Source organism: Ranitomeya variabilis, chromosome 5, assembly GCF_051348905.1.
Source record: "Ranitomeya variabilis isolate aRanVar5 chromosome 5, aRanVar5.hap1, whole genome shotgun sequence".
NCBI lineage: Eukaryota > Metazoa > Chordata > Amphibia > Anura > Dendrobatidae > Ranitomeya > Ranitomeya variabilis.
In genome coordinates this window covers 677760424-678904711 of record NC_135236.1, presented here as the reverse complement: position 1 = coordinate 678904711, position 1144288 = coordinate 677760424, and the positions used below count along the sequence as shown (strand labels likewise).

General features: G+C 46.3%; 11 protein-coding genes and 1 long non-coding RNA gene across 19 annotated transcripts; 6 read left to right on the top strand and 6 right to left on the bottom strand.

Moving 5' to 3' along the window:
• The first annotated feature begins 29564 nt into the window (after positions 1–29564).
• Positions 29565–37627, top strand: MRPS35 (mitochondrial ribosomal protein S35). 6 transcript variants are annotated; one of them, XM_077267006.1, is made up of 10 exons: positions 29610–29761; positions 31162–31269; positions 34056–34164; positions 34337–34383; positions 34974–35141; positions 35226–35286; positions 35502–35641; positions 35718–35827; positions 35917–35986; positions 37269–37627. In XM_077267006.1, the coding sequence occupies exons 3-10, from the start codon at positions 34062–34064 to the stop codon at positions 37524–37526; spliced, it is 957 nt and encodes a 318-aa protein (XP_077123121.1). In that variant the 5' UTR covers positions 29610–29761; positions 31162–31269; positions 34056–34061; the 3' UTR covers positions 37527–37627. The 6 variants fall into 6 exon arrangements, with proteins under 6 accessions (XP_077123120.1, XP_077123121.1, XP_077123123.1 ...); XM_077267007.1 differs by having other exon boundaries at positions 29695–29756; XM_077267005.1 differs by lacking the exon at positions 34056–34164 and having other exon boundaries at positions 29565–29619.
• Positions 37628–39881: 2254 nt separating this feature from the next.
• MANSC4 (MANSC domain containing 4) lies at positions 39882–50358 on the bottom strand. Its single transcript, XM_077267004.1, has 4 exons — positions 50253–50358; positions 43632–43895; positions 43392–43526; positions 39882–41326 (listed from the first exon to the last, which is right to left on the bottom strand). The coding sequence occupies exons 2-4, from the start codon at positions 43867–43869 to the stop codon at positions 40704–40706; spliced, it is 996 nt and encodes a 331-aa protein (XP_077123119.1). The 5' UTR covers positions 43870–43895; positions 50253–50358; the 3' UTR covers positions 39882–40703.
• A 13211-nt stretch (positions 50359–63569) lies between these two features.
• On the top strand, positions 63570–76199 carry KLHL42 (kelch like family member 42). The gene is made up of 4 exons (XM_077267003.1): positions 63570–63679; positions 66116–66956; positions 73423–73616; positions 75224–76199. Exons 2-4 carry the CDS (start codon positions 66157–66159, stop codon positions 75658–75660), a joined length of 1431 nt encoding a protein of 476 aa, XP_077123118.1. The 5' UTR covers positions 63570–63679; positions 66116–66156; the 3' UTR covers positions 75661–76199.
• Positions 76200–104619: 28420 nt separating this feature from the next.
• PTHLH (parathyroid hormone like hormone) lies at positions 104620–115310 on the bottom strand. Of its 2 annotated transcripts, XM_077266960.1 has the most exons (6): positions 114961–115310; positions 114720–114880; positions 111291–111363; positions 109558–109676; positions 106848–107246; positions 104620–104700 (listed from the first exon to the last, which is right to left on the bottom strand). In XM_077266960.1, the coding sequence occupies exons 4-6, from the start codon at positions 109656–109658 to the stop codon at positions 104691–104693; spliced, it is 510 nt and encodes a 169-aa protein (XP_077123075.1). In that variant the 5' UTR covers positions 109659–109676; positions 111291–111363; positions 114720–114880; positions 114961–115310; the 3' UTR covers positions 104620–104690. The 2 variants fall into 2 exon arrangements, with proteins under 2 accessions (XP_077123075.1, XP_077123074.1); XM_077266959.1 differs by having other exon boundaries at positions 114720–115310.
• Positions 115311–388765: 273455 nt separating this feature from the next.
• On the bottom strand, positions 388766–393160 carry LOC143773512 (uncharacterized). The gene is made up of 2 exons (XM_077260930.1): positions 392501–393160; positions 388766–388801 (listed from the first exon to the last, which is right to left on the bottom strand). Exons 1-2 carry the CDS (start codon positions 393128–393130, stop codon positions 388766–388768), a joined length of 666 nt encoding a protein of 221 aa, XP_077117045.1. The 5' UTR covers positions 393131–393160.
• A 48591-nt stretch (positions 393161–441751) lies between these two features.
• Positions 441752–448153, bottom strand: ERGIC2 (ERGIC and golgi 2). Its single transcript, XM_077266951.1, has 13 exons — positions 447996–448153; positions 447724–447832; positions 447384–447430; positions 447233–447303; positions 446004–446044; positions 445831–445932; positions 445571–445666; positions 445028–445083; positions 444739–444837; positions 444520–444617; positions 444279–444441; positions 444116–444195; positions 441752–442038 (listed from the first exon to the last, which is right to left on the bottom strand). Exons 1-13 carry the CDS (start codon positions 448099–448101, stop codon positions 441970–441972), a joined length of 1137 nt encoding a protein of 378 aa, XP_077123066.1. The 5' UTR covers positions 448102–448153; the 3' UTR covers positions 441752–441969.
• Positions 448154–449919: 1766 nt separating this feature from the next.
• Positions 449920–463133, top strand: LOC143777035 (uncharacterized). Its single transcript, XR_013215962.1, has 3 exons — positions 449920–450176; positions 452199–452312; positions 462800–463133. It is a non-coding gene; the product is annotated as an uncharacterized LOC143777035 (long non-coding RNA).
• A 47385-nt stretch (positions 463134–510518) lies between these two features.
• On the bottom strand, positions 510519–992302 carry LOC143777040 (E3 ubiquitin/ISG15 ligase TRIM25-like). The gene is made up of 5 exons (XM_077266955.1): positions 992073–992302; positions 560399–560430; positions 543311–543443; positions 532156–532288; positions 510519–512332 (listed from the first exon to the last, which is right to left on the bottom strand). The coding sequence occupies exon 5, from the start codon at positions 512324–512326 to the stop codon at positions 510728–510730; it is 1599 nt and encodes a 532-aa protein (XP_077123070.1). The 5' UTR covers positions 512327–512332; positions 532156–532288; positions 543311–543443; positions 560399–560430; positions 992073–992302; the 3' UTR covers positions 510519–510727.
• On the top strand, positions 561508–1083452 carry LOC143777037 (E3 ubiquitin/ISG15 ligase TRIM25-like). Of its 2 annotated transcripts, XR_013215963.1 has the most exons (4): positions 561555–561673; positions 1079587–1079626; positions 1079767–1079856; positions 1083377–1083452. XR_013215963.1 is itself a non-coding variant. In XM_077266952.1 (2 exons), exon 2 carries the CDS (start codon positions 617991–617993, stop codon positions 619662–619664), a length of 1674 nt encoding a protein of 557 aa, XP_077123067.1. In that variant the 5' UTR covers positions 561508–561673; positions 617989–617990; the 3' UTR covers positions 619665–619874. The 2 variants fall into 2 exon arrangements, 1 of the variants encoding a protein (XP_077123067.1); XM_077266952.1 differs by lacking the exons at positions 1079587–1079626; positions 1079767–1079856; positions 1083377–1083452 and adding an exon at positions 617989–619874 and having other exon boundaries at positions 561508–561673.
• Positions 680359–682241, top strand: LOC143777038 (E3 ubiquitin-protein ligase TRIM39-like). Its single transcript, XM_077266953.1, has one exon. It carries the CDS (start codon positions 680453–680455, stop codon positions 682103–682105), a length of 1653 nt encoding a protein of 550 aa, XP_077123068.1. The 5' UTR covers positions 680359–680452; the 3' UTR covers positions 682106–682241.
• On the top strand, positions 920750–923438 carry LOC143777041 (E3 ubiquitin/ISG15 ligase TRIM25-like). The gene has a single exon (XM_077266956.1). It carries the CDS (start codon positions 920771–920773, stop codon positions 922421–922423), a length of 1653 nt encoding a protein of 550 aa, XP_077123071.1. The 5' UTR covers positions 920750–920770; the 3' UTR covers positions 922424–923438.
• LOC143777039 (E3 ubiquitin/ISG15 ligase TRIM25-like) lies at positions 935847–938706 on the bottom strand. Its single transcript, XM_077266954.1, has 2 exons — positions 938686–938706; positions 935847–938103 (listed from the first exon to the last, which is right to left on the bottom strand). Exons 1-2 carry the CDS (start codon positions 938696–938698, stop codon positions 936515–936517), a joined length of 1602 nt encoding a protein of 533 aa, XP_077123069.1. The 5' UTR covers positions 938699–938706; the 3' UTR covers positions 935847–936514.
• Positions 1083453–1144288: the final 60836 nt, after the last annotated feature.

The window sequence follows — 1144288 nt, the reverse complement described above, 5'->3', positions numbered from 1 at the left end:
TGATCCAACCAGGGTCTGCATTTATCACAGAAGATCCAACCAGGGTCTGCACTGATCACAGATGATCCAACCAGGGTCTGCACTGATCACAGAAGATCCAACCAGGGTCTGCAGTGATCACAGATGATCCAACCAGGGTCTGTACTGATCACAAATGATCCAACTACGGTCTGCCCTGATCACAGGTGATCCCGCCAGGGTCTGCACTGATCACAGAAGATCCAACCAGTGTCTGCACTGATCACAGATGATCCAACCAGGGTCTGCACTGATGACAGAAGATCCAACCAGGGTCTGCACTGATCACAGATGATCCAACCAGAGTCTGCACTGATCACAGATGATCCAACCAGGGTCTGCACTGATGACAGAAGATCCAACCAGGGTCTGCACTGATCACAGATGATCCAACCAGAGTCTGCACAGATCACAGATGATCCAACCAGGGTCTGCACTGATCACAGATGATCCAACCAGGGTCTGCAGTGATCACAGATGATCCAACCAGGGTCTGCACTGATCACAGAAGATCCCACCAGGGTCTGCACTGATCACAGATGATCCAACCAGGGTCTGCGCTGATCACAGATGATCCAACCAGGGTCTGCACTGATCACAGAAGATCCACCAGGGTCTGCACTGATCACAGATGATCCAACCAGGGTCTGCACTGATCACACATGATCCAACCAGGGTCTGCACTGATCACAGATGATCCAACCAGGGTCTGCACTGATCACAGAAGATCCAACCAGGGTCTGCACTGATCACAGATGATCCAACCAGGGTCTGCACTGATCACAGATGATCCAACCAGGGTCTGCACTGATCACAGAAGATCCAGCAAGGGTCTGCAGTGATCACACATGATCCAACCAGGGTCTGCACTGATCCCAGATGATCCAACCAGGGTCTGCACTGATCACAGATGATCCAACCAGGGTCTGCACTGATCACAGATGATCCAACCAGGGTCTGCACTGATCACAGAAGATCCAGCCAGGGTCTGCACTGACCACAGATGATCCAACCAGGGTCTGCACTGATCACAGATGACCCAACCAGGGTCTGCAGTGATCACAGATGATCCAACCAGGGTCTGCACTGATCACAGATGAGCCAACCAGGGTCTGCACTGATCACAGAAGATCCAGCCAGGGTCTGCACTGATCACAGATGATCCAACCAGGGTCTGCACTGATCCCAGATGATCCAACCAGGGTCTGCAGTGATCACAGATGATCCAACCAGGGTCTGCACTGATCACAGAAGATCCAACCAGGGTCTGCACTGATCACAGATGATCCAACCAGGGTCTGCACTGATCCCAGATGATCCAACCAGGGTCTGCACTGATCACAGATGATCCAACCAGGGTCTGCACTGATCACAAGATCCAACCAGGGTCTGCACTGATCACAGAAGATCCAGCAAGGGTCTGCAGTGATCACAGATGATCCAACCAGGGTCTGCACTGATCACAGATGATCCAACCAGGGTCTGCACTGATCACAGATGATCCAACAAGGGTCTGCACTGATCACAGATGATCCAACCAGGGTCTGCACTGATCACAGAAGATCCAGCCAGGGTCTGCACTGATCACAGATGATCCAACCAGGGTCTGCACTGATCCCAGATGATCCAACCAGGGTCTGCAGTGATCACAGATGATCCAACCAGGGTCTGCACTGATCCCAGATGATCCAACCAGGGTCTGCAGTGATCACAGATGATCCAACCAGGGTCTGCACTGATCACAGATGATCCAACCAGGGTCTGCACTGATCACAGAAGATCCAACCAGGGTCTGCACTGATCACAGATGATCCAACCAGGGTCTGCACTGATCACAGATGATCCAACCAGGGTCTGCACTGATCCCAGATGATCCAACCAGGGTCTGCACTGATCCCAGATGATCCAACCAGGGTCTGCACTGATCACAGAAGATCCAACCAGGATCTGCACTGATCACAGATGATCCAACCAGGGTCTGCGCTGATCACAGAAGATCCAACCAGGGTCTGCACTGATCACAAATGATCCAACTAGGGTCTGCACTGATCACAGGTGATCCAACCAGGGTTTGCACAGATCACAGAAGATCCATCTAGGTTCTGCACTGATCACAGATGATCCAACCAGGGTCTGCACTGATCACAGAAGATCCAACCAGGGTCTGCACTGATCACTGATGATCCAACCAGGGTCTGCACTGATCACAGAAGATCCAACCAGGGTCTGAACTGATCACAAATTATCCAACTAGGGTCTGCACTGATCACAGGTGATCCAACCAGGGTCTGCACTGATCACAGAAGATCCAGCCAGGGTCTGCACTGATCACAGATGATCCAACCAGGGTCTGCACTGATCACAGATGATCCAACCAGGGTCTGCACTGATCACAGAAGATCCAACCAGGGTCTGCACTGATCACAGAAGATCCAGCCAGGGTCTGCACTGATCACAGATGATCCAACCAGGGTCTGCACTGATCACAGATGATCCAACCAGGGTCTCCACTGATCACAGATGATCCAACCAGGGTCTGCACTGATCACAGATGATTCAACCAGGATCTGCACTGATCACAGATGATCCAACCAAGATCTGCACTGATCACAGATGATCCAACCAGGATCTGCATTGATCACAGATGATCCAACCAGGATCTGCACTGATCACAGAAGATCCAACCAGGGTCTGCAGTGATCACAGATGATCCAACCAGGGTCTGTACTGATCACAAATGATCCAACTACGGTCTGCACTGATCACAGGTGATCCCGCCAGGGTCTGCACTGATCACAGAAGATCCAACCAGTGTCTGCACTGATCACAGATGATCCAACCAGGGTCTGCACTGATGACAGAAGATCCAACCAGGGTCTGCACTGATCACAGATGATCCAACCAGGGTCTGCACTGATCACAGATGATCCAACCAGGGTCTGCAGTGATCACAGATGATCCAACCAGGGTCTGCACTGATCACAGAAGATCCCACCAGGGTCTGCACTGATCACAGATGATCCAACCAGGGTCTGCGCTGATCACAGATGATCCAACCAGGGTCTGCAGTGATCACAGATGATCCAACCAGGGTCTGCACTGATCACAGAAGATCCACCAGGGTCTGCACTGATCACAGATGATCCAACCAGGGTCTGCACTGATCACAGATGATCCAACCAGGGTCTGCACTGATCACAGATGATCCAACCAGGGTCTGCACTGATCACAGAAGATCCAACCAGGGTCTGCACTGATCACAGATGATCCAACCAGGGTCTGCACTGATCACAGATGATCCAACCAGGGTCTGCACTGATCACAGAAAATCCAGCAAGGGTCTGCAGTGATCACAGATGATCCAACCAGGGTCTGCACTGATCCCAGATGATCCAACCAGGGTCTGCACTGATCACAGATGATCCAACCAGGGTCTGCACTGATCACAGATGATCCAACCAGGGTCTGCAGTGATCACAGATGATCCAACCAGGGTCTGCACTGATCACAGAAGATCCAGCCAGGGTCTGCACTGATCACAGATGATCCAACCAGGGTCTGCACTGATCACAGATGATCCAACCAGGGTCTGCACTGATCCCAGATGATCCAACCAGGGTCTGCAGTGATCACAGATGATCCAACCAGGGTCTGCACTGATCACAGAAGATCCAACCAGGGTCTGCACTGATCACAGATGATCCAACCAGGGTCTGCACTAATCCCAGATGATCCAACCAGGGTCTGCACTGATCACAGATGATCCAACCAGGGTCTGCACTGATCACAAGATCCAACCAGGGTCTGCACTGATCACAGAAGATCCAGCAAGGGTCTGCAGTGATCACAGATGATCCAACCAGGGTCTGCACTGATCACAGATGATCCAACCAGGGTCTGCACTGATCACAGATGATCCAACAAGGGTCTGCACTGATCACAGATGATCCAACCAGGGTCTGCACTGATCACAGAAGATCCAGCCAGGGTCTGCACTGATCACAGATGATCCAACCAGGGTCTGCACTGATCCCAGATGATCCAACCAGGGTCTGCAGTGATCCCAGATGATCCAACCAGGGTCTGCAGTGATCACAGATGATCCAACCAGGGTCTGCACTGATCACAGATGATCCAACCAGGGTCTGCACTGATCACAGAAGATCCAACCAGGGTCTGCACTGATCACAGATGATCCAACCAGGGTCTGCACTGATCACAGATGATCCAACCAGGGTCTGCACTGATCCCAGATGATCCAACCAGGGTCTGCACTGATCCCAGATGATCCAACCAGGGTCTGCACTGATCACAGAAGATCCAACCAGGATCTGCACTGATCACAGATGATCCAACCAGGGTCTGCGCTGATCACAGAAGATCCAACCAGGGTCTGCACTGATCACAAATGATCCAAATAGGGTCTGCACTGATCACAGGTGATCCAACCAGGGTCTGCACTGATCACAGATGATCCAAAGAGGGTCTGCATTGATCACAGACGATCCAACCAGGGTCTGCACTGATCACAGATGATCCAACCAGGGTCTGCACTGATCCCAGATGATCCAACCAGGGTCTGCAGTGATCACAGATGATCCAACCAGGGTCTGCACTGATCACAGAAGATCCAACCAGGGTCTGCACTGATCACAGATGATCCAACCAGGGTTTGCACAGATCACAGAAGATCCATCTAGGTTCTGCACTGATCACAGATGATCCAACCAGGGTCTGCACTGATCACAGAAGATCCAACCAGGGTCTGCACTGATCACTGATGATCCAACCAGGGTCTGCACTGATCACAGAAGATCCAACCAGGGTCTGAACTGATCACAAATTATCCAACTAGGGTCTGCACTGATCACAGGTGATCCAACCAGGGTCTGCACTGATCACAGAAGATCCAGCCAGGGTCTGCACTGATCACAGATGATCCAACCAGGGTCTGCACTGATCACAGATGATCCAACCAGGGTCTGCACTGATCACAGATGATCCAACCAGGGTCTGCACTGATCACAGAAGATCCAACCAGGGTCTGCACTGATCACAGAAGATCCAGCCAGGGTCTGCACTGATCACAGATGATCCAACCAGGGTCTGCACTGATCACAGATGATCCAACCAGGGTCTGCACTGATCACAGATAATCCAACCAGGGTCTGCACTGATCACAGATGATTCAACCAGGATCTGCACTGATCACAGATGATCCAACCAGGATCTGCACTGATCACATATGATCCAACCAGGATCTGCATTGATCACAGATGATCCAACCAGGATCTGCACTGATCACAGATGATCCAACCAGGGTCTGCACTGATCACAGATGATCCAACCAGGATCTGCACTGATCACAGATGATCCAACCAGGGTCTGCACTGATCACAGATGATCCAACCAGGGTCTGCACTGATCACAGATGATCCAACCAGGGTCTCCACTGATCACAGATGATCCAACCAGGGTCTGCACAGATCACAGAAGATCCAACCAGGTTCTGCACTGATCACAGTTGATCCAACCAGGGTCTGCACTGATCACAGAAGATCCAACCAGGGTCTGCACTGATCACAGATGATCCAACCAGGGTCTGCACTGATCACAGAAGATCCAACCAGGGTCTGCACTGATCACAGATGATCCAACCAGGGTCTGCACTGATCACAGATGATCCAACCAGGGTCTGCACTGATCACAGAAGATCCAACCAGGGTCTGCACTGATCACAGATGATCCAACCAGGGTCTGCACTGATCACAGAAGATCCAACCAGGATCTGCACTGATCACAGATGATCCAACCAGGATCTGCACTGATCACAGATGATCCAACCAGGGTCTGCACTGATCACAGATGATCCAACCAGGGTCTGCACTGATCACAGATGATCCAACCAGGGTCTGCACTGATCACAGATGATCCAACCAGAGTCTGCACTGATCACAGAAGATCCAACCAGGATCTGCACTGATCACAGATGATCCAACCAGGGTCTGCACTGATCACAGATGATCCAACCAGGGTCTGCACTGATAACAGATGATCCAACCAGAGTCTGCACTGATCACAGATGATCCAACCAGGATCTGCACTGATCACAGAAGATCCAACCAGGGTCTGCACTGATCACAGATGATCCAACCAGGGTCTGCACTGATCACAGATGATCCAACCAGGGTCTGCACTGATCACAGATGATCCAACCAGGGTCTGCACTGATCACAGATGATCCAACCAGGGTCTGCACTGATCACAGATGATCCAACCAGGGTCTGCACAGATCACAGAAGATCCAACCAGGTTCTGCACTGATCACAGTTGATCCAACCAGGGTCTGCACTAATCACAGATGATCCAACCAGGGTCTGCACTGATCACAGAAGATCCAACCAGGGTCTGCACTGATCACAGTTGATCCAACCAGGGTCTGCACTAATCACAGATGATCCAACCAGGATCTGCACTGATCACAGAAGATCCAACCAGGGTCTGCACTGATCACAGATGATCCAACCAGGGTCTGCACTGATCACAGAGGATCCAACCAGGGTCTGCACAGATCACAGAGGATCCAACCAGGGTCTGCACTGATCACAGATGATCCAACCAGGGTCTGCATTTATCACAGAAGATCCAACCAGGGTCTGCACTGATCACAGATGATCCAACCAGGGTCTGCACTGATCACTGAAGATCCAACCAGGGTCTGCAGTGATTACAGATGATCCAACCAGGGTCTGTACTGATCACAAATGATCCAACTACGGTCTGCACTGATCACACGTGATCCCGACAGGGTCTGCACTGATCACAGAAGATCCAACCAGGGTCTGCACTGATCACAGATGATCCAACCAGGGTCTGCACTGATCACAGATGATCCAACCAGGGTCTGCACTGATCACAGAGGATCCAACCAGGGTCTGCACTGATCACAGAGGATCCAACCAGGGTCTGCAGTGATCACAGATGATCCAACCAGGGTCTGCACTGATCACAGATGATCCAACCAGGGTAAGTAGTGATCACAGATGATCCAACCAGGGTCTGCACTGATGACAGAAGATCCAACCAGGGTCTGCACTGATGACAGAAGATCCAACCAGGGTCTGCACTGATCACAGATGATCCAACCAGGGTCTGCACTGATCACAGATGATCCAACCAGGGTCTGCACTGATCACAGATGATCCAACCAGGGTCTGCACTGATCACAGAAGATCCAGCCAGGGTCTGCACTGGTCACAGATGATCCAACCAGGGTCTGCACTGATCACAGAAGATCCAACCAGGGTAAGTAGTGATCACAGAAGATCCAACCAAGGTTTGCACTGATCACAGAAGATCCAACCAGGGTCTGCACTGATCACAGATGATCCAACCAGGGTCTGCACTGATCACAGAAGATCCAGCCAGGGTCTGCACTGGTCACAGATGATCCAACCAGGGTCTGCACTGGTCACAGAAGATCCAACCAGGGTCTGCACTGATCACAGATGATCCAACCAGGGTCTGCACAGATCACAGAAGATCCAACCAGGTTCTGCACTGATCACAGTTGATCCAACCAGGGTCTGCACTGATCACAGAAGATCCAACCAGGGTCTACACTGATCACAGGTAATCCAACTAGGGTCTGCACTGATCACAGAGGATCCAACCAGGGTCTGCACAGATCACAGAGGATCCAACCATGTTCTGCACTGATCATAGATGATCAAACCAGGGTCTGCACTGATTACAGATGATCCAATCAGGGTCTGCACTGATCACAGAAGATCCAACCAGGGTCTGCACTGAACACAGATGATACAACCAGGGTCTGCACTGATCACAGAAGATCCAACCAGGGTCTGCACTGATCAAAGAAGATCCAACCAGGGTCTGCACTGATCACAGAAGATCCAACCAGGGTCTTCACTGATCATAAATGATCCAACTAGGGTCTGCACTGATCACAGGTGATCCAACCAGGGTCTGCACTGATCACAGAAGATCCAACCGGGGTCTGCACTGATCACAGAAGATCCAACCGGGGTCTGCACTGATCACAGATGATCCAAAGAGGGTCTGCATTGATCACAGAAGATCCAACCAGGGTCTGCACTGATCACAGATGATCCAACCAGGTCTGCACTGATCACAGAAGATCCAACCAGGGTCTGCACTGATCACAGATGATCCAACCAGGGTCTGCACTGATCACAGAAGATCCAGCCAGGGTCTGCACTGATCACAGATGATCCAACCAGGGTCTGCACAGATCACAGAAGATCCAACCAGGGTCTGCACTGATCACAGATGATCCAACCAGGGTCTGCACTGAGCACAGATGATCCAACCAGAGTCTGCACTGATCACAGATGATCCAACCAGGGTCTGCACTGATCACAGATGATCCAACCAGGGTCTGCACTGAGCACAGATGATCCAATCAGGGTCTGCACTGATCACAGAAGATCCAACCAGGGTCTGCACTGAACACAGATGATCCAACCAGGGTCTGCACTGATCACAGAAGATCCAACCAGGGTCTGCACTGATCACAGATGATCCAACCAGGGTCTGCACTGATCACAGATGATCCAACCAGGATCTGCACTGAGCACAGATGATCCCACCAGGGTCTGCACTGATCACAGATGATCCAACCAGGTTCTGCACTGATCACAGAAGATCCAGCAAGGGTCTGCAGTGATCACAGATGATCCAACCAGGGTCTGCACTGATCACAGATGATCCAACCAGGGTCTGCACTGATCACAGATGATCCAACCAGGTTCTGCACTGATCACAGAAGATCCAGCAAGTGTCTGCAGTGATCACAGATGATCCAACCAGGGTCTGCACTGATCACAGATGATCCAACCAGGGTCTGCACTGATCACAGATGATCCAACAAGGGTCTGCACTGATCACAGATGATCCAACCAGGGTCTGCACTGATCACAGAAGATCCAGCCAGGGTCTGCACTGATCACAGATGATCCAACCAGGGTCTGCACTGATCCCAGATGATCCAACCAGGGTCTGCACTGATCACAGATGATCCAACCAGGGTCTGCACTGATCCCAGATGATCCAACCAGGGTCTGCAGTGATCACAGATGATCCAACCAGGGTCTGCACTGATCCCAGATGATCCAACCAGGGTCTGCAGTGATCACAGATGATCCAACCAGGGTCTGCACTGATCACAGATGATCCAACCAGGGTCTGCACTGATCACAGAAGATCCAACCAGGGTCTGCACTGATCACAGATGATCCAACCAGGGTCTGCACTGATCCCAGATGATCCAACCAGAGTCTGCACTGATCCCAGATGATCCAACCAGGGTCTGCACTGATCACAAATGATCCAACTAGGGTCTGCACTGAACACAGGTGATCCAACCAGGGTCTGCACTGATCACAGATGATCCAAAGAGGGTCTGCATTGATCACAGACGATCCAACCAGGGTCTGCACTGATCACAGATGATCCAACCAGGGTCTGCACTGATCACAGATGATCCAACCAGGGTCTGCACTGATCCCAGATGATCCAACCAGAGTCTGCACTGATCCCAGATGATCCAACCAGGGTCTGCACTGATCACAGAAGATCCAACCAGGGTCTGCACTGATCACAGATGATCCAACCAGGGTCTGCACTGATCACAGAAGATCCAACCAGGGTCTGCACTGATCACAAATGATCCAACCAGGGTCTGCACTAATCACAGATGATCCAACCAGGGTCTGCACTGATCACAGAAGATCCAGCAAGGGTCTGCAGTGATCACAGATGATCCAACCAGGGTCTGCACTGATCACAGGTGATCCAACCAGGGTCTGCACTGATCACAGATGATCCAAAGAGGGTCTGCATTGATCACAGACGATCCAACCAGGGTCTGCACTGATCACAGATGATCCAACCAGGGTCTGCACTGATCACAGAAGATCCAACCAGGGTCTGCACTGATCACAGATGATCCAACCAGGGTCTGCAGTGATCACAGATGATCCAACCAGAGTCTGCACTGATCCCAGATGATCCAACCAGGGTCTGCACTGATCACAGAAGATCCAACCGGGGTCTGCACTGATCACAGATGATCCAACCAGGGTCTGCACTGATCACAGAAGATCCAACCAGGGTCTGCACTGATCACAAATGATCCAACTAGGGTCTGCACTGATCACAGGTGATCCAACCAGGGTCTGCATTGATCACAGACGATCCAACCAGGGTCTGCACTGATCACAGATGATCCAACCAGGGTCTGCACTGATCACAGATGATCCAACCAGGGTCTGCACTGATCCCAGCTGATCCAACCAGAGTCTGCACTGATCCCAGATGATCCAACCAGGGTCTGCACTGATCACAGAAGATCCAACCAGGGTCTGCACTGATCACAGATGATCCAACCAGGGTCTGCACTGATCACAGAAGATCCAACCAGGGTCTGCACTGATCACAAATGATCCAACTAGGGTCTGCACTGATCACAGGTGATCCAACCAGGGTCTGCACTGATCACAGATGATCCAAAGAGGGTCTGCATTGATCACAGACGATCCAACCAGGGTCTGCACTGATCACAGATGATCCAACCAGGGTCTGCACTGATCACAGAAGATCCAACCAGGGTCTGCACTGATCACAGATGATCCAACCAGGGTCTGCAGTGATCACAGATGATCCAACCAGGGTCTGCACTGATCACAGATGATCCAACCAGGGTCTGCACTTTTCACAGAAGATCCAGCCAGGGTCTGCACTGATCACAGATGATCCAACCAGGGTCTGCACTGATCCCAGATGATCCAACCAGGGTCTGCAGTGATCACAGATGATCCAACCAGGGTCTGCACTGATCACAGAAGATCCAACCAGGGTCTGCACTGATCACAGAAGATCCAACCAGGGTCTGCACTGATCACAGATGATCCAACCAGGGTCTGCACTGATCCCAGATGATCCAACCAGAGTCTGCACTGATCCCAGATGATCCAACCAGGGTCTGCACTGATCACAGAAGATCCAACCAGGGTCTGCACTGATCACAGATGATCCAACCAGGGTCTGCACTGATCACAGAAGATCCAACCAGGGTCTGCACTGATCACAAATGATCCAACTAGGGTCTGCACTGATCACAGGTGATCCAACCAGGGTCTGCACTGATCACAGATGATCCAAAGGGGGTCTGCATTGATCACAGACGATCCAACCAGGGTCTGCACTGATCACAGATGATCCAACCAGGGTCTGCACTGATCACAGAAGATCCAACCAGGGTCTGCACTGATCACAGATGATCCAACCAGGGTCTGCAGTGATCACAGATGATCCAACCAGGGTCTGCACTGATCACAGATGATCCAACCAGGGTCTGCACTTTTCACAGAAGATCCAGCCAGGGTCTGCACTGATCACAGATGATCCAACCAGGGTCTGCACTGATCCCAGATGATCCAACCAGGGTCTGCAGTGATCACAGATGATCCAACCAGGGTCTGCACTGATCACAGAAGATCCAACCAGGGTCTGCAGTGATCACAGATGATCCAACCAGGGTCTGCACTGATCCCAGATGATCCAACCAGGGTCTGCACTGATCACAGATGATCCAACCAGGGTCTGCACTGATCACAGAAGATCCAACCAGGGTCTGCACTGATCACAAATGACCCAACCAGGGTCAGCACTGATCACAGGTGATCCAACCAGGGTCTGCACTGATCACAGATGATCCAACCAGGGTCTGCACTGATCACAGAAGATCCAGCCAGGGTCTGCACTGATCACAGATGATCCAACCAGGGTCTGCACTGATCCCAGATGATCCAACCAGGGTCTGCACTGATCACAGATGATCCAACCAGGGTCTGCACTGATCACAGAAGATCCAACCAGGATCTGCACTGATCACAGATGATCCAACCAGGGTCTGCACTGATCACAGAAGATCCAACCAGGGTCTGCACTGATCACAGAAGATCCAACCGGGGTCTGCACTGATCACAGAAGATCCAACCAGGGTCTGCACTGATCACAAATGATCCAACTAGGGTCTGCACTGATCACAGGTGATCCAACCAGGGTCTGCACTGATCACAGAAGATCCAACCGGGGTCTACACTGATCACAGATGATCCCACCAGGGTCTGCACTGATCACAGAAGATCCAACCAGGGTCTGCACTGATCACAGAAGATCCAACCAGGGTCTGCACTGATCACAGATGATCCAACCAGGATCTGCACTGAGCACAGATGATCCCACCAGGGTTTGCACAGATCACAGAAGATCCATCTAGGTTCTGCACTGATCACAGAAGATCCAACCAGGGTCTGCACTGATCACTGATGATCCAACCAGGGTCTGCACTGATCACAGAAGATCCAACCAGGGTCTGCACTGATCACAGATGATCCAACCAGGGTCTGCACTGATCACAGAAGATCCCACCAGGGTCTGCACTGATCACAGATGATCCAACCAGGGTCTGCACTGATCACAGATGATTCAACCAGGGTCTGCACTGATCACAGATGATCCAACCAGGATCTGCACTGATCACAGAAGATCCAACCAGGGTCTGCACTGATCACAGATGATCCAACCAGGATCTGCATTGATCACAGATGATTCAACCAGGATCTGCACTGATCACAGATGATCCCACCAGGGTCTGCACTGATCACAGAAGATCCAACCAGGGTCTGCACTGATCACAGAAGATCCCACCAGGGTCTGCACTGATCACAAATGATCCAACCAGGGTCTGCACTGATCACAAATGATCCAACCAGGGTCTGCACTGATCACAGAGGATCCAACCAGGGTCTGCACTGATCACAGATGATCCAACCAGGGTCTGCACTGATCACAGATGATCCCACCAGGGTCTGCACTGATCACAGATGATCCAACCAGGGTCTGCAGTGATCACAGATGATCCAACCAGGGTCTGCACTGATCACAGAAGATCCAGCCAGGGTATGCACTGATCACAGATGATCCAACCAGGGTCTGCACTGATCCCAGATGATCCAACCAGGGTCTGCACTGATCACAGATGATCCAACCAGGATCTGCACTGATCACAGATGATCCAACCAGGGTCTGCACTGATCACAGATGATCGAACCAAGGTCTGCACTGATCACAGATGATCCAACCAGGGTCTGCACTGATCACAGATGATCCAACCAGGGTCTGCACAGATCACAGAGGATCCAACCAGGTTCTGCACTGATCACAGTTGATCCAACCAGGGTCTGCACTGATCACAGAAGATCCAACCAGGGTCTGCACTGATCACAGATGATCCAACCAGGGTCTGCACTGATCACAGATGATCCAACCAGGGTCTGCACTGATCACAGATGATCCAACCAGGGTCTGCACTGATCACAGATGATCCAACCAGGATCTGCACTGATCACAGATGATCCAACCAGGATCTGCATTGATCACAGATGATTCAACCAGGATCTGCACTGATCACAGATGATCCAACCAGGGTCTGCACTGATCACAGATGATCCAACCAGGATCTGCACTGATCACAGATGATCCAACCAGGGTCTGCACTGATCACAGATGATCCAACCAGGGTCTGCACTGATCACAGATGATCCAACCAGGGTCTGCACTGATCACAGATGATCCAACCAGGGTCTGCACAGATCACAGAAGATCCAACCAGGTTCTGCACTGATCACAGTTGATCCAACCAGGGACTGCACTGATCACAGAAGATCCAACCAGGGTCTGCACTGATCACAGATGATCCAACCAGGGTCTGCACTGATCACAGAAGATCCAACCAGGGTCTGCAGTGATCACAGATGATCCAACCAGGATCTGCACTGATCACAGATGATCCAACCAGGGTCTGCACTGATCATAGATGATCCAACCAGGGTCTGCACTGATCACAGATGATCCAACCAGGGTCTGCACTGATCACAGATGATCCAACCAGAGTCTGCACTGATCACAGAAGATCCAACCAGGATCTGCACTAATCACAGATGATCCAACCAGGATCTGCACTGATCACAGATGATCCAACCAGGGTCTGCACTGATAACAGATGATCCAACCAGGGTCTGCACTGATCACAGATGATCTAACCAGAGTCTGCACTGATCACAGAAGATCCAACCAGGATCTGCACTAATCACAGATGATCCAACCAGGATCTGCACTGATCACAGATGATCCAACCAGGGTCTGCACTGATCACAGATGATCCAACCAGGGTCTGCACTGATCACAGATGATCCAACCAGAGTCTGCACTGATCACAGATGTTCCAACCAAAATCTGCACTGATCACAGATGATCCAACCAGGGTCTGCACTGATCACAGATGATCCAACCAGGGTCTGCACTGATCACAGATGATCCAACCAGGGTCTGCACTGATCACAGATGATCCAACCAGGGTCTGCACTGATCACAGATGATCCAACCAGGGTCTGCACAGATCACAGAAGATCCAACCAGGTTCTGCACTGATCACAGTTGATCCAACCAGGGTCTGCACTAATCACAGATGATCCAACCAGGGTCTGCACTGATCACAGAAGATCCAACCAGGGTCTGCACTGATCACAGTTGATCCAACCAGGGTCTGCACTAATCACAGATGATCCAACCAGGGTCTGCACTGATCACAGAGGATCCAACCAGGGTCTGAACAGATCACAGAGGATCCAACCAGGGTCTGCACTGATCACAGATGATCCAACCAGGGTCTGCATTTATCACAGAAGATCCAACCAGGGTCTGCACTGATCACAGATGATCCAACCAGGGTCTGCACTGATCACAGAAGATCCAACCAGGGTCTGCAGTGATCACAGATGATCCAACCAGGGTCTGTACTGATCACAAATGATCCAACTACGGTCTGCCCTGATCACAGGTGATCCCGCCAGGGTCTGCACTGATCACAGAAGATCCAACCAGTGTCTGCACTGATCACAGATGATCCAACCAGGGTCTGCACTGATGACAGAAGATCCAACCAGGGTCTGCACTGATCACAGATGATCCAACCAGAGTCTGCACTGATCACAGATGATCCAACCAGGGTCTGCACTGATGACAGAAGATCCAACCAGGGTCTGCACTGATCACAGATGATCCAACCAGAGTCTGCACAGATCACAGATGATCCAACCAGGGTCTGCACTGATCACAGATGATCCAACCAGGGTCTGCAGTGATCACAGATGATCCAACCAGGGTCTGCACTGATCACAGAAGATCCCACCAGGGTCTGCACTGATCACAGATGATCCAACCAGGGTCTGCGCTGATCACAGATGATCCAACCAGGGTCTGCACTGATCACAGAAGATCCACCAGGGTCTGCACTGATCACAGATGATCCAACCAGGGTCTGCACTGATCACACATGATCCAACCAGGGTCTGCACTGATCACAGATGATCCAACCAGGGTCTGCACTGATCACAGAAGATCCAACCAGGGTCTGCACTGATCACAGATGATCCAACCAGGGTCTGCACTGATCACAGATGATCCAACCAGGGTCTGCACTGATCACAGAAGATCCAGCAAGGGTCTGCAGTGATCACACATGATCCAACCAGGGTCTGCACTGATCCCAGATGATCCAACCAGGGTCTGCACTGATCACAGATGATCCAACCAGGGTCTGCACTGATCACAGATGATCCAACCAGGGTCTGCACTGATCACAGAAGATCCAGCCAGGGTCTGCACTGACCACAGATGATCCAACCAGGGTCTGCACTGATCACAGATGACCCAACCAGGGTCTGCAGTGATCACAGATGATCCAACCAGGGTCTGCACTGATCACAGATGAGCCAACCAGGGTCTGCACTGATCACAGAAGATCCAGCCAGGGTCTGCACTGATCACAGATGATCCAACCAGGGTCTGCACTGATCCCAGATGATCCAACCAGGGTCTGCAGTGATCACAGATGATCCAACCAGGGTCTGCACTGATCACAGAAGATCCAACCAGGGTCTGCACTGATCACAGATGATCCAACCAGGGTCTGCACTGATCCCAGATGATCCAACCAGGGTCTGCACTGATCACAGATGATCCAACCAGGGTCTGCACTGATCACAAGATCCAACCAGGGTCTGCACTGATCACAGAAGATCCAGCAAGGGTCTGCAGTGATCACAGATGATCCAACCAGGGTCTGCACTGATCACAGATGATCCAACCAGGGTCTGCACTGATCACAGATGATCCAACAAGGGTCTGCACTGATCACAGATGATCCAACCAGGGTCTGCACTGATCACAGAAGATCCAGCCAGGGTCTGCACTGATCACAGATGATCCAACCAGGGTCTGCACTGATCCCAGATGATCCAACCAGGGTCTGCAGTGATCACAGATGATCCAACCAGGGTCTGCACTGATCCCAGATGATCCAACCAGGGTCTGCAGTGATCACAGATGATCCAACCAGGGTCTGCACTGATCACAGATGATCCAACCAGGGTCTGCACTGATCACAGAAGATCCAACCAGGGTCTGCACTGATCACAGATGATCCAACCAGGGTCTGCACTGATCACAGATGATCCAACCAGGGTCTGCACTGATCCCAGATGATCCAACCAGGGTCTGCACTGATCCCAGATGATCCAACCAGGGTCTGCACTGATCACAGAAGATCCAACCAGGATCTGCACTGATCACAGATGATCCAACCAGGGTCTGCGCTGATCACAGAAGATCCAACCAGGGTCTGCACTGATCACAAATGATCCAACTAGGGTCTGCACTGATCACAGGTGATCCAACCAGGGTTTGCACAGATCACAGAAGATCCATCTAGGTTCTGCACTGATCACAGATGATCCAACCAGGGTCTGCACTGATCACAGAAGATCCAACCAGGGTCTGCACTGATCACTGATGATCCAACCAGGGTCTGCACTGATCACAGAAGATCCAACCAGGGTCTGAACTGATCACAAATTATCCAACTAGGGTCTGCACTGATCACAGGTGATCCAACCAGGGTCTGCACTGATCACAGAAGATCCAGCCAGGGTCTGCACTGATCACAGATGATCCAACCAGGGTCTGCACTGATCACAGATGATCCAACCAGGGTCTGCACTGATCACAGAAGATCCAACCAGGGTCTGCACTGATCACAGAAGATCCAGCCAGGGTCTGCACTGATCACAGATGATCCAACCAGGGTCTGCACTGATCACAGATGATCCAACCAGGGTCTGCACTGATCACAGATGATCCAACCAGGGTCTGCACTGATCACAGATGATTCAACCAGGATCTGCACTGATCACAGATGATCCAACCAAGATCTGCACTGATCACAGATGATCCAACCAGGATCTGCATTGATCACAGATGATCCAACCAGGATCTGCACTGATCACAGAAGATCCAACCAGGGTCTGCAGTGATCACAGATGATCCAACCAGGGTCTGTACTGATCACAAATGATCCAACTACGGTCTGCACTGATCACAGGTGATCCCGCCAGGGTCTGCACTGATCACAGAAGATCCAACCAGTGTCTGCACTGATCACAGATGATCCAACCAGGGTCTGCACTGATGACAGAAGATCCAACCAGGGTCTGCACTGATCACAGATGATCCAACCAGGGTCTGCACTGATCACAGATGATCCAACCAGGGTCTGCAGTGATCACAGATGATCCAACCAGGGTCTGCACTGATCACAGAAGATCCCACCAGGGTCTGCACTGATCACAGATGATCCAACCAGGGTCTGCGCTGATCACAGATGATCCAACCAGGGTCTGCAGTGATCACAGATGATCCAACCAGGGTCTGCACTGATCACAGAAGATCCACCAGGGTCTGCACTGATCACAGATGATCCAACCAGGGTCTGCACTGATCACAGATGATCCAACCAGGGTCTGCACTGATCACAGATGATCCAACCAGGGTCTGCACTGATCACAGAAGATCCAACCAGGGTCTGCACTGATCACAGATGATCCAACCAGGGTCTGCACTGATCACAGATGATCCAACCAGGGTCTGCACTGATCACAGAAGATCCAGCAAGGGTCTGCAGTGATCACAGATGATCCAACCAGGGTCTGCACTGATCCCAGATGATCCAACCAGGGTCTGCACTGATCACAGATGATCCAACCAGGGTCTGCACTGATCACAGATGATCCAACCAGGGTCTGCAGTGATCACAGATGATCCAACCAGGGTCTGCACTGATCACAGAAGATCCAGCCAGGGTCTGCACTGATCACAGAAGATCCAACCAGGGTCTGCACTGATCACAGATGATCCAACCAGGGTCTGCACTGATCACAGATGATCCAACCAGGGTCTGCACTGATCCCAGATGATCCAACCAGGGTCTGCAGTGATCACAGATGATCCAACCAGGGTCTGCACTGATCACAGAAGATCCAACCAGGGTCTGCACTGATCACAGATGATCCAACCAGGGTCTGCACTAATCCCAGATGATCCAACCAGGGTCTGCACTGATCACAGATGATCCAACCAGGGTCTGCACTGATCACAAGATCCAACCAGGGTCTGCACTGATCACAGAAGATCCAGCAAGGGTCTGCAGTGATCACAGATGATCCAACCAGGGTCTGCACTGATCACAGATGATCCAACCAGGGTCTGCACTGATCACAGATGATCCAACAAGGGTCTGCACTGATCACAGATGATCCAACCAGGGTCTGCACTGATCACAGAAGATCCAGCCAGGGTCTGCACTGATCACAGATGATCCAACCAGGGTCTGCACTGATCCCAGATGATCCAACCAGGGTCTGCAGTGATCCCAGATGATCCAACCAGGGTCTGCAGTGATCACAGATGATCCAACCAGGGTCTGCACTGATCACAGATGATCCAACCAGGGTCTGCACTGATCACAGAAGATCCAACCAGGGTCTGCACTGATCACAGATGATCCAACCAGGGTCTGCACTGATCACAGATGATCCAACCAGGGTCTGCACTGATCCCAGACGATCCAACCAGGGTCTGCACTGATCCCAGATGATCCAACCAGGGTCTGCACTGATCACAGAAGATCCAACCAGGATCTGCACTGATCACAGATGATCCAACCAGGGTCTGCGCTGATCACAGAAGATCCAACCAGGGTCTGCACTGATCACAAATGATCCAAATAGGGTCTGCACTGATCACAGGTGATCCAACCAGGGTCTGCACTGATCACAGATGATCCAAAGAGGGTCTGCATTGATCACAGACGATCCAACCAGGGTCTGCACTGATCACAGATGATCCAACCAGGGTCTGCACTGATCCCAGATGATCCAACCAGGGTCTGCAGTGATCACAGATGATCCAACCAGGGTCTGCACTGATCACAGAAGATCCAACCAGGGTCTGCACTGATCACAGATGATCCAACCAGGGTTTGCACAGATCACAGAAGATCCATCTAGGTTCTGCACTGATCACAGATGATCCAACCAGGGTCTGCACTGATCACAGAAGATCCAACCAGGGTCTGCACTGATCACTGATGATCCAACCAGGGTCTGCACTGATCACAGAAGATCCAACCAGGGTCTGAACTGATCACAAATTATCCAACTAGGGTCTGCACTGATCACAGGTGATCCAACCAGGGTCTGCACTGATCACAGAAGATCCAGCCAGGGTCTGCACTGATCACAGATGATCCAACCAGGGTCTGCACTGATCACAGATGATCCAACCAGGGTCTGCACTGATCACAGATGATCCAACCAGGGTCTGCACTGATCACAGAAGATCCAACCAGGGTCTGCACTGATCACAGAAGATCCAGCCAGGGTCTGCACTGATCACAGATGATCCAACCAGGGTCTGCACTGATCACAGATGATCCAACCAGGGTCTGCACTGATCACAGATAATCCAACCAGGGTCTGCACTGATCACAGATGATTCAACCAGGATCTGCACTGATCACAGATGATCCAACCAGGATCTGCACTGATCACATATGATCCAACCAGGATCTGCATTGATCACAGATGATCCAACCAGGATCTGCACTGATCACAGATGATCCAACCAGGGTCTGCACTGATCACAGATGATCCAACCAGGATCTGCACTGATCACAGATGATCCAACCAGGGTCTGCACTGATCACAGATGATCCAACCAGGGTCTGCACTGATCACAGATGATCCAACCAGGGTCTCCACTGATCACAGATGATCCAACCAGGGTCTGCACAGATCACAGAAGATCCAACCAGGTTCTGCACTGATCACAGTTGATCCAACCAGGGTCTGCACTGATCGCAGAAGATCCAACCAGGGTCTGCACTGATCACAGATGATCCAACCAGGGTCTGCACTGATCACAGAAGATCCAACCAGGGTCTGCACTGATCACAGATGATCCAACCAGGGTCTGCACTGATCACAGATGATCCAACCAGGGTCTGCACTGATCACAGAAGATCCAACCAGGGTCTGCACTGATCACAGATGATCCAACCAGGGTCTGCACTGATCACAGAAGATCCAACCAGGATCTGCACTGATCACAGATGATCCAACCAGGATCTGCACTGATCACAGATGATCCAACCAGGGTCTGCACTGATCACAGAGGATCCAACCAGGGTCTGCACTGATCACAGATGATCCAACCAGAGTCTGCACTGATCACAGAAGATCCAACCAGGATCTGCACTGATCACAGATGATCCAACCAGGGTCTGCACTGATCACAGATGATCCAACCAGGGTCTGCACTGATAACAGATGATCCAACCAGAGTCTGCACTGATCACAGATGATCCAACCAGGATCTGCACTGATCACAGAAGATCCAACCAGGGTCTGCACTGATCACAGATGATCCAACCAGGGTCTGCACTGATAACAGATGATCCAACCAGAGTCTGCACTGATCACAGAAGATCCAACCAGGATCTGCACTGATCACAGATGATCCAACCAGGGTCTGCACTGATCACAGATGATCCAACCAGGGTCTGCACTGATCACAGATGATCCAACCAGAGTCTGCACTGATCACAGATGTTCCAACCAGGATCTGCACTGATCACAGATGATCCAACCAGGGTCTGCACTGATCACAGATGATCCAACCAGGGTCTGCACTGATCACAGATGATCCAACCAGGGTCTGCACTGATCACAGATGATCCAACCAGGGTCTGCACTGATCACAGATGATCCAACCAGGGTCTGCACTGATCACAGATGATCCAACCAGGGTCTGCACAGATCACAGAAGATCCAACCAGGTTCTGCACTGATCACAGTTGATCCAACCAGGGTCTGCACTAATCACAGATGATCCAACCAGGGTCTGCACTGATCACAGAAGATCCAACCAGGGTCTGCACTGATCACAGTTGATCCAACCAGGGTCTGCACTAATCACAGATGATCCAACCAGGATCTGCACTGATCACAGAAGATCCAACCAGGGTCTGCACTGATCACAGATGATCCAACCAGGGTCTGCACTGATCACAGAGGATCCAACCAGGGTCTGCACAGATCACAGAGGATCCAACCAGGGTCTGCACTGATCACAGATGATCCAACCAGGGTCTGCATTTATCACAGAAGATCCAACCAGGGTCTGCACTGATCACAGATGATCCAACCAGGGTCTGCACTGATCACAGAAGATCCAACCAGGGTCTGCAGTGATTACAGATGATCCAACCAGGGTCTGTACTGATCACAAATGATCCAACTACGGTCTGCACTGATCACACGTGATCCCGCCAGGGTCTGCACTGATCACAGAAGATCCAACCAGGGTCTGCACTGATCACAGATGATCCAACCAGGGTCTGCACTGATCACAGATGATCCAACCAGGGTCTGCACTGATCACAGAGGATCCAACCAGGGTCTGCACTGATCACAGAGGATCCAACCAGGGTCTGCAGTGATCACAGATGATCCAACCAGGGTCTGCACTGATCACAGATGATCCAACCAGGGTAAGTAGTGATCACAGATGATCCAACCAGGGTCTGCACTGATGACAGAAGATCCAACCAGGGTCTGCACTGATGACAGAAGATCCAACCAGGGTCTGCACTGATCACAGATGATCCAACCAGGGTCTGCACTGATCACAGATGATCCAACCAGGGTCTGCACTGATCACAGATGATCCAACCAGGGTCTGCACTGATCACAGAAGATCCAGCCAGGGTCTGCACTGGTCACAGATGATCCAACCAGGGTCTGCACTGATCACAGAAGATCCAACCAGGGTAAGTAGTGATCACAGAAGATCCAACCAAGGTTTGCACTGATCACAGAAGATCCAACCAGGGTCTGCACTGATCACAGATGATCCAACCAGGGTCTGCACTGATCACAGAAGATCCAGCCAGGGTCTGCACTGGTCACAGATGATCCAACCAGGGTCTGCACTGGTCACAGAAGATCCAACCAGGGTCTGCACTGATCACAGATGATCCAACCAGGGTCTGCACAGATCACAGAAGATCCAACCAGGTTCTGCACTGATCACAGTTGATCCAACCAGGGTCTGCACTGATCACAGAAGATCCAACCAGGGTCTACACTGATCACAGGTAATCCAACTAGGGTCTGCACTGATCACAGAGGATCCAACCAGGGTCTGCACAGATCACAGAGGATCCAACCATGTTCTGCACTGATCATAGATGATCAAACCAGGGTCTGCACTGATTACAGATGATCCAATCAGGGTCTGCACTGATCACAGAAGATCCAACCAGGGTCTGCACTGAACACAGATGATACAACCAGGGTCTGCACTGATCACAGAAGATCCAACCAGGGTCTGCACTGATCAAAGAAGATCCAACCAGGGTCTGCACTGATCACAGAAGATCCAACCAGGGTCTTCACTGATCACAAATGATCCAACTAGGGTCTGCACTGATCACAGGTGATCCAACCAGGGTCTGCACTGATCACAGAAGATCCAACCGGGGTCTGCACTGATCACAGAAGATCCAACCGGGGTCTGCACTGATCACAGATGATCCAAAGAGGGTCTGCATTGATCACAGAAGATCCAACCAGGGTCTGCACTGATCACAGATGATCCAACCAGGTCTGCACTGATCACAGAAGATCCAACCAGGGTCTGCACTGATCACAGATGATCCAACCAGGGTCTGCACAGATCACAGAAGATCCAACCAGGGTCTGCACTGATCACAGATGATCCAACCAGGGTCTGCACTGAGCACAGATGATCCAACCAGAGTCTGCACTGATCACAGATGATCCAACCAGGGTCTGCACTGATCACAGATGATCCAACCAGGGTCTGCACTGAGCACAGATGATCCAATCAGGGTCTGCACTGATCACAGAAGATCCAACCAGGGTCTGCACTGAACACAGATGATCCAACCAGGGTCTGCACTGATCACAGAAGATCCAACCAGGGTCTGCACTGATCACAGAAGATCCAACCAGGGTCTGCACTGATCACAGATGATCCAACCAGGATCTGCACTGAGCACAGATGATCCCACCAGGGTCTGCACTGATCACAGATGATCCAACCAGGTTCTGCACTGATCACAGAAGATCCAGCAAGGGTCTGCAGTGATCACAGATGATCCAACCAGGGTCTGCACTGATCACAGATGATCCAACCAGGGTCTGCACTGATCACAGATGATCCAACCAGGTTCTGCACTGATCACAGAAGATCCAGCAAGTGTCTGCAGTGATCACAGATGATCCAACCAGGGTCTGCACTGATCACAGATGATCCAACCAGGGTCTGCACTGATCACAGATGATCCAACAAGGGTCTGCACTGATCACAGATGATCCAACCAGGGTCTGCACTGATCACAGAAGATCCAGCCAGGGTCTGCACTGATCACAGATGATCCAACCAGGGTCTGCACTGATCCCAGATGATCCAACCAGGGTCTGCACTGATCACAGATGATCCAACCAGGGTCTGCACTGATCCCAGATGATCCAACCAGGGTCTGCAGTGATCACAGATGATCCAACCAGGGTCTGCACTGATCCCAGATGATCCAGCCAGGGTCTGCAGTGATCACAGATGATCCAACCAGGGTCTGCACTGATCACAGATGATCCAACCAGGGTCTGCACTGATCACAGAAGATCCAACCAGGGTCTGCACTGATCACAGATGATCCAACCAGGGTCTGCACTGATCCCAGATGATCCAACCAGAGTCTGCACTGATCCCAGATGATCCAACCAGGGTCTGCACTGATCACAAATGATCCAACTAGGGTCTGCACTGAACACAGGTGATCCAACCAGGGTCTGCACTGATCACAGATGATCCAAAGAGGGTCTGCATTGATCACAGACGATCCAACCAGGGTCTGCACTGATCACAGATGATCCAACCAGGGTCTGCACTGATCACAGATGATCCAACCAGGGTCTGCACTGATCCCAGATGATCCAACCAGAGTCTGCACTGATCCCAGATGATCCAACCAGGGTCTGCACTGATCACAGAAGATCCAACCAGGGTCTGCACTGATCACAGATGATCCAACCAGGGTCTGCACTGATCGCAGAAGATCCAACCAGGGTCTGCACTGATCACAAATGATCCAACTAGGGTCTGCACTGATCACAGGTGATCCAACCAGGGTCTGCACTGATCACAGATGATCCAAAGAGGGTCTGCATTGATCACAGACGATCCAACCAGGGTCTGCACTGATCACAGATGATCCAACCAGGGTCTGCACTGATCACAGAAGATCCAACCAGGGTCTGCACTGATCACAGATGATCCAACCAGGGTCTGCAGTGATCACAGATGATCCAACCAGAGTCTGCACTGATCCCAGATGATCCAACCAGGGTCTGCACTGATCACAGAAGATCCAACCGGGGTCTGCACTGATCACAGATGATCCAACCAGGGTCTGCACTGATCACAGAAGATCCAACCAGGGTCTGCACTGATCACAAATGATCCAACTAGGGTCTGCACTGATCACAGGTGATCCAACCAGGGTCTGCATTGATCACAGACGATCCAACCAGGGTCTGCACTGATCACAGATGATCCAACCAGGGTCTGCACTGATCACAGATGATCCAACCAGGGTCTGCACTGATCCCAGATGATCCAACCAGAGTCTGCACTGATCCCAGATGATCCAACCAGGGTCTGCACTGATCACAGAAGATCCAACCAGGGTCTGCACTGATCACAGATGATCCAACCAGGGTCTGCACTGATCACAGAAGATCCAACCAGGGTCTGCACTGATCACAAATGATCCAACTAGGGTCTGCACTGATCACAGGTGATCCAACCAGGGTCTGCACTGATCACAGATGATCCAAAGAGGGTCTGCATTGATCACAGACGATCCAACCAGGGTCTGCACTGATCACAGATGATCCAACCAGGGTCTGCACTGATCACAGAAGATCCAACCAGGGTCTGCACTGATCACAGATGATCCAACCAGGGTCTGCAGTGATCACAGATGATCCAACCAGGGTCTGCACTGATCACAGATGATCCAACCAGGGTCTGCACTTTTCACAGAAGATCCAGCCAGGGTCTGCACTGATCACAGATGATCCAACCAGGGTCTGCACTGATCACAGATGATCCAACCAGGGTCTGCACTGATCACAGAAGATCCAACCAGGGTCTGCACTGATCACAGATGATCCAACCAGGGTCTGCACTGATCACAGATGATCCAACCAGGGTCTGCACTGATCACAGAAGATCCAACCAGGGTCTGCACTGATCACAGATGATCCAACCAGGGTCTGCAGTGATCACAGATGATCCAACCAGGGTCTGCACTGATCACAGATGATCCAACCAGGGTCTGCACTTTTCACAGAAGATCCAGCCAGGGTCTGCACTGATCACAGATGATCCAACCAGGGTCTGCACTGATCCCAGATGATCCAACCAGGGTCTGCAGTGATCACAGATGATCCAACCAGGGTCTGCACTGATCACAGAAGATCCAACCAGGGTCTGCACTGATCACAGAAGATCCAACCAGGGTCTGCACTGATCACAGATGATCCAACCAGGGTCTGCACTGATCCCAGATGATCCAACCAGAGTCTGCACTGATCCCAGATGATCCAACCAGGGTCTGCACTGATCACAGAAGATCCAACCAGGGTCTGCACTGATCACAGATGATCCAACCAGGGTCTGCACTGATCACAGAAGATCCAACCAGGGTCTGCACTGATCACAGATGATCCAACCAGGGTCTGCAGTGATCACAGATGATCCAACCAGGGTCTGCACTGATCACAGATGATCCAACCAGGGTCTGCACTTTTCACAGAAGATCCAGCCAGGGTCTGCACTGATCACAGATGATCCAACCAGGGTCTGCACTGATCCCAGATGATCCAACCAGGGTCTGCAGTGATCACAGATGATCCAACCAGGGTCTGCACTGATCACAGAAGATCCAACCAGGGTCTGCAGTGATCACAGATGATCCAACCAGGGTCTGCACTGATCCCAGATGATCCAACCAGGGTCTGCACTGATCACAGATGATCCGACCAGGGTCTGCACTGATCACAGAAGATCCAACCAGGGTCTGCACTGATCACAAATGACCCAACCAGGGTCAGCACTGATCACAGGTGATCCAACCAGGGTCTGCACTGATCACAGATGATCCAACCAGGGTCTGCACTGATCACAGAAGATCCAGCCAGGGTCTGCACTGATCACAGATGATCCAACCAGGGTCTGCACTGATCCCAGATGATCCAACCAGGGTCTGCACTGATCACAGATGATCCAACCAGGGTCTGCACTGATCACAGAAGATCCAACCAGGATCTGCACTGATCACAGATGATCCAACCAGGGTCTGCACTGATCACAGAAGATCCAACCAGGGTCTGCACTGATCACAGAAGATCCAACCGGGGTCTGCACTGATCACAGAAGATCCAACCAGGGTCTGCACTGATCACAAATGATCCAACTAGGGTCTGCACTGATCACAGGTGATCCAACCAGGGTCTGCACTGATCACAGAAGATCCAACCGGGGTCTGCACTGATCACAGATGATCCCACCAGGGTCTGCACTGATCACAGAAGATCCAACCAGGGTCTGCACTGATCACAGAAGATCCAACCAGGGTCTGCACTGATCACAGATGATCCAACCAGGATCTGCACTGAGCACAGATGATCCCACCAGGGTTTGCACAGATCACAGAAGATCCATCTAGGTTCTGCACTGATCACAGAAGATCCAACCAGGGTCTGCACTGATCACTGATGATCCAACCAGGGTCTGCACTGATCACAGAAGATCCAACCAGGGTCTGCACTGATCACAGATGATCCAACCAGGGTCTGCACTGATCACAGAAGATCCCACCAGGGTCTGCACTGATCACAGATGATCCAACCAGGGTCTGCACTGATCACAGATGATTCAACCAGGGTCTGCACTGATCACAGATGATCCAACCAGGATCTGCACTGATCACAGAAGATCCAACCAGGGTCTGCACTGATCACAGATGATCCAACCAGGATCTGCATTGATCACAGATGATTCAACCAGGATCTGCACTGATCACAGATGATCCCACCAGGGTCTGCACTGATCACAGAAGATCCAACCAGGGTCTGCACTGATCACAGAAGATCCCACCAGGGTCTGCACTGATCACAAATGATCCAACCAGGGTCTGCACTGATCACAAATGATCCAACCAGGGTCTGCACTGATCACAGAGGATCCAACCAGGGTCTGCACTGATCACAGATGATCCAACCAGGGTCTGCACTGATCACAGATGATCCCACCAGGGTCTGCACTGATCACAGATGATCCAACCAGGGTCTGCAGTGATCACAGATGATCCAACCAGGGTCTGCACTGATCACAGAAGATCCAGCCAGGGTATGCACTGATCACAGATGATCCAACCAGGGTCTGCACTGATCCCAGATGATCCAGCCAGGGTATGCACTGATCACAGATGATCCAACCAGGGTCTGCACTGATCCCAGATGATCCAACCAGGGTCTGCACTGATCACAGATGATCCAACCAGGGTCTGCACTGATCACAGAAGATCCAACCAGGGTCTGCACTGATCACAGATGATCCAACCAGGGTCTGCACTGATCACAGAAGATCCAACCAGGGTCTGCACTGATCACAGAAGATCCAACCGGGGTCTGCACTGATCACAGAAGATCCAACCAGGGTCTGCACTGATCACAAATGATCCAACTAGGGTCTGCACTGATCACAGGTGATCCAACCAGGGTCTGCACTGATCACAGAAGATCCAACCGGGGTCTGCACTGATCACAGAAGATCCAACCGGGGTCTGCACTGATCACAGATGATCCCACCAGGGTCTGCACTGATCACAGATGATCCAAAGAGGGTCTGCATTGATCACAGAAGATCCAACCAGGGTCTGCACTGATCACAGATGATCCCACCAGGGTTTGCACAGATCACAGAAGATCCATCTAGGTTCTGCACTGATCACAGAAGATCCAACCAGGGTCTGCACTGATCACAGAAGATCCAACCAGGGTCTGCACTGATCACAGATGATCTAACCAGGGTCTGCACTGATCACAGAAGATCCCACCAGGGTCTGCACTGATCACAGATGATCCAACCAGGGTCTGCACTGATCACAGATGATTCAACCAGGGTCTGCACTGATCACAGATGATCCAACCAGGATCTGCACTGATCACAGAAGATCCAACCAGGGTCTGCACTGATCCCAGATGATCCAACCAGGGTCTGCAGTGATCACAGATGATCCAACCAGGATCTGCACTGATCACAGATGATCCCACCAGGGTCTGCACTGATCACAGAAGATCCAACCAGGGTCTGCACTGATCACAGATGATCCCACCAGGGTCTGCACTGATCACAGATGATCCCACCAGGGTCTGCACTGATCTCACACTGATCTGGAGATATTTCATCTCTTACTCCGATCACAACCAATCCTGCATCCGGGCTTTATATTATCTCCGTTGATTGCAGCTTTGGATGTGAGCGGAGAATGAAGGAGACACTTGGGATCTCACCTGGGACGGAGCGGTTGATCTGTGAGCTTATGGCAGCTAAGAGAAGTGTAGATGCAGCTTTGGATGTGATTAGAGTATAGAACACAAGATACATTGGCTCAACAGGCCTGAACTGAGCCCCCTTATCGCGGGGCCCTTATGGGGCCACTATCCGCCCCCTGACGTGACCACTACAGTAAATATTCTTCATGAAAACTCTGCATGGTTCCTCTGTTATTCCTCTTGGAAACGTGTGAATAAATTGACAAGTGGGCGTTACCACTCAGGGGTGTGTCCCTGCCCGTCCAATCAGCACTGAGGTGACCGGAGCGCTCAGGACTGGACAGCGCCGGCCGCAGGTCTCTTGTGCTGACACCTAGTGGCCGATATGGGAACTGCAATCCTTACATCATGGTGTTCCCGGCGCCGCGCGGCTCCGCTGAGGTCAGAGGTCAGCGCCGAGTCTCCCATGTAACCATTAACCGACCGTGTATAAAGAGCGCACCGGGAACCTGAGCCCCGGCCGCGGGGGATGAGGCGCGGGCCCTGGGGAGGGCGGCTGGTGTCATTGTGCTGGTGAAAGGCGAGGTGCGGTGTGAGGCTGCGGAGACGGCGGGATCAGGTGTCCGCCCGGGGCACGGGGAGGAAGAAAGGCCTGACACCCGAGGCCCGGCAATCACCTAATGGGCTGCTGCATTGTGTTACGTGTGGCCAGCGGGGCAACAGGAGGGGCAACAAGGAGGAGGGAGGGGGCAACAAGGAGGAGGGAGGGGGCAACAAGGAGGAGGGAGGGGGCAACAAGGAGGGGGGAGGGGGCAACAAGCAGGTGCAATAGGAAGGGGCAGGAGGGCAAAAAGCTGTGTGATACTGTCTGCTGAGCCGTGTATCTAATCCTCCCCTGTGTGATACTGTCTGCTGAGCCGTGTATCTAATCCTCCCCTGTGTGATACTGACTGCTGAGCCGTGTATCTAATCCTCTCCTGTGTGATACTGACTGCTGAGCCATGTATCTAATCCTCTCCTGTGTGATACTGTCTGCTGAGCCGTGTATCTAATCCTCCTGTGTGATACTGTCTGCTGAGCCGTGTATCTAATCCTCTCCTGTGTGATACTGTCTGCTGAGCCGTGTATCTAATCCTCTCCTGTGTGATACTGACTGCTGAGCCGTGTATCTAATCCTCTCCTGTGTGATACTGACTGCTGAGCCGTGTATCTAATCCTCTCCTGTGTGATACTGACTGCTGAGCCGTGTATCTAATCCTCTCCTGTGTGATACTCTGTGAGCCGTGTATCTAATCCTCTCCTGTGTGATACTGACTGCTGAGCCGTGTATCTAATCCTCTCCTGTGTGATACTGTCTGCTGAGCCGTGTATCTAATCCTATCCTGTGTGATACTGACTGCTGAGCCGTGTATCTAATCCTCTCCTGTGTGATACTGACTGCTGAGCCGTGTATCTAATCCTCTCCTGTGTGATACTGACTGCTGAGCCGTGTATCTAATCCTCTCCTGTGTGATACTATCTGCTGAGCCGTGTATCTAATCCTCTCCTGTGTGATACTGTCTGCTGAGCCGTGTATCTAATCCTATCCTGTGTGATACTGACTGCTGAGCCGTGTATCTAATCCTCTCCTGTGTGATACTGACTGCTGAGCCGTGTATCTAATCCTCTCCTGTGTGATACTGACTGCTGAGCCGTGTATCTAATCCTCTCCTGTGTGATACTGTCTGTGAGCCGTGTATCTAATCCTCTCCTGTGTGATACTGACTGCTGAGCTGTGTATCTAATCCTCTCCTGTGTGATACTGACTGCTGAGCTGTGTATCTAATCCTCTCCCGTGTGATACTGTGAGCTGCTGTTGTTCGGCCTCTGCTCCGGGGCGCCCCTCTCTGGCAGCACTGGGATGTGAGCGCGGTGACATTTGGGGGTCTCTGGGGGGGTGGGGGAGATTCCTGATGACTCTTCTCCTCCATTAGACTTTCTTTCCTCTCAGGTTTCCTGATGGAATCGGCAGATAGAAAAAGGATCAGCGGCGGCCGAGACATTCCACCGGTATCAGCGGGAACAATCAGATACCGAGGAGACGGGAAAGTGATCCAAGGTGTGAACAAGACCGAGCACCAAAGTGTCCCCCAGTACAGGAGCGAGAAGCGGGGGTCCGACAGATGTCAGACAGAGCATCCCCCCAACTGGGGCATTATGGGGCACTGTGGATATCACTGTTATTATGGGGGCACTGTGGATATCACTGTTATTATGGGACACTGTGGATATCACTGTTATTATGGGGGCACTGTGGATATCACTGTTATTATGGGGGCACTGTGGATATCACTGTTATTATGGGGGCACTGTGGATATCACTGTTATTATGGGGGCACTGTGGATATCACTGTTATTATGGGGGCACTGTGGATATCACTGTTATTATGGGGGCACTGTGGATATCACTGTTATTATGGGGACACTGTGGATATCACTGTTATTATGAGGGCACTGTGGATATCACTGTTATTATGGGGGCACTGTGGATATCACTGTTATTATGGGGGCACTGTGGATATCACTGTTATTATGGGGACACTGTGGATATCACTGTTATTATGAGGGCACTGTGGATATCACTGTTATTATGGGGACACTGTGGATATCACTGTTATTATGGGGACACTGTGGATATCACTGTTATTATGAGGGCACTGTGGATATCGCTGTTATTATGGGGCACTGTGGATATCACTGTTATTATGGGGACACTGTGGATATCACTGTTATTATGGGGGCACTGTGGATATCACTGTTATTATGGGGGCACTGTGGATATCACTGTTATTATGGGGGCACTGTGGATATCGCTGTTATTATGGGGCACTGTGGATATCGCTGTTATTATGGGGCACTGTGGATATCACTGTTATTATGGGGGCACTGTGGATATCGCTGTTATTATGGGGCACTGTGGATATCGCTGTTATTATGGGGGCACTGTGGATATCACTGTTATTATGGGGGCACTGTGGATATCACTGTTATTATGGGGCACTGTGGATATCACTGTTATTATGGGGGCACTGTGGATATCACTGTTATTATGGGGGCACTGGATATCACTGTTATTATGGGGGCACTGTGGATATCACTGTTATTATGGGGGCACTGTGGATATCGCTGTTATTATGGGGCACTGTGGATATCGCTGTTATTATGGGGCACTGTGGATATCACTGTTATTATGGGGGCACTGTGGATATCGCTGTTATTATGGGGCACTGTGGATATCACTGTTATTATGGGGGCACTGTGGATATCACTGTTATTATGGGGCACTGTGGATATCACTGTTATTATGGGGCACTGTGGATATCACTATTATGGGGGGACTGTGGATATCACTATTATGGGGGGACTGTGGATATCACTATTATGGGGGCACTGTGGATATCACTGTTATTATGGGGGCACTGTGGATATCACTTATTATGGGGGGACTGTGGATATCACTGTTATTATGGGGGCACTGTGGATATCACTGTTATTATGGGGGCTCTGTGGATATCACTGTTATTATGGGGGCACTGTGGATATCACTGTTATTATGGGGCACTGTGGATATCACTGTTATTATGGGGCACTGTGGATATCACCGTTATTATGGGGGCACTGTGGATATCACTGTTATTATGGGGGCACTGTGGATATCACTGTTATTATGGGGGCACTGTGGATATCACTGTTATTATGGGGCACTGTGGATATCACTGTTATTATGGGGCACTGTGGATATCACTATTATGGGGGGACTGTGGATATCACTATTATGGGGGCACTGTGGATATCACTGTTATTATGGGGGCACTGTGGATATCACTTATTATGGGGGGACTGTGGATATCACTATTATGGGGGGACTGTGGATATCACTATTATGGGGGCACTGTGGATATCACTGTTATTATGGGGGCACTGTGGATATCACTGTTATTATGGGGGGCACTGTGGATATCACTATTATGGGGGCACTGTGGATATCACTGTTATTATGGGGGCACTGTGGATATCACTGTTATTATGGGGGCACTGTGGATATCACTGTTATTATGGGGGCACTGTGGATATCACTATTATGGGGGCACTGTGGATATCACTGTTATTATGGGGGCACTGTGGATATCACTGTTATGGGGGCACTGTGGATATCACTGTTATTATTATGGGGGCACTGTGGATATCACTGTTATTATGGGGGCACTGTGGATATCACTGTTATTATTATGGGGGCACTGTGGATATCACTGTTATTATGGGGGCACTGTGGATATCACTGTTATTATGGGGGCACTGTGGATATCACTATTATGGGGGCACTGTGGATATCACTGTTATTATGGGGGCACTGTGGATATCACTGTTATTATGGGGGCACTGTGGATATCACTGTTATGGGGGCACTGTGGATATCACTGTTATTATTATGGGGGCACTGTGGATATCACTGTTATTATGGGGGCACTGTGGATATCACTGTTATTATGGGGCACTGTGGATATCACTGTTATTATGGGGGCACTGTGGATATCACTGTTATTATGGGGGCACTGTGGATATCGCTATTATTATGGGGCACTGTGGATATCACTGTTATTATTATGGGGGCACTGTGGATATCACTGTTATTATGGGGGCACTGTGGATATCACTGTTATGGGGGCACTGTGGATATCACTGTTATTATTATGGGGGCACTGCTGTGGATGTGACGTGTATTTCGTGCTGCCTGATATGACGTCTATCGCTCACGGTAGTGACGTCACTGCTCTCCCCGTTGCTCCGCCCCCTCATTATTTCGCCTCCTGCCTTAGTTTGTCCCTCTCTTCTCGCCGTCCGCAGACAGCAATGATGGCGGCCTCCGTGCTGTTTCGGGCTTGTGTGACCCTTCAGGGCTCCGCGGTCTCCTCGGTGCTGGTGCGCGGCAGCAGTGCGGTCCCGGCGGTGTCAGGTGAGGGCGGAGGTGTGCGGGAACCCTGGTGGTAGAACTACTGGTCCCAGCAAGTCCGGATACCAACTACAGGACATTCACAACATGCTGTAATAGCGACCGACAACCCCCAGCATTTGCGCGTCCAGGAGGGAGGATGGGGGTGATTGTTCTCCGGTGTCTTGTTTTCCAGGTTCTCACAGAAAACGTCCCGGACCGAGAAATGTGCAGAGGAAGGAGGTGAGCGGAGCCCCCCGGTGTGAGAGGGCGGAGCCCCCCCGGTGTGAGAGGGCGGAGCCCCCCCGGTGTGAGAGGGCGGAGCCCCCCCGGTGTGAGAGGGCGGAGCCCCCCCGGTGTGAGAGGGCGGAGCCCCCCCCCCCCCCCCCAATATAACACCCAGTGCCCTTAATATCCCAGGCGGAGCCCCCCGGTGTGAGAGGGCGGAGCCCCCCCCCCCCCCCCAATATAACACCCAGTGCCCTTAATATCCCAGGCGGAGCCCCCCCGGTGTGAGAGGGCGGAGCCCCCCCGGTGTGAGAGGGCGGAGCCCCCCCCCCCCCCCCAATATAACACCCAGTGCCCTTAATATCCCAGGCGGAGCCCCCCGGTGTGAGAGGGCGGAGCCCCCCCCCGGTGTGAGAGGGCGGAGCCCCCCCGGTGTGAGAGGGCGGAGCCCCCCCATATAACACCCAGTGCCCTTAATATCCCAGGCGGAGCCCCCTATATTGCCGCCGGAGCCCCCGATATCCCAGGCGGAGCTCTGCCCCCTCACGCTGGATACATTGTATCTGTCCTGTTACTAGGTAACCGCCTGTCAATCACTCCCTCAGGTCCCGCCTCCTCGCACAGAGAAGATGCCCCCGGAGCAGGAGTGGAGCAGCGTCTTCCCCTCCGCCGCCTCCTTCCGGCCGGCCGCCGTCCCGCTGCCGGTGCGCATGGGATACCCCAAGAAGAAGGCGGCGCCCCCGGACAAGATCGGGAACCTGGAGCTGCTGAAGGTATTGGGGGATCACATCAGGAAACTGCGGCGCGGACTACAACTCCCAGCATCCTCTGCATCCTTTTTTTTTTTTTTCCCCCAGATTCCCAACTTCCTGCACTTGACGCCGGCCGCCATCAGGAAGCACTGCGCTGTCCTTAAAGGTACGGTCCGAAAATCTCATCTACTCCAGTCACATCCAAAGCAGCAAATAAAGAGGGCGGGAGTGCGGCAGAGTTGTGATTGCAGCTCTGGATGTGATTGGAGCATAGGACGGTAACTGACCTATGACCCGTCCTCAGCCCGTCCCCCGGCTCTCTGTATATAGGGGTCCGGGCAGACGAGGGGCCGCTGATCTCTTCGCTTCTGTCCCCTGCAGAGTTCTGCACCCCGTGGCCGGCGGCGCTCACCAGCGATGATTCCTGCAGCCGCCACTTTCCCATCCAGCTCCAGTCCATGGATTACCTGTCCGCCGGTCCTTCGCTCCGCAACCCCAAGGCTCGAGCTGTGACCTTACAGGTGGGTGCTGTCCGGCGGTCACATCGGGGGTCTTCTTCAGGGTCCTCAGCTGTTAATCCCGGGACCCTCTCTGCAGGTGACGCTCTCCAGTCTGAACCTGGACACTCACGCCCGGAGGAAGCTGATAAAGCTCGTGGGGCCGCGGTACAATCCTGAGAACGATACCCTCACCCTCCGCACCGACAGGTAGGACAGACCCCAGTGATGGCAGCGGACCCCCGAATAAGAGCAGCATTACTGGGGTCCACGACTGACAAAATTCTGCCTCATTCCAGGTGTCCAGTCAGGAAACAGAATCAGGACTACGCCCTGTACCTGCTGACCGTCCTCTACCACGAGGCCTGGGTGCGTAACACATCGCCAGCAGAATAGTGAGCGCAGCTCTGGGGTATAATACAGGATATAACTCAGGATCAGTAATGTATGTACACAGTGACTGCACCAGCAGAATAGTGAGTGCAGCTCTGGGGGATAATACAGGAGGTAACTCAGGATCAGTAATGTATGTACACAGTGACTGCACCAGCAGAATAGTGAGTGCAGCTCTGGGGTATAATACAGGATGTAACTCAGGATCAATAATGTAATGTATGTACACAGTGACTGCACCAGCAGAATAGTGAGTGCAGCTCTGGAGTATAACACAGGAGGTCTGCTGTATGAGGGTGGTGCCCCTTGCTGGCCGTGTGGTGGTACTGCGCTTCCTTGCATCCCTCGGCCGCTCCCCGTGCAGCACTCCTGTCTGCAGCCTGTCACTGTGATGTCCTCCCCCGTTCTGCGCTCCGCCACCTGATCTCGGGCCGTTCCCTGTACACAAACCTCCTGGCGCTTTCATTACCTTTCAGTGTCTCGTTAATAATTCAGCTCCTGCTCGTCGGATGAATCGCCTTTGATTGCTCTGCATATTTTATGAGCCTCGCTGACACTTGTGATTTTTCCATGATCCGGGGCGAGGGCTTGTGTTGGGTTGCAGGATGCAGGGGGGGATTCCGGAGGCGGCGACGAGCTCCTGGCTACCCCCGAGGCACAGACACATTTCTTTTGCCTTTCTATAATACCGACCCCTCCTCTCCATCTGCCGTGGAACTACAACTCCCACAGTGTCCTCGCTACTGCCGGCATCCTGGATGTTGTAGATACCTGGACATCTGCAGGGTCCAAACCGTACAGTCTACTGCTCTGTTATCAGGACACTGCTGACCAGCATCATTAATGCTGAGGTGGCTGATAACAGAGAGCTATTGCCTATTCACCACCACTGCACTCAGTGGTTCTCTATCCTGTACTGGCTGATAGCAGAAAGCCATTACTTAGTTGTCTTTCCCACGGTCAGCTTTTACTGTATCATGGTGTGGCTGATAACAGAGAGCAGCAGCACACTTGCCTCTGCTACAGTCTGCTCAGTGCTGGTGCTGGGCTATGCCATGCCTTATACGCTAGTCACATCCAGAGCTGCAAGTTATGAGCAGTGTTCCCATTGATTATTCATTCATTTTTCTGCATTTACTGGAAACAGTCAGCAAGCATGTTATCAACCACAGCTGAAGCAGTGGAGGATGCTGGGAGATTTCAGCTCCTGGTTAATAATGAAATCACCACAACATGACTTTTTTATTTTATCTGACAGAAAACGGAAGCGTGGGAGAGCGAGAAGGAGGAAAGCGACATGGAGGAGTACGTCTGGGAGGGCAGCCGGTCGCAGCGGAACGTTCTGGACATGCTCTCCAGGATGCCGGGTAACGCCGCCTCCAGCGAACAGATCCTCCAATCGCCAGGCGTGCAGGAATACCGCCATGCCATGCTGAACCTGCGCAACCAGGGGGAGACCGAGGAAAGCATCAGCCTCTACAAGCAAAGTGTCAAGAGTCTGCTGGGTGTGGCCTAACTACATCACATGACCTGTCCTGCCCTATAGACTCTCATATAGACCTGTCATCTGCTGTGATTGGACTGAATAAATCAGAATTCTTTATTATATGATTGAAATTTGCCCTCGTATGCCCCAAAATTATTTAATTGCTGCCCCCAAAAATAGAAAAGTCCTTTTAAAATGTGACTCCCCCAAGTGTTGACTGTATAAATCTGTATGTAGTGAGCTCCCTCTAGTGGTGGCTGTATAAATCTGTATGTAGCGAGCTCCCTCTAGTGGTGGCTGTGTAAATCTATGTAGTGAGCTCCCTCTAGTGGTGCTTGTGTAAATCTGTATGTAGTGATCTCCCTCTAGTGGTGACTGTATAAATCTGTATGTAGTGAGCTCCCTCTAGTGGTGGCTGTATAAATCTGTATGTAGTGAGTTCCGTCTAGTGGTGGCTGTCTAAATCTGTATGTAGTGAGCTCCCCTCTAGTGGCGGCTATATAAATCTGTATGTAGCGAGCTTCCTATAGTGGTGGCTGTGTAAATATGTATGTAGTGAGCTCCCTCTAGTGGCGGCTGTGTAAATCTATGTAGTGAGCTCCCTCTAGTGGTGCTTGTGTAAATCTGTATGTAGTGATCTCCCTCTAGTGGTGACTGTATAAATCTGTATGTAGTGAGCTCCCTCTAGTGGTGGCTGTATAAATCTGTATGTAGTGAGTTCCGTCTAGTGGTGGCTGTATAAATCTGTATGTAGTGAGCTCTCTAGTGGTGGCTGTATAAATCTGTATGTAGTGAGCTCCCTCTAGTGGTGCTTGTGTAAATCTGTATGTAGTGAGCTCCCTCTAGTGGTGGCTGTGTAAATATGTATGTCGTGAGCTTCCTCTAGTGGTGGCTGTATAAATATGTATGTAGTGAGCTCCCTCTAGTGGTGACTTTATAAATCTGTATGTAGTGAGCTCCCTCTAGTGGTGGCTGTATAAATCTGTATGTAGTGAGCTCCCTCTAGAGGTGGCTGTCTAAATCTGTATGTAGTGAGCTCCCCTCTAGTGGCGGCTATATAAATCTGTATGTAGCGAGCTTCCTATAGTGGTGGCTGTGTAAATATGTATGTAGTGAGCTCCCTCTAGTGGCGGCTGTGTAAATCTATGTAGTGAGCTCCCTCTAGTGGTGCTTGTGTAAATCTGTATGTAGTGATCTCCCTCTAGTGGTGACTGTATAAATCTGTATGTAGTGAGCTCCCTCTAGTGGTGGCTGTATAAATCTGTATGTAGTGAGTTCCGTCTAGTGGTGGCTGTATAAATCTGTATGTAGTGAGCTCTCTAGTGGTGGCTGTATAAATCTGTATGTAGTGAGCTCCCTCTAGTGGTGCTTGTGTAAATCTGTATGTAGTGAGCTCCCTCTAGTGGTGGCTGTGTAAATATGTATGTCGTGAGCTTCCTCTAGTGGTGGCTGTATAAATATGTATGTAGTGAGCTCCCTCTAGTGGTGACTTTATAAATCTGTATGTAGTGAGCTCCCTCTAGTGGTGGCTGTATAAATCTGTATGTAGTGAGCTTCCTCTAGTGGTGGCTGTATAAATCTGTATGTAGTGAGCTCCCTCTAGTGGTGACTGTATAAATCTGTATGTAGTGAGCTCCCTCTAGTGGTGGCTGTATAAATCTGTAGTGAGCTCCCCCTAGTGGTGGCTGTATATACCTATATGAGTGTGGATTGCGGCTGTTTTCCCGGGAGCTCGGGCTTTGATTTCAGGGCGGATTATGTGTCTGACGTCTGTGCGATGAGATAAAGGTCGTAGTGTAAGTTCGGGGCCCGGATTACACTCGTCACACTTTCACATGACGCCTCCAATTTCTGCCACTGACTTATGTGTCGATGGACTGGGGGGATAACAAACCTGCTCACTATACGGCTGCTGGTTGTGTTTGACCATAAGTATGTGCCCCCCCTCCTGTAATCAGCGGCTTTGCTTTCTATAAGCCTGAGATCTCCGTGTGCACAGCGCCAAGCGGCTGCTGCAGAAATGTAAAGCCACCAGTTGGGAAGGAGGGAGGGTCCTGTAATTCTAGGACCCCCGACCCAGGAGACTTGACCCCTTCCACGCCCGTCTCTTAGGATCATCCTTTGTGGGTGTTTGCCATAATCCCCGGGGGTCACGGCGTCGGTGACGTCGCCCATCTGATATAATTCTTGCTGTTGACCTCCTTCTAATCTGAGGACACAAAATCCCCATTTCTGGAGCCGATCCAGCGGCGGTGACCTTCACAGGCCGCTCCCCGAGCGAGAACCCAAACACGGCATCCCAGAAGAATGGAGCCATTCAGCGAGACCCCCCCGACTAAGGTGAGGAGGAGGACGGGGGGATACACTCACCGCCGGGCAAACAGCGCCAACAAATAGGAAATTCCTTTAATCCGGCATCAATGGGATCTGAGACTTTTCCAGATTATCAGATATTCTGGATTATCAAATTGCATCTCACTGCATGATTCTCCAAAAAAATAAATAAATCTGTGTCTGATTGTCAGACTTTTCTGGATTATCGAATGTCACATTTCTAGTAGGTAAAAAAAAAAGTGCACATTTTTCAGGCTCTCATCGCGCTGGAGGTGTGAGGACTTTTGCAACATACCTTTTAGGGCTCAAAAAAAGTTAGCAAAATAGTCTCGATGAAAAATAAATCCGTTTTGCGTATACAGGCGCCTAGAAAAGAGGTGTGTGAACTTTTGCAAAAAAAAAAGGTCTGCCGTTATGAGTACACAGCTCCATTGCAGACCTATGTGTCCTGTCTCTTTCCCCCCCCCCCCCCCCCTGCAGAGGAGGCAGAATCACATGGATACGGGACCCCAACTACACGGGTTATTTGTAGTCTGTCGCCCTGGAGACGCATCGCTCTGCCCTGGTGCTGTAGATGCAGAACGGTAGGAAACTTCTCATCAGGACTAGATACAAAGTTGCTTCTTTTTCGATCCTGTGCACTGGAATGGTAAATGACACATTGCATGCAAAAGTATACACACCCCAAAGTGCAAGGATAATGTTGCAGTTTTTTTTTTTAGGTGCAAACTTTTAATTATCGTCCCAAATGTCCTGGGGAAGTGTCCTGCGGCTGCAATGTTGGGGGTGCAGCTGCCTCCCCTCCAGGTAGTTCGGGGCCCTCACTTTTCAGTACCAGTATTATCCACCAGGGGGCGTATGGGGGCCCGAGGGTCAGTCCTTCTCCTTGAGCAGAGTGCAAGTAATGAGGGTCCTTGTGCCGGTCCTCGGTGCCCTCCAGGGCCGGTACCTCCCGCGTCGCCGCCTCCTACAGCACCCAAACGCCAGGACCCCCGAGCAGCAGCACAATAGGGTCACCGTGGACCCGATCATCGTAGGAAGGGGCCACAGACTGGCCCAGGTGTCCTCGGGGTCCTCGATTTCCCCGTCGTACGTTTGGTTCCGGCCGCCGTGGCCCTTGGTTTCGTTCACGTGCTGCTTGCTGCTGTCCAGGTGCGCGGGGCTCTGCAGCTCCGGGCGATCCAGGGGCGGTGAGGACGGAGGGGCCTCCTTGTCGGGCATCTCGGCTCCTCGGGGGAAGACCGACGTCGAGTCTTGAGCAGTGATTGGAGGAGAATAAGTGGGAGCCAAAGAGCGGAGAGGAGAGTCCGCCGGGGACAGGGGCTGGGTTGCCGTCGGCTCATCGTGTGGACTGGTGGGCAAAGACTGAGGCTCCTTGGAGGGTCCGAGGGTCGGAGGCACCCGGGATATGTTCAGACGCTCCCACTTTAGGGATGACCGAGGGTTCAGGTCGATCTGTTCCAGTTGATCGAATACCAGCAGATCCGGATCCACACCTAAAGGGGAAACCCGATGATCGTCAGCACGTCCGAAGTTTAAGCAAATGACGGCGACTACAGGAGGACAAGTTAGCTACTTCCTCTCTCTGAGAGCGAGTGAAGGTGGGGACGGGGGACCACTTACTGTGACTGACTGACAGGAAGCTCAGAGAGTCCATGAGGCGCGCTATGGAAGACTTACCTGCTGTGACCGTGTAGAGGACGCTGCGCTCTCGGAGCTGGAGGTGGACAAGTTAGCTACTTCCTCTGTCTATGAGAGCGATAATGTGATTGATGTCCATGAAGAGTCCCCGTGACGTGCGCTATGGAGGACCTACCTTCTGTGACTGTGTAGAGGACCATGCGCTCTAATAGCTGGAGGAGGAGAAGTTAGCTACTTCCTCTGTCTATGAGAGCGATAATGTGATTGATGTCCATGAAGAGCTAAGAGTGTCCCCGTGACGCGCGCTATGGAGGACCTACCTTCTGTGACTGTGTAGAGGACCATGCGCTCTCATAGCTGGAGGAGGAGAAGTTAGCTACTTCCTCTCTGAGAGCGAGCGAAGGTGGGGACCACTTACTGTGATTGATTGCCAGGAAGCTAAGAGAGTCCCTATGATGCGTGGTAGGGAGGACCTACCTGCTGTGACCGTGTAGAGGACGCTGCGCTCTCGGAGCTGGAGGAGGAGAAGTTAGCTACTTCCTCTCTCTGAGAGCGAGTGAAGGTAAGGATGGGGGATCACTTACTATTAGGGTATGTGCACACGTCAGGATTTCTTGCAGAAATTTCCTGAAGAAAACCGGAAATTTTCTGCAAGAAATCCGCATGCTTCTTTCCGCGTTTTTTTCGCATTTTTTTAGCATTTTGCAAGCGTAATTAGCTTGCAGAATGCTAAAGTTTTCCAAGCGATCTGTAGCATCGCTTGGAAAACTGACTGACAGGTTGGTCACACTTGTCAAACATACTGTTTGACAAGTGTGACCAAATTTTTACTATAGATGCAGCCTATGCCGCATCTATAGTAAAAAGATAGAATGTTAAAAATAATAACAAAAATGGTTATACTCACCTGCAGACAGCCGATCTCCTCAGCGGCGTCCGTTCCTATAGATGGTGTGTGTGTGCAGGACCTTCGATGACGTCGCGGTCACGTGACTGCGACGTCTTCGCGGTCATGTGACCGCGACATCATCGCAGGTCCTTCACACACACCATCTATAGGAACAGAAGCGGCAGCGTGCACCGCTGAGAGGCGGGAAGACTCTGGGGGCCATCGAAGGGGAGTGTATGACTATTTTTTATTTTAATTCTTTTTTTTTTTACCAATTATATGGTGCCCAGTCCGTGGAGGAGAGTCTCCTCTCCTCCACCCTGGGTACCAACCGCACATGATCTGCTTACTTCCCGCATGGTGTGCACAGCCCCGTGCGGGAAGTAAGCAGATCAATGCTTTACTAGGTGTGCGGAATCCCCGCAATTCCGCAAATTTAATGAACATGTTGCTTTTTTTTCCGCGATGCGATTTTTTCGCGGAAAAAAATGCAACATTTGCACAAGAAATGCGGAATACACTGAAAATAATGGGAGGCTTATGTAAGCGTTTTTTTCACGTTTTTATCACGTTTTTATAGCGAAAAAAACACGAAAAATACTGAACGTGTGCACATGGTCTTATTGATTGCCAGGAAGCTCAGAGAGTCCCCATGGAGCGCGCTACGGAGGACTTACCTGCTGTGACCATGTAGAGCAGAGGTGTCAAACTGCATTCCTCGAGGGCCGCCAACAGGTCATGTTTTCAGGATTTCCTTGTATTGCACAGGTGATAATTTAATCACCTGCACAGAATGATTCCAGCACCTTGTGGAATGCTAAGGAAATCCTGAAAACATGACCTGTTGGCGGCCCTCAAGGAATGCAGTTTGACACCCCTGATGTAGAGGACGCTGCGCTCTCGGAGCTGGAGGAGGAGAAGTTAGCTACTTCCTCTGTCTATGAGAGTGACGGTGAGGACGGGGAATCACTTACCGTGATTGCCATGAAGATCTAAGAGAGTCCCCATGATGCGCTCTGCGGAGGACTTACCTGCTGTGACCGTGTAGAGGACGCTGCGCTCTCGGAGCTGGAGGAGGCAGCTCTCGGGCTCGGGGCAATGCACCAGGTGACAGTCTCCGCTCTCAGCGCTCGTCTCGGAGTAAAAGACGGCCACGTTGCACGAATCTGGGAACAAAGGGTCGAAACGAAATTATGAAATGCAGCAGAGGGTTTGTTACATGCGCATGTGACCTGCGCTGACACACTGTAGTAGAAGTGCTCCTGGAATACCTTGGTGGCAGCACTTGCGGCTGCACATTTGGGCGGAGGGCTCTGGACGCCTCTGTAACAGCCGGGCTCCGCGCTGCTCCGATCCGGAGAAACTGAGGACTAGTCCGGGGAAGCGTCTGATCCAGCAGCCATGGTAGAAGGCGGTGTGCGGGCACAGGGCGCTGGGCAGGCAGCAGATCCAGGGCACGTCCAGGAGGGAGAGGAGCAGGAGACTCACGGACTCCACACTCACTGCCATCACCGGGGGCTATGGGGTGGGGGGTCCTGCAGAGGGGACAGGAAAGGTACAGGGTCTCAGTTACCGCTGCATCCAATCATCCGCATAAACCTAATATACTTAAAGGGACACTGTCACCTGAATTTGGAGGGAACAATTTTAGCCATAGGGGCGGGGTTTTCGGGTGTTTGATTCACCCTTTCCTTACCCGCTGGCTGCATGTTGGCTGCAATATGGGATTGAAGTTCATTCTCTGTCCTCCATAGTACACGCCTGCTGTATCCGCATCTAGCTGATAGAGCTGACCGTGGTGACGAGGGAAGGAGCGCTGCACTGTGCTCCTTCTCCCATCATCCCCCACATCGGTGCAGCCTTATATACAGGATCTGCCTATGGGGGTGCTGCCTTTTATTATATTGAGGACTATCTGGCACATTATACTATATGGAGGTTATCTATGGGGGCCATCATACAGTGTGGAGATTACAGTGAAGGGGCCATTATACAGTGTTGGAGCCATCAAACAGTTTGGAGGCTACTAAGGGGTCAGTATAGTGTGTGGGTGGTACTATACAGTGAGGGGGCAACTCAGATTACTGTGACTATCAAAGGGGCATACAGGGCAATATTACTTTCTAGGGGGTAAAATGTGGGCACAGAGAACCGCACAGCAGGTGCAGTAATAGGGACACATACGGCAGCAGCGGCTCAGTATTGGGGTATCAGGGGCAGTAATAGGGACACATACGGCAGCAGCGGCTCAGTATTGGGGTATCAGGGGCAGTAATAGGGTCACATATGGCAGCAGCGGCTCAGTATTGGGGTATCAGGTGCAGTAATAGGGTCACATACGGCAGCAGCGGCTCAGTATTGGGGTATCAGGGGCAGTAATAGGGTCACATATGGCAGCAGCGGCTCAGTATTGGGGTATCAGGTGCAGTAATAGGGTCACATACGGCAGCAGCGGCTCAGTATTGGGGTATCAGGTGCAGTAATAGGGACACATACGGCAGCAGAGGCTCAGTATTGGGGTATCAGGGGCAGTAATAGGGACACATACGGCAGCAGCGGCTCAGTATTGGGGTATGAGTGGCAGTAATAGGGACACATACGGCAGCAGTGGCTCAGTATTGGGGTATCAGGGGCAGTAATAGGGACACATACGGCAGCAGCGGCTCAGTATTGGGGTATCAGGGGCAGTAATAGGGACACATACGGCAGCAGTGGCTCAGTATTGGGGTATCAGGTGCAGTAATAAGGACACATACGGCAGCAGCGGCTCAGTATTGGGGTATCAGGGGCAGTAATAAGGACACATACGGCAGCAGCGGCTCAGTATTGGGGTATCAGGGGCAGTAATAGGGTCACATATGGCAGCAGTGGCTCAGTATTGGGGTATCAGGTGCAGTAATAAGGACACATACGGCAGCAGCGGCTCAGTATTGGGGTATCAGGGGCAGTAATAAGGACACATACGGCAGCAGAGGCTCAGTATTGGGGTATCAGGTGCAGTAATAGGGACACATACGGCAGCAGAGGCTCAGTATTGGGGTATCAGGGGCAGTAATAGGGACACATACGGCAGCAGCGGCTCAGTATTGGGGTATCAGGTGCAGTAATAGGGGCACATACGGCAGCAGCGGCTCAGTATTGGGGTATCAGGGGCAGTAATAGGGACACATACGGCAGCAGCGGCTCAGTATTGGGGTATCAGGTGCAGTAATAGGGACACATACGGCAGCAGCACCTCAGTATTGGGGTATCAGGGGCAGTAATAAGGACACATACGGCAGCAGCGGCTCAGTATTGGGGTATCAGGGGCAGTAATAGGGACACATACGGCAGCAGCACCTCAGTATTGGGGTATCAGGGGCAGTAATAAGGACACATACGGCAGCAGAGGCTCAGTATTGGGGTATCAGGTGCAGTAATAGGGACACATACGGCAGCAGCGGCTCAGTATTGGGGTATCAGGGGCAGTAATAGGGTCACATACGGCAGCAGCGGCTCAGTATTGGGATATTAGGGGCAGTAATAGGGACACATACGGCAGCAGCAGCTCAGTATTGGGGTATCAGGGGCAGTAATAGGGTCACATACGGCAGCAGCGGCTCAGTATTGGGATATTAGGGGCAGTAATAGGGACACATACGGCAGCAGCGGCTCAGCATTGGGATATCAGGTGCAGTAATAGGGACACATACGGCAGCAGAGGCTCAGTATTGGGGTATCAGGGGCAGTAATAGGGTCACATACAGCAGCAGCGGCTCAGTATTGGGATATCAGGTGCAGTAATAGGGACACATACGGCAGCAGAGGCTCAGTATTAGGGTATCAGGTGCAGTAATAGGGACACATACGGCAGCAGCGGCTCAGTATTGGGGTATCAGGTGCAGTAATAGGGACACATACGGCAGCAGCGGCTCAGTATTGGGGTATCAGGGGCAGTAATAGGGTCACATACGGCAGCAGCGGCTCAGTATTGGGATATTAGGGGCAGTATTAGGGACACATACGGCAGCAGCGGCTCAGTATTGGGGTATCAGGGGCAGTATTAGGGACACATACGGCAGCAGCGGCTCAGTATTGGGGTATCAGGGGCAGTAATAGGGACACATACGGCAGCAGCGGCTCAGTATTGGGGTATCAGGTGCAGTAATAGGGACACATACGGCAGCAGCGGCTCAGTATTGGGGTATCAGGGGCAGTAATAGGGTCACATACGGCAGCAGCGGCTCAGTATTGGGGTATCAGGGGCAGTATTAGGGACACATACGGCAGCAGCGGCTCAGTATTGGGGTATCAGGTGCAGTAATAGGGACACATACGGCAGCAGTGGCTCAGTATTGGGGTATCAGGTGCAGTAATAGGGACACATACGGCAGCAGCGGCTCAGTATTGGGGTATCAGGTGCAGTAATAGGGACACATACGGCAGCAGCGGCTCAGTATTGGGGTATCAGGTGCAGTAATAGGGACATATACGGCAGCAGCGGCTCAGTATTGGGGTATCAGGGGCAGTAATAGGGACACATACGGCAGCAGCGGCTCAGTATTGGGGTATCAGGGGCAGTAATAGGGACACATACGGCAGCAGTGGCTCAGTATTGGGGTATCAGGTGCAGTAATAAGGACACATATGGCAGCAGCGGCTCAGTATTGGGGTATCAGGGGCAGTAATAAGGACACATACGGCAGCAGCGGCTCAGTATTGGGGTATCAGGGGCAGTAATAGGGTCACATATGGCAGCAGTGGCTCAGTATTGGGGTATCAGGTGCAGTAATAAGGACACATACGGCAGCAGCGGCTCAGTATTGGGGTATCAGGTGCAGTAATAGGGACACATACGGCAGCAGCGGCTCAGTATTGGGGTATCAGGGGCAGTAATAGGGACACATACGGCAGCAGAGGCTCAGTATTGGGGTATCAGGGGCAGTAATAGGGGCACATACGGCAGCAGAGGCTCAGTATTGGGGTATCAGGGGCAGTAATAAGGACACATACGGCAGCAGAGGCTCAGTATTGGGGTATCAGGGGCAGTAATAGGGACACATACGGCAGCAGCGGCTCAGTATTGGGGTATCAGGTGCAGTAATAGGGGCACATACGGCAGCAGCGGCTCAGTATTGGGGTATCAGGGGCAGTAATAGGGACACATACGGCAGCAGCGGCTCAGTATTGGGGTATCAGGTGCAGTAATAGGGACACATACGGCAGCAGCACCTCAGTATTGGGGTATCAGGGGCAGTAATAAGGACACATACGGCAGCAGCGGCTCAGTATTGGGGTATCAGGGGCAGTAATAGGGACACATACGGCAGCAGCACCTCAGTATTGGGGTATCAGGGGCAGTAATAAGGACACATACGGCAGCAGAGGCTCAGTATTGGGGTATCAGGTGCAGTAATAGGGACACATACGGCAGCAGCGGCTCAGTATTGGGGTATCAGGGGCAGTAATAGGGACACATACGGCAGCAGCGGCTCAGTATTGGGGTATCAGGGGCAGTAATAGGGTCACATACGGCAGCAGCGGCTCAGTATTGGGATATTAGGGGCAGTAATAGGGACACATACGGCAGCAGCAGCTCAGTATTGGGGTATCAGGGGCAGTAATAGGGTCACATACGGCAGCAGCGGCTCAGTATTGGGATATTAGGGGCAGTAATAGGGACACATACGGCAGCAGCGGCTCAGTATTGGGGTATCAGGGGCAGTAATAGGGACACATACGGCAGCAGCGGCTCAGTATTGGGGTATCAGGTGCAGTAATAGGGTCACATACGGCAGCAGAGGATCAGTATTGGGGTATCAGGTGCAGTAATAGGGACACATACGGCAGCAGCGGCTCAGTATTGGGGTATCAGGTGCAGTAATAGGGTCACATACGGCAGCAGCGGCTCAGTATTGGGGTATCAGGTGCAGTAATAGGGACACATACGGCAGCAGAGGATCAGTATTGGGGTATCAGGTGCAGTAATAGGGACACATACGGCAGCAGCGGCTCAGTATTGGGGTATCAGGTGCAGTAATAGGGACACATACGGCAGCAGAGGATCAGTATTGGGGTATCAGGGGCAGTAATAGGGACACATACGGCAGCAGCGGCTCAGCATTGGGATATCAGGTGCAGTAATAGGGACACATACGGCAGCAGAGGCTCAGTATTGGGGTATCAGGGGCAGTAATAGGGTCACATACAGCAGCAGCGGCTCAGTATTGGGATATCAGGTGCAGTAATAGGGACACATACGGCAGCAGCGGCTCAGTATTGGGGTATTAGGGGCAGTAATAGGGTCACATACGGCAGCAGCGGCTCAGTATTGGGATATTAGGGGCAGTATTAGGGACACATACGGCAGCAGCGGCTCAGTATTGGGGTATCAGGGGCAGTATTAGGGACACATACGGCAGCAGCGGCTCAGTATTGGGGTATCAGGGGCAGTAATAGGGACACATACGGCAGCAGCGGCTCAGTATTGGGGTATCAGGTGCAGTAATAGGGACACATACGGCAGCAGCGGCTCAGTATTGGGGTATCAGGGGCAGTAATAGGGTCACATACGGCAGCAGCGGCTCAGTATTGGGGTATCAGGGGCAGTATTAGGGACACATACGGCAGCAGCGGCTCAGTATTGGGGTATCAGGGGCAGTAATAGGGACACATACGGCAGCAGCGGCTCAGTATTGGGGTATCAGGGGCAGTAATAGGGTCACATACGGCAGCAGCGGCTCAGTATTGGGATATTAGGGGCAGTAATAGGGACACATACAGCAGCAGCGGCTCAGTATTGGGATATTAGGGGCAGTAATAGGGTCACATACAGCAGCAGCGGCTCAGTATTGGGGTATTAGGGTCACATACAGCAGCAGCGGCTCAGTATTGGGGTATCAGGGGCAGTAATAAGGACACATACGCAACAGTGGCTCAGTATTGGGGTATCAGCAGGATGAGGGGTTTGTGCAGGTTGGGAATAGATGGTGATGGGGCTGGAATGTGAGAAGTGAAATGTGTCTTTGTTGTATTCTCTGCAGATGAGTTGTAGCTGGAAGAAGTCGTCATGTCGGTCTGGGCCAGATGGAAAAGACGGGAAAAGTGAACGATTCCATCAGAGAGGACGTCAGCGGTAAGTAACCATCTGTAACTGTGCTGTGATCTCTTATATGTTCTGTAGGGCTGGTATCTACCACTGACCATATGGCGGTAATATCCATGTTGGTCTTTATATAGAGGTTGTCTTCAGTAGCATCGCGGTCATCTGCTGAGGTTCTCCTCCACTATTAGGGCGCGTCACACAGCTGTAATCAAGGTTACCTGGTTAGGGGGCCGCTCAGAAGCTTCGCCCCCCCTGAACCAAAACCCGAGCTACGCCTCTGTCGCCACTGTATATATTATAGTGGGTAACAGACAAATCCACACATGTACAATAATGAGTGTATAGTATACACAAGTGTGTAATAAGGCCACGTGTATATGGTCTATAATGTGGATATAGTATATACAAGTGTTTATATATAGTGTGTGATGTGTATACTGTACACTATACGTACTGTATACCATGTGCACAGATTATATATAACAGTGGGAGGTGTAGATCTTAGAACCATAGAATGTTAGAGTTGGAAGGGACCCCCGGGGTCCTTGTGTCTGACCCCCACTCAATGCAGTAGTCACTACTCCATCTCCGACAGATGTCTGTCCAGCCTCTGTGTGAAGACTTCCATTGGAGGAGAACTCACCACCTCTCGTGGCCGCCTGCTCCACTCATTGATCACCCTCTCTGTCAAAAAGTTTTTTCTAATCTGTATTTTCTCCCTTTCCCATTATACATGTATAAGATCCATATTGGCCCCTCGCGGTGCTTTTCCTCGGTGTATCAGCCTCCTGTATGAGTGTGCACTCACCTCTTACCAGGCGCCGGCCCCATGTGTTGGCTCATGCTGCTCCTCGCCTCTCATGGTTCTCTCCTCTCCAGATTTCAGGATCCCCCTGAATGTCTCCTCCTCTCCTCCGTCACACAGCCCCCTCCTGTCCTCCGGGCCGGACTGGGGGAGGGGGACATGCACATAATTGGCTGAAATTTTAAAAGAAATCAAAGTCTGGAATATAAAACTTTTCTTCAAAACTTTTTTTTTGGGGGGAGGAGGGGCAGTGGGGGACACATTAATCTTTTAATACAAATATAATTAAAAGAAGCATAAAACAAGTTTCAGATTATTTTTGTAGGATGAGAAAGTGGCGAAATTTTGAAATCTGTAGTGAAGGGATCAGGGACTGATAGGAAAGATGAGAAAGGCAGGTGGACAGTGATTCAACATAGGGGGAGCTTAAATATTTAGAGCCCATGGGTAAAAACCGAGGCCTCTCCTACATTACCTTCCTATTAATAGCACTACTGTACCTTTATGTGGCAGGAGCCTCTATATCCACTAGTGATTCTCTGGGGTACCGCCATGGGGTCTCATTTGACTCCTACTTTAAAAATGGCTATAGGTAGATCCATGGGTTGAGCAGTCCTCTTTCTCCACCATTAGGGCTGTGATATTAGGATGGCTGAGGGTCTCCTGTGCCAAAATAATAGGAGTATATTAGACAGATGGTTCTGCTTGCTATCAGTAAATGGTATTTTTGTGTTTACACCTGAAAGACAAAAGCCTATCCTGATCTAATTACTTCTCACTGATGTTAGAGTTGTGCCCTGCATAGACAATCCTCTGTGAACTAAACACAAAAACAGCACAAATCTCTCCCCTGTGCTGATAGTTTGTTACAAAGTATCAGTCTGTATTCTGTTTAGCTCACAGAGGATTGGACATATTAAGTCTACAGAGGTTTTAAGTCTCTGAATGTAAAGCAGAATGTTACTATTCACTGACAACAAGCAAAAACCCTTTTAAGCGTCACATTGTGCATGTTGGAATCTCATGTGTTATACAGGGGTTATTCACAGGATCGTCTTCTTGTCACTGTCATGTGACTGATACGGTTTCCTCCTGTCATTGTGTCGCTCGTCCTCGGCCCGCGTTCCCACGCTCACTATTCTGTTGCTCATTGAACTGAGACTTTCAGGCTGAGTCCACAATAAACCTGAGCGTGATCCGCCCCGCGCTGCATTCTCTGCCCTGTCTGCTAAGTGCATTACAGCTGAATAAAATCTATTGTTCCCTGTTATCAGCCATTTCAGGTAGAGACTGACTGTAGTGTTCTGTAATGGGAGCAGAACCCCTCTCCTGTGGTCACCAGTTTACATCACACATCACAGATGTCACTGCAGCAGCACCTGTGTAATATAAGAGTAATGTGAAACGCGGAGCACCCAGATCACTGTGCTACAAGTGCCACCTGCTGGTCATAGGTGATAGCACAGAGAACACTGCTACAGGCATAATACCGGGCGCCACCTGCTGGTCACAGGTGATAGCACAGAGAACACTGCTACAGGCATAGTACCGGGCGCCACCTGCTGGTCACAGGTGATAGCACAGAGAACACTGCTACAGGCATAATACCGGGCGCCACCTGCTGGTCACAGGTGATAGCACAGAGAACATTGTGCTACAGGCATAATACCGGGCGCCACCTGCTGGTCATAGGTGATAGCACAGAGAACATTGTGCTACAGGCATAATACCGGGCGCCACCTGCTGGTCACAGGTGATAGCACAGAGAACACTGCTACAGGCATAATACCGGGCGCCACCTGCTGGTCATAGGTGATAGCACAGAGAACATTGTGCTACAGGCATAATACCGGGTGCCACCTGCTGGTCATAGGTGATAGCACAGAGAACACTGCTACAGGCATAATACCGGGCGCCACCTGCTGGTCATAGGTGATAGCACAGAGAACATTGTGCTACAGGCATAATACCGGGCGCCACCTGCTGGTCACAGGTGATAGCACAGAGAACACTGCTACAGGCATAATACCGGGCGCCACCTGCTGGTCACAGGTGATAGCACAGAGAACATTGTGCTACAGGCATAATACCGGGCGCCACCTGCTGGTCACAGGTGATAGCACAGAGAACATTGTGCTACAGGCATAATACCGGGCGCCACCTGCTGGTCACAGGTGATAGCACAGAGAACATTGTGCTACAGGCATAATACCGGGCGCCACCTGCTGGTCACAGGTGATAGCACAGAGAACATTGTGCTACAGGCATAATACCGGGCGCCACCTGCTGGTCACAGGTGATAGCACAGAGAACATTGTGCTACAGGCATAATACCGGGCGCCACCTGCTGGTCACAGGTGATAGCACAGAGAACACTGCTACAGGCATAATACCGGGCGCCACCTGCTGGTCACAGGTGATAGCACAGAGAACATTGTGCTACAGGCATAATACCGGGCACCACCTGCTGGTCACAGGTGATAGCACAGAGAACACTGGGCTACAGGCATAATACCGGGCGCCACCTGCTGGTCACAGGTGATAGCACAGAGAACATTGTGCTACAGGCATAATACCGGGCACCACCTGCTGGTCACAGGTGATAGCACAGAGAACATTGTGCTACAGGCATAATACCGGGCGCCACCTGCTGGTCACAGGTGATAGCACAGAGAACATTGTGCTACAGGCATAATACCGGGCGCCACCTGCTGGTCACAGGTGATAGCACAGAGAACATTGTGCTACAGGCATAATACCGGGCGCCACCTGCTGGTCACAGGTGATAGCACAGAGAACATTGTGCTACAGGCATAATACCGGGCGCCACCTGCTGGTCACAGGTGATAGCACAGAGAACATTGTGCTACAGGCATAATACCGGGCGCCACCTGCTGGTCACAGGTGATAGCACAGAGAACATTGTGCTACAGGCATAATACCGGACGCCACCTGCTGGTCATAGGTGATAGCACAGAGAACATTGTGCTACAGGCATAATACCGGGCGCCACCTGCTGGTCACAGGTGATAGCACAGAGAACATTGTGCTACAGGCATAATACCGGGCGCCACCTGCTGGTCACAGGTGATAGCACAGAGAACATTGTGCTACAGGCATAATACCGGGCGCCACCTGCTGGTCACAGGTGATAGCACAGAGAACACTGGGCTACAGGCATAATACCGGGCGCCACCTGCTGGTCACAGGTGATAGCACAGAGAAGATTGTGCTACAGGCATAATACCGGGCGCCACCTGCTGGTCACAGGTGATAGCACAGAGAACATTGTGCTACAGGCATAATACCGGGCGCCACCTGCTGGTCACAGGTGATAGCACAGAGAACATTGTGCTACAGGCATAATACCGGGCGCCACCTGCTGGTCACAGGTGATAGCACAGAGAACACTGCTACAGGCATAGTACCGGGCGCCACCTGCTGGTCACAGGTGATAGCACAGAGAACATTGTGCTACAGGCATAATACCGGGCGCCACCTGCTGGTCACAGGTGATAGCACAGAGAACATTGTGCTACAGGCATAATACCGGGCGCCACCTGCTGGTCACAGGTGATAGCACAGAGAACATTGTGCTACAGGCATAATACCGGGCGCCACCTGCTGGTCACAGGTGATAGCACAGAGAACATTGTGCTACAGGCATAATACCGGGCGCCACCTGCTGGTCACAGGTGATAGCACAGAGAACACTGCTACAGGCATAATACCGGGCGCCACCTGCTGGTCACAGGTGATAGCACAGAGAACATTGTGCTACAGGCATAATACCGGGCGCCACCTGCTGGTCACAGGTGATAGCACAGAGAACATTGTGCTACAGGCATAATACCGGGCGCAACCTGCTAGTCACAGGTGATAGCACAGAGAACATTGTGCTACAGGCATAATACCGGGCGCCACCTGCTGGTCACAGGTGATAGCACAGAGAACATTGTGCTACAGGCATAATACCGGGCGCCACCTGCTGGTCACAGGTGATAGCACAGAGAACATTGTGCTACAGGCATAATACCGGGCGCCACCTGCTGGTCACAGGTGATAGCACAGAGAACATTGTGCTACAGGCATAATACCGGGCGCCACCTGCTGGTCACAGGTGATAGCACAGAGAACATTGTGCTACAGGCATAATACCGGGCGCCACCTGCTGGTCACAGGTGATAGCACAGAGAACATTGTGCTACAGGCATAATACCGGGCACCACCTGCTGGTCACAGGTGATAGCACAGAGAACATTGTGCTACAGGCATAATACCGGGCGCCACCTGCTGGTCACAGGTGATAGCACAGAGAACATTGTGCTACAGGCATAATACCGGGCGCCACCTGCTGGTCACAGGTGATAGCACAGAGAACATTGTGCTACAGGCATAATACCGGGCGCCACCTGCTGGTCACAGGTGATAGCACAGAGAACATTGTGCTACAGGCATAATACCGGGCGCCACCTGCTGGTCACAGGTGATAGCACAGAGAACATTGTGCTACAGGCATAATACCGGGCGCCACCTGCTGGTCACAGGTGATAGCACAGAGAACATTGTGCTACAGGCATAATACCGGGCGCCACCTGCTGGTCACAGGTGATAGCACAGAGAACACTGCTACAGGCATAATACCGGGCGCCACCTGCTGGTCACAGGTGATAGCACAGAGAACACTGCTACAGGCATAATACCGGGCGCCACCTGCTGGTCACAGGTGATAGCACAGAGAACACTGCTACAGGCATAATACCGGGCGCCACCTGCTGGTCACAGGTGATAGCACAGAGAACATTGTGCTACAGGCATAATACCGGGCGCCACCTGCTGGTCACAGGTGATAGCACAGAGAACATTGTGCTACAGGCATAATACCGGGCGCAACCTGCTGGTCACAGGTGATAGCACAGAGAACATTGTGCTACAGGCATAATACCGGGCGCCACCTGCTGGTCACAGGTGATAGCACAGAGAACACTGCTACAGGCATAATACCGGGCACCACCTGCTGGTCACAGGTGATAGCACAGAGAACATTGTGCTACAGGCATAATACCGGGCGCCACCTGCTGGTCACAGGTGATAGCACAGAGAACATTGTGCTACAGGCATAATACCGGGCACCACCTGCTGGTCACAGGTGATAGCACAGAGAACATTGTGCTACAGGCATAATACCGGGCGCCACCTGCTGGTCACAGGTGATAGCACAGAGAACATTGTGCTACAGGCATAATACCGGGCGCCACCTGCTGGTCACAGGTGATAGCACAGAGAACATTGTGCTACAGGCATAATACCGGGCGCCACCTGCTGGTCACAGGTGATAGCACAGAGAACATTGTGCTACAGGCATAATACCGGGCGCCACCTGCTGGTCACAGGTGATAGCACAGAGAACACTGCTACAGACATAATACCGGGCGCCACCTGCTGGTCACAGGTGATAGCACAGAGAACATTGTGCTACAGGCATAATACCGGGCACCACCTGCTGGTCACAGGTGATAGCACAGAGAACATTGTGCTACAGGCATAATACCGGGCGCCACCTGCTGGTCACAGGTGATAGCACAGAGAACATTGTGCTACAGGCATAATACCGGGCGCCACCTGCTGGTCACAGGTGATAGCACAGAGAACATTGTGCTACAGGCATAATACCGGGCACCACCTGCTGGTCACAGGTGATAGCACAGAGAACACTGCTACAGACATAATACCGGGCGCCACCTAATAATAATAATAATTTTATTTATATAGCGCCAACATATTCCGCAGCGCTTTACAACTTATAGAGGGGACTTATACAGACAACAGACATTACAGCATAACAGAAATCACAGTTCAAAACAGATACCAGGAGGAATGAGGGCCCTGCTGCTCGCAAGCTTACAATCTATGAGGAAAAGGGGAGACACAAGAGGTGGATGGTAACAATTGCTTTAGTTATTCGGACCAGCCATAGTGTAAGGCTCGGGTGTTCATGTAAAGCTGCATGAACCAGTTAACTGCCTAAGTATGTAACAGTACAGACACAGAGGGCTATTAACTGCATAAAGTGTATGAGAACATGATGGAGGAACGTGATTATGTTGTTGTTTTTTATTAATAGGCCACACAGGGATAGTTAGGTTAATGCGTTGAGGCGGTAGGCCAATCTGAACAAATGAGTTTTTAGTGCACGCTTAAAACTGTGGGGATTGGGGATTAATTGTATTAACCTAGGTAGTGCATTCCAAAGAATCGGCGCCGCACGTGTAAAGTCTTGGAGACGGGAGTGGGAGGTTCTGATTATTGAGGATGCTAACCTGAGGTCATTAGCAGAGCGGAGGGCACGGGTAGGTTGGTAGACTGAGACCAGAGAGGAGATGTAGGGTGGTGCTGAGCCATGGAGTGCTTTGTGGATGAGGGTAGTAGTTTTGTACTGGATTCTGGATTGGATGGGTAGCCAGTGTAATGACTGGCACAAGGTAGAGGCATCGGTGTAACGGTTGGCGAGGAATATGATCCTGGCAGCAGCATTCAGGACAGATTGGAGCGGGGAGAGTTTGGTAAGAGGGAGGCCGATTAGTAGAGAGTTACAATAGTCCAGACGAGAATGAATAAGTGAGACAGTAAGAGTTTTTGCAGAGTCGAAAGTAAGAAAAGGGCGAATTCTGGAAATGTTTTTGAGATGCAGATAAGAAGAGCGAGCCAGTGATCGGATGTGGGGGGTGAATGAAAGCTCGGAATCAAGGATGACTCCAAGGCAGCGGGCATGTTGCTTTGGAGTAATGGTGACCTGCTGGTCACAGGTGATAGAACAGAGAACATTGTGCTACAGGCATAATACCGGGCGCCACCTGCTGGTCAAAAGAGGTTAAACAGCAGCCACCTAAGAGTCTACACAGCTCAGCAGACAGTATCACACAGGAGAGGATTAGATACACAGCTCAGCAGTCAGTATCACACAGGAGAGGATTAGATACATGGCTCAGCAGTCAGTATCACACAGGAGAGGATTAGATACACGGCTCAGCAGTCAGTATCACACAGGATAGGATTATATACACGGCTCAGCAGTCAGTATCACACAGGAGAGGATTAGATACACGGCTCAGCAGTCAGTATCACACAGGAGAGGATTAGATACACAGCTCAGCAGACAGTATCACACAGGAGAGGATTAGATACACGGCTCAGCAGACAGTATCACACAGGAGAGGATTAGATACACAGCTCAGCAGTCAGTATCACACAGGATAGGATTAGATACACGGCTCAGCAGACAGTATCACACAGGAGAGGATTAGATACACGGCTCAGCAGTCAGTATCACACAGGATAGGATTAGATACACGGCTCAGCAGTCAGTATCACACAGGAGAGGATTAGATACACAGCTCAGCAGTCAGTATCACACAGGAGAGGATTAGATACACAGCTCAGCAGTCAGTATCACATAGGAGAGGATTAGATACACAGCTCAGCATTCAGTATCACACAGGAGAGGATTAGATACACGGCTCAGCAGTATCACACAGGATAGGATTAGATACACGGCTCAGCAGTCAGTATCACACAGGAGAGGATTAGATACACAGCTCAGCAGTCAGTATCACACAGGAGAGGATTAGATACATGGCTCAGCAGTCAGTATCACACAGGAGAGGATTAGATACACGGCTCAGCAGTCAGTATCACACAGGAGAGGATTAGATACACGGCTCAGCAGTCAGTATCACACAGGATAGGATTATATACACGGCTCAGCAGTCAGTATCACACAGGAGAGGATTAGATACACGGCTCAGCAGTCAGTATCACACAGGAGAGGATTAGATACACAGCTCAGCAGACAGTATCACACAGGAGAGGATTAGATACACGGCTCAGCAGACAGTATCACACAGGAGAGGATTAGATACACAGCTCAGCAGTCAGTATCACACAGGATAGGATTAGATACACGGCTCAGCAGACAGTATCACACAGGAGAGGATTAGATACACGGCTCAGCAGTCAGTATCACACAGGATAGGATTAGATACACGGCTCAGCAGTCAGTATCACACAGGAGAGGATTAGATACACAGCTCAGCAGTCAGTATCACACAGGAGAGGATTAGATACACAGCTCAGCAGTCAGTATCACATAGGAGAGGATTAGATACACAGCTCAGCATTCAGTATCACACAGGAGAGGATTAGATACACGGCTCAGCAGTATCACACAGGATAGGATTAGATACACGGCTCAGCAGTCAGTATCACACAGGAGAGGATTAGATACACAGCTCAGCAGTCAGTATCACACAGGAGAGGATTAGATACACGGCTCAGCAGACAGTATCACACAGGAGAGGATTAGATACACGGCTCAGCAGTATCACACAGGAGGCGATTAGATACACGGCTCATCAGACAGTATCACACAGGAGAGGATTAGATACACGGCTCAGCAGACAGTATCACACAGGATAGGATTAGATACACGGCTCATCAGACAGTATCACACAGGAGAGGATTAGATACACGGCTCAGCAGACAGTATCACACAGGAGAGGATTAGATACACAGCTCAGCAGACAGTATCACACAGGAGAGGATTAGATACACGGCTCAGCAGACAGTATCACACAGGATAGGATTAGATACAAGGCTCAGCAGTCAGTATCATACAGGAGAGGATTAGATACACGGCTCAGCAGACAGTATCACACAGGAGAGGATTAGATACTAGGCTCAGCAGTCAGTATCACACAGGATAGGATTAGATACAAGGCTCAGCAGACAGTATCACACAGGAGAGGATTAGATACACAGCTCAGCAGTCAGTATCACACAGGATAGGATTAGATACACGGCTCAGCAGTCAGTATCACACAGGAGAGGATTAGATACACAGCTCAGCAGTCAGTATCACACAGGAGAGGATTAGATACACAGCTCAGCAGTCAGTATCACACAGGAGAGGATTAGATACACAGCTCAGCACTCAGTATCACACAGGAGAGGATTAGATACACGGCTCAGCAGTATCACACAGGAGAGGATTAGATACACGGCTCAGCAGTCAGTATCACACAGGAGAGGATTAGATACACAGCTCAGCAGTCAGTATCACACAGGAGAGGATTAGATACACGGCTCAGCAGACAGTATCACACAGGAGAGGATTAGATACACGGCTCAGCAGTATCACACAGGAGGCGATTAGATACACAGCTCAGCAGACAGTATCACACAGGAGAGGATTAGATACACAGCTCATCAGACAGTATCACACAGGAGAGGATTAGATACACGGCTCAGCAGACAGTATCACACAGGATAGGATTAGATACACGGCTCATCAGACAGTATCACACAGGAGAGGATTAGATACACGGCTCAGCAGACAGTATCACACAGGAGAGGATTAGATACACAGCTCAGCAGACAGTTTCACACAGGAGAGGATTAGATACACGGCTCAGCAGTCAGTATCACACAGGATAGGATTAGATACACAGCTCAGCAGACAGTATCACACAGGAGAGGATTAGATACACGGCTCAGCAGTCAGTATCACACAGGAGGGGATTAGATACACAGCTCAGCAGTCAGTATCACACAGGAGAGGATTAGATACACAGCTCAGCAGTCAGTATCACACAGGAGGGGATTAGATACACAGCTCAGCAGTCAGTATCACACAGGAGGGGATTAGATACACGGCTCAGCAGTCAGTATCACACAGGATAGGATTAGATACAAGGCTCAGCAGACAGTATCACACAGGAGAGGATTAGATACACAGCTCAGCAGACAGTATAACACAGGAGAGGATTAGATACACGGCTCAGCAGACAGTATCACACAGGAGAGGATTAGATACACAGCTCAGCAGTCAGTATCACACAGGAGAGGATTAGATACACAGCTCAGCAGTCAGTATCACACAGGAGAGGATTAGATACACGGCTCAGCAGTCAGTATCACACAGGATGGGATTAGATACACGGCTCAGCAGTCAGTATCACACAGGAGAGGATTAGATACACGGCTCAGCAGTCAGTATCACACAGGAGAGGATTAGATACACAGCTCAGCAGTCAGTATCACACAGGAGAGGATTAGATACACAGCTCAGCAGTCAGTATCACACAGGAGAGGATTAGATACACGGCTCAGCAGACAGTATCACACCTGTTCTGGGATCTGTCTGTGCAGGTGGAGAATATAGTAGATATATATGATCCCTTCTAATCAGATTCCATATGGAGGAGTGTCTGTGGATTATTCGGGGTCTTTTTCTGTGGATTATTCCGGGTCTTATTCTGTGGATTATTCCGGGTCTTATTCTGTGGATTATTCCGGGTCTTATTCTGTGGATCATTCGGGGTCTTATTCTGTGGATTATTCCGGGTCTTATTCTGTGGATCATTCGGGGTCTTATTCTGTGGAATATTCGGGGTCTTATTCTGTGGATTATTCGGGGTTTTATTCTGTGGATTATTCGGGGTCTTATTCTGTGGATTATTCGTGGTCTTATTCTGTGGATTATTCGTGGTTTTATTCTGTGGATTATTCTGCCTCTTATTCTGTGGATTATTCGGGGTCTTATTCTGTGGATTATTCGGGGTCTTAGTCTGTGGATTATTCGGGGTCTTATTCTGTGGATTATTTGGGGACTTATTCTGTGGATTATTCAGGGTCTTATTCTGTGGATTATTCCGGGTCTTATTCTGTGGATCATTCGGGGTCTTATTCTGTGGATCATTCGGGGTCTTATTCTGTGGAATATTCGGGGTCTTATTCTGTGGATTACTCGGGGTCTTATTCTGTGGATTATTCGGGGTCTTATTCTGTGGATTATTCGGGGTCTTATTCTGTGGATTATTCCGGGTCTTATTCTGTGGATCATTCGGGGTCTTATTCTGTGGATCATTCGGGGTCTTATTCTGTGGAATATTCGGGGTCTTATTCTGTGGATTATTCGGGGTTTTATTCTGTGGATTATTCGGGGTCTTATTCTGTGGATTATTCGTGGTCTTATTCTGTGGATTATTCGTGGTTTTATTTTGTGGATTATTCTGCCTCTTATTCTGTGGATTATTCGGGGTCTTAGTCTGTGGATTATTTGGGGTCTTATTCTGTGGATTATTCGGGGTCTTATTCTGTGGATTATTTGGGGTCTTATTCTGTGGATTATTCGGGGTCTTATTCTGTGGATTATTCGGGGTCTTATTCTGTGGAATATTCAGAGTCTTATTCTGTGGATTATTCGGGGTCTTATTCTGTGGATTATTTGGGGTTTTATTCTGTGGATTATTTGGGGTTTTATTCTGTGGAATATTCGGGGTCTTATTCTGTGGATTATTCAGGGTCTGTGGATTATTTGGGGACTTATTCTGTGGATTTTTCAGGGTCTTATTCTGTGGATTATTCGGGGTCTTATTCTGTGGATTATTCGGAGTCTTATTCTGTGGAATATTCGGGGTCTTATTCTGTGGATTATTCGGGGTCTTATTCTGTGGATTATTCGGAGTCTTATTCTGTGGAATATTCGGGGTCTTATTCTGTGGATTATTCGGGGTCTTATTCTGTGGATTATTCGGGGTCTTATTCTGTGGATTATTCGGGGTCTTATTCTGTGGATTATTCGGGGTTTCATTTTGTGGATTATTTGGGGTCTTATTCTGTGGATTATTCGGGGTTTTATTTTGTGGATTATTTGGGGTCTTATTCTGTGGATTATTTGGGTTCTTATTCTGTGGATTATTTGGGGACTTATTCTGTGTTTTTTTCGGGTCTTATTCTGTGGAATATTCAGAGTCTTAGGGTATGTCTCCACGGTACGGATGGGCGGCGGTATCGCCGCAGCGGCGAAGCCGCTCGGCGCTAAGCCCCGCCCCCTTAATGGGACGCGATCATGCCGGATGTGTTAACTCTTCACATCCGGGATGATCGCTCTGTCCCATAGGGCCCTGTGATATGCCTTGCGGGGACGCTGCGTCCCCGCAAGGTGTACGGACATGCTGCGATCTGAAAAGATGCGCAGCATGTCCGGAGTCGCAGGGCCGCCGCGTGCGGGTTTCCACGCATAGTGGAGACGGGATTTCATAAAATCCCCTCCACTATGCTGGAACATCTGGACGCTGCTTTTTTGACGCTGCAGCTCTGCGCAGCGTCAAAAAAGCAGCGTTTCCTGACCGTGGAAACATACCCTTATTCTGTGGATTATTCGGGGTCTTATTCTGTGGATTATTTGGGGTTTTATTCTGTGGAATATTCGGGGTCTTATTCTGTGGATTATTCAGGGTCTGTGGATTATTTGGGGACTTATTCTGTGGATTATTCAGGGTCTTATTCTGTGGATTTTTCGGGGTCTTATTCTGTGGATTATTCGGGGTCTTATTCTGTGGAATATTCGGGGTCTTATTCTGTGGATTATTCGGGGTCTTATTCTGTGGATTATTCGGAGTCTTATTCTGTGGATTATTCTGCGTCTTATTCTGTGGATTATTCGGGGTCTTATTCTGTGGATTATTCTGCGTCTTATTCTGTGGAATATTCGGGGTCTTATTCTGTGGAATATTCGGGGTCTTATTCTGTGGATTATTCTGGGTTTTATTCTGTGGATTATTCGGGGTCTTATTCTGTGGATTATTCTGCGTCTTATTCTGTGGAATATTCGGGGTCTTATTCTGTGGAATATTCGGGGTCTTATTCTTTCGATTATTCGGGGTCTTATTCTGTGGATTATTCGGGGTCTTATTCTGTTGATTATTTGGGGTCTTATTCTGTAGATTATTCAGAGTCTTATTCTGTGGATTATTTGGGGTATTATTCTGTGGATTATTTGGGGTCTTATTCTGTGGATTATTTAGGGTCTTATTCTGTGGAATATTCGGGGTCTTATTCTGTGGATTATTCGGGGTCTTATTCTGTGGATTATTCAGAGTCTTATTCTGTGGATTATTCGGGGTCTTATTCTGTGGATTCGGGGTCTTATTCTGTGGATTATTCAGGGTCTTATTCTGTGGATTATTCGGGGTCTTATTCTGTGGATTATTTGGGGTCTTATTCTGTTGATTATTTGGGGTCTTATTCTGTTGATTATTTGGGGTCTTATTCTGTGGATTATTCGGGGTCTTATTCTGTGGATTATTCGGGGTCTTATTGTTTGGGGAACTTGTAATATTAGTGACTACATGCTGTGTCCGGGTTGAGGTGACCCCTCTGCCTGCGGTGCCTCTTCTGGGGTCCACACTGATGGAGGAGGTGCCGGGGGCTGTCACAGTCCTGTGTGTGAGGACACTGAGGAGGGGCTGGGATTTGGGGCTGGGATTTGGGGCGGTCTGTATTAGGCAGGAAGTGCAGAGCCGGAGGGTCTGTGTATGGGGAGGACGGGGGGTGTCTGCTGTCCCCCCACATACAGGGCCAGACATCAGGTAAGGGGATGTCCGTCCTCACAGCCGCCTCTCCCCTGCACTGCACTTTGGGGTCTCAGATATGTTTCCCCCTATTACTGTATATAGGGGTCGCGGTCTCGGATGTGTCTCCCCCGTTACTGTATATAGGGGTCGGGGTCTCGGATGTGTCTCCCCCGTTACTGTATATAGGGGTCATGGTCTCGGATGTGTCTCCCCCGTTACTGTATATAGGGGTCGCGGTCTCGGATGTGTCTCCCCCGTTACTGTATATAGGGGTCGGGGTCTCAGATGTGTCTCCCCCGTTACTGTATATAGGGGTCGGGGTCTCAGATGTGTCTCCCCCGTTACTGTATATAGGGGTCATGGTCTCGGATGTGTCTCCCCCGTTACTGTATATAGGGGTCGCGGTCTCGGATGTGTCTCCCCCGTTACTGTATATAGGGGTCGGGGTCTCAGATGTGTCTCCCCCGTTACTGTATATAGGGGTCGGGGTCTCAGATGTGTCTCCCCCGTTACTGTATATAGGGGTCGGGGTCTCAGATGTGTCTCCCCCGTTACTGTATATAGGGGTCGGGGTCTCGGATGTGTCTCCCCCGTTACTGTATATAGGGGTCGGGGTCTCAGATGTGTCTCCCCCGTTACTGTACTGTATATAGGGGTCGGTGTCACCTGCTCCTCCTCGGCCCTGTAGGGGGCGCCCTCTGCTCCTCCTCGGCCCTGTAGGGGGCGCCCTCTGCTCCTCCTCGGCTCTGTAGGGGGCGCTCTCTGCTCCTCCTCGGCCCTGTAGGGGGCGCCCTCTACTCCTCCTCGGCCCTGTAGGGGGCGCCCTCTGCTCCTCCTCGGCCCTGTAGGGGGCACCCTCTGCTCCTCCTCAGCCCTGTAGGGGGCGCCCTCTGCTCCTCCTCGGCCCTGTAGAGGGCGCCCTCTGCTCTTCCTCGGCCCTGTAGAGGGCGCCCTCTGCTCTTCCTCGGCCCTGTAGAGGGCGCCCTCTGCTCCTCCTCGGCCCTGTAGGGGGTGCCCTCTGCTCTTCCTCGGCCCTGTAGGGGGCGCCCTCTGCTCCTCCTCAGCCCTGTAGGGGGCGCCCTCTGCTCCTCCTCGGCCCTGTAGGGGGCGCCCTCTGCTCCTCCTCGGCCCTGTAGGGGGAGCCCTCTGCTCCTCCTCGGCCCTGTAGGGGGCACCCTCTGCTCCTCCTCGGCCCTGTAGAGGGCGCCCTCTGCTCTTCCTCGGCCCTGTAGGGGGCGCCCTCTGCTCCTCCTCGGCCCTGTAGAGGGCGGTCTCTGCTCCTCCTCGGCCCTGTAGGGGGCACCCTCTGCCCCTCCTCGGCCCTGTAGGGGGCACCCTCTGCTCCTCCTCAGCCCTGTAGAGGGCGCCCTCTGCTCTTCCTCGGCCCTGTAGGGGGCGCCCTCTGCTCCTCCTCGGCCCTGTAGAGGGCGGTCTCTGCTCCTCCTCAGCCCTGTAGGGGGCACCCTCTGCCCCTCCTCGGCCCTGTAGGGGGCACCCTCTGCTCCTCCTCGGCCCTGTAGGGGGTGCCCTCTGCTCCTCCTCGGCCCTGTAGAGGGCGCCCTCTGCTCTTCCTCGGCCCTGTAGGGGGCGCCCTCTGCTCCTCCTCGGCCCTGTAGGGGGCGCCCTCTGCTCCTCCTCAGCCCTGTAGGGGGCGCCCTCTGCTCCTCCTCGGCCCTGTAGGGGGAGCCCTCTGCTCCTCGGCCCTGTAGGGGGTGCCCTCTGCTCCTCCTCGGCCCTGTAGGGGGCGCCCTCTGCTCTTCCTCGGCCCTGTAGGGGGCGCCCTCTGCTCTTCCTCGGCCCTGTAGGGGGCGCCCTCTGCTCCTCCTCGGCCCTGTAGGGGGCGCCCTCTGCTCCTCCTCAGCCCTGTAGAGGGCGCCCTCTGCTCCTCCTCGGCCCTGTAGAGGGCGCCCTCTGCTCCTCCTCGGCCCTGTAGGGGGTGCCCTCTGCTCCTCCTCGGCCCTGTAGGGGGCGCCCTCTGCTCTTCCTCGGCCCTGTAGGGGGCGCCCTCTGCTCTTCCTCGGCCCTGTAGGGGGCGCCCTCTGCTCCTCCTCGGCCCTGTAGAGGGCGCCCTCTGCTCTTCCTCGGCCCTGTAGGGGGCGCCCTCTGCTCTTCCTCGGCCCTGTAGGGGGCGCCCTCTGCTCCTCCTCGGCCCTGTAGGGGGCGCCCTCTGCTCCTCCTCAGCCCTGTAGAGGGCGCCCTCTGCTCCTCCTCGGCCCTGTAGAGGGCGCCCTCTGCTCCTCCTCGGCCCTGTAGGGGGCGCCCTCTGCTCTTCCTCGGCCCTGTAGGGGGCGCCCTCTGCTCCTCCTCAGCCCTGTAGGGGGCGCCCTCTGCTCCTCCTCGGCCCTGTAGGGGGAGCCCTCTGCTCCTCGGCCCTGTAGGGGGCGCCCTCTGCTCCTTGCAGCGTGTAGATTATTTGGGGTCTGTGTCAGCTGCCTTTTCTTTGATTGACAGGTGTGTGATGTCCCCCCGGAGCGGTGTCGGTGCGCGGTGTGATGTCCTCGCTGGACCAGGTGCAGATCCTCCTGGGCGGCCGGTCGTACCGCGTGCCCCGCGAGCGGCTGGAGGCGCAGAGCGGCTTCTTCCAGGCCCTCTTCCGCTCTGGGATGCGTGAGAGCAGCGGAGACGCGGTGACGCTCCACGGGCTGAGCCAGGAGGGATTAGAGGGGGTCCTCCGCCACATCATGGGGAGCCCGCTCCAAGACTGCATCCCCCCCGCAGAGAGCAGACGTGAACGTAAGAGGCTGAGTGCGGAGGAGCTGGGGTCCGAGGCGGCCCCTCTGCAGGCGCTGGTGGAGGCCGCCTGCTACCTCCAGGTGCATGGCCTCCTGTCCCTCCTGCAGACCTCGCTGTCAGCGGACACCTGCCTGGACCTCCTGGACGTCTCCCAGCTACACGGTCAGTGGGATCTGGCGTCCGCCGCGCTCCGGTATATGGCGACTCACTACCACTCCATGCTGCAGAGGTTGGACTTCCAGGACAGCCCCGAGGCTCTGAAGGAGCGGGTGCTGGAGGAGCGGCTCCGGGGGGCCCCGGCACTGCTGGTGCTGTCCCAGCAAGCCGCCGGCTCCTGGGTGCTGCTCCGCTACCTGCAGGAAGCTGGCGGCTGGCAGGTGATGCCCGGGACCGTCCCTCCCAGCATGCTGCGGGTGCAGGGCTATGGCGCCACCATCCTAAATAATTACCTGTACGTGGCCGGAGGCTCCCGGGACAATGGGCAGGAGGTCAGCGCCGTGCACTCCTACAATCCGAGCACCGGGAGCTGGAGCGAGGAGCCGGCCATGAATCAGAAGAGGTAACCCTGAAATGTGGTCGCAGGACGGCCGTCATTAAAGGGGATGTCACCCGGGTTGCTCCAGATCTTTGTAGTGGGTGCTGGGGGGGAATCAACTGAGGGACACCGAACTCTACCCCTGAAAATATAGAAGGCACAACCCCACCGAAGACCCCCGAGTCCTCCAGAAAACACATCAGTGCCCTGCAGCATTACCAGCTGTAATGCCCCCGTTTTCAGTGCCATCACAGTGCCCCCATAAGAATGAGTCACAGTGCCCCATACAGTAGTGCCAGCCCCCGTGCCCCCTGTATCAGTGTGAGCCCCCATGCCCCCTGTATCAGTGTGAGCACCCGTGCCCCCTGTATCAGTGTGAGCCCCCGTGCCCCCTGTATCATTGTGAGCCCTTATGCCCCCTGTATCAGTGTGTGCCCCCTGTATCAGTGCGTGCCCCCTGTATCAGTGCGTGCCCCCTGTATCAGTGCGAGCCCCCTGTATCAGTGCGTGCCCCCTGTATCAGTGCGAGCCCCCTGTATCAGTGCGAGCCCCCTGTATCAGTGCGAGCCCCTATGCCACCTGGATCACTGAGCCCCCGAGCCCCATGTATCAGTGTGAGCCCCCGTGCCCCCTGTATCAGTGCGAGCCCCCTGTATCAGTGCAAGCCCCCTGTATCAGTGTCAGCCCCCTGTATCAGTGCGAGCCCCCTGTATCAGTGTGAGCCCCCGTGCCCCCTGTATCAGTGTGTGCCCCCTGTATCAGTGTGTGCCCCCTGTATCAGTGCGAGCCCCCTGTATCAGTGTGAGCCCCCGTGCCCCCTGTATCAGTGTGTGCCCCCTGTATCAGTGTGAGCCCCCTGTATCAGTGTGAGCCCCCGTGCCCCCTGTATCAGTGTGAGCCCCCTGTATCAGTGCGAGCCCCCTGTATCAGTGCGAGCCCCCTGTATCAGTGCGAGCCCCCTGTATCAGTGTGAGCCCCTATGCCACCTGGATCACTGAGCCTCCGAGCCCCATATATCAGTGTGAGCCCCCGTGCCCCCCTGTAACAGTGTGAGCCCCCTGTATCAGTGTGAGCCCCCTGTATCAGCTTCAGTGTCGTCCCTCTTTTAGACCCATAATTTGTGCCGTTCGGCTCTGCTACATCTGAGCCCCGGTCTGTAAGGGGTTAATGTGCGGTGCCGCCGTCCCGCTCCCTTATTTGGAGTTCTGCACTGAGGAGACTCATCATCATCCTCCCTGGTCTGTGCGGAGAGGTGGAGCGGCGGAAGTCTCCTGTGTGCCCCCCCGGGCCACCACCACCACATCCCCATACAAGGACCCCCTGTGCGTCTCATCTGTGGGGGATTTATGGGGCGTCACCTGCAGAGTAGGGCAATAATGGAGTGACCTGTCCTGCAGCTTCTATTGCACCTCATCGCCCGGCGGCGGCTCTGCTGGCTGTCAGTGAATAGAGACAGTCTCCCTATAGTCACAGGCCATGAGTAGTGGGGACATGGAAACCCCGACGCTGTCAGCCTCGTCTCCAGTCACTGACAGCAAGCAGAGAATAGGAGCACAATGCAGGTAAAGAAGCGGCCGGGCGCGGAGTGCAAGGCTGCCACTAGGAATTTCGGGGCCCCATACTGGTAAAATTTCCAGGCCCCCTTGACACTCCGCCCAGGCTCCACCCCAGCTCCGCCTCCACCCTTCGAACCTTCCACAGTCCCACCGCTCGGTCTTGGAAAAACTCAACTTCTGCACCACGTCCTCATCAATTAGATATTAACAGTTCCCATCAAACACCAGATCACATTCATAACCAGCAGCTTTTCTTCTGGTCAAATTAATTTTTAAGCCGCCACCACGACACGGTAGACTCTTTTGGCCAGGCCCTACTCCACTGTAAACTATTAATATAAATATATTTGTATGTATTTTTCTTTAAGGGAATGAGTCACATACATTTTTTTAATGACCATTAATACAACATACAAGGGACAAATATTGTCACACCATGACCAGACCACATATTACCACCACATAGTGACCGAATAATGCCACATACAAGGGACAAATGCCACCACACCATGACCAGACCACATATTACCACCACATAGTGACCGAATAATACCACATACAAGGAACAAATACCACCACACCATGGCCAGACCACATATTACCACCACATAGTGACCTATAATACCACATACAAGGGACAAATACCGTCACACCATGACCAGACCACATATTACCACCACATAGTGACCGAATAATGCCACATACAAGGGACAAATACCACCACACCATGGCCAGACCACATATTACCACCACATAGTGACCTATAATACCACATACAAGGGACAAATACCGTCACACCATGACCAGACCACATATTACCACTATATTGTGACTGAATAATACCACATACAAGGAACAAATACCACCACACCATGGCGAGACCACATATTACCACCATATAGTGACCGAATAATGCCACATACAAGGGATAAATACCACCACACCATGACCAGACCACATATTACCACCACATAGTGACCGAATAATGCCACATACAAGGGACAAATACCACCAAACCACATATTACCACCACCTAGAGACCAAATAATACCACATGTGGAACGCCCGCCAGGGCCGGGGGGCACTCGGTACCGACCGGGTCCATTCGCAATTAAAGGGGTGGTCACGGTGGCAGCGACCCGGTCCGTGGCCCTGGGCACCCAAGTAAAAGGGACGGTCTTTAAAAGGGTTTGAAAAAATAATAAATGTTCGTGACGCCACCTGTGGTATTTGGTCAGTAGGGACCGACGCTGCTTAAAGGGGTCCACTGGGGTGATGTTATGGCAGCAGATATGGTATGGCTTCCCACAGGTGAAGTTGGGTCCCCAGGGCTCATGATGTTGTATAGATGGAGGATGGTGAGTGGTGTAGTAAAAACGAAGGACAGTTTTGCAGTCTCTGTACCGGTTTTACTGTTGGTAACAGGCAGCCACTGTCCAGGGCAGCAGATCACAGGTACAGGCAGGGTCCGGCTGGCTTGGAAGCGAGTTCAGAGTCCCCTTAACCAGGTGGAGTTAAAAGCCTTCCTAATAGCGCGGTGATGTTGTAGTCCCTTACTGCCTATGGCTTCTTCCAAGGTCCTCACAGTTCTCTCAGTCTCCCATGTAGGTTAGGTCACAAACCCGTATGACAGGTGACTCGAGCCTTTTTACAGGGTCTCTATCACGACCCGAGCTCTATGTGTCACTGTGTCTCCTGGGTGTTAGGGCGAGCAGGTGATGTATAATCCAGCTGTCCTGCCGGTTTCTGCTATGTGTCTAAAGGTACCTTCACACTAAGCGACTTTGCAGCGAGAACGACGACGATCCGTGACGTTGCAGCATCCTGGATAGCGATCTCGTTGTGTTTGACACGCAGCAGCGATGTGGATCCCGCTGTGATATCGCTGGTCGGAGCTAGAAGTCCAGAACTTTATTTCGTCGCTGATGACCCGCTGTCCATCGCTGGATCGGCGTGTGTGACACCGATCCAGCGATGTGTTCATTTGTAACCAGGGTAAATATCGGGTTACTAAGCGCAGGGCCTGACGTCACCGCTGTGCTCTGCTTTACTGCCGGCACTGACACATTCAGTGCAGGAAGCTCTGAGAAGCAGCGCGTAACCCTGTGGACGCCGGGGGACGTGACAGACATCAGAATGTGAGTATGTAGTGTTTTTTTTTACTTTTACAATGGTAACCAGGGTAAGTATCGGGTTACTAAGCGCGGCCCTGCACTTAGTAACCCGATGTTTACCCTGGTTACCCGGGTGCTGCAGGGGGACTTCGGCATCGTTGAAGACAGTTTCAACGATGCCGAAGTCGTTCCCCTGATCGTTGGTCACTGGAGAGAGCTGTCTGTGTGACAGCTCCCCAGCGACCACACAACGACTTACCAACGATCACGGCCAGGTCGTATCGCTGGTCATGATCGTTGGTAAGTCGTTTAGTGTAACGGTACCTTTAGAGTCCCACAAAAGCCTAGATCTTCCGGCTACTGGTGTCTGCGCTCAATCAGGGATGTAGCCCAGTCGCAGCTATTCTCCCCTGTTGTCACACTCCTATGCTTCGTTCTCTGGCACGTTAGCTATAGGCTGTTCTTCTTTCTGTATCTCGCTATCTAGGAGCTACAGCACCTCAGGCTGTACGGCCCCTCACCCGTCCTTCTGCCTCAGACTGCTCCCGTCTGCTGTCTGGCACCAAATGTCTAAATCTTCCCAACTGCCTAGCAACTAGCTCCTCCTACTGACCAGAGAGAGCAGCTCCCCTGAAGTCGGGTGTAGAACTCCCCCTTCTGGCCTGGAATCAGAACGGTGTTGTATGTGCTGATTACCTGTTAAGAGGAATCTTCCATCGCTTCCAAGCGTGACATCACTCTCCCCATGAGGAAAGCAATGCCACTGTGACAGCCAGGACCCTGGGGCGTCACACAAGGAACAAATGCCACTATACCATGACCAGACGACATATTTCTACCACATAGTGACCGAATACTACAATGCTGATCATTAGAAAAAAAAAACACAATGCTAAGTGCCATTATACACAGGAACTCTTTACTGTATTTACTGTCTGTGTACAGGTAATACAGTGATCACTGGTGACATTGTACACATGAGCTCTGTACAGAGTATACAGTGTATAGTGTCAGTGTACAGGTAAGGCTATTTTCACACTGGCGTTAACTGCAATACGTCGCAATGCGTCGTTTTGCCGAAAAAACGCATCCTGCAAAAGTGCTTGCGGGATGCGTTTTTTCTGCATTGACTAACATTAGCGACGCATTGACACACGTCGCAACATGCGACATGTAACGTTTTTTGCTCACGACAGTCCGCTTTTTCCGACCGCGCATGCGCGGCCGGAACTCCGCCCCCACCTCCCCGCACTTCCCCGCACCTCACAATGGGGCATCCGCTGCCCCCGTTGTGCGGCGGAGACAACGCTAGCGTCGGTGACCTCGGCCCGAAGCACTGCGACGGACCGAGCCCGACGCTAGTGTGAAAGTAGCCTAACACACTGACTCACCAGTGACATCTCTAGCTGAAGTCCTTCATCTTTGCTTTTCTTTTTCATCCAGCACAGACTGCCATCACTTCTTCCAGCCAGGACTCATCTCTGCATAAAATAACACGGTTATCTAGAGCACCGCTTCCAGAGCACATTCCCCACTTTTTCCCTTTCTTCTACAGTACACATCTGAATATAGATATGTACCCACCATTAATATATAATTGGTTATTATGGAACCCACCATTCCAAATATAAATTATATTCCGGCACTGTGCCCCCACTATCTATACATAGCCTTTTTCCCCACCTAATAAATATATACATTAATTAGCACCTGTACTCTTTCCCCCAATTCATTACCAGTCACTGCATACTCAACTCCCCCCATCTTCTCTCTCACACCCTCTATTAATTATCAACAGCTCTACCCCCTCATTCAATACATCATTTACTCCCCCACCCTCAAAGTTCATTATTATTTGCTCTCTCCCAATCATCATTTGCTCTCCCCACCCCCCACCTTCAATTCAATTGCTGTCCCTCTTCCCTCACTCTCAATTCATCATTTGCCGTCTCCCGTCCCCTCCCCCACTTCATCATGTGCAGTCCCCCTTTAACCCCCTCCTCTCTTCATCATGTGCAGTCCCCCTTTAACCCCCCTCCTCACATCATCATGTGAAGTCCCCCTTTAACCCCCTCCCCACATCATCATGTGCAGTCCCCCTTTACCCCCACATCATCATGTGCAGTCCCCCTTTAACCCCCTCCTCACATCATCATGTGCAGTCCCCCTATAACCCCCTCCTCACATCATCATGTGCAGTCCCCCTTTACCCCCACATCATCATGTGCAGTCGCCCTTTAACCCCCCTCTCCACATCATGTGCAGTCCCCCTTTACCCCCACATCATCATGTGCAGTCCCCCTTTACCCCCACATCATCATGTGCAGTCCCCCTTTAACCCCCCACATCATCATGTGCAGTCCCCCTTTACCCCCACATCATCATGTGCAGTCGCCCTTTAACCCCCCTCTCCACATCATGTGCAGTCCCCCTTTACCCCCACATCATCATGTGCAGTCCCCCTCCTCCCCTCACCCATTTAATTAATTTTGTACAAAAAACAAAAAAGTTTTGTATACTTACCCCACAGTCGCTCCCCAGGAGCGCGGCTCTGCCTCCAGCGTCAGGTACATGTCGGGTGGCGCACACATCACCTGGCAAAGTACACAGAAGATGGAAGGGGCAGGAGCTGCGCAGCCATCAGCTCCGGGAGAGCTCCCGGGCCCCAGCGCCAACGTGTGCACCGCAGCGCGCACCCATTTGCTCCACTATGGGGCCCGATGAACAGTAGCACATAAGCGGGGCCCCATACAGCAGTAGTGCCCTGATGTCGGCCCTGGCGGAGTGACTGACGTCTGCTCATTACTGTTCTCCCTCCAGGTACAACTTCCGCTTGCTGGCAGTGAATGGGGCTCTGTATGCAGTCGGCGGCCATTCCCTGCAGACCATGGAGTCCTACAGCCCTGCACAGAACACATGGACGCTCGTGGCCCCCCTACCGGACACTCTGGTGGAGTTCTCAGCCTGCGAAAGTCTGGGGAGGATCTACGTGGTCGGAGGCTACACCCCCCGGGGTCCGTACTCACAGCCCACCTTACACTAGTGCCCACATCTGACAGCAGAATAGTGAGCGCAGCTCTGGGGTATAATACAGGATCAGAAATGTAATGTATAGTGATGAGCTAATATACTCGTTACTCGAGATTTCCAGAGCACGCTCGGGGGTCCTCCGAGTATTTTTTAGTGCTCGTAGATTTAGTTTTTAGCGCCGCCGCTGAATGATTTACATCTGTTAGCCAGCATAAGTGCATGTGGGGGCTGCCTGGTTGGTTGGGAATCCCCACATGTAATCCAGCTGGCTAACAGATGTAAATCATTCAGCTGCGGCAAGAAAAACGAAATCTCTGAGCACTAAAAAATACTCGGAGGACCCCCGAGCGTGCTCTGGAAATCTCGAGTAACGAGTATATTCGCTCATCACTAGTAATGTATGTACACAGTGACTGCACCAGCAGAATAGTGAGTGCAGCTCTGGGGTATAATACAGGATGTAACTCAGGATCAGTAATGTAATGTATGTACACAGTGATGGCACCAGCAGAATAGTGAGTGCAGCTCTGGAGTATAATACAGGAGGTAACTCAGGATCAGTAATGTAATGTATGTACACAGTGACTGCACCAGCAGAATAGTGAGTGCAGCTCTGGAGTATAATACAGGATGTAACTCAGGATCAGTAATGTATGTACGCAGTGACTGCACCAGCAGAATAGTGAGTGCGGCTCTGGAGGATAATACAGGATGTAACTCAGGATCAGTAATGTAATGTATGTACACAGTGACTGCACCAGCAGAATAGTGAGTGCAGCTCTGGAGGATAATACAGGATGTAACTCAGGATCAGTAATGTAATGTATGTACACAGTGATGGCACCAGCAGAATAGTGAGTGCAGCTCTGGGGTATAATACAGGATGTAACTCAGGATCAGTAATGTAATGTATGTACGCAGTGACTGCACCAGCAGAATAGTGAGTGCAGCTCTGGAGTATAATACAGGATGTAACTCAGGATCAGTAATGTAATGTACACAGTGACTACACCAGCAGAATAGTGAGTGCAGCTCTGGGGTATAATACAGGAGGTAACTCAGGATCAGTAATGTAATGTATGTACACAGTGACTGCACCAGCAGAATAGTGAGTGCAGCTCTGGAGGATAATACAGGAGGTAACTCAGGATCAGTAATGTAATGTATGTACACAGTGACTGCACCAGCAGAATAGTGAGTGCAGCTCTGGAGTATAATACAGGATGTAACTCAGGATCAGTAATGTAATGTATGTACACAGTGACTGCACCAGCAGAATAGTGAGCGCAGCTCTGGGGTATAATACAGGATGTAACTCAGGATCAGTAATGTATGTACACAGTGACTGCACCAGCAGAATAGTGAGAGCAGCTCTGGGGTATAATACAGGATGTAACTCAGGATCAGTAATGTAATGTATGTACACAGTGACTGCACCAGCAGAATAGTGAGTGCAGCTCTGGGGTATAATACAGGAGGTAACTCAGGATCAGTAATGTAATGTATGCACACAGTGACTGCACCAGCAGAATAGTGAGTGCAGCTCTGGGGTATAATACAGTCGGTAACTCTCTGTCCTTTCTCTGCACAGGTCGGAATATGAGCGTCCTGCGTTACTGTCCATCAGTGGACGAGTGGTCGGTGTTTGACCTGTGCCGGCAGCACGTGCGGAAGCAGCAGATGGTGTCTATAGAGGAGACCTTGTTTGTGGTTGGGGGCTTTAGACGGGACCCCCTGTCTGGGCTGAGCGAGGACTCTCTGAGCGTTCAGTCCTATAGTACCAGCAGCAGAGAGTGGAACTGTCTGAAAGTCAATACCTCCAAGTCCGGCCTGAGCGTCAGCTGCTCCCTACACAACGACGGGATCTACATCCTGAGCCGGGACGTGAACCCCAACACTGTGGGGCGACACCGCATATTCCTCAAATACTGTGTGTTTACAGGGGTCTGTGAGTACGTACGCGGACCACCGAGCGAGGGGAACAATATGCAGCTCTTCTCTATGTACCTCGCCCTCCATAGCAGCTGAGAGGCAAAACTACCAAAATCTGCAGCCCCCAAATGTGGACTGCGACCGTCCCTCCCACCGGAGACCCCAATCTCTGCAAGAGTCTTATTAAAGGGATTGTCCACAGCAGACGCCCACATTCCATGTGCCCCGATAAGCTATAGGGGCTGCCCCTTTACCGCCCAATCGGGATGTCTCTCTGTAAGCAAAAGCAGAGTGTGACCCCCTAATCCATTAAAGGGGCGACTGCTGACATTCCTTGTCGGTGTTAATGTGTCACTTTGCCTTCACGGTTCCATTCTGCAGATGATAATGCCGATTGGCACCTGCCCACTGAAAAAAGTGGACCACCCCTTTAAGAGGTAGAACTATGTCAATAAAGGGAATTGAAATGAATGGATGTCATATGGCGCAATTTGATCTCTGCTCCCAGGGATCACAAACGTTGCCCTTTAAATGGTTGTTTCAACAAACTTTGCATAAATCAATGCTGCAAGTGACTAATAAATTTGATAATTTATTACACCCCCCACCTTGCATGCCCCGACCTCTTGAATTTATAATTTTGCTTTGTAAAATTCCCTAAATTTATCTTGGTAAAAACAATATTGAGAGGCGAAAAGAAGGCACAGAAGTGCGGAGAGACACAGATAGTGCTGCAGCTTTCTATTAAGTTTTATCCCACTCCAGTTATGGATTCACAGCTACACTGCTCAGTACTGTATATTGTCTGTTGTGGATTCTGTTTGTGGGCTCCCTCTGGTGGTTACTGCTGGTACTGGGTGACTTTGGTGGGTTGCGGCCTTTGGTTTCCACCTGTCCATCAGTGGCTGGGTGTTTCCTATTTTACCTGGCCTTTCTGTCATTTCCCTTGCCGGCTATCAATGTATTCAGATGTGCTCTGTTTGGTTCCTGCCTACCTGCTCCCAGATCTTTCAGGATAAGCTAAGTGCTGATTTTCAGTTGTTTGGTTTTTTGTCCAGCTTGCTTATGATCTCTCTATGCTAGCTGGTAGCTCTAGTGGACTGAGGTTCTCCCCATGTGCCATGAGTTGGCACATGGGTTCTTGTAATCTCAGGATGGTTTTTTTGATTAGGGTTTTTTGCTGACCGCTCAGTCCCCTTTTGTATCGTTCTGCTTTCTAGTTTACAGCGGGCCTCAATTTGCTAAAACTATATATATCATCTCTATGTGTGTGCCTTCCTCTCATTTCACCGTCAATACATGTGGGGGGCAACTATATCTTTTGGGGTTCATTCCGCTGGAGGCAAGTGAGGTCTTTATTTTCTCTGCAGTGCTAGTTAGCTCTTAGGCTGGTGCGTGGCGTCTAGAACCAACGTAGGCACGCTCCCTGGCTATCTCTAGTTGCGTTTGTCAGGCGTAGGGCAGCGGTCAGCCCAGGTTCCATCACCCCAGAGCTCGTCCGTAATATATTTGTACTTTGCTTGTCCTGTGCTATCCCTAGCCATTGGGATTCATGACAGTATAGCCGGCCCACAAAGTGTTAATTGTTTGGGCTGAAGCAGGAGAAAGAGAAGTGTTTAAGGGAAATTTTTTATTTTTTTTTTCCCTTCAGAGTTTTGCTGCCTAGCCCTTAATTGCTGTCTAGCTGCTTCTTACCTCCTCTTAACCCTTGAATGGCTCTGATCTTAGCTGTTTAACATGGATGTCCAGAGTTTGGCTTCCAGCCTGAGTAATCTCGCGGCAAAAGTTCAAAACATACAGGATTTTGTTGTTCACACTCCCATGTCTGAACCTAGAATTCCTATTCCAGAGTTCTTTTCTGGAGATAGATCTACCTTCCTGAATTTCAGGAACAATTGTAAATTGTTTCTTTCTTTAAAATCTCGCTCCTCTGGAGACCCTGCTCAACAGGTCAAGATTGTAATATCTTTCCTGCGGGGCGACCCTCAGAATTGGGCATTTGCATTGGCACCAGGGGATCCTGCATTGCTCAGTGTGGATGCGTTTTTTCTGGCATTGGGATTGCTCTATGAGGAACCTAACCTGGAGATTCAGGCTGAAAAGGCTTTATTAGCCCTCTCTCAGGGGCATGATGAAGCGGAGATATATTGTCAGAAGTTTCGGAAATGGTCGGTGCTTACTCAGTGGAATGAGTGCGCCCTGGCTGCAAACTTCAGAAATGGTCTTTCTGAGGCCATTAAGGATATTATGGTGGGGTTCCCTACGCCTACAGGTCTGAATGAGTCTATGGCTATGGCCATACAGATTGATCGGCGTTTACGGGAGCGCAAACCCGTGCACCAGTTGGCGGTGTCTTCTGAACAGGCACCTGAGACTATGCAATGTGATAGAATTCAGTCCAGAAGTGAACAGCAAAATTATAGGCGGAAAAATGGATTGTGTTTTTATTGTGGTGATTCAGCTCATGTTATATCAGCATGCTCTAAACGCACAAAAAGGGTTGATAAATCTTTTGCCATTGGTACTCTGCAGCCTAAGTTCATTTTGTCTGTGACTCTGATTTTTTCACTGTCTTCCATTTCCGTCGATGCCTATGTGGATTCGGGCGCTGCCCTGAGTCTTATGGATTGGTCATTTGCTAAACGCTGCGGTTTTAGTCTGGAGCCTCTGGAAGTTCTATTCCTCTGAAGGGAATTGACTCTACACCATTGGCTATGAATAAACCGCAGTATTGGACAGGGTGGATCGATTTAAATCACGCCGATTTAAATCATGATTTAAATCACGATTTAAATCAAAAGATTTTTTTCTATTTAAATCATGATTTTAATCATGATTTAAATCACTGATTTAAATCAAAAGGTTTTTTTTAATATAAATCACGATTAAAATGAGAAGTGAGAGCAGTGCGCATGTGCGCCCATAGTTACACGGACGAAACTAGGGGCAACGATCTAACGCCAGGGTGAGGGGGGGACCCCAAAGTAAGTAAAAATCTTTTTTGTTTTACTATATGGCAATAGGTAGGTGTTTAAAAGCAGCATGTCTTAATTGTATAAACTATTAATAGCCTCCACATTTTGTTCATACTGCCCCTTTAATTCCACACTTCTAGCTTGGTTTCACTTTTGGTTTAGTTTCTTTTTCCATTCAGTTGACATGCCCAAACTTGTTGGATAGTCAGCATCCTACAGAAACCTCTGGAAGAGCATGGCATTGTGAATGTTACACATATACAGCCTTTATTCTACTGAGTTAAACAACTCAGCTTTATCTCATGATGGAAGAACCTTTGGATGGTAAAATATTTTCCTCAAAAAGCAGTTTATTGAAAAAAATCCGATTTAAATCAAAAAAATCCGATTTAAATCAAAAAAATCCGATTTTTTTGATTTTTTTTTAAAAAACATTGATTTTTATCCACCCTGGTATTGGACACAAGTGACCATGCGCATGACTCCCGTTCATCAGGAGGTGATTCGCTTCCTTGTACTGTATAATTTACATGATGTACTAGTGCTTGGTCTGCCATGGTTACAAACTCATAATCCTGTCCTGGACTGGAAAACAATGTCTGTGTTAAGCTGGGGATGTCAGGGGGTTCATGATGATGCACCTCCGATTTCAATCGCTTCATCTACTCCTTCTGAGATCCCTGCGCTTTTGTCTGACTATCGGGATGTTTTTGAGGAGCCTAAGCTCAATTCGCTCCCTCCGCATAGAGATTGTGACTGTGCTATAGAATTGATTCCTGGCAGTAAGTTCCCTAAGGGTCGTTTATTTAATCTGTCACTGCCAGAGCATACTGCTATGCGGAATTATATTAAGGAGTCCTTGGAAAAGGGACATATTCGTCCATCTTCGTCCCCTCTGGGAGCAGGTTTTTTTTTTTGTGGCAAAAAAAGATGGTTCCCTGAGGCCTTGTATAGATTATCGCCTTCTGAATAAGATTACAGTCAAGTATCAGTATCCATTGCCATTATTGACTGATTTGTTTGCTCGCATTAAGGGGGCTAAGTGGTTCACTAAGATAGATCTTCGCGGTGCGTATAATCTGGTGCGGATAAAACAGGGTGATGAGTGGAAAACCGCATTTAATACGCCTGAGGGCCATTTTGAGTATTTGGTAATGCCTTTTGGACTCTCCAATGCTCCGTCAGTCTTTCAGTCCTTTATGCACAATATTTTCCGTGAATATCTGGATAAGTTTATGATTGTGTATTTGGATGATATTTTGGTGTTTTCTGATGACTGGGAGTCTCATGTTCTACAGGTCAGGAAGGTGTTTCAGGTTCTGCGGGCCAATTCTCTGTTTGTGAAGGGCTCAAAGTGTCTCTTCGGAGTCCAGAAGATTTCTTTTTTGGGGTACATTTTTTCTCCTTCTACTATTGAGATGGATCCCGTCAAGGTTCAGGCGATTTGTGACTGGACACAACCTACATCTGTTAAGAGCCTTCAGAAGTTCTTGGGGTTTGCTAATTTTTATCGTCGGTTCATTGCAAATTTTTCCAGTATTGTTAAACCTTTGACTGATTTGACTAAAAAGGGTGCTGATGTTGCTGATTGGTCTCCTGCGGCCGTGGAGGCCTTTCAGGAACTTAAGCGCCGGTTTTCTTCTGCTCCTGTGTTGTGTCAACCAGATGTTTCACTTCCTTTTCAGGTTGAGGTTGATGCTTCCGAGATTGGAGCGGGGGCGGTTTTGTCACAGAGAAGTTCTAATGGCTCGGTGATGAAGCCATGTGCATTCTTCTCTAGAAAATTCTCGCCCGCCGAGCGCAATTATGATGTGGGTAATCGGGAGCTTTTGGCCATGAAGTGGGCATTTGAGGAGTGGCGTCATTGGCTTGAGGGTGCTAAACATCGTGTGGTGGTCTTGACTGATCACAAGAATCTCATTTACCTTGAGTCTGCCAGGCGTTTGAATCCTAGACAGGCTCGTTGGTCGTTGTTTTTTTCTCGTTTCAATTTCGTGGTTTCATACCTGCCAGGTTCAAAGAATGTGAAGGCAGATGCTCTTTCCAGGAGTTTTGTGCCTGACTCTCCTGGAGACTCTGGGCCTACTGGTATCCTTAGGGATGGGGTAATATTGTCCGCCGTATCCCCAGACTTGCGACGTGCATTGCAGGAGTTTCAGGTGGATAAACCGGATCGTTGTCCACCAGAAAGACTGTTTGTTCCGGATGATTGGACCAGTAGAGTCATCTCCGAGGTCCATTCTTCTGTGTTGGCTGGTCATCCTGGAATATTTGGTACTAGAGACTTGGTGGCCAGGTCTTTTTGGTGGCCTTCCTTGTCTAGGGATGTGCGTACCTTTGTGCAGTCTTGTGAAGTGTGTGCTCGAGCTAAGCCTTGCTGTTCTCGGGCCAGTGGGTTGTTGTTATCCTTGCCCATCCCGAAGAGGCCTTGGACGCACATTTCCATGGATTTTATTTCTGATCTCCCGGTTTCACAGAAAATGTCCGTTATCTGGGTTGTGTGTGACCGCTTTTCTAAGATGGTTCATTTGGTGCCCTTGCCTAAGTTGCCTTCCTCCTCTGAGTTGGTCCCTTTATTTTTTCAGAACGTGGTTCGTTTGCATGGGATTCCGGAGAATATCGTTTCTGACAGGGGATCCCAGTTTGTGTCTAGATTTTGGCGGACGTTTTGTGCCAAGATGGGCATTGATTTGTCTTTCTCGTCTGCATTCCATCCTCAGACGAATGGCCAGACGGAGCGAACTAAACAGACCTTGGAAACTTATTTGAGGTGTTTTGTTTCTGCTGATCAAGATGACTGGGTTGCTTTTTTGCCACTGGCCGAATTTGCTCTTAATAATCAGGCTAGTTCGGCCACGTTGGTCTCTCCTTTTTTTTGTAATTCGGGGTTTCATCCTCGTTTTTCCTCTGGTCAGGTGGAGCCTTCGGATTGTCCTGGAGTGGACGTGGTGGTGGACAGGCTACATCAGATTTGGAATCAGGTGGTGGACAATTTGAAGTTATCTCAGGAGAAGACTCAGCAGTTTGCTAATCGCCGTCGCCGCGTGGGTCCCCGACTTCTTGTTGGGGATTTGGTGTGGTTGTCTTCTCGTTTTGTCCCTATGAAGGTCTCTTCTCCTAAGTTCAAGCCTCGGTTCATCGGTCCTTATAGGATCTCGGAGATTCTTAACCCTGTATCTTTTCGTTTGGATCTCCCAGCATCGTTTGCTATTCATAATGTGTTCCATCGGTCGTTGTTGCGGAGGTATGAGGTGCCCGTTGTTCCTTCGGTTGAGCCTCCTGCTCCGGTGCTGGTGGAGGGAGAATTGGAGTATGTTGTTGAGAAGATCTTGGATTCTCGTGTTTCCAGACGCAAACTCCAGTATTTGGTTAAGTGGAAGGGTTATGGTCAGGAGGATAATTCCTGGGTGGTCGCCTCCGATGTTCATGCGACTGATTTGGTCCGCGCCTTCCATAGAGCTCACCCTGATCGCCCTGGGGGTTCTCGTGAGGGTTCGGTGACCCCTCCTCAAGGGGGGGGTACTGTTGTGGATTCTGTTTGTGGGCTCCCTCTGGTGGTTACTGCTGGTACTGGGTGACTTTGGTGGGTTGCGGCCTTTGGTTTCCACCTGTCCATCAGTGGCTGGGTGTTTCCTATTTTACCTGGCCTTTCTGTCATTTCCCTTGCCGGCTATCAATGTATTCAGATGTGCTCTGTTTGGTTCCTGCCTACCTGCTCCCAGATCTTTCAGGATAAGCTAAGTGCTGATTTTCAGTTGTTTGGTTTTTTGTCCAGCTTGCTTATTATGTCTCTATGCTAGCTGGTAGCTCTAGTGGACTGAGGTTCTCCCCATGTGCCATGAGTTGGCACATGGGTTCTTGTAATCTCAGGATGGTTTTTTTGATTAGGGTTTTTTGCTGACCGCTCAGTCCCCTTTTGTATCGTTCTGCTTTCTAGTTTACAGCGGGCCTCAATTTGCTAAAACTATATATATCATCTCTATGTGTGTGCCTTCCTCTCATTTCACCGTCAATACATGTGGGGGGCAACTATATCTTTTGGGGTTCATTCCGCTGGAGGCAAGTGAGGTCTTTATTTTCTCTGCAGTGCTAGTTAGCTCTTAGGCTGGTGCGTGGCGTCTAGAACCAACGTAGGCACGCTCCCTGGCTATCTCTAGTTGCGTTTGTCAGGCGTAGGGCAGCGGTCAGCCCAGGTTCCATCACCCCAGAGCTCGTCCGTAATATATTTGTACTTTGCTTGTCCTGTGCTATCCCTAGCCATTGGGATTCATGACAATTGTCCTCCATTATGCTGTTTTTTATTAAGTGTTTTATCCCTCACCAAAGCTGGTTTTATGGCTATACTGCTCAGGACTGCTATAGAATGTCCTCCATACTTCTGTAAGTGTTTTAACCCATTCCTGAGCTGGATTCACATCTACACTGTTTAGTACTGCAAAATATTGTTCTACTTGCAGTTGGAGCTATCTAGTATTTTATCACACTCCTGTTCTTGATTCACAGCTACACGGCTCTGTATGTTATGACCCCAATGGCGAGGGTCTCAGAGGAACGTGGAAGTCTGCAGAATACAAAAATCCAGCTCATAGGGCAGTGGTAACTGGGTTGACCATATATCTACTCCTAACGCCAACACTAGCAGTAGCCGGGGATCATTCCTACGTTGATTCTAGATGACACGCGCCAGCCGGAGAATCTAGCTACCCCTAGTAGAGGAAAACAAAGACCTTTCTTGCCTCCAGAGAAGGGGACCCCAAAGCTGGATAGAAGCCCCCCACAAATAATAACGGTGAGGTAAGAGGAAATGACAAACACAGAAATGAACCAGGTTTAGCACAGAGAGGCCCGCTTACTGATAGCAGAATAAAGAAAGGTAACTTATATGGTCAACAAAAACCCTATCAAAATCCACACTGGAAATTCAAGAACCCCCGAACCGTCTAACGGTCCGGGGGGAGAACACCAGCCCCCTAGAGCTTCCAGCAAAGGTCAGGATATAGATTTGGAACAAGCTGGACAAAAATACAAAACCAAAACAAATAGCAAAAAGCAAAAGGCAGACTTAGCTGATATAACTGGAACCAGGATCAGTAGACAAGAGCACAGCAGACTAGCTCTGATAACTACGTTGCCAGGCATAGAACTGAAGGTCCAGGGAGCTTATATAGCAACACCCCTAACTAACGACCCAGGTGCGGATAAAAGGAATGACAGAAAAACCAGAGTCAAAAAACTAGTAACCACTAGAGGGAGCAAAAAGCAAATTCACAACACTGTACTGATGTATAGAGATGGGCGGACCCCTGGATGTTCGGGTCTGGTGGGTTCGGCTGAACTGAGGTTGTGTTTCCAGGTGGGCCCCTGTTATGACCCCAATGGCAGAGGGTCTCAGAAATAATTACTAAGTCTGCAAACACAAAAAAACAGCTCATAGGGCAGTGGTAACTGAGCTGACCATATATCTAATCCTAGCACCACAAATAGCAGCAGCCGTGGAACGTGCCTACGTTGGTTCTAGACGTCTCGCGCCAGCCGGAGAACTAACTAACCCTAGAAGGGAAAAGAAAGACCTTTCTTGCCTCCAGAGAAAAGACCCCAAAAGTTGGATACAAGCCCCCAACAAATAATAACGGTGAGGTAAGAGGAAAAGACAAACGTAAGAATGAGCTAGGTATTTAGCAAAGAGAGGCCCACTAGCTAATAGCAGAATATAGTAAGATGACTTATATGGTCAGCAAAAACCCTATCAAAATATCCACGCTGGATATTCAAGAACCCCCGAACCGTCTAACGGCCCGGGGGGAGAACACCAGCCCCCCTAGAGCTTCCAGCAAAGTCAGGAATCACATTTAGTACAAGCTGGACAAAAATAAGAGCAAAGCAAATAACCAAAAAACAAAGAAGCAGGACTTAGCTAAATTTTGCACGAACCAGGACAGCAGACAGGAGCAAACAGAAAGGATCTGATTACAACGATGCCAGGCACTGGACTAAGGATCCAGGAAGTTTATATAGCAACACCCCTGGACTAACGACCCAGGTGGGTGCCAAACTGAGGAAAGACAATCCCAGAGTCATATCACTAGTAACCACAAGAGGGAGCCAAAAAGTCTAATTCACAACAGTACCCCCCCCTTAAGGAGGGGTCACCGAACCCTCACCAAGACCACCAGGGCGATCAGGATGAGCAGCGTGAAAGGCACGAACTAAATCGGCCGCATGCACATCAGAAGCAACCACCCAGGAATTATCCTCCTGACCATAGCCCTTCCACTTGACCAGATACTGAAGCCTCCGTCTGGAGAGACGAGAATCCAAGATCTTCTCCACCACGTACTCCAACTCGCCCTCAACCAACACCGGAGCAGGAGGCTCAACAGAAGGAACCACAGGTACAACGTACCGCCGCAACAAAGACCTATGGAACACGTTGTGAATGGCAAACGACACCGGAAGATCCAAGCGAAAAGGACACAGGATTAAGGATTTCCAATATCTTGTAAGGACCGATGAAGCGAGGCTTAAATTTAGGAGAGGAGACTTTCATAGGAACAAATTGAGAAGACAGCCATACCAAATCCCCAACACGAAGTCGGGGACCCACACCGCGGCGGCGGTTGGCAAAACGCTGAGCCTTCTCCTGTGACAACTTTAAGTTGTCCACCACATGATTCCAGATCTGCTGCAACCTATCCACCACAGAATCTACCCCAGGACAGTCAGAAGGCTCCACATGTCCCGAGGAAAAACGAGGATGGAAACCAGAGTTGCAGAAAAATGGCGAAACCAAAGTAGCGGAACTAGCCCGATTATTTAGGGCAAACTCAGCCAACGGCAAGAAGGTCACCCAATCATCCTGATCTGCCGAAACAAAACACCTCAAATAAGCCTCCAGAGTCTGATTAGATCGCTCCGTTTGTCCATTAGTCTGAGGATGAAAGGCAGACGAAAACGACAAATCAATGCCCATCCTAGCACAAAAGGATCGCCAGAACCTGGAAACAAACTGGGATCCTCTGTCAGACACAATATTCTCAGGAATGCCGTGTAAACGAACCACATTCTGAAAGAACACAGGAACCAAATCGGAAGAGGAAGGCAGCTTAGGCAAAGGCACCAAATGGACCATTTTAGAAAAGCGATCACATACCACCCAGATGACAGACATGCCCTGAGACACCGGGAGATCTGAAATGAAATCCATGGAAATGTGTGTCCAAGGCCTCTTCGGGACAGGCAAGGGCAAGAGCAACCCGCTGGCACGAGAACAGCAAGGCTTAGCTCGAGCACAAGTCCCACAGGACTGCACAAATGACCGCACATCCCGTGACAAGGAAGGCCACCAAAAGGACCTAGCCACCAGATCTCTGGTGCCAAAAATTCCCGGATGCCCTGCCAACACCGAGGAATGAACCTCAGAAATGACTCTGCTGGTCCACTTATCAGGAACAAACAGTCTGTCAGGTGGACAAGAGTCAGGTCTACCAGCCTGAAATCTCTGCAACACACGTCGCAAATCAGGAGAAATGGCCGACAAGATAACTTCCTCTTTAAGAATACCAACTGGTTCTGCGACTCCAGGAGAGTCAGGCACAAAGCTCCTTGAAAGAGCATCAGCCTTCACATTCTTTGAACCTGGTAAATACGAGACCACAAAGTCAAAACGGGAGAAAAACAATGACCAGCGGGCCTGTCTAGGATTCAGGCGTTTAGCAGACTCGAGATACATCAAATTTTTGTGATCAGTCAAGACCACCACACGATGCTTAGCACCCTCGAGCCAATGACGCCACTCCTCAAATGCCCACTTCATGGCCAGCAACTCCCGATTGCCAACATCATAATTCCGCTCAGCAGGCGAAAACTTCCTAGAGAAGAAAGCACATGGTCTCATTACCGAGCAAACAGGGCCTCTCTGTGACAAAACGGCCCCTGCCCCAATCTCAGAAGCATCCACTTCGACCTGAAAGGGAAGTGAGACATCAGGCTGGCACAAAACAGGCGCCGAAGTAAACCGGCGCTTCAACTCTTGGAACGCCTCCACGGCTGCAGGAGCCCAGTTAGCAACATCAGAACCTTTCTTGGTCATATCCGTCAAAGGTTTAACAACGCTAGAAAAATTAGCGATAAAACGACGGTAGAAGTTAGCAAAACCCAAGAACTTCTGAAGACTCTTAACTGACGTGGGTTGAGTCCAATCATGAATAGCTCGGACCTTGACTGGGTCCATCTCCACAGCAGAAGGGGAAAAAATAAACCCCAAAAAGGGAACCTTCTGTACTCCAAAGAGACACTTTGAGCCCTTAACAAACAAAGCATTCTCACGCAAAACCTGAAACACCATCCTGACCTGCTCCACATGTGAGTCCCAATCTTCAGAGAAAACCAGAATATCATCCAGATAAACAATCATAAATTTATCCAGATACTTCCGGAAAATATCATGCATAAAGGACTGAAACACTGAGGGAGCATTAGAGAGCCCAAAAGGCATCACCAAGTACTCAAAATGACCTTCGGGCGTATTAAACGCGGTTTTCCATTCATCTTCTTGCTTAATGCGCACAAGGTTGTACGCACCACGAAGATCTATCTTGGTGAACCACTTGGCACCTTTAATCCGGGCAAACAAGTCCGACAACAGAGGCAAAGGATACTGAAATTTAACAGTGATTTTATTCAGAAGCCGATAGTCAATACAAGGTCTCAAAGATCCGTCCTTCTTGGCCACAAAAAAGAATCCCGCACCAAGAGGGGAAGAGGATGGACGGATATGCCCCTTCTCCAGAGACTCCTTGATATACGAACGCATTGCGGCATGCTCAGGTACAGACAGATTAAATAGTCTTCCCTTAGGAAATTTACTACCTGGAATCAAATCTATGGCGCAGTCACAGTCCCTATGAGGAGGCAGAGCACTGGACCTGGACTCTCTGAATACATCCTGATAATCAGACAAATACTCAGGAACTTCCGAAGGAGTAGAGGAAGCAATAGACACTGGCGGGGAATCAGCATGAATTCCCTGACAGCCCCAACTTGACACAGACATTGCCTTCCAATCCAAGACTGGATTGTGGGTCTGTAACCATGGCAGACCCAAAACGACCAAATCATGCATTTTATGCAGAACAAGAAAACGAATCACCTCCCGATGTTCAGGAGTCATGCACATGGTTACCTGTGTCCAAAACTGCGGTTTATTTTCTGCCAATGGCGTAGCATCAATACCTCTAAGAGGAATAGGATTTACCAACGGTTCAAGAACAAAACCACAGCGCTTGGCAAATGACAGATCCATAAGACTCAGGGCAGCACCTGAATCCACAAACGCCATAACAGGGTAAGAAGACAATGAGCAAATTAAAGTCACAGACAAAATAAATTTAGGTTGCAAATTACCAATGGCGACAGGACTAACAACCCTTGTTAGGCGTTTAGAGCATGCTGATATAACATGTGTAGAATCACCACAGTAAAAACACAACCCATTCTGACGTCTATGATTTTTCCGCTCATTTCTAGTCTGAATTCTATCACATTGCATTAAATCAGGTGTTTGTTCAGACAACACCACCAGAGGATTAGCGGTTTTGCGCTCCCGCAAACGCCGGTCAATTTGAATAGCCAGCGCCATGGAATCATTCAGACTTGTAGGACTGGGGAAACCCACCATCACATTCTTAATGGCTTCAGAAAGGCCATTTCTGAAATTTGCGGCCAGAGCACACTCATTCCACTGAGTAAGCACGGACCATTTCCGAAATTTTTGGCAATACACTTCAGCTTCATCCTGGCCCTGAGAAATAGCCAGCAAGGCTTTTTCTGCCTGAACTTCAAGATTGGGTTCCTCGTAAAGCAATCCGAGCGCCAGAAAAAACGCATCAATATTTGCCAATGCCGGATCTCCTGGCGCTAGCGAGAAAGCCCAATCCTGAGGGTCACCCCGTAAAAAAGAGATAACAATTTTAACTTGCTGAGCTGAATCTCCAGATGAACGGGGTCTCAGAGATAGAAACAATTTACAATTATTCCTGAAATTCCTAAACTTAAATCGGTCTCCAGAAAACAGTTCAGGAATAGGTATTTTAGGTTCAGACATTGGACTACTGGTAACAAAATCTTGTATGCCCTGCACACGAGCAGCAAGCCGGTCTACACTTGTAATCAAGGTCTGAACATTCATGTCTGCAGCAAGCACAAGCCACTCAGAGGTAAAGGGGAGGAAGAGAGGAAAAAAAAAAAAAACTCAGAATTTCCTTTCTTATTATCCCACTTCTGCAATGCATTAAACATTCAATGTTGGCCTGGCATACTGTTATGACCCCAATGGCAGAGGGTCTCAGAAATAATTACTAAGTCTGCAAACACAAAAAAACAGCTCATAGGGCAGTGGTAACTGAGCTGACCATATATCTAATCCTAGCACCACAAATAGCAGCAGCCGGGGAACGTGCCTACGTTGGTTCTAGACGTCTCGCGCCAACCGGAGAACTAACTAACCCTAGAAGGGAAAAGAAAGACCTTTCTTGCCTCCAGAGAAAAGACCCCAAAAGTTGGATACAAGCCCCCAACAAATAACGGTGAGGTAAGAGGAAAAGACAAACGTAAGAATGAGCTAGGTATTTAGCAAAGAGAGGCCCACTAGCTAATAGCAGAATATAGTAAGATGACTTATATGGTCAGCAAAAACCCTATCAAAATATCCACGCTGGATATTCAAGAACCCCCGAACCGTCTAACGGCCCGGGGGGAGAACACCAGCCCCCCTAGAGCTTCCAGCAAAGTCAGGAATCACATTTAGTACAAGCTGGACAAAAATAAGAGCAAAGCAAATAACCAAAAAACAAAGAAGCAGGACTTAGCTAAATTTTGCACGAACCTGGACAGCAGACAGGAGCAAACAGAAAGGATCTGATTACAACGATGCCAGGCACTGGACTAAGGATCCAGGAAGTTTATATAGCAACACCCCTGGACTAACGACCCAGGTGGGTGCCAAACTGAGGAAAGACAATCCCAGAGTCATATCACTAGTAACCACAAGAGGGAGCCAAAAAGTCTAATTCACAACAGGCCCCTGAACTGCGGTGACCTCAGTGAGATCACCACTAGCAAAGTGAGACTTTTTCTCTATGCTAGCCGTGATCACCGTAGTTCAGGGGCCCACTCGCTTCAGCTCATTCTTCCTTGCTTCTCAGCATGAATTGTCGCATGATGCCACTGTTCATGCTGAAGAGCTCATGTCGCACCAATGGATTACGGCATAGGTCACTATGGATTCCATCCCTGAGCCAGCCATCCATCCATCTCTCTTTCATCCATCCCTCTTTCATCCAGCCATTCCCCCGCCATCCATCCGCACCTCATCCAGCCAGCCATTCCTCATCCAGCCAGCCATCCCTCATCTAGCCAGCCATCCCTCCATCCCACACAGCCTCCATGACAAGCAGTAATCTCGATGAGGTCACCGCTGCTCACTGATGCTGTGCTCGCAGCAGCTCATTCCTCAGTAGTTCTCAGCCTGGACAGTCACATCTTGACACCATCCAGGTTAGAAACGGTTTATCCCCAGACATGGATTACGGCGTGGGATAGAGCGACGGACAGTAGAGGGATATTGTTTTATACTTTTGTTTTATTACAGGAGACGAGGGATTCAATGTAATTGGCTTTAGGTGAGTATAACTGTGTTTATTTTTATATATAAACTGTGTTTTGTTTTTATTTCAAATAAAGGGCTTTATTCTGTCTGTGTTTATTTACAATACAACTATAGGATTAGTAATGGATAGGTGTCTTATAGATGCCTCTCCATTACTAAGCCATTGGCTTGATGTCACCTGACAATACAAAGGTGACATCAACCCCAAAATATGAACCCCACTTGCCACCGCTACCGGGCGAGTGAGAAGAGCCGGGCAAAGCTCCAGAATTGGTGCATCTAATAGATGCGCCTTTTCTGGGCAGCTGCAAGCTGCTAATTTTAGGCTTGGGGAGGTTAATATCCATGGCCCCTTACCAGCCTGATCATGCGATCCCTCAGCTGTCTGCTTTAGCTTGTCTGGTTGTCAAAAATGGGGGAGGGCCAACCCCACACCAGTTTTTAAAATTATTTTAAAAAAAATGCGTGGGGACCCCTCTATACTTGATAACCAGCCAAGCTAATGCTGACATCTGAGGGTTGCAGCCCCCAGCTGTCAGTTTTGTCTGGCAGGTTATCCAAAATACAGGAGAACCCACTCAGTTTTTTTTTTTTAATCTTTATATAGATCGCACCTGCCGGCTGATGAATACTCCCATCAGCCGCCGCCTGCTCTCACTGTCATGACAGCATTACGATCCACCCACGGCTGTTAACATGTTAAATGCAGTTGTCAATCTCTGACAGCGGAATTTAACATGCCTGCGTTGGAACGGCGTCACAAGCCCTGCCCTTTGGTGCCCCTGTCACATGATCCCTGGGCGTTGATGGGTTGGCTGCTTTGTTGTAAGCGTTTACTTCACCCTAGTTCTGAGTTCACAGCTACACTGCTCAGTAAGCCTGTAAAATGTCCTACATACTGCTACTTTGCAGTAAGTGTTTACTTCACCCTAGTTCTGGGACCACAGCTACACTGCTCAGTAATACTGTATGATGTTCTCCATGCTCCTGCTGATGCTTTTGAACATGTGCTGCAGAGACAGGTGAGCAGGATTCACTCATCTCTGTGTGTGACGCCTGAAAGACATTGTAGCAGCTGTTCTCTGCCCTCCAGCTCAGAGATGATTAAAGATAGAGGCTGCAGAGGTGGAAACTGGTGAAAAATGAGGATACAAGTATAGGAGCTGCGTCCATAAAATTATAGCAGAGTGATGTAATCCTCTGTGAGACACACAAGTCAGCTTTCTCTCCAGTGCTGAGTGCTTGTTACAATGTATCAGTGAATGTATTGTTCAGGATACTACATGTTCCAGAGAACTAGCTATATAGCACGTGTGGGAATAAAAAGCCTGTGGGAATCCATGGCCAGAGGGGTTTATAATGGATGTCTAATTTTAGGGAGGTTTATAATGGATGTCGGATTTTAGGGGGGTTTATAAAGGATGTCGGATTTTAGGGAGGTTTATAATGGATGTCGGATTTTAGGGAGGTTTATAATGGATGTCGGATTTTAGGGGGGTTTATAAAGGATGCTGGATTTTACTGGAGTGAAGCGATACAGGACTCGGACCACTTCGGGGATGTTTGTAGCTTGTTACCATAGAGAGCTAAGCTAAGAGCCCCATTCTCAGGATGGGTTGGACCCCTACTGATGAATCATCCCTCTAAATAATCTCCAAAAAGGGGTTTGACTGTTGGGGCTCTTTTTTGGGGGCCCCAGGGAGTATCTTGTGCTCCTCTCTGGTACACCGCAATATCGTATCTTATGTTGATTTATTTGCCTGGAGATAGTGTGTCATAGTATCGTAGCTTGGAGATATAAGAAGTGTGGACGCCAAGGAGAACCCAAAAATCTCTCAAAGTCTGTCGAATGAAGAATGTTGCATTGCAGTTTTGTATGTGAACACCAGGGGGCGCTGTGGTGCAATCAATTTCATTATCTGCTCCAAATAATTGAGTAAATCAGGAGGTCGCCCAATCTTGGCTGAGGGCGAAATCCACGGGCAAATATTATTATCAGCGGTTAACAAAGTGAAAACTTCATATATTCTGGATAGAACACCCAGGCGGAGCGAGTTAACTCTATGAGGCCCTTATAGGACGATGGTTATTAGAAGGGTTCTGAAGATGACTGGGAGACCAACAGACCTTCGAGAAACTTGGAATAGACACAGCAGCTTGATGATGGTTTCCATTCAGCAACAAACTATCAACCAACTGAAAAACAATCTGTAAAAATAGGAAGAAATGTAACACGGATAGAACCTTCCTTGTGTAAAGAGGCAGTAATCACCCTGCCGGACCCTGATCTGTAGGTTACATCTGAACTGTGTGCAAGACCATTCAGAAAGAAAACCTCCGACTTCCTCGTCTTCTACAGACCTCCAGGAGGCACCTGTGAAAACATCTATGCAAATCCCACCCAAGGCTATCTGGGTGGGCTGCAGTCGAGAAGGAGTTAAACAACAGCTCAGAGAGGCCAGGATAGGTTCCTACAGGTCCATGAGCTGAAACTTGTGACTGTTAGGGCATGATGGGAGTTGTAGTTTCTCAAAAGTTATGAGAAACTATTTATTATCAAAGGGAGATGGATGTGGGTTGGGGTCCAACTGGTGGAGCTCCCCCTAGTGGTGGCTGCAGACAGGGTCTTATCATGTATCTCTGTATACAGGGAGCTCCCCCTAGTGGTGACTGCAGACAGGATCTTATCATGTATCTCTGTATACAGGGAGCTCCCCCTAGTGGTGGCTGCAGACAGGGTCTTATCATGTATCTCTGTATACAGGGAGCTCCCCCTAGTGGTGGCTGCAGACAGAATCTTATCATGTATCTCTGTATACAGGGAGCTCCCCCTAGTGGTGGCTGCAGACAGGATCTTATCATGTATCTCTGTATACAGGGAGCTCCCCCTAGTGGTGACTGCAGACAGGATCTTATCCTGTATCTCTGTATACAGGGAGCTCCCCCTAGTGGTGGCTGCAGACAGGATCTTATCATGAATCTCTGTATACAGGGAGCTCCCCCTAGTGGTGGCTGCAGACAGGATCTTATGTATCTCTGTATACAGGGAGCTCCCCGTAGTGGTGACTGCAGAGAGGATCTTATCATGTATCTCTGTATATTGGGAGCTCCCCCTAGTGGTGGCTGCAGACAGGATCTTATCCTGTATCTCTGTATACAGGGAGCTCCCCCTAGTGGTGGCTGCAGACAGGATCTTATGTATCTCTGTATACAGGGAGCTCCCCGTAGTGGTGACTGCAGAGAGGATCTTATCATGTATCTCTGTATATTGGGAGCTCCCCCTAGTGGTGGCTGCAGACAGGATCTTATCATGTATCTCTGTATGAAGGGAGCTCCCCCTAGTGGTGGCTGCAGACAGGCTCTTATCATGTATCTCTGTATACAGGGAGCTCCCCCTAGTGGTGGCTGCAGACAGGATCTTATCATGTATCTCTGTATACAGGGAGCTCCCCCTAGTGGTGGCTGCAGACAGGATCTTATCATGTATCTCTGTATACAGGGAGCTCCCCCTACTGGTGGCTGCAGACAGGCTCTTATCATGTATCTCTGTATACAGGGAGCTCCCCCTAGTGGTGGCTGCAGACAGGCTCTTATCATGTATCTCTGTATACAGGGAGCTCCCCCTAGTGGTGGCTGCAGACAGGATCTTATTATTTATCTCTGTATACAGGGAGCTCCCCTAGTGGTGGCTGCAGACAAGATCTTATCATGTATCTCCGTATATAGAGAGCTCCACCTAGTGGTGGCTGCAGACAGGATCTTATGTATCTCTGTATACAGGGAGCTCCCCCTAGTGGTGGCTGCAGACAGGATCTTATCATGAATCTCTGTATACAGGGAGCTCCCCCTAGTGGTGGCTGCAGACAGGATCTTATGTATCTGTGTATACAGGGAGCTCCCCCTAGTGGTGGCTGCAGACAGAATCTTATCATGTATCTCTTTATACAGGGAGCTCCCCTAGTGGTGGCTACAGACAGGATCTTATCATGTATCTGTGTATACAGGGAGCTCCCCCTAGTGGTGGCTGCAGACAGGATCTTATCATGCATCTCTTTATACAGGGAGCTCCCCCTAGTGGTGGCTGCAGACAGGATCTTATCATGTATCTCTATATACAGGGAGCTCCCCCTAGTGGTGGCTGCAGACAGGATCTTATCATGTATCTCTATATACAGGGAGCTCCCCCTAGTGGTGGCTGCAGACAGAATCTTATCATGTATCTCTTTATTCAGGGAGCTCCCCCTAGTGGTGGCTGCAGACAGGATCTTATCATGTATCTCTTTACAGGGAGCTCCCCCTAGTGGGGATCGCAGACAGGATCGTATCATGTATCTCTGTATACAGGAAGCTCCCACTAGTGGTGGCTGTAGACAGGATCTTATCATGTATCTCTTTATACAGGGAGCTCCCCCTAGTGGTGACTGCAGACAGGATCTTATCATGTATCTCTGTATACAGGGAGCTCCCCCTAGTGGTGACTGCAGACAGGATCTTATCATGTATCTCTGTATACAGGGAGCTCCCCCTAGTGGTGGCTGCAGACAGGATCTTATCATGTATCTCTATACAGGAAGCTCCCACTAGTGGTGGATGCAGACAGGATCTTATCATGTATCTCTGTATACAGGGAGCTCCCCCTAGTGGTGGCTGCAGACAGGATCTTATCATGTATCTCTGTATACAGGGAGCTCCCCCTAGTGATGACTGCAGACAGGATCTTATCATGTATCTCTGTACACAGGGAGCTCCCCCTAGTGGTGGCTGTAGACAGGATCTTATCATGTATCTTTGTATACAGGGAGCTCCCCCTAGTGGTGGCTGCAGACAGGATCTTATGTATCTCTGTATACAGGGAGCTTCCCGTAGTGGTGACTGCAGAGAGGATCTTATCATGAATCTCTGTATACAGGGAGCTCCCCCTAGTGGTGGCTGCAGACAGGATCTTATCATGTATCTCTGTATACAGGGAGCTCCCCCTAGTGGTGGCTGCAGACAGGATCTTATCATGTATCTCTGTATACAGGGAGCTCCCCCTAGTGGTGGCTGCAGACAGGATCTTATGTATCTCTGTGTACAGGGAGCTCCCCGTAGTGGTGACTGCAGAGAGGATCTTATCATGTATCTCTGTATACAGGGAGCTCCCCCTAGTGGTGGCTGCAGACAGGATCTTATCATGTATCTCTGTATACAGGGAGCTCCCCCTAGTGGTGGCTGCAGACAGAATCTTATCATGTATCTCTGTACACAGGGGGCTCCCCCTAGTGGTGGCTGCAGACAGAATCTTATCATATATCTCTTTATACAGGGAGCTCCCCCTAGTGGTGGCTGCAGAGAGGATCTTATCATGTATCTCTGTATACAGGGAGCTCCCCCTAGTGGGGACCTCAGACAGGATCTTATCATGTATCTCCGTATACAGAGAGCTCCCCTAGTGGTGGCTGCAGACAGGATCTTCTCATGTATCTCTGTATTCAGGGAGCTCCCCCTAGTGGTGACTACAGGCAGGATCTTATCATGTTTCTCTGTATACAGGGAGCGCCCCCTAGTGGTGGCTGCAGACAGAATCTTATCATGTATTTGTATACAGGGAGCTCCCCCTAGTGGTGGCTGCAGACATGATCTTATCATGTATCTCTGTATACAGGGAGCTCCCCCTAGTGGGGACCGCAGACAGGATCTTATCATGTATCTCTGTATACAGGGAGCTCCCACTATTGGTGGCTGTAGACAGGATCTTATCATGTATCTCTGTATACAGGGAGCTCCCCCTAGTGGTGGCTGCAGACAGAATCTTATCACGTATCTCTGTATACAGGGAGCTCCCCCTAGTGGTGGCTGCAGACAGGATCTTATCATGTATCTCTGTATACAGGGAGCTCCCCCTAGTGGTGGCTGCAGACAGGATCTTATCATGTATCTCTGTATACAGGGAGCTCCCCCTAGTGGTGGCTGCAGACAGAATCTTATCATGTATCTCTGTATACAGGGAGCTCCCCCTAGTGGTGGCTGCAGACAGAATCTTATCATGTATCTCTTTATACAGGGAGCTCCCCCTAGTGGTGGCTGCAGACAGAATCTTATCATGTATCTCTGTATACAGGGAGCTCCTCCTAGTGGTGGCTGCAGACAGAATCTTATCATGTATCTCTGTATACAGGGAGCTCCCCCTAGTGGTGGCTGCAGACAGGATCTTATCATGTATCTCTGTATACAGGGAGCTCCCCCTAGTGGGGACCGCAGACAGGATCTTATGTATCTCTGTATACAGGGAGCTCCCACTAGTGGTGGCTGCAGACAGGATCTTATCATGTATCTCTGTATACAGGGAGCTCCCCCTAGTGGTGGCTGCAGACAGGATCTTATCATGTATCTCTGTATACAGGGATCTCCCCCTAGTGGTGGCTGCAGACAGGATATTATCATGTATCTATGTATAGAGGGAGCTCCCCCTAGTGGCGACTGCAGACAGGATCTTTTCATGTATCTCTGTATACAAGGAGCTCCCCCTAGTGGTGGCTGCAGACAGGATCTTGTCATGTATCTCTGTATACAGGGAGCTCCCCTGTCATGATTCCCAATGGCAGGGACTTAGGCAAAAAACGGACAAGCTCTAGGAAGGATGGTATCTTAGGTAACCGCGATACTGAACCTAACACGCAACTAAAAGTAGCCAGGGGGTGTGCCTACGTTGTCTCTAGACACCTCGCGCCAGCCGGAGAACTAACTACCCCTAATAGAGGAATACACAGACCTGACTTGCCTCCAGGGAAACCCCAAAGGTTATAGTAGCCCCCCACATATAATAACGGTTAGGTAAGAGGAAAACACAAACGCAGTATGAATATAGATTCAGCAAAGCGAGGCCCTCTGACTAGATAGCGGAATATACAAAAGAGGACTTCGCGGTCACCTCAAAACCCTGAACAGCCATCCTGGAATTACCTTAACTCCGTTGTCAACTCATGACACCGGAGTAGCAATTCCAGATCACTAGAGCTTCCAGCCGCACGAGATATGTAAATGCATGCTGGAAAAAACAAACACAGAAAGCCAAAGATTCAACTTAGCTGACTTGCAGACTTGGAGCAGGAAGCAAGCAACAAGGTGCTCTGATAACATTGATTGCCGGCACTACAATGACTGGGAAGCCAGACTAAATAGGAGACTCCCAATTTCCTAATGGAAACAGGTGCACTGGAAAAAACAAGACACCAGTCAACCAGTACCACCAGTAACCACCAGAGGGAGCCCAAAAACAGAATTCACAACAGTACCCCCCCCTTAAGGAGGGGGCACCGAACCCTCATGAGAACCACCAGGGCGATCTGGATGCGCCCTATGAAAGGCGCGAACCAAATCAGAAGCATGAACATCAGAGGCAGTCACCCAAGAATTATCCTCCTGACTGTATCCCTTCCATTTAACCAAATACTGAAGTCTCCGTCTGGAAATGCGAGAGTCCAAAATCTTCTCCACAACATACTCCAATTCACCCTCCACCAGCACAGGAGCAGGAGGCTCAACAGAAGGAACAACCGGTACCTCGTACCTCCGCAGCAACGACCGATGGAAGACATTATGAATGGTGAAAGATGCTGGTAGATCCAAACGAAAAGATACAGGATTAAGAATCTCCAAAATCTTATAAGGACCTATAAACCGAGGCTTAAACTTAGGAGAGGAGACCTTCATAGGGACAAAACGAGAAGACAACCACACCAAGTCCCCAACACGGAGATGATGACCCACACGACGATGACGATTAGCAAACTGCTGAGTCTTCTCCTGAGACAGCTTCAAATTGTCCACCACATGACTCCAAATCTGGTGCAGTCTATCCACCACAGTGTCCACTCCAGGACAATCCGAAGATTCCACCTGGCCAGATGAAAAACGAGGGTGAAACCCTGAATTGCAAAAGAAAGGAGAAACCAGAGTGGCAGAACTGGCCCGATTATTGAGGGCAAACTCTGCCAACAGCAAAAAGGCGACCCAATCATCCTGATCAGCAGACACAAAACACCTCAAATAAGTCTCCAAGGTCTGATTAGTTCGCTCCGTCTGGCCATTAGTCTGGGGATGGAACGCAGACGAAAAAGACAAATCAATGCCCATCCTGGCACAGAACGCTCGCCAGAACCTGGACACAAATTGAGATCCCCTGTCAGAAACGATGTTTTCCGGGATACCATGTAAACGAACCACATTCTGAAAAAACAAAGGAACCAACTCCGATGAAGAAGGCAATTTGGGCAAGGGTACCAAATGAACCATCTTAGAAAAACGGTCACACACCACCCAAATGACAGACATTTTCTGAGAAACCGGGAGATCCGAGATAAAGTCCATAGAGATGTGCGTCCATGGCCTCTTCGGAATAGGCAAGGACAACAACAATCCACTAGCCCGAGAACAGCAAGGCTTGGCCCGAGCACAAACATCACAAGACTGCACAAAGGTACGCACATCCCGAGACAAGGAAGGCCACCAGAAGGATCTGGCCACCAAATCTCTGGTACCAAAAATTCCAGGGTGGCCTGCCAACACAGAAGAATGAACCTCTGAGATGACTCTACTGGTCCACTCATCTGGAACGAACAATCTCCCAGGCGGACAACGATCAGGCCTATCAGTCTGAAACTCCTGCAAAGCACGCCGCAAGTCTGGGGAGACAGCAGACAAAATCACTCCATCCTTAAGGATACCCGTAGGCTCAGAATCACCAGAGGAGTCAGGCTCAAAACTCCTAGAAAGAGCATCTGCCTTCACATTCTTCAAGCCCGGCAAGTATGAAACCACAAAATTAAACCGGGAGAAAAACAAAGACCAGCGCGCCTGTCTAGGATTCAGACGCCTGGCAGACTCAAGGTAAATCAGATTCTTGTGATCAGTCAAGACCACCACCTGATGTCTAGCACCCTCAAGCCAATGACGCCACTCCTCAAATGCCCACTTCATAGCCAAGAGCTCCCGATTACCGACATCATAATTTCGCTCGGCGGGCGAAAACTTTCGAGAGAAGAATGCACATGGTCTCATCACTGAGCAATCGGGACCTTTCTGCGACAAAACCGCCCCTGCTCCAATCTCGGAAGCATCAACCTCAACCTGAAAAGGGAGCGAAACATCAGGCTGACGCAACACAGGGGCAGAAGAAAAGCGGCGCTTAAGCTCCCGAAAGGCCTCCACAGCCGCAGAGGACCAATTGGCAACATCAGCACCCTTCTTAGTCAAATCAGTCAGAGGTCTAACCACACTTGAAAACCCAGTTATAAATCGACGATAGAAATTAGCAAAGCCCAAGAACTTCTGAAGACTCTTCAGGGAAGTAGGCTGCGTCCAATCACAAATAGCCCGAACCTTGACAGGATCCATCTCAACAGAAGAAGGGGAAAAAATATACCCCAAAAAGGAGATCTTCTGAACCCCAAAAATGCACTTTGAACCCTTTACAAACAAAGAATTGGACCGCAAAACCTGAAAAACCTTCCTAACCTGTTGAACATGCGACTCCCAGTCATCCGAAAAAATCAAAATATCATCCAAATACACAATCATAAATTTATCCAGGTATTTACGGAAAATATCGTGCATAAAGGACTGAAAGACTGAAGGAGCATTAGAAAGACCAAAAGGCATTACCAAATACTCAAAATGGCCCTCGGGCGTATTAAATGCAGTCTTCCACTCATCTCCCTGCTTAATCCGCACCAAATTATATGCACCCCGAAGATCAACCTTAGAGAACCACTTTGCCCCTTTAATACGAGCAAATAAATCAGTCAATAGTGGCAAAGGATACTGATATTTGACTGTAATCTTATTCAACAAGCGATAATCAATACAGGGCCTCAGGGAGCCATCTTTTTTACCCACGAAAAAAAAACCTGCTCCTAAAGGGGATGAGGATGGACGGATATGTCCCTTTTCCAAGGACTCCTTAATATACTCTCGCATAGCAGCATGCTCAGGCACAGACAGATTGAACAAACGACCCTTGGGAAACTTGCTGCCAGGAATCAATTCTATAGCGCAATCACAATCCCGGTGAGGGGGAAGAGAACCAAGTTTAGGCTCCTCAAAAACATCACAAAAATCAGACAAAAATGCCGGAATTTCAGAGGGAGTAGATGAAGCAATGGAAACCAAAGGTACTTCCCCATGAGCCCCCCGACATCCCCAGCTTAACACAGACATTGTTTTCCAGTCGAGGACTGGATTATGAGTTTGCAACCATGGCAATCCAAGCACTAAGACATCATGCAAGTTATGCAACACAAGGAAGCGAATCACCTCCCGATGGTCAGGAGTCATACACATAGTCACTTGTGTCCAGAATTGTGGTTTATTCCTAGCCAAAGGTGTGGAGTCGATACCCTTCAGAGGGATAGGAACTTCCAAAGGCTCTAGGCTAAACCCACAGCGTCTGGCAAAGGACCAATCCATAAGACTCAAGGAAGCGCCAGAATCCACATAGGCATCCACAGTGATAGATGACAATGAACAAATCAAAGTTACAGACAAAATAAACTTAGATTGTAAGGTGCCAATTGAAAAAGACTTATCAACCTTTTTTGTGCGTTTAGAGCATGCTGATATAACATGAGCAGAATCACCACAGTAGAAGCACAACCCATTTTTGCGCCTATAATTCTGCCGTTCACCTCTGGACAGAATTCTATCACATTGCATAATCTCTGGTGCCTGCTCAGAAGACACCGCCAAATGGTGCACAGGTTTGCGCTCCCGTAGACGCCGATCAATCTGAATAGCCATAGTCATGGATTCATTCAGACCTGTGGGTGTAGGAAACCCCACCATGACATCTTTAACGGCGACAGAGAGACCTTCTCTGAAATTCGCCGCCAGGGCGCACTCATTCCACTGAGTAAGCACAGACCATTTTCGAAATTTTTGACAATATATTTCAGCTTCATCATGCCCTTGAGAGAGGGCTATCAAGGCCTTTTCAGCCTGAATCTCCAAATTAGGTTCCTCATAGAGCAACCCCAGTGCCAGAAAAAACGCATCCACACTGAGCAGCGCAGGATCCCCTGGTGCCAATGCAAATGCCCAATTCTGGGGGTCACCCCGCAACAAGGAAATAACAATTTTAACCTGCTGAGCGGAATCTCCAGCAGAGCGAGATCTCAGAGAAAGATACAATTTACAATTGTGCTTAAAATTCAAAAAACGAGATCTATCTCCAGAAAAGAACTCGGGTATAGGAATCTTGGGGTCAGACACAGGAGCATGCATAACATAGTCTTGGATATTTTGAACCTTAGAAGCGAGAGCATTTAGGTTTGAAGCTAAACTCTGGATATCCATTTTTCAACAGCAGAGATCTGAGCCATTCAGGGGTTAAGAGGAGAGAAAAAAAAACAAAAAAAAAAAAAACAGCAGACTGCAATTATGGCTAGACAGAACTTCTGAGTAAAAAAAAAAAGTGTCAGAAACTTCTTTTTTCTCTCTTTCTTCAGCCAATACTCTTAATACATTATGCCGGCAATACTGTCATGATTCCCAATGGCAGGGACTTAGGCAAAAAACGGACAAGCTCTAGGAAGGATGGTATCTTAGGTAACCGCGATACTGAACCTAACACGCAACTAAAAGTAGCCAGGGGGTGTGCCTACGTTGTCTCTAGACACCTCGCGCCAGCCGGAGAACTAACTACCCCTAATAGAGGAATACACAGACCTGACTTGCCTCCAGGGAAACCCCAAAGGTTATAGTAGCCCCCCACATATAATAACGGTTAGGTAAGAGGAAAACACAAACGCAGTATGAATATAGATTCAGCAAAGTGAGGCCCTCTGACTAGATAGCGGAATATACAAAAGAGGACTTCGCGGTCACCTCAAAACCCTGAACAGCCATCCTGGAATTACCTTAACTCCGTTGTCAACTCATGACACCGGAGTAGCAATTCCAGATCACTAGAGCTTCCAGCCGCACGAGATATGTAAATGCATGCTGGAAAAAACAAACACAAAAAGCCAAAGATTCAACTTAGCTGACTTGCAGACTTGGAGCAGGAAGCAAGCAACAAGGTGCTCTGATAACATTGATTGCCGGCACTACAATGACTGGGAAGCCAGACTAAATAGGAGACTCCCAATTTCCTAATGGAAACAGGTGCACTGGAAAAAACAAGACACCAGTCAACCAGTACCACCAGTAACCACCAGAGGGAGCCCAAAAACAGAATTCACAACACTCCCCCTAGTGGTGGCTGCAGACAGGATCTTGTCATGTATCTCTGTATACAGGGACCTCCCCCTAGTGGTGGCTGCAGACAGGATCTTATCATGTATCTCTGTATACAGGGAGCTCCCCCTAGTGGTGGCTGCAGACAGAATCTTATCATGTATCTCTGTATACAGGGAGCTCCCCCTAGTGGTGGCTGCAGACAGGATCTTATCATGTATCTCTGTATACAGGGAGCTCCCCCTAGTGGTGGCTGCAGACAGAATCTTATCATGTATCTCTGTATACAGGGAGCCCCCCTAGTGGTGGCTGCAGACAGGATCTTATCATGTATCTCTGTATACAGGGAGCTCCCCCTAGTGGTGGCTGCAGACAGGATCTTATCATGTATCTCTGTATACAGGGAGCTCCCCCTAGTGGTGGCTGCAGACAGGATCTTATCATGTATCTCTGTATACAGGGAGCTCCCCCTAGTGGTGGCTGCAGACAGGATCTTATCATGTATCTCTGTATACAGGGAGCTCCCCCTAGTGGTGGCTGCAGACAGGATCTTATGTATCTCTGTATACAGGGAGCTCCCACTAGTGGTGGCTGCAGACAGGATCTTATCATGTATCTCTGTATACAGGGAGCTCCCCCTAGTGGTGGCTGCAGACAGGATCTTATCATGTATCTCTGTATACAGGGAGCTCCCCCTAGTGGTGGCTGCAGACAGGATCTTGTTATGTATCTCTGTATACAAGGAGCTCCCCCTAGTGGTGACTGCAGACAGGATCTTATCATGTATCTCTGTATACAGGGAGCTCCCCCTAGTGGTGGCTGCAGGCATCTTATCATGTATCTCTGTATACAGGGAGCTCCCCCTAGTGGTGGCTGCAGACAGGATCTTATTATGTATCTCTATATACAGGGAGCTCCCCCTAGTGGTGGCTGCAGACAGGATCTTATCATGTATCTCTATATACAGGGAGCTCTCCCTAGTGGTGGCTGCAGACAGGATCTTATCATGTACCTCTGTATACAGGGAGCTCCCCCTAGTGGTGGCTGCAGACAGGATCTTATCATGTATCTCTGTGTACAGGGAGCTCCCCCTAGTGGTGGCTGCAGACAGGATCTTATCATGTATCTCTGTGTACAGGGAGCTCCCCCTAGTGGTGACTGCAGACAGGATCTTATCATGTATCTCTGTATACAGGGAGCTCCCCCTAGTGGTGGCTGCAGACAGGATCTTATTATGTATCTCTCAATTTGACACTACAACTGTTAGAATGCCCTCGAATCTAAAGACTCCCTAGTCTGGGTTAGTGACATCATCACATGTTTGATGTCACGATTTCACCTTTTTCATGGCAGGGAGGAAGGACATGTTCCACAATTTCATATATTGAGAGGGATATTACAGAGGCGTGTTCTGTCCAGAATTCTAATCACTGAGCCACAGGATGGGGGATAAGAAATACTCTCCACTCAACTAGTACTAATCACCTATCTGGAGGACAGACCCCCACCCATCTAGTACTAATCACCTATCTGGAGGACAGACCCCCACCCATCTAGTACTAATCACCTATCTGGAGGACAGACCCCCACCCATTTAGCACCTATCCATACCCAACACACAGACTAGTGAGCGCCGCCCCTTTAAGCCGAGTTGTCTCTTCCTATAAATGTCTTTTTCCTTTAATGCTGAGTGTTTATGAGGACGTGGGTTGTAAATTTGGCCACAATTATCGGGGGTTCAGAACCAGACAGCGCTTTTGCTTACTTTGGACACTGGATTTATTACACATTCTGTACAAATTCCACCAGTCGCCACATTTCATGCACAAAAGAGAAAAAAAATCAAATAAAATAATAATAATAATAATAATAATGTTCAATTCAATATAAAAAAACAAACAAAAAAAAAACACATAAGATCTTGGCGAGTTCTGGACATAAAGTGCAACATGAAACGGGACGCCAGCAGCACAAGGAATAAAAAAATAACGCAATAAATACAGAATTCAACCAATAAATAAGGGGAGGGGGCCGCGAGCGGCTGTGCAGTATTACAGACGGCGGGGGGGAAAACAGCGCACGTGGGGTCCGATCAATAGGTATTTACAGGAAATAAATATTTAACAAATGTGCATAAGTCCAGAATTTTCTGTTTCCGCTGCACTCCCCGCTCTTCTTTATCATTTTTTTTTTATTATTTATTTATTTTTTTTAAAGTTTTTTTGTTCTTTTGTAATGTCTCTTCAATAGAAGTGGAAGCTCCAGTTGATTTCTCATTGCGTGCTGTGGAGAAAAAAACAAAACAAGGGGTAAACTATTAGTCAAAATGTAACTAATGAAAGTAATATAAAAACACAACATAGAATAATAAAAAAGAAATAAAAAAAAGCCAAAAAATAATATTTTTAGTTAAAAGAAAATAGGAAAAATATCTAAACTAAAATAAAATAAAACATTGATAAAAAAAATCCAGTCATTATAAAGAACAAATATTTTTATTAAAAAAATAAAATATTAATTAAAAATATATATCATTTCAGTTATTATGAAGAACAAATATTTTATTAAAAAGAAAATGTAAAAAAACTAAACAAAAAAATAAATAAAAATATTAATTGCAAAAAATAGCCAGTTATTCTGTAGAATAAAAAATATATAAAAAGTAAAATATTAATTATTGTTTTTATTAATATTTTTATTTATTTATTTTTTGTTTTAATTTTACAAATATTTTAATATCTTTTTTTAATTATGTAAATATTTCTATAAAAAAATAAACTAAAAAAAAACTAATAATGAAAAAGAAAGCCAGTTATGTCCAACAAATATTTTTTTATTGAAAAGAAAAGATAAGTAAACTAAAAAGTAAAATATTAATTAAAAAAAATATAGAAAAATATTTTTATAAAAAATTACCGTAAGTAAACTAAAAAGTAAAATATTAATAAAATATATAGAAAAAAATATTTTTATAAAAAATTACCGTAAGCTGAAAATAAATAAAAATATTAATATAAAAAACTTATTATGTAGAACAAATATATTTTTTTAGAAAGAAAACATAAATAAAATGAAAAAAAAAAAAAAGAAAGCCAATTATTATGTAGGACCAATATTTAAGAAATATGGTGCTGGTGTTCCTGCTAAATTTCTTTCTTAGAGAGGCTATGAAAATTGCCTAAATGCTCTTGAATGAACAATCCCTTTAATGTATGTATTTAACTGATTAATAATAGTAATTTAATAAATTTAATTTATGATTAATTTTAATTAATTTTGGCTTTAATTTTATTTATACGTTTTTTTATTTTTGTACTTTTTTTCATACCAATATGAGACAAAAAAAAATGAAATAAAAAAAGGAAAAATTTGGGGGGTAAAAATTGTATTAAAAAATATAATTTGATTTAAAAAAATTTTTTTTAAATAAAATAAATTTGGATCCAGAATATCCCATAAAGTGTTTGGTCACTCGAAGCCTCAGGAAACATTTCCAGCTGTAAGAAAGATACAACTATACTGCCGCTCGCCCTAAGAAAAATAAACCGGAGCCATTTCCTGAATGGAGGGAGTGGGAGGTGAGCAGAACATCTTCCATTATGCGGAGATGTAAATTTGTTGTTGCCGACATAGTTGGGGGTTGGATGGAATGTCTTGAAACTCTCCGCTCTCCCTAGAAACTGCATCTCCCTTACACTAGACTCTTGCGGATACATATCTGTATTAGTCGTGGTTTTTCCGGAGGACGCCCGTCCAGAATGCACTTAAATTTCACCGTCTTGCAGTAAAATTTGCAGTTTGCTTGGAAAGTCACAAAACGCGTTGGCCCACGCATCGGAGGGGGGAGGGGATAAGGAGGAGGATCGAGTGCTCAGGCCGAAAAAGGATCACGCATAATCCTCATACTTCTCTTTTAGGAAGGGGATCTAATCAAAGTCTTAAAGGGGTTGAAACAGATCATGGCTTCTCGCTGGTGGACTCCAAAAGCAGCCATGTTTTTTTTTTCTTCTCCTGGAATACACCTTTAAGGTGACCATACTCCACAATTTGGCCAACAACTATCTGCCCCATAAACAGGCACAATCTCTTGGCAGAAACTCCTGGCTCCACTTTTGCTTTGACCCTATAGGTGGAGATCCAACTTTTTGGATCCGACTTTGAATATTAAAAGGGGGCCCTCAACAAGAGTCAGACTGAAGAACATTGGCCCACCAGAGGATTTTATTCTGAGGGCCCACCTTTCTCCCCCACTCAAACCCCCATATCAGCTGCAAGGTTTGCACTATGAGCTCTCCTTAAGAAGAAGCCAGGGCCCACCGGAGGATTCTCCAGTTCTCTGGTGGGCCAGTCCACCCCTGCCCTCAACTTAGTACCACCCTAGGAGGTATTAAATAGACATGAACTAATTTTGCTCCACGTTCTCTACTGACCTGATACTGAGGTCTTCCCACCAAAGGTCCAATCCGGGCGGGTCCTGAAGACTTTCTAACGCCGACCGCTCTCTCCTTTTCCTCTTTTCCTGTTCCTTCCTCTTTCCAGGTTTCCCCTTCTTCTTCTTGCCGGGAATCTTAGGTGGGGGATCCTTGAAGCTGAGAGATTTGTGCGTCTCCTGAGTCAAGTGACTTGTGACTGCCTCCTCCTCACCCACCAACCGTAGGGTGTTGTAGTTCTTGACGCTGGGGATCGGGCGCGGCAATTCATCAGGCGCCGCTCGTATTTCTGCCGTGTTCACCCCATCAATGAGGCTCTGTAGGAAGATTCTGCGGCGTAGATCTTGGAGGGATCTACCTTTATCATGGAGGAGCTGATGTTCTGAGACGGCTCGCCGCCTAAGGTAAGGGAAAGCAAAGCGTCATTAGAAAAATGGCTGACCTAGTGAGGCATTATGTATAACGGGCAACTCATGGTGTCCTCATTGAAAAGACTCAAATGCATAATTAAAATTATTTTTTTTACATTTCCTAGATCTTTTCTTGCGTTGATTCTCAACATTTTCAAAATTTCTCATTCATTCTTTCCTTTCAGACATAGAAGCCCACCCTGATCCAGTCCGGTACACATATCTGCAAGCTGTCACAATGTGGTCCTGACCTCCATTAGGATAACTATAGCTAAAAATTAATGATTTCATTCACTGAAAGCAAGCTGAGATAAAAAAAAAGGTGATAAATTGAAACATAAGCTATATAAGAAAGGTGCTGAACTTTTATACCATAATTAAAGGGGTTGTCTCAGAGACGCCGCGGCATGTTGGGCGGGAGAGTTGCCAAAGCAACCGACTGATGCCTGGCAATTATCACACACGTGTCCTATTCCAGTTAATTGTGCACGTGTATGATAAATGCCGGGTGTCAGAAGGTTGCTTTGGTGCTGAACAGTCCCTTTAAGTGTTATTTAGATTAGATTAGCTGAGCCCTTTAAATAATCGTAGTGATCGAAAGGGACCTTTCTACAGTAAATATAGCAGTAGCTCCCGGAGTTGTTCTGTCCAGATGCATTTTCACATTTGACATGCAACATCTTAAAAAGGAATACCCCAAAAGTTGCATCGGCCAACCTCAGAGTACCCTACTATGTGTGCTCCATATAAACCCCTACATGACCCTTGTAACCCAAATTACCTAAGAATACTGACCTCTATGGTCCAAAAAACAAAAACTGGAGGAATTGGTATTGCTTTCAAAGCCATAAACCTTGGGTCTCGACAGCACAAGACAATGTGCTGCCTATAATAATAATAATTTTTAGGCGGCTTAAAAATTATCGCATCCAATGAATGATCATTTTGCTGTTTGAGATGTGTCGAAAGTCTGGAATGAGCGCGTATTGTTTCCAAAGCCAGAAACCTTGGTTCTTGGCAGCACAAGACAATGTGCTGCCTATAATAATAATAATTTTTAGGCTGGCCTAAAAATTATCTCATCAAATAAATGAGCATTTTGCTGTTTGAGATGAGTCGAAAGTCTGGAATGAGCGTGTATTGTTTCCAAAGCCAGAAACCTTGGTTCCCACAGTGTCTTGTGCTGCCTATAATAATAATTTTTAGGCCGGCTTAAAAATTATCGCATCCAATGAATGATCATTTTTCTGTTTGAGATGGGCCAATAGTTCGGAATGTTCCCTTGTTTCCTGAATGTTATACATGGGACTTAACACTTCCTACAAGCTATCATTAACAATTAGTTTTTTCACCTTCTTGGACCTTCGCTGCACCACTTATACTCCCTCAAAAACTATTTTTAATCAATCTCATGGGACACACAATTTTTTTGTTTGTTTTATTTTGGGGCAGCACTAATAAGGCGTCTGATTCCCTCTCTTCTAACCAGCCTGGAAACACAATCCAGCATTTATCCGAGCGCTTTGCCCTCAGGGCTCCAGCTCCTGCGAGCTTCTCTGCCGTACAGATATAATTACACGCTCCCATAAAAGTTACATGTGCTCACTTGATTCTCGTGCTGTTTCCTTCTGCCGTCGGATCCGTCTCGCAGCATTAATTCCTTTCTCTGGGTGTCACTTTGATTTTGCCAGAAATGCTGCGTTTGATATTAATGTGTGAACATATATGGACACGTGTCGATAATCATACGTGCCCCCCCCCGCTATAAAACATGTTCTGCGGCCCGAATGACCTCATTGAGGTTTAAGAAAAATGTTCATCGTTTTCAATATCTCTGCTTTCTCTCAGTGAATGTTACAACCGAAACCTATTCTTTTTGGTTTGTTACAATGTGTCACGGCAGACAATCCTCTGTGAGCTAAACACATCAACAGCACAAACCTCTCCCCTCTCCTGAAATAAAGGATTCTATATCTGACTACATTCACACATGGCAGATATTTTCATCACTGTCCTATTCAGCTTAATGGAGTTTGCAGAAATCCATAGGCAGGTCGCCAAAGCAACCTGATGCATGTGAATCTAGTCTTATAACAAGACACTGTAACAAATTCTTAGCTGTGTGAGCAAAACGCCACAATACATAAGAGGGTTTAATCCCCTCCATTGAATCACCAGCCGACTATGCAAACTGACGGTGAATTATCTCGCGGACAATTGCACTTTTGCATGCACACGTACATATACTTTCTATATACACATACACTGCCGAGTTAATGAAGACAGAGCTTGTCACTTACACTCTGCTGTTGATCCCTTGCGTCGGTCTCCCGTGAGCGGGGAAGGAACAGCTTAAGATGAAGACCGCCAAACTGCAATGTGGAAGGAGGCTCCGCAACATCCTGAGCGTAACCAAGACCTGCGAGGATAGAGAAAAAGCCGGTCAGTGATCACATCGGTAGTACCCTCCGCCGGCGTGTGAACCAGACAAGGTGCCACACCGAAAGCCAAAATATGGAAGTACTGAGAAGATTACAGTCCTAATCTCGGAAAACCTCACACAGTGAAATAGGTCGACGACCCAAGACGCCACGTGACCTGTCTACTGATAAATAGGGGCAATTATTCCAATTAACGGACCGCCCCGAACGGTTAATACTATAGTACTGAGATCTTCATCAAGAAACCTTATAAAGGTTCCGATATCCCATACTATATATCTGCATGAAGAAGTGACGGCGCCGCATGAAGAACTGACCAGAACTGACCGCGCTGCATGAAGAAGTGACGGCGCCGCATGAAGAAGTGACCGCGCCACATGAAGAAGTGATAGCGCAACATGAAGAAGTGATCGTGCAACATGAAGAAGTGACCGCGCCGCATGAAGAAGTGACCGCGCCGCATGAAGAAGTGACCGCGCCGCATGAAGAAGTGATCGCGCAACATGAAGAAGTGACTGCACTGCATGAAGTGACTACGCTGCATGAAGAAGTGACCGCGACGCATGAAGAAGTGACGCGCAACGCATGAAGAAGTGACTGCGCAACATGAAGAAGTGATAGCGCAACATGAAGAAGTGACACGCAACATGAAGAAGTGATAGCGCAACATGAAGAAGTGACGCGCAACGCATGAAGAAGTGACTGCGCAACATGAAGAAGTGATAGCGCAACATGAAGAAGTGACACGCAACATGAAGAAGTGATAGCGCAACATGAAGAAGTGACACGCAACATGAAGAAGTGACCGCGCAACATGATGTGACCGCGCCGCATGAAGAAGTGACCGCGCCACATGAAGAAGTGATAGCGCAACATGAAGAAGTGATCGCGCAACATGAAGAAGTGACCGCGCAACATAAAGAAGTGACCGCGCCACATGAAGAAGTGATAGCGCAACATGAAGAAGTGACCGCGCCGCATGAAGAAGTGACCGCGCCACATGAAGAAGTGATAGCGCAACATGAAGAAGTGACGCGCAACATGAAGAAGAGACCACGGTGCATGAAGAAGTGATCGCGCAACATGAAGAAGTGACTGCGCAACATGAACCGTGCTGCATGAAGAAGTGACCGCGCCGCATGATGAAGTGACCGCGCAACATGAACAAGTGACCACGCAACATGAACAAGTGACCGCGCCGCATGAAGAAGTGATGTGCAACATGAAGAAGTGACCGCGCAACATGAACCGTGCCGCATGAAGAAGTGACGGTGCCGCATAAAGAAGTGACCGCACAACATGAAAAAGTGACCGCGCCGCATGAAGAAGTGACCGCACCGCATGAAGAAGTGACCGCGCCGCATGAAGAAGTGACCGCACCGCATGAAGAAGTGACCGCGCCGCATGAAGAAGTGACCGCGCCGCATGAAGAAGTGACCGCGACACATGAAGAAGTAACCGCGCAGGTACCGGGATGTCTTCTACACTTCTTCTCAGTTGACCCATTGAAGAACATTAATGAACAAGCTGACAAAAAGAGCAAAAGCCTTCTTCCAAAGAGCATAAGACGGACAATGCGGTCAAGCACTTACCTGTTGAATATTTCCAGCACTTCCTATCTACCGGATGATCTTTATTATTTTCTACAGAATAAATAGAAAGAACCTGAAAAGAAAGAGAAGATGACATTAATATAATCTGTGCAGAATAAGTCATCCCCTCTTATATACGGGCGGTATAACTCCCAGCATGCATCTAGGCACATTATCGGCCAATATTCGCCTTTGGACAATTTTGCAGCATATTTCGATGCTTTCTTAGGATGGTCTGATTTATTGCCCATAGGGGGCACCCTTGTAGCACGTTTTTCCTCCCACTGGGCAGAGACAAAGAGAGCGTCATTCTTATGCTCTACTGTACTGGAACCCTTATATGCTAACCTGCCTAAACGACGTCCCCCCCCCCCCCGGCCACCATCATAGGGGCGACCGGTGCTCCATCCATCACACATCTGGTTAATCCCATTGCTTCCCGTCATGTCGCCCGTAACGGTCCCAATCGTGTCTTTGTCCCAATTGGGACCAAACCGACCAATTCTTTGATAATCGTCTCCTACAACTCTCATTCTCCTAAACTATGTGTGGAAGCTCGAGAAATTGCGGCAGCGCCTCGGGGATTGAGACTTGTGGGGGAGTAGAGGGAAATATTTCTATAATCTCTGCATGAAAAACAATGATTATTTTAGCTCGGAAAACTCGTGGGTTTTGGATGCTGACTACATATGGAACGGGATCAGACTGAGGTTTGTGCGCGTTCCACGGGGAGGTGAGAGGGGGCAGACGGATCCATTTCTGACCCCAAATACTCTACAGGAAGAACCGCGGCACCTGAGAGTCAACTGTATGGCAGCAGAGGAGATGAAAAAAGAAGGAAAGAAAGGAAAGAAAGCTAAATACACTAATCAAATAGATGTGAGATAAATTAATAAATAAAAAAAAACACTTATTGGGTATAAACCAAATATTGCCGATGTTCACACCTGTCTACTCATCACTTCTATGACCTGTAATAATCCAATGTTACTACGGTAATTACTTTCCATCACTGAAGGACACATAATACACTGATTATTATAATATTATATACCGTAATATAATATATATATATATATATATATATATATAATATAATTATAAGCACTCCCCAAAAATGCCGATAAAACTTTGGTCACATTTTTATTTTTGCTCGTCTATAGTATTCACTACCTGTAGCTGGCAGCTTGGTTCTTCTCCACTGCTTCCCCTATCTGCAGAGGTATTTTATCTCCACTATTCACTCCTGCCTCTGGGGTAGCTTTCCTCTTGGCTGCAGAGGTAACTTACATCAATTGCTTCCCCAGGGGCAGATTTAGCTCTTCTATCTATATTCTACTCCCCCAGGTGCAGAGGTAGCTATCATCCACTACTCCCCCAGGTGCAGAGGTAGCTCTCATCTACTACTCTCCCAGGTGCAGAGGTAGCTCTCATCCACTACTCCCCCAGGTGCAGAGGTGGCTCTCATCCACTACTACCCCAAGTGCAGGGAAGCTCTCATCCACTATTACCCCAGGTGCAGAGGTAGTTCTCATCCACTATTACCCCAAGTGCAGAGGTAGTTCTCATCCACTATTACCCCAGGTGCAGAGGTAGTTCTCATCCACTATTACCCCAGGTGCAGAGGTAGTTCTCATCCACTATTACCCCAGGTGCAGAGGTAGCTCTCATCTACTACTCTCCCAGGTGCAGAGGTAGCTCTCATCCACTACTCCCCCAAGTGCAGGGAAGCTCTCATCCACTACTACCCCAAGTGCAGGGAAGCTCTCATCCACTATTACCCCAGGTGCAGAGGTAGTTCTCATCCACTATTACCCCAAGTGCAGAGGTAGTTCTCATCCACTATTACCCCAGGTGCAGAGGTAGTTCTCATCCACTATTACCCCAGGTGCAGAGGTAGTTCTCATCCACTATTACCCCAGGTGCAGAGGTAGCTCTCATCTACTACTCTCCCAGGTGCAGAGGTAGCTCTCATCCACTACTCCCCCAAGTGCAGGGAAGCTCTCATCCACTACTACCCCAAGTGCAGGGAAGCTCTCATCCACTATTACCCCAGGTGCAGAGGTAGTTCTCATCCACTATTACCCCAGGTGCAGAGGTAGTTCTCATCCACTATTACCCCAGGTGCAGAGGTAGCTCTCATCTACTACTCTCCCAGGTGCAGAGGTAGCTCTCATCCACTACTCCCCCAAGTGCAGGGAAGCTCTCATCCACTACTACCCCAAGTGCAGGGAAGCTCTCATCCACTATTACCCCAGGTGCAGAGGTAGTTCTCATCCACTATTACCCCAGGTGCAGAGGTAGTTCTCATCCACTATTACCCCAGGTGCAGAGGTAGTTCTCATCCACTATTACCCCAGGTGCAGAGGTAGCTCTCATCTACTACTCTCCCAGGTGCAGAGGTAGCTCTCATCCACTACTCCCCCAAGTGCAGGGAAGCTCTCATCCACTACTACCCCAAGTGCAGGGAAGCTCTCATCCACTATTACCCCAGGTGCAGAGGTAGTTCTCATCCACTATTACCCCAGGTGCAGAGGTAGTTCTCATCCACTATTACCCCAGGTGCAGAGGTAGTTCTCATCCACTATTACCCCAGGTGCAGGGACAGCTCTCATCCACTATTACCCCAGGTGTAGAGGTAGTTCTCATCCACTAATCCCCCAGGTGCAGAGGTGGCTCTCATCCACTACCCCAGGTGCAGAGGTAGCTCTCATCTACTACTCTCCCAGGTGCAGAGGTAGCTCTCATCTACTACTCTCCTAGGTGCAGAGGTAGCTCTCATCTACTACTCTCCTAGGTGCAGAGGTAGCTCTCATCTACTACTCTCCCAGGTGCAGAGGTAGCTCTCATCTACTACTCTCCCAGGTGCAGAGGTAGCTCTCATCTACTACTCTCCTAGGTGCAGAGGTAGCTCTCATCTACTACTCTCCCAGGTGCAGAGGTAGTTCTCATCTACTACTCTCCCAGGTGCAGAAGTAGCTCTCATCCACTAATCCCCCAGGTGCAGAGGTAGGTTTCATCTACTACTCCCCCAGGTGCAGAAGTAGGTTTCATGCACTACTTCCAGGTGCAGGGTTACTACTGCTCCACTTCTTCACCCAGGTGCAGGGGTAACTCTCCACTACTTCACCCAGGTGCAGGGGTAACTCTCCACTTCTTCACCTAGGTGCAGGGGTAGCTCTCCTCCACTACTTCACCCAGGAGCAGGTTTAGTACTGCTCCACTACTCCCCCTATCTGCAGAGGTAGATCTCCACTTCTTCACCCAGGTGCAGGGGTAACTCTCCACTACTTCCCCCAGGTGCAGAGGTAGCTCTCCACTACTTCACCCAGGTGCAGGGGTAACTCTCCTCCACTACTCCCCCTATCTGCAGAGGTAGCTCTCCTCTAACAATCCCCCCTACATGAAGGGTAGAGCCTTTGCACTTACTTCTGCGCTGCGCTGCTCCTCTTGGTGCTTTCAGTCCTGTGTGTAGTAATCCCAGTCCTGATGTGATGTAGCAGTGCAGGACTCCAGGAAGGAGCTGTGTCCTTTGGCTGTGTATGAGGGGAACTGGATTCCTTCTCAGTGAGCTCTTAATAAAGACAAAACTGTGACATCATAAGCCACATTCCCCTTTTCGAGCTAAACAGTCATGTTTGGTTCATTGATGTTGGGACATGTGACCTACCAAGTGTATGGAGCTGGAGCGAGCGGGAGGAGCGTACAGGAGCCTCACCTGTCACTTTCACACCCTCCTTGGTAACTGTCTCATTTAGGTGGGTCTTCACTAGAGGGAGAGAGTTGGGTTTTTTTTTTGACAGCCAGCCCTGCCTCCGCAGCCGCCCTCTAAGGCACCACAAGTACTTTGCAGAACTTCCCACAAACTTGCTGCCTGTGGCAGATGGGTGGTCACACTGCAAAGTGGCTGGGGATAGAACACAACCACAAGCGTGTGTTCTTAAGACCAACAATATAACCACTGTACCACAGGTCTTCAAAGAGCCTAACCATATACAAGGAGTGTTAAGTTTTTTTTTTTAACGACATTTCCCCCCCCCCCCTCTTTTCCTTAAAAAGAACGTGCGCGCTTCAATAAAGGTTTCTTGTGATGTGGAGAATGTGTATTAGATAGAAGGGAAAAAGAGACATAAGTGACATTCCCTTATAAGAGCATTGCACGGCCGCCAGGCACCGGGACGGCTGAACCCTTTAAGGATTATTCCATTTACCCCCAATAAAGGTATCTGAGAATTTTTAGTCTAGTGTCAGTCTGGTATCTGAAGATCGCCTCCGACACGCAGGATACATCGGAATTTTTAGTGTGGGTGGATTTATAGGGGTTAGGCAAAAATGAGTGGCGAATTTCCTTTCTGGTAATACTTGAAGCCATGGCTGCTTTCTAGAATTCTCGCCTTTGCAGTAGTCAGCAAGTAAATAAAAATCAGCAGGGAATGGAACTTTGTGAAAAAAAAAAACTATTAGAAATGAAAGAAAATAATTTCTAAAAATTAGGGTTTATCACACTTTGGTTTGCTTTCGTCTTGGTTTTATGCCCTCTGTACCTAATCTATACCCCCAAAACCTTTTTTTAAATATATTTTATTTTTTTACTACATAGGAAAGCATAGTCTACTGCATTTTCCTATGCAGGGGGCACAGTAAAAACAGACTGGGGCGGTATGTGTTTTACAATACAATAATCGTATACAATACATAATCAATCTGGATCATCCTATCTCTATAGATCGGTCTCCCAAGAACGTCCTAAAAAGAGCCGATTATGAAGAAGCAGGTACGGCTGGGAGCTCATTAACCGTCGTTTTAATTCTTATTTCATAAATAAATCGCACACGTGAAAGTAAGAAACTTTGTAATATATCTTATCAGCAAAATCTGCTTCTTTCTCCTCCAGGACAGATTTCAATTTCGAGGTCTGAAAATTGCCTCTTTAGAGAGGAAGAGAACTTGAACTTTTTTGCTAGCTATTGGATCTAGCAATCCTAAAAGTCAATATCGAACCTTGCCACATGACTTAGGATAAGAAGCCAAACCAGAAACTTAATTTTCAGGCACGTGTTTCGGGGTTGGTTCCCCTCATCAGTGCAAAGCAGGAATTCTCATTTGGCTAGGTAAGAGGCCTCTGACTGCGGCTAGGTAGGAACGTTTCTCCTTATAGAGTTCCTTTCCTCTTTCTTTCCTGTAGAGGATATTTGCATATTTAATTTCCCACATGGCCTATAAGTCTCCTCTCTGGCACTCTCCTCAAGGAGAAATATTCCCCCTTAGAATCCAAATTCAGAGGTAAAATTTGTCTTCAGTGAACATAGATTTTTACACTACTGATAGGACTTGTCACTTGACGACGGTTACTCTTTAAGTCTGCATAGTGTTTTATTCTAGACTGTTCTTATACATGAACGTTGTATTCTTTAGAATACAGGACACGTCTCTAACACAGCAGATGCAAAATGCAAACCTAAAAAAATTAAAAGAATCAATAATCTCACACGGCTCAAAGACTGTGATCACAACTCTATAAAAATGTGAAAAAAAACCCTAAATATTAAAAGAAATAATACAAATATATACTGGCAAGAAACCACTCACTATAGTACAGGTTCCAGGACATTTTAGAGCTTGTTACTTTATGTAGTTCCCTTTTTTTATTGAGAATGTTCACATGTTTTCTAATACAGCGTCATGAAAAGAACTTTAGGCATAACCAGCATTTACACTGTACATATAACCTACAGATTAAAGCATAAATGTCACCAGATTTCACAATACAAATTGCGTATATTATTGAAAAAATCAGACTTGTTGAATCTGGTGTACGTCCTTCGAAAATACATGTCAGAATGACAGTGTACTTCTTTTTCCTAAAATGAACTTGTTATAAGTCCAGGTATAGCTGGGCTGATGAAATGCACACCTTAATTTGAGAATTATACAGCCATTGTAACATGCATTTTCAAAGTAAGTACACCATCTTCATATGGTCTAAGATCTGTATACTAATGTATGCAGTTTGTAATGTGAAACCTAATGTCACTTGCAGGGAGGCACTAGTCTCTGCTTTTCCTGAACGCCGGATATTCTTCCTACAACACGCATTGACAGTGCAATCTCTTGCCAGAAAATTACTTCAGATCAGAACCGGCAAGCAAGCGCACTGTCACTGTGCATATTGCCCAGTGACAAGAATCTACTAAACGTACATCGGAATTATTATTATTGTTATTATTTATTATTATAGCACCATTTATTCCATGGCGCTTTACATGTGAGGAGGGGTATACACAATAAAAACAAGTACAATAATATTAAACAATACAGGTCACAACTGGTACAGGAGGAGAGAGGACCCTGCCCATGAGGGCTCACAATCTACAAGGGATGGGTGAGGATTCAGTAGGCGAGGGTAGAGCTGGTCGTGCAGCGGTTTGGTTGATCGGTGGTTACTGCAGGTTGTAGGCTTGTTGGAAGAGGGCGGTCTTCAGGTTCTTTTTGAAGGTTTTGATGGTACGTGAGAGTCTGATATGTTGTGGTAGAGGGTTCCAGACTAGGGGTGATGCGCGAGAGAAATCTTGCGTGCGATTGTGGGAAGAGGAGATAAGAGGGGAGTAGAGAAGGAGATCTTGTGAGGATCGGAGGTTGCGTGCAGGAAAGTACCGGGAGACAAGGTCACAGATGTATGGACCACCAATGCATGGTAAGTAGAGCAGAGACTAGCCCAGCCCCTAAAACTGACGTCACTGATGATGTTTTGATTCAGGGAGGGGCAGAGGTTGTGGCAGTCACCACAACCTCTGCTTCCTGATGACGACTCATTTAATTATCCCAGCATGCACTGGGATTCTCAAAGTTTCACCAATGAGGAAATGGTAAAAAGAAAAATAAGGATGGCCACGATCTTATGAGGACCGATGAACCTGTGAGCCAGTTTCCAAGAGGGGACCAACAGACTCATGACAATTGTTATTCACAGCGAATTCAGGTAAGCAACCCAATCCTCTTGATTCTCAGACACAAAACACCTAAGAAAAGTCTCAAGATTCTGGTTAACATGTTCAGTTTGCCCATTAGACTGTGGAAGAAAGGCTGAAGAAATTCCAAATATCTTAGGAATATTCATGTTAAATATTAGTTTCTACTGGTTTTGTCTCAAAATGAGTCACCGATTACATCAAGAATTCACCTGTTTCTGAAAACAACTGTATTTATGACATGTTTCTTACATTAAACCTAATAAAACGATGTTTAAAACAAAACAAAGAAAGGTTGAAGAAAACAGATGGACCCCAAATGAAAACAAATTGCTTTCCAAAATTTGGAAATAAATTGCACTCTGAAACGATATCGGTAGGAATTCCATGTAAATTCACGATTTCTTTGATGAAAATTTGCATCAAGGTCTTGGCGTTGGATAAGGCGGATAATGCTGTGAAATGAGACATCTTGCTGAACCTGTCACCAAAATAACTGTATTACCTGAAGATACGGGTAACTGAGTAATGAAATCTACTAACAAATTAGTCCAAGGTCTACTGGGAATCGACAATGTTTGAAGAAACCCAGACGGACGAGTATGAGGGATCATCGAACGCGCACAGACACTGTAGGCAGCTACATACTCCCGAACATTCTGATAAACCCCAGACCACCAAAAACACCAGGTAAGGAGATCTGTGGTGGTTTTACTACCAGGCTGTCCGGCCAATACCGAATCATGATGTTCATTTACAACTTTAAGATGGAGATTCACAGGTACGAACAGTTTACCTAAAGGACAGGCAGCAGTGGTGTCCCCTTGAGCCTCTACAACCTCTTTCTCAAGACCTGAACTTCTAGACGCAATAACTATCCCTTTCTGTAGTATAGGAGCTGGTTCACAATTATCTCCACCTCCAGAAAAACAACAGGATAAGGCATCCGCCTCAACATCCATATTTCCCGGCCTACATGTAAAAAAAAAAGTTGAATCTGGCGAAGAATGAAGACCACCTTGCCTGTCTAGGCATCAGATGCTTAGCAGATTCTAAATATAATATAAAATATTTTTATGATCAGCGCTAACCATAACTGGATGAACAGCTCATTCCAGAAAATGACGCCACTCTTAAAAAGACCACTTCAGTGCCAAGAGTTCCCTGTTACCAATGTCATAGTTTTTCTCAGCGGACGATAGTTTCTTAGAAAAATATGCACACAGATGCCATTTACTAGGAGATGCACCCTGCAATATTACAGCCCCCACCCCCACTTTAGACACATCAATTTCTTCAATAAATGGATCAGTGACATCATGCTGTATAAGGATTGGTGCAGTTGCAAAACACCTTTTCAAGGTATCAAAAGCCTCTCGGGCTGTACGAAACCATTTGGAAAACGTCCGTTTCCTGGCCATATCCGTCAGGGGATTGGCCACTACTGAATAGTTTTTGATTAGTTTTTGGTAGTAGTTGGCGAAACCCAAAAACCTTTGTAAGGCCTTAAGGTCCTCAGGATGAACCCAATCCAGTACCTCCCATACTTTAGCCAGATCCATGCAAAAACTGGTGGACGATAAAAAATAACCCAGAAAAGAGATCTCCAGAACAGAGAACATGCATTTCTCTGGATTGACAAATTTGTTATCTCTGAATATCTGAAGGACCTGACTGACATGTACATGATGTGACTTGAGGTCAGGCGAATAAATTAAAATGTCAACAAGGTAGATCACAACAAATCTACTTGCCAGGTGACTAAAAATGTAATTAACAAAGCGTTGAAAGACGGCAGGAGCTTTAGTCAACTCAAATGGCATCATGAGGTTTTCATAGAGTTTCTCAGGTGTATTGAAGGCTGTCTTCCAATTATCCCCCTCCTTGATGCAAATGAGATTATACGCCCCCTTGAGATAAAGTTTTGAAAACCATTTGTCTCACACAATCTGATAAAACAGAAGGATGAGAGGGAGAGGGTATGGATCCTGGACCATGATCTGATTGAGTTCATGAAAGTCTAGGGAAGGGCGTAACCCCCCTTCTTTTTTCTTGACAAAGAAAAACCCTGCAGCAATGGGAGATGAAGATGGTTTGTCATGTCTCTTTGCCAGACTTTCAGCGATACGGTTCTTCAAGGCCTGCCTCTCTGGACCAGAGATATTGTATAACCTGCTCTTTGACAGCTGGGCCCCGGTAATCAGATTAACGGCACAATAATAAGGACTATGTGTAGGAAGTTCTTGACACCCCTGTTCTGAAAACACATCTTCAAAGTAAGACAGGTATCCAGGCAGAGACTGGGTACCCACCCTGGCTAGTCGGGTACCCAAGAACTGTTCAAGGCAGTATTCCCTCAATTTCACCACCTCTCGAGTCTGCCAGTTTACAATAGGGTTGTCTAGCGTAAGCCATGGTAATCCGAGAACCACAGGAAAGTGCAAGCCCTCTAGTACATAACAGTCTATAAATTCAGAGTGCATGGACCCTACCTGGAAATGCAACATTCGAATGACCTGAATAAAATACCCATCTCAATGGTGCAGAGTCAGTAGTGATAATGGGTATTGACCTACTGTAGACAATATTTGTGGTTTGAGGCCATGAACCTGTACGAACCTAGAATCGATCAAATTAAACCCCGCCCCACTGTCCAGAAAGGCAGAAATGACAACTTTATCTATGTGAAGATGGATCTCGGCTGGTAGAAAAAATTGAAATCTACCAACGGAGGAAATAAGTACACCCGGGTTGCCAACCTCCCCACAACCCTCCAAGATACACCTCTGATTCATCAGCCCATAATCTGATAGTTATAACCTATGCTAATAGCTCATTTAGACAAGCCAACTGGCAGCGAGGTTTGGTAGGCCAACTCATTTACAATTACTCACTTATCTAAACTTTGCGCTAACACACAATGAATGAGCAAAACATTTGTTCCTTGGGTGAGATGTTTTTTAAGCTGTGTTAAACATAATCATTATCAGAAGCACAGTCCTATGTAAATAGGGCATGCGCTGCCAAGACCATGCCATTCTATGGGTCCAGAACAATCATATTACTGATCATTCTGTGTAAATAGAATGTTCATCAGCATGGAGAACAGGCCAGTGAACCCTCGCCAAATGACTTGTATATAGTTAGCCGATTGGCGATCATTTAACAGCCTGAAGTTTGCCGTGTATGTCAATTTGTATGATCCAAATAACCCTTTTAATCTAATGGTTATTGCCAGCTTAAGAGGTGGACATCTCATATCTAGCTAAAATACGTCTCATAACTTTTTATTATATTCCGTCATGGCCGAAAGTGATGACACCCTTGAAATTGTTTCAGAAAATGACGTATTTCTCCCAGAAAATTATTGAAATTGCACATGTTTTGTTATACACATGTTTATTTCCTTTGTGTTTATTGGAGTAACACAAAAAAGCAGAGGAAAAAATGCAAATTGGACAAAATTTCACACAAAACCCCCAAAATGGGCCCGACAAAATTGTTGGCACCTTTACAAAAATTGTGGGTAAACAGCTTTGTTTCAATCATGTGATGCTAATTGAAATCCACGTGTAGCAAGTAACAGGTGTGAGCAATATGAAAATCACTGGATAAATACAAAATGACACACACTGGCGCTCACCACGCTTGGGAGCTGGAAGTAGGTGACAGGAAGAATCGAAGGTAGAATTGTACACCCCTGGCTGCTGGGATCACAAAACAGGATCTGTGCCTATCCTGGAGGAAGGTAAAGATTTATCACAAGAAAAAACGAAGTGATGCCGCGCTCGGGGGTGGATGTATCGTGATAGTGAACAGCAAGTAGCCAATGGATAGGAACTACTGGGTATCCAATGGGAGCCACAGATATGAGCCCTCAATAGGGAGTGACTGTCACTGGGAGAAAGACGTCATTTTCTGGAAGAATTTCAAGGGTGCCAACACTTTCGGCCATGACCGTGTCTATATCTGAGATACTTTTATATGAGGCAAACACTTAGGTGATGGTATATGTAGGCATGTGTATGAGGTAAAAACAGCTGAAGTAAGTATATATGATGTACAGATTTAGCTAATCATATGTGTAAGAATATGTATAAGGGTAAATCTAGCTGAGTTTATGTGGCCATTATATATGTGTGAGGCTGAGGTAAGTGTATATGATGTAAACATTTAGGCCGCCATTATATATGTAGGATTATGTGTGAGGCTGAGGTAAGTGTATATGATGTAAACATTTAGGTGGCCATTATGTATGTAGGATTATGTGTGAGGCTGAGGTAAATATAGCTGAGGTAAGTGTATATGATGTAAACATTTAGGCGGCCATTATATATGTAGGACTATGTGTGAGGCTGAGGTAAGTGTATATGATGTAAACATTTAGGCGACCATTATATATGTAGGACTATGTGTGAGGCTGAGGTAAGTGTATATGATGTAAACATTTAGGTGGCCATTATATATGTAGGACTATGTGTGAGGCTGAGGTAAGTGTATATGATGTAAACATTTAGGCGGCCATTATATATGTAGGATTATGTGTGAGGCTGAGGTAAGTGTATATGATGTAAACATTTAGGCGGCCATTATATGTAGGAATATGTGTGAGGCTGAGGTAAATATAGCTGAGGTAAGTGTATATGATGTAAACATTTAGGTGGCCATTATGTATGTAGGATTATGTGTGAGGCTGAGGTAAGTGTATTTGATGTAAACATTTAGGCGGCCATTATATATGTAGGACTATGTGTGAGGCTGAGGTAAGTGTATATGATGTACACATTTAGGCGGCCATTATATATGTAGGACTATGTGTGAGGCTGAGGTAAGTGTATTTGATGTAAACATTTAGGCGGCCATTATATATGTAGGATTATGTGTGAGGCTGAGGTAAGTGTATATGATGTAAACATTTAGGCGGCCATTATATATGTAGGACTATGTGTGAGGCTGAGGTAAGTGTATTTGATGTAAACATTTAGGCGGCCATTATGTATGTAGGATTATGTGTGAGGCTGAGGTAAGTGTATATGATGTACACATTTAGGCGGCCATTATATGTAGGAATATGTGTCAGGCTGAGGTAAGTATAGCTGAGGTAAGTGTATATGATGTAAACATTTAGGCGCCCATTATATGTAGAAATATGTGTGAGGCTGAGGTAAATATTGCTGAGGTAAGTGTATATAATGTAAACATTTAGGCCGCCATTATATATGTAGGATTATGTGTGAGGCTGAGGTAAGTGTATATGATGTAAACATTTAGGCGGCCATTACATATGTAGAATTATATGTGAGGCTGAGGTAAGTGTATATGATGTAAACATTTAGTCTGCCATTATGTATGTAGGATTATGTGTGAGGCTGAGGTAAGTGTATATGATGTAAACATTTAGGCGGCCATTATGTATGTATGATTATGTGTGAGGCTGAGGTAAATACAGTTGAGGTAAGTGTATATGATGTAAACATTTAGGCGGCCATTATATATGTAGGATTATGTGTGAGGCTGAGGTAAGTGTATTTGATGTAAACATTTAGGCGGCCATTATATGTGTAGGATTATGTGTGAGGCTGAGGTAAGTGTATATGATGTAAACATTTAGGCGGCCATTATGTATGTAGGATTATGTGTGAGGCTGAGGTAAGTGTATATGATGTAAACATTTAGGCGGCCATTATGTATGTAGGATTATGTGTGAGGCTGAAGTAAGTGTATATGATGTAAACATTTACATGGTCTTTATGTAAGAATTATGTGTGAGGTAAATTGAGCTAAGGAAAGTGTAGAGGATGTAAACATTTAGGTCATCGTTATGTGTGCAGGAATATGGACAAGTGTAAATTTAGCTAAGTGAATACTATGTGAACATTTACTTTGTCACTATTCATGTATGGAAATACAGCTGAGGTAATATACACGGTAAATCTGTGAGGTGTCTAAAGCTATGATAAGTGTATTTGATATAAATATTTCGGTGTCCATTATATACGTATAAGTACATGTGAGGTAAATATAACAGAGCAACGTGTATATGAAATAACGACTCTGGAAGCCATTATATACATAGGATATGTGCGACGTAAATAAAAGCTGAGGTGAAGATTTCGGTGGTTGTAATATATACGGCATACGTTTGAGCTCTATATGGCTGAAGGAAGGATTATATGGAGGAATTCTGTGTGAGGTAAATATGCATGGTGTAAGTGTATATGATGTAAAGAGTTACAGGAGCTTCTCACAAAATTAGAATATCATCAAAAAGTTAATTTATTTCAGTTCTTCAATACAAAAAGTGAATCTCATATATTCTATAGGGTCATTGCACACAGAGTGATCTATTTGACGTGTTTATTTCTGTTAATGTTGATGATTATGGCTTACAGCCAATGTAAACCCAAAAGTCATTATCTCATTAAGGTCAGAAGCACCTGTATCTCGGAATATGCGAAAGGCTTTGTTCCCATGAGTTTTTGGTGAGTTTTTGCAGATTTTCTGCGGCCCATTAAGTAAAATAGGTCACTTGCATTCTTTCAAAATATGCATAGTGAAAAACTAAAAAAAATGTCATTGAAATTCAGTTAGGTGTATATCAGGTACATATGTAAGGATCATTAAATGTGCGGAGAATATGCTTGAGGTTAATATGGCGGGCTCAGATATTTGTAAGGCTAGGTTCACATTGCGTTTACAGCAGCCCGTTCAACACATACGGTAACGGGCTGCTGTAAACGCAAGTGCCGGTATGGCAGCACGCTAGCGCAGATAGAGCATCTGCTAGCTCTATCTGCGCTAGCAGTGATGGACCTGGAAACGCTGCAGCCCGCGTCTCAGGGTCCGTCACTCAATGACGGCACATCCCTAGCGCACGCCCATTGTGGGCGTGCGCTAGCGATGCGTCCGACATAGGAATTAATGGCGGCCTTAAGGACTACGTTACACTGCGTTTATGCCGCGGTGTAATGTAGTCCGTCTAACGGACGCACATAACGTAGTGTGAACCCAGCCTAAGTTAAACATGAATTCATTGTATATGTGGAGAAAATGGCTGAAGTTTCTCTGTAGCTGAGGTGAGTTTTATGACCTAAATGTATATACATGAAGTAAACACGTCGGAGGTAGCGATGAGCACAAGCACTTATTACTCGAGTTTGCCGAGAACCTGTCAACACCAAGCATTGTGCACACTCGAGTGATATGTTCGAGTCCCTGCGGCCGCATACTTCACAACTGTTACACAGTAACAAAAACCGCAGCGATTTCCCGTATTTGTCAGGCAATCCTCGCATGTTTTGTGCATGTCTAACAGCTGCAAAACATGCGGCTGCGGGGACTCGAACATGTCACTTGAGCATCTGCGATGCTCAGTGTTGACGGGGTCTCGCCAAACTCGAGTAACGGGCGCTTGCGCTGATCATTAGTAGGAGGTAATAGTATATGGGTGAAATATTTATTATATCATATGGATTAATTTAAATATACGTGGCTGAATTAAAGGGGTATTGTCATTTCAGATATATAACAGTAAATGTGATGCATATGTAGATAGATAAATGTATAAATATACAAAACGTGATTTTTCATGTCAGTTGGTTTCGTGATAATTGCTGCACGCCACAGTCTGTACAGTGACCAATAACACACAATGGGATATATAGAGAGCATATTTCCAGTGACATGAAATAATGTGAGGAGATAAGAATAGGAACAGATCATACCTGGCAGTGCAGTAGGTGAGCTCAACGACCCTGAGGTCACATTGCCACCATTTTATCGCTTCACAAAGCATTTATACATTTACAGATATTTATCTCATATATGTTAAAATGTTCTTTTATGCATAGCGTATATGTGGTGTATATAGCCGTTGCCAAAACTGTATTTGAATATTTTTTATATCTGTTAGTAAGATAAAAATTGTCTCATAAGAGTAAAAGATCTCCCAAATTACCGTACATTACAGTATTTTAGTTTTCATATCTCACTCTGCCACCCTGTTTCCATAACACCTACTCATTCATTTGGGGGAAGGACCCAATATTCAGGGACCTTCCCAGACTGGTAATATAAGCCCGCAGCTGTCTGCTTTACCTTAGCTGGTTATCAAAAATAAGGGGTATCCCACTTCATTTATTTTAAATTATTCATTTATTAGGTTAAACCAGGCTAAAAACATGCATTTACAACACATGTACTTTTTTTAACGTTGGATTTTCCCCCATCTAATGGAAGTCTTTGGGGAGATTCCACACTGAGCTTTCTCGCCAGAGAAATTGACCTGTTGTGGCTCAGAAAACACCACCGCAGGTGAGTTTATGCAGCGTAAAAAAAAAGCACAGTGGGCGTGAGATCTCTATTAATCCCATCCACTGTGCTTTGTATTGTATAACCCAGCATTTTGGAAGTAGCGAAAATATGCTGTGTGCAGGACGCTAGTAACACTGATCTTGGGCACGAAACCTTAGGTAATCAGAGTCACTCAGCTGCTCCACGCACTTTCCATAGCTCCACTAACAGGGAGAAGTAGATGGATTATTCCTGTCTTGACCATGAAAGGCTGAGATGGAAATAATGAATATTAGTAAATTATAATATTATTAAATAGTGTTCATCCTTCTCCAGCAGGGATGGACTGGCCCACAGGAGTACACGAGAATCCTCCGGTGGGCCACCACCCTCTTCTATGAGCAGTATTTGGCATTACATACTTCAATCATTATGTACAGAGAAAGGCAGCATCTTACGGTATTCATTTAACAATCTACCAAGTTCATTGTTATATAAATTTGTGATTGAGGATAGCGTCACATTTGCATGTAAGTGAAAAGTGGGGCCCTGGACTGGGTTACTGGTGGGTCCTTGGCAGGCCAGTCCGACACTGGTCCCACTCCAGTTTTAGGTTTTGTTATCTACCTTCTTACCATTATCATCCGTTTCAAATTTCAAGACAAATTATGTTCCTCACAATACTATGTTTTGCGCCTCTCTTCCACATATTATTTTCTGGCTTCCCAATTGCATGATATGATTAATACACCCAGTCTATACCTGCTCCTCATATGAGTTTCAACATATCTACAATTAAGGGTATATGCACACGTTGCATATCTCCCTTCAAGAAAACACCGTTTTACAATACCAGCAAAGTGAATGAGATTTCTGAAAGCTCATGCACATGTTGCTTATTTTTTCCTTTGCAGATTTAGGCCTGTTTCACACGTCAGTGGCTCCGGTACGTGTGGTGACAGTTTTCTCACGTACTGGAGACACTGACTCACGTAGACACATTAAAATCAATGTGTCTCTGCACATGTCAGCGTGTTTTCACGGACCGTGTGTCCGTTTGAAAAACACGGAGACATGTCAGTGTTCGTGGGAGCGCACAGATCACACGGACCCATTAAAGTCAATGGGTCCGTGTAAAACACGTACCGCACACGGATGCTGTCCATGTGCCGTCCGTATGCCGTGCAGGAGACAGCGCTACAGTAAGCGCTGTCCCCCCAGCTTGTGCTGCTGAAGCCGCCATTCATTTCTTCTCTCCAGCATCGTTCGCTGGAGAGAAGGAATGAAAAATCATTGTTTTTTTTATTATTTTTGTCTTTAAAATCAAGTTCCTTGTCACCTCCCCCTCCCACTCCCTGTGCGCCCGCCTGCTGGAAATAAAATACTCACCCAGCTCCCTCGATGCTTCTTCTCAGCGCGGCAGCTAGTCCTGTATGAGCGGTCACGTGGTGCCGCTCATTACAGTGATGAATATGCGGCTCCACCTCCCATAGGGAGGCACACGTGTGCCACACTGATGTGCCACGTGAGCTCACGGACACACGGACACGGATAATTCCGGTACCGATTTTTCCGGTACCGGAATTATCTGGACGTGTGAGACTGGCCTTAAAGCAGTTTCAATGCTACAGCTTGTCAATTCTTTCCAAATTAATTGAGAAAAAATATGCATAAAACAGGCAAAAATGCATGCAACACGTGTTTTTTCTGCATCGTTTTTCCTGCCAAGAGATGCGATTTTGATGCAGAAATGTCTGCAGCAAATACTTGACTTCTCCTCCTCCCAACAAAATGTTATCCTCTTACTATATTGCAATAATCATATTATACAGCACTGTGTACTTACAATTGCTCATTTTGCTTTCCTTTTGTTTTCCATTAGATCTATGGCATCACGTGATTATTAACTGACGAGCTGAATCCTTCTAAGCTCTATGTAGAAACAGGAGGTCAATTTTCAGTTTAAAGTCATAAGTTACTGCAGAAATCCCTGGCAGGAGGAGGAGGAAGCAGCTGGGTCAGGAGTTGAAGCTAGGGGAATGATAAGTGCAGGGACAAGAGACTTCCTGTTTCTACATAGAGTAAATAAAAGAGAAGAATTAGCTGGGTAGAAAGGCAAAATGAGCAATTGTAAGTACACAGTGCTGTATAACATGGTGACGGCGATATATGAGGAGGATAAAAGCTTTGATGGGATTGCTTCTTTAAGGCTACTTTCGCGCATCAGGTTTTCAGTGTCAGGCTAAATCCGGCTAATTTTCAAAAAACCGGATCAGGCGAATGTTGCCGCCGGATCAGGTTTTTTTTCTTGTGTTAGTGCCGGATTGCACCAGATGAAATTGCGTTTCGTCCGGTTTCTGCCGCTTCCGGTTTCTTGAAAAAACATCCATTGCAACGTTTTTTGTCTCCGGCGAAAAAGCCTGAAGCGCTGGATCCGAAGCTTCCGGCTGTTTGCTACAATGAAAGCCTATGGGAGCCGGAAGGTGCCGGATCCGGAAAAAGGCGGATCCGGCGGCCTGATCCGGTTTTTTAAACTGAGCATGCGCCAAATTTTTTTTTTTATCCAATACTCTAGATATGCTAGCCGGATCCGTCAAAAAAACGGATCAGTCGCATCAGTTTTTCAATATCTGTGCCGGATCCAGTTTGTCCAACATTCACCGGATTTAGCCTGACACTGAAAACCTGATGTGTGAAAGTAGCCTAAGACAGCACATTCTTTAATGTGCACACGTTCCTGATTTTTCGCATTTTTTTTCGCGTTTTTTCCGCTGCAAAAACGCTTAGAAAACGCTTACATTAAGCATCCCACCAATTTTAATGCATTCTGCAATTTTTGTGCCATGTTTTCGCAGAAAAAAAAGCAGCATATTCATTAATTTTGCGGATTTTCCGCGGATTTGCTGCTATATTATTGCATTGGAAACCTCCGGAAAAATCTGCAAAAAAAGCGCAAGAAAAAAAAACCGCGAGCGGATTTCCTGCGAAAGTAGTCCGGATTTGCTCAGGAAAATTCTGCAAACTTTCCTGAACGTGTGCACATAGCCTTAAGATGAAGAATAATTGATTGATATAAGCAGTCCACAAAATCAATTTCACTGAATATGTAACGGCAAACATTTCTTTCACAAAGTCCCAGCTGGAATGAGTCCGGTCAGTTACCCGTCAATGTCACAACATGATGTCATACAATAAAATCCTATCTGCCTCTGTGGGATCACTAGTTTTATGGCATAATCAGTGTAACACAAACATATGATTATCCACACTATATTATCTTGAACTTTTTTTTTTATCAGTGTCCTTCGCTTTGGACAGTGTGTGAAAGTCTCGAACGCTCTGTGCATCGAGACAGAAGACGAAGGGCTAATGTGTAAGGAAATTATTTGGAGTAATAAAGATGTGCTGAGATGTAGACATTTTTCATGCATTTTAAGAATGGTATCACAGTATGTGATTCTTTATCTATTAGGTGGAGTACGGCCTCTTCAGTCATCAGTGTGTCACACACCTGCACTCTTCATGATTGTAACGACTAGCACATGTACACATTATAGGGCTGTTCAGTGCAAAAATCATGGAGGCATGTCCGCATGGTAATAACATATACACTTTTTTGTCTCATTTTTTTTCTGCGTTTTTATTCTTTTTTTTCTCATTCTCATGTGTATGAGATTTAAGAAATCTCATTCACTTTGCTGGTACAGTAAAACCTTGCTTTTTTTCATTGGAAAACGCGGCAAAAATGCAGTTTGTGAACATATCCTGAGATGCTGTTGGAACACTATAAAACTAAAGAAAGCAAGAATGCCATGATTTGGAAATGTCTTATAGCCTTATTTTATCCGCATAAGAACATAAAACAGATCAGAAGTTGAAAATTATACATTTTTCCATTTAATTTTAAAAAATCTAACTCATTTACAAATTAAGGGCAGGAACACATCTCAAAAAATGATGGGAGAGGGTCAACAAAAGGCTGGAAAAGCAGGTGTCACAAATGAAAAACAGGTGGAGGGTCAAGTTTCAACTAAGCCACAGGACTGTATACAAAGAGTGTGTTAGTGAGGCAGAGTTTCTCAGAAGCAAAGATGGTCAGACAAAGAGCATATGAGTAAGGCAGAGTCTCTCAAAAGCAAAGATGTTCGGACAAAGAGCATGTTAGTGAGTGAGGCAAAGTCTCTCAGAAGCAAAGATGGTAGGACAAAAAGCATGTGAGTAAGGCAGAGTCTCTCAAAAGTAAAGATGGTCAGACAAAGAGCATGTTAGTGAGACAGAGTATCTCAGAAGCAAAGATGGTAGGACAAAAAGCATATGAGTAAGGCAGAGTCTCTCAAAAGCAAAGATGTTCGGACAAAGAGCATGTTAGTGAGTGAGGCAGAGTCTCTCAGAAGCAAAGATGGTAGGACAAAAAGCATGTGAGTAAGGCAGAGTCTCTCAAAAGTAAAGATGGTCAGACAAAGAGCATGTTAGTGAGGCAGAGTCTCTCAGAAGCAAAGATGGTCAGACAAAGAGCGTGTTGGTGAGGCAGAGTCTCTCAGAAGCAAAGATGGTCGGACAAAGAACATGTTGGTCAGGCAGAGTCTCTCAGAAGCAAAGATGGTCAGACAAAGAGCGTGTTAGTGAGGCAGAGTCTCTCAGAAGCCAAGATTGTCGGACAAAGAGCATGTTGGTAAGGCAGAGACTCTCAGAAGCAATGATGGTTGGACAAAGAGCATGTTAGTGAGGCAGAGTCTCTCAAGCAAAGATGGTCGGACAAAGAGCGTGTTAGTGAGGTAGAGTCTCTCAGAAGCAAAGATGGTCACAGAAAGAGCGTATTCGTGAGGCAGGGTCTCTCAGAAGCAAAGATGGTCAGACAAAGAGCATGTTAATGAGGAAGAGTCTCTCAGAAGCAAAGATGGTTAGACAAAGAGTGTGTTAGTGAGGCAGAGTCTTTCAGAAGCAAAGATGATCAGACAAAGAGTGTGTTAGGCTACTTTCACACTAGCGTCGTGCACTGCACGTCGCAATGCGACGTTGCGGCGCACCGACGCAAACTGTGAAAGCGCCGCACAACGGTGGCAGCGGATGCAGTTTTACAACGCATCCGCTGCCCCATTGTGATGTGCGGGGAGGCGGGGGTGGAGTTCCGGCCACGCATGCGCGGTCGGAAAAGACGGTCACGACGCACAAAAAACGTTACATGTAACTTTTTGTGCCGACGGTCCGACACAACATGACGCAACAGTCACACGACGGTTGCGACGTGTGGCAATGCGTCGCACTGCGTCGCTAATGCAAGTCTATGGAGAAAAAACGCATCCTGCAAGCAATTTTGCAGGATGCGTTTTTTCTACAAAATGACGCATAGCGACGTGCAGTGCACGACGCTAGTGTGAAAGAGGCCTTAGTGAGGCAGAGTCTCGCAGAAGCAAAGATGATCAGACAAAGAGTGTGTTAGTGAGGCAGAGTCTCTCAGAAGCAAAGATGGTTGGAAGTCACGGATCTGTGACTAACTGCATCTAACAGAAGAGGAGATGCTCCACATTGTTAGTTATGGCCCTGTTCCAACTTTTTGATGCTGCCATAAATTTCTAAATTAGTTAATTTTTCAAGTGAAATGAAAAAATGTCTAACTTTCACTTTCAACATCTGATCTTTGTCCTTTGTTCTGCTGTGAATAAAATCTGGCTATATGAGATTTCCAAATCATTGCATTTTTGCTTTTCTTTTACATGTTACATAGAATCCCAACTTTTTGGGAATTGGAGTTGTATTACAATTCTGAGTTAATGCAAATTACGAACTCATCCTTGTCTAAAAATACTTCTTAGAAATGCTGAGAGGTGTTTTTTTTTTACCCTGCTGTAAAATTTGTAGTGCGACCTCTGACTACAGCACTTTTGGCTGCTGTTGCCAATCTCTGGCCTCAGCTGTCATGCCAGTGTGGTCGACATGAGATCATTAAGGCCAGTAATTGGCTGAAGCAGTCATGTGCGCTCTAATTACGATGTCACTGGTTTAACCTGTCAAAAAACTGGGAGCAGTGGGCAATTTGATGAGGGCAAAATGCTTAACATTGCTCTCAATTAATTAACCAAAAATGGCAGCTACGTCCATAGCTGGAAAAACATCAAAATTATATTTCTTCGTATTTGTTGATAAATGATTATGGATCTGTCGTATAAATCATGAAGTTTGCTGAACAGGACCTAATACTGTTGCAGCATTTTGTAACTCACACAGAGGATTACAAAATATGAGAAAACACCTAATCCTGTGTTCCACAAAATACATACAGGGAAATAGAATGGACGATAACTTCTTTAGGCTAAGCTATAAAGTGTCACGTACATAGATTACATGAAATATTTAGTTAGAAACTCATCTCTCTCTGCTTTCTCCTCCAAATGTCTGTAGGTAGTGTATGCCGGGAAGGCATGAAAAGATGCAGATTTCAGTTTTGCAACTTCCTAACCTACACAACAATGTTTTGATATGTAATTACACAAGAACTAGTGTAATTCTATTATTTTATTAATTTATTTATTTAGCGGCCTTTGGCTCAATCTTCAGTCATGGCGCCTTGATGGACTAACACTCTGTAGGAAGGTTGATCTTATGCAAGCCCAGATAGGTCCACCAGGGTCTTCTCCACCATTATCTTGACAGTATGAAGCAATCAGGTTTCTGGTCTTCCTCTTCGCCTTGTTCCTTCTATTTTTCTGACCATGATGTCTTTCTCCATTGATTGCTCTCTTTGTATGATGTGATCAAAGTAGGCAAGTCATAGCTTGGTGATCCTTGCCTTGAGTGACATGTCTGGCTTGATTTGTTCCAAGATTCTTCTTCTTGCCATCCATGTCCTCACTTTTATAAATAACGTATGATAGTAAGAAGTATAAGGATCCTACACTCCTCTTATTTATCACCACTTAGAAAGCTAGAATCAGAAGGATGGAACTAGCTGTGACCATGGACTATAGAACCCAACTTAGGCTTTACACATCCAAGTTTCACGATCCATGTAAGGACCATGAGTTTTATGCCGGTTACAGGTCTCCAGACTCGAACTTAAAAGCCTCATTGACATATAGGAGATCAACTGTCGGTCTGGAAAGTGCGGTCTGTTCAAGGACCATGAAACTCAGATGTGTGAAGCCGGCCTTAGAGATATTTTAAGGAACACTAAATTTCCAAGCCTAGTCTGGTCCTCTTAACTGGTCTGCAGAGAGCACAGGAAATTTGAAGGCCATCCCTGCTGTGCTTCAGGTTTTTATGGAAGCGTCTAAAATTTCATATTATTTAAAGGCTGTTTCCCACTTTAAATTTTATACATCAATAGAAAATGTTTAATGAAGACTATATGCAAAGTTGCTTTTCTTCATTGTAGATCCATTAGATCAATAAACGATGGATTGGAAAGGTGTACATAGCCTTTGAAGTAGATCGAGGTGGAGTTTTACTTTAATTAACATTGTTTTCCACAAGACTGATATAGATGTCCTATCTCTTAGGACAGAGGATATATGTCTGTTTCTCAAGGGGCTGTTTTGACTTGTGAAATCTCATTCCTTTTCTTCCATGCCACAGAGTATTAGGTCAGAGGGAGCTATAGTTTGCTGCTTTTTATCCATTAATTATCTCAACTCTTGCTGAAATATTAAAGTGGTTGTTCGGTACTTTTACATCGATGGACTATTCTTAGGATAGGTCATCAATACCAGATCTGTGAAGGGGGGACGGCAACCCTGCCGATCAGCTGTTGCCGATGCTGTTGGCGCTGGAAGTGATCATATTCGGACTGGAACAGCAGAGCTTTGTCAACTGTATAATGGCTGCAACCAGGTACTGCACATCCGCCCCCATTCAACTAAAGTATTAGGGCACCTATGCATTTTTCTTACAAGAGCTTTTATGACCTCCCGTTCTAAATTCATAGGCATTAATATAGAGTTGGTTCTCCTTTTGCATCTAAAACAACTGCAACTCTTCTGGAAAGATTTTCTACAACATTTTGGAGACATCTGTGGGAATTTTTACCCTATCATCCAGAAGCACATTTGTGAGGTCAGACCCTTATGTTGGGGAGAGGCCGAGCTCACAATCTCCATTATAGGTGTTGGATGGAGTCGATCATATTCTCCCACAAAACTCTCCCAACCATGTCTGTATGTACCTTACCTTGGGTGCTGGGCACAGTCATGGGAAACACAAAAGGGCCTTCCCGAAACTGTTCCCACAAAGTTGGAAGCTTCAATTGACCAAAATGTATTGTATGCTGAAGCATTAACTAGGGGGCCTGGAATGACCCCTGAACAAACAAGCCCGTAGCATCATCCTTCCTCTACCAAGCCTTACATCTACACCTGGCACAATGTAGTCAGGTAAGTAATGTTCTCCTTATATTAGACAAAACAAGACTCGTACCCAAAGTACGGTTCTACTGCTCCATCTTCATCTGATATTTGGTTTTGTGCTTGATGATATAAGGCTTGAATGTGAATCGCTGGCATCCCTGCATGCTTCCCCTTCCTCCCCCCAGCAAAGATGCTGGCATGCTCACCACCACGGCCGCTCTGCGGCATCTCCTGCTTAGGTTCCTAGGTCCCAGTACCTGGCAGCGTGACATACTCCCCGCGTTCTCTGGAAGAGGCAGCCTGCGTTCTCCGGAAATGTCACCAGCCTATAGCTGGGAAGCATTAGGTATTTAAGGCACCCTCCCTTGTAGGGAGGTGCCTGAACAACTTCAGTATCTTGTATATTCCTTAGCTATTAGTCCGTTGTAAGGACGCTGTTCCTGTATTCGTTCTGCGATCCTGCACCAGTACCTGTCTAGTGATCCTGAGCTCTTCCTGTCTGAACCAGCCATTCTGTCCGAACCTGAACCTGTTCTGTGTGTATCGGCATCAGTATTCATACCGCCAGTGATCCTGATTCTGTCCTTCCTGACACTCCGAGTCCATACCTGCGTCCTTGACCCTTGGGCTCAGCTGCTGCAGTACCAGGGACTGCCTTGGAGTGGTACCTGGTGGCTACCTGCAGCTTAGCCAAACCTCACCATCAGAGGCTCTAGTGAAGAACCAGATAGCCGGTTAGTTACGCCCCTCCAAGATGAGCAGGACCCTTGGAGCAGTGGGTCCACACCCACCAGCGTGACTGACGGCTGCTGCTCAGTCCTGTAAATCCATGCCATGGACACTTTTTGTGCTGACATTAATGCCAAAACAGTTTTGTACTCTGCAGTTATGGGGTCAGTAGAGATTTGCAACTTTTTTGTACTCTTCTCCTAAGCACTTGGCCCCCCGTTCTCTAACTTTACTTGGTCTTTGGGGGATAAGTTTATGAGGTTTTCGCTTTCAATAATACTACTTATAGGTGACCATGGAATAGTACGGAGGGAAGAAATTTCATGAAGTGACTTATTACAATGGTTGGTATCCAATTATGCTGTAAAAAAATTCACAGGGTACGTTAACAAAGTATTATTTTAAGGGTGCATATATTTATGCAAACAAAATATTTTAGTTCTTTACCTGATTTTTCCGCCCAAGAAGATTTCAGTTTACTTTTCAGCGGATTTGTACAGATTACGAGCAACATTAAAGGTGGAAAAAGTTCTGACATTCTTCTTCTTGGTAGAATATTGTTTACTTGACAAAAACTTGGTATTTTAAGGGGTGTGTAGACTTTTATATCTAATACGTCTATTGAAAGCGTTATTTCCCATGGGATATCAGTAATCCTTTGGTTCGGGCAGCATAACTTTAACCTATTCTGCATTTTCCCCTTAGGCTTGGTAAAAATAATAATCTAAACAACGACATTAATAGAGATATCCCAATATATTTCTATTTTTTAACATTGGTTTCCTCACATTTGCACCTCACGTTCCTCAGCCGAGTGCAGGCTCCATCAGCGCCAGGTTCTTACGCTTCAGAAAATGTGTCAGAGAAACATGTCAGGAAAATACAGACAGAATTAATGAGCTATTAATTTGTGAGCGCAGACGGTTTATGTGTAAACCTTCATGATTTCTGACAGCTGGTATCTGACCAGAAGCCAGATATAAATAGTGTATGGAGCAGAACAGCACATCACCGCGGAGTATTACGAAAAATATAGACTGCAAAGCATCCAGCCGTCTTCTCCTTAGCCGGCTTCTCCTTGCCCCGCTTCAGTTGATTGATTGATCTCTCTGCCAATCAACCTATGACTAGTCAGGTCATTACATAATTTCTGCTTTACAACTAGGGAGGGACCTATCAGTCACCTGGAGTGGGCAGGGATAAGGCAGCCAAGGTCTGCATAAGACTAGTCTGGTCATTACTTATAGTTTCTTTCCGGCTTTACAACTAGGGAGGGACTTGTCAATCTCCTAGAGCGGGGCGGGGAGAAGTCAGCCAAGGTCTGTGTAGGACTAGTCTGGTCATTACTTATAGTCCTTGTCCGGCTTTACAAGCTAGGGAGAGACATGTCAGTCAAATAGAGTTGGGGAGATAGATATCAGCCAAGGTCTGCGTAGGACTAGTCTGGTCATTACTTATAGTCCTTGTCCGGCTTTAGAAGCTAGGGAGAGACATGTCAGTCACATAGAGTTGGGGAGATAGATATCAGCCAAGGTCTGCGTAGGACTAGTCTGGTCATTACTTATAGTTTCTGTCCAGCTTTACAACTAGGGAGGGACCTGTCTATCTCCTGGAGTGGGGCGGGAAACTATCAGCCAAGGTCTGCATAGGACTAGTCTGGTCATTACTTATAGTCCTTGTCCGGCTTTACAAGCTAGGGAGAGACACGTCAGTCACATAGAGCTGGGGAGAGAGAAGTCAGCCAAGGTCTGTGTAGGACTAGTCTGGTCATTACTTATAGTTTCTGTCTGGCTTTACAACCTAGGGAGAGACACGTCAGTCACATAGAGGTGGGGAGAGAGAAGTCAGCCAAGGTCTGTGTAGGACTAGTCTGGTCATTACTTATAGTTTCTGTCTGGCTTTACAACCTAGGGAGAGACACGTCAGTCACATAGAGCTGGGGAGAGAGAAGTCAGCCAAGGTCTGTGTAGGACTAGTCTGGTCATTACTTATAGTTTCTGTCCGGCTTTACAACCTAGGGAGAGACACGTCAGTCACATAGAGCTGGGGAGAGAGAAGTCAGCCAAGGTCTGTGTAGGACTAGTCTGGTCATTACTTATAGTTTCTGTCTGGCTTTACAAGCTAGGGAGAGACATGTCAGTCGCATAGAGCTGGGGAGAGAGAAGTCAGCAAAGGTCTGTGTAGGACTAGTCTGGTCATTACTTATAGTCCTTGTCCGGCTTTACAAGCTAGGGAGATACACGTTAGTCACATAGAGCTGGGGAGAGAGAATTCAGCCAAGGTCTGCCTGGGACTAGACTAGTCATTACTGATAGTTTCTGTCTGGCTTTACAAGCTAGGGAGAGACATGTCAGTCACATAGAGCTGGGGAGAGGGAAGTCAGCAAAGGTCTGTGTAGGACTAGTCTCGTCATTACTTATAGTTTCTGTCTGGCTTTACAAGCTAGGGAGAGACATGTCAGTCACATAGAGCTGGGGAGAGGGAAGTCAGCCAAGGTTTGTGTAGGGCTAGTCAGGTCATTGAAGTTTCTGTCCAACTTTATAGCTAGTGAGAGACCTGTCAATCAAGTGGAGTGAAGCGTGGAGAAGTCAGCCGAGGTCTGCATCGGCCTAGTCAGGTCTCTACTTGTAGTCCCTGACTATACAAGCTACAGGGAGACCTGTCAGTCAACTGAAGCAGGGTGGGGAGAAGTCAGCCGTGGTCTGCACCAGACTAGTCAGGTCTCTATTTATAGTCCTTATCTGGCTTTACAAGTTACAGGGAGACCTTTTGGTCATCTGGAGCGGGGTGGGGAGACTAATTTTCCCAGCTGACTTTTCAAACTATGTTTCATCTGACATGCCGTGTGGCAGCATGAATTTAGCGTTACGTTTCCGCTATTTACCATTTTCTTACAATTTGCAGAAAGCTCATATAACAACTTTAATTTTTGGAGGATAGTGTTCCTCTTATATGATCGATACAATCAAAATTTTTCCGTCCACTTTTTTTTTGCTGCCTTATATAATTTAGAAATTACTGACATTCATTGAGAAAAGACTCCATGCAGTGAACGCCAAAACCAAGTGACGAAACCACGGTCTAATCCTTAATAGACATTGTGCACCATTTACGGCTTTTCTCCTCCATACCTGGTGCTAAACCAATGCCCTTATTTTTTACCCAGGATATTTGGTCTGGGTCCCTCTGGTGGTCAGCGTCTGCACTGACTTCTGAACACAATAGCACTGAAGGTCACACAGATCAACTTATTATCTTTCTTTTTCCAAGACTTTTAGGGTACCGTCACACAGTGGCATTTTCATCGCTACGACGGCACGATTCGTGACGTTCCAGCGATGCATTTACGATATCGTTGTGTCTGACACGCTACTGCGATCCGGATCCCCGCTGAGAATCGTACGTCGTAGCAGATCGTTTGAAACTTTCTTTCGTCGTCTAGTGTCCCGCTGTGGCGGCATGATTGCATCGTGTGACACAGGTTGTATACGATGTGCGCACAGTAACCAACGGCTTCTACATCGCAAATACGTCATGAAATTATCGCTCCAGCGCTGTGTATTGCAACGTGTGACCGCAGTCTACGACGCTGGAGCGATAATTATACGACGCTGCTACGTCACAAATCGTGCCGTCGTAGCGATGAAAATGCCACTGTGTGACGGTACCCTAAGTGTGTAAATGATAAGGATTCCAGTGGATGGACTTTGCCAAATTAGTTATTGGTTAAGTGAGGATTTTAAAGAAATGCAAAATCCACCCCCTCAAACAATCAACAAATATACCGTGTAATTGGCAATTATCAGCGAATGCATTTCTCATTTTGCTGCCTCAGTTGTCCCTGAAATAGAGATAGCAAAGTTCAGGGATGTAGAAGGGAGATCTAAGAAGTGAAGCCCTCTTCTAATAAATCAAGTTCAAGTTCTCACTACATTAATCTTTTACCCCTAATAACAAGGTTAGGACCCAAGTTTCATGGGTCGTATGTGGACAAGGAGATAGAGAAAGGCAAAGTTTGAGTATTTTTAATCTTCTTTCTTCTCCTCTGTCTTCAGTTCAATGGCAATTCTGACGTTTTACTGAAAACTTAAAGCGGTTATGTGGGACTGACGACGGGGATCCTATGGGACTGACAACGGGGGTCCTAGAGTTGTAAAGTGTAGTAGTTAGTCTTCCACTCTAAGTCGGCTGTCAGATACGATTTCATCTCTAGGTTTGGGATAGTTCCTGCTGATCATGAACGAGGGGGACTTGCTTCTATTAACTCAGCTTTATTTCTAAATCTTGCAACTTCTATAATAGCATTTCTTAAGGTATCCTTTAGTGATGAGGGAACGTGCTGGGATAAGGTGTTTGTGTGCTAACCGGGTGTCTTTGGTGTGCTCGAAAAGTATGTTCGAGTCCAAGCGGCTGCATGTGTTGCGGTTGTTCCACAGCCTGTTGATTAGGCAATCCCAGCATGTGTTGCGGCTGTCGAACAGCCGTGAGACATGCAGCCATAGAGAGTCAAACATATTTTTCGAGCACGCCAAATAAACTCGGTTAGCACCTGAGACAGTCGCGAGACATGCAGCAGCGGGGACTCTAACATATTATTCGAGCACTCCGAAGACACTCGGTTGGTACCCGGGACAGCCGCGAGACATGCAGCAGCGGGGACTCAAACATATTATTCGAGCACTCCGAAGACACTCGGTTGGTACCCGGGACAGCCGCGAGACATGCAGCAGCGGGGACTCTAACATATTATTCGAGCACTCTGAAGACACTCAGTTAGCACCTGAGACAGCCGCGAGACGTGCAGCAGCTGGGACTCAAACATATTATTCGAGCACTCCGAAGACACTCGGTTAGCACCTGAGACAGCCGCGAGACGTGCAGCAGCTGGGACTCGAACATATTATTCGAGCACTCCGAAGACACTTGGAAAGCACCTGAGACAGCCGTGAGACATGCAACAGCGGTGACTCGAACATAGTATTCGAGCACTCCGAAACACTCGGTTAGCACCTGAGACAGCCGCAGGACATGCAGCAGTGGGGACTCGAACATATTATTCGAGCACTCCGAAGACACTCGGAAAGCACCTGAGACAGCCGCGAGACATGCAACAGCGGGGACTCGAACATAGTATTCGAGCACTCCGAAGACACTCGATTACCACCTGATACTGCCGCGAGAAATGCAGCAGCGGGGACTCGAACATATTATTCGAGCACTCCGAAGACACTCAGTTAGCACCCGGAACAGCAGCGAGACATGCAGCAGCGGAAACTTGAACATATTATTCGAGCACTCCAAAGACACTCGGTTAGCACCTGGGACAGCCGTGAGACATGCAGCAGCAGGGACTCAAACATATTATTCGAGCACTCTGAAGACACTCAGTTAGCACCTGAGACAGCCGCGAGACGTGCAGCAGCTGGGACTCGAACATATTATTCGAGCACTTCGAAGACACTCGGTTAGCACCTGAGACAGCCGCGAGACATGCAGCAGCTGGGACTCGAACATATTATTCGAGCACTCCGAAGACACTCGGTTAGCACCTGAGACAGCCGCGAGACGTGCAGCAGCTGGGACTCGAACATATTATTCGAGCACTCCGAAGACACTCGGTTAGCACCTGAGACAGCCGCGAGACATGCAGCAGCTGGGACTCGAACATATTATTCGAGCACTCCGAAGACACTCGGTTGGTACCCGGGACAGCCGCGAGACATGCAGCAGCGGGGACTTGAACATATTATTCGAGCACTCCGAAGACACTCGGTTGGTACCCGAGTCAGCCGCGAGACATGCAGCAGCAGGGACTCGAACATAGTGATTCATTAGTTCTTCCAGAGTCTAAATATTTCTATTCGATTTCTCCAGTCCTTTTTGCTCCCATGTAGACAAGTTATCTGTAAGTTTTTTTAATGACTTATTGTTTTGACCTTTCCATAATCAACTACTTTGTACAGTCTGCAGGTACGTGCATGTGCCTGGCAGGATGAATGATCTTTTGCATTGATCAATTAGTCAAAGTTGTTGCTACTTCGAAAATTTATAATAGGGTCTTAGGACGTCTTCTTCTGAAGGATTGTTCTCTCAGAGATGTAAATACTATTAAGCAGTATATGAGCGAATCCAGACGGAAAATGACTATTTATTCCATTCATTTGTGTTTTCAGCCAAAAATGTTTGTAGATTGGAACATATGACATATAATTGTGTGTGACGAATTACAGTGTTCCAGTAAGAAAACCATTAGATAGTGGATGAAGCAACGAGTAGATGCCATGATGTGATAAGGGAGCCAGTATGGAAAACCGTGTACTACACTGACCGCAAACAAACGAGTCTCCGCTCTTTTCTGGGGGTTCACAAAGAGAGAATCATTAAATCTCACTCAGAGACTTGTCCAGTCATCTTGGCTTTCTTAATTAAAAGTGTTGTCCATTTCCAAAAAACACAAGACCCCAAGTGCAGCTAGGTATAAAAAAAACCCTTGCGTGTTACTCACTGACTCCGGATCCAGCGCAGAGCCGCAGCGCTGTCCGTCTACACGAGGCGAGTAATTAACAGCTGGGCTGTAATAATGATGTAAGCATTGTGACCAATATCAGATAGTAGCAGCATTGGTTGGGCCACCAGGACTAGTGATTTATAAAAAAGAACAATCCCTTTAAGCCTAGTACGACACCTCTAAAACTTTGAGAAATCAGTCTTACAAGTTTCTGCTTCTTTTCACATTGTAATGGAGCACAGTTAGAATTAATAGTCATCATTATTACTGTTACATAAAGCTTAGTAACACAAATTGTGCTGCATTATGCTCTGAATGTAACCAGGAGTGTAAAGAATTGAGGTTTGATTTCTAGTTACGGAAAGTATGATAGGTACTGTATGGACACCACTATATACCGTATATTAGATTTTATCATGGTGCCAACAGAACCTGGAATACTTGATGGAATTAGTATTAGGGTAGTATTATAGTAGTTATATTCTTCTACATAGAGGGCAGTATAATGGTAGTTATATTCTTGTATATAGGAGCAGTATTATAGTAGTTATATTCTTGTACATAGGGGGAGTATTATAGTAGTTATATTCTTGTACATAGGGGCAGTATTATAGTAGTTATATTCTTGTACATAGGGAGCAGTATTATAGTAGTTATATTCTTGTACATAGGGGGCAGTATTATAGTAGTTATATTCTTGTACATAGGGACAGTATTATAGTAGTTATATTCTTGTACATAGGGAGCAGTATTATAGTAGTTATATTCTTGTACATAGGGAGCAGTATTATAGTAGTTATATTCTTGTACATAGGGAGCAGTATTATAGTAGTTATATTCTTGTACATAGGGGGCAGTATTATAGTAGTTATATTCTTGTACATAGGAGCAGTATTATAGTAGTTATATTCTGTACATAGGGGCAGTATTATAGTAGTTATATTCTTCTACATAGAGGGCAGTATTATAGTAGTTATATTCTTGTACATAGGGGCAGTATTATGGTAGTTATATTCTTGTATATAGGAGCAGTATTATAGTAGTTATATTCTTGTACATAGGGGGAGTATTATAGTAGTTATATTCTTGTACATAGGGGGCAGTATTATAGTAGTTATATTCTTGTACATAGGGGCAGTATTATGGTAGTTATATTCTTGTATATAGGAGCAGTATTATAGTAGTTATATTCTTGTACATAGGGGGAGTATTATAGTAGTTATATTCTTGTACATAGGGGCAGTATTATAGTAGTTATATTCTTGTACATAGGGAGCAGTATTATAGTAGTTATATTCTTGTACATAGGGGGCAGTATTATAGTAGTTATATTCTGTACATAGGGGCAGTATTATAGTAGTTATATTCTTCTACATAGAGGGCAGTATAATGGTAGTTATATTCTTGTATATAGGAGCAGTATTATAGTAGTTATATTCTTGTACATAGGAGCAGTATTATAGTAGTTATATTCTTGTACATAGGGGCAGTATTATAGTAGTTATATTCCTGTACATAGGGGGCAGTATTATAGTAGTTATATTCTTGTACATAGGGAGCAGTATTATAGTAGTTATATTCTTGTACATAGAGGCAGTATTATAGTAGTTATATTCTTGTACATAGAGGCAGTATTATAGTAGTTATATTCTTGTACATAGGAGCAGTATTATAGTAGTTATATTCTTGTACATAGAAGCAGTATTATAGTAGTTATATTCTTGTATATAGGAGCAGTATTATAGTAGTTATATTCTTGTACATAGGGGGCAGTATTATAGTAGTTATATTCTGTACATAGGGGCAGTATTATAGTAGTTATATTCTTGTACATAGGAGCAGTATTATAGCAGTTATATTATTGTAAATGAAAAAAACGCATGAAAAACACGCCTTTTTTATTGAGCAGTTTTCCTACCAAGAGACATGTTTTTGATGTAGAAATGTCTGCAACAAATATTTAAAGGGTGTATCCTAATTATTAGGCCCATAGTAAAAAAAAAAAAAAACAGGTTAGTTGCTAGCTACCTGCCTGTTCTACCTGGCATTGGCTCAGAGTGGCCACCGACTGCTCCTGCCAGCGATTTTGCTGCTCCATTGTCTACACAGCAGCTGTTTTTCTTCTTGGCTTCTCTGTCATGCTGACTGACCAGTGGCTCCCTGCAGTTAGGCAGCAGGGAACCGGCTGTCAATCAGCATGATGTCAGCAGTCTTGCTACATCAACAGAGCAGAGCGGAAAAGAAGCTTTTGCTTTGTTGACGTGACGTCTGCTGAATCTGCTGAATCACCGGCAGGAGCAGTCTGTAACCGTTCTCTAGTGGCAGAGATTTGCGCCGGGCACAATAGGCAGCTAGTTACTATAGTAAAAAAATAAAATATTCCTGGATAACCACTTTAATGTATGCACATACCTTTATCCAAAATCCATCTGGATAATCAAAACTCTTTGTCGGAACGTAGCTTAATAAAGGGGATTCTGAGATTACAATGATTTGTGTTACCGGAATGATTTTAGGTATTTTTATGCACTCTTGTTTACATTTTTTTTACTGTCCTCTCCATTTTTTAGGCTACATTCCCACAAAGAGTTTTTGATGATGCAGATTTTCTTGTTTTGTTTTTTTTTAAATATGCAGCATAAAAAAAAAAATCACCAAAAACTCATCATAGGAAAATAGCCGCTGTTTATCCTGAACATTCCAGAGATGTCCCGGATGACACACATGACAGCTACTTACAAGACGGCATCTCACCGGCCGCAGCAGCCAACAGCCGAGGAAAATTTATATTGTGGAACTGTTACATGACAGATCGCAGCGGAGGCATCCGAAACATTCCGAGAAAAAATGGAAATAGAATTTGTGAAATATCCAGACATGAACATAGAAAACACATCAGACGCAAGCCCCCAGAACAATGATATGTAACAAATCACTTCTTACAGAATAGACTGAGTAATTTCCAACGACGTAGTGCAAACAGGGTCAGGAGAAATACCTTGGAGAAAAATGTTTCCCAAATCGCTAAAGTTTTTTTTGCATTCTGAATAAAATGTAGCAAGTCTAGTTTTATAGATGCAAGTGATGGAAATCATACATCAAATTACCTGTTTCTGGGGTTAGAAAACAAAAAAGTTGAATTTTTATCAAAATTAGGCCGGTTTCTGACCATGTCTGTGCCCCCCTTCATGGGAATGAAACGTGCCCCCAACTGAGGCAAACAGATTCTGGATGGACTCTGGAAAACTGAAGTCAATGGCGCCATCTGAATCACTTTCTTAGGGATTTCTGACAGAAGCCCCTGACAGATTTAGGAAGGGGACTCAGCCTAAGCCTCTACTCTGGGCCTTATTTTATGGTTAATTTTCAACCAGCGGCTGCTTTTTGGTTCAAGTCAACACTAACAAAACATTAACTACAGAAGGATTTGATGTTTTTTTTCTTCCCAAGGAGAGGACTCCACCAGTAAGGGCATCTTAGGGGATTATGTAGCGCCCCCACTGCCGCAGGGCCGAGGGGTACCCGGTACCGGGCCTCTGAGTCTCTGCTCTGGGGTTGTCACGGTGGCTAGGCCCGGTACGTGACCCTGCCGAGGGGCGTACAGTGATAGATATGATGGATGATGGTAGTGGTGGTGGTGCGAAGCAATAAATAACGAGGACACCAGGTTGCAGTCTCTTTACCTCTTTACTGAAGATCTCTGGTCCTCAGTCCAGAATCCGGATAACCAGGCTGCGCAAGTCCGGCCGGTCCAATGGCACCTCCAGAGTTCTCTTTACAGGTGGAAATCTGTGCCTTCCTTCTAGCGCTATGTGTTGCGGTCCTTCCCTGCTGTGCTTACGGAAAGTCCCCACAACTGTTGTGTCTGTTTCTTAAGTTCCCTCACAACTCGGTTAGATGATGTTCTGCTAATCCTCCGTCCCTCCCTGATGTTACGGTTGGGACGGCACCCGTATGACGGGTAGGCTCGGAGCTCTTCCGGGACCCTAGAGTCACCCCTCTCCACAGGTTGCCCCCCAAGACTGCATAGGTGATTTAGATGAGACAGCCCGCCTTTGACTGACTGTCCTGCCGTTGGTTTAGAGTATTGCTTGAAGCTGAATATTGTAATACTCCCTCGGCGTTCCGGCCGCCGGTTATGCGCCTCAGTAGGATGTTGCCTCGGTCTTACAGCACGACCCCTACTGGTATTCTCCTTGTTGCTTTGATCTCGTTTCTCACTCAGCACAATCTATCTCGCTTCCAATCCCTCCTTGGGCACCGCCGCTATACTGAGCAGGCACGGTCCCGTTACGTTCGCTCAAGTTGCCAAGCCTCTGTCAGGATCCCACCCCTGACAGGGACCCTACTGAATCTTCTCCTGCAACACCCTCTGCCACAAGGTGTTGCCTGGCTCCAACCCAGTCAGCTTTCTGTCTTACTTCCTGCCTGACCCCCAGTTTTACCAGTGTGTGGAGAGTGGCCTAGTAAATAGAACCCTTAGCTCCCCCTGGAGGCCCGGCGGTGAAATGTATTGGTGTCTGTGATACCTGATCAGATGAACTCCTTCAGTGCCATCAGACGTACCATAGCTCCCCTTAGTGGCGGAGCCACAGTACTGCAACAACCAGGACTCTGGGGTGCTGCACTCCCCCCCGGTTAAATCCAGTACTCCGGGACTGGGAAGAAAACAACAATACAGATTAGCAAAAAGACATACAATTTGTTGAGTGCAAATAACAATAAGTATACTTGAACAGAGCTTCCCTTTATGGGAGGTGAGGACACTTGAACGTTACAAACAAGGTTAAATATCATAGCAACATGCTATAAGTAACTGTTCTTACCCAACCGGGTATTCTACTTAGTACAAATTCTTGAACAATAATTTAACATTGCCTTTAAGGACGTACACTCTGAATCCGCTAAAGACCTTCTTATAATCACATTATAAGGCAATTTAACTTTTGCATTCTCCTTCTTTAAATCTGCAGGACCGCCTGTCCTAACGGCACCAGACCTACTGCCTCTCCTTTCTTACAGGACCGCTCCTTTCAGCCCGAGCCTTCTGTCTTTTCAACTACTATACACAGTATAGAACATAACATTACTTTCAGTTTAGGATCAATGAGCCATCTCTATATGGCTCCTAAGAGGACTCACCAACTAACCCCTACGGGTCCACTTTCTGTCCTCATTTTCTATCAACATTATTAAACATTAAACTTCCATCATTACTTTTCTTACTAACATGTATGCAGGACACTACATCTACCCCTACGGGCCCACTGCATCTTTCTTCTAACTTTCACTTTCCTTCGGGGAACATTATCAGCATTCTTTTACAATTAACTAGTTAGTTACATTAACGATTACATATCAACATTATCACTTTCTTTCAAGGCATCGTTATCACTTTACTGTTCTAAGGCAGTATTACTCATAAGTACACAGATGAACATCCCCTTTAAGAGGGGACCAAGTCTTTATGAGTAATTTTATCAAGAGTCCCACAAAGGTATCCAGCACACCTCAAAATCATGACATAAGACCAAAAATTTCCCCAGAACATATGAAGGGAAAAAGAGGCATAGGCTATAAATTTAAAAACCAATTTTAATGAACATAATTAAAAAATACAAAATATGTAGAAAAAAGCAGGGTAAAGTTCATTAAAATGGCTGGGAACAATAACCACACCAGAAAATACAAAAATAAACAATTTGCTACAAGAGCAAGCCAGTACTAGAAGAGGTATATAACATACAATCAAATGGACAGGAACCAACAGTTCCTATAGTACCAAGTGTAATTAGCCTCAGTAGTAACCCATGACTTGCCCAATCTAAAGTGCTCTAATGCTACATCTGATAGATTTCTCTATATACTACAATGCAGTGTGTAAGCATATGGCACGCCATTGTAGACAAACAATAATGAACTTACAAATAACTGTCCTGCCCCCTATAGGGCATGCCCCCTATCTGAGGAAGCCAGTCAGGCGAAACGGCGCTGTCGGGGTCGCTGTGGAACATCTCCCACCAGGACAGTTATTTGTAAGTTCATTATTGTTTGTCTACAATGGCGTGCCATATGCTTACACACTGCATTGTAGTATATAGAGAAATCTATCAGATGTAGCATTAGAGCACTTTAGATTGGGCAAGTCATGGGTTACTACTGAGGCTAATTACACTTGGTACTATAGGAACTGTTGGTTCCTGTCCATTTGATTGTATGTTATATACCTCTTCTAGTACTGGCTTGCTCTTGTAGCAAATTGTTTATTTTTGTATTTTCTGGTGTGGTTATTGTTCCCAGCCATTTTAATGAACTTTACCCTGCTTTTTTCTACATATTTTGTATTTTTTAATTATGTTCATTAAAATTGGTTTTTACATTTATAGCCTATGCCTCTTTTTCCCTTCATATGTTCTGGGGAAATTTTTGGTCTTATGTCAAGTCTTTATGAGGTAGCATATCTTCTCAGGCTACCAGTCCATACTCATCAAAGGCTCCGGTGCGGTATCTTCGCAAAGAGTCTCTCTTTAAGTAAAACCAGTAGGGAGCACCTTTAAGAAGGTGCAAACTATTTACAAAAAGTTTGTATCATGCACTGTTCATGATTGCGGCAGTTCTGAAAACTTGTGCAAAACTTAGAAAAAAAACAAACAAAACAATAGGGATCCCGGGTCAACAAAGGGATCCCTTTAAAAGTTAACCCAGGACGGGTTTAGCAGCAAACAGTAGACAAACAGATAAGCAAGGAACTATTTACATTCTCATGGTATCGAGGTTTATCTTCATAGTAAATCACAAGACATCAGCCGAAAGTGGGCACCTTTCGACTGTGCAGGCTTTGATCCTAGGTCAGCAGCTGATGCCGCACCAGTATCACTGGTGGATTTCCCCAGTGCAGTCAGACCACCTGATGTCTGAACCCGAAGGCGGACTCTAGCCGCCAGCTCAGTCGCTGCAAGGAGACGTACGGCGGCAATATTGGTAAGATCTGTCACGTCCGGTTCCATCATGGTTGACGTAGCAGATGACGCTCTCCCAAGCTCACAGCGGCGCACGTTCCGGGCATACCACCCGTATGCATTCTGATGACGGGTGTAAGTCACCTGATCCCCCTTTTGCAATGGGTCACCACTTCGGCCACAGCAGGGAGTCTTCACGTTGCAACTGGCAACGAAGACGTCAGTTAGTAGCCCCGGTTCCTGTATGGAGCCCCATCCCCTCTTCGGGTGGAAGGCCAACACAGTGCCCCGCTTTACCATGTCCCTGTCATCACATGCAAGAGGCGATTGTTGTACCCTTGGTGGGTCGGTCAGCTCTGCCTCCTTTTGCCTTTTCCAATGTAGGATCAAGCATTGTTTGTATTGTTCCCAAGTAAGCACAGCAAGGGTGAATCCTTCCTCCCGAACTCCATCTGGCCCAGCCCGGGGGGTGTCCCACTGGAGGATCACCCCATCTGGGCCCACGTCGATGGGTTCTCCCATCCTAGTCGGCAGCGGTGGTACCAGCTTCCCCATCGCATCGGGGGGTAACACTACTAGCTCTGCCGAGAGGAGACGGCTTTTACTGGAGTGAGGGCCGGTCGCGGGAGCAGAACCGAGCGGGGGAGCAGGGGCGTCTTCCATACCTGCGCCTGATGTGATTCCACCGATGTCGATCCGGTCCATTAACGAGGATGCTGGAGTCGGCTGCAGCCCGGACCGCGGCTCCTCCAATGTGGTCCCTGGATGCGGTTCCGCCCACCATGGTTCCTCCTCCGCTGGCTCTGAGGACGGGATGGGTAGACTCAGTTCCGCAGCCGGCTCCGAGGAATTCAGATCCTTCCGCTGCGGTGGACGTAGGTCCACCTCTGGTGGATGAGGGCAAGCCGGGGTCACTCCTCCCTTGTTCAGGCACTTGCTGTTCATCATCGCTGCCTGATAGTCGGTGACAGTGCATTCACCTGGCTCCGCCATTCCTCCGAGGTCGGGCTTCTCCGTCACCCGCTTCCCGCCGTTGTACCTCAAGGGGTCGTCCTCTGCTTTCAGGCAGGTCTTCGCTTTGCAGCAGGAGGTGCAGGGGGCGGTCGCCACTTCTGGCGACACTTTTGTAGTCTCCTCCCATGGCACGCCCCCCTTCTTCTTCGGTGTAGCAATGGCGGCGGTTTTTGGCGGGAACTTTTGGCGGCAAACGGCACAGCACAGTCTTTATAATAAAGTACCGTCCAAGCACAATAAATCACAGTTCCAAGGCACACATGACCTGATTCTTCAGGCTTAAGTAGATCCTGTTCGTGACGCCAAGTTGTAGCGCCCCCACTGCCGCAGGGCCGAGGGGTACCCGGTACCGGGCCTCTGAGTCTCTGCTCTGGGGTTGTCACGGTGGCTAGGCCCGGTCCGTGACCCTGCCGAGGGGCGTACAGTGATAGATATGATGGATGATGGTAGTGGTGGTGGTGCGATGCAATAAATAACGAGGACACCAGGTTGCAGTCTCTTTACCTCTTTACTGAAGATCTCTGGGTCCTCAGTCCAGAATCCGGATAACCAGGCTGCGCAAGTCCGGCCGGTCCAATGGCACCTCCAGAGTTCTCTTTACAGGTGGAAATCTGTGCCTTCCTTCTAGCGCTATGTGTTGCGGTCCTTCCCTGCTGTGCTTACGGAAAGTCCCCACAACTGTTGTGTCTGTTTCTTAAGTTCCCTCACAACTCGGTTAGATGATGTTCTGCTAATCCTCCGTCCCTCCCTGATGTTACGGTTGGGACGGCACCCGTATGACGGGTAGGCTCGGAGCTCTTCCGGGACCCTAGAGTCGCCCCTCTCCACAGGTTGCCCCCCAAGACTGCATAGGTGATTTAGATGAGACAGCCCGCCTTTGACTGACTGTCCTGCCGTTGGTTTAGAGTATTGCTTGAAGCTGAATATTGTAATACTCCCTCGGCGTTCCAGCCGCCGGTTATGCGCCTCAGTAGGATGTTGCCTCGGTCTTACAGCACGACCCCTACTGGTATTCTCCTTGTTGCTTTGATCTCGTTTCTCACTCAGCACAATCTATCTCGCTTCCAATCCCTCCTTGGGCACCGCCGCTATACTGAGCAGGCACGGTCCCGTTACGTTCGCTCAAGTTGCCAAGCCTCTGTCAGGATCCCACCCCTGACAGGGACCCTACTGAATCTTCTCCTGCAACACCCTCTGCCACAAGGTGTTGCCTGGCTCCAACCCAGTCAGCTTTCTGTCTAACTTCCTGCCTGACCCCCAGTTTTACCAGTGTGTGGAGAGTGGCCTAGTAAATAGAACCCTTAGCTCCCCCTGGAGGCCCGGCGGTGAAATGTATTGGTGTCTGTGATACCTGATCAGATGAACTCCTTCAGTGCCATCAGACGTACCATAGCTCCCCTTAGTGGCGGAGCCACAGTACTGCAACGACCAGGACTCTGGGGCGCTGCACTTACTACTTTGTGTTTATTAATAAAGGGGATCTGTTGGTAGGATTCTAACTTTTGGACCCAGTCACAACCTCCCTCCGGCTCTAACCTACACACCTGGACCTGGGTGTTTATAGACTCTCAGTCTGCTTCAGGGAGTCGCCAGTGATATTCACATTTTCCCTTGTGAAGGCTTGGAGCTATAACAGTCAGATTACTTTCTCTCTGGAGCTGTTGGAGGATGTTTGGTGTTACCTCTCTGAGTCTGTTCAAGCCACATTGCTTCCTCCTTATTTGCCTCCCTTCTTCTCTTTAGTGTACAGTGGGTGCTGACCAGTGCTCATCCCCCTCTTCCCTATTCATGGTCTAGCTTTAGAGATATATACAGGGCTCAGGTTCCAGCTCGGCGATTGGTGTGGAACCAATATAGGGACGGTAAGGGAGGCATGGTGCTATTAGATCTGCCTAGGGGATCTCCACTCCCCCTTTCCCTAGCATTTGGGTTTCTTTCCCCTCTTCCCCTCGTGTTGTACTTAGCCCTTCCCACACTGTATAGATGATGTTTTATTGTGGGAGGAGGTGGAGAACACTGGATTAGAAGTGGTTGCACCCACCAGTTTACCGATTTTAGGGCATCTTGTAGCTTAACCTCTCTGTGTGTCAGATGTTAATGATTAATAAGTTACCAGCAAGAATATTTTAATTTTAGGGGTATAAATGGCCCTAACATGAAAACAGAAGCGCGTCAGTATAAGATGGAAGTAAAGCTCTGTTCACATGACGTTTTATTTCACGAAACAGCATTATTTATTGATGGTCATCGATTATGACTTTGATGAAGACGTGAGAAAATGGTGAAGGATAGAGTTTGCTGCTGCTCCTATATTGTGTGATATTGTTAGAGGAAGGATTCTCACTGATTAAATATTGATGGCCCCGATGTACTTCAGGCTATGTTCTCACGTTGCGTTTTTGCAGCTTTTATAGTGCAAACTAAAAGCTTCTTTTTACAATACCAGCAGCTTGATTTTTTTATCCTGATTGAATTGGAAAACTGCTGCTTTTTTAAAATCTGCAGCGTGTCAATTCTTTTCAGAGTTTTTACATCTTTTTTTCACCATAGAAATCAATGAAAGTGTAAAAACCCTTCCTTTTTTTAGAAAAGTTTTTGCTGCATTTTGGCTGCATTTTTGTGAATAAAACTAACATTAAAAAGCAGCAATAAAGAGCAGCAAAAATGCACCAAAACCTGCTTTTTGCAAGCAGCTTCTTTACTACCAAGAGAGCAGGTTTTGCAACAGAAAGAAATGCGGCAAAAACGTAACGTGGGAACATATGTCCGTCCAAACTTGTTGATTTAAAGGGTTTACAGGATAAAGGATTCATGAGGGTGCGACACCCGGTAACCCCGACTATCACCTATTGCCGGCACTGACCGGAAGTTCTCGCATGATGCCAAAACACAGCAGCCTCGTCCTCACCAAAACTATAGTGGCCATAGCCAGGAACTGCAGAGCCACCCTCCATTTAGCCATGGCCACTATAGAAACTATGACGCTGTTGTGTTCCTGCAGCATCTGAGAACTTCTGGCCTCCGCCGGTAATCGGTGATCAGCGGGACTGCAAGGTATCGCACCCCCATGATCAGATCTAGAGATAGGCCATAATAAAAAAGTGGCCAAACCCTTTAAGTAGGACTTTTTAACCATCTGATGTGTATGAGGGGCTTCCCAACTTTACCCCGAGAGATGATGTCTGGAGAAAGAAGACTTAGCTCTCTGAATGACCAGGGGTGAAAAGCTGAAGCCAGAAGTATCTGGTTGCGTTATCGCACCTTAATCATTGAAAACAAACAAGTTGAGTATCCATGAGTACGTGGGAGTCAGCCTTCATAAATATTAGCAAAACAAGATTTCCAGACAAAAATAACATGTATGTTCGGAAGTCCTAGAAACATTCATTTTCTGGAAGCCTGAATCATCCCTAGTTCTGACTTATCTCTTGGCGTTTCCTCTCCGTTTCTCGTTGTAATACCAACTATTTTTAGGCGTTTCCTAAATACATTTATATTTATTGTTTCCGCCGGCCTGTCTGTGTGAAGGCCGTGCCGCACAGCGTGGAGGCCTTGTGAGGTCACGTCTCCGGCTCATTTATTCCAGATGTGATTATGTAAAACCAGATACAGTATGTATCGTGATATGTTACTGGTTATGGGGGTAAGGGTGAAAATAGACAGTACTTTTTCTTAAAATCAAAATTGGTTTCCTATCCATCGGACAAGTCATTAATATTAGATCGGTGGGATCCGACACTAGTCAACTTTTATCATATCCAACTCCGATGTGTAGTGGTCACTGCCAGGGACTGCAGAAGAACTCCTACTCGTGACAGAACTATTATCAGGTGATCGGTGCCGGGAATCAGAGGGGGTGTTATTTTTCGGACCCCCACCGATCTGACTTATTCTAAGGATAGAATTAAATTAACATTGCTTGACATTTCCAATGGAAAGAAAATGTGCAACTGAAATGATATAATATGTGAAAAAGAAGCCATCAGCTCTCCTGTCCGGGTGCACGGTAAAATACTCCAGTAATAATATCAACAGTCCAAATAATAGCCGGTGCTCATGTAGCGCCCCCACTGCCGCAGGGCCGAGGGGTACCCGGTACCGGGCCTCTGAGTCTCTGCTCTGGGGTTGTCACGGTGGCTAGACCCGGTCCGTGACCCTGCTGAGGGGCGTACAATAAAGGTGTTGGTGGGGGTGATGTTATGGTGCGGTGCAGGTCGCAGTAAATAACGAGGACACCAGGTTGCAGTCTCTTTACCTCTTTACTGAAGGCTTCAGGATCCTCAGTCCGGAATACGATTAACCAGGCTGCGCAAGTCCGGCCGGTCCGATGGCACCTCCAGAGTTCCCTTTGCAGGTGGAAATCTGTGCCTACCTTCTAGCGCTTGTGTGTTGTGGTCCTCCCCTGCTGTGCTTACGGGATAGTCCCCACAACTGTTGTGTCTGTTTCAGAAGTTCCCTCACAACTCGATTATGATGTTCTGCTTCGTCCCCCCAGATGATATGGCTAGGACGCACCCGTATGACGGGTAGGCTCGGAGCTCTTCCTGGACCCTAGTGTCGCCCTTCTCCTGTTGTTGCCCCCTGTGTCTTCGTAGGTGATTTGGGTGAGACAGCCCGCCTATAGCTGACTGTCCTGCCGTAGGTTTGAAGTATTGCTTGGAGCCTAGTACTTCCTCGGCGTTCCGGCCACCGGCTACGCGCCTCAGTAGGATGTTGCCTCGTCTTACAGCACGACTCCTACTGGTATTTCTCCTTGTTGCGTTGATCTCGTTTCTCACTCAGCACAATATACCTCGCTTCTTGTCCTTTCTTAGGGTACCGCCGCGATCAGGTGCAGGCGCGGTCCCGTAACGTTCTCTCTGTTCGCTAGGCTTCTGTCAGGATCCCACCCTTGACAGGGACCCCCCTGAGTCTCTCCCCGCAACACCCTCTGCCACAGGGTGTTGCCTGTTCGATTCCCAGTCAGCTTCTCTCTAACTTCCTATCCAACCCCCAGTTTTACCAGATTGTGAGGAATGGCCTAATACATAGCGCCCTTAGCTCCCCCTGGAGGCCAGACTGTGAAGTGTATTGGTGACTGTGATACCTGGTCAGGTGAACTCCTTCAGTGCCATCAGACGTACCATAGCCCCCCTTAGCGGCGGAGCATCAGTACTGCAACGACCAGGACTCTGGGGCGCTGCACTTACATCTTCTTAAATTAATTACTTTATTGATCCAGTGTTATAAAAGGCAGAAAATAAATATTTGCTGCGCTCCCAGGCAACATGTTTCAGACCTGCATAGACCCTTGACTTGACAAAGGACCGTGCAGGTCTGAAACATGTTGCCTGGGAGCGCGGCAAATATTTATTTTCGGTCTTTCTAATTTTTGTGTTCAACCATTGTTCTTTTTTTACTACTGGATCAATAAAGTAATTCTCGTAAGACAATGTGAGTGCCGGCTATTGTTTGGACTGTTGCTATCCAAATAATATGACGACGTTTCGGTCCTATAAATTGGACCTTCATCAGATTAATAATGGGATAATTTGGTTCGCGCTAGCACAATGATATAATAATTGGTCTGTGCAGTTTCGTTTAGGACCGATGAGGCATGTAAGGTCAGAAGTGACCGCTAATTCTACAAAGACGTGAGCAAACCTCCGAGCGGAGCCTGTGAGTCACAGACCGCTGACACCATTCCAGAGCTGGAATCTGGTGGCATAAGATATTCCAATGGAGGTGCAATACTCTGCCCCAGCTGGACGTTGCATCTTTTTTATTTTTCTGTTCTAGTAAAGCTCTCCAACTAATTGGCACAGCATTTTGTTCAGTAAAATGGACCAAGATCCCAGAAAGGAATTAAAAGTATTTCCAGGGCTGGCAAGAGCGTATTTGGCTGCACAAGGGTGAAGGTGAGGGCTCGCACTTCATATTGTGCTCAGTATTCCTGTCCTCGATGAACGCGCTGGCTCCGAGCTCCCTGTCATAGAACATTGCTGTTGGCCGGGCTTCTACTTGTTCTTTACAGACAAAGGTCAGCTGTGGGAGAAAAATGATGTATCGAAAATAAGAAATAGTTGTGGCTTGTTCAGACTTTTGTAATAACCGAGCAGGCGCTTCTGTTCGTAAAGTATGCAAGAGGGTATGAACACTAATCTACGTAAAAAGCTGAGTCATTTTGTAAATATATTACATTAATTACAGATAATCTGTCAACAGGCTTTTGCTAATTAATCTGAGAGCAGCATAATTTAGGAGCAGAGACCCTGATTTCAGCAATGTATCACTTACTAGGCTTTTGCATTTTAGTTTCAATACAATCAAGTGTTTTATCAGCAGGAGATTATCACTGCAGGACTAGGTGTCACATGCCAGGCAGTCCAACTAATTGTGTAATCCAGCCCCCCAGCACTGATTGGCAGCTTGCTGACAGTGGAAACAGAAAGCTGCCAATCAGAGATGGGGGCGGGGTTATACAGAGCTCAGCATTCCGACCACTGTTACATTTACAACAGAGAAAACTGGCAACCAGCCTAGTAACGTGATACATCACTGGAATCAGACAGCTTCAGACTAGTGATAGCTGCTCTTTAACCCCTTCAGAAAAAGGCAATTTTTCATTTTTGCCATTTTGTTTTTTTTCCTTCATTTCTTCCCAAAGTTATACGTTTTTTTATTTTTCCGTCCATAAAAACATACGTGTGTTTGTATTTTTTTGTACTTTTGAATGACACCATTCATTTTACCCTACAAAAACTCAGTGACGGGAAGAAAAACTCCAGGTGAGATGAAATGGTGAAAATGTGCAATTCTGCATTTTTCTAAACAGTTTTGAGTATGTGATAAAAATGATCGGACAGAATGATTCTCCAGGTCAGTACGATTATCGCAATAGTAAACTTGTGTTATTTTTTTTTTTATTAAAGTGGTGAAAACAAATTGAGACGTTTAAAAAAAAAAAAGTTTTCTTGTTTGGTTTGTGTCCTCATCTTAAGACCTGTAACATTTTTGGATTCTGTCGGTGAAGGTGAGTGATGGCTTCTTCTTTACATGCTGAGCTCATGTTTTCATTTACATAACTTTAGGGTCCATGTGACGTTTTGATCGCTTTTTATTGTATTTTTCAGAGAGGTGTGGTGACTGAAAAAAAACGCAATGCTGACATTTTGTTTTCTTTTCCTTGTTACAATGTTTATCAGTTGGGTTTGGAAACAAACTTTTTTGGATGTGGCGAGACCAGATATGTTTATTTTTTTATCTTATTTATTTTTAATAGAGGAAAAAATACTGTGCTTCAAATTTTTAGATATTTTTATAAACTTTTTAAAAAAAATTTATTTGTTAGTTTCTTGAGCTGAGTTTGGGCCTGCTATAATCTGATCGCTAAAACTATTTACTGCAATGCCACAGTATAGCAGTATATAACTGAATTTTGGTCTCTTTTGAAGCTTAGCATATAGCTAAATAGTACTAAGATTGCAGCACCGCAGTCAAGTCACAAGAGGCCAATTGGAACCGGAAAGCTTGTGTATTGGCTCTGACATTTAAATGCTGTCAATATCCTGCTCGTGCAGTCACTGTGTACATATATTACACTACTGATCCTGAGTTACCTCCTGTATTATACTCCAGAGCTGCACTCACTATTCTGCTCGTGCAGTCACTGTGTACATACATTACACTACTGATCCTGAGTTACCTCCTGTATTATACTCCAGAGCTGCACTCACTATTCTGCTCGTGCAGTCACTGTGTACATACATTACATTACTGATCTTGAGTTACCTCCTGTATTATACTCCAGAGCTGCACTCACTATTCTGCTGGTGCAGTCACTGTGTACATACATTACATTACTGATCCTGAGTTACCTCCTGTATTATACTCCAGAGCTGCACTCACTATTCTGCTCGTGCAGTCACTGTGTACATACATTACATTACTGATCCTGAGTTACCTCCTGTATTATACTCCAGAGCTGCACTCACTATTCTGCTGGTGCAGTCACTGTGTACATACATTTGCAGCGCCCCAGAGACCTGGTCATTGCAGTAATGTTGCTCTGCCACTAAGGGGAGTGATGGTACGTCTGATGGCACTAAAGGAGTTCACCTGACCAGTTATCACAGTCACACACTACACTTCACACTCCGGCCACCAGGGGGAGCAAAAGGTTCTATGTATTAGGCCACTCCTCACACTCTGGTAAAACTGGGGGTTGGATAGGAAGTTAGGAAGAAGCTGACTGGGTTTTGCCCAGGTAACATCTAGTGAGAGGAGAGCGTTACTTGGGAAGATTCAGGGGGGTCCCTGTCAGGGGTGGGATCCTGGCAGAGGCCTAGCAAAGGACAGATCGTTACGGAGCCGTGCCTGCACCTCATTGCGGCGGCATCTTAAGAAAGGACATGAATCGAAGGATATTGTGGAGAAGTGAGAAACGAGATCACAGCACAAAGGCGATAGAACCAGAAGGAGTCGTGCCCCGAGATCGGCAACATCCTTCTGAGGCGCGTAACCGGCGGCCGGAATGCCGAGGAAGTAATAGACTCTACGAATTACTTTGAATCAACGGCAGGGCAGACTATCCCGTGGTGCTCAGCAGGGAAGTACTACAACACCCAGGCGCTAGTAGGTAGGCACTGATTTCCACCTGCAAAGGGAACTCTGGATGTGCCTTCGGACCGGCCGGTCTCAGCCAGCCCTGTTAACAGTGCTCTGGATTGCGGATGCCGAAGCCTTCAGTAAAGAGGTAAAGAGACTGCAACCCTGTGTCCTCGTTATTTGCTGCGACCTACACCGTCACCTACATCTTTAATTGGACGCCCCTTAGCAGGGCCACGGACCGGGTCAGGCCACCGTGACATCCCCAGAACCGAGAGCGACCCGGTACCAAGTACCCCGCTGCCCTGCGCTTGGGGGCCGCTCCAAGCTTGGCGTCACAAACAGGATCTACTTAAGCCTGAAGAATCAGGTCATGTGTGCCTTGGAACTGTGACTGAATTGTGCTTGAATTGTGATTTATTACAAAGACTGTGTCAATACAGTCAAAAATTCCAACCAAAACCGCCGCCATTACAAGCGCCACGAGGAGCGCAGGAGAAGAAGAAGGGCGTGGATTTGTGGGCGTGGACAAACTGAAGAGCGCGAAGAACAATGGCCGCCCAGTCTAAATATTTCTGTACCTTGAGGACGTGTCCGTCAGTAGCCGAGATCCGCCTCCTGATTCTCAATGGAGGGCGGAGACAAAGAAAGCGAAACCGCCCACGAACGAGAGAGCGGGAAAAAGACCAGGAAGCGAGTCACGTGGAGGACGCCATGGCCAGTCGCTCAGTCCAGAATGCGGGGTTGAAGCAGAGGACTCCCCCAGCTACCTGGAAGAGCACAGCAGCCAGATCTCCACGATTGGAACCGGCCTCCTGCAGATCGAGATGGAGGAATTGATTGAGCAGCTCCTCCAACTACGGGTGGAAACCAAAGCCTCATACCAGGAGACGCCAGCGGAGGATTCCCCGACATCAGTTCCTGTACCGCTGCCAGAGCTGCTGCCGATGTTTCCACCGATGTCACCGCCAGCGGAGCCAACCGTGATGGAGGACGCCGCGCCGGCCGGTAAGCACGCTGACCCTGCCCCGACAGCTGAGGACCTGCTGATAGGCCCCGTCGCAGCACCACCTCCCCCTGGGACCCATAGGCTCCAGCGCCTTGCACCCTGGGATCAGGCCACGGGTATGGAGCAGTTCCTCAAGGCCCCGATTTCACCCATCACCGTGTTGGGAGAGGTCTATGCGGAGCGGACTGTATGCCGCTGGGTGAACCCAGGGTCAAACTTCATGGGGTTCCCCGGGGTGAAGACGCATGAAGGGGAGATGGTGGAGGCCCTTAGCTGGGAGGAATACCAGGCCCAGCTAGACCAACGGTGGGAGAAGGAGGAGAAGGAGTACCAGGCCCGGCGGGAGGCCCATCACCAGTGGGACCTAGCGGTGAAGGACCGGGCCCGCAAGGACCGCACCACCCACCAGGCCCCACGCAGGCAAGGCACCGTCATAGCCTTTAGACTCCGTGGGGGTTGGGGTTTCATTAAAGAACCAGACCTGTATGCCGAGGTCTTTGTGAACCGATGAGAGGTGGAGTCCCACCTCAGAGAAGGCCACCCGGACTGGGATCTTTACCCGGGAGACATTGTCACCTATACCAGGCATTTTGCGGAGAAGGGCTGGTTCGCGCTGAACGTGCACAAAAAGCAAGACCTAGTAGCACCTTCACCCGAAGCGCCAAGGAAAGTGTCTCCCGTGGCCGTGGCGCCCCCTCGTGGTCAGGCTATGGTTACTACCAAGACCACCGTGGCTACCCCGACATGCACCATCGTCAAAACTACGACCTGCACCGTTGCCACCACCACCACTGTTGTGGCTAAAGAGTTGACCTCAGTGATGGCCAGTGCCCAGGCCATCTCAGGATCCAAAACTGTGGGTACCCAGACCCCTGACTGGAGTGAGGGAGCTCCTGGTACAACACCTGGTAACCGCAGGTATCCGGGCGGATGGCCGCGACCATTGCTACCTGCGGGGCTACGGCCGCCAGAGCAAGAAAAAACCTCAGAACCGGAACCACTGTAAATAGTTCTTTAAAACTGTTTTTCCTGTTTTTGCTGTTAAAACCCGACCAGGGTTAGGGTACCGTCTCACATAACGATTTACCAACGATCACGACCAGCGATACGACCTGGCCGTGATCGTTGGTAAGTGGTTGTGTGGTCGCTGGGGAGATGTCACACAGACCGCTCTCCAGCGACCAACGATGCCGAAGGCCCCGGGTAACCAGGGTAAACATCGGGTTACTAAGCGCAGGGCCGCGCTTAGTAACCCGATGTTTACCTTGGTTACCAGCGTAAAAGTAAAAAAAAAAAAAACGTACATACTCACATTCCGGTGTCTGTCCCCCGGCGTTCTGCTTCTCTCCACTGTGTCTGTGCCAGCCGGAAAGCACAGCGGTGACGTCACTGCTGTGCTCGCTTTCCGGCCGGCCGGCGCTCACAGTGCAGAGAAGCAGAACGCCGGGGGACAGACACCGGAATGTAAGTATGTACTGTTTGGTTTTTTTTTACTTTTACGCTGGTAACCACGGTAAACATCGGGTTACTAAGCGCGGCCCTGCGCTTAGTAACCCGATGTTTACCCTGGTTACAAGCTAACACATCGCTGGATCGCTGTCACACACAACGATCCAGCGATGATAGCGGGAGATCCAGCGACGAAAGAAAGTTCCAAACGATCTGCTACGATTCTCAGCAGGGTCCCTGATCGCTGCTGCGTGTCAGACACAGCGATATCGTATGGATATCGCTGGAACGTCACGGATCGTACCGTCGTAGCGATCAAAGTGCCAATGTGTGACAGTACCCTTAGTTCTTAAAGGGATCCCTTCGTTTACCCGGGATCCCTATTGTTTTATGTTTGTTTTTGCACAAGTTCATCAGTGTTCTAAAAGACTGCCGAATCATGGACGGTGAATGATTCACAAATTGTCGCTGTATATAGTTCGCACCTTCTTAAAGGTGCCCCCTACTGGTTTTACAAAGAAAAGAGCTTTTTGAAGAGACTGTTCCTGGATACAGCGCAGAAGTTCTTGTTTACCGCAGACTTGCAAATTGATAGTTTGCACTAACTCAAAGAGACTTGAGATGTCCCTCTTAAAGGGAATGTTCATTGTTGCACTTAGCCAAAATATAACGTTGCCTTAAGAAAGTTAAATGGTAATAATGTTTACATAGGAATAGTATGTAGTTAGTAATGGAAAAATGTTTAATGACGTACTTTAGAGATTGAGGACAAAGGAAAGTTGAAAACTGAGTTTCAATAAAGTGAACCCGTAGGGGTTAATGAGTCCTCCGGAAAGCCATAAGAAGATGGTTGGTGAATCTGTACTTAGGAAGATAAAGAAAAGTTAATTTGTACTATAGTGTTTTATAGTATGCCTTTAGTGGGTACCTGCCCTTACGCCCTTAAAGGAAGAGTTAGATTATTGTTCCGAATTTACACTTAGTAGATAGAATGCCCGGCTGGGTAATGATAGTTATTTATAGTCAGTTATTTAATAAGTGTTATTTAAAATCTTAAACACCATGTAAATATGTTTTGTTTGTAACGTTCAAGTGTCCTCACCTCCCATAAAGGGAAGCACTGTTAAAATTTACTTGTTTACAGCATTTCAAAATTTTGTATGTCTTTTGCCAACATGTATTGTTGTTCTTCTTTCCCAGTCCGGGAGTACTGGATTTAACGGGGGGGGGGGGGGGGGGGGGTAGTTCAGTGCCCCAGAGACCTGGTCGTTGCAGTAACGTCGCTCTGCCGCTAAGGGGAGTGATGGTACGTCTGATGGCACTAAAGGAGTTCACCTGACCAGGTATCACAGTCACACATTACACTTCACACTCCGGCCTCCAGGGGGAGCAAAAGGTTCTATGTATTAGGCCACTCCTCACACTCTGGTAAAACTGGGGGTTGGATAGGAAGTTAGGAAGAAGCTGACTGGGTTTTGCCCAGGTAACATCTAGTGAGAGGAGAGCGTTACCTGGGAAGATTCAGGGGGGTCCCTGTCAGGGGTGGGATCCTGGCAGAGGCCTAGCAAAGGACAGATCGTTACGGAGCCGTGCCTGCACCTCATTGCGGCGGCATCTTAAGAAAGGACATGAAGCGAAGGATATTGTGGAGAAGTGAGAAGCGAGATCACAGCACAAAGGCGATAGAACCAGTAGGAGTCGTGCCCCGAGATCGGCAACATCCTACTGAGGCGTGTAGCCGGCGGCCGGAACGCCGAGGAAGTAATAGACTCTACGCATTACTTTGAACCAACGGCAGGGCAGTTAACTTTAGGTTGGCTGTCTCACCTTTTACACCTAATGAAGACAACGGAGGCAATTGTGGGAGAGGGGCGTCCCTAGGGTCCCTATAAAATAACTCCAGGCCTACCCCGTCTTACGGGTGCTTCCTATCCATATCATCTGGGGGATGGAGAGAAAGAACAGAAACATACACAACAGTTGTGAGGACTATCCCGTGGTGCTCAGCAGGGAAGTACTACAACACCCAGGCGCTAGTAGGAAGGACACTGATTTCCACCTGCAAAGGGAACTCTGGATGTGCCTTCGGACCGGCCGGTCTCAGCCAGCCCTGTTAACAGTGCTCTGGATTGCGGATGCCGAAGCCTTCAGTAAAGAGGTAAAGAGACTGCAACCCTGTGTCCTCGTTATTTGCTGCGACCTACACTGTCACCTACATCTTTAATTGGACGCCCCTTAGCAGGGCCACGGACCGGGTCAGGCCACCGTGACATCCCCAGAACCGAGAGCGACCCGGTACCGAATACCCCGCTGCCCTGCGCTTGGGGGCTGCTCCACATTACATTACTGATCCTGAGTTACATCCTGTATTATACTCCAGAGCAGCACTCGCTATTCTGCTGGTGCAGTCAGTGTGTACATACATTACATTACTGATCCTGAGTTACATCCCATATTATACCCCAGAGCTGCACTCGCTATTCTGCTGGTGCAGTCACTGTGTACATACATTACATTACTGATCCTGAGTTACATCCTGTATTATACAACAGAGCTGCACTCGCTATTCTGCTGGTGCAGTCACTGTGTACATACATTACATTACTGATCCTGAGTTACCTCCTGAATTATACAACAGAGCTGCACTCACTATTCTGCTGGTGCAGTCACTAAGTGCAGGTCATGTATAACTATGTGTAGTATTGAGGACTTTATGTGCTTTAGGCTTTTGGTAAGAAATTCTTTATGGATTAATTTGCAAAATCATGAGGACTAATAGGTACATTACTTTGTCACAAACATATACAAGTCGCAAAATAAAAAATCAAAACATCTATTTTTTCGGCTTTCTCATTTGTATATTTTTATGTAAACCGGATTCCTATTGATTGGCAATTAGTGTCCTTTACTCACCAGTCAGCCAAAACTGACACTTGATTTTTTTTAATTTTTGTGGTGAGCGCACTGCTACTCACCAAATTTTTAATGCTGCACACTGGGTGTAGACTATTGGCATCGACTTGCTCTCCTAGATAATAAAATTGCTGAAAGTGACCACAATGGAATAATATTTGATAGCTGCAAATCTAATTATAATCTTTGGAATTTTTCTTTTTTTCTGAAAATAGAAAAAGGTTTAGCTATGTAGCAGGAAACCACAGAATATTATCAACGATAAAAACACCTAAAAACGAAAAAGGGAATAAAAGAATGTGAGGATCTGAGGTTGTGGGTTGTAATAATCACCTCGGCAGGTAAACAAAGCAACTATTTTTTATTCCCTACGTGTATGGTTTTACACTAGTTCCAGGTAGATGGTCAAAATTTATTGCCCCCAGTTCACAAGATCCCCTCCCCGGGACCGGTCGTCCCACTGTCACCATACCAAGCGATATTCACTGTCTCCCAACTTTTGGTTGGCCCAAGAAATGCAGAAAATGTCTGCATCCCTTAGAGCCGTGGACTCTGCTCTATGAGCATTGGTCCAATAGTCTTTAGTAAGTGGCCAGCTCCTCACAGAGAAGATAATTTTTTTATTTTTCGAATTTGATATGACCCCTTTTTCCATAAATGCATTTTTTACCTGCAGCCTCCGCTCAGTTTTACAGATCTTTTCTCACTCTGTAGAGGATCAGTTGCTCGTCTTGTCTGATCAGGTTTGCTTCAGTCATAAGCTGTCATTGTACTTTGTGCTTCACAATGTTTGGGACGGAAGAAAACATGTCTGTCCAACTGCTGAATTACAGAATTATTGTCTAATGACGACATGAATGGCAAGAGAGCAGAAAGGAATCTCGTAGATGGGTGTCATATCATTACGTTCCCACATTCCTTTGCCAAACACGGCCACTATGGTCTCCTCGGTGTTCAGCTGCCAAACTATACAGTATTTTTGTTCACCCATCACTGGTTCCAGGGTTTTCTTCAAAACAGACTTCTCAACAAGTGTTTTTGCCTCCCTGCATCTTGGGACTCTTTGTATCATGAGGTGTCATGTTTTCCTGGAAGACCTGGAGATAGACGGTCACGTCAGGTAAAGAATCACAGGTCTTCTTTAGAGATCATGTGAGTTGTGTCCCATATTAAATGCTTAAGAGGTTATCGACCCTTTCAATGCAAGTCGGAAACATGCAGCTCCATTTCAGCTGCTTCTGATCTGGTCATTACCTCTTCCTATAAAAACTGGTCAGACCTTCTTGCCCTGCTGGTGAAAGATTTGTCTTTCTGTGCTGAGTGCTAAAGCTAAGTGGTTGGAGTAGAATTGTAGTGTTTGTGGTTTGCTGTAGTATGTGTGTGTTTATCTCCTGGTCCCTGGTAACATTTAGTTTATTCCTCCCTGGCCCTATCCTCCTCCCTATTGTTGGTTAGTGCTTTTGTGTGATAGAAGGTTTCTGTTATCCCTGTTTTGTCTTTGTGTCTTGTTTACCTTCCATTTCTGTTACAGGCCTCATGTTGTGGGAGGGGACAGATAAGCGCTTAACAGGAGTATAGTAATTTTGGAGACTCGGGCCTCTCTACCTTCAAGGGTACCCCCGGGGCAGGGATAGTTAGGGTCCCAATTCCATGACAGTTTGAGGCCATGCTTCCTTACCAAAGACAATTACTGCGTAACACTTTGTCCGTTGTTTCCTTCCTCCAGAAGTACTATGCTCTACAAGGCTAAGGACATCTTTGGCATGGAAAAAAACTTGCTACACATATTATTAATTACCTTAAGTTAATAAAATTTCACTATATTGCAGTCTTCATTTTTTATTACTTTATTTATTGTCAGACCCCCCTCATACGCAGCCTGTTCTAATTTTTAGTTTTCTCTCTTGTGGGAGTGTCTCTCCCAGTAATTCAGGCTGAATAGATGTGAGCTCTTTGTGTATCCTAGGTGCTGGGAGTGTCTCTCCCAGTAATTCATGCTGGATGGATGTGAGCTCTCTGTGTATCCTAGAAGGTGGGAATGTCTCTCACAGTAATTCAGGCTGAATAGATGTGAGCTCTTTGTGTATCCTAGGTGCTGGGAGTGTCTCTCCCAGTAATTTATGCTGGATGGATGTGAGCGCTCTGTGTTCCCTAGAAGGTGGGAATGTCTCTCACAGTAATTCAGATTGAATAGATTTGAGCCCTCTGTTTATCCTAGGTGCTGGGAGTATCTGTCCCAGTAATTTAGCCTGGATGGATGTGAGCTCTCTGAGGATCCTTGTTGCTGGAAGTGTCTCTCCCAGTAATTCAGGCTGGATGAATGTGAGCTCCTTTGTATCCTAGGTACCGGGAGTGTCCCTCACAGTAATTCAGGCTGGATGAATGTGAGCTCCTCTTGTATCCTAGAAGGTGGGAGTGTCTTTCCCAGGAATTCAAGCTGGATAGATGTGAGCTCTCTGTGTTTTCTATCGGTTGGGAATGTATTTCTCAGTAAATCAGGTTGGACGTACGTGAGATTTCTCTGCATCCTGGGTGCTGCTCTCATCATTGTGAAAATATTAGCATGGCTTCTATCCTGCACCTATTTCCTTTTCATGTGCTTTCCTTCTTTCTACATTGGTCTCCTTTGATGACTGTCTTTATTAAGCGATGTTCTATAGTGGTAAGTGCTTGTGACGAGCAGTGGTGTAACTGCAGAAAAAATTAAGCTCTATTGACATAATAGGAGTGTACTCAGCATCAAGGCATCAGGCAGTAAATACAGCCTTATTTAGAAGACTAGACACTTCATTTTACCTATTACTATGGCCATCATCACATGGACAACAATTGAGGCCCGCTGCGCTTTGGTGGCCCACTTTATAGAGATTTCCATTTATGTGCACATACGGTCGGATGTACGTGCAGCATGTATGAAGTGGGCTCAGGAGGTGAGTACACTCCATGCAGGGTGGGCACCGGCACCCGAGACTACAACGATCAGTGCTTGCTACTTCAACCCTTCAGGCATTGCCCATCGCCCACTTGCAATGTGATGAAATTTTGGTATTGGCGCTATTAAAATAAAGAAACTATCACTATATTTATCAGAAATGGTAAATGCTAAAAGGAAATAAATTAATCAAAATGGACCTAAAAATAAAATTGACCAAAAATTGAGACATCGAGATCAAATAGGGGACCTCTTCGCTCAAGGGCTGTCCTGCTTATTCCCATCATTTTACACTTGCTGTATTTTGTTTTTGTCTCTTATCCACCCAATCAGTCTCTTACTTTGCACTGATGAGGGGCAAGAACGCCCAAACAGCTGTCTCCAAATGGAATATTTTTTTTTCCTTTTGGAGAACTTTATATCCGAAAGTCATGTGACAAGGGTCTTTTCAGGAGTTAGTGTTGACTTTTAGGATTTCTGCCTCCAATTGGTAGCGCTCTGTCCTCTTTTTCTTTTAAGATGATAATTGCATACCCTTTTTACAGGTAGCATTTCCTGACCCAAAGACAGCTCGAGAAGTTTTGCCCCCCAGACCACAAGAAGCCATGTTACCAGAAACTTATTAGGATCATCTAGTCCTTCACTAGGAAGCTCATTAGTTCGTTCCTCCTAAATTTTTGGCTCAATATGTACGTCCACCTCATCACTTGAGAAAACCCCTATTTACTCTTGACTTCTTGAACTTTTCCATATCGAGCAGAAAGATCTAGGTTTGTTTCAAGGTCGTCCTTAAAAGAGAATTTATGGATAAACCAGCCGATATCAAGACCCTGCCCTGTAGTCTGTTCTCCGAGCTAAGTGTTGGGAACCCAAGCTGCACCGTAATATATTCATGGAGATGTGAGCGTGAATCGTGCCAACCCTGTGTCTGCTTCTCAGAATCCTGGAGACATTCTAAAGTGACTAATTTCTGTTGGAGGGCAAAGAAATCAGTTATTAATTCATAAACCTCCAGTGTCTATATATAGCAGCTCAGTGTGTGTGTGACTGGCATCCACCACCGAGAGACTAAGATATATGGCAGCCATCCAGAGACAAAGGGAAGTGGTGGTGAGAGGGAGAGAGAAAAGAGAGAAAGCAAGAGGTGGAGCTCTCCAGAGGACCGAAAGCAGCAGTTGTGAGAAGAGAAAGCACAAAATATACCACAGACTTGCAAAAATGTCATCTCGAGAGGTTGTCGAGAAGATGCCACCATCAAGGTAGAATAGAAGAGAGACCTCATGGACAATTGGAGATATCCAAAACACCAAACTTCACGGAATTAAAGTTTTGAGTTATGTAAAAGAAAAAGAAAATTTACAAACCAAGGGAAAGTTGGAAAACAAAAAAAACACATAAAAAGACGTGAACTGGAGATTTCGAGAAGAGTAAAAATACACGTCAAGAATATTAGAAGACATTCAGATAGAAGGAGCTTTGTATGGCAGACGGGAAAAAACCACATGGACAGGCTCCAGGCGGAATGAAAACCACGGAAAGGGTCCTGCCTTTTTTTAACAAGAGCATAAGGGAGTTTTTTTATTTAGAGAATGTAACAATTATGGAAAATACAAAAGAAATAGGATAGAATAGAAAACAAAAAGCGAACTTTATGGGAGTTTTTGTGAGATTTAGACAAAAGCGTCTCCTTGCAATTCAGAAACGACTCCATTCCTGGTCGATGGCTGCATCAGTCTAAAGCTAGATGGATGTACGGTTTTGGAAAGTCTCCATTTAAAGCAATGTGTCATCAGAAAATTCAGGTTTTATAATATTTATTTTTTTAACCTTATAGTTTTTTAATAGCTGTCTATTAAAATATCAGAAATCTTGGCAGTTTTCACACTGGTGACTACATCTTTTACTAGATTCCTACTTACTGTTTCTTTCAGTTGGAACATAGACATAGGCAGCAGTAGACTGGGTCGGACTCGTTGACTTGTGTCGAAGAATTTTTGGGGCATTTTCTGATGACACATTCCCAATAAAAGGGGTGTCCTAAACTTCAATCTTCAGAAGCACACCGCTCCCCGGCCTCCCGCTTTCCAGCTTTCTCCTGATGATTGACACTTCCGAGTAGTGGCGTCGTCCTGAACTGCACGCTCTCTGATGTTGCCTCTGTAGCATTGGAGAAGCGCAGGGGCTCTTAGGTTGGAGCCTTGGAGCAGCGCTTGCAAGCTCTATAGTAATCATCTTGTACATGCGCACTCCTTGCCTACTAAGAGCCTTGGCAATCAGTTGTAAACCTTAGTATTAAAAATCTCTCTGTTCCAATGAAGAGGATTTTTAATAAAAGAAAAGTTGCAAAAATGCAAATTATTTCAAGCGTTTTGCAATTTTTATGAAGATAAGAAGACAACCCCTTTACGTAATTATATTTACATTTAAAGATTAAATGATAATAATTAAATAATTACTTTTAGTATTCACTTTTCCATCAAGTTTCATTGACTTTGTTTTATATTTTACTTTCAAACATATTAGAAATATTATTTTTAAATTGTAAATTTCTAAAATTCCATTTTGTCAGCACAAATACGATGAGAACATTTTTAATTTTTTGGTTATTTTCTACATTGATTCCTCCGTCGGATGTCACAGTTTCTGGTTTTCTAAAATCCGTTTGATATTCGGCGTCTGTAAGGATGTGGGATTTTACTGTAAAATATTAAAAGACCAAATAAATCGTCTAATAGAGGGAAATATAGAAGAACCGCTGGTAGCAGCGAGCCAAAATCTATACATAAAAGAGCAGCACGTGGCTTTGTGCCATGGCCAACACTTTAGTCATTAACACGGCCTATCATAATGGCTCTGCAGCACTTGGGGTGCGAGGCCGGGATATAACCCCGGAAGGACAGAACGCTGCTCATTAATGTGACCGTCCACATATTCCAGGTATCGGTGATCGGACAGGTGCAGAAGTGACACGAGACGCCGCATGGTGGGAGGCGAGACGTGTTCTGTTCATTCACTATCCAATATTCATAAATGGCCCCGGCAGGTGATGGCTCCTCCAACATCCAGCCCTGGACCTACTGATCCACTCCTGGGTGTTACTGCTTACATATATCATTATATACAGGAGATACCCAGGTTATACCAGCTGTACATATATCATTATATACAGGAGATGCCCAGGTTATACCACCTGTTCATGTATAATTATATACAGGAGATGCCCAGGTTATACCAGCTGTACATATATAATTATATACAGGAGATGCCCAGGTTATACCAGCTGTACATATATAATTATATACAGAATATACCCAGGTTATACCGGCTGTACATATATAATTATATACAGGAGATGCCCAGGTTATACCGGCTATACATATATAATTATATACAGGAGATGCCCAGGTTATATCGGCTGTGCATATATAATTATATACAGGAGATGCCCAGGTTATACCGGCTGTACATATATAATTATATACAGGAGATGCCCAGGTTATACCGGCTGTACATATATAATTATATACAGGAGATGCCCAAGTTATACCGGCTGTACATATATAATTATATACAGGAGGTGCCCAGGTTATACCGGCTGTACATATATAATTATATACAGGAGATGCCCAGGTTATACCGGCTGTGCATATATAATTATATACAGGAGATGCCCAGGTTATACCGGCTGTGCATATATAATTATATACAGGAGATGCCCAGGTTATACCGGCTGTACATCTATAATTATATACAGGAGATGCCCAGGTTATGCCAGCTGTACATATATAATTATATACAGGAGATGCCCAGGTTATACCAGCTGTGCATATATAATTATATACAGGAGATGCCCAGGTTATACCAGGTGTACATATATAATTATATACAGGAGATGCCCAGGTTATACCAGCTGTACATACATAATTATATACAGGAGATGCCCAGGTTATACCAGCTGTACATATATAATTATATACAGGAGATGCCCAGGTTATACCGGCTGTACATATATAATTATATACAGGAGATGCCCAGGTTATACCGGCTGTACATATATAATTATATACAGGAGATGCCCAGGTTATACCGGCTGTACATCTATAATTATATACAGGAGATGCCCAGGTTATACCGGCTGTACATATATAATTATATACAGGAGATGCCCAGGTTATACCAGCTGTGCATATATAATTATATACAGGAGATGCCCAGGTTAAACCAGCTGGACATATATAATTATATACAGGAGATGCCCAGGTTATACCGGCTGTACATCTATAATTATATACAGGAGATGCCCAGGTTATGCCAGCTGTACATTTATAATTATATACAGGAGATGCCCATGTTATACCAGCTGTGCATATATAATTATATACAGGAGATGCCCAGGTTATACCAGGTGTACATATATAATTATATACAGGAGATGCCCAGGTTATACCAGCTGTACATACATAATTATATACAGGAGATGCCCAGGTTATACTAGCCGTACATATATAATTATATACAGGAGATGCCCAGGTTAAACCAGCTGGACATATATAATTATATACAGAGGAATTCCCGGAAGAAGCTGGTTGCGTAACGCGCGTCGGGGTGAGGGGACACTGAGGCGACCATTTCCATCTGGAATACCACTGACACCTCTCGTCTCTGCTAACTACTTTGAACTTGGTGTCCACTAAGGGTAGGGAGAAACATATGACGTCACGTCTTTTGATTAAACTTCTTATGTAAATTCCTCCTCCCTGTTACAACTGTTTATCATCTAACAAGCGTCCCCTATATGACATTTTTGGCTTTAGACATGACTAAAAAAGTGCCCCACTGGCCAGAACTGTGTGAGCTCAATTTTTCTCGGCGGCACATGATGATGGTTTACACAGGATGATGTGCTGCTGAAAACAATGATTTAATTGGACGAATGAATGTAGTCGCTGGACGTTTGGCCTCCTGTTTACACAGTGTAAATGATACCAATGATTTCTGGGGGAAATTTGTGCTGCAAGTAGATAGAAAAATTGTTCAAAATATTTAATGACTTTGGCACAGTCAGATGTGCGCTGCTTCGTAGTTTGCTTCAACGGGTTATCTGGGACTTTGTTTTTTATTTGTTTGCTATGGGACTAAGAACTTATCAGTAAGTCATTTTAACTACCTTCATAATTAGTCCTGTGACTATTGGTTTTAGCTCAGAGCGGTGACGGACCGCTCCTGCTTCTGGTGACAGAGCAGTTTCTTCTCTTTCGCTTTGCTCTGTCGACAGAGCATCACTGCCGATATCATGCTGATTGACTGCCTGCTCCCCTTTCCATGGCGTCAGCAGAGCAGACCGGAAGTGAAAGAGCCGCTCTGTCAACACGTGTTATGTTGTCACCGTCCTGCTGAGTTTTAGTTAAAAAAAAGGATCAGCAATGGAAATAGTAAAGTTCTTACTGCTTCTCACTATTCCGTCCCGCAATGATCGCATTTTTCTCGGGAGCTACAATGTCCCTGACCAGTGGGTGAGTGAGCACAGCTTTCTTCACGCTTAGCGCTGGAGGTTGCGTTGGTCGTAAAGTGTTGACAGTAGTTGATGAATAAGCATGTCAGTAAATTAGGAAGAGGGGGACAGTAGTGTTTTTTTTACAATCAGCACAACAGTAGTTCACCGCTTTCACCAAAAAGTTACGAACTCAGTGAATGTCCCGGAGCGAAAAGCTGGAGTTTGAAAAGATGCTGAAAAATGTCTCGCAGATAAAATGTCATTTTAACTTCCAAGCATTCTCTCTCTCGTGTCTCATATCATACTTCAGTCCGGTTAGACACCGTCAGGGTGGGACGCTGCATCGTGAGCGCTGATGGCAGTTTTATTGTTAAAGCTCGGCTATTACGTCACATGTCTGACAGCACAAACAGAGCTAAACTGAGGTCAGTTTCCTAGAAAAACCAGCAGAATTTCGACAGCCCTGAGAGCAGTGTAAGAGGGGACCTTTCTGATACAGACCTCACCTCTTATTTCATTATAGTGTAGAAAGAACATCTGGTCCACCACCAAACCAAGTGTGAATGAACCTAAAGGGTGTCACGGGGAGACTAGGTGGGCAAGAGCTAATAACCCGGACCCCTGCAATTTCCCTCAGACTAGGGAAATCCTGACTGACTCTATACCTAGAGTTTACACTGATGGTGTGCATGTCTAGGCCTCGACCCTCGCCCTGTCTTCTGTTTCAACCCTAGGCTGAAACCACTGCCCACCAGCCAGTGAAAAGATAATACACCAATTCCCACAGTAAGAACAGACAAGGGTAACGGAAAATATACACCACGCCGCAGTCACTCAGGAATACACTATAATTGCGCAGGGCAAAATAAATACAAATATAGGAAGGAGTAAATAAGACAAAGGGAAACACACCACCAGCAACGATACTCCAACTACTTGCTCACCACTCCACACCAAGATAACAACGCACAAGACAGAAGCTATAATCGGCGACGCCCAATGTTCAGGAGAACTATTTAAAGGCAATAGGCATGGCCCAGCTTCCAATCCGAGCATCAGGTAAATTAACCCCGGACCAGCTAGATAAAATCTAGCCGACGCCAATGAGCACATAGTGGTCAAAAGCGGAATTACCGCTGTCTGTCGAACGACCTGGTCTGAACAGCGTCCGACATGACAAAGGGGTTGTCCACTCCTCAGACAACCTCTCCTAAATCCTAGACTATAGTGCAGTACCAAAGGTATAAGCAAACTCACGGTCAGAGACAAGCCAGGGAGTCAGTAACTGTCAGGAGAGGACAAGCCAAAAGACAAAAAGACAAGCAGGTCAGGATACAAGCCAAGTCAAAACTAGGGAGTCAGCACACTAAAGGGAAACACAGAGTCAAGACGGGAATAGGGGAAAACAGAGACACGGGGTCAGACAGCAAACCCAGCAGGACAAATCAGAGCAATCAGAGTCAGCTACAACAGTACTAGTCAAAAATTATAACTGACATCGCCTGCAGGAAGCAGCAGTGATAAATAGCCAACCTGAACCCAGACAGAGGCTGAGAAAGGTTAACTCTTGACATGGATCATGACATAGACAGGCATTTTTAAGAATTGATATCGCTTGTGCGATTTGTTTGTAACCCACAGCTTACATCAGCACAGTAGCTGAAAAACCAAAATGGCAGAAAGTTTTTGCATTTGGAGGTAATTCACAAAGATGGGTCACTTTTATATAATATCCATTAGAGGAATGAAATAGAAAGATCGCCAACTCATTTTTCAATGTCCTTTTAGCATCATTGCCATGGATAAAAAAGAATGACAGCATCACGTCCTGGTAAAAATGCACATTGTTTTACATCTGTCTGATTGCTTTGCTATTAAAGGAAATTTTCACTCTGTTGCCATTTACAGAGAAAACCTAAGATAGAAACAGAATGAGCATATACCCTGCAGTGAGAACATAGTAATCGTACACGCTAATAGCATAGAGCACTTAGTAAACACTATTTTTCATCAAAAAAGCATAAAAGCCATCCCACCGCGACAAGGTGACCCTCCTCGGGACGGTCCTATCCTCTAATATGAAAACCTCACTTTGCGTCAGACGACCTCAATGTAGATGGGGACAGAGCAGGACTGGTTCAGACACCTGCCCATGGAAAGCTATAGTCTAACTCGAAGAAGGGGAAGCCACACTGTATGAAGTGCAAGAAACTAAAGCAAAACCAAGTAAATGAGCCGCAACATAAGTTGGTATACATGCAAAGTGTAGGAGCATGTTCACACTGTGTCCATTTAACAAAACTGCACCAAGCAGCCGAGTAAATGACACATGCCTGGAATTAAGATCTCTGCCCCAATATTATGCTGATCTCAGATTTCATAGCAAAAAACCTGCTGATGGATTCCCTTTCATTCACAGCTTACGTAACTAATATGGAGGCAAATGCAGACAAAACAATGCATATTTTCTCATCTTATTTCAACCAAATGCCAAAATGATGAATGAGCCTCCATGACTTAACTGTACATGATGAGCTGGCTTACATGAAGTCACTAAGATGCAGACAGATCACTGTGGGAGGCCTGAGATGACTGACAGCTGCGTCCTGCTGTAATGGCTGGGTGCTGTCACCCTCCATCGCCCATCGGTGACTTGCAAAGGTTTATCAAAGACCATAAATGTGTGCCAAAGGCATAGATTGCCCGCCGGTGTCCCACTGACAGTCAAATCGCACCCTAGTAAGGGTAAAACTAAAATAAAAATAAAAAAAATAAATTAATAAAGTCTATAAAAAATGGAAAAAAGTGAAAAAATACACGTCCGTTAACACCGTGATTGTGCCGCCCTGTCGAATAAAAGTAGCACGTTTTGTTTTTTGTTTTTGCTTTTTTGCTGGAAGATGAATGTTTTGATTGTAAAATGCAGAGAACATTGACAGAATTGCTGTTTTTGTTAAAAAAAAAAAAAAGTTTATAAAGTTGATCAAAAAGTTCCTATGAATCCTCAACACAAAATACAAATCTCCCCATTAAAAAAAAAATAGATCTGTCGACATAAAAATGAAAACCATATGACTCTCTGAAAGAAAAAAGAAACATTTAAAAACCTTTTTAGGGAATTGCAAATTTATTGCAGGGCAGAATGAGGCCCGATCGCATACAGTGTCTCTGTGCAATGCTCTATTTTTCCTGCGGAGGCGCTGCAGTAAATAGTAGCCCTTGTTGCCAGGACCCATCAAAATGAAAGCTCATGGTCCCAGAAGAAGGACCCCTTTCTAATCTCAGTGCCATCTCGAAATCGGAGATCACCTTTAATAAATAATTAGTCAATTCCAGGCAGATTTTGGAGATTGTGGTCGGAGTTTTACTTTAAACACTGGAGCCTTTTTTTTTGCACTTTTCTATATGTTACGACTTGTGTTCCTAATGTGCGGACTCAGCTGAATGGTTTATGTTTTATCACACGGGAGCTGGTGCCCTCAGGTGCTGTGTTCTTAAAAAGCCTTGTACATGGTTACGTATCTGTGTAATCTGCTGCACATGCACTGCGGCTATGTACAGTCACGGGAAGAGGTTTACAATATTGACTTCCATTATTGACTGATATACCTGAAAGCATAACCAGGACCGAGGGGTTGGAGCTGAGGATATCCCCTACTGCTCTAAGGAGACACCTTTAGCATGAGCGTTCACCTGTCCACGGCATTACCCACCGCAGGTCCTCACTCTGGGACAACACATTCCTTTCATTTGTATGGACTGGTGCGGAGTTCCCATTTGTTTTGTCTTGTCTGTGTATTTCCCCACCGGGGGCTGCAGCTACAGCTGTCATCTTGTAAACAGATGTGCACATTATATCATAAGCCTGCAGCGCCCAGAGGAGCATGTCCGACCCAGTGTAATGTTCAGTCACATCCTGTGCAGGAAGCGCAGAGACGCTCGGTGCGATGACAGCTACAAGACGGAATTGTCTGCGCCTGACTCCGACAGTTTACATAGATCTCACCCGGCATCACCAGGACCTGATACATAATAATAATAATAATTTTTATTTATATAGCGCCAACATATTCCGCAGCACTTTACAATTAAGCGGGGAGATGTACAAACAATAAATTCAATACAGGTTAAGACAATGTAAACAGTGACATTAGGAGTGAGGTCCCTGCTCGCAAGCTTACAATCTACAAGGAAATGGGGGGACACAGTAGGTGAAAAGTGCTTGTTATTTCAGGTCTGGCAATTATAATAGATAGGGATTTTCATACAAAGCTGCATGATCCGGTCATCAGCCCGTGTGTTTAAGTGCAATAGTCAAGTATCAAGTGCAGTTATCGTGTGCATGGAGGGTGTGGAGACAGATGGATAGTAGGGGGCAGATTCAGAGTAATATTTGGAAGGAGGGAACAGGGCGAAGTTAGTTTACTGAGTAGTTGATGTGGTAGGCTTGTTTGAAGAGATGATGAATAGGTCGGGGCTAGGTATCAGTCTGATCGTCTGGGGAAGTGCATTCCAGAGAGCTGGCGCAGCACGAGAGAAGTCTTGGAGACGGAGGTGTGAGGTTCGGATTATGGGGGATGCTAGTCTTAGGTCGTTTGTAGAACGGAGGGCACGTGTAGGGCGATAGACAGAGATGAGAGAGGAGATATAAGGCGGTGCAGAACAGTGGAGAGCTTTGTGGGTGAGAGAGATGAGTTTATACTGGACCCTGTAGCGAATGGGTAGCCAGTGTAATGACTGGCACAAGATGGAGGCACCGGTGAAGCGGCTGGACAGAAATATGACCCTGGCTGCCGCATTCAAGATGGATTGGAGAGGAGAAAGTTTGGTAAGAGGGAGACCGATTAGAAGAGAATTGCAGTAGTCCAGACGAGAATGAATAAGAGCGACAGTAAGAGTTGGAGCGCCCCCACACCGCCGCAGGGCCGAGGGGTACCCGGAGCCGGGCCTCTAGTTCTCAGTCTCGGGGTTGTCACGGTGGCTAGACCCGGTCCGTGGCCCTGTCCGTCAGTGGGGGACGTCCGGTGTAATAGGTGGTAGTAATGGTAGCGATGGAGCGGTACAGTTGTGGGGTGTAAGTTGCGGTAAATAACGAGGACACCAGGTTGCAGTCTCTTTACCTCTTTACTGGAGATCTCTGAGTCCTCAGTCCAGAACACGGTTCACCAGGCTACGCAAGTCCGGCCGGTCCAATGGCACCTCCAGAGTTCTCCTCTCAGGTGGAAATCTGTGCCTTCCTTCTAGCGCTATGTGTTGTAGTCCTTCCCTGCTGTGCTTACGGAAAGTAACCCCACAACGGTTGTGTCTGTTTCTTAAGTTCCCTCACAACTCGATTTGATGTTCCTCTGTAATCCACCCCTTCCCTGTATTCAGGTTGGAATGGCACCCGTTTGTCAGGTAGGCCTGGAGTTCTTCCGGGACCCTAGAGTCGCCCCTCTCCCGCAATTGCCCCCCAAGACTTCATAGGTGATATGTGGTAGACAGCCCGCCTGAGACCGACTGTCCTGCCGCTGTTTGGAGTATGGCTTGAAGCTGTATTCTAATCCACTCCCTCGGCGTTCCGGCCACCGGTATTGCGCCTCAGCAGGGTGCTGCCTCTTTCAACAAAACCCCTGCTGGTATTCTCCTTCTGCTTGATCTCGTTTCTCACTCAGCACAATCTATCTCGCTTCTAGTCCTTTCTTGAGTCCCGCCGCTTCCAGGAGCCTGCGCGGACCCGTTACGTTCTTTCAATGCCAAGCCTCTGCCAGGATCCCACCCCTGGCAGAGACCCTACAGTCTCTCCCTTCACAACACCCCCTGCCACAGGGTGTTGCTCCGTTCAATCCCGTCAGCGTTCTCTTCTAACTTCCTGCCTGATCCCCAGTTTACCCACTATGGTGGGGAGTGGCCTAATGAATAGCACCCTTAGCTCCCCCCGGAGGCCCAGCTGTGAAACATATTGGTGTCTGTGATACCTGATTGGAGGAACTCCTTCGGTGCCATCGAACGTACCATGGCTCCCCTTAGCGGCGAAGCCACAGCACTGCAACGACCAGGACTCTGGGGCGCTGCACTCCCCCCTGGTTAAACACAGTACTCCGGGACTGGGAAGAAAAACAACAATACAGATTAGCAAAAAGACATACAATTTTGTTGAGTGCAAAACGATAAGTATACTTGAACAGGCTTCCCTTTATGGGAGGTGAGGACACTTTTAACGTTACAAACATGGTCAACATTATAAATTACAGGCTATGCATAACTCCTGTTACCCAACCGGGTATTCTACTTAGTGCAAATTCTGGAACAATAAATTAACATTGCCTTTAAGAAACATACACTCTTAGTTTACCAAAGGCCTTCCTATAATCACATTACAGGGTAAGGTAACTTCACATTCTCCTACTTTGAACCTGCAGGACCGCCTGTCCCTATGGCACCAGACCTACTGCCTCTTCTTTCTTTTACAGGACCGCCCCGTTCAGCCAGGGCCTACTGCCTTTCGCTACTATACATAGTATAGACATAACATTCCTTTCGTTTAAAGAACTCTGAGCCCGCTCTACTCGGCTCCTTTAAGGACTCACTCTCTAACCCCTACGGGTTCGCCTTCTGTCCTTAGTAACAAAGTAACTTTCTATGGGGACGCAGGGTTGACCTTCTATCCTCACCTTCATCATTACTTCCTTACTTTCAGCTATGCAGATCTCTATCTCTACCCCTACGGGCTCTCTGCATCTTTTCTTTCTGCAAAACATTATTTAGATTTCACATTTCAACAAATTCAACACATATAACTTAGCATGTAAAACAGTTACATTTCTTTTCAAAGCATCATTATGGCATTACTGTTCTGCAACAGTATCTCTCTCAAGTTCAGTTTCTCACATCCCCTTTAAGAGGGGACCAAGTCTTTCTGAGGTAGCTCGTCTTCTCAGCCTACCAGCCCACGCAAAGGTTCCGGTATGGTATCTTCGCAAAGTGTCTTTAACTGGAACCGGTAGGAAAGGTATCTTCACAAAGTGTCTTTGGCTCAAACCAACAGGGCAAATATCTTCGCAAAGTGTCTTTGGCTAAAACCAGTAGGGAGCACCTTTAAGAAGGTGCAAACTATTTACAAAAGAAAGTTCGAATCATGCACAGTCCATGATTTCTGCAGTTCTTTAAACTTGTGCAAAATTTTAGGAAAACTCAGAACAAACACAGGGATCCCGGGTCAACAAAGGGATCCATTAACCCTGGACGGGTTTTAGCAGCAACAGGAACAGTTAAAACAATAAAGTAGCAACTATGTACATTTTCATGGTATCGAGGTTTATTCTTCTTCAGGCGGCTCGGGCTCCTGCCCCCCAGCCACCGTGGTGCCAGCGTCTGCGGTTCGAACATGAAGATGAACTCGACTGGCCAACTCGGTGGCCGCAACCAGGCGCACCGTTGCAATGGTGACAAGATCGGGTGCTCCTGGGACCAGGTCCGAGGCGGTAAGGGTCGCGGCTCCAGACATACACCGCCGAACATTCCGTGCATACCACCCGAGCGGGTTCTGGTGGCGGCTGTAGGTCACTGAATCCCCCTTTTGCAATGGTTCTCCACTTCGGCCACAGCAGGGAGCCCTCACGTTACAGTGCGCAACAAAAACGTCAGTATCCAATCCTGGCTCGTGTATGAGGCCCCAACCTCTTCTTGCATGGTAGGCCAACACAGTGCCCCGCCTTGTCACGTCTCTGTCATCCCATGCCGGGGGGGGTTGTTGTACTTTCGATGGGCCCATCGACTCAGCTCCTTTCCGTCCTTTCCACTGCAGAATCAAGCACTGTCTATATTGTTCCCATGTAAGCACCGCAAGAGTGGACCCGTTCTCCCGGGATCCATCTGCTCTAAACCAGGGGGTGTCCCACCGAAGAACTACTCCATCTAAGCTCACATCCACAGGCTCCTCCACTCCAGTCGACAGCGGTGGCACCATCCTCCCCAGGTCATCGGGGGATAGCACCATTAGCCCTGCCGAGATAAGTCGCTCCCTACTGCGATAGAGGTGGGTCATGGAAGCGGGCTCGCGGAGGGGAGCAGGGACGTCGGCCATACCTGCGCCTAATATGGTTCCATCGGTGTCGCTCTGGTCCGTTAACAAGGACGCTGGAGTCTGCTGCAGCCCGGACCGGGGCTCCTCCAATGGGATGCTCGGATTCGGCTCCGCTGGCTGTGGTTCCTCCTCCTCTAATTCCGAGGTCGGGATTGGTGGACGTAACTCCGCTGTCGGATCCGCAGGCTTCCGGTCCATCTCCGGTGAAGAAAGGCAGGCCGGAACTGCTTCTTCCTCGCTCAGGCACTCGCCGTTCATCATCGCTGCCTGATAGTCGCTGGCAGTGCATGCACCTAACTCCGCCATTTCTCTGAGGTCGGGCTTCTCCGTCACCGGCCTCTCGCCGTTGCATATCAAGGGGTGTTTCTCTTCTGCTTTGGGGCAGGTCATTCCTCTGCAGCCAGAAGTGCAGGGGGCGGTAGCCATTTCTCGCGCCACACTGGGAGTCTCCGCCCATAACACGCCCTCCTTCCCCTTGGGTGTAGCAATGGCGGCGCCTTTTGGCGGGAACTTTTGGCGGCCAGTGGCGCAGCACAGTCTTGCAATAAAGTACAGTCTAAGCACAACAAATCACAGTCTCTAGGCACACATGACCTGATTCTTCAGGCTTAAGTAGATCCTGTTCGTGACGCCAAGTTGGAGCGCCCCCACACCGCCGCAGGGCCGAGGGGTACCCGGAGCCGGGCCTCTAGTTCTCAGTCTCGGGGTTGTCACAGTGGCTAGACCCGGTCCGTGGCCCTGTCCGTCAGTGGGGGACGTCCGGTGTAATAGGTGGTAGTAATGGTAGCGATGGAGCGGTACAGTTGTGGGGTGTAAGTCGCGGTAAATAACGAGGACACCAGGTTGCAGTCTCTTTACCTCTTTACTGGAGATCTCTGAGTCCTCAGTCCAGAACACGGTTCACCAGGCTACGCAAGTCCAGCCGGTCCAATGGCACCTCCAGAGTTCTCCTCTCAGGTGGAAATCTGTGCCTTCCTTCTAGCGCTATGTGTTGTAGTCCTTCCCTGCTGTGCTTACGGAAAGTAACCCCACAACGGTTGTGTCTGTTTCTTAAGTTCCCTCACAACTCGATTTGATGTTCCTCTGTAATCCACCCCTTCCCTGTATTCAGGTTGGAATGGCACCCGTTTGTCAGGTAGGCCTGGAGTTCTTCCGGGACCCTAGAGTCGCCCCTCTCCCGCAATTGCCCCCCAAGACTTCATAGGTGATATGTGGTAGACAGCCCGCCTGAGACCGACTGTCCTGCCGCTGTTTGGAGTATGGCTTGAAGCTGTATTCTAATCCACTCCCTCGGCGTTCCGGCCACCGGTATTGCGCCTCAGCAGGGTGCTGCCTCTTTCAACAAAACCCCTGCTGGTATTCTCCTTCTGCTTGATCTCGTTTCTCACTCAGCACAATCTATCTCGCTTCTAGTCCTTTCTTGAGTCCCGCCGCTTCCAGGAGCCTGCGCGGACCCGTTACGTTCTTTCAATGCCAAGCCTCTGCCAGGATCCCACCCCTGGCAGAGACCCTACAGTCTCTCCCTTCACAACACCCCCTGCCACAGGGTGTTGCTCCGTTCAATCCCGTCAGCGTTCTCTTCTAACTTCCTGCCTGACCCCCAGTTTACCCACTATGGTGGGGAGTGGCCTAATGAATAGCACCCTTAGCTCCCCCCGGAGGCCCAGCTGTGAAACATATTGGTGTCTGTGATACCTGATTGGAGGAACTCCTTCGGTGCCATCGAACGTACCATGGCTCCCCTTAGCGGCGAAGCCACAGCACTGCAACGACCAGGACTCTGGGGCGCTGCACTAGTCTTAGCAGTTTCAACGGTGAGAAAAGGTCGGATTCTGGAGATGTTTTTAAGATGCAGATGACAAGAGCGAGTGAGTGATCGGATGTAGGGAGTAAAGGAAAGTTCGGAGTTGAATATGACCCCAAGACAGCGGGCATGCTGCTTGGGAGTTATGGTTGAACCCTCCAGGGTAATTTCGATGTTGGGTAGAGAGAGGTTAGTAGAAGGGAGAAACACAAGAAGTTCCGTTTTGGAGAGATTTAGTTTCAGGTAGAGGGAAGACATGATGTTAGAGACAGCAGACAGACAATCCTGGGTATTTTGAATTAGGGTAGGGGTGATGACAGGGGAAGAAGTGTATAATTGGGTGTCATCAGCATAGAGATGATACTGGAACCCAAATCTGCTGATTGTTTGTCCAATAGGGGCCGTGTAAAGAGAGAAGAGGAGGGGGCCTAGGACTGAGCCTTGCGGAACCCCGATAGTAAGGGGACGAGGAGAGGAAGAGGAGCCGGCAAAAGATACAGTGAAGGAGCGGTCAGCTAGGTAGGAGGAGAACCAGGAGAGGGCTGTGTCCTTGAGGCCTATGGAGCGGAGCATAGTGAGAAGGAGCTGGTGATCCACAGTGTCGAATGCGGCAGAAAGATCCAGGAGAATCAGCAATGACCTTTGGATTTAGCTGTTATTAGATCATTAGAGACTTTAGTGAGGGCAGTTTCAGTGGAGTGTAAAGAGCGGAAACCAGATTGTAAGGGGTCAAGAAGAGAGTTATCCGAGAGATAGCGGATTAGACGGGAGTGGACCAAGCGTTCCAGGAGTTTAGAGATGAAGGAAAGGTTAGAGACAGGTCTGTAGTTAGCAGTGCAGTTCTGGTCCAGGGATGGCTTTTTAAGTAAAGGGGTTATGATGGCATGTTTAAATGAGGAGGGAAAGATACCTGAAGAAAGAGAGAGGTTAAATATTTTAGTCAGGTGAGTGGTGACCACTGGTGAGAGAGACTGCAGGAGAGGTGAGGGAATGGGGTCACTGTTGCAGGTTGTAGGCTGAGCAGAAGCGAGGAGCTTGGAGACTTCTTCTTCTGAAACAGGCTCGAAGATGTCTAGTGAGCTTGAGGTGCGGCAGGGAAGGGGATCCAGGCACTGAGGAGATCGCGCTGAGATATTCTGATGGATGAGGTTGATTTTTTCTAAGAAATAAGTGGCCAGATCCTCACCGCTGAGGTTGGTGATGGGGGCCTGCACTTTAGGTTTCAGGAGGGAGTTTAAGGTTTCAAAAAGTCGTTTTGGGTTGTTGAATAGTGAGGTGATGAGGGTGGTGAAGTAGGATTGTTTGGCCAGATAAAGTTGTAGGTTTTGAGTATAAACTTATAGTGGATGAAGTCTTCTGCTAAGAGAGATTTTCTCCACTGCCGCTCTGCACACCTTGAGCAATGCTGCAGGAAGCGTGTTTGCATAGTGTGCCAGGGCTGCCGTTGTCTGTGTCGTGTCTTTCTGCGTGTAGAAGGTGCTGCTTCATCTAGGGCATTCTTCAGTGTATTATTGAAGTGTGACAATGCTAAGTCTGGACAGGAGAGGGAGGAGATGGGGGCTAGAGATGTGTGGAGATTGTCCATAAGCTGCTGGGTATTAATGGTACGTGTATTCCGATAAGTGTGGTAAGTGGGGGTGTCCCGGGTGAGGAGACAATTCTTGACAGAGAAGGAAAGAAGGTTGTGGTCTGAGAGCGGGAGAGGGGAGTTCGTAAAATCGTGCAGCAAGCTGGGACGGGAGAAGACCAGGTCCAGAGTATTCCCATCCTCATGCGTAGGAGAATTAGTAAACTGTGAGAGGCCGAATGAAGAAGAGAAAGAAGTTGAGCGGCAGATTGGGAGGGGGGATCATTGATGGGGATGTTAAAGTCTCCCATGATGAGGGCGGGGATGTCACAGGATAGAAAGTGAATAAGCCAGGTGGCAAAGTGGTCTAGAAACTGGCGGGAGGAGCCTGGAGGGCGATAAATAACCGCCACTCGCAAGGAGAAGGGCTTAAAGAGTCTAACGGCGTGGACTTCAAAGGAAGGAAATGTGAGTGAGGGAACCGGGGGGATGACCTGGAAAGCACATTGTGATGAGAGGAGCAAACCAACACCTCCACCCTGTCTGTTCTCAGGTCTGGTGGTATGTGAAAATTTCAGCCCACCAAACGAGAGAGCGGCAGCGGCGGTGGTGTCTGAGTCCTGGATCCAGGTTTCTGTAATAGCCAGAAGGTTAAGGGAATTAGAGAGGAAAAGATCGTGGATGTAAGTTAGTTTGTTGCACACAGACCGTGCATTCCAGAGAGCACAGTGGAAAGCGATAGGAGAAGGCATGCACTGAATGTTAATAAGATTAGCAGGGTTTCTGTATGCAGCTGGAGGGGAGTAATGTATGCGGGTGGAGGGGGGGCCAGGGTTCGGGGAGATGTCACCTGCAACTAGCAGAAGGAGAAAAAACAGAAAGAGCAGGTGGTGGGATGATTTGTATGAACGTTTTGAGTGCTGCATGGCGGTAGTGGCTGGTTTGGAGTGGGTAAGAAATGTCAGTAGGGCCTCAGAGTTATACATGGGAGAGGGGAGGAGGGAGGGGTGGATATAGAGAGAGGGCCCAGAATGTGTTAAAGGGCGGGCGAGTTGTGAGAAAGCAGAACTAAAAACAAATAAGAAGCAGATAGATATGATTAATGCAAAATGTAGTATGACTGACCAAGAAGCATGATTGTTTATAGAACTTATGCACCTTACCTGTCTCCTGCCCTGTCCCACTGCCATTTTCTAACTGCCAAGCACTTTAAACTGTTGCACTTAAAATCTGTTGCACACGCGAACCCGCACGCGTCCTATCCCAGACATACTAAATATATATGAATGGAGTGACTGCTAGCATCAGGAACCAAATGGCCACAATCAGCAATCAACCAATTAGCATAAGGCCAGAGCAGGCATTACTATGCATGGTAAACAACCAATGCTGAGGAAGGCCATAAAGCAGTTGGACAAAAGAAGAGAAAAAAAAAGAGAAAAAAAAAGAGAAAATACATTGTAGCTATACGTAATGTAAGGATGTGTCCACATCGTCACCCCGAGTGTCAGCGTCATTATCCTGTACCCCGAGTGTCAGTGTCATTATCCTGTACCCCAGTGTCAGTGTCATTATCCTGTACCCCGAGTGTCAGTGTCATTATCCTGTACCCCGAGTGTCAGTGTCAGTGCAGCGCCCCAGAGTCCTGGTCGTTGCAGTAATGTTGCTCTTCCACCAGGCCAGGGGGAGAGATATTACGTCAGAAGGCAATAAAGGAGATCTTCTGTCCAGGTATCACAACCACATACAACACACTTCACACTCCAGTCCACCAGGGGGAGCAAAGGTTCTATCTACTAGGCCACTCCTCACGTATAGGTAAAACTGGTGGTTTGGTTAGGAAGTTAGTCAGTGAGAGCCCGACGGAGTTTGGCAGAAGCTGACTGGAGTGAGTACCAGCCAGATCCAGACTGCGGTCTGAGGAGGACGAGGGTCCACAGAGCTGCGCCTGCCCCACGTGCGGTAGCATCCAAAGAAAGAAACATTGAAAGGAAGTGTGTTGCAGTGAGTGAGAAACGAAGGCAGAGCAACAAGTGGATACCAGAGAGGATAGTGGCCAAGAGAAGCGGCATCCTTCTGGTGCGCGATCCGGTGGCCGGAATACCGAGGGAGCAACTGTCTCCAAGCCTTGCTCCAGAGACCGGCAGGACAGTCAATTTCAAGTTGGCTGCCCGACCTTAGTACCTAGGAAGACACGGTGGCAACTTGTGGGCGTCTCTAGGGTCCCTATAAACAAGCCTCAGGCCATCAGTCATACGGGTTTTGTTCTATCCGACTACGGGGAACAGTGAGAAGAGTAATAACAGTGAGGACCTCATTAAAGCTTATGCAAGTGGAAAACTACTGTGTTACTGGGCGCATAGGAAGGCTATTGAATTCCACCTGGACAAAGAGACTCTGGATTTGCCTTCAGACCGGCCGGACTCTGCCTACCCTGTGATCCGGTGCCCTGGACTGCGGACACTGAAGCCTTCAGTAAAAGGTAAAGAGACTGCAACCTTGTGTCCTCGTTATTCGCTGCGCCTCACAACATCCACCATCACCATCTACACTCTGGGAAGCCCTGGGGATATACTTACCCTGTGGGAAGGTATACCATCTAGCTGCCATAACACCACCCCAGCGGACCCCTAAGCAGCGTCGGTCATCCTGACCGAATACCACAGGTGGCGTCACAAGCATCATACAAACCCACGTTTATTGGCACCCCTCAAAGGGCCACGGACCGGGTCGGGCCACCGTGACATTCCCCCCCGAACCGAAGGACCCGGTGCCGAGTACCCCATTGCCCTTACGTGGGAGCGATCCATCATTATCCTGCACCCAAAGTGTCAGTGTCATTATCCTGTACCCTGAGTGTCAGTGTCATTATCCTGTACCCCGAGTGTCAGTGTCATTATCCTGCACCCCGAGTGTCAGTGTCATTATCCTGTACCCCGAGTGTCAGTGTCATCCTGTACCCCGAGTGTCAGTGTCATTATCCTGCACCCAGAGTGTCAGTGTCATTATCCTGCACCCCGAGTGTCAGTGTCATTATCCTGCACCCAGAGTGTCAGTGTCATTATCCTGTACCCCGAGTGTCAGTGTCATTATCCTGTACCCCGAGTGTCAGTGTCATTATCCTGCACCCCAAGGTTCAGTGTAATTGTCCTTTATCTATCCCGAGTGTCAGTGTTCTGGAGTCTGATGATGTCATTACCCTGTAATAAGTGGAGTCTGATGATGTCATTGTCCTGTAATAAGTGGAGTCTGATGACATCTGTAACAGGTTCCTTCTCCGGTATCACACAATCAACAGAGCGAGAGATGAGTGAAAAGATCCAAGAACCTTTATTTAGGCAAAAATACAAAAGGTCCATATACGATCCACCACACTGAGGATACAATAGTCCAGAACACGAATGCAGTTCAGTAACAGGATAAAAGTCCAACAATCCAGCAGAGAGGATAGCATAGTCCATATACTCTTCTTTCTCTCTGATATCTTTCACATCATGGTTCCACACAGGATCTGATCTGTGTCTCACCTCCCTGATATTTACCAGTCCCTCTCCTCATTCACAGGTTAGGGGGGTGGGCGCAGGGGCTCATTGTTTCACCAAGTTAGGTCAACATGTCATTAGCATATTAGCAAACAACATTATTCACTGACCCTGTGGAGAGATAACAATACAGAACTGTGGGGAGAATATCACATGGCAAATAACAACTCATCCTACAAGAGAACACCATGAAAATAAGTAAAATAGAAATATACACAAAAATTATACCCACATGGCATATTACACCATCGCAACATCATTGTCCTGTAATAAGAGGAGTCTGATGACATTATTGTCCTGTAATAAGTGGAGTCTGATGATGTCATTGTCCTGTAATAAGAGGAGTCTGATGACGTCATTACTCTGTAATAAGTGGAGTCTGATGATGTCATTGCCCTGTAATAAGAGGAGTCTGATGATGTCATTACTCTGTAATAAGTGGAGTCTGATGACGTCTGTTATGACCCCAATGGCAGAGGGTCTCAGAAGTTGTTACTAAGTCTGCAAACACAAAAAACCAGCTCATAGGGCAGTGGTAACTAGGCTGACCGTAAACCTGATCCTAGCACCACAAATAGCAGCAGCCGGGGAACGTACCTACGTTGGTTCTAGACGTCTCGCGCCAGCCGGAGAACTAACTAACCCTAGAAGGGAAAAGATAGACCTTTCTTGCCTCCAGAGAAAAGACCCCAAAAGTTGGATACAAGCCCCCAACAAATAATAACGGTGAGGTAAGAAGAAAAGACAAACGTAAGAATGAACTAGGTTTTTAGCAAAGAGAGGCCCACTGACTAATAGCAGAATATAGTAAGATGACTTATACGGTCAGCAAAAACCCTATCAAAATTTCCACGCTGAATATTCAAGAACCCCCGAACCGTCTAACGGCCCGGGGGGGAGAATATCAGCCCCCTAGAGCTTCCAGCAAAATCAGGATTCACATTTAGTGCAAGCTGGACAAGAAATAAGAGCAATGCAAATAACCAAAAAACAAGGAAGCAGGACTTAGCTTATTTTGCAAGAACCAGGACCAGCAGACAGGAGCAAACAGAAAGGAACTGATTACAACGATGCCAGGCACCAGACTGAAAATCCAGGAAGCTTAAATAGCAACACCCCTGGACTAACGAGCCAGGTGGGTACCAAGCTGGGGAAAGAAACTCAAAGTGTCATATTGCTAGTGACCACAAGAGGGAGCCAAAAAATCCAATTCACAACAGTACCCCCCCCTTAAGGAGGGGTCACCCAACCCTCACCAAGACCACCAGGACTATCAGCATGAGCAGCGTGAAAGGCACGAACCAAATCGGCCGCATGAACATCAGAGGCGACCACCCAGGAATTATCCTCCTGACCATAGCCCTTCCACTTGACCAGATACTGAAGCCTCTGTCTGGAGAGACGAGAATCCAAGATCTTCTCCACCACGTACTCCAACTCGCCCTCAACCAACACCGGAGCAGGAGGCTCAACAGAAGGAACCACAGGCACAACGTAGCGCCGCAACAAAGACCTATGGAACACGTTGTGAATGGCAAACGACACCGGAAGATCCAAGCGAAAGGACACTGGATTAAGGATTTCCAAAATCTTATAAGGACCGATGAAGCGAGGCTTAAATTTAGGAGAGGAGACCTTCATAGGAACAAACCGAGAAGACAGCCACACCAAATCCCCAACACGAAGTCGGGGACCCACACCGCGGCGGCGGTTGGCAAAACGCTGAGCCTTCTCCTGTGACAACTTTAAGTTGTCCACCACATGATTCCAGATCCGCTGCAACTTATCCACCACAGAATCTACCCCAGGACAGTCAGAGGGCTCAACATGTCCCGAGGAAAAACGAGGATGAAAACCAGAGTTGCAGAAAAATGGCGAAACCAAAGTAGCGGAACTAGCCCGATTATTAAGGGAAAACTCAGCCAATGGCAAGAAGGTCACCCAATCATCCTGATCTGCAGAAACAAAACACCTCAAATAAGCCTCCAGAGTCTGATTTGTTCGCTCCGTTTGGCCATTAGTCTGAGGATGAAAGGCAGATGAAAACGACAAATCAATGCCCATCTTAGCACAAAAGGATCGCCAGAACCTGGAAACAAACTGGGATCCTCTGTCAGACACGATATTCTCAGGAATGCCGTGCAAACGAGCAGCAAGCTGATCCACACAAGTAATCAAAGTCTGGACATTCATGTCTGCAGCAAGCTCAAGCCATTCAGAGGTAAAGGGGAGGAAGAAAGAAAAAAAACAAAAAAAAAACTCAGAATTTCCTTTCTTATAATCCCACTTCTGCAATGCATTAAACATTCACCTTTGGCCTGGCATACTGTTATGACCCCAATGGCAGAGGGTCTCAGAAGTTGTTACTAAGTCTGCAAACACAAAAAACCAGCTCATAGGGCAGTGGTAACTAGGCTGACCGTATACCTGATCCTAGCACCACAAATAGCAGCAGCCGGGGAACGTACCTACTTTGGTTCTAGACGTCTCGCGCCAGCCGGAGAACTAACTAACCCTAGAAGGGAAAAGATAGACCTTTCTTGCCTCCAGAGAAAAGACCCCAAAAGTTGGATACAAGCCCCCAACAAATAATAACGGTGAGGTAAGAAGAAAAGACAAACGTAAGAATGAACTAGGTGTTTAGCAAAGAGAGGCCCACTGACTAATAGCAGAATATAGTAAGATGACTTATACGGTCAGCAAAAACCCTATCAAAATTTCCACGCTGAATATTCAAGAACCCCCGAACCGTCTAACGGCCCGGGGGGGAGAATATCAGCCCCCTAGAGCTTCCAGCAAAATCAGGATTCACATTTAGTGCAAGCTGGACAAGAAATAAGAGCAATGCAAATAACCAAAAAACAAGGAAGCAGGACTTAGCTTATTTTGCAAGAACCAGGACCAGCAGACAGGAGCAAACAGAAAGGAACTGATTACAACGATGCCAGGCACCAGACTGAAAATCCAGGAAGCTTAAATAGCAACACCCCTGGACTAACGAGCCAGGTGGGTACCAAGCTGGGGAAAGAAACTCAAAGTGTCATATCGCTAGTGACCACAAGAGGGAGCCAAAAATCCAATTCACAACAGACGTCATTACTCTGTAATAAGTGGAGTCTGATGATGTAATTGCCCTGTAATAAGAGGAGTCTGATGATGTCATTACTCTGTAATAAGTGGAGTCTGATGACGTCATTACCCTGTAATAAGTGGAGTCTGATGACGTCATTGCCCTGTAATTAGTGGAGTCTGATGACGTCATTGCCCTGTAATTAGTGGAGTCTGATGACATCATTGCCCTGTAATAAGTGGAGTCTGATGACGTCATCACCCTGTAATAAGTGGAGTCTGATGATGATGTAATTACCCTGTAATAAGTGGAGTCTGATGACATCATTGCCCTGTAATAAGTGGAGTCTGATGATGTAATTACCCTGTAATAAGTGGAGTCTGATGATGTAATTACCCTGTAATTAGTGGAGTCTGATGACATCATTGCCCTGTAATAAGTGGAGTCTGATAACGTCATCACCCTGTAATAAGTGGAGTCTGATGATGTAATTACCCTGTAATAAGTGGAGTCTGATGACGTCATTGCCCTGTAATAAGTGGAGTCTGATGACGTCATTGCCCTGTAATAAGTGGAGTCTGATGACATCATTGCCCTGTAATAAGTGGAGTCTGATGACATCATTACCCTGTAATAAGTGGAGTCTGATGACGTCATCACCCTGTAATAAGTGGAGTCTGATGATGTAATTACCCTGTAATAAGTGGAGTCTGATGACGTCATTGCCCTTTAATAAGTGGAGTCTGATGACGTCATTGCCCTGTAATAAGTGGAGTCTGATGATGTCATTATCCTGTAAGTGAAAGCTGTGCTGTGATTGGTTGCCATAGACATCAACAGAAAACAAACATGTTCTTCCTTTCGACATTTCCATAAATCTTCCCCATTGTGACATCAGAGGGCATGTCAGGACAGAAGAGGCGTCGTGTGTGATAATGGAGGGATGATGTCAGGAGGCCGCATTGTGGCCATTCTCCATTGAAGATGGTGTCACCATGGGCGAGAATCACCATGGCAACCCGCAAACATATACAGAAGAGGCTCAGTAGAAGAAGAGACCTTTCTGGAAATACTGCTGGGATAACATTGTTCAGCATTTAATCTACAGCAATTAAAATGATAATAGTGGTACAAGGCTTCACGAGGATTTAACCGCTTCACGACTGCTCCGTCCATATGTATTTATATGGATTCAGCTTTTTACAGGAGGCAATTGGGTTATTTCTGAAGGGGCGGAGCCTGACACTGTTAATCTCCGCCCCCAGACTCTGCAAGGGCCTAGCACTGCCCATCCGGCGTGCCCTTGTGTACCAAGACTAAACCGTAATGTGAGGGTGAAAATCATCCATCCCTTTTATGTTAGTCCTCCTGGAGATGATACTTTACACCTTCTAAAGAAGGCGTTTCAATAAATTGGTTGAATTAATTGATTTTAATCCCCTGGAGATCATTTGAGAAAAAAAGTATAGGTGGGACTAGAGTGTAACATTATAATAGCACAGTGCTCCTCAGGGGCGGGGCATAGCTCTGAGCAGTCACCTCTCTTCTCCAATCACGCTCTCTTCTCACTTGATTGACGTCTGCTTGTCTTGTGAGTGTCTTGATCAGGACGTCAGTATGGTGAACAAATCGGTTCAAGAAAAAGTTGACAAAAATTAGGATTTACCAGGATTATTATTTAATTCTGTATGATTCATTTTAAGGCCGGAAAGGGGTAAAAAAAAACCTCAAACCCAAAAACATTATTGTAACCCAACCCCACATCTCCTCACCTGGTCCACCACTGTTTCGCTCCCTTCTTCTGGTGTCGGCCTTCTCTTCGTTCCTTCTTTAGTCTTCGGCACCTACAGCGCTGACCAGGCTTGATGGGACAACATGATGAGGCAGCGCTGGAGATATCGAAGAGTAAAATAGGAAGGGAAGACTGAAGCCAGAAGGAAGAAGCGAAACAGAGGAGGAGACAGAGCTCCAGAACAGATGAGGGGTGACCGGAGTAAAGTATTTTTTTATTTTTTCACTCATCTGTTTATTTTGCTCTGGTATACCGTATGTAGAGACAAAAATTCATCGTACACTCTTATTTCAATAATGCAAAGATTTTATTACACGTGCCCCCTGATGAAGCTGAGTGAAACGCACTTTGGGTCACAAGGCTCCACATCATTACTATTGCATATATCCTTACACCTTTAATGCCTGAATACATATCTGCTGCATAAAGTCGACAATAATGATATGGAGCCCCGCTAAGAGTGTAACCATACTCCCCAACACGTGCTTCACCCAGCTTCATCAAGGGGTATGCCTGAATACATGTCTGCTGCATTGAAATAAGAGTGTGCTGTGAATCTCTCTCTCTCTCTCTCTCTCTCTCTCTCTCTCTCAGAGCAAAATAATAATAATAATAATAATAATAATAATTTTATTTATATAGCGCCAACATATTCCGCAGCGCTTTACAACTTATAGAGGGGACTTATACAGACAACAGACATTACAGCATAACAGAAATCACAGTTCAAAACAGATACCAGGAGGAATGAGGGCCCTGCTGCTCGCAAGCTTACAATCTATGAGGAAAAGGGGAGACACAAGAGGTGGATGGTAACAATTGCTTTAGTTATTTGGACCAGCCATAGTGTAAGGCTCGGGTGTTCATGTAAAGCTGCATGAACCAGTTAACTGCCTAAGTATGTAACAGTACAGACACAGAGGCTATTAACTGCATAAAGTGTATGAGAACATGATGGAGGAACGTGATTATGTTGTTGTTTTTTATTAATAGGCCACACAGGGATAATTAGGTTAATGCGTTGAGGCGGTAGGCCAATCTGAACAAATGAGTTTTTAGTGCACGCTTAAAACTGTGGGGATTGGGGATTAATCGTATTAACCTAGGTAGTGCATTCCAAAGAATCGGCGCCGCACGTGTAAAGTCTTGGAGACGGGAGTGGGAGGTTCTGATTATTGAGGATGCTAACCTGAGGTCATTAGCAGAGCGGAGGGCACGGGTAGGTTGGTAGACTGAGACCAGAGAGGAGATGTAGGGTGGTGCTGAGCCATGGAGTGCTTTGTGGATGAGGGTAGTAGTTTTGTACTGGATTCTGGATTGGATGGGTAGCCAGTGTAATGACTGGCACAAGGTAGAGGCATCGGTGTAACGGTTGGCGAGGAATATGATCCTGGCAGCAGCATTCAGGACAGATTGGAGCGGGGAGAGTCTGGTAAAAGGTAGGCCAATTAGTAGAGAGTTACAATAGTCCAGACGAGAATGAATAAGTGAGACAGTAAGAGTTTTTGCAGAGTCGAAAGTAAGAAAAGGGCGAATTCTGGAAATGTTTTTGAGATGCAGATAAGAAGAGCGAGCCAGTGATCGGATGTGGGGGGTGAATGAAAGCTCGGAATCAAGGATGACTCCAAGGCAGCGGGCATGTTGCTTTGGAGTAATGGTGGAACCGCACACAGAGATGGCAATGTCGGGCAAAGGTAGGTCAGTAGAGGGAGAGAACACGAGGAGTTCAGTTTTTGACAGGTTCAGTTTCAGATAGAGGGAGGACATGATGTTAGAGACAGCGGTAAGACAATCACTGGTGTTTTCTAAAAAGGTCGGCGTGATAACAGGAGAAGAGGTGTATAATTGGGTGTCGTCAGCATAGAGATGGTACTGGAAACCAAATCTACTGATTGTTTGTCCAATAGGGGCAGTATGCAAAGAGAAGAGGAGGGGGCCTAGGACTGATCCTTGAGGAACCCCAACAGTAAGGGGAAGGTGAGAGGAGGAGGAACCAGCAAAACAAACAGTGAAGGATCGGCCAGAGAGATAGGAGGAGAACCAAGAGAGAACGGTGTCCTTGAGGCCGATGGAGCGGAGCATAGTGAGGAGGAGCTGATGATCCACAGTGTCGAATGCTGCGGAGAGATCCAAGACAAAATAAACAGATGTGTGGGAAAAAAAATATATTTTACTCAAGTCACCCATTATATGTGCAGGGACATATTCAACATAAAAAAAGCTGTATAACATTTCAACCCTTTCCAGGTCTTTATCGTAAAGTCAATAGTAATGATGCGGAGCCCTGCTCCCCAACGCGTGTTTCACCTAGCTTCATCAGAGGGCATGCCTGAATATAGCCATTATCCACTAGTTCTCCCCACCATTTTGAGCCCCCAAAAACCTCATATGATTGGCTGGCACTGGATCCGTTCACTATCACCTGATGTGTAAGGGGGCCTTCACTATGTAGGAACGAAGAATCGCAGAAACTGATGCAGCAGAGCTGAGGTCAGTTTCATTCAGTTGACTCTAAACCAAAAAGATTGGTATCAAAGCAGAGAAAATATCCCACAGACAACCCCAAAAGACGCTCCTTCCACTGTACGGGAGAGGTAGATCTGGGACGCGGAGACACTCGTCCATCTTCTCATGCCGTTCTTACTCGCCTTCTTCTCGGATCGAGAGGAATTTACCTGTCAGTGAGAACAGTAGCCGGATTGTAATATAATAGTATCATAAACTCGTCCTGCCAGATTCATACCACACCTGCGGCCTCATAACATGGGCACAGGAAGGGGCACATCCTGAGCAGGGGAGGTCTGCGGCAACTCACAGACATAATCTCCTAATTTCAGGATCAAAGGAACAAACTCTGAGTCATTATGTCTGATCCAGACACAAGAGGGGGAATTCAGGAACTGCTCAGGTGGAGAACGCAGGGCACGAAAACCAGTAAGATGAGGGAGGAACGTACTTCAGGAGCTTCCCCAAACTGCTAGAAGAGAGTCTGGGGACAAACTTCATGATGGTTTCCAATAACAGCCAGCAGAATAGTGAGCGCAGCTCTGGGGTATAATACTGGATGTAACTCAGGATCAGTAATGTAATGTATGTACACAGTGACTGCACCAGCAGAATAGTGAGTGCAGCTCTGGGGAATAATACATGATGTAACTCAGGATCAGTAATGTAATGTATGTACACAGTGACTGCACCAGCAGAATAGTGAGTGCAGCTCTGGGGTATAATACAGGATGTAACTCAGGATCAGTAATGTAATGTATGTACACAGTGACCGCACCAGCAGAATAGTGAGTGTAGCTCTGGGGTATAATACAGAATGTAACTCAGGATCAGTAATGTAATGTATGTACACAGTGACTGCACCAGCAGAATAGTGAGTTCAGCTCTGGAGAATAATACAGGATGTAACTCAGGATCAGTAATGTAATGTATGTACACAGTGACTGCACCAGCAGAATAGTGAGTGCAGCTCTGGAGAATAATACAGGATGTAACTCAGGATCAGTAATGTAATGTATGTACACAGTGACTGCACCAGCAGAATAGTGAGTGCAGCTCTGGGGTATAATACAGGATGTAACTGAGGATCAGTAATGTAATGTATGTACACAGTGACTGCACCAGCAGAATAGTGAGTGCAGCTCTGCAGTATAATACAGGAGGTAACTCAGGATCAGTAATGTAATGTATGTACACAGTGACTGCACCACCAGAATAGTGAGTGCAGCTCTGGGGAATAATACATGATGTAACTCAGGATCAGTAATGTAATGTATGTACACAGTGACTGCACCAGCAGAATAGTGAGTGCAGCTCTGGGGTATAATACAGGATGTAACTCAGGATCAGTAATGTAATGTATGTACACAGTGACCGCACCAGCAGAATAGTGAGTGTACCTCTGGGGTATAATACAGGATGTAACTCAGGATCAGTAATGTAATGTATGTACACAGTGACTGCACCAGCAGAATAGTGAGCGCAGCTCTGGGGTATAATACAGGATGTAAGTCAGGATCAGTAATGTAATGTATGTACACAGTGACTGCACCAGCAGAATAGTGAGTGCAGCTCTGGGGTATAATACAAGAGGTAACTCAGGATCAGTAATGTAATGTATGTACACAGTGACTGCACCAGCAGAATAGTGAGTGCAGCTCTGGAGTATAATACAGAATGTAACTCAGGATCAGTAATGTAATGTATGTACACAGTGACTTCACCAGCAGAATAGTGAGTGCAGCTCTGGGGTATAATACAGGAGGTAACTCAGGATCAGTAATGTAATGCATGTACACAGTGACTGCACCAGCAGAATAGTGAGTGCAGCTCTGGGGTATAATACAGGAGGTAACTCAGGATCAGTAATGTAATGTATGTACACAGTGACTGCACCAGCAGAATAGTGAGTGCAGCTCTGGAGTATAATACAGAATGTAACTCAGGATCAGTAATGTAATGTATGTACACAGTGACTGCACCAGCAGAATAGTGAGTGCAGCTCTGGGGTATAATACAGGAGGTAACTCAGGATCAGTAATGTAATGCATGTACACAGTGACTGCACCAGCAGAATAGTGAGTGCAGCTCTGGGGTATAATACAGGATGTAACACAGGATCAGTAATGTAATGTATGTACACAGTGACTGCACCAGCAGAATAGTGAGTGCAGCTCTGGGGTATAATACAGGAGGTAACACAGGATCAGTAATGTAATGTATGTACACAGTGACTGCACCAGCAGAATAGTGAGTGCAGCTCTGGAGTATAATACAAGCTGTCACTCCTGATCAATATAGTAATTTATTGTCTGAACAGATATTATGATTTTTTTCTGAATTCCTACAGTAAAGTCTCCTGAAGATGAATCTACACTTTTGCCTTCAGATAGATATTATCGAGTTTCTCCATATTCGTCCCCCCGGCACCTGCTGACCGGACCCCCGTACACTTATATGATGTGTCACGGTGCTTGGCTGCAGGGGTCTTCTGTGTGGACTCTGTTCTGTACTGGAGGTGTTGGAAGCGACGTTGTGACCCAAAGCAAATTAGGAAGTCTCACATCCTGCGGTGGGGAATGTGACAGGACATTGGGGACATTATGTTCTGCGTCGCTCTTCCAGGAGCACAGAGATCTTTTGTGAGTCCCTCATGGATCATATTACTTTGGAGCTTTTGAGCTGACACATAGGTTTCTATACGTCTTGTCTGCTTCCTCGGGGGCCGAGACACAATCATGTCAAACACAGAGGTTGAATCTTTGCCGCTTTGACGTTGAGCCCACCTGAGATGAAGTTTTAGAAAGTAACAGGGGCTTAACAAGCGCCTGACATGGTGGAGGCTCAGAATGGTTCTCCTTGCAGAAATCTTGTGTCTGAGTCACTGGGATGTGATGTCTTCTGGCGACTGCCCAACCTCAACGGTTAATATGTTCCCACCCTGGAGCGACACATGAAACTGGAGCGGTGAGTGCCAATTGTGTGCATCGGAAACTCTGACCCAACATTCGGCACACCTCAGGGGATCCCCTCCCAGAAAGCTTGGGGGATCTCCTCCCATACACTCCAGGAATCCCCCTCTCTCTTCATCATGGATCCATGTTCTTGGACTTAATGATCGTCAATCAAGACTTCTTTCCAAAATCTCCCTCTCTTTTTCACCTCTGTTCTTATAAATCCTATTTGCATGACCAATTCTGCTCAATTTTCAGGTCGAGGATGAAGCTTCTAGATAATTTTATCCGCAGGGTAAAAACCTTCTTTATCTATATTATCTTTGAAGTTGTGAATGATCTAAGTTCCATCTTCACGTGATATAACCAATTATCGGTTCGGTAGTGTCTGATCTTTAGCAGGCTATTCACAGGGCTCTGATATTACAACTTTGGTGGATAACAAAGTGCAAGTTAGCAGAAGCAATGTATTTTATAGAAGATCTGTCGCTAGGCTGAGAGTGGCCGGTTTTTGCTCTTATTCTGTTCCCCCCGCTCCCCTGAGTATTTTGCTTTTTGTTTCTTTTAAATCCGCTGTACGGTTCCTGAGATATGAGCATTTTTATCTAGTGTTCTGGAGTTTTTACCAAAGGGGTGGGGCTCATTGTACAGGAGGAGGAGGTGAGCTGTGATATCATCTATTGTGAATAGTGGATCCTGTGTTATCTACTGTATATAGAGGTGTTATCAGTCATTGTACAGGAGGAGGAGGTGAGCTGTGACATCACCTATTGTGAATGGTGGATCCTGTGTTATCTGCTGTATATAGAGGTGTTATCAGTCATTGTACAGGAGGAGGAGGTGAGCTGTGACATCACCTATTGTGAATGGTGGATCCTGTGTTATCTACTGTATATAGAGGCGTTATCAGTCATTGTACAGGAGGAGGAGGTGAGCTGTGATATCATCTATTGTGAATGGTGGATCCTGTGTTATCTGCTGTATATAGAGGTGTTATCAGTCATTGTACGGAGGAGGAGGCGAGCTGTGACATCACCTATTGTGAATGGTGGATCCTGTGTTATCTACTGTATATAGAAGTGTTATCAGTCATTGTACAGGAGGAGGAGGTGAGCTGTGACATCACCTATTGTGAATGGTGGATCCTGTGTTATCTACTGTATATAGAGGTGTTATCAGTCATTGTACAGGAGGAGGAGGTGAGCTGTGATATCACCTATTGTGAATGATGGATCCTGTGTTATCTACTGTATATAGAGGTGTTATCAGTCATTGTACAGGAGGAGGAGGTGAGCTGTGACATCACCTATTGTGAATGATGGATCCTGTGTTATCTACTGTATATAGAGGTGTTATCAGTCATTGTACAGGAGGAGGAGGTGAGCTGTGACATCACCTATTGTGAATGGTGGATCCTGTGTTATCTACTGTATATAGAGGTGTTATCGGTCATTGTACAGGAGGAGGAGGTGAGCTGTAATATCACCTATTGTGAATGATGGATCCTGTGTTATCTACTGTATATAGAGGTGTTATCAGTCATTGTACAGGAGGAGGAGGTGAGCTGTGATATCACCTATTGTGAATGATGGATCCTGTGTTATCTACTGTATATAGAGGTGTTATCAGTCATTGTACAGGAGGAGGAGGTGAGCTGTGACATCACCTATTGTGAATGGTGGATCCTGTGTTATCTACTGTATATAGAGGTGTTATCAGTCATTGTACAGGAGGAGGAGGTGAGCTGTGATATCACCTATTGTGAATGATGGATCCTGTGTTATCTACTGTATATAGAGGTGTTATCAGTCATTGTACAGGAGGAGGAGATGAGCTGTGATATCACCTATTGTGAATGATGGATCCTGTGTTATCTACTGTATATAGAGGTGTTATCAGTCATTGTACAGGAGGAGGAGGTGAGCTGTGACATCACCTATTGTGAATGGTGGATCCTGTGTTATCTACTGTATATAGAGGTGTTATCGGTCATTGTACAGGAGGAGGAGGTGAGCTGTGACATCACCTATTGTGAATGGTGGATCCTGTGTTATCTACTGTATATAGAGGTGTTATCAGTCATTGTACAGGAGGAGGAGGTGAGCTGTGACATCACCTATTGTGAATGGTGGATCCTGTGTTATCTACTGTATATAGAGGTGTTATCGGTCATTGTACAGGAGGAGGAGGTGAGCTGTGACATAATTGTTTTACCAGATATTTTCACAGATCACCTATTGGACCTCATTGCCCTCATTGTGGGCGCTGTAGACCCTATTTCTGGGGCTCTGCTACTTCCCACTGTATAGGGTTGTGCTGAGGAGGAGAAATTCTTTTTTTTATTCTCCTAAGTCTTAGTGTGCAGCGGCCAAACACATATAACTCGTACTCTCCGTCTCCGGGAAACTTCGGTGGCTGGAGCCTGAGAACCTTGAGGTTTCTCTGCGTTGTAGCCCTCGTTCTGACAATACTTTGGCGGAGTCGGTGTATTAGGGCTTTGTGGTATGGCAGCGTAGGTGTGCTGGAGCGCACAAACGCCGCCTTCAAATTTTTACTTCTAGTTCTCTGCGTTTCTTTGAGGATATAGGAAAAAAAAAAGTGGAATTGTGTTTCAACCACATTAGTAACCTCATTAGCTTTAGTCTTTTTTTGAAACTGAGAAAATACGTAGCCACGAGAGAATTAACGAGGGGAAGTTCTGCGGTTCTGCTTTGCTGATTGCTATTGTTGTCTTTGGAGGTCTGGTAAGACCGTGGGCCGTCATGCCAAGGTTATGCAAAAAAGCTCGAAGGGAAGGCTCACTTTAAAATTCACTTTTTTTAATAAAGAGCTGGAAAGTCTAAAAATAAACCAATTTGTCATTTGCTTTCATTAGCTTTCGGGCTTTGTTTGTCGTCGGCAGCTTTGTTTTGCGGTCGTTGGTTCCTGTACAACAGTCTGACTGCAGAATCTGGATCCGGGCGTGATTGCTATAGGGGCTCTGGTCCAGACATCAAAGCCTCCCTTAAAGGCACATCCGCACGGCACCACGCATTTTGCATTGGTGGATTTGCTGGTGAATAAATTTGCTGCATACTACAGGTTAAGAAATTTGATCAAATCCACAGAAGATTGATTTGCAATACTGTAGATTTCCAATGCAGGGTTTCAGTCTTTTGCAAAACATTTCCACTGTGAAATCTGCAGGAAAAATCAGCAGCAATAAAAATACCTGCAGAATTTGCTTTGCAAAAGGGGAAATCCACATTATTGCAAGTCAGTATCTGCTGTGGATTTGATCAGATTTCTTAATTTCATTCACTGCCATGTTAAAGCTAAGTCAACTTTTTTGTCCCCCTAGGTACAGTGGGGCAAAAAAGTATTTAGTCATTCAGCAATAGTGCAAGTTCCACCACTTAAAAAGATGAGAGGCGTCTGTAATTTACATCATAGGTAGACCTCAACTATGGGAGACAAACTGAGAAAAAAAAATCCAGAAAATCACGTCTGTTTTTTTATCATTTTATTTGCATATTATGGTGGAAAATAAGTATTTGGTCAGAAACAAACAATCAAGATTTCTGGCTCTCACAGACCTGTAACTTCTTCTTTAAGAGTCTCCTCTTTCCTCCACTCATTACCTGTAGTAATGGCTCCTGTTTAAACTTGTTATCAGTATAAAAAGACACCTGTGCACACCCTCAAACAGTCTGACTCCAAACTCCACTATGGTGAAGACCAAAGAGCTGTCAAAGGACACCAGAAACAAAATTGTAGCCCTGCACCAGGCTGGGAAGACTGAATCTGCAATAGCCAACCAGCTTGGAGTGAAGAAATCAACAGTGGGAGCAATAATTAGAAAATGGAAGACATACAAGACCACTGATAATCTCCCTCGATCTGGGGCTCCACGCAAAATCCCACCCCGTGGGGTCAGAATGATCACAAGAACGGTGAGCAAAAATCCCAGAACCACGCGGGGGGACCTAGTGAATGAACTGCAGAGAGCTGGGACCAATGTAACAAGGCCTACCATAAGTAACACACTACGCCACCATGGACTCAGATCCTGCAGTGCCAGACGTGTCCCACTGCTTAAGCCAGTACATGTCCGGGCCCGTCTGAAGTTTGCTAGAGAGCATTTGGATGATCCAGAGGAGTTTGGGGAGAATGTCCTATGGTCTGATGAAACCAAACTGGAACTGTTTGGTAGAAACACAACTTGTCGTGTTTGGAGGAAAAAGAATACTGAGTTGCATCCATCAAACACCATACCTACTGTAAAGCATGGTGGTGGAAACATCATGCTTTGGGGCTGTTTCTCTGCAAAGGGGCCAGGACGACTGATCCGGGTACATGAAAGAATGAATGGGGCCATGTATCGTGAGATTTTGAGTGCAAACCTCCTTCCATCAGCAAGGGCATTGAAGATGAAACGTGGCTGGGTCTTTCAACATGACAATGATCCAAAGCACACCGCCAGGGCAACGAAGGAGTGGCTTCGTAAGAAGCATTTCAAGGTCCTGGAGTGGCCTAGCCAGTCTCCAGATCTCAACCCTATAGAAAACCTTTGGAGGGAGTTGAAAGTCCGTGTTGCCAAGCGAAAAGCCAAAAACATCACTGCTCTAGAGGAGATCTGCATGGAGGAATGGGCCAACATACCAACAACAGTGTGTGGCAACCTTGTGAAGACTTACAGAAAACGTTTGACCTCTGTCATTGCCAACAAAGGATATATTACAAAGTATTGAGATGAAATTTTGTTTCTGACCAAATACTTATTTTCCACCATAATATGCAAATAAAATGATAAAAAAACAGACAATGTGATTTTCTGGATTTTTTTGTCTCAGTTTGTCTCCCATAGTTGAGGTCTACCTATGATGTAAATTACAGACGCCTCTCATCTTTTTAAGTGGTGGAACTTGCACTATTGCTGACTGACTAAATACTTTTTTGCCCCACTGTATTAGATCGTCCACTACTCAGAAAACTGGTTTTCAATCACTATATTTCCCCCATGTACCGGCACCATTCCAGGGATGTCAGTTCCGGCTCTCCCGGGGCTTGCATGACATTGCTATGTCGCGCCAGCCCTGCAGCCAGTCGGCGACTGCTTCCCTCTCACCTCCTTTGGACTTTATTGAAAACCAGAGAAAGTCGGTTCTTCCAGGTGTCAGTTTCGTCTGAAGGAAGTAAGAGTGAAATGGCCACTCAATGGCTGCAGGGCTTGTGTGACATAGCAATGTCACGCAAGCCCTGGGAGAGCAGGCACCAACATCATTGGAATGGTGCCGGTACATGGGGGACATATAGTGATGGAGAACCAGTAGTGGACAACCCTTTTAATAGTAGACAATATACTGCAGTTCCAATGTATTGCAGTATATAGGAAGTGGTCAGGCGGTCACAAGATCTAATACCTAGGGGGACAAAAAAAAAGGTCTTTAATAATTAAAAAAAAAAATTAAATCAAATCACCCCATTGTCTAAAGTTAGAAATAGATAAATAACACTAAATAAAAAAATACGCAAGACCTTACATTCCGCATCTATAACATTCCGACTTATCAAAATATAAAATTACCTAATGGTAAAGACCGTTAAGAAGTTTTTTTTTAATTTTTAAAAAAGTTCAGGATTTTATTAAAATAATAATAAAAAAAAAAAAAACTACACAAGTTTTGGGATCGCTGTAACCGCACTGATCCGCAGAATCGCGTTACCAGGACATATTATTATCATATAATCAACTCCAGAGAGCTGAAGATAAAAAAAACAATGGTGGAAATTCTGTTTTTTTTTAACCATTTCCTCTCTAAGGCTACTTTCACACTAGCGTTTTTTTGCATACGTCGCAATGCGTCGTTTTGGCGAAAAAACGCATCCTGCAAAGTCGTCTGCAGGATGCGTTTTTTCCCCATAGACTAACATTAGCGACGCATTGCAACGTATTGACACACGTCGCAACCGTCGTGCGACGGTTGCGTCGTGTTGTGGCGGACCGCCGGCAGCAAAAAACGTTACATGTAACTCCGCCCCCACCTCCCTGCACCTCACAATAGGGCAGCGGATGCGTGGAAAAACAGCTACCACGTTGCGGCGCTTGCACAGTATGTGTCGGTACGTCGGGCCGACGCAGCGCGACGGCCCTGTACCGATGCTAGTGTGAAAGTAGCCTAACTCATCCTGCAAAAAAAGAAGAAAGAAGTGCAATAATTAAAAATTGACTGTTTAAGGGGTTAAATTTGAGTGTCCACCTGTCATTAGAATATTATTTTTAAGTCCCGAGTTCAGTTAATTAGTTATATATCTATATAACAGTCTGGGCCCCAGTTTCCTGATACTAATCTCTAAATCCCCTGCACAGACACAGAGTTAAAGGTGGAGAAAAATATTGAATCTGTCAGTAGGATTAACCCTCCTAATGGGAATGTAGATCATAGGAACCTGAATAAAATGATACCTTGATATGTGGAATCCGTTGTCTTATTCCTGAGAAATCCACATTTTTCTTAACATGCAGAGAAGATCTATGGGCGTGACTTAGATCTCCCCGAGACTCCGCCTTCAGAGCTTATTTTAAATGAAAGGGGGCATGACAAGTGTGAGACATGTAGATCAGAAGAAGAGAAAATGCGACACTCACTCTTTTGCTGTGAAGTCGTGACCTTTATTGAACTAGAGAAGTTTTAATAATATAAATCCATGAAAACAGCAGGCATACAGGACCTGGACCTGTTGAAGCACAGTCAGCGCGAAACGGCCGTTGTCCACTATCCTCTCCCCGCACCCTCCTGTATGCCTGCTGTTGTATTCACCTTGCTATGACCTTTAAGCCCATATAGACGGCTCAAGATAGTGGATCCTAATGATGGATCTCCTTTAAAACAGCTCAGAAAGGTAATAGAGAGGACGCAGCTCCTGAAATTGCTCCGATATTGGGGTGCAATCGCATAACCAACAAAAGTCTTGTTGCAAACAGTCAACAGGGTCGCAAAAAATGTGCTGCGAAAAAGAACAGGAAGCCATCATCCTCCAATGCTGTAATATTCCAGGCCCAGAAGTACAAGGTTCTCAGAGACACAGTGCTCAGAGACATGGAAGAGGTGAGGAGGTTGAGCTCGACCACCTCTGAACAGGACACAGAAGAGAAACATCAGGACTAGGCCAAGAAATATCTCACACAGATTGTTCTCAGGTTTTATGGACTGATGAGATGAAACGACTCTGGACGGAGTAGATGGATGGACCGTGGTTGGATCAGTACCGGCCACAGACCTCCATTTCCCCTCAGATGCCAACGAGATGGAGGTGGGCACAGCTATGGGTTGGATTATTATAGATTAGCTCATTAGACCTTTTCAGGTTGAAGATGGATCAACATCACCTCCTGCCAGTGGTTAGAAGACACTTTCTTCCATCAGTGGAACCAGGATTGTTCTGCAGGACGAGGCTCCATCACTGCATCAATGTTTCCACTGCTTGGGGCCAGGAAAGGCCTAAAAGATGGAGAATAATTGCCCTACCCCATCCTCACCTGATCTAAACCCCACTGAGAACTTGAGGGCCTTCTTTCAGACAATTCAGTTTTGTTTCTTACATAAATCCAGGTGGCTGATAATTGCCCGAGTCGTGATTCCGGCTTTGTCGATTTTCTACGAAGCCTCATTCACTCTCATATTCTGCTATCACTCATCCCATTCTTATAAATTATCACTTGCCCAACAGACACGTGCAGAACTGCATCCTCCAAAATGGGGTCACAATATTGTTTTCTTTTCTATCAGTTTTTTTATCAGACACCGGAACATTTTGTCTCCTCATTTCGATGCTTCGAGTCTCGTAGTCTCACGTTGTTAGTCCTGCTTTAGTATATTTGCCTTTGTCACAGAATTGTGATAGGAACATCCTGTGCCCTAGGGTGAATAAGGTGAATAATTTGTTATGCAGTGAAAGAATAGGATCGTATTAATGTAAAAGGTTGAATAATGCGTGGCACGGGGAATTATGGCCAAATACTTCCACTTTGGTGTCGTCTGTCCATTGGACGTTTCTCCAGAAGTCTTGAAATTTGTTCAGCTGCAACTTTACAAACTTTACCCCTGCCATCATGTTCTTTTAAGAAAGAAGAGGCTTTCTCCTGGAAAACCTTCCAAACACCTCGCACCCATTCAGTCATTAGCATTTTTACATCTCCACCTGGTCCGACTCATGCGACATCTTCTTCTGTCACCAGTTGCCACCATATTCATTCCGTGGTTGGTGCTGGTGATGGAGACGACGTCAAGACCAGAAGCTCTAGGTGCCACAGAAGCTGGTATGATGTTACTTGTTGTGCTGTCCAGTCTGGCAGTATGGGTGTCTGCTGTCCATCTGCAGTAAACAGCTGTAGCTAAAGGGACAGAACCACACCCTATTTAAACTCCCAGTTAAGTGTTGGAAGTTGCCAGTTATACTAATACTAGCTCTGGTTCCCTTCAGTTGTATAGCCTGTTTTGATGCTTGTTCTGACCTTGGCCCGGTTTCTGATGATTCTTCTGTCTTACGATTTTGTCCCTTTTCTTTCCTGCTGGTACCGATCTGGTGACCTGACCATTCCTGCCAGCCTTTTCTCTTTGCCCCTATCCCTGTACAGAGGTGAAAGTGTGAAGGCCAGGACTCCTATGGGACATAATTGTCAAAGTAACCACCACAAAACCTGCTCATGAAAGCACTATTTTAGCTGCCAGGAAACACTTTTTACATACATGTGCCACCATGAGGCCTTTAGAGTCTGAGCTGTAGTTCTTGGAATTTTTTTGCAATTTTTCTTGGCGTTGTACTGTCTGACCTTTGACATGAATTTGATTGGTCTGTTCACTCCTTGGAAGATCATCACCTGTCTTGAATGTTTTCAACCAATGAATAATTTTTCTGTAGGGTTAAAGGCAACCAATTTGTTGGGAAATTACTTTATAACCCTTCCTGGATCGATGGGCAACAGCAATTTATTTTATAAGATCATTACTGATGTCTCTCATCTTTGGCATTGTGTTAACAAACACCTAAATGCTCCAGACCAGCAATCTGCCAAAACTTCTGCTTTTATAAAATGCTCACACTTGCTTCCTAACAATTAATCAAGGGCATTTGATTAGCATGTGTTGTTCTTCATCTGAGATTGTGTTTTCCTAATTTTAAAACCTTCTAAGGATGTGATTTTCTTTTATTTCCTGATACAAAAAAACATAGGATTTTAAGAGGGTGTACTTACTTTTTCTCATGACTGTGTACATGTAGGCTTTATCTAACTGGGTATGGCTTACTTCAATTATTGTTTCACAATGGTTTCTACATTTTAGCAGCCTGAGGCTGTTCTTTTTATGACACAATTTTCCAATCCTGGAAATATATGAACGATATGTAATTACTCTTTCCTTGTCTGTTCACCACTATTCCCAGTCAACGTGCACCCAGAGGACAATTTAGAGATGATGCACTATTGAACGCAAGTAAAATATTGTATATGATGGACGCACCAGTGTAAAATGATGTGATGACTGAAACTTTTCCTGAACCACATTCCATCCGCTCTCGGAGATATCCGTGTCATACTGCCTCAAGAGAGCAGATATGGATGACAGTTGCTTCCCAAAACATTACTGGCCTTGATCAGAGAAAGATAATACACATTATGCCTACTGGGAAGAATCAAAGGGAATTGTCTTCTTTTTTTTCTCCTGTCCATCATGTCCAGAACAAAAATCTCAAGATCTTACACCCAGTCTACCAAAGGTCACCAGCAATGAATTGTGTGAATTACTGTCATAGTTTTTCTAAGGTGCACATTTCCCTCTGACATTACACGCCTTGATCAGAAAAAGATCCTACAACATTATGCCCTTGGGAAGAATCAAAGGGAAGGGTCTTCTTTTTTTTCCTGTCCATCACGTCCAGAACTAAAATCTCAAGGTCTAATACCCAGTCTACCAAAGGCCACCAGCAGTGAACTGGCTCAATAATTGTTACATTTTTCCTAAAGTGCACACGGGAAATAAAACAATGTATCGTAATAGAAATATACTGTATATATGTATCCCAACACGACTGAAGGAAAAATACCAATAACAAATGAAGACCACATAGTTTAACCATTGGACTGCTGTGCAAGAAGATACCAAAATTGGCACAAGACGACCATACACATGAATGTAGTCGGAACTCACCAATTTTGGTGTCATGGGCTGACGATCTAATGTATTTGAGGGCCCCCGGGACCTGACTGAGTGTCTGTACCTTACATGGGGAACAGAAAATGGTCTTCTTCAAACTGTTCACACAAAGCTGGAAGCTACAATTGACCACAATGTCCTGTGCTGAAACATTAAGATTTCCCTTCACAGGAAATAAGAGCCCTGATATCAGGCCATAGCATTATCGGTACAGCGGGCACAATGCAATCAGGCGGGTAACGTTCACCACACCCAGATGCCAGATAGAGAAGTGTGATCCGTCACTCCAGAGTCCAGTGGTGGCCGCCTTACACCACTCCATCCGACGCTTGGCATTGTGCTTGGTGATGTACGGCTGCATGCAGCTGCTTGGCCATGAAGCTTCCAGAGGAGGTCTGGATTCTGCAGTTATGGGGTCAGGTGACTTTTCGGCCCTCTGCTCCTTAGCACTCGCCCCTCCGCTATGTAACGTTACGGGGTCTCTTCTGACACAATGGCTCTGCAGTTACAGAACCGTCCATTATGCAATCATTAGACTCTTTGGATGAACCCTGCAGATCTGGGAGGCGATGTAGGAGGGATGGGAACGCTGTTGTGCTGATCTATGTCGTCGTGTGTTTTTCTAGGTGGCCTGTGGTTTCCACCATCTCATACATAACCACAAGTGGATGCCGGCCCTTCCTTCCCCTCTAATTTACATCCGTTATTTTTTTTTTATTTCTGCAAATTTGTCATTATTAATCGGGATCTTTCGATGTGTCCTCATATAAATCTGACCTCATGTCCATCCTTCTCAGTGTTTGCTTCCACCCCATTGTCGCTTTGGAATTAGCAGTTCTTAAGTAAGTGAACCCCCTCCGCCTTCATAATTCGGATCTAACTACAAAGCTGATTCCACTTCTCTTAAAGGGGTTGTGCGCTTTCAGCAAACTTTCTGCAATAAGATTCAATGCTTATAAATAAAAACCCCAAAAAGCTGACTCTCCACCGCTGCTACGGTCTCTGATTGTCCGCAGCGCTGACGTCATGTCGATAGCATGTGTCGTTGCGCTCACTGATTGGCTGCAGCGCTGTCAACGTGGCATCAAAGGATGAGCATTGTGGAGGCTGAGTAAGACACTTTTCTGAAAGCCCTTAGGGCATTTTCCACCATATCAGAAAATATAGTGGATTAAAGCAGATCTGTTATCAGATTTCACAATACTAGCTAAATACATTATTAAATAGATCTTAGACCTGATGAAGCGGCTGTACTTACTTTGAAAATCCACGTCAGAACGGCCTTGTAATCTGTTTTCCTGCCTTCTAGTAAAATGGAATCCCTGCTAACATTAACATCAGGATTATATAGCCACTCTTGCAGGGATTTCTAAAATAAGTACACCGGTGCCATCAAGTCTAAGTGATCGATTTAATAATGTATACAGGTTTTATTGTAAAATCCAATGTCAGTTCCGTATTAATGAGGGAAACTTGGTATCTTAAAATGGTTGCCAGGTCCACCGTATATCATTCTCAACTGAGAACTCTACTTTTTTCTCCCTCTGTCCCCGAATTGTCTCTTTTTTTTTTTTTGGCAGCAGTGTGGATGCCCCTTCATAGGGACCTGTGACCGCTGCAGCCAATCACCATTGATGTCAATGTGCACAAATCTAGTGATGTCTGAGAATTTAAGACATGCTGTAAATCTCAAGAAGAAGTTGCTCAAAGCAGGCATTCACCCATTAGGACTAATATCAAGGACTGATCGGCTTCAGAATACATCCTTATAGTAGCAGGAGTTACATGATACAATTTTGACTCCTTGCAGCCACCACTAGGGGGAGCTCACTGCATGAAAATTTTAGATACATTTGTAGTGAGCTCCCTCTAGTGGTGTTTTTTTTTTCTTTTTAAGGGGGAGAACCCCTTTGCTCACTCCCAAATTTACCAGTACATCTTTCTAGAATCCCCCTGTGTGAGCCTCTCTGTCAGGCCCAGTTGTCAGCAGTTGTGATACAATCCCTGTTATCTCTGCTGCAGATCTAGCAGAGCTCAAATGCTGAGATCTGTAAAAACCCCGCCCACACCACCGATTGGCAGGTACAATGTATAGTTACAGAAAGCTGCCAATCAGTGCTGGGGGCGTGGTTGGACCAGGAGGCATGAGACACCTAGTCCTGTAGTGATAATCTCCTGCAGATAAAACACTGATTTTATTGAAACCGTAAAACACAGTCCAGTAAGTGACACATCGCCGGAATCAGGGTTACTGCCCCTACATCGTGCTGCTGGGGTTTTGATCTGATTATACAGGGATTTTGGAGTTTGAGACAAGTAAGAAGTTTGGATTTGTCCTTTGTGTCCAGGATCTTTGCTTTTTTTCAGTCCTTGCCCATTGCTGGATTTACGTCATTATCGCTCACCTCCAGGACATTTTTAGGGGTTCCTGTGACTATTGAGGCAGACATTTTCTGCCTCCGAAGGTGTAAAATTTGCTTATTAATAGGCCGCTGAATTCTGGTGAGTACAAATTATCCCGGCCATTAATGCGTCGTTGAGAGACGTAAAAGCTTCGCGTCGAAAATGGAAATTCTTAAAACGCCTAAATTGCACCTTTTATGAACTTTTCCTTAGTCTCGGCTGTTTTTTTTTTCTTTTTCATGGTGGTTTCATATGCTATTTTTGGGGTAAGTTTGCTGTTTTTGGATGGAAAGGGTTGTACAGTCGCTGCTGGGATGAAATGACGTACGCAGATTGTAAGCTCTTCAAGGTGGAAGTCCTCGCAGGGTTATCGGCAGCTCGTAGGACAATAATAACAGCGTTGTACCGCGGAGACAAAAGCTGGATTCAGGGCGATGATTTTCTTGCTACACAAGTTAAAATTTCAGCTTATTAAGTTAGCACAATTTCCACATAACATTTGGAAAAATAAATAGTCCAAAGATGTGATTTTTTTTTAAGGAAAAGAAAACATCTCGGGAAGAATATTGGAAGCAGAAAGCTTGTGAGTTTGGTCTCAATTTCCATGAGAACTTTTCCAAACTCATCCCATCGTATTGTTTTGTGTGGATTTCATTTCTCTTCCCTCGGGGATGAGTTTATTAACCCCTTTTTGGATATTGTGACCCTCTGATTCAGGGAAAACTGCAATAAGGTCGGAGATGAATGAGTCACGTAGATAATTGCTCTACTAGGACGCGTTGACCCTACAATGATTTGACCTTGCTTTTTATATAATGGAAGCATCTTCATGCCTGATTCTATTGGCAGTTGCCTTATTTTGCGATTATTGTATGAGAATGGGGTAGAATGTGTTCAGGCTAATGCATAGAAAGTCTTAAGACCCATTTGGAGGGGCCAAATTTGGCCCCTTTTTTGAGCACTTCCTACAGAACGGTACTGGCAACAAGTCATTCCTGCCCTCTCCGGATTGAAATGGAATTTGTACGCTGCCTGTGACATGCATGCTGCTGTATAGAGCTCTCCTGTGCCATAAAAAGGACCCATCACCAAATTTTTAATTTTGAACTAGAACTTAATAAATCCTTTTGTTTTGTTTTTTTTTAATTTAGCTCTTAGCAATCAAAGTATTCGGCATCTAACGAGTTAACTTTGCTAAGTCCAAGTAGGTGTAATCAGATATTTTTTCACTAGGGGTGTGTACTTCTTCTCCCTGTACCAGTTGTCCAATCATAAGCACAGACAGCAACAGAGTAGAAAAAGAACACGCCCTCACCACAGCTTAGGCTTCTAAGTGTGTGAGATATAAGGATACAGCTCTGATCCTCCTGGCCTAACCTCCTGCATGATCAGAAAGTGCTAAGAGATTGCAGTACATACCACTCACACCTTTCAGATAAGATCCCTGTGGAGGGAGTAGGAGTACAGCTGAATTTAGCTGTGTCACATTACAAACCATTCTATCAACTCTCCTCTCATGATCGTTCGCTGGACATCAGGAACAAAATGAATTAGAAGACATTGGTTCATATTAGGTATTAGAGACTACAGCACAAAAGCAATGATTGTAAGCGCCAAATAAACTGCCATTACACTGTCACTATTAAGACTATTGGAATTTAAGGGGAGTCTGTGTCAGGACTCTGAACATTTTTTACCTTTTGTGCATTACTGCCCTTTTCCAAGATGGCGTCTTTGGTCTCATGTGCACTGTGTCTCCTGCTATAAAACTCCACCCCAGCCTTCAGTCTGTGCTAGGGTATTCTGCCTTGCATCCAGCTCCTGACCTCTGATTACTCCCTGGCTATACACCTGCTCCTGTGAACCTGTGTGGTGATCCTGCTACTCTGCTCTGAGTTCCTGCTGCATACACAAGTTTCCAGTAATCCTCCTTCATCTGCTGTTCGTGTTTACTTCCATCTGCATTTGCTGGACATGTAAGCTGTTTCTGCTTTGCAATAACCTGAGACTATTAACCAGGCCTCCCTGGTTGAGCTAAGATATGATTTGAACTGCCTAATAAGCATATCTATCTGTGCCTGGACTAAGACAAGGATTTATTCGTGTCAAGTATCCTCAAGAATAACTGTGCTTCATAGACTTTCTGCTTGATTGCATTTTCCTCTGAAGTTTCCTATAGACTGCTAAGCTGCGTTTATTATTTGCACCAAGTGTTGTGGACTTGAGTTTCTCTCTGCACCTGTTTGAATCACCGTGTGATAATATAGACTTTACCACTTATAAAACTGTGTCCTGTAGTTGTCTTGTTCCACGCAAAGAGTCTCCTGAGTTATCCCCTATAATTATTACAGGATACTCTAGCCTAAAAAAAAAAAAAGGAGACTGCTGGAACAATGACTGCATAAAGCAAATTAGAGCAGGTGTTTTCCATAATTAGATCACTGCAGACAGATGTGGAAGGTCTGCAAAAGAAGTTTGGAAGCTTTGAACACAATCAACCATTTTTTTGGACAAACTTTGCAGGACTTGAGCAACCGCATGGCAGCCCAGGAAAACAAACTTGCTGGCATAGAGTCCCAGTATGGACGGGATTTTCAGGACATAAGCATGCAAATAGCTGCACAAGTGACTTTACCCTCTGGGCAACTGCCATCAGCTGGCCCACCTAACTTGCCCCCATTCAGATTTAATGGTGATCGCGACAAATTTTCTGGCTTTGTGAATCAATGTATGCTATATTTTGATGTGCATGCTGACCGTTTTTCTACTGATAGATCCAAAGTATTGTGTGTAATAATGCTACTGACCTCATGAGCGCTCACCTGGGCGAATCCGATGATTGAGTCTCGTGACCCACGGTTAAATGACTTGGATGATTTCTTGGCCGCTATGGCATTAATGTTTGATTACCCTAATTGCCGTGCAACCGCTGAATCTGCTTTGTTGTCTTTACGCCAGGCTAAACATTCTGTTATTGAGTATGCCACTGAATTCAGGAGATTGGCAGTAGATACCAATTGGGACAGTTATGCACAATTGCCTATTGTTAAAAGAGGTCTGTCTAGTATTGTAAAAGATGAACTAGCTCGCCACAAGTCACCATAAGAGCTAGAGACATTTATACAGCATTGTGTGCGCATAGACATTCGCCTTACTGAGCGTAGGCAGGAGAAATTTGCGGCATATAACCATGTTTCTAACTTTTCCCTTCCTTCCAAAGAGCCTGCAGGTAAAACCTCTCGGGAGGTGGAGGAGGTGCCCATGCAAATTGATTCCGTTCAGAGGCGCGAGATCAATGAGCGCCGGGAGCATTGCCTTCGTGAAAGTCTATATTTCTACTGCGGCCAGTCTGACCACTTCTTGATCAATTGTCCTAAGTGTCCTAGACGGCCTAACAAAGTGCTAGCAGCAATAGGGGAGTATGACAACTGTGATGATAAATCTGACATCTCTGAATGTAGCCTGCCTTTAAACGCTGTATTCCATTCACTTTCTATGACTTCACCCCCCAAGGAGCTGAAGGAAAAGAACTCTCACTGTTCTCTCCCTATTAAGATCCTGTGTTCAGGACAGTGGATTTCCAGTGCAGCTATGATTGACTCTGGTGCAGGTGGCAATTTCATGGATATCGCATTTGCCAAGGAACATGGTATTAAAATTCAGCAAAGAGCCTCTCCAATTACCATGGAAACAGTGGATGGGTCACCTTCAATCTCTGGGCCTGTGGATCAGGAGACCGCACCCCTTGAAATTTTGTTGGAGCCTAATCATCAGGAGCAACTTTCTTTCTTGCTAATTTCTTCTCCTCATTTTCCTGTGATTTTAGGTATTCCTTGGTTGCATTCTCAGAACCCAATTATCAACTGGGAGACCAAGGAGATTATCTTCCCAACAAGGAGCAACTCAGCGTTAACAGAAGCTGTCCCTGAGTCCACGGCTACAGAACCACATGTACAGGTATTTTCTTTACCTCCAGCTTATAAAGAGTTCTCTGACATCTGTGACAAGAAGAATGCAGATCAGCTTCCTCCACACAGGCATTATGACTGTCCCATTGAGCTGCTTCCCGGGGCAGCCATTCCTTTTGGTAACGTATACCCTTTGGCGGCACCTGAGCTTCAAGCCTTAAAAGAGTATATTGATGAAAATCTGGCCAAAGGCTTCATACGTCCTTCTTCCTCACCAGCAGGGGCACCTATCTTTTTTGTAAAGAAGAAGGATGGGACCCTGAGACCCTGTGTTGACTATCGAGAACTCAATAAGGTAACCGTACGAAACCGTTACCCTTTGCCTCTGATTCCCGAATTACTGGAAAGAGTCCGCCATGCTAAGGTGTTCTCTAAACTGGATCTTCGTGGGGCTTATAATTTGGTGCGTATTCGTCCAGGGGATGAGTGGAAGACAGCATTCAGATGCCAGTATGGACACTTTGAATCTCTTGTGATGCCCTTCGGGCTTTGTAACGCCCCTGCAACATTTCAACACCTTGCTAATGACATTTTCAGAGATTTGTTGGACCAGTTTGTAGTGATCTATTTGGACGATATACTAATATTTTCTGACTCTCTACAGGAACATGAAGAACATGTCAAAACTGTTTTAAGACGTCTGAAAGAGAACCATCTGTATATTAAGCCGGAGAAATGCGAGTTCCATCGTTCTGAGATACAGTTCTTAGGTTATATCATCTCTCCCCAGGGGCTGAACATGGAATCTGGTAAGATTCAGGCTATCCTTGACTGAGAAGGAAAAGCCCTTTAAGTGGTCATCACAGGCTCAAGAAGCTTTTGATCGGCTTAAGATCTGTTTCACATCAGCACCGCTGTTGATACACCCAGATCCAACACTTCCTTTCATTGTGGAGGTGGATGCTTCTGATAATGCTTTGGGGACTATTCTCTCCCAAAGAACTGGAGAGAAGGGTCTGCTACATCCTTGTGCTTTCTTTTCCCGTAGACTAACCTCAGCAGAGAAGAATTACGATGTGGGAGACAAGGAATTGCTGGCTATTATTGCGGCTTTCAAAGAATGGAGGCATCATCTCCAAGGAGCTGTACAACAGATCATAGTGCTAACTGACCATCGCAATCTAGAGTTCCTTAGATCCGCTAGATGTCTTTCTCCTTGTCAGGCTCGTTGGAACTTATTTTTAAATCAATTTAACTTTGTTATCTCGTACCGTCCAGGTTCTCGTAATGGGAAGGTTGATGCTTTATCCTGAATCCATGCTGCGGATTCTGTACCTGGAGCCCCGTCCAAGGCCATTCTATCTGATGCCAATTTCATCGGAGTTATCCACGATCAGGACTTGTGGAAGGAGTGCAGGGAGGCCTATGAAGGTGATGTATTTCTGGCCAACCCACCTGTGGATATTAATCTTGTCTTTAAGGGTGGCATGTGGTTCAGAGATCGACGTATCTGTGTCCCGGAGGTCGTCCGTCTGCAGATCCTCAAGTTGGTACATGACTCCAAGTTGGCTGGTCACAGGGGGGTACAGAAGACACAAGAGTTCCTGAGCCGATTCTTCTGGTGGCCAACTTGCCTGAAGGATGCCAAGGACTATGTTCTCTCTTGCGAGGTATGTGCCAGTTACAAGACTCCTCATGTGGCACCTTCGGGTCTTCTACAACCATTACCTGTTCCGTCCCGCCCTTGGGGGTCTATATCAATGGACTTTATTGTGGAGCTGCCTACTTCGGGGGGCATGAATACAATCATGGTGGTAGTTGATCGCCTGACTAAAGCTGCTCATTTTGTTCCATGCACCGGCCTCCCCTCAGCTAAAGATACAGTGAACTTGGTTATACAGAATGTCTTTCGGTTGCACGGGGTTCCGGATGAGATCATCTCTGACCGTGGAGTACAGTTCACTTCAAGATTCTGGAAGGGGTTTTGCTCTGCACTCAATATTAATGTCTGTCTCTCTTCCGCTTACCATCCCCAGACAAATGGTCAGACTGAGCGTACCAACCAGACGCTGGAACAATATCTAAGGCTATGTCAGCCATCTCCAGGATGATTGGTTGGAGTTGTTGCCGTTAGCCGAATTTTCATATAATAATTCTCAGAGCGCCTCCACTAAATTTACACCTTTCTTTGCCAATCTGGGTTATCATCCGTGTATTTTACCTAGGTCTCCAATTAATTATCCGGTTCCGGCAGTGTAGGAAAGGCTGACTGCGATGAGACAGAATCTGGAGGTTCTGAAGGAATCCCTGACCACAGCTCAAGAATGTTATAAGAGATCGGCTGATAGATTCCGTAAACCTGCACCCATGTTCAAGGTAGGAGATTCCGTGTTGTTAGCAGCTAAGAATCTGAAGTTAAATGTTCCTTCACAAAAACTTGGACAGAAATTCATTGGCCCTTTCAAGATCAACGGTATTGTGAGCTCTGTGGCCTGCTGGCTGAAGCTGCCTAGGACAATGAAGGTACACCCAGTTTTTCATGTATCTTTACTAAAGCCTGTATCTCCTAATACCTTCCAGGGACGTGTTGTGCCACCTCCGCAGCCTGTGGTGATTGATGGGCAAGAACAATTTGTGGTGGAGGAAATTATTGATTCCAGGATTCGCAGGAATCGGCTTCAATATCTGATAGGATGGCAGGGATATCCCCCTGAGGAAGACTCTTGGGAACCTGTGGAAAACATCAATGCCCAACAGAAGATTTCTCGTTTACATCAGAGATTCCCTGAGAAACCAGGTCCAGGATCGTCCTGAGGCCACTTCTAAGGAGGGAGTAATGTCAGGACTCTGAACATTTTTTACCTTTTGTGCATTACTTCCCTTTTCCAAGATGGCGTCTTTGGTCTCTTGTGCACTGTGTCTTCCTGCTATAAAACTCCATCCCAGCCTTCAGTCTGTGCTAGAGTATTCTGCCTTGCATCCAGCTCCTGACCTTTGATTACTCCCTGGCTATACAGCTGCTCCTGTGAACCTGTGTGGTGATCCTGCTACTCTGCTCTGAGTTCCTGCTGCATACACAAGTTTGCAGTAATCCTCCTTCATCTGCTGTTCTTGTTTACTTCCATCTGCACTTGCTGGACATGTAAGCTGTTTCTGCTTTGCAATAACCTGAGACTATTAACCAGGCCTCCCTGGTTGAGCTAAGATATGATTTGAACTGCCTATAAGCTTATCTATCTGTGCCTGGACTAAGACAAGGATTTATTTGTGTCAAGTATCCTCAAGAATAACTGTGCTTCATAGACTTTCTGCTTGATTGCATTTTCCTCTGAAGTTTCCTATAGACTGCTAAGCTGTGTTTATTATTTGCACCAAGTGTTGTGGACTTGAGTTTCTCTCTGCACCTGTTTGAATCACCGTGTGATTATATAGACTTTACCACTTATAAAACTGTGTCCTGTAGTTGTCTTGTTCCACGCAAAGAGTCTCCTGAGTTATCCCCTATAATTATTACAGTCTGTCACCCCCAAAATGCAAATTCAGCGGACTTAGCTCTTGTAAAAAGCTTACCAGTAATTTATACTTTAGTGTTGTAGATAAAACACTTCTTCTAATCTATATGTAAATTTGGGCTCTTTGGTGCTCCCTTGGCGTGGCCAGTGTCTCGGTGCACCGTTACGTCCTCTGGTTTGCATCTCAAGCACTATCGGAGGGTATAACGGTGCACCGGGACGCTGGCCACGCCAAGGGAGCACCAAAGTGACCTTATTTGTGTATAGATCAAAAGTGTCTTTATCTGCAACTTGGACACCAATTATTTTTTTACTGGTGTGATTTTGCACTCTGGCGATGACAGACTCCTTTTAAGAGGGATTTAAATGTTCAACTTGTTGATGAGTTTAGGTCCTACCTGTTGAAATCCTGAACTCTCGGAGACTTTATCAGAGAGGTCTTATTGGACTTTTATGGGAAGTGTTGAAGACGGTGATGATTTTGGCTCATATCTTATCCTACATATCCAACTAATATGCCATAAATGTTTAACATAAGAATACCTCTCTAATTCCTTTTGGCTAAATTAATACACCCCGGCAAATTCCTTAACATAAAACTCGTGATCATTCAGCATTCATTTGCTGCTCTTCTTCCAATGGTTTTGATGATGTCAGCAAAATTTTGTCAGTAGTTTGCTAAGTGTGATACTCTCATTACATGCAATGTTCATACATTTATACCTTTAAGTATTTTAAATTGCCCACCATAGTTACAGATTCTGGGATCGAAGCCAACATGAACATCCAAGTTCTTCCCAGGAAACACTTAGGAGCCTTCAGCTGACTTCTTCTAATAGATTTATTCTTGAATCCGCAACCTGGTTTGTAGTTCACTGCAGTGTGAGACTGAGAAGTATGGAGAAAAGCGGGCTTGTGAGAGCTTGTTAGAACCCATAACTAATAAAACAGGAGACTATATTTCCGAACAATTGAATTCCCATTGCCCTTTATGTAGGTGACTATTTCGTATTGACTCAACCCTATAATGATAAAGAGTTAACTCTGCCTACAACTGCCTCATGATAGATTGAGATGACTCTACTGACCCTGTCCTCATATTGAGATGACTCTACTGACCCTGTCCTTACATTGAGTTGACTATACTGACCCCTTCCTCTAGTAATTATGAGATGACTCTACTGACCCCTTCCTCTAGTAATAATGAGATGACTCTGCTGATCCCTTCCTCTAGTAATAATGAGATAACTCTCCTGACCTCTTCCTCTAGTAATTATGAGATGACTCTGCTGATCCCTTCCTCTAGTAATAATGAAATAACTCTAATGACCCCTTCCTCTAGTAATAATGAGATGACTCTGCTGACCCCTTCCTCTAGTAATAATGAGATGATGCTGCTAACCTCTTCCTCTGGTAATAATTAGATGACTCTGCTGACCCCTTCCTCTAGTAATAATGAGATGACTCTACTGACCCCTTCCTCTAGTAATAATGAGATGACTCTGCTGATCCATTCCTCTAGTAATAATGAGATAACTCTCCTGACCTCTTCCTCTAGTAATTATGAGATGACTCTGCTGATCCCTTCCTCTAGTAATAATGAAATAACTCTAATGACCCCTTCCTCTAGTAATAATGAGATGACTCTGCTGACCCCTTCCTCTAGTAATAATGAGATGATGCTGCTGATCCCTTCCTCTGGTAATAATGAGATGACTCTGCTGACCCCTTCCTCTAGTAATAATGAGATGACTCTGCTGACACCTTTCTCCAGTAATAATGAGATGACTCTGCTGACACCTTTCTCCAGTAATAATGAGATGACTCTAATGACCCCTTCCTCTAGTAATAATGAGCTGACTCTGCTGACCTCTTCCTCTATTAATAATGAGATGGCTCTGCTGACCCCTTCCTCTAGTAATAATGAGATGACTCTGCTGACCCCTTCCTCTAGTAATAATGAGATGACTCTGCTGACCCCTTCCTCTAGTAATAATGAGATGACGCTGCTGACCTCTTCCTCTAGTAATAATGAGATGACTCTGCTGACCCCTTCCTCTAGTAATAATGTGATGACTCTGCTGATCCCTTCCTCTAGTAATAATGGGATGACTCTGCTGACCCCTTCCTCTAGTAATAATGCGATGACTCTGCTGACCCCCTCCTCTAGTAATAGGATGACTCTGCTGACCCCTTCCTCTAGTAATAATGAGATGACTCTGCTGACCTCTTCCTCTAGTAATAATGAGATGACTCTGCTGACCCCTTCCTCTAGTAATAATGAGATGACTCTGCTGACCCCTTCCTCTAGTAATAATGCGATGACTCTGCTGACCTCTTCCTCTAGTAATAATGAGATGACTCTGCTGACCCTTCCTCTAATTACTTAAACAGTGCACATTTGATGACAATATTATACCTTAAATTTCCCACACTGACCTTGCAGTGCCACTGTTTGTTCATTTTGGACAGACCCTTTCTTTTCGGTCTTTCCCCGTGAACACTTGTCACCCCTCTTGGGCTACATACCCATTACATCATTCTGTCATGTTGGCTTCTTTTTACACAAACATGCAGTGTACCTGAAAGGAATTGGAAAGAGTGGTCTCAACCCCACAGAATAAATCATCGTGAGCAGAGAAGTTGCACAAAGCTTCCCTTTCTGAGTATATAAACGAGCCCGTCCATTAAGGGTTTTATTTCACATCACGTTCATTCTCTGAGATTTTTTTGTATCGTTTGTGGTTTACAATGTTTTTTTTTAGTATAACTTGGATATTGAAACTCCATTACTTCATGTAAGTCTAATGGAGTTTATAGGGGGAGGATAAGGGGCTCGTAACGAGCCAAACCAAGACTAGCAGTCCCGATGTCCAATGGCTGAGCTAAGTGTCTTGCTACAATCACCCACAGCCAATAACTGTCCATGTAATGTATAGAGGGGCCATGTTTTGTAAGATATATATATATATATATATATATATATATATATATATATATATATACACACACATACACATATATATATATATATATATATATATATATAAAAAGTTGCTCATTACTTTTAAACATTTTATTAACTGACTGACCCACCTGACTGGCTGCACTGCCCCGTTATGTTACCGTGGTTCTTTATCTGGGTTTGTGGCTTTCACTTCTGACATAAGACATCACATGACTACTGCAGCCAATCAGTGGCTGCTAATCAGCTGCAGCCTTGAAACTCCGTCTTAGAGGATGGACAGTGACTGCACCAGCAGAATAGTGAGTGCAGCTCTGGAGTATAATACAGGAGGTAACTCAGGATCAGTAATGTAATGTATGTACACAGTGACTGCACCAGCAGAATAGTGAGTGCAGCTCTGGAGTATAATACAGGATGTAACTCAGGATCAGTAATGTAATGTATGTACACAGTGACTGCACCAGCAGAATAGTGAGTGCAGCTCTGGGGTATAATACAGGATGTAACTCAGGATCAGTAATGTAATGTATGTACACAGTGACTGCACCAGCAGAATAGTGAGTGCAGCTCTGGAGTATAATACAGGATGTAACTCAGGATCAGTAATGTAATGTATGTACACAGTGACTGCACCAGCAGAATAGTGAGTGCAGCTCTGGGGTATAATACAGGATGTAACTCAGGATCAGTAATGTATGTACACAGTGACTGCACCAGCAGAATAGTGAGTGCAGCTCTGGGGTATAATACAGGATGTAACTCAGGATCAGTAATGTAATGTATGTACATAGTGACTGCACCAGCAGAATAGTGAGTGCAGCTCTGGAGTATAATACAGGATGTAACTCAGGATCAGTAATGTAATGTATGTACACAGTGACTGCACCAGCAGAATAGTGAGTGCAGCTCTGGGGTATAATACAGGATGTAACTCAGGATCAGTAATGTAATGTATGTACACAGTGACTGCACCAGCAGAATAGTGAGTGCAGCTCTGGGGTATAATACAGGATGTAACTCGGGATCAGTAATGTAATGTATGTACACAGTGACTGCACCAGCAGAATAGTGAGTGCAGCTCTGGAGTATAACACAGGATGTAACTCAGGATCAGTAATGTAATGTATGTACACAGTGACTGGACCAGCAGAATAGCGAGTGCAGCTCTGGAGTATAATACAGGATGTAACTCAGGATCAGTAATGTAATGTATGTACACAGTGACTGCACGAGCAGAATAGTGAGTGCAGCTCTGGGGTATAATACAGGAGGTAACTCAGGATCAGTAATGTAATGTATGTACACAGTGACTGCACCAGCAGAATAGTGAGTGCAGCTCTGGGGTATAATACAGGATGTAACTCAGGATCAGTAATGTAATGTATGTACACAGTGACTGCACCAGCAGAATAGTGAGTGCAGCTCTGGGGTATAATACAGGATGTGACTCAGGATCAGTAATGTAATGTATGTACACAGTGACTGCACAGCAGGAAGAGGTGGAGCCTGCTTGCCGTGTGCTCTGTGTGCTGCATAGAGCTCCTGGGAAGGGAGGTAAACTTTTTCATCCAGGACTTTTTGTCTGCCCCCTTCCCAGGAAAGAAGGCTCATTTTGGGACTGGCCTCCGGGGCTGGGCCCCCGGCTCCCGCCTCCCGGTCCAAGCCGGCGGGGGGTGGGAGGACTCCAACTCCGGCTAGGGCCACAAGATCTGGCCAAGGATCAGGCAAGGGATCCAGCATGAAGACCCGTAGGACCCCTGAGGCCGCGGCGGCTCCTTCCCCCGGAAGTAGGCCTAGTACGAGCAGGGGTGCTGCAGCGGTGCCCCTTGGTTGGGGTACTAAGGCGGCTAGAGAATCCGCCGTGGGCTATGGTTCACGCATCCATGCGCACCTCTGCGAGTATGAGGACGCCTCAAGGAAGCTAAAATCCCTCTGGGGGGAGTTGAGGGTAGCTAAGGACAGGTCTGACAGGGCCTCCGGCAATAAGAAGGCCAAGCTATCCGCTGCGGTCAAGAAGATAAAACAATCCATACAAGACCTGGAAAGCCGGAGGTGTGAGATCCTGGATGGCAGCGGGCCCTTCCGTGAAAAGCTGGAGAACGACGACCGGTTCAGAGCCATGACCGGTGGGGCTCCGGAGGGGTCACGGAGCTCCGGCCAGGTGGTGGAGGAGGATGATGAGGAATGCGAGGAGGAGGTCGCGCCCTACCCACCGCCTGGTGGCCTGGTAAGAGATCTCCAGGCGTCGCATAGCGGGATAGCCCCCGAGCAGGTGGCTCTCCCGTCAGATTCTGGCCCTTCAGGGGACAGCGGGAGCGAGGGGGAGGATGAGGATGGTGGTAGTAGCAGCAGCGAGGGGGGCTGCCTCGTCATGCAGCAGATCCGGCAGATCGAGTCCCCGGTCCGTTTTAACCAGCTGAGGTTCGGGGATGAGATCTGTGAGGACGAGGCAACCAGGAGGGGGATGAAGAGGAAGGTTAAGAAAAGGAATAACAAGAAAACATCTACTGTGGAGAAATATGTGTATGTCCCCCTCTCTGGGGCCCTCCGATCCCGCTGTGCGGCACCCGCTACCCACCCCGGCTCAGGCTCTGTTGTGGGTCCGCAGCGGGGGAGCGGGGAGATTACAGGCCATGACACGCAGGGCGCTGCCTCTGTTTGTGGTAATGGAGGGGGTAGTGATGTGTCTAATATGGAGCATGGTGTGGAAGGTGGCCCAGCGGTGGGCAAGAGAGTGGCAGCCGGGACCGCATCTCCGGCGGTGAGCGCTGGGGTGTCTGGGTCCCCCACTTACGGATCCGCTAAATCTGGATCGCTTCTGGGGTCCCAGGCACCTAGTAAAGTAAAGGGGGAGGGGCCTGCGGCTTCGGCATTACAGGCTCATAAAAAGAAAATGGTGGGGCCTCCCCTGGCGGGGTCTGCGGTGAAGTCGGGGCCTCCTGCATTGGGGGCACCGCCGCTGGTGGATGCTGAGGGGGAGTGGCCTAGCCTGGGGCCAGCCGCTGGAGTTGCTGTGGCCAGGCTGTTTGTGGCCCAGGGTGTGGTGGTGGGGGGTGCTGTGCCTCAGGGGACTGGTACCGCTGGGGGGATTCCTGGGGGTGGATCCAGCTCTGGGTCGGCTCTGGGGGTCCCGCTGTGGCCGGTCTCAGGGGGTGTGGCCTCCTCGGCACCCGCTGCCCATGCAGGTGCAGCTTTGGATAGCTCTGCTGTGCGGCTGAAGGCTGTGGGCGTGGCTTCCCAAGGAAAAGGAAAAAAAATGGTCTTAGCCAGCAATGGAGCAGGGACTGCAGCAGACAGCAGCAAGGGCGCCTGCCTGGTGGGGTCCCCTGAGTCTGGGGGCTTACCTGCGGTGGGGGCTCCGGTGACAAGGCAGGATGGAGGTGAGTCTGCACCTGGCTTCCTACCTGCCAGTGAGGGAGGAGACTCTGTGCCTGCTGTGGTGGAAAGTCAGGCTGTGCTGCTTAAGTCCCATGGCAGCAGGACTCTTAAAGGGACAGCAGCGCTGTGTGTGTCAAACCCCCCAGCAGGGAGGATGCCACCAGTAGGTGGCGGTAGCAGAGGTGTAACAGAACCTGGAAATACCCAAAAGGTGAGGCAAAATAATACTGACCCCAGTGTGCATGTGAGTGAGAGTAGGGTGACTGATGGAGTGGATGAGGAGGGTGCGGGTATGGAAGTGTCTATGGTTGAGGATGCGAGTGGCAGTGCGTCTAAGGTGGCAAGTGTGAGTACGGTGTCTGATGGTAGTGGGAGAAGGGGGGAGGGGGCCGGTCCATCTGCCCCCCCAGCCACAGGTTCTCGGAGTTATTCGGGGGTGGTGGCTGGAGCCCCGGGGTCTAGTCAGGGGGTTTCCTCGCCTCTGGACCTCAGGGATAGCGTTTTGCGGCGCCGCTTCCTGGAGGCCCTCAAAAAGGGAGAACGGACGATCGAAGTAGAGGGAAGAGTGGTGGACTTGGCCTTTTGGCTGGATAGACACGGCCAGGCTGCCTTCCAAGATAAAAGGGAAGGGGAAACGGTTTGGTCCCTCCCGACAGCCGGGCAGGGGGTGGCCAGGCGGAATGTGGTCCGTCTTCGGTGGAGGGGCAGTGAAGCGTGCCCGCCAAGGGCGAGAGTTGTGGAGCTCCTTCTGAAGATGGACTTCAGGGCGACGGACATCTTTGCCCTGATTCATCCGTTTGGCACCTCCTTCTTCGATGTCAGTTTTGTTCGGCCAGAGGGCTTGGAGCTTTTCTGGTCGAATTTCGAACTGGCAAAGGGGGAGCCCGGCTGGCGAGACTTTGCCGTGCAGGCGGTGTCTCGCCAAAATAGTGTAAAGAGGGTGACCGTTCTGACAAGTAACGAGTCACTCTCTGGGGTCGACATAATGACGTGGCTTTCCCGTTATGGGGAAGTCACCGAGGTCCCTAAAAAAAATAGGGACGAGTTTGGCATTTGGTCAGGGGGCTGGACCTTCATGGTAAAGTTGAAGGTTTCAGGAGGTACGGTCACCCACATCCCTTCCTCAGCATTTCTGGGGAGGGACAGAATCCAGATCTTCTACCAGGGGCAACCGAAAGTCTGCCACAGGTGCGGTGATCCCCGCCACTTCAGCGCAGGCTGCAAGGTACAGAAATGTGCCTTGTGTGGCGGGGTAGGCCATCTTGCCGCGGCCTGTGGTGACATTAGGTGTCACCTGTGTGGTGACCTAGGTCACCCGTATAGCCGCTGCCCCCGTTCCTTTTCCAGCACCATCTCTGGCCCGGCAGGGGGGAGCCAAGGGGGGGTCCCCGGTGGTGCAACTTCTGCTGTGGCTGAGGGTGGAGGCATGAGGGGAGCTGAGGGGTCGGTGAGGAAAGGCGAGGCTGGTACATCTGCCCACCAGTGGCAACAGGTGAGGAGCCGTAAGGGCAGGGGGCAGGATAAGCCTCAGGCAACTGGGGTGATGACTGCCCCCACCCTGGAGACGGCAGCCGAAGCCTCTGAGGCCCTGGGGGAGAAGGCGGTGAGCGAGGAGATCCGGAGGTTGGAGAGGGAGGAGTTGGCTGCTTCTGATAACTCTTCCCAGTATGAAAGTCTGGATGAAGAGGTGGTGGAGCAGCCTAAAAAAACGGGTGACAATCGTACCGGTAAGAGTCGGAAGAAGAGGAAGAACAAGGCTAAAAAATCTAAGCCCCCCCCCCTGGCCACTGGGGTGCCTACGGAAGGGCTCGCTGACTCCCCTCTGATCCCCCTCTCCAATTGGTTCCAAGCCCTCGATGACTCTGCTGTGTCGGAGGTCGGGGGTGAGGGGCCGGTCGCAACATCTGGGGTGCCTTCGGGGAGTGGTGAGGTCTGTCCTCCGGGGGATTCACACTCCTCTGGAGGGGGGACTACCTCGGGGTCCAGGGGCAAGGAATCTATTTCTGGGAAATCCAGTGCTATAAAGGAGGATATGGACACCTCGGTATCTTTAAAGAGGAGGGGTGAGTCGGGCTCCTCCTCAGAAGGGGAGAGGAAATCAGGGGGTACGGTTAAAAAACAGGCCATCTAACTCAATCACCCATGATGGCGGAACCTACCCCGTTGACTCTGGCGTCGATTAATGTCGCCAGCATAAAGTCGGATACGGCTAGATTTACGGCCTTTGATTTTTTCACCCGGGTTGAGGCTGATATTTTATTTTTGCAGGAGACCAGACTAACGGACCTGGGGTCCATCTACAAAGCAAAGAGGGAATGGAGGAGTGGGCCCTCATACTGGTCTCTTGCGGCCGAGCCGTATAGCGGGGTAGCGGTCCTTTTTAAGACCGTGGAGGTGGAATGCAGACGGGTGATCGAGGTAGAAATGGGGAGATGTTTGGTCCTTGACGTCTTCATGAGGGGACAGGAGCTTCGGCTCATCAATATCTATGGCCCACAATCCAAGTGGGACCGTAAATGTCTCTTCCTGAGGATCAAGCCCTATCTTTTTACGAGCCGGCAGGTGGTCTTCGGTGGGGATTTTAATACTGTAACCAGACTCCGTGATAGGGGAGGCCCCGGAGACCGGCTGGCTTATGATAGCGTAGCCTTGAATAGCATAGTAAGCGAAGCTCGCCTGGTGGATGTCCACATCCGGCACACCCCAGGTCACGGGGGTTTCACCTTTTTTAGGGGAAGCAGTAGGTCTAGGATAGATAGGTTTTTTTTAAAGGAGGAAGCTGTCTCTTCTGCAGTGTCCGCTGTTGAGGTGGAGTTCTCCGATCACTGTTTCATTTTCTTTACTTTGAATGTTACAGAGACCCCCCGGATGGGGAGAGGCCTATGGAAGCTGAATTCGTCCCTTCTGGAAGAGGCGGAAGTAAGACAGTCCTTTGAGGAATTTCTTCAGAGCCAGGTACCTCTCTTGGGTCTTTGTAGCAATAAGTCTGAGTGGTGGGAGATCTTCAAAAGAAGGGTCGCGGGGTTCTTCCGTCAGCTCTCGAGCCTCAGAGGCCTGAACAGGTACCGCCTGTATCGGGAGCTGGGGAGGAAACTCGAGCAGCTTGTCTCGACTGGAGGGGACCGAGAGGAAATCTCCAGGGTGAAGACCTTGCTCAAGGGGTGCCAGTATGATAGGCACACATCCTTGGTTTTTGAGAGGGATTTCGGGAGGTACCGCTCGCCCGACCCTTACAGAAACTGCAGGTTGTCAGTGAATTGTAAGATGGTGAGAGGACTGATTGACAGTACGGGGTCCCTGAACAGATCCAAATCAGGGATCCTGGAGGTGGTCAGATCCTTCTACTTGCACCTCTTGGGGAGGAGGGATCCTGATCGGGATGAGATGTCGGCTTTCCTGACTGAAACCATCCCTGAGCCAGGGGATGACCCCTCTCTTCATGTTTTGGCAGAAGCAATCAGGGAAGAGGAAGTGAGACGGGCGATTGATGGGCTCCGGCCCAAAAAGTCGCCCGGTCCGGATGGCTTAACATCCGAGTTCTACAAGACTTTTAGGGACTCTTTGGTCCCCCTCTTGACTGAGGTTTTTAATGAGTGCCTCTCCTCGGGCATTCTACCCAGTTCAATGAGGAAGTCAGCCCTGATTATCCTGTCAAAGGGTAAAGACTCGTCCCGTATTGAGAATTGGCGTCCCATAGCGCTTCTCAATACGGACCGAAAGGTTCTGGCAAAGGTGCTTTTTAATCGGTTGGTGCAGTTTGCGCCCCGGCTCTTTTCGGGGGCCCAGCACTGCTCTGTTCCAGGCTGCAGTACATTTAGTGCTGTGCTCGGTGTCCGGGAGGCAGTGGAGCAGGGCAGGGCAGGTCACTGGAAGGGGTACTTGCTGTCCTTAGACCAGGCGAAGGCCTTTGACCGGGTTAACCATGAGTACCTCTGGTCCGTGATTCTGAGGTATGGTCTGCCTGGGAGGTTTGTTGATTGGTTGAGAGTTTTATACAATGGGGCAGAGACTTTTCCGCTCGTGAACGGTTGGGTCGGACATCCTTTTGAGGTGAGGTCTGGTGTCCGCCAGGGCTGTCCTCTGAGCCCGCTGTTATACGTGTTTGCGATCGACCCCCTTTTAAGGAGGGTGGAGCGTGGACCGTTGGTGGGAGTCAGGATGGACCAGGCGGAGCCAGAGGCCGCCTTGAGGGTAGTGGCGTACGCTGATGATGTTTCCCTTTTTGTATCCTCGAGAGAGGAGGCAGATTGGGTGATGTCTGAGGTTGAACGCTACTCGGTGGCATCCGGTTCCATGATCAACCGGGACAAGTGTGAGAGTCTCTGGCTGGGAGGGGGAGATCCAAGTTTTGATCTCCCGGACACCCTTCCAGGGCCTCAGGCCACAGCAAAAATATTAGGCATCAGTTTCGGCCCGGGGGACTATCCCCAGCAAAACTGGGAGGGCAGACTTAAGATTGCCGCCCAGAAGGTGGATCAGTGGAAGGGTTGGTCTTTGACCCTAAGGGAAAGGGTTAGTCTTGCCATGGGCTATTTGCTTCCTTTGCTAATATATTTGGGCAGCGTCTGCATCTTGCCAGAGCCTCTTTGGACACGGGTCTACAGCCTGTTTTTCCAATTGTTATGGGGAAATAGGCTGAACCTAATCAAGAGGGAGGTCACGTACCGCACGAGGAGACTAGGAGGGTTGGGTATGGTCAACCCAGTGGTGTTTCTAGTAAACACCTTTCTTAAGGCAAACATCGCCAACCTCTGGTCAGAGAGGGCTCCTCTGTGGGTATTCTCCTGTAGGGGGTGGTTTCGGCCTTTCTTCCAGGAATGGGAGACAGGAGGGCAGGTAAAGGACCTTCGAACACCTCATGGGCATCTTCCGGCTTATGCTACCCCGGTTCTGAAGGTGATCCGTCGGTGGGGTCTGGGAGTGTGGGAGATCAGGACCATGTCGAGAAGGTTACTTGACAATAGGGTCCTGTTGACCCACTTTCAGAAGCCCCTGGCGCTCAGGGATTGCCCAAGCTGGGATCTGGAGGTGGGGCTCGGGTTATTGAACTCTAAGCGGATCCCCTTGAAGTTTTGGGACTTGGCTTGGCGCTGCTTCCATGGGAAGCTGTATGTGAGGGACAACCTGAAGTGCAGATGCTCTGATGACCGGGATTGTCCCCGCGAAGAGTGTGGCGGTATGCTTGAAAGCATGGAGCATTTCCTGCTTCGGTGTCCCTTTAATACAGAGGTCTACAGCAGGGTGGGTGCTTCCATTGGCTGGCCTAGGCTGGCAGGCCTTTCCTATGCGGAGTGGGCCTATGGGGCATTCAGGTCCCTTGGTGGCCGAGATCGGGGCACTGTTTTCTTAGTTAGTTTAGTAACTAGGTTCCACACGTGGAATGCACGGTGTCTAGTGTCTACTCAGCGGAAAGTCCTCCCCAGGGAAGAGGTGATTAGGAACATCCTGGGTGACCTGGCAAAAGTGCGCTTGCTGGAGTTTGAGAGGCTGGGTGCAGGGAGGGCCTCTCTTCTTTGGAGGGGTTTCTCCTTTAATGTGCCCTAGGGAGAGTTAGGTTCTGTGTGCCTGTGATAGGGTTGAGTTAGTCTTATTTATCTTTTCATCTTTATTTTGTAGGGTCAGATAGATGTGTAGGGACAGGGAGGGACAGATAGGGACAGTCTTTAGGGACAGGTAGTTAGTATTAGGTTGGTAGTGAGGGTCAGTGAGGGACAGGTAGGGGCAGGTAGGGAGAGATTGGTAGGGCTATAGGGACAGGATTTTCTCTTTTGTATTGTTAGGGAGGGTCAGGGTGATGTGCGGTAGATTAGGGTGAGAGCCTCTATGGTCTCCAGTTCCTGGTGGTGGGCTGTAACCCTCACTTATAGATTTTTGTTTTGTAATTGGTAACCCGGGTATAGGGCTTGCAAGCATTGAACTTGGGCCTGTTCTTTGGTCATGGTTAAGGTGTGTATTGGTTATTATTATGTTATTATTGATTATATGTTATTATAAGGTTGTATATATGTTACATGTGTACTATGATGCGTGTAGGGGGGATTTAGTTTAGGTGGGGTGGGGGGTTTCTTGGGGGGTGGGGGGATGGGTTTTGGAGAATGGACGTCCGGCGGGATGCCAAGAAGAGGATAAAAGGGCCATAAACTTCTGTGGACCTTGTTGTATAGTGAAGGCCACAAACTTTCGTGGGACCTTGTGTGATAGGCCACAAACTCTCGTGGGACCTTGTGTGATAGGCCACAAACTTTCGTGGGACCTTTGGGGGAATGGTGGTGGTTTAGTTTAGGAGGAAAAAAAAAAAAAAAAAAAGGAAAAAAAATAAAAATAAAAAAATATATATATATATAAAATATATGATTAAGTTTTGGCCAGGTGGCCTATTCACTTTCTTTAGGGCAGTTGGCCGACTTTTGTTTATTTTTCTAGGGATGAATGCATGGGTGTGTATGAGGGAAAAAGGTACAAGGGGAGAGGAAAAAGGAATATAGGTTGAGGTCTCTTCCCTTGCTGGGGGGTATTAATGAAATGGAGGAACATTTTGTTTGTATAAATATGCTGGACATTGGACTTTTGGGGACTGTGAATAATTTGTTTGGTTATTGAGTTTGTCTGTAAGTTTTGTTTTGTACTTTTATAATAAAAAAGAGATACAGGATGTAACTCAGGATCAGTAATGTAATGTATGTACACAGTGACTGCACCAGCAGAATAGCGAGTGCAGCTCTGGAGTATAATACAGGATGTAACTCAGGATCAGTAATGTAATGTATGTACACAGTGACTGCACCAGCAGAATAGTGAGTGCAGCTCTGGAGTATAATACAGGATGTAACTCAGGATCAGTAATGTAATGTATGTATACAGTGACTGCACCAGCAGAATAGTGAGTGCAGCTCTGGAGTATAATACAGGATGTAACTCAGGATCAGTAATGTAATGTATGTACACAGTGACTGCACCAGCAGAATAGTGAGTGCAGCTCTGGAGTATAATACAGGATGTAACTCAGGATCAGTAATGTAATGTATGTACACAGTGACTGCACCAGCAGAATAGCGAGTGCAGCTCTGGGGTATAATACAGGATGTAACTCAGGGTCAGTAATGTAATGTATGTACACAGTGACTGCACCAGCAGAATAGTGAGTGCAGCTCTGGAGTATAATAAAAGATGTAACTTAGGATCAGTAATAAATTAATAATGTAATATCGGATTAAGTGACCAAATTTGTGCAAATAGCAAAATTAATTGACTAAGTTTAGCTTGAACAATCATTGTCATAGTGGACACATAGATGATCTGTTTTGTTGCATTTTTATTCATTATCCATACACTATAGATGCACATTACGATTATTTATGAATTTTCTGTTCCGTGCAATCTGCACATTGAGACCGGCCATATTTTTCTTTTCCGCTATGTATCGGCGTACGCTGCAGATCTGTACGGTTTTACTCTAAGTTCTTACCAGGTGCAGAATGGGAAATTCAAGCATCTTGGGCCGGCTCTAGTGTCCGTCCATGGTACATTTGCAGCATATCAACACACCTCATAACCTTTCATGGCACATCAAATGGAGCAGAAACTTTGCGGCTGTAGATGTTGTGACTCTGGAGCTCCTGCTATGGGAGTGCGGATGTTCCAAATGTTCTCCAGAAACGAGGAATGTTAAAAATACATACATAAAATAAATAAAACGTCTGCAGAAATACCCAGAAATAACTGCCGGAGAGCGATTCTTGTCTGCAGTCCAGTGGTGGAATCTGCGAGCGCAGAAGAGCCATCATCTGAAATTATCCAATCATCGCAACGTCTTTTAAGAAAATTGAAGAACAATAGAGCTTGTGTTGTGTTCTGTTAGGACGAAGTATCATTACGTTTGCTTGCTTAGGGTTATACTAAAGTCAAATGTAGCCTGTGTGTGAGAGGTCCAACACTTCACACAAGTCCTACTTGTTACTGGAACGCCCGCCAGGGCCGTGGGGTACTCGGTACTGGGTCCGGTACTAAAAGGGGGATGTCACATGGTGGCGAACCGGTCCGGGGCCCTGGGCGCCCATGTTAAAGGAAATGTCCTTAAAAGGGTTTTGAATAAAGTTTGTGTTTGTGACGCCACCTGTGGTATTCGTTCAGTGTGGACCGACGCTGCTTAAAGGGGTCCTCTGGGGAGATGTTATGGCAGCTAGATGGTATAACTTCCCACAGGTGAAGTAGGTCCCCAGGGCTCCCGTGTAGTAGATGAGGATGGTGAATGGTGCAGTAAAGAACGGAGGACACAGGTTTGCAGTCTCTTTACCTGGTTTACTGAAGGCTTCAGGTATCCACAGTCCAGGGCACCAGATCACAGGTACAGGCAGGGTCCGGCCGGCTTGGAAGCGAATCCAGAGTCCCCTTTACCAGGTGGACTTAGAAGCCTTCCTACCAGCGCTTTGGTGTAGTCCCTTGCTTCCTGTGGCTTCTATCAAGGTCATCACAGTTCTCTCTGTCCTCCATAAAGGTGTGATGCTAACCCGTATGACAGGTGGCTCAAGCCTTTTTACAGGGTCTCTATCACGACCCGGGCTCTATATGCCACTGTGTCTCCTGGGTATTAGGGCGGACAGGTTACATGTAGTTCAGCTGTCCTGCCGGTTTCTGCTGTGCTTTCTGGAGTCTAAGACAACCTCAGTCTTCCGGCTACCGGAATCTGTGCTCTACAGGGAGGTAGCCCAATCGCAGCTGTCCTCCCCAGGTGTCACTCTCCTGTGCTTTGCTCTCCTGCACGCTCACTACAAATCTGTTCTTCCTTCTGTATTCTTTCAATCCAAGAGCTGCAGCACCTCTGGCTGCATGGCCCCTCACACGTCTCTCTGCCTCAGACTGCTCCAGTCTGCTGTCTGGCACTAACTAACTGAAACTGACTTTCCCTCCAAGCCAGAATATATAAATAGGGGAGCCACCCATAAGCTGGATCAGAGCTCCCCCTTCTGGCCTGGAGTGTGAGCATGTTGTATGCTTGTGTTACCTGATAGAAGAGATTTTCGCCTGCTTCCAAGCGTGACATCACTCTCCCCGTGAGGAAAGCAATGCCACTGTAACAACCAGGACCCTGGAGTGTTACACTACCTTTAACAATAACCTGATCACAAAGTGTCACCTTGGTGGGACTACGCGAGACTGGGTGAGTGGAGAAAGTGCTGAAAGCGAGAAACTCTGGACATAGAGGTGTAAAAAGCTTATCAAATAACAAAACGCAAAGTGAATGAACAACAGACAAATGTAAATCATCAGTATCTGGTGACCGCCCGTCACCTCCATCATCAGTATCTTGTGACTGCCAGTCGCCTCCATCATCAGTATCTGGTGACCGTCCGTAGCCTCCACCATCAGTATCTGGTGACCAATCATCGCCTCCATCTTCAGTATGTGGTGACCACCCGTCACTCCATTATCAGTATCTGGTTACCTTCCTTCAAATCCATCATCAGTATCTGGTGACCAATCATCGCCTCCATCATCAGTATCTACTGACCAACCGTAGCCTCCACCATCAGTATCTGGTGACCACCTCTCACCTCCATCATCGGTATCTGGTGACCGCCTCTCACCTCCATCATCGGTATCTGGTGACCGCCTCTCGGCTCCATCATCAGTATCTGATGACCGCCTGTCACCTCCATCATCAGTATCTGGTGACCACCCGTTTCCTCCATCATCAGCATCTGGTGACCACCTCTCACCTCCATCATCAGTATCTGGTGACCGCCTGTCCCCCCCATCATCAGTATCCGATGACCGCCTTTTGCCTCCATCTTCAGTATCTGGTTCCTGCCCGTCGCCGCTATCATTATTTTCTGGTGACCGCCCTTCACCTCAATCCTCGTCTGGCTGCAGAATAAATTTGCATCCAATCAGATGCCTCCCTGATAGTATTACACTACCACCAGTTACTGATGAGTTAATGGGCGGTCACCAGATACTGATGATGGAGGTGACGGGCAGTCACAAGATTCTGATGATGGAGACGACGGACGGTCATCAGATACTGATGATAGAGGTGATGGGTGGTCACCAGTGACTGATGATGGAGGCGACTTGCGGTCACCAGATACTGATGATGGAGGCGATGGGCGGTCACCAGACACTGATGATGGAGGCGATGGACGGTCAGTAGATACTGATGATGAAGGTGATGAGTGGTCACCTAATACTGATGATGGAGGCGATGGGTGGTCATCTCTGACAGTTGGAGTCTACGTTTGCGGTGTATCGCTGCTGAGGCTTCATCATGAGCCGTCTTCCATATTACCATGTTCAGGATCTCCCGGAGTGCTGCACTCCGAGGTGGAATAGACGTCTTGCCCGGATTTCTTGGAAGATAATTTATTGTTATGGAATTAGATCGGTACAAAACACAAACTGCTTTTCGACTCTTGCAATTGTAAGTTAGGGGTAGAATTTTCCTTGAGAAGGAAAAGAAGGATTCCTATCACATGTGAAAAAAAGTACGTGCGATGTGCAATTTTTGGACAAGATTCAAGTTTGTCAATTATCACATTTGCTTGAGGTTACAAGTTTGTCATACGGGATCTCATGTGATCCATGATTCCTACCCTATATTGCATTACCATCTATATTGATTACATTAGTGAGAAAGTCATGTGCCACTGGTTTGCTGCGTAACCTCGGCAGATTTTTCGGAATTATTTTGGAAACGTAATGCTAAAAGAGGGTTGTCCAGTACTTTTATATTAATGGCCTATTCTAAGGATTGGTCATCAATATCAGAATGGCAGAAGTGCGATACCCGGTATCCTCGTTAATCTGCTGTTCCCATTGTTGGCAGTGGATGTATGCGGTTAGGTGCGGAGCTACACACCTTCTGTCACTGACTGTTACTTCTGTTTACTTCCGATGCTGGAGGTGATAACAGCCAGTGGAGTTCTGCTCCTTACACTCTTTACTTCTGGTGCTGGAGGTGATAATGGCTCGTGAAGTTCTGGTCCTTACACTCTTTACTTCCAGTGCTGGAGGTGATAACGGCCGGTGGATTTCTTCTCCTTACACTCTTTACCTCCGGTGTAGGAGGTGATAGCAGCCGATGGAGTTCTGCTCCTTACACTCTTTACTTTCAGTGCTGGAATTTGATAACAGCCGGTGAAGTTCTGCTCCTTACACTCTTTACTTCCGGAGCAGGAGGTGATAGCAGCCGGTAGAGTTCTTCTCCTTACACTCTTTACTTCCGGTGTAGGAGGTGATAGCAGCCGGTGGAGTTCTGCTCCTTAAGGCCCCGTCTCACATAGCGATTTACCAACGATCACGACCAGCGATACCACCTGGCCGTGATCGTTGGTAAGTCGCTGTGGGGTCGCTGGGGAGCTGTCACACAGACAGCTCTCTCCAGCGACCATCGATCAGGGGAACGACTTCGGCATCGTTGAAACTGTCTTCAACGATGCTGAAGCCCCCTGCAGCACCCGGGTAACCAGGGTAAACATCGGGTTACTAAGTGCAGGGCCGCGCTTAGTAACCCGATGTTTACCCTGGTTACCAGCGTAAATGTAAAAAAAAACAAACCGTACATACTCACCATCTGATGTCCGTCAGGTCCCTTGCCGTCTGCTTCCTGCTCTGACTGAGTGCCGCCGTACAGTGAGAGCAGAGCGCAGCGGTGACGTCACCGCTGTGCTGTACTTTCACTTTCACTTTGCGGCGCTCAGTCAGAGCAGGAAGCAGACGGCAAGGGACCTGACGGACATCAGATGGTGAGTATGTACGGTTTTTTTTTTTTTACATTTACGCTGGTAACCAGGGTAAACATCGGGTTACGAAGCGCGGCCCTGCGCTTAGTAACCCGATGTTTACCCTGGTTACCAGTGAAGACATCGCTGGATCGGTGTCACACACACCGATTCAGCGATGTCAGCGGGACCTCAACAACCAAAAAAAGGTCCAGGCCATTCCGACACGACCAGCGATCTCACAGCAGGGGCCTGATCGCTGGTACGTGTCACACATAGCGAGATCGCTACTGAGGTCGCTGTTGCGTCACAAAACTTGTGACTCAGCAGCGATATCGCTAGCGATCTCGCTATGTGAGACGGGGCCTTAACACTCTTTACTTTCAGTGCTGGAGGTGATAACAGCCAGTGGAGATCTGCTCCTTTCACTCTTTACTTCTGGTGTAGGAGGTGATAACAGCCGGTGGATTTCTGCTCCTTTCACTCTTTACTTCCGGTGCTGGAGGTGATAACAGCCGGTGGAGTTCTTCTCCTTTCACTCTTTACTTCAGGTGTAGGAGGTGATAACAGCCGGTGAAGTTCTGCTCCTTACACTCTTTACTTCTGGTGTAGGAGGTGATAACAGCCGGTAGAGTTCTTCTCCTTACCCTCTTTACTTCCGGTGTAGGAGGTGATAGCAGCCGGTGGAGTTCTGCTCCTTACACTCTTTACTTCCGGTGGTAATGTAGCGCCCCCACTGCCGCAGGGCCGAGGGGTACCCGGTACCGGGCCTCTGAGTCTCTGTTCTGGGGTTGTCACGGTGGCTAGACCCGGTCCGTGACCCTGCTGAGGGGCGTACAATGATAGGTGTGCGAGATGGTGGTGATGTTGTAGTGGTGCGGTGCAGGTTGCAGTAAATAATGAGGACACCAGGTTGTAGTCTCTTTACCTGTTTACTGAAGGCTTCAAGATCCTCAATCCGGAATATGGTTAACGGGCTGCGCAAGCCTGGCCGGTCCGATGGCACATCCAGAGCTCCCTTTGCAGGTGAAAATCTGTGCCTACCTTCTAGCGCTTGTGTGTTGTAGTCCTTCCCTGCTAAGCACCACGGGATAGTCCTCACAACTGTTGTGTCTGTTTCTCGTGTTCCCTCACAACTCGATTCTGATGTTCTGCCACGTCCCCCAGATCTTATGGTTAGGACGCACCCGTATGACGGGGAGGCTCGGAGCTCTTCCGGGACTCTAGCGTCGCCCCACTCCTGTTGTTACCCCCCTGTGTCTTCCTAGGTCAATTGGGTGAGACAGCCCGCCTATAACTCACTGTCCTGCCATAGGTTTGAAGTTTGGCTTGGAGCTCTATACTTCTTCGGCGTTCTGGCCACCGGTTATGCGCCTCAGTAGGATGTTGCCTCATCTTACAGCACGACTCCTACTGGTATTCTCCTTGTTGCGTTGATCTCGTTTCTCACTCAGCACAATAAACCTCGCTTCTTGTCCTTTCTTGGGGTACCGCCGCTATATCGTGCAGGCGCGGTCCCGTAACGTTCTCTCTGTTTGCTAGGCCTCTGTCAGGATCCCACCCCTGACAGGGACCCCTCCGAATCTTCCCCTACAACACCCTCTGCCACAAGGTGTTGCCTGGTTCCAACCCAGTCAGCTTTCTCATCTAACTTCCTGCCTAACCCCCAGTTTTACCAGATTGTGAGGAGTAGCCTAATAAATAGAACCCTTAGCTCCCCCTGGAGGCCAGACTGTGAAATGTATTGGTGTCTGTGATACCTGGTCAGATGAACTCCTTCAGTGCCATCAGACGTACCATAGCCCCCCTTAGTGGCGGAGCAACAGTACTGCAACGACCAGGACTCTGGGGCGCTGCACTCCCCCCCGGTTAAATCCAGTACTCCTGGACTGGGAAGAAAACAACAATACATGTCAGCAAAAAGACATACAATTTTGAAAATGCAAGTACAAGTAAACTTTTTAACAAAACTTCCCTTTATGGGAGGTGAGGACACTTGAACGTTACAAACATGGTTAAATACTTTGAATAACAGACTATAAATAACTTTTCTTACCCAACCGGGTATTCTACTAAGTGCAAAATCTTTGAACAATATTTTAACTTTGCCTTTAAGGACGTACTCGCTGAATCCACTAAAGACCTTCTTATAACACATTATAAGGCTAATCAACTTTTATGCATTATCCTTCTTTACATCTGCAGATCGCCTGTCCTAACTGCTCCAGACCTACTGCCTCTCCTTTCTGTTACAGGACCGCCCCTTTCTGCCCGGGCCTACTGTCTTTCTACTACTATACACAGTATAGAACATATCATCCATCTTTCAGTTCGGATTACTGAGCCATATCTGTATGGCTCCTAAGAGGACTCACCACTAACCCCTACGGGTTCACTTCCTGTCCTCATTTTCTAGCACATTATTAAACATTTTCTATTAAATAAAACAATAAACTTCCTTCATTACTTTCTTACTGACATGTATGCAGGACGCTATGTCTACCCCTACGGGTCTGCTGCATCTTTCTTCTAGCTTTCACCTTTACAGGACTTTATTTCAGAGCACATTACCAACATTTCTTACAATCAACTAGTTAGTTACATTTAACTTCTTCTTTCAAGACATTATTGCCATTTAACCATCTTAAGGCAACACTGTTCATAAGTGCAATATGTGAACATTCCCTTTAAGAGGGAACCAAGTCTCTATGAGGTAGTGCAACTTCTCAAGCTGCAAGTCTGTTTGCAGTAAGGACTCCGATGCTGGTTCCAAGACCAGTGTCTTCGCAAAGAGTCCTTTCTTTGTGTAAAACCAGTAGAGAGCACCTTTAAGAAGGTGCAAACTATTTACAACATCAGTTTTTGAATCATTCACCGTCCATGATTCGGCAGTCTCTTGATAACTGAGGCAACAAGTAGAAAACAAACAAAAGGCAATAAGGATCCCGGGTCAACTAAGGGATCCCTTTAAGAGTTAACCCTGGACGGGTTTTAGCAAAGCAGCAGAAAAACAATGAACTATTTACAATCAATAAAGCATTCTTGCTTACTCAGTTTTCTTGTGGTGCAGGGGGTGGTCTCTGATCCGCGGCCGATGCGGTGTCAGCACCGGTGGTTGATCTCTCAGGTGCCGTCAGATCACTCGGTGTCTGGACCTGAAGGCTAACCCTGTTTGCAAGTTCGGTAGCCGCCACAAGGTGGACGGTGGTGAGAGTAACAAGATCTGTCAAGCCCAGATCAGTCATGGTCGGGGCAACAGGTGACGCCCCCTCAGGCTCACAGCGTTGGACATTCCGAGCTGTTGTGAATCCGCTTTTTGGGCTCCCTTGGTGGTTGCTGGTGGTACTGGTGACTTGTGTGTGCTTTTCTGTCTCAGGTCACCTGTTCCCATCAGTGTTTGGGAGTTTCCTATTTAGCCTTGCTCTCCAGTCATTTCCTTGCCGGTCATCATTGTAACCAGAGCCTTCGGTTGCATGTTCCTGCTACTAGTCTGCTGATCAGCTAAGTGGACTTTGTCCTTTTGTTTTGTATCTTTTGTCCAGTTTGCAGTTTTGTTATTTTCTGTAGCTGGAAGCTCTTGCGGGCTGAAATTGCCACTCCTGTGTCATGAGTTGACACAGGAGTCTTAAAGTAATTTCAGGATGGTTTTTTTTTAAAGGATTTTCAGTTGACCGTGAAGTCCTCTTTTGTATCCTTCTGCTATCTAGTAAGTGGACCTCACTTTGCTAAATCTACTTTCATACTGTGTATGTCTTTTCCTCTTACCTCACCGTCATTACATGTGGGGGGCAGGATGGAATGCAGATGAAAAAGACAAATCAATGCCCAACCTGGCACAGAATGCCCGCCAAAATCTAGACACGAACTGGGTTCCCCTGTCAGAAACGATGTTTTCCGGAATACCATGCAAGCGAACCACATTTTGAAAAAATAGAGGGACCAACTCAGATGAGGAAGGCAACTTAGGCAATGGTACCAAATGAACCATTTTAGAAAAACGGTCACACACCACCCAGATGACAGACATCTTCTGAGAAACAGGGAGATCAGAAATAAAGTCCATAGAGATGTGCGTCCAAGGCCTCTTCGGAACAGGCAAGGGCAACAATAACCCACTAGCCCTAGAACAACAAGGCTTGGCCCGAGCACACACATCACAAGACTGCACAAAAACACGCACATCCCGAGACAGGGAAGGCCACCAGAAGGATCTAGCCACCAAATCTCTGGTACCAAAGATTCCAGGATGACCTGCCAGCGAAGAAGAATGAACTTCCGAGATGACTCTACTGGTCCAATCATCAGGAACAAACAGTCTACCAGGCGGACAACGATCAGGTCTATCCGCCTGAAATTCTTGCAAAGCACGTCGCAGATCTGGGGAGACAGCAGACAAAACCACTCCATCCTCAGACTAATGGCCAGACGGAGCGAACTAATCAAACTTTGGAGACTTATTTGAGGTGTTTTGTGTCTGCGGATCAGGATGACTGGGTTGCCTTTTTGCCGTTGGCAGAATTTGCTCTTAATAATCGGGCTAGTTCTGCCACTTTGGTTTCTCCTTTCTTTTGCAATTCAGGGTTTCATCCTCGTTTTTCATCTGGTCAGGTGGAATCTTCGGATTGTCCTGGAGTGGATGCGGTGGTGGATCGGTTGCATCAGATTTGGGGACAAGTGGTGGACAATTTGAAGTTGTCCCAGGAGAGGACTCAGCAGTTTGCTAACCGCCGTCGTCGTGTTGGTCCTCGCCTTCGTGTTGGGGACTTGGTGTGGTTGTCTTCCCGTTTTGTCCCTATGAGGGTTTCTTCTCCTAAGTTTAAGCCTCGGTTCATCGGTCCTTATAGGATTGTGGAGATACTTAACCCTGTGTCCTTTCGTTTGGACCTCCCGGCATCTTTCGCTATCCATAATGTATTCCATCGGTTGTTGTTGCGGAGATATGAGGTACCGGTGGTTCCTTCTACTGAACCTCCTGCTCCTGTGCTGGTGGAGGGTGAATTGGAGTACGTTGTAGAGAAGATCTTGGATTCCCGTGTTTCCAGACGGAGACTTCAATATCTGGTTAAATGGAAGGGCTATGGTCAGGAAGATAATTCTTGGGTAACTGCCTCTGATGTTCATGCCTCGGATTTGGTTTGTGCCTTTCATAGGGCTCATCCAAATCGCCCTGGCGGTTCTCGTGAGGGTTCGGTGCCCCCTCCTTAAGGGGGGGGGTACTGTTGTGAATCCGCTTTTTGGGCTCCCCTGGTGGTTGCTGGTGGTACTGGTGACTTGTGTGTGCTTTTCTGTCTCAGGTCACCTGCTTCCATCAGTGTTTGGGAGTTTCCTATTTAGCCTTGCTCTCCAGTCATTTCCTTGCCGGTCATCATTGTAACCAGAGCCTTCGGTTGCATGTTCCTGCTACTAGTCTGCTGATCAGCTAAGTGGACTTTGTCCTTTTGTTTTGTATCTTTTGTCCAGTTTGCAGTTTTGTTATTTTCTGTAGCTGGAAGCTCTTGCGGGCTGAAATTGCCACTCCTGTGTCATGAGTTGACACAGGAGTCTTAAAGTAATTTCAGGATGGTTTTTTTTGAAAGGGTTTTCAGTTGACCGTGAAGTCCTCTTTTGTATCCTTCTGCTATCTAGTAAGTGGACCTCACTTTGCTAAATCTACTTTCATACTGTGTATGTCTTTTCCTCTTACCTCACCGTCATTACATGTGGGGGGCTGCTATCATCTTTTGGGGTATTTCCCTAGAGGTAAGCCAGGTCTGTTCCTTCCTCTACCAGGCGTAGTTAGTCCTCCGGCTGGCGCGTGGCATCTAGGAAGTCGTAGGTATGCTCCCTGGCCACTAGTAGTTGTGTGGTAGATTTAGCTCACGGTCAGCTCGAGATTCCATCACCCAGAGCTCGTCCGTTATTTTTGTGTTCTGATGTTTCCCTGTTATTAGGAATCATAACACCGAGCGCACCATCCTTGCGCACTCCGGTGGCGGGTGTAGATCACCTGATCCCCCCTTTGCAATGGGTCACCATATTGGTTGCAGCAGGGAGTTTTCACGTTGTAACTAGTAACGAAGATGTCAGTCGGTAGTCCCGGTTCCTGTATGGAGCCCCAACCCCTCTTCGGGTGGAAGGCCAGCACAGTTCCCCGCTTTACCACGTCTCTCCTGCCGTGCGCAGACTTTCTGCATTGCGTTTTTGGCGTGTCGGGTTGTTCCGTCTCGTCTCGGTGTCTCCAATGCAAGATTAAACATTGTTTATACTGTTCCCAAGTGAGCACAGCAAGGGTGAGGCCGTCCTCCCGGGCTCCATCTGGCCCGGTCCAGGGGGTGTCCCACCGGAGGACCACCCCGTCTGGGCCCACGTCTATGGGTTCTCCCATCTTGGTCGGTAGTGGAGGTACCAGCTTCCCCATCGCGTCGGGGGTGAGGATCACCCGCTCCACCGAGAGGAAACAGTTATTGCTGGGGTGAGGAGCGGTCATGGGAGCGGGAGCGGTCAGGAGAGCTGGATCGGTCGGGGGAGCAGAATCGGCCGGGAGAGTAGGGGCGTCGTCCATACCTGCGCCTGATGTGATTCCACCGATGTCGATCTGTTCCGTTGACGAGGACACTGGAATCGGCGGCAACCTGGACCGCGGCTCCTCTTCGGCGGCCTCCCAATGTGGCTCCGCTCTCCATGGTTCCGTTGTCGGGATAGGTAGGCTCGGCTCCTCCGTCGGCGGCTCCAGGGAGTTCAGATCCTTCATCGGCGGTGGACGCGAGTCCGCCTCTTATGGGTGAGGGCAAGCCGGGCTCACTTCGCCGCTGCTCAGGTGCTTGCTGATCGTCATCGCTGTCCGGCATTCGGCGGCAACGCATGCACCTGGCTCCGCCATTTCTCCGAGTTCGGGCTCCTTCTTCACCTCGTTCCCGCCGTTGCAAATCAGGGGGCGGTTCTCCTCTGCTGCTGGGCAAGTCGTCATCCCGCAGCAGAAGTCGGAGGGGGCGGTCGCTACTTCTGGCGCCGCTTTGGTAGTCTCCTCCCATGGCACGCCCTCCTTCTTCCTCTGCGCTCCCTGTGGTGCTGCAATGGCGGTGGGTTTTGGCGGGAACTTTTGGCGGCAAGTAGCAATACACAGTCTTTGCAATAAGTCATAGTCCAAGTATAATAAATCACAGTTCCAAGGCACACATGACCTGATTCTTCAGGCTTAAGTAGATCCTGTTCGTGACGCCAAGTTGTAGTGCCCCCACTGCCGCAGGGCCGAGGGGTACCCGGTACCGGGCCTCTGAGTCTCTGTTCTGGGGTTGTCACGGTGGCTAGACCCGGTCCGTGACCCTGCTGAGGGGCGTACAATGATAGGTGTGCGAGATGGTGGTGATGTTGTAGTGGTGCGGTGCAGGTTGCAGTAAATAACGAGGACACCAGGTTGCAGTCTCTTTACCTCTTTACTGAAGGCTTCAAGATCCTCAATCCGGAATATGGTTAACGGGCTGCGCAAGCCTGGCCGGTCCGATGGCACATCCAGAGCTCCCTTTGCAGGTGGAAATCTGTGCCTACCTTCTAGCGCTTGTGTGTTGTAGTCCTTCCCTGCTAAGCACCACGGGATAGTCCTCATAACTGTTGTGTCTGTTTCTCGTGTTCCCCCAGATCTTATGGTTAGGACGCACCCGTATGACGGGGAGGCTCGGACCTCTTCCGGGACTCTATCGTCGCCCCACTCCTGTTGTTACCCCCCTGTGTCTTCCTAGGTCAATTGGGTGAGACAGCCCGTCTATAACTGACTGTCCTGCCGTAGGTTTGAAGTTTGGCTTGGAGCTCTATACTTCCTCGGCGTTCCGGCCACCGGTTATGCGCCTCAATAGGATGTTGCCTCGTCTTACAGCACGACTCCTACTGGTATTCTCCTTGTTGCGTTGATCTCGTTTCTCACTCAGCACAATAAACCTCGCTTCTTGTCCTTTCTTGGGGTACCGCCGCTATATCGTGCAGGCGCGGTCCCGTAACGTTCTCTCTGTTTGCTAGGCCTCTGTCAGGATCCCACCCCTGACAGGGACCCCTCCGAATCTTCCCCTACAACACCCTCTGCCACAAGGTGTTGCCTGGTTCCAACCCAGTCAGCTTTCTCATCTAACTTCCTGCCTAACCCCCAGTTTTACCAGATTGTGAGGAGTGGCCTAATAAATAGAACCCTTAGCTCCCCCTGAAGGCCAGACTGTGAAATGTATTGGTGTCTGTGATACCTGGTCAGATGAACTCCTTCAGTGCCATCAGACGTACCATAGCCCCCCTTAGTGGCGGAGCAACAGTACTGCAACGACCAGGACTCTGGGGCGCTGCAGTAACATCCGGTGAAGTTCTACTCTGAACATTCTTTAACTCCGGTGCAGGAGGTGATAACAGTCGGTGGAGTTCTGCTCTGTACATTCTTTACTTCTGGTGCCGTAGGTGTTAAAAGCCGGTCAGTGGTCAATGTCAAAGTGGTGGAAAACCCTTGTAAGATTCCAAAAGATTTTTTTTCCTAAGTCAGCCCCATGGATGTACTATGCTCAACATTACCACAAAAAGATAATGGATAGGACTTTTCTGTCATCTCTGTTCAGGTTCTCGCACAACTTTTGGTGGCAGAGTATGGACCATTCTCAAAAGCAAAGGGCAAATGCTTTTTGGGAGAAGGAAATGGTTCCTAGCAGGAAGGTCTGTGTGCATGTGGAAAAAGAGGCTCATGCCGTCATGTAGTCAATTTTGCCTGATTTTTCAAGTAATTTTCTTCTCGTTTATGTCAATAAATCCTGAGCTTGTATAAACTTGATACGTGCAATAAACTTGCAGACAGCGGCGAGCGGGCGAATGTGTCTCCAGAACGTGCCGCCTTCTTTACCATTGACAGATCATGTAAATCTGTCAGAAATGGGTGGACTTTTCCCTGTGAATTTGGCAGCCCCCTCTGGATCCAATAATTCCAGTGATTTACCTCTCGTGTCTAGGATGGTGCTGACATGTGAGGAGGCTGGGATTTGCTCTTCCAGTGAGTCCATAGTGTGAGGAAGTTACATTGACGACATCCCTCAGAAGGCTCCGCACCAACGATTTCTGTCAGATGCACCTTTCGTGTCGTCTGCCCTTTTCCTCTCGTATTTAGTTCGTTCCATGTCACATTTGTGTTCTCACACTTTACATGATCCATATCGAGTCCACACACACAAAGAAAAAGAAAAGTTAGTCCTGACCATTTTTTTTCTGGCTTTCTGACAACATTAACTTATGTTAGGAAAGTCTGAGGCTGCACAGGATCATAAATTACCGAATGAAGTTACAATCGAGAGCTGGATAGGAAAATATTCAGGAGATTTTCTCTGCTTGTTTTTACTTTTTATGATGCAATCAGTGCACAGTTAATGGTATCACCGACGGAATTTACTGGGCGCAAAGCAAGTAAATAAAGTCCAAAATGAGAGCTGGGTCCAGGACTTTGTTACATTCTCTAATAATGTCAAATATTCAGTCCAAGAATGCAATACGTCTAAGGGTGAGTTCACATTACACGCTGATCGCTAACATGATTGTTCTGCCCGCCATCTTTGTTTTCGGCACCTCATGTCCTACTAATAAGGTCCAACACATGAGCCAACAACAATCATGTAATGTGATGTAAAACCCAGTGAGAGGCAGGCAGTATAACAACCACCAGAGTAAACAAGAAAAAGCAGTGCACAAAGGTAAAAAACAACAACAGGCAGTTTGTACGTTTCGCCTCCAGCTTCATCAAGGGGAATGTCCTACAGAGAATGATGATTTTCTTTTTAAAGGGAATCTGTCAGCAAGTTTTTGCTATTTAATCTTATAGAAGCATAATGAAAGAGCAGAGACCCTGATTCCATGTGTCACTTGCTCAGCAGCCTGCTATAGTTTCTATACAATCAGTGTTTTTATACGCAGGACTAGGTGTCAAGTGCCAGGCAGTCCAGCTAATCTGTGTAACTCCGCCCCATCACTGATTGGCAGCTTTCTGACAGTGCACACAGGAAGCTGCCCATCAGAGGTGTGGGTGGGTTATGCAGAGCTCAGAATTCCTAGCACTGCTACATTTACAATGGAGAAAACTGGGATTCCATCCAAACTGCACAAAGCAGCCCACTAAGTGACACATCTCAGCCCCTACATTATACTGCTCTCATATTACATAGTAAAACCTGCTGATACATTTCCTTTAAGCTCCTCCAGATTTATATAAAGGACTGTCCTAGGATTATAGGAACTAGATAGGTGGACCCCACAATGGACAGCATGATATCAAGGCAACTAAATGTCACTACTCCCACAGTAAAGAATCCATAATCTTACTGCTCTTACAGTAAAGAATTCATAATCTCAATGCTCCTACAGTAAAGAATCCATAATCTCACTGTTCCTACAGTAAAGAATCCATAATCTCATTGCTCTTACAGTAAAGAATCGATAATCTCACTGATTTTATAGTAAAGAATCCATAATCTGACTGCTCCTACAGTAAAGAATCCATAATCTCACTGATTTTATAGTAAAGAATCCATAATCTGACTGCTCCTACAGTAAAGAATCCATAGTCTTACTGCTCCAACAGTAAAGAATCCATAATCTCACTGCTTTTACAATAAAGAATCCATAATCTCACTGCTCTTAGGGTACCGTTACACAAAACGATTTACCAACGATCATGACCAGCGATACGACCTGGCCGTGATCGTGGGTAAGTCGTTGTGTGGTCGCTGGGGAGCTGTCACACAGACAGCTCTCCAGCGACCAACGATGCCGAAGTCCCCGGGTAACCAGGGTAAACATCGGGTTACTAAGCGCAGGGCCGCGCTTAGTAACCCGATGTTTACCCTGGTTACCATCATAAATGTAAAAAAAAACAAACCGTACATACTCACATTCCGGTGTCCGTCAGGTCCCTTGCAGTCTGCTTCCCACTCTGACTGAGTGCCGCCGTAAAGTGAAAGCAGAGCACAGCGGTGACGTCACCGCTGTGCTCTGCTTTTACTTTCCGGCCGGCAGTCAGTCAGTGCGGGAAGCAGACGGCAAGGGACCTGACGGACACCGGAATGTGAGTATGTACGGTTTGTTTTTTTTTACATTTACGATGGTAACAAAGGGTAAACATCGGGTTACTAAGTGCGGCCCTGCGCTTAGTAACCCGATGTTTACCCTGGTTACAAGCGAACGCATCGCTGGATCGGTGTCACACACAACGATCCAGCGATGACAGCGGGAGATCCAGCGACTAAAGAAAGTTCCAAACGATCTGCTACGACGTACGATTCTCAGCAGGATCCCTGATCGCTGCTGCGTGTCAGACACAGCGATATCGTATGGATATCGCTGGAACGTCACGGATCGTACCGTCGTAGCGACAAAAGTGCCACTGTGAGACGGTACCCTTACAGTAAAGACTACATAAACTCACTGCTCTTACAGTAAATAATCTATAATCTCACTGCTCTTACAGTAAAGAATCCATATTCTTACTGCTCCAGCAATAAAGAATCAATAATCTCACTGCTCTTACAATAAAGAATGCATAGTCTCACTGCTGTTACAGTAAAGAATCCACAATCTCATTAGACAAATATTAAACTCTCCTCTCGGGATCACATCACCAAAGTCTTTTTTTTTACAATTTCTTAAGTAAGATCATGAAGTGCAGTGGGCACGACTTGTGCAGTTTGCCGCCGTTGGTGCAATTCTTAGCTTTTGAAGATACAGTGTAGCGCACGGCCCGACTGTGACCATATACAGTTCTATCTCCAGTTGGATAAACAACCTTTTCCCTCATAACCAGAAATGATTATTGTTCCAGCTTGGTGCATAGATAATTATGCAATTAAGTCACCGAGTCTAACACTAAACATTGGCGTGACATTAACAGCGTCATTTTTGTTCTACATTCCTCCATTACCGCCGAGCCTCTGGCCGCCTTCCACCGTCTTGGCACTATCACACTTAAAACTATTTTAGATTTAAGAATAAGAAGTGAAACTCTAGTCCTCGTCTCATCTGACCACCCTTACTGATTCCTACATTATTTCACGTTCGACCCCAAAAGTGATCATCATTCACGGTAATTAACCGGCCGCGTGTTGACGAGCTGCAAACAAACTCACGCGTTTCAATGTAAACATCTTGGAACGTGGACACACCGCCGGCAAATAAGGAGGACAGGCAATTATGCAGACCAGGTGTGTTGATGAACCGGAGTGCAAACATCGAGGAACGCGTGCCCAATCCGGTCTGCATTCCACAACGCACATTCTGTTACTATATTCAACTAAAATGGATTTACTATCTTCTGCCAAGTCTGCTAATGGCCTCGGCTCGAATGGTCTTGTCTACAACAGGCAGCGAGACACATTTTTTCTCATAACCACACTACGCTATTGTTTAACTGTGTGTCCAATCAATGGATAAATCCCTGCTTTCCCTGAAATTGGAGAAAAGTTGTTAAATATTATGCTAAGAAAGTGTCTGTTTCTGTAAATCATGTAAGAACAGATAGTGCCACGTTCTAGCCTCTTCCTGTAAGTGCTATAGGTACTGCCTCTTTGTCTCTCTTTAAAAGTGATGTAGGTACAGATCGTACTGCTTTTATGTTTCTCTGCAAATTATCTAGACTTAGACAGTACTGTCTTCCTGTTTATCCCTGTAAAAAACTTTGACTCAGAAAGTACTGTACACCATGTAGGCTCAGATAGTACTACCTCCTTGTCTTTTTCTATAAATAATGTAAAATGCAAATATTACTGCCTTTACATTTCTCCTGGTAAAACATATAACTATAGAAAGTAATGTCTCCCTATATTTTTCTGTAAACAATGAACAGTAAATATAGTACTAACTCCCCAACTGTAAGCACAGATTGTACTGCTTCCCTCTCTTTCTGAAAATGATGTAGGTACAAATAGTACTGTCTCTCTTTCTCTAACTAATGTAGGCGTATGCAGTGCTGCCTCCCTGTCTCTCCTGATAACTTATGTTGCTAATATTGTCCCCCTATGTTTTTCTGTAAATACTGTAATCTAAGTACAGATAGTACTGCCTCCCTGTTTTTTGTAAATACTGTAATCTAAAAACAGATAGTACTGTTTCCATGTCTTCTTTTATAAATACTGTAATCTAAGTACAGATAGTACTGCCTCCCTGTCTTTTTGTAAATACTGTAATCTAAATACAGATAGTACTGCCTCCCTGTCTTTTTTGTAAATACTGTAATCTAAGTACAGATAGTACTGCCTCCCTGTCTTTTTTGTAAATACTGTAATCTAAGTACAGATAGTACTGCCTCCCTGTCTTTTTTGTAAATACTGTAATCTAAGTACAGATAGTACTGCCTCCCTGTCTTTTTTGTAAATACTGTAATCTAAGTACAGATAGTTCTGCCTCCCTGTCTTTTTGTAAATACTGTAATCTAAGTACAGATAGTTCTGCCTCCCTGTCTTTTTGTAAATACTGTAATCTAAGTACAGATAGTTCTGCCTCCCTGTCTTTTTTGTAAATACTGTAATCTAAATACAGATAGTACTGCCTCCCTGTCTTTTTTGTAAATACTGTAATCTAAATACAGATAGTACTGCCTCCCTGTCTTTTTTGTAAATACTGTAATCTAAGTACAGATAGTACTGTCTCCCTGTCTTTTTTTTGTAAATAATATATTATAAGCACAGATAGTACTGCCTCCCTGTCTTTTTTGTAAATACTGTAATCTAAGTACAGATAGTACTGCCTCCCTGTCTTTTTTGTAAATACTGTAATCTAAGTACAGATAGTTCTGCCTCCCTGTCTTTTTGTAAATACTGTAATCTAAATACAGATAGTTCTGCCTCCCTGTCTTTTTGTAAATACTGTAATCTAAATACAGATAGTACTGTCTCCCTGTCTGTTTTTTGTAAATAATATATTATAAGCACAGATAGTACTGCTTCCCTCTCTCTTTCGTTAATTGACAGTTACAGATAGTACAACCCCTGGCTGTTGATGTTTTTTCCACATGAAGGTCCACTGAATGGGAGTAATAGAAAAGGGTTAATACATTAGACAAATGTCCAACGCATCGGCCGATATCTGCAGGATTGGCTGACGATCTTATGTGTATGAGGGCGGTGGACAACTGATTGCTGGGGAAGACGCCGATTGCTTTGTTCTCCCTGAGATAAATCACCAACACAACCTTTTCATAGGGATCACAGAGGGCTCATATATATGGAGGAGACAGCTGATATGGCTGCTGGATTAACGACCGGTTGAAGCATTGTTCGGCCAACAGCCATGGGGATTCTACAAGCTGTTCCCTTAGCTTACAGTCCATAGGTTTCCCCTTAATCATGTCATCACAGGAAAACTAGACTTTCCAAGCCACACGACCCCAAGAGTATCTTCCCGCAGGGCACAACCTTGGCGGTCATCGGGGCGTTTGTGCCCTATGTGGAGACATGCGGTGATCAGCATGGCGGCTGCTGAGCTCTCCGTTGTTTTCAGCCGGCGTTACGTGTCTTGGTCACTGGTATTTGTGATGTCTCCTTTTAAGTCTGTATATATCTTCAGACCTTTTGTAGCTTCGGTATGTCCTGGAATTCCTTCACAATGTACTTTAAGATACTTAGGAACACTGACAAATAAATGTCTCACGGTTAAGACTAGAAAAATTATGAGTTTATCTTTGGTGACTTCCAGAAGTCTTCAGATTAGTTCCTGTCTTGTCTGTGGCATTCATTAACAGGGAAGATGTTTTATTCAATGTTTCTCAATGTGTCTCTCCTTTATACAGGTTCAAGCTGGCGACACTGCTGCAGTATCCCCTTCACAAACATGAACCGCCACGCTTAGGTTTCTTTTTTATTGGTCTTCTATGGATATAGCATTAACATTGGGCATATTTAATCAATATCATCCTAATTCTCCGTATCCTCCAGAGCTGCAATCATAATTCTGCAGATGGCGACTTAAAGAGTTTTCCCAAAAATCACTGTGTCCCCCTATACAGTGGCATGTAAAGGTTTGGGCACCCTTGGGGATTTGACAGATAACTTTGGCCAAGGTTTTAAACCTTAAAAAGCCTGTTAGAGTTATGGCTTGTTCACTATCATCGTTAGGAAAGGCCCAGAGATGCAAATTTCCTAGGTTTATAAAAACCCAGCCTCCTCTAACCTAGTGCCAAAAAACAGCGGCCATGGGGTCTTCTAAGCAGCTGCCTAGCACTCCGCCAATAAAAATGGTGGAGGCCCACAGAGCAGGAGAAGGCTATAAGAAAAAATAGTAAAACGTTTTCAAGTTGCCCTTTCCTCAGATCAAAATGTAATTAAGAAATGGCAGTTACTAGGAACAGTGGAGGTCAAGATAAGGTCTGGAAGACCAAGCAAAATTTCAGTGAGAGCTGCTCATAGGATTGCTGTAGAGGCAAATCAGAACCCCGCTTGGCTGCAAAATACCTTCTGTTGTCACGAGGGTACTGGGTAGACTAAGGCTGATTACCCGGGCCCCTGCGATATCCCACAGGCTAGGGAAACCCTGTCTGTCCCTTTCCCAAAAGTTACACTAAAGGTGTGCATGTCTGGGCCGCCAGGCCTGACCCTAAGTCCTGTTTCAGCCCTAAGCTGAAACCACAACCCGCCACCCAGTGAAGAGACCACACACCAATCCCCACAGAAAGCACAGACAGGGAAAACTGAAAAACGCACCACGCCGCAGACACACAGAAATACACTATAATGTGCACAGGGCAAAACAAATACAAATATAGGAAGAAGGAATATGACAACGGATAATACACCACCAGATACGATATTCCTACAACAAGACCTCCACTCCAGACCGGAATCACTAGGCAAAAAGCACAAGCTATAATCGGCGACGCCCAAAGCCCAGAATGACTATTTAAAGGCCGTGGGCGTGACCCAGCCTCCAACCAAATTGCCAGCTAGATTAACCCCGAGCAAGCTGGATAAAGTCTAGCCGACGCCACTGAGCGTGTAGTGGACGTATGTGGAATTACCGCTGTCTGTCGGACGCCCTAGTGTGAACAGCGTCCGACATGACAACTGTTCAGAGACACCTGCACAAATATGGCTTTCATGGAAGAGACATCAGAAGAAAACCTCTCCTGCATCCTCACCATAAAATTCAGTGTCAGAAGTATGCAAAAGATCTCAAGCCTGATGCATTTTGGCAACAAGTCCTGTGGACCGATGAGGTGAAAATAGACTCTTTGGCCACAATAATGAAAGGTGGAGATAAAAAGGGCACAGAATTTCAGGAAAAGAACATCTTGCCAACCATTGGATCAATCATGCTTTGGGGTTGTGTTGCAGCTAATGTCATGGGGAACCTTTCACAGGTAGAGGGAAGAATCTATTCAACAAATTCTTGATGCAAACATAACACCATCTGTAAAAAGCTGAAGGTGAAAAGAGGAAGAGGATGGCTGCTACACATGGAGAATGATCCTAAACACACGTCACAATCCATAATAGACAACCTCAAAAGGTGCAAGATGAAGGTTTTACAATGGCCCTCACAGTCCCCTGATCTGAACATGATCTATATCTAGCCCTCAAAATAGCAGAGGAAGCAAGACAGCCCAGGAATCTCACAGAAAGGGAGGAATTCTCCAAGGAAGAATGGAGAAAAATCTCTCAAACAAGAATTGAAAGACTCTTGGCTGGCTTCCAAAAGCGTTTACAAGCTGTGATACTTTCAAATGGGGGTGTTACTAGGTACTAACCATGCAGGGTGCCCAAACTTTTTCATCGGCCCATTTTTCTTTTTGTAATTTTTAAAATATAAAAGAAGACAATTTTTTTTTTTTGCCTAGGAAATGTGTCATCTGTAACGTTAGGACTTTTAGAGATCATTTCATCTTCGACTTGCTTAACTGTTCACAATAGCAGTAATTTTGACCAGGGGTGCACAAACTTTTAAATGCCGCTGTGTACATAAATCGCTGGAACGCCCACCTGTCACTATAATGGAAGGTCAGAGCTCCTGTTCCTTCTGAGAATGGTAGGAGATTGTATTGAGCCCCTTCTCTTGTCATCTTCTGGCTAGATATGCTGGCTTCCTGGTGGGTCAGTCTGAGCCTTTAGAAGATGGGTCCCTAGAGGAACCGGGACTTGGCAGTGACAGCAACCTCTGTGGTCTCCAACCTGTTGCTCTTTAGCTGTTGCAAAACTACAAGTTCTGACATCTTGCATTCTGAGCCACCATTGTGCACAAAGTCAGCCATACACACAGGGCTGTTGGGTGAAGGAAGCTTTGGACGACCGTTCCACCGACAGCCATTTTGGTCGTTTCTCCTATACACAGAATGATTGATTGGCCAAACGCTCTTGTCTTGTGTTCTCTATGAGAAATTTGTCGACTGACGTCTCTGCCGCCAGCTTATCTCCAGGAGAACAAAGCGATCAATGATCCAAAAATTGCTGATTATAGTCTCCCGCATCGAAACCCATGACTATAGAAGAAGCTAACAAGAAACGTGAGTTGGGATTGGTCTACATTGCACTTAGGATTTCCCTGACCTCTATTTCTTATCTTTTTCACCATTGCTTTATCGGTTGTTTGGACACTTGTGGATCCGCTGTCAGGTTTGGGTCATTCCTTGGTGGCAATGACCTCTATTCCTGCTACTTTCTCTCTTTCTGCTGGATTCCTTAATGTCCTTTGATGAATATAAGTAGTCTGTTACTTTTAGTGGCCTGTGCTTCTTTTATTTGGAGCTTTTTTTGTTTTATGTGTAGCAGGACCTTAACTCAACTCCTGACTCCCGTAGATTATTTGAGCAATGATTAATAACGTCTAATCTAGGTCTACCAGCCGTGGAGATCTCAGGATCTCGTGAAGATAGAGGGAAGTACAACGGCCTTAGCATTTAGCTGAAGATAAATTGTGACCTTGATTTCGAGAAGTAGTGAGAAAAAGTGCAAGGACCTTGCAGAACTGTGCCACGTAAACTGCACCATCCGGCAGAAAAATACAGACCAGCTTCGGTCTCATTACTTTTTAATGCCAACCTGACACTGAACGCAACTAATGAAGATCCGGAAGTTGGGAATTGACTGCACGTTGGACTACTCTGCTGCCCTTCAACTTCTCGTGGGGCGATTAGTGTCCTAGCTGCTGGCAACTGTCAATTCTGATCTATAGCTACGACCCCAGGGATTGCATTACTAAATGGTGGCACCATATGTCTTAAGACCCCCATACATCGGTAGAACCCATTGACATCTACAGGATTTGCCACCAGTGATTGGCGAGTATCGATTCTCTCTCGACAGATGACATCGGGGAGAGAAGGATCTGGCATTTCCGATTTCTCATTGCCAATCCATTTGTTCTTGGTGAGATAAGAAGCCGCGAGCAGAGGAGAACACAGGAACATATGTGTTGTGAATTTGGATTCTGGGCTCCCCCGGTGGCTACTGGTGGAATTGAACTGGTGTCTTCATCTTCTCTGTTCACCTGTTCCCATCAAGATGTGGGAGTCGCTATATAACCTTGCTGCTCTGTTAGTTGCTTGCCGGTCAACAATGTTATCAGAAGCCTCTCTGTGCTTGTTCCTGCTCCTAGACAACTACTAGATAAGTTGGACTCTTGTCCATGTTTGTTTTTGCATTTTTGTTCCAGTTCACAGCTGTAGTTTCGTTACTGTGTCTGGAAAGCTCTTGTGAACAGGAATTGCCACTCTGGTGTTATGAGTTAATGCCAGAGTTTTAAAGTAATTTCTGGATGGTGTTTTTGATAGGGTTTTCAGCTGACCATGAAAGTGTCCTTTCTGTCTTCTGCTATGTAGTAAGTGGACCTCAAATTTGCTAAACCTATTTTCATACTACGTTTGTTATTTCATCTCAACTCACCGCCAATACATGTGGGGGGCCTCTGTCTCCTTTCGGGGTATTTCTCTAGAGGTGAGCTAGGACTAATATTTTCCTCTGCTAGCTTTATTTAGTCCTCCGGCTGGTGCTGGGCATCTAGAATCAACGTAGGCATGCTACCCGGCCACTGCTAGTTGTGCGTTAGGTTTAGTTCATGGTCAGCTCAGTTCCCATCTTCCAAGAGCTAGTTCCTATATATGCTTATGCTATGTTCTCTTGCCATTGAGATCATGACAGTTTGACCGGCCAACAAAGTGTTAATTGTTTGGGCTGAAGCAGGAGAAAAAGAAGTGTTGAAGGGAAATTTTTTTTTTTTTTTTTTTTTCCCCTCAGAGTTTTGCTGCCTAGCCCTTAATTGCTGTCTAGCTGCTTCTTACCTCCTCTTAACCCTTGAATGGCTCTGTGTCCACCTGTTTGTAATGGATCTTCAGAGTGTAACTGCAGGTTTGAATAATCTCGCCACGAAGGTACAAAATTTGCAAGATTTTGTTTGTCATGCACCTGTATCTGAGCCGAGAATTCCTTTGCCGGAATTTTTCTCGGGGAATAGATCCGGGTTTCAGAATTTTCGAAATAATTGCAAATTATTTTTGTCCCTGAAATCTCGCTCTGCCGGAGACCCTGCACAGCAGGTCAGGATTGTGATTTCCTTGCTCCGGGGCGACCCTCAAGACTGGGCTTTTTCATTGACACCAGGGGATCCTGCGTTGCTCAATGTGGATGCGTTTTTTCTGGCCTTGGGGTTGCTTTATGACGAACCTCATTTGGAGCTTCAGGCAGAAAAAACTTTGATGTCCCTATCTCAGGGGCAAGATGAAGCGGAAATTTACTGCCAAAGATTCCGTAAATGGTCTGTGCTTACTCAGTGGAATGAGTGCGCCCTGGCGGCGACTTTCAGAGAGGGTCTCTCTGATGCCATTAAGGATGTTATGGTGGGGTTCCCTGTGCCTGCGGGTCTGAATGAGTCCATGACAATGGCTATTCAGATCGATAGGCGTTTGCGGGAGCGCAAACCAGTGCACCATCTGGCGGTGTCCACTGAGAAGTCGCCAGAGAGTATGCAGTGTGATAGAATTCTGTCCCGAAGCGAGCGGCAGAATTTTAGACGGAAAAATGGGTTGTGTTTCTATTGTGGTGATTCTACTCATGTTATATCAGCATGCTCTAAGCGCACTAAAAAGCTTGGTAAATCTGTTTCCATTTGCACCTTACCGTCTAAATTTATTCTATCTGTGACCCTGATTTGCTCTTTGTCATCTATTACCACGGACGCCTATGTCGACTCTGGCGCCGCTTTGAGTCTTATGGATTGGTCCTTTGCCAAACGCTGTGGGTATGATTTAGAGCCTTTGGAGACTCCTATTCCTCTGAAGGGGATTGACTCCACCCCATTGGCTAATAATAAACCACAATACTGGACACAAGTAACTATGCGTATTAATCCGGATCACCAGGAGATTATTCGCTTTCTGGTGCTGTATAATCTACATGATGATTTGGTGCTAGGATTGCCTTGGCTGCAATCTCACAACCCAGTCCTCGACTGGAGAGCTATGTCTGTGTTGAGCTGGGGATGTAAGGGGGCTCATGGGGATGTACCTGTGGTTTCCATTTCATCATCTATTCCCTCTGAAATTCCTGAGTTCCTGTCTGACTATCGTGACGTCTTTGAAGAATCCAAGCTTGGTTCATTACCTCCGCACCGAGAGTGCGATTGTGCCATAGATTTAATCCCGGGTAGTAAATACCCAAAGGGTCGTTTATTTAATCTGTCTGTGCCTGAACATGCTGCTATGCGAGAATATATAAAGGAGTCCTTGGAAAAGGGGCATATTCGTCCATCGTCATCTCCCTTAGGAGCCGGTTTTTTCTTTGTGTCAAAAAAAGACGGCTCTTTGAGACCATGTATCGATTATCGGCTTTTGAATAAAATCACTGTTAAATATCAATACCCATTGCCGTTGCTGACTGATTTGTTTGCTCGCATAAAGGGGGCCAAGTGGTTCTCTAAGATTGACCTTCGGGGGGCGTATAATTTGGTGCGAATCAGGCAGGGGGATGAGTGGAAAACCGCATTTAATACGCCCGAGGGCCACTTTGAGTATTTAGTGATGCCTTTTGGTCTTTCTAATGCTCCGTCAGTTTTCCAGTCCTTTATGCATGATATTTTTCGCGATTATTTGGATAAATTTATGATTGTGTATCTGGATGATATTCTGATTTTTTCGGATGACTGGGACTCTCATGTCCAGCAAGTCAGGAGGGTTTTTCAGGTTTTGCGGTCTAATTTTTTGTGTGTGAAGGGTTCTAAGTGTGTTTTTGGGGTACAGAGGATTTCCTTTTTGGGATATATTTTTTCCCCCTCTTCCATTGAAATGGATCCTGTCAAGGTTCAAGCTATTTGTGATTGGACGCAGCCCTCTTCTCTTAAGAGTCTTCAGAAATTTTTGGGCTTTGCTAACTTTTATCGTCGATTTATTGCTGGTTTTTCGGATATTGCTAAACCATTGACCGATTTGACTAAGAAGGGTGCTGATGTTGCTGATTGGTCCCCTGATGCTGTGGAGGCCTTTCGGGAGCTTAAGCGCCGTTTTTCCTCTGCCCCTGTGTTGCGTCAGCCTGATGTTGCTCTACCTTTTCAGGTTGAGGTCGACGCTTCTGAGATCGGAGCTGGGGCAGTGTTGTCGCAGAAAAGTTCTGACTGCTCCGTGATGAGGCCTTGTGCCTTCTTTTCCCGTAAATTTTCGCCCGCTGAGCGGAATTATGATGTTGGGAATCGGGAGCTTTTGGCCATGAAGTGGGCTTTTGAGGAGTGGCGCCATTGGCTTGAGGGGGCCAGACATCAGGTGGTGGTATTGACTGACCACAAAAATTTGATTTATCTTGAGACCGCCAGGCGCCTGAATCCTAGACAGGCGCGCTGGTCATTATTTTTCTCTCGGTTTAATTTTGTGGTGTCATACCTACCGGGTTCTAAGAATGTTAAGGCGGATGCCCTTTCTAGGAGTTTTGAGCCTGACTCGCCTGGTAACTCTGAGCCCACAGGTATCCTTAAGGATGGAGTGGTATTGTCAGCCGTTTCTCCAGACCTGCGGCGGGCCTTGCAGGAGTTTCAGGCGGATAGACCTGATCGTTGCCCACCTGATAAACTGTTTGTTCCTGATGATTGGACCAGTAGAGTCATCTCTGAGGTTCATTCTTCTGCGTTGGCAGGTCATCCTGGCATTTTTGGTACCAGGGATTTGGTGGCAAGGTCCTTCTGGTGGCCTTCCCTGTCACGAGATGTGCGAGGCTTTGTGCAGTCTTGTGACGTTTGTGCTCGGGCCAAGCCTTGTTGTTCTCGGGCTAGTGGATTATTGTTGCCCTTGCCTATTCCTAAGAGGCCTTGGACGCACATCTCGATGGATTTTATTTCAGATCTGCCTGTTTCTCAGAAGATGTCTGTCATCTGGGTGGTGTGTGACCGTTTTTCTAAGATGGTCCATTTGGTTCCTCTGCCCAAGTTGCCTTCTTCTTCCGAGTTGGTTCCTCTGTTTTTTCAAAATGTTGTTCGTTTGCATGGTATTCCTGAGAATATCGTTTCTGACAGAGGGACCCAATTCGTGTCTAGATTTTGGCGGGCATTCTGTGCTAGGATGGGCATAGATTTATCTTTTTCGTCCGCTTTCCATCCTCAGACGAATGGCCAGACCGAGCGGATTAATCAGACCCTGGAGACATATCTGAGGTGTTTTGTGTCTGCTGACCAGGATGATTGGGTTGCTTTTTTGCCATTGGCGGAGTTCGCTCTCAATAATCGGGCCAGCTCTGCCACTTTGGTGTCCCCGTTTTTCTGTAATTCGGGGTTTCATCCTCGATTTTCCTCTGGTCAGGTGGAATCTTCGGATTGTCCTGGAGTGGATGCTGTGGTGGAGAGATTGCATCAGATCTGGGGGCAGGTGGTGGACAATTTGAGGTTGTCCCAGGAGAAGACTCAGCTTTTTGCCAACCGCCACCGTCGTGTTGGTCCTCGGCTTTCTGTTGGGGATTTGGTGTGGTTGTCTTCTCGTTTTGTCCCTATGAGGGTCTCTTCTCCTAAGTTTAAGGCTCGGTTTATCGGCCCGTATAAGATATTGGAGATTCTTAACCCTGTTTCCTTCCGTTTGGACCTCCCTGCATCCTTTTCTATTCATAACGTTTTTCATCGGTCATTATTGCGCAGGTATGAGGTACCGGTTGTGCCTTCCGTTGAGCCTCCTGCTCCGGTGTTGGTTGAGGGTGAGTTGGAGTACGTTGTGGAGAAGATCTTAGACTCTCGTGTTTCCAGACGGAGACTCCAGTATCTGGTCAAGTGGAAGGGATACGGCCAGGAGGATAATTCTTGGGTGAATGCATCTGATGTTCATGCCTCCGATCTGGTTCGTGCCTTTCATAGGGCCCATCTTGATCGCCCTGGTGGTTCTGGTGAGGGTTCGGTGCCCCCTCCTTGAGGGGGGGGTACTGTTGTGAATTTGGATTCTGGGCTCCCCCGGTGGCTACTGGTGGAATTGAACTGGTGTCTTCATCTTCTCTGTTCACCTGTTCCCATCAAGATGTGGGAGTCGCTATATAACCTTGCTGCTCTGTTAGTTGCTTGCCGGTCAACAATGTTATCAGAAGCCTCTCTGTGCTTGTTCCTGCTCCTAGACAACTACTAGATAAGTTGGACTCTTGTCCATGTTTGTTTTTGCATTTTTGTTCCAGTTCACAGCTGTAGTTTCGTTACTGTGTCTGGAAAGCTCTTGTGAACAGGAATTGCCACTCTGGTGTTATGAGTTAATGCCAGAGTTTTAAAGTAATTTCTGGATGGTGTTTTTGATAGGGTTTTCAGCTGACCATGAAAGTGTCCTTTCTGTCTTCTGCTATGTAGTAAGTGGACCTCAAATTTGCTAAACCTATTTTCATACTACGTTTGTTATTTCATCTCAACTCACCGCCAATACATGTGGGGGGCCTCTGTCTCCTTTCGGGGTATTTCTCTAGAGGTGAGCTAGGACTAATATTTTCCTCTGCTAGCTTTATTTAGTCCTCCGGCTGGTGCTGGGCATCTAGAATCAACGTAGGCATGCTACCCGGCCACTGCTAGTTGTGCGTTAGGTTTAGTTCATGGTCAGCTCAGTTCCCATCTTCCAAGAGCTAGTTCCTATATATGCTTATGCTATGTTCTCTTGCCATTGAGATCATGACACATATGACTCGGAAGAGATAACTTTCATCTGAACCGTTGTTTGGCCGTCAGCTATCTCTTGTGCTTGGGGTGCTCATTATCGGAAGCAGGTTTAGAACCATATGACTCACTGGTGACACCAAGATCAGAGAGATATGATGGACAGAAACTGGCTGACTACAAACATCCCTGACCATGGTTGTACCATATGTCTTAAGACCCCCATACGTCGGTAGAACCCATTGATATCTACCAGTTCGGCCACCATTGATTGGCGACTATCGATTCTCCCCCGACAGATGACATTGGGGAGAGGAGAAGGATCTGACATTTCTGATTCCTCACTGCCAATCCATTTGTTCCTGGTGAGATAAGAAGCCGCCAGCAGAGGAGAACACAGGAACATATGACTCGGAAGAGATAACTTTCATCTGAACCATTGTTTGACCGTCAGCCGTCTCTTGTGTTTGGGGTGCTCATTATCGGAAGCAGGCTTAGAGCCAAGATCAGAGCCATATGATGGGCAGAATCTGGCTGACTACAAACCTCCCTGACCCGATGGCAACACCCGAAATGACCGCAGGTCTCCTGACCTCAACTGCCAGAATCATATGTGCCAGAAACCATTATTGCTTTGCAGGTGGCAGTGGCTCTCTTTTCTTCTTGGTCCCTGTGCGGCTGCACAGATTGCACCCATGTTATGTCTGTCCCTGGCCACATCCCACCATGGCTCATTCATAATCCACCAATATTAATTTATGGCACCGCCAAAGCCTCGAAACCTGCTTTCCAGGATATTTTATGAGGTTTCGCTGGCACCCAACTTCGATCAGGAATACAGCAAGCAGAGAACTTTTCCTTCTGCAGCCATTACTTTTTCGATAAAACCCGAGCGCCCCTTTAATTTCTGCTCCAGGTGACCCTGCAATGTATGGATTTATCACATTCCTCTCCGGGCAGCGGGACGTTCAGGACATCAGTGTTGGTTCATGGTTAGTGGCAGGATTAGGGTTCTGGTTATTCCCAGAATACGGCTGGTCCGGTTCCAGTCCACTTTCCAGCATTATACTGGCATTGTCTCCTGCGGTGTAATGTAACGAGCGCCGGATCGGACGATGGCCGCTAAATAGACTCAGGTGCGCATTCTTCTTTTCTCACATTTTATAGCTGTTATTTAGACCGCAGACACACTTCATAAAGTGCCAGATTCACTGCTTTAACTATCATGACTTACTGCATGTTCTTGTTTTTGCTCGTGACTTGTATATATGAGGCACTGAACCATCAGTGATAGCCTGTTCAATGTTTAAAGACTGTCAGTGTTCTCGGCAGCATGAGTTAGAAGTATTATACAAAGATCTTTACAATATAGACGGGGAGAAAGTATCTAGAGTCTCGGGGAGGGCAGAGAAAATAGGTTGTAGGTAAGGAAGAAAGCCTGTAGAGAGGAAATATGTGCAGGATAGAAGCTGTGCTAATATATCAGCTACTGAAGACAGTAGACTCTCGTATTCACACAGAGCCTGTATTACTGGAAGAGACGCTCCTATTAGAGAAAATCTGAAACATGGATCAGACAGCAAAGATCATATCTGGGAGTCTGAAAACAAATGAAAGTATTAAGCTTGCAGCCCGAAACTGGATAAAATACTCACAATTTTGGAAACTTCCACTAGGAATAGCTGTTGCACCCCCACCGATCTGATATTGATGATCTATCCTCCGAAACGCAGCAGTGCTCCCGAGAAAACACACTTAGCCGGTCGTAGACTAATCGCAGGATCCCAGATGCTTCTCCCCACCCCGATCCCCATGATTGACAGGTCTCTCCTGATGCACACACACAGGGAGAGTCCTGTAGGTCAAATCGAGCCTCGGACAAGTCCTCCAGATTCATAGTCAGACAGAAAACACAAGAAATGTTCAGTTTTAATTACTTTCATTAAATTCATTAAAATTTTTGTCTACAAAACACAAAACATTGTGTAATGACAGAAACCATTGCAGCTTATTGTAGTTGTTCGTAGTGAAGACCCCCAGACGCTCACACCCCAGAGCTCAACTTCATCTTATTAATTGCACTATTATGTTTTATGTAACTTTTCATTGTTCACAGACAATAGTGTGAACTGCAGAGTAGAGTTTGGATGAGACCACAGCCGGGTGTAAAGCCATCATCAGCCGCTCAGCAATGTACACAATGTCTGATGTTCTGTACTGAGAAATGAAAAAGATCTGTTCAGCTCTGAACGTGGTGTAATAGGTTATAAATAGATAGAATCCACATTCTCAGCAATGTCACTGTGTACATACATTACATTACTGATCCTGTATTGATCCTGTATTATACGCCAGAGCTGCACTCAATATTCTGCTGGTGCAGTCACTGTGTACATACATTACATTACTGATCCTGTATTGATCCTGTATTATACGCCAGAGCTGCACTCACTATTCTGCTGGTGCAGTCACTGTGTATATACATTACATTACTGATCCTGAGTTATATCCTGTATTATACGCCAGAGCTGCACTCTCTATTCTGCTGGTGCAGTCACTGTGTACATACATTACATTACTGATCCTGAGTTACATCCTGTATTATACTCCAGAGCTGCACTCACTATTCTGCTGGTGCAGTCACTGTGTAAATACATTACATTACTGATCCTGAGTTATATCCTGTATTATACTCCAGAGCTGCACTCACTATTCTGCTGGTGCAGTCACTGTGTACATACATTATATTACTGATCCTGAGTTACCTCCTGTATTATACTCCAGAGTTGCACTTACTATTCTGCTGGTGCAGTCACTGTGTACACACATTACATTACTGATCCTGAGTTACATCCTGTATTATACCCCAGAGCTGCACTCACTATTCTGCTGGTGCAGTCACTGTGTACATACATTACATTACTGATCCTGAGTTATCTCCTGTATTATACCGCAGAGCTGCACTCACTATTCTGCTGGTGCAGTCACTGTACATACATTACATTACTGATCCTGAGCTATATCCTGTATTATACTTCAGAGCTGCACTCACTATTCTGCTGGTGCAGTCACTGTGTACATACATTACATTACTGATCCTGAGTTATATCCTGTATTATACCCCCGAGCTGCACTCACTATTCTGCTGGTGCAGTCACTGTGTACATACATTACATTACTGATCCTGAGTTACATCCTGTATTATACTCCAGAGCTGCACTCACTATTCTGCTGGTGCAGTCACTGTGTACATACATTACTGATCCTGAGTTACCTCCTGTATTATACACCAGAGCTGCACTCACTATTCTGCTGGTGCAGTCACTGTGTAAATGCATTATATTACTGATCCTGAGTTATATCCTGTATTATACCCCAGAGCTGCACTCACTATTCTGCTGGTGCAGTCACTGTGTACATACATTACATTACTGATCCTGAGTTACCTCCTGTATTATACTCCAGAGTTGCACTTACTATTCTGCTGGTGCAGTCACTGTGTACATACATTACATTACTGATCCTGAGTTACATCCTGTATTATACCCCAGAGCTGCACTCACTATTCTGCTGGTGCAGTCACTGTGTACATACATTATATTACTGATCCTGAGTTACATCCTGTATTATACCCCAGAGCTGCACTCACTATTCTGCTGGAGCAGTCACTGTGTACATACATTACATTACTGATCCTGAGTTACCTCCTGTATTATACCGCAGAGCTGCACTCACTATTCTGCTGGTGCAGTCACTGTACATACATTACATTACTGATCCTGAGCTATATCCTGTATTATACTTCAGAGCTGCACTCACTATTTTGCTGGTGCAGTCACTGTGTACATACATTACATTACTGATCCTGAGTTATATCCTGTATTATACCCCCGAGCTGCACTCACTATTCTGCTGGTGCAGTCACTGTGTACATACATTACATTACTGATCCTGAGTTACATCCTGTATTATACTCCAGAGCTGCACTCACTATTCTGCTGGTGCAGTCACTGTGTACATACATTACTGATCCTGAGTTACCTCCTGTATTATACACCAGAGCTGCACTCACTATTCTGCTGGTGCAGTCACTGTGTAAATGCATTATATTACTGATCCTGAGTTATATCCTGTATTATACCCCAGAGCTGCACTCACTATTCTGCTGGTGCAGTCACTGTGTACATACATTACATTACTGATCCTGAGTTACCTCCTGTATTATACTCCAGAGCTGCACTCACTATTCTGCTGATGCAGTCACTGTGTACATACATTACATTACTGATCCTGAGTTACCTCCTGCATTATACTCCAGAGTTGCACTCACTATTCTGCTGGTGCAGTCACTGTGTACATACATTACATTACTGATCCTGAGTTACATCCTGTATTATACCCCAGAGCTGCACTCACTATTCTGCTGGTGCAGTCACTGTGTACATACATTACATTACTGATCCTGAGTTACATCCTGTATTATACCCCAGAGCTGCACTCACTATTCTGCTGGTGCAGTCACTGTGTACATACATTACATTACTGATCCTGAGTTACATCCTGTATTATACTCCAGAGCTGCACTCACTATTCTGCTGGTGCAGTCACTGTGTACATACATTACTGATCCTGAGTTACATCCTGTATTATACTCCAGAGCTGCACTCACTATTCTGCTGGTGCAGTCACTGTGTACATACATTACTGATCCTGAGTTACATCCTGTATTATACTCCAGAGCTGCACTCACTATTCTGCTGGTGCAGTCACTGTGTACATACATTACATTACTGATCCTGAGTTACCTCCTGTATTATACTCCAGAGCTGCACTCACTATTCTGCTGGTGCAGTCACTGTGTACATACATTACATTACTGATCCTGAGTTGCATCCTGTATTATACTCCAGAGCTGCACTCACTATTCTGCTGGTGCAGTCACTGTGTACATACATTACTGATCCTGACTTACCTCCTGTATTATACTCCAGAGCTGCACTCACTATTCTGCTGATGCAGTCACTGTGTACATACATTACATTACTGATCCTGAGTTACCTCCTGTATTATACCCCAGAGCTGCACTCACTATTCTGCTGGTGCAGTCACTGTGTACATACATTACATTACTGATCCTGAGTTACATCGTGTATTGTTGATTTACCAGAATTTATATTTTCTTGATGCTGAAGGATTTGACTTTTTAGGATCTGCTCCTCCGCACCGCTCCCTGTCTGACCCTTTATACTGATGCATGCGGCCATTGGTCTATGCACTGCCTGCTCCCTGGTGCCTGTGCCCGTACTGCCTGCTCCCTGGGGTCTGTGTTTGCCCACACTGCCTGCTCTCCGGGATTTTTGCCCATACTGTCCGCCCCCTGGGGTCTGCACCCCTGCTGCCTGCTCCTTAGGGTCTGTGCCCATACTGCCTGCTCCACGGGGGTCTGTGCCCATACTGCCTGCTCCCCGGGGTCTGTGCCCATACTGCCTGCTCCCAGGGTTTGTTCCCATACTGCCTGCTCCCCAGGGTCTGTGCCCATACTGCCTGCTCCCCGGGGTCTGTGCCCATACTGCCTGCTCCCCGGGGTCTGTGCCCATACTGATGCCTACAGCCATTGGTCTGTACCCATACTGCCTACTTCCTGGGGTCTGTGCCCATACTGATGCCTGCGGATGTTGGTCAGTGCCCATACTGCCTGCTCCCTGGGGTCTGTGCCCATACTGCCTGCTCCCCGGGGTCTGTGCCCATACTGCCTGCTCCCCGGGGTCTGTGCCCATATTGCCTGCTCCCTGGGGTCTGTGCCCATACTGATGCCTACAGCCACTGGTCTGTACCCATACTGCCCACTCCCCGGGGTCTGTGCCCATACTGCCTGCTCCCCGGGGTCTGTGCCCATATTGCCTGCTCCCTGGGGTCTGTGCCCATACTGATGCCTACAGCCACTGGTCTGTACCCATACTGCCCACTCCCCGGGGTCTGTGCCCATACTGCCCACTCCCCGGGGTCTGTACCCATACTGCCTACTTCCTGGGGTCTGTGCCCATACTGATGCCTGCGGATGTTGGTCAGTGCCCATACTGCCTGCTCCCTGGGGTCTGTGCCCATACTGCCTGCTCCCCGGGGTCTGTGCCCATATTGCCTGCTCCCTGGGGTCTGTGCCCATACTGATGCCTACAGCCACTGGTCTGTACCCATACTGCCCACTCCCCGGGGTCTGTGCCCATACTGCCTGCTCCCAGGGGTCTGTGCCCATACTGATGCCTGCGGCCGTTGGTCTGTGCCCATACTGATGCCTGCGGCCGTTGGTCTGTGCCCATACTGATGCCTGCGGCCGTTGGTCTGTGCCCATACTGATGCCTGCTCCCCGGGGTCTATGCCCATACTGATGCCTGCGGCCGTTGGTCTGTGCCCATACTGATGCCTGCGGCCGTTGGTCTGTGCCCATACTGATGCCTGCGGCCGTTGGTCTGTGCCCATACTGATGCCTGCGGCCGTTGGTCTGTGCCCATACTGATGCCTGCGGCCGTTGGTCGGTGCCCATACTGATGCCTGCGGCCGTTGGTCTGTGCCCATACTGATGCCTGCGGCCGTTGGTCTGTGCCCATACTGATGCCTGCGGCCGTTGGTCTGTGCCCATACTGATGCCTGCGGCCGTTGGTCTGTGCCCATACTGATGCCTGCAGCCGTTGGTCTGTGCCCATACTGATGCCTGCGGCCGTTGGTCTGTGCCCATACTGATGCCTGCGGCCGTTGGTCTGTGCCCATACTGATGCCTGCGGCCGTTGGTCTGTGCCCATACTGATGCCTGTGGCCGTTGGTCTGTGCCCATACTGATGCCTGTGGCCGTTGGTCTGTGCCCATACTGATGCCTGCGGCCGTTGGTCTGTGCCCATACTGATGCCTGCGGCCGTTGGTCGGTGCCCATACTGATGCCTGTGGCCGTTGGTCTGTGCCCACACTGTTGGTCTGCAGGACTCTGGGGTTGCTGTGCTGATGAAGCCTCCTTTGCCTTGTACCTGCTGTGTTTGGTGGTCTGTGCCCGCTCCCCTCTCCGCACCCCTGCCTGTGTTATGCCACCTGCGGCCACACACGAGGTGCTGGGCTGGCAGCTCTGCTTTACAGATGTTGCTCTCACAGCTGTGACTTGAGGGAGGGACCTCTTTGTATCGCCGGTCTGTTTCGCGACGTGGTGTGGGGGGCACCTCTCCATAGCGGGGGTCTCTGCCGGGGTCACAGGGTCCTGTGTATTCCAGATCAGACTGTACATGTGTTTCCTTTCTAGTAACAGTCGCCCCTGTCGCCCCGTCCTGCCCGACCACACACAGCCCCAAGCCTGGCACACAACCCTCTTAACCCTTTCCTGTGCAATCCCCACCCTGGTGCACAGGCCAAGGACCAACATTAACCACATCCCTGCCGGAGGCCCCGTAATCGGAGCGCCTGCATCCTCAGTTACTCTCTGGTGTCCGCCGTCCGGTGCCCGCTGCCTTTCTGTACCCGACCATCTTCCCAGCCACAGCCCGGCACATGACGCCCCATCTCCTGCTGTTAACCCCGCGTTAACCTCCTACTTGCCGCTTTCTATTTTTGGCTTTTCATGTCTCATTACTTTCTGGCCAGTAAATCCTCTTACTAATATATTCCTCCACGGCCCCGATCCGATTTCTGAGGTTTACATATTTTTGTTTTTAGGAAGGGAGGGTGTAATCTATCCCCCAGCACATGGTTTATATTTTCAATTTTGCAACAGTCTCGGGTAATAATGGGATTACAATGTATCTGGTAGACAGTCTGGCGGATCCGGGAATCTGATGCAGGAGATGGACAAACCCCGTGTTACATACAGCCGGAAAAAGAGACAAGTGATTGGTAACTGTCTCTGCGGCCGGAAGGAGCTTCCTCAACACCACAGACTCCTTTATTAGGGTGTGATTACCCCCATAAAATGTTCAGTCCTGTATTATACCCCAGAGCTGCACTCACTATTCTGCTGGTGCAGTCACTGTGTACGTACGTGCTCGCGAAATCTCAAGTAACGAGTATATTCGCTCATCACTAGTCATAAGTCTTCAGCCCCTTTGCTCAGTATTGAGTAGAAGCCCCTTTTGAGCTCGTACAGCCATGAGTCTTCTTGGGAATTATACAAGTTTTTCACACCTGGATTTGGGGAGCCTCGGCCATTCCTCCTTGCAGATCCTCTCCAGTTCCGTCAGGTTGGATGGTGAATGTTGGTGGACGCCATTTTCAGGTCTCTCCAGAGATGCTCAGTTGGGTTTAGGTCAGGGCTCTGGCTGGGCCGGTCAAGAATGGTCACAGAGTTGTTCTGAAGCTGCTCCTTTGTTATTTTAGCTGTGTGCTTAGGGTCATTGTCTCGTTGGAAGGTGAACCTTCGGCCAAGTCTGAGGTCCAGAGCACTCTGGAAGAGGTTTTCATCCAGGATATCTCTGTACTTGGCCGCATTCATGTTTCCTTTAATGACAACCTGTCATCCTGTCCATGCAGCTGAAAAACACCCCCATAGTATGATGCTGCCACCACGTTTCACTGTGGGGATTGTATTGGGCAGGTGATGAGCAGTGCCTGGTTTTCTCCACACATAACGCTAAGAATTATCACCATAAAGGTCTATCTTCGTCTCATCAGACCAGAGAATCTTATTTCTCATAGTCTGGGAGTCCTTCATGTGTTTTTTAGCAAACTCTATGCGGCTTTCAAATGTCTTGCACTGAGGAGCAGCTTCCGTTGGGCCACCCTGCCATAAAGGCCCGACTGGTGGAGGGCTGCAGTGATAGTTGACTTTGTGGAACTTTCTCCCATCTCCCTACTGCATCTCTGGAGCTCAGCCACAGTGATCTTGGGGTTCTTCTTTACCTCTCTCACCAAGGCTCTTCTCCCACAATTGCTCAGATTGGCTGGACGGCCAGGTCTAGGAAGACTTCTGGTGGTCCTAAACTTCTTCCATTTAAGGATTATGGAGGCCACTGTGCTCTTAGGAACCTTGAGTACTGCAGAAATTCTGTTGTACCCTTGGCTAGATCTGTGCCTTGCAACAATTCTGTCTCTGAGCTCCTTGGCCAGTTCCTTTGACCTCATGATTCTCATTTGGTCTGACATGCACTGTGAGCTGTGAGGTCTTATATAGACAGGTGTGCGCCTTTCCAAATCACGTCCTATTAGTTTAATTACACACAGCTGGACTCCAATGAAGGAGGAGAACCATCTCAAGGATCACAAGGAAATGGACATCATGTGACTTATATATGAGTGTCTGAGCAAAGGAGCTGAAGACTTATGACTATGTGATATTGCAGTTTTTCTTTTTATTACATTTGCAAAAAATCTACATTTCTGTTTTTTTTCAGTCAAGATGGGGTACAGAGTGTACATTAATGAGAAAAAAATGAACTTTTTTGAATTTGCCAAATGGCTGCGATGAAGCAAAAAGTGAAAAATGTAAAGGGGTCTGAATACTTTCCGTACCCACTGTATCTATCTATCTATTATAAATCTATTATCTATCGATCCCTTACCTCCTTTCTCCATTCTATTCCTTCCTTTATGATCCCGATCTGCTTTCGAATTGACGCCCAATATTTATATTGGGGCCATGTTACAAGAAATCACATTGTGACTGATGCTGATGCGCAGTTGTGTGCCAAAGTCGTTGCAGTTTTTCCCCATGATGAATAATTAACGTTTTTTTTCTCACCATGATACCGTACTACGCTCACTCCCAACCAATCACTCTGCACATTTTTTCATTTTTTTGCGCTTTTGTTTTGCTTCACCTTCTAAAATGTGCAAAATTGTAAAGTACGTTTGTAAACAATCAACTTTGCACAATCCCTATGTATTAAAAATCCTCTGAAGATCAGATGAACATTTAATTTGTTTACTGCTACCGGCCACTTCTACTGTCTATCAGTGGTCGTCGGTCTCCTAGGCAAGGAACGCTCAATAAAGCTGTCCCGGATCACCGAATTCAGCCAGTCTCAGTGCCCCCGTGCTCCTCTGAAGCTTCAGGTACAGAGATATCGCTGCCCACAGAATCGGAGATCAGTCCATTGACTTATCCGTGCCGCTCATCCAAACCGCCAACCATCAGGAGCTGACCACCTCCTGGCAGGAGGAGACGAGCAGAACAGAGGACTGGCCAGCTTCACAAGTTTGTCCCATTCCGATACAAGATAACGGGACATATCAAATTACTACCCACTAAAATTATCAGCTGCGTCTGAGTTGCTGAACTCCTCTAACCCAATTACTAGACAGCTACGTTATCTGCCAGACACAAGCAGCCGAAAAATGTGTCATTAATTAGCACCACAGAGGTGTCTAAGCCGCAGATCACAGGGTAACCTTGTATTCTTCATATCTTCTTGCAGGTTATGAGCTTGTTACATTGGAGCTGGTGATGAAACAGGTAATGATGTAGGGTACCCTAACTCATGAGGTCTAAGGAGGCTCTTACCTCCACCATCCTCTCCTTCTGCTTCTTGGGTAAGATCAGGTCAGGTGTATAATCTGTTCTTATCGTGGTCAGGACTCAGGTCTTTGGTAGGACAGGTAGATATATTCATGGAGTGGAAATGTCTGGATGTACGAAAGTTGACTTATAGACACTTGTAGGTTGGCTTAGACCTTCTGAATCGAAACAGTGGGTTGGTTGACCTTCAAGTGCGAATGAGCCCCTCGGGTGGTGACCTGGGTTGTCAGAGCTCACTCGGAACCTGGTGGTCTTCTTTTGTGCACATGTCTGGGTCATTTTGATGATGCAGTCTGTGAGGAGATAAAGACTTACTAAAGACTATAGGACAAATGGACATAGAGCAGAGTCCACAGCTCTAAGAGATAGAGACTTTTTCCAGCACGGAGAACTGGTTACATCAATATTATTGTAATTTAATAGATATTTGCTTGCTGTGTGTTATTAGTGATTTTCTTGCTCTTCAGTTCATCCTCAGAATCAATGTTTCCATTCAGTGACAGTAAGTAGAGGAAGACGAGCTGGCTGGATCTTATGTATACCTAAGGCCAGACTTTCTCAATCCCATCTGTATCAAGGTCTCACTTCCATTGTACTTCCAACCCTAGACCCATTGTGTGGTTGGGAATTGTAGACCCAGGGCAGCTGTCACCACGGGAGGTCTCACATGCAGGCCCAGGTGATGGAATATGCTTCGTTCTGTGAGGTAAAGGAAATGTTTAAGGGGGATTGAGAAAAAGACACAAGGGTTGAGTCAGGCGGTTGTTGGAGTGACTTCAATGGGAGAGGATCCAATGCTGAGATGGATGATCTGTGGAGTTATGGAGATCAGTTGCCGGCTGGAGGGGTATCCATGAGCTATGGTCGTGATCTCCATCATCTGGTGGAATATAGGCTGTGACTGCACACTATACCGACTGGAGATACCAAAAGCTGTGGGTCAACCAAAATTTGGGAGACAGTGCCTATCACCTGGTACGGGGCCAGTGGAAGTGCTGATCTCAGATTGGAAACTTGTGGACTGAGGCCTTTACTGAGACCTTCTGTATTGGAGGGTTCGGGAAGCTTTATTTAGGACTCTTGCTTTGACAGAAAGCTTCATGATTGTACAATTTTTTTGTGTTGCACACTGCTGTGTTTTTGCACTTTGAAGAAGAAAGTCACAATCACGGCTTTCAAAAATAAAAGGTATGAGCTTTTCTGCACGGTTCTTTAAGGAGTAATAGTCACCAATTGGTGTTATGTGTTTCACAGGAGCCAGTAAGGTTGGTGGATAGCCAGTGGACAAGGCCACAAGTCAATTAGGCAGTGTTCCTTGGGAACAAAGTCACAATCTTAGCAAAAATGTTAAAAATCGAAAGTTCTCTCCATGTAGACTAACAGGGCAACTTGAGAGCGGGTAAAGACAACATGCAAAGAAGACCAAAGGAGTGCATGCCAAGAAGACCAAAGGAGTGAATTCCAGGAAGACCAAACAGTGCATGCAAAGAAGACCAAAGGAATGCATGCCAATACGACCAAAGAAGTGTATGCCAAAAACGTAAAAATTAGTCCATGCCAAGAAGACCAAATGAGTACATACCAATAAAACCAAAGCAGTGCGTGCCAGGTAGACCAAATTAGTGCATGCCAAGAAGACCATAGAGTAAATGCCAACCAGGGAGTACATGAAAATAAGACCAATGAGTGCATGCCAAAAAGACCAAAGGAGTGCATGCCAAGAAGACCAAAGAAGTGCATGCCAAGAAGACCAAAGGAGTGCATGCCAAGAAAACCAACAAGTTCATACAAAGAAGACCAAAGAAGTGCATGCAATGGAGACCAAGAAGTGCACGCCAAGAATACCAAATAATGCATGCCAAGAAAACCAATGAGTGCATGTCAAGAAGGCCAAAATTAGTTTTAGCCAAGAAGACCAAGGAGTGCATTCCAAGGAGAGCAAAAAAGTGCATGCCAATAAGACCAAGGAGTGCAAGTCAAGAAGGACAAGGAATGCATTCCAAGAAGACCAAGGAGTGAATACCAAGAAACCAAAGAGTAAATGCCAAGAAGACCAGGAGTGCATGAAAAGAAGACCATAGAGTGCATGCCAAGAAGACCAAAGGAGTGCATGCTAAGAAGAACAAGGGAGTGAATGCCACGAAGACCAAAGAATGCATGTTAAGAAGACCAAGTAGTACATACCAAGAAGACCAAAGGAATGCATGACAAGAAGAACAAAAAAGTGCATGCCAAGAAGATTAAGGAGTGCATGCCAAGGAGACCAAGGAATGCATGCCAAGAAGACCAATGAGTGCACGCCAAGAAGACAAAGGTCCCTGAGCACTCACTCACTCTATGAGACCACTCTAAAGCCAGATAATAGAGCCATAAAGCTTCACTTCTTAGCACTCAGAGCCATCATATATTTCATAGGCATCTATTAATATCTAGGAAGTTGTGTAATATAAGAGCAATGAGGTCTACTGGGAGCTTTCTTCTGATATAAGCAATCAGACCACCGTGATCATTGTTGAGGAAAAAGAAAGAGTCCAGTAGACAGGAATGGTTTTGTAAGTTGACATATGGGAGCCCCGTTACACCATGTGTCACGAGCCAACGACTACATTAGTAACGGCTGGAGCTTGGGGTTGAATAACGCGGAGAATGACTCAAAGTATAAACAATTAGCAGATAATTGAATCTCTGGCGACAGCTCGCACCCTCCTGTGCTCACCTGTCTGGGAGAGAACAGAACCGCTGACCTGAAAGCACAAGTTCAGGGGAAAGTTAGAAGGACATGAATGCCATGTTTTGCACATTTCGCCCATAAAACTAATGGCACATGCTAAAACAACAGCCGATCCCATGTTCTAGGTTGTCTAGAAAAAAAAAAACAAATAAATTACACAAAGCCAATAATTATTTTAGGAAAAGAAAACAAATAGAAAAAAAAGGGAATCATTTAAGTGGACCAAATGTAGAATGGAGTCAGATTGGAAAACTCACAGCAGTTTTTTTTTTTATTAAATATGGTCTTAAATCCCAGAGTTGTGAATAAATTTTTTTGTGACTTATGAGCCAGGTGGTTGGACATAAGAACATGATGTATATTGCTAGAATATTGCAATTATTTGTCCCAATAAAGGGGTCTGTAGACTTTTGGAAACATCTTGTAATGGCTCCATTGCATCCAAAATAAAGGAAATTTTGCAAATAGATCTTTAAGGTCTACAACTTGTGGGAGGCCTCGACCTTTGTAAGGGTCCGAGTCCCAGGTCAGAGCCTTGAGGGACATCAATGGAAATTGAGATCAGGTGGAAATGTGAGAATGTTGCACCTTGTTCTCTATATTTTTTGTGCCTGCTGATGTAAAAACATTAGTGAATGGGGGCTGAGGTCTTTTTGCTAAGTTTTTGGAGTGGAAACTGAAGCAAGAAACTTCACGAGGAGGATTTGGAGAGTTTTTGCTCGGTTTCTGTTCCAAAAACTCCATGGGCACATAGCCCTGGGCTTTAGCTAACTAGGTCACTGGTGGCTTTGGTTAAGGTGGTTTAGGTATAGCGGTTTGGAGGAGAGAAGGGAAGATATTTCATGGTGGTCAGAGGCAAATGGGGTTAGTGAGACGGGCAGAATCAGAAGAAACTGAGATAATTTTTCTTCTTAGATGACAAGGTGGTGGCTTTGTGCTTACACCCCCTCTTTTCACAACACATTTCTGGAAATGTTTTCCACTTGGTGGCAACGATTGCAAGTTGTGACACCTCCCCTGGAAAATCAGAAGAGTCTTATCAATGGCTAACTCGTTACATGAGAGTGTCGACCAATCCTGTAGGACATCATTTCCCATCACCCTCTTATTTCCCGACATCCACATCCTGTGGGAAATGTTGACCTTTCGTATTCTGTGTCCCTTTTGTCTAATGACGCTTTCCCTCTCCATGTCTGTCTGTGCCCATCGTGACTCACGCTGATAAAATGCCCACTTTGATCCCACACAGTTGGTGTGTTAGGTGACGTCTTGTAATTACCCTCTCTCCTGTCACTGCTGCCCCCCTCTTCTCTCTCCAGTGCCAGCCGAGCGTGGCAAACATTCTTCCTCTCATTGTTTTCATGCCCACGTTGGTGATCTGATACTTTGTCCTTTCAGGGGATGCTGAGCATGAAAAGACCCGGCGTTAAGTGGTCGAGTGATTGGCTGTCTCGTTGATTTCACCGTCGACCCTCTATGTCTATGACTTGGGCGTCTAAATATAGAAGATGTTAATCTGTTATCACGGCTTTGGCTTCCTCCTCACTCTTAAGGTGTTATACATGTGACCCGTTGACACTGCTCATTGCGGCTGTGACATATTGTGCAAACACCACGTGTCTGTTTTTTTAGCAAGTGCTGTAATGTATGTGCGGTAATTTGCAAAGATTAGCACTCAGCCGAAATATTTGTAGGTGCCCCCCCACCCCAACTCCTTCATCCTCACACTCGTTGTCTCCTGTAATTAAGATGTTGTTCTTCAGCCTGTCAACGCTCTGAAGTATCATCTCATCAATGGCTGCGTTGTCCTCTGCACGGCTACCTGCCTCCTTCTCATCATCCATGCATGGTTCCTTTCCATCATGTCTCGCTCTTCACATCATCTCTTTGGTATCTTCTCCCATTCCCCAATTATGCAGTGAAGTCATCTCCATTTTTTACCCTTATGGTTTGTGATATTACTTGCCTTTTACAATAGCTCAAGTCTTCCACCAGAAAACATCACCAATGGTCAACTACCATGAAATTTCCACCCTTCTAGATTTGTAGTTTTATGACTTGATGCTTTGATGTCTTACACTCTAAGGTCTTCACCTCAAAGTGTTTGGTCTACATGGAAGGTAGTCTAGAAGTCCCTCCATTCTCCCATGATCTCCGCTTCCATAGGGTATGAGCTACATCACTGTGTTGTCCTCTGCATGGCTACCTGCATCCTTCTCATTATGCATACCTAGTTCCTCTCCAATATGTCTTGCTCTTCACAAAATCTCTTTTGTGTCTTCTCCCTGTCCCTAATTATACAGTAAAGTCATCTCCATTTTATTCCCTTATGGTTTATGATTTTACATGCCTTTTACATTAGACCCAAGTATTCCAGCAGAAGATATCATCACCAATGGTCAACTACTATGATATTTCCACCCATCTAGATTTGTAGCTTTAAATTGATGCCATGATGTTTTATACTCCAAAGTCCAAATGTTTGGTCTACATGGAAGTTCCTCTAGACCTTCCTCCGTTCTCCCATTACCTCTGACTCCTTAGGGTATAAGCTACATCACTATGTTGTCCTCTGCATGGCTGCCTGCATCCTTCCCTTCATCCATGCGTGGTTCATCTCCATAATGTCTCGCACTTCACATAATTTCTTAGGTATCTTCTCCCTTTCCCCAGTTATGTGGTGACATAATGTCCATTTTTTATCCTTATGGTTTCTTTGTTTACTTTTTACAGTAGACCTGTCTATTCTACCAGGAGACATCACCAATTGTCAACTACCATAACATTTCTACCCATAACATACCACCTGTCTAGATGTCTTATGCCTTATACTCCAAGATCTTCACCTCAAAGTGTGTGGTCTACATGGAAGCTCCTCTAGATGTTCCTGTGTTCCCTCATGACCTCCAGCACGCTGTTGAGCTACGCCGTTGAAGACTTCTTCTGGCCAAAAACCCGGTCGGGTTCACCATGTAGGAACCCTATGCTGAATATTTCTTAACTTTTCAGTGTGCAGAATAGGTCATTTATGATAATAGTGCAGACAGTTGTCCTCTGATCTTGTCCATCTTGGAGAAACTAGATGAATCTTATTACAGAGTCATGTCCATTTTTTTTATCCTTATGGTTTGTGGTTTTACTTTTTACAGTAGACCCGAGTCTTCTACCAGAAGACATCACCAATGGTGAAATACCATGATATTTCCACCCATTACATTTCCACCAATCTAAATTTGTAGCGTTATGCCTTGATGCCTTTATATCTCACACTCAAAGGTCTTCACTCTTCACCTAAAGTGTGTGGTCTACATGGAAGCTCTTGTAGATGTTCCTCCTTTCTTCCATGACCCCCGACTCTGTAGGGTATGAGCTAAGCTGCTGATGACTTTTCCTTGCCAAAACGTGACTGATTCACCATGTAGAAACCTAAAACTGAATTTTACATAACCTTCTAGGATGCAGAATGGGTAATTCCTGGTCCTGGTGTAGGCACGTGTCTTTTTGGACTCCTCTATCTTTGGGTGGGTGTATCTAGATTACTGGCTAAAGCTTGGGTTTGAGTAACAAGGAGAATGAGTCAGATTATAAGCAATAATTGAATGGCAGGCGACGGCTCGCATCTTTCCAAGATCACCTGTCTGGGAGAAAATGACTCTATTGACCTGAACGTACAAGTTCAGCGTACAGTAAAAAAAAAAAAAAGGGCATTGACAGGTTACCTGGAAATTGGCGTTAGGTGCCGTGAGTCAGCAGTAATCACACGAGCGCTTTTGGCTCTTCTTGTTAAACTGCTCTCGTAAAGTAGAAAAATATATTTGCCAAAGACTTTTTAGGTTTTTAGGGAAGGATTGTCATTGCTGTGATACATGTGCAGGCAACAGGAGTGGTCACCAACCGGCGGCACCTTAACCTGTACCGTATGAGGGGGCACTATGAGATCTTTGTAATGATGTTTTTACACCTCGGCCTTCAAGGGAGATGAGGGGACATTGTCTACGTCTAGAGGAAAAAAGGTTTAGTCATTATGACAGTTGCAGATTCTTTACTTTGGGAGCACTGAGATTATGGATTCTTTCCAGTAAGAGCAATGAGATAATGTATTTACTGTAAAAGCAGTGAGATTATGGATTCTTTACTGTAAGAGCAGTGAGATTATGGATTCTTTACTGTAAGAGCAATCAGATTAGGGATTCTTTACTGTAAGAGCAGTGAGATTATGGATTCTTTCCTGTAAGAGCAGTGAGATTATGGATTCTTTACTGTAAAAGCAGTGAGATTATGGATTCTTTACTGTAAGAGCAGTGAGATTATGAATTATTTCCTGTAAGAGCAATCAGATTATGGATTCTTTACTGTAAAAGCAGTGAGATTATGGATTCTTTACTATAAGAGCAGTGAGATTATGTATTCTTTACTGTAAGAGCAGTGAGATTATGGATTCTTTCCTGTAAGAGCAATCAGGATATAATGGAACTAGAGAGAGTACAAAGGAGGGCAACAAAATTACTAAAGGGGATGGGAGAACTACAATACCCAGATAGATTAGCAAAATGAGGATTATTTAGTCTAGAAAAAAGACGACCGAGGGGCGATCTAATAACCATGTATAAGTATATAAGGGGACAATACAAATATCTCGCAGAGGATCTGTTTATACCATGGAAGGTGACGGGCACAAGGGGGCATTCTTTGCGTCTGGAGGAGAGAAGGTTTTTCCACCAACATAGAAGAGGATTCTTTACTGTTAGGGCAGTGAGAATCTGGAATTGCTTGCCTGAGGAGGTGGTGATGGCGAACTCAGTCGAGGGGTTCAAGAGAGGCCTGGATGTCTTCCTGGAGCAGAACAATATTGTATCATACAATTATTAGGTTCTGTAGAAGGACGTAGAGCTGGGGATTTATTATGATGGAATATAGGCTGAACTGGATGGACAAATGTCTTTTTTCGGCCTTACTAACTATGTTACTATGTTACTATGTTACTATGTAGATTATGGATTCTTTACTGTAAAAGCAGTGAGATTATGGATTCTTTACTATAAGAGCAGTGAGATTATGTATTCTTTACTGTAAGAGCAGTGAGATTATGGATTCTTTCCTGTAGGAGCAGTGAGATTATGTACTCTTTACTGTAAGATCAGTGAGATTATGGATTCTTTACTGTAAAAGCAGTGAGATTATGTATTCTTTACTGTAAGAGCAGTGAGATTATGGATTCTTTCCTGTAAGAGCAATCAGATTATGGATTCTTTACTGTAAGAGCAGTGAGATTATGGATTCTTTACTGTAAAATCAGTGAGATTATGGAATAATTAGCGTAAAAACAGTGATATTATGTAACCTGAACTGTAGAGCAGTGAGATTACGGATTCTTTATTGGAAAAGTAGTAAGACTATGGATTCTTTACTTTAAGAGCAGTGTGATTATATATTTACTGTAAGAGCAGTGAGATTATGGATTCTTTACTGTAAGAGCAGTGAGATTATGGATTCTTTACTGTAAGAGCAATCAGATTAGGGATTCTTTACTGTAAGAGCAGTGAGATTATGGATTCTTTCCTGTAAGAGCAGTGAGATTATGGATTCTTTACTGTAAGAGCAGTGAGATTATGGATTCTTTACTGTAAGAGCAGTGAGATTATGGATTCTTTCCTGTAAGAGCAATCGGATTATGGATTCTTTACTGTAAGAGCAGTGAGATTATGGATTCTTTCCTGTAAGAGCAATCAGATTATGGATTCTTTACTGTAAAAGCAGTGAGATTATGGATTCTTTACTATAAGAGCAGTGAGATTATGTATTCTTTACTGTAAGAGCTGTGAGATTATGGATTCTTTCCTATAGGAGCAGTGAGATTATATATTCTTTACTGTAAGAGCAGTGAGATTATGGATTCTTTACTGTAAAAGCAGTGAGATTATGTATTCTTTACTGTAAGAGCAGTGAGATTATGGATTCTTTACTGTAAGAGCAGTGAGATTATGGATTCTTTACTGTAAAAGCAGTGAGATTATGTATTCTTTACTGTAAGAGCAGTGAGATTATGGATTCTTTCCTGTAAGAGCAATCAGATTATGGATTCTTTACTGTAAGAGCAGTGAGATTATGGAGATTATGAGATTATTTAATTAATTTATAATTATCCAGTTGCCTTGATATCGTACTCTCCAGCTTGGGGTCCACCTTACTAGTTCCTACAATTCTATGACGGTCCTCAAAGCTAAGTGTATCAATTCATAAATCTGGAGAACCTTAAAGGGAATCCGTCAGCATGTTTTGCTATGGAATCGGAGAGCAGCATGATTTAGGACAGCGACCCTGATTCCGATAATGTGTCACTTAGTGGTCTGTGTTTTGCTGCTTCAATAAAATCAGTGTTTTATTAGCAGGAGATTATCACTACAGGACTAGGTGTCTGGTGCCTCCTAGTCCAACCACACCCCCAGCACTAATTAGCAGCTTTCTGCCCATGCACAGTGTATACAGTAAGCTGCCAATCGGTGATGTGGGCGGAGTTATACAGGGCTCAGCATTCAGAGAACTGCTAGACCTGCAGCAGAGAAAACAGGGATTGTATTACTATGACTGTAAGCAGACCAGTAAGTGGCACATTACATTGTTCCGCGTCCCAGCGCTCGTCTCACTGACCCTCCTTACCATGACGAGAGGTGTTACATTTTTCTTATGAAACCCGTTTAACGCTCCACATTTCTGTGTATTTCAAGACATTTCCATCCTCACGTCCTTCTCGGAGAATGTTTAGAAATAGAAAACAGAAATATTATTTCAAACACAACGTGCAAAAGCAAAGGGAAAAATGACATTTATGAAATGAAAAAAACATCAGAAGCCTCCGTGTTTATAGATAGTTTAAGTGTTCCTGGCTCTGGACGAGTTGTGTCTGCATGTAAAGTTCCTCTATCCCAACGGCAGCACACATTGCATATGTGAGAGGTGAAGGACAGTGAGAAGGAGCGAGGGAGAGAGGGAGCGCGAGAAAGAAGGAGAGAGGGAGCAAGGGAGAGAGGGAAAGAAGGAGAGAAGAGCGAGGGAGAGAAGGAGAGAGGGAGAGAAGGAGAGAGGGAGAGAAGGAGAGAGGGAGCAAGGTAGAGAGGGAAAGAAGGAGAGAAGGAGAGAGGGGGAGAAGAAGAGAGGGAGAGAGCGAAAGAAGGAGCGAGAGAAAGGAGAGAGGGAGAGAAGAAAAGAGGGAGCAAGGGAGAGAGGGAGATGGAAAGAAAGAGAAGAGAGAGGGAGAGACGGAGAGAAGGAATTAAAGAGAGAAGAGCTAGGGAGAGAAGGATAGAAGGAAAGAATGAAAGAGGCAGCGCAAGAAAGAAGGAGAGAGGGAGAGAAGGAGAGAGGGGGAGAAAGAGAGAAGAGCGAGGGAGAGAAGAAGATAGGGAGCGAGGGAGAGAAGGAGAGAGCGAAAGAAGGAGAGAAGAGCGAAGGAGAGAATAGAAGGAAAGAAGGAGGGATGGAGAGAAGGAGAGAGGGAGGGCGAGAAAGAAGGAGAGAGGGAAGGAAGGGGAGAAGAGCGAGGGAGAGAAGGAGAGAGGGAGAGGAGAGAGGGAGAGAAGGAGAGAGGGAGCAAGGGAGAGAGGGAAAGAAGGAGAGAAGGAGAGAGGGGGAGAAGAAGAGAGGGAGCGAGGGAGATGGAAAGAAAGAGAGAAGAGCGAGGGAGAGAAGGAGAGAAGGAATTAAGGAGAGAAGAGCGAGGGAGAGAAGGATAGAAGGAGAGAGGCAGCGCAAGAAAGAAGGAGAGAGAGAAAAAAAGGAGAGAGGGAGAGGAGAGAAGAGCGAGGGAGAGAAGGAGAGAGGGAGCGAGGGAGAGAAGGAGAGAGGGAGAGAGAGAGAGGGAAAGAACAACAGAGGGAAAGAAGGAAAGAGGGAGAGAAGGAGAGAGGGAGCGCTAGAAAGAAGGAGAGAAGGAGCGTGAGAAAGAAAGAGAGGGGGAAAGAGGGAGAGAAGGAGAGAGGGAAAGAAAGAGGTAGATAAGGAGAGAGGGAAAGATGGAGAGAGGGAGCAAGGGGGAGAGGGAGAGAAGGAGAGAGTGAAAGAAAGAGAGAGGGAAACGGAGAAAGGGACAAGGGAAGAGAAGAACAGAGGGAAAGAAGGAAAGAAGGAGAGAGGAAAAGGGGGAGAAAAGGAGAGAGCAAGAGGAGAGAGGGAAACGGAGAGCAAGAGCGAGAAAGAGGAAGAGAAAGAGCAGGATCAAGAGAGAGGGAGAGAAGGAGAGAGGGAGAGAGAGAGAGGGAAACAGGGAGAAAGGGAGCGAGGGAGAGAAGGAGAGGGGGAAATAGAGATAGAAGGAAAGAAGGAGAGAGGAAAGAAGGAGAGAGGTACACAGGTGAGCCCTATAGTCCCTGTACACAGGTGAGCCCTATAGTCCCTGTACACAGGTGAGCCCTATAGTCTCTGTACACAGGGGAGCCCTATATCCTTGTACACAGGGGAGCTCTATAGTCCCTGTACACAGGTGAGCTCTATAGTCCCTGTACACAGGTGAGCTCTATAGTCCCTGTACACAGGTGAGCTCTATAGTCCCTGTACACTGGTGAGCCCTATAGTCCCTGTACACAGGTGAGCTCTATAGTCCCTGTACACAGGTGAGCCCTATAGTCCCTGTACGCAGGTGAGCCCTATAGTCCCTATACACAGGTGAGCCCTATAGTCCCTGTACAAAGGTGAGCCCTATAGTCTCTGTACACAGGGGAGTCCTATAATCCCTGTACACAGGAGAGCTCTATAGTCCCTGAACACAGGTGAGCTCTATAGTCCCTGTACACAGGTGAACCCTATAGTCCCTGTACACAGGTGGGCTCTATAGTCCCTGTACACAGGTGATCCCTATAGTCCCTGTACACAGGTGAGCTCTATAGTCCATGCACACAGGTGAGTCCTATAGTCCCTGTACACAGGTGACCCCTTTAGAACCTCTATTCTGATGACCCCTATAGTCCCTGAACACAGGTGAACCCTACAGTCCCTGTACACAGAGGAGCTCTATTGTCCCTGTACACAGGAGAGCCTATAGTCTCTGTACACAGGACAGCCCTATATTTCCTGTACACAGGGTAGCTCTATAGTCCCTGAACACAGGGGAGCTCTATAGTCCCTGTACACAGGTGAGCCCTATAATCCCTGTACAAAGGTGAGCCCTATAGTCCCTGTACACAGGTGAGCCATATAGTCCCTGTACACAGGTGAGCCCTATACTCCCTGTACACAGGTGAGCCATATAGTCCCTGTACACAGGTGAGCCCTATAGTCTCTGTACACAGGTGAGCCCTATAGTCCCTGTACACAGGTGAGTCCTATAGTCCATGTAAACAGGTGAGCCCTATAGTCTCTGTACACAGGTGAGCCCTGTAGTCTCTGTACACAGGTGAGCCCTATAGTCCCTGTACACAGGTGATTCCTATTGTCCCTGTACACAGGGGAGCTGTGTAGTCCCTGTTACACAGGTGAGCCCTATAGTTTCTGTACACAGATGAACCCTACAATACCTGTACACAGGTGAGTCCTATAGTCCGTGTAAACAGGTGAGCCCTATAGTCTCTGTACACAGGTGAGCCCTATAGGCTATGTACACAGGTGAGCCCTATAGTCCCTGTACACAGGTGAGCCCTGTGTGAGTATAGTAAACACTGAGGATACAATAGTCCAGAACACGAATGCAGTTCAGTAACAGGATAAAAGTCCAACAATCCAGCAGACAGAGGATAACATAGTCCATAACTCCAATCCAACATAGTTTTTCTCCAAAACCATAATCCAAACGTACCAAAGCTCGCTGTATATATTTGCGGACACCCCCCACCAGGACAATGGGAATTCTCAGGCCCTGGTGAATTGCCTCAGGTCGAACCACACAGGGGTCAGCGATAGTCAGGATTGCCCCCGTGTCTCTAAATCCCGACACTTTGTATCCATCAATTAAGACATCCTGCAGGTGGCAATGCCATTGCTCTGTATTTCTGATGGACAAAGGTCGGAGTCCTTGCACTCCAGGAGGGGTATCTATGGTGCCGTGGTTGGTGGTCCACTCTGGTGGGGGTGGTGGTAGCTCTTCCTCAGGAGGGATGGAGTGCACAAGATGTACTGGACGAGGTGGGGCTGCGTGGAGCTCCCTCCGAATCCTTGAGGGACAGCCAGACTGCAAATGTCCAGGTTGTCCACACCCATAACATCTCCTCTCTGTGATACCCCAGGTTGTGGTCGGAACTGTTGGGGCCCAGGATTGTGAGGCGTGATTGTCATCGGCTTGCGACTAGGTGGAAGGGCAGATATAATCGGAGGGGGATGGGGTGCGGGAGAAGGCCATGGTTCATTGTCCAGAAGCCTCCTCCATTGCGGTCGGATAGTAAGGGCTTCATCGGCCAGGGCTGCAGGTCTATCCACGGTGCATGGAGTGCGCTCCCGGACCCATTCCCATACCTCTGCGGGGCACTTGGCAAGAAATTGTTCTATAAGGAACGCCTGTATAACATCTTCCACAGTAAAGGCGTTTTCTGCTTCCAGCCATCTCCGACATGCCTGGGACATCTTATGTGCATACATCCTAAATGATCCCGCCCGTAGTGCATGGGAGGTCTTGGAACTTGGCCCTATATGAGTCTGGGGTGATAGCATGGTAATCCAGGATAGTCCGCTTTATAATGTTATAATCCCAATTCCGCTGTGAATCAATGGTTCGGTAAGCCTCCGCCATGCTTACGTCCAGGAGTCCCACTAACAAACGCATCCAGCCAGAGTGGGGCACCTTCATCACAGCACACTGCTGCTCAAAGTCCTTGAAGAACCCCTCCACATCTTTGGAAGCCTAATCAAATGGCTTAAATTCTGACCGGGTGATCTATAGAGGCTCCCGGATCTTTGGGTTTACATTCCACATTGCGTTACTCCCTCTTTCAAGCTCCATTGCTTCTTGTCTCCGCTGTGCCCGGCGGGCAGCCTTCTCCTTGTACTCCTGAGAGATGCCTGGGCCCAGAACCATCTCTTCTTCGTACCACGCCACCCACTGGCTTTTTGGGTTGGGGGTCCTCGTCTCCAGTGCTCGTCCTTCAGACATATGGGAGGAGGTGGCCAGGCTTGCACCCACCAGTAGGTCAATTAAGGCCTCTTTAGTCAGTCCCTGGTAGTTCAGGCCCAGATCTATGGCTCTCTCCTGTTAACTAGATACAGTCCAATTTCTGTACTCACTCTGTGGGTGGTTCTCCATTATGTTACGCTCTGTTGATCCCACCACTGCCACCAGTTGCCATGGGGTCCTTCTCCGGTACCACATAATCAACAGAGCTAGAGTATAGTAAACAATTCCAAGACCTTTATTTAGGCAAAAATACGAAAGGTCCATATATAATCCACCACACTGAGGATACAATAGTCCAGGACACGAATGCAGCTCAGTAACAGGATAAAAGTCCAACAATCCAGCAGACAGAGGATAACATAGTCCATATACTCTTCTTTCTCTCTCACGTGCTGTCTTCACATCATGGTTCCACACAGGATCTGATCTGTGTCTCACCTCACTGATATTTTAAGTCTCCCTCCTCATTCACAGGTCAGGAGGGGGGAGATCTCAGGGGCTCATTGTTTCAACAAGCTAGGTTAACATGTCATTAGCATATTAGCAAACAATACAGTGCTGTGGGGGCTGATATCAGATGGCAGCAACAGCCATTCATCAATTAGCAAATAACTCCTTCTACAAGAGAACACCATGAAAATAAGTAAAGTAGAAATATACACAAAAAAGATACCCACATAGCATATCACACCATCACAGTCCCTGTACACAGGTGAGCCCTATAGTCCCTGTACACAGGGGAGCTCTATAGTCCTTGTTACACAGGTGAGCTCTATAGTCCGTGTAAACAGGTGAGCCCTATAGTCCCTGTACACCGGTGAGCCCTATAGTCTCTGTACACAGATGAACCCAACAGTCCCTGTATACAGGTGAATCTTATAGTCCCTGTACACAGGTGAGCCCTATAGTCGCTGTATACAGGTGAGCACTATAGTCCTTGTACACAGGTGAGCCCTATAGTCTCTGTACACAGGTGAGCCCTACAGTCCTCTGTACACAGGTGAGCCCTATAGTCCCTATACACAGGTGAGCCTTATAGTCCCTGTACACAGGTGAGCCCTATAGTCTCTGTACACAGGTGAGCCCTATAGTCCCTGTACACAGGTGAGCCCTATAGTCCCTGTACACGGGTGAGCCCTATAGTCTCTGTACACAGATGAACCCTACAGTCCTACAGTCCCTCTACACAGGTGAGTCCTATAGTCCCTGAACACAGGTGAGCCCTATAATCTCTGTACACAGGTGAGCACTATAGTCCCTGTACACAGGTGAGTCCCATAGTCAGTGTACACAGGTGAGCCCTATAGTCTCTGTACACAGGGGAGCTCTACAGTCCTTGTTACACAGGTGAGCTCTATAGTCCGTGTAAACAGGTGAGCCCTATAGTCTCTGTACACAGGTGAGCCCTATAGTCCCTGTACACAGGTGAGCCCTATAGTCTCTGTACACAGATGAACCCTACAGTCCCTGTACACAGGTGAATCCTATAGTCCCTGTGCACAGGTGATCCCTATAGTCACTGTATACAGGTGAGCACTATAGTCATTGTACACAGGTGAGCCCTATAGTCTCTGTACACAGGTGAGCCCTATAGTCCTCTGTACACAGGTGAGCCCTATAGTCCCTATACACAGGTGAGCCTTATAGTCCCTGTACACAGGTGAGCCCTATAGTCTCTGTACACAGATGAACCCTACAGTCCCTGTACACAGGTGAGTCCTATAGTCCCTGAACACAGGTGAGCCCTATAATCTCTGTACACAGGTGAGCACTATAGTCCCTGTACACAGGTGAGTCCCATAGTCTGTGTACACAGGTGAGCCCTATAGTCTCTGTACACAGGGGAGCCCTATAGTCTCTGTACACAGGTGAGCCCTATAGTCCCTGTACACAGGTGAGTCCTATAGTCCGTGTATACAGGTGAGCCCTATAGTCTCTGTACACAGGTGAGCCCTATAGTCTCTGTACACAGGTGAGCCCTATAGTCCCTGTACACAGGTGAGCCCTATAGTCCCTGTACACAGGTGAGTCCCATAGTCCTCTGTACACAGGTGAGCCCTATAGTTCCTATACACAGGTGAGCCCTATAGTCCCTTACACAAGTGAGCCATATAGTCCTCTGTACACAGGTGAGCCCTATAGTCCCTGTACACAGGTGAGCCCTATAGTGTTTGTACACAGGTGAGCCCTATAGTCTCTGTACACAGGTCAGCCCTATAGTCTCTGTACACAGGTGAGCCCTATAGTCCCTATACACAGGTGATCCCTATAGTCCCTGTACACAGGTGAGCCCTATAGTCTCTGTACACAGGTGAGCCCTATAGTCCCTGTACACAGGTGAGCCCTATAGTCCCTGTACACAGGTGAGCCCTATAGTCCCTGTACACAGGTGAGCCCAATAGTTCCTGTACACAGGTGAGCCCTATAGTCCCTGTACACAGGTGAGCCCTATAGTCTTTGTACACAGGTGAGCCCTATAGTCTCTGTACACAGGTGAGCCCTATAGTCCCTGTACACAGGTGAGCCCTATAGTCTCTGTACACAGATGAACCCTACAGTCCCTGTACACAGGTGAATCCTATAGTCCCTGTGCACAGGTGATCCCTATAGTCACTGTATACAGGTGAGCACTATAGTCATTGTACACAGGTGAGCCCTATAGTCTCTGTACACAGGTGAGCCCTATAGTCCTCTGTACACAGGTGAGCCCTATAGTCCCTATACACAGGTGAGCCTTATAGTCCCTGTACACAGGTGAGCCCTATAGTCTCTGTACACAGATGAACCCTACAGTCCCTGTACACAGGTGAGTCCTATAGTCCCTGAACACAGGTGAGCCCTATAATCTCTGTACACAGGTGAGCACTATAGTCCCTGTACACAGGTGAGTCCCATAGTCTGTGTACACAGGTGAGCCCTATAGTCTCTGTACACAGGGGAGCCCTATAGTCTCTGTACACAGGTGAGCCCTATAGTCCCTGTACACAGGTGAGTCCTATAGTCCGTGTATACAGGTGAGCCCTATAGTCTCTGTACACAGGTGAGCCCTATAGTCTCTGTACACAGGTGAGCCCTATAGTCCCTGTACACAGGTGAGCCCTATAGTCCCTGTACACAGGTGAGTCCCATAGTCCTCTGTACACAGGTGAGCCCTATAGTTCCTATACACAGGTGAGCCCTATAGTCCCTTACACAAGTGAGCCATATAGTCCTCTGTACACAGGTGAGCCCTATAGTCCCTGTACACAGGTGAGCCCTATAGTGTTTGTACACAGGTGAGCCCTATAGTCTCTGTACACAGGTCAGCCCTATAGTCTCTGTACACAGGTGAGCCCTATAGTCCCTATACACAGGTGATCCCTATAGTCCCTGTACACAGGTGAGCCCTATAGTCTCTGTACACAGGTGAGCCCTATAGTCCCTGTACACAGGTGAGCCCTATAGTCTCTGTACACAGGTGAGCCCTATAGTCTCTGTACACAGGTGAGCCCTATAGTCTCTGTACACAGGTGAGCCCAATAGTTCCTGTACACAGGTGAGCCCTATAGTCCCTGTACACAGGTGAGCCCTATAGTCTTTGTACACAGGTGAGCCCTATAGTTCCTATACACAGGTGAGCCCTATAGTCCCTGTACACAGGTGAGCCCTATAGTCTCTGTACACAGGTGAGCCCTATAGTTCCTATACACAGGTGAGCCCTATAGTCCCTGTACACAGGTGAGCCCTATAGTCTCTGTACACAGGTGAGCCCTATAGTCCCTATACACAGGTGAGCCCTATAGTTCCTGTACACAGGTGAGCCCTATAGCAGGTCTCACAGGATATAAGCACGTTTTCCTGTTCATTGAGCTTGTTTCTGTATCCAGTGGGTGACATGTCAACTTGTTGAGCACCATTGATATCTATGTTATTTATCCCTCACCGCTGTGTTATTGCTGTTTCCAGATTTTTTATATTTTCCCTGTGATCAGTGTGAGATCCCTTGTGATCTATGTGAGATCCCCTGTGATAAGTGTGAGATCCCTTGCGATCTATGTGAGATCCCCTGTGATCAGTGTGAGATCCTCTGTGATCTGTTTGAGATACCCGTGATCAGTGTGAGAGCTCTGAGATCAATGTGAGATCCCCTGTGATTAGTGAAAAATCCCCCATGGTCAGTATGAGATCCCCCGTGATCAGTGTGAGATCCCCTGTGATTAGAGTGAGATCCCCTATAATCAGTGTGACATCCCCTGTGATCAGTGTGAGATCTTCTGTGATCAGTGTGACATCCCATGTGATCAGTATGTTCCCTGTGATCAGTGTGACATTCCCCGTGACGTGATGACATCCCCGTGATCAGTGTGAGATCCCCCGTGATCAGTGTCACATCCCATGTGATCAGTGTGAGATCCCTGTGATCAGTGTGAGATCCCTGTGATCAGTGTGACATCCCATGTGATCAGTGTGACATTCCCTGTGATGACATCCCCCGTGATCAGTGTGACATCCCCTGTGATCACTATGAGATCCCGTGTGATCCCGGCAGTTTCTGCACATTCTGCCTCCTGCTCATCAATCATCTCCAGCTCTCATTGATCAGTCATGTCTCCCGTCCGGGCCCCGGTCTTATTATAGCCGGATAGTGATGACATAACGTATCAGGTGACGGATCGGACAGCTCAGTACAAGCGGCTATCTCCCTTTCATGGCCTGTCACCATGTATCACACGAGAATGAATGGGGCAAAGCCAGTGTCATGTTCTTCCCTTAAAGGGAATCCACAGAAAACACATGAGAGCGTCCAATGTCACAACATATCCTTACAGCGGTCGGAGTGACTGCCCACAGCCACCTCTAGGGGGAGCTCTCCGCATACAGGTGTGACATTGGCCCCGCTCAGGTAGGATGTAGGTACAAGAAACATTTGGCACTTTTACCATCTATGGGATGTTTTCTTCTTGCAGTCATTCTCATGATGATGTGCAAACCTGGAGGGACGCTGGACGTCACGCAACTCAGCGAGTCGAAGGGGAAATACACTCTGGAAAAAAGATAGATATCCCCCCTTTAAATAAAACACTCTGTTTTTCCTCAGACGGCAAATTCAAAACATCTTGAAAGCTTTCCAAGGTCTAAACCGGCTGCCAGATCTTACATCATTTTTTATTTGTATGAACCTAAGGAAAAAAAAAAATCAACCTTGCAATAATTGATATTTTGGAAAAAGACCTTGAAGATTCTCCGTAAGATGTATCACCAGCTTAAAAAAAACCCCAAAAGCTCCACTGGACGGGGCATCTCCTGGCCTCCACATCCCACCGAAAAAAACTCTTGCAAGAACCTAATTTTTTCGATGCCTTGCCAATCCCATGACAGGTCTCAGGGCTGGGGAATGTCAGCACCAACAAAAGGAATGAGCCCTGCACAATGGCAGCACTGTGGTTCATGTAACACACGCGGAGCACACGCTGACATGTGTCCGGCTCCGATATCTTAGATAATTCTCAGAACTTCCTGCCTCGGGGGTTTGACATGAAATTGAAATAATATGTAATAAGACCTAGATGTTTATCGGATCCCTTGGGTCCAGAGCTGTGGGGTCTTATCCTTGAAGAGGCTCCCGTCCACGTTAACAGGAAGGATCCCACTGTGGGAGGTATAAATTCCTGATAGAAAGTGAGAGGAGACCTGCTGGAAGATGATGTTTTGGCTTGGAATAGAGAGGTGAGAAGGAGAGGGGAAAATTGGGGGTGAGAACTGTGGTAGGTGGTGGAAGAAGGACTGAAGGAGTTCAAGATGTCTCCATGCACAAAGCCTTGGAGCTCCAGGGTACGAGAGTATGTAGGCTTTGGTCTCACATTACGGGCAGTGCTGGTATAAGATTCGGCTACATTGGTCAGTGTTCAAATCTTGGCCTTTTTTTTCATCCATGGTACTGTAAAAAAGAAGACCTCACCAAATCCAAAGTCATGAAAACTTCTCTCCACCATTGACCACCCTTCACTTTCATTGTGAACCACACGAACACATTGGGTTCAATCTTCTACTACCAAGTGGATATCTAAAAAAAAAGAAGACCTCACCAAATCCAAAGTCATGAAAATTTCTCTCCACCATTGACCACCCTTCACATTCATTGTGAACCACACAAACACGTTGGGTTCAATCTTCTACTACCAAGTGGAAATCTAAAAAAAAAGAAGACCTCACCAAATCCAAAGTCATGAAAACTTCTCTACACCATTGACCACCCTTCACATTCATTGTAAACCACACGAACACGTTGGGTTCTATCTTCTACTACCAAGTGGAAATCTACATCGAAACCTGAATTAAGGCCCGCAGTAGTAACCAAACTGGAAACAGTTTTTTTAACCAGTTTTGGGGGTTGTTAAGTTTGGACAATCACTTCCTGGGTGAGAATTCTTCTGGTGAGAAACAAATCAAAAAAGATCCCACTGTCAGGACCTCCTGCCATCCTGCACACAGGTGACCCTTATAGTAACTCCACACTGGTGACCTCTGAAGTCCCTGCACACAAGTGACTTCTGTAGTTCCTGCACACAGGTGACCTCTGTAGTCCCTGCACACAGGTGACCCCTGCAGTCCCGGCACACAGGTAAGCTCTGTAGTCCCTGAACACAGGTGACCTTTGCTGTCTCTGCATGCACGTGACCTCTGTAGCCCTTGCACACAGATGACCTCTGAAGCCCCTGCACATAAGTGACTCCTGTAGTTCCTGCACACAGGAGACCTATATAGTTCTTGCACACAAGTCCCTGTACAATAGTGACCTCTGTAGTCACTGCACACAGGTGCTCTCTGTAATCCGTGCACACAGCTCACCTCTGTAGTTCCTGCACACAGGTCACCTCTGTAGTTCCTGCTGTAGCATGGCTAAAGGGTGTGTAGTCGACGGGAGATATGTGTCGCATAGGTGGCTTGTTGCTGTAATGTAGCCCGGAGTATTTCTTTGTTGCACATAACCATGTATATATATGTGTTCCAGGACCTGTGGTGATGTCAGACCACATGGCTAATCATGTGATGGGTTACTGGGTGTGGTTAGCTCTATATAAGACAGGCTAATGCTTAACACAGTGGATATGAGGTGGAGGTGCTAGCCTCCAGTGTGTTAAGGCTCCAGCACTGAGCCTGAAGGAATGGACACTTGTTTTTTCCCTTTTGCCTGAGTTAAAGGCTATTTGTTTTTCCTGTTTATGCTAAACTGGTTTATGAAGCAATAAACCTTTGAACTTTTGTTGGAACCTGCCTCCTAAGTGTCAACCGTTGCACCTGAGTGAGTGAAATCCCTACAATTGGTGGTAGACGTGCGGGCAGCGTTCCCAGTGGAGACGTAAGTCTATTTTTTGGATGTCCTGGGTCAAGTCGGCTGTAAGCCAGCAAGCATTGCCGGGGAAAATGGAGGACCTGCTGAAACACTTGGTCCAGTCGCAGTCACAGCAGCAAGAGGTTAACAGGCTGTTTATGCAGCAGTTGCAACAGAACCAGCAAGAGACCAACAAGCTGTTGATGCAGCAGATACAACAGAGCCAGCAGGAGCAACGGCAGAGTCAGCAGGAGCAACGGCAGCAGATGCAACAGAACCAGGAGGAGCAACGGCAGCAGATGCAGCTTCTGGCAACCGCCATCCAGGGCAAGATGAGCGCCCCAACCCCAGGTTTGGCTGATGACACCCACGTCCGGAAGACGGTAAGACGCACATTACAGAAAATGACCCCCGGGGATGATGTTGAGGCCTTCCTGACGGTATTTGAGAGGGTCGCTGAGAGGGAAAAACCCCGCCAGAGCAGTGGGCAGAGGTACTGGCGCCATACCTGACAGGAGAACCCCAGAAGGCGTACTATGATTTGACCTTGCAGGATGCCAAAGAGTATCACAAATTGAAAGTCGAGATTCTCGCACGTTTGGGGGTGACACTTGCTGTTAGGGCACAGCGAGTTCACTGCTGGGCCTATCACCGGGACAAACCGCCTCGCTCCCAAATGTTTGACCTGTTGCACCTGGTCCAGAAATGGCTGCAGCCAGAGTTATGTACACCTGCACAGATGGTGGAACGAGTGATGATGGATCGGTTTGTGCATTCCCTCCCGAGGTCCATACAGACTTGGGTTGCCCAGGGTGATCCCCAGAATGCCGACGAACTGATCGGACTGGTCGAGAGATACCAAGGTATGGAAGGCTCCTTTGGGAGGCAGCCCATGCCGTACTGGGGGTCCCAGAAAGCTGCTGAGTCCCAAAAAGGGGTGGCGCGTCCAAGGTCACAAAGGGCGGGGGAGGTGGTGCCCAAGGTCCCTACGGGTGATATTATTTGCTGGAGGTGCCACGGGCCAGGACATATAGCTGCCCGTTGTTCCCAGACCACTGAGCAGATGGACTGCAGCATGGGATGCCGTTGTTCATACTATGCGTATCCAGCCTGCAGTGTGAACTCTCCGCCCAACGAGGGACCTCAAGCGTGTCCCGTAAGGGTGAATGGTCGAGCAGCAACGGCGCTGTTAGACTCAGGGAGCTTAGTGACCCTGGTAAGGGCCACTTTCCCTCTCCACCTGCTCCCGGGAAAGAAGGTCGGCGTGCGGTGCATACATGGTGATGCCAAGGACTACCCTTTGGCCAGGGTGGACATTGAAACGGCATGTGGCACTGAGTCCCACATAGTCGGCGTCGTGCAGGACTTGTTGCACCCTATAATTATTGGCCGGGATTTCTGTTTGTTTTGGGATTTGTGGGGAAAAGGTTCTGAGCTCCCTAGCAAGAGTAGGGAACCAATGAACCCTGGAAGGGTGTCGCCACACCCAGAGACAGACAGGTTTCCTTTTTGTGTTCTGGTTGGGGATGAGGAGGAAGTGTCCCCTGCATCTGACATTATGGAGTTAGAGGTAACCGGTGAAAATTTTGGGACTGCCCAACATAGGGACCCCACTCTGAGGGAAGCCTTTAATAATGTCACAGTTATTGACGGGGTGGTACAGGAGTCGGGGGCAGACACAAGATTTCCCCATTTTCTGATTAGAGGGGAGTTGTTGTACCGGGTCACGAAGATAAGGGAGGAGTTGGTAGAGCAGTTGGTAGTGCCGGGTCCATATAGACGGAAGGTGTTGGACATGGCCCATTCACACATCTTGGGTGGACATCTAGGGGTGGAAAAAACGCAGGAACAGGTTGTGCAGAGGTTCTATTGGCCTGGGTGTCACCGGGAAATAGTGAACTATTGCAGGTCCTGCCCAACATGTCAGCTAACTGCTCCCACTCCTCATTTCCGGAACCCCCTTGTGCCACTGCCCATTATTGAGGTGCCGTTCGAGAGAATTGCCATGGACTTGGTTGGTCCCTTAGTTAAATCAGCCCGGGGCCATCAGTATATATTAGTCATCCTGGACTATGCCACACGCTATCCTGAGGCAATTCCCTTGAGAAATTCTTCCTCGAAGAGTATAGCCCGCGAGTTGGTCCATGTCTTTTCCCGGACAGGTCTGCCGAAGGAGATCCTGACTGACCAGGGGACATCTTTCATGAGCAAGGTGATGAGGGAGTTATGCAAAGCCCTGAAAATCTCCCAATTGAGGACCTCGGTGTACCATCCCCAGTCAGATGGCCTTGTTGAGAGATTTAACAAGACACTGAAGAGCATGCTGAGAAAAGCTATAGAGAAAGACGGTAGAGACTGGGATTGTCTCTTACCCTATCTGATGTTTTCCATTCGTGAAGTTCCACAGGCCTCCACAGGGTTCTCACCGTTTGAGCTTCTATATGGCCGACATCCGCGAGGACTCCTGGATAGTGTTGAGCATTCCGATACCGCAAGTATCGGGTATCGGCTGATACTTGCGGTATCGGAATTCCGATACCGGGATTCCGATACTTGCCGCGTATCGGATACCGGAATCGGAAGTTCCCAGATTCAAACTGCACAAATTCAGCCAATGACAATGATTCCAAGTGTGGGCACATCCTGTTCAGCATGGAGGGCATGAAACTACTGGCATGGCTGTGATTGGCTGCTGAAATGATGTCATGATGCAGTTTAAAAGTCGCTGGCGCCATTTTGCGCTCACTCTGCTGTGAATTCAGTTAGTGACAGGACGCTGTTTGCTGACTGAGGGCCAGTTTAGAGATAGCGATTTGCTTTTTTGTGCTTTTCAAAGGCTAATTTAGCAACCGCTGTGTTCACCTACTACTCACCTTGCTTTTGCCTTGTAGCGCTGTTTTCACAGCGATCTGCAAGGTCTGTGTGTGTGTGTGTGAGTGCAGCCCACTCTCTAGTCTGAGTGCAGCCATAGGCCATCCATAGCTGGTTGTATTCAGTTCAGGGAGGGTGGTTCATTGCCTCATACTGTTTTTTTTTTTTTTTTTTTTTCCAAGTAGTGTAGTCTGCTGCTAATTTTTTCAAAAAAATCCTATTAGTGTCTTTCCACCCGTCTCCAGCTAATTTGTGGAAAAACACTACATAGGATAACGTAGAGGAGGGTTTTTGGGCCTTGCAGCGCCGTTTACGGCTGTCTACACGGTCTCCGTGTGACTGCAGCTCGCCCTGTAGTCTGTGAGCAGCCATAGCCTGGTTGTCTCCAGCTCAGGGTTCTTCACTGCGTCATACTGTAAAATCAATTTTCCTTTTCTTTTAAGTAGTGCAGGCTGCTGCACATTTTTTCAAAAAATTCCTATTAGTGTCTTTCCACCCGTCTCCAGCTAATTTGTGGAAAAACACTACATAGGATAACGTAGAGGAGGGTTTTTGGGCCTTGCAGCGCCGTTTATGGCTGTCTGCACGGTCTCCGTGTGACTGCAGCTCTCTCTGTTGTCAGTTCAGCCCCCCCCAAAAAAATAAATAATAAAGTTCACCAAACACACCAGTGCCACCACTTTACATTTGTGTAGGCCACATTAGCTCATATTAAAGTCTAGTCCACACTTTAGAAAATTAGTGTTTCTTATACCTGTTAGGAGTTGTTCAGGAATAAGCACACAAAGCCGTTAGTACTTTTCTGCTTATCTTTATCAGTCAACCAAGATGAAGAAGGCAGTGAGTAAGGCACGTGGGCGTGGGCGCGGAGCAGGGAGGGGACGTGGGGATTCTGTGCCTGCTGCGGGCACCGGTGACTCATCAGCACCCACTTTCACCAGGGAACAGTCATTCATGCGCAGCTTTGTCGCAGAGCGCCGTACACCGCTGCTGCGTGAAGAACAAATTGAAGCCGTTGTCGGATGGATGGCAGCTAATGCATCAACTTCAATTAGTGCCACATCCTCTCAGACAAAGAGCACTGGAGAGCAGCCATCTGTCTCTTCACCACCTGCCAAATTGCCCAGGCAGACAGAGAGCCCAGGACAGGAGCCGTCTCTACTTCTGTTCTCTGAATCTCTTGGCTTGGAAACAGGGGGCCAGCCAAGCAGCATTGGAGAAATGGAAGAAGAGGCAGGGTGCAGTGATGCCCAACAGCTTTTTCTCTCTGAGTCTGAAGAGGCGGGTGGGCCAGTGCCTCCGGTCACCACATCGCAGGCCGCATCCGCTGATGATGACACTCAGGTGCCACTTACTGGTGCGTGCTCTGCTGCTGAGACTACCCAGGAGGAGCAGTTGGGGAGGGAGGGTGAAGACTGCGGATCCTGCAGCCTCCGCTTTGGCACCCGTTAGGAGCATGTCTCTTCCAAAAGCCAAAAAGGGCGCTCCCAAGACTTGCAGTGCCTGGTCCTTTTTTGACACAGTTGCAGATGACATTTGCTATGTCAAATGCAAGGTGTGTCATCACAAAGTAAAAAGAGGTCGAAATGTCAGCAACCTCAATACCTCCAACATGTGGAAACATGTGCGCAACAGGCACGCGGCGGAGTTAGAAAAACACACTGAAGAGCTAGGCCAAACAACAGCGGCAGCTACCACCTCTTCAGCTCGTGTTGCCTCTTCCTCCAGCTCACACGCAGCTGGTTCGGCTTCCTCCCAGGATCGCCGTGGAAGAACCTCTGGCCCTGTTGTCCAGAGACCCGCTGTAATTCCACCCGCAGCACCACTTTCCCAGTCATCCACACACTCCCAGCCCAGTGTACAGCCATCGGTAGTACAGGCATGGGAGAAAAGGCGGCCTTTCTCGGCAAACCACCCACGAGCACAGGCTCTGACTGCAGGCATTGCCAAACTTCTGTCACTGGAAATGCTGTCATTCAGGCTGGTGGAGACTGACAGCTTCCGTGACTTGATGTCATTGGCAGTCCCAGAGTACAATGTGCCCAGCCACTTTTATTTCAGCAGGCAAGCCGTCCCTGCCCTGCACAAGCATGTGGAGGGACACATAAAACACGCGCTACTGAACGCCGTCAGTAGCAAGGTCCACCTCACCACCGATGCGTGGACCAGTCAACATGGACAGGGGCGATACCTTTCCCTCACTGCCCATTGGGTTAATGTCGTTGAGCCGGGTACAAACCGTGCGAGTGGCGCAGGACGTGTCCTGCCCACTCCAAGGATTGCAGGAATCCATTCTGTACACATTGACTCCTCCTCTTACACCAGTTCCTCAGAATCATCGCTGCAGGAGCTGTCACAGTCCACCTCCACATGGACCCGTGATGAACGTTTACCTGTTACGACCGACATGAGCACAGCCGTGGCCAAACGTCAACAGGCCGTCTTGAAATTAATTTCTTTGGGGAATCGAAGCCACACAGCGCAGGAGCTCTGGAATGCCATCAAGCAGGAGAGCGATGTGTGGTTTGTGCCAGCGAATCTCCAGCCAGGCATGGTAGTGTGTGATAATGGCCGAAATCTGGTGGCAGCTCTGGGCCTCGGCAACCTCACTCACATCCCTTGTCTGGCACATGTGCTCAATTTGGTCGTGCAGAGTTTTTTGAGGGACTATCCGGATCTTGATGCACTGCTGCACAAGGTCCGCCTAGAGTGTGCTCACTTGCGGCGTTCCAGCACGGCAAAAGCGCGCATTGCGGCTCTGCAGCGCCGACACCGCCTGCCGGAACATCGCATCATATGTGACCTACCTACCAGGTGGAATTCCACGTTACATATGTTGGAGCGGTTGTGTGAGCAGCAGCAAGCTGTAATGGAGTACCAGCTGCATCAGGCGCAAAGAAGTCGCACTCAGCACCGTTCAGACTTCACAACCACAGAGTGGGCCACTATGAATGACGTCTGCCAGGTTTTGCGTCCCTTCGATTATTCCACGCGGATGGCGAGTGTAGATGATGCACTAGTCAGCATGACTGTCCCCCTTATCTGCCTGCTTGAAAAATCCCTGCAAGCGCTAAGGGATGATGTTGTGGAAGAGGTGGAGGATGAGGATTCAACATTTCCATCATCTTCTGGACAGTCAGCGCCACGTGGTTCCTCACAAACGCGTAGGCAGGGGACACTTTGTGAGGAGGATGAGGAGGAGTCAATGGAGGAGGAAGACATCCGTCCAGAGGAGGGAGTTACACAATTGTCCAGTACTCAGTGTGTACAGCGAGGGTGGGGTGATGACGAGCGGGCAGAGATCACGCCTCCAGCAGGGGACAGCGTTTCTTGGCCAGTTGGCAGTCTGCAGCACATGGTGGATTACATGCTGCAGTGCCTGAGAAACGACCGCCGCATCGCCCACATTCTCAACATGTCTGAATATTGGGTGTTCACCCTCCTCGATCCTCGCTACCGGGACAACGTAGAAAGCCTCATCACACCGTTGAACCGGGAGCGAAAAATGCGGGAGTACCAAGACACACTGGTGAATTCCATCATCTTCTCCATTCCAAGTGAGAGAAGTGCTGCTAGTGCATTCCAAAGCAGCTCAGTGCGTCCAGGCAGTGGTGGAGGCTCTGCACAAAGAGGGAGCAGAAGCAGTGCCTCTGCCCAAGGCAAGAGCAGTATGGCCCAACTGTGGCACACTTTTCTGTGCCCGCCACAAAAGTCAACACCATCACAGACGGCTCCAGTCAGCAGGAGGCAACGGTTCCGTCAGATGGTGACAGACTACATGTCTTGCCCTCTTGCTGTACTCCCAGACGGCTCTTCACCTTTCAAGTTTTGGGTCTCAAAGCTGGATACATGGCCAGAGCTAAGCCAGTATGCATTGGAGGTGCTGGCTTGCCCTGCGGCTACTGTATTATCGGAACGCGTCTTTAGTGCTGCAGGTGGTGTACTAACTGACCGTCGCATGTGACTATCCTCCGATAACGTTGACCGGCTTACTTTCCTGAAAATGAACAAGGCCTGGATCTCGCAGGAATTTGCCACTCCTCTTCCTGATTAAATAATTAGGTGACTGTCTACGCTATCCAGGTCTCCTGTTGTGTTCATCTTTCTACCACCTGAACTTAAATTCCTGGGCTCCAACACCGCCAGTTGAGGCTCAGAAGTGCCGTCTGCACGGTCAAAACATACGACCCAGTGTTATTGGGTTTCAGTAACGTCAGCTGATCCCCAGCTGTGTAGCCGGCAATGTGTCCTGCGACCGCCACGCTGACACAACAACTGAAATGTAAGGGAACCTTTCCCCCCCCCCAAGGCGTTTGTTACTGAAAGAGCCACCTTGTGCAGCAGTAATGCTGCACAAGGAAAAGGTAGCTATTTTTGTTTAGCTCCTTGCACACGCAGAACTTAACACACTTATAAAATGTGTCCACTGATACCGTAAAACCGTCCCGGAGGTGGGACTTTCCTTCGTAATATGACGCAGCACAGCTGTCATTCCTACCCCCTTGGCGCCGTGCCCCGGCTCCTCAGCGTTGTTTAAATCTGTCCCGGAGCCTGCGCTGTTATGTTATCCCTTGGCCAGGCACACTTAGCGCTGCCCATCTTCTGACATCAATTGGTGTCAGGCTGGCTGCGCCTGTGCGGCCGCGCTGGCCGAGAGCCCGCCTCGCATTGTCTTCTGATTTCATCCCACTGGGGGCCTGAGATCCATGGACATGCGCAGTGCATATCGGAACCTCCGCCTCTCTCTCATCTCCCTATGCCTTCTTCAGACTGTGCGCCGTCAGCTGATCCCTAATAGCATGCCACGGCCGTGACGCCCCACAGTCTGAAGAAGCCATAGGGAGGGGAGTGAGAGACGAGGATATGCACTGCGCATGGCCACGGATCCCAGTCCCGCGGTGGGATTACATTAGACGACACTGCGAGGCGGGATCTCGGCCAGCGCGGCCGCACAGGCGCAGCCAGCCTGACACCAAATGATGTCAGAAGATGGGCAGCGCTAAGTGTGCCTGGCCAAGGGATAACATAACAGCGCAGGCTCCGGGACAGATTCAAACAACGCTGAGGAGCCGGGGCACGGCGCCAAGGGGGTAGGAATGACAGCTGTGCTGCGTCATATTACGAAGGAAAGTCCCACCTTCGGGACGGTTTTACGGTATCAGTGGACACATTTTATAAGTGTGTTAAGTTCTGTGTTTGCAAGGAGCATAATGAAAAGAGCCACCTTTTCCTTTTGCATCTTTTGTGCTGCACAAGCTGGCTCTTTCAGCTACAAACGCCTTGGGGGGGGGGTTAAAGGTTCCCTTTCTCCAATCAGGCTTCGGCCTACATTGTGTTCCTCTGCTTCTCCTGCTGTCCCTGGGCTCCAACACCGCTAGTTGTTGCCTGGTAGTGCTGTCCGCACAGTCCCAACAGTCCCTCCTCTGTTATTGGGGTTCAGTAACGTCAGCTGTTCCCCTGCTGTGTGTGTGGCAATCCCTCCTATCTCCTCCACCTCCTCCTCCTCCTCCTGTCCCTGGGCTCCAACACCGCTAGTTGTTGCCTGGTAGTGCTGTCCGCACAGTCCCGACAGTCCCTCCTCTGTTATTGGGGTTCAGTAACGTCAGCTGTTCCCCTGCTGTGTGTGTGGCAATCCCTCCTATCTCCTCCACCTCCTCCTCCTCCTCCTGTCCCTGGGCTCCAACACCGCTAGTTGCTGTCCAGAAGTGCTGTACGCACAGTCAACAGTCCCTCCTCTGTTATTGGGGTTCAGTAACGTCAGCTGTTCCCCTGCTGTGTGTGTGGCAATCCCTCCTATCTCCTCCACCTCCTCCTCCTCCTCCTGTCCCTGGGCTCCAACACCGCTAGTTGCTGTCCAGAAGTGCTGTCCGCACAGTCCCAACAGTCCCTCCTCTGTTATTGGGGTTCAGTAACGTCAGCTGTTCCCCTGCTGTGTGTGTGGCAATCCCTCCTATCTCCTCCACCTCCTCCTCCTCCTCCTGTCCCTGGGCTCCAACACCGCTAGTTGCCGTCCAGAAGTGCTGTCCGCACAGTCCCAACAGTCCCTCCTCTGTTATTGGGGTTCAGTAACGTCAGCTGTTCCCCTGCTGTGTGTGTGGCAATCCCTCCTATCTCCTCCACCTCCTCCTCCTCCTCCTGTCCCTGGGCTCCAACACCGCTAGTTGCCATCCAGAAGTGCTGTCCGCACAGTCCCAACAGTCCCTCCTCTGTTATTGGGGTTCAGTAACGTCAGCTGTTCCCCTGCTGTGTGTGTGGCAATCCCTCCTATCTCCTCCACCTCCTCCTCCTCCTCCTGTCCCTGGGCTCCAACACCGCTAGTTGCTGTCCAGAAGTGCTGTACGCACAGTCAACAGTCCCTCCTCTGTTATTGGGGTTCAGTAACGTCAGCTGTTCCCCTGCTGTGTGTGTGGCAATCCCTCCTATCTCCTCCACCTCCTCCTCCTCCTCCTGTCCCTGGGCTCCAACACCGCTAGTTGCTGTCCAGAAGTGCTGTACGCACAGTCAACAGTCCCTCCTCTGTTATTGGGGTTCAGTAACGTCAGCTGTTCCCCTGCTGTGTGTGTGGCAATCCCTCCTATCTCCTCCACCTCCTCCTCCTCCTGTCCCTGGGCTCCAACACCGCTAGTTGCCGTCCAGAAGTGCTGTCCGCACAGTCCCAACAGTCCCTCCTCTGTTATTGGGGTTCAGTAACGTCAGCTGTTCCCCTGCTGTGTGTGTGGCAATCCCTCCTATCTCCTCCACCTCCTCCTCCTCCTCCTGTCCCTGGGCTCCAACACCGCTAGTTGCCGTCCAGAAGTGCTGTCCGCACAGTCCCAACAGTCCCTCCTCTGTTATTGGGGTTCAGTAACGTCAGCTGTTCCCCTGCTGTGTGTGTGGCAATCCCTCCTATCTCCTCCTCCTCCTCCTGTCCCTGGGCTCCAACACCGCTAGTTGCCGTCCAGAAGTGCTGTCCGCACAGTCCCAACAGTCCCTCCTCTGTTATTGGGGTTCAGTAACGTCAGCTGTTCCCCTGCTGTGTGTGTGGCAATCCCTCCTATCTCCTCCACCTCCTCCTCCTCCTCCTGTCCCTGGGCTCCAACACCGCTAGTTGCCATCCAGAAGTGCTGTCCGCACAGTCCCAACAGTCCCTCCTCTGTTATTGGGGTTCAGTAACGTCAGCTGTTCCCCTGCTGTGTGTGTGGCAATCCCTCCTATCTCCTCCACCTCCTCCTCCTCCTCCTGTCCCTGGGCTCCAACACCGCTAGTTGCCGTTCAGAAGTGCTGTACGCACAGTCAACAGTCCCTCCTCTGTTATTGGGGTTCAGTAACGTCAGCTGTTCCCCTGCTGTGTGTGTGGCAATCCCTCCTATCTCCTCCACCTCCTCCTCCTCCTCCTGTCCCTGGGCTCCAACACCGCTAGTTGTTGCCTGGTAGTGCTGTCCGCACAGTCCCGACAGTCCCTCCTCTGTTATTGGGGTTCAGTAACGTCAGCTGTTCCCCTGCTGTGTGTGTGGCAATCCCTCCTACCTCCTCCACCTCCTCCTCCTCCACCTGTCCCTGGGCTCCAACACCGCTAGTTGCCGTCCAGAAGTGCTGCCCGCACAGAGCCAAACACCTCGCCAATGTGTTAGTGGGGTTCAGCACCGCCAGCTGTTCCCCTGCTGTGTATACGGCAACGTGTACTGCGACCGCCATGCAGGCACAACAAGTTAAATTTAAGGGAACCTGTCCCCCCCCCCCCAGGCGTTTGTTACTGAAGGAGCCACCTTGTGCAGCAGTAATGATGCAAAGGGAAAAAGTGCCTCTTTTCGTGGTGCTCCTTGCACATGCTGAACCTAACACTTATGAAATGTGTCCCCTCCTACCGTGATACCGTCCGGTAGGTGGAACTTTCCTTTGTGATGTGACGCAGCACAGCCGTCATTCTTACCCCCTTGGCGCCGTGCGCCGCCTCCTCAGCGTTGTTTGAATCAGTCCCGGAGCCTGCGCTGTTAGGTTAGCCCTTGGCCATGCACACATTTTGCGCTGCCCGTCTTCTGACATCATTTGGTGTCAGGCTGGCTGAGCCTGTGCGGCCGCGCTGGCCGAGATCCCGCCTCGTACTGTCTTCTGATTTAATCCCACTGGGGGCCTGAGATCCATGGACATGCGCAGTGCATATCTGAACCTCCGCCTCTCACTCATCTCCCTACGGCTTCTTCAGACTGTGCGGTGTCAGCTGATCCCTAATAGCATGCCACGGCCGTGACACCGCACAGTCTGAAGAAGCCGTAGGGAGGGGAGTGAGAGGTGAGGATATGCACTGCTCATGGCCACGGAACCCTAGGCCCGCGTTGGGATTACATTAGACGACACTGCGAGGCGGGATCTCGTCCACCGCGGCCGCACAGGCTCAGCCAGCCTGACACCAAATGATGTCAGAAGACGGGCAGCGCAAAATGTGTGCATGGCCAAGGGCTAACCTAACAGCGCAGGCTCCGGGACTGATTCAAACAACGCTGAGGAGGCGGCGCACGGCGCCAAGGGGGTAAGAATGACGGCTGTGCTGCGTCACATCACAAAGGAAAGTTCCACCAACCGGACGGTATCACGGTAGGAGGGGACACTTTTCATAAGTGTTAGGTTCAGCATGTGCAAGGACCATAATTAAAAGAGCTAAGTTTACCTTTTCCAGCATTAGTGCTGTACACGATGGCTCTTTCAGCTACAAACGCCTGGGGGGGGGGGGGGTTAAAGGTTCCCTTTCAACTTGCTCCAGTGCAGGCTTCGGCCTACACTCTGCTTCCTCTCCTCCTCCTGCTGACCCTGGGCTCTAACACCGCCAGTTGGGGCCCAGATGTGCTAGCTGCACAGAGAAAAACACCAGCCAATGTGTCAGTGGGGTTCAGCACCGCCAGCTGTTCCCCTGCTGTGCAGCCAGCAACGTGTCCTGCAACAGCCACGCAGACACAAGAACTGAAATTGAAGGAAACCTGTCCCCCCTCCCCCAGGTGTTTCTACGTTTTACAGCCACCTTGTACGACAGTAATGCTGCATGTGTGCAAGGTGGCTCAGAAACTTATTCTCCTCGCACATGTGGAACTGAACACGTCTAAAATGTGTCCTCTGTGACCATTAAAACGTCCCTCAGGTGTGATTTTCTTTTGTATTGACACGCAACAAGCTCCTTGGTAGCGCTGCCCGTCTTCTGGCATCATTGTTTGGCTGCCTGCGCCTCTGCGGCCGCATTGCCCCACACAACGCCCCTCGGTGTCTTATTTATTTGGACTGCGAGGGTGTGATTGATGGGCATGAACGGTGCATTTCTTCGCCTGTCCCTCATCTCCTTCCGCCTTCTTCGGACTGTGCGGCTTCATGGCCGTGGCATGCGATAAGGGATCAGCTGACGCCGCATAGACTGAAGCGGGTGTAAGAACCCAAGCGAGAGGCGAACATATGTACTGCGCCAGGCCATGAATCCCAGCCCCGCAGTGTTTTAACAATGTTAAGACACTGCGGGGCTGGGATTCATGGTCATCGTGCAGCGCCCCAGAGTCCTGGTCGTTGCAGTACTGTGGCTCCGCCACTATGGGGAGCTATAGTACGTCTGATGGCACTGAAGGAGTTCATCTGATCAGGTATCACAGACACCAATATATTTCACAGCCGGGCCTCCGGGGGGAGCTAAGGGTTCTATTCACTAGGCCACTCCCCACCATATATATCAAAATTTCCAGATTCATGTTTCGTGACTACCATCAGTCACAAACAGTATTTACTCCCAAATACGACTATTATAAGAATAAGGAGAACAGAGAGGGAGTATTTTAAGACAACTTTAAGAACAAACTTTATTTACCATATACATGAATAAAAACACACACAAGCCACTGTCAGTAAGTGGCAGTGCTGTAAACATACAAAGTGTCCTTCTTATTTGCACTTTGTATGTTTACAGCACTGCCACTTACTGACAGTGGCTTGTGTGTGTTTTTATTCATGTATATGGTAAATAAAGTTTGTTCTTAAAGTTGTCTTAAAATACTCCCTCTCTGTTCTCCTTATTCTTATAACACTCCCCACCATAGTGGGTAAACTGGGGGTCAGGCAGGAAGTTAGATTAGAAGCTGACTGGGTTGGAACCAGGCAACACCTTGTGGCAGAGGGTGTTGTGGGGGAAGATACAGTAGGGTCTCTGTCAGGGGTGGGATCCTGACAGAGGCTTGGCAACTTGAACGAACGTAACGGGACCGCGCCTGCTCAGGATAGCGGCGGTGCCCAAGGAGGGACTAGAAGCGAGATAGATTGTGCTGAGTGAGAAACGAGATCAAAGCGATAGGAGAATACCAGTAGGAGTCGTGCTGTAAGACCGAGGCAACATCCTACTGAGGCGCACAACCGGTGGCCGGAACGCCGAGAGAGTATTATAACATTCAGCTTCAAGCAATACTCTAAACAGCGGCAGGACAGTCAGTCTCAGGTGGGCTGTCTAACTCAAATCACCTATGAAGTCTTGGGGGGCAACTTGTGGAGACGGGCGTCTCTAGGGTCCCGGAAGAGCTCCGAGCCTACCCGTCAAACGGGTGCCGTTCCTACCCGAACCTCAGGGAGGGACGGAGGATTAGCAGAACATCATCTAGTCGAGTTGTGAGGGAACTTAAGAAACAGACACAACAGTTGTGGGGACTTTCCGTAAGCACAGCAGGGAAGGACCACAACACATAGCGCAAGCAGGAAGGCACAGATTTCCACCTGTGAAGAGAACTCTGGAGGTGCCATTGGACCGGCCGGACTTGCGCAGCCTGGTAAACCGTATTCTGGACTGAGGACTCAGAGATCTTCAGTAAAGAGGTAAAGAGACTGCAACCTGGTGTCCTCGTTATTTACCGCGACCTGCACCTCACAATTGCACCATTATCATCACACTCCACTCCTATAGACTGTGCGCCCCACGGCAGGGTCACGGACCGGGGCCTAGCCGCCGTGACAACCCCAGAGCAGAGACTCAGAGGCCCGGTACCGGGTACTCCTCGGCCCTGCGGCGGTGGGGGGGGCGCTACAACTGCAAACCGCAACGGCCGACGTTACATGATGTCAGAGGATGGGCAGCGCTAACAGTGCAAGGCCAAGGGATAACACGACAGCGCAGACTCCTGTGCAACAAATAACGATGCTCAGGAGGCCGCGCCAAGCACCAAGGTGGGATTTTTGCCAGCTGTACTGCGTCTCTTTACGAAGGGAACTCACGCCTCAAAATCAGTTTGACTGTCTAAGGGCCTAAATGTTATACGTGTCCCTTACAGCGTGTGCAAGGAGAAAAATGAAAAGAGCAACCTTTGACTTGTGCAGCACTACTGCTGCATAAGCTGTGGCTCTTCTAGTTTGTAACACCTGAGGGGGGGTTAAAGGTTACCTTTAAAATTGGTTCAATTAGGCTTCGGCCTACACTCTGCTCCCCCCGCAGAGCCTGGGCTCTAACACCGCCAGTTGGTGCCCGGTACTGCTAGCTGCACAGAGAAAAACACCAGCCAAAGTGTCAGTGGGGTTAAGCAACGCCAGCTGTTCCCCTGCTGTGCAGCCGGCAACGTGTCCTGCAACAGCCACGCAGGCACAACAGACCCAAAGCTGCCGCCAGTGCAGGCTTCGGCCTACACTCTGCTCCCTCTCCTCCTGCTGACCCTGGGCTCTAACACCGCCAGTTGGTGCCCGGTAATGCTAGCTGCACAGAGAAAAACACCAGCCAATGTGTCAGTGGGGTTCAGCACCGCCAGCTGTTCCCCTGCTGTGTAGCCGGCATCGTGTCCTGCAACAGCCACGCAGACACAAGAACTGAAATTGAAGGGAACTTGTCCCCCCTCCCCCAGGCGTTTGTATGTTTCACAGCCACCTTGTACAGCAGTAATGCTGCATGTGTGCAAGGTGGCTAATAAACTTATTCTCCTTGCACCCGTGGAACAGAACACGTCTACAATGTGTCCCCTGAGACCATTAAACCGTCCCTGAGGTGTGACTTTCCTTTGTAATGACACGCAACGACCCCCTTGGTAGCACAGCCCTTCTTCTGACATCATTGTTTGGCTGGCTGCGCCTCTGCGGCCGCCCTGCCCGACACAACGCCCCTCGGTGTCTTATTTATTTTGACTGCGAGGGTGTGATTGACGGGCATGAGCAGTGCATATCTTCGCCAGGCTGTCACTCAGCTCCTTCCGCCTTCTTCAGACTGTGCGGCTTCATGGCCGTGGCATCCGATAAGGGATCAGCTGACGCCGCACAGTCTGTAGCAGGTGTAAGGACACGAGCGAGAGGCGAACATATGTACTGCGCCAGGCCATGAATCCCAGCCCCGCAGTGTGAAACACTGTAAAGACACTGCGGGGCTGGGATTCATGGGCATCGCGAACCGCACCAGCCGACATGAAATGAAGTCAGAAGAGGGGCAGCGCATGGCCAAGGGATAACGCAACAACGCAGACTCCTGTACAGCAAAATGCGATGCTCAGGAGGCCGCACCAAGCACCAAGGTGGTATTTTTGCCAGCTGTGCTACGTCTCATTACGAAGGGAACTCCCGCCTCCAAGACATATTGACTGTATAAGGGCCAAATTGTTGTACGTGTTTCATTCAGCTTGTGCAAGGAACAAAATTAAAAGAGCAACCTTTGACTTGTGCAGCACTACTGCTGCATAAGCTGTGGCTCTTCTAGTTTGTAACCCCTGAGGGGGAGTTAAAGGTTACCTTTAAAATTGGTTCAATTAGGCTTCGGCCTACACTCTGCTCCCCCCGCAGAGCCTGGGCTCTAACACCGCCAGTTGGTGCCCGGTACTGCTAGCTGCACAGAGAAAAACACCTCGCCAAAGTGTCAGTGGGGTTCAGCAACGCCAGCTGTTCCCCTGCTGTGCAGCCGGCAACGTGTCCTGCAACAGCCACGCAGGCACAACAGACCCAAAGCTGCCGCCAGTGCAGGCTTCGGCCTACACTCTGCTCCCTCTCCTCCTGCTGACCCTGGGCTCTAACACCGCCAGTTGGGGCCCGGTAATGCTAGCTGCACAGAGAAAAACACCAGCCAATGTGTCAGTGGGGTTCAGCACCGCCAGCTATTCCCCTGCTGTGTAGCCGGCAACGTGTCCTGCAACAGCCACGCAGACACAAGAACTGAAATTGAAGGGATCCTGTCGCCCCACCCCCAGGTGTTTGTGTGTTTTCCAGCCACCTTGTACAGCAGTAATGCTGCATGTGTGCAAGGTGGCTCATAAACTTATTCTCCTCGCACATGTGGACCTGAACACGTCTAAAATGTGTCCTCTGTGACCATTTAACCGTCCCGAAGGTGTGACTTTCCTTTGTAATGACACGCTGCAACCCCCTTGGTAGCGCTGCCTGTCTTCTGGCATCATTGTTTGGCTGCCTGCGCCTCTGCGGCCGCCCTGACCCACACAACGCCCCTCGGTGTCTTATTTATTTGGACTGCGAGGGTGTGATTGACGGGCATGAGCAGTGCTTATGTTCGCCTGTCCCTCATCTCCTTCCGCCTTCTTCAGACTGTGCGACTTCATGGCCGCGGCATGCGATAAGGGATCAGCTGACGCCGCACAGTCTGAAGCGGGTGTAAGGACCCGAGTGTGAGAGGCGAACCTATGTACTGCGCCAGGCCATGAATCCCAGCCCCGCAGTGTTTTAACTATGTAAAGACACTGCGTGGCTCGGATTCATGGTCATCGCAAACCGCAACAGCCGACATGAAATGATGTCAGAAGATGGGCAGCGCTAACAGCGCAAGGCCAAGGGATAACACGACAGCGCAGACTCCTGTACAGCAAATAACAACGCTCAGGAGGCTGCGCCCAGCACCAAGGTGGGATTCTTGACATCTGTGCTGCGTCTCATTACGAAGGGAACTCTCGCCTCCAACACAGTTTGACTGTGTAAGGGCCTAAATGTTATACGTGTTCCTTTCAGCGCGTGCAAGGAGAAAAATGAAAAGAGCAACCTTTGACTTGTGCAGCACTACTGCTGCATAAGCTGTGGCTCTTCTAGTTTGTAACCCCTGAGGGGGGGTTAAAGGTTACCTTTAAAATTGGTTCAATTAGGCTTCGGCCTACACTCTGCTCCCCCCGCAGAGCCTGGGCTCTAACACCGCCAGTTGGTGCCCGGTACTGCTAGCTGCACAGAGAAAAACACCAGCCAAAGTGTCAGTGGGGTTCAGCAACGCCAGCTGTTCCCCTGCTGTGCAGCCGGCAACGTGTCCTGCAACAGCCACGCAGACACAAAGCTGCCGCCAGTGCAGGCTTCGGCCTACACTCTGCTCCCCCTGCTGACCCTTTGCTCCAACACCGCTAGTTGGGGCTCTAGGAAGATAAGCTTGAATAGGTCCCCATCCTGGTTCCAGCACCGTCAGCTGGTTCCGGGCAGAGCCTTTGGCTTAGGTGCCTCCTTCTGGGTATCCGAGTTCCACCAACGTCAGGTGGTCCTTGGTAGTGCTTTCAGGCACGGGTACCTCCTGCTTAGTAACCGGGTTCCAGTAACGTTAGCTGGTCCTCGGTAGTTCCATTGGCTCTTGGACCTTCGGCTACCCATCCGGGTTCCAGCACCGTCAGCTGGTTCTCGGCAGTGTCTTTTGCTCTTGTACCTTCTGCTCCCCATCCTGGTTCCAGTACCGTCAGCTGGTTCCGGGCAGAGCCTTTGGCTTAGGTGCCTCCTTCTGGGTATCCGAGTTCCACCAACGTCAGGTGGTCCTTGGTAGTGCTTTCAGGCACGGGTACCTCCTGCTTAGTAACCGGGTTCCAGTAACGTCAGCTGGTCCTCGGTAGTTCCATTGGCTCTTGGACCTTCGGGTAGCCATCCGAGTTCCAGTTCCATCAGCTGTTTCTCGGCATTTTCTCAGCCTTCTTGTACCTTCTGCTACATTTCCAAGTTCAAGACCCTAAAGACGACGACCCGGAAGACCACCCCTAAGATGACGACGACACCAGAGACGACGACCACTGAGATGACGACGACCCTGGAGACGATGACCCTGAAGACCACCCCGATGACGACGACCCCGGAGACGACAACCCTGGAGATGACGACCCTGGAGACGACGACGACATGGGAGACCGAGAAGCAGAAGAACAAGAGGCTGCAGAACAAAGAGCAGAAGAACATTAAGCATAAGACTAAATATCAGAGCAAAAGATATTATCTAAATTATAAGCAGAAGAAGACTAAGCAGTGTATGGGGGTGAGTCCGTTCCTCCTCGTGGTGCCCCTGGATAAAGCCTGATGCTGCAGGCCAAACTGAACGCGGACAAATGTAACTCTTTTGTGACAGGCAGAACGGAAGGTGTAATCTTCAAACTTTTATAGATAAAAAAATTATAGGTAGAAGAAGAAGAAGATGAATAAGGTGAAGATAGTTGATGTCAAAGAAGCTGATGATGAGGATAATGAAGAAGAAAGTGTGGGAGAAGTAAAAAAGAAGGTGAAGGACGTGGAAGTAGTGAAACATCAATATCTGACAAAATAAAAAAAAAAAAAAAATAGTCAAAATCTTTCTAACGCCGAACATCATAAAAAAAAACAAAAAAACCTGCTATTCTATTTGTTTGGGCTAAACCTCTGTGCCTTTAATGTCTCCGCCACCTCCCCCAATACATCCTACATTATTCTTAGTTGTTTTCCTTCATGTAGAATTAACCTACAAGGAAAGAAAGGGTTTATTTTAATTCCGATATTTTCGTCCCATTGACTTGCATTGGGATCGGGTATCGGTATCGGATTAGATCCGATACTTTGACGGTATCGGCCGATACTTTCCGATACCGATACTTTCCGATATCGGAAGGTATTGCTCAACACTACTCCTGGATATAGCCAAGGAAACCTGGGAAGCCGAAGTTACGCCCCACAGAAGCGTCATTGAGCATGTGGCCCTGATGCAGGAGAGGATTGCAAAGGTGATGCCTATCGTGAAAGAACACCTCCTCCAGGCAAAAGAAGCTCAGGCCAGAGTCTACAACCGGTCTGCAAGAGTGAGGCAGTTCAATCCGGGAGACCGAGTTCTTGTGTTAGTTCCGATGGTGGAAAGCAAGTTCTTGGCCAAATGGCAAGGGCCATATGAGGTTATCGAGAAACTTGGTGAAGTAAATTATAAAATTCACCAACCAGGAAGACAGAAACCATTCCAAGTATACCATGTCAACCTCATCAAGCCGTGGCAAGATAGAGAGCCGACAGTAAAGGCCCCGTCTCACTAAGCGATTTACCAACGATCACGACCAGCGATATGACCTGGCCGTGATCGTTGGTAAGTCGCTGTGTGGTCGCTGGGGAGCTGTCACACAGACCGCTCTCCCCAGCGACCAACGATCAGGGGAACGACTTCGGCATCGTTGAAACTGTCTTCAACGATGCCGAAGTCCCCCTGCAGCACCCGGGTAACCAGGGTAAACATCGGGTTACTAAGCGCAGGGCCGCGCTTAGTAACCCGATGTTTACCCTGGTTACCAAAAAAAACAAACAGTACATACTCGCCTTTCGGTGTCCAGGTCCCTTGCCGTCTGCTTCCTGCTCTGACTGAGATCCGGCCGTACAGTGAGAGCAGAGCGCAGCGGTGACGTCACTGCTGTGCTCTCACTTCTCACTTTCCGGCCGGCAGTCAGTGAGAGCAGGAAGCAGACGGCAAGGGACCTGACAGACATCAGAAGGCGAGTATGTACTGTTTTTTTTTTTTTACATTTACGCTGGTAACCAGGGTAAACATCGGGTTACTAAGCGCGGCCCTGCGCTTAGTAACCCGATGTTTACCCTGGTTACCAGTGAAGACATCGCTGGATCGGTGTCACACACACCGATTCAGCGATGTCAGCGGGGCCTCAACGACCAAAAAAAGGTCCAGGCCATTCCGACACGACCAGCGATCTCGCAGCAGGGGCCTGATCGCTGGTACGTGTCACACATAGCGAGATCGCTATGGAGGTCGCTGTTGCGTCACAAAACTTGTGACTCAGCAGCGATCTCGCTAGCGATCTCGCTATGTGAGACGGGGCCTTTACTCCATCGTTGTTAAGCAAACAAGAAGGTGAGGTTGGAGCGGTTACTATAGCGGAGATGCTATCGAAGACCCAGAAACAGCAGTGCCGGGAGTTACTCCAGAAAAACAGGGACCTGTTTTCAGAGTTGCCAGGACACACGAAGGTCATAGAGCACGAGGTCCTAACAGAGCCACATGTGCGGGTGAACGTGAAGCCCTATCGTATTCCTGAGGCTCAACGAGAAGTTATCTCCAAGGAAGTGGAGCATATGTTGAAGCTTGGAGTCATTGAGGAATCCAAGAGCGGTTGGTCGAGCCCAATTGTCCTGGTCCCAAAACCTGATGGAGAGTGGAGGTTTTACAACGACTATCGGAAGTTGAATGAGGTCTCCAAGTTTGACGCTTATCCCATGCCCCGCGTTGATGAGCTCATCGAAAGGCTTGGGCATGCCAGATATATATCCACCTTGGATTTGACAAAGGGGTATTGGCAGATCCCCATGGCACAGGAAGCCAAGGAGAAGACGGCCTTTTCGACACCTGATGGATGCTTCCAGTATGTCCGGATGCCGTTTGGCCTACAGGGAGCTCCGGCGACCTTCCAGAGGGCTATGGATAGAGTCCTTGCACCCCATAAGGCATACGCTGCTGCGTACCTGGATGATATCGTCATCTTTAGCCCGGACTGGGAGAGTCATCTGGAGAAAGTCCAAGCAGTGTTTGATGCTCTAAGAGAGGCGGGGTTTACAATAAACCCGAAGAAGTGTGCCTTGGGTAAGGAAGAAGCTAAATACCTAGGCTATATAGTGGGTCATGGAGAAATAAAGCCCCAAATCAGGAAAGTGGAGGCAATCCAAACATGGCCGAAACCACTCTCCAAAAAGCAAGTTAAAACCTTTCTGGGAATCGTGGGATATTACAGGAGGTTCATCCCGAACTTCGCCACAGTGGCTGCACCTCTGACTGATCTGCTAAAGGGGACAAAATCGGTGATGATTAAATGGTCCGAAGAGACACAGTCAGCCTTCCAAGAGTTGAAAGGGGCTCTATGTAAGCAGCCCGTTCTGATGGCCCCGGACTTCAAGAAAGAATTTATTCTTCAGACAGATGCCTCAGATGCTGGGGTAGGAGCAGTCCTTTCCCAAGAGCTACATGGGGAGGAGCATCCTGTTCTCTATCTGAGTAGAAAGCTGTCCTCATCTGAGAAGAACTACTCAGTCATAGAAAAAGAGTGTTTGGCCATAAAGTGGGCGGTGGACACGTTATGGTACTATCTGCTGGGTCGTAAATTCAGACTAATATCTGACCATGCCCCACTTAGATGGATGAGGGAAACAAAAGGTAGAAATGCTAGGGTCACCCGTTGGTTCTTAGCCCTGCAGGACTTCAGATTCCATGTGGAACATAGGGCCGGAAAGCTGCACGGTAATGCGGATGCCCTATCAAGAATCCCTTGTTTAGTGGGGAAAAGTGCCAAGCCCCACGGCTTTAGGCAGAGGGAGGAGGTATGTAGCATGGTTAAAGGGTGTGTAGTCGATGGGAGATATGTGTCGCATAGGTGGCTTGTTGCTGTAATGTAGCCCGGAGTATTTCTTTGTTGCACATAACCATGTATATATATGTGTTCCAGGACCTGTGGTGATGTCAGACCACATGGCTAATCATGTGATGGGTTACTGAGTGTGGTTAGCTCTATATAAGACAGGCTAATGCTTAACACAGTGGATATGTGTGGAGGTGCTAGCCTCCAGTGTGTTAAGGCTCCAGCACTGAGCCTGAAGGAATGGACACTTGTTTTTTCCCTTTTGCCTGAGTTAAAGGCTATTTGTTTTTCCTGTTTATGCTAAACTGGTTTATGAAGCAATAAACCTTTGAACTTTTGTTGGAACCTGCCTCCTAAGTGTCAGCCGTCGCACCTGAGTGAGTGAAATCCCTACACTGCACACAGGTGACCTCTGTAGTCCCTGCACACAGGTGACCTCTGTAGTTCCTGCACACAGGTGACCTCTGTAGTTCCTGCACACAGGTGACCTCTGTAGTTCCTGCACACAGGTGACCTCTGTAGTTCCTGTACACAGGTGACATCTGTAGTTCCTGCACACAGGTGACATCTGTAGTCCCTGCACACAGGTGACATCTGTAGTCCCTGCACACAGGTGACTGTTATGATGGCCTGGTGGTTAGGAGCACCCAGAATGACCTGATGGTTAAACTGGAAATCGGGACGAGCTCTGGGGAGTGGGAGCTCTGCTGACCGCAACTCTAATCCTATCACACAAACACTAGAAATAGCCGTGGAGCGTACCTAACTCTCCCTAGACGTCTCTTCACAGCCTAAGAGCTAACTACCCCTAAAGATAGAAAATAAAGCCTTACCTTGCCTCAGAGAAATTCCCCAAAGGAAAAGGCAGCCCCCACAAATAATGACGGTGAGTTAAGAGGAAAGTCACAAACACAGGAATGAAACAGGTATTAGCAAAGGAGGCCAGTCTTTACTAGATAGGCAGAGGACAGTAAAGGGATCTATGCGGTCAGCACAAAAAAAACTACAAAAACCACGCAGAGTGTGCAAAAAGCCCTCCACACCGACTCACGGTGTGGAGGTGCAACCCTGCGCCCCCAGAGCTTCCAGCTAGCAAGGAAATATCATGAAAGCAAGCTGGACAGAACTTAGCATGTACTAAGAAATATATTCAGAACACAATGAACAATAAATGAGCTAGCAGTGACTTAGCTTCTGCTGGAACAGTCAGGTCACCAGAGAAATCCAAGAGAGATCTGAACCAGTACTGATACATTGACAGCAGGCATGAGGTAACGATCTGAGTGGAGTTAAATAGAGAAGCCAGCCTAGCGATAAATGAGGGCAGCTGGGAAAGCCAACCTCAAGGATCAGCAGTACCACTCAAAGCCACCAGAGGGAGTCCAAGGACCGAACTCACTGAAGTACCATTCATGACCACAGGAGGGAGTCCAAGAATGGAATTCACAACAGTACCCCCCCCTTGAGGAGGGGTCACCGAACCCTCACCAGGGCCCCCAGGCCAATCAGGACGAGCCAAATGAAAGGCACAAACCAAATCGGCAGCATGGACATCGGAGGCAACAACCCAGGAATTATCCTCCTGACCATAGCCCTTCCACTTGACCAGGTACTGAAGTTTCCGTCTTGAAACGCGAGAATCCAAAATCTTCTCAACCACATACTCCAACTCCCCCTCGACCAACACCGGAGCAGGAGGGTCAACGGAGGGAACCATAGGCGCCACATATCTCCGCAACAACGACTTATGGAACACATTATGGATGGCAAAAGAAGCTGGAAGGGCCAAACGAAACGACACAGGGTTGAGAATTTCAGAAATCTTATAAGGACCAATGAAACGAGGCTTAAACTTAGGAGAAGAAACCTTCATAGGAACATAACGAGATGACAACCAAACCAAATCCCCAACACGAAGTCGAGGACCAACACAGCAATGGCGGTTAGCGAAACGTTGAGCTTTCTCCTGGGACAATGTCAAATTGTCCTCTACGTGAGTCCAAATTTGCTGCAACCTGTCCACCACAGAATCCACGCCAGGACAGTCCGAAAGCTCAACCTGCCCCGAAGAAAAACGAGGATGAAAACCAGAATTGCAAAAAAAAGGCGAAACCAAAGTAGCCGAACTGGCCCGATTATTCAGGGCGAACTCAGCCAATGGCAAGAAGGTCACCCAATCATCCTGATCAGCAGAAACAAAGCATCTCAGATAGGTTTCCAAGGTCTGATTGGTTTGTTCGGTTTGGCCATTTGTCTGAGGATGGAAAGCCGAAGAAAAAGACAAATCAATGCCCATCTTAGCACAAAAGGACCGCCAAAACCTCGAAACAAACTGGGAACCTCTGTCCGACACAATGTTCTCCGGAATGCCATGCAAACGAACCACATGCTGGAAAAATAATGGAACCAAATCAGAGGAGGAAGGCAATTTAGGCAAGGGTACCAAAGGGACCATCTTAGAGAAGCGATCACAAACCACCCAGATGACAGACATCCTTTGAGAGACAGGAAGATCTGAAATAAAATCCATGGAAACATGCATCCAGGGCCTTTTCGGGACCGGCAAGGGCAAAAGCAACCCACTGGCACAAGAACAACAGGGCTTAGCCCGAGCACAAGTCCCACAGGACTGAACGAAAGAACGCACATCCCATGACAAGGAAGGCCACCAAAAGGATCTAGCCACCAAATCTCTGGTACCCAAAATCCCAGGATGACCAGCCAACATCGAACAATGAACCTCAGAGATAACTCTGCTAGTCCATCTATCAGGGACAAACAATTTCTCCACGGGACAACGGTCAGGTCTATCAGCCTGAAACTCCTGCAGCACCCGCCGCAAATCAGGGGAGATGGCAGACAGAATCACCCCCTCTTTGAGAATACCAGCCGGCTCAGGGATTCCCGGAGAATCAGGCACAAAACTCCTTGAAAGGGCATCAGCCTTCACATTCTTAGAACCCGGAAAGTATGAAACCACAAAATCGAAACGGCAGAAAAATAGCGACCATCGAGCCTGTCTAGGATTTAACTGCTTGGCAGACTCGAGATAAGTCAGATTTTTCTGATCCGTTAAGACCACCACGCGATGTTTGGCTCCCTCAAGCCAATGACGCCACTCCTCGAATGCCCACTTCATAGCCAACAATTCCCGATTGCCAACATCATAATTACGCTCAGCAGGCGAAAACTTTCTAGAAAAGAAGGCACATGGCTTCATCACAGAGCCATCAGAACTTCTTTGAGACAAAACAGCCCCTGCTCCAATCTTAGAAGCATCAACCTCGACCTGAAAAGGGAGCGAAACATCTGGCTGACACAACACAGGGGCCGAAGAGAAACGACGTTTCAACTCCTGAAAAGCCTCAACGGCCGTAGAGGACCAATTCACGACATCAGCACCTTTCTTGGTCAAATCAGTCAACGGTTTAACAACACTAGAAAAATTAGCGATGAAGCGACGGTAAAAATTAGCAAAACCCAGGAATTTCTGAAGGCTCTTCACAGATGTAGGCTGAGTCCAATCATAAATGGCCTGAACTTTAACAGGATCCATCTCGATAGTAGAAGGGGAAAAAATGAAGCCCAAAAAGGAAACCTTCTGAACTCCGAAGAGACATTTAGACCCCTTCACAAACAAGGAATTAGCACGAAGGACCTGGAATACCATTCTGACCTGCTTCACATGAGACTCCCAATCATCCGAAAAGACCAAAATATCATCCAGATATACAATCATGAATCTATCCAGATACCTTCGGAAGATGTCATGCATAAAGGACTGAAACACAGATGGAGCATTAGAAAGTCCGAATGGCATCACCAGGTACTCAAAATGGCCCTCGGGCGTATTAAATGCTGTTTTCCATTCATCGCCCTGTTTAATACGCACAAGGTTATACGCCCCTCGAAGATCTATCTTGGTGAACCAACTAGCCCCCTTAATCCGAGCAAACAAATCAGACAGTAGAGGCAAAGGGTACTGAAATTTGACCGTGATTTTATTGAGAAGGCGGTAATCTATACAGGGTCTCAGAGAACCATCCTTCTGGGCCACAAAAAAGAACCCTGCTCCCAACGGTGACGACGACGGGCGAATATGCCCTTTCTCCAAGGACTCCTTTATATAACTTCACATAGCGGCGTGTTCTGGCACAGATAAATTGAAAAGTCGGCCCTTAGGAAACTTACTACCAGGAATCAAATTGATAGCACAATCACAATCCCTATGAGGAGGTAGGGCACTGGATTTGGGCTCATCAAATACATCCCGGTAATCCGACAGAAACTCAGGGACTTCAGCAGGAGTGGAAGAAGAAATTGACAACAACGGAACGTCACCATGTACCCCTTGGCAACCCCAACTAGACACAGACATTGATTTCCAATCCAGTACTCGATTATGAACCTGCAGCCATGGCAAACCCAACATGACCACATCATGCAAATTATGCAACACCAAAAAGTGAATATCCTCCTGGTGCGCCATGCACATGGTCAACTGAGTCCAGTACTGAGGTTTATTCTTGGCCAAAGGCGTAGCATCAATTCCCCTTAATGGAATAGGATACTGCAAGGGCTCCAAGAGAAAACCACAGCGCCTGGCAAACTCCAAGTCCATCAAATTCAGGGCAGCGCCCGAATCCACAAATGCCATAACAGAGTAGGACGACAAAGAGCAAATCAGAGTAACGGACAAAAGAAATTTAGGCTGTACTGTACCAATGGTGACCGACCTACCGAACCGCTTAGTGCGCTTAGGACAATCAGAGATAGCATGAGTGGAGTCACCACAGTAAAAACATAGCCCATTCTGATGTCTGTGTTCTTGCCGTTCAGCTCTGGTCAAAGTCCTGTCACACTGCATAGGCTCAGGCCTCTGCTCAGAGGAAACCACCAAATGATGCACAATTTTGCGCTCACGCAAGCGCCGATCGATCTGAATGGCCGAGGACATTGATTCATTCAGACCAGCAGGCGTGGGGAACCCCACCATAACATCCTTAAGGGCTTCAGAAAGACCCTTTCTGAAAATTGCTTCCAGGGCACACTCATTCCACTGAGTAAGCACAGACCACTTTCTAAACTTCTGGCAATATACCTCCGCTTCATCCTGACCCTGACACAAAGCCAGCAAGATTTTCTCTGCCTGATCCACAGAATTAGGTTAGTCATAAAGCAATCCAAGCGCCAGAAAAAACGCATCTACATTAAGCAGTGCAGGATCTCCTGGCGCAAGGGAGAATGCCCAGTCTTGAGGGTTGCCACGTAACAAAGAAATAATGATTTTTACTTGCTGAATGGGGTCACCAGAGGAGCGGGGTTTCAAAGCAAAAAACAGTCTACAATTATTTTTGAAATTCAGGAACTTAGATCTATCCCCAGAAAACAAATCAGGAATTGGAATTCTAGGCTCTAACATCGGATTCTGAACTACATAATCTTGAATGCTTTGTACCCTTGCAGTGAGTTGATCGACACAAGAGGACAGACCTTGAATATCCATATGTACACCTGAGTCCTGAACCACCCAGAGGTTAAGGGGAAAAGAAAGACAAAACACACTGCAGAGAAAAAAAAATGGTCTCAGAACTTCTCTTATCCCTCTTTTGAGATGCATTAACACTTTGCGGGCCTGCTGTACTGTTATGATGGCCTGGTGGTTAGGAGCACCCAGAATGACCTGATGGTTAAACTGGAAATCGGGACGAGCTCTGGGGAGTGGGAGCTCTGCTGACCGCAACTCTAATCCTATCACACAAACACTAGAAATAGCCGTGGAGCGTACCTAACTCTCCCTAGACGCCTCTTCACAGCCTAAGAGCTAACTACCCCTAAAGATAGAAAATAAAGCCTTACCTTGTCTCAGAGAAATTCCCCAAAGGAAAAGGCAGCCCCCACAAATAATGACGGTGAGTTAAGAGGAAAGTCACAAACACAGGAATGAAACAGGTATTAGCAAAGGAGGCCAGTCTTTACTAGATAGGCAGAGGATAGTAAAGGGATCTATGCGGTCAGCACAAAAAAAAACTACAAAAACCACGCAGAGTGTGCAAAAAGCCCTCCACACCGACTCACGGTGTGGAGGTGCAACCCTGCGCCCCCAGATCTTCCAGCTAGCAAAGAAATATCATGAAAGCAAGCTGGACAAAACTTAGCATGTACTAAGAAATATATTCAGAACACAATGAACAATAAATGAGCTAGCAGTGACTTAGCTTCTGCTGGAACAGTCAGGTCACCAGAGAAATCCAAGAGAGATCTGAACCAGTACTGATACATTGACAGCAGGCATGAGGTAACGATCTGAGTGGAGTTAAATAGAGAAGCCAGCCTAGCGATAAACGAGGGCAGCTGGGAAAGCCAACCTCAAGGATCAGCAGTACCACTCAAAGCCACCAGAGGGAGTCCAAGGACCGAACTCACTGAAGTACCATTCATGACCACAGGAGGGAGTCCAAGAACGGAATTCACAACAGGTGACCTCTGTAGTTCCTGCACACGTCACCTCTGCAGTCCCTGCACACAGGTGACCTCTGCAGTCCCTGCACACAGGTGATCTTTGTATTCCCTGCACACAGGTGACCTCTGCAGTCCCTGCACACAAGTCACCTTTGTATTCCCTGCACACAAGTGACCTCTGTAGTCCCTGCACACAGGTGACCTCTGTAGTCCCTGCACACAGGTGACCTCTGTAGTCCCTGCACACAGGTGGCCTCTGTAGTTCCTGCACACAGGTGACATCTGTAGTCCCTGCACACAGGTGACCTCTGTAGTCTCTGAACACAGGTGACCTTTGCTGTCTGTGCATGCATGTGACCTCTGTAGCCCTTGCACACAGGTGACCTCTGAAGCCCCTGCACACAAGTGACTCCTATAGTCCCTGCACATAAGTGACCTCTGTAGTTCCTGCACACAAGTGACCTCTGCAGTCCCTGGTATAATTGGTACAGCCGGTATAACCTGGGCATCTCCTGTATATAATTATATATGTATAGCTGGTATAACCTGGGAATCCTCTGTATATAATTAAATATGTAAAGCTGGTATAACCTGGGACTCTCCTGTATATAATTATATATGTACAGCTGGTTTAACCTGGGCAACTTCTGTATATAATTATATATGTACAGCTGGTATAACCTGGGCATCTCCTGTATATAATTATATATGTATAGCTGATAAAACCTGGGAATCCTCTGTATATAATAATACATGTACAGCTGGTATAACCTGGGTATCTCCTGTATATAATTATACATGTACAGCTGGTATAACCTGGGCATCTCCTGTATATAATTATACATGTACAGCTGGTATAACCTGGGTATCTCCTGTATATACGGTAATTATATATGTACAGCTGGTATAACCTGGGTATCTCCTGTATATAATTATATATATATATATATATAGGGCAGCACGGTGGCGCAGTGGTTAGCACAGCAGCCTTGCAGCGCTGGAGTCCTGGGTTCTAATCCCACCTTGGACAACATCTGCAAAGAGTTTGTATGTTCTCTCCGTGTTTGCGTGGGTTTCCTCCGGGCACTCCGGTTTCCTCCCACATTCCAAAGACATACTGATAGGGAATTTAGATTGTGAGCCCCATCGGGGACAGCGATGATAATGTGTACAAACTGTAAAGCGCTGCGTAATATGTTAGCGCTATATAAAAATAAAGATTATTATTATAGATTATTATATATGTACAGCTAGTATAATCTGGGCATCTCCTGTATATAATTATATATGTACAGCTGGTATAACCTGGGTATCTCCTGTATATAATTATATATGTACAGCTGGTATAACCTGGGTATCTCCTGTATATAATTATATATGTACAGCTGGTATAACCTGGGTATCTCCTGTATATAATTATATATGTACAGCTGGTATAACCTGGGTATCTCCTGTATATAATTATATATGTACAGCTGGTATAACCTGGGCATCTCCTGTATATAACTATATATGTACGGCTGGTATAACCTGGGCATCTCCGGTATATAATTATATATGTACAGCCGGTATAACCTGGGCATCTCCGGTATATAATTATATATGTACAGCCGGTATAACCTGGGTATCTCCTGTATATAATTATACATGTACAGCTGGTATAACCTGGGAGAGCAGTGCTGCAGCCAGCTAATAGTGACAGGGTGCGCACCCTCTGAGCAGATGACCGTCCTCTGTCCGGTACATGCAGTGATTGTCGCTGATTGAGTCACTTCTGCCAATCTCGGCTGCAGACAATCGTATAACTGTATGACCTGAGCTCATCATGTGCCGGAGAAAACAGGAGCTTAACACGGAGGAGAACGGTTTCTGTGAAAACACATTGTTCTCTCTGCATATTCGGGGAATTCTGTCCAACCCTCGGCAGGTAGAGAATCATTAGAGGCCGTCACGCCGTGTCTTCACCTTGTCTTATAAAATGCAGAACACATAATTACCTGTCTGCCACAATATCCACTCGTTGGCTGTGAAGAGCGTTACTCATGAGATCAAAGAGGCTGCAACCATCTCACAAAAACAAAGGACGCCACCCAGCTGCAACCACCACAAAGAGGGCAAACCTCCCGGAACGTACTGATCGCCCGGACCCCCAGGACGCCTCCGTCATCTTCATGGTGACCTGCTCCTATGGTGGAGCCTGCGCCGTGCTTCTGTTATGGCTGCTCTCCAGCGTGATGGAGGACGGCAGGGGATTCAATCTGCTACAAATTTGGAATTTCAAATCCAGACGGGGAAACATGGACGAGAAACAAATGTGGACCATGTGCTACTCCAAATAATTGTATCATACCATAAAGTAGACCCTTGGTTGTCGTCCATGAGTTGGATCCTCATCATGTATTGAAAAGAAAAGCCTCCTTTATTTTGGAAATCTTTCTTCAGATTTCTTGCTGATTAAAAGCAACCACTAGGGGGAGCACATTGCATACAAATGTATACAGTCCCCACCGAGTTATTCAAGAGCTGTATAAATCATCTCCGGGTAAGTGAACAACTCACAAAAGCACTAGGGGGAGCCCCCTGTATATAGAGATACATGATAAGATCCTGTCTGCAGTCACCACTAGGGGGACCTCCCTGTATACAGAGATACATGATAAGCTCCTGTCTGCAGCCACCACTAGGGGGAGCTCCCTGTATACAGAGATACATGATAAGGTCGTGTCTGCAGCCACCACTAGGGGGAGCTCTCTGTATACAGAGATACATGATAAGATCCTGCCTGCAGCCACCACTAGGGGGAGCTCCCTGTATACAGAGATATATGATAAGATTCTGTCTGCAGCCACCACTAGGGGGAGCTCCCTGTATACAGAGATACATGATAAGATCCTGTCTGCTGTCACTACTAGGGGGAGCTCCCTGTATACAGAGATACATGATAAGATCCTGTCTGCAGCCACCACTAGAGGGAGCTCCCTGTATACAGAGATACATGATAAGATCCTGTCTGCAGCCATCACTAGGGGGAGCTCCCTGTATACAGAGATACATGATAAGATCCTGTCTGCAGCCACCACTAGGGGGAGCTCCCTGTATACAGAGATACATGATAAGATCCTGTCTGCAGCCACCACTAGGGGGAGCTCCCTGTATATAGAGATACATGATAAGATCCTGTCTGCAGCCACCACTAGGGGGAGCTCCCTGTATACAGAGATACATGATAAGATCCTGTCTGCAGTCACCACTAGGGGGAGCTCCCTGTATACAGAGATACATGATAAGATCCTGTCTGCAGCCACCACTAGGGGGAGCTCCCTGTATACAGAAATACATGATAAGATCCTGTCTGCAGCCACCACTAGGGGGAGCTCCCTGTATACAGAGATACATGATAAGATCCTGTCTGCAGCCTCCACTAGGGGGAGCTCCCTGTATACAGAGATACATGATAAGATCCTGTCTGCAGCCACCACTAGGGGGAGCTCCCTGTATGCAGAGATACATGATAAGATCCTGTCTCCAACCACCACTAGGGGGAGCTCCCTGTATACAGAGATACATGATAAGATCCTGTCTGCAACCACCACTAGAGGAAGCTCCCTGTATACAGAGATACATGATAAGATCCTGTCTGCAGCCTCCACTAGGGGGAGCTCCCTGTATACAGAGATACATGATAAGATCCTTTCTGCAGCCTCCACTAGGGGGAGCTCCCTGTATACAGAGATACATGACAAGATCCTGTCTGCAGCCACCACTAAGGGGAGCTCCCTGTATACAGAGATACATGATAAGATCCTTTCTGCAGCCTCCACTAGGGGGAGCTCCCTGCATACAGAGATACATGATAAGATCCTGTCTGCAGCCACCACTAGGGGGAGCTCCCTGCATACAGAGATACATGATAAGATCCTGTCTGCAGCCACCACTAGGGGGAGCTCCCTGTATACAGAGATACATGATAGGATCCTGTCTGCAGTCACCACTAGGGGGAGCCCCCTGCATACAGAGTTACATGATAGGAACCTGGAAAAAAGACAAAGGTAAATCCCAAGCAGCGCTCTGAAATGGGGGGGGGGGAGAAAACCCCCCAAAATACTATACTTTGGAAATCAAGGTCCCAGAGTCTGGAGGAAGAGTGGAGAGGGCACAATCCAAGCTGCTGGTGGTCTAGGGTGAAGTTTCCCCAATCAGTGATGGTTTGGGGGGCCATGTTATCTGCTGGTGTAGGTCCACTGTGTTTTATCAAGACCAAAGTCAGTGCAGCCGTCTACCAGGAAATTTTAGAGCACTTCATGCTTCCCTCTGCCGACAAGCTTTATGGAGATGGAAATGTCATTCTCCAGCAGGACTTGGCCCCTGTCCACACTGCCAAAAGTACCAATACCTGGTGTACAAACAACAGTATCACTGGGCTTGGTTGGCAGCAAACTCGCCTGACCTTAACCTCATGGAGAATCTATGGAGTATTGTCAAGAGGAAGATGAGAGACACCAGACCCAACAATGCAGACGAGCTGAAGGCTGCTATCAGAGCAACCTGGGCTTCCATAACCCCTCAGCAGTGCCACAGGCTGATCGCCTCCATGCCATACCGCATTGATGCAGTAATTGATGCAAAGGAGCCCGACCAAATACTGAGTGCATTTACTGATCATACATTTCAGTAGGGAACATTTCGGATTTTAATTCTAATTTACTGAGATAATGACTTTTGGGTTTTCATTGGCTGTAAGCCATAATCATCAACATTAACAGAAATAAACACGTGAAATAGATCACTTTGTGTGTAATGACTCTATATAATATAGGAGATTCATTTTTTATATTGAAGAACTGAAATAAATTCACTTTCTGATGATATTCTAATTTTGGGAGATGCACCTGCATTAGTGGTGTAAGGTCCCCAGCGCAGGGTCGGCCGACCATCTACTGAGGATGGACGTGTCCCCGCTACTTCCGAAGGTGGCAGTCCTGGGAGAGAGGCATCGGGATGCTGAGCTGCGCATCTAATCCTACCCTGTGTGATACGGCAAAAAGCAGAGAGACAAACAGCAGTCTAGAGTCCAATTATATTCAAAGTAGAAAAACAATCTTTATTAAGATTAAAACGTGGACAGAATAGCAGGGAAGGATCCCTCACAGTATTCTCGACAAGCATAGATAGGGTGCATGCAGGTGCAGATGAAAATATGCATTGTTAATAGTAATGTATCAAATAGACAACATAATGCAGACCTAGCTGCCACTTCAATTAACTAATAGTACCCATAGTCATTATTTAGATGATAGTACATACCGGTATAAAGAAAATGTAAAGCACACCGCACTCACTGCTGCGCCCTCCCCGACGCGCGTTTCGGCTTAGATGCCTTTCTCAAGGCCTTGAGAAAGGCATCTAAGCCGAAACGCGCGTCGGGGAGGGCGCAGCAGTGAGTGCGGTGTGCTTTACATTTTCTTTATACCGGTATGTACTATCATCTAAATAATGACTATGGGTACTATTAGTTAATTGAAGTGGCAGCTAGGTCTGCATTATGTTGTCTATTTGATACATTACTATTAACAATGCATATTTTCATCTGCACCTGCATGCACCCTATCTATGCTTGTCGAGAATACTGTGAGGGATCCTTCCCTGCTATTCTGTCCACGTTTTAATCTTAATAAAGATTGTTTTTCTACTTTGAATATAATTGGACTCTAGACTGCTGTTTGTCTCTCTGCTTTTTGATATATTATATTGCAGTTTGTCCGGTATAGTCCGACCCAATATTAGGATACACTTGGTTTTATGGGATTTATACTGATGAGTATTTGGCACCATTAAATTGGGATGTTCTTCAATACGCATTATTGGTTAACCCTGTGTGATACGGGCAGATTAGGGTGCTTGTTACATGGGGTGTTGTGGGGGGTCTTGCTGTGACTTTGGGGTGGGGTCACATGAGGGTCTTCGGGATGCGCTGACTAGGATTGCCGCACATAGAGAGCAGCCCTGGTGTTTTCAGAGAAAGCAGCAGCAGATCCCGCTGTTTATATGTGAGTCCACTTCAAAGCGTTTATCTCTCCTTCCCTCCGCGGCCGAGCGCAGTGATCTGACCCCCAAGAGCAATAAAGAAAAGTGCTCGGAAAACATGGCTGCCTCCGCTGTTTGCTCTCCAAACATTGATCTGTTTTCAGGCGTTTGGTGCTGAGTCTGTTCCTGGACGGACTAAATCTGACCTTGTAGAGTGAGTTCCCAACTCAGTGACCCCCCCCAACATCATAGCACCTGCCCCTCACAGCCCCCAGACGCTGGGAAATTGTGGCTGAATTTGAGGACATGGTGATCGATCTTAAGGGTTCAGTAATGTAATGTATGCAAGCAGGTTGCGGGATGCAGTGACAGACAGGAGGCAGAGCAAGGGTTACCAATTTTAACAGTTTTAATTAGACAGGGGGTTAACTCCTCGCAGGGAGATGATTGGTTAAACGGGAATAAACAGTCTAATTGCAAAAGGCTATGCAGAGCTAACGAACAAGGTAACGGCAGTTCCCTTGTACGCTTATCGCGTCAGAAGTTTCACCGACTGTAGATGCTACTTGAAAGTCAGTAGCACCGACAACAGCTGGTGTGGTGCTTGTCTAAGAAGGTCCTGCTGGTAATGGTGGTCTGTCCACTGGGCCCCTAGTCCACTTCCACTGGGCCCCTTCCACTGGGCCCCTAGTCCATAAGTGGCTTCGGGCGGCCAATGCAGGCAAGGCCACAATATGATCAGGGTCCTGGTCGAACGGTGTGGCCACGTCCGGCAATGTGGGCAGCAACGAACAGTCCTGCACACTGTCCTGGCTCTTAAACGTACGTGCGGCGCTCAGCTGAACAGGGCTCCTGGCTCTTTCCCTGTCACTGCGGCAGGCTCTGGCAGCATCCTGGCATATGGTCAGCCCCGTTTCGTCTTGATCCCGGCTGCTCACCTCACGGAGCACACTGCACACGCACGTTGCCCCTCTCATGGCTGGCGGGAAAGGTCGAGCGCGGTCCTGAACTATATTGATGGTCTAGGGCTGGAGCACTCACGTCCCCCTGCTGGGCGCTGTCTCTTCCCGCCAAGTCTCTCTCTAGGTCACTGGGTCTGTCTGCTGCAGTCCATCGCATTACCAGCAAGACGGGTGCGGAGCGCACTGCCTGCCCTGCTGCTCGCACGCTGACGGCAGGGGCTTCTCTGCAGCTTCGCATGCTTTGTCCCTCAGCTTCCATGGGGCCTGTTCGGTCCCCTATTCCTTCCCCCAGGAAACAGGGGATGCAGCCTCATCAGTTTCAGACCCAGCTCAATACAGGTACTTGCAGCCTGGTCTTCCTCTTTACATGTACATACTGACCGGGGCAGCAGAATAGTGAGTGCAGCTCTGGAGTATAATCATACCTCCCAACTTTTGAAGATGGGAAAGAGGGGCAAAGTTTGCGGAGCGCAACGTGCGCCGCAGCAAATTTTAGGCCACGCCTCTGACCACACCCATTCATCATTAGTCACACCCATATCCACATCCCAACCACACCCATTTAGCACTGCTGATCACACTGTTTCATATACAATACTTATAAACAAAAAAATATGGCCACACAGTGCTCCATACCTTATAATGGCCACACATGATGCTCAATACTGTATAATGACCGCACATGATGCTCCACTGTATAATGACCGCACATGATGCTCCATACTGTATAATGACCGCACATGATGCTCCATACTGTATAATGACCGCACATGATGCTCTATACTGTATAATGACCGCACATGATGCTCCATACTGTATAATGACCGCACATGATGCTCAATACTGTATAATGGCCACACAGTGCTCCATACTGTATAATGACTGCACATGATGCTCCATACTGTATAATGGCCACACATGATGCTCCATACTGTATAATGACCGGCACATGATGCTCCATACTGTATAATGACCGCACATGATGCTCCATACTGTATAATGACCGCACATGATGCTCAATACTGTATAATGGCCATTGGCCACACATGATGCTCCATACTGTATAATGGCCACACACAGTTCTCCATACTGTATAATGATCCCACATGATGCTCAATACTGTATAATGACCCCCCCTCCTGTATGCATGGCTCATCTCCCTCCCATCCCATATACATGGCTCATATTCCCCCTCCTGTATGCATGGCTCATATTCCCCCCCCTGTATGCATGGCTCATACCCCCCTCCCTTTATGCATGGCTCATATCCCCCCCCCTGTATGCATGGCTCATATTCCCCCCCTGTATGCATGGCTCATATCCCCCTCCCTTTATGCATGGTTCATATCCCCCCCCTGTATGCATGGCTCATATTCCCCCCCATGCATGGCTCATATTCCCCCCCCCATATGCATGGCTCATATTCCCCCCCCCCGTATGCATGGCTCATATTCCCCCTCCTGTATGCATGGCTCATATTCCCCCCCCCGAATGCATGGCTCATATTCCCCCCCCCTGTATGCATGGCTCATATTCCCCCCCTGTATGCATGGCTCATATTCCCCCCCCCCCTGAATGCATGGCTCATATTCCCCCCCCTGTATGCATGGCTCATATTCCCCCCTGAATACATGGCTTATCCCCGTCCCATACTCACCTGTGCTCTTTGTCTGTCCCGACTCCCGGCGCAGCACCTTCATCCTGCGTGAGCGGTCACGTGATACCGCTCATTAAGGTCATGAATGTGCGCATATTCATGACCTTAATGAGCGGTACCACGTGACCGCTCATTCAGGAGGAGCTGTGTACGCAGAGACCAGGCATCGCTGGAGCAGGGTGAGTATCAGTCGGGCGGCCAGGGGGGGGGGGCACTGGGTTGACCCAGGACTTTGCTTAACACAGGGGCGTGGCTTAACACAAGAGGGCGTGTCGGTTCGCTTTTCCTGCTGTCTGCGGGATCAGAGCGTCCCGTGCGGGACTGCGGGACAAAGCATCAAATCCGGGACACAATGAGGGACGGTTGGGAGCTATGGTATAATACAGGATGTAATTCAGGACCAGTAATGTAATGTATGTACACAGTGACTGCCCCAGCAGATTAGTGAGTGCAGCTCCGGAGCATAATACAGGATGTAACTCAGGATCAGTAATGCAATGCATGTACACAGTGACTGCACCAGCAGAATAGTGAGTGCAGCTCTGGAGTATAATACAGGAGGTAACTCAGGATCAGTAATGTAATGTATGAACACAGTGACTGCACCAGCAGAATAGTGAGTGCAGCTCTGGAGTATAATACAGGAGGTAACTCAGGATCAGTAATGTAATGTATGTACACAGTGACTGCACCAGCAGAATAGCGAGCGCAGCTCTGGAGTATAATACAGGATGTAACTCAGGATCAGTAATGTAATGTATGTACACAGTGCCTGCATCAGCAGAATAGCGAGTGCAGCTCTGGAGTATAATACAGGATGTAACTCAGGATCAGTAATGTAATGTATGTACACAGTGACTGCACCAGCAGAATAGCGAGCGCAGCTCTGGAGTATAATACAGGATGTAACTCAGGATCAGTAATGTAATGTATGTACACAGTGACTGCATCAGCAGAATAGCGAGTGCAGCTCTGGAGTATAATACAGGATGTAACTCAGGATCAGTAATGTAATGTATGTACACAGTGACTGCACCAGCAGAATAGCGAGCGCAGCTCTGGAGTATAATACAGGATGTAACTCAGGATCAGTAATGTAATGTATGTACACAGTGACTGCATCAGCAGAATAGCGAGTGCAGCTCTGGAGTATAATACAGGATGTAACTCAGGATCAGTAATGTAATGTATGTACACAGTGACTGCACCAGCAGAATAGCGAGCGCAGCTCTGGGGTATAATACAGGATGTAACTCAGGATCAGTAATGTAATGTATATACACAGTGACTGCACCAGCAGAATAGTGAGCGCAGCTCTGGACTATAATACAGGATGTAACTCAGGATCAGTAATGTAATGTATGTACACAGTGACTGCACCAGCAGAATAGCGAGCGCAGCTCTGGAGTATAATACAGGATGTAACTCAGGATCAGTAATGTAATGTATGTACACAGTGACTGCATCAGCAGAATAGCGAGTGCAGCTCTGGAGTATAATACAGGATGTAACTCAGGATCAGTAATGTAATGTATGTACACAGTGACTGCACCAGCAGAATAGCGAGCGCAGCTCTGGGGTATAATACAGGATGTAACTCAGGATCAGTAATGTAATGTATATACACAGTGACTGCACCAGCAGAATAGTGAGCGCAGCTCTGGAGTATAATACAGGATGTAACTCAGGATCAGTAATGTAATGTATGTACACAGTGACTGCACCAGCAGAATAGCGAGCGCAGCTCTGGGGTATAATACAGGATGTAACTCAGGATCAGTAATGTAATGTATGTACACAGTGACTGCACCAGCAGAATAGCGAGCGCAGCTCTGGAGTATAATACAGGATGTAACTCAGGATCAGTAATGTAATGTATGTACACAGTGCCTGCATCAGCAGAATAGCGAGTGCAGCTCTGGAGTATAATACAGGATGTAACTCAGGATCAGTAATGTAATGTATGTACACAGTGACTGCACCAGCAGAATAGCGAGCGCAGCTCTGGGGTATAATACAGGATGTAACTCAGGATCAGTAATGTAATGTATATACACAGTGACTGCACCAGCAGAATAGCGAGCGCAGCTCTGGGGTATAATACAGGATGTAACTCAGGATCAGTAATGTAATGTATGTACACAGCGACTGCACCAGCAGAATAGCGAGCGCAGCTCTGGAGTATAATACAGGATGTAACTCAGGATCAGTAATGTAATGTATGTACACAGTGACTGCATCAGCAGAATAGCGAGTGCAGCTCTGGAGTATAATACAGGATGTAACTCAGGATCAGTAATGTAATGTATGTACACAGTGACTGCACCAGCAGAATAGCGAGCGCAGCTCTGGGGTATAATACAGGATGTAACTCAGGATCAGTAATGTAATGTATATACACAGTGACTGCACCAGCAGAATAGTGAGCGCAGCTCTGGACTATAATACAGGATGTAACTCAGGATCAGTAATGTAATGTATGTACACAGTGACTGCACCAGCAGAATAGCGAGCGCAGCTCTGGAGTATAATACAGGATGTAACTCAGGATCAGTAATGTAATGTATGTACACAGTGACTGCATCAGCAGAATAGCGAGTGCAGCTCTGGAGTATAATACAGGATGTAACTCAGGATCAGTAATGTAATGTATGTACACAGTGACTGCACCAGCAGAATAGCGAGCGCAGCTCTGGGGTATAATACAGGATGTAACTCAGGATCAGTAATGTAATGTATGTACACAGTGACTGCACCAGCAGAATAGTGAGCGCAGCTCTGGACTATAATACAGGATGTAACTCAGGATCAGTAATGTAATGTATGTACACAGTGACTGCACCAGCAGAATAGCGAGTGCAGCTCTGGAGTATAATACAGGATGTAACTCAGGATCAGTAATGTAATGTATGTACACAGTGACTGCATCAGCAGAATAGCGAGTGCAGCTCTGGAGTATAATACAGGATGTAACTCAGGATCAGTAATGTAATGTATGTACACAGTGACTGCACCAGCAGAATAGCGAGCGCAGCTCTGGGGTATAATACAGGATGTAACTCAGGATCAGTAATGTAATGTATATACACAGTGACTGCACCAGCAGAATAGTGAGCGCAGCTCTGGACTATAATACAGGATGTAACTCAGGATCAGTAATGTAATGTATGTACACAGTGACTGCACCAGCATAATAGTGAGCGCAGCTTTGGGGTATAATACAGGATGTAACTCAGGATCAATAATGTAATGTATGTACACAGTGACTGCACCAGCAGAATAGTGAGCGCAGCTCTGGGGTATAATACAGGATGTAACTCAGGATCAGTAATGTAATGTATGTACACAGTGACTGCACCAGCAGAATAGTGAGTGCAGCTCTGGGGTATAATACAGGACGTAACTCAGGATCAGTAATGTAATGTATATACACAGTGACTGCACCAGCAGAATAGTGAGCGCAGCTCTGGACTATAATACAGGATGTAACTCAGGATCAGTAATGTAATGTATGTACACAGTGACTGCACCAGCAGAATAGTGAGCGCAGCTCTGGGGTATAATACAGGATGTAACTCAGGATCAGTAATGTAATGTATGTACACAGTAACTGCACCAGCAGAATAGTGAGTGCAGCTCTGGGGTATAATACAGGATGTAGCTCAGGATCAGTAATGTAATGTACTGTATGTACACAGTGACTGCACCAGCAGAATAGTGAGCGCAGCTCTGGACTATAATACAGGATGTAACTCAGGATCAGTAATGTAATGTATGTACACAGTGACTGCACCAGCAGAATAGTGAGTGCAGCTCTGGGGTATAATACAGGACGTAACTCAGGATCAGTAATGTAATGTATATACACAGTGACTGCACCAGCAGAATAGTGAGCGCAGCTCTGGACTATAATACAGGATGTCACTCAGGATCAGTAATGTAATGTATGTACACAGTGACTGCACCAGCAGAATAGTGAGCGCAGCTCTGGGGTATAATACAGAATGTAACTCAGGATCAGTAATGTAATGTATGTACACAGTAACTGCACCAGCAGAATAGTGAGCGCAGCTCTGGGGTATAATACAGGATGTAACTCAGGATCAGTAATGTAATGTATGTACACAGTAACTGCACCAGCAGAATAGTGAGTGCAGCTCTGGGGTATAATACAGGATGTAGCTCAGGATCAGTAATGTAATGTATGTACACAGTAACTGCACCAGCAGAATAGTGAGCGCAGCTCTGGACTATAATACAGGATGTAACTCAGGATCAGTAATGTAATGTATGTACACAGTGACTGCACCAGCAGAATAGTGAGCGCAGCTCTGGGGTATAATACAGGATGTAACTCAGGATCAGTAATGTAATGTATGTACACAGTAACTGCACCAGCAGAATAGTGAGTGCAGCTCTGGGGTATAATACAGGATGTAGCTCAGGATCAGTAATGTAATGTATGTACACAGTAACTGCACCAGCAGAATAGTGAGCGCAGCTCTGGACTATAATACAGGATGTAACTCAGGATCAGTAATGTAATGTATGTACACAGTGACTGCACCAGCAGAATAGTGAGTGCAGCTCTGGGGTATAATACAGGATGTAACTCAGGATCAGTAATGTAATGTATGTACACAGTGACTGCACCAGCAGAATAGTGAGTGCAGCTCTGGAGTATAATACAGGATGTAACTCAGGATCAGTAATGTAATGTATGTACACAGTGACTGCACCAGCAGAATAGTGAGTGCAGCTCTGGGGTATAATACAGGATGTAACTCAGGATCAGTAATGTAATGTATGTACACAGTGACTGCACCAGCAGAATAGTGAGTGCAGCTCTGGAGTATAATACAGGATGTAACTCAGGATCAGTAATGTAATGTATGTACACAGTGACTGCACCAGCAGAATAGTGAGTGCAGCTCTGGAGTATAATACAGGATGTAACTCAGGATCAGTAATGTAATGTATGTACACAGTGACTGCACCAGCAGAATAGTGAGTGCAGCTCTGGTGTATAATACAGGATGTAACTCAGGGTCAGTAATGTAATGTATGTACACAGTGACTGCACCAGCAGAATAGTGAGTGCAGCTCTGGAGTATAATACAGGATGTAACTCAGGATCAGTAATGTAATGTATGTACACAGTAACTGCACCAGCAGAATAGTGAGTGCAGCCCTGGGGTATAATACATGAGGTAACTCAGACCTTTGTTTTCCTCTTCCATTTTTCTTGCCCCTCTCTGTAAGATCTGCCTTGGTGAACTCTTCTTCACTCATCTTGGCCATGCCACCCTCACTGGGCACCTGAGATTGCTCCGTCAGCTCTGCGACCCTCACACCTGCGCTCCGTACAGATCCTATTACCGGCTTCATCCAGAGAAAACTGATTTGAGCCTCGATTGGATTAATCAAAATTCTTCTTAGGAAGAGAACAAAACAAAAGAAATCCCAAGTTCCGAAAAAGAAACAAACTCTGCTCTGCAGCGGTGCGGGGGACGCGGGGGATCTACTGACCCAGCAGTGCGGAGACCCAGGGGAGCAGCAGCTGAGCATCGCTACACCAGGGATCGTGGTGCAGTCCCGGCACAGCCGGTCGTTTATCCCATGGATGTGTTGTGCAGCAATGGTCACAGCATAATCTGCAATGTAAGAATATAACCTCCAGCTGAGAAAGCATTGTGTGACTGACACATTGTAGCAAAACTGCAGCTGCTCATGTTTCTGAATAATAACAATGAACGTTTCCATCTCTCGTCTTGAACTGATAATTCATTTAAAAAATGTGCAATTCCCGGTAAAATCTGTGCTCAGTGACGATTGTTACATTACTGAGATTAGAGATGACAGTTGGTGCTCATATCCTTCTATGCAGACAGAAGGGAGGAGCTACAGGCCAAGCCCCTCCCTCCTCCTGCATAGAGTCCTACAAGCACCAACCGTCATCTCTAGTCTCAGTAATGGAACAATCGTCACTGAGGGAATGAGTGATCAGCGGGGCGGCAAGAAGAAGGACGATTCTCTGATAACAGATATTAGAAAGTTTTTTTATTTTCATGTGCACTATGGATTTATGGAATAAAAATGAAAGCGACAGCGACTCTTATATTATTATGTCAGATTCCAGATGATTGTGTTGTTTACATGAGTTTATTTCTTGTTACATTGTTTCTCATCCTCCCGGTATGTTACATTTTCTACCTCTTCGTCGATCCTGCTGTTTATATCTATTATCTTATCTATCTATTATCTATGTATTATCTATCATCTATTGTTTATCTATCTATCTCTCATCTATCTATCTCTCATCTATCTATCTATCTATCTATCTATCTATCTATCTATCTATCTATTCTCTATCTATCTATTATCTATCTATTATTATCTATCTATCTATTATCTATCTATTATCTATTATCTATCTATTATCTATGTATTATCTATCATCTATTGTTTATCTATCTATCTCTCATCTATCTATCTATTATCTATCTATCAATCTATCTATTATCTATTCTCTATCTATTATCTATCTATCAATCTATCTATCTATCTATTATCTATTCTCTATCTATTATCTATCTATCTATTATCTATCTATCCATCTATCTATTATCTATTCTCTATCTATTATCTATCTATTATTATCTATCTATCTATTATCTATTATCTATCTATTATCTATCTATTATTATCTATTATTATCTATCTATTATCTATCTATTATCTATCTATTATTATCTATTATTATCTATCTATTATCTATCTATTATCTATCTATTATTATCTATTATTATCTATTTATTATCTATCTATTATCTATCTATTATTATCTATTATTATCTATCTATTATCTATCTATTATCTATCTATTATCTATCTATTATTATCTATTATTATCTATCTATTATCTATCTATTATTATCTATTATTATCTATCTATTATCTATCAATTATCTATCTATTATCGATCTATCTATCTATTATCTATTTATTATCTATTATCTATCAATTGGGGAAATAAGTATTTGATCCTCTGCTGATTTTGCAGTTTCCCCTCTACAAACAATGGAGGGACTGTAATTTTTATCGTAGATACACTTCACCTGTGAGAGACAGAATCTAAAAATAAAATCCAGTAAATCACATTATATGATTTTTACATAATTAATTTGCATTTTATTGCATGAAATAAGTATTCTATCACAGACCAACCAGCGAGAATTCTGCTCTCACAGACCTGTTAGTTTTCTGTAAGAAGCCCCCTACTCTGCTCTCATTCCCATATTAGTTGCACCTGTTTGACCTCGTTACCTGTATATAAGACACCTGTCCACACAAACAATCCCACTCCAACCTCTCCACCATGGCCAAGACCAAAGAGCTGTCTGAGGACACCGGGGACACAATTGTAGACGTGCACAAGGCTGGGATGGGCTACAGGACAATTGGCAGCAGCTTGGTGAGAAGGAAACAACTGATGACACAATTATTAGAAAATGGAGGAAACACAAGATGACTGTCAGTCTTCCTCGGTCTGGGGCTCCATGTAAGGACACGCCTCATGGGGTAAGGATGATTCTGAGAAAGGTCAGGAGTCAGCCAAGAACTACATAGGAGGACCTGGTCAGTGACCTGAAGAGAGCTGGGACCACAGTCTCACACATTACCATTAGTAACACACTACGCCGTCATGGATTAAAATCTTGCAGGGCACACAAGGTCTCCCGCTCACACCTGCACATGTCCAGGCCCGTTTGAAGTTTGTCAATGACCATCTGGATAATCCAAAGGAGGCATGGGAGAAGGTCATGTGGCGAGATGAGACCAAAATAGAACTTTCTGGTATCAACTCTACTTTCCGTGTTTGGAGGAAGAAGAAGGATGAGAGTACAACCCCAAGAACACCATACCAACCATGAAGCATGGTGGGGGAAGCATCATATTTTGTGGATACTTTTCTCCAAAGGAGAAAGGTCAAATGCACCACAATGAAGGGTGGATGGATGTGGTCATGTAATGCAAGATTTTGGCCGACAACCTCCTTCCCTCAGTAAAAGCATGGAAGATGGGTCGTGGCTGGGTCTTCGAGCATAACAATGACTTGAAACGCACAGCCAGAGAAACTAAAGAGCGGCTCCGTAAGAAGCATTACAAGGTCCCGGTGTGACCTAGCCAGTCTCCAGACCTGAACCCAATAGAAAATCTTTGGAGGGAGCAGAAACTCAATGTTGCCCAGTGACAGCCCCGAAACCTGAAAGATCTGGAGAAGATCTGTATGGGGGAGGGGGCCAATATCCCTGCTGCAGTGTGTGCAAACCTGGTCAGGAACTACAGGAAACGTCCGACCTCTGTAACTGTAAACAAAGGTTTCTGTACCAAATATCAAGTTCTGTTTTTCTATTTTATTAAATACTTATTTCCTGCAATAAAATGCAAATTAACATTCACACAATATGATTTTCTTTCTTTTATTTTTAGATTCTGTCTCTCACAGTTGAAGTGTACCTATGATAAAAAATACAGACCTCTGCATTCTCTGCAGGTGAGAAAACTTGCAAAATCGGCAGTGTATCAAATACTTATTATCCCCACTGTATCTGTCTATTATCAACCTAATTATCTATCATCTATCAATTATCTATTATCTTTCTATCTAGTATCCATCTATTATCTATCTATTTATATATTATATATCTATTATTTATATGTTATTTATCTATTATGTATCTATCTTTCTATTATTTATCTATTATCTATCTATCTATCCATTATCTATTATCTATCTATCTATCTATCTATCTATCTATCATCTATCTATCTATCTATCTATCTATCTATCTATCTATCTATCTATCTATCTATCCATCCTTCCATGAATCCCTCTACGTATCTCTGACTCCCATGTTGTTTGTCTTCCGTCCATATTCCGGACTTTACGCCCTGTCCTTCTCCGGCCGTGGTCCCTGGATGGCTCTTGGTCCACGGCCTCTTCCTCCTCCGTCCCCTCGCTGCCCTCTCCTCTGTGTCCCTCCGCCGGGTCTCTCCCCACTTCGCTGCTCTCCCTGCCCGGTGGTCCTGAGATTTGCACATCCGGACACAGCACAAACACTCGCAGCTCCCAGAAAAACTCCTTCTCAGCCCAAGAGAGAGAAATTCCTCAGAAGTGATTCCAGGCAGAGCCAGAAAATGGAAAAAACCAGGAGTAGAACAAGCAGCCTTTCTGTGAATGTGCAGACGGGAGGGAGCAGGGGCCGCAATGGGAGGCTGGGTAGGAGATGGCCCCCAATATGTGGCGAGTGCCCCCCAATACAGGGCAATACCTTCACATGACATGCTGATATTACTGGGATTTGACTTGTCATGTCAATGTGCGAAAGGTCCCCGATGGCGATGACGAGATACATATTTATATACACTGATACTATGTATCTACAGCCATGGCCAAAAGTGTTGGCACCCTTGATATTCACACACAACCAAAGAAATGGGCCGGACACAATTGTTACCGCCCTCAGCTTAATATTTGCTGGCCCCTTTGAAATAAATACCTGCAATCAGTCGCTTGCTTGAAACAAAGTTGTTTACCCACAATTTTCCCCGGCCCATTTGGGGGGTTTTGTGTGAAATTATGAGCAATTTCAAATTTTTTCTCAGATTTTTTTTGAGTTGTTCTAATTCACACACAGGAAATAAACATCATGTGTACAGCAAAACGTGTAATTGTAGTAATTTTTTGGGGAGAAATACTTCATTTTCTGGAACAATTTAAAGGGTGCCAACACTATTGGCAATGACTGTATGTACAGCTACAGAGAAGCCGATAATGGATATATCTATTCCACTATAGAGTGTCCTACACCGTATACACCGCCCCGTGTATATATACAGTGGGGGATTAAAGTATGTAGTCAGCCCCCAATTGTGCAAGTTCTCCCACTTAAAGAGATGAGCGAGGCCTGTAACTGACGTCATAGGTCGACCACAACTATGAGAGTCACAATGAGAAAACAAATCCAGAAAATCACCTTGTCTGATTTTTTTCAAGATTTATTTTGCAAATTATGGTGGAAAATAAGTATTTGGTCAACTAAAAACATGGAAGATTTCTGGCTCTCACAGACCTGTAACTTCTTCTTTAAGAGGCTCCTCTGTCCTCCACTCATTACCTGTAGTGATGGCTCCTGTTTGACCTCGTTATCAGTATAAAAGACTCCTGTCCACAACCTCAAACAGTCACACTCCAAACTCCACTATGGTGAAGACCAAAGAGTTGTCGAAGGACACCAGAAACAAAATTGTAGCCCTGCACCAGGCTGGGAAGACTGAATCTACAATAGGGAGCAGCTTGGTGTGATTAAACCAACTGTGGCAGCACTAATAAGAAAATGGAAGACATACAAGACCAGTGATAATCTCCCTCGATCTGGGGCTCCACACAAGATCTCACCCCATGGGATCAAAATGAGCACAATAACAGTGAGCAAAAATCCCAGAACCACACGGGGGACCTAGTGAATGACCTGCACAGAGCTGGGACCACTGTAACAAAGGCTACCATCAGTAACACACTACGCCGCCAGGGACTCAGATCCTGCAGTGCCAGACGTGTCCCCCTGCTTAACCCAGTACATGTCCGAGCCCGTCTGAAGTTTGCTAGAGAGCGTTTGGATTATCCAGAAGAGTATTGGGAGAATGTCATATGGTCTGATGATTGATGAAACCAAAGTAGAACTGTTTGGTAGAAAAAAAACTCGTCGTGTTTGGAGGAGACAGAATGCAAAGTTGCTTCCAAAAAACACCATACCTACTGTGAAGCATGGGGGTGGCAACATCATGCTTTGGGGCTGTTTCTCTGCAAAGGGACCAGGACGACTGATCTGTGAACGTGAAAGAATGAATGGTGCCACGTATCATGAGATTTTGAGTGCAAACCTCCTTCCATCAGCAAGGGCTTGAAGATGAAACATGGATGGGTCTTTCAGTATGATAATGATGCCAAGCACACTGCCAGGGCAACGAAAAAGTGGCTCCGTAAGAAGCATATGAAGGTCCTGGAGTGGCCTAGCCAGTCTCCAGATCTCAACCCCATAGAAAACTCTTGGAGGGAGAAGAAAGTGTGCGTTGCCCAGCGACAGGCTCAAAACATCACTGCTCTAGAGGAGATCTGCATGGAGGAATGGGCCACATACCACCAACAGTGTGTGCCAACCTTGTGAAGACTTACAGAAAACATCTGACCTCTGTCATTGCCAACAAAGGATATATTACAAAGTATTGAGATGAACTTTTGGTAATGACCAAATACTTATTTTCCACCATAATTTGCAAAATAAATCTTCCAAATCAGACAAGGTGATTTTCTGGGTTTGTTTTCTCATTGTGACTCATAGTTGTGGTCGACCTATGATGTCAATTACAGGCCGCTCTCATCTTTATAAGTGGGAGAACTTGCACCATTGGGGGCTGACTACATACTTTTTTCCCCACTGTACTTATACCGTACACACCATCCCCTGTATATATATTTATACCGTATACAACGTCCCCTGTATATATATTTTTTCACCATATACACTGTCCCCTGAATATGTATTTATACCGTATACACCGCCCCCTGTATATATATTTATACTTTATACACCGCCCCTGTATATATACAGTATTTATACCGCATACACCATCCCCTTATTATATATTTATACCATATACACCGTCCCCTGTATATATATTTATACCGTATACACCGCTGTCATGGACTGGTAATTTAGCAGAAAGAATCACCCCTTCCCTAAGAATGCCAACCGGCTCAAGAACTCCGGGAGAATCAGGCAAAAAACTCCTAGAGAGGGCATCCGCCTTAACATTCTTAGATCCCGGAAGATATGAGACCACAAAATCGAAACGGGAGAAAAACAGGGACCATCGAGCCTGTCTAGGGTTCAGCCGCTTGGCCGACTCGAGGTAAATCAGATTCTTATGATCGGTCAAGACCACAACGCGATGCTTGGCTCCCTCAAGCCAATGTCGCCACTCCTCAAATGCCCACTTCATAGCCAACAACTCCCGATTGCCGACATCATAATTGTGTTCTGCAGGCGAAAACTTTCGGGAAAAGAAGGCACACGGTTTCATCAAATAACCATCAGAATTCCTCTGTGACAAAACGGCCCCTGCCCCAATCTCAGAAGCGTCAACCTCAACCTGAAAAGGAAGAGACACATCAGGCTGACGCAAGACCGGAGCAGAAGTAAATCGGCGCTTAAGCTCCTGAAAGGCCTCCACAGCCTCAGAGCACCAATTTGCCACATCAGCGCCTTTCTTCGTCAAATCGGTCAGGGGCTTAACCACACTAGAGAAGTTGGCAATGAAACGGCGATAAAAATTAGCAAAGCCCAAAAATTTCGGAAGGCTCTTCACAGATGTGGGTTGAACCCAGTCATGAATGGCTTGGACCTTAACAGGATCCATTTCTATAGATGAAGGAGAAAAAATAAACCCCAAAAAAGAGACCTTCTGGACCCCAAATAGGCACTTAGACCCCTTCACAAATAGAGCATTATCACGAAGGATCTGGAATACCATCCTGACCTGCTTCACGTGAGACTCCCAATCATTGGAAAAAAATCAAAATATCATCCAAATACACAATCAAGAATTTATCAAGATAATTGCGGAAAATATCATGCATGAAGGACTGAAATACAGAAGGAGCATTAGAAAGCCCGTAAGGCATCACCAGGTATTCAAAATGGCCTTCGGGCGTATTAAATGCAGTTTTCCATTCGTCACCCTGTTTAACACGAACAAGATTATACGCCCCTCGAAGGTCAATCTTGGTAAACCAACTAGCCCCCTTAATCCGAGCAAACAAATCAGAGAGCAAAGGTAAAGGGTATTGGAATTTGACCGTGATCTTATTAAGAAGGCGATAATCAATACAGGGTCTCAAGGAGCCATCCTTCTTGGCAACAAAAAAGAATCCCGCTCCCAATGGTGACGAAGACGGCCGAATATGCCCCTTCTCTAAAAACTCCTTAACATAGCTCCGCATAGCGGCATGCTCTGGCACAGACAGATTGAAGAGTCGGCCCTTAGGGAACTTACAGCCAGGAACCAAGTCGATAGCACAATCACAGTCCCTATGTGGAGGAAGGGAACTGGACTTGGGCTCATCGAATACATCCTGGAAATCTGACAAAAATTCAGGAACATCAGAAGAGGGGGAAGAGGAAATTGACATTAAAGGAACGTCACTATGTACCCCTTGACAACCCCAACTAGTCACAGACATCGATTTCCAATCCAACACTGGATTGTGTACTTGTAACCATGGAAAACCCAGTACAACAACATCATGTAAATTATGCAACACCAGAAAACGACAATCTTCCTGATGTGCTGGAGCCATGCACATAGTCAGCTGAGTCCAATACTGAGGTTTATTCTTGGCCAACGGTGTAGCATCAATACCCCTCAAAGGAATAGGGCTCTGCAAAGGCTGCAAAGAAAAACCACAGCGCCTGGCGAAGTCTAAGTCCATTAAGTTCAGGGCAGCGCCTGAATCCACAAATACCATGACAGAGAAAGATGACAATGAGCAAATCAGGGCCACAGACAGGAGAAACTTAGGCTCTACAGTACTAATGGTAACAGATCTAGCGACCCTCTTAATACGCTTAGGGCAATCAGAAATAGTATGAGCAGAATCACCACAGTAAAAACACAGCCCATTCTGACATCTGTATCCCCTCTGTTCCGCTCTAGTCAGAATCCTATCACATTGCATAGGCTCAGGACTCTGTTCAGAGGATGCTGCCATATGGTGCACCACTTTGCGCTCACGCAGGCGCCGATCAATCTGAATGGCTAGGGACATAGATTCACTCAAACCAACAGGCGTGGGGAACCCCACCATAACATCTTTAAGGGCTTCTGAAAGACCCTTTCTGAAAATTGCTGCCAGAGCATCCTCATTCCATTTAGTGAGCACAGACCATTTTCTAAATTTCTGGCAGTACAATTCTGCCGCTTCCTGACCCTGACACAGGGCCAACAAGGTTTTTTCCGCATGATCCACAGAGTTAGGTTCGTCATACAATAATCCGAGCGATTGAAAAAATGCATCTACATTAAGCAATGCCGGATCCCCAGACTCAAGGGAGAATGCCCAGTCCTGAGTGTCACCACGCAGCAGACAATTAACTATTTTAACTTGCTGAGTGGGGTCACCAGAGGAACAGGGTTTCAGAGGAAAAAACAATTTGCAGTTATTTTTAAAGTTCAAAAACTTAGATCTATCCCGGTAAAACAAATCTGGAGTAGGAATTCTAGGCTCTAAGGCTGGAGTCTGAACAACATAATCTTGGATACTCTGAACTCTTGCAGCAAGCTGATCCACACGAGAAAACAAACCCTGAACATCCATGTCCGCGCCCAAATCCACCCAGGAAAAAGACAAAACAGACTAAAGAAAAAAAAAATGGCTCAGAACTCTTTTTCTTTTCCTTCTTTTGAGATGCATTCAACTCATTTTTGGCCAGTTGTACTGTTATGGACTGGTAATTTAGGAGTGACATGCGACTAGCTCTGAGCAGGTGATAACTATACAGACCACAGTTCCTGATCTTAACACAACACTAGAAGTAGCCGTGGGATGTTCCTGTCACTCCCTGGACACCTCGTCACAGCCGGAGAACTAGCTACCCCTAAAGGTAGAAATAGGAAAGCTACCTTGCCTCAGAGAAAATCCCCAAAGGATAGGACAGCCCCCCACCAAAACTGTGCCGCTAATTATAGACCTGTCTCTAATCTTCCCTTCATCTCTAAACTCCTGGAACGCCTGGTCCACTCCCGACTTACCCGCTATCTCTCAGATAACTCTCTTCTCGACCCTCTTCAATCTGGCTTCCGCTCTTTACACTCTACTGAAACTGCCCTCACTAAAGTCTCTAATGACCTACTAACAGCTAAATCTAATGGTCACTACTCCATGCTAATTCTCTTGGATCTCTCCGCAGCATTCAACACTGTGGATCACCAGCTCCTCCTCACTATGCTCCGCTCCATCGGCATCAAGGACACCGTTCTCTCTTGGTTCTCCTCCTATCTCTCTGACCGATCCTTCACTGTATGTTTTGCTGGTTCCTCCTCCTCTCACCTTCCCCTTACTGTTGGGGTTCATCCAGGATCAGTCCTAGGCCCCCGCCTCTTCTCTTTGTATACTGCCCCTATTGGACAAACAATCAGTAGATTTGGGTTCCAGTACCATCTCTATGCTGATGACACCCAATTATACACTTCTTCTCCTGCTTTCACTCCGACCTTCTTAGAAAACACCAGTGATTGTCTTACCGCTGTCTCTAACATCATGTCCTCCCTCTATCTGAAACTGAACCTGTCAAAAACTGAACTCCTCGTGTTCTCTCCCTCTACTGACCTACCTTTGCCTGACATTGCCATCTCCGTGTGCAGTTCCACCATTACTCCAAAGCAACATGCCCGCTGCCTTGGGGTCATCCTTGATTCCGAGCTTTCATTCACCCCCCACATCCGATCACTGGCTCGCTCTTCTTATCTGCATCTCAAAAACATTTCTAGAATTCGCCCTTTTCTTACTTTCGACTCTGCAAAAACTCTTACTGTTTCTCTTATTCATTCCCGTCTGGACTATTGTAACTCTCTACTAATCGGCCTCCCTCTTACCAAACTCTCCCCACTCCAATCTGTCCTGAATGCTGCTGCCAGGATCACATTCCTCACCAACCGTTACACCGATGCCTCTACCTTGTGCCAGTCATTACACTGGCTACCCATCCACTCCAGAATCCAGTACAAAACTACTACCCTCATCCACAAAGCACTCCATGGCTCAGCACCACCCTACATCTCCTCTCTGGTCTCAGTCTACCACCCTACCCGTGCCCTCCGCTCCGCTAATGACCTCAGGTTAGCATCCTCAATAATCAGAACCTCCCATTCCCGTCTCCAAGACTTTACACATGCTGCGCCGATTCTTTGGAATGCACTACCTAGGTTAATACGATTAATCCCCAATCCCCACAGTTTTAAGCGTGCCCTAAAAACGCATTTGTTCAGACTGGCCTACCGCCTCAACGCATTAACCTAACTATCCCTGTGTGGCCTATTAAAAATAGAAAAAACAAACAAACAAAAAAAAAACAAACAAACACATAATCAGGTTCCTTGCATCATGTTCTCATACACTTTATACAGTTAATAGCCCTCTGTGTCTGTACTGCTACATACTTAGGCTGTTAACTGGTTCATGCAGCTTTACATGAACACCCGAGCCTTACACTATGGCTGGTCCAAATAACTAAAGCAATTGTTACCATCCACCTCTCGTGTCTCCCCTTTTCCTCATAGTTTGTAAGCTTGCGAGCAGCAGGGCCCTCATTCCTCCTGGTATCTGTTTTGAACTGTGATTTCTGTTATGCTGTAATGTCTATTGTCTGTACAAGTCCCCTCTATAAGTTGTAAAGCGCTGCGGAATATGTTGGCGCTATATAAATAAAAATTATTATTATTATTATTATTATTAATGACTGTGAGAGGAGAAGGAAATGACATACGTAGTATGAAACAAGATTTAGCAAAGGAGGCCACTTCTAGCTAGATAGATAGTACAGGAAAGAACACTGTGCGGTCAGTAATAAAAACTAGAAAAAGTCCACCGCAGAGATATGCAAAAATCTCCACACCTGACTAAAGGTGTGGAGGGCAAAATCTGCAGCCCAGAGCTTCCAGCTTAGTTGAAAAGATCCATACTGATAAGCTGGACAAATGAACAAAACATAGAATGTGCTGAACAATAAGTCCACAACAAGTGGACTGCAAAACGACAAGCAAGGACTTATCTTTGCTGAACGGGTCAGAGTGTCAGGGAAATCCAAAAGAGCTGTGACTCCAAGCAGGAACAATTGACAACTGGCATTGATTGAGGGATAAGGCCAGACTAAAATAGCCGAGCCAGAAAGACGATCAGTGGAAGCAGCTGCTGATGCTAAATCCAAAAAGCAGCTATACCACTCAAAACCACAGGAGGGAGCCCAAGAGCAGAATTCACAAAAGTGCTACTTACAACCACCGGAGGGAGCCCAAGAGCGGAATTCACAACACACCGCCCCCTGTATATATATTTATACCGCATACACCGTCCCCTTATTATATATTTATACCGTATACACCGTCCCCTGTATATATATTTATACCGTATACACAGTCCGCTGTATATATATTTATACCGTATACATCGCCCCCTGTATATATATTTATACCGCATACACCGTCCCCTTATTATATATTTATACCGTATACACCGTCCCCTGTATATATATTTATACCGTATACACAGTCCCCTGTATATATATTTATGCCGTATACACCGCCCCTGTATATATACAGTATTTATACCGTATACACCGCCCCCTGTATATATATATATATTTATACCGCATACACCATCCCCTTATTATATATTTATACCGTATACACCGCCCCCTGTATATATATATTTATACCATATACACCGCCCCCTGTATATACATTTATACCGCATACACCACCCCCTGTATATATATTTATACCGCATACACCGTCCCCTTATTATATATTTATACCGCATACACCGTCCCCTTATTATATATTTATACCGTATACATCGCCTCCTGTATTTATATTTGCAGTTTTTCTCCTCCTGTAAAGTAGGTTACTCAGTAGTAATTAGCCTCATCCTCCGTTGGGGAACGGCCGCCATCACACCATACAGATCCATCACAGGAAAGGTCAGACATTAGCGCATATTAACGTCATTCCATGCGGACAAAGACCCGAGGCGATAAGATGACTGCACTGTACGCTGACGCCATCTCCCTCATCATCCTCATGTCTGGTGTGTCACCCCATCCTCTCCGCGCTGCCATCGCTCCTCACAAGCTGTGATAATGTCCTCGCTTACTGTCAACAAGCGGAAGAATATGGCGACTGGAGCGAGGAGGAGGGTGAAGGACATGAATTCACCTAAGTCTGTATGAGGATGTGCTGCTCCAACAAATATTGAGAACCCGAAGACGTTGGATTTCACCACATCTTGTCCTTTTATTTGTAACCTAAGTAGAACATATGAGCGCTCAGCCACATGGATCATACATGTGTAGGGGAAAAGAACGGAAACAAGAGAGGTGGAAGATTAGGTGTCGATACACCCACTGCTGCCATGAAAAGCCAACTCAAGAGGTTGGAGAGCTGTAAGGGGAAATAAAGTCTACCCATTTACAGTAAGCTTTCTATGCTGCTATATGTATATATATTGTATGTAATGTATTGCATAATGTTTGTGTTAGGGAGAGCATAGTGCCCATTTTTGGCCACTAGATGTAGGGACATTCTAGTATGTTTAGTAAGAATAGGTTTCCATACTATAGATGGTTAAAACATAGGAGGGATTTACTGGGATAAGGCAGGAGTAGCTTCCTGGATAAAGTCAGTTGGGGCTGTGGTGCCCATACAGCTTGGGTGGGCGTCTGAGCCCAAGCTCCTCAGTAGCCCCGCAACATTATATAAGCGGGAGTACAGCCATCCACAGTAGCAGGCCAGGACAGCATCGGGCCGCAGCAGAGTTGGAACTCAGACTGGGAACAAGGACAGGACGAGGCGGGTACAAGGTGGCTCCAGAATGTGGTAGCTTATCGCATGGACCGATGCCCTCTGATCTGGCACGAAACGGCTGAGGGAACCCCCAATAACAATGAGTGTGAATAAGGAGAATGCTGTGCTACCGCAAGGGACAGGGCAGCCACGCAGATCGCTCACCATGTGGCAGCAGACTTCGTGGGCTGATGACCTTAAGTCTGGTGTGACACAGATGAGGGAATACCTAACCAATGCACAGCTGAACAGGGAAGACGCTGAGGAACCATACGATATGGTCCGTCCCGGTTATGTGCTGTGTGACAGAGAAAGGAAAAGGAACATGCATTGTGAAACCTGCTGTTAATGCTGTGATAAATATGGATGTGCTGTGTAACGGAGTCAGTAAAGTTGTTCATATAAAAGTTGAAATGGACTGTGACTCAATCTGTGCAGAACCGTGTGGAGGGAGCCCTTATGGTGCAAAAAGTGGAGTCACAGGTATGCTAACTAATGGACACTGTTTACATGTGATGGGAAGCCAGGGCACAGATATATCGCAATCCTTAACCATGACTACGGCCCTTGACATTTCCTCACCATGCTTCTACTCTTCTGAAGACCCCCATACACAGGCCCTTATATTTATTGGCTTCCTACCTGGGAACTCGAAATTAGAATTCCCGCAGATAGTAATGAGTCAGACGAAGACGGCTGTAGTGGTTGTACAATACAGAGACATTCGCCGGGTGGAACTCGTCTGTTTCAAGTGACTCAGTCCCGTGACTAAAGCCCCCCGAATACACACTAGATGTCTGCTGACCGAATGATGATTCAGCCAACATATGTATTTCTGTATACAGGGAGCTCCCCCTACTGGTGGCTAAAGGCAGAATCTCATCATGTATCTCTGTATACAGGGAGCTCCCCCTACTGGTGGCTAAAGACAGAATCTTATCATGTATCTCTGTATACAGGGAGCTCCCCCTAGTGGTGGCTAAAGACAGGATCTTAGCATGTGTCTCTGTATACAGGGAGCGCCCCCTAGTGGTGGTTGCAGACAGGATCTTATCATGTATCTCTGTATACAGGGAGCTCCCCCTAGTGGTGGCTGCAGACAGGATCTTATGTATCTCTGTATACAGGGAGCTCCCCCTAGTAGTGGCTGCAGACAGGATCTTATGTATCTCTGTATACAGGGAGCTCCCCCTAGTGGTGACTGCAGACAGGATCTTATCATGTATCTCTGTATACAGGGAGCTCCCCCTAGTGGTGGCTGCAGACAGGATCTTATCATGTATCTCTATATACAGGGAGCTCCCCCTAGTGGTGGCTGCAGACAGGATCTTATCATGTATCTCTGAATACGGGAGCTCCCCCTAGTGGTGACTGCAGACAGGATATTATCATGTATCTCCGTATACAGGGAGCTCCCCCTAGTGGTGACTGCAGACAGGATCTTATCATGTATCTCTGTATACAGGGAGCTCCCCCTAGTGGTGGCTGCAGACAAAATATTATCATGTATCTCTGTATACAGGGAGCTCCCCCTAGTGGTGGCTGCAGACAGGATCTTATCATGTATCTCTGTATACAGGGAGCTCCCCCTAGTGGTGACTGCAGACAGAATTTTATCTTGTATCTGTGTACACAGGGAGCTCCCCCTAGTTGTGGCTGCAGACAGGATCTTATCATGTATCTCTGTATACAGGGAGCTCCCCCTAGTGGTGGCTGCAGACAGGATCTTATCATGTATCTCTGTATACAGGGAGCTCCCCCTAGTGGTGGCTGCAGACAGGATCTTATCATGTATCTCTGTATACAGGGAGCTCCCCCTAGTGGTGGCTGCAGAGAGGATATTATCATGTATCTCTGTATACAGGAAGCTCCCCCTAGTGGTGGCTGCAGACAGGATCTTATCATGCATCTCTGTATACAGGGAGCTCCCCCAGTGGTGGCTGCAGACAGGATCTTATCATGTATCTTTGTATACAGGAGCTCCCCTTAGTGGTGACTGCAGACAGGATCTTATCATGTATCTCTGTATACAGGGAGATCCCTCTAGTGGTGGCTGCAGACAGGATCTTATCATGTATCTCTGTATACAGGGAGCTCCCCCTAGTGGTGACTGCAGACAAAATCTTATCATGTATCTCTGTATACAGGGAGCTCCCCCTAGTGGTGGCTGCAGTAAAGATCTTATCATGTATCTCTGTATACAGGGCGCTCCCCCTAGTGGTGGCTGCAGACAGGATCTTATCATGTATCTCTGTATACAGGGCGCTCCCCCTAGTTGTGGCTGCAGACAGGATCTTATCATGTATCTCTGTATACAGGGAGCTCCCCCTAGTGGTGGCTGCAGGCAGGATCTTATCATGTATCTCTGTATACAGGGAGATCCCTCTAGTGGTGGCTGCAGACAGGATCTTATCATGTATCTCTGTATACAGGGAGATCCCTCTAGTGGTGGCTGCAGACAGGATCTTATCATGTATCTCTGTATACAGGGAGATCCCTCTAGTGGTGGCTGCAGACAGGATCTTAACATGTATCTCTGTATACAGGGAGCTCCCCCTAGTGGTGGCTGCAGACAGGATCTTATCAAGTATCTCTGTATACAGGGAGCTCCCCCTAGTGGTGGCTGCAGACAGGATCTTATCAAGTATCTCTGTATACAGGGAGCTCCCCCTAGTGGTGGCTGCAGACAGGATCTTATCATGTATCTCTGTATACAGGGAGCTCCCCCTAGTGGTGGCTGCAGGTATGCGCTTGGCATTCAGTGTTTGTCTATGCTGGAGAGGAAGAACTTTGACTCAGAAAATGCAGCTTTATAGCAATAAATAAATGATTTGCCTGGATTTGTGTTTTCTATGTGACTACTTGCTCCCCACAGCTAATGATTGATATCCACATCCAGCTATAATAATAAGGGGTGCGGGCGACTGACAGCCTGAAATCCAAGGGCGAGCTGAGGATGTACGGAACAATGCTTTAATTATAACCAGGAGGAAGACGTGAATGGAAGAAAGATAAAGAAGAAAATTACTCACTGATTATAAATGGGAGTTACTGGAAAATGCAATAATGTCTGGGAAATTATATAACAATAAGAAATCCTCAGAATTTACTGTGTAATGGTGTTTTCACGTTTGAGAACCAAGTAGAATAGATCCATCCATATTGCTGAATGTAAAAAACAGCAACAAAGTGTCATAAACTGGTAAATCTTGGCGTTACATACGATGGATCCAATGTGAGGACCTTTTCCGTCACTGCTGGGTTTGGTGGCCGAGGCTGCAGGACATGTGTGCAGAAGAAATCCATCAACAGCTTCTTGTTGATAGTTTCACTGTAGGATATAGACCACAAAGTCATATTATGGGGTTTGGATTGTGTAGATTGTTATTTGAGGACCTATTTGCTGCCCGTTTTGTCACCGGGAAAGGTCATATCTCATCCTACAACTGATCGATGAGGGATGCGACCTGCTGCCAGCTACTCCATCAAGGCTTGCGTCCACCACCACCACCTTGCCTGGTCCGGGCGCTGACTCCTGTGCCATACGATGGGCCATAAGCCTTTGGCCCAAGTCAAAAAGCTGGAGCTTGTGACTCCGTGGTGCTCGGATGCCCAATATTTACATCCTGCTGTGACCTTCACATGACTCCTTCATAAACTTTTATATGACATGAATTGTCAAACACGTGGAGCTCACGTGCGGGGAAGGTCCGCAGCCGCCACCGAGCGTCAGTCTGCTGTCTGGAGACTAAACCCAGGTCCTCCCAAGGCTGAGCCCAAGAAAGGAAAAGGTCACGGGCTCCTTAACCCCCACCACAGGTAAAACGTGGCTTATAAGTTCCATCAATCTTATATCCATCTTTTCCATATCTACCCTCAATGTTCTATGCAAGATCTAAGTCGAATATTTTGGTGCAGAATTTTGCATCTTTGTGAGATTTTGGCTGGTCCCTACAATCAGCTGGTAGGGCTCCGGGCTGAGCTGGGTGTTAGCGGGGTCACACTCTCCAGTAAGAGACGAGTGCAGAACCTTAAAATGCGCCAAATGTATCAGACATTCTGCGAGGGTTTGTGCAATCTGCAGGAAATAACAGCAAAGTAGTCACTAAAAATGTTACCTTCAAAAGTCCCCCCCTCATGATGTGTTTGCTCACAGAGGATTGTTTCCTGTGCGCTTCTCACAGAGGATTGTCTCCTGTGTGCTGATTACAGAGGACTCTTTACTGTCTGCTGATTACAGAGGACTCCTTACTGTGTGCTGATTACAGAGGACTCTTTACTGTGTGCTGATTACAGAGGACTCCTTACTGTGTGCTGATTACAGAGGACTCCTTACTGTGTGCTGATTACAGAGGACTCCTTACTGTGTGCTGATTACAGAGGACTCCTTACTGTGTGCTGATTACAGAGGACTCTTTACTGTGTGCTGATTACAGAGGACTCCTTACTGTGTGCTGATTACAGAGGACTCCTTACTGTGTGCTGATTACAGAGGACTCCTTACTGTGTGTTGATTACAGAGGACTCCTTACTGTGTGCTGATTACAGAGGACTCCTTACTGTGTGCTGATTACAGAGGACTCCTTACTGTGTGCTGATTACAGAGGACTCCTTACTGTGTGCTCCTCACAGAGGACTCCTTACTGTGTGCTGATTACGGAGGACTCCTTACTGTTTGCTTCTCACAGAGGACTCCTTACTGTGTGCTACTCAGAGGACTCCTTACTGTGTACTTCTCACAGAGGACTCCTTACTGTGTGCAGATTACAGAGGACTCCTTACTGTGTGCTACTCAGAGGACTCCTTACTGTGTGCTGATTACAGAGGACTCCTTACTGTGTGCTGATTACAGAGGACTCCTTACTGTGTGCTGATTACAGAGGACTACTTACTGTGTGCTGATTACAGAGGACTCTTTACTGTCTGCTGATTACAGAGGACTCCTTACTGTGTGTTGATTACAGAAGACTCTTTACTGTGTGCTGATTACAGAGGACTCTTTACTGTGTGCTGATTACAGAGCACTCCTTACAGTGTGCTAATTACAGAGGACTCCTTACTATGTGCTGATTACAGGGGCTCCTTACTGTGTGCTGATTACAGAGGACTCCTTACTGTGTGCTGATTACAGAGGACTCCTTACTGTGTGCTGATTACAGAGGACTCCTTACTGTGTGCTGATTACAGAGGACTCCTTACTGTGTGCTGATTACAGAGGACTACTTACTGTGTGCTGATTACAGAGGACTCTTTACTGTCTGCTGATTACAGAGGACTCCTTACTGTGTGCTGATTACAGAGGACTCTTTACTGTGTGCTGATTACAGAGGACTCTTTACTGTGTGCTGATTACAGAGCACTCCTTACAGTGTGCTAATTACAGAGGACTCCTTACTATGTGCTGATTACAGAGGACTCCTTACTGTGTGCTGATTACAGAGGACTCCTTACTGTGTGCTGATTACAGAGGACTCCTTACTGTGTGCTGATTACAGAGGACTCCTTACTGTGTGCTGATTACAGAGGACTCTTTACTGTCTGCTGATTACAGAGGACTCCTTACTGTGTGCTGATTACAGAGGACTCTTTACTGTGTGCTGATTACAGAGGACTCCTTACTGTGTGCTGATTGCAGAGGACTCCTTACTGTGTGCTGATTACAGAGGACTCCTTACTGTGTGCTGATTACAGAGGACTCCTTACTGTGTGCTGATTACAGAGGACTCCTTACTGTGTGCTGATTACAGAGGACTTACTGTGTGCTGATTACAGAGGATTGTTCACACTGATGCAATGTTACTTTATATCTGTACATGCAGGACCAGATCTAGACTAGCTTCTGACTATAAGTAATAATGCAGTGGTCTCCAATCTGAGGATCTCCAGCTGTTGCAAAACTACGACTCCCAGCATGAAGTTGTCAGGTCACTCTGGGAGTTGTAGTTTTGCGACAGCTGAAGGTTGGTGGTCACAGCTTGTCTTACATTATTGACACCAAGTAGAGATCTCCGGAAAGTTACAGAAACAGCGAGTGGAAGCCGACGGCACCAAACAATGTGTGAAAAATCCGGATTTCATGGAATAAACTATGAATATCTGCAGCGTAATCCGCAGACATTACAAATCCACCCGACGGAGTGGTTGGACTGATGTTCCTGTCCGTGGAGTTCAGACATTCTTGGCCACATGTGTAAGGTCTAGTCGCTCCACGCAACCACAGAACGAGGCCTATCTGACCCCAATGGCACAAACACGGGAGGGCCGGGAAGGGCAGCAAGCACGGCCGCGGTCTGATGGCAAATTCTGGGACTTGTCCAGACGAGGCTTCAGTCTATTGTCCTATCCTAGCGGCCACAACGAGCAGCCACCCTCCGGGACACTGGGCTCCAGGGTAGCCATGGACTGGTCTAGTGACTGATCAGGGAGGCACAAAGCTCTACCTAATAGCTTTGAGCAGAGCTCCTATTTAAAGCATGAAGGATGGACAGAGCGGCACCCTGAGCCCCTTATGAGACCGGAGTTGGACTTGTCCAGACCTCACACATGGGTCTTATTGGGGGGTCTTATTTTTGGGTGAGGGGCGGTGTTTCATATCTGCCCTTTATGTACGCAGTTTGGGGGTCACTGATGGGAAGAGCTGGGTGTAACGCGAGTCGGTGTCTTATGGCTGCGGAGCAGGATCAGTATCGGCTGGATGTCCCCGGCGGCCCCCCATCTCCGCAGAGCTGTTATGTCCATTCCCTCCGCGCCCCTCACGCTCCTCACTGTCATCAGCTGCGATTTTTTACGAACGAATAATTGTGAAATTTTTGATTTTTGTTTTGAGCAGAAGTTGCTGTGAAGGTCTCACTCGCGGCACATCTGGACGTCCGTCAGTCTGACCACCGGCCGGGCGGAGGACACGCGATACCTCCACCGCTTTCCTAGAAGAAATCTCTCGGGGGGCCATGAACCCCATTGTTATGACAAGTAACGACAATTCTTTGTCCTGATCTTCGGTGGTCCTGAGCCGACGATTAGTATCGGTTACTCACCTGCGGCCCCCACTGATGTCTCTGATCACGGATTGATTTCTGAAATATAAATTAAAATGACGAAAACTCAAAAACTTTTGGGAACTTTCTTCTAACTTTTTGAGGGTCCCTCTGGCTCTTCCACCCTGAGGACGCCGGGACCCTCTGCGCTCCTGGTTGTCAGACAATTTACAGGACGCGTCTCATCATCCTCACCTCGTTCCGGTGGCGTTAATCTCTAGTGGGATTTGTTAGGATAATTTATGAGGCTGAACATCACGGACACCGGGAATTCTTGTGTAGGAGCGACAGCTTGTAAACTGTTTTGCAACTAAAATCTCCAAAGAAGAAGAAGAACATTCTGTTGTGATTTTTAGAATTTTTGTTCAAGTGAATAATGGAGAAGTCATTTCCCTGTGTCTGGACTGTAGGTGTGAATGAAGTTGCCGCTGGCACTTTCTGTTATCAACCATTGTATATGCAAATAATAGACCCAACCCAAATTTAGGGGGAGCTCCCTGTATACAGAGAAACATGATAAGATCCTGTCTGCAGTCACCACTAGGGGGAGCTCCCTGTATACAGAGATACATGATAAGATCCTGTCTGCAGTCACCACTAGGGGGAGCTCCCTGTATACAGAGATACATGATAAGATCCTGTCTGCAGTCACCACTAGGGGGAGCTCCCTGTATACAGAGATACATGATAAGATCCTGTCTGCAGCCACCACTAGGGGGAGCTCCCTGTATACAGAGATACATGACAAGATCCTGTCTGCAGCCACCACTAGGGGGAGCTCCCTGTATACAGAGATACATGATAAGATCCTGTCTGCAGCCACCACTAGGGGGAACTCCCTGTATAGATACATGATAAGATCCTGTATGCAGTCACCACTAGGGGGAGCTCCCTGTATACAGAGATACATGATAAGGTCCTGTCTGCAGCCACCACTAGGGGGAGCTCCCTGTATACAGAGATACATGATAACATCCTGTCTGCAGCCACCACTAGGGGGAGCTCCCTGTATACAGAGATACATGATAAGATCCTGTCTGCAGCCACCACTAGGAGGAGCTCCCTGTATACAGAGATACAAGATAAGATCCTGTCTGCAGTCACAACTAGGGGAAGCTTCCTGTATACAGAGATACATGATAAGATCCTGTCTGCAGCCACCACTAGGGGGAGCTCCCTGTATACAGAGATACAAGATAAGATCCTGTCTGCAGTCACCACTAGGGGGAGCTCCCTGTATACAGAGATACATGACAAGATCCTGTCTGCAGCCACCACTAGGGGGAGCTCCCTGTATACAGAGATACATGATAAGATCCTGTCTGCAGCCACCACTAGGGGGAACTCCCTGTATAGATACATGATAAGATCCTGTATGCAGTCACCACTAGGGGGAGCTCCCTGTATACAGAGATACATGATAAGGTCCTGTCTGCAGCCACCACTAGGGGGAGCTCCCTGTATACAGAGATACATGATAACATCCTGTCTGCAGCCACCACTAGGGGGAGCTCCCTGTATACAGAGATACATGATAAGATCCTGTCTGCAGCCACCACTAGGAGGAGCTCCCTGTATACAGAGATACAAGATAAGATCCTGTCTGCAGTCACAACTAGGGGAAGCTTCCTGTATACAGAGATACATGATAAGATCCTGTCTGCAGCCACCACTAGGGGGAGCTCCCTGTATACAGAGATACAAGATAAGATCCTGTCTGCAGTCACCACTAGGGGGAGCTCCCTGTATACAGAGAAACATGATAAGATCCTCTCTGCAGCCACCACTAGGGGGAGCTCCCTGTGTACAGAGATACATGATAAGATCCTGTCTGCAGCCACCACTAGGGGGAGTTCCCTGTATACAGAGATACATGATAAGATCCTGTCTACAGTCACCACTAGGGGGAGCTCCCTCTATACAGAGATACATGATAAGATCCTGTCTGCAGTCACCACTAGGGGGAGCTCCCTGTATACAGAGAAACATGATAATATCCTGTCTGCAGTCACCACTAGGGGGAGCTCCCTGTACACAGAGATATATGATAAGATCCTGTCTACAGTCACCACTAGGGGGAGCTCCCTGTACACAGAGATACATGATAAGATCCTGTCTGCAGCCACCACTAGGGGGAGCTCCCTGTATACAGAGATACATGATAAGATCCAGTCTGCAGCTACCACTAGGGGGAGCTCCCTGTATACAGAGATACATGATAAGATCCTGTCTGCAGTCACCACTAGGGGAGCTCCCTGTATAGAGAGATACATGATAAGATCCTGTCTACAGCCACCACTAGGGGGAGCTCCCTGTATACAGAGGTACATGATAAGATCCGGTCTGCTGCCACCACTAGGGGGAGCTCCCTGTATACAGAGATACATGATAAGATCCTGTCTGCAGCCACCACTAGGGGGAGCTCCCTGTATACAGAGATACATGATAAGATCCTGTCTGCAGCCACCACTAGGGGGAGCTCCCTGTATACAGAGATAAATAAGATCCTGTCTGCAGTCACCACTAGGGGGAGCTCCCCGTATAGCGAGATACATGATAAGATCCTGTCTGCAGCCACCACTAGGGGGAGCTCCCTGTATACAGAGATACATGATAAGATCCTGTCTGCAGTCACCACTAGGGGGAGCTCCCTGTATACAGAGATACATGATAAGATCCTGTCTGCAGTCACCACTAGGGGGAGCTCCCTGTATACAGAGATACATAAGATCCTGTCTGCAGCCACCACTAGGGGGAGTTCCCTGTATACAGAGATACATGATAAGATCCTGTCTGCAGCCACCACTAGGGGGAGCTCCCTGTATACAGAGATACATGACAAGATCCTGTCTGCAGCCACCACTAGGGGGAGCTCCCTGTATACAGAGATACAAGATAAGATCCTGTCTGCAGTCACCACTAGGGGGAGCTCCCTGTATACAGAGATACATGACAAGATCCTGTCTGCAGCCACCACTAGGGGGAGCTCCCTGTATACAGAGATACATGATAAGATCCTGTCTGCAGCCACCACTAGGGGGAACTCCCTGTATAGATACATGATAAGATCCTGTATGCAGTCACCACTAGGGGGAGCTCCCTGTATACAGAGATACATGATAAGGTCCTGTCTGCAGCCACCACTAGGGGGAGCTCCCTGTATACAGAGATACATGATAACATCCTGTCTGCAGCCACCACTAGGGGGAGCTCCCTGTATACAGAGATACATGATAAGATCCTGTCTGCAGCCACCACTAGGAGGAGCTCCCTGTATACAGAGATACAAGATAAGATCCTGTCTGCAGTCACAACTAGGGGAAGCTTCCTGTATACAGAGATACATGATAAGATCCTGTCTGCAGCCACCACTAGGGGGAGCTCCCTGTATACAGAGATACAAGATAAGATCCTGTCTGCAGTCACCACTAGGGGGAGCTCCCTGTATACAGAGAAACATGATAAGATCCTCTCTGCAGCCACCACTAGGGGGAGCTCCCTGTGTACAGAGATACATGATAAGATCCTGTCTGCAGCCACCACTAGGGGGAGTTCCCTGTATACAGAGATACATGATAAGATCCTGTCTACAGTCACCACTAGGGGGAGCTCCCTCTATACAGAGATACATGATAAGATCCTGTCTGCAGTCACCACTAGGGGGAGCTCCCTGTATACAGAGAAACATGATAATATCCTGTCTGCAGTCACCACTAGGGGGAGCTCCCTGTACACAGAGATATATGATAAGATCCTGTCTACAGTCACCACTAGGGGGAGCTCCCTGTACACAGAGATACATGATAAGATCCTGTCTGCAGCCACCACTAGGGGGAGCTCCCTGTATACAGAGATACATGATAAGATCCAGTCTGCAGCTACCACTAGGGGGAGCTCCCTGTATACAGAGATACATGATAAGATCCTGTCTGCAGTCACCACTAGGGGAGCTCCCTGTATAGAGAGATACATGATAAGATCCTGTCTACAGCCACCACTAGGGGGAGCTCCCTGTATACAGAGGTACATGATAAGATCCGGTCTGCTGCCACCACTAGGGGGAGCTCCCTGTATACAGAGATACATGATAAGATCCTGTCTGCAGCCACCACTAGGGGGAGCTCCCTGTATACAGAGATACATGATAAGATCCTGTCTGCAGCCACCACTAGGGGGAGCTCCCTGTATACAGAGATAAATAAGATCCTGTCTGCATTCACCACTAGGGGGAGCTCCCCGTATAGCGAGATACATGATAAGATCCTGTCTGCAGCCACCACTAGGGGGAGCTCCCTGTATACAGAGATACATGATAAGATCCTGTCTGCAGTCACCACTAGGGGGAGCTCCCTGTATACAGAGATACATGATAAGATCCTGTCTGCAGTCACCACTAGGGGGAGCTCCCTGTATACAGAGATACATAAGATCCTGTCTGCAGCCACCACTAGGGGGAGTTCCCTGTATACAGAGATACATGATAAGATCCTGTCTGCAGCCACCACTAGGGGGAGCTCCCTGTATACAGAGATACATGACAAGATCCTGTCTGCAGCCACCACTAGGGGGAGCTCCCTGTATACAGAGATACATGATGAGCTCCTGTCTGCAGCCACCACTAGGGGGAGCTCCCTGTACACAGAGATACATGACAAGATCCTGTCTGCAGCCACCTCTAGGGGCAGCTCCCTGTATACAGAGATACATGATGAGCTCCTATCTGCAGCCACCACTAGGGGGAGCTTCCTGTATACAGAGATACATGATAAGATCCTCCCTTTTATAACAAGCTAATGTGCTCCCTCTAGTGGTGGCTGTGGGCAGACATAATTCTATCCAATATGTATTTTTTCTATATTTTTTACTACTTTAATTAAATTGTGATTTTTTTTTAACAAATTATGTTTTTGTTTCTGCCCATCCCATGAGTCATAAGTTATGACTCATAACGTTTTATTTTTCTATCTACAGAAGTGTCATTTTCACATCACATACCTAGTGGGATGCCACTTTGGACACACAAAGAGCGGTCAGATATTAATAACCTCCAAGGATTATCGGTCTCAAAGACCACCACCAATACCTTGTAAAAGACCATAAGAAATTTGCACAAAATAAAAAGGAACACATATATCGGACCTTAAGGCAGATTGAAAAACATGATACTAAGAGCAGCGGGATTAAAAAAAGGGCAAAAACTGGCCACTTTTGAGCTGGTGACAGGTCCATATTCTATAGATTTCGGAGCTGGGTGCTTATGTATAATCAACTATGAGACCCCCTATCCCGTGTGTCCCTGCTGCCAATAAGCCACGGAGTCACCTAAGCTCCATAGCAATGCATGGACCCTACTTTCTTCTCCAAGTGATGTCTCTATGGTTCCTCCAATTCTGAATTTAAAGCAATATCTGATTTATTTTTATTCACTTGGGTTTTAAATGAGAATCCTACGACCTAATGATTGAGTTGCGTCTTTCCTACTTTGTAGCTGTTACCCTTAAGAGGCAAAATTAGACTTTCTTGGACTCCGAACCTCATGGACTTTTCCTATGTGAAGATTTACGAAGATGCCGAGTCTCTCAGCCTCGACGTCGGGAATGCCAGATAAAAGATGGAGGGATTCCCTCGTCAGACATGTAGAATGTAACGGAAAGGCCAGAGCCAACGATGATAGAGAGATTCACATCTTCACATAAACACCTTCTGTTCCCGTCTGTGTTTCCATTCCGAGAAATATGTGACCCGAAGCAAAGCATTTTATAAATAATGGGGTCTCGAAGAACGGAAAACCCATGACTCATCAAATCTACCGCTGCTGTAGTATAGGGCCACCGAGTATCATACTAGAGTCCACAGATATGTTAGGCTACAGATCCACAATTTTGCCACCAATTCGGAGGTAAAGCTAAAATGTGCAACTGCATGTGATCTGCGATTATGGACAAAATACAGCAAATAAGCAAAGAAGCTGTATAAATGGTCTAACTGGGTGAAGCACGCTATTCTCTGTATCAAGAGGCAATGGTGCAGAGGAGCCAAACTTGCCAGATGGGACAGGAATCAGAAAGGACCAATACAACATGGTATTTATGACAGCAGACAGGCAAGGTAAGCTAGAAGTACTAGATCCAGCTGATTCAGATGTTCATGTTGAACAAGAAAAGCAGAAATGTATACGCAAATTGGTCCCTTGCTTGGAGAAGTGCGGTTTCACATATATAAACTGGTAACTTGCTTGCAGAGATGTGGTTGCACACAGGAATAGTACAGTTCCATTGACAATCTGGTACTGTACCTTGCTTGCAGATGCAGAAATTTGGTTGCATAGGAATAGCACAAATGTATAGACAAACTAATAACTTGCTTGTAAAATTTAGAAGAATTTTGTGACCAAGCTGCTTGTACACCAACTGAAGAGGCATCAATTTCAAGTAAGAAAAGACCGTCGCCATCCGGGTGGTTTAGAAGTGGAGCATCTATGTTGCTTGAAAATTGGATGAGCTACTATTAAGGCCAACGTGTTATGACCAATCTAGACTAGCAGAAACTGTCTCCGTGTCCATATGTAGGGCTTCAAAAGATATGATGTATCCGTGAAATTACAAAGTGACATTTTTCCATTTTGACAATTTTATCAAAGTCTGTTCAGAATGACGAGGACTTGAAGACACCGTGAGTCCAGGTCTTTGGAGGAGATTAGGACGTCATCCAGATAGACTAATAACTACTGGTACAGGACATCATGAAAGATTTAATGAATGAAATGCTGCAACACTGGCAGTGCATAGCATAAAACGAAAGGCATGAAAAAATATTGATAGTGACCATCACGGGTGTATTGAACGCAGTCCTCCATTCGTCGCCCTCTATAATGCAGATTCAGTTTTAGGGTCTACGCAGGTCTAGTTTTGTGAAGATGGAAGCTCCCTTAATGCAATCAAATAGCTTAGAGATGGGGGCAATGGATGACGATCTTTCAAAGTGACTTTATTGAAATCCCGATAGTCAATGCATTGTTCCAAAGACCCATCTTTCTCCTGTACTTGCCGGAGATGTAGACTTCCAGACGAATCCATTTCCATGTAAGTAGACATTTCCTCAGACTCAGGGAGAGATTGAGGATAGATTCTCCTTCTGGGTGGTTCCGTTCCAGGAAGAAGAAGTTAGGCGCAATCAAATGGCCAATGTCAAGGTAGTGTGTTTGCCCTCTTACTTGCTTCCTGGCTATTAATAAAAACATATGCAGGCTCCAGAATCAATGAAGGCTTGTCCTGTGTACTCAGAGAAACTGAAGATAATAGGCATGGGCATGACAAGCTTGTCTTTGGTGGAGGATAGTATTAACTTCATGGTAATGCCTCCTCTTTAATTTAGGGTATGTAGTTTTCTTCTTTGGTCTGAAGTTTTGAACAGTCCATGCAAGAGCTATCCTTCTAACCAAAATGTAGGCAAAGTTCTTCAGTCACAGACAATATCTTTCACGACAAGATGATAATTTCTTCCGGTCAATTTACATGGGTTCATGTAAGGCCTCTCTGGTAGGAGATTTATAATACAAATGTTGAGTTTTCTCCCTTCACCTCTCTTTAAAAAGTCCCCACAGGTGGCAAGAGGAATCAGATCATCAGAAGAATACGGCAAATCTCTACCAGCAAGTTCATCCTTCAGCTGACTGGATAGGTCATCATAAAAAATGGCCAGAAGAACGTCATTGTTCGAGGTCAATTCTGATTGCATGGTTCGGAGCTGGATGGCATAATGTTCCACAGAACTTGTATTTTGCTTGTAGATGATCTGTTACATAAACTAATAGCTGCGATCTCTGTATTAGGAAACTGGCTACTTGCTTGAAGAGATTCGGTTACATACAGGAAGAGAAGAGATGTATAGAAAAAATGGTAACTTGCTTACATAAATGTGGTTTCATGCAGGAATAGTAGAGACGTATATGCAAATTGGGAACTTGGTTGTTGAGATGCGGTTACACAGAGGTAGAGCAGAGATATATCTGCAAAATGGTAACTTACTTGTAGAGATGTGGTTATACACAGGAAGAGAAGAGATGTATAAGTAAGCTGGTAACTTGCTTACAGAAATGTAGTTCCATGCAATAATAGTAGAGATGTAACTAGTATCTTGCTTGCCCAAATGTGGTTGCTCATGTGAATAGAAGAGTAGTAACCATGGACAGCATCAAAATAACAGAGAGGATCATGTCAACATAACTTGAAACAGAAGAACTGTGAGTGCAGCAACACCAGGAATTCCAGGACCAGACCGGGCTTTGAAATAGTAGATGGTTGCAGAACAGTAGTACGTGGGAGAACAGTAAGACATCTGGTGACCAAGGTCAAGAGGAAGATAAGGCTAATTCTGAGAAAAGCACATGATAACAGGGTGCTATAGTTACTGAATACTCAAGTGGTGGGCAGCTGCCCGAGTCAGCTCTAAAAATCCAAAAATGATGACATAATAAATGATTGTTGGGCTATGCCAGCATGGGGTAGCACAGAGGAAGCTGGCCACAGGGGAAGAAAGCAAAACCTGGAGCTAGAACTTGAACAGGTGAGTAACACACAGTGGTCTATATTAGAATGAGTTAAAGAGGTTTTTTATAGTATTTTGAAATTGATGACCTGGTGAGTGTCCAATATTCAGCAACCCATCAGCTGTTTGCTGCAGTACCTGAGAACAGCCACTACACAGTGTACAGGGCTGTGCTGTTCTGGCTCTGTACACTGGTCACAGAACAAGTTACAAACAGCTGATTGGTGGAGGGTTCCAGATTTGGGCCCCTAGGACAAATAAAAGTACAATTAAGTTTAATACAGATCGAAAAAGAAAGTGCCCAAACCACCATAAAAAGTTTTTCAATACATCACATGTGCAGTGTGTTTGCCCTTGTGTGGGCAGAGTAATACTGTTTGTTCTCTACACGCCCACACTGAATAAATGTGGGAAGCCAGCGAGTGGAAATGAGCTCAGGACTGGATCATGTGTAATGTCTTTGTAGGTATGTAGAGCATGTTCCGGTATGTGGAACATGTTCAGCGCATGTGCCGGTATGTGAAGCATGTTCTGCGCATCCGCCGGTATGTAGAGTGTGTTTTGCGCATGCCCACTATGTAGAGCGTGTTCTGTGTGGGCTGGTATATGGAGCATATTCTGCGCAAGTGCCAGTATGTATAGTGTGTTCTGCGCATGCCCAGTATGTGGAGCATGTTCTGTGTGGGTTGATATATGCAGTGTATTCTGTTCATGCGCCAGTATGTAGAGCGTGTTCTGAGCATGCTTCGGTATGTAGAGCATGTTCTGTGTTGGCCAGTATGTGGAGCGTGTTCTGCGCATGCTTCGGTATGTAGAGCGTGTTCTGTGTGGGCCAGTATGTGGAGCGTGTTCTGTGCATGTTCCAGTATGTAGAGCGTGCTCTGTGCATGTGTCGGAATCTAGAGCGTGTTCTGTGCATGCACGGGTATGTAGAGCATGTTCTGTGCATGTTCCGGTATATATAGCATGTTCTGTCTATGCACCAATATGTAGAGTGTGTTCTGTGTGGGACGGTAGGTAGAGCATGTTCTGTGTGGGCCGGTATGTGGAGCGTGTTCTGGGCATGCGCAGGTCTGTAGAGCATGTTCTGCACATGCGCCGGTATGTGGAGTGTGTTCTGCGCATGCGCCTGTATGTGGAGCATGTTCTGCGCATGGTTCGGTATGTGGAGCATGTTCTGCGCATGTGCTGATATGTAGAGCATGTTCTGCGCATGTGGCAGTATAACCAAAATCTGATGAACATTATAGGTGGTGGAGAATTTATATTACAAAATTCACTGTATTAAGTATATTAATCCACCACCATAGCATGGATACAATTTGGACAACTGCAAACAACGTACTATAGCATATAGCGAGAACCAAGCAGTCATAGAATCCACAAACATCATCTCCTTTATTGAACATATATTATGAAATGATCATACAAACGGACACATAGGGCTAAGAGATGGTAACGTGATGTTGCCAGCATCAAAAAATGCCCAAGGTTGAGTGTATCCCTGGATACAAGGCATATGAATATATAGAGGGCATAGTATGCACACAAATAAGTACGTATTACCATGTGGTTAAAGTGCAATGATAAAGGAAGTCCACTGCCATGGTCAAAATAAATTACATAGTAGTATACAAACAATACCTTGTATATGATGGAACGATCTCCAGGAAACACCCACCCATCCGCATGTGCCAGTATGTAAAGCGTGTTCTGCGCATGCTCCAGCATGTAGGGCGTGTTCTGTGTGGGCCGGTATGTAGAGCTTGTTCTGCGAATGCGCCGGTATGTGGATTGTGTTATGCGCATGCTCCAATATGTGAATAGTGTTCTCCACATGTACCGGTATGTAGAGCGTGTTCTGCGCATGCTCCGGTATGTAGAGTGTGTTCTGTGCATGTGCCAGTATGTAGAGTGTGTTCTGTGCATGTGCTGGTATGTAGAGTGTGTTCTGTGCATGTGCCGGTATGTAGAGCGTGTTCTGCGCATGCACCAGTATGTGGAGCGTGTTCTGCGCATGCGCCGGTCCTGAATTCATTGTCAGGTGATTAGCTTCACACATTTATTCAGCCCCATGGGAACGTGGAGTATAAAAATGATTACTCTGTCCACAACAGGACAAACATACAGGCCATGCGCATCTGCAGATGATTCTGATGGCGGATCCTCATTAATTGTGAGGCAGTATGCTCCTGAGCTCCCCCCTAGAGTCAGCCAGTAATGTTGCCCCTAGTGGCTGCACAATATGAAGCATGTTCCTAAGCACCTAATTGTAGAATATTATGCTCCTCCTGGTTGTACAATATGCTCCTCCTAGTTGTAGTACATTATGCTCTTATGTACATTATTCTCCTCCTAGTTGTATAATATGCTCCTCCTAGATGTGCATTATGCTCTTCCTAGTTGTATTACATTATGCTTCTATGCTCCTCCTAGTTATATATTATACGCCTCCTAATTATAGTACATCATGCACCTATACGCCTTCTCACTGTAGTACATTATGCTCCTATGCTCTTCTTAGTTGCAGCACAGTATACATGAAACACTTCAGCTTCCTGTATTGGCAGCACAATATACAGTATGATCCTGAGCTCCCTGTTCTGGCAGCACAATATGCAGTATGCTCCTGAGCTCCCCCTAATGACAGCACATTATGCAGTATTTTCCTGAGCTCCCCCTAGTGAGAGCACAGTATGCTCCTGAGCTCCCCCTAGTGACAGCACAATATTCAGTACGCTCCTGAGCTCCCCCTAGTGACAGCACAATATGCAGTATGCTCCTGAGCTCCTCCTAGTGGCAGCACAATATGCAGCATGCTCCTGAGCTCCCTCTAGTGACAGCATAAAATACAGTATGCTCCTGAGCTCCACCTAGTGACAAGCACAAGACGCAGTGTGCTCCTGAACTCCCACTAGTGACAGCACAATATACAGTATGCTCCTGAGCTCCCCTAGTGGAAGCACAATATACACTATGCTCCTGAGCTCCCCCTAGTGACAGCACAATCTGCAGTATGCTCCTGAGTTTCCCTTAGTGGCAGCATAATATGCAGTATGGTCCTGAGCTCCCCCTAGTGGCAGCACAATATATGGTATGCTCCTGAGCTCCCCCTAGTGACAGCACAATATACAGTACGCTCCTGAACTCCCCTAGTGACAGCACAATATACAGTATGTTCCTGAGCTCCCCCTAGTGACAGCACAATATACAGTATGCTCCTGAGCTCCCCTTAGTGACAGCACAATATACAGTATGCTCCTGAGCTCCCCCTAGCGACAGCACAATGTACAGTATTCTCCTGAGTTCCCCCTAGTGGCAGCACAATATGCAGTATGCTCCTGAGCTCCCCCTAGTGACAGCACAATATAAAACATACGACTGAGCTCCCAATAAACAGTATGCTTCTGAGTTCCGCCTAGTGACAGCATAATATGGAATATACTCCTGAGCTCCCCCTAGTGACAGCACTATATACAGTATGCTCCTGAGCTCTCTCTAGTGGCAGCCCAATATGCAGTATGCTCCTGAGCTCCCCCTAGTGACAGCACAATATACAGTATGCTCCTGAGCTCCCCCTAGTGATAGCAAAATATACAGTATGCTCCTGAGCTCCCCCTAGTGACAGCACAATGTACAGTATGCTCCTGAGCTCCCCCTAGTGACAGCACAATATACAGTGTGCTCCTGAGATCCCCGAAGTGGCAGCACAATATTCAGTGTGCTCCTGAGCTCCCCCTAGTGATAGCAAAATATACCGTATGCTCCTGAGCTCCCCCTAGTGGCAGTACAATATACAGTATGCTCCTGAGCTCCCCCTAGTGATAGCAAAATATACAGTATGCTCCTGAGCTCCCCCTAGTGACAGCACAAAATACACAATGCTCCTGAGCTCCCCCTAGTGACAGCACAATATTCAGTGTGCTCCTGAGCTCCCCCTAGTGGCAGCACAATATTCAGTGTGCTCCTGAGCTCCCCCTAGTGGCAGCACAATATTCAGTGTGCTCCTGAGCTCCCCTTAGGGGCAGCACAATATTCAGTGTGCTCCTGAGCTCCCCCTAGTGGCAGCACAATATACAGTGTGCTCCTGAGCTCCCCCTAGTGGCAGCACAATATTTAGTGTGCTCCTGAGCTCCCCTTAGGGGCAGCACAATATTCAGTGTGCTCCTGAGCTCCCCTAGTGACAGCACAATATTCAGTGTGCTCCTGAGCTCCCCCTAGCGGCAGCACAATATACAGTATGTTCCTGAGCTCCCCCTAGTGACAGCACAACATACAGTATGCTCCTGAGCTCTCCGTAGTGGCAGCACAATGTACAGTATGCTCCTGAGCTCCCCCTAGTGACAGCACAATGTACAGTATGCTCCTGAGCTCCCCCTAGTGACAGCACAATATACAGTGTGCTCCTGAGATCCCCGAAGTGGCAGCACAATATTCAGTGTGCTCCTGAGCTCCCCCTAGTCTTAGCAAAATATACCGTATGCTCCTGAGCTCCCCCTAGTGACAGCACAATATACAGTATGCTCCTGAGCTCCCCCTAGTGATAGCAAAATATACAGTATGCTCCTGGGCTCCCCCTAGTGACAGCACAAAATACACAATGCTCCTGAACTCCCCCTAGTGACAGCACAATATTCAGTGTGCTCCTGAGCTCCCCCTAGTGGCAGCACAATATTCAGTGTGCTCCTGAGCTCCCCCTAGTGGCAGCACAATATTCAGTGTGCTCCTGAGCTCCCCTTAGGGGCAGCACAATATTCAGTGTGCTCCTGAGCTCCCCCTAGTGGCAGCACAATATTCAGTGTGCTCCTGAGCTCCCCTTAGGGGCAGCACAATATTCAGTGTGCTCCTGAGCTCCCCTAGTGACAGCACAATATTCAGTGTGCTCCTGAGCTCCCCCTAGTGGCAGCACAATATACAGTATGTTCCTGAACTCCCCCTAGTGACAGCACAACATACAGTATGCTCCTGAGCTCTCCGTAGTGGCAGCACAATGTACAGTATGCTCCTGAGCTCCCCCTAGTGACAGCACAATGTACAGTATGCTCCTGAGCTCCCCCTAGTGACAGCACAATATACAGTGTGCTCCTGAGATCCCCAAAGTGGCAGCACAATATTCAGTGTGCTCCTGAGCTCCCCCTAGTGATAGCAAAATATACAGTATGCTCCTGAGCTCCCCCTAGTGACAGCACAATATACAGTATGCTCCTGAGCTCCCCATAGTGATAGCAAAATATACAGTATGCTCCTGAGCTCCCCCTAGTGACAGCACAAAACACACACTGCTCCTGAGTTCCCCCTAGTGACAGCACACTATACAGTATGCTCCTGAGCTCTCCGTAGTGGCAGCACAATGTACAGTATGCTCCTGAGCTCCCCCTAGTGACAGCACAATGTACAGTATGCTCCTGAGCTCCCCCTAGTGACAGCACAATATACAGTGTGCTCCTGAGATCCCCGAAGTGGCAGCACAATATTCAGTGTGCTCCTGAGCTCCCCCTAGTGGCAGCACAATATTCAGTGTGCTCCTGAGCTCCCCTTAGGGGCAGCACAATATTCAGTGTGCTCCTGAGCTCCCCTAGTGACAGCACAATATTCAGTGTGCTCCTGAGCTCCCCCTAGCGGCAGCACAATATACAGTATGTTCCTGAGCTCCCCCTAGTGACAGCACAACATACAGTATGCTCCTGAGCTCTCCGTAGTGGCAGCACAATGTTCAGTATGCTCCTGAGCTCCCCCTAGTGACAGCACAATGTACAGTATGCTCCTGAGCTCCCCCTAGTGACAGCACAATATACAGTGTGCTCCTGAGATCCCCGAAGTGGCAGCACAATATTCAGTGTGCTCCTGAGCTCCCCCTAGTGATAGCAAAATATACAGTATGCTCCTGAGCTCCCCCTAGTGATAGCAAAATATACAGTATGCTCCTGAGCTCCCCCTAGTGACAGCACAAAATACACAATGCTCCTGAGCTCCCCCTAGTGACAGCACAATATTCAGTGTGCTCCTGAGCTCCCCCTAGTGGCAGCACAATATTCAGTGTGCTCCTGAGCTCCCCCTAGTGGCAGCACAATATTCAGTGTGCTCCTGAGCTCCCCTTAGGGGCAGCACAATATTCAGTGTGCTCCTGAGCTCCCCCTAGTGGCAGCACAATATACAGTGTGCTCCTGAGCTCCCCCTAGTGGCAGCACAATATTCAGTGTGCTCCTGAGCTCCCCTTAGGGGCAGCACAATATTCAGTGTGCTCCTGAGCTCCCCTAGTGACAGCACAATATTCAGTGTGCTCCTGAGCTCCCCCTAGTGGCAGCACAATATTCAGTGTGCTCCTGAGCTCCCCTTAGGGGCAGCACAATATTCAGTGTGCTCCTGAGCTCCCCCTAGTGGCAGCACAATATTCAGTGTGCTCCTGAGCTCCCCTTAGGGGCAGCACAATATTCAGCGTGCTCCTGAGCTCCCCTAGTGACAGCACAATATTCAGTGTGCTCCTGAGCTCCCCCTAGTGGCAGCACACTATACAGTATGTTCCTGAGCTCCCCCTAGTGACAGCACAACATACAGTATGCTCCCCGTAGTGGCAGCACCTATGCAGTGTGCTCCTGAGCTCCCTCTAGTGGCAGCACAATATACAGTATGTTCCTATGGTCTCTCTAGTATGCGATGAGCTCCCCCTAGTGGCAGCTGCAGGTGAGCAGAATTTTATGGCTGAACGAGGCAGAAGATTTAGAGCTTTGTACCAACAATCGGAGTTGTGACCCCTTAGATATTTATTGGAAACATCTTGTAATTTTGGAGGAACCTGCAGACTCTTCTCTATGGACAACTGCAGACTCCATCCTTCCAACCTGCTGCACAAACAGGTGACCTCTGCAGACAGTGGATGGGAATAAACAGTTCCCGAGCACGGGACTAATCCTCATCCTCCGTCACAGGTCGGCATTGTTCTGGGGGTTTGTGGCTTCTTCATTCTGCGATTACTTTAAAAGGTAATCTGTCCCTTCCCCGTGGTTGTGTTGTCTGGGGTCTTTTTTTTTCTTCTTGGTCCCATACATTCCAGGACTGCGGCATCACTCCCCGGTGGCCCCCCGGGGCCGGAGCGAGAGCTATCTCCATGTCAGACGTCCCATCATTGCCTAATTCCTGCCGATCCTGGCTCGCGTCTTCTCCCTCCCGACAGGTTCTCTCTCATCTCATTCCTGCCATAGTTCGGCCGCTTATAAAATCCACATTTCCAGGATTCCTTCCGCCCCCGATGCTGTAAGATAAACTGAGCCGAGATGGGGAGTAAACAGTCTCTTCTTCGGGATCATCTGCCTTTATTTTTCTGTCTTTTCGGTGATGGAATTCTTGGACGTCGAGTTAAAAATACGACGATCGCGGGAATCGGAAAACAGATCAATCCCTGGGAGATCCTGCAACCGGGACGCGTCACGTTCGTCCATCACCGCAGCACACACCTCCGGCTGACAGTCCGGGGAGAGGCAGGGTCTCATACCGTGCCACATTTCATGCACCTGCTGCTACGCACAAAGATCTGTGCCGTCACCAAGGGCCCAGGTCACCTGCTCCTTAGATGGGGCCGATCACCTGGATCATGGTACCCAATCCACAAGCAGCAGGAATCACAACCTGGACTAGTCCTGCACAGCTCCAGATGATTGACAGGTCTCTCCCATAGAAAGGGAACTGTCAATCACCCAGAGCAAAGGGCAGGAGGCAGCAACGGACTATTCTCATCTCCGGATCTTCTGACTATATCTTCTCTGAAACGCCGCAGCACAACAGAGGGAAATGTTCCCGGCTACAAACTACTGACAGGTTCCTCTAAAGTTACACTGCACAAAATGTTACACTGCATCAGAGCAAGAAAGATAAACGTGTAACATCAATGACCAGCGCTCTGGAGGAAAAGGGATTGTTCACATTTAGTTGTTTGAGCACTTTTTAGGGAAGAAACTAAGAAGTTTGGTGACAAATCTCCAAATCCTTCTAAAAACTTTGTTTCTACTCAATTTCCGCACCAGAAATTCAGCAAATAGCTCAGTGTGAACGTATCCCAATACATGATGTAACTCAGGATCCGTAATGTAATGTACAGTTGTGCTCAAAAGTTTACACACCCCGGCAGAATTTTTGCTTTCTTGGCCTTTTTTCAGAGAATATGAATGATAACACCAAAACGTTTTCTCCACTCATGGTCATGGTCATGGTCAGTGGTTGGATGAAGCCATTTATTGTCAACTACTGTGTTTTGTCTTTTTAAATCATAATGACAACCCAAAACATCCAAATGACTCTGATCAAAAGTTCACATACCCCATTTGTGAAGTCTTTTATGGTAGTTGTGGATGAGGTTCTTTATTTTCTCAGATGGTAAAGCTGCCCACTCTTCTTGGCATAAAGCCTCCAGTTCTGTAAATTCCTGGGCTGTCTAGCATGAACTGCGCTCTTGAGATCTCCCCAAAGTGGCTCAATGATATTGAGGTCAGGAGACTGAGATGGCCACTCCAGAACCTTCAATTTGTTCTGCTCTAGCCACTGACAGGTCAACTTGGCCTTGTGTTTTAGATCGTTGTCATGTTGGAACGTCCAAGTATGTCCCATGTGCAGCTTCCGGGCTGATGATTGCAAATTTGCCTCCAGTATTTGCTGATAACGTTCTGGCCCTGGGCGCCCAATAAAAGGGGAAATGTCTTTTAGGAGTTTTATGAATTAAGTCTATTGTTCGTGACGCCACCTGTGGTGTTCGGTCAGTAGGGACCGACGCTGCTTAAAGGGGTCCTCTGGGTTGTTGCAGTTAGATGGTAACGCTTCCCACAGGTGAAGCGGGGTCCCCAGGGCTTCCCAAGGTGAGTGGCAAGGATGGTGTATGCCGACGAATAAGTGGAGGACACAGAGTTTGCAGTCTTTTACCTGGTTTTCTGATATTAGGAGTCCTCAGTCCAGGGTACCAGGTGCAGGGTAGCTGTTGTCCGGCCGGCTTGGAGGCAATAGGAGATCCCTCTCCCAGGTGAGGTCTGTAAGCCTTTTCTACTTGTGCTACTTTAGCTGGCGGAGTGCCTGCTGCTTGAAGCTTCGTTGCAAAGTCCCCTCTCTCCTGTCCTAAGACAGACGTCTGTACGATAGGCAGTTCAAGCCTGTTTATAGGACCTCTTAGATGACCCGGCTCTATTAGTAACTGCTTCACCTCAGACTTAATACGGGCAATTAACATATAGTCCTATGCCCTCCGGTTCTGATGTGCGTCCTGGAGAACAACGTGACCTCGGGCTCCCGGTACCCGGTTTTTGCCCTCCGGCTCTGAGGGTGTCCCGTCCTGAGCCCTTTCCTCTCCTGTGCTTCTTCCCTCTAAGCTCTTCCACAATTCAACTCTCCTTCTGCTTCTCACTCCTTTCCAGGGGTCAGAGCTCCCACTTGGCTGTGCAACCCCTCCGTCACTCCTAGACGTCTCTCTCTCTCCACTGTCTCCCTCAGACTGGCTCGCTTGGTCTCCCTGGAGCAACTCCCTAGCTCCTCCTCCAGGTCAGGATGATTCTAGCTAAGGGAAGCTCCCCTGAATCCAGATCTTGAGCTCCCCCTCCTGGCCTGGATTCAGATGTGTTGAATGTGAGTGCCTTACCTGATAGAAGAATCCCATTGCCTCCAAGCGAGACATCACCCTCCCCGAAGGGAAGGTAACATCACTGCAGCAGCTGGTTACCTGGGGTGCTGCATAAGTCATTAGTAATTTTTGTCAGGTCAGCTTCGGTGGAGTGTTGGGGGCGGAAGCCAGATTGGAGGCTGTCAAGGAGAGAATTAGATGAGAGGTGGGAGGAAAGTTGAGCATGGACATGCTGCTCAAGGAGTTTTGAAGCAAATGGGAGCAGTGATATGGGGCGATAGCTGGACATAGCAGTTTGGTCAAGGTTAGTTTTTTTGAGGATGGGTGTGATGGTGGCATGTTTGAAGGCAGAGGGGAAGGTACCAGAAGAGAGCGATAGGTTGAAGAGATGGGTTAAGGCCGGAATGAGCATGTTAGTGAGGTTGGGGAGCGAGTGGGAAGGGACGGGGTCAAGTGCACAGGTGGTGAGTTGTGATTTGGAAAGGAGGTGAGTAAGCTCTCCTTCAGTGATGTTGGAGAGGGAGGTTATTAGGGAAGGGCAGAGGTCTGGTATATGGAGTGGTTGGGGTGGTGGAACAGTAAAGGTTTGCCTGGTTTGGTCGATCTTGCTTGATACATTTCCCCATGGTCGGCTTCAAAGCCGCGCTTACCAGCTGAATTGGAAACTTGCTTGTAAGCACTGAGCATGTTTTGCTGTCTAGCAGCGGTGGTCGGTCTCCAAGGCAACAAACTGTAAACAAAAGAATAATGTTATTATCTCAATAAGGGAGGAACATTTTATTAATCAGTAAATTACAATATTGCTGGTGTTTACCAGCTCTATCTGACGAAGCCCACTCAGGACAATGGGAATGATCCTGTAAGTGGGAATATTTGTTAGGGTGTGTCGGCGGAGTTCGGGGCAGATCACACAGAGGCTTCTTTGCGGAGGGTTTGACACATCGGAGCAGTCATTGTGCCGCCGGTTCCTGCGCCTTTTCCTCGCTCTCACCCCTTTTCTTGTCTCCAGACGTCAGACGGAGGCGCAGAAAGCCGAGATCACAGACGTCGTCCCCAGAGTGAAATTTTCAGGAAAAACTTTTAGGAAGCAGAATCTGGCACGGTGGGTTGCGAGTGCGGTCAGCTGTCTGTGTCTAATCCTGCCAGGGCGAGGGCAGACAGCAGTCGTGTGGCAGGAGATATGGAAGGAACATTCAGTCTGAGTCCCGGACATATCGTGTAGGGATTAATAACATTTCCATATTTTTTTATTTTTTTTTACTGTCTGTGGGACGAAAGCAAACAGAAATTTGTGTGGGACGGATTTAGACCCGGATGCCGCGCGTGTTCTGTGAGTGCACAGCCAATCCGGTCCACATAGGAGTCAATGACCTTTGGGACTTGTGTTTCCTTCCATTGCCTTTGGATGGCGCCATAATAGGGCACGGACTGAATTTTTTTTTAATCATAAGTGCACTGAAAAAATGCGTCTGATTTCTGTAATAATCCTGCCGTCATGCTGTGATGCAGCATCGCTTGCAGTACTGCTCTTCACCACTAGTGGCAGCAGACGACGGCGCTAAATCCAATCTATAAATCCATAAATAGCATCAGATTCTCCTCCAGAAATATTTATCTTTACAGAAAACTTCAACCCAAGAAAGAATTCAATGTATTTCGACCTTCAGACAGTGTTATTTTCAGTCCTGCCTTTGAGATCCATAGCTATTTTTCTCTGTATTGGTGGAGTGGGAGTTCGTCTACAAGTTGCATTTGTTAATGGTAACATTTCGGAATCCATAAAATGCATTAAAAAAGTATTTTTTTTTTCCTGGGGCGAATATTCAGCCAGAATCTGCCAGTAACAGCAGCAACCAAAGCGAGCTCCAGTTGCTGCTGCTGCTTAACCGTTTAGATGCTGCTGTACATAATTGACAATGACATCCAAACGGTTATCCTGCTCCGATCGCCCGTTCCAACCTCTGAGATGTGATTGTGAGGGGCTGACGGGTCACCCTGACAGGTGGCAGCCTGCTGAATGCCACCTACGTTCCTCCTCCCAAGTAGCCCAGTCTGTGGCCAGAATGGCGGGATACAGAATAAGCGATGAAAAGTGTGGAATCGGCAGAATCGTACGACACCCAAGGAAAGGATTGCCAGTATTTGCCCGTCCACATTCCGTGTTCTCAGTCCGGCTCTTTTACCATGTTCCTCCCGGACACGTGCGCTCGGCTACCATGTGCCTCAGCCGCGTCTCTGATGTCTTATATCGTGTTCTCCAGGTGCCCAGAATGTGAGGAATTCTACAAAACAGATAACGAAGGAATTTAGAGAATTGGAATCTCATATATCTGTTTACATGAGAAACTTCCTAACTCCATGAATAAACATATTCCACCTTATCACCTGTGTCTGCCAAGGGCAGGAGCGAGACTGTCTGCTGGTCTTTTCTTAGATCCACAGTGGTAAATATCACTGAAATGTTACATCCTGTATTATACCCCAGAGCTGCGCTCACTATTCTGAAGGTGCAGTCACTGTGTACATACATTACATTACTGATCCTGAGTTACATCCTGTATTATACCCCAGAGCTGCGCTCACTATTCTGCTGGTGCAGTCACTGTGTACATACAGTACATTACTGATCCTGAGTTACATCCTGTATTATACTCCAGAGCTGCACTCACTATTCTGCTGGTGCAGTCACTGTGTACATACATTACATTACTGATCCTGAGTTACATCCTGTATTATACCCCAGAGCTGCACTCACTATTCTGCTGGTGCAGTCACTGTGCACATACATTACATTACTGATCCTGAGTTACATCCTGTATTATACATCAGAGCAGCACTCACTATTCTGCTGGTGCAGTCACTGTGTACATACATTACTGATCCGGAGTTACATCCTGTATTATACCCCAGAGCTGCACTCACTATTCTGCTGGTGCAGTCACTGTGTACATACATTACTGATCCGGAGTTACATCCTGTATTATACTCCAGAGCTGCACTCACTATTCTGCTGGTGCAGTCACTGTGTACATACATTACATTACTGATCCTGAGTTACATCGTGTATTATACTGCAGAGCTGCGCTCACTATTCTGCTGGTGCAGTCACTGTGTACATACATTACATTACTGATCCTGGGTTACATCCTGTATTATACTCCAGAGCTGCGCTCACTATTCTGCTGGTGCAGTCACTGTGTACATACATTACATTACTGATCCTGAGTTACATCGTGTATTATACTGCAGAGCTGCACTCACTATTCTGCTGGTGCAGTCACTGTGTACATACATTACATTACTGATCCTGGGTTACATCCTGTATTATACTCCAGAGCTGCACTCACTATTCTGCTGGTGCAGTCACTGTGTACATACATTACATTACTGATCCTGAATTACATCCTGTATTATACTCCAGAGCTGCACTCACTATTCTGCTGGTGCAGTCACTGTGTACATACATTACATTACTGATCCTGAGTTACATCCTGTATTATACTCCAGAGCTGCACTCACTATTCTGCTGGTGCAGTCACTGTGTACATACATTACATTACTGATCCTGAGTTACATCCTGTATTATACCCCAGAGCTGCACTCACTATTCTGCTGGTGCAGTCACTGTGTACATACATTACATTACTGATCCTGAGTTACATCCTGTATTATACATCAGAGCAGCACTCACTATTCTGCTGGTGCAGTCACTGTGTACATACATTACTGATCCGGAGTTACATCCTGTATTATACCCCAGAGCTGCACTCACTATTCTGCTGGTGCAGTCACTGTGTACATACATTACTGATCCGGAGTTACATCCTGTATTATACTCCAGAGCTGCACTCACTATTCTGCTGGTGCAGTCACTGTGTACATACATTACATTACTGATCCTGAGTTACATCGTGTATTATACTGCAGAGCTGCGCTCACTATTCTGCTGGTGCAGTCACTGTGTACATACATTACATTACTGATCCTGGGTTACATCCTGTATTATACCCCAGAGCTGCGCTCACTATTCTGCTGGTGCAGTCACTGTGTACATACATTACATTACTGATCCTGAGTTACATCCTGTATTATACATCAGAGCAGCACTCACTATTCTGCTGGTGCAGTCACTGTGTACATACATTACTGATCCGGAGTTACATCCTGTATTATACCCCAGAGCTGCACTCACTATTCTGCTGGTGCAGTCACTGTGTACATACATTACTGATCCGGAGTTACATCCTGTATTATACTCCAGAGCTGCACTCACTATTCTGCTGGTGCAGTCACTGTGTACATACATTACATTACTGATCCTGAGTTACATCGTGTATTATACTGCAGAGCTGCGCTCACTATTCTGCTGGTGCAGTCACTGTGTACATACATTACATTACTGATCCTGGGTTACATCCTGTATTATACTCCAGAGCTGCGCTCACTATTCTGCTGGTGCAGTCACTGTGTACATACATTACATTACTGATCCTGAGTTACATCGTGTATTATACTGCAGAGCTGCGCTCACTATTCTGCTGGTGCAGTCACTGTGTACATACATTACATTACTGATCCTGGGTTACATCCTGTATTATACTCCAGAGCTGCACTCACTATTCTGCTGGTGCAGTCACTGTGTACATACATTACATTACTGATCCTGAATTACATCCTGTATTATACTCCAGAGCTGCACTCACTATTCTGCTGGTGCAGTCACTGTGTACATACATTACATTACTGATCCTGAGTTACATCCTGTATTATACTCCAGAGCTGCACTCACTATTCTGCTGGTGCAGTCACTGTGTACATACATTACATTACTGATCCTGAGTTACATCCTGTATTATACCCCAGAGCTGCACTCACTATTCTGCTGGTGCAGTCACTGTGTACATACATTACATTACTGATCCTGAGTTACATCCTGTATTATACATCAGAGCAGCACTCACTATTCTGCTGGTGCAGTCACTGTGTACATACATTACTGATCCGGAGTTACATCCTGTATTATACCCCAGAGCTGCACTCACTATTCTGCTGGTGCAGTCACTGTGTACATACATTACTGATCCGGAGTTACATCCTGTATTATACTCCAGAGCTGCACTCACTATTCTGCTGGTGCAGTCACTGTGTACATACATTACATTACTGATCCTGAGTTACATCGTGTATTATACTGCAGAGCTGCGCTCACTATTCTGCTGGTGCAGTCACTGTGTACATACATTACATTACTGATCCTGGGTTACATCCTGTATTATACTCCAGAGCTGCGCTCACTATTCTGCTGGTGCAGTCACTGTGTACATACATTACATTACTGATCCTGAGTTACATCGTGTATTATACTGCAGAGCTGCGCTCACTATTCTGCTGGTGCAGTCACTGTGTACATACATTACATTACTGATCCTGGGTTACATCCTGTATTATACTCCAGAGCTGCACTCACTATTCTGCTGGTGCAGTCACTGTGTACATACATTACATTACTGATCCTGAATTACATCCTGTATTATACTCCAGAGCTGCACTCACTATTCTGCTGGTGCAGTCACTGTGTACATACATTACATTACTGATCCTGAGTTACATCCTGTATTATACTCCAGAGCTGCACTCACTATTCTGCTGGTGCAGTCACTGTGTACATACATTACATTACTGATCCTGAGTTACATCCTGTATTATACCCCAGAGCTGCACTCACTATTCTGCTGTTGCAGTCACTGTGTGCATACATTACTGATCCTGAGTTACATCCTGTATTATACCCCAGAGCTGCACTCACTATTCTGCTGGTGCAGTCACTGTGTGCATACATTTCTGATGCTGAGTTACATCCTGTATTATACCCCAGAGCTGCACTCACTATTCTGTTGGTGCAGTCACTGTGTACATACATTACATTACTGATCCTGAGTTACATCCTGTATTATACTCTAGAGCTGCACTCACTATTCTGCTGGTGCAGTCACTGTGTAAATACATTACATTACTGATCCTGAGTTACATCCTGTATTATACCCCTGAGCTGCACTCACTATTCTGCTGGTGCAGTCACTGTGTAAATACATTACATTACTGATCCTGAGTTACATCCTGTATTATACCCCAGAGCTGCACTCACTATTCTGCTGGTGCAGTCACTGTGTACATACATTACATTACTGATCCTGAGTTACATCCTGTATTATACTCTAGAGCTGCACTCACTATTCTGCTGGTGCAGTCACTGTGTAAATACATTACATTACTGATCCTGAGTTACATCCTGTATTATACCCCAGAGCTGCACTCACTATTCTGCTGGTGCAGTCACTGTGTAAATACATTACATTACTGATCCTGAGTTACATCCTGTATTATACCCCAGAGCTGCACTCACTATTCTGCTGGTGCAGTCACCGTGTACATACATTACATTACTGATCCTGAGTTACATCCTGTATTATACTCCAGAGCTGCACTCACTATTCTGCTGGTGCAGTCACTGTGTAAATACATTACATTACTGATCCTGAGTTACATCCTGTATTATACCCCAGAGCTGCACTCACTATTCTGCTGGTGCAGTCACTGTGTACATACATTACATCACTGACACTGAGTTACCCCCTGTATTATACCCCAGAGCTGCACTCACTATTCTGCTGGTGCAGTCACTGTGTACATACATTACATTACTGATCCTGAGTTACCTCCTGTATTATACCCCAGAGCTGCACTCACTATTCTGCTGGTGCAGTCACTGTGTACATACATTACATTACTGATCCTGAGTTACCTCCTGTATTATACCCCAGAGCTGCGCTCACTATTCTGCTGGTGCAGTCACTGTGTACATACATTACATTACTGATCCTGAGTTACATCCTGTATTATACCCCAGAGCTGCACTCACTATTCTGCTGGTGCAGTCACTGTGTACATACATTACGTTACTGATCCTGAGTTACATCCTGTATTATACTCCAGAGCTGCGCTCACTATTCTGCTGGTGCAGTCACTGTGTACATACATTACATTACTGATCCTGAGTTACATCCTGTATTATACATCAGAGCAGCACTCACTATTCTGCTGGTGCAGTCACTGTGTACATACATTACGTTACTGATCCTGAGTTACATCCGGTATTATACTCCAGAGCTGCGCTCACTATTCTGCTGGTGCAGTCACTGTGTACATACATTACTGATCCTGAGTTACCTCCTGTATTATACCCCAGAGCTGCGCTCACTATTCTGCTGGTGCAGTCACTGTGTACATACATTACATTACTGATCCTGAGTTACCTCCTGTATTATACCCCAGAGCTGCGCTCACTATTCTGCTGGTGCAGTCACTGTGTACATACATTACATTACTGATCCTGAGTTACCTCCTGTATTATACTCCAGAGCTGCGCTCACTATTCTGCTGGTGCAGTCACTGTGTACATACATTACTGATCCTGAGTTACCTCCTGTATTATACCCCAGAGCTGCGCTCACTATTCTGCTGGTGCAGTCACTGTGTACATACATTACATTACTGATCCTGAGTTACCTCCTGTATTATACCCCAGAGCTGCGCTCACTATTCTGCTGGTGCAGTCACTGTGTACATACATTACATTACTGATCCTGAGTTACCTCCTGTATTATACTCCAGAGCTGCACTCACTATTCTGCTGGTGCAGTCACTGTGTACATATATTACATTACTGATCCTGAGTTACATCCTGTATTATACCCCAGAGCTGCACTCATTATTCTGCTGGTGCAGTCACTGTGTACATACATTACATTACTGATCCTGAGTTACCTCCTGTATTATACTCCAGAGCTGCAATCACTATTCTGCTAGTGCAGTCACTGTGTACATACATTACATTACTGATCCTGAGTTACCTCCTGTATTATACTCCAGAGCTGCACTCACTATTCTGCTGGTGCAGTCACTGTGTACATACATTACATTACTGATCCTGAGTTATATCCTGTATTATACTCCAGAGCTGCACTCACTATTCTGCTGGTGCAGTCACTGTGTACATACATTACATTACTGATCCTGAGTTACATCCTGTATTATACCCCAGAGCTGCGCTCACTATTCTGCTGGTGCAGTCACTGTGTACATACATTACATTACTGATCCTGAGTTATATCCTGTATTATACTCCAGAGCTGCACCCACTATTCTGCTGGTGCAGTCACTGTGTACATACATTACATTACTGATCCTGAGTTACATCCTGTATTATACTCCAGAGCTGCACTCACTATTCTGCTGGTGCAGTCACTGTGTACATACAGTACATTACTCATCCTGAGTTACATCCTGTATTATACCCCAGAGCTGCAATCACTATTCTGCTGGTGCAGTCACTGTGTACATACATTACATTACTGATCCTGAGTTACATCCCGTATTATACTCCAGAGCTGCACTCACTATTCTGCTGGTGCAGTCACTGTGTACATACAGTACATTACTCATCCTGAGTTACATCCTGTATTATACTCCAGAGCTGCACTCACTATTCTGCTGGTGCAGTCACTGTGTACATACATTACATTACTGATCCTGAGTTACCTCCTGTATTATACTCCAGAGCTGCAATCACTATTCTGCTGGTGCAGTCACTGTGTACATACAGTACATTACTGATCCTGAGTTCCCCGACATGTGAGTTCACCCCGGGGCCGAGTATTATATTATTATTATAGGTGCGGCTGCAGGAAATGTCTCCTTCATGTGATTAATCCTAGAGAAACAATAAAATCTGGGATGATGGCAGCGGTGCTGATAGCGCTCTGTATCAGGGAGGAGCTTCCATCACCCATGTGTCTGATGTCCATATTACAGGTGTTTATTGGGTGTGTCTGGCGCTATGTGGTGACACCAATTATCAGCCCGTGGCCGTGCGTCTGGTGCTGGAGCTCGCACCCTTTAGTTTTGGGTGAATGGTGACATTTGGGTCAGAACTGATCACAGTCTCATGGGTAAGTGTGGTGCTGTGCCAGGCAGTACAGGAGAGGCCTATAACATCACTATCCAATCACATCACAGCATGGACAGTGATGTCACTCGTCCACCCCTTACTGACACCTACCAAGGTGTGAGAGCACCTGTCCGGACCCCCTTAGCAGGTTGACGTGCAGCTCCCGTCATGGTCGCCCGTCTCACTTCTATACGATGTGCTCTGTGCCCCTATAAATCCTCCGTGCCGCCTCCCCCCTTGCACTGGACCGGTGGTCTCTCTGCTCTCCGTTTACCATGTCCTGCCTCGGTGGTACAATGCCGCTCTGTGGTCTATTTGTGCAGCAGTATATCCCTCTGTCTTGTGGTTTCCGCTGCTCGTAATACGACGGCTCTTACCTTACTGAAATATTGGATGGATTTGTAATGGAGATGATCCTTTCTGCATTGTGACCACAGAATCATTTTTTTAAAGGGGTGACGGCTATGGAGACCCCTTTACATCAGCCTGTTTCAAGTACTTGCACCCGAGCCTTCCTGCAACACCCTAAGAAAGCGCTCCATCCTATGTGCACTAAAGGTGACCTGACACTTAAAGGGCTTGTGCCAAGTGATCACGTATCTACTGAATGGATAGCTCACTCCTAGCTGGGGGTCCGACTGCTGGAAGACCACCCATCCCATAGAGCTAGATAGAGCATTAGTGAATAAAGTGCAGCTTATTCCTTCCTTGTCTATGGCGCCAAACCACCATGTCCTGGGGTACAGAAGGCAATTTAATCAGTATTTATTGCATCTTTTGGGGGAAGTGCGGTATGTGGGGAAAATGGTGATCTCCTAGGAAGCCCAGCGTGAGCCCTCTTCAGGATTGTGCTATGTGACAGCGGAGTTAATTCTGGTCCCACTCTATGCTTGCTCCATACATCGGCATCTGCACCATCACGTGATGCTGGAAGGGGTTAAAAAGGTTTTCCCATAATTAACAAGTGAATGAATGATCACAAGAATCAGGGTCCCGAGTCCCCTATTTCTCCACGAAGAGGAGGAGAGTGAATAGAAAAGGGATGGAGATTGTGCAGTTACCTCTGTCAGTGACACAAGCAGCCGAGCACAGAAGAGAATGTGCCAACCGACTTTCCAGCCTCTGACTGGCACTTTGGGAGACATTGGGGCAAATGTATTTATAGCTATATTGGACATAGTAGCCAATCAAATCACAGCTTTAACTTTACCCAAACTTTTTAACAAATGTGCTCAGTAGGGTTGCATATTTTAAGAAAAGGTTTTGTTTTTATACTTTAGTTCTCCCTAGAGGAATAGAACATGTAATCCATTTGATCACTTACTATACTGTACTATACCGCCAAACTTCAGTACTGAGATATATAGGGGAAATGGTGATCTCCTGAGAAGCCCAGCCTGAGCCCTTGTCGGGATTGAGCTAATTAACAGCAACAGCAGAGTTTATTCTGGTCCCACTCTGAGTTCGCCCCATACATCGACACCTGCACCGTCATGTAGTGCTGGAGGGGGTTAAAAAGATTTCCGCTAATTAACAAGTAAATGTGCAATCACAAGAATCAGGGTCTCACTGCACGAATATGGGGAGGAGGAGAGTGAATAGAGCAAGGAACGATATACTGGGGTTCAACTCTACTAATTGCCTCTGCAAGTGACACAATCAGCAGAGCACAGAGGGAGGACAAATCCTCCGAGGGGATTAGAACCTGTCATTGATTTGATCACTCACTATGCTGTACTATATTCCACCAGACTTCAGGCCCAGCCGGAGCCTTTATCGGGATCATGCTATTTGGCAGCAATAACAGAGTTAATTCTGAGCTCGCTCTGTACATCAGCTCCTGTATATGCACATAGCGCTCGAAGGTATTAGAAAGGTTTTCCCATAATTAATTTGTAAATGAGTGATCACAAGAATAAGGGTCTCACTGTAGGACCACGGAGAGGAGGACAGTGAATAGAGCACAGAACAACATGGTGGGGTTCAGCTCCATTAATTACCTCTGCAAGTGACACAATCAGCTGAGCACGATCCCGAGCCCCCTATTTCTCCTCACTACATGACCACAAAGAGGAGGAGAGTGAATAGAACAGGGATGGAGATTGTGCAGTTGTTCTCTGTGAGTTACCTCTGCAAGTGACACAATCAGCCGAGCACAGAAGGACAAATGTGACAACCGACTTCCCAGCCTCTGACCGGCACTTTTGGAGACATTGGGGCAGATTTATCTAGGTCACTATTGGCCACAGCAGCCAATCACATAAAAAAAGTCTGGGTAAAATGAAAGTTGTTATCAAACAAAAGCTGAGCTCTGATTGGTCACAAGCGGCGACAGAGGCCGTTGAAACCCAAATACTCTCTCTAGGATATTATAAGCTTTGTCTGGCCAAGTAATCCTGACCAGAGAGAGCTGCGGCAGCCTCCATTCATTCTCCACCTAGGTGGTCTTAGGTGGGAGCGCCCCTTTAAGAGCACGGCGCTGCCCCGTCTGTGTGTTCAGGGATCCGTCAGCGGCATCCTGTGTAATTCTGTATTATATAACTGAGTAACTCCATCTCCCCAGTGTGTGTAGAGTGTATATAACCCGTCCCCACCGGCCGTGTAGAAGTCTGTGTATATTTGTGCTCTCCGTGCTCCCTCTCCCTGTGCGCCCATGTTTGTTCTGGATGCCGGACCCTGGCACGGCCGCCTGTGAGTGATGAGAGGTAAATTGTATCCAACATACACCTGGGGAGGAGAAAAGACAACAAGAGACAGCCGCCAGGAGCCAGGAATAGATTCTATAAATAGGGGTGCGCCCCCCGCCCGCGTGCCATATACACAGCCCCATTTATCGCGGTGTGCAGTGAGGTCACCCCTGGGAGGGGGCGCTGTAAATCACACAGAACGGGATTTCCTGAAGGTTCTGGATGATATGTTCCCCCCATCCCAAGTCCATGCCGCTCTTATCAGGGGCAGCCCTCGGCCCACCGGGCACAATGCTCCGCAGATTTCCGCGCTGCGCCCTATACATCCCCTGCCCGCAGGCTCGGCCGGCCGGGCCGTGGGTGGTTGCAAATAATTCTCCCTGGTCCAGCGGTGGAGCCAACAGAAGCCCTCACACTTCCACTGTGTACATAAGTCGGGCTGGATAAACACGCTCCTCCACTCCGCAAAGAGAAAAGCAGAGGCTGCAGCTGCTGCAGAACTTTATGGCACCGCAGGCATACGCCCCGCATGTGGGCACAGGCAAACAAGCAGCTATAATATCTGTCTGTGCGAGGAAAGGAAATATTTAATTTGCCACCAACGTACTCTACGTATTTAATTTACATGAACATACAAACATCAGACACCCCGATACAACTCATTTGTCTCACAGCTGAGGGTTTGTTACAGTTTATCCAGACTAGAAAACACATCAGCAGCACAAATCAGTTTTGCGTGTTTGTTACAATGTATCAGTCTGTGGCGGTAGCTGATGTGTTACACATTTTGGGCCGCTAGTGGCAGCATTCACGTGGGTACATTCATTTTAAAGAGGTATCTCTGGCTTATAAAGTGATGCATGTGTTATAATTATTAAAATAAAAAAAGACCACAGCAATGGTGCAGTTATTAATCAGCACACATGGGCTCTCCTAGCCACCATTACTCGTTTCTTGAAATGCTGATGTAGAGGAAGAAAAAGAAAGCGTGAAAGGTGTTTATATATAAATCTGTATGTAGTGAGCTCCCTCTAGTGGTGGCTGTATAAATCTGTAGTGAGCTCCCTCTAGTGGTGGCTGTATAAATCTATATGTTGTGAGCTCCAACTAGTGGGGTCGTTATAAATCTGTATATAATGAACTCCCCCTAGTAGTAACTCTATAAATCCGCATGTAGTTAATGCACCCTAGGGTTGACAGTATAAATCTGTATGTAATGAGCTCCCTCTAGTGGTGACTCTATAAATCTGTATGTAGTGAGCTCCCTCTAGTGGTGGCTGTATAAATCTGTATGTAGTGAGCTCCCTCTAGTGGTGACTCTATAAATCTGTATGTAGTGAGCTCCCTCTAGTGGTGGCTGTATAAATCTGTATGTAGTGAGCTCCCCCTAGTGGTGACTGTATAAATCTGTATGCAGTGAGCTCCCTCTAGTGGTGACTCTATAAATCTGTATGTAGTGATCTCCCTCTAGTGGTGACTCTATAAATCTGTATGTAGTGAGCTCCCTCTAGTGGTGGCTGTATAAATCTGTATGTAGTGAACTCTTTTATTATAAAAATACAAAACTTACAATAAATAGCAAAAATCAAAACCCCAGCAAAAGCAACTGTCCGAGTCCAACATTACCCCCCCAGTCCAAAGCAAAGTCCAAGTCCAGCATAACTGCCCCCAGTCAAAGCAACCCCGCAAAAGAAAACAAACTGCCTTCTTCTTTCTCAGAGAAGCTTCCTCCATCTTTTCTTTCTTTCTTTATGTTGTTTTCTGTCCTTTACTCTTCTTTTCACTTTTTGATTCCTCCTCCCCAGGTTACCTCACCCAAGGAGAGAAGAAACATTTTATTAATACACACGCACATACACACTTCATACCAAACCTGACAAAGAAAACTCTGGTCCATCGCCCAAAAAGAAACATTATAGCCACCTGGCTTAAACACATCTATCTAAATCACACAAAAAATTTTTTTTTTTTTTTTTTTTTTTTATATTTATATATTTTTTTTATTATTATTTCATTTTTTTAATTTTTTTTTTTTTTTACACAGCAAACAACTATAAACAACCTACCACCAAACCCACACAATACAAACATAAGCTCACCGAGTAACTCATAACCTCTTGCTTACAGGTGTATTAACCCTGTAAGCCACAGGATCATCACCTTACAATACAATGCTACATAACTCTATATTACAACACTTACCCAGAGCCAGGATTGGTGCCTGTAAGCCCTATATCAATAATTCACTTCTGCAAAACAAAAATCTGATAGTGAAAAGCCCCAGCCCGCCACCGGGAAACCGGAGATGACAGGCTTCTACCCTAGCAATCCTTACCCTACCAGCCGTCCCTACCTGTCTAGACATCTGCCCCTATTCATCTACCTACCTTTCCCTGTCTCTCCCTGCCTCACCCTACTACCCTACCTAACTCACCGCGTGCCTACCTAACTGTCCCTAGGCTGTCCCTATCCTGTCCCTAACTATCTACCTGTCCCTACTGAAGCTGTCTACCTGTCCCTATCATTTACCTGCTTATCTAAGCCCTAGGTACATTAAATGAGAACCCTCTCCAGAGAAGAGAGGCCCTCGCTGCACCCAGCCTGTCATACTCCAGAGAGCGCACCTTCACCAGGCCACCCAGAATGTTCCTAACAACCTCGTCCCGGGGGAGGATTTTCTGCTGAGTTGAGACTAAGCACCGTGCGTTCCACGTGTAAAACCTGACTACTAAACTGACTAGAAATAAAGTGCCCCGATCTCGGCCACCCAGGGATCCGAATGCCCCATACGCCCACTCCGCATAGGAAAGGTGTGCCAGCCGAGGCCAGCCTATGGAAGCACCCACCCTGTTGTAGACCCCTGTATTAAAAGGACACTGAAGGAGGAAGTGCTCCATGCTTTCCAGCGTGTCGCAACACCCCTCACGGGGACAACCCCGATCATCGGAGTTCCTACACTTCAGGTTGTCCCTTACATACAGTTTCCCATGGAAGCAACGCCAAGCCAAGTCCCAAAACTTCAAGGGGACCCGTGTAGAATTCAATAACCTCAGCCCACCCTCCAGATCCCGACTTGGGCAATCTTTGAGCACCAGAGGCTTCTGGAAATGGGTCAACAGGACCCTCCTGTCAAGGAATTTCCTCGACATGGTCCTGATCTCCCACATTCCCAGACCCCACCGGCGGATCACCTTCAGAACCGGGGTAGCGTAAGCCGGGAGATGCCCGTGCGGTGTGCGCAGGTCCTTCACTTGCCCTCCTGTCTCCCATTCCTGGAAGAAGGGTCGAAGCCACCCCTTGCAGGAGAATACCCACGGAGGAGCCCTCTCTGACCAGAGGTTGGCGATGTTAGTCTTGACAAAAGTGTTTATTAGAAACACCACTGGGTTGACCATACCCAACCCTCCTAGTCTCCTTGTGCGGTATGTGACCTCCCGCTTGACTAGGTTCAGCCTATTTCCCCATAACATCTGGAAAAACAGGCTGTAGACCCGTGTCCAGAGCGGCTCTGGCAACATGCAGACACTGCCCAGGTATATTAACAAGGGTAGCAAAAAACCCTTAACCAGGCTAACCCTTTCCCTCAGGGTCAAAGACCAACCCTTCCATTGGTCCACCTTCTGGGCGGCGATCTTAAGTCTGCCCTCCCAATTTTGCTGGGGGTAGTCCCCAGGGCCAAATTCGATGCCTAGGATTTTTGCCGATGCCTGGGGCTCTGGAAGAGTGTCCGGGAGACCAAAACTAGGGTCTCCCCCTCCCAGCCAGAGACTCTCACACTTTTCCTGATTAATTCTGGACCCAGAAGCCTCCGAGTAGCGATCAACCTCAGACATGACCCACTCCGCCTCCTCACCCGAGGACACGAAAAGGGAGACGTCATCGGCATACGCTACCACCCTCAGAGTGGCTTCCGGGGCCACCTGGTCCATCCTGACTCCCACCAACGGTCCACGCTCAATCCTCCTTAAAAGGGGATCTATCGCGAACACGTATAACAGCGGGCTCAATGGACAGCCCTGGCGGACCCCAGACCCAACCTCAAAAGGGTGGCCAGACCAACCATTCACGAGCGGGAAAGTCTCTGCCCCCGCGTACAAGATCTTTAGCCAATTTACAAACCCCCCAGGCAGACCATACCTCAGAAGGACGGACCAGAGGTACTCATGGTTAACCCGATCAAAAGCCTTCGCCTGGTCTAAGGACAGCAAGTACCCCTTCCAGTGACCTGCCCTGCCCTGCTCCACTGCCTCTCGGACACCGAGCACAGCACTAAACGTACTGCGGCCTGGAACAGAGCAGTGCTGGGCCTCCGAAAGGAGCCGGGGTGCAAACTTCACCAGCCGTTTGAACAGCACCTTTGCCAGAACCTTCCGGTCCGTATTGAGAAGCGCTATGGGACGCCAATTCTCAATACGGGACGGGTCCTTACCCTTTGACAGGATAATCAGGGCAGACTGCCTCATTGACTGGGAAAGAGCGCCCGAGGAGAGACACTCGTTAAACACCTCAGTCAAGAGAGGGACCAAGGAGTCCCTAAAGGTCTTATAAAACTCGGATGTTAAGCCATCCGGACCTGGCGATTTCTTAGGCCGAAGCCCATCAATGGCCAGTCGCACTTCCTCTTCCCTGATTGGTTCTGTCAAAACGTGAAGCGAGGGGTCATCTCCTGGCTCAGGGATGGCTTCGGCCAGGAAAGCCGACATCACGTTCCGATCCAGATCCCTCTTCCCCAAGAGGTGTGAGTAGAAAGATCTGATCACCTCCAGGATCCCTGATTTGGATCTGTTCAGGGAACCCGTATCGTCGACCAAACCTGTCACCACCTTACAACTCACTGACATCTTACAGTTTCTGTAGGGGTCAGGCGAGCGGTACCTCCCGAAATCCCTCTCAAAAACCAAAGATGTGTGCCTATCGTACTGACACCTCTTGAGTAAAGACTTCACTCTGGAGATCTCCTCACGGTCACCTCCAGCCGAGACGAGATGTTCGAGTTTCCTCCTCAGTTCCTGATACAGGCGGTACCTGCTCAGGCTCCTGAGGCTCGAGAGCTGGCGGAAGAAACTCGCAACCCGATCCTTGAACATCTCCCACCACTCTGACTTATCGCTACAGAGATCCAAAAGCGGTACCTGGCTCTGAAGAAAGTCCTCAAAGGATTGTCTTATCTCTGCTTCTTCCAAGAGGGACGAATTCAGCTTCCATAGCCCCCTTCCCATCCGAGGGGTTTCTGAAACATTCAGAGAAAAAGAAATCAGACAGTGATCGGAGAACTCCACCTCAACAACGGACACTGCTGAAGAGATGGCTTCCTCCTTTAAAAAAAACCTGTCTATCCTAGACCTACAATTACCTCTATAAAAGGTGAAACCACAGTGACCTGGGGTGTGCCGGATGTGGACATCCACCAGGCGAGCGTCACTAGCTATGCTATTAAGAGTATTACTATCATAAGCCAGCCGGTCAATGGAGCCTCCCCTATCACGAAGCCTTGTGACAGTGTTAAAGTCACCTCCAAAAACCACTTGCCGACTCGTAAAAAGATAGGGCTTAATCTTCAGGAAGAGACATTTACGGTCCCACTTTGACTGCGGACCATAGATGTTAATGAGCCGAAGCTCCTGTCCCCTCATGAAGACGTTTAAGACCAGGCACCTCCCCATTTCTACCTCGATAACTCTCCGGCATTCAACCGATGCAGTCTTAAAAAGGACTGCCACCCCGCTACACGGCTCGGCCGCAAGAGACCAGTACGAAGACCCGCACCTCCACTCGCTCTCCGCCTTGCGTATGGCCCCCATATCCGTAAGCCTGGTCTCCTGCAAAAACAAAATTTCAGCCTCAAATCGGGTGAGAAAATCAAAGGCCGCAAATCTAGCCGCATCAGACTTTATACTAGCGACATTAATGGTCGCTAGAGTCAACGGGGTGGGTGCCGCCATCATGAGTGATCAAGTTAGATGGCCTTTTTCTTCCCCCCACCCTTTTTCTTAGCCCGCTCATCTCCGGACGATGAAGCCCCCCCTCTTCTTTTCAGAGAGACTGAGGTATCCATCCCTCCCACCTCTTTCTCATCTCTGGACCCAGGGTCGTCCCCACCTCCCGAGGAAGACACACCCCCTGGAGAAGGGACTCCCCCGCCTCCCAAAGGCCCTCCCGATGTTACCTCCGGAACCTCACCCCCGACTCCCGTCTCAGCAGGATCGTCAAGGGCTTGGAACCGGTTGGAGAGGGGGATCAGAGGGGAGTTGGTGGGACCTTCCTTAGGCACCTTGGTCAGGGAAGAAGATTTTCCACCTTTTTTCTTCTTTTTTTTACTTTTGGCACTCTTGGCACTCTTGGTACCCTTGTCACCCATTTCTTTTGGCTGTTCCCCTCCATCCTCATCAAAATTTTCATATTGAGAGGCATCTGAGAGATCAGCCACTTCCTCATTCTCCATCCGTCTGATCTCCTCATTCACCGCTTCCTCCCCCGGTGCCTCAGTGACATGAGCTGTCGCCTCGGAGGAGGGGGCAGCCATTACCCCAGTTTCCCGAGGCTCCTCCTGCCCCCTGCCCTCCTGACACCTTGCCTGCCTCCGCTGGTAAGAGGGGCCCCTCGCCCTGCCATTCCTCATCGGCCCCTCAGCTCCTCCCCCGCTGCCACCTCCAACCTCTGCAGAAGTTGTACCGCCAGGAACTTCCTCGCGGCTCCCCTCCGCCCGGCCGGCCATGGCATTAGAGAAGGAACGAGGGCAGCGGCTGAACGGGTGACCTAGATCACCACACAGGTGGCATCGAATGACACCACAGGATGCGGCGAGGTGACCCACCTCGCCACACAAGGAACATTTCTGCACCTTGCAGCCTGCGCTGAAGTGGCGAGGATCACCGCACCTGTGGCATACCTTCGGCTGCCCCTGGTAGAAGACCAGAATCCGATCCCTTCCCAGGAAAGCCGAGGAAGGGATGTGGGTGACAGTGCCACCTGAACGCTTCAACTTTACCATGAAGGTCCAGCCTCCTGACCAGATACCAAAATCGTCCCGGTTCTTCTTAGGGACGTCCACAACCTCGCCATAGCGGCTCAACCAGGTCATTATGTCAACGCCAGAAAGAGACTCATTACATGTTAAAACGGTCACTTTCTTCGGCCCACTTTGGCGAGAAATTGCTTCCACGGCGAACCCTCGCCAGCCGGGCTCCTCTTTTACCAGCTCATAATTCGACCAAAAGAGCTCCAAGCCCTCCGGCCGAACAAAGCTGATATCAAAGGTGGAGGTCCCAAAAGGATGTATCAGAGCAAAGATGTCAATAGCCCTGAAGTCCATCTTCATGAGGAGCTTCACCACATTTGTCCTGGTTGGACACGCCTCATCGCCCCTCCAGCGAAGACGAACCACATTTCTCCTGGAGACCCCCTGTCCGGCTGTCGGGAGGGACCACACGGTCTCCCCCCCCCTTTTCTCTTGGAAGGCAGCTAGACCAAACTTATCTAGCCAGTAGGACAACGCCACCTCTCTTCCCTCTACATTGATCGTCCGCTCCCCTTTTTTGAGGGCCTCCAGGAAACGGCGGCGAAAAGCCTCATTCCCTGGGTCCGGAGATGAGGAAGACCCCTGTGGAATCCCAGCGGCAGCAGCCGCATAACTAATGGCGGCTGCAGGTGAGGGGGACGATGGACCAGCCCCTATATTCCCTGAACCCTCAACCTCACAGTCAACCATCTCCACCTCACTTACCTCAGCCTCACCATTTTCACTGGTAGAAATCACCGCACTGGCACCATTCACACCAACCATACCTCCAGCAGAAACCACCCCTGACCCGTCACCATTATCACAGACAATATTCACACCACTTGCACCACTACCATTCTTATTTACATTTTTGTTTGCATTCTTTTTTCTGCTTTCTGCTGGGGTTGTTGCTATTTGCAGTGCAGCTGCCCCTTTAAGATCCATACTGCAGGGTTTGATTACCACACCCTGCTTTTCAGCAGAGCATGTGCTGGCAGCTGCAGACTGTTGCTCCAGCCTCTCCTGCAGACCATCTCCACGCTGTGTGCACTTCACCGCCGGGTCCCCCACAGATACAGGTGACACACATGCAGAGGACCCCAGCAATGCGACCCCCTCCGGCGAGGGTGCGATCCGGGCCGGCATTACCGCAGCCATTACAGCTGCACCCGAGATGATAACCGGTGCCGGGGTCCCGGATTTTGACCCAGCATCGGATCTGCATGTGGGGGACCCCGACACCACAGCACACGCCGCCGATGATGCGGCCCCGGCTGACAGCACACCGCCAACACTGCGGGGAGCGGTGACCACCGGTAAGGTACCCACAGCCTCCACCCCCCGAGCGTCAGCGGGTGCAGCAGGCACCAGGCCGTCCCCCGTTTCCACAGAGGATCGGGCCTGGACACCTCCACAGATTTTATTACCGCCCGCCACAGGGCCACACTCCAGACCATGCACACTGTCCGGCTCTGCAGCCGCATGCCCACTCTCGCCCCCTCTGCTACCGCCAGCAGAGACGGCGACCTGCGCCATACGACTTGTACTCTCCCCGCTCCCTCGCACCGGACCCACTGCAGGTCCCGGGCCGGGGTGGGTAGCGGGCTCCACACAGCGGGACCGGGGGGTCCCAGGAAGGGGGACAAACACCAACCTCTCCTCTGATGTTTTCTTCCTTTTTTTGCTTTTCTTTTTCCCCCTCCTGGTTGCCTCGTCCCCGCAGACCTCATCCCCAAACTTCAGGTGGGCATAGTTTACTGGGGACTCTAGCTGACGGATCTGCTGCAAGACGAGGCAACCCCCACTACTGCTGTTATCGCTGCTGCTATCATCCGCATCACCCCCATCATCCTCTGAAATGCTATTGTCTGATGGGAGTGGGACCTGCACTGGATCTATCCCGCTGTGTGTGGCCTGGAGATCACTTACCAAGCCCCCAGGTGGGTACGGTGCCTCCTCCATCTCCTCATGGTCCACCTCCTCCACCTGGGTCGGACGCCGAGACCCCTCTGGCTCCTTCGCAGCAGCCATGTTGTGGAATCGGTCCTCATTTTCCAGTTTTTCCCGGAAGGGCCCGCTATTGTTCAATATTGCCGCTCTCCGGGCTTCCATGCCCTCAATGCATATCCCCAGGCTGGATATCCTGGCTGTCAGGGCAGACTTCTCTGTGCGGGAGGCTCTGTTTGCAGCTTGCCTCACCTCCTTCAGCTCCTCCCGGAGTCTCCTGATGGTCTTCCCAGCCTCATCGTACTCGCTGAGGTACACATGGACGCGGGAGCCATAGCTGGTAACCGGCTCCCGTGCGGCCCTAGTGCCCCAGTCCTTCGGCACCGCCGCCGCTGCACCTCTGTGAGTGCTCCGCTCACCTCCGGAAGGAGACACCACAGTGGCCCTCGCCTCAGCCTTAGGGGCTTTGCAGCCCTCCTGGGTCTTCCTGGGCTCCTCCATGTTTTGGGCCTTGCCAGATCTGGTGACCCTCTTTGCCGGTAGCAATGAGCTCCCACCCCTCGCCGGCTTAGACCGAGGGGTGGGAGACGGGGACTCAGCCCCACAGTCCATCCACTACACCCCTCTCTTTCCTAGGTCAGAGAGGGGGGGGGGAATTACTGGGTGGAAAAAAAAAAACTGTGACTCCTGGAGCGAACAAACCAGCACCTTCCTCCACAGACTACAAGCTCCTAGTGGTGGCTGTAGAAATCTGAATGTAGTGATCTCCCTCTAGTGGTGACTCTATAAATCTGTATGTAGTGATCTCCCTCTAGTGGTGACTCTATAAATCTGTATGTAGTGAGCTCCCTCTAGTGGTGACTGTATAAATCTGTATGTAGTGAGCTCCCTCTAGTGGTGGCTGTATAATCTGTATGTAGTGAGCTCCCCCTAGTGGCGGCAGTATAAAGCTTTATGTATTGTGCTCCCCCTAGTGGTGACTGCAGGGAGCCATTCTGACATTACTGTTAGCCACCACTAGTCCCATAGCAGTCATGTTTCGCTCTGATTGGCGTTGATTATGCTCAGAGTTTCATGTCCAGGTCATGGGGCTTTTCTTTTGTGAGTCACGTAGCTGTGGCTTCGTTCCCGTGTACACATTGTCTCATGTTTATTTGGGTGGTTAGCGGAGGGTTATTGGGAGGTTACCGGACTCCCCCATTGTGTCATGCCACGGTCTTGTCTGGAGGTCTAGCATTATTATTATCACACACCATGGAAATAAGACACTGTCACGTCCCGGGGGTCCTACAAGAGTATCTGATCCTCGGCAGCGGCTGGCGGTGAAGACCAGGATTCCATCATGTTTGCCAAATCAAATGGAGATTAGTGCACACACCCCACAATGGACATCGCCCACATCTGTCAAACTCCTCATACTACGTTATATCTCATTCTGGGAAAGTCGGGCGACAGCCGGTGTGGACGCCTCCCCGAAAAGTTGCTGACGGGCTTTTAATTGTGTGATGTTTTATTCTTAGGTTACATCGAAAGCTAAAGGCAGAAATCTGCAGGATCCCAGATAGCCGAGAGCAGCGATGGGTCATAAAACGGTGGGGGGAAAAAATCCACGGAAATAAGAGGAAGACGAAGAGGAAGAATTGTGACCCTGAATGTGAAAAAGGAACAAAAATAAAATTAATAAAGGAAATGTCCACGATTCACCCGAAAATCACACCTCCATACATCCCAGACACCAAGAGGCCTCTCTGTGCCCAAACCTTATAGGAGTAGGGGGAGCTCCCTGTATACAGAGATACATGATAAGATCCTGTCTGCAGCCACCACTAGGGGGAGCTCCCTATATACAGAGATACATGATAAGATCCTGTCTGCAGCCACCACTAGGGGGAGCTCCCTGTATACAGAGGTACATGATAAGATCCTGTCTGCAGTCACCACTAGGGGGAGCTCCCTGTATACAGAGATACATGATAAGATCCTGTCTGCAGCCACCACTAGGGGGAGCTCCCTGTATACAGAGATACACGATAAGGTCCTGTCTGCAGTCACCACTAGGGGGAGCTCCCCGTATATAGAGATACATGATAAGATCCTGTCTGCAGTCACCACTAGGGGGAGCTCCCTGTATACAGAGATACATGATAAGATCCTGTCTGCAGTCACCACTAGGGGGAGCTCCCTGTATACAGAGATACATGATAAGATCCTGTCTGCAGCCACCACTGGGGGGAGCTCCCTGTATACAGAGATACATGATAAGATCCTGTCTGCAGTCACCACTAGGGGGAGCTCCCTGTATACAGAGATACATGATAAGATCCTGTCTGCAGCCACCACTAGGGGGAGCTCCCTGTATACAGAGATACATGATAAGATCCTGTCTGCAGCCACCACTAAGGGGAGCTCCCTGTATACAGAGATACATGATAACATCCTGTCTGCAGTCACCACTAGGGGGAGCTCCCTGTATAAAGAGATACATGATAACATCCTGTCTGCAGTCACCACTAGGGGGAGCTCCCTGTATACACAGATACATGATAAGATCCTGTCTGCAGTCACCACTAGGGGGAGCTCCCTGTATACAGAGATACATGATAAGATCCTGTCTGCAGCCACCACTAGGGGGAGCTCCCTGTATACAGAGATACACGATAAGGTCCTGTCTGCAGTCACCACTAGGGGGAGCTCCCTGTATACAGAGATACATGATAAGATCATGCCTGCAGCCACCACTAGGGGGAGCTCCCTGTATACAGAGATACATGATAAGATCCTGTCTGCAGTCACCACTAGGGGGAGCTCCCTGTATGCAGAGATATATAATAAGATCCTGTCTGCAGCCACCACTAGGGGGACCTCCCTGTATACAGAGATACATGATAAGATCCTGTCTGCAGCCACCACTAGGGGGAGCTCCCTATATATAGAGATACATGATAAGATCCTGTCTGCAGCCACAACTTGGAGGAGCTCCCTGTATGTAGAGATACATGATAAGATCCTCTCTGCAGCCACCACTAGGGGGAGCTCCCTGTATACAGAGATACATGATAAGATCCTGTCTGCAGCCACCACTAGGGGGAGCTTCCTGTATACAGAGATACATGATGAGATCTTGTCTGCAGTCACCACTAGGGGGAGCTCCCTGTATACAGAGATACATGATAAGATCCTGTCTGCAGCCACCACTAGGGGGAGCTCCCTGTATGCAGAGATACATGATAAGATCCTGTCTGCAGCCACCACTAGGGGGAGCTCCCTGTATGCAGAGATACATGATAAGATCCTGTCTGCAGTCACCACTAGGGGGAGCTCCCTGTATACAGAGATACATGATAAGGTCCTGTCTGCAGCCACCACTAGGGGGAGCTCCCTGTATACAGAGATACATGATAAGGTCCTGTCCGCAGTCACCACTAGGGGGAGCTCCCTGTATACGAAGATACATGATAAGGTCCTGTCTGCAGCCACCACTAGGGGGAGCTCCCTGTATACGGAGATACATGATAAGATTCTGTCTGCAGCCACCACTAGGGGGAGCTCCCTGTATACAGAGATACATTATAAGATCCTGTCTGCAGCCACCACTTGGGGGAGCTCCCTGTGTACAGAGATACATGGTAAGATCCTGTCTGCAGCCACCACTAGGGGGAGCTCCCTGTATACAGAGATACATGATAAGATTCTGTCTGCAGCCACCACTAGGGGGAGCTCCCTGTATACAGAAATATATGACAATCCACTTGCAAAAGAATAGCGGGTATTACCGGCACTGAGAGCTGTTTAATTCCCCCGTTTGTGATATTCACATACACTGCGGATCGGACACTTCAGATTTACTGCTGGAAAAGGTGGTGCTCCACATAGAAAATTCATAGTCCATATAGTGCACAATACGAAGAGAAGAAATGTGGCACTCATCCGGCTTCTTCAGCTAGGAGTGTATCTTTATTCAACACTTACATGTAACGAAACATTCTTCGGCTTAGGCAGTGATAAATGAGGGAGCGGGGAGTGAAGGAACTGGACGACGGCCGTTTCGCGCACTAGTGCTTCCACGGGTCCATGTGAACAACTATCGTGATGTCATTTCCTTATAAAAGGTTGGGATCATCACAGCACAGAACAAATAATTATACAATAATAAACTACTTCTACAACATGAAGCGAAGTGGATTTAAAAAACTAATGCCCAAGGTCCGATAGGTTTAAATGACAAGCTAGATATGGCAGTTTTCATATAGTTCGCTTGTATTCTTTGCAGTCTATTGTTTAAGATATTGAATGTTTTTAAATAATTTGTATAATTATTTGTTCTGTGCTGTGATGATCCCAACCCTTTATAAGGAAATGACATCACGATAGTTGTTCACATGGACCCGTGGAAGCGCTAGTGCGCGAAACGGCTGTCGTCCAGTTCCTTCGCTCCCCGCTCCCTCATTTATCACTGCCTAAGCCGAAGAATGTTTCGTTACATGTAAGTGTTGAATAAAGATACACTCCAAGCTGAAGAAACCAGGTGAGTGCCACATTTGTTCTCTTCGTATCGAGAAATATATGATAAGATCCTGTCTGCAGCCATCACTAGGGGGAGCTCCCTGTATACAGAAATATATGATAAAATCCTGTCTGCAGCCACCACTAGGGGGAGCTCCCTGTATACAGAGATACATGATAAGATCCTGTCTGCAGCCACCATTAGGGGGAGCTCCCTGTATACAGAGATACATGATAAGATCCTGTCTGCAGCCACCACTAGGGGGAGCTCCCTGTATACAGAAATATATGATAAAATCCTGTCTGCAGCCACCACTAGGGGGAGCTCCCTGTATACAGAGATACATGATAAGATCCTGTCTGCAGCCACCACTAGGGGGAGCTCCCTGTATACAGAGATACATGATAAGATCCTGTCTGCAGCCACCACTAGGGGGAGCTCCCTGTATACAGAGATACATGATAAGATCCTGTCTGCAGCCACCACTAGGGGGAGCTCCCTGTATACAGAGATACATGATAAGATCCTGTCTGCAGCCACCACTAGGGGGAGCTCCCTGTATACAGAGATACATGATAAGATCCTGTCTGCAGCCACCACTAGGGGGAGCTCCCTGTATACAGAGATACATGATAAGATCCTGTCTGCAGCCACCACTAGAGGGAGCTCCCTGTATACAGAGATACATGATAAGATCCTGTCTGCAGTCACCACTAGGGGGAGCTCCCTGTATACAGAGATACATGATAAGATCCTGTCTGCAGTCACCACTAGGGGGAGCTCCCTGTACACAGAGATACATGATAAGATCCTGTCTGCAGCCACCACTAGGGGGAGCTCCCTGTATACAGAGGTACATGATAAGATCCTGTCTGCATCCACCACTAGGGGGGAGCTCCCTGTATACAGAGATACATGATAAGATCCTGTCTGCAGCCACCACTAGAGGGAGCTCCCTGTATACAGAGATACATGATAAGATCCTGTCTGCAGTCACCACTAGGGGGAGCTCCCTGTACACAGAGATATATGATAAGATCCTGTCTGCAGCCACCACTAGGGGGAGCTCCCTGTATACAGAGGTACATGATAAGATCCTGTCTGCATCCACCACTAGGGGGAGCTCCCTGTATACAGAGATACAGGATAAGATCCTGTCTGCAGCCACCACTAGGGGGAGCTCCCTGTGTACAGAGATACATGATAAGATCCTGTCTGCAGTCACCACTAGGGGAAGCTCCCTGTATATAGAGATACATGATAAGATCCTGTCTGCAGCCTCCACTAGGGGGAGCTCCCTGTGTACAGAGATACATAATAAGATCCTGTCTGCAGTCACCACTAGGGGAAGCTCCCTGTATACAGAGATACATGATAAGATCCTGTCTGCAGTCACCACTAGGGGGAGCTCCCTGTATACAGAGATACATGATAAGATCCTGTCTGCAGCCACCACTAGGGGGAGCTCCCTGTATACAGAGATACATGATAAGATCCTGTCTGCAGCCACCACTAGGGGGAGCTCCCTGTATACAGAGGTACATGATAAGATCCTGTCTGCATCCACCATTAGGGGGAGCTCCCTGTATACAGAGATACAGGATAAGATCCTGTCTGCAGTCACCACTAGGGGGAGCTCCCTGTACACAGAGATACATGATAAGATCCTGTCTGCAGCCACCACTAGGGGGAGCTCCCTGTATACAGAGGTACATGATAAGATCCTGTCTGCATCCACCACTAGGGGGGAGCTCCCTGTATACAGAGATACATGATAAGATCCTGTCTGCAGCCACCACTAGAGGGAGCTCCCTGTATACAGAGATACATGATAAGATCCTGTCTGCAGTCACCACTAGGGGGAGCTCCCTGTACACAGAGATATATGATAAGATCCTGTCTGCAGCCACCACTAGGGGGAGCTCCCTGTATACAGAGGTACATGATAAGATCCTGTCTGCATCCACCACTAGGGGGAGCTCCCTGTATACAGAGATACAGGATAAGATCCTGTCTGCAGCCACCACTAGGGGGAGCTCCCTGTGTACAGAGATACATGATAAGATCCTGTCTGCAGTCACCACTAGGGGAAGCTCCCTGTATATAGAGATACATGATAAGATCCTGTCTGCAGCCTCCACTAGGGGGAGCTCCCTGTGTACAGAGATACATAATAAGATCCTGTCTGCAGTCACCACTAGGGGGAGCTCCCTGTATACAGAGGTACATGATAAGATCCTGTCTGCATCCACCACTAGGGGGAGCTCCCTGTATACAGAGATACAGGATAAGATCCTGTCTGCAGCCACCACTAGGGGGAGCTCCCTGTGTACAGAGATACATGATAAGATCCTGTCTGCAGTCACCACTAGGGGAAGCTCCCTGTATATAGAGATACATGATAAGATCCTGTCTGCAGCCTCCACTAGGGGGAGCTCCCTGTGTACAGAGATACATGATAAGATCCTGTCTGCAGTCACCACTAGGGGAAGCTCCCTGTATACAGAGATACATGATAAGATCCTGTCTGCAGTCACCACTAGGGGGAGCTCCCTGTATACAGAGATACATGATAAGATCCTGTCTGCAGCCACCACTAGGGGGAGCTCCCTGTATACAGAGATACATGATAAGATCCTGTCTGCAGCCACCACTAGGGGGAGCTCCCTGTATACAGAGGTACATGATAAGATCCTGTCTGCAGCCACCAGTAGGGGGGCTCCCTGTATACAGAGATACATGATAAGATCCTGTCTGCATCCACCATTAGGGGGAGCTCCCTGTATACAGAGATACAGGATAAGATCCTGTCTGCAGTCACCACTAGGGGGAGCTCCCTGTATACAGAGGTACATGATAAGATCCTGTCTGCATCCACCACTAGGGGGAGCTCCCTGTATACAGAGATACATGATAAGATCCTGTCTGCAGCCACCACTAGGGGGAGCTCCCTGTATACAGAGATACATGATAAGATCCTGTCTGCAGCCACCACTAGGGGGAGCTCCCTGTATACAGAGATACGTGATAAGATCCTGTCTGCAGCCACCACTAGGGGGAGCTCCCTGTATACAGAGATACGTGATAAGATCCTGTCTGCAGCCACCACTAGGGGGAGCTCCCTGTATACAGAGATACATAAGATCCTGTCTGCAGCCACCACTAGGGGGAGCTCCCTGTATACAGAGATACATGATAAGATCCTGTCTGCAGTCACCACTAGGGGGAGCTCCCTGTATACAGAGATACATGATAAGATCCTGTCTGCAGTCACCACTAGGGGGAGCTCCCTGTATACAGAGATACATGATAAGATCCTGTCTGCAGCCACCACTAGAGGGAGCTCCCTGTATACAGAGATACATGATAAGATCCTGTCTGCAGTCACCACTAGGGGGAGCTCCCTGTATACAGAGATACATGATAAGATCCTGTCTGCAGCCACCACTAGGGGGAGCTCCCTGTATACAGAGATACGTGATAAGATCCTGTCTGCAGCCACCACTAGGGGGAGCTCCCTGTATACAGAGATACATAAGATCCTGTCTGCAGCCACCACTAGGGGGAGCTCCCTGTATACAGAGATACATGATAAGATCCTGTCTGCAGTCACCACTAGGGGGAGCTCCCTGTATACAGAGATACATGATAAGATCCTGTCTGCAGTCACCACTAGGGGGAGCTCCCTGTATACAGAGATACATGATAAGATCCTGTCTGCAGCCACCACTAGAGGGAGCTCCCTGTATACAGAGATACATGATAAGATCCTGTCTGCAGTCACCACTAGGGGGAGCTCCCTGTATACAGAGATACATGATAAGATCCTGTCTGCAGCCACCACTAGAGGGAGCTCCCTGTATACAGAGATACATGATAAGATCCTGTCTGCAGCCACCACTAGGGGGAGCTCCCTGTATACAGAGATACGTGATAAGATCCTGTCTGCAGCCACCACTAGGGGGAGCTCCCTGTATACAGAGATACATAAGATCCTGTCTGCAGCCACCACTAGGGGGAGCTCCCTGTATACAGAGATACATGATAAGATCCTGTCTGCAGTCACCACTAGGGGGAGCTCCCTGTATACAGAGATACATGATAAGATCCTGTCTGCAGTCACCACTAGGGGGAGCTCCCTGTATACAGAGATACATGATAAGATCCTGTCTGCAGCCACCACTAGAGGGAGCTCCCTGTATACAGAGATACATGATAAGATCCTGTCTGCAGTCACCACTAGGGGGAGCTCCCTGTATACAGAGATACATGATAAGATCCTGTCTGCAGCCACCACTAGAGGGAGCTCCCTGTATACAGAGATACATGATAAGATCCTGTCTGCAGTCACCACTAGGGGGAGCTCCCTGTACACAGAGATATATGATAAGATCCTGTCTGCAGCCACCACTAGGGGGAGCTCCCTGTATACAGAGGTACATGATAAGATCCTGTCTGCATCCACCACTAGGGGGAGCTCCCTGTATACAGAGATACAGGATAAGATCCTGTCTGCAGCCACCACTAGGGGGAGCTCCCTGTGTACAGAGATACATGATAAGATCCTGTCTGCAGTCACCACTAGGGGAAGCTCCCTGTATATAGAGATACATGATAAGATCCTGTCTGCAGCCTCCACTAGGGGGAGCTCCCTGTGTACAGAGATACATGATAAGATCCTGTCTGCATCCACCATTAGGGGGAGCTCCCTGTATACAGAGATACAGGATAAGATCCTGTCTGCAGTCACCACTAGGGGGAGCTCCCTGTATACAGAGATACATGATAAGATCCTGTCTGCATCCACCATTAGGGGGAGCTCCCTGTATACAGAGATACAGGATAAGATCCTGTCTGCAGTCACCACTAGGGGGAGCTCCCTGTATACAGAGGTACATGATAAGATCCTGTCTGCATCCACCACTAGGGGGAGCTCCCTGTATACAGAGATACATGATAAGATCCTGTCTGCAGCCACCACTAGGGGGAGCTCCCTGTATACAGAGATACATGATAAGATCCTGTCTGCAGCCACCACTAGGGGGAGCTCCCTGTATACAGAGATACGTGATAAGATCCTGTCTGCAGCCACCACTAGGGGGAGCTCCCTGTATACAGAGATACGTGATAAGATCCTGTCTGCAGCCACCACTAGGGGGAGCTCCCTGTATACAGAGATACATAAGATCCTGTCTGCAGCCACCACTAGGGGGAGCTCCCTGTATACAGAGATACATAAGATCCTGTCTGCAGTCACCACTAGGGGGAGCTCCCTGTATACAGAGATACATGATAAGATCCTGTCTGCAGTCACCACTAGGGGGAGCTCCCTGTATACAGAGATACATGATAAGATCCTGTCTGCAGCCACCACTAGAGGGAGCTCCCTGTATACAGAGATACATGATAAGATCCTGTCTGCAGTCACCACTAGGGGGAGCTCCCTGTATACAGAGATACATGATAAGATCCTGTCTGCAGCCACCACTAGGGGGAGCTCCCTGTATACAGAGATACGTGATAAGATCCTGTCTGCAGCCACCACTAGGGGGAGCTCCCTGTATACAGAGATACATAAGATCCTGTCTGCAGCCACCACTAGGGGGAGCTCCCTGTATACAGAGATACATGATAAGATCCTGTCTGCAGTCACCACTAGGGGGAGCTCCCTGTATACAGAGATACATGATAAGATCCTGTCTGCAGTCACCACTAGGGGGAGCTCCCTGTATACAGAGATACATGATAAGATCCTGTCTGCAGCCACCACTAGAGGGAGCTCCCTGTATACAGAGATACATGATAAGATCCTGTCTGCAGTCACCACTAGGGGGAGCTCCCTGTATACAGAGATACATGATAAGATCCTGTCTGCAGCCACCACTAGAGGGAGCTCCCTGTATACAGAGATACATGATAAGATCCTGTCTGCAGCCACCACTAGGGGGAGCTCCCTGTATACAGAGATACGTGATAAGATCCTGTCTGCAGCCACCACTAGGGGGAGCTCCCTGTATACAGAGATACATAAGATCCTGTCTGCAGCCACCACTAGGGGGAGCTCCCTGTATACAGAAATACATGATAAGATCCTGTCTGCAGTCACCACTAGGGGGAGCTCCCTGTATACAGAGATACATGATAAGATCCTGTCTGCAGTCACCACTAGGGGGAGCTCCCTGTATACAGAGATACATGATAAGATCCTGTCTGCAGCCACCACTAGAGGGAGCTCCCTGTATACAGAGATACATGATAAGATCCTGTCTGCAGTCACCACTAGGGGGAGCTCCCTGTATACAGAGATACATGATAAGATCCTGTCTGCAGCCACCACTAGAGGGAGCTCCCTGTATACAGAGATACATGATAAGATCCTGTCTGCAGTCACCACTAGGGGGAGCTCCCTGTACACAGAGATATATGATAAGATCCTGTCTGCAGCCACCACTAGGGGGAGCTCCCTGTATACAGAGGTACATGATAAGATCCTGTCTGCATCCACCACTAGGGGGAGCTCCCTGTATACAGAGATACAGGATAAGATCCTGTCTGCAGCCACCACTAGGGGGAGCTCCCTGTGTACAGAGATACATGATAAGATCCTGTCTGCAGTCACCACTAGGGGAAGCTCCCTGTATATAGAGATACATGATAAGATCCTGTCTGCAGCCTCCACTAGGGGGAGCTCCCTGTGTACAGAGATACATGATAAGATCCTGTCTGCAGTCACCACTAGGGGAAGCTCCCTGTATACAGAGATACATGATAAGATCCTGTCTGCAGTCACCACTAGGGGGAGCTCCCTGTATACAGAGATACATGATAAGATCCTGTCTGCAGCCACCACTAGGGGGAGCTCCCTGTATACAGAGATACATGATAAGATCCTGTCTGCAGCCACCACTAGGGGGAGCTCCCTGTATACAGAGGTACATGATAAGATCCTGTCTGCATCCACCATTAGGGGGAGCTCCCTGTATACAGAGATACAGGATAAGATCCTGTCTGCAGTCACCACTAGGGGGAGCTCCCTGTATACAGAGGTACATGATAAGATCCTGTCTGCATCCACCACTAGGGGGAGCTCCCTGTATACAGAGATACATGATAAGATCCTGTCTGCAGCCACCACTAGGGGGAGCTCCCTGTATACAGAGATACATGATAAGATCCTGTCTGCAGCCACCACTAGGGGGAGCTCCCTGTATACAGAGATACATGATAAGATCCTGTCTGCAGCCACCACTAGGGGGAGCTCCTTGTACACATAGATACATGATAAGATCCTGTCTGCAGCCACCACTAGGGGGAGCTCCCTGTATACAGAAATACATGATAAAATCCTGTCTGCAGCCACCACTAGGGGGAGCTCCCTGTATACAGAGATACATGATAAGATCCTGTCTGCAGTCACCACTAGGGGGAGCTCCCTGTACACAGAGATACATGATAAGATCCTGTCTGCAGCCACCACTAGGGGGAGCTCCCTGTATACAGAGGTACATGATAAGATCCTGTCTGCATCCACCACTAGGGGGAGCTCCCTGTATACAGAGATACAGGATAAGATCCTGTCTGCAGCCACCACTAGGGGGAGCTCCCTGTGTACAGAGATACATGATAAGATCCTGTCTGCAGTCACCACTAGGGGAAGCTCCCTGTATATAGAGATACATGATAAGATCCTGTCTGCAGCCACCACTAGGGGGAGCTCCCTGTATACAGAGGTACATGACAAGATCCTGTCTGCATCCACCACTAGGGGGAGCTCCCTGTATACAGAGATACAGGATAAGATCCTGTCTGCAGCCACCACTAGGGGGAGCTCCCTGTGTACAGAGATACATGATAAGATCCTGTCTGCAGTCACCACTAGGGGAAGCTCCCTGTATACAGAGATACATGATAAGATCCTGTCTGCAGTCACCACTAGGGGGAGCTCCCTGTATACAGAGATACATGATAAGATCCTGTCTGCAGCCACCACTAGGGGGAGCTCCCTGTATACAGAGATACATGATAAGATCCTGTCTGCAGCCACCACTAGGGGGAGCTCCCTGTATACAGAGGTACATGATAAGATCCTGTCTGCAGCCACCACTAGGGGGGCTCCCTGTATACAGAGATACATGATAAGATCCTGTCTGCATCCACCATTAGGGGGAGCTCCCTGTATACAGAGATACAGGATAAGATCCTGTCTGCAGTCACCACTAGGGGGAGCTCCCTGTATACAGAGGTACATGATAAGATCCTGTCTGCAGCCACCACTAGGGGGAGCTCCCTGTATACAGAGATACATGATAAGATCCTGTCTGCAGCCACCACTAGGGGGAGCTCCCTGTATACAGAGATACGTGATAAGATCCTGTCTGCAGCCACCACTAGGGGGAGCTCCCTGTATACAGAGATACGTGATAAGATCCTGTCTGCAGCCACCACTAGGGGGAGCTCCCTGTATACAGAGATACGTGATAAGATCCTGTCTGCAGCCACCACTAGGGGGAGCTCCCTGTATACAGAGATACATGATAAGATCCTGTCTGTAGCCACCACTAGGGGGAGCTCCTTGTATACAGAGATACATGATAAGATCCTGTCTGCAGCCACCACTAGGGGGAGCTCCCTGTGTACAGAGATACATGATAAGATCCTGTCTGCATCCACCACTAGGGGGAGCTCCCTGTATACAGAGATACATGATAAGATCCTGTCTGCAGCTACCACTTGATCACTTAACCCCTTCCTGACATCAGACGTACTATCCCGTCGAGGTGGGGTGGGCCCGTATGACCGCCGACGGGATAGTACGTCATCATCGATCAGCGGCGCTCACGGGGGGAGCGCGGCCGATCGCGGCCGGGTGTCAGCTGCATATCGCAGCTGACATCCGGCACTATGTGCCAGGAGCGGTCACGGACCGCCCCCGGCACATTAACCCCCGGCACACCGCGATCAAACATGATCGCAGTGTACCGGCGGTATAGGGAAGCATCGCGCAGGGAGGGGGCTCCCTGCGGGCTTCCCTGAGACCCCCGGAGCAACGCGATGTGATCGCGTTGCTCTGAGGGTCTCCTACCTCCCTCCTCGCCGCAGGTCCCGGATCCAAGATGGCCGCGGCATCCGGGTCCTGCAGGGAGGGAGGTGGCTTACCGAGTGTCTGCTCAGAGCAGACACTTGGTAAGCCTGCAGCCCTGCACAGCAGATCGTCGATCTGGCAGAGTGCTGTGCACACTGCCAGATCAATGATCTGTGATGTCCCCCCCTGGGACAAAGTAAAAAAGTAAAAAAAAAAATTTTCCACATGTGTAAAAAAAAAAAAAAAAAAAATTCCTAAATAAATAATAATAAAAAAATATATATTATTCCCATAAATACATTTCTTTATCTAAATAAAAAAAACAAAACAATAAAAGTACACATATTTAGTATCGCCGCGTCCGTAACGACCCAACCTATAAAACTGCCCCACTAGTTAACCCCTTCAGTAAACACCGTAAGAAAAAAAAAAAAAAACGAGGCAAAAAACAACGCTTTATTACCATACCGCCGAACAAAAAGTGGAATAACACACGATCAAAAAGACTGATATAAATATCCATGGTACCGCTGAAAACGTCATCTTGTCCCGCAAAAAACAAGCCGCCATACAGCATCATCAGCAAAAAAATAAAAAAGTTATAGTCCTGAGAATAAAGCGATACCAAAATAATTATTTTTTCTATATTTTAGTTTTTATCGTATAAAAGCGCCAAAACATAAAAAATGATATAAATGAGATATCGCTGTAATCGTACTGACCCGACGAATAAAACTGCTTTATCAATTTTACCAAACGCGGAACGGTATAAACGCCTCTCCCAAAAGAAATTCATGAATAGCAGGTTTTTGGTCATTCTGCCTCACAAAAATCGGAATAAAAAGCGATCAAAAATGGTCACGTGTCCAAAAATGTTACCAATAAAAACGTCAACTCGTCCCGCAAAAAACAAGACCTCACATGACTCTGTGGAGCAAATGTGGAAAAATTATAGGTCTCAAAATGTGGAGACGCAAAAACTTTTTTGCTATAAAAAGCGTCGCTGGTTTCACACTTGCGTTTTTGTCTGCAGCGTTTTTTGCACAAAAAACCTAGTGCCACGTATTTCAGTGCCACGTATTTCAGTGCCACGTATTTCAGTGCCACGTATTTAAGTGCCACGTATCACATATTTCAGTGCCACGTATTTAAGTGCCACGTATTTAAGTGCCACGTATTTCAGTGCCACGTATTTAAGTGCCACGTATTTCAGTGCCACGTATTTCAGTGCCACGTATTTCAGTGCCACGTATTTCAGTGCCACGTATCACATATTTCAGTGCCACGTATTTCAGTGCCACGTATTTCAGTGCCACGTATTTCAGTGCCACGTATTTCAGTGCCACGTATCACGTATTTCAGTGCCACGTGTTTCAGTGCCACGTATTTAAGTGCCACGTATCACGTATTTCAGTGCCACGTATTTCAGTGCCACGTATTTCAGTGCCACGTATTTCAGTGCCACGTATCACGTATTTCAGTGCCACGTGTTTCAGTGCCACGTATTTAAGTGCCACGTATCACGTATTTCAGTGCCACGTATTTCAGTGCCACGTATTTCAGTGCCACGTATTTCAGTGCCACGTATTTCAGTGCCACGTATTTCAGTGCCACGTATTTCAGTCACGTTTAGGGTTAGGGTTAGGGGTAGGGTTAGGGTTAGGGTTAGGGCTAGGGTTGGAGGTAAAGTTAGGGTTAGGGTTTGGATTACATTTACGTTTGGATTAGGGTTGGGATTAGAATTATGGGTGTGTCAGGGCTAGGGGTGTGGTTAGGGTTACCGTTGGGATTAGGGTTAGGGGTGTGTTTGGGTTAGGGTTTCAGGTAGAATTGGGGAGTTTCCACTGTCCAGGCACATCAGGGGCTCTCCAAGCGCGACATGGCGTCCAATCTCAATTCCAGCCAATTCTGCGTTGAAAAAGTAAAACAGTGCTCCTTCCCTTCCGAGCTCTCCCGTGCGCCCAAAAAGGGGTTTACCCCAACATATGTGTTATCAGCGTACTCGGGACAAATTGAACAACAACTTCTGGGGTCCAAGTTCTCTTGTTATCCTTAGGAAAATAAAAATTTGGGGGGCTAAAAATCATTTTTGTGGGAAAAAAAAGATGTTTTATTTTCACGGCTCTGCGTTATAAACTGTAGTGAAACACTTGGGGGTTCAAAGTTCTCACAACACATCTAGATAAGTTCCTTGGGAGGTCTAGTTTCCAATATGGGGTCACTTGTGGGGGGTTTGTACTGTTTGGATACATCAGGGGCTCTGCAAATGCAACGTGACGCCTGCAGACCAATCCATTTAAGGCTGCATTCCAAATGGCGCTCCTTCCCTTCCGAGCTCTGTCATGCACCCAAACAGTGGTTCCCCCCCACATATGGGGTATCAGCGTACTCAGGACAAATTGGACAACAACTTTTGGGGTCTAATTTATCCTGTTACCCTTGTGAAAATACAAAACTGGGGGCTAAAAAATCATTTTTGTGAAAAAAAAAGAATTTTTATTTTCACGGCTTTGCGCTATAAACTTTAGTGAAACACTTGGGGGTTCAAAGTTCTCAAAACACATCTAGATAAGTTCCTTGGGAGGTCTAGTTTCCAATATGGGGTCACTTGTGGGGGGTTTGTACTGTTTGGGTACATCAGGGGCTCTGCAAATGCAACGTGACGGCTGCTGACCAATCCATTTAAGTCTGCATTCCAAATGGCGCTCCTTCCCTTCCGAGCTCTGTCATGCGCCCAAACAGTGGTTCCCCCCCACATATGGGGTATCAGCGTACTCAGGACAAATTGGAAAACAAATTTTGGGGTCCAATTTATTCTGTTACCCTTGTAAAAATACAAAGCTGGGTGCTAAAAAATCATTTTTGAGAAAAAAAATAAAAATTATTTTCACGGCTCTGCGTTATAATCTGTAGTGAAACACTTGGGGGTTCAAAGCTCTCAAAACACATCTAGATAAGATCCTTAGGGGGTCTACTTTCCAAAATGGTGTCACTTGTAGGGAGTTTCAATGTTTAGGCACATCAGGGGCTCTCCAAACGCAACATGGCGTCCCATCTCAATTCCAGTCAATTTTGCATTGAAAAGTCAAATGGCGCTCCTTCCCTTCCAAGCTCTGCCATGCGCCCAAACAATGGTTTACACCCACATATGGGGTATCAGCGTACTCAGAACAAATTGGCCAACATTTTTTGGGGTCCAATTTCTTCTCTTACCCTTGGGAAAATAAAAAATTGGGGGCGAAAAGATCATTTTTGTGAAAAAATATGATTTTTTATTTTTACGGCTCTGCATTATAAACTTCTGTGAAGCACTTGGTGGGTCAAAGTGCTCACCACACATCTAGATAAGTTCCTTAGGGGGTCTACTTTCCAAAATGGTGTCACTTGTAGGGAGTTTCAATGTTTAGGCACATCAGGGGCTCTCCAAACGCAACATGGCGTCCCATCTCAATTCCAGTCAATTTTGCATTGAAAAGTCAAATGGCGCTCCTTTCCTTCCGAGCTCTGCCATGCGCCCAAACAATGGTTTACACCCACATATGGGGTATCATCATACTCAGGACAAATTGCACAACATTTCTTGGGGTCCAATTTCTTCTCTTACCCTTGGGAAAATAAAAAATTGGGGGCGAAAAGATCATTTTTGTGAAAAAATATGATTTTTTATTTTTACGGCTCTGCATTATAAACTTCTGTGAAGCACTTGGTGGGTCAAAGTGCTCACCACACATCAAGATAAGTTCCTTAGGGGGTCTACTTTCCAAAATGGTGTCACTTGTAGGGGGTTTCAGTGTTTAGGCACATCAGGGGCTCTCCAAACGCAACATGGCGTCCCATCTCAATTCCAGTCAATTTTGCATTGAAAAGTCAAATGGCGCTCCTTTCCTTCCGAGCTCTGCCATACGCCCAAACAGTGGTTTACCCCCACATATGGGGTATCAGCGTACTCAGGACAAATTGTACAACAACTTTGGGGGTCCATTTTCTCCTGTTACCCTTGGTAAAATAAAACAAATTGGAGCTGAAATAAATTTTGTGTGAAAAAAAGTTAAATGTTAATTTTTATTTAAACATTCCAAAAATTCCTGTGAAACACCTGAAGGGTTAATAAACTTCTTGAATGTGGTTTTGAGCACCTTGAGGGGTGCAGTTTTTAGAATGGTGTCACACTTGAGTATTTTCTGTCATATAGACCCCTCAAAATGACTTCAAATGAGATGTGGTCCCTAAAAAAAAATGGTGTTGTAAAAATGAGAAATTGCTGGTCAACTTTTAACCCTTATAACTCCGTCACAAAAAAAAATTTTGGTTCCAAAATTGTACTGATGTAAAGTAGACATGTGGGAAATGTTACTTATTAAGTATTTTGCGTGACATATGTCTGTGATTTAAGGGCATAAAAATTCAAAGTTGGAAAATTGCAAAATTTTCAAAATTTTCGCCAAATTTCCATTTTTTTCACAAATAAACGCAAGTTATATCGAATAAATTTTACCACTAACATGAAGTACAATATGTCACGAGAAAACAATGTCAGAATCGCCAAGATCCGTCAAAGCGTTCCAGAGTTATAGCCTCATAAAGGGACAGTGGTCAGAATTGTAAAAATTGGCCCGGTCATTAACGTGCAAACCACCCTTGGGGGTGAAGGGGTTAAAGTGGCAGCAATCAGAGAGAATTTGGAGCTTTTCAGCAGTAAAGTGGAGCCATATTTTTCCATATTTTTGTCATTTAAACGTCTTCCGCTTTTTTCAAGCCTGAATTCACACAAGATGATCAGAAACAGTAAGAAAGGTCGATAATGGTGATTTTTCACGCTCCGTTCTCAGGGGGTGGAGCAGTGTATTTGGGGGGATGGAGGACGTCTCTTTGTGGATCGTTCAAGTGAAGTCCTTGTGTGCTGCGAGTGTTTTATCAGCACTTTTCGGGGGCTCGGGATACGGCGACGATCACGTCAAGAACTATTCTATTTCATGGGAGAATTTGTGGAAAAATAAATGAGAAATCCGAGAGCGAAACCAGAGAGAACGGGAGAAAGCCCACATCAGAGAGGAGCGAGCGTCAGTGGAGCGCGAGCCCCCACAGCACCGCTGACAGCGCTCTGCGCTTTACAAAGCCTGCCAGGGGGGCACAACAAGGCTGCACTTGTTATAGAGCTCAGTCCTGAGCCATCACATTCATGTACCAGCCGTGGAACACAACCTGGAACCAGGAGAGCTGACCTGTGCATTCGTGGAACTCAACTGGAGGCTGAAACTACCGAGAATCTCCTCTCTGTACTCAGGGGGCCTCCTTCAAATAAGTGGCAGAAAAGTTTCAACTCTGATTAACTTAATTTGAAAAATGCTAAAGAATCGTTAATTTCTTTATTTTTTTATTAGGAAATCGCATGAGTAACAATTCCTTTAAAGTGTTATCCCTTTTGTATAATTGAAACCAAGTCTGGTTACTGCAATGATCAGATGATCGCCGCTTTGGTGACCATCATCTGTTGTCATCGGGGAAATGGTCACAGTGGCCACCAGTGGTGAAAGGTGGTATTACATGTGCGTCACTGAAATGACGGTGATCCTTGTAATATGTAAGGGGCAGGGGCGGACATATCATTGGTGCAACCTGTGCCGCCACGCAGGGGCCCAAGAGGCAAGGGGGCCCATTTTGACCTCCAAAGTAGTTGGAATTGGGCATTATGATGGACTTCAAAGGGCAGATATATGATGTCGGAATCACAGCGGTCCTTCCTTGGCCTGGACAGGCCGTGCGTCTCCTAATAGCCTCAACTTTTAACTTATAAGTGAAAACTTTGCTTCTTTCTCATCCTGGTCTGATTTATCAGCTCATGGGTAAAAGCTGTGAAAACAGATTATCCCATTCCTGAGAAAGGAAATGATAATTGGTGCTCATAAAGTTCTATGGAAAGGGGGAGGAGCTAGAGGCAGACACAAACATTCCGCTGCGAGTTCCATAGAACTTTATGAGCACCAACTGTCATGAAAATCAGCATTCAATCAAGAAAAAATTTGAAGATTATTCATGAAATTATTATTCCTTTTTTTTTAATGAAAAAAACAATTAAAATGACGGTTCCTCTTTAAATCTTGGCAAAGCGAGTGTTCCTTAAAACCGATAGTTCTCAAGAGAAAGTAGGTACCTCTCAGGAAAGTAATGTTCACATCACTGCCCACTAAAGTGCTAATGTTTGTGGAGCTAAACATTGCTTTTTGTCTTACTTTCAGTGGCAAAGTTCCCTGTATACAGGCGATCAATAAAGTTTTGCATCTTTGAACTTTTGTCGATCAGGATTTATCACCAAGGAAGTCTCCGTCCAGCCTTTAAGTTCTTCTGCAGTGGCCACTACTGGTGAAATAAAGTATTACACGTTAGTCCTCCTAATAAAGGGTAAACTCGGCAAACTAGCTCTCCTCTCATATTAGAGACCTTGCTTCTCTTCTTGCCCCTTACCATTACAGAACAGTTTGTTAGTATTCTTCCTTCTGGATAAGAGCTAATTTGCATTTTTTTCCCATGAAGCCTTGATTAAGGACATGTAGGAATCTGCTGTGGTGCGGAGATGCCAGATGTCTTATCTATCACACCATGGTACAGTTATCAAACACAAAGGAGCTGTAAAAAAAAGGAATAAAAAATCACCGAAAACATGTAAAAAAAAAAAATTGCAACTGTAAAAAACTGCATTGTGTCATCTTGTGGTGTGAACTGAGCCTCAATTAGGGGGCAGGTGATTATGTGTTATGAGACTCTCCATACACCCCAGCGCTGGCAGCTCTGCACATCTCGTCTCCCCTGCCCGTGATTTGCTCCCAAATCCCTTTTCCATGGCCCCCAGGCTTTCGCTCGCAAGGTTTGGCCACTGTCCATCCGCGCTGCATAGACCTTATTGTCCGGCTGCAATTTTACCTGGAGCTGTTTTTTGATCGCTAATTGAAAAATTGAGGTTGAAAAAGGCCAAAGCACACACAAGATGTCGGCAGAAGCGGGCAATTTGGCGCGGGAGCAGGTACTTTCTGGCAAGGCCGTGGGTACAATCTGTCACTACCTAGCTCAGCAGTGGGCAGGATTCATCCCCCCTGGCTCCTCGCGCTGATATCTCGTCGCCCTGATTCAGCAAGTCAGAGCTCCGGGGTCATGATGGACGCTAGGGTTCGGTGTGAGGGGCTACCGGGGAAACTTGCTTGCAGAGTTAGCGCGTTTTGATGGGGGGTTAACTGGGGGACCTCCACATTTAGATAGGAAAGATAAGATTGCAATTGTACATGGCGGACACCTACAACGGACTCTTCGAAAAACATCACTCTCTGATACAATTTATGCCGTAGATCAGGGTGAATAACACGGACTGGAGGCGCTGGAGCAGCAGAGTTGGATAAGCTGGACAACATGAGGAGGCGCAGAGCTGGAGCGGTGGGAGACAGCAAGGATCAGTAGAGCTGGATATACAACTAGGCCTCTTGGAACAGTAGAGTCATGTAGAAAGACAGGCTACTTGATGTAGTAGAGACATAAGTGCGGGCAGAAACTTGGGACAGTAGGGTCATGAATAGTCAGGCACATGGATGCAGCAGTGCCAGGTCTGTGGATCGCACCAGGGAACAGCAGAGTTGTGTAGATGAACAAGTGCTTTTGAGTCGAATGTGCGGACAGCACCCAGGAGCAGCAGAGCTGCTGAGACGACAGAAAGACTCCTTGAAGTAGCAGAGGTGAGTGAGCAGGCAGCACCTTGGAGTGGCAGAGCCGACTATGCAGACAGCACCCAGGAACAGCAGAGATGAGACATCGGACAACTTGAACTAGCAGTGACGAGTGTGTAGAATCACAAAGATGAGTTGGCAGACAGGAAATTTGGAGTAGTAGAGCTGAGTGTGCAAACAGCTGTTTTGAACAGCAGAGTCATGTATATAGACAGGCACATGGATATAGCAGAGTCAAGTGTGTGGATAGCACCTGGGAACAGCAGGGTTGTGTAGATGAACAGGTGCCTTGAAGGAGAATCGAGTGTGTTCAGCAGTTCCTTGGAATAGTTGAGCTAAATATGCAGAAAGCATCCATGAAAAGCAGAGCTGAGTCGTCAGACACCTTGAACTAGCAGTTGCGAAGTGTGCAGACAACACCTAGGAATAGAAGACATGAGTTGGCAGACAAGCACCTTGAAGTAGCAGAGCCTAGAGTGCCGACAGCATCCAGGAACAGCATTGCTGAGACAGATGATCAACCAGGCTAATATAGAGAGGTATAAATCCTACAAAAGATACTGCAGAAAACCAGGATACATAAATATATAAATTTATTGATTAAAAAAAACGTAGATAAACAAGAATCAAGGTGCTTTAAAAAGGTGAATACTACAAAGGAGCCGCAGATCAGAGGTTAAACCAATGCTGGGTATAATGCCATTGTCCACATTGACATAGATTGGTGTACTTAGTCAGTCCAACAAATAGGGACAATCTACTAAGCTGGTGCACAAAACATCCAGCGCTACCACCTATTGCAGACAACAAAAACATATAAAGTTATAGTGAAGCATAGTTACCTCGGACCTGCGGCGCCACCACCCCTACGCGCGTTTCGGCGTGCGTGCCTTCTTCCGGGGGAAGAAGAGAGAGGTGAAAACCGAAGATAAAAACCAAATAATCAAATACCCTGCAATAAATAAATAGCAATAGTGCATGAGAATAAGATAGGGTACTTAGATAACGTAGTTTTGATTAAAAAAAATGTAAAAGCCATCCCACAATGTCAAGGTGATCCTGCTCGGGACAGGTCCTAACCTCTGGTATTAAAACCTCACCATCTGTCAAGTGACGTAAGGTGGATAAAGGCTGAAAAGGATGGAGACACACAGCCATGGGGAACCACATGAATATAATGTCCAGCTCAAGGAAATGGGAGGCCACACCATAGTGCAAAAAACTAAAGCAAAAACCTAAAGAGATGAGCACCTGAGAACAGCAGAGTTGTGTAGATGAACAGGTGCCATAATCAGAGTCGAGCGTACTCAGCAGACATGCGTTGGCAGTCAGGCACCTTGGAATAGGAGAGCCAATTGTGCAGAAATCATCATTGTACAGCAGAGCTGAGTTCTCAGACACCTCAAACTAGCAGTTGCCAAGTGTGCAGACAATGCTCTGGAATAGCAGACATGAGTTGGCAGACATGAACCTTGGCATAGGAGAGCCAATTGTGCAGAAATCATCCATGAACAGCAGAGCTGAGTCGTCAAACACCTTGAACTAGCAGTTGCCAAATGTGCAGACAACGCTCTGGAATAGCAGACATGAGGTGGCAGACATGAACCTTGAAGTAGCAGAGCCGAGTGTGCAAATAGCGCCCAGGAACAGCATTTCTGAGACAGACGATTAACGAGACTAATATAGACACGCGGTAACAGCATGAGAGGGAGCGAGCAGCTCGGGAGGGAGGAAGCAAAGGCCGGAGCCGGAACATATGAGTATAAGTATTTAGCCCACAGAGGATTGTCTACACTGGATACAACTGTAACAAACCTTCAGCTGTCAGAATGCAGAGATTTCGGAAACAGTGAAGAGTTAAAACACAAACACCAGATTGTATGGTGACGAGGTTGTCAGCGGTGTCCCCCTGTCAGGTCCTGATGCTGCACGTTCGGTTCTGCTACATCACCGGGGATTAGTTGCTGCTCTGACATGCGCATTGCTTATCGCACATTTCCATACAGAGACCTGAATGTTTTCGCTCCTTCCTCCTCTTTGGATCCATTGCTGGAGCAGCCGCCAGAGATGTCAATGTAAATTATTAATTTGCACCTGGCAGCTGCCCCAATGATTAAGATTTTTCCGGTTGGCTATTTATACGCGGACTGTGGGCACACAGTTTATTTCGCCGGTGATCAATCCACTGAGGTTCTGCAATCCTTCCTGGAGGAAACAGTAATGGAAACCAGTCACGTCCTGTGGGTTCCCGGCACGAAAATCAAGTCCAGTCTCGGCCGTGATCATTGCGCCCACATTATGTCACGTTATCAGTCATAGGAGTATCAGCGGGGACCTCCAGCGATCAGTGATCTGAGGGAAGTGGAGCCCCCACAGGAGAAAGTGGTCTTTAGGGGGTATTCACATGTGGCATCTCTGAAAATTGGAGTTGTTTCGCAGTATTGCCTTTGTAGGTCCTCTCCTCCCTGGCAGATAATAATGTGGATAATGCCATAGTCCCTGGTGGTCTAGAGTAGTAAAGGGGTCAATGCTTTTATCCAGCATGGTCTTTAACAGTGGGGTTAAAACCAGCATACAAGGTTTTTTTTCGTAGAAGTAGACAAGTCACGAATTTAAAGCCAGCATTCATGGTGGGCATGAATAGTGATGAGGTTAATGCCACCATTCCTTGGTGGTCTACAGTACTCAATTCAGGTGGGTAAGATCAATGGGATTTTCATGTTATACATGGATAAAGCCATTCTCCACCCAAGGAATTGGGCAATGCAATCATCTCAGGTGGACTAGAGTAGCAAAGGGGTTCATGACACCATCCCTGGTGGCCCAGAGTAGTGAATCCAGATGGGAGAAGATCAATGGGATGTTCATGTTATACATGGATAAAGCTTCTCTCCATCCCAAGAAGAAATGAATTGGGATATGTGATCATCCCTGGAGGCCCAGAGTAGTGAAGGGGTTTATGCCACCATCCCTGGTGGCCCAGAGTATGAATCAGAATGAGTTAAGACCAACTGGCTGTTCATTTGTACATAGGCATAGATGGTCTCCACCAATCTAATGAATTGTGTAATGCTATCATCCCTGGTGGCCCAGAGTAGTGATGGATTTAATGTCAGCATCACCGGATTACTCTAGAGTCTGGACTTGGTGGTCCAGACTCTAGAGTAATAAAGCGACCAATCCGATCATCTATCAAAGTAGTTGTCCCACAAAAAAACAAAAATTAATAGATCTTGAGAGTGACATCACATGAACAGAGTATTAGGTTTCTTATTGTGGGCAGGGACGTACATAGAAATCAAGGGGCCCCACAGCAGAAGTCCTAGTTGGACCGCCCCCTTCCCTTTCCCCCCAAAAAAAAACCTTAATAGGTGGTGGGGTCATAGAAAAGCATATCTCACAACACTGCAGTCCTTACAAAGTAATTTTCCTCCTATTGAAGCCCCTAGATTGCCCTTTAATTACCTACCCCCTTAAAGTATGATACCAACAAAAGAGCCCTCCAAACACAATATGATACCCCCACAGTGAATTCCTCTGAATTCCTCCACAGTACCCTAGGGTGTGATTACCCTACTGTACCTCCCTCAATCCCCCTAGCAAAGTATAGTGACCCTAACACAGTATGATGCCCTAACAGTACTGTTACACAGTATACACAGTATACGTTACACAGTATAATGGGCCTACATAGTCCTGCATACAAAATAATGAGCCCCACATAGTTCTCCATGCAGAATTATGGACTCCACATAGTCCCCCATACAGTATAATGGACCCTATATAGTCCTCCATACAGTATAATGAGCACCACCTAGTCCTCCATATGGTATAATGGGCCCCACAAAGTCTTCTATATAGTATTATGGCCCCACATAGTTCTCCATACAGTATATAGGCTTCACATAGCCCTCCTACAGTGTAATGGGCCCCACATAGTCTTCCATACATTCTAAAAGGTCCCACATATTACTTCATAAAGTATAATATGCCTCACCAGGGGCGTAACTACCGCGGTCGCAGGGGTCGCAATTGCGACGGGGCCCGCAGTGCTTAGGGGCCCCTAAGAACTCTGAGCTACAAAATGGGCCGCCGGCCCTTTATAAACCTTCTTTACAGGCCCTGGTGCGCGTGCACTCTCTCAGTGCATGCGCGATCACGGGTGGGACTGCACTTGTCACGGCAGCAGAGCCCCTCCACCGCAGAGAGCCGCACACCACAACTATGGCTGCAGCTGCTCTGTGCGCACAGGACCTAGGATGAGGTCACAGGAGGGGAGGAGTCGGAGTCACATGATCAAGGGCTTCCGTGTAGTGCAGGACAGTAGTGCAGTGCTGTTTGTCATCATGCTGGAGGAGGGTAAGCTTTTGTGTGAGGTCAGGAGGGGTTTGTGTGGATGTAGCAGAGCAGTGTGTGTATGAGGTGTACGGAGCGGAGCCGTGTGTGTATGAGGTGTACGGAGCGGAGCCGTGTGTGTATGAGGTGTACAGAGCGGAGCAGTGTGTGTATGAGGTGTACGGAGCGGAGCAGTGTGTGTATGAGGTGTACGGAGCGGAGCCGTGTGTGTGTACGAGGTGTACGGAGCGGAGCCGTGTGTTTATGAGGTGTACGGAGCGGAGCCGTGTGTGTATGAGGTGTACGGAGCGGAGCCGTGTGTGTATGAGGTGTACAGAGCGGAGCAGTGTGTGTATGAGGTGTACAGAGCGGAGCCGTGTGTGTATGAGGTGTACGGAGCGGAGCTGTGTGTGTATGAGGTGTACGGAGCGGAGCCGTGTGTGTATGAGGTGTACAAGGCGGATCCGGGTGTGTATGAGGTGTACGGAGCGGAGCCGTGTGTGTATGAGGTGTACGGAGCGGAGCCGTGTGTGTATGAGGTGTACGGAGCGGAGCCGTGTGTGTATGAGGTGTACAGAGCGGAGCAGTGTGTGTATGAGGTGTACAGAGCGGAGCCGTGTGTGTATGAGGTGTACGGAGCGGAGCTGTGTGTGTATGAGGTGTACGGAGCGGAGCCGTGTGTGTATGAGGTGTACAAGGCGGAGCCGGGTGTGTATGAGGTGTACGGAGCGGAGCCGTGTGTGTATGAGGTGTACGGAGCGGAGCCGTGTGTGTATGAGGTGTACAGAGCGGAGCAGTGTGTGTATGAGGTGTACGGAGCGGAGCAGTGTGTGTATGAGGTGTACGGAGCGGAGCCGTGGGTGTATGAGGTGTACAGAGCGGAGCAGTGTGTGTATGAGGTGTACAAGGCGGAGCCGGGTGTGTATGAGGTGTACGGAGCGGAGCCGTGTGTGTATGAGGTGCACAAGGCGGAGCCGGGTGTGTATGAGGTGTACAAGGCGGAGCCGTGTGTGTATGAGGTGTACAAGGTGGAGCCGGGTGTGTATGAGGTGTACGAAGCGGAGCCGGGTGTGTACGAGGTGTACGAAGCGGAGCCGGGTGTGTACGAGGTGTACGAAGCGGAGCCATGTGTGTACGAGGTATACGGAGCGGAGCCGTGTGTGCAAGGTGTACGGAGCGGAGCCGTGTGTGTACGAGGTGTACGGAGCGGAGCCATGTGTGTACGAGGTATACGGAGCGGAGCCGTGTGTGCAAGGTGTACGGAGCGGAGCCGTGTGTGTACGAGGTGTACGGAGCGGAGCCATGTGTGTACGAGGTATACGGAGCGGAGCCATGTGTGCAAGGTGTACGGAGCGGAGCCATGTGTGCAAGGTGTACGGAGCGGAGCCGTGTGTGTACGAGGTGTACGGAGCGGAGCCGTGTGTGTACGAGGTGTACAGAGCGGAGCCGTGTGTGTACGAGGTGTACGGAGCGGAGCCGTGTGTGTACGAGGTGTACGGAGCGGAGCCGTGTGTGTACGAGGTGTACGGAGCGGAGCCGTGTGTGTACGAGGTGTACGGAGCGGAGCAGTGTGTGTACGAGGTGTACGGAGCGGAGCCATGTGTGTACGAGGTATACGGAGCGGAGCCGTGTGTGCAAGGTGTACGGAGCGGAGCCGTGTGTGTACGAGGTGTACGGAGATCATAGACGCCGGTATAGTTGAATGCGACGGCGGGGGGGGTGAGTTGGTGGCGGGGGGAGGCGGATCGAGCAGCCCATGACTGGCACCGGCTCTTCTGGCATTTGCCAGAAGTGCCCGATGGCCAGTCCGGCCCTGCTCTGACCTGCCGGCCCCGGGCCCCTGACCTGCCGGGCCCGGTCGCAGTGGCGACCGCTGCAACCGCGGTAGTTACGCCCCTGTCCATACTGTACAATGGCCACACATAGTGCTCTATACTGTACAATGGCCACACATGATGCTCCATACTGTACAATTGGCCACACATGATATTGCCTACAGTATAATGGCCACACATAGTTACTCCTACACACGCGGCTGAGCTCCGTACACATTGCACATGCGGCTCCCCTCCGTACACCTCGTACACACCCGGCTCCGCTCCGTACACCTTGCACACACGGCTCCGCTCCGTATACCTCGTACACACATGGCTCCGATCCGTACACCTCGTACACACACGGCTACGCTTCGTACACCTCGTACACACACGGCTACGCTCCGTACACCTCGTACACACACGGCTACGCTCCGTACACCTCGTACACACACGGCTACGCTCCGTACACCTCGTACACACACGGCTACGCTCCGTACACCTCGTACACACACGGCTACGCTCCGTACACCTCGTACACACACGGCTACGCTCCGTACACCTCGTACACACACGGCTCCGCTCCGTACACCTTGCACACACGGCTCCGCTCCGTATACCTCATACACATGGCTCCGCTCCGTACACGGAGTACGGTGCAAGGTGTACGGAGCGGAGCCATGTGTGTACGAGGTATACGGAGCGGAGCCGTGTGTGCAAGGTGTGCGGAGCGGAGCCATGTGTGTACGAGGTATACGGAGCGGAGCCGTAGCCGTGTGTGCAAGGTGTGCGGAGCGGAGCCGTGTGTGCAAGGTGTACGGAGCGGAGCCGTGTGTGTACGAGGTGTACGGAGCGGAGCCATGTGTGTACGAGGTATACGGAGCGGAGCCATGTGTGCAAGGTGTGCGGAGCGGAGCCGTGTGTGTACGAGGTGTACGGAGCGGAGCCATGTGTGTACGAGGTATACGGAGCGGAGCCGTGTGTGCAAGGTGTACGGAGCGGAGCCGGGTGTGTACGAGGTGTACGGAGGGGAGCCGCATGTGCAATGTGTACGGAGCTCAGCCGCGTGTGTAGGAGTAACTATGTGTGGCCATTATACTGTAGGCAATATCATGTGTGGCCAATTGTACAGTATGGAGCATCATGTGTGGCCATTGTACAGTATAGAGCACTATGTGTGGCCATTGTACAGTATGGACAGGGGCGTAACTACCGCGGTTGCAGCGGTCGCCACTGCGACCGGGCCCGGCAGGTCAGGGGCCCGGGGCCGGCAGGTCAGAGCAGGGCGGGACTGGCCATCGGGCACTTCTGGCAAATGCCAGAAGAGCCGGTGCCAGTCATGGGCTGCTCGATCCGCCTCCCCCCGCCACCGACTCACCCCCCCCGCCGTCGCATTCAACTATACCGGCGTCTATGATGCCGGTACAGTTAAATGCAATGACGGAGGAGAGAGCGTCTACAGACGCTCCCTCTCCCATCAATCCCCGCTCTGCCTCTGACACTGCAGGTGCGCGATGACGTCATATCATCGCGCACCTGCTGTGTCCCGGGCAGACTGCAGCCGAGCCTGAGATCGGAGCAGGAAGCAACGCTGGCAAGAGGAAAGGTAAGGAGAGTGTTTTTTTGTTTTTTTACTGGACTGTGGGGGCATTCTCGGGGGGGGGGGGGCGAGAGATGCGGGCTGTGCTGGATAGACCACTGTGCGGGCTGTGCTGGATAGACCACTGTGCGGGCTGTGCTGGATATACCACTGTGCGGGCTGTGCTGGATAGACCACTGTGCGGGCTGTGCTGGATAGACCACTGTGCGGGCTGTGCTGGATAGACCACTGTGCGGGCTGTGCTGGATAGACCACTGTGCGGGCTGTGCTGGATAGACCACTGTGCGGGCTGTGCTGGATAGACCACTGTGCGGGCTGTGCTGGATAGACCACTGTGCGGGCTGTGCTGGATAGACCACTGTGCGGGCTGTGCTGGATAGACCACTGTGCGGGCTGTGCTGGATAGACCACTGTGCGGGCTGTGCTGGATAGACCACTGTGCGGGCTGTGCTGGATAGACCACTGTGCGGGCTGTGCTGGATAGACCACTGTGCGGGCTGTGCTGGATAGACCACTGTGCGGGCTGTGCTGGATAGACCACTGTGCGGGCTGTGCTGGATAGACCACTGTGCGGGCTGTGCTGGCACCCAACACCATATTGCAGTGCAGGGGATTCCTCCTGCACAGCAACAGTCCGAGGCGTATCTAGAGGAAGGGGGCAGCCGGGGCACGTGAGAGACAGGAAGCAGCTCCAGTCATCACGATGAGACAGCTTCTCAATCTGTTTTTTCCCCCTCATACATCTCATGTACCTCTGAATGAGATCGTATTTAAGAGAAAGCCAAAATAACCCCGGGACAGAAGGCGAGAGCAGGGGGGAGGTGCGGGACAGAGCCGCTTTAGTCAGGAGAAGCTGAGGAGCTGCAGCCGGTTTACATCAGCCACCCCTGTACCAGAGAGGAGATTGTGAGTTGTGTATATGAGCTGGTATCTCTGGTGTGTGTGTGTGTGTGTGTGTGTGTGTGTGTGTGTGTGTGTGTGTGTGTGTGTGTGTGATATCTGTAGTATGTGTGTGTGTGATATCTGTAGTGTGTGTGTGATAACTGTAGTATGTCTGTGTGTGTGTGATATCTGTAGTGTGTGTGTGATATCTGTAGTATGTCTGTGTGTGTGTGTGTGTGTGTGTGTGTGTGTGTGTGATATCTGTAGTGTGTGTTTGATATCTGTAGTGTGTGTGATAACTGTAGTATGTGTGTGATATCTGTAATATGATGTGTGTGTGTGTGATATCTGTAGTGTGTGTATGTGTGATATCTGTAGTGTGTGTGTGATAACTGATGTGTGTGTGTGTGATATCTGTAGTATGATGTGTGTGTGTGTGTGTGTGTGTGTGTGATATCTGTAGTGTGTGTGTGATATCTGTAGTATGTGTGTGTGTGAGGCAGCGGCGTAACTACCACGGTCACAGCTGCAAGCGGCTCTGGCAGGTCAGGGGGCCGTGTGTCCCCTTGAGCCTGTCTCCCTTATGCTTGTGTCCCCATGTGCCAGTCTCCCTTGCCCATTAGTCCCTGTGTGTCCCCATGTGCCTGTCTCCTATGTCCCCTTGTGCTTGTGTCAGTCTCCTTTGTCCCCTTGTGCTTGTGTCAGTCTCCATCGCCCACTAGTCCCTGTGTGTCAGTCTCCCTTTCCCACTTGTCCCTGTGTGTCCCCTTGTGCTTGTATCCCTTGTGTCAGTCTCTTGCCCACTAGTCCCTGTGTGTCCCCTTGTGCCTGTCTCCCTTGTCCCCTTGTGCTTGTCCCTTGTCCCCGTGTGTCCCCGTGTGCCAGTCTCCCTTGTCCACTAGTCCCCATGTGCCCTTTGTGTCAGTCTCCCTTGCCCACTTGTCCCCATGTGCCCCTTGTGTCAGTCTCCATTGTCCCCTTGTGTCAGTCTCCCTTGCCCACTAGTCCCCTTGTAACCTTCTCCCCTGCCTCCTAGCCCCCATGTGTCCCCTTGTGCCTGTCTTCCTTGCCCACTTGTGCCCTCTCCCCTGCCCCCTAGTCACCATTTGCTCGTGTCTTTCTCACTGCCCCTGTATGGAGGGGCTGCATTATACTATGAGGGGGGCTGCATTGTATTCTATGGGGGTTACATTGAATTTTATGGCGGGGGGGGGGGGCCCCATTTGGAAGTTCGCACCGGGGCCCATAACTTTGTAGTTACGCCACTGTGCCTCACATAGTCCTCCATACAGTATATTGGCCTCACATAGTTTTCCATACAGTGTATTGGCCCCACGTAGCCCTCAATACAGTATAATGGCCCCACAATGTCCTCCATACAGTATAATGACCTCACATAGTCCTCCATACAGAATAATGCCAACATATTGTCCTCCATACAGTATATTGGCTCCACACAATTCTCCATAAAACATAATGGGCCACACAGTCTTCCATACTGTATGGAGGGCACCACACAGTCCTCCATACAGTATAATGGATCCCACATGGTTTTACCTACAGTATAAAGACCCTACATAGTCATCCATATAGTATAATAATCCCACAGAGTCCTTCATACAGTATAATGGCCCCACATAGTCCTCCATACAGTATAATGGACCCCACATAGTCTTGCATACAGTATAATGGACCACACATAGAGCTTTATGCAGTACAATAGTGTGATGCATGAATTTCATTTCTTTCTCTGCAACCTTTATCCATGTTGTGGAGACATGGGGTGTCAGCAGGTGCTCTAATCCCCTGGCTCAAGATCGCATGGCCCAAGGCTCATCCCACTGAACGAGCGCTCTCCTTTTATCATGGGCAGAATACTACTCAGACAACATGGGGTGAGGGTAAAACAGTGTGGCAATACTTTATTGGACAACAAAACTGACAATAACATATAGAACAGTCCCAATAAAATACCCAAGATGGTGAAAAATTAGAGTCTCACCCTTCCGCTGACTCTCCGGGATAAGAGCAGCTGCGACTCCGGAGCTTCCAGTACCGACTATCCCCACCTGTGAAACCCACAGAGAGGAGGTAACAACAAGCTTAGGAATCTGACAGTCCACTGAGGCACATGGCTAGGTGACCGGATGGTCACAACCTGGCTTCTCCGAATGTTCCTATGGAGCCTGTTGACCGGTGGGTCACAATCCTGGATTTCCCATATGTATCCATGGGGCTCAGGTGACCAGTGAGTCCAAATACTGGCTTCCCCAAATGTACCCATGGGTTCAATCATGGTCAATGGAGCAGGTATGTATTTTTTCATCTGTGACATGGTCCCCTAAGTTGGTATTCTGTAGAATATCAAATCAGTGACCCTCGTGACAGAGCCATGATGTCCTGTCTGTGGTTTTGTAAAGAGTCTCTGAAACTCTGGATCTATGGATCTCCTTGTGGAATGATAGAAATCCTTTTTTAAAACCACATCTGTGTTTCAGGTAATCATCCACAGGTCGAGGAGTTGGGATGAGTTTAACTCTCAGTTTGAGTATTTAATCAATTTGCATCATTCATCCTTCTCCGCTTTGCAGGTCAACAAACTACTTGACTTATACAATGGCTAATGGACAGATTGGCAAACATCTAATGTTCAATTACCCTGTGTCTCTATCCCTCAAAGATAGCAGACAATGAGCTTGAAGCAAACAGTAACTCCAGAGTCACATTCAGGCTAGTATGAACAATAGTCTGTTTCTTGAACAACCAAAGTAAGACACATAAATTCAAAAGTCAACATAAAGATAATAACGTATGTCTCCGGCCTACTGAATTTACGTCTGGATAATAAAAATTAAATGCTGAGTCATCACACATGTATTGGCCTCCCCTCCTCAGAGTATATCTTCCTTAGATATGGGTTCATTCTTACTGAATGTGCTTGCCTTTGTATGAGAGACGTGCAGGTGGCTTACCTTTGTTTTCCCTTTTTGAACACTTTGATTCTGTATCCAGATTCTGTTGTATCTTTATATTTGGATTTGGGCTGACTTCAGCCATTTTTTCAGTGTCAATTTTCTCTCCTGTTCTTATTTCCACTCTCAGGTCCGACTCCTCGCCAAAAATAAAACTATTGCAAATAACTGTTTGGGTTTAGGATTCTGTACCTTTTGCAATTCTCACTGTATCTGAGAAAGATTCCTTCCAGTGCTCTGTTTTGGAGTTTGTTTTTGTTCCTCAATAATAGACAAAAGCTTCACAATCAAGAACTCGGCTTCTCAGAAACTTCATTTGGAGTTTTCTCCGCTGTTCTGGAGAAGAGTTTCTGTCATTTTGAAGGGGGGCACACAGTTGGTTTGCTGTGGATTAGAACTGAGTTCTCTTTACCCTGAAATCCCTCATCTAAACAGGAGTCGGACAGGTGTAGGGTGTTGTGCTGTGGAGTTCGTTGTTTACTCATTTTTGAGACCGGATCCAGTTACAGACAAGACAGGAGACCTTGGGTTCAGTTTAGCAGGTTCAGCTTTACTGTTAAATTAAGTTACACATGGTTGTAGCATACAGATTGAGACAGAGTCCTATTTTGGTGATGTTCCCTTTGTTCTGTGTACTATCAATCCATGCCTCAGTTCTGCCCAACCTGCCCCCACCTCATCCTTCACTGTTGGTACCAGGGACCTTCTATCCGGCAGCACAGCTTTCCTGAAGCCCACCATCGTTTCCTTCCACTGAGACCCAACAGCCATCTTCCTCACAGGGAAGACAGAGATATGACACTCAATACCTCTTCTGGGCCATAGGCCCAAGACTGTCCCAGCATCCTCACTAACCTTCTGATGTGTCCTCATACTGTTGGGAACCTTTGCACTGATAGAACCTTTACGCCTCTGCAACATTCACTGTCTGATAAGCTGTTAAAACTGTAGTGTCTAGTCTCCCTCTGAACTCCACTCACACCTGACTCTAAACTGGACTAGATTCAATATTCTAACTAACTAGAAGCAGGAAATCCTTTTCCTATTAACTCATCTAACCCCTTCTAGGAGCAGCCTTAAGGCAGAGAAAACCAAGACACAAACCAGCCATAAGGTTAAATTGCAATATTCATTTATTAAACATATAACATACTATATTAATATCACACTTCACATTAACCCCCTTTTTGCCACAATGTCTTTTGTCACCTCCATATATGCCCCCACAGCAAAATATGGTCGTCCTCGACCATCAAACTACAAAACATAACACTCATAAAATACAGCACAGGAAACAGTCCAAAGCCTTCTCTTTCCTTCTCCTGTGAACAACATCCTTGTCTGTAACAATTTGCAAGCCTTTTGACTGAGTGTCCAAGCCCCTCATGGATGAGGCAACGGGCCTCATGGAGCAACCACCTACCGAGAACAAACTGGAAACTAGATCACTCCGATGTCTTGCTGAATCCGGATCATAAAAAACTAAAGACAGAAACATAATGATTGAATACCCTGCAGTAAATAAACAGCAATAGCGCATGAAAATAATATAGGGCACTTAGTTAACATGTTTTCTGATTTTAAAAAAATGCAAATGCCATCCCACCACTTCACGGTGACCCTGATTGGGTCAGTCCTAACTTTTAATATTACAAACCTTACCTTTTGTCCAGTGACATGTATGTGGATAAGGGCTGAGAAAGTCTGGGCCCAGCTAGTAGACACACAGCCAAGGGAGACCACATCAGTATAATAGCCAGCTCAAAGGAAAGGCAGGCCACTCCTTTATATGCACATGATGCAAACAGATTGAAAAAAAACAAACAAAAGGCATGAACTGGTATATAAACTGGTGTGCATGCAGCATGCAAGCGCACGTTCACACTAGCCACTGAACAGTAAAAAACAAAGACAGAAACATAATGATTGAGGCTGGATTATACTGGCTCAGATGATGGCCTGAAAAAGTATATGGAACTCGGTCACACAGGGAAAAAAAAAACACTGGCGAAGAACAACCAGGGACCTCCTCGAGATATCTACTTCCTCTCTTTCTTCCAGGCTTCCCAAGTGTTGGGAGATGAAGGTCGATCCCAACTCCAGGGTTGATCGGGAACCTTCTCTCTCCAGCGGTCGGTCTCAAGACAGTCCGGTCACGTAGATGAAAATTTGTGCACAATTATTGCCAAAGAGATAAATGTTTCGGCCACAGGGGACACCTCAGCACAAGAGCATTGATTTTCTACATCCCGAGTGAGAGTTTAAGTGTTGGAACAAGCACTGACTTTCTTTGGAGGTCTGGGTACCTCAGATGGCCGGACCATCGGCTGAGAAGGTGGGTGTTGGCACTGGTGGCGGTTGGCCCTCTTCTTTCCACTTCGATAGCTCTTCACTGGAGGCTTTTCTTGTGACACCCACAGCGTACCAGCCTTTATGACACCAGACCTTACAGAAAAACACCTACTCCCCGACGTAAAGGCTATGGAAACGGGAGGGCAATGTTTCACGCTTGACCATAGCCTGGTTATCTAACATTTAGTCTCCGGTTCCCTGTTCTTTAATAAACCTGTAACCTGTGTGATAGCTGAAATAGACTACTCGGTCCTCTGTACATTGGTCCTCGAAGGCCGCTCTCTTCGGACCAGCCACTCATTCCCAGGCTAAAGCGTCAGACTGAATGAGTTCCTCTACCATGTCTGGGAGCTCCCGCGGCCACCAAACTCAGGCAAAGCTGACCTCTCAGGAATTGGGGTGTCCCACTGTCCTCTATCTCAGTCAAAGGTCACGGGCTGAGCCTGTTGCAGTGATGCGGGGGCAGGTGGCGAGGCTTCCTCCTCCTTTTCTTCCTCAACCTCTGGGCATTTTTTCTGTGGTATTGAAATCACTGAATGCTAGGTTCATTGCAGGACAGTTCACACACGTGTCTTCATCTTGTTGATGCTGTAAACAAAATGACACTGGTGAGTCACTTCCTGTGCACTTCCCGCCCGATAGACTCAACCCTTCCGGAGGTAGCACCAATGACGCTGCAGACACCTCCACTGTCCCTCCCCGTGACTCCACCTCTAGACACACCGCCCCTCTTGTCATCTTTTACCAGGTGAGGCATCTCTTCCTGGATCGCCTCTTTTGCTGTGACGCTCCACTATTTCAGGGTTAGTTCTTTGATCTAGTACACTTCTTGGAGGTAATCTTTTTAGTCGGCCGGGCACACTGTTTTCTCGCTGTTGGACGGTGACCATTTCCACAATGTGCAGGATCTCCCATCTTCAGCCCTCCTGTAGTCACCATCTTTTGACTCACGCTGCTGTCCGCCATCTTGGTAATCATGCTGTCATCCACCATTTTGTAGCTCAAGTTGTCTGCCATTTTGTTCGCCTATAAGGTGCTAAGTTCTCTGGTTTCTTGCTTCTTTTTTTTTTCTTTGATTTTCTCGTTTTCCAGGGCCTGACCCTGCTCACAGGGCCACTTGAAGGGGAACACAGGGCCAGTTTGCCGTGGGCTGGAACTGAGTTCTCTTTGCCCTGAAAACCCTCTTCTAAACAGGAGTCAGACAGGTGTAGGGTGTTGTGGTGTGGAGTTCGTGCTTTACTCACTTTTCGTTCGGGAGTACTTGTTACCTCCCCATCTATGGGATCCGGCTACAGACAAGACAGGAGACCTTGGGTTCGATTTAACAGATTCAACTTTACTGTGCAATTCGGCTATACACGGCTGCAGCATACAGATTGAGACAGAGTCCCTTTTTGGTGATATTCCCTTTGTTTTGTGTACTATCAGTCCTTGCCTCCATTGTGTCCCACCTGCCCCTGCCACAGCCTTCACAGTTGGTACCAGGGACCTTCTATCCAGCAGCACAGCTTTCCTGAAGCCCACCATTGTCCCCTTCACTGAGACCCATCCGATATCTCCCTCACAGGGCAGACAGAGATATGACAATACCTCTTCCGGGCTCTAGGCCCAAAACTGTCCCGACGTCTTTTATGAACCTTCAGATGTGTCCTCATACTCTTGGGAGCCTTGGCTCTGGTAGAACCTTTTTGCCTCTGCTTTATCCTCTATCTGAGAACCTGTTAAGCCTGTAGTGTCTAACCTTCCTCGGAACTGGACAAGACTCCAAATTCTATCTAGAAGCAGGAAATCCTTACCTAACCCCTTCCAACTAGTGGGCTAATCCCAAACTGTTAACTCTATAATACCCTGTGTGATGCAAGCTATATCCCTATGCTGGTAATGGTTCCCCTGTTGGACAGGTCTTCTCCCATTCCCAGGGACAGCCTTGAGGCAGAACCTCCAGGAGAACCGAGACACAAACCGGCCATAAGGATAAAATACAATATTCATTTATCAAACATAACATATCATATTAGATACTAGCATATCACACTTCACATTAACCCTCGTGTTGCCACAACATCTTCCGTCACCCCCCCTACAATTGAGGTCCTATAACTTGTTGCAGATTTCAGCAGAATCCTCAGCAATCAGACATCATGGGAAAATGAATGGATTTACTTGTGACTTTCATCAACCATTCACATCATCATCATCATCACAACATGGAGGATTACAGGATGAGAACATCCACAGACAAAAAACCGAGCGGCCATACAATGCAGTCCATACTAACTATAGTACATGCATAAGTCCTCCAGGATAAGCTGCAGATGAGCTATTACTCAAGCACAGAACATTGATGGGGTATATGCCAATATCCCTGCTGGTCTAGGGTAGTGAGGGGTTACTATTATTATCTATAGTGGTCTATCGTATTAACATAGCTATTACCAGCATTTCAGGTAGAGACTGATTTAATGCCAGCATCCTTGTCCCTGGCGGTCCACAGTAGTAATAAGATCAATGCTACGATCCCTGGTGGCCTAGAGTAGAGCTGGGGATAATGCTATTATCCATAGTGATCTGTATTGCTGACACAGCTATTACCAGCATCTCAGGTCTTCTAGACTGGAGATAGATTTAATGGCAGTATCCCTGTCCCTGGTGGTCCAGAGTAGTGATAAGGTTAATGCCTATAATTCTGCAGGTCTATGGTAGTGTGGAGTTAAGACTATTATCCATATTGATCTGTAGTATTGGCAAACCTATTACCAGCATTCCAGGTAGAGATTCATTAAATGCCAGTATCCCTGGTGGTCCATGGAATGGAATTAATAATGGAATTATTGCCAATTGTCCTGGTGGTCTAAGGTTGTGGTGACTTAATCTTGGTTTCATGCTCCAGCTTTATCCTCACTGTTTATGATCACAATTTGTTCCCTCTTCTTGCACTTATGACGCAGATTTTGGGCAGTCCTGAAGATGAGTACAGATATGTCTGTCGGCCCTTTATCCTTCGGCCCTTTATCTGCCAGCCCTTTATCCCACCGGTCCTTTAGCTGTACTTAGTAGGTAGTATGCAGACAGCAGGGGTTGATGCAAAGACTCTACAATTATGGATGTACCCCATGGGGCATAGCATAGACCTCCACTTGTCCTGAGAGGGCGCGGGGGCAGCAGATCACCTCCCGACCTCCTTCTCTACAATCGGACCTTGTCACCCATCAGAATTGGGCACCGATAGACCCGGCCTAGTCAGCTGTCAGAGTTGGGCTCCTGATCGCTGTGACAGAAGCTGACTCTGATTCATTTTGCCATGGCACGACCTGCGCTGACAGCATGCTCGTTGGCTCGGCCTCAGTCCTTCTTTGGCAAGACATGGACTTGGCTGACTTTGCTGCGGACACTTTTCGCAACTTTTTGGCCGAAGGTTCGACATTTGTAGAACCTGTCTTTTCCAAGTTTAGCGATCGTGAGCCACATTACCAGAACGTACTGCGCCCCGGTCTCGGCACAGACGCGTCCCATTTCAGATTTTATCGGGGGCTGCGCTCGGCCGGCTCACCCTTTTTGCATGCAGAATAGATTTTGTTATTGCTCCTTGGCATGGTGCCTCTCACCCTGGGCAGAGATCGGCCATTCCTGCTCGTAAATCCAGTGCTTGGGGCCACTCCTTCAGGACCTGACGCCCTCCCAAGAAGACGAATGAGTGAGACTTGGCAGGACGTCTCCAGCAAATCCAGCTCTGCAGATCAGCGCTCCCTTTGCTCCTGGGGGAGTCCGAGCTTCGGGCCTCGCGCTGAAGCCACCGTGGGAGCTCAAAGTCCTGAGACATAAATTCTACATATGTGTGAAATGAATCTTTTCATCCAAGTTCTGCTCAGTTTTTTCTACTTTTTTTCTCCGCTGCTGAAAAGCCATCATTGATAAAAAAAAAAAATAAAAATGCAATTTGAGGGCAGCAGAGCCGAGTGTGTGGGGGGCCCCCAGCAGAAGCATGGCTCTTTCTTCTTCATGGCGTTCACCTGCCCGGCTGGCCTCCATCACATTTCTCGATCTGCATCGGTCATGTGATTTCCAGACTCTCAGCTCGGAAAGAAATATTGGGAAGGAGACTCAAACATTCGAGGGAACAAACAGACAAAAATATTTATGGCAAATAGCGGGATCCCAGCTATAAAAGGTCCGGCCAAGAAAAGAGCCGCGCTTTATATAAAGAACCCCCCAAGGTGAAAAGTACGACTCACCGTATAAAAGGGAAACAGTCAGCAAAGGAAAGAGGGGGAGATCAGCAGCAGTCATAAGGGCCACCTCACTGCTGCTAAATGGCTGCAAGTACAGGCAGCAGAATAGTGAGCGCAGCTCCGGGATATAATACAGGATGTAACTCAGGATCAGTAATGTAATGTATGTACACAGTGACTGCACCAGCAGAATAGTGAGTGCAGCTCCGGGATATAATACAGGATGTAACTCAGGATCAGTAATGTAATGTATGTACACAGTGACTGCACCAGCAGAATAGTGAGTGCAGCTCTGGAGTATAATACAGGAGGTAACTCAGGATCAGTAATGTAATGTATGTACACAGTGACTGCACCAGCAGAATAGTGAGTGCAGCTCTGGAGTATAATACAGGAGGTAACTCAGGATCAGTAATGTAATGTATGTACACAGTGACTGCACCTGCAGAATAGTGAGTGCAGCTCTGGAGAATAATACAGGATGTAACTCAGGATCATTAATGTAATGTATGTACACAGTGACTGCACCAGCAGAATAGTGAGTGCAGCTCTGGGGTATAATACAGGATGTAACTCAGGATCAGTAATGTAATGTATGTACACAGTGACTGCACCAGCAGAATAGTGAGTGCAGCTCTGGAGTATAATACAGGAGGTAACTCAGGATCAGTAATGTATGTACACAGTGACTGCACCAGCAGAATAGTGAGTGCAGCTCTGGAGTATAATACAGGATGTAACTCAGGATCAGTAATGTAATGTATGTACACAGTGACTGCACCAGCAGAATAGTGAGTGCTGCTCTGGAGTATAATACAGGAGGTAACTCAGGATCAGTAATGTAATGTATGTACACAGTGACGGCACCAGCAGAATATTGAGTGCAGCTCTGGGGTATAACATAGAAGTGAAGTGTAATATAGGGTGTAATTGATCTAATAATTAAACTACTGAATCAGATAATAAAAATTTTGCACATTGACTGGAAGAAATAATATTCACCACCTGAAGTATCACTGGAGTTGCCTCCCACAGAGAAATAAACCTACAGGAGCTTCTCACAAAATTAGAATATCATCAAAAAGTTAATTTATTTCAGTTCTTTAATACAATAAGTGTCACTCATATATTCTAGAGTCATTACACACACAGTTATCTATTTCACGTGTTTATTTCTGTTAATGTTGATGATTATGGCTTACAGCCAATGAAAACCCAAAAGTCATTATCTCAGTAAATTAGAATAATTGTCAAAAAACACCTGTAAAGGCTTCCTAAGTGTTTATAAAGGTCCCTTAGTCTGTTTCAGTAGCTCCACAATCATGGGGAAGACTGCTGACCTGACAGATGTCCACAAGGCAGTCAGTGACACACTCCAGAAAGAGGGAAAGCCACAAAAGGTAATTGCTAAAGAATCCGGCTGTTCAGAGTGCTGTATCCAAGAATATTAATGGAGAGTTGAGTGGACAGAAAAAGTGTGGTAGAAAAATGTGCACAAGCAACCGGGATAACCACAGCCTGGAAAGGATTGTTAAGAAAAGACCATTCAGTAATGTGGAGGAGATTCACAAGGAGTGGACTGCGGCTGGAGTCATTGCTTCACCACACACAGACGTCTCCAGGACATGGGCTACAAGTGTCACATTCCTTGTGTCCGGCCACTCATGACCAATAGACAACGCCAGAAGCGTCTTACCTGGGCCAAGGAGGAAAGAACCGGACTGTTGTCAGTGGTCCAAGGTCCCAGAGTCTGGAGGAAGAGTGGAGAGGCCACAATCCAAGCTGCTGGAGGTCTGGTGTGAGGTTTCCACAATCAGTGATGGTTTGGGGAGCCATGTCATCTGCTGGTGTAGGTCCACTGGGTTTTATCAAGAGCAAAGTCAGCGCTGCCGTCTACCAGGAAATTGTAAAGCACTTTATGCTTCCCTCTGCCGACAAGCTTTTTGGAGATGGAAATGTCATTCTCCAGGAGGTCTGAGCCCCTGTCCACACTGCCAAAAGTACCAATACCTGGTGTAAAAACAACAGTATCACTGGGCTTGATTGGCAGCAAACTCTCCTGATATTAATCCCATAGTGAATCAATGGAGTATTGTCAAGAGGAACATGAGACACCAGACCCAACAATGCAGACGAGCTGAAGGCTGCTATCAAAGTAACCTGGGCTTCCATAACCCCTCAGCAGTGCCACAGGCTGATCCCTCCATGCCACGCCGCATTGATGCAGGAATTGGTGCAAAATAAGCCCCGACCAAGTACTGAGTGCATTTACTGATCATACATTTCAGTAGGGTACATTACGGATTTTACAATCATTTTTCAAGCCGGTGTTATAAAGTATTCTAATTTACTGAGATAATGACTTTTGGGTTTTCATTGGCTGTAAGCCATAATCATCAACATTATCAGAAATAAACACGTGAAATAGATCACTCTGTGTGTAATGATTCTATAGAATATACGAGTTTCATTTTTTGTAGTGAAGAACTGAAATAAATTCACTTTTTGATGATATTCTAATTTTGTGAGAAGCTCTTGTTACATTACAAAGAGCCATTGAGCTCCTCAGCCTTCATGGTAGGTGTCAGAGGTGGCTGCCCGTGTGTCCTTCTGCCTGCCCAATATCACTGCCCCGCCGTGACATTTTTAATGATAAAAGTGGGGAATTGGCGACCAAACACTCCTACAGGGACCCGTGTGACCGCTGCAGCCAATCTTGCGATCGCCTACAGTCAACGATTGGCTGCAGGAGTCACCCGTCACTGAGTGCTGGTGTTATAGGTGAAGCAGGCAGCAGACATTGGGAGGGGGCTGGAGATCCGTGTATAATTGTTGCTTCTTTCGGTTTGTGTAAGTGGACATTCCCTTTGAGTGGAAAAAAAAAGTCATCAAAATAAAAATAATCCCTGACCATTTACATGGAGAACCCCCTCGAAGAAGTGGGGCGCATTTGGGGGTGTCCCTCACATAAATGTTAGCAGACTACTTCTGGCACACCAAGAGTGCCGCTTATCACGGGGTTAAATCCGCGACCTCCTCGGGACGTTGGCAAAGATGCAGGAGTCGTCTAAAAGTGCCCCCGCAGATTGGGGGTCAGGAGTTTACGTCCCGCTACCTGCGGCCGGGGGCGTCTGTAGGGGACGCTTGTGGTCGGCTGACGTTGGGCAGAGCAGGTTTACTATAAATTACGCTCCCACTTAGAGGCGATCTCGTGGTGCGGAGTAAGTGTCTCCACGACCACCGGCCGGGACAAAGAGGCCTGTGTGCCCCGAGCCAAAGGGCTGGCACCGAGTCAGCTGTGGGTGGTAGAGCAAGATGGAGCGGGACGGGCTCGATACTTTACAATTTATGGGACGCCCGCCTGTGTGTGGGTCTGGGAGGAAGGAAGCGCCGCTTATCACGGCGGAATCCTAATAAACACGATCCCATTCTCTCTTTATGTGGTCGCACCGCGGCGGTCAGAAGCCAGACGTGGCCTTGTAACCGCAGCAATAATGTACACAATGGAGGAGACCTTAAAGGGGAGGTCCGACCTAAGGCATTTTATGGGGAAATGACGACTCATTAAGAAACAGAAGGTAGAAGAAGGTGCGGTGTATCTTTCGGTGGACCACCGTCACTTTGGTGCCCTCAAAAAAGTGAGAATTTCCCCTAAACTGGTTGCTATGGGCACGGTGTTCTTAGCAACCAGACAGAAAGGTCTAAATCAACCATGGCGGCCGAACGTCACCACTTCCTTGACAATAAGGGCTGTTGGTTAGACAATGTATCCATAGCAACCAGTCGCAGTATGTTAGGCCACAGCCTGCCGTTTCCTATTGCTAGCCATTTCTCCCCTTTCGGGGTCCCTGATAATGACAAAGGGGCCTTCACATTCTCGAGTTTAAATTCTGACAAATCTAACAGACTAGTTGCTATGGGCTGTGATTATGGGAAGTTCCATAGCAACCAGACAAAACTCATGTAAAAAGTATCGTGGTGGGTCCCTACTGCAAAGACCTGGGGCCTCTTAGATTATTGTCTGGGCTAAATGATTAGACTGACTGGTTGCTATGGAGTCACTAAAGTTATTAGGCCTCGTACCATAGCAACCAAGCAAAATTGTCATCTTCAGCCATCAGGACTGACAACCTGCAGGGGCTGCACTCTGTAGTTTCCTACTGCTGCCTCGGAATCCCTTTTCAGGGGACAAAAAGGGCAGTCACTAGTCAGATTGGTTGCTATGGACACTCGGGTTGTTAGGCAGTGCGTACATAACAACCAGGCTGAATGTTGGTAATAAAGGGGCAGGTAACCACCGATATTACCCTCACAGCTGTCATTATTCTCGCTCCTCCACATTTCGGCACTGGAACCCTCGTGCCGGTCCAATAAATACACGGCTCTTCTATCCAGGAGCTGGGAACCGGCAGACTAGAAAGCGGAGGCAGCGAGGGTGACGTGGAGAGAAGATAAACATGTGTGTGTACACGGCCCCTGTCCCTGCGCGTCCCCCGGGGTCTGAGGTGGAGGCGGCTGCTGACCATGGACCACAAGTGGTTACGAAGGAGAGAGGGAAAAATCCACAAGTATCTGCTGTGTTCACCCGAGGCTGAGAAAGCCAAACACAGCGACCGCCACTCAGTGTGTGCGAGGGAGACGAGCCGAGGCAGTGCTGCCGAGCGCGGCGGGGGGCAGCATCACCGGCATGGGGGGCAGCATCACCGGAATGGGGGGCAGCGTCACCGGCATGGGGGGCAGCGTCACCGGCATGGGGGGCAGCGTCACCGGCATGGGGGGCAGCGTCACCGGCATGGGGGGCAGCGTCACCGGCATGGGGGGCAGCGTCACCGGAATGGGGGGCAGCGTCACCGGAATGGGGGGCAGCGTCACCGGAATGGGGGGCAGCGTCACCGGCATGGGGGGCGTCACCGGCATGGGGGGCAGCATCACCGGCATGGGGGGCAGCATCACCGGCATGGGGGGCAGCATCACCGGCATGGGGGCAGCATCACCGGCATGGGGGGCAGCATCACCGGCATGGGGGGCAGCATCACCGGCATGGGGGGCAGCAGCGTCACCGGCATGGGGTGCGGGCATCTCTTACATAACTGTACGTTACTAATTTATCCCAGGACTTATTTATTTATCATCACTGTCCCCATTGGGGCTCACAATCTAGAATTCCTTAGCTCTATGCCTTTGGAATGTGGGAGAAAACCAGAGAACGCGGAAGAAACCTACACAATCACGGGGAGAACATACAAACTCCTTGCAGATGTTGTCCTTGGTGGGATTCAATGCCCAGGACCCCAGAACTGGGAGTTCACAACGGCTGACGCGTGTAAATGGGACCGAGCGATCACTGATCTAATCAGTACGGTTTCAGCAGCACATTCCATATTTATATGGAGCGATGTGCTGCCGATAATGATAATTGGGAAAGAGTGTTTTGTAGAACCAATTTGCAGCCTATGTAAACGTAGCTGCAATCGCCCGATGCTGGCATGAAAATCTATCGGCAGCACGACGCCACGTAGAATGTGCTGCCGATAACATACTAATCATTACAACACACTATGACCACAGACTAACGCCCCGATTAGTCTCGCGCCCCAGTTTCCAGATGCGCTGGTGGAAGATGCAACTCTTCAATTTGCCGCATCTTTCAGTTGCAGAACTATATCCAGGCAGCGACTAGAGTACATTCCTGTCACCATTTATGCCCCTTTTTTGGTATAAATGATAAAATTCTCAGATATTCTCAGTCACATCTCCTCCTTTCTCCCAGAAAGCTCCACCGGCTTTTGAAAAAGTTGGTGGAACTGGCGTAAAAAACGACAAAGGTTACAAGATTCCAAGCAGTTTTAGGTCAAAATTCCGGCAGAAAAAGCTTAATGAATTGGGCTTTGAATCTTTGAAAAATGTTAAGGAATTGCTTAAAGGGAGACTCCATGCACATTCCTAAATTGGGACGTGTAAAGGGCTATTGGGTAAAGCCGAACATCGCACACTTCCTGCTCTGCCGCTCCCTGCCCGCTATTGAACGCTCTTGCCTCATCAGCCAATAGCTGTAGAGAACAGAGTGATGTCAGCAAAGGGGTGTGGTTTTGGCAACCACTGCTGCATTGCCCAGGAACCCACAGCAGTAGTTTTTACCACCCATGGATCACTTTCTCTTGGCATTCAGGCCATAATATGGCTGCCACCGTGGTGACCTTCGAGTGCTGACATGCGAATAGTGGTGCCCCTTTAATAGCGTATTGCCCCGATGTCTCTTACTTGTCTCCCGGAGATGAAGCGCAGCATTGGGCAGGATGTACAAGTCATATAAAAAAGGCCTATAAACCACTCGCGCCCTTGTAAATCTCACTTGTTGACTTTATAGGAGTTGGAAGCAGCACAGATCTGGCAAGTATCACGCAGCGGCTCAGAAAGCGATCAGTATAACCCAAATCTTGTCACATCGACGGAGATTCACAGTGGTCCGATGAATGGCATCACATGGGGGGCCGGGCGCATGTGCCGCGCTCACCTGGAGATGAGAAGGCACCCGAGGCGTACTATGGGAAGAGACAGCGTGATGGGGCAACGTGCTGCTGGATGTGACACACATCACCTGCTGATCGGGCAACAGAATACAGATCAAGATGAGGACTTGTCTCCAAATTTCAAAGTGTCAATGCCAACATCTGTGGGAGGTGCTGGAAACAAGAGTCCAATTCAAGGAGGACGCAACGAGCAACACACAGGAGCTAATCTATCAACTGCTAAGGTCTACTCATACTACAGGCTACAGCAGAGATCTAGGAGAGTCCAGGTCTTCACGGGTCCAGAATCCACACAATATTAATCGATTTAGGGAAATTACAAATCTGTGTACACTTCTCAGCAATCACTCGCATTGGTTTACCAAGCGACGCCAGGAACAAGAATAAGTTCCAAATCTACTACATAGACTGAGATAAGATCCTGTCTGCAGTCACCACTAGGGGGAGCTCCCTGTATACAGAGATACATGATAAGATCCTGTCTGCAGTCACCACTAGGGGGAGCTCCCTGTATACAGAGATACATGATAAGATCCTGTCTGCAGTCACCACTAGGGGGAGCTCCCTGTATACAGAGATACATGATAAGATCCTGTCTGCAGTCACCACTAGGGGGAGCTCCCTGTATACAGAGATACATGATAAGATCCTGTCTGCAGTCACCACTAGGGGGAGCTCCCTGTATACAGAGATACATGATAAGATCCTGTCTGCAGTCACCACTAGGGGGAGCTCCCTGTATACAGAGATACATGATAAGATCCTGTCTGCAGCCACCACTAGGGGGAGCTCCCTGTATACAGAGATACATGATAAGATTCTGTCTGCAGCCACCACTAGGGGGAGCTCCCTGTATACAGAGATACATAAGATCCTGTCTGCAGTCACCACTAGGGGGAGCTCCCTGTATACAGAGATACATGATAAAATCCTGTCTGCAGTCACCACTAGGGGGAGCTCCCTGTATACAGAGATACATGATAAGATTCTGTCTGCAGCCACCACTAGGGGGAGCTCCCTGTATACAGAGATACATAAGATCCTGTCTGCAGTCACCACTAGGGGGAGCTCCCTGTATACAGAGATACATGATAAAATCCTGTCTGCAGTCACCACTAGGGGGAGCTCCCTGTATACAGAGATACATGATAAGATCCAGTCTGCAGCCACCACTAGGGGGAGCTCCCTGTATACAGAGATACATAAGATCCTGTCTGCAGTCACCACTAGGGGGAGCTCCCTGTATACAGAGATACATGATAAGATCCTGTCTGCAGTCACCACTAGGGGGAGCTCCCTGTATACAGAGATACATGATAAGATCCTGTCTGCAGCCACCACTAGGGGGAGCTCCCTGTATACAGATACATGATAAGATCCTGTCTGCAGCCACCACTAGGGGGAGCTCCCTGTATACAGAGATACATGATAAGATCCTGTCTGCAGCCACCACTAGGGGGAGCTCCCTGTATACAGAGATACATGATAAGATCCTGTCTGCAGCCACCACTAGGGGGAGCTCCCTGTATACAGAGATACATGATAAGATCCTGTCTGCAGCCACCACTAGGGGGAGCTCCCTGTATACAGAGATACATGATAAGATCCTGTCTGCAGTCACCACTAGGGGGAGCTCCCTGTATACAGAGATACATGATAAGATCCTGTCTGCAGTCACCACTAGGGGGAGCTCCCTGTATACAGAGATACATGATAAAATCCTGTCTGCAGTCACCACTAGGGGGAGCTCCCTGTATACAGAGATACATGATAAGATCCTGTCTGCAGCCACCACTAGGGGGAGCTCCCTGTATACAGAGATACATGATAAGATCCAGTCTGCAGCCACCACTAGGGGGAGCTCCCTGTATACAGAGATACATAAGATCCTGTCTGCAGTCACCACTAGGGGGAGCTCCCTGTATACAGAGATACATGATAAGATCCTGTCTGCAGTCACCACTAGGGGGAGCTCCCTGTATACAGAGATACATGATAATATCCTGTCTGCAGTCACCACTAGGGGGAGCTCCCTGTATACAGAGATACAGGATAAGATCCAGTCTGCAGCCACCACTAGGGGGAGCTCCCTGTATACAGAGATACATGATAAGATCCTGTCTGCAGTCACCACTAGGGGGAGCTCCCTGTATACAGATACATGATAAGATCCTGTCTGCAGCCACCACTAGGGGGAGCTCCCTGTATACAGAGATACATGATAAGATCCTGCATGCAGCCACCTCTAGGGGGAGCTCCCTGTATACAGAGATACATGATAAGATCCTGCATGCAGCCACCTCTAGGGGGAGCTCCCTGTATACAGAGATACATGATAAGATCCTGTCTGCAGTCACCACTAGGGGGAGCTCCCTGTATACAGAGATACATGATAAGATCCTGTCTGCAGCCACCACTAGGGGGAGCTCCCTGTATACAGAGATACATGATAATATCCTGTCTGCAGCCACCACTAGGGGGAGTTCCCTGTATACAGAGATACATGATAAGATCCTGTCTGCAGTCACCACTAGGGGGAGCTCCCTGTATACAGAGATACATGATAAGACCCTGTCTGCAGCCACCACTAGGGGGAGCTCCCTGTATAGAGATACATGATAAGACCCTGTCTGCAGTCACCACTAGGGGGAGCTCCCTGTATACAGAGATACATGATAATATCCTGTCTGCAGCCACCACTAGGGGGAGCTCCCTGTATACAGAGATACATGATAAGGTCCTGTATGCAACCACCACTAGGGGGAGCTCCCTGTATACAGAGATACATGATAAGATCCTGTCTGCAGCCACCACTAGGGGGAGCTCCATGTATACAGAGATACATGATAAGATCCAGTCTGCAGCCACCACTAGGGGGAGCTCCCTGTATACAGAGATACATGATAATATTCTGACTGCAGCCACCACTAGGGGCTTGGTGGTCTGTGTGGATGGCATGCTGTGCTCTGTTTACTGTAGGGGTGTTGTAAGGTGCTGCTTATAATGGGGGACTCCTCTCCCATCACCCAGTATAGTACTGACACTCTGCAGGCAGCATATTATGTAAGGTCACAGTTACGCTGTGTCCATAGTGGGGTGATTGCGCCCCCCGATGGCTCGGGACGTGATGACACTATGTAGCGGGTTCAGAGTGTATTACTGTTATTACAGTCAGTCCTGCATAGCCTTCAGGAGGTGAACAGTGCCATCTTGTGCACAGAAACTACATCACACACACGTTTAATGAGGGGAACGGTGAGGACTGTTGTTACATGGGCTTTTTTTTATTACCACCCAGCTTTCCCAGGTTCCTGAACAGCACAGCTGTCTGTCCATTGCTGTGTAATGGCGCCCAGAACAGCCACCTTCACATAGGACAGATTGCCCCGAATAAGTCACCAGAGCCGGACGTATAAAACAGCGGAGGATCGGTTTATTTTGATCATAGAGGGTCCGGGGCGGAGGTCTCTGCGCTGTGATTGGAGGAGAGAAGATCCTGGACGTGGTTCTCCTACAAATAAATAAAACCATCATTATTATTTCATACCACAGTTTTCATAATGTGGATGAGCAGAGCCGACTCCGCACTATTTCACCTGTCAGGACATGCTGAGAGTTGTAGTTACAGAGCCAGATGTTGGGGATGATTCCTGAGGACTAAATTGGGTCACATTGAGAGAGGGGGTAAGGGGGAGATGCGGCTGCAGCCTCATGTTGTGGGAGAGGAGGAATCACATTACAGTGACAGGCGGCATACTGTGAGTAGGGGGGAGAGGGATCACATTACAGTGACAGCCGGCATACTGCGAGTAGGGAGGAGAGGGATCCCATTAGTGACAGCCGGCATACTGTGAGTAGGGAGGAGAGGGATCACATTAATGACAGCCGGCATACTGTGAGTAGGGAGGAGAGGGATCACATTAATGACAGCCGGCATACTGTGAGTAGGGGGGGAGAGGGATCACATTACAGTGACAGCCGGCATACTGCGAGTAGGGAGGAGAGGGATCACATTACAGTGACAGCCGGCATACTGCGATTAGGGAGGAGAGGGATCACATTAGTGACAGCCGGCATACTGTGAGTAGGGAGGAGAGGGATCACATTACAGTGACAGCCGGCATACTGCGAGTAGGGAGGAGAGGGAACACATTACAGTGACAGCCGGCATACTGTGAGTAGGGAGGAGAGGGATCACATTACAGTGACAGGCGGCATACTGCGAGTAGGGAGGAGAGGGAACATTACAGTGACAGCCGGCATACTGTGAGTAGGGAGGAGAGGGATCACATTACAGTGACAGCCGGTATACTGCGAGTAGGGAGGAGAGGGATCACATTAGTGACAGCCGGCATACTGTGAGTAGGGAGGAGAGGGATCACATTACAGGGATAGCCGGCATACTGTGAGTAGGGAGGAGAGGGATCACATTAGTGACAGCCGGCATACTGTGAGTAGGGAGGAGAGGGAACACATTAGTGACAGCCGGCATACTGCGAGTAGGGAGGAGAGGGATCACATTACAGGGATAGCCAGCATACTGTGAATAGGGAGGAGGGATCACATTAGTGACAGCTGGCATACTGTGAGTGGGGAGGAGGGATCACATTACAGTGACAGCCAGAATACAGTGAGTAGGGAGGAGAGGGATCACATTACAGTGACAGCCGGCATACTGCGAGTAGGGAGGAGAGGGATCCCATTAGTGACAGCCGGCATACTGTGAGTACGGAGGAGAGGGATCACATTAATGACAGCCGGCATACTGCGAGTAGGGAGGAGAGGGAACACATTACAGTGACAGCAGGCATACTGTGAGTAGGGAGGAGAGGGATCACATTACAGTGACAGCCGGCATACTGCGAGTAGGGAGGAGAGGGATCACATTAGTGACAGCCGGCATACTCCGAGTAGGGAGGAGAGGGATCACATTACAGGGATAGCCGGCATACTGTGAGTAGGGAGGAGAGGGAACACATTAGTGACAGCCGGCATACTGTGAGTAGGGAGGAGAGGGATCACATTAGTGACAGCCAGAATACTGTGAGTAGGGAGGAGAGGGATCACATTACAGGGATAGCCAGCATACTGTGAATAGGGAGGAGAGGGATCACGTTAGTGACAGCCGGCATACTGTGAGTGGGGAGGAGGGATCACATTACAGTGACAGCCAGAATACTGTGAGTAGGAAGGAGAGGGATCACATTAGTGTCAGCCGGCATACTGTGAGTAGTGAGGAGAGGGATCACATTACAGTGTCAGCCGGCATACTGTGAGTAGTGAGGAGAGGGATCACATTACAGTGAAAGCCAGCATACGACGAGTAGGGAGCAGAAGGTATCACATTACAGTGACAGCCGGCATTGAGGAGGGATCACATTACAGTGACAGCCAGCATACTGTGAGTGGGGAGGAGGGGGATCACATTACAGTGACAGCCGGCATACTGTGAGTAGGCAAAAGAGGGATCACATTACAGTGACAACAAGCATGATAGGAGACTGGAGGAGCGAGCACCAGATCACGATGCGTTTTCTTCCCCCCCCCCAATAACACTCCTGTTAGAGGAGGGTCAGTGTTGCACTCACTTCATGACGACTGTAAACTCCAAGCTTGAAACGACAGCAAACAACATCCACAAAGAACTCGGCCAGCCCGTGGATCATCCCTGAGAGAAGAGAAACAACCAGTAAAAGCTACAAATTACACACCCCAGACCACAGAAGTGCACCCCTGGGGGTAAGGACAAACCTGTGGTGGTGAATATCCCCCCAATAATGCCGCAGAGACGCACAAGAAACTTCCACAGTGGCATGTGGTCCTCCGTCACGGTCACCATTAACGAGCTGATGTCATACTTCATGAAGATCCCCGACACTCCGTGGCTGCCGGTGGCGTGATTAATGGCACGCTCCTGTAGCGGCACAATGGAGGCAGTGAGGGGAGGGTTTATTATAAGCCGCCTGTGACGTCATCAGTAAGGGAGTCTCACCCTCTCCGTCACCGAGAACTGGTGCGTGTCGCCGTACACCTTGTGCGTGTGCAGTTTGGTTGGGACGATGGTGATGAAATACTGGTACATCTGGTTACCTGCGGCAAAGAAGTGAGAGGTCATCAGGCAGGAGGAGGACGGTGATGCCTCACGGGGACACGGAGCCTTCATCACTAATCACTCGCACACAAACCACTACAGTAGAGGGAGTGCACTTACTTTCCTCTGCTATTTTTTCCGTTCCATCCAAAGGGTTGATGATGCCGGGCAGGACTTCTCCGAAGGACAAGTGATCGATGCGATGAGAGAAATTATAACCTGATTGTAAAGGAAAAGCTCCGGTCATAGGCTGAGGGCAGCCCGGAGGAGAAGACCCCGAAGAGAAGACCCGTAGGAGAAGACCCCGAAGAGAAGACCCGTAGGAGAAGACCCGGGCCCCAAAGATAAGACACCGACCCTGCCCACCTACTAGAAAGAAACGGGCACCGTCTTCTGATAATATACTCACTGTCGTGGCTGACAAGAGCGGCCAGATGTGCGTGACCCCTGGGATGTGGGATAGCCCTACACGGTATAGAAAAGGACAGTGTGTAAAGAATCCACATACTAATCTGCTGTGTGCATACATTATGAGTGCAGCTCTGGGGTATAATACAGGAGGTAACTCAGGATCAGTAATGTAATGTATGTACACAGTGACTGCACCAGCAGAATAGTGAGTGCAGCTCTGGGGTATAATACAGGATGTAACTCAGGATCAGTAATGTAATGTATGTACACAGTGACTGCACCAGCAGAATAGTGAGTGCAGCTCTGGAGTATAATACAGGATGTAACTCAGGATCAGTAATGTAATGTATGTACACAGTGACTGCACCAGCAGAATAGTGAGTGCAGCTCTGGAGTATAATGCATTATGGGTACTTAAAGTCCAGTCACTTGATGCAATGATGGTCGGTGTTCACATTACTGCTATGTGGGGAGCACACATTATGTACGATGTGTGTGACCGGTGCCTGGTGGATCACACGCTCGGTACAGAATAACATACTTGCCCACAGTGATGTGGAAGTTTCCGGCCACTTTATTGATATCGAGGTGCCCGTGGATCCGGCAGGCGCTGGGCGGCTCAGAGGGGAAATCTTCCCTAAAAAGCAGAGAAGACTGTCTGCAGCCGTTATGTGGGAGAGTTACATCCCCGCCACATAACACCGCCATATTCACTCCCAATATACAGTGCAGCAGTATAAAATGGCCGTTACGACCCACAACGGGTGGAGTGTTGTGTACGAGGGTCTTCGGGCGTCTCACCTGGGGGGCAGGGCAGTGACTGAACTCCTCATGGCGCTCTTGAACAGGAGGTCCTGTAATGACGCTTCGGCCTGGAGTCTGTTCTGAATCTGCTGCAGCATCCTACACACAAAGGAACGATCATGAGACGCAATATGGCGGACGCCGGACCCCCACCGCCCCCAGAATCTCACCTCTGCCACTGCCGCTGCACAGGAGACAACTCGAAAACGACCTGAAAAACATAAGACGTTGTCAGGACTCGTATCTGATGGGCAAAAAATACATCGCTCTATCAGAGATCCCAGTAATATGGAGGCAACAGGATGGCTCCCCGCGCATCCTGCCAGCCTGCGGTGCCCCCCTCTGTATGTGGGTGCATCCTGCCAGCCTGCGGTGCCCACCTCCATATAGGTATCCGTCCTGCCAGCCTGCGGTGCCCCCCTCCATATAGGTGTACGTCCTGCCAGCCTGCGGTGCCCCCCTCCATATAGGTGTACGTCCTGCCAGCCTGGGGTGCCCTCCTCCATATAGGTGTACGTCCTGCCAGCCTGGGGTGCCCCCTCCATATAGATGTGCGTCCTGCCAGCCTGCGGTGCCCCCCTCCATATAGGTGTACGTCCTGCCAGCCTGGGGTGCCCTCCTCCATATAGGTGTACGTCCTGCCAGCCTGCGGTGCCCCCTCCATATAGATGTGCGTCCTGCCAGCCTGCGGTGCCCCCCTCCATATAGGTGTACGTCCTGCCAGCCTGGGGTGCCCTCCTCCATATAGGTGTACGTCCTGCCAGCCTGGGGTGCCCCCCTCCATATAGGTGTACGTCCTGCCAGCCTGGGGTGCCCCCCTCCATATAGGTGTACGTCCTGCCAGCCTGGGGTGCCCCCCTCCATATAGGTGTACGTCCTGCCAGCCTGGGGTGCCCACCTCCATATAGATGTGCGTCCTGCCAGCCTGCGGTGCCCCCCTCCATATAGATGTGCGTCCTGCCAGACTGCGATGCCCCCATCCATATAGATGTGCGTCCTGCCAGCCTGCAGTGCCCCCATCCATATAGATGTGCGTCCTGCCAGCCTGCGGTGCTCCCATCCATATAGATGTGCGTCCTGCCAGCCTGCGGTGCCCCCATCCATATAGATGTGCGTCCTGCCAGCCTGCAGTGCCCTCCCATATAGATGTACATCCTGCCAGCCTGCGTTGCCCCCTCATATAGATGTACATCCTGCCAGCCTGCGGTGCCCCCTCCATATAGATGTGCGTCCTGCCAGCCTGCGGTGCCCCCATCCATATAGAGGTGCGTCCTGCCAGCCTGCGGTGCCCTCCCATATAGATGTGCATCCTGCCAGCCTGCGGTGCCCCCCATATAGATGTGCATCCTGCCAGCCTGCGGTGCCCCCCATACAGTCATGAGATGTGTGTCCTGCTCACCGGCTCGTACACCAGTCCTTCCGCAGACGTCACCATGGTCTCCGCCAGGTCCAGGACATCGGCGCCGACATCTGGAGGGCAGAGAACATATGAGAAGCAGCAGAGGGAGGACACAGCCACTACGCCACCTGCTGGCCAAGAGCAAACTTACACTGACACCTCATGGCCACCGTGATGTCGATGTTCAGCCGTAATTTACTGGAATGTAGTAAAAATAATAAAAAGGTAAAAATTAGAATAAAAAGATCCTCAACATCCAGCTCCACATCTATATCCTGGCTACATGTCCTGCTCTGCCCCGCCAGGCCCGCCGTATGCCGGGGACGCCCCGCCAGGCCCGCCGTATGCCGGGGACGCCCCGCCAGGCCCGCCGTATGCCGGGGACGCCCCGCCAGGCCCGCCGTATGCCGGGGACGCCCCGCCAGGCCCGCCGTATGCCGGGGACGCCCCGCCAGGCCCCCTGTAATTACACGATGAGGACGGATAAGAACCTGGTGAAGTCTTTGTCCACCTCGTAGTCGTATCTCATCCACGTGTCGCGATACACCAGGAATTCCAGCACTGTGAGGACGGCCATGACGGAGAACGCCAGGAGAGACACTGGGATGAGAGAGGAGTGTGAGTACCAAGGGGCGGAGTGCAGGGGCGCCGCCATGTTCTGGGGATGGAGACCCCCATATTACACCACAGGTGACTGGCCGCTCCTCGGAACTGGCCCTATATATCTGTAGAAGCCCCCAGAAGATCAGAGCAGCTCACGTACCCGTCCCCCTACTTGCTGACGTTTCCACGTAGCTGTCAGGCACTTTGGGGAAAGCATCGAGCTCCTTCACCAGGGTCAGCGTCTTCTTGCGGCTCAGCCGCCTCATCTTCCAGACTCCGGCGCCCACCTATGACCGACCTGCAGGACGGCACCGACCACAGCACAGATGTCAGTGTTAGGGGGAGCGGCATGGCGCCAGTGTAGCATCGGGAAGTAAGGGGGCACAGTACAGTAACATCAGCACAGGTGCTGGGTCAGAGGGCACAGTACAGGTGTGGGGTCAGTGTCAGGGGGGGCACAGTTCAGGTGTGGGGTCAGTATCGGGGGGGTGCAGTACAGGTGTGGGGTCGGGGGGCACAGTGCAAATAGGGGGTCAGTATCGGGGGGGCACAGTACAGGTGTGGGGTCGGTGTCAGGGGGAACAGTACAAATGGGGGGTCAGTATCAGGGGGGGCGCAGTACACGTGTGGGGTCGGTGTCAGGGGGGGGGCACAGTACAGGTGTGGGGTAAGTGTCAGGGGGGGCACAGTACAGGTGTGGGGTCAGTGTCAGGGGGGGGCACAGTACTGGTGTGGGAGCGGTGTCGGGGGGCACAGTACAGGTGGGGGGTCAGTATCAGGGGGGCACAGTACAGGTGTGGGTCGGTGTCGGGGGGCACAGTACAGGTGTGGGGTCGGTGTCGGGGGCACAGTACAGGTGGGGGGTCAGTATCAGGGGGGCACAGTACAGGTGTGGGTCGGTGTCGGGGGGCACAGTACAGGTGTGGGGTCGGTGTCGGGGGCACAGTACAGGTGGGGGGTCGGTATCAGGGGGGCACAGTACAGGTGTGGGGTCGGTGTCGGGGGGCACAGTACAGGTGTGGGGTCGAGGGCACAGTACAGGTGCGGGGTCTGTGTCGGGGGGCACAGTACAGGTGGGGGGTCAGTATCAGGGGGGCACAGTACAGGTGGGGGGTCGGTGTCGGGGGGCACAGTACAGGTGTGGGGTCGGGGGCACAGTACAGGTGGGGGGGCAGTATCAGGGGGGCACAGTACAGGTGTGGGGTCGGTGTCTGGGGGCACAGTACAGGCGTGGGGTTGGTGTCGGGGGGCACAGTACAGGTGTGGGGTCGGTGTCGGGGGGCACAGTACAGGTGTGGGGTCGGTATCGGGGGGCACAGTACAGGTGTGGGGTCGGGGGCACAGTACAGGTGTGGGGTCGGGGGGCACAGTACAGGTGTGTGGTCGGGGGCACAGTACAGGTGGGGGGGTCGGTATCAGGGGGGGCACAGTACAGGTGTGGGGTCGGTATCGGGGGGGGGCACAGTACAGGTGTGGGGTCGGGGGCACAGTACAGGTGGGGGGGTCGGTATCAGGGGGGCACAGTACAGGTGGGGGGGTCAGTATCAGGGGGGGCACAGTACAGGTGTGGGGTCGGTATCGGGGGGCACAGTACAGGTGTGGGGTCGGGGGCACAGTACAGGTGGGGGGTCGGTATCAGGGGGGGCACAGTACAGGTGTGGGGTCGGGGGCACAGTACAGGTGGGGGGTCGGTATCAGGGGGGGCACAGTACAGGTGTGGGGTCGGTGTCGGGGGGCACAGTACAGGTGTGGGTCGGTGTCACAGTACAGGTGTGGGTCGGTGTCACAGTACAGGTGTGGGTCGGTGTCAGGGGGGCACAGTACAGGTGTGGGGGTCTGTGTCGGGGGCACAGTACAGGTGCGGGGTCGGGGGGGGCACAGTATATCAGACATTAGTGGCAGCCGCCATTGCTCCCTCACCCTCTTCCCCCGGACTCCCGGCGGTGCTTCCAGCAGTGACAGAGCTCCCTGTAGCCAGCAGGGGTCGCACAGGTTTCCCCTCTTCCCGGATCCAGGTGACAGAGACCCCGGCTCTTGTGTCCCGGATCATCACTGACGGTAGAGGCTAAATCCAAGTCGGCTAAAGGACCTCTGCCCATGTGACCGGAAGGGGCGGCGCCTCTTCCTCCATAGAACAGACAGAGCAGACACGAGGAAGCTGTGGATGTCATGGCGGGATTTCGTGCAGGATTTGGTTTTGGAGTGTTTTGTGCAGGATTTGCCTCTTCCTCCATAGAGCAGAGCAGACAGGAGGAGGCTGTGGATGTCATGGCTGGATTTCGAGGATTTTTGTGCAAGATTTGGGGTATTATGGGGGTCATTCTCCAAAGTCATAGATCAGGTAAGTTGGAGTCTGCCTGGGGAGAATGGGGTGGTGTTGCTTGCATGGGGCTGCTGGGGAGAATGGGGTGTTGCTTGCATGGGGCTGCTGGGGAGAATGGGGTGGTGATGCTTGCATGGGGCTGCCTGGGGAGAATGGGGTGATGATGCTTGCATGGGGCTGCCTGGGGAGAATGGGGTGATGATGCTTGCATGGGGCTGCCTGGGGAGAATGGGGTGATGTTGCTTGCATGGGGCTGCCTGGGGAGAATGGGGTGATGTTGCTTGCATGGGGCTGCCTGGGGAGAATGGGGTGGTGATGCTTGCATGGGGCTGCCTGGGGAGAATGGGGTGATGATGCTTGCATGGGGCTGCCTGGGGAGAATGGGGTGATGATGCTTGCATGGGGCTGCCTGGGGAGAATGGGGTGATGATGCTTGCATGGGGCTGCCTGGGGAGAATGGGGTGATGTTGCTTGCATGGGGCTGCCTGGGGAGAATGGGGTGATGTTGCTTGCATGGGGCTGCCTGGGGAGAATGGGGTGGTGTTGCTTGCATGGAGCTGCCTGGGGAGAATGGGGTGATGTTGCTTGCATGGGGCTGCTTGGGGAGAATGGGGTGATGTTGCTTGCATGGGGCTGCCTGGGGAGAATGGGGGGTGTTGCTTGCATGGGGCTGCCTGGGGAGAATGGGGGGGTGTTGCTTGCCTGGGGAGAATGGGGGGGTGTTGCTTGCATGGGGCTGCCTGGGGAGAATGGGGTGATGTTGCTTGCATGGAGCTGCCTGGGGAGAATGGGGTGATGTTGCTTGCATGGGGCTGCCTGGGGAGAATGGGGTGGTGTTGCTTGCATGGAGCTGCCTGGGGAGAATGGGGTGATGTTGCTTGCATGGGGCTGCTTGGGGAGAATGGGGTGATGTTGCTTGCATGGGGCTGCCTGGGGAGAATGGGATGTTGCTTGCATGGGGCTGCCTGGGGAGAATGGGGTGGTGATGCTTGCATGGGGCTGCCTGGGGAGAATGGGGTGGTGATGCTTGCATGGGGCTGCCTGGGGAGAATGGGGTGGTGATGCTTGCATGGGGCTGCCTGGGGAGAATGGGGTGATGATGCTTGCATGGGGCTGCCTGGGGAGAATGGGGTGATGATGCTTGCATGGGGCTGCCTGGGGAGAATGGGGTGGTGATGCTTGCATGGGGCTGCCTGGGGAGAATGGGGTGGTGATGCTTGCATGGGGCTGCCTGGGGAGAATGGGGTGATGTTGCTTGCATGGGGCTGCCTGGGGAGAACGGGGTGATGTTGCTTGCATGGGGCTGCTTGGGGAGAACGGGGTGATGTTGCTTGCATGGGGCTGCCTGGGGAGAATGGGGGGGTGTTGCTTGCATGGGGCTGCCTGGGGAGAATGGGGTGATGTTGCTTGCATGGGGCTGCTTGGGGAGAATGGGGTGATGCTTGCATGGGGCTGCTTGGAGAGAATGGGGTGATGTTGCTTGCATGGGGCTGCCAGGGGAGAATGGGGTGATGTTGCTTGCATGGGGCTGCCTGGGGAGAATGGGGGGGGTGCTTGCATGGGGCTGCCTGGGGAGAATGGGGCTGATGTTACTCGCATGGGTCTGTGTGGTGTGCAGGTCAGTGTGTGTGATGTCACTTGCGGTGGGGGGGGTGCAGGAAAGTATAGTGCTACGTGTGTGGGGGCGAACAGGGGAGGGGATGGATGATGATGGAGATCTGAGGGATTGATATTACTTAGCATGAGAATCTCTGCCTGGTGGTGAGGGGTCGGTCCTGTTTGTTTTCTTTTGTTTTTTTTTTTTGTTTTTTTAATATACATAAAATGTGTTCTCATTAATATTATTGGGGACACATGCTGTCAGGTTGATGACTGAGCTATGACCTCTGGGAGCGAAGCAGCTTTACAACAATGTCTCCAGATCCCTGGCTTTATTCTCCCCTCGCACGCTGTGCTGGTCAGTATTAGCCCGGTGGCCACTGGTGTCAGCCACTACTTGTATCCAGTTTTCTGCATGATTTTTTTTCTGTTTTATTCTAGGTATTGTGACTTTTCCCCATCCTGTGCCCTCCAGAGCAGTGACCTCCCTGCAGATGTCATTTCATCACTGGACTTCTTTTCACCAAGTGGAATGGCGGTGCCCCCACAATCCATGTGAGGACCCAAAGGGATGACACTGTGGGCGTCTGATAATGTCAGATAGATGAGTATAATTACTAAATTGTCTCCCTCCCCCGCTCTCCGTCTCCCCCGCTCTCCGTCTCCCCCGCTCTCCGTCTCCCCCGCTCTCCGTCTCCCCCGCTCTCCGTCTCCCCCGCTCTCCGTCTCCCCCGCTCTCCGTCTCCCCCGCTCTCCGTCTCCCCCGCTCTCCGTCTCCCCCGCTCTCCGTCTCCCCCGCTCTCCGTCTCCCCCGCTCTCCGTCTCCCCCGCTCTCCGTCTCCCCCTGTTAAAGGGAACCTGTCACCCCCAAAATCGATGGTAAGCTAAGCCCACCAGCGTCAGGGGCTTATCCTACAGCATTCTGTAATGCTGTAGTTAAGCCTCCAATGTATCTTAAAAGATGAGAAAAAGAGGTTATATTATACTCACGCTGGCGGTCCGATCCAAGTCGCGGTCCGATCCAAGTCGCGGTCCGGTCCTGGGCCTCCCATCTTAATAGGATGACTTCCTCTTCTTGTCTTCACGCTGTGGTGCGCAGGCGCCTGGAAAGGTCAGAGGGGCCTGCACACTGCAGTACTTTGTGCTGGAGCCGCAGCGTGAAGACACGAAGAGGACCAAAACAAAAGTCAAGGGTGCTCACTATACTTAGGCAGGGGTGCTCTGGAGAAAAAGAGTCCAATATTCAGGTCCTTCTCAAAAAATTAGCATATAGTGTTAAATTTCATTATTTACCATAATGTAATGATTACAATTAAACTTTCATATATTATAGATTCATTATCCACCAACTGAAATTTGTCAGGTCTTTTATTGTTTTAATACTGATGATTTTGGCCTACAACTCCTGATAACCCAAAAAACCTGTCTCAATAAATTAGCATATCAAGAAAAGGTTCTCTAAACCAGAGGTCCCCAACCGCCGGTCCGCGGACCAGGACCGGGCCGTTGGGGTTTTTCAGCCGGTCCGCGGCGCCCCTGTTCAGCGGTCACGTGGGACCGCTCATTAGAGAAATGAATAGGCGGCTCCACCTCCCATAGGGGCGGAGCCGCATAATTCATTTCTCTAATCAGCGGTGCCGGTGACCGCTGACAGAGGAAGAGGCTGCGGCACCCGGAGACCAGCTGTCCGGGAGAAGGAGCGGGACGCCGGGAGCAGGTAAGTATCGCATATTCACCTGTCCGCGTTCCACACGCCGGGCGCTGTCTCCATCTTCCCGGCGTCTCTCCGCACTGACTGCAGGCAGAGGGTGCGATGACGCACTAGTGTGCGCGCCGCCCTCTGCCTGATCAGTCAGTGCGGAGAGACGCCGGGAAGATGGCGCCGAGGAGCTGCAAGCAAGACAGGTGAGTATGTTTTTTTTTTTTTTTTTTTTATTGCAGCAGCAGCTATGGGGCAATAATGGTGCAGAGCACTATATGGCACAGCTATGGGGCAATAATGGTGCAGAGCACTATATGGCACAGCTATGGGGCAATAATGGTGCAGAGCACTATATGGCACAGCTATGGGGCAATGGTGCAGAGCACTGTATGGCACAGCTATGGGGCAACGGTGCAGAGCACTATATGGCACAGCTATGGGGCAATAATGGTGCAGAGCACTGTATGGCACAGCTATGGGGCAATAATGGTGCAGAGCACTATATGGCACAGCTATGGGGCAATAATGGTGCAGAGCACTATATGGCACAGCTATGGGGCAATAATGGTGCAGAGCACTATATGGCACAGCTATGGGGCAATGGTGCAGAGCACTATATGGCACAGCTATGGGGCAATAATGGTGCAGAGCACTATATGGCACAGCTATGGGGCAATAATGGTGCAGAGCACTATATGGCACAGCTATGGGGCAATAATGGTGCAGAGCACTATATGGCACAGCTATGGGGCAATGGTGCAGAGCACTATATGGCACAGCTATGGGGCAATAATGGTGCAGAGCACTATATGGCACAGCTATGGGGCAATGGTGCAGAGCACTGTATGGCACAGCTATGGGGCAATAATGGTGCAGAGCACTATATGGCACAGCTATGGGGCAATAATGGACGGTGCAGAGCACTATATGGCACAGCTATGGGGCAATAATGGTGCAGAGCACTATATGGCACAGCTATGGGGCAATAATGGTGCAAAGCACCAGGGAAACAAGCATGGTGCTCCCACTCATTCTGAACCTATGGTAAGTTGAATCACATTCTCATTATAAATGTCATAATTATATGATAAGTATGCACTAAGCTCCATCCCTCCATAACCCCACCCCCATATGACCAAAGCCCCGCCCCTGCCCCACCCCCACCGGGCCATGGAAAACTGGTCTTGCTTAAAGCCGGTCCCTGGTGCAAAAAAGGTTGGGGACCTCTGCTCTAAACGACCTATTACCCTAATCTTCTGAATCAACTAATTAACTCTAAACACATGCAAAAGATACCTGAGGCTTTTATAAACTCCCTGCCTGGTTCATTACTCAAAACCCCCATCATGGGTAAGACTAGCGACCTGACAGATGTCAAGAAGGCCATCATTGACACCCTCAAGCAAGAGGGTAAGACCCAGAAAGAAATTTCTCAACAAATAGGCTGTTCCCATAGTGCTGTATCAAGGCACCTCAATGGTAAGTCTGTTGGAAGGAAACAATGTGGCAGAAAATGCTGTACAACGAGAAGAGGTGACCGGACCCTGAGGAAGATTGTGGAGAAGGACCGATTCCAGACCTTGGGGAACCTGAGGAAGCAGTGGACTGAGTCTGGTGTGGAAACATCCAGAGCCACCGTGCACAGGCGTGTGCAGGAAATGGGCTACAGGTGCCGCATTCCCCAGGTAAACAGCGGCAGAAGCGCCTGACCTGGGCTACAGAGAAGCAGCACTGGACTGTTGCTAAGTGGTCCCAAGTACTTTTTTCTGATGAAAGCAAATTTTGCATGTCATTCGGAAATCAAGGTGCCAGAGTCTGGAGGAAGACTGGGGAGAAGGAAATGCCAAAATGCCTGAAGTCCAGTGTCAAGTACCCACAGTCAGTGATGGTGTGGGGTGCCATGTCAGCTGCTGGTGTTGGTCCACTGTGTTTCATCAAGGGCAGGGTCAATGCAGCTAGCTATCAGGAGATTTTGGAGCACTTCATGCTTCCATCGGCTGAAATGCTTTATGGAGATGAAGATTTCATTTTTCAGCACGACCTGGCACCTGCTCACAGTGCCAAAACCACTGGTAAATGGTTTACTGACCATGGTATTACTGTGCTCAATTGGCCTGCCAACTCTCCTGACCTGAACCCCATAGAGAATCTGTGGGATATTGTGAAGAGAAAGTTGAGAGACGCAAGACCCAACACTCTGGATGAGCTTAAGGCCGCTATTGAAGCATCCTGGGCCTCCATAACATCTCAGCAGTGTCACAGGCTGATTGCCTCCATGCCACGCCGCATTGAAGCAGTCATTTCTGCCAAAGGATTCCCGACCAAGTATTGAGTGCATAACTGAACATTATTATTTGATGGTTTTTTTGTTTGTTATTAAAAAACACTTTTATTTGATTGGACGGGTGAAATATGCTAATTTATTGAGACAGGTTTTTTGGGTTATCAGGAGTTGTAGGCCAAAATCATCAGTATTAAAACAATAAAAGACCTGACAAATTTCAGTTGGTGGATAATGAATCTATAATATATGAAAGTTTAATTGTAATCATTACATTATGGTAAATAATGAAATTTAACACTATATGCTAATTTTTTGAGAAGGACCTGTATTATAGATAACTCCGGCACACCATAAATCTTCAGCAGTAAATGTATATTTATTATCTCAATTCAGTAGACAGCGGGATGCCATACAGAAAAGAAAAACGATCACAATTGTGGGTATCCCCAACGTTTCGGCATCAAATAGCCTTTCTCAAGGGGTATCAGTTTATTTGTGATGCGACCAACAAGGTGAAAGGCTCCCGCTTAATCTTTTCAGCGTCCGGAACAAGGCTCCAAGTAAGGACAAAATGACAAGGACAAAACCTGACCGCAGCATTTTGTCCTTACTTGGAGCCTTGTTCTGGACGTTGAAAAGATTAAGCGGGAGCCTTTCACCTTGTTGGTCGCATCACAAATAAACTGATACCCCTTGAGAAAGGCTATTTGATGCCGAAACGTTGGGGATACCCACAATTGTGATCGTTTTTATTTCTGTATGGCATCCCGCTGTCTACTGAATTGAGACACGAAGAGGACGTCATCTGATGAAGATAGGAGGCTCCGGACTGCGATGCCCATCGGACAGGACTGGGACTGTCCCTGGGTGAGTATAATATAACCTCTTTCTCATTTTTTAGGATACATCGGGGGGCTTATCTACAGCATTACAGAATGCATTACAGAATGCTGTAGATAAGCCCCTGATGCTGGTGGGCTTAGCTCGCCCTCGATTTTGGGGGTGACAGGTTGCCTTTAAGCACCACAATACAATTTTTGCAGCTAAAGCACAGTGGACTTTGGTAAAAAATGTGTTTTTCTTTTGTTATTAATCTGTCTTTAATGTTTAATTAATTGTTTTGATTTCTAAAACTCTTTATTATTGATTTGTATGTATGCATACTTATATATTTCTCTTTTTTATTTCTAACTATTCATCTTGTAATAAACTTGTTTGACAGCTATGAGTTGAAATTTCATTTCCTTGCGGATTTACGTTCTATGGGATAATGGGGAAGAGACAAAAGGTCGGGGGTGCAGTAGCTCTGGTGGTGGTGAGGCGGCAGAATGGTTATTGCAGGCTGTAGGCTTTCCTGAAGAGATGAGTTTTCAGGTTCCATCTGAGGGATCCAAGGGTGGCGGATAATCGGACGTGTTGAGGCGTGGAATTCGAGAGGATGAAGGATATTGGGGAGAAATCTTGGAGGCGGTTGTGTGAGGAATAAGTGTGGAGGAGAGTAGGAGGTCTTGGGAGGATCGGAGATTACGTGAGGGAAGATAGTGGGAGATTAGTTCAGAGATATAGGGAGGGGACAGGTTGTGGATGGCTTTGTAGATCAGTGTTAGTAGTTTAAACTGGATTCGTTGTGGAATTGGGAGCCAGTGGAGGGATTTGCAGAGGGGAGAAACAGGAGTAGCGAGGAGAGAGGTGGATTAGCCGGGCAGCAGAGTTGAGGACAGACTGGAGTGGTGCAAGAGAGTTAGCGGGGAGGCCACAGAGGAGGATGTTGCAGTAGTCGAGGCGAGAGATGATGAGGGCATGCACAAGCATTTTAGTAGATTAAGGGCAGAGGAAGGGACGGATTATGGCAATATGTTTGAGTTGGAGGCGACAGGAGGTGGCAAGAGTTTGGACGTGCGGTTTGATGGACAGGGCAGAGTCGAGAGTTACCGCGAGGCAGCGTATTTCAGGTGTGGGAGAGAGCGTGATGCCGCTTACCATAATAGATAGATCAGGTAGGGGGGATACGCGAGATGGAGGAAAGATGAGTTCGGTATTGTCTACATTGAGTTTTAGGAAGCGAGAGGTGAAGAAGGAGGATATGGCTGCTAGACACTTCGGGATTCTGGACAGCAGAGAGGTGACATCTGGGCCAGAGGGGTAGATCTGAGTGTCATCAGCATACAGGTGATACTGGAAGCCATGGGACTTTATGAGTTATCCTAGGCCAAGGGTATAGATGGAAAAAAGTAGGGGCCCCAGGCCAGAGCCTTGAGGGACTCCAACAGAGAGAGGGTGGAATGAGCCAATACAGTCTGCTGTGCCTGCGCAACGACCGCAGAGTTGCCCAGATCTTCCTTACTGATTACTGGGTGGCCACCCTGCTGGATCCCTGCTGCAAAGACAAAGTACCATTATTTGTTCCGTCACTGGAGCGGGATGGCAAAATGTGTGAATACAAGCACATGCTGGTAGAGGCACTACTGACGGCATTCCCACCTGACAGAAGAAACACAACGCAGAGGAGGAGGAAGTCGCCAACGCAGCTGTGGCACCACCTCAGAGGGGAAGGTTAACATGGCTAAAATGTGAAAAACATTCATCAGCATGACACAGCATCCAGCACCACCATCTGATACGGTCTATACAACCAGGTGCCAGTGTTATAACAACATGGTGGAAGAGTACATGTCTATGTCCACACGTCTGCATGTACTAAGTTGGGTCTGCCCATTTAACTTCTTGGTTTCCAAACTGGACACATGGCCTAGGCTTGGAAGTGCCGGCATGCCCCGTGGCAAGTGTAATGTTGGAACATTTGTTTATCAGAGCAGGGGATATCACACATAGGCGCATCCACCTGTCCAAAGCCAACGTGGCCACTCTCGCCTTCATTAAAAGAAACCAGGAGTGGAGTCCACAGGACTTGTCTTTGCCTTTGGCAAACCAGACAAAGGTACCATCTGCACCCAGACATTGTTATATTTTATTTGCCATTTGTTTTATTTTGGGGCCTTACCAAAAAGGAAGAGAAATAAAATCCACCAAAATAATGGCCTGCCTCTTCCACCTCCACTGCAATGTCCACCTACATCTCCTCCTCCACTAGGACATCCGACTACTGTATCTACATTGTTCTTTTTTATTTTATACTATGTTCTTTTAAATGCTGTCCCTAAAAAAAAAAAAATCCTCCAAAAAACTGTTGGATACCTCATCCCCTGCCTCTTCCACCTTCATCGCCACATTCGCCTCAAGCTCATCCACCTACTACACCTCCTCCTACATTTGGACCTATGCCTCTTTTTTCAAGATTATTATTACTTTTTATTCTCTGTTATTTTAAGTGATCTTACTATCCACATTTGTTTTCAGGGCTATTGTCCTGCTTACCCCCTTTTTGTTCTATTTTTCACCTTTACCGCTTACTACCCCCATTTTACCATGCGAAAGTACGAGACCACATTAACTGTGAGCTGGTCTCATTATGCTGGGAAGGGCCCAATAAAGATTTAACTTTTCAGCTTATTAATCAGTGAACAGCTGTCTGCTTTTTCTTTGCTGGTTATTAAAAAATGGGTGGACTCATCCAAAAAATTAATTGGGGCCCCCTCTATTTTTAATAACCAGCTACGGCAAAACAGACAGCTAAGGGCTGATATTAAAAAGCTGTGAAGGTCCATGGATATTGGCCCCTACCAACACTAATGAGACTAGTCCTCAGCCGCACGAGAAATGGAGCATCTATTAGGGTATATTTCCACTGTCAGGATGGCCGGCGGTATCGCCGCAGCGGCGAAGCCCCGCCCCCTTTCTGCGACGCGATCATGCCGGATGTGTTAACTCTTCACATCCGGGATGATCGCTTGCTCCCATAGGGCCCTGTGATATGCCTTGCGGGGACGCTGCGTCCCTGCAAGGTGTACGGACATGCTGCGATCCAAAAAGACGCGCAGCATGTCCGGAGTCGCAGGGCCGCCGCGTGCGGGTTTCCACGCATAGTGGAGACGGGATTTCATAAAATCCCCTCCACTATGCTGGAACATCTGGACGCTGCTTGTTTGACGCTGCAGCTCTGCGCAGTGTCAAACAAGCAGCGTTTCCTGACCGTGGAAACATACCCTAAGAAGCGCTAATTCTTGAGCATCGACTCAGCTCTTCCTGATTGCATGTGTGCAGTGGCAACTGGGGTAATATATACAGCTCTGGCCAAAATTAAGAAACCACCACATCAAAACCCTGCCATGGGCAGCCCATTCTCCAGACCTGAACCCCACTGGAAACCTCTGGAATGTAATCAAGAGGATGATGGATAGTCACAAGCCATCAAACAAAGAACTGCTTACATTTTTGCGCCAGAAGCAGTGTGAAACACTGCTGGAAAGCATGCCAAGATGCATGAAAGCTGTGATTAAAAATTATGGTTAGTACACAAAATATTAATTTCTGAATAGTGATGGGGTCGAGCAAATTGGAATACTCGGGTACTCAGCCAGAACAGCGAACCCAATATAAGTCTATGGGAGACCCAAGTACTTTTACTACGATCTCCCCCGGGGGTCCTTTTAAGGTCTAAAAATGATGGAAACACTGCTCAAAAGACACAGGAACATCATGGGGATCGCCCCTGAAAAAATTCCTGACTCCTAGTTCACAGCCTTAATAATTTTTTTCCGAGATTCATGCCATTTTTCCTGGTGCCACAAAAAACACATTAAAACGAAACCAAAATGGGTTTTGCTGGCCTGTAAGGCCAAATATTTAACCCCAGGCCGAAAATTTCCTCTCCCTCTTAGGCTGCCGTCACACAAGGAGTATTTGGTCAGTATTTTACATCAGTATTTGTAGCCAAAACCAGGAGTGGGTGATAAATGCAGAAGTGGTGACGTGTTTCTATGATACTTTTCCTCTATTTGTTCCACTCCTGGTTTTGGCTACAAATACTGATGTAAAATACTGACCAAATACTGCTAGTGTGACGGCAGCCTTAGGCTTAGTTCAGACGCAGCGTTTTTGAAGCGTTTTTCAACTTTAACATTGCTTTCAACCACTACAAATGCATTCACTGGGAAATGTCATTGTAACATTTAACTGGCCATGTGGTGTGTGACACATAAGCAGACCCATCTTGTTTCATTTATAAAGGAGGGACTCTTAAAGTCACAGAGCCTATTTTTACTGGCATCAGGCGGCATTAATCTTCTTAAAGGGCCAATATGAAACAGTGGGTCTCCTAAGCTGTTGTAGCCTATGCTGTGAGTGGATGGGCTGCCAAGAATTACGACGCACCACAGTACCCCTGTCATAAGATGTCCAGGGGGGACTCCTGAAAAAGTGTTGCATTGAATTCAAGGCCTGCCCTGCTACCAATTCATATGCACCCCAATAAGCCTTTGAACCCACATACTGGATGGGCCCCTGAAAATCCACTTCACAATATGCATTTTGTACTCCGTACTCCTTTGTTTTACACATTGGCGGCAAGGCCAGCCCTGCTGCATAGTCATATGCACCCCATTAGGCCTTGGAACACACATACTGGATGTGCCCATGAAAATCCACTCGTATTTTTTATGGTATGATGGTTCCCTCTTTGCAGAATTATTTACAGGAAATTTGGCAATTGTGTTTGCCATGTTTTTAACACTAAGGTTCAGATACGGCTTTAAAAAAGTCTAATCCTAGCAATACAAAGCAATTTCATTGCAAACTACAAAAATCAAGGAATATTAAGATTGAATAGTGTGAGTGCGTACATTTTTGTATATGTTACCAATAACATACAAAAGTTAATGATTACATATAAGGATTACATAGATATACTGATTACGTGTATATATGAAGATTAACTTCATACAGTCTACTTAGATCATCACCAAGAGGCTTTTAAATATCATCCGTCTGGAATATCCGAGAAGCAACACCAAGACAGAGAACCCCTTTGAGATTACCTACACTGCATGGGCGTCCCCAATTATGCAGGTATCAGCACACTGTACATGTACAGGTACCCCAGTTTTGGTATCTGTCTTAGTCATGTTTCTCTGGTCTTATATAGTGATTTACACTATGTAGTAACTCTAGTTTCACCCAGACCTTCAAGTGACCAGCTTTCACGGGTGTATTAAACTGAGATATCATGGAGTCATCAGACGAGTGGCCATAAACCACTAGAAAATAAAAACCACAAGGATTTAGATCAAACCACCACAGGCAGAGTTTCAGTAAACCTTAATGTTTTACAACGACAAACAGCAAACATATAGAGGCTTCAAACTGTTTCTGAAGTGAGAAAACAAACATTTATCAACATGGTGCATTATGAGCATTATGAGCATTGTCTGTCACATTTGTAAATGTTTTACAAGACATGCAGCTATGTGATTGTCTGAATGCATTCGGTGTACAGTATTTCAATCTTGTTTACAAATCGCCATTTGTATATTCGCCATTTGTACATTTGAGGCAGCCAAAGTTATCGCTCTCAAGGAGAGAAACTAATATAGTGGACAAAGAAATATTTGTAATAAACTACTGAGCCAAACTAACATCATTGCATTATCAAATTTATATGAAGTGTATTGTGTCCAATTTGCGCAACCAGGCAACACAAAAAGGAGCTTTTCCAGTGAGCTCTTTAAGGTACACAAATGTGAAGTGTTTGCTATCAAGGATGTGGTTTCACCAATGGGGGGTACCTTTTTTAAAAATATACTATTGCCATCACAGCCACCCATGCCCAAACTTCACGGGCCTATAACAATACAAAGCATGTTCACCCAGGTCATGTTGTCGGAGATAAGGAAGAGACATTGCAGGAGACAGTTAAGAATTAGGGCCAATGTAGTGGTGTGGGTCTCTGAGACTTGTAATGCAGTGCATGATCTGCCAAACAATTCCCCAAAGGGGGTACTGTCAAGGTGAAAAGATATATCTTCATACACTTTTTGTACTGTTGTATTCTTATACTGTGAAACAATAAGTTTTTCCCATCTGCTAGCTAATGTAGATGTAATTGTATTTAAAATGGCTGCCAGTATTCACCTTTGCCCTACTTTTTGTCTCTGAGGAAAGAAGTATCATTTCTTCTTAAATTGAAACTTGAGGAATGTGAAGAAAGGAGGATTCGCCAGGAGACATCAGGACAAATCAGAAAGACTGAATACTAGACATATACTGCTTAAACCCCGCCCAATGCATTCCTTCTCCTAACACACAATATAGTACTGTGTATCCGGAAATAAACGCAGTTGCTGTGATCGTGGCCGATACTGGTAGACGCACGAGCATCAACTGAGATTGAACCAGCTATTTGTCTGACTCATTCTTACCCGGTACCAAATGCTCTGCTCATACTTTAATTTGGGATGACTGGTGAATGAGGGTTATTGTCGTGACGACCCCGACAGTACCTTTTTTAAAAGTACACTAGTGCCATCGCATGCCCCTAGCCCAAATATTAACGGCCTATAACAGTACTGAGCATGTTTACCCTGGTGATCTAGTGGCAGGAACATTTTAGATTGCAGGAGAGCAAGTTAAGAAGTCAGCCCAATGTAATGTCATGCCCAGTTCCCCAATGTGTTGTCCTTTTTAAAAAAAAATAAAAGAGTGCCATCAGAGCATCCTTGGCCAAAATGCACCGTACAGACCACGTTCACGCTGGTGATATATTGGTTCTGGAGGAGGAGGATTAGGATAAGGAGGAGGATAAGAACAAACAGACCAAATCTGTAAGCGTATACCCATGTTGGGTTGTGAAGAGGTGCATAAGAATACGCCTCCCCAAAAGAGAGAATGTATTTGAGGTTATGTTTTGCTGTTTTCACTTGGTGGTGTACAGAAGTCTTTCCCAATCCAGGCCTTGTTCATTTTTATAAGAGTCAGCCTGTCAGCATTTTCAGTTGACAGGCGGATGCGCTTTTCTGTTATAATTCCACCAGCGGGACTAAAAACCCTCTCTGACAGAACGCTAGCAGCAGGGCAGGCCAGGACCTCCAAGGTGTAGACAGCCAGTTCATGTCACGTGTCCAGCTTGGATACCCAATAATTCAAAGGCACATAGGAATCCCGGAGGATGTTTGCACGATCTGCAAGGTACTCCCTCACCATCTTCCCAAACATTGCACTTCTTGTGACAGCACCCCTTGCCTCTGTGCCGCCACGATGGGAGTGTCTGAGAAAACTGTCCCAGAACTTGGCCATTGTTCCCCTGCCTGAGCTGGATTGTACTTCTGTCTCTCTCTTGCTTGGAGTCCTTGGTTGTACAACAAACTCTTGAAGTCTGCTGCCAGCATTCTCACATGGGAATTTTCTAAGTAATTCCGCTACAAGGGCCCTGTGGTACTGCAAAATTTTAGTACACCTCTCTGCCTCAGGCAGAAGAGATTGAAAGTTCTCCTTGTAGCGTGGGTCTAGAAGTGTCACCAACCAGTAATGAGTGTCACCCAAAATTTTGATAATCCGAGGGTCACGTGAAATGCAGTGCAACTTAAAGTCAGCCATGCCTGCCAGACTGCTATCAGGCAAGACTTCCGTGTCCTCATCAACAGGACGACTGACGATGCTGTCCTCCTCCTCCTCCTCCCTGTCCTCAGGTCATCCCCACTGAACAGAAGCTAATACAGATGTGTTTGTAGTACCATCTATAGCACATGAAAGTAGCTCCTGTTCTTCCTCCTCCTCCTGATTGCCTACCAATCCACATTGAGAAGACATGAGGCTGGGCTGAGTGTAATCCCCCTGTATGTTTCCTTGCTCCATGTCCTCGTGCTCCGCCTGCAATGCATCCTCTTTGATTGTGAGCAGAGAGTTTTTCAGAATGTTGAGAAGCGGGATAGTGATGCTAATTATGGCATCATCGCCACTCACCATCTTAGTGCAGTCCTCAAAGTTTTGGAGGATGTTATATATGTCTGACATCCATGTCCACTCCTGAGGTCTTATGTGTGGAGTCTGACCTGAAATTCGACGGCCTTGTTAATGTTGGTAGTCAACAACGGCCCTCTTCTGCTCCTTTCCAAGATATGCAGCGTAGAGTTCCAGCGCGTGGGGATGGGGGACATCACACAATAGTCAGTGAGCTGGAATCTGAAAACGCTGCTGAAGCACGGCAAGGGTGGCTGAAGCTGTAGCTGACTTTCTAAAATGGTCAGACAGACAGCGTACTTTCACTAGCAGATCCGGCAGCTCCGGGTAGCTTTTCAGAAAACGTTGAACCAAGAGATTAAGCACATGGGCCAAGCAAGGTACGTGTGTGAGCTCACCTTGCCTCAGAGCCGCCACCAGGTTTCGGCCATTGTCACACATGACCATGCCTGGCTGTAGGTTCAGCGGTGTCATCCAAACATCTGACTGCTCTTTCAGCGCTGTCCACAACTCTTCTGCATTGTGCGGTTTGTCACCTATTAAGATTATCTTCAGCACAGCCTGTTGCCGCTTGGCTGAGGCAGTGCTGCAGTGCTTCCAGCTTCTGACTGATGTGTTGATTTCAGAGATGGAGGATGAATAGGAGGAGGAGGTGCAGGAGCTGTAGACTGTGGGGGCAACCCTGATTGACATAGGGCCAGCAATCCTCAGCGTGGGGAGGATGTGTTCCATCTCAAGGTCCAACTGGGTCCCGGCTTCCACTATGTTAACCCAGTGTGCCGTCATTGAGATGTACCGTCCCTGCCCACAAGCACTTGTCCACGTGTCCGTGGTTAGGTGGACTTTCCCGGTAACAGCATTGTTGAGGGCACGGGTAATGTTGTGGGACACATGCTGGTGTAATGCCGGTACGGCACACCGAGAGAAATAGTGGCGACTGGGGACCGAGTACCTTGGGATGACCGCCCCATCAGGTTGTGGAATGCTTCCGTCTCAACAAGCCTAAAAGGCAGCATTTCTAGCACAAGCAGAAGAGAAATAATAGAATTGAGGACTGTGGCCTGTGGGGTGTTGGCTGGGTATTTCTGCTTGTGTTCCAAAGACTGGGTTATAGACAACTGAATGCTGTGCTGGGTCAAGGACGTGGACGGGCTTGCTGATGGTGCTGCTTGACTGTGGGCCACAAGAGGTGCAGGGCTAGAGGCATCTTCACATGCACGGTGTACTAGGGATTGGCTTCTATGCAAAACAGTGGAAGAAGCAGTGGTGTGACCAGCATGCAGTGGTCCTCGAGCCTGGGGTTCGGCCCACAAAGTCAGGTGCTTTGCTTGCATGTGCCTGATCATGCTGGTGGTCAGGCTGGTTGTTTTGCTACCCCTGCTGAAGCAGGCATGGCAGGTGCTGCAAATGGCCTGTTTAGGGTTATCGGCAGAGTCTTTAAAAAATAGCCAGACTCGGGAAGATCTCACAGGTGGAATGGCAACTTCACTCATGTTGGTGTTACAGGGAACGGATGCACGCCTTCTGTCTGTGGCCACCACAATGCTTCTTCCTGCCTGTTGGGGGATATGCCTCCTTCCCCATTTGTGCTGCTGTCCTCGCTACGCATGTCCTCCTGCCAGCTTGGGTCATTTACTATGACATCCACCACCTCGTCTTCCACATGTGCACCTTGCTCCTCCTCCTGACTTTCTAGAAATTAGGTCTCATCATGGTCCACCTCTTGTGACACTTTCCCACCATTGCCTTCGTGTGACTGGGGCTGGTCAAAGCTTTGGGCAGCTCTACATGCGATCTCATCTTTCCCCACTTCAAGTTGACCTGCAGAGATTTCTGAATCTTGAAATGGAAAACTGAACAGCTCTTCAGAGTGTCCAAGTGTGGGATCAGTTGTCTCAGGGTACTCGGCATGGTGGGAGGAAGGAGGATCAGGGTGAGTAATATCCTGGCCTCACTCACGGCTACTCAGACTTGACCGTGTGAAAGACAAGGTGGTGGTGGTGATGGCTAAGTGACTGGAAGCATTATCCGCTATCCAACCAACAACCGTTACACACTGCTCTGGCTTCAATAGTTGTGTGCTGCGGTACCCTAGAAACTGGGACAGGAATGTCGAGCGAGAAGATGTGGGTCTTTGTTGTTGCCCACTTTCACCTTGCCCACGGCCTCATCCTATGGATGCACCATCACGTCCACTTCCCCGTCCTTTGCCTCTTGCCTTAACCATTTTAAATGGACTACTGCACTATTTCAAATGCTCAACACAAATGTCTTTATTAGTAGCGAAATAATATGTGATCAGTATGCCTGCAAATCTATGATTTTTCAAACCCAAACACCAGGCAGGCCTCAGCCTGACCTAACAGACTGTATTCATGTTTTTTTTAAGTTAATTTATGCAAAATAGTGCTGTATTGAATTTGAGTATCACACAGCCAAAAAATAAGTACACCGGCCTCCAATGCCCAAACTTGGAGCACAGAGATATATGACGGCTGTAACGGAAACACCACACTGGCAAATCTGTAGCCTTTGAATTTTTTTGATACGAAATAGTGCTGTATAGAATTTGACTATCACACAGTCAAAAAATAAGTACACCGGCCTCCAATGACCAAACATGGAGCACGCAGATATATGAGGCCTTTTTCAGTGAATTTAAAACACCAAAAAAAAGGGAGCACAAGGGTCGCACAGACAACTATGCTACGTATGCCTGACAAACTATAACTTTTCAACAGGCCTCAGTATGACAGAACAGACTGTATTTTTTTTTTTTGGGGGGGGGGGGATTTTTGAAAAAAATGAAGGAAAAATAAATATATAGACAGTAAATAAGCTGCAGCAGCAGGCAGTTATGGAGCTTTGGGAGGGATGCAGTGGGAGCAATGGACGCACATACAGTGCCTGCAGGCCTTGCACTGATGTGGATATGCTATGCCCTGCCTACCTAGTGCTGCAATATCGGGACCCACAAATTAGCCCTAAAAAGGACTTTTGGTTTCTGAGGAGTTGTGGATGTAAGAGTTGCAGACCTACACTCTAAAACCACGATTCTGACCCTATCTCGGCAGCAGCTCTCCCTATTCTCGCTGAAACAGGAACAGAATGCGGCGAGCAGGGCGGCACCAGGTCTCTTATACTTGGGATGATGCTGTACGGCCCAGCCAATCACTGCACGACACAACAAAGATGGCTGCCGCGTTTCATGGCCTGGCAGACAATCTCTGCACCATGATTGGGTCTCTAAAGTCCGCTAAAACTGCTGGGTGGAGACTGCAGTTACCGCCGAATAATACCGGAAATGCTCGCTGCTCGCCGAGTACACTGATACCTGGGCGAGTAACGAGTAGTGGCAAGCACGTTCACTCATCACTATTTCTGAACTCTTCCTGAGGTAAAACATTAGTATTGTTGTTTCTAAATGATTATGAACTTGTTTTCTTTGCATTATTTGAGGTCTGAAAGCACTGTTTTTTTTTAATTTTGACCATTTTTCTTTGTTAGAAAAAAATACTAAATTTATTTCTTGAAAATTCTGAGACATGTCAGACGTTTATAGAATAAAAGAACAATTTACATTTTACTCAAAAATATACCTAGAAAGAGAAAAATCAGACAAACTGGACATTTTGCAGTGGTCTCTTAATTTTTGCCAGGGCTGTAAGTATAATTACAACTGTGATTTGTCAAAAATCACAGCTGACATCAAGCCCAGGGTTAGTAATAGAGAGGTGTCTATGAAACACCCCGTTTACTAACACTGTAAGTAAAAATAAAGAAACACATTAAAAACATGTACGGTAATTAAAGGGAACCTGTCACCACGTTTTTGGAAGATGGGATAAAAATAGCGTTAAATAGGGGCAGAGGTGGGCGTTACATTAGTGTGTGTGTTATGCGTTTATTACCCACCTAAGTTGCCGAAATAACTTTGCAAAGTCTCCGTTTTCGCCTGTCAATCAGGCTGGTCAGGTCGCATGGGCGTTGTCTTCCCCCAGATTTGGCGTAGTTTTCCGTTGGTGGCGTAGTGGTGTGCGCATGCCCAAAGTCCGGAATCCTCTTCCAGGGGATTTAAAATAGCGCGGTGTTCGTTATTGCATTGGTGATCGGTGGGCGCGGCCATCTTCCTTTGGCCGCGCGTGCGCAGAAGCGGCGCTCTGCTGGCCGCGGCTTCAGGAAAATGGCCGCCGCGATATCCATCTGCGCACGCGCAGCATCCCGCGGCCATTTTCCTGAAGCCGCGGCCAGCAGAGCGCCGCTTCTGCGCACGCGCGGCCAAAGGAAGATGGCCGCGCCCACCGATCACCAATGCAATAACGAACACCGCGCTATTTTAAATCCCCTGGAAGAGGATTCCGGACTTTGGGCATGCGCACACCACTACGCCACCAACGGAAAACTACGCCAAATCTGGGGGAAGACACCACGCCCATGTGACCTGACCAGCCTGATTGACAGGCGAAAACGGAGACTTTGCAAAGTTATTTCGGCAACTTAGGTGGGTAATAAACGCATAACACACACACTAATGTAACGCCCACCTCTGCCCCTATTTAACGCTATTTTTATCCCATCTTCCAAAAACGTGGTGACAGGTTCCCTTTAAAATATAAAAACAGACACCCTCTTTCACCCATTTATCATCATCATCAAGGTCCCAAGACGATCCCCTGCTCCAATACATACAGAAGCCACAGTGACATCATAAAACGTGACCCCTCCCCATATCCGGTGTACACACACTAAGGGGGGCATGGAAGCCGCCACCTGTGAGGTCACTGGAGATGACAGTCTGCGGTTATCACAGTACCCTCTGAGCTGTCAACTGTCACTTGAGGTGAACTCAAGGAGCACAGTGACCGGCAATACGCATAACCTGGCGGAAACATTGTAGTAGGTTGGATTGCCGGACTGCCCCCAGCGTGACACAGGGGCACTACGGTACGGAAGTCCGACAGTGAACTAGTGGAATCATTACAGTGCATCACATTGATGAATCTCTGTTGGACTGCGTTGCCCACTAGACTTTGTTATATACAGCAAGCTAAATCTAAGTGGGCAGAGGGACCTGGTGTTTTAGCTTACTAAGTCTGGTATTAAACCACTCCAAGGGACCTGGTCCTTTATCCCACTTGGATTTAGCTTTCTCACAGTGAGCAGGCTAAATCCAAGTTGGCAGAAGGACCTGGTCCTTTATCCTGCTAGGTCTAGTATTTAAACACTCCAAGGGACCTGGTCCTTTAGCCGACTGGGATTTAGCTTTCTCACAGAGAGCAGGCTAAATCCAAGTTGGCAGAAGGACCTGGTCCTTCAGCCTGCTAGGTCTAGTATTAAAACACTCAGAGGGACCTGGTCCTTTATCCCACTTGGATTTAGCTTTCTCACAGAGAGCAGGCTAAATCCAAGTCGGCCGAAGGACCTGGTCCATTTGGCCAATAATTATAGTATTAACCCCTTCACAACGCATGATGCAGTTACATCATATATCATAAAAATATCAGAAAAAGAAATATCGCGTTTGCTCCATTTAAAAAAAAATAAATTTGGAATTGACGTGATCAGAAAGGTCTGACCAATCAAAATGTAAAATAATCTGATCAGCAAACGGCATAACGAGAAAAAAACTAGAAATGCCATAATTACTTTTTTTTGGTCACCACAACATTGTAATAAAATGAAATAAGAGGTGATCAAAACATGGTATCCGCGCCAAAATGGTATCAATAAGAACGTCCCGCCAAAATAAAAAAAATTCACAACGGCGATGTGGATGGAAAAATAAATAAGTTATGGGAAGAAAAAAAAACGGAAAATCGCCCGAGGGTTAAAACACTCCTAGGTGCATGCATGGAAAAAATCTGTGGTTGTGTGATCTACAAAAATGATCACCAGTAAATAAAACGGGACGCGGATGAGATTGCTGCAGAATATTGTACACACTGGGATTACGGGGAAAATTCTTGCGTATAATTGTCACATATAAATAAAAGTGTAATCAGATGTCATATCCAGGCTGCAGCTCAATATTACTGCAAAAAATCACAAGACAAGATTCATATATATCTATATACAATGAGGGTCCTTCTATCTACTGGGATTTAGCATTCTTATATAGAGCAGGCTAAGTCCAAGTCGGCTAAAGGACCTGGTCCCTCTGCCGACTGGGAAATAGCCCACTCTGTGTGAGAAAGCTAAATCCCAGTGCACAGAAGGACCTGGTCCTTTAGCCGACTGGGATTTAGCTTTCTCACAGAGAGCAGGCTATTTCCAAGTCGGCAGAAGGACCTGGTCCATTTGGCCAATAATTATAGTATTGACCCCTTCACAACACATGATGCAGTTAGGCTACGTTCACATTTGCGTTGTGCGCCGCAGCGCACAATGCAAACAAAAACGCGGCAAAACGCACGCTAAAACGCTGCGTTTTGCGCCGCATGTGTCCTTTTTGGCCGAAAGTTGGACGCAAAAAAAATGCAACTTGAAGCGTTTCTTGCATCCAACGCTTGCGGCCATGCGGCGCAAAACGCAGCACAACGCATTTCCATGCGCCCCCATGTTAAATATAGGGGCGCATGACGCATGTGGCGCCGCTGCGGCGCGGACCGCAAATGTGAACGTAGCCTTACATCATATATCATAAAAATATCAGAAAAAAAAATATCGCTTTTGCTCCATTTAAAAAAATAAATAAATTTGGAATTGACGTGATCAGAAAGGTCTGACCAATCAAAATGTAAAATAATCTGATCAGCAAATGGCATAACGAGAAAAAAAACGCCATAATTACGTTTTTTTTGGTCGCCGCAACATTGCAATAAAATGAAATAAGAGGTGATCAAAACATGGTATCCGCGCCAAAATGGTATCAATAAGAACGTCCCGCCAAAATAACAAAAAAATCCCAATGGCGATGTGGATGGAAAAATAAGTTATGGGAAGGAAATAAAAAAAAAAAAAAAAACGGAAAATTGCCCGAGGGTTAAAACACTCCTAGGTGCATGCATGGAAAAAATCTGTGGTTGTGTGATCTACAAAAATGACCAGTAAATCACCAGTAAATAAAACGGGACGCGGATGAGATTGGCGCAGAATATTGTACACACTGGGATTAAGGGGAAAATTTGTGTGTATAATTGTCACATATAAATAAATGTGTAATCAGATGTCATATCTAGTCTGCGGCTCAATATTACTGCAAAAAATCACAAGACAAGATTCATATCTATCTATATACAATGAGGGTCCTTCTATCTGCTGGGATTTAGCATTCTTATATAGAGCAGGCTAAATCCAAGTCGGCTAAAGGACCTGGTCCCTCTGCCGACTGGGAAATAGCCCACTCTGTGTGAGAAAGCTAAATCCCAGTGCACAGAAGGACCTGGTCCTTTAGCCGACTTGGATTTAGCCACAACCCATCACTGACACAGGGATGGTCGTCACTTCCGGCCTCGTCAGCGCTGTTTATCTCCGGCTTCATTATCTTCAGCAGCAGACGGCAGAGGAATGAGATGCGGACTACAAGAAAATGGCGGGGGCGCGTAGTGCTTAGGGTTTGGTTGTTGAGGGGGTGTGCCTTGTTGTAGTCACGTGGATATTAGTAAACAAACGATTGGTCATGACTGATTGCTCACGTGATATACTTTAGGCGCCATGATTGTTCAGGGCAACTTCGTTAATATTCCCTGATTAATTAGTATTATATGTACAGTCCTCCTTGAATAGTTTCTGTCAGGTTTAGGCGGGAAAATGCTGAGGGAGAACAGAGCTGATATAATTTTGCCTCATAAGGTGTAATATCCTCCCTTGGCTGTTCACACCCGTCTTGTTGAGGGGCGTGCTGGGGTCAGACGCTCCCGAATGACGAGGCGTACGCGGCTGTTCATCACCGCGCCCCCGTCCCGGCCTAAATTGGCGTCAAGACGCAAGAAGACACTAAATTTGCGCCAAAATATTGATCGTTGTCACTCCAGGATTTTGTCATGAAAGCTTCGATGAATCGCGGCCCTTTCTCTTCCATTTTTTTCCATATCGGTATTTCTGGCGAGCTGAGCTTTGGTTTTTACCGTCGAATGTACTGAACAATGAGGAAAAAAATAATTCCATGTGAAGAAATATATTGGAAAAAATAAAATTAAAAATTGCCATTATTTGGGGGTTTTGTGCTCCAAAAGGGACCTGAAGACACGATTCTTTGGGTCAATACGATTACGGCGATACTAATATTGTCAAGTGAGTTCTTTATAATATTTTGCTAGATTAAAAAAAAAACATGAAACGTAAGAAGGTGAATCAGGGAACCACCGTCCGGTAAGTCTGACATCAGTAGTGTGACATATATGAGGGCGTTATAAGAGATAACCGCAGAGAATAATATAATAACTGACAGCCAGCACGGACTCATGAAGAATAAGTCGTGTCTGATAACATCATGGCTTTCTATGAGGTAAGTGCAGATCTTGATGCTGGGGATGCGGCTGATGCGATTTATCTGGACTTTAGAAAGGGATCCGATCCTGTGCCACATAGCAGCCTTAGGGTTCTTTCACACTTGCGTCGTGTGACGTCCGTCGCAATACGTCGTTTTTTGCCCATAGACTTGTATTGCTGACGGATCGCGACGTATGGCCATATGTCGCGTCCGTCGTGCACTGGATGCGTCGTGGTTTGGCGGACCGTCGGCACGAAAAAAACGTTCAAGGGAACATTTTTTTCGTACGTCTCATCCGCCATTTCCTACTACGCATGCGCGGCTGGAACTCTGCCCCCTCCTCCCCAGACTTTAGAATGGGCAGCGGATGCGTTGAAAAACTGCCCACGTCGTGCCAAATTTTCACAACGTGCGTCGGTACGTCGCGCCGACGCTTAGCGACGGACCCGTACCAACGGAAGTGTGAAAGAAGCCTTATACTGAAGCTCCAGAAGCCGAGACTGGGGGAAACTATATGCAGATGGGTAAAAATCGTGTCAAGGCCTCATTCAGACAATAGTATGAGAAAAACGGACCTATTATTTAGATCAGACTGTGGTCCGCGTGTCATCAGTTTTTTCATATGCGGAGAGGAAAAAAAAAAGTTTTCCGAGGACCACTCAGTCCGAGGAAAAATATAGGACATGTATACAGCCCCATAGAATATCGGAGGTATGAGTGCTATCTGTGAACACCATAAAGGAATCTGAATCTGTGATTATGGTTAACCTTTTTCTCTGGACCAGTGATGCTGAACCTTTTAGAGACCGACTGCCCAAACTGCAACCCAAAACCCATTTAGTTGTGCCAACACGGCAATTTACGGTAACTGAATACTGAGGTTTTAGTTTAGAAAAAAAAAAACAACTTAATCCATTACTTAATTTCATCCACTACTAACTTTTAGGTGCATTACAATTCAGTTGTATATTTGTCCACTATCTGCTAAATCTTTGTTCACATATGATTGGCCTTAAGGTACCGTTACACTAAACGACTTACCAGCGATCACGACCAGCGATACGACCTGGCCGTGATCGTTGGTAAGTCGTTGTGTGGTCGCTGGGGAGCTGTCACACAGACCGCTCTCTCCAGCGACCAACAATCAGGGGAACGACTTCGGCATCGTTGAAACTGTCTTCAATGATGCCGAAGTCCCCCTGCAGCACCCGGGTAACCAGGGTAAACAACGGGTTACTAAGTGCAGGGCCGCGCTTAGTAACCCGATATTTACCCTGGTTACCATTGTAAAAGTAAAAAAAAAAAAATAACACTACATACTCCCATTCTGATGTCTGTCACGTCCCCCGGCGTCCACAGGGTTAAAACTGCTTTTGGCAAGAGCGCTGTTAATGCACGCGCTGCTGCCGAGAGCTTCCCTGCACTGACTGTGTCAGCGCCGGCAGTAACAGCGGTGACATCACCGCTGTGCTCTGCTTTACGGCCGGCGCTGACACATTCAGTGCAGGGAAGCTCTCGGCAGCAGCGCGTGCATTAACAGCGCTCCTGACAAAAGCAGTTTTAACCCTGTGGACGCCGGGGGACGTGACAGACATCAGAATGGGAGTATGTACTGTTTTTTTTTTTTTAATTTTTACAATGGTAACCAGGGTAAATAACGGGTTACTAAGCGCGGCCCTGCGCTTAGTAACCCGATATTTACCCTGGTTACAAGTGAACACATCGCTGGATCGGCGTCACACACGCCGATCCAGCGATGACAGCGACCAAAAAAAAGGTCCTGATCATACCCATCGACCAACGATCCCCAGCAGGGGCCTGATCGTTGGTCGCTGTCACACATAACGAGATCGTTAGCGGGATCGTTGCTACGTCACCAAAAGCGTAACGTTGCTACGATATCGTTAACGATATCGTTATGTGTGACTCAACCTTTAAATGGCTTGCAATCTTTTGTTTGATTGATTGTTTATATCTTACATATTCCCAGAGTTCTGGGTACTGCGTATACCCTATTCTATAAGTGAAATATCACTCTTGTTATATTTTCCATATGCTCCCCCCCCTTCTTCCCCTCCCCTCCCTACCCCCATCGTTCCTCCCCCCCTTTCTCTCCCACCCTCACTCCCTAATATCTTACAATAAAATCTTTGGAAAAAGAAAAAAAAAAACAACTGATATAGAGAGCAGGCAGGGGCAGCAGAAAGCAGCCACGGACAGGAGCAGGGGTACCAGACTGCAGATATACAGGAATATGATCCCACTATAGTGGTATATGATCCACCTCCATCCTGGTGTATGTCCCACCATCCTTGTATATGCTCCCCTAATCCATGTATATGCCCCCCATCCATGTAGATGTTGCCCCAGACCTGTTGAAGCGCTCGAGTAGCGCAAAACGGCCGTCGTTTTACCTGCACACTCATCTGTAAATATGCACCCCCGAGCTGTGAAGAGTATGTGTCAATAAAGTATTACCTGCTGTCAAGACTGGTGAGTGCTGCCGCTTTTTCTCCTGTCTGGATTACTGCATTGTTATACCTTCTAGGTGAGAGCACCCGAGGTCTTGTTGTTCGGCTGAAATCCATGCTTGCTGAGTCCGGTGTGTCGGCTCTGACGTCCTGGTGGTGCGGTCAGCTGTATCTGGATTTATTACTTTCCACCCTAATAATTGTATATGCTCCTCCCTCCTTGTATATGTCCTCCTCCTTGTATATGCTCCCCCAATCCATGTATATGCATCCCCATTCCATGTATTCTCCCCAATCTATGTATATGCGTCCCCATTCCTTGTATTCTCCCCAATCTATATGCTCCCTATCCCGCCTGCGCTGCTGTTGTTCAATGCATAAATGAAAAAAACAAACGCTCCTACTCACCTTCCATCCTCTCCCCCGCCGCGCCGCCTTCTGAAGCCAGCAGCTGACTTCAGCTCCCAAGTGACGGGTGCGCATAAAGTCACTGCCATGCACCCAGTCACATGTTCCCTGACGTCACCTGCAGGCCTCTGGCCAGCAGCATGTATTGCTGTGCAAGAACCTGGCAAGTTTGTGCGCTGCAATACACATCAGCTGGATGTGTGTCCGAGGACGCAGATCCAGCTGAAGTAGGGGCTGGCGTCTCGTGCCCTCTCTGGCATACGTGCCATAGGTTTGCCACCACTGCTCTAGACGTAGATGATGCCCTCTTGTCACTATCACAGACGTAGGTGTATAAAGCTCACTAGAAAAATCTCTGTATTGTCCCCTCATAGAGTTGTACAATGTAATAAGTTTGCCCATAAGCTTTTGTTTTTCCAAACTTAATAACCCCCAAATTTAATAACTTGTCTTGGTATTGTAGTTTACCGACTCCTATAATAACTTTGGTCGCTCTTGTCTGCATCAGCTCAAGTTCAACTTTGTCTTTATACACTGGAAACCAAAATTGTTCTCAGTATTCTAAGTATGGCCGCATTAGTGCCTTGTATAGAGTCAAATTATGTTCCTTTAAGGAGCATCTACAGTATGTCTCTTTCAATGTATCCGATTATTTTATTTAACTTTACAGCAGCTGCCTGGCACTGGTCACTAAAGTGGAGTTTGCCGTCCACACATGCACCCATGTCTTTTTCAGTGACCGTTTTACCCAGTGTTTTATAATTTAGTACATAATTATATATTTTATTTCCTCTGCCTAACTGCATGACCTTTCATTTTATCTATATTAAACTTCAATCGCCATTTCTCAGTCCAAGCCTCTAGCTTACATAAATCCCTCTGTGACATTAAGGCTATGTGCCCACGTTGCAGAATGTTAGCAGAATTTTCTTGAACAAAACCGGACTCCTTTCGCAGGAAATCCACTCGCGTTTTTTTTCTGGAGCGTCCCACTACTATATTATATAGTGGCAAATCCGGAGATTTTCTGCAAAATTAATGAACATGTTGAGTTTATTTCCGTGATGCGTTTTTTTTTGCGGAAAAAAATGCAGCATGGGCACAAAAATTGCGGAATGCATTCTTATAATGGGATGCTTAACGTAAGCTTTTTGTAGCGTTTTTTGCAGCGGAAAACCGACGAAAAAAACGCTAAAAAAATGATAAAAATCCTGAATGTGGGCACACAGCCTAAATTATCCTTCTGTGTTGATTACCTTGTAGAGTTTAATATCATCTGTAAATATTGAAATTCTACATTGTATGCCCTCGGCAAAGTTGTTAATAAATATGTTAAAAGAAGAGGGCCCAATACTGACCCCTGTGGTAGACAAATGTTAACTGTAACCCAAGCCAAGTTGTTGCATTAACACCTTTCTGACCTTGGACGGGATAGTACATCTGAGGTCATAACCCCTGCTTTGATGCAGGCTCTGGCGGTGAGCCTGCATCAAAGCCGGGACATGTCAGCTGTTTTGAACAGCTGAAATGTGCCCGCAGTAGCGACGGATGGAATTGCGATCCACCCGCCGCTATTAACTAGTTAAATGCCGCTGTCAAACGCTGACAGCGGCATTTAACCGGCGATTCCGGCCATCGGGCCGGAAATGAGCGCATTGCCAACCCGTCACATGATCGGGGGTCAGCGATGCATCGGCATAGCAACCAGAGGTCAATTTACGGATAACTATTTTTGATGACGGTGGAGGAAGTCTTTTGAAGGTAGCCATGCGCTTGGCTTCAACATCTTCATCAGGTAACTTTGTGAAATTGGTGTAGAGAAGAGCAGGGGTGGCAACGCTTTTGGTCTCATCATTAGTTGTCTTAGTATAGAAATTCCTAATACATCAAAGAACAAGTTTTAGTATTACACACATGACAAGGATAAAGGCAGCGATGTGTAACAAACTTTGCAAGATTCCAGCTATCCAGCCCCCCAAGTCCCTCAAACCATTTGGCTGGATTAAGAAAGGAGAAGGTGTCTGCCCACCAACTGTCCTCATTACAGTCATTGTCTTTATCATATTGATCTCTGAGTCTTTGAATGTCTTCTAACTTTAACTTCACAGTGCTATTGGGATCTATATAATGACAGCAAGCGGGTCCAATAACCTGACACATACCACCCTGTGCTGCTGTTAAGTAATCCAGTACTACAGTATGTTGATTAGTGACTATGAGAAGATGGTTTTGGACAGCAACAGTAGTATTAAGTATATCTAATATATCCCAAATTTGATCATCTAGATAGTCTGTGGCCCTAACCAATTTATCCCACATTTGTGTAATCATAGGGTAAATGAAAATAGAACTGACAGTTTTATTGGCTATACCTATCTGTACTACTTGTGGTCTCCACGAAGGAAAAAACCAAAAGATTATGCCCTTTTATCTGCCACTAGTCTGTTTGATCAGCTTGCAGTGCAATCCGTGGATCCACGTCGGCCTTCCTTCCAGCTTTACTGACGTAGGCGTGATAAGGAGGACCTGATAGGGACCGTCATACAAGGGTTCTAGTCCGTGTTTTCTGACATGCCTTTTCACAACCACAAAATCACCAGGCTTCAAGTTGTGACAAGTGTCGGTTTCTGCTGAATCTGGAAGGGAAGAAGAAACTAGAGCATGGGTGTTAGCAAGATTTTTACTAAGCTGAATAACATATTGAACAGTACGGTCAGTTTCCTCTGATAACAGCTGAGGCTGGAAATATGCAACTGGGGGCTTAGCACCAAACAATATCTCATATGGGGACAGGCCATGATTTGCAATAGGGGTAGTGCGAATGTGGTACAGTACAATGGGTAGGAGCTCTGGCCATGGAGCCGTAGTCTCCTGCATCATTTTGGTCAATTGTCCCTTCAGTGTGCCGTTCAGCCTCTCAACTTTCCCACTAGATTGTGGATGGTACAGAGTATGGACGGCTACAGTGGATCCAAGCATTGTCAGAACCTCCTGATACACATGAGAAGAAAAGGCCGGGCCTTGGTCACTTTCAACGACTTCTGGGACACCATATCTGCATATGACTTCCATCACCAGTTTCTTCACTGTAGTTTTTGCAGTCATGTTTGTAATGGGGAATGCTTCCGGCCAACTGGAGAACATGTCGACAACCACGAGACAATATTCATACCTTCCAGACTTAGGCAACGTGATGTGGTTCACCTGGAGCCTTTGGAAAGGATAGTCGGGCTTAGCAAGGTGCTTCGAGGGTACACGTTGAAGTTGACCGGGATTGCAGGTCTGACAGATGTTACATGCACGGTTGAGTGCTGTCAGCACTGTAGAAATACCTTGAGCCCAGTAGAATTTTTGTACCAGGGCTAGGGCCTGTTTTTTTCCTCGATGTGTGGGCCCATGTGCCTACGTGGCAATAGCAGGGTACATCCGCTTAGGGAGACACACAAGTTGGTTCTTTTTCCAGAGACCATTGTCCATACGTGCTCCATCAGTTTTCCACTGCTTCACTTCTTCCTTTGGGGACATTCTCTGCATTGTCATTAACCCCTTCCCGACCTGTGACACAGCGTATGCGTCATGAAAGTCGGTGCCAATCCGACCTGTGACGCATATGCTGTGTCACAGAATGATCGCATCCCTGCAGATCGGGTGAAGGGGTTAACTCCCATTTTACCCGATCTGCAGAGACAGGGGGAGTGGTACTTCAGCCCAGGGGGGGTGGCTTCACCCCCCCGTGGCTACGATCGCTCTGATTGGCTGGTGAAAGTGAAACTGCCAATCAGAGCGATTTGTAATATTTCACCTATGAAAATGGTGAAATATTACAATCCAGCCATGGCCGATGCTGCAATAGCATCTGCCATGGCTGGAGACCCCGATCTGCCCCCCACCCCACCGATCGCCTCCCCAGTCGTCCTTTTTGCCCCGATCTCCGTTTCACTCCCCTCCTCCCTCCTGTCGGCTCCCCCGGTCCTCCTGTCCGCTCCCCAGGTCCTCCGATCCCCCCCGTGTTCCGGTCCCACCCCCCCCATACTTACCTAGCTCCGATGTCCCTCCCGGTGTCCGGCCGTCTGCTTCATGGGCGCCGCCATCTTGGAAAATGGCGGGCGCATGCGCAGTGCGCCCGCCGAATCTGCCAGCCGGCAGATTCGTTCCTGCACATTTTGGTCGCTGTGATAAGTTCTATCACAGCGATCAAAATAAAAAAAATAGTAAATAAATCACCCCCTTTATCACCCCCATAGGTAGGGACAATAATAAAATACAGGAAATATAATTATTTTTGTTTTTCCATTAGGGTTAGGGTTAGGGGTACGGTTAGGGCTAGGGTTGCACTTAGGGCTAGGGTTGCACTTAGGGCTAGGGTTGCACCTAGGGTTGCACTTAGGGCTAGGGTTGCACTTAGGGCTAGGGTTAGAATTAGGGTTAGAATTAGGGTTAGGGTTGGAATTAGGGTTAGAATTAGGCTATGTGCACACGGTGCGGATTTGGCTGCGGATCCGCAGCGGATTGGTCGCTGCGGATTCGTATCAGTTTTCCATCACGTTTACAGTACCATGTAAACCTATGGAAAACCAAATCCGCTGTGCCCATGGTGCGGAAAATACAGCGCGGAAACGCTGCGTTGTATTTTCCGCAGCATGTCAATTCTTTGTGCAATTCCGCAGCGTTTTACACCTGCTCCATAATAGGAATCCGCAAGTGAAATCCACACAAAAAACACTGGAAATCCGCGGTAAATCCGCAGGTAAAGCGCAGTGCGTTTTACCTGCAGATTTTTCAAAAACTGCGGAAAAATCCACACAAATCCGCAACGTGAGCACATAGCCTTAGGGTTGGAATTAGGGGTAAGACTAGGGTTAGGGGTGTGTTGAGGTTAGGGTTGTGGTTAGGGTTGGGATTAGAGTTAGGGGTGTGTTGGGGTTAGTGTTGGAGTTAGAATTGAGGGGTTTCCACTTTTTAGGCACATCAGGGGGTCTCCAAACGCGACACGGCGCCACCATTGATTCCAGCCAATCTTGCGTTCAAAAAGTAAAATGGTGCTCTCTCCCTTCCGAGCCCCGACGTGTGCCCAAACAGTGCTTTACCCCCACATATGGGGTACCAGCGTACTCAGGAGAAACTGATCAACAACTTTTGGGGTCCAATTTCTCCTGTAACCCTTGGGAAAATAAAAAATTGCGGGCTGAAAAGTTATTTTTGAGGAAAGAAAAATGATTTTTTATTTTCACGGCTCTGCGTTATAAACTTCTGTGAAGCACTTGGGGGTTCAAAGTGCTCACCACACATCTAGATAAGTTCCCTTGGGGGTTTAGTTTCCAAAATGGGGTCACTTGTGGGGAGTTTTTACTGTTTAGGCACATCAGGGGCTCTGCAAACGCAACGTGATGCCCGCAGAGCATTCCATCAAAGTCTGCATTTCAAAACGTCACTACTTCACTTCCGAGCTCCGGCATGTGCCCAAACAGTGGTTTACCCCCACATATGGGGTATCACCGTACTCAGGAGAAACTGGACAACAACTCTTGGGGTCAAATTTCCCCTGTTACCCTTGGGAAAATAAAAAATTCAGGGCTAAAGAAAATTTTTTGAGAAAAGAAAAATTCTTTTTTATTTTCATGGCTCTGCGTTATAAACTTCTGTGAAGCACTTGGGGGTTCAAAGTGCTCACCACACATCTAGATTAGTTCCTTGGGAGGTCTAGTTTCCAAAATGGGGTCACTTATGGGGAAGCTCCAATGTTTAGGCACACAGGGGCTCTCCAAACGCGACATGGTGTCCGCTAATGATTGGAGCCAATTTTCCATTCAAAAAGCCAAATGGCGTGCCTTCCCTTCCAAGCCCTGCCGTGCACCCAAACAGTGGTTTACCCCCACATATGGGGTATCATCGTACGCAGGACAAACTGGACAACAACATTTGGGGTCCAATTTCTCCTGTTACCCTTGGGAAAATAAAAAATTCTGGGCTAAAAATCATTTTTGAGGAAAGAAAAATTATTTTTTATTTTCACGGCTCTGCGTTATAAACTTCTGTGAAGCACTTGTTGTTTTAAAGTGCTCACTATGCATCTAGATAAGTTCCTTGGGGGGGTCTAGTTTACAAAATGGGGTCACTTGTGGGGGAGCTCCAATGTTTAGGCACACAGGGGCTCTCCAAACGCGACATGGTGTCCGCTAAAGATTGGAGCCAATTTTTCATTCAAAAAGTCAAATGGCGCTCCTTCCCTTCCGAGTTCTGCCGTGCGCCCAAACAGTGGTTTACCCCCACATATGAGGTATCAGCGTACTCAGAACAAATTGGACAACAACTTTCGTGGTCCAGTTTCTCCTTTTACCCTTGGGAAAATAAAAAAATTGTTGCTAAAAGATTTTTGTGACTAAAAAGTTAAATGTTCATTTTTTCCTTCCATGTTGCTTCTGCTGCTGTGAAACACCTGAAGGGTTAATAAACTTCTTGAATGTGGTTTTGAGCACCTTGAGGGGTGCAGTTTTTAGAATGGTGTCACTTTTGGGTATTTTCAGCCATATAGAACCCTCAAATTGACTTCAAATGTGAGGTGGTCCCTAAAAAAAATGGTTTTGTAAATTTTGTTGTAAAAATGAGAAATCACTGGTCAAATTTTAACCCTTATAACTTCCTAGCAAAAAAAAATGTTGTTTCCAAAATTGTGCTGATGTAAAGTAGACATGTGGGAAATGTTATTTATTAACTATTTTGTGTCACATAACTCTCTGGTTTAACAGAATAAAAATTCAAAATGTGAAAATTGCAAAATTTTCAAAATTTTCGCCAAATTTCCATTTTTTTCACAAATAAACGCAGAAATTATCGACCTAAATTTACCACTAACATGAAGCCCAATATGTCACGAAAAAACAATCTCAGAATCGCTTTGATCCGTTGAAGCGTTCCCGAGTTATTACCTCATAAAGGGACACTGGTCAGAATTGCAAAAAACGGCAAGGTCATTAAGGCCAAAATAGGCTGGGTCATGAAGGGGTTAAGCGGTCTCGCGGGGTCCGGCAGAAAACCTCAGTCTGGCGCAGATCATCAGGTTCCTGTAGAGTCAGTGTTTCTTGTAACTGTTTACGCTGAGAGCATGTGGTCACCATAGCTGGTATGGTCAGTTCAACGAGTAGGAGAGCAGCAGCTTTTGCTTGCATATCCGCAAAGACGTTACCAACAGTCTGGGGACTGTTCCTAGGACCGTGCGCCTTGACCTTGATAATGGCCACCTGGGTAGGTAATTTGATTGAGTCCATGAGGGTTTTAACAGCTTCAGCATCCTTCACTGGAGTCCCGGCGGTAGTAATAAACCCTCGATTGGCCCATAGGGCTCCAAAATCATGAGCAATTCCAAATGCATACTGTGAGTCTGTGTATATATTAGCCCACCTGTCTTTGGCCAGAACACATGCAGTAGACAGAGCCTGAAGTTCTGCTTCTTGTGCTGACTGTGAGGGAGGGAGTGCAGCTGCGTGCACTACAGTGTCTTCCGTAGTAACATCGCATCCGGTGTGGAATCTGCCAAACTCATCAGCATATCTTGAACCATCCGTGTATAACACCAGATCAGGATTTGGAAGTGGATTTTTACTGACATTTGATAGAGTAGCTGTCTCTTCAGTCAGGAGTTGGGAACAAATATGTCTAAAAATGAACCGTACGGCGCTGCTTAGTTGCTCCAGGTGAATAAGCAGCAAATATATGGACGAGATCACTCCCAATCGTCCCAGAAGTGGTTAGTCAAAGAAAGCTATATGTAATATTTGCGCTACAGACACCTATATGAAGCCATAAATAGTTAAAATGCTAGGACATGTCATAAGCAAGGTTCTTCGTTAAAGACTAGGATTAACAAGATGTGTTTACCTTAATATCAAGGAAAAGGAAAACTGTATCCAGTGCTGGCATGCGGAAAGGTCCTTCACTCATGCACTTAAAGGTTGGTATCTGAAGCCTTCTCTGAATCTCTGTTCCAAAATTATCCAATACGTTGCAAAGCAAATGGTGGTATAGGAGACGCTGTCCCGGCCGGTGACTAGCGTATTCCCCCAGAGCTTGGTGACTGCCGTGAACAGGCAGTGGCGGCCGCGTGTGTATAGCCATCATCAGGGATGAAGGAGTCAGTGACTCTGAAACGCGTAGGATTAGTTGGTCCTGTGTGCTATTCGTAGCTCCTTAGCTCCGCAGCTTTGTAGCTGGTCACGTGTACACATCACGTGACTGTGACGTCACACAAGGTCCTGCACCTTGTCGGCTTTAGCTATACACACGCGGCCGCCACTGCCTGTTCACGGCAGTCACCAAGCTCTGGGGGAGTACGCTAGTCACCGGCCGGGACAGCGTCTCCTATACCACCATTTGCTCTGCAACATATTGGATATTTTTGGAACAAAGATTCAGAGAAGGCTTCAGATACCAACCTTTAAGTGCATGAGTGAAGGACCTTTCCGCATGCCAGCACTGGATACAGTTTTCCTTTTCCTTGATATTAAGGTAAACACATCTTGTTAATCCTAGTCTTTAACGAAGAACCTTGCTTATGACATGTCCTAGCATTTTAACTATTTATGGCTTCATATAGGTGTCTGTAGCGCAAATATTACATATAGCTTTCTTTGACTAACCACTTCTGGGACGATTGGGAGTGATCTCGTCCATATATTTGCTGCTTATTCACCTGGAGCAACTAAGCAGCGCCGTATGGTTCATTTTTAGACATATTTGTAACCAACTCCTGACTGAAGAGTTCCTTGATATTAAGGTAAACACATCTTGTTAATCCTAGCCTTTAACGAAGAACCTTGCTTATGACATGTCCTAGCATTTTAACTACACTGTGTTCCAAATTATTTTGCAAATAGAGTTTAGGAGTGATAAGGTTAGAATTTTTTTGTTTGTCATTTAAACTCATTGATGGTGATGTGTATCAGGGCTCTTTATATCACTGAAACCAATTGCAGATACCTGTGCAAATTAGTTTGGCCGGTGTGTCCAAATAAAGGCAAGACTACTTAAGAAGGCTGTTCCACATTATTAAGCAGCCTACATTTTTTGCCAAAATGGCAAAGAAAAAGGATGTGTCAGCAGCTGAGAAGCAACAAATTGTGGAGTATTTAGGTCAAGGCATGACTACAATCAACATTGCCAAGACACTTCATCGTGATCATCGCACAATCAAGAAGTATGTAGCTGATTCCCAGCACACACGTGTGCGTGCTGATAAGGAAAAATTGAGGACTCTTTCCAACAGGCAATTGCGTAAGGTTAAAAGAGCAGCTGCAAAAATGCCTTGTCATAGCAGCAGACAAGTTTTTGAAGCTGCTGGTGTCTCCAACGTCCCCAGAACAACAAGATGCACGGTCCTTCAGAGGTTTGCAGCTGTGCGTAAGCCATCCTGTCGACCACCTCTATCCACTGCACACAAGCAGAAACGGCTCCAGTGGGCCAAAAGATACATGAAGACTGACTTCCAAACTGTTTTGTTCACCGATGAGTGCCGTGCAACGCTCGATGGTCCAGATGGATGAAGTGGAGGATGGACACCCCATGAAAACACGGCTAAGGCGCCAACAAGGAGGAGGTGGAGTAATGTTTTGGGCTGGAATCATGGGGAGAGAGATTGTCTGCCCCTTTATGATCCCTGAAGGGGTAAAGATGAACTCCATAATCTATGTGGAGTTTCTAAAACAACACTTCCTGCCATGGTTCAAGAGGAAGAACCGTGCTTTCCGCAGCAAGAGCATTTTCATACATGATAATGTACCGTCTCATGCTGCAAAAACACATCTGCATCTCTGGCTGCTATGGGCATAAAAGAGGACAAACTTATGGTGTGGCCACCATCTTCCCCTGACCTCAACCCTATTGAGAACCTCTGGAGCATCATCAAAAGGAGTGTCTATGATGGCGGGAGGCAGGTCACATCTAAGCAACAGCTCTGGGAGGGGATTCTGTCCACATGCAAAACAATTGGAGCAGAAACCATCCAAAAACTGACAAATTCAATGGACGAGAGAGTTCAGAAGCTTCTTTTGAACAAGGGGTCCTATGTGCAAATGTAACATCACCTAGAATAAAGTTTTCACTTGAAAACTGTTTGATTTCATTTTGTAATAAGCTGATAATGCTTATAACTTCACAATTGACCATTTTTTTGTTCAAAATAAAAAAAAAGGTTGAAAACTGCTGTGCATAATAATTTGGAACATGCATTTTGAGTGTTTATTTTTTTTAAAAGATACTGTTTTCATAGGCAGTTTTTTCCAAAACATTGCAATTATACTAGAATAGTAGATGACTGGAAAATATCAATGACTGCAATTCAGATAGGTAATTTAGAGAAAATAGGAGGAAATATAATTTGCATAATAATTTGGAACACAGTGTATTTATGGCTTCATATAGGTGTCTGTAGCGCAAATATTACATATAGCTTTCTTTGACTAACCACTTCTAGGAGTTGGGAACAGTCATGTTGGAGGTAATCCTCATCACTGCCATCCTTCTTGGGGACCGGCAGTAAAGTAGCGGGGTTGATTGTAGTACAACGATGCAACTTGACGTAGTCAGGCAAAAGGAGTGAACACTGCAGCCGCAAGTGTCGTTGTACAGTCAAATGTCTTGGCTGTTGGAGTGTCAGTATTGCCGCAATATCATGCGGGGCAAAAATGTGCGTCTTATGTCCAAGAATTATGTCTGCAGTCTTGTCAAGCAACGAGTGAGTGGCGTGAACTGCCCTCATGCAACTTGGCGATGCCCGAGCCACGGGGTCGAGGCGGGCCGAATAGCCCACTGGCCGTTGCCTATTGCCATGGGACTGTGTGAGCACCCCTGCTGCATGTCCTTCATTCTCAGACACATACAAATTGAACGGTCGAGTAAAGTCCGGGATGCCCTAGGCAGGGGCGGAAGCAATAAGCAGCTTTAATTCAGAGAAGATAATGGCTTTCCATACAAATCGGTGATCTTTCCTTATAGTTCATTATACCGTCTTTCAGGGCATTGTAGAGAGGTTGCTCTTATGATCCTGGTGGTAAGGAACACATGAACTGACCTGATGGGTAAACCAAAAATAAGAACAAGCTCTGGGAATGTGGGAACTTTACTGACCACAATCCTGATCCTATCAACACACACTATAGGCAGCCGTGGAGCGTTCCTGACTCTGCCTAGACGCCTCTACACAGCCTGAGAAACTAGCTACCCCTAGAGAGAAACAAAGCCTCACTTGCCTCAGAGAAATTTTCCCCAAAGTGTAAGCAGCCCCCCACAGATAATAACGGTGAGTTAAGGGGAAAACACAAACATAGAAATGAAAACAGGTTTTAGCAAATGAGGCCCGCTAATAACTAAACTATCAGAAGATAGCAAGGAATCTGTGCGGTCAGTATAAAATACTACAAAAATTATCCATGCAGAGAATACAAAAAGACCCCCACACCGACTCACGATGTGAGGGGCGCAACTCTGCACCCCAGAGCTTTCCAGCTAGCAATAAAATAGCATATAAGCAAGCTAGACTGAACTCATCATATACTGAGAAACATTTTCAAAAAACAATGAGCAAAAATGGACTAGTATGAACTTAGCTTCTCCACGAGGAGACAGGTCACAAGGGAAATCCCAGAGAGATCTGAACCAGTACTGAATACAAGGACAGCAGGCAACAAGTAAAGGTCCAGATGGAGTTAAATAGGCAGCAAGCCTAGCAGGAAACGAGGCAGCTGGAGTCCAGCTACAGACCAGCCGTAACACTCAAAGCCACCAGAGGGAGCCCATGAACAGAACTCACAAAGTACCACTCATGACCACAGGAGGGAGCCCGAGAACGGAATTCACAACAGTACCCCCCCTTGAGGAGGGGTCGCCGAACCCTCACCAGAGCCCCCAGGCCGATCAGGACGAGCCAAATGAAAGGCACGAACCAAATCGGCAGCATGGACATCAGAGGCAACAACCCAGGAATTATCCTCCTGACCATAGCCCTTCCATTTAACCAAGTACTGAAGCTTCCGTCTCGAAATACGAGAATCCAAGATCTTCTCCACCACATACTCCAATTCTCCCTCGACCAATACCGGAGCAGGAGGATCAACAGAAGGAACCACAGGCACCACATACCTCCGCAACAATGACCTATGGAACACATTATGAATGGTAAAAGATGCTGGGAGGTCCAAACGAAATGACACAGGATTGAGGATTTCTGAAATCTTATAAGGACCGATGAAATGAGGTTTGAACTTAGGAGAGGAAACCTTCATAGGAACATAACGAGATGACAACCATACCAAATCCCCCACACGAAGTCGGGGACCCACACAGCGACGGCGAGTAGCAAAGCGCTGAGCCTTCTCCTGTGACGTCAAATTGTCCACTACGTGGTTCCAAATCTGCTGCAACCTATCCACCACAGAATCCACCCCAGGACAGTCAGAAGGCTCAACCTGACCTGAGGAAAAACGAGGATGAAAACCAGAATTACAAAAAAAGGCGAAACCAAAGTAGCAGAACTAGCCTGATTATTAAGGGCGAACTCAGCCAATGGCAAAAAAGTCACCCAATCATCCTGATCAGCAGAAACAAAACATCTCAGATAAGTTTCCAAGGTCTGATTAGTTCGTTCGGTTTGGCCATTCGTCTGAGGATGGAAGGCCGAAGAAAAAGACAAATCAATGCCCATCTTAGCACAAAAGGACCGCCAAAATCTGGACACAAACTGGGACCCTCTGTCAGACACAATGTTCTCCGGAATACCATGCAAACGAACCACATTCTGAAAAAACAGCGGAACCAAATCAGAGGAGGAGGGTAACTTTGGCAAGGGCACCAAATGGACCATTTTAGAAAAACGATCACAAACCACCCAGATGACAGACATCCTCTGAGAGACTGGAAGATCCGAAATAAAATCCATGGAAATATGCGTCCAAGGCCTCTTCGGGACAGGCAAAGGCAAAAGCAATCCACTGGCACGAGAACAGCAAGGCTTGGCCCGAGCACAAATCCCACAGGACTGCACAAAGGAACGCACATCCCGCGACAAAGAAGGCCACCAAAAGGACCTCGCCACCAAATCCCTGGTACCAAAAATCCCAGGATGACCCGCTAACACCGAAGAATGAACCTCGGAAATAACTCTACTGGTCCATCTATCCGGGACAAACAGTCTCTCCGGTGGACAACGGTCAGGTCTATCGGCCTGAAATTCCTGCAGCACCCGCCGCAAATCAGGGGAGATGGCAGACAAGATCACCCTCTCTCTGAGGATACCAGCCGGTTCAGAAACTCCCGGAGAGTCAGGCACAAAACTCCTAGAAAGGGCATCAGCCTTCACATTCTTCGAACCCGGAAGGTACGAAACCACGAAATCAAAACGGGAGAAAAACAGCGACCATCGAGCTTGTCTAGGGTTTAACCGCTTGGCAGACTCGAGATAAATCAAATTCTTGTGATCCGTCAAGACCACCACGCGATGCTTGGCTCCCTCAAGCCAATGTCGCCACTCCTCGAATGCCCACTTCATTGCCAACAACTCCCGATTACCAACATCATAATTCCGCTCGGCAGGCGAAAACTTTCTAGAAAAGAAAGCACATGGTCTCATTACCGAGCCATCAGAGCTTCTCTGTGACAAGACAGCCCCTGCTCCAATCTCAGAAGCATCAACCTCGACCTGAAAGGGAAGAGAGACATCAGGCTGACGCAAGACAGGAGCCGAAGAAAACCGACGTTTCAGCTCTTGAAAGGCCTCAACGGCCGCAGAAGACCAATTCGTCACATCAGCACCCTTTCTAGTCAAATCCGTCAAAGGCTTAACCACACTAGAAAAATTAGTGATGAAGCGACGGTAAAAATTAGCAAAGCCCAAGAACTTCTGAAGGCTCTTCACCAATGTAGGTTGAGTCCAGTCATAAATGGCCTGGACTTTAACCGGATCCATCTCGATAGTAGAAGGGGAAAAAATAAATCCCAAAAAGGAAACCTTCTGGACTCCAAAGAGACATTTAGAGCCCTTCACAAACAAGGCATTGGCACGCAGGACCTGAAACACCATCCTGACCTGCTTCACATGAGACTCCCAATCATCAGAAAAGACCAAAATATCATCCAGGTACACAATCATAAATCTATCCAGATACTCTCGGAAGATGTCGTGCATGAAGGACTGAAACACGGAAGGGGCATTAGAAAGCCCAAAAGGCATCACCAAGTACTCAAAATGACCTTCGGGCGTATTAAATGCTGTATTCCATTCATCGCCCTGCTTTATACGCACAAGATTATAAGCTCCTCGAAGATCTATCTTGGTGAACCAACTAGCCCCCCTAATCCGAGCAAACAGATCGGACAGCAGAGGCAACGGGTACTGAAATTTGACCGTGATTTTATTTAGAAGGCAATAATCTATACAGGGTCTCAGAGAACCATCCTTCTTGGCCACAAAAAATAACCCTGCACCCAAAGGTGACGAGGACGGACGAATATGCCCTTTCTCCAAAGACTCCTTTATATAAGTCCGCATAGCAGTATGTTCTGGTACAGATAAATTAAAAAGTCGACCATTAGGGAACTTACAACTAGGAATCAAATTTATAGCACAATCACAATCCCTATGAGGAGGTAGGGCACTGGATTTGGGCTCATCAAATACATCCTGGTAATCCGACAAAAATTCAGGGACTTCAGAAGGAGTAGAAGAAGCAATTGACACCAAAAGGAACATCGCCATGTACCCCTTGACAACCCCAACTTGACACAGACATTGCTTTCCAATCCAGGACTGGATTATTAACCTGCAGCCATGGCAGACCCAACACGACAACATCATGCAAATTATGTAACACCAGAAAGCGAATAACCTCCTGATGTGCAGGAGTCATGCACATAGTCACTTGAGTCCAGTACTGGGGCTTATTCTTGGCCAATGGCGTAGCATCAATTCCCTTTAGTGGAATAGGGAATTGCAATGGCTCCAAGATAAAACCACAGCGCCTGACAAATGACAAATCCATCAAATTCAGGGCAGCGCCTGAATACACAAAAGCCATAACAGAGTAGGATGACAGAGAGCAAATCAAAGTAACAGACAAAATGAATTTAGGCTGTACAGTACCAATGGTGACAGACTTAGCGAACCTTTTTGTGCGCTTAGAACAATCAGAGATAACATGAGTGGAGTCACCACAGTAAAAGCACAACCCATTCTGACGTCTGTGATTTTGCCGTTCAATTCTGGTCAGAATCCTGTCACATTGCATAGACTCAGGCTTCTGTTCAGAAAACACCGCCAGATGGTGCACAGGTTTGCGCTCCCGCAAACGCCGATCAATCTGAATGGCCAAAGACATTGACTCATTCAGACCCACAGGCGTGGGGAACCCCACCATAACATCCTTAAGGGCTTCAGAAAGACCCTTTCTGAAAATCGCTGCCAGGGCACACTCATTCCATTGAGTGAGCACAGACCACTTCCTAAACTTCTGACAGTAAACCTCTGCTTCATCCTGACCCTGAGAGAGAGCCAGCAAAATTTTTTCTGCCTGGTCTACTAGATTAGGTTCCTCATAAAGCAATCCAAGCGCCAGAAAAAACGCATCCACATTTAGCAATGCAGGATCTCCTGGCGCCAGGTAGAATGCCCAATCTTGAGGGTCACCACGTAACAAAGAAATAATAATTTTAACTTGCTGAGCAGGGTCACCAGAGGAACGAGGTCTCAGAGAAAGGAACAATTTGCAATTATTTTTGAAATTCAAAAACCTAGATCTATCTCCAGAGAACAGCTCAGGAATTGGTATTTTAGGTTCTGACATAGGACTGTGAACTACATAATCCTGAATGCTTTGTATCCTTGTAGCGAGCTGATCCACACAAGAGGACAGACCTTGAATGTCCATATCTGCAGCTGAGTCCTGAACCACCCAGAGATTAAGGGGAGGAGAGGCGCTAAACACACTGCAGAGGAAAAAAAAAAACCCTCAGAGCTTCTCTTATCCCTCTTTTGCGATGCATTAACACTTTACTGGCCTGCTGTACTGTTATGATCCTGGTGGTAAGGAACACATGAACTGACCTGATGGGTAAACCAAAAATAAGAACAAGCTCTGGGAATGTGGGAACTTTACTGACCACAATCCTGATCCTATCAACACACACTATAGGCAGCCGTGGAGCGTTCCTGACTCTGCCTAGACGCCTCTACACAGCCTGAGAAACTAGCTACCCCTAGAGAGAAACAAAGCCTCACTTGCCTCAGAGAAATTTTCCCCAAAGTGTAAGCAGCCCCCCACAGATAATAACGGTGAGTTAAGGGGAAAACACAAACATAGAAATGAAAATAGGTTTTAGCAAATGAGGCCCGCTAATAACTAAATAGTCAGAAGATAGCAAGGAATCTTTGCGGTCAGTATAAAATACTACAAAAATTATCCACGCAGAGAATACAAAAAGACCCCCACACCGACTCACGATGTGAGGGGCGCAACTCTGCACCCCAGAGCTTTCCAGCTAGCAATAAAATAGCATATAAGCAAGCTAGATTGAACTCATCATATACTGAGAAACATTAAAAAAAAAAAACAATGAGCAAAAATGGACTAGTATGAACTTAGCTTCTCCACGAGGAGACAGGTCACAAGGGAAATCCCAGAGAGATCTGAACCAGTACTGAATACAACGACAGCAGGCAACAAGTAAAGGTCCAGATGGAGTTAAATAGGCAGCAAGCCTAGCAGGAAACGAGGCAGCTGGAGTCCAGCTACAGACCAGCCGTAACACTCAAAGCCACCAGAGGGAGCCCATGAACAGAACTCACAAAGTACCACTCATGACCACAGGAGGGAGCCCGAGAACGGAATTCACAACAGGTTGCATTATGCGGGATGCATCCAGTATCCACTGACGACAATAGATACATAGTCCAAGAAAACGCTGGAGTTCAGATTCATTTTTTGGAAAAGGAAGGGAGCTGACGGCTATTTTTCTTTCTTTTGTGAGGTGTCTGACACCCTGAAGGAGACAGTGACCCAAAAATATCACTTGACCAAGGCAGAAATGAAGTTTCGAGGCCGAAACCCGACAGTTCAGATCTGCCAGATACTTGAGGAGGCTAACAGTGGCAGCAGTGGCTTCCTGCTCTGTTCGTGCACACAACAAAAGATCATCCACATACTGAAGCAGCGTGACATAAGGGTGATCTAACTGCCAGGGTAAAAGACACTTGCCCATATTTTTTGCAAACTGATTGGGACTGTTTTGGGCCCCTTGTGGCGTAACTGTTCATGTCAATTGTCGTCCCTGATAAGTGAATGCAAACAGAAACTGGCAATCTGGGTGTAATGGAATGCTGAAGAAGGCATTGGCAAGGTCGATGACTATGAACTAAGCAGCATCCTGAGGTATCTGGGACAAAAGATTATGTGGCTTAGGCACCACCGGAGTTTCCAGAACAGTAGCTGCATTAACTGCCCGTAGATCTTTTACCAGCTGGTACACAGGGAGTTGGCCGGGTGGGGTCTTTTTCTTAACGGGAAACTAGGGTGTGTTGCATGGGGAAACACAGGGTACCAGGGCACCATTACCGAGTAACGTTTGTATTTGCCCCTTGAGGCCCCGCTCCTGATCATGTTTCAAAGGGTATTGATGGACTTTGGGAAAAGGGGCACCAGGTTTGATAAACACTTTTACTGGTTCTACAGGCATTTTCCCTATATCATCTGGCCCTTTTGACCAAAGTTTGGGTGGTATCTCTGAGAGATATGGGGTGAGTCGCTGGTCCTCAGGCATTATTGGGGATGGATCTGGGCCTATCAGGGCCATCATAACTGTGGGAAGGGCATGTAGGATACAGATCTCATTGTGTTCATCTGCATAGGGGTTATATAACGTAAGAACTATCTGACCATCATCTTGGAATTGTATTCTAGAGCGGAACTGTGATAATAAATCTGCCCCCAGTAAATTTATCGGACATGTGGGAGAGATTACGAACTGAGCAGTAACCTCAGGGAAAGGTCCCACAGGGATGGGTTTTGTAAGAGTATGTTTATTGGGTCTGCCATCTACTCCAGTTAAAACAAGCTCTTGGTCTGAGAATTGAATAGGGATATCCGTAGGTACATCTGATGACTTGATTATGGAATTGGCCGCCCCAGTGTCTACAATAAACTTGACAAGGGTGTCCCCGACTGGAAGCGTGACAGATGAACCCCAGGTTTGGTGGAGGACATTGTGATGGTAGACCCTGGTTGGCCACACCGTCAGTATTGGCGATTATCAGGATTTTGAGTCTCTCTGTAACCAGAGTATCCCCCAGAGTTCCCGGTATTCAGGTTACGGGTGGAAGGTGGAACCTGAAGGTAGCATCTGTCAGCAGGGGTATGACAATCTCTCTGAAAGTGACCGGGCCAGCTCCAGCGCCAACACTCCAAGCGAAAATTGGCACGGCGGGGCTGGGGAGTGAGATTCCCAGACGTAGGGTTAAAAGGGATATTGGAGTAGGGGACTGAATTTGTGTACGGTGGGAGGGCTGGAACTGGAGTCTGTTGTGTGGGCCACTGATAAGGAACTAGCTGTGTCCTTGTAGCTGTGGTGGGGGCTGAGGTTGGAGTGGGAATCGCTGTGGCTACTTGATTAACCTTTGCCTTTCCTGCTGATGCAGAGCGGGCTAAGTTCTTCTGAAAACTTTTCACTATTTTCAATGCATCATCCGGAGTGGAAGTCTCAATGTCAGGTCTGACATTATTGCCTCTTTCAATTTAGATTTGAGGCCGGACATTAAAGCTGCCACAAAAAGGTGTGAATGAGCTTTATTATACAATGAGAATCCCAAATCTTTAAACTCTACCATAAGACGCCCATAAAACTTCTCGGCAGTCTCCCCCTTGTCCTGTGTGACATCTGTGAGGGAGGTAGCTTGGTCCGCTTATCTATCTTGTGCCCAAACTTTTAAAGCATTTCAGAAATCAACACCACTCTCATAGGTTCTCCCATCCAGGTTCACATTATGCGTTATGCCACCCTCAATAATTGGAAAATACCCCTCCCCAGCCTTCACTTGGAGTAAGTGTAACAGATCTCTCCGGGGAGTGGAATAAATCTCTCGATTCGCTGCCATTTGTCTATAGAAGGCCATGGGGGAGGTTTCTGGATCGGGTAACTGGTTACAAAGGGTGTCTATCAGGGATGGAGAAAAGGGGGGTGTACTTTGGCCTGTCAGGAGTAGCTTTCACATCATCTTCTTCAAACTCTGATATTACTGATTCAGGGGCGGGAGGAGGTGGCGGTAGCACAGGCACAAGAGGCATCTGCTGCGGAGGCGGGGCAGGAGGCTCTGTTACAGTTAGAGATTGTATTGCCTGATGGGCCATTAGGTGGCTATCGAGGACAAATCGGACCTCCTCCAATTTTATGGGGTTTTCCTGTATACACCGCTCTACTGCTGATACTATGACCATGACCATGGTGGCATTCTTCCTGGGATATTGAAAGATACCAGCAGAGATTAATGGTATGGCCATTGTACGTTGAGGCATCGTACCGGGGGGGGACAGAGGAGGCATACAGGATTGCGTTTTGGACGGCCTCAGTAAGTAATTGTTGGGACCTGGGAATGTTGGTAGGATTATATCGTGGTCCCACTGCATGTATTACATATTGACACGGCAACTGTCCTGCTCTGGTTGCTGCGACCGGTCCTGTTTCTACCTGGCCATAAGTTTGTATATATGAATTAGATTCTTCCTGTATCATGGGTCCACCTTTCTGTGAAATTGTTCCGGCCAGTCCTCCAGCATGGCGGAGTTGGTTATCTCCGGCATTTACTATAGCCCCAACATGTTGTTTTGGGAGATCCCCTGTCCCTACCCTAAAGAGCATATCATGATGGTGTGGGTCCAGGAATAACATTAGAATACATTTCCTGGAAATCTTCTATCTCCTCTGTATATCCCGTCTCTGACCGAGTGACTAAGGTAGGAGGGGGTGGATACTCATAACTAGTGTTGAGCGAAACGGATCGGTCATTTTCATAAATCGCCGACTTTTAGGCAAAGTCGGGTTTCATGAAACCCGAACCGATCCTAGTGTGGGATCGGCCATGCGGTCGGCGATCAGAGCGCCAAAGTCGCGTTTCGTATGACGCTTTCACCGCCGTTTTTCATCCAATGAAGGAGGACAGAGTATGGGCAGCGTGATGACATAGGTCTCGGTCCCCACCATCTTAGACAAGGGCATGGCAGGGATTGGCTTGCTGTCTGCGGCGTCACAGGGGCTATAAAGGGGCGTGCACGCCGACCGCCATCTTACTTCGGCCGATCTGAGCATAGGGAGAGGTGTTGCTGCAGTTCGTCAGAAGCAGGGACAGAGTTAGGGAGGAAATATAAACCCCCAAACCGCTTGTGCTGGAGCGATTTTCACTGTCCAACACCACCTTTTTGTGCAGGGACAGTGGAGGTCGTATTTTAGTGCAGCAGCTGCATAGCTGTGTGCACGGTGCTGTGCAAACCAACTGCTTTTTTCAAAGCAAAAATCCTGTTGCTCCTTTCTGCACAGTTACCTGTCTTGTTTATTTGTCTACCAATTTTTTTGTTCAGCAGTCCTTTTTATTGCTGCCATACTTGTCCTGAGATCATTGTAGGCAGCTTGTTATTGCAGTAATTTTTTAATAATTACAGCCACTTTCTGCCACGTTCATAGTGTTGTGTTATACCACTGGGACAGAGTTGTGGTTCAGTGTCTACCCCCAAAAAGTGAGATAGTAATTCTCACAGTTTAGATTCTGCAGTACTGCTAGTGTGTCATATCAGGCAGCCACTTTCTGCCACGTTCATAGTGTTGTGTTATACCACAGGGCCAGAGTTGGGGTTCACTGTCTCCCCCCAAAAGCAAGTCATCTTTCAGGCATGCTACGTGTCAGCAGGGGAAGGTGGGGCAAAAGAATGTGAAATCCATGATTGGTTAATTTAAATGAAGGTTAGCTAATCAACATTTTTGGTAGCCAGACGTGTCCTTTTTTCGGTCAGTATTGAACCAGCAGCACTGAACACTCTTTCTGAAAGCACACTGACAGCAGGGCAATCGAGGTCCTATAATCCATATTCAGGCAATTCAGGCCAGGTGTCTAGTTTAGATGCCCAGTAATCAAAGGGGAATGACCTGTGAGGGAGAACATTGATAAGGGCGGAAAAGTAGTTTGTAACCATACTGGACAAATGCTGTCTCCTGTCACTTTGAATCGATGCAGCTGTCCCTGTCGTGTCAGCGGTCATTGCGAAAATCATTCCACAACCTTGTCATAAAACCCCTCTGTCCAACACCACTTTGGATTTCTGCACCTCTGCCATGTTGCCCCCTACGGCTCGTGTGAGAACCATCACCGCCGCTGTGTGCTGGGAATGCCTCAACCAAACGGTCTACAAGAGTTGCTTGTTTGGTAGCCAATATTTGCTCTAGGTTCTCATGTGGCATGATATTTTGCAGTTTTCCTTTATATCTTGTATCCAGGAGGCAGGCCAACCAGTTGTCGTCATCGGTCATCATTTTGACAATGCGGGGGTCCCTTTTTAGGATACGCAAGGCATACTCAGCCATGTGGGCCAATGTTCCAGGTGTCAATTAACTGTTTCTGCTGAGTTGAGGACCACTTTCTTGCAAATCAACATCACAAGTGTCCCGCAAGAAACCTGTACCAGACTGTTATGACCCCAATGGCGAGGGTCTCAGAGAAATCAGCAAGTCTGCGAAGTACAAAAATCCAGCTCATAGGGCAGTGGTAACTGGGTTGACCATATATCTACTCCTAACGCCAACACTAGAAGTAGCCGGGGAACATGCCTACGTTGGTCGCTAGATGTCTCGCGCCAGCCGGAGAGCTAACTACCCCTAGAAGAGGAAAACAAAGACCTCTCTTGCCTCCAGAGAAAAGACCCCAAAAGTAGGATACAAGCCCCCCACAAATAATAACGGTGAGGTAAGAGGAAATGATAAACACAGAGATGAACTAGGTTTAGCAAAGAGAGGCCCACTTACTAATAGCAGAATGTAGTAAGATAACTTATATGGTCAACAAAAACCCTATCAAAAATCCACGCTGGAGATTCAAGAACCCCCGAACCGTCTAACGGCCCGGGGGGAGAACACCAGCCACCCTAGAGCTTCCAGCAAGGTCAGGATACAGATTATATACAAGCTGGACAAAAATGCAAACAAAAACAAATAGCAAAAAGCAAGAAAGCAGACTTAGCTTAATCAAACAGGAACCAGGATCAGTAGACAAGAGCACTACAGATTAGCTCTGATATCAACGTTGCCAGGCATTGAACTGAAGGTCCAGGGAGCTTATATAGCAACACCCCTGACCTAACGACCCAGGTGAGCATACAAGGGATGACAGAAATACCCAGAGTCAAATCACTAGTAGCCACTAGAGGGAGCCAAAAGGTAAATTCACAACACCAGACCTTGCAATGCCACCAGTTTCTATTGCCACCTGAGAATCCTCCTCCTCCCATACATATTGATCCCCATCATCCTCCTCCTCATCCTCTTCGTCCGCCACCTCGTCCTGGACAGTTCCCTGAGCAGACTGGCTGTCATCAAGGCTTCCCTCCTCCTCGGCTGCAGACGCCTGCTCCTTAATGTGCGTCAAACTTTGCATCAGCAGACGCATAAGTGGGATGTTCATGCTTATGATGGCGTCGTCTGCACTTACCAGCCGTGTGCATTCCTCAAAACACTGAAGGACTTGACAGAGGTCTAGGAGCTTCGACCACTGCACACCAGACAACTCCGTGTCTGCCATCCAAGTGCCTGCCCGTGTATCCTCCCACAAATTAATTACAGCACGCCTCTGTTCGCATAGCCTCTGAATCATGTGCAGTGTGGAGTTCCACCTTGTTGCAACGTCGATTATTAGGCGGTGCTGGGGAAGATTCAGCGATCGCTGATGGTTCAGTATACGGCTGGAGTGTATGGCCATCCGGCGGATGTGCGAGCAAAGTCTTTGCACCTTCAGGAGCAGGGCTGGTAACTTAGGATAATTTTTTAGGAAGCACTGCACCACCAGGTTAAAGGTGTGAGCCAAGCAAGGTATGTGTTTCAGTTCTGAAAGGGCTATGGCAGCCATAAAATTCCTTCCGTTATCACTAAATACCTTGCCTGCCTCAAGATGTACACTGCCCAGCCATGACTGAGTTTGTTGCTTCAAGTACTCCATCAGTACTTCCGCGGTGTGTCTGTTATCGCCCAAACACTTCATTTGAAACACAGCCTGCTGACTCTTACCAGTAGCTGTTCGATAATGGCACACCTTGTGTGCAACACTGGCAGCTGCAGATGGAGTGGTCGTGCGACTGCGCTCTGTGCACGAGCTTTCGCTTCTGGAGGAGGAGGAGTGGCGAACGCCTTATGCCAACTGTTTCCTTAGACTGTGGGATAGGCTGAACTGTCCCACTATGGCTGCCCCCTGTATCCTACACATTAACACAGTGCGCCGTGATGGACACGTAACGTCCCTGGCCATGCCTACTGGTCCATGCATCTGTTGTGAGGTTCACCTTTCCACTGACTGATTGCCTCAAGGCATGGACAATGCGGTCTTTGACATGCTGGTGGAGGGCTGGGATGGCTTTTCTCGCAAAGAAGTGCTGACTGGGTAGGTCATAGCATGGTACTGCGTGGGCCATCAGGTCTTTGAAAGCTTCGCTTTGAACCAAATGGTAGGGCATCATGTCTAATGAGATTAGTATAGCAATGTGGGCATTCAAATCCTGTCTACGCGAATGAGAGGATGAGTACTTTCTTTTCCTAACGAGAGTCTCTTGTAGGGTGAGCTGGACTGGAGAGCTGCATATGGTGGAACTAGCGGTGGTGGTGGACATGGCGGATTGAGAGTTTGTTATGGTATTCTTGATGTTGGCCTACATACAGTCTTTCCTACCAATAACCTTGTGATTCACTGACTGCTTTGGCCTTGCGACGATACCTCCACATATGCTGCTGGTGGTGTCCTAACCGGTGGGCTTACAGTGAGGGAAGCAATGTAGCATTGCTGACTACCATCATTCTGAGCAGGTGCACCAAAGGTACGGGACGTTTGGTAGTTAGTCCAGGCTTGCAAGTGCATGCTGGTTAAATGTCTAAGCATGCACGTTGTATTTAAATTTTGAAGATTCTTCTCTCTGCTAAAGGTCTTTGAGCTTTTCTTACAGATAACTTTTGACTGATCATTCTGATCTTGGTTAAAAAATTGCTACACTACACTTTTCCTATTATCGAAAACCTTTTCAGGCATTGTGCGCTGTGCTACTTTCACCGAATGGCCACGATCTCCTAAAACTGTTTTTGTTTTTCAAACATTTTTGGCCAGATATGGGCCTGCCAGATGACAGCTGTTGCAATGTAGATGGCTGCTGCGGATCATCCTCCTCCGCTTCTGAGCTAGTGGCAGCGGCACCCTCTTTCCCCAATGGCTGCCAATCTGGGTCAACAACTGGGTCATCTATCACCTCCTCTTCAATGTCATGTGCACCTTCCTCAGTGTCACCGTGTAAGGTGCTATAGCGTTCGGGACAGGGCACCATAGTCTCATGAGGGTCAGATTCTGGCTCAGTAAACTGCGAGGGCAATGTAGTGATCAGAATCAATGGAACAGCATCACAATCTAGCTGTGGCTGTGCATCAGTGCACTCCATGTCCGATTCTTCTTGTAATTGGCAGTGTACAATTTCCCTTTCTAACCCAGGCACGGTATGTGTAAAGAGCTCCATGGAGTAACCTGTAGTGTCGCCTGATGCATCCTTCACTTTTGGTTTGGGAGAAGGACACAAGGAAACGTCTTTTTCCTGACCGGGAGCATCCACTGACGACTGGCTGCTCTTACATTTAGAACTTTGGGAAGAGGAGGCGAAAGAGCTAGAGGCTGAGTCAGCAAGGAAAGACAACACTTTTTCCTGCTACTCCGGCTTTAAAAGCTGTTTTCCTACTCCCAGGTAAGGGAGCCTTCGAGGCCTTGTGTAGCCAGACGATGACACAGGCTCAACGCCTCCAGCCTTAGGTGCTACTGTGCTTTTGCCACTACCACGAGATGCAGCACCACCAGCACCATTAGTACCAGCTGGCAAGCCCCGCCCACGGCCTCTTCCACCAGACTTCCTCATTTTTTGGGGGAGACACTGAACCACAACTCATATTACACCGTCGTAATATGAGGGGCCCTGTGCCAGTACCGCCACCCACGAGAGTGTTCCCCCCCCAGCTTGAACAGTGCTCTACCACTTGCAATACTACTTCTTTCAGCTCCACCACTGTGTAGTCTGTGCGGTTAAAACCTTAAATGGCACTGTCAATACGAATTATTTGAAATGATAGATGATAGTTAAAATATACAGGGGCCCTGGCCTCCATTTAATACTTTGCGCCTACTACCACTGTCTTTATTATTTGGGCGCAATAACTGTCTGCCGCTGCTTCTTTTTTTTCCTTCACTGAACAAAGCTGAACTTCAACTGTTGTCCCGTTTCAAATATTAAACTGTATTTGGCCTACTTGTTGGGTTGGGGCCTACTAACGGTGTCTGCCGCTCCTTGGTGTTGTCCTGGTTTATTTTTCTTGCGCTTCAATCCTCAGGCTTTCGTTTAAATATTTTTTATATTAAACTGCATTTGGCCTACTTGTTGGGTTGGGCCTAGTAACATTGTCTGCTGCCGCCTCTTGTTTTCCTCTACTAAACAAAGCTGAGCTTGAAGCTTCAGGCTTTGGGCCTGTAACAACAATATGAAACTACATTTGGCCTAGTTCTTGGTTTGGGCCTAGTAATGTTGTCTGCTGCTGCCTCTTGTTTTCCTCTACTACACAAAGCTGAGCTTCAATCTTCAGGCTTTCGGCCTATATTTAGAATATGAAACTGCATTTGGCCTACTTGTTTGGTTGGGCCTACTAACGGTGTCTGCCGCAGATTGTTGTTCCCCTCCACTGAACAAACCAATGCCGCCTGTTTACTCCTGTTACCAATTTTTAACAGCTTTTGGCCTACTTTTTTATTTTGGGCCTATATCTGTGTTTCCTCCTCATTCCTGCCCATTGCCCAGTCACTGCTAGAGGAGTCTGCTGGTACATTGACACAGACCATTACATTCCCCTTGCACTCTACACAGCCTGAATCTGACCCTGCTGAAACTCAGGTTCCCCTTCCCGCATACTATACCACCTTACATGGGGACAAAGAGGAAGGTGCATATGAAAGTGCAGGTTCCTTCATCAGGTGGGGGGGCACACTCGTTGGCGACGTCACTGGCACAGGGCCCCTCATAGTATGCAAAAGTGTCTCTGCCAGTGAGACGCCACCCGCCATCAAACACCGCTGTACTATGAGGGGCCCAGTGCCAACGATTGTGCCCCCCCCTGCTTGCTCTGGATCACAGCACTTGCAAATTTGAAATTCTTACATCTCCCTGCTCCACCGCCGTGACGTAGTCCAAATTTTCCTGGGCCCCTGAAAAAGTTTAGCCAGCCCGAATCCCCCCACAACTTTTGCCAAATGAGCCCCAATTTTCAATGCCTAACTATTCTTATAAGGTAAATTAAGATTGACAAGCTTAAGTAACAAGAATTGATGTTTTTGGCATTAAAATGGGCTCTGTTGGTGTTTTGCTGTCCTCCACTCACTGCCGACTTTGATTCTCCATTGACTTGCATTGGGTTTCGGGTTTTGGTCGGATCCCCGACTTTTCGAAATAATCGGCCGATTTCATCCGACCCGACTTTTTACAAAGTCGGGTTTCGCAAAACCGGACTCGATCCTGAAAAAGTAAAAGTCTCTCAACCCTACGCATAACCACTAGCAATACTAGGCATGACAGGAGCTGGTGCTAGCAGTGGCCGATAATAAGTGCTGTCAGCGTTTAGCAAGGGAAAGATGGAGGCTACAACTCCAGGTCTCCTCGCTCCACAATTGTAACAGACCTCTCTCCACTGAGAATTAGTAACTCCGCATACATCACAAATCCACCCGGCAGCATCATAGGGTGGGGGCGCACTAAGTTTTGGCAACCCAGGATATATTGGTGCTTTGGGATTGAGGGGCACGGAGCTTACAGTCGGGAGGAGAGGCTTGATTTCCTGGGGAGGGACCATATCATCTAACAGGGAGCCCCCTGTCCCAGATCATTATTTTTAATTATTTGTCTTTCTAGCACATTACCCTCAATTCCTTCCTGCACCACAAAACATCCAGCCACTTTCTCAGTCTTTGTCATAGTAGTAGACAGCTTTCCTTTTTCAACGTAACAATAACAGAAACAATCAGAACTCTCTTCCTCTGTTGATCCTCAATTTGCTGTATATATCAATCACTCAACTTGAAGCAGGTGAATCTTTTACCAATCTTTCAATCACACTGATAACCAAACGATCACTTACAAGTTTCCTTCTAAAACTAGGCACCATATTTTACTTTCAACTTCCAACTTAAACCTACAATATTTCTTTCTACTTCAATACAATACTGTTGCTTTAAACAAAACACAGATCTCCCAGCACGTACTACACCAAGGACAGAATATACAGATAATCTTGAGCGCAGCTATGTGCCCCCTCCCATCCAAGACTTCAGTGGACATAAGAACTCACAGCATTCTCCACACAGAAAGGAGAAAGCAATCGCGTAGCTGCTTAGACTGCCCCCTTCCATAAGATTTTTAGAAATTTCACACAAACAGAATGCAGCAGTTCTCAGACTTAATTAATTTCTACAAAACCTTCATCACACAAATTCTTCTTTTTCTTCCACGGAAACTGATTCTTTTAGAGCTAAATATCCTTACTTCAGTTGTGCACAGTACTAGAGCGGCCGTATAGTCTGTTCCACCGGGTCTACCTGTCCCCCACTGGGACAACCCAAAAAATGCGGTAATGAGAGGAGGGCGTCTCAGACTAACCCTCCGGACATATATATACAGGTCCTTCTCAAAAAATTAGCATATAGTGTTAAATTTCATTATTTACCATAATGTAATGATTACAATTAAACTTTCATATATTATAGATTCATTATCCACCAACTGAAATTTGTCAGGTCTTTTATTGTTTGAATACTGATGATTTTGGCATACAACTCCTGAAAACCCAAAAAACCTGTCTCAATAAATTAGCATATTTCACCCGTCCAATCAAATAAAAGTGTTTTTTAATAACAAACAAAAAAAACATCAACTAATAATGTTCAGTTATGCACTCAATACTTGGTCGGGAATCCTTTGGCAGAAATGGCTGCTTCAATGCGGCGTGGCATGGAGGCAATCAGCCTGTGACACTGCTGAGATGTTATGGAGGCCCAGGATGCTTCAATAGCGGCCTTAAGCTCATCCAGAGTGTTGGGTCTTGCGTCTCTCAACTTTCTCTTCACAATATCCCACAGATTCTCTATGGGGTTCAGGTCAGGAGAGTTGGCAGGCCAATTGAGCACAGTAATACCATGGTCAGTAAACCATTTACCAGTGGTTTTGGCACTGTGAGCAGGTGCCAGGAAGCATGAAGTGCTCCAAAATCTCCTGATAGCTAGCTGCATTGACCCTGCCCTTGATGAAACACAGTGGACCAACACCAGCAGCTGACATGGCACCCCACACCATCACTGACTGGGTACTTGACACTGGACTTCAGGCATTTTGGCATTTCCTTCTCCCCAGTCTTCCTCCAGACTCTGGCACCTTGATTTCCGAATGACATGCAAAATTTGCTTTCATCAGAAAAAAGTACTTGGGACCACTTAGCAACAGTCCAGTGCTGCTTCTCTGTAGCCCAGGTCAGGCGCTTCTGCCGCTGTTTATGGTTCAAAAGTGGCTTTACCTGGGGAATGCGGCACCTGTAGCCCATTTCCTGCACACGCCTGTGCACGGTGGCTCTGGATGTTTCCACACCAGACTCAGTCCACTGCTTCCTCAGGTTCCCCAAGGTCTGGAATCGGTCCTTCTCCACAATCTTCCTCAGGGTCCGGTCACCTCTTCTCGTTGTACAGCGTTTTCTGCCACATTGTTTCCTTCCAACAGACTTACCATTAAGGTGCCTTGATACAGCACTCTGGGAACAGCCTATTTGTTGAGAAATTTCTTTCTGGGTCTTACCCTCTTGCTTGAGGGTGTCAATGATGGCCTTCTTGACATCTGTCAGGTCGCTAGTCTTACCCATGATGGGGGTTTTGAGTAATGAACCAGGCAGGGAGTTTTTAAAAGCCTCAGGTATCTTTTGCATGTGTTTAGAGTTAATTAGTTGATTCAGAAGATTAGGGTAATAGGTCGTTTAGAGAACCTTTTCTTGATATGCTAATTTATTGAGACAGGTTTTTTGGGTTATCAGGAGTTGTAGGCCAAAATCATCAGTATTAAAACAATAAAAGACCTGACAAATTTCAGTTGGTGGATAATGAATCTATAATATATGAAAGTTTAATTGTAATCATTACATTATGGTAAATAATGAAATTTAACACTATATGCTAATTTTTTGAGAAGGACCTGTATTCCTGAGTTACGTATCCTACCCAATCTTCGATCACCTCACCATGCCTGATTCTAGCAGTGATCAGGATTTTTTGACTACAAAGAGAATTACAATCACTGGTCAATCCGGGGTGTCCGTCCCTTATGAGGTACGGTTCGAGCACTGAGCCCCCAACGGAACTACACATCTATATGATTCCACCCAAGAATCACTCCACCATTGGGGACAAACCGCAGATCCTCTTTGCAGCAACACTGGAAAAACACACCAAACGGTCAGTCTGAACAGTATAACTGCCAACTTACCGTGGTTGTTGTGGGGGATGATCAGTCCCAATTTCCAGTGCCTGTGTCCGGTAGGGTCCTTTGTCTTGTTGTCCTCCGGGGGGCAGAAGCGTTCCTGTTTGGGGCCCCACGTTCGGGCGCCAAGCTGTTGAGGGAGGATCTGAAGTGAGCCTTCACGGTTGACACTGATTTTCAAATTGATCCACAGGGCGTTGCCGGCAACTGAAAATGACCAGACGGAGACGTGTGTCTCTGTTTGGGGGGGGGGGGGGGGGGGGGGGGGAATCGAGCAGATCTCTGAGCCCCCATTTATTGTGTCGCACTTTTCATAATCTTAACAAGTTACACTTCAACCAATCAACATAGGAACACGCTCACAGTTCTTAACCTATAAGAATGCAGGAACAGCCTGTACGTCAAGGTCCCGTAGAACAATACACCCTCAGTGTCATATCTTGTTCAGGCTGGAATAATCAAGGTCTCATAACTATGAACTTTTACCTAGTAACAAAAATGTATCTTAAAACAGCAAGATGGAGTCGAAAAGCACAAAATGAAGCCTGCTTTAATTTTTCTTAGTTTAACCCTTCACACTGATGCCGGCTTGCTGTGAGCGCCACCCTGTGGTCGGCGCTCATAGCAAGCCTGTAATGAAGCTACATAGGAGCGATCCCATGTAGCTGAGCCGATCGAGTTGTGCCAGCTTCTAGCCTCCCATGGAGGCTATTGAAGCATGGCAAAAGTAAAAAAAAATGTTTAAAAAAAAATATAAAAGTTTAAATCACCCCCCTTTCGCCCCATTCAAAATAAAAAAAAAAAAATCAAACCTACACATATTTGATATCGCCACATTCAGAATCGCCCAATCTATCAATAAAAAAAGGATTAACCTGATCGCTAAACGACGTAGCAAGAAAAAAAAATTGAAACGCCCGAATTACGTTTTTTTGGTCGCCGCGACATTGCATTAAAATGCAATAACAGGCGATCAAAAGATATTATCTGCACCAAAATGGCATAATTAAAAACGTCAGCTCGGCATCACCCGACCCCAGATCACGAAAAATGGACACGCTACGGGTATCGGAAAATAGCGCAATTTTATTTTTTTTATATAGCAAAGTTTGGAATTTTTTTTCACCACTTAGATAAAAAATAACCTAAACATGTTTGATGTCTATGAACTTGTAATGACCTGGAGAATCACAATGGCAGGTCAGTTTTAGCATTTAGTGAACCTAGCAAAAAAAAAAAAAACAAACAAAAAACAAGTGTGGGATTGCACTTTTTTTTGCAATTTCACAGCACTTGGAATTTTTTTCCCCATTCTCTAGTACACGACATGGTAAAACCAATTATGCTGTTCAAAAGTACAACTCGTCCCGCAAAAAATAAGCCCTCACATGCCATATTGACGGAAAAATAAAAAGTTATGGCTCTGGGAAGGAGGGGAGCGAAAAACGAACACGGAAAAACTGAAAATCCCAAGGTCATGAAGGGGTTAATAATCACCCTTTATTTCCTATTACTGAGCCAGTTAACCCAGTTACACATTTTCTCCTAGTCCCATTACTCTCATTCTTTGTACCAACCTTTTGTGTGGCACTGCTGTATTAAATGCATTTGAAAAGTCTAGATAGACAGCATCCACGGTTTTATCCTTCTCCAGTCTGGACTTACCGCCTCGTAGAAGCTGATCAGATTAGTTTGATAGGACCGATCTCTCATAAACCCATGTTGATGTTAGGTCTTGAGATTATTCTTATTGAAATACTCCAGGATAGCATCTGTTAGGAAACACTCAAGGATTTTACCTACAGTAGAGGTTACATTTCTTGACCTGTAATTTTCAGGCTCAGATTTTCTCCCCTTTTTGAATATTTCACCACATTTGCTCTGCGCCAGCCTTGTTGTACAGACCCTGTTATTTTGGTATCTGTGATTATTAAAAATAACGGTTTGGCTATCATGGTGGTTAATTCCTGCAGTAATCGGGAGTGTCTGTCAACAGGGCCTAGGGTTTTGTCTACTTTAGTGATTTTGAGAAGGCGCCATATGACCTGCTGGGTTATCAGGTGACATTTAATGGAGAATTACTGGTCATCCTGATCATGTCACCTACCATGGAATTTTCTTGTGTAAATACTGTAGAGATAAATCCTAATTTTAAGACATTCTAATGAACATATATTTTTGTACTATATCCTGATACGTACAACCATAGGATTCATAGAGTGTTTTTCATTTCAGTACGTTGATGCAGCTTTCTTCTATATTTGTCTTCTGCCTTTGACACTGTGGACCATTCCCTTCTGCTACAGATCCTCTTATCTCTTGGCATCTCCGACTTGACCCTATCCTGGATCTCGTCATATCTGACAGATCGAACATTCATTTGTCTCCCTCCCCCATGCCACCTCCTCACTTCGCCTCTTGTCTTTCGGTGTTCCTCAAGGCTCTGTCATAGGACCCCTACTCTTCTCCATCTACACCTTCGGCGTGGGACAGCTCATAGAATCCCATGGTATGCAGTACCATCTCTACGACGATGACACGCAGATCCACCTATCCGGACCTGACCTCACCCCCTTACCAAAATCCCACACTGTCTGCTATCTCAGCCTTTCTAAAACTAAACATGGACAAAACAGAATTCATCATCTTTCCCCCATCTCACTCTACCCCTCCACCAGACCTATCCATCAATGTTAATGGCTGCTCACTTTCCCCAGTCCCACACGCCCGATGCCTCAGGGTGATCCAAGACTCTGTACTCTCCTTCAAGCCACATATCCAAGCCCTTGCCTCTTCCTGCCATCTCAAACTCAAAAATATTTCCCGGATGCGCGCATTCCTTGACTGCGACACCACAAAAACACTAGTGCATGCCCTTATCATCTCCCGCCTTGACTACTGCAACCTCCTACACTCTGGCCTCCCCCTCTATCACTCTGGCACCACTCCAATCCATCCTACACTCTGTTACCCGACTAATCCACCTGTCTTCTTGCTATTCCCCGGCCTCTCCCCTATGCCAAGCCCTCCACTGGCTTCCTATTGCCCAGAGACTCCAGTTCAAAACCCTAACAATGACATACAAAGCCATCCACAACCTGTCTCCTCCTTACATCTCCAACATGGTCTCCCGGTACTTACCCACACGCAACCTCCGATCCTTTCAAGATCTTCTCTACTCCCCTCTCATCTCTTCTTCCCACAACAGCATCCAAGACTTCTCTCGTGCTTCCCCCATACTTTGGAACTCTCTACCCCAAACACATCAGACTCTCACCTACCATAGAAACCTTCAAAAAGAACCTGAAGACCTACCTCTTCCGACAAGCCTACAGCCTGCAGTGATCCTCAACCTACTGAACCGCCACACAAACAGCTCTACCCTCTCCTAGTGTATCCTCACCCATCCCCTAGAGACTGTGAGCCCTCGCGGGCAGGGTCCTCCCTCCTTATGTACCTGTGTGCCTTGTTTTCTGCTCATGTTTAATGTATTTGTCTATATTTGCCCCCTTTTTTCATGTAAAGCGCCATGGAATAAATGGCGCTATATAAATGTATAATACAAAAATAAAATAATTACAACTTGAACATTGTACACTGAGCTGAAAATAATGAACCATCCACAATTTGCAGGAAAGAATGGCAAAGTTTATTTATTTTTTTAAATCGCACATTCTAATAATAACGCCCATCGATCAATAAATTTACACTTATTTCCCTATAATTTGTTTCACAGATGCTATAACGGTTAGGACGAGGGTACATCACTGCAGCTCCTAATGACACGCCAACCACTGTGTGACCCCGACCCGAGACTCATTTTCTATTTAGTGTCAGCTGCACAATATTACTTGTAGCTCATCATAGCCCTTTATGGTGAAACTAGACAGCACCACCAACCTACATACACAAGCAGTGCCAATAGGTCATATACTATTTGGATGGTAAATTTTGCACCCACTCACCACACTCTGTTGATTCTTAGTCTCACCATTAGACGGCAGCTGTCAAACTATCCAAAATAACATTACCATTAACTATGAGGCCATATTCACACATTCAGTATTTGGTCAGCATTTTACATCAGTATATGTAAGCCAAACTCAGGAGAGGAACAATCCGAGGAAAAATATAATCAAAACACATCACCACTTCTGTTTTTTTCACCCACTCCTGGTTTTGGCTTAAGGCCCCGTCTCACTAAGCGATTTACCAACGATCACGACCAGCGATACGACCTGGCCGTGATCGTTGGTAAGTCGTTGTGTGGTCGCTGGGGAGCTGTCACACAGACCGCTCTCCCCAGCGACCAACGATCAGGGGAACGACTTCGGCATCGTTGAAACTGTCTTCAACGATGCCGAAGTCCCCCTGCAGCACCCGGGTAACCAGGGTAAACATCGGGTTACTAAGCGCAGGGCCGCGCTTAGTAACCCGATGTTTACCCTGGTTACCAAAAAAAACAAACAGTACATACTCGCCTTTCGGTGTCCAGGTCCCTTGCCGTCTGCTTCCTGCTCTGACTGAGATCCGGCCGTACAGTGAGAGCAGAGCGCAGCGGTGACGTCACTGCTGTGCTCTCACTTCTCACTGTACGGCCGGGAGTCAGTGAGAGCAGGAAGCAGACGGCAAGGGACCTGACGGACATCAGATGGTGAGTATGTACTGTTTGTTTTTTATTACATTTACGCTGGTAACCAGGGTAAACATCGGGTTACTAAGCGCAGCCCTGCGCTTAGTAACCCGATGTTTACCCTGGTTACCAGTGAAGACATCGCTGGATCGGTGTCACACACACCGATTCAGCGATGTCAGCGGGGCCTCAACGACCAAAAAAAGGTCCAGGCCATTCCGACACGACCAGCGATCTCGCAGCAGGGGCCTGATCGCTGGTACGTGTCACAAAACTTGTGACTCAGCAGCTATCTCGCTAGCGATCTCGCTATGTGAGACGGGGCCTTTACAAATACTAAATGACCTTCGATTTGATTGGTAAACTCCTTAACTATCAGTAGGTTTCTCATGATGATGTCTCATTTCTGCTGCCCCATCCGGACAGCTTTATACAACCTTTATGTACACATAACGCAGCATGAAGGGGCTCGGAGAAGGTGGCAGTGAAGGTGTGTAAGTGTCTGATGGGGTCACACAGCTCATAAAAGGACAATTGCCCGGCCTCATAATCCAGATATATCCTGATTCTATCACTGGAGATCTGGTGAGGTAACGGGATTACTTGACTGTGATGTATCACCGAACACTGATTATTATACACCTGTCGCCCTCCACACAAACACCAGGACTTTTGATTATGTCCAATGTAAGACTGACGCCCCCTCCTGTCTATACTGGGGTAACACATCCCCACCCTCCACACCCCTGACCTACTGACCTCCACATCCCAGTAATGTCGTCCGTAGAAAAATCTGCTGCTGCTTAATACCTGATCCTCCTGGAATCTTTTTGCCGTTTCTCGACGATTCTGGTTTATTAGAATACGGGACATAGTTTTCAGGTCGTCTGATATAAGGAGATTATTAGCAGCCGTGTTTACATCCAGTAATATGTCTGCAGGATCCTGAACATGGAAGGTCACATTTATATCTCTTATCATAGCAGATAATGTGTGTGGTATGTTTGAAATCAGTTCCGCACCCTGATCACCTCCATCATGTCCCCCTGTGTCCTCATCACCTTCCTCCTCCTCCTCAGGATCACACAAGTCACCGGTGTCTGGTTCCTGTAAGACAGTCAGTGGATCCGTCATGTTACACAGCTCCTCAATGTGTCTCATCTTCCTGGACAGCTCGTCCTTCTTTATTTCCAGCTTCTGGATCACATCAGCCAGTGAAAGTAACACCTTCTCTTGCCGACTGGAGATGTCACTCAGGACCTTCTTTTCCAGGTCGTCCACCCGTCTCCTGATTTCTATAAACAGGCCAGATACGCTCTTCTTTTCTTCAGTCATTTTTTCTTGACCTTTTCTCCAGTTCTCTTCCAGATGCCAGACTTTTTCCATAGTCTCCTCTCTCTTTGTGGTCAGTTTCTGAAGAAAATTTCCCAGTTTAGTTTTTCTCTTCTTAGAGGCCTCATCCAGCGTCTCTACTTTATGTCCTCTGTGTTCTCCAATGAGACAGCAGGACACACAGATACAAGCAGCGTCCTCAGTGCAGTAATATTCCAGGATCTTCTTATGGACAGAACATTTCCTGGTCTCCAGAGAAGTGCTGGGATCAGTGAGGACGTGTTCTGGTCCTTTGCTGTGAACTCTCAGGTGATTATCACACAGAGAAGCCTCACACAGAAGACAGGATTTCACAGCAGGTACAGGAGAGTCCACACAGTAAGTGCAGCAGATCCCGATCATCTGATGTAGTTGAGTAGACAGGAAATCCTCCAATATGTTACACAGAGTTATGTTCCTAATCAACACAGGTCGCTCTTGAAACTCTTCTCTACATTCAGGACAGGAATAAACTCCGGACCCTTCCTGTGTATTCAGGACCCGATCAATACAGACCCGGCAGAAGTTGTGTCCACACCTCAGGATTACAGGATCCGTATACAGGGTCAGACAGATGGGACATTCCAGCTCTCTTCTTAGACCTGCAGACGCCATCACTGACTGTAAAATGAGGCAGAAAAAAAAGAAATGAAACTGAAAGTCTAGATGACTCATTTATCACAAAGATTGCGGAGTGGTAACATGATTTAGGCTACTTTCACACATCAGGTTTTTTCATTCCGGCTGATTACGGCTCTTTTGCGAAAAACCAGAACCGGCGAAAATAAAAACCGGAACCGGTTTTTCCCCATTGACTTGTATTAGTGCCTGATCCTTTTTTTTTTTTTTTAATCTGAGCATGCTCAGAACCTATTGGCCTGCCCCCAGGACACACATATAAAAAAAATGCCATTGAGGCCCTCACTCATTTCCAGCCATACTGCAAGAGAGCCAACACCCTGCCTTCCAGCAAGAGCCTGCCTGCCAAGTAGAGCTTGCCTGCCAGCAAGTCTAGCCTGCCTTCCAGCAAGAGCCTGCCTGCCTTCCCGCAAGAGCCTGCCTTCCTGCAAGAGCCTGCCTGCCTTCCCGCAAGAGCCTGCCTTCCTGCAAGAGCCTGCCTGCCTTCCCGCAAGAGCCTGCCTTCCTGCAAGAGCCTGCCTGCCAGCAGACTAGCCTGCCTTCCTGCAAGAGCCTGCCAGCAAGAGCCTAGCCTGCCTTCCAGCAAAAGCCTGCCTGCCAGCTAGAGCCTGCCTGCCAGCAAGAGCCTGCCTGCCAGCTAGAGCCTGCCTGCCAGCTAGAGCCTGCCTGCCAGCAAGAGCCTGCCTGCCAGCAAGAGCCTGCCTGCCTGCAAGAGCCTGCCTGCCATCAGCCATGTCTTCTTCTGGGAGCCCTCCCTCTCGTCGGTAGTGCAGGTAAATGTTTCTTTATATACTTTTCTCTCTCTCACGCTCTGTCTAGCTCTCTCTCTGTCTATATATATTAATGTATTTCACCATCTTTCATTTTTGTAGGAAGCTGCTGCTGCAGCAGAAGAGGTGCTTCCGGAAGAAGACCGAAGGGGTGGAGAAAGATCTGGAGCGGGATCACAATTGGTATGTTTCTTTCATGCATCGCGGAACCACAAACCACACCCAATACATAAAAACAAAAGATCCTTACAGAAAGAACAATGCACACAACACAGAGAAACAGATCATTGGACACATCACACAAATAAAAAGAATGATCATTATAGATATCAAAATGTACACAACACATAAAAAGGCTAACTACAAGCACATAATTTTTATGTTATTTTTCTTCTAGAGTTCGGATTCTGGTGCTCGATCCAGAGGTCCTCTGAGTGGCTCCCAGGGTCGTCGGCATGAGAGTCGTGGCGGCCGTCATCGTGTAAGCAGCATTTTTTTGGGGGGGAATTTACTTTATGTTGTTTTGATTCTAATTTTATTTTTTTTGTCCTTTTTTATAACAGGCTTCACAGCGCGCTCTTGATTCAGACGGTGAGGAGGTCGGCCTCATCGATCTGATCCGAGACAGGGAGCCACTGTGGAACATGGGTGACAGCCGCCATGCTGATGTCATAGTGACACGTCGACTCTGGGAGCAAGTATGCCAACAGCTAGTAGAGAACTGGGAGGACCTCGATGTTCGGGCCCAGAATCAAGAACGTAAGTATACACAGTTCAGTTATGTTGAGGCATTCTAAGTATTAACCAATTTGTGTTTCTCCTTTTTTTACAGGTGAGAGGATTGTGAAGCGGTGGCAGTCTATCAGGGATCGCTTTAAGAAGGATTTCAACAAAGATGCGGGCCCCGAGTGGTTCAGGAGGACGCAGGAACAGATACAAATATGCCCAAGCCCTGTCGTTCCTCAGGACAACGATGGTGACTCGAAGGTAAATATCACCCACCACATTTAATAACCAATGTTTTACATGTCTAACCCTCTTTTGCTGTTTCAGCCAGGGCCATGCAATATCAGTATATGAATTATATATTTTTTCTCTTTGTTCCACATCACTGTCGGGAGCCTGCAGCTGAGTTAACCCCTTCTGGGGCGATCCCTTAGGAGTTCGCCACCGAGGGACACTTCGATAGTCCCGGCCCCTCTGCACCTTCCCACCCATCTGATCCCTCGGTCCCATCCACCAGCGCTGGAGCATCCTGGCCAGTTCCATTGCATGAATCTGCTGGTGAGGATATAGCTTTACCTTTACCCCACCCCTCTGCTGCTGCCACCTCTAGTACACCTGTGGCTTCGGGGCGCCAGCGGCAGAGGGGTCAGGTACAGAGCTATGCGCCCGAGTTCTTGCACCTGAACGCATCCTTCCAGAACTGTCTCACAGTTTTGTCCAAGCAAATGACTGCAGGTTTCAATTTAATAAATAAAAGCATACTCGAGTAGCATACACTTCTGCTAACGATGCGTTCAGAGGCAAGTCAGTCACCGAACCACACTTATTTCCGGTCGGTACTCGAGCAAATGGAGAAGCTATCTACTGATCAGCAGATGCAAGTAATGGAAGCCTGCCAGTGTACTCTAGCGCTCATTGCCTCCAAAGCCACCACACTTGCCCCCCCTCCTGCACCTGCCCCCCCTTCAGCCACTGTCCCTCACTACAGCCACTACCATCCTCCTGACCCGTACCAGCAACCTGCCCGTCCCCCATCCCAGCAACCTCACCATTACCCACATTGTGCCCGTGCCCCGTCCCACCATCCAGACCACTACTAGCATCCTGCCCGTGCCCCGTCCCACCATCCAACTACCAGCGTCCTACCCGTGCCCCTTCCCACCATCCAGACCAGTATGAGCATCCCTCCCTATACCAGTTCCCAACATCTTCCGCGCCTCCACTCCCTGCCCACTACCACCAGCTTCCTTCACCCGTCATGTCCCAACCCTCTTCTCCACCCATCACCGCTTCTGCCTCCCAATCCATCAGCTACACCCCTCCATCATACCAAATTCCTAACCCAACTCCCAGTTTCCTGTCCACCCGTTCACTTGTTTTCTCCACCCCTTCACTACCTATTGATCCTTCCCCACCACCACATTCCTCTCTCCACACTCCCCCTATTGAAGTGTCCCTTTCTGACAGCCCCTCCAGCACTATCTCCACACCGACTTATTCAAACCTCTAAGTTTTTGGCGCAGCCAAATAAAGTTTATTTTTGTGTTGCCAAAGAGAAGTTTATTTTTGTTTTGTTAAAAAAATTTGTAATAAAAATACGGTTACAAGGTCAAAGACAAAATTGTTCAAACTCTCTCATTCTGCCAGTCTATTCTTCCTTAATAATAAAAATAAAGTATTTTGCGAATTGGTCCCTAATTCGGGAAACTGCCACAGAACTTCTATACGTAATGTTGTTATAATCAGCCAAGGTGGTTTCTTCAGAGTGGTCCTCAATGGAAATCTGTTCCTTGGATATCACATAATTGTGCAGGACAACACAAGCTTTCACCACCTCGTCAACAGTGTCAGTCTTCAAGTTTATAGAGGTCAGTAAAACTCTCCATTTGGCGGTAAAAATCCCAAAAGCGCACTCCACCATTCTCCGTGCACGTGTGAGGCGGTAGTTAAAAATTATTTTAGTTTCGGTTAATCCACGGCTGGAGTAGGGTTTCAAAAGATGTTCTGACAGCTGGAAGGCTTCATCCCCAACACAAACAAAAGGCATTGGTGGCCCAGAGGTTTGAGGCAGTGGTCTTGGGGGGGGGGGGGGGGGGAGGGAATTGAAAGGTGTTTCCATACAAATGACGCCCCGTTGCAGACAGTTTGAAAACTTGGGAATCATTTGAGCAGCCATACGCTCCAATATCCACCGCTACAAATTTGTAATCCGCATCGGCGATAGCCATCAGCACAATGGAAAAGTACTTTTTATAGTTAAAATATTCTGATCCAGAACCAGCCGGTTTCACGATACGGATATGTTTCCCATCCACCGCGCCCAAGCAATTGGGAAAAACTGACACACTTCTTGGAATTTGTCTGCTACTTCCAACCAAATCTCCATTGTGGGATGTGGTATAAATTCATCGTGCAAAGAGTCCCACAGTGCACGGCAAGTGTGCTTTACAATTCCGGAGATGGTGGAAACTCGCAGTCTGAACTGGAAATGTAGTGACGAAGGGGATTCTCCAGTAGCAAGGAATCTGTGAACAAAAGCAAGGCAGAAATTACTACAAAGTCAAATTACAATCAATGAAACTGTGCTACAGGAGTACATACAATAAAGATGGCTTACAGAAGAGTGACCATCAGACGCTCGGCCGGTGAAATAGAGAATCGGCAATACGCATCACTCCTTCGGATGAGATGTTCAATTCGGTCCACCAATAGATCAAAGTTCTCCGCTTTCATCCGCACATATGAGAAAAATTTCTCTGGGTTTCCTCGTAGCTCCATGTGCAGAGTAGAAAACACCCCACGGGTCATTCTCTGTGCGGTGATGGGGTGGATCCACAAACAGCGTCGGCGCACACGCATGATGCGTTGTCTCTCTCGCTCTTTCTCCAGAAAAATTGCTTTCAAGCGATTCGCCTCCACAATGAAATCCACGTTGTTCTGCAGAATATTCGCAATAACGACATCCATCTTTCTCTCCAAACACTTGCTCCTCTCCAACCTGTCACTGATGGGCTGTAGGAAGACCGTATATATAGTTTTCAGGGGGACACACATTTTGGAGCCTCCCAGGGGCGTTCTTAAAAACCAGATCCGTCAAAAACCGGATGTAAAAACGGATGCCAACCGGATGGGACGGATCCGGTTTACCGCCGGATCCGGACATCGGATCCGGCAGAAAACTGGATCCATCCCATCCGGTTTTCACAAAATACACCGGATCCGGCACGACACCGGAATCGGCATGGCGCGAAAAACCTGATGTGTGAAAGGAAAGTAGCCTTTCCTGGTGGTTTATAAAAGGTGACCACAATTACAGAGGAACTCCCATCTGAGGGAAATCAACATGCCGAGTTCCTTTTCAGTAATAAGTAGAGAAATGGACAATAACAATACTAAAAGGTCTTTGTTAAATGCCTTTAAGTAGAATAACAGAAAGAAATCTTATACTAGTAGACTATACAAAGGACCAATTAGACATTGAACAATGTAAATGGATATTTTAATGCCAGGCGTAAGTTTTCCAAAGAAACCATGAGGTTTGTCATGGATTTTTCTTATAAAAAACAAACAAAAAAACATTCACGCCTGAGGTCCCTATGATATTTGCCCTTTAAGGCCACATTCACACGTAGACTATTTGGTCACTATTTTGCATCAATATTTGCAGGCCAAAATCAGGAGTGGAACAATCAGAAGAAAAAAAGCCGGATTACTCACCGGTAATGCTCTTTTAATGAGTCCACGACAGCACCCCACATGAGAGAGAGGGATCCGCCCATAGGAACAGGAAACCTACAGAATAAAAGGAGGCGGTCCCCTCTCCTCCTCAGTTTAGTTTACAGAGTATAGAAAGGGAACCGCAAAAGCTTTAGTATTAATTCTTACTCAGCAAAATATCTTAAAAACTCTATACAACCATTATTTGTGAATTAAAGAAAGAGCTGTGCATAATCAGGGAGGGTTGTAAATGGGTGCTGTCGTGGACTCATTAAAAGAGCATTACCGGTGAGTAATCCGGCTTTTTACCCTTCGCCACGACAGCACCCCACATGAGAGATTTTCAGAGAGTCATTATTTGGGTGGGACTACTGTACTAAGAACAGCTCTACCAAAGGTCAGATCAGAAGATGTAGATAGATCGAGTCTATAATGGTTGTAAAAAGTAGAAGGTGTAGACCAAGTTGCGGCCTTACATATTAAATGGATCGGTACATCCGCTTGTTCCGCCCAGGAGGAAGCCATGGCTCGTGTTGAGTGCGCTTTTATACCCACTGGAGGAATCTCGTCTTTTGACGTATAGGCCAGGCAGATAGCATCTCTGATCCATCGTGATATGGTAGCTCTCGTGACCCCATGTCCTTTCTTGTGGCCCTGAAAGGAGATAAACAGAGCCCTACTCTCCCTCCATGTCTGACACCTTTCTATATAAGTCAGGATGGCTCTTCTGACATCTAAGGTGTGGAACTTATGTTGTTCTGGGGTTACAGGAGAATCAAAAAAGGAAGGGAGAAATATTTCCTGTGACCTGTGGTAGGTGGATGCTACCTTAGGGAGGTATGAGGGGTCTAGTTTTAGGACTATCCGATCATGGAATATCAGTAAGAAGGGTGGGTCTACTGATAGGGCCTGGATGTCGCTAACACGTCTAGCTGAGGTTAGGGCTACCAAGAGGGCTACTTTATATGTGAGGACATTTAAAGGTACGGAATCTAGTGGCTCAAATGGGGAGCTGGTTAAGGCTTCTAGTACTAGATTTAAATCCCACGGAGGTAGACGGGGAATATGTACCGGATTACTTCATTCACAAGACTTAATGAATCTGGAGACCCATCTATCAGCTGCTATATTACATCCATATAGGGCTCCTAATGCTGAGATCTGGACTCTTAAGGTGTTTACCGATAATCCTAATTCTCTACCTTTTTGTAGGAACTCTAGAATAGGTGTTACCGGAACCTGCTTAGTGAACGGTATTGTATGAAAGTTTAAGAATTTTTTCCATACCCTGCTATATATCAGGGTGATAGATCTCTTTCTACTTAGTAGCAGGGTGTTTACTAGTTGTTCTGAAAAACCCCTTGAACTCAATAACTGCCGCTCAAGTTCCACGCCGTCAAGTGAAGCCCTTTCACTTGTGGGTGGAAAAACGGCCCCTGGAACAGTAGTTCCCTGTCCAATGGAAGAATCCATGGATCGCATAGACACATGCTCTGGAGGCAGGAGAACCACGGTCTCTTTGGCCAGAAGGGTGCGATGAGGATTACCCTTGCTTATTCCCTCCTGATCTTCCTGATCACTAGCGGAATTAGAGACATTGGAGGAAAGGCGTAAGCCAGTTTGAAGTTCCAAGGATGGTGTAGAGAGTCCAGTATGTCTGGATGATCCATGGAGTTCAGGGAAGCGAATCTTTCTACCTGTCTGTTGCCTCTTGTGGCAAATAGATCTATCTGAGGCATACCCCATGCTCTTGTTATTAACTCTGAACACGTTTCTGTTTAAGGACCATTCTCCCTGGCGTAGCATGTTCCGACTGAGGTAGTCTGCTTTGGTATTTTCTACTCCTCTGATGTGTAGGGCTGTTAGGGACGCAAGATGAGTCTCTGCGAGCTGGAAGATCTCTCCTGCGATGGTCATCAGACTTCCTGACCGTGTACCGCCCTGACGGTTTACATAGGCCACTGTGGTTGAGTTGTCTGAGAAAACTCTTACATGTTCTCCTTGAATCTGTGGAAGAAAATAATTTAAGGCTTTTTCTACCGCTGTTAATTCTTTCCAATTTGAAGAGCATGATGACTCTGCCCGATTCCAGGTATCCTGGACCACATTATCCTCCATATGTGCACCCCACCCCGTAGGGCTTGCGTCGGTAGTAATTATTTTGGATGGATCTACTATCCAAGGTACACCCCCTGAAAGGTGTCCCATATCTAGCCACCAGGATAGAGATTCTAAGACATCTCTAGAGAGAGTTAGTTTACTCTCCAGGTGTCCTTTCCGTCCCTGGACTGACAATACTTCGTACTGTAATTGGCTGGTATGGAATTGAGCCCATGGTACAGCCGGGATACATGAGGACAAAGATCCTAATAAGGACATAGCCTTTCTAAGTGTCATGTAGGGGTTTCTTATTGCTTCTGACACCTTTAACTGTATAGTCATTTTCTTTGAATGCGGGAGGAAGCTTTTTGGACTTACGGAGTCTAGCTGGATCCCTAGAAACATTTGAGTAGTGTCTGGATTCAGCCTGGACTTTTCGAAGTTGACAATCCAACCCAACTCCTGCAGGGATGAGATCGTGTTAGACAACCGCATCTTACATTGAGCAACAGAATCTCCTACCACTAGAAAGTCATCCAGGTAGGGTATTATCAAAGTGTCCCGTTGGCGTAGATGAGCCATCACCTCTAATATCACTTTTGTAAAGATGCGGGGGGCCATAGAAAGCCCAAATGGCATTGCTACATACTGAAAGTGACGAACCTGTTCCTCCAGGATGACCGCTACTCTTAGATACTGCTGGTGTTCGGCATGTATGGGAAGAGGAGAGGATGCATCTTTTAGGTCTATCCCGGCCATGACACACCTAGGGAACAAAAGTTTGATGGTAGAACTAATGGATTCCATTTTGAAAGTATGGTTACGCAAAAAGGAATTTAGTCTTTTAAGGTTTATGATGGTTCTAAATGAACCATCTGGCTTATTGATCAAGAATAAAGGGGAATAGAACCCCTTCCCTTCTTGATCCCGGGGAACCTCCATCAATACTTTTTTAGATAGAAGCAACAGGATCTCTGATTCTAGAGCTTCTTGCTGTTGTCGTCCTCTTGGAGATGTTACTATAAAAGAATCCCAATGGATTCTATCAAATTCTAATTTTAATCCGTTTTTAATAATGTCCAGAATCCAATGACTAGATGTTATCTGTTTCCATTTAGAAAAGAAATATTTTAATCTACCGCCGACTTTATAATTAACGGTATTTGCTACGTTTTTGGTTATAGGATCCGGAAAACAGAGCACCTCTTTGTTTTGGATCCTTTGTCTCCCAGCGCTCCCTTTGCTCAGTAGGTTTGTTCCTGGTAAAGGGGCGTCTCCTGAAGGCTCTCCTGTAAGAGGGAAGATACTGGTTAGGGAAGCCCTTCTTCCGCTCTCCTGCTTTATTTAAGAGCTCATCCAGAGTTTTCCCAAATAGGAACTCACCCTGGCAGGGGATCGCACAAAGTTTTGCTTTGGCCTGTGCGTCCCCTTTCCAATTTTTCAACCAGAGTGCTCGCCGGGCTGTGTTCACTAGGCCGGCTGACCTGGCTGTTAGGCGTAGCGAATCCACAGATGCATCAGCTAGGAACACTACTGCCTCTTTCATTAGAGGGATTTTCGATAGAATTGTATTTCTCGAAGCTCCACCTCTAATTTGTTCCTCCAGCTGCTCTGTCCATACTAGCAGCGATCTTGCAGTACAGGTGCCAGAAATGGCTGGTCTGAATGCCCCCGTATTAGCCTCCCATGATCTCTTAAGTAAGGCTTCTGCCTTTCGGTCTAACGGATCAGTTAGAGTCCCCGAGTCTTCAACAGGCAAGACCGATTGTTTAGAAGTTGAGGCCACTGCAGCATCAACTTTTGGTATTTTTTGCCAAGTATTAAGTTGTTCGTCACTGAAGGGGTAGCGTCTCTTAGCCGAGGATGGTAAGAATCCTCTTGTATGCTGTTTTTCCCACTCCTTTTTAACTAGCTCCTTAATTGTGGGTATGACGGGGAAGGACCTTCGTTTTTTCTGTCCTAACCCCGCAAACATGATGTCCTGCGCTGACTTCTTTCCCTTCTCGTCTGGGCACCCCATCGTGCTTCTGACGGCTTTTACTAAATTGTCTACGCTGCTATTTGGTAGACAAAGCCCTCCTTCATATTCCGATGAACTTGGCTGAGATTCCTCTTCGTCAGAGGATCTTTGTACTACCTCTGACTCCGAGCTTGCTGGAGATCGGGACCTGCTAGGTTGACGGGTACTGGTGCTACTCATATGCGCCAAACCCTGCATCTCTTCACGTATTATGGCTCTAACGTCAGACGGAGTCATTACGTTTTCCTGCCGTAAAGTTAATATGATGCAATCTGCACATAATCTCTTTGTGTATGAGTCCGGGAGGGGTTGTAAACATAAGGCACATTCTTTATGTTTGGATTTATGTGTCCTTTTCTTAGTCTAGAGGAAGGGGATACAGGAGGAACATATATCAGCATATGGGAAGAGACCCTTTTAAAACTCACCCAGTGAAGCTGACAGGTACCGGTTCTGGAAGCTGATTCTTTGATGAAAGATTCTTCTGTTTGGTGGCAGATCGCTTTTCCTGAGATCGATCCCCACTTTTGGTACTGCTCCTGGCGCTTGTCTCCTTGCTGGGAGACCGCTCTGTTGCAGGCAAGTGCGCTACATCGGCCGGTGAAGCCATACTTCCACACACTGGCCGACGCTAGCGCTGCACTTTTAAACTTGGCGCCGAATCTCCTGCCTCCCCGGACCCAACCCGGAAGTGCTCCAGCGACTTCCGGGTTAGACGCGCCGCTCCTCCTCACCATGCGGCGGCTGCTGGATAAAAAGCCAGCCGCTGAGCGCGCGCGTCCTCATGGAGCCGGGCAGACCAGCGGCACCGAACCCGGACCATGGTGACCAACCAGACGAGGGGGGAGGCTGCAAACAGTGGCTCCCCCGCCGCTGCCTCTGGCACCGCAGCCCCTGCCGTTCCCACGGAGACCGACGCAGGCGGGTGCATGGCCCAGGAATCCTCTTGAACTGCAGGTACTTCGGGTTCCCATAGAAACAGGAAACCTAAACTGAGGAGGAGAGGGGATCGCCTCCTTTTATTCTGTAGGTTTCCTGTTCCTATGGGCGGATCCCTCTCTCTCATGTGGGGTGCTGTCGTGGCGAAGGGTAAAAGTATAGAAACATGTCCAGTACTCCTGAATTTGGCTTATAAATAGGGATGAGCGAACGTGTTCGGTGATACTCCGTTATCACTCAAATATCTTGGTGCTCGCAGGGATTGCCTGTGCGTCACTGTAATGCAGTAGCCATCTTGGCTGTGGCATTAGTGTGATTAGCTGCCCGCGTGACATCATCAGGGGTTATAAAAAGACAGGCGCCGCCTGACTCGGCACACTGACGCCATGCACAACTGTGTCACAGTTCATATTGGAGTGAGAGTGCTTATCTAGGGCTGTCTATTCACAGTATAACGAATCAGAGTCCTGTAGTGTTGATACTGGTGCTGAAGCATCATAGTAACAGCCCATCTAAGGGCTAATCATTTGCTTTATTGTTTGTATTATATGCATTCTGCATTTAGTCTAGGAAAGGAGAGAGTTGCAGGGACAGTGGCAGAATACAGTTTGCAGACAGGGATTAGAGGTGTGCAGTCCCTTGCAAAATATATAGCTGCAATATTTTTTGTGTGTGTGTGAGAAACAAATTGAATATATTGTGTGATCCATAAAGTATTATGTGCTTTGTGGTACATTTTGGTGTTATTCAAACCTTTTTTGAGTTTTGTATTTTTTTTTCTGGATTATATTACTCGCCCATATAGTATTCCACGGTCTGGGGTACATTACTGAAATAGCTCACTACAAAAAAGCATTTAAAAAAATTTCTGGGTTCAATTTCTCAGCCATACACTATTCCATGGTCTGGGGTACATTTCTGTGGTATATAACACTCCAAAAAAAGTGTTTGCATTTTGGCTGTATTCAATTAATCATCCATACAGTGTAAAATGCTTTGTTGGGCAACAACCACGCAAGACTCCCGAGGGTGAGACCAGAGGAATACTGGAGCCAAAGGAAGCTTGCGCAACAAGAAGAGGTGTCAGTAGCCTGTAGTCTGGATCAGGACGATTTCCCGGAACAACCAAGACTCAAACCAAGGCTGGGGTGCTTGCGGACAGAGGACAGGAGAAGCAGGATTCAGGAACTGGTGAGCGGACTGTGGGGCCTACGCTAGTCGGAACAGATAAGGAGGCGAGCCAGGACCAGATCTGGAGAAATGTTATCAGGCCCGCTAGCAGCAAAGTACAGAGAGTTGGCATCCCTGGGCATGGTCGTTACTTATGACCATCAGTGGAGAAGGAGTTAAATTGAAGAGTCTGGGATTCATTATCACAGCTCGTTCAACCGCCGGACACTCGTAGAGACAGAACACTTGCCTGGAAGGCTGCAAGAGCTGTTGGGCTGGAACCCATGTCTGGGGGGGGGGGGGGGGGGGGGGGAAACAATAGCTTCTTCCACATCTCGATCTATGTGTAAACTTATGTACCTTTGTTATCCAGCTGTCTGAAAATACCTTTCCTGCCTTAATTACCTGTCGAATCTATACAGTGGGGGAAATAAATATTTGATCCCTTGCTGATTTTGTTAGTTTGCACACTATCAAAGACATAGTTACATAGTCATTAAGGTTGAAGGAAGACTTTAAGTCCATCTAGTTCAACCCATAGCCTAACCTAACATGCCCTAACATGTTGATCCAGAGGAAGGCAAAAAAAAACCCATGTGGCAAAGAGTAACTCCACCATGGGGAAAAAAATTCCTTCCCGACTCCACATACGGCAATCAGACTAGTTCCCTGGATCAACGCCCTATCAAAGAATCTAATATATATACCCTGTAACATTAGACTTTTCCAGAAAGGTATCCAGTCCCCTCTTAAATGTAAGTAACAAATCATTCATTACAACATCATACGGCAGAGAGTTCCATAGTCTCACTGCTCTTACAGTAAAGAATTCGCGTCTGTGATTATGCTTAAACCTTCTTTCCTCCAGACGTAGAGGATGCCCCCTTGTCCCTGTCTCAGGTCTATGATTAAAAAGATCAGTCTATAATTTTAAGAATAGGTTATTTTAACATTGAGAGATAGAATATCAAAAATAAAAACCAGAAAATCACATTGTATAAATTATATAAATTTATTTGCATTTTGCAGAGAGAAATAAGTATTGGATCCCCTACCAACCATTAACCCCTTACTGACCTCGGACGGGATAGTACGTCCGAGGTCAGAAGCCCCGCTTTGATGCAGGCTCCGCGGTGAGCCAGCATCAAAGCCGGGACATGTCAGCTGTTTTGAACAGCTGACATGTGCCTGCAATAGCGGCGGGTGAAATAGCGATTCACCTGCCGCTATTAACTAGTTAAATGCCGCTGTCAAACGCAGACAGCGGCATTTAACTACCGCATCCGGCAGGATATGAGCGCATCGCCGACCCCCGTCACATGATCGGAGGTCGGCGATGCTTCAGTATTGTAACCATAGACGTCCTTGAGACCTCTATGGTTGCAGATTCCCGGCAGCTGTGAGCGCCACCCTGTGGACGGCGCTCACAGCACACCTGATTTTCTGCTACATAGCAGCGAACAGCAGATTGCTGCTATGTAGCAGAGCCAATCGTGCTGTGCCTGCTTCTAGCCTCCCATGGAGGCTATTGAAGCATGGCAAAAGTTTAAAAAAAAAGTTAAAAAAAATGTGAAAAAAATAAAAAAAATATTAAAGTTTAAATCACCCCCCTTTCGCCTCAATCAAAATAAACCAATAAAAAAAAAAAATCAAACCTACACATATTTGGTATCGCCGAGTTCAGAATCGCCCGATCTATCAATAAAAAAAAAGCATTAACCTGATCGCTAAACGGCGTAACGAGAAAAAAATTTGAAACGCCAGAATTACGTTTTTTTGGTCGCCGCGACATTGCATTAAAATGCAATAACGGGCGATCAAAAGAACGTATCTGCACCAAAATGCTATCATTAACCCCTTCCCGACCTTTGACGCATACGCTGCGTCATGAAAGTCGGTGCCAATCCGACCTGTGACGCAGCGTATGCGTCATGGAATGATCGCGTCCCTGCAGATCGGGTGAAAGGGTTAACTCCAATTTCACCCGATCTGCAGGGACAGGGGGAGTGGTGCTTCAGCCCAGGGGGGGTGGCTTCACCCCCCCGTGGCTACGATCGCTCTGATTGGCTGTTGAAAGTGAAACTGCCAATCAGAGCGATTTGTAATATTTCACCTACAAAACTGGTGAAATATTACAATCCAGCCATGGCCAATGCTGCAATATCATCGGCCATGGCTGGAAATACTGAAGTGACCCCCCCCCCCCCCCCCCCCCACACCGATCGCCCCCCCAAGCCACCGATCTGTCCCGTAGTCCCCTCCGTCCTGTGCTCCGCTCCCCCGTCCTCCTGTCCGCTCCCCCCGTGCTCCGATCTCCCCCCCCTTATACTTACCGAGGCTCCCGGTGTCGGTCCGTCTTCTCCATGGGCGCCGCCATCTTCCAAAATGGCGGGCGCATGCTCAGTGCGCCCGCCGAATCTGCCGGCCGGCAGATTCGTTACAAGTACATTTTGATCGCTGTGGTAGGTTCTATCACAGCGATCAAAATAAAAAAAATAATAAATAAACCCCTCCCTTTATCACCCCCATAGGTAGGGACAATAATAAAATAAAGAAAATATTTTTTTCTTTTTCCACTAGGGTTAGGGTTTCAACTAGGGTTAGAACTAGGGGTAGGGTTAGGGTTACGGGTAGGGTTAGGGTTATGGCATGTGCACACAGTGCGGATTTGGCTGCGGATCCGCAGCGGATTGGCCGCGGATCCGCAGCGGATTGGCCGCTGCAAATTCGTAGCAGTTTTCCATCAGGTTTACAGTACCATGTACACCTATGGAAAACCAAATCCGCTGTGCCCATGGTGCGGAAAATTCCGTGCAGAAACGCTGCGTTGTATTTTCCGCAGCATGTCAATTCTTTGTGCGGATTCCGCAGCGTTTTACACCTGTTCCTCAATAGGAATCCGCAGGTGAAATCCACACAAAAAAACACTGGAAATCTGCTGTAAATCCGCAGGTAAAACGCAGTGCCTTTTACCTGCAGATTTTTCAAAAATCGTGCGGAAGAATCTCACACGAATCCGCAACGTGGGCACATAGCTTTAGGGTTAGGGTTGGAATTAGAGTTAGGGTTGGAATTAGGGCTAGGGTTGGAAATAGGGTTAAGATTAGGCTTGTGGTTAGGGTTACGGATAGGGTTAGGGGTGTGTTGGGGTTACAGTTGTGGTTAGGGTTGGGATTAGGGTTAGGGATTAGGGTTAGGTTTAGGGTTGGAATTAGGGTTACGAGTGTGTTGGGGTTAGGGTTGTGGTTAGGGGTGTGTTGGGGTTAGGGTTGTGATTAGGGTTATGGCTACAGTTGGGATTAGGGGTGTGTTGGGGTCAGTGTTGAAGTTAGAATTGAGGGGTTTCCACTGTTTAGGCACATCAGGGGTCTCCAAACGCAACATGGCGCCACCATTGTTTCCAGCCAATCTTGCGTTCAAAAAGTCAAATGGTGCTCCCTCCCTTCCAAGCCCCGACGTGCGCCCAAACAGTGGTTTACCCCCACATTTGGGGTACCAGCGTACTCAGGACAAACTGGGCAACAACTGTTGGGGTCCAATTTCTCCTGTTACCCTTTCAAAAATAAAAAATTACTTGCTAAAACATAATTTTTGAGGAAAGAACAATTATTTTTTATTTTCATGGCTCTGCGTTATAAACGTCTGTGAAGCACTTGGGGGTTGAAAGTGCTCACCACACATCTAGATAAGTTCCATGGGGGGGGTCTAGTTTCCAAAATGGGGTCACTTGTGGGGTGTTTCTACTGTTTAGGCACCACATCAGGGGCTCTGCAAATGCAATGTGACGCCCGCAGACCATTCCATCAAAGTCTGCATTTCAAATGTCACTACTTCCCTTCCGAGCCCTGACGTGTGCCCAAACAGTGGTTTACCCCCACATATAGGGTATCAGCGTACTCACAACAAACTGGGCAACAAATATTGGGGTCCAATTTCTCCTGTTACCCTTGTGAAAATAAAAAATTACTTGCTAAAACATCTTTTTTGAGGAAAGAAAAATGATTTTTTATTTTCACGGCTCTGCGTTGTAAAGATTGGAGCCATTTTTTCATTGAAAAAGTCAAATGGCGCTCCTTCCCTTCCGAGCCCTGCCGTGCGCCCAAACAGTGGTTTACCCCCACATATGAGGTATCAGCGTACTCAGGACAAATTGGACAACAATGTTCGTGGTCCAGTTTCTCCTTTTACCCTTGGGAAAATAAAAAAAATTTCGCTAAAAGATCATTTTTGTGACTAAAAAGTTAAATGTTCATTTTTTCTTTCCATGTTGCTTCTGCTGCTGTGAAACACCTGAAGGGTTAATAAACTTCTTGAATGTGGTTTTGAGCACCTTGAGGGGTGCAGTTTTTAGAATGGTGTCGCTTTTGGGTATTTTCAGCCATATAGAACCCTCAAACTGACTTCAAATGTGAGGTGGTCCCTAAAAAAAAAAAATGGTTTTGTAAATTTTGTTGTAAAAATGAGAAATCACTGGTCAAATTTTAACCCTTATAACTTCCTAGCAAAAAAAAAAAATTTCTTTCCAAAATTGTGCTGATGTAAAGTAGACATGTGGGAAATGTTATTTATTAACTATTTTGTGTCACATAACTCTCCGGTTTAACAAAATAAAAATTCAAAATGTGAAAATTGCGAAATTTTCAAAATTTTTGCCAAATTTCCATTTTTTTCACAAATAAACTCAGAAATTATTGACCTAAATTTACCACTAACATGAAGCCCAATATGTCACGAAAAAACAATCTCAGAATCGCTAGGATCCGTTGAAGCGTTCCTGAGTTATTAGCTCATAAAGGGACACTGGTCAGAATTGCGAAAAACGGCAAGGTCATTAAGGCCAAAATAGGCTGGGTCATGAAGGGGTTAAAAACGCCAGCTCGGCACGCAAAAAATAAGCCCTCACCTGACCCCAGATCACGAAAAATGGAGACGCTACGAGTATCGGAAAATGGCGCTTTTTTTTTTGCAAAGTTTGGAATTTTTTTTTACCACTTAGGTGAAAAATAACCTAGTCATGTTAGGTGTCTATGAACTCGTACTAACCTGGAGAATCATAATGGCAGGTCAGTTTTAGCATTTAGTGAACCTAGCAAAAAAGCGAAACAAAAAACAAGTGTGGGACTGCACTTTTTTTTGCAATTTCAATGCACTTGGATTTTTTTTCCCGTTTTCTAGTACACGACATGGTAAAACCAATGATGTCGTTCAAAAGTACAACTCGTCCCGCAAAAAATAAGCCCTCATATGGCCAAATTGACGGAAAAATAAAAAAGTTATGGCTCTGGGAAGGAGAGGAGTGAAAAACGAACACGGGAAAACGGAAAATCCCAAGGTCATGAAGGGGTTAAGAGTTATGGCTCCTACAGACCAGTTAGACCCTCCAACTCAACTCGTTACCTGCATTAAAGACAGCTGTCTTATATAGTCACCTTTATAAAAGACTCCTGTCCACAGACTCAGTCAGACTCTAACCTCTACAACATGGGCAAGACAAAAGAGCTTTTTAAGGATGTCCGTGACAAGATCATAGACCTGCACAAAGCTGGAATGGGCTACAAAACCATAAGTAAGACGCTGGGTGAGAAGGCGACAATTGTTGGTGCAATAGTAAGAAAATGGAAGAACTACAAAACGACCGTGAATCGACATCGATTTGGGCACCATGCAAAATCTCACGTCGTTAAGGTCTCCAGACCTTAATCCCACAGAAAACTTATGGAGGGAGTTGAAGCTCCAAGTTGCCAAGCGACAGCCTCAAAATCTTAATGATTTAGAGATGATCTGCAAAGAGGAGTGGAGCAAAATTCCTCCTGACATGTGCGCAAAGCTCATCATCAACTACACAAAATGGGTTTTGCCACCAAGTATTAAGTCTTGTTTGTCAACGGGATCAAATACTTATTATTCACTGCAAAATGCAAATAAATGTATATAAATTTATACAATGTGATTTTCTGGATTATATTTTTGATATTCTGTCTCTCAGTGTTAAAATTAACCTACCCTTAACATTATAGGCTGTTCATGTCTTTGTCAGTGGGCAAACTTACAAAATCAGCAAGGGATCAAATACTTATTTCCCTCATTGAATACGTTGGCACTGCCAGTAACTTTTTACTTCAAAGAGGAGCTGACTACATGTTTATTAAGATTGTCACTATCCAGCTGTACCTAATTTACTGCTTCTTTATGCCCATTGTACCAGTCTAATTCTAGGAGACTCAGACTGTTAGCTATTTTTACAACTGCAATTCCGTGTGAGAGGAGGAGGGTGAATGCCCCCCTCACTTGTGGCTTCAGAGATTTTAATATTTTATATGACACTCATCCAGAGAGTATTACATCTTCTTGCATACATTCCGGTAGTATCTAACTCTCCACAAAAATGTTCAAAAATATCAGTATTATATTGCTCATCCATAGAGTATTACCAAAGAAATGTACCCAAGAACTTGTAACATAGTAACGCAGTAACATAGTTATTAAGGTTGAAGGAAGACTTTAAGTCCATCTAGTTCAACCCATAGCCTAACCTAACATGAGCAATATAATAATGATAAATTTTTGAACAATTTTTGGGAGGGATAGATACCACTAAAATGTACCCAAGAACATGTATGTAACCTTCTCAAAAAATGCTCAAACATTTATTGGTATTATATTGCTCATCCATAGAGTATTATGTGTTATTGGGTACATTTTGGTGCCAAATAACTCTCAAAGCAAGTTGACAATTTTTTTTGGGGGGGTATTATATTGCTCATCCATACAGTATTACGTGATCTTGGGTATATTTTGGTGGTGTAAATGCCTGCTGCAGCGCAGTAGCACACAACCTCCACCAGGGGGTGCTTTTGTAGGAAAACAAGTACACTCACAGTGAAATCACAGAACAGAAGGCAGAAGCCACTAGATGGCGAAAGAGTAGTCAGAAAAAGCCGGGTCAGCAACAGAGAGGGAACGAAGTACCAGAGGTCACAGCAATACACATGGTCAGAAACAAGACAAAAAGAGGTCAGAGCCAATCGGGAGCAGGAAAGCCAGAGACGCAAGACAGTAAGGCTACGTTCACATTTGCGGTGTGCGCCGCAGCGTCGCCGCCGCAACGCACAGCGCAAATGTGAACACATGCACAACGCTGCTTTTTGCGCCGCATGCGTCCTTTTTTCCATTGAATTTGGACGCAGCAAAAATGCAACTTGCTGCGTCCTCCGCGCCCCGACGCGGGCGCCGCAGGGACGCATGCGGCGCAAAAAGCAAGTGCACCGCATGTCCATGCGCCCCCATGTTAAATATAGGGGCGCATGATGCATGCGGCGCCGCTGCGGCGCCCGACGCTGCGGCGCTAGCCGCAAATCTGAACGTAGCCTAAAACAGGTCAGAGGACAAGCCGAGTGAAATACCATGGGATCACAACACGGAGAGCGAGTACTACAACGAGCGAAGTTACAGGGGAACACAGGAACGGGACCTAGGTAAACGGGCACAGGACAAATCAGGGTATAAGGGGTCAGCTGCTGAAGCCAGAGACAGGAACTATAACTGATACTGCTTGCAGGTCATAGCAGACTGAAATAGCCAGACAGATCCCAAAACAAGGCAAGGAAGATTAACCCCTGCATGACTAACCCAGGAAGCAAACCCCGGACTGGATTATGACAGTACCTCCTCTCAATGGGGGCCACCGGATCCCAAGGTTTTGAGCATGAAAGGCCCGGAACCAACCGATCCGCATGGACCGAGCGAGCCGACACCCAAGACTGGTCCTCCGGACCATAATCTTGCCAATGGACCAGATACTGAAGTGAACGGCGGAGCATCCGAGAATCCACGATCCGTTCCACCTCATACTTTGTCTCGTCCACATCCTGTTTTGGTGATCAGACCGAGTCCCCTGAGAAAGATGCCCTCGGTTTCAAAAGAGCCTTATGGAATAAATTCGCAGGGACTGGGGCAAGCGCAGGCGAAAGGTAACAGGACTAACTACCTACAAAAATTCATAAGGTCCAATAAACTTGGGATCCAACTTAGCAGAAGGAATCCTCAACCTTATATTCTTAGTGGATAACCATACCTTACCCCCTACCTGGAAATCCAGACCCACCGACCGTCGTTTATCAGCAAAAAATTTATACTTGCCCTGAGCCTCCCCAATGCTCCTTTGGACCTCGTCCCAGACCTCCCCCAACCGATGAATTGCAACATCAGAACCAGGACACCCCGAATCCAGTGTAACGGGCTGAGCAGGGAAAACTAGAGTGGACCCTCTGGACCGTGGGAAGACCTACCCCTGGGCAAGCGGACCTAGAGTAGAACTGACCCCTATACAGGGACCATCAGGAGCAGGCCCAGAGGTCACTTACCCACGGTGGAGTACCAAGAGGGACGGCTCCAAGAAGGAAGGAGAGACTGCTGGTGCTTGAGAGTAGATTCAGGCGGGAGACCCGGGTGGACAGTGGAGAAACTGGAGAACTGGGAAGCCGGAACGGAGAGAGGCTGTGGGAAACAAAAGGTTAAATTTAGCAACTAGAAAAGGGAATATCCGAGAACAGGAGAGAAACCCTAAGGAGACAAAAACGGACAAAGAGGCGTAAGCGAAGGAACTGACGGAGAGAGTACACGGTACTAGAACAGGATGGGCCAGACACAATAGAAAGGCTATGACAATCAGGCACCAAGAAGCAGGAGAGACAGCCTCTTATAGCAGAGGCAGGAGCGGGATTGGCTGCTGGGATTACTAACCTTGGTGACCCCAGGAAGTAGAAATGGGTACAATGTGCCTGCGCCCTTTGGAAAATCCTGAGCGCCTGCGCAGACTCAGCATTCCTCCAGAGGAACAAGGCACCGGAAGTAAAGGGGAGTCATTGGCGCGCCCGGACACGTAAATAGAGCGCCGGGAACGCGCCGCTGCAGTGAAGGAGAGAGCGACGCGCCCAGACCCAGCAAGAGAGCGGCTGGAGCGCGCAGCAGCGGGAGCAGAGTCCTTAGCACGGGAGGAGGAGCGGACGCCCCCAGACCCAGCGGCAGGACCGCGGCGAACAGCAGCGGTAACAGTACCCCCCTCCTTACAACTCCCCCTACGTAAACTGGCAAGAAATTTGTTAAGAATACGAGGGGCATCAATGTTTTCTAAAGGCTCCCAAGATCTCTCCTCAGGACCAAAACCCTTCCAATCAACCAAGAAAAAATCCTTTCCACGAATCTTCTTAACAGCTAAAATATCCCTCACCTCAAAAATATTGTCAGTGCTGACTGGTTGAGAAGAGGAACTAGATGACGGATGGAAGCGGTTAAAGATAGCAGGTTTAAATAGAGAGACATGAAAGGTATTGGGAATACGGAGCGAGGCAGGCAATCTCAGCTTGTAAGCGACATCGTTGACTTGACACAGAACCTCAAAAGGACCTATGTAACATGGACCAAGTTTGTAGGATGGAATCTTGAGTCTGATGAATCTCCAAGAAAGCCAGACCATATCGCCAGGCATGAAAGGAAGAGAATCTATACGCTTCTTGTCGGCTTGTCTTTTCATTCTTAGAGATGCTTTGTCAAGCGTCTCTTTGACCTCGCCCCAAATCGTGGAAAACTTTAAAGCTAAAGAGTGGGCTGCTGGAACACCAGACGCAGGAGCGACTGGTAGGGGCAAACCAGGATGCTGTCCGAACACAACAAAAAAGCCGGATTACTCACCGGTAATGCTCTTTTAGTGAGTCCACGACAGCACCCCACTGGAGAGAGGGATCCGCCCCGCAGGAACAGGAAACCTATTGAGAAATAAAATGGGGCGGTCCGCCTCTCCTCCTCAGTTTTGATTTCAGAGTACCCGGAGGACCGCCAGTGTTAGGCAAATATCATTTATTTCGTTCTTTAAACTTATTTGCTTATGATTAAAAGGATTTTACTCCAATAATATGCATTATGTTAATATAGGGAGGGATGTAAGAGGGTGCTGTCGTGGACTCACTAAAAGAGCATTACCGGTGAGTAATCCGGCTTTTTACTCTTCGCCACGACAGCACCCCACTGGAGATCTTTCAGAGACCATCACCTAGGGAGGGGACCACCGTGCTGAGGACAGTCCTGCCAAAGTCTAGGTCAGAAGTTGACGATAGGTCTAGCCTATAGTGGTTATAAAATGTAGAAGGATTTGACCACGTTGCCGCCTTACATATAGTTTCAATCGGGACGTCTCCCCTCTCTGCCCAGGAGGATGCCATCGCTCTGGTGGAGTGTGCCGTTATGCCTTCCGGAGGGATTTCTTTCCTCGCGGAGTAAGCCAGTCTGATAGCCTCTCTGATCCACCGGGATAAGGTGCTTTTTGTTACTCCATGACCCTTCTTGACTCCCTGGAAGGAAATAAACAGAGCCCTACTCTGTCGCCAGCTGCTGGTCTTTTCAATGTATTTTAACACTACTCTTTTAACGTCTAGAGTGTGATATTTTTGTTCTTCAGGAGTGGAGGGATTACTGAAGAAAGTGGGCAAGATTATTTCTTGTGACCTGTGGAATTTTTTCGCTACTTTGGGTAGGTAGGAAGGGTCTGGTTTAAGAATTAACTTATCCTGAAAAGTTAACAAAAAAGGTGGATCTATAGAGAGTGCTTGGATGTCACTGATTCTCCTAGCTGAAGTCAGTGCTACCAAGAGGGCCGTTTTTAGTGATAAACATTTGATTGGTATTGAGTCTATTGGCTCGAATGGAGAGTCTGTTAGGGCTTGTAAGACTAAATTTAAATCCCAGGGTGGAATTCTAGGTATGTTAACTGGATTCATTCTTTCGCAGGCCGTAATAAATCTGGATACCCATCTATCCCCCGCAATGTTATGGCCATAGAGGGCTCCTAGTGCTGAAACATGAACCTTTAAGGTGTTTACAGTTAGACCTAGTTCTCTCCCTTTTTGAAGAAACTCCAGGATAGAATGTATCGGAATCTCTGATGTGTTGGTAGATGTATGGAATTGAAAAAAATTTTCTCCATACTCTTGTATAAATTTTTGTGGTGGAGGGTTTTCTACTATGGAGAAGCGTATCAATTAAACCCCCCGAGAATCCTCTCGATCTTAGCATCTGCCTCTCAAGTTCCAGGCCGTCAGGTGGAGATTGTCCACCTGAGGGTGGAAAAACGGACCCTGGAAGAGAAGGTTGGGCGTTGAGGGGAGGACCCAAGGATCTGAGACCGACATAGTCTGTAGCCATGAGAACCATGGTCTCTTGGGCCAGAATGGAGCTATCAGTACAACTCTCGCCCCTTCTTCTCTGATTTTGCGTATAACTTGAGGTAGCAATATGATCGGAGGAAACGCGTACGCCAGACTGAACTGCCAAGGGGCTTGGAGAGCGTCCAGAATGTCCGGGTGATCCGCTGGATATAGAGAAGCAAATCTCCGGACTTTTCTGTTTTTTCTTGTGGCGAAAAGATCTATCTGAGGACGGCCCCAAAGAGATATTATGTCCAGAAATATTTGCTGGTTTAGACACCACTCTCCTTGTCTCAGGGTGTGTCGGCTTAAAAAGTCCGCCTGCTGATTGCTTGCTCCTCTTATGTGCAATGCAGTAAGGGATGTTAGATGACTTTCTGCTAGGTTTAAAATTTCTGTAGCAGAAGACATCAGAGTTTCTGATCTCGTACCTCCTTGCCGGTTTAGGTACGCCACCGTGGTGGTGTTGTCGGACAGGACTCTGACGTCTTTCCCCCGAAGCTGTGGGAGGAAATGATATAAGGCGTATTTTACAGCATTTAGCTCTTTGAAGTTTGAGGAGCTGCAGCTTTCCTCCATGTTCCATAATCCCTGGCAGTAATCATTTCCCATATGAGCGCCCCAACCATAAGGACTGGCGTCAGTGGTTATGATGTGAGATGGTGTTATTACCCATGGAACCCCACCCATCAAATGGTTTGAGTCTAGCCACCACTCTAAGGAAGTTAAAACCTCTTGAGATAAGGTTATTTTTGTATTTAGGTGACCCAATAACCGTCTATCCTCTTGTAAAACTTGATGTTGCAGTGTTCTAGTATGGTGTTGAGCCCATCTTACTGCAGGTATACAAGAGATAAGAGACCCTAATAATGACATGGCCTGTCTTAGGGATGTACGTGGTTTGTTTATTGCAGCTAGGACTTTGTGTCTGATCAGTTGAATTTTTACCTGTGGTAGAAGACACTTTTGAGATATAGAGTCTAAATGGAACCCCAAGAACGCTTGACGGGAAAGTGGAGTGAGTCTGGATTTTTCGGTATTGATTATCCAGCCCAGGTCCTGTAGAGAGGAAATTGCATGAGCTAAACGATCAGAACATTGAGTAACTGAATTTCCTATTACCAAAAAGTCATCCAGATAGGGCACAATCAAAGTTTCCTTCTGGCGAAGATAGGACATCACCTCTAGCATTATCTTGGTGAAGATCCTCGGCGCTGTTGAGAGGCCGAAGGGCAGAGCCGCATACTGGAAGTGACGAACCTCGTTGTTGATTTTTACCGCCACTCTGAGGAATTTTTGGTATCTATCATGAATAGGGAGATGATAGTAAGCATCCTTTAGATCAATGCCCGCCATCATACAATTTGGGAAGAGGAGCTTTATGGTGGATCTAATGGACTCCATTTTAAAGGTATAATTTTCGATAAATAAGTTGAGTTTTTTAAGGTTAATGATTGTCCTGAAAGAACCGTCGGGCTTAGAAATTAAGAATAGGGGAGAGTAGAACCCCCTACCCTCCTGTCCCACCGGAACTTGGACTAGGACCCGTTTTGATAATAGGGTTTGAATTTCAAGCTCTAACGCCTGTTGCTGTATAGGCGAGCTGAAAGATGTTATAATATAAGACTCGTGGGGGACACGAGAGAATTTTAATTTAATTCCATCTCGGATGATATTTAAAACCCACGAGCTAGATGTTATCTTTTCCCATTGAGTAGTGAAAAACTTCAGTCTACCCCCAACTGGTATATCCTCAGTATTTGTTATCTTTTGAGGGGTTGGGTCTTCTGAACATGGTACCTCTCTGCTTTTCATCTTTAGCGGTCCATGTTGTAGACCTATCCGTTTGCTTTCTTTTGCCAAACGGTCTCCTTTTGAAGGCTCTCCTATAAAAGGGAATGGAAGAGTCAGGAAAAGCTTTTTTCCTGTCTTTCGCCTTCTTTAGTATGTCATCTAGAGTTTTGCCAAAGAGGAACTCACCCTCACATGGGATGGCGCATATTTTCGATTTTGACTGCGCATCGCCCTTCCAGCTTTTCATCCATAGTGCACGCCTTGCGTTGTTTACCAGACCTGCAGACCTTGCCGCTAACCGAATGGAGTCCGCGGATGCGTCCGCCATAAAGGCTGCTGCACCCCGTATTAAGGGGATGGCTGCCCGTAATTTCTCTCTTGGGGTTTTATTCTCAATTTGTTGGTCCAATTGATCTATCCATATGAGCATTGATCTGGCTGTGCAAGTGCTTGCTACTGCTGGCTTAAATATTCCCGTAGTTGCCTCCCAGGATCTTTTTAGGGAGGACTCGGCTTTGCGATCCAGAGGATCCGAGAGCAGTCCCGCATCTTCTACAGGCAAAGTTGACTGCTTCGAGGTAGAGGCTACAGCAGCGTCAACTTTAGGGACTTTTGTCCATGTGAGAAGCTCGTCGTCACTAAACGGGTATTTTCGTTTTGACGATGAGGGTAAAAAGCTTCTCTGATCTTGCTTTTCCCACTCCCTTTTTATTAACGCTTTTACTGCCGGTATGACCGGAAAGCATCTCCTTTTTCTCTCTGCCAAACCCGCAAACATTATATCTTGCGTGGTTTGTGCTCCTTTTGTCTCTTCACACCCCATAGTGTCTCGTATTGATTTCACTAAATTGTCCACACTTTCCACCGGGAAGCAAGGACGTCCCTCAATTTCAGACGATGAAGATGATGATGATGATGATGATGATGATGATGATGATAGGGAGGCGTCTGAACACACAACCTGGTCACTGTCTGAATTTGACGAGGGTGTCGGTATTTTGGGTTTGGCTTTATGCGGTTTATCTTGGGATATAGCTCTTAATTCTTCCCTGATAATGGTACGCAAGTCCGTAATGGACATTGCCGCTCCTTGTGTGGTTTCAGTTATACAGCCTTGACAAAGTTTTTTGGGGTATGAGTCGGGTAGGGGCTGGCTACATAGAGCACATTCTTTATGTTTTGTTTTTTCACGTTTTTTACCCTGACCCGTGCGCTGAGAGAAGGAGGGAAGGGAGGAGAGAGAGAGAGGGGAAATAGCATTAGCTTAATAGGTAGAGTCACTCACACTCACCCAGTGAAGCTGATAATACCGGATCAGAAGCCCGAGATCCTGTCCTGGATCTGACCACCGAACCGCTCTTATGACCGGTGTCTGAAGATCCTTTGCTGGGACGATCTTTGGCAGGGGGTACTTGGTCTCCTGTTTCAGGGTCCATGGCACCTGGGGATGACATCTTACATCGCCAGATAGTGGCGCTCATTTGATTTAAATATGGCGCCTAAGCGTCCTCCATATTGCGCATGCGCAAGGACCGCACCTTCCCCCCGCCGCCGGCCGCAGCTTGGATACTCCGGAAGTTCAAACTATACTTCCGGGTAAATCCTTGGTGGTGGTCGGCGCGTGCGCAGTCCTCACCTGATCAGCGAGGATTCCGGCGCCTGCTATCGCCACCTGCTTCGGAAATGATGCCCGGCGGCCCTACCCGGACCAGGTCATCATCCGGGCTTCTGTCAGGCGAGGAGGGAGCCGTCAAACGGATCTCCCCCGACGCTGCCTCTGGACTGCAGCCCCTGCCGTTCTTAAAAGACACCGCACAGGCGGCTTGCATGCCCAGGTATTTTATCTTCATAGAAATCCTGTCGTTCCTGCAGGAACAGGAAACCTAAACTGAGGAGGAGAGGCGGACCGCCCCATTTTATTTCTCAATAGGTTTCCTGTTCCTGCGGGGCGGATCCCTCTCTCCAGTGGGGTGCTGTCGTGGCGAAGAGTAAAAAAGGAGTTCTCACAGAGGCTTCACTGGAGTGGTTATTGTAAGCAAACTCCGCCCAAGGGAGCAGATTGACCCAGTCATTATGAGCATGAAGGTACCTTCACACTAAGCGACTTTGCAACGATAACGATAGCGATCCGTGACGTTGCAGCGTCCTGGATAGCGATATCGTTGTGTTTGACACGCAGCAGCGATCTGGATCCCGCTGTGATATCGCTGGTCGTTGCTGAAAGTTCAGAACTTTATTTGGTCGTCAGATCGGCGTGTATCGTCGTATTTGACAGCAAAAGCAACAATGCCAGCAATGTTTTACAATGGTAACCAGGGTAAATATCGGGTTACTAAGCGCAGGGCCGCGCTTAGTAACCCGATGTTTACCCTGGTTACCAGCGTAAACGTAAAAAAACCCAAACACTACATACTTACATTCCGGTGTCTGTCCCCCGGCGCTGTGCTTCTCTGCACTGTGTAAGCGCCAGCCGGCCGGAAAGCAGAGCACAGCGGTGACGTCACCGCTGTGCTTTCCGGGTGGCGCTTACACAGTGCAGAGAGAAGCACAGCGCCGGGGGACAGACACCGGAATGTAAGTATGTAGTGTTTGTTTTTTTTACGTTTACGCTGGTAACCAGGGTAAACATCGGGTTAATAAGCGCGGCCCTGCGCTTAGTAACCCGATGTTTACCCTGGTTACCAGGGGACTTCGCATAGTTGGTCGCTGGAGAGCTGTCTGTGTGACAGCTCTCCAGCGACCACACAGCGACGCTGCAGCGATCGGGATCGTTGTCTAGATCGCTGCAGCGTCGCTAAATGTGACGGTACCTTAAGTGAAGTGTCGCAGAAAGGCGGCTAAAGTCTGGTTTGTTCGTTCTGCTTGACCATTGGTTTGAGGGTGATAAGCGGAAGAAAAATCTAGAGACACACCCTTAGGAGTTTGCACAGGGCTCTCCAAAAATGGGAAGTAAATTGTACTCCTCTGTCCGACACGATGTGCAGAGGAAAGCCATGGAGTCTAAAGATGTTCTGGATGAAAATGTTCGCCAACTCAGGAGCAGAGGGTAAACCGGGCATCGAAATAAAGTGAGCCATCTTCGAGAACCTGTCCACCACAACAAGGATGACTGTACATCTGGAAGAGCTGGGTAAGTCGGTAATAAAATCCATGGCAATATGTTGCCAAGGCGCAGACGGAACTGGAAGAGGAAGCAGATTTCCAAACGGTAGTTGTCTGGGTACTTTGTTCCTGACACAGGAGGGACAAGATGCGACAAATTCTTTGACGTCTTGACGTAACGTAGGCCACCAGTAGTACCGAGAGATGAGGCAGAAAGTCTTCTTGGACCCTGCGTGACCAGCCAATTTAGAAGAATGACCCCAGGATAGCACCCTCCCTGTGTCGCAGTCCGAGACAAGGGTTTTACCTGGTGGAGGACGAATAATCTGTAAGGGAGCTACAGTTATAACTTTAGAGGGATCAATGATGTATGCTGGCTCTTCCACTGTATCCGGCGGCTGAAAAGACCTAGACAGAGCGTCTGCTTTAACGTTCTTTTTGCCCGGTCGAAAGCGTAGCTCATATTCGAAATGGGCAAAAAATAGAGACCATCTGGCTTGTCGAGGGTTTAATCTTTGCGCAGTTTGCAAGTACGCAAGATTCTTATGATCTGAGAAAATTACAAATGGATGTACAGATCCTTCTAGCACATACCTCCATTCCTCCAAAGCCGGTTTGATGGCCAACAACTCACGATCACCAATGGTATAGTTCCGTTCTGAAGTCGAAAAGGCTTTAGAGTAGAAGCCGCAGGGAACCATCCGACCTTCAGAGGTTTTTTGCGAGAGCACAGCTCCGGCACCCGTAGAAACGTCTACCTCCAGAATGAAGGGTTTGTTAACCTCTGGATGATGCAAGACTGGAGCGGTGGAAAAAGACTTCTTAAGCAAAACAAAGGACCTCTCAGCTTCCGGGGCCCATATCTTTGAGCAGGAACTTTTACGGGTGAGAGAGGAAAGAGAATGGATCACAGATGAAAAACGCGGAATGAATTGCTTGTAATAATTGGCAAATCCGATAAACCGTTGGATGGCTTTCACTCCGCAGGGTCGCGGCCAGTTAACAATGGCATTCACCTTTTCGGGTCCCTCTTAAGACCAGAATCCGAGATGATGTATCCAAGGAACGGCAAGGAGGTTTGCTCGAACACACATTTCTCGTACTTGGCATACAGGTGATTATCTCTCAGACGTTGCAAGACTTTGCAAACACTCTTTTGATGCAATGGGAGATCTGGAGAAAAAACAAGGATGTCATCCAAATATACTACTACACATGAGTAGAAGAGATCTCGGAAAACATCTTTGACGAATTCTTGGAAAACCGCGGGAGCATTGCAGAGGCCGAAAGGCATAACTAAATATTCATAGTGGCCATCCCGGGTGTTAAAGGCGGTCTTCCACTCGTCACCGGAGCGAATACGGACTAAATTGTAAGCACCTCGCAAGTCAAGCTTAGTAAAAATACGAGCACCTCGAAGACGGTCAAAAAGCTCCGGAATAAGAGCAACATTCTTGACTGTGATGTTGTTCAATCCACGATAGTCAATACAAGGTTGTAAGGATCTGTCCTTTTTTACAAAGAAAAACCCCGCTCCAGCAGGAGAGGAAGATTTTCGGATGAATCCTTTAGCCAGGTTCTCTTGAATATACTCGGACATAGAGGGTAGATTCTTCCTCTAGGTGGAGAACAACCGGGAAGGAGATCAATCGGACAATTGTAGGAACGATGTGGAGGAAGATTTTCAGCCTCTTTCTTGTTGAAGATGTCCGCATAAGACCAGTAAGGAGACGGTAAACCAACAGGAACACAAGTGGATTGAGGAGAGGAGACTGGGCAGACAGACCGTAGACATCGATCATGACAAGTAAGACCCCACCGTAGCACATCTCCTTAACGCCAATTAAGAGTAGGCTCATGGACCCGAAGCCACGGAAGACCGAGCAATAAGGCATGAGAGAGATTCGGCAGAACATAAAAAGCAATTTTTTCATGATGAAGAGCCCCGATTTGTAATTCCACCTCTTCAGTAACTAATGAAATTGCCTCTTGTAAAGGTCTTCCATCCACCGAAGCAATTAGACGAGGGGAGTCCAAAGAGAGAACTAGAATGCGAAGCCTCCGAGCCGCCTCAAAACTAATAAAATTACCTGCCGCGCCCAAATCCACATACGCGACTTCGGAGGAACGACCCTGGTTGGAAACAAGTAAAACAGAAAGAGTCAAAGGTTGAGATGAAACCGGGTCACCTAGGGAGGCCTCTCTTACCTGTCCTAGGCAGAGGAGTTTTCCAGTCTCTCTAGGGAGCTGCGTAGCAAGTGGGCGGCACTACCACAATAAAAGCAGAGGCCCTGAGTACGCCTCTCTTTTCGGCGCTGCTCTGCCATCCTTACTCGATCCACTTGCATGGGTTCAGGTGTAGGAGAGGTAGAAGAAGTAGTAGTGGGAACACGAGGACTACTGGACTGACGGAAAGAAGGCATAGAAGAATTAGGTCTCCTCTCCCTAGCAGACTCACGAGATCGCTCTTGAAAGCGGAGGTCTATTCGGGTAGCGAGGGAGATAAGATCCTCTAGAGTAGTTGGAGTGTCATGTCCGGCAAGCTGGTCCTTAATCCGACTTGACAGACCCCGCCAAAAAGCGCCCACAAGAGCCTCATTGTTCCACCCAAGTTCCAAAGCCAAAGTACGAAAACGGATGGCATATTGTCCGACAGATAAGGAACCCTGACGCAAGTTAAAGAGGGACTCTGTTGTAGAAGCTAAACGTCCGGGCTCATCAAAAACCTTACGAAAGGTCTCAAGAAAATCCTCTAAGTGGGAGACTACGGGATCATCACGCTCCCACAAGGGATTAATCCAAGCTAAAGCCTCCCCCTCCAAATGGGACACAATAAACGCTACTGTAGCTCGATCCGAGGGGTACTGCTGGGGCAGAAGCTCGAAATGGAGATGGCATTGGTTCAGAAACCCTCTGCAGAGCTTGGGATCGCCACCGTACCTAGGGGGTTTATCTAGACGAGGAGGAGGAGGATGGGAGGTGGACGAAGAACTGGAGTCAAGAGGGGATGCTGGCGCAGAAGCAGCAGGGACAGACTGTAAATTAAACAGGCGATCATCAATAGAAGCCATATAGCTCAGCATGCGGGTATGAGTATCTCGCTGCTGGGAGAGCTCCTGCTGAAGGCTAGTCAGCTGGGCGGCATTCACTGGGTCAGCAGCTTGCAGAGAGGTCAAGCATGACTCCATAGTCTTCATGAAGGCCATTATGCGCTGCTGGTTGTCACGCAAATGGGCCAACTCCTTCTGGGCCAAAAAGGGGGTACTTGCGGGGTCCATGGCCTGATTGTACTATAACAGGCTGAGCAGGGAAAACTAGAGTGGACCCTCTGGACTGTCGGAAGACCTACCCCTGGGCGAGCGGACCTAGAGTAGAACCGATCCCTATACAGGGACCGTCAGGAGCATGCCCAGAGGTCACTTACCCACGGTGGAGTACCAAGAGGGACGGCTCCAAGAAGGAAGGAGAGACTGCTGGTGCTTGAGAGTAGATTCAGGCGGGAGACCCGGGTGTACAGTGGAGTAACTGGAGGACTGGGAAGCCGGAACGGAGAGAGGCTGTGGGAAACAAAAGGTTAAAATTTAGCAACTAGAAAAGGGAATATCCAAGAACAGGAGAGGAACCCTAAGGAGACAAAAACGGACAAAGAGGCGTAAGCGAAGGAACTGACGGAGAGAGTACACGGTACTAGAACAGGAAGGGCCAGACGCAATAGCAAGGCTATGACAATCAGGCACCAAGAAGCAGGAGAGACTGCCTCTTATAGCAGAGGCAGGAGCGGGATTGGCTGCTGGGATTACTAACCTTGGTGACCCCAGGAAGTAGAAATGGGTACAATGCGCCTGCGCCCTCTGGAAAATCCTGAGCGCCTGCGCAGACTCAGCATTCCTCCAGAGGAACAAGGCACCGGAAGTAAAGGGGAGTCATTGGCGCGCCCAGACCCGGAAGTAGAGTGCCAGGAACGCGCCGCTGCAGGGAAGGAGAGAGCAACGCGCCCATACCCAGCAAGAGAGCGGCTGGAGTGCGCAGCAGTGGGAGCAGAGCCCTTAGCACGGGAGGAGGAGCGGACGCGCCCGCACCCAGCGGCGAACAGCAGCGGTAACATCCAGCCAAGAAAATTCACCAAAATGGGGGTGGAAACCATAATTGCAAAAGAACGGGGAAGTACCATTGGACTGATTAATATGATTATTAAATGCGAATTCTGCCAATGGTAATGAAGAGCACCAATCATCCTGACGAGACGTGGCAGGGCACCGTAAAATCTGCTCCAAAGATTGATTGGTCCTCAGTCTGACTGTTGGTCTCAGGATGATAGGCTGAAGAAAAGGTCAAACTGATAACCAGCCTTTTACAAAAAGCCGTCCAGAACGTAGATACAAATTGTACCCCTCTATCAGAGACCACACTCACAGGCACACCATGTAATTGCAGAACATGCTCAAAGAAAAGTTTAGACAAAGTTACTGCATGCCCTGCCAATGGTACAAAATACACTTGTTTGCTGAACCTATCCACCACCACCCAGACCACAGTTTTACCCTTAGAAGGAGGAAGGTCTGTGATAAAATCCATGGACAGATGGGTCCAAGGTTTATCTGGAATTGCCAATGGCACTAATTCCCCAGCTGGCCGGTTATGGTAGGTTTAAGCATGGACACGTCTCACAGGAAGACTCAAATACAGCGACATCAGAAGCCAATGAAGACCACCAAAACAGCCTAGCGATGGTGGCTTTGCGCGTGGCCGAGTTTCCCAGATGCCCAATAAGAGCAGAGTCAAGGAATTTCCGGACCACCCTTAATCGATACTGGACAGGCACAAAAAAAATTATCCGGCGTGGAAGGAGGAGCAAGGGAATGGAACTCCCGCTCTGACGCCGAGGAAAATCGAGCCACAACCACCCCGTGCTGAAGAATGGAGGAAGGAGGTTCAGGAGGAGATATTGGATCCAAGCTGCAGGATAAAGCATCTGCCTTCACATTCTTGGATCCAGGCCTAAAAGTGATGGAAAACTGAAAATCGAGAAAAAAAAAAAAAAAAGTGACCACCTCGCCTGCCTTGGGTTAAACGTTTGGCCAATTCAATATAAGGCAGGTTCTTGTGGTCCGTGATTCGATGGACAGCACCCTCCAAAAAAATGCCTCCATTATTCAAAAGCCAATTTAATGGCTAGTAATTCCTGTAAAACCACATCGTGATTCCTTTCCACAAAGGAAAACTTTTTAGAAAAGAAGGCACAGGGTCTTAAATTGGTTAACGTGGTGGGCCCTTGAGACATCACCGATGTCCATGATAAATGACTAAAGGTACCGTCACATTAAGCGACGCTGCAGCGATAGCGACAACTATGCCGAGCGCTGCAGCGTCGCTGTTTGATCGCTGGAGAGCTGTCACACAGACCGCTCCCCAGCGACCAACGATGCCGAGGTCCCCGGGTAACCAGGGTAAACATCGGGTTGCTAAGCGCAGGGCCGCGCTTAGTAACCCGATGTTTACCCTGGTTACCAGCGTAAAAGTAAAAATAACAAACAGTACATGCTCACCTTCGCGTCTCCCAGCGTCTGCTTCCTGACACTGACTGAGCTCCGGCCCTAACAGCAGAGCGGTGACGTCACCGCTGTGCTTTCACTTTCGGGCCGGATCTCAGTCAGAGCAGGAAGCAGACGCTGGGGGACGCGCAGGTGAGTATGTACTGTTTGTTTTTTTTACTTTTACGCTGGTAACCAGGGTAAACATCGGGTTACTAAGCGCGGCCCTGCGCTTAGTAACCCGATGTTTACCCTGGTTACCAGTGTAAAACATCGCTGGTATCGTTGCTTTTGGTGTCAAACACAACGATACACGGCGATCGGACGACCAAATAAAGTTCTGGACTTTATTCAGCGACATCACAGCAGGATCCTGATCGCTGCTGCGTGTCAAACTAAACGATATCGCTAGCGAGGACGCTGCAACGTCACGGATCGCTAGCGATATCGTTTAGTGTGACGGTACCTTTAGACAGATCAGGTTGAATCAGTACTGGGGCAGACATAAAACATTCTTTTAAAGAAGAAAATGCCGCTAAAGCTGTAGCTGACCAATTTTTTATATCAGCCCCCTTGCGAGTTAAATCAGTGAGGGGTTTAACCACCTGTGAAAACCCCTTGATGAATCTTCTATAGGAATTGGCAAAACCTAGAAATCTCTGAAGACCTTTGAGATCTTTGGATTGCACCCAATCAACAATAGCCTGTACCTTTCCATGGTCCATGCGAAACCCCTAAGCAGACTAAATAAACCCCAGAAAGGACAATTCTTGCACAAAAAAATGAACACTTCTCCAGTTTAGAAAAGAGTTCTCCGAGCCTCTGGAGGACAGCACGGAGATGACCCATATGATTAATTTTACCAGCAGAATAAATAAGGATATCATCCAGATACACCACCATGAAGTGCCCAATGAAATCCGAAAAAAACATGATTAATGAAATTCTGAAATACCGTTGGCACGTTAGACCAAAAGGCATAACCAGGTTCTTAAATAAACCCTAGGAGGTGAGGAAAGCTATTTTCCACTCATCCCCTTACCGCATTCGGATGAGATTATATGCTCCCCTGAGGTCTAACTTAGAGAACCACCTGGCCCTGGACAATTGATTCTACAAATCAGGAATAAGTGGGAGGGGGTAAGTGTTCCTCATGGTGATCTTGTTTAATTCTCCAAAATCAAGGCATGAGCGTAAACCACCATCTTTTTTCTTCACAAAAAAGAATCCTGCCGCCACAGGAGACACAGAGGGGCGAATGTGCCCTTTAAGAAGGCTATCGGAGATATAATCCTTCATCCTCAGGGCCGGAGAGATTGTATAAATGGGCCTTGGGCAGTTTGGAACCAGGGACGAGATTAACTTCACAATTGAATGGGCGGTATAGTGGTAGAACCTCAGCCTCCTTTTCGAAGAATACATCCTCAAAATCCTTCAGGTACTCCGGAATACCCTCCAGACTGACGGATGACACAGACACATTAACAAGGCAATCTTTAGAACAATTAGAACCCCAATTAACAATGCCCCGAGATTCCCAATCACTGATCGGGTTATGTAACACTAATAAGGGAAACTCCAACATCAGTCCCGCAGGTAAATTGTCCATAATAAAACATGTAATACGTTCTTGATGACAGGACCCCACCTTAAAGATAAACTCCTCAGAGATAAACTTAACATTCTTAGTGAGGGGTGTTTTACCAATGGTCCCGATATTAATGGGAGATTCCAACCTGACTGTTCCTATCTAACATTTGGCCACCAAATCAGTCAATCAAGTTCAAAGATGACCCCCATTCCACAAAAGCTGAAGTGGAGGTACAACCGTTCTTGACACAAAGTTCTACTTCCAACAGTAGTTTAAGAGATGAGGACAAAAAGGTACCTGAGAGTCTGGGCAACCTTCTCGACAGTTACCCAGACTTAGGCATTTCCCAGCACCTTGGGAGTCAGAGGACAGGAGGGACAGTCCTTCTTCCAGTGTCCCGGACTACCACGGTAGAAGCAGAGTCTCCCATCACGTTGTTGTCTCCTCTCCCTTTCCTTAACCTCCATGGGCTCGGACTGAGGCATAGCATCAGGGTTACACGAAAGCAAAGGACCTTCTCACTGCATGACACCCCTCTCCCTTAGTTTTTGATACATCCAAATGGCCTGAGTCATAGCCTCCACTAAAGAGCTAGGTGGTTGATGGAGAGCCAGAGAGTCCTTCAAATAGTCAGATAGTCCCATCCGGACCTGGCACCTGAGTGCAGAGTCGATCCATGAGACCTCTGGCGACCATCGTCTAAACTCCGAGCAATACCATTTGGCTGAGAGCTTTCCCTGAGCAAGGCCCATGATAGTATCCTCAGCTACCCCAACACGGTCTGGTTCGTCATAGATAAGTCCTAGGGCCTCAAAAAACCTATCCACAGACATCCGATCAGGGGCAGTGGGAGACAACGTGAAAGCCCAAGATTGGGGACTTTCCCCAGAGTAAGGAAATAATTATTCCCAGCCGCTGACTCTCATTCCCAGAGGATCGAGGTCTAAAGGTACCTTCACACTAAACGATATCGCTAGCGATCCGTGACGTTGCAGCGTCCTGGCTAGCGATATTGTTTAGTTTGACACGCAGCAGCGATCTGGATCCTGCTGTGATGTCGCTGGTCGTTGAACAAAGTTCAGAACTTTATTTGGTCATCAGACCGGCGTGTATCATCGTGTTTGACACCAAAAGCAACTATACCAGCGATGTTTTACACTGGTAACCAGGGTAAACATCGGGTTACTAAGCGCAGGGCCGCGCTTAGTAACCCGATGTTTACCCTGGTTACCAGTGTAAAAAAAACAAACAGTACATACTCACCTTCGCGTCCCCCGGCGTCCGCTTCCCACGCTGACTGAGCACCGTAAAGTGAAAGTGAAAGTACAGCACAGCGGTGACGTCACCGCTCTGCTGTTAGGGCCGGCGCTCAGTCAGTGCAGGAAGCGGACGCCGGAGGACGCGAATGTAAGTATGTAGTGTTTGTTTTTTTTACATTTTACGCTGGTAACCAGGGTAAACATCGGGTTACTAAGCGCGGCCCTGCGCTTAGTAACCCGATGTTTACCCTGGTTACCCGGGGACCTCGGCATCGTTGGTCGCTGGAGAGCGGTCTGTGTGACAGCTCTCCAGCGATCAAACAGCAACGCTGCAGCGATCGGCATCGTTGTCGCTATCGCTGCAGCGTCGCTTAAAGGGAACCTGTCACCACGTTTTTGGAAGATGGGATAAAAATAGCGTTAAATAGGGGCAGAGGTGGGCGTTACATTAGTGTGTGTGTTATGCGTTTATTACCAACCTAAGTTGCCGAAATAACTTTGCAAAGTCTCCGTTTTCGCCTGTCAATCAGGCTGGTCAGGTCGCATGGGCGTTGTCTTCCCCCAGATTTGGCGTAGTTTTCCGTTGGTGGCGTAGTGGTGTGCGCATGCCCAAAGTCCGGAATCCTCTTCCAGGGGATTTAAAATAGCGCGGTGTTCGTTATTGCATTGGTGATCGGTGGGCGCGGCCATCTTCCTTTGGCCGCGCGTGCGCAGAAGCGGCGCTCTGCTGGCCGCGGCTTCAGGAAAATGGCCGCCGCGATATCCATCTGCGCACGCGCGGCATCCCGCGGCCATTTTCCTGAAGCCGCGGCCAGCAGAGCGCCGCTTCTGCGCACGCGCGGCCAAAGGAAGATGGCCGCGCCCACCGATCACCAATGCAATAACGAACACCGCGCTATTTTAAATCCCCTGGAAGAGGATTCCGGACTTTGGGCATGCGCACACCACTACGCCACCAACGGAAAACTACGCCAAATCTGGGTGAAGACACCACGCCCATGTGACCTGACCAGCCTGATTGACAGGCGAAAACGGAGACTTTGCAAAGTTATTTCGGCAACTTAGGTGGGTAATAAACGCATAACACACACACTAATGTAACGCCCACCTCTGCCCCTATTTAACGCTATTTTTATCCCATCTTCCAAAAACGTGGTGACAGGTTCCCTTTAATGTGAAGGTACCTTTAGTGAAAAACAACAATTTGCAAATCTCCCTAAACGTACGAAACTTATTCTTCTCACCAGCAAAGGTGTCGGGAAGCTTGACTGAGGGTTCGGGAGAGTGCAAGGCGACATCTACAGAATCGCCAGACCTGCTGACAACATGGGTGGTGGCACCCTGCACAGTTTTAATCGTCTCCATCAACTCTTTCTGTAATTGACTATGGGACGTGGCCAGGGCCCTATGTTCCACTGACAATTCCCGCATCATCTGCGTCAATCTGGACACCTGGTCAGCCAGCTTGCAAAGTGGATTCATAGCCAGGGGAAAAGAAAAAAAAAAAATGAATAAACCCCTCTACATAAATTGGTCAGCTGTAATGTAATGCCTGCTGCAGCGAAGTAGCACTCAGCCTCCATCAGGGGGTGTGGGTGAAGGAAAGCAAGTACACACACAGTGAAATCACAGAGCAGCAAGCAGAAGGCACTAGGTGGCGAAATAGTCAGAAAAAGCCGGGTAGCAACAGAGAAGAAACAAAGTACCAGAGGTCACAGCAATACACGTGGTCAGAAACAAGCCAAAGAAGTCAGAGCCAATCAGGAGCAGGAAAGCCAGAGACACAAGACAGTAAAACAGTTCAGAGAACAAGTTGAGTCACATACCAAGGGGTCACAACACGGAGAGCGAGTACTACAACGAGCGAAGTTACAGGGGAACACAGGAAAGGGACATAGGTAAACAGGCAGAGGACAAATCAGGGTATAACGGGTCAGCTGCTCCAGCCACAGACAGGAACTATAACTGACACTGCTTGCAGGTCACAGCAGACTGAAATAGCCAGAAAGATCCCAGAACGAGGCAAGCAAGATTAACCCCTGCATGACTATCCCGAGGAGAGAATAATTAGAAACAGACCCCGGACTGGATCATGACAGGTGGTAAATATAACACTAAAAAAGAGCAATGAGAAATTTGTCTGGATTCAATTACTCATCCATACAATTTTACGGGTTTTCTGTTACATTTCGGTGTTATAGAAAAATCCCCCAAAACCTTGAAAAAATGTTTATGGATTCAATAATTCATCCATACACTGTAACACAGCTCTTGTTACATTTAGCTGGTATATTAAACCATAAAAAACTTCCAAATCTTTTTATGGATTCATCCATACACTTTAATGTGGTTCTTGTTACATTTCACTGGTATAATAAACTATATAGAAACTTCAAAAAATGTTTATGGTTTCAATGATTCATGCATACAGTTTAACATGCTTTGTGTAAAACTACGGTGGGTTGAAATGTTTAAAAACCAATTATCTGGTACAGTTCACAAAATATTTTTGTTTAAAAAAAATGACTTGTCATAAATACCGTAGAACCTGACCTGCTTTGTGGAGGAGTACCACAACTATACTTTGCTCACAATATTTTAATAAGTTAATGAGGCACTACAGTTGGTGCCTTCAAAGTTGTATGGATGACCCTGCTTATAATTTTTGTAATCCTTTGCGCTTAGTGCATCTACTATATAATCATCTAAGGGTCACTTCCGTCTTTCTGTCTGTCACGGAAATCCCAAGTTGCTGATTGATTGGTCGTGGCTGTTTTGCCACGACCAATCAGTGATGGGCACAGTCCGGCAGCAAAATGGCCGCTCGTTCCTCCCTGCAGTCAGTGCCCGCTCTATAATCCCCTCCAGTCAGCGCTCACACAGGGTTAATGGCAGCGTTAACGGACCGCGTTATGCCGCGGTGTAACGCACTCCGTTAACGCTGCTATTAACCCTATGTGACCAACTTTTTACTATTGATGCTGCCTATGCAGCATCAATAGTAAAAAGATCTAATGTTAAAAATAATAAAAAAATAGTTTTATACTCACCCTCTGTCGGCCCCTCAGATCCAGAACAGGCCTTTCCCGCTCCTCATGACGCCCCGGTGACCGCTCCATGCATTGCGGTCTCGCGAGATGATGATGTAGCGGTCTCGCGAGACCGCTACGTCATCATCTCGCGAGACCGCTACGTCATCATCTCGCGAGACCACAATGCACTCTTGGGACCAGAGCGCGCGAGAAGCATCGGTAAACGCTTCGCCTGGATCCAGGGGCCAATGGAAGGTGTGTATATCACTATTTTTTATTTTAATTCTTTTTTTAACAGGGATATGATGCCCACATTGCTATATACTATATGGGCTGTGCAATATACTACGTGGCTGTTATACACTACGTGGGCTGTGCTATATACTACGTGGGCTGTGCTATATACTACGTGGGCTGTGCTATATACTACGTGGGCTGTTATACACTATGTGGGCTTATACTACGTGGGCTGTGTTATACACTGCGTGCGTGGGCTGTTATATACTACGTGAGCTGTGTTATATGCTATGTGGGCTGTTATACAGTCCGTGGGCTGTGCTATATACTATGTGGCTGTGCTATACACTATGTGGCCGGCCACGAACAATCAGCGACAGGTGCAGTCCGGCCGCGAATTGGCGCGGGATTTGAACCACACTTCGCTAATTGGTCGCGGTTGGCCGAATCCTGTGTATTCAATGTATTATTCTAAAATCTTCATAAATAAACTACGTACATATTCTAGAATACCCGATACGTTAGAATCGGGCAACCATCTAGTAACCTTTATAAGTCTCTAATTTCTTGTTGATTTTGAATGTTTTCCAGTCCTTAAAGTGGAGTAAAAGTGTGATACCATTGTTGTCAGCAGCGATCTGGAAGTCAGAGATACTTCCAGGGGTCTTCCCGATCTTGTTCTCCTTCCATTCAGCATTTTTCCCACTGTGGAGGAGTGGACTCACTCAGCTGCTTTCAGAAGTAGACACAGGAACGTATCCTAGGTAACTCACCTGCTAGTTTATTATAGAACTGCATAAACCATAGCAGGGTTCAGTACAGTAAATGTGGCCTTTCTGGCATAATGGCAAAACAAAAGATAAATCTCAGCAAAGTCCTTATATCTGAGAGGTTTGCCCTCTCAGACCACCATATGTCTTCAGCTCCTCCTGGAGACTTTCCTCTCCAAACCACAAAAAAAGTGGCTGAGCATTTAACTTCCCAACCACACCCTTGAGGTGGAGATATGGTGAGTAGGCATCCCACCCATCTCTGACCTACTCGCCTAGAAAAAAAGAAAATAAACAGTCACTTATCATGGTTGATAAACCACTTCAGCATATAGCATGCAGGAGAGAAACTTATGGGGTTTTTAGATCATGGAAGAAAGCAATCTTCGTGACACATATCTCCCCTCACATACAGGTGCTTCTCACAAAATTAGAAGATCGTCAAAGTTAATTTCAGTCTTTCAATACAAAAAGTGTAACTGTTATATAGTCATTACAATCAAGGTGATTTCTTTCAAGTGTTTAAGCCATAGTCATCAACATTAACAGAAATAAAGCTGAAGAAAACCCAAAAATCATTCTTAGTAAATTAGAATACTTTATAACACCAGCTTGAAAAATGATTTTAAAATCCGAAATGTTGGCCTACTGAAATGTATGTTCAGTAAATGCACTCAATACTTGGTCGGGGCTCCTTTTGCGTCAATTACTGCATCAATGCGGCGTGGCATGGAGGCGATCAGCCTGTGGCACTGCTGAGGGGTTATGGAAGCCCAAGTTGCTCTGATAGCAGCCTTCAGCTCATCTGCATTGTTGGGTCTGGTGTCTCATCTTCCTCTTGACAATACTCCATAGATTCCCTATGGAATTAAGGTCAGACAAGTTTGCTGGCCATTTAAACAGTGATACTGTTGCTTTTTTAACAGTACTTTTGGCAGTGTGGACAGGTGCCAAGTCCTGCTGGAGAATGACATTTCCATCTCCAAAAAGCTTGTCGGCAGAGGGAAGCATGAACATGAAGTGCTCTAAAATTTCCTGTTAGACAGCAGCACTGACTTTGATCTTGATAAAATACAGAGGACCTACACCAGCAGATGACATGGCTCCCCAAACCATCACGGATTGTGGAAACTTCACACTAGACCTCCCTCAAGTAGCTTGGATTGTGGCCTCCACTCTTCCTCCAGACTCTGGGACATTGATTTCCAAATGAAATGCTAAATTTACTTTAATCTGAAAACACCACTTTGGACCACTGAGCAACTGTCCAGTTCTTTTACTCCCTGGCCCAGGTAAGAGGCTTCTCGCATGGTCTATTGGTCATGAGTGGCTTGACACAAGGAATGTGACACTTGTAGTCCATGTCCTGGATGTGTGTGTGGTGGCTCTTGAAGCAATGACTCCAGCAGCAGTCCACTCCTTGTGAATCTCGGCCACATTTTTTAATTTCCTTTTCTTCACAATCCTTTCAAGGCTGCGGTTATCCCAGGTGCTTGTGCACCTTTTTCTACCACACTTTTTCCTTCCACTCAACTTTCCGTTAATATGCTCAGGCCCCATCCTAGTATATGTATGTATGTCCTCAATCCTGGTACATATGTTATCCTTCTTGGCCCCATCCTGGTATATATGTCCCTTATCTTGGGCCCAATCCTGGTATACATGTCCTTCATTCTGCTTCAGTTCTTAATGCATAGAAAAAAAAAAAACTATTATATTCACCATCCCTCTGCTCCCACACGTCCTCTTCTGAAGCCGGCAGCTAACTTCAGTGTGCGTCGGGAGCACACAATGTCACTGCCATGAACTCCACGCATGTGCAGCTTCTGGCCTCTGTTTGGCCGGCAGCGTGTATTGCCACAATACACTTCTACTGAAGTGAGGCACATCCAGTTGAAATTTGTGCTGGAGTCGGCTAGCCCTCATCTGCAGGGATCAGGTTGGGGTCATGGCCGCAGCTCTTCCCATAAGGAGGGACGCTTTGTCCGCCGAATCACTTTCACAGTGTTCTTCAGAAGCAATAGCACATAGTAGTCAGCATGAATGCTACACTACCTTAATACTCAGGTGGTGCACCGCCACCTTAGCCAGCCACAAAAATATCAAGGACACCCACCACAGAAGAGGCAGCCTGTTGTGAATTTTGCCCTTGGGCTCCCTCCGGTGGTCGTAGATGGTAATGCAGTTGTCTCTGGATTGCAGCTCTGGTCAGGTGGATCTGCTGATTGCAATTCTGACTGGGGTATTTAGGCGAGCAGGATTCATCAGTCCTTGCCAGTTGTCCATTGTTTTTGGAGGTTATGTCCTTGCCTGGTTTCATCTGCCTTGCTTCCATATCTACAAAGATAAGTGTCTGGCTTTGTGGGTTTTTTTTTTTTTTTTTTTTTGCACACATGCTTTGCGCTTAATTGTTTCATGCTGTTTATTGTTTTTTTTTGTCCAGCTCAGATTGGGTCAGTATTTTCTCAGTCAAGTTGGATTCTCAGGAGTGGCATATTTACACCCCATGCCTTTTTAGTTAGGTCGTGGAACTTTTGTATTTTCTGCTGTGGATATTTTTTGAAGAGTTTTTAATACTGACCGCTTAGTATTCTGTCCTATATTTCCCTATTTAGCTAGTGTGGCCTCTTTTGCTGAAATCTGCTTTCTGCCTGTGTGTGTCCTTCCTCTCCTATTCACAGTCAATATTTGTGGGGGCTGCCTATCCTTTGGGGGTCTGCTCTGAGGCAAGTTAGTATTCCCATTTCCATCTATAGGGGTATTTAGTCCTCCGGCTGTGTCGAGGTGACTAGTGTTTGTTAGGTTCACCCCACGGCTACTTCTAGTTGCGGTGTTAAGTTCAGGGTTTGCGGTCAGTATAAATTCCACCTCTCCTGAGAAAGTCTCATGCAGCTCCAAGGTCACCGGATCATAACAGCAGCCAGTCACTAGGGAGAGAAAGAAGAGCCCAATACTGGAACCAGGACAGGTAACAGAACCCCTCATACTGTATTAGGGCCTTTGCCAGAAGAGTCCGTCAATGAAGATTTGGCATGAAATTTTTTGAGCAAAGTTGGAGCATGGAGATATGATTTTTTTTCTAAATGTGTGATCTTGATTAATGACTAGAAGATTCTTTTGGATATTTTTAACTTGATTATATTTTAGGCTGTAGGATATGGAAAAAGTAACAGCTATAGTTATGCGTGATGGAATATTTTTCTTATCAGATAGGAGTTGATTTTTTTTTTTCACATTGGTAATGCACCCTGAATCAACTGATTTCCATATCCCATCTCACAACATGTTATGTACAACATTACTCTCCCATTAAAAATAAAACTTATCAATTTTTAAAACCACAAAACAAAAATTGAAAAAAAAACTTGTTTTTTGTGGCTTTAAAAATTGATCAATAAAAGTTTTATTTTTAATGGTATTAGCCTTTTTCTGATGAGCTAACTGTACAACTAATCCTAATAATCGTTACTTACAACACTACTCTCTGCAAGAAAACGGTTGTCATCTGAACAAGTGCATCTAGCGTGTAACATATGTGTGTTCACAGTCAGCAAAACAAATCATCTTCCAGGAAAATATCCAAAAATGATACTTTATTGGAAAGTGAATCAGCCGTGAATTTAAAATTAAATATATTTCGATATAAAACATTCAGAACATTCCAATGTACTTATCGCCCACACCAGGAGGAGGTCGTCCACATAGTGACCATACCACCTGATGTTGGTGGAGAAGGGGTTGTCAGGGTGGAAAATGAATTTCTCCTTCCTTCAAGCCATATAGAGTATGGTGAGGGAGGGGAGAGAACTTTGTACCCATTGGTGATCCAACTACTTGTAAGTAAAATGTAGACGTAAACATGGAAGAAAAGCGACCATGGAGCTTGATAAATATTCAATGGGCAGATATTCCAAATGCTTATGGTCTGTATAAATGGTCACTGGAAACTCTGTTCCTTTGATTGTTGCCACTCCTCCTAATCTCATTTCATGGCCAGGAGTTTTTAGTAACCAATAAAATAAGATTGTTAGAGAAATTAAAATTAAAAAAAGCCACATAGATGGTTTCTATATGTAAGAAGTTTGAGAAGTCAGGTCCTATAACAATGGAAAAGCCATACACTTCAACAAAAAGAATGACCTGGTGACATCTGGATGAAGAGCTAGAGCAGAGGGGAAAACATGACTGAGGACACCGATAGCCATCGGAGAGTCATACTGATAAAGGACATCACAGGAAATGTAATTAACAAGATGTTGGAATATGGCTGGAGGGTTGCACAAGCTAAAGGGCTTAAGATCGTAATAATGACCATCTCAGGTATTGAATGTTCTTTTCCGTTAATCATCCTCTTTATTATGATGTCAAATTGTAGGATCCATAAAAGGTGTAATGTAAAGAAACCAAGGCCCTCCTTAATCCAATCAAAAATGTGCATGCAAGAGGACCTCATCCACCTAAGGAGGCCAGCTGGACTAGATACACAAGTGTCCAAGCAGTCAATGAGCCCGACATCATCTACTGACTAGGATTACATGTAGAGACAAGGACTTTCTCCATCTCTTCGGCACCTGTGCTGGCACTCTCATGTGAGGATCAGAGCACCAACAGTCAGCTCACTCGCAGGAAAGCTAAAAGGTCATTCGCATCACATCTGATACCATATGCTGGTGTGATTCTAGCCTAATCTTCAGGTTCATGCCCCATCTATGCAATAACACTCCACTACCTTCATGCCCACTTGTATGAAGAGTCACAGGACACGCAGGGGTGTAAATCACACAAGAAAATGAAAGTCATGGTGAGACCAGCTGCTGAACATTTGTTCTGAGGCCTGTAAATTAGTAGTGGCACAAAAGCAGTGACAAGTGTCCTAAATGATGCGAGAAGGTGTGAGGAGCCAGTCCATTCTTGTAGCTCTGCAACAGCAAATCAGTTTTTTTTTTTTGTTTTTTTAGATTTAATAATGTCGACTGATCTCAATCTTGTGTATGTGAGCAGGTGGCTCTAATGTGCATCATTATTCTCCACCCTGTATTGCATCTCACACACACTCAGCTGTGGAAATGACAGCGGATATTGAGCACTTTGCGACGGTGTCCTGTGGTTTTTCTTTCACTTTGATGACATCATGACACTACAGACAAAACATAAAATTTCCTATAACAAGAGAAAAGTTGTAGGTTGTAGCACAGAGCTATTGCCACAGATGAGCTGGCTTTAGTGCTTCCTGCTACAGTGATACTAAAATGTATAGATCTAACCTAACAGATCATGCACTACTATTATTCTCCTTAGAGAAAAATAAAAATAAAAATTTATAACATAACAAGTCTTGATTTTGTAAACAAACATTTTATTTCATGCATAGAGTGTTAACAATAAATCTCATTGTATACGATTTTAAAAAAGACAATTAGTCGCCATGCTCGGGAGACGCCCCAACCTCAACGCGAACTGAGCTGGCACCTGGGGAGATTATAGGTGTTATTTTAACAGGGCCATACATGGGGAAAGCGAAGGGGTTGTCCAAGTAGTGGACAACCCCTTTAACTCATTCCGCAGCCAACGACGGTGTATACATCTCAAACAGCACAACATTTTAATTAAACCCGATACACGCGAGATCAGCTCCGCAGCCCGATCACTTTCATCACGTCTTTTTTGCCCTCATCACGTGCCTCCTTAAGATCAAACAAGTCCTTTGTGTTTGGATCCTGTAACAGTCAGTGGATCCGTCACGTTACACAGCTCATCAATGTGCCTTATCCTCCTGGACAGCTCATCCTTCTTTATTTCCAGCTTCTGGATCACCTCAGACAGCGACTGTAACTCACGCTCTTCCAGCCTGGAGAACTCACCTCGGATCCATTTCTCCAGGTCGTCCATCCATCCCCTGATATCTAGAAATAGTGTAGTGACCCTCAAAATCTCTAGCCCTGATTTTTCTTGAGCATTTACCCTGCGTTCCCCAGACTCTGGATTCGTTGTTCGGTCTTATTATGCCTTGGAATCAGCTGCTGCAGAACATTTTTTAATTTCTCCTTTCTTTCATCAGAGGCCTCATCTAGAGAATATAACTTATGTCCCTTATGTTCTCCGATCAGATGGCAGGACACACAGATACAAGTAGAGTCGTTACTGCAGTAATATTCTAGGATCTTCTTATGGACGGAACATTTCCTTGTCTCCCGAGAAGCGCTGGGATCAGTGAGGACGTGTTCTGCTTCTTTGCTGTGAACGCTCAGGTGATCATCACACAGAGACACCTTGCAGTGTAGACAGGATCTAACAGCGGGTACAGGACGGTCCACACAGTAAGTGCAGAGGATCTCAGAGCTCCGCTCCTCATGTGACAGGACATTCTGCACTATGTTACACAAAGCTATGTTCCTCTGCAGTCTCGGCCGCTTCCGAAACGCTTTACTACATTTAAAACAGGAGTAAATTCCAGACTCATCCTGTGTCTTCAGGACCTGATCAATACAGACCAAGCAGAAGCCGTGTCCACACCTCAGGGTTACAGGATCTGTATACAATACGGAACAGATTGGACATTCCAGCACCTCCCGTAGGGCAGCAGACGCCATCGCTGACAGCTAAAGGAAGAAATGAAATCTTGTAAGATATGTTCATCACACATGGCGAGACCTGCGCTTGTCACGGAGGTGCGCAGCTTGCGCCAAGTTTCTAAAGACAGCAATAACTTTAGCAATGATGAGGGGCTTAATGCCCCAAAACACGACTGCAAGTGGAGTTTCTGGTTTGGCTTTTTATCTCGAGTCATGTGGTATGGGTGTTTGAAGGGTCCATAGACTTTTAGAATTAAAAATTACATTAGATGAAACTATAGTTACAGTACTCGTCTCTGGATTTACAAACTATGAACACAAACGAAAAAAAATAAGGCACTAGATCACAGCGAATTATGAGACTTCAAGTGATCAGCTACCGAGAAACTCGTTCTGCAACAGTGGGAAAGGTATAGCTTACTGAGAAAACACCACTACACAGGATGTGTTTAACCAGTACCCACCCTTTTCATACAAAAAAAATAAATAAATTTGTCAAACCCAATATGTCCATCCATAATCTCAAATTCTCTATGATAACACGGCACGACAAAATGGCAGCCATTCATTTCAGCTTGCACAGGTTCCAGGCTACCAGAAAAATAGAAGTGATTACAGAGATTGACAGTACTCTTGATCTACCAACATGGCCATCTTCTGGATGTGAATGGAAAGCAGCTGCTTAAAAAGGGAATCAGTCAACAGGTTTTTTTCTATATAATCTGAGAACAAAATCACGTAGTGGAGGAGAGCCAGATTACAAGAATGTGTCACTTACTGGGCTGTGTTCTGTGGCTTCAATACAATCAGTGTTTTGTTAGAAGGAGATCACTACTACCTCATGCATCCTAGTTCAACCCTAACCCCACCACTGATTAGCATCTCTCACTATTCAATGTACACAACGCTTAAAGGGGCTGTCCACTACTCTGACAACCCCTCAGGTTCCCCCTCACTAAACTAATGACACTTATACACAACTCAGGCACCTTTTCAGTGGCACTGGTGCGGAGGAGAAGGGCTGCGACATTAGAAGAAATAAATTTTCTCCTCAGGTTCGCTGCACATGGAGGACAGAGGTTGGAGAGAAAAAAAATAAATAAATTCTGTGTGTTCAGTCACCAGAAAAAGGCTTTTCTTCCGACTACAGTCCTTCACTCATAGGGGGTATGTGTACTTATACGACAGCTCCTCTCAGTTGATTTCTCAGGAGCTGCGCTTCTTCAGACTTCAGCCAGTCCTGACACGTGACTCGGACAGGCTGCCGTTTACATGACGCGAGACCATTTTATTATGTTCTGTGAGAATCCCCTTAATAATGACATTTAACAAAGGAACATGGATGGGTGACTAAGAAATTGTTATACAGTTTTGTACATTTTCCCCCCTTTTTGGGGGGAGGTGAGGGTTCAAATTATATGTCTAAAAAGGGAATATGAAAGTGAAGACTACACGTCTAGGAAGTCTAGAATAAGGAGGCCGGCATACCAAAGAGCCCGGTCCCCGCACACGATTCTTACCAATAGATCTTGTCCCCAGGAGACTATTGCACCTGAAAAAAAAATTATATATATATATATATATATATATATATATATATATATATATATATATATATATATATAGTCTAATCAAGACATTTAGGTTAGAGGATGCCTATGAGGAATATATTTCTCATTGAGTTGGTGCAGTGTCCTCAGACTATAGGAGACAAATACTGCAAGTCATGTTCCAGACAGTAAAGTCTGATCACCATCTATAGAGACGAGGAGCGGTGTAACAGGGTGCAGGAAGTTGGCGGCAGTTGTGAGGCGAAGCTGCGGCCCCCCGAGCTGGGATGAGGGGTCTTGGTATCACACACACACACACACACACGCACCTTTCCTTCATTTAGAAAACAAGTATATTTAGGATTGCCACAGCTGCAAATTTACCACATATAATAGAGGAGCCCCCACAGCCATCAGAACAGCAGATCTACCCCATCACCAGCCGTCATATACAGCTACACCAACAAGTAGTTATGAATTTTAGGAAAGGGGGGGGGGGAAGATTTATGAGAATAAATAAAGCTGGGAGGAAAGTGGAGAATGAGTCAGGTTAGTCTGATTGATCCCCGAGCCCCAGCTAGGCGGCATATAGTGAAGAACAGCAGTGTATCGGGCCAACTCACATGAGGGTATGACATGGCTGAGCGCTATCTCACCACACGGAGCAGGGATATACTATGGACAGAGCAATAAATAGTATATAGCACAGGCCACACAGTATATAGGAGCCATGTAGTATATAGCAGAACTTCCCTCTGGGCCTCCAGTGATAGCTGCTGTTCTCTGTACGTAGAGGCGCGGCCAGGGCCCAGCGACCCGGGAGCGGCGGAGGACACAATGGCGGCTGCTCACCCACAGCGCAGCACCTGAGGAGCGCCGGCTGCAGCAATCACCGCGGCTGTAATGTGCTGCTGTCACCACCAGAGGGCGCTCCAGCTCCATACAACTGTACATGCAACAAATGATCGGAGCACGGCGTGCGACGACACAAACAAGGGCATATTCGGGGCCCCGACCCGGGATCTTACCGCGTGCAGCCGGCGCCGAGTACTAAATTAACATGCGGCTGTCCGCGCATTTTATATCTCCCGCTGCGCGTGCGCTGTAGTTACCCGGCGAGCTGCCGTAGTAAACTAGTGTGGGTCACGTGACAGCGTCACTCTGCGTCCGCACGCTGTGCCAGACGACTTCCCGCCAAAAGAGAGTTCCTGTGCTGGGAACCATAGCAACAGGTGTGTCGCTGAGGTAAATTTGTGTTTTTAGCTATTTTTGACGTAATTTGTGGTATTTTGTCACCTTACATTAAGTTTCTGCAGATGTAAGACGCTTGTGCTCCAGCTTCTACTGTGGACCTCAGCTTTCCTTAATTATGAACATGGCTGTGTGTGTAGAATAGGGGCCTTAGAGGGAACCTGTCACCCCCAAAATCGAGGGTGAGGTAAGCCCGCCGCCATCAGGGGCTTATCTCCAGCATTGTGTAATGCATTCTGGAATGCTGTAGATAAGCCCCCGATGTATCCTGGAAGATGAGAAAAAGAGGTTAGATTATACTCACCCAGGGGCGGTCCCGCTGCGATTCGGTCCGATGGGTGTCGCGGTCCAGGGCCTCCCATCTTCACACAATGACGTCCTCTTCTTGTCTTCACGCTGCGGCTCTAGCACAGGCGTACTTTATCCTGTTGAGGGCAGAGCAAAGTACTGCAGTGCGCAGGTGCTGGGCCGCTCTGACCTTTCCCAGAGCCGCAGCGTGAAGACAAGAAGAGGACGTCATCGTGAGAAGATGGGAGGCCCCGGACTGCGACACCCATTGGATCGGACCGCCCGCCAAGGTGAGTATAATCTAACCTCTTTTTCTCATCTTTCAGGATACATCGGGGGCTTATCTACAGCAATACAGAATGCATTACCGAATGCTGGAAATAAGCCCCTGATGCCGGTGGGCTTAGCTCACTGTCGATTTTGGGGGTGACAGATTCCCTTTAACCCCTTAAGCCCCGAGGGTGGTTTGCACGTTAATGACCAGGCCAATTTTTACAATTCTGACCACTGTCCCTTTATGAGGTTATAACTCTGGAACGCTTCAACGGATCTTGGCGATTCTGACATTGTTTTCTCGTGACATATTGTACTCCATGTTAGTGGTAAAATTTCTTCGATATAACTTGCGTTTATTTGTGAAAAAAACGAATATTTGGCGAAAATTTTGAAAATTTCGCAATTTTCCAACTTTGAATTTTTATGCCCTTAAATCACAGACATATGTCACACAAAATACTTAATAAATAACATTTCCCACATGTCTACTTTACATCAGCACAATTTTGGAACCAAAATTTTTTTTTGTGACGGAGTTATAAGGGTTAAAAGTTGACCAGCAATTTCTCATTTTTACAACACCATTTTTTTTTAGGGACCACATCTCATTTGAAGTCATTTTGACGGGTCTATATGATAGAAAATACCCAAGTGTGACACCATTCTAAAAACTGCACCCCTCAGGGTACTCAAAACCACTTTCAAGAAGTTTATTAACCCTTCAGGTGTTTCACAGGAATTTTTGGAATGTTTAAATAAAAATGAACATTTAACTTTTTTTCACACAAAATTTATTTCAGCTCCAATTTGTTTTATTTTACCAAGGGTAACAGGTGAAAATAGACCCCAAAAGTTGTTGTACAATTTGTCCTGAGTACGCTGATACCCCATATGTGGGGGTAAACCACAGTTTGGGCGCATGGCAGAGCTTGGAAGCAAAGGAGCGCCATTTGACTTTTCAATGCAAAATTGACTGGAATTGAGATGGGACGCCATGTTGCATTTGGAGAGCCCCTGATGTGCCTAAACATTGAAACTCCCTACAAGTGACACCATTTTGGAAAGTAGACCCCCTAAGGAACTTATCTAGATGTGTGGTGAGCACTTTGACCCAACAAGTGCTTTACAGAAGTTTATAATGCAGAGCCGTAAAAATAAAAAATCATATTTTTTCACAAAAATGATCTTTTCACCCCCAATTTTTTATTTTCCCAAGGGTAAGAGAAGAAATTGGACCCCAAAAATTGTTGTGCAATTTGTCCTGAGTACACTGATACCCCATATGTGGGTGTAAACCATTGTTTGGGCGCAGGGCAGAGCTCAGAAGGGAAGGAGCGCCATTTGACTTTTCAATGCAAAATTGACTGGAATTGAGATGGGACGCCATGTTGCGTTTGGAGAGGCCCTAATGTGCCTAAACATTGAAACCCCCCACGAGTGACACCATTTTGGAAAGTAGACCCCTTAAGGAACTTATCTAGATGTGTGTTGAGCACTTTGACCCAACAAGTGCTTCACAGAAGTTTATAATGCAGAGCCGTAAAAATAAAAAATCATATTTTTTCACAAAAATGATCTTTTCACCCCCATTTTTTTATTTCCCCAAGGGTAAGAGAAGAAATTGGACCCCAGAAGTTGTTGTGCAATTTGTCCTGAGTACGACGATACCCCATATGTGGGTGTAAACCATTGTTTGGGCGCATAGCAGAGCTCAGAAGGGAAGAAGCGCTATTTTACTTTTCAATGCAAAATTGACTGGAATTAAGATGGGATGCCATGTTGCGTTTGGAGAGCCCCTGATGTGCCTAAACATTAAACCCCCCCACAAGTGACACCATTTTGGAAAGTAGACCCCCTAAGGAACTTATCTAGATGTGTTTTGAGAGCTTTGAACCCCCAAGTGTTTCACTACAGTTTATAACGCAGAGCCGTGAAAATAAAAATTATTTTTTTTTTTTCACAAAAATGATTTTTTAGCCCCCAGTTTTGTATTTTCACAAGGGTATCAGGATAAATTGGACCCCAAAAGTTGTTGTCCAATTTGTCTGGAGTACGCTGATACCCCATTTGTGGGGGGGGACCACTGTTTGGGCGCATGACAGAGCTCGGAAGGGAAGGAGCGCCATTTGGAATGCAGACTTAAATGGATTGGTCTGCAGGCGTCACGTTGCATTTGCAGAGCCCCTGATGTACCCAAACAGTACAAACCCCCCACAAGTGACCCCATATTGGAAACTAGACCCCCCAAGGAACTTATCTAGATGTGTTGTGAGAACTTTGAACCCCCAAGTGTTTCACTACAGTTTATAACGCAGAGCCGTGAAAATAATTTTTTTTTTTTTTTTTCACAAAAATGAAATTTAGCCCCCAGTTTTGTATTTTCACAAGGGTATCAGGATAAATTGGACCCTAAAAGTTGTTGTCCAATTTGTCCTGAGTACGCTGATACCCCCTATGTGGGGGGGAACCACTGTTTGGGCGCATGACAGAGCTCGGAAGGGAAGGAGCGCCATTTGGAATGCAGACTTAAATGGATTGGTCTGCAGGCGTCACGTTGCATTTGCAGAGCCCCTGATGTACCCAAATAGTACAAACCCCCCACAAGTGACCCCATATTGGAAACTAGACCTCACAAGGAACTTATCTAGATGTGTTGTGAGAACTTTGAACCCCCAAGTGTTTCACTACAGTTTACAACGCAGAGCCGTGAAAATAAAACATATTTTTTTTCCCACAAAAATGATTTTTAGCCCCCCAAATTTTTATTTTCCCAAGGATAACAAGAGAACTTGGACCCCAGAAGTTGTTGTTCAATTTGTCCCTAGTACGCTGATACCCCATATGTTGGGGTAAACCCCTTTTTGGACACACGGGAGAGCTCGGAAGGGAAGGAGCACTGTTTTACTTTTTCAACGCAGAATTGGCTGGAATTGAGATTGGACGCCATGTCGCGTTTGGAGAGCCCCTGATGTGCCTGAACAGTGGAAACTCCCCAATTCTACCTGAAACCCTACCCCTAACCTCACCCCTAACCGTTTACTGAACATTTTCTGACAGTCATAAGTGCCACGTATATAAGTGCCACGTATATAAGAGCCACGTATTTAAGAGCCACGTATTTAAGAGCCACGTATTTAAGAGCCACGTATTTAAGTGCCACGTATTTAAGTGCCACGTATTTAAGAGCCACGTATTTAAGAGCCACGTATTTAAGTGCCACGTATTTAAGTGCCACGTATTTAAGTGCCACGTATTTCAGTGCCACGTATTTCAGTGCCACGATATTTCAGTGACACGTATTTCAGTGCCACGTATTTCAGTGCCACGTATTTCAGGCACTGAAAAATACGTGGCACGTAAATACTTCAGTGCCACGATATTTCAGTGCCACGATATTTCAGTGCCACGTTTTTCAGTGCCACGTATTTCAGGCACTGAAAAATACGTGGCACTGAAATACGTGGCACTGAAATACGTGGCACTGAAATACGTGGCACTGAAAAATACGTGGCACTGAAAAATACGTGGCACTGAAATACGTGGCACTTAAATACGTGGCACTTAAATACGTGGCACTTAAATACGTGGCACTTATACGTGGCACTTATACGTGGCACTTAAATACGTGGCACTTAAATACGTGGCCACTGAAATATCGTGGCACTTATATACGTATATACGTATATAAACGTATATTTCAGTGCCACGTATTTCAGTGCCACGTATTTCAGGTTAGGGGTAGGGTTAGGGGTAGGGTTAGGGTTTTTTGTTTTTTTCTTGTTTTCTTGTGTTTTTCTATAAAAACGCATGCGTTTTACCGCGTTTACATGCATTTTTTCACACATGCGGTTTTTTTAAAAAACGCATGCAGATAAAAACGCAAGTGTGAAACCAGACTAAAAGACGCTTTTTATAGCAAAAAAGTTTTTGCGTCTCCACATTTTGAGACCTATAATTTTTCCACATTTTGGTCCACAGTCATGTGAGGTCTTGTTTTTTGCGGGACGAGTTGACATTTTTATTGGTAACATTTTCGGACACGTGACCATTTTTTATCACTTTTTATTCCGATTTTTGTGAGGCAGAATAACCAAAAACCAGCTATTCATGAATTTCTTTTGGGAGAGGCGTTTATACCGTTCCGCGTTTGGTAAAATTGATAAAGCAGTTTTATTCGTCGGGTCAGTACGATTACAGCGATACCTCATTTATATCATTTTTTTATGTTTTGACGCTTTTAGACGATAAAAACTATTTTATAGAAAAAATAATTATTTTGGCATCGCTTTATTCTGAGGACTATAACTTTTTTATTTTTTTGCTGATGATGCTGTATGGCGGCTCGTTTTTTGCGGGACAGGATGACGTTTTCAGCGGTAACATGGTTATTTATATCCGTCTTTTTGATCGCGTGTTATTCCACTTTTTGTTCGGCGGTATGGTAATAAAGCGTTGTTTTTTGCCTCGTTTTTTTTTTTTTTTTTCTTACGGTGTTTACTGAAGGGGTTAACTAGTGGGCCAGTTTTATAGGTTGGGTCGTTACGGACGCGGCGATACTAAATATGTGTACTTTTATTGTTTTTGTTTGTTTTTTTTAGATAAAGAAATGTATTTATGGGAATAATATTTTTTTTTTATTATTATTTATTTAGGAATTTTTTTTTTTTTTTTTTTTTTTTTTTAACACATGTGGAATTTTTTTTTTTTACTTTGTCCCAGGGGGGGACATCACAGATCGCAGATCTGATAGTGTGCACAGCACTCTATCAGATCGGCGATCATACTTTCATCGGAGCAGGCTGCAGCTTTCATCTGCAGCCTGCTCCGACCCGGAAGTGCTCCCTGCAGGACCCGGATACAGCCCCTCGGCCATTTTGGATCCGGGGACTGCAGGGAGGAGACGCTCGGTACAAGGTGAGTACATCGCCTTGTACCGATCGTCTCAGGGAAGCACGCAGGGAGCCCCCTCCCTGCGCGATGCTTCCCTGTACCGCCGGTACACCGCGATCATGTTTGATCGCGGTGTGCCGGGGGTTAATGTGCCGGGGGCGGTCCGTGACCGCTCCTGGCACATAGTGCCGGATGTCAGCTGCGATATGCAGCCGACACCCGGCCGCGATCGGCCGCGCTCCCCCCGTGAGCGCGGCCGATCGCGTATGACGTACTATCCCGTCACCGGGAATTAAGGCCCACCCCACCTCGACGGTATAGTACGTCATACGGGATTAAGGGGTTAAAAGGGTTATCTGGGAAAAAAGAGGCGTTTTCTTGGGATTGGATATCTGTCAGTAATGCCCACCGACCTGCACCAATGGCATCTGCTGATAGTGGCCTTTGTGGTCCAGGAGTTTGGGGCCCCCTCCTGCCGTACTGTTAGCTACAGCTGTAAGGAATGATGGCGGAGGAGCCGTCAGCTGATGTATGCTGTGTGGAGCAATGCCGCCCGCACACTACAGAGAATGGGGAGAGGCGAGCTTGGCTTTAATTTGTAATCAATGAGTACTTTGTGGTGGTCATCATGCTATATGGGGGACTATTTATAGGGCCATCATACTATGTGGGGGGCTATTTACGGGGCCATCAAACTATGTGGGGAACTAATTATGTGGCAATCATACTATGTGGGGGACTTTTTACGTGGCCATCATACTATGTAAAGGACTGTTTATGGAGTCATACTATGTGGAGGGCTATTTATGGGGCCATCATACTGTAATGGACTGAGTGGTGAAACCTCTGTGCCGTGATCTTAGGAGAGTCTAGAGCAATGGTCCCCAACCTTTCTGACCTTGAGAGCCACATTTAGCTCTGAGAGCATCGTGAGCCACATTTAGCTCCGGCTCTCCTCACAGTAGTGCAACCAAAGCCCCCATTACGGGTATAATGATAACCAAAGCTTTTCCACAGAAATAACCCCCAAAACAGTATACCAAGATCCAGGTTTTCCCACAATTCCCCCATTCAATATGCTCCCATCAAGCACTTCCAACACACTGTCGCATCCAGCTTCAAGCACCTCCTGTGATAGGTAGTATCATACTGTCTCTGGCATACTGCACTTAAATTATCTCTAAACCCCTAAAACCAGTGTATAGGCATCCAGATCTGCTCTTCTGTGCTGGGCTACTCACAAAATTCACCATTTCGAGATGTGCTCTTCATACCTTTTTGCTAATGCACCAATCTGGCAGACAGCCGCGTGCCACATGTAGCTGCCAAGCTACAGGTTGGGGACCCCTGGTCTAGAGGTATGTGATGGCGGCTAGCGATACCGCAATCCAATGAGGGACAAGGGAGACAGAACCAAGTGCTTCACCAGGACTGACCTCGGGTAGATGGCAGCTGACCTTTAAGGGATAGGAGGAAGAAATGTAATGGGTAGGACAGCAGATGCAGGTTGGCACTGAAGGAACACAGGAGCCACGGATACGGACAATATACAGATGTGCATAGGCAGGTGCAGACTATACCGGCTGAGATACAGATAAGAACTGGCAGGTGCGGGCGGCATCGGCTGATGTACAGATGAGCACTGGCAGGTGCGGACTGGACCGACTGATGTACAGATGAGCACTGGCAGGTGCGGACTGGACCGACTGATATACAGATGAGCACTGGCAGGGGCGGACTGGACCGACTGATGTACAGATGAGCACTGGCAGGTGCGGACTGGACCGACTGATGTACAGATGAGCACTGGCAGGTGCGGACTGGACCGACTGATGTACAGATGAGCACTAGCAGGTGCAGGTTGGACCGGCTGAAACTGAGACAAACAAGCAAGTACGGGCAGATAGGTACAGGACAGGTAGACTAACTGACGGGTACTGGAAACCTGACAACTAGCAAGTGTGCTAAGGGCTAACTAACCATGTTGCTCAGGCACCTCCATTTTACGTACATCTAATTCTGTTTTCAGAGGCAGCCTACAGATACGGTGGTGTAAAAAGTTTTTGCTCCTTTCCCGATTTCCTATTCTTTTGCATGTGTCACACTTAAGTGTTTCAGTTCACCAAAAAATGTAAATACTACACAAAGATAACACAAGTAATCACAAAATGCAGTTTTTCAGTGAAGGTTTTTATTTATTAACCCCTTAATCCCATATGACTTACTATCCCGTCAAGGTGACCGGGGACTTAAAGGGAACCTGTCACCCCCAAAATCGATGGTGAGGTAAGCTCACCGGCATCAGGGGCTTATCTACAGCATATGATTACACAGGTCCGTGAAGAAATGGCGGCCTCCAGAAGAACTCTGGCAGAAGGGCCCGGCCCTCTGGTGCGAGACAGAGAAGATGCCCCCCGAAGGGAGGGTGAAACTACCAGGAGGAGAAGCCCTCTTACATGCTACACTTGTGGAGAATCCGGCCACATTGCTCGATGGTGTCCCCGGCGGAGCCTACCATCCCCTCTCCCTCCTTTAAACTAGGTGGCTCTGAGCTTGAGGGGCACCGCTCAGAGCGTGAAGAACAGAGGAGGAGGAGTGAAAGTCCCCACAGCCTTGTTTCCACGTGCCCTCTGGTCTGGGCAGAAATCAATGGAAGAGCAGTGCAGTGCTTGATAGACACCAGCTCACAAGTGACCACCATGCCTGAGAGATATTTCCGCCGTCACTTCACAGAGGCGCTACGGCCCGAATGGGGCACTGTGATCAAACTTATGGCGGCCAATCACTTGCCCATCCCGGTCGCAGGGGTGGTATGGATGAACATAGAGGTCTGCAGAAAAGACCTCGGGAGAAGAGTGGTACTGGTGGATGGAGAGGTAGCTAAAGACCATAATGTGACCCTGGGCATGAATGTGTTAAAAGACCTCGGAGGCCTTGTTTTCCACAAGTCCCCGGAACAGTTCCTGCAACAATGGAGCGACCAAACCACCCAGAGAAGGGTCTTTCAACAACTGATACGGACCGCCCAGGTCCGGGAAGCATACAGCGACGGAAAGGAACTCGGCAAGGTGGTCGCCCCCGCCTCAGTCAATCGAGTGTTGCCCCCTGGGCAGACTGTGCTTCCCCTGCCTGTACGAGCTGGCATCCCGCTGGAAGGGGTCAAAGTCCAAATTGAGCCCAGCAGAGCCGACCAGCTGCCGTCAGGAATATTGGTCGCACGGTCCCTGGCTACAGTGCGGGATGGAACTGTCCTTGTGCGCTGCATCAATTTTGGGGAGACAGATACAACTTTGCCCCCTAGAAGCGAAGTCGCTCAAGATCTACTTGGATGATATCATCGTCTTTGCCCCCACCTTTGAGGAGCATCTGCAGAGACTAGAGCAAGTTCTGAGTCGGCTACAGAAGTATGGCTTGAAAGTGAAACCCCAGAAATGTCACCTCTTCCGTACCGAGATTGAATACTTGGGACACGTTGTCTCCGCTGAGGGGGTGAGGCCTTTCCAGGAGAAGATCGCTGCGGTACAAGAGTGGCCAACTCCAAAAACTGTGAATGATGTGCGTGTGTTCCTGGGACTCACAGGATACTTCAGACGCTTTGTAAAAGACTTTACCCGCCTTGCTAATCCTCTCCAGGAGTTGTTGAGGGGAGTGGCCTCTTGCGCCAAAACAGGAACATACAGTGGGGGAAGCGTCAGGAGGAGGCATTCTTGGCTTTGAAGAAGGCCCCCGTGCTGGCCTACGCTGACTTCACATAACCGTTCATCTTGCACACTGATGGGAGCCTGCAGGGCCTCGGGGCCGTACTATCGCAGATGAAGGACGGGAAAGAGCGCATCATCGCATACGCCAGTCGGTCTTTGCATGACTCGGAAAGGAATCCAGAAAACTATAGTTCATTTAAGCTGGAGTTGTTGGCGCTGGTGTGGGCAATGACTGAGAAGTTCGCGGAATATCTGGCTGGCTCAGAAGTTCATGTACGCACTGATAACAATCCGTTGGCCCATTTTGAGAATGCCAAGTTAGGTGCCCTAGAACAACGTTGGGTAGCCCGAATGGCTAAGTTCCGATACAGAATTTCGTATAAAAGAGGAGCTGAGAATGTTCATGCGGATGCCCTCTCCCGAGTAAACTATCGCAAACCAGCATCCAGCCAGGATGAAGAACTGGAAGATGTGGAGGTTCCAGGTTTTGGAGAGACTGCCAGGGCGGTGGCAGCGGCGCGGGAAGTTGAACAGGAAGAGGCCTGTGTGAATTTGCTGGAGCAGCCCCGCAATGAGTGGATCCGAGTGCAGCAGGAGGATCCAGAGCTAGCTCAGTTGAGAAGGTGGGTCTTGTCTGAACAAATGCCCAATCGGCACGAGAGGAAGTCTGTTGTGAATTCTGCTCTTGGGCTCCCTCCGGTGGTCGTAGATGGTAATGCAGTTGTTTCTGGATTGCAGTGTTGGTCAGGTGGATCTGCTGATTGCAGTTCTGACTGGGGTATTTAGGCGAGCAGGATTCATTAGTCCTTGCCAGTTGTCCATTGTTTTTGGAGGTTATGTCCTTGCCTGGTTTCATCTGCCTTGCTGCCATATCTACAAACATAAGTGTCTGGCTTTGTGGTTTTTTTGCACACATGCTGTGTGTTTAATGGTTTCGTGCTGTTGTTGTTTTTTTGTCCAGCTCAGATTGTGTCAGTGTTTTCTCAGTCTGTTTGGATTCTCAGGAGTGGCAGATATACATTCCATGCCTTTAGTTAGGTCGTGGAACTTTTGTATTTTCTGCTGTGGATATTTTTGAAGAGTTTTTAATACTGACCGCTTAGTATGCTGTCCTATCTTTCCCTATTTAGCTAGAGTGGCCTCTTTTGCTGAAATCTGTTTTCTGCCTGTGTGTGTCCTTCCTCTCCTATTCACAGTCAATATTTGTGGGGGCTGCCTATCCTTTGGGGGTCTGCTCTGAGGCGAGTTAGGATTCCCATTTCCATCTATAGGGGTATTTAGTCCTCCGGCTGTGTCGAGGTGACTAGTGTTATGACCTGGTGGCTAAGGAGCAACATGGGACGTGCTCTGGAGGCGGTGGTACCTGTACTGACCGCAGTTCCTGAACTTAACACAACACTAGAAGTAGCCGTGGGATGTTCCTGCCACTTCCTAGACACCTCGTCACAGCCGGAGGACTAACTTCCCCTAAAGATAGAAACAAGAAAGCTATCTCGCCTCAGAGAAAATCCCCAAAGGATAGGACAGCCCCCCACAAATATTGACTGTGAGTAGAGAGGGAAATGACATACGTAGAAAGAAATCAGGATGTAGCAAAGGAGGCCAGTCTAGCTAGATAGATAGAATAGAACAGAATACTGTGCGGTCAGTATTAAAAACCAGAAAAATCCACCACAGAGTTTACAAGAATCTCCACACCTGACTAAAGGTGTGGAGGGTAAATCTGCTTCCCAGAGCTCCCAGCTTAACTGAATAAATCCATACTGACAAGCTGGACTAGAAAAAAACATAGAAAGTGCAGAAAGATTAAGTCCACATAAAGTGGACTGCAAAAGAACCAAGCAAGGACTTATCTTTGCTGAACTGGACAGAGTATCAGGGAATTCCAAGCAGAGATGTTAATCCAAGCAGGAACCATTGACAACTGGCACAGGCTAAAGGAAGGAACCAGGATAAATAGCCAAGCCAGAAAAACAATCAGTGGAAGCAGCTGCTGAATACTAAATCCAAGGATCAGCAGTACCACTTAAAACCACCGGAGGGAACCCAAGAGCAGAACTCACAAAAGTGCCACTTACAACCACTGGAGGGAGCCCAAGAGCGGAATTCACAACAGTACCCCCCCCCCTTGAGGAGGGGTCACCGAACCCTCACCAGAGCCCCCCGGCCGATCAGGACGAGCCAAGTGAAAAGCACGAATCAAATCGGCGGCATGGACATCGGAGGCAACAACCCAAGAATTATCCTCCTGGCCATAACCCTTCCACTTGACAAGATACTGAAGCCTCCGCCTCGAAAAACGAGAATCCAAAATTTTCTCCACCACATATTCCAACTCCCCATCAACCAACACCGGGGCAGGAGGATCAACAGAGGAAACAACGGGCACCACATATCTCCGCAACAAAGATCTATGGAAAACATTATGGATGGCAAAAGAGGCTGGAAGGGCCAAACGAAAAGATACCGGATTGATAATCTCAGAAATCTTATAAGGACCAATAAACTGAGGCTTGAACTTAGAGGAAGAAACCTTCATAGGAACATGACGAGAAGACAACCAGACCAAATCCCCCACCCGAACCCGGGGACCAACACACCGACAGCGGTTAGCAAAACGTTGAGCCTTTTCCTGAGACAACGTCAAATTGTCTACCACATGAGTCCAAATCTGCTGCAACCTGTCCACCACAGAATCCACACCAGGACAATCCGAAGGCTCCACCTGCCCTGAAGAAAAACGAGGATGAAAACCAAAATTACAAAAGAAAGGCGAAACCAAAGTAGCCGAACTAGCCCGATTATTAAGGGCAAACTCGGCCAACGGCAAGAAAGCCACCCAATCATCCTGGTCAGCAGACACAAAGCATCTCAAATAGGTTTCCAAGGTCTGATTAGTTCGCTCAGTTTGGCCATGTGTCTGAGGATGAAACGCCGAAGAAAAAGACAAATCAATGCCCATCCTAGCACAAAAGGCCCGCCAAAACCTAGAAACAAACTGGGAACCTCTGTCAGACACAATATTCTCCGGAATGCCATGCAAACGAACCACATGCTGAAAAAACAATGGAACCAAATCAGAGGAGGAAGGCAATTTAGGCAAAGGTACCAAATGGACCATTTTAGAAAACCGGTCACAAACCACCCAGATAACAGACATCTTCTGGGAAACAGGAAGATCCGAAATAAAATCCATGGAAATATGCGTCCAAGGCCTCTCAGGGACCGGCAAAGGCAAAAGCAACCCACTAGCGCGGGAACAGCAAGGCTTGGCCCGGGCACAAGTCCCACAGGACTGCACAAAAGAACGCACATCCCGCGACAAGGAAGGCCACCAAAAGGACCTAGCAACCAAATCTCTGGTACCAAAAATCCCAGGATGACCAGCCAACACCGAACAATGAACCTCAGAAATTACCTTACTTGTCCATCTATCGGGAACAAACAGCTTCCCCACAGGACAGCGGTCAGGTTTATCAGCCTGAAATTCCTGAAGCACCCGCCGCAAATCAGGGGAGATGGCAGAAAGAATCACCCCTTCCTTAAGAATGCCAACCGGCTCAAGGACTCCAGGAGAATCAGGCAAAAAACTTCTAGAGAGGGCATCAGCCTTAACATTCTTAGATCCCGGAAGATACGAGACCACAAAATCAAAACGGGAGAAAAACAGGGACCATCGAGCCTGTCTAGGGTTCAACCGCTTGGCCGACTCGAGGTAAATCAGATTCTTATGATCGGTCAAGACCACAACACGGTGCTTGGCTCCCTCAAGCCAATGTCGCCACTCCTCAAATGCCCACTTCATAGCCAACAACTCCCGATTGCCGACATCATAATTGCGTTCAGCAGGCGAAAACTTACGGGAAAAGAAGGCACAAGGCTTCATCAAGGAACCATCAGAATTCCTCTGAGACAAAACGGCCCCTGCCCCAATCTCAGAAGCGTCAACCTCAACCTGAAAAGGAAGAGAAACATCTGGCTGACGCAACACAGGGGCAGAAGTAAATCGGCGTTTAAGCTCCTGAAAGGCCTCAACAGCCGCAGAGGACCAATTCGTTACATCAGCACCTTTCTTCGTCAAATCAGTCAGGGGCTTAACCACACTGGAAAAGTTGGCAATGAAACTGCGATAAAAATTAGCAAACCCCAAAAATTTCTGTAGGCTCTTCACAGATGTGGGTTGAATCCAGTCATGAATGGCTTGGACCTTAACAGGATCCATTTCTATAGAAGAGGGAGAAAAAATAAAACCCAAAAAAGAGACCTTCTGAACTCCAAATAGGCACTTAGACCCCTTCACAAATAAAGCATTATCACGAAGGATCTGAAATACCATCTTAACCTGCTTCACGTGAGAGTCCCAATCATCGGAAAAAATCAAAATATCATCCAAATACACAATCATGAATTTATCAAGATAATTGCGGAAAATATCATGCATGAAGGACTGAAATACAGAAGGAGCATTAGAGAGCCCGAAAGGCATCACAAGGTATTCAAAATGGCGGCCTTCGGGCGTATTAAATGCAGTTTTCCATTCGTCACCCTGTTTAATACGAACAAGATTATATGCCCCTCGAAGGTCAATCTTAGTAAACCAACTAGCCCCCTTAATCCGAGCAAACAAATCAGAAAGCAAAGGTAAAGGGTATTGGAATTTGACCGTGATGTTATTAAGAAGGCGATAATCAATACAGGGTCTCAAGGAGCCATCCTTCTTGGCAACAAAAAAAAATCCCGCTCCCAATGGTGAGGAAGACGGCCGAATATGCCCCTTCTCCAAAGACTCCTTAACATAACTCCGCATGGCGGCATGCTCTGGCACAGACAGATTGAAAAGTCGGCCCTTAGGGAATTTACAGCCAGGAATCAAGTTAATAGCACAATCACAGTCCCTATGTGGAGGAAGGGAACTGGACTTGGGCTCATCAAATACATCCTGGAAATCCGACAAAAACTCAGGAACTTCAGAAGAGCGGGAAGAGGAAATTGACATCAAAGGAACGTCACTATGCACCCCTTGACAACCCCAACTAGTCACAGACATAGATCTCCAATCCAGCACCGGATTATGTCCCTGTAACCATGGAAAACCCAGTACAACAACATCATGCAAATTATGCAAAACCAAAAAACGGCAATCTTCCTGATGTGCTGGAGCCATACACATGGTCAGCTGAGTCCAATACTGAGGTTTATCCTTGGTCAACGGTGTAGCATCAATACCCCTCAAAGGAATAGGGCTCCGCAAAGGCTGCAAGGAAAAACCACAGCGCCTGGCGAATTCCAAGTCCATCAAGTTCAGGGCAGCGCCTGAATCCACAAATGCCATGACAGAAAAGGACGATAATGAGCAAATCAAGGTCACAGACAAGAGAAATTTAGGCTGTACAGTACTGATGGTAACAGACCTAGCGACCCTCTTAGTACGCTTAGGGCAATCAGAAATAACATGAGCAGAATCACCACAGTAAAAACACAGCCCATTCTGGCGTCTGAATCCCTGCCGTTCTGCTCTAGTCAAAATCCTATCACATTGCATAGGCTCAGGACTCTGCTCAGAGGATACTGCCTATGGTGCACAACTTTGCGCTCGCGCAGGCGCCGATCAATCTGTATGGCCAGAGACATAGACTCGCTCAAACCAGCACGCGTGGGAAACCCCACCATAACATCTTTAAAGGCTTCAGAAAGACCCTTTCTGAAAATTGCTGCCAGAGCCTCCTCATTCCATTTAGTGAGCACAGACCATTTTCTAAATTTCTGGCAGTATACTTCTGCCGCTTCCTGACCCTGACACAGAGCCAATAAGGTCTTTTCTGCATGATCCACAGAATTAGGTTCGTCATACAATAATCCGAGCGCTTGAAAAAATGCGTCTACATTAAGCAATGCCGGATCCCCTGATTCAAGGGAGAATGCCCAGTCCTGAGGGTCACCACGCAGCAGAGAGATGACAATTTTAACCTGCTGAATGGAGTCACCAGAGGAACGGAGTTTCAAGGCAAAAAACAATTTGCAGTTATTTTTAAAGTTCAAAAACTTGGATCTGTCCCCAAAAAACAAATCAGGGGTATGAATTCTAGGCTCTAAAGCCGGAGTCTGGACAACATAATCTTGGATACTCTGTACCCTTACAGCAAGTTGATCCACACGAGAAAACAAACCCTGAACATCCATGACAGCGCCAAAATCCTGAACCACCCAGAGATTAAGAGGAAAAAAAAGACAAAACAGACTGCAGGAAAAAAAATGGCTCAGAACTTTTTTTTCCTTCTTTGGAGTTGCATTTAACTCATTGTTGGCCAGTTGTACTGTTATGACCTGGTAGCTAAGGAGCAACATGGGACGTGCTCTGGAGCCGGTGGTACCTGTACTGACCGCAGTTCCTGAACTTAACACAACACTAGAAGTAGCCGTGGGATGTTCCTGCCACTTCCTAGACACCTCGTCACAGCCGGAGGACTAACTTCCCCTACAGATAGAAACAAGAAAGCTATCTCGCCTCAGAGAAAATCCCCAAAGGATAGGACAGCCCCCCACAAATATTGACTGTGAGTAGAGAGGGAAATGACATACGTAGAAAGAAATCAGGATGTAGCAAAGGAGGCCAGTCTAGCTAGATAGATAGAATAGAACAGAATACTGTGCGGTCAGTATTAAAAACTAGAAAAAGCCACCACAGAGTTTACAAGAATCTCCACACCTGACTAAAGGTGTGGAGGGTAAATCTGCTTCCTGGAGCTTCCAGTTTAACTGAATAAATCCATACTGACAAGCTGGACTAGAAAAAAACATAGAAAGTGCAGAAAGATTAAGTCCACATAAAGTGGACTGCAAAAGAACCAAGCAAGGACTTATCTTTGCTGAACTGGACAGAATATCAGGGAATTCCAAGCAGAGATGCTAATCCAAGCAGGAACCATTGACAACTGGCACAGGCTAAAGGAAGGAACCAGGTTAAATAGCCGAGCCAGAAAAACAATCAGTGGAAGCAGCTGCTGAATACTAAATCTGTTATGGTTCTCAATGGCAAGAGAACATAGCCCAGCAAACATAAGTACTAGCTCTTGGAAGGATGGAAACTAAACTGACCATGAACTAAACCTGCCGCACAACTAACAGTAGCCGGGTAGCGTTGCCTACGTTTTTTATCCCTAGACGCCCAGCGCCGGCCGGAGGACTAACTAATCCTGGCAGAGGAAAATATAGTCCTGGCTCACCTCTAGAGAAATTTCCCCGATAGGCAGACAGAGGCCCCCACATATATTGGCGGTGATTTTAGATGAAACGACAAACGTAGTATGAAAATAGGTTTAGCAAAATTGAGGTCCGCTTACTAGATAGCAGGAAGACAGAAAGGGCACTTTCATGGTCAGCTGAAAACCCTAGCAAAAATACCATCCTGAAATTACTTTAAGACTCTAGTATTAACTCATAACATCAGAGTGGCAATTTCAGATCACAAGAGCTTTCCAGACACAGAAACGAAACTACAGCTGTGAACTGGAACAAAATGCAAAAACAAACGAGGACTAAAGTCCAACTTATCTGGGAGTTGTCTAGCAGCAGGAACATGCACAGAAATGCTTCTGATTACAATGTTGACCGGCATGGAAGTGACAGAGGAGCAAGGTTAAATAGCGACTCCCACATCCTGATGGAAGCAGGTGAACAGAGGGGATGATGCACACCAGTTCAATTCCACCAGTGGCCACCGGGGGAGCCCAAAATCCAATTTCACAACAGTACCCCCCCCTCAAGGAGGGGGCACCGAACCCTCACCAGAACCACCAGGGCGATCAGGGTGAGCCCTATGAAAGGCACGGACCAGATCGGAGGCATGAACATCAGAGGCAGTCACCCAAGAATTATCCTCCTGACCGTATCCCTTCCATTTGACCAGATACTGGAGTTTCCGTCTGGAAACACAGGGGTCCAAGATTTTTTCCACCACGTACTCCAACTCGCCCTCAACCAACACCGGAGCAGGAGGCTCAACGGAAGGCACAACCGGTACCTCATACCTGCGCAACAATGACCGATGAAAAACATTATGAATAGAAAAAGATGCAGGGAGGTCCAAACGGAAGGACACAGGGTTAAGAATCTCCAATATCTTGTACGGGCCGATGAACCGAGGCTTAAACTTAGGAGAAGAAACCCTCATAGGGACAAAACGAGAAGACAACCACACCAAGTCCCCAACACAAAGCCGGGGACCAACCCGACGCCGGCGGTTGGCAAAAAGCTGAGTCTTCTCCTGGGACAACTTCAAATTGTCCACTACCTGCCCCCAAATCTGATGCAACCTCTCCACCACAGCATCCACTCCAGGACAATCCGAAGATTCCACCTGACCAGAAGAAAATCGAGGATGAAACCCCGAATTACAGAAAAAAGGAGACACCAAGGTGGCAGAGCTGGCCCGATTATTGAGGGCAAACTCCGCTAAAGGCAAAAAAGCAACCCAATCATCCTGATCTGCAGACACAAAACACCTCAAATATGTCTCCAAGGTCTGATTCGTCCGCTCGGTCTGGCCATTAGTCTGAGGATGGAAAGCAGACGAGAAAGACAAATCTATGCCCATCCTAGCACAGAATGCTCGCCAAAATCTAGACACGAATTGGGTTCCTCTGTCAGAAACGATATTCTCCGGAATACCATGCAAACGGACCACATTTTGAAAAAACAGAGGAACCAACTCAGAAGAAGAAGGCAACTTAGGCAGGGGAACCAAATGGACCATCTTAGAGAAACGGTCACACACCACCCAGATGACAGACATCTTCTGAGAAACAGGAAGATCCGAAATAAAATCCATCGAGATGTGCGTCCAGGGCCTCTTCGGGATAGGCAAGGGCAACAACAATCCACTAGCCCGAGAACAACAAGGCTTGGCCCGAGCACAAACGTCACAAGACTGCACAAAGCCTCGCACATCTCGAGACAGGGAAGGCCACCAGAAGGACCTTGCCACCAAATCCCTGGTACCAAAGATTCCAGGATGACCTGTCAACGCAGAAGAATGAACCTCAGAAATGACTTTACTGGTCCAATCATCAGGAACAAACAGTCTACCAGGTGGGCAACGATCAGGTCTATCCGCCTGAAACTCCTGCAAGGCCCGCCGCAGGTCTGGAGAAACGGCAGACAATATCACTCCATCCTTAAGGATACCTGTAGGTTCAGAGTTACCAGGGGAGTCAGGCTCAAAACTCCTAGAAAGGGCATCCGCCTTAACATTCTTAGAACCCGGCAGGTAGGACACCACAAAATTAAACCGAGAGAAAAACAACGACCAGCGCGCCTGTCTAGGATTCAGGCGTCTGGCGGACTCAAGATAAATTAGATTTTTGTGGTCAGTCAATACCACCACCTGATGTCTAGCCCCCTCAAGCCAATGACGCCACTCCTCAAAAGCCCACTTCATGGCCAAAAGCTCCCGATTCCCAACATCATAATTCCGCTCGGCGGGCGAAAATTTACGCGAGAAAAAGGCACAAGGTCTCATCACGGAACAATCGGAACTTCTCTGCGACAAAACCGCCCCAGCTCCGATCTCAGAAGCGTCGACCTCAACCTGAAAAGGAAGAGCAACATCAGGCTGACGCAACACAGGGGCGGAAGAAAAGCGGCGCTTAAGCTCCCGAAAGGCCTCCACAGCAGAAGGGGACCAATCAGCAACATCAGCACCCTTCTTAGTCAAATCAGTCAATGGTTTAACAACATCAGAAAAACCAGTAATAAATCGACGATAAAAGTTAGCAAAGCCCAAAAATTTCTGAAGACTCTTAAGAGAAGAGGGTTGCGTCCAATCACAAATAGCCTGAACCTTGACAGGATCCATCTCGATGGAAGAGGGGGAAAAAATATATCCCAAAAAGGAAATCTTTTGAACCCCAAAAATGCACTTAGAACCCTTCACACACAAGGAATTAGACCGCAAAACCTGAAAAACCCTCCTGACCTGCTGGACATGAGAGTCCCAGTCATCCGAAAAAATCAAAATATCATCCAGATACACAATCATAAATTTATCCAAATAATCACGGAAAATGTCATGCATAAAGGACTGAAAGACTGAAGGGGCATTTGAAAGACCAAAAGGCATCACCAAATACTCAAAGTGGCCCTCGGGCGTATTAAATGCGGTCTTCCACTCATCCCCCTGCTTAATTCGCACCAAATTATACGCCCCACGGAGATCTATCTTAGAGAACCACTTGGCCCCCTTTATGCGAGCAAACAAATCAGTCAGCAGTGGCAACGGATATTGATATTTAACCGTGATTTTATTCAAAAGCCGATAATCAATACACGGTCTCAAAGAGCCATCTTTCTTAGCCACAAAGAAAAAACCGGCTCCTAAGGGAGATGACGAAGGACGAATATGTCCCTTTTCCAAGGACTCCTTTATATATTCTCGCATAGCAGCATGTTCAGGCACAGACAGATTAAATAAACGACCCTTAGGGTATTTACTACCCGGAATCAAATCTATGGCACAATCGCACTCCCGGTGCGGAGGTAATGAACCAAGCTTAGGTTCTTCAAAAACGTCACGATATTCAGTCAAGAATTCAGGAATCTCAGAGGGAATAGATGATGAAATGGAAACCACAGGTACGTCCCCATGCGTCCCCTTACATCCCCAGCTTAACACAGACATAGCTTTCCAGTCAAGGACCGGGTTATGAGATTGCAGCCATGGCAATCCAAGCACCAACACATCATGTAGGTTATACAGCACAAGAAAGCGAATAATCTCCTGATGATCCGGATTAATCCGCATAGTTACTTGTGTCCAGTATTGTGGTTTATTACTAGCCAATGGGGTGGAGTCAATCCCCTTCAGGGGTATAGGAGTTTCATGAGGCTCCAAATCATACCCACAGCGTTTGGCAAAGGACCAATCCATAAGACTCAAAGCGGCGCCAGAGTCGACATAGGCATCCGCGGTAATAGATGATAAAGAACAAATCAGGGTCACAGATAGAATAAACTTAGACTGTAAAGTGCCAATTGAAACAGACTTATCAAGCTTCTTAGTACGCTTAGAGCATGCTGATATAACATGAGTTGAATCACCGCAATAGAAGCACAACCCATTTTTTCGTCTTAAATTCTGCCGTTCACTTCTGGACAGAATTCTATCACATTGCATATTCTCTGGCGTCTTCTCAGTAGACACCGCCAAATGGTGCACAGGTTTGCGCTCCCACAGACGCCTATCGATCTGGATAGCCATTGTCATGGACTCATTCAGACCCGCAGGCACAGGGAACCCCACCATAACATCCTTAATGGCATCAGAGAGACCCTCTCTGAAATTCGCCGCCAGGGCGCACTCATTCCACTGAGTAAGCACAGCCCATTTACGGAATTTCTGGCAGTATATTTCAGCTTCGTCTTGCCCCTGAGATAGGGACATCAAGGCCTTTTCCGCCTGAAGCTCTAACTGAGGTTCCTCATAAAGCAACCCCAAGGCCAGAAAAAACGCATCCACATTGAGCAACGCAGGATCCCCTGGAGCCAATGCAAAAGCCCAATCCTGAGGGTCGCCCCGGAGCAAGGAAATCACAATCCTGACCTGCTGAGCAGGATCTCCAGCAGAGCGAGATTTCAGGGACAAAAACAACTTGCAATTATTTTTGAAATTTTGAAAGCAAGATCTATTCCCCGAGAAAAATTCAGGCAAAGGAATTCTAGGTTCAGATATAGGAACATGAACAACAAAATCTTGTAAATTTTGAACTTTCGTGGTGAGATTATTCAAACCTGCAGCTAAACTCTGAATATCCATTTTAAACAGGTGAACACAGAGCCATTCCAGGATTAGAAGGAGAGAGAGAGAGAGAAAGGCTGCAATATAGGCAGACTTGCAAGAGATTCAATTACAAGTACACTCAGAACTGAAGGGAAGGAAAAAAAAAAAAAAAATCTTCAGCAGACTTCTCTTTTCTCTCCTTTCTCTGTCAATTAATTTAACCCTTTTTGGGCCGGTCAAACTGTTATGGTTCTCAATGGCAAGAGAACATAGCCCAGCAAACATAAGTACTAGCTCTTGGAAGGATGGAAACTAAACTGACCATGAACTAAACCTGCCGCACAACTAACAGTAGCCGGGTAGCGTTGCCTACGTTTTTTATCCCTAGACGCCCAGCGCCGGCCGGAGGACTAACTAATCCTGGCAGAGGAAAATATAGTCCTGGCTCACCTCTAGAGAAATTTCCCCGATAGGCAGACAGAGGCCCCCACATATATTGGCGGTGATTTTAGATGAAACGACAAACGTAGTATGAAAATAGGTTTAGCAAAATTGAGGTCCGCTTACTAGATAGCAGGAAGACAGAAAGGGCACTTTCATGGTCAGCTGAAAACCCTAGCAAAAATACCATCCTGAAATTACTTTAAGACTCTAGTATTAACTCATAACATCAGAGTGGCAATTTCAGATCACAAGAGCTTTCCAGACACAGAAACGAAACTACAGCTGTGAACTGGAACAAAATGCAAAAACAAACGAGGACTAAAGTCCAACTTATCTGGGAGTTGTCTAGCAGCAGGAACATGCACAGAAATGCTTCTGATTACAATGTTGACCGGCATGGAAGTGACAGAGGAGCAAGGTTAAATAGCGACTCCCACATCCTGATGGAAGCAGGTGAACAGAGGGGATGATGCACACCAGTTCAATTCCACCAGTGGCCACCGGGGGAGCCCAAAATCCAATTTCACAACATAAATCCAAGGATCAGCAGTACCACTTAAAACCACCGGAGGGAACCCAAGAGCAGAACTCACAAAAGTGCCACTTACAACCACCGGAGGGAGCCCAAGAGAGGAATTCACAACAGACTAGGGTTTTGTTAGGTTCACCCCACGGCTACTTCTAGTTGCAGTGTTAAGTTCAGGGTTTGCGGTCAGTATAGATTCCACCTCTCCTGAGAAAGTCTCATGCAGCTCCAAGGTCACCGGATCATAACAGTACAACTGGCCAACAATGAGTTAAATGCATCTCAGAAGAAAGGAAGAAAGGTGTTGAGCCATTTTTTTTCTGAAGTCTGTTTTGCCTGTTCCTCCCTCTTTATCCTGGGGTGGCTGAGGAGTTTTGTGTGAGCATGGATGTTCATGAATTGGCTTCTTGTGTGGACCAGCTTGCTGCTAGGGTGCAGGGAATTTCTGAATATATTGTTCAGACTCCTGTATTGGAGCCGAAGATTCCTACTCCTGATTTGTTTTTTGGTGACAGGTCTAAATTTTTGAGTTTTAAAAACAACTGTAAACTGATTTTTCTTTGAGACCTCGATCCTCTGGTGATTCCATTCAGCAGGTTAAAATCATTATTTCCCTGCTGCGTGGTGATCCACAGGATTGGGCATTTTCCCTGGAATCTGGGAGTCTGGCTTTGCTTAATGTAGATTCCTTTTTGCAGGCTTTAGGACTATTGTATGATGAACCTAATTCTGTGGATCAAGCGGAGAAGACCTTGTTGGCCCTGTCTCAGGGACAAGAGGCGGCAGAATTGTATTGTCAGAAATTTAGAAAATGGTCTGTGTTGACTAAATGGAATGATGATGCTTTGGCGGCAATTTTCAGAAAGGGTCTTTCTGAATCCGTTAAAGATGTTATGGTGGGGTTTCCCACGCCTGTCGGTCTGAGTGATTCTATGTCTCTGGCCATTCATATTGATCGGCGCTTGCGGGAGCGCAGAACTGTGCGCGCTGTGGCGTTGTCCTCAGAGCAGAGACCTGAGCCAATGCAGTGTGATAGGATTCTGTCTAGAACAGAACGACAAGGATTCAGACGTCAGAATGGGTTGTGTTATTATTGTGGCGAATCTTCTCATGTTATTTCAGTCTGCCCTAAGCGGATAAAGAAAACCGCGAGTTCATTTACCATCAGTACTGTACAACCTAAATTTCTGTTATCGGTGTCCTTGATCTGCTCATTGTCATCATTTTCTGTCATGGCGTTTGTGGATTCAGGTGCCGCTTTGAATTTAATGGACCTAGAGTTTGCCAGGCGTTGTGGGTTTCCCTTGCAGCCTTTGCAGAACCTTATTCCTTTAAGGGGAATTGATGCTACACCTCTGGCTAAAAATAAGCCCCAGTTTTGGACACAGGTGACCATGCACATGGCGCCAGCCCATCAGGAAGATTGTCGATTTCTGGTGTTGCATAATTTACATGATGCTATCGTGCTGGGTTTTCCGTGGTTGCAGGTACATAATCCTGTGTTGGATTGGAAGTCTATGTCTGTGACGAGTTGGGGTTGTCAGGGGGTTCATAATGATGTTCCGTTAATGTCCATCTCCTCTTCTTCCTCTTCCGAAGTTCCAGAGTTTTTGTCTGATTTTCAGGATGTATTCGATGAGCCCAAGTCCAATGCTCTTCCGCCGCACAGGGACTGTGATTGTGCTATTGATTTGATTCCAGGCTGTAATTTTCCTAAGGGCCGACTTTTCAATCTGTCTGTGCCTGAACATACCGCTATGCGGAGTTATGTTAAGGAGTCTTTGGAGAAGGGGCATATTCGGCCATCTTCTTCACCGATGGGAGCAGGTTTCTTTTTTGTTGCTAAGAAGGATGGTTCCTTGAGACCCTGTATTGATTATCGCCTCTTGAATAAGATCAGGGTCAAGTTTCAATACCCTTTGCCCTTGCTTTCCGATTTGTTTGCTAGGATTAAGGGGGCTAGTTGGTTTACAAAGATTGACCTTCGGGGGGCGTATAATCTTGTTCGTATTAAGCAGGGTGATGAATGGAAAACTGCGTTCAATACGCCCGAAGGCCATTTTGTATACCTTGTGATGCCGTTCGGGCTCACTAATGCTCCATCTGTTTTTCAATCTTTCATGCATGATATCTTCCGGAATTATATTGATAAATTCTCGATTGTATATCTGGACGATATTTTGATTTTTTTCTGATGATTGGGAGTCTCCTGTGCAGCAAGTCAGGATGGTGTTTCAGATCCTTCGTGACAATGCTTTATTTGTGAAGGGGTCTAAGTGTCTCTTTGGAGTGCAGAAGGTTTCTTTTTTGGGTTTTATTTTTTCTCCTTCATCTATTGAGATGGACCCGGTTAAAGTTCAGGCCATTCATGATTGGATTCAACCCACGTCCGTAAAGAGCCTTCAGAAATTTTGGGGTTTTGCAAATTTTTATCGCTGTTTCATTGCTAACTTTTCCAGCGTGGTTAAACCCCTGACCGATTTGACAAAGAAAGGTGCTGATGTGGCGAATTGGTCCTCTGCGGCTGTTTCTGCCATTCAGGAGTTTAAATGTCGATTTACTTCTGGTCCGGTGTTGCGTCAACCTGATGTCTCTCTTTCATTTCAGGTTGAGGTTGACGCTTCTGAGATTGGGGCAGGGGCCGTTTTGTCTCAGAGGGATCCTGTTGGTTCCTTGATGAAACCGTGTGCCTTCTTTTCCCGTAAGTTTTCGCCTGCTGAACGCAATTTTGATGTCGGCAACCGGGAGTTGTTGGCTATGAAGTGGGAGTTTGAGGAGTGGCGACATTGGCTTGAGGGAGCTAAGCACCGAATTGTGGTCTTCACCGATCATAAGAATCTGATTTACCTCGAGTCTGCCAAGCGGCTGAATCCTAGACAGGCTCGATGGTCTTTGTTTTTTTCCCGTTTTGATTTTGTGGTCTCGTATCCTCCTGGTTCTAAGAATATTAAGGCTGATGCCCTTTCTAGGAGTTTTTTGCCTGATTCTCCTGAGGTCTTGGAACCTGTCGGCATTCTGAAAGAAGGGGTGGTTCTTTCTGCCATTTCCCCTGATTTACGACGGGTTCTTCAGGAATTTCAGGCTGATAAACCTGACCGCTGTCGAGTGGGGAAATTGTTTGTTCCTGACAGATGGACTAGTAGAGTGATTTCTGAGGTTCATGGTTCTGTGTTGGCTGGTCATCCTGGTATTTTTGGTACCAGAGACTTGGTTGGTAGGTCCTTTTGGTGGCCTTCTTTGTCGCGTGATGTGCGTTCTTTTGTGCAGTCCTGTGGGACTTGTGCGCGGGCCAAGCCTTGTTGTTCCTGTGCTAGTGGGTTGCTTTTGCCGTTGCCGGTCCCTGAGAGGCCTTGGACCCATATTTCTATGGATTTCATTTCTGATCTTCCGGTTTCCCAGAAGATGTCGGATATCTGGGTTGTTTGTGACCGGTTCTCTAAGATGGTTCATTTGGTGCCTTTGCCTAAATTGCCTTCCTCCTCAGATTTGGTTGCGTTGTTTTTTTAGCATGTGGTTTGTTTGCATGGTATTCCGGAGAATATTGTGTCTGACAGAGGTTCCCAGTTTGTTTCTAGATTTTGGCGGGCCTTTTGTGCTAGGCTGGGCATTGATTTATCTTTTCCCTCTGCATTTCATCCTCAGACAAATGGCCAAACCGAGCGAACTAATCAGACCCTGGAGACTTATTTGAGATGCTTTGTGTCCGCTGATCAGGATGATTGGGTGGCCTTTTTACCATTGGCCGAGTTTGCTCTTAATAATCGGGCTAGTTCGGCTGCTTTGGTTTCGCCTTTTTTTTGTAATTTTGGTTTTCATCCTCGTTTTTCTTCTGGGCAGGTTGAGCCTTCTGAATGTCCTGGTGTGGATTCTGTGGTTGACAAGTTGCAGCAGATTTAGACTCAGGTGGTGGACAATTTGGTGTTGTCTCAGGAGAAGGCTCAACGTTTTGCTAACCGTCGTCGGGGTGTTGGTTCCCGGCTTCGGGTTGGGGATCTGGTCTGGTTGTCTTCTCGTCATGTTCCTATGAAGGTTTCTTCTCCTAAGTTTAAGCCTTGGTTTATTGGTCCTTATAGGATTTCTGAGATTATTAATCCGGTGCCTTTTTGATTGGCACTTCCGGCCTCTTTTGCTATCCATAATGTCTTCCATAGATCTTTATTGCGGAAATATGTGGTACCCGTTGTTCCCTCTGTTGATCCTCTGGCCCCTGTGTTGGTTGATGGGGAGTTGGAGTATGTGGTTGAGAAGATTTTGGATTCTCGTTTTTCGAGGCGGAGGCTTCAGTATCTTGTCAAATGGAAGGGTTATGGCCAGGAGGATAATTCTTGGGTTTTTGCCTCCGATGTCCATGCTGCCGATTTGGTTCATGCTTTTCATTTGGCTCGTCCTGATCGGCCTGGGGGCTCTGGTGAGGGTTCGGTGACCCCTCCTCAAGGGGGGGTACTGTTGTGAATTCTGCTCTTGGGCTCCCTCCGGTGGTCGTAGATGGTAATGCAGTTGTTTCTGGATTGCAGTGTTGGTCAAGTCGATCTGCTGATTGCAGTTCTGACTGGGGTATTTAGGCGAGCAGGATTCATTAGTCCTTGCCAGTTGTCCATTGTTTTTGGAGGTTATGTCCTTGCCTGGTTTCATCTGCCTTGCTGCCATATCTACAAAGATAAGTATCTGGCTTTGTGTTTTTTTTGCACACATGCTGTGTGTTTAATGGTTTCGTGCTGTTGTTGTTTTTTTGTCCAGCTCAGATTGTGTCAGTGTTTTCTCAGTCTGGTTGGATTCTCAGGAGTGGCAGATATACATTCCATGCCTTTAGTTAGGTCGTGGAACTTTTGTATTTTCTGCTGTGGATATTTTTGAAGAGTTTTTAATACTGACCGCTTAGTATGCTGTCCTATCTTTCCCTATTTAGCTAGAGTGGCCTCTTTTGCTGAAATCTGTTTTCTGCCTCTGTGTGTCCTTCCTCTCCTATTCACAGTCAATATTTGTGGGGGCTGCCTATCCTTTGGGGGTCTGCTCTGAGGCGAGTTAGGATTGCCATTTCCATCTATAGGGGTATTTATTCCTCCGGCTGTGTCGAGGTGACTACAGTTTTGTTAGGTTCACCCCACGGCTACTTCTAGTTGCGGTGTTAAGTTCAGGGTTTGCGGTCAGTATAGATTCCACCTCTCCTGAGAAAGTCTCATGCAGCTCCAAGGTCACCGGATCATAACAGAGGTCCATGTCACCTGAAGTACTGAAGATGCTATGCCAGTGGGAGAGGCTCCAGTTGCAGGATGGTATTCTGTACCGGAAGGTATTCCTGCAAACAGAACTCAGTCTTGTATGGCAGACGGTGATTCCCTCGTCCTTGATAGACCAGGTGGCTAAGGAAGTACATGAGAAAGGAGCACACTTTGGGCCAGAAAAAAAAACAACTTTCCAGTGGTTACAGCGCCTACTTTATCATCCCCACTTAAGGAACATTGTGGAGAAAGTATGTCAGCAATGCAGAAGTTGTGAGCTGGTCAAACCATCTTAACAACGAGCTCCAGCCGCACCGCAGTGTGTATCTTGGCAGGTAAGGGCCCCGACCCTGCCCCGGTAGCCGAAGAACTGTTAGTAGGCTCCGTAGCAGCGCCACCTCCCCACGGGTCCAGCCGTTTTCAAAACCTGGAACAATGGTACCAGGCCATGGGAATGGAGCGGTTTCTAAAGGCCCCAATACAACCTGCCAGCCTACCTGGAGAGGCGTACGCGGAAAAGACAGTGTACCGTTGGGTCAATCCTGGGCCTGACCTCATGGGGTTCCCTGGGAAGAAGGAGAGCGAAGGGGAAACCTTGGAGGTCCTGAGCTGGGACGAGTACCAGCGCCAACTCACCCGTAAATGGGAGGCAAAGGAGGAGGAACACCAGGACCAGAGCAGAGCCTTTGATGAGCGGGACCTGCAAACTAAGGCCCAGACCCGAAAAGACTATCACGCAAACCAGGCCCCGCTGAAGCAGGGCACTGTGGTAGCCTTCCGGTTACAAAAGGGCTGGGGGTTCATCAAAGAGCCAGGTCTCTATGTGGAGATCTTTGTCAACAGGATGTACGTGGAATCCCACCTTTGGGAAGGACACCTGGAAAGGAATCTTTACCCTGGGGACAGTGTCACATACACCAGACACTTGGGCGCGAAAGGATGGTTCGCCCACCCAAAACCGTCTGGCTCCAAAATGCTAACAGCACCGCCTCGCACAGCAACCACACCCCCTTGCGTTAAAGCTGCTGTAACTACCACCACTCTTACTGTGACTCCTACCTGTACCGTGACAAAGACAACTGTGTGTACTATTACCACCACAGAAACAGCAGTGGCAACTTCGCCAGTCCTTACGCATACCCAGGCTACACAAACCCTCATCATGGCACATGACATCTATCTAGCACCAGGTGTGATTTTGGATCCAGCTCTTCCCAGGCCAGAAAGAGTTGAAAGCCAAGCGTTACCCTGGAAACTGCCCAAGTAAAATGAAGAAACGATTGTAGATAGTTCACTGTTACCTGTTGCTTATACCCATCCAGGGTTATTTCTTAAAGGGGTCCCCTGATTAAAGGGATCCTATGTTTTTGCACAAGTTGTTTTTTTTATGAACAGAACTGTGAATCATGAACTGTGCATGATCAGAAACTGTCCACTGTAAATAGTTTGCACCTATTAAGGTGCTTTCTACTGGTTTTACATAAAGGCTTTTAAAGACTGTCCCCATGGTGTCTTAAAGTAATTTGTTTACAATGACCTGAAGAAAAACCCGTTGGTGTGGCAGAATTCCGGGTCAGGATACACGCCTTGTAGCCCGCCCAAGACCAATGTTGGGGGTTCGTAACGGGTCCTTCGCATCGCATCATTCTTATTGCTAAAATGATTTGAATATTGATGTGATTAATAATTGCACTACCTCAGAAATGAAAGACTTGAATATTGTTTGCACCTATAAAGGGAATGTTGAGTTGATGCACTTTGCAGGTTAGGCTTGCATGTTACAAGATAGAGGGCTAACATATATTACAGTTAATATAACTGATAACTTTGAAACTTGGTAGAACTGTGTTTTCTATCACCAATAGTATGTAGCAGTTAGTAAGCTGATATGATGATGCACTTTTGAATAAAATTGAGGAGAAGATGGAGTAAACCCGCGGGGGTTAGCAGAAAGTTTTGCACTTAAAACATAGCATACCCTTAGAGGGTACTTGCACTCAACAGCTAGTTAGTTACTAAAATATTTCTATGTCAAAAAGTAGGCCTTCAAGGTAAATATGTTATGTTTTATAACGTTCAAGTGTCCTTACCTCCCATAAAGGGAAGCATCAATTGCACTATTTGTTTACATGTTTTATAGCATTTAAAAAAATGGTATGTCTTCTGCTAATATTTTGTTCTTCTTTTCCCGATCCGGGAGTACTGGATTTAACGGGGGGGGGGGGGGGGACCCGGGGGGGGACCCCGGGACCCCAGGGTCCTGGTCGTCACAGTAATGTCGCTTCCCTCACGGGGAGAGTGATGTTACGTTTGGAGGCAATGAAGGATGACTGTCACCAGGTAACCACAAGCATGCAACACATTCACACTCCAGGCCACAAGGTGGAGCTCTTATCCTAATAAACTCCCATATATAGTGTGGTTTTGGAGGGAAGTTCGTCAGTCCCTGGCTGGGGTTCGGCCCAGTCAGTTCTCTTGAGAGTTCCTGGCTAGAGCCAGTCCAGTCAGCACCTCAGTTAGTTCCTGGCAGGGAATCTGCCCAGACAGTTCCTCAGGGAGGCTGAGGAAGGAGAAGGTACACGGACCTGTGCATGCAGGAGAATATATTGCAGTGAGCGTGGAGGAAAGCTTAGCAAAGGAGTGGATACCAGAGATGAGACCAGCCAGGAGCAGGCTGCATCCTTCTGAGGCGCAGAATACCAGTGGTCGGAACACCGAGGGAGTAAGGATCTCTATGCTTTACTTCAGAGACCGGCAGGACAGCTAATTCTAAGTTACCTGTTCGCCCTTATACCCAGGAGGCACGGTGGCACCCCTCAGAGGCCGGGGCATGTTCGAGTCCCTGTAAAACGCCTCAAGCCACCAGTCATACGAGATTTGTCCTATCCGACCATGGGGGACAGAGAGACACATTACATCTGTGAGGACCTTATTTGAAGCTAATGCAGTAAGGGACTACACCAATACAGCGCAAGGGAAGGCTGTTGATTACCACCTGGATAAGAGGACTTGTTCTTCTTTTCCCAGTCCGAGAGTACTGGATTTAACGGGGGGGGGGGGGGAGTGTGGCGCCCCAGGGTCCTGGCCATCACAGTAATGTTTCTTTCCTCTCGGGGTGAGTGATGTTACGTTTGGAGGCAATGAAGGATAACTGTCACCAGGTAACCACAAGCATGCAACACATTCACACTCCAGGCCACAAGGTGGGCATGATAGAGTCCCTGTAAAACGCCTCAAGCCACCAGTCATACGGGTTTTGTCCTATCCGACCACGGGGGACAGAGAGAGAGACATTACATCTGTGAGGACCATATTTGAAGCTAATGCAGTAAGGGACTACATCAATAGAGCACAAGGGAAGGCTACTGATTTCCACCTGGATAAGGGGACTCTGGATTTGCCTCCAAACCGGACGGACTCTACCTGCCCTGTGATCTGGTGCCGTGGACTGTGGCTGCAGAAATTGACAGTAAACAAGGTAAAGAGACTGCATCCCTGTGTCCTCATTATTCTCTGCACCTCTCACCATTCTACCATCTACACACCGGGAAGCCCTGGAGATATACTTCACCTGTGGGAAGGTATACCATCTAGCTGCCATAACATCACCCTAGCGGACCCCTTAAAGCAGCGTCAGTCACTCTGACTGAATACCACAGGTGGCGTCACAAACACAAACTTTATTCCCCTTTAAAGACCTTTCCCCTTTTACATGGGCGCCCAGGGCCACAGACCGGGTCGCCACTGTGACATCCCTCTGTGAACCGCCGGACCCGGTACCGAGTGTCCCACGGCCCTGGCGGGCGACTCATTTGCTGCATAATGTGTTGAGCACTGTCCTGACTTCTGCCATGTTGCTGCCCTTTGTGATTTTGTGTTGACATTGTGGTGCTTGTGGTCCCCAGTACTTCTGCCCTCTCTGTGGACTCTCACTGCGGATTACTGTGGGTTGCCATCTGTTTGGTGGGCGTCTTGCTTGTGGTCTCGGAAGTCTGTTTAGAACGATGACCTTTAGCTCTCTAGCTAGATGGCTGACCCCCTTTTTTATTGAGGTGCTTCTCGTCGTGTAGGTGATGGAGCGTTATTTCGAGTGTCTTGCCAGTTAAATGTTTGGTGTTAAGGCGATACTGGCGGCCAGCTCTAATTTGACTTCCTGGTTTACCTGTTGGTCTATGTCTCTGGGAAATTTTTGGTGGGCAGGGTATTGCGAGTTTTGATAGGCCTTGGGTGGCTGTCTCTTGGTGAATATCGCTTGGGCCAGTGTGTAATATGAGATGTGTGGGCTCTGTGAAGCAAGGGTTATTGATCACCTTCTCTGCTTGTGGGATTGTTGAACAGCGGATTTTTGTGACCTGTGCCACCGGGAACAGTCTCTTAAGGTACCGTTACACTAAACGACTTACCAACGATCACGAGCAGCGATACGACCTGGCCGTGATCGTTGGTAAGGTTACTTTCACACTAGCGTTAACTGCAATCCGTCCAATGCGTCGTTTTGCTGAAAAAACGCGTCCTGCAAAAGTGTTTGCAGGATGCATTTTTTCCCCATAGACTAACATTAGACGACGCATTACGACGGATTGCCACACGTCGCACCCGTCGTGCGACGGATGCGTCGTGCAGTGGCGGACCGTCGGGAGCAAAAAACGTTGCTTGCAACGTTTTTTGCTCCGTCGTAAACGTCTTTTCCGAACTCCGCCCCCACCTCCCCGCAGCTCACAATGGGGCAGCGGATGCGCTGGAAAAATGCCTCCGCTGCCCCGTTGTGCGGCGGAGACAACACTAGCGTCGGGAGCGTCGGCCCGACGCACAGCGACGGGCCGAGCCCGACGCTAGTGTGAAAGTAGCCTAAGTCGTTGTGTGGTCGCTGGGGAGCTGTCACACAGACAGCTCTCTCCAGCGACCAACGATCAGGGGAACGACTTTGGCATCGTTGAAACTGCGCTTAGTAACCCGATATTTACCCTGGTTACAAGTGAACACATCGCTGGATCGGCGTCACACACGCCGATCCAGCGATGACAGCGGGTGATCAGCGACCAAAAAAAGATCCTGATCATACCCATCGACCAACGATCTCCCAGCAGGGGCCTGATCGTTGGTCGCTATCACACATAACGAGATCATTAGCGGGATCGTTGCTACGTCACCAAAAAGCGTGACGTTGCAACGATATCGTTAACGATATCGTTATGTGTGACTCAGCCTTTAGTGTCCAGGTATTTCCCGTTTGAGTCTATTATTAGGACAATGTCAAGGCCCGGTGTTTAATTTGGGCTGTTTGTTTTTTGTGTGACCTTGGGTCCTTGGCTGTTGGTTGCCCTGGATTGCTGTGAAGATGAGGCTGTATATTCCTTGTAATGATTGAGGGTAGGATTTTTCTTGGGTTCCGGGGTCTTGGTTGCCCTGATTTGCTGTGTGGATGGGGGCTGTACTTTTATTTCTGGGGTGGTGTGTGGTGTCCTTCTGACTGAGGCTGTCACTGGTCTGTGATGTGTCAGGCACCAAGATGGTTGGTGCAGGCCTTGGTTTTGGGGGACTGCTTGTATTTTGAGGTGCCCTCTCTGGCTTTTTTTGCAGGTTTGATGATTTTAGCTGTTATTTCTTCTTTGAGGTATGCATCTTCTTCCTGCAGGCTTTGAAGTGACCTTTGCATTTCACACTGATCTCTTTTCAGCCTTGATAATTCCTCCTTCAGTTGGTCATTTGCATTTTTCTCACCTTGGCTTCTTTGAAATTCTTCTTTAAATTGAATAAACTCACTCCCTAGTTGGGACAGGCAGCCTCTGAGTATAATATCCATGGGGGTTGTGATGTAGATGGACTGGGGGTTGGCTAGTGACTGTCTGCTGTGATCTGATTAGGAGTGGTTATGCTTCCTTCCTGCCTCAGGGTTTGCATGTCAACTTGATTCTTAGGCTAGGTTCCCATTGTGTTAATGGGATAGCGCTAACGGACAGCGTTGCACGGCGAAATTAACGCCGTGCACCGCGTCCGTTAGCGCTCCCATTGCCGGCAATGTTAGAGCGCATTGCTAGCGCGTGTCATTTTCGGCACGCGCTAGCGATGTGCCGGTCTTTTGTAGCGCGCCTCGGACGCTGCTTGCAGCGTCCGCGGCTCGCCAGAGGTCCGTTCCCCGCTCTCGCAGATCGGGGATCTGCGAGAGCGGGGACGTTAACGCGACCCCTGAACGCGGCCCCGAAAAAGACATTGCGTTAGCGCAATCCGCTAGCGCTCGCGCTAAACGGATTGCACTAACGCAATCTGAACCTAGCCTTAGGCCATGCGCACATGTAGGAAAAGTGGTGGAGAATTTTCTGCACAAAATCTGCATCTCCTGGCAGAATCCGCACCCACGGTTTTTATGCGGATTTTGTGCGGATTTGCCGCAGAATTGATGCGGATTTTCTGCAGTTTTTGCCACTGCGGATTTCTATCATGGAGGGGTGCAGAAACACTGCAGATCTGCACAAAAGTGACATGCACTTCTTTTAAATCCGCAATTCCGCACTGATTTTTCTGCACCATCTGCACAACTTTTTTTTTTAGACATTGATTTACATGGTACTGTAAATCACAGAGCGGATCTGCAGCGTTTATGCGCGGAAAGATCCGCTGCGGATCCGCAGCAAATCTGCATCGTGTGCACACAGCCTTAATGTGCTGGAATAATGCAGCCCCCCTCATAGGGAATAATGCTGCCCCCTCATAGGCAATAATGCTGCTCCCCTCATAGGGAATAATGCTGCCCCATCATAGGGTATAATGCTACCCCTCATAGGGTATAAGGTAATTCCCCCATAGGGTATAATGCTACCCCTCATAGGGTATAAGGTAATTCCCCCATAGGGAATAATGCTGCCCCAAACTCACTGAGATGTTATATATATATATATAAAACAATACTCACCTCTCTTCCTTGCTCCCACGCTGATTCCGGTGGCGGCTCTGCTCCGATGTCAGGAGCAGCGCTGCAGTCAGCCTCGCACACAGCAGGCAGGCGATGAAGTGACATCATCACGCACCCGCTGTGTGTCAGAGGCGAGGGGAATGATGGGAGAGGGAGCGTCATCTGATGCTCTCTCTCTCTCCTCCATTAATGCACGCTGGGGGGCAGTGCTGGTGATGGGTCCCGCTGGCTTATGGCCCCATAGCGGCCGCATGGGCTGGGGGCCCCCTGAGAGAGCGGGGATGGAGGCCATAGTCTGCAGACCCTGATAGCGGGCAGTGTTAGCTGCAGCATGCGGCAAACGCTGACCGCTATTATAGTGAAATGAATTCACTCTCCACGCCGATGGGGGCGTGAGGAAACGTGAATATTCATTTCACTTTAGCAGCGGGATCAGGCTTAGGCTTCGGCTTCCTGTCACCCGCTGCTGCTCCGCTGGCACTGGGGGCCCCATAGCAGCTGCGTGGTGTGCCGCTATTAGCGACACTCCATTGACTGGGGGCCCCGGGAGCAGCGGGGCCCCAACGCTGCTGCTGGCCCTGTATGCCAGCAGGTATCAGGGCCTGGGCCCACTGGAGAATCCTCCGGTTCTCCGGTGGCCCAGTCCGACCCTGGCGGAGAATATGTACGTGTCTGTGTATGTGTGGGTGTCTGCGTGTGTGTGTGCGGCTGTGTGCAGTAACGCTACCGCCAGTTCTGTCGGTCACATCGCTGTGGGATCATGCTGGCAGATGTCAGTGTGATTCTGCAGCTGACTGTGACCCGCAGCAGTGACCTGCGGTAAACACACAGGCGTGGGCCGATGAGACTACTGCTCCCATCGGGCTATGTCTGCTGTCACTGATAACAGTGACAACAGGTGCCGCTGATGGGAGAGTAGTATCATCTGCCAGCACCTGTGCTCACAGTTAAAAAAATAAATAAAATTACATACATATTCACATAAAAATAAAAACCCATTATACTCACCTCACACTAAATACCAGACGTTTTCGCCTCCTAGAAATAATGTAAAATAATAAACCAACATATACTCCCTGTCCACTGTAGTCCAGGTAATCTGAGTGTCCCATGGTGATCTCACGTGTAGAACAGGAGATGTGACTGCTGTACCCGGCCTCCGGCGATACACTGACAGAAAGTAATCGCCCCAGTGCTGTCATTTGCAGCACCACTGCGTGGGAAAGTTCTCACACAGCGGTAGTGCCGTAAGTGAGAGTACCGGAGCTGATGAACTCTGGTGAACTCACAGCAGTGCAGTGATGCACTACCGGAGGGATTACCTCCTGTCAGTGTATCACCGGAGACCGGGTAGAGCGGTTGAGTTGCCCACCAGGGCTGTGGGACACTCGGTACCGGGTCCGGTGCTTCACAGGGGGATGTCACGGTGGCGACCCGGTCCGTGACCCTGGGCGCCCATGTAAAAGGGGGGGGAAGGTCTTTAAAAGGATAGAGTTTATGTTCGTGATGCCACCTGTGGAATTCGGTCAGGGTGACCGACACTGCTTTAAGGGGTCCGCTGGGGTGATGTTATGGCAGCTAGATGGTATACCTTCCCACAGGTGAAGTGTATCCCCAGGGCTTCCCAGTGTGTAGATGATAGGATGGTGAGAGGTGCAGAGAAGAACGAGGACACAGGATTGCAGTCTCTTTACCTTGTTTACTGTCGGTTTTCAGCAGCCACAGTCCAGGGCACCAGATCACAGGGCAGGTAGAGTCCGGCCGGTTTGGAGGCAAATCCAGAGTCGGAATCCAGGTGGAAATCAGTAGCCTTCCCTTGTGCTGTATTGATGTAGTCCCTTACTGCATTAGCTTCAAATATGGTCCTCACAGATGTAATGTCTCTCTCTCTGTCCCCCGTGGTCGGATAGGACAAAACCCGTATGACTGGTGGCTTGAGGCGTTTTACAGGCACTCTATCATTTAATCACATAAGTAACCACTTGTATGCAAATACTATGTCATGCACCAATAGGTACAAAATCCTCCCAATTAAAAAAGTGCAAAAAAATATATATATATAAATATATATTTTTTATACATTGTCTTTTTGCACTTTTTTAATTGGGAGGATTAGGGACTCTATCATGCCAACCTTGTTGCCTGGAGTGTGAATGTGTTGCATGCTTGTGGTTACCTGGTGACAGTTATTCTTCATTGCCTCCAAACGTAACATCACTCTCCCCGAGAGGAAAGCGACATTACTGTGATGGCCAGGACCCTGGGGTGCCACCCCCCCCCCCCCCCCCCCCTAAATCCAGTACTCCCGGACTGGGAAAAGAAGAACAACAATATATTAGCAAGAAGACATACAATTTTGAAATGCTATAAAACATATAAAACTTTGGCTTCCCCTTATGGGAGGTAAGGACACGTGAACGTTGCAAAACAAAACATATTTACTTTATGGGCCCATTTAAATAACAATAGCAAACAATATATTTGCTGACTATTCAATGCAAGTACCCTCTAAGGGTATACTATCCTTTAAGTGCAAAACAAACATTTTTCTCTTTTGAGTGCAAAGTCTCCATCTAACCCCCACGGGTTTACTACTTTCCTATTTATTTTATTCAAGTCTCCATTTTATCCAAAAGGGCGTCTTTTATATCTTCATATAATACTATCAGTGCCTTACACTATCAACTTACTAACTGCTATGTACTATTGGTGATAGAAAACACAGTTTTAGCTAACTTCTGGAAAACTTTCCAATACTGCTGGCATAAGTGCAACAAGTCAATATTCAAACAATAAAATAGTGAGGTAGTGCAAATATCAATTGTATAAACATTTAAATTAGTCAATAAACTTTGTAGCAGCAGCTATGATGCGAGGGACCCGTTACGAACCCCCAACGATGACTTTCGGCGGGCTACAAGGCGTGTATCCTGACCCGGAATTCTGCCACACCAACGGGTTTTTCTTCAGGTCGCTGTAAACAAATTAGCTTTAAGATAATACAGGGCCAGTCCCTTTAAAAACCTTTATGTAAAACCAGTAGAAAGCAGGTACATAGGTGCAAACTATTTACAAGGGACAGTTTCTGATCATGCACAGTTCATGATTCACAGTTCTGTTTATAAAAAGACAACTTGTGCAAAACATAGGATCCCTTTTAACAGGGGACCCCTTTAAGAAATAACCCTGGTCAGGTATAAGCAAAAGGCAAACAGTGAACTATCTACAATCAAGTTTCTTCATTTTACTTAGGCAGTTTCCAGGGTAACACTTGACATTTATCTTTTTCTGGCCTGGACAGAGTTGGATCCAAAATCACACCTGGTGCTAGATAGATGTCATGTGCTGTGATAAGGGTTTGCGTAGCCTGGGTACGCATGAGGACTGGCGAAGTTGCCACTGCTGTTTCTGTGGTGGTAATAGTACACACAGTTGTCTTTGTCATAGTGCAGGCAGGAGTCACGGTAGGAGTAGTGGTAGTTGCAGCAGCTTTGATACAAGGGGGTGCTGTTTTTGTGCGAGGCGGCGCTGTTAGCGTTTTTGAGCTAGATGGTTTTGGGGTGGGGTCTCTGTATTTATGGACGTTTAGAGCGAACCATCCTTTTGCGCCAAAGTGTCTGGTGTACGTGACACGGTCTCCGGGATAGAGATCCCTGTCCGGGTGTCCTTCCCAAAGGTGGGACTCCACGTCCCTCCTGTTGACAAAGATCTCCGCATAGAGACCAGACTCTTTTATAAACCCCCAGCCTTTTTGTAGTCTGAAAGCTACCACGGAGCCCTGCTTCAGCGGGGCCTGGTTTGCCTGATAGTCTTTTCGGGTCTGGGCCTTAGTTTGCAGGTCCCGCTCGTCAAAGGCTCTGCGCTGGGCCTGGTGCTCTTCCTCTTTTGCCTCCCATTTACGGGTGAGTTGGCGCTGGTACTCGTCCCAGCTTAGGACCTCCAGGGTTTCTCCCTCGCTCTTCTTCTTCCCAGAGAACCCCATGAGATCAGGCCCAGGATTGACCCAGCGGTAAACTGTCTTTTCCACGTATACCTCCCCAGGTAGGCTGGCGGGTTGTATTGGGGTCTTTAGAAACTGCTCCATCCCCGTGGCCTGGTCCCATTGCCCCAGGTTTTGAAGGTGGCTGGACCGTTAGGGAGGTGGCGCCACGACGGGGCCTACTAACAGTTCCTCGGCTACCGGGGCAGGGTCGGTGCCCTTACCTGCCACTGCGGTGTCTCCGGTGCTGGTCTGTTCTGTCGATGGCGGAGACTGTTGGATGGGAAGCTTTGCTGGAAGCGGTGCTGGAAAGGTGCTGGTAAGTCTTCCGTGGGCGCCGCCCGACACGTGGCCTTGGTGCTCAGCTGAATGTTCAATGAGCTCCTCTACTCCAGCCTACATGAACTCAGGACCGACGGGTACTGGCTGGCCGCGGCTCCTCTCTAGGTGGCTGGGGGAATCCTCCACTTCCACCCCACGCTCTGGTTCCGGGCTGCTGGCCATGGCGTCCTCCACGCTGCTTCCTCCGTCCTGGTCTCTTTCCCGCTCTCTTCTCCGGGGGCGGTACCTTCTTCTTTGTCTCTTCCCGCCATTTAGAATTAGGAGGCGGATCTCTGCTGCTGATGGACACGTCCTCAGGGTACAGAGATATTTGGACTGGGCGGCCATTATTTTTGCGCTTCTCTGTTAGTCCCCGCCCACGATGGCGCATTTGTCTTTTCCACTTCCCCTCGAGGCGCTATAATGGCGGCAATTTTGGCTGCAAATGGCAATACACAGTCTTTCAGTAAAGTTCGATTCAGGCACAGTCTTTTAGGCGCACATGACCCATTTTGCTGGGTCAGTCCATCCTGTTCGTGACGACAAGATGAGTCGCCCCCCAGGGCCGTGGGGAAAGGTTTTTAAAGGGATAGCGTTTATGTTCGTGACGCCACCTGTGGTATTCGGTCAGGGTGACCGACGCTGCTTTAAGGGGTCAGCTGGGGTGATATTATGGCAACTAGATGGTATACCTTCCCACAGTTGAAGTATATCCCTAGGGCTTCCCAGTGTGTAGATGATAGGATGGTGAGAGGTGCAGAGAAGAACGAGGACACAGGGTTGCAGTCTCTTTACCTTGTTTACTGTCGGTTTTCAGCAGCCACAGTCAGGGGCACCAGATCACAGTCACAGGGCAGATAGAGTCCAGCCGGTTTAGAGACAAATCCAGAGTCCCCTTATCCAGGTGGAAATCAGTAGCCTTCCATTGTGCTGTATTGGTGTAGTCCCTTACTGCATTAGCTTCAAATAAGGTCCTCACAGATGTAATGTCTCTCTCTCTGTCCCCCATGGTCAGATAGGACAAAACCCGTATGACTGGTGGCTTGAGGCATTTTACAGGGACTCTATCATGTCTCGGCCTCTGAGGGGTGCCACCGTGCCTCCTGGGTATAAGGGCGAACAGGTAACGTAGAATTAGCCGTCCTCCCGGTCTCTGAAGTAAAGCATAGAGGTCTGTACTCCCTCGGTATTCCTGCTACCGGTATTCTGTGCCTCAGAAAGAGGCAGCCTGCTCCTGGCTGGTCTGATATCCACTCCTTTGCTAAGCTTTCCTCCATGCTCACTGTAATGTATTCGGCTTTCTATGTGTCTCTTTCCTAGGAGCTGCAGCTCTAAGGGCATGCACAGCTCCGTATCCTTCCTCCCTCCTCAGCCTCCCTGAGGAACTGACTGTAGAACTGACTGGGCAGAACCCCAGCCAGGGACTGACTGAGGACCTGACTAGATAGGCTACAGCCAGGAACTCTCTAACTTTTTGTGTACATGTCATTATTTAACTCTTTATGTACCATTTTATTAATGAGGGTATCTGGCTGACACCTGTTCATTACTAAACCTCAGGCTTGGTATTACATAAATATGCATATATCTATCTATACTGTATATATACTGTGGGTACGGAAAGTATTCAGAACCCTTTCAATTTTTCACTCTTTGTTTCATTGCAGTCATTTGGCAATTTCAAAAAAGTTCATTTTTTTCTCATTAATGTACACTCTGCACCCCATCTTGACTGAAAAAAAACAGAAATTTAGAAATTTTTGCAAATTTATTAAAAAGAAAAACTGATATATCACATGGTCATAAGTATTCAGACCCTTTGCTCAGACACTCAGAATTGAAAGCTTACTACAGAGATAATGGAGCAGAACCGAGCTTACAACAGAGATATGGGAGAACCGAGCTTACTGCAGAGATAAGGGAGCAGAACCCAGCTTACTACAGAGATAAGGGAGCAGAACCGAGCTTACTATAGAGATAATGGAGCAGAACCGAGCTTACTACAGAGATATGGGAGCAGAATCCAGCTGACTATAGAGATAATGGAGCAGAACCGAGCTTACAATAGAGAAAATGGAACAGAACTGAGCTTACAAAAGAGATAATAGAGCAGAACCGAGTGTACTACAGAGTTAAGGGAGCAGAACCGAGCTTACTGTATAGATAAAGGAGCAGAACCGAGCTTACTACATAGATAAAGGAGCAGAACCGAGCTTGCTACAGAGATAAGGGAGCAGCACTGAGGTTACTACATAGATAAAGGAGCAGAACATAGTAACATAGTTATTAAGGTTGAAGGAAGACTAAGTCCATCTAGTTCAAGCCATAGCCAAACCTAACATGCCCTAACATGTTGATCCAGAGGAAGGCAAAAAACCCCATGTGGCAAAGAGTAAGCTCCATCATGGGGAAAAAAATTCCTTCCCGACTCCACATGCGGCAATCAGACTAGTTCCCTGGATCAACGCCCTATCAAGGAATCTAGTATATATAACCTGTAACATTATACTTTTCAAGAAAGGCATCCAGTCCCCTCTTAAATGTAAGTAACGAATCACTCATCACAACATCATACGGCAGAGAGTTCCATAGTCTCACTGCTCTTACAGTAAAGAACCCGCGTCTGTTATTATGCTTAAACCTTCTTTCCTCCAGACGTAGAGGATGCCCCCTTGTCCCTGTCTCAGGTCTATGATTAAAAAGATCATCAGAAAGGTCTTTGTACTGTCCCCTCATATATTTATACATTAACATAAGATCACCCCTTAGCCTTCGTTTTTCCAAACTAAATAGCCCCAAGTGTAATAACCTATCTTGGTATTGCAGACCCCCAGTCCTCTAATAACCTTGGTCGCTCTTCTCTGCACCCGCTCCAGTTCAGCTACGTCTTTCTTATACACCGGAGACCAGAACTGTGCACATTATTCTAAGTGTGGTCGAACTAGTGACTTGTATAGAGGTAAAATTATGTTCCCCTCATGAGCATCTATGCCTCTTTTAATGCATCCCATTATTTTATTTGCATTTGTAGCAGCTGCCTGACACTGGCCACTAAATATGAGTTTGTCATCCACCCATACTCCCAGGTCTTTTTCATTGACGGTTTTGCCCACAGTTTTAGAATTAAGCACATAGTTATACATCTTATTACTTCTACCCAAGTGCATGACCTTACATTTATCCCCATAAAAGCTCATTTGCCATTTATCAGCCCAAGCTTCTAGTTTACATAAATCATCCTGTAATATAACATTGTCCTCCTCTGTATTGATTACCCTGCAGAGTTTAGTGTCATCTGCAAATATTGAAATTTTACTCTGTATGCCCCCTACAAGGTCAGTAATAAATATGTTAAAAAGAAGAGGGCCCAATACAGACCTCTGTGGTACCCCACTGTTTAACCGCGACCCAGTCCGAGTGTGCTCCATTAATAACCACCCTTTGTTTCCTATCCCTGAGCCAGCTCTTAACCCACTTACACATATTTTCCCCTATCCCCATTATTCTCATTTTATGTAACAACCTTTTGTGTGGCACCGTATCAAAAGCTTTTGAAAAGTCCATATACACTACATCTACTGCGTTCCCTTGGTCCAGTCCGGAACTTACCTCTTCATAGAAGCTGATCAGATTAGTCTGACAGGACCGGTCCCTAGTAAACCCGTGCTGATACTGGGTCATAAGGTTATTCCTCTTCAGATACTCCAGCATAGCATCCCTTAGAATGCCCTCCAGGATTTTACCCACAGTAGAGGTTAAGCTTACTGGCGTATAATTACCGAGTTCAGTTTTTGTCCCCTTTTTGAATATTGGCACCACATTTGCTATACGCCAGTGCTGTGGTACAGACCCTGTTATTATGGAGTCTTTGAAGATTAAAAATAATGGTCTATCAATGACTGTACTTAATTCCTGCAGTACTCGGGGTGTATCCCATCCGGGCCCGGAGATTTGTCAATTTTAGTGATTTTTAGACACCGCCGTACTTCCTGCTGGATTAAGCAGGTGACATTTAATTGGGAATTTTTATCACTGATCATATTGTCGGCCATGGGATTTTCTTGTGTAAATACTGATGAAAAAAAGTCATTTAGCATATTGGCTTTTTCCTCATCCTCATCCACCATTTCCCCCAGACTATTTTTAAGGGGGCCAACACTATAATTTTTTAGTTTCTTACTATTTACGTAGTTAAAGAATATTTTTGGGAGTATTTTTACTCTCTCTGGCAATGAGTCTCTGTCTCAATTTTTGCTGCTTTGATTTGCTTTTTACAGAATTTATTTAATTTTCTGTATTTATTTAATGCCTCCTCACTACCTACTTCCTTTAATTCTCTAAATGCTTTCTTTTTGTCACTTATTGCACCCTTTACAGCTCTATTTAGCCATATTGGTTTCCTCCTATTTCTAGTATGTTTATTCCCATACGGTATATACTGCGCACAGGTCCTATCCAGGATGCTAATAAACGTCTCCCATATTCTTTGTGTATTTTTATGTCTCAGGATATCGTCCCAGTTAATTGCACCAAGATCATCTCTCATCCGTTGGAAATTTGCCCTCCTGAAGTTTAGTGTCCTTGTCATTCCTCTACTACACATCTTATTAAAGGAGACATGAACACTTATTATTTTGTGATCACTATTCCCCAAGTGACCCCCAGCCCTTATATTTGCTATGCGGTCTGGCCTGTTGGTTAATATTAGGTCTAGCAGTGCCCCCCTTCTTGTTGGGTCCTGAACCAGTTGTGAAAGGTAATTGTCTCTCATAGTTGTCAGAAACCGATTACCTTTGCTGGAACTGCAGGTTTCTGTTCCCCAATCTATTTCAGAGCTTACTATGTCTACTACATAGATTCCGGAACAGAGCCAAGCTTACGGCATACATACGGCATCAGAATCTAGATTACTACATCGATCCAGTACCAGAACCAAGCTTACTGCTTAGATATGGTACCATAACTGAGCTTACTTAGAAACATACATCTCCAGAAACACAGACATGTAAACACACCGTATGGCAGGGGCGTTGCTAGGGTCCTAAACAATCGGGCCCAATCCTAAAAGTGCATGTCTCCCCGTATGAACCCCCTATAGCCATTTAAAATAGCATCTATCCATATATCATTACAGTATACCGCTGCTGCTAACCAATAACACAATGCAAAGACCAATATTATCAAAATTACTACAATAAAAGGCCAAAACAATCCACCATGTCCACCACCATCCCCACCACACAGCGATTACATAACTGTACAGTAAGAGTTATTTTAATTGGTTTCAACACTCCAATTAATCAATACTAATTATTGATATGTTCCAATCATTTCAGTATATAAGCTTGTAGTCCTACTGGTGTCTTCAACCAGGGACGGCCAATAACAGGTTTTTTTTACAATCTTGACACTTACATTCTAACAAAGGAGCCTTTTGATATTCAAAGATGCAAATTGTCTCTTCTTCAGAGAGGAGGAGAACTAGAACTTCTTGGATATTCAAAGATGAGTCCACACTAATTACCGTATATACTCGAGTATAAGCCGACCCGAGTATAAGCCGACCCCCCTAATTTTGCCACAAAAAACTGGGAAAACTTATTGACTCGAGTATAAGCCTAGGGTGTGGAAAATGCAGCAGGTACCGGTGAATTTCAAAATTAGAAATAGATACTCCATACCATTCATTATGGCCCCATAGATGCTCCACATAAAGCTGTGCCATATATAATGCTCTGCACCGTTGCCCCATAGCTGTGCCATATATATAATGCTCTGCACCGTTGCCCCATAGCTGTGCCATATATATAATGCTCTGCACCGTTGCCCCATAGCTGTGCCATATATATAATGCTCTGCACCGTTGCCCCATAGCTGTGCCATATATATAATGCTCTGCACCGTTGCCCCATAGCTGTGCCATATAGTGCTCTGCACCATTGCCCCATAGCTGTGCCATATAGTGCTCTGCACCGTTGCCCCATAGCTGTGCCATATAGTGCTCTGCACTGTTGCCCCATAGCTGTGCCATATAGTGCTCTGCACTGTTGCCCCATAGCTGTGCCATATAGTGCTCTGCACCATTGCCCCATAGCTGTGCCATATAGTACTCTGCACCGTTGCCCCATAGCTCTGCCATATAGTGCTCTGCACCATTGCCCCATAGATGCTCCACATAAATCTGTGCTGCTGCTGCAATAAAAAAAAAAAAAACACATACTCACCTGTCTTGCTTGCAGCTCCTCGGCGCCATCTTCCCGGCGTCTCTCCGCACTGACTGATCAGGCAGAGGGCGGCGCGCACACTATATGCGTCATCGCGCCCTCTGACCTGCACAGTCAGTGCAGAGAGACGGCGGGAAGATGGCGCAACGCCCGGCGTGTGGAACGCGGACAGGTGAATATGCGATACTTACCTGCTCCCGGCGTCCCGCTCCTTCCCCCTGCCTGTCTTCGGTGCCGCAGCCTCTTTCTCTATCAGCGGTCACCGGCACCGCTTCATTAGAGAAATGAATAGGCGGCTCCGCCCCTATGGGAGGTGGAGCAGCCTATTCATTTCTCTAATGAGCGGTCCCACGTGACCGCTCAGGGGAAGAGGCTGCGGCACCCGGAGACCGTGGGACGGGCAGGGGGAGCGCCAGGAGCCCCGGAAGCAGGTAAGTATATGACAGTGCTCACCCGCCGACCCCACCACCGATCATGACTCGAGTATAAGCCGAGAGGGGCATTTTCAGCCCAAAAATTTGGGCTGAAAATCTCGGCTTATACTCGAGTATATACGGTAGATGTTATCCTGTATATGTTAATTCTATGTAAGTTGGGAGCTGTTAAAGGTACCTTCACACGAAACGACATTATAACGATATCGCTAGCAATCCGTGACGTTGCAGCGTCCTCGCTAGCGATATCGTTTCGTTTGACACGCAGCAGCGATCAGGATCCTGCTGTGATGTCGCTGGTCGCTGAATAAAGTCCAGAACTTTATTTGGTCGTCCGATCGCTGTGTATCGTTGTGTTTGAAAGCAAAAGCAACGATACCAGCGATATTTTACACTGGTAACCAGGGTAAACATCGGGTTACTAAGCGCAGGGCCGCGCTTAGTTACCCGATGTTTACCCTGGTTACTAGCGTAAAATGTAAAAAAAACAAACAGCACATACTCACATTGCGTCCCCTGCAGTCTGCTTCCTCCTCTGACTCAGCGCCGCAAAGTGAAAGTGAAAGCAGCACAGCGGTGACGTCACCGCTCTGCTCTCACTGTACGGCGCTCAGTCAGTCAGGAAGTGGACGCAGGGGGACGTGAATGTAAGTATGTGCTGTTTGTTTTTTTTAGATTTTACGCTGGTAACCAGGGTAAACATCGGGTTACTAAGCGCGGCCCTGCGCTTAGTTACCCGATGTTTACCCTGGTTACCAGGGGACCTCGGCATAGTTGATCGCTGGAGAGCGGTCTGTGTGACAGCTCTCCAGCGACCAAACAGCGACGCTGCAGCGATCGACATCGTTGTCGCTATCGCTGCAGCGTCGCTTCGTGTGAAGGTACCTTTAGTCTCCAGCACACACCATGGGAGACCGAAGCCTTTACATAAGGCTCAATGGGCAATTTAACATATAAAGGATGATGGAACCTTGGGGAAGACAGAGATTGGAAATGGACGCACAGGCTGATTGCTGCTTGGTTTTGATGCACATGTATTTATTTTACTCTGTTATTTCAGTGACTGTTAATTTCTTATCTTTTATTAAGTAAATTCAATTTAGTTCCCTCAATTCTCTTGTGAACATTTCTTATTCATCACAATCACTGAATCCCTTACAAAACAATTGCATAATATTACCATCACGTCCACATTACAAACCACTCTATACAAAGACCAAAGTCACCGCCATACACCGTCTTTCCAATATATAATGACTGAAACACACTAAGCTGCTACTAAATAAAAAAGGAGAAAAAAAGTGCTGTGAGCGCCGCCCGGTGGTCATCGCTTATAGCAAGTGAGTCATTCTGCTACATACAGGCGATCTGATCATCGCCTGCATGTAGCAGAGCCAACGGGGGTTATGGCAGATTCTAGTCTCCCATGGAGACTACTGAAGCATCGCAAAAGTATAAAAAAAGGTTTTAAAGATATAAAAAAAATATAAAAGTTCAAATCACCTCTCATTTGCCCTATTCAAAATAAAACAATATAAAAAAATCATTTGGTATCGCCGTGCTCAGAATCGCTCGATCTATTAATAATAAAGGATTAACCTCATCGCTAAATGGCGTAGTGAGAAAAAAAGTCAAAATGCCAGAATTACGTTTTTTTGTCACCGTGACACTGCAGTGTCACCAGCCCCCAGCACTGCACATCCACGGTGGTAAAGCTGTTATCTGTCCTCCTTAGGCCTCTTTCACACATTCGTTTATTTGTCATCAGTCACAATCCGTCATGTTTAGAAAAAACGGATCCAGTAAATGTTGCTGCTGGATCCGTTTTTTTTCTCATAGACTTGTATTAGCGATGGATTGTGACGGATGGCCACACATTTCATCCGTCGTAAATTCTTCATTCGTCGGCTGGAGACAACGGACATAGTAACATTTTTTTCTGTACGTCAAAGTCTGACAGCGACGGATCCTGCGCCGTCCGTTGTTGGCTAAAATGGAAGCCTATGGGCGCAGGATCCGTCGCTGACCGTCGTTGGCTATAATGGAAGCCTATGGGCGCAGGATCCGTCGCTGACCGTCGTTTGCTATAATGGAAGTCTATGGGCGCAGGATCTGTCGCTGACCGTCGTTTGCTACAATAGAAACCTATGGGCGCAGGATCCGTCGCTGACCGTCGTTTGCTATAATGGAAGCCTATGGGCGCAGGATCCGTCGCTGACCGTCGTTTGCTATAATGGAAGCCTATGGGCGCAGGATCCGTCGCTGACCGTCGTTTGCTATAATGGAAGTCTATGGGCGCAGGATCTGTCGCTGACCGTCGTTTGCTACAATGGAAGCCTATGGGCGCAGGATCCGTCGCTGACTGTCGTTTTGTATATACTCACATATACTTTTTCTGCAATTAACTTAAAAGTTTATTTTTTTTAGGTTTTTTTTCCTAGTTGGTTCTCATTAATATTTAACCCCATTTTGCCTTATCAAAAAAAAAAGTTTTTTCCCAATGAGCCATAATGATGGAGACACTGAATGGATATAAATCTTATCTAGTCAGGGACTGAATTCACAAATATTTTGAATAGTTGGGATCAGGGGTATTGGTTGCTCAGAGCAAGCCGTAATTGGGTCTAGTTTGTCAACTAGACATATCGCATACAAGGACACCTGGGGTACTGACCCTATTTTTTGGCCTGGTAGTATCCCTACCTTGCCGCGGAGGTTGGGGGTTGCTGTGATCAGCACCAGCGGGGGTCATGATGAGAGTGGTGTCCAACTGTAAAAATAAGAATAAAATTTAAAAAAATCCATGTACTCACCTGTCCTAATCGTCCCCCCGTAATGCTCTTGACCGCTCATGGAGAGGAAGCGGGGAGAATGACGCCTGCAGTGAGCGGCCCTGGACCTCAGTGAGTGACAGGACACCGCTCACTGCAGGCGTCATTCTCCCCGGCTCCTCTGCATGATCGGACGCATGGATTACAGGGGTGACATTTAGGACAGGTGAGTATAATTCCTTATTTTTACAGGTGGAGGCAGTGGGAGCTGACTACTACTCTCATCATTATCTTCTGCTGGTGCTGGGAACTCATTCATTTCAATGGTTTGTGTGTGTCACGGTCTCCGGTGCGTGTGGAAACTGTCACCACATGTAGGGAGATACTGACGTGTGAAAGAGCCCGAATAAAGAAGATTTTATTTTATTTTAAATATAAACTTGTCCACAAAAGTACAATCTATTTAAATCTAAAATTAACATGATCTGTAAAAATTATAAAAGAGAAAAAAAAAACGTTATGCCAGAATTGTGGGGTTTTGGTCACAATGCCACAAACAAAATGCATTAAAAAGCAATCAAAGCATCATATGTGCCCCAACATTTAACATATAGAAGTCCCAGATGTTTTGGAAAATATCAGCTCAAGTAATTTTTTTTGTTATGAAGTTATGAATTTTTCAATTTTTTTACCCAAATAAAATAAAAAAACAACACAAGCCCACACAACATTTTATATTTCACCACTGACAAAGTCAAAGTTACAGCTCATAGAAGAAGGGGAGGAGAAAATGAAAGAGAATTAAAAAAAAAGTAGCATTCCATGACTGTACACTTAAGGGGTTAAAAGCTTGGCCTTGTTAGAGGCCATGTGTCCACCCACTACACTGAGCAGCCAATCACAGATCATGTGTGCAGTGCACTTACTACACTGAGCAGCCGATCACGTGAGCAGTGCACTCCCTACACTGAGCAGCCAATCACAGATCACATCTGCAGTGCACTCACTACACTGAGCTGCCAATCACAGATCACGTGAGCAGTGCACTCCCTACACTGAGCAGCCAATCACAGTTATGTATGTGTTTATGTGGGAGGGGCCCGGTCACAACAAAGCATTGCCAACCATTCCCCACTTGCTCACACTGCTCCAAGTCTCCTCCACATCACTAGCAGCCGGCAGAGGAAAAGCAGGATCCAAGGTAAGAGCTGCTCAAATAAGAGCAAAAAAATCAGCTCGATCAGTGGGAAACGTCCTTAGGACGAGCATTAAGGAGCCGTGTGCGAGTCCAGAATCTGATTTATGGAAGTTCTTCTGTTGATACATTCAGATTCTTCAACTTTTATTCATTTTTATTTGTTTTTTTCTGCGTTTCTTTTACAACTTTTTCTAGGAACATTTCAAACTTCTAATTGTAACGAACATAATATAAATCCGGATGGAGCATCCACAGTATATAGAAAGTCCTGGCTCTGGGGAGAAGGAGCTCAGACAGAAAAGCACGCACGCCTCTTGTGTTTGTTTGTTTTTTAAGCGGGACGAGTTGTACTTTTGAACGACACCATTTATTTTACTGTATAGTGTGCTGGAAAACAGGAAAAAAAATCCAAGTGCGGTCAAATTGCAAAAAAAAAGTGCAACTCCACAATTTTTATTTTTTTACCGTGTTCCCTAAATCCTTAAACTGAGCTGCCGTTACCGTTCTCCAGGTCATTACGAGTTCGCAGACGCCAAACATGTCCAGGTTCTTTCGTATTTAAAGCGAACCTGTCACCCCCAAAATCAATGGTGAGGTAAGCTCACCGGCATCAGGGGCTTATCTACAGCATTCTGTAATGCTGTAGATAAGCCGCCGATGTTACCTGAAAGAGAAGAAAAATACGTTAGATTATACTCACCCAGGGGCGGTCCCGCTCCAATGGGTGTCTCAGGTCCGCTCCGGCGCCTCCCATCTTCATTCTATGACGTCCTCTTCTGGTCTCCGCACCGCTGCTCCGGCGCAGGCGTACTTTGTCCTGTTGAGGGCAGAGCAAAGTACTGCAGTGCGCAGGCGCCGGTAAGGTCAAAGAGGCCTGACGCCTGCGCACTGCAGTACTTTGCTCTGCCCTCAACAGGACAAAGTACGCCTGCGCCGGAGCAGCGGTGCGGAGACCAGAAGAGGACGTCATGGAATGAAGATGGGAGGCGCCGGAGCGGACCTGAGACACCCATTTGACCGCGGACCAGCAGCGGGACCGCCCAGGTGAGTATATTATAACCTCTTTTTCTTCTCTTTCAGGTAACATCGGCGGCTTATCTACATCATTACAGAATGCTGTAGATAAGCCCCTGATGACGGTGAGCTTACCTCACCAGCCATTTTGGGGGTGACAGGTTCCCTTTAAATCATCGATCAAAAAAACTGGAGACCTTTATTTAATAATGAACAAATCTTTATTACACCCGATATTAATCTATTAAAGCATAGAGACGGTCAGGTAGTGCGCTTCTGGAGCACACATGGTGCGTTTAGGGAAGATGCGGTAACAGTAAGATCAAAATACTATTTATGGCAAAAAAGTCGTCTGAAATATATAAATGTGGAATTTCACATAATATTTCCCAAAAGTGGAATCGAAATAAAAAGATCTAATTACACCACAAATAGTTCAAATGAAAGAAGAGGATATAGTTATAAATCTCTATTGTTAAGCTTAAAAAAAAGCTCAAGGCTGAATATAATTTATTATTATTGTTTTATTATTATTATTTTTAGTATTATTATTATAATATTATTTTTTATTTTTATTATTGTTATTATTATTATTTTTATTTATTATTATTGTATTATTATTATTTATTATTTTATTATAATTATTTTATTATTATTATCAATTATTCTTTTTTTATATTATTATATTATTAATTTTTATTTTATTATTATTTTAAACTATATTTTTATTTTATTATTATTATTATTATTTTATCATTATCATTATTATTATTTTTTATTATTGTTATTATTTTTACACTGCCATCTAGTGGCAAAGGAAGGAATGGCATCCTCTCAACAATTTTCAAAACAATTCTTACTCTCCAATTCCTCACAGAAGTTCCTTATCTGTGCATTGAGGGGAATGTCGAGCACTATTTATTAATTATGCTACAAAAATCAATAAAGTGCATACATAAAAGGTATATCTGATAGTATTGGGCACAAAATACTAATTCTCCTGAATCAACGATTAAATGATCCTATCAAAAAGACTTGGAGAACTCTTAATAAAATCAACAATTCTTTATTAAACACAATAATTAATAAAACATATCATTTGTAAGTAGTACATGATCAGACAATACATGGTACCGTCAATTAAGAAGTGGTATAAATGTTAGACGGTTCTTAAAAAATATCTAGTTATTCTTACACAAACCGTCCTCATTATATTGGACCATGGAACTATATTCACCGTAACATTGTCAGGAATTGCAGCCACAAATCTCCGCACTTTTTTCATACAAAATCAATAGAGATTTTTTATATATAGGATGATCTTTTCTATTGCTTTATTATTATGCCGCCCTCTAGTGGGAGAGAGAGAATGACATCCTATGGCTGCCGTCACACTAGCAGTATGTGGTCAGTATTTTACATCAGTATTTGTAAGCAAAAACCAGGAGTGGAACGATTAGAGGAAAAGTATAATAGGAACACATGCACCACTTCTGTATTTATCACCCACTCCTGGTTTTGGCTTACAAATACTGATGTAAAATACTGACCAAATACTGCTAGTGTGACAGCAGCCTATTGGTGATTTAACCCCTTAACGACCACCGATACGCCTTTTAACGGCGGCAGTTAAGGGTACTTAAACCACAGCGCCGTTAATTAACGGCGAAAAAACACGAAAAAACCTGAATGTGTGCACGTAGCCTTAGGGTTGGCATTAGGGTTAGGTTTGGGATTAGGGTTAGGTTTGGGATTAGGGTTAAGGTTAGGGTTGAGATTAGGGTTAGGGGTGTATTGGGATTAGGGTTAGGTTTGAGGTTAGGGTTGAGATTAGGATTAGGGGTGTGTTGGATTTAGGGTTTTGATTAGGGTTATGGTTAGTGTTGAGATTAGGGTTGTTTTGGGGTTAGGGTTGTGATTATCGTTAGGGTTGTGATTAGGATTATGGATTGGGTTGGGATTAGGGTTAGGGGTGTGTTGGGGTTAGGTTTGGAGTTAGAATTGGGGGTTTTCCACTGTTTAGGTACATCAGGGAGTCTCCAAACACGACAGCCAATTTTGCACTCGAAAGTCAAATGGTGCTCCCTCCCTTCTGAGGTCTGCCGTGCGCCCAAACAATGGTTTACCCCTGCATATGGGGCATCAGCATACTCGGGAAAAATTGGACAACTTTCGGGGGCCAATTTCTCCTGTTACCTTTGTGAAAATAAAAACTTGGGGGCTAAAAAATCTTTTTTGTGGGAAAAAAAATATTTTTTATTTTCACGACTCTACATTATAAACTTCTGTGAAGCACTTGGGCATTCAAAGTTCTCACCACACATCTAGATAAGTTCCTTGGCGGGGTCTAGTTTCCAAAATGGGGTTACTTGTGGGGGGTTTCTACTGTTTAGGTACATCGGGGGCTCTGCAAACGCAACATAACGCCCGCAGACGATTCTATCAAAGTCTGCATTCCAAAACGGCGCTCCTTCCCTTCCGAGCTCTGCCATGCGCCCAAACAGTGGTTTACCCCCACATATGGGGTATCAACATACTAAGGAGAAATTGCACAACAACTTTTGTGGTCTAATTTCTCCTGTTACCCTTGTCAAAATAAAAATTTGGGGGCAAAAAGATCATTTTTGTAGAAAAAATGCAATTTTTTTATTTTGACGGCTCTACGTTATAAACTTCTGTGAAGCACTTGGGGGTTTAAAGTGCTCACCACACATCTAGATAAGTTCCTTAAGGGGTCTAGTTTCCAAAATGGAGTGTCTTGTGGGGGGTTTCCACTGTTTAGGCACATCAGGGGCTCTCCAAACGCTACATGGTGTCCGATCTCAATACCAGTCAATTCTGCATTGAAAAAGTCAAACGGCGCTCCTTCTCTTCCAAGCTCTGCCATGCGCCCAAACAGTGGTTTACCCCCACATATGGGGTATCAACGTACTCAGGAGAAATTGCACAACAACTTTTGTGGTCTAATTTCTCCTGTTACCCTTGTGAAAATAAGAATTTGTGGGCGAAAATTCATTTTTGTGTAAACAAATACGATTTTTTATTTTCACGGGTCTACGTTATAATCTTCTGTGAAGCACTTGGGGGTTCAAAGTGCTCACCACACATCTATATAAGTTCCATAAGGGGACTAGTTTCCAAAATGGCATCACTTGTGGGGGGTTTCCACTGTTTAGGCACATCAGGGGCTTTCCAAACGTGACCTGGCGTCCGATCTCAATTCCAGCCAATTTTGCATTGTGGTGGTTTACCTCCACATATGGGGTATCAGCGTTCTCAGGACAAATTGTACAACTATTGGGGTCCAATTTGTCCTGTTACCCTTGGTAAAATAAAACAAATTGGATCTGAAGTAATATTTTTGTGAAAAAAGTTAAATATTCATTTTTTTTTAAAACATTCCAAAGATTCCTGTGAAGAACCTGAAGGGTTAATAAACTTCTTGAATGTGGTTTTGAGCACCTTGAGGGGTGCAGTTTTTAGAATGGTGTCACTTACTTTGTATTTTCTTTCATATAGACCCCTCAAAGTGAATACAAATGTGAGGTGGTCCCTAAGAAATGGTGTTGTAAAAAGGAGAAATCGCTGGTAAACTTTGAACCGTTATAACTCCCTAAAAAAAAGGGGTTCTAAAATTGTGCTGATGTAAAGTAGACATGTGGGAAATGTTACTTATTAAGTATTTTGTGTGACATATCTGTGATTTAAGGGCATGAAAATTCAAAGCTGGAAAATTGCAAAATTATTTTCGAAATTTTCATCAAATTTCAGTTTTTTTCCCACAAATAATTGCAAGTCATATTAAGGAAATGTTACCACTATCATGAAGTACAATATGTCAAGAGAAAACAATGTCAGAATCACCAGGATCCATGAAGCGTTCCAGAATTATTACCTTATAAAGGGACAGTGGTCAGAATTGTAAAAATTGGCCCGGTCATTAACATGCAAACCACCCTTGGGGGGGGGGGGAGGTAAAGAGAAAATAGACTATATCCGTCAGGAAATCTGCTCCCAGACTCCAAGTGCAATGACTCCCATTCCTCCCTGCATCTCCCCTTGCTCACTCTCCACATTCGATCCCATCACAGAAGAAGTCTCCAAGCTCCTCTCCTCTTCTCGTCCGACTACATGCACCACCGACCCCATTCCCTCACACCTCCTCCAGTCTCTCTCCAGTCGTCACAACTCACCTAACTACAATCTTTAATCTCTCCCTCTCTGGCATTTTCCCCTCCTCCTTCAAACACTCTATCATTACTCCATTACTAAAAAAACCCACCCTTGACCCATTATGCACAAACAACTACAGACCAGTCTCCAATCTCCCCTTCATCTCAAAACTCCTGGAGCGCCTGATCTACTCCCGCCTTACCCGTTACCTCTCCACTAATTCCCTCCTAGACCCTTCACAGTCCGGTTTCCGCCCCCTACATTCGACAGAAACTGCACTCATCAAGGTGACCGAATGACCTTCTGACAGCAAAATGTAACGGTGACCACTCTCTGCTCATTCTCCTCGACCTCTCTGCAGCCTTCGACACTGTTGACCACCCTCTCCTACTCTCTAGGCATTAAGGACACTGCTCTCTCCTGGTTCTCCTCCTACCTTTCTGAACGCTCCTTTAGTGTTCTGTTCTCTGGCTCCACTTCGTCTCCTCTTCCTCTCACTGTCGGGGTACCTCAGGGCTCAGTCCTTGGCTCCCTTCTCTTCTCCCTCTACACAGCCCCAATTGGACAGACCATCAGCAGATTTGGCCTTCAGTACCATCTTTATGCTGATGACACACAACTATACACGTCATCCCCTGACCTTACCCCCGCTGTACTACAGAACGCCACTGACTGTCTGCAGTCTCCAACATCATGTCCGCTCTCTATCTGAAACTCAACCTCTCCAAAACTGAACTTCTTCTGCTCCCGCCTTCTACTAACCTCCCTAAATCTGACATTTCCCTCTCCGTGGGTGGCACCATAATAACACCCCGGCAGCAGGCGCGCTGTCTGGGTGTTATGTTTGACTCCGATCTCTCCTTCACCTCCCACATACAATCTCTTGCCCGCACGTGCCGCTTACACCTAAAGAACATCTCTAGAATCCGCCCTTTTCTCACCATGGAAACAATAAAAACCCTCACTGTCGCCCTGATCCACTCCCGCCTGGACTACTGCAATGCTCTATTAACTGGCCTCCCCCTCACGCGACTTTCCCCTCTCCAGCCTATCCTTAATGCAGCAGCCAGGGTCGTCCATCTGGCTAATCGTTACTCGGACGCGTCCGCTCTTCGCCAGTCATTACACTGGCTGCCCATTCATTACAGGATACAATTCAAAGTACTTGTTCTCACCCACAAAGCTCCGCACAGTGCGGCACCCCCTTACATCTCCTCCCTCATTTCTGTCTATCGGCCTAACCGACCGCTGCGCTCTGCAAACGACTTTCGACTACCCTCTGCACTTATCCGTACCTCCCGACTCCAAGACTTCTCCCGTGCTGCGCCAATCCTCTGGAATGCTCTACCCCAAGATATTAGGACCAGCCACAACTTGCATAGTTTTTGGCGCTCGCTCAAAATACATTTGTTCAGAGCGGCCTATCACGTTCCCTAATAAAAGTAATTTTATGGTTGTGTGTAGCCCATTCACTATCTCCATCTAACCGCCACCCCCTGAAGATGGCTGGACCATCATTGTAAATAAGCCCCTATACTTTGTATCTCCCCCACCTCATTGTAGATTGTAAGCTCTCACGAGCAGGGTCGTCTTATTTTACTTTATTACTGTATTGTTAACGTTGTTACCTATGACTGCTGTGTTAAACTGTAAAGCGCTGCGGAATATGTTGGCGCTATATAAATAAAGATTATTATTATTATAAAGGGGTTAAAAAAGAATAAAAAATTAATTCACCTCTCGACGCTGTCCGACTCCTCGGCGTCTTCTGGCTCTCTGCGCCGTGACTGTTCAGGCAGAGGGCGCTCACTAATCACATCATCGCGCCCTCTCACCTGAAACGTCACAGTCAGAGGACGGAAGACATCGCAGCCCAGAAACAGGGAGAGGCGAGTATCGCAAGTCTCGGGGCCTGGAGCAAGAAGCGGGGGATCGGGCCCCCATAGCACGCTGGTGACCCCGATGGTGAGTGAGCCCCTCTGCCTGCTCAGGGCCCTGGCACTTGCCCACGTGCGCCGGGTGCTGATACCGGCCCTGTACATCATAATACATCATATATAGAGCACTGAATACCTGATATTATTTTTCCTGTGTCTACATAGCTGAACCCGAACTTTGCTTTCTGAGTATTAAATAATTGTAGTTTATTTTCTCTCTTCTTCCATCAGCCATGGCGTCTATTGATCTGAGAGACGAGCTGCTCTGCTCCATCTGTCTGAGCACTTATACAGATCCTGTAACGCTGAGATGTGGACACAACTTCTGCCGGGTCTGTATTGGTCGTGTGCTGGATACACAGGACGGGTCTGGAGGTTATTCCTGTCCTGACTGCAGAAAAAGATTTCAGGTGCGGCCGGAACTGAGGAGGAACATAAATCTCCATAATGTCGCAGAACGTTTCCTGATTTCTCAGAAAGAACAAAAGGAGATCACCGGGATCTGCTGCACTTACTGTGTGGACTCTCCGGAACCTGCTGTTAGATCCTGTCTACACTGCGAGGCTTCTCTGTGTGATAAACACCTGAGGGTTCACAGCAAATCACCAGAACACGTCTTATCCAATCCCAGCACTTCTCTGGAGAAAAGGAAATGTTCTGTCCATAAGAAGATCCTGGAATATTACTGCACCGAGGACGCGGCTTGTATCTGTGTGTCCTGCTGTTTGATTGGGGAGCATCGGGGACACCGGGTGGAGATGCTGGAGGAGGCCTCTGAGAAGAAGAAGAAGAAACTGAGAAATGTTCTGCAGAAACTGATCAAAAAGAGAGAGAAGACTGAGGAAAGAGTCCAGAGTCTGGAGGAGCGGAGGAGAAAAGCTCAAGAAAAAGCAGCTGGAGAAGCCGAGAGAGTCACTGCGCTGTGTACAGACATCAGGAGACGGGTGGACGACCTGGAGAAAAAGGTCCTGAGTGACATCTCCAGGCAGGAAAAGGAAGAGTCACTGTCACTGTCTGCTCTGATCCATCAGCTGGAAATAAAGAAGGACGAGCTGTCCAGGAAGATGAGACACATTGAGGAGCTGTGTAACATGACGGATCCACTGACTGTCTTACAGGAACCAGACACCGGTGACTTGTGTGATCCTGAGGAGGAGGGAGGTGATGAGGACACAGGGGGACATGATGAACAGCCCCATGATGGAGATGACCTGGATGTGTCTGTGATCTCACACACATTACACACATTATGTGACGTAATATCAGGTATAAGGAGCGGGATCTATGTGGTGAGTCCTGCAGACATATTACTGGATGTAACCACAGCTGGTAATTACCTCCTTATATCAGACGACCTGAAAACTGCAACCTGGACACGAGAGAATCAGAAACGTCCAGAAACAGCAGAGAGATTCCAGTATTATCAGGTGATGAGCGGGAGAGGATTTACCTCAGGACAACATTACTGGGATGTGGAGATCAGGAGATCAGGAGTGTGGAGGGTGGGGATGTGTTATCCCAGTATAAACAGGAGGGGAGGTCAGTCACTGATTGGAAATAATAACAAGTCCTGGTGTTTGTGGAGATTTGATGATGATTATTATGATGATGATGATGATGATGATGATGAGTATTCAGTGATACATGACAGTAAAATGATCCCGTTACCTCACCAGATCTCCAGTGATAAGTTCAGGATATGTCTGGATTATGAGGCCGGGCAGTTGTCCTTTTATGAGCTGTGTGACCCCATCAGACACTTACACACCTTCACTGCCACCTTCTCCGAGCCCCTACATGCTGTGTTATGGGTAAATGGTGGTTCTATAAAGATATCAGGAGGAGAAGCTGAGAGGAGCCGTAAACGTAGAAGAATTTGCCTTGAGAATGGTGACATCATAGGTTGAACAATCCAGGTCTCCACACCTTATGGGCTATGGACACCTCTGATTTCGAAGGATTTTTTTGTCCAATTATTACTGGTTTCTTGAGTTCCTCTAATATTCAGGCTGCAATCTTCATTCCGACATTAATGCTTAGACCTCCTGTTATGCTGTTTAAGAACTGTTCCTAGTTTCTGATTTTTCTCTTGTGGCCGTGTCCCTCTCAGTAATACAGGCTGGAAGTCATGTCTTTGAGTTAGCACAGCTTCATTCCTGGACTGACTTCTCCTTGTGCACAGACTCGCAGCAGCAAAATGGTGAAAAATATAATGTGTTATGAAGATTATTTAGAACGGAAATGAACATTAAAAATACGGTGTCAAGGTGTCCATATTATTAAAACCAGTACATTTTACCCATATATTGTAGCGTACTTTATTATAAAAGTATAATGTCGAGACTTTCGTATATCGATTTTTAGCTGATGTATCATATTTGAACTGTTATTCTCAGAATCACATTATTTTTCACAAAGTACAGTAAATGCATACTTATTGTAATATTCTGATTGAATTATATGTATATCAAGGTTCTATAAAGATATTAGGGAGAAGCAGAAACTGGAAGAAACCATAATTTAAAGGGAAGGTCCCACCAGTTTTCTTGTAGTTTGTTTTTGTGTGAAATGAAGCTTAAAATAGTAATTCAAATGTATTAATGCAATGTTTGCAAACATTTCTATATGAAAAATATTATATATTTTCTTACAAATATATATATTTACCACTAGGGGGAGCATTTTCTGTTTTAGACCTCAAGCAGCTATAGTAAGACTTGCCAGCTTTACGATATGTTTCCACGGTCAGGATTGCATCAGGATTTGACCCAGGCAAAATCTGCACCTGAGGTCACTGGCAGGTCACCTGCATTTTTCATGCGGATTTTTTTTCATGCGGATTTGTGTGTGTTTTTGTAAGCTAAATAAAGATATACAAAAAAAAAGAATTGTGATGTCACAAACGTCGCGAAACGGCCGTCGTTTGGACCTGTACCCTCTGCTGTATGTACACCCCCGAGCAATGAAGATTGTATCGCAATAAAGAGTTACCTGTGTTGGAGATTGGCGAGTGCTGCCGTTTTCTTCCTGCTTACGATTCGCATTTGTATGTCTTCCTGGCAAAGCACCCGAGATCAAGGGGCCAGCGTCAGCGGACAGCCGGAGTGTTCAACAAGCAAGCGCTCTGGTGGTGCGGTCAGCTGTGTTCTTTGTGATTAAAGATAGATCCATACAATAGATAGATAATAATAATAATTTTTATTTATATAGCGCCAACATATTCCGCAGCGCTTTACAACTTATAGAGGGGACTTGTACAGACAATAGACATTACAGCATAACAGAAATCACAGTTCAAAACAGATACCAGGAGGAATGAGGGCCCTGCTGCTCGCAAGCTTACAATCTCTGAGATAGATAGATAATAGATAGATACGATAGATAGATAGATACAATAGGTATTTATCTATTATCTACCGATATATCTATCTATAAATATATCTATCTATAACTAGCTAGATAGATATATCGATAGATAATAGATGATAAATAGATAATAGATAGATACAATAGATGGATAGATAGATAATAGATGGATAGATAGATGATACGATAGATGGATCACACATGCGAGAAACTCGGACGAGTCTCTTATCTTAATACCCGGCACTCGGGAGCAGAGCGTGCAGCTACATGTATTTCTATGCAGCCGCACGCTCCACTCCCGAGTGCCGGCAGCAGTGCCGGGTATTAAGATAAGAGACTCGTCCGAGTTTCTTGCATGTGTGATCCCGGCCTTAAATAAGGACACACACACGAAATCTGTGTTAGGCCGAGGTCACACTTATGAGAAACTTGTACGAGTCTCTCGCCTCAATACCCGGCACTGCCGCCGACACTCGGGACCGGAGTGTGCGGCTGCATGTATTTCTATGCAGCTGAACGCTCCGGAAGCGAGTGCCGGTGGTGGTATTGACCCCGGGCTTAAACGCAATATGTTTAATTTAAAAAAAAAATTGAAAAAAAAAAATGCCATGGGCTCCCGTGCAATTTTCCACGCCAGAGAGGGAAAGCCAGTGATTGCGGGACTGATGTTTGTAGCCTGGGAAGGGGTTAATACCCATGGAGCTTCCCAGGCTATGAATATCAGCCCACAGCTGTATATTTAGCCTTTACTGGCTATAAAAATAGGGGGATCCCCCCAAAAAATGACGTGGGGTCCCCCTATAATTTATAGCCAGAAAGGCTACGCAGACAGCTGTGGGCTGATATTCATAGCCTAGAGAGGGACCATGGATATTGTCCCCCCGGCTACAAATACCAGCTCCCAGCCACCCCAGAAATGGCGCATCTGTAAGATGTGCCAATTCCAGCATTTAGACTCTCTCTTCCCACTCCTGTGTAGCGGTGGGATATGGGGTAATAAGGGGTTACCGCATAGTAGAGACGGGATTTCAGGAAACCCCCTCCACTATGCTGTAACATCTGGACGCTGCGGGTTTGATGCTGCGGCTTTACGGAGCGCCAAACACACAATGTATTTTTTTGCTCTCCCCCCAAGATAACCTCTATAGGGGACAAAAAAAATGGGAATGAAGTGACACCAAGAATCAAATTATCTTAAATGCAAAAATGTATTAATTCATACAAAAACATTATTATATTACAATTCAGAGGCAAGGTACCGGATAAACAGAGGTAGCTCTATATATTGACCATCCTATTGTTATGGAGCATCTGTGCACCAAATTGTCTTTTTTATATATAATCCGTAATTCATCTAGAATACATACAATGAAAATGAAGCAATAAAGTGCCAAAAGCTGAGCAAAAATGCTATGAATTGTAAATATACAGACACTGTAACTACACATGAGCGCCAGGTGGAGCGATTGCTCTATTTTCCCAGATTCCTATAGAGAGATTTTATTATAATGAGACCTTTGAAAGATGCTCATAACCATTGGCATGTATTGCTGGTACTAACTTATAAACATATCCTTTCTGTAGGAATTAGGAAGTAAGGCTATCATAATCTATCATGAGTCTACCATTAGTGTGTATATATATGCCTTATTGCTAAAAAAAATTTTTTATATATTATGAATCCAGGTCCGGTAGAGATCATATAAATAAGTAAACATATAAATATCCAAACAAATAGGAAGTAAATTTACCGTATGTATCGCTGTAACCTGGTTAGTACCGCTGGTGGAATATAGAGAACCTCGCGCCCCGACGCGCGTTTCGCCCAGCTTCCGGGGGCGTGACTTAACTAACAAAGGTGGCGTGCATATATATATATATATCAGGCTTGACCAATAGGAGTACTTTATGGGAGGACCTAATGAATGCGTCACTAGTCATATCAGTGTGTGTAGAAACAATCGGCCAATAGGAAAAATCGCCATAAAAATGGGATATTACAAATCCAATATTAACACTAATGATAACATTTTGACGGCGTTACAGATAGTATATATTGAAATACGTGACATGAAGAAATAAGAAGGTGCTAAGCATTATTCAACGCTCACCATAGTCATGAATATCTAAGTTCTAAGCTGAAACCAAAAAGAGGTCATAAAAAATGACCAAAAACACGGGAGACGAAATTGTGAAGTATTTGGAAGTAATAAACACTGTAAAGTGCAATATATTGAAAAAACTGAGCATAATTGTGAATATGAATGTGATGTGTATGAAGATGCATGTGATAAAAATATGACCAATATGAAACACGCAGCGTTTCCTGACCGTGGAAACACACCCTTACTGATAGCAGCAAAATTGGGACAGTATCTGCTGACATCACCATTTCCCTCCCCTTCTGGGTGGTCTTGTATCAGAATGAAGAGAAGCATCACAGGGCCATCGCAGCGCCATTTTGTGTGTGACTGCCCTGTGACCTGCTATCACCAGCAGTCACTACATCAGAAGCACAGTGTTATGATCCGGTGACCCTGGAGCTGCATGAGACTATCTCTGGAGTAGGTGGAACCTGTACTGACCGCAACCCTAAACTGACACCGCAACTAGAAGTAGCCGTGGGGTGTACCTAACACGGCCTAGACACCTCGACACAGCCGGAGAACTAAATACCCCTAAAGTTGGAAATGGGAATTCTATCTTGCCTCAGAGCAGAGCCCCAAAGGATAGACAACCCCCCACAAATATTGACTGTGAGTTTAAGAGGAAGGACGTACGCAGGCAGAAAAACAGGATTTAGCAAAAGAGGCACTTCTAGCTAAATAGAAAAGGATAGGACAGAATTCTAAGCGGTCAGTATTAAAATCCTAAAAAATATCCACAGCAGAAAATACTATAATCTACATCTAACTAAAGACATAGAATGTATATCTGCATCTCCAGAGATTCCAGCATGACAGGAAAATCCAAACAAAGTCTAAGCTGGACAAAAACACAATAAATTGCACTGAACAGAAAAGCAAACTGCAAGTATGCTGCAGGGACAAAAAAACAGACACTTAGCTGAATTGATAGCAGGGCATGAGGAGCCAGACAGAGATGCAATCCCTCCAAGAACAATTGACAACTGGCAGGGACTACTGGATCCCACACACCTAAATACCTAAGGCTACGTCCACATTTGCGTTGTGCGCCGCAGCGTCGGCGCCGCAGCGCACAACGCAAACAAAAACGCGGCAAAACGCACGCTAAAACGCTGCGTTTTGCGCCGCATGCGTCCTTTTTGGCCGAAAGTTGGACGCAAAAAAAATGCAACTTGAAGCGTTTCTTGCGTCCAACGCTTGTGGCCATGCGGCGCAAAACGCAGCACAACGCATGTCCATGCGTCCCCATGTTAAATATAGGGGCGCATGACGCATGCGGCGACGCTGCGGCGCTGACCGCAAATGTGAACGTAGCCTAATAGAGCTGAAATCAGCAGAAACACCTGCCCTGGATTACAACCCAGAGACAACTGCACTACCACTAACAACCACCGGAGGGAGCCCAAGAGCAGAATTCACAACAGTACCCCCCCCTTGAAGAGGGGTCACCAAACCCTCACCAGAGCCCCCAGGCCGATCAGGACGAGCCAGATGAAAGGCACAGACCAAATCAGCAGCATGGACATCAGAGGCAAAAACCCAAGAATTATCCTCCTGGTCATAACCCTTCCACTTGACAAGGTACTGAAGCTTCCGCCTCGAAAAACGAGAATCCAAAATCTTCTCAACCACATACTCCAACTCCCCATCAACCAACACAGGGGCAGGAGGATCAACAGAGGGAACAACGGGCACCACATATTTCCGCAATAAAGATCTATGGAAAACATTATGGATGGCAAAAGATGCCGGACGGGCCAAACGAAAAGACACTGGATTGATAATCTCAGAAATCCTATAAGGACCAATAAACCGAGGCTTAAACTTAGGGGAAGAAACCTTCATAGGAACATGACGGGAAGACAACCAGACCAAATCCCCAACCCGCAGCCGGGAACCAACACACCGACGACGGTTAGCAAAACGCTGAGCCTCCTCCTGAGACAACACCAAATTGTCCACCACATGAGCCCAAATTTGCTGCAACCTGTCAACCACAGAATCCACACCAGGACAATCAGAAGGCTCAACCTGCCCTGAAGAAAAACGAGGATGAAAACCAAAATTACAAAAGAAGGGCGAAACCAAGGTAGCCGAACTAGCCCGATTATTAAGGGCAAACTCGGCCAATGGCAAGAAAGCCACCCAATCATCCTGATCAGCAGACACAAAGCATCTCAAATAAGTTTCCAAAGTCTGATTAGTTCGCTCAGTCTGGCCATTTGTCTGAGGATGAAATGTGGATGAAAAAGACAAATCAATGCCCAGCCTAGCACAAGAGGCCCGCCAAAACCTAGAGACAAACTGGGAACCTCTGTCGGACACAATATTCTCCGGAATACCATGCAAACGAACCACATGCTGAAAAAACAACGGAACCAAATCAGAAGAGGAAGGCAATTTAGGTAAAGGCACCAAATGAACCATCTTAGAAAACCGGTCACAAACCACCCAGATAACCGACATCCTCTGGGAAACCGGAAGATCTGAAATAAAATCCATAGAAATATGCGTCCAGGGCCTCTCAGGTACCGGCAAAGGCATAAGCAACCCACTAGCGCGGGAACAACAAGGCTTGGCCCGCGCACAAGTCCCACAGGACTGCACAAAAGAACACACATCCCGCGACAAAGAAGGCCACCAAAAGGACCTACCAACCAAATCTCTGGTACCAAAAATACCAGGATGGCCAGCCAACACAGAACAATGAACCTCAGAAATCACTTTACTAGTCCATCTATCAGGAACAAACAGTTTCCCCACTGGACAGCGGTCAGGTTTATCAGTCTGAAATTCCTGAAGAACCCGTCGTAAATCAGGGGAGATGGCAGAAAGGACCACCCCTTCCTTCAGAATGCCGACCAGTTCAAGGACCCCAGGAGAATCAGGCAAAAAGCTCCTAGAGAGGGCATCAGCCTTAATATTCTTAGAACCCGGAAGATAAGAGACCACGAAATCAAAACGGGAGAAAAACAGGGATCATCGAGCCTGTCTTGGATTCAGCCGTTTGGCAGACTCGAGGTAAATCAGATTTTTATGATCGGTCAAGACCACAATACAGTGCTTGGCTCCCTCAAGCCAATGTCGCCATTCCTCGAACGCCCACTTCATAGCCAACAACTCCCGAATGCCGACATCATAATTGCGCTCAGCAAGCGAAAACTTTTGGGAAAAGAAGGCACATGGTTTCATCAAGGAACCATCAGAATTCCTCTGAGACAAAACGGCCCCTGCCCCAATCTCAGAAGCGTCAACCTCAACCTGAAACGGAAGAGAAACATCCGGCTGACGCAACACCGGGGCAGAAGTAAATCTGCGTTTAAGCTCCTGAAAGGCAGAGACAGCCGCAGAGGACCAATTCGTCACATCAGCGCCTTTCTTCATCAAATCGGTCAGGGGTTTAACCACACTGGAAAAGTTAGCAATGAAACGGCGATAAAAATTAGCAAAGCCCAAAAATTTCTGAAGGCTCTTCACGGATGTGGGCTGAATCCAATCATGAATGGCCTGAACCTTAACCGGATCCATCTCGATAGATGAGGGAGAAAAAATGAAGCCCAAAAAAGAAACCTTCTGCACTCCAAAGAGACACTTAGACCCCTTCACAAATAAAGCATTATCACGAAGGATCTGGAATACCATCCTGACCTGCTTCACATGAGACTCCCAATCATCTGAAAAAATCAAAATATCATCCAAATATACAATCATGAATTTATCAAGATCATTCCGGAAGATATCATGCATGAAGGACTGAAAAACAGATGGAGCATTAGAGAGCCCGAATGGCATCACAAGGTATTCAAAATGGCCTTCGAGCGTATTAAACGCAGTTTTCCATTCGTCACCCTGCTTAATACGAACAAGATTATATGCCCCTCGTAGGTCAATCTTAGTAAACCAACTAGCCCCCTTAATCCTAGCAAACAGATCAGAAAGCAAAGGCAAAGGGTATTGAAATTTGACCGTGATCTTATTCAAGAGGCGATAATCAATACATGGTCTCAAGGAGCCATCCTTCTTGGCAACAAAATAAAATCCCGCTCCCAATGGTGAAGAAGATGGCCGAATATGCCCTTTCTCCAAAGACTCTTTAACATAACTCCACATAGCAGTATGTTCTGGCACAGACAGGTTGAAAAGTCGGCCCTTAGGGAACTTACAGCCTGGAATCAAGTCAATAGCATAATCACAGTCCCTATGCGGTGGAAGGGAACTGGACTTGGGTTCATTGAATACATCCTGAAAATCAGACAAAAACTCTGGAATTTCAGAAGAGAGGGGAGAGGAGATTGACATCAAAGGAACGTCATTATGAACCCCCTGACAACCCCAACTAGTCACAGACATAGATTTCCAATCTAACACCGGATTATGTACCTGTAACCATGGAAAACCCAGCACAATAGCATCATGCAAATTATGCAACACCAGAAAACGACAATCTTCCTGATGGGCTGGCGCCATGCACATGGTTACCTGTGTCCAAAACTGGGGTTTATTTTTAGCCAAAGGTGTAGCATCAATGCCCCTTAAAGGAATAGGGTTCAGCAAAGACTGCAAGGGAAAACCACAACGCCTGGTGTTATGATCCGGTGGTAGGATCACCAAACTGACCTGATAGGTAAACCTGAATAGTAGGACAAGCTCTGGGGATGTGGGAACTATACCGACCGCAATCCTGATCCTATCCACACACACTAAAGGCAGCCGTGGAGCGTTACCTAAAAACCTAGACGCCTCTTCACGGCCTGAGAAACTAGCTACCCCTAGAGAGAAAGCAAAGCCTCACTTGCCTCAGAGAAATAACCCCAAAGTTTAGGCAGCCCCCCACAAATAATAACGGTGAGTTAAGGGGAAAATACAAACGTAGGAATGAAAAACAGGTTTAAGCAAATGAGGCCCGCTAACACTAAATAGACAGAAGATAGCAAGGATCTGTGCGGTCGGTACAAAACTATCAAAAACTATCCACGCAGAAAGTACAAGAACCCCCATACCGACTCACGATGTGAGGGGCGCACTCTGCTCCCCAGAGCTACCAGCAAGCGAAAAATCACGTATAAGCAAGCTGGACTGAACACATCATATACTGAGAAACATATTCAAGGAAACAATGAGCAAAAAGAACTAGCAAAACTTAGCTTCTCAGAAATAGACAGGTCACCAGGAAAATCCAGGAGAGGTCAGAACCAGTACTGAATACAACGACAGCAGGCAACAAGTAAAGGTCCAGGTGGAGTTAAATAGGAACCAGCATAGCAGGAAATGAGGCAGCTGAGCCCAGCTCCAGACCCGCAGTATCGCTAAAGGCCACCAGAGGGAGCCCAGACGGAATTCACAACAGTACCCCCCCTTGAGGAGGGGTCACCACACCCTCACCAGAGCCCCCAGGCCGATCAGGACGAGCCGAATGAAAGGCTCGAACCAAATCGGCCGCATAGACATCAGAGGCGACAACCCAGGAATTATCCTCCTGACCATAGCCCTTCCATTTAACTAAGTACTGAAGTTTCCGTCTCGAAACACGAGAATCCAAGATCTTCTCCACCACATACTCTAATTCTCCCTCGACCAAGACCGGAGCAGGAGGGTCAACAGAAGGAACCACAGGCACCACATATCTCCGCAACAATGACCTATGGAACACATTGTGAATGGCAAAGGATGCTGGGAGGTCCAAACGAAATGACACAGGGTTGAGGATTTCCAAAATCTTATAAGGACCGATGAAACGAGGCTTGAACTTAGGAGATGAAACCTTCATCGGAACATAACGAGAAGACAACCATACCAAATCCCCCACACGAAGTCGGGGACCCACACAGCGACGGCGGTTAGCAAAGCGCTGAGCCTTCTCTTGTGACAACGTCAAATTGTCCACCACGTGGTTCCAAATCTGCTGCAACCTATCCACCACAGAATCCACCCCAGGACAGTCAGAAGGCTCAACCTGACCTGAGGAAAAACGAGGATGAAAACCAGAATTGCAATAAAAAGGCGAAACCAAAGTAGCAGAACTAGCCCGATTATTGAGGGCGAACTCAGCCAATGGCAAAAAAGTCACCCAATCATCCTGATCCGCAGAAACAAAACATCTCAGATAAGTCTTCAAGGTCTGATTAGTTCGTTCGGTTTGGCCATTCGTCTGAGGATGGAAGGCCGATGAAAAAGATAATTCAATGCCCATCTTAGCACAAAAGGACCGCCAAAATCTGGACACAAACTGGGATCCTCTGTCAGACACAATATTCTCAGGAATACCATGCAAACGAACCACATTCTGAAAAAACAGTGGAACCAAATCGGAGGAGGAAGGCAGCTTAGGCAAGGGCACCAAATGGACCATTTTAGAAAAACGATCACAAACCACCCAGATAACAGACATCTTCTGGGAGACTGGAAGATCCGAAATAAAATCCATGGAAATATGCGTCCAGGGCCTCTTCGGGACAGGTAAAGGCAAAAGCAATCCACTGGCACGAGAACAGCAAGGCTTGGCCCGAGCACAAATCCCACAGGACTGCACAAAGGAACGCACATCCCGCGACAAGGAAGGCCACCAAAAGGACCTAGCCACCAAATCCCTGGTACCAAAAATCCCAGGATGACCCGCCAACACCGAAGAATGAACCTCGGAAATGACTCTACTGGTCCATCTATCCGGGACAAACAGTCTCTCCGATGGAAAACGGTCAGGTCTATTGGCCTGAAATTCCTGCAGTACCCGTCGCAAATCAGGGGAGATAGCAGACAAAATCACCCCCTCTCTGAGGACACCAGCCGGTTCAGAAACTCCCGGAGAGTCAGGCACAAAGCTCCTAGAAAGAGCATCAGCCTTCACGTTCTTCGAACCCGGAAGGTATGAAACCACGAAATCGAAACGGGAGAAAAACAGCGACCATCGAGCCTGTCTAGGATTTAGCCGTTTAGCAGACTCGAGATAAGTCAAATTCTTGTGATCCGTCAAGACCACCACACGATGTTTGGCTCCCTCAAGCCAATGTCGCCACTCCTCAAATGCCCATTTCATTGCCAACAACTCCCGATTACCAACATCATAATTCCGCTCGGCAGGCGAAAACTTTCTTGAAAAGAAAGCACATGGCCTCATCACAGAGCCATCATAGCTTCTCTGTGACAAGACAGCCCCAGCTCCAATCTCAGAAGCATCAACCTCGACCTGGAAGGGCAGAGAGACATCCGGCTGAGGCAAGACAGGAGCCGAAGAGAACCGACGTTTGAGCTCCTGAAAGGCCTCCACGGCCGCAGGAGGCCAATTCGTCACATCAGAACCCTTCTTGGTCAAATCCGTCAAAGGCTTAACCACACTGGAAAAATTAGTGATGAAGCGACGGTAAAAATTAGCAAAACCCAAGAACTTCTGAAGACTCTTTACCGATGTAGGTTGAGTCCAGTCATAAATAGCCTGGACCTTGACTGGATCCATCTCAATGGTAGAAGGAGAAAAAATAAAGCCCAAAAAGGAAACCTTCTGGACTCCGAAGAGACATTTAGAGCCCTTCACAAACAAGGCATTGGCTCGCAGGACCTGAAATACCATCCTGACCTGCTTCACATGAGATTCCCAATCATCAGAAAAGACCAAAATATCATCTAGGTACACAATCATAAACCTATCCAGATATTCTCGGAAGATATCGTGCATGAAGGACTGGAACACAGAAGGGGCATTAGAAAGCCCAAAAGACATCACCAAGTACTCAAAATGGCCTTCGGGCGTATTGAATGCTGTTTTCCATTCATCGCCCTGCTTTATACGCACAAGATTATACGCTCCACGAAGATCTATCTTGGTGAACCAACTGGCCCCCCTAATCCGAGCAAACAGATCGGACAACAGTGACAAAGGATACTGAAATTTGACCGTGATGTTATTTAGGAGGCGATAATCTATACAGGGTCTCAGAGAACCATCCTTCTTGGCCACAAAAAAGAACCCCGCACCCAAAGGGGATGAGGACGGGCAAATATGCCCCTTCTCCAAAGACTCCTTGATATAACTCCGCATAGCGGCATGTTCTGGTACAGACAAATTAAAAAGTCGTCCCTTAGGGAACTTACTACCAGGAATAAAATTTATGGCGCAATCACAATCCCTATGAGGAGGTAGGGCACTGGACTTGGGCTCATCAAATACATCCTGGTAGCCCGACAAAAATTCAGGGACTTCAGAAGGAGTAGAAGAAGCAATAGACACCAAAGGAGCATCGCCATGAATCCCCTGGCAACCCCAACTTGACACAGACATTGCTTTCCAATCCAGGACTGGATTATGAGCCTGCAGCCATGGCAGACCTAACACGACAACATCATGCAAATTATGTAACACAAGAAAGCGAATCACCTCCTGATGTGCAGGAGTCATGCACATGGTCACTTGAGCCCAGTACTGAGGTTTATTCTTGGCCAATGGCGTGGCATCAATTCCCTTTAGTGGAATAGGGAATTGCAAAGGCTCCAAGATAAAACCACAGCGCCTGGCAAAAGACAAATCCATCAAATTCAGGGCAGCACCTGAATACACAAAAGCCATAACTGAGTAGGATGACAGAGAGCAAATCAAAGTAACAGACAAAATGAATTTAGACTGTACAGTACCAATGGTGACAGACTTAGCGAAGTTTTTTATGCGCTTAGAACAATCTGAGATAACATGAGCAGAATCACCACAGTAAAAGCACAACCCATTCTGACGTCTGTGATTTTGCCGTTCAATTCTGGTCAGAATCCTGTCACATTGCATAGACTCAGGCTCCTGCTCAGAAAATACCGCCAGATGGTGCACTGGTTTGCGCTCCCGTAAGCACCGATCAATCTGAATGGCCAAAGACATTGACTCATTCAGACCCGCAAGCGTGGGGAACCCCACCATAACATCCTTAATGGCTTCAGAAAGACCCTTTCTGAAAATCGCTGCCAGGGCACACTCATTCCATTGAGTAAGCACAGACCATTTCCTAAACTTCTGACAGAAAACCTCTGCTTCATCCTGACCCTGGGAGAGAGCCAGCAAAACCTTTTCTGCTTGGTCTACCAGATTAGGTTCCTCATAAAGCACTCCAAGCGCCAGAAAAAACGCATCCACATTTTGCAATGCAGGATCTCCCGGCGCCAGAGAGAATGCCCAATCTTGAGGGTCACCACGCAACAAAGAAATAATAATTTTAACTTGCTGAACCGGATCACCAGAGGAACGAGGTCTCAGAGAAAGAAATAATTAGCAATTATTTTTAAAGTTCAAAAACCTAGATCTGTCTCCGGAGAACAGCTCAGGAATAGGTATCTTAGGCTCTGACATAGGACTGCGGACTACATAATCCTGAATGCCTTGTACCCTAGCAGTGAGATGATCCACACTAGAAGACAGACTCTGAAGGTCCATAGCTGCAGCTGAATTCTGAACCACCCAGAGATTAAGGGGAGGAGAGAGGCTAGACACACTGCAGAGGAAAAAAAAAAAAAAATGAACTCAGGATTTCTCTTATCCCTCTTTTGCGATGCATTAACTCTTTACTGGCCTGCTGTACTGTTATGATCCGGTGGTAGGATCACCAAACTGACCTGATAGGTAAACCTGAATAGTAGGACAAGCTCCGGGGATGTGGGAACTATACCGACCGCAATCCTGATCCTATCCACACACACTAAAGGCAGCCGTGGAGCGTTACCTAAAAACCTAGACGCCTCTTCACGACCTGAGAAACTAGCTACCCCTAGAGAGAAAGCAAAGCCTCACTTGCCTCAGAGAAATAACCCCAAAGTTTAGGCAGCCCCCCACAAATAATAACGGTGAGTTAAGGGGAAAATACAAACGTAGGAATGAAAAACAGGTTTAAGCAAATGAGGCCCGCTAACACTAAATAGACAGAAGATAGCAGGGATCTGTGCGGTCGGTACAAAACTATCAAAAACTATCCACGCAGAAAGTACAAGAACCCCCACACCGACTCACGATGTGAGGGGCGCACTCTGCTCCCCAGAGCTACCAGCAAGCGAAAAATTACGTATAAGCAAGCTGGACTGAACACATCATATACTGAGAAACATATTCAAGGAAACAATGAGCAAAAAGAACTAGCAAAACTTAGCTTCTCAGAAATAGACAGGTCACCAGGAAAATCCAGGAGAGGTCAGAACCAGTACTGAATACAACGACAGCAGGCAACAAGTAAAGGTCCAGGTGGAGTTAAATAGGAACCAGCATAGCAGGAAATGAGGCAGCTGAGCCCAGCTCCAGACCTGCAGTATCGCTAAAGGCCACCAGAGGGAGCCCAGACGGAATTCACAACAGCCTGGCAAATTCAAAGTCTATTAAATTCAAGGCGGCGCCTGAATCCACAAACGCCATGACAGAAAATGACGACAACGAGCAGATCAAGGTCACAGATAGCAGAAATTTAGGTTGTACAGTACTGATGGTAACTGAACTAGCGATTCTCTTTGTCCGCTTAGGGCAGACCGAAATGACATGAGAAGCATCGCCACAGTAGAAACAACCTATTCTGACGTCTGAATCCCCGTTGTTCCGCTCTAGACAGAATCCTATCACACTGCATAGGCTCAGGTATCTGCTCTGAGGACAACGCCACAGTGCGCACAGTTCTGCGCTCCCGCAAGCGCCGCTCGATCTGAATGGCCAGAGACATGGAATCACTCAGACCAATAGGCGTGGGAAACCCCACCATAACATCTTTAATAGATTCAGAAAGACCCTTTCTGAAAATTGCCGCCAAGGCATCCTCATTCCATTTAGTCAGCACAGACCATTTTCTAAATTTCTGACAATGCAATTCTGCGGCATTCTGAGACAGGGCCAACAAGGTCTTCTCCGCATGATTCACAGAATTAGGTTCATCATACAATAACCCTAGAGCCTGAAAAAAGGTGTCTACATTAAGCAAGGCCGGATTCCCAGATTCCAGGGAAAATGCCCAATCCTGAGGATCGCCACACAGCAGGGAGATGACAATTTTAACCTGCTGAATGGGATCACCCGAGCAACGAGGTTTCAGAGCAAAAAACAGTTTACAGTTATTTTTAAAACTCAAAAATTTAGACCTGTCCCCAAAAAACAAATCCGGAGTAGGAATCCTAGGCTCTAAAACCGGAGTCTGAACAATATAATCGGAAATGCCCTGTACCCTAGCAGCAAGTTGGTCTACACGAGAAGCCAATCCCTGAACATCCATGCTAGCACAAAACTCCTCAGTCACCCAGAGGAAAAGAGGGAAGGTAAGACAAAACAGACTACAGAAAAAAAAATGGCTCAGCACTTTTCTTCCCTTCTTCTGAGATGCGTTTAACTCATTGCTGGCCAGTTGTACTGTTATGATCCGGTGACCCTGGAGCCGCATGAGACTATCTCTGGAGTAGGTGGAACCTGTACTGACCGCAACCCTAAACTGACACCGCAACTAGTAGTAGCCGTGGGGTGTACCTAACACGGCCTAGACACCTCGACACAGCCGGAGAACTAAATACCCCTAAAGTTGGAAATGGGAATTCTATCTTGCCTCAGATCATATAAACCAAACCAAAAAGAGCACTATAACATCAATATATAAAGTGCCAGGATCTAAGAAAAGAGGTTCAGTGCATACGCATAGGTTAACCAATAAAGAAAAGCACCAGAAAAACCTAATTTTATAAAAGTAACAATTTTTATTAACATACAAAGTACATAAACAATAAATGAGAGATAACAGGGAGATGACAAGGACCTCACCAAAAAGAGTGGCAAAGCAGTACCCACCAGGCAAATACTATTAAGCTATTAAGCATAGGTTAAATAATTGTAGAAAAGGTGCCAGTGCTTTGTGCAAAAGTTTCATAAAAAATGTAAACAAAACCTATTTGTAAGGGATACACAAGGCGTCAACCAATCATGACATCAGGTTGCAGCATCGTGGTCCCCCTGGTAAATATAGCTATTACTTTTCCTTTCCCACTTGGGTTATGCTCTTTCACTATGGATGAGCTCTGTTGCTGCAACCTGATGTCATGATTGGTTGACGCCTTGTGTATCCCTTACAAATGGGTTTTGTTTACATTTTTTATGAAACTTTTGCACAAAGCACTGGCACCTTTTCTACAATTATTTAACCTATGCTTAATAGTATTTGCCTGGTGGGTACTGCTTTGCCACTCTTTTTGGTGAGGTCCTTGTCATCTCCCTGTTATCTCTCATTTATTGTTTATGTACTTTGTATGTTAATAAAAATTGTTACTTTTATAAAATTAGGTTTTTCTGGTGCTTTTCTTTATTGGTTAACTTATCTTGCCTCAGAGCAGAGCCCCAAAGGATAGACAGCCCCCCACAAATATTGACTGTGAGTTTAAGAGGAAGGATGTACACAGGCAGAAAAACAGGATTTAGCAAAAGAGGCACTTCTAGCTAAATAGAAAAGGATAGGACAGAATTCTAAGCGGTCAGTATTAAAATCCTAAAAAATATCCACAGCAGAAAATACTATAATCTACATCTAACTAAAGACATAGAATGTATATCTGCATCTCCAGAGATTCCAGCATGACAGGAAAATCCAAACAAAGTCTAAGCTGGACAAAAACACAATAAATTGCACTGAACAGAAAAGCAAACTGCAAGTCTGCTGCAGGGACAAAAAACCAGACACTTAGCTGAATTGATAGCAGGGCATGAGGAGCCAGACAGAGATGCAATCCCTCCAAGAACAATTGACAACTGGCAGGGACTACTGGATCCTACACACCTAAATACCTAATAGCATACCTCCCAACCGTCCCGATTTCAGCGTGACAGTCCCGCTTTGGCACCGGGGTCCCGCTGTCCCGCTTCGGGCATTTAAAATCCCGAATTTGCGGCCGCCGGTGAAGCCCCGCCCACTTCCGGGACGTAGAGAGAGCCCGATTAGGTTTGTGGCTGTTTTTTTTTTCTTATACATGCTGGGTCTCCTCCCGACCGATCCCTCCCCCGCCCCCGCCCCCGCCCCCGCCCCCTGTGTGTGCGGCGCTGCCACGCTGAGGAAGAGAGCCAGCAGCGATCAAGATGAGAGGTCAGCGACTCACTACCTGAGGTGTGTGCACAGAGCTCTGGCGTCTCCTGCTCTTAGCTGCTATCCCGGCAGAGAAGGAGAGACGGGGGAGGTGCCGGGACAGTGCAGAGCTGTGAGCAGCCGGAGAAACTGAAGAGCTGCACATGGACAGATCAGCCGCCCCTGCACCACAGAGGAGATTGTGTGTGTGTGTGTGTGATGTGTGTGTGTGTGTGAGATGTGTGATGCTGCATTTGTGTGTGTGTCATGTGTGTATGAGGTATCTGGTGTGTGTGATGGCTGGGTGTGTGTGATGGCTGGGTGTGTGTGTGTGATGGCTGGGTGTGTGTGTGTGATGGCTGGGTGTGTGTGTGTGATGGCTGAGTGTGTGTGTGTGATGGCTGGGTGTGTGTGTGTGTGTGTGATGGCTGGGTGTGTGTGTGTGTGATGGCTGGGTGTGTGTGATGGCTGCATGTGTGTGATGGCTGCGTGTGTGTGTGTGTGATGGCTGCGTGTGTGTGTGTGTGTGATGGCTGCGTGTGTGTGTGATGGCTGCGTGTGTGTGTGTGATGGCTGCGTGTGTGTGATGGCTGCGTGTGTGTGATGACTGCGTGTGTGTGTGATGACTGCGTGTGTGTGTGATGGCTGCGTGTGTGTGTGTGATGGCTGCGTGTGTGTGTGATGACTGCGTGTGTGTGTGATGGCTGTGTGTGTGATGGCTGCATGTGTGATGCATTTGTGTCAAAGCTGCATGTGTTTGTGAGCTGCGTTTGTGATGCTGCGTGTGTATGTGTGATACTGTGTGTGTGTGATGCTGCATGTGTGTGAGCTGCGTGCCTGTATGTCATTATACAGTATGGAGAACTGTGGCCATAATACAGTATGGAGCATCATGTGGGGTCATTATACAGTATGGAGCATCATGTGCAGTCATTATACAGTATGGAGCATCATGTGCGGTCATTATACAATATGGAGCATCATGTGCAGCCAGTATACAGTATGGAGCATCATGTGTGGTCATTATACAATATGGAGCATCATGTGCAGTCATTATACAGTAAGGAGCATCATGTGCAGTCATTATACAGTATGGAGCATCATGTGCGGTCATTATACAATATGGAGCATCATGTGTGGTCATTATACAGTATGGAGCATCATGTGCGGTCATTATACAGTATGGAGCATCATGTGCGGCCATTATACAGTATGGAGCATCATGTGCAGTCATTATACAGTATGGAGCATCATGTGCGGTCATTATACAGTATGGAGCATCATGTGCAGCCAGTATACAGTATGGAGCATCATGTGCGGTCATTATACAATATGGAGCATCATGTGTGGCCATTATACAGTATGGAGCATCATGTGTGTTCATTATACAGTATGGAGCATCATGTGCAGCCAGTATACAGTATGGAGCATCATGTGCGGTCATTATACAATATGGAGCATCATGTGCAGTCATTATACAGTATGGAGCATCATGTGCAGCCAGTATACAGTATGGAGCATCATGTGCGGTCATTATACAGTATGGAGCATCATGTGCGGTCATTATACAGTATGGAGCATCATGTGCGGCCAGTATACAGTATGGAGCATCATGTGCGGTCATTATACAGTATGGAGCATCATGTGCGGTCATTATACAATATGGAGCATCATGTGTGGCCATTATACAGTATGGAGCATCATGTGTGTTCATTATACAGTATGGAGCATCATATGCAGCCAGTATACAGTATGGAGCATCATGTGCGGTCATTATACAATATGGAGCATCATGTGCAGCCAGTATACAGTATGGAGCATCATGTGCGGTCATTATACAATATGGGGCATCATGTGCGGTCATTATACAGTATGGAGCATCATGTGCGGTCATTATACAGTATGGAGCATCATGTGCGTTCATTATACAGTATGGAGCATCATGTGCGGCCATTATACAGTATGCATGCGGTCATTATACAGTATGGAGCATCATGTGCGGCCATTATACAGTATGGAGCATCATGTGCGGTCATTATACAGTATGGAGCATCATGTGCGGTCATTATACAGTATGGAGCATCATGTGCGGCCATTATACAGTATGCATGCGGTCATTATACAGTATGGAGCATCATGTGTGTTCATTATACAGTATGGAGCGTCATGTGTGGCCATTATACAGTATGGGGCATCATGTGTGGTCATTATACAGTATGGAGCACTGTGTGGCCATATTTTTTTGTTTATAACTATTGTATATGAAACAGTGTGATCAGCAGTGCTAAATGGGTGTGCTTGGGACGTGGATATGGGTGTGACTAATTATGAATGGGTGTGGTCAGAGGCGTGGCCTAAAATTTGCCGCGGCGCGCTTCACGCGCCGCAAACTTTGTCCCTCTTTCCCATCTTCAAAAGTTGGGAGGTATGCTAATAGAGCTGAAATCGGCAGAAACACCTGCCCTGGATTACAACCCAGAGACAACTGCACTACCACTAACAACCACCGGAGGGAGCCCAAGAGCAGAATTCACAACAGCACAGCTTGTTTACAGAGGAGCAGGAGATGGTGGACTCAGCAGCATCTGGACCGGAGGAAGAGTGAAGACATCTGGTGTGTATGGAGCACCATTATCACAGCGGAGCTGTCTGGGACTCATCCTTCTGTAAGATAAGAAGGAGCTCCAGGTCTGCAGTGAATGGCCAGGCATTGTGGAGGGAGGGGAGAGAGACATTAGTATGGGGGAGAGACACTGATGGGAGAGAGCGAGACATTTAGTATGATGAGAGAGAAACATGGAGCGTGATGGGAAGAGAAATACACATGGAATAGCAGGGGTGAGACACATGGAGTGTGATGGGTAGAGAGATACACATGGAACAGCAGGGGTGAGACACTTGGGCTATGTGCACACGTTGCGGATTTTGATGCTTTTCCGCAGCATTTTTGGATGCGCGGAATTGCATCAAATCCACAGTGTAGTGCACAACCAATGTTAGTCAACGGGAAATTGAGAATTGTTGTGCACATGCTGCGGAAAAATATGCACGGATTTGCAGGGTTTTATTTACTGCAGCATGTCAATTCTTTTTGCGGATCTGCAGCGTTTCTGCACCCATTGACTAACACTGAGTCAGGCAAATCCGCAGCAAAACCGCAGGTTTAAAAATCTGCGGTTTTGCTGCAGGAGTTGCGTGCGATAAACGCAGATAGGGAGGGGAAAGTGTGTGGGCGGAGACTGTGTGAGCGGAGACTGTGTGTGGGTGGAGACTGTGTGTGTGGAGACTGTGTGTAGGCAGAGACTGTGTGTGAGCGGAGACTGTGTGTGGGCGGAGACTGTGTGGGTGGAGACTGTGTGTGGGCAGAGACTGTGTGAGCGGTGAATATGTGCCTGTCTGTGTGCCGGTGTCTGTATCTGTGTGTATGTGTGTGCACGGGAACAGGGAGTATACTGCTGTTTTTTGTTTGTTTGTTTTTTTACAGGAGATCGAGGGCATCACATGATTTAGCTGAATAATAAAGATGGGAAACTGTGTAGTGTTTTATTTCATTAAAATACTTTATTCTGGCTGTGTGTTTATTTAACCCTTAACTATAGGATTAGTAATGGATAGGTATCTTATTGACGCCTCTCCATTGCTAAGTTGGCTTGATGTCACCTTACAATACAAAGGTGACATCAACCCCACAAATATTACCCCTTATGACACCACTACAGGGCATTGGGAAGAGAGAGGCTAAGTGCTGGAATTGGCGCATCTCAGAGATGTGCCATTTCTGTGGTGGCTGTGAGCTGGTGTTTGTAGCCGGGGAAGGGGGGGTGCAATATCCATGGCCCCTTCTTAAGCTATTAATATCTGCCCACAGTTGTCTGCATAGCCTTTTCTGGTAATTAATTATAGGGGGACCCCACGTCATTTTTTTGGGGGGGTCCCCCTATTTTAATAGCCAGTAATGGCTAAATATACAGCTGTGGCCTGATGTTCATAGCCTTAGAAGATCCATGGCTATAAATATCATATACTTCTCACATAATACTGTCATATAAATCACACATACCGCCATAGTGTTCTCACATAATACCGCCATAGCGTTCTCACATACCGCCATAGCGTTCTCACATAATACCGCCATATACTTCTCACATAATACTGCCATATACTTCTCACATAATACCGCCATATAGATCACACACAATACCACCATATAGATCACACATAAATCCACCATATAACTCTCACATAATACTGCCACATAAATCACACATAATCCCACAATAGAGTTCTCATATAATAGTGATATATTGTTTACATTATTCCACCATACTGATCAAACATAATATCACCATACAGATCACATATAATACCGTCATATAGATCACACATAATGCCATAATACAGATCACACATAATACTTGGCGGCATCAAGTGTGGTCTATATGGCTGTACTATGTAAAAAATATATATGGTGGCATGTGCAATCTATATGGCAGTATTATGTAATAAATATATATGGCGGTATAATGTGTGCTCTTTATGGGAGTATGATGTGATAAATAGATATATAATAAAACCTGGCACTCAACTTATACTTGGAAGTGAATTTTATTTTCCAGCAACAAATTTCCAGCAACAAAAACGTTTCGGTCATTAATTAGACCTTCATCAGTTACAGATGGTGAGTGGTGCCTGGAAAAAAGACGAGCCCGTGTAGGCAGATAGTAATAATAGATTTCACTAGTGGATGTAAGGGAGGTCCATATAGGTCAGCCGCTTGTGCAAGACCGCGTCTGTGACGCCTTGCACAAGCGGCTGACCTATATGGACCTCCCTTACATCCACTAGTGAAATCTATTATTACTATCTGCCTACACGGGCTCGTCTTTTTTCCAGGCACCACTCACCATCTGTAACTGATGAAGGTCTAATTAATGACCGAAACGTTTTTGTTGCTGGAAATTTGTTGCTGGAAAATAAAATTCACTTCCAAGTATAAGTTGAGTGCCAGGTTTTATTATATATCATTGAGGTGTTGGAACCTACCTGGGCACCATATGCTATATGCTGTGCACACATTTATCTATTAAAAAGTGATAAATAGATATGGCGGCATTATGTGTGATTCATATGGCAGTGTGCTGATCTATGGGGTCACAGAGGGAGATATATGGGGGAAGGAGCAGGGTGTCCGCAGCACAGAGTATTTCAGGAGAGCAGTGTGCTGGTCTATGGGGGTCACAGAGGAGATACAGTATATGGGGGAGGAGCAGGGTGACCGCAGCACAGAGTATTTCAGGAGAGCAGTGTGCTGGTCTATGGGGGTCACAGAGGAGATATATGGGGGAGGAGCAGGGTGACCGCAGCACAGAGTATTTCAGGAGAGCAGTGTGCTGGTCTATGGGGGTCACAGAGGAGATATATGGGGGAGGAGCAGGGTGACCGCAGCACAGAGTATTTCAGGAGAGCAGTGTGCTGGTCTATGGGGGTCACAGAGGAGATATATGGAGGAGGAGCAGGGTGACCGCAGCACAGAGTATTTCAGGAGAGCAGTGTGCTGGTCTATGGGGGGTCACAGAGGAGATATATGGGGGAAGGAGCAGGGTGACAGCAGCACAGAGTATTTCAGGAGAGCAGTGTGCTGGTCTATGGGGGTCACAGAGGAGATATATGGTGGAGGAGCAGGGTGACCACAGCACAGAGTATTTCAGGAGAGCAGTATGCTGGTCTATGGGGGTCACAGAGGAGATATATGGGTGGAGGAGCAGGGTGACCACAGCACAGAGTATTTCAGGAGAGCAGTGTGCTGGTCTATGGGGGTCACAGAGGAGATATATGGGGGGAGGAGCAGGGTGATCGCAGCACAGAGTATTTCAGGAGAGCAGTGTGCTGGTCTATGGGGGTCACAGAGGAGATATGTGGGGGAAGGATACATGATCCCTGTTGTGTACATGCTACTTCACACCCCTGTTTTGTGAGTAACGTTCTTGTCATCCCCCCACCTTTATCACTGTCCTGTCCGCTGTCCTTCTCTTTCTCTCGCCTTCCAGTGAGGATGGAGCTGCTCATCTTTATCCAGATATGGCTGTCTCCTCTTTTCATTGCTTTGAGGGGCTCTGTGATCTCCTCCTTGTACCATGTTAGTTTGCCCCCTGAGCAGCGGCCCTGTTTGGTGTTCTTGTTTTTCTTGGGTATGACACATAATTCCCTGTATCCCAGGGGTGCCAGGGCTTCCTCCTCCGCTTGGGTCCATGTCTCCAGGAGGATCTGGATGTCAATGTTCTTTAGCCTTTGTTTGAAGTCTGGGTCGTTTATCTTGGACCCAAAAGGTGACGCATTCAATCCTTGAATGTTCCAGCTGCTGATAACTAAGGATGTCATCTTTAGTCGATATACCTTAGAATGGAGAAAAATTTTCATAGGACATAACAGTTTGAGTGGTGGATTTAGGTGGCATGTACAGCGCCCCCACTGCCGCAGGGCCGAGGGGTACCCGGTACCGGGCCTCTGAGTCTCTGCTCTGGGGTTGTCACGGTGGCTAGACCCGGTCCGTGACCCTGCTGAGGGGCGCCCAATGAAAGGTGGTGGTATGATGGTGGTGATGTTAGAGTGCGGTGTAGTGCCGGTCGCGGTCAATAACAAGGACACCAGGTTGCAGTCTCTTTACCTCTTTACTGAAGGCTTCTGAGTCCTCAATCCGGAATACGGTTCACCGGGCTGCGCAAGTCCGGCCGGTCCGATGGCACCTCCAGAGTTCCCTTTGCAGGTGGAAATCTGTGCCTACCTTCCTGCGCTTGTGTGTTGTGGTCCTCCCCTGCTGTGCTTACGGGATAGTACCCACAACTGTTGTGTCTATTTCTCGTGTTCCCTCACAACTCGATTCTGATGTTCTCCCTCTACGTCCCCCTGATCTTACGGTTAGGACGCACCCGTATGACGGGGAGGCTCGGAGCTCTTCCGGGACTCTAGCGTCGCCCCACTCCTGTTGTTACCCTGTGTCTTCCTGGGTCTGGGTGAGACAGCCCGCCTGTAACTTACTGTCCTGCCGTAGGTTTGAAGTTTGGCTTGGAGCTCTATACTTCCTCGGCGTTCCGGCCACCGGTTATGCGCCTCAATAGGATGTTGCCTCGTCTTACAGCACGACTCCTACTGGTATTCTCCTTGTTGCGTTGATCTCGTTTCTCACTCAGCACAATAAACCTCGCTTCTTGTCCTTTCTTGGGGTACCGCCGCTATATCGTGCAGGCGCGGTCCCGTAACGTTCTCTCTGGTTGCTAGGCCTCTGTCAGGGTCCCACCCCTGACAGGGACCCCTCTGAATCTTCCCCTACAACACCCTCTGCCACAAGGTGTTGCCTGGTTCCAACCCAGTCAGCTTTCTTTCTAACTTCCTGCCTAACCCCCAGTTTTACCAGATTGTGAGGAGTGGCATAATAAATAGAACCCTTAGCTCCCCCTGGAGGCCAGACTGTGAAATGTATTGGTGTCTGTGATACCTGGTCAGATGAACTCCTTCAGTGCCATCAGACGTACCATAGCCCCCCTTAGCGGCGGAGCCACAGTACTGCAACGACCAGGACTCTGGGGCGCTGCACATGTTTTAGGGTTGTCCCATGAGTTTGCTGCATAATGTGTTGAGCACTGTCCTGACTTCTGCCATGTTGCTGCCCTCTGTTATTGTGTGTGGCCATTGTGGGGCTTGTGGTCCCCAGTACTTCTGCCCTCTCTGTGGACTCTCACTGCGGATCACTGTGGGTTGCCATCTGTTTGGTGGGCGTCTTGCTTGTGGTCTCGGAAGTCTGTTTAGAACGATGACCTTTAGCTCTCTGGCTAGATGGCTGACCCCTTTGTTTATTGAGGAGCTTGTCGTCGTGTAAGTGATGGAGCGTTATTTCGGGGGTCTTGCCAGTTGAATGATTGGTGTTAAGGCGATACTGGCGGCCAGCTCTGATTTGATTTGCTGGTTTACCTGTTGGTCTATCTCTATGGGATATTTTTGGTGGGCAGCTATTGTGAGTTTTGATAGGCCTTGGGTGGCTGTCTCTTGGTGAATATCGCTTGGGCCGGTGTGTAATATGAGATGTGTGGGCTCTGTGAAGCATGGGTTATTGATCACCTTCTCCGCTTGTGGGATTGTTGAACAGCGGATTTTTGTGACCCGGGCACCTGGGAACAGTCTCTTAGTGTCCAGGTATTTCCCGTTTGAGTCTATTATTAGGACAATGTCAAAGCCCGGTGTTTTATTTGGGCTGTTTGTTTTTTGTGGGTCCTTGGCTGTTGGTTGCCCTGGATTGCTGTGAAGATGAGGCTGTATATTCGTTGTTATGATTGAGGGTAGGATTTTTCTTGGGTTCAGGGGTCTTGGATGACCTGATTTGCTGTGTGGATGGGGGCTGTACTTTTATTTCTGGGGTGGTGTGTGGTGTCCTTCTGACTGAGGCGGTCACTGGTCTGTGATGTGTCAGGCACCAAGATGGTTGGTGCAGGCCTTGGTTTTGGGGACTGCTTGTATTTTGAGGTGCCCTCTCTGGGTTTTGTTGCAGGTTTGATGATTTTAGCTGTTATTTCTTCTTTGAGGTATGCATCTTCTTCCTGCAGGCTTTGAAGTGACCTTTGCATTTCACACTGATCTCTTTTCAGCCTTGATAATTCTTCCTTCAGTTGGTCATTTGCATTTTTCTCACCTTGGCTTCTTTGAAATTCCTCTTTAAATTGAATAAACTCACTCCCTAGTTGGGACAGGCAGTCTCTGAGTATAATATCCATGGGGGTTGTGATGTAGATGGGCTGAGGGATGGCTAGTGACTGTCTGCTGTGATCTGATCAGGAGTGGTTATGCTTCCTTCCTCCCTCAGGGTTTGCATTTCAACTTGATTCTTAATGGGCTGGAATAATGCAGCCCCCCTCATAGGGTATAATGATGTCCCCATAGGGAATAATGGTGCCCCCCTCATAGGGAATAATGCAGCTCCCCTCATAGGGTATAATGATGTCCCCATAGGGAATAATGCTGCCCCCCATAGGGTATAATGATGTTCCCATAGGGAATAATGCTGCCCCCCTCATAGAGAATAATGCTGCCCCCATCATAGGGAATAATTCTGCCCCCCCATAGGGTATAAGGTAATTCCCCCATATGGTATAATACCCCCGCATAGGGAATAATGCTGCCCCAGACTCACTGAGATATATATATACTGTATATATAACAATACTCACCTCTCCTCCTCGCTCCCACGCTTTTTCCGGCGGCGGCTCTACTCCGATGTCAGGCGCTGTGCTGCAGTCGGCCTCGCACACAGCAGGTACGTGATGAAGTGACATCCTCGCGCACCCGCTGTGTGTCAGAGGCGAGGGGAATGATGGGAGAGGGAGCGTCATCTGACTCTCCTCCATTAATGCGTGCTGGGGGTGGTGCTGGCGAAGGGTCCCCCTGGCTTACGGCCCCATAGCAGCCGATTGGGTTGGGGGGCCCCTGAGGGAGCGGTGGCAGAGGCCCTAGTCTGCAGACCCTGACAGCGGGCAGTGTTAGCTGCAACATGCGGCAAACGCTGACCGCTATTATAGTGAAATGAATTCACTCTCCACGCCGATTGGGGCATGAGGAAGCGTGAATATTCATTTCACTTTAGCAGCGGGATCAGGCTTAGGCTTCCTGTCACCCGCTGCTGCTCCGCTGGCATCGGGGGCTCCATAGCAGCTGCATGGTGTGCCGCTATTAGTGACACCCCACTGGCTGGGGGCCCCTGGAGCAGCGGGACGCAAAGGCAGCTGCTGGCCCTGTAAGCCAGCAGGGGTCACGGCCTGGGCCCACTGGAGAATTTTCCGGTGGCCCAGTCGGACCCTGAGCAGAGAATATGTGCGTGTCTGTGTGTGTGCGGGTGTCTGCATGTGTGTGTGTGGGTGTGTGCAGTAACGCTACCGCCAGTACTGTCGGTCACAGAGCTGTGGGATCATGCTGGCAGATGTTAGTGTGATTCTGCAGCTGACTGTGACCTGCGGTAAACAAACAGGCGTGGGCCGATGAGACTACTGCTCCCATCGGGCTATGTCTGCTGTCACTGATAACAGAGACAACAGGTGCCGCTGATAGGAGAGTAGTATCATCTGCCAGCGCCTGTGCTCACAGTTACATACATAGTCACAAAAAAAAAAAACCATTATACTCACCTCACACTAAATCCCTGACGCCCTCGTCTCCTAGAAATAATGTAAAATAATAAACCAACACATACTCCCTGTCCAGGTAATCTGAGTGTCCCATGGCGATCTCCCGTGTAGAACAGTAGACCGCTCTACCCAGCCTTCGGTGATACACTGACAGAAGGTGATTGTCCCGGTGCTGTCACTTGCAGCAACACTACGTGGGAAAGTTCTCACACAGCGGTAGTGCCGTAAGTGAGAGCACCGGAGCTGATGAACTTTGGTGAACTCACGGCAGTGCAGTGATGCGCTACCGGAGCGATAACCTCCTGTCAGTGTATCACCGGAGACCGGGTAGAGCGGTCACATCTCTCGATGTGACTGTTCTACACGTGAGATCGTTGTGGGACATACGGTAAATGGACTATGTCGGACAGGGAGTATTATATGTTGGTTTATTGTTTGATTTTTGTTGCACGAGATGACGACATCGGGGATTAGGCATTCAGTAAGTATGGTAAATTAACCCCTTCCCGACATGCGCCGTACTAGTACTGCGCTGCCGGCACTGCATTACTGACAGCCGCAGTACTAGTACGGCGGCTCGATCACCGCGGTCTCGCGCTGAGCGCCACGGTGATCGGGTGCGGGTGTCAGCTGTATATGACAGCTGACACCCCGCAGCAATGCCCACGATCGGCGCTATCGCCGATCGCGGGCATTTAACCCCTCTGATGCCGCTGTCAATAGTGACAGCGGCATAGAGGGGGATCGCGCAGGGACGGGGGCTCCCTGCGCTCTCCCACCGGAGCAACGCGATGAGATCGCGCTGCTCCGGTGACCTGGAAGGAGTCCCCGGATCCAAGATGGCCGCGGGACTCCTTCCGGGTCATGAGATGACCCTGCTTGCCGGCGTCTGCTGAGAATCCTCATAGCAGGCGCCGGCAAGCCTGTGGAACGTGCCTGTCACATCGGTGATCAGACCGAGTGCTGTGCACACGGTCTGATCACCGATCTGTGATGTCCCCTCCTGGGACAAAGTAAAAAAGTAAGAAAAATTTTTTTCCACATGTGTAAAAAAAAAAATTAAAAAAAAATCCTAAATAAAGAAAAAAAAAAAAAAATTCCCATAAATACATTTCTTTATCTAAATAAAAAAAAAATCACACAATAAAAGTACACATATTTGGTATCGCCGCGTCCGTAACGACCCCACCTATAAAACAATATCACTAGTTAACCCCTTCAGTGAACACCATAAAAAAAAATAAAAAAAAAACGAGGCAAAAAACAACGCTTTATTCTCATACCGCCAAACAAAAAGTGGAATAACACGCGATCAAAAAGACGGATATAAATAAGCATGGTACCGCTGAAAACGTCATCTTGTCCCGCAAAAAAAAAGCTGCCATACAGCATCATCAGCAGAAAAATAAAAAAGTTATAGCTCTCAGAATAAAGTGATGCAAAAACAATTATTTTTTTATATAAAATAGTTTTTATTGTGTAAAAGCGCCAAAACATAAAAAAAATTACATAAATGAGGTATCGCTGTAATCGTACTGACCCGAAGAATAAAACTGCTTTATCCTTTTTACCAAACGCGGAACGGTATAAACGCCCCCCCTAAAAGAATTTCAGGAATTGCTGATTTTTGTTCATTCCGCCTCCCAAAAATCGGAATAAAAAGCGATCAAAAAATGTCATGTACCCGAAAATGATACCAATAAAAACGTCAACTCGTCCCGCAAAAAACAAGATATAACATGACTCTGTGGACCAAAATCTGGAAAAATTATAGCTCTCAAAATGTGGTGATGCAAAAACTATTTTTTGCAATAAAAAGCGTCTTTTAGTGTGTGACGGCTGCCAATCATAAAAATCCGCTAAATAACCCGCTGTAAAAGTAAATCAAACCCCCCCTTCATCACCCCCTTAGTTAGGAAAAATAATACAATTTAAAAAAATATATTTATTTCCATTTTCCCGTTAGGCTACTTTCACACTAGCGTCAGTACGGGGCCGTCGCGCTGCGTCCGCCCGACATACCGACGCATACTCTGCAAGCGCCACACAACGGGGGCAGCGGATGCTGTTTTTCCACGCATCCGCTGCCCCATTGTGAGGTGCGGGGAGGTGGGGGCGGAGTTCCAGCCGCGCATGCGCGGTCGGAAATGGTGGACTGTCGGCACAAAAAAAGTTACATGTAACGTTTGTTGCTGCCTGGCGGTCCGCCACAACACGACGCAACCGTCGCACGACGCTTGCGACGTGTGTCAATATGTCGCTAATGTTAGTCTATGGGGAAAAAACGCATCCTGCAGATGACTTTGCAGGATGCGTTTTTCTCGCCAAAACGACGCATTGCGACGTATGCAAAAAAATGCTAGTGTGAAAGTAGCGCTAGGGTTAGGGCTGGGGTTAGGGTTGGGGTTTCAGTTAGAATTGGGGCGTTTTCACTGTTTAGGCACATCAGGGGCTCTCCAAACGCGACATGGCGTCCGATCTCAACGCGTTTGTTTTGCGTTAAAAACGCATGCGTTTTTATAGAAAAAAACCAGAACACACACTGAAAAGTCACCCACCACCATCAAGGTGATAAAGGGATCCAAACCCTAACCCTACCCCTAAACTCACCCCTAACCGTTTAATGAACATTTTCTGACAGTCATAGTGCCACGTATTTCAGTGCCACGATATTTCAGTGCCACGATATTTCAGTGCCACGTATTTCAGTGCCACGATATTTCAGTGCCACGATATTTCAGTGCCACGATATTTCAGTGCCACGTATTTCAGTGCCACGATATTTCAGTGAAATACGTGGCACTGAAATATCGTGGCATTTACGTGAAATACGTGGCACTTATATACGTGGCACTTATATACGTGGCACTTATATACGTGGCACTTATATACGTGGCACTTATATACGTGGCACTTATATACGTGGCCACTGAAATATCGTGGCACTTATATACGTATATACGTATATAAACGTATTTCAGTGCGACGTATTTCAGTGCCACGTATTTCAGGTTAGGGTTAGGGGTAGGGTTAGGGTTTTTTGGTTTTTTCTCGTTTTCTTGTGTTTTTCTATAAAAACGCATGCGTCTAAAAAACGCATGCGTTTTACCGCGTTTACATGCGTTTTTTCACATATGCGTTTTTTTTAAAAACGCATTTAGATAAAAACGCAAGTGTGAAACCAGCCTTACCCTTGGGAAAATAAAAACGTGGGGGCTAAAATATAATTTTCGTGGAAAAAAATATATTTTTTATTTTCGCGGCTTTGCGTTATAAACTGTAGTGAAACACTTGGGGGTTCAAAGTTCTCACAACACATCTAGATAAGTTCCGTGGGGGGTCTAGTTTCCAATATGGGGTCACTTGTGGGGGGTTTCTACTGTTTAGGTACATCACGGGCTCTGCAAATGCAACAAGACACCTGCAGACCAATCCATCTAAGTCTGCATTTCAAACGTCGCTCCTTCCCTTCCGAGCTCTGCCGTGCGCACAAACAGTGGTTCCCCCCCACATATGGGGTATCAGCGTACTCAGGACAAATTGGACAACAACTTTTGTTGTCCAATTTCTCCTGTTACCCTTGGGAAAATAAAAACGTGGGGGCTAAAATATAATTTTCGTGGAAAAAAAAATATTTTTTATTTTCACGGCTCTGCGTGATAAACTGTAGTGAAACACTTGTTGGTTCAAAGTTCTCACAACACATCTAGATAAGTTCCGTTGGGGGTCTAGTTTCCAATATGGGGTCACTTGTGGGGGGTTTCTACTGTTTAGGTACATCACGGGCTCTGCAAATGCAACAAGACACCTGCAGACCAATCCATCTAAGTCTGCATTTCAAACGGCGCTCCTTCCCTTCCGAGCTCTGCCGTGCGCACAAACAGTGGTTCCCCCCCACATATGGGGTATCAGCGTACTCAGGACAAATTGCACAACAACTTTTGGCATCCAATTTATCCTGCTACCCTTGGGAAAATAAAAAATTTGGGGCAAAAAGATCATTTTTTGTGAAAATTAATATTAATTTTTTTTTACGGCTCTACATTATAAACTTCTGTGAAGCACTTGGAGGTTCAAAGTGCTCACCACACATCTAGATAAGTTCCTTAGGGGGTCTTCTTTCCAAAATGGTGTCACTTGTGGGGGTTTCCACTGTTTAGGCACGTCAGGGGCTCTCCAAACACGACATGGGTTCCGATCTCAATTCCAGCCAATTTTGCATTGAAAAGTCAAATGGCGCTCCTTCCCTTCCGAGCTCTGCCATGCGCCCAAACAGTGGTTTATCCCCATATATGAAGTATCAGCGTACTCAGGACAAATTGCACAACAACTTTTGGCGTCCAATTTATCCTGCTACCCTTGGGAAAATAAAAAATTTGGGGCAAAAAGATCATTTTTTGTGAAAATTAATATTAATTTTTTTTTACGGCTCTACATTATAAACTTATGTGAAGCACTTGGAGGTTCAAAGTGCTCACCACACATCTAGATAAGTTCCTTAGGGGGTCTTCTTTCCAAAATGGTGTCACTTGTGGGGGTTTCCACTGTTTAGGCACGTCAGGGGCTCTCCAAACACGACATGGGTTCCGATCTCAATTCCAGCCAATTTTGCATTGAAAAGTCAAATGGCGCTCCTTCCCTTCCGAGCTCTGCCATGCGCCCAAACAGTGGTTTACCCCCACATATGGGGTATCAGCGTACTCAGGACAAATTGCACAACAACTTTTGGGGTCCAATTTATCCTGCTACCCTTGGGAAAATAAAAAATTTGGGGCAAAAAGATCATTTTTTGTGAAAATTAATATTCATTTTTTTTTACGGCTCTACATTATAAACTTCTGTGAAGCACTTGGAGGTTCAAAGTGCTCACCACACATCTAGATTAGTTCCTTAGAGGGTCTACTTTCCAAAATGGTGTCACTTGTGGGGGTTTCCACTGTTTAGGCAGGTCAGGGGCTCTCCAAACACGACATGGGTTCCGATCTCAATTCCAGCCAATTTTGCATTGAAAAGTCAAATGGCGCTCCTTCCCTTCCGAGCTCTGCCATGCGCCCAAACAGTGGTTTACCCCCACATATGGGGTATCAGCGTACTCAGGACAAATTGCACAACAACTTTTGGGGTCCAATTTATCCTGCTACCCTTGGGAAAATAAAAAATTTGGGGCAAAAAGATCATTTTTTGTGAAAATTAATATTAATTTTTTTTTACGGCTCTACATTATAAACTTATGTGAAGCACTTGGAGGTTCAAAGTGCTCACCACACATCTAGATTAGTTCCTTAGAGGGTCTACTTTCCAAAATGGTGTCACTTGTGGGGGTTTCCACTGTTTAGGCACGTCAGGGGCTCTCCAAACACGACATGGGTTCCGATCTCAATTCCAGACAATTTTGCATTGAAAAGTCAAATGGCGCTCCTTCCCTTCCGAGCTCTGCCATGTGCCCAATCAATGGTTTACCCCAACATGTGGGGTATCAGCGTACTCAGGACAAATTGTACAACGACTTTTTTGGTCCAATTTCTCCTGTTACCCTTGGTAAAATAAAACAAATTGGATCTGAAGTAAAAATTTTGTGAAAAAAAAGTTAAATGTTCAATTTTTTTTAAACATTCCAAAAATTCCTGTGAAGCACCTGAAGGGTTAATAAACTTTTTTAATGTGGTTTTGAGTACCTTGAGGGGTGCAGTTTTTAGAATGGTGTCACTTTTGGGCATTTTCTGTCATATAGACCCCTCAAAGTCACTTCAAGTGTGAGGTGGTCCGTAAAAAAAATGGTTTTGCAAATTTTGTTGCAAAAATGAGAAATCGCTTTTCAACTTTTAACCCTTATAACTCCCTAACAAAAAAAAATTATGTTTCCAAAATTGTGCTGATGTAAAGCAGACATGTGGGAAATGTTGTTTATTAACTATATTATGTGATATAACTCTCTAATTTAAGGGCATAAAAACGAAAAATTTGAAAATTGCGAAATTTTCATAATTTTCGACAAATTTCTGTTTTTTTCACAAATAAATGCAAGTCATATCGAAGAAGTTTTACCACTATCATAAAGTACAATATGTCACGAGAAAACAATCTCAGAATCACCAAGATCCGTTGAAGCGTTTCAGAGTTATGACCTCATAAAGTGACAGTGGTCAGAATTGTAAAAATTGGCCATGTCAGTTAGGTGAAAACAGGCTTCGGGGTGAAGGGGTTAAGAACCAATAAAGGAGTCTGTGTGTTTTTTTCAAATAAAGGATTTTATTCTGGCTGTGTTGTTTTTTACCATATAACTACAGGATTAGTAATGGATAGGTGTCTTATAGACGCCTCTCCATTACTAAGCCGTGGGCTTGACGTCACCTGACAATACAAAGGTGACATCAACCCCACTAACATGAACCCCACTTGCCACCGCTACAGTGGGAAGAGTGAGGCTAAGTGCCAGAATTGGCACATCTATAAGATGCGTCATTTCTGGGGCACCTGAGAGCTGATGTTTTTAGCCTGAAGGGGGGGTGCAATATCCATGGCCCCTTCCCAGGCTATGAATATCAGCCCGCAGCTGTCTGCTTAGCCTTTGGGGTTCGATTTTATAGGGGACATCATGTCAATTTTTTCTAGGGTTCCCCTGTAAAATAGCCAGTAAAGGCTAAGCAAACATCTGTGAGCTGATATTAATAGCCTGGGAACCTTTATGGCTATTGGATCCTTCTCAGAATATTAACATCAGCTCTCAGCCGTCGGCTTTCCCTCTGCTGGTTATGAAAATTACGGGGGAGCCCATGGAATTTTTTTTTTTTTTTAAATAAACAGATATTGCGTTTCACACAGATTTTGTGTGTGTGTCATTATTTAACTCTTTGTGTTCTGTTTTATTAATGAGGGTATCTGGCTGACACCTGTTCGTTACTAAACCTCGGGCTTGGTATTACATACATATGTGTATCTATCTATCTATCTATCTATCTATCTATCTATCTATCTATACATACAGTGGGAAAGGAAAATGGAGCAGAACCGAGATTACTACAGAGTTAAGGGAGCAGAACCGAGATTATTGCAGAGATATGGGAGCAGAACCGAGCTTACTGCAGAGATATGAAAGTAGAACGGAGCTTACTACAGAGATAAGGGAGCAGAACCGAGCTTACTACAGAGATATGGGAGCAGAAACGAGCTTACTACAGAGATACTGGAGAAGAACAGAGCTTACTACAGAGATATGGGAGCAGAACCGAGCTTACTACAGAGATATGGAAGTAGAACCGAGCTTACTACAGAGATAAGGGAGCAGAACCGAGCTTACTACAGAGATATGGGAGCAGAACCGAGCTTACTACAGAGATAAGGGAGCAGAACCGAGCTTACTACAGAGATATGGGAGCAGAACCGAGCTTACTACAGAGATATGGAAGTAGAACTGAGCTTACTACAGAGATAAGGGAGCAGAACCGAGCTTACTACAGAGATAAGGGAGCAGAACCGAGCTTACTACAGAGATATGGAAGTAGAACCGAGCTTACTACAGAGATAAGGGAGCAGAACCGAGCTTACTACAGAGATATGGAAGTAGAACCGAGCTTACTACAGAGATAAGGGAGCAGAACCGAGCTTACTACAGAGATATGGAAGTAGAACCGAGCTTACTACAGAGATAAGGGAGCAGAACCGAGCTTACTACAGAGATATGGGAGCAGAACCGAGCTTACTACAGAGATAAGGGTGCAGAACCGAGCTTACTACAGAGATATGGGAGCAGAACCGAGCTTACTACAGAGATATGGAAGTAGAACTGAGCTTACTACAGAGATAAGGGAGCAGAACCGAGCTTACTACAGAGATAAGGGACCAGAACCGAGCTTACTACAGAGATATGAAAGTAGAACCGAGCTTACTACAGAGATAAGGGAGCAGAACCGAGCTTACTACAGAGATATGGGAGCAGAACCGAGCTTACTACAGAGATATGGCAGCAGAACCGAGCTTACTACAGAGTTAAGGAAGCAGAACCGAGCTTACTACAGAGATATGGGAGCAGAACCAAGCTTACTACAGAGATATGGGAGCAGAACCGAGCTTACTACAGAGATATGGAAGTAGAACCGAGCTTACTACAGAGATAAGGGAGCAGAACTGAGCTTACTACAGAGATATGGGAACAGATCCGAGTTTACTACAGAGATATGAAAGTAGAACCGACCTTACTACAGAGATAAGGGAGCAGAACCGAGCTTACTACAGAGATAAGGGACCAGAACCGAGCTTACTACAGAGATATGAAAGTAGAACTGAGCTTACTACAGAGATAAGGGAGCAGAACCGAGCTTACTACAGAGATATGGGAGCAGAACCGAGCTTACTACAGAGTTAAGGGAGCAGAACCGAGCTTACTACAGAGATATGGGAGCAGAACCAAGCTTACTACAGAGATATGGGAGCAGAACTGAGCTTACTACAGAGATATGGGAGCAGAACCGAGTTTACTACAGAGATATGAAAGTAGAACTAAGCTTACTACAGAGATATGGGAGCAGAACTGAGCTTACTACAGAGATATGGGAGCAGAACCGAGTTTACTACAGAGATATGAAAGTAGAACTAAGCTTACTACAGAGATAAGGGAGCAGAACCGAGCTTACTACAGAGATATGGGAGCAGAACTGAGCTTACTACAGAGATACTGGAGCAGAACAGAGCTTACTACAGAGATATGGGAGCAGAAACGAGCTTACTACAGAGATAAGGGAGCAGAACCGAACTTACTACAGAGATATGGAAGTAGAACCGAGCTTACTACAGAGATAAGGGAGCAGAACCGAGCTTACTACAGAGATATGGAAGTAGAACCGAACTTACTACAGAGATAAGGGAGCAGAACCGAGCTTACTACAGAGAAATGGGAGCAGAACCGAGCTTACTACAGAGATAAGGGAGCAGAACCGGGCTTACTACAGAGATATGGGAGCAGAACCGAGCTTACTACAGAGATATGGAAGTAGAACCGAGCTTACTACAGAGATAAGGGAGCAGAACCGAGCTTACTACAGAGATAAGGGACCAGAACCGAGCTTACTACAGAGATATGAAAGTAGAACCGAGCTTACTACAGAGATAAGGGAGCAGAACCGAGCTTACTACAGAGATATGGGAGCAGAACCGAGCTTACTACAGAGATATGGGAGCAGAACCGAGCTTACTACAGAGTTAAGGGAGCAGAACCGAGCTTACTACAGAGATATGGGAGCAAAACCAAGCTTACTACAGAGATATGGGAGCAGAACCGAGCTTACTACAGAGATATGGGAGCAGATCCGAGTTTACTACAGAGATATGAAAGTAGAACCGAGCTTACTACAGAGATAAGGGACCAGAACCAAGCTTACTACAGAGATATGGGAGCAGATCCGAGTTTATTACAGAGATATGAAAGTAGAACCGAGCTTACTACAGAGATAAGGGAGCAGAACCGAGCTTACTACAGAGATAAGGGACCAGAACCGAGCTTACTACAGAGATATGAAAGTAGAACTGAGCTTACTACAGAGATAAGGGAGCAGAACCGAGCTTACTACAGAGATATGGGAGCAGAAACGAGCTTACTACAGAGATATGGGAGCAGAACCGAGCTTACTACAGAGTTAAGGGAGCAGAACCGAGCTTACTACAGAGATATGGGAGCAGAAACAAGCTTACTACAGAGATATCGGAGCAGTACTGAGCTTACTACAGAGATATGGGAGCAGAACCGAGTTTACTACAGAGATATGAAAGTAGAACTGAGCTTACTACAGAGATAAGGGAGCAGAACCGAGCTTACTACAGAGATAAGGGAGCAGAACTGAGCTTACTACAGAGATATGGGAGCAGAACCGAGCTTACTACAGAGATAAGGGACCAGAACCGAGCTTACTACAGAGATATGAAAGTAGAAATGAGCTTACTACAGAGATAAGGGACCAGAACCGAGCTTACTACAGAGATATGAAAGTAGAACTGAGCTTACTACAGAGATATGGGAGCAGAACCAAAGCTTACTACAGAGATATGTAAGTAGAACTGAGCTTACTAGAGAGATATGGGATCAGAACCGAGCTTACTACAGAGATAAGGGAACAGAACCGAGCTTACTACAGAGATATGGAAGTAGAACTGAGCTTACTACAGAGATAAGGGAACAGAACCGAGCTTACTACAGAGATATGGAAGTAGAACCGAGCTTACTACAGAGATAAGGGAGCAGAACCGAGCTTACTACAGAGATATGGAAGTAGAACTGAGCTTACTACAGATATAATGGAGCAGAACTGAGCTTACTACAGAGATATGGGAGCAGAGCCGAGCTTACTACAGAGATAAGGGAGCAGAACCGAGCTTACTACAGAGATATGGGAGCAGAACCGAGCTTACTACAGAGATATGGAAGTAGAACCGAGCTTACTACAGAGATAAGGGAGCAGAACCGAGCTTACTACAGAGATAAAGGACCAGAACCGAGCTTACTACAGAGATATGAAAGTAGAACCGAGCTTACTACAGAGATAAGGGAGCAGAACCGAGCTTACTACAGAGATATGGGAGCAGAACCGAGCTTACTACAGAGATATGGGAGCAGAACCAAGCTTACTACAGAGATATGGGAGCAAAACCAAGCTTACTACAGAGATATGGGAGCAGAACCGAGCTTACTACAGAGATATGGGAGCAGAACTGAGCTTACTACAGAGATATGGGAGAAGATCCGAGTTTACTACAGAGATATGAAAGTAGAACCGAGCTTACTACAGAGATAAGGGACCAGAACCAAGCTTACTACAGAGATATGGGAGCAGATCCGAGTTTACTACAGAGATATGAAAGTAGAACCGAGCTTACTACAGAGATAAGGGAGCAGAACCGAGCTTACTACAGAGATAAGGGACCAGAACCGAGCTTACTACAGAGATATGAAAGTAGAACTGAGCTTACTACAGAGATAAGGGAGCAGAACCGAGATTACTACAGAGATTTGGGAGCAGAACCGAGCTTACTACAGAGATATGGGAGCAGAACAGAGCTTACAACAGAGTTAAGGGAGCAGAACCGAGCTTACTACAGAGATATGGGAGCAGAACCAAGCTTACCACAGAGATATCGGAGCAGAACTGAGCTTACTACAGAGATATGGGAGCAGAACCGAGTTTACTACAGAGATATGAAAGTAGAACTGAGCTTACTACAGAGATAAGGGAGCAGAACCGAGCTTTCTACAGAGATAAGGGAGCAGAACTGAGCTTACTACAGAGATATGGGAGCAGAACCGAGCTTACTACAGAGATAAGGGACCAGAACCGAGCTTACTACAGAGATATGAAAGTAGAACTGAGCTTACTACAGAGATAAGGGACCAGAACCGAGCTTACTACAGAGATATGAAAGTAGAACTGAGCTTACTACAGAGATATGGGAGCAGAACCAAAGCTTACTACAGAGATATGTAAGTAGAACTGAGCTTACTAGAGAGATATGGGATCAGAACCGAGCTTACTACAGAGATAAGGGAACAGAACCGAGCTTACTACAAAGATATGGAAGTAGAACTGAGCTTACTACAGAGATAAGGGAACAGAACCGAGCTTACTACAGAGATATGGAAGTAGAACCGAGCTTACTACAGAGATAAGGGAGCAGAACCGAGCTTACTACAGAGATATGGAAGTAGAACTGAGCTTACTACAGATATAATGGAGCAGAACTGAGCTTACTACAGAGATATGGGAGCAGAGCCGAGCTTACTACAGAGATAAGGGAGCAGAACCGAGCTTACTACAGAGATATGGGAGCAGAACCGAGCTTACTACAGAGATATGGAAGTAGAACCGAGCTTACTACAGAGATAAGGGAGCAGAACCGAGCTTACTACAGAGATAAGGGACCAGAACCGAGCTTACTACAGAGATATGAAAGTAGAACCGAGCTTACTACAGAGATAAAGGAGCAGAACCGAGCTTACTACAGAGATATGGGAGCAGAACCGAGCTTACTACAGAGATATGGGAGCAGAACCGAGCTTACTACAGAGTTAAGGGAGCAGAACCGAGCTTACTACAGAGATATGGGAGCAAAACCAAGCTTACTACAGAGATATGGGAGCAGAACCGAGCTTACTACAGAGATATGGGAGCAGAACTGAGCTTACTACAGAGATATGGGAGCAGATCCGAGTTTACTACAGAGATATGAAAGTAGAACCGAGCTTACTACAGAGATAAGGGACCAGAACCAAGCTTACTACAGAGATATGGGAGCAGGTCCGAGTTTACTACAGAGATATGAAAGTAGAACCGAGCTTACTACAGAGATAAGGGAGCAGAACCGAGCTTACTACAGAGATAAGGGACCAGAACCGAGCTTACTACAGAGATATGAAAGTAGAACTGAGCTTACTACAGAGATAAGGGAGCAGAACCGAGCTTACTACAGAGATATAGGAGCAGAACCGAGCTTACTACAGAGATATGGGAGCAGAACCGAGCTTACTACAGAGTTAAGGGAGCAGAACCGAGCTTACTGCAGAGATATGGGAGCAGAACCAAGCTTACTACAGAGATATGGGAGCAGAACTGAGCTTACTACAGAGATATGGGAGCAGAACCGAGTTTACTACAGAGATATGAAAGTAGAACTGAGCTTACTACAGAGATAAGGGAGCAGAACCGAGCTTACTACAGAGATAAGGGAGCAGAACTGAGCTTACTACAGAGATATGGGAGCAGAACCAAAGCTTACTACAGAGATATGTAAGTAGAACTGAGCTTACTAGAGAGATATGGGATCAGAACCGAGCTTACTACAGAGATAAGGGAACAGAACCGAGCTTACTACAGAGATATGGAAGTAGAACTGAGCTTACTACAGAGATAAGGGAACAGAACCGAGCTTACTACAGAGATATGGAAGTAGAACCGACCTTACTACAGAGATAAGGGAGCAGAACCGAGCTTACTACAGAGATATGGAAGTAGAACTGAGCTTACTACAGATATAATGGAGCAGAACTGAGCTTACTACAGAGATATGGGAGCAGAGCCGAGCTTACTACAGAGATAAGGGAGCAGAACCGAGCTTACTACAGAGATATGGGAGCAGAACTGAGCTTACTACAGAGATATGGAAGTAGAACCGAGCTTACTACAGAGATAAGGGAGCAGAACCGAGCTTACTACAGAGATAAGGGACCAGAACCGAGCTTACTACAGAGATATGAAAGTAGAACCGAGCTTACTACAGAGATAAGGGAGCAGAACCGAGCTTACTACAGAGATATGGGAGCAGAACCGAGCTTACTACAGAGATATGGGAGCAGAACCGAGCTTACTACAGAGTTAAGGGAGCAGAACCGAGCTTACTACAGAGATATGGGAGCAAAACCAAGCTTACTACAGAGATATGGGAGCAGAACTGAGCTTACTACAGAGATATGGGAGCAGAACTGAGCTTACTACAGAGATAAGGGAGCAGAACCGAGCTTACTACAGAGATATGGGAGCAGAACCGAGCTTACTACAGAGATATGGAAGTAGAACCGAGCTTACTACAGAGATAAGGGAGCAGAACCGAGCTTACTACAGAGATATGGGAGCAGAACCGAGCTTACTACAGAGATATGGGAGCAGAACCGAGCTTACTACAGAGTTAAGGGAGCAGAACCGAGCTTACTACAGAGATATGGGAGCAAAACCAAGCTTACTACAGAGATATGGGAGCAGAACCGAGCTTACTACAGAGATATGGGAGCAGAACTGAGCTTACTACAGAGATATGGGAGCAGATCCGAGTTTACTACAGAGATATGAAAGTAGAACCGAGCTTACTACAGAGATAAGGGACCAGAACCAAGCTTACTACAGAGATATGGGAGCAGATCCGAGTTTACTACAGAGATATGAAAGTAGAACCGAGCTTACTACAGAGATAAGGGAGCAGAACCGAGCTTACTACAGAGATAAGGGACCAGAACCGAGCTTACTACAGAGATATGAAAGTAGAACTGAGCTTACTACAGAGATAAGGGAGCAGAACCGAGCTTACTACAGAGATAAGGGACCAGAACCGAGCTTACTACAGAGATATGAAAGTAGAACCGAGCTTACTACAGAGATAAGGGAGCAGAACCGAGCTTACTACAGAGATATGGGAGCAGAACCGAGCTTACTACAGAGATATGGGAGCAGAACCGAGCTTACTACAGAGTTAAGGAAGCAGAACCGAGCTTACTACAGAGATATGGGAGCAAAACCAAGCTTACTACAGAGATATGGGAGCAGAACCGAGCTTACTACAGAGATATGGGAGCAGAACTGAGCTTACTACAGAGATATGGGAGCAGATCCGAGTTTACTACAGAGATATGAAAGTAGAACCGAGCTTACTACAGAGATAAGGGACCAGAACCAAGCTTACTACAGAGATATGGGAGTAGATCCGAGTTTACTACAGAGATATGAAAGTAGAACCGAGCTTACTACAGAGATAAGGGAGCAGAACCGAGCTTACTACAGAGATAAGGGACCAGAACCGAGCTTACTACAGAGATATGAAAGTAGAACTGAGCTTACCACAGAGATAAGGGAGCAGAACCGAGCTTACTACAGAGATATGGGAGCAGAACCGAGCTTACTACAGAGATATGGGAGCAGAACCGAGCTTACTACAGAGTTAAGGGAGCAGAACCGAGCTTACTACAGAGATATGGGAGCAGAACCAAGCTTACTACAGAGATATCGGAGCAGAACTGAGCTTACTACAGAGATATGGGAGCAGAACCGAGCTTACTACAGAGATATGAAAGTAGAACTGAGCTTACTACAGAGATAAGGGACCAGAACCGAGCTTACTACAGAGATATGAAAGTAGAACTGAGCTTACTACAGAGATATGGGAGCAGAACCAAAGCTTACTACAGAGATATGTAAGTAGAACTGAGCTTACTAGAGAGATATGGGATCAGAACCGAGCTTACTACAGAGATAAGGGAACAGAACCGAGCTTACTACAGAGATATTGAAGTAGAACTGAGCTTACTACAGAGATAAGGGAACAGAACCGAGCTTACTACAGAGATATGGAAGTAGAACAGAGCTTACTACAGAGATAAGGGAGCAGAACCGAGCTTACTACAGAGATATGGAAGTAGAACTGAGCTTACTACAGATATAATGGAGCAGAACTGAGCTTACTACAGAGATATGGGAGCAGAGCCGAGCTTACTACAGAGATAAGGGAGCAGAACCGAGCTTACTACAGAGATATGGGAGCAGAACCGAGCTTACTACAGAGATATGGAAGTAGAACCGAGCATACTACAGAGATAAGGGAGCAGAACCGAGCTTACTACAGAGATAAGGGACCAGAACCGAGCTTACTACAGAGATATGAAAGTAGAACCGTGCTTACTACAGAGATAAGGGAGCAGAACCAAGCTTACTACAGAGATATGGGAGCAGAACCGAGCTTACTACAGAGATATGGGAGCAGAACCGAGCTTACTACAGAGTTAAGGGAGCAGAACCGAGCTTACTACAGAGATATGGGAGCAAAACCAAGCTTACTACAGAGATATGGGAGCAGAACCGAGCTTACTACAGAGATATGGGAGCAGAACTGAGCTTACTACAGAGATATGGGAGCAGATCCGAGTTTACTACAGAGATATGAAAGTAGAACCGAGCTTACTACAGAGATAAGGGACCAGAACCAAGCTTACTACAGAGATATGGGAGCAGATCCGAGTTTACTACAGAGATATGAAAGTAGAACCGAGCTTACTACAGAGATAAGGGAGCAGAACCGAGCTTACTACAGAGATAAGGGACCAGAACCGAGCTTACTACAGAGATATGAAAGTAGAACTGAGCTTACTACAGAGATAAGGGAGCAGAACCGAGCTTACTACAGAGATATGGGAGCAGAACCGAGCTTACTACAGAGATATGGGAGCAGAACCGAGCTTACTACAGAGTTAAGGGAGCAGAACCGAGCTTACTGCAGAGATATGGGAGCAGAACCAAGCTTACTACAGAGATATGGGAGCAGAACTGAGCTTACTACAGAGATATGGGAGCAGAACCGAGTTTACTACAGAGATATGAAAGTATAACTGAGCTTACTACAGAGATAAGGGAGCAGAACCGAGCTTACTACAGAGATAAGGGAGCAGAACTGAGCTTACTACAGAGATATGGGAGCAGAACCGAGCTTACTACAGAGATAAGGGACCAGAACCGAGCTTACTACAGAGATATGAAAGTAGAACTGAGCTTACTACAGAGATAAGGGACCAGAACCGAGCTTAATACAGAGATATGAAAGTAGAACTGAGCTTACTACAGAGATATGGGAGCAGAACCAAAGCTTACTACAGAGATATGGAAGTAGAACTGAGCTTACTAGAGAGATATGGGATCAGAACCGAGCTTACTACAGAGATAAGGGAACAGAACCGAGCTTACTACAGAGATATGGAAGTAGAACTGATCTTACTACAGAGATAAGGGAACAGAACCGAGCTTACTACAGAGATATGGAAGTAGAACCGAGCTTACTACAGAGATAAGGGAGCAGAACCGAGCTTACTACAGAGATATGGAAGTAGAACTGAGCTTACTACAGATATAATGGAGCAGAACTGAGCTTACTACAGAGATATGGGAGCAGAGCCGAGCTTACTACAGAGATAAGGGAGCAGAACCGAGCTTACTACAGAGATATGGGAGCAGAACCGAGCTTACTACAGAGATATGGAAGTAGAACCGAGCTTACTACAGAGATAAGGGAGCAGAACCGAGCTTACTACAGAGATAAGGGACCAGAACCGAGCTTACTACAGAGATATGAAAGTAGAACCGAGCTTACTACAGAGACAAGGGAGCAGAACCGAGCTTACTACAGAGATATGGGAGCAGAACCGAGCTTACTACAGAGTTAAGGGAGCAGAACCGAGCTTACTACAGAGATATGGGAGCAAAACCAAGCTTACTACAGAGATATGGGAGCAGAACCGAGCTTACTACAGAGATATGGGAGCAGAACTGAGCTTACTACAGAGATAAGGGAGCAGAACCGAGCTTACTACAGAGATATGGGAGCAGAACCGAGCTTACTACAGAGATATGGAAGTAGAACCGAGCTTACTACAGAGATAAGGGAGCAGAACCGAGCTTACTACAGAGATATGGGAGCAGAACCGAGCTTACTACAGAGATATGGGAGCAGAACCGAGCTTACTACAGAGGTAAGGGAGCAGAACCGAGCTTACTACAGAGATATGGGAGCAAAACCAAGCTTACTACAGAGATATGGGAGCAGAACCGAGCTTACTACAGAGATATGGGAGCAGAACTGAGCTTACTACAGAGATATGGGAGCAGATCCGAGTTTACTACAGAGATATGAAAGTAGAACCGAGCTTACTACAGAGATAAGGGACCAGAACCAAGCTTACTACAGAGATATGGGAGCAGATCCGAGTTTACTACAGAGATATGAAAGTAGAACCGAGCTTACTACAGAGATAAGGGAGCAGAACCGAGCTTACTACAGAGATAAGGGACCAGAACCGAGCTTACTACAGAGATATGAAAGTAGAACTGAGCTTACTACAGAGATAAGGGAGCAGAACCGAGATTACTACAGAGATATGGGAGCAGAACCAAGCTTACTACAGAGATATGGGAGCAGAACCGAGCTTACTACAGAGTTAAGGGAGCAAAACCGAGCTTACTGCAGAGATATGGGAGCAGAACCAAGCTTACTACAGAGATATGGGAGCAGAACTGAGCTTACTACAGAGATATGGGAGCAGAACCGAGTTTACTACAGAGATATGAAAGTAGAACTGAGCTTACTACAGAGAGAAGGGAGCAGAACCGAGCTTACTACAGCGATAAGGGAGCAGAACTGAGCTTACTACAGAGATATGGGAGCAGAACCAAGCTTACTACAGAGATATGGGACCAGAACCGAGCTTACTACAGAGATATGAAAGTAGAACTGAGCTTACTACAGAGATAAGGGACCAGAACCGAGCTTACTACAGAGATATGAAAGTAGAACTGAGCTTACTACAGAGATATGGGAGCAGAACCAAAGCTTACTACAGAGATATGTAAGTAGAACTGAGCTTACTAGAGAGATATGGGATTAGAACCGAGCTTACTACAGAGATAAGGGAACAGAACCGAGCTTACTACAGAGATATGGAAGTAGAACTGAGCTTACTACAGAGATAAGGGAACAGAACCGAGCTTACTACAGAGATATGGAAGTAGAACCGAGCTTACTACAGCGATAAGGGAGCAGAACCGAGCTTACTACAGAGATATGGAAGTAGAACCGAGCTTACTACAGAGATAAGGGAGCAGAACTGAGCTTACTACAGAGATATGAAAGTAGAACTGAGCTTACTACAGAGATATGGGAGCAGAACCAAAGCTTACTACAGAGATATGTAAGTAGAACTGAGCTTACTAGAGAGATATGGGATCAGAACCGAGCTTACTACAGAGATATGAAAGTAGAACTGAGCTTACTACAGAGATAAGGAACCAGAACCGAGCTTACTACAGAGATATGAAAGTAGAACTGAGCTTACTACAGAGATATGGGAGCAGAACCAAAGCTTACTACAGAGATATGTAAGTAGAACTGAGCTTACTAGAGAGATATGAGATCAGAACCGAGCTTACTACAGAGATAAGGGACCAGAACCGAGCTTACTACAGAGATATGAAAGTAGAACTGAGCTTACTACAGAGATAAGGGACCAGAACCGAGCTTACTACAGAGATATGAAAGTAGAACTGAGCTTACTACAGAGATATGAGAGCAGAACCAAAGCTTACTACAGAGATATGTAAGTAGAACTGAGCTTACTAGAGAGATATGGAATCAGAACCGAGCTTACTACAGAGATAAGGGAACAGAACCGAGCTTACTACAGAGATATGGAAGTAGAACTGAGCTTACTACAGAGATAAGGGAACAGAACCGAGCTTACTACAGAGATATGGAAGTAGAACCGAGCTTACTACAGAGATAAGGGAGCAGAACCGAGCTTACTACAGAGATATGGAAGTAGAACTGAGCTTACTACAGATATAATGGAGCAGAACTGAGCTTACTACAGAGATATGGGAGCAGAGCCGAGCTTACTACAGAGATAAGGGAGCAGAACCGAGCTTACTACAGAGATATGGGAGCAGAACCGAGCTTACTACAGAGATATGGAAGTAGAACCGAGCTTACTACAGAGATAAGGGAGCAGAACCGAGCTTACTACAGAGATAAGGGACCAGAACCGAGCTTACTACAGAGATATGAAAGTAGAACCGAGCTTACTACAGAGATAAGGGAGCAGAACCGAGCTTACTACAGAGATATGGGAGCAGAACCGAGCTTACTACAGAGATATGGGAGCAGAACCGAGCTTACTACAGAGTTAAGGGAGCAGAACCGAGCTTACTACAGAGATATGGGAGCAAAACCAAGCTTACTACAGAGATAAGGGAGCAGAACCGAGCTTACTACAGAGATATGGGAGCAGAACTGAGCTTACTACAGAGATATGGGAGCAGATCCGAGTTTACTACAGAGATATGAAAGTAGAACCGAGCTTACTACAGAGATAAGGGACCAGAACCAAGCTTACTACAGAGATATGGGAGCAGATCCGAGTTTACTACAGAGATATGAAAGTAGAACCGAGCTTACTACAGAGATAAGGGAGCAGAACCGAGCTTACTACAGAGATAAGGGACCAGAACCGAGCTTACTACAGAGATATGAAAGTAGAACTGAGCTTTCTACAGAGATAAGGGAGCAGAACCGAGCTTACTACAGAGATATGGGAGCAGAACCGAGCTTACTACAGAGATATGGGAGCAGAACCGAGCTTACTACAGAGTTAAGGGAGCAGAACCGAGCTTACTGCAGAGATATGGGAGCAGAACCAAGCTTACTACAGAGATATGGGAGCAGAACTGAGCTTACTACAGAGATATGGGAGCAGAACCGAGTTTACTACAGAGATATGAAAGTAGAACTGAGCTTACTACAGAGATAAGGGAGCAGAACCGAGCTTACTACAGAGATAAGGGAGCAGAACTGAGCTTACTACAGAGATATGGGAGCAGAACCGAGCTTACGACAGAGATAAGGGACCAGAACCGAGCTTACTACAGAGATATGAAAGTAGAACTGAGCTTACTACAGAGATAAGGGACCAGAACCGAGCTTACTACAGAGATATGAAAGTAGAACTGAGCTTACTACAGAGATATGGGAGCAGAACCAAAGCTTACTACAGAGATAAGGGAACAGAACCGAGCTTACTACAGAGATATGAGAGCAGAACCAAAGCTTACTACAGAGATATGTAAGTAGAACTGAGCTTACTAGAGAGATATGGGATCAGAACCGAGCTTACTACAGAGATAAGGGAACAGAACCGAGCTTACTACAGAGATATGGAAGTAGAACTGAGCTTACTACAGAGATAAGGGAACAGAACCGAGCTTACTACAGAGATATGGAAGTAGAACCGAGCTTACTACAGAGATAAGGGAGCAGAACCGAGCTTATTACAGAGATATGGAAGTAGAACTGAGCTTACTACAGATATAATGGAGCAGAACTGAGCTTACTACAGAGATATGGGAGCACAGCCGAGCTTACTACAGAGATAAGGGAGCAGAACCGAGCTTACTACAGAGATATGGGAGCAGAACCGAGCTTACTACAGAGATATGGAAGTAGAACCGAGCTTACTACAGAGATAAGGGAGCAGAACCGAGCTTACTACAGAGATAAGGGACCAGAACCGAGTTTACTACAGAGATATGAAAGTAGAACCGAGCTTACTACAGAGATAAGGGAGCAGAACCGAGCTTACTACAGAGATATGGGAGCAGAACCGAGCTTACTACAGAGATATGGGAGCAGAACCGAGCTTACTACAGAGTTAAGGGAGCAGAACCGAGCTTACTACAGAGATATGGGAGCAAAACCAAGCTTACTACAGAGATATGGGAGCAGAACCGAGCTTACTACAGAGATATGGGAGCAGAACTGAGCTTACTACAGAGATAAGGGAGCAGAACCGAGCTTACTACAGAGATATGGGAGCAGAACCGAGCTTACTACAGAGATATGGAAGTAGAACCGAGCTTACTACAGAGATAAGGGAGCAGAACCGAGCTTACTACAGAGATATGGGAGCAGAACCGAGCTTACTACAGAGTTAAGGGAGCAGAACCGAGCTTACTACAGAGATATGGGAGCAAAACCAAGCTTACTACAGAGATATGGGAGCAGAACCGAGCTTACTACAGAGATATGGGAGCAGAACTGAGCTTACTACAGAGATATGGGAGCAGATCCGAGTTTACTACAGAGATATGAAAGTAGAACCGAGCTTACTACAGACATAAGGGACCAGAACCAAGCTTACTAGAGATATGGGAGCAGATCCGAGTTTACTACAGAGATATGAAAGTAGAACTGAGCTTACTACAGAGATAAGGGAGCAGAACCGAGCTTACTACAGAGATAAGGGACCAGAACCGAGCTTACTACAGAGATATGAAAGTAGAACTGAGCTTACTACAGAGATAAGGGAGCAGAACCGAGCTTACTACAGAGATATGGGAGCAGAACCGAGCTTACTACATAGATATGGGAGCAGAACCGAGCTTACTACAGAGTTAAGGGAGCAGAACCGAGCTTACTGCAGAGATATGGGAGCAGAACCAAGCTTACTACAGAGATATGGGAGCAGAACTGAGCTTACTACAGAGATATGGGAGCAGAACCGAGTTTACTACAGAGATATGAAAGTAGAACTGAGCTTACTACAGAGATATGAAAGTAGAACTGAGCTTACTACAGAGATAAGGGAGCAGAACCGAGCTTACTACAGCGATAAGGGAGCAGAACTGAGCTTACTACAGAGATATGGGAGCAGAACCGAGCTTACTACAGAGATATGGGACCAGAACCGAGCTTACTACAGAGATATGAAAGTAGAACTGAGCTTACTACAGAGATAAGGGACCAGAACCGAGCTTACTACAGAGATATGAAAGTAGAACTGAGCTTACTACAGAGATATGGGAGCAGAACCAAAGCTTACTACAGAGATATGTAAGTAGAACTGAGCTTACTAGAGAGATATGGGATCAGAACCGAGCTTACTACAGAGATAAGGGAACAGAACCGAGCTTACTACAGAGATATGGAAGTAGAACTGAGCTTACTACAGAGATAAGGGAACAGAACCGAGCTTACTACAGAGATATGGAAGTAGAACCGAGCTTACTACAGAGATAAGGGCAGAACCGAGCTTACTACAGAGATATGGAAGTAGAACCGAGCTTACTACAGAGATAAGGGAGCAGAACTGAGCTTACTACAGAGATATGGGAGCAGAGCCGAGTGTACTAAAGTGTTAAGAGAGCAGAACCGAGCTTATTACAGAGATAAAGGCACAGAACAGAGCTTACTATGTCTACTACAAGATACGGAACAGAGCCAAGCTTACGGCATACATACGGCACCAGAATCTAGATTACTACATCGATCCAGTACCAGAACGAAGCTTACTGCTTAGATATGGTGCCATAACTGAGCTTACTTAGAAACATACATACATCTCCGGAAACACAGACATGTAAACACACCGTATGGCAGGGGCGTTGCTAGGGCCTTGCTATAAGCTTGTAGTCCTACTGGTGTCTTCAACCAGGGACGGCCAATAACAGGTTTTTTTTACAATCTTGACACTTACATTCTAACAAAGGAGCCTTTTGATATTCAAATATGCAAATTGTCTCTTCTTCGGAGAGGAGGAGAACTAGAACTTCTTGGATATTCAAAGATGAGTCCACACTAATTAGATGTTACCCTGTATATGTGAATTCTATGTAAGTTGGGAGCTGTTAAGTCTCCAGCACACGCACCATGGGAGACCGAAGCCTTTACATAAGGCTCAATGGGCAATTTAACATATAAAAGATGATGGAACCTTGGGGAAGACAGAGTTTGGAAATGGACGCACAGGCTGATTGCTGCTTGGGTTTGATGCACATGTATTTATTTTACTCTGTTATTTCAGTGACTGTTTATTTCTTATCTTTTATTAAGTAAATTCAATTTAGTTCCCTCAATTCTCTTGTGAACATTTCTCATTCATCACAATCACTGAATCCCTTACAAAACAATGGCATAATATTATCATCACCTCCACATTACAAAACACTCTATACAAAGACCAAAGTCACCGCCATACACCGTCTTTCTAATATATAATGACTGAAACACACTAAGCTGCTACTAAATAAAAAAGGAGAAAAAAAAGTGCTGTGAGCGCCGCCCGGTGGTCGTCGCTTATAGCAAGTGAGTCATTCTGCTACATACAGGCGATCTGATCATCGTCTGCATGTAGCAGAGCCGATGGGAGTTATGGCAGATTCTAGTCTCCCATGGAGACTATTGAAACATCACAAAAGTATAAAAAAAGGTTTTTAAAGATATAAAAAAAATATAAAAGTTCAAATCACCTCTCATTTGCCCTATTCAAAATAAAACAATATAAAAAAATCATTTGGTATCGCCGTGCTCAGAATCGCTCGATCTATTAATAATAAAGGATTAACCTCATCGCTAAATGGCGTAGTGACAAAAAAAGTCAAAATGCCAGAATTACGTTTTTTTGTCACCGTGACATTGCAGTGTCACCAGCCCCCAGCGCTGCACATCCACGGTGGTAAAGCTGTTATCTGTCCTCCTTAGGCCTCTTTCACACATTCGTTTTTTTGTCATCAGTCACAATCCGTCATGTTTAGAAAAAACGGATCCAGTAAATGTTGCTGCTGGATCCGTTTTTTTCTCATAGACTTGTATTATCGATGGGTTGTGACGGATGGCCACACGTTTCATCCATCGCTCGACGGATCCATCGTAAATTCTTCATCCGTCAGCTGGAGACAACGGACATAGTAACATTTTTTTCTGTACGTCAAAGTCTGACAGCGACGGAGGATCCGTCGCTAACCGTCGTTTGCTATAATGGAAGACTATGGGCGCAGGATCCGTCGCTGACCGTCATTTGCTGTAATGGAAGCCTATGGGCTCAGGATCCGTCGCTGACCGTCGTCTGCTATAATGAAAGCCTACGGGCGCAGGATCCATCGCTGACCGTCGTTTGCTGTAATGGAAGCCTATGGGCGCAGGATCCGTCGCTGACCGTCGTTTGCTGTAATGGAATCCTATGGGCTCAGGATCCATCGCTGACCGTCGTCTGCTATAATGGAAGCCTATGGGCTCAGGATCCATCGCTGACCGTCGTTTGCTATAATGGAAGCCTATGGGCACAGGATCCGTCGCTGACCGTCGTTTGCTGTAATGGAAGCCTATGGGCGCAGGATCCGTCGCTGACCGTCGTTTGCTGTAATGGAAGCCTATGGGCGCAGGATCCGTCGCTGACCGTCGTTTGCTATAATGGAAGCCTATGGGCTCAGGATCCATCGCTGACCGTCGTCTGCTATAATGGAAGCCTATGGGCTCAGGATCCATCGCTGACCGTCGTTTGCTATAATGGAAGCCTATGGGCTCAGGATCCGTCGCTAACCGTCGTTTGCTATAATGGAAGCCTATGGGCGCAGGATCCGTCGCTGACCGTCATTTGCTGTAATGGAAGCCTATGGGCTCAGGATCCGTCGCTGACCGTCGTCTGCTATAATGGAAGCCTACGGGCGCAGGATCCATCGCTGACCGTCGTTTGCTGTAATGGAAGCCTATGGGCTCAGGATCCATCGCTGACCGTCGTCTGCTATAATGGAAGCCTATGGGCGCAGGATCCGTCGCTGACCGTCGTTTGCTGTAATGGAATCCTATGGGCTCAGGATCCATCGCTGACTGTCGTCTGCTATAATAGAAGCCTATGGGCTCAGGATCCATCGCTGACCATCGTTTGCTATAATGGAAGCCTATGGGCACAGGATCCGTCGCTGACCGTCGTTTGCTGTAATGGAAGCCTATGGGCGCAGGATCCGTCGCTGACCGTCGTTTGCTGTAATGGAAGCCTATGGGCTCAGGATCCATCGCTGACCGTCGTTTGCTATAATGGAAGCCTATGGGCTCAGGATCCGTCGCTGACCGTCGTTTGCTATAATGGAAGCCTATGGGCTCAGGATCCGTCGCTGACCGTCATTTGCTGTAATGGAAGCCTATGGGCTCAGGATCCGTCGCTGACCGTCGTCTGCTATAATGGAAGCCTACGGGCGCAGGATCCATCGCTGACCGTCGTTTGCTGTAATGGAAGCCTATGGACTCAGGATCCATCGCTGACCGTCGTCTGCTATAATGGAAGCCTATGGGCGCAGGATCCGTCGCTGACCGTCGTTTGCTATAATGGAAGCCTATGGGCGCAGGATCCGTCGCTGACCATCGTTTGCTGTAATGGAAGCCTATGGGCGCAGGATCCGTCGCTTGCTATAATGGAAGCCTATGGGCGCAGGATCCGTCGCTGACCGTCGTTTGCTATAATGGAAGCCTATGGGCGCAGGATCCGTCGCTGACTGTCGTTTGCTATAATGGAAGCCTATGGTTGCAGGATCCGTTGCTTGCTATAATGGAAGCCTATGGGCGCAGGATCCGTCGCTGACCGTCGTTTGCTATAATGGAAGCCTATGGGCGCAGGATCTGTCGCTGACCGTCGTTTGCTGTAATGGAAGCCTATGGGCGCAGGATCTGTCGCTGACCGTCGTTTGCTGTAATGGAAGCCTATGGGCGCAGGATCTGTCGCTGACCGTCGTTTGCTATAATGGAAGCCTATGGGCGCAGGATCCGTCGCTGACTGTCGTTTGCTATAATGGAAGCCTATGAGCGCAGGATCCGTCGCTCACCGTCGTTTGCTGTAATGGAAGCCTATGGGCGCAGGATCTGTCGCTGACCGTCGTTTGCTGTAATGGAAGCCTATGGGCGCAGGATCTGTCGCTGACCGTCATTTGCTGTAATGGAAGCCTATGGGCGCAGGATCTGTTGCTGACCGTCGTTTGCTGTAATGGAAGCCTATGGGCGCAGGATCTGTCGCTGACCGTCGTTTGCTGTAATGGAAGCCTATGGGCGCAGGATCCGTCGCTCATCGTCGTTTGCTGTAATGGAAGCCTATGGGCGCAGGATCTGTCGCTGACCGTCGTTTGCTGTAATGGAAGCCTATGGGCGCAGGATCCGTTGCTGACTGTCGTTTGCTATAATGGAAGCCTACGGGCGCAGGATCCGTTGCTGACTGTCGTTTGCGACGGATTCCGTCTTTTGAAACTGAGCATGCGTGGGAGGATTTCTATACATTTAATTTAACCCATTTTTCCAGTCTGGGAATCTCTCGCTCTCTCTTCCAGCTTTTGTGTAGTATTGTTCCTGATATTACAATTCACCCATTTATAGTCCCCTTTTTTTTAAAAGAGTTTTGTATATACTCACATATACTTTTTCTGCAATTAACTTAAAAGTTTATTTTTTTTTAGGTTTTTTTTTTCCTAGTTGGTTCTCATTAATATTTAACCCCATTTTGCCTTATCAAAAAAAAAAAAGTTTTTTTCCTAATGAGTCATAATGATGGAGACACTGAATGGATATAAATCTTATCTAGTCAGGTACTGAATTCACAAATATTTTGAATAGTTGGGATCAGGGGTATTGGTTGCTCAGAGCAAGCCGTAATTGGGTCTAGTTTGTCAACTAGACATATCGCATACAAGGACACCTGGGGTACTGACCCTATTTTTTGGCCTGGTAGTATCCCTACCTTGCCGCGGAGGTTGGGGGTTGCTGCGATCAGTACCAGCGGGGGCCATGATGAGAGTGGTGTCCAACTGTAAAAATAAGAATAAAATTTTAAAAAATCCATGTACTCACCTGTCCTAATCGTCCCCCCGTAATGCTCATGACCGCTCATGCAGAGGAAGCGGGGAGAATGACGCCTGCAGCAAGCGACCCCGGACCTCAGTGAGTGACAGGACACTGCTCACTGCAGGCGTCATTCTCCCCGGGTCCTCTGCATGATCGGACGCATGGATTACAGGGGGGACATTTAGGACAGGTGAGTATAATTCCTTATTTTTACAGGTGCAGGCAGTGGGAGCCAACTACTACTCTCATCATTATCTTCTGCTGGTGCTGGGAACTCATTCATTTCAATGGCTTGTGTGTGTCACAGTCTCCGGTGCGTGTGGAAACTGTCACCACACGTAGCGGAGATACTGACGTGTGAAAGAGCCCGAATAAAGAAGATTTAATTATTTTTTTTTTTAAATATAAACTTGTCCACAAAAGTACAATCTATTTAAATCTAAAATTAACATGATCTGTAAAAAAATTATAAAAGAGAAAAAAAATGTTATGCCAGAATTGTGGGGTTTTGGTCACAATGCCACAAACAAAATGCATTAAAAAGCAATCAAAGCATCATATGTGCCCCAACATTTAATATATAGAAGTCCCAGATGTTTTGGAAAATATCAGCTCAAGTAATTTTTTTTGTTATGAAGTTATGAATTTTTCAATTTTTTTACCCAAATAAAATAAAAAAACAACACAAGCCCACACAACATTTTATATTTCACCTCTGACAAAGTCGAAGTTACAGCTCATAGAAGAAGGGGAGGAGAAAATGAAAGAGAATAAAAAAAAAAAGTAGCATTCCATAACTGCACACTACACTGGGCAGCCAATCACAGATCACGTGAGCAGTGCACTCACTACACTGAGCAGCCAATCACAGATCACGTGGGCAGTGCACTCACTACACTGAGCAGCCAATCACAGATCACGTGGGCAGTGCACTCACTACACTGAGCAGCCAATCACAGTAATGTATGTGTTTATGTGGGAGGAGCCCGGTCACAACAAAGCATTGCCAACCATTCCCCACTTGCTCACACTGCTCCAAGTCTCCTCCACATCACTAGCAGCCGGCAGAGGAAAAGCAGGATCCAAGGTAAGAGCTGCTCAAATAAGGGCAAAAAAATCAGCTCGATCAGTGGGAAACGTCCTTAGGACGAGCATTAAGGAGCCGTGTGCGAGTCCAGAATCTGATTTATGGAACTTCTTCTGTTCATACATTCAGATTCTTCAACTTTTATTCATTTTTATTTGTGTTTTCCGAGTTTCTTTTACAACTTTTTATAGGAACATTTCAAACTTCTAATTGTAACGAACATAATATAAATCCGGATGGAGCATCCACAGTATATAGAAAGTCCTGGCTCTGGGGAGAAGGGGCTCAGACAGAAAAGCATGCACGCCTCTTGTGTTTGTTTTCACTTCCATCAATATAGCCGTGTGAGGGGTTTATTTCTTAGCGGGACGAGTTGTACTTTTGAACGACACCATTTATTTTCCTGTATAGTGTGCTGGAAAACAGGAAAAAAAAGTCCAAGTGCGGTCAAATTGCAAAAAAAAGTGCAAATCCACAATTTTTATTTTTTACCGTGTTCCTAAATCCTAAAACTGAGCTGCCGTTACCGTTCTTCAGGTCATTACGAGTTCGCAGACACCAAACATGTCCAAGTTCTTTCCTATTTAAATCATCGATCAAAAAAACTGGAGACCTCTATTTAATAATGAACAAATCTTTATTACACCCGATATTAATCCATTAAAGCACAGAGACGGTCAGGTAGTGCACGACTGGAGCACACATGGTGCGTTTAGGGAAGATGCGGTAACAGTAAGATCAAAATACTATTTATGGCAAAAAAGTCGTCTGAAATATATAAATGTGGAATTTCACATGCAAACTTTACCGGCATCCAGATAAACACTATGCCCATATGATCACTTCCGGGGCACCAAGGCTAAAGTTACGACCCGCGCATGCGCAGTGATGTAAAATATGCTATGCCCACAGTTGGGCAAAACATAATGCGCAGGCGCCGGAGGAAAATTCAATGCGCAACTGCTAAGAAAAAGCGCGATCTGTGCCATTCACAGATCGCGTTTACGAAAGACACGCCGAGAAGCAGGGGGGAGGAACCGCTATTTAACCACGCCCATCCGACCTGACCAACTTGAGTGACAGGACAAAACGGCCACTTCACAAAGGTATTTCGGCGGCCTAACGGGGGAATAAAGGCACCAAAAAGGCACTAATGTAAAGCCCAGCTCTGCCCCTATTTCACACTATTTTTATCTAATCTTTAAAAAACGGGGTGATAGGTTCCCTTTAAACACAATAATTAATAAAACATATCATTTCTAAGCAGTACATGATCAGACAATACTTGGTACCGTCAATTAAGAAGTGGTATAAATGTTAGATAGTTCTTAAAAAATACTTAATTATTCTTACACAAACCGTCCTCATTATATTGGACCATGGAACTATATTCACCGTAACATTGCCAGGAATTGCAGCCACAAATCTCCGCACTTTTTTCATACAAAATCAATAGAGATTTTTGATATATAGGACGATCTTTTCTATTCGTTTATTATTATGCCGCCCTCTAGTGGGAGAGAGAGAATTACATCCTATTGGCGATTTAACCTACATACGCTGCTGCAATGTTTCTCACTGTTCCTTATAAGTATTTTTGCAGATTGAGCCAAGCACCATCCAATACGTATATATATATATATCTTCTTCTTTAAATCTATATTATCACTGCAAAAGTGCATAAACAGAGAAAAAAAACTTTCTTTAAAGTGCAATATAGTAGTATTACATTGGTGCAAGGCAATCCCCATAGCAAAAAATGCATAAAACCCTTAGGGGAACATACCACTGAATCAGACTGAAAGACCACGTGTTGGCTCACTGTGCAAAAATACATATAAGGAACTATGAGCCCCATATAATGCTCCATGCAGAATAATGAGCCCCATATACTGTAATGCTCCATACATTATAATGAGCTCCATATAATGCTCCATACAGAATAATGAGCCCCATATAATGCTCCATACAGAATAATGAGCCCCATATATTGCTCCATACAGAATAATGAGCCCCATATACTGTAATGCTCCATACATTATAATGAGCTCCATATAATGCTCCATACAGAATAATGAGCCCCATATAATGCTCCATACAGAATAATGAGCCCCATATATTGCTCCATACAGTATAATGAGCCCCATATAATGCTCCATACAGAATAATGAGCCCCATATAATGCTCCATACAGAATGAGCCCCATATAATGCTCCATACATTATAATGGGCCCCATATAATGCTCCATACATTATAATGGGCCCCATATATTGCTCCATACAGAATAATGAGCCCTATATAATGCTCTATACAGAATAATGGGCCCCATATAATGCTCCATACAGAGTGGGCCCCATATAATGCTCCCTACAGAATAGGCCCCATATAATGCTCTATATGTAAATGGTCCCCACATACTGCTTTAAACATTAACCCCTTTCTGACATCAGACGTACTATTCCGTCCATGTGACCTGGGCCCGAATGACCATGGACGGGATAGTACGTCTAAGCTACCCCTGTGATCGTGACCTGGTGTCAACTGATTTTCACAGCTGACACCCGGCACTTTAACCCGGGAACACTGCGATCAAACATGATGCATAGAGAAGCATCTTGTAGGGAGGGGGCTCCCTGCATACTTCCCTCAGAACAGCGTGATGTGATTGCGTTGTCCTGAGGTTCTCCTTTCAGACCCTCAGCTCCAAGATGGCCGTGGGGTCCTTCCGGGTCCTGCAGGGAGGTGGCTTCTCAGTGCCTGCTGAGAGCAGGAGCCCACAAGTCTCCTTCACTGAATGTCACATCGCTGATCTGATACAGTGCAAAGTGTCCGATCAGCGCTCTGACTTTATATAGTGATGTCTCATCCTGGGACAACGTAAAAAAGACAAAAAAAAAAAATTTGCATGTGTAAAAATATATTTATTTAATTCCTAAATAATTTTTTTTTCCAATAAATACATTTCTTTATGTAAATAAAAAACAATAAAAGAACACATATTTAGTATCGCCGCGTCCGTAAAGACCGACCTATAAAACTGTCCCACTAGTTAACCCCTTTAGTGAACCCCATATTAAAAAAACAATGCTTTATCATCATACCCCCGGACAAAAAGTGGAATAACACCCAATCAAAAAGACAGATATAAATAACCATGGTACCACTGAAAACGTCATCTTGTCACCCAAAAAGTGAGCCGCCATACAGCGTCATCAGCGAAAAAATAAAAGTCATAGCTCTCAGAATAAAGCGATGCAACAATAATTATTTTTTCTATAAAATAGTTTTTATTGTATAAAAGCGCCAAAACATAAAAAATGATATAAATGAGGTATCGCTGTAATCGCACTGACCCGAATATTAAAACTGCTTTATCAATTTTACCACACGCGGAACGATATAAACGCCCCCCCCCCCCCAAAAAAAAAAAAAAAAAATTAACTAATTGCTGGTTTTTGTTCATTCTGTTTCCCAAAAATCATAATAAAAAGCGATCAAAAAATTTTAGGTGCCCGAAAATGGTGCCAATAAAAACGTTAACTCGTCCCGCAAAAAAAAAAAAACTCACATGATTCTGTGGGCCAAAATGTGGAAAAATTATAGCTCTCAAAATGTGGTGATGCAAAAACTATTTTTTGCAATAAAAAGCATCTTTTAGCGTGTGACAGCTGCCAAACTTAAAAACCCGCCATAAATAGTAAATCAAACCCCCTTTATCACCCCCTTAGTTAGGGAAAAATAATAAAATAAAAAAATGTATTAATTTCCATTTTCCCATTAGGGTTAGGGCTAAAGTTAGAGTTTGGATTAGCATTAGGATTGCATTTACAGTTGGGGTTAGGGTTGGGGTTATGGTAAGGGGTATGTCAGGGTTAGAGGTGTGGTTAGGGTTATGGTTAGGGTTGGGATTAGGGTTAGGGGTGTGTTGGGCTTAGGTTTGGGATTAGGGTTAGGGCTGTGTTCGGGTTAGGGGTGTGGTTAGGGTTATGGTTGGGATTAGGGTTAGGGGTGTGTTCGGGTTAGGGGTATGGTTAGGATTACGTTTACGGTTGTGATTAGGGTTAGGGTTGGGATTATGGTTAGGGGTGTGTCAGGGTTAGGGGTGTGGTTAGGGTTAGGGGTGTGGTTAGGGTTAGGGGTGTGTTTGGGCTTAGGGTTGTGGTTAGGGTTGGGATTAGGTTTAGGGGTGTGTTCGGGTTAGGGGTGTGGTTAGGGTTATGGTTAGGGTTGGGATTAGGGTTAGGGGTGTTGGGGTTAGCGTTGGACTTAGAATTAGGAGATTTCCACTGTTGAGGCACATCAGGGGGTCTCCAAACGTGACATGGCGTCCGATCTCAATTCCAGCCAATTTTGCATTGAAAAGTCAAACAACGCTCCTTACCTTCCGAGGTCTGCCATGTGCCCAAACAGTGCTTTACCCCCACATATGAGGTATCAGCGTACTCAGGACAAATTTCACAACAATTTTTGGAGTTCAATTTCTCCTGTTACCCTTGGGAAACATAAAAATTGGGGGCAAAGAATCCTTTTTTTAAAAAAAAAAAAATATGATTTTTTATTTTTACGGCTTCACATTATAAATTTCTATGAAGCACTTTGGGGTTCAAAGTGCTCACCACACATCTAGATAAGTTCCTTGGGGGGTCTACTTTCCAAATCGGTGTAAATTGTTGGGGTTTCCACTGTTTAGGCACATCAGGGGCTCTCCAAACGCAACATGGCGTCCCATCTCAATTCCAGTCAATTTTGCATTGAAAAGACAAACGACGCTTCTTTCCTTCCGAGCTCTGCCATGCGCCCAAACAGTGGTTTACCCCCACATATGGGGTATCAGCATTCTCAGGACAAATTGTACAACTATTGGGGTCCAATTTCTCCTGTCACCCTTGGTAAAATAAAACAAATTTGATCTGAAGTAATATTTTTGTGAAAAAAAGTTAAATGTTCATTTTTTTTAAATATTCCAAAGATTCCTGTGAAGAACCTGAAGGGTTAATAAACTTCTTGAATGTGGTTTTGAGCACCTTGAGGGGTGCAGTTTTTAGAATGGTGTCACTAACTTTGTATTTTCTTTCATATAGACCCCTCAAAGTGAATACAAATGTGAGGTGGTCCCTAAGAAATGGTGTTGTAAAAATGAGAAATCGTTGCTCAACTTTTAACCCCTATAACTCCCTTATCACAAAAAAAAGGGGTTCTAAAATTGTGCTGATGTAAAGTAGACATGTCGGAAATGTTACTTATTGAGTATTTTGTGTGACATATCTCTGATTTAAGGGCATGAAAATTCAAAGTTGGAAAATTGCAAAATTATTTTCAAAATTTTTGTCAAATTTCAGTTTTTGTCCCACAAATAATTGCAAGTCATATTAAGGAAATGTTACCACTATCATGAAGTACAATATGTCACGAGAAAACAATGTCAGAAAGGGACAGTGGTCAGAATTGTAAAAATTGGCCCCGTCATTAACATGCAAACCACCTTTGGGGGTAAAGGGGTTAAAAAAAAGAAAAAAAATATTCCCCTCTCGACGCTGTCCGACTCCTCGGCGTCTTCTGGCTCTCTGCGCCGTGACTGTTCAGGCAGAGGGCGCTCACTAATCACATCATCGCGCCCTCTCACCTGAAACGTCACAGTCAGAGGACAGAAGACACCGCAGCCCAGAAACCGGGAGAGGCGAGTATGGCAAATCTCGGGCCTGGAGCAAGAAGCGGGGGATTGGGCCCCCATAGCACGCCAGTGACCCCGATGGTGAGTGAGCCCCTCCACCTGCTCAGGGCCCTGGCACTTGCCCGCGTGCGCCGGGTGCTGATACCGGCCCTGTACATCATAATACATCATATATAGAGGACTGAATACCTGTTAGAATTTTTCCTGTGTCTACATAGCTGAACCCGAACTTTGCTTTCTGAGTATTAAATAATTGTAGTTTATTTTCTCTCTTCTTCCGTCAGCCATGGCGTCTATTGATCTGAGAGACGAGCTGCTCTGCTCCATCTGTCTGAGCACTTATACAGATCCTGTAATGCTGAGATGTGGACACAACTTCTGCCAGGTCTGTATTGGTCGTGTGCTGGATACACAGGTCGGGTCTGGAGTTTATTCCTGTCCTGAATGCAGAAAAAGATTTCAGGTGCGGCCGGCACTGAGGAGGAACATAAATCTCCGTAGTATAGCTGAACGTTTCCTGATTTCTCAGCAAGAACAAGAGGAGATCACCGGGATCTGCTGCACTTACTGTGTGGACTCTCCGGTACCTGCTGTTAGATCCTGTCTACACTGTGAGGCTTCTCTGTGTGATAAACACCTGAGGGTTCACAGCAAAGGACCAGAACATGTCCTCACTGATCCCAGCACTTCTCTGGAGACCAGGAAATGTTCTGTCCATAAGAAGATCCTGGAATATTACTGCACCGAGGACGCTGCTTGTATCTGTGTGTCCTGCAGTTTGATTGGGGAGCATCGTGGACACCGGGTGGAGATGCTGGAGGAGGCCTCAGAGAAGAAGAAGAAGAAACTGAGAAATGTTCTGCAGAAACTGATCACAAAGAGAGAAGAGACTGAGGAAAGAGTCCGGAGTCTGGAGGAGCGGAGGAGAAAAGCTCCGGAAAAATCATCTGGAGAAGCCGAGAGAGTCACTGCCCTGTGTACAGACATCAGGAGACGGGTGGACGACCTGGAGAAGAAGGTCCTGAGTGACATCTCCAGGCAGGAGAAGGAAGAGTCACTGTCACTGTCTGCTCTGATCCAGAAGCTGGAAATAAAGAAGGACGAGCTGTCCAGGAAGATGAGACATATTGAGGAGCTGTGTAACATGACGGATCCACTGACTGTCTTACAGGAACCAGACACCGGTGACTTGTGTGATCCTGAGGAGGAGGGAGGTGATGAGGACACAGGAGGACATGATGAACAGCCCCATGATGGAGATGACCTGGATGTGTCTGCGATCTCACACACATTACACACATTATGTGACGTAATATCAGGTATAAGGAGCGGGATCTATGTGGTGAGTCCTGCAGACATATTACTGGATGTTACCACAGCTGCTAATAATCTCCTTATATCAGACGACCTGAAAACTGCGACCTTTACAGAAGAAAAGCAGAAACGTCCAGAAACAGCAGAGAGATTCCAGAGTTACAGTCAGGTGATGAGCAGGAGAGGATTTACCTCAGGACGACATTATTGGGATGTGGAGATCAGTAGATCAAGGGATTGGAGGGTGGGGATGTGTTACCCCAGTACAGACAGGAGAGGAGATCAGTCACGCATTGGAGATAATAACAAGTCCTCGTGTTTGTGGAGATTTGATTATGATGATGATGAGTATTCAGTGGTACATGACAGTGATATGATGTGGTTACCTCACCAGATCTCCAGTGATAGGTTCAGGATATGTCTGGATTATGAGGCCGGGCAGTTGTCCTTCTATGAGCTGTGTGACCCCATCAGACACTTAGACACCTTTACTGCCGCCTTCTCCGAGCCCCTACATGCTGTGTTATGGGTATGTGGTGGTTCTATAAAGATATCAGAGGGAGAAGATGTGAGGAGCCGTAAACGTAGAAGAATCTGCCTTGAGAATGGTGACATCATAGGTTGAACAATCCAGGTCTCCACACCTTATGGGCTATGGACACCTCTGATTTTGAAATAATTTTTTTTGTCCAATTGTTACTGGTTTCTTGAGTTCCTCGAATGTTCAGACTGCAATCTTCATTCCGACATTAATGTTTAGACCTCCTGTTATGCTGTTTAACCCCTTCATGACCCAGCCTATTTTGGCCTTAATGACCTTGCCGTTTTTTGCAATTCTGACCAGTGTCCCTTTATGAGGTAATAACTCGGGAACGCTTCAACGGATCCTAGCGATTCTGAGATTGTTTTTTCGTGACATATTGGGCTTCATGTTAGTGGTAAATTTAGGTCGATAATTTCTGCGTTTATTTGTGGAAAAAATGGAAATTTGGTGAAAATTTTGAAAATTTTGCAATTTTCACATTTTGAATTTTTATTCTGTTAAACCAGAGAGTTATGTGACACAAAATAGTTAATAAATAACGTTTCCCACATGTCTACTTTACATCAGCACAATTTTGGAAACAACATTTTTTTTTGCTAGGAAGTTATAAGGGTTAAAATTTGACCAGTGATTTCTCATTTTTACAACAAAATTTACAAAACCATTTTTTTTAGGGACCACCTCACATTTGAAGTCAATTTGAGGGTTCTATATGGCTGAAAATACCCAAAAGTGACACCATTCTAAAAACTGTACCCCTCAAGGTGCTCAAAACCACATTCAAGAAGTTTATTAACCCTTCAGGTGTTTCACAGGAGCAGAAGCAACATGGAAGGAAAAAATGAACATTTAACTTTTTAGTCACAAAAATGATCTTTTAGCAACAATTTTTTTATTTTCCCAAGGGTAAAAGGAGAAACTGGACAACGCAAGTTGTTGTCCAATTTGTTCTGAGTATGCTGATACCTCATATGTGGGGGTAAACCACTGTTTGGGCGCACGGCAGAACTCGGAAGGGAAGGAGCGCCATTTGACTTTTTGAATGAAAAATTGGCTCCAATCTTTAGCGGACACCATGTCGCGTTTGGAGAGCCCCCGTGTGCCTAAACATTGAAGCTCCCCCACAAGTGACCCCTAGATGCATAGTGAGCACTTTAAACCCCCAGGTGCTTCACAAATTGATCCGTAAAAATGAAAAAGTACTTTTTTTTCACAAAAAAATTATTTTAGCCTCAATTTTTTAATTTTCACATGGGCAACAGGATAAAATGGATCCTAAAATGTGTTGGGCAATTTCTCCTGAGTACACCGATACCTCACATGTGGGGGTAAACCACTGTTTGGGCACATGGTAAGTCTCGGAAGGGAAGGAGCGCCATTTGACTTTTTGAATGAAAAATTATCTCCATCGTTTTATCTCCATCGTTAGCGGACACCATGTCGCGTTTGGAGAGCCCCTGTGTGCCTAAACATTGGAGCTTCCCCACAAGTGACCCCATTTTGGAAAGGAGACCCCCCAAGGAACTTATCTTGATGCATAGTGAGCACTTTAAACCCTCAGGTGCTTCACAAATTGATCCGTAAAAATGAAAAAGTACTTTTTTTTCACAAAAAAATTCTTTTAGCCTCAATTTTTTAATTTTCCCATGGGCAACAGGATAAAATGGATCCTAAAATTTGTTGGGCAATTTCTCCTGAGTACGCCGATAACTCATATGTGGGGGTAAACCACTGTTTGGGCGCATGGCAAGGCTCGGAAGGGAAGGCGCGCCATTTGACTTTTTGAATGGAAAATTAGCTCCAATCGTTAGCGGACACCATGTCGCGTTTGGAGAGCCCCTGTGTGCCTAAACATTGGAGCTCCCCCACAAGTGACTCCATTTTGGAAACTAGACCCCCGAAGGAACTTATCTAGATGCATAGTGAGCACTTTAAACCAACAAGTGCTTCACAGAAGTTTATAACGCAGAGCCGTGAAAATAAAAAATAATTTTTCTTTCCTCAAAAATGATTTTAGCCCAGAATTTTTTATTTTCCCAAGGGTAACAGGAGAAATTGGACTCCAAATTTTGTTGTCCAGTTTGTCCTGAGTACGATGATACCCCATATGTGGGGGTAAACCACTGTTTGGGTGCACGGCAGGGCTTGGAAGGGAAGGCACGCCATTTGGCTTTTTGAATGGAAAATTAGCTCCGATCATTAGCGGACACCATGTCGCGTTTGGAGAGCCCCTGTGTGCCTAAACATTGGAGCTTCCCCATAAGTGACCCCATTTTGGAAATTTGCCTCCCAAGGAACTAATCTAGATGTGTGGTGAGCACTTTGAACCCCCAAGTGCTTCACAGAAGTTTATAACGCAGAGCTATGAAAATAAAAAATAATTTTTCTTTTCTCAAAAAATTTTTTTTAGCCCTGAATTTTTTATTTTCCCAAGGGTAACAGGGGAAATTTGACCCCAATAGTTGTTGTCCAGTTTCTCCTGAGTACGCTGATACCCCATATGTGGGGGTAAACCACTGTTTGGGCACACGTCGGGGTTCGGAAGGGAAGTAGTGACGTTTTGAAATGCAGACTTTGATGGAATGCTCTGCGGGCGTCACGTTGCGTTTGCAGAGCCCCTGATGTGCCTAAACAGTAGAAACCCCCCACAAGTGACCCCATTTTGGAAACTAGACCCCCAAAGGAACTTATCTAGATGTGTGGTGAGCACTTTGAACCCCTAAGTGCTTCACAGAAGTTTATAACGCAGAGCCGTGAAAATAATAAATACGTTTTCTTTCCTCAAAAATTTTTTTTTAGCCCTGATTTTTTTATTTTCCCAAGGGTAACAGGAGAAATTTGACCCCAAGAGTTGTTGTCCAGTTTCTCCTGAGTACGCTGATACCCCATATGTGGGGGTAAACCACTGTTTGGGCACATGCCGGAGCTCGGAAGTGAAGTAGTGACGTTTTGAAATGCAGACTTTGATGGAATGCTCTGCGGGCATCACGTTGCGTTTGCAGAGCCCCTGATGTGCCTAAACAGTAGAAACCCCCCACAAGTGACCCCATTTTGGAAACTAAACCCCCAAGGGAACTTATCTAGATGTGTGGTGAGCACTTTGAACCCCCAAGTGCTTCACAGAAGTTTATAACGCAGAGCCGTGAAAATAAAAAATCATTTTTCTTTCCTCAAAAATAATTTTTTAGCCTGCATTTTTTTATTTTCCCAAGGGTTACAGGAGAAACTGGACCCCAAACGTTGTTGATCAGTTTCTCCTGAGTACGCTGGTACCCCATATGTGGGGGTAAACCACTGTTTGGGCACACGTCGGGGCTCGGAAGGGAGAGAGCACCATTTTACTTTTTCAACGCAAGATTGGCTGGAATCAATGGTGGCGCCGTGTCGCGTTTGGAGACCTCCTGATGTGCCTAAAAAGTGGAAACCCCTCAATTCTAACTCCAACACTAACCCCAACACACCCCTAACTCTAATCCCAACCCTAACCACAACCCTAACCCCAACACACCCCTAACCCTAGTCTTACCCCTAATTCCAACCCTAACCCTAAGGCTATGTGCTCACGTTGCGGATTTGTGTGGATTTTTCTGCAGTTTTTGAAAAATCTGCAGGTAAAACGCACTGCGCTTTACCTGCGGATTTACTGCGGATTTCCAGTGTTTTTTGTGTGGATTTCACTTGCGGATTCCTATTATGGAGCAGGTGTAAAACGCTGCGGAATTGCACAAAGAATTGACATGCTACAGAAAATACAACGCAGCGTTTCCGCGCTGTATTTTCCGCACCATGGGCACAGCGGATTTGGTTTTCCATAGGTTTACATGGTACTGTAAACGTGATGGAAAACTGATACGAATCCGCAGCGACCAATCCGCTGCGGATCCGCAGCCAAATCCTCACCATGTGCACATAGCCTAATTCTAACCCTAATTCCAACCCTAACCCTAATTGCAACCCTAATTCTAACCCTAATTCTAACCCTAGCCCTAAGTGCAACCCTAGCCCTAAGTGCAACCCTAGCCCTAAGTGCAACCCTAGCCCTAAGTGCAACCCTAGCCCTAAGTGCAACCCTAGCCCTAAGTGCATCCCTAGCCCTAAGTGCAACCCTAAGTGCAACCCTAGCCCTAAGTGCAACCCTAGCCCTAAGTGCAACCCTAAGTGCAACCCTAACCCTAAGTGCAACCCTAAGTGCAACCCTAAGTGCAACCCTAGCCCTAAGTGTAACCCTAAGTGCAACCCTAGCCCTAAGTGCAACCCTAGCCCTAAGTGCAACCCTAGCCCTAAGTGCAACCCTAAGTGCAACCCTAACCCTAAGTGCAACCCTAAGTGCAACCCTAGCCCTAAGTGCAACCCTAAGTGCAACCCTAGCCCTAAGTGCAACCCTAAGTGCAACCCTAAGTGCAACCCTAGCCCTAAGTGCAACCCTAAGTGCAACCCTAGCCCTAAGTGCAACCCTAAGTGCAACCCTAGCCCTAAGTGCAACCCTAAGTGCAACCCTAAGTGCAACCCTAGCCCTAAGTGCAACCCTAAGTGCAACCCTAGCCCTAAGTGCAACCCTAAGTGCAACCCTAAGTGCAACCCTAGCCCTAAGTGCAACCCTAAGTGCAACCCTACCCCTAACCCTACCCCTAACCGTACCCCTAACCCTAACCCTAATGGAAAAACAAAAATAATTATATTTTCTGTATTTTATTATTGTCCCTACCTATGGGGGTGATAAAGGGGGGGATTTATTTACTATTTTTTTTATTTTGATCGCTGTGATAGAACTTATCACAGCGACCAAAATGTGCAGGAACGAATCTGCCGGCTGGCAGATTCGGCGGGCGCACTGCGCATGCGCCCGCCATTTTCCAAGATGGCGGCGCCCATGAAGAAGACGGCCGGACACCGGGAGGGACATCGGAGCTAGGTAAGTATGGGGGGGTGGGACCGGAACACGGGGGGGATCGGAGGACCTGGGGAGCGGACAGGAGGACCGGGGGAGCCGACAGGAGGGAGGAGGGGAGCGGAACGGAGATCGGGGCAAAAAGGACGACTGGGGAGGCGATCGGTGGGGTGGGGGCAGATCGGGGTCTCCAGCCATGGCAGATGCTATTGCAGCATCGGCCATGGCTGGATTTTAATATTTCACCATTTTCATAGGTGAAATATTACAAATCGCTCTGATTGGCAGTTTCACTTTCAACAGCCAATCAGAGCGATCGTAGCCACGGGGGGGTGAAGCCACCCCCCCTGGGCTGAAGTACCACTCCCCCTGTCCCTGCAGATCGGGTAAAATGGGAGTTAACCCTTTCACCCGATCTGCAGGGACGCGATCATTCTGTGACACAGCATATGCGTCACAGGTCGGATTGGCACCGACTTTCATGACGCATACGCTGTCACAGGTCGGGAAGGGGTTAAAAACTTTTCCTAGTTTCAGATTTTTCTCTTGTGGTCGTGTCCCTCTTAGTAATACAGGCTGGATGTGATGTCTTTGTGTTAGCACAGCTTCATTCCTGGACTGATTTCTCCTTGTGCAGACTCACAGCAGCAAAATGGTAAAACATAATGTGTTATGAAGATTATTTAGAACGGAAATGAACATTAAAAATACGGTGTCAAGGTGTCCATATTATTAAAACCAGTAAATTTTACCCATATATTGTAGCGTAGTTTATTATAAAAGTATAATGTCGAGACTTTCGTATATCGATTTTTAGCTGATGTATCATATTTGAAGTGTTATTCTCAGAATCACATTATTGTTCACATAGTACAGTAAATGCATACTTATTGTAATATTCTGATTGAATTATATGTATATCATGGTTCTATAAAGATATTAGGGAGAAGCAGAAACTGGAAGAAACCATAATTTAAAGGGAAGGTCCCACCAGTTTTCTTGTAGTTTGTTTTTGTGTGAAATGAAGCTTAAAATAGTAATTAAAATGTATTAATGCAATGTTTGCAAACATTTCTATATGAAAAATATTATATATTTTCTTACAAATATATATATTTACCACTAGGGGAGCATTTTCTGTTTTAGACCTCAAGCAGCTACAGTAAAGGTGCCGTTACACTAAGCAACTTACCAGCGATCGCGACCAGCGACGTGATCGCTGGTAAGTTGCTGTGTGGTCGCTGGGGAGCTGTCACACAGACAGCTCTCTCCAGCGACCAAGCGACTTCGGCATCGCTGAAACTGTCTTCAGCGATGCCGAAGTCCCCATGTAAAAAAAAAAAAAACACTACATACGCACCTTCTGTCGTCCTTCATGTCCCTCGGCGCTTGCCGCACTGACTGTGTCTCAGCGCCGGCCGGCCGTAACAGCGGTGCCCAGCGGTGAACCGCTGTTACTGCAGGTTCACCGCAGTCTCTGCTTTACGGCCGGACGGCGCTGAGACAGTCAGTACGGCAAGCTCCAGGGGACGTGACGGACAACAGACGGTGAGTATGTAGTGTTTTTTTTTTTTTTTACTTTTACCATGGTATCCATGGTAAATATCGGGTCACTAAGCGCGGCCCTGCGCTTAGTAACCCGATGTTTACCATGGATACCAGTGAAGACATCGCTGGATCGGCGTCACACACGGCGATCCAGCGGTGTCAGCGGGAGAGTTGCGACGAAAGAAAGTTCGTCCACTCTCCCTGCAACCAGCGATATCCCAGCAGGATCCAGATCGCTGCTGCGTGCCAAACATAGCGATATCGCTATGCAGGACGCTGCAACGTCACGGATCGCTGGCGATATCGCTGCAACCTCGCCTAGTGTGACGGTACCTTAAGACTTGCCAGCTTTACGATATGTTTCCACAGTCAGGATTGCATCAGGATTTGACCCAGGCAAAATCTGCACCTGAGGTCACTGGCAGGTCACCTGCGTTTTTCATGGGGTTTTTTTTCATGCGGATTTGTGTGTGTTTTTGTAAGCTAAATAAAGATATACAAAAAAAAAAGAATTGTGATGTCACAAACGTCGCGAAACGGCCGTCGTTTGGACCTGTACCCTCTGCTGTATGTACACCCCCGAGCCATGAAGATTGTATCGCAATAAAGAGTTACCTGTTTTGGAGATTGGCGAGTGCTGCCGTTTTCTTCCTGCTTACGATTCGCATTTGTATGTCTTCCTGGCAAAGCACCCGAGATCAAGGGGCCAGCGTCAGCGGACAGCCGGAGTGTTCAACAAGCAAGCGCTCTGGTGGTGCGGTCAGCTGTGTTCTTTGTGATTAACGATAGATCCATACAATAGATAGATAGATAGATAGATACGATAGATAATAGATAGATACGATAGATACATACAATAGATATCTATTGTATCTATCTATTATCTACCGATATATCTATCTATAAATATATCCATCTATAAATAGATACATCTATAGATAGCTAGATAGATATACCGATAGATAACACAGGTCAACAAAAAAAAATTTTTTTTCTGGTGTCCAAAATATTTTAATGAATTTGGGGTATTTTGGGGGTGCTGATTCTGAATATGTCATCAGTTTTGCCAGATTGGCTCAAGTTTTTGAGATTTTTGGTATCTTATTTATAGCACTTGTTGGTAAATGCGACGCATCATCTCATTAATTTCTTTGGATTAGTACTTGAACTGAGCAGTTCTCAATATAGTTTTGTGTTAATTAGTGTTCTAAAAGTTTGTTCATAGCTTGATTTTTGCACTAACTTTATGTTGTTGTCTGTTTTCCAGTGAAAAGCATGAACTCATCAAGAAGAAGTTGTCTTAACGATCCAGACTCATTCTGTTACATTTGTGGTGAATACACACTGCCAAAACATAGAAGAAACATAACAGACTTCGTAAAAAAAGTGTATTTTGCCTATTTTGGGGTTATGCTTGGGGACCAAGACAAGTTTTGGGCACCACACATAGTGTGCAAAGCATGTATCGAATTATTACGAAAATGGAGCAAAGGACAAAGAAAAAGCTTCAAATTTGGTGTTCCAATGGTGTGGAGAGAGCCAAAAAATCATCATGATGACTGTTATTTATGTGCAGTGCAAGTGCAAGGATTCAATAAGCATAAGAAACGAAAATGGGAGTAACATGGAATCTGCAAGAAGGCCTGTCCCTCATTGTGAAGATGTGCCTGTACCTGTGTTTACCATAAATAACAGTCATCATGATGATTTTTTGGCTCTCTCCACACCATTGGAACACCAAATTTGAAGCTTTTTCTTTGTCCTTTGCTCCATTTTCGTAATAATTCGATACATGCTTTGCACACTATGTGTGGTGCCCAAAACTTGTCTTGGTCCCCAAGCATAACCCCAAAATAGGCAAAATACACTTTTTTTACGAAGTCTGTTATGTTTCTTCTATGTTTTGGCAGTGTGTATTCACCACAAATGTAACAGAATGAGTCTGGATCGTTAAGACAACTTCTTCTTGATGAGTTCATGCTTTTCACTGGAAAACAGACAACAACATAAAGTTAGTGCAAAAATCAAGCTATGAACAAACTTTTAGAACACTAATTAACACAAAACTATATTGAGAACTGCTCAGTTCAAGTACTAATCCAAAGAAATTAATGAGATGATGCGTCGCATTTACCAACAAGTGCTATAAATAAGATACCAAAAATCTCAAAAACTTGAGCCAATCTGGCAAAACTGATGACATATTCAGAATCAGCACCCCAAAAATACCCTAAATTTGATGAAATATCTTTGGCACCAAAAATGCTGTTGACCAGTGTAATAGATATAATAGATGGATAGATAGATAATACATAGATAGATGATACGATAGATGGATCACACAGGCGAGAAACTCGGACGAGTCTCTTATCTTAATACTCGGCACTCGGGACCGGAGTGTGCGGCTGCATGTATTTCTATGCAGCTGAAAGCTCCAGAAGCGAGTGCCGGCGGCGGTGCTCGGTATTGACCCCGGCCTTAAACGCAATATGTTTAATTTAAAAAAAAATTTGAAAAAAAAAATGCCATGGGCTCCCGTGCAATTTTCTGCGCCAGAGAGGGAAAGCCAGCGATTGCGGGACTGATGTTTGTAGCCTGGGAAGGGGTTAATACCCATGGAGCTTCCCAGGCTATGAATATCAGCCCACAGCTGTATATTTAGCCTTTACTGGCTATAAAAATAGGGGGATCCCCCCAAAAAATGACGTGGCGTCCCCCTATAATTTATAGCCAGAAAGGCTACGCAGACAGCTGCGGGCTGATATTCATAGCCTAGAGAGGGGACATGGATATTGCCCCTCCTGGCTACAAATACCAGCTCCCAGCCGCCCCAGAAATGGTGCATCTGTAAGATGCGCCAATTCCGGCACTTGGCCTCTCTCTTCCCACTCCTGTGTAGCGGTGGGATATGGGGTAATAAGGGGTTAATGTTTACGCGGGTCTGCCGCTGGCGTGTTTTACCGCATGGTAGAGACGGGATTTCAGGAAACCCCCTCCACTATGCTGTAACATCTGGACGCTGCGGGTTTGACGCTGCGGCTCTACGGAGCGCCAAACACACAATGTATTTTTTTGCTCTCCCCCCAAGATAACCTCTATAGGGGACAAAAACAATGGGAATGAAGTGACACCAAGAATCAAATTATCTTAAATGCAAAAATGTATTAATTCATACAAAAACATTATTATATTACAATTCAGAGGCAAGGTAGCGGATAAACAGAGGTAGCTCTATATATTGACCATCCTATTGTTATGGAGCATCTGTGCACCAAATTGTCTCTTTTATATATAATCAGTAATTCATGTAGAATACATACAATGAATATGAAGCAATAAAGTGCCAAAAGCTGAGCAAAAATGCTATGAATTGTAAATATACAGACACTGTAACTACACATGAGCGCCAGGTGGAGCGATTGCTCTATGTTCCCAGATTCCTATAGAGATTTTATTATAATGAGACCTTTGAAAGATGCTCATAACCATTGGCATGTATTGCTGGTACTAACTTATAAACATATCCTTTCTGTAGGAATTAGGAAGTAAGGCTATCATAATCTATCATGAGTCTACCATTACTGTGTATATATATGCCTTATTGCTAAAAAATTGTTTTATATATTATGAATCCAGGTCCAGTAGAGATCATATCAATAAGTAAACATATAAATATCCAAACAAATAGGAAGTAAATTTACCATATGTATCGCTGTAACCTGGTGAGCACCGCTGGCGGAATAGAGAACCTCGCGCCCCGACGCGCGTTTCACCCAGCTTCTTCCGGGGGCGTGTCTTAACTAACAAAGGTGGCGTGCATATATATATATATATATATATATATATATATATATATATCAGGCTTGACCAATAGGAGTACTTTATGGGAGGACCTAATGAATGCGTCACTAGTCATATCAGTGTGTGTAGAAACAATCGGCCAATAGGAAAAAGCGCCATAAAAATGGGATATTACAAATCCAATATTAACACTAATGATAACATTGTGACGGCGTTACAGATAGTATATATTGAAATACGTGACGTGAAGAAATAAAAAGGTGCTAAGCATTATTCAACGCTCACCATAGTCATGAATATTACATCTGATGTGTATGGAGCAGCATTATCAGAGCGGAGCTGTCTGGGACTCATCCTTCTGTAAGATAAGAAGGAGCTCCAGGTCTGCAGTGAATGGCCAGGCATTGTGGAGGGAGGGGAGAGAGACATTAGTGTGGTTGAGAGAGACTGATGGGAGAGAGAGACATGTAGTATGATGAGTGAGACACATGGAGCGTGATGGGGAGAGAGATACACATGGAACGGCAGGGGTGAGACACATGGAAAGTGATGGGGAGAGAGACATGTAGTATGAAGAGTGACACACATGGAGCGTGATGGGGAGAGAGATACACATGGAACGGCAGGGGTGAGACACATGGAAAGTGATGGGGAGAGAGACATGTAGTATGAAGAGTTAGACACATGGAGCGTGATGGGGAGAGAGATATACATGGAATAGCAGGGGTGAGACACATGGAACGTGATGGGGAGAGAGACATGTAGTATGATGAGTGAGACACATGGAGCGTGATGGGGAGAGAGATACACATGGAACAGCAGGGGTGAGACACATGGAGTGTGATGGGGAGAGAGACATGTAGTATGATGAGTGAGACACATGGAGCGTGATGGGGAGAGAGATACACATGGAACAGCAGGGGTGAGACACATGGAGTGTGATGGGGAGAGAGACATGTAGTATGATGAGTGAGACACATGGAGCGTGATGGGGAGAGAGATACACATGAAACAGAAGGGGTGAGACACTTGGGCTATGTGCACACGTTGCGGATTTTGATGCTTTTCTGCAGCATTTTTGGATGCACAGAATTGCATCAAATCCGCAGTGTAGTGCACAACCAATGTTAGTCAACGGGAAATTGAGAATTGTTACGCACGGATTTGCAGGGTTTTATTTTCTGCAGCATGTCAATTCTTTTTGCGGATCTGCAGCGTTTCTGCACCCATTGACTACCACTGAGTCAGGCAAATCCGCAGCAAAACCGCAGGTTTAAAAATCTGCGGTTTTGCTGCGGAGTTGCGTGCGATAAACGCTGCAGATAGGGAGGGGGAAGAGTGTGTGGGCGGAGACTTGTGTGGGTGGAGACTGTGTGGACAGAGACTGTGTGTGGGCGGATACTGTGTGTGGGCGGAGACTGTGTGTGGGCGGAGACTGTGTGTGGGCGGAGAATATGTGCCTGTCTGTGTGCCGGTGTCTGTATCTGTGTGTATGTGTGTGCACGGGACCAGGGAGTATACTGCTGTTTTTTGTTTGTTTGTTTTTTTACAGGAGATTGAGGGCATCACATGGATTAGCTGAATAATAAAGATGGGAAACTGTGTAGTGTTTTATTTCATTAAAATACTTTATTCTGGCTGTGTGTTTATTTAACCCTTAACTATAGGATTAGTATTGGATAGGTATCTTATTGACGCCTCTCCATTACTAAGCCGGCTTGATGTCACCTTACAATACAAAGGTGACATCAACCCCACAAATATTACCCCTTATGACACCACTACAGGGCAGTGGGAAGAGAGGGGCTAAGTGCTGGAATTGGCGAATCTCAGAGATGTGCCATTTCTGTGGCGGCTGTGAGCTGGTGTTTGTAGCCGGGGAAGGGGGGGGTGCAATATCCATGGCCCCTTCTTAGGCTATTAACATCTGCCCACAGTTGTCTGCCTAGCCTTTTCTGGTAATTAATTATAGGGGGACCCCACGTCATTTTTTGGGGGGTCCCCCTATTTTAATAGCCAGTAATGGCTAAATATACAGCTGTGGCCTGATGTTCATAGCCTTAGAAGATCCATGGCTATAAATATCATATACTTCTCACATAATACCGCTATATATATATATATATATATATATATATATATATATATATATATATATATATATATATATATATATATATATATATATAGATCACACATGTTGCCATATAGTTCTCACATAATACTGTCATATAAATCACACATACCTCCAGTGTTCTCACATAGTACCGCCATATGCTTCTCACATAGTACTGCCATATACAGTAGATCACACACAATACCACCATGTAGATCACACATAAATCCACCATATAACTCTCACATAATACTGCCACATAAATCACACATAATCCCACAATATACACTCACTGGCCACTTTATTAGGTACACCTGTCCAACTTCTTGTTAACATTTAATTTCTAATCAGCCAATCACATGGCGGCAACTCAGTGCATTTAGGCATGTAGACATGGTCAAGACAATCTCCTGCAGTTCAAACCGAGCATCAGTATGGGGAAGAAAGGTGATTTGAGTGCCTTTGAACGTGGCATGGTTGTTGGTGCCAGAAGGGCTGGTCTGAGTATTTCAGAAACTGCTGATCTACTGGGATTTTCACGCACAACCATCTCTAGGGTTTACAGAGAATGGTCCGAAAAAGAAAAAAAATCCAGTGAGCGGCAGTTCTGTGGGCGGAAATGCCTTGTTGATGCCAGAGGTCAGAGGAGAATGGGCAGACTGGTTCGAGCTGATAGAAAGGCAACAGTGACTCAAATCGCCACCCGTTACAACCAAGGTAGGCCTAAGAGCATCTCTGAACGCACAGTGCGTCGAACTTTGAGGCAGATGGGCTACAGCAGCAGAAGACCACACCGGGTACCACTCCTTTCAGCTAAGAACAGGAAACTGAGGCTACAATTTGTACAAGCTCATCGAAATTGGACAGTAGAAGATTGGAAAAACGTTGCTTGGTCTGATGAGTCTCGATTTCTGCTGCGACATTCGGATGGTAGGGTCAGAATTTGGCGTAAACAACATGAAAGCATGGATCCATCCTGCCTTGTATGGAGCATCTTTGGGATGTGCAGCCGACAAATCTGCGGCAACTGTGTGATGCCATCATGTCAATATGGACCAAAATCTCTGAGGAATGCTTCCAGCACCTTGTTGAATCTATGCCACGAAGAATTGAGGCAGTTCTGAAGGCAAAAGGGGGTCCAACCTGTTACTAGCATGGTGTACCTAATAAAGTGGCCAGTGAGTGTAGTTCTCATATAATAGTGATATATTTTTTACATTATTCCACCATACTGATCAAACATAATACCACCATACAGATCACATATAATACCGTCATATAGATCACACATAATGCCATAATACAGATCACACATAATACTTGGCGGCATCAAGTGTGGTCTATATGGCAGTACTGTGTAAAAAATATATATGGCGGTATAATGTGTGCTCTTTATGGGAGTATGATGTGATATATAGATATGGTGGCATTATGTGTGATTCATATGGCAGTGTGCTGATCTATGGGGGTCACAGAGAGAAATATGAGGGAGGAGCAGGGTGACTGCAGCACAGAGTATTTCAGGAGAGCAGTGTGCTGGTCTATGGGGGTCACAGAGGAGATATATGGGGGGAGGAGCAGGGTGACCGCAGCACAGAGTATTTCAGGAGAGCAGTGTGCTGGTCTATGGGGGTCACAGAGGAGATATATGGGGGGAGGAGCAGGGTGACAGCAGCACAGAGTATTTCAGGACAGCAGTGTGCTGGTCTATGGGGGTCGCAGAGGAGATATATGGGGGGAGGAGCAGGGTGACCGCAGCACAGAGTATTTCAGGAGAGCAGTGTGCTGGTCTATGGGGGTCACAGAGGAGATATATGGGGGGAGGAGCAGGGTGACAGCAGCACAGAGTATTTCAGGAGAGCAGTGTGCTGGTCTATGGGGGGTCACAGGAGATATATGGGGGGAGGATATATGATCCCTGTTGTGTGCATGCTACTTCACACCCCTGTTTTGTGAGTAACGTTCTTGTCATCCCCCCACCTTTATCACTGTCCTGTCCGCTGTCCGGCTCTTTCTCTCGCCTTCCAGTGAGGATGGAGCTGCTCATCTTTATCCAGATATGGCTGTCTCCTCTTTTCATTGCTTTGAGGGGCTCTGTGATCTCCTCCTTGTACCATGTTAGTTTGCCCCCTGAGCAGCGGCCCTGTTTGGTGTTCTTGTTTTTCTTGGGGATGACACATAATTCCCTGTATCCCAGGGGTGCCAGGGCTTCCTCCTCCGCTTGGGTCCATGTCTCCAGGAGGATCTGGATGTCAATGTTCTTTAGCCTTTGTTTGAAGTCTGGGTCGTTTATCTTGGACCCAAAAGGTGACGCATTCAATCCTTGAATGTTCCAGCTGCTGATAACTAAGGATGTCATCTTTAGTCAATATACCTTATAATGGGGAAAGATTTTCATAGGACATAACTGTTCGAGTGGTGGATTTAGGTGGCATGTTTTAGGGGTGTCCCATGAGTTTTCTGCATAATGTGTTGAGCACTGTCCTGACTTCTGCCATGTTGCTGCCCTCTATTATTATGTGTGGACATTGTGGGGCTTGTGGTCTCCAGTACTTCTGCCCTCTCTGTGGACGCTCACTGCGGATCACTGTGGGTTGCCATCTGTTTGGTGGGCGTCTTGCTTGTGGTCTCGGAAGTCTGTTTAGAACGACGACCTTTAGCTCTCTGGCTAGATGGCTGACCCCTTTGTTTATTGAGGTGCTTCTCGTCGTATAGGTGATGGAGCGTTATTTCGGGTGTCTTGCCAGTTGAATGTTTGGTGTTAAGGCGATACTGGCGGCCAGCTCTGATTTGATTTGCTGGTTTACCTGTTGGTCTATCTCTATGGGATATTTTTGGTGGGCAGCTATTGCGAGTTTTGATAGGCCTTGGGTGGCTGTCTCTTGGTGAATATCGCTTGGGCCGGTGTGTAATATGAGATGTGTGGGCTCTGTGAAGCATGGGTTATTGATCACCTTCTCTGCTTGAGGGATTGTTGAACAGCGGATTTTTGTGACCCGGGCCCCCGGGAACAGTCTCTTAGTGTCCAGGTATTTCCCGTTTGAGTCTATTATTAGGACAATGTCAAAGCCCGGTGTTTTATTTGGGCTGCTTGTTTTTTTGTGTGACCTTGGATCCTTGGCTGTTGGTTGCCCTGGATTGCTGTGAAGATGAGGCTGTATATTCCTTGTTATGATTGAGGGTAGGATTTTTCTTGGGTTCAGGGGTCTTGGATGACCTGATTTGCTGTGTGGATGGGGGCTGTACTTTTATTTCTGGGGTGGTGTGTGGTGTCCTTCTGACTGAGGCGGTCACTGGTCTGTGATGTGTCAGGCACCAAGATGGTTGGTGCAGGCCTTGGTTTTGGGGACTGCTTGTATTTTGAGTTGCCCTCTCTGGCTTTTGTTGCAGGTTTGATGAATTTAGCTGTTATTTCTTCTTTGAGGTATGCATCTTCTTCCTGCAGGCTTTGAAGTGACCTTTGCATTTCACACTGATCTCTTTTCAGCCTTGATAATTCTTCCTTCAGTTGGTCATTTGCATTTTTCTCACCTTGGCTTCTTTGAAATTCCTCTTTAAATTGAATAAACTCACTCCCTAGTTGGGACAGGCAGCCTCTGAGTATAATATCCATGGGGGTTGTGATGTAGATGGGCTGGGGGATGGCTAGTGACTCTGCTGTGATCTGATCAGGAGTGGTTATGCTTCCTTCCTGCCTCAGGGTTTGCATTTCAACTTGATTCTTAGGCTACTTTCACACTAGCGTTAACTGCAATACGTCGCAATGTGTCGTTTTGCCGAAAAAACGCATCCTGCAAAAGTGCTTGCAGGATGCGTTTTTTCTGCATTGACTAACATTAGCGACGCATTGACACACGTCGCAACCGTCGTGCGACGGTTGCGCCGTATTGTGGCGGACTGTCGGGAGCAAAAAACGTTACATGCCGATGGCCGCGCATGCCTCCGCCCCCACCTCCCTGCACTTCCCCGCACCTCACAATGGGGCGGCGGAAGCGCTGGAAAAATGCCCCCGTTGTGCGGCGCAGAGAACGCTAGCGTCGGTAACCACGGCCCGACGCACTGCGACGGGCCGAGCCCGACGCTAGTGTGAAAGTAGCCTTAACGTGCTGGAATAGTGCAGCCCCCCTCATAGGGTATAATGATGTCCCCATAGGGAATAATGGTGCCCCCCTCATAGGGAATAATGCAGCCCCCCTCTTAGGGTATAATGATGTCCCCATAGGGAATAATGCTGCCCCCATCATAGGGAATAATGCAGCCCCCCTCATAGGGTATAATGATGTCCCCATAGGGAATAATGCTGCCCCCATAGAGTATAAAGATGTTTCCATAGTGAATAATGCTGCCCCCCTCATAGGGTATAATGATGTCCCCATCATAGGGAATAATGCTGCCACCCTCTAGGGAATAATGCAGCCCCCCCCATAGGGTATAATGATGTCCCCATAGGGAATAATGCTGCCCCCATCATAGGGAATAATGCTGCCCCCCATAGGGTATAATGATGTCCCCATAGGGAATAATGCTGCCCCCATCATAGGGAATAATGTTGCCCCCCATAGGGTATAATGATGTTCCCATAGGGAATAATGCTGCCCCCCTCATAGGGAATAATGCTGCCCCCCATAGGGTATAATGTAGTTCCCCATATGGTATAATACCCCCGCATTGGGAATAATGCTGCTCCAGACTCACTGAGATATATATATACTGTATATATAACAATACTCACCTCTCTTCCTCGCTCCCACGCTGATTCCGGCGGCGGCTCTGCTCCGATATCAGGTGCTGTGCTGCAGTCGGCCTCGCACACAGCAGGTACGTGATGAAGTGACATCCTCGCTGTGTGTCAGAGGTGAGGAAAATGATGGGAGAGGGAGCGTCATCTGACTCTCTCTCTCCTCCATTAATGCGCGCTGGGGGTGGTGCTGGTCCCCCTGGCTTACGGCCCCATAGCAGCCGCGTGGGTTGGGGGCCCATGAGGGAGCGGTGGCAGAGGCCATAGTCTGCAGACCCTGATAGCAGGCAGTTTTAGCTGCAGCATGCAGCAAACGCTGACCGCTTTTATAGTGAAATTAATTCACTCTCCACGCCGATTGGGGCGTGAGGAAGCGTGAATATTCATTTCACTTTAGCAGCGGGATCAGGCTTAGGCTTCCTGTCACCTGTTGCTGCTCCGCTGTCACCGGGGGCCCCATAGCAGCTGCGTGGTGTGCCGCTATTAGTGACACCCCACTGGCTGGGGGCCCCTGGAGCAGCGGGACGCCAAGGCAGCTGCTGGCCCTGTAAGCCAGCAGGTGTCACGGCCTGGGCCCACTGGAGAATTTTCCGGTGGCCCAGTCGGACCCTGGCGGAGAATATGTGTGAGCAGAGAATATATGCGTGTCTGTGTGTGTGCGGGTGTCTGTGTGAGTGCGGGTGTGTGCGTCTGTGTGCGGCTGTGTGCAGTAACGCTACCGCCAGTACTGTCGGTCCAGAGCTGTGGCATCACGCTGGCAGATGTCAGTGTGATTCTGCAGCTGACTGTGACCTGCGGTAAACAAACAGGCGTGGGCCGATGAGACTACTGCTCCCATGGGGCTATGTCTGCTGTCACTGATAACAGTGACCACAGGAGCCGCTGATAGAAGAGTAGTATTATCTGCCAGCGCCTGTGCTCACAGTTAGGGTACCGTCACACAGTGCCATTTTCATCGCTACGACGGCACGATCCGTGACGTCGCAGCGTCGTATGATTATCGCTCCAGCGTCGTAGACTGCGGTCACACTTTGCAATCACGGCGCTGGAGCGATGCCAAAGTCCCCGGGTAACCCGGGTAAACATCGGGTTACTAAGCGCAGGGCCGCGCTTAGTAACCCGATGTTTACCCTGGTTACTAGCGTAAACGTAAAAAAAACAAACAGTACATACTCACATTCCGGTGTCTGTCCCCCGGCGTTCTGCTTCTCTGCACTGTGTAAGCACCATAGCCGGAAAGCAGAGCGGTGACGTCACCGCTGTGCTCGCTTTCCGGCCGGCAGGCGCTCACAGTGCAGAGAAGCTGAGACGCCGGAGGACAGACACCGGAATGTGAGTATGTACTGTTTGTTTTTTTACGTTTACGCTGGTAACCAGGGTAAACATCGGGTTACTAAGCGCGGGTGATCAAGCGACGAAAGAAAGTTCCAAACGATCTGCTACGACGTACGATTCTCAGCGTGATGTCTGATCGCAGTAGCGTGTCAGACACAACGATATCATAACGATATCGCTAGAACGTCACAAATCGTGCCGTCGTAGCGATGAAAATGGCACTGTGTGACGGTACCCTTACATACATAGTCACACAAAAATAAAAACCCATTATACTCACCTCACACCAAATCCCCGACACCCTCGTCTCCTAGAAATAATGTAAAATAATAAACCAACACATACTCCCTGTCCAGGTAATCTGAGTGTCCCATGGCGATCTCCCGTGTAGAACAGTAGACCGCTCTACCCAGCCTTCGGCGATACACTGACAGAAGGTGATTGTCCCGATGCTATCACTTGCAGCACCACTACGTGGGAAAGTTCTCACACAGCGGTAGTGCCGTAAGTGAGAGCACTGGAGCTGATGAACTCTGGTGAACTCACAGCAGTGCAGTGATGTATTACCGGAGCGATTACCTCCTGTCAGTGCATCACCGGAGACCGGGTAGAGCGGTCACATCTCTCGATGTGACTGTTCTACACGTGAGATCATTGTGGGACATACGGTAAATGGACTATGTCGGACAGGGAGTATTATATGTTGGTTTATTGTTTGATTTTTGTTGCACGAGATGACGACATCCGGGATTAGGCCTTCAGTAAATATGGTAAATTAAGAACCAATAAAGGAGTCTGTGTGTTTTTTTCAAATAAAGGATTTTATTCTGGCTGTGTCGTTTTTTACCATATAACTACAGGATTAGTAATGGATAGGGGTATTATAGACGCCTCTCCATTACTAGGCCGTGGGCATGACGTCACCTGACAATACAAAGGTGACATCAACCCCACTAATATGAACCCCACTTGCCACCGCTACAGTGGGAAGAGTGAGGCTAAGTGCCAGAATTGGCACATCTATAAGATGCGTCATTTCTGGGGCACCTGAGAGCTGATGTTTTTAGCCTGAAGGGGGTGCCAATATCCATGGCCCCTTCCCAGGCTATGAATATCAGCCCGCAGCTGTCTGCTTAGCCTTTGGGGTTCGATTTTACAGGGGACATCATGTCAATTTTTTCTAGGGTTCCCCTGTAAAATAGCCAGTAAAGGCTAAGCAAACATCTGTGAGCTGATATTAATAGCCTGGGAACCTTTATGGCTATTGGATCCTTCCCACAATATTAACATCAGCCCTCAGCCATCGGCTTTACCTCTGCTGGTTATGAAAATTACGGGGGAGCCCATGGAAATGTTTTTTTTTTTTAAATAAACAGATACTGCGTTTCACGCAGATTTTGTGTGTGTGTCATTATTTAACTCTTTGTGCTCTGTTTTATTAATGAGGGTATCTGGCTGACACCTGTTCGTTACTAAACCTCGGGCTTGGTATTACATACATATGTGTATCTATCTATCTATCTATCTATCTATCTATCTATCTATCTATCTATCTATCTATCTATCTATCTATCTATCTATCTATCCATACAGTGGGAAAGGAAAGTATTGAGACCACTTTACATTTTTCACTCTTTGTTTCATTGCAGTCATTTGGTAAATTCAAAAAGTTCATTTCTTCTCATTAATGTACACTCTGCACCACATCTTGACTGAAAAAAAACAGAAATGCAGAAATTTTTGAAAATTTATTAAAAAAGAAAAACTGATATATCACATGGTCATATGTATTCAGACCTTTTGCTCAGACACTCAGAATTGAAAGCTTACTAAAGAGAAAATGGAGCAGAACCGAGCTTACTACAGAGTTAAGGGAGCAGAACCGAGCTTACTACAGAGATATGGAAGCAGAACCGAGCTTACTACAGAGATAAGGGAGCAGAACCGAGCTTACTACAGAGATAAGGGAGCAGAACCGAGCTTACTACAGAGTTAAGGGAGCAGAACCGAGCTTACTACAGAGATATGGAAGCAGAACCGAGCTTACTACAGAGATAAGGGAGCAGAACCGAGCTTACTACAGAGATAAGGGAGCAGAACCGAGATTACTACAGAGATAAGGGAGCAGAACCGAGCTTACTACAGAGATATGGGAGCAGAACCAAGCTTACTTCAGAGATAAGGGAGCAGAACCGAGCTTACTACAGAGATAAGGGAGCAGAACCGAGCTTACTACAGAGATAAGGGAGCAGAACCAAGCTTACTTCAGAGATTTGAAAGTAGAACGGAGCTTACTACAGAGATATGGGAGCAGAACCGAGCTTACTACAGAGATAAGGGACCAGAACCGAGCTTACTACAGAGATAAGGGAGCAGAACCGAGCTTACTACTGAGATTTGGGAACAGAACTGAGCTTACTACAGAGATAAGGGAGCAGAACCGAGCTTACTACAGAGATAAGGGAGCAGAACCAAGCTTACTTCAGAGATTTGAAAGTAGAACGGAGCTTACTACAGAGATATGGGAGCAGAACCGAGCTTACTACAGAGATAACGGACCAGAACCGAGCTTACTACAGAGATATGGGAGCAGAACCGAGCTTACTACTGAGATATGGGAACAGAACTGAGCTTACTACAGAGATATGGGAGCAGAACCGAGCTTACTACAGAGATACGGGAGCAGAACCGAGCTTACTACTGAGATATGGGAACAGAACTGAGCTTACTACAGAGATATGGGAGCAGAACCGAGCTTACTACAGAGATACGGGAGCAGAACCGAGCTTACTACAGAGATACGGGAGCAGAACCGAGCTTACTACAGAGATATGGGAGCAGAAACGAGCTTACTACAGAGATAAGGGAGCAGAACCAAGCTTACTACAGAGATACGGGAGCAGAACCGAGCTTACTACAGAGATATGGGAGCAGAAACGAGCTTACTACAGAGATAAGGGAGCAGAACCGAGCTTACTACAGAGATATGGGAGCAGAAACGAGCTTACTACAGAGATAAGGGAGCAGAACCGAGCTTACTACAGAGATATGGAAGTAGAACCGAGCTTACTACAGAGATATGGGAGCAGAACCGAGCTTACTACAGAGATATGGGAGCAGAACAGAGCTTACTACAGAGATATGGGAGCAGATCCGAGTTTACTACAGAGATATGAAAGTAGAACCGAGCTTACTACAGAGATAAGGGACCGGAACCGAGCTTACTACAGAGATATGGGAGCAGATCCGAGTTTACTACAGAGATAAGGGAGCAGATCCGAGCTTACTACAGAGATATGGGAGCAGAACCGAGCTTACTACAGAGATATGGGAGCAGAACCAAGCTTACTACAGAGATATGGGAGCAGAACTGAGCTTACTACAGAGATATGGGAGCAGAACCGAGTTTACTACAGAGATATGAAAGTAGAACTGAGCTTACTACAGAGATATGGGACCAAAACCGAGCTTACTACAGAGATATGGGAGCAGAACCGAGCTTACTACAGAGATATGGGACCAGAACCGAGCTTACTACAGAGATAAGGGAGCAGAACCGAGCTTACTACAGAGATATGGGAGCAGAACCGAGCTTACTACAGAGATATGGGACCAGAACCGAGCTTACTACAGAGATAAGGGAGCAGAACCGAGGTTACTACAGAGATATGAAAGTAGAACTGAGCTTACTACAGAGATATGAAAGTAGAACTGAGCTTACTACAGAGATAAAGGCACAGAACAGAGCTTACTATGTCTACTACATAGATACCGGAACAGAGCCAAGCTTACGGCATACATACGGCACCAGAATCTAGATTAGTACATTGATCCAGTACCAGAACCAAGCTTACTGCTTAGATATGGTACCATAACTGAGCTTACTTAGAAACATACATACATCTACAGAAACACAGACATGTAAACACACCGTATGGCAGGGGCGTTGCTAGGGTCCTAAACGATCAGGGGCCCAATCCTAAAAGTGCACGTCTCCCCGTATGAACCCCCTATAGCCATGTAAAATAGCATCTATCCATATATTACAGTATACCACTGCTGCTAACCAATAACACAATGCAAAGACCAATATTATCAAAATTACTACAATAAAAGACCAAAACAATCCACCATGTCCACCACCATCACCACCACACAGCGATTACATAACTGTATAGTAAGAGTTATTTTTAATGGTTTCAACACTCCAATTAATCAATACTAATTATTGATATGTTCCAATCATTGCAGTATATAAGCTTGTAGTCCTACTGGTGTCTTCAACCAGGGAGGGACTATAACAGGTTATTTATTACAATCTTGACACTTACATTCTAACAAAGGAGCCTTTTGATATTCAAAGATGCAAATTGTCTCTTCTTCGGAGAGGAGGAGAACTAGAACTTCTTGGACATTCAAAGATGAGTCCACACTAATTAGATGTTATCCTGTATATGTGAATTCTATGTAAGTTGGGAGCTGTGAAGTCTCCAGCACACACACCATGGGAGACCGAAGCCTTTACATAAGGCTCAATGGGCAATTTAACATATAAAAGATGATGGACCCTTGGGGAAGACAGAGATTGGAAATGGACGCACAGGCTGATTGCTGCTTGGTTTTGATGCACATGTATTTATTTTACTCTGTTATTTCAGTGACTGTTTATTTCTTATCTTTTATTAAGTAAATTCAATTTAGTTCCCTCAATTCTCATGTGAACATTTCTTATTCATCACAATCACTGAATCCCTTACAAAACAATGGCATAATATTACCATCACGTCCACATTACAAAACACTCTATACAAAGACCAAAGTCACCGCCATACACCGTCTTTCCAATATATAATGACTGAAACACACTAAGCTGCCACTAAGGGTACTGTCACACATTGAAATTTCGATCGCTACGACGGCACGATTCGTCGTACTATTATCGCTCCAGCGTCGTAGACTGCTGTCACACGTTGCAATCACGGCGCTGGAGCGATGCCGAAGTCCCCGGGTAACCAGGGTAAACATCGGGTTGCTAAGCACAGGGCCGCGCTTAGTAACCCGATGTTTACCCTGGTTACCAGCGAACACATCGCTGGATCGCTGTCACACACAACGATCCAGCGATGTCAGCGGGTGATCAAGCGACGAAAGAAAGTTCCAAACGATCTGCTACGACGTACGATTCTCAGCAGGGTGTCTGATCGCAGTAGCGTGTCAGACACAGCGATATCGTAACGATATCGCTAGAACGTCACGAATCGTACCGTCGTAGCGATCGAAATTTCAATGTGTGACAGTACCCTTAATAAAAAAGGAGAAAAAAAAGTGCTGTGAGCGCCGCCCGGTGGTCGTCGCTTATAGCAAGTGAGTCATTCTGCTACATACAGGCGATCTGATCATCGTCTGCATGTAGCAGAGCCGATGGGAGTTATGGCAGATTCTAGGCTCCCATGGAGACTATTGAAACATCACAAAAGTGAAAAAAAAAAAGTTTTTACAGATATAAAAAAATATAAAAGTTCAAATCACCTCTCATTTGCCCCATTCAAAATAAAACAATCTAAAAAAATCATTTGGTATCGCCGTGCTCAGAATCAGTCGATCTATTAATAATAAAGGATTAACCTCATCGCTAAATGGCGTAGTGACAAAGAAAGTCAAAATGCCAGAATTACGGTTTTTTTGTCACCGTGACACTGCAGTGTCACCAGCCCCCAGCGCTGCACATCCACGGTGGTAAAGCTGTTATCTGTCCTCCTTAGGCCTCTTTCACACATTCGTTTTTTTGTCATCAGTCACAATCCGTCATGTTTAGAAAAAACGGATCCAGTAAATGTTGCTGCTGGATCCGTTTTTTCTCATAGACTTGTATTAGCGATGGATTGTGACGGATGGCCACACGTTTCATCCATCGCTCGACGGATCCGTCGTAAATTCTTCATCCGTCGGCTGGAGACAACGGACATAGTAACGTTTTTTTTCTGTACATCAAAGTCTGACAGCAACGGATCCTGCGCCGTCCGTCATTGGCTATAATGGAAGACTACGGGCGCAGGATCCGTCGCTGACCGTCGTTGACTATAATGGAAGCCTATCGGTGCAGGATCTGTCGCTGACCGTCGTTTGCTATAATGGAAGACTACGGGCGCAGGATCCGTCGCTGACCGTCGTTGACTATAATGGAAGCCTATGGGTGCAGGATCTGTCGCTGACCGTCGTTTGCTATAATGGAAGCCTACGGGCGCAGGATCCGTCGCTGACCGTCGTTTGCTGTAATGGAAGCCTATGGGCGCAGGATCCGTCGCTGACTGTCGTTTGCTATAATGGAAGCCTATGGGCGCAGGATCCGTCGCTGACTGTCGTTTGCTATAATGGAAGCCTATGGGCGCAGGATCGGTCGCTGACCGTCGTTTGCTATAATGGAAGCCTATGGGCGCAGGATCCGTCGCTGACTGTCGTTTGCTATAATGGAAGCCTATGGGCGCAGGATCCGTCGCTGACTGTCGTTTGCTATAATGGAAGCCTACCGGCGCAGGATCCGTCGCTGACTGTCGTTTGCTATAATGGAAGCCTATGGGCGCAGGATCCGTCGCTGACTGTCGTTTGCTATAATGGAAGCCTATGGGCGCAGGATCCGTCACTGACTGTCGTTTGCTATAATGGAAGCCTATGGGCGCAGGATCGGTCGCTGACCGTCGTTTGCTATAATGGAAGCCTATGGGCGCAGGATCCGTCGCTGACTGTCGTTTGCTATAATGGAAGCCTATGGGCGCAGGATCCGTCGCTGACTGTCGTTTGCTATAATGGAAGCCTATGGGCGCAGGATCCGTCGCTGACTGTCGTTTGCTATAATGGAAGCCTATGGGCGCAGGATCCGTCACTGACTGTCGTTTGCTATAATGGAAGCCTATGGGCGCAGGATCGGTCGCTGACCGTCGTTTGCTATAATGGAAGCCTATGGGCGCAGGATCCGTCGCTGACCGTCGTTTGCTATAATGGAAGCCTATGGGCACAGGATCCGTCGCTGACCGTCGTTTGCTATAATGGAAGCCTATGGGCGCAGGATCCGTCGCTGACTGTCGTTTGCTATAATGGAAGCCTATGGGCGCAGGATCCGTCACTGACTGTCGTTTGCTATAATGGAAGCCTATGGGCGCAGGATCGGTCGCTGACCGTCGTTTGCTATAATGGAAGCCTATGGGCACAGGATCCGTCGCTGACTGTCGTTTGCTGTAATGGAAGCCTATGGGCGCAGGATCCGTCGCTGACCGTCGTTTGCTATAATGGAAGCCTATGGGCGCAGGATCCGTCGCTGACTGTCGTTTGCTATAATGGAAGCCTATGGGCGCAGGATCGGTCGCTGACCGTCGTTTGCTATAATGGAAGCCTATGGGCGCAGGATCCGTCGCTGACTGTCGTTTGCTATAATGGAAGCCTATGGGCGCAGGATCCGTTGCTGACAGTCGTTTGCTATAATGGAAGCCTACCGGCGCAGGATCCGTCGCTGACTGTCGTTTGCTATAATGGAAGCCTATGGGCGCAGGATCCGTCACTGACTGTCGTTTGCTATAATGGAAGCCTATGGGCGCAGGATCGGTCGCTGACCGTCGTTTGCTATAATGGAAGCCTATGGGCGCAGGATCCGTCGCTGACCGTCGTTTGCTATAATGGAAGCCTATGGGCGCAGGATCCGTCGCTGACTGTCGTTTGCTATAATGGAAGCCTACGGGCGCAGGATCCGTCGCTGACCGTCGTTGGCTATAATGGAAGCCTATGGGCGCAGGATCCGTCGCTGACCGTCGTTTGCTATAATGGAAGCCTATGGGCGCAGGATCCGTCGCTGACTGTCGTTTGCGACGGATTCCGTATTTTGAAACTGAGCGTGCGTGGGAGAATTTCTATTCATTTAACCCATTTTTCCAGTCTGGGAATCTCTCTCTCTCTCTCTTCCAGCTTTTGTGTAGTATTGTTCCTGATATTACAATTAACCCATTTATAGTCCCCTTTTTTTTAAAGAGTTTTGTATATACTCACATATACTTTTTCTGCAGTTAACTTAAAAGTTTATTTTTTTTAGGTTTTTTTTCCTAGTTGGTTCTCATTAATATTTAACCCCATTTTGCCTTATCAAAAAAAAAAAAAAAGTTTCTTCCTAATGAGCCATAATGATGGAGACACTGAATGGATATAAATCTTATCTAGTCAGGGACTGAATTCACAAATATTTTGAATAGTTGGGATCAGGGGTATTGGTTGCTCAGAGCAAGCCGTAATTGGGTCTAGTTTGTCAACTAGACATATCGCATACAAGGACACCTGGGGTACTGACCCAATTTTTGGCCTGGTAGTATCCCTACCTTGCCGCGGAGGTTGGGGGTTGCTGTGATCAGCACCAGCGGGGGTCATGATGAGAGTGGTGTCCAACTGTAAAAATAAGAATAAAATTTAAAAAAATCCATGTACTCACCTGTCCTAATCGTCCCCCTGTAATGCTCTTGACCGCTCATGCAGAGGAAGCGGGGAGAATGACGCCTGCAGCGAGTGACCCCGGACCTCAGTGAGTGACAGGACACCGCTCACTGCAGGCGTCATTCTCCCCGGATCCTCTGCATGATCGGACGCATGGATTACAGGGGGGTACATTTAGGACAGGTGAGTATAATTCCTTATTTTTACAGGTGGAGGCAGTGGGAGCCAACTACTACTCTCATCATTATCTTCTGCTGGTGCTGGGAACTCATTCATTTCAATGGCTTGTGTGTGTCACGGTCTCCGGTGCGTGTGGAAACTGTCACCACACGCAGCGGAGATACTGACGTGTGAAAGAGCCCGAATAAAGAAGATTTTATTTTATTTTTTTTTTAAATATAAACTTGTCCACAAAAGTACAATCTATTTAAATCTAAAATTAACATGATCTGTAAAAAATTATAAAAGAGAAAAAAAATGTTATGCCAGAATTGTGGGGTTTTGGTCACAATGCCACAAACAAAATGCATTAAAAAGCAATCAAAGCATCATATGTGCCCCAACATTTAACATATAGAAGTCCCAGATGTTTTGGAAAATATCAGCTCAAGTCATTTTTTTTGTTATGAAGTTATGAATTTTTCAATTTTTTTAACCCAAATACAATAAAAAAAACAACACAAGCCCACACAACATTTTATATTTCACCTCTGACAAAGTCAAAGTTACAACTCATAGAAGAAGGGGAGGAGAAAATGAAAGAGAATTAAAAAAAAAGTAGCATTCCATAACTGCACACTACAATGAGCAGCCAATCACAGATCACGTGAGCAGTGCACTCACTACACTGAGCAGCCAATCACAGATCACGTGAGCAGTGCACTCACTACACTGAGCAGCCAATCACAGATCACGTGAGCAGTGCACTCACTACACTGAGCAGCCAATCACAGTAATGTATGTGTTTATGTGGGAGGGGCCCGGTCACAACAAAGCATTGCCAACCATTCCCCACTTGCTCACACGGCTCCAAGTCTCCTCCACATCACTAGCAGCCGGCAGAGGAAAAGCAGGATCCAAGGTAAGAGCTGCTCAAATAAGGGCAAAAAAATCAGCTCGATCAGTGGGAAACGTCCTTAGGACGAGCATTAAGGAGCCGTGTGCGAGTCCAGAATCTGATTTATGGAAGTTCTTCTGTTCATACATTCAGATTCTTCAACTTTTATTCATTTTTATTTGTGTTTTCCGAGTTTCTTTTACAACTTTTTATAGGAACATTTCAAACTTCTAATTGTAATGAACATAATATAAATCCGGATGGAGCGTCCACAGTATATAGAAAGTCCTGGCTCTGGGGAGAAGGGAGCTCAGACAGAAAAGCATGCACGCCTCTTGTGTTTGTTTTCACTTCCATCAATATGGCCGCGTGAGGGGTTTATTTCTTAGCGGGACGAGTTATACTTTTGAACGACACCATTTATTTTACTGTATAGTCTGCTGGAAAACAGGGAAAAAAGTCCAAGTGCGGTCAAATAGCAAAAAAAAGTGCAATTCCACAATTTTTATTTTTTACCGTGTTCCCTAAATCCTAAAACTGAGCTGCCGTTACCGTTCTTCAGGTCATTACGAGTTCGCAGACACCAAACATGTCCAGGTTCTTTCCTATTTAAATCATCGATCAAAAAAACTGGAGACCTCTATTTAATAATGAACAAATCTTTATTACACCCGATATTAATCCATTAAAGCACAGAGACGGTCAGGTAGTGCACGACTGGAGCACACATGGTGCGTTTAGGGAAGATGCGGTAACAGTAAGATCAAAATACTATTTATGGCAAAAAAGTCGTCTGAAATATATAAATGTGGAATTTCACATAATATTTCCCAAAAGTGGAATCGAAATAAAAAGATCTAATCACACCACAAATAGTTCAAATGAAAGAAGAGGATATAGTTATAAATCTCTATTGGTAAGCTTAAAAAAACGCTCAAGGCTGAATTTAATTTATTATCATTATTATTATTAGTAGTAGTATTATAATTATCATTATTTTTTTTATTATTATTACTCCTATTTATTATTATTATTTTATTATTATTATTATTTATTATTTTATTTATTATTATTTCATTATTATTAATTATTATTATATTATTATAATTATATTATTATTATTATTGTTATTATTATTTTTTTAATTATATTAATCTTATTTTTATTATTATTTTATCATTATCATTATTATTAATATTTATTGTTATTATTATTACACTGCCATCTAGTGGCAAAGGAAGGAATGGCATCCTCTCAACAATTTTCCAAACAATTCTTACTCTCCAATTCCTCACAGAAGTTCCTTATCTGTGCATTGAGGGGAATGTCCAGCACTATTTATTAATTATGCTACAAAAAAATCAATAAAGTGCATACATAAAAGGTATATCCGATAGTATTGGGCACAAAATACTAATTCTCCTGAATCAACGATTAAATTATCCTATCAAAAAGACTTGGAGAACTCGTAATAAAATCAACAATTCTTTATTAAACACAATAATTAATAAAACATATCATGTAAGTAGTACATGATCAGACACTACATGGTACCGTCAATTAAGAAGTGGTATAAATGTTAGATAGTTCTTAAAAAATATCTATGGTAGTTATTCTTACACAAACCGTCCTCATTATATTGGACCATGGAACTATATTCACCGTAACATTGCCAGGAATTGCAGCCACAAATCTCCGCACTTTTTTCATACAAAATCAATAGAGATTTTTGATCTATAGGACGATCTTTTCTATTCCTTTATTATTATGCCGCCCTCTAGTGGGAGAGAGAGAATTACATCCTATGGCTGCCGTCACACTAGCAGTATGTGGTCAGTATTTTACATCAGTATTTGTAGCCAAAACCAGGAGTGGAACGATTAGAGAAAAAGTATAATAGGAACATATGCACCACTTGTGTATTTATCACCCACTGCTGGTTTTGGCTACAAATACTGATGTAAAATACTGACCAAATACTGCTAGTGTGACAGCAGCCTATTGGGGATTTAACCCCTTAACGACCGCCGATACGCCTTTTAACGGCGGCAGTTAAGGGTACTTAAACCACAGCGCCGTTAATTAACGGCGAAAAAAAAAAAGAAAAAAACGCGAAAAAACCTGAACGTGTGCACATAGCCTTAGGGTTGGCATTAGGGTTACATTTGGGATTAGGGTTAGGTTTGGGATTAGGGTTAAAGTTAGGGTTAGGGGTGTATTGGGATTAGGGTTAGGTTTGAGGTTAGGGTTGAGATTAGGATTGGGGGTGTGTTGGATTTAGGGTTTTGATTAGGGTTATGGTTAGTGTTGAGATTAGGGTTGTTTTGGGGTTAGGGTTGTGATTATCGTTAGGGTTGTGATTAGGATTAAGGATCGGGTTGGGATTAGGGTTAGGGGTGTGTTGGGGTTAGGGTTGGAGTTAGAATTGGGGGTTTTCCACTGTTTAGGTACATCAGGGGGTCTCCAAACACGACAGCCAATTTTGCGCTCAAAAAGTCAAATGGTGCTCCCTCCCTTCTGAGCTCTGCCGTGCACCCAAACAGTGGTTTACCCCCACATATGGGGTATCAGCCTACTCAGCATAGATTGCACAATAAATTATGGGGTCCAATTTCTCCTGTTACCCTTGAGAAAGTAAAAATTTGGGGGTGAAAAGATCATTTCTGTGGAAAAAATATGATTTTTTTTATTTTCATGGCTCTACATTATAAACTTCTGTGAAGCAGTTGGGTGTTCATAGTGCTCCCCACACATCTAGATAAGCTCTTTGGGGGGTCTAATTTCCAAAATGGTGTTACTTGTGGGGGGGTTTCTACTGTTTAGGTACATCAGGAGCTCTGCAAATGCAACATGACGCCCGCAGACCATCCCATCAAAGTCTGCATTCCAAGCTGTGCTCCTTCCCTTCCGAGCCCCGATGGGTGCCCAAACAGTGCCCCCCCACATATTGGGGTATCAGCGTACTCAGGACAACAGATTTTGAGGTCCAATGTCTCCTGTTACCCTTGAGAAAATAAAAAATTGCAGGCTAAAAAATCATTTTTGAGGAAAAAAAAAGGATTTTTTATTTTCACGGCTCTACTTTATGAATTTCTGTGAAGCACTTGGGGGTTTAAAGTGCTCACCACACATCTAGTTCCTTAAGGGGTCTAGTTTCCAAAATGGAGTCACTTGTGGGGGGTTTCCACTGTTTAGGCACATCAGGGGCTCTCCAAACGCGACATGGTGTCCGATCTCAATTCCAGCCAATTCTACATTGAAAAAAGTAAAACTGCGCTCCTTCTCTTCCAAGCTCTGCGGTGCGCCCAAACAGTGGTTTACCCCCACATATGGGGTATCGGCATACTCAGGAGAAATTGCACAACAAAATTATGGTTACATTTCTGTTTTTACACTTGTGAAAATAAAAAAAAATTGGTTCTGAAGTAAAAGTGTATAAACAGAGAAAAAAAAACTTTCTTTAAAGTGCAAAGTGCAATATAGTAGTATTACATTGGTGCAAGGCAATCCCCATAGCAAAAAAATGCATAAAACCCTTAGGCTAGGTTCACATTGCGTTAGTGCAGTCTGTTTAGCGCATACGCTAACGGACTGCGTTAACGCAATTGCCAAAAAAGGATCGCGTTATGTGATAGAGCATCTGCGCTAGCGGGAACGGACCCAACAATGCTGCAGACAGCGTTCGAGGTCCGTCACAAAATAACGGCACATCACTAACGCATGCCAATAATGGCATGCGTTAGCGATGCGCTACATAAATTGCGGCCAATGGATGCGTTAACGGATCCGTTACATAGCGTTAGTGCCGCTATGAAACAGATTCCATCAGCGGACACCCACTAACACAATGTGAACCTATCCTTAGGGGAACATACCACTGAATCACACTGAAGGACCACGTGTTGGCGCACTGTGCAAAAATACATATAAGGAACTATGAGCCCATATATTGCTCCATACATTATAATGACCCCCATATAATTCTTCATACAGAATAATGAGCCCCATATAATGCTCCATACAGAATAACGAGCCCCATATAATGCTCCATACAGAATAATGAGCCTCATATAATGCTCCATACAGAATAATGAGCCTCATATAATGCTCCATACAGAATAATGAGCCTCATATAATGCTCCATACAGCATGGGCCCCATATAATGCTCCCTACAGAGTGGGCCCCATATAATGCTCCATACAGAGTGGGCCCCATATAATGTTCCCTACAGAATGGGCCCCATATAATGCTCCCTACAGAGTGGGCCCCATATAATGCTCCCTACAGAATGGGCCCCATATAATGCTCCATACAAAATGGGCCCCATATAATGCTCCCTACAGAATGGCCCCCACATACTGCTTTAAACATTAACCCCTTTCTGACATCAGACGTACTATCCCGTCCATGTGACCTGGGCCCGAATGACCATGGACGGGATAGTACGTCTAAGCTACCCCTGTGATCGTGACCTGGTGTCAACTGATTTTCACAGCTGACACCCGGCACTTTAACCCGGGAACACTGCGATCAAACATGAGGCATAGAGAAGCATCTCGTAGGGGGCTCCCTGTGTGCTTCCCTCAGAACAACGTGATGTGATTGCGTTGTCCTGAGGTTCTCCTTTCAGACCCCCAGCTCCAAGATGGCCGCGGGGTCCTTCCGGGTCCTGCAGGGAGGTGGCTTCTCAGTGCCTGCTGAGAGCAGGCGCCCACAAGTCTCCTTCACTGAATGTCAGAGCGCTGATCTGATACAGTGCAAAGTGTCCGATCAGCGCTCTGACTTTATATAGTGATGTCCCATCCTGGGACAACGTAAAAAAGTTTAAAAAAAAAATATTCGCATGTGTAAAAATATATTTTTTAAATTCCTAAATAAAGAAATTTTTTTTCCAATAAATACATTTCTTTATGTAAATAAAAAACAATAAAAGAACCCATATTTAGTATTGCCGCGTCCGTAACGACCGATCTATAAAACTGTCCCACTAGTTAACCCCTTAGTGAACCCCATATTAAAAAAAAAACAACGCTTTATTATCATACCGCCGAACAAAAAGTGGAATAACACCCAATCAAAAAGACGGATATAAATAAATATGGTACCGCTGAAAACGTCATCTTGTCCCGCAAAAAGTGAGCTGCCATACAGCGTCATCAGCAAAAAAATAAAAGTTATAGCTTTCAGAATAAAGCGATGCAAAAATAATATTTTTTTTATATAAAATAGTTTTTATAGTATAAAAGCGCCAAAACATAAAAAATGATATGAATGAGGTATTGCTGTAATCGCACTGACCCGAAGAATAAAACTGCTTTATCAATTTTACCACACGCTGAACGATATAAACGCCCCCCCCCCCAAAAAAAAAAAAAAAAAATCATGAATAGCTGGTTTTTGTTCATTCTGTCTCCCAAAAATCTTAATAAAAAGCTATCAAAAAATTTTATGTGCCCGAAAATGGTACCAAAAAAACGTCAACTCGTCCCGTAAAAAACAAAACCTCACATGACTCTCTGGACCTAAATATGGAAAAATTATAGCTTTCAAAATGTGGAGACGCAAAAACTATTTTTTGCAATAAAAAGCATCTTTTAGCGTGTGACAGCTGCCAAACATAAAAACCCGTTATAAATAGTAAATCAAACCCCCTTTATCGCCCCCTTAGTTAGGGAAAAATAATAAAATGAAAAATTATTTATTTCCATTTTCCCATTAGAGTTAGGGCTAAAGTTAGGGTTTGGATTAAGGCTAGGGGTGTGTTAGGGTTGGGATTAGGGTTAGGGGTGTGTTGGGCTTAGGGTTGTGGTTAGGGTTGGGATTAGGGTTAGGGGTGTGTTGGGGTTATGGTTAGGGTTGGGATTAGGGTTAGGGGTGTGTTAGGGTTATGGTTAGGGTTGGGATTAGGGTTAGGGGTGTGTTGGGCTTAGGGTTGTGGTTAGGGTTGGGATTAGGGGTGTGTTGGGGTTAGCGTTGGAGTTAGAATTAGGAGGTTTCCACTGTTTAGACACATCAGGGGCTCTCCAAATGTGACATGGCGTCCGGTCTCCATTCCAGCCAATTCTGCGTCGAAAAAGTCAAACGGTGCTCCTTCCCTTCCGAGCTCTGCCATGCGCTTAAACAGTGGTTTACACTAACATATAAGGTATCAGCGTACTCAGGACAAATTGCACAACAAATTTTGGGGTCTAATTTCTCCTGTTACTCTTGGGAAAATAAAAAATTGGGGGGCGAAAAATCATTTTTGTGAAAAAAAATATGATTTTTTATTTTTACGGCTCCACATTATAATTTTCTATGAAGCACTTGGGGGTTCAAAGTGCTCACCACACATCCAGATAAGTTCCTTAGGGGGTCTACTTTCCAAAATGGTGTCACTTGTGGGGGGTTTCAATGTTTAGGCACATCAGGGGCTCTCCAAACGTGACATGGCGTCCGATCTCAATTCCAGCCAATTTCGCATTGAAAAGTCAAACGACGCTCCTTCCCTTCTGAGCTCTGCCATGCGCCCAAACAGTGGTTTTCCCCCACATATGGGGTATCAGCGTTCTCAGGACAAATTGTACAACTATTGGGGTCCAATTTCTCCTGTTTCCCTTGGTAAAATAAAACAAATTGGATCTGAAGTGATATTTTTGTGAAAAAAAGTTAAATGTTCATTTTTTTTAAACATTCCAAAGATTCCTGTGAAGAACCTGAAGGGTTAATAAACTTATTGAATGTGGTTTTGAGCACCTTGAGGGGTGCAGTTTTTAGAATGGTGTCACTTACTTTGTATTTTTTTTCACATAGACCCCTCAAAGTGAATACAAATGTGAGGTGGTCCCTAAGAATTGGTGTAAAAATGAGAAATCGCTGGTAAACTTTTAACCCTTATAACTCCCTTATCACAAAAAAAAGGGGTTCTAAAATTTTGCTGATGTAAAGTAGACATGTGGGAAATGTTACTTATTAAGTATTTTGTGTGACATATCTCTGTGATTTAAGGGCATGAAAATTCAAAGTTGGAAAATTGCGAAATTATTTTCGAAATTTTCGTCAAATTTCAGTTTTTTCACCCACAAATAATTGCAAGTCATATTAGTGAAATGTTACCACTACCATGAAGTACAATATGTCACGAGAAAACAATGTCAGAATCACCAGGATCCATGAAGCGTTCCAGAATTATTACCTCATAAAGGGACAGTGGTCAGAATTGTAAAAATTGGCCTGGTCATTAACATGCAAACCACCTTTGGGGGTAAAGGGGTTAAAAAAGAATAAAAAATTAATTCACCTCTCGACGCTGTCCGACTCCTCGGCGTCTTCTGGCTCTCTGCGCCGTGACTGGTCAGGCAGAGGACGCACACTAATCACATCATCGCGCTCTCTCACCTGAAACGTCACAGTCAGAGGACGGAAGACACCGCAGCCCAGAAACAGGGAGAGGCGAGTATGGCAAATCTCGGGGCCTGGAGCAAGAAGCGGGGGATCGGGCCCCCATAGCACGCCAGTGACCCCGATGGTGAGTGAGCCCCTCCACCTGCTCAGGGCCCCGGCACTTGCCCACGTGCGCCGGGTGCTGATACCGGCCCTGTACATTTTTATACATCATATATAGAGGACTGAATACCTGTTATTATTTTTCCTGTGTCTACATAGCTGAACCCGAACTTTGCTTTCTGAGTATTAAATAATTGTAGTTTATTTTCTCTCTTCTTCCGTCAGCCATGGCGTCTATTGATCTGAGAGACGAGCTGCTCTGCTCCATCTGTCTGAGCACTTATACAGATCCTGTAACGCTGAGATGTGGACACAACTTCTGCCGGGTCTGTATTGGTCGTGTGCTGGATACACAGGTCGGGTCTGGAGTTTATTCCTGTCCTGAATGCAGAGAAGAGTTTCCGCTGCGGCCGGCACTGAAGAGGAACATAAATCTCCATAATATATCTGAACGTTTCCTGATTACTCAGCGAAAACAAGAGGAGATCACCGGGATCTGCTGCACTTACTGTGTGGACTCTCCAGTACCTGCTGTTAGATCCTGTCTACTCTGTGAGGCTTCTCTGTGTGATAATCACCTGAGGGTTCACAGCAAATCACCAGAACACGTCCTCACTGATCCCAGCACTTCTCTGGAGAAAAGAAAATGTTCTGTCCAGGAGAAACTCAGAAATGTTCTCCAGAAACTGATCACAAAGAGAAAAGAGACTGAGGAAAGAGTCCAGAGTCTGGAGGAGCGGAGGAGAAAAGCTCAAGAAAAAGCAGCTGGAGAAGCCGAGAGAGTCACTGCCCTGTGTACAGACATCAGGAGATGGGTGGACGACCTGGAGAAGAAGGTCCTGAGTGAGATCTCCAGGCAGGAGAAGGAAGAGTCACTGTCTGCTCTGATGCATCAGCTGGAAATAAAGAAGGACCAGCTGTCCAGGAAGATGAGGCACATTGAGGAGCTGTGTAACATGACGGATCCACTGACTGTCTTACAGGATCCAGACATCGGTGACTTGTGTGATCCTGAGGAGGAAGGTGATGAGGACACAGGGGGACATGATGAACAGCCCCATGATGGAGATGACCTGGATGTGGCTGTGATCTCACACACATTACACACATTATGTGGCGTAATATCAGGTATAAGGAGCGGGATCTATGTTCAGGATCCTGAAGACATATTACTGGATGTAAACACTGCTGATAATAATCTCCTTATATCAGACGACCTGAAAACTGCAACCGGGACACGAGAGAATCAGAAACGTCCAGAAACAGCAGAGAGATTCCAGTATTATCAGGTGATGAGCGGGAGAGGATTTACCTCAGGACGACATTACTGGGATGTGGAGAGCAGGGGATCTGTATTGTGGAGGGTGGGGATGTGTTACCCCAGTATAAACAGGAGGGGAGTACAGTCACTGATAGGGAATAATAACAAGTCCTGGTGTTTGTGGAGATTTGATGATAATGATGATGATGATGATGAGTATTCAGTGATACATGACAGTAAATTGATCCCGTTACCTCACCGGATCTCCCATGATAGAGTCAGGATATATCTGGATTATGAGGCCGGGCAGTTGTCCTTTTATGAGCTGTGTGACCCCATCAGACACTTACACACCTTCACTGCCGCCTTCTCCGAGCCCCTTCATGCTGCATTATATGTATATGATGGTTCTGTAAAGATATTAGGGAGAAGCAGAAACTAGAAGAAACCATAATTTAAAGGGAAGGTCCCACCAGTTTTCTTGTAGTTTGTTTTTGTGTGAAATTAAGCTTAAAATAGTAATTAAAATGTATTAATGCACTGTTTGCAAACATTTCTATATGAAAAATATTATATATGTTCTTACAAATATATATATTTACCACTAGGGGAGCATTTTCTGTTTTAGACCTCAAGCAGCTATAGTAAGACTTGCCAGCTTTACGATATGTTTCCACAGTCAGGATTGCATCAGGATTTGCTCAGGATTTGACTCAGGCAAAATCTGCACCTGAGGTCACCTGCGTTTTTCATGCGTTTTTTTTTTCATGCGGATTTGTGTGTGTTTTTGTAAGCTAAATAAAGATATACAAAAAAAAAAGAATTGTGATGTCACAAACGTCGCGAAACGGCCGTCGTTTGGACCTGTACCCTCTGCTGTATGTACACCCCTGAGCCATGAAGATTGTATCGCAATAAAGAGTTACCTGTTTTGGAGATTGGCGAGTGCTGCCGTTTTCTTCCTGCTTACGATTCGCATTTGTATGTCTTCCTGGCAAAGCACCCGAGATCAAGGGGCCAGCTTCAGCGGACAGCCGGAGTGTTCAACAAGCAAGCGCTCTGGTGGTGCGATCAGCTGTGTTCTTTGTGATTAACGATAGATCCATACAATAGATAGATAGATACATACAACAGATATCTATTGTATCTATCTATTATCTACCGATATATCTATCTATAAATATATCTATCTATAAATAGATATATCTATAGATAGCTAGATAGATATACCGATAGATAATAGATGATAAATAGATAATAGATAGATACAATAGATGGATAGATGATACGATAGATGGATCACACATGCGAGAAACTCGGACGAGTCTCTTATCTTAATACACGGCACTGCCGCCGTCACTTGGGAGCAGAGCGTGCAGCTACATGTATTTCTATGCAGCCGCACGCTCCACTCCCGAGTGCCGGCGGCAGTGCGTGTATTAGGCCGGTTTCACACGTCAGTGGCTCCGGTACGTGAGGTGACAGTTTCCTCACGTACCGGAGACACTGACACACGTAGACCCATAAAAATCAATGCATCTGTTCAGATGTCATTGATTTTTTGCGGACCGTGTCTCCGTGTGCCAAACACGGAGACATGTCAGTGTTCATGGGAGCGCACGTATTACACGGACCCAATAGAGTCAATGGGTCCGTGTAAAACACGCACCTCACACGGACATTCTCCGTCTGGGGTCCGTGTGCGTGCCGGAGACAGCGCTACAGTAAGCGCTGTCCCCCCCACATGGTGCTGAAGCCGGCATTCATATCTTCCCTGCAGCAGCGTTTGCTGCAGAGAAAATATGAATAATAGTGTTAAAAATAAAGATTCAGGTGTCCGCCGCCCCCCCCACCCCCTGTGCGCCCCCCCCCCGCTGGTCAGAAAATACTCACCCGGATCCCCCGTTGGCTGTCACTCCTTCCTCTCTGCCCCGCGCCGCCTACTGTATGCGGTCACGTGGGGCCGATCATTTACAATCATGAATAGTCGGCTCCGCCCCCATGGGAGGTGGAGCCACATATTCATGACTGTAAATGATCGGCCCCACGTGACCGCATGCAGGAGAAGCCGCGGCCAGACCAGGAAGCAGCGAGGGAGCGGGTAAGTATTTTCTGAGCAGCGGGGGGGCGCACAGGGTGTGGGGGGGCGCACAGGGTGTGGGGGGGCGGCGGAGACCTAAATCTTTATTTTTAACACTATTCTTCATATTTTCTCTGCAGCAAACGCTGCTGCAGGGAAGATATGAATCGCAGCTTCAGCACCATGCAGAGTGGGTACCACACGCTCCGTGTGGTACCCACTCGCCATACGGGCGGCACACGTATGCCGCACGTATGGCCTCCGTGAGTTCCCAGGAACACGGACACGGATAACTCCGGTACCGATTTATTCCGGTACCGGAATTATCTGGACGTGTGGGACAGCCCTTAAGATAAGAGACTCGTCCGAGTTTCTCGCATGTGTGATCCCGGCCTTAAATAAGGACACACACACGAAATCTGTGTTAGGCCGAGGTCACACTTACGAGAAACTCATACGAGTCTCTCGCCTCAATACGCGGCACTGCCGCCGGCACTCGGGACCGGAGTGTGCGGCTGCATGTATTTCTATGCAGCTGAACGCTCCAGAAGCGAGTGCCGGCGGCGGTATTGACCCCGGCCTTAAACGCAATATGTTTAATTTAAAAAAAAATTGAAAAAAAAAATGCCATGGGCTCCCGTGCAATTTTCTGCGCCAGAGAGGGAAAGCCAGCGATTGCGGGACCGATGTTTGTAGCCTGGGAAGGGGTTAATACCCATGGAGCTTCCCAGGCTATGAATATCAGCCCACAGCTGTATATTTAGCCTTTACTGGCTATAAAAATAGGGGGATCCCCCCAAAAAATGACGTGGGGTCCCCCTATAATTTATAGCCAGAAAGGCTACGCAGACAGCTGTGGGCTGATATTCATAGCCTAGAGAGGTACCATGGATATTGCCCCTCCTGGCTACAAATACCAGCTCCCAGCCGCCCCAGAAATGGTGCATCTGTAAGATGCGCCAATTCTGGCACTTGGCCTCTCTCTTCCCACTCCCGTGTAGCAGTGGGATATGGGGTAATAAGGGGTTAATGTTTACGCGGGTCTGCCGCTGGCGTGTTTTACCGCATGGTAGAGACGGGATTTCAGGAAACCCCCTCCACTACGCTGTAACATCTGGACGCTGCGGGTTTGACGCTGCGGCTCTACGGAGCGCCAAACACACAATGTATTTTTTTGCTCCCCCCAAGATAACCTCTATAGGGGACAAAAACAATGGGAATGAAGTGACACCAAGAATCAAATTATCTTAAATGCAAAAATGTATTAATTCATACAAAAACAGTATTATATTAAAATTCAGAGGCAAGGTACCGGATAAACAGAGGTAGCTCTATATATTGACCATCCTATTGTTATGGAGCATCTGTGCACCAAATTGTCTTTTTTATATATAATCAGTAATTCATCTAGAATACATACAATGAAAATGAAGCAATAAAGTGCCAAAAGCTGAGGAAAAATGCTATGAATTGTAAATATTCAGACACTGTAACTACACATGAGCGCCAGGTGGAGCGATTGCTCTATGTTCCCAGATTCCTATAGAGAGATTTTATTATAATGAGACCTTTGAAAGATGCTCATAACCATTGGCATGTATTGCTGGTACTGCCTTATAAACATATCCTTTCTGTAGGAATTAGGAAGTAAGGCTATCATAATCTATCATGAGTCTACCATTAGTGTGTATATATATGCCTTATTGCTAAAAAATTGTTTTATATATTATGAATCCAGGTCCAGTAGAGATCATATAAATAAGTAAACATATAAATATCCAAACAAATAGGAAGTAAATTTACCGTATGTATCGCTGTAACCTGGTGAGTATCGCTGGTGGAATATAGAGAACCTCGCGCCCCGACGCGCGTTTCACTCAGCTTCTTCCGGGGGCGTGTCTTAACTAACAAAGGTGGCGTGCATATATATATCAGGCTTGACCAATAGGAGTACTTTATGGGAGGACCTAATGAATGCGTCACTAGTCATATCAGTGTGTGTAGAAACAATCGGCCAATAGGAAAAATCGCCATAAAAATGGGATATTACAAATCCAATATTAACACTAATGATAACATTGTGACGGCGTTACAGATAGTATATATTGAAATACGTGACGTGAAGAAATAAAAAGGTGCTAAGCATTATTCAACGCTCACCATAGTCATGAATATTACATCTGGTGTGTATGGAGCAGCATTATCAGAGCGGAGCTGTCTGGGACTCATCCTTCTGTAAGATAAGAAGGAGCTCCAGGTCTGCAGTGACTGGCCAGGCATTGTGGAGGGAGGGGAGAGAGACATTAGTGTGGTTGAGAGAGACTGATGGGAGAGAGAGACATGTAGTATGATGAGTGAGACACATGGAGCGTGATGGGGAGAGAGATACACATGGAACGGCAGGGGTGAGATACATGGAACGTGATGGGGAGAGAGACATGTAGTATGAAGAGTGACACACATGGAGCGTGATGGGGAGAGAGATACACATGGAACGGCAGGGGTGAGACACATGGAGTGTGATGGGGAGAGAGACATGTAGTATGAAGAGTGAGACACATGGAGCGTGATGGGGAGAGAGATATACATGGAACAGCAGGGGTGAGACACATGGAACGTGATGGGGAGAGAGACATGTAGTATGATGAGTGAGACACATGGAGCGTGATGGGGAGAGAGATATACATGGAATAGCAGGGGTGAGACACATGGAGTGTGATGGGGAGAGAGACATGTAGTATGATGAGTGAGACACATGGAGCGTGATGGGGAGAGAGATACACATGGAACAGCAGGGGTGAGACACATGGAGTGTGATGGGGAGAGAGACATGTAGTATGATGAGTGAGACACATGGAGCGTGATGGGGAGAGAGATACACATGGAACAGAAGGGGTGAGACACTTGGGCTATGTGCACACGTTGCGGATTTTGATGCTTTTCTGCAGCATTTTTGGATGCGCAGAATTGCATCAAATCCGCAGTGTAGTGCACAACAAATGTTAGTCAATGGGAATTTGAGAATTGTTGTGCACATGCTGCGGAAAAATACGCATGGATTTGCAGGGTTTTATTTTCTGCAGCATGTCAATTCTTTTTGCGGATCTGCAGCGTTTCTGCACCCATTGACTACCACTGAGTCAGGCAAATCCGCAGCAAAACCGCAGGTTTAAAAATCTGTGGTTTTGCTGCGGAGTTGTGTGCGATAAACGCAGATAGGGAGGGGGAAGAGTGTGTGGGCGGAGACTTGTGTGGGTGGAGACTGTGTGGACAGAGACTGTGTGTGGGTGGAGACTGTGTGTGGGCGGAGACTGTGTGTGGGCGGAGACTGTGTGTGGGCGGAGACTGTGTGTGGGCGGAGAATATGTGCCTGTCTGTGTGTCGGTGTCTGTATCTGTGTGTATGTGTGTGCACGGGACCAGGGAGTATACTGCTGTTTTTTGTTTGTTTGGTTTTTTTACAGGAGATTGAGGGCATCACATGGATTAGCTGAATAATAAAGATGGGAAACTGTGTAATGTTTTATTTCATTAAAATACTTTATTCTGGCTGTGTGTTTATTTAACCCTTAACTATAGGATTAGTAATGGATAGGTATCTTATTGACGCCTCTCCATTACTAAGCCGGCTTGATGTCACCTTACAATACAAAGGTGACATCAACCCCACAAATATTACCCCTTATGACACCACTACAGGGCAGTGGGAAGAGAGGGGCTAAGTGCTGGAATTGGCGAATCCCAGAGATGTGCCATTTCTGTGGCGGCTGTGAGCTGGTGTTTGTAGCCGGGGAAGGGCGGGTGCCATATCCATGTCCCCTTCTTAGGCTACGAATATCTGCCCACAGCTGTCTGCATAGCCTTTTCTGGCAATTAATTATAGGGGGACCCCACGTCATTTTTTTTGGGGGGGTCCCCCTATTTTAATAGCCAGTAATGGCTAAATATACAGCTGTGGCCTGATGTTCATAGCCTTAGAAGATCTATGGCTATAAATATCATATACTTCTCACATAATACCGCCATATAGATCACACATAAATCCACCATATAACTCTCACATAATACCGCCACATAAATCACACATAATCCCACAATATAGTTCTCATATAATAGTGATATATTTTTCACATTATTCCACCATACTGATCAAACATAATATCGCCATACAGATCACATATAATACCGTCATATAGATCACACATAATGCCATAATACAGATCACACATAATACTTGGCATCATCAAGTGTGGTCTATATGGCAGTACTAAATAGATACGGTGGCATTATGTGTGATTCATATGGCAGTGTGCTGGTCTATGGGGGTCACAGAGGAGATATATGGGGGAAGGAGCAGGGTGACCGCAGCACAGAGTATTTCAGGAGAGCAGTGTGCTGGTTTATGGGGGTCACAGAGGAGATATGTGGGGGGAGGATATATGATCCCTGTTGTGTGCATGCTACTTCACACCCCTGTTTTGTAACGTTCTTGTCATCCCCCCACCTTAATCACTGTCCTGTCCGCTGTCCGGCTCGTTCTCTCGCCTTCCAGTGAGGATGGAGCTGCTCATCTTTATCCAGATATGGCTGTCTCCTCTTTTCATTGCTTTGAGGTGCTCTGTGATCTCCTTGTACCATGTTAGTTTGCCCCCTGAGCAGTGGCCCTGTTAGGTGTTCCTGTTTTTCTTGGGGATGACACATAATTCCCTGTATCCCAGCCAGGGGTGCCAGGGCTTCCTCCTCCGCTTGGGTCCATGTCTCCAGGAGGATCTGGATGTCAATGTTCTTTAGCCTTTGTTTGAAGTCTGGGCCGTTTATCTTGGACCCAAAAGGTGAAGCATTCAATCATTGAATGTTCCAGCTGCTGATAACCAAGGATGTCATCTTTAGTCGATATACCTTAGAATGGAGAAAGATTTTCATAGGACATAACAGTTCGAGTGGTGGATTTAGGTGGCATGTTTTAGGGTGTCCCATGAGTTTGCTGCATAATGTGTTGACCACTGTCCTGACTTCTGCCATGTTGCTGCCCTCTGTTATTGTGTGTTGACATTGTGGGGCTTGTGGCCCTCTCTGTGGACGCTCACTGCGGATCACTGTGGGTTGCCATCTGTTTGGTGGGCGTCTTGCTTGTGGTCTCGGAAGTCTGTTTAGAACGATGACCTTTAGCTCTCTGGCTAGATGGCTGACCCCTTTGTTTATTGAGGTGCTTCTCGTCGTATAGGTGATGGAGCGTTATTTCGGGTGTCTTGCCAGTTGAATGTTTGGTGTTAAGGCGATACTGGCGGCCAGCTCTGATTTGATTTGCTGGTTTACCTGTTGGTCTATGTCTATGGGATATTTTTGGTGGGCAGCTATTGCGAGTTTTGATAGGCCTTGGGTGGCTGTCTTGGTGAATATCGCTTGGGCCGGTGTGTAATATGAGATGTGTGGGCTCTGTGAAGCATGGGTTATTGATCACCTTCTCTGCTTGAGGGATTGTTGAACAGCTGATTTTTGTGACCCGGGCACCCGGGAACAGTCTCTTAGTGTCCAGGTATTTCCCGTTTGAGTCTATTATTAGGACAATGTCAAGGCCCGGTGTTTTATTTGGGCTGCTTGTTTTTTGTGTGACCTTGGGTCCTTGGCTGTTGGTTGCCCTGGATTGCTGTGAAGATGAGGCTGTATATTCCTTGTTATGATTGAGGGTAGGATTTTTCTTGGGTTCCGGGGTCTTGGTTGCCCTGATTTGCTGTGTGGATGGGGCTGTACTTTTATTTCTGGGGTGGTGTGTGGTGTCCTTCTGACTGAGGCTGTCACTGGTCTGTGATGTGTCAGGCACCAAGATGGTTGGTGCAGGCCTTGGTTTTGGGGACTGCTTATATTTTGAGGTGCCCTCTCTGGCTTTTGTTGCAGGTTTGATGATTTTAGCTGTTATTTCTTCTTTGAGGTATGCATCTTCTTCCTGCAGGCTTTGAAGTGACCTTTGCATTTCACACTGATCTCTTTTCAGCCTTGATAATTCTTCCTTCAGTTGGTCATTTGCATTTTTCTCACCTTGGCTTCTTTGAAATTCCTCTTTAAATTGAATAAACTCACTCCCTAGTTGGGACAGGCAGCCTCTGAGTATAATATCCATGGGGGTTGTGATGTAGATGGGCTGAGGGATGTCTAGTGACCGTCTGCTGTGATCTGATCAGGAGTGGTTATGCTTCCTTCCTGCCTCAGGGTTTGCATTTCAACTTGATTCTTAAGGTACCTTCACATTAAGCGACGCTGCAGCGATAGCGACAACGATGCCGATCGCTGCAGCGTCGCTGTTTGATCGCTGGAGAGCTGTCACACAGACCGCTCTCCAGCGACCAACGATGCCGAGGTCCCCGGGTAACCAGGGTAAACATCGGGTTGCTAAGCGCAGGGCCGCGCTTAGTAACCCGATGTTTACCCTGGTTACCAGCGTAACATGTAAAATAACAAACAGTACATACTCACCTGCGCGTCCCCTGCCGTCTGCTTCCTGCTCTGGCTGAGCGCCGCCGTACAGTGAGAGCAGAGCACAGCGGTGCTTTCACTTTCACTTTGCGGCGCTGAGTCAGAGCAGGAAGCAGATGGCAGGGGACGCGCAGGTGAGTATGTACTGTTTGTTATTTTACATGTTACGCTGGTAACCAGGGTAAACATCGGGTTACTAAGCGCGGCCCTGCGCTTAGTAACCCGATGTTTACCCTGGTTACCAGTGTAAAACATCGCTGGTATCGTTGCTTTTGGTGTCAAACACAACAATACACAGCGATCGGACGACCAAATAAAGTTCTGAACTTTATTCAGCGACCAGAGACATCACAGCAGGATCCAGATCGCTGCTGCGTGTCAAACTAAACGATATCGCTAGCGAGGACGCTGCAACGTCACGGATCGCTAGCGATATCATTTAGTGTGAAGGTACCTTTAGGCTACTTTCACACTAGCGTTAACTGCAATACGTCACAATGTGTCGTTTTGCCGAAAAAACGCATCCTGCAAAAGTGCTTGCAGGATGCGTTTTTTCTGCATTGACTAACATTAGCGACGCATTTGCGACGCATTGACACACGTCGCAACCGTCATGCGACGGTTGCGCCGTATTGTGGCGGACCGTCGGGAGCAAAAAACGTTACATGCCGACGGCCGCGCATGCCTCCGCCCTCACCTCCCTGCACTTCCCTGCACCTCACAATGGGGCGGCGGAAGCGCTGGAAAAATGCCCCCGTTGTGCGGCGCAGAGAACGCTAGCATCGGTAACCTCGGCCCGACGCACTGCGACGGGCCGAGCCCGATGCTAGTGTGAAAGTAGCCTTAATGTGCTGGAATAGTGCAGCCCCCCTCATAGGGTATAATGATGTCCCCATAGGGAATAGTGGTGCCCCCCTCATAGGGAATAATTCAGCCCCCCTCTTAGGGTATAATGATGTCCCCATAGGGAATAATGCTGCCCCCATCATAGGGAATAATGCAGCCCCCCTCATAGGGTATAATGATGTCCCCATAGGGAATAATGCTGCCCCCCATAGAGTATAAAGATGTTCCCATAGTGAATAATGCTGCCCCCCTCATAGGGTATAATGATGTCCCCATCATAGGGAATAATGCTGCCCCCCATAGGGTATAATGATGTTCCCATAGGGAATAATGCTGCCACCCTCATAGGGAATAATGCAGCCCCCCCATAGGGTATAATGATGTCCCCATAGGGAATAATACTGCCCCCATCATAGGGAATAATGCTGCCCTCCATAGGGTATAATGATGTCCCCATAGGGAATAATGCCCCCATCATAGGGAATAATGCTGCCCCCCATAGGGTATAATGATGTTCCCATAGGGAATAATGCTGCCCCCCTCATAGGGAATAATGCTGCCCCCCATAGGGTATAATGTAGTTCCCCATATGGTATAATACCCCCGCATTGGGAATAATGCTGCTCCAGACTCACTGAGATATATATATACTGTATATATAACAATACTCACCTCTCTTCCTCGCTCCCACGCTGATTCCGGCGGCGGCTCTGCTCCGATATCAGGCGCTGTGCTGCAGTCGGCCTCGCACACAGCAGGTACGTGATGAAGTGATATCCTCGCTGTGTGTCAGAGGTGAGGAAAATGATGGGAGAGGGAGCGTCATCTGACTCTCTCCTCCATTAATGCGCGCTGGGGGTGGTGCTGGTCCCCCTGGCTTACGGCCCCATAGCAGCCGCGTGGGTTGGGGGCCCATGAGGGAGCGGTGGCAGAGGCCCTAGTCTGCAGACCCTGACAGCGGGCAGTGTTAGCTGCAGCATGCGGCAAACGCTGACCGCTTTTATAGTGAAATTAATTCACTCTCCACGCCGATTGGGGCGTGAGGAAGCGTGAATATTCATTTCACTTTAGCAGCGGGATCAGGCTTAGGCTTCCTGTCACCTGTTACTGCTCCGCTGTCACCGGGGGCCCCATAGCAGCTGCATGGTGTGCCGCTATTAGTGACACCCCACTGGCTGGGGGCCCCTGGAGCAGCGGGACGCCAAGGCAGCTGCTGGCCCTGTAAGCCAGCAGGTGTCACGGCCTGGGCCCACTGGAGAATTTTCCGGTGGCCCAGTCGGACCCTGGCGGAGAATATGTGTGAGCGGAGAATATGTGCGTGTCTGTGTGTGTGTGTGTGAGTGCGGGTGTGTGCGTGTGTGTGCGGCTGTGTGCAGTAACGCTACCGCCAGTACTGTCGGTCACAGAGCTGTGGGATCATGCTGGCAGATGTCAGTGTGATTCTGCAGCTGACTGTGACCTGCGGTAAACAAACAGGCGTGGGCCGATGAGACTACTGCTCCCATGGGGCTATGTCTGCTGTCACTGATAACAGTGACCACAGGAGCCGCTGATAGAAGAGTAGTATCATCTGCCAGCGCCTGTGCTCACAGTTACATACATAGTCACACAAAAATAAAAACCCATTATACTCACCTCACACCAAATCCCCGACGCCCTCGTCTCCTAGAAATAATGTAAAATAATAAACCAACACATACTCCCTGTCCAGGTAATCTGAGTGCCCCATGGTGATCTCACGTGTAGAACAGTAGACCGCTCTACCAGCCTTCGGCGATACAATGACAGAAGGTGATTGTCCCGGTGCTGTCACTTGCAGCACCACTACGTGGGAAAGTTCTCACACAGCGGTAGTGCCGTAAGTGAGAGCACCGGAGCTGATGAACTCTGGTGAACTCACAGCAGTGCAGTGATGTATTACCAGAGCGATAACCTCCTGTCAGTGTATCACCGGAGACCGGGTAGAGCGGTCACATCTCTCGATGTGACTGTTCTACACGTGAGATCGTTGTGGGACATACGGTAAATGGACTATGTCGGACAGGGAGTATTATATGTTGGTTTATTGTTTGATTTTTGTTGCACGAGATGACGACATCCGGGATTAGGCCTTCAGTAAGTATGGTAAATTAAGAACCAATAAAGGAGTCTGTGTGTTTTTTTCAAATAAAGGATTTTATTCTGGCTGTGTCATTTTTTACCATATAACTACAGGATTAGTAATGGATAGGTGTATTATAGACGCCTCTCCATTACTAGGCCGTGGGCTTGACGTCACCTGACAATACAAAGGTGACATCAACCCCACTAATATGAACCCCACTTGCCACCGCTACAGTGGGAAGAGTGAGGCTATGTGCCAGAATTGGTGCATCTATAAGATGCGTCATTTCTGGGGCAGCTGAGAGCTGATGTTTTTAGCCTGAAGGGGGTGCCAATATCCATGGCCCCTTCCCAGGCTATGAATATCAGCCTCCAGCTGTCTGCTTAGCCTTTGGGGTTCGATTTTACAGGGGACATCATGTCAATTTTTTCTAGGGTTCCCCTGTAAAATAGCCAGTAAAGGCTAAGCAAACATCTGTGAGCTGATATTAATAGCCTGGGAACCTTTATGGCTATTGGATCCTTCCCAGAATATTAACATCAGCTCTCAGCCGTCGGCTTTCCCTCTGCTGGTTATGAAAATTACGGGGGAGCCCATGGAAATGTTTTTTTTTTTTAAATAAACAGATATTGCGTTTCACGCAGATTTTGTGTGTGTGTCATTATTTAACTCTTTGTGTTCTGTTTTAATGAGGGTATCTGGCTGACACCTGTTCGTTACTAAACCTCGGACTTGGTATTACATACATATGTGTATCTATCTATCTATCTATCTATCTATCTATCTATCTATCTATCTATCTATCTATCTATCCATACAGTGGGAAAGGAAAGTATTGAGACCCCTTTACATTTTTCACTCTTTGTTTCATTGCAGTCATTTGGTAAATTCAAAAAGTTCATTTTTTCTCATTAATGTACACTCCGCACCACATCTTGACTGAAAAAAAAAAGAAATGCAGAAATTTTTGAAAATTTATTAAAAAAGAAAAACTGATATATCACATGGTCATATGTATTCAGACCTTTTGCTCAGACACTCAGAATTGAAAGCTTACTAAAGAGAAAATGGAGCAGAACCGAGCTTACTACAGAGTTAAGGGAGCAGAACCGAGATTACTGCAGAGATATGGGAGCAGAACCGAGCTTACTACAGAGTTAAGGGAGCAGAACTGAGCTAACTACAGAGATAAGGGAGCAGAACCAAGCTTACTACAGAGATAAGGGAGCAGAACCGAGATTACTACAGAGATAAGGGAGCAGAACCCAGCTTACTACAGAGATAAGGGAGCAGAACCAAGCTTACTACAGAGATTTGAAAGTAGAACGGAGCTTACTACAGAGATATGGGAGCAGAAACGAGCTTACTACAGAGATATGGGAGCAGAAACGAGCTTACTACAGAGATACTGGAGCAGAACCGAGCTTACTACAGAGATAAGGGAGCAGAACCAAGCTTACTACAGAGATTTGAAAGTAGAACGGAGCTTACTACAGAGATATGGGAGCAGAAACGAGCTTACTACAGAGATACTGGAGCAGAACCGAGCTTACTACAGAGATATGGGAGCAGAAACGAGCTTACTACAGAGATAAGGGAGCAGAACCGAGCTTACTACAGAGATATGGGAGCAGAAACAAGCTTACTACAGAGATAAGGGAGCAGAACCGAGCATACTACAGAGATATGGAAGTAGAACCGAGCTTACTACAGAGATAAGGGAGCAGAACTGAGCTTACTACAGAGATATGGAAGTAGAACCGAGCTTACTACACAGATAAGGGAGCAGAACCGAGCTTACTACAGAGATATGGGAGTAGAACCGAGCTTACTACAGAGATATGGGAGCAGAACCGAGCTTACTACAGAGATATGGAAGTAGAACCGAGCTTACTACAGAGATAAGGGAGCAGAACCGAGCTTACTACAGAGATATGGGAGCAGAACCGAGCTTACTACAGAGATATGGGACCAGAACCAAGCTTACTACAGAGATATGAAAGTAGAACCGAGCTTACTACAGAGATAAGGGAGCAGAACCGAGCTTACTACAGAGATATGGGAGCATAACCGAGCTTACTACAGAGATATGGGAGCAGAACCGAGCTTACTACAGAGTTAAGGGAGCAGAACCGAGCTTACTACAGAGATATGGGAGCAGAACCAAGCTTACTACAGAGATATGGGAGCAGAACCGAGCTTACTACAGAGATATGGGAGCCGATCCGAGTTTACTACAGAGATATGAAAGTAGAACCGAGCTTACTAAAGAGATAAGGGACTAGAACTGAGCTTACTACAGAGATATGGGAGCAGATCCGAGTTTACTACAGAGATATGAAAGTAGAACTGAGCTTACTACAGAGATAAGAGAGCAGAACCGAGCTTACTACAGAGATAAGAGACCAGAACCAAGCTTACTACAGAAAAATGAAAGTAGAACTGAGCTTACTACAGAGATAAGGGAGCAGAACCGAGCTTACTACAGAGATATGGGAGCAAAACCGAGCTTACTACAGAGATATGGGAGCAGAACCGAGCTTACTACAGAGATATGGGAGCAGAACCAAGCTTACTACAGAGATATGGGAGCAGAACTGAGCTTACTACAAAGATATGGGAGCAGAACCGAGTTTACTACAGAGATATGAAAGTAGAACTGAGCTTACTACAGAGATAAGGTAGCAGAACCGAGCTTGCTACAGAGATAAGGGAGCAGAACTGAGCTTACAACAGAGATATGGGAGCAGAACCGAGCTTACTACAAAGATAAGGGACCAGAACCGAGCTTACTACAGAGATATGAAAGTAGAACTGAGCTTACTACAGAGATAAGGGACCAGAACCGAGCTTACTACAGAGATATGGGAGCAGAAACGAGCTTACTACAGAGATAAGGGAGCAGAACCGAGCTTACTACAGAGATATGGGAGCAGAACCAAGCTTACTACAGAGATATGGGAGCAGAACCGAGCTTACTACAGAGTTAAGGGAGCAGAACCGAGCTTACTACAGAGATATGGGAGCAGAAACAAGGTTACTACAGAGATATGGGAGCAGAACCGAGCTTACTACAGAGTTATGGGAGCAGAACTGAGCTTACTACAGAGATATGGGAGCAGATCCGAGTTTACTACAGAGATATGAAAGTAGAACCGAGCTTACTACAGAGATAAGGGACCAGAACCGAGCTTACTACAGAGATATGGGAGCAGATCCGAGTTTACTACAGAGATATGAAAGTAGAACCGAGCTTACTACAGAGATAAGGGAGCAGAACCGAGCTTACTACAGAGATAAGGGACCAGAACCGAGCTTACTACAGAGATATGAAAGTAGAACTGAGCTTACTACAGAGATAAGGGACCAGAACCGAGCTTACTACAGAGATATGTAAGTAGAACTGAGCTTACTACAGAGATATGGGAGCAGAACCGAGCTTACTACAGAAATAAGGGAACAGAACCGAGCTTACTACAGAGATATGGAAGTAGAACTGAGCTTATTACAGAGATAAGGGAACAGAACCGAGCTTACTACAGAGATATGGAAGTAGAACCGAGCTTACTACAGAGATAAGGGAGCAGAACTGAGCTTACTACAGAGATATGGGAGCAGAACCGAGCTTACTACAGAGATAAGGGACCAGAACCGAGCTTACTACAGAGATATGAAAGTAGAACTGAGCTTACTACAGAGATAAGGGACCAGAACCGAGCTTACTACAGAGATATGGGAGCAGAAACGAGCTTACTACAGAGATAAGGGAGCAGAACCGAGCTTTCTACAGAGATATGGGAGCAGAACCGAGCTTACTACAGAGATATGGGAGCAGAACCGAGCTTACTACAGAGTTAAGGGAGCAGAACCGAGCTTACTACAGAGATATGGGAGCAGAACCAAGCTTACTACAGAGATATGGGAGCAGAACCAAGCTTACTACAGAGATATGGGAGCAGAACAGAGCTTACTACAGAGATATGGGAGCAGATCCGAGTTTACTACAGAGATATGAAAGTAGAACTGAGCTTACTACAGAGATAAGGGACCAGAACCGAGCTTACTACAGAGATATGGGAGCAGATCCGAGTTTACTACAGAGTTATGAAAGTAGAACCGAGCTTACTACAGAGATAAGGGAGCAGAACCGAGCTTACTACAGAGATAAGGGACCAGAACCGAGCTTACTACAGAGATATGAAAGTAGAACTGAGCTTACTACAGAGATAAGGGAGCAGAACCGAGCTTACTACAGAGATATGGGAGCAGAACCGAGCTTACTACAGAGATATGGGAGCAGAACCGAGGTTACTACAGAGTTAAGGGAGCAGAACCGAGCTTACTACAGAGATATGGGAGCAGAACCGAGCTTACTACAGAGATATGGGAGCAGAACCAAGCTTACTACAGAGATATGGGACCAGAACCGAGCTTACTACAGAGATATGAAAGTAGAACTGAGCTTACTACAGAGATATGTAAGTAGAACTGAGCTTACTACAGAGATATGGGAGCAGAACCGAGCTTACTACAGAGATAAGGGAGCAGAACTGAGCTTACTACAGAGATATGGGACCAGAACCGAGCTTACTACAGAGATATAGGAGCAGAACCAAGCTTACTACAGAGATATGGGACCAGAACCGAGCTTACTACAGAGATATGAAAGTAGAACTGAGCTTACTACAGAGATATGGGAGCAGAACCGAGCTTACTACAGAGATATGGAAGTAGAACTGAGCTTACTACAGAGATAAAGGCACAGAACAGAGCTTACTATGTCTACTACATAGATACCGGGACAGAGCCAAGATTACGGCATACATACGGCACCAGAATCTAGATTACTACATCGATCCAGTACCAGAACGAAGCTTACTGCTTAGATATGGTGCCATAACTGAGCTTACTACAGAGATAAGGGACCAGAACCGAGCTTACTACAGAGATATGGGAGCAGAAACGAGCTTACTACAGAGATAAGGGAGCAGAACCGAGCTTACTACAGAGATATGGGAGCAGGATAGAGCTTACTACAGAGATATGGGAGCAGAACCGAGCTTACTACAGAGATATGGGAGCAGAACAGAGCTTACTACAGAGATATGGGAGCAGATCCGAGTTTACTACAGAGATATGAAAGTAGAACTGAGCTTACTACAGAGATAAGGGACCAGAACCGAGCTTACTACAGAGATATGGGACCAGAACCGAGCTTACTACAGAGATAAGGGACCAGAACTGAGCTTACTACAGAGATATGGGAGCAGATCCGAGCTTACTACAGAGATATGGGAGCAGAAACGAGCTTACTACAGAGATAAGGGAGCAGAACCGAGCTTACTACAGAGATATGGGAGCAGAACCGAGCTTACTACAGAGATAAGGGACCATAACTGAGCTTACTACAGAGATAAGGGACCAGAACCGAGCTTACTACAGAGATATGGGAGCAGAAACGAGCTTACTACAGAGATAAGGGAGCAGAACCGAGCTTACTACAGAGATAAGGGACCAGAACCGAGCTTACTACAGAGATAAGGGACCATAACTGAGCTTACTACAGAGATAAGGGACCAGAACCGAGCTTACTACAGAGATATGGGAGCAGAAACGAGCTTACTACAGAGATAAGGGAGCAGAACCGAGCTTACTACAGAGATATGGGAGCAGAACCGAGCTTACTACAGAGATATGGGAGCAGAACCGAGCTTACTACAGAGTTAAGGGAGCAGAACCGAGCTTACTACAGAGATATGGGAGCAGGATAGAGCTTACTACAGAGATATGGGAGCAGAACCGAGCTTACTACAGAGATATGGGAGCAGAACAGAGCTTACTACAGAGATATGGGAGCAGATCCGAGTTTACTACAGAGATATGAAAGTAGAACTGAGCTTACTACAGAGATAAGGGACCAGAACCGAGCTTACTACAGAGATAAGGGACCAGAACTGAGCTTACTACAGAGATATGGGAGCAGATCCGAGTTTACTACAGATATATGAAAGTAGAAACGAGCTTACTACAGAGATAAGGGAGCAGAACCAAGCTTACTACAGAGATAAGGGTTATCCTAATCACCACAAACAGCAGATTAATCCCATAAAAAATTACTTTTATTTGTATTCGTTAAAATCAATACATCGAAACAGGTACAAAGGAACACAGGTATGGGCGATAAAACACTGAGTGGCAGTACATAAACCAAAAGGGCCCCAGGCACCACCCACAGCCGAAGCACACCATACTCATATCCTACAGGATATCAATCCATAAATATGGGCAAGAGATATAAACAACGCTGGTACTAAGACCCGATATCCAGTATGTAAAGAAGTATAACATAGCAAAATAACATGCATTGCCTGGTATGCTCAGCAATGGGGGACCCAGAGCCCACCCCAACGCGCGTTTCGGAGCTAAAAACCAGCTCCTTCCTCAGGGGGCGTAGGGAACAAGCAGCATCAGCCGCCTATATATACGGCCAAACCCTGAGGTAATTACCTCCAAAAAGATGCGGCACCTGCAGATGCCGCCGACCACGGCGCCACCCCCGCCCGCCGGAGCCGGAACCACGCATAAAACACGTGATACAGCCCCATGCGGCAGTGAGGACGCCGACATCAGCGGCCGTTGCCAGAGGGATCTCTTCCTGTCGGACAAACAGGGGTCAGTGGATCGTGTCCTTCTATGGACACGATACATTGACGACATCTTCTTTGTCTTGCAGGGCACCGCCGTCGACCTTGCGCAATTTATCACCTCTTTGAACAGCAACGATCTTAACATACGTCTTACCCCGGTGTGGGACTCTGAGAGAATTGATTTCCTCGACGTTACCATCCGTAAGGATGGACGGGGCCTACTCCAGACCGATATTTTTCATAAGCATACGGCCACCAACACCTTGTTGGTTGCACGCTACTTCCTGTCATCCACACCACATGATTCAAGCTATTCCTGTGGGCCAGTTCCTCCGGCTCCGTCGGATTTGCTCTACTGACGCTGATTTTGAGCTACGAGCGGAGCAACTGAGACAGCGTTTTATTTCTAGGGGTTATAGTGGTCGGAGTGTCAAGAGGGCATATCACCGTGCCAAATACTCCAACTGCAATAGTTTGTTATATAATAAAGCCGTAAAGAAATCTGGCGGTAATAATATTGTTAGATTCGTTACATTGTATAACCCCCAGCATAAGAAATTACGCCTGGCCCTTGAAAATGCGTGGCCTATCTTGAAGGTTGATCCAATCATGAAAAACTTCCTCCTGGATCATCCTCCAATTGCGTTCAGACGTGCTAAAAATTTGCGAGATCAATTGACGCGTAGTCACTATACTGGGCAAAATACATCAACTTTTCTGGATGGTATGCGGCAGGGTGGATGTGTTCCGTGTGGGAGGTGTCTCGCCTGTCCTAACATCGATAGATGTACCACATTTGCTACTTCTGATGGTATGAAGCAATTCACCATCAGACAACGTATTTCATGTATATCTCGTTACGTGATATACTATGCTACGTGCCCGTGTGGCCTGATTTATGTGGGGTTGACCACACGGCAATTGAAGGTCCGGGTACGTGAGCATGTGTTGGGCATACAGGCGGCAGCCTCCTGCACGGACACGGCCACCCTTAAGACCTTGCCGCGCCATTTCAGAGAATTCCATCAAAGTGACAGTACACAATTGCGTGTCCGTGGTATTGATCTCTTGCCTATTAATATCAGAGGGGGTAACCTCGCTAAACGTCTGGCGCAGTTGGAGACTCGGTGGATATGGACGTTACGGACCATCCACCCTAATGGATTGAATGAGAACATCTCATTTGCTCCCTTCTTGTGATCTCCCTTATTGGCCATTTTGGTGGTATCACTAGTGTCATGTACATTGTTTTTATATTCATTTTTTAATTTTTCTTATTCTTGTTATTTAGGTTGCATTGTACCGGTGCTATTGTTAGATGAAGACTTACCTGAATAACACTACGTCAGTGGGATATTTATCAGCTCAGCCGTCGCCCTGCTGCATATATATAAAAATTGTTTATGTTCATGGATATAATTTTTTTCTGCGTGCTGTTTGTGTTATTATTTTTTATTTCTTATATCTTTTTCTGGGGTTTTTTTCTGTGGTTTTTCGTAGTGATTATTTATGTTGGGATTATAGTTATACTGTTTACAATTCTTGATTATTTTTATGTATTTCATTTCTCTTTATTATTCGTTATATGTATGTGGGATTTATTAGATTGGCTATATATTTAATGTTGCTTGTAGCTGCATATGTTTTGCCCCCTGCCTGTATTATATATATATATATATATATATATATATATATATATATATATATATATATATATATATATATATATATATATATATATATATATATATTTAATGTTGCTTGTAGCTGCATATGTTTTGCCCCCTGCCTGTATTATATATATATATATATATATATATATATATATATATATATATATATATTTAATGTTGCTTGTAGCTGCATATGTTTTGCCCCTTGCCTGTATTATAATGTATGGGGCAATGTTGTGATTGTGTAACTATAGATCCTGAAGCGCCGTAATATAATTTATATAATGTTGGTTTTATTGTTATTACATGTTCCTATTTGTAGCCCCGTTTTCTTCATTTGTGATATTATCATTATCCTGTTATGTCTACGCAGGCGCTGCTCCTGTAGGTTGCTGGCGGCGGCGTCTCTGTCGCCATGGATACCGGATCACGTGGGCCCGCGTGCTTCCGGTGACGGTTGGCGGCGTGATCGCCGTGGCTGGCAACGGCCGCTGATGTCGGCGTCCTCACTACCGCATGGGGCTGTATCATGTGTTTTATGCGTGGTTCCGGCTCCGGCGGGCGGGGGTGGCGCCGTGGTCGGCGGCATCTGCAGGTGCCGCATCTTTTTGGAGGTACTTACCTCTGGCTTTGGCCGTATATATAGGCGGCTGATGCTGCTTGTTCCCTTCGCCCCCTGAGGAAGGAGCTGGTTTTTAGCTCCGAAACGCGCGTTGGGGTGGGCTCTGGGTCCCCCATTGCTGAGCATACCAGGTAATGCATGTTATTTTGCTATGTTATACTTCTTTACATACTGGATATCGGGTCTTAGTACCAGCGTTGTTTATATCTCTTGCCCATATTTATGGATTGATATCCTGTAGGATTTGAGTATGGTGTGCTTCGGCTGTGGGTGGTGCCTGGGGCCCTTTTGGTTTATGTACTGCCACTCAGTGTTTTATCGCCCATACCTGTGTTCCTTTGTACCTGTTTCGATGTATTGATTTTAACGTATACAAATAAAAGTAATTTTTTATAGGATTAATCTGCTGTTTGTGGTGATTAGGATAACTGTTATATTTGCAGCTGTCCCTATATGGTCCTTGGCATACATGCATGGGGTGTCTTATTTATGTGTGTATTTCATGTAATAGACTATATTAATCTTTCCCTGTATGTAAAATGCAAGTTACAACTTTATTGTTTACAGAGATAATGGACCAGAACCGAGCTCACTACAGAGATATGGAAGTAGAACTGAGCTTACTACAGAGATAAAGGCACAGAACCGAGCTTACTATGTCTACTACATAGATACCGGGACAGAGCCAAGCTTACGGCATACATACGGCACCAGAATCTAGATTAGTACATCGATCCAGTACCAGAACCAAGCTTACTGCTTAGATATGGTACCATAACTGAGCTTACCTAGAAACATACATACATCTCCAGAAACACAGACATGTAAACACACCGTATGGCAGGGGCGTTGCCAGGGTCCTAAACGATCAGGGGCCCAATCCTAAAAGTGCATGTCTCCCCGTATGAACCCCCTATAGCCATATAAAATAGCATCTATCCATATATCATTACAGTATACCACTGCTGCTAACCAATAACACAATGCAGAGACCAATATTATCAAAATTACTACAATAAAAGGCCAAAACAATCCACCATGTCCACCACCATCACCACCACACAGCGATTACATAACTGTACAGTAAGAGTTATTTTTATTGGTTTCAACACTCCAATTAATCAATACTAATTATTGATATGTTCCAATCATTTCAGTATATAAGCTTGTAGTCCTACTGGTGTCTTGTACCAGGGAGGGACAATAACAGGTTTTTTTTTACAATCTTGACACTTACATTCTAACAAAGGAGCCTTTTGATATTCAAAGATGCAAATTGTCTCTTCTTCAGAGAGGAGGAGAACTAGAACTTCTTGGACATTCAAAGATGAGTCCACACTAATTAGATGTTATCCTGTATATGTGAATTCTGTGTAAGTTGGGAGCTGTTAAGTCTCCAGCACACGCACCATGGGAGACCGAAGCCTTTACTTAAGGCTCAATGGACAATTTAACATATAAAAGATGATGGACCCTTGGGGAAGAGAAAGACTGGAAATGGACGCACAGGCTGATTGCTGCTTGGTTTTGATGCACATGTATTTATTTTACTCTGTTATTTCAGTGACTGTTCATTTCTTATCTTTTATTAAGTAAATTCAATTTAGTTCCCTCAATTCTCTTGTGAACATTTCTTATTCATCACAATCACTGAATCCCTTACAAAACAATGGCACAATATTACCATCACGTCCACATTACAAAACACTCTATACAAAGACCAAAGTCACCGCCATACACCGTCTTTCCAATATATAATGACTGAGACACACTAAGCTGCTACTAAATAAAAAACGAGAAAAAAAAGTGCTGTGAGCGCCGGCCGGTGGTCGTCGCTTATAGCAAGTGAGTCATTCTGCTACATACAGGCGATCTGATCATCGTCTGCATGTAGCAGAGCCGATGGGAGTTATGGCAGATTCTAGGCTCCCATGGAGACTACTGAAGCATCAGAAAAGTAAAAAAAAGTTTTTAAAGATATAAAAAAATATAAAAGTTCAAATCACCTCTTATTTGCCCCATTCAAAATAAAACAATAATAAAAAAAATCATTTGGTATCGCCGTGCTCAGAATCGCTCGATCTATTAATAATAAAGGATTAACCTCATCGCTAAATGGCGTAGTGACAAAAAAAGTCAAAATGCCAGAATTACGTTTTTTTGTCACCGTGACACTGCAGTGTGACCAGCCCCCAGCGCTGCACATCCACGGTGGTAAAGCTGTTATCTGTCCTCTTTAGGCCTCTTTCACACATTCGTTTTTTTGTCATCAGTCACAATCCGTCATGTTTAGAAAAAACGGATCCAGTAAATGTTGCTGCTGGATCCGTTTTTTACTCATAGACTTGTATTAGCGATGGATTGTGACGGATGGCCACACGTTTCATCCGTCGCTCGACGGATCCGCCGTAAATTCTTCATCCGTCGCTGACCGTCGTTTGCTATAATGGAAGCCTATGGGCGCAGGATCCGTCGCTGACCGTCGTTTGCTATAATGGAAGCCTATGGGCGCAGGATCCGTCGCTGACCGTCGTTTGCTATAATGGAAGCCTATGGGCGCAGGATCCGTCGCTGACCGTCGTTTGCTATAATGGAAGCCTATGGGCGCAGGATCTATCGCTGACCGTCGTTTGCTATAATGGAAGCCTATGGGCACATGATCCGTCGCTGACCGTCGTTTGCTATAATGGAAGCCTATGGGCGCAGGATCCATCGCTGACCGTCGTTTCCTATAATGGAAGCCTACGGGCGCAGGATCCGTCGCTGACCGTCGTTTGCTATAATGGAAGCCTATGGGCGCAGGATCCGTCGCTGACCGTCGTTTGCTATAATGGAAGCCTATGGGCGCAGGATCTGTCGCTGACTGTCGTTTGCTATAATGGAAGCCTACGGGCGCAGGATCCGTCGCTGACCGTCGTTTGCTGTAATGGAAGCCTATGGGCACAGGATCCGTCGCTGACTGTCGTTTGCTGTAATGGAAGCCTATGGGCGCAGGATCCGTCGCTGACTGTCGTTTGCTATAATGGAAGCCTATGGGCGCAGGATCCTTCGCTGACTGTCGTTTGCTATAATGGAAGCCTAAGGGCGCAGGATCCATCGCTGACTGTCGTTTGCTATAATGGAAGCCTACGGGCGCAGGATCCGTCGCTGACTGTCGTTTGCTATAATGGAAGCCTATGGGCGCAGGATCCGTCGCTGACTGTCGTTTGCTATAATGGAAGCCTATGGGCTCAGGATCCATCGCTGACTGTCGTTTGCTATAATGGAAGCCTATGGGCGCAGAATCCTTCGCTGACCGTCGTTTGCTATAATGGTAGCCTACGGGCGCAGGATCCGTCGCTGACTGTCGTTTGCTATAATGGAAGCCTACGGGCGCAGGATCCGTCGCTGACTGTCGTTTGCTATAATGGAAGCCTATGGGCGCAGGATCCTTCGCTGACTGTCGTTTGCTATAATGGAAGCCTATGGGCTCAGGATCCATCGCTGACTGTCGTTTGCTATAATGGAAGCCTATGGGCGCAGAATCCTTCGCTGACCGTCGTTTGCTATAATGGAAGCCTATGGGTGCAGGATCCGTCGCTGACTGTCGTTTGCGACGGATTCCGTCTTTTGAACCTGAGCATGTGTGGGAGAATTTCTATTCATTTAACCCATTTTTCCAGTCTGGGAATCTCTCTCTCTCTTCCAGCTTTTGTGTAGTATTGTTCCTGATATTACAATTAACCCATTTATAGTCCCCTTTTTTTAAAGAGTTTTGTATATACTCACATATACTTTTTCTGCAATTAACTTAAAAGTTTATTTTTTTTAGGTTTTTTTTTCCTAGTTGGTTCTCATTAATATTTAACCCCATTTTGCCTTATCAAAAAAAAAAAAAAGTTTCTTCCTAATGAGCCATAATGATAGAGACACTGAATGGATATAAATCTTATCTAGTCAGGTACTGAATTCACAAATATTTTGAATAGTTGGGATCAGGGGTATTGGTTGCTCAGAGCAAGCCGTAATTGGGTCTAGTTTGTCAACTAGACATATGGCATACAAGGACACCTGGGGTACTGACCCTATTTTTTGGCCTGGTAGTATCCCTACCTTGCCGCGGAGGTTTGGGGTTGCTGCGATCAGCACCAGCGGGGGCCATGATGAGAGTGGTGTCCAACTGTAAAAATAAGAATAAAATTTTAAAAAATCCATGTACTCACCTGTCCTCATCGTCCCCCCATAATGCTCTTGACCGCTCATGCAGAGGAAGTGGGGAGAATGACGCCTGCAGCGAGCGGCCCCAGACCTCAGTGAGTGACAGGACACCGCTCACTGCAGGCGTCATTCTCCCCGGGTCCTCTGCATGATCGGACGCATGGATTACAGGGGGGGACATTTAGGACAGGTGAGTATAATTCCTTATTTTTGCAGGTGGAGGCAGTGGGAGCCAACTACTACTCTCATCATTATCTTCTGCTGGTGCTGGGAACTCATTCATTTCAATGGCTTGTGTGTGTCACGGTCTCCGGTGCGTGTGGAAACTGTCACCACACGCAGCGGAGATACTGACGTGTGAAAGAGCCCGAATAAAGAAGATTTTATTTTATTTTAAATATAAACTTGTCCACAAAAGTACAATCTATTTAAATCTAAAATTAAAATGATCTGTAAAAAATTATAAAAGAGAAAAAAAAAAATGTTATGCCAGAATTGTGGGGTTTTGGTCACAATGCCACAAACAAAATGCATTAAAAAGCAATCAAAGCATCATATGTGCCCCAACATTTAACATATAGAAGTCCCAGATGTTTTGGAAAATATCAGCTCAAGTAATTTTTTTTGTTATGAACTTATGAATTTTTCAATTTTTTACCCAAATAAAATAAAAAAACAACACAAGCCCACACAACATTTTATATTTCACCACTGACAAAGTCGAAGTTACAGCTCATAGAAGAAGGGGAGGAGAAAATGAAAGAGAATAAAAAAAAGTAGCATTCCATGACTGCACACTTAAGGGGTTAAAAGCTTGGCCTTGTTAGAGGCCGTGTGTCCACCCACTACACTGAGCAGCCAATCACAGATCACGTGAGCAGTGCACTCCCTACACTGAGCAGCCAATCACAGATCACGTGAGCAGTGCACTCACTACACTGAGCAGCCAATCACAGATCACGTGGGCAGTGCACTCACTACACTGAGCAGCCAATCACAGTAATGTATGTGTTTATGTGGGAGGAGCCCGGTCAAAACAAAGCATTGCCAACCATTCCCCACTTGCTCACACTGCTCCAAGTCTCCTCCACATCACTAGCAGCCGGCAGAGGAAAAGCAGGATCCAAGGTAAGAGCTGCTCAAATAAGGGCAAAAAAATCAGCTCGATCAGTGGGAAACGTCCTTAGGACGAGCATTAAGGAGCCGTGTGCGAGTCCAGAATCTGATTTATGGAACTTCTTCTGTTGATACATTCAGATTCTTCAACTTTTATTCATTTTTATTTGTTTTTTTCCGAGTTTCTTTTACAACTTTTTATAGGAACATTTCAAACTTCTAATTGTAACGAACATAATATAAATCCGGATGGAGCATCCACAGTATATAGAAAGAGTCCTGGCTCTGGGGAGAAGGGAGCTCAGACAGAAAAGCACGCACGCCTCTTGTGTTTGTTTGTTTTTTCACTTCCATCAATATGGCCGTGTGAGGGGTTTATTTCTTAGCGGGACGAGTTGTACTTTTGAACGACACCATTTATTTTCCTGTATAGTGTGCTGGAAAACAGGAAAAAAAAGTCCAAGTGCGGTCAAATTGCAAAAAAAGTGCAATTCCACAATTTTTATTTTTTACCGTGTTCCCTAAATCCTAAAACTGAGCTGCCGTTACCGTTCTCCAGGTCATTACGAGTTCGCAGACACCAAACATGTCCAGGTTCTTTCCTATTTAAATCATCGATCAAAAAAACTGGAGACCTCTATTTAATAATGAACAAATCTGTATTACACCCGATATTAATGCATTAAAGCACAGAGACGGTCAGGTAGTGCGCGACTGGAGCACACATGGTGCGTTTAGGGAAGATGCGGAACAGTAAGATCAAAATACTATTTATGGCAAAAAAGTCGTCTGAAATATATAAATGTGGAATTTCACATAATATTTCCCAAAAGTGGAATCGAAATAAAAAGATCTAATCACACCACAAATAGTTCAAATAAAAGAAGAGGATATAGTTATAAATCTCTATTGTTAAGATTAAAAAAACGCTCAAGGCTGAATTTAATTTATTATTATTATTATTATTATTATAATTATCATTATTATTTATTATTATTTTATTATTATTTAATATTTTATTATTTTATTTTTATTATTTTATTATTATATTATTATTTTTATTGTTATTATTATTTTTTTCATTATTATATGATTTTTATTTTTTATTATTATTATTTTATCATTATTATTATTATTATTTATTATTGTTATTATTATTTATTATTGTTATTATTATCATTTCACTGCCATCTAGTGGCAACGGAAGGAATGGCATCCTCTCAACAATTTTCCAAACAATTCTTAAGGCCCCGTCTCACATAGCGAGATCGCTGCTGAGTCATAAGTTTTGTGACGCAACAGCGACCTCAGTAGCGATCTCGCTATGTGTGACACGTACCAGCGACCCGGCCCCTACTGCGAGATCGCTGGTCGTGTCGGAATGGCCTGGACCGTTTTTTGGTCGTTGAGGTCCCGCTGACATCGCTGAATCGGTGTGTGTGACACCGATCCAGCGATGTCTTCACTGGTAACCAGGGTAAACATCGGGTTACTAAGTGCAGGGCCGCGCTTAGTAACCCGATGTTTACCCTGGTTACCAGCGTAAAAGTAAAAAAAAACAAAAACGTACATACTCACATTCCGGTGTCCTTCAGGTCCCTTGCCGTCTGCTTCCCGATCTGACTGACTGCCGGCCGGAAAGTAAGAGCAGATCACAGCGGTGACGTCACCGCTGGGCTCTGCTTTCACTTTACGGCGGCACTCAGTCAGAGCAGGAAGCAGACGGCAAGGGACCTGACGGACACCGGAATGTGAGTATGTACGGTTGTTTTTTTTTTACTTTTACGCTGGTAACCAGGGTAAACATCGGGTTACTAAGCGCGGCCCTGCGCTTAGTAACCCGATGTTTACCTTGGTTACCCGGGGACCTCGGCATCGTTGGTCGCTGGAGACCGGTCTGTGTGACAGCTCCCCAGCGACCACACAACGACAAAACAGCGACGCTGCAGCGATCGGCATCGTTGTCTGTATCGCTGCAGCGTCGCTGTGTGTGACGGGGCCTTTACTCTCCAATTCCTCACAGAAGTTCCTTATCTGTGCATTGAGGGGAATGTCCAGCACTATTTATTAATTATGCTACAAAAATCAATAAAGTGCATACATAAAAGGTATATCTGATAGTATTGGGCACAAAATACTAATTCTCCTGCATCAACGATTAAATGATCCTATCAAAAAGACTTGGAGAACTCTTAATAAAATCAACAATTCTTTATTAAACACAATAATTAATAAAATATATCATTTGTAAGTAGTACATGATCAGACAATACTTGGTACCGTCAATTAAGAAGTGGTATAAATGTTAGATAGTTCTTAAAAAATATCTAGTTATTCTTACACAAACCGTCCTCATCATATTGGACCATGGAACTATATTCACCGTAACATTGCCAGGAATTGCAGCCACAAATCTCCGCACTTTTTTCATACAAAATCAATGAAGAGATTTTTGATCTATAGGACGATCTTTTCTATTCCTTTATTATTATGCCGCCCTCTAGTGGGAGAGAGAGAATTACATCCTATGGCTGCCGTCACACTAGCAGTATGTGGTCAGTATTTTACATCAGTATTTGTAGCCAAAACCAGGAGTGGAACAATTAGAGGAAAAGTATAATAGGAACACATGCACCACTTCTGCATTTATCACCCACTCCTGGTTTTGGCTTACAAATACTGATGTAAAATACTGACCAAATACTGCTAGTGTGACAGCAGCCTATTGGTGATTTAACCCCTTAACGACCGCCGATACGCCTTTTATCGGCGGCAGTTAAGGGTACTTAAACCACAGCGGTTAATTAACGGTGCTGTGGAAAAAGTGAATAGCGCCCCCCAGACTCAGATTTTCTCTGGGGTCTCGGTTACTGGGGGTAGCCGAGACCCCAGAGAACTTGATTCGGGGGTTTTTTACCGACCCCTGGGTTGCGATCGCCGGTAATTAACCGTTTACCGGCGGTCGCAAAAAAAAAAAGCGATTTCCCATTTAATTTCTCTGTTCTCTGATGTGATCGCACATCAGCGGACAGAGAAATGGGGTCCCCGATCGCCCCCCCCCCCGATACTCACCTGTCTCCCCCGGTGCTCCTCGTGGCTCCCGATGGGCGCCGCCATCTTCTTCCGGCCAAAAAATGGCAATTAACTGTTTACCGGCGACCGCAAAAAAAAAAAACAAAACGGTGTGCTATTCTCTGTCCTCTGATGTGATCGCACGTCAGAGGACAGAGAAATAGCGGAATTCGGGGACTCTGTTATACTTACCGGTGTCCCTGGATCCTCCTGCATCCCCTCCTGCCCACCGGCTTCTTCATCCGGTAAGAAAATGGCGGTCGCATGCGCAGTGCGACCGCCATGATCTGCCGGCCAGCAGCTAGAGGAGTTGGGGCTAAAATTGGGGTTAGGGTTATGGTTGGGGCTAAATTTAGAGATAGGGTTGGGGCTAAATTTAGGGTAGGGTAGGGGCTAAATTTAGGGTTAGGGTTGGGGCTAAATTTAGGGTTAGAGTTAGGCTTCTTTCACACTTGCGTCGGTACGGGGCCATCGCAATGCGCCGGCCCGATGTACCGACGCACGTTGTGAAAATTGTGCACAACGTGGGCAGCGGATGCAGTTTTTCAATGCATCCGCTGCCCAGTCTATGTCCTGGGGAGGAGGGGGTGGAGTTACGGCCGCGCATTCGCGGATAGAAATGGCGGGCGCGACGTACAAAAAAAGTTACATTGAACGTTTTTCGTGGCGACGGTCCGCCAAAACACAACGGGTCCAGTGCACAATGGACGCGACGTGTGGCCATCCGTCTAGATCCGTCGGCAATAGAAGATTATGGGCAAAAAACGCATCCTGCGGGCACATTTGCAGGATCCGTTTTTTGTCCAAAACGACGGATTGCGATGGATGCCACACGACGCAAGTGTGAAAGTAGCCTTAGGGCTAGGGTTAGGGTTGGGGCTAAAGTTAGGGCTAGGGTTAGGGTTGGGGCTACATTTAGGGTTAGGGCTAGGATAAAGGTTGGGGCTAAAGTTAGGGTTAGAGTTGGGATAAGGGTTAGGGTTTGGATTAGGGTATGTGCACACGTCAGGATTTCTTGCAGAAATTTTCCTGACATAACCGGACATTTCTGCTAGAAATCCGCATGCGTTTTTTTCGTGTTTTTTCATGCGTTTTTGACGCGTTTTTTGTGCGTTTTTTCCCAAATGCATAGAATAGCGGGAAAAACGCAGAAAATCCGCAAAATTAATGAACATGATGCTTTTTTTTACCGCAATGTGTTTTTTTCGCGGAAAAAAAACGCATCAATGTGCACAAAACATGCAGAATGCATTCTAAATGATAGAATGCATAATGTATGTGTTTTTAATGAGTTTTTATAGCGTTTTTAACGTGAAAAAACACACAAAAAACATACGCGAAAAAACCTGAACGTGTGCACATAGCCTTAGGGTTGGCATTAGGGTTACGTTTGGGATTAGGGTTAGGTTTGGGATTAGGGTTAAGGTTAGGGTTGAGATTAGGATTAAGGGTGTATTGGGATTAGGGTTAGGTTTGAGGTTAGGGTTGAGATTAGGATTAGGGGTGTGTTGGATTTAGGGTTTTGATTAGGGTTATTGTTATGATGGCCTGGTGGTTAGGAGCACCCGGAATGACCTGATGAGTAAATTCAAAATCGGAACTAGCTCTGGGTAAGTGGGAACTCTGCTGACCGCAACCCTACTCCTATCACACACAACTAGAAATAGCCGTGGAGCGTACCTAACTCTCCCTAGACGCCTCTTCACAGCCTAAGAGCTAACTAGACCTAAAGATAGAAATAGAAGCCTTACCTTGCCTCAGAGAAATTCCCCAAAGGTAAAGGCAGACCCCCACATATATTGACGGTGAGTTAAGAGGAAAGTCACAAACATAGGAATGAAACAGGTTTTAGCATAGGAGGCCAGATTTCACTAAATAGTCAGAGGATAGAAAAGGGATCTATGCGGTCAGCACAAAAGACTACAAAAAACCACGCAGAGTAAGCAAAAGGACTCCCCACACCGACTCACGGTGTGGAGGTGCCACTCTGCACCCCAGAGCTTCCAGCTAGCAAGGGAACATCATGATAGCAAGCTGGAGTAGAAATTAGCAGTAACAACAAAATTAACTAGCAAGACTTAGCTTATGCTGGAGTAGACAGGTCCTCAGAGAAGTCCAAGAGAGATCTAAACCAATACTGAAACAACGACAGCTGGCATGAAGTAACGATCTGAATGGAGTTAAATAGGGAAGCAGCATAGCAATAAACGAGAGCAGCTGATAAAGTAAACCTCAGTGACCAGTAGTTCCGCTCGAAGCCACCAGAGGGAGTCCAAGAGCAGAACCAACCAAAGTACCATTCATGACCACAGGAGGGAGTCCGAGAACAGAATTCACAACAGGTTATGGTTAGTGTTGAGATTAGGGTTGTTTTGGGGTTAGGGTTGTGATTATCGTTAGGGTTGTGATTAGGATTATGGATCGGGTTGAGATTAGGGTTAGGGGTGTGTTGGAGTTAAGTTTGGAGTTAGAATTGGGGGGGTTTCCACTGTTTAGGTACATCAGGGAGTCTTCAAACACGACAGCCAATTTTGCGCTCAAAAAGTCAAATGGTGCTCCCTCCCTTCTGAGCTCTGCCGTGCGCCCAAACAATGGTTTACCCCCACATATGGGGCATCAGCGTACTCGGGATAAATTAGACAACAACTTTTGGGGTCCAATTTCTCCTGTTACCTTTGTGAAAATAAAAACTTGGGGGCTAAAAAATCTTTTTTGTGTAAAAAAAAATATATTTTTTATTTTCACGACTCTGCATTATAAACTTCTGTGAAGCACTTGGGCATTCAAAGTTCTGACCACACATCTAGATAAGTTCCTTGGGGGTCTAGTTTCCAAAATGGGGTCACTTGTGGGGGGTTTCTACTGTTTAGGTACATCAGGGGCTCTGCAAATGCAACATAACACCCGCAGACCATTCTATCAAAGTCTGCATTCCAAAACGGCGCTCCTTCCCTGCCGAGCTCTGCCATGCGCCCAAACAGTGGTTTACCCCCACATATGGGCTATCAGCATACTCAGCATAAATTGCACAATAAATTTTGGGGTCCAATTTCTCCTGTTACCCTTGAGAAAGTAAAAATTTGGGGGTGAAAAGATCATTTTTGTGGAAAAAATATTTTTTTTATTTTCATGGCTCTACATTATAAACTTCTGTGAAGCAGTTGGGTGTTCATAGTGCTCACCACACATCTAGATAAGCTCTTTTGGGGTTCTAGTTTCCAAAATGGGGTCATTAGTGGGGGGTTTCTACTGTTTAGGTACATCAGGAGCTCTGCAAATGCAACATGATGCCCGCAGACCATCCCATCAAAGTCTGCATTCCAAGCGGCGCTCCTTCCCTTCCGAGCCCCGATGGGTGCCCAAACAGTGCCCCCCCCATATATTGGGGTATCAGCGTACTCAGGTCAAACTGGTCAACAGATTTTGGGGTCCAATGTCTCCTGTTACCCTTGAGAAAATAATAAAATTTTTGAGGTAAAAAAAAAAGGATTTTTTATTTTCACGGCTTTACTTTAGGAATTTCTGTGAAGCACTTGGGGGTTTAAAGTGCTCACCACACATCTAGATAAGTTCCTTAAGGGGTCTAGTTTCCAAAATGGAGTCACTTGTGGGGGGTTTCCACTGTTTAGGCACACCAGGGGCTCTCCAAACGTGACATGGCGTCCGATCTCAATTCCAGCCAATTCTACATTGAAAAAGTAAAACGGCGCTCCTTCTCCTCCAAGCTCTGTGGTGCGCCCAAACAGTGGTTTACCCCCACATATGGGGTATCGGCGTATTCAGGAGAAATTGCACAACAAAATTATGGTTAAATTTCTGTTTTTCCACTTGTGAAAATAAAAAAAAATGGTTCTGAAGTAAAATGTTTGCAAAAAAAGTTAAATGTTCATTTTTTCCTTCCACATTGTTTAACTTCCTGTGATGCACGTAAAGGGTTAATAAACTTCTTGAATGTGGTTTTGAGCACCTTGAGGGGTGCAGTTTTTAGAATGGTGTCACACTTGGTTATTTTCTATCATATAGACCCCTCAAAATGACTTCAAATGTGATGTAGTCCCTAAAAAAAAAATGGTGTTGTAAAAATGAGAAATTGCTGGTAAAATTTTAACCCTTATTACTCCCTAACAAAAAAAAAAATTTTGTTTCCAAAATTGTGCTGACATAAATTAGACATGTGGGAAATGTTATTTTATAAATATATTTATTATTATTAACTATTTTTTGTGACATATCTCTCTGATTTAAGGGCATAAAAATACAAAGGTTGAAAATTGCAAAATTTTAAACATTTTTGCCATATTTCCGTTTTTTCATAAATAATCGCAAGTAATATCGAAGAAAAGTTACCACTAACATGAAGTATAATATGTCATGAAAAAATAATCTCAGAATCAGCAGGATCTGTTAAAGCGTTCCAGAGTTATAACCTCATAAAGTGACAGTGGTCAGAATTGTAAAAATTGGCTCGGTCATTAAGTACCAAATTGGCTCTGTCACTAAGGGGTTAAACTACATACGCTGCTGCAATTTTCTCATAGTTCCTTATAGGTATTTTTGCAGAGTGAGCCAAGCACCATCCAATACCCATATATATCTTCTATAAATCTATATTATAATCACTGCAAAAGTGCATAAACAGAGAAAAAAAAACTTTCTTTAAAGTGCAAAGTGCAATATAGTAGTATTACATTGGTGCAAGGCAATCCCCATAGCAAAAAAAATGCATAAAACCCTTAGGCTAGGTTCACATTGCGTTAGTGCAGTCCGTTTAGCGTATACGCTAACGGACTGCGTTAACGCAATTGCCAAAAAAGGATCGCGTTATGGGATCGCGCTAGCGCAGATGCTCTATCTGCACTAGCGGGAACGGACCCAACAATGCTGCAGACAGCGTTCGAGGTCCGTCACAAAATAACGGCACATCACTAACGCATGCCAATAATGGCATGCGTTAGCGATGCGCTACATAAATTGCGGCCAATGGATGCGCTAACGGATCCGTTACATAGCGTTAGTGCCGCTATGAAACAGATTCCGTCAGCGGACACCCACTAACACAATGTGAACCTATCCTTAGGGGAACATACCACTAAATCAGACTGAAGGACCACGTGTTGGCTCACTGTGCAAAAATACATATAAGGAACTATGAGCCCATATATTGCTCCATACATTATAATGAGCCCCATATAATGCTCCATACAGAATAATGAGCCCCATATAATGCTCCATACAGAATAATGAGCCTCATATAATGCTCCATACAGAATAATGAGCCTCATATAATGCTCCATACAGAATGGGCCCCATATAATGCTCCATACAGAATAGGCCCCATATAATGCTCCATACAGAGTGGGCCTCATATGATGCTCCATACAGAGTGGGCCCCATATAATGCTCCATAGAGAATAGGCCCCATATAATGCTCCATATAAAGTGGGCCCCATATAATGCTCCATACAGAGTGGGCCCCATATAATGTTCCGTACAGAATGGGCCCCATATAATGCTCCATACAGAATAGGCCCCATATAATGCTCCGTACAGAGTGGGCCTCATATGATGCTCCATATAGAGTGGGCCCCATATAATGCTCCATACAGATTGGGCCCCATATAATGCTCCATACAGAATGGGCCCCATATAATGCTCCCTACAGAATGGGCCCCATATAATGCTCCATACAGAGTGGGCCCCATATAATGCTCCATACAGAGTGGGCCCCATATAATGTTCCATACAGAATGGGCCCCATATAATGCTCCATACAGAGTGGGCCCCATATAATGCTCCATACAGAGTGGGCCCAATATAATGTTCCATACAGAATGGGCCCCATATAATGCTCCATACAGAGTGGGCCCCATATAATGTTCCATACAGAATGGGCCCCATATAATGCTCCATAAAGAATAGGCCCCATATAATGCTCCATACAGAGTGGGCCCCATATAATGCTCCATACAGAGTGGGCCCAATATAATGTTCCATACAGAATGGGCCCCATATAATGCTCCCTACAGAGTGGGCCCCATATAATGCTCCATACAAAGTGGGCCCCATATAATGCTCCCTACAGAGTGGGCCCCATATAATGCTCCATACAGAGTGGGCCCCATATAATGCTCCCTACAGAGTGGGCCCCATATAATGCTCCCTACAGAGTGGGCCCCATATAATGCTCCCTACAGAATAGGCCCCATATACTGCTCTATATGTAAATGGCCCCCACATACTGCTTTAAACATTCACCCCTTTCTGACATCAGACGTACTATCCCGTCCATGTGACCTGGGCCCGTATGACCATGGCGGGATAGTACGTCTAAGCGATCGGCTGCGATCACAGGGGTGATCGTGGCCGGGTGTCAACTGATTTTCACAGCTGACACCCGGCACTTTAACCCCCGGAACACTGCGATCAAACATGATGCATAGAGAAGCATCCTGTAGGGAGGGGGCTCCATGCATACTTCCCTCAGAACAACGTGATGTGATTGCGTTGTCCTGAGGTTCTCCTTTCAGACCCCCAGCTCCAAGATGGCCGCGGGGTCCTTCCGGGTCCTGCAGGGAGGTGGCTTCTCAGTGCCTGCTGAGATTAGGAGCCCACAAGTCTCCTTTACTGAATGTCAGAGCGCTGATCTGATACAGTGCAAAGTGTCCGATCAGCGCTCTGACTTTATATAGTGATGTCTCATCCTGGGACAACGTAAAAAAGTCAAAAAAAATATCACCATGTGTAAAAATATATTTTTTTAATTCCTAAATAAAGAAATTTTTTTTCCAATAAATACATTTCTTTATGTAAATAAAAAAAAAAGAACACATATTTAGTATCGCCGTAACGACCCGATCTATAAAACTGTCCCACTAGTTAACCCCTTTAGTGAACCCCATCTTAAAAAAACGCTTTATTATCATACCGCCGAACAAAAAGTAGAATAACACGCAATCAAAAAGACGGATATAAATAAACATGGTACCGCTGAAAACGTCATCTTGTCCTGCAAAAAGTGAGCTGCCATACAGCGTCATCAGCGAAAAAATAAGTTATAGCTTTCAGAATAAAGCGATGCAAAAATAATTATTTTTTATATAAAATAGTTTTTATTGTATAAAAGTGTCAAAACAAAAAATGATATAAATGAGGTATTGCTGTAATCGCACTGACCCGAAGAATAAAACTGCTTTATTAATTTTTGGCACACGCGGAACGGTATAAAGGGCCCCCCCCAAAAAAAAAAAAAAAATCATGAATTGCTGTTTTTTGTTCATTCTGCCTCCCAGAAATCGTAATAAAAAGCGATCGAAAAAGTCACGTGCCCGAAAATGTTACCAATAAAAACGTCAACTCGTCCCGTAAAAAACAAAATCTCACATGACTCTCTGGACCAAAATATGGAAAAATTATAGCTTTCAAAATGTGGAGACGCAAAAACTATTTTTTGCAATAAAAAGCATTTTTTAGCGTGTGACAGCTGCCAAACATAAAAACCCGTTATAAATAGTAAATCAAACCCCCCTTTATCACCCCCTTAGTTAGGGAAAAATAATAAAATGAACAATTATTTATTTCCATTTTCCCATTAGAGTTAGGACTAAAGTTAGGGTTTGGATTAAGGTTAGGGGTGTGTTAGGGTTGGGATTAGGGTTAGGGGTGTGTTAGGGTTATGGTTAGGGTTGGGATTAGGATTAGGGGTGTGTTGGGGTTAGGGGTGTGGTTAGGGTTGGGATTAGGGTTAGGGGTGTGTTAGGATTAGGGTTAGGGGTGTGTTGGGCTTAGGGTTGTGGTTAGGGTTGGGATTAGGGTTAGGGGTGTGTTAGGGTTGTGGTTAGGGTTGGGATTAGGGTTAGGGGTGTGTTGGGGTTAGCGTTGGAGTTAGAATTAGGAGGTTTCCACTGTTTAGACACATCAGGGGCTCTCTAAATGCGACATGGCGTCCGGTCTTCATTCCAGCCAATTCTGCGTCGAAAAAGTCAAACGGTGCTCCTTCCCTTCCGAGCTCTGCCATGCGCTCAGTGTTTTACCCCAACATATAAGGTATCAGCATACTCAGGACAAATTGCACAACAAATTTTGGGGTCTAATTTCTCCTGTTACTCTTGGGAAAATTACAAATTGGGGCGAAAAATCATTTTTGTGAAAAAAATATGATTTTTTAGTTTTACGGCTCCACATTATAATTTTCTATGAAGCACTTGGGGGTTCAAAGTGCTCACCACACATCTAGATAAGTTCCTTAGAGGGTCTACTTTCCAAAATGGTGTCACTTGTGGGGGGTTCAATGTTTAGGCACATCAGGGGCTCTCCAAACGTGACATGGCGTCCGATCTCAATTCCAGCCAATTTCGCATTGAAAAGTCAAACGACGCTCCTTCCCTTCTGATCTCTGCCATGCGCCCAAACAGTGGTTTACCCCCACATATGGGGTATCAGCGTTCTCAGGACAAATTGTACAACTATTGGGGTCCAATTTCTCCTGTTACCCTTGGTAAAATAACAAATTGGATCTGAAGTAATATTTTTGTGAAAAAAAGTTAAATGTTCATTTTTTTTAAACATTCCAAAGATTCCTGTGAAGAACCTGAAGGGTTAATAAACTTCTTGAATGTGGTTTTGAGCACCTTGAGGGGTGCAGTTTTTAGAATGGTGTCACTTACTTTGTATTTTCTTTCACATAGACCCCTCAAAGTGAATACAAATGTGAGGTGGTCCCTAAGAATTGGTGTAAAAATGAGAAATCGCTGGTAAACTTTTAACCCTTATAACTCACTTATCACAAAAAAAGGGGTTCTAAAATTGTGCTGATGTAAAGTAGACGTGTGGGAAATGTTACTTATTAACAGCTGAGCGCAGATGGAAAAGATCCCACTCCAACGACCACTTAATCGCATTCAAACAGTCCCTCACTACTTTCAAGACCGCACTCGCCACAGCTAAACAAACCTACTTCTCATCTCTCATATCCTCCCTGTCTCACAACCCTAAACAGTTATTCAACACCTTCAATTCTCTCCTCCGTCCCCCAGCACCTCCTCCCTCCCCACTTATCTCTGCTGAAGACTTTGCCTCATTCTTCAAGCAGAAGATTGATAACATCAGAGACAGTTTTGGTCAACAAGCCCCAGAGCCCTTCCTCCCAACTTCCCTACCCTCCACCTCCAAAACCAACTACTCCACCATTACAGAAGATCAACTCGCCACTCTACTCTCAAGATCGCATCTCACCACCTGTGCACTTGACCCGCTCCCATCCCACCTCATCCCAAACCTCACCACAATCTTCATCCCAACCCTAACCCATCTCTTCAACCTATCACTAACAACTGGTGTTTTCCCCTCAAGCTTTAAACATGCCTCCATCACACCTATCCTCAAAAAGCCCTCTCTCGACCCATCCTCTGTATCTAGCTATCGCCCTATATCACTTCTCCCCTATGCCTCAAAACTACTGGAACAACACGTCTACCTTGAACTGTCCTCCCATCTCTCTTCTTGCTCCCTCTTTGACCGCTTACAATCTGGCTTCCGGTCACACCATTCCACTGAAACTGCCCTAACCAAGGTCACCAACGACCTCTTAACCGCCAAGAGCAAGCGACACTACTCTGTTCTCCTCCTCCTCGACCTGTCGGCTGCCTTTGACACAGTGGACCATTCCCTATTATTACAGACCCTCTCATCCCTTGGCATCACAGACTTGGCCCTATCCTGGATCTCATCATACCTAACAGACCGGACATTCAGCGTCTCCCACTCACACACCACCTCCTCACCTCGCCCCCTATCTGTCGGAGTCCCACAAGGTTCAGTCCTTGGGCCCCTGCTCTTCTCCATTTACACCTTTGGCCTGGGACAGCTCATAGAATCTCATGGCTTTCAGTATCACCTCTATGCTGATGACACACAGATCTACATCTCTGGACCAGATATCACCTCCCTACTAACCAGAATCCCTCAATGTCTGTCCACTATTTCATCCTTCTTCTCCGCTAGATTTCTGAAACTTAACATGGACAAAACAGAATTCATCATCTTTCCCCCATCTCACGTGACCCCCCCAACGAACCTATCCATTACAGTAAATGGCTGCCCACTCTCCCCAGTCCCACAAGCTCGCTGCCTCGGGGTTATCCTTGACGCTGATCTCTCCTTCAAACCACATATCCAAGCCCTTTCCACTTCCTGCCGACTTCAACTCAAAAATATTGCACGAATCCGTTCATTCCTCAACCAAGAATCTGCAAAAACCCTAGTCCATGCCCTCATCATCTCTCGCCTTGACTACTGCAACCTCCTGCTCTGTGGCCTCCCCTCAAACACTCTCGCACCCCTCCAATCTATTCTAAACTCTGCTGCCTGACTAATCCACCTGTCCCCCCGCTATTCTCCGGCCTCTCCCCTCTGTCAATCCCTTCACTGGCTCCCCATTGCCCAGAGACTCCAGTACAAAACCCTAACCATGACGTACAAAGCCATCCACAACCTGTCTCCTCCTTACATCTGTGACCTCATCTCCCGGTACTTTCCTACACGCAACCTCCGATCCTCACAAGATCTCCTTCTCTACTCCCCTCTTATCTCCTCTTCCCACAATCGTATACAAGATTTCTCTCGCGTATCACCCCTACTCTGGAACCCTCTACCACAACACATCAGACTCTCGCCCACCATCGAAACCTTCAAAAAGAATCTGAAGACCCACCTCTTCCGACAAGCCTACAACCTGCAGTAACCACCGATCGACCAAACCGCTGCATGACCAGCTCTACCCTCACCTACTGTATTCTCACCCATCCCTTGTAGATTGTGAGCCCTCGCGGGCAGGGTCCTCTCTCCTACTGTACCAGTTATGACTTGTATTGTTCAAGATTATTGTACTTGTTTTTATTATGTATACCCCTCCTCACTTGTAAAGCGCCATGGAATAAATGGCGCTATAACAATAAATAATAATAATAATAATAATTAAGTATTTTGTGTGACATATCTCTGTGATTTAAGGGCATGAAAATTCAAAGTTGGAAAATTGAGAAATTATTTTCAAAATTTTCGTCAAATTTCAGTTTTTTTCCCCACAAATAATTGCAAGTCATATTAGGGAAATGTTACCACTATCATGAAGTACAATATGTCAGGAGAAAACAGTGTCAGAATCACCAGGATCCATGGAAGCGTTCCAGAATTATTACTTCATAAAGGGACAGTGGTCAGAATTGTAAAAATTGGCCCGGTCATTAAAGGGAACCTGTCACCCCGTTTTTTCCGTATGAGATAAAAATACTGTTAAATAGGGCCTGAGCTGTGCATTGCAATAGTGTATTTTGTGGACCCCGATTCCCCACCTATGCTGCCGAAATACGTTACCAAAGTAGTCGTTTTCTCCTGTCAATCAGGCTGGTCTGGTCAGATGGGCGTGGTGTCTTCCCCCAGATCTTGCTTAGTTTTCCGTTGGTGGCGTAGTGGTGTGCGCATGCCCAAGGTCCCGAATCCACTGCACAGGGGAGTGGAAAGAGCGCGATGTGCACTATTTCATTGGTGATCGGTGGGGGCGGCCATCTTCCTTTGGCCGCGCGTGCGCAGAAGCGGCGCTCTGCTGGCCGTGGCTTCAGAAAAATGGCCGCGGGATGCCGCGCGTGCGCAGATGAAGATCGCGGCGGCTATTTTCCTGGAGCCGAGATGCGAACTCTGCTTCAGGAAAATGGCCGCTGCGATCTCCATCTGCGCACGCGCGGCATCCTAACAGTATTTTTATCTCATACGGAAAAAATGGGGTGACAGGTGCCCTTTAACATGCAAACCACCTTTGGGGGTAAAGGGGTTAAAAAAGAATAAAAAATTAATTCACCTCTCGACGCTGTCCGACTCCTCGGTGTCTTCTGGCTCTCTGCGCCGTGACTGTTCAGGCAGAGGGCGCTCACTAATCACATCATCACGCCCTCTCACCTGAAGCATCACGTCAGAGGACGGAAGACACCGCAGCCCAGAAACAGGGAGAGGCGAGTATGGCAAATCTCGGGCCTGGAGCAAGAAGCGGGGGATCGGGCCCCCATAGCACGCCAGTGACCCCGATGGTGAGTGAGCCCCTCCGCCTGCTCAGGGCTCCGGCACTTGCCCGCGTGCGCCGGGTGCTGATACCGGCCCTGTACATCATAATACATCATATATAGACTGAATACCTGTTATTATTTTTCCTGTGTCTACATAGCTGAACCCAAACTTTGCTTTCTGAATATTAAATAATTGTAGTTTATTTTCTCTCTTCTTCCATCAGCCATGGCGTCTATTGATCTGAGAGACGAGCTGCTCTGCTCCATCTGTCTGAGCACTTATACAGATCCTGTAACGCTGAGATGTGGACACAACTTCTGCCGGGTCTGTATTGGTCGTGTGCTGGATACACAGGATGGGTCTGGAGTTTATTCCTGTCCTGAATGCAGAGAAGAGTTTCAGGTGCGGCCGGCACTGAGGAGGAACATAAATCTCCATAGTATAGCTGAACGTTTCCTGATTACTCAGCGAAAACAAGAGATCACCGGGATCTGCTGCACTTACTGTGTGGACTCTCCGGTACCTGCTGTTAGATCCTGTCTACACTGTGAGGGACACCGGGTGGAGCTGCTGGATGAGGCCTCTGAGAAGAAGGAGAAACTGAGAAATGTTCTCCAGAAACTGATCACAAAGAGAAAAGAGATTGAGGAAAGAGTCCGGAGTCTGGAGGAGCGGAGGAGAAAAGCTCAAGAAAAAGCAGCTGGAGAAGCCGAGAGAGTCACTGCCCTGTGTACAGACATCAGGAGACGGGTGGACTGGACGACCTGGAGAAGAAGGTCCTGAGTGAGATCTCCAGGCAGGAGAAGGAAGAGTCACTGTCTGCTCTGATCCATCAGCTGGAAATAAAGAAGGACGAGCTGTCCAGGAAGATGAGACACATTGAGGAGCTGTGTAACATGACGGATCCACTGACTGTCTTACAGGATCCAGACACCGGTGACTTGTGTGATCCTGAGGAGGAGGGAGGTGAGGAGGACACAGGGGGACATGATGGACAGCCCCATGATGGAGATGACCTGGATGTGTCTGTGATCTCACACACATTACACACATTATGTGACGTAATATCAGGTATAAGGAGCGGGATCTATGTGGTGGATCCTGAAGACATATTACTGGATGTAAACACTGCTGATATTAATCTCCTTATATCAGACGACCTGAAAACTGCAACTGGGACACAAGAGAATCAGAAACGGAGATTCCAGTATTATCAGGTGATGAGCGGGAGGGGATTTACCTCAGGACGACATTGCTGGGATGTGGAGATCAGGAGATCAGGAGTGTGGAGGGTGGGGATGTGTTACCCCAGTATAAACAGGAGGGGAGTACAGTCACTGATAGGGAATAATAACAAGTCCTGGTGTTTGTGCAGAGATGATGATGATGATGATGATGATGATGATGATGATGATGATGAGTATTCAGTGATACATGACAGTAAATTGATCCCGTTACCTCACCGGATCTCCAGTGATGGAGTCAGGATATATCTGGATTATGAGGCCGGGCAGTTGTCCTTTTATGAGCTGTGTGACCCCATCAGACACTTACACACCTTCACTGCCACCTTCTCCGAGCCCCTTCATGCTGCATTATATGTATATGATGGTTCTATAAAGATATTAGGGCGAAGCAGAAACTAGAAGAAACCATAATTTAAAGGGAAGGTCCCACCAGTTTTCTTGTAGTTTGTTTTTGTGTGAAATTAAGCTTAAAATAGTAATTAAAATGTATTAATGCAATGTTTGCAAACATTTCTATATGAAAAAATATTATATATTTTCTTACAAATATATATATTTACCACTTGGGGAGCATTTTCCGTTTTAGACCTCAAGCAGCTATAGTAAGACTTGCCAGCTTTACGATATGTTTCCACAGTCAGGATTGCATCAGGATTTGACCCAGGCAAAATCTGCACCTGAGGTCACTGGCAGGTCACCTGCGTTTTTCATGCATTTTTTTTTCATGCAGATTTGTGTGTGTTTTTGTAAGCTAAATACAGATATACAAAAAAAAAAGAATTGTGATGTCACAAACGTTGCAAAACAGCCGTCGTTTGGACCTGTACCCTCTGCTGTATGTTCACCCCCGAGCCATGAAGATTGTATCGCAATAAAGAGTTACCTGTGTTGGAGATTGGCGAGTGCTGCTGTTTTCTTCCTGCTTACGATTCGCATTTGTATGTCTTCCTGGCAAAGCACCCGAGATCAAGGGGCCATCGTCAGCGGACAGCCGGAGTGTTCAACAAGCAAGCGCTCTGGTGGTGCGGTCAGCTGTGTCCTTTGTGATTAACGATAGATAGATCCATACAATAGATACATAGATAGATACAATAGATATCTGTTGTATTATCTACCGATATATCTATCTTTAAATATATCTATCTATAAATAGATATATCTATAGCTAGCTAGATAGATAGATAATAGATGATAAATAGATAATAGATAGATACAATAGATGGATAGATAGATAATACATAGATAGATGATACGATAGATGGATCACACATGCGAGAAACTCGGACGAGTCTCTTATCTTAATACCCGGCACTCGGGAGCAGAGCGTGCAGCTACATGTATTTCTATGCAGCCGCACGCTCCGCTCCCGAGTGCCGGCAGCAGTGCCGTGTATTAAGATAAGAGAATCGTCCGAGTTTCTCGCATGTGTGATCCCGGCCTTAACTAAAAAGAGATACACAGACGAAATCTGTGTTAGGCCGATGTCACCCTTGCAAGAAAATCGCATGAGTCTCGCACCTCAATACCCGACACTGCCGCCGGCACTCGGAAGCGGAGTGTGAGGATGAATGTATTTCTGTGCAGCTGAACGCTCCGGTCCCGAGTGCTGGTGGCAGTGCCGGGTATTGAGGTGTGAGACTCGTGTGAGTTTCTCGCAAGTGTGACCCCGGCCTTAAACGCAATATCTGTTTAATTTAAAAAAAATATGGCGTGGGCTCCCGAGCAATTTTCTGTGCCAGAGAGGGAAAGCCAGCGACTGGGGGATCGATGTTTGTAGCCTGGGAAGGGGTTAATACCCATGGAGCTTCCCAGGCTATGAATATCAGTCTGCAGCTGTATATTTAGCCTTTACTGGCTATTAATATAGGGGGACCCTCCAAAAAAATGACTTGGAGGCCCCCTATAATTTATAGTCAGAAAGGCTATGCAGACAGCTGTGGGCTGATATTCATAGTCTAGGAAGGGACCATGGATATTGCCCCCCTGGCTACAAATACCAGCGTCCAGCCACCCCAGAAATGGCGCACCTGTAAGATGTGCCAATTCCGGCACTTAGCCTCTGTCTTTCCACTGCCCTGTAGCGGTGACATATGGGGTAATAAGGGGTTAATGTCACCTTTGTAAGGTGACATTAAGCTGGCTTAGTAATGGAGGGGGGTCAATAAAATACCTACCATTGCTAATCCTATAGTTGGTAAAGGGTTAATAAAACACACACACATGCAGAATAAAGTATTTTAATGAAATAAAACAACGCACAGTTTTGACATCTTTATTGTACGCTCATTCCTGCGACGTCCTTGTTCTCCTGGAAAAAAATAATAAACCAACAGTATACTCCCTGTGTCTGACATAGTCCATTTAATAACGAGTGTCCCACGACGAGTCCAGCTCTGCTACATCTGGATGCCCGACATCCAGACATAGCAGAGCTTGTAGATGATCGCCGGAGATAACTCACCTACACTGCAGCGTTCTCACAATCAGCTGACTGTGAGAACCAGACTAGTGACCGGAGATAACCCCCGGTCACGTGCACTGCAGTTCACACGGTAAGCTAAGTTATCGCGAGAACTGCAATGGACACGAACTTCCGGCAGTGGGACAGGTAAGACCTTATTCAAATTAGGAGACATGCGTAGTAAGCTGCGTTTACGCAGTTACTACGCATGTGACTAATCATTAGATGCAGTTTTACCGCATCTAATGATTATCTATGGTAAATTTACGGTGCAGCGATGGAGCGTCGCCGCATTGTAAACAGACATGCTGTATTCTTGAAAGATGCGCCTGTAACTGGTTCTACCGTGCTGGAGTACCTCTTTCAGTACCACCCCGTGGTTCAGGAGGTCCACTCTGCTTTGGCTGGAATCTGAATGACGGACGCTGATTGGAATTCCTTGGTTACATGGGCGCATATAAAAGATCACTGCTTCTCCACGTATTTCCAGTGTGACCACACTTTACTCACAGGACACAGAATATATATCACACAGATACAGAGGGCAGGCCAATTGAAAAGCGGCAGGCCAGACACATTACAATAGCCGCAGGTGGCCGGAGCCTGCCGATATTTACTGTGGGAATTACAAAGGTGGGGAGGTCAGAAGGAGAATATCTTGTCCCCTCTGCCCAGGGGCGCAGCCTGTGGACTGATGAATTTCACATGGAACCTATTATACATACATATGACTGCACAACATATTCTGGGGGGTTCCGTAACAGCGCCGCATGTCCGTTTACGCGGGTCTACCACCTGCGTCTTTTAAAGCATAGTGGAGACGGGATTTCATGAAATCCCCTCCACTATGATGTAACATCTGGACGATGCGTGTTTGACGCTGCGGCTCTACGTAGCGTCAAACACGCAGCGTTTCCTGACCGTGGAAACATAACCTAAGACCCCCCCCCCATTTTCCTCCCATTTTTTTTTAACTAAACCAGATTAGGAAAACATCTTAAAATAAACAGACATTTAGGGTGAAAATTATTATTTTCGTACCACCGCTTTAAAACTAATCCAATCCAATCGTATAAATAAGACACAAAACAAAGATTTTTCTGTAAAAGACAATATGAAAAATTAAAAAACTCCACCATGTATGTAGAATTACAATCAGAAACATTAGGTGTCTAATTCACTGTAAATGGTTTTAACCACACAACCCATCTTTAAATGCTAAAGTGACTATTATAGAATTAAATATAATAATTTCACAGACAGACTCCGTTTCAGCACTAACGTTACATAGCAATGTCGTATGACCGCCAAGGGATGCAGCGCTGACATTGCTGGAATGGAGCTTGTCTAGGAGTTGTCACTGTGTGACTGCAGACTTGTAGTTTTGGATCAGATAACCTCTTTAAGTCCTCTGTGCCCTGCATCTATGTTATTATTTTCACTTTCCCAACACAAGTATATAGAAAAGCATTTATAGTACATTAAAATCAATTGTATCAAACATCACTTATAGAAAATGCAGCAATATAACACTTTAGAGTCATCATATCTTCAGCAGGTGTTTCTTCTTCTGCCATACTCTTACACATCGCTCCTCTTTAGCTGTTACTGTCCTCGGTTACTGGATCTAGTATACAAAAACAGCAAAGGAACTGTGTAATACATTACATTTCATTGTAAATGGGACAAGTAGGATAATCTTTCCTTACGACAAGTCACAGTCATTGCATAGGACAGTGTATGGCACTATCCTTGTAATAACAAAAGGGAAAAGGAACAGAGTCCATTAGAATAGGGTAAAGAACAGTCGGTCTTTTCACAAAGCAAAAGAACTCAATCTTTTCTATCAACAATGTGAAGGAGTCCAGTCATTGGTCAATGAGATTCAGTCCATAGTGGAGGGCGTAGGATACTCCTACTGCTCAAGTTCTGCTCACCTATCAGAAAGAGACAACAGGTACAAAAGAAAAATATGAAAACAAACAGTAATATAGAAAAATGGCCATCAAGCACACAGCGGGAGCAGGCTCCCTTAGCGTATGTTCACTCAACTGTATAAAAGAAATCGTTCAGAGTTTCATCCAGAAAAGTGGCACAATTTTACATTTTTTTCACTTGTCATATGACCCATGCCCGTTGTGTTGGAGGGTCTCCACCGCCCTTTGCTCCAGTGTACCACACAAGCAATTGCCTTCATAAGTCACATGCTCAGTGAGAGGAAGTCCACCTGTGTGCAATCTAAGTGTCGCATGGTCAGTATACACACACACCTTTTCTGAAAGGTCACAGAGGCACCACTAAACAATACTGTGGTGAAATATGTATGTATATATATATATATACATATATATGTGCAGTGGGCTATGTATAGATTTATTGTGTCACTGGCAATAATGTAACATCTGTCTTGAAAAGCTGCAGGTCGCACCCAGGTGTTAATATGCACTTTCCTGGGACAAGTAGAATTCTGTTGCCAATCTCACTAGGGGGTCCTGCTGGAAGCCAAGAAGAAAGGTAACATTTGACACCTCCTAGCTCTTGGAAGAGAGATGTTAATTACGGCCTGATAGTATCTCTGGGAGAGCTGTTACACAAAGGATCTCAAGAGAAAATAATATATTCATTGGGGGGGTGCGACTGTGGTCCAATCAAAAACCAAGCAATTATGATATTAACCTAAGGGGCTGGTCTAGAAACCTGACCTCCAGACCAAGCTATAAAGTATACCTGATACCTAAAAAACATGTTCACATAATGGGGGCGGCCGAGCTGGTGTGATCCAATCTACATTTATCCTACCCTCAGGGAGCAGAAAGCAAACTACCAGTTAGATGATCTCTGTAAGTTTTCTCCTGTTATTTTATACTGTTTTGTATAAGTTGTATGTCTTTTTATTATCATATTTTTATACCTTTTCTTACTGTAAGCACTGAACCTTTTGTTATTAAAGTATAAAACTTTAACAAGTTGAACCTTGAATGTTGTAAAAGACTCAATAGCCTAAGGTGTGTGAGCATTATGAGTGGTAAGCATTATTAGTATTAATATTTCCGGGACTCATCGCCCGTGTATTTGGTGAGTGGTGGCAGCGTGCATGAGCTGGTGTGTGGCCTGAGTCAGTGCGTGATTTATGCTCTCATTACAGCATAGTACAGAGGTTGAATGCTGGACTAAGAGTGGGGAGATAGAATAACCCTTGCAGGCACAACCCCAAGCCACGTGCTGAGAGCGGGCACGTGACGAATTAGTTACACCATGGAGTAGGGATTCGTGACAAATACCATGAAGACCAAGGAGATGTCCAAACAAGTCAGGGGCAAGGTTGTTGTGAAGTACAAGTCAGGGTTGGATTATAATAAAAAAAAAAACTCCCAAACTCTGATGATCTCCTGAGCACCATCAAATCCATTATCATTAAAATGAAAGAACATGGTACCACAACAAACCTGCAAAGAGAGGGCACCCACCAAAACTCTTAGTCTGGGCAAGGAGGGCATTAATCACAGAGACCGCACAAAGACCAAAAGGTACGCCTGAAGGAGCTACAGGTTTCCCAAGCAGACTTGGAGCATCTGTCCATACGACCACAATATGTCATACACTGGATATAGGTGGCCTTTATGGAACAGTGTGCAGAAGAAAAACTCTTTGCTTACACCAAATATTCTAAGGCTCGTTTTGAGTTTGCCAAAAGACCTGGGATGCTTCCCAAATGTACGGAGGAAGGTGCTATGGTCAGATAAGACAAAAAACTGAACTTTTTGGCCATGAAGGTAAAAGCTATGTCTGGCACCAAATCAACAGGTCATCACACCAAAAACACTATCCCCATAGTGAAATGTGGTGGCAGTATTGTTTTTTGCAACAGGGACAGGGAAAATGGTCCAAGTTGAGGGGAAGATGGATGGTGCAACATACAGGGATATTCTTGAGCAAAACCTATTTCAGTCTGTCAGTGATGAGACTGGGACGGAGGTTCACATTCCAACAATATAATGACCCAAAGCATACTGCTAAAGCAACAGTCAAGTGGTTTAAGGGGAAATGTGAAAATGTTTTGGAGTGGCCGAGTCACAGCCCAGACCTTAATGCAATTGAGAATCTGTGGTCAGACTTGAAAGTAGATGGTTTCCTCTGGTGAACAGCACACTTGAAGGAGCTGAAGCAGTTTTGCCTTGAGGAATGGGCAAAACACCAAGAAGCAATATGTGAACAGCTCATAGAGACTTATGCAAAGCAATGTACAGCTATCCAAATCATAAGAAAGAAGAAGTGGCACTCACCCAAGATGCTGTTCAAAAAAGTGTCCTTTATTCAGAGCATATACTCGTAGACATAAAACGGAGAGGCGGCTGGTGAGGAGAGGAGTGCAAGAGGAGGCAAGAGGACGACGGCCGTTTCGCGCCTGCGCGCTTCCACGGGTCCAGGACAGCTATAATTGCTACAAAAGGAGGCGCTACAAAAGTACTGACTCCTTCTTCGGGGGGTGAATAATTAAGACAAAATAACTGAAAACTTCAGTGTGCATATTTGCTTCACAATAAAAAAAAACAAATGTTCACAGTTATAGGTATATTCTTTACTTGAACTCATACAAACCCGCAAAAAAAAAAAAAAAAAAAAAGTGCCTTTTTTGGGTCAGCTGCGGGCTGCTATTTTTAGGCTGGGGGTCAATATCTATGGCCCCTTACCGGCCTGAGAGTACCAGCCACCAGCTGTCTGCTTTAGCTTGTCTGGTTGTCAAAAATGGCGGAAATAAAAAAAATGGCATGGTGACCCTTCTATTGTTGATAACCAGTCTTGCTAACACTGATAGCTGAGGGTTGCAGACCATAGCTGTCAGTTTGGCTTGGCTGTTTATCAAAAATACAGGAGAACCCCACTTCATTTTTTATATTTATTTACAGTACAGACAGCGTCTAATGAATACTCGCATCTGCCACCGCCTGCTCTCGCTGTTAACAGTGAATTCATCTCTCAACATTGTCCCCTGCTAGCGCCGATTGCAGCACGAGCAAGGGACAGAGATGTGAGCTGTCTTCAGCACCCGACGTTGGGGAACTGCACCAACAGTAACGCTGTCACACGGTACTGGACGGTACTGTTCGGTATGCACAAGTGAGGGATGTTTAGCGGCCCATACTGTTACTGGAAATGCTGACATCTGAAAAAGCTTTTAGTGGAAACTTGATCATTTATTGAGCTTTGGCCGATTTTTAGGAAAAATGCTCGGGAATCCGAACAAGCATCCAAATGTGCAACGTTGGTGCCAAATTTGAGATTGGCATATGTTTTCTGAACATGTTGACAAGGCTCGTTAAAGGGTCGACATTGACTGTTAGGATTGCTACTTCCAATAGGTGGCACTAGAGTTCTAGTCCTCTTCCTCTGTGAAGAGACAATTTGCATATTTCCCAGATTAGCATTGCGGCTTTAAGTCTCCTCACCTTGGCATGCTTAACATGTCACTCTCCGCAAGGAGAAACTATATTTCTTGGATCCCGGTCAGACGCCATTCAATCAGCCAAACCAAATCTCCACTTTGCACTGACGAGGGGCAGTACCCCGAAACACAGTGTCTGCAAATTGAGATTCTGGTATGGCTATTATCCTAAGTCATGTGACAAAGCTCGTTAAAGGGTCGACATTGACTGTTAGGATTGCTACCGTATATACTCAAGTATAAGACGAGAATTTCAGCCCATTTTTTGGGCTGAAATTGCCCCTCTCGGGGCGGCAGCTGTGTAATAATACTCACATGCTCCTGGCACGGTCCCTGCACGTCCCTAGTTCTCTGGGCGCCGGCAGCTTCTTCCTGTAGTGAGCGGTCACATGGTACCACTTATTACAGTAATGAATATGGACCCGACTCCACTCCCATAGGGGTGGAGCCGCATATTCATTACTGTAATGAGCGGTACCATGTGACCGCTCACTACAGGAAGAAGCTGCCGTCACCGGGGAGCAGACGTGAAGGGACCGCGCCAGGAGCCCAGGAGCAGGTGAGTATAACGCAGTGCACGATACTCACCTGCTCCCCTTTCCACCTTCGCTGCGTCTTCCCCGTCCTCTGCAGTGATGCTCGGTTCAGAGGGCGCGATGACGCGATTAGTGCGCGCCGCCCTCTGCCGGAACAGTCAGTGCAGAGGACGGGGAAGACGCAGCGGCGGTCGAACGGAGGACAGGTGAATATAGCCGGGGGCCTGAGAGGTGAGTATGTCATTTTTTATATTTTTAATAGCAGCAACAGCATATGGGGCAGATATCTGTATGGAGCATCTTATGGGGCCATGTGCAGCATTATATGGGGCAAATATCTCTATGGAGCATCTTATGGGGCCATAATCCGCATTTCTGGAGCATTATAAGGGGCAAATGTGTCTATGGAGCATCTTATGGGGCCATAAACAGCATTTGTGCAGCTTTGAATGGAGCATATTTTAATATGGAGCATCTTATGGAGTCCATCATAAACTGTTTAGAGCATTATATGGGGCGTATTTTGTATGGAGCATCTTATGGGGCCCATCATGAACTGTATGGAGCATTATATGGGGCTCCTGATTCAATATTGATATTCAAAAACACAAACTACTGATGTCTCAATTAATTTTACTTTTATTGGTATCTATTTTTATTTTTGAAATTTACCGGTAGCTGCTGCATTTTCCACCCTAGGCTTATACTCGAGTCATTAAGTGTTCCCAGTTTTTTTGTGGCAAAATTAGGGGGATCGGCTTATACTCGGGTCGGCTTATACTTGACTATATACGGTACTTCCAATAGGTAGCACTAGAGTTCTAGGCCTCTTCCTCTCTGAAGAGACAATTTGCATTTTTCTACTTTGTTAAAACTCTAAGACGTGTTTTTGACGCATCAAAAGCTCATCCTGGCAACGTAGCCTTAAACCTTTGTGCATTTTTGATGCTGTGGATTTTCAGTGGCGTTTTTGCACCAAACAGCTAATTTACAGTGGCTACCGAAAGTATTCATACCCCTTTACATTTTTCACTCTTTGCTTCATTGCAGCCATTTGGTGAATTCAAAAAAGTGTATTTTTTCACATTAATGTACACTCTGCACCCATTCTTGACTGAAAAAAAAAATTTAGACATTTTTGCAAATTTAATAAAGAAAAACTGAAACATCACATCATCATAATAAGTATTCAGACTCTCATATCTAAGTCCCTTGCTGTCCATTTCCTAGTGATCCTTCTTGAGATGGTTCTACTCATTCATTGGAGTCCAGCTGTGTGTAATTAAACTGATAGGACTTGATTTGGAAAGGCGCACACCTGTCTATATGAGACCTCACAGCTCACAGTGCATGTCAGACCAAAAGAGAACCATGAGGTCAAAGAAACTGGCCAAGGAGCTCAGAGACAGAATTGTGGCAAGGCACAAATCTGGCCAAGGTTACAGCAGAATTTCTGCAGTACTCAAGGCTCCTAAGAGAACAGTGGCCTCCATAATCCTTAAATGGAAGAAGTTTGGGACCACCAGAAGTCTTCCTAGACCTGGCCATCCAGCAAAACTGAGCAATCTTTGGAGAAGAACCTTGGTGAGAGAGGTAAAGAAGAACCCCAAGATCACTGTGGCTGAGCTCCAGAGATGCAGTAGGGAGATGGGAGAAAGTTCCACAAAGTCAACTATGATTGCAGCCCTTCACCAGTTGGGCTTCTTTGGCAGAGTGGCCCGACAGAAGACTCTCCTTAGTGCAAGACATATGAAAGCCCCCATAGAGTTTACTAAAACACATGAATGACTCCCAGACTATGAGAAATAAGATTCTCTGGTCTGATGAGATGAAGATAGACCTTTATGGTGATAATTCTAAGCGGTATGTGTGGAGAAAACCAGGTGCTGCTCATCACCTGCCCAATACAATCCCAACAGTGAAACATGGTGGTGGCAGCATCATGCTATGGGGGTGTTTTTCAGCTGCATGGACAGGATGACAGGTTGTCATTAAAGGAAACATGAATGCAGCCAAGTACAGAGATATCCTGGATGAAAACATCTTCCAGAGTGCTCTGGACCTCAGATATGGCCGAAGGTTCACCATCTGTGATGGTATGTGGATATCATTTTATTTGTATTAATATTTTACTGATTATCATGGTGCTCTCTTGTAGGATGAGTTATTTGCTAATTAATGAATGGCTGTGGTTGCCATCTGATATCAGCCCCCACATGACTGTATTGTTGTCTTCTCACAGGGTCAGTGAATAAACCTGTTTGCTAATATGCTAATGACATATTGAACTAGCTTGTTGAAACAATGACCCCCTGTAGTGCCTTAATCCCCAAGGCACCTTTGTCAGGTCTGTGAGGCCTGAAAACCACCCCAACCTGTCTCACTACCCCTGGACATAGGGAGGGGGCTGGGGAGAACAAGAGCTGGGAAGTCAGATCCTGTGTGGAACTATGGTGTGATCACAGCACCTCAGAGAGAAAGAAGAGTATATGGACTATTATCTTCTGTCTGCTGGATTGTTGGACTCTCATCTCCCAGGGTTTTTATCTTACGGAACTGCATTCGGCTTCTGGACTATCTTATCCTTTGTGTGGTGGATTGTATATGGACCTTTCGTATTTTTGCCTAAATAAAGGTCTTGTTCGCTATTCTCTTGCTCTGTTGATTGTGTGATACCGGGCCGGGATCCAAAATGGCCGCGGGGCTGCATCCGGGTCCTGCAGGGAGGTGGCTTCACAGCGCCTGCTCAGAGCAGGCGCCGGGAAGCCTCCGTGCTGTGCATGTCAGATCGCTGATCTGACAGTGCACAGTAAAGTGTCAGATCAGCGATCTGTCACTTTACTGTGATGTCCCCCCTTGGGCAAAGTAAAAAAAAAAAAAAAAAAAATTACATGTGTAAAAAAAAAAAAATTCCTAAATAAATAATAATAAAAAAAATATTGTTCCCATAAATACATTCTTTTATCTAAATAAAATAAAAAAAAACAAATCAAGGTGGTATAGATGCCCTTCCTCAGTACATGCCATGTTCCCAGTGAACCCAGATACATGCTGGGGATGCTTAAAGGAAAAAGGAACATATGTCCACATTTTTTGACACAAAAAACTGGGAAAACTTAATGACTCGAGTATAAGCCTAGGGTGGAAAATGCAGCAGCTACCGGTAAATTTCAAAAATAAAAATAGATACCAATAAAAGTAAAATTAATTTACATCAGTAGGTTAAGTGTTTTTGAATATCCATATTGAATCAGGAGCCCCATATAATGCTGCACAAATGTTGATTATGGCCCCATAAGATGCTCCATAAAGACATTTGCCCCATACAGTGCTGCATAAAAGTTGATTATTGCCCCATAAGATGCTCCATAGGAAATTTGCCCCATATAATGCTGCATAAAAGTAAATTATTGCCCCATAAAATGCAGTTTATGCTGATCTTATTAACTGTACAGTATCTGCTGCTGCAATTTTAAAAAAATGACATACTCACCTCTCGTCGCTGCCCGCTGCTCCTCAGCGTCCTCCGCAGTGACTATTCAGGCAGAGGGCGGTGCGCACACTAACACGTCATCGCGCCCTCTGACCTGAATGTCACAGAGAGGACGTGGAAGACGGAGCCTGGCGGTGGACCGCGGAGAGGTGAATATCGCACACTGCCCCTGTTATACTCACCTGCTCCTGGCACGGTCCCCCCTGCACGTCCCTGGTTCTCCGGGCGCTGACAGCTTCTTCCTGCATTGAGCGGTCACCTCTACTGCTCATTACAGTAATGAATATGCGGCTCCACCACTATGGGAGTGGAGTCACGTCCATATTCATTACTGTAATGAGTATGTGAAGGGCTGTCATAGTGTAGAGGGATCATCATTATTCTCATTTGCACATGGAAATATGAGAAGCAAAGGAATGAAACTGAAAGGGAGAAGATACAGATTAGATATTAGAAAAAAACTTTTTGATAGTGAGGATGATCAATGAGTGGAACAGGCGGCCACGAGAGGTGGTGAGTTCTCCTTCAATGGAAGTCTTCAGAGGCTGGACAGACATCTGTCTGAGATGGTTTAGTGAATCCTGCATTGAGCAGGGGGTTAAGCACGAAGACCCTGGAAGTCCCTTCCAACGCTAACATTCTATGATCTCCACATCCCAGTAATGTCATCCTGAGGTAAATCTCCTCCCGCTCATCACGTGATTACCCTGGAATCTCTCTGCTGTTTCTGGACAATTTTATGTTATTCCTATCTAGGTCACAGTTTTCAGGTCGTCTGATATAAGGAGATTATTATCATCCGTGTTTATGAAATAACGCAGGAGTCGGGGTGTCGTTACAGACCAGAGGCATATCAAGGATGAACAAAATTTATTAACAAATATAACTCCACGCAGGGAGAGAATGGTTATGAGAAAATAGGGCACAGGAAAGAAGCAACAGGGAAAACGGGTATAGGGAGAATGTTTGCAAAAAGAATAGAAGGATAAACTTATCAGTCCTGTCGGCTTCTTGATTGTAGCTCCTTGGTCTCTAATGTTGGCACCGTCAACAGCGGAATGTGGTGTCTCAGAATGGTCCTGAGTAGACGGAGGTCCGGTTCCTCGATGAAAGCAAAACGTCTTTATCGCACAAGTCGGATACTTCAACCTGCGGTTCCTGGATTCAGTCCTAATGTCTGTTCTCTATGCGGTTTTGCTGGAGCGTGGACTTGCTCTGCGGTGTCAGCGGGTAGAGGGTAGGTGAGACCTGACTCAGTCTCTGGTGCTCGACTAAGGCGCTCACACGTAGCAGTAATGGGAATAAAATATAATTCACCTCCCGGCAATTTCATGAAATCCCGTCTCCACTATGCTTTCAGAGACGCAGGCTGCAGCCCTGTCTTTCTAGGCGGCAGCATGTTTATTTACGATGCGGAGACTCTCCGTCGCCACAGCGTAAATTTCCCATACACTATGATTAGATGCGGTAAAACCGCATCTAATTATTAGTCACATGCGTAATAACTGCAGAAACACAGCTTACTGTGCATGTGTACCAATTTAATTAATATGTCTTACCTTGACACCGCCGGAAGTTCGTGTCCACTGCAGTTGTCGCGATGACTGAGCTGACCGCGAGAACTGCCGTCCACTAAACCACCTGGGTTATCTTTGGTCACTAGGCTGGTTCTCACAGTCATCTGAGACTGAGAACTGCAGTGCAGGTGACCGCAGGAGATTTCTGGTGGTCATCTACATGGATATGGAAGTAGAACTGAGCTTATTACAGAGATAAGGGAACGGAACCGAGCTTACTACAGAGATATGGAAGTAGAACCGAGCTTACTACAGAGATAAGGGAGCAGAACTGAGCTTACTACAGAGATATGGGAGCAGAACCGAGCTTACTACAGAGATAAGGGACCAGAACCGAGCTTACTACAGAGATATGAAAGTAGAACTGAGCTTACTACAGAGATAAGGGACCAGAACCGAGCTTACTACAGAGATATGGGAGCAGAAACGAGCTTACTACAGAGATAAGGGAGCAGAACCGAGCTTACTACAGAAATATGGGAGCAGAACCGAGCTTACTACAGAGATATGGGAGCAGAACCGAGCTTACTACAGAGTTAAGGGAGCAGAACCGAGCTTACTACAGAGATATGGGAGCAGAACCAAGCTTACTACAGAGATATGGGAGCAGAACCGAGCTTACTACAGAGATATGGGAGCAGAACAGAGCTTACTACAGAGATATGGGAGCAGATCCGAGTTTACTACAGAGATATGAAAGTAGAACTGAGCTTACTACAGAGATAAGGGACCAGAACCGAGCTTACTACAGAGATATGGGAGCTGATCCGAGTTTACTACAGAGTTATGAAAGTAGAACCGAGCTTACTACAGAGATAAGGGAGCAGAACCGAGCTTACTACAGAGATAAGGGACCAGAACCGAGCTTACTACAGAGATATGAAAGTAGAACTGAGCTTACTACAGAGATAAGGGAGCAGAACCGAGCTTACTACAGAGATATGGGAGCAGAACCGAGCTTACTACAGAGATATGGGAGCAGAACCGAGGTTACTACAGAGTTAAGGGAGCAGAACCGAGCTTACTACAGAGATATGGGAGCAGAACTGAGCTTACTACAGAGATATGGGAGCAGAACCAAGCTTACTACAGAGATATGGGACCAGAACCGAGCTTACTACAGAGATATGAAAGTAGAACTGAGCTTACTACAGAGATATGTAAGTAGAACTGAGCTTACTACAGAGATATGGGAGCAGAACCGAGCTTACTAAAGAGATAAGGGAGCAGAACTGAGCTTACTACAGAGATATGGGACCAGAACCGAGCTTACTACAGAGATATGGGAGCAGAACCAAGCTTACTACAGAGATATGGGACCAGAACCGAGCTTACTACAGAGATATGAAAGTAGAACTGAGCTTACTACAGAGATATGGGAGCTGATCCGAGTTTACTACAGAGTTATGAAAGTAGAACCGAGCTTACTACAGAGATAAGGGAGCAGAACCGAGCTTACTACAGAGATAAGGGACCAGAACCGAGCTTACTACAGAGATATGAAAGTAGAACTGAGCTTACTACAGAGATAAGGGAGCAGAACCGAGCTTACTACAGAGATATGGGAGCAGAACCGAGCTTACTACAGAGATATGGGAGCAGAACCGAGGTTACTACAGAGTTAAGGGAGCAGAACCGAGCTTACTACAGAGATATGGGAGCAGAACTGAGCTTACTACAGAGATATGGGAGCAGAACCAAGCTTACTACAGAGATATGGGACCAGAACCGAGCTTACTACAGAGATATGAAAGTAGAACTGAGCTTACTACAGAGATATGTAAGTAGAACTGAGCTTACTACAGAGATATGGGAGCAGAACCGAGCTTACTAAAGAGATAAGGGAGCAGAACTGAGCTTACTACAGAGATATGGGACCAGAACCGAGCTTACTACAGAGATATGGGAGCAGAACCAAGCTTACTACAGAGATATGGGACCAGAACCGAGCTTACTACAGAGATATGAAAGTAGAACTGAGCTTACTACAGAGATATGGGAGCAGAACCGAGCTTACTACAGAGATATGGAAGTAGAACTGAGCTTACTACAGAGATAAAGGCACAGAACAGAGCTTACTATGTCTACTACATAGATACCGGGACAGAGCCAAGATTACGGCATACATACGGCACGAGAATCTAGATTACTACATCGATCCAGTACCAGAACGAAGCTTACTGCTTAGATATGGTGCCATAACTGAGCTTACTACAGAGATAAGGGACCAGAACCGAGCTTACTACAGAGATATGGGAGCAGAAACGAGCTTACTACAGAGATAAGGGAGCAGAACCGAGCTTACTACAGAGATATGGGAGCAGAACCGAGCTTACTACAGAGATATGGGAGCAGAACCGAGCTTACTACAGAGTTAAGGGAGCAGAACCGAGCTTACTACAGAGATATGGGAGCAGAGCCAAGCTTACTACAGAGATATGGGAGCAGAACCGAGCTTACTACAGAGATATGGGAGCAGAACAGAGCTTACTACAGAGATATGGGAGCAGATCCGAGTTTACTACAGAGATATGAAAGTAGAACCGAGCTTACTACAGAGATAAGGGACCAGAACCGAGCTTACTACAGAGATATGGGAGCAGATCCGAGTTTACTACAGAGATATGAAAGTAGAACCGAGCTTACTACAGAGATAAGGGAGCAGAACCGAGCTTACTACAGAGATAAGGGACCAGAACCAAGCTTACTACAGAGATATGAAAGTAGAATTGAGCTTACTACAGAGATAAGGGAGCAGAACCGAGCTTACTACAGAGATATGGGAGCAGAACCAAGCTTACTACAGAGATATGGGAGCAGAACCAAGCTTACTACAGAGATATGGGACCAGAACCGAGCTTACTACAGAGATATGAAAGTAGAACTGAGCTTACTACAGAGATATGTAAGTAGAACTGAGCTTACTACAGAGATATGGGAGCAGAACCGAGCTTACTACAGAGATAAGGGAGCAGAACTGAGCTTACTACAGAGATATGGGACCAGAACCGAGCTTACTACAGAGATATGGGAGCAGAACCAAGCTTACTACAGAGATATGGGACCAGAACCGAGCTTACTACAGAGATATGAAAGTAGAACTGAGCTTACTACAGAGATATGGGAGCAGAACCGAGCTTACTACAGAGATATGGAAGTAGAACTGAGCTTACTACAGAGATAAAGGCACAGAACAGAGCTTACTATGTCTACTACATAGATACCGGGACAGAGCCAAGATTACGGCATACATACGGCACCAGAATCTAGATTACTACATCGATCCAGTACCAGAACGAAGCTTACTGCTTAGATATGGTGCCATAACTGAGCTTACTACAGAGATAAGGGACCAGAACCGAGCTTACTACAGAGATATGGGAGCAGAAACGAGCTTACTACAGAGATAAGGGAGGAGAACCGAGCTTACTACAGAGATATGGGAGCAGAACCGAGCTTACTACAGAGTTAAGGGAGCAGAACCGAGCTTACTACAGAGATATGGGAGCAGAACAGAGCTTACTACAGAGATATGGGAGCAGATCCGAGTTTACTACAGAGATATGAAAGTAGAACCGAGCTTACTACAGAGATATGTAAGTAGAACCGAGCTTACTACAGAGATAAGGGACCAGAACCGAGCTTACTACAGAGATAAGGGACCAGAACTGAGCTTACTACAGAGATATGGGAGCAGATCCGAGTTTACTACAGATATATGAAAGTAGAACCGAGCTTACTACAGAGATAAGGGAGCAGAACCGAGCTTACTACAGAGATAAGGGTTATCCTAATCACCACAAACAGCAGATTAATCCCATAAAAAATTACTTTTATTTGTATTCGTTAAAATCAATACATCGAAACAGGTACAAAGGAACACAGGTATGGGCGATAAAACACTGAGTGGCAGTACATAAACCAAAAGGGCCCCAGGCATCACCCACAGCCGAAGCACACCATACTCAAATCCTACAGGATATCAATCCATAAATATGGGGAAGAGATATAAACAACGCTGGTACTAAGACCCGATATCCAGTATGTAAAGAAGTATAACATAGCAAAATAACATGCATTACCTGGTATGCTCAGCAATGGGGGACCCAGAGCCCACCCCAACGCGCGTTTCGGAGCTAAAAACCAGCTCCTTCCTCAGGGGGCGTAGGGAACAAGCAGCATCAGCCGCCTATATATACGGCCAAACCCAGAGGTAAGTACCTCCAAAAAGATGCGGCACCTGCAGATGCCGCCGACCACGGCGCCACCCCCGCCCGCCGGAGCCGGAACCACGCATAAAACACGTGATACAGCCCCATGCGGCAGTGAGGACGCCGACATCAGCGGCCGTTGCCAGAGGGATGTCTTCCTGTCGGACAAACAGGGGTCAGTGGATCGTGTCCTTTTATGGACACGATACATTGACGACATCTTCTTTGTCTTGCAGGGCACCGCCGTCGACCTTGCGCAATTTATCACCTCTTTGAACAGCAACGATCTTAACATACGTCTTACCCCGGTGTGGGACTCTGAGAGAATTGATTTCCTCGACGTTACCATCCGTAAGGATGGACGGGGCCTACTCCAGACCGATATTTTTCGTAAGCATACGGCCACCAACACCTTGTTGCACGCTACTTCCTGTCATCCACACCACATGATTCAAGCTATTCCTGTGGGCCAGTTCCTCCGGCTCCGTCGGATTTGCTCTACTGATGCTGATTTTGAGCTACGAGCGGAGGAACTGAGACAGCGTTTTATTTCTAGGGGTTATAGTGGTCGGAGTGTCAAGAGGGCATATCACCGTGCCAAATACTCCAACTGCAATAGTTTGTTATATAATAAAGCCGTAAAGAAATCTGGCGGTAATAATATTGTTAGATTCGTTACATTGTATAACCCCCAGCATAAGAAATTACGCCTGGCCCTTGAAAATGCGTGGCCTATCTTGAAGGTTGATCCAATCATTAAAAACTTCCTCCCGGATCATCCTCCAATTGCGTTCAGACGTGCTAAAAATTTGCGAGATCAATTGACGCGTAGTCACTATACTGGGCAAAATACATCAACTTTTCTGGATGGTATGCGGCAGGGTGGATGTGTTCCGTGTGGGAGGTGTCTCGCCTGTCCTAACATCGATAGATGTACCACATTTGCTACTTCTGATGGTATGAAGCAATTCACCATCAGACAACGTATTTCATGTATATCTCGTTACGTGATATACTATGCTACGTGCCCGTGTGGCCTGATTTATGTGGGGTTGACCACACGGCAATTGAAGGTCCGGGTACGTGAGCATGTGTTGGGCATACAGGCGGCAGCCTCCTGCACGGACACGGCCACCCTTAAGACCTTGCCGCGCCATTTCAGAGAATTCCATCAAAGTGACAGTACACAATTGCGTGTCTGTGGTATTGATCTCTTGCCTATTAATATCAGAGGGGGTAACCTCGCTAAACGTCTGGCGCAGTTGGAGACTCGGTGGATATGGACGTTACGGACCATCCACCCTAATGGATTGAATGAGAACATCTCATTTGCTCCCTTCTTGTGATCTCCCTTATTGGCCATTTTGGTGGTATCACTAGTGTCATGTACATTGTTTTTATATTCATTTTTTTATTTTTCTTATTCTTGTTATTTAGGTTGCATTGTACCGGTGCTATTGTTAGATGAAGACTTACCTGAATAACACTACGTCAGTGGGATATTTATCAGCTCAGCCGTCGCCCTGCTGCATATATATAAAAATTGTTTATGTTCATGGATATAATTTTTTTCTGCGTGCTGTTTGTGTTATTATTTTTTATTTCTTATATCTTTTTCTGGGGTTTTTTTCTGTGGTTTTTCGTAGTGATTATTTATGTTGGGATTATAGTTATACTGTTTACAATTCTTGATTATTTTTATGTATTTCATTTCTCTTTATTATTCGTTATATGTATGTGGGATTTATTAGATTGGCTATATATTTAATGTTGCTTGTAGCTGCATATGTTTTGCCCCCTGCCTGTATTATATATATATATATATATATATATATATATATATATATATATATATATATATATATATATATTTAATGTTGCTTGTAGCTGCATATGTTTTGCCCCCTGCCTGTATTATATATATATATATATATATATATATATATATATATATATATATATATATTTAATGTTGCTTGTAGCTGCATATGTTTTGCCCCTTGCCTGTATTATAATGTATGGGGCAATGTTGTGATTGTGTAACTATAGATCCTGAAGCGCCGTAATATAATTTATATAATGTTGGTTTTATTGTTATTACATGTTCCTATTTGTAGCCCCGTTTTCTTCATTTGTGATATTATCATTATCCTGTTATGTCTACGCAGGCGCTGCTCCTGTAGGTTGCTGGCGGCGGCGTCTCTGTCGCCATGGATACCGGATCACGTGGGCCCGCGTGCTTCCGGTTCCGGTTGGCGGCGTGATCGCCGTGGCTGGCAACGGCCGCTGATGTCGGCGTCCTCACTGCCGCATGGGGCTGTATCACGTGTTTTATGCGTGGTTCCGGCTCCGGCGGGCGGGGGTGGCGCCGTGGTCGGCGGCATCTGCAGGTGCCGCATCTTTTTGGAGGTAATTACCTCTGGGTTTGGCCGTATATATAGGCGGCTGATGCTGCTTGTTCCCTACGCCCCCTGAGGAAGGAGCTGGTTTTTAGCTCCGAAACGCGCGTTGGGGTGGGCTCTGGGTCCCCCATTGCTGAGCATACCAGGTAATGCATGTTATTTTGCTATGTTATACTTCTTTACATACTGGATATCGGGTCTTACTACCAGCGTTGTTTATATCTCTTGCCCATATTTATGGATTGATATCCTGTAGGATTTGAGTATGGTGTGCTTCGGCTGTGGGTGGTGCCTGGGGCCCTTTTGGTTTATGTACTGCCACTCAGTGTTTTATCGCCCATACCTGTGTTCCTTTGTACCTGTTTCGATGTATTGATTTTAACGTATACAAATAAAAGTAATTTTTTATGGGATTAATCTGCTGTTTGTGGTGATTAGGATAACTGTTATATTTGCAGCTGTCCCTATATGGTCCTTGGCATACATGCATGGGGTGTCTTATTTATGTGTGTATTTCATGTAATAGACTATATTAATCTTTCCCTGTATGTAAAATGCAAGTTACAACTTTATTGTTTACAGAGATAATGGACCAGAACCGAGCTTACTACAGAGATATGGAAGTAGAACTGACCTTACTACAGAGATAATGGACCAGAACTGAGCTTACTATGTCTACTACAAGATACGGAACAGAGCCAAGCTTACGGCATACATACGGCACCAGAATCTAGATTACTACATCGATCCAGTACCAGAACCAAGCTTACTGCTTAGATATGGTGCCATAACTGAGCTTACCTAGAAACATACATCTCCAGAAACACAGACATGTAAACACACCGTATGGCAGGGGCGTTGCCAGGGTCCTAAACGATCAGGGGCCCAATCCTAAAAGTGCATGTCTCCCCGTATGAACCCCCTATAGCCATATAAAATAGCATCTATCCATATATCATTACAGTATACCGCTGCTGCTAACCAAACACACACAATGCAAAGACCAATATTATCAAAACTACTACAATAAAAGGCCAAAACAATCCACCATGTCCACCACCATCCCCACCACACCGCGATTACATAACTGTACAGTAAGAGTTATTTTTATTGGTTTCAACACTCCAATTAATCAATACTAATTATTGATATGTTCCAATCATTTCAGTATATAAGCTTGTAGTCCTACTGGTGTCTTCAACCAGGGAGGGACAATAACAGGTTTTTTATTACAATCTTGACACTTACATTCTAACAAAGGAGCCTTTTGATATTCAAAGATGCAAATTGTCTCTTCTTCGGAGAGGAGGAGAACTAGAACTTCTTGGACATTCAAAGATGAGTCCACACTAATTAGATGTTCTCCTGTATATGTGAATTCTATGTAAGTTGGGAGCTGTTAAGTCTCCAGCACACGCACCATGGGAGACCGAAGCCTTTACATAAGGTTCAATGGGCAATTTAACATATAAAAGATGATGGAACCTTGGGGAAGAGAGAGACTGGAAATGGAGGCACAGGCTGATTGCTGCTTGGGTTTGATGCACATGTATTTATTTTACTCTGTTATTTCAGTGACTGTTAATTTCTTATCTTTTATTAAGTAAATTCAATTTAGTTCCCTCAATTCTCATGTGAACATTTCTTATTCATCACAATCACTGAATCCCTTACAAAACAATTGCATAATATTATCATCACGTCCACATTACAAAACACTCTATACAAAGACCAAAGTCACCGCCATACACCGTCTTTCCAATATATAATGACTGAAACACAATAAGCTGCTACTAAATAAAAAACGAGAAAAAAAGTGCTGTGAGCGGTCGTCGCTTATAGCAAGTGAGTCATTCTGCTACATACAGGCGATCTGATCGTCGCCTGCATGTAGCAGAGCCGATGGGAGTTATGGCAGATTCTAGTCTCCCATGGAGACTACTGAAGCATCAGAAAAGTAAAAAAAAGTTTTTAAAGATATAAAAAAATATAAAAGTTCAAATCACCTCTCATTTGCCCCATTCAAAATAAAACAATAATAAAAAAAATTATTTGGTATCGCCGTGCTCAGAATCGCTCGATCTATTAATAATAAAGGATTAACCTCATCGCTAAATGGCGTAGTGACAAAAAAAGTCAAAATGCCAGAATTACGTTTTTTTGTCACCGTGACACTGCAGTGTCACCAGCCCCCAGCGCTGCACATCCACGGTGGTAAAGCTGTTATCTGTCCTCCTTAGGCCTCTTTCACACATTCGTTTTTTTGTCATCAGTCACAATCCGTCATGTTTAGAAAAAACGGATCCAGTAAATGTTGCTGCTGGATCCCTTTTTTTCTCATAGACTTGTATTAGCGATGGATTGTGACGGATGGCCACACCTTTCATCTGTCGCTCGACAGATCCGTCGTAAATTCTTCATCCGTCGGCTGGAGACAACGGACATAGTAACGTTTTTTTTCTGTACGTCAAAGTCTGACAGCGACGGATCCTGCGCCGTCCGTCATTGGCTATAATGGAAGACTACGGGCGCAGGATCCGTCGCTGACTGTCGTTGACTATAATGGAAGCCTACGGGCGCAGGATCCGTCGCTGACTGTCGTTTGCTATAATGGAAGCCTATGGGCGCAGGATCCGTCGCTGACTGTCGTTTGCTATAATGGAAGCCTATGGGCGCAGGATCACACCACTCACTGCAGGCGTCATTCTCCCCGGCTCCTCTGCATGATCGGATGCATAGATTACAGGGGGGGACATTTAGGACAGGTGAGTATAATTCCTTATTTTACAGGTGGAGGCAGTGGGAGTCAACTACTACTCTCATCATTATCTTCTGCTGGTGCTGGGTACTCATTCATTTCAATGGCTTGTGTGTGTCACGGTCTCCGGTGCGTGTGGAAACTGTCACCACACGTAGCAGAGATACTGACGTGTGAAAGAGCCTGAATAAAGAAGATTTTATTTTATTTTTTTTTTTAAATATAAACTTGTCCACAAAAGTACAATCTATTTAAATCTAAGATTAACATGATCTGTAAAAATTATAAAAGAGAAAAAAAAATGTTATGCCAGAATTGTGGGGTTTTGGTCACAATGCCACAAGCAAAATGCATTAAAAAGCAATCAAAGCATCATATGTGCCCCAACATTTAATATATAGAAGTCCCAGATGTTTTGGAAAATATCAGCTCAAGTAATTTTTTTTGTTATGAAGTTATGAATTTTTCAATTTTTTTTACCCAAATACAATAAAAAAACAACACAAGCCCACCCAACATTTTATATTTCACCACTGACAAAGTCAAAGTTACAGCTCATAGAAGAAGGGGAGGAGAAAATGAAAGAGAATAAAAAAAAAAGTAGCATTCCATGACTGCACAATACAATGAGCAGCCAATCACAGATCACGTGAGCAGTGCACTCCCTACACTGAGCAGCCAATCACAGATCACGTGAGCAGTGCACTCACTACACTGAGCAGCCAATCACAGATCACGTGAGCAGTGCACTCACTACACTGAGCAGCCAATCACAGATCACGTGGGCAGTGCACTCACTACACTGAGCAGCCAATCACAGTAATGTATGTGTTTATGTGGGAGGAGCCCGGTCACAACAAAGCATTGCCAACCATTCCCCACTTGCTCACACGGCTCCAAGTCTCCTCCACATCACTAGCAGCCGGCAGAGGAAAAGCAGGATCCAAGGTAAGAGCTGCTCAAATAAGAGCAAAAAAATCAGCTCGATCAGTGGGAAACGTCCTTAGGACGAGCATTAAGGAGCCGTGTGCGAGTCCAGAATCTGATTTGTGGAAGTTCTTCTGTTGATACATTCAGATTCTTCAACTTTTATTCATTTTTATTTGTGTTTTCCGAGTTTCTTTTACAACTTTTTATAGGAACATTTCAAACTTCTAATTGTAACGAACATAATATAAATCCGGATGGAGCGTCCACAGTATATAGAAAGTCCTGGCTCTGGGGAGAAGGGGCTCAGACAGAAAAGCACGCACGCCTCTTGTGTTTGTTTTCACTTCCATCAATATGGCCGTGTGAGGGGTTTATTTCTTAGCGGGACGAGTTGTACTTTTGAACGACACCATTTATTTTACTGTATAGTGTGCTGGAAAACAGGAAAAAAAAGTCCAAGTGCGGTCAAATTGCAAAAAAAGTGCAATTCCACAATTTTTATTTTTTTACCGTGTTCCCTAAATCCTAAAACTGAGCTGCCGTTACCGTTCTCCAGGTCATTACGAGTTCGCAGACACCAAACATGTCCAGGTTCTTTCCTATTTAAATCATCAATCAAAAAAACTGCAGACCTCTATTTAATAATGAACAAATCTTTATTACACCCGATATTAATGCATTAAAGCACAGAGACGGTCAGGTAGTGCCCGACTGGAGCACACATGGTGCGTTTAGGGAAGATGCGGTAACAGTAAGATCAAAATACTATTTATGGCAAAAAAGTCGTCCGAAATATATAAATGTGGAATTTCACATAATATTTCCCAAAAGTGGAATCGAAATAAAAAGATCTAATCACACCACAAATAGTTCAAATAAAAGAAGAGGATATAGTTATAAATCTCTATTGTTAAGCTTAAAAAAACGCTCAAGGCTGAATTTAATTTATTATTATGATTATTATATTATTATTTTTAGTATTATAATTATCATTATAATTTTTTATTTTTATTATTGTTCTTATTATTACTATTTATTATTATATTATTATTTAATATATTATTATTATTTTATTATTTATTATTTTATTATTATTAATTATTTTTTTAATTATTATATTGTTATTATTATTATTATTATTATGTTATCATTATTATTATTAATATTTATTGTTATTATTATTCCACTGCCATCTAGTGGCAAAGGAAGGAATGGCATCCTCTCAACAATTTTCCAAACAATTCTTACTCTCCAATTCCTCACAGAAGTTCCTTATCTGTGCATTGAGGGGAATGTCGAGCACTATTTATTAATTATGCTACAAAAATCAATAAAGTGCGTACATAAAAGGTATATCTGATAGTATTGGGCACAAAATACTAATTCTGAATCAACGATTAAATTATCCTATCAAAAAGACTTGGAGAACTCTTAATAAAATCAACAATTCTTTATTAAACACAATAATTAATAAAACATATCATTTGTAAGTAGTACATGATCAGACAATACATGGTACCGTCAATTAAGAAGTGGTATAAATGTTAGATAGTTCTTAAAAAATATCTAGTTATTCTTACACAAACCGTCCTCATTATATTGGACCATGGAACTATATTCACCGTAACATTGCCAGGAATTGCAGCCACAAATCTCCGCACTTTTTTCATACAAAATCAATAGAGATTTTTGATCTATAGGACGATCTTTTCTATTCCTTTATTATTATGTCGCCCTCTAGTGGGAGAGAGAGAATTACATCCTATGGCTGCCGTCACACTAGCAGTATGTGGTCAGTATTTTACATCAGTATTTGTAGCCAAAACCAGGAGTGGAACGATCAGAGGAAAAGTATAATAGGAACATCTGCTCCACTTCTGTATTTATCACCCACTCCTGGTTTTGGCTACAAATACTGATGTAAAATACTGACCAAATACTGCTAGTGTGACAGCAGCCTATTGGGGATTTAACCCCTTAACGACCACCGATACGCCTTTTAACGGCAGCAGTTAAGGGTACTTAAACCACAGCGCCGTTAATTAACGGCGAAAAAACACGAAAAAAACGCTAAAAAACCTGAACGTGTGCACATAGCCTTAGGGCTGGCATTAGGGTTAGGTTTGGGATTAGGGTTAGGTTTGGAATTAGGGTTAAAGTTAGGGTTAGGGGTGTATTGGGATTAGGGTTAGGTTTGAGGTTAGGGTTGAGATTAGGATTGGGGGTGTGTTGGATTTAGGGTTTTGATTAGGGTTATGGTTAGGGTTGAGATTAGGGTTGTTTTGGGGTTAGGGTTGTCATTATCGTTAGGGTTGTGATTAGGATTATGGATCGGGTTGGGATTAGGGTTAGGGGTGTGTTGGGGTTAGGTTTGGAGTTAGAATTGGGGGTTTTCCACTGTTTAGGTACATCAGGGAGTCTCCAAACACGACAGCCAATTTTGCGCTCAAAAAGTCAAATGGTGCTCCCTCCCTTCTGAGCTATGCCGTACACCCAAACAGTGGTTTACCCCCACATATGGGGCATCAGCGTACTCGGGATAAATTGGACAACAACTTTTGGGGTCCAATTTCTCCTGTTACCTTTGTGAAAATGAAAACTTGGGGGCTAAAAAATCTTTTTTGTGGGAAAAAAAATATTTTTTATTTTCACGACTCTGCATTATAAACTTCTGTGAAGCACTTGGGCATTCAAAGTTCTCACCACACATCTAGATAAGTTCCATGGGGGGTCTAGTTTCCAAAATGGGGTCACTTGTGGGGGGTTTCTACTGTTTAGGTACATCAGGGGCTCTGCAAATGCAACATTACGCCCGCAGACCATTCTATCAAAGTCTGCATTCCAAAACGGCGCTCCTTCCCTTCCGAGCTCTGCCATGCGCCCAAACAGTGGTTTACCCCCACATATGGGGTATCAGCCTACTCAGCATAGATTGCACAATAAATTTTGGGGTCCAATTTCTCCTGTTACCCTTGAGAAATTAAAAATTTGGGGGTGAAAAGATCATTTTTGTGGAAAAAATATGATTTTTTTTATTTTCATGGCTCTACATTATAAACTTCTGTGAAGCAGTTGGGTGTTCATAGTGCTCCCCACACATCTAGATAAGCTCTTTGGGGGGTCTAATTTCCAAAATGGTGTTACTTGTGGGGGGTTTCTACTGTTTAGGTACATCAGGAGCTCTGCAAATGCAACATGACGCCCGCAGACCATCCCATCAAAGTCTGCATTCCAAGCTGTGCTCCTTCCCTTCCGAGCCCCGATGGATGCCCAAACAGTGCCCCCCCCACATATTGGGGTATCAGCTTACTCAGGACAACAGATTTTGGGGTCCAATGTCTCCTGTTACCCTTGAGAAAATAAAAAATTGCAGGCTAAAAAAATCATTTTTGAGGAAAAAAAAAGGATTTGTTATTTTCACGGCTCTGCTTTATGAATTTCTGTGAAGCACTTGGGGGTTTAAAGTGCTCACCACACATCTAGTTCCTTAAGGGGTCTAGTTTCCAAAATGGAGTCACTTGTGGGGGGTTTCCACTGTTTAGGCACATCAGGGGCTCTCCAAACGCGACATGGTGTCCGATCTCAATTCCAGCCAATTCTACATTGAAAAAAGTAAAACGGCGCTCCTTCTCTTCCAAGCTCTGTGGTGCGTCCAAACAGTGGTTTACCCCCACATATGGGGTATCGGCGTACTCAGGAGAAATTGCACAACCAAATTATGGTTACATTTCTGTTTTTACACTTGTGAAAATAAAAAAAAATTGGTTCTGAAGTAAAAGTGCATAAACAGAAAAAAAAAAACTTTCTTTAAAGTGCAAAGTGCAATATAGTAGTATTACATTGGTGCAAGGCAATCCCCATAGCAAAAAAATGCATAAAACCCTTAGGCTAGGTTCACATTGCGTTAGTGCAGTCTGTTTAGCGCATACGCTAACGGACTGCGTTAACGCAATTGCCAAAAAAGGATCGCGTTATGCGATAGAGCATCTGCGCTAGCGGGAACGGACCCAACAATGCTGCAGACAGCGTTCGAGGTCCGTCACAAAATAACGGCACATCACTAACGCATGCCAATAATGGCATGCGTTAGCGATGTGCTACATAAATTGCGGCCAATGGATGCGTTAACGGATCCGTTACATAGCGTTAGTGCCGCTATGAAACAGATTCCATCAGTGGACACCCACTAACGCAATGTGAATCTATCCTTAGGGGAACATACCACTGAATCACACTGAAGGACCACGTGTTGGCTCACTGTGCAAAAATACATATAAGGAACTATGAGCCCATATATTGCTCCATACATTATAATGACCCCCATATAATTCTCCATACAGAATAATGAGCCCCATATAATGCTCCATACAGAATAACGAGCCCCATATAATGCTCCATACAGAATAATGAGCCTCATATAATGCTCCATACAGAATAATGAGCCTCATATAATGCTCCATACAGAATAATGAGCCTCATATAATGCTCCATACAGAATGGGCCCCATATAATGCTCCCTACAGAGTGGGCCCCATATAATGCTCCATACAGAGTGGGCCCCATATAATGTTCCCTACAGAATGGGCCCCATATAATGCTCCCTACAGAGTGGGCCCCATATAATGCTCCATACAGAATGGGTCCCATATAATGCTCCCTACAGAATGGGCCCCATATAATGCTCCATACAGAATGGGCCCCATATAATGCTCCATACAGAATGGGCCCCATATAACGCTCCCTACAGAATGGGCCCCATATAATGCTCCCTACAGAATAGGCCCCATATAATGCTCCCTACAGAATGGGCCCCATATAATGCTCCATACAGAGTGGGCCTCATATAATGCTCCCTACAGAGTGGGCCCCATATAATGCTCCATACAGAGTGGGCCCCATATAATGCTCCATACAGAATGGGCCCCATATAATGCTCCATACAGAGTGGGCCTCATATAATGCTCCCTACAGAATGAGCCCCATATAATGCTCCATACAGAGTGGGCCTCATATAATGCTCCCTACAGAATGAGCCCCATATAATGCTCCATACAGAGTGGGCCCCATATAATGCTCCCTACAGAATGGGCCCCATATAATGCTCCCTACAGAATAGGCCCCATATAATGCTCCCTACAGAATGGGCCCCATATAATGCTCCATACAGAGTGGGCCTCATATAATGCTCCCTACAGAATGAGCCCCATATAATGCTCCATACAGAGTGGGCCCCATATAATGCTCCCTACAGAATGGGCCCCATATAATGCTCCATACAAAATGGGCCCCATATAATGCTCCCTACAGAATGGGCCCCATATAATGCTCCATACAAAATGGGCCCCATATAATGCTCCCTACAGAATGGCCCCCACATACTGCTTTAAACATTAACCCCTTTCTGACATCAGACGTACTATCCCGTCCATGTGACCTGGGCCCGAATGACCATGGATGGGATAGTACGTCTAAGCTACCCCTGTGATCGTGACCTGGTGTCAACTGATTTTCACAGCTGACACCCGGCACTTTAACCCGGGAACACTGCGATCAAACATGAGGCATAGAGAAGCATCTCGTAGGGGGCTCCATGCATACTTCCCTCAGAACAACGTGATGTGATTGCGTTGTCCTGAGGTTCTCCTTTCAGACCCCCAGCTCCAAGATGGCCGCGGGGTCCTTCCGGGTCCTGCAGGGAGGTGGCTTCTCAGTGCCTGCTGAGAGCAGGCGCCCACAAGCCTCCTTCACTGAATGTCACATCGCTGATCTGATACAGTGCAAAGTGTCCGATCAGCGCTCTGACTTTATATAGTGATGTCCCATCCTGGGACAACGTAAAAAAGTAAAAAAAAAAAATATTCGCATGTGTAAAAATATATTTTTTAAATTCCTAAATAAAGAAATTTTTTTTCCAATAAATACATTTCTTTATGTAAATAAAAAACAATAAAAGAACCCATATTTAGTATTGCCGCGTCCATAACGACCGATCTATATAACTGTCCCACTAGTTAACCCCTTAGTGAACCCCATATTAAAAAAAAACAACGCTTTATTATCATACCGCCGAACAAAAAGTGGAATAACACCCAATCAAAAAGACGGATATAAATAAACATGGTACCGCTGAAAACGTCATCTTGTCCCGCAAAAAGTGAGCTGCCATACAGTATCATCAGCGAAAAAATAAAAAAATAAAAATTATAGCTTTCAGAATAAAGCGATGCAAAAATAATGTTTTTTTTATATAAAATAGTTTTTATAGTATAAAAGCGCCAAAACATAAAAAATGATATGAATGAGGTATTGCTGTAATCGCACTGACCCGAAGAATAAAACTGCTTTATCAATTTTACCACACGCTGAACGATATAAACGCCCCCCCCCCCAAAAAAAAAAAAAAAAAAAAAAATCATGAATAGCTGGTTTTTGTTCATTCTGTCTCCCAAAAATCATAATAAAAAGCTATCAAAAAATTTTATGTGCCCGAAAATGGTACCAAAAAAACGTCAACTCGTCCCGTAAAAAACAAAACCTCACATGACTCTCTGGACCTAAATATGGAAAAATTATAGCTTTCAAAATGTGGAGACGCAAAAACTATTTTTTGCAATAAAAAGCATCTTTTAGCGTGTGACAGCTGCCAAACATAAAAACCCGTTATAAATAGTAAATCAAACCCCCTTTATCGCCCCCTTAGTTAGGGAAAAATAATAAAATGAAAAATTATTTATTTCCATTTTCCCATTAGAGTTAGGGCTAAAGTTAGGGTTTGGATTAAGGCTAGGGGTGTGTTAGGGTTGGGATTAGGGTTAGGGGTGTGTTGGGCTTAGGGTTGTGGTTAGGGTTGGGATTAGGGTTAGGGGTGTGTTGGGGTTATGGTTAGGGTTGGGATTAGGGTTAGGGGTGTGTTAGGGTTATGGTTAGGGTTGGGATTAGGGTTAGGGGTGTGTTGGGCTTAGGGTTGTGGTTAGGGTTGGGATTAGGGGTGTGTTGGGGTTAGCGTTGGAGTTAGAATTAGGAGGTTTCCACTGTTTAGACACATCAGGGGCTCTCCAAATGTGACATGGCGTCCGGTCTCCATTCCAGCCAATTCTGCGTCGAAAAAGTCAAACGGTGCTCCTTCCCTTCCGAGCTCTGCCATGCGCTTAAACAGTGGTTTACACTAACATATAAGGTATCAGCGTACTCAGGACAAATTGCACAACAAATTTTGGGGTCTAATTTCTCCTGTTACTCTTGGGAAAATAAAAAATTGGGGGGCGAAAAATCATTTTTGTGAAAAAAAATATGATTTTTTATTTTTACGGCTCCACATTATAATTTTCTATGAAGCACTTGGGGGTTCAAAGTGCTCACCACACATCCAGATAAGTTCCTTAGGGGGTCTACTTTCCAAAATGGTGTCACTTGTGGGGGGTTTCAATGTTTAGGCACATCAGGGGCTCTCCAAACGTGACATGGCGTCCGATCTCAATTCCAGCCAATTTCGCATTGAAAAGTCAAACGACGCTCCTTCCCTTCTGAGCTCTGCCATGCGCCCAAACAGTGGTTTTCCCCCACATATGGGGTATCAGCGTTCTCAGGACAAATTGTACAACTATTGGGGTCCAATTTCTCCTGTTTCCCTTGGTAAAATAAAACAAATTGGATCTGAAGTGATATTTTTGTGAAAAAAAGTTAAATGTTCATTTTTTTTAAACATTCCAAAGATTCCTGTGAAGAACCTGAAGGGTTAATAAACTTATTGAATGTGGTTTTGAGCACCTTGAGGGGTGCAGTTTTTAGAATGGTGTCACTTACTTTGTATTTTTTTTCACATAGACCCCTCAAAGTGAATACAAATGTGAGGTGGTCCCTAAGAATTGGTGTAAAAATGAGAAATCGCTGGTAAACTTTTAACCCTTATAACTCCCTTATCACAAAAAAAAGGGGTTCTAAAATTTTGCTGATGTAAAGTAGACATGTGGGAAATGTTACTTATTAAGTATTTTGTGTGACATATCTCTGTGATTTAAGGGCATGAAAATTCAAAGTTGGAAAATTGCGAAATTATTTTCGAAATTTTCGTCAAATTTCAGTTTTTTCACCCACAAATAATTGCAAGTCATATTAGTGAAATGTTACCACTACCATGAAGTACAATATGTCACGAGAAAACAATGTCAGAATCACCAGGATCCATGAAGCGTTCCAGAATTATTACCTCATAAAGGGACAGTGGTCAGAATTGTAAAAATTGGCCTGGTCATTAACATGCAAACCACCTTTGGGGGTAAAGGGGTTAAAAAAGAATAAAAAATTAATTCACCTCTCGACGCTGTCCGACTCCTCGGCGTCTTCTGGCTCTCTGCGCCGTGACTGTTCAGGCAGAGGGCGCACACTAATCACATCATCGCGCCCTCTCACCTGAAACGTCACAGTCAGAGGACGGAAGACACCGCAGCCCAGAAACAGGGAGAGGCGAGTATGGCAAATCTCGGGGCCTGGAGCAAGAAGCGGGGGATCGGGCCCCCATAGCACGCCAGTGACCCCGATGGTGAGTGAGCCCCTCCACCTGCTCAGGGCCCCGGCACTTGCCCACGTGCGCCGGGTGCTGATACCGGCCCTGTACATTTTTATACATCATATATAGAGGACTGAATACCTGTTATTATTTTTCCTGTGTCTACATAGCTGAACCCGAACTTTGCTTTCTGAGTATTAAATAATTGTAGTTTATTTTCTCTCTTCTTCCGTCAGCCATGGCGTCTATTGATCTGAGAGACGAGCTGCTCTGCTCCATCTGTCTGAGCACTTATACAGATCCTGTAACGCTGAGATGTGGACACAACTTCTGCCGGGTCTGTATTGGTCGTGTGCTGGATACACAGGTCGGGTCTGGAGTTTATTCCTGTCCTGAATGCAGAGAAGAGTTTCCGCTGCGGCCGGCACTGAAGAGGAACATAAATCTCCATAATATATCTGAACGTTTCCTGATTACTCAGCGAAAACAAGAGGAGATCACCGGGATCTGCTGCACTTACTGTGTGGACTCTCCAGTACCTGCTGTTAGATCCTGTCTACTCTGTGAGGCTTCTCTGTGTGATAATCACCTGAGGGTTCACAGCAAATCACCAGAACACGTCCTCACTGATCCCAGCACTTCTCTGGAGAAAAGAAAATGTTCTGTCCAGGAGAAACTCAGAAATGTTCTCCAGAAACTGATCACAAAGAGAAAAGAGACTGAGGAAAGAGTCCAGAGTCTGGAGGAGCGGAGGAGAAAAGCTCAAGAAAAAGCAGCTGGAGAAGCCGAGAGAGTCACTGCCCTGTGTACAGACATCAGGAGATGGGTGGACGACCTGGAGAAGAAGGTCCTGAGTGAGATCTCCAGGCAGGAGAAGGAAGAGTCACTGTCTGCTCTGATGCATCAGCTGGAAATAAAGAAGGACCAGCTGTCCAGGAAGATGAGGCACATTGAGGAGCTGTGTAACATGACGGATCCACTGACTGTCTTACAGGATCCAGACATCGGTGACTTGTGTGATCCTGAGGAGGAAGGTGATGAGGACACAGGAGGACATGATGAACAGCCCCATGATGGAGATGACCTGGATGTGGCTGTGATCTCACACACATTACACACATTATGTGGCGTAATATCAGGTATAAGGAGCGGGATCTATGTTCAGGATCCTGAAGACATATTACTGGATGTAAACACTGCTGATAATAATCTCCTTATATCAGACGACCTGAAAACTGCAACCGGGACACGAGAGAATCAGAAACGTCCAGTAACAGCAGAGAGATTCCAGTATTATCAGGTGATGAGCGGGAGAGGATTTACCTCAGGACGACATTACTGGGATGTGGAGAGCAGGGGATCTGTATTGTGGAGGGTGGGGATGTGTTACCCCAGTATAAACAGGAGGGGAGTACAGTCACTGATAGGGAATAATAACAAGTCCTGGTGTTTGTGGAGATTTGATGATAATGATGATGATGATGATGAGTATTCAGTGATACATGACAGTAAATTGATCCCGTTACCTCACCGGATCTCCCATGATAGAGTCAGGATATATCTGGATTATGAGGCCGGGCAGTTGTCCTTTTATGAGCTGTGTGACCCCATCAGACACTTACACACCTTCACTGCCGCCTTCTCCGAGCCCCTTCATGCTGCATTATATGTATATGATGGTTCTGTAAAGATATTAGGGAGAAGCAGAAACTAGAAGAAACCATAATTTAAAGGGAAGGTCCCACCAGTTTTCTTGTAGTTTGTTTTTGTGTGAAATTAAGCTTAAAATAGTAATTAAAATGTATTAATGCACTGTTTGCAAACATTTCTATATGAAAAATATTATATATGTTCTTACAAATATATATATTTACCACTAGGGGAGCATTTTCTGTTTTAGACCTCAAGCAGCTATAGTAAGACTTGCCAGCTTTACGATATGTTTCCACAGTCAGGATTGCATCAGGATTTGCTCAGGATTTGACTCAGGCAAAATCTGCACCTGAGGTCACCTGCGTTTTTCATGCGTTTTTTTTTTCATGCGGATTTGTGTGTGTTTTTGTAAGCTAAATAAAGATATACAAAAAAAAAAGAATTGTGATGTCACAAACGTCGCGAAACGGCCGTCGTTTGGACCTGTACCCTCTGCTGTATGTTCACCCCCGAGCCATGAAGATTGTATCGCAATAAAGAGTTACCTGTTTTGGAGATTGGCGAGTGCTGCCGTTTTCTTCCTGCTTACGATTCGCATTTGTATGTCTTCCTGGCAAAGCACCCGAGATCAAGGGGCCAGCTTCAGCGGACAGCCGGAGTGTTCAACAAGCAAGCGCTCTGGTGGTGCGATCAGCTGTGTTCTTTGTGATTAACGATAGATCCATACAATAGATAGATAGATACATACAACAGATATCTATTGTATCTATCTATTATCTACCGATATATCTATCTATAAATATATCTATCTATAAATAGATATATCTATAGATAGCTAGATAGATATACCGATAGATAATAGATGATAAATAGATAATAGATAGATACAATAGATGGATAGATGATACGATAGATGGATCACACATGCGAGAAACTCGGACGAGTCTCTTATCTTAATACACGGCACTGCCGCCGTCACTTGGGAGCAGAGCGTGCAGCTACATGTATTTCTATGCAGCCGCACGCTCCACTCCCGAGTGCCGGCGGCAGTGCGTGTATTAGGCCGGTTTCACACGTCAGTGGCTCCGGTACGTGAGGTGACAGTTTCCTCACGTACCGGAGACACTGACACACGTAGACCCATAAAAATCAATGCATCTGTTCAGATGTCATTGATTTTTTGCGGACCGTGTCTCCGTGTGCCAAACACGGAGACATGTCAGTGTTCATGGGAGCGCACGTATTACACGGACCCAATAGAGTCAATGGGTCCGTGTAAAACACGCACCTCACACGGACATTCTCCGTCTGGGGTCCGTGTGCGTGCCGGAGACAGCGCTACAGTAAGCGCTGTCCCCCCCACATGGTGCTGAAGCCGGCATTCATATCTTCCCTGCAGCAGCGTTTGCTGCAGAGAAAATATGAATAATAGTGTTAAAAATAAAGATTCAGGTGTCCGCCGCCCCCCCCACCCCCTGTGCGCCCCCCCCCCGCTGGTCAGAAAATACTCACCCGGATCCCCCGTTGGCTGTCACTCCTTCCTCTCTGCCCCGCGCCGCCTACTGTATGCGGTCACGTGGGGCCGATCATTTACAATCATGAATAGTCGGCTCCGCCCCCATGGGAGGTGGAGCCACATATTCATGACTGTAAATGATCGGCCCCACGTGACCGCATGCAGGAGAAGCCGTGGCCAGACCAGGAAGCAGCGAGGGAGCGGGTAAGTATTTTCTGAGCAGCGGGGGGGCGCACAGGGTGTGGGGGGGCGCACAGGGTGTGGGGGGGCGGCGGAGACCTAAATCTTTATTTTTAACACTATTCTTCATATTTTCTCTGCAGCAAACGCTGCTGCAGGGAAGATATGAATCGCAGCTTCAGCACCATGCAGAGTGGGTACCACACGCTCCGTGTGGTACCCACTCGCCATACGGGCGGCACACGTATGCCGCACGTATGGCCTCCGTGAGTTCCCAGGAACACGGACACGGATAACTCCGGTACCGATTTATTCCGGTACCGGAATTATCTGGACGTGTGGGACAGCCCTTAAGATAAGAGACTCGTCCGAGTTTCTCGCATGTGTGATCCCGGCCTTAAATAAGGACACACACACGAAATCTGTGTTAGGCCGAGGTCACACTTACGAGAAACTCATACGAGTCTCTCGCCTCAATACGCGGCACTGCCGCCGGCACTCGGGACCGGAGTGTGCGGCTGCATGTATTTCTATGCAGCTGAACGCTCCAGAAGCGAGTGCCGGCGGCGGTATTGACCCCGGCCTTAAACGCAATATGTTTAATTTAAAAAAAAATTGAAAAAAAAAATGCCATGGGCTCCCGTGCAATTTTCTGCGCCAGAGAGGGAAAGCCAGCGATTGCGGGACCGATGTTTGTAGCCTGGGAAGGGGTTAATACCCATGGAGCTTCCCAGGCTATGAATATCAGCCCACAGCTGTATATTTAGCCTTTACTGGCTATAAAAATAGGGGGATCCCCCCAAAAAATGACGTGGGGTCCCCCTATAATTTATAGCCAGAAAGGCTACGCAGACAGCTGTGGGCTGATATTCATAGCCTAGAGAGGTACCATGGATATTGCCCCTCCTGGCTACAAATACCAGCTCCCAGCCGCCCCAGAAATGGTGCATCTGTAAGATGCGCCAATTCTGGCACTTGGCCTCTCTCTTCCCACTCCCGTGTAGCAGTGGGATATGGGGTAATAAGGGGTTAATGTTTACGCGGGTCTGCCGCTGGCGTGTTTTACCGCATGGTAGAGACGGGATTTCAGGAAACCCCCTCCACTACGCTGTAACATCTGGACGCTGCGGGTTTGACGCTGCGGCTCTACGGAGCGCCAAACACACAATGTATTTTTTTGCTCCCCCCAAGATAACCTCTATAGGGGACAAAAACAATGGGAATGAAGTGACACCAAGAATCAAATTATCTTAAATGCAAAAATGTATTAATTCATACAAAAACAGTATTATATTAAAATTCAGAGGCAAGGTACCGGATAAACAGAGGTAGCTCTATATATTGACCATCCTATTGTTATGGAGCATCTGTGCACCAAATTGTCTTTTTTATATATAATCAGTAATTCATCTAGAATACATACAATGAAAATGAAGCAATAAAGTGCCAAAAGCTGAGGAAAAATGCTATGAATTGTAAATATTCAGACACTGTAACTACACATGAGCGCCAGGTGGAGCGATTGCTCTATGTTCCCAGATTCCTATAGAGAGATTTTATTATAATGAGACCTTTGAAAGATGCTCATAACCATTGGCATGTATTGCTGGTACTGCCTTATAAACATATCCTTTCTGTAGGAATTAGGAAGTAAGGCTATCATAATCTATCATGAGTCTACCATTAGTGTGTATATATATGCCTTATTGCTAAAAAATTGTTTTATATATTATGAATCCAGGTCCAGTAGAGATCATATAAATAAGTAAACATATAAATATCCAAACAAATAGGAAGTAAATTTACCGTATGTATCGCTGTAACCTGGTGAGTATCGCTGGTGGAATATAGAGAACCTCGCGCCCCGACGCGCGTTTCACTCAGCTTCTTCCGGGGGCGTGTCTTAACTAACAAAGGTGGCGTGCATATATATATCAGGCTTGACCAATAGGAGTACTTTATGGGAGGACCTAATGAATGCGTCACTAGTCATATCAGTGTGTGTAGAAACAATCGGCCAATAGGAAAAATCGCCATAAAAATGGGATATTACAAATCCAATATTAACACTAATGATAACATTGTGACGGCGTTACAGATAGTATATATTGAAATACGTGACGTGAAGAAATAAAAAGGTGCTAAGCATTATTCAACGCTCACCATAGTCATGAATATTACATCTGGTGTGTATGGAGCAGCATTATCAGAGCGGAGCTGTCTGGGACTCATCCTTCTGTAAGATAAGAAGGAGCTCCAGGTCTGCAGTGACTGGCCAGGCATTGTGGAGGGAGGGGAGAGAGACATTAGTGTGGTTGAGAGAGACTGATGGGAGAGAGAGACATGTAGTATGATGAGTGAGACACATGGAGCGTGATGGGGAGAGAGATACACATGGAACGGCAGGGGTGAGATACATGGAACGTGATGGGGAGAGAGACATGTAGTATGAAGAGTGACACACATGGAGCGTGATGGGGAGAGAGATACACATGGAACGGCAGGGGTGAGACACATGGAGTGTGATGGGGAGAGAGACATGTAGTATGAAGAGTGAGACACATGGAGCGTGATGGGGAGAGAGATATACATGGAACAGCAGGGGTGAGACACATGGAACGTGATGGGGAGAGAGACATGTAGTATGATGAGTGAGACACATGGAGCGTGATGGGGAGAGAGATATACATGGAATAGCAGGGGTGAGACACATGGAGTGTGATGGGGAGAGAGACATGTAGTATGATGAGTGAGACACATGGAGCGTGATGGGGAGAGAGATACACATGGAACAGCAGGGGTGAGACACATGGAGTGTGATGGGGAGAGAGACATGTAGTATGATGAGTGAGACACATGGAGCGTGATGGGGAGAGAGATACACATGGAACAGAAGGGGTGAGACACTTGGGCTATGTGCACACGTTGCGGATTTTGATGCTTTTCTGCAGCATTTTTGGATGCGCAGAATTGCATCAAATCCGCAGTGTAGTGCACAACAAATGTTAGTCAATGGGAATTTGAGAATTGTTGTGCACATGCTGCGGAAAAATACGCATGGATTTGCAGGGTTTTATTTTCTGCAGCATGTCAATTCTTTTTGCGGATCTGCAGCGTTTCTGCACCCATTGACTACCACTGAGTCAGGCAAATCCGCAGCAAAACCGCAGGTTTAAAAATCTGTGGTTTTGCTGCGGAGTTGTGTGCGATAAACGCAGATAGGGAGGGGGAAGAGTGTGTGGGCGGAGACTTGTGTGGGTGGAGACTGTGTGGACAGAGACTGTGTGTGGGTGGAGACTGTGTGTGGGCGGAGACTGTGTGTGGGCGGAGACTGTGTGTGGGCGGAGACTGTGTGTGGGCGGAGAATATGTGCCTGTCTGTGTGTCGGTGTCTGTATCTGTGTGTATGTGTGTGCACGGGACCAGGGAGTATACTGCTGTTTTTTGTTTGTTTGGTTTTTTTACAGGAGATTGAGGGCATCACATGGATTAGCTGAATAATAAAGATGGGAAACTGTGTAATGTTTTATTTCATTAAAATACTTTATTCTGGCTGTGTGTTTATTTAACCCTTAACTATAGGATTAGTAATGGATAGGTATCTTATTGACGCCTCTCCATTACTAAGCCGGCTTGATGTCACCTTACAATACAAAGGTGACATCAACCCCACAAATATTACCCCTTATGACACCACTACAGGGCAGTGGGAAGAGAGGGGCTAAGTGCTGGAATTGGCGAATCCCAGAGATGTGCCATTTCTGTGGCGGCTGTGAGCTGGTGTTTGTAGCCGGGGAAGGGCGGGTGCCATATCCATGTCCCCTTCTTAGGCTACGAATATCTGCCCACAGCTGTCTGCATAGCCTTTTCTGGCAATTAATTATAGGGGGACCCCACGTCATTTTTTTGGGGGGGGTCCCCCTATTTTAATAGCCAGTAATGGCTAAATATACAGCTGTGGCCTGATGTTCATAGCCTTAGAAGATCTATGGCTATAAATATCATATACTTCTCACATAATACCGCCATATAGATCACACATAAATCCACCATATAACTCTCACATAATACCGCCACATAAATCACACATAATCCCACAATATAGTTCTCATATAATAGTGATATATTTTTCACATTATTCCACCATACTGATCAAACATAATATCGCCATACAGATCACATATAATACCGTCATATAGATCACACATAATGCCATAATACAGATCACACATAATACTTGGCATCATCAAGTGTGGTCTATATGGCAGTACTAAATAGATACGGTGGCATTATGTGTGATTCATATGGCAGTGTGCTGGTCTATGGGGGTCACAGAGGAGATATATGGGGGAAGGAGCAGGGTGACCGCAGCACAGAGTATTTCAGGAGAGCAGTGTGCTGGTTTATGGGGGTCACAGAGGAGATATGTGGGGGGAGGATATATGATCCCTGTTGTGTGCATGCTACTTCACACCCCTGTTTTGTAACGTTCTTGTCATCCCCCCACCTTAATCACTGTCCTGTCCGCTGTCCGGCTCGTTCTCTCGCCTTCCAGTGAGGATGGAGCTGCTCATCTTTATCCAGATATGGCTGTCTCCTCTTTTCATTGCTTTGAGGTGCTCTGTGATCTCCTTGTACCATGTTAGTTTGCCCCCTGAGCAGTGGCCCTGTTAGGTGTTCCTGTTTTTCTTGGGGATGACACATAATTCCCTGTATCCCAGCCAGGGGTGCCAGGGCTTCCTCCTCCGCTTGGGTCCATGTCTCCAGGAGGATCTGGATGTCAATGTTCTTTAGCCTTTGTTTGAAGTCTGGGCCGTTTATCTTGGACCCAAAAGGTGAAGCATTCAATCATTGAATGTTCCAGCTGCTGATAACCAAGGATGTCATCTTTAGTCGATATACCTTAGAATGGAGAAAGATTTTCATAGGACATAACAGTTCGAGTGGTGGATTTAGGTGGCATGTTTTAGGGTGTCCCATGAGTTTGCTGCATAATGTGTTGACCACTGTCCTGACTTCTGCCATGTTGCTGCCCTCTGTTATTGTGTGTTGACATTGTGGGGCTTGTGGCCCTCTCTGTGGACGCTCACTGCGGATCACTGTGGGTTGCCATCTGTTTGGTGGGCGTCTTGCTTGTGGTCTCGGAAGTCTGTTTAGAACGATGACCTTTAGCTCTCTGGCTAGATGGCTGACCCCTTTGTTTATTGAGGTGCTTCTCGTCGTATAGGTGATGGAGCGTTATTTCGGGTGTCTTGCCAGTTGAATGTTTGGTGTTAAGGCGATACTGGCGGCCAGCTCTGATTTGATTTGCTGGTTTACCTGTTGGTCTATGTCTATGGGATATTTTTGGTGGGCAGCTATTGCGAGTTTTGATAGGCCTTGGGTGGCTGTCTTGGTGAATATCGCTTGGGCCGGTGTGTAATATGAGATGTGTGGGCTCTGTGAAGCATGGGTTATTGATCACCTTCTCTGCTTGAGGGATTGTTGAACAGCTGATTTTTGTGACCCGGGCACCCGGGAACAGTCTCTTAGTGTCCAGGTATTTCCCGTTTGAGTCTATTATTAGGACAATGTCAAGGCCCGGTGTTTTATTTGGGCTGCTTGTTTTTTGTGTGACCTTGGGTCCTTGGCTGTTGGTTGCCCTGGATTGCTGTGAAGATGAGGCTGTATATTCCTTGTTATGATTGAGGGTAGGATTTTTCTTGGGTTCCGGGGTCTTGGTTGCCCTGATTTGCTGTGTGGATGGGGCTGTACTTTTATTTCTGGGGTGGTGTGTGGTGTCCTTCTGACTGAGGCTGTCACTGGTCTGTGATGTGTCAGGCACCAAGATGGTTGGTGCAGGCCTTGGTTTTGGGGACTGCTTATATTTTGAGGTGCCCTCTCTGGCTTTTGTTGCAGGTTTGATGATTTTAGCTGTTATTTCTTCTTTGAGGTATGCATCTTCTTCCTGCAGGCTTTGAAGTGACCTTTGCATTTCACACTGATCTCTTTTCAGCCTTGATAATTCTTCCTTCAGTTGGTCATTTGCATTTTTCTCACCTTGGCTTCTTTGAAATTCCTCTTTAAATTGAATAAACTCACTCCCTAGTTGGGACAGGCAGCCTCTGAGTATAATATCCATGGGGGTTGTGATGTAGATGGGCTGAGGGATGTCTAGTGACCGTCTGCTGTGATCTGATCAGGAGTGGTTATGCTTCCTTCCTGCCTCAGGGTTTGCATTTCAACTTGATTCTTAAGGTACCTTCACATTAAGCGACGCTGCAGCGATAGCGACAACGATGCCGATCGCTGCAGCGTCGCTGTTTGATCGCTGGAGAGCTGTCACACAGACCGCTCTCCAGCGACCAACGATGCCGAGGTCCCCGGGTAACCAGGGTAAACATCGGGTTGCTAAGCGCAGGGCCGCGCTTAGTAACCCGATGTTTACCCTGGTTACCAGCGTAACATGTAAAATAACAAACAGTACATACTCACCTGCGCGTCCCCTGCCGTCTGCTTCCTGCTCTGGCTGAGCGCCGCCGTACAGTGAGAGCAGAGCACAGCGGTGCTTTCACTTTCACTTTGCGGCGCTGAGTCAGAGCAGGAAGCAGATGGCAGGGGACGCGCAGGTGAGTATGTACTGTTTGTTATTTTACATGTTACGCTGGTAACCAGGGTAAACATCGGGTTACTAAGCGCGGCCCTGCGCTTAGTAACCCGATGTTTACCCTGGTTACCAGTGTAAAACATCGCTGGTATCGTTGCTTTTGGTGTCAAACACAACGATACACAGCGATCGGACGACCAAATAAAGTTCTGAACTTTATTCAGCGACCAGAGACATCACAGCAGGATCCAGATCGCTGCTGCGTGTCAAACTAAACGATATCGCTAGCGAGGACGCTGCAACGTCACGGATCGCTAGCGATATCATTTAGTGTGAAGGTACCTTTAGGCTACTTTCACACTAGCGTTAACTGCAATACGTCACAATGTGTCGTTTTGCCGAAAAAACGCATCCTGCAAAAGTGCTTGCAGGATGCGTTTTTTCTGCATTGACTAACATTAGCGACGCATTTGCGACGCATTGACACACGTCGCAACCGTCATGCGACGGTTGCGCCGTATTGTGGCGGACCGTCGGGAGCAAAAAACGTTACATGCCGACGGCCGCGCATGCCTCCGCCCTCACCTCCCTGCACTTCCCTGCACCTCACAATGGGGCGGCGGAAGCGCTGGAAAAATGCCCCCGTTGTGCGGCGCAGAGAACGCTAGCGTCGGTAACCTCGGCCCGACGCACTGCGACGGGCCGAGCCCGATGCTAGTGTGAAAGTAGCCTTAATGTGCTGGAATAGTGCAGCCCCCCTCATAGGGTATAATGATGTCCCCATAGGGAATAGTGGTGCCCCCCTCATAGGGAATAATTCAGCCCCCCTCTTAGGGTATAATGATGTCCCCATAGGGAATAATGCTGCCCCCATCATAGGGAATAATGCAGCCCCCCTCATAGGGTATAATGATGTCCCCATAGGGAATAATGCTGCCCCCCATAGAGTATAAAGATGTTCCCATAGTGAATAATGCTGCCCCCCTCATAGGGTATAATGATGTCCCCATCATAGGGAATAATGCTGCCCCCCATAGGGTATAATGATGTTCCCATAGGGAATAATGCTGCCACCCTCATAGGGAATAATGCAGCCCCCCCATAGGGTATAATGATGTCCCCATAGGGAATAATACTGCCCCCATCATAGGGAATAATGCTGCCCTCCATAGGGTATAATGATGTCCCCATAGGGAATAATGCCCCCATCATAGGGAATAATGCTGCCCCCCATAGGGTATAATGATGTTCCCATAGGGAATAATGCTGCCCCCCATAGGGTATAATGTAGTTCCCCATATGGTATAATACCCCCGCATTGGGAATAATGCTGCTCCAGACTCACTGAGATATATATATACTGTATATATAACAATACTCACCTCTCTTCCTCGCTCCCACGCTGATTCCGGCGGCGGCTCTGCTCCGATATCAGGCGCTGTGCTGCAGTCGGCCTCGCACACAGCAGGTACGTGATGAAGTGATATCCTCGCTGTGTGTCAGAGGTGAGGAAAATGATGGGAGAGGGAGCGTCATCTGACTCTCTCCTCCATTAATGCGCGCTGGGGGTGGTGCTGGTCCCCCTGGCTTACGGCCCCATAGCAGCCGCGTGGGTTGGGGGCCCATGAGGGAGCGGTGGCAGAGGCCCTAGTCTGCAGACCCTGACAGCGGGCAGTGTTAGCTGCAGCATGCGGCAAACGCTGACCGCTTTTATAGTGAAATTAATTCACTCTCCACGCCGATTGGGGCGTGAGGAAGCGTGAATATTCATTTCACTTTAGCAGCGGGATCAGGCTTAGGCTTCCTGTCACCTGTTACTGCTCCGCTGTCACCGGGGGCCCCATAGCAGCTGCATGGTGTGCCACTATTAGTGACACCCCACTGGCTGGGGGCCCCTGGAGCAGCGGGACGCCAAGGCAGCTGCTGGCCCTGTAAGCCAGCAGGTGTCACGGCCTGGGCCCACTGGAGAATTTTCCGGTGGCCCAGTCGGACCCTGGCGGAGAATATGTGTGAGCGGAGAATATGTGCGTGTCTGTGTGTGTGTGTGTGAGTGCGGGTGTGTGCGTGTGTGTGCGGCTGTGTGCAGTAACGCTACCGCCAGTACTGTCGGTCACAGAGCTGTGGGATCATGCTGGCAGATGTCAGTGTGATTCTGCAGCTGACTGTGACCTGCGGTAAACAAACAGGCGTGGGCCGATGAGACTACTGCTCCCATGGGGCTATGTCTGCTGTCACTGATAACAGTGACCACAGGAGCCGCTGATAGAAGAGTAGTATCATCTGCCAGCGCCTGTGCTCACAGTTACATACATAGTCACACAAAAATAAAAACCCATTATACTCACCTCACACCAAATCCCCGACGCCCTCGTCTCCTAGAAATAATGTAAAATAATAAACCAACACATACTCCCTGTCCAGGTAATCTGAGTGCCCCATGGTGATCTCACGTGTAGAACAGTAGACCGCTCTACCAGCCTTCGGCGATACAATGACAGAAGGTGATTGTCCCGGTGCTGTCACTTGCAGCACCACTACGTGGGAAAGTTCTCACACAGCGGTAGTGCCGTAAGTGAGAGCACCGGAGCTGATGAACTCTGGTGAACTCACAGCAGTGCAGTGATGTATTACCAGAGCGATAACCTCCTGTCAGTGTATCACCGGAGACCGGGTAGAGCGGTCACATCTCTCGATGTGACTGTTCTACACGTGAGATCGTTGTGGGACATACGGTAAATGGACTATGTCGGACAGGGAGTATTATATGTTGGTTTATTGTTTGATTCTTGTTGCACGAGATGACGACATCGGGGATTAGGCATTCAGTAAATATGGTAAATTAAGAACTGATAAAGGAGTCTGAGTGTTTTTTTCAAATAAAGGATTTTATTCTGGCTGTGTTGTTTTTTGCCATATAACTACAGGATTAGTAATGGATAGGTGTATAATAGGTGTATAATAGACGCCTCTCCATTACTAGGCCGTGGGCTTGACGTCACCTGACAGTACAAAGGTGACATCAACCCCACTAATATGAACCCCACTTGCCACCTCTACAGTGGGAAGAGTGAGGCTAAGTGCCAGAATTGGCGCATCTATAAGATGCGTCATTTCTGGGGCACCTGAGAGCTGATGTTTTTAGCCTGAAGGGGGTGCCAATATCCATGGCCCCTTCCCAGGCTATGAATATCAGCCCGCAGCTGTCTGCTTAGCCTTTGGGGTTCGATTTTATAGGGGACATCATGTCAAATTTTTCTAGGGTTCCCCTGTAAAATAGCCAGTAAAGGCTAAGCAAACATCTGTGAGCTAATATTAATAGCCTGGGAACCTTTATGGCTATTGGATCCTTCCCAGAATATTAACATCAGCCCTCAGCCGTCGGCTTTACCTCTGCTGGTTATGAAAATTACGGGGGAGCCCATGGAAATGTTTTTTTTAAAATAAACAGATATTGCGTTTCACGCAGATTTTGTGTGTGTGTCATTATTTAACTCTTTGTGTTCTGTTTTATTAATGAGGGTATCTGGCTGACACCTGTTCGTTACTAAACCTCGGGCTTGGTATTACATACATATGTGTATCTATCTATCTATCTATCTATCTATCTATCTATCTATCTATCTATCTATCTATCTATCTATCTATCCATACAGTGGGTAAGGAAAGTATTCAGACCCCTTTACATTTTTCACGCTTTGTTTCATTGCAGTCATTTGGTAAATTCAAAAAAGTTCATTTCTTCTCATTAATGTACACTCTGCACCACATCTTGACTGAAAAAAAACAGAAATGTAGAAATTTTTGAAAATTTATTAAAAAAGAAAAACTGATATATCACATGGTCATATGTATTCAGACCTTTTACTCAGACACTCAGAATTGAAAGCTTACTAAAGAGAAAATGGAGCAGAACCGAGCTTACTAAAGAGATAATGGAGCAGAACCGAGTGTACTACAGAGATATGGGAGCAGAACCAAGCTTACTACAGAGATTTGAAAGTAGAACAGAGCTTACTACAGAGATATGGGAGCAGAACCGAGCTTACTACAGAGATATGGAAGTAGAACCGAGCTTACTACAGAGATAAGGGAGCAGAACCGAGCTTACTACAGAGATAAGGGAGCAGAACTGAGCTTACTACAGAGATATGGAAGTAGAACCGAGCTTACTACAGAGATATGGGAGCAGAACCGAGTGTACTACAGAGATATGAAAGTAGAACCGAGCTTACTACAGAGATATGGGAGCAGAACCGAGCTTACTACAGAGATAAGGGAGCAGAACTGAGCTTACTACAGAGATATGGGAGCAGAACCGAGCTTACTACAGAGATAAGGGAGCAGAACTGAGCTTACTACAGAGATAAGGGAGCAGAACCGAGCTTACTACAGAGATAAGGGAGCAGAACCGAGCTTACTACAGAGATATGGGAGCAGAACCGAGCTTACTACAGAGATAAGGGAGCAGAACTGAGCTTACTACAGAGATAAGGGAGCAGAACCGAGCTTACTACAGAGATATGGGAGCAGAACCGAGCTTACTACAGAGACATGGGAGCAGAACCGAGCTTACTACAGAGATAAGGGAGCAGAACCGAGCTTACTACAGAGATAAAGGCACAGAACAGAGCTTACTATGTCTACTACAAGATACTGAACAGAGCCAAGATTACGGCATACATACGGCACCAGAATCTAGATTACTACATCGATCCAGTACCAGAACGAAGCTTACTGCTTAGATATGGTACCGTAACTGAGCTTACCTAGAAACATACATACATCTCCAGAAACACAGACATGTAAACACACCGTATGGCAGGGGCGTTGCTAGGGTCCTAAACGATCAGGGGCCCAATCCTAAAAGTGCACGTCTCCCCATATGAACCCCCTATAGCCATATAAAATAGCATCTATCCATATATCATTACAGTATGCCACTGCTGCTAACCAATAACACAATGCAAAGACCAATATTATCAAAATTACTACAATAAAAGGCCAAAACAATCCACCATGTCCACCACCATCCCCACCACACAGCGATTACATAACTGTACAGTAAGAGTTATTTTTATTGGTGTCAACACTCCAATTAATCAATACTAATTATTGATATGTTCCAATCATTTCAGTATATAAGCTTGTAGTCCTACTGGTGTCTTCAACCAGGGAGGGACTATAACAGGTTTTTTTTTACAATCTTGACACATTCTAACAAAGGAGCCTTTTGATATTCAAAGATGCAAATTGTCTCTTCTTCGGAGAGGAGGAGAACTAGAACTTCTTGGACATTCAAAGATGAGTCCACACTAATTAGATGTTATCCTGTATATGTGAATTCTATGTAAGTTGGGAGCTGTTAAGTCTCCAGCACACGCACCATGGGAGACCGAAGCCTTTACTTAAGGCTCAATGGGCAATTTAACATATAAAAGATGATGGAACCTTGGGGAAGAGAAAGACTGGAAATGGACGCACAGGCTGATTGCTGCTTGGTTTTGATGCACATGTATTTATTTTACTCTGTTATTTCAGTGACTGTTAATTTCTTATATTTTATTAAGTAAATTCAATTTAGTTCCCTCAATTCTCTTGTGAACATTTCTTATTCATCACAATCACTGAATCCCTTACAAAACAATTGCATAATATTACCATCACCTCCACATTACAAAACACTCTATACAAAGACCAAAGTCACCGCCACACACCGTCTTTCCAATATATAATGACTGAGACACAATAAGCTGCTACTAAATAAAAAAGGAGAAAAAAAAGTGCTGTGAGCGCCACCCGGTGGTCGTCGCTTATAGCAAGTGAGTCATTCTGCTACATACAGGCGATCTGATCGTCGCCTGCATGTAGCAGAGCCGATGGGAGTTATTATGGCAGATTCTAGTCTCCCATGGAGACTACTGAAGCATCAGAAAAGTAAAAAAAAGTTTTTAAAGATATAAAAAAATATAAAAGTTCAAATCACCTCTCATTTGCCCCATTTAAAATAAAACAATAATAAAAAAAATCATTTGGTATCGCCGTGCTCAGAATTGCTCGATCTATTAATAATAAAGGATTAACCTCATCGCTAAATGGCGTAGTGACAAAAAAAGTCAAAATGCCAGAATTACGTTTTTTTGTCACCGTGACACTGCAGTGTCACCAGCCCCCAGCGCTGCACATCCACGGTGGTAAAGCTGTTATCTGTCCTCCTTAGGCCTCTTTCACACATTCGTTTTTTTGTCATCAGTCACAATCCGTCATGTTTAGAAAAAACGGATCCAGTAAATGTTGCTGCTGGATCCCTTTTTTTCTCATAGACTTGTATTAGCGATGGATTGTGACGGATGGCCACACCTTTCATCTGTCGCTCGACAGATCCGTCGTAAATTCTTCATCCGTCGGCTGGAGACAATGGACAGAGTAACTTTTTTTCTGTACGTCAAAGTCTGACAGCGACGGATCCTGCGCCGTCCGTTGTTGGCTATAATGGAAGCCTATGGGCGCAGGATCCGTCACTGACCGTCGTTTGCTGTAATGGAAGCCTATGGGCGCAGGATCCGTCGCCGTCCGTCGTTGGCTATAATGGAAGCCTATGGGCGCAGGATCCGTCGCTAACCGTCGTTTGCTGTAATGGAAGTCTATGGGCGCAGGATCCGTCGCTGACTGTCATTTGCTATAATGGAAGCCTATGGGCTCAGGATCCATCGCTGACCATCGTTTGCTATAATGGAAGCCTATGGGCTCAGGATCCATCGCTGACCGTCGTTTGCTATAAGGGAAGCCTATGGGCTCAGGATCCGTCGCTGACCGTCGTTTGCTGTAATGGAAGCCTATGGGCTCAGGATCCATCGCTAACCGTCGTTTGCTATAATGGAAGCCTATGGGCGCAGGATCCGTCGCTGACCATCATTTGCTATAATGGAAGCCTATGGGCGCAGGATCCGTCGCTGACCGTCGTTTGCTATAATGGAAGCCTATGGGCACAGGATCCGTCGCTGACCGTCGTTTGCTATAATGGAAGCCTATGGGCGCAGGATCCGTCGCTGACCGTCGTTTGCTGTAATGGAAGTCTATGGGTGCAGGATCCGTCGCTATAATGGAAGCCTATGGGTGCAGGATCCGTCGCTAACCGTCGTTTGCTATAATGGAAGCCTATGGGCGCAGGATCCGTCGCTGACCATCATTTGCTGTAATGGAAGCCTATGGGTGCAGGATCCGTCGCTATAATGGAAGCCTATGGGTGCAGGATCCGTCGCTGACCGTCGTTTGCTATAATGGAAGCCTATGGGCGCAGGATCCGTCGCTGACTGTCGTTTGCTATAATGGAAGCCTATGGGTGCAGGATCCGTTGCTTGCTATAATGGAAGCCTATGGGCGCAGGATCCGTCGCTGACCGTCGTTTGCTATAATGGAAGCCTATGGGCGCAGGATCCGTCGCTGACCGTCGTTTGCTATAATGGAAGCCTATGGGCGCAGGATCCGTCGCTGACCGTCGTTTGCTGTAATGGAAGCCTATGGGCGCAGGATCCGTCGCTGACCGTCGTTTGCTGTAATGGAAGCCTATGGGCGCAGGATCCATCGCTGACCGTCGTTTGCTATAATGGAAGCCTATGGGCGCAGGATCCTTCGCTGACCGTCGTTTTCTATAATGGAAGCCTATCGGCGCAGGATCCTTCGCTGACCGTCGTTTGTGACGGATTCCGTCTTTTGAAACTGAGCATGCGTGGGAGAATTTCTATTCATTGAATTTAACCCATTTTTCCAGTCTGGGAATCTCTCTCTCTCTCTCTTCCAGCTTTTGTGTAGTATTGTTCCTGATATTACAATTAACCCATTTATAGTCCCCTTTTTTTAAAGAGTTTTGTATATACTCACATATACTTTTTCTGCAATTAACTTAAAAGTTTATTTTTTTTAGTTTTTTTTTCCTAGTTGGTTCTCATTAATATTTAACCCCATTTTGCCTTATCAAAAAAAAAAAATTTTTTTCCTAATGAGCCATAATGATGGAGACACTGAATGGATATAAATCTTATCTAGTCAGGGACTGAATTCACAAATATTTTGAATAGTTGGGATCAGGGGTGTTGGTTGCTCAGAGCAAGCCGTAATTGGGTCTAGTTTGTCAACTAGACATATCGCATACAAGGACACCTGAGGTACTGACCCTATTTTTTGGCCTGGTAGTATCCCTACCTTGCCGCGGAATTTGGGGGTTGCTGCGATCAGCACCAGCAGGGCCATGATAAGAGTGGTGTCCAACTGTAAAAATAAGAATAAAATTTAAAAAAATCCATGTACTCACCTGTCCTCATCGTCCCCCCGTAATGCTCTTGACCGCTCATGCAGAGGAACCGGGGAGAATGACGCCTGCAGTGAGTGACCCCGGACCTCAGTGAGTGACAGGACACCGCTCACTGCAGGCGTCATTCTCCCCGGCTCCTCTGCATGATCGGATGCATGGATTACAGGGGGGACATTTAGGACAGGTGAGTATAATTCCTTATTTTTGCAGGTGGAGGCAGTGGGAGCCAACTACTACTCTCATCATTATCTTCTGCTGGTGCTGGGAACTCATTCATTTCAATGGTTTGTGTGTGTCACGGTCTCCGGTGCGTGTGGAAACTGTCACCTCACCACATGTAGGGAGATACTGACGTGTGAAAGAGCCCGAATAAAGAAGATTTTATTTTATTTTATTTTAAATATAAACTTGTCCACAAAAGTACAATCTATTTAAATCTAAGATTAACATGATCTGTAAAAATTATAAAAGAGAAAAAAAAAATGTTATGCCAGAATTGTGGGGTTTTGGTCACAATGCCACAAACAAAATGCATTAAAAAGCAATCAAAGCATCATATGTGCCCCAACATTTAACATATAGAAGTCCCAGATGTTTTGGAAAATATCAGCTCAAGTAATTTTTTTTGTTATGAAGTTATGAATTTTTCAATTTTTTTACCCAAATAAAATAAAAAAAACAACACAAGCCCACACAACATTTTATATTTCACCACTGACAAAGTCAAAGTTACAGCTCATAGAAGAAGGGGAGGAGAAAATGAAAGAATAAAAAAAAGTAGCATTCCATGACTGCACACTTAAGGGGTTAAAAGCTTGGCCTTGTTAGAGGCCATGTGTCCACCCACTACACTGAGCAGCCAATCACAGATCATGTGTGCAGTGCACTCCCTACACTGAGCAGCCAATCACAGATCACATGAGCAGTGCACTCCCTACACTGAGCAGCCAATCACAGTAATGTATGTGTTTATGTGGGAGGGGCCCAGTCACAACAAAGCATTGCCAACCATTCCCCACTTGCTCACACTGCTCCAAGTCTCCTCCACATCACTAGCAGCCGGCAGAGGAAAAGCAGGATCCAAGGTAAGAGCTGCTCAAATAAGAGCAAAAAAATCAGCTCGATCAGTGGGAAACGTCCTTAGGACGAGCATTAAGGAGCCGTGTGCGAGTCCAGAATCTGATTTATGGAACTTCTTCTGTTGATACATTCAGATTCTTAAACTTTTATTCATTTTTATTTGTGTTTTCCGAGTTTCTTTTACAACTTTTTATAGGAACATTTCAAACTTCTAATTGTAACGAACATAATATAAATCCGGATGGAGCGTCCACAGTATATAGACGAGTCCTGGCTCTGGGGAGAAGGAGCTCAGACAGAAAAGCACGCACGCCTCTTGTGTTTGTTTGTTTTTTCACTTCCATCAATATGGCCGTGTGAGGGGTTTATTTCTTAGTGGGACGAGTTGTACTTTTGAACGACACCATTTATTTTCCTGTATAGTGTGCTGGAAAACAGGAAAAAAAAGTCCAAGTGCGGTCAAATTGCAAAAAAAAAAGTGCAATTCCACAATTTTAATTTTTTTACCGTGTTCCCTAAATCCTAAAACTGAGCTGCCGTTACCGTTCTCCAGGTCATTACGAGTTCGCAGACACCAAACATGTCCAGGTTCTTTCCTATTTAAATCATCGATCAAAAAAACTGGAGACGTCTATTTAATAATGAACAAATCTGTATTACACCCGATATTAATCCATTAAAGCATAGAGACGGTCAGGTAGTGCACGACTGGAGCACACATGGTGCGTTTAGGGAAGATGCGGTAACAGTAAGATCAAAATACTATTTATGGCAAAAAAGTCGTCCGAAATATATAAATGTGGAATTTCACATAATATTTCCCAAAAGTGGAATCGAAATAAAAAGATCTAATCACACCACAAATAGTTCAAATAAAAGAAGAGGATATAGTTATAAATCTCTATTGTTAAGCTTAAAAAAACGCTCAAGGCTGAATTTAATTTATTATTATTATTATTATAATTATCATTATTATTTATTATTATTTTATTATTATTTATTATTTTATTATTTTATTTTTATTATTTTATTATTATATTATTATTTTTATTGTTATTATTATTTTTTTCATTATTATATGATTTTTATTTATTATTATTATTTTATCATTATTATTATTATTATTTATTATTGTTATTATTATTTATTATTGTTATTATTATCATTTCACTGCCATCTAGTGGCAACGGAAGGAATGGCATCCTCTCAACAATTTTCCAAACAATTCTTAAGCCCCCGTCTCACATAGCGAGATCGCTGCTGAGTCATAAGTTTTGTGACGCAACAGCGACCTCAGTAGCGATCTCGCTATGTGTGACACGTACCAGCGATCAGGCCCCTGCTGCGAGATCGCTGGTCGTGTCGGAATGGCCTGGGCCTTTTTTTGGTTGTTGAGGTCCCGCTGACATCGCTGAATCAGTGTGTGTGACACCGATCCAGCGATGTCTTCACTGGTAACCAGGGTAAACATCGGGTTACTAAGCGCAGGGCCGCGCTTAGTAACCCGATGTTTACCGTGGTTACCAGCGTAAAAGTAAAACGTACATACTCACATTCCGGTGTCCTTCAGGTCCCTTGCCGTCTGCTCCCTGCTCTGACTGACTGCCGGCCGGAAAGTAAGAGGAGATCACAGCGGTGACGTCACCGCTGTGCTCTGCTTTCACTTTACGGCGGCACTCAGTCAGAGCAGGAAGCAGACGGCAAGGGACCTGAAGGACACCGGAATGTGAGTATGTACGGTTGTTTTTTTTTTACTTTTACGCTGCTAACCAGGGTAAACATCGGGTTACTAAGCGCGGCCCTGCGCTTAGTAACCCGATGTTTACCTTGGTTACCCGGGGACCTCGGCATCGTTGGTCGCTGGAGAGCGGTCTGTGTGACAGCTCCCCAGCGACCACACAACGACAAAACAGCGACGCTGCAGCGATCGGCATCGCTGTCTGTATCGCTGCAGCGTCGCTGTGTGTGACGGGACCTTTACTCTCCAATTCCTCACAGAAGTTCCTTATCTGTGCATTGAGGGGAATGTCCAGCACTATTTATTAATTATGCTACAAAAATCAATAAAGTGCATACATAAAAGGTATATCCGATAGTATTGGGCACAAAATACTAATTCTCCTGAATCAACGATTAAATGATCCTATCAAAAAGACTTGGAGAACTCGTAATAAACTCAACAATTCTTTATTAAACACAATAATTAATAAAACATATCATTTGTAAGCAGTACATGATCAGACAATACTTGGTACCGTCAATTAAGAAGTGGTATAAATGTTAGATAGTTCTTAAAAAATATCTAGTTATTCTTACACAAACCGTCCTCATCATATTGGACCATGGAACTATATTCACCGTAACATTGCCAGGAATTGCAGCCACAAATCTCCGCACTTTTTTCATACAAAATCAATAGAGATTTTTGATCTATAGGACGATCTTTTCTATTCCTTTATTATTATGCCGCCCTCTAGTGGGAGAGAGAGAATTACATCCTATGGCTGCCGTCACACTAGCAGTATGTGGTCAGTATTTTACATCAGTATTTGTAGCCAAAACCAGGAGTGGAACGATCAGAGGAAAAGTATAATAGGAACATCTGCACCACTTCTGTATTTATCACCCACTCCTGGTTTTGGCTTACAAATACTGATGTAAAATACTGACCAAATACTGCTAGTGTGACAGCAGCCTATTGGTGATTTAACCCCTTAACGACCGCCGATACGCCTTTTAACGGCGGCAGTTAAGGGTACTTAAACCACAGCGGTTAATTAACGGCGCTGTGGAAAAAGTGAATAGCGCACCCCAGAGTCAGATTTTCTCTGGGGTCTCGGTTACTGGGGGTAGCCGAGACCCCAGAGAACTTGATTCGGGGGTTTTTTACCGACCCCTGGGTTGCGATCGCCGGTAATTAACCGTTTACCGGCGGTCGCAAAAAAAAAAAACGATTTCCCATTTAATTTCTCTGTTCTCTGATGTGATCGCACATCAGAGGACAGAGAAATGGGGTCCCCGATCGCCCCCCCCCCTTCCCCCCCGATACTCACCTGTCTCCCCCGGTGCTCCTCGTGGCTCCCGATGGGCGCCACCATCTTGTTCCGGCCAAAAAATGGCAATTAACTGTTTACCGGCGACCGCAAAAAAAAAAAAAAAGCAGTGTGCTATTCTCTGTCCTCTGATGTGATCGCACGTCAGAGGACAGAGAAATAGGTGGATTCGGGGACTCTGTTATACTTACCGGTGTCCCTGGATCCTCCTGCATCCCCTCCTGCCCACCGGCTTCTTCATCCGGTAAGAAAATGGCGGTCGCATGCGCAGTGCGACCGCCATGATCTTCCGGCCAGCAGCTAGAGGAGTTGGGGCTACAATTAGGGTTAGGGTTATGGTTGGGGCTAAATTTAGAGATAGGGTTGGGGCTAAATTTAGGGTAGGGTAGGGGCTAAATTTAGGGTTAGGGTTGGGGCTAAATTTAGGGTTAGGGTTAGGCTTCTTTCACACTTGCGTTGGTACGGGGCCATCGCAATGCGCCGGCCCGATGTACCGACGCACGTTGTGAAAATTGTGCACAACGTGGGCAGCGGATGCAGTTTTTCAATGCATCCGCTGCCCAGTCTATGTCCTGGGGAGGAGGGGGTGGAGTTACGGCCACGCATTCGCGGATAGAAATGGCGGGCGCGACGTACAAAAAAAGTTACATTGAACGTTTTTCGTGGCGACGGTCCGCCAAAACACAACGGGTCCAGTGCACAATGGACGCGACGTGTGGCCATCCGTCTAGATCCGTCGGCAATAGAAGATTATAGGCAAAAAACGCATCCTGCGGGCACCTTTGCAGGATCCGTTTTTTGTCCAAAACGACGGATTGCGATGGATGCCACACGACGCAAGTGTGAAAGTAGCCTTAGGGCTAGGGTTAGGGTTGGGGCTAAAGTTAGGGCTAGAGTTAGGGTGGGGGCTACATTTAGGGTTAGGGCTAGGATAAAGGTTGGGGCTAAAGTTAGGGTTAGAGTTGGGATAAGGGTTAGGGTTTGGATTAGGGTATGTGCACACGTCAGGATTTCTTGCAGAAATTTTCCTGACATAACCGGACATTTCTGCTAGAAATCCGCATGCGTTTTTTTCGTGTTTTTTCATGCGTTTTTGACGCGTTTTTGACGCGTTTTTTCCCAAATGCATAGAATAGCGGGAAAAACGCAGAAAATCCGCAAAATTAATGAACATGATGCTTTTTTTTACCGTGATGTGTTTTTTTCGCAGAAAAAAAACGCATCAATGTGCACAAAACATGCAGAATGCATTCTAAATGATAGAATGCATAATGTATGTGTTTTTAATGAGTTTTTATAGCGTTTTTAACGTGAAAAAACACAAAAAAAACAAACGCGAAAAAACCTGAACGTGTGCACATAGCCTTAGGGTTGGCATTAGGGTTACGTTTGGGATTAGGGTTAGGTTTGGGATTAGGGTTAAGGTTAGGGTTGAGATTAGGATTAAGGGTGTATTGGGATTAGGGTTAGGTTTGAGGTTAGGGTTGAGATTAGGATTAGGGGTGTGTTGGATTTAGGGTTTTGATTAGGGTTATTGTTATGATGGCCTGGTGGTTAGGAGCACCCGGAATGACCTGATGAGTAAATTCAAAATCGGAACTAGCTCTGGGTAAGTGGGAACTCTGCTGACCGCAACCCTACTCCTATCACACACAACTAGAAATAGCCGTGGAGCATACCTAACTCTCCCTAGACGCCTCTTCACAGCCTAAGAGCTAACTAGACCTAAAGATAGAAATAGAAGCCTTACCTTGCCTCAGAGAAATTCCCCAAAGGTAAAGGCAGACCCCCACATATATTGACGGTGAGTTAAGAGGAAAGTCACAAACATAGGAATGAAACAGGTTTTAGCATAGGAGGCCAGATTTCACTAAATAGTCAGAGGATAGAAAAGGGATCTATGCGGTCAGCACAAAAGACTACAAAAAAACACGCAGAGTAAGCAAAAGGACTCCCCACACCGACTCACGGTGTGGAGGTGCCACTCTGCACCCCAGAGCTTCCAGCTAGCAAGGGAACATCATGATAGCAAGCTGGAGTAGAAATTAGCAGTAACAACAAAATTAACTAGCAAGACTTAGCTTATGCTGGAGTAGACAGGTCCTCAGAGAAGTCCAAGAGAGATCTAAACCAATACTGAAACAACGACAGCTGGCATGAAGTAACGATCTGAATGGAGTTAAATAGGGAAGCAGCATAGCAATAAACGAGAGCAGCTGATAAAGTAAACCTCAGTGACCAGTAGTTCCGCTCGAAGCCACCAGAGGGAGTCCAAGAGCAGAACCAACCAAAGTACCATTCATGACCACAGGAGGGAGTCCGAGAACAGAATTCACAACAGGTTATGGTTAGTGTTGAGATTAGGGTTGTTTTGGGGTTAGGGTTGTGATTATCGTTAGGGTTGTGATTAGGATTATGGATCGGGTTGAGATTAGGGTTAGGGGTGTGTTAGAGTTAAGTTTGGAGTTAGAATTGGGGGGGTTTCCACTGTTTAGGTACATCAGGGAGTCTTCAAACACGACAGCCAATTTTGCGCTCAAAAAGTCAAATGGTGCTCCCTCCCTTCTGAGCTCTGCCGTGCGCCCAAACAATGGTTTACCCCCACATATGGGGCATCAGCGTACTCGGGATAAATTAGACAACAACTTTTGGGGTCCAATTTCTCCTGTTACCTTTGTGAAAATAAAAACTTGGGGGCTAAAAAATCTTTTTTGTGTAAAAAAAAATATATTTTTTATTTTCACGACTCTGCATTATAAACTTCTGTGAAGCACTTGGGCATTCAAAGTTCTGACCACACATCTAGATAAGTTCCTTGGGGGTCTAGTTTCCAAAATGGGGTCACTTGTGGGGGGTTTCTACTGTTTAGGTACATCAGGGGCTCTGCAAATGCAACATAACACCCGCAGACCATTCTATCAAAGTCTGCATTCCAAAACGGCGCTCCTTCCCTGCCGAGCTCTGCCATGCGCCCAAACAGTGGTTTACCCCCACATATGGGCTATCAGCATACTCAGCATAAATTGCACAATAAATTTTGGGGTCCAATTTCTCCTGTTACCCTTGAGAAAGTAAAAATTTGGGGGTGAAAAGATCATTTTTGTGGAAAAAATATTTTTTTTATTTTCATGGCTCTACATTATAAACTTCTGTGAAGCAGTTGGGTGTTCATAGTGCTCACCACACATCTAGATAAGCTCTTTTGGGGTTCTAGTTTCCAAAATGGGGTCATTAGTGGGGGGTTTCTACTGTTTAGGTACATCAGGAGCTCTGCAAATGCAACATGATGCCCGCAGACCATCCCATCAAAGTCTGCATTCCAAGCGGCGCTCCTTCCCTTCCGAGCCCCGATGGGTGCCCAAACAGTGCCCCCCCATATATTGGGGTATCAGCGTACTCAGGTCAAACTGGTCAACAGATTTTGGGGTCCAATGTCTCCTGTTACCCTTGAGAAAATAATACAATTTTTGAGGTAAAAAAAAAAGGATTTTTTATTTTCACGGCTTTACTTTAGGAATTTCTGTGAAGCACTTGGGGGTTTAAAGTGCTCACCACACATCTAGATAAGTTCCTTAAGGGGTCTAGTTTCCAAAATGGAGTCACTTGTGGGGGGTTTCCACTGTTTAGGCACATCAGGGGCTCTCCAAACGTGACATGGCGTCCGATCTCAATTCCAGCCAATTCTACATTGAAAAAGTAAAACGGCGCTCCTTCTCCTCCAAGCTCTGTGGTGCGCCCAAACAGTGGTTTACCCCCACATATGGGGTATCGGCGTATTCAGGAGAAATTGCACAACAAAATTATGGTTAAATTTCTGTTTTTCCACTTTTGAAAATAAAAAAAAATGGTTCTGAAGTAAAATGTTTGCAAAAAAAGTTAAATGTTCATTTTTTCCTTCCACATTGTTTAACTTCCTGTGATGCACGTAAAGGGTTAATAAACTTCTTGAATGTGGTTTTGAGCAACTTGAGTGGTGCAGTTTTTAGAATGGTGTCACACTTGGGTATTTTCTATCATATAGACCCCTCAAAATGACTTCAAATGTGATGTAGTCCCTAAAAAAAAATGGTGTTGTAAAAATGAGAAATTGCTGGTCAAATTTTAACCCTTATTACTCCCTAACAAAAAAAAAAAATTTTGTTTCCAAAATTGTGCTGACATAAATTAGACATGTGGGAAATGTTATTTTATAAATATATTTATTATTATTAACTATTTTTTGTGACATATCTCTCTGATTTAAGGGCATAAAAATACAAAGGTTGAAAATTGCAAAATTTTAAACATTTTTGCCATATTTCCGTTTTTTCATAAATAATCGCAAGTAATATCGAAGAAAAGTTACCACTAACATGAAGTATAATATGTCATGAAAAAATAATCTCAGAATCAGCAGGATCTGTTAAAGCGTTCCAGAGTTATAACCTCATAAAGTGACAGTGGTCAGAATTGTAAAAATTGGCTCGGTCACTAAGGGGTTAAACTACATACGCTGCTGCAATTTTCTCATAGTTCCTTATAGGTATTTTTGCAGAGTGAGCCAAGCACCATCCAATACCCATATATATCTTCTATAAATCTATATTATAATCACTGCAAAAGTGCATAAACAGACAAAAAAAAAACTTTCTTTAAAGTGCAAAGTGCAATATAGTAGTATTACATTGGTGCAAGGCAATCCCCATAGCAAAAAAAATGCATAAAACCCTTAGGCTAGGTTCACATTGCGTTAGTGCAGTCTGTTTAGCGCATACGCTAACGGACTGCGTTAACGCAATTGCCAAAAAAGGATCGCGTTATGGGATCGCGCTAGCGCAGATGCTCTATCTGCACTAGCGGGAACGGACCCAACAACGCTGCAGACAGCGTTCGAGGTCCGTCACAAAATAACGGCACATCACTAACGCATGCCAATAATGGCATGCGTTAGCGATGCGCTACATAAATTGCGGCCAATGGATGCGCTAACGGATCCGTTACATAGCGTTAGTGCCGCTATGAAACAGATTCCGTCAGCGGACACCCACTAACACAATGTGAACCTATCCTTAGGGGAACATACCACTGAATCACACTGAAGGACCACGTGTTGGCTCACTGTGCAAAAATACATATAAGGAACTATGAGCCCATATATTGCTCCATACATTATAATGAGCCCCATATAATGCTCCATACAGAATAATGAGCCCCATATAATGCTCCATACAGAATAATGAGCCTCATATAATGCTCCATACAGAATAATGAGCCTCATATAATGCTCCATACAGAATGGGCCCCATATAATGCTCCATACAGAATAGGCCCCATATAATGCTCCATACAGAGTGGGCCTCATATGATGCTCCATACAGAGTGGGCCCCATATAATGCTCCATAGAGAATAGGCCCCATATAATGCTCCATATAAAGTGGGCCCCATATAATGCTCCATACAGAGTGGGCCCCATATAATGTTCCGTACAGAATGGGCCCCATATAATGCTCCATACAGAATAGGCCCCATATAATGCTCCGTACAGAGTGGGCCTCATATGATGCTCCATATAGAGTGGGCCCCATATAATGCTCCATACAGATTGGGCCCCATATAATGCTCCATACAGAATGGGCCCCATATAATGCTCCCTACAGAATGGGCCCCATATAATGCTCCATACAGAGTGGGCCCCATATAATGCTCCATACAGAGTGGGCCCCATATAATGTTCCATACAGAATGGGCCCCATATAATGCTCCATACAGAGTGGGCCCCATATAATGCTCCATACAGAATGGGCCCCATATAATGTTCCATACAGAATGGGCCCCATATAATGCTCCATACAGAGTGGGCCCCATATAATGTTCCATACAGAATGGGCCCCATATAATGCTCCATAAAGAATAGGCCCCATATAATGCTCCATACAGAGTGGGCCCCATATAATGCTCCATACAGAGTGGGCCCAATATAATGTTCCATACAGAATGGGCCCCATATAATGCTCCATACAGAGTGGGCCCCATATAATGCTCCATACAAAGTGGGCCCCATATAATGCTCCCTACAGAGTGGGCCCCATATAATGCTCCATACAAAGTGGGCCCCATATAATGCTCCCTACAGAGTGGGCCCCATATAATGCTCCATACAGAGTGGGCCCCATATAATGCTCCCTACAGAGTGGGCCCCATATAATGCTCCCTACAGAGTGGGCCCCATATAATGCTCCCTACAGAATAGGCCCCATATACTGCTCTATATGTAAATGGCCCCCACATACTGCTTTAAACATTCACCCCTTTCTGACATCAGACGTACTATCCCGTCCATGTGACCTGGGCCCGTATGACCATGGCGGGATAGTACGTCTAAGCGATCGGCTGCGATCACAGGGGTGATCGTGGCCGGGTGTCAACTGATTTTCACAGCTGACACCCGGCACTTTAACCCCCGGAACACTGCGATCAAACATGATGCATAGAGAAGCATCCTGTAGGGAGGGGGCTCCATGCATACTTCCCTCAGAACAACGTGATGTGATTGCATTGTCCTGAGGTTCTCCTTTCAGACCCCCAGCTCCAAGATGGCCGCGGGGTCCTTCCGGGTCCTGCAGGGAGGTGGCTTCTCAGTGCCTGCTGAGAGCAGGCGCCCACAAGCCTCCTTCACTGAATGTCACATCGCTGATCTGATACAGTGCAAAGTGTCCGATCAGCGCTCTGACTTTATATAGTGATGTCCCATCCTGGGACAACGTAAAAAAGTAAAAAAAAAAAAAATTGCATGTGTAAAAATATATTTATTTAAAAAAGTCAAAAAAAATATCACCATGTGTAAAAATATATTTTTTTAATTCCTAAATAAAGAAATTTTTTTTCCAATAAATACATTTCTTTATGTAAATAAAAAAAAAAGAACACATATTTAGTATCGCCGTAACGACCCGATCTATAAAACTGTCCCACTAGTTAACCCCTTTAGTGAACCCCATCTTAAAAAAACGCTTTATTATCATACCGCCGAACAAAAAGTAGAATAACACGCAATCAAAAAGACGGATATAAATAAACATGGTACCGCTGAAAACGTCATCTTGTCCTGCAAAAAGTGAGCTGCCATACAGCGTCATCAGCGAAAAAATAAGTTATAGCTTTCAGAATAAAGCGATGCAAAAATAATTATTTTTTATATAAAATAGTTTTTATTGTATAAAAGTGTCAAAACAAAAAATGATATAAATGAGGTATTGCTGTAATCGCACTGACCCGAAGAATAAAACTGCTTTATTAATTTTTGGCACACGCGGAACGGTATAAAGGGCCCCCCCCCAAAAAAAAAAAAATCATGAATTGCTGTTTTTTGTTCATTCTGCCTCCCAGAAATCGTAATAAAAAGCGATCGAAAAAGTCACGTGCCCGAAAATGTTACCAATAAAAACGTCAACTCGTCCCGTAAAAAACAAAATCTCACATGACTCTCTGGACCAAAATATGGAAAAATTATAGCTTTCAAAATGTGGAGACGCAAAAACTATTTTTTGCAATAAAAAGCATTTTTTAGCGTGTGACAGCTGCCAAACATAAAAACCCGTTATAAATAGTAAATCAAACCCCCCTTTATCACCCCCTTAGTTAGGGAAAAATAATAAAATGAACAATTATTTATTTCCATTTTCCCATTAGAGTTAGGACTAAAGTTAGGGTTTGGATTAAGGTTAGGGGTGTGTTAGGGTTGGGATTAGGGTTAGGGGTGTGTTAGGGTTATGGTTAGGGTTGGGATTAGGATTAGGGGTGTGTTGGGGTTAGGGGTGTGGTTAGGGTTGGGATTAGGGTTAGGGGTGTGTTAGGATTAGGGTTAGGGGTGTGTTGGGCTTAGGGTTGTGGTTAGGGTTGGGATTAGGGTTAGGGGTGTGTTAGGGTTGTGGTTAGGGTTGGGATTAGGGTTAGGGGTGTGTTGGGGTTAGCGTTGGAGTTAGAATTAGGAGGTTTCCACTGTTTAGACACATCAGGGGCTCTCTAAATGCGACATGGCGTCCGGTCTTCATTCCAGCCAATTCTGCGTCGAAAAAGTCAAACGGTGCTCCTTCCCTTCCGAGCTCTGCCATGCGCTCAGTGTTTTACCCCAACATATAAGGTATCAGCATACTCAGGACAAATTGCACAACAAATTTTGGGGTCTAATTTCTCCTGTTACTCTTGGGAAAATTACAAATTGGGGCGAAAAATCATTTTTGTGAAAAAAATATGATTTTTTAGTTTTACGGCTCCACATTATAATTTTCTATGAAGCACTTGGGGGTTCAAAGTGCTCACCACACATCTAGATAAGTTCCTTAGAGGGTCTACTTTCCAAAATGGTGTCACTTGTGGGGGGTTCAATGTTTAGGCACATCAGGGGCTCTCCAAACGTGACATGGCGTCCGATCTCAATTCCAGCCAATTTCGCATTGAAAAGTCAAACGACGCTCCTTCCCTTCTGATCTCTGCCATGCGCCCAAACAGTGGTTTACCCCCACATATGGGGTATCAGCGTTCTCAGGACAAATTGTACAACTATTGGGGTCCAATTTCTCCTGTTACCCTTGGTAAAATAACAAATTGGATCTGAAGTAATATTTTTGTGAAAAAAAGTTAAATGTTCATTTTTTTTAAACATTCCAAAGATTCCTGTGAAGAACCTGAAGGGTTAATAAACTTCTTGAATGTGGTTTTGAGCACCTTGAGGGGTGCAGTTTTTAGAATAGTGTCACTTACTTTGTATTTTCTTTCACATAGACCCCTCAAAGTGAATACAAATGTGAGGTGGTCCCTAAGAATTGGTGTAAAAATGAGAAATCGCTGGTAAACTTTTAACCCTTATAACTCACTTATCACAAAAAAAGGGGTTCTAAAATTGTGCTGATGTAAAGTAGACGTGTGGGAAATGTTACTTATTAACAGCTGAGCGCAGATGGAAAAGATCCCACTCCAACGACCACTTAATCGCATTCAAACAGTCCCTCACTACTTTCAAGACCGCACTCGCCACAGCTAAACAAACCTACTTCTCATCTCTCATATCCTCCCTGTCTCACAACCCTAAACAGTTATTCAACACCTTCAATTCTCTCCTCCGTCCCCCAGCACCTCCTCCCTCCCCACTTATCTCTGCTGAAGACTTTGCCTCATTCTTCAAGCAGAAGATTGATAACATCAGAGACAGTTTTGGTCAACAAGCCCCAGAGCCCTTCCTCCCAACTTCCCTACCCTCCACCTCCAAAACCAACTACTCCACCATTACAGAAGATCAACTCGCCACTCTACTCTCAAGATCGCATCTCACCACCTGTGCACTTGACCCGCTCCCATCCCACCTCATCCCAAACCTCACCACAATCTTCATCCCAACCCTAACCCATCTCTTCAACCTATCACTAACAACTGGTGTTTTCCCCTCAAGCTTTAAACATGCCTCCATCACACCTATCCTCAAAAAGCCCTCTCTCGACCCATCCTCTGTATCTAGCTATCGCCCTATATCACTTCTCCCCTATGCCTCAAAACTACTGGAACAACACGTCTACCTTGAACTGTCCTCCCATCTCTCTTCTTGCTCCCTCTTTGACCGCTTACAATCTGGCTTCCGGTCACACCATTCCACTGAAACTGCCCTAACCAAGGTCACCAACGACCTCTTAACCGCCAAGAGCAAGCGACACTACTCTGTTCTCCTCCTCCTCGACCTGTCGGCTGCCTTTGACACAGTGGACCATTCCCTATTATTACAGACCCTCTCATCCCTTGGCATCACAGACTTGGCCCTATCCTGGATCTCATCATACCTAACAGACCGGACATTCAGCGTCTCCCACTCACACACCACCTCCTCACCTCGCCCCCTATCTGTCGGAGTCCCACAAGGTTCAGTCCTTGGGCCCCTGCTCTTCTCCATTTACACCTTTGGCCTGGGACAGCTCATAGAATCTCATGGCTTTCAGTATCACCTCTATGCTGATGACACACAGATCTACATCTCTGGACCAGATATCACCTCCCTACTAACCAGAATCCCTCAATGTCTGTCCACTATTTCATCCTTCTTCTCCGCTAGATTTCTGAAACTTAACATGGACAAAACAGAATTCATCATCTTTCCCCCATCTCACGTGACCCCCCCAACGAACCTATCCATTACAGTAAATGGCTGCCCACTCTCCCCAGTCCCACAAGCTCGCTGCCTCGGGGTTATCCTTGACGCTGATCTCTCCTTCAAACCACATATCCAAGCCCTTTCCACTTCCTGCCGACTTCAACTCAAAAATATTGCACGAATCCGTTCATTCCTCAACCAAGAATCTGCAAAAACCCTAGTCCATGCCCTCATCATCTCTCGCCTTGACTACTGCAACCTCCTGCTCTGTGGCCTCCCCTCAAACACTCTCGCACCCCTCCAATCTATTCTAAACTCTGCTGCCTGACTAATCCACCTGTCCCCCCGCTATTCTTCGGCCTCTCCCCTCTGTCAATCCCTTCACTGGCTCCCCATTGCCCAGAGACTCCAGTACAAAACCCTAACCATGACGTACAAAGCCATCCACAACCTGTCTCCTCCTTACATCTGTGACCTCATCTCCCGGTACTTTCCTACACGCAACCTCCGATCCTCACAAGATCTCCTTCTCTACTCCCCTCTTATCTCCTCTTCCCACAATCGTATACAAGATTTCTCTCGCGTATCACCCCTACTCTGGAACCCTCTACCACAACACATCAGACTCTCGCCCACCATCGAAACCTTCAAAAAGAATCTGAAGACCCACCTCTTCCGACAAGCCTACAACCTGCAGTAACCACCGATCGACCAAACCGCTGCATGACCAGCTCTACCCTCACCTACTGTATTCTCACCCATCCCTTGTAGATTGTGAGCCCTCGCGGGCAGGGTCCTCTCTCCTACTGTACCAGTTATGACTTGTATTGTTCAAGATTATTGTACTTGTTTTTATTATGTATACCCCTCCTCACTTGTAAAGCGCCATGGAATAAATGGCGCTATAACAATAAATAATAATAATAATAATAATTAAGTATTTTGTGTGACATATCTCTGTGATTTAAGGGCATGAAAATTCAAAGTTGGAAAATTGCGAAATTATTTTCAAAATTTTCGTCAAATTTCAGTTTTTTTCCCCACAAATAATTGCAAGTCATATTAGGGAAATGTTACCACTATCATGAAGTACAATATGTCAGGAGAAAACAGTGTCAGAATCACCAGGATCCATGGAAGCGTTCCAGAATTATTACTTCATAAAGGGACAGTGGTCAGAATTGTAAAAATTGGCCCGGTCATTAAAGGGAACCTGTCACCCCGTTTTTTCCGTATGAGATAAAAATACTGTTAAATAGGGCCTGAGCTGTGCATTGCAATAGTGTATTTTGTGGACCCCGATTCCCCACCTATGCTGCCGAAATACGTTACCAAAGTAGTCGTTTTCTCCTGTCAATCAGGCTGGTCTGGTCAGATGGGCGTGGTGTCTTCCCCCAGATCTTGCTTAGTTTTCCGTTGGTGGCGTAGTGGTGTGCGCATGCCCAAGGTCCCGAATCCACTGCACAGGGGAGTGGAAAGAGCGCGATGTGCACTATTTCATTGGTGATCGGTGGGGGCGGCCATCTTCCTTTGGCCGCGCGTGCGCAGAAGCGGCGCTCTGCTGGCCGTGGCTTCAGAAAAATGGCCGCGGGATGCCGCGCGTGCGCAGATGAAGATCGCGGCGGCTATTTTCCTGGAGCCGAGATGCGAACTCTGCTTCAGGAAAATGGCCGCTGCGATCTCCATCTGCGCACGCGCGGCATCCTAACAGTATTTTTATCTCATACGGAAAAAATGGGGTGACAGGTGCCCTTTAACATGCAAACCACCTTTGGGGGTAAAGGGGTTAAAAAAGAATAAAAAATTAATTCACCTCTCGACGCTGTCCGACTCCTCGGTGTCTTCTGGCTCTCTGCGCCGTGACTGTTCAGGCAGAGGGCGCTCACTAATCACATCATCACGCCCTCTCACCTGAAGCATCACGTCAGAGGACGGAAGACACCGCAGCCCAGAAACAGGGAGAGGCGAGTATGGCAAATCTCGGGCCTGGAGCAAGAAGCGGGGGATCGGGCCCCCATAGCACGCCAGTGACCCCGATGGTGAGTGAGCCCCTCCGCCTGCTCAGGGCTCCGGCACTTGCCCGCGTGCGCCGGGTGCTGATACCGGCCCTGTACATCATAATACATCATATATAGACTGAATACCTGTTATTATTTTTCCTGTGTCTACATAGCTGAACCCAAACTTTGCTTTCTGAATATTAAATAATTGTAGTTTATTTTCTCTCTTCTTCCATCAGCCATGGCGTCTATTGATCTGAGAGACGAGCTGCTCTGCTCCATCTGTCTGAGCACTTATACAGATCCTGTAACGCTGAGATGTGGACACAACTTCTGCCGGGTCTGTATTGGTCGTGTGCTGGATACACAGGTCGGGTCTGGAGTTTATTCCTGTCCTGAATGCAGAGAAGAGTTTCAGGTGCGGCCGGCACTGAGGAGGAACATAAATCTCCATAGTATAGCTGAACGTTTCCTGATTACTCAGCGAAAACAAGAGATCACCGGGATCTGCTGCACTTACTGTGTGGACTCTCCGGTACCTGCTGTTAGATCCTGTCTACACTGTGAGGGACACCGGGTGGAGCTGCTGGATGAGGCCTCTGAGAAGAAGGAGAAACTGAGAAATGTTCTCCAGAAACTGATCACAAAGAGAAAAGAGACTGAGGAAAGAGTCCGGAGTCTGGAGGAGCGGAGGAGAAAAGCTCAAGAAAAAGCAGCTGGAGAAGCCGAGAGAGTCACTGCCCTGTGTACAGACATCAGGAGACGGGTGGACGACCTGGAGAAGAAGGTCCTGAGTGAGATCTCCAGGCAGGAGAAGGAAGAGTCACTGTCTGCTCTGATCCATCAGCTGGAAATAAAGAAGGACGAGCTGTCCAGGAAGATGAGACACATTGAGGAGCTGTGTAACATGACGGATCCACTGACTGTCTTACAGGATCCAGACACCGGTGACTTGTGTGATCCTGAGGAGGAGGGAGGTGAGGAGGACACAGGGGGACATGATGGACAGCCCCATGATGGAGATGACCTGGATGTGTCTGTGATCTCACACACATTACACACATTATGTGACGTAATATCAGGTATAAGGAGCGGGATCTATGTGGTGGATCCTGAAGACATATTACTGGATGTAAACACTGCTGATATTAATCTCCTTATATCAGACGACCTGAAAACTGCAACTGGGACACAAGAGAATCAGAAACGTCCAGTAACAGCAGAGAGATTCCAGTATTATCAGGTGATGAGCGGGAGGGGATTTACCTCAGGACGACATTACTGGGATGTGGAGATCAGGAGATCAGGAGTGTGGAGGGTGGGGATGTGTTACCCCAGTATAAACAGGAGGGGAGTACAGTCACTGATAGGGAATAATAACAAGTCCTGGTGTTTGTTGAGATTTGATGATGATGATGATGATGATGATGATGATGATGAGTATTCAGTGATACATGACAGTAAATTGATCCCGTTACCTCACCGGATCTCCAGTGATGGAGTCAGGATATATCTGGATTATGAGGCCGGGCAGTTGTCCTTTTATGAGCTGTGTGACCCCATCAGACACTTACACACCTTCACTGCCGCCTTCTCCGAGCCCCTTCATGCTGCATTATATGTATATGATGGTTCTATAAAGATATTAGGGAGAAGCAGAAACTAGAAGAAACCATAATTTAAAGGGAAGGTCCCACCAGTTTTCTTGTAGTTTGTTTTTGTGTGAAATTAAGCTTAAAATAGTAATTAAAATGTATTAATGCAATGTTTGCAAACATTTCTATATGAAAAAATATTATATATTTTCTTACAAATATATATATTTACCACTTGGGGAGCATTTTCCGTTTTAGACCTCAAGCAGCTATAGTAAGACTTGCCAGCTTTACGATATGTTTCCACAGTCAGGATTGCATCAGGATTTGACCCAGGCAAAATCTGCACCTGAGGTCACTGGCAGGTCACCTGCGTTTTTCATGCATTTTTTTTTCATGCAGATTTGTGTGTGTTTTTGTAAGCTAAATAAAGATATACAAAAAAAAAAGAATTGTGATGTCACAAACGTTGCAAAACAGCCGTCGTTTGGACCTGTACCCTCTGCTGTATGTTCACCCCCGAGCCATGAAGATTGTATCGCAATAAAGAGTTACCTGTGTTGGAGATTGGCGAGTGCTGCCGTTTCCTTCCTGCTTACGATTCGCATTTGTATGTCTTCCTGGCAAAGCACCCGAGATCAAGGGGCCAGCGTCAGCGGACAGCCGGAGTGTTCAACAAGCAAGCGCTCTGGTGGTGCGGTCAGCTGTGTTCTTTGTGATTAACGATAGATAGATCCATACAATAGATACATAGATAGATACAATAGATATCTGTTGTATTATCTACCGATATATCTATCTTTAAATATATCTATCTATAAATAGATATATCTATAGCTAGCTAGATAGATAGATAATAGATGATAAATAGATAATAGATAGATACAATAGATGGATAGATAGATAATACATAGATAGATGATACGATAGATGGATCACACATGCGAGAAACTCGGACGAGTCTCTTATCTTAATACCCGGCACTCGGGAGCAGAGCGTGCAGCTACATGTATTTCTATGCAGCCGCACGCTCCGCTCCCGAGTGCCGGCAGCAGTGCCGTGTATTAAGATAAGAGACTCGTCCAAGTTTCTCGCATGTGTGATCCCGGCCTTAAATAAAGAGACACACACACGAAATCTGTGTTAGGCCGATGTCACCCTTGCAAGAAAATCGCATGAGTCTCGCACCTCAATACCCGACACTGCCGCCGGCACTCGGAAGCGGAGTGTGAGGCTGAATGTATTTCTGTGCAGCTGAACGCTCCGGTCCCGAGTGCTGGTGGCAGTGCCGGGTATTGAGGTGTGAGACTCGTGTGAGTTTCTCGCAAGTGTGACCCCGGCCTTAAACGCAATATCTGTTTAATTTAAAAAAAATATGGCGTGGGCTCCCGCGCAATTTTCTGTGCCAGAGAGGGAAAGCCAGCGACTGGGGGATCGATGTTTGTAGCCTGGGAAGGGGTTAATACCCATGGAGCTTCCCAGGCTATGAATATCAGTCTGCAGCTGTATATTTAGCCTTTACTGGCTATTAATATAGGGGGACCCTCCAAAAAAATGACTTGGAGGCCCCCTATAATTTATAGCCAGAAAGGCTATGCAGACAGCTGTGGGCTGATATTCATAGTCTAGGAAGGGACCATGGATATTGCCCCCCTGGCTACAAATACCAGCGTCCAGCCACCCCAGAAATGGCGCACCTGTAAGATGTGCCAATTCCGGCACTTAGCCTCTGTCTTTCCACTGCCCTGTAGCGGTGGCATATGGGGTAATAAGGGGTTAATGTCACCTTTGTAAGGTGACATTAAGCTGGCTTAGTAATGGAGGGGGGTCAATAAAATACCTACCATTGCTAATCCTATAGTTGGTAAAGGGTTAATAAAACACACACACATGCAGAATAAAGTATTTTAATGAAATAAAACAACGCACAGTTTTGACATCTTTATTGTACGCTCATTCCTGCGACGTCCTTGTTCTCCTGGAAAAAAATAATAAACCAACAGTATACTCCCTGTGTCTGACATAGTCCATTTAATAACGAGTGTCCCACGACGAGTCCAGCTCTGCTACATCTGGATGCCCGACATCCAGACATAGCAGAGCTTGTAGATGATCGCCGGAGATAACTCACCTACACTGCAGCGTTCTCACAATCAGCTGACTGTGAGAACCAGACTAGTGACCGGAGATAACCCCCGGTCACGTGCACTGCAGTTCACACGGTAAGCTAAGTTATCGCGAGAACTGCAATGGACACGAACTTCCGGCAGTGGGACAGGTAAGACCTTATTCAAATTAGGAGACATGCGTAGTAAGCTGCGTTTACGCAGTTACTACGCATGTGACTAATCATTAGATGCAGTTTTACCGCAATTAATGATTATCTATGGTAAATTTACGGTGCAGCGATGGAGCGTCGCCGCATTGTAAACAGACATGCTGTATTCTTGAAAGATTCGCCTGTAACTGGTTCTACCGTGCTGGAGTACCTCTTTCAGTACCACCCCGTGGTTCAGGAGGTCCACTCTGCTTTGGCTGGAATCTGAATGACGGACGCTGATTGGAATTCCTTGGTTACATGGGCGCATATAAAAGATCACTGCTTCTCCACGTATTTCCAGTGTGACCACACTTTACTCACAGGACACAGAATATATATCACACAGATACAGAGGGCAGGCCAATTGAAAAGCGGCAGGCCAGACACATTACAATAGCCGCAGGTGGCCGGAGCCTGCCGATATTTACTGTGGGAATTACAAAGGTGGGGAGGTCAGAAGGAGAATATCTTGTCCCCTCTGCCCAGGGGCGCAGCCTGTGGACTGATGAATTTCACATGGAACCTATTATACATACATATGACTGCACAACATATTCTGGGGGGTTCCGTAACAGCGCCGCATGTCCGTTTACGCGGGTCTACCGCCTGCGTCTTTTAAAGCATAGTGGAGACGGGATTTCATGAAATCCCCTCCACTATGATGTAACATCTGGACGATGCGTGTTTGACGCTGCGGCTCTACGTAGCGTCAAACACGCAGCGTTTCCTGACCGTGGAAACATACCCTAAGACCCCCCCCCCATTTTCCTCCCATTTTTTTTTTAACTAAACCAGATTAGGAAAACATCTTAAAATAGACATTTAGGGTGAAAATTATTATTTTCGTACCACCGCTTTAAAACTAATCCAATGCAATTGTATAAATAAGACACAAAACAAAGATTTTTCTGTAAAAGACAATATGAAAAATTAAAAAACTCCACCATGTATGTAGAATTACAATCAGAAACATTAGGTGTCTAATTCACTGTAAATGGTTTTAACCACACAACCCATCTTTAAATGCTAAAGTGACTATTATAGAATTAAATATGATAATTTCACAGACAGACTCCGTTTCAGCACTAACGTTACATAGCAATGTCGTATGACCGCCAAGGGATGCAGCGCTGACATTGCTGGAATGGTGCTTGTCTAGGAGTTGTCACTGTGTGACTGCAGACTTGTAGTTTTGGATCAGATAACCTCTTTAAGTCCTCTGTGCCCTGCATCTATGTTATTATTTTCACTTTCCCAACACAAGTATATAGAAAAGCATTTATAGTACATTAAAATCAATTGTATCAAACATCACTTATAGAAAATGCAGCAATATAACACTTTAGAGTCATCATATCTTCAGCAGGTGTTTCTTCTTCTGCCATACTCTTACACATCGCTCCTCTTTAGCTGTTACTGTCCTCGGTTACTGGATCTAGTATACAAAAACAGCAAAGGAACTGTGTAATACATTACATTTCATTGTAAATGGGACAAGTAGGATAATCTTTCCTTACGACAAGTCACAGTCATTGCATAGGACAGTGTATGGCACTATCCTTGTAATAACAAAAGGGAAAAGGAACAGAGTCCATTAGAATAGGGTAAAGAACAGTCGGTCTTTTCACAAAGCAAAAGAACTCAATCTTTTCTATCAACAATGTGAAGGAGTCCAGTCATTGGTCAATGAGATTCAGTCCATAGTGGAGGGCGTAGGATACTCCTACTGCTCAAGTTCTGCTCACCTATCAGAAAGAGACAACAGGTACAAAAGAAAAATATGAAAACAAACAGTAATATAGAAAAATGGCCATCAAGCACACAGCGGGAGCAGGCTCCCTTAGCGTATGTTCACTCAACTGTATAAAAGAAATCGTTCAGAGTTTCATCCAGAAAAGTGGCACAATTTTACATTTTTTTCACTTGTCATATGACCCATGCCCGTTGTATTGGAGGGTCTCCACCGCCCTTTGCTCCAGTGTACCACACAAGCAATTGCCTTCATAAGTCACATGCTCAGTGAGAGGAAGTCCACCTGTGTGCAATCTAAGTGTCGCATGGTCAGTATACACACACACCTTTTCTGAAAGGTCACAGAGGCACCACTAAACAATACTGTGGTGAAATATGTATGTATATATATATATATATATATATATATATATATATGCAGTGGGCTATGTATAGATTTATTGTGTCACTGGCAATAATGTAACATCTGTCTTGAAAAGCTGCATGTTGCACCCAGGTGTTAATATGCACTTTCCTGGGACAAGTAGAATTCTGTTGCCAATCTCACTAGGGGGTCCTGCTGGAAGCCAAGAAGAAAGGTAACATTTGACACCTCCTAGCTCTTGGAAGAGAGATGTTAATTACGGCCTGATAGTATCTCTGGGAGAGCTGTTACACAAAGGATCTCAAGAGAAAATAATATATTCATTGGGGGGTGCGACTGTGGTCCAATCAAAAACCAAGCAATTATGATATTAACCTGAGAGGCTGGTCTAGAAACCTGACCTCCAGACCAAGCTATAAAGTATACCTGATACCTAAAAAACATGTTCACATAATGGGGGCGGCCGAGCTGGTGTGATCCAATCTACATTTATCCTACCCTCAGGGAGCAGAAAGCAAACTACCAGTTAGATGATCTCTGTAAGTTTTCTCCTGTTATTTTATACTGTTTTGTATAAGTTGTATGTCTTTTTATTATCATATTTTTATACCTTTTCTTACTGTAAGCACTGAACCTTTTGTTATTAAAGTATAAAACTTTAACAAGTTGAACCTTGAATGTTGTAAAAGACTCAATAGCCTAAGGTGTGTGAGCATTATGAGTGGTAACCATTATTAGTATTAATATTTCCGGGACTCTTCGCCCGTGTATTCGGTGAGTGGTGGCAGCATGTATGAGCTGGTGTGTGGCCTGAGTCAGTGTGTGATTTATGCTCTCATTACAGCATAGTACAGAGGTTGAATGCTGGACTAAGAGTGGGGAGATAGAATAACCCTTGCAGGCACAACCCCAAGCCACGTGCTGAGAGCGGGCACGTGACGAATTAGTTACACCATGGAGTAGGGATTCGTGACAAATACCATGAAGACCAAGGAGATGTCCAAACAAGTCAGGGGCAAGGTTGTTGTGAAGTACAAGTCAGGGTTGGATTATAAAAAAAAAAAAATCTCCCAATCTCTGATGATCTCCTGAGCACCATCAAATCCATTATCATTAAAATGAAAGAACATGGTACCACAACAAACCTGCAAAGAGAGGGCACCCACCAAAACTCTTAGTCTGGGCAAGGAGGGCATTAATCACAGAGACAGCACAAAGACCAAAAGGTACGCCTGAAGGAGCTACAGGTTTCCCAAGCAGACTTGGAGCATCTGTCCATACGACCACAATATGTCATACACTGGATAGAGGTGGCCTTTATGGAACAGTGTGCAGAAGGAAAACTCTTTGCTTACACCAAATATTCTAAGGCTCGTTTTGAGTTTGCCAAAAGACCTGGGATGCTTCCCAAATGTACGGAGGAAGGTGCTATGGTCAGATAAGACAAAAAACTGAACTTTTTGGCCATGAAGGTAAAAGCTATGTCTGGCACCAAATCAACAGGTCATCACACCAAAAACACTATCCCCATAGTGAAATGTGGTGGCAGTATTGTTTTTTGCAACAGGGACAGGGAAAATGGTCCAAGTTGAGGGGAAGATGGATGGTGCAAAATACAGGGATATTCTTGAGCAAAACCTATTTCAGTCTGTCAGTGATGAGACTGGGACGGAGGTTCACATTCCAACAATATAATGACCCAAAGCATACTGCTAAAGCAACAGTCAAGTGGTTTAAGGGGAAATGTGAAAATGTTTTGGAGTGGCCGAGTCACAGCCCAGACCTTAATGCAATTGAGAATCTGTGGTCAGACTTGAAAGTAGATGGTTTCCTCTGGTGAACAGCACACTTGAAGGAGCTGAAGCAGTTTTGCCTTGAGGAATGGGCAAAACACCAAGAAGCAATATGTGAACAGCTCATAGAGACTTATGCAAAGCAATGTACAGCTATCCAAATCATAAGAAAGAAGAAGTGGCACTCACCCAAGATGCTGTTCAAAAAAGTGTCCTTTATTCAGAGCATATACTCGTAGACATAAAACGGAGAGGCGGCTGGTGAGGAGAGGAGTGCAAGAGGAGGCAAGAGGACGACGGCTGTTATGACCCCAATGGCGAGGGTCTCAGAGGAACATGGAAGTCTGCAAGATACAAAAATCCAGCTCATAGGTCAGTGGTAACTGGGTTGACCATATATCTACTCCTAACGCCAACACTAGAAATAGCCGGGGATCATTCCTACGTTGATTCTAGATGACACGCGCCAGCCGGAGAATCTAACTACCCCTAGTAGAAGAAAACAAAGACCTCTCTTGCCTCCAGAGAAAGGGACCCCAAAGCAGGATAGAAGCCCCCCACAAATAATAACGGTGAGGTAAGAGGAAATGACAAACACAGAAATGAACCAGGTTTAGCACAGAGAGGCCCGCTTACTAATAGCAGAATAAAGAAAGGTAACTTATATGGTCAACAAAAACCCTATCAAAATCCACACTGGAAATTCAAGAACCCCCGAACCGTCTAACGGTCCGGGGGGAGAACACCAGCCCCCTAGAGCTTCCAGCAAAGATCAGGATACAGATTTGGAACAAGCTGGACAAAAATACAAAACAAAACAAATAGCAAAAAGCAAAATAGCAGACTTAGCTGATATAACCGGAACCAGGATCAGTAGACAAGAGCACAGCAGATTAGCTCTGAAAACTACGTTGCCAGGCATTGAACTGAAGGTCCAGGGAGCTTATATAGCAACACCCCTAACTAACGACCCAGGTGCGGATAAAAGGAATGACAGAAAAACCAGAGTCAAAAAACTAGTAACCACTAGAGGGAGCCAAAAAGCAAATTCACAACAGTACCCCCCCCTTAGTGAGGGGTCACCGAACCCTCACCACGACCACCAGGGCGATCAGGATGAGCGGCATGAAAGGCACGAACTAAATCGGCCGCATGAACATCAGAAGCGACCACCCAGGAATTATCCTCCTGACCATAGCCCTTCCACTTGACCAGGTACTGAAGCCTCCGCCTGGAGAGGCGCGAATCCAAGATCTTCTCCACCACGTACTCCAACTCGCCCTCAACCAACACCGGAGCAGGCGGCTCAGCAGAAGGAACTACAGGCACAACGTACCGCCGCAACAAGGACCTATGAAATACATTGTGAATAGCAAACGACACAGGAAGATCCAGACGAAAAGATACAGGATTAAGGATTTCCAATATCTTGTAAGGACCAATGAAGCGAGGTTTAAATTTTGGAGAGGAGACCTTCATAGGAATAAAGCGAGAAGAAAGCCACACCAAATCCCCAACGCGTAGTCGGGGACCCACACCGCGGCGGCGGTTGGCAAAGCGCTGAGCCCTCTCCTGTGACAACTTCAAGTTGTCCACCACATGATTCCAGATCCGCTGCAACCTATCCACCACAGAATCCACCCCAGGACAGTCAGAAGGCTCCACATGACCCGAAGAAAAGCGAGGATGGAAACCAGAGTTGCAGAAAAAAGGCGAAACCAAGGTGGCGGAACTAGCCCGATTATTAAGGGCAAACTCAGCCAACGGCAAGAATGTCACCCAATCGTCCTGATCAGCAGAGACAAAGCACCTCAAATAAGCCTCCAAAGTCTGGTTGGTTCGCTCCGTCTGTCCATTAGTCTGAGGATGGAAAGCAGATGAAAACGACAAATCAATGCCCATCCTATTACAAAAGGATCGCCAGAACCTAGAAACGAACTGGGATCCTCTGTCTGACACAATATTCTCAGGGATGCCGTGCAAACGAACCACGTTCTGGAAAAACACAGGAACCAGATCGGAAGAGGAAGGCAGCTTAGGCAAAGGAACCAAATGGACCATCTTGGAGAAGCGATCACATATCACCCAGATGACAGACATGCCCTGAGACACCGGAAGATCAGAAATGAAATCCATGGAGATATGTGTCCAAGGTCTCTTCGGGACAGGCAAGGGCAAGAGCAACCCGCTGGCACGAGAACAGCAAGGCTTAGCTCGAGCACAAGTACCACAGGACTGCACAAATGACCGCACATCCCTTGACAAGGAAGGCCACCAAAAGGACCTGGCCACCAGATCTCTGGTGCCAAAAATTCCCGGGTGACCTGCCAACACTGAGGAATGAACCTCGGAAATGACTCTGCTGGTCCATTTATCCGGGACAAACAGTCTGTCAGGTGGACAAGACTCAGGCCTATCAGCCTGAAATCTCTGCAACACACGTCGCAGATCCGGAGAAATAGCTGACAAGATAACTCCATCCTTAAGGATACCAACAGGATCAGCGACTCCAGGAGCATCAGGCACAAAGCTCCTAGAAAGAGCATCGGCCTTCACATTCTTTGAACCAGGTAAATACGAGACAACAAAATCAAAGCGGGAGAAAAACAATGACCAGCGGGCCTGTCTCGGATTAAGGCGTTTAGCAGACTCGAGATACATCAGATTTTTGTGATCAGTCAAGACCACCACACGATGCTTAGCACCCTCGAGCCAATGACGCCACTCCTCAAATGCCCATTTCATGGCCAACAACTCCCGATTGCCCACATCATAATTTCGCTCGGCAGGCGAAAATTTCCTAGAGAAAAAGGCACAAGGTTTCATAACAGAGCAACCAGGGCCTCTCTGCGACAAAACGGCCCCTGCTCCAATCTCTGAAGCATCCACCTCAACCTGAAAGGGAAGTGAGATATCGGGCTGGCACAAAACAGGCGCCGAAGTAAACCGGCGTTTTAACTCCTGGAAAGCCTCCACGGCAGCAGGAGCCCAGTTAGCTACATCGGAGCCCTTCTTGGTCATATCCGTCAAAGGTTTCACAATGCTAGAAAAATTTGCGATAAAACGACGGTAGAAGTTAGCGAAACCCAAGAACTTCTGAAGACTCTTAACTGACGAGGGCTGAGTCCAATCAAGAATAGCTCGGACCTTGACTGGGTCCATCTCCACAGCAGAAGGGGAAAAAATGAACCCCAAAAAGGGAACCTTCTGTACACCAAAGAGACACTTTGAGCCCTTGACAAACAAAGAATTTTCACGCAAAATTTTAAAGACCAACCTGACCTGCTCCACATGCGAGTCCCAATTATCAGAAAAAACCAAAATATCATCCAGATAAACTATCAAAAATTTATCCAGATACTTCCGGAAAATGTCATGCATAAAGGACTGAAAAACTGAAGGCGCATTGGAGAGCCCAAAAGGCATCACCAAGTACTCAAAATGACCTTCGGGCGTATTGAATGCGGTTTTCCATTCATCACCTTGCTTAATGCGCACAAGGTTGTACGCACCACGAAGGTCTATCTTGGTGAACCACTTGGCACCTTTAATCCGGGCAAACAAGTCAGACAACAGCGGCAAAGGATACTGAAATTTGACAGTGATCTTATTTAAAAGCCGATAATCAATACAAGGCCTCAAAGATCCATCCTTTTTAGCCACAAAAAAGAATCCCGCCCCAAGAGGGGAAGAAGAAGGACGAATATGTCCTTTCTCCAGAGACTCCTTGATATACGAACGCATAGCGGTATGTTCAGGTACCGACAGATTAAACAGTCTTCCCTTAGGAAATTTACTGCCTGGGATCAAATCTATAGCACAGTCACAGTCCCTATGAGGAGGCAATGCACTGGACCTGGACTCGCTAAAGACATCCTGATAATCAGACAAATACTCCGGAACTTCCGAAGGCGTAGAAGAAGCAATAGACACAGGCAGGGAATCCCCATGAATACCACGACAGCCCCAACTTGACACTGACATAGCCTTCCAGTCCAGGACGGGATTATGGGTCTGTAACCATGGCAGCCCTAAAACAACCAAATCATGCATTTTATGTAAAACAAGAAAACGTATCACCTCGCGGTGTTCAGGAGTCATGCACATGGTAACCTGTGTCCAATACTGCGGTTTATTTGCTGCCAATGGCGTAGCATCAATACCCCTAAGAGGAATAGGATTTTCTAATGGTTCAAGAATAAAACCACAGTGCTTAGCAAATGACAGATCCATAAGACTCAGGGCAGCACCTGAATCTACAAACGCCATGACAGGATAAGATGACAGTGAGCAAATCAAAGTTACAGACAGAATAAATTTAGGTTGCAAATTACCAACGGTGACAGGACTAACAACCTTAGCTATACGTTTAGAGCATGCTGAGATAACATGTGTAGAATCACCACAGTAGTAGCACAAGCCATTCCGGCGTCTATGAATTTTCCGCTCATTTCTAGACAGGATTCTATCACATTGCATTAAATCAGGTGTCTGTTCAGACAACACCATGAGGGAATTTGCGGTTTTTCTATCACATTGCACCGAATTAGGTGTCTGTTCAGACAACACCATGAGGGAATTTGCGGTTTTGCGCTCCCGCAACCGCCGGTCAATTTGAATAGCCAGTGCCATAGTATCATTCAGACCTGTGGGAATGGGAAAACCCACCATAACATTCTTAATGGCATCAGAAAGGCCATTTCTAAAATTAGCGGCCAGTGCACACTCGTTCCAATGTGTCAGCACGGACCATTTCCGAAATTTTTGGCAGTACACTTCAGCCTCGTCCTGCCCCTGAGACATAGCTAGCAAGGCCTTTTCTGCCTGAATCTCAAGATTGGGTTCCTCATAAAGTAAACCGAGCGCCAGAAAAAACGCATCAATATCGGCCAATGCCGGATCTCCAGGCGCCAGCGAAAAAGCCCAATCTTGAGGGTCGCCCCGTAAGAACGAAATAACAATTTTTACTTGCTGAGCGGAGTCTCCAGATGAACAGGGTCTCAGGGACAAAAACAATTTGCAATTATTCATGAAATTCCTAAACTTAAACCTGTCTCCGGAAAACAGTTCAGGAATCGGTATCTTAGGTTCTGACCTAGGACTTCTGATAACATAGTCTTGTAAGCCCTGCACACGAGTAGCCAGCTGGTCCACACTTGTAATCAAGGTCTGGACATTCATGTCTGCAGCAAGCTTAAGCCACTCTGAGGTAAAGGGGAAGAAGAAAAAAAAAATGAGAGAGGGAAAAAAAAAACTCAGAATCTTCTTTCTTGTAATCCCTCTTTTGCAATGCATTACACATATAATACTGGCCTGGCAAACTGTTATGACCCCAATGGCGAGGGTCTCAGAGGAACATGGAAGTCTGCAAGATACAAAAATCCAGCTCATAGGTCAGTGGTAACTGGGTTGACCATATATCTACTCCTAACGCCAACACTAGAAATAGCCGGGGATCATTCCTACGTTGATTCTAGATGACACGCGCCAGCCGGAGAATCTAACTACCCCTAGTAGAAGAAAACAAAGACCTCTCTTGCCTCCAGAGAAAGGGACCCCAAAGCAGGATAGAAGCCCCCCACAAATAATAACGGTGAGGTAAGAGGAAATGACAAACACAGAAATGAACCAGGTTTAGCACAGAGAGGCCCGCTTACTAATAGCAGAATAAAGAAAGGTAACTTATATGGTCAACAAAAACCCTATCAAAATCCACACTGGAAATTCAAGAACCCCCGAACCGTCTAACGGTCCGGGGGGAGAACACCAGCCCCCTAGAGCTTCCAGCAAAGATCAGGATACAGATTTGGAACAAGCTGGACAAAAATACAAAACAAAACAAATAGCAAAAAGCAAAATAGCAGACTTAGCTGATATAACCGGAACCAGGATCAGTAGACAAGAGCACAGCAGATTAGCTCTGAAAACTACGTTGCCAGGCATTGAACTGAAGGTCCAGGGAGCTTATATAGCAACACCCCTAACTAACGACCCAGGTGCGGATAAAAGGAATGACAGAAAAACCAGAGTCAAAAAACTAGTAACCACTAGAGGGAGCCAAAAAGCAAATTCACAACAGACGGCCGTTTCGCGCCTGCGCGCTTCCACGGGTCCAGGACAGCTATAATTGCTACAAAAGGAGGCGCTACAAAAGTACTGACTCCTTCTTCGGGGGGTGAATAATTAAGACAAAATAACTGAAAACTTCAGTGTGCATATTTGCTTCACAATAAAAAAAAACAAATGTTCACAGTTATAGGTATATTCTTTACTTGAACTCATACAAACCCGCAAAAAAAAAAAAAAAAAAATGTGCCTTTTTTGGGTCAGCTGCGGGCTGCTATTTTTAGGCTGGGGGTCAATATCTATGGCCCCTTACCGGCCTGAGAGTACCAGCCACCAGCTGTCTGCTTTAGCTTGTCTGGTTGTCAAAAATGGCGGAAATAAAAAAAAATGGCATGGTGACCTGTTGTGAAATTGGATTCTGGGCTCCCCCGGTGGCCACTGGTGGAATTGAACTTTTGTCATCATCCTCTCTGTTCACCTGTTCCCATCAAGATGTGGGAGTCGCTATATAACCTTGCTCCTCTGTCAGTTTCATGCCGGTCAACAATGTTATCAGAAGCCTTTCTGTGCATGATCCTGCTTCTAGACAACTCCCAGTTAAGTTGGACTTTCGTCCATGTTTGTTTTTGCATTTTGTTCCAGTTCACAGCTGTTGTTTCGTTACTGTGTCTGGAAAGCTCTTGTGATCAGAAATTGCCACTCTGGTGTTATGAGTTAATGCTAGAGTCTTAAAGTAATTTCTGGATGGTGTTTTGATAGGGTTTTCAGCTGACCATGAAAGTGCCCTTTCTGTCTTCCTGCTATCTAATAAGCGGACCTCAATTTTGCTAAACCTATTTTCATACTACGTTTGTTATTTCATCTAAAATCACCGCCAATATATGTGGGGGCCTCTGTCTGCCTTTTGGGGAAATTTCTCTAGAGGTGAGCCAGGACTGTATTTTCCTCTGCTAGGATTAGTTAGTCCTTAGGCTGGCGCTGGGCGTCTAGGGATAAAACGTAGGCACGCTACCCGGCCATTATTAGTTGTGCGGCAGGTTTAGTTCATGGTCAGTTTAGATTCCATCTTCCAAGAGCTAGTTCTTACATATACTGGGCTATGTTCTCTTGCCATTGAGAATCATGACAGTTTGACCGGCCCAAAAGGGTTAAATTATTGGCTGAGAAAGGAGAGAAAAAAGAAGTCTGCTGAAATTTTTTTTTTTTTTTTTTTTTCTCTAGTTCTGAGTGTGCTCATAATTGAATCACTTGCTAGTCTGTCTATACTGGAGCCTTCCTCTCTTTCTCTCCTTCTAATCCTTGAATGGCTCTGTGTTCACCTGTTTGAAATGGATCTTCAGAGTGTAGCTGCAGGTTTGAATAATCTCGCCACGAAGGTACAAAATTTGCAAGATTTTGTTCATGCACCTATGTCTGAACCGAGAATTCCTTTGCCGGAATTTTTCTCGGGGAAAAGATCTTGCTTTCAAAATTTTAAAAATAATTGCAAATTGTTTTTGTCCCTGAAGTCTCGCTCTGCCGGAGATCCTGCACAGCAGGTCAGGATTGTAATTTCCTTGCTCCGGGGCGACCCTCAAGATTGGGCTTTTGCATTGACTCCAGGGGATCCTGCGTTGCTCAATGTGGATGCGTTTTTTCTGGCCTTGGGGTTGCTTTATGAGGAACCTCATTTAGAGCTTCAGGCGGAAAAAACCTTGATGTCCCTATCTCAGGGGCAAGATGAAGCTGAAATATACTGCCAAAAATTCCGTAAATGGTCTGTGCTTACTCAGTGGAATGAGTGCGCCCTGGCGGCGATTTTCAGAGAGGGTCTCTCTGATGCCATTAAGGATATTATGGTGGGGTTCCCTGTGCCTGCGGGTCTGAATGAGTCCATGACAATGGCTATTCAGATCGATAGGCGTCTGCGGGAGCGCAAACCTGTGCACCATTTGGCGGTGTCCACTGAGAAGACGCCAGAAAATATGCAGTGTGATAGAATTCTGTCCAGAAGCGAGCGGCAGAATTTTAGACGAAAAAATGGGTTGTGCTTCTATTGTGGTGATTCAACTCATGTTATATCAGCATGCTCTAAGCGTACTAAGAAGCTTGACAAGTCTGTATCCATTAGCACTTTACAGTCTAAGTTTATTCTATCTGTGACCCTGATTTGTTCTTTATCATCTATTACCGCGGACGCCTATGTCGACTCTGGCGCCGCTTTGAGTCTTATGGATTGGTCCTTTGCCAAACGCTGTGGGTATGATTTGGAGCCTTTGGAAGCTCCTATACCTCTGAAGGGGATTGACTCCACCCCATTGGCTAGCAATAAACCACAATACTGGACACAAGTAACTATGCGTGTTAATCCGGATCACCAGGAGATTATTCGCTTTCTGGTGTTGTATAATCTACATGATGTTTTGGTGCTGGGATTGCCATGGCTGCAATCTCATAACCCAGTCCTCGACTGGAGAGCTATGTCTGTGTTAAGCTGGGGATGTGAGGGGACTCATGGGGACGTACCTTTGGTTTGGTTTCCATTTCATCATCTATTCCCTCTGAGATTCCTGAATTCTTGTCTGACTATCGTGACGTCTTTGAAGAACCCAAGCTTGGTTCACTACCTCCGCACCAGGAGTGCGATTGTGCCATAGATTTAATCCCGGGTAGTAAATACCCTAAGGGTCGTTTATTTAATCTGTCTGTGCCTGAACATGCTGCTATGCGAGCATATATAAAGGAGTCCTTGGAAAAGGGACATATTCGTCCTTCGTCATCTCCCTTAGGAGCCGTTTTTTTCTTTGTGTCTAAGAAAGATGGCTCTTTGAGGCCGTGTATTGATTATCGGCTTTTGAATAAAATCACGGTTAAATATCAGTATCCGTTGCCACTGCTGACTGATTTGTTTGCTCGTATAAAGGGGGCCAAGTGGTTCTCTAAGATTGATCTCCGTGGGGCGTATAATTTGGTGCGAATCAAGCAGGGGGATGAGTGGAAAACCGCATTTAATACGCCCGAGGGCCACTTTGAGTATTTGGTGATGCCTTTTGGTCTTTCAAATGCCCCTTCAGTCTTCCAGTCCTTTATGCATGACATTTTCCGCGATTATTTGGATAAATTTATGATTGTGTATCTGGATGATATTCTGATTTTTTCGGATGACTGGGACTCTCATGTCCAGCAGGTCAGGAGGGTTTTTCAGGTTTTGCGGTCTAATTCCTTGTGTGTGAAGGGTTCTAAGTGCGTTTTTGGGGTTCAAAAGATTTCCTTCTTGGGATACATTTTTTCCCCCTCTTCCATTGAGATGGATCCTGTCAAGGTTCAGGCTATTTGTAATTGGACGCAGCCTTCTTCTCTTAAGAGTCTTCAGAAATTTTTGGGCTTTGCTAACTTTTATCGTCGATTTATTGCTGGTTTTTCTGATGTTGTTAAGCCATTGACTGATTTGACTAAGAAGGGTGCTGATGTTGCTGATTGGTCCCCTGATGCTGTGGAGGCCTTTCGGGAGCTTAAGCGCCGTTTTTCTTCCGCCCCTGTGTTGCGTCAGCCTGATGTTGCTCTTCCTTTTCAGGTTGAGGTCGACGCTTCTGAAATCGGAGCTGGGGCAGTGTTGTCGCAGAGAAGTTCCGACTGCTCCGTGATGAGACCTTGTGCTTTTTTTTCCCGTAAATTTTCGCCCGCCGAGCGGAATTATGATGTTGGGAATCGGGAGCTTTTGGCCATGAAGTGGGCTTTTGAGGAGTGGCGTCACTGGCTTGAGGGGGCCAGACATCAGGTGGTGGTGTTGACTGACCACAAAAATTTAATTTATCTTGAGTCCGCCAGGCGCCTGAATCCTAGACAGGCGCGCTGGTCGTTGTTTTTCTCTCGGTTTGATTTTGTGGTGTCATACCTACCGGGTTCTAAGAATGTTAAGGCGGATGCCCTTTCTAGGAGTTTTGAGCCTGACTCCCCTGGTAATTCTGAGCCCACAGGTATCCTTAAGGATGGAGTGATATTGTCAGCCGTTTCTCCAGACCTGCGGCGGGCCTTGCAGGAGTTTCAGGCGGATAGACCGGATCGTTGCCCACCTGGTAGACTGTTTGTTCCTGATGATTGGACCAGTAGAGTCATCTCTGAGGTTCATTCTTCTGCGTTGGCAGGTCATCCTGGAATCTTTGGTACCAGGGATTTGGTGGCAAGGTCCTTCTGGTGGCCTTCCCTGTCACGAGATGTGCGAGGCTTTGTGCAGTCTTGTGACGTTTGTGCTCGGGCCAAGCCTTGTTGTTCTCGGGCTAGTGGATTGTTGTTGCCCTTGCCCATTCCTAAGAGGCCTTGGACGCACATCTCGATGGATTTTATTTCGGATCTGCCTGTTTCTCAGAAGAGGTCTGTCATCTGGGTGGTGTGTGACCGTTTCTCTAAGATGGTCCATTTGGTTCCCTTGCCCAAGTTGCCTTCTTCTTCCGAGTTGGTTCCTCTGTTTTTTCAAAATGTTGTTCGTTTGCATGGTATTCCGGAGAATATCGTTTCTGACAGAGGAACCCAATTCGTGTCTAGATTTTGGCGGGCATTCTGTGCTAGGATGGGCATAGATTTGTCTTTCCATCCTCAGACTAATGGCCAGACCGAGCGGACTAATCAGACCTTGGAGACATATTTGAGGTGTTTTGTGTCTGCGGACCAGGATGATTGGGTTGCTTTTTTGCCATTGGCGGAGTTCGCCCTCAATAATCGGGCCAGCTCTGCCACCTTGGTGTCCCCGTTTTTCTGTAATTCGGGGTTTCATCCTCGATTTTCCTCCGGTCAGGTGGAATCTTCGGATTGTCCTGGAGTGGATGCTGTGGTGGAGAGGTTGCATCAGATTTGGGGGCAGGTGGTGGACAATTTGAAGTTGTCCCAGGAGAAGACTCAGCTCTTTGCCAACCGCCGTCGTCGTGTTGGTCCTCGGCTTTGTGTTGGGGACTTGGTGTGGTTGTCTTCTCGTTTTGTCCCTATGAGGGTTTCTTCTCCTAAGTTTAAGCCTCGGTTCATCGGCCCGTACAAGATATTGGAGATTCTTAACCCTGTGTCCTTCCGTTTGGACCTCCCTGCATCTTTTTCTATTCATAATGTTTTTCATCGGTCATTATTGCGCAGGTATGAGGTACCGGTTGTGCCTTCCGTTGAGCCTCCTGCTCCGGTGTTGGTTGAGGGTGAGTTGGAGTACGTTGTGGAAAAGATCTTAGACTCCCGTGTTTCCAGACGGAGACTCCAGTATCTGGTCAAATGGAAGGGATACGGTCAGGAGGATAATTCTTGGGTGACTGCCTCTGATGTTCATGCCTCCGATCTTGTCCGTGCCTTTCATAGGGCTCATCCTGTTCGCCCTGGTGGTTCTGGTGAGGGTTCGGTGCCCCCTCCTTGAGGGGGGGGTACTGTTGTGAAATTGGATTCTGGGCTCCCCCGGTGGCCACTGGTGGAATTGAACTTTTGTCATCATCCTCTCTGTTCACCTGTTCCCATCAAGATGTGGGAGTCGCTATATAACCTTGCTCCTCTGTCAGTTTCATGCCGGTCAACAATGTTATCAGAAGCCTTTCTGTGCATGTTCCTGCTTCTAGACAACTCCCAGTTAAGTTGGACTTTCGTCCATGTTTGTTTTTGCATTTTGTTCCAGTTCACAGCTGTTGTTTCGTTACTGTGTCTGGAAAGCTCTTGTGATCAGAAATTGCCACTCTGGTGTTATGAGTTAATGCTAGAGTCTTAAAGTAATTTCTGGATGGTGTTTTGATAGGGTTTTCAGCTGACCATGAAAGTGCCCTTTCTGTCTTCCTGCTATCTAGTAAGCGGACCTCAATTTTGCTAAACCTATTTTCATACTACGTTTGTTATTTCATCTAAAATCACCGCCAATATATGTGGGGGCCTCTGTCTGCCTTTTGGGGAAATTTCTCTAGAGGTGAGCCAGGACTGTATTTTCCTCTGCTAGGATTAGTTAGTCCTTAGGCTGGCGCTGGGCGTCTAGGGATAAAACGTAGGCACGCTACCCGGCCATTATTAGTTGTGCGGCAGGTTTAGTTCATGGTCAGTTTAGATTCCATCTTCCAAGAGCTAGTTCTTACATATACTGGGCTATGTTCTCTTGCCATTGAGAATCATGACAGTGACCCTTCTATTGTTGATAACCAGTCTTGCTAACACTGATAGCTGAGGGTTGCAGACCACAGCTGTCAGTTTGGCTTGGCTGTTTATCAAAAATACAGGAGAACCCCACTTCATTTTTTATATTTATTTACAGTACAGACAGCGTCTAATGAATACTCGCATCTGCCACCGCCTGCTCTCGCTGTTAACAGTGAATTCATCTCTCAACATTGTCCCCTGCTAGCGCCGATTGCAGCACGAGCAAGGGACAGAGATGTGAGCTGTCTTCAGCACCCGACATTGGGGAACTGCACCAACAGTAACGCTGTCACACGGTACTGGACGGTACTGTTCGGTATGCACAAGTGAGGGATGTTTAGCGGCCCATGCTGTTACTGGAAATGCTGACATCTGAAAAAGCTTTTAGTGGAAACTTGATCATTTATTGAGCTTTGGCCGAGTTTTGCCGATTTTTAGGAAAAATGCTCGGGAATCCGAACAAGCATCCAAATGTGCAACGTTGGTGCCAAATTTGAGATTGGCATATGTTTTCTGAACATGTTGACAAGGCTCGTTAAAGGGTCAACATTGACTGTTAGGATTGCTACTTCCAATAGGTGGCACTAGAGTTCTAGTCGTCTTCCTCTCTGAAGAGACAATTTGCATATTTCCCAGATTAGCATTGCGGCTTTAAGTCTCCTCACCTTGGCATGCTTAACATGTCACTCTCCGCAAGGAGAAACGATATTTCTTGGATCCCGGTCAGACGCCATTCAATCTGCCAAACCAAATCTCCACTTTGCACTGACGAGGGGCAGTACCCCGAAACACAGTGTCTGCAAATTGAGATTCTGGTATGGCTATTATCCTAAGTCATGTGACAAAGCTCGTTAAAGGGTCGACATTGACTGTTAGGATTGCTACCGTATATACTCAAGTATAAGACGAGAATTTCAGCCCATTTTTTGGGCTGAAATTGCCCCTCTCGGGGCGGCAGCTGTGTAATAATACTCACATGTTCCTGGCACGGTCCCTGCACATCCCTAGTTCTCTGGGCGCCGGCAGCTTCTTCCTGTAGTGAGCGGTCACATGGTACCACTTATTACAGTAATGAATATGGACCCGACTCCACTCCCATAGGGGTGGAGCCGCATATTCATTACTGTAATGAGCGGTACCATGTGACCGCTCACTACAGGAAGAAGCTGCCGTCACCGGGGAGCAGACGTGAAGGGACCGTGCCAGGAGCCCAGGAGCAGGTGAGTATAAAGCAGTGCAGGATACTCACCTGCTCCCCTTTCCACCTTCGCTGCGTCTTCCCCGTCCTCTGCAGTGATGCTCGGTTCAGAGGGCGCGATGACGCGATTAGTGCGCGCCGCCCTCTGCCGGAACAGTCAGTGCAGAGGACGGGGAAGACGCAGCGGCGGTCGAACGGAGGACAGGTGAATATAGCCGGGGGCCTGAGAGGTGAGTATGTCATTTTTTATATTTTTAATAGCAGCAACAGCATATGGGGCAGATATCTGTATGGAGCATCTTATGGGGCCATGTGCAGCATTATATGGGGCAAATATCTCTATGGAGCATCTTATGGGGCCATAATCCGCATTTCTGGAGCATTATAAGGGGCAAATGTGTCTATGGAGCATCTTATGGGGCCATAAACAGCATTTGTGCAGCTTTGAATGGAGCATATTTTAATATGGAGCATCTTAGGGAGTCCATCATAAACTGTTTAGAGCATTATATGGGGCGTATTTTGTATGGAGCATCTTATGGGGCCCATCATGAACTGTATGGAGCATTATATGGGGCTCCTGATTCAATATTGATATTCAAAAACACAAACTACTGATGTCTCAATTAATTTTACTTTTATTGGTATCTATTTTTATTTTTGAAATTTACCGGTAGCTGCTGCATTTTCCACCCTAGGCTTATACTCGAGTCATTAAGTGTTCCCAGTTTTTTTGTGGCAAAATTAGGGGGATCGGCTTATACCCGGGTCGGCTTATACTCGACTATATACGGTACTTCCAATAGGTAGCACTAGAGTTCTAGGCCTCTTCCTCTCTGAAGAGACAATTTGCATTTTTCTACTTTGTTAAAACTCTAAGACGTGTTTTTGACGCATCAAAATCTCATCTTGGCAACGTAGCCTTAAACCTTTGTGCATTTTTGATGCTGTGGATTTTCAGTGGCGTTTTTGCACCAAACAGCTAATTTACAGTGGCTACCGAAAGTATTCATACCCCTTTACACTTTTCACTCTTTGCTTCATTGCAGCCATTTGGTGATGACATGACATACTCACCTCTCGTCGCTGCCCGCTGCTCCTCAGCGTCCTCCGCAGTGACTATTCAGGCAGAGGGCGGTGCGCACACTAACACGTCATCGCGCCCTCTGACCTGAATGTCACAGAGAGGACCGCGGAGAGGTGAATATCGCACACTGCCCCTGTTATACTCACCTGCTCCTGGCACGGTCCCCCCTGCACGTCCCTGGTTCTCCGGGCGCTGACAGCTTCTTCCAGCATTGATCGGTCACCTCTACTGCCCATTACAGTAATGAATATGCGGCTCCACCCCTATGGGAGTGGAGTCACATCCATATTCATTACTGTAATGAGTATGTGAAGGGCTGTCATAGTGTAGAGGGATCATCATTATTCTCATTTGCACATGGAAATATGAGAAGCAAAGGAATGAAACTGAAAGGGAGAAGATACAGATTAGATATGAGAAAAAAACTTTTTGATAGTGAGGATGATCAATGAGTGGAACAGGCGGCCACGAGAGGTGGTGAGTTCTCCTTCAATGGAAGTCTTCAGAGGCTGGACAGACATCTGTCTGAGATGGTTTAGTGAATCCTGCATTGAGCAGGGGGTTAAGCATGATTACCCTAGAAGTCCCTTCCAACGCTAACATTCTATGATCTCCACATCCCAGTAATGTCGTCCTGAGGTAAATCTCCCGCTCATCACGTGATTACCCTGGAATCTCTCTGTTGTTTCTGGACAATTTTATGTTATTCCTATCTAGGTCACAGTTTTCAGGTCATCTGATATAAGGAGATTATTATTATCCGTGTTTATGAAATAACGCAGGAGTCGGGGTGTCGTTACAGACCAGAGGCATATCAAGGATGAACAAAATTTATTAACAAATATAACTCCACGCAGGGAGAGAATGGTTATGAGAAGATAGGGCACTGGAAAGAAGCAACAGGGAAAACGGGTATAGGGAGAATGTTTGCAAAAAGAATAGAAGGATAAACTTATCAGTCCTGTCGGCTTCTTGATTGTAGCTCCTTGGTCTCTAATGTTGGCACCATCAACAGTGGAATGTGGTGTCTCAGAATGGTCCTGAGTAGACGGAGGTCCGGTTCCTCGATGAAAGCAAAACGTCTTTATCGCACAAGTCGGATACTTCCACCTGCGGTTCCTGGATACTGGGTTCAGTCCTAATGTCTGTTCTCTATGCGGTTTTGCTGGAGCGTGGACTTGCTCTGCGGTGTCAGCGGGTAGAGGGTAGGTAAGATCTGACTCAGTCTCTGGTGCTGGACTAAGGCGCGCACACGTAGCAGTAATGGGAATAAAATATAATTCACCTCCCGGCAATTTCATGAAATCCCATCTCCACTATGCTTTCAGAGACGCAGGCTGCAGCCCTGTCTTTCTAGACGGCAGCATGTTTATTTACGATGCGGAGACTCTCCGTCCCCACAGCGTAAATTTCCCATACACTATGATTAGATGCGGTAAAACCGCATCTAATTATTAGTCACATGCGTAATAACTGCAGAAACACAGCTTACTACGCATGTGTACTAATCTGAATAATGTCTTACCTTGACACCGCCGGAAGTTCGTGTCCACTGCAGTTGTCGCGATGACTGAGCTGACCGCGAGAACTGCCGTCCACTTTACCACCTGGGTTATCTTCGGTCACTAGGCTGGTGCTCACAGCTGAGTCTGAGAACTGCAGTGCAGGTGACCGCCAGAGATTTCCGGTGGTCATCTACATGTTCTGCTGCATCTGATGTCAGGCATCTAGATGTAGCAGAGCTGGCCTACATCGGAACAGGGAGTATTTGTGTTGGTTTATTACAGGAGATCGACGGCATCGCAGGAATTAGGAGTACAATAAATATGGGAAGCTGTCTCCATGGCCCCTTCCTAGGCTATTCATATCAGTCGGCAGCTGTCTGCATTGCCTTTGCTGGTTATTAATTATAGGGGGACCCCACATCATTTTTTTGTTGGGGGCTCCCCTATTTTAATAGCCACTAAAAACTTAATAGACAGCTGTGGGCTGATATTAATAGCCTGGGAAGCTCCATAGGTATTACCCCCTTCCCAGGCTATAAACATCAGCCCCCAGTCACTGGCTTTCCCTCTGCTGGTTTGGAAAATTGCGTGGAAGCCCATGCCTTCCCTCCCCCTCTAAATAAATTTAAAGGGACTCTGTCACCTGAATTTGGAGGGAACAATTTTCAGCCATAGGGGCGGGGTTTTTGGGTGTTTGATTCACCCTTTCCTTACCTGCTGGCTGCAATATTGGATTGAAGTTCATTCTCTGTCCTCCGTAGTACATGCTTGCACAAGGCAAGATTGCCTTACGCAGGCGTGTACTATGGAGGACAGAGAATGAACTTCAATCCAATATTGCAGCCAGCGGGTAAGAAAAGGGTGAATCAAACACCCAAAACCCCGCCCCTATGGCTGAAAATTGTTCCCTCCAAATTCAGGTGACAGAATCCCTTTAAAAAAAAAAAAAAAAAAACACACGCATGGGATTGCACTTTTTTGTGCAATTTCACCACACTTGGAATTTTTTTCCCCATTTTCTAGTGCACAACATGGTAAACCCAATGATGTTGTTCAAAAGTGCAAATCGTCCCGCGAAAAAAAAAAATAAGCTCTCACATGGCCATACTGATGGAAAAATTTTTAAAAAAAGTTATGGCACTGGGAGGAGGGGAGCAAAAAACGAACACGGAAAATCCCAAGGTCATGAAGGGGTTAAACAGGAGATAGAGGGTTTCACTTGGAATGGCAGACTAAAGCCCCCGTCTCACATAGCGAGATCGCTGCTGAGTCACAAGTTTTGTGACGCAACAGCGACCTCAGTAGCGATCTCGCTATGTGTGACACGTACCAGCGATCAGGCCCCTGCTGTGAGATCGCTGGTCGTGTCGGAATGGTCTGGACCGTTTTTTGGTCGTTGAGGTCCCGCTGACATCGCTGAATCGGTGTGTGTGACACGGATTCAGCGACGTCTTCACTGGTAACCATCGGGTTACTAAGCGCAGTCACCGCTGTGCTGTGCTCTCACTGTACGGCCGCACTCAGTCAGAGCAGGAAGTAGACGGCAAGGGACCTGGACACCGAAAGGCGAGTATGTACTGTTTGTTTTTTTTTGGTAACCAGGGTAAACATCGGGTTACTAAGCGCGGCCCTGCGCTTAGTAACCCGATGTTTACCCTGGTGCTGCAGGGAGACTTCGGCATCGTTGAAGACAGTTTCAATGATGCCGAAGTTGTTCCCCTGATCGTTGGTCGCTGGAGAGAGCTGTCTGTGTGACAGCTCCCCAGCGACTTACCAACGATCACGGCCAGGTCGTATCGCTGGTCGTGATAGTTGGTAAATCGCTATGTGAGACGGGGCCTTAATAAACACACTGTTTGTTTGCTCTCATTAAAAGACTTTTCTTACTGTGTGGTGTTTTATTAACCCTTTAATAACTGTAGGATTAGTAATGGAGGTGTCTTATTGACGCCTCTCCATTACTGAGCCGGCTTAATGTCACCTTACAATAGGGAGGTGACATTAACCCCCCCTCATTACCCCACTTCAGAGCAAGTAGGAGGAACCGGATAAAGCTCCAGAATTGGCTCATTTAATAGATGCGCCTTTTCTGGGCTGCTGTTTTCAGGCTGGGGGGGGGGGCATATCCATGGCCCCTTACCAGCCCACACCTGTGAGTTTTGCCAGGTTGGTTTACAAATATAGGGGAGACCCAACTCCCCCCCCCCCCCCAATTATCCCCTGCTTGTGAGCAGGGGAGAAGGAACGACAGCCAGCTTCAGCACCACACGCAGGGGAACAGCGCTTACAGTAGCGCTGCTTCCCCTGCGGCCATCCGTGCACGCGGAGGACAGTGTACACTGTTCTCCGTGTGCGGGACATTTGGCGGCCTGTGTGTCTAGGTAAAAACGAACACGTCTGCGTGTTTTGCACACAGTCCATCAAAAAAACTCTGACATCTGCATAGACCCATTCACTTGAATGGGTCTAAGTGTGCCAGTGTCTCCGGTACATGAGAAAACGGTCACTACATGTACCGAGGCACTGATGTGTGAGAAATCGGACTTACTTGCTTTTTTTTTTTTTTTAGCTGTCGCTTTTGTTTCTCTAGCTACAAAAAAGTTTTAAATAAATCTAGTTTGTGCTTGAAACTTCTTTGCGGACTTACTTAGCTTTGATCCAACTTTAATGAACGAGTCATGAGCAGATTATATGCAATTTACTTTATTTCCACAGCAGGATTACAATAAAAACACATAAAATTTAGATTTTTACACCTCACTGAATGCACCACTCCAAAATTATTATTTTTTTTTTAGTCTACTGCTGGAGTGGTGCTTCGAATCTAAGGTTCCTGCCCCTACTGTCAAACTTGCCCAAAACCGTCTTCACCTTTTATCGCTGCCCATCCCGTGGGTCTCTAGCCGTTTGTGACCTGTCTGATCGTTCCAGAGATCAGTTTTCAATGTAAGTCTATAAGAGCTTTGTTCTAACTCTTAGACTCACATGAAGAGCTTGTGATCGTCACTTCTTACGGCCACAAGATGGAACCGTAGTGGTGCCGATAAAAAAGGTGAAGATGGAGGTGTGCAGGTATAAGACTATGGGGCAGGGACCTGACATTAGTAGCACCTCACCAAGGCAGGGGGGGGGGGGGGGAAATAGAGAGTGAAAAAAAGAAAAAAAAGTTGGAGTGGTGTATGATGTCTATGGGGAAAGTCTGCAAATAAAACGCATAATTACTGCAAAAGAAAGTTGTAGGACAATAATGTATTTTAGCATCTGTATTACAACATCAAGTGACTTTATGGTGCAGATAAGACATCAATTGTTCTTCTATCATGATGGTGTCTCCTCAATTGTTGCTCCTCTCCAATAACTTCATAGAACCTTCACATAAATAAAACACAGTATAGAGGGGCTCGGTGAAGGTGGCAGTGAAGGTGTGCAAGTGTTTGATGGGGTCACACAGTTCATAGAAGGACAACTGCCCGGCCTCATAATCCAGACATATCCTGAGCCGATCACAGGAGCTATGATGATGTAGCAGCATCTCATTACGATCATGGGTTATTGAATACTGATTACCAAAGAACATCCCTCCATATAAACCCCAGGACTTGTTATTCGAGCCAATAAGTGACTGATGCCCCCTCCGGCACATACTGTGATAACACATTCCCACCCTCCACCATCTTGATCTACTGATCTCCACATCCCAGTAGTGTCGTCCTGAGGAAAATCCCCTCCTGCTCATCACCTGAGGATGTTCCTGGAACATTCCTGCTGTTTCCGGGCGATTGTGGTTTATTTCTGACCAGGTCACAGTTTTCAGGTCTTCTGATACAAGGAGATTATTATGAGCCGTTTTTACATTCAGTGCTATGATATCAGGCTCCTGCACATAGAAGGTCACATTTACAGCTCTTATCATAGCAGATAATGTGTGTGATATGTGTGAGATCAGCTCTGCACTCCAATCATCTCCATCAGGTCCTCCTTTGTTCTCCTCAGGATCACACAAGTCACTTGAGTCAGGATGCTGTAAGAGTCAGTGGATCCGTCACATGACACAGCTCCTCAATGTCCCTCATCTTCCTCGACAGCTCGTCCTTCTTTATTTCCAGCTTCTGAATTACATCAGATAGGGAATGTGAGTTCTGCTCTGCCTGTATGGAGATCTCACTCAGGACCTTCTTCTCCAGGTCATCCACCTGTCTCCTGATGTCTATAAACAAAGCAGTGACTCTCTTGGTTTCTCTAGATGCCTTATCTTGAGCTTTTCTCCTCTGCTCCTCCAGATTCCAGACACTGCTCTCAGTTTTATTTCTTTTTGCGATCAGTTTCAGCAGATCATTTTTCAATTTCTCAATCTTTTTCTCAAAGGCGTCCTCTAGAGAGTCTATGTTATGTTCCTTGTGATCTCCAATCAGACCACAGGACATACGAAATGTTGGGTCCTTATCTGTCCCTGGCTTCCTAACTGTAGGAATCCAAGTAATGACACGCAGCACAGAGGTTGTGTGATCATATACAGGGAAAACCCAGGAGCGCATCTGACTCACTGGACTTTACCCCTCCTTTATATAGAAAAAAAACATACATTTACAGACATGCGTACAAGCGCTCATATTACACATCCTTTTACAATAACAGTCTATACAAGAGATAAGGCACGGCTTCTTGTATGTAGGTAAAGGTTACAGTACAGGAAAGGAATGCGTCCATAAAAGGAAATGTCAACTTTGCTCTACTTTCTTGCTGATAAGCCAGACGTCTCAGCAGAAAGACATAATGGATTCTTTCAGTCTAATCTCTACAATTCCCCCCTTTGACATATTCCTTTTATTTATTACCACAGGGCCAAAGGCAAAGCCTTTATTTTTGGTATTACACATACACACACTTATATTGTTAATAAGAGAATCAAATCTAGTATTAATTCTTCTATTGCAAATTATTTTCTTCTTTAGCAGTATACTAAAATATAAAAACAAAAATTAGTACAGTAATATTAATTAGAATCACTAGAGGATAACATAAGAAGGAAGAAAAAAAAACTTTATACTCTTGCATCTATTACACAAAGTTTATCTGTGCATACTGAGATACCCTTGAGCACAATCTGGAATAGTACGTATATGACTACAATAATCATAACTATATGTATTATGCTCTGCATAATCCCAGCAACCCACCCACCGATTCCTCTGAACCAGTTGGCTGGGTTAAGAAAAGAAAAGGTATCTGACCACCAGCTATCCTTATTCTGGTCATTATCTTTGTCATACTGATCTCTGAGTCGTTGTACGTCCTTTAATTTAAATGTCATACTCATAGTACTATTAACATCAATATCATGAGTTTTGTACTGCTTTTTTGCAGTGGCTTGCATGTATCCATGATGCCTTTCCTTCAAGCTTGACTGATGTAGGTGTTGTCAACAGGACTTGGAAGGGTCCGTCAAATCTTGGTTCAAGAGCCTTTCTGGTGTGTCTTTTTACATAGACTTGATCACCTGGTTCCAACTTGTGACTTCCTTCAGTGTTGTCAGGATCTGGAAGAGAAGCAAAAACTTGTGCATGCACCTTAGTTAATTGTTTCTGGAGGTTTTGCACATAAGAAGTCAATGACTCAATATTTAACACAAGTTGTTGTGGAAAATAACATCCTAAATTGGCAGTCCTGCCAAACAAAATTTCATATGGAGACAGTTTAGTCTTACCCCTTGGGGTATTGCGTATTGAGTAAAGGGCCAGTGGAAGGCATTCTGTCCAAGGCTTTCCTGTTTCAGCCATGGCTTTCTGTATTTTTAATTTTAAAGTTCCATTCATGCGTTCCACCTTACCAGAACTTTGAGGATGGTACGGAGTGTGTAACTGACTTTCAACACCCAACATTTTCAGTACATTTTGAAATATTTCTCCAGTGAAATGAGTACCCCTATCTGACTCGATCACTTCAGGGAGACCGTAACGGGGTATCAGTTCGGCAACTAGCTTTACAGCAGTGTTTTTAGCTGAAGCCTTCCGAACTGGATAGGCCTCTGGCCACCCTGAGAACATGTCCACACACACCAACACATACTCATACCCATTACTTTTTGGCAGCTGGATAAAGTCTATTTGTAATCGCTGAAACGGATAGAGAGGTCGGACGTGGTGCTTCATAGGGGTCTTTGTTGTCTGTCCGGGATTATGTGCCAGGCATATAGCGCATGCAGCACAATAGTCTCTTGCGTAGTTGCCAAAACCTGGAGCCAACCAGACTTGCTTTGCCAGTAGTGTCATTGCATTTGCAGACACATGAGTAGGGTGGTGCAGTCCACCAACTACAATCGGGTACCAGGCTCTAGGTAGACATATTAGTCCATCTTTCTTCCAAATTCCTGCTTGTTCTTCTGCCCCTTCCTTTTTCCACCTGTCCCTCTCCTCTTCTCCTGCATCTTCCTGTGCTTGTCTCAGTCTATCTTCAGTATTTTCTGTGGGGTTTACAGTATGAACCTGCTGTAAGGGTTTGACCGCTGCTGCCTTGGCTGCTTTATCAGCCCTATCATTTCCCCTAGATTCCCTAGTGTCGAGTCTCACATGTGCAGCTACCTTAATTACTGCTACTTCTTTTGTTTCTTGTGCAGCCTCTAAGATCTGTTTGATCAGAGAAGCATGTTTTACAGGTTGTCCTGACGCTGTCATGTAACCTCTAGCTCTCCAGATTACTCCAAAGTCAAACACAATACCATGTGCATACCTAGAATCAGTGTATATATTAGCTGTCTGATTCTCAGCTATTTTTAGCGCTTCAATCAATGCTGTTAGTTCTGCTTCTTGTGCAGACTGTTTCGGTGGAAGTGGTTCTGCTTTGAGAGTTTCAGATTCTGACACAACTGCATACCCTGTATGGAAGTTACCTGTGTCATCTGCAAACCTACTACCATCTATAAACAGCTCTAAATCTGGATTTTGAAGCGGTGTTTCGGATACATTGGGTAAGCCTGCTGTTTCTTGTAAAATGAGCTCTGTACAATCATGTGTGTCTGTAGGGAAAAAATTTGCGTGTGGATCAGTGTCCTTATTCCCCCCTTCAGACTCGAGAGGTAGCACTAGCAGTGTAGCTAAATTGAGAGTCTGAAGCCTTGCAAATGTGATAGTAGAGGGAAGCAGCAAAGAACACTGTAGCCGCAAATGTCTGGCCATGGAAATGTGTTTTGGTTGGACCTGGTTTAATATCCCATAAACATCATGTGTAGTTTGAACTGTGAGTGGATACTCTAGGACAATTTCTGATGCTTTGTCCAACAATAGTGAGACAGCAACAACTACACGTACACAGGTTGGCGCTGCTCTAGCTACGGGATCTAACCTTGCTGAAAGATATGCAATTGGTCTTTGTTTCCCTGCATGCTTCTGGGTAAGAACTCCTGTAGCATGAGAATCAACTTCTGCAGCCATAAGCTGAAATGGTTTTGTGTAGTCTGGTAGCCCTAACGCTGGAGCTGAAACAAGGGCATCTTTTAATTGTTGGAACGAAATCTGACCTTCTTTTGTCAACAAATAAGGTTCACTTTTTACACAGTCATACAGTGGTTGCATTAGTTGACTGGCATGTATAATCCATTGTCTACAATGAGACACTATTCCTAAAAATGGTCGTAGCTGTTTATGATTTCTAGGCTCATTCATCTGTCTTATTGCTTCAGTTCTTTGAGGTGTAAGATGCTTTTTACCTTGAGAAATGCAATGACCTAGAAAGACCACTTTGATCTGACAAACTTGTAACTTTTGTCTATTCACTTTACACCCTTCTTTTTCTAGAAAACATAGTAAACTCACAGTGGACCTTTCTGCAGTTTCTAAATCTGGGCAGCAAAGTAGTAGGTCATCCACATACTGCAAAATTACTACCTGTGATTCAGGTTCAAACCTTTGAAGGACTGTTTGTAGGGCATTTGAATAAAGAGTAGGAGAGTGTATCATTCCCTGTGGAAGGCGTGTCCACGCCAACTGTTTGCCCTTGAATGTAAATGCAAACAAATGCCAACTGTCTTGGTGTAAAGGAACCGAGAAAAATGCATTTGAAAGATCTATTACAGTAAACACTTGAGAACTGGCTGGTATCTGTGATAGTAACGTATGAGGATTGGGTACAACTGGGGTGATTGGATCTAGAACTTTGTTTATTTCTCTTAGATCATGTACCATACGATATTTGGGCATGGAACCCTTATCAAGAGTTCTCTTCTTGACTGGATACAGAGGAGTGTTAGCAGGTGATTGTATCTCTACCAGAACTCCTCTCTCTATATCCCTCTATCTGTTTTGTAATTGCTAGTTCCTGCTGGGCACTCACAGGGTATTGTCTGAGCTGTGGGAGAACAGTTCCTGGTTGCACAGATAATTTTACAGGAGAGATATGCAATAATCCCACATCAGTGTCACCCTGTGCCCACAGTGTTTCTGGGATCATTGAGAGATCTAGATCTGTGGTGTACTCTTTTTCTTCAGTATAATCCTCAAAAGCCTGAATTCTGACATATTGTTCTAATGATTCTGCATCATCAGGGATAGTCAGCATAACTGTGCCATCTTCCCTAAAATTGATGTTAGCTTCTAATTTCTTTAGAACATCGGTTCCCAACAAACATGTTGGGGCACCTCTGGCATACAAAAATCTGGATGCAAAACATTTAGGTCCTAATGAGACCTCTAGGGGCACAGTATATGGCAGTGTTCGAATTACCCCATCATAACCCTCAGCAAAAGTTGTTTGTTCTGAAATATCTTCCGGATTCGGAAGAAAATCTTGATTCAAAATTGAGGAAGTTGCACCTGTATCTATCAAAAATGGAATCTCTCTCCCCCCCACATTCACCTGTATCATAGGTCTTCTAGCTGGTAGGGAAGTTTGTAACACATCGAGTCAATCTGAATCTGGTATGGGACCATCTATGATGGTAGATTTCTGCTGGTTGTCCGTTTGGGGAGGGTTATTTCTGGGAACAAATTTGCCTGACTTTATATCTGCCAACTTCTTCCTGCACTCTCTTTGGAAATGACCTGGCTTTTTACAGTAGTGGCAAGAAAAATTGTGTCTCACTCTTCCTCCTGTATTAGCTTGTGCTATTCTAACAGGCTTACGATTCTCTCTCATATCCATGGCTATTCCTAAACATCGTTGTTTCACAATATTTGGTTGTTCAATTGTTCTCCAATCTGGAGTAGAGGATTTAAATTTTTCTCTGATTTTCGGATCTAGCCCCTCTATTAATTGTTTTGTAAAAAGTCTCCTTACTGAAGCATCAGTCAAATCCAATCCTTCATCCCTAAAGTTATTTTCTAGTTCTTGACTATATTCTTCAATACTTTGCCCAAATTTCTGCATAATCACACCTGTAGACCCCCTTTCCCTCTGTTTTCCTCTCATGAAAATTATTAATGCCTCTGTGAACTGGGTACCTGATGCTTCTGTCTGTAAGGCACCCCCTTCTGCCACTGGTCTATTGGGCTGTAGGTGTATCAATAATTCCTGAAAAAGTCCGGGGGACATTTTCATTCTACATAATTCTTCCCCGTCCGCCCAGACCCCAGCATGAGTCTGCATGATTTGTTGTATATACTGCGCAAACCTTATGGGGTATTGAGTGGGATCAGGCGCATTATGCAGGAGGGACATACCCTCGGCAGGGGACCAAGGAAAGTATTGTCTAGTCTGATGATATCTGGTGTTCATTACCCCGTCAGCACCAGCTTCTCTAAAAGGTCTTGGTACTACCCTAACAGGGGCAAGTACAGCGCCATATCTAGGTGTACCACAGGCTAGGCAATCATTTCTCCAATCTGGATTCTGTTGTCCACAGTGTGAACATTCCCATCCTCCTACCCCACCAAGATTGGGATACAAGGCTGGAAATTGTTTTCCTCCTTCTGCTCTTCCAGATGGTACAAATGATTGGGCTTTTGGATCTAGGTAAGGTGGCGGGATTATGTCACAACTTTTTCCCTTCCCCATGATCCATTTGGAAGTGTCTGGATCATACTTCCAATTCTCCTCTTTAGCTGTTTTTGAGACCTCTATCATACAATGTATGATTTCTTCCCACCCATTGTCTTTGATAATTCCACCTCGTTCTTTACTCAGTCTTTCCCATTCTGTACTGAACATAAGTGCTTCTGAAATTCCCAATTTTCCTCTTACCCTTCTAATCTGCCTTCTGACTGTCTTTCCACATCTTTCCTGTATGATATCTGCTGCTTCCACTTGTCCTAAGACAGTTTTGGTCTGTTTATTTCCCATTTTTCTTTTCAATATTAGCTATGACTACCCTAGGTGACGTTTGGACAATCACTTACTCTATGGTGATGTCTCGTTGCCTTCTCTCCTAGGGAGCTAAAATATTGAAGGGCTTGTCTGCTCCGTTTCTTCTAATATGCAGGACGTACCTAAGTGCTATTATGCACACAAACAGACCCAGCAACACCATACAGATCACAAAACTTTCTGTGTCAGTTAGCATACTTGTCCCAGGCTCATGAAAACCCGCGTCCTGGGCTCATTCTATCAAACCTTATCCAGAAATGAAGGAAGTTAAGCACTTAATTGGAGTCAAGCATGGGCGGAGGTCTCCCAGAAGGACGCAACCACATGACCCAGTTAGGCTGACTTCCGTGTATAAGGCTTATACCCCAACTATTTCGGCTTATTTTTCTATGCACTTTTGTTCTTCTTTCACAACATACCACAACCTTCACACTGTTCACACACTGCCAGGGACAGGACTCATAAGTCTATACAATATGGTAACCCGATAGGTATTTAATAGGTATCTACTCACTACTAGACTAACCCAGCGTGACACGGCTCATAGAGATCTTTCGGATAATACAGGGCAGATAAAAGAGAACTAATAATGTCTCTTACCTGGCCAGGTTTTTCAGTTCATTTGCCGTCCATTATCCCAGATCTCCGTTGTCCGTATCCGCAGGTAAATCTCGAGCAAATACTCTTATCTCAGGTCCCTGTTCGGTGCGCCAGAGAAATGTTGGGTCCTTATCTGTCCCTGGCTTCCTAACTGTAGGAATCCAAGTAATGACACGCAGCACAGAGGTTGTGTGATCATATACAGGGAAAACCCAGGAGCGCATCTGACTCACTGGACTTTACCCCTCCTTTATATAGAAAAAAAACATACATTTACAGACATGCGTACAAGCGCTCATATTACACATCCTTTTACAATAACAGTCTATACAAGAGATAAGGCACGGCTTCTTGTATGTAGGTAAAGGTTACAGTACAGGAAAGGAATGCGTCCATAAAAGGAAATGTCAACTTTGCTCTACTTTCTTGCTGATAAGCCAGACGTCTCAGCAGAAAGACATAATGGATTCTTTCAGTCTAATCTCTACAATATACAAGTCGCGTCATCAAAGCAGTAGAATTCCAGGATCTTCTTATGGACAGAACATTTATTGGTCTGTAGAGAAGTGCTGGGATCAGTGAGGATGTGTTCTGGTTCTTTGCTGTGATCTTTTAGGTGACCATCACACAGAGAAGCCTCACAGTGTATACAGGATTTAACAGCAGGTGCAGGAGATTCCACACAGTAAGTGCAGAGGATTGAGGCCTTATCCCCACGATTAGACAGGAAGTTCTCCACTTCTTTACACAGAGTTGTGTTCTTCTCCAATGCCGGCCGCTCCTGAAACTCTTCTCTACATGTAGGACAAGAATAAACTCCAGACTCATCTTGTGTATTCAGGGTCTGATCAATACAGACCCAGCAGAAGTTGTGTCCACATCTAAGGGTGACAGGATCCTTATACAGGGTCAGACAGATTGAGCAGTTCAGGTCCTTTTCAAGGCCTGCAGACGCCATCCCTGTCAGAGAAGGAAGAAATAAGGTACAAGTTTGTAAGGATCAGAGAACAATGGGTGTGATCTCCGCTTATGACAAGATAATGTAGAAAGGTTTAAAAAAAAAAAAAAAAAATAATAGCACCCACAAAACCGTTATTTCAGCCAATGAGCCGGATCAGATGGTCATTGTCCATTTGAATCATCAGTGATTTTTTCATTACATTGTTTAACCCCTTTCTGCCAGCTGACGGAATAGTACGTCAGCTGGCAGATCCCCTGCTTTAAGGTGGGCTCCGGCGGTGAGCCCACCTTAAAGCCGCGACATGTCAGCTGTTTTGTACAGCTGACATGTGCATGCAATGAGCGTGAGCGGAATCGCGATCCGCCTGCGCCCATTAACTAGTTGAATGCTGCCGTCAAGCGCTAACAGCGACATTTAACTAGCGCTCCCGGCCGCAAGTGCTTGCACCGCTGACCCCCGTCACATGATCGGGGGACAGCGGTGCATTGCCATAACAACCAGAGGTCTCCTTGAGACCTCTATGGTTGTTGATGGCCAATTGCTTTGAGCGCCATCCTGTGGTCGGCGTTCAAAGTACACCACCATTTCTACTACATAGAGGTGATCTGTACTTCACCTCTATGTAGCAGAGGCGATCGTGTAGTGCATGCTTCTAGCCTCGAGGCTATTGAAGCATGCCAATTTTTTTTTTTTTAAAGTGTTTAAAAATAAAAATATATAAAAGTTTAAATCACCCCCTTTCGCCCCAATTAAAAAAAAAAAAAAAAAACACAATCTTACACATATTTGGCATCACCGCATTCAGAATCGCCCGATCAATAAAAACAAAGGATTAACCTGACCACTAAACAGCGTAGCGAGAAAAAAAAAAAAAAAATCAAAATGCCAAAATTATGTTTTTTTGGTCGCCACGTCATTGCATTAAAGTGCAATAACGGGCGATCAAAAGAACGTATCTGCACCAAAATGATATTAAAAACGCCAGCTTGGCACACAAAAAATAAGCCCTCACCCGACCGCAGATCACGAAAATTGGAGGCGCTACGGGTATCGGAAAATTGCTATTTTTTTTTTTTTTGCAAACTTTGGAATTTTTTTCCACCACTTACATAAAAAATAACCTAGACATGTTAGGTGGCTATGAACTCGTAATGATCTGGAGAATCATAGGTTAGTTTTAGCATTTGATGAACCTAGCAAAAAGCCAAACAAAAACGAGTGTGAGATTGCACTTTTTTTGCAATTTCATCACACTTGGATTTTTCCCGTTTTCTGTTACACGGCATGGTAAAACCAATGGTATTGTTCAAAAGTACATCTCGTCCTGCAAAAAGTAAACCCTCACATGGCCATATTGACGGAAAAATAAAAAAGTTATGGCTCTGGGAAGGAGGGGAGCGAAAACCGCTCTGGGGGTGAAGGGGTTAAAAACCAGACACCATATAAGTACATGAAAAATATGGATATTATGCTTCCATGTAAAACGGATGTCTGAATAAGGCCTAAGGCCAGGTTCACATGAACTTGTTTTCTGCCCATGTGAGGAACGTACTGCACACATCATCATGACGGCATCTATGCTAGTGCACATTTTTTTTTTTCTCTGTGTGAAAAGCCAAACAAAACCAAAGACAGCAGTTTGCTTTATGGACAAGAATAACACATGTATATAGTAGGAGAGGCTCATGGATCTGTGGACAAACACCCGGAGCAGCACCTTGGGCTAGTCATGTCAAAATGCAGCTGTGACTGATCCAAAAAGTTTAGTGCTCATCCTAGCAGAACCCAAAAGGCAAATAGATAAGGCAGCAGATCACAATGTGGTCAATAATATTAACACCCATATTTAAAAAAAAAAAAAAAAAAAAAAAAAAAAATGCATAGTACAACACCAGAGATGTGATGTGTAGCAATGACAGCAATATTGGCCAAGATTAAAAAAAACAAAACAACAACACTGTATGGTGACGAAAGAGTAAGAAAATGCTGTAAATACTAACATCAACCTAAATAAAAAAAAAAATGAACATAAAAGAGCAACTTTACCAACTATAGCTGGAGACAAAGATGAACCACAAAGCCAACCAACCTGTATCACACAGACGCTTCCTCAGGAGGTCTCAGGTTGGAGGCAGAGCTGTGATTTATATGGAACAAGCGCTTCTAACAGGGAAAACCTGAACTGGAACCAAAGGAGAACACAGCAGCCAAAAGTCAGGATGGAGTCCTCTCCGCACCACATGTTACCTGTGCAGAAATCCTAATAACAGGCAGGTGTGCGGGATAGAGAGCCGGGAGCTAAAGGTCCAGAATATCAGGGAATATGGAATATAGAAACAGAGACACTGGCAGCCATGAAGATCACATAACCACAATGTGCCATAATGGACATGATGAGAATGACGCAATATAGAACAAATGTGACAGAAAAAAACTGGCAGAGACGACTGACTAGTTAGGAACGGACATAAAGCGCAGTCACTATGAAGTGCGGGGCTCACGTGAGAGCGGAGAGGACTGTGGTCACAAGGGAATGCAACAACTCCTGTATAAATGTCTGTGAAGTTAATCCTCCTCCCAAAAAGTGTGCAGCTCAGAAATCTCACCTAAAGCATCAGATCCTGACTGACGTAATGACCATCATAGCTGAATCTCTCCCTCGCTTTAAGGCCATGGTCACACGCTCAGTAATTGGTCAGTATTTTACATCAGTATTTGTAAGTGGAAGCCAGGAGAGGAACAATCTGAGGAAAAGTATAAGAGAAACATCTGCTCCACTTCTGCATTTATCACCCACTCCTGGTTTTGGCTACAAAAACTGATGTGAAATACTGACCAAATCCTGATAGAGTGAACGCGGCCTTAAGAAGAGTATTCACATACGCCAGGATACTAAAATTTGGGGTAGGTGTAGGTGGAGTCCCCTCTAAAGGTGCACAAATTATAATGGTTACGTGTTCTATCCATGAACATCAGATTGTGTGAGCGAAAAATTGACGTCTGAATGAGGCCGAAGTCTGACTTTGACTAGTCATCCGAGACTAAGGGTATGTGTCCACGGTCAGGTTTGCTTCAGGCTTCGGTCAGGATTTTATGCAGGTAAAATCCTGACCTTAACTGCACCTGAGGTCACTGGCAGGTCACCTGCGGTGTTCCTGCGTGTTTCGCTCATTGTAGCAACATGCTGCGTTCTGGAAAAACGCAACGCATGTGCGTTTTTGCGGGAAAAACGCATGCGTTTTTTAATGCACAGTGGAGACGGGATTTCATTAAATCCCCTCCACTATGCTGTAACATCTGGACGCTGCGTTTTTGACGCTGCGGCTCAGCGCTGCGTCAAAAACGCAGCATTTCCTGAACGTGGACACATACCCTAAAGGCTCCTACTCATGTCAGTTCTGTCTCGTATCTGTGATAGTCTATGAGGCTGCTCACAAACCTTTTTTTTTTCCTCGGACCGAGTAGTCCACACGAAAGCAAGGAAGCTTGTCCATAATGGAGCCAAATGTCGGTTCCATTGCAAGTCTATGGATTTATGATAAAATCAGACAGCACTTGGCTGCCATAATTTGATATAAAAAACTTGAGTTACCTTTCTTCTGAGAAAAACTGACATTGACCAAATTCTGATGAAGATGCAGGTCCCCTCTAATCCCTTCATCAGGGAGGCATGTGACCTTGCTTGCAGCTCTAGTTGCACCATCTCAGACATCCCCTCTCAGGTGTTAACTTGATGGAGAGTACAGTCCTGCCGTGAGACTTGTTGGTGTGGGGCAGAGCGGCCCCAAAATTCCACATAGACTGCATTTCCGAAAACCTAATGAAAAATAACTGCAGGTCACGGCGTGAAACTATTGCCGCAGTTTTGCAGGTGGTAGATGTGGTGGTCGTGTTGCATTTTCCGGCTGCTGCAATACTTGTACATGGAACCATGACCACATGACGTTCCGCCACCATTCTCCGTTCACGGAAAAGAACGCCGAGCAGACTCCATGATACCGAAAAGATTTTATTTCCCCTAAATTAACATATTTAATTGTGCGGCATAAATAACCTGGTGACAGGATTCCCCAGGTCAGTATGATTATGAAAATATTAAAAATGTATTTATTATGAAAATATTAAAAATGTATTTATTTTAGAATTATTTAAAAAAAACATGGTAAAAAAAAAATTGATTTGTGTAATTATTTTCCAAGAGCCATATTTATTGTCCTGTCTAACGTGCTTTGTGACAGTTTGGCTTTTGCTTCTCGAGCTGTGGATCTTATGGTGCCATTTTCTCATATATATTCTTTATTCTCATCACTTTCTATTGCATTTCTTTGGGGAGGTGCATCAGCGAAAAAAAAAAATAATAGGACTTTTTTTTATACTTTACAACATTTACCTTATAGGTTAATTGTTAAATTCACACTGGGCGTTTTTGCTGTGTTTTTTATGCTATTTGTCAGCTGATTTTTACAGTACCAACAAAGCCCATGAGATTTCAGAAATCTCATCCACACACATTGTTTTTTTTGTCATCAGTATTTTGTACTTCGCATGTTTTTTTTTTAACATAGAGCATGTCACTTCTTTCAGCGTTTTTCACCCATTGACTTGAATGGGTGGTGAAAAAAAACGCACCAAAATCGCAGGTATCATGTTTTGCTGCGTTTTTTTGTGCCAAAACCTAATTATATGGAATAGGCCTTTTTTTTTAACACTAAACTTTATCAGTATGTACAAGAGACAAATCTAGCATGCCAAAACCGCCAGGAAAAACGCAAGAAAAATGAAGGACAACATGCTTTTTTTCTGCCGTTTGTTTCCCGCTGAGAGATCACGTTTTGCTGCAGAAAAAAGCTCAAAAAATGTCCAGTGTGAACTTACCCTTATACGACTACCCTCCATGTAAACCCAAGGACTTGTTATTATCTCCAAAGTATGACTGGTATCTATACTGGGGTAACATATTCCCACCATCCACCTCCATGATCCCCTGATGTCCACATCCCAGTAATGTCGTCCTGAGGTAAATCTCCTCCCGCTCATCACCTGATTATACTGGAATCTCTCTGCTGTTTCCGGACGAATTTGTCTTATTTCTGTCCAGGTCGCAGTTTTCAGGTCGTCTGATATAAGGAGATTATTATCAGCCGTGTTTTCATCCAGTAATATTTCTGCAGGATCCTGAACATAGAAGATCACATTTATATCTCTTATCATAGCAGATAATGTGTGTGATATGTGTGAGATCAGCTCCGCACCCCGATCACCTCCATCATGTCCCCTGTGTCCTCATCACGTTCAACATATGCCCCCAGTGTCCTCATCACCTCTATCATGTCCCCCGTGTCCTCATCTCCTCCATCATTTCCACCCGTGTCCTCATCTCCTCCATCACGTCCTCCTGTGTCCCCATCTCCTCCATCATGTCCTGTGTCCCCATCACCTCCATCATGTCCCCCCATGTCCTCTTCACCTTCTTCATGTCCCCCTGTGTCCTCATCACGTCCATCATGTCCACCCGTGTCCTCATCTCCATCATGCCCTTCTGTGTCCTCATCACCTCCATCATGTCCTCCCGTGTCCTCATCTCCATCATGTCCTCCTGTGTCCTCATCTCCTCCATCATGGCCTCCTGTGTCCTGATCACCTCCATCATGTCCTTCTATATCTTCATCACCTCCATCATGTCCTCCTATTGTTGAGGGAGGATCTAAATTGATCCTTCACGGTTAACTCAGTGATTTCCAAATTAATCTACAAGGTGTTGCCGGCAACTGAAAATGACCAGACGGAGACGTGTGTCTCTGTTTGGTGGGAATCAAACTGATCTCTCTGGCCCCCGTTTATTCTGTATGACTTTTCATAGTCATAGAAATTATACTTCAACCAATCAGCATAAGAACACGCTCACAGTTCTTAACCTATAAGGGTATGTGTCCACGTTCAGGATTGCATCAGGATTTGGTCAGGATTTTCCATCAGTATTTGTAAGCCAAAACCAGGAGTGGAACAATTAGAGGAAAAGTATAACAGAAACATATGCACCACTTCTGCATTTATCACCCATTCCTGGTTTTGGCTTACAAATACTGATGAAAAATCCTGACCAAATCCTGATGCAATCCTAAACGTGGATACATACCCTAAGAATACAGGAACAGTCTGTGCATCAAAGTTTTGTAGAACAATACACCCTCAGTCTCATGTTCTGTTTAGATTGCAACTATCAAGGTCTCATAACAGCTGTAAACTTTAGCCTACTAACAAAATTTATATCAAAACAACAAAATGGAGTCGAAAAGCACAAAATGGAGAATCTTTCTTAATTTCTTCCTTCACATTCCCCCCTAGATAAATTTTGTTAATTAATGTCCAGCATCAGAGGTACTATCCCAAGCTATAAGCTCGAGGGGTACTGGTCTTCACATGGCTGGTGCCTTGTTACCAGCCATGGCTGTTGCGGCGTACCCATCCCCCCTGTATACTAGAATTTATGAATAACAATTATTGATAACAGTAGTGGGGATCTTTTGAAGATAGCCATGCACTTGGCTTCAACATCTTCATCAGATAACTTTGTGAAATCGGTGTAGAGAAGAGCAGGGGTGGCAAAGCTTTTGGTTTCATCACTAGTTGTCTTAGTGCAGAATTTCCTAATACACACAGAAATACACCAAAAAACAAGTTTTAGTATTACATACATAACAAGGATAAAGACAACAATATATAACAAATTTTGCAAGATTCCAGCTATCCAGCCCCCAAATCCCTTAAACCAATTTGCTGGATTAAGAAAGGAGAAGGTGTCTTCCCACCAACTGTCCTTATTAGGCCGGGGTCACACATGCGAGAAACACGTTCGTACCTCGCATGTGAAACCCAAGCTCTGGCGCCGGCACTGTGGAGCGGAGCGTGCGGCCGCATAGGAACACATGGAGCTGCACAGCTCTGCTCCACTGTGCCGGCGCCAGAGCTTGGGTTTCACATGCGAGGTACGGACGTGTTTCTCGCATGTGTGACCCCGGCCTTACGGTCATTGTCTTTATTATATTGAGCTCTGAATCTTTGAATATCCTCTAACTTTAACTTTAACTTCATAGTACTATTGGGATCTATATAATGACAGCAGGCAGGTCCAATACCTGACACATACCACCCTGTGCTGCTGTTAAGTAATCCAGTACTACAGTATGTTGATTAGTGACTATGATAAGTTGGTTTTGGACAGCAACAGTAGTATTAAGTATATCCAATATATCCCAAATTTGATCATCTAGATAGTCTGTGGCCCTAACCAATGTATCCCACATTTGTGTAATCATAGGGTAAATGAAAATAGAACTGACAATTTTATCGGCTATACCCATCTGTACTACTAATCTTTCATGATATTGGACAAACTTATTATTCAAGGATATTGGAGAATTTAGTCTGTCCCATGTGGTTACCAATAATAATATAGAAAATGCGAAAACCAAAACATTATGTCCCCTTATTTGCTACTAGTCTGTTTGACCAGCTTGCAGTGCGATGTGTAGATCCACGTCGGCCTTCCTTCCAGCTTTACTGACATAGGAGTGATACTGATGACTTGGTAGGGACCGTCATACAAGGGTTCTAGTCCGTGTTTTCTGACATGGCTTTTCACGACCACGAAACCACCAGACTTCAAATTGTGACAAGTGTCGGTTTCTGCTCAATCTGGAAGGGAAGAAGAAACTAAAACATGGGTGTTAGCAAGATTTTTACTAAGCTGAATAACATATTGAACAGCACGATCAGTTTCTTCTGATAACTACTGAGGCTGGAAATTTTCAACTGGGGGCCTAGCACCAAACAATATCTCATATGGGGAAAGGCCATGTTTTGCCTTAGGGGTAGTACGAATGTGGTACAGTACAATGGGTAGGAGCTCTGGCCATAGAGCCGTAGTCTCCTGCATCATTTTGGTCAATTGTCCCTTCAGTGTGCCGCTCAGCCTCTCAACTTTCCCACTGGATTGTGGATGGTACGGAGTATGGAGGGCTACAGTGGATCCAAGCATTATCAAAACCTGATACACATGAGAAGAAAAGGCCGGGCCTTGATCACTTTCGACAACTTCTGGAACACCATATCTGCATATAACTTCCATCACCAGTTTCTTTGCTGTGGTTTTTGCAGTCATATTGGTAACGGAAAATGCTTCTGGCCATCTGGAGAACATGTCGACAACCACCAGACAATATTCATACCTTCCAGACTTAGGCAACGTGATGTGGTCCACCTGGAGCCTTTGGAAAGGATAGTCGGGCTTAGCAAAGATGCTTCGGGGGTACACGTTGAAGTTGACCGGGATTGCAGGTCTGACACATATTACATGCACGGTTGAGTGCTGTCAGGACTGTAGAAATACCTGGAGCCCAGTAGAATTTTTGTACCAGGGCTAGGGCCTGTTTTTTTCCTCGATGTGTGGGCGGCCCATGTGCCCACATGGCAATAGCAGGGTACATCCGCTTAGGGAGACACACAAGTTGGTCCTTTTCCAGAGACCATGTCCATACGTGCTCCATCAGCCTTCCACTGCTTCACTTCTTACTTGTGGGGACATTCTCTGCATCGTCATTAAGCGGTCTCGCGGGGTCCGACAGAAAACCTCAGTCTGGCGTAGATCATCAGCTTCCTGTAGAGTCAGTGTTTCTTGTAACTGTTTACGCTGAGAGCGTGTGGTCACCATAGTTGGTATGGTCAGTTCAACGGGTAGGAGAGCAGCAGCTTTTGCTTACATATCCGCAAAGGCGTTACCAACAGTGTGTGGACTGTTCCTAGGACCGTGCTCCTTAACTTTGATAATGGCCACCTGGGTAGGTAATTTGATTGAGTCCATAAGGGTTTTAACAGCTTCAGCATTCTTCACTGGAGTCCCAGCGGTGGTAATAAACCCTCGATTGGCCCATAGGGCTCCGAAATCATAAGCAATACCAAATACATACTGTGAGTCCGTGTATATATTAGCCCGCCTGTCTTTGTCCAGAGCACATGCAGTAGACAGAGCCTGAAGTTCTGCTTCTTGTGCTGACAGTGAGTGAGGGAGGGAGTACAGCTCCGTGCACTACAGTATCTTCCGTAGTAACAGCGTATCCGGTGTGGAATCTGCCAAACTCATCAGCACATCTTGAACTGTCTTTCAGGGCATTGTAGAGAGGTTGCATTATACGGGATGCGTCCGGTATCCACTGACGACAATAAGTACATAGTCCAAGAAAACGCTGGAGTTCAGTCTCATCTTTTGGAAAAGGAAGGGAGCTGACGGCTATTTTTCTTTCTTTTGAGAGGTGTCTGAAACCCTGAAGGAGACAGTGACCCAAAAATATCACATGACCAAGGCAGAACTGAAGTTTCGAGCCCGAAACCCGACAGTTCAGATCTGCCAGATACTTGAGAAGACTAACAGTGGCAGCAATGGCTTCCTGCTCTGTTCGTGCACACAACAAAAGATCAGCCACATACTGAAACAGCGTGACATAGGGGTGTTCTAACTGCCAGGGTAAAAGACACTCGCCCATATTTTTTTGCAAACTGATTGGGACTATTTTGGGCCCCTTGTGGCATAACTGTCTGCGTCAATTGTCATCCCTGATAAGTGAATGCAAACAGAACTGGCAATCTGGGTGTAATGGAATGCTGAAAAAGGCATTGGCAAGGTCAATAACTGTGAACCAAGCAGCATCCTGAGGTATCTGGGACAAAAGAGTATGTGGATTAGGCACCGGAGTTTCCAGAACAGTAGCTGCTGTAAGAGTCATGTCGGTCTGGTAGTTGGGGGCAGGTATATCTCGCCTAGATACCTGTCCTATGTGTGTTAGGCTGCTCTGTGTCTTCAGCATACTCATGGGTTAATTAGTGCAGGTTTAAAAGATGACCAGCTGGAGGAATCAGTCGTCAGCCTGGGGCACACAGAATGCTTGTCTGTGTGGGACAAATGTGAGTAAAGAGCTGTGCTCATGACCTGTGTTATGTTTACTGGGTGGGAGTAGCCCCCCCAGTTGTTAGATATGAATGTATTTGTCTAGTAAGTGCCGGACAGGCAAGGATTTTCTTTTATGCTTTGTTTTCTTTATGTTGCTTTCACCTTAAATAAACCTGACCAGAGGTCAGCATACTTCGTAACCGGCTGTACGCCTCAGATTCAATGCACAAACCACGTGACCTTTGACCCCAGCAAAGGTGATCCCGGAGTGTTTTGTCACATTGTGGTGGAGAACGCGGGCACTCCGTGGCACAGGCGACAGTATGGAAGACGTGGTGAAAGCCCTAGTACAGTCCACTGCCATACAGCAGCAGGCCACTGCCGCACAGCAGGAAGCTAACCGCTTGATGGCCGCACAGCTGAAGGAGTTGGTAGACGTGACGACTGCAGACCGCCAGCTTCTCCAACAGGTGGCGCAGCGCTTGGTGAGCATGCCTGAGGCTAACCCGGAAGCAGAGTCCAGGAGAATCCATGTGAGTCGGTACTGGCAAAAGCTGACCGCAGAAGATGACGTCGAGGCGTACCTGACAACGTTTGAGCGGACAGCGTTGAGAGAGAAGTGGCCGAAGGAATGATGGGCCGATCTAATTGCTCCGTTTCTCTCCGGTGAGGCCCAAAAAGCTTACCATGACTTGGACCCGGAAGTCGCTCAGGACTTTGAAAGTCTGAAAGCTGAGGTCCTGGCCCGGCTGGGTGTGACGACGGCTGTCCGTGCACAGAGGGTACATCAGTGGACCTATCAGCCAGATAAACTGCCGCGATCGCAGATGTTCGACCTGATCTACTTGATAAAGAAATGGCTGCAACCCGAGGTACTGACAACTCCGGAGATAATCCAGTGGATCGCTCTGGACAAGTACCTGAGAGTACTACCACCGGCGCTGAAAAAGTGGGTGAGCCAAGGAAATCCCGCGACAGCGGATCAACTTGTGGAATTGGTGGAGCGTTATTCCGTGGCGGAAGGACTTCCTGACGATACCTCCACCACCCGGTCTGTGCCTCCTCCTCGTGGAACCGGTAAGACTGTTCCAGGGACTGCGGGTGAAGGAAAATTACCTAAAACTGTGGGGGAGGTACCCGGGACTGCTCGCGCTCCGAGACCGAGAGTGTTGGACTATGGTCTCAATAGGGGGCCTGTTAGGTGTTTCCGCTGCCATGAGAAGGGCCATGTTTCTGTGAACTGTCCTGTTACCGCTGAACCCATGCAATGCGATGTTACAGACTCTAAAAAACGCATGTCTTTGGTTACACGGCTAGTGAGTGTGAATGCGGGTCAAAATGATGCAGCGAAACATCTGTGTGAATTATCTGTTGATGGGAAAAATGTTGTGGCATTGCTAGACTCTGGAAGTGTGGTGACTCTAGTGAAAGCCAGTCTGGTGGCACTCCCGTCTGGCCCGTCTGACAAGTTTTCTGTAACATGTGTGCATGGTGACACCTGCTCGTATCCTACAGCGGTCATATGTATTTCCACTCCATATGGGTCTGTGCAACACAAAGTGGGACTCATTCCCGCGTTGTTACACGATATAATCCTGGGTAGGGATTTTCCCCATTTCTGGCAGTTATGGGAGAATCAGTTGCTCCTTCACGATAGCTGTGAACCTTCCCCCATGCCATCTGGAGGTCCCGAGTTCCTAGACGAGACCCCACAGGAAGATGCTGCTGGGGAGGTTATTGAATCTAACCTTCATTTCCCCTTCTCAGTTATGGCGGGGGAAACTGAGGAAACTCAGCGAGAGGCGGAGGCAGACAGTCATCCAGCACCCTGCCTACCCGATTTGGGAGTCCAGTTGGATGACTTCCACAGCGAACAAATGAAAGATCCTACCCTGACTCAGGCTAGGAAAAATGTAAAAATGATAGATGGGGTACCCGTAGAACCTGTCACTAGGCTAGCGTACCCGTACATGGTTCTTGAGAATGATTTACTCTACCAGGTAGAGAAAAAAGGGGAAGGCACTGTGCAACAGTTAGTGGTACCCAAACCTTATTGGCGGAAGGTACTGGACCTGGCCCATGGACATATAATGGGGGGACATCTGGGGGTACAAAAAAACCACAGAAAGGATATTGCATTGTTTTGTGTGGCCTGGAATACACAATGATGTGCGTAACTATTGTGAGTCCTGTCCAGAGTGCCAAATCTCGGCACCTAAACCTCGGTTCTGTAGCCCTTTGGTACCCCTCCCTATTATTGGGGTCCCATTTGAGAGAATTGGGATGGATTTGGTTGGGCCCCTTCCCCGGTCCGCACGTGGGCATCAACATATCCTCGTCATCATGGACTATGCCACTCGTTACCCCGAAGCCATCCCTTTGCGTAACACTGCTACCAAAACGATCGCCAAAGAGTTGGTACAAGTGTTTAGTCGGGTGGGAATTCCTAAACAGATACTCACCGACCAGGGGACTCCCTTTATGTCAAGGGTGATGAAGGAGCTCTGCAGGCTCTTACAAATAGACCAGTTGCGTACGTCTGTCTATCACCCTCAAACAGAGGGTCTGGTTGAGCGGTTCAATAAAACCTTAAAACAGATGCTCCGGAAGGCGATAGACAAAGATGGGAAGAACTGGGATTACTTGTTACCCTATTTGCTGTTTGCCATTAGGGAAGTTCCCCAGTCTTCCACAGGATTCTCGCCTTTCGAGCTATTATATGCCCGTCGTCCCCGTGGACTGTTGGACGTCGCAAAAGAAACCTGGGAAGGTCAAGTCACTCCCTTTAAAATGGTGATAGATCATGTAACACAAATGCAGGACCGTATTGTTGCTGTCATGCCCCTTGTGAGGGAACATATGTTACAGGCCCAGGGTGCCCAGAGGCAAAGTTATGATAGAGGCGCCAAGGTCCGTACGTTTGCACCCGGGGATAGGGTGTTGATCCTAATCCCTACGGTGGATAGTACATTTCTGGCAAAATGGCAGGGCCCCTTTTAGGTCATGGAACGAGTTGGAGAGGTGAACTATAAAGTGCACCAGCCTGGTAAGAGAAAACCAGAACAGATTTATCATGTGAATCTGATAAAACCCTGGAAAGACCGCGCTGCCCTAACAGCGGATCTACCCCGTCCGGTTTGTTCACCTACACCATACCGGAGGTGCAGATTGCCGAGACTCTCTCTGAACGACAAAAATCTGAGGTTAAGCAGTTTTTGTTACAGAACCAACAGTTTTATCGGAAAAACCTGGCCAGACTAGACTAGTGAAACATGAGATTGTCACAGAGCCTGGTGTCACAGTTCATGTGAAGCCATACCGGATTCCGGAAGCACGCCGTGAAGCCATCTCCCGGGAGGTGAAGGCAATGTTGGACTTAGGAGTCATTGAAGAATCGCACAGCGCCTGGTCCAGTCCAATCGTGTTGATACCTAAGCCGGATGGCTCTATACGGTTTTGCATGATTTTAGGAAACTGAATGCGGTTTCTAAATTTGATGCCTACCCTATGCCCCGGGTCGATGAGTTGATCGATCGGCTGGGTAAAGCCCAATATATTACGACCCTGGATCTAACAAAGGGGTACTGGCAGATCCCTCTGGCTGAAGCGGCCAGAGAGAAGACGGCATTTGCTACACCGGAAGGGCTGTTCCAGTATATCTACATGCCGTTTGGACTTCACGGAGCCCCAGCAACGTTCCAGAGACTGATGGATCGAGTCTTGAGGCCCCACAGGCAGTACGCTTCTGCCTACCTCGATGACATCATAATTTACAGCATGGACTGGGTGACTCACCTCCAGAAAGTACAAGCGGTGATTGATAACCTGAGAGACGCAGGCTTAACGGCGAATCCCAAGAAATGTCACATCGGCCTTGAAGAAGCCCGATACTTGGGCTACGTGATTGGCAGAGGAGTGGTTAAACCCCAGTTCGACAAAATACAGGCAATTCAGCGCTGGCCGCAACCAGTGAACAAGAAACAAGTTCAAGCGTTCCTGGGGATTGCCGGCTATTATCGCCGGTTCATACCCAACTTTGCAGCCATTGCCACCCCCTTGACGGATCTTACCAAAGGGAAGGATTCCGTCATGGTAAAGTGGACTTCAGCGGCCGAAGAGGCCTTCCACAGCCTGAAACGGGCTTTGTGCTCTCAGCCCGTACTAGTGACTCCCGATTTCAGCAGCGAGTTTGTGGTGCAAACTGATGCCTCTGATACTGGTATAGGAGCTGTTCTTTCCCAGGTGAAGGACGGAGTGGAACACCCGGTCCTCTACCTCAGCCGGAAATTAAATGTACATGAGCAGAGGTATGCCGTGGTTGAAAAAGAGTGCCTAGCCATTAAATGGGCTCTCGACTCCCTCAAGTATTACCTGGCAGGTAGGAAGTTTAAGCTGGTCACAGACCATGCCCCTCTCAAGTGGATGCACCTCCACAAAGGACCGTAATAGTAGGGTAACTCGCTGGTTCCTTGCCCTGCAGGCCTACTCTTTCACAGTAGAGCATCGCCCAGGGGCGCAGATGGGAAACGCTGATGCCCTATCCCGAGTGCACTGTTTCGGGAGTGTCCTTGCTCGACCGGAGTGGTCTGAGCAGGAGGGGGGGATATGTAAGAGTCATGTCGGTCTGGTAGTTGGGGGCAGGTATATCTCGCCTAGATACCTGTCCTATGTGTGTTAGGCTGCTTTGTGTCTTCAGCATACTCATGGGTTAATTAGTGCAGGTTTAAAAGATGACCAGCTGGAGGAATCAGTCGTCAGCCTGGGGCACACAGAATGCTTGTCTGTGTGGGACAAATGTGAGTAAAGAGCTGTGCTCATGACCTGTGTTATGTTTACTGGGTGGGAGTAGCCCCCCCAGTTGTTAGATAGGAACGTATTTGTCTAGTAAGTGCCGGACAGGCAAGGATTTTCTTTTATGCTTTGTTTTCTTTATGTTGCTTTCACCTTAAATAAACCTGACCAGAGGTCAGCATACTTCGTAACCAGCTGTACGCCTCAGATTCAATGCACAAACCACGTGACCTTTGACCCCAGCAAAGGCGATCCCGGAGTGTTTTGTCACACTGCATTAACTGCCCGTAGATCTTGTACCAGCCGGTACACAGGGGGTTGGCCGAGTGGGGGCTTTTCTTAACGGGAACCAAGGGCGTGTTACATGGGGAAACACAGGTTACCAGGGCACCATTATCGAATAACGTTTGTATTTGCCCCTTGAGACCCCGCTCCTGATCATGTTTCAAAGGGTATTGATGGACTTTGGGAAAAGGGGCACCAGGTTTGAGAAACACTTTTACTGGTTCTACAGGCATTATTGGGGGAGAATCTGGGTCTATCAGGACCATCATAACCGTAGGAAGGGCATGTAGGATACACATCTCATTATGTTCATCTGAATAGGGGTTATATAACGTAAGGACCATCTGACCATCATCTTGGAATTATATTCTGGAGCGGAACTGTGATAATAAATCTGCCCCCAGTAAATTTACCGGACATATAGAAAAGATTACGAACTGAGCAGTAACTTCAGGGAAAGGTCCCACAGGGATAGGTTTTATAAGAGTATATTTATAGGGTCTGCCATCTACTCCAATTAAAACAAGCTCTTGGTCTGAGAATTGAATAGGGATATCCGTAGGTACATCTGATGACCTGATTATAGAGTTGGCCGCCCCAGTGTCTACCATGAACTTAACAAGGGTGTCCCCAACAAGAAGCGTGACAGATGAGCATGCCCCAGGTTTAGTGAAGGACATTGTGATGGCAGACTCTGGTTGGCCACCCCTTCAGTATGGGCGATTATCAGGATTTTGAGGCTGTCTGTAATTGGGGTATCCTCTGGGGTTCCCTGTATTCAGGTTGCGACTGGAAGGGGGAACTTGTGGGTAGCATCTGTCAGTAGGGGTGTGACAATCTCTCTGAAAGTGACCGGGCTGGCCACAGCGCCAACACTGCAAGCGAGAACTGGTGCTGCGGGGCTGGGGAGCAATACCTCCAGACATAGGGTTAAAAGAAGTATTTGAGTAGGGGACTGAATTCGTATGAAGTGGGAGGGCTGAAATTAGAGTAGAGATTGCTGCAGCTACAGTTTTAACCCTTGATTTCCCTGTTGATGCAGAACATGCTAAATTCTTCTGAAAACTTTTAATTACTTTTAATGCATCGTCTGGAGTGGAAATCTCAGTATCGGGTCTGACTGACATTATTGCCTCTTTCAATTCAGATTTAAGGCCGGACATTAAAGCTGCCACAAAAAGGTGTGAATGGGCTTTATTATACAATGAGAATCCCAAATCTTTAAACACTACCATAAGACGCCCATAAAACTTCTCGGCAGTCTCCCCCTTGTCCTGTGTGACATCTGTGAGGGAGGTAGCTTGGTTCGCTAATCTATCTTGTGCCCAAACTTTTAAAGCATTACAGAAATCAACACCACTCTCATATGTTCCCCCATCCAGGTTCACATTATACATTATGCCACCCTCAATAATTGGAAAATATCCCTCCCCAGCCTTCACTTGGAGTAAGTGTAACAGATCTCTCCGGGGAGTGGAATAAATCTCTCGATTCGCTGCTATTTGTCTATAGAAGGCCATGGGGGAGGTTTCTGGGTCGGGTAATTGGTTACAAAGGGTGTCTATCTGCGATGGAGAAAAGGGGGTATACTTTGGCCTGTCAGGAGTAGTTTTCACATCATCTTCTTCAAACTCTGATATTACTGACTCGGGGGCGGGAGGAGGTGGCGGTAGTACGGGCACAAGAGGCATCTGCTGCGGAAGCGGGGCAGGAGGCTCTGTTACAGTTAGAGATTGTATTGCCTGATGGGCCGTTAGGCGGCTATCAAGGACAAATCGGACCTCCTCCAATTTTATGGGGTTTTCCTGTATACAGCGCTCTATTGCTGATACTATAACCATGGCGGCATCCTTCCTGAGATATTGGAAGATGCCGGCAGAGATTAATGGTATGGCCATTGTACGTTGAGGCATCGTGCCAGGAGGAACAGAGGAGGCATAAAGGATTGCGTTCTGGACAGCCTCAGTAAGCAACTGTTGGGACCTGGGAATGTTGGTAGGATTATACCGTGGCCCCACTGCATGTATTACATATTGACATGGCAGCTGTCCTTCTCTGGTTGCTGCGACCTGTCCTGTTTCTACCTGGCCATAAGTTTGTATATATGAATTAGATTCTTCCTGTATCATGGGTCCACCTTTCTGTGAAATCACTGCAGCCAGTCCTCCAGCATGGTGGAGTTGATTATTTGCGGCATTTACTATGGCCCCAACATATTGTTTTGTGAGATCCCCTGTCCCTATCCTAAAGAGCACATCATGACGGTGGGGTCCAGGAATAACATTAGAATACATTTCCTGGAAATCTTCTATCTCCTCTGTATATCCTGTCTCTGACCGAGTGACTAAGGTACGTGGGGGCAGATACTCATAACCACTAGCAATACTAGGCATAACAGGAGCTGGTGCTGGCGGTGGCCGATAATAGGTGCCGTCAGCGTTTAGCAAGGGAAAGGTGGGGGCTATGACCCCGGATCTCCTTGCACCACAATTGTAACAGACCTCTCTCCACTGAGAATTAGTAACTCCGTATACATCACAAATCCACCCGGCAGGATGATAGGGTGGGGGCGCATTAAGTTTTGGCAACCCAGTATATATTGGTGCTTTGGGATTGAGGGGCACGGAACTTACAGTCGGGAGGAGAGGCTTGATTTCCTGGGGAGGGACCATATCATCTAACAGGGAGCCCCCCTGTTTCAGATTATTATTTTTAATTATTTGTCTTTCTAACACATTACCCTCAATCACTTTCTCAATTCCTTCCTGCACCACAAAACATTCAGTTTTTTGTCATAGTAATAGACAACTTTCATTTTTCAACGTGACAAAAACAATCAGCATTCACTTCCTCTGTTGATCCTCAATTTGCTATATATCAACCACTCAACTTGAAGCAGGTGAATCTTTTACCAATCTTTCAATCACACTGATAACCAAACAATCACTTACAAGTTTCCTTCTAAAACTAGGCACTATATTTCACTTTCAATTTAAAATATTTCTTTGTACTTCAAAACAATATTGTCACTTTAAACAAAACACAGATCTACCAGCGCATACTACACCAAGAAAATACAGAGAAACTCAAGAGCGCAGCCACATGCCCCCTCCACACCAGAGACACAGCATAGATAAAAAAATCGCAGCATTCCTCAGCACAGAAAGGAGAAAACAATAGCGCAGCTGTTTGACCCCTCCCATCGGATATCTCAGAAATCTCACACAGAAACGGAATACAGCAGTTCTCAGACTTAATTAATTTCTACAAAATCTTCATCACACAATTCACATGCCAGATTGAGAATATTTTCCCTGCATTCCTGACAGATTTCTTTCCCTGTCTTTGGGCTAACAATATCAAATTCATCACACAAATTCAAAGTCTTCTTCTTCTTCCACGGAAACTGATTCTCCTTTAGAGCTAAATATCCTTACTTAGTCGTGCATAGTACTAGAGCGGCCGTATAGTCTATTCCACTAGAGTTTACCTGTCCCCCGCTGGGACAACCCAAAATCGTGGTACTCAGCGAAAGGAGGAGGGCGTCTCAGACTTTCCCTCCGGACACCTCTGGATATATTTATATCAATATATACCTGAGTTACGCATCCTACCCAATCTTCGATCACCTCACCGCGCCTGATTCTAACAGTGATCAGGAATTCAGGATATTTTGACTGTAAAGAGAATTACATCACTGGTCAATCCGGGGTGTCCGTCCCTTATGAGGTACGGTTCGAGCACTGGGCTACCAACGGAACTACACCTCTATATGATTCTGTTAAATATGCTTATTTTGCACATTTATTTAAATCAGGACTTAACCAGGTGCATTATTCTTAAAAGAAAAATGTCGTCATATTCTCATAAAAAGTATAGTGGTTTATTGATTGTCCATAGAAAAATCATATTGCAGCAAAACATAAAAATAGACGAAATGGTTACGAACAGATTGTCCATGTGTAGATATCAGCATTGGTTACTCATCTTTCCCAAGTCCTAAATGGAAGCCGTCTCTTTGTGTGAAGTTTGAAGGTCATGATGGCTGCCAACAGCTGTTGTTCCTTCCTTCTCGGACATCCATGGAGAGAATGAGGGTGAAGATGGGAGATGACAGTCCCACATGACAAAAGGCCCCCCCACCCTCCTAAGAGACGCTTATATATCTTCTCTATGGATCACGTGTTACCCTGTATATGGAGTGGACTTATGCTCTGAGCTCCTATATACATAAATAGCTTTTTGTACTGCCAGCAAGAAGCAATGTGCTCTGTACTGCATCGAGACCCAGAATATGTAAATTAATTAATATTTAACAATTCCCCCTTTTGAGGGTGACAGACATTCATTGATTGGAACCCTCAAATTAAATATATTAATATCTTCTTTTCTTCTTTGGCAAAATAATTTAGTGTTCATAATATCAATAATAATAATAATATTGTTATACGTACTCAATAATATAATGTTATGTAAATTCATGTTATGGTAAGCCGTGACCAATATTCATATAAAATATATGTGATTATACTTCCCTATGTCTACTTGAAGCATCTCAGGTCTGATGTCATCTGATGTCATCTGGTCTTCATCTTGATGTCTTCTCCTTGGTTCTTTTTAAACAATCTTTATTATAATTATTTTTTAAATAGATGATAGCATGTAGATGTTGTAAAGACTGTGTGTCATGTGTCAATCAAAGTCCATAAATTCAAATGTTGATAAGAAAACAAAGTTCATAGATGTGATGTAGCTTTAATATCTGTGTAGTGTCACCTTTAGAAACCTGGACTTACATTGGCTCGCCTTGGATATTTCTGGAATCCTTCTATATCATCCTCACTGGTCTGGGAACAGGTGTGACATCTGTGGTCGGCACAGCAAGGGATTCATTGACTTTTCCCTGCTAAACATAGCACCATAACCAGTCTTTAGTGCACAGGACACATGTCAGGGTTGTAGCGTCCTGACAATTACCTGATTGTTCACCAGCTTTCATGGAAGTCTTATAGGTGATAGGAAACCACTGGAACATAATAACACAGTTCATCTTAGCATCATAGGATTATCGTCCTCTCCGTGGTTGGCAGGTAGGATACTGTACTCATACTTGTCAGTGATGGATGCTGTAGTTGTGAATGTTGACATGAATTGTATTTGACACAGTCTATTATTACTCAGAAATCATAGCATTGTTACCTTGTGAAACTTCTGGATACCGGATTTTTCTTCTTGCAACTTTTAATTGAATTTAAAAATATACAAAGTCTTTATTAACGTAACTTTAGTATCTTGATTGAAGTCTTCATTCCCTATTCTATACCAAATCTGGTAATTTTCCTAACTTATAATATCATAGCTTACCATAGCAATCAATAATATCCATATAATTATTAAATTATATTAATATGAAATTCATATTTGGAAAAATAATAATAATAATGATAATATATTATTAACCATATTCTTCATGTGATAGGACATTTTTATGTCATGGGTGTAATTTCTTTTTGAACCCATAGATGTCAGTGTGTCTTTTATGTAACAAGTGTTGATATTACTAAAACTTTATTAATAAACTATAACCAATAATATGTAAGAATGTGTAGCCATGAACCAAAATAAGAATATATATATATGAATAAATGAATAAGTGAAAGAATTGTTGTATTTAACTCAGAATTGAAACATTTCTTATATAATGAAACCATATGATCATTATATTTGATAAAGCAATATACTTGTATTAGACATTACTTTATTAAATATTGATTTTTTTATTTTTTCTTGAGATAAAAAATAAAATTTAAGAATAAAAATTGAAGAAAAAATGAGAAATGAAAAATAAAAATGAGAATTAAGAATAAAAATTGAAGGAAAAATAAAAAGTGAAAAATGAAAATGAGAATAAAATAAAAATAAAAATAAGGCCTTTATATGTTGATTTTATAACTCTCAGATCAGCTTGTGCCATATATTTGTTTGAAAATGGGTATCCATTTATGTAATCAATAAAAAATACACTAGATATATAAAAAAGTTATAATTTGGAAAATAAATCTAAATGTAGATTTCTTAATAAACCTTGATGTGTGATTGCACTTATTCACTATTAACTAAATCAATAAATAATAATTAAAGAAATATATGTAAATATATGTTGAGTAAATAATATTTAAATACATATTTTACTATAGCAATTTAACTAAATCTTATTTTCTATTTTCTCATACACACAAGGTTTTTTTTTTTCTTTCTCTCAACATACCATAAGTCATGAGTAGGGTTGAGCGAAACGGATCGTTCATTTTCATAAGTCGCCGACTTTTGGCAAAGTCGGCGTCTCATGAAACCGAGCCGATCCCTGTGTGGGGTCGGCCATGCGGTACGCGACTTTCGTGCCAAAGTCGCGTTTCAATGACGCTAAAAGCGCCATTTCTCAGCCAATGAAGGTGGACGCAGAGTGTGGGCAGCGTGATGACATAGATCTCAGTCCCCACCATCTTAGAGAAGGGCATTGCAGTGATTGGCTTGCTTTCTGCGGCGTCACAGGGGCTATAAAGGGGCGTTCCCGCCGACCGCCATCTTACTGCTGCTGATCTGAGCGTAGGGAGAGGTGCTGCCACTTCTTCAGAAGCAGGGATAGTGATAGGCAGGGTACATAAAGCTGAAAACCGCTTGTGCTGTAGCGATTTCCACTGTCCAACACCACCTTTTGTTTGCAGGGACAGTGGAAGCTACATTTTTTTTCCTCAGCGCTGTCACTCATTGGGCTGCCCTAGAAGGCTCCCTGACCCTGATAGCTGAGTTGCTGTGCCTGTGTGTGTACGCCACTGTGCAAACCAACTGCTTTTTTCAAAGCACAAATCCTGTTGTTCCTTCCTTTCTGCACAGCTGTCTTGTGTGTTTGTCCACACTTTTGTGTGCAGCAGTCCTTTTTATAGCTGCCTGCCATACTTTTTTGAGAGAACTGCAGGGAGATAAATATTGCCAACTCTGCCTCTGTGCCATTGCTGTGGGTGGCATCTGTCTCTCATTGTGTGCCACCGAAAAAAACACTGTGTGATACTTGGCCATTTTTTGGGGGGGCTACATTCTCCCTTTTCCAAAATAAAAATTAGTGGGAGATAAATATTGGCAAATCTGCCTCCGTGCCATTGCTGTGGGTGGCATCTCTCTCTCATTGTGTGGCACCGAAAACCACTGTGTGATACTTGGCCATTTTTTTTGCCTTAATTCTCCCTTTTCCAAAATAAAAATTAGTGGGAGATAAATATTGGCAAATCTGCCTCCGTGCCATTGCTGTGGGTGGCATCTGTCTCTCATTGTGTGCCACCGAAAAAACCACTGTGTGATACTTGGCCATTTTTTTTTTTTTTTGGCTACTTTCTCCCTTTTCCAAAATAAAAATTAGTGGGAGATAAATATTGGCAAATCTGCCTCCGTGCCATTGCTGTGGGTGGCATCTCTCTCTCATTGTGTGCCACCGAAAAAACCACTGTGTGATACTTGGCCATTTTTTTGGCCTTAATTCTCCCTTTTCCAAAATAAAACTTAGTGGGAGATAAATATTGGCAAATCTGCCTCCGTGCCATTGCTGTGGGTGGCATCTCTCTCTCATTGTGTGCCACCGAAAAAACCACTGTGTGATACTTGGCCATTTTTTTTTTTTGTCTACATTCTCCCTTTTCCAAAATAAAAATTAGTGGGAGATAAATATTGGCAAATCTGCCTCCGTGCCATTGCTGTGGGTGGCATCTCTCTCTCATTGTGTGGCACCGAAAACCACTGTGTGATACTTGGCCATTTTTTTTGCCTTAATTCTCCCTTTTCCAAAATAAAACTTAGTGGGAGATAAATATTGGCAAATCTGCCTCCGTGCCATTGCTGTGGGTGGCATCTCTCTCTCATTGTGTGCCACCGAAAAAACCACTGTGTGATACTTGGCCATTTTTTTTTTTTGTCTACATTCTCCCTTTTCCAAAATAAAAATTAGTGGGAGATAAATATTGGCAAATCTGCCTCCGTGCCAGTCCTGTGTGTGGCATCTGTCTCTCATTGTGTGCCACTGAAAAGCACTGTGTAATACTGGGCCTTTTTGTCTTTTGGGTAAATTCTCCCTTTAAAAAAAAAAATAGTTAGTGGGAGATAAATATTGGCAAGTCTGCCTCCGTGCCAGTCCTGTGTGTGGCATCTGTCTCTCATTGTGTGCCACTAAAAAGCAATGTGTAATACTGGGCCTTTTTGTCTTTTGGGTAAATTCTCCCTTTTAAAAAAAAAAAATAGTGGGAGATAAATATTGGCAAGTCTGCCTCCGTGCCAGTCCTGTGTGTGGCATCTGTCTCTCATTGTGTGCCACTGAAAAGCACTGTGTAATACTGGGCCTTTTTGTCTTTTGGGTAAATTCTCCCTTTAAAAAAAAAAAATAGTTAGTGGGAGATAAATATTGGCAAGTCTGCCTCCGTGCCATTGCTGTGTGTGCCATCTGTGTCAAATTATTGGGGCACAGAAAACCTAGTGTGTAACATTGGGCCAGATTTTCCTTTCAGTGTCAGGCACCTATAAAGGTATATATAAATCCTACAGAAGTTTAAGTTCACCTTATAAGTTGTTTTACAGTAACAAATAGCGTTACTTTGGTTACGTTTTGCAAACAATGAGGAAGTCTAGTGGAAGAGGTCGTGGCCGTGGGCGGTCATTGTCAGCTGGTAATGATGGTAGTGGTGGTGGAGCATCAGGTGGTCGTGGTAAAAGCAGTACAGCACCTAAGTCTCGAGTTGTTGAGCCAGGTTCGTTGTCTGGCTACACAAGGCCTCGAACGCTCTCTTTTCTGGGAGTAGGAAAACCACTTTTGAAGCCGGAGCAGGAAGAACAAGTATTGGCTTTCATTGCTGCCTCTGCCTCTAGCTGTTTCGCCTCCTCCTCGGAAAGTGCCAAATGTCAGAGCAGTGCATCGTCAGTGGATGCTCCCGGTCAGGAACAAGTCGCTTCCTTGTGTCCTTCACCCAGAACAACAGTGAAGGATGCGTCAGTCGACACAACAGGTCACTCCATGGAGCTCTTTACACATACCGTTCCTGGGTTAGACAGTGAAACAGTTAACAGGCCATGCCCATTAGAAGTTGAATCGGACATGGAGTGCACAGATGCACAGCCACAGCCAGATTACTATGCTGTTCCTTTGACTAAGACCAGAACATTGCCCTCGCAGTGTACTGAGCCAGAATCAAACCCAGCGGAGACTATGGTGCCCCGTCACAAATGCTTTACCACCGGCTTACACGGTGACACAGACGAAGTTGCACACGACATAGAAGAGGAGGTCATAGATGACCCAGTTGTTGACCCCGATTGGCAGCCATTGGGGGAACAGGGTGCAGGCGGCAGTAGTTCTGAAGCGGAGGAGGAGGAGCCGCAGCGGGCATCAACATCACAACAGGTTCCATCTACCGGGCCGTATCTGGCCACAAACGCGTGGCAAAACCAAAACCAGTTGGAGGACAGCGTGGCCATCCGGTTAAAGAAGCTCAGCCTGCAATGCCTGAAAAGGTATCCGATAGTAGAAAGAGTGCAGTCTGGCATTTTTTTAAACAACATCCAAATGATCAGCGCAAAGTCATCTGTCAAAAATGTTCAACTATCTTAAGCAGAGGTCAGAATCTTAAAAGTCTAAATACAAGTTGCATGCATAGACATTTATCCACCATGCATTTGCAAGCCTGGACTAACTACCAAACGTCCCTTAAGGTTGCAGCACCCTCGGCCCATGAAGCTAGTCAGCAACGCTACATCCCTTCCCTCCCTGTAAGCCCACCATTTCCCACACCACCTGCAGTATCTGTGCAGCTTTCATTGCCAGGCCAAAGCAGTCAGGGAATCACCAGGTTTGCAGTAGGAAACACTGCATGTAGGGCACCGGCAAGAATACCATCTCCAACCCTCTCTCACTCACCCATGTCCACCGGCACCACCGCTAGTGCCACGATCTCCAGGTCTCCAGTCCAGCTCACCCTACATGAGACTCTTGTTAGGAAAAGGAAGTACTCATCCTCGCATCCGCGTACACAGGGTTTGAACGCCCACATTGCAAGACTAATCTCATTAGAGATGATGCCCTACCGGTTAGTTGAAAGCGAAGCTTTCAAAGCGCTGATGGACTACGCTGTACCACGCTACGAGCTACCCAGTCGGCATTTCTTTTCTAGAAAAGCCATCCCAGCCCTCCAGCAGCATATTAAAGACCGCATCGTCCATGCACTCAGGCAGTCTGTGACTACAAAGGTGCACCTGACAACAGATGCATGGACCAGTAGGCATGGCCAGGGACGTTACGTGTCCATCACAGCACACTGGGTGAATGTGGTGGATGCAGGGTCCACAGGGGACAGCAATATTGGGACAGTTTTGCCTAGCCCACGGTCAAGGAAAGAGTTGGCTGTAGGCGTTCGCCCCCCCTCCTCCTCTTCCTCCTCCTCATGCAGAAGCGAGAGCTCGTCCACAGACCGCAGTCGCACATCCACTCCATCCGCAGCTGCCACTGTTGCACACCAGGCGTGCCATTATGGCACAGCTAGTGGCAAGCGTCAGCAGGCTGTATTGGCAATGAAGTGTTTGGGCGACAACAGACACACCGCGGAAGTGCTGTCCGAGTTCTTGCAGAATGAAACTCAGTCATGGCTGGGCACTGTACATCTTGAGGCAGGCAAGGTTGTGAGTGATAACGGAAGGAATTTCATGGCTGCCATAGCCCTTTCCCAAATGAAACACATTCCTTGCCTGGCTCACACCTTAAACCTGGTGGTGCAGTGCTTCCTGAAAAGTTACCCGGGGTTACCCGACCTGCTCCTCAAAGTGCGCAGACTTTGCTCGCATATCCGCCGTTCGCCCGTACACTCCAGCCGTATGCAGAACTATCAGCGGTCTTTGAACCTTCCCCAGCATCGCCTAATCATCGACGTTGCAACAAGGTGGAACTCCACGCTGCACATGCTTCAGAGACTGTGCGAACAGAGGCATGCTGTTATGTTTTTGTGGGAGGATACACATACACGGGCAGGCAGTTGGATGGCAGACATGGAGTTGTCAGGTGTGCAGTGGTCGAAGCTACAAGACCTGTGTCAAGGCCTTCAGTGTTTTGAGGAATGCACACGGCTGGTTAGTGCAGACAACGCCATAATAAGCATGAGCATCCCCCTAATGCGTCTGCTGATGCAAAGTTTGACGCACATAAAGGAGCAGGCGTCTGCAGCCGAGGAAGAGGAAAGCCTTGATGACAGTCAGCCATTGTCTGGTCAGGGCCGTGTAGAGGACGCGGTAGCAGGCGAAGAGGAGGAGGAGGACGAGGAGGATGATGGGGATGAGTACTTTTTGAATGAGGAAGCTTCTCCTGGGCCAACAGAAATTAGTGGAGTTGCAAGGCCGGGTTCTGTTTTTTTAAGGGAGACAAGTGACGTAGATTTGCCTGTAACTGCCCCTCCAACCAGCACAAACGCAGATTTGACAACTGGAACTTTGGCCCACATGGCGGATTATGCCTTACGTATCCTCAAAAGGGACCCACGCATTCTTAAAATGATGAGCGATGATGATTACTGGTTGGCCTGCATCCTTGACCCTCGCTATAAAGGCAAATTGCAAAATATTATGCCACATGAGAACCTCGAACAAATCTTAGCAACCAAACAAGCTACTCTGGTAGACCGTTTGATTCAGGCATTCCCAGCACACAGCGCCGGTGACGGTTCTCACACAAGCTGCAGGGGGCTACATGGCAGAGGTGTTAGAGGTGCACAGATGAGAAGTGGCGTTGGACAGAGGGGTTTTCTGACCAGGTTGTGGAGTGATTTTGCAATGACCGCAGACAGGACAGGTACTGCAGCATCTATTCAAAGTGACAGGAGACAACATTTGTCCAGTATGGTACTATTTTTCATCCCTTATCGATGTTCTCCCTCAACCGTCATTCCCATTTGATTACTGGGCATCAAAATTAGACACCTGGCCTGAATTGGCAGAATATGCGTTGCAGGAGCTTGCTTGCCCAGCAGCTAGTGTGCTATCAGAAAGAGTATTCAGTGCTGCTGGTTCAATATTAACCGAAAAAAGGACTCGTCTGGCTACCCAAAATGTGGATGATCTCACCTTCATTAAAATGAACCACTCCTGGATTTCAAATTATTTTGCCCCACCTTTCCCGGCTGACACCTAGCTTTCCTATAAAAAGTTCTTTCTTGTGGACTGGTTTTACTGAGTGTTCCAATCTCTTAATTTGCAGCAGCTGTTTGACCAGCATACGACATGTTTACACCTCCCCCAATGGGAAAACTCCCCCCACGAGGCCGTGGTCTCGCCACTTGGCGCAAGCACCCGTTAGTTACAGTGCTGTTTGCCAGAAGAGGTGGGTGTGCTCGCTTTTGGTCGACGGCACTGCCACTGGGTCCCTCATAGGAAAATGTAGTGTCTCTGGCGGTGGTGGTGCGCACCCAACGTCAGACACACCGTTGTAACATGAGGGGCCCTGGGGCGGTACCGCCGGCCACAAGAGAGTTCCCCCCCCCCACAGCTCAAAATGTGCTCTACCACGTGCAAAATTATCTCGCACTGCTCCACCAATGTTTAGTCTATGCGCTGACATCATTCAATGCCTGGCATTGTCAAACAATGCCAATTTGTTGACATCTATGATGCTAGTTACAGTAGTCTGGGTCAGTGTCCTATATTCACACCAGTAAATCCTAATTTACTGCCAAATTACTTTGTCATAAACTCTGCAGATGAGCCCACCCCTGTACCTAAGTATGCCACACTTTTTTTGGGGGGGTTGTTTTGCGAGACATTAACATCTATTTATTTTTTGTGAGTACTAACTGTGTCAGACACTCCTTGCAATACTCCTCCTCCGCTGACCACTAAGCTGCCTGTGTATCCATGTAACCGTTGTAAAACTGCCATGAGCCTACTGTTTGTTAGTTTAGGCCTTTGTTTGCCTGTCTGCGGTCCCTACTTGCAATACTCCTCCTCCGACCACACCAATGCTGCCCGTTTACCCCTGGAACCTATTTTACAGTGCATAGAGACGATTTTGTAATTTTATTTAATATTAATAAAGCCATGATGGACAACGCTGTACCACGCTATGATCTACCCAGTTGACAATTCTTTTGCGAGAAAAGCCATCCCACCCCTCCACCAGCATGTTAAAGACCGCATTGTCCATGCACTCTGTCAATCTGTGAGTCCAAAGGTACACCTGACAACAGACACATGGACCTGTAGGCATGGCCACGGAAGGTTACGTGTCCTTTGTGGCGCAATGGGTTAATGTATTGGATGCATGGTCCACACAGGGGACAGCCTGGTAAGTCGGTCTGCAGTCCCTAATTCAAGTTCTACTCAAATGAATAAATCTGAGTTTCCACCTTCTGGCTCTCATTAAGTGCTGTTTTTTAAAAAAAATGGTGGTTCCGGCCTACTAACGGTGTCTGCCCCTGCCTGGTGTTGTCCTCCACTGAACAAAGCTGAGCTTCAACCTTCTGGCTCTTATTAAGATTTTTAATAAAAAAATGGGTGTTTAGGGCCTACTAACGCTGTCTGCCCCTGCCTGGTCTTGTCCTCCACTGAACAAAGCTGAGCTTCAACCTTCTGGCTCGTATTAAGGTTTTTTAATAAAAAAAATGGGTGTTTAGGGCCTACTAACGCTGTCTGCCCCTGCCTGGTGTTGTCCTCCACTGAACAAAGCTGAGCTTCAACCTTCTGTTCGTGATTAAGATTTAAAAAAAAAAAAAATGGGTGTTTAGGGCCTACTAACACTGTCTGCCCCTGCCTGGTGTTGTCCTCCACTGAACAAAGCTGAGCTTCAACCTTCTGTTCCTGATTAAGATTTAAAAAAAAAAAATTGGTGTTTAGGGCCTACGAACGCTGTCTGCCCCTGCCTGGTGTTGTCCTCCACTGAACAAAGCTGAGCTTCAACCTTCTGTTCCTGATTAAGATTTAAAAAAAAAAAATGGGTGTTTAGGGCCTACTAACGCTGTCTGCCCCTGCCTGGTGTTGTCCTCCACTGAACAAAGCTGAGCTTCAACCTTCTGTTCCTGATTAAGATTTAAAAAAAAAAAATGGGTGTTTAGGGCCTACTAACGGTGTCTGCCCCTCCCTGGTGTTGTCCTCAACTGAATAAAGCTGTGCTTCAACCTTCTGGCTCTTATTAAGGTTTTTTAATAAAAAAAATGGGTGTTTAGGGCCTACTAACGCTGTCTGCCCCTGCCTGGTCTTGTCCTCCACTGAACAAAGCTGAGTTTCCACCTTCTGGTTCTTATTAAGGTTTTTTAATAAAAAAAATGGGTGTTTAGGGCCTACTAACGGTGTCTGCCCCTGCCTGGTGTTGTCCTCCACTGAACAAAGCTGAGTTTCCACCTTCTGTTTTTTTTTTTTTGTTTGTTTGTTTTTTTAAATTGCTGGATGGGGCCTAATACCTCTGTTTGCCCCTCCCTGGTGTTGTCCTCAACTGAATAAAGCTGTGCTTCAACCTTCTGGCTTTCGGCCTATAGTATCAGATATTAAACTGCATTTGGCCTATTAGTGTGTTTGGGCCCTTAAAACAGTGTCTGCTGCTCCTCGGTTTGCTACTCCACTCAACAAAGCAATGCCGCCTGTTTAGTCCTGTTACCAATTTTGAAATGCATTTAGCCTACTTTAGTCTTTGGCCCTATATCTGTTTCCTCCTCATCCTGCCCACTGCCCATCCACTGCTAGATGAGTCTGCTGGTACATTGACCTAGACCACTATATTCCCCGTGCACGCTACACTGCAAGATTGTGACCCTGCTGAAAGTCAGGTCCCCCTTCCCGCATACAACAAAAAACTGGTACAGTACAAAAATTGGCCACCAGCTACAAAAACTTTCTCCTGCAAGTAGTTAACTGAAAGGTTTTTTTCCATTGAAAACACAGATATGGCATCCACCGAGTATTGTCCTGTCGCGTCTTCTTTATATTATTGCCAAGAAGCTGCAACTGAATAAAGCTGTGCTTCAACCTTCTGGCTTTCGGCCTATAGTATCAGATATTAAACTGCATTTGGCCTTCAACTTTGGTTACGGCCTACTAACGGTGTCTGCCCCTCCCTGGTGTTGTCCTCAACTGAATAAAGCTGTGCTTCAACCTTCTGGCTCTTATTAAGGTTTTTTAATAAAAAAAATGGGTGTTTAGGGCCTACTAACGCTGTCTGCCCCTGCCTGGTCTTGTCCTCCACTGAACAAAGCTGAGTTTCCACCTTCTGGTTCTTATTAAGGTTTTTTAATAAAAAAATGGGTGTTTAGGGCCTACTAACGGTGTCTGCCCCTGCCTGGTGGTGTCCTCCAGTGAACAAAGCTGAGTTTCCACCTTCTGGTTCTTATTAAGGTTTTTTAATAAAAAAATGGGTGTTTAGGGCCTACTAACGCTGTCTGCCCCTGCCTGGTGTTGTCCTCCACTGAACAAAGCTGAGCTTCAACCTTCTGTTCCTGATTAAGATTTAAAAAAACAAATTTGGGTGTTTAGGGCCTACTAACGGTGTCTGCCCCTCCCTGGTGTTGTCCTCCACTGAACAAAGCTGAGTTTCCACCTTCTGGCTCTTTTTATTTTTTTTTAAATTGCTGGATGGGGCCTAATACCTCTGTTTGCCCCTCCCTGGTGTTGTCCTCCACTGAACAAAGCTGTGCTTCAACCTTCTGGCTTTCGGCCTATAGTATCAGATATTAAACTGCATTTGGCCTATTAGTGTGTTTGGGCCCTTAAAACAGTGTCTGCTGCTCCTGGGTTTGCTACTCCACTCAACAAAGCAATGCCGCCTGTCTAGTCCTGTTGCCAATTTTGAAATGCATTTAGCCTACTTTAGTCTTTGGCCCTATATCTGTTTCCTCCTCATCCTGCCCACTGCCCATCCACTGCTAGATGAGTCTGCTGGTACATTGACCTAGACCACTACATTCCCCTTGCACTCTACACAGCCAGAATCTGACCCTGCTGAAAGTAAGGTTCCCCTTCCCGCATGTTATATGTTGTGAACTCTGTTCATGGGCTCCCTCTGGTGGTTACTGCTGGTACTGGGTGAGTTTGGTGGGTTGCGGCCTCTGGTTTCCATCTGTCCATCAGAGGCTGGGTGTTTCCTATTTAACCTGGCCTTTCTGTCATTTCCTCGCCGGCTATCAATGTATTCACATGTGCTCAGTTCGGTTCCTGCCTACCTGCTTCCAGATATACAAGATAAGCTAAGTTCTGATTTTCAGTTGTTTGGTTTTTTGTCCAGCTTGCTTATTATGACTCTATGCTAGCTGGTAGCTCTAGTGGACTGAGGTTCTCCCCATGTGCCATGAGTTGGCACATGGGTTCTTGTAATCTCAGGATGGTTTTTGATTAGGGTTTTTTGCTGACCACTCAGTTCCTCTTTTGTGTCATTCTGCTATCTAGTTTCAGCGGGCCTCATCTTTGCTAAACCTATATTCATCTCTATGTGCGTGCCTTCCTCTCATTTCACCCTCAATACATGTGGGGGGCATCTATACCTTTTGGGGTTCATTCCTCTAGAGGCAAGTGAGGTCTTTATTTCCTCTGCAGTACTAGTTAGCTCTTAGGCTGGTGCGTGGCGTCTAGAATCAACGTAGGCACGCTCCCCGGCTAATTCTAGTTGCGTTTGTCAGGAGTAGGGCAGCGGTCAGCCCAGGTTCCATCACCCTAGAGCTTGTCCGTTGTTTATATTTCTTTGCTTATCCAGTGCTATCCCTAGCCATTGGGATTCATGATAGTATAGCCGGCCCACAAAGTGTTAATTGTTTGGGCTGAAGCAGGAGAAAAAGAAGTGTTGGGGAAATTTATTTATTTTTTTTTTTTTTCCCTTCAGAGGTTTTGCTGCCTAGCCCTTAATTGCTGTCTAGCTGCTTCTTACCTCCTCTTAACCCTTTATTGGCTCTGATCTTTGCTGTTTAACATGGATGTCCAGAGTTTGGCTTCCAGCCTGAGTAATCTCGCTGCAAAGGTTCAAAATATACAGGATTTTGTTGTTCACACTCCCATGTCTGAACCTAGAATTCCTATTCCAGAGTTCTTTACTGGAGATAGATCTACCTTCCTGAATTTCAGGAACAATTGTAAATTGTTTCTGTCTTTAAAATCGCACTCCTCTGGAGACCCTGCTCAACAGGTCAGGATTGTAATATCTTTCCTGCAGGGCGACCCTCAGAATTGGGCATTTGCATTGGCACCAGGGGATCCTGCATTGCTCAGTGTGGATGCGTTCTTTCTGGCACTGGGATTGCTTTATGAGGAACCTAACCTGGAGATTCAGGCTGAAAAGGCTTTATTAGCCCTCTCTCAGGGGCATGATGAAGCAGAAATATATTGTCAAAAATTTCAGAAATGGTCGGTGCTTACTCAGTGGAATGAGTGCGCCCTGGCTGCTAACTTCAGAAATGGTCTTTCTGAGGCCATTAAGGATGTTATGGTGGGGTTCCCTGCGCCTACAGGTCTGAATGAGTCTATGGCTATGGCCATTCAGATTGATCGGCGTTTACGGGAGCGCAAACCGGTGCACCAGTTGGCGGTGTCTTCTGAACAGGCACCTGAGACTATGCAATGTGATAGAATTCAGTCCAGAAGTGAACGGCAAAATTATAGGCGGAAAAATGGATTGTGTTTTTATTGTGGTGATTCAGCTCATGTTATATCAGCATGCTCTAAACGCACAAAAAAGGTTGATAAATCTTTTGCCATTGGTACTCTGCAGCCTAAGTTTATTTTGTCGGTGACTCTGATTTGTTCACTGTCTTCCATTTCCGTCGATGCCTATGTGGATTCAGGCGCTGCCCTGAGTCTTATGGATTGGTCATTTGCCAAACGCTGCGGTTTTAGTCTGGAGCCTCTGGAAGTTCCTATTCCTCTGAAGGGAATTGACTCTACGCCATTGGCTGTGAATAAACCGCAGTATTGGACACAAGTGACCATGCGCATGACTCCCGTTCATCAGGAGGTGATTCGCTTCCTTGTACTGTATAATTTACATGATGTATTAGTGCTTGGTCTGCCATGGTTACAAACTCATAATCCTGTCCTGGATTGGAAAACAATGTCTGTGTTAAGCTGGGGATGTCAGGGGGTTCATGATAATGCACCTCCGATCTCTATCGCTTCATCTACTCCTTCTGAGATCCCTGCGTTTTTGTCTGATTTTCGGGATGTCTTTGAGGAGTCTAAGCTCAGTTCACTCCCTCCGCATAGGGACTGTGACTGTGCTATAGAGTTAATTCCTGGCAGTAAGTTCCCTAAGGGTCGTTTATTCAATCTGTCTGTGCCAGAGCATACTGCTATGCGGAACTATATTAAGGAGTCCTTGGAAAAGGGACATATTCGTCCATCTTCGTCCCCTTTGGGAGCAGGTTTTTTTTTTGTGGCAAAGAAAGATGGTTCCCTGAGGCCTTGTATAGATTATCGCCTTCTGAATAAGATTACAGTCAAATATCAGTATCCATTGCCATTATTTACTGATTTATTTGCTCGCATTAAGGGGGCTAGGTGGTTCACTAAGATAGATCTTCGCGGTGCGTATAATCTGGTGCGGATAAAACAAGGTGATGAGTGGAAAACCGCATTTAATACGCCTGAGGGCCATTTTGAGTATTTGGTAATGCCTTTTGGACTCTCCAACGCTCCGTCAGTCTTTCAGTCCTTTATGCACAATATTTTCCGTGAATATCTGGATAAGTTTATGATTGTGTATTTGGATGATATTTTGGTGTTCTCTGATGACTGGGAGTCTCATGTTCTACAGGTCAGGAAGGTGTTTCAGGTTTTGCGGGCCAATTCTCTGTTTGTGAAGGGCTCAAAGTGTCTCTTTGGAGTCCAGAAGATTTCTTTTTTGGGGTACATTTTTTCTCCTTCTACTATTGAGATGGATCCCATCAAGGTTCAGGCGATTTGTGACTGGACACAACCTACATCTGTTAAGAGTCTTCAGAAGTTCTTGGGGTTTGCTAATTTTTATCGTCGGTTCATTGTTAATTTTTCCAGTGTTGTTAAACCTTTGACTGATCTGACTAAAAAGGGTGCTGATGTCGCTAATTGGTCTCCTGCGGCTGTGGAGGCCTTTCAGGAACTTAAGCGCCGGTTTTCTTCTGCTCCTGTGTTATGTCAACCAGATGTTTCACTCCCTTTTCAGGTTGAGGTTGATGCTTCCGAGATTGGAGCAGGGGCGGTTTTGTCACAGAGAAGTTCCAGTGGCTCGGTGATGAAGCCATGTGCATTCTTCTCTAGAAAATTCTCGCCCGCCGAGCGCAATTATGATGTGGGCAATCGGGAGCTTTTGGCCATGAAGTGGGCATTTGAGGAGTGGCGTCATTGGCTTGAGGGTGCTAGACATCGTGTGGTGGTCTTGACTGATCACAAGAATCTCATTTACCTTGAGTCTGCCAGGCGTCTGAATCCTAGACAGGCTCGTTGGTCGTTGTTTTTTTCTCGTTTTAATTTCGTGGTTTCATACCTGCCAGGTTCAAAGAATGTGAAGGCAGATGCTCTTTCCAGGAGTTTTGTGCCTGACTCTCCTGCAGACTCTGGGCCTACTGGTATCCTTAGGGATGGGGTTATATTGTCCGCCGTATCCCCAGACTTGCGACATGCATTGCAGGAGTTTCAGGCGGATAAACCTGATTGTTGTCCACCAGAAAGACTGTTTGTTCCGGATGATTGGACCAGTAGAGTCATCTCCGAGGTCCATTCTTCTGTGTTGGCTGGTCATCCTGGAATATTTGGTACTAGAGACTTGGTGGCAAGGTCTTTTTGGTGGCCTTCCTTGTCAAGGGATGTGCGTACCTTTGTGCAGTCTTGTGAAGTGTGTGCTCGGGCTAAGCCTTGTTGTTCTCGGGCCAGTGGGTTGTTGTTATCCTTGCCCATCCCGAAGAGGCCTTGGACGCACATTTCCATGGATTTTATTTCTGATCTCCCTGTTTCACAAAAAATGTCCGTTATCTGGGTGGTGTGCGACCGCTTTTCTAAGATGGTTCATTTGGTGCCCTTGCCTAAGTTGCCTTCCTCCTCTGAGTTGGTCCCTTTATTTTTTCAGAACGTGGTTCGTTTGCATGGGATTCCGGAGAATATCGTTTCTGACAGGGGATCCCAGTTTGTGTCTAGATTTTGGCGGACGTTTTGTGCTAAGATGGGCATTGATTTGTCTTTCTCGTCTGCATTCCATCCTCAGACGAATGGCCAGACGGAGAGAACTAATCAGACCTTGGAAACTTATTTGAGGTGTTTTGTTTCTGCTGATCAAGATGACTGGGTTGCCTTCCTGCCACTGGCCGAGTTTGCCCTTAATAATCGGGCTAGTTCTGCTACTTTGGTCTCTCCCTTCTTTTGTAATTCGGGGTTTCATCCTCGTTTTTCCTCTTTTCAGGTGGAGCCTTCGGATTGTCCTGGAGTGGACATGGTGGTGGACAGGCTACATCAGGTTTGGAATCAGGTGGTGGACAATTTGAAGTTGTCTCAGGAGAAGACTCAGCAGTTTGCTAATCGCCGTCGCCGCGTGGGTCCCCGACTTCTTGTTGGGGACTTGGTGTGGTTATCTTCTCGTTTTGTCCCTATGAAGGTCTCTTCTCCTAAGTTCAAGCCTCAGTTCATCGGTCCTTATAGGATCTCGGAGATTCTTAACCCTGTATCTTTTCGTTTGGATCTCCCAGCATCGTTTGCTATTCATAATGTGTTCCATCGGTCGTTATTGCGGAGGTATGAGGTGCCCGTTGTTCCTTCGGTTGAGCCTCCTGCTCCGGTGCTGGTGGAGGGAGAATTGGAGTATGTTGTTGAGAAGATCTTGGATTCTCGTGTTTCCAGACGTAAACTCCAGTATTTGGTTAAGTGGAAGGGTTATGGTCAGGAGGATAATTCTTGGGTGGTCGCCTCCGATGTTCATGAGACTGATTTGGTCCGCGCCTTCCATAGAGTTCATCCTGATCGCCCTGGGGGTTCTCGTGAGGGTTCGGTGACCCCTCCTCAAGGGGGGGGTACTGTTGTGAACTCTGTTCATGGGCTCCCTCTGGTGGTTACTGCTGGTACTGGGTGAGTTTGGTGGGTTGCAGCCTCTGGTTTCCATCTGTCCATCAGAGGCTGGGTGTTTCCTATTTAACCTGGCCTTTCTGTCATTTCCTCGCCGGCTATCAATGTATTCACATGTGCTCAGTTCGGTTCCTGCCTACCTGCTTCCAGATATACAAGATAAGCTAAGTTCTGATTTTCAGTTGTTTGGTTTTTTGTCCAGCTTGCTTATTATGACTCTATGCTAGCTGGTAGCTCTAGTGGACTGAGGTTCTCCCCATGTGCCATGAGTTGGCACATGGGTTCTTGTAATCTCAGGATGGTTTTTGATTAGGGTTTTTTGCTGACCACTCAGTTCCTCTTTTGTGTCATTCTGCTATCTAGTTTCAGCGGGCCTCATCTTTGCTAAACCTATATTCATCTCTATGTGCGTGCCTTCCTCTCATTTCACCCTCAATACATGTGGGGGGCATCTATACCTTTTGGGGTTCATTCCTCTAGAGGCAAGTGAGGTCTTTATTTCCTCTGCAGTACTAGTTAGCTCTTAGGCTGGTGCGTGGCGTCTAGAATCAACGTAGGCACGCTCCCCGGCTAATTCTAGTTGCGTTTGTCAGGAGTAGGGCAGCGGTCAGCCCAGGTTCCATCACCCTAGAGCTTGTCCGTTGTTTATATTTCTTTGCTTATCCAGTGCTATCCCTAGCCATTGGGATTCATGATAGTATAGCCGGCCCACAAAGTGTTAATTGTTTGGGCTGAAGCAGGAGAAAAAGAAGTGTTGGGGAAATTTATTTATTTATTTTTTTTTTCCCTTCAGAGGTTTTGCTGCCTAGCCCTTAATTGCTGTCTAGCTGCTTCTTACCTCCTCTTAACCCTTTATTGGCTCTGATCTTTGCTGTTTAACATGGATGTCCAGAGTTTGGCTTCCAGCCTGAGTAATCTCGCTGCAAAGGTTCAAAATATACAGGATTTTGTTGTTCACACTCCCATGTCTGAACCTAGAATTCCTATTCCAGAGTTCTTTACTGGAGATAGATCTACCTTCCTGAATTTCAGGAACAATTGTAAATTGTTTCTGTCTTTAAAATCGCACTCCTCTGGAGACCCTGCTCAACAGGTCAGGATTGTAATATCTTTCCTGCAGGGCGACCCTCAGAATTGGGCATTTGCATTGGCACCAGGGGATCCTGCATTGCTCAGTGTGGATGCGTTCTTTCTGGCACTGGGATTGCTTTATGAGGAACCTAACCTGGAGATTCAGGCTGAAAAGGCTTTATTAGCCCTCTCTCAGGGGCATGATGAAGCAGAAATATATTGTCAAAAATTTCAGAAATGGTCGGTGCTTACTCAGTGGAATGAGTGCGCCCTGGCTGCTAACTTCAGAAATGGTCTTTCTGAGGCCATTAAGGATGTTATGGTGGGGTTCCCTGCGCCTACAGGTCTGAATGAGTCTATGGCTATGGCCATTCAGATTGATCGGCGTTTACGGGAGCGCAAACCGGTGCACCAGTTGGCGGTGTCTTCTGAACAGGCACCTGAGACTATGCAATGTGATAGAATTCAGTCCAGAAGTGAACGGCAAAATTATAGGCGGAAAAATGGATTGTGTTTTTATTGTGGTGATTCAGCTCATGTTATATCAGCATGCTCTAAACGCACAAAAAAGGTTGATAAATCTTTTGCCATTGGTACTCTGCAGCCTAAGTTTATTTTGTCGGTGACTCTGATTTGTTCACTGTCTTCCATTTCCGTCGATGCCTATGTGGATTCAGGCGCTGCCCTGAGTCTTATGGATTGGTCATTTGCCAAACGCTGCGGTTTTAGTCTGGAGCCTCTGGAAGTTCCTATTCCTCTGAAGGGAATTGACTCTACGCCATTGGCTGTGAATAAACCGCAGTATTGGACACAAGTGACCATGCGCATGACTCCCGTTCATCAGGAGGTGATTCGCTTCCTTGTACTGTATAATTTACATGATGTATTAGTGCTTGGTCTGCCATGGTTACAAACTCATAATCCTGTCCTGGATTGGAAAACAATGTCTGTGTTAAGCTGGGGATGTCAGGGGGTTCATGATAATGCACCTCCGATCTCTATCGCTTCATCTACTCCTTCTGAGATCCCTGCGTTTTTGTCTGATTTTCGGGATGTCTTTGAGGAGTCTAAGCTCAGTTCACTCCCTCCGCATAGGGACTGTGACTGTGCTATAGAGTTAATTCCTGGCAGTAAGTTCCCTAAGGGTCGTTTATTCAATCTGTCTGTGCCAGAGCATACTGCTATGCGGAACTATATTAAGGAGTCCTTGGAAAAGGGACATATTCGTCCATCTTCGTCCCCTTTGGGAGCAGGTTTTTTTTTTGTGGCAAAGAAAGATGGTTCCCTGAGGCCTTGTATAGATTATCGCCTTCTGAATAAGATTACAGTCAAATATCAGTATCCATTGCCATTATTTACTGATTTATTTGCTCGCATTAAGGGGGCTAGGTGGTTCACTAAGATAGATCTTCGCGGTGCGTATAATCTGGTGCGGATAAAACAAGGTGATGAGTGGAAAACCGCATTTAATACGCCTGAGGGCCATTTTGAGTATTTGGTAATGCCTTTTGGACTCTCCAACGCTCCGTCAGTCTTTCAGTCCTTTATGCACAATATTTTCCGTGAATATCTGGATAAGTTTATGATTGTGTATTTGGATGATATTTTGGTGTTCTCTGATGACTGGGAGTCTCATGTTCTACAGGTCAGGAAGGTGTTTCAGGTTTTGCGGGCCAATTCTCTGTTTGTGAAGGGCTCAAAGTGTCTCTTTGGAGTCCAGAAGATTTCTTTTTTGGGGTACATTTTTTCTCCTTCTACTATTGAGATGGATCCCATCAAGGTTCAGGCGATTTGTGACTGGACACAACCTACATCTGTTAAGAGTCTTCAGAAGTTCTTGGGGTTTGCTAATTTTTATCGTCGGTTCATTGTTAATTTTTCCAGTGTTGTTAAACCTTTGACTGATCTGACTAAAAAGGGTGCTGATGTCGCTAATTGGTCTCCTGCGGCTGTGGAGGCCTTTCAGGAACTTAAGCGCCGGTTTTCTTCTGCTCCTGTGTTATGTCAACCAGATGTTTCACTCCCTTTTCAGGTTGAGGTTGATGCTTCCGAGATTGGAGCAGGGGCGGTTTTGTCACAGAGAAGTTCCAGTGGCTCGGTGATGAAGCCATGTGCATTCTTCTCTAGAAAATTCTCGCCCGCCGAGCGCAATTATGATGTGGGCAATCGGGAGCTTTTGGCCATGAAGTGGGCATTTGAGGAGTGGCGTCATTGGCTTGAGGGTGCTAGACATCGTGTGGTGGTCTTGACTGATCACAAGAATCTCATTTACCTTGAGTCTGCCAGGCGTCTGAATCCTAGACAGGCTCGTTGGTCGTTGTTTTTTTCTCGTTTTAATTTCGTGGTTTCATACCTGCCAGGTTCAAAGAATGTGAAGGCAGATGCTCTTTCCAGGAGTTTTGTGCCTGACTCTCCTGCAGACTCTGGGCCTACTGGTATCCTTAGGGATGGGGTTATATTGTCCGCCGTATCCCCAGACTTGCGACATGCATTGCAGGAGTTTCAGGCGGATAAACCTGATTGTTGTCCACCAGAAAGACTGTTTGTTCCGGATGATTGGACCAGTAGAGTCATCTCCGAGGTCCATTCTTCTGTGTTGGCTGGTCATCCTGGAATATTTGGTACTAGAGACTTGGTGGCAAGGTCTTTTTGGTGGCCTTCCTTGTCAAGGGATGTGCGTACCTTTGTGCAGTCTTGTGAAGTGTGTGCTCGGGCTAAGCCTTGTTGTTCTCGGGCCAGTGGGTTGTTGTTATCCTTGCCCATCCCGAAGAGGCCTTGGACGCACATTTCCATGGATTTTATTTCTGATCTCCCTGTTTCACAAAAAATGTCCGTTATCTGGGTGGTGTGCGACCGCTTTTCTAAGATGGTTCATTTGGTGCCCTTGCCTAAGTTGCCTTCCTCCTCTGAGTTGGTCCCTTTATTTTTTCAGAACGTGGTTCGTTTGCATGGGATTCCGGAGAATATCGTTTCTGACAGGGGATCCCAGTTTGTGTCTAGATTTTGGCGGACGTTTTGTGCTAAGATGGGCATTGATTTGTCTTTCTCGTCTGCATTCCATCCTCAGACGAATGGCCAGACGGAGAGAACTAATCAGACCTTGGAAACTTATTTGAGGTGTTTTGTTTCTGCTGATCAAGATGACTGGGTTGCCTTCCTGCCACTGGCCGAGTTTGCCCTTAATAATCGGGCTAGTTCTGCTACTTTGGTCTCTCCCTTCTTTTGTAATTCGGGGTTTCATCCTCGTTTTTCCTCTGGTCAGGTGGAGCCTTCGGATTGTCCTGGAGTGGACATGGTGGTGGACAGGCTACATCAGGTTTGGAATCAGGTGGTGGACAATTTGAAGTTGTCTCAGGAGAAGACTCAGCAGTTTGCTAATCGCCGTCGCCGCGTGGGTCCCCGACTTCTTGTTGGGGACTTGGTGTGGTTATCTTCTCGTTTTGTCCCTATGAAGGTCTCTTCTCCTAAGTTCAAGCCTCAGTTCATCGGTCCTTATAGGATCTCGGAGATTCTTAACCCTGTATCTTTTCGTTTGGATCTCCCAGCATCGTTTGCTATTCATAATGTGTTCCATCGGTCGTTATTGCGGAGGTATGAGGTGCCCGTTGTTCCTTCGGTTGAGCCTCCTGCTCCGGTGCTGGTGGAGGGAGAATTGGAGTATGTTGTTGAGAAGATCTTGGATTCTCGTGTTTCCAGACGTAAACTCCAGTATTTGGTTAAGTGGAAGGGTTATGGTCAGGAGGATAATTCTTGGGTGGTCGCCTCCGATGTTCATGAGACTGATTTGGTCCGCGCCTTCCATAGAGTTCATCCTGATCGCCCTGGGGGTTCTCGTGAGGGTTCGGTGACCCCTCCTCAAGGGGGGGGTACTGTTGTGAACTCTGTTCATGGGCTCCCTCTGGTGGTTACTGCTGGTACTGGGTGAGTTTGGTGGGTTGCAGCCTCTGGTTTCCATCTGTCCATCAGAGGCTGGGTGTTTCCTATTTAACCTGGCCTTTCTGTCATTTCCTCGCCGGCTATCAATGTATTCACATGTGCTCAGTTCGGTTCCTGCCTACCTGCTTCCAGATATACAAGATAAGCTAAGTTCTGATTTTCAGTTGTTTGGTTTTTTGTCCAGCTTGCTTATTATGACTCTATGCTAGCTGGTAGCTCTAGTGGACTGAGGTTCTCCCCATGTGCCATGAGTTGGCACATGGGTTCTTGTAATCTCAGGATGGTTTTTGATTAGAGTTTTTTGCTGACCGCTCAGTTCCCCTTTTGTGTCATTCTGCTATCTAGTTTCAGCGGGCCTCATCTTTGCTAAACCTATATTCATCTCTATGTGCGTGCCTTCCTCTCATTTCACCGTCAATACATGTGGGGGGCATCTATACCTTTTGGGGTTCATTCCTCTAGAGGCAAGTGAGGTCTTTATTTCCTCTGCAGTACTAGTTAGCTCTTAGGCTGGTGCGTGGCATCTAGAATCAACGTAGGCACGCTCCCCGGATAATTCTAGTTGCGTTTGTCAGGAGTAGGGCAGCGGTCAGCCCAGGTTCCATCACCCTAGAGCTTGTCCGTTGTTTATATTTCTTTGCTTATCCAGTGCTATCCCTAGCCATTGGGATTCATGATAGTTATACCACCTTACACAGGGACAAAGAGGAAGGTGCAGATGAAAGTGCAGGTTCCTTCATCAGGTGGGGGGGGGGCATACTCGTTGGCGACGTCACTGGCACAGGGCCCCTCAGAGTACGCAAAAGTGTCGCTGCTGGTGGGAGGCGCCCCCGCCATGCAAACACACATCGCTGTACTTTGAGGGGCCCTGTGCCAGTGCCAATGCGAACGAGTGCCCCCCCCCTGCTTGCTCAGGATCACAGCACTTGCAACGTTGAAATACATACCTCTCCCTAATCCACCGCCGTGACGTAGTCCACGTTTCCTGGGCCCACTAAAACCTTGAACCAGCCCTACCCCCCACAACTTTTGCCAAATGACCCCCAATTTCCAATGCCCAACTATTATTATAAAGTTAATTAAGATTGACAAGCTTCAGAAAACAAGAATGGATGTTTTTGGCATTAAAATGGGCACTGTAGGTGTTTTCCTGGCCTCCACTCACTGCCGACTATGCTTCCCCATTGACTTGCATTGGGTTTCGTGTTTCGGTCGATCCCCGACTTTTAGCGATAATCGGCCGACTGCACTCGACTCGACTCTGGACTAAGTCGGGTTTCACAAAACCCGACTCGATCTTAAAAAAATGAAAGTCGCTCAACCCTAGTCATGAGGCCTCTTACATACTGCACGTACCACGCTCCACACGTTACACTTCATTCTTAGCAGCTGCTTATCTGTCATCTGTCACTCACATAAAAGTTGACACTACATATATTACATACAAAAAACATGTATATTAACCCAAAATATTGTATCCTAATTATCAATGCACATTTGTAAATTATTAATTTTAGTATTCTAATATTTATTTGAATATTCCCCAAATATATCTAACACTATCTAACTTAACACTATGTTCTAACCTATAGATAGGACTCTTCCATATGAAATGTGTGCATTTGTTGTACAATTATATTTAGTACAAGTCTGCAACTGAATCCGTTTGAATGTAAAGGCTGAGGAGCTTCTAAAGTTTCTTCTTACAGCTTTAAGTTGAAACAAGAGAGTGACCTGTCACACCATGCAGTGAAGGAGAAAAACTACATTATTACCATGCAAAGGGAAAATAACAAGTTTTTAGCTTATTAGTTATGTATTATTTTTATTAAGTGTTAAATATATACGATCATGCAGTTATTATAACTTCCTGTGTAAATAAAACATAAATTCATGTAAGAAGTTGTTTTTTTTTTGTTTTTGTTTTTTTTTTCAATTCCTGTTTTGAAATGAAAGCTCTAAGGAAGAATAAAAAAATGGTTAATTTCATATTTATTTGAAAACAAAATAATTTAAATATGTATATATTTAATATATGTAATTAATGTAATTCTAAGTATGATTACTGGAATAAATTCTAATTATTTCACTATACCCATATACATACATATATATATATATACATATACACACATATATATATATACATACATACATATACACATAAATACAGTTACTATAATCTTTACTTATACAAATATGCTACAGTACTTACTGTTTACTATATTAATATATATAACTGCAGAAATATATTGTATAAAATAATTACATATTAACAAATAATACATTGTATAACTCAGTTATATACATATATAATTTCATTTTTATCCAATTCCTAACCCAAAATTTACCTCTCTGTCAATAATCTGTTGGTAAACACCATTTAATAAGGTCATTAACCCTATGGACTCTTTGAAGTTGAAGAGCTGCAATAATGGAGTGTTCAGTTGAGCAGCCCCTGGGATACTCACCACTTGTTTCCATTTGTCAATTTCCGCCATTTTTACAGACAGATCTGAACCTCCAGCTTTTAACCCTTTCAGTGCAGCTTCAGTGGAAGACTCATAGGGTTTGTAGCAAATATGTAATTTTCTTCGTACTTCATAGATTTGATTTTGAGTCAGTTTTGGAGATTTTGATTTTGGCTTCTCATAAGATATAATTCTGTTTGGTTTAAAAACCTTAGTATGATTTGTTTTCCTTTCAAGATTCTCATGTTTTCTAGAAAATTCAATGGACTGTGCACATCCATATAAAGAATGTTTCTGTGAAGCAATACCACGAGATACAGGATTTAGGAATCTGAATTTGTTTACAAAACAATTTATCATTGATTTTTTACTGGAATTAGTACTGATCAGTCTGTAAACCCTTTCAAAAATGGACATGAATGTAAAAGTACATTCTTTCCGGCCAATCCTCAATTTTAGAAGAATATCAAGATCTGGATAATTTTCTTTTAGTCCACAAAATATCAAAATTTTTAGTCTTTCTACATCAGTCATTTCTTCATGGAATTCTTCATTCTGCATTTTTAGTGAGAATTTCCTGGAGAACCTTACTGGTAGCCAAATTTTAAATAATTTATTTTTCTCCTGATTAGTCAAATCATACTTATCGGCAAAACTTTCAAAAATCTCTGAATTTCTGCACACATCGATTTTGTCATCATATGCAGGAATGATTTTACATAATTTTAACAAGGTCTTTCTAGATTTAGTTTGGAGTTGGGCCTCTGAGCCGTCTTCTATTTTTAGTGGCCCTTGTACATCTGTTTCTTGTACATCATCTTTGTCAGTTGTCATGTCTCCTACGTGTCCTCCATCTTGTTTTTCATCATGAGGCACAAAGTCACCTTGGGTGGCCATTAATGACACGTGCTTCACTTCTTCATCTTCTTCACTCTTTACTTTACACTCAATCTTGGGGACATCATTAATTTCCATTTCCTTAGAAATTCTTTCTACACTGTCTATTTTGGACTTTGTAACAAACTCATGAAATACATTAACCATATGTAATATATTTTTCAGTTGCTCTTTTTCTTTTTTCCTAGATACTAGCTTAGAATCTAACTTCAAATTCGCGATTCTGCATTCCGCATATAAAGAAAACCAAAATATTTCTACAGTAGATCTATACAAACTTACAAATTCTATCTGACTTGATTTAGCATAAGAATTAATCAAATCCATTGTTCTTACCTTGAAATCTCAGCTTGTAGTTCTTTTGCTGGGCTCCGGACTTCACTTCACCACGACTATTTTTAGCACGTCTATTTTTAGCATGTCCGATGCTGGTACTTGTCAATTCATCTGACGCCCGTTAAAGTCTCCGTAATTCGTAGGTTCTTCTTGTGAGATCTTTGTGACTTGAAGTGGAATTCCTGAAAACTTGCACAAAATCTAGCTTCTTCTATATTCCCCCCTGTGGAAGGTGAAGGAAATCCACGCAAAAATAGCACAAAAAATCAAAACTGGCTGGCTTCGGCAATGTTAAATATGCTTATTTTGCACATTTATTTAAATCAGGACTTAACCAGGTGCGTTATTCTTAAAAGAAAAATGTCGTCATATTCTCATAAAAAGTATAGTGGTTTATTGATTGTCCATAGAAAAATCATATTGCAGTAAAACATAAAAATAGACGAAATGGTTACATACAGATTGTCCATGTGTAGATATCAGCATTGGTTACTCATCTTTCCCAAGTCCTAAATGGAAGCCGTCTCTTTGTGTGAAGTTTGAAGGTCATGATGGCTGCCAACAGCTGTTGTTCCTTCCTTCTCGGACATCCATGGAGAGAATGAGGGTGAAGATGGGAGATGACAGTCCCACGTGACAAAAGGCCCCCCCACCCTCCTAAGAGACGCTTATATATCTTCTCTACGGATCACGTGTTACCCTGTATATGGAGTGGACTTATGCTCTGAGCTCCTATATACATAAATAGCTTTTTGTACTGTCAGCAAGAAGCAATGTGCTCTGTACTGCATCGAGACCCAGAATATGTCAATTAATTAATATTTAACAGATTCCACCCAAAAATCATCCCACCTTCAGGGACAAACCTCAGATCCTCTTTGCAGCAACAAACACAGGAAAACCACACCAAATGGTCAGTCTGGACAGTATAACTGCCAACTTACTGTGGTTGTTGTGGGGGATGATCAGTCCCAATTTTCCAGTGCCTGCGTCCGGTCCGAGGGCCCTTTGTCTTGTTGTCCTCCGGGGGGCAGAGGCGTTCCTGCTTGGGGCCCCACGTTTTGGGTGCCAACTGTTGAGGGAGGATCTAAATTGATCCTTCATGGTTAACTCAGTGATTTCCAAATTAACCCCTTCATGACCGTGGGATTTTTCATTTTTCCGTGTTCGTTTTTCGCTCCCCTCCTTCCCAGAGCCATAACTTTTTTATTTTTCCATCAATTTGGCCATGTGAGGGCTTATTTTTTGCGGGACGAGTTGTACTTTTGAACGACATCATTGGTTTTACCATGTCGTGTACTAGAAAACGGGATAAAAATTCCAAGTGCAGTGAAATTGCAAAAAAAGTGCAATCCCACACTTGCTTTTTGCTTGCCTATTTTGCTAGGTTCACTAAATGCTAAAACTGACCTGCCATTATGATTCTCCAGGTCAGTACGAGTTCATAGACACCTAACATGACTAGGTTATGTTTTACCTAAGTGGTGAAAAAAATTCCAAACTTTGCAAAAAAAAAAAATTGCGCCATTTTCCGATACTCGTAGCGTCTCCATTTTTCGTGATCTGGGGTCAGGTGAGGGCTTATTTTTTGCGTGCCGAGCTGGCATTTTTAATTATACCATTTTGGTGCAGATACGTTCTTTTGATCGCCCGTTATTGCATTTTAATGCAATGTCGCGGCGACCCAAAAAACGTATTTCTGGCGTTTCGTTTTTTTTCTCATTACGCTATTTAGCGATCAGGGTAATGCTTTTTTTTATTGATTGGGCGATTCTGAACGCGGCGATACCAAATATGTGTAGGTTTGATTATTTTTTTATTGATTTATTTTGATTGGGGCGAAAGGGGGGTGATTTAAACTTTTATGTTTTTTTAATTTTTTTCACATTTTTAAAAACTTTTTTTTTCACTTTTGCCATGCTTCAATAGCCTCCATGGGAGGCTAGAAGCAGGCACAACCCGATCGGCTCTGCTACATAACAGCGATCATCAGATCGCTGTTATGTAGCAGAAATACAGGTGTGCTGTGAGCGCCGACCACAGGGTGGCGCTCACCGCTACCGAGGATCAGTAACCGTAGAGGTCTCAAGGACCTCTATGGTTACCTTCCTGACACATCGCCGACCCCCGATCATGTGACGGGGGTCGGCGATGACGTCATATCCGGCCGCCCGGCCGGATGCGGTAGTTAAATGCCGCTGTCTGCGTTTGACAGCGGCATGTAACTAGTTAATAGGTGCGGGCAGATCGCGATTCTGCCCGCTCCTATTGCGGGCACATGTCAGCTGTTCATAACAGCTGACATGTCCCGGCTTTGATGCGGGCTCACCGCGGAGCCCTGCATCAAAGCAGGGGAGCTGACCTCGGATGTACTATCCCGTCCGACGTCAGGAAGGGGTTAATCTACAAGGTGTTGCCGGCAACTGAAAATGACCAGACGGAGACGTGTGTCTCTGTTTGGGGGGGATCAAGCTGATCGCTCTGGCCCCCGTTTATTCTGTATGGCTTTTCATAATCATAGAAATTATACTTCAACCTATCAGCATAAGAACACGCTCACAGTTCTTAACCTATAAGAATGCAGGAACAGTCTGTGCGTCAAAGTTTTGTAGAACAATACACCCTCAGTCTCATGTTCTGTTTAGATTGCAACAATCAAGGTCTCATAACAGCTGTAAACTTTAGCCTACTAACAAAATTTATATCAAAACAACAAAATGGAGTCGAAAAGCACAAAATGGAGAATCTCTCTTAATTTCTTCCTTCACAGGATCAGGGGTATTGGTTGCTCAGAGCAAGCCGTAATTGGGTCTAGTTTGTCAACTAGACATATCGCATACAAGGACGCCTGGGGTATTGACCCTATTTTTTGGCCTGGTAGTAGCCCTACCTTGCCGCGGAGGTTGGGGGTTGCTGCGATCAGCACCAGCGGGGGCCATAATGAGAGTGGTGTCCAACTGTAAAAATAAGAATAAAATAAAAAAAAATCCATGTACTCACCTGTCCTAATCGTCCCCCCGTAATGCTCTTGACCACTCATGCAGAGGAAGCGGGGAGAATGATGCCTGCAGCGAGCGACCCCGGACCTCAGTGAGTGACAGGACACCGCTCACTGCAGGCGTCATTCTCCCCGGCTCCTCTGCATGATCGGACGCATGGATTACAGGGGGGGACATTTAGGACAGGTGAGTATAATTCCTTATTTTTACAGGTGCAGGCAGTGGGAGACAACTACTACTCTCATCATTATCTTCTGCTGGTGCTGGAAACTCATTCATTTCAATGGCTTGTGTGTGCCACGGTCTCCGGTGCGTGTGGAAACTGTCACCACACGTAGCGGAGATACTGACGTGTGAAAGAGCCCGAATAAAGAAGGTTTTATTTTATTTTAAATATAAACTTGTCCACAAAAGTACAATCTATTTAAATCTAAGATTAACATGATCTGTAAAAATTATAAAAGAGAAAAAAAAATGTTATGCCAGAATTGTGGGGTTTTGGTCACAATGCCACAAACAAAATGCATTAAAAAGCAATCAAAGCATCATATGTGCCCCAATATTTAATATATAGAAGTCCCAGATGTTTTGGAAAATATCAGCTCAAGTAATTTTTTTTTGTTATGAAGTTATGAATTTTTCAGTTTTTTTACCCAAATAAAATAAAAAAAACAACACAAGCCCACACAACATTTTATATTTCACCACTGACAAAGTCAAAGTTACAGCTCATAGAAGAAGGGGAGGAGAAAACGAAAGAGAATAAAAAAAAAAGTAGCATTCCATGACTGCACACTTAAGGGGTTAAAAGCTTGGCCTTGTTAGAGGCCGTGTGTCCACCCACTACAATGAGCAGCCAATCACAGATCACGTGAGCAGTGCACTCCCTACACTGAGCAGCCAATCACAGATCACGTGAGCAGTGTACTCCCTACACTGAGCAGCCAATCAGAGCATGTGTGCAGTGCATTCACTACACTGAGCAGCCAATCACAGATCACGTGAGCAGTGCACTCCCTACACTGAGCAGCCAATCACAGTAATGTATGTGTTTATGTGGGAGGAGCCCAGTCACAACAAAGCATTGCCAACCATTCCCCACTTGCTCACACTGCTCCAAGTCTCCTCCACATCACTAGCAGCCGGCAGAGGAAAAGCAGGATCCAAGGTAAGAGCTGCTCAAATAAGAGCAAAAAAATCAGCTCGATCAGTGGGAAACGTCCTTAGGACGAGCATTAAGGAGCCGTGTGCGAGTCCAGAATCTGATTTATGGAACTTCTTCTGTTGATACATTCAGATTCTTCAACTTTTATTCATTTTTATTTGTTTTTTTCCGAGTTTCTTTTACAACTTTTTATAGGAACATTTCAAACTTCCAATTGTAACAAACATAATATAAATCCGGATGGAGCGTCCACAGTATATAGAAAGTCCTGGCTCTGGGGAGAAGGAGCTCAGACAGAAAAGCACGCACGCCTCTTGTGTTTGTTTGTTATTTCACTTCCATCAATATGGCCGTGTGAGGGGTTTATTTCTTAGCGGGACGAGTTGTACTTTTGAACGACACCATTTATTTTCCTGTATAGTGTGCTGGAAAACAGGAAAAAAAGTCCAAGTGCGGTCAAATTGCAAAAAAAAAAGTGCAAATCCACAATTTTTTTTTTTTTACCGTGTTCTCTAAATCCTAAAACTGAGCTGCCGTTACCGTCCTCCGGGTCATTACGAGTTCGCAGACACCAAACATGTCCAGGTTCTTTCCTATTTAAATCATCGATCAAAAAAACTGGAGACCTCTATTTAATAATGAACAAATCTTTATTACACCCGATATTAATGCATTAAAGCACAGAGACGGTCAGGTAGTGCGCGACTGGAGCACACATGGTGCGTTTAGGGAAGATGCGGTAACAGTAAGATCAAAATACTATTTATGGCAAAAAAGTCGTCTGAAATATATAAATGTGGAATTTCACATAATATTTCCCAAAAGTGGAATCGAAATAAAAAGATCTAATCACACCACAAATAGTTCAAATGAAAGAAGAGGATATAGTTATAAATCTCTATTGTTAAGCTTAAAAAAAAGCTCAAGGCTGAATTTAATTTTTTATTATTATTATTATTATTATTATTATTATTATTATTATTTTTAGTATTATAATTATCATTATTTTTATTATTATTATTACTACTATTTATTATTATTATTATGTTATTATTTAATATTTTATTATTTATTATTTCATTATTATTAATTATTATTATTATATTATTATTATTATATTATTATTTTTATTGTTATTATTATTTTTTAAATTATATTAATTTTATTTTTATTATTATTATTTTATCATTATCATTATTATTATTAATATTTATTGTTATTATTATTACACTGCCATCTAGTGGCAAAGGAAGGAATGGCATCCTCTCAACAATTTTCCAAACAATTCTTACTCTCCAATTCCTCACAGAAGTTCCTTACCTGTGCATTGAGGGGAATGTCCAGCACTATTTATTAATTATGCTACAAAAAAATCAATAAAGTGCATACATAAAAGGTATATCCGATAGTATTGGGCACAAAATACTAATTCTCCTGAATCAACGATTAAATTATCCTATCAAAAAGACTTGGAGAACTCGTAATAAAATCAACAATTCTTTATTAAACACAATAATTAATAAAACATATCATTTGTAACTAGTACATGATCAGACACTACATGGTACCGTCAATTAAGAAGTGGTATAAATGTTAGATAGTTCTTAAAAAATATCTAGTTATTCTTACACAAACCGTCCTCATTATATTGGACCATGGAACTATATTCACCGTAACATTGCCAGGAATTGCAGCCACAAATCTCCGCACTTTTTTCATACAAAATCAATAGAGATTTTTTATACATAGGACGATCTTTTCTATTGCTTTATTATTATGCCGCCCTCTAGTGGGAGAGAGAGAATTACATCCTATGGCTGCCGTCACACTAGCAGTATGTGGTCAGTATTTTACATCAGTATTTGTAGCCAAAACCAGGAGTGGAACGATTAGAGAAAAAGTATAATAGGAACATCTGCACCACTTCTGTATTTATCACCCACTGCTGGTTTTGGCTACAAATACTGATGTAAAATACTGACCAAATACTGCTAGTGTGACAGCAGCCTATTGGTGATTTAACCCCTTAACGACCGCCGATACGCCTTTTAACGGCGGCAGTTAAGGGTACTTAAACCACAGCGGTTAATTAACGGCGAAAAAAAAAAAGAAAAAAACGCGAAAAAACCTGAACGTGTGCACATAGCCTTAGGGTTGGCATTAGGGTTACATTTGGGATTAGGGTTAGGTTTGGGATTAGGGTTAAAGTTAGGGTTAGGGGTGTATTGGGATTAGGGTTAGGTTTGAGGTTAGGGTTGAGATTAGGATTGGGGGTGTGTTGGATTTAGGGTTTTGATTAGGGTTATGGTTAGTGTTGAGATTAGGGTTGTTTTGGGGTTAGGGTTGTGATTATCGTTAGGGTTGTGATTAGGATTAAGGATCGGGTTGGGATTAGGGTTAGGGGTGTGTTGGGGTTAGGGTTGGAGTTAGAATTGGGGGTTTTCCACTGTTTAGGTACATCAGGGGGTCTCCAAACACGACAGCCAATTTTGCGCTCAAAAAGTCAAATGGTGCTCCCTCCCTTCTGAGCTCTGCCGTACACCCAAACAGTGGTTTACCCCCACATATGGGGCATCAGCGTACTCGGGATAAATTGGACAACTTTTGGGGTCCAATTTCTCCTGTTACCTTTGTGAAAATGAAAACTTGGGGGCTAAAAAATCTTTTTTGTGGGAAAAAATATATTTTTTATTTTCACGACTCTGCATTATAAACTTCTGTGAAGCACTTGGGCATTCAAAGTTCTCACCACACATCTAGATAAGTTCCTTGGGGGGGTCTAGTTTCCAAAATGGGGTCACTTGTGGGGGGTTTCTACTGTTTAGGTACATCAGGGGCTCTGCAAATGCAACATTACGCCCGCAGACCATACTATCAAAGTCTGCATTCCAAAACGGCGCTCCTTCCCTTCCGAGCTCTGCCATGCGCCCAAACAGTGGTTTACCCCCACATATGGGGTATCAGCCTACTCAGCATAGATTGCACAATAAATTTTGGGGTCCAATTTCTCCTGTTACCCTTGAGAAAGTAAAAATTTGGGGGTGAAAAGATCATTTTTGTGGAAAAAATATGATTTTTTTTATTTTCATGGCTCTACATTATAAACTTCTGTGAAGCAGTTGGGTGTTCATAGTGCTCCCCACACATCTAGATAAGCTCTTTGGGGGGTCTAATTTCCAAAATGGTGTTACTTGTGCGGGGTTTCTACTGTTTAGGTACATCAGGAGCTCTGCAAATGCAACATGACGCCCGCAGACCATCCCATCAAAGTCTGCATTCCAAGCTGCGCTCCTTCCCTTCCGAGCCCCGATGGGTGCCCAAACAGTGCCCCCCCCCCCACATATTGGGGTATCAGCGTACTCAGGACAACAGATTTTGGGGTCCAATGACTCCTGTTACCCTTGAGAAAATAAAAAATTGCAGGCTAAAAAATCATTTTTGAGGAAAAAAAAAGGATTTTTTATTTTCACGGCTCTACTTTATGAATTTCTGTGAAGCACTTGGGGGTTTAAAGTGCTCACCACACATCTAGTTCCTTAAGGGGTCTAGTTTCCAAAATGGAGTCACTTGTGGGGGGTTTCCACTGTTTAGGCACATCAGGGGCTCTCCAAACGCGACATGGTGTCCGATCTCAATTCCAGCCAATTCTACATTGAAAAAAGTAAAACGGCGCTCCTTCTCTTCCAAGCTCTGCGGTGCGCCCAAACAGTGGTTTACCCCCACATATGGGGTATCGGCGTACTCAGGAGAAATTGCACAACAAAATTATGGTTACATTTCTGTTTTTACACTTGTGAAAATAAAAAAAATTGGTTCTGAAGTAAAAGTGCATAAACAGAGAAAAAAAAACTTTCTTTAAAGTGCAAAGTGCAATATAGTAGTATTACATTGGTGCAAGGCAATCCCCATAGCAAAAAAATGCATAAAACCCTTAGGCTAGGTTCACATTGCGTTAGTGCAGTCTGTTTAGCGCATACGCTAACGGACTGCGTTAATGCAATTGCCAAAAAAGGATCGCGTTATGCGATAGAGCATCTGCGCTAGCGGGAACGGACCCAACAATGCTGCAGACAGCGTTCGAGGTCCGTCACAAAATAACGGCACATCACTAACGCATGCCAATAATGGCATGCGTTAGCGATGCGCTACATAAATTGCGGCCAATGGATGCGCTAACGGATCCGTTACATAGCGTTAGTGCCGCTATGAAACAGATTCCGTCAGCGGACACCCACTAACGCAATGTGAACCTATCCTTAGGGGAGCATACCACTGAATCACACTGAAGGACCACGTGTTGGCGCACTGTGCAAAAATACATATAAGGAACTATGAGCCCATATATTGCTCCATACCTTATGAGCCCCATATAACGCTCCATACAGAATAATGAGCCTCATATAATGCTCCATACAGAATAATGAGCCCCATATAACGCTCCATACAGAATAATGAGCCTCATATAATGCTCCCTACAGAGTGGGCCCCATATAATGCTCCATACAGAGTGGGCCCCATATAATGTTCCCTACAGAATGGGCCCCATATAATGCTCCCTACAGAGTGGGCCCCATATAATACTCCATACAGAATGGGCCCCATATAATGCTCCATACAGAATGGGCCCCATATAATGCTCCATACAGAATGGGCCCCATATAATGCTCCATACAGAATGGGCCCCATATAATGCTCCACACAGAATGGGCCCCATATAATGCTCCACACAGAATGGGCCCCATATAATGCTCCCTACAGAATGGGCCCCATATAATGCTCCCTACAGAATGGGCCCCATATAATGCTCCCTACAGAATGGGCCCATATAATGCTCCATACAGAGTGGGCCCCATATAATGCTCCCTACAGAATGGGCCACATATAATGCTCCATACAAAATGGGCCCCATATAATGCTCCCTACAGATTGGGCCCCATATAATGCTCCCTACAGAATGGGCCCATATAATGCTCCCTACAGAGTGGGCCCCATATAATGCTCCCTACAGAATGGGCCCCATATAATGCTCCCTACAGAATAGGCCCCATATAATGCTCCCTACAGAATGGGCCCCATATAATGTTCCATACAGAGTGGGCCCCATATAATGCTCTATATGTAAATGGCCCCCACATACTGCTTTAAACATTAACCCCTTTCTGACATCAGACGTACTATCCCGTCCATGTGACCTGGGCCCGAAAGACCATGGACGGGATAGTACGTCTAAGCTACCCCTGTGATCGTGACCTGGTGTCAACTGATTTTCACAGCTGACACCCGGCACTTTAACCCCGGAACACTGCGATCAAACATGATGCATAGAGAAGCATCCCGTAGGGGGCTCCCTGTGTGCTTCCCTCAGAACAACGTGATGTGATTGCATTGTCCTGAGGTTCTCCTTTCAGACCCCCAGCTCCAAGATGGTCGTCGTGGGGTCCTTCCGGGTCCTGCAGGGAGGTGGCTTCTCAGTGCCTGCTGAGAGCAGGAGTCCACAAGTCTCCTTCACTGAATGTCAGAGCGCTGATCTGATACAGTGCAAAGTGTCCGATCAGCGCTCTGACTTTATATAGTGATGTCCCATCCTGGGACAATGTAAAAAAGTAAAAAAAAAAAATATTCGCATGTGTAAAAATATATTTTTTTAATTCCTAAATAAAGAAATTTTTTTTCCAATAAATACATTTCTTTATGTAAATAAAAAACAATAAAAGTACACATATTTAGTATTGCCACGTCCGTAACGACCGATCTATAAAACTGTCCCACTAGTTAACCCCTTAGTGAACCCCATATTAAAAAAAAAACAACGCTTTATTATCATACCGCCGAACAAAAAGTGGAATAACACCCAATCAAAAAGACGGATATAAATAACCGTGGTACCGCTGAAAACGTCATCTTGTCCCGCAAAAAGTGAGCCGCCATACAGCATCATCAGCGAAAAAATAAAAGTTATAGCTTTCAGAATAAAGCGATGCAAAAATAATATTTTTTTTATATAAAATAGTTTTTATAGTATAAAAGCGCCAAAACATAAAAAATGATATAAATGAGGTATTGCTGTAATCGCACTGACCCGAATATTAAAACTGCTTTATCAATTTTACCACACGCGGAACGATATAAACGCCCCCCCCCAAAAAAAAAAAAAAAATCATGAATAGCTGGTTTTTGTTCAATCTGTCTCCCAAAAATCATAATAAAAAGCTATCAAAAAATTTTATGTGCCCGAAAATGGTACCAATAAAAACGTCAACTCGTCCCGCATAAAACAAGACCTCACATGATTCTGTGGGCCAAAATGTGGAAAAATTATAGCTCTCAAAATGTGGTGATGCAAAAACTATTTTTTTGCAATAAAAAGCATCTTTTAGCGTGTGACAGCTGCCAAACATAAAAACCCGTTATAAATAGTAAATCAAACCCCCTTTATCAGCCCCTTAGTTAGGGAAAAATAATAAAATGAAAAATTATTTATTTCCATTTTCCCATTAGAGTTAGGGCTAAAGTTAGGGTTTGGATTAAGGCTAGGGGTGTGTTAGGGTTGGGATTAGGGTTAGGGGTGTGTTGGGCTTAGGGTTGTGGTTAGGGTTGGGATTAGGGTTAGGGGTGTGTTAGGGTTATGGTTAGGGTTGGGATTAGGGTTAGGGGTGTGTTGGGCTTAGGGTTGTGGTTAGGGTTGGGATTAGGGTTAGGGGTGTGTTAGGGTTATGGTTAGGGTTGGGATTAGGGTTAGGGGTGTGTTGGGCTTAGGGTTGTGGTTAGGATTAGGGTTAGGGGTGTGTTGGGGTTAGCGTTGGAGTTAGAATTAGGAGGTTTCCACTGTTTAGACACATCAGGGGCTCTCCAAATGTGACATGGCGTCCGGTCTCCATTCCAGCCAATTCTGCGTCGAAAAAGTCAAACGGTGATCCTTCCCTTCCAAGCTCTGCCATGCGCTTAAACAGTGGTTTACACCAACATATAAGGTATCAGCGTACTCAGGACAAATTGCACAACAAATTTTGGGGTCTAATTTCTCCTGTTACTCTTGGGAAAATTTAAAATTGGGGGGCAAAAAATCATTTTTGTGAAAAAAATATGATTTTTTATTTTTACGGCTCCACATTATAATTTTCTATGAAGCACTTGGGGGTTCAAAGTGCTCACCACACATCCAGATAAGTTCCTTAGGGGGTCTACTTTCCAAAATGGTGTCACTTGTGGGGGGTTTCAATGTTTAGGCACATCAGGGGCTCTCCAAACGTGACATGGTGTCCGATCTCAATTCCAGCCAATTTCGCATTGAAAAGTCAAACGACGCTCCTTCCCTTCCGAGCTCTGCCATGCGCCCAAACAGTGGTTTACCCCCACATATGGGGTATCAGCATTCTCAGGACAAATTGTACAACTATTGGGGTCCAATTTCTCCTGTTACCCTTGGTAAAATAAAACAAATTTGATCTGAAGTAATATTTTTGTGAAAAAAGTTAAATGTTCATTTTTTTAAAATATTCCAAAGATTCCTGTGAAGAACCTGAAGCATTAATATACTTCTTGAATGTGGTTTTGAGCACCTTGAGGGGTGCAGTTTTTAGAATGGTGTCACTTACTTTGTATTTTCTTTCATATAGACCCCTCAAAGTGAATACAAATGTGAGGTGGTCCCTAAGAAATAGTGTTGTAAAAATGAGAAATCGTTGCTCAACTTTTAACCCCTATAACTCCCTTATCACAAAAAAAGGGGTTCTAAAATTGTGCTGATGTATAGTAGACATGTCGGAAATGTTACTTATTGAGTATTTTGTGTGACATATCTCTGATTTAAGGGCATGAAAATTCAAAGTTGGAAAATTGCTAAATTTTCAAAATTTTCGTCAAATTTCAGTTTTTGTCCCACAAATAATTGCAAGTCATATTAAGGAAATGTTACCACTGTCATGAAGTACAATATGTCACGAGAAAACAATGTCAGAAAGGGACAGTGGTCAGAATTGTAAAAATTGGCCCAGTCATTAACATGCAAACCACCTTTGGGGGTAAAGGGGTTAAAAAAAAGAAAAAAAATATTCACCTCTCGACACTGTCCGACTCCTCGGCGTCTTCTGGCTCTCTGCGCCGTGACTGTTCAGGCAGAGGGTGCACACTAATCACATCATCGCGCCCTCTCACCTGAAACATCGCAGTCAGAGGACGGAAGACACCGCAGCCCAGAAACAGGGAGAGGCGAGTATGGCAAATCTCGGGGCCTGGAGCAAGAAGCGGGGGATCGGGCCCCCATAGCACGCCAGTGACCCCGATGGTGAGTGAGACCCTCCACCTGCTCAGGGCCCCGGCACTTGCCCGCGTGCGCCGGGTGCTGATACCGGCCCTGTACATCATAGTACATCATATATAGAGGACTGAATACCTGTTATAATTTTTCCTGTGTCTACATAGCTGAACCTGAACTTTGCTTTCTGAGTATTAAATAATTGTAGTTTATTTTCTCTCTTCTTCCATCAGCCATGGCGTCTATTGATCTGAGAGACGAGCTGCTCTGCTCCATCTGTCTGAGCACTTATACAGATCCTGTAATGCTGAGATGTGGACACAACTTCTGCCGGGTCTGTATTGGTCGTGTGCTGGATACACAGGACAGGTCTGGAGTTTATTCCTGTCCTGAATGCAGAGAAGAGTTTCAGGTGCGGCCGGCACTGATGAGGAACATAAATCTCCATAGTATAGCTGAACGTTTCCTGATTTCTCAGCAAGAACAAAAGGAGATCACCGGGATCTGCTGCACTTACTGTGTGGACTCTCCGGTACCTGCTGTTAGATCCTGTCTACTCTGTGAGGCTTCTCTGTGTGATAAACACCTGAGGGTTCACAGCAAATCACCAGAACACGTCCTCACTGATCCCAGCACTTCTCTGGAGAAAAGGAAATGTTCTGTCCATAAGAAGATCCTGGAATATTACTGCACCGAGGACGCTGCTTGTATCTGTGTGTCCTGCAGTTTGACTGGGGAGCATCGGGGACACCGGGTGGAGATGCTGGAGGAGGCCTCTGAGAAGAAGAGGAAGAAACTGAGAAATGTTCTGCAGAAACTGATCACAAAGAGAGAAGAGACTGAGGAAAGAGTCCGAAGTCTGGAGGAGCGGAGGAGAAAAGCTCAAGAAAAAGCAGCTGGAGAAGCCGAGAGAGTCACTGCCCTGTGTACAGACATCAGGAGACGGGTGGACGACCTGGAGAAGAAGGTCCTGAGTGACATCTCCAGGCAGGAAAAGGAAGAGTCACTGTCACTGTCTGCTCTGATCCAGAAGCTGGAAATAAAGAAGGACGAGCTGTCCAGGAAGATGAGGCACATTGAGGAGCTGTGTAACATGACGGATCCACTGACTGTCTTACAGGAACCAGACACCGGTGACTTGTGTGATCCTGAGGAGGAGGGAGGTGATGAGGACACAGGAGGACATGATGAACAGCCCCATGATGGAGATGACCTGGATGTGTCTGTGATCTCACACACATTACACACATTATGTGACGTAATATCAGGTATAAGGAGCGGGATCTATGTGGTGAGTCCTGCAGACATATTACTGGATGTTACCACAGCTGCTAATAATCTCCTTATATCAGACGACCTGAAAACTGCAACCTTTACAGAAGAAAAGCAGAAACGTCCAGAAACAGCAGAGAGATTCCAGGATTATAATCAGGTGATGAGCAGGAGAGGATTTACCTCAGGACGACATTATTGGGATGTGGAGATCAGTAGATCAAGGGATTGGAGGGTGGGGATGTGTTACCCCAGTACAGACAGGAGAGGAGATCAGTCACGCATTGGAGATAATAACAAGTCCTGGTGTTTGTGGAGATTTGATTATGATGATGATGAGTATTCAGTGGTACATGACAGTGATATGATGTGGTTACCTCACCAGATCTCCAGTGATAGGTTCAGGATATGTCTGGATTATGAGGCCGGGCAGTTGTCCTTTTATGAGCTGTGTGACCCCATCAGACACTTAGACACCTTTACTGCTGCCTTCTCCGAGCCCCTTCATGCTGTGTTATGGGTATGTGGTGGTTCTATAAAGATATCAGAGGGAGAAGCTGTGAGGAGCCGTAAACGTAGAAGAATCTGCCTTGAGAATGGTGACATCATAGGTTGAACAATCCAGGTCTCCACACCTTATGGGCTATGGACACCTGTGATTTTGAAATAATTTTTTTTGTCCAAATGTTACTGGTTTCTTGAGTTCCTCGAATGTTCAGACTGCAATCTTCATTCCGACATTAATGTTTAGACCTCCTGTTATGCTGTTTAAAAACTGTTCCTAATTTCATACTTTTCTCTTGTGGCCGTGTCCCTCTCAGTAATACAGGCTGGATGTGATGTCTTTGTGTTAGCACAGCTTCATTCCTGCACTGATTTCTCCTTGTGCACAGACTCACAGCAGCAAAATGGTAAAAAATAATGTGCTATGAAGATTATTTAGAACGGAAATGAACATTAAAAATACGGTGTGAAGGTGTCCATATTATTAAAACCAGCACATTTTACCCATATATTGTAGTGTAGTTTATTATAAAAGTATAATGTCGAGACTTTCGTATATCGATTTTTAGCTGATGTAGCATATTTGAAGTGTTATTTTCAGAATCACATTATTTTTCACAAAGTACAGTAAATGCATACTTATTGTAATATTCTGATTGTATTATGTGTATATCATGGTTCTATAAAGATATTAGGGAGAAGCAGAAACTGGTAGAAACCTTCATAATTTAAAGGGAAGGTCCCACCAGTTTTCTTGTAGTTTGTTTTTGTGTGAAATTAAGCTTAAAATAGTAATTAAAATGTATTAATGCACTGTGTGCAAACATTTCTATATGAAAAATATTATATATTTTCTTACAAATATATATATTTACCACTTGGGGAGCATTTTCCGTTTTAGACCTCAAGCAGCTATAGTAAGACTTGCCAGCTTTACGATATGTTTCCACGGTCAGGATTGCATCAGGATTTGACCCAGGCAAAATCTGCACCTGAGGTCACCTGCGTTTTTCATGTTTTTTTTTTTCATGCGGATTTGTGTGTGTTTTTGTAAGCTAAATAAAGATATACAAAAAGAAAAAAATTGTGATGTCACAAACGTCGCGAAACGGCCATCGTTTGGACCTGTACCCTCTGCTGTATGTACACCCCCGAGCCATGAAGATTTTATCGCAATAAAGAGTTACCTGTTTTGGAGATTGGCGAGTGCTGCCGTTTTCTTCCTGCTATCCTGATAGATACAATAGAAGGATAGATAGATAATACATAGATAGATAGATGATACGATAGATGGATCACACATGCGAGAAACTCGGACGAGTCTCTTATCTTAATACCCGGCACTCGGGAGCAGAGCGTGCAGCTACATGTATTTCTATGCAGCCGCACGCTCCGCTCCCGAGTGCCGGCGGCAGTGCCGTGTATTAAGATAAGAGATTATTTCAAAATCACAGGTGTCCATAGCCCATAAGGTGTGGAGACCTGGATTGTTCAACCTATGATGTCACCATTCTCAAGGCAGATTCTTCTACGTTTACGGCTCCTCACAGCTTCTCCCTCTGATATCTTTATAGAACCACCACATACCCATAACACAGCATGAAGGGGCTCGGAGAAGGCGGCAGTAAAGGTGTCTAAGTGTCTGATGGCTACCAGGTACACATAAAATTGGCCTTTTTTTATGCGCTAAACGCTCTCATTTTTCATATTTCTAGTGCAGTGATGCAGTTAAATTTTCATGTTTCATGTTTGCATGTTTCAGCGCTACAGTGTGCTGCCTTATTTGCTTGAATGTATAGGAGTTGGCGACTCTGGGTTTAGCACCTGTTCACACTTAGTCTATGTATGGATGTGACGGTCAGTTTTTTCAAATGTATTATTTAGCTTTCTGACCGAGCCGCCTCATAGTCACAGGTGTTTTGATTGCAGCAGGTCCATTGCCCCTCCACAGAGAGAGAGAATGGTAGTCTCACAAGAGGTTTTCATAGGCACCCATTCAGATGGAGACGTTTATTCTCAGTGAGGAAGGAAACCGCAGGACCTGGTATAAGAGAGATGCCGTAAAGTGGCTACCAGGCAGGGGCGGGCTGGGCCAGGTGGCACAGGGGCAAGCGCCCCCCGGGCCTGTCTCCTCAGCAGCAGATGCGGGCCGCCGGGCTTTCTGATGCCTAGAAGATGGCTTTTGGCACTGTTGTATTTTATCCTGTAAGTAGTGGCCGGCCATCCCTGAATTGTAGACACACCCACTCTGCACACAGTGTGGCCGGCCGTGCACTGTCTTCTGATCTCACCTCAGCAGCGCGCTGGCCGGGTTGCTTCCTCGTGGAGGACTGGAGAGCAGTTTGAGAGAAGAGGTCTGCAGGGGTCAGGAGATCAAGGACCCGGCCGGATCCTGCTTCTTGTGTCTGCAGTCGCTCTTAGGCACAGTGAGTGTGATGATTTATTGCACCCATTTGAACTTTCATGCAGCTCAGGTCACTATCAGTGGAGTCTTCGGCTCCTGCATCACCCGTTCAAGCTGATGCAATAACTCCCAGTCAGGGTCAGACACAAGTATACAGTCATCCTGACTGCTCCTGAGCCTGGCTCCAGGACACCATATATCATATATAATTCCATCCATTATAATGTGAGGTCCAGGTATAATCCGTGCATGTAACACTGCAGGCATGTGCACATAGTATAGTACATCAGTGCACAGATTAGTGTATGCCTTGGATGTAATATTGTGATACAGACACCAGACGTCTCATGACTGTAGTCACAGTATATCATACACTAGACTTGGGCAAAGTGCAGTCTAAGGCTATATGCACACGTTCGGAATTGCCACAGAACTTTCTGTGGCAATTCCGCAACTCCCTGCTGCGAGAAATAAGCATGCGGAATTCGCACGCATTTTCCCGCTAAACACTAGCATTTTGCAAGCGTAATTAGCTTGCAGAATGCTAACATTTTCCAAGCGATCTGTAGCATCGCTTGGAAAACTGACTGACAGGTTGGTCACACTTGTCAAACATAGCGTTTGACAAGTGTGACCAACTTTTTACTATTGATGCTGCCTATGCAGCATCAATAGTAAAAAGATATAATGTTAAAATAAAAAATTGTTCTATTCTCACCTTCCGGCAGCCGCTGCAGCCTTCTTGCTCCTTGCGATGCTCCTGGCAGCTCCTGTTCCCAGCGATGCCTCGCGGCAATGACCCCAGATGACGTAGCATCACACAGGACCGCTACGTCATCACAGGTCATTGTGCAAGGCATCACTGGGAACGGGAGCTGCCGGGAGCATTGCTAAGGCCTGGGCTGGATCCGGGGGCCACCAGAAGGTGAGTATATAACTATTTTTTATTCCCATGGCCTGGAGGAGAGTCCCCTCTACTCCACCCCGGGTACCATCTGCACATGATTCGCTTACTTTGCGTATGCCCCATGCGGGAAGTAAGCAGATCAATGCACTTGTATGTGTATGGAATCGCCGTGATTCCTCACAAAGAATGAGCATGCTGCATATTTTTCCGGAATGCGATTCCGCCGCAGAAAAATATGCAGCATTAGCACAGCATTGCGGAATCCCATTTAATTCAATGGGTTGTGTTGTGTATGTGTTTATGCCGCAAAAAAAACTTGGCAAAAACGCATACAATCCGCAACGTATGCACAGCCCAAGGCCGGGTTCACATTTGCAAGCTCGCGCTTCACCCCCCGGTGCTGCTGGCGCAACTGGGGACCGGAGTGTGCGACTGCATAGAAATACATACACCCGCACGCTCTGGTCCTGAGTGCCGGGTATTGATGCAAGAGACTCGCGCAAGTTTCTCGCATCACACTCGCAAATGTGACCCCGGCCTTAGGCCTGAAAACTGTGGTCCACGGGCTGCACTATGCCCTCCCAGGCCTGCATCCCTCAGGATGCAGACAGCGGTGAATACATTGGTGGAGCATGCAATAGAAATACTTGGCACTCAGGAAGTTGTAGTGAAAGAAAGCTAATTATATTTGGCAATCCTTATTATTCTTTTGGTCCTACATATGGGCTTTCATCAGAACTGACTGCATCTTGAGACAAGGATATTTAGACTGCATATATCAGCGCATTGTAATGCAACCCTGGTCACTAGCTAATGGCGCAATGCCACATGCTGCTGCACATGGTATAAACATTCTTATCTCAAGAGGCAGTCAGTTCTGATGAAAGCCCATATGTAGAACCAAAACATCAACAATAATAAGGATTGCCAAATGAAATTTGCTTTCTTTCACTGCAACTTCCTCAGTGCCAAGTTTTTCTATTGCATTATCTATGGGTTGAAACTCTACTTTGGCAGCTCATCTCACAGCAAGGAGTGCCGTATATCGTTTCTACACAATACATTGGTGGAGCACAGAGCCGCCAACACCTTCTTCCACCAATCAATGTGTGCGACTGAGCGTGCAGACGTGATGATGTCACTTCAAAGTGTCTGCTGTGCAAAGACTCCAGGGGAACAGGAGCAAGATGAGTGTGTTTATTTATGTGTATAGGATGTACGCCTATATATAGGAGGCTATGTGAGGACCCATACTGAATATAGGAGACTATGTGAGGGCTCATATTGTATATAGGGACTCATACTGTACATAGAGAGGCTACCGTATGTGAGGGCTCATGCTGAATATAGGGGAACATGTGGGGAATCACGTGTATATAAAGGGCTATGTGGCTGTTTGTACTGTACCTAGAGAGGTTATGTGAAGGCTCATACTGTGTCTAGGAGGCTATGTCAGGACTCATACTGTATATAGGGGCTATATGGGGCTCATACTGTATAAAGAGGCTATGTGAGGGCTCATGCTGAATATAGGTGGGTCTTGTGGGGCTCACACTGCATATAAGAGGCTGTGTTACAAATCATACTGTAGATAGAGAGGTTATGTGGAGGCTCATATTGCATATGGGGGGCTGTGTGTGGACTCATACTGTATATAGGGAAGATGTCAGGATACTTAAAGAGATCCTGTCACCAGGTCTTTCCCATATAACTTATGACCACCACCTTTCAACCCCATGTGACAGTGTTATGGAATGCTGTATATGATGCCCTGTAAGGTAAAAAAAATAGGTTTTATTATACTCACATACGGTGCGGTCCAGACCGATGGATGTCGCTGCTCTTGATCCAGTGCCTCTTCTCTTCTTGCGATGACGTTCTCCTTCCCTGCTTCGTTTGGATGACATGTCCTACGTCATCCATTCAGTTCTCACCATCGCACTTCTGCACAGGCAGCAGGTACACATCTATGTGCCTTATCAAGGGCAGAGCACAGTACTGCAATGCGCATGCGCCGATGCTCTTTGGCCTTTCCCGCACATGTGCAGAACAGCACTTTGCTCTTCCCTCAGCAGGGTAGATAGAAGGGCCCCTGCCGCCTGCACAGGAGCGTGATGGGGAACACTGTTTGGATGATGTAGGATGTGTCATCCACATGAAGCAGAGCCCCCACATGACCTTTAATATTATATGATATAATTATTAGATTTTAATATAAATTGTAATTAATATGTTAATAATAATATTGAGCAGAATTCATTTCAGTCTTTTGGTTTGGCCTCCATGACAGTTGTGGTGTCATGTGGCCCCTCTGAAAAATGATTCGCCCATACTGCGTACAGAGACATAAGATGGTTAGAACAGGATAATACGTGACTAATGTAATGTCTGATGTCTGTATATCGCATACCAGTCATATATTGTCCTGTACAGTATACTTTATGTAATTTACTGTGTGCATAAACATCTGATGTTCTATCCAGGATAAAGTGGGAATAGTATAATATATGATGTCTGTACTCATAGCACAATATATAAGTAACATATTATCCAGTACATACCATTTGTCGCCTGTAATCCTCCCATTAACGGTTTTTCCCCTAGTTTCCTTGTAGATGTTAGAGAAGTGTCAGTGTGTTAATATACTCACCTAGCGCCGTGTTCTCCAGTATCCATCACCGCTCTGCTTCTCCTCTGAGTGACGTCTACTCTTCACTCTTCAGACTCCGGCTCCCGCTATGCTTTATGTGACCTGGACATGTCTTTACAATGTAATCCTATGGATCCTCATTGTGAGCCTCATTCTCACGCTCCATAGACTTATATTGTAAAAGCCACTTATGTGTCATATAGAGCCCAGCGTGACCTGGAGAGTTTGAATAGCCGTCAGGTGACTTAGAAGAGTGGAGCAACGCTAGACACAGGAGAAGACGGCGATATGTGAGTATACTACCACACTTACACGCTGCAATCAGTGAGTATCTTAACACACTGAAACAACACTAAACTAAAATTTACACAGGTTTGGAGAAAACAAGTTAATGGCGGCTTCTTAATGTGGACTGTTTTGTCTGTTTCACAATGGAGGTGAGTGTATATGAATCAATGCTATGAGGACAACATGCAATTTCCAAGCCTCACACTTTTTTTTCTAACACTGATTTCTGGGCTCTAGACAAATTTCTGCAGTCAGTCTGTGTGTGGCAGGTTATTGAATTGTGATAGAGTGCTGTGCACACACTGTCACGTGTTTGTGTTCCCAGCGTAGTGATTGCAAGTATGAGTTTGCATAGTTATAGTCAGGTGTAGTGTTGAGCATTCCGATACCGCAAGTATCGGGTATCGGCAGATACTTGCGGTATCGGAATTCCGATACCGAGATCCGATATTTTTGTGATGTCGGAAGTTCCCAGTGTATGGTTCCCAGGGTCTGGAGGAGAGGAAACTCTCCTTCAGGCCCTGGGATCCATATTCATGTGTAAAATAAAGAATAAAAATAAAAAATAGGGATATACTCACCCTCTGACGCGCCCTGATTGTAAACGCTGCAACCAGCAGCCTCCGTTCCTAAGAATGAACGAGTGAAGGACCTTCGATGACGTCGCAGCTTGTGATTGGTCGCGTGAGCGGTCACGTGACCGCTCACGCGACCAATCACAAGCCGCGACGTAATCGTAGGTCTTTCACTCCCTGCATTCTTATGAACGGAGGCAGACGCTTGGACCGGTGAGAGCCGGGGCCGCCGGAGGGGTGAGTATATCAATATTTTTTATTTTTATTCTTTATTTTACACATGAATATGGATCCCAGGGCCTGAAGGAGAGTTTCCTCTCCTTCACACCCTGGGAACCATCCAGGATACCTTCCGATACTTGTGTCCCATTGATTTGTATTGGTATCGGCGATATCCGATACTTTCAAGTATCGGAAGGTATCGCTCAACACTAGTCACGTGCCAACCAGGGCCGGTTTTAGACAAAGCAGGGCCCTGGGCAAAAGTTTAAAGTGGGTCCCCAAATTCTAACATTTTGCACCATCGGATAGAAACATTTCAGCTGTATTTACTTGTGCTGAGTTCAGGCTGCTAAACGAGCGTGATCGACAATATTGAAGTCGTTTGACACTTGTTTCCCGGCCTCCTTAGGGTATGTGCACACGTGCACAATACAGGGCATCTTAGCTTCAGAGGCAGAGGGGGAGTGATGGGAGAGGTAGTGTCACCTGACGCACTCTCATCCATCACTGCTTTCAACTGTATCAGCCAATAAGTGGAATGCACGATGCAGGGGGGCGACACCGTGCCCCTCTTACTCGGGCCACTAGAGGTGCGGGGGCCCTAGGCAGCTAACTGGTCTGCATGCCCCTAACGCTGACCCTGGTGCAAACTAGTCTCAGACACCTCTCTGAGTAGCTGACTGATAGAAGTGGATGAGAATTTAGTCGCCATTTGACCACAAATATCCCATCATTTTTCCAGCTTTATCTTTTTATAGCCTTGTTACCTCTACTCCCTTTATGAATCAGCCACAGGTAAACACAGTAAGGATGGGCCGCCGGTAATGGGCCACTGCTGTGTACTTGCCCCCCAGGCCAACATTTGCCAGCCAGCCCCTGCTACCAGGTACACATAAAATTGGCCTTTTTTATGCGCTAAACGCTCTCATTTTTCATATTTCTAGTGCAGTGATGCAGTTACATTTTCATGTTTGCATTTTTCAGCGCTACAGTGTGCTACCTTATTTGCTTGAATGTATAGGAGTTGGCGACTCTGGGTTTAGCACCTGTTCACACTTAGTCTATGTATGGATGTGACGGTCAGTTTTTTCAAACAGAGCTTAAAGGTGACCCATCCACTGTTTCCATGGTAATTGGAGAGGCTCTTTGCTGAATTTCAATACCATGTTCCTTGGCAAATATGATATCCATGAAATTGCCACCTGCACCAGAGTCAATCATAGCTGCACTGGAAATCCACTGTCCTGAACACAGGATCTTAATAGGGAGAGAACAGTGAGAGTTCTTTTCCTTCAGCTCCTTGGGTGGTGAAGTCATAGAAAGTGAATGGAATACAGCGTTTAAAGGCAGGCTACATTCAGAGATGTCAGATTCATCATCACAGTTGTCATACTCCCCTACTGCTGCTGGCACCTTGTTAGGCCGTCTAGGACACTTAGGACAATTGATCAAGAAGTGGTCAGAATGGCCGCAGTAGAAACAGACTTTCACGAAGGCGATGCTCCCGGCGCTATTGATCTTGTGCCTCTGAACAAAATCAATTTGCATGGGCACCTCCTCCACCTCCTGAGAGGTTTTACCTGCAGGCTCTTTGAAGGAAGGGAAAAGTTAGAAATACGGTTATATGCAGCAAATTTCTCCTGCCTACGCACAGTAAGGCGAATGTCAATGCACACACAATGCTGTATAAATGTCTCTAGTTCTTGTGGTGACTCAGAGCGAGCTAGTTCATCTTTTATAATACTAGACAGACCCCTTTTAAAAATAGGCAATTGTGCATAACTGTCCCAATTGGTATCTACCGCTAATCTCCTGAATTCAGTGGCATACTCAATAACAGAACGTTTAGCCTGGCGTAAAGACAACAAAGCAGATTCAGCGGTTGCACGGCGATTAGGGTCATCAAACATTAATGCCATAGCGGCCAAGAAATCATCCAAGTCATTTAACCGTGGGTCACGAGACTCAATCATCGGAATTGCCCAGACGAGCGCTCGTGCGGTCTGCAGCATTATTACACATAATACTTTAGATCTATCCGTAGGAAAACGGTCAGCATGCACATCAAAATATAGCATTAATTGATTCACAAAGCCACGAAATTTGTCGCGATCACCATTAAATCTGAATGGGGGCAACTTAGGTGGGCTAGCTAGTGGCTGTTGCCCAGAGGGTAAAGTCACTTGTGCAGCTATTTGCGTGCTTATGTCCTGAAAAGTCCATCCATACTGGGACTCTATGCCAGCAAGTTTGTTTTCCTGGGCTGCCATGCGGTTGCTTAAGTCCTACAAAGTTTGTCCAAACACTTGTTGATTAAGTTCAAAGCTTCCAAACTTCTTTTGCAGACCTTCCACATCTTTCTGCAGTGATCTAATTCTGGAAAACACCTGCTCTAATCTGCTCTCTGCAGTCATTGTTCCAGCAGTCTCCTTTTTTTTTTTTTAGGCTAGAGTATCCTGTAATAATTATAGGGGATAACTCAGGAGACTCTTTGCGTGGAACAAGACAACTACAGGATAGTTTTATAAGTGGTAAAGTCTATATTATCACACGGTGATTCAAACAGGTGCAGAGAGAAACTTAAGTCCACAACACTTGGTGTAAATATTAAATGCAGCTTAGCAGTCTATAGGAAACTTCAGAGGAAAATGCAAACAAGCAGAAAGTCTATGAAGCACATTTATTCTTGAGGAAACTTGACACGAATAAATCCTTGTCTTAGTCCAGACACAGATAGATATGCTTATAAGGCAGTTCAAATCATAACTTAGCTCAACCAGGGAGGCCTGGTTAATAGTCTCAGGTTTTGCAGAGCAGCAAAAAGCTTACATGTCCAGCAAATGCAGATGGAAGTAACACGAGCAGCAGATGAAGGATTACCAAACACTGGTGTATGCAGCAGGAACTCAGAGCAGAGTGGCAGGATCTCCAACACAGCTTCACAGGAGCAGGTGCAGGTGCAAGGCCAGGGAGTAATCAGAGGTCAGGAGCTGGATGCAAAGCAGAATACTCTAGCACAGACTGAAGGCTGGGGTGGAGTTTTATAGCAGGAAGACACAGTGCACATGAGACCAAAGACGCCATCTTGGAAAAGGGCAGTAATGCACAAAAGGTAAAAAATGTTCAGAGTCCTGACAGTGACTTAAATATGAGTGTCTGAGCAAAGGGTCTGAATACTTATTAATTTGCAAAATGTCTACGTTTGTTTGTTTTTTTCAGATGGGGTACAGAGTGTACATTGAAAAAAAAATGAACTTTTTTGAATTTACCAAATGGCTGCAATGAAACAAAGAATGAAAAATTTAAAGCGGTCTGAATACTTTCCATACCCACTGTATATGCCCCCATCCTGGTATATATCCCCGCCATCCTGGCATAAATACCTCCCATCCTTGTATGTACCCCCCATTCCATGAATATGCCCCAACCATGTATATGTTCCCCTAATCTATGCATATGCCCCCTAATACTCGTTTATGCTCCTCCATCCTTCTATATGCCCCTCATTCAATGTATATGCTCCCCTAACCTATGTATATGAACCCCCATCCTGCCAGCGCCGCTGTTCAATGCTTAAAAAACACACACGCTCCTACTCACCTTCCATCCTCTCCCCCGCCGCGCCGCCTTCTGACACCAACAGCTGACTTTAGCGACCAAGCGACGGGTGCGCATAAAGTCACTTCCATGCACCCAGTCACGTGTACCCCGACGTCAGCTGCGGGCCTCTGATTGGCCTGCAGCATGTATTGCTAGACGTAGATGATGTCCTCTTGTCACTATCACAGACGTATGTGTATAAAGCTCACTAGAAAAATCTCTGTATTGTCCCCTCATACAGTTATACAATGTAATAAGATTGCCCTTAAGCTTATGATTTTCCAAACTTAATAACCGCCAAATTTAATAACTTGTCTTGGTATTGTAGTCTACCGATTCTGGTGATAACTTTGGTCGCTCTTCTCTGCATCAGCTCAAGTTCAGCTTTGTCCTTATACACTGGAAACCAAAATTGTTCTCAGTATTCTAAGTATGGCCACATTAGTGCCTTGAGAGTCAAATATAGAGTCAAATTATGTTCCTTTAAGGAGCATCTATGCCTCTTTCAATGTATCGTATTATTTTATTTGCCTTTACAGCAGCTGCCTGGCACTGGTCACTAAAGTGGAGTTTGCCGTCCACACATACACCCATGTCTTTTTCAGCGACAGTTATACCCAGTGTTTTATAATTTAGTACATAATTATATATTTTATTTCCTCTGCCTAACTGCATGACCTTGCATTTCATCTATATTAAACTTCAATTGCCATTTCTCAGTCCAAGCCTCTAGCTTACATAAATTCCTCTGTGACATTACATTATCCTCCTCTGTGTTGATTACTTTGCAGATTTAGTATCATCTTTAAATATTGAAATTCCACATTGTATGCCCTCTGCGAGGTTGTTAATAAATGTTAAGAGGGCTGTGAAGGAAGCCCCGTTCCTCCCACGTCACCAATCCGTGACATCACTACACAGGCACAGCTCTCCGGTGCCCCCTTTGTCTCTCAGGTCAGTAAGGGAACTGCACCTAGAGCAAATGGCCGCCGGGGAGATTGCCCTGTTACCCACGCCGGGTATTCTAAGATTTGCAATCAGAGTAAAAGGATCAGCCCAAAATTAATTTATGATTTAATTGCCTTAAGGGCCCACTAGGTAATTACAAGAAATATACAATCACAATATATCAAGAGTTATAGTCAGAGTACAATATCATAATAATAATGCAAGGCTTAAAGGTATACAGCTGGAGGTCAATTTACCAGGTTGAAGGTCGCTTGTGGAAGCCGGGGGGCGCAGCGTTCCGCAGGTCCAAGACTTTAGTTGCCGGGCAGCCCCCAGAAAGCGTGTGCTTGCCCCCCCCTCTGGCTGGCATATGCCCTGTTCCTTAGTCATCTTCTGTGTCTGACACTCTCCAAGTGTCCCAGCTCTTAACCCTGCTGTGACCCTCCCCCTGTAGCTGGGTGGGCTTAGCAATCTCCACCCCTCTGCAATCCTGCAAGATTTATTCCAATATCTAATAAATGGGATAACTTCTCTCAGGATGATCGGATCAGTACACGGGCAGTACCAGCGCCTGTGGTTTGTTCTGCCGGTCGTACAGGGATCAAACCTGGACCCATTCAGTCCCTGTGGGTGGCTGATCTCTATATCTCGGGTTTCAGACCTCCCACGGACACGGGAGTCGCACTGTTAGATGCGCAAATTCTTTAGGGCGAGGGGAATATTTTTTTGAGCCGGTACCTCGGACGATGCGTTCATAATTCACGATTCCATGTTGGAGACGGTTCGACCGGACGGCCATAATAAATGTGTATCCTGTGGCTACTCGACATGCGTGCTTTAGTTAAGCCCCCAAGCACTTCCAAGCTCCCTGCTGGTGTGGCTTCCTCACTCAGGCTTTGAAATGCTATCTGCCTGCCACCTTGTGCTCAGCCCATTAGCATACTGAAAGGAACTTTATTCATTAGAAAAGGTGGGGGCCAGGAGCACTCCTCTCTGCAGACCTGTGACCAGGAGATAAAATGGAGTCACGCCAATCTCTGTTAGTATGCCCGTCCAAGATGGCGGCTGTTCCCTCATCACAAGGGCCCAATACTGACCCCTGTGGTACAGCAATGTTAACTGCAACCCAAGCCGAGTGTATTCCATTAATAATCACACTTTATTTCCTATTATTGAGCCAGTTAACCCAGTTACACATATTTTCTCCTAGTCCCATTACTCTCATTCTTTGTACCAACCTTTTGTGTGGCACTGCTGTTTTAAATGCATTTGAAAAGTCTAGATAGACAGCATCCACGGTGTTATCCTTCTCCAGTCTGGAACTTACCGCCTCGTAGAAGCTGATGAGATTAGTTTGATAGGACCGATCTCTCATAAACCCATGTTGATGTTAGGTCTTGAGATTATTCTTATTGAGATACTCCAGGATAGCATCTGTTAGGAAACACTCAAGGATTTTACCTACAGTAGAGGTTACATTTCTTGGCCTGTAATTTTCAGGCTCAGATTTTCTCCCCTTTTTGAATATTTCACTACATTTGCTCTGCGCCAGCCTTGATGTACAGACCCTGTTATTATGGGATCTGTGAATATTAAAAATAATGGTTTGTCTATCATGGAGGTTAATTCCTGCAGTAATCGGGAGTGTCTGCCATCCGTGCCTAGGGTTTTGCCTACTTTAGTGATTTTGAGAAGGCGCCATACGACCTGCTGGGTTATCGGGTGACATTTCATGGAGAATTACTGGTCATCCTGATCATGTCATCTGTCATGGGATTTTCTTTTGTAAATACTGTAGAGATAAATCCTAATTTTAAGACCTTCTAAGGAACATATATTTTTGTATTATATCCTGATACGTACAACCATAGGATTCATAGAGGGTTTCTCATGTCAGTACGGTGATGCAGCTTTCTTCGGTATTACAACTTGAACATGTAAACTGAGCTGAAAATAATGAACCATCTTCAATTTGCTGGAAAGAATGGCACAGTTTATTAATTTTTTCAGTCATCGGTTTTTACTTCACCAAAATCACACATTCTAATAATAACGCCCATCGATCAATACATTTACACTTATTTCCCTATAATTTGTTTCACAGCTGCTATAACGGTTAGGACGAGGGTACAGCACTGTAGCACCTAACGGCACGCCAACCACTGTGTGACCCTGACCCGAGACTCATTTTCTATTTTAATGTAGTGATAACTGCACAATACTAACTTGTAGCTCATCATAGCCCTTCATGGTGAAACTAGACAGCGCCACCAACCTCCATACACAAGCAGTGCCAATAGGTCATACACTATTTGGATGGTAAATTTTGCACCCACTCACCACACTCTGTTGTTTCTTAGTATTTCGTAGTTGTTTCTCACTATTAGACGACAGCTGTCTAACTATCCAAAATAACTTTACGATTAACTATAAGGCCATAGTCACACATTCAGTATTTGGTCAGTATTTTACATCAGTATATGTAAGCCAAACTCAGGAGAGGAACAATCCGAGGAAAAACATAATCGAAACACATCACCACTTCTGTTTCTTTTCACCCACTCCTGGTTTTGGCTTACTGGTAAACTCCTTAACTATCAGTAGGTTTCTCATGATGATGTCTCGTTTCTGCTGCCCCATCCGGACAGCTTTATACAACCTTTATGTACACATAACACGGCATGTAGGGGCTCGGAGAAGGTGGCAGTGAAGGTGTGTAAGTGTCTGATGGGGTCACACAGCTCATAAAAGGACAACTGCCCGGCCTCATAATCCAGACATATCCTGACTCTATCACTGGAGATCTGGTGAGGTAACGGGATCACTTCACTGTCATGTATTACTGAATACTGATTATTATACACCTGTCGCCCTCCACACAAACACCAGGACTTGTTATTATTTCCAATGTGTGACTGACGCCCCCTCCTGTCTATACTGGGGTAACACATCCCCACCTTCCACGCCCCTGACCTACTGACCTCCACATCCCAGTAATGTTGTCCGGAGGAAAATCTGCTGCTGCTTAAAACCTGATCCTCCTGGAATCTATTTGCAGTTTTTGGACGATTCTGGTTTATTAGAATACGAGACACAGTTTTCAGGTCGTCTGATATAAGGAGATTATTAGCAGCCGTGTTTACATCCAGTAATATGTCTGCAGGACCCTCCACATGGAAGATCACATTTATATCTCTTATCATAGCAGATAATGTGTGTGATATGTGTGAGATCAGCTCCGCACCCCGATCACCTCCATCATGTCCTCCTGTGTCCTCATCACCTCCCTCCTCCTCAGGATCACACAAGTCACCGGTGTCTGGTTCCTGTAAGACAGTCAGTGGATCCGTCATGTTACACAGCTCCTCAATGTGCCTCATCTTCCTGGACAGCTCGTCCTTCTTTATTTCCAGCTTCTGGATCACATCAGACAGTGACAGTGACACCTTCTCTTGCCGCCTGGAGATCTCACTCAGGACCCTCTTTTCCAGGTTGTCTACCCGTCTCCTGATTTCCATAAACAGGGCAGAGACTTGCTTCTTTTCTTCAGTCATTTTTTCTTGACCTTTTCTCCAGTTCTCCTCCAGACGCCAGACTTTTTCCATAGTCTCCTCTCTCTTTGAGGTCAGTTTCTGAAGAAAATTTCCCAGTTTAGTTTTTCTCTTCTTAGAGGCCTCATCCAGAGACTCCACTTTATGTCCTCTGTGTTCTCCAATGAGACAGCAGGACACACAGATACAAGCAGCGTCCTCAGTGCAGTAATATTCCAGGATCTTCTTATGGACAGAACATTTCCTGGTCTCCAGAGAAGTGGTGGGATCAGTGAGGACGTGTTCTGGTCCTTTGCTGTGAACCCTCAGGTGTTTATCACATAGAGAAGCCTCACACAGAAGACAGGATTTAACAGCAGGTACAGGAGAGTCCACACAGTAAGAGCAGCAGATCCCGGTGATCTCTTCCTGATGTGGTTGGGTAGACAGGAAATCCTCCAATATGTTGCACAGAGTTATGTTCCTTATCAACACAGGTCGCTCTTGAAATTCTTCTCTACATTCAGGACAGGAATAATCTCCAGACTCGTCCTTAGTATTCAGGACTCGTTCAATACAGACCCGGCAGAAGTTGTGTCCACATCTCAGGATTACAGGATCTGTATACAGGGTCAGACAGATGGAACATTCCAGCTCTCTTCTTAGACCTAATAATGAAAATAATATTGCGGCATGCATTTTACACACATACAATATGCATGTTATTAGAGCAAAATAAACACCTATAATGGTGCTAATAGTGTGTATGCTAGGACTCAATCAAGGGACAACTGAAAAACAAGGGGTGGGCGTGAGGTCTCCCCACCGTGGACGCACATCAGGTAACTCCTCCGGGAAATTTGAAATTTTAATTTACTATAGGCTATATCCTGGTTGCCACTAGCGGCTCAAATTGGTGTACGTATATGCATTAGGCATGATACTATTATTGTCTTTCAGGATGGCTATTCCATAATGATGTGCTCCTTGAGTATCCACTTATTTATTCTTGTATTCTTTGTATATATCCACCTTTTGTGGTATGTTATTGATATTGAAGCATTAACTACTGCGGTGGTTTGACCTCATGGCCCAATGCGTTTGTGCATTTTTGACATTGGTGTTTCCTACTAGCCCCATTGGTTCCTTGTACTGTTCTTATATACTGTTGTTTTAATATATTTAATAAAGATATAATTTTATGGGATAAATCAACTGTGTTCTTTGTGGAGTATTAGCTCTTCTTAGACCTGCAGAAGCCATTACTGACTGTAAAATGAGGCAGAAAAAAAAGAAATGAAACTGAAAGTCGGAATGACTCACTTTTATCACAAAGATTGCGGAGGGGTAACATACTTGGTGGTTTATAAAAGGTGACAGCAATTACAGAGGAACTCCCATTTCAGGGAAATGAACATGCAGAGTTCACTTTCAGTAATAAGTAGAGGAATGGACAATAACAATACTAAAAGGTCTTTGTTATATGCCTTTAAGTAGAATAACAGCAAGAAATCTTGCTCTAGTAGACTATACAAATAGAAAAAACTATGGACCAATCAGACATTGAACAATATAAATGGATGTTTTAATGCTAGCCGTAAGTTCTACAAACAAAACATGAGGTTTGTCATGGATTTTCCTTATTAAAGGGAATCTGTCACCCTAAAAATCGTATCTGAGCTAAGCCCACCGGCATCAGGGGCTTATCTACAGCATTCTGTAATGCTGTAGATAAGCCCCCGATGTATCCTGAAAGATTATTATTATAGCGCCATTTATTCCATGGCGCTTTACATGTGAGGAGGGGTATACATAATAAAAACAAGTACAATAATCTTGAACAATACAAGTCGCAACTGGTACAGGAGGAGAGAGGACCCTGCCCGCGAAAGCTCACAGACAGGTTGTGGATGGCTTTGTATGTCATGGTTAGGCTTTTGTACTGGAGTCTCTGGGTAATGGGGAGCCAGTGAAGGGATTGACAGAGGGGAGAGGCCGGGGAATAGCGGGGGGACAGGTGGATTAGTCGGGCAGCTGAGTTTAGAATAGATTGGAGGGGTGCGAGAGTGAGAGGGGAGGCCACAGAGCAGGAGGTTACAGTAGCCGAGGCGGGAGATGATGAGGGCATGGACTAGAGTTTTTGCAGATTCTTGGTTTAGGAATGTACGGATCCGTGAAATATTTTTGAGTTGAAGTCGGCAGGAAGTGGAAAGGGCTTGGATATGCGGTTTGAAGGAGAGATCAGTGTCGAGGATTACCCCCAGACAGCGAGCTTGTGGGACTGGGGAGAGTGGGCAGCCGTTTACTGTAATGGATAGGTTCGTTGGGGGGGGGGGGGGGGTCGCGTGAGATGGGGAAAGACAATGAATTCTGTTTTGTCCATGTTAAGTTTTAGAAATCTAACGGAGAAGAAGGATGAAATAGCGGATAGACATTGAGGGATTCTGGTTAGTAGGGAGGTGATATCTGGTCCAGAGATGTAAATCTGTGTCATCAGCATAGAGGTGATACTGAAAACAGTGAGATTCTATGAGCGGTCCCAGGCCAAAAGTGTAAATGGAAAAGAGCAGGGGCCCTAGAACTGAACCTTGCGGGACTCCGACAGAAAGATGAGAAAATCGGTATTAGTCTTACCGGTAATTATGTTTCCAGGAGTCCATACTGACAGCACATTGGAGGACGTCCTTCTCCTCCTTGCAGGGACAGGAAACACACGAGAGTTTAAATATCCGGCTCCACCCTCTAATCCTCAGTGTTGTAGCAAGAACCAATCATGGAATCATGCAAATAAAATATTTTTAATGACAGAATTATAATACAAAATAGTATATAGGCACAAATCCGAATATACCTGAGAATATTACACGTATGGGGGGGAACTACCGGTGCTGTCAGTATGGACTCCTGGAAACATAATTACCGGTAAGACTAATACCGATTTTCCAGGACGTCCCTACTGACAGCACATTGGAGAGTACCAAAGGACCTCCTCAGGGTGGGATTACTGCTTGGAGGACTTTCCTCCCAAAAGCCGTGTGCTGACCGGATGTAACATCAAGTTTATAGTGTTTACAAAAAGTGTCAGCCCTGGCCCATGTTGCGGCGTTACAGATCTGTTCTACAGAAGCTCCTGCACGCTCCGCCCAGGAGGCGGACACCCCACGGGTAGAGTGGGCTTTTAAGCCTAAAGGAGGGGACATACCTTCTGACTGATAGGCATCTGTGATCACCTCTGTGATCCAACGAGAAATTGAGGCCTTAGAAGCCTTCTTCCCCTTATTCTTTCCCCCAAACAAAATAAAGAGGTTTGGATCAGTACGCCAAGATTCTGTGGCCTTTAGGTAATCCAAAACCCCCTGTCTAACGTCTAGCGAGTTGAGGACCCTCTCTTTCTCATTAGCAGGGTTATTACAAAATGAAGGGAGAATTACTTCCTGATTCCTGTTTTTAATAGAGGCTACTTTTGGGACAAAGGCTGGATCTAATCTCAGAATTAGACTGTCATCCCTGATCTGTAGATAAGGATCTCTGATACATAGAGCCTGAATCTCTCCAACTCTCTTGGCTGTAGTTATCGCCACTAAAAAGGCGGTTTTACGAGTGAGAGTAGAAATAGGCATACTATCCCCCGAAGAATAAACTCCTTTACATAGTGCCCTAAGAACCAAGTTAAGGTCCCAGGATGGTGATAGCTGCCTAATAGTGGGACGCATTCTCTGAGTGGCCCGAATAAACCTTATTATCCATGGGTGAGATGCCAAAGGATAGTCCAGGAATGAGCTTAGCGCAGACACCTGGACTTTCAATGTGCTGGGTCGAAGACCCAAGTTAAACCCTTTCTGTAAAAAGTCCAAGATACCAGGGATGTCCAGGGAACCTGATACAACATTGGACCTGCCACCTTCTAAACAAAAACGCTTCCAGATTTTCTGGTAAATGGCTGAGGTAACGGGTTTTCTACTACCCTGGATGGTAGATATGACCTGGTCTGACAAGCCTTTTGACTTCAGGATGTCCCTTTCAGGATCCAGGCTGAAAGACGGAGTTTGCTTGGGTCTGGGTGATACACTGGACCTTGATGGATGACTCTCCCCTTGATAGGTAATTCGACTGGGTTGTTGACTGCTAATGACCCCAACACCGGGAACCAGCTTCGTCTCGGCCAAAACGGGACGATCAAGATGACCATTGCCTGATCCTCCTTGATCTTCCGAAGTACAGCTGGAATTAGTGCCAGGGGTGGGAATGCATATGACAGCGGTTGTCCCATTGCTGACTCAGGGCATCCACCCCTTCTGGTAGATCCGAGGGGTTCAGGGAGAAGAATTTTGGAGTCTTCGCGTTCCTCCTGCTCGCGAATAGGTCGATGTTGGGGGTTCCCCATCTGCGACAATTTTTGGAAGATGCTTTGTTCCAATTCCCACTCTGTTGGACACAGATTCCGTCTGCTTAGGTAATCTGCTATCACATTTTGGGATCCTTCTAGATGGATAGCTGTAATGGATAGCACATTGTCCTCTGCCCACCTGAAGATCATCTCTGCTAGATCCTGCAGTGGTTGATAATTTGGACCTCCCTGATGGTTTAGGAATGAGACTGTTGTTACATTGTCGGAAAAGATTCTTACGTGCCGATCTGAGAGTATGGGCTGATTGTGCTTCAATGCTTGCCATACGGCGTAGAGCTCTCTGAAGTTGGATGATCTGCTTTTTATGCTTTCTGGCCACTTGCCTTGCAAGATTCTGCCCTGCAGATGAGCTCCCCAGCCCCAAGCGCTGGCGTCCGTAGTGATAACTACGTAAGGAGAGGTGACCCATAGAACTCCCACCTCTAAGTTCTCTGATCGTGTCCACCAGACGAGAGATCTTCTCGTTAGACTGTTCAGTCTCAATGGAGCCTCTAGGGAAGACTGGCGGCGATCCCAAGCTGACAAGATCTGCTTCTGTAGATGTCTTGAGTGAGACTGCGCCCACCTGACGGATGGTATGCAGGCTGTCATAAGGCCTAGAACCTTCATAGCCATTCTTATGGTAACTCGATGTTCCAGTAGATACCAGACCTGAGTCTGAATTATCCTTCTCTTGACTTTGGGTAGTAGTGATATTCTGCGTCTGGAATCCAGGTGCACCCCCAGGAAGGTTTTCTTTCGTTCTGGTAGAAGATCGGATTTCTGCCAGTTCAGTACCCAGCCGAGATGCTCCATCAGTGCGATAGTCCGCTCTCTGTGATCTTCCAGGAGCTTTACGGAATCTGCCACAAGAAGGAAATCGTCCAGGTACGGGATTATTATGATGCCCTGTTTCCTCAGGAAGGCCACCATCTCTGATACAAGTTTGGTAAAAACGCGAGGAGCGGAAGCCAGACCGAAGGGGAGGCCCTGAAACTGATAGTGGCAGGTCCGGGTTGGCAGAGCTACAGCAAATCTCAGCAGGTTCTGAGATGAGGGATGTACTGGGACCTGGTAATAGGCCCTTTTTAGGTCGATAGTACACATGACCGCATTTTGGTTTATAAGCGGAATTGCTGACCGAATGGATTCCATGCGGAACCTTCTGTATCTCACCCATGCATTCAGAGGCTTTAGATTTATTATTGTGCGGGTGTCGCCTGATGGCCGCGTGACCGTGAACAGGGAAGAGTAGTGGCCTTTCCCCAACTCTGACTGGGGGACAGGAATTATTACTTCTGTCCTGAGCATGTCCTGTAGGACTTTTAGTATAGCCGAATCTGATTTGACTACCGTAGGTGTAATGTATCTTTCTGGGGGAGGTGAATAAAGTTCTATGCTGTAACCTTCGGAAACGGTACTGAGAATCCACTGATTCTGAGTAATCTGGGCCCAATTCTCTGCGAACATACGGAGCCTCCCCCCAATGTAAGTGGCGTCATAAAGATTTATTTTTATAGGATGGGCTAAAGAAAGATCCTCTGTTCCTATTACTCTGTCCACGGGAGCCTCTGTAGGATCCTCTGCTGGACCGACCTTGACTTTTAGGATCGAACTGCTTTCTGGAGAAGAAACCTCTCCGAAAGGGCTGTGAACGTTTAGGTTTGTCCTCCGGAAAACCTTTCTTTTTATCGGACGCTGACTCGAGGATAGAGTCCAAAGCCGGTCCAAACACCCTCTGTCCTGAAAACGGAATAGAGCAGAGTTTGGATTTGGAAGCATTGTCACCAGACCATGACCTAAGCCAGACCGCCCTCCTAGCTGCATTGGATAGTGAGCTATTACGGGCTGAGAATCTGACTGATTCAGCCGTCATATCAGATAAGAAGGCCATTGCAGACTTCATTATGGGAAAGGAGTGCAGAATATCAGCTCGGGGGGTCTTATTGGATAACTGCTCTTCTAACTTCCCCATCCATAAGTACATAGACCTGGCCACCGAAGTGGCTGCTATGTTAGTTCTAATCAAAGCTGCAGAAGCCTCCCAGGCCCTTTTAAGAAGGATGTCAGCCTTCCTATCCATAGGGTCACGAAGACTGGAGGAGTCTTCGAAGGGTATCGCAGTCTTTTTAGTGACCTTTGCTACGGGAACGTCAATTTTAGGGATCTCTTCCCATAGCTTGACTTCCTCCGGATCGAACGGCAGGCGACTTTTGAAGTCACGAGATAGCACTAATCGGCGCTCAGCCTCCTTCCATTCTTCTAGGACCATAGCTTTGATATGATCACTAATGGGAAACACAGTCAGGTTTCGTGCCACGAGTCTCCCGAACATCAAGTCCTGCCTGGACTGTGGTTTAGAAGTATCTTCGATTTGCATCGTATTTCTAACAGCCTGGACAAGTTCATCTGTCTCCTCGGACTGGAAGAGATACTTCCTGGCTCTGTCCTGGTTTTCTACGGGAATTTCTCCTTCCTCTTCTGATAGTGAATCCCTGAGCTCGGAACCTTCATCAGAAGAATACTCTGGCTCCCCCTGGACTTCCTCTTTCCTGGCGCGCTTGCGACCAGTTATGGGACTGGCAGGCCGAGAATGCGAAAGGCTGGATATAGAAGCCTGCACCTCTTCCCGTATAAGGGATCTCATCTCGGAGAACATTGATGACTGCTCATCCTTCATAACTTTAGACGTACAGGTGGCACAGAGAGTCTTGCCATGGGAGTCTGGGAGTTTAGTATGGCATACAGGACATCTGATGCTCTTCATTGTGGCCTTCCCAGATTTTTTGGCTGTAGCCGGGGGAGCAGCGGGGTTTCCCTTATCCTAAACAATATAAGATAGGGAGTAATAGGCTAGAGGGAGCGAGGAGCTTAGATAATACAAAGGGTGTACTGCCCAGGGCAGGCTTACCCCTTCCTCGTCGTTTCTGTCTTCCATAGCCGGTTCCTGAGGCAGACGATACCGCTCCTGATGCAGGTGCTGGACGCTAACACCGAAGCGACCGCTCTGACAGCGTTCTCCAGTTGGAGCGTCTGCTTTCCCCGCTCATAGAACACCACCGGAAGTGACGTTTCGCCAGCTCCTTGAGACCGGAAGTGACGCGGCTCCCCAGAACCTGGAAGTGCCGACTGGCTGTAGCGTCTCCTGACCGCGCGCTCTGCCGGATGGAGGCTGCCTGGATCGTCGCCGCGTCCTGAACCGAGAGCCCCCCCAACGGGGGGAGCGGTTCACTCCCGGAGCATCGTCCCACTCCGGGCCTCTGGGGTAGAGGGACTCCCCTCCGGGGAGTTTCGACCCTGAGCCGCTTGACAGGGGGAAGGATTGGAGGACCGCTCGATCCCCCTGAGCTCGGTAAGCTGCTGCTTCTCTACGTGTGTCCCTCCATGCAGGGACAGGAAAAACACTGAGGATTAGAGGGTGGAGCCGGATATTTAAACTCTCGTGTGTTTCCTGTCCCTGCAAGGAGGAGAAGGACGTCCTCCAATGTGCTGTCAGTAGGGACGTCCTGGAAAAAGCGATTATACTCACCCAGGGGCGGTCCGGTCCCATGGGCATCGCGGACCGTGTCCAGCGCCTCCTACCTTCATTCGATGACGTCTTCTTCTTGCAGTGGCTCCGGTGCAGGTGTACTTTGCCTGCCCTGTTGAGGTCAGAGCAAAGAACTGCAGTGCGCAGGCGCCGGGGCTCTCTGACCTGTCCCGGCACCTGCGCACTGCAGTACTTTGCTCTGCCCTCAACAGGACAAAGTATGCCTGCGCCGGAGCCGCTGCAAGAAGAGGACGTCATCGAATGAAGATAGGAGGCGCTGAACCCGGATCGCGACGCCCATCGGACTGGACCGCAGCGGGACCGCCCCTGGGTGAGTATAATCTAATCTTTATTTCTCATCTTTCAGGTTACATCGGGGGCTTATCTACAGCATTACAGAATGCTGTAGATAAGCCCCTGATGCTAATGGGCTTAGCATAGATACGATTTTTGGGGTGACAGGTTCCCTTTAAAAAAAAAAAACTGATTCACTCTTGAGGGCCCTCTGATATTTGCTCTTTAAGGCCACATTCACACGTTGAGTATTTGGTCACTTTTTTGCATCAGTATTTGTAGGCCAAAATCAGGAGTCGAACAATCAGAAGAAAAAGTATAAAAGAAACACGTCCAGTTCTCCTGAATTTGGCTTATAAATAGGGATGAGCGAATGTGTTTGGTGATACTCCGTTATCACTCAAATATCTTGGTGCTCAGATGTACTCGTTACTCAGTGAGTAATGGGCGGTGCTCAATTTAAAACTTGAATCCCCGCCCTGCATTGTTTGGCGAATGTTACACAGCCAATAGGCATGCAGGGATTGCCTTTGCATCACTGTAATGCAGTAGACATCTTGGCTGTGGCATTACTGTTATTGGCTTCCCGCATGACATCAGAGGTTATAAAAAGATAGGCGCCGCCCAACTCGACACACTGACGCCATTGAACAGCTCTGCCACCGTTCATATTAAAGGGAGAGAGTGCTCGTCCAGACCTGTGTGTGCACAGTATAACGAATCAGAGGCCGGTAGTGTTGATACTGGTGCTGAAGGTGAACCATCATAGTAACAGCCTTTCTAAGGGCAAATCATTTGCTTTGCTGTTTAAACTATAAAAAAACCTTCCAAAATTTTTTATGGATTCAATGATTCATGCCTACAGTTCAATGTGCTTTGTGTAAAACTATGGTGGGTTAAAATAAAAAAACAAACAATTGGCCTGGTAATGAAAATATTTTTTATATTTCGCTAAATATTTTTGGTCATAAAAACTGTAGAATCTGCGTTATGGAGGAGTACCACAACTATACTTTGCTCACAATATTTGAATGAAGCACTACAGGTGTTGCCTTCAAGGGTGTATGGATGACCCTGCTTGTAATTTTTGGAAGCCTTTGCACTTAATGCCCTATGAGTCTAGGAGTACCACTTTATCACAAACTGAACAGACTGTGTATGAGGCCCTCTTTTATGTCTAATACAGTGTCATGATCTCAATGGCAAGAGATCATAGCATCAGCATATATAGGAACTAGCTCTTGGAAGATGGAAACTGAGCTGACCATGAACTAAACCTAACGCACAACTAGCAGTGGCCGGGTAGCATGCCTACGTTGATTCTAGATGCCCAGCACCAGCCGGAGGACTAAATAAAGCTAGCAGAGGAAAATATTAGTCCTAGCTCACCTCTAGAGAAATACCCCGAAAGGAGACAGAGGCCCCCCACATGTATTGGCGGTGAATCAAGATGAAATAACAAACGTAGTATGAAAATAGGTTTAGCAAATTTGAGGTCCACTTACTACATAGCAGAAGACAGAAAGGACACTTTCATGGTCAGCTAAAAACCCTATCAAAACACCATCCAGAAATTACTTTAAAACTCTGGCATTAACTCATAACACCAGAGTGGCAATTCCTGTTCACAAGAGCTTTCCAGACACAGTAACGAAACTACAGCTGTGAACTGGAACAAAAATGCAAAAACAAACATGGACAAGAGTCCAACTTATCTAGTAGTTGTCTAGGAGCAGGAACAAGCACAGAGAGGCTTCTGATAACATTGTTGACCGGCAAGCAACTAACAGAGCAGCAAGGTTATATAGCGACTCCCACATCTTGATGGGAACAGGTGAACAGAGAAGATGAAGACACCAGTTCAATTCCACCAGTAGCCACCGGGGGAGCCCAGAATCCAAATTCACAACAGTACCCCCCCCTCAAGGAGGGGGCACCGAACCCTCACCAGAACCACCAGGGCGATCAGGATGGGCCCTATGAAAGGCACGAACCAGATCAGAGGCATGAACATCAGATGCATTCACCCAAGAATTATCCTCCTGGCCGTATCCCTTCCACTTGACCAGATACTGGAGTCTCCGTCTGGAAACACGAGAGTCTAAGATTTTCTCCACAACGTACTCCAACTCACCCTCAACCAACACCGGAGCAGGAGGCTCAACGGAAGGCACAACCGGTACCTCATACCTGCGCAATAATGACCGATGAAAAACGTTATGAATAGAAAAGGATGCAGGGAGGTCCAAACGGAAGGAAACAGGGTTAAGAATCTCCAATATCTTATACGGGCCGATGAACCGAGGCTTAAACTTAGGAGAAGAGACCCTCATAGGGACAAAACGAGAAGACAACCACACCAAGTCCCCAACACGAAGACGAGGACCAACACGACGACGGCGGTTAGCAAAAAGCTGAGTCTTCTCCTGGGACAACCTCAAATTGTCCACCACCTGCCCCCAGATCCGATGCAATCTCTCCACCACAGCATCCACTCCAGGACAATCCGAAGATTCCACCTGACCAGAGGAAAATCGAGGATGAAACCCCGAATTACAGAAAAACGGGGACACCAAAGTGGCAGAGCTGGCCCGATTATTGAGAGCGAACTCCGCCAATGGCAAAAAAGCAACCCAATCATCCTGGTCAGCAGACACAAAACACCTCAGATATGTCTCCAGGGTCTGATTAATCCGCTCAGTCTGACCATTCGTCTGAGGATGGAAAGCGGACGAAAAAGATAAATCTATGCCCATCCTAGCACAGAATGCCCGCCAAAATCTAGACACGAATTGGGTCCCTCTGTCAGAAACGATATTCTCAGGAATACCATGCAAACGAACAACATTTTGAAAAAACAGAGGAACCAACTCGGAAGAAGAAGGCAACTTGGGCAGAGGAACCAAATGGACCATCTTAGAGAAACGGTCACACACCACCCAGATGACAGACATCTTCTGAGAAACAGGCAGATCTGAAATAAAATCCATCGAGATGTGCGTCCAAGGCCTCTTAGGAATAGGCAAGGGCAACAACAATCCACTAGCCCGAGAACAACAAGGCTTGGCCCGAGCACAAACGTCACAAGACTGCACAAAGCCTCGCACATCTCGTGACAGGGAAGGCCACCAGAAGGACCTTGCCACCAAATCCCTGGTACCAAAAATGCCAGGATGACCTGCCAACGCAGAAGAATGAACCTCAGAGATGACTCTACTGGTCCAATCATCAGGAACAAACAGTTTATCAGGTGGGCAACGATCAGGTCTATCCGCCTGAAACTCCTGCAAGGCCCGCCGCAGGTCTGGAGAAACGGCTGACAATACCACTCCATCCTTAAGGATACCTGTGGGCTCAGAGTTACCAGGCGAGTCAGGCTCAAAACTCCTAGAAAGGGCATCCGCCTTAACATTCTTAGAACCCGGTAGGTATGACACCACAAAATTAAACCGAGAGAAAAATAATGACCAGCGCGCCTGTCTAGGATTCAGGCGCCTGGCGGTCTCAAGATAAATCAAATTTTTGTGGTCAGTCAATACCACCACCTGATGTCTGGCCCCCTCAAGCCAATGGCGCCACTCCTCAAAAGCCCACTTCATAGCCAAAAGCTCCCGATTCCCAACATCATAATTCCGCTCAGCGGGCGAAAATTTACGGGAAAAGAAGGCACAAGGCCTCATCACGGAGCAGTCAGAACTTTTCTGCGACAACACTGCCCCAGCTCCGATCTCAGAAGCGTCGACCTCAACCTGAAAAGGTAGAGCAACATCAGGCTGACGCAACACAGGGGCAGAGGAAAAACGGCGCTTAAGCTCCCGAAAGGCCTCCACAGCATCAGGGGACCAATCAGCAACATCAGCACCCTTCTTAGTCAAATCGGTCAATGGCTTAGCAATATCCGAAAAACCAGCAATAAATCGACGATAAAAGTTAGCAAAGCCCAAAAATTTCTGAAGACTCTTAAGAGAAGAGGGCTGCGTCCAATCACAAATAGCTTGAACCTTGACAGGATCCATTTCAATGGAAGAGGGGGAAAAAATATATCCCAAAAAGGAAATCCTCTGTACCCCAAAAACACACTTAGAACCCTTCACACACAAAGAATTAGACCGCAAAACCTGAAAAACCCTCCTGACTTGCTGGACATGAGAGTCCCAGTCATCCGAAAAAATCAGAATATCATCCAGATACACAATCATAAATTTATCCAAATAATCGCGAAAAATATCATGCATAAAGGACTGGAAAACTGACGGAGCATTTGAAAGACCAAAAGGCATCACTAAATACTCAAAGTGGCCCTCGGGCGTATTAAATGCGGTTTTCCACTCATCCCCCTGCCTGATTCGCACCAAATTATACGCCCCACGAAGGTCAATCTTAGAGAACCACTTGGCCCCCTTTATGCGAGCAAACAAATCAGTCAGCAACGGCAATGGGTATTGATATTTAACAGTGATTTTATTCAAAAGCCGATAATCAATACATGGTCTCAAAGAGCCGTCTTTTTTTGACACAAAGAAAAAACCGGCTCCTAAGGGAGATGACGATGGACGAATATGTCCCTTTTCCAAGGACTCCTTTATATATTCACGCATAGCAGCATGTTCAGGCACAGACAGATTAAATAAACGACCCTTTGGGTATTTACTACCTGGGATTAAATCTATGGCACAATCGCACTCTCGGTGCGGAGGTAACGAACCAAGCTTGGATTCTTCAAAGACGTCACGATAGTCAGACAGGAACTCAGGAATTTCAGAGGGAATAGATGATGAAATGGAAACCACAGGTACATCCCCATGAGCCCCCTTACATCCCCAGCTCAACACAGACATAGCTTTCCAGTCGAGGACTGGGTTGTGAGATTGCAGCCAAGGCAATCCTAGCACCAAATCATCATGTAGATTATACAGCACCAGAAAGCGAATAATCTCCTGGTGATCCGGATTAATACGCATAGTTACTTGTGTCCAGTATTGTGGTTTATTATTAGCCAATGGGGTGGAGTCAATCCCCTTCAGAGGAATAGGAGTCTCCAAAGGCTCTAAATCATACCCACAGCGTTTGGCAAAGGACCAATCCATAAGACTCAAAGCGGCGCCAGAGTCGACATAGGCGTCCGTGGTAATAGATGACAAAGAGCAAATCAGGGTCACAGATAGAATAAACTTAGACGGTAAGGTGCAAATGGAAACAGATTTACCAAGCTTTTTAGTGCGCTTAGAGCATGCTGATATAACATGAGTAGAATCACCACAATAGAAACACAACCCATTTTTCCGTCTAAAATTCTGCCGCTCGCTTCGGGACAGAATTCTATCACACTGCATACTCTCTGGCGATTTCTCAGTGGACACCGCCAGATGGTGCACTGGTTTGCGCTCCCGCAAACGCCTATCGATCTGAATAGCCATTGTCATGGACTCATTCAGACCCGCAGGCACAGGGAACCCCACCATAACATCCTTAATGGCATCAGAGAGACCCTCTCTGAAAGTCGCCGCCAGGGCGCACTCATTCCACTGAGTAAGCACAGACCATTTACGGAATCTTTGGCAGTAAATTTCCGCTTCATCTTGCCCCTGAGATAGGGACATCAAAGTTTTTTCTGCCTGAAGCTCCAAATGAGGTTCGTCATAAAGCAACCCCAAGGCCAGAAAAAACGCATCCACATTGAGCAACGCAGGATCCCCTGGTGTCAATGAAAAAGCCCAGTCTTGAGGGTCGCCCCGGAGCAAGGAAATCACAATCCTGACCTGCTGTGCAGGATCTCCGGCAGAGCGAGATTTCAGGGACAAAAATAATTTGCAATTATTTCGAAAATTCTGAAACCCAGATATATTCCCCGAGAAAAATTCCGGCAAAGGAATTCTCGGCTCAGATACAGGTGCATGACAAACAAAATCTTGCAAATTTTGTACCTTCGTGGCGAGATTATTCAAACCTGCAGTTACACTCTGAAGATCCATTGCAAACAGGTGAACACCGAGCCATTCAAAGGATAAGAGGAGGTAAGAAGCAGCTAGACAGCAATTTAGGGCTAGGCAGCAAAACTCTGAAGGGAAAAAAAAAAAAAAAAAATTTCCCTTAAACACTTCTCTATCTCCTGCTTCAGCCCAAACAATTAACACTTTGTGGGCCGGTCAAACTGTCATGATCTCAATGGCAAGAGATCATAGCATCAGCATATATAGGAACTAGCTCTTGGAAGATGGAAACTGAGCTGACCATGAACTAAACCTAACGCACAACTAGCAGTGGCCGGGTAGCATGCCTACGTTGATTCTAGATGCCCAGCACCAGCCGGAGGACTAAATAAAGCTAGCAGAGGAAAATATTAGTCCTAGCTCACCTCTAGAGAAATACCCCGAAAGGAGACAGAGGCCCCCCACATGTATTGGCGGTGAATCAAGATGAAATAACAAACGTAGTATGAAAATAGGTTTAGCAAATTTGAGGTCCACTTACTACATAGCAGAAGACAGAAAGGACACTTTCATGGTCAGCTAAAAACCCTATCAAAACACCATCCAGAAATTACTTTAAAACTCTGGCATTAACTCATAACACCAGAGTGGCAATTCCTGTTCACAAGAGCTTTCCAGACACAGTAACGAAACTACAGCTGTGAACTGGAACAAAAATGCAAAAACAAACATGGACAAGAGTCCAACTTATCTAGTAGTTGTCTAGGAGCAGGAACAAGCACAGAGAGGCTTCTGATAACATTGTTGACCGGCAAGCAACTAACAGAGCAGCAAGGTTATATAGCGACTCCCACATCTTGATGGGAACAGGTGAACAGAGAAGATGAAGACACCAGTTCAATTCCACCAGTAGCCACCGGGGGAGCCCAGAATCCAAATTCACAACAATACAGGGTATATCGGAGTCCCTCTTACATTACATTTTTGGCAGTTCTTGCTTCCTTCATAAATTAAACTGAAATTTCCAATTTTTTACTAAAAATTTCAATTTTGCATTACCGTACTTTATTTTTTAATCCTTTTGAAATTTAGCCTTATATAAAAGGAAAGAATGTTTCTTAACATTTTTTTTCCTATAAAAAACAATTTCTTGTCGATTTTGAATATTTTTTTGTCAGTCCTTAATGTTGAGTAAAAAAAGTTGGTGCCATTGTTTCGGCAGCGATCTGGGAGTCAGAGATGCTTCAAAGGGTCTTCCACATCTTGTTCTCCTTTAATTCAGCACTTTTCCCATCCATTTGAATATTTTCACTGCCCCTCCAGACCTCTTTGTAGGGTCTGCTGGAAAAATTCTCGGCCTTCCCATTGACTCCTATTATACTCGTTACTCAAAACGAGCATTAGAAATTGCTAGGTTCGAATAACGAGCATTCGAGCATTTTAGTGCTCGCTCATCTCTATAAATACTAATGTAAAATACTGACCAAATACTGAACGTGTGAATGTGGCCTAGCATAGATTTGAACTTCACTGCAGGGTTTTCCAGGAGACAACTTTGTAATTGCCATTAGCAACAACTGCCATGGAATCTGAGACAAGGGGCTAAAAAGAGATGCATAAAACATTGTCAGGCAAGTGTAATCTTTCTATATTTACAGGGTGTGAGGAGATGGCCACTTCCTAAAGACAATAGGCCGAGTGTATGAAGAGCGGAGTCCACAGCTCTAAGAGATAGACTTTTTCCAGCACGGAGCACCGGTTACATTGATATTAGTGTTTTATTAGATATTTTCTTGCTGTGATTTATTAGAGATTTTCTAGCTCGTCAGTTCATCCTCAGAAATCAATGTTTCCATTCAGCGACAGTAAGCAGAGGAAGACGAGCAGGTTAGATCTTATGTAAACTTAAGGCCAGACAATAGATTGCTAAAGGTACATGTAAAGGTACCGTCACATAAAGCGACGCTGCAGCGATATAGACAACGATGCCGATCACTGCAGCGTCGCTGTTTCGTCGTTGTGTGGTCGCTGGAGAGCTGTCACACAGACAGCTCTCCAGCGACCAACGATGCCGAAGTCCCCGGGTAACCAGGGTAAACATCGGGTTACTAAGCGCAGGGCCGCGCTTAGTAACCCGATGTTTACCCTGGTTACCAGTGTAAATGTAAAAGAAACAAACACTGCATACTTACATTCCGGTGTCTGCCACGTCCCCCGGCGTCCGCTTCCCTGCACTGTGTAAGCGCCGGCCCTAAACCAGAGCGGTGACGTCACCGCTGTGCTCTGCTTTACGGCCGGCCGGTGCTCACACAGTGCAGGGAAGCGGACGCCGGGGGACGCGGCAGACACCGGAATGTAAGTATGTAGTGTTTGTTTTTTTTTTACATTTACACTGGTAACCAGGGTAAACATCGGGTTACTAAGCGCGGCCCTGCACTTAGTAACCCGATGTTTACCCTCGTTACCAGTGAAGACATCGCTGGATCGTTGTCACACACACCGATCCAGCGATGTCAGCGGATGATCCAGCGATGAAATAAGGTGCTGGCCTTCTAGCTCCGACCAGCGATATCACAGCAGGATCCTGATCGCTGCTGCGTGTCAAACACAACGATATCGCTATCCAGGACGCTGCAACGTCACGGATCGCTATCGTTATCATTGTTAATTTGTTCAGTGTGAAGGTACCTTTAAGCAATCATCCTATCCCCTCTGTATCTCAAGGTCTCAATCCTTTGTTCTTACAGCCTAGGCCCATTATGTGGATGGGGATTGTAGACCCAGGGGAGCCGTCACCACAGAGGTCTCACAAGCAGTCCCAGGTGATGAAATATGCCTCACTCTGTGAGCTAAAGGAAAATATTTAAGGGGAGGGAGAAAAAGACACATGGGTTGAATCAGGCAGTTGTTGGAGTGACTTCAAAGGGAGAGGATCTAAGCTGGGATGGATTATCTATAGAGTTTTGGAGATCGGTTCCCGGCTGGGATGGATTCTCTACGTTTGAGGGATCTGTCATCTGGATTTGACAGGTTCTCTTGGGGACTGTTGATCCGGGATACATAGACATTGGTTGTGATGTTTGTCGTTTGGAGGAGCCTGGACTATGTCTATAGACTATACTGGCAGGAGATACAAAATCTGTAGGCCAACCAAACGTTGGGAGACAGTGAGTATTGCCGGATACCTGGGCAGAGGGACTATCGTCCCCAGGGAAGGGATCTTGTGTATTGAGGACTGTCACAGGTTCCTTCTCCGGTATCACACAATCAACAGAGCAAGAGAATAGTGAACAATTCCAGAACCTTTATTTAGGCAAAACACGAAAGGTCCATATATACGATCCATCACACTGAGGATACAATAGTCCAGAACACAAATGCAGTTCAGTAACAGGATAAAAGTTCAACAATCCAGCAGACAGAGGATAGCATAGTCCATATACTCTTCTTTCTCTCTGATATGCTCTTCACATCATGGTTCCACACAGGATCTGATCTCTGTCTCACCTCCCTGATATTTACAAGTCCCTCTCCTGATTCACAGGTTAGGGGGGTGGGTAGCAGGGGCTCATTGTTTCAACAAGCTAGGTCAACATGTCATTAGCAAACAACATTATTCACTGACCCTGTGGAGAGATAACAATACAGAACTGTGGGGAGAATAGCAGATGGCAAATAACTCATCCTACAAGAGAACACCATGAAAATAAGTAAAATATAAATATACACAAAAATGATACCCATATAGCATATCACACCATCACAACCTCTCCCCCCTCATAATAAGTGAGCACGCCATTAGGTCTACACAGACCCCTGGCCTGCTCACTTTAGTCCACTTTGCTCCACTGTTTATAGTTCCTTGTACAGTGGCAGGGGTTGCAATAATCATGAGCACGTTGTCCATAAATTCCCGGGTACTGGCTTTATGGTCATACCAGGCTTTTTGACTGGACTGGGCCGTTCGCTGATGTTCATTAGCCAAGGTAACTAGCTGGGCGAGACAGTCTCTGAACTCTAGAACGTAGGGAATGATAGGCGTTACGGTATCTGCGATATCTCCCTCCAATTGTTCTTTCAGAAGAAGGAGAGGCCCACGGACCTTCTGCTCCCACAAAATGACTTTGTAACTCCCCAATGTCACTTCCAAGGAGGATATCTGCAGGAAGTCCTCCCATAACGCGAATCCAACACAGTTTTTCTCCAAAACCAAAATCCAAACGTACCAAAGCTCGCTGTATATATTTGTGCACACCCCCCGCCAGGACAATGGGAATTCCCGGGCCCTGGTGAATTGCCTCGGGTCGAACCACACGGGGATCAGCGATAGTCAGGAATGCCCCCGTGTCTCTAAATCCCAACACTTTGTATCCATCAATTAAGACATCCTGTAGGTGGCAATGCCGTTGCTCTGTATTTCTGATGGACAAAGGCCGGAGCCCGTACACTCCAGGAGGGGTATCTATGGTGCCGTGGTCAGTGGTCCACTCTGGTGGGGGTGGTGGTAGCTCTTCCTCAGGCGGGATGGAGTGCTCAAGATGCACTGGACGAGGTGGGGCTAGGTGGGGCTCCCTCCGAATCCTTGAGGGACAGCCAGACTGTAAATGTCCAGGTTGCCCACACACATAACATCTCCTCTCTGTGATACCCCCAGGTCGTGGTCAGAACTGTTGGGGCCCAGGATTGTGAGCTGTGATTGTCATCGGCCTGTGGCTGGGTGGAGGGGCAGATATAATCGGAGGGGGACGGGGCCCAGGAGAAGGCCGTGGTTCATTGTCCAGAAGCCTCCTCCATTGCGGTCGGATAGTAAGGGCTTCATCAGCCAGGGCTCCAGCTCTATCCACGGTGCACGGCGTGTGCTTCCGGACCCATTCCCGTACCTCTGAGGGGCACTTGGCAAGAAATTGTTCTATAAGGAACACCTGTATAACATCTTCCACAGTAAAGGCGTTTTCTGCTTCCAGCCATCTCCGACATGCCTGGGACATCTTATGTGCATACATCCTAAACGATCCCCCCGTAGTGCATGGGAGGCCTCGGAACTTGGCCCTATATGAGTCTGGGGTGATAGCATGGTAATCCAGGATAGTCTGCTTTACAATGTTATAATCCCGATTCCGCTGTGAGTCAATGGTTCGGTAAGCCTCCGCCAGGCTACCGTTCAGGAGTCCCACTAACAAATGCATCCAGGCAGAGTGGGACACCTCCATCACACCACACTGCTGCTCAAAGTCCTTGAAGAACCCCTCCACATCTCCAGAAGCCTCATCAAATGGCTTAAACTCTGTCCGGGTGATCCGTACAGGCTCCCAGATTGTTGGGTTTACATTCCACATTGTGTTACTCCCTCTTTCAAGCTCCATTGCTTCTTGTCTCCGCTGTGCCCGGCGGGCAGCCTCCTCCTTATACTCCTGAGAGACGCCTGGGCCCAGAACCACCATCTCTTCTTCGTACCACACCACCCACTGGCTTTTTGGGGTGGGGGTCCTCGTCCTTCAGACATATGGGGGAAGGTGGTCGGGCTGGCACCCACCAGAAGGTCAATTAAGGCCTCTTTAGTCAGTCCCTGGTAGTTCAGGCCCAGGTCTCTGGCTTTCTCCTGTAAACTGGATACAGTCCAATTTCTGTACTCACTCTGTGGGTGGTTCTCCATTAGGTTACGCTCTGTTGATCCCGCTACTTGTCACCAGTTGTCACATGTTCCTTCTTCGGTATCACACAATCAATAGAGCAAGAGAATAGTGAACAATTCCAGAACCTTTATTTAGGCAAAACACGAAAGATCCATATATACGATCCATCACACTGAGGATACAATAGTCCAGAACACAAATGCAGTTCAGTAACAGGATAAAAGTTCAACAATCCAGCAGACAGAGGATAGCATAGTCCATATACTCTTCTTTCTCTCTGATATGCTCTTCACATCATGGTTCCACACAGGATCTGATCTCTGTCTCACCTCCCTGATATTTACAAGTCCCTCTCCTCATTCACAGGTTAGGGGGGTGGGTAGCAGTGGCTCATTGTTTCAACAAGCTAGGTCAACATGTCATTAGCAAATTAGCAAACAACATTATTCACTGACCCTGTGGAGCGATAACAATACAGAACTGTGGGGAGAATATCAGATGGCAAATAACAACTCATCCTACAAGAGAACACCATGAAAATAAGTAAAATATAAATATACACAAAAATGATGCCCATATAGCATATCATACCATCACAAGGACATTGTATTTTGGCCATCTACCTGGATTTGTTGTACAACTGTTGAGGAGAGCCATAAGATCAAATACTTAATTAACCTCAACACATAAGGTAATTGAGAGAAATAACCCATAACATGTATTGTTTAACCTTACATAAGTTTTCCTCAGACAAAGTAAGACACTTAAGATGGCTGCCATCTCCTATACCAGAGCCATGCGGTCTGATGAACAATGAAGACACTGAAGATGGCTGCCATTTCCTGTTTTAGCAGACCATGCGGTCTGGTATCCAAGACGACGCCCACACTGATGACCTCATGGATCCACCCACAGCGATGCCCACTCTGATGACCTCACGGACCAACCCACCTTGATGACCTCATGGATCCGCCCATGGACTTGCTCATGCCCAACCCACTAACCAATGGAATACATCCGATCACTCCCATTTTAGAGCTAACCGAGCCCCCTTACAGGAGATATATAACATTGTGTTTTCACTAATAAAAGCCCTTCTTGGAGCTGAGCCACACATTGATCAAGAAGAGTTACAGCTGACTGTGTCTGGTGTATTTCTTTAGTGCACATGATCAATATCCATTAGGCCAGGAGTAGGCAACTAGAGAATTGAACATTTATATTAATTGTTCAACCCTAATACAACCATGGATATATGGAAGAAAAAAAATAGTTGCATCGTTAACCTGTCTAGGTGATATTTATAACCCACAACCTCAGATCCTCACACAAATTCTCTTCCATAAGACTGTAGCAGAAACTATAGACTTGTAACTTTAACCCCTTCACGACATGCTCCATACATGTACTGCGCATGTCGTGTCTCTCCTTTTGATGTGGGCTCTGGCACTGAGCCTACATATTTCCTGGCACATGTTAGCTGCTTTGAACAGCTGACATGTGCCCCTAGCAGTTGCTGGTGAAATTGGGATCCACCCTCGGCTGTTAACTTGTTAAATGCCGCTGTCAATCTCTGACAGCGGCATTTTATGAGATCGCGCCAGAAGAGCGTCACTAATCCCGCCCATCGGCACCCATGTTACATGACAGCAGGTTGCCTATGGGTTGGCAAGACAACCTGGGGTCTGCAGTCGACCCCTGTGGTTGTCATTGCCAGATTGCTATGATCGCCGTCCAGCTGTCGTTGCTCATAGCAAGTGAGCATTTCTGCTACACACAGGCAATCTAATCGCCTGTGTGTAGCAGAGGTGATCGGATTATTGCAGCTTCTAGTCTCCCATGGAGACTATTGAAGCAAGTAAAAAATTTAAAAAAAAGGTTTAAAAAATATTTTAAAAATATAAAAGTTCAAGTCACCCCCCCACACTCAAAATAAAACAATTAACCCCTTTACGGCGTTTTGAACAGCTGACATGTACCCTGACAGCCGCGGGTGGAATTGCAATCCACACGTGGTTTTTAATCAATTAAATGCCCCTGTCAATCTCCCACAGCGGCATTTACCTCACGCTTCTGGTAAGCGCGCTGGAAATCCCGCCCATTGGTGACCCCGTCGCGTGATCGTGGGTCGCCGATGGGTTGGCATGACCATCAAAGGTCTCCACCAGACCTCTATGGTTGTCATAGCCGGATTGCTATGAGCGCTGCCCGCGGTCAGCGCTCATAGCAAGTGAGCATTTCTGCTACATACAGGCGATCTGATCTTTGCCTGTATGTAGCAGAGCCGATCAGACAACTGCAGCTTCTAGTCTCTTATGGAGACTATTGAAGCATGCAAAAAGTAAAAAAAAAAGTTTTTAAAAATATTAAAATAAAAAAAAAATTTAAAAGTTCAAATCACCCCCCTTTTCGCCCCATTCAAAATAAAAGAATAAAAAAAATCAAACATACACATTTGGTAACGCCGCGTTCAGAATCGCCTCATTCTATCAATATAACAAGAATGAACCCGACTGGTAAACGGCGTAACGACAAAAAAATTTAAAAATGCCAGAATTATGTTTTTTTGGTCGCCGCTGCATTGCAATAAAATGCAATAACGGGCGATGAAAGACGGTGTATATACCAAAATGGTATCAATAAAAATGTCAGCTCGGTGCACAAAAAAATAAGCCATAACCAGCGCCACATCACTAAAAATGGAGACGCTACGGGTCTTGGAAAATGGCGCTTTTTTTTTTTTTTTAAACGATGTTTGGATTTATTTTTCACCACTTAACCCCTTAACGACCGCCGATACGCCTTTTAACGGCGGCCGCTAAGGGTACTTAATCCACAGCGCCGTTAATTAACGGCGCTGTGGAAAAAGTGAATAGCGCCCCCCAGAGTCGGATTTTCTCTGGGGTCTCGGTTGCCGAGGGTAGCCGAGACCCCAGAGAACATGATTCGGGGGGTTTTTACCGACCCCCGAGTTGCGATCGCCGGTAATTAACCGTTTACCGGCGGTCGCAACAAAAAAAAAAAAAAACGCGATTTGCCGTTTAATTTCTCTGTCCTCCGATGTGATCGCACATCGGAGGACAGAGAAATGTGGTCCCCGATGGCCCCCAATAGCCCCCCAATACTTACCTACCTCCCCCGGTGCTCCTCGTGTCTCCCCATGGGCGCCGCCATCTTTTTTCCGGGAAAAAATGGCGGGCGCACGCGCAGTGAGCCCGCCGCCCGGCACCCGGATGTTCTTTGGGGTCTCGCTGCCGGGGGTAGCCGAGACCCCAAAGAACATGATCGGGGTCGGTTTGCACCGACCCCTGCTTTGCGATCGCCGGTAATTAACAGTTTACCGGCGACCGCAAAAAAAAAAAAAAAAAAAAAAAGCGATCAGTTATTTCTCTGTCCTCTGATGTGATCGCACATCAGAGGACAGAGAAATAGGGGGATTCGGGGACCCTATCATACTCACCCGGGGTCCCTGGGTCCTCTTCTGTCTTCTCCTGCCAGCCGGCTTTTTCATCATGGCGGGCGCATGCGCAGTGCGCCCGCCATCTGCTGCCATCTGCCGGCCGGCAGGAGAAGACAAGTTGGGGCTAAAATTAGGGTTAGGGTTAGGGTTAGAGTTAGGGTTAGAGTTAGGGTTAGGGTTAGAGTTAGGGTTAGGGTTGGGGTTGGGGCTAAATTTAGGGCTAGGGTTAGGGTTAGGCTACTTTCACACTAGCGTTTTTTGGCTTCCGTCGCAATGCGTCGTTGGAGAAAAAACGCATCCTGCAAAAGTGCTTGCAGGATGCGTTTTTTCTCCATTGGCTTGCATTAGCGACGCATTGCGACGGATTGCCACATGTCGCATCCGTCGTGCGACGGATGCGTCGTGCTTCGGCGGACCGTCGACACAAAAAAAACTACATGTAACTTTTTTGTGCAACGTGTCCGCCATTTCCGACCGCGCATGCGTGGCCGGAACTCCGCCCCCGCCTCCCCGCACCTCACAATGGGGCAGCGGATGCGTTGAAAAAACAGCATCCGCTGCACCCGTTGTGCGGCGCTTACAACGCTAGCGTCGGTACGTCGGCCCGACACACTGCGATGGGCCGAGTACGACGCTAGTGTGAAAGTAGCCTTAGGCTTCTTTCACACTTGCGTCGGTACGGGGCGGTCGCAATGCGTCGGCCCGATGTACCGACGCACGTTGTGAAAATTGTGCACAACGTGGGCAGCGGATGCAGTTTTTCAACGCATCCGCTGCCCAGTCTATGTCCTGGGGAGGAGGGGGCAGAGTTACGGCCACGCATCCGCGGAAATGGCGGACGCGACGTACAAAAAAAAGGTTACATTGAACTTTTTTTGTGACGACGGGGGCTAAAGTTATGGTTAGGGTTGGGGCTAAAGTTAGGGTTGGGGCTAAAGTTAGGGTTAGAGTTGGGATTAGGGTTAGGGTTTGGATTAGGGTTGGGATTAGTGTTACGTTTGGGATTAGGGTTGGGATTAGGGTTAGGGTTGGGATTAGGGTTAGGGGTGTGTTGGATTTAGGGTTTTGATTAGGGTTATGGTTAGGGTTGAGATTAGGGCTGTTTTGGGGTTAGGGTTGTGATTATCGTTAGGGTTGTGATTAGGATTATGGATCGGGTTGAGATTAGGGTTAGGGCTGTGTTGGGGTTAGGGTTGGAGTTAGAATTGGGGGGTTTCCACTGTTTAGGTACATCAGGGGGTCTCCAAACACGACAGCCAATTTTGCGCTAAAAAAGTCAAATGGTACTCCCTCCCTTCTGAGCTCTGCCGTGCGCCCAAACAGTGGTTTACCCCCACATATGGGGCATCAGCGTACTCGGGATAAATTGGACAACAACTTTTGGGGTCCAATTTCTCCTGTTACCCTTGTGAAAATAAAAACTTGGGGGCTAAAAATCTTTTTTGTTGGAAAAAAATATATTTTTTTATTTTCACTACTCTGCATTATAAATTTCTGTGAAGCACTTGAGCTTTCAAAGTTCTCACCACATATCTAGATAAGTTCCTTAGGGGGTCTAGTTTCCAAAATTTGGTCACTTGTGGGGGTTTCTACTGTTTAGGTACATTAGGGGTCTGCAAACGCAACATAACGCCCGCAGACAATTCTATCAAAGTCTGCATTCCAAAATGGCGCTCCTTCCCTTCCGAGCTCTGCCGTGCGCCCAAACAGTGGTTTACCCCCACATATGGGGTACCAGCATACTCAGGACAAATTGGACAACAACTTTTGGGGTCCAATTTCTCTTGTTACCCTTGTGAAAATAAAAATTTTGGGGCTAAAAAAATCTTTTTTGTGGGCAAAAAAATATTTTTTATTTTCACTACTCTGCATTATAAACTTCTGTGAAGCACTTGGGCATTCAAAGTTCTCACCACATATCTAGATAAGTTCCTTGGGGGGTCTATTTTCCAAAATGGGGTCACTTGTTGGGGGTTTCTACTGTTTAGGTACATTAGGGGTCTGCAAACGCAACATAACGCCCGCAGACAATTCTATCAAAGTCTGCATTCCAAAATGGCGCTCCTTCCCTTCCGAGCTCTGCCGTGCGCCCAAACAGTGGTTTACCCCCACATATGGGGTACCAGCATACTCAGGACAAATTGGACAACAACTTTTGGGGTCCAATTTCTCCTGTTACCCTTGTGAAAATAAAAATTTGGGGGCTAAAAAAATCTTTTTTGTGGGAAAAAAAATATTTTTTATTTTCACTACTCTGCATTATAAACTTCTGTGAAGCACTTGGGCATTCAAAGTTCTCACCACATATCTAGATAAGTTCCTTGGGGGGTCTATTTTCCAAAATGGGGTCACTTGTTGGGGGTTTCTACTGTTTAGGTACATTAGGGGTCTGCAAAGGCAACATAACGCCCGCAGACAATTCTATCAAAGTCTGCATTCCAAAATGGCACTCCTTCCCTTCCGAGCTCTGCCGTGCGCCCAAACAGTGGTTTACCCCCACATATGGGGTACCAGCATACTCAGGACAAATTGGACAACAACTTTTGGGGTCCAATTTCTCTTGTTACCCTTGTGAAAATAAAAACTTGGGGGCTAAAAAATCTTTATTGTTAAAAAATATATATTTTTTATTTTCACGACTCTGCATTATAAACTTCTGTGATGCACTTGGGCATTCAAAGTTCTCACTACACATCTAGATAAGTTCCATGGGGGTCTAGTTTCCAAAATGGGGTCACTTTTGGGGGGTTTCTGCTGTTTAGGCACATCAGGGGCTCTCCAAACGCGACATGGCGTCCGATCTCAATTCCAGTCAATTTTGCATTGAAAAGTCAAATGGCGCTCCTTTGCTTCCGAGCTCAGCCATGCGCCCAAACAGTGGTTTACCCCCACATATGGGGTGTCGGCGTACTCAAGACAAATTGTACAACAGCTTCTGGGGTCCATTTTCTCCTGTTACCCTTGGTAAAATAAAAATTTGGAGGCAAAAAGATCATTTTTGTAGAAAAAATGCGATTTTTTTATTTTCACGGCTCTTCGTTATAAACTTCTGTGAAGCACCTGGGGGTTTAAAGTGCTCACCACACATCTAGATAAGTTCCTTAAGGGGTCTAGTTTCCAAAATGGTGTCATATGTGGGGGGGTCTCTACTGTTTAGGCACATCAGCGGCTCTCCAAACGTGACATGGCGTCCGATCTCAATTCCAGCCAATTCTACATTAAAAAAGTAAAACGACACTCCTTCTCTTCCAAGCTCTGCGGTGCGCCCAAACAGTGGTTTACCCCCATATATGGGGTATCGACGTACTCAGGAGAAATTGCACAACAACTTTTGTGGTCTAATTTCTCCTGTTACCCTTGTGAAAATAAAAATTTGGGGGCAAAAAGATCATTTTTGTAGAAAAAATGAGATTTTTTATGTTCACGGCTCTACGTTATAAACTTCTGTGAAGCACTTGGGGGTTCAAAGTGCTCACCACACATCTAGATAAGTTCCTTAAGGGGTCTAGTTTCCAAAATGGTATCACTTGTGGGGGGTTTCCACTGTTTAGGCACATCAGGGACTCTCCAAACGCGACATGGCATCCGATCTCAATTCCAGCCAATTCTGCATTGAAAAAGTCAAACGGTGCTCCTTCAATTCCAAGCTCTGCGGTGCGCCCAAACAGTGGTTTACCTCCACATATGGGGTATCGACGTACTCAGGAGAAATTGCACAACAACTTTTGTGGTCTAATTTCTCCTGTTACCCTTGTGAAAATAAGAATTTGTGGGCGAAAAAATCATTTTTGTGAAAACAAATGCGATTTTTTATTTTCACAGCTCTACGTTATAAACTTCTGTGAAGCACTTGGGGGTTCAAAGTGCTCACCACACATCTAGATAAGTTCCTTGGGGGGTCTAGTTTCCAAAATGGTGTCACTTGTGGGGGGTTTCCACTGTTTAGGCACATTAGGGGCTCTCCAAACGCGACATGGCGTCCGATCTCAATTCCAGCCAATTCTGCATTGAAACAGTCAAACGGTGCTCCTTCACTTCCAAGCTCTGCGGTGCGCCCAAACAGTGGTTTACCTCCACATATGGGGTATCGGTGTACTCAGGAAAAATTGCACAACAAAATTTGTGGTTAAATTTCTGTTTTTACACTTGTGAAAATTAAAAAAAATGGTTCTGAAGTAAAATGTTTGCAAAAAAAAGTAAAATGTTCATTTTTTTCTTCCACATTGTTTTAGTTCCTGTGAAGTACGTAAAGGGTTAATAAACTTCTTGAATGTGGTTTTGAGCAGCTTGAGGGGTGCAGTTTTTAGAATGGTGTCACACTTGGTTATTTTCTATCATATAGACCCCTCAAAATCACTTCAAAGGTGATGTGGTCCCTAAAAAAAACATGGTGTTGTAAAAATGAGAAATTGCTGGTCAAATTTTAACCCTTATAACTCCCTAACAAAAAAAAAAATTGTTTCCAAAATTGTGCTGATGTAAAGTAGACATGTGAGAAATGTTATTTATTAACTATTTTTTGTGACATATCTCTCTGATTTAAGGGCATAAAAATACAAAGTTTGAAAATTGCAAAATTTTAAAAATTTTCGCCATATTTCCATTTTTTTCATAAATAATCGCAAGTAATATCGAAGAAATGTTACCACTAACATGAAGTACAACATGTCACGAAAAAACAATCTCAGAATCAGCGGGATCCGATAAAGCGTTCCAGAGTTATAACCTCATAAAGTGACACTGGTCAGAATTGTAAAAATTGGCTCGGTCATTAAGTACCAAATTGGCTCTGTCACTAAGGGGTTAAAAAACAACCTAGACATGTTTTGTGTCTATGAACTGGTAATGACCCGGAGAATCGTAATGGTGGGTCAGTTTTAGCATTTAGTGAACATGGCACAAACCCCAAAAAACTGTTGAAGGCAGAGCAAAGTACTGCAGTGTGCAGGCATCAGGCCTCTCTGAACTTTCCGGGCACCTGCACACTGCAGTACTTTGCTCTTCCCTCAACAGGGCAATCAGTACGCCGGAGCCGCAGCATGAAGACAAGAAGAGGACGTCATCGTAAGAAGATGGGAGGCGCTGGACCGGATCGGACCGCCCCCCCAGGTGAGTATAATCTAACCTCTTTTTCTCATCTTTCAGGATACATCGGGGGTTATGTACAGCATTACAGAATGCATTACAGAATGCTGGAGATAAGCCCCTGATGCTGGAGGGCTTAGCTCATCTTCGATTTTGGGGGTGACAGGTTCCCTTTAAAACCAATCATGTTGTTCATAAGTACAACTTGTCCTGCAAACAACAAGCCCTCACATGGTCATTTTAACCAAAAAATAAAAAAAAGTTATGGCTCTGGGAAGAAGGGGAGCAAAAAATGCACAAACAAAAATATCTCCGGTCGTTAAGGGGTTAAAAAAATTATTAAAAATACCCACATTTGGTATCACGGGTTCAGAATCGCCCAATCTATCAAGATATAAAAACTGGAGACGTTACGGGTCTCGGAAAATGACGCATCTGGGTTTTTTTTTTAACAAACTTTGGATTTTTTTCACCATTTAAATACCAAACATATGTATAGCTTGTTTTTTATCTACAAACTGGTAATGACCCTGAGAATCATAGTGGCAGGTCAGTTTTCGCATTTGGTGAACATGGTGAAAAAAAAAATCCAAAAAACAGTTGTGGAATTACAGGTTTTTTTACAATTTTCCGCACTTGGATTTTTTTTCCCAGTTTTCCACTACATAATATGGTAAAACCAATGGTGTCGTTCAAAATTACAACTCATCCCGCAAAAAAACAAGCCCTCACATGACCATATTGACAGAAACAAAAAAAAAGGTTATGGCTCTGGGAAGAAGGGGAGCGAATAACAAAAACACAAAAAATAAAAAGGGCTGCGACATGAAGGGGTTAATCTTGTGGTCAAATTAATTGAAGTTTTTTTAAAAATGCGATCCTATAGTATTATATTGATAGAAATCTCATAACTCATCACCAACACTGTCCTGTCAAATTAATTTGATAAGCTTCTATGATTAAGTAAATTCTAGACAGGGCCAAAGATGTTACGTTTCTTTCTTCTCTACGGTGTTTGATAAGGTGCCACATAAATTATACAATACATAAAATTAGAGCTAAGTGACTAGGGAAACGTGCAGATCTTTTAGGGTACCGTCACACAGTACCATTTCCATCGCTACGACGGTACGATTCGTGACGTTCTAGCGATATCGTTACGATATCGCAGTGTCTGACACGCAGCAGCGATCAGGGACCCTGCTGAGAATCGTACGTCGTAGCAGATCGTATGGAACTTTCTTTCGTCGCTTGATCACCCGCTGACATCGCTGGATCGTTGTGTGTGACAGCGATCCAGCGATGTGTTCGCTTGTAACCAGGGTAAACATCGGGTAACTAAGCGCAGGGCCGCGCTTAGTAACCCGATGTTTACCCTGGTTACCAGCGTAAACGTAAAAAAAACAAACCGTACATACTCACATTCCGGTGTCTGTCCTCGGGCGTCTCAGCTTCTCTGCACTGTGAGCGCCTGCCGGCCGGAAAGCGGGCACAGCGGTGACGTCTGACGTCACCGCTGTGCTTTCCGGCCGCTGTGCTTACACAGTGCACAGAGAAGCTGAGACGCCGGAGGACAGAAACCGGAATGTGAGTATGTACGGTTTGTTTTTTTTACGTTTACGCTGGTAACCAGGGTAAACATCGGGTTACTAAGCGCGGCCCTGCGCTTAGTAACCCGATGTTTACCCTGGTTACCCGGGGACTTCGGCATCGCTCCAGCGCCGTGATTGCAACGTGTGACCGCAGTCTACGACGCTGGAGCGATAATCATACGATCGCTGCGACGTCACGGATCGTGCCGTCGTAGCGATGGAAATGGTACTGTGTGACGGTACCCTTAACTGCTTCAGTGATAGGAAACAGTGGGTGGTTATTAATGGCATACACCCCGATTGGGGTCACAGATAACAGGTTGCTCCAATAGGGTTCAGTATTGGGCCCTTTTCTTTTTAATATACTGTATTTATTAGTGACTGTGTCATACAGTCATACAGACTAAAATTTCAATACGTAAGGATGATATTAAGGTTTGTAAAATGATTCAATAATACAGAGTGATTAGGGAATTTGGAGGCCTGGCCAAGAAAAGGCATTGGAAGTTTAAGGTAGATAGGTAGGCTTTGTACTAAACTGTAAAACAATGGGTAATCTGCAACTGAAAAGGACTTTGGAATAGTAGTGGAAACTAAACTCAACGTTAAGGTACCGTCACACTAAACGATATCGCTAGCGATCCGTGACGTTGCAGCGTCCTGGCTAGCGATATCGTTTAGTTTGACACGCAGCAGCGATCAGGATCCTGCTGTGATGTCGCTGGTCGCTGAATAAAGTTCAGAACTTTATTTGGTCGTCCGATCGCCGTGTATCGTTGTGTTTGACAGCAAAAGCAACGATACCAGCGATGTTTTACACTGGTAACCAGGGTAAATATCGGGTTACTAAGCGCAGGGCCGCGCTTAGTAACCCGATGTTTACCCTGGTTACCAGCGTAAAATGTAAAAAAAACAAACAGTACATACTCACATGCGTCCCCCGCTGTCCGCTTCCCACACTGACTGAGCGCCGCAAAGTGAAAGGGAAACCACAGCACAGCGGTGACGTCACCGCTGTGCCCTGCTACTGCCGGCGCTCAGTCATTGCAGGAAGCGGACGCCGGGGGTCGCATGTAAGTATGTACTGTTTGTTTTTTTTACATTTTACTCTGGTAACCAGGGTAAACATCGGGTTACTAAGCGCGGCCCTGCGCTTAGCAACCCGATGTTTACCCTGGTTACCCAGGGACCTCGGCATCGTTGGTCGCTGGAGAGCGGTCTGTGGGACAGCTCTCCAGCGATCAAACAGCGACGCTGCAGCGATCGGCATCGTTGTCGCTATCGCTGCAGCGTCGCTTAGTGTGACGGTACCTTTAGTAACCAGTGCCGGGCACCTGCTGTCAAAGCAAATAAAGCCATAGGTTGCATTAAAAGAGGATTACAACCTAGAGAACAAACATCCCTCCCCAGCTTAAAATACAACTTTTTTATTTTTTTAGTAGTTAATATAGTCTATAAATATTTCTTCACCTTAAATATAAGAAATAGATTTAATAAAAAGAAAGGGTCCAGGTTATAGTCAAGGAATAATGTAGGTATCGTAGGAATAGACAATACGTACTCTGAGTGATATAAAACTAAAAACAAACAAACATCGGCCATATTCTCCTTCAGTGCTACTAAATAAATGATCGAATTCACTATACTCAAGGGATGAAAGCGTATAATAGTATACTTATAGTGAGCCGTATTTCTGTCACGGTCATATGAACTTCGGCTTTGGGTGTAGTTCCAGTTCCCAAGAATTGCAGAGATATTGGTGCTGATTTTTGGTAATAAATACAATGTAAGTATGAGTGAAAGTGTAAGCAACATAAAGCTCATTTAACTATCTGAAATATGGATTAGGTAATACAATATCATTGGACACCTGGCAGCATCTCCCGGGAGTAGATGAAATAATTAGCATGTAGCTGATTGCTCTTCCAGAAACTATCATTTATTGTATGGGAAATAAGAAAAACCAGCACCAAACAACTTATAACATACTACTTCAAGCTTACTTGGCGGACCAGCAGTGTACGGCTTGCAAAATCCCGGGTGGAACACCTGAAACGATCGGCGTCGTACAAAGTCCAGGGCAAAAAGGAAAAGTAGGTGGCACTCTGTGATGCAGTAAAACAATCCTTGCATTAATCAATACAAGTAGTACATGGACGCAGGGGAGCCTGGTAATACCTGGACCCGTTGAAGTGTCTGACACGAAACGGACGTCATTCTCCGCAGCACCTGCTCCCCTCCCCTGACTATAGAGTCTGCCTATGGGGGTGCATTATGCTATAGAAGCTGCATTATATTAGGGGCTGCATTATACTATAAAGTCTGCCTATGGGGATGCATTATATTAGGGGCTGCATATGTGGCGCCCCTGGGGTCCAGTCGCCACAGAGTACTGCACCTCATCCAGAGGCGTGGTACTCCGCTCTCCGGTAAGGAGGGGGCATGGCACAGAACCCAATACCTGCATCCAACACTAGACACTTCAGTCAGGACACCTGGGTGTACCCTAAGGGAGGATGGCCTCATCCCAGGCTGGATAGGAAAGGGTGTTGGAAGAGTGGGTGGGGTAGAGTAGGGGAGGAGCTAATTAGGAGGGAATTGTGAGAGAACTGGAGCGGAGCAGACATGTGGGTCTGCAGCTCCTGAGAGGACAGAAAGGAGTTCCCAAAGAGGGAACTGAAGGAAAGTGAAGCTAAAGAAAGGAAGGGGTCCTAGAGGCACGGGTAGTGAGAAGTCCACCAGTGGGGCTTGCATTCACGCTGACCATAGTCAGGTGGAGGGACCAGGTTACAGGCAAGGGGACCGGCTCCATTGTAGTGGAGAAACTAAGGACTCAGATAGCTAACTGGAGGCTGTGGCTTTTGTAAGAAGCACAGCCACATCTGCACAGATTCGCTCACCGCCCGACAAGATCCGAGGCTGCTGGCTTGGGACACTGTGTGGCAGGCGCAGGGCAGGAGAGGCAAAGCCAGCGCAGAGAGACGACCAGAGAAAGAAACCTAGAAAGAGGGTTCTGGAAAGTGCACCAAAATTGCTTGAGAGCTGGCTGGACCACAAACCTGGAGGACACAGCACCCCGGCTGGGGCAACTAAGAACTGTGAGTAAAGCTTTGGAAACTGCACTCCGCTGTGTCCTCACACTTATTTACTGCACCATCCACTCTGCACTACAATCACCACAACTGCCATCACCACCATAATACAACCTAAGTGCCCTGGGACTAAAGCTCTGCCTGTGGAGAGCTGTACCAACTCTGCTGCATAACCATCAGCCCCAGCGGTCTCTTCAAGCAGCGTCGGCTAACATCTCACATGTGAGGAATACCACAGGTGGCGTCACGACATTTATCCCATAAACTTTATTCCCCTTTTATTGGGCACCCAGGGCCACGGACCAGGTCACTGCTGCCGTGACACATCCCCTTTAAGAACCGGCCCAGTAACGAGTATCGCCATGGTCATAGCGGGCGCTCCATATTATACTATAAAGTCTGCCTATGGGGGTGCATTGTTAGGGGCTGCATTATACTATAAAGTCTGCCTATGGGGGTGCATTATGTTAGGAGCTGCATTATACTATACTATATAGTCTGCCTATGGGAAGTGCATTATACTATAGAGTCTGCCTATGAGGAGTGCACTATACTATAGTCTGCCTATGGGGAGTGCATTATACTATATGGAGGCCTATGGGGAGTGCATTATACTATATAGAGTCTGCCTATGAGGAATGCATTATACATTATACAGTCTGCCTATGGGGAGTGCATTATACTATATTGAGGACTATCTGGTGCATTATACTATATGGAGGCTATCTAGGGGCTATCATACAGGGTGGAGATTACAGTGACGGCGCCATCATACAGTGTTGAAGCCATTAAATAGTTTGGGGGATATGAAGAGGGGGCATTATACTGTGTATAGGTGAGCTGTACAGGGGGGGGGGACTTGGGACATTATTAAATGTAGAGTGGGTACTTATTGTTATATGGGCACTCAGGTTACTGTGTCTATCAAAGGGGCACACAGAGGTCATTATTACTTTCTAGGGGTCAAAATGTGGGCACTGTTTTATAGGGCACTTGTACCCGGCATTACTACATTGTAGAGGGCTACTATAGAAATTAGAGGGCACAGAGAACCATACAGCAGGTGCAGTAATAAGGACACATACAGCAGCAGCGGCTCAGTATTGGGGTATCAGGGGCAGTAATAGGGACACATACGGCAGCAGCGGCTCAGTATTGGGGTATCAGGTGCAGTAATAGGGACACATACAGCAGCAGCGGCTCAGTATTGGGGTATCAGGTGCAGTAATAGGGACACATACGGCAGCAGCGGCTCAGTATTGGGGTATCAGGGGCAGTAATAGGGACACATACGGCAGCAGCACCTCAGTATTGGGGTATCAGGTGCAGTAATAAGGACACAGCAGCAGCGGCTCAGTATTGGGGTATCAGGGACAGTAATAGGGACACATACGGCAGCAGCGGCTCAGTATTGAGGTATCAGGTGCAGTAATAGGGACACATACCCCAATACTGAGCCGCTGCTGCCGTATCAGGTGCAGTAATAGGGACACATACGGCAGCAGCACCTCAGTATTGGGGTATCAGGTGCAGTAATAGGGACACATACGGCAGCAGCACCTCAGTATTGGGGTATCAGGTGCAGTAATAGGGACACATACAGCAGCAGCGGCTCAGTATTGGGGTATCAGGTGCAGTAATAGGGACTCATACGGCAGCAGCGGCTCAGTATTGGGGTATCAGGGGCAGTAATAGGGACACATACGGCAGCAGCACCTCAGTATTGGGGTATCAGGTGCAGTAATAAGGACACAGCAGCAGCGGCTCAGTATTGGGGTATCAGGGACAGTAATAGGGACACATACGGCAGCAGCACCTCAGTATTGGGGTATCAGGGGAAGTAATAGGGACACATACGGCAGCAGCGGCTCAGTATTGGGGTATCAGGTGCAGTAATATGGACACATACCCCAATACTGAGCCGCTGCTGCCGTATCAGGTGCAGTAATAGGGACACATATGGCAGCAGCACCTCAGTATTGGGGTATCAGGGGAAGTAATAGGGACACATACGGAAGCAGCGGCTCAGTATTGGAATATCAGGTGCAGTAATAAGGACACATACAGCAGCAGCGGCTCAGTATTGGGGTATCAGCAGGATGAGGAGTTTGTGCAGGTTGGGAATAGTCCCATTGGGGACAGTGCTGAAAATATGAGAAGTTAAATGTGTCTTTGTTGTATTCTCTGCAGCGGAGTCCTGATTGGAAGAAATTGTCATGTTGGTCTGGGCCAGATGGAAAAGACATGAAAAGATATATTAAATATTAAAGATATATCACGGTCATGTTTGGTATGTTGAGAATGGTGAAAGTGAAGCGTGGATGTGTGAAGTAAGCTGTGGAGTGCACTCAGCTTATTGCAATAGGTGTGAAAAGCAGAATCGCCCTTTAGGCCATGTGCACATAGTGCGTTTTTTATGCGTATTTGCAGCGCCCCAGAGTCCTGGTCGTTGCAGTACTGTGGCTCCGCCACTAAGGGGAGCTATGGTACGTCTAATGGCACTGAAGGAGTTCATCTGATCAGGTATCACAGACACCAATACATTTCACCGCCGGGCCTCCAGGGGGAGCTAAGGGTTCTATTTACTAGGCCACTCTCCACACACTGGTAAAACTGGGGGTCAGGCAGGAAGTTAGAGAGAAAGCTGACTGGGTTGGAACCAGGCAACACCTTGTGGCAGAGGGTGTTGCGGGAGAAGATTCAGTAGGGTCCCTGTCAGGGGTGGGATCCTGACAGGTGCTTGGCAACTTGAGCGAACGTAACGGGACCGTGCCTGCTCAGCATAGCGGCGGTGCCCAAGAAGGGATTGGAAGCGAGATAGATTGTGCTGAGTGAGAAACGAGATCAAAGCAAGAAGGAGAATACCAGTAGGGGTCGTGCTGTAAGACCGAGGCAACATCCTACTGAGGCGCAAACAACCGGTGGCCGGAACGCCGAAGGAAGTATTTCTACATACAGCTTCAGGCAATACTTCGAACCTACGGCAGGACAGTCAGTCTCAGGCGGGCTGTCTCACCTAAATCACCTATGCAGTCTTGGGGGGCAACTTGTGGAGAGGGGCGACTCTAGGGTCCCGGAAGAGCTCCGAGCCTACCCGTCAAACGGGTGCCGTCCTAACCGTAACATCAGGGAGGGACGGAGGATTAGCAGAACATCATCTAATCGAGTTGTGAGGGAACTTAAGAAACAGACACAACAGTTGTGGGGACTTTCCGTAAGCACAGCAGGGAAGGACCGCAACACATAGCGCTAGAAGGAAGGCACAGATTTCCACCTGTTAAGAGAACTCCGAAGGTGCCATTGGACCGGCCGGACTTGCGCAGCCTGGTTACCCGGACTCCAGACTGAGGACTCAGAGATCTTCAGTAAAGAGGTAAAGAGACTGCAACCTGGTGTCCTCGTTATTTACTGCACCGCACCACTACAGCCTCACCAACACCACTATCTACATCTATCATTCACTGTAGGTCGCCTCCCCACCAGCAGGGTCACGGACCGGGCCTAGCCACCGTGACAGCCCCAGAGCAGAGACTCAGAGGCCCGGTACCGGGTACCCCTCGGCACTACGGCGGTGGGGGCGCCGCATATTCACAGCGTTTTTCCTCCTGTCAGTGTATCACTGAGCAGCCGTGAGAGAGTCCACCACCTCCACTGCCTGAAAACTTTCTCACTCAGCGGTGGTGCCGTAAGGGAGATCAACGAAGCTGATCAGCTGATGAACTCCGCTGAACTCTCTCACAGAAGCTCAGTGATACATTATGGGAGCGATCACCTCCTATCAGTGTATCGCTGACTGTCTTTGAGATCAGTCACATCAGTGACTGCTCTCAAAGCCATCAGGATCGTCGTGGGATATTATGGATTATCTTCTCTGTTGACAGGTGAGGAATATTGTGGTTTATTATTTTATTTTTTTTGCAAGAAACATTGGCATCAGTGGATTAGGTGTTCGGTAAGTATGGTTTAATTAAGATTTATTAGAGGAGTTTGTGTCATTATTTCAAATAAAAGGACTTTATTCTGGGTGTCTGTATTTTTATAATATCACTATGGGGTTAGTAATGGGGGCGTCTTATAGACGCCTCTCCATTACTAACCTGTGGGCTTGATGTCACCTGACAATACAAAGGTGACATTAACCGCCCCAACCATCACCCCACTTGCCACTGCTACAGGACAAGTGGGAAGAGCGAGGCTAAGCTCCAGATTTGTAGCATCATATAGATGCACCATTTCTGGGGTAGCTGAGAGCTGATGATTTTGAGAGTGGGCCAATATCCATTACTCCTTCCTTGGCTATTAATATCAGCCTGCAGCTGTTTGCCTAGCCTTTGCTGGTTTGATTTTATAGGGGAACCCTATGTCAATTTTTTTCTGGGGTCCTCCTGTAAAACTAGCCAGCAAAGGCTAAGCAAACAGCTGTGATCTGATCTTAATAGCCTGGGAACCTTTATGGCTATTGGCTCCTTCCCAGAATATTAACATCAGCCGTTGGCTTTCCCTCTGCTGGTTATGAAAATTGTGTGGGAACCCATGCAATTTTTTTTTTTTTTTTTTTTATTAAGAGTTGCTGTTTGGTTACAGACTATGTAGGTTCATTCTGTTAACGCTCCTACATAGGCTGGTGACAATATGTGTGTGCGTGTTTAGTTACCGGCTTAGTAAAGAGAGTGTCTGGCTGACACCTTTTCATTACTAAGCCAGAATGAAAAAAAGGTGGTGTTGAACCAAGAAATTACATCACCAAATTTTTTTTTTATATCTTTATTTAGCTCAAAAAAGCCTTCATTGCTGTACAAAAATGCATGCAAAAACGCATACTACTGTACCAGTTATGACTTGTATTGTTCAAGATTATTGTACTTGTTTTTATTATGAATACCCCTCCTCACTTGTAAAGCGCCATGGAATAAATGGCGCTATAATAATAAATAATAATAATAATAATACAAAAATAAAGGCAAAAATGCACCAAACATAGCGGCAAAATGCATTTTTGCCTCAGCGTTTTTGCTGCGAAGAGATGCAGAAACCTTGCAGAAATTTCTGCAAGCAAATACTCAACGCCCGCACATAGCCTAACAGTCACATCTGAACCTCATGTGCAGCGAGTGCGTAGTATTCTTGACACAAGAGCTGATCCACAGACTTTATCAAGATGATATCACACATTGTTAAATCTGGTGATCCATCAACACTATATTCACCCCATTATCAGATGGCCTTGAAACTAACATTTTGGTTAGAGGTTTACAGAATTCTCTTCAGCACCTGTTAATTTCGGTACACAATCAGGATTCTTAGGTTTAATTTTCTTTAAACCATCCAGAACAACGTTTGGCAACTAGGTCTACCCTTGAGATCTCTCATTTTGCGGGGTATTTTGGTGCTTTTCTGTTTCTGTGAAAGGGATAGTAGTGATTTCCCCTTGTCCCTCTTCATAAAGTTCAGAAAAGATTCCGACATCTGCCAGGTCTCCGGCAGTAAAGCCCAAGTGTCGGCATTGTATCTTGTGCCAACTCAATTGTCTTCCAAATAGGTTAATGTTCCTCACTGCCAAAATGGATCATATTTTGTCTGTGGGACAAAAGGACATCAATCTACTTAAGGTAAAAATGTCAGTTGGAAAAAAGATGGAAGTTTATTGGATTCTGATCTTTTATTGGTTTCCTCATGGATGGTGAGTGGTTTTGGACCTGTCTCGTTGTTAATGCAGCTTTACCAGGCTATTCCTGGGATAGCCATTGGTGAGAAGGTGCAATGTAACGTAAATTTTAGGGTGTCAACTTGCGAAGATTAAAATAAAAGGAAACTAGAGTGAGACAGTATTTTTCCTTTTCATCCATTGTGTCTGCAGTGTCCTCTATATTGGTTTGCACTAGGTAGCTATACATGAAATATACTTTTGATTGGTGTTCTGATGGAATTACTGATGGCTAAATCTCAGCACTAATATCTTTGCTGTATCTCTACCAATGCAATTCTTGTGCAACTACACACAAGTAAGGCTAATGTTCGTAAAGTGAGCTGTACTTCTGTGGTGCTTATAAGTAGACGATTATACACTTTCATCTCGAGTTTATTGATATATAGTATTTACATATTGGCACAGAAAGAAAACATAGCCTTCCTTGGCTATAACATGGACGACCTTGAAACTATAGCTTACATTTAAGGAGGGGAATTATTACTAGACTTTTTAACAAGGGTTAGTAAGGGTCAGTTTACAGAGACTGAAGTCACCATACGACCGCCAATGGGTAAACACTTACAAATCGGAGGTTGTTTGTATTCCTGTTTACACAGGCAGAGCAAAGTAAAGTAAACGATACGTACTCACCAATATATAGTGGATCGCTCAGTGCAATTCAGGTTTGCACAGAAAGATGTACCGCTGTGAACATCTAGGATTTTGTATGATCTTCATGATTTCAGTGACAACTCCAAGTTCCTAGGCATGGAATCAACAAGTTGGCGACATATTGCAATATCTACTTTTTTCTGTTTTTCATGAACGAGCTCTTGTAGATGCTGAATGCTGCATGGAAGGTGATGCTGAACTTGTCTCTTCAGAGTTCCTCTTATTACCGTATTACCGTACTTTTGGAGAATTCTGAAGAGGAGACATATTGACCAGTAGTGGCATAGCTAGAGATTTGGACACCATCCCGGTATATATGTCATCCATCCTGGTATATGTAAATATGTTCCCCTTTCTGTCCCCATCCTGGTATATGTATATATATTACCCTTTTTTTTGCCCCATCCTGGTATATATGTCCCTTATCTTGGGACCATTCGGCAGCTGTTAAGGCATAGAAAAAATTAAACCATTATACTCACTTTCCCTCCGCTCCCACACCATCCTCTTCTGAAGCCGGCAGCTGACTTCAGAGTGCGTTGAGAGCACATGATGTCACTGCCATGAGCTCCACTCATGTGCAGCTTCTGGCCTCTGATGGGCCGGCAGCGTGTATTGCCGCAACACACTTCTGCTGAAGTGAGGCACATCCAGTTGATAATTGAGCTGGCGTCGGCTAGCCCTCATCTGCAGGGTCCAGGTTGGGGTCATGGCCGTGATTCTTACTTCCCTACTGATAAGGAGGCACGCTTTGTCCGCCCAATCACTTTTCACCCCGCTCTTCAGAAGCAATAGCACATGGTAGTCAGCATGAATGCTACACTACCTGAATACTCAGGTGGTGCACCGCCACCAGAGCCATCCCCAAAAATGCCAAGGACACCCACCACAGAAGAGGCAGCCAGTCACTAGGGAGAGAAAGAAGAGCCCAATACTGGAACCAGGACAGGTAACAGTACCCCTCATACTGTATTAGGGCCTTTGCCAGAAGAGTCCGTCAATGAAGATTTGGCATGAAATTTTTTGAGCGAAGTTGGAGCATGGAGATATGATTTTTCTAAATGTGTGATCTTGATTGATGACTAGAAGATTTTTTTGGGGATATTTTTAACTTGATTATATGTTAGGCTCGAGAATGCGGAAAAAGTAACAGATGCATCATTTGTTATGTTTGAGGGAATATTTTTCTTATCAGATAGGAAGTGACTTTTTGGTTTTCACTTTGGTAATGCACTCTGAATCAACTGACTTCCATATCCCGTCTCACAATATTTTATGTACAATATTACTCTCTGCAAGAAAATGGTTGTTATCTGAACAAGTGCGTCTAGCGCGTAACATTTCTCCATAGTGGATGGCCCCTGTGGTATGTTTGGGGTAACAACTTGTCTATGGTAGAATGATATTGTCTTCTATACTTGTCCTGTAGAAAGATGTGTGTGTACACGGTCAGCAGCACAATCTCCTTCCAGGAAAATATCCAAAAATGAAGCTTTATTATAAAGTGAATCAGCCGTGAATTTCAAATTAAAATTATTTAAAAATACAACAGATTCAGAAAATTCTAATGTACTTACCACCCACACCAGGAGGAGGTCGTGCACATAGTGACCATACCACCTGATGTTGGTGGAGAAGGGGTTGTCAGGGTGGAAAATAAATTTCTCCTTCCTTCAAGCCATATAGAGTATGGTGAGGGAGGGGAGAGAACTTCGCACCCATTGGTGATCCAACTATTTGTAAGAAAAATGTAGACGTAAACATGGAAGAAAAGCGACCATGGAGCTTGATGAATATTCAGTCATTGGGCAGATATTCCAAATGCTTATGGTCTGTATAAATGGTCACTGGAAACTGTTCCTTCGATTGTTGCCACTCCTCCTAATCTCATTTCATAGCCAGGAGCTTTTAGTAACCAATAAAATAAGATTTTATTTTTTTTTTAATTTCTCTAGTGAAACAGCCACATAGATGGTTTCTATATGTAAGAAGTTTGAGAAGTCAGGTCCTATAACAATGGAAAAGCCATACACTTCAACACAAAGAATGACCTGGTGACATCTGGATGAAGAGCAAGAGCAGAGGGAAAACATGACTGAGGACACCGATAGCCATCGGAGAGTCATACTGATAAAGGACATCACAGGAAATGTATTTAACAAGATGTTGGAATATGGCTGGAGGGTTGCACAAGCTAAAGGGCTTAAGATCGTAATAATGACCATCTCAGGTCTTGAATGTTCTTTTCCGTTAATCATCCTCTTTATTACGATGTCAAATTGTAGGATCCATAAAAGGTGTAATGTAAAGAAACCAAGGCCCTCCTTAATCCAATCAAAAATGTGCATGCAAGAGGACCTCATCCACCTAAGGAGGCCAGCTGGACTAGATACACAAGTGTCCATGCAGTCAATGAGCCCGACATCATCTACTGACTAGGATTACATGTAGAGACAAGGACTTTCTCCATCTCTTTGGCACCTGTGCTGGCACTCATGTGAGGATCCGAGCACCAACAGTCGGGCTCACTCGCAGGAAAGCTAAAAGGTCATTCGCATCACATCTGATACCATAGGCTGGTGTGATTCTAGCCTAACCTTCAGGTTCATGCCCCATCTATGCAATAGCACTCCACTATCTTCATGCCAACTTGTATGAAGTGTCACAGGATACGAAGGGGTGTAAATCACACAAGAAAATGGTAGTCATGGTGAGACCAGAAGCTGAACATTTGTTCTGAGGCCTGTAAAATAGTAGTGGCACAAAAGCAGTGACAAGTGTCCTAAATGATGCGAGAAGGTGTGAGGAGCCAGTCCATTCTTGTAGTTCTGCACAGCAAATCTGTTTTTTTTTTTTTTAAATTTAATAATGCCAACTGATCTCAATCTTGTGTATGTGAGCGGGTGGCTCTAATGTGCATCATTATTCTCCACCCTGTATAGCATCTCACACCCACTCAGCTGTGGAAGTGACAGTGGATATTTAACACTTTGCGACAGTGTCCTGTGATGGTTTTCTTTCACTTTGATGTTAGAGCGCATCATGACACTACAGAAAACGTAAAATTTCCTAAGACAAGAGAAAAATTGTAGGTTGTAGCACAGAGCTATTGCCACAGATGAGCTGGCTTTAGTGCTTCCTGCCACAGTGATACTAAAATGTATAGATCTATCCGCAATGCTCTGAACACATGTAAGTGTTAGTTTCTTTTTTTATATATAATTACCTTGTACATATTTGCAATTGTCTCATATTGTAACATCTTTATATAACTGTTTATAAACACTGCCTTAAACCTTTTATGGAGTATAATATTTAATACACTAGATTCATTCTTCCTGTTCTAAAACGTACCCAAGTCTTCTGAAGGGAATTACGCTACTGTTTTGGGTTAGCTTCGGACCCGTTTAATCGAAGCTGGTGGCAGCATACGGTGTGCAGGCCTTTGGGTGTCGTTGTAGCGACTGCGGCGTTGATAATTATTGTTCCTGCCTGAGCAGGAGGAAGTTACGAGTAGTTTATCGCGTTGCTGCAGCGTGCCCAATAGCCAGTAGAGCAGTGGGATACCTAAAATAAGCCCCTGCTGTAAATTAAGAGGTCAATAGCCTTGTGTGTTTTTTCACCACATTGTAGCAGTGGAGGGATAACTAAGATAAGCCCCCCTGTACAGGCGATAGCTGTCTGTTGGCCTAAAGTCACCCCGATCGGTGACGTAGGGGTGACGGTCACGCTGTGAATCCGTGACATATTGGCAGCAGAGGTGAGGAATCCTGACAAACTGGTCTTCGCACTGACAAGGGCCAACAGCCCGAAACACCAAGTCTGCAAATTAAGATACTGATTTGGCTTTTATCCTAAGTCACATTGCACAACTCGTTAAGGGTTGATTGTAAATTGTAGGATCGCTACTTCCAACAGGTGGCGCTATAGAGTTAAGTCCTCTTTTTCTCAGAAGAGGCAATTTGCATATAGATCTAACCTGACAGATCATGCACTACTACCGTATTTTCCGGCATATAAGACGACTGGGCGTATAAGACGACCCCCCAACTTTTCCAGTTAAAATATAAGATCTTCTTAAAAGTCGGGGGTCTTCTTATACGCCGTATGTCATCATATAGGGCCGGTGAATATATGCCTTTTGGCGTGGGGAGTGGTCCCGATGACTAAGACATGGGGCGTCTCACAGTAAAGTGTGAGTGGAGTATATCCCCTATTACCTCAATGCGGCAGCGTGGGGGTCTCTGTGATGGGAACGGCAGCTCCTCTTCGGGCCGTGGGTGCTCTGTGCCATGGGTGCTGTGCCGTGGGTGCTCTGGGGCGGTGGTGGCCCATCTTCTTGCAGGGTCGGGGCTTCTCTGGCATCTCCTCCAGGCCCGGAGGCAGTCCGGCAGCCCCATTGCTGTGTGTGCGGTGGCCTCCTGAATCTGAGCAGCGGCCATTTTCCCGATCTAGTCTCCCGAGATTTCGGGAGATGAGATCTGAATCTGAGCAGCGGCCATTTTCCCGGAGGCCACCGCACACACAGCAATGGGGCCTGGAGGAGATGCCGGAGAAGCCCCGACGCTGCAAGAAGATGCGTCGCCGCCGCCACACAGCACGAAGAGGAGCTGCCGCAATGAGGTAATAAGGGAATATACTCCACTCACACTTTACTGTGAGACGCCCCCTGTCTTAAGGTACCGTCACATTAAGCGACGCTGCAGCGATAGCGACAGCGATGCTGATCGCTGCAGCGTCGCTCTTTGGTCGCTGGAGAGCTGTCACACAGACCGCTCTCCAGCGACCAACGATGCCGAGGTCCCCGGGTAACCAGGGTAAGCATCGGGTTGCTAAGCGCAGGGCCGCGCTTAGTAACCTGATGTTTACCCGCGTAAAAGTTAAAAAAAAACCAAACAGCACATACTCACCAGCGCGTCCCCCAGCCTCTGCTTCCTGACACTGACTGAGCTCCGGCCCTAACAGCACAGCGGTGACGTCACCGCTGTGCTTTCACTTTCAGTTTAGGGCCGGCGCTCAGTCAGTGTCAGGAAGCAGAGGCTGGGGGGACGCGCTGGTGAGTATGTACTGTTTGTTTTTTTAACTTTTACGCTGGTAACCAGGGTAAACATCGGGTTACTAAGCGCGGCCCTGCGCTTAGTAACCCGATGTTTACCCTGGTTACCAGTGTAAAATATCGCTGGTATCCTTGCTTTTGCTGTCAAACACGGCGATACACGGCGACCTAGCGACCAAATAAAGTGCAGACCTTCTAGCAGCGACCAGCAATTTCACAGCGGGATCCAGATCGCTGCTGCGTGTCAAATTCAGCGATATCGCTATCCAGGTCGCTGCAACGTCACGGATCGCTGGCAATATCGCCTAGTGTGACGGTACCTTTAGTCATCGGGACCACAGACCCCCAGCCACCATATGCACATTTTCTGTACCCGGCGTATAAGAGGACCCGACTTAAGAAGATTTTGAGGGGTTAAAAAGTCGTCTTATACGCCGGAAAATATGGTACTATTCTCCTTTTTGGGGGAGGGAAAAAAAAAATATATATATATATCAAGGCTTGATTTTTTAAACAAACATTTTATTTCATACATAAAGTGTTAACAATAAATCTCATTGTTTACGATTTCAAAAACAAAACAGTTTTGATAATAAAACTGCATTACAAGTCCCATGAGGTACTGTAGTGTGAACACTAGCTAATAACAGATATAGCATGGAAACTGTAAATCCTTTGCATGTGACAGCATTACACATGTAGAGTATGGATCAAGACACTTGAACAAGATAGGAATAACCCTTTCACTCTCAACCAGTAAGGACCAACATCGACCACTGGAGCTTGAGCTATGGAATCACTAGAGAGCAGATTAAAGTTTTGGGGTTTTTTTTTTGCAGCGGTGCCAAGATGTTTCAACATCTATTCAGTATTCCCAAGCTGCTTTCTGCTGGTTCTGGAGCTTAAAAGCCATTGTGCGGAAATCAGTCTCCGTTAAATGAGGAGAGTATGGAACTAGCCCTTCAAAAATGGCTTACTTCTGCCACAAAAGGATTACATTAAAGAGACTTTTCAGGAGCATTTATTTTTCTTAACTACAAGCAAATTTTTGGCAAAAAAATTGGTCAACTGGGTTTCATTAAGAAGTGTTGCCCTGTGAGCAAATTTGTTCTTACGATGGTTTAGCATGGACCAGGCTTGGATTGGAGGACACAGCTTAGTCACCATGTCTATAGACCCAAGCATACAGCCTCATATGCATATTAAGGCAGTTTTCAGGTCAGAAGATCCGGCCAAAGTATGAAACTGGCCTTAGGCTAAAACGGAAGAGAGCAGCCAAGTTAGGGATGTGGTGCAGCTGAAAAAAAACAAAACAAATTGGCCACAGTTTTGTAAGTGAATTAGGCCATTCCCAACAAAATCAAAGTGGTTGCTTTAAAAAAAAAAAAAAAAAAAACAATAGTAGCCGTTAGTTTCCACCCACATCACAACCGCCTCATTTGGCCATTAAGCTCCTCTTCCGAGTGGATTTCTGTCCAGAAAATTCAGCTCAACTTTCTGGTGGTCAAATCTGTTGGAAGGAGATAAATAAGAAAGCCAAGATTCAGTTAAAGGGGGTTGTCCACTTCTTGGACTAATCCTTCTCATGCCGCACATTTGGACCTGTTAAGATAAACCCCACCTATCGTCCCCGCCTGTGTCAGCACTCACATTTCTGGGGTTCACGTGAGGTTAAGTTGTGTGAGCCCTGCGCCAAATTGGCTTCAATTTCCCCTCCTTCGGACAAATCAAACATCAAGAGGAAGTCAGATCAGCCGCAGCCCTGACTTCCTGTTCGATACATCTGAATGCAGGGAAAGTGAAGCCTGCACTAATTGGGTGCCATGCTCGGGAAACGCCCCAACCTCACGCGAGTCTTGGGAACGCGAGTGCCGACACTGCTGGAACTGAGCTAGCACCTGGGGAGATTATAGAGGGGTCATGGGGAACGCGAAGAGGTTGTCCAAGAAGTGGACAACCCCTTTAACTCATTCTGCAGCCAACAAAACGGTGAAAACATGTCAAACAGGGCAACATTTTTAATTAAACCCGACGACAAATATATTTACACAAAAATAGGAAATTGCGAAGTATGACAACTATCAGATGTCTATGGTTTTGCGGTGGCTTACATACGTGAAACGTGGCCAATTATCAGAACTACAACAACATGCATCTAATCATCAACTGCAAGGTCTGAATGGACTCTTCGGTAATCTTGTGTGGCAGAGGAGCCAGCGGCGGAAAACATTTTGTATTTATGGTATATCACAAGTCAATAGGAACAGAGACGGCCTGACCAGGCAGCCATGGAACATACATTTAGTAACAGACCAGATTTCGTGGGATCTCTCTGCTAAACAAAAAGTAAAATCAGGAAGGCTTAGGTCACCAAACCATAATTTTGGGGGCAGTTAGTTTTCAAAGAGGTCACAATTTTGGCAGATAACCAATCACTGCTCTCAGTGTAGGAAGAATACGAGGAGGTGGCGCTTCCTGTAGCCCCCTCCCATGGCAACATCCTACTTGCTGACTGTTCCACCAATTAGATCTGCTCGAAATCTCCATTTCTAGGCGATTGTTGGGTACTGCCACCACTCCCCCAATAATAACTTTAGAGAACCATTTAATACACCTATTGCGGCATCAAGGGGCTTGGTGAAGGTGGCATAGAAGGTGTGTAAGTGTCTGATGGGGTCACACCTCATAGAAGGACAGCAGGCCGGCCTCAAAATCCAGACATATTCTAACTATATCACTGGTGAGGTAACAGGGTCACTTCACGCCCATGTATAACAGAAAACTGAGTATTACACAACCGCCCTCCATATAGACACCAGGACTGGTCATTCTCACCAATCTGTGACCGAGGCCCCTTCCTGTCTATACTGGGATAACACAGCCCCACACTCCACTCCATGGACATCTTCATCTCCACATCCCAGTAATGTCGCCCTGACCAAAACCTGTTGTTACTCATCACCTGATAAGAATATCGGAATCTCTGCTGTTTCTGGACGATTCTGAGTTACATTTGTGCAGGTCGCAGTTTTCAGGTCATCTGATATAAGGAGATAATTATCAGCCGTGTTCACATCTAGTAATATGTCTGCAGGATCCTTCACATAGAAAGTTATATTTACACCTCTTATTGTATCAGATAAAGAGTGTGATATGCATGAGATCAGCTCCGCAGCCCGATCACTTTCATCACGTGCTTCCTTAAGATCAAACAAGTCCTTTGTGTTTGGATCCTGTAAAGGTACCTGCACACTAAGCGACATCGACGCCGATCGCTGCAGCGTCGCTGTGTGGTCGCTGGAGAGCTGTCACAGACAGCTCTCCAGCGACCAACGATGCTGAAGTCCCCGGGTAACCATCGGGTTGCTAAGCGCAGGGCCGCGCTTAGTAACCCGATGTTTACCCTGGTTACCAGCATAAACGTAAAAAAAACAAACAGTACATACTTACAGTAGCGTCCCCCGGCGTCCGCTTCCCTGCACTGTGTAAGCGCCGGCAGTAGCAGGGCACAGCGGTGACGTCACCGCTGTGCTCTGCTTTTACTTTACAGCTGGCACTCACAGTCAGTGCGGGAAGCAGACGGCGAGGGACGTGTGACAGACAGCAGAGGGTGAGTATGTACTGTCTTTTTTTACTTTTACAAAGGTAACCAGGGTAAATATCGGGTTACTAAGCGCACGGCCGTGCGCTTAGTAACCCGATATTTACCCTGGTTACCATTGTAAAACATCGCTGGCATCGTTGCTTTTGCTGTCAAACACGACGATACACGCCAATCTGACGACCAAATATCAAGTTCTGGACTTTCAGCAACGACCAGCGATATCACAGCAGGATCCTGATCGCTGCTGCCTGTCAAACTCAACGATATCGCTAGCCAGGACGCTGCAACGTCACGGATCGCTAGCGATATCGTTTAGTGTGAAGGTACCTTAAGACAGTAAGTTGGATCTGTCATGTTACACAGCTCCTCGATGTGCCTCATCTTCCTGGACAGCTTGTCCTTCTTAGTTTCCAGCTTCTGGATCACATCAGACAGTGACTGTAACTCACGCTCTTCCAGCCTGGAGAGCTCACCTAGGATTCTCTTCTCCAGGTCGTCCACCCATCCCCTGATATCTAGAAATAGGGTAGCGACCCTCAAAATCTCTTGAACTGATTTTTGTTGAGCGTTACGCCTGCGTTCCTCCAGACTTTGTATTCGTTCTTCGGTCTTATGATGCCTTGGAATCAGCTGCTGCAGAACATTTTTTAATTTCTTCTTTCATCAGAGGCCTCGTCTAGATAATATAAATTATGTCCCTTATGTTCTCCGATCAGATGACAAGACACACAGATGAACATTTCCTGGTCTCCAGAGAGGTGGTGGGATCAGTGAGGACGTGTTCTGCTTCCTTGCTGTGAACTCTCAGGTGATCATCACACAGAGAAGCCTTAGTGTAGACAGGATTTAACAGCGGGTACAGGAGAGTCCACACAGTAAGTGCAGAGGATCTCAGAGCTCCGCTCCTCATGTGACAGGACATTCTGCACTGTTACACAGAGTTATGTTCCTCTGCAGTGTCGGCCGCTTCTGAAACTCTTCTCTACATTCAGTACAGGAGTAAATTCCAGACTCATCCTGTGTATTCAGGACCTGATCAATACAGACCAAGCAGAAGCTGTGTCCACATCTCAGGATCTGTATATAGGACCAGACAGATGGGACATTCCAGCACCTTCCGTAGGGCAGCAGACGCCATCGCTGACAGCTAAAAGAAGAAATGAAATCTTGTAAGATACGTTCATCACACATGGCGAGACCTGCGCCTGTCACAGAGGTCTGCAGCTTGCGCCAAGTTTCTAAAGACAGCAATAACTTTAGCAATGATGAGGGGTTTAACCCCCCAAAACACGACTGCAAATGGAGTTTCTGGTTTGGCTTTTTATCTCGAGTCATGTGGCATGGGTGTTTGAAGGGTCCATATGGACTTTTAGAATTAAAAATTACGTTAGATGGCACTATATGAACACAAACGAAAAAAATAAGGCACTAGATCACAGCGAATTACAAGACTTCAAGTGATCAGCTACCGAGAAACTCGTTCTGCAACAGAGTGGGAAAGGTATAGCTTACTGACAAGACTCCATTACACATAGGACGTGTTTTATTAACTAGTACTCGCCCTTTTCATACAAAAAAATAAATAAAAATTAAATTTGTCAAACCCAACATGTCCATCCATAATCTCAAATTCTCTATGATAACTCTGCACGTAAAATGGCAGCCATTCATTTCAGCTTGCACAGGTTCCAGGCTACCAGAAAAATAGAAGTGATTTCTGTGATTAGAGATTGACAGTACTCGATCTACTAACATGGCCATCTTCTGGATGTGAATGGAAGCAGCTGCTTAAAAGGGAGTACATCAAAAATATAAATATCTGCCTAGTAGTGTGGCATGCTTCAAAAAAGCCATGAATCCATCAGAAAATATATGGAAGCAATTAGCCATAAAAACTTCAACATTTTATTAGAATATTTTTAAAAACAATAATACATATTCGATGATAAATACAAAAAAGGGGAAGGTAAAACTATACAGTAACCGCCAAAAAACTCACAGTCTATAGAGATTGCATTCAGTAACAGATATAATAAATGTTTTACCCGAGAAAAATGCGCAAAACTCCAAAGACAATATCTCTAAATAATGGTATATTATACGCAGGAAGAAAGGCTTGTGTGAATAGCCCAAAGCAAAAAGGGCCCTACTTCCCTATATTAGATATATAAACTCCGTGTTTATAATGTGGGCAGGGGACCTAAGTGGCTGTCAGCCTGAACTCCACGCATGCTATGCTAGTGAATAAATCCATTGGAGCAGCACAGGGGGGAAACCACATTAGATGTCATTACCTGCGGGTGTTGGTGGGTAAACCGGACGCGCGTTTCGCGTGTGGCTTCGTTTGCGGTAAGGTGTAAGACACACCTTACCGCAGACGAAGCCACGCGCGAGACGAAGCCACACGCGAAACATATCAAGATGTGCTACAGTCTAAAGAAAAACTGCTCTCGAGATTTGTGTCTGAGCTGATAAAGGAGCGGTATTGTAAGCACATATGCAGCGCCCCAGAGTCCTGGTCGTTGCAGTACTGTGGCTCCGCCACTAAGGGGAGCTATGGTACGTCTGATGGCACTGAAGGAGTACATCTGACCAGGTATCACAGACACCAATACATTTCACAGTCGGGCCTCCAGGGGGAGCTAAGGGTTCTATTTACTAGGCCACTCTCCACACACTGGTAAAACTGGGGGTCAGGCAGGAAGTTAGTGAGAAAGCTGACTGGATGGGAACCAGGCAACACCTTGTGGCAGAGGGTGTTGCGGGAGAAGATTCAGTAGGGTCCCTGTCAGGGGTGGGATCCTGACAGGGGCTTGGCAACTTGAGCGAACGTAAAGGGACCGTGCCTGCACAGTATAGCGGCGGTGCCCAAGGAGGGATTGGAAGCGAGACAGATTGTGCTGAGTGAGAAACGAGATCAAAGCAACAAGGAGAAATACCAGTAGGGGTCGTGCTGCAAGACCGAGGCAACATCCTACTGAGGCGCAACAACCGGTGGCCGGAACGCCGAAGGAAGTATTTCTATATACAGCTTCAGGCAATACTTCGAACCTACGACAGGACAGTCAGTCTCAGGCGGGCTGTCTCACCTAAATCACCTATGCAGTCTTGGGGGGCAACTTGTGGAGAGGGGCGACTCTAGGGTCCCGGAAGAGCTCCGAGCCTACCCGTCAAACGGGTGCCGTCCTAACCGTAACATCAGGGAGGGACGGAGGATTAGCAGAACATCATCTAATCGAGTTGTGAGGGAACTTAAGAAACAGACACAACAGTTGTGGGGACTTTCCGTAAGCACAGCAGGGAAGGACCGCAACACCTAGCGCTAGAAGGAAGGCACAGATTTCCACCTGTTAAGAGAACTCTGGAGGTGCCATTGGACCGGCCGGACTTGCGAAGCCTGGTTAACCGGATTCCGGACTGAGGGCCCAGAGATCTTCAGTAAAGAGGTAATGAGACTGCAACCTGGTGTCCTCGTTATTTACTGCACCGCACCACTACAGCCTCACCACTGCTACCACTATCTACATCTATCACTGCCTGTGCGCCCCTCGGCAGGGTCACGGACCGGGCCTAGCCACCGTGACAACCCCAGAGCAGAGACTCAGAGGCCCGGTACCGGGTACCCCTCGGCCCTGCGGCAGAGTGGGGGCTCTACACATACATGTAAGCAGAGGAGAAGGGCTGCGATATCAGAAGAAATAAATCTTCTCCTCAGGCTGACTACACAGAGGACAGAGGTTGAGAGAAAAAAAAAATAAATCCTGTGTACTCAGTCACCAGAAAAAGGCTTTTCTTCCAACGACAGTCCTGCTCCACTCATAGGAGGTATGTGTACTTATACGACAGCTCCTCTCAGTTGATTTCTCAGGTGCTGCGCTTCTTCAGACTTCAGCCAGTCCTGACACGTGACTCGGACAGGTTGCCGTTTACATGATGTGAGGCCATTTTATTATGTTCTTTGAGAAACCCCTTTATAATTACATTTAACAAAGGAACATGGATGAGTGACTAAGAAGTTGTTATACAGTTTTGTACATTTTCCCCCTTTTTGGGGAGGTGAGGGTTCAAATTATATGCCTGTAAAAAGGGAATATGAAAGTGAAGACTACACGTCTATGAAGTCTAGAATAAGGAGGCCAGCATACCAAACAGAGCCCGGTCCCCGCACACGCTTCTTCCCAGTAGATCTTGTCCCCAGTAACGCTGGCAGGTTTCCCTGGACAGGAGACTATTGCACCTGAAAAAAAAAAAAATATATAAAATCTAATCAAGACATTTAGGTTAGAGGATGCCTACAAGGAATATATTTCTCATTGAGTTGGTGCAGTGTCCTCATACTATAGGAGACAAATACTGCAAGTCATGTTTCAGACAGTAAAGTCTGATCACCATCTGGAAGATATGAGGAGCGGTGTAACAGGGTGCAGGAAGTTGGCAGCGGTTGTGAGGCCAAGCTGCAGCCCCCCCGAGCTGGGATGAGGAGTCTTGGTCACGAGAGGCTGCAGGCTTCAGTGAGGCAGGAGTGGAGTCCTTGCTCTGCGCATCGATTTCCCCCCCACCCGTGGGCCACAAGAAAATGGCTGCCAGAAGCGGCGCATGCGCCGATAAGAGACTCCGCTCATTCCTCACTGCCAACATTTTCTTGAAGTCCAGGGGCCACAGCCGTACACCCCATCCTACCAGCCCAGGGCCCACAGCATCACCTCACTCCTACCAAGACTATCTCATGACCCCGATAAGCTAGTCAGACCCCTCATTTGACACATTAAAACATTTCTTGCTCCCCAAAACTTGGGAAAATAAATAATTGATTGTACTAAAGGAGTTCATCTGACCAGGTATCAGTCACACTTCACACTCCGGCCACCAGGGGGAGCAAAAGGTTCTATTAGGCCACTCCCCACACTCTGGTAAAACGGGGAGTCGGATAGGAAGTTAGAAGAGAAAGAAGCTGACTGGGCTCGGTCCTGGTAACATCGAGTCAGTAGAGAGAAAGCCGACTGGGAAGACCCAGGGAGACACATCGTTACGGAGCTGCGCCTGCACCTCATTGCGGCGGCATCCTAAGAAAGGACAAGAAGCGAAGTATATTGTGGAGAAGTGAGAAACGAGATCACAGCACAAGGAGATAATACCAGGAGTCCTGCCTAAAGATCGAGGCAACATCCTTCTGAGGCGTGTAGCCGGAACACCGAGGGAGTAATAGGCTCTACGCATTACTCCAGATAACGGCAGGGCAGTTAACTTTAGGCTGGCTGTCCACACTCTAACCTATTGAAGACAACGGAGGCAATTGTGGGAGAGGGGCATCTCTAGGGTCCCTATAAAATAGCTCCAGGCCTACCCAGTGATAGATAGAGACACGACAGTTGTGAGGACTATCCCGTGGTGCTCAGCAGGGAGGTACTACAACCCACAGGCGCTAGTAGGAAGGCTACTGATTTCCACCTGCAAAGGGAACTCTGGATGTGCCTTCGGACCGACCGGACTCAGCCAACCCTGTGAACAGTACTGTGGACCTTGAGATCTTCAGTAAAAAGGTAAAGAGACTGCAACCTCGTGTCCTCGTTATTCATCGCAACTTACAACATCCACCATCACCACCTACTCAAAGGCAGCCCTGGGGACATACTTCACCTTTGGGAAGGTACACCATCAAGCTGCCATTCCATCACCCCAGCGGACCCCTAGCAGCGTCGGTCACCCTGACCGAATACCACAGGTGGCATCACAAACACTTGACAAACTCTTGACCTTTAATTTGGCGCCCGTTAGCAGGGCCACGGACAGGGTCTAGCCACCGTGACATCCCCAGAACTGAACCAGAGTGACCTGGTTCCGAGTACCCCATTGCCCTGCGTCTGGGGGCGATTCAATCACACCCCACAAACAAAATACTCATCATGGGAAGGTAGCGTTATAACTAATGTTGAACAAGCAATGAAACATTGGGAGGGTCAAGTCTTTTAGGAGGCCTGGATGAGATCATATATTTTGTATTATCACACGCACGCACACCTTTCCTTCATTTAGAAAACAAGTATATTTAGGATTGCCACATATAATAGAGGAGCCCCCACATAGCAATCAGAACAGCGGATCTACCCCATTACCAGAGACCAGCCGACATATACGGCTACACCAACAAGTGGTTATGAATTTTAGGAAGGGGGGGGGGGATTTATGAGGGGAAATAAAGTTGGGAGTAAAGTGGATAATGAATCAGGTTAGTCTGATCACCGAGCCCCAGCGAGGCGGCGTATAGTGAAGAGCAGCAGTGTACTGGGCCGACTCACATGACATGGCTGAGCGATACCTCATACCACACGGAGCAGCGTTATACTACAGAGCTGATAGTCCGCATGACAGAGGAATATATATATATATATATATAATTAATATTAATTTGGAAGTGTGCTGCGAGGGGCTGTAGAACTTACATCACATGCACTCAGTCAAGTCAACAGGCGCATGTATATTATTATTATTATTATTAATAAATCTGACAAGCGCACACCGCCCCATTACATAGTGGTCACCTGCTGCTGTATTACTACATTATATATATTACCAGGGTGGAATACCAGACCTTCCCTCTGTGCCTCCAGTGATACCTGCTGTTCCTTGTATGTAGAGGCGCGGCCAGGGCCCAGCGACCCGGGAGCGGCGGAGGACACAATGGCGGCTGCTCACTCACAGCGCAGCACCTGAGGAGCGCCGGCTGCAGCAATCACCGCGGCTGTAATGTGCTGCTGTCACCACCAGAGGGCGCTCCAGCTCCATGCAACTGTACATACAACAAATGATCGGACCACGGCGTGAGACAACGCAAACACGGGGCATATTCGAGGGCCCGACCCGGGATCTTACCGCGTGCAGCTGGCATCGAGTACTAACGTCGTTACAGGCGGCTGTCCGCGCATTTTATATCTCCCTCTGCGCGTGCGCTGTGATTACCCGGCGAGCTGCCGTAGTACACTAGTGTGGGTCACGTGACAGCGTCACTCTGCGTCCGCAGGAGACTTCCCGCCAAAAGAGCGTTCCTGTGCTGGGAACCATAGCAACAGGTGTGTCACTGAGGTAAATTTGTGTTTTCAGCCATTTTTGAACTAACTTGTGGTATTTTGTCTCCTTACATTAGGTTTCTGCAGATGTAAGACGCTTGTGCTCGAGCTTCTACTGTGGACCTCAGCTTTCCTTAATTATGAACATTGCTGTGTGTGTAGAATAGGGGCCTTAAAGGGAACCACCCCAAAATCGATGGTGAGGTAAGCCCACCGCCATCAGGGGCTCATCTCCAGCATTGTGTAATGCATCCTGTAATGCTGTAGATAAGCCCCCGATGTATCCTGGAAGAGGAGAATAAGAGGTTAGAGGTCCTCTTCTTGTCTTCACGCTGCGGCGCAGGCGTACTTATATTCCCTGTTGAGGGCAGAGCATAGTACTGCAGTGCGCAGGCGCTGGGCCGCTCTGACCTTTCCAGGCTCCTGCGCACTGCAGTACTTTGCTCTGCCCTCAGCAGGATAAAGTACGCCTGTGCCGGAGCCGCAGCGTGAAGACAAGAAGAGGACGTCATCGTAAGAAGATGGGAGGCCCCGGACCGCGACACCCATCGGATCAGACCGCCCGCCAAGGTGAGTATAATCTAACCTCTTTTTCTCATCTTTCAGGATACATCGGGGGCTTATCTACAGCATGGGCTTACCTTACCCTCGGTTTTGGGGGTGACAGGTTTCCTTTAACCCTTTACTGACATCGGACAGGATAGTACGTCCGATGTCGGCTCCCCTGCTTTGATGCAGGGCTCCGCGGTGAGCCCGCATCAAAGCCAGGACATGTCAGCTGTTTTGAACAGCTGACATGTGCCCCCCAATAGCGGCCGGTGAAATCGCGATTCACCCGCCGCTATTAACTAGTTAAATGCCGCTGTCAAGCGCAGACAGCGGCATTTAACTACCGCATCCGGCCGGGCGGCCGGAAGTGACATCATCGCCGACCCCCGTCACATGATCGGGGGTCGGCGATGCTTCAGTATTGCAGCCATAGAGGTCCTTGAGACCTCTATGGTTACTGATCGCCGGTAGCTGTGAGCGCCACCCTGTGGACGGCGCTCATAGCACACCTGCATTTCTGCTGCATAGCAGCGAACAGCAGATCGCTGCTATGTAGCAGAGGCGATCGGGTTGTGCCTGCTTCTAGCCTCCCATGGAGGCTATTGAAGCATGGCAAAAGTAAAAAAAAAAGTGTGAAAAAAATAAAAAAATAAAAGTTTAACCCCTTCCTGACGTCGGACGGGATAGAACGTCCGACGTCAGGTCCCCTGCTTTGATGCAGGGCTCCGCGGTGAGCCCGCATCAAAGCCGGGACATGTCAGCTGTTATGAACAGCTGACATGTGCCCGCAATAGGCGCGGGTAGAATCGCGATCTGCCCGCACCTATTAACTAGTTAAATGCCGCTGTCAAACGCAGACAGCGGCATTTAACTACCGCATCCGGCTGCCCAGCCGGATATGACGTCATCGCCGACCCCCGTCACATGATCGGGGGTCCGCGATGTGTTAGGAAGGTAACCATAGAGGTCCTTGAGACCTCTATGCTTACTGATCCTCGGTAGCTGTGAGCGCCCCCCTGTGGTCGGCGCTCACAGCACACCTGTATTTCTGCTACATAACAGCGATCTGATGATCGCTGTTATGTAGCAGAGCCGATCGGGTTGTGCCTGCTTCTAGTCTCCCATGGAGGCTATTGAAGCATGGCAAAAGTGAAAAAAAAAGTTTTTAAAAATGTGAAAAAAATAAAAACATAAAAGTTTAAATCACCCCCCTTTCGCCCCAATCAAAATAAATCACTAAAAAAAAAATCAAATCTACACATATTTGGTATCGCCGCGTTCAGAATCGCCCGATCTATCAATAAAAAAAGCATTAACCTGATCGCTAAATGGCGTAATGAGAAAAAAAATCAAAACGCCAGAAATACGTTTTTTTGGTCGCCGCGACATTGCATTAAAATGCAATAACAGGCGATCAAAAGAACGTATCTGCACCAAAATGCTATAATTAAAAACGCCAGCTCGGCACGCAAAAAATAAGCCCTCACCTGACCCCAGATCACGAAAAATGAAGACGCTACAGGTATCGGAAAATGGCGCAATTTTTTTTTTTTTTTTGCAAAGTTTGGAATTTTTTTTCGCCACTTAGGTAAAACATAACCTACACATGTGAGGTGTCTATGAACTCGTACTGACCTGGAGAATCATAATGGCAGGTCAGTTTTAGCATTTAGTGAACCTAGCAAAATAGGCAAGCAAAAAACTAGTGTGGGATTGCACTTGTTTTGCAATTTCACTGCACTTGGAATTTTTTCCCCGTTTTCTGACGGAAAAATAAAAAAGTTATGGCTCTGGGAAGGAGGGGAGCGAAAAACGAACACGGAAAAATGAAAAATCCTACGGTCATGAAGGGGTTAAATCACCCCCCTTTCGCCCTAATCAAAGTAAATCAATAAAAAAAAAATAAAATCTACACATATTTGGTATCGCCACATTCAGAATCGCCCGATCTATCAATAAAAAAAAGCGTTAACCTGATCGCTAAACAGCGTAATGAGAAAAAAATCGAAACGCCAGAATTACGTTTTTTTGGTCGCCGCGACATTGAATTAAAATGCAATAACGGGCTATCAAAAGAACGAATCTGCACCGAATTGGAATAATTAAAAACGCTGGCTCGGCACGCAAAAAATAAGCCCTCAACCGACCCCAGATCATGAAAAATGGTGACACTACGAGTATCGGAAAATGGCGCAATTTTTTTTTATTTTTTTTTTAGCAAAGTTTGGAATTTTTTTTCACCACTTAGATAAAAATTAACCTAGTCATGTTAGGTGTCTATGAACTCGTACTGACCTGGAGAATCATAATGGCAGGTCAGTTTTAGCATTTAGTGAACCTAGCAAAAAAGCCAAGCAAAAAACAAGTGTGGGACTGCACTTTTTTTGCAATTTCACCGCACTTGGAATTTTTTTCCCGTTTTCTAGTACACGACATGGTAAAACCAATGATTTCGTTCAAAACTACAACTTGTCCCGCAAAAAATAAGCCCTCACATGGCCAAATTGACGGAAAAATAAAAAAGTTATGGCTCTGGGAAGGAGGGGAGCGAAAAACGAACACGGAAAAACAAAAAATCCCACGGTCATGAAGAGATTAATGCACTCAGTATTTTTATGGTGCACATATTTTTTGGCTTTTTTATGCAATATACACTTTTTTATACATATTTTTCACTTCCCATTTTTATGATTTTCATTTATTTTACAATTTTTTCACGTTATGAATTACAATTTTAGTTTGATTACATTTATATTTGTATCTATTCATATACGGATGTGCGGCCTTATAATTTAAATTGACCTTGAATACGTTGTTTTTTCTGCTCCCATTATTGTTTGTGATCTGATATTATTTAATAATAAAATATTTCTTTTTAATTTCTTCGGACTTTTTGGTCGGTTTGTCCCTTTTTGTTTTTCCAAAATAGATCATGTATTGTCTGTTGGACAAAAGGACATGAATCTACTTAAGGTAAAAATGTAAATTGGGAAAAAGATGGAAGTTTATTGGATTCTGATCTTTTATTGGTTTCCTTAGGCCATGTTCACACGATCCTTTTTTTGATCCTTTTTTTTTCAGGTCCTGATTTGGAAAACCCGCAGTGCAAAACTGCACTGCTGATTTTCCTGCAGTTTCTTCTGCAGATTCCTCTGCGGGTTTTCAACAGCACTTTCCTATTGGTGCCTGTTGAAAACAGGAGCTGAATCCGCAGAAAGAAGTGACATGGTACTTCTTTTTTTCTGCAGGCAAATCCGCGCAGATTTGCCTGAGAAAAAAAGGATAGTGGGCACAGCGGTTTTTGTTTTCCATAGGGTAACATTGTACTGTACCCTGCATGAAAAAGGATGCGGATCTGCAGCCTGAAAAGCGCTGCGGAACAGCAGCAAAAAAAGGATCGTGTGAACATAGCCTCATGGTTTGTGAGTGCTTTTGGACCTGTCTCGTGGTTAATGCAGATTTACCAGGCTATTCCTAGGATAGCCATTGGTGAGCCATGTAACGCAAATTTTAGGGTGTCAACTTGCGAAGATTAAAGTAAAGGAAACTAGGGTGAGACAGTATATTTCCTTTTCATCCATTGTGTCTGCATTGTCCTCTATATTGGTTTGCACAAGGTAGCTGTCATGATCCGTTCCAGGGTTTATTAGTGTCTGCCCTTTTTTCTGGACGGATCATGTCAAGGGTTAACTGTGCTCTGCCTCATTCTGGGTTCAGGTTTGCTATTTAGCTCAGATGAATCTTGCTGGCAGCTATAGTTCTGCCTTCGGCGTGTTAACCTGACCCTGCTGGTAGCTCTTGATTTGTCCTGCTGTGAACCCTGACTTGTCCTGTGTCTGTTAACTCCCTCTGTCTCCCCTTTTCCCAGTGTTTGTCTGCTTGATTCTCCGGTTCTGATCCCCTGGCTTGGTTTTATACGCTGTTGCTGTTTGTCCCTTTTGTACCGTATATCGCCCGTTCTGGTTTACTGATCTCTGGCTACGTTCTGACTATCCATCTGTCTTATCCTATAAATACTGTCGTGGTATCTCGTGCTTTTGACTTGGCTTGCCTGACCACTCTCTCGCCACTTGGTGGCGTCTGTTCTGCTGTCCTGTGTGTGCAGTCTTACTTTCCTCTCAAACTCCCCCTGGTGGAGGTTGCGCTGTACTGCACTGCAGCAGCCTGACATTATAGCTGACCAATACATTTAAAGGGATTTGTTTTTGTTTTTTTGTTTTTTTTCCCCTCTGCTCTGTTTGCTATGGATATGCTCCATAGCTTGGTGGATCAAATGGACAGTTTGACGATTATGATACAAGACCTGTTTGTGGAACAGAGGGCCTTGTCCTCTTCTCATAACCACCTGCAAAGGGAGCTTTCTGACAGTTAAATTGTTGCAGACTGACTGTAAGCACTCTGATACTGTTGATGTCTCTTTGCACTCTCCTGAACCTACTGTCAAGCTCCCAGATACCTTCTCTGGGGAGAGGGAGAGAATTCATACTTTTAAGGAGAGTTGCAAGCTTTTTTTTTTTTTTTTTTTCTTAGACCTCGATCTTCTGGAGATGAGAGTCAGCGGGTGGGGATAATGATTTCCTTACTGCGGGAGGGACCTCAATCATGGGCTTTCTCTTTACCTGCTTCTGCCCCTGAACATGTGTCTGTGGACGGATTCTTTGAGGCTCTGGGACTTATTTATGACGAACCGGACCGGGTCAGGGTAGCAGAGGACATGATCATGAGTCTCTTCCAGAATGAACTCACTACTGAACAGTATTTTTCTGAGTTTAGGCGGTGGTCCGTTGAGGTGTCTTGGGGTGACTCTGCTCTGAGGCGCTTGTTTGAGAGAGGACTTTCTGATCATCTCAGACGCGCTGGCCCTTCACACGCCTCCCAGTTCCCTGGTGGAGGCCATAATTTAGGCCATTCGTATGGAGCGGAGATTTCGGGAGAGAATTATCCAGCGTGAGGTTCCTGTTTTGCCTGCAAAGTCTGAGGTTATGTCATTCAAGGAGACTGTGGACGTTGGTGCCATCAATTTCAAGGAGAAGGAGAGGAAACGGCGACGTGATGGGGAAATTATGTTCTTACTGTGGAGATCCGGGACACTGGAAGAAGGACTGCCCCTCTTGTTCATCAAGTAACAAGCTGCCGAGTCTGGGTGATGTCTAGGAGGTCATCCAGACTCACAGGTACCATTTTCGTCATTTCAAAAAGTTTTGTTAGAGGTGGAACTGTGTTATGGAGGTGTTTTTGCATCCACTTCAGCGTTTGTGGACTGTGGATCTTCCATGAACTTCATTGACTATAGTCTGGTGTTAAAGTTAGGGACAGTTAGGCTAGAGACTCCCATCCATACCGTTGCCATTGACAAGACACCATTGGCTCAAAATGTCCTTAAATTTGTCTCTGAGGAGTTCCTCCTCAAGGTGGGTTCTTTGCACCAGGAACGAATTTCATGTTATGAATAATCTTCCTGCGGGACTGGTGTTTGAGTTCCCCTGGTTGCAGAGGCATAATCCTGTTATAGACTGGGGATCTCATGATATTGTTAAATGGGGTCCTAATTGTTGCAATGGTTGTCTTTCTGCTGTGTTTGTGTCCGCCATTAGTCCGGAGGGTATTCCGGAGTACCTAAAGGACTTTGTGGACGTGTTCTCCGAAAAAGAGGCTGAGGTCTTACCACCCCATCGTCCTTATGATTGTACCATCAACCTTATTCCGGGTTCTAAATTGCCCAAAGACCGTTTGTACAATCTTTCTGGCCCGGAACATACTGCTATGAAAAACTAAATATGATAGTCTACGCAAAGGTCACATCCGTCCCTCTGTCTCACCTGTGGCCGCGGGTTGTTTTTTCTTTTATCAAGAAAAAAGATGGTGGTTTACGCCCATGCCTCAATTTCCGGGAACTAAATAAAATTACGGTGAGAAATTGTCACGATCCATGTTTGGATCTGTGGCAGATCTGGTTTCCCTCTGATTTTAAACTTTTTTTCCTTTCTGGTCATTGGGGGTTAATGCAATTTTCTCCCCCCGGTGGCCGCTGGTGTTATTGCATTGCTGCTGGGTCAGCTGATGTTTGTGACCACTCCCACCGTCCTTTGTAAGGTCACCTGGTGCATCAGCTGACTGGTTATACAGGTCCTTCTGGAGATCAACCTCGCAGTAGCAGCTTCCTGGTGTCATTCAAGTCTGGTGTTTGGAGCTCAGTTGCTGTACTTTCTTTGTTGTGGAGTCTGCAGCGGTGTGCACAAGCTAAGTTCTGAGTTTTGTTGCTTTGTAGTTTGTGCATTCACCTTTTGGTATTGTGCTTCCATCACTCTCATATTGTTTGTTCCCTGTTTATTGCTTTGTTGTGCTGTTTACACTGTTCACCTCCTGGGGTGAGGGTTTAGTTCAGGGTTTAACAGGAGACAGGGACAGGTCGGTGACTTGGGCCTCCCTACCTTCAAGGGTACCCCCAAGTTAAGGAAAGACAGTGCTTCCCCTAGCCTGAGGGGCAGTTCAGGGGCCCAGATTCCTCATCTTCTGTTTTCCTGTTTCTGCCCCGTGACATTATAACCAACCATTCATTTTTTTTTATTTTTTTTTTTCTGGTGAGCCATGGCCCAAATGCAGGCCTTTGCCCAATTGCTTCAGACTCTCACCGGTGAGTGTAAGGTGCTGCGTGGTGAGGTGGTGCATACAGCTGCAGCAATTGTTGGGGTTTTGGGCCTCGGCTCAGGTACAGGCTCAACCAAAACCCAAGATATCTCTCCCAGACAGGTTCTCTGGAGGGAGAGAGAAATTTTTGTTTTTTAAGGAAGCCTGCAAGTTGTACTTCAGGCTCCGCCCTTGTTCATCAGGGAGTGAGGAGCAACGGGTGTGAATCATCGTTTCCCTTCTTAAGGGTGATTCCCCCAATCCTGGGCCTTCTCCCTGCCGACCGGTTCACCATCCCTACGGTCGGTGGACGAGTTTTTTACGGCTCTGGAGTATGGTGATCCAGATGGCGTCTCCTTGTCGGAATCCCGACTCCGTAAGGTCAAGCAGGGGGGTCGGCCGGCTGAGGAGTACTGTTCAGAGTTCAGGAGGTGGGCCACAGACACACAGTGGAATGACCCTGCCCTTAGGAGCCATTTTGTGCAGGGTCTGTCCCCTAGGTTGCAAGATACTCTGGTACAGTATGCCACCCCCAAGTCGTTGGAGGCCGCCATGTCCCTTGCCATCCGGGTAGATAGATGCTTGAGGGAGAGGCATACACCAAATGTGCCACCTGTAGTCCTTGCTAGGGAGGAGGACACACCTGGGCAGGCGGATGAACCCATGCAGGTGGGAGGAGTTGGTTCCCAAACGGGGTTGTCTGGGGTTCGCCATGGTGTGGGGGCATGTTTTTACTGTGGGCAGACCGGTCATTTTATCAATGTCTGCCCAGCTCGCGCCAAAATTCCTGTTCCATCTAAAAAGCTGCGTCCCCCTGGTTGTGTGGAAGGAAGTGACCAGGGAGTGTATATTTCCTCCATTTTCTCGTCTGTGTACCTTACCTGCTGAGGTGGTTGTTGGTGGGGTAACTGAGAATGTTCTGGTGCTTGTGGAGAAGGAGTCAATTTGGTGGATGCTCATTTTGTCCAGACCCATGGCCTAATGAGTAGGTTGCTAGCTAGACCTCTAAGCGTCCAGACCATTGACTCTGCCCCGCTCAGCCAGGGGACCATTACACAAGTCGTAGACAATATACATCTGTGTATAGGGGCTTGTCATGAAGAGTCCCTGTCATGCTACGTCTTGGAGGGCATACCAACTCCCATGGTCTTAGGACTCCCTTGGTTGAAAAAACACAACCTGGTCATAGACTGGCGGTCCAGAGAAGTAGTCAGCTGGGGTCAGTCGTGTGAGGACTGCTGCCCGGGAACTACAATCTCTGCCATCCTTCTACAACCTACCCCTTCTACTCCAGTGGGGGCAGTAGAGGTGCTTGAAGGGAGTAGGGGCAAGACTCTACCCTCACTACATTCTAACCCGGTATGTCAGAGACCTCATAGGAGGAGGGGTCAGAGGAGGGTGGTGGTTCCCTCGATGCATAGTGGAGGTGTGAGTTTGGCGACACGGGGACGCCTCTGTCGGTTCTGTAAAGAGTTAACCATCTTGTGGCAGACGCATGCATGAAAATAAACGTTCAGGTCCGGACCTGTGTGTGAATGAGTACGTATGGGTGTCCACCAAAAACATCAGGTGGAAGTGTGCAACTGGGACCTGGAGTTCCAGGGTGTTGGGCCATATCGGGTGTCGGCCATTCTCAGCCCAGGGACTTTTCAGTTGGAGTTACCCCCAGTTATGCATGTACACAACTCATTCCCCAGGTCGGCACTCTGGAGATTTGTGGTGCCTCCGGAGCCTACGTTGCTGGCATTTTCATCAGGCCACGTTTGCCATAAACCTGTGAGTCGGGTGACTGCCGAGGTGAACTCTGGTGGATTGAGGCGTCCTCACCGTAGGTAGATTTGGTGAGGTCTGATGTTGAGTGTCCAGAGGCCACTCATTGAAAGGGGGGTACTGTCACGATCCATGTTTGGATCTGTGGCAGATCTGGTTTCCCTCTGATTTTAAACCTTTTTTCCTTTCTGGTCATTGGGGGTTAATGCAGTTTTCTACCCCCCGGTGGCCGCTGGTGTTAATGCATTGCTGCTGGGTCAGCTGATGTTTGTGACCACTCCCACCATCCTTTATAAGGTCACCTGGTGCATCAGCTGACTATTGGTTATACAGGTCCTTCTGGAGATCGACCTCGCAGTAGCAGCTCCCTGGTGTCATCCAAGTCTGGTGTTTGGAGCTCTGTTGCTGTACTTTCTTTGTTGTGGAGTCTGCAGCGGCGTGCACAAGCTAAGTTCTGAGTTTTGTTGCTTTGTAGTTTGTGCATTCACCTTTTGGTATTGTGTTCCCCTCAATCTCATATTGTTTGTTCCTGTTTATTGCTTTGTGGTTCTGCTTACACTGTTCACCTCCTGGGGTGGAGGTTTAGTTCAGGGTTTAACAGGAGACAGGTCGGTGACTTGGGCCTCCCTACCTTCAAGGGTACCCCCAAGTTAAGGAAAGACAGGGCTCCCCTTAGCTTGAGGGGCATTTCAGGGGCCAAGATTCTTCATCTTCTGTTTTCCTGTTTCTGCCCCGTGACAGAAATACCTACCCTCTCCCACTCATTCCTGATCTCTGTAACCAATTGTCTGGGGCTAAGTGGTTTTCCAAACTCTATCTAAAGCCCCCGTCACACTAAGCGAGGTCGCTAGCGAGATCGCTGCTGAGTCACAAGTTTTGTGACGCAACAGCGACCTCAGTAGCGATCTCGCTATGTTTGACACATAGCAGCGACCCGGCCCCTGCTGTGAGATTGCTGGTCGTGTCGGAATGGCCTGGACCCTTTTTTTTTTTTTTTTTTTTTTTTTTACACTGGTAACCAGGGTAAACATCGGGTTACCAAGCACGGCCCTGCACTTAGCAACCCGATGTTTACCCTGGTTACCCGGGGACCTCTGCATCGTTGGTCGCTGGAGAGCGGTCTGTGTGACAGCTCCCCAGCGACCACACAGCGACTAAACAGCGACGCTGCAGCGATCGGCATCGTTGTCTGTATCGCTGCAGCGTCGCTAAGTGTGACGGGGCCTTTAGGGAAGCATATAACCTTATCCGCATTCGGGAAGGGGATGAGTGGAAAACAGCATTTCTCACCTCCGAGGGCCTGTTTGAAAATTTGGTCATGCCCTTTGGTCTCACAAACGCGCCTGCGGTGTTTTAGAACTTCACGAATGATGTTTTTTCTTTTTTTTTTTTCTTTTTTTTTTTTTTTTTTTCTTACAGGGCGCTTTACGGTTGTATACCTGGATGATATCCTTTTGTTTCACCTGACAAGGAATCTCATATTGGTCATTTACGTGCTGTTCTTCACCGGTTACGGGGAAATTCTTTGTTTTCTAAACAAGAGAAATGTTTGTTTTGTGTCCAGGATCTTTATTTTCTGGGGATCATCCTTTCTGCGAATGGGTTTCAGATGGATCCCAGAAAGGTACAGGCCATTGTACATTGGGTGCAACCCAGAGACCTCAAGGGGGGGGTTGCAGCTTTTTCTGGGTTTTGCAAATTACCGGAAATTCATCAAAGGGTTTTCTCAGGTTGTCAAGCCACTCACTGATCTTACTTGCAAGGGGGCTGATCTCAAAGTTTGGTCATCCTTGGCAGTTAAAACATTTTTTTTTTTTTTTAAATGTAATAAATGCTTCATGTCTGCTCCTATATTAGTTCAACCTGATCCATCTAAACCATTCATTGTAGAGGTGGATGCATCAGAGGTGGGAGTAGGGGCAGTGTTGTCCCAGGGACCTGTTACTCTGACCAACTTGAGACCATGTGCCTTTTTCTCCCGTAAGTTTTCTTCTGCTGAGAGGAACTATGATGTTGGGAACTGGGAGTTATTGGCCATAAAATTGGCTTTTGAAGAATGGAGGCATTTTTTGGAGGGGGCGGTTCATCGGATCACGGTGATTACTGACCACAAGAATTTGTCTTATATTGAAACCGCCAAACGGTTAACTCCTAGACAGGCTAGGTGGTCGCTTTTTTTCTCTCGTTTTCATTTTTCAATCACTTTTCGGCCTGGTTCCAAGAATGTCAAGGCTGATGCCTTATCTCGCAGTTTTGATCTGATATCACCCCCCAAACCTCCTTCCTCCATTCTTCAGCACGGGGTGGTTGTTGCGGGGGTATCCTCTGAATTGGAGCAGGAGATTCGAAAGGCTCAGTCTCTTGCTCCTCCCTCTTTGCCTGACAATATGCTTTTTGTCCCAGTTCAGTACCCATTGAGGATTCTCCGGGAGTTCCACGATTCTGCTCTTAGTGGTCACCCGGGGATCTCTGCCACCCGGAAAGCTATTGCTAGGCTGTTTTGGTGGCCCTCCATGAACTCTGATATCATTGAGTTTGTGTCTGCTTGTGATATCTGTGCCTGTGCTAGGAGCTCCCATAACCGGTCGGCCAGGGAATTGATGCCATTGCCAATTCCAGATAGACCTTGGACTCATTCGTCCATGAATTTTATCACTGATCTCCCTCCTTCCAATGGCAAAACTGTAATCTGGGTAGTGGTTGACAGATTCAGTAAGCAAGCGCATTTTGTACCTCTAGCAGGATTGCCTAATGCTGAGACACTATCTAGATTTTGTTGAGCATGTTGTACAGCTGCATGGTGTGCCTTTGTGTGGTTTCTGATAGAGGAGTACAATTTGTGTCCAAATTTTGGAGGGCATTTTGTAAAAGATTGGGTATTTGTTTGACCTTCTCCTCTGCTTACCATCCTGAGACCAACGGGCAGACGGAGAGGACCAATCAGTCACTTGAACAGATTTTGAGGTGTCTTGCTATGTCTCAGCAGGATGATTGGTGTTCTTCGTTGTTCGTGGCTGAATTTGCATTTAATAATTGGATTAACCAGTCCACGGGCACCTCTCCATTCTTCTGTAACTACGGTTTTCACCCCCATTTTGGTGAATTTTCTAGGCTGGATTCAGGATGTCCAGGGGCTGATACGGCAGTGCAACGGTTGGGGGAGGTGTGGAGGGAGGTCCAGAAGAACATTGGGAAGGCTGAGGGCAAACAAACTTTTTGCTGATAAGCGACGGTCTGTAGGACCTATGTTCCTGGTAGGAGATAAAGTGTGGTTGTCTACCAAGAACATTCATCTAAAGAATCCTTCTGCTAAGCTGGGTCCCAGGTTTATTGGTCCTTACGAGATCATTGAGGTGGTCAATCCAGTTGCCTTTCGTTTACGCCTTCCTCAGTCGCTTCGGATCCCTAATGTGTTCCATAAATCCCTTCTTAAGTCCTTTGTACCATCTTCCGCTGGGCCTCCATCCCCTCCGCCTCCTGTCTCTGTGGATGGTCAGACCGAGTTTGAAGTAGAACAGATTGTGGATTCTCGCATGGTCCATAGTTCTCTTCAGTATTTGGTCCATTGGAGGGGTTATGGTCCTGAGGATCAATCTCGGGTCCCGGCGCGATCTGTCCATGCTGATCGATTGGTCCGGGTATTTCATGCACGTTATCCTGGGGGTCCGGTGGCCCCCCCCCCCCCCCCCCCTTGAGAGGAGGGTACTGTCATGATCTGTTCCAGGGTTTATTAGTGTCTGCCCTTTCTTCTGGACGGATCATGTCAAGGGTTACTTGTGCTCTGCCTCATTCTGGGTTCAGGTTTGCTATTTAGCTCCCATGAATCTTGCTGGCAGTGTCAGCTATAGTTCTGCCTTCAGCGTGTTAACCTGACCCTGCTGGTAGCTCTTGATTTTCCCTGCTGTGAACCCTGACTTGTCCTGTGTCTGTTAACTCCCTCTGTCTCCCCTTTTCCCAGTGTTTCTCTGCTTGATTCTCTGGTTCCGATCCCCTGGCTTGGTTTTATACGCTGTTGCTGTTTGTCCCTTTTGTACCGTATATTGACCGTTCTCGTTTACTGATCTCTGGCTACATTCTGACTATCCATCTGTCTTATCCTATAAATACTGTCATGCTATCTCGTGCTTTTGACTCGGCTTGCCTGACCACTCTCTCTCGCCACTTGGTGGCATCTGTTCTGCTGTCCTGTGTGTGTGCAGTCTTAAGGTACTGTCACACAGTGGCACTTTGGTCGCTACGACGGTACGATCCGTGACGTTCCAGCGATATCCATACGATATCGCTGTGTCTGACACGCAGCAGCGATCAGGGACCTTGCTGAGACTCATACGTCGTAGCAGATCGTTTGGAACTTTCTTTCGTCGCTGGATCTCCCGCTGTCATCGCTGGATCGGTGTGTGTGTGAAACCGATCCAGCGATGCGATCGCTTGTAACCAGTGTAAACATCGGGTTACTAAGTGCAGGGCCGCGCTTATTAACCCGATGTTTACCCTGGTTACCATCGTAAAAGTAAAAAATAACAAACAGTACATACTCACATTCTGATGTCCTTCAGGTCCCTCGCCGTCCGCTTCCCGCTCTGACTGAGTGCCGCCGTAAAGTGAAAGCAGAGAACAGCAGTGACGTCACCGCTGCGCTCTGCTCTTACTGTACGGCGGCACTCAGTCAGAGCAGGAAGCAGACGGCAAGGGACCTGACGGACATCAGATGGTGAGTATGTACTGTTTGTTATTTTTTACTTTTCCGATGGTAACCAGGGTAAACATCGGGTTACTAAGCGCGGCCCTGCGCTTAGTAACCCGATGTTTACCCTGGTTACCAGGGGCCTTCGGCATCGTTGGTCGCTGGAGAGCTCTGTGTGACAGCTCTCCAGTGACCACACAAGGACTTTCCAACGATCACGGCCAGGTCGTATCACTGGTCGTGATCGTTGGAAAGTTGCAGAGTGTGACAGTACCCTTACTTTCCTCTCAAACTCCCCCCGGTGGAGGTTGCGCTGTACTGCACTGCAGCAGCCTGACAGTAGCTATACATGAAATATACTTTTGATTGGTGTTCTGATGGAATTACTGGTGGCCAAATCTCAGCACTAATATCTTTGCTATATCTCTACCAATGCAATTCTTGTGCATCTGAACTACGCACAAGTAGGGCTAATGTTCGTAAAGTGAGCTGTACTTCTGTGATGCTTATAAGTAGACGATTATACACTTTCATCTCGAGTTTATTGATTTATAGTATTTACATATTGGCACTGAAGGAAAACCTAGCCGATGTCTGTCCCTTGGCTGTAACTTGGACCTTGTCTTATCATTGAATCTATATCTTTCGTTTAAGGTGGGGAATTATTTCTAGACTATTTTAAGGCTGTGCCCACGTTGCGCTTTAGCTACGTCTTTCCATGGTGAAAGCGCTTAAAAAATGCTAACAAAATGCATCCCATTAATTTTAATAGCATTCCACAATTGCTGTGCCCATGCTGCGTTTTTCCGCTGCGGAAACGCATCGCGGTAAAAAAAAACGCAGCATGTTCATTAATTTTGTGGAATCGCAGCAGTTCCGCAGCCATAGACATGTATTGAGAAGTATAAAAAATGCGTTTAAAACGCGTCAAAATCCACATGCGTTTTTCCTTTCAAAGGGTATGCGGTTTTGATCAGGAAAAATCTGCTTATAATCTGCAACGTGGGCACATAGCCTAACAAGTGTTAGAGTAAGGGTCAGTTTACAGAGACTGAAGTCACCATACAGCCACCAATAGGTAAACTCTTACAAATCGCAGGTTGTCTGAATTCCTGTTTACACAGGCAGAGCAAAGTAAACGATACGTACTGACCAATATATAGTGGATCGCTCACTGCAATTCAGGTTTACACAGCAAGATGTGAACAACATCTAGGATTCTGTATGATCTTCATGATTTTAGTGACAACTCCAGGTTCCTAGGCATGGAATGAACAAGTTGGCGACATATTGCAATATCTACCTCTTTCTATTTTACATGAACGAGCTCTTGTAGATGCTGAATGGAGGGTGATGCTCAACTTGTCTCTTCAGAATTCCTCTTATTACCATACTTTTGGAGAATTCTGAAGAGGAGACAATGACCAGAAGTGGCGCAACTAGAGATTTGGACAAGGCCCCCCCCATCCTGACAGATAGATATCTATCTCTATCCCTCATCCTGGAACAGGTTACCCTTCTTGGTCCCATCCTGGTATATATGTCCCTTATCTTGGGACCATTCTGCCACTGTTAATGCATAGGAAAAAATTAAACCATTATACTCACCTTCCCTGCGCTCCCACAGTCCTCTTCTGAAACCGGCAGCTGACTTCAGAGTGCATCGGGAGCACACAATGTCACTGCCATGAACTCCACTCATGTGCAGCATCTGGCCTCTGATTGGCCGGCCGCGTGTATTGCCAAAATACACTTCTACTGAAGTGAGGCACATCCAGTTAAAAATTGTGTTGGTGTCGGCGAGCCCTCATCTGCAGGGTCCAGGTTGGGGTCATGGCCACGGTTCTTACTTCCCTACTAATTATTATTTATTGTTATAGCACCATTTATTCCATGGCGCTTAACATGTGAGGAGGGGTGTACATAATAAAAACAAGTACAATAATCTTAAACAATACAAGTGTAACACCCCTTTAGGGCTACCAAGGTACACTGGGTGTTATGGGGGTCTCACCTCTCCAGGGCGCAGTGCCTCCACCCGAATCTTGATTGGAGCTCTCTCTGGGACTGCAGAAGGACTATTATCTTCTGCCAGGGGCTGACTCGGGAAGCCCCTGCCACACTCAGTACACACTCACAGGGATCAGGAGTAAAACAGTTTAACAGGTTTATTGCTATGCAGCATAAATGAGATGATTTGAAAGAATAACATGCCATACAAGTAACTGTGCTCTGCTAAAGTCATATACACATCACTCTAATTCTACTTCAACCCTGCAAGTATAACGTAGCAGGGTTTTTGTTTCTTCCAGTTTAACTCAGTCCAAACATTGGGGCCCAGTTGCCGCGGATGTTGGCGTGCAAATTAGAACAGTTGGTGCACTTAGACGAATATTAATGGCAATAGTCTGGGCTGTAATGTACTCACTGTAAATAGCGCTGGTAGGACCACAAGTCTCAGAAGGACTATAAAGGCATGGAGGATTGACCTCGTGGAGACCAAAACATCCAACACCACGGAGACACCATCACGTGTTTCTCAATGCAGTGATCCAGAACACTGCCCCCAAATATGCAAATGCATGTAGAGGAGCTGCGGAGACACAATCACGTGTTTCTCAACGCAGGCAGTGAATAGCCAGGCCTTTCCCCGGGAAGTTTCCTGCTCCACACTGAGGGGCAAAAACCCCGAAACAGCTGTCTGTGGATGGATACCATGCTTGGCATAGGTGGTTTTCCTTTATTGGATGCTGCCCTTCCCTTGGTTGTTCCTTCCCGGGGAAAGGCCTGGCTATTCACTGCCTGCGTTGAGAAACACATGATGGTGTCTCCACAGCTCCTCTACATGCATTCACAAGTCTCAGAAGGGCACTCAATGCACGTCTCCAAAGGTCGGATGGTTCTCTGGACGCCAGCTGGGGGAAGCCGGATTCAGTCCTTTATACGGTGGGAGTGCCGGCAGAACTCTCCAAGTTCTTGATGCAACTTGCTCCAGAGGGTAAAACAAAGCCGCGCTCTCTCCAGCAGCACAGGTATATCCGAGGGGACGGCAACCCTGCAGCGTGGTGCGATGCAAATCCACCTGCTCAGTCTCTCACAGCAAGATGCCACGCTCTTTTCTTTCTCTGAATTCTTGCTTTCACTTTCTGCCCAGCTCCTCCCTCCAAGTCCCTCCTCATCCAATCCAGGCTGTGTCATCTGACTGAAACAAGGATCCCTGGGAATTGTAGTCCACTACAGCTCAGAGGAAAATCTGCTAATGTCTCTGGTCCCCGTTTAACAGCAGCTGCAAAGCTCTTCTTAGTGTCTGTAAATCCCAGTATACCAGTAGCTGCTGTGACAGTTCCCAGTGCAGGTGTTACACAAGTAATAACTGGTACAGGAGGAGAGGACCCTGCCCGCGAAGGCTCACAATCTACAAGGGATGGGTGAGAATACAGTAGGTGAGGGTAGAGCTGGTCATGCAGCGGTTTGGTCGATCGGTGGTCACTGCAGGTTGTAGGCTTGTCGGAAGAGGTGGGTCTTCAGGTTCTTTTTGAAGGTTTCGATGGTAGGTGAGAGTCTGATGTGTTGTGGTAGAGGGTTCCAGAGTAGAGGTGATACGCGAGAGAAATCTTGTATACGATTGTGGGAAGAGGAGATAAGAGGGGAGCAGAGAAGGAGATCTTGTGAGGATCGGAGGTTGTGTGCAGGAAAGTACCGGGAGACGAGGTCACAGATGTAAGGAGGAGACAGGTTGTGGATGGCTTTGTACGTCACGGTTAGGGTTTTGTACTGGAGTCTCTGGGTAATGGGGAGCCAGTGAAGGGATTGACAGAAGGGAGAGGCTGGGGAATAGCGGGGGACAGGTGGATTAGTCGAGCAGCAGAGTTTAGAATAGATTGGAGGGGTGCGAGAGTGTTAGAGGGGAGGCCACAGAGCAGGAGGTTGCAGTAGTCAAGGCAAGAGATGAGGGCATGGACTAGGGTTTTTGCAGATTCTTGGTTGAGGAATGTACGGATCCGCGAAATATTTTTGAGTTGAAGTCGGCAGGAAGTGGAAAGGGCTTGGATATGAGGTTTGAAGGAGAGATCAGCATCAAGGATTAACCCGAGGCAGCGAGCTTGTGGGACTGGGGAGAGTGGGCAGCCATTTACTGTAATGGATAGGTTCGTTGGGGGGGTCGCGTGAGATGGGGGGGAAAGATGATGAATTCTGTTTTGTCCATGTTGAGTTTCAGAAATCTAGCGGAGAAGGATGAAATAGCGGACAGACATTGAGGGATTCTGGTTAGTAGGGAGGTGATATCTGGTCCAGAGATGTAGATCTGTGTGTGATCATCATAGAGGTGATACTGAAAGCTGAGATTCTATAAGCTGTCCCAGGCCAAAGGTGTAAATGGAGAAGAGCAGGGGCCCAAGGACTGAACCTTGTGGGACTCCGACAGATAGGCGGCGAGGTGAGGAGGTGGTGTGCGAGTGGGAGACGCTGAATGTCTGGTCTGTTAGGTATGATGAGATCCAGGATAGGGCCAAGTCTGTGATGCCAAGGGATGAGAGGGTCTGTAATAATAGGGAATGGTCCACTGTGTCAAAGGCAGCCGACAGGTGGAGGAGGACAGAGTAGTGTCGCTTGCTCTTGGCGGTTAAGAGGTCATTGGTGACCTTAGTTAGGGCAGTTTCAGTGGAATGGTGTGACCGGAAGCCTGATTGTAAGCGGTCAAAGAGGGAGCAATAAGAGAGATGGGAGGACAGTTCAAGGTAGATGTGGTGTTCCAGTAGTTTGGAGGCATAAGGGAGAAGTGATATAGGGCGATAGATACAGAGGATGGGTCAAGAGAGGGCTTTTTGAGGATAGGTGTGATGGAGGCATGTTTAAAGCTTGAGGGGGAAAACACCAGTTGTTAGTGATAGGTTGAAGAGATGGGTTAGGGTTGGGATGAAGACTGTGGTGAGGTTTGGGATGAAGTGGGATGGGAGCGGGTCAAGTGCACAGGTGGTGAGATGCGATCTTGAGAGTGGAGTGGAGAGTTGATCTTCTGTATTGGTGGAGAAGTTGGTTTTGGAGGTGGAGGGCTGGGAGGCACGCTTTGTCCGCCCAATCACTTTCACCCTGCTCTTCAGAAGCAATTGCACATGGTAGTCAGCATGAATGCTACACTACCTGAATACTCAGGTGGTGCACTGCCACTTGAGCCATCCCCAAAAATGCCAAGGACACCCACCACAGAAGAGGCAGCCAGTCACTAGGGAGAGAAAAGAGCCCGATACTGGTGCCAGGACAGGTAACAGTACCCCTCATACTGTATTGGGGCCTTTGCCAGAATAGTCCATCAATGAAGATTTGCATGACATTTTTTGAGCAAAGCTGGAGCATGGAGATATGATTTTTTTTAAATGTGTGATCTTGATTGATGACTATAAGACTTTTTTTAATTTTTTTTTTTTTGGGGGGGGATGTTTTTAACTTGATTATATATGTTAGGCTCGAATGCGGAAAAAGGAACAGATGCGTCATTTATGTTTGAGGGAATATTTTTCTTCTCAGATAGGAAGTGATTTTTTGGTTTCCACTTTGGTAATGCACTCTGAATCAACTGACGTCCATATCCCATCTCACAATATGTTATTTACAACATTACTCTCTGCAAGAAAACGGTCGTCACCTGAACAAGTGCGTCTAGCGCGTAACATTTCTCCATAGTGGATGGCCCCTGTGGTATGTTTGGGGTAACTTGTCTATGGTAGAATAATATTGTCTTCTATACTTTCCTGTAGAAAGGTGTGTGTGTGTGTGTGTGTGTGTGTGTGTGTGTGTGTGTGTGTGTACACGGTCAGCAGCACAATCTCCTTCCAGGAAAATATCCAAGAATGAAACTTTTTTTGGAAAGTGAATCAGCCGTGAATTTCAAATTTAAAATTATTTAGAAATACAACAGATTCAGAACATTCTAATGTACTTACCACCCACACCAGGAGGAGGTCGTCCACATAGCGACCATAGCACCTGATGTTGGAGAAGGGTTTGTCAGGGTGGAAAATAAATTTCTCCTTCCTTCAAGCCATATAGAGTATGGTGAGGGAGGGGAGAGAACTTAGTACCCATTGGTGATCCAACTACTTGTAAGAAAAATGTAGACGTAAACCTTGAATATTCATCAAGCTCCATGGTCGCTTTTCTTCTGTCAATGGGCAGATATTCCAAATGCTTATGGTCTGTATAAATGGTCACTGGAAACTCTGTTCCTTCGATTGTTGCCACTCCTCCTAATTTCATTTCATGGCCAGGAGTTTTTAGTAACCAATAAAATAAGATTGTTTCACTAGAGGAATTAAAAAAAAAAAAAAAAAAAAAAAAAAAAAGCCACATAAATGGCTTCTATATAAGAGAAGTTTGAGAAATCAGGTCCTATAACAATGGAAAAGCCATACACTTCAACCAAAAGAATGACCTGTGACATCTGGATGAAGAGCTGGGGCAGAGGAAAGACGATTGAGGACACCGATAGCCATCGTAGAGTCATACTGATAAAGGACATCCAATATAAATGAACAGCGCATGCTTGAAAAAGACCAACTTTTGGTCAAAACTTTACTGCTATACCATGGCTTAGTAAAGCGTTGTTTGAAGATTTCTACACCTGAGTGGAGCGCTGTTCATTTATATTGGATGGTCTTGCAGTATCCAGGAAGGTTCCCTGGACGTGGAACGGGCGCCCTAGTGAAGTGAGTGCTGTCAGCCTCTTCTTATTTTGGTATACTGATAAAGGACATCACAGGAAATGTAATTAACAAAATGTTGGAATATGGCTGGAGGGTTGCACAAGCTAAAGGGCTTAATAAGATCGTAATAATGACCATCTCAGGTCTTGAATGCTTTTCCATTAATCATCCTCTTTATTATGATTCAAGTTGTAGGATCCACATAAGGTCCATCGTTATGAAAACAAGGCCCTCCTTAATCCAATGTGTTGTGATTATTTAAACCTTATAGCAATGGATAGTCTAAGATCGATCTTCTTTATGATGAAAATACCTGGTCCACCCAGTGATGCTGAATGCCCTCCTCACGTTCTCCTTAATGAAGGTGGACATGGCCTCAGTCAGAGAAGCAGGAGATATACTCACTAGGTGGTTCAGTTTCAGGATATAGAGGAATCGTGCAGTCAAATGGCCCATGAAGTAGAGTTTCAGGTTTTTGATTCAAAACACTTCCCTGCAGCTCAGAATGTGAGAAGGAAATTAAGAGAATAGATATCCATCTAACCCACCTAGAAGATGTGCCTGCAAGAGGACCTCATCCACCTAAGGAGGCCAGCTGGACTAGATACACAAGTGTCCATGCAGCCAATGAGCCTAACATCATCGACTCTGACTAGGATTACATGTAGAGACAAGAAGGACTTTCTCCATTTCCTCGGCACCTGTGCTGGCACTCACATGTGAGGATCGGAGCACAGAGCACCAACAGTCTGCTCACTTGCAGGAAAGCTAAAGATCATTAGCATCACATCTAATTGCTGGTGTGATTCTAGCCTAATCTTCAGGTTCATGCCCCATCTATGCAATAACACTCCACTACCTTCATGCCCACTTGTATGAAGTGTCACAGGACACGCAGGGGTGTAAATCACACAAGAAAATGGTAGTCCTGGTGAGACCAGATGCTGAACATTTGTTCTGAGGCCTGTATAATAGTAGTGGCACACAAGCAGTGACAAGTGTCCTAAATGATGCGAGAAGGTGTGAGGAGCCAGTCCATTCTAGAAATAGGGTAGCGACCCTCAAAATCTCTTGAGCTGATTTTTCTTGAGCGTTTCCCCTGCGTTCCTCCAGACTCTGGATTCGTTCTTCAGTCGTCTTATGCCTTGGAATCAGCTGCTGCAGAACATTTTTTAATTTCTTCTTTCTTTCATCAGAGACCTCATCTAGAGAATATAACTTATGTCCCTTATGTTCTCCGATCAGATGGCAGGACACACAGATACAAGTAGTCGTTACTGCAGTAATATTCTAGGATCATCTTATGGACGGAACATTTCCTGGTCTCCAGAGAGGTGATGGGATCAGTGAGGACGTGTTCTGCTTCCTTGCTGTGAACTCTCAGGTGATCATCACACAGACACCTTGCAGTGTAGACAGGATTTGACTGCCGCGACCCAAGATACTCTTCTCCCACAAAGTGACGCCACACGTGACTATTTAAATATAACTTGTTTATTTTATGAAACAACTTATTCATATCACTTCCATCTTTTTCTTTTGGCTTAAAATATGGTCGCAGCTTAAAACCGGCAAAATTTGCCAAACAATCGGGTGTAGGGAGATTGTCTGCCTTCCGGTCTCCTGGTGCAGGTATCTTCACCACCAGAATCTCCACCCATTCCGCCACGGAGTAGCCCATGACTCGAGCTATGACCCCCCCCCCCCCCCAAAGAATGGAGCGCCTGAACCACCCCTTCCCGAAGACCATCCAGAAAAATATCCAGACCCGCGTCATTAAGATGGACCCCATCTGGTAGGAGAAAACCCGAATTATCCACCTCTAATCTGTGGTGCCTCACCACAACACCATTCTTAAACCTGATAAAGCGAGAAATCCGTTGGTTTAAAGTGCGTCTAGATCTTTCCATGGCACTCAGCTCCCTGGCATCCTGCCAAACCAATCTAGGAATCAACTCCGACTAGACCAAACGCATCACTGGAAAGAAACCAGGAAATTTGTCCAAATCAGCTCTCATCAGGGTCAATAGTTCAGCGAGAGGAAAAGAAGCCAGGTCGTTCCCTCCTGCATGAATAACCACCACTGTCAGGGGGGAAGATGCGACTCTCGCGATCCGAACGACCTCCGGAAGGACTTGAGACCAGGAGAGACCCCTCGTACCACGCCAGATGACGTCCATACCAGTGAAGCCGAGCGATCGTCCTCCAGGGCACAATTCAGCACGCCGGGCTACCCAATATATGTACGAATGACCCTCCAGCCATATGCTGGGCCGCGCATCTGAAAACCATAAAACTGTTAATAAAGAATGGATGAAATATGAAACGGGGAAACAGAAAATTAGTAACTTGTAAAAACTGTATGCCCCTAATGGTATGTTCTTGCAAAACTAATTCGGGCCTGATATACCTAGTGAAACAGCGGGACTTCCATCTACCCACTCTTTGAATATCTGATTCAAAAAGACCAGCCCTGGAGGCTTCCGTAGCCGTGCCAATCCTAAAAGAATGTGTGCCGAATTCCGACGCGGGAAGGCCTAGAAATGATAGCGTGCGCCTTAGGACCGCCAAAAACTGACCCGAGAAAAAGGAAGAGCCGTTCTCATGTACGAAAAATTGAACCCCCGGTGCTCCTGACTTGCATGTAACTGTTGATTAAAGCCAAAGGGCAGGTCGTACCTTTTATAGCAAACAGCGGGAACCAGGTGCCCCTGCCTTCCTGATCGGTTTTTGATCTGCGAACTCTAACCCTTAAAGGGCCACTGTCACCCCCCTCCAGCCATTATAAACTAAAAGAGCCACCTTGTGCAGCAGTAATGCTGCATTCTAACAAGGTGGCTCTTTTAGTTTTTGGTTCAAGTATTCCCAAAATAAAGCGATTTGAAAGTTAGTCAAAATACCTGTCTTTAGACAGGGAGGCGGGTCCTCACTCCCCAGCTTCAACCGCTACTGTGCTGTCACTTCTATCTTCAGGCGACTTCGGCGCCGCCCCCTCAGCGCTGTTTATGCTTCAAAACCGGCACCTGCGCTGTGTACTACTTTGCTGCGCAGTAAGCTCTGGCCATCTGATGTCCCAGCCAGGCTTGCAGACTGCGCCTGCGCAGCACAGTAGTACACAGCGCAGGCGCCGATTTTGAAGCGTAAACAGCGCTGAGGGGGCGGCGCCGAAATCGCCTGAAGATTGGAGTGACGGCAGAGTAGCGGTTGAAGCTGGGGAGTGAGGACCCGCCTCCCTGTCTAAAGACAGGTATTTTGACTAACTTTCAAATCGCTTTATTTTGGGAATACTTGAACTAAAAACTAAAAAAGCCACCTTATTAGAATGCAGCATTACTGCTGCACAAGGTAGCTCTTTTAGTTTATAACGGCTGGAAGGGGGTGACAGTGGCCCTTTAAACCATCGTCGCAAATCACTATGTCGTCCAGCTGCAGACCACCTGACCTGCGGCGGGACGAAGGGAGAATCTCGCTAACCCGCATGGCCCCGAAAAAAGCCAGGCCAAAAGCCGCTGAGATCAACTTGGCCTTGTAAACAGAATCACAAACAGTTCCCGAAACCCTGATTAGGTTAACCAAGAGTGGGAAAGAAATGGGCCTCCTGAGGTCGCTCCGTGTGCCCATCCGACGCCAACCTGTCAGTACTTGGCCGATCAAAAAATGTTTAGTTGAATCAGCCCAACCGTGCAATTTGAAGTGAAACGCCACACCCGATATACGGTTACGCGCCACCGTACCTGACACCCCGTTAGCCTGCAATCGAGCCAGAAACGCCAACGTGACCTGTACCCTCACGGAATCTGATGAACCTACCGGTTTATCCGCTGCTACCATACACCACTCATCCCACGCCTCACCGTATGCTCTCCAGGTAGACTGAGCAATGGATGACCGTATCAATGGAATTAATTCTCCAGGACATCCGAAACCGAAGGAGGGCATCCCAGGATTCGCGTTTGCTCCTTCTGCAACTGACCAAACCGTTCCTGCGGATCAGAATTTGTAACATCGGTTAAGTTGACATTATCACGGTTTCCCACAACCGCATTTATCCACACATTGATCTCCAAACATCTCAACACAATAAAACTGATCGTCTTTATGACAAGTGCCGAGGAGGATGAAAGGTAATTTATGGCATGTGTGGAGCTGTCTGTTTTGAGTTGTAAACGGATACGCCTGTTGCGAAAACACTGACCCCATAGATCCATAGCTACAGCCAGGGGAAACAACTCTGTCAAAGTCGGATTCCAAGCCCATGCTCTGCTGAACCATGATTCCGGCCATGCGCCGACGCACTTTTGGTTACCAAAACGAACGCTGAAGCAGTCAGGGCCCGCTGATTTGAAAATTAGATCCAGGCTGTCGCTATCACAGTCCTCCTCTTGGAAACATGTTTTCCCGTTGTAAGTAAGAAGAAATCGCTGCCATACAATCAGATCACTTTGTAGTTGGGCAGTGATCCTGATCCTATGGTGAGGTTGCGTCACGCCTCGCGTTGCAAGTATCAACCTTCTGGAAAAGATTCTGCCCATCGGCATTATCTTGCACGCAAAATTCAAGCAGCCGAGAAGGGATTGCATTTGGACTAGGGACACCTTACCGACCGATAAGCAACCCGCGATTAATTCTAACAGCTTCGCGATCTTGTCCTGAGGTAACCTGAATTCCATGGACACCGAATCGATTTCGATCCCGAGGAAAGTAATTACCGAAACAGGACCAAAACAGGACCAATCGTTTTTTCCGGGGACAGGGGAACGCCGAAAAGAGACATAGCCTCCTTAAATTGTGCCAAGGCCTGTGAACACTATTCCGAATTGGCCAGACCCACTAGCAAAAAATCATCAAGGTAGTGCGTGATTGATGACAAACGCGTGACCTTTCGGGCGACCCATTCCAGGAATGTGCTGAACATTTCGAAATAATGGCAGGAAATTGAACATCCCATTGGGAGGCATGTGTCTTAGTAATACCGGCCCTCGAACATGGCACCCAACAAATGGTAGCAATCCGGGTGCACCGGAAGCAGGCGAAAGGCGGATTCAACATCTGATTTGGCCATAAGAGCCCCTGGTCCAGCTGTTCAGACCATCTTGACGGCTCTGTCGAAAGGTATGTAGGTCACTGCAGTGTCGTCGCTCGGAATGCCATCATTCACTGACCTGCCTTTTGGGTAGAACAAATGGTGAATAAGACGGTATTTTCCCTGGTCTTTTTTGGGAACTATGCCCAATGGGGAAACCCGTAAATTATAGAAGGGAGGGGCATTGAAAGGACCCCAGAAACATCCTGCTAAAATTTCCTTGTTCAATTTCTCGTACAGAATAACGGGGTAGTCCCTTGCAGAATTTAGATTAGGGGCCGACTGGGGTTTGTCTGAAAAAACCGAAGGAAAAACCGAAACGGAGCTGGGCCGCAGCCGGCTTATTGGGGTACCTGCCCAACCACAGTTCCATGTTTTTTACGCTCACCGGTGTCATGTGGTTCACCCCAAGAGGGTGTCTTACTAATGCTCGGTTTTTGAGAGGGTCGAGTGCATTTCGCTGCCGAATGGGTTCCCCCGCAGACGGAGCATTCATGTTTGTATTTGAATAAACCGTAAAATTTGCAGTGGCCCTCGTTGAACAGCCAACATGTGCCGGGTCTTTGTATGACCGCCGACCCTGCGTTGGCGGCAGGGCCGGCGGATGGACCTGGAAAGGGCTGCAAGGTTTTTTTGAGCCATCATCAAACGTAACCAGGAATCGGTGGCCTTCACCCCTCACCCTAAATGTGGATTGACAGCTAGCAGACGGCGGAAATCTTCGTCGTATTTCCACCATGCAGACCTGCCGTGGGACTTGTACGAGCTGTATATACTGTCCAAATAAATGAACAACTCGGAACATCGCTCCGGATGTTTCTCGCCCATCACACAGCCTAAGGCTACGTTCACACGATCCTTTTTTCACCGGATTTTTCAGGTCCTTTTTTTGGATAATCCGCAGTGAAAACCGCAGTGCTTTTCACTGCGGTTTTTGATCCTTTTTCTACTGCGGATTCCACTGCGGGTTTCCAACTGCAGTTTCCTATTGGTGCTGCTGGAAACCCGCAGCGGAATCCGCAGAAAGAATTGACATGGTACTACTTTTTTCCGCAGGCAAATCCGCGCGGATTTTCCTGGGGAAAAAAGGATCGTCGGCACAGCGGGTTTTGTTTTCCATTGGGTTACATTGTACTGTAACCTGCATGGAAAAAGGATGCGGATCCGCAGCTGCAATTCCGCTGCGGATCCGCACCAAAAACCGCACCGTGTGAACGTAGCCTAAAACTGCGAAAGCCTGCAGCCAATTGTTGATGGTTTTGGCTACTTTAGGCTTCCCGTCGTATAACTTTTCACCCACACGTCTCTCCTTATCCACTGAGTGTTGCTCGGTGGATACGAGGGACCAAATGTCGAACTCATTAGCCAAAATTTGTTCCTTCACGCTAACATCCAAGTGTGAACCTAAAGGGGGAACACCGCAATGGGAGGGGGGAAGGTTTGGGCGGTGCGACCGATTGTAGCAGCCTGGGATTCACAAATCTTGCCGCCGCCCGTGCTAAGCGGAATCGCTGCATCTGATAAATTTAAACGATTAACCCTGTCACCGCCCCAAGCCCCGGTAAAGGGGTACTCACCGGATTGCATGTTGGACTCCGGACGGCTCTGCTCTTGAGTTTCATGATTGGTGGCACTTCACCGTTCCGCTCGGGAGGTGGACCTGTGGCGGGATGAACCGTGCCGACGAGACCTGCCAGATGAACTATCCGACGAAGATGGAGAACACCATCTTGATTCCCTAGACCGTCTGCTGCGACGGCTGGATCTGGACCTATGATAGTGACCCCTACTACTATAACACTCCCTATGCCTCTTCCGGCGACGGCGATAGTTCCCGGACGACGAAGAGAAGAGGCTGCGTGCGGAGCAGTTACCCGCACACTCTCTCCGCTAACCAGAGCCGGGGTGCCGGCATCCTGTGCGGGAGGTCCAACACCGGTTGCCTCTGATGTTCTCCTGCTGCCATCTGCGATGGAACTACCTGCCCCCCAGGTATTTGTGAAGGAGGTGCTGTAAAAATCAAAGGGCATGAGGGGAAAGGAGATTCCCCTCTAACACCTACTAGGCCAGCAACAGTTTGTGGCCCAGGCATAGAGGAGGAACTTATCTGCTGCTGCACTGCTAATAATGCCTCCCACCCTTTCCCTGAATTATTGCTAACATCACCCCTTGATCGTGGAGACGGAGAAACGATGTCCTGTGACTCTCCTACCCGGCTCTCTGCACCCCCGGCCTCTTGCGAGGAAGGAGATGACCACTGCGCTCCTCCCATGCTAGTGGCTGGTATTGGCCCTGTCCCGGGAACGGTAAATAAAGGCGGCTGCTGCTGTAATATCACCCCCTTAGAGATAGTGCCCACCGGTGGATCGGCGCTGGTGTCTGAATACTCCCCCTTCCTGTGCCTGTCTGGTCCCTGATGCCGAGCCACGCTGCCTGGCGCCACCGTGTGAGGAAGCGCGCGCTTGCACTGCGCACGCTCCTCTTTAAATGTGTTGGCGGGCTCAGGCGAGTCGGCGGCCGGGTGGCTCTGCCAGAACGCTGCCCGACGGCATTGCCTGGCTCGCCGCAGGAAGGGAGCTGCTCTCGGCCAGCAAAGCCGCTAGTTAATCGCTGCCCTCCCTGCTAATCTTTTCCCTCACCGCCTCCTGGAGCGGGTCCATGATGCCGGCAGCCCCAACCAGGTCCGGGTTCAAGTGAGGAGTCCGGAAGCCCGCGGGAAGGGCGCCCGCCTCCTTTCAAATGAGGCCACGCCCCCCGGCGGCACAGCCTCCAATCACCAGCGCCGTCACCCTGTGGGAGACTGGGGGTAGCCATGTAGAGGCCCGGCAGTCGGGACAGCGGAAATGCCGCAGTGTCCCTCAAGCGGCAGGTACAGGAGAGAATACAGTAAGTGCAGAGGATCTGAGACCTGCTTCTCATGTGACAGGACATTCGGCACTGTTACACAGAGTTATGTTCCTCTGCAGTGTCGGCCGCTTCTGAAACTCTTCTCTACATTCAGTACAGGAGTAAATTCCAGACTCATCCTGTGTATTCAGGACCTGATCAATACAGACCAAGCAGAAGCTGTGTCCACATCTCAGGGTTACAGGATCTGTATACAGGACCAGACAGATGGGACATTCCAGCACCTTCCATAGGGCAGCGACGCCATCGCTGACAGCTAAAGAAAGAAATGAAATCTTGTAAGATATGTTCATCACACATGGCGAGACCTGCGCTTGTCACGGAGGTCTGCAGCTTGCACCAAGTTTCTAAAGACCGGGATAACTTTAGCAATGATGAGGGGCTTAACACGAGTCATGTGGCATGGGTGTTTGAAGCGTCCATAGACTTTTAGAATTAAAAATTACATTAGATGGCACTATATGAACACAAACGAAAAAATAAGGCACTAGATCACAGCAAATTACGAGACTCCAAGTGATCAGCTACCGAGAAACTCGTTCTGCAACAGTGGGAAAGGTATAGCTTACTGACAAGACTCCATTACACATAGGACGTGTTTTATTAACTAGTACTCGCCCCTTTTTATACAAAAAATAAATAAATTTGACAAACCCAACATGTCCATCCATAATCTCAAATTCTCTATGATAACACTGCACGTAAAATGGCAGCCATTCATTTCAGCTTGCACAGGTTCCAGGCTACCAGAAAAATAGAAGTGATTTCTGTGATTAGAGATTGACAGTACTCTTGATCTACTAACATGGCCATCTTCTGGATGTGAATCGAAAGCAGCTGCTTAAAAGGGAATCAGTCAACAGTTTTTTTTCTATATAATCTGCGAACAAAATCATGTAGTGGAGGAGAGCCAGATTACAAGAATGTGTCACTTACTGGGCTGTGTTCTGTGGCTTCAATACAATCAGTGTTTTATTAGGAGATCACCACTACCTCATGCATCCTAGTTCAAACCTAACCCCACCACTGATTAGCGTCTATCACTATTCAATGTACACAACACTTAAAGGGGCTGTCCACTATGACAACCCCTCAGGTTCCCCCTCACTAAACTAATGACACTTGGAGCGCCCCCACACTGCCGCTGGGCCGAGGGGTACCCAGAGCCAGGCCTCTGAGTCTCTGTTCTGGGATTGTCACGGTGGCTAGACCCGGTCCGTGGCCCTGCCGGTCAGTGGGGGACGTCCGGTGCAATGAGTGGTGATAGTGGTGCCGTTGTGGGGTGCAGGTCGCGGTAAATAACGAGGACACCAGGTTGCAGTCTCTTTACCTCTTTACTGAAGATCTCTGGGTCCTCAGTCCGGAATACAGATCACCAGGCTGCGCAAGTCCGGCCGGTCCAACGGCACTTCCAGAGTTCACTTTGCAGGTGGAAATCTATGCCTTCCTGCTTGCGCTATGTGTTGTAGTCCTCCCCTGCTGTGCTTACGGAAAGTCCCCACAACTGTTGTGTCTGTTTCTTAAGTTCCCTCACAACTCGATTAGATGTTCTGCTAATCCTCCGTCCCTCCCGATGTTCTGGTTGGGACGGCACCCGTATGACGGGTAGGCTCGGAGCTCTTCCGGGACCCTAGAGTCGCCCCTCTCCACAAGTTGCCCCCCAAGACTGCATAGGTGATTTGATGTGAGACAGCCCGCCTGAGACTGACTGTCCTGCCGTAGGTTTGAAGTATTGCTTGAAGCTAGATGTCTATAAACTTCCTCGGCGTTCCGGCTACACGACTCAGTAGGATGTTGCCTCGATCTCACGGCACGACCCCTACTGGTATTCTCCTATTTGCTTCGATCTCGTTTCTCACTCAGCACAATATATCTCTTCTATTCCTTGCTTAGGGCACCGCCGCTATTCCGTGCAGGCACGGTCCCGTTACATTCTTTCCTGTAGCCAGGTCTCCATCAGGGTCCCAAACCTGACAGAGGCCCTACCGAATCCTCTCCCGCAACACCCTCTGCCACAAGGTGTTGCCTGGTTCTTATCCAGTCAGCTTTCTCTCTAACTTCCTGCCTGACCCCCAGTTTTACCCGTGTGTGAGGAGTGGCCTAATGAATAGAACCCTTAGCTCCCCCTGGTGGCCCGGCTGTGAAATGTATTGGTGTCTGTGATACCTGGTCAGATGAACTCCTTCAGTGCCATCAGACGTACCATGGCTCCCCATAGCGGCGGGACCACAGTACTGCAACGACCAGGACTCTGGGGCGCTGCACTCCCCCCTGGTTAAATCCAGTACTCCGGGACTGGGAAGAAAACAACAATACAGTTTAGTAAAAAGACATACAATTTTTGTTGAGTGCAAATAACAATAAGTATACTTGAACAGGCTTCCCTTTATGGGAGGTGAGGACACTTGAACGTTACAAAACATGGTTAAATATTACAGCAACAGGTTATAAATAACTTCTATTACCCAACCGGGTATTCTACTTAGTGCAATTCCTTGAACAATAATTTAACATCGCCCTTAAGGACGTACACTCAGCATCCGTTAAAGACCTTCTTATAATCACATTATAAGGCAATTTTAACTTCACATTCTCTTTCTTTAAATCTGCAGGACCGCCTGTCCTATCGGCACCAGACCTACTGCCTCTCCTTTCTTACAGGACCGCTCCTTTCAGCCCGAGCCTTCCGTCTTTTCCTCTACTATACACAGTATAGAACATAACTCACTTTCAGTTTAGGATTACTGAGCCATCTTCATATGGCTCCTAAAAGCAGGGCCGTATTTGCCACTAGGCACTTGAGGGCACGTGCCTAGGGCGGGGACAATGCAGGGGGCGGCACTTGAGCAAGGTGTAAAAAAAAAAAAAAAAAAATGTTTAAAGTTCGGGGTCGCCCCGCCCACCCACCTCAGTCCCGGCTGCTGCGGGTGGAGGGGGTCTCGGGTGCCGGCTGTACACTTGTGCTATACACTGCAGACCCCAATGTTGCAGGGACCTGCTTGGGTCACGTGGTTCCTAAGTTATCGTCAATACCTAGCAGGAGCTGCTCCGGTGCAGATGCGGCCAGGCTCCCTGCTCTGCCAAGTGTCCTCCAGCAGGTCAGTGCTGTGTCCGGTCTGACGCCTCAGTCCGCTGCAGCCTGTGTGGGGGAAGGGGGGCGGACTGCACAACTTGTTTTACTTATTGTACTGAGAATGGGAGGCAGACTTTGTGCTTGGAGCATTAGAAGCTGCAGGTGGGATATCCAGTCTCTGGGGCAAGGGTTGCTAGCAAGCTTATAGTTGTGCAGCTTGAGTGGAACTACAGGTCCCAGCAGCACACACTGCAGGGCTGAAGCTTAGTGGATGGTGCAAATCTGCTTTGTGCATTAGAAATCTAGTGAGAAGCTAATGTTCTTTCTAAATACACAGAATTAGTGCACAATATGACTGATCTCCAGGTGTCAAGAATTGTGCAAAATTGTTACTAGGAGACCGGACAGCAGCCGCGTGAGTATGGATGTAGCAGTGCTGAAGGAGTCGTGTGTTATCTGGGGAAATCGTAGTGTGATTTCTTAAAAGGGGTTATACCACATTTATTGGGCATCAAGCGACTTTGCTCAAATTATGTCTTGTACTAATGTCCCATCATGCTCCTCTGCGATGTTCTGGCATAACCCTGGGGGCTGCTGGTCTAATACCCAGCACATACAGGGCAACATGACCGCTTCAGCTCTGCTACATCTGATGGCTTACAGTTATGTGCAGCTATCCGCCTCTGATGTGCCTCATCTCCCCTCTCTAAAAGTGGACGGGGCTCAGCAGTTAGTGGAACTACAAGTCTAAGAATCTCCTTTATCAATAAAATGGGACTTGTTTGATTATATTAACCCCTTCTTGACAGGAGCTTGTTTTAGTTTTCCACTCCCCTTCTTCCCAGAGCCATAACTTTTTTATTTTTCCGTCAATACGACCATGTGAGAGCTTATTTTTTGCGAGACAAGTTGCACATTTGAGCGACATCATTGGTTTTACAAAGTCGTGTACTCGAAAACAGGAAAAAAATTCAATTCCAAGAGCAGTGAATTTTTTAAAAAAAAGTGTAATCCCACATTTGTTTTTGGCTTTTTTTGCTAGGTTCACTAAATGCTAAAACTGACCTGTCGTTATGATTCTCCAGGTCATTATGAGTTCATAGACACCAAACATATATATATATATATAGCTTCTCTTTTATCTACTTGGTGAAAAAAAATTCCAAAGTTTGCTAGAACAAAAAAAATGGCGCCTTCCGTAGCGTCTCCATTTTTCATGATCTTGGGTTGGGTGAGGGCTTATTTTTTGTGCGCCGAGCTCACGTTTTTAATGATACCACTTTTGTGTAGATATGTTCTTTTGATCGCCTGTTATTGCATTTTAATGTAATGTTGCGGCGACCAAAAATAGTAATTCTGGCGTTTTTATTTTTTTTCCGCTACGCTGTTTAGAGATCAGATTAATTCTTTTTGTTTTATTGATCGGGCGATTCTGAACACAGCGATACCAAATATGTGCAGGTTTGATTTTTTTTTTTTTTTTTTTTTTTTTTATTTGAGCAAAAAGGGGGTGATTTAAACTTTATTTATTTTTTTTTTAAACACTTTTTTTTTTTTTTTTTTTTTTTAAACTTTTGGCATGCTTCAGTAGCCTTCATAGGAGATTAGAAGCTGGCATAGTGTGATCGCCTCTGCTATATAGAGGTGATGCATAGATCGCTCCTATGTAGTAGAACTACAGCATTGCTATGAGCGCCGACCACAGGGAGGCACTTATAGCAATCCAGCATCCACAACCATAGCATTGATCCCCCGCTCATGTGACGGGGGTCAGAGATGCGCGTATTTCCGTCCGCGCGACGGAAGCTCTAGTTAAATGCCTGATGTCAGCGTCTGACAGCGGGATTTAACTAGTTAATAGGCACGGGCGGATTGTGGTTCTGCTTACACCTAATGTAGGCACATGTCAGCTGTTTAAACAGCTGACATGTCTCGGCTTTGAGGTGGGCTCACTGCCAGAGCCCACCTCAAAAAGGGGGATACTGCCAGCTGACGTACTATTCCATCAGCTGGCAGTAAGGGGTTAAAGGGAACCTGTCAGCAGGATTGTGCTCAGTAACCTACGTCGGCACAGTTATACTGATTAAAATGACAGCTTGGTTGATGAAATCTGTCTTGTGGTTGTTGTTTAATCTTTATTTTCAGCTAATGAGATTCCTGTGCTCCGGGGCGGCCTGTGTGTGTGTGTGTGTGTGTGTGTGTGTGTGTGTGTGGGGGGGTCTTCATGTGGTGCTCTGCTTATGTATTCATCAGTATGGCTTCTGACAGATCACTGATCCCTCACTGACCTGCCCCCTAGTTTACATCCTGAAATTATATATATTGAAAGATTAAAATAAATCACCTTCAGCAGGCAGGCGCCTGCACTGCAGCATGATTGCATGTATAATGTGAATTTAATTCTTTTATTTGTTGGTATAAAATCTGTATACAAATGGCGACACCTGCGCAGTAGCAGCTATCGACGATGCAATAGATGCTACTACGCAGACGGCGCCATCTTGGTGGAGGATTTTTTTTTTCTCTCTAGCAAAATGGTGTGCTGGCGCAGTAGCATCTATTGGATCGCCATTTTGAGATATATATATATATATATATATAAATATATATATATATATATACAGTATATATTTTTTTTAATAAATTTATGCCAAATAAAAGAATTAAATTAATATATAAAATATTCAGTGACCTGTCAGAAGCCATACAGTTGAATAGCTAATGAGAGCACCACATGAAGCCACCACAGAGCAGGAGCATATCAGTAATCTTTATCTTCAGTTTTGAGTTAAACAACCATAAAACGGATTTCATCACCAGGTATCATTGTAATCAGTATAATGGGCCAAATCAGCATTTCAATTGATATATAAATAATGCCTAACCACTATGGTGGATCTTAACCCTCTATCACTCCAGCTCTATTTCCCGCAGAGTGCCACCTCCTTTTGCTTCCCTGATGGCCTCTATGCTGTGTTTCCTTCTGGAAAAAGAGCTGTATGTCGATCAGGAAGAGGTGGCACTGAGCGGGTATATAGCTGGAGTAACAAATCTACTCCCTCATTTGCATATGTATGGAAACCAATTTCAGATGAATGGACTGGACATGTAAAAATATTGCTGGAATATTTTGAAAGAGCTACATGGGCATATACATAGATTCAGCCTCATTCATTCCCTATGGGACTTGCAGACATGTGCGGCTCTTGCAGTGAGACAAAAAGACAGCGCTAGCAGCGTTTTTTCTTCTGTTGCTGCAAGTACCGCATTTGCTGGATCATGGCAAAACCGCAAGTGCCGCACATGTCCGCAAGTCCCATAGGGAATGAATGAGGCCGAACACAGTGCTGCTTTAAGTGATCCGTTACGCGGCAGATGTGGAAAAACTTCCGGATCTGCTGCAAATGGCAAAAATCGCTGATGTGAAAGTAGCCTAAGTGACTGCCAATAGTGTCTGAATTAGTCAGACTCATCAATGGGGGAGGCAGCACTAAAAGTGCCTAGGGCGGCATAAACTCTAAATACGGCCCTGCCTAAAAGGACTCACTAACTAACCCCTACGGTTCACTTTCTGTCCTCTATAACACATAATTAACTCTTTCTTTACAATAAACTAGTTTTCTATGAAGGACTCAGGGTTTACCTTCTATCCCCCTTTTCTATCAACATTATCAACATTTTCTTAGAGTATCAATTTCTGTCTTTACTTTCTTGCCAACAACTATGCAGGACACTATGTCTACCCCACGGGCCTACTGCACCTTTCTTCTAGCTTTCACACTTTCTTTCAATGAACACTTTCAGCATTTCTTTTTACAATTAACTAGTCAAATACATATAACTTTACATGTAAACACCATCATTTTCACTTTCTTATGACATTATTGCTTTCTACCAGTCTTAAAGCAACGTCACTTCTTTAAATGTAACACACATCCCCTTTAAAAAGGGGACCAAGTCTTCACGAGGTAGCGTATCCTTGCAAGCTACCAGTCTGTACTCAGCAAAGGCTCCGGTGCGGTATCTTCGCAAAGAGTCTCTTTTTTCCAAATAAAACCAGTAGGAAACACCCTTAAGAAGGTGTAAACTATGTACAAGAAGTTTGTATCATGCATTGTTCATGATTGTGGCAGTTCTTGATAACAGGGGAAAAGTAGCAAAAACAAGCAAAACAATAGGGATCCCGGGTCAACAAAGGGATCCCTTTAAGAGTTAACCCTGGACGGGTTTAGCAGCAAAGTCAGGAAAACAAACAGTTAAACAAGGAACTATTTACAGTTTCAGAGCATTAATATCTTACTCAGGAGGCAGCCCCCACCGAGGCTTTACCTGGCAAGTGGCTTTCTGCGGGCCGGATAAGCTGGACTCAAGGTTTACTCCCGCGGCCAGGTGTACCCCGTGGGTTCGGGTCTTCTGCACGACCAGGTCGTGCGCTGCAATGAGGGTCTGCGTGGGCCGATGGATGATGCTGGCAGCGGCGGCTGCAGCAGCGGCGGCTTCAGCGGCAAGCTCCTCCCCCTCGGTGCGGGATACCGCCAGAACGGCGGAGCAGCGCTGCATATCCCGGGCCCACCATCTGCTCCCTTTCAGGTGCCGGCGGTACGTGACCACATCCCCCGGCTTCAGGACTGACTTAGCGCCGTCCCCGCACAGGCAAGGCTCCACTTCATCCCGGGTGATGCGGACTCTCAAGGTTGTCCCGATCTCCTGTATAACTCCCCTTCCATGCCGGGAGTTGAAGGAGACCACTACACCCCAGTGAGACGATGGAACTTCTGCGACGCTGGTCAGATCGACCTGGGTTGCCGGTTGCGGTCGGTCTCGCCATGCAGCCATCAAGCGCCGCAGGTGTTCGGCCTCTGGCATGATCTTCAGGCCCTGCGCCCACAGCGCAGCTTCAGCCGCGGCCGGGTTGGGAGGAGCAGGGGACACCGGAGACAGGTGGACTTCTGTGAGCCGACCTAGCCGAGCGAGCACGCAGGCATCCGCCTCTAAGCGGCGTGCTATCTGGCGGGCCTCGGCTGCAGCTACACACTCCTCAGACGGTGGCAAGGGGGGTCGGCCCATCGGTAGCTCCGTGAGGGTCAGTCCCCGCAACGTTGGCGCATCTGGGGCTATGTCGGGTTGCGCAGCCTCAGGCCGGATCAGGTCAGTCCCACGCGGTGTTCCCGACGTCGCCATCTTTTCTTCTCCTCCAGTGTCTTCTTCCCGCGGTCTCTTTCGTGGGCGGCCCCGTCTCCATGGTCTCCACCCTCCAAACAGGATCAGGAGGCGGACCTCGGCTGCTGACGGACACATCCTCAGGACACAGAAGTACTTGGACTGGGCGGCCATTGTCCTTCGCGCTCTCCAGCTTGTCTACGCCCACTCCACGCACCTCTTCTTCTCCTGCGCCTCTCCTCAGCGCTGCAATGGCGGCGGTTTTGGCGGTTTATGGCACAGCACAGTCTTTTCAATAAAGTACAGTCCAAGCACAATAAATCACAGTTCTAAGGCACACATGACCTGATTCTTCAGGCTTAAGTAGAATCCTGTTCGTGACGCCAAGTTTGGAGCGCCCCCACACCGCCGCTGGGCCGAGGGGTACCCTGAGCCGGGCCTCTGAGTCTCTGTTCTGGGATTGTCATGGTGGCTAGACCCGGTCCGTGGCCCTGCCGGTCAGTGGGGGACGTCCGGTGCAATGAGTGGTGATAGTGGTGCAGTTGTGGGGTGCAGGTGGCGGTAAATAACGAGGACACGAGGTTGCAGTCTCTTTACCACTTTACTGAAGATCTCTGGGTCCTCAGTCCGGAATACAGATCACCAGGCTGCGCAAGTCCGGCCGGTCCAATGGCACCTCCAGAGTTCACTTTACAGGTGGAAATCAGTGCCTTCCTTCTAGCGCTATGTGTTGTAGTCCTTCCCTGCTGTGCTTATGGGAAGTACCCCACAACTGTTGTCTGTTTCTTAAGTTCCCTCACAACTCGATTAGATGATGTTCTGCTAATCCTCCGTCCCTCCCGATGTTCTGGTTGGGACGGCACCCGTATGACGGGTAGGCTCGGAGCTCTTCCGGGACCCTAGAGTCGCCCCTCTCCACAAGTTGCCCCCCAAGACTGCATAGGTGATTTGATGTGAGACAGCCCGCCTGAGACTGACTGTCCTGCCGTAGGTTTGAAGTATTGCTTGAAGCTAGATGTCTATATACTTCCTCGGCGTTCCGGCTACACGCCTCAGTAGGATGCTGCCTCGATCTTCCGGCACGACTCCTACTGGTATTCTCCTATTTGCTTCGATCTCGTTTCTCACTCAGCACAATATCTCTCTTCTATTCCTTGCTTAGGGCACCGCCGCTATTCTGTGCAGGCACGGTCCCGTTACATTCTTTCCTGTAGCCAGGTCTCCATCAGGGTCCCAAACCTGACAGAGGCCCTACCGAATCCTCTCCCGCAACACCCTCTGCCACAAGGTGTTGCCTGGTTCCTATCCAGTCAGCTTTCTCTCTAACTTCCTGCCTGACCCCCAATTTTACCCGTGTGTGAGGAGTGGCCTAATGAATAGAACCCTTAGCTCCCCCTGGTGGCCCGGCTGTGAAATGTATTGGTGTCTGTGATACCTGGTCAGATGAACTCCTTCAGTGCCATCAGACGTACCATGGCTACCCATAGCGGCGGGACCACAGTACTGCAACGACCAGGACTCTGGGGCGCTGCACACTTATATGCAACTCTGGCACCTGTTCAGTGGCACAATCCCTGCAGCCAATCAGAGCTTCACTCTTCTACGGACACAATTGACATCTGGAGGAAGTGAGCATCCGCATCTTCATTATGGAAGAAGGGGGATTGTTGTGAATTTGGATTCTGGGCTCCCCCGGTGGCCGCTTGTGGAATTGGACTTGTCATCCTCTTTCCTGTTTCACCTGATTCCATCAGTAGTGGGTGTCGCTATTTAAGCTCATTTCTCTGGTGGTTTCTTGCCGGTCAACAATGTTATCTGATGCCTCTCAGTGCTTGTTCCTGCTTCTAGACTACTACTAGATAAGTTGGACTTTTGTCCATGTTTTGTTTTGCCTATTTGTTCCAGTTCACAGCTGAAGTTTTGTTACTGTGTCTGGAAAGCTCTCGTTGATCAGGGATTGCTACTCTGGCGTTATGAGTTAATGCCAGAGTTTAAGGTAATCTCTGGATGGTGTTTTGTTAGTGTTTTTCTGCTGACCATGAAAGTATACTATCTGTCTTCTGCTATCTAGTAAGCGGACCTCAAATTTGCTAAGACTATTTTCCTGCTGCGTTTGTTGTTTCATCTGAACTCACCGTCATTATATGTGGGGGGCTACTGTCTTCTTTGGAATATTTCTCTAGAGGTGAGCCAGGTCTTATATTTCCCTCTGCTAGCTATTTAGGTCTTAGGCCAGAGCTGGGCATCTAGCGATAAATAGGAAATGCTACCTGGCTATTTCTAGTTGCGCGGCAGGCTTAGTTCATGGTCAGTATAGTTCCATCTTCTTCTCCCTTGGGAGCTGGGTTTTTCTTTGTCTCAAAAAAAGACGGCTCTTTGAGACCATGTATTGATTATCGGCTTCTGAATAAGATCACTGTTAAGTATCAATACCCATTGCCATTGCTTACTGATTTGTTTGCTCGTATAGAGGGTGCTAAGTGGTTCTCTAAAATTGATCTTCGTGGGGCGTATAATTTGGTGCGGATCAGGCAGGGGGATGAGTGGAAGACCGCATTTAATACGCCCGAGGGCCACTTTGAGTATTTGGTCATGCCTTTTGGTCTTTCTAATGCCCCTTCAGTTTTCCAGTCTTTTATGCATGATATTTTCCGCGATTTTCTGGATAAATTTATGATAATATATCTGGATGATATTCTGATTTTTTCTGATGACTGGGACTCTCATGTCCAGCAGGTCAGGAGAGTTTTTCAGGTTCTGCGGTCTAATTCTTTATGTGTGAAGGGGTCTAAGTGCGTTTTTGGGGTCCAGAAAATTTCCTTTTTGGGGTATATTTTTTCTCCCTCTTCCATTGAGATGGATCCCGTCAAGGTGCAAGCTATTTGTGACTGGACTCAGCCCTCCTCTCTTAAGGGTCTTCAGAGATTTTTGGGCTTTGCCAACTTTTACCGCCGATTTATTGCTGGTTTTTCGGATGTCGTTAAACCACTGACTGATTTGACCAGACAAGGCGCTGATGTTGCTAATTGGTCCCCTCATGCTGTAGAGGCCTTTCAGGAGCTTAAGCGCCGTTTTGCCTCTGCCCCTGTGTTGCGTCAGCCTGATGTGAATCTGCCTTTTCAGGTTGAGGTTGACGCTTCGGAGATCGGAGCTGGGGCAGTGTTGTCGCAGAAAGGTTCCGACTGCTCCGTCATTAGGCCTTGTGCCTTCTTTTCTCGCAAATTTTCGCCCGCAGAGCGGAATTATGATGTTGGGAATCGGGAGCTTTTGGCCATGAAGTGGGCGTTTGAGGAGTGGCGCCATTGGCTCGAGGGGGCTAGACATCAGGTGGTGGTATTGACTGACCACAAAAATTTGATTTATCTTGAGACTGCCAGACGCCTGAATCCTAGACAGGCGCGCTGGTCTTTATTTTTTTCTCGCTTTAATTTTGTGGTGTCATACCTACCGGGTTCTAAGAATGTTAAGGCAGATGCCCTTTCTAGGAGTTTTGACCCGGACTCTCCTGGTAATTCTGAACCCACAGGTATCCTTAGGGAGGGAGTAATTTTGTCGGCCGTTTCTCCTGATCTGCGGCGGTCCTTGCAAGAGTTTCAGGCGGATAGACCGGATCGTTGTCCGCCTGATAGACTGTTTGTTCCGGATGATTGGACCAGCAGAGTCATCTCTGAGGTACATTCTTCTGCATTGGCAGGTCATCCCGGAATTTTTGGTACCAGGGATTTGGTGGCAAGATCCTTCTGGTGGCCTTCTCTGTCACGAGATGTGCGAGTCTTTGTGCAGTCATGTGACGTTTGTGCTCGGGCCAAGTCTTGTAGTTCTCGGGCTAGCGGACTGCTGTTGCCCTTGCCTATTCCTAAGAGGCCTTGGACACACATCTCGATGGATTTTATTTCAGATCTGCCTGTTTCCCAGAAGATGTCTGTCATCTGGGTGGTCTGTGACCGTTTCTCTAAAATGGTCCATTTGGTTCCTCTGCCCAAGTTGCCTTCTTCTTCTGAGTTGGTTCCTCTGTTTTTTCAGAATGTTGTCCGATTGCACGGTATTCCTGAGAATATTGTTTCTGACAGAGGTACCCAATTTGTGTCTAGATTTTGGCGGGCATTCTGTGCTAGGATGGGCATAGATTTGTCTTTTTCGTCTGCTTTTCACCCTCAGACTAATGGCCAGACCGAGCGGACTAATCAGACCCTTGAGACATATCTGAGGTGTTTTGTCTCTGCTGACCAGGATGATTGGGTTGCTTTTTTGCCATTGGCAGAGTTCGCCCTCAATAATCGGGCCAGTTCTTCCACCTTGGTGTCCCCGTTTTTCTGTAATTCGGGGTTTCACCCTCGATTTTCCTCCGGTCAGGTGGAATCCTCGGATTGTCCTGGAGTGGATGCGGTGGTAGAGAGATTGCATCACATTTGGGGGCAGGTTATGGACAATTTGAAGTTGTCCCAGGAGAAGACTCAGCGTTTTGCCAACCGTCATCGTCGTGTTGGTTCTCGGCTTTGTGTTGGAGATTTAGTGTGGTTGTCTTCTCGTTTTGTCCCTATGAGGGTCTCTTCTCCTAAGTTTAAACCTCGGTTCATCGGCCCTTATAGAATATTGGAGATTCTTAATCCTGTTTCTTTCCGTTTGGACCTCCCTGCGTCCTTTTCCATTCATAACGTTTTTCATCGGTCGTTATTGCGCAGGTATGAGGTACCTGTTGTACCTTCAGTTGAGCCTCCTGCTCCGGTGTTGGTTGAGGGTGAGTTGGAGTACGTTGTGGAGAAAATTTTGGACTCTCGTGTTTCCAGACGGAAACTCCAGTATCTGGTCAACTGGAAGGGTTACGGCCAGGAGGATAATTCTTGGGTCAATGCATCTGATGTTCATGCTTCTGATCTTGTTCGTGCCTTCCATAGGGCTCATCCTGGTCGCCCTGGTGGATCTGGTGAGGGTTCGGTGCCCCCTCCTTGAGGGGGGGGTACTGTTGTGAATTTGGATTCTGGGCTCCCCCGGTGGCCGCTTGTGGAATTGGACTTGTCATCCTCTTTCCTGTTTCACCTGATTCCATCAGTAGTGGGTGTCGCTATTTAAGCTCATTTCTCTGGTGGTTTCTTGCCGGTCAACAATGTTATCTGATGCCTCTCAGTGCTTGTTCCTGCTTCTAGACTACTACTAGATAAGTTGGACTTTTGTCCATGTTTTGTTTTGCCTATTTGTTCCAGTTCACAGCTGAAGTTTTGTTACTGTGTCTGGAAAGCTCTCGTTGATCAGGGATTGCTACTCTGGCGTTATGAGTTAATGCCAGAGTTTAAGGTAATCTCTGGATGGTGTTTTGTTAGTGTTTTTCTGCTGACCATGAAAGTATACTATCTGTCTTCTGCTATCTAGTAAGCGGACCTCAAATTTGCTAAGACTATTTTCCTGCTGCGTTTGTTGTTTCATCTGAACTCACCGTCATTATATGTGGGGGGCTACTGTCTTCTTTGGAATATTTCTCTAGAGGTGAGCCAGGTCTTATATTTCCCTCTGCTAGCTATTTAGGTCTTAGGCCAGAGCTGGGCATCTAGCGATAAATAGGAAATGCTACCTGGCTATTTCTAGTTGCGCGGCAGGCTTAGTTCATGGTCAGTATAGTTCCATCTTCCGAGAGCTTGTCCCTCTATAGGCTTGCTATGATCTCTGCCTGCAGAGATCATGACAGGGGATCTTCAATAATGTAATATGACCCTCCATCACCAAATAGACAGATTTAAATATCAAGATGTGCTACAGTCTAAAGAAACTGCTCTCGAGATTTATGTCTGAACTGATAAAGGAGCGGTATTGTAAGCACACATACATCTAAGCAGAGGAGAACGGCTGCAACATCAGAAGAAATAAATCTTCTCAGACTACACAGAGGACAGAGGTTGGAGGAAAAAAAAAAAATCCTGTGAACTCAGTCACCAGAAAAAGGCTTTTCTTCGAACGACAGTCCTTCTCCACTCAGGGGAGCTGTCGTATAAGTACACATGCCTCCTATTTCAGTTGATTTCTCAGGAGCTGCGCTTCTTCAGACTTCAGCCAGTCCTGACACGTGACTCGGACAGGTTGCCGTTTACGTGATGTGAGGCCATTTTATCATGTTCTTTGAGAATCCCCTTTATAATTACATTTAACAAAGGAACATGGATGGGTGACTAAGAAATTGTTATACAGTTTTGTACATTTTCCCCCTTTTTGGGGAGGGGAGGGTTCAAATTATATGTCTGTAAAAAGGGAATATGAAAGTGAAAACTACACGTCTATGAACGTGAAAACTACACGTCCAGGCCCCCCCGAGCTGGGATGAGGAGTCTTGGTGACGAGAGGCTGCAGGCTTCAGTGAGGCAGGAGTGGAGTCTCTGCTCTGCGCATTGATTCCCACCCCCAAATGGTGGGCAGCAAGAAAATGGCTGCCAGAGGCGGCGCATGCGCCGATCAAGAAAATGTTGGCAGTGAGGAATGAGCAGAGTCTCGAAGTCCAGGGCCACAGCCGTACACCCCATCCTACCAGCTCAGGGCCCACAGCATCGCCCCACTCCTACCGAGACTGCCTCATATGACCCCGATAAGCTAGTCAGACCCCTCATTTGACACATTCAAACTTTTTACGCTCCCCAAAATTTTGGGAATTATTCTTCACACCCCACAAACAAAATACTCATCATGGGAAGGTAGCATATAACTAAGGATGCTTCACCCTCGACGTCGCAGACTATGGATTCATCCCATTAACGCACTGCGGATGACCCGGGGCGTCTATTCTACCCTGTACATGGAGTTACGGCAGAACCCGGAGAAATTTTATAATTATCTTCGGATGAGGCAGGAGCACTTTGATGTGTTGCTGGAACAAGTTGGGGATGTCATCCAAAGGCAGGACACACGCATGAGGTCTTCCATTACACCGGCTGATGGTGACCCTGCGGTAAGTTAATTTTTTTTTATCTCATTGTTCATATCTAATGCCATGCCAGCATATTTTACTGTATGGAAAACAACATCAGCAGTGAATATGGTCCCCAAACATGGACATGAACATGGTCCCCAAAATACCGCGCTGTGTTTTTTGGGGACCATGTTATTATTTCCATGTATGGGCCCATGTATACACAGATGTAAAAATGCTGTTGTTGTGCATTGCAACAGCCAAAACAAAAAAAGAGGCATTTTTAAATTGGGGGGGGGGGGGGGGGGGGGGAAATTTGCTCAATTTATGTAAATTGCTTACAAATGTCATAGCTGCCTTTACAATCTTTTATAACTTTTGTTTTGCTTTTTCACAGCTTCTTGGCTACAGGAGAATCCCTAATGTCACTACCAGTTTCGCCTTGGAATATCAACCATTTCCGGAATTGTGAAAGTGACCTGCCTGGCGATATGGGATACCTTGCACACGGAGTACATTCCACAACCAACAAGGGACATCTGGCTGCAGAGTGCAGAACAGTTTGAGAAAGTGTGCCATTTCCCAAATTGCTTGGGGGCAGTCGATGGGAAACACATCCGTATAGCAAAACCGTCAGGAACGGGCTCGGAGTGCTACAACTATAAGAAGTACTTTTCTATCGTACTCATGGCCATAGCAGATGCCAACTGAAAATTTCTGGCTGTGGACATGGGAGTCATTGGACCGGCCATAGGCTCCAAAGTCTTCAAAACTTCACCGATGGGCCGTTGTTTGTATGGCGATACATATAACTTTCCACCAGCCAGACCACTCCCGGGAACAACTGGACCACCTATGCCGTAGGTCTGTGTGGGTGATGAGGCCTTTCAGTTGTCCCCACATCTCCTCAAGCCGAGACTTGACCAGAACCAAAAAAGTGTTCAATTACCGCTTAACGAGAGCAAGAAGAGTGGTGGAGTGTGCATTCGGCATTCTCACTGCAAAGTGGTGCGTACTGCTCACCGCCATAACTCTGCACATACGAACTGTGGATGAGGTTGTGAAGGCCTGCGTGGTCCTACATAACTATGTACTTTCTAAGGAGCCTGTTTCCGTGGATGATGAGGATTTGGAGACCACCCTGTGGGATTACCACAGCAGCTCTGTACGTTCTGCCGGTTCTGTTTCCAGAATGAGGGACAACTTTGCTGAGTATTTTGTTTCACCTGTGGGCAGGGTGCCATGGCAAGAGAACATTGTGTGAACTTTTATTTCAGGTCTTGGTGATAAATGTTTGTGTATAGTTTTTTTTTTTTTTTTTTTTTTTTATTGCCACCAACTTCAGAATTAGTTGAATGCACTTTTGTATATGTGGTGTAATAAACCAAATGTTAAACCTTCAAACGTGTGGTGTGTATTTAATTTCCGATTAACATATCAAATGAAGCCACTTCACAACCAAATTATTTTCAAACCAAAACAATTAACAGTTATTACAAACAAACATTGTAAATGTTTCAAGAACAATTTGTTGAAACACTAAATTTGTGTTCACCTTTTCATTTTTTTTTTTTTTCTTTAACTTTTTTTGGTAACTTCTTTATTTTATTTTTTTTGGTTTGTTTTTAAACTTCATTTTTTTTTTTTCTTTAACAACTTTATTTTACCCTTTTATTTTTTTGAAACACTTTTATTTTTTTTTTATTTTTTTTAAAACACAACATAAAAGAACAATCTTTCAACAAATGTTAATCCGTAAATCCGTAAAGTGTGGGGTGGAGATACTAGCGGAGGGGCTGGAAGGTTGGACCACGTCGATAGGTGGGGAAAGCCTTTTGGGTTGTGGTGTAGTGGAATGGGGTGAAAAAGCAGGAGGCGGAGCAGGGGAGGGTGTTGTAGGGGTGGGTGGAATAGTAAACGGGGAAGGAAAACATTGGGGAAGACACTGTGATTTGTGGCCGTGATGGGAATTGGGACTGGGGTTCGTATTGGGCCTGGGGTTGGTATTGGGACTGTGGTGGGAAATTTGTAGTGGATGTGTGGGGAGGTGTGGTGTTGTGAATTCTGTTTTTGGCTCCCTCTGGCTACTGGTGGTACTGGCTTACTTTTGTCTTTTGTTTCCAGTGCACCTGTTCCCATCAGGGTTTGGGAGTTTCCTATTTAGTTTGGCTTCTCAGTCATTCTAGTGCCGGCAATCAATGTTATCAGAGCACCTCTGTTGCTTGCTACCCGCTCCAAGTCTGCAATTCAGCTAAGGCTGGTTTCACACTTGCGTTTTTGTCTGCAGCGTTTTTTGCACAAAAAACGCATGCGTTTTTTTTTCCTATATTTAACATTGAAAACGCATGCGTTTTTTTGCACATGCGTTTGGTCGCGTTTTCAAACGCATGCGTTTTTTGTCTGCATGCGTTCATTTTCAAAAATGCTACCTGCAGTATTTTCTTGCGCGTTTTTTTGCCGCGAAAAAACGCATGCGTTTTTTGTCTGCATGCGTTCATTTTCAAAAATGCTACCTGCAGTATTTTCTTGCGCGTTTGTTTGCGCTAAAAACGCATGCGTTTTTATAGAAAAAAAACAGAAAACACACTGAAAAGCCACCCACCACCATCAAGGTGATAAAGGGATCCAAACCCTAACCCTAACTCTACCCCTAACCTCACCCCTAACCGTTTAATGAACATTTTCTGACAGTCATATTGCCACGTATTTAAGTGCCACGTATTTAAGTGCCACGTGCCACGTATTTAAGTACCACGTATTTCAGTTGCACGTATTTCAGTGCCACGTATTTCAGTCACGTTTAGGGTTAGGGGTAGGGGTAGGGTTAGGGTTTTCTTGTTTTTTCTTGTGTTTTCTTGTGTTTTCTTGTGTTTTTCTATAAAAACGCATGCGTCTAAAAAACGCATGCGTTTTACCGCGTTTACATGCGTTTTTCACACATGCGTTTTTTTTAAAAAACGCATGCAGACAAAAACGCAAGTGTGAAACCAGCTTAAGTTGGATCTTTTGTATTTTTGTGTTTGTTTTGTCCAGCACGCATTTATACACTCTTGCTGCTGGAAGCTCTAGTGATCTGAAATTTCTACTCCGGTGTCATGAGTTGATATCGGAGTTAAAGTAATTTCAGGATGGCTGTTTAGGGTTTTGAGGTGACCGCGCAGTCCTCTTTTGTATTTTCTGCTATCTAGTCAGAGGGCCTCTCTTTGCTGAACCTATATTCATACTGCGTACGTGTTTTCCTCTTACCTAACCGTTATTATATGTGGGGGGCTACTATCACTTTTGGGGTTTCCCTGGAGGCAAGTCAGGTCTGTGTATTCCTCTACTAGGGGTAGCTAGATCTCCGGCTGGTGCGAGACGTCTAGGGATAAAAACGTAGGCACGCCCCCCGGCTATTATTAGTTGTGTTAGGTTCAGTATCGCGGTCATCTGAGTTACCATCTTCCTAGAGCTAGTCCGTTTTTGCCTAAGTCCCTGCCATTGGGAATCATGACAGTATTGCCGGCCTAATGTATTAAAGGTATTGGCTGAAGAAAGAGAAAAAAGAAGTTTCTGACACTTTTTTTTTTTTTTTTTTTTTTTTTTTTTTACTCAGAAGTTCTGTCTAGCCATAATTTCAATCTGCTGTTTTTTTTTGTTTTTTTTTTCTCTCCTCTTAATCCCTGAATGGCTCAGATCTCAGCTGTTGAGAAATGGATATCCAGAGTTTAGCTTCAAACCTGAATACTCTTGCCTCTAAGGTTCAAAATATCCAAGACTTTGTTATATATGCTCCTATGTCTGAACCTAAGATTCCTCTACCTGAGTTTTTTTCTGGAGATCTCGTTTTTTGAATTTTAAGCACAATTGTAAATTATATCTTTCTCTGAGATCTCGCTCCGCTGGAGACCCCGCTCAGCAGGTTAAAATTGTTATTTCCTTGTTGCGGGGTGACCCCCCCAGAATTGGGCATTTGCATTGGCACCAGGGGATCCTGCGCTGCTCAATGTGGATGCGTTTTTTTCTGGCACTGGGGTTGCTCTATGAGGAACCTAATTTGGAGATTCAGGCTGAAAAAGCCTTGATGGCCCTCTCTCAGGGGCATGATGAAGCTGAAATATATTGTCAAAAATTTCGAAAATGGTCTGTGCTTACTTAGTGGAATGAGTGCGCCCTGGCGGCGAATTTCAGAGAAGGTCTCTCTGACGCCGTTAAAGATGTCATGGTGGGGTTTCCTACGCCCACAGGTCTGAATGAATCCATGACTATGGCTATTCAGATTGATCATCGTTTACGTGAGCGCAAACCTGTGCACCATTTGGCGGTGTCTTCTGAGCAGGCACTGGAGAATATGCAATGTGATAGAATTCTGTCCAGAAGTGAACGGCAGAATTATAGACGTAAAAATGGGTTGTGCTTCTACTGTGGTGATTCTGCTCGTTATATCAGCATGCTCTAAACGCACAAAAAAGGTTGATAAGTCGTTTGCAATTGGCACTTTACAGTCTAAGTTTATTTTGTCTGTAACTTTGATCTGTTCATTATCATCTATTACTGTGGATGCCTATGTGGATTCTGGCGCTTCCTTGAGTCTTATGGATTGGTCCTTTGCCAGACGTTGTGGGTTTAGCCTAGAGCCTTTGGAAGTTCCTATCCCTCTGAAGGGTATCGACTCCACACCATTGGCTAGGAATAAACCACAATACTGGACACAAGTGACTATGTGTATGACTCCTGACCATCGGGAGGTGATTCGCTTCCTTGTGTTGCATAACTTGCATGATGTCTTAGTGCTTGGATTGCCATGGTTGCAAACTCATAATCCAGTCCTTGACTGGAAAACAATGTCTGTGTTAAGCTGGGGATGTCAGGGGGTTCATGGGGAAGTACCTTTGGTTTCCATTGCTTCGTCTACTCCCTCTGAAGTTCCGGCATTTTTGTCTGACTATTGTGATGTTTTTGAGGAGCCTAAACTTAGTTCTCTCCCCCCTCACAGGGATTGCGATTGTGCTATAGACTTAATTCCTGGCAGCAAGTTTCCTAAGGGTCGTTTGTTCAATCTGTCTGTGCCTGAGCATGCTGCTATGCGAGAGTATATTAAGGAGTCCTTGGAAAAGGGACATATCCGTCCATCCTCATCTCCTTTAGGAGCAGGTTTTTTTTTCGTGGGTAAAAAAGATGGCTCCCTGAGGCCCTGTATTGATTATCGCCTGTTGAATAAGATTACAGTCAAATACCAGTATCCTTTGCCACTATTGACTGATTTATTTGCTCGCATTAAAGGGGCAAAGTGGTTCTCTAAGATTGATCTTCGGGGTGCGTATAATTTGGTGCGGATTAAGCAGGGAGATGAGTGGAAAACTGCATTTAATACGCCCGAGGGCCATTTTGAGTATTTGGTAATGCCTTTTGGTCTTTCTAATGCCCCTTCAGTCTTTCAGTCCTTTATGCACGATATTTTCCGTGAATATCTGGATAAATTTATGATTGTGTATTTGGATGATATTTTGATTTTTTCTGATGACTGGGAGTCGCATGTTCAACAGGTTAGGAGGGTTTTTCAGGTTTTGCGGGCCAATTCTTTGTTTGTAAAGGGTTCAAAGTGTATTTTTGGGGTTCAGAAGATCTCTTTTTTGGGGTACATTTTTTCCCCTTCTATTGAGATGGATCCTGTCAAGGTTCGGGCCATTTGTGATTGGACGCAGCCTACTTCCCTGAAGAGTCTTCAGAAATTCTTGGGCTTTGCTAATTTCTATCGTCGATTTATAACTGGGTTTTCAAGTGTTGCTAAGCCTCTGACTGATTTGACTAAGAAGGGTGCTGATGTTGCCAATTGGTCCTCTGCGGCTGTGGAGGCCTTTCGGGAGCTTAAGCGCCGTTTTTCTTCTGCCCCTGTGTTGCGCCAGCCTGATGTTTCGCTCCCTTTTCAGGTCGAGGTTGATGCTTCCGAGATTGGAGCGGGGGCGGTTTTGTCGCAGAGAAGTCCCGATTGCTCAGTGATGAGACCATGTGCATTCTTCTCACGAAAGTTTTCGCCCGCCGAGCGAAATTATGATGTCGGTAATCGGGATCTCTTGGCTATGAAGTGGGCATTTGAGGAGTGGCGTCATTGGCTTGAGGGTGCTAGACATCAGGTTGTGGTCTTGACTGATCACAAGAATCTGATTTACCTTGAGTCTGCCAGGCGTCTGAATCCTAGACAGGCGCGCTGGTCGCTGTTTTTCTCCCGGTTTAATTTTGTGGTTTCATACTTGCCTGGTTCGAAAAATGTGAAGGCAGATGCCCTTTCTAGGAGTTTTGAGCCTGACTCCTCTGGTGATTCTGAGCTTACGGGTATCCTTAAGGATGGGGTGATTTTGTCTGCTGTCTCCCCAGACTTGCGACGTGCTTTGCAGGAGTTTCAGACTGATAGGCCTGATCGTTGTCCGCCTGGGAGACTGTTTGTTCCAGATGAGTGGACCAGTAGAGTCATCTCGGAGGTTCATTCTTCTGTGTTGGCAGGCCACCCTGGAATCTTTGGTACCAGAGATTTGGTGGCCAGGTCCTTCTGGTGGCCTTCCCTGTCTCGGGATGTGCGTACTTTTGTACAGTCTTGTGATGTTTGTGCTCGGGCCAAGCCTTGCTGTTCTTGGGCTAGTGGATTGTTGTTGTCCTTGCCTATTCCGAAGAGGCCGTGGACGCACATCTCTATGGACTTTATCTCGGACCTCCCGGTTTCTCAGAAAATGTCCGTCATTTGGGTGGTGTGTGACCGTTTTTCTAAGATGGTTCATTTGGTACCCTTGCCCAAATTGCCTTCTTCATCGGAGTTGGTTCCTTTTGTTTTTTCAAAATGTGGTTCGTTTACATGGTATCCCGGAAAACATCGTTTCTGACAGGGGATCTCAATTTGTGTCTAGGTTCTGGCGAGCGTTCTGTGCCAGGATGGGCATTGATTTATCTTTCTCGTCTGCATTCCATCCTCAGACTAATGGCCAGACGGAGCGAACTAATCAGACCTTGGAGACTTATTTGAGGTGTTTTGTGTCTGCTGATCAGGATGATTGGGTCGCCTTTTTGCCGTTGGCAGAGTTTGCCCTTAATAATCGGGCCAGTTCTGCCACTCTGGTTTCTCCTTTCTTTTGCAATTCAGGGTTTCACCCTCGTTTTTCATCTGGTCAGGTGGAATCTTCGGATTGCCCTGGAGTGGACACTGTGGTGGATAGACTGCACCGGATTTGGAGTCATGTGGTGGACAATTTGAAGTTGTCTCAGGAGAAGACTCAGCAGTTTGCTAATAGTCATCGTTGTGTGGGTCGTCTTCGTGTTGGGGACTTGGTGTGGTTGTCTTCTCGTTTTGTCCCTATGAAGGTCTCTTCTCCTAAGTTTAAACCCCGGTTCATAGGTCCTTATAAGATTTTGGAGATTCTTAATCCTGTATCTTTTCGTTTGGACCTACCAGCATCTTTCGCCATTCATAATGTCTTCCATCGGTCGTTGTTGCGGAGGTACGAGGTACCAGTTGTTCCTTCTGTTGAACCTCCTGCTCCTGTGCTGGTGGAGGGTGAATTGGAGTATGTTGTGGAAAAGATTTTGGACTCTCGCGTTTCCAGACGGAGACTTCAATATTTGGTTAAATGGAAGGGATACGGGCAGGAAGATAATTCTTGGGTGACTGCCTCTGATGTTCATGCCTCTGATTTGGTTCGCGCCTTTCATAGGGCGCATCCAGATCGCCCTGGTGGTTCTCATGAGGGTTCGGTGCCCCCTCCTTAAGGGGGGGGTACTGTTGTGAATTCTGTTTTTGGCTCCCTCTGGTGGCTACTGGTGGTACTGGCTTACTTTTGTCTTGTTTCCAGTGCACCTGTTCCCATCAGGGTTTGGGAGTTTCCTATTTAGTTTGGCTTCTCAGTCATTCTAGTGCCGGCAATCAATGTTATCAGAGCACCTCTGTTGCTTGCTACCTGCTCCAAGTCTGCAATTCAGCTAAAAGAATCTGAAGACCCACCTCTTCCGACAAGCCTACAACCTGCAGTAACCACCGATCAACCAACCGCTGCACGATCAGCTCTATCCTCACCTACTGTATTCTCACCCATCCCTTGTAGATTGTGAGCCCTCGCGGGCAGGGTCCTCACTCCTCCTGTACCAGTTATGACTTGTATTGTTCAAGATTATTGTACTTGTTTTTATTATGTATACCCCTCCTCACTTGTAAAGCGCCATGGAATAAATGGCGCTATAACAATAATAATAATAATAATAATAATAATAATTTGGATCTTTTGTATTTTTGTGTTTGTTTTGTCCAGCACGCATTTATACACTCTTGCTGCTGGAAGCTCTAGTGATCTGAAATTACTACTCCGGTGTCATGAGTTGATATCGGAGTTAAAGTAATTTCAGGATGGCTGTTTAGGGTTTTGAGGTGACCGCGCAGTCCTCTTTTGTATTTTCTGCTATCTAGTCAGAGGGCCTCTCTTTGCTGAACCTATATTCATACTGCGTACGTGTTTTCCTCTTACCTAACCGTTATTATATGTGGGGGGCTACTATCACTTTTGGGGTTTCCCTGGAGGCAAGTCAGGTCTGTGTATTCCTCTACTAGGGGTAGCTAGATCTCCGGCTGGTGCGAGACGTCTAGGGATAAAAACGTAGGCACGCCCCCTGGCTATTAGTTGTGTGTTAGGTTCAGTATTGCGGTCATCTGAGTTACCATCTTCCTAGAGCTAGTCCGTTTTTGCCTAAGTCCCTGCCATTGGGAATCATGACAGTGTGGGAGTTTGGCTCATGACCCACAGTAGAGCAGCATGGCAGTCGTGCATTACCTGCATCTGCTGGTCAAGAGAGCTTTTCCATGCTCCTGAGCATTGATTGAAAAAAAGGTTGGCCAGAGATTGACTTACATCAGAATGCTGCCTATCCAAGCGACTGCTGGTTTCACTGATACGTGCTTGCAGCATGCTGAAACCAGCAGTCACTTGCTCTCCCAAAATTTTGAAAGCGCTTTGGAAGGATGCATTCAGGTGCAAGAACTCAGGAGCATAGCTCCTTTCCGGACCCCTCTGTCGCTGCCGCCACGAACCTAACGGTGGTCTAGAGGTGGCAGGATCAGAGGGGTGTGGTAAAAGGAATGCTACGTCTTGACCAGCAGATTCCAGTAACGAGGGCAGCTATGCTGGTGGAGGTGGATGGGACAGAGGTACCGGAAGGGCCAGATGAGGGGTCAGATGGATGTGGCCTACCGACGTGGCCCTCGGTGACGGACTCCTGAGACATCGCTCCAGAGGGGTCCGAGGTAGATGCAGGCGCCCGATGGCTGGAGAAGGTGCTGTGAAATAGAGAACAAATAACAATTAATATATTGATATCTGCATCTCCTCGTTAAACTCCCTCTTGTAGCGATCTCTGAGTGACTGCCACCGCTTCCTAACCCTTTCACCTGTAAAGACAAGAATAGAATCAAGTGTTAATTATAACGCATTTCATTCGGTTCAAAACATAACTGAAACGTTTATACTTACATTCTTGAGTCTGCTGCCTTGGATCAAGGTCCTCCCACCTCAGCGAAACGTTACGGCATACTTCCTCCCAGAGCCGATGGGTCACATATGTATCTGAATGGCGTCGGTCACCCATATGCCAGAGCGGCTCCCGCTCGTGGACCTCCTCAATCAATTGGTCCACATCGATCCCGAGGAGGTCATCAGCGTCTGAGTCGCGAGCACGCTGTTGATATTTATAAAAAAAAATAAAAAGAACATTACTACACAGAAACAAAAAATGATCAATAGAGGCAAAAAAAAAAAATCTCGGCGGCCACGAGTACGTCGGCTCCGGGAGCAGCTGTGAGGATCTTGCTGTGCAGCAGACTGGAAAACATAATAAAAAATGACGTTAAAGTTATGCATATGTTGTATGTCTACTGTTATGTATGATGTACTGGTTTGAATGTGTTTGGTGCTCAGTGATGCGTGAAGCTGTTTCGACACAACTTACACTCTGTGCGCCCGCTCCTCAACTTTCTCCACCCCTCTCGTCTCCTTCGGAGTCCCTCGGCTGCTTCAGCTTCATGTGAAAAAATTATTAATGCATATAGTGATTCAAAAACATTTTACGTGTAGCTACATCAAATGTAAACATTGATAATTACCGCAACACGCTGTCGTTGTGGAGAAGGGCTCTCAGAAGAAGACATCGTACTGTTTTGTAGTCCCTGGTTTTCCGCGGTGGTCCCTAGTGTTTCTGCAAGTATAAAAACCCTTGTAATCTACTATACACATTTAAAGACCCTACAGCTTCAATTTCATACTTACATCAGCAAAGTGGCAGTGGTCCCTGAGTCCTTTACATTGTCCTGGCGGCTGTGGGTCCTGGTGGGAGGTGTTCCTGGGCCTTCCGGTAGTTGGCTGTGGTCCCTGGTGGCTCTGAAAGTATGACAAGTTTATATTGTTAAAAACAACCCCCCAAACTCACGAATGTAAAAGATGTAATAACCACCCTGCTGAAATTATCAGAGCAATGTTCATGCAGGCCAACTGCCAAAGTTCGGAGATAAACCACCCAAAAAATTACCCAAGGCACGCCAGTCTGAGCTGGATTCCCTACTGCAATTGTATGGGCTAGCTGTAAAACCATTTACCCTTAACCCCCCCCCCCCAAAAAAAAAAAACACACCAGTCAGTTCAAAATGTATTGATCACATATGTGATTTGAAAAGATCCATTTAAAACAAACTGTGCCACATTTTATTTCCCTTGTAAAAAAAAAAAAAATAAAAAAAATACCTTTATCTTTAATAAATAAACCCTGCACCAACACAGTTTTGCATGTGTGGACATCTGTACATACACCAGTTAAAAATGTACCTTTGTGAAATGATACTACGGAGATTTTTCATAAACTTTATTTTTTTTAAACATCACAATAGGAGCGAAAATGCTCTATTTTAAATACAAGTACATCAAATGGAAATTTATTCAGCAATAAAACACCAAAAATATATGTTGAGAAACAAAGAACACATACGCAAGACACATGCCGACACACGCTCACACACTAAACCACAGGCTGCACAAATCGCACAACTTGGTAAATACATCACAGTAAAAAAAAAAGCACGGACACATGCACCCGCAATCACACACATGCACGAAAGCACACAGGTGCAGGCCTAAAACGCACGAACACACGTGTTGAGGAGAGCCATAAGATCAATACTTAATTAACCTCAAGACATAAGACATAAGAGATTGAGAGAAGCAACCCATAACGTGTACTGTTTAACCTTACATAAGTTTTCCCAGATCAGTGAGACCCTAAAGATGGCTGCCATTTCCTGTATCAGCAGACCGTGTGCTAGTATCCAAGATGAGGCCCACCCTGATGACCTCATGGATCCGCCCATGGACTTGCTCATTGCCCAACCCACTAACCAATGAAATACATCCGATCACTCCCATTTTAGAGCTAACTGAGCCCCCTTACAGGAAATATATATATGCTTGTGTTTTTAAACCACATAAAGTCTTGGAGCTGAGCCACAGCTTGATCAAGGAGAGTTTACATCCAACTGTGTGGTGTATTTCTTTTGGTGCGCACCTGATCAATATCCATTAGGCCAGGAGTAGGCAACTAGAGAATTGAACATTTTTATTAATTGTTCAACCCAACATATTTGGCTGCCCAACGTGGGGCCAGCAGAGGAAGAGCCCTGAGGACCGGCGAGTGGAACGGCAGGACGCCCTGAACACCCCAAACCTGGAGACTGATCACCTCCTTATCAGAACACGGTAAGTCTGCTGATTTTTATAATCTGTAGTCTTTACCTTGTGTCCTTCGGGGTATCCTGTGCAGATTGCCTGACCTTGTCCGGTTTTCTTGGTATCTGTAAGATGGCAGAAAGGGTCTCTCCGCTGCCGGTCATTTAATTGCAAGAACCGTCACCTATTTTAGTTGCCTACTGCCTGTTACATGTTGTGAAGAGGGGAGATGACTGGTAGTTAAGAGAAGTGTTAGAACAGGAAAAGCAAGTTTTTAGAAAAGAGCAAGCGTGCAAGTGTTAAAACAGGAAAAGCAAGTTTTTTTTTACAGAAGGAGAAGCAAGCAAGTGTAAGAGGGAAAAAAAAAAATTGTCTGTGGTACAGTACATGGTTGCCGCCTGTGATAAGATTTTCAGTTCTGTATGAGAGACTAGGACCTTGAGTGATTGACTCGGCCTAGGGGGGGCCCGGTAAAACTTGGAGTGAAATGACTCAGTTCGGGCCAAATAAATTTATAGTTTTGCCTTGTGACATTGAGTGAATTGACTCTGAACGGGGACTGTTAATTTAGGGAGCAATTTGACAAAGTAGGGAATAATTGGTTTGTAAAGTACGGAACACGGAAGTCAGACAAGGACCACGTGACAAGAAGGAATAGGAACTGAGTACTGCAGACTCATTTCCCTTTAGAATCTCAGGTTTGAGTCATCTCCCCCGTCTTATTGTTTGTTTGGTGTTTGTTAACTTGAGAGATATATATATATATATATATACACTCACTGGCCACTTTATTAGGTACACCATGCTAGTAACGGGTTGGACCCCTTTTGCCTTCAGAACTGCCTCAATTCTTCGTGGCATAGATTCAACAAGGTGCTGGAAGCATTCCTCAGAGATTTTGGTCCATATTGACATGATGGCATCACACAGTTGCCGCAGATTTGTCGGCTGCACATCCCAAAGATGCTCCATACAAGGCAGGATGGATCCATGCTTTCATGTTTACGCCAAATTCTGACCCTACCATCCGAATGTCGCAGCAGAAATCGACTCATCAGACCAAGCAACGTTTTTCCAATCTTCTACTGTCCAATTTCGATGAGCTTGTACAAATTGTAGCCTCAGTTTCCTGTTCTTAGCTGAAAGGAGTGGTACCCGGTGTGGTCTTCTGCTGCTGTAGCCCATCTGCCTCAAAGTTCGACGCACTGTGCGTTCAGAGATGCTCTTAGGCCTACCTTGGTTGTAACGGGTGGCGATTTGAGTCACTGTTGCCTTTCTATCAGCTCGAACCAGTCTGCCCATTCTCCTCTGACCTCTGGCATCAACAAGGCATTTCCGCCCACAGAACTGCCGCTCACTGGATTTTTTTTCTTTTTCGGACCATTCTCTGTAAACCCTAGAGATGGTTGTGCGTGAAAATCCCAGTAGATCAGCAGTTTCTGAAATACTCAGACCAGCCCTTCTGGCACCAACAACCATGCCACGTTCAAAGGCACTCAAATCACCTTTCTTCCCCATACTGATGCTCGGTTTGAACTGCAGGAGATTGTCTTGACCATGTCTACATGCCTAAATGCACTGAGTTGCCGCCATGTGATTGGCTGATTAGAAATTAAGTGTTAACAAGAAGTTGGACAGGTGTACCTAATAAAGTGGCCAGTGAGTGTGTGTGTGTGTGTGTGTGTGTGTGTGTGTGTGTATATATATATATATATATATATATATATATATATATATATATATATATATATATATATTACTGTGTATCTATAGAAAGATGGAGAAATTAATGCAGTTCTGCTGTATTGGCACTAAGCCAAATTCAGGTGGCAAGTTAGACCCGTGCACATTAGTAGCAACTCGTGAAGGGAAGAGTCATGCTAAGCAATGTAAAAAGCTTATGAAGATGTGTGGAATGCCAGAAGGGGGAAGGTTACAGCCCCTGGAGTGGAAGCTTGTCTTGAAAGAAAGAAAAGGTATCCTAGAAGATAATGGTTTGTTGTCTACTGCTAGGGCAGGAAAAAGTCTCTGAAAGTCTGTATAGAGAAAATTTGGGTAGAGGAGGAAAGGAATAAAAAGGGTAGAGTTTTGACTTGTGTATTACAAAAATATATCCTGTGAGCGGCCACCACCGTATAATGGCCCAGAGCCATGTGCTAAATGTAATAGCAGCCATTTTGTGGATGGCAAATGTGTTAATGCTGGCAGCAGCCATTTTGTGGATGGCAAATGTTTTAATGCTGGCAGCAGCCATTTTGTCGATGGCAAATGTAATTCTGACGGCAGCCATTTTGTGGATGGCAAATGTGTTAATGCTGGCAGCAGCCAGCAAATGTGCTGCTCCTGGTGGTGAACATCTCAGACTAAGGCTACACACCACATCACCAAATCCTTGTTGCCCAGTAATGACCGCTAACGGCCAATACTAGTGAAGTGAACAGGCTTTACTCATGTTTCCTATCTCAGTGGTTTCCAATGGGGCACCGACCCTTTCCCCTATCACTCCTGTCGTGAATCCAACAATCCTCCCACCTGGATCGTCCCCAGCACCGACCCTTTCTACTGTCACTTCCACTGCCAATTTAGCTGCACACCCACATGAGATGCTCCAAGCAATGGCCTCTCCTCCCAACGCATCCACTACAAGAGCACTCTCACACAGTCTACCTAACCCTATGCCCAGTACCTCACAGGCTGTCTCGCAGCCAAGCGCACACCTGTATGGGACAGTGGCAACTGTAACAAGGGGGGGCTCAATCTGGGAGGGTGATACCAATAGCACAAGAAGCACAAAGGGGAGGGAATGTTGGCAACCTATTTTTGAAAAGGAACTTCATGAGGGACCCTTGTTAGTGGTGGGAAAGGGTGACATAACAACAATGGAGACAGACGCTATTGTTAATGCTGCCAATTCTCGGTTAGAGCACAATGGAGGTGTAGCTAGAGCTATAGTGGAAGCAGGGGGGGCGACTATTCAAGCTGACAGTCGAATCATTGAGTCACGTGGTCAGATAGCTGTTGGGGACATAGGGGTGACTAAAGCTGGCAATCTTCTGTGTAGAATGATCATACATGCTGTTACCCCTACTTATGACTCTATTCATCCAGACGTTAGTGCTCAGCAACTTCGTGCAGCAATAACTCGCATTTTAGAGTATGCAAATATTAGTGAGCACATTGAGACCTTGACAATTCCCGCCATTGGTGTTGGCATTTTCGGTTTCCCTGTTCATGCATGTACAAGGGAAATCGTTGAAATTATAATAAACAAGTGTAGCCCCCCAAGCATTTGCTGCCTCTCTGAAATCAGGTTAATTATTAATGAGGACAGGACTGTTAAAGCTTTTAAGACTGCCTGCATCACCTGGACCCCACACCATGATACTGGAGCTGCCCAAATAGAGCCCCTCATTCCAGGACTGTTACCTCCTCCTGCTCCTCATAAACAAGGGATTACATCTGTACTCCCGGTGCCATCTCTACTCCCGCCTCAGGTGCCACCACCAACAGTGCCGATGCTCATGTCTGAAGAGCCCATCCTCTGTCAAGTTTACACCCCAGCAAGCTGCTACTCTGTTGAACCAGCTTCCAGATCCAGAAAAACAGCCTATGTCTTTCTACAGAAGCATGCTTCAAATCCAAAGGAATTACTCAGCCACGTGGCAAGATCTCATTTCCCTGGCAAATCTTAAAGTGGGTGATGCATATTGGCCGGTTATGGAGGCCGCATTCAATGATGCCTCACTTGCCAGTGACACCACATGGGACTCTGGTATTTTGTTCTGCCAACAACTTAAGACATGGGCCTCGGATAAGTTGGCTGATCAGTCAACATCTTTCAAGGATCTCACGCAGGAACCAGGGGAATTGGTGGAGAGATATCATGCTCGCTTAGCCCAAATGTTTAATGACCTTGGCTTCAGTAACCAAATAAGTTCAATGGACACTGCTCGTCTCCTCTTTTGTTGAAGGCCTTCGAGAAGCCCTGAGGAAGCAATTTCAAGCAATCAGACCTGAATATGCTACATTGGATCCTAAGGATGTTTTAACAATAGCTAAGGGATTCGAAAAAACACTCCCTGAGAAATCGATAACCTCGAACAAAAAGACCCATATCCTATGGACTGATGTGCAATATCAAAACCAGCAACTTCTATCACCTCGTAGCAAAGACGTCTGCTTCAATTGTGGCAACCCAGGTCACCGAAAACTAGATTGTAGGGTCCCTTTTCCAAGACGCAGATTCAGGAATTACAACGAGGATAATCGCAGATTCAACTATCCTCGTTACAATGACTAATACTACGAACGACCACTACAAGCTCAGATGCATCCTGATGTCAATCACACCGCAGCTCTGATGGATCTAAGTACCCGATAGGACAAGGGCAAGCCCGTGTCCACTACTTTGGCTTCTATGTCTGGTCCTATAGCCAAAGTAACGATCAACGTTCAAGGCAAACCCTTACCGTTCTTTGTGGATACAGGTGCAGCCAGAAGTGTTATCAGATTACAGGACCTGCCTTTTCCCGATCTGATATCCTCTGAAGCCGTGACATGCGTGGGAGTGGATGGCAAGCCTACTTCTAACAAGCTCACCCGTAAGATACAGGTTGGACCATACGAAGATGTGTTTATGCGTCTAGTGGTGTCCCCCACTTGTCCTACCAACCTTCTGGGAGCAGACCTTCTCCAAAAGCTGAGAGCAACTATGGCCTATTCATCAGATGGTCTCAACATCACTGACCCGCTCGATCCGAGCAGAGCGTAAACTTCAAGCTGCACCTCTGCTTATGATGATGGATGAAGCTGCTAAAACAGTCACGAGTGTTCCGCCAGAAGTGATGTCACAAGTTCCATCTACTCTATGGTCTACTGGCCCTGAAGATATTGGACGTCTTGCTGTGCCCCCGGTGTGGGTCATTCTTAAACCTGGAGCTCAGCTTCAAAGGGTGCCCCAATATCCACTCAAATCTGTCCAGGAAGAGTCTTTGGCCACTCAAATCAAGACTCTCTTGGAGAACAGGGGGAATAGTCAAATGTAACACACCTTTGTTTCCAGTAAAGAAGAGGACATTAAAAGGAGAAGCTCCAAAGTATCGTATGGTTCAAGATCTCCGGGCTGTTAACGCAGCAACTGTACTAGAAAGTCCAATTGTGCCCAATCCACATACATTGCTGTCAGAAATACCATCAGATGCAGAACGTTTCACTGTCATAGACCTGGCCAATGCTTTCTTCAGCATACCACTGCATTCAGAAGATTGGTACCTGTTTTGCTTTCACTTACAGAGGATCACAATATACCTGGACGGTCTTACCACAAGGAGCACAGAACTCACCAAGTCATTTCTCTCAGGCCCTTGCCACTTGTCTACAGCCATGGAGAGAGATTAACCATCAAGTTGTCCTCCTTCAATATGTGGATGATCTCCTACTATGCTGTCCTAATCAGGCGACTGCTGAAGAGTCAAGTCTCAGTCTTCTTCTTCATCTTGCACAACAAAACTGTAAGGTGTCCCTTGTTGTGAATTCTGCTTTTGGGCTCCCTCCGGTGGTTGTAGGTGGTAATGCAGTTGTCCCTGAGTTGCAGTCCTGGTCAGGTGTTTCTGCTAATTGCAGTTCTGACTGGGGTATTTACGCTTGCAGGATTCTTTGGTCCTTGCCAGTTGTCCATTGTTCTTGGAGGTTTTTTCCTTGCCTGGTTCCTTCCTGCCTTGCTGCCAAATCTGCAAAGATAAGTGTCTGGTTTTTGTGACACACATGCTGTGTGCTTAACAATTTAGTGCTATTCAGTGTTTTTTTTTTTTTTTTTTTTTGTCCAGCTTAGATTGTATCAGTATTTTCTTGTCTTTCTGGATTCTCCGGAGTTGCAGATATACATTCCATGTCTTAAGTTAGATTGTGGAACTTTTGTATTTTCTGCTGTGGATATTTTTAGAGTTTTATTACTGACTGCTTAGTATTCTGTCCTATCTTTCCCTGTTTAGCTAGAGTGGCCTCTTTTGCTGAAAATCTGTTTTCTGCCTGTGTGTGTGTCCGTTCCTCTCCTATGCACAGTCAATATTTGTGGGGGGCTGCCTATTCTTTGGGGTTCTGCTCTGAGGCAAGATAGAAATAAGAACACTATCTATAGGGGTATTTAGTCCTCCGGCTGTGTCGAGGTGTCTAGGGTTTTGTTAAACACACCCCACGGCTACTTCTAGTTGCGGTGTTAGTTCAGGGTCTGCGGTCAGTATAGATTCCACTTCTCCTGAGAGTCTCATGCGGCTGCAAAGCCACCAGTTCATAAGTCCCTCAACAAAGTCCAGTGGTGTCAGCCTAAAGTCTTGTTTTTAGGCCACTGTCTCTCTCCAAAATTGAAACACCTAACGGATGAAAGGAAGCTTGCTATTAAGACCGCTCCTCTACCAAAAGGACCTAAGCAGTTACAAGCTTTTTTAGGACTTATCACATATTGTCGCCAATGGATTCCAGAGGCCTCCAAGCTGATGCAACCTGTTGTGAATTACGTTTTCAGGCTCCCTCCTGTGGTCATGAATGGTACTTTGGTGAGTTCTGTCCTTGGACACCCTCTGGTGGCTTTGAGTGGAACTGCTGGTCCTTGAGGTTGGCTTTCTCAGCTGCCCTCGTTTACTCTTGGCTGGCTTCCCTATTTAACTCCACTCAGATCGTTACTTCATGCCAGCTGTCAATGTCTCAGTACTGGTTCAGATCTCTCTTGGATTTCTGATGACCTGTCTACTCCAGCAGAAGCCAAGTCCCTGCTAGTTAATTTGTTGTTCATTGCCTTCTGAATATATTTCTCAGTACATGCTAAGTTTTAGTCCAGCTTGCTATCATGATATTTCCTTGCTAGCTGGAAGCCCTGGGGGTGCAGAGTTGCACCTCCACACCGTGAGTCGGTGTGGAGGTCTTTTTGCACAGTCTGCGTGTTTTTTGTAGATTTTTGTACTGACCGCATAGTTCCCTTTCCTATCCTCTGACTATTTAGTAAGATTGGGCCTCCTTTGCTAAAACCTGTTTCATTCCTGTGTTTGTAACTTTCCTCTTAACTCACCGTCAATATATGTGGGGGGCTGCCTTTCCTTTGGGGAATTTTCTCTGAGGCAAGGTGAGGCTTTTATTTCTATCTTTAAGGGGTAGTTAGCTCTTAGGCTGTGAAGAGGCATCTAGGGAGAGTTAGGAACGCTCCACGGCTATTTCTAGTGTGTGCGATAGGAGTAGGGTTTGCGGTCAGTAGAGCTCCCACTTCCCCAGAGCTTGTCCCAGATTTCTAGTTTAACCATCAGGTCTTTCCGGGTGCTCCTAACCACCAGGTCCATAACAGTACAGCTGGCCCACAAAGTGTTAATGCATCTCAATAGAGGGATAAGAAGTTCTGAGCCAATTTTTTTTTCTTTGCAGTGTGTTTTGTCTTTCTTTTCCCCTTAATCTCTGGGTGGTTCAGGACTCAGGTGTAGATATGGATATTCAAGGTCTGTCCTCTTGTGTGGAGCAACTCACTGCAAGGGTACAAAGTATTCAAAATTATGTAGTTCAGAATCCGATGTTAGAGCCTAGAATTCCAATTCCTGATTTGTTTTCTGGGGATAGATCTAAGTTTCTGAATTTCAAAAATAATTGCAGACTGTTTCTTGCTCTGAAACCCCGCTCCTCTGGTGACCCCATTCAGCAAGTAAAGATTATTTCTTTGTTGCGTGGTGACCCTCAAGACTGGGCATTCTCCCTTGCGCCAGGAGATCCTGCATTGCGTAATGTAGATGCGTTTTTTTTCTGGCGCTTGGATTGCTTTATGATGAACCAAATTCAGTGGATCAGGCAGAGAAAATTCTGCTGGCTCTGTGTCAGGGTCAGGATGAAGCAGAGGTATATTGCTAGAAGTTCAGGAAGTGGTCTGTGCTTACTCAATGGAAAGAGTGTGCCCTGGCAGCAATTTTCAGAAAGGGTCTTTCTGAAGCCCTTAAGGATGTTATGGTGGGATTCCCCACGCCTGCTGGTCTGAATGAGTCAATGTCCTTGGCCATTCAGATTGATCGGCGTTTGCGCGAGCGCAAAGTTGTGCACCATTTGGCAGGGTCCTCTGCATAAGCTCAGGCCTCTGCTTAATGTGATAGGACTTTGACTAGAACTGAACGGCAAGAACACAGACGTCAGAATGGGCTGTGTTTTTACTGTGGTGACTCCATTCATGCCATCTCTGATTGTCCTAAGCGCACTAAGCGGTTCGCTAGGTCTGTCACCATTAGTACTGTACAGCCTAAATTTCTCTTGTCTGTTACTTTGATTTGCTCTTTGTCGTCCTACTCTGTTATGGCATTTGTGGATTCGGGCGCTGCCCTGAACTTGATGGACTTGGAGTTTGCCAGGTGGTGTGGTTTTTCCTTGGAGCCTTTGCAGTATCCTATTCCATTAAGGGGAATTGATGCTACGCCATTGGCCAAGAATAAACCTCAGTACTGGACTCAGTTGACCATGTGCATGGCTCCTGCACATCAGGAAGATATTCGCTTTCTGGTGTTGCATAATTTGCATGATGTTGTCGTGTTGGGTTTGCCATGGCTACAGGTTCATAATCCAGTATTGGATTGGAAATCAATGTCTATGTCTAGTTGGGGTTGTCAAGGGGTACATGGTGATGTTCCTTTGATGTCAATTTCTTCTTTCACTCCTTCTGAAGTCCCTGAGTTTTTGTCAGATTACCGGGATGTATTTGAACCCAAATCCAGTGCCCTACCTCCTCATAGGGATTGTCATTGTGCTATTAATTTGATTCCTGGTAGTAAGTTCCCTAAGGGCCGACTTTTCAATTTATCTGTGCCAGAACATGCTGCTATGCGGAGTTATATAAAGGAGTCCTTGCAGAAAGGACATATTCGTCCGTCTTCGTCACCGTTGGGAGCAGGGTTCTTTTTTGTGGCCAAGAAGGATGGTTCTCTGAGACCCTGTATAGATTACCGCCTTCTCAATAAAATCACGGTCAAATTTCAGTACCCTTTGCCTCTACTGTCTGACTTGTTTGCTCGGATTAAAGGGGCTTGTTGGTTCACCAAGATTGACCTTCAAGGGGCGTATAATCTTGTGCGTATTAAACAGGGCGATGAATGGAAAACAGCATTTAATACGCCCGAGGGTCATTTTGAGTACCTGGTGATGCCATTCGGGCTTTCTAATGCCCCATCTGTGTTTGTCCTTCATGCACGACCTCTTCCGAAAGTATCTGGATAGATTCATGATTGTATATTTGGATGATATTTTAGTCTTTTCGGATGATTGGGAGTCTCATGTGAAGCAGGTCAGGATGGTATTTTAGGTCCTCCGTGGTAATGCCTTGTTTGTGAAGGGGTCTAAATGTCTCTTCGGAGTTCATCAGGTTTCCTTTTTGGGCTTCATTTTTTTCCCCTTCTACTATCGAGATGGACCCTGTTAAAGTTCAGGCCATTTATGATTGGACTCAACCTACATCTGTGAAGAGTCTTCAGAAATTCCTGGGCTTTGCTAATTTTTACTGTCGCTTCATCGCTAATTTTTCTAGTGTGGTTAAGCCTTTGACTGATTTGACAAAGAAAGGTGCTGATGTGGAGAATTGGTCCTCTGCGGCCGTTGAGGCTTTTCAGGAGCTGAAACGTCGTTTTTCTTCGGCCCCTGTGTTGCGTCAGCCAGATGTTTCGCTCCCTTTTCAGGTCGAGGTTGATGCTTCTGAGATTGGAGCAGGGGCTGTTTTGTCACAAAGGTTCTGATGGCTCTGTGATGAAGCCATGTGCTTTCTTCTCTAGAAAGTTTTCGCCTGCTGAGCGTAATTATGATGTTGGCAATCGGGAGTTGTTGACTATGAAGTGGGCATTCGAGGAGTGGCGACATTGGCTTGAGGGAGCCAAACATCACGTGGTGGTCTTGACGGATCACAAGAATCTGACTTACCTCGAGTCTGCCAAGCTGTTGAATCCTAGACAGGTTCGATGGTTGCTGTTTTTCTCCCGTTTCGATTTTGTGGTCTCATACCTTCCGGGTTCTAAGAATGTGAAGGCTGATGCCCTTTCTAGGAGTTTTGTGCCTGATTCTCCGGGAGTACCTGAGCCGGCTGGTATTCTCAAAGAGGGGGTGATTCTGTCTGCCATCTCCCCTGATTTGCGGCGAGTGCTGCAGGAGTTTCAGGCTGATAACCTGACCGTTGTCCAGCGGAGAAACTGTTTGTCCCTGATAGATGGACTAGTAGAGTTATCTCTGAGGTTCATTGATCGGTGTTGGCTGGTCATCCTGGGAATTTTGGTACCAGAGATTTGGTGGCTAGGTCCTTTTGGTGGCCTTCCTTGTCACGGGACGTGCGTTCTTTTGTGCAGTCCTGTGGGACTTGTGCTCGGGCCAAACCTTGCTGTTCTCGTGCCAGTGGGTTACTTTTGCATTTGCCGGTCCCGAAGAGGCCCTGGACGCATATTTCCATGGATTTTATTTCTGATCTTCCTGTCTCTCAAAGGATGTCTGTCATCTGGGTGGTTTGTGATCGCTTTTCTAAGATGGTCCATTTGGTACCCTTGCCTAAATTACCTTCCTCCTCTGATTTGATTCCATTATTTTTTCAGCATGTGGTTCGTTTGCATGGCATTCCGGAGAATATTGTGTCGGACAGAGGTTCCCAGTTTGTTTCTAGGTTTTGGCGGTCCTTTTGTGCTAAGATGGGCATTGATTTGTCTTTTTCTTCGGCCTTCCATCCTCAGACCAATGGCCAAACCGAACGAACCAATCAGACCTTAGAAACCTATCTGAGATGCTTTGTTTCTGCTGATCAGGATGATTGGGTGACCTTCTTGCCATTGGCTGAGTTCACTCTTAATAATTGGGTTAGTTCGGCTACTCTGGTTTCGCCTTTTTTCTGTAATTCTGGTTTTCATCCTCGTTTTTCTTCAGGGCAGGTTGAGCCTTCTGACTGTCCTGGTGTGGATTCTGTGGCGGACAGGTTGTAGCAAATTTGGACTCGCGTAGTGGACAATTTGACGTTGTCCCAGGAGAAGGCTCAACGTTTCGCTAACCGTCGTCGTTGTGTTGGTCCCCGACTTCGTGTTGGGGATTTGGTTTGGTTGTCTTCTCGTTATGTTCCTATGAAGGTTTCTTCTCCTAAGTTTAAGCGGAGATATGTGGCGCCTATGGTTCCTTCCGTTGATCCTCCTGCTCCGGTGTTGGTTGAGGGGGAGTTGGAGTATGTGGTGGAGAAGATTTTGGATTCTTGTATTTCGAGACGGAAGCTTCAGTACCTGGTTAAATGGAAGGGCTATGGTCAGGAGGATAATTCCTGGGTTGTTGCCTCCGATGTCCATGCTGCCGATTTGGCTCGTCCTGATCGGCCTGGGGGCTCTGGTGAGGGTTCGGTGACCCCTCCTCAAGGGGGGGTACTGTTGTGAATTCCGTTTTCGGGCTCCCTCCTGTGGTCATGAATGGTACTTTGGTGAGTTTTGTCCTTGGACACCCTCTGGTGGCTTTGAGTGGAACTGCTGGTCCTTGAGGTTGGCTTTCTCAGCTGCCCTCGTTTACTCTTGGCTGGCTTCCCTATTTAACTCCACTCAGATCGTTACTTCATGCCAGCTGTCAATGTCTCAGTACTGGTTCAGATCTCTCTTGGATTTCTCTGATGACCTGTCAACTCCAGCAGAAGCCAAGTCCCTGCTAGTTAATTTGTTGTTCATTGCCTTCTGAATATATTTCTCAGTACATGCTAAGTTTTAGTCCAGCTTGCTATCATGATATTTCCTTGCTAGCTGGAAGCCCTGGGGGTGCAGAGTTGCACCTCCACACCGTGAGTCGGTGTGGAGGTCTTTTTGCACAGTCTGCGTGTTTTTTGTAGATTTTTGTACTGACCGCATAGTTCCCTTTCCTATCCTCTGACTATTTAGTAAGATTGGGCCTCCTTTGCTAAAACCTGTTTCATTCCTGTGTTTGTAACTTTCCTCTTAACTCACCGTCAATATATGTGGGGGGCTGCCTTTCCTTTGGGGAATTTTCTCTGAGGCAAGGTGAGGCTTTTATTTCTATCTTTAAGGGGTAGTTAGCTCTTAGGCTGTGAAGAGGCGTCTAGGGAGAGTTAGGAACGCTCCACGGCTATTTCTAGTGTGTGCGATAGGAGTAGGGTTTGCGGTCAGTAGAGCTCCCACTTCCCCAGAGCTTGTCCCAGATTTCTAGTTTAACCATCAGGTCTTTACGAGTGCTCCTAACCACCAGGTCCATAACAGCAACCGTTGTACGATGACCTTAAGACATCAGCGTTTCCACTGTGTCCCAAATCTGTTGAAGCCTTCTATGCTCTTAAACAAGCCATACAGTCTGCACCAGCTATTGGAATCCCAAATTATCAACTACCTTTTTACTTGTTTGTCAGAGAAGTAGCAGGACATGCTTCCGGAGTCCTAGCACAAAAACATGGGGGGAAGAACAAGACCAATCGGCTACTACCCTGCCCGCCTGGACTCTGTGTCTCAAGCTTCCCCAACTTGCCTCAGAGCCGTTCATGCTGCACATATGCTTCTGGACAAAACTTCTGATATCTTAGGACATCCGGTTCTCTTAATGGTTCCACACGACATAAAAGCTATTCTAGGCCAGACTCAACCTAAACACCTGTCGCTACAACGTCATATGAGACTCCAATGTTCCCTCTTGATTCCGGATAATGTTACTCTTGTCCGCTGCACCATCCTCAACGCGTCACCACTGCTTCCTCTTTCCAGAAGGGATGTGGATGATGATACTGATGCTCTCGGAGAAGATCCTCTACACACTCAGAGGATCATGACTGTCTCGAACAAATGCAGGAAGAAACAGCCTCCAAGAAAAGCGTGTCTGAAGACCCACTCCCACATGCTGACCTGACGTTCTTCACTGATGGTTCCAGATTTGCAGATGAAACAGGAAGATTCCATACGGGATATGCCGTGGTTACACATGACCAGGTCATCTCAGCTGGATCGCTACCACCGCACATGTCTGCACAAGAAGCGGAACTTAAAGCTTTGACGTTGGCTTGTCAGGAAGCAACGGAGAAGGTGGTCAACATCTACACGGATTCAAGATACGCTTTCGGAGTGGCTCATGACGTCGGCAGTATCTGGGCAGCCAGAGGATACCTAACGTCCAGTGGAGCTCCTGTAAAACATGCTGCTATCATACAAGAACTTGTGGCCGCTCTAGTTCTACCTTTTGGAGGTTGCAGTGATCAAGATCAAAGCTCACGGGAGATTGGATTCTCCAGAAGCAAGGGGGAACTTCTTTGCTGACAAAACAGCAAAAACCTATGCTGCGGATCCATTTGGGAAATAGAAAGCAGCGGTGTACGTGTCACTAGACACTGAAGAAGAGACTAAATGCTCTTATGAGGATCAGCCATCTACATCAAGACAAGACATCAGATGATGAATAGAAGTCATGGCAAGAAGGAGCTAAAAAGGATGAAGATGGAGTCTGGAGAATGAACAAAATGGTCTGTCTACCCCGTAATCTGTACCCCTCAGTGACAGAATGGCCACACGGTATCACCCACAGAGGCAAGAATCAGATGAACGACCTAATTTGGAAGACTTATATGGCACCTGGGATCTCTACTGTCACCCAAAAATATTGCAAATCCTGCCTTGTGTGTGCAACATACAATCCAGCACCGCCTCAGAAAGTTACTCAGAAACATTTGGCTAAACCACTCTATCCCTTTCAGAAGATTCAGATTGATCACATTCAAATGCCAAAAGTAGGGAAGTACGAGTATGTACTGGTAGTGACTGACATGTTCTCAGGATGGCCCGAAGCCTATCCAGTAACAAACATGACTGCCAGAGTGACTGTTAAGAGACTGATGACTGAAGTAGTCTGCAGATATGGGGTCCCAGAGGTAATTGAGTGACCAAGTACCTGCGTTCACTGCAGCACTGACTAAGAAACTATGGACATTGGTGGGAGCGGATTTGGGTTTACATACTCCATATCACCCCCAGAGCAAGGGGAAAGTAGAAAGATTGAATGGCACCTTGAAAAATAAAATACTGAAAGCCAGTCAGGAGGTCAGACTTCCTTGGACAGACATTTTGCCCATTGCCTTATACTCAGTCAGAAACACTCCAAGGGGTCCCACTAAACTCGCACCATACGAGATTCTTTTTGGGGGGGCCTCCAAGGTTGGGTCGATATTTTCCACAGCAGCTAGCCTTAGGAAGTGATACTCTGGTAAAATATGTCATTGCCCTTACTAAAGAACTGTCAGTAACACATGCACGAGTTTTATCATCCATTCCAGATTCCAGTGAAGGTGCCCATACTTTCCAATCTGGTGACTACGTGCTGGTTAAGAAGTTCGTCAGAAAGACTTCCCTGGAGTTGAGATTTGAGGGTCCCTACCAAGTGCTTCTGACAACTCCTACTTCGGTCAAACTTGAAGGAAGACCGACGTGGATACACGCCTCTCACTGCAAGAAGTTCGTGCCTCCGTCAGAACCTTCTACATAATGTTGCATATCCTTTACTTTGTGTGTTGTGCCATTCTATACTCCTCTGTAGGAGCACAACAGGTCGCAATCACCCGAACTGGGGGGTGATCACATTCTGGTATAATACTACTGCACACGTTGCTTCTTTTAAATTTGATTATTGTGATGTAGTACAGTGTGACACTAAATGGGTTTCTTCACCTTCCACAATGAGTCAACCGGCACAGCTGAGATCAGGACAACAATATATATGTTACAGGTGATGGATGGGGACGAACTTGTAGTTCATGGAGGGCGGTCGGGTGGAACACTGGTCAAGATTGGGGGTATAGACCAAACACAGCCTCAAGAAAACAGGACTCGCAGGGTAAATCCCTTCTCACTAGGATGACACTCTCCCGTACAAAAATCCTCAAGCCCTGTGATACCATTGGCCAATGCAACCCTTTAGTCCTCAACCTGGAGAACCCTCAACCTGGCGATAATGGCACCTATCTGCTGGGTACATATGTAAATGGTGTGTGTGCCAGTTGTGCCCATCTAGGTCAATTCATATTAGCAGATATAAAAGAAAAGTAACCAAAAGATCAAAATAAGCATTCAAACCCTCTAATGTTCCGTATCCAAAAACTTAACAAGATGACAGCCATTGCAAACCGCACATTTGAAGATATTCTTGCCATTGAAACAGGATACACTGAGACCAACTTATGGTTGAAGTGGATGAAATATACAGCCAATCAATATAATAAATCCAATTGCTTTGTCTGTGCAGGAGCGAGACCCCACTTAGGATCTGTCCCTCTAGACTTACCCACAGATGTGGAAAAATGTTTCCTGAGTCTGTTTACTAACAAATCCCTTGATGAAACAAATTGCGACAATTGGAAAAAGTATCCCATAGTCACAAAAACACCTAATCCAGGTGAAGGCATCACCATATACCCAGGAAGATACACCTGTTACACTAATACTGAAGGGAGCATATTTTTGGGTAATTTCACAAAGGGATATTGCAGCAGATACAGTAATGCAAGCAGGGGGGACCTGATTAACCAGACCCAGTCTATTTCTGATGTTTTCTGGATATGTGGAGACATGAAGATCAGAACTCATTTAGAAGGAGAGTGGATAGGAGAATGTACACTAGCCAAAGCCATAATGCCCTTCTACATAGCAGCAGAAGGTGAGGAAGCCCTAACTTCAGAAAATCTCCACAGAACAAAACGGGAAACAAATTTGGAACCAAAAGGCAGTTTTGACCCCCACATTTATATCGATGCTATAGGAGTCCCAAGGGGGGTACCAGATGAATTTAAAGCCAGGGATCAAGTCAAAGCAGGTTTTGAATCGTTTATCTTACCCCTAGTGACTATAAATAAAAATATAGACTGGTGTTGTGAATTCTGCTCTTGGGCTCCCTCCGGTGGTTAAAAGTGGTAGCGCTGCTGTCTTCAATCACAGCATTTCATCAGGTGGGTCCACTTAATGCATTCCACTGGGCTATTTAGTTTTGTTTGACCCTTTAGTCAGTGCCAGTTGTCCATTGTTCTTGGAGGATTCACATCTCTGCCTGGTCGCTCCTGCTTTGCAGTTAATTTCTACAAAGATAAGTTATGGCTTTGTTTTTGCAGTCCACATGCTGTGGGCTTTATAGTTCAGTGCATTTCTATGTTTTTGTCTTGTCCAGCTTGGTCTGTATAAAGACTTGCTCATCCAAGCTGGTATCTCTGGAGATGCAGATATACCCTCTATATCTTTAGCTAGATGTGGAGATTTTGTATTTTCTGTGGTGGATATTTTCTAGTGTTTTAATACTGACCGCATATTACTCTGTCCTGTCTTTTCTATCTAGCTAGAATGGCCTCCTTTGCTAAATCCTGATTTCAGTCTGTGTATGTTAATTCCCTCTCCTCTCACCGTCAATATTTGTGGGGGGGCTGTCTATCCTTTGGGGATTTTCTGAGGCAAGATAGAAACGGAAAACTATCTCTAGGGGTATTTAGTCCTCCGGCTGTGACGAGGTGTCTAGGGAGTGTCAGGAACATCCCACGGCTACTTCTAGTTGCGGTGTTAAGTTCAGGGTCCGCGGTCAGTACAGGTACCACCTTCTCCAGAGTACGTCTCATGCTGCTCCTAGGCCACCAGATCATAACAGACTGGATCAATTACATCTATTATAATCAACAGATTTGTCAATTACACTAGAGAAGCTCTTCAAGGTTTGGCAGACCAACTAGGCCCTACATCAATAATGGCTTTTCAAAACAGAATGGCCCTTGACATGATATTGGCAGAAAAAGGAGGTGTTTGCAAAATGGTGAAATCTGCATGCTGTATCTATATTCCAGATAATACAGGTCCCACAGGAAAGGTTACAGTAGCCATAAAAAAGCTGAATTCCCTACAAAAAGAATTAAAGAAAAATTCAGGTGTAGAAGATCCCTGGGACCAATACTTTTCATGGATGAAGGGGTGGCAGAGATGGCTAGCTCAGATAGGCATAGTTATCCTCGTCGTCCTAATCATTGCAGCTATTGTTTGTTGTGTTCTTCCCTGTGTAAGGAAAATGATCGAGAGAGGAGTAAAAACATCAGCGCCCATTTTCCTAGCTCAAGAGGTGAGTTATTCGGCAGACATAGAACAGCTAGGCCCTCTTCAGTCTTTTACAGTCCACAACTAGGCAGTCAGAGCAGCTGTATGCAAGTTTGTGCCTACTTCACTCAGGGTTGCTGAGCGCCTCCTGGATCCATCTCTCACATTGTAAACTTATTAGACAGGTAGGGACAGAGTAGGATCTGACCTGCTTGTCAAAGTCCAGCTACAAAGGGAAGTTTTCCACAAGGGAAAACTTGTCTCAAACTGGTGAAAACTCCAATTCCCCCTCCCGGGCAAGACGGTCAGATCTAGGATATGTACATCAGGGTGAGTCACATGTGTATTTTATGTAACCATGGTAATGGGAGATTGGAGAGTAATAGATCCAGCAGGTAGGAAAGTCCCGAGGACACTGGTAACGCGCACACATTCTCTGGTGTCTATAGCATCCATATAGTCATAAAGCCTCTGATGTCATAGTGACACTTAACACCGGTGGGTTGGGGAACCACGGTGGGATCAAGATAAAAAAAGGTGGTTAATAAAGTATTTAGGGGGGACTGTTGAGGAGAGCCATAAGATCAAATACTTAATTAACCTCAAGACATAAGGTAATTGAGAGAAGCAACCCATAACATGTATTGTTTAACCTTACATAAGTTTTCCCAGATCAGTGAGACCCTAAAGATGGCTGCCATTTCCTGTATCAGCACACCATGTGCTGGTATCCAAGATGATCAGTGAGACCCTAAAGATGGCTGCCATTTCCTGTATCAGCAGACCGTATGCTAGTATCCAAGATGACGCCCACCCTGATGACCTCATGAACCAACCCACCCTGATGACCTCATGGATCCGCCCATGGACTTGCTCATTGCCCAACCCACTAACCAATGAAATACATCCGATCACTCCCATTTTAGAGCTAACCGAGCCCCCTTACAGGAAATATATATGCTTGTGTTTTAAACCAAATAAAGTCTTCTTGGAGCTGAGCCACAGCTTGATCAAGGAGAGTTTACATCCAACTGTGTGGTGTATTTCTTTTGGTGCGCACCTGATCAATATCCATTAGGCCAGGAGTAGGCAACTAGAGAATTGAACATTTTATTAATTGTTCAACCCAACAAAAGCACACAGCCGTACGCAAACACACACACACACACGCACACAATAACCCAGCCGGCCAAAAGCACAAGACGCACACAGACACGTGCGCACACACACACACACGCACCCACAGACGAATGCAAAAATGGCAGGAATCAGGGTGGAGCTCAAAGCTGACTGGCTTCACAAGGGCAGGCCTCATGCTGGAGCTGGACTCTGGCAGGACGCTGGCTGGTGCAGTACGATGTCAGGCCTCTGGCTGTATTCAGGTTTAGCTCTGGTTCAGGTTTAGCTCTGACTGTATTCAGTACGTCATACAGACAAAAACACATGCACACAGACGCACGCAAAAATGGCAGTATATATACTCACACTGGCTGGAATGCTGCAGCTTTAGGTTCTGAAGCTGGCGGGACTCTGGACACTGGCTGGCTTGGCAGATGCTGGCAGGCTTAGCAAATGGTGGCAGGCTGGGCACAGGCTTGCAGGCTGGGCAGATGCTGGCAGGCTGTCTTCTGTCTTTCTGGCATATCTGGGGTTGAAGGCTCAGGCCTGGTTTATATAGATTTGGGGTTGTCTGGTGAAATTGGCAAAAAAATCCTGCTTCTGAGCATGTGCAGTGTAAAAAAATGGATTGTAGCGCTGCATTCCATCAAACGTGTCCCGACGCATCCTGCGCTCATAGGCTGCCATTGTAGCCGACGACTCATTAATAAGGCAGGGTTGCGACATGGTTTTTTCCTGCGCAGACAAAAAACGTTACAATCAACGTGTCGGAACATTCCGATTCATCCGTCGCAAAACGTACACAACGCATGACAATACGTCTCGATGCGTCGCTAATGCAAGTCTATGGGAAAAAAACGCATCCTGCGGGAGATCTCATACCACACGGAGCAGCGTTATACTACAGACAGATCTGATATTCCGCATGACAGAGGAAATTATAATATATTTATTTTTTTTATCCTGACAAGCGCACACTGCCCCATTACATAGTGGTCACCTGCTGCTGTATTACTACATGTATTACCAGGGTGGAACACCAGAACTTCCTTCTGTGCCTCCAGTGATACCTGGTGTTCTCTGTACGTAGAGGTGCGTCCAGTGACCCGGGAGCGGCGGAGGACACGGCGGCTGCTGCTGCTCACCCACAGCGCAGCACCTGAGGAGCGCCGGCTGCAGCAATCACCGCAGCTGTCACCACCAGAGGGCGCTCCAGCTCCATACAACTGTACATACAACAAATGATCGGACCACGGCGTGAGACAACGCAAACACTGGTATATTCGGGGTCCCGACCCCGGATCTTACCGCGTGTAGCCGGCGCCGAGAGCAGCCGCGAGTGCTAACGTTACAGGCGGCTGTCCGCGCATTTTATATCTCCCGCTGCGCGTGCGCTGTAATTACCCGGCGAGCTGCCGTAGTACACTAGTGGGGGTCAGGTGACAGCGTCACTCTGCTTCCGCACGCTGTGCCAGACGACTTCCCGCCAAAAGAGAGTTTCTGTGCTGGGAACCATAGCAACAGGTGTCACTGAGGTAAATTTGTGTTTTCAGCCATTTTTGAAATAATTTGTGATATTTCGTCACCTTACATTACGTTTCTGCAGATGTAAGATGCTTGTGCTCGAGCTTCTACTGTGGACCTCAGCTTTCCTTAATTATGAACATTGCTGTGTGTGTAGAATAGGGGCCTTAAAGGGAACCTGTCACCCCAAAATCGATGGTGAGATAAGCCCACCGGTATCAGGGGCTTATCTCCAGCATTCTGTAATGCATCCTGTAATGCTGTAGATAAGCCCCCGATGTATCCTGAAAGATGAGAAAGAGGTTAGATTATACACACCCAGGGGTGGTCCGGTCCGGGGCCTCCCATCTTCATACAATGACGTCCTCTTCTTGTCTTCACGCTGCGGCTCCGGCACAGGCGTACTTTATCCTGTTGAGGGCAGCGCAAAGTACTGCAGTGCGCAGGTGCTGGGCCACTCTGACCTTTCCCGGAGCCGCAGCGTGAAGACAAGAAGAGGACGTCATCCTATGAAGATGGGAGGCCCCGGACTGCGACACCCATTGGATCGGACCACCTGCCCGCCCAGGTGAGTATAATCTAACGTCTTTTTCTCATCTTTCAGGATACATCTGGCTTATCTACAGCATTACAGAATGCATTACAGAATGCTGGAGATAAGCCCCTGATGGCGGTGGGCTTAGCTCAGTCGATTTTGGGGGTGACAGGTTCCCTTTAAAGGGGTTATCTGGGAAAAAACAGGCGTTTTCTTGGGACTTTGTCGGTAACGCCCACCAACCTGCACCAATGGCATCTGCTGATAGTGGCCTTTGTGGTCCTGGAGTTTGGTTCCCCCTCCCACCATACTGTTAGCTACAGAGGAATGATGGCGGAGGAGCAGTCAGCTGATGTCCGCTGTGTCAAGCAATGCGGCCCACACACTACTGAGAACGGCAAGAGGTGAGCTTGGCTTTAATTTTTAATCAATGAGTACTTTGTGGTGGTCATCATGCTATATGGGGACCTATTTATGGGGCCATCATACTATGTGGGGGGGCTTTTTACGTGGCCATCTGGAGCGCCCCCAGACGCAGGGCCGCGGGGTACTCGGTACCGGGCCTTTCTGTCTCGGTCCTGGGGTTGTCACGGTGGCTAGGCTCGGTCCGTGACCCTGTTAAGGGGCGTCCAATGAAAGGTGTGCTGGTGGTGCATGGTGCAGATCGCGGTAAATAACGAGGACACAGGGATGCAGTCTCTTTACCTCTTTACTGAAGGCTTCAGGATCCGCAATCCAGAGCACTGCTAGCAGGGCTGGCTGAGACCAGCCGGTCCGAAGGCACATCCAGAGTTCCCTTTGCAGGTGGAAATCAGTGCCTACCTACTAGCGCTTGTGTGTTGTAGTACCTCCCTGCTGAGCACCACGGGATAGTCCTCACAACTGTTGTCTGTTCTGATGTTCTTCTCCGTCCCCAGATATGGCTAGGACGCACCCGTATGACGGGTAGGCCTGGAGTTCTTCCGGGACCCTAGAGTTGCCCCTCTCCCACAATTGCCTCACCTAAATCACCTAAGCAGACATAGGAGACAGCCAACCTATAATTAACTGTCCTGCCGTTGGTTTCAAGTAATGCTTGGAGCCCAATACTTCCTCGGCGTACCGGCTACGTGCCTCAGTAGGATGTTGCCTCGATCTTACAGCACGACTCCTACTGGCTTTATCTCCTTTGTGCTGCAATCTCGTTTCTCACTTCTCCACAATAAACCTCGCTTCTTGTCCTTTCTTAAGATACCGCCGCAATGAAGTTCAGGCGCGGTTCCGTAACGTTCTGTCCTGTTCGCTAGGCCTCTGTCAGGATCCCACCCCTGACAGGGACCCCCCTGAATCTTCCCCTGCAACACCCTCTGCCACAGGATGTTGCCTGGTTCCAACCCAGTCAGCTTCTAACTAACTTTCTGTCCGACCCCCAGTTTTACCAGATTGTGGGGAGTGGCCTAATCATAGAACCCTTTGCTCCCCCTGGTGGCCAGAGTGTGACGTGTATTGGTGCCTGTGATACCTGGTCAGGTGCCATCAGACGTACTATCATTCCCCTTAGCGGCGGAGCGTCAGTACTGCAACGACCAGGACTCTGGGGCGCTGCACATCATACTATGTAGAGGACAATTTATGGAGTCATCATACTGTAATGGACTGAGTGGTGGAACCTCTGTGCCGTGATCTTAGGAGAGTATAGAGCAGTGATCTCCAACCTTTCTGACCTTGAGAGCCACATTTAGCTCTGATAGAGCATCTTGAGCCACATCCAGCTCCGACTCTCCTCACAGTAGTGCAACCAAAGCCCCCATTACGGGTATAATGATAACCAAAGCTTTTCCACAGAAATAACCCCCAAAACAGTATACCAAGATCCAGGTTTTCCCACAATTCCCCCATTCATTCCCATCAAGCACTTCCAACACACTGTCGCATCCAGCTTCAAGCACCTCCTGTGATAGGTAGTATCATACTGTCTCCAGCATACCACACTTAAATTATCTCTAAACCCCTAAAACCAGTGTATAGGCATCCAGATCTGCTTTTCTGTGCTGGGCTACTCACAAAATTCACCATTTTGAGATGTGCTCGTCATACCTTTTTGCTAATGCACCAATCTGGCAGACAGCCGCGTGCCACATGTAGCTGCCAAGCTACAGGTCGGGGACCCCTGGTCTAGAGGGATGTGATGGCGGGTAGCGATACCGCAATCCAACGAGGGACAAGGGAGACAGAACCAAGTGCTTCACCAGGACTGACCTCGGGTAGATGGCAGCTGACCTTTAACCCCTTACCGACGTCGGACGTACTATACCGTCCGATGTCGGCTCCCCCGCTTTGATGCAGGGCTCCGCGGTGAGCCCGCACCTATTAACTAGTTAAATGCCGCTGTCAAACGCAGACAGCGGCATTTAACTACCGCATCCGGCCGGGCGGCCGGAAATGACGTCATCGCCGACCCCCGTCACATGATCGGGGGTCGGCGATGCATCAGGAAGGTAACCATAGAGGTCCTTGAGACCTCTATGGTTACTGATGCCAGCCTGCTGTGAGCGCCCCCCTGTGGTCAGCGCTCACAGCACACTTGCATTTCTGCTGTATAGCAGCGATCTTATGATCGCTGTTATGTAGCAGAGCCGATCGCGTTGTGCCTGCTTCTAGCCTCCTATGGAGGCTATTGAACCATGGCAAAAGTAGAAAAAAAAAGTTTAAAAAAATGTGAAAAAAATAAAAAAACATAAGTTAAAATCACCCCCCTTTCGCCCCAATCAAAATAAATCAATAAAAAAAAAATCAAATCTACACATTTGGTATTGCCGCGTTCAGAATCGCCCGATCTATCAATAAAAAAAAAAGCATTAACCTGATCACTAAACGGCGTAACTAGAAAAAATCGAAACGCCAGAATTACGTTTTTTTGGTCGCCGCGATTTGCATTAAAATGCAATAACGGGCGATCAAAAGAACGAATCTGCACATAATTGGTATAATTAAAAACGCCATCTCGGCACGCAAAAAATAAGCCCTCAACCGACCCCAGATCGTGAAAAATGGAGACGCTACGAGTATCGGAAAATGGCGCAATTTTTTTTTTTTTTTTTTTTTTTTTTTTTTTTAGCAAAGGTTGGAATTTTTTTTCACCACCTAGGTAAAAAAATAAACTAGTCATGTTAGGTGTCTATGAACTCGTAATGACCTGGAGAATCATAATGGCAGGTCAGTTTTAGCATTTAGTGAACCTAGCAAAAAGCCAAGCAAAAAACAAGTGTGGGATTGCACTTTTATTGCAATTTCACCGCACTTGGAATTTTTTTCCCGTTTTCTAGTACACGATATGGTAAAACCAATGATGTTGTTCAAAAGTACTACTCGTCCTGCAAAACATAAGCCCTCACATGGCCAAATTGACGGAAAAATAAAAAAGTTATGGCTCTGGGAAGGTGGGGAGCGAAAAACGAAAACGAAAAAAGCTCCGGGGGTGAAGGGGTTAAGGAATAGGAGGAAGAAATGTAATGGGTAGGATGGCAGATGCAGGTAGGCACTGAAGGAACACAGGAGCCATGGATACGGACAATATACAGATGTGCACAGGCAGGTGCGGACTATACCGGCTGAGATACAGATGAGAACTGGCAGGTGCGGGCGGCATTGGCTGATGTACAAATCAGCACTGGCAGGTGCGGACTGGACCGACTGATGTACAAATGAGCACTGGCAGGTGCGGACTGGACCGACTGATGTACAAATGAGCACTGGCAGGTGCGGACTGGACCGACTGATGTACAGATGAGCACTGGCAGGTGCGGACTGGACCGACTGATGTACAGATGAGCACTGGCAGGTGCGGACTGGACCGACTGAAACTGAGACAAACAAGCAAGTACGGGCAGATAGGTACAGGACAGGTAGACTAACTAACTGACGGGTACTGGAAACCTGACAACTAGCAAGTGTGCTAAGGGCTAACTAACCATGTTGCTCAGGCACCTCCATTTTACGTACATCTAATTCTGTTTTCAGAGGCAGCCTACAGATACGATGGTGTAAAGTTTTTGCTCCTTTCCGTATTTCCTATTCTTTAGCATGTGTCACACTTAGGCTACTTTCACACTTCCGTCGGTACGTGGCCGTCGCCATGAGTCGGCCTGACAGACGTTGTGAAATTAATGAATAACGGGGGCAGCGGATGCAGTTTTTCAACGCATTCGCTGCCCCATTGTAATGTCCAGGGAGGAGGGGGTGGAGTTCCGGCCGCGCATGCGCGGTCGGAAATGGCGGACACGACGCACAAAAAAAGTTACATGGAACTTTTTTGTGCCGACGGTCTGCCAAATTACGACACATCCGTCGCACGACGAATGCGACGTGTTGCCATACGTCACAATGCGTCGCTAATGCAAGTCTATGGAGAAAGAACGCATCCTGCGGGCAACTTTGCAGGATGCGGTTTTCTCCAAAACAACGCATTACGACGTACGTCACACGTCGCAAGTGTGAAAGTAGCCTTAAGTGTTTCAGTTCACCAAAAAAATGTAAATACTACACAAAGATAACACAATCACAAAATGCAGTTTTTCAATGAAGGTTTTTATTTATTAAGGGGAAAAAGAAATCCAAACCTTCGGGGCCCAGTGTGAAAAAGTGATTGCCCCTAAACCTAATTACTGGTTGTGCCATCCTTAGCAGCAACAACTGCAATCAAGCATTTGCAATAATTGCAATGAGTTTTTTACAACTCTCTGGAATAACTTTGGCCTAGCCATCTTGGCAGAATTGTTGCAGTTCAGCCACATTTGAGGGTTTCCGAGAACAACAGCCTTTTTAAGGTTATTCCACAGCATCTCAATCAGATTAGGGTCAGGACTATGACTAGGCTACTCCAAAGTCTTAATTTTGTTTTTCTTAAGCAGTTCAGGGGTGGACTTGCTGGTGTTTTGGATCATTGTCCTGCTGCATAACCCAAGTGCTCTTCAGCTGGAGGTCACAAACAGATGGCCGGACATTCTCCTTCAGGATTTTTACCACAGCAAGTCTTCCAGCAAAACAGCCCCAGACCATCACACTACCACCACCATATTTTACTGTTGGTATGATGTTCCTTTTATGAAATGCTGTGTTACTTCTACACCAGATGTAATGTTACATACACCTTCCAAAAAGTTCAACTTTTGTCTCATCAGTCCACAGAGTGTACTCTCAAAAGTCTTGGGGATCATCCTGATGTGTTCTGGCAAAACTGAGATGAGCCTTTACGTTCTTATTGCTCAGCAGTGGTTTTCGTCTTGGAATTCTGCCATGCAGACCATTTTTGCAGTTTTTTTCTTATGGTAGACTCATGAACGCAGCCATTAACTGAGGCAAGTGAGGCCTGCAGTTCTTTGGATTTTGTTGTGGGGTCTTTTGTGACTTCTTGCATGAGTTGTTGCTGTGCTCTTGGGGTAATTTTGGTCACCCGGTCACTCCTGGGAGGTTTCACCACTGTTTTATGTTTTTGGCCATTTGTGAATAATGTGGTTATGCTGGTCACTGTGGTTTGCTGGAGTCTAAAAGCTTTAGAAATGACTCTATAACCTTTCCCAAACTGATAGATCTCAATAATTTTGTTTCTCGTTTGTTCCAGAATTTCATTGGATCACGGCATGATGTCTAGCTTTTGAGGATCTTTTGGTCTACTTCACTTTATCAAGCAGGTCCTATTTAAGTGATTTCTTGATTGAGAATAGGTGTGGCAGTAATCACGCCTATGTGAGGCAAGGGAATGTGATCTCTGCTTTCCAAAGATGTGATAAACCACAGTCAATTTGTGTTTTAAGGGGGGCAATCACTCTTTCATTTAACTCCTTCATGCTGCAGCCCACTTTCGTTTTTGTTTTTCACTCCTTGCTTCTCAGAGCCATAACTTTTTTTATTTTTCCCTCAATATGGCCATGTGAAGGCTCGTTTTTTGCGGGACGAGTTGTGCTTTTGAACGACACCATTGGTTTTAACATATTGTGTACCTGAAAATGGGAAAAATTCCAAGTGCGGTGAAATTGCAAAAAAAAAAGAGCAATTTCACAACAGTTTTTTGGATTTTTTTTTTTACCATGTTCACCAAATGCTAAAACTGACCAGCCACTATGATTCTCCAGGTCATTACGAGTTTGTAGACACCAAACATGTCTTAAGTTGCTTTTTATTTAAATGGTGAAACAAAATCCAAAATTTGTTGAAAAAAAAACCATGTCATTTTCCGAGACCCGTAGCCTATCCATTTTTCGCAATCTGAGGCTGGGTGGGGGCTTATCAATAAAAACATCAGTTCGGAGAGCAAAAAATACCATTTTGATGTGGATACGATCCTTTGATCGCCTGTTATTGCATTTTAATGCAATGTTGTGGCGACCAAAAAAAAGTACATCTGGCGTTTTGACTTCTATTTTCGCTACGCCGTTTACCAATCATATTTAATTTTTTTTTATAGCTTGATCGGGCGATTCTGAGCGCAGCGATACCAAATATGTGTTTTTTTTTTTTAATTATTTTGAATGGGGGTGATTTGAACTTTTATATATATTTTTTTTTTTTTTTTTTACTTTTTGCATGCTTTAATATTCCCCATGGGAGACTAGAAGCTGCTGTGGTCTGATCACTTCTGCTACACACAGGCGATGATCAGATCGCCTGTGTGTAGCAGAAATGCTGCCTTGCTAAGAGCGCAGACTGCTCAGCGGCGCTCATAGCAATCCGGCAATGACAACCACAGGGGTCTCCTGCAGACCTGGGGTTGTCATGCCAACCCATCGGCGACCCGCGGTCATGAGGCATGGGCAGGATTAGTGACGCTCTTCCGGCACGATGACATTAAATGCCTCTGTTAGAGATTGACAGCGGCATTTAACGGGTTAACAGCCGCGGGTGGATTGCAATTCCACCCCTGGCTGCTGCATCCCCATGCTATACAAGCGATCAGCCTGAAAAAAAATAATAGTCCCACAGTGGGACAAAGTAAAAAAACAAAACGTAATAAGAAAAAAATAAAAAGCAATAGTACCCATAAATAAATATTTGTATGAAAAAAAAAAAAAAAAAAATATATATATATATATCAAAAATGTACACGTAATTAGTATAGTTGCGTCCAGTACAACCCGACCTTTAACCCCTTTAGTGAACACTGTAAAAAACAAAACAATGCTTTATTATCATACCGCTGAACAAAAAGTGGAATAAAACACAATCAAAAAGACGAGTATAAGTAAACAAGCTACCACTGAAAATGTCATCTTGTCCTGCAAAAAAGAACAAGCCGCCATACAGCTCCATTAGTGGAAAAATAAATTAAGTTATAACTCTCAGAATAAAGCGATGCAAAAATTATTTATTTTTTTCTATAAAATAGTTTTTGCGTAAAAGCGCCAAAACAAAAAAAGATAACTGTGGTATCACTGTAATCATACTAGCCCGAAGAATAAAACTGCCTTATCAATTTAACCACACGCAGAGCGTCAAAACCGCTCCCCACCCAAAAAAACTCCTGAATTGCTGGTTTTTGTTCATTCTGTCTCCCAAAAATCAGAATAGAAAGCGATCAAAAAATGTCATGTATCTGAAAACGGTACCAAGAAAGTCAAACAAGCCCTCACATGACCCTGTGAGCCAAAATATGGAAAAATTATAGCTCTCAAAAAGTGGCAATGCAAAACCTATTTTTAGCAATAAAAAGCTTTTAGTGTGTGACAGCAGCCAAACCTAAAAACCCGATATAAATCTGGTATCGCTGTAATCGCACCAACCCAAAGAATAAAGTCGCCTAATCACTTTATACCTCATGAGGAACGGAGTAAAAAATAACAAACCAATTCTTCACTTGCTGTTTATTTTTTAATTCTGCCTCCAAAAGATCGCAGTAAGGCTGGGCTCATGTTTGTCCTGTGGTCTGCGCTGAACACTTACACCGGGGTTTCTGTAAAATCTCTGAAATACATGATTCAGACGGAACTCCTGGTGGAAGATTCCCTATAATGAGGTAGATGGAGTCACTGTGGACACCGTCTGACTTGTAATCCGGCAGTGTCCCTCTTTTTAGGATTGCATAAAAGTGCCGTAGGCCACCATTTTGTGCACTTCTGAAAAGAAAGACACCGCTGAACAGAGGCAAGACTGAGTCCAGAGTAACTCTGTCGCCTCATTATAGTGAATAGATTCCTCAGGGGTTTCATCTGAATCATGTAACGCAGAGATTTAAACGGAAACCCCAAAGTAAGTGCTCAGCATAGAGTAGAGCGACAGGTAAATGTGTTCCCAAGAGTTATGTAAAATGTTCCCAATAAAAGCTTCAAATCAATCCACAAAAAAAGCAAGTCCCCACTCAGGTCCATCATCTGTTAATGGAAATATAGGGGGCTTCCATGTTACTGGTAGTACAAAGGCTCTGGAAAAGCAAAATGGCTCCTCACCCTCCAAAAGAAATTCTGCAAACTCTGTGATCCAAAATCCAAATGCCCCCCCCTTCCTTCTGAGCCCTATAGTGTACCTAAACCACATATGACGTCCACATGTTTGGCATTTCTGAGGCGATGAGAGCCCGCAAAACTTATAAGGCATGTCTCCAGAAGCACAAGCTGGGCATAACAGACTGGTGACTGCAAGGTACTGATGTAGAGAAAACAGCGGGAGCACAACTAGAGGGAGGTGCTAAGGTTTAGGTTCCCAAAACATGCAAATAGGGAGTCGAAACCTAGCACTCAACTGAAATATATATGCTGAAAATGTATTGTAGTATACACGAAGACGTTTCTCAGAGACTAGCGGTGGATGCCGTGTCTGGAAGCACGTCTGCTTAAGGAACTATTACTCCTTGTTTCTTATGGGTGCCAAATAACGGATATTTCTAAGGCTAAACACATACTGAACAACAAATTTATACCTGTCTACTGCACATTAGTGATACGTAACTGATGAAGGTCTCACCACCCCGAAACGTCTTTGTGTATACTACAATACATTTTCAGCATATATATTTAAGTTGAGTGCTAGGTTTTTCTTCACTATTTGCAACGTATTGGTCACTACAACGTACTGGTCACTATAGTGTATTGGTCACTACAACGTACTGGTCACTATAGTGTAATGGTCACTACAACGTACTGGTCACTATAGTGTACTGGTCACTACAACGTACTGGTCACTATAGTGTACTGGTCACTACAACGTACTGGTCACTATAGTGTACTGGTCACTACAACGTACTGGTCACTATAGTGTAATGGTCACTACAACGTACTGGTCACTACAACGTACTGGTCACTATAGTGTACTGGTCACTACAACGTACTGGTCACTATAGTGTACTGGTCACTACAACGTACTGGTCACTATAGTGTACTGGTCACTACAACGTACTGGTCACTACAACGGCAGTTTGCAATTTTCACTTTGCAACATTCATTGCTGCTTGTTTCTGGAAAACACCTATGGAGTCAAAATCGTCACTACACCTGTAAATGAATTCCCAAAGGTGTATAATTTCCAAAATGGGGCCACTTGAGGGGGGAATTCTGCTCTTCAAGCAATTACGGGCTCTGTATATGGAGTCTGCAAAGTGTTCTAGGAACATCTGCTATCGCGGAGACAAATAGCACTCTGTTCCTCCCAAGTCTCTCCGTATGCCTAAGTAGTACTGTATATCCACATATGGGGTATTGCCACGTTCAGTAGAAATTGTGGCACGAATTTTGGTGCCTTTTTTTACCCACTTCTTGTGTGAAAATGTAAAATCTGGGGCTAAAACAAAATTTTGGTAGTAAAAATAGTTATTTTTTCTTCACTGTCCAATAGGATAACATTTTGTGACATGATCACCGCACACCTAGATTAAATCATTGAGAGGTGTAGTTTGTAAAATGGGGTCACTTATGGGGGTTCTGCTGTTCTTGCACCTCTTGGGCTCTCCCAGTGGGTCATGGCACCCGCAACCCATAAACTCTGCACTATTGTATGGCCCCCTTAGAAAAATTAAAAACTCGGGGCTAAAACAACATTTTAGTGGTAAAAATGTCATTTATACTTTCATCACCGCTTAATTGTATAAAATTCTGTGAGGCACATGTGGTATCAATATTATTATTGCGCCTCTAGATTAATTCATTGGGGGTGTAGTTTGTTAAATGAGTTCACATATGGGGGGATTTCTGCTGTTCTGGCACCTCGGGCTCTGCCAATGTGACATGGCACCCTCAAACCATTCCAGCAAAATCTGAACTCCAATATTTCGCCTCTTCCATTCTGAGCTTTGCACTGTGCCTTAGAAGTATTACTCCCCCACATATGCGGTATCGGCGTACTCAGGAGAAATTGCACAACAAATTGCATGCTGAAATTTCTCCTGTTACCCTTATGAAAATGCAAAATTTGGGGCTAAAATAACATTTTTGTGGGGAAAATGTGATTTTTTTATTTTTTTTTATTTTCACAGCTTACTGTTATAAACGTCTGTGCAAAAAAAGTACCAGTTCTTGTAAATTGGGTATAACCATAAATTGTTGACTCCAATTAATGCATATAATCAGGAGAAACAAAGAGTCAATTATAAGCCATAGTGACTGAAGAAGCGACTTACACGAAACGTACGTCGGGGAATGGGACCAAAGCCAGGACTAGGCTCCAGTCATGGGGAAATACCTATAAATCCATATTTTGACTTGCTTCATTATTGATAGCAGTGTTCTCTATGTGATTGCACTTACCCCATTTTATGCACAGGCACTTCATTAATGTACTTCTATATTGATTCATTAGGTAACCCTTTTGACACCTTATACATTCGGCTATTTTTTAGCACTGTATACATGTTCTCTTTGATACCTGATTCAGCCCTGACTTTGGTCCCTTTTGTTTGTTTTCTCCTTCGGTCACTGTGTTAGGACCTATTTGTATCCATCATACAGTTTTATATGTTGAATAATTTTCTGAGATATTGATAAAATATATTTTTTTAATTTTTACAGTTTATAATCGACTCTTTGTTTCTCCTGATTATATATAGTTATAAACTTCTGTGAAGCACCTGAGGCTTCAATGTGCTCTCCACACATCTAGATCATTTCCCTGAGAGGTCTAGTTTCCAAAATGGTGTCACTTGTCAGGGATTTTCACTGTTTTTGCACATCAGGGGCTCTCCAAATGCAACATGGTGTAAGCCAATTGTTCCAGCAAATTTTCATTCAAAAATTTAAACACCGCTCCTTTGTGCTGATGTAAAGTAGACATGTGGGAAATGTCATTAATTATCTGTTTTGTGTGACATCTCTCTGCTTTAAGGGCATAAGAATTCAAAGTTTGAAAATTGCTAAATTTCTCGCCAAATTTCCATTTTTTTTCACAAATAAACACAAGCCATATCGAAGAAATTTTACCACTATCACAAAGTACAATATGTCACGAAAAAAAAGAATCTGTGGGATGTGTTGAAGCATTCCATAGTTATAACCTCATAAAGTGACACTGGTCAGAATTGTAAAAAAAACTGGCCTTGTTATTAACGTGCAAATCACCTTGTGGACGAAGGGGGGTGTAAAGGGGTTACATTTGTTGATCTGAAATATTTAACTGTGACAAACATGTAAATGAGTAAGAAGGCAAACACTTTCACACCACAAAGACACACAATGCAAAGATTGAGTAAACGTCTTTTTATCTGGTTTCAGGTATGATTTTTATATTGGCCACACGTGTTACTTGCCACGGGTGAGTTTGAATGAGCATCATATGCTTGAAGTAAAGTTGTTTACCTACAATTTTAGAAAGGTGCTAACAATTTTGTCCAGACCATTTTGGGGGTTTGTGTGAAATGATGTCCAATTTGCATTTTTTCCCTGTGTACTCAGCCAAAACCTCAAGAACCAGGAATCATCCCACCAAATGCCCGCTTTCCTTTTAACGTGGGCGTAACGCAACTCAGACAACCCAGGCTGAAGGTAAGAGAGTGGCAATACTTTATTGAACCACAAAACAGACAGATAACACATAGAACAGTCCCAGCAAAATGCCCAAGATGGTGCAATTTACAGAGTTTGACCCGCTGACTCACCAGGATAAGAGCAGCTGTGACTTCAGAACTTCCAGGGTCGACTACCCCACCAGTGGCACTCACAGAGAGGAGGTAACGACAAGCTTAGGAAGATGACAGTCCATTGAGGTACAAGGCCAGTTGATCGGAGGGTAGCAACTTGGCTTCTCCAAACATCACCATGGAGCCAGGCAACCTGTGGGTCACATTCGTGGCCCCCACAAACGTATCCATAGGGCTTAGGCGATCGGTGGATCCAAATCCTGAGTACCCTGAACGTTTGCATAGATTTGCAATGGTCAATGGATTAGATCTGTATTCTTCCAGCCGGGTACATGGTCCCCTCAGCTGGCATCCTGTAGAATGGAGCCATGATGTCTTGGCTGCTGTCCTGTAGAGAGTTTCTGGTTCTTTGGGATGTTCGGATGTCTTGATTGGATCTCTGTCTCATGTTACAGAGGCATATAACCTCTTTTTGTAGTTAGCAACTGTCATTTATCCAGAATTTACACGTAAAGATGAAAAATGGTGATAAGTCCAACTCGCATTGTTTGATATTGTTATCTTGCATAGTTTTTCCTCTATATTGCAAGGCAATAAACTGGCTGGCTTGGACAATGTGTAGTCATAACAGCACACTAGGTTGCTTAAAATGTCAACTTACAAGCCAATATTACTGGCTTATACAAACAAAAGTCTGTCTTCTTGACCAGCCAGAAAGAAACCTATGCATTCAAATGTCAACATATAGATAAGTCTATTCCTCCTGGCTTGCTGTAAATAGACGTCTGATTAATTAAGATATAATAATAATAATTTTTATTTACATAGCGCCAACATATTCCTCAGCACTTTACAATTAAGCGGGGACATGTAAAAACAATAAATTCAATACAGGTTAAGACAATTTAAACAGTGACATTAGGAGTGAGGTCCCTGCTCGCAAGGTTACAATCTACAAGGAAATGGGGGGACACAATAGGTGAAAAGTGCTCGTTATTTCAGGTCTGGCAATTATAATACATAGGGATTTTCATACAAAGCTGCTTGATCCGGTCATCAGCCCGTGTGTTTAAGTGCAATAGTCAAGTATCAAGTGCAGTTATCATGTGCATGGAGGGTGTGGAGACAGATGAATAGCAGGGTGCAGATTCAGAGTAATATTTGGAAGGAGGGAACAGGGCAAAGTTAGTTTACTGAGTAGTTGATGTGGTAGGCTTGTTTGAAGAGATTAGTTTTTTAAAGCGCGCTTGAACAGGTCGGGGCTAGGTATCAGTCTGATCGTCTGGGGAAGTACATTCCAGAGAGCTGGCGCAGCACGAGAGAAGTCTTGTAGATGGAGGTGCGAGGTTCGGATTACGGGGGATGTTAGCCTTAGGTCATTTGTAGAACGGAGGGCACGTGTAGGGCGATAGACAGAGATGAAAGAGGAGATATAAGGCGGTGCAGAACTGTGGAGAGCTTTGTGGGTGAGAGAGATGAGTTTATGCGGCGCGCCCCCACACCGCCGCAGGGCCGAGGGGATACCCGGAGCCGGGCCTCTGGGTCTCAGTCTCGGGGTTGTCACGGTGGCTAGACCCGGTCCGTGGCCCTGTCCGTCAGTGGGGGACGTCCGGTGAAATAGGTGGTAGTAATGGTAGCGGTGGGGTAGTGTAGCGGTTGTGGGGTGTAAGTCGCAGCAAATAACGAGGACACCAGGTTGCAGTCTCTTTACCTCTTTACTGGAGATCTCTGAGTCCTCAGTCCGGAACACGGTTCACCAGGCTACGCAAGTCCGGCCGGTCCAATGGCACCTCCAGAGTTCTCCTCTCAGGTGGAAATCTGTGCCTTCCTTCTAGCGCTATGTGTTGTAGTCCTTCCCTGCTGTGCTTACGGAAAGTAACCCCACAACGGTTGTGTCTGTTTCTTAAGTTCCCTCACAACTCGATTTGATGTTCCTCTGTAATCCACCCCTTCCCTGTATTCAGGTTGGAATGGCACCCGTTTGTCAGGTAGGCCTGGAGTTCTTCCGGGACCCTAGAGTCGCCCCTCTCCCGCAATTGCCCCCCAAGACTTCATAGGTGATATGTGGTAGACAGCCCGCCTAAGACCGACTGTCCTGCCGCTGTTTGGAGTATGGCTTGAAGCTGTATTCTAATCCACTCCCTCGGCGTTCCGGCCACCGGTATTGCGCCTCAGCAGGGTGCTGCCTCTTTCAGCACAACCCCTGCTGGTATTCTCCTTCTGCTTGATCTCGTTTCTCACTCAGCACAATCTATCTCGCTTCTAGTCCTTTCTTGAGTCCCGCCGCTTCCAGGAGCCTGCGCGGACCCGTTACGTTCTTTCAATGCCAAGCCTCTGCCAGGATCCCACCCCTGGCAGAGACCCTACAGTCTCTCCCTTCACAACACCCCCTGCCACAGGGTGTTGCTCCGTTCAATCCCGTCAGCGTTCTCTTCTAACTTCCTGCCTGACCCCCAGTTTACCCACTATGGTGGGGAGTGGCCTAATGAATAGCACCCTTAGCTCCCCCCGGAGGCCCAGCTGTGAAACATATTGGTGTCTGTGATACCTGATTGGAGGAACTCCTTCGGTGCCATCGAACGTACCATGGCTCCCCTTAGCGGCGAAGCCACAGTACTGCAACGACCAGAACTCTGGGGCGCTGCATTTATACTGGACCCTGTAGCGAATGGGTAGCCAGTGTAATGACTGGCACAAGATGGAGGCACCGGTGAAGCGGCTGGACAGAAATATGACTCTGGCTGCAGCATTCAAGATGGATTGGAGAGGAGAAAGTTTGGTAAGAGGGAGACCGATCAGAAGAGAGTTGCAGTAGTCCAGACGAGAATGAATAAGAGCGACAGTAAGAGTCTTAGCAGTTTCAACGGTGAGAAAAGGTCGGATTCTGGAGATGTTTTTAAGATGCAGGTGACAAGAGCGAGTGAGTGATCGGACATAGGGAGTAAAGGAAAGTTCGGAGTCGAATATGACCCCAAGACAGCGGGCATGCTGCTTGGGAGTTATGGTTGAACCCTCCAGGGTAATTTCGATGTTGGGTAGAGTGAGGTTAGTAGATATAATGCTGTGTCGTCACAGCTTACCTTGTTCTGCACTAAGGCTAGTTTCACACTAGCGTTCGGCAGGGCTGCGGACGAAATCCTTCATCCTCCATTAAGCCCCACTCACTGCTGCGCCTCTTCCTTAAGCTCCTCCTACATGCGTCCCCCATCTTTAACATTCGGTACGCAGGCTATGCGGATTCCTCCACATACAGTACAGACCAAAAGTTTGGACACACCTTCTCATTTAAAGATTTTTCTGTATTTTCATGACTATGAAAATTGTAAATTCACACTGAAGGTATCAAAACTATGAATTAACACATGTGGAATTATATACTTAATTTCAGTTGTTTCACACTTTTTTTGTTATGTCTTATATTCTAGGTTCTTCAAAGTAGCCACCTTTTGCTTTGATGACTGCTTTGCACACTCTTGGCATTCTCTTGATGAGCTTTAAGAGGTAGTCACCGGGAATGGTTTTCTCTTCACATGTGTGCCCTGTCAGGTTTAATAAGTGGGATTTATTGTCTTATAAATGGGGTTGGGACCATCAGTTGTGTTGTGCAGAAGTCTGGTGGATACACAGCTGATAGTCCTACTGAATAGACTGTTAGAATTTGTATTATGGCAAGAAAAAAGCAGCTAAGTAAAGAAAAACGAGTGGCCATCTGTACTTTAAGAAATGAAGGTCAGTCAGTCTGAAAAATTGGGAAAACTTTGAAAGTGTCCCCAAGTGCAGTGGCAAAAACCATCAAGCGCTACAAAGAAACTGGCTCACATGAGGACCGCCCCAGGAAAGGAAGACCAAGAGTCACCTCTGCTTCTGAGGATAAGTTTATCCGAGTCACCAGCCTCAGAAATCGCAGGTTAACAGCAGCTCAGATTAGAGACCAGGTCACTGCCACACAGCGTTCTAGCAGCAGACACATCTCTACAACAATTTACCCAAAATTAATAGACCAACAATTAAATATGGTGTACTGCCAAAAAATCATATATACCCAAAAAGAAGGGGAAGTACCAACCAAATATAAAATATAAGATATTTTATTGATAACAATTAAAAACAAAATAGTAGAGAATATACATAATACAATGAGAAACTGGGAACAAGGCAGAGTAACCCCAAGGCAATCCGGTTAGATGACCAAATACATACACATAAAGAGAATCATATCCAATGAATGGTAAAAAAAATATAATACAGGTCCTTCTCAAAAAATTAGCATATAGTGTTAAATTTCATTATTTACCATAATGTAATGATTACAATTAAACTTTCATATATTATAGATTCATTATCCACCAACTGAAATTTGTCAGGTCTTTTATTGTTTTAATACTGATGATTTTGGCATACAACTCCTGATAACCCAAAAAACCTGTCTCAATAAATTAGCATATCAAGAAAAGGTTCTCTAAACGACCTATTACCCTAATCTTCTGAATCAACTAATTAACTCTAAACACATGCAAAAGATACCTGAGGCTTTTAAAAACTCCCTGCCTGGTTCATTACTCAAAACCCCCATCATGGGTAAGACTAGCGACCTGACAGATGTCAAGAAGGCCATCATTGACACCCTCAAGCAAGAGGGTAAGATCCAGACAGAAATTTCTCAACAAATAGGCTGTTCCCAGAGTGCTGTATCAAGGCACCTCAATGGTAAGTCTGTTGGAAGGAAACAATGTGGCAGAAAACGCTGTACAACGAGAAGAGGTGACCGGACCCTGAGGAAGATTGTGGAGAAGGACCGATTCCAGACCTTGGGGAACCTGAGGAAGCAGTGGACTGAGTCTGGTGTGCAGGAAATGGGCTACAGGTGCCGCATTCCCCAGGTAAAGCCACTTTTGAACCATAAACAGCGGCAGAAGCGCCTGACCTGGGCTACAGAGAAGCAGCACTGGACTGTTGCTAAGTGGTTCCAAGTACTTTTTTCCGATGAAAGCAAATTTTGCATGTCATTCGGAAATCAAGGTGCCAGAGTCTGGAGGAAGACTGGGGAGAAGGAAATGCCAAAATGCCTGAAGTCCAGTGTCAAGTACCCACAGTCAGTGATGGTGTGGGGTGCCATGTCAGCTGCTGGTGTTGGTCCACTTTGTTTCATCAAGGGCAGGGTCAATGCAGCTAGCTATCAGGAGATTTTGGAGCACTTCATGCTTCCATCAGCTGAAATGCTTTATGGAGATGAAGATTTCATTTTTCAGCACGACCTGGCACCTGCTCACAGTGCCAAAACCACTGGTAAATGGTTTACTGACCATGGTATTACTGTGCTCAATTGGCCTGCCAACTCTCCTGACCTGAACCCCATAGAGAATCTGTGGGATATTGTGAAGAGAAAGTTGAGAGACGCAAGACCCAACACTCTGGATGAGCTTAAGGCCGCTATTGAAGCATCCTGGGCCTCCATAACATCTCAGCAGTGTCACAGGCTGATTGCCTCCATGCCACGCCGCATTGAAGCAGTCATTTCTGCCAAAGGATTCCCGACCAAGTATTGAGTGCATAACTGAACATTATTATTTGATGGGTTTTTTGTTTGTTATTAAAAAACACTTTTATTTGATTGGACGGGTGAAATATGCTAATTTATTGAGACAGGTTTTTTGGGTTATCAGGAGTTGTAGGCCAAAATCATCAGTATTAAAACAATAAAAGACCTGACAAATTTCAGTTGGGGGATAATGAATCTATAATATATGAAAGTTTAATTGTAATCATTACATTATGGTAAATAATGAAATTTAACACTATATGCTAATTTTTTGAGAAGGACCCGTATATACACCAGCAGGTGTCAGTAAAACTCCCACAAAGACATATTAATCAATAGTCCTATAGTGAAAATAAATAAGCGTCAAAAATTAATGAGGTGTGCTAGAAAAATAGCTACACCAAAAAAGACTGGGAAAGAGTCAGTGCATCTTCAGCTACATTAAATATCAATAAAGTGCCAGTGCATGTGCAAATGTGAAGTCTATACAGACTAAGGCCTCTTTCACACGTCAGTGGCTCCGGTACGTGTAGTGACAGTTTTCTCACGTACCGGAGACACTGACACACGTAGACCCATTAGAATCTATGTGTCTCTGCACATGTGCGTGTTTTCACACGGACCGTGTGTCCGTGTGGAAAACACGTCGACATGTCCGTTTTTCACCGGCAGCACGGACCCCAATACGGACGGCATACGTACATACGGATGCTCATCCGTGTGCTGTCCGTGTGCGTTTTGGCAAACATTGTATCATTATGAGAGACAGGTGTCCTGAATGTCAGGTGATATTAAGAAATAAACTCAGTCTGGCCTTTTCTTTGCTGAGGTGAAGTAGTTGTGTCTTCAGGCACATTTGGGGATTGCTTATCCTGTATTTTTATGACATAATGGCACCTCGTGTGGATACTGAGCGCCTAATAGCTCTTGTGGAACAACACCCAGAACTTTGGGACACTCGTGTGGACGGATACCACGACCGGCTGATTATAGACCGTGGATGGCGTGCAGTAGCAGAAGCATTGTTTGCACGTAGTGGTTGGTCATCATATTCCCCATCCAAGCAAGCGAAGTATGGTGAGTGGACCCATGGATGTTCCTATGTACTACCAAACTGTACTTGCTTAATTCATATTTAAAATAGTGCTTACAGTGCTGATGTGTTAGTGAATCTGTTTGTAGGCCATCAAAATGGCATGTAATGTGTTAATTCCTAGAACTATTATAGTCACTAGACTTCAGAAGGTGTTTTTTTATGGCAAATCTAAACTTCATGATGTACCTTTGAATACTGTTAATATTAGCCTCAAAAAATGCTTAAATTGATGTTTCACAATGTTAGCACACATTACTGTTGTGCCTCTCATGAACAACCATGCTTCTGCAAGGCCCAAAGTAGACTGTCCCATGGTTTTTTTTTTTCTTCTTCACTTGTTTCTTTCAGTATTAGTAGTTTTTATTCTAAAACCCATGCAAATATCTGACACAAATCATGCCCTTACAGGTGTCTTCCAGACATTGTAATGTATGTGTATACTCACTACTCTACACACATATTTATTCAGTCGTCATGACAGCACTAACGAGAGAGGGGATCCGCCCTTCAGGGACAGGAAACCTACAGAGATAAAAGGGCGGCACCTCTCTCCCGCATCAGTTGGTTTCCTGTCCCTGACAGGGGACCCTGCAGAGGCCTTTTGAAGAAAGGCGAAGAAGTTTTTGACCCAGGTCCGACTCACCGATCCTGGAGGCGGGATGGCCCCTTCCCCGGTGTTGATCGCGACGCTGGATGTGCCGCACCACAGAGGGCTGTGGGGGTAGGCAGCAGCACGGCAGGAGCAGCCTTCAGGGGGAGTGCTGTCTCGGATGGTGTCCCATCGCCAGGTGCGGGTGAGTATTGTGTGGGAGGCCCTCCGAAACTGACTGCCGGCATATTCCCGCTGGTGGCGCACATCGCAGCGGCGGTACCCTGGCTGCCAGCGCTGGAGCTTCCCCTCTGCACCGGCGTCATAAACGGCACGAGCGCTGCGCTTAGCATCCCGGAAGCGTCGCACCGGAAATGACGCGCATGGGGGGGCGGTGCTTAGTACGGCAGCAGGCAATGACGCCCGACGCATGCGCAGTGCGTCGCACTGAGGAAAAACATGGCGGCGCCCGTCGGTCTCCCCTGTATAGTCTGCGTGGGGGTTCTTTCGGTTGCACTTGCGGCGGCACTTCCTGGCTGATATCGTGAGTACCATTGGCGGGGGTCTCGGGGAAGGGAGGGGCCTCCCACACGCCGGCTTGTACCAGGCAGTTCACCAGGATTGGCCGGCTGTCCCCCATCGGGGGGAGGTACCTTTAGGGGGCCGGCTACTTAAGGATTCAATGATGGCTGCTTCATGCTTCATATCCATTGTTACAATGGAGTCTCAGGAGCAGGATCCGTTGCCTTCTGAGCAACAGTGTCAACCCCTGGAGAAGCCCCATGCAGCAAACACCCAGCGACGTTCTAGTGGCAGTAGTCGTCCTGGAGGTAGAGCTGATCAATCTTCTAAAGCCGGAAAGTCCTCAAGCCGGATGGATATTGCTTCGGTGGAGAGGGTCCCCCCGCAATCTTCGGTACCACTTGGACACTATAGGGGTAAGTGATCGTCGTGAAAGTTCACTTAGTGACTGGTGTCCCTCCTTATTCCCTTTCTTACATCAGGGAAAAAATCGGTCCTCTAAATCCAAGCACAAGGAATGTGCAGAAAAGATTCCACGACAAATATTTATGTAAGAATCTGGAGAAAATTCCTTTCGGTCTCAGGATCAGTTATGAGTCAGAAAGCTAATATTCCAAAGATCTTGGAGTTCCTGCAGAGAGGCCTCGAGATGGGGCTAGCTACAAGCACCCTTAGAGTCCAGGTTTCAGCCTTAGGCGCATTGTATAATTGTGGATTAGCTAGAAATTATTGGATTGCTCGTTTTATTAAAGCGGCGGCTAGATCAAGACCCATCGTTAAGAAAAGACTAGCCCCGTGGGACTTAAACTTAGTTCTCTCAGCGTTAACGGAACCCCCCTTTGAGCCTTTAGAATCTGCATCTATAAAGATCCTGTCCTTAAAAACAGCCCTTTTGATTGCTCTGACGTCGGCTAGGAGAGTTAGTGATTTACAGGCCCTCTCTAGACTGACTCCATATATGCAGATTAGAGAAGATAGAGTAGTATTAAGAACTGATCCCCTCTATCTCCCGAAGGTAGCGTCTAAATTCCATAGACTCCAGGAGATAAATCTCCCCACTTTTTGTCCTAATCCTAAAAACCAAAAGGAACTCAAACTCCATACATTGGATGTCAAAAGATGCCTTCTTAAATATATTTCTTTAACAGATCCCTGGAAAAAAGATAATTCCTTGTTTATATCCTATCAGGGAGTCAAGAAAGGGTGTAGAGTATCCAAAAACACCTTAGGTAGATGGATTAGGGAGGCAGTTTCTCTGGCTTATTCAGCAGGTGGCCTAGAAGTCCCGGAAGGCGTAAAGGCTCATTCCACTCGTGCCATGGCAACTTCCTGGGCAGAGAGATCGGAGGTGTCAATTGAGGACATATGTAAGGCGGCCACATGGTCATCTCCGTCTACTTTCTTGAATCATTATAGATTAGATCTTGGTAGCTCCAACGATCTTACATTTGGTAGAAGGGTGCTGGAAGCAGTAATCCCACCCTAATACTCTTTTCTCTGTAATTCTCTCGTTAGTGCTGTCATGACGACTGAATAAATACTCAAGCTACTTACCAGGTAGCGGTGTTTTTCAGGAGTCCATGACAGCACTCCTATATTCCCTCCCTTTCTACTGGTATGGGTTTCATCACGATAAGTATATTCTCATGTAGGTTAATTTTCTACAAATTTTAGTCACAAGGTGAAATGTGTTAAGATATTTATGTGTTACTAATCAATGGAGGTCCTCTCATGCTCTGTAATCCAACTGATGCGGGAGAGAGGTGCCGCCCTTTTATCTCTGTAGGTTTCCTGTCCCTGAAGGGCGGATCCCCTCTCTCGTTAGTGCTGTCATGGACTCCTGAAAAACACCGCTACCTGGTAAGTAGCTTGAGTATATCTTGAACATAGTTTTTGTAGATAAGAACCCTAGCAATGTGTACATTATGGTGCAGGCTACAGTTGTTAAAGGGACACTGTTCCCTCCAAATTCAGGTGACAATCTTCAGCCAGAGAGGCGGGGTTTTCGGCGGGTTAATTGACCCTTTCATTACCCGCTGGCTGCATGCTTGCGCAGGCGTGTACTACGGAGGACAGAGAATGAACTTCAATCCAATATTGCAGCCAGCATGCAGCCAGCGGGTAAGGAAAGGGTGAATCAAACACCCGAAAACCCCGCCCCTATGGCTGAAGATTGTTCCCTCCAAATTCAGGTGACAGGGTCCCTTTAAATTTATGCATGCCATGAGGTAAGAAGTGGCAAGAATTATATGTATAGTAAGGCCCTAGCTGCTGTTTACTTTTGTGAACATATTGAGCAACTGACCATTAAAGGCATATGTCTTCTAAGCAAATTATGTTTATGTATATTACATAGGCCTAATTTTTTACAAATGTTTACTTTATCACCAACAGTGGCTTTGATGAAACGACGCTGGCGCTCAGCAAGGGACCAGTACCGGCGGGAATATAATCCCCTTCCCTCCACATCTGGGGCATCTAGAAAGCGCCAATATGTTTATTTCCGGCAATTAGAATTCCTGCGCCCAGTCATGGAACTCAACCAGTAAGTGTACTGCTTCAACTATCTCATTTTTCAATTTGGATTCACAAACACCAATATTGTTTGAGGCAAACTATGTATGTGGCACTGTAAATACTCAAGTAAGCCACTTTGTCCATGCACATGTAAAATGGCTTGCCACACGCCTATTTTTTACAATTGTCAAAAAAAGGTACCCGATGAGTAGTCCTTAAACCAAAAAAGGAATATAAAATGGTTGCATACAGATACCAAGGTTGTCAAAATTGACATTTGAAATATAAGGGTGTGACATGAACTCCCCTATTGGTAGGTTTGAAATTTTTTTTCAAGGATATTTTTCAAAGGAATACATGTTTACGTTACAACTTGAAAAACAATGTCCATTTCTTTAATCCTAGAACTGTGGACAATTTGGACGATTCTGATGAGTCACCAGCAGCGGCTGCCTCAGCACCTTGTACCTCAGCATCAGAGACGGATCACACAGCTGAGGGCACACAAACAACACAGCCACAACAGCCATCTGCTGCTGGTGAAACAAGCACTGAGGGTATGATTGGAAGCAGCCAAAATACAACAGAACAACAATCACAGGCATCAAGCGCACCAGCACCACAGGCATCACAAGCAGCATCAAACATTCCACCGCGGTACATACCACCTAGCCTGAGAGGAAGACGGAGCAGGCGACATGAGGAGATGAGGATGTTGCCAGAAGCAATTGATGCAAGAGTCCTGCATATACTGAATTCAATGACACCAGAATCAGATGTTGATCGTTTTTGTCGCTCACTGTCTCCCTGTCTGGCCAAAGTCCCCACACAACGTCAAGAACGTGTCCGGGCAGCTATGCTTACCCTCCTTTCTGCAAGCCAGGGAGAGAATGAGCCCAACCAGGTGCTTGCACAAATAGAACAGTGGCGTACTGACCAAAATCAGACCCAGTTGGCCACTCGAGCGTCAACACACCAGGAGCAACAGGTGCCTGCAACCTCTTATGGGCAACCATCAACCAGCCAACAATTCACACAAATGCCAGTACCATATTATGTGCATGCCCCCCCCCCGCCCCCTGCATCAAGCCAACAGATCCAACATAGGCCACTGGGTGAAGTTGCTCAGAGATTTCAAGGGCAACAGCAGTACACCAGACCACCAAGGCAAATCATGCCTGGCCTAACTAGATTTGGCCCACCTAACCCTCAGACAACAACACAACAAACAACTGGCCCAACATATCAAGGTTACATTTCACGTCCACAAAGCCATATGCAACCTGTTGCTCAGGTTGGCCAATACTCAGTCTGTGCAAACTACCAGCAACAACCACTCCCCCAACAGCAACACTTTTATGGCCCCTCCTTAGAAACCCAAAGCTACAACACTACTACCTCTGGATACCAACAAATGTATGTTGGAACATCCGTCGATAATCCACCACTGCAGACACAAATGACCCAATCTGAAATGCCCCCACAATCCGCCATCACGGAAGGTGTAGGACCAGAAAACACTACAGAAGAATCAGTGTCTACTCAGGATGATTTCCAAAATCTTTAAATGTTCTCAAGGTTTACATAATAGTTTTTCGAATATGTGGCATGTAAGAATGTTGTTAATGCACATTATTGGGCATATGTTGTTGTAAAATGAAAAAACGTTTAGTTTTGGCTCATATTATTAAAAATTTTTGAGTAAAACAAAATAATGTACATGCTGTGTTTATTTGGAACAACTTCACTAACTAATTGTAGGCTATGTAGCACCAAGGGATCCAAAGCCCATTATATTGTGCAAAATAAAAATAATGAACAAGTCCTGAAGGTGGAAACGTGTGTTTAGAATAAATTGATGATTAGTGCACCTTTCCCTCATCTATCCCTTTAATTACAGGCCCAAGCCTTTAATTGCAGACTGAAAAAACTCTCTGAGGTACGTGTCCACACGGATGACATACGGATGGCATACATAACGTCAACACGGACACACGGATGACACACGGAGCACACACACGGACATACGGACATACGGACACGGATATCTCCAGTACCGGTTTTTCCGGTACCGGAAATATCAGGACGTGTGAAAGAGCCCTAATATAGGGCAAAAAAGGAGCTGTGAGTCAGTTGTAGTTTGCTATATAGATACCTGCTGGTGAGAGGATTGCTGTGGGGAGGAGAACCCCGAAGCGCGTTTCGCAGCGTAGCTTCTTCCTGGGGGTTGTAGTGATGTGGGGGACATAGTGCAGACCTTATGTGCGGCGGTTGTCTTGGCGCTGGCATCCAAATATCTTATATTTTATATTTGGTTGGTACTTCCCCTTCTTTTTGGGTATATATGATTTTTTGGCAGTACACCATATTTAATTGTTGGTCTATTAATTTTGGGTAAATTGATTGATTTTCTGTGTTTTCACAGCCTTTTGACCATGGATATTAAAGCTAGAGACCAGTTATGGCTCTCCAACATTGATACAATTTTCAAGGGTGAACACGTGCAGAGTACTGGTAATGAGAATGGGAGCACTGTTGAATTAAAAAATTCATTCAAATTTCTTATTAAAAAAAGAGCTTGTGTCTGGTGGAATAAGGCCTCTCTCGAAAATTATTTAATGAAGAGCCTGATACCCCGGGGTCTGAGAGTTAGGATTTTACCCTCCTTCCCTGTAGAAGATGCTTTTTTTCCGTAATAGGTGGGAAGAGGCTTGTACTATCTGCTCTAGATCTCTGATGGAGATCCTCATTGTATGAACAAAAAAACTCTAGAAACCTTGGAAGGAGAAATTGAGACCCTTCAAGTGAAATTGACCAGCACCTTACCTCTTACTGAGATGGAGTCATTTAAAAATGAGATTGATAAACTTTTGACAACTTGGGTTAAGGAAATCCAAGATACAAAAACTAAGAAATTTCAGCGTGACCTGAATGACTTCCAGACCAATAATGTGTATAGATGGTAGCAACCACACTCACTCCAGAGGGCCCCATCTAGTTCATCACTGTCCTCGGTCGAGAGTACATCTGGATCTCACTCCTTTAAAGGAGGCTCTGGTAATAAGAGCAAGCGTGGAGGTGGTCATAGATTTAGTCCCTACCAACATAGGAGTTTGAGATCATCCAATAAATCCTCTAAACTACAGGTAATAAACCTTTCTGATATTGAGTTATCCACGGATCAAATTGATGTTCTTGGTATGGCTTTAACATTCTCCCCTGTGGCGTCTTTCGATTACTTCACAGCCTTAAAGGACCTGCATCTATTCGCTAGAAAGTTGGTCCTTAAAAAGCTACATGATAAATCATCCACTTTGAGTGAGTGGTCCCCTCAGGAACAAGAAACCATTGCCATACTGGAAGAATTGAGTGATGAAACTCCAACATCCTCCACTGTGAGTAAATTTCCGGTTTTAAAACCTAAAAAATTTCCACCACTTAGCCTTTACCCTGATATTGATTTATTTGTACGTTTTGGTTTCTGAGGAATTTCGCCGTATCCCCAGTGGGATACAACATGACAATCTAACGAGGCAACAGAGGAAGGCTCTTAAAGAGTTAAGATCACTTGATAATATAATAATCAAACCCTCTGATAAAGGGGGAAATATTGTCTTGTGGCCTTCCCCAATGTATGAAAAAGAAGCATATAAGCAGTTGAATGATCTGAACTGCTATAAACGCTTGACCTTTAATCCCACCACTGCACCAGAACCAATTGAGGGATCTGGTGGAGCAAGCATTCTATAATGGTACTATATCCAAAGAAATCATGGATGGATTAGTACCGGAGACACCACATACACCTTGCTTATATTTTCTTCCTAAAGTGCACAAGTCCACCACCAACCCCCCTGGACGCCCTATTGTCTCGGGGGGGGGGGGGGTGGACTGTGTGAACAGGTCAACAAATTTTTTGACTTTCATCTAAAACCTATGGTGGAAAATCTCCCATCATATATTCAGGACACGGGTGACGTGCTTCGTAAACTGATGGATATTTCACTTGAGGCTGACATGTGGCTGGTGACTCTCGACGTAGAGTCGTTATACACGTCCATTCGTCACAATGATGGGATTGAAGCAGTTAGAGGTTTCTTCCATATGTCCAGCAATGATAATGATCTGATTGAATTCCTCCTTACACTATTGGAGTATGCCCTTACTCATAATTTTTTTATGTTTAAGGAAGTCCTCTACCTCCAATTGCAGGGGACTGCTATGGGGGCTGCATTTGTGCCCTCATATGCAAACTTATTCATGGGGTCGTGGGAGTGTACAATTTTCTTAACTGATGTCATCCCCTTGATTGAGAAAGTATGCACTTGGGTACGGTTTATAGATGACATTTTTGTCATCTGCAAGGCTCTGAAGAGGACTAAGGGTACTGTCACACATTGAAATTTCCATCGCTACGACGTTACGATTCGTGACGTTCTAGCGATATCGTTACGATATCGCTGTGTCTGACACGCTACTGCGATCAGACACCCTGCTGAGAATCGTACGTCGTAGCAGATCGTTTGGAACTTTCTTTCGTCGCTTGATCACCCGCTGACATCGCTGGATCTGTTGTGAATTTGCTTTTTGCTCCCTCTAGTGGTTACTAGTTTTTTGACTCTGGTTTTTCTGTCATTCCTTTTATCCGCACCTGGGTCGTTAGTTAGGGGTGTTGCTATATAAGCTCCCTGGACCTTCAGTTCAATGCCTGGCAACGTAGTTATCAGAGCTAGTCTACTGTGCTCTTGTCTACTGATCCTGGTTCCAGTTATATCAGCTAAGTCTGCCTTTTGCTTTTTGCTATTTGTTTTGGTTTTGTATTTTTGTCCAGCTTGTTCCAAATCTATATCCTGACCTTTGCTGGAAGCTCTAGGGGGCTGGTGTTCTCCCCCCGGACCGTTAGACGGTTCGGGGGTTCTTGAATTTCCAGTGTGGATTTTGATAGGGTTTTTGTTGACCATATAAGTTACCTTTCTTTATTCTGCTATCAGTAAGCGGGCCTCTCTGTGCTAAACCTGGTTCATTTCTGTGTTTGTCATTTCCTCTTACCTCACCGTCATTATTTGTGGGGGGCTTCTATCCAGCTTTGGGGTCCCCTTCTCTGGAGGCAAGAAAGGTCTTTGTTTTCCTCTACTAGGGGTAGCTAGATTCTCCGGCTGGCGCGTGTCATCTAGAATCAACGTAGGAATGATCCCCGGCTACTTCTAGTGTTGGCGTTAGGAGTAGATATATGGTCAACCCAGTTACCACAGCCCTATGAGCTGGATTTTTGTATTCTGCAGACTTCCATGTTCCTCTGAGACCCTCGCCATTGGGGTCATAACATGGATCGTTGTGTGTGACAGCGATCCAGCGATGTCTTCGCTTGTAACCAGGGTAAACATCGGGTAACTAAGCGCAGGGCCGCGCTTAGTAACCCGATGTTTACCCTGGTTACAAGCGTAAACGTAAAAAAACAAACCGTACATACTCACCCGTCGGTGTCCTTCAGGTCCCTTGCCGTCTGCTTCCTGCTCTGAGTGCCGGCCGGAAAGTGAGAGCAGATCACAGCGGTGCTGCGCTCTGCTCTCACTGTACGGCTGCACTCAGAGCAGGAAGCAGACGGCAAGGGACCTGAAGGACACCGACGGGTGAGTATGTACTGTTTGTTGTTTTACATTTACGCTGGTAACCAGGGTAAACATCGGGTTACTAAGCGCGGCCCTGCACTTAGTTACCCGATGTTTACCCTGGTTACCCGGGGACTTCGGCATCGCTCCAGCGCCGTGATTGCAACGTGTGACCGCAGTCTACGACGCTGGAGCGATGATTATACGACGCTGCGACGTCACGAATCGTGCCGTCGCAGCGATGAAAATCTCAATGTGTGACGGTACCCTTAGTCTCGTTCATCCAATTGCTGAATAATAACACACTAAATATAAAGCTGACTTGTAAATACAGTCAATCATGTATTGACTTTTTGTACACCCAAATCTTTAAAGGTGAAGACGGGTTTTTGCATACTGAAGTATTCAGGAAGGAGACTTCCGTGAACTCGGTGTTACACGCCACCTCATCACACCCTAGACCCTTAAAAGATAGTATTCCATATGGGCAGCTCCTGAGGTGTAGGAGGATTTGCTCCACTGAAACCTCATTTCAAACTCAGTCCTCTGAATTGGCACAACGTTTCTCACAGAGGGGATACTCAAACCGGACTATCCATCGGGGCTGGTCAAAGGCCAGGAATAAGTCAAGGTGTGATTTATTAAAACAGAAACCAAGAAATTCTTTAAATACACCAACAACCAGGGGCGTAACTACCGCGGTCGCAGGGGTCGCAATTGCGACGGGGCCCGCAGTGCTTAGGGGCCCACCCAGTCCAGCAGACTGGGCGGGCTCCTAAGAACTCTAAGCTACAAAATGGGCCGCCGGCCCTTTAAATAATTCTTCCTTACAGGCCCTGCTGCGCGTGCACTCGCGATCACGGGTGGGACTGCACTTGTCCCGCAGCAGAGCCCCTCCACCGCAGAGAGCCGCACACCACTACTATAGCTGCCACTGCTCTGTGCGCACAGGACCTGTGATGAGGTCACAGGAGGGGAGGAGTCGGAGTCACATGATCAAGGGCTTCCGTGTAGTGCAGGACAGTAGTGCAGTGCTGTTTGTCATCATGCTGGAGGAGGGTAAGCTTTTGTGTGAGGTCAGGAGGGGTTTGGGTGGATGTAGCAGAGCAGTGTGTGTATGAGGTGTACGGAGCGGAGCCGGGTGTGTATGAGGTGTACGGAGCAGAGCTGGGTGTGCATGAGGTGTACGGAGCGGAGCCGGGTGTGCATGAGGTGTACGGAGCGGAGCCGGGTGTGCATGAGGTGTACGGAGCGGAGCCGGGTGTGCACGAGGTGTACGGAGCGGAGCCGGGTGTGCACGAGGTGTACGGAGCGGAGCCGGGTGTGCACGAGGTGTACGGAGCGGAGCCGGGTGTGCACGAGGTGTACGGAGCGGAGCCGGGTGTGCACGAGGTGTACGGAGCGGAGCCGGGTGTGCACGAGGTGTACGGAGCGGAGCCGGGTGTGCACGAGGTGTACGGAGCGGAGCCGGGTGTGCACGAGGTGTACGGAGCGGAGCCGGGTGTGCACGAGGTGTACGGAGCGGAGCCGGGTGTGCACGAGGTGTACGGAGTGGAGCCGGGTGTGCACGAGGTGTACGGAGCGGAGCCGGGTGTGCACGAGGTGTACGGAGCGGAGCCGGGTGTGTACGAGGTGTCGCATCTCTGCTTCAGGAAAATGGCCGCCGCGATCTCCATCTGGACACGCGCGGCATCCTGCGGCCATTTTCCTGAAGCCGCGGCCAGCAGAGCGCCGCTTCTGCGCACGCGCGGCCAAAGGAAGATGGCCGCCCCACCGATCACCAATGAAATGTCGCACATCACGCTATTTTCACTCCCCTGTGCAGGATTCAGGACCTTGGGCATGCGCACACCACTACGCCACCAACGGAAAACTAAGCAAGATCTGGGGGAAGACACCACGCCCATCTGACCAGACCAGCCTGATTGACAGGCGAAAACGACTACTTTGGTAACGTATTTCGGCAGCATAGGTGGGGAATCGGGGTCCACAAAATACACTATTGCAATGCACAGCTCAGGCCCTATTTAATAGTATTTTTATCTCATACGGAAAAAACGGGGTGACAGGTTCCCTTTAAGAGAAAGCCAAAATAATCCCGGGACAGAAGGCGAGAGCAGGGGGGAGGTGCGGGACAGAGCCGCTTTAGGCTAGTTTCACACTAGCGTTAACTGCAATACGTCGCAAATGCGTCGTTTTGCCGAAAATACGCATCCAGCAAAAGTTCTTGCTGGATACGTTTTTTCGTCATAGACTAACATTAGCGACGCATTTGCGACGCATTGCCAAACGTCGCGTCCGTTTTGCGACGCTTGGGCGTGTGGTAGCGGACCGTCGGGAGAAAAAAACCTTACATGTAACGTTTTTTGCTCCCGACGGTCCACTTTTTCCGACCGCGCATGCGCGGCCGGAACTCCGCCCCCACCTCCCCGCACTTCCCCGCACCTCACAATGGGGCAGCGGATGCGTGGGAAAAATGCATCCGCTGCCCCCGTTGTGCGGCGGAGACCACACTAGCGTCGGGAACGTCGGCCCGACGCACAGCGATGGGTTGTTCCCGACGCTAGTGTGAAACTAGCCTTAGTCGCTAGTGTGAAACTAGCCTTAGTCAGGAGAAGCTGAGGAGCTGCAGCCGGTTTACATCAGCCACCCCTGTACCAGAGAGGAGATTGTGAGTTGTGTATATGAGCTGGTATCTCTGGTGTGTGTGTGTGTGTGTGTGTGTGTGTGTGTGGTATCTGTAGTGTGTGTGTGATAACTGTAGTATGTGTGTGATATCTGTAGTATGATGTGTGTGTGGTATCTGTAGTGTGTGTGTGATAACTGTAGTATGTGTGTGATATCTGTAGTATGGTGTGTGTGTGATATCTGTAGTGTGTGTGTGATATCTGTAGTATGTGTGTGTGAGGCAGCGGCGTAACTACTACGGTCGCAGCTGCAAGCGGCTCTGGCAGGTCAGGGGGCCGTGAGTCCCCTTGAGCCTGTCTCCCTTATGCTTGTGTCCCCATGTGCCAGTCTCCCTTGCCCATTAGTCCCTGTGTGTCCCCATGTGCCTGTCTCCCTTGTCCCCTTATGCTTGTGTCCCTTGTCCCCGTGTGCCAGTCTCCCTTGCCCATTAGTTCCTGTGTGTCCCCATGTGCCTGTCTCCTATGTCCCCTTGTGCTTGTGTCAGTCTCCTTTGTCCCCTTGTGCTTGTGTCAGTCTCCTTTGTCCCCTTGTGCTTGTGTCAGTCTCCTTTGCCCACTAGTCCCTGTGTGTCAGTCTCCCTTTCCCACTTGTCCCTGTGTGTCCCCTTGTGCTTGTATCCCTTGTCCCCTTGTGTCAGTCTCTTGCTCACTAGTCCCTATGTGTCCCCTTGTGCCTGTCTCCCTTGTCCCCTTGTGCTTGTCCCTTGTCCCCGTGTGTCAGTCTCCATTGCCCACTAGTCCCCTTGTATCAGTCTCCCTTGCCCACTATTCCCCGTGTGTCAGTCTCCCTTGCCCACTAGTCCGTGTCCCCGTGTGCCAGTCTCTCTTGTCCACTAGTCCCCGTGTGCCCTTTGTGTCAGTCTCCCTTGCCCACTTGTGTCAGTCTCCCTTGCCCACTAGACCCCTTGTATCCTTCTCCCCTGCCTCCTAGCCCCCATGTGTCCCCTAGTGCCTGTCTTCCTTGCCCCCTTGTTCCCTCTCCTCTGCCCCCTCGTCACCATTTGCTCGTGTCTTTGTCACTGCCCCTGTATGGAGGGGCTGCATTATACTATGAGGGGGGCTGCATTGTATTCTATGGGGCTTACATTGAATTTTATGGCGGGGGGGCCCCATTTGGAAGTTCGCACCGGGGCCCATAACTTTGTAGTTACGCCACTGCCAACAACGGTGAGATTCATTTCTAACTACAACGAGAAATGGAAACCCATGAGACAAGTACTCTCCAAATTCTGGCCTATTATTATGAGTGACCCCGTCTTGGCGAAGAGTATTCTTGCAACACCAACGATTACGTACAGGAGATCACAGAACCTGAAGGATATGCTGGTTCATAGCCAGTATAAGGGTACCACTGTGCGTAATATTTTTAACTCCAGAGGACCAAGTTGGGGTTTCTTCCCCTGTAAGAAATGCTTGGCCTGCAGGAACATGGACAGGGCCCAAGAATTCAAGGACACACAGGGTAAGATTTTTCGTATCACCCATAACATTACGTGTGCCACGGACTGTGTGATTTACTATGCCACATGTCCGTGCCATCTTATATATATAGGCATGACCTCTAGACAATTGAAAATAAGGACTCGTGAACATGTCCGTGACATAACTAATGCTTGTGGGGTGACTGATTTGACACTGTTGAAGCCAATACCACGGCATTTTAAATCTGCCCATAACTGTGATCCAAGTGCATTGAGGGTAATTGGTATTGACAGAATATTGAAGGATTCTAGAGGTGGAAATTTTAAAAGCAGACTGGCTCAGCTTAAGACCAAGTGGATCTCAAGGATAGGCTCACTCCAACCTGGAGTCCTAAATGAAGTTATGAGCTTTGCTCCCTTCCTTTAATCACTGTACCTTTCTTTGAGAAATTTCATAGTGCTTTTTCATTTTTTAAACTAGTTATTTTTATCTTTTGTATATAATTGTGTGTTTACACACACACGTCATATATTGCCTTTTAATATTTTGTCTCATATTTTATGTGTGTGTTGCTAACATTGTGTGTTGTCTTTTCTTTTTTTATAGTATCTTGCATTCATGACATGTGATTGTGATGTGACCAGTTGCTGCTACTCACCTTATTCACTTTCTCCACGTGATGTTATTCGTCCAGGCTCCACTGTATGCACTAAAAGGATTTCATCATCTATAATTGTTCAACTTTTATTGTATTTTTATTATGGTCTGGTTGGTTATTACTTTCCATTCCTTATCTTTGTATATATTTATTTTTTGTGTTGCATTATTATTTTTATTTTTATTTTTTGTACACTTGGTATTTATAGTGAGACTAGCTGAAGAGCCCGGCGTTGCCTGGGCATAGTAAATATCTGTGGTTAGTTACAGCACCTCACTTCTCTTATTTTCCCATCACGCCTCTCATTTTCCCCCTCACATCTTTCATTTTCTCCCTCACACCTCTCATTTTCCCCCTCACTCCTCTCATTTTCCCCCTCACTCCTCTCATTCCCCCCTAACACTTGTCATTTCGACCTCACATCTGTCATTTTCTGATCACTCCACTATTTTCCCTCACTCCTCTTATTTTGCACTCACACCTTTTCATTTTCACCTCACACCTCTCATTTTCACCTCAGTATATACATGTTTGTCATCTCCCTTATATATAGTATACACCTGTATGTCATCTCCTGTATATAGTATATACCTGCTGTGTCATGTCCCCTGTATATAGTATATACCTGTATGTAATCTCCTCCTATATATAGTATATACCTGTATGTAATCTCCTCCTGTATATAGTATATACCTGTGTGTGTCATCTCACCTATATATAGTATATATCTGTGTGTCATCTCCTCCTGTATATAGTATATACCTGTGTGTCATCTCACCTATATATAGTATATATCTGTGTGTCATCTCCTCCTGTATATAGTATATACCTGTGTTGTGAACTCTATTTTTGGGCTCCCTCTAGTGGTCACAAGCGGTACTGTGTAGTGTTGTCTTTCTGCAGGTTGGCTGCATCAGCTGGTTCGTTATCCTTGGTTGGTTTCCTATTTAACTCACCTGGATACTCAGTTCCTTGCCTGCTATCAATGTATTCAGTGCTCTTCAGATTTCTTGTGACTACCTTGCTCCCAGTCTCTCCAAGTCAAGCTAAGTTCTTGTTTGTTCATTTTTCTGATTATCAGCGTTCATCATGTTTTTTTGTCCAGCTTGCTTAAATGTGATTTCTGTGCTGCTGGTTGCTCTAGGGGACTGAGTTTCTCCCCCCACACCGTTAGCTGGTGCGGGGGTTCTTGAAATATCAGTGTGGATATTTTTGTAAGGGTTTTTTACTGACCGCACAGATCCCTTTACTATTTTCTGCTATCTAGTATTAGTGGGCCTCATTTGCTGAATCTGCTTTCACCCCTGTGTATGTGCCTTCCTCTTACCTTACCGTTAATATCTGTTGGGGGCTTCTATATCTTTGGGGATTATTTCTCTGGAGGCAAGAGAGGTCTATCTTTCTCTCTAGGGGAAGTTAGTTCCTCAGGCTGGCTTGAGACGTCTAGGAATTTTAGGCACGTTCACCGGCTACCTCTAGTGTGTTTGGATAGGTTCAGATTTGCGGTCAGTCCAGTTTTCCACCTCCCTAGAGCTTGTCCTATTTTTGTTACCTTGCTGGAGTAATTTGTGATCCTCAACCACTAAGGATCATAACATACCTGTATGTCATCTCCTCCTATACATAGCATATACCTGTATGTCATCTCCTCCTGTATATACTATATACCTGTAGGTAATCTGCTCCGGTATATAGTATATACCTGTGTGTCATCTCCTCCTGTATATAGTATATACCTGTATGTCATCTCCTGCTGTATGTAGTATGTACCTGTATGTCATCTCCTCTATATAGTATATACCTGTCATCTCTCCTGTATATAGTATACTGTATATCTGTGTCATCTCCTCCTGTATATAGTATATACCTGTGTCATCTCCCCTGTAAATAGTATATACCTGTGTGTCATCTCCTCCTTTATATAGTATATATCTGTATGTCATCTCCTCCTGTATTAGCCCTCGTTCACACGTTATTTGGTCAGTTTTTTTACCTCAGTATTTGTAAGCTAAATTGGCAGCCTGATAAATCCCCAGCCAACAGTAAGCCCACCCCCTGGCAGTATATATTAGCTCACACATACACATAATAGACTGGTCATGTGACTGACAGCTGCCGGATTCCTATATGGTACATTTGTTGCTCTTGTAGTTTGTCTGCTTATTAATCAGATTTTTATTTTTGAAGGATAATACCAGACTTGTGTGTGTTTTAGGGCGAGTTTCGTGTGTCAAGTTGTGTGTGTTGAGTTGCGTGTGGCGACATGCATGTAGCGACTTTTGTGAGATGAGTTTTGTGTGGCGACATGCATGTAGCAACTTTTTGTGTGTCGAGTTGCATGTGACAGGTTAGTGTAGCAAGTTGTGTGCAGCAAGTTTTGCGCATGGCGAGTTTTGCGCGTGGCGCGTTTTATGTGTGGTGCCTTTTGAGTATGTGCAAGTTTTGTGTGAGGCAACTTTTGCATGTGTTGCAACTTTTGTGCATGTGGCAATTTTTCCCCGTGTGCAAGTTTTGCGTGTGGCGAGTTTTCCATGAGGTGAGTTTTGCATGTGTGGCGAGTTTTGCATGTGGAGAGTTTTGCGCGTGGCGAGTTTTGAGCGGCGACTTTTGTGTTTCGACTTTTATGTGGCGAGGTTGGTGTATGTGTGGTGAAATGTGCGCTGAGGGTGGTATATGTGTTCGAGCACGTGGTAGTGTGTGGCGCATTTTGTGTGTGTGTTCATATCCCCGTGGTGGTGTGGTGATTATCCCATGTCGGGGCCCCACCTTGGCAACTGTACAGTATATACTCTTTGGCGCCATCGCTGTCATTCTTTAAGTCCCCCTTGTTCACATCTGGCAGCTGTCAATTTGCCTCCAACACTTTTCCTTTCACTTTTTCCCCATTATGTAGATAGGGGCAAAATTGTTTGGTGAATTGGAAAGCGCGGGGTTAAAATTTCACCTCACAACATAGCTTTGACGCTCTCGGGGTCCAGACGTGTGACTGTGCAAAATTTTGTGGCTGTAGCTGCGACGGTTCAGATGCCAATCCCGGACACACACACACACACACACACACACACACACACACACACACACACACACACACACACACACACACACACACACACACACACACACACACACACACACACACACACACACACACACACACACCTACCTTTATATATTAGATTTATCTCACCCTGCCCATGTTTATCATTGTTCGGGAAATATTGATGCAAAAAAGGGGGGACTAATACCTATGTATTGTTCTCCCAGCAACATGTCACGTTTTCACTGTTTTTGAATTTTAATCAGGGCATATTTATTACCGTTTTTTTCTTCACATTTGGTTTATGTTCAGGCCAGATATAAGTCCCCTTTTGCATTCACATCTCTCCGGTGTTGTCACTAGTCTGGCACCGCCTAGTCACATGTCACGTCCTCATTGCCCCTGGTCTATGCTCAGCGTACACTCCTTACCACTTCCTTTCATATCTTCATCCAGCCCCTTCTCTGGTGCTTCCGTGCTGCAGCGTAGTGCGCTTGTGCCTGTCGGCCGTTTCGGGTTGCCGTGGTAACGTGTCCCGTAGCGTCACCCTGTTCCCCACCTCTCTGACTTGTTGGAGTTGGGCGGAAGTTGGTGACGTGGGTCGCCGGACCTGCTGCTTTCTGTTCTGAGCTTGATGGACGCCAGTGCCAAGACAACCGCCGCACATATAAGGTCTGCACTATGTCCCCCACATCACTACAACCCCCAGGAAGAAGCTACGCTGCGAAACGCGCGTCGGGGTTCTCCTCCCCACAGCAATCCTCTCACCAGCAGGTATCTATATAGTAAACTACAACTGACTCACAGCTCCTTTTTTGCCCTATATTAGTCTGTATAGACTTCACATTTGCACATGCACTGGCACTTTATTGATATTTAATGTAGCTGAAGATGCACTGACTCTTTCCCAGTCTTTTTTGGTGTAGCTATTTTTCTAGCACACCTCATTAATTTTTGACGCTTGTTCATTTTCACTATAGGACTATTGATTAATATGTCTTTGTGGGAGCTTTACTGACACCTGCTGGTGTATATATTATATTTTGCTACCATTCATTGGATATGATTCTCTTTGTGTATGTATTTGGTCATCTAACCGGATTGCCTTGGGGTTACTCTGCCTTGTTCCCAGTTTTTCATTGTATTATGTATATTCTCTACTATTTTGTTTTTAATTGTTATCAATAAAATATCTTATATTTTATATTTGGTTGGTACTTCCCCTTCTTTTTGGGTATACATCTCTACAACAACTGTTAAGAGGAGACTTTGTGCAGCAGGCCTTCATGGTAAAATAGCTGCTAGGACACCACTGCTAAGGACAGGCAACAAGCAGAAGAGACTTGTTTGGGCTAAAGAACACAAGGAATGGACATTAGACCAGTGGAAATCTGTGCTTTGGTCTGATGAGTCCAAATTTGAGATCTTTGGTTCCGACCACCGTGTCTTTGTGCGACGCAGAAAAGGTGAACGGATGGACTCTACATGCCTGGTTCCCACCGTGAAGCATGGAGGAGGAGGTGTGATGGTGTGGGGGGGCTTTGCTGGTGATTTATTCAAAATTGAAGGCATACTGAGCCAGCATGGCTACCACAGCATCTTGCAGCGGCATGCTATTCCATCCGGTTTGCGTTTAGTTGGACCATCATTTATTTTTCAACAGGACAATGACCCCAAACACACCTCCAGGCTGTGTAAGGGCTATTTGACCAAGAAGGAGAGTGATGGGGTGCTACGCCAGATGACCTGGCCTCCACAGTCACCAGACCTGAACCCAATCGAGATGGTTTGTGGTGAGCTGGACCGCAGAGTGAAGGCAAAAGGGCCAACAAGTGCTAAGCATCTCTGGGAACTCCTTCAAGATTGTTGGAAGACCATTCCCGGTTACTTCCTCTTGAAGCTCATCAAGAGAATGCCAAGAGTGTGAAAAGCAGTCATCAAAGCAAGAGGTGGCTACTTTGAAGAACCTAGAATATAAGACATAATTTCAGTTGTTTCACACTTTTTTGTTAAGTATATAATTCCACATGTGTTAATTCATAGTTTTGATGCCTTCAGCGTGAATGTACAATGTTCATAGTCATGAAAATACAGAAAAATCTTTAAAATGAGAAGGTGTGTCCAAACTTGGTCTGTACATCGTTTTGACCCTGCGCTGAACGCGCGTTCAACGCATCATCAAAACGATGCATGCGGAGGCATCCGCTTAGCTGTGTACCCAATGTTAAAGATAGGACACATGCAGACGTAAGTGAAGCTGAAGGAAGAGGCACGGCAGTGAGCGGGGCTTAACTGAGGAAGAAGTATTTCATCCGCAGCCCTGCTGAACGCCAGTGTGAAACGAGCCTAACACCTGTTCCAAGTGATTTAAAGACACGGACTGAATTCAGCAATGGATGTTTACCACCAATGAGAGAAAAAAAATAAAAATAAAATATAAATATATATATATATATATATATATATATATATATATATATATATATATATATATATATATATATATATATAATTTTTATTTATATGCATGTGACAAACATCTGTTTGTGTAGGAAAGAATGGCAGACCAGTCGGAGATTAGTGCAAACCCAAACAAAAATAAATCAGAAAAGATATTATGGTTAAAATACCTTTATTTAGTAGCGGTACATAGCACTACAAGCACAAGAGGTGAAGCACAAATAGTAACATATGATTTATATAGATTACATTTTAAAATATAACATCCATATATTTAAATTAGAGACCACCACACCAAGTAACATTGCTGAGGAGATAATACATATTTTGTTGTTATAATCAGAACAAAGCCACAGAGCATATGCCATTAATAACAGTAAAAAAAATATAACAGCATAAATAACTAAAAAACAAACACAGACTAGGAATATTATACTACACAAATCGTTGATTAAAAGATACAGTATATGTGAAAAGAATGCCAATCCCAATGACTGCACACTGGATTCCAGTGCAAGCACTATGTGCAAAAATAAGTGACTACTAACGCCATACAATGTGTATAGTAAATATAGTAACATGTTTGCTGCCAATCAAGCCCAGTGATACTGTTTTTTTACACCAGGTATTGGTACTTTTGGCAGTGTGGACAGGGGCCAAGTCCTGCGGGAGAATTCCAACAAGCTTTTTAGGGATGGAAATGTCAGAGGGAAGCATGAAGTGCTCTAAAATGTCCTGGTAGATAGCTTGCGCTGACTTTGGTCTTGATAAAACCTAGTGGACCTACACCAGCAGATGACATGGCTCCCCAAACCATCACTGATTGTGGAGACTTCACACTAGACCTCCAGCAGCTTGGATTGTGGCCTCTCCACTCTTCCTCCAGACTCTGGGACTTTGATTTCCAAGATCTGGTGTGAAGTTTCCACAATCAGGGATGGTTTGGGGAGCCATGTCATCTGCTGGTGTAGATCCACTGTGTTGTATCAAGACCAAAGTCAGTGCAGCCGTCTACCAGGATATTTTAGAGAACTTCATGCTTCCCTCTGCCAACATGCTTTTTGGGGATGGAAATGTCATTCTCCAGCAGGACTTGGTACTTTTGGCAGTGTGGACAGGTGCCAATACCTGGTGTAAAACAACAGTATCACTGGGCTTGATTGGCCAGCAAACTTGCCTGACCTTAACCCCATAGAGAATCTATGGAATATTGTCAAGAGGAAATTTAGAGGCACCAGACCTAACAGTGCAGAGGAGCTGAAGGCTGCTATCAAAGCAACCTGAGCTTCCATAACCCCTCAGCAGTGCCACAGGCTGATTGCCTCCATGCCACGCCGCATTAGTTTGGAGCGCCCCCAGACACAGGGCAATGGGGTACCCGGTACCGGGTCACCTCTGTCTCGGTTCTGGGGATGTCATGGGGGCCCAACCCGGTCCGTGGCCCTGCTAAGGGGCGTCCAATTAACCCCTTCCCGACCTTTGACGCATACGCTGCGTCATGAAAGTCGGTGCCTTCCCGACCTGTGACGCAGCGTATGCGTCATGGAAAGATCGCGCTCCTGCAGATCGGGTGAAAGGGTTAACTCCAATTTCACCCGATCTGCAGAGACAGGGGGAGTGGTGCTTCAGCCCAGGGGGGGTGGCTTCACCCCCTCGTGGCTACGATCGCTCTGATTGGCAGTTTCACTTTCAACAGCCAATCAGAGCAATTTGTAATATTTCACCAAAAAAAACGGTGAAATATTACAATCCAGCCATGGCCGATGCTGCAATATCATCGGCCATGGCTGGAAAACCTAATCTGCCTCCCCCCCACCCCACCGATCGCCCCCCCAGTGCTCCGTTACGTGGCCGCCCCCCTAATTCGTCCTGTCCGCTCCTCCGTCCTCCTGTCCGCTGCCCCCGTGCTCCGGTGCCCCCTCCCTGTGCTCCGGTCCCCCCCCTGTGATCCGATCACCCCCCCTTCATACTTACCGGGCCTCCCGGTGTCCGTCCTGCTTCTCCATGGGCGCCGCCATCATCCAATATGGCGGGCGCATGCGCACTGCGCCCGCCGAATCTGCCGGCCGGCAGATTCATTTCCGAAGTATTTTGATCACTGCGATATAGCCTATCACAGTGATCAAAATAAAAAAAAATAGTAAATGACCCCCCTTTATCACCCCCATAGGGACAATAATAAAAATAAATAAAATATTATTTTTTTTTTTTTTTCTGCTAGGGTTAGGGTTAGAACTAGGGTTAGAATTAGGGGTAGGGTTAGGGTTAGGGGTAGGGTTAGGGCATGTGCACACAGTGCGGATTTGGCCGCGGATCCGCAGCGGATCGGCCGCGGATCCGCAGCGGATTGGCCGCGGATCCGCAGCGGATTGGCCGCTGCGAATTCGTAGCAGTTTTCCATCAGGTTTACAGTACCATGTACACCTATGGAAAACCAAATCCGCTGTGCCCATGGTGCGGAAAATACCGTGCGGAAACGCTGTGTATTTTCTGCAGCATGTCAATTTTGTGCGGATTCCGCAGCGTTTTACACCTGTTCCTCAATAGGAATCCGCAGGTGAAATCCGCACAAAAAAACACTGGAAATCCGCTGTAAATCCGTAGGTAAAACGCAGTACCTTTTACTTGCGGATTTTTCAAAAATGGTGCGGAAAAATCTCACACGAATCCGCAAAGTGGGCACATAGCCTTAGGGTTAGGGTTGGAATTAGAGTTAGGGTACCGTCTCACAGTGGCACTTTGATCGCTACGACGGTACGATCCGTGACGTTCCAGCGATATCCATACGATATCGCAGTGTCTGACACGCAGCAGCGATCAGGGACCCTGCTGAGAATCGTACGTCGTAGCAGATCGTTTGGAACTTTCTTTCGTCGCTGGATCTCCCGCTGTCATCGCTGGATCGTTGTGTGTGACAGCTATCCAGCGATGCGTTCACTTGTAACCAGGGTAAACATCGGGTTACTAAGCGCAGGGCCGCGCTTAGTAACCCGATGTTTACCCTGGTTACCCGGGACCTTGGCATCGTTGGTCGCTGGAGAGCGGTCTGTGTGACAGCTCCCCAGCGACCACACAATGACTTTCCAACGATCACGGCCAGGTCGTATCGCTGGTCGTGATCGTTGGTAAATCGTTTTGTGAGACGGTACCCTTAGGGTTGGAATTAGGGCTAGGGTTGGAAATAGGGTTAAGATTAGGCTTGTGGTTAGGGTTAAGGATAGGGTTAGGGTTGTGTTGGGGTTACAGTTGTGGGTAGGGTTGGGATTAGGGTTGGATTTAGGGTTACGGGTGTGTTGGGGTTAGGGTTGTGGTTAGGGGTGTGTTGGGGTTAGGGTTGTGATTAGGGTTATGGCTACAGTTGGGATTAGGGTTAGGGGTGTGTTGGGGTTAGTGTTGAAGTTAGAATTGAGGGGTTTCCACTGTTTAGGCACATCAGGGGTCTCCAAACGCAACATGGCGCCACCATTGATTCCAGCCAATCTTGCGTTCAAAAAGTTAAATGGTGCGTCCTCCCTTCCAAGCCCCGACATGCGCCCAAACAGTGGCTTACCCCCACATATGGGATACCAGCGTACTCAGGAGAAATTGGACCCCAATAGTTGTTGCCCAGTTTGTCTTGTTACCCTTGCAAAAATAAAAAATTACTTGCTAAAAAATAATTTTGAGGAAAGAACAATTATTTTTTATTTTCACGGCTCTACGTTATAAACTTATGTGAAACACTTGGGGGTTGAAAGTGCTCACCACACATCTAGATAAGTTCCTTCGGGGGTCTAGTTTCCAAAATGGGGTCACTTGTTGGGTGTTTCTACTGTTTAGGCACATCAGGGGCTCTGCAAATGCAACGTGACGCCCGCAGACCATTCCATCAAAGTCTGCATTTCAAATGTCACTACTTCCCTTCCGAGCCCTGACGTGCGCCCAAACAGTGGTTTACCCCCACATATGAGGTATCAGCGTACTCACAACAAACTGGGCAACAAATATTGGGGTCCAATTTCTCCTGTTACCCTTGCAAAAATAAAAAATTACTTGCTAAAACATAATTTTGAGGAAAGAACAATTATTTTTTATTTTCACGGCTCTACGTTATAAACTTATGTGAAGCACTTGGGGGTTGAACGTGCTCACCACACATCTAGATAAGTTCCTTGGGGGGTCTAGTTTCCAAAATGGGGTCACTTGTGGGGGGTTTCTACTGTTTAGGCACATCAGGGGCTCTGCAAACGTAACATGATTCCCGCAGACCATTCCATCAAAGTCTGCATTCCAAATCGTCACTACTTCCCTTCCGAGCCCCGCCATGTGCCCAAACAGTGGTTTACCCCCACATATGGGGTATCAGCGTACTCAGGAGAAACTGCACAACAACTTTTGGGGTCCAATTTCTCCTGTTACCCTTGGGAAAATAAAAAATTGTGGGTTAAAAAATCATTTTTGAGGAAAGAAAAATATTTTTTTTATTTTCATGGCTCTGCGTTATAAACTTCTGTGAAGCACTTGAGGGTTCAAAGTGCTCACCACACATCTAGATTAGTTCCTTGGGAGGTCTAGTTTCCAAAATGGGGTCACTTGTGCGGGAGCTCCAATGTTTAGGCACACAGGGGCTCTCCAAACGCGACATGGTGTCCGCTAATGATTGAAGCTAATTTTCCATTCAAAAAGCCAAATGGCGTGCCTTCCCTTCCGAGCCCTGCTGTGCGCCCAAACAGTGGTTTACCCCCACATATGGGGTATCATCGTACTCAGGACAAACTGGACAACAACATTTGGGGTCCAATTTCTCCTATTATCCTTGGGAAAATAAAAAAACTCCGGGCTAAAAATCATTTTTGAGGAAAGAAAAATATTTTTTTATTTTCATGGCTCTGCGTTATAAACTTCTGTGAAGCACCTGGGGGTTTTAAGTGCTCACTATACATCTAGATTAGTTCCTTGGGGGGTCTAGTTTCCAAAATGGGGTCACTTGTAGGGGAACTCCAATGTTTAGGCACACAGGGGCTCTCCGAACGCAACATGGTGTCCACTAACGATTGGAGCTAATTTTCCATTCAAAAAGTCAAATGGCGCGCCTTCCCTTCCAAGCCTTGCCGTGCACCCAAACAGTGGTTTACCCCCACATATGAGGTATCGGCGTACTCAGGAGAAATTGCCCAACAAATTTTAGGATCCATTTTATCCTGTTGCCCATGTGAAAATGAAAAAATTGAGGCTAAAAGAAATTTTGTGTGAAAAAAAAGTACTTTTTCATTTTTACGGATCAATTTGTGAAGCACCTGAGGGTTTAAAGTGCTCACTATGCATCTAGATAAGTTCCTTGGGGGGTCTAGTTTCCAAAATGGGGTCACTTGTGGGGGAGCTCCAATGTTTAGGCACACAGGGGCTCTCCAAACCTGACATGGTGTCCGCTAATGATGGAGATAATTTTTCATTCAAAAAGTCAAATGGCGCTCCTTCCCTTCCGAGCCTTACCATGTGCCCAAACAGTAGTTTACCCCCACATATGAGGTATTGGCGTACTCAGGAGAAATTGCCCAACAAATTTTAGGATCCATTTTATTCTGTTGCCCATGTGAAAATGAAAAAATTGAGGCTAAAAGAAAATTTGTGTGGAAAAAAAAGTACTTTTTCATTTTTACGGATTAATTTGTGAAGCACCTGGGGGTTTAAAGTGCTCACTATGCTTCTAGATAAGTTCCTTGGGGGGTCTAGTTTCCAAAATGGGGTCACTTGTGGGGGAGCTCCAATGTTTAGGTACACGGGGGCTCTCCAAACGCGACATGGTGTCCGCTAAAGATTGGAGCCAATTTTTTATTAAAAAAGTCAAATGGCGCTCCTTCCCTTCCGAGCCCTGCCGTGCGCCCAAACAGTGGTTTACCCCCACATATGAGGTATCAGCGTACTCAGGACAAATTGGACAACAACATTCGTGGTCCAGTTTCTCGTTTTACCCTTGGGAAAATAAAAAAATTGTTGCGAAAAGATCATTTTTGTGACTAAAAAGTTAAATGTTCATTTTTCTCCTCCTTGTTGCTTCTGCTGCTGTGAAACACCTGAAGGGTTAATAAACTTCTTGAATGTGGTTTTGAGCACCTTGAGGGGTGCAGTTTTTAGAATGGTGTCACTTTTGGGTATTTTCAGCCATATAGAACCCTCAAATTGACTTCAAATGTGAGGTGGTCCCTAAAAAAAATGGTTTTGTAAATTTTGTTGTAAAAATGAGAAATCACTGGTCAAATTTTAACCCTTATAACTTCCTAGCAAAAAAAAAATTTATTTCCAAAATTGTGCTGATGTAAAGTAGACATGTGGGAAATGTTATTTATTAACTATTTTGTGTCACATAACTCTCTGGTTTAACAGAATAAAAATTCAAAATGTGAAAATTGCAAAATTTTCAAATTTTTCGCCAAATTTCCGTTTTTTTCACAAATAAACTCAGAAATTATCAACCTAAATTTACCACTAACATGAAGCCCAATATGTCACGAAAAAAACAATCTCAGAACCGCAAGGATCCGTTGAAGCGTTCCTGAGTTATTACCTCATAAAGGGACACTGGTCAGAATTGCAAAAAATGGCAAGGTCATTAAGGCCAAAATAGGCTGGGTCATGAAGGGGTTAAAGGTGTGGATGAAAGTTTGTCAAGTGTTCGTGACGCCACCTGTGGTATTCGGTCAGGGTGACCGACACTGCTAGGGGTCCACTGGGGTGCTGGAATGGCAGCTAGATGGTATAACTTCCCACAGGTGAAGTATGTCCCCAGGGCTTCCCTTGATGTGTAGATGGTGATAGTGGATGATGCTAGGCGCGATGAATAACGAGGACACAAAGGTTGCAGTCTCTTAACCTTTTACTGAAGACTTCAAGGTCCACGGTCCAGAGTACTGCTAACAGGGTTGGCTGAGTCCGGCCGGTCTGAAGGCACATCCAGAGTTCCCTTTGCAGGTGGAAATCAGTAGCCTTCCTACTAGCGCCTGTGTGTTGTAGTACTTCCCTGCTGAGCACCACGGGATAGTCCTCACAACTTTCGTATCTATTTCTGATGTTCTCTCTCCGTCCCCCAGATGATATGGATAGGACGACCCGTATGACGGGGTAGGCCTGGAGTTATTTTATAGAGACGCCCCTCTCCCACAATTGCCTCCGTTGTCTTCATTAGGTGATTTAGGTGAGGCAGCCAACCTAAAGTTAACTGCCCTGCCGTAGTTCAAAGTAATGCGTAGAGTCTATTACTTCCTCGGCGTTCTGGCCACCGTCTACGTGCCTCAGAAGGATGTTTCCACGATCTTGGGGCACGACTCCTCCTAGTTCTATCTCCTTTGTGCTGTGATCTCGTTTTCTCACTTCTCCACAATATACTTCGCTTCGTGTCCTTTCTTAAGATGCCGCCGCAATGAAGTGCAGGCGCAGCTCCGTAATGATCTGTCCTGTGCTAGGCCTCTGTCAGGATCCCACCCCTGACAGGGACCTCCCTGGGTCTTCCCAGCAACTCTCTAGATGTTACCTAGGCAAAACCCAGTTAGCTTCTCTTCTAACTTCCTATCCAACCCCCAGTTTTACCAGAGTGTGAGGAGTGGCCTAATACATAGAACCCTTTGCCCCCCCTGGTGGCCGGAGTGTGAAGTGTAATGTGTGACTGATACCTGGTCAGGTGAACTCGTTTAGTACCATCAGACGTACCATCGCTCCCCTTAGTGGCAGAGTGACAGTACTGCAATGACCAGGACTCTGGGGCGCTGCAGATGCAAAAGCCCCGATCAATTTTTGAGTTAATTTACTGAACATACATTTCAGGAGGCCAATATTTTGGATGTTAAAATCATTTTTTTTCTTCAAGCTGGTATTATAAAGTATTCTAATTTACTGAGATAACGACTTTTGGATTTTCACTGGCTGTAAGCCATAATCATCAACATTAACAGAAATAAACACATGAAATAGATCACTGTGTAATGACTATATAATATGAGATTCACTTTTGTATTGAAGAACTGAAATAAATTCACTTTTTGATATTCTAATTGAGAGATGCACCTATATACTCAACCAACAAGTAGACTTTGAAATCTCATAAAAAGAAACACCAAGCCAATTGATCCAAAGCTAAAGTGATGTATAATAGATGCATAGGTGGTGGCGCAGTGGTTAGCACAGCAGCCTTGCAGCGCTGGAGTCCTGGGTTCAACCTGTAAAGCGCTGCGGAATATGTTAGCGCTATATAAAAATAAAGATTATTATATGCATAAGTCAGTAGCAAAGTAACAGTGCAAAAGCAACACCTATTTTATGTGATTTATTTAATAAAACTCGAATGTTAAAGGATTATACTCTTTGGTTCATTCCCCTCTCAGGTGTTCAGTTTATGCATGAGTAAAAATGTATGTATTATACACACACACAGTTGTGCTCAAAATTTTATATAACCCAGCAGAATTTTTGCATTCTTGGCCTTTTTTTTCCCCAGAGAATATGAATGATAACACCAAAACTTTTCCTCCACTCATAGTTAGAGGTTGGGTGAAGCCATTTATTGTCAGACTACTGTGTTTTCTCTTTTTAAATCATAAGGACAACCCAAAACATCCAAATGACCCTGATCAAAAGTTGAGGTACCCTGGTGATTTTGGCCGGATAACATGCACAGAAGTTGACACAAATGGGTGTGAATGGCTTCTAAAGGCAACATCCTCACCTGTGACAGATGCCAGGAAAATTGTTCGGTATCCAAAGAAAACCCCCAAACAACAATCAGTTGAAATACTGGACTCTGAAAACTAGCAGTGTGGCAGTTTCAAGATGCACTTGAAGAAAAGTGGGCTGCATGGTCGAGCCTCCAGAATAAAGCCATTACTGCGCAAATGCCACAAAAGCATCTCATCTACAATACGCAAAACAGCACAGAGACAAGCCTCAAAACTTCTGGAACAAGGTAATTTGGAGTGATGAGACCAAAATTTAACTTTTTGGCCACAACCATAAATGTTATATTTGGAGAGGTCAACAAGGCCTATGATGAAAGGAACACCATTCCTACTGTAAAGCATGGAGGTGGATCGCTGAGGTTTTTCGGATGTGTAAGCTACAATGCTCAGGAAACCTGGTCAGAGTTGAAGGAAAGATGAATTAAGCACATCAGCCCTGAAGTTGCACATGGGACGTACTTGGACGTTCCAAAACACAAGGCCAAGTCGACCTGTCATTGGCTACAGCAAGAACTAAGTGAAGGTTCAGGAGTGGCCATCTCAGTCTCCTGACCTCAATATCATTGAGCCACTCTGGGGAGATCTCAAGTGTGCAGTTCATGCTAGACAGCCCAAGACTTGACAAAAAAGCCTCCAGTTCTTGTAGAGAAGAGTGGGCAGCTTTACCATCTGAGAAAATAAAGAACCTCATCCACAACTACCACAAAAGATTTCAAGCTGTCATTGATGGTAGAGGGGGCAGTAAACGGTATTAAGAAATGGGGTGTGAACTTTTGATCAGGGTCATTTGGGTTGTCATGATTTAAAAAGAGGGGGTACAAAAACAGTAGTTTGACAGTATATGGCTTCACTCACCCAACCACCAACCATGAGTGGAGAAAAAGTTTTGGTGCTATTCATATTCTCCGAAAAAAAAGGCCAAGAAAGTTATGCCGGGGTTTGTAAGCTTTTGAATATATATCATAGAATTTCTTAAAGATTCACAGTGCGGATGATTCGTATTCAACAATAAAATCCAGTGCACCTCTCTGAATAGTAGGACCGCCAACATGACCCAATGCAGCGCTGGGACCTAAAAAGGCAAAGTTCCCACTGTGCGGATTTGGTGCGTTTGCGATGCTGCAGGTTTCCAGAAGCGTTTCTGCACCAATCAGCAAATTTAGGCGACTTGTATTTAATAAATAACCAAGAGTGGGAAACACCACATTTACTTTGTATTGGAAAGTTTGTTTGCCCAGTAACCGAGTTGATATGAAACCTAAGGGCACAGACAGACCAATGTTTTTCTTTGGTGAGGATCGCATTGCAATCCTCAAACTGACAGTCGGCTCTCCTGACCCGAGCGTCACAGCTGCATAGAAATACATCACGCTGTAGCGCTCGGGTCAGGAGAGGTGCAGTGCGAGTCCATTAAATAATGGACAGTAAGGCTACGTTCACATTTGCGGTCTGCGCCGCCGCATGCATCATGCGCCCCTATATTTAACATGGGGCGCATGGACATGTGTCGCACTTGCGTTTTGCGCCGCATGTGTCACTGCAGTGCATGCGTCCGGGCGCAGAGGACACAGCAAGTTGCATTTTTGCTGCGTCCAAAATCAATGAAAAAAAAAGGACGCATGCGGCGCAAAACGTAGCGTTGTACATGCGTTCACATTTGCGTTGTGTCGCCGAGGCGCACAACGCAAATGTGAATGTAGCCTTATACCTTGCAGGAACTCAGCATTAGACGTGGATTTACTCATAGGAATTGCAGAAATAATGAGACTGTGCGAGAAATATCTGGTCATCACAGCATTTATGATTGCTATTGCAGTAAAATATCAGGACATTTACTTACATATTAAAAATGCAAAAATGTCAAGACTAAAAACAAAGCGGAGCAGTTGTCCATAGTAGCCAATCAGATTAACTGACATTTCACAAGGTCTCTGAGAAACGAGAGGAGCAATCCAATTGGTCATTATGGGAACCGACTTCACCTTTTCAGAAATATCCCCATGGATTTATACATCACCTCTGTCCAAGGTTGCATTCACACATTGCGTTTTGTTTTTTCATCCTGTAGCATGTGATGGCAACCTTAAATTTACACCAGCTAGCCAAGCCCAATAATGGGAAAAAATAAAATAAAAAAAAGTGTCAAGTATATTGAATGTCACATATCTATAATAAAAGTGAAGCAAATATCATGTGCCAAACTTCTGGCGCCGTTCGATATCAGCAGAAAAGTTCGTGTGTATGGCTTTACACTACAGCACTTTATAACTTGGGGCGTTGTGTCTAGCAAAGAATCCAGAAAACTAAAGGTACCTTCACACGAAACGACTTTGTAACGATAACGATCCGTGACGTTGCAGCGTCCTAAATAACGATATCGTTGAGTTTGACACGCAGCAGCGACCCGGATCCCGCTGTGATATCGCTGGTCGTTGCTGAAAGTTCAGAACTTTATTTGGTCGTCAGATCGGCGTGTATCGTCGTGTTTGAAAGCAAAAGCAACGATGCCAGCAATGTTAAACATGGAGCTAACGACCTGTGAGAACGATAAGTGCGTCACCGTTACGTCACAGGATCGCTCCAGCGTCGTTCTGGAGCTGCTGTGTTTGACATCTCCACATAGAAGGCCACATTTATACCTCTTATAATATCAGGTGAAACCAGAAGTAGGAACTGCAGGAGAGAGAAGGCTCCACACAAGAATTCATATAAATTGGTCTTTATTTGAGTAGCAGTAAGTCAAGTTACAAAAATGTTCACAAAATTAAAAAAAAAAAAAAAAAAAAAAGTGCATCACAGGACGATTAATCAAAGGTACAATTTACATAGAAACATAATAAAAAACTCAATGTGGTGTTTTATAAAAAACCTTATGTTCGGAATAAAGAATAAACAGTACCTGGGTGTGCAAAGGTGAAAAAAGTTTTTCATAAAAAGATAAATATATATGTATCACAAGGTGAATAAAATATAAAAACCACAGAATAAAGGCAGTGCCTAAAGGTAAATAAGGTGCATAAGTGCCACAGCAACAGAAGGAGGGGGAAAGAATACCTATGCTAGTGAGGCACAGATATCCTAAACCGTGCTCAATGAAAAACAAGACCAGTGATACTAATATGATCAGTCCGAACATACAGGGTACCTTTGAGAGTGAGTATCTGTGTGCACACGCGCCCCGATGCACGTTTCGGTATAATTTCCCTTGTGGGGGGGGGGGGGGGGGGGAATAGTGTATAACGCCAAATATATATAGCAACTGCACCTGATGATTAAACGTGGCCCGTGTGTACTCGGCGCATGCGCCGTCAGGAGGTCCAGGAAGACCCAGGGCGCCGCGTCCGGACGCATGGCATTATGGGTCCGGCATTGCCAAGGCCACAGTGACGCGATGCCCCGGAACGCAGACCACGCATGCGCACAGCCAGGGGTGTGTCATCACCAGGGAAAGCAAATGGGTAAGTATAGCAAAGGATAGGACAGAGAAAAAAAAAAAAAAAATCTGTGTGGAAATAACAAAGCTAATAAAAAACCAGCAGAGGGCACTATGTACCGATACCAATAATAGCCAGTAACCCATTTATGCTAAAATGAAGACAAGGAATAGTCAGCCTGTGGGACTACGTATGAAAGGGGGTAATAAGAAAAAGATATATATTAAAGAGAAAAAAAAGCATTAAGCTACTTACGGGTAGCGGCATTTTTCGGAGGCCCATGACAGCACCACGAGAGAGGGGATCCGCCCCTTTAGGAACAGGAAACCCCCAGATACAAAAGGGCGGCACCTCTCCCATGCATCAGTTGGATTACAGAGCCTGAGAGGACTAACCGCAGTTAATGACAAGCAAACACAATATTGCATACAATTAAACACAATGACTTTAATAAAGTAACACACGTGAGAAGATAACATCTCTTCTTTAAATTATTTAGTTATTAATAACCCCATGTGAAAAAGGGAGGGAACTAAGGGTGCTGTCATGGGCCTCCGAAAAATGCCGCTACCCGTAAGTAGCTTAATGCTTTATTCGGACTCCCATGACAGCACCACGAGAGATTTACAGAGATGTAAGACATTTTTAGGGAGGGACCACAGCCTGTAGCACCCTTAACCCGAAGGTGAGATCTGAGGAGAACCCCAAGTCCAATCTATAGTGTTTGAAAAAGGTGGAAGGGGATGACCATGTGGCCGCCTTACATATCTGGTCGACCGACACTCCAGACCTCTCTGCCCAGGATGACGCCATGGCTCGGGTGGAATGTGCCCTCAGATTCTGCGGAGCCGGACCCCCACCTGTCGTGTAAGCAAGAGAGATAGCCTCCCTAATCCATTTCGCTAGTATGTACTTAGATGCTCTAGCCCCTTTCCTTGGACCTTGGAAGGACAGGAATAGCGCATTGTCCTTCTTCCAATCATTAGTGACCGAGATATATTGAAGAAGGCATCTCCTGACATCTAAGGTATGGAGCTCCCTTTCTTTAGGGTTAGAAGGATTAGGGATAAATGAAGGTAAAATTATTTCCTGCGACCTGTGAAACTGTGATACTACTTTTGGTAAGTAGGCTGGGTCTGGTCTAAGGATGACTCTATCCTGAAGAAATTCTGTATACGGGGGATTTCTAGAGAGCGCCTGGATGTCTCCTATTCTGCGAGCTGATGTTATAGCTATTAGGAAAGCTGTTTTAAGAGACAACATCCTGACTGAGGCTTCATTCAACGGCTCAAAAGGGGGTTTTGTCAAAGAAGAAAGGACAAGGTTTAAATCCCAAGGTACCATTTTGTTTCTATAAAGCGGTGTAATTCTACCGACCGCCTTAATAAATCTCGACACCCAGTAGTTTCCCGCAATATTACATGAGAACAAAGCCCCAAGTGCAGAAATTTGTACTTTTAATGTGCTTGTGGAGAGTTTTAACTCTAACCCTCTTTGCAAAAATTCCAATATTTGAGTTATTGGTACACCGTCATTAATATTGAATTCTGAGGAAGTTAAGAACTTTCTCCAGGTTCTGGAGTAGATTCTTGTTGTTATTGGCTTTCTACTCCTTAAAAGGGTATCGACTAATTTAGGAGAGAAGCCTTTATTTTCTAATAATGACCGCTCAAACTCCAAGCCGTCAAATGAAGCCCCTTCACTTGTGGATGGAGTATCGGCCCCTGGGAGAGCAAATTTGGGATATCTGGAAGTACCCAGGGATCGCCCACTGACATCCTCCTGAGCCATGAAAACCAGGTTCTCCTGGGCCAAAAGGGAGCAATCAGAATGAGTCTCGCACAATCTTCTCTGACCTTCCTCACCACTAGAGGTAGTAGGTTCAGTGGCGGGAAGGCGTAGGCCAGAGAAAAATCCCATTTTATGAGGAATGCGTCCACTGCCAGTGGATTCTCCCTGGGATTTAGGGAACAAAAGTTTTTTACTTTTTTGTTTTCCCTTGTGGCAAATAGGTCCACTACCGGTTGACCCCACAAGCGTACAATCTGTCTGAAGATGTCTCCATTTAGAGACCATTCTCCTTGCTTTAGCACATTGCGGCTGAGAAAGTCCGCTTTTATGTTGTCTCTTCCTGTGATGTGCAGAGCAGTCAAAGATTGTAAATTCTCTTCTGCCATCCGGAGGAGACGATCTGTGATCTGCATCAGAGCCTCGGAGCGTGTCCCTCCTTGATGATTTATATAGGAGACTGCTACTCGGTTGTCTGAAAGGATCCTGACGTGGTGGCCCTGCAGATACATGAGGAGGTTTTTAACTGACAATTCGATTGCTAACAATTCTCTCTGATTGGAAGAGGACGATGAGTATGGTTCCCATTGGCCTTGCACTACGATGTCATCCATGTGAGCCCCCCAACCTGAGGAGCTGGCATCCGTAGTCACAACCCGGGATACGTCTATCATCCAGGGAACACCCGCTGACAAATTATCCCTATCCAGCCACCAACTTAGGGATTTGAGAGTTGCTGGTTCCAGCGTTATTTTTTCTTCTAATACACCCCTCAATATCCTATCCTTAACCAAAATCTCTTTTTGGAGGGATCTAGTGTGAAAGTGTGCCCACCTTACCGCTGGTATGCACGATGTGAGGGACCCCAACAGGGACATAGCTTGTCGCAGGGTCATAGAGGGTGTATTTACTGCTTTTAGTACCTGATGCTGAATCTGAGATAGTTTGTTTTCCGGGAGATAACACTGCTGTGTAGTTGAATCTAGCAATAAGCCCAGAAACTTCTGAATTTTTTGAGGCTGTAATCGAGATTTTTCAAAATTAATTATCCAGCCTAGGTGTTCCAGCGTAACCTTAGTTAGATTTAGTTGGGACAAACAGTGTTCTACCGAGTTACCTATTATGAGGAAATCGTCAAGGTATGGGACAATAAGGACATTAGATTCTCGTAAGTGGGCCATCACCTCTGCCACTATTTTTGTGAATACTCTAGGGGCTGATGTTATACCAAAAGGAAGAGCTCTATACTGAAAGTGATGAATAACTCCTCCCATTAATACTGCTACCCTCAAGAACTGCTGGAAATCCACATGAATAGGTACGTGGTAATAGGCATCCTTTAAGTCGACTACCACCATGAAGCAGTTTTTGAATAGTATCTTTATTGTCGAGCTGATGGATTCCATCTTAAAGGTATGCTTAACCAAAAAACTATTAAGATGTCTGAGATTTATAATGGTCCTATATGAGTTATCCGGTTTCTGAATAAGAAACAAGGGAGAATAGAATCCTTTCCCTCTATCAGCCTCTGGAACCTGTGTGAGAACATTTTTGGAACAGAGAGACCAAACTTCTTCTTCTAGAGCAGATTGCTCTAGGGGATTAGAACGTAAGGGCGTTAACATAAATTTATCCCGTGGGGTATGGCAAAACTCAAGAGTAAGGCCTCGAGAAATAGTATCTTGCACCCAGACACTATTCGTGATCTCTGACCATTCTGAACCAAAATGTAAAAGTCTGCCCCCCACCGGGGTTCCTAGTCATTTGTCCTCCTTCTTCCTTTCTTTTGAGGAACGACGGAACATATATCCTGTACCTCGTCTACGTCTGTCGTCCCACCTAGACCGATCCCTCGAAGGTGAAAAGGTACGCTTCCCTCCGCGACCGAACCTTCTTTTATTAAAGGGACGACGGTAGGACCCCAGCAGGTTGGGGAACTTCTTTTTGTCATCTCCCGCTTTCTCTAGGAGATCGTCTAAGGTGGGCCCGAATAGGTACTCTCCTTTACATGGAATGATACAGAGTTTTGATTTTGACTGTATGTCGCCTGGCCAGCATTTCAGCCAAAGAGACCTTCTGGCCGCATTCGAGAGACCAGCTGCCCTAGCAGCCATTTTGACAGAGTCAATAGACGCATCAGATAAGAAAGCGGCTGCTTCTTGGATCAGTGGTAAGGCAGTTAGGATAGAATCCCTTGATGCACCCTCTTTTAATTGAGTCTCCAATTGTTCCAACCAGACCATCATTGATCTGGCTGTACAGGTTGAAGCCACCGCAGGCCTTAAAGAACCGGCCGCCATCTCCCAGGTACTTTTCAGAAAAGTATCCGCTTTTCTATCAAGGGGGTCCTTAAGGGTCCCCATGTTCTCAAAGGGGAGAGAGGCGCGTTTGGCCACCTTGGCTATTGCCGCATCTAACTTAGGGGCTTTCTCCCAGTTGGTGACCGCAGGATCATCAAACGGATATCTGCGCTTCTGCGCTGGGGGCAAGGAACCCTTCCTTTCAGGTTTTTTCCACTCTTTATTGATAAGAGCTTGGATTTTTTCATTGAGCGGGAAGACTCGGCGTTTTTTCTGCTCCAACCCACTGAACATTATTTCCTCCTTGGAAAGTTGGGGTCTCGGTTCCGTTATGCCCATCGTTCCTCTGACCGCCTTGACTAATTTATCCACTCGTTCGAGGGGTAGACAGAAGCGGGCGGTGTCCTCATCTGAAGAAGAGGATGACGCAGCCGAATCCGAAAAAACTTCCTCCTTATCCTCTTCTACTGAAGAATCGGAGGGTAACGGAGCTTTGGATTTAGAGCTTCCTCCTTGAGAAAAACCCTTTAAGGATTGTCTGACCTCCATCCTGATCATCTCCTTTAAGCTGGTGGTCATAGTAAGGGATTCCTCCGCCACCTGAGGGGGGTAAGTAAAGCAATCTAATCCCTGTAGATATAATGCTCTCCCCCTCTCCCCTTTACTGAGACCTCACCGTCTGCTGTATACAGGGGCCACATAACTTTTTAGGGCACGAATCAGGTAGGGGAACCCCGCAGATTCCACATTCCCTGTGTTTCGCCTTCCCGGCACATTTCTTCCCCTATAATGGAACATATGAGGGGAATCATGTTACTGAGTGAACTTTCACGAAGATCACTTACCAGCGCTGCCCAAGAAAAAGTACCGGAATACGAGGGGGATTTCTCCTGGCTGATGCTCCAGACCCCTGTCTGGAGGAGCTTTTGTGGCCAGACTCACTACTCCTTTTGTCGCGATCCTTCTCTTTGGGCTTCTGGGATACCTCTTCCAGCACCTGCACGTGCTCGTCCTCCATCTTCTCCAAATATGAGGCCAGAAGCAAGGGATCACGATCCGGAGTTCTCTTTATAGCCCCTCCTCCGGTCAGCAGCTGTACTCAGCGCTCCCCTGCTTGATTATACAGGCCTCCTTCTGGTGCAGGCGGTAAACCGTGGGGCTCAGAACGCCGGCGACGCTACACCGGTGGGCGCCGCCATCTTGGATGCACTGCGCATGCGCAGGACCCTGGAAACCCGGAAGTGACTGCCGGCTCCTCCCCCCGACGTCACCCGGTCTCCCAGCGCTTTCCATCAGCGCTCAGAGCGGCGAGGACGCCGGACAGAGCCGCAGCACCCCCCGGGTGGCGTCCCCAAGCGCCGCCGCAAACCGAGACCCCGGCCACCACAGAAGGACAGGGGACATACTCACCTAGCGCTGCCTTGGAGACAGGACACCACTGGTGACCGCTCCCTGCTGAAATGCCGCCGGCATGCAGTCCTGCCAGGACCATCGCGACATCTTCCAGGAACACCGCACCGGCCGAGGTAGGAGACCCCCTCGCTACCTGAGTCGGCCGGCCGGCCTGGGATCCTTTTGTAAAATCTGCAGGATCCCGTCCCATTAGGAACAGGAAACCAACTGATGCATGGGAGAGGTGCCGCCCTTTTGTATCTGGGGGTTTCCTGTTCCTAAAGGGGCGGATCCCCTCTCTCGTGGTGCTGTCATGGGAGTCCGAATAAATATATATATATAAATTAAAGAAAAAAAAAAAAAAAAAGATAGAGAATAAAAAATGAATAATAAATGATCAATAATCAAAAATAAATAAACTAAACTATGCAGAAAAAATATTAAATGGTATATGCAAAGAAATAGAAGAAGTAATAGTAGAAGGCAGGGTGAAATAAAAATAAACATAAATAGTTGAGACCGAAGAAATAATAATAGAATGCATATATGAACATCAGGTACAAAAAAAGGAAGATATTTAGCATATAGCCATAGATAACATAACTGCAAAAAAAAAAAATAGACATATGCATCAATAACAATCAAATATGGTAGAAAAATCCACATATATTTGGTAGATATGAGCAGAGATGGTATATTTCCTAAGTTGAAAAGGTAATCAAGTTGGTCCAAGTATAGCGGAAACCATGTCCAGGAAATATTTAAGAGTAGTCAATAGTGGCTGGTAGAAATCTAAAAGAATAATTACCGTAAAAGGCATTAAAAAAGATAAAATACAACAATAACAAAAAAATATAAAATTTGGTGGTGTGCAATAATAAAAGATCATAAAAAAAAAATCATAAAAAAGGAACAAAGGATAGATGTTCGTTTAATCCATTGGGGGAAACAGTATCAAGTGTCCAAATCCACTTAGTTTCCAACATGGCCAAGCGTGAACCAATTTTACCCCCCCACGTTCACTAGGTTTGATCACATCAATCCCAGCTACTTTAAGTAGAGACGCATCACAATTATGGAACTTTTTAAAATTTTTGGGTAGGGTTTTTAAAATAGTGGTGTCAGCTTCCCTGGCCGCTTGAATCACCAGAACATGTTCACGGGTATGGACCTTTAATTGCCTAGTTGTCATCCCTACATAAATCAAGGCGCATGGACAAGTGGCATAATAGATAACTGCCTTGGTTTTACAGGTTATCACACTTTTAATGTCATAAGTCCTGGTCCCTTTAGAATTTGAAGAGTTCTTAGCTCTTGTAATATTTGGACAAGCCACACAGTTCGTGCATGGTCTACAACCGGGGGAGGCCTTAGAGTGGGACAAGAAGGAAGGAACCGTGGAGTCATGATCATAATGACTTCTAACAAGGTAATTGCCCAGGTCTTTAGCTCTCTTGTACGTGATGTTAGGGGCATTGCCAACATACTGCGACAAAATAGGATCTGCCTGGAGAATAGACCAGGATTTGGAGAGACAAAGTCTCATCAAATCGGCCTGACCATGAAACTGGGTAATGTATCTGACAACATTGTTAGATGGGGTGGGTTTGGAACAATACAGGGCTTGGTGCCTAGATGTGTATTTGGCACGATGGTAAGCCCTTTTAATGGAACGCTGGCTATACCCACGTTCCAAAAACCTAGTTTTAAGTCCATAGCCCTTTTCTCAAAATCACTATCGTCAGAACAATCTCCGGAGGCGCAGAAATTGGCCAATAGGGATTGATCTAATCATCGTAGGTGGATGTGATGAGGTAGCACATAGCAGGGCATTTACTGATGTGGATTTACTGTATAGATCAGTCCGCAAGCAGTCATCTTCTCTTTTGACAGTTACATTCAGGAACTCAATCATGTCCCTGTCAAATTTATAGGTCAGGTGTATATTCAGATTATTCCGATTCAAGAGGGACATAAAGAATGAAGTGTCTCCTATGAATCCTGCCAAATAATAAAAATGTCATCTATGAATCGCACCCACAGTGGTATGTTGTCCATAGATGAAAGTAGGTCAGAGGAGAAGATGTCCCTCTCCCACAGTCCCAGGAATATATTTGCATAGGCGGACGCAAAAGATGCCCCCATAGCAGTGCCCTGGAGCTGCAGGTAGAGGGACTTAATATCAGATAATGATTGTGAGATCAGCTCCACATCCCAGTCATCTACATCATGTCCCCCTGTGGCCTCATCACCTTGCGCAGGATCATACAAGTCACCGGTGTGGTTCCTGTAGGACAGTCATCTTATAAAGCTCCTCAATGTGCCTTATGTTCCTGGACAGCTCCTCCTTCATTTTCAGTTTCTGGAACACTTCAGACAGTGACATCTTCCCTTCCACCCTACTGATGTCAAGCAGGACCCTCTTCTCTAGGTCATACACCCGTCTCCTGATGTCTAGAAACAGGGCAATGACCCTCTCCGTTCCTACAGCTGCTTTTTCTTGAGCTTTTCTCCTGAATTCTTCCAGACTCTGTATTTTTTCTTCAGCCCACTTTCTTATTCTGATCAGTTCCTGCTGAACATTGCTCAGGTTCTTCTGCTTCTTTTTAGAGGCCTCAGCCAGTGTCTCTACCCTGTGTCCCCGATGTTCTCTGGCCAAACTGCAGGACTCACAGATACAAGCAGAGTCCTCAGTGTAGTAATATTCTAGGATCTTCTCATGGACAGAACATTTCCTGCTCTCCAGGGAAGCGCTGGGATCAGTGAGGACGTGTTCTTCCTTGTTGTGATCATTACATAGAGAAGCCTCACACAGCAGACAGGATATAACGGCAGGTACAGGAGAGTCCACACAGTAAGTGCAGCGGATTGAGGCCTCATCCCCACGGTTAGACCAGAGATTCTCCACTACTTTACACAGAGTTATGTTCTTCATCAGTGCCGGCCGCTCCTGAAACTCTTCTCTACATACAGGAATAGTTTCCAGATCCGACCTGTGTATCCAGGACCTGATTAATACAGACCCGGCAGAAGTTGTGTCCACATCTCAGGTTAACAGGATCGTTCTACAGGGTCAGACAGATGGAACCTTCCAGCACTTTTTCCAAGACCTGCAGACGCCATCACTGACAGCAGAGGGAAGATATGAAGGTACAAGTTTATAAGGACCTCAGAAGAGTGCGTGTGATCTCATTAAAATTGACAAGCATGAGGTCGAGCACCAAAAATACCACAAAATAAGAAATCTACTATTTAAATGTCCATTTCTTTTTGATACGTGAAGTGGCACACTGAGCTTTGTCAGTCAGCTGGATCCGTTTGTCCGTTTTTACCAAATCGGTGATTCTCATTACATGGTTTATAAACCAGACACCATAGAAGTCGGTGAAAAAACAAAATGTGCTTGTATGTCAAAAGCGGATGTCTGAGGTCTAAGGCTACGGTCACTAGAACAACATACTGCAGTGACATCTTGACCATGAGAACTAGCACATAGGCTTCTTTTCACACAGACTTCAGGTCCACATGGGGAGAAGAAAAAAAATTGCAGCCAGATTAACCCCTTCACGACATGCACCGCAGTAGTACGGCGCATGTCGTGTCTCCCCCTTTGATGTGGGCTCCGTGGTGAGCCCACATCAAAGTTGCGACATGTCAGCTGTTACGTACATCTGACATGTGCGCGCAATAGCAGCAGGTGGAATCACGATCCACCCGACGCTATTAACTAGTTAAATGCTGCTTTCAAACGCTGACAGCAGGATTTAGCTACTGCTTCCGGACGGAAATGCACGCATCGCCGACCCCTGTCATGTAAGCAGGGGTCAGCGATGCGTCGGCATGACAACCTGAGGTCTCCTTGAGACCTTTATGGTCGTTGAAGCCGGATTGCTATGAGCGCCACCATGTGGTCGGCGCTCATAGCAAGCCTGTAATTCTACTACATAGGGGCGATCTGATGATTGCTCCTATGTAGCAGAGCCAATTGCGTTGTGCCAGCTTCTAGCCCCCCATCGAGGCTATTGAAACATGGCAAGAGAATATATAATTTTATTTACCATTGGTTTTACCATGCAGTGTAACAGAAAACGGGAAAAAAAAATTCCAAGTGCAATGACATTGCAAAAAAAAAAAAAAAAAAAAGTGTGCAATCTCACACTTGTTTTTTGTTTGGCTTTTTTGCTAGGTTCACCAAATGCTAAAACTGTTGGATATTATGATTCTCCAGGTCATTACGAGTTCATAGACACCCAACATGTCTAGGTTATTTTTTATCTAAGTGGTGAAAAAAAAAAAAAAAAAAGAATTGCGCCATTTTCCGATACTCGTAGCGTCTCCACTTTTCGTGATCTGGGGTCAGGTGAGGGCTTATTTTTTGTGTGCCGAGCTGCCGTTTTTAATGATACCATTTTGGTGCAGATATGTTTTTGATCGCCCGTTATTGCATTTTAATGCAATGTCGCGGCGCCAAAAAACCCCCGTAATTTTGGCGTTTTGATTTTCTCACTACGCCATTTAGCGATCAGGTTAATCCTTTGTTTTTGATCGGGCGATTCTGAACGCGGCAATACCAAATGTGTAGGTTCGATTTTTTTTTTTTTTTTTTAATTGTTTTATTTTGATTGGGGCAAAAGGGGGGGGTGATTTAAAATTTTATATATTTTTTTATATTTTTAAACACTTTTTAAAATGTTGGCATGCTTCAATAGCCTCCATAGGAAGCTAGAAGCATGCACAACGCGATCGCCTCTGCTACATAGAGGTGAAGCACAGATCACCTCTATGTAGCAGAAATGCAGGGTTGCTTTGAACGCCGACCACAGGGTGGCGCTCAAAGCAATAGGCCATCAACAACCATAGAGGTCTCAAGGAGACCTCTGGTTGTTATGGCAATGCACCGATGACCCCCGATCATGTGACATGGGTCAGCGGTGCGAGCATCTCCGGCCACGAGCGCTAGTTAAATGCTGCTGTCAGTGTTTGACCGAGGCATTTAACTAGTTAATGGGCGCGGGCGGATCGCGATTCTACTCGCGCTCATTGAGCGCACATGTCAGCTGTACAAAACAGCTGACATGTCATGGCTTTGAGGTGGGCTCACCGCCGGAGCCCTGCATCAAAGCAGGGGAGCTGACATCGGACGTACTATACCGTCAGCTGGCAGAAAGGGGTTAAATCACCCCCTTAAGAAAAAAAAAAAAAAAAAAAAAAAAACACACCTATACATCTATCCCAACAACAACGTACACATATTTGGCATCGCCGTGTTCAGAATCGCTCGATTGAAAAAAATAAAATATGGATTAACCTGATCGCTAAATGGCGTAGTGAGAAAAAATAAAAAATAATTGAAAACGCCAGAATTAAGTTTTTTTGGTCACCACGACATTGCATTAAAATGCAACATGGAATCAAAAGAATTTATTAAAAACGTCAGCTCGGCACGCAAAAAAAGAAAAAAAAATTAATAAGCCCTCACCCAACCCGAGATCCCGAAAAATGGAAACGCTACGGGTATCGGAAAACAGCCCGATTCCCCCCCCCCCCCATCAACTTAAAAAAAAAATAAATTAATAAATAAAATAACCTAGACATGTTAGGTGTCTATGAACTCGTAATGACCTGGAGAATCACAATGGCAGCTCAGTTTTAGCATATAATGAACCTAGCAAAAAAGCCAAACAAAAAACAAGTGTAGGATTGCACTTTTTTTTGCAGTTTCACCGCACTTGGGGAATTTTTTCCACCGTTTTCTAGTACAAGACATGGTAAAACCAATGATGTTGTTCAGAAGTGCAACTCGTCCCGCAAAAAAAGAAAAAAAAAAAAGTGGTTATGGCTCTGGGAAGGAGGGGAGCGAAAAGGAAAAAAAAGGGCTGCATCTTGAAGGGGTTAACAACAATTTTTTTTATTTTTCTCTGGTTTGCTTTATGGACAAGACTAGGACATTTATATAGTAGGCGGCTCATGCCCCTGTCAGACTGTACACACGGAGCAGCACATTGGGCCGGTCAGGTCTTAGGCCGGGGTCACACTTGCAAGAAACTAGCACAAGTCTCTCATATTGCACTCGCAAGTGTGACCCCGGCCGTACTGCAGAGGTGACTGGCCCACAAATGGAGACTTCACCTGAGGCCACATTCTGGATTCTAAATCGTTATTTGTAAGACAAAGAGTGCAACAGTCAGCGAAAAAGTATAATAGAAACACGCCACCAAGTCTAGTCTTCACCCAGCTTTTTCTGTTTTGTTCACAAATACAGTGGTGGGGGAAAAAAAAAAAAAAAAATACCCTCACTGAATACCCAACATGTGCACTATCCACTGCGACTATAACGTAGTATTATGGCACACCAAAGACTGTGAGCACTCAGGCACGCTCGCTCAGCACTAGTGTGCATGTGACCGGAGGGGGGAGGTAAGAAAAGGAGAAAAGAATAGACCTGCTAGGTGTGGTGGTAACAGCCATATTAGTCAGGATTAAAAAAAACACATGGTGGAGAAACAGAATAAAACAAATAATGACATTGAACTATAGGCAAAAAAAGAAAATAAAGAAGCAAATTTACCAACTAAATCTGGAGACAAGACCGACGTGACCAGAGAGGCTCAAACTGTATCACTGCACCCAGAAGGTCTCAGGCTGTGATTTATATAGAACAAAGGCTTCTTAAAACCTGAACTGGAACCAAAGGAGAACACAGCAGCCAAAAGTCAGGATGGAGTCCTCTCCGCACCACATGTTACCTGTGCAGAAATCCTAATAACAGGCAGGTGTGCGGGATAGAGAGCCGGGAGCTAAAGGTCCAGAATATCAGGGAATATGGAATATAGGAACACTGGCAGCCATGAAGATCACATAGAAGGAGACGAGGATTAGATAACCACAATGTGCCGTAATGGACACGATGAGAACGACGCAATATAGAACAAATGTGACAGAATAAACTGGCAGAGACGACTCACTAGTTAGGAACGGACATAACTATGAAGTGTGGGCTCACGTGAGAGCGGAGAGGACTGTGGTCACAAGGGAATGCGACAACTCCTGTATAAATGTCTGTGAGGTTAGTCCTCCCAAAAAGTGCGCAGCTCCGAAATCTCACCTAAAGCATCAGATCCTGACTGACGTAACGACCGTCATAGCTGAATCTCTCCCTCGCTTTAAGGCCTTGGTCACACGCTCAGTATTTGGTCAGTATTTTACCTCAGTATTTGTAAGTGGAACCCAGAAGAGGAACAATCTGAGGAAAAGTATAAGAGAAACATGTGCTCCACTTCTGTATTTATCACCCACTCCTGGTTTTGGCTTACAAATACTAATGTAAAATACTGACCAAATACTGATAGTGTGAACGTGGCCTTAAGAAGAGTATTCACATACGCCAGGATACTAACATTTGGGGTAGGTGTAGGTGGAGTCTCCTCTAAAGCTGCATAGATTATAATGGTTACGTGTTCTATCCATGAACATCAGATTGTGTGTGCGAAAAATTGAGGTCTGAATGAGGCCGAAGTCTGAGGCCGGGGTCACACATGCGAGTTTTACGGACGTAAGAGCGCAGAAACTACGTCCATAAAACTCGCATAACAGACGGCACAATTATTCTCAATGGGGCTGCTCCTATTAGCCGTATATTACGGTTCAGTATTATACGGCTTTCTACGGCCGTACAAAATCACAGCATGCTGCGTTTGTCAGCGTATTGCGCAAAAAATCGCCAATGAAAGTCTATGGGGGCGAGAAAAATACGGATTCCACACGGACCAGCAGTGTGACTTGCGAGAAATACGCAGCGGTGTTAGTGAAAAGCCGGTAATTCAATTGCCGGCTTTTCATTTCTCCTGCCTAAACCCAACAGGATATGAGACATGGTTTACATACAGTAAACCATCTCATATCCCCTTTTTTTTTGCATATTCCACACTACTAATGTTAGTAGTGCGTATGTGCAAAATGTGGGCACTGTAGCTGCTAAAATAAAGGGTTAAATGGCGGAAAAAATTGGCGTGGGCTCCCGCGCAATTTTCTCTGCCAGAATGGTAAAGCCAGTGACTGAGGGCAGATATTAATAGCCTAGAGAGGGTCCATGGTTATTGGCCCCCCTGGCTAAAAACATCTGCCCCCAGCCACCCCAGAAAAGGCACATCTGGAAGATGCACCTATTCTGGCACTTGGCCACTCTCTTCCCACTCCCGTGTAGCGGTGGGATATGGGGTAATGAAGGGTTAATGTCACCTTGCTATTGTAAGGTGACATTAAGCCAGATTAATAATGGAGAGGCGTCAATTATGACACCTATCCATTATTAATCCAATTGTAGGAAAGGGTTAATAAACACACACATTATTAAAAAGTATTTTAATGAAATAAACACAGCGGTTGTTGTAATAATTTATTGTTCTCTCAATCCATTTCCAGGCCCTCGCTTGGCAAAATAATAAACCCACAAGATACATACCTTCTGATGTCAGATCACTTCCCACGAAATAATCCATCTGAAGGGGTTAATTATTTTACAGGCAGGAGCCCTGCTAAATGCAGCGGTGTGCTCGTGTCTGTAATCCCCCGGCGAATGAATGAAATGTAGGTCATTGACCTACATTTCCTTCAGTCGCGGTGATGCGCCCCCTGGTGGATGTCCTCATATGACCTGGAGCGTGGGAAAAAGTTCCCAGGCTGCAGTTCATGAGAACATCCACCAGAGGGCGCCTCACCGCGACTCAATGTAAGTACAGATCCAGCTTTCCTTTCAGCACCCGGGGATTACAGGCACGAGCGAGTGGTTTATCGCAGCTCGTGCCTGTAATATTAGTTAACCCCTTCAGATGGATTACCTCGTTGGACGTGATCTGACATCAGAGGGTATGTATCTTGTGCGTTTATTATTTTGCCAAGCGAGGGCCTGCAAATGGATTGAGAGAGCAATAAAATATTACAACAACCGCTGTGTTTATTTCATTAAAATACTTTTAAATCATGTGTGTGTGTGTTTATTAACCCTTTCATACAATTGGATTAATAATGGATAGGTGTCATAATTGACGCCTCTCCATTATTAATCTGGCTTAATGTCACCTTACAATAGCAAGGTGGCATTAACCCTTCATTACCCCATAGCCCACCGCTACAGGGAGTGGGAAGAGAGTGGCCAAGTGCCAGAATAGGCGCATCTTCCAGATGTGCCTTTTCTGGGGTGGCTGGGGGCAGATGTTTTTAGCCACGGGGGGGCCAATAACCATGGACCCTCTCCTGGCTATTAATATCTGCCCTCAGTCACTGGCTTTACCACTCTGGCGGAGAAAATTGCGCGGGAGCCCACGCCAATTTTTTCCGCCATTTAACCCTTTATTTTAGCAGCTACAGCGCTGAAATTTTGCACATACACACTACTAACATTAGTAGTGTGGAATATGCAAAAAAAATGGGGATATGAGATGGTTTACTGTATGTAAACCATGTCTCATATCCTGTCGGGTTTGTGCAGGAGAAATGAAAAGCCGGCAATTGAATTACCGACTGTTCACAGATATCGCGCTGAATTAAATATAAATACAGAATATATATATATATGTGTCTCAATGACATATATATATATATATATATACTGTATATATGTTTTCCCGAACATTTGAGCACATAAATCCATTAGATGTCGGTTTTGCAAGCCTGCGAGAAAATATCGCAGTACGGATGCCATACGGATTACATACGGAGGATGCCATGCGCAAAATACGCTGACACACCCTGACTAATGAAAAATAACTGCAGGTCACGACGTGAAATTATTGCCGCAGTTTTGCAGGTGGTGGATGTGGTGGTCGTGTTGCATTTTCCGGCTGCTGCAATACTTGCACATGAAACCTTGACCACATGACGTTCCGCCACCATTCTCCATTCACGGGAAAGAACGCCGAGCAGACTCCATGATACCGAAAAGATTTTATTTCCCCTAAATGAACGTATTTAACTGTGCGGCATAAATAACCTGGTGACAGGATTCTCCAGGTCAGTATGATTATGAAAATCTTAAAAAGTAATTTATTTTATTATTTAAAAAAAACATGGTAAAAAAAATGTGATTGGTGTAATTATTTTCCAAGAGCCATATTTATTGTCCTGTCTAAAGTGCTTTGTGACCGTTTGGCTTTTGCTTCCCGAGCTGTGGCTCTTGTGGTGCCATTTTCTCATATATCTTCTTTATTCTCATTGCTTTCTATTGCATTTCTTTGGGAGGTGCATCAGCGAAAAAAAATTATTATTTTTTTTTTATACTATACAACATTTACCTTAACCCCTTCACCCCCGGAGCTTTTTCCATTTTCGTTTTTCGCTCCCCTCCTTCCCAGAGCCATAACTTTTTTATTTTCCTGTCAATTTGGCCATGTGAGGGCTTATTTTTTTGCGGGACGAGTTGTACTTTTGAACGACATGATTGGTTTTACCATGTCGTGTACTAGAAAACGGGAAAAAAATTCCAAGTGCGGTGAAATTGCAAAAAAAGTGCATTCCCACACTTGTTTTTTGCTTGGCTTTTTTGCTAGGTTCACTACATGCTAAAACTGACCTGCCATTATGATTCTCCAGGTCAGTACGAGTTCATAGACACCCCACATGTCTAGGTTATTTTTTACCTAAGTGGTTAAAAAAAATTCCAAACTTTGCTAAAAAAAAAAAAAATTGCGCCATTTTCCGATACTCATAGCGCCGCGGAGCCCTGCATCAAAGCGGGGGAGCCGACATCGAACGGTATAGTACGTCTGATGTCAGTAAGGGGTTAAAGGTTAATTGTTAAGTTCACACTGGGCGTTTTTGCTGCGTTTTTTATGCTATTTGTCAGCTGATTTTTACAGTACCAACAAAGCCTATGAGATTTCAGAAATCTCATGCACACACATTGTTTTTTTTTAACATAGAGCATGTCACTTCTTTCAGCGTTTTTCACCCATTGACTTGAATGGGTGGTGAAAAAAATGCACCAAAATCACAGGTGTCATGTTTTGCTGTGTTTTTTGTGCCAAAACCTAATTATATGGAATAGGGCTGTTTTAACACTAAACTTTATCAGTATGTGCAGCGCCCCAGAGTCCTGGTCGTGCAGTACTGTCGCTCTGCCACTAAGGGGAGTGATGTTACGTCTGATTGTACTAAAAGAGTTCACCTGACCAGGTATCACAGTCACACATTACACTTCACACTCCGGCCACCAGGAGGAGCGGTTCTATGTAGTAGGCCACTCCTCACACTCTGGTAAAACTGGGGGTTGGATAGGAAGTTAGGGAGAAGCTGACTGGGTTTTGCCCAGGTAACATCTAGTGAGAGAAGAGCGTTACTTGGGAAGATTCAGGGGGGTCCCTGTCAGGGGTGGGATCCTGGCAGTGGTCTAGCAAGAGACAGATCATTACGGAGCCGCACCTGCACCTCATTGCGGAGGCATCCTAAGAAAGGACACGAAGCGAAGTATATTGTGGAGAAGTGAGAAACGAGATCACAGCACAAGGAGATAATACCGGGAGGAGTCGTTCACCGAGATCGGCAACATCCTTCTGAGGCGCGTAGCCGGCGGCCGGAACGCCGAGGGAGTACTGACTCTACGCATTACTCCAGATCATGGCAGGGCAGTTAACTTTAGGCTGGCTGTCTCACCTTTTCACCTAATGAAGACAACGGAGGCAATTGTGGGAGAGGGGCGTCTCTAGGGTCCCTATAAAATAACTCCAGGCCTACCCCGTCATACGGGTGCGTCCTATCCATACCATCTGGGGGACGGAGAGAGAGAACAGAAACATACACGACAGTTGTGAGGACTATCCCGTGGTGCTCAGCAGGGAAGTACTACAACACCCAGGCGCTAGTAGGTAGGCTACTGATTTCCACCTGCAAAGGGAACTCTGGATGTGCCTTCAGACCGGCCGATCTCAGCCAGCCCTGTTAGCAGTGCTCTGGATTGTGGATGCCGAAGTCTACAGTAAAAGGTAAAGAGACTGCAACCTTGTGTCCTCGTTATTTACTGCGACTTACACCATTACCATCTACACCTCGAGGGGAGCCCTGGGGACATACTTCACCTGTGGGAAGGTATACCATTATCTACCATAACATCACCCCAGCGGACCCCTAGCAGCGTCGGCCTGACCGAATACCACAGGTGGCGTCACGACCACTTGACAAACTTCTACCTACACCTTTAATTGGACGTCCTTTAGCAGGGCCACGGACCGGGTCGGGCCACCGTGACATCCCCAGAACCGAGACAGAGAGACCCGGTACCGAGTACCCCGCTGCCCTGCGTCTGGGGGCCGCTCCATATGCACAAGAGACAAATCTAGCATGCCAAAACCACTAGTAAAAACGCAAGAAAAATGAAGGACAACATGCTTTTATTCTGCTGTTTCTTTCCTGCTGACAGATCACATTTTGCTGCAGAAAAAAAGCTCAAAAAATGTCCAGTGTGAACTTACCCTTATACGACTACCTTCCATGTAAACCCCAGGACTTGTTATTATCTCCAAAGTATGACTGGGTTCCCTCCTGTCTATACTGGGGTAACACATTCCCACCATCCACCTCCATGATCCCCTGATGTCCACATCCCAGTAATGTCGTCCTGAGGTAAATCTCCTCCCGCTCATCACCTGATAACCCTGGAATCTCTCTGCCGTTTCCAGACGAATTTGTCTTATTTCTGTCCAGGTCGCAGTTTTCAGGTCGTCTGATATAAGGAGATTATTAGCAGCCGTGTTTACATCCAGTAATATGTCTGCAGGATCCTGAACATAGAAGGTCACATTTATATCTCTTATCATAGCAGATAATGTGTGTGATATGTGTGAGACCAGCTCCGCACCCCAATCACCTCCATCATGTCCTCCTGTGTCCTCATCACGTCCCCCTGTGTCCTCATCTCCTCCATCATGTCCTCCGGGGTCCCCTTCACCTCCATCATGTTCTCCGGTGTCCCCATCACCTCCATCATGTCCCCCCTTGTCCTCTACAACTCCATCATGTCCCCCTGTGTCCTCATCACCTCCATCGTGTCCTCATCACCTCCATCATGTTCACCCTTGTCCTCATCTCCATCATGCCCTCCTGTGTCCTCATCACCTCCATCATGTCCACCCGTGTCCTCATCACCATCATGTCCTCCTGTGTCCTCATCTCCTCCATCATGTCCTCCTGTGTCCTTATCACCTCCATCATGTTCTTCTATCACCTCCATCATGTCCTCCTATGTCCTCATTCACCACCATCATGTCCTCCTGTGTCCCCATCACCTCCATCATGTCCCCCTGTGTCCTCATCACCTCCATCATGTCCCCCTGTGTCCTCATCACCTCCATCATGTCCTCCTGTGCCTTCATCACCTCCATAATGTCCTCCTGTGTCCTCATCACCTCCATCATGTCCCCCTGTGTCCTCATCACCTCCATCATGTCCTCCTGTGCCTTCATCACCTCCATAATGTCCTCCTGTGTCCTCATCACCTCCATCATGTCCCCCTGTGTCCTCATCACCTCCATCATGTCCTCCTGTGTCCTCATCACCTCCATCATATCCTCCTGTGTCCTCATCACCTCCATCATGTCCTCCTGTTTTTATAAACTTATACAAAAATATTACAAAATGGGAACAAAACCATACAGAATATACAGTTACATAGCATAAAAAGGTGTAACAAAATAAATGTAGTAAACCTGGTGTTAGTACATAAAGGTTACACACACATACCTTCCATTGATGAGCTAATAGAGGGCCATGAAATATGGCTAGGTCTTTAGAAAATTATGAGATCCCCAACTTTCAGATTGTCTTTACCCCTGGAGGTCCCAGGCGAGAGATATTAATGGCATATTTCTTATCATGACTTTACCTTTCCATACATAGGAAACATAGCATTTATTATTTTAACCTTCTGTTTGATATTAATTCGGGACCGATAGGCAGGTCACACAGTGATGTTGTGATTGCGTTACGTTAGCCATGACACCAAAAATATGTTTTTCATAATTATAGGACCTATGCCTGTCACAAATAATCCAATTGTCCATCGTTGCTTTGAAGAGAGGAATGGTTAAGTCTGCAGGTACTAGGTTTTCACTTCTCAGCCCCTTGAATATATGAATCCAAGACTTGGTGGCTGTCCCCAGCAGATACCCTACTTTAAGTACCTGTTCATGGCAGGATATCTTAGTTCAGTAGAGATTGGAAAGTGCGAGATCTTCATCACTTCCCCAGTTATAATGAATTCAATATGTTCAATATGAAGGTGACAAGACTCCTGTTAACAGATGGATTTATGGAATCCATCTATGACATATATCATAAAATAAAAGCTTAGAGGAAAATGAGAAGAAACAAAAGCTTTTTAATTACGTAAAATATATGAAAATACATTTTTATTTTACGCGATATGTTTACATGAAGTTCCCGGCCCCAAGGCTGAGGCTGCGATATTGAGAAATGATGATGACGAGACAGAAATGTGTTCAGTCCATCGACACATCAATAACCGGTTTCTGTCAGGGCGGACCTCGTGAGGATCCACATCATAGTACAAAGAAGATGTTTTCTCTTGTATCTGCCTGATAAATGTGACCTTATACTATATTGATATATTCTAATGAACCTTGTGATCTCGGGAAACTAAAAGTGGATCTGTAACCAGGTACAGTATGTATTCTCTTAGACCTGATGAGGCTGGTGGACATGTGTGATAACAAGGCTTTTGTAATGTTCTAGTAACTACATTACGGCCCTGAGATTTATCTTTGCTTTTGCCCCTTTTTTTCTGGAGTAAAAATAACAATGACCTTTTCTTTAATTGCGCCTTCATTCAGTTAAATTTACTAGGTTTTGTATGTGTTATTCATTTCTTAGAATTTTTGATTTTCAAAATTTTCAAGCCAATTTCATCATTCGCAACTTTTGGAAATGTCACAGAATTGTTTCGCAGTTCTACTCCGGCACCTTAGTGCAAAATCTTTTATTACATCTTTTTTTACATAGATGAAGATTAACGCGCTGAATTTTAAAAGAAGGTGTAACTTGTCACTTTAAAAAAGCAAAAAAAAATTGAGCATTTTCGATTTTGCACAAAATTCATCAACCCACGCACAACATTTTGAAGAATGTGATGCAAGAAAACAGCAATGAATGCTAAAAAACACAAAAAAAAAGAGTTTTGGATGAAGAGAAAATTTGCCCCTTGATCCAGAAGAACGTTTGTGAGATCAGACCCTGATGCTGATGAGAGGTGTGGGGTCACAACCTCCGCTCTAGTTCATCCTAAAGGTGTTGGATGGGGTTGAGGTCGGAGCTCTGTGCCAATCATCTCAACCTCCTCCTGTTGTAGTTGAGGGGAGACGTTACTCATTGGAGGCCATTCCTGAATCCTTGCACCATTGGGAGGAGGAATCTGCTTATACTTTTACCCAGTTTTTATAAATATTCCCTTTACATCACTTGATAATTGGCTTACTTTACCCAATATTTTAGAGACCACTTATAATTTTTTGCTTAACAAAATTTATGTAAAACTTAGGCATAGGTTAGCCATGCTGATTTGTATTAAGAAAAAGCAAAATTGTTGAGTATTTTGACTTTTTACTACTTTCCTATTCAAGTGGAGCAAAATTCTGAAGTGATTAGAATCTGGAGCAAATATAATTATAAACGCCCAAAGTCTTAATTTACATTGCAGCACATTCTATCCTGGGGCATTCTCGGCAGTAGACAAGACACCAGAAAGAACGTTTGCTAAGATAACAATGATAGGAAAAGAGGCGCAGGGGAGCAAAGCTGGGCTACAAACTGCACTAAGAAAGAAATAGATTAGGCCTTATCCAGAGGACATTTAATGTGGCCACAATTTAGCATCTATACTACAACCTCAAGTGACTTGATACGGTGCAGATTGTAAGACACCCCCCTTCATCATTCTTTGGTGATTGTGTTCCTCTTCTGCTGCTCCCCCTGATATCGTTACAGAACCATCACAAACATATAACACAGCATGTAGGGGCTCGGAGAAGGTGGCAGTGAAGGTGTGTAAGTGCCTGATGGGGTCACACAGCTCATAAAAGGACAACTGCCCGGCCTCATAATCCAGATATATCCTGACTCCATCACTGGAGATCTTGTGGGGTAACAGGATATCTTTATTGTTGTGTATCACTGAATACTCAGTATTATACCCAAACCCTCTATATAAACCCCAGGACTTGTCATTATTTCCTATGTATGACTGACGCCCCCTCCTGTCTATACTGGGGTAACACATCCCCACACTCCACAAATCTGACTCACTGCCCTCCACATCCCAGTAATGTCGTCCTGAGGTAAATCTCCTCCCGCTCATCACCTGTTCATTATCTTGGAATCTTTCTGCTGTTTCTGGACGATTCTGGTTTATTTCTGTCCAGGTCACAGTTTTCAGGTCGTCTGATATAAGGAGATTATTATCAGCCGTGTTTACATCCAGTAATATGTCTGTAGGATTCTGAACATGGAAGGTCACATTTATATCTCTTATTATATCAGACAATGTGTGTGATATGTGTGAGATCAGCTCCGCACCCCAATCGCCTTCATCATCTCTGTCATGTCCCCCTGTGTCCTCATCACCTCCATCATGTCCTCCTGTGTCCCCATCACCTCCATCATGTCCTCCTGTGTCCTCATCACCTCCATCATGTCCTCCTGTGTCCTCATCACTTCCATCATGTCCTCTTGTGTCCTTATCACCTCCATCATGTCCCCCTGAGTCCTCATCTTCCTCCTCCTCAGGATCACACAAGTCATAGGTGTCAAGTTCCTGTAAGACAGTCAGTGGATCTGTCATGTTACACAGCTCCTCAATGTCCCTCATCTTCCTGGACAGCTCTTCCTTCTTCATTTTAAGCTGATAGATCACATCAGTCAGTGACAGTGACACCTTTACTTCCCACCTGGAGATCTCTTTCAGGACTCTCTTCTCCAGGTCGTCCACCCGTCTCTTGATGTCCATAAACAGGGCAGTGACTCTCTCAGCTTCTCTTGATGCTTTTTGTTGAGCTTTTCTCCTGTGCTCCTTCAGATTCTGTACTTTTCTCTCAGTTTTCTCTCTGTTTGTGATCAGTTTCTGCACAGCATTTCTAAATTTCTTCTTTTTTTTCCCAAAGGCCTCATCCAGAGAATCCACTTTATGGCCACTGTGCTCCCCAATCAGACAGCAGGACGCACAGATGTAAGCAGCGTCCTCAGTGCAGTAATATTCCAGGATCTTCTCATGGACAGAACATTTCCTGGTCTCCAGATAAGAGCGGGGATCAGTGAGAAAGTGTCCTGGTCCTTTGCTGTGAACCCTCAGGTGAATATTACACAGAGAAGCCTCACAGTGTAGACAGGATTTCACAGCAGGTAAAGGAAAGTCCACACAGTAAGTGCAGAGGATTGAGGCCTCAGTCTTTTGCTTGCACCGGAAATTCTCCCTTACATACATGTTCCTTATCTGTTCCGGCCACTCTTGAAACTTTTCTCTACATTCAGGACAAGAATAAACTCCAAACTCGTCCCGTGTATGGTAGACCTCATTAATACAGACACAGCAGAAGTTGTGTCCACATCTCAGGGTTACAGCAAATGGATACGGGTGCAGACAGATGGAACATTTCTTCTCCTTTTCAAGACCTGCAGACGCCATCGCTGAACACAGAATAGGGAACCGAAAGCAAGAGTTTGTAATTGTCAGAGAACAATGGGTGTAATTTCAGTTTATGACATAAGATGAGGTTGAGCTTAAATGGTGTTTGCTATAAGCCTCCATGTAAGAAAACAGATTGATCTTTGCCAGTGACCTGGATCAGATTGTCATCAATGTTTAGTCGGTGTTTGTCATTACCATCAGCGATTTTCTCATTACATTGTTTAAAAACAGAAAACATAAAGTAGTATTCAAAATTCTATCTGTCTAATAGAACTAACCAGATTAATCCGTGTTTTCTGTATAAATTATATTACCACATGTCAAACAATTTACCAGTTGGTGCAACAGATTCTAAGAAAACCACCAGACTCCACATTCATGATCTGCAGGTTTCTGAGGCTGGGTATTACAATAATTAATTGTAAGGCGGTGTGTTCAAACTAATAGCAGTGCGGAGATCTACTAGTGAGGTCGATCATTCTGTGAAGAGACAGGTGTCAATCAGGTGGCCATTATTTAAGGGTGAAGCCAGGACTTGTACATGCATTTCTCCTTGAAAGCCTGAGAAACGTGGGTCGTTCAAGACATTGTTCAGAAGAACAGCGCACTTTGATTAAAAAGTTGATTAGAGAGGGTAAAACTTATAAAGAAGTGCAGACAATGATCGGCTGTTCTGCTACAATGATCTCCAATGTTTTAAAATGGAAAGCCAAACCAGAGAGACATGGAAGAAAACGGAAGACGACCATTCTAATGGATGGAAGAATGGCCAGAATGGCAAAGGCTCAGCCAATGATCGGCTCCAGGATGATCACAGGCAGTCTCACGTTACCAGTGATCGGCTCCAGGATGATCACAGTCTCACGTTACCAGTGATTGGCTCCAGGATGGTCACACACAGTCTCACGTTACCAATGATCGGCTCCAGGATGATCACAGACAGTCTCACGTTACCAGTGATCGGCTCCAGGATGGTCAGACAGTCTCACGTTACCAGTGATCGGCTCCTGGATGATCACATTCTCACGTTACCAGTGATCGGCTCCAGGATGATCACATTCTCACGTTACCAGTGATCGGCTCCAGGATGATCACATTCACACGTTACCAATGATCGGTTCTAGGATGATCACAGTCTCACGTTACCAGTGATCGGCTCCAGGATGATCACAGTCTCACGTTACCAGTGATCGGCTCCAGGAATGATCACAGTCTCACGTTACCAGTGATCGGCTCCAGGATGATCACAGTCTCACGTTACCAGTGATCGGCTCCAGGAATGATCACAGTCTCACGTTACCAGTGATCGGCTCCAGGATGATCACATTCTCACGTTACCAATGATCGGCTCCAGGATGATCACAGGCAGTCTCACGTTACCAGTGATCGGCTCCAGGAATGATCACAGTCTCACGTTACCAGTGATCGGCTCCAGGATGATCACAGTCTCACGTTACCAGTGATCGGTTCCAGGATGATCACAGACGGTCTCACGTTACCAGTGATCGGCTCCAGGATGATCAGACAGTCTCAAGTTACCAATGATCGCTCCAGGATGATCACAGACAGTCTCACGTTACCAGTGATCGGCTCCAGGAATGATCACAGTCTCACGTTACCAGTGATCGGCTCCAGGATGATCACAGTCTCAAATTACCAGTGATCGGCTCCAGGATGATCACAGTCTCAAGTTACCAGTGATCGGCTCCAGGATGATCACAGGCAGACTCAAGTTACCAATGATCTGCTCCAGGATGATCACAGACAGTCTCACGTTACCAGTGATCGGCTCCAGGATTGATCACAGTCTCACATTACCAATGATCGGCTCTAGGATGATCACAGACAGTCTCAAGTTACCATGAATTGAAGTGAAGGACAGCATCCAATCCAGGTTAAAAAAATATTTCTTTCTTTTTTCACCTGGACTGGATGCTGTCCTTCACTTCAATTCATGATATGTACTCTTCCACTTGGGTCCACTGGAATTAGGACGGGCATCCGTTTGTCAGTTGTGCTGTCAGCCTCAATTTCTCTATTTTAGTCTCAAGTTTCCAATGATCGGCTCCAGGATGATCACAGACAGTCTCACGTTATCATTGAGAAGACGCCTGTGTGACGCTAATCTCTTGGCAAGAAGTCCCCGCAAAGTCCCACTGTTCAAAAAAATGCATATACTGAAGCGGATACAATTTGCCAAAAAACACATCAACTGGCCTAAAGAGAAATGGAGCAACATTTTGTGTACTGACTGATGAAAATAAAATTGTTCTTTTTGGGTTCAAGACAGTCTGTCAGATGACCCCCAAACTCTGCATTCAAACTGCAGTACACTCTGAAGACAGTGAAGCATAGTGGTACAAGCATCATGATATGGGCAGGTTTCTCTTACTGAGGTGCTGGACCTATTTACCTATATACCAGGGATCATGGACCAGTTTGCATATATTAAAATACTTGAAAACGTCATGTTGCCTTACAGTGAAGAGTAGTATACAGCACTGCCCACACAGTAGTATACAGTACTGCCCACACAGTAGTATACAGCACAGCCCACACAGTAGTATACAGCACAGCCCACACAGTAGTTTACAGCACTGCCCACACAGTAGTATACAGCACTGCCCACACAGTAGTATACAGCACTGCCCACACAGTAGTATACAGCACTGCCCACACAGTAGTATACAGCACAGCCCACACAGTAGTATACAGCACTGCCTACAGCACTGCCCACACAGTAGTATACAGCACTGCCCACACAGTAGTATACAGCACTGCCCACACAGTAGTATACAGTGCAGCTCACACAGTAGTATACAGTACAGCCCACACAGTAGTATACAGCACTGCCTACAGCACTGCCCACACAGTAGTATACAGCACTGCCCACACAGTA

Excerpts from the sequence above, each read along its gene's own strand:
- MRPS35 (XM_077267005.1), top strand. The coding sequence starts at position 29,580 with ATGGTGTTCCCGGCGCCGCGCGGCTCCGCTGAGGTCAGAG. Across the intron at positions 34,384-34,973 it reads GAAATGTGCAGAGGAAGGAG|GTCCCGCCTCCTCGCACAGA; the intron begins GTGAGCGGAGCC and ends TCACTCCCTCAG. Across the intron at positions 35,828-35,916 it reads CTCACCCTCCGCACCGACAG|GTGTCCAGTCAGGAAACAGA; the intron begins GTAGGACAGACC and ends GCCTCATTCCAG.
- MANSC4 (XM_077267004.1), bottom strand. The coding sequence starts at position 43,869 with ATGGCAGTGAGTGTGGAGTCCGTGAGTCTCCTGCTCCTCTCCCTCCTG. Across the intron at positions 43,527-43,631 it reads CCGCAAGTGCTGCCACCAAG|ATTCGTGCAACGTGGCCGTC; the intron begins GTATTCCAGGAG and ends CTTTGTTCCCAG. Across the intron at positions 41,327-43,391 it reads CCTCTACACGGTCACAGCAG|GTGTGGATCCGGATCTGCTG; the intron begins GTAAGTCCTCCG and ends TTTCCCCTTTAG.
- KLHL42 (XM_077267003.1), top strand. The coding sequence starts at position 66,157 with ATGTCCTCGCTGGACCAGGTGCAGATCCTCCTGGGCGGCCGGTCGTAC. Across the intron at positions 66,957-73,422 it reads CCGGCCATGAATCAGAAGAG|GTACAACTTCCGCTTGCTGG; the intron begins GTAACCCTGAAA and ends TTCTCCCTCCAG. Across the intron at positions 73,617-75,223 it reads CGGAGGCTACACCCCCCGGG|GTCGGAATATGAGCGTCCTG; the intron begins GTCCGTACTCAC and ends TTCTCTGCACAG.
- PTHLH (XM_077266959.1), bottom strand. The coding sequence starts at position 109,658 with ATGTTGCGGAGCCTCCTTCCACATTGCAGTTTGGCGGTCTTCATCTTA. Across the intron at positions 107,247-109,557 it reads CAAGGGATCAACAGCAGAGT|GCGGCGAGCCGTCTCAGAAC; the intron begins GTAAGTGACAAG and ends CCCTTACCTTAG.
- LOC143773512 (XM_077260930.1), bottom strand. The coding sequence starts at position 393,130 with ATGGACTGTGGGGCTGAGTCCCCGTCTCCCACCCCTCGGTCTAAGCCG. Across the intron at positions 388,802-392,500 it reads CGTACCCACCTGGGGGCTTG|AAACCCCTCGGATGGGAAGG; the intron begins GTAAGTGATCTC and ends TGAATGTTTCAG.
- ERGIC2 (XM_077266951.1), bottom strand. The coding sequence starts at position 448,101 with ATGAGGCGGCTGAGCCGCAAGAAGACGCTGACCCTGGTGAAGGAGCTC. Across the intron at positions 447,304-447,383 it reads GGTGGCCATGAGGTGTCAGT|ATGTCGGCGCCGATGTCCTG; the intron begins GTAAGTTTGCTC and ends TCTGCCCTCCAG. Across the intron at positions 444,838-445,027 it reads CGCTCTTGTCAGCCACGACA|GTTATAATTTCTCTCATCGC; the intron begins GTGAGTATATTA and ends CTTTACAATCAG.
- LOC143777040 (XM_077266955.1), bottom strand. The coding sequence starts at position 512,326 with ATGGCGTCTGCAGGTCTAAGAAGAGAGCTGGAATGTCCCATCTGTCTG.
- LOC143777037 (XM_077266952.1), top strand. The coding sequence starts at position 617,991 with ATGGCGTCTATTGATCTGAGAGACGAGCTGCTCTGCTCCATCTGTCTG.
- LOC143777038 (XM_077266953.1), top strand. The coding sequence starts at position 680,453 with ATGGCGTCTATTGATCTGAGAGACGAGCTGCTCTGCTCCATCTGTCTG.
- LOC143777041 (XM_077266956.1), top strand. The coding sequence starts at position 920,771 with ATGGCGTCTATTGATCTGAGAGACGAGCTGCTCTGCTCCATCTGTCTG.